Source organism: Scyliorhinus canicula, chromosome 10 (assembly GCF_902713615.1).
Source record: "Scyliorhinus canicula chromosome 10, sScyCan1.1, whole genome shotgun sequence".
Classification (NCBI taxonomy): domain Eukaryota; kingdom Metazoa; phylum Chordata; class Chondrichthyes; order Carcharhiniformes; family Scyliorhinidae; genus Scyliorhinus; species Scyliorhinus canicula.
Window position 1 is genome coordinate 18,225,184 of NC_052155.1, and position 1,153,433 is coordinate 19,378,616.

General features: G+C 47.2%; 4 protein-coding genes across 5 annotated transcripts; 3 read left to right on the plus strand and 1 right to left on the minus strand.

The window, feature by feature from the left end:
• The first annotated feature begins 3,881 nt into the window (after positions 1 to 3,881).
• On the plus strand, positions 3,882 to 49,630 carry LOC119972260 (centrosomal protein of 290 kDa-like). The gene is made up of 7 exons (XM_038808666.1): positions 3,882 to 4,072; positions 10,296 to 10,435; positions 13,131 to 13,214; positions 32,639 to 32,732; positions 42,751 to 42,931; positions 46,803 to 46,897; positions 47,715 to 49,630. Exons 1-7 carry the CDS (start codon positions 4,040 to 4,042, stop codon positions 47,859 to 47,861), a joined length of 774 nt encoding a protein of 257 aa, XP_038664594.1. The 5' UTR covers positions 3,882 to 4,039; the 3' UTR covers positions 47,862 to 49,630.
• A 37,174-nt stretch (positions 49,631 to 86,804) lies between these two features.
• Positions 86,805 to 185,611, plus strand: mppe1 (metallophosphoesterase 1). Its single transcript, XM_038808667.1, has 9 exons — positions 86,805 to 88,195; positions 117,665 to 117,773; positions 122,500 to 122,603; positions 134,457 to 134,537; positions 143,760 to 143,868; positions 147,326 to 147,400; positions 156,692 to 156,814; positions 172,352 to 172,492; positions 182,157 to 185,611. Exons 1-9 carry the CDS (start codon positions 87,906 to 87,908, stop codon positions 182,328 to 182,330), a joined length of 1,206 nt encoding a protein of 401 aa, XP_038664595.1. The 5' UTR covers positions 86,805 to 87,905; the 3' UTR covers positions 182,331 to 185,611.
• A 29,829-nt stretch (positions 185,612 to 215,440) lies between these two features.
• LOC119972262 (guanine nucleotide-binding protein G(s) subunit alpha-like) lies at positions 215,441 to 704,852 on the minus strand. 2 transcript variants are annotated; one of them, XM_038808668.1, is made up of 12 exons: positions 704,071 to 704,852; positions 493,356 to 493,428; positions 492,863 to 492,917; positions 492,584 to 492,703; positions 348,638 to 348,735; positions 247,225 to 247,279; positions 239,109 to 239,182; positions 237,810 to 237,868; positions 225,283 to 225,403; positions 220,000 to 220,130; positions 218,902 to 218,969; positions 215,441 to 217,349 (listed from the first exon to the last, which is right to left on the minus strand). In XM_038808668.1, the coding sequence occupies exons 1-12, from the start codon at positions 704,483 to 704,485 to the stop codon at positions 217,203 to 217,205; spliced, it is 1,416 nt and encodes a 471-aa protein (XP_038664596.1). In that variant the 5' UTR covers positions 704,486 to 704,852; the 3' UTR covers positions 215,441 to 217,202. The 2 variants fall into 2 exon arrangements, with proteins under 2 accessions (XP_038664596.1, XP_038664597.1); XM_038808669.1 differs by lacking the exon at positions 704,071 to 704,852 and adding an exon at positions 493,772 to 494,011.
• Positions 704,853 to 788,824: 83,972 nt separating this feature from the next.
• Positions 788,825 to 790,819, plus strand: LOC119972264 (T-complex protein 1 subunit zeta-like). The gene has a single exon (XM_038808670.1). The coding sequence runs from the start codon at positions 789,054 to 789,056 to the stop codon at positions 790,617 to 790,619; it is 1,566 nt and encodes a 521-aa protein (XP_038664598.1). The 5' UTR covers positions 788,825 to 789,053; the 3' UTR covers positions 790,620 to 790,819.
• The last annotated feature ends 362,614 nt before the right edge of the window (positions 790,820 to 1,153,433 follow it).

A 1,153,433-nucleotide genomic window follows, 5' to 3' on the forward strand; every position in this document is an offset into this window, starting at 1 on the left:
CGGCAAATCCCGACGTGGGAAGAGGACAGGAGTCGACCCCTCCGGTCCTATGGTCCGGACCAGGAGTGGGGTAAGGAGAAAAACGGAGAAAGCACCCCTGAAAAAGCGGGGGAAGGAAGACAAAATGGCGGCTGGCAGAGACCCGGAGGACTGGAGGCATTGGGCTCAGGAGCAGCAGGCGACTCTGCTGCGCTGCTTCCAGGAGCTTAAGTTGGAGCTGCTGGAGTCGTTGAAGGTAACCACCAGGAAGCTGATGGAGACCCAGACAGCCCAGGGGGCTGCGATCCGGGAGCTGCAGCAGCAGGCCTCCGAAAGGGAGGATGAGGCCGTGGCCATCGCGGGGAAGGTGGAGATGCACGAGGTGCTCCATAAAAGATGGCAGGAGCGGTTCGAGGAGCTGTACAACCGGATGAGGAGGAAGAATTTGCGGATCCTGGGCCTCACGGAGGGGCTGGAGGGGTCGGACCTGGCGGCCTATGTGGCGGTTATGTTAAACTCGCTGATGGGGGCTGGATCCTTCCAGGGGCCCCTGGAGTTAGAGGGGGCCCACAGAATTCTGGCTAGGAGGCCCAAGCTGAACGAGCCACCGCGGGCGGTGTTGGTGCGGTTTCATCGGTTCGTGGATCGTGTGTGTGTGCTCCGGTGGGCCAAGAAGGAGCGGAGCAGCAAGTGGGAGAACACGGAGGTGCGGATCTTCCAGGACTGGAGTGCGGATGTGGCGAGGTGGAGGGCCGGATTTAAACGGACGACGGCGGTGCTCCATAGACGGAGTGTGAAGTTCGGTATGTTGCAGCCGGCGCGTCTATAAATTATCTATAAGGATCGGCACCATTATTTTGAGTCCCCGGAGGGTTAAGGTTAAGCTTAGGAGGTGGCACTTGAAGTCCAGTCCAAGTAACAGAGCAGCGCAGAGGTGGGGGAGGACGTTGCTAAACTCTATGCCTTGGATGGTGAGGTTCGCGATGCAGTTCCCCCGGATTTCCACGGAATGGGATCCGGAGGCAAGGGAGATTTTCTGGGTAACGTGGTGTACCGCGAGGGAGCAGCGCCTTACCGTCGTGGGGTGGATTAAGCTCTCCGTGCTCCCGGAGTCAAAAAGGCAGGTCGTCTCGTGCCCATCGATTTTCACCCTTGTTGTTGCGGTCGCGAGGTTGCGGAGCCGGGACTGATCCAGGGTGATAGAGGCGAACTGTGGCAAATACTGGGAGGTCTGGGGCTGGTCGGCGGTGGTGGAGGTAGTGACAGGCGATGAACGGCCCGCGAACAGGGGTCCTGACGCGCCGTCCAAAATGGCGGCGAAGATGGCGGCGGCCACGGGGCGCACATGGTCGGCAGCATCAAGGATGGCGCCACCCACGGGCCGCACATGGCTTGCGAGGAGGAAAATGGCGGCGCCCCTGTGTCGCACATGGGGGGTGTAGGAACGCTGGGCCTGGAAACAGCGGCGACCGACCAGGCCTGGCAAACAGAAATAAAGTGTCCCTTCTTTCCATATCCGTTGCAGGTCGCGCTCTGTGCCGGGCAGCGCTGCCGGGGATGTTTGTTCTGCCAGCAAAAATAGCACTTGGACCCCCCCAGGGTTGGCTGGCTGCCGCGCAGCGCAGGCTTGCAGTGAGCTGGAGGCGGCAGCTGGTTGGGCCCACAATGCCGCGCGGTCAGGGGCATACGACTGGACGTTACGGGAGGCCACTTCTAACGAGTTCACGAGCTGCCTAGTGCCTGCAAGATCAAGCGTACCCCCTTCAAGAAGGCGAAGATGGACGTACGCAGACCTCATGCCCGTAACAAAGGCGTCTCAGATTAAAAGTTCTGTGTGCTGGACTGCAAAACTGCCTGGCAGTCACAGTTCCTCCCCAGGATGTGCAGGGCACACCAGAAATCATCCAGAGACTCATCGGGGAGTTGCTGTCTCGTGGACAGGAGGTGCCTGGCGTATAGTTGGTTGACTGGCCAAACGTAATGTTCCTTCAGGAGCTCCATCGCTTCGGAGTAAGTGGGCGCATCTCGGATGAAAGGAAAAATGTCAGGGCTCACCCGTGAATAAAGGACCTGGAGCTTCTGCGTGTCCGAGGGTTCCTCAGTGGATGTTCGGAGGTAGCTTTCAAAGCAGGCTAGCCAGTGGTCGAAAGTGGACGTAGCGTTGGCTGCTTGAGGGCTCAGCTGCAGGCGATCAGGCTTGATGTGAAGATCTATTGTTTTAAAAATCTTTGCTCAATAAATTGATGAACTATCAATTACCACAAAGACGAGAGTAGTGGAATAATCGAGGCTTTATTAAGCAAAGATGTTGCGCTTTCTGTAGCTGCCACCAGAATGACTGCAGCACCGGCGAGCACACACATTTATATGCCGCCTACTGGGCGGAGCCAGCAGGCAGGGGTTTACCCATGTAGAACATAGAACATTACAGCGCAGTACAGGCCCTTCAGCCCTCAATGTTGCGCCGACCTGTTAAACCACTCTAAAGCCCATCTACACTATTCCCTTACATAGAACAGTACATAGAACAGTACAGCACAGAACAGGCCCTTCGGCCCTCGATGTTGTGCCGAGCAATGATCACCCTACTCAAACCCACGTATCCACCCTATACCCGTAACCCAACAACCCCCCCTTAACCTTACTTTTAGGACACTATGGGCAATTTAGCATGGCCAATCCACCTAACCCGCACATCTTTGGACTGTGGGAGGAAACTGGAGCACCCGGAGAAAACCCATGCACTCACGGGGAGGACGTGCAGACTCCGCACAGATAGTGACCCAGCCGGGAACTGAACCTGGGACCCTGGAGCTGTGAAGCATTTATGCTAACCATCATGCTACCGTGTTGCCCATTATCATCCATATGTTTATCCAATGGCCATTTAAATGCCCTTAATGTTGGTGAGTCCACTACTGTTGCAGGCAGGGCATTCTGTGCCCTTACTACTCTGAGTAAACCTTTATTATACCTCTGTAAACATGTGTTACCACACTACATATAATACTGCTATTGGTGACTATCACACTTTGTGTTGCCCTATTATGTATTTTCTTTTATTCCCTTTTCATGCAATTAGTGATTTGTTGAGCTGCTCACAGAAAAATACTTTTCACTGTAACTCCGTACACGTGACAATACACAAATCCAATCCAGGGGGGCACGCTGTTGGTCCTCCCGGCGGCAGGGTTGTGCTTTTGGTCCTCCCGGCAGCAGCAAGCGATCTGTTGGTCCTCCCGGCCACAGAGGGCGGACTGTTGGCAGCGTCGAGCGTGTTGCTGGTTCTCCTGGCCACAGGGAGCAGACTGTTGGTCCTCCGAGCGGCCGCTGTCGGTCCTCCGGGCAGCAGCGAGCGGGCTGCTGGTCCTCCAGGCCACAGGGGGCGGACTGTTGGTCCTCCCAGCGGCCGTTGTCGGTCCTCCCGGCAGCAGCGAGCGGGCTGCTGGTCCTCCAGGCCACAGGGGGCGGACTGTTGGTCCTCCCAGCGGCCGTTGTCGGTCCTCCCGGCAGCAGCGAGCGTGCTGCTGGTCCCCCTGGCCACAAGGAGCGGACTGTTGGTCCTCCCAGCGGCAGGGGGCGCTCTGTTAGTCCTCCCGGCCACAGGGGGGCACAGGGGGAGAGCTGTTGGTCCTCCCGGCCACAGGGGACGCGCTGTTGGACCTCCCGGCCACAGGGGAGAGCTGTTGGTCCTCCCGGCCACAGGGGGCGCTGTTGGACCTCCGGCCACAGGGGGAGAGCTGTTCGTCCTCCCGGCCGCAGAGGGACACAGGGGGAGAGCTGTTGGTCCTCCCGGCCACAGGGGGAGAGCGGTTGGTCCTCCCAGCCACAGGGGGCGCTGTTGGACCTCCGGCCGCAGGGGTGCACAGGGGGCGAGCTGTTGGTCCTCCAGGCCACAGGGGGGCGCTGTTGGACCCCCGGCCACAGGGGCGTCGTGCTGGAGGACCGTTGGCCGATTGTCAAAGTCACCCACGAGTGGAGTGAGCCGGGCGGCCTGAGGCCCCCAGACCCTTTAGTAAAGCCGCTGACTGCGGTTTAACCCCACTCAGTGCCGGTTATTATGGACATCCCGCCTATTCACAGGTGCCTTCAAGTGAGTAAAGTCGGTGCCGGGGGATTTTCCTAAGCTGACAGCGGGCTTTCGGTGCCTTTCCCCCGGCGCGGTTACTCTGCACCGCCCGAGGCCTGAGAGCAGCGGCCTGGACCAGAGTTACACAGAGTCCCAACGACGCCCATTTCCCTGATAACAACTCCTGTGAATTAAAACCCTTTTACAACAGTCACAGTATATGGACACCCATCAGTATGTTATTGGATCAGAGTGTTGGACAGCTCCTCCACATTTATGCTGCTGTACTGTGTTCATCATCTAAATTAATACTTCAGACATTCAGCAATTCATAGCGTATTTATTCATGGTGATAGAACCAAGGCTAATAGATGGAATTACTCTGCAGATCAGCATCTCATTGAGCGATGGAATGGCCTCAAGAGACTGAATGGCCTTTGTTCCCTGTGGAGGGAGAGATGGGCTGGGAATTATTTTGTTATTTTGGGGAAGAGAGATGATTTTATCGAGCGTTTTGAGGTTTAGGTGAGAGAATTGTCAAGGCAAAAGAAAACAATTTCCAAAGTGTTGGTGGGAGAATGGAGAGGCCAGGGAATGAGCAGCAGACTGGTGCAAGCTAGAAAATCTGACTTGAAAGTTGAGAAACTTTTTGCTCAGAACAGAGAAAGTTGAAGGGAGATTCTTTGAGTTCAACATGATGTAGGGTTTTGACCTACAGGGAGAAACTTTCCACTGGCAGGAAGGTGGGTAAGCAGAGGACAGATAAAATAGATGAAAGAACCAGGTGGAAAGAGGAGAATTATTTTTACGCAATGGGGTTGTGTTTCTCGAAATGGTGGAAGTAGATTCAATAGTAACTTTCAATAAGGCAATTGGATATATATTTGCAAAGGAAAAACATTGCAGGGCTGTGGGAAAATAGTCTGTGAATGGGATGAATTGGATAACTCAAAAGACCTGGCACAACTCAATAGGCTGAAAGACCTGCTGTCTGATTCTATGCATTCCTTAGGAAGATGAGGGGTGAGTTGGAAAGATTTCTGAATCCATAAATTACTTCATGGAATGACAGGTGTAATTTTAAAAATGGATATTGAGCAAAAGAAGGTTGTATTATGTGGGATGACAATCTTGACCAAAACCATTGGTTTTAAAAGAAAGTGAGGCTTGGAGGCAGCAGTGGTTAAAGAGAAAGACAGCACTTGTATTTATATTGTAACTTTCACAACCTTAGGGCACCTTAAAGTTTTAAAGACCATAAGATGTAGGAGCAGAAGTAGGCCATTCGGCCCATCAAGTCGGCTCTGCCATTCAGTGAGTTCATGACTGATCTGTAATGATAATCCTCAACTCCACTTTCCCATCTTATCCCCATAACACTTGATTCCTTACTGTTTTTAAATCTGTCCGTCTCAGCCTTGAACATATTTAATGTTTCAGCCTCTACAGCTCTGCTGTGAAAGTTGCACAGATTCACTACCATCTGAGAGAAGAAATGTCTCCTCTTCTCTGTCTTAAATGGGTGACCCCTTACTCTAAGATAATGCCCACTGGCCCTAGACTCTCCCACAAGAGGAAACATCCTCTCAGCATCTATACTGCCAAGCCCCGAGAATCCAATTTGTCTCAATAAGGTCATTCTTTTAAACTCCAATGAGTACAGACCCAATCTACTCAACCTCTCTTCATGAGAAAATCTCTCAATTTCCGCGATCAACCTCGTAAACCTTCTCTAGACTGTCTTCAATGCCAACAAGGGGACAAAACTGTTCACAGACAATGAAATGCTTTTGAAGTGTCGCTGCTGTTGAAGGCAGTGAATTCCTGAGCTGTGGGTCAGGGCAGCTTGAGTGGGCAAAGGAAGAGAGAGTGTGCAGAAAAGAGCCAGGGAATCTGGTTTGGAAAGGAAGGGGTTGTATAGCTGGAAAATAGGATATAGTTAGGAAAGATTTAAAACACAAGACTGAGAATTTTAAATTCAAGGTGCCGGGGACCAGCTTCCTTTGCAGTTCAGCCTCTTCAGCAAGGATGAGAGTGATAGGTGAGTAAGAAATTGGCGTGGAATCGAAACTGAACTTTAAAGACAGTGAGGGATGAGAGGCTAGCGAGGAGAGCATTGGAATTGTCCAGTCTGGTGTTGAGATAAGACTGAATAACGGTTTCAGCAGCAGACGAGCTGACTGAAAGTAGGCAACGCTTGTGATGGTGAGGATATAGTTTCAGAGGCTCCAGTTTGGGATCAAAATCATTGCGGAGATTGCAAGCAGTTTTTAAATTGAGAGGGTAATCAAGGAGAGGTAGCAGTGGAAGCAAGCATGGGTAGTCCCCAGAACTGGACCTTTGAAGGTTTGGTGTAGCCAGCATGTCAAAAGCTATAGAGAGGTTCAGGAGGGATAGAATATAGAACAGTACAGAACAGACCCTTCGGCCCTCGATGTTGTGCCGAGCATTGTCCAAAACCAAGATCAAGCTATCCCACTCCCTGTGATTCTGGTGCGCTCCATGTTCCTATCCAATAACCGCTTGAAAGTTCCTAAAGTGTCAGACTCCACTATCACAGCAGGCAGTCCATTCCACACCGTAACCACTCTCTTGAGTATAGAACCTACCTCGGATATCCCTCCTATATTTCCCACCCTGAACCTTATAGTTATGCCCCCTTGTAACAGCTGCATCCATCCGAGGAAATAGTCTCTGAACGTCCACTCTATCTATCCCCCTCATCATCTTATAAACCTCTGTTAAGTCGCCTCTCATCCTCCTCCACTCCAAAGACAAAAGCCCTAGCTCCCTCAACCTTTTGGTAAACCACTGTTACACCTTTATTGGGTAGGACCAGTACTACAGGTTCGCCGGTAGTCCCTGCCTGCTGGCTCCGCCCAGTAGGCAGAGTATAAATAACGTGTGTCCTCCATGCAGCAGTCATTTCACCAGCTGCTATGGGAGGCCATACATCTTACAGCAATAAAGCCTCAGTTGTATCCAACTCTAGTCTTTGTGCAATTGATCGTGCATCAATTTATTGCTCTAAGATGTGGCCTCCCACAGCATGTTGGAAGAATGGCCACAGTGTGGGGTAGTATATACAACACATCCATTGGGTTGAAATGAACAACTAGGAAGATAAGCAGATACCTATATAGTCAGGGTGGAACTACTTCACAGTACAATTGTACTCCCAGCTACAATCCACATTTAGAAAGACAAATCTAATTACACTTGGATGTTTCTCAATTTAAATAGATACAGTATAAAAATGTTATACATTGACTATTATGCTTAATCAAAGTACTCGTAACAACACTGATGTAATAGCTAGACGATGGGTTTGCTTTAGCAAAGCAAGTTAGAAAGTTTACTTTCTGTCCTTTTTAATGAAAGCCGAGACTGTCTAATGTGGCAACCAATGACCCATGAGCTGAATCTAAACTGCAAGATCATTAAACCTTTTCCATGATTGCTTTGTTTCCTTTGCTTAATATTGAGATTGGAAGCTTCTGTCGATTGTTCAAACTTTCTCAGGCTGGATTAGAAAAGGTGTTTCCTGACTGGTTTAAGAATACAGCTTCTCCATTGGTCTAATGGATTTCAGCAGAGGCAAATGTGAGGACCTAAAACATGTTGAAAAGCTGGGAACAGTGGCGATCCAAAGAGACTTGGGGAAGTCAGGAAACCTAGATCATGGTGGGATTCTCCATTCCCCCAGCTGAGTGTAGGGGATGCACTCCGTCAGGAAAAGAAAATCCCAACGGCCAGAGAATTCCAGCCCATATAAAGTCTCATGGACAGTTACAGAAAATAACCGCAGACTGATGGAATGCTGGCCTTTACACCTGGAAGACTTGAGTACAAGGATTTTAAAAAAGCTTGTTCCAAATTTTCATCATTAGTGATAAAAATATTGCGGATGGAAAAATTATGTTGAATAACGTAAAGAAATCTTCCAATTGGCTTTCATAGGAACTAGATTTACTCAACTGATCTCTCAACTCCAAATAATGAGGAGGGATTACGCAAACTCTGGCTGTATTGTCTGGAATTTATAAAGTTATGGGGTGATTGCTGCTACAGCAGCATTTATTGTCCATCCCTAATTTCCCTCGAAAAGATGGTGCTGAGCCACCAGCTTGAACCACTGTAGCTACACCCACATTGAAGATAGGAAGGGTTCTGACCAGATGACAGTGAAGAATGGAGACATACCTTGAAGTCAGGATAGTGTGTAGAGGGGAACCTGGGTGGTGTTGCCATGCGACGACTGCCATTGCACTTCTAGATGGTAGAGGCCACGGGTTTGGAAGGTGTTGTCAAAGAATCCTCAGTGAGTTCCTGCAGTGCATCTTGTCGATGGTACACACGGTTGTCACTTTGGCGGTGAAGGGAGTAAATGTTTAAGGGTGGATGGGGTGCCAATCAAGCTGCTTTGTCCTGAATTGTATTGAACTTCTCAAGTGTTCTTGGAGCTGCACTCAATCAGACAAGTGGAGAGTATTCCATTCCACACCTGACTTGTGCCTTGGGAGTCGGGAGGTGAGTTACTTGCTGCAGAATTCCTAGCCTCCAACCTGCTTTTGTAACCACAGCATTTATATGGCTGGTGCAATTCAGTTTCTGGTCAATGGTAACCCCCATTATTAACATATTGGGGGAATTTGATGATGGTGATGTCATTGAATGTCAAGGGGAGATAGCTGCATTCTCTCTTTTTTGCAATGGACATTGCCTGGCACTTGAGTGGCACAAATGTTATCTGCTGTTATCAGCCCAAGCCTGGCTGTTGTCCGGTCTTGCTGCATATGGGTGTGGACTATTTCAGAATATAAGGAGTCAAGAATACTGAACATTCTTCAATCATCACTGAACAACCCCACTTCTGATCTTGTGCTGGAAGAATGTAATTTATGAAGCAGCTGAAGATTATTGAGCCTCGGACACTAACCTGAGGAGCGCCTACATTCATAGAATCCCTCCAGTGCAGAAGGAGGCCATTTGGCCCATTGAGTCTGAGACGGCCCTCTTAAAGAGCACTCCACCCAAGGCAACTTTGCCCTATCTCAATAAACCCTTAACCTACACATCTTTGGATACTATGGGGCAATTTAGTATGGACAATCCATCTAACCTGCACAGCTTTGGATTGTGGGAGGAAACCGGAGCACCTGATGGAAACCCACGCAGACACAGGGAGAAAGTGCAGACTCCACAGTCATTGATGTCTTGGGATTGAATTGATTAACCTCCAACGACCACAACCATTTTTCTTTGTGCTAGGTGAGTTTCCTCTCTGATTCCCATCGGCTCCAGCTTTGCTAGGGCTTCCTGATGTCATATTCAATCAAATGGTGCCTTAAGGCTTTCTCAAGGGCTGGCATTCGCACCTCGCCTCAGGAGTAAAATTTGAAAATACTTACACACAAACAAAGACAGAAGCGAGGGACCCTTCCACAAACAACAACTGATCCTAAATTATGTAGAATAGAATCCTACAGTGCAGAAGGAGGCCATAAAGCCCATCAGGTGTGCACTGACCCTCTGAAAGAGCACCCTACCTCAGCCCACTCCCCAACCCCTTCCCATAACCTCAACTAACCTGAACATTCCATGACACTTAAAGGCAATTTAGCATGGCTAATCCACCTGATCTGCCCATCTTTGAACTGTGGGAGGGAACCAGAGCACCCGGAGGAAATTCACACAGACACGGGGAGAATGTGCAAACTCCATATAGACAATCACCCAAGGCTGAAATTGAACCCGGGTCCCTAGCGCTGTGAGGCAGCAGTGCTAGCCACCATGCCGCCCTCTTTAAAACTGAGGATGTGTTTGCAGGAGTTGGTTGAGTAAAATGGCATTGGTAGAATGTTAGAGCACTGATGTTATGTTACAGTGAGGAAGTCGAAACACAGATCTGATTGGCTGCTAATGCTGGATTACTAACCATAGAAAAGTCAGAAAGCTGAGAGAGAGGTGTCCCATATTTTCAATGGGTTGCCTCAAGGTGCCATCAATGGAGACCTATAGGAATAGATTTGTCTTTCACCTCAGACATAGGCAATATGTAGCTCAAGGAGATGATTAAGCGAGAAGGAAAGAATAGGTAGCTTTATAAAACTAAGCAAGAAATTTACAAATACACTTGCAAAGTGCAGATTCCTTTCCCTGGTAATAGAAAGGTACAAAGGCATCATTAGAAGTAAATTTCAAGAGTGCTGTTTGTGAACCATGCTAATTCCATGTGTTTCTCTAGCTTTGCGCTGAAAATGAGCATGTACAAAAAAAGTTAAAGAAACTTCGGCTGAAGAATGAACAGTTGGAGAGTGAGCTTTCAGAAATCCAGGGAAAACTGCAAATGCAACAGCTGATGAGGGACTTTGTAACTACCAGAGAGTAAGTGCTATCCAAGAAAAACTTTCATTTCCTGAAGCTCCACAAACAGACATTACTTAGGGATCCCTAAGCATTGCAGCTGAATTGAAGGTGCTAAAAGACCATTTAGAACTGTATATCTGGCAACTCATATAATACAGCTCCCCAAAATCCCACCCAGGGAACAGAAAACCAAACTGATGGCTGTTGTATAAGGTGACAGCTATCTTCTAAAACTTCAACCACCCAAACTGGGATATGGTATCATTGTGTTTATATTATTGGACTTGTAATCCAGAGGCTGGACTAATAACCTGGAGACATGAGTTCAAGTCCCACCACAGCAACTGGGAATTTAAATTCACTATTGCTTTAGAAAAGGCATGCTGCCAAAGCTTTTCATTTTGCATTCATCAGGACAGATGCAAGAACGCTAAGTTCGAAAGGAGCAACAATTATATTGCATGAGAAAAGAGATGCTGATTGGTTGGCAAGTCAACTCTGATTGGTTGAGACGTTGCCATGGTGAATGGACCAGAAGACTGTTGCCTCCTCCCGCCCCCACATGCTTTTGTTTGCCTATTCAAAAAGTTGGGCAATGTCTAGACATATTCCTTTTGCCTGCAGAGTAAAGGTCCCCGCATATGAATATATGTAGCTCCTAGCAAGTGTAAAGAGATCGACCAGCAAGCAGCGTAAATTGTTGTTTCCTTTGAAATTTGGCATTCATACATCTTGTCCTGGTGAGTACAAGACCTAAAGCTTCAATGGCATGTGTCTTTTTTTCAGCAGTATTCAAATTTAAACGCAATTAAATAAATCTGGAGAAAAAGCTGGCATCAGTAATGGTGGCTCATTAAGTTTGTGTTTGTTCTGTTATTTCTCATTGCAGGCAATGCTTTCATATTCTGGAGAGGCTGTGGTGTAGTGGTATTGTTGCTGGTCTAGTAATCCAGAGACCCAGGGTAATGCTCTGGCGAACCAGTTTGAATCCCACTACGGCTGATGGTGAAATTTTAATTCAGTAACAATCTGGAATTAAAAGTCTAATAATGACCACGAAACCATTATCGATTGTCGTTACAAACTCATCTGGTTTACTAATGCCATCCTTATATGATCTGATTTACATGTGACTTCAGATCCACAGCAATGTGGTTGATTCTTAAATGCCATCTGAAAAGGCCTAGCAAGCCACTCGGTTCAAGGGTGATTATCGAGAGACTTTAGATTTATCTAATTGCGTTTAAATTTGAATACTGCTGAAAAAAAGACCTGCTATTGAAGCTTTAGGTCTTGTACTCATCAGGACAAGATGCATTAATGCCAAATTTCAAAGGAAACAACAATTTCCCATGAATGAATTTTTAAAAGTTCTTGATTGGTTTAAATAACATTTAATTGACATTATAGTTAATCACTCATCTTGTGCCTGCAATTAACGATGCTGCAGCACTTTACTTTTTAGTCCTTTTGTAAAGTTTAGGTGTAACTAAATATGTAAGCATTTTAAAGTGACAAGGGACAACTTGTCTACTTTGAGTTTTCACACAGTGAGAACTCTACTGTGCCAAATGTAGTAGGAATATATGTCACAGCACCCTGGACTAGTGCGAGGTCAATTCCAGCCCCACTTGATCTGGAGTGGTAACACAGGTGAAATTAGATTTTATTTAAAATACCCTAGGTCCTTGGTTGAGCCCAATAAACTGCAGTCACCAGGTTTGTAACGTTAACACAAGTAACCTTTTATTATGTACAGCATTATCATTAAACAGACAGAAAATATAACTGACATATCTAATACCACTTTCTCAACCCCCCCCTTCCTAACTACCCGCCCTCTCTATACACACAGCCAAACAATACAGAGGGGAAAGGGTGTTAGAAAGGGAATGAAAATATTAATAAAAATCAAAGGATAAGAATCTTTGATGCACTGGAATGACTTTCAGTCAATGTCTTTCTGAAGTTCAGGCTTTCGTTTTGATACTTCTTCCCTCTAGGCTTGAGATGATTTTCTCTGGCAAAGTTGGATACCTTCTCTGCAGACTCTGCATCATTTCACTTTCACAGCAAAGAATGTATTGGGAACTCACTACTTTCAGAACAACAGAGCAGTTATTTCACTTCAGCAAGCAGGAGAGAGAGAGAAGTGAATTTCTTTCACTTCCAACATCTAAACACTTCTGTCGAGTTCTGTCAATAAGCATCTCGCAGTAACCAATCAGTGACCATTGTCAGGCAGAACACTGCCCCTGGCCAACCCACCAGTTGCGAGTTAACCAATTGATTTAACTCCCTCCAAGCCTTGTTCCTAAGATCTACTTTGTGTCAAGGTATCTGACTTCTCTCAAAAAAACAAAACCTGGGAACAGTGTTCTGACATGCAGACTGCTTCAACTTTGAGTCTTCTGCTTAAAGGCACATCTTGATTATGGATCCACAGACGGAAACTATAAAATAATGTAAAAGAAATGGGTGGAAAGGAAATAAACAGGAAGCATTCTTACATAGACCAGGAATATATGTATACAACAGCAATTGGCGGGTGCATCACCTCATGTTGTGAGTGTGCACCAGTTACTATCCATTCACAGAGTGTTTCTGGAAGAAGGTTGGGTACAGGCTTATTGTAATCATTGGAGATAATTGGCGTGATGGTGAAGATAATCCAAACAAATATTAAATGTCACAATTTTGAATGTTTTTCAAGTGCTCAGACACAAACAGAATCTCAACCATGGCACAGAACAGGCGTTAAAGAGGCACATGTTTCAAAAGCAGATGAAAGGAGCAAGTAAGTATTTTAATTATTGTTTTCAAAGATAGTTTTGCATTGAGCAGAAAGAAGTAACATAATAATAATCTTTATTGTCACAAGTAGGCTTACATTAATACTGCAATGAAGTTACTGTTAAAAAGTCCCTAGTCACCACATTCCGTCGCCTGTTCAGATACAGAGAGGGAGAATTCAGAATGTCGAAATTACCTAACAGCACATCGTTTGGGACTTGTGGGAGCAAACTGGAGCGCCAGGAGGAAACCACGCAGACACAGGGAGTACGTGCAGACTCCGCACAGACAGTGACCCAAGCCGGGATTCGAACCTGGTACCCTGGAGCTATGAAACAACGGTGCTAACCACTGTGCTATTGTGCCTCCCATAGACAGAACTTTGTCTCAACTTAAAGCAATTGAATTCGAAGCAGGAAGGCCGGGACTAGCTATCTCTTTAATGGAGATTTGATGCACGGTTTTAATTTGTGTCAGGCCACAATTGCTCCGAATTCATGTTGTAGCACGGCAATTATTTTCCCTAGCCCCATTGCCATCACCTCATCCACAGTAACTTTGTGAATAAATGTTTACCCCAGCCTCAATAAAGCACAGTGACAATTTTTTACTGGTCTCTGAATTTAGAAGAATCCTCTAAGAGAAAGGCCAAACCTTTATGGAATTAATGCAGACAGTCACTAAATAGATGCAGGTCTATCTGGATCTGTGCTCCATGAGATCATGTTTAAGTGACTGTTGGTTCCAGAAAAATTGTAATTGAGGAAAAATGTGATCACGTGTGTTTGCTTTTTATATAAGTATGAGGTATTAAATTTTGGTACGAAGAATAAGGAGGTCACATATTGCTTGGATGGTAAATGTACACCGGTTTATTCAAGATTATTTATGGACATGGGGGTCTGAGGTAAATAGTTTTTAAAAATGAAAGTTATTTTTAAACATACTTCTGCACTGGAAATTCTATGATTCTGTGCAGTGTTCTGCAATATGGGCCAGAATTCTCTGACCGTTGGGATTTACTGTTCTGCCGACAGCATACTCCCACCTGTGGGTTTCTCGGCGGCGTGGGGTGGCTTCAGGAGGAAATCCCATTGACAAGGCGGTGGGAATAGAGAATCCCACTGCCAGCAAACGGTGGGCCACTGAGATACAGGCTGCTGGGGGAACCGGAGAATCCAGCCCGTGGTTTTTATTACATTCTCCCACAGCAATTTCAGTTTTATACCTTAATTGTGCAACTGTGCAATGATAATTGGAGAGGCAATTGGTTAAGTCTCAAAACTTAACCAGGGGGCTGGTTTAGCTCACTGGGCTAAATCGCTGGCTTTTAAAGCAGACCAAGGCAGGCCAGCAGCACGGTTCGATTCCCGTACCAGCCTCCCCGGACCGGTGCCGGAATGTGGCGACTAGGGGCTTTTCACAGTAACTTCATTGAAGCCTACTCGTGACAATAAGCGATTTTCATTTTTCATTTTCATTTCAAAATTGTGTCATGAAATGCTACAGGAATATATTTCTGCCAAGATGTAAACTAACTGTAATTGTATATGGGGGGGCGGCATTGTGGCGCAGTCGTTAGCACTGCTGCCTCATGCCGCAGAAGACCCAGGTTCGATCCCGGTCCCGGGTCACTGTCTGCGTGGAGTTTGCACATTCTCCCTGTGTCTGCGTGGGTCTCGCCCCCACAACTCAAAGATGTGTAGGGTAGGTGGATTGGCCACGCTAAATTGCCCCTTAATTGGAAAAAAAGAATTGGGTACTGTAAATTTATATTTTAAAAAATTGTATATATCGTTCAATTAACATAGCAGCTATTAATCTGATTTTCAAGCCCAGTAAAGCCTTCAGAATACAACCTGGAAACACTTTTTCCACGCGGGAGTATGAGAATCTGCAGCATTGGCGGCATCGAGTGCAATATCGACAGCCATAATTGAATTATTTTTTTAAAATATTTTTTAATTCTCTTTTTTCACATTTGCTCCCAAATTTACATCCAACAATAAACAATAATCAGTAACGAATGTAATGTCAATACCCAAATCAATAACAACGATCCTATCCTCCCACCAAACCCCCAAACATTAGCCCGCATGTTAACATAAACAGATGACAAAGAGGAATCACCCATAGTCACCATCAACACATACAGTTCCCCTCCCCCCAACCCTCCCAACCACCATCCCTCCCTAATGTTTGATGTGATCCAATTCTCAAAAGTACATAATGAATAACGCTCATGAATTGTAGAATTCCTCTACTGGCTGGTCTGACACCCCGAATATGGCCTCCTGAGGGCCCGGGTCCAGTTTCACGTGCACCACTTTAGAGATTACCCTGAACACCTCCTTCCAGTAATCCTCCAGCTTTGGACAGGACCAAAACATATGAACGTGGTTTGCGGAGATCATCCCGCAACGTTCACATACATCTTCTACCCCCTCCAAGAGCCAGCTCATCCTCGCGCTTATAAGGTGCGCTCTAAACACCACCATCAGCTGTATCAGCCCCAACCTCGCACACGAAGTGGAGGCGTTCACCCTGCGGAGCACCCTAACACCAGAACCCCTCATCCATACCCTCTCTCCACTCTTCCTCCCACTTTGCCCTGATCCCTTCTAGCGGCGCCTTCTCCTCTTCTAAAATAGCCTCATAAACCGCAGATACTACCCCCTTCTCCAGTCCCCCTGTCGTCAGCACCTCCTCTAGCAATGTGAAAGCCGGCTCTACTGGGAATCTCTATCTCTTTCTGGCAAAGTCTCGAACCTGCATGTATCTAAATATTTCCCCCAGCTCCAGCCCATACTTCGCTCCCAGCTCCTTCAATCCTGCAAAACGACCCCCAAGAAACAAATATTTTAGTCTCCTAATTCTTTTCTCCTCCCATCTCCGAAAATTTCCATGCCACCTCCGTGGCTCAAATCTATGGTTCCCCCGAATCGGCATTTCCCTTGACCCTGTCCCAACCCAAAGTACTGTCAAAACTGCCTCCAAATTCTCAACTAAGCTATTACTACTGGACTCTCTGAGTATCTCCCCGGGGCCGTCGGGAGTGGTGCTGTTGCTAGCGCCTTCAATCCCAAACCCCTACCCAAACTCTCCTCCATTCTGACCCATTGGGAGTCAACCCCTCTGACCCAGCTCCGTACCTTCTCCACATTCACCGCCCAGTAATAACACATCAGGTTCGGAAGACCCAAACCCCCTGCCTGCCTTCCTCTCTGTAGTAGCGCCTTTTTAATTCTGGCCACCTTCCCTCCCCATATGAACGAGGTAATCATCCCGTTAATCTCTCTAAAAAATGCCTATGGCAGGAGAATCGGCAGGCATTGAAAAATAAACAGGAATCGCGACAGCACATTCGTTTTAACCGCCTGCACCCGACCCGCCAGTGACAGAGGGAGACCGTCCCACCTTGCCAGATCAGCTTTCACCCTCCCCACCAAACTAGAAATGTACCTACGGAGCCCATACCCCAATCTCGAGCAACCTGCACCCCCAGGTACCTAAAGTGAGTCCCTGCCTTACGGAATGGCAGCAGTACACCCCCCCCCCCCTCCCAAAAAGCCCTCCTCCACCCCTGGCCAAGACACCACAAAATATTCACTCTTGTCTAGATTTAATTTGCACCCTGAGAAAGACCCAAACACCCAAAGCAGGTCCAGTATTCCCCCTATTGACGCACTTGGTTCCGACACTTATAACAAATCATCGGCAAATAAGGACACCCTATGCTCTATCCCCACTGCACTATCCCTTTCCATACCCCCAAACTTTTTAATGCGATGGCCAATGGCTCAATTGCGTGTGCAAACAGCATAGGACATAGGACATCCCTGCCTAGTCCCACGGTGGAGAGGAAAGTATTCTGAGCTGATGTTATTTGTGCGAACAACGGCCCTCGGCTCCTTGTATAATAGCTTTACCCAGTCCACAAAACTGGGTCCAATTCCAAACTGCTCTAGGACGCCATCAAGTACCCCCATCCTACCCGGTCAAACGCTTTCTCGGCATCCAATGCCACAATCACCTGTTTCCTTCCCCTCCGCCAGTACCATAACCACATTCAATACCCTCTTAATGTTCGAAAAGAGCTGCCTCCCTCTCACAAACCCTGTCTGATCTTCACCTATCATCTTCGGGAGGCACTCCTCTAGCCTACCTGCCAGTACTTTCGCCTCTTTGTGCCCATGTTTAAAAGTGATATGGGCCTATATGACCCACACTCCGCCGGATCCTCATCTTTCTTAAGTAACAGGGAAATCGATGCCTGCCCCAAAGTTTGTGGCAACACCCCCTTCTCTAGCGCCTCCTCAAACATCCCCACCATCAGTGGTACCAGCTTGTTTTTGAATTATGATATCAAACTGATAGTGGGGGGAGACTGGAACTTGGTGCAGAGCCAAAATTGGACAGGTCACGGCCGCGCTTGCTAGTCCCATTGGGGATTTGGGGGGGGGGGGTTGCGAAGCGTCTGGCTGTGCTAATTGTGGAAATGGGAGGGGTGGACCCTTGGAGGCTTCTGCACCCGAGGGAGCCGGAATCCTCGTTTTTCTCAGCGGTCCATAAGGTGTACACGCAGATTGACTTTTTCATGATGGGGAAGGCACTGCTAGCTGGGGTTAAAGGGTCGGAGTACTCGGCAATTGCAGTATCAGATCATGCTCCGCATTGGGTGGATATGGTACTGGAGAAGGGGATAGTACAGAGACGAGGGTGGAAGTTAGATGTGGGACTGTTGGGGACCGAGGGTTCAGTGACAAAATTGAAAAAGTAATCGAGGATTGTGTAGGTTTTAACTGCACAGGTGAGGTGTCAAAGGCGGTTGTCTGGGAGGCTTTAAAGGCGGTGGTGAGGGGTGAGGTGATCTCGTTCAAGGCTAGGCTAGACAAAGAGGAGATGTTGGAATGTTAGAGGGTAATAGATGAGATGCTGGCGGTAGACAGAAGGTAGGGACCCAGTACAGTTGGAAAAGAGGAAGGAACTCCAGGCTAGCTTTGACCGACTATCTACCAGGAAGGCGGTACGCCAATTGAGGCAAGCAGGGGGGGTGCAGTTTATGGGCATGGAGAGAAGGTGGGCTGTATGTTGGTGGGTCATCTCTGTAGGGAGGCTGCGGTAAGGGAAATTGTCCAAGTGCAGGACAGGGCAGGGAAGTTGGTGGTAGCTCAGATCAGAATAACAAGGTCTTTAAGAAATTGTACGAGAGGTTGTACAGGTCAGAGCCACCTGGGGGAGGCCGGGAGATGTAGGAATTTCTAGATGGGCTGGAGTACCTGAGGTTAGGGAAGGGGACAGGGCTACATTAGAGGGGGCGATAATGGAGCAGGAGATAAAAGATGCAATTGGGAGGATGCAGTCGGGGAAGGTGGCAGGGTCGGATGGGTTTCCGATGGAATATCATAATTGAATTCTTATTAGACATGTGTTATAGTCCTTGACCGGACCCTGAGACGTGTGGAGAGATCTAGTTAAGGACTAGTAATGTTTTGATTAAAGTAGATAAAGGTTGATGTTTTGGAATAAAGCCACAAGATTTTATGGGATTTAAACAAAGAAAAACAAACTTTACTATATGAGTTCAGAAATATAAAACAATTTACAGTGTATCTTATACTCTAATATTCATTGCAACTATGAGCGATATTTGAATTATCAGATGAATTGTGGTCAAAATATACCACACTACAGAGCAAATGACAGATGCGACCAAGACAGAGTCCAAGGATTTCACAAAAATCCATCCAGATGCCAGTAAGCGCCAAGTCAAACAACCTCATTGAAACTGTCTCATACGGGATTCCCAATTTCACCTTCAAAGATCCCTCCTTGGAATTCCCTCCAAAGCCCCTCCCCCTTGGACTATCTCAATGAATGCTCCCTTCCCAGAGTTTTAATCTCATCACCTCTAGATTTCTCAGTGTGCACTTCAGCTTCTGCTTACTGGCACAATTTCAGTTAACTGAGTTGGCACTGCTCTTGAGTTTCTCCAAACTCCTGTCTCCCGGCTGTATCCAGCTACACATTATTCCCAGGCTTCCTCTCAGCTCTCTTTGATTGCCATGGCATCCTCTGAGCCTTCTTTGATTACCAGTGCTACCCAGGGCACTCTTGATTAGCATGGCTTCCCCTGATCCTCTCCTGAGCTCCTTCTTAAAGTTCTTAACTGGTACCTGTTCCTGTCTCCCTCTCTTTGTGCTAGTTGCAGGCTGACTTCCTGAAACTGACTGCCTCAAAAAGAGGCAACTCACTGGAGGAGGGGACACCACAAATATCCCCATCCTCAACGATGGAGGAGTCCAGCACATCAGTGCAAACGATCAGGCTGAGGCATTCACAAAACTCTCCAGCCAAAAGTGCCGAATGGATTATCCATCTTAGTCTCCTCCGGAGATACCCAGCATCACAGATGCCAGTCTTCAGCCATTACGATTCTTTAAAAAAATTTTATTTATGGGATGTGGGCGTCACTGATTAGGTCAGCATTTATTGTCCACCCCTAGTTGCCCTTCAGAAAGTGGTGGTGAGCTGCCTTCTTGAACCGCTGCAATTACTGTCCTACTCTCCATCATCAGCAAAGTGATAGGAGTCATCAGCAGTGCTATCAAGTGGCATGTACTCAGCAATAACCTGTTCATAGACGCTGATTTGTGTTCCACAAGGGACACTCAGCTCCTGACCTCATTACAGCCTTGGTTTGAACATGGACAAAAGGTGGATGCCAGAGGTGAGGGAGAGTAATTGCCCTTGACATCAAGGCAGCATTTCACCGAGAATGGCATCAAGGAGCCCCAAACCCACTGGATCAAAGATTGTGTTCCCCACTCTATCCTTCCACTTTCCGATCTTCCTCGCTGCCTCCTGCTTACTCAATTGATGCGGCAACATCCTAATCGTCTTTTCCCAGTACTCATAAACCGCCCCTTTAGCTCTCTCCAACTGCCCTACCGCCTTACCCATGGATATCACTCCATCTGAAGTTTCTCTCGCTCCTTCAACAATCCCACCTCTGGGGCCTCCGAATACCGCCTATCCACCTGCAAAATCTCCTCCACTAACCTCGCCATCTACACCTGCACCGCCTTATCTCTGTGTGCCCGTATTGAAATAAACTCTCCCCCGCCCCCCCCCTTACTACTGCCGTCTGCCTCCCATAGCATGGCAATCGAAACCTCACCCGTTTCACTCAGCTCCACACATCCCCGAATCGCAGTCTTCACCTGCTCATAAACCTCTTCATCTGCCAATAGCCCCACATCTAACCTCCACTGCGGGCGCTGTGTCTACCCCCCCCCCCCCCCCCCGAGCACCACCACCACCCCGGATTCATCTGCAAGTCAACATAAAGCAGCGCATGATCCAAAACCACAATTGACGAGTACTCCAAACCGACCATCCCGCCAACAACAAAATCCATCCTATCCAACACAAAATAGTCGATTTGGCAGTACACCCTATGCACATGGGAGAAAAACGCTTCATAAACCCCCTCAGTTCCCTTACCACCGCCGACACCCTCCCCGATCTCATGCTCAACCGGTCCACTTTCGGCTCCAGAACCGTGTTAAAATCCACCCATTCCCATTATCAACCGATGTGAGTCCAGGTCCAGGATCTTCCCCAACACCTGCCTCATAAACTCTGCATCATCCCAGTTCTGGGCATAAACATTCACCAACACCACTGGCATTCCCTCCAATTTCCCACTCACCATAAGATATCTCCATTCCGAGTCTGCCACGATGCTGTCCACTTCAAAACCCATTTATTTGTCAAGACCGCTATCCCCCTCATCTTCAGATCCAGTCCTGACTGAGAGACCTACCTTACCCACCCTTTCCAGAGCCTAGTTTTATCCCCAATCTCCAGGTCAGTTTACTGTAAGAATGCCCATCCTCCTTTAAACTCAAATGTGTAACATGCGAGCTATGTCTATGTAGACCGGCCCTTTCAGCCCTCTCACGTTCCATGTGATCAGCCTGGTCGGGAGAACCCCTCCCCCCCGCACCGCCAATCATCCACAGCCCCTCCTGGGTCAGCCTCCGTCCCGCCACCAGGCCCGCCCTCGGATGTCCACAGTCATCGACCCCTCCTCCATCATACCACATTTCAAAAACCCCTCCCCTGTCAGCAGTCCCCCCCTTCCCCCACCCCACAGTACAACAATCCCAACCCCCATTAACACTAACCACCTGCTCGCCCCCCCACTGCACTTCCATGAACTAGCCCGCCCAGCTAGCCCTGTAGACCCCACCCATGGCGCCCAGCATCCTACCCCCACTGACCCCCCCCTTCCCAAACGCTCTCCTGGTGCAAACAACAACATCAACATTCAAAGACCGAAAGAGACAAGAACAACCCCACAACCCCCACAGAAGAACAAAGGACAGTGGCCCCCAGAGGGATAAAAAACACCACCTCCACAGTGCAGTGTCTTTCTTTCCTGCCAGTCCATTGTCTCTCACAAACCCCATCGCCTCCTCTGGCATCCAAAAATAGTATTCTCAGCCATTATAGGTCACACAGAGGTGGGCCGGGTACAGCATTCTGAACTTCAGGCCCTTCTTAAAGAGGGCAGCCTTCACTCTCTCCTCTTGGCCAGCTCCGAACCCTTGTCCTGGTATACTTGAAGTTTGCTGCCCTCCCAGATACACCGCCTCGTCTGCCTGCCCCACCACAGGATCCGTTCCTTATCCAGAAACCGCTGCAATCTCACCACCATCGCCCTCGGTGGCTTGTTGCCCTGTGGCTTCCTTTTTTTAAATTGTCTTTATTGTCACAAGTAGGCCTACATTAACACTGCAATGAAGATACTGTGAAAAGTCCTAGTTGCCACATTCCGGCGTCTGTTCGGGTACACAGAGGGAGAATTTGGCATGTCCAAATTCATCAGCACCCAGTAGGGTCTGTCCAATTTCATCAGTCTACCTCTAGGGTCTGTTTGAAGACCCCCTCTCCCAGCAATATCTTGGCTATATATGAGCCAGCGTCCACTCCCTCAATGCCCTCTGGCAACCCCACAATCCTCAGATTCTGTCTCCGGGAGCGATTCTCCAAAGCCTCCACCTTCTGAAACCGCTTCTGGGTATCTTAAAAAATGAAAATCTCTTATTGTCACAAGTAGGCTTCAAATGAAGTTACTGTGAAAAGCCCCTAGTCGCCACATTCCGGTGCCTGTTCGGGGAGGCTGGTACGGGAATTGAACCGTGCTGCTGGCCTGCGTTGAAAGCCAGTGATTTAGCCCAGTGTGCTAAACCTATCTTGCATCACCCCATTCTCAGCTGCCAATTAAGTAAGCTGTCCCTCATGCACCACCACCGTCTCCTCCACCTTCTGGATGGCCTGGCTCTGAGTCTACAACCTCAGCTCCATGCAGTCAATCCCCACCTTAAGCGGATCCGCCCCACCTCGCCAGGTCTTCCAGAGACTCCTTCTCTGCCGGGTGAACTTGTTTAAAAAGTCGACCAGCTGTTCCATAGACCACTGAGACAGTAGGGCTGGTCCCTTACCCTCCGCCATCTTTCCCTGTGTCCCAGGCACAGTTTCCCGTTCCAACAGCTCCTTTCGCCTAAAACTACGTCTGGTCCACGAATCCATCCACCAGTGGAACAAACTCTTTCTCTACCACTCCTCACCTTTTGTCCACTAAAATGTTTGCCCGCTAATCGGGGAAAAGGTCCAAAAATATCTCCACAAGCGGGAGCTACCAAATGTGCGACCACTCACACCATGGCCGCCACTAGAAGTGGAATTCCCTCCCTAACAGCCCTGTGGGTGTACCTACACCTCGGGGATTGCAGCGGTTCAAAGAGGCAGCTCACTGTCACCTTCTGAAGGGCAACTAGGGATGGGCAATAAATGCTGGCTGAGCCAGCGAAGGCACATCCCATAAATACTGGCTGAGCCAGCGAAGGCACATCCCATAAATGCTGGCTGAGCCAGCGAAGGCACATCCCATAAATACTGGCTGAGCCAGCGAAGGCACATCCCATAAATGCTGGCTGAGCCAGCGAAGGCACATCCCATAAATACTGGCTGAGCCAGCGAAGGCACATCCCATAAATGCTGGCTGAGCCAGCGAAGGCACATCCCATAAATACTGGCTGAGCCAGCGAAGGCACATCCCATAAATGCTGGCTGAGCCAGCGAAGGCACATCCCATAAATACTGGCTGAGCCAGCGAAGGCACATCCCATAAATGCTGGCTGAGCCAGCGAAGGCACATCCCATAAATACTGGCTGAGCCAGCGAAGGCACATCCCATAAATACTGGCTGAGCCAGCGAAGGCACATCCCATAAATGCTGGCTGAGCCAGCGAAGGCACATCCCATAAATGAATACATTTTTAAAAAAGGTCCACTAACTCTTTTTTTTAAAGTAATTTTTATTGAAAAATTTTGATTTTATACAACATTGACGCACCTTAGTAAAATACCGAAAATAACAATAATATTAACAATCATATACATTCGCCCCATCCCCATGAACAACCCAGCATTTTAACAACAACGCAAATTAACACACTATAAAGTTACAGAATAAACACTACAATAATGCACCCCCCCACCCCCCGCCCCCCCCTGGGTTGCTGCTGCTATTGACCAAGTTACCTATCTCTGAGCCAGGAAGTCCAGAAAAGGCTGCCATCGTTTATAGAACCCTTGTATTGATCCTCTCAGGGCAAATTTGACCTTTTCCAATTTTATAAATCCCGCCATGTCACTGATCCAGGTCTCCACGCTTGGGGGCCTTGCATCCTTCCATTGTAACAGAATCCTTCGACGGGCTACTAGGGACGCAAAGGCCAGGACACCGGCCTCTTTCGCCTCCTGCACTCCCGGCTCTACCGCAACTCCAAAAATCGCGAGTCCCCACCCTGGTTTGACCCTGGATCCAACCACCCTCGACACCGTCCCCGCCACCCCCTTCCAGAATTCTTCCACTGCTGGGCATGCCCAGAACATATGGGCGTGGTTCGCAGGACTCCCCGAACATCTGGTGCACCTGTCCTCACCCCCAAAGAACCTACTCATCCTAGTCCCGGACATGTGGGCCCGGTGCAGCACCTTAAATTGGATGAGACTAAGCCTCGCACATGAGGAGGAAGAGTTGACTCTCTCCAAGGCATCCGCCCAAGTCCCGTCCTCTATTTGCTCCCCGAGTTCCACCTCCCATTTAGCCTTCAGCTCCTCCACTGACGACTCCTCCACCTCCTGCATTACCTTATAGATGTCAGACACCTTCCCCTCTCCTACCCACACCCCCGAAAGCACTCTGTCCATCGTCCCCTGCGAGGGCAGCAAAGGGAATCCCTCTACCTGTCGCTTAGCAAACGCCTTTACCTGCAGGTATCTGAACATGTTCCCTTGGGGAAGGCCAAATTTATCTTCCAGTTCCCCCAGGCCCGCAAACCTCCCGCCAATAAACAATTCTCTCAATTTACTGATGCCCACCCTTTGCCATTCCCTAAATCCCCCATCCTTGTTCCCCGGGATGAACCGATGATTGCCACCCAATGGAACCTCCATCGAGCCCCCTGTTTCCCCCATGCCGTGTCCACTGTCCCCAGATTCTTAGGGTCGCCGCCACCACCGGGCTCGTGGTAACCCTCTTAGGGGAGAGCGGCAACGGTGCCGTTACCATGGCACCCAGGCTCGTACCTCTACATGACGCCATCTCCATTCTTTTCTACGCCGCCCCTCCCCCCTCCATCACCCATTTACGCACCATTGACACATTGGCTGCCCAATAGTACCCCAGAAGGTTGGGCAGCGCCAGCCCGCCTCTATCCCTTCCTCGCTCCAGGAACACCCTCCTCACTCTCGGAGTCCCATGTGCCCACACAAAGCTCAGAATACTGCTGGTCACTCCTAAAGAAGGCCCTGGGGATAAATATGGGCAGGCACTGAAAAAGGAACAAGAACCTCGGAAGCACCGTCATTTTGATGGACTGTACCCTCCCCGCCAACGACAATGGCAGCATGTCCCACCTCCTGAACTCCTCCTCCATCTGATCTACCAGTCTGGTGAAGTTATGCTTGTGAAGAGTCCCCCAGTCCCTGGCCACCTGCACCCCCAGGTGCCTAAAGCTCTCCCCTGCCCGCCTAAGCGGGAGCCTACCAATTCCTTCCTCCTGGTCTCCAGGGTGCACCACAAACACCTCGCTCTTGCCTAAGTTTAATTTATAACCTGAAATAGTCCCAAACTCAGCTAGCAGCTCCATCACCCCCGGGTCCGCCACATACAGTAACAGGTCGTCGGCATACAACGACACCCTATGTTCCTCTCCACCTCGCACCAAGCCTCTCCACCTCTCTGAATCTCTCAACGCCATCGCCAGCGGCTCGATTGCCAGTGCAAACAACAAGGGGGACAGGGGGCAACCCTGCCTGGTCCCTCAGTAAAGCCGGAAGTACTCTGACCTCCTCCTATTCGTGGCCACGCACGCCATCGGGGCCTCATATAGCAGCCTTACCCATCTAATGAACCCTTCACCAAATCCAAACCTCCCCAACACCTCCCATAGGTACCCCCACTCCACTCTATCGAAGGCCTTCTCCGCATCCAGCGCCACCACTATCTCTGCCTCCCCCTCAATCGCCGGCATCATGATGACATTCAACAATCTCCGCACATTCGTGTTCAGCTGCCTTCCCTTCACAAAACCTGTCTGGTCCTCGTGTACAACCCCTGGCACACAGTCCTCTATCCTGGTGGCCAGGATTTTTGCCAGCACCTTAGCATCCACGTTGAGGAGAGATATGGGCCTGTATGAACCACACTGCTGGGGGTCCTTGTCCTTCTTTAAAATTAACGAGATCAGCGCCCGCGACATCGTCGGGGGCAAAGTCCCCCCTTCCCACGCTTCGTTGAGTGTCCGCACCAGCAAGGGGCCCACTAGGTCCACAAACTTTTTATAAAATTCCACCGGGAACCCATCCGGCGCCGGTGCCTTCCCTGACTGCATCTGCCCGATCCCCTTAACTAGCTCCTCCAGCTCAATCGGCGCACCCAGCTTCTCCTCCTGCACCTTCGGGAAAGAAATCCTGTCAAGGAACCTCTCCATTCCCCTCCTCTCCCCCGTTGGCTCCGACCGGTACAGTTCCCCGTAAAAGTCCTTGAAGACCTCATTCACCTCTACCCCCTTCCGCACCACATTCCCACTCTTGTCTCTCACTCCAGCAATCTCTTTAGCCGCATCCCGCTTACGGAGCTGATGAGCCAGCATCCTACTCGCCTTTTCACCATGTTCGTACACTGCCCCTTGTGCCTTCCTCCACTGTGCCTCCGCCTTTCTAGTGGTCAGCAAATCAAATTTAGCCTGTAGGCTGCGCCTCTCCCCCAACAGTCCCTCCTCTGGTGCCTCTGCGTACCTCCTGTCCACCTCCAGCATCTTTCCCACCAGTCTATCCCTCTCACTCCTCTCGCTCCTCTCCCTGTGTGCCCGGATGGATATCAGCTCCCCACGAATTACTGCCTTCAGGGCTTCCCAGACCATCCCCACCTGAACCTCCCCCGTATCATTCACCTCAAGGTACCCCTCAATACTTGCCCGGACCCTCCTACACACCTCCTCCTCCGCCAACAACCCCACATCCAACCGCCACAACGGACGTTGGTCCCGCACCTCCCCCATCTCCAACTCTATCCAATGCGGAGCGTGGTCGGAGATTGCAATGGCCGAATACTCGGCCTCCTCCACTCTCGGAATCAGTCCCCTACTCACCACGAAGAAATCTATCCGAGAGTAGACCCTATGTACGTGGGAGAAGAAAGAGTACTCGCGTGCCCTCGGCCTCACAAACCTCCATGGATCCACTCCACCCATCTGATCCATAAACCCTCTCAGTACCTTGGCCGCCGCCGGCCTCCTACCCGTCCTAGAGCTGGACCAATCCAGTGAAGGATCCAACACCGTATTAAAGTGTCCCCCCCTATGATCAGACTTCCCGCCTCCAGATCCGGGATCCGTCCCAACATTCGCCTCATAAAGCCCGCATCATCCCAATTTGGGGCATACACACTAGCCAGTACCACCTTCTCTCCTTGTAGCCTAGCCCTAACCATAACATACCTACCCCCCCTTATCCGCCACCACCTCCGATGCCTCAAACAACACATTTTTCCCCACCAGAATCGCCACTCCCCGGTTCTTCACATCCAACCCAGAGTGGAAAACCTGCCCCCACCATCCCTTCCTTAGGCGGACCTGTTCCGCAGGTCCACTGACTCTTGAGCTGATCTGGAACTTATCAAGACACTTCCAGACAGTCCGGCTCTTGTTACTAGTCAGAAATCAATGTAACAAACATCGGAACATCTTGTACCTTAAATGTTACAGTTGCCACAGACTGATAATTTAGGTCCCAGAGATATAATGATTTGAGTTCATCACAGTTTACGTTTTATTAGATTATTAATGATGGTGCCCCTCTAAGAAGGGAGCACTTATTCCCTCAGAACTGAACACCTGCCAATCATAGCTAAAACGTCAGGGAGAAATCTGCAGTTTGCTTCCCCCCAGAACGGCCAGGGTGCTCAGACAATTCAAATGTTCAAAACTGAGGTTGAAAGATTCCTGAAATAAAAATAGAAAATTCTGGAAAAGCTCAGCAGATCTGGCAGTATTTGTGGAGAGAGAAACAGGGGGAACATTTTGAGGCTGTATGGTCCTTCAGAGCTAAAGGGAGAAATGTGATGGATTTTATACTGTAGAAGAGGGGTTGGAGTAAAGAAGGTCAGTGATAGGTGGGAGCGAGGAGAGATTGCAACAAAGATATGTCGGTCACAAGACAGGAAATGAAGTGTTTATGGTAAAGCACTCTGGAAGGTGCTGACTGAGGCATTAAAGTAAGATAGCAGAACGATTTAATCAGGGAACAAAGGTTAATGCTCACTGAAAATGAAATGAAAATCGCTTATTGTCACAAGTAGGCTTCAAATGAAGTTACTGTGAAAAGCCCCTAGTCGTCACATTCCGGCGCCTGTTTGGGGAGGCTGGCACGGGAATTGAACCGTGCTGCTGGCCTGCCTTGGTCTGCTTTCAAAGCCAGCGATTTAGCCCTGTGCTAAACCAGTGAAAGCAGTGAACTTCACCCCCTTCTTAAAGAGGGCAGCCGTCACTCTGTTGAAGCCCGCTCTCCTCTTGGCCAGCTCCGAACCCAAGTCCTGGTATACTTGAAGTTCGCTGCCTTCCCAGGTACACTGCCTCGTCTGCCTGCCCCACCACAGGATCCGTTCCTTATCCAGAAATGCTGCAATCGCACCACCATCTCCCTCGGCGGTCGTTGCCCTTTCTTTAACCCCAAATTTTTTTGCCCCAATGCAACCACCTGTCATTTGTTCTTACATTTTGCTTTCACTGAGCATTGACCTTTGATCTCTTATTAACATATTCTGCTATCTTCCTGTAATGCCACTATCAGCAATTCCATAGTCCTTTACGCTGCCACTAATACTCCCTCCGTTTTGTGACCTCTGCACTTTTGCAGCAATCTCTCCCAGCTCCCACCTATCGCTGACATTCCACTCTGCTCCACTGTTCCAACCCGTCTTATACAGTGTATAATCCATCACATTTTCTCCCTCTCTTTAGCTCTGAAGAAAGGTCATATGGACTCAAAACATTACCTCTGTTTTCCTCTCCACAATTGGTGCCAGACCTGCAGAGATTCTTCTGCATTTTCTGTTTCTATTTCAGATTTCCAGCATCCGCAGTATTTTTCTTTTATTTGATTAATTTCTTTTGGGTGAAAGTATTGAAATATTTGGGGGAAATGTGGAAAAAGTGTTGAGGTTCAGATCATCTGTGATTTAATAGAATGCTGGACCAGGCACTGAGGGTTGAATGGCCGACTCTTATTCCTATGCTCTTAGGATATTTTCAAGTGACTTTTCATAGATTTTTTTGAAACCTCTTTGTATGCCAGGAAATAAATGTTGTTGCTCGGTCCCTCGGTAGTGTCTCAAACTACTGAAGACATATTTAATTATCTTGAAGAGCAGCAAGTAGGGAAATATGCCAACTATTCATAGTACTGATGACTTCTGCTCTAGCACTTGCCGCACCCCTAGCCAAACTGTTCCAGTGCAGCTACAACACTGGCATCTACCCGGCAATGCGGAAATTGCCCAGGGGTGGATTGTACCCAAGAAACAGAACAAACCCAACCCAGCCAATTACCGTCCTATCAGTCTACTCTCCATCATCAGCAAAATGATGGAAGGAGTCATTCACAATGCTATCAGGCGGCACTTACTCAGCAATATCTTACTCATGGACGCTCAGTTTGGGTTCTGCCAGGAACACTCAGTGCCTGACCTCATTACAGCCTTGGTTCAAACATGGACAAAAGAGCTGAATGCCAGAGGTGAGAGTGACTGTCCTTGACATCAAGGCAGCATTTGACCGAGTATGTCATAAAGGAGCCCTAGCTAATATGGAGCCAATGAGAATCAGGGGGAAAACCCTCTGCTGGTTGGATTTATACCTGGCACAAAGGAAGATGGTTGTGATGGTTGGAGGTCATCTCAGCTCCAGGACATCACTGCAGGAGTTCCTCAGAATAGTGTCCTCGGCCAGATCATAGAATTTACAGTGCAGAAGGAGGCCATTCGGCCCATCGAGTCTGCACCGGCTCCTGGAAAGAGCACCCCACCCAAGGTTAACACCACCACCCTATCCCCATAACCCAGCAACCCCACCCAACACTAAGGGCAATTTTGGACACTAAGGGCAATTTATCATGTCCAATCCACCTAACTTGCACATCTTTGGACTGTGGGAGGAAACCGGAGCACCCGGAGGAAACCTACGCACACACGGGGAGCATCTTCAGCTGCTTCATCAGTGACCTACTTTCCATCATAAGGTCAGAAATGGGGATGTTTGATGATGACTGCACAATGTTCAGCACCATTCATGACTTCTCAGCTAATGAATCAGTCCACGTCCAAATATAGCAAGACCAGGCCAATATCCAGACATGGGCTGACACGTGGCAAGTTACATTCACGCCACACAAGTACCAGACACTGACCATCTCCTGCAAGAGAGGATCTAACCACAGCCCCATGACATTCAATGGCATTACCATCGCTGAATCCCCCACAATCAACATCCTGGGGGTTACCATTGATCAGAAACTGAACTGGACTAGCCGTATTAATACTGTGGCTACCAGGGCAGGTTAAAGGCTAGGAATCCTTCAGCGAGTAACTCATCTCCTGACCCCCAAAGCATGTCCACCATCTGCAAGGCACAAGTTAGGAGTGTAATGGAGTACTCTCCACTTGCCTGGATGAGTGCAGCTCCAACAACATTCAAGAAGCTCAACACCATCCAGGACAAGCAACCGACTTGATTGTACCCCTTCCACAAACATTCAAACCCTCCACCACCGATGAACAGTTACAGCCGTGTGTACCATCTACAAGATGCAGTAACTCACCAAGGTTCCTCAGACAGCACCTTCCAAACCCACGACCACTACCACCTGGAAGGAGAAGAGCAGCAGATACCTGGGAACCCCACCACCTGGAGGTTCCCCTCCAAGTCACTCACCACCTTGACTTGGAAATGTATCGCCGCTCCTTCACTGTCACTGGGGAAACATCATGGAACACCCTCCCTAACAGCTCAGTGGGTGTACCGACACCTCAAGGACAGCAGCGGTCCAAGAAGGTAACTCATCACCACTTTCTGAAAGGCAACTAGGGATGGGCAATAAATGCTGACCTAGCCAGCGACGCCCACATCCTGTAAATAAATTTTTAAAAAATTCCATGCCACCAGCATCTTAAACGCAACAGTGAGATGAATGACCAATGACCTACTCTTGGTGGCAATGGTTGATATGCAAATGTTGGTCAGGGCATCTGGTGAGCTACCTGCTCTTATTTGAATTGGGGCTTTAGGATGAACGCAAGTTACTGGGACGTGGATAGCCTTGTGGTTATGGTACTGTACTAGTAGCCCATGGGTCACACTATGATCAGTTGTCGAATTGTAATCAAAATATCTGGCAATATCCTGCCACTCCTACCCAATGTGCCTACATGTGATACCAGTGCCATATCACATGTTTGAATCTTAATGCCCTGAGGGTAGCAGAATGCATTATTTTGGAAATGGTGATCCTGTTGGGTGTCCTTGTACATCAGTAACTGAAAGCAAGCAGGCAAATGGAGCAAGCAGGTGGGAAGACAATGTTGGCCATCATTGCAAGAGGATTGGAGTACAGGAGCAAGGATGTCTTACTGCAGCTGTAAAGGGACATGGTGGGATCACACCTGGAAGATTGTGTGCAGTTTTGGCCTCCTTACCTAAGAAAGGATATACTTGCCATAGAGTGAGTGAAGCAAAGGTTTACCAGAGAAATTCTTGAGATGGCGGAATTGTAATACGAGCATAGATTGGGTCATCCAGGCCTGTATTCACTTGAGTTTAGAGGAATGCGAATGGGTCTCATTGAAATAAGACCATAAGACATAGAAGCAGAATTAGACCACTCGGCCCATCGTGTCTGCTCCGCCATTCAATTATGGCGGATATTTTCTCATCCCCATTCTCCCGCCTTCTCCCCATAACCTCTGATCCCCTTATTAATCAAGAGCCAATCTATCTCTGTCTTAAAGACTCTCAGTGATTTTGGCCTCCATAGCCTTCTGCGGAAAAGAGTTCCACAGAGATATAATAATAATTAATAATCATAATCTCTTATTGTCACAAGTAGGCTTCAATGAAGTTACTGAGAAGCTCCTAGGCGCCACATTCTGGCGCCTGTTCAGGGTACAGGAATATGATGCAGATATGTATAAAATTTGACCGTACTGGTCAGACTTGTAGTAGGGATGGTGTTTCCTCTGGCTGGGGAGTTCAGAACAAGAGGTCACAGTCTCAGGATGTGGGGCAGACCAATTAGGACTAAGATGAGGAGAAACGTCTTCACTCGGAGGGTAAGAGAGCTGGTGTATGGTGTTGAGATAGAGGATCAGCTAGGATTATATCGAATGGCGGAGCAAGCTCGAAGGGGTGAATAACCTACTTCTCAGTGGCCGGCATGGTGGTGCAGTGGTTAGCTCTGCTGCCTCACAGCTCCAGGGACCCGGATAATTGCCTGTGTGGAGTTTGCACTTTCTCCCAGTGTCTGCGTGGGTTTCCTCCGGGTGCTCCAGTTTCCTCCCACAGTCCAAAGACGTGCAGGTTAGGTGGATTGTCCATGCTAAATTGCCCCTTAGTGTCCAAAAGGTTCGGTGGGGTTACTGGGATATGGGGATAGGGTGGAGGTGTGGGCTTAAGTAGGGTGCTCTTTCCAAGTGCTGGTGCAGACTCGATGGGCCAAATGGCCTCCTTCTGCACTGTAAATTCTACGATTCCTATTTTACATGTTCTGGAACTAAATATATTGTCTTTGTTTATCCAGTCGACTGCTGCAGATGTACAATGCCCTACAGAAACGTTATGATAAAGAAATTAAAACCAACAAGGAACAGAGTGAAACCATCTCTAAACTCACTGTAAGTTCTGTATTTTTGTGCATAACTGTAACACTTTTTCCTTGTCGAGTAGATGTGTTTACATAAAATACTGTTAACCTGGAGTGCTATAGAATTCACAACACTTCCCCTGTAAGAGTAACCTAGGTTCAGGGTCCATACTGGATTTGATCTAAACAAGGCTGCAAGCTTAATTTATGATTGCCTTTTAGTTTGTGGATAAAAAATTGGTCTATTCAAGGGAAGCTTTGGCTGTTAGCTGAAACTGACAGATTTTATAAAAAAATTTCTTACTCTAAGAATTCTTTAAAAAGATTATGGGAGTTGCATATGGAAAATGTGTGAATCGTAATTTCCAACCATTATATTTTTCTTTTAAAAAAATATTTTATTCAAGGCATTTTCATATAAACAAACAAAAGCAGAAGAACAACCAAACAACTTTATAAACAACCAACACCCACTTCTCCCCACTCTCCTGATACCACTCCCTCTCCCATCCTACCTTCCCCTTTCCCCCCCATTCTCTTCCCCCCTCCCGCACTGACCCCTTAAACCTCCTTGGGAAAATTAATAAACAGCTTCCACCTCCAGGTGAACCCATCACCGACCCTGTCAAGATTAACTTGACCTTCTCCAGCCTTAGGAATTTGCGCTGGTCGCTCACCTACACCCCCACTTTTGGCGGCTTTGAGTCCCGCCACCTGACCAAAATCCGTCTCCGGGCTATCAGGGAGACAAAGGCTGAGACATGGGCCTCTCTCACTCCCTGGATTCCCGGATCTTCCAACACCCCGAATATCGCCATCTCTGTACTCGGGACCACCTCCATCCTGGCACCTCGGTCATGTCCTTGAACCCTGCCAGATCCCTTTCACATTTGGGCATGCCTAGAACGTGTAGATGTGATTTGCGTGTCTCCCCACACACCACCCACACCTATCCTCTACCCCCTCAAAGAACCGTCTCATCCTTGTTACCGTCAGATACGCCCTGTGTATCACTTTAAACTGGATGCGGCTTAACCTCGGCACGACGAGGGCGCATTCACCCTTTGCAAGGCCTCTGCCCACGTCTCGCCCTCCACCTCCCCTCCCAGCTCATGCTTTATGACCTCCACTAGGACTCCCTCCCAACCCATCAACTCCTTATAGACATCAGACACCTTCCCCTCCTCTATCTTATCCCTCAGCAGCACCTTGTCTTGCAACCCCAGGGGCAGCAGCCCAGGAAAGGACAGCACTTCTCTCCTCAGAAAGTCTCAGACCTGCAGGTACCTAAAACAGTTCCCCCCTGGGAAACACATGCACTTCCTCCAGGTCCTCCAACTTGGCAAATTTGCCCCCTGTGAATAGATCGCCAAATCACTCAATCCCTGCCTGCCGCCACCCCCAAAATCTTGCATCAAATCCCCCCGGCACAAACCTATGGTTGTTGCAGATCGGTGCCCACACCAAGGCACTCTCCAGTCCCAAATGTTGCCTCTACTGACCCACACCTTGAGGGCCAACACCACCACTGGGCACACGGAGTACCTGGCCGGCGAGAATGGCCGACAAAGTCGTTCCCCTACACGAGGCTGCCTCCACCTGACCCCATGCCGATCCCTCCCCCACGACCCACTTCCTAATTGGCTACCCAAGAGTAATTCATAGAATTATCAATTCAGAAGGAGGCCATTTTTAATGTTCTCCGAGGACCCCAAATGAATTCCCAACCCCCACCCCAGCCCGAATGACACCCCAACACCCATGCAGGGCAACCCTGACCCAATTGTGCAGGTGCAGAAAATGCCAGATTTTGGCATTACCAACCTAGCAATGCCACCTGGGTACCTTGGCAGTGTCAGGCTCACACCTAGGTGGCACCAGCAGTGTCAGGGCACCACCCTTCCCAAAGGGCATGCACCTGGGGGCCTCCGATCCTCTTGGAGATCCCCACGAGTGCCATTCTGTGGGGATCAGTACAAAACGGCGCTCGCCAGAGATCAACGAGGCAAAGGGATTGAATCCCAAAGCCTGTGGTACCTCGGAGATGGGCACTGCCTCGCTCTAATATGCAGATTTACCAAAAGTGACTCCGGCCATCCTGGGTGAGATTCACCTTGCAACGCCTCGCGAGATTGCATTGAATCTTGTGAGGCATTGCAAGCCGGGTAGATCCCGGGAGAGGGGTCACCCGACTTTCAACAGCCTCGCTGTGCCGCATGTGGCAAGCTGCTTTTCTGGAGCAGTGTGTCTGGAGCATCAAGGTCAATGTTTCCTTCACTGTTGTACTTTTACAATGGTACGGGATGAGAAGAAATTTCCTCTTATAGATATTGGGAAGAAAATGACTTTACCTTTGCTATGCTCTTGCTTCTTAGTGTGTTTCCACATTTGTCTTTTTTTTGCTGCCAACTGGGTTAATTGCCGCTTGTTTTATGATTTTCTGAGGTCATTAACATTTTTGAACACGGCTGTTTACTATAATATTCTTACTTAAGCTTGAGACTTTTGGAATAACCTTTGGATTGTAAGTAATCTTTTAACTCAACCCTTGCTCATGCCAGAGTTATCTGTTCGCAGTGGAGCGCTTTATTCAGGTTAAACATCACACACCACTCCTGTGAATCCTCACTAAATAAGAGCTTGCAGTGACATCACGCCTTTAAAATACTGAGGTGTCCCATGGTGTTTTTAAAGTAAATATTACACTGAGACACTAGGACTGTGACCAAAAGCTTGCTCAAAGAGCTAGGTATTAAGGAGCGCCTTAAAGGGAGAGAGAGGTGAAGAAAGAGAAAGGATTAGGAAGGAGATTTCAGAATTAATGGCCGCTCCCGCTCCCGCAGAACGCTGGGACCCATCCGGATCGCAAACTAACCCCCCTAGCAACCCCGCTACCTCGACCAGCGCCCGGGACCCTGCCAGATGCGACCCCGGAAATGTAAACAGCGCCCTGGACCTCGCTAGCGCCCTGGACCCCGCCAGACGCAACCACCTACCTTCCACAAAGGCTGACGTCTCCCATCGGATCCCAGGATCATCCAGCAGCAGCCGCCGACCGAGAAAGCGAGGGAAACGCAGCGGTCTGCAGGTTAGACTGAAGCAACGCCCCTCAAGACCCCTCTCCCCAGCATACTCCTGGCAAACGTCCAAGCGATTGAAAACAAGCTGGATGAACTTAACGCCAGACTTACCTCTCAGAGGGAAGTAAGAGACTGCTGTGTGCTCTGTTTCACAGACATGGCTCACCCCCGCCTCACCGAACTGTGCCATACAACCTGAAGGCTTCTCTATTCACCGGGCGGACCGCACGGCATCTTCAGGCAAAGTGAAGGGTGGAGGGGTTAGCCTCCTCATCAACTCCTCCTGGTGCTTGGATGTGGTGACCCTGGCGACCTACTGCTCCCCAGACCTGGAATACTTGACCGCAAAGTGCCGCCCATACTATCTTCCACGTGAGTTCACTTCAGCCATTATCACAGCGGTCTACATCCCACCCCAGGCAGAAGTGAGGAAGGCGCTGGATGAACTGTACACAGTCATAAACAACTATGAAACAGAACACCCGGAGGCCTTGTTCATTGTGGCCGGAGACTTCAACAAAGCCAACCTCAAGAGTGTACTGCCAAAATTCCACCAGTACATCTGTCCCACCAGGGGCGACAACACTCTTGACCACTGCTACTCAAAAATCAAAGGCGCCTACCGTTCCATCCCCCGACCGCACTTTGGGAAATCAGACCATAAGACGGTGCTCCTTCTCCCGGCTTACAAGCAGAAACTCAAGTGGGAGAATCCAGCTAAGAAGGTTGTGCAGTGCTGGTCCGAGGAGACAGAAGAGCTCTTACGTGACTGCTTAGAGACAGTGGATTGGTCCATATTTAAGAACTCAGCGACTAACTTAAATGAGTATGCCACCACCGTCACAGACTTCATCAGCAAATGTGTGGACGACTGCGTGCCAAAGAAAGCAGTACGTACGTTCCCCAACCTGAAACCATGGCTCAACCGTGAGATTGACTCCCTACTGAAGGACAGATCTGAGGCGTTCAAGGCAGACGACCCTGTCCTATACAAGAAATCCAGGTACGACCTCCGCAAAGCCATCTGAGATGCCAAGAGAGAATATCAAACTAAGCTAGAGTCACAGACAGACTCTCGGCGGTTGTGGCAAGGACTAAACAACATAACGGGCTACGAAGCGAAGCCAAGCAGTATCTCTGGCAGCAGTGCACCCCTCCCTGATGAACTTAATGCATTCTATGCTCGGTTTTAGCAGGTAACCAACAATCCGCTGTCGAGTGCCCCAGCAGCCCATAATTCACCCATACCCACCATCACAGTTTCCGAAGTCAGATCGGCCTTCCTGAAAGTGAACCCACGAAAGGCGATGGGCCCGTACGGGATCCCTGGTCGTGCACTCAGAGCCTGCGCATACCAGCTGGCAGAGGTATTCACAGACATCTTTAACCTATCCCTACTCCACTCCGAGGTCCCCACCTGCTTCAAGAAGACCACCATACAACATGCCTCAATGACTACCGCCCGGTGGCCCTGACGTCAGTTGTAATGAAGTGCTTCGAGAGGCTGATCATGAAGCGCATCACCTCCATACTCCCGGAACGCTTTGACCCACTTCAATTTGCATACCGTCGCAACCGGTCCACATCAGACGCCATTTCCCTGGCCCTACACTCATCCCTAGAGCATCTCGAAAACAAGGACTCCTACATCAGACTCCTATTTATTGACTACAGCTCCGCCTTCAACACCATAATCCCAGCCAAGCTCATATCAAAGCTCCAAAACCTATGACTTGGCTCTCCACTCTGCAACTGGATCCTTGCCTTTCTGACCAACAGACCACAGTCAGTAAGAATGAACACCAACACCTCCTCCACAATATCCTCAATACAGGTGCCCCGCAAGGCTGCGTACTTAGCCCCCTACTCTACTCCCTATACACACACGACTGCATGGCAAAACTTGGTTCCAACTCCATCTACAAGTTTGCTAACGATACGACCACAGTGGGCCGGATCTCGAATAACGACGAGTCCGAATACAAGAGGGAGATAGAGAACCTAGTGGAGTGGTGTAACAACAACAATCTCTCCCTCAATGCCAGCAAAACTAAAGAGCTGGTCATCGACTTCAGGAAGCAAAGGACTGTACACACCCCTGTCAGCATCAACGGAGCCGAGGCGGAGATGGTTAGCAGTTTCAAATTCCTAGGGGTGCACATCACCAAAAATCTATCCTGGTCCACTCACGTCGACGCTATCACCAAGAAAGCACAACAGCGCCTATACTTCCTCAGGAAACTAAGGAAATTCGGCATGTCCACATTAACCCTTACCAACTTTTACAGATGCACTATAGAAAGCATCCTATCGGGCTGCATCACAGCCTGGTATGGCAACTGCTTGGCTCAGGACCGCAAGGAACCTCAGAGAGTCGTGAATACCGCCCAGTCCATCACACGAACCTGCCTCCCATCCATTGATTCCATCTATCTCCTGCTGTCGGGGGAAAGCGGGCAGCATAATCAAGGATCCCTCCCACCCGGCTTACTCACTTTTCCAACTTCTTCCATCGGGCAGGAGATTCAGAAGTCTGAGAACACGCACGAACAGACTCAAAAACAGCTTCTTCCCCACTGTCACCAGACTCCTAAATGACCCTCTTATTGACTGACCTCATTAACACTACACCCTGTATGCTTCAACCGATGCCAATGCTTATGTAGTTACATTGTATACCTTGTGTTGCCCTATTATGTATTCTCATGTATTTTCTTGTATTTTCTTGAATTTTGTTTAATTCCCTTTTCCAATGATCTGTTGAGCTGCTTGCAGAAAAATACTTTTCACTGTACCTCGGTACACGTGACAATCAACAAATCCAATCCAATCCTAGCAGCTGAAGGCAATTTAAATTTGGGATGCACCGAAGCCAAAATTGGGTGGGACAGTGGTTGTGGTGGGGAAGTCGCAATGATCTCAGAGCCGAGAGTACACTTTAATTCAGCTTATATTTGGGCAAATGTAGTGAACCCACAGGTCAAGCAGAAGGCTCCTGTCTCTGTATTTTAATCACTATGTTTTTACCTCTTCAAACCATGGCCTAGAAGAGAAACTATTGGACAGATTAGTTCAATATTAACCAGATAAATGAACTGTTTCAAATATAAATAATAGATTTACAGCAAATATAAAACTGCACAGAATATTAACATTAAAGGCAATCTCTAGAGCTATCTCTCAAACTAAACTACTGGAAACGCAGTCTCTGACTAAACCTTTGTGGCAATTTGTGGTTGCCTGCACAACGGTGTCTCTGTCCTATAAAAAAAAAATGTTTTTATTCTCCATTTTCACATTTTCCTTCAAAATTTACACCCCACCCACAGACAGTAAACGGTAACAAATACAAAATCAATCCCCTTAACAATATATGCATCCAATAAAACAAACCCTGCCACGGTGGAACCAAAAAACAAAGGAGAGAAAGAAAAAGGAGTCCGGGACCGCCCATGGTTAGCATTAACCTATAGAGTCCACCACCACCACCACCACCACCCCCCCACCCCACACTCAATGCCATCCAACCTCTGAAAGAGTACCGTACATGATACCCAAGAGTTGTAAACACCCTTCCCACTCTCCAACTCCTCCCTTCCACTGCCTCTTGTAAAACTCCTCCCTCCAACCTCGATTCCTTCCCCCCCCAACTTTCCACCCTGGTAGACCCCTCGTACCCTGTTCTGCCAGGCTCCGATGGCCGCAGCCCCTCCCCCCCACGGCTTAAACCGGCCAGCGTGGAACCCCCGCCCAGGTCCCTTTCCCCCTTGCCCAGCCCCAGGAAAGCCCAGAAATCCCCTTTTAGCACACAAACCCCGCATATCCACCTACACCCCAAAGAGCCCTCATTTCGAGTGAAAGTCCCATTACTTCCCTTGTCCAAATATATACATTAGCTCCTTTAGCCCATACACCCGCATGCAGTGAAACACAATACAGTCATGAGGTTACATCGGCACATGGCCATTTCTCAATTTCTCAGTTCTGCCACAGTCCTGCCTTTGCAAACTCCTCCGCTGCTTCTGCTGTTCCAAAATAAAAGTCCTTGAGCTTGTAAGTCACCCCCAGCTTCGCTGGATATACAATGCCGCACTGCACCTTGCTAATGTACAGTGCCCTCTTCACTCGGTTGAAGGCAGCATGCCTCCTCGCCAGATCCACCGTAAAGTCCTGGTATACACGTATACCAGCTCCAGCCCACTGCACCACCCGCTTCTGCTTGGCCCAGCACAGGACCTTCTCCTTCACACTGTACCTACGGAAGCACAGAGTCACTACCCTTGGCGGCTCACTCGCCTTTGGTACAGGCCTCCACGACCGATGAGCCCGATCCAGTTCATATCGGGAGGGATCCTCCCCCTCCCCCAATAGTTTTGCCAACATCGTGGCAAAATACTCAGCCGGCCTCGGTCCTTCAACTCCTTCGGGCAGCCTCACAATCCTCAAATTCTGTCGCCTGGATCTGTTTTCCAGGTCTTCCATTCTTCCTCTCAGATCCTTGTTAATCTCTATCACCTTCCGCATCTCCTTCCCCATCGAGGTAAGTTGATCACCGTGCTGCAATAATGTCTCCTCCACTTCCTCAGCGCCTCCCCTTGCTCCCGCACCTCCGCCACTGCGCTCGCCACCACCGTCATCACTGGGGAAATCGCCTCCTCCATCAGCACACTCAAAACCTCCCTCATATCCTTCCTCATTGTCTCCATGCATTTTGTAAACTACCTTTCAAATTCTGCAGCCATTACCTTAGTCATTTCTTCAGCCGTAAGCAATGCGGCCTCCCCTGGTGCTCCTGCCTCCATTTTCCTTGGTGACCCCACGGTGACCTTTCCACTCCACGACGGACCTTCATCTGTTTTTTTTACGGCCGTTTTTTTGCTCACCCTCGACATTTTCCTTCACTGTGCCTCCTCTGTGCCTTCTCCCTGCTTTTGCCGCCTCCGTCGACCCTGGGACTGGGCTTAAAGACCCGAAAATGCCGTTCCCGAACGGGAGCCCTCCAAAGTGCGGCTGCCTCCCACCCGCCGTCACCGGAAGTCCGTCTCTGTCCTACTTTATAGTGGTTTATCGAATACCGGTTTTCTGACCGGACGTCAGTCTCGGATAGATGATTGAAGTTCTTTTGAAGGTTCCGTTAAAGGAAATTTTGGAAAAATATACATCTGTTGATTTCAACTAGGGATGCCAAACAGAAGAAAAGGTACAAAATATGTCAAATGTACATTTAATGGCTTGGCATCTGAATATTTATTAGAAAAATTTTGAAAGCAGTGGATCAGACACACAAGTAAGAAAAAAATCAAATTCCCAATATAAGGTAAGTGTGGGTCTGGAATCTCCAGTTCCCATTTGCCCACAGGGTCTTGCGCATGTGCCAACCATAGAATGGCCTCACACCAACATCATGTTTCTTCACGTTCTTGGGGTTCCTGCGCGTGCACCGGCCAAAGAATGATCGCATATGTGCAGTTGTTGACTTTGTGTCTTCAGATCAGAAACCAGCCATGCTCCTGCGCAGAAGAAGAAAAAGAAGAACAAACGTGAAAAAGTGCGAAAGAAGGTCAGGTGACCTGGAAGATGAGCGCCATTGAAGAGAGTGCGTCCTAAGGAACAGGACACAGGAGGGGACCAGGAATGAAGGTCCGAAAGCAAGGAGTGGGAGAAAAGGAGATTCTAGAAGACAGTCTAGTTAAGTGACAAAGACAGAATACAGGTCCTGTTGAGTGAAGAGTAAAGTAAGGATCAGAGCAAAAAGACAGCCAAAGGCTGGATAGGCTGGGACTCCTTTCCCTGGAGTGTAGGAGGCTTAGGGGTGATCTTATAGAGGTCTACAAAATAATGAGGAGCATAGATAAGGTAGATAGTCAACATCTTTTCCCAAAGGTAGAGGAGTCTAGAACTAGAGGGCATAGGTTTAAGGTGAGAGGAGAGAGATACAAAAGAGACCAGAGGGGAAATTTCTTCACAAAGAGGGTGGTGAGCATCTGGAACGAGCTGCCAGAGGCAGTGGTAGAGGCGGGTAAAATGTTTTCCTTTAAAAAGCAGTTAGACAGTTACGTGGGCAGGGTGGGTATAGAGGGATATAATAATAATCGCTTATTGTCACGAGTAGGCTTCAAATGAAGTTACTGTGAAAAGACCCTAGTCGCCACATTCCGGCGCCTGTTCGGGGCCGGTACGGGAATTGAACCCGCGCTGCTGACATTGTTCTGCATCACAAGCCAGCTGTTTAGATCACTGTGCTAAACCAGCCCCTTTGAGGGCTAAATGGCCGAATACGGGCAATTGGGACTAGCTTAGTGATAGAAACTGGCCAGCATGGACAAGCTGGGCAGAAGGGTCTGTTTCCATGCTGTAAATCTCTTTGACTCTATCGATAACTCGTGCTGCGGGCCATGAGGGCAAGTGGTGTCTGCTTGGCACTGCTGAATACCTGAGAATGGAAGATGAATTGTGGGCGTAAGCGGTGATCCAGGTGAAAGGAACTATGGAAGGTGAGGTTGAAACCCTGGAGGTAGATCCTTGAAGATGTCTGTGTGGAAGTGTTGTTTGGGAAAGCCGGAGTGAGATCAGTTGTTTCCCGGTGTAACAAACATTTGGAAAGCTGATAAGAAATCTTTTCAACCTGCTTTAGTGGCATCTGTCATTTGGTTTGAAGTGTGGTGTGTTCAATCATAGTTCACCTACTAGTTTACATGTACTTACCATGAATATTAGAGTGGATTTGTAGGTATCTGTAAATGTACAGGGTGAAGGAGTAATGTCATTTGACCCCTTTGCTGTTGTTTGTATTGAAATCTTTACAACCTTTTTGTCTAATGTAATATAGTTTATTTTTCTTCATAAACATCTTATTATTTTTATGAAAAGCACAAAAAAACGTAATCGCAATTACCTAAATCCTTCAATTATACTTACAGTTTAGATATTTTTAAAAATGTTTTGATTCTTCACTCTTGCTCCTTCCAGGTGAACATCCATGAGTTGGAATTACAGGTTGTGACATCAAAGCAAAGGATTCAGCAAGTGGAACATGAGCACACTGCCATGCGGAGGAACAGGAGGACTCTGACATCAGAAGCGGGCTCTGCATCTCACAAACACAGGTCTGGTGGCGGGAAAGGCTGCTCACCTGACTGCATTCACATTGGTGAGGCTTTCACTGAATGTTTTTTCTTTTTGGAGATGTTAAATCATATTGAGGTGTGGTTCCTCATGCTGGGCTCAAGTTGGATTGGATTGGATTTGTTTATTGTCACGTGTACCGAGGTACAGTGAAAAGTATATTTCTGCGAACAGCTCAACAGATCATTAAGTACATGGGAAGAAAAGGGAATAAAAGAAAATACATAATAGGGCAACACAAGATCCACAATGTAACTACATAAGCACCGGCATCGGATGAAGCATACAGGGTGTAGTGTTAATGAGGTCAGTCCATAAGAGGGTCATTTAGGAGTTTGGTGACAGTGGGGAAGAAGCTGTTTTAGAGTCTGTTCGTGCGTGTTCTGAGACTTCTGTATCTCCTGCTCGATGGAAGAAGTTGGAAGACTGAGTAAGCCGTGTGGGAGGGATCTTTGATTATACTGCCCGCTTTCCCCAGGCAGCGGGAGGTATAGATGGAGTCAATGGATGGGAGGCAGGTTTGTGTGATGGACTGGGCGGTGTTCACGACTCTCTGAAGTTCCTTGCGGTCCTGGGCCGAGCAGTTGCCATATTAGGCTGTGATGCAGCCTGATAGGATGCTTTCTATGGTGCATCTGTAAAAGTTGGTACAGGTTAATGTGGACATGCTGAATTTCCTTAGTTTCCTGAGGAAGTATAGGCGCTGTTGTGCTTTCTTGGCGGTAGCTTCGGCGTGAGTGGACCAGGATAGATTTTTGGAGATGTGCACCCCTAGGAATTTGAAACTGCTAACCATCTCCACCTCGGCCTCGTTGATGCTGACAGGGATGTGTACAGTACTTTGCTTCCTGAAGTCAATGACCAGCTCTTTAGTTTTGCTGGCATTGAGGGAGAGATTGTTGTCGTTACACCACTCCACTAGGTTCTCTATCTCCCTCCTGTATTCTGACTCGTTGTTATTCGAGATCCAGCCCACTATGGTCGTATCGTCAGCAAACTTGTAGATGGAGTTGGAACCAAATTTTGCCACGCAGTCGTGTCTGTACAGGGAGTAGAGTAGGGGGCTAATTATGCAGCCTTGCGGGACCCCGGTATTGAGGACTATTGTGGAGGAGGTGTTGGTGTTCATTCTTACTGATTGTGGTCTGTTGGTCAGAAAATCGAGGATCCAGTTGCAGAGTGGGGAGCCAAGTCCTAGGTTTTGGAGCTTTGATATGAGCTTGGCTGGGATTATGGTGTTGAAGGTGGAGCTGTAGTCAATAAATAGGAGTCTGATGTAGGAGTCCTTGTTTTCGAGATGCTCTAGGGATGAGTGTAGGGCCAGGGAAATGGCGTCTGATGTGGACCGGTTGCAGCGGTATGCGAATTGCAGTGGATCAAGGCGTTCTGGGAGTATGGAGGTGATGCGCTTCATGATCAATCTATCGAAGCACTTCATTACGACTGAAGTCAGGGCCAACGGACGGTAGTCATTGAGGCACTTTGCCTGGTTCTTCTTTGGCACCGTGATGGTGATCTTCTTGAAGCAGGTGGGGACCTTGGAGTGGAGTAGGGACAGGTTAAAGATGTCTACGAACACCTCTGCCAGCTGGTCCGAGCAGGCTCTGGAGTGCATGACCAGCGATCCTGTCCGGGCCCGTCGCTTTCCGAGGGTTCACTTTCAGGAAGGCTGATCTGACTTCGGAAGCTGTGATGGTGGGTATGGGTGAATTATGGGCTGCTGGGGCACTCAACAGCGGATTGTTGGTTACCTTCTCGAACCGAGCGTAGAATGCATTGAGTTCGTCGGGGAGGTGTGCGCTGTTGCCAGAGATACTGCTCGGCTTTGCTTTGTCGCCCGTTATGTTGTTTAGTCCTTAACACAACCGCCGTGAAGTGGCCATTCTTCATCTGGCAAACCTCTCAACTGTGAAGGGGGAAGGAAGTATCACAGACCAGGCCCCCTTCCTGACCGTGCCTGATGACATCTGCACTTTCTTTTGACTGGTAATCAGGAATGGGAATATTAGCTGAGAATTCAGCCCCTCTACCAGCACCCCCTTCCCAACCTTGAGCTTTAGAGGCACGGAGACTATTTGTACCACTATTATCACTGAAACTGAAATCAACTAACTTAGCACGGCCCATGGACTGCACCTTGGACCTCTTCTGATCTATATGGCTCTGAGGTACGGTAATCCCCTGAACCAGCTGTATTGAACTTTTATAAAGGCATACGGACAATATGTGCAGACTTGCAGTTTTATTTACATTCCATGAAAACATAAGAAATGGTGGAATGAAATCAGATTGTTTAGCCCATCGAGCCAAGTCCTGTAGAATGTGTGCCTGATACAACCCCCCCCCCCCCCCAAACACACACACACACACACACACACACACAGGGCGAAATTCTCCGCCCCCCACGACGGGTGGGAGAATAGCGGGAGGGCCTTCCCGACATTTTTCCCGCCCTCCCGCTATTCTCCCACCCCCCCGCCGAAGTCCCGACCCGAATCGCTGCCGCCGTTTTTTTACGGCCGGCAGCGATTCACAGCTGTTAGATGGGCCGAAGTCCCAGCCCTTTCCGCCGTTTTCACGAACGGCAAACACACCTGGTCTTGCCGTTCGTAAAAACGGCGTCACCAACTCGCTTTTTATAACCATGGCACCGATTGGCACGGCAGTACCACGGCCGTGCCAAGGGTGCCATGGGCCCGCGATCGGTGGGCACCGATTGCGGGCAGCGGGCCCGATGCCCGCGCACTACTTGTCCTTCCGCCGCCCCGCATTATCCATTCGCGGGGCGGCTGAGGGGCAACCCGGCCCGCGCATGCGCGGGTTTCGCGCAAAAACGCGATGACGTCACCCGCGCATGCGCGGGTTGGAGTCTTCCAAACTGCGCATGCGCGGCTGACGTCATATGACGCGTCAGCCGGCGCTAACTCCGGTAAGCGGGCTTAACGATTTTCGTTAAGCCCGTCTTGCCGGAGCCTACGGCGTCGGGCTGCTAGCCCCGACCGGGGACCAGAATCGGTCCCCCGTCGGGAAGGGGCGCGCTGCCGTAAAACCCGCCCGGGTTTTACGGCAGCTTTACGATTTCTCCCGTTTTGGGAGAATCTCGCCCACAATATTTAGCCTGAGGAAAAGTTTGATATAATTTCTCCTTTATCAACAGTAATAATTCAACAAAACTACAGAAAATGTATCCCTTAGTATGTGCCCATTTTTCCACTTATGAGAGATGCATTCAATTGTCTATGTCTCTGAGATGTGGATGAATCTACACACAATGGTGGGGGGAAGAGATGAAAGCCCCTTCTTTTCTGCCTGAAAGAAACAACATTGGGACATTTTGAAACAGTTCGTAATGGGTGTGCTGCATGAACACAGATCTACTATAAAGGGCTCTAGTATTCAAACTATTTCAATAAAATTGTAAGCATATCTGGCTTGGGAATTGGGAATGTGGGAGTTGAAGGCACATTGTTGGGGAAAGGTTTCATCTGAAACAAACTTGTGAGTGGACGATGTTTTATCATTCAACTCTGACATCCTTCACCTTTTACAAAGGTTAGAAACTAAAGAGTGCCACAAAATTACATTTTCCCATTTCTGAATTCCTGATCTCAACCAACTTTGTCAGAGCATAGCTCCGAGAGGTGGTCAAACACTGATATTCAGAGAAGTGATCTGAGGGAAACTTGTTTCTGGGATGCTGTTGTGGATTGATAGATACCAACAAAAGAGTTGAGCAAAACAATTACAAAAGGGACTCCACCAAAAATACAATCAAGTGTCCTTGAAAGCATCAATAGAGATTTTTACAAGAGAAAAAGCATTTCAAGCTCTTCCAACCGGTTACTCCTTTCATGTTTGCAATCCTGTCATTTCTTTTTCACTGTGCTTTCTTGCAGAGTTGTTGTTTGAGATAGAAAGACTACAAAAGGAAAAGGACAAACTCACAAAGGAGAGAAGAGACCTCAAAAATGAGCTGTTTGGATTGGACAAGGTACTGTTGTCTTACTAGTGATTTGTTGTAAGCATTATTTAGTTGAGCAGTCTTCCACGTCTGGCTAATTTATGTTTTTAAAACCCTCTCTTATTTGGCCATCATCACGGTCCTTTAGCTCAGTAATTGGGTAGATCAATGGCGCATGTACAGTGCTTTGTGCCAATCTATGCACATGAAATGACTATCTTTCCCGCTGTTAGTGAGCCGGTGCTCCTGCAGTCTATACATGTAACCATTTTACTTCCCTGCTTCCTTTAATCTTTTGTTTTAAAACACAAGCTTGGCATCATTACTTCTTATCTTAAACCTTTCTCCCACTTTCCCTGTATTCCTCAGCTTCTCAACTTTAATAAAAACAACTTTTGGCCTACTGCTTTCCTGGAGGTACAAATGATGAAATAACTATGCTGTTGAGTATTTAATACTGCATCTGATCCAATAATGAGTCACTTTGAAGCCTGGCTGTTGCTATAAATTGTATGGGTTCCATTACATTCAATGGGGCACGAAGATTTAGTGGGGTTAGAATTTGCTGCCTATTTCGGGCTCCTGATCAAATTTCAGTTCACATTGACCCCTATAGAATATCCTTTACATTTCATCCTGTGTTGGAGCAACACATCAGGATTTATAACATGGCATCAGGATATAGTTCTATTGAATATTCAAATCTCTATTATGCTGGCATTTCGGTCTTGGAGAATTCTTTGTTACTTTAAGTTAAGTGCAATAAATGTGTTAAGACATGCATTTTCATGTGATTCCTGGTTGCTACACTCCTTGGACTAATTTGCTGTTTGTATGTTAATTACAGGGTTTCTTTGAAGAGATTGAAGATTTAAAGTATGCTCTGCAAGAATCTGTTAAGCTGAATAAAGAGTATGAAAAGTGCCTACGAAAAATATGTGAGAAATATGGACTTGTGTTTCCACAAGTCTTACATCCTTTGGCTGCAAAATGAAAAAAAAAAATGAATTCATAATGAATGTTTTATGTATATGAATGATCATATTTTCAGAATTTTTGCATTTTAAAATCAAGGGCTTGGTGTTCCTCTTTTACACTGTTGTTTTCAGTGTGATTCGCCGAATATCAAGATGCAAATAATTGTGAAATTTTAAACACAAATTGAAGTCCGAAGCTGTACCTGTCCAGAAATCTGCCCATGCTCCTGGATGAATCAATCATCATTGAGAGTTTCCTCTAATCATACTCGTTTACAGGCCTTTGCGGAGGCTCCAAAATCTAAGTTGGATCTTTTGGGCGCAGTCATACTAATAAGCATATTTAGAACGGTTCAGAATGTTTTGTTTGAATTTTACCAAGGAGCTGACTGCCCCAATCCAACTAGACAACAGTTTTGTTTATTTTTGTACGAGGTACTTTCCTCAAGACTGGGCACTGTCCACTCACTTGACACTGATTTAAATTATTTTTTTTTTGAGATCAGCCAATTTTCAGCAGAACTAATCAAACTTTAGCAAGTTACCACTCTTAAATGCATCAAGGGTTTTATTTTTAAAGCAGTGCAAAAAATATAACATTTTAAAACCCTGCCCAAATTAATTCATTCATGGTAGATTTTGCACTGGGATGTGCATATTAATTTGAGAAGAAACTGGCCATAATTTTGCCATTTGCTCCTAAAGTAGATACTTCATGATAGTTGAGGAAGTGGCCAGTGTTGTTGTGGGGGAACGTTTGTAACATGGTGACAGTAAGACCATTAACACCAGTAATGGGCAACCTCGGTTAGTGAGTGAACCACATGAGTGTCCCTCCTTCATCTCAGTGGGCCACAATATTGAAACCAGGCTTATTCACTAACCATGACCCCCATGAATAAGATTAAATACATTTAATACACGCCGAATATTTCATAACGAGTTAGAGAGAATGCTTAATCATTTATATATTAATAGAACTATCGCTAACTTTGAATAGATAAAAACAAAATAAATATATACACTTTGGATCCAGAAGGAGCAGACGGCTCTCACGGTTAATGTTATGTGCAATCAGCATTCACTTCACTTGTCCTTGCTTTAAAACTGGAAACCAGCGGAATGTGGCAGCCGTACATCTGGGCAACAGTCAACAAAATATATCATGGGCTGCACTCAGAACCCAGATGGGCCGCACGTTGTCCCCGGGCCACAGATTGTCCACCACTGATTTACACTGGAGTGCAAGTGGGCACCAAGCAAAAACTAAATCTTATTCCATATTGGAGGGAGGAAACACTGACAAACAATTCATTCACTTTGCAGTTGGGTATTTGGAACATTGGTAAAGGCCCGTGATTAATTCCTTTTCCACCATCTTGCAGGAAAGTATGTGGAGGAACCAAACAAAACAGAGTCAGCCAATGAGCTGGAGGCAGGCAAGGCTCGAGCAGTCTATTTTATAGCAAATAGAATTTATTTATTTAGCAGAGTTTATTACGAACTACAGTAAACAGAACTCAAGAACGATTCTGCAGCAGAATCACCCAAAGAAAAGATTATTTCTCCAACAAAATGCAATGAGTGGAAGATAGTTACATAGAACAAATGACATCCATAAAATCAGTCCCAGTCACTTATACAGTGAGGTCTCCAGGAGAGATTGACGAGAGAATTTCCCTATCATCTCAGCTCTGGGTGTGACTTGTGATGTCACTACATACAGTCTAAAGCAAATGTTGGGAGAATTTTGTGTTTTTCTAATAAAATATTTAATTATTTGTGACGTTTTATGTGGTAAACATGTTACTTCATATGTTTTCATGAAAATAGTCAAGTTCATTATTGCAGTAGTCTCAACATCACTGACACTCTAAAATGTAAAAGGTATCAAACATGACAATGACCAGCGTTACCACCTTCTAGCAACACCAGGTTAAAGTCCAACAGGTTTGTTTCGAATCACTAGCTTTCGGAGCGCAGCTCCTTCATCAGGTGAGCTGCGCTCCTCAAAAGCTAGTGATTCGAAACAAACCTGTTGGACTTAAACCTGGTGTTGTAAGACTTCTTACTATGCTCACACCAGTCCAATGCTGGCATCTCCACATTATGACCTTCTGGCAAGATTTTCCTCTTTTCTATGAAAGAGACAAAATTTGCATTTTAATAGTGCCTGTCACAAACTCAGGATGTCCCTTCTAAAGTGTAGTCACTGTTGTAAAATGGAGGCCGATGGAAGAAAAGGCATTAAGGTAACTAACTTGATGATCTGTTTTAATGGTGTTTATAGAAAAATGTGAGCCAGGAGAACTGCCCTACTCAACTGCCATCACCCAAGAGGATGGACGATGTTGTGTCCAAATGGTGCCAGCTCCAACAATGCAGCACTTAACCCAGGACTGCAATTGGTGTCAGCCTAGATTATGTACATATGTATGGTGTGGGATTCGACCCACGACCTTCTGACTCAAAGTTAAGGGCACTGCCACCAATACCTTTTTGCACTATTATCAACTGCACTAGGCTTCCATTTCACAGTCCCACAATCGTCTGCCTGAGATTGATAGCTTAACAGAGTATAGATCAAATTGGATTGCTGCCAACTTTTGTGGTTGCACTTTAGATGCACAGCAAGATTTAAATTTGATTTTTGAAATTCTTGGTACTATTGAAGAAATAGTGAAATGGACTGAGAAGCAGAAGTTTAAAAATGATTAACAGTAAAGTGAATCCCGTTAACAAGTGTCGTTCTCTAGGGCTCTTTATTTAATGCTTTGTTTCTTATTTTTACTAATGATCTGGAGAAGGTTATAAAAGAAAGCTGTTCAAATTTGAGACAATATGCAAACATGTGTACAAGGGCTTACAATAAGGTTGAAAGCTGATTTGTCTAAATTAGATTTGTGTGTCGGGACGCGGCAAATGTTCCAGCCTTGGCTCAGTGCTAGCAATCTTACCTCTAAAAGTTCCACTCCAGAGATTTGAGCACGGGATGTTGGCTGGAACCTGAGTGGGAGTGCTGCACTGTCTGAAATGCTCTTTCTGCTGCGATGAAAAACCAAGACATTGTCAGCTCTCTCAGATGGATGTAGAAGATCCTATGACACTATGGGTAGCACAGTGGTTAGCACTGTGGCTTCACAGCGCCAGGGTCCCAGGTTGGATTCCCGGCTTGGGCCACTGTGTGGAGTCTGCACGTTCTCCCCGTGTCTGCGTGGGATTCCTCCGGGTGCTCCGGTTTCCTCCCATTTTCCAAAGATGTGCAGGTTAGGTGGATTGGCCATGCTAAATTGACCTTTGGGTCCAAAAAGGTTAGGAGGGGTTATTGGTTATGAGGATAGAGTGGAAGTGAGGGCTTAAGTGGGTTGGTGCAGACTCGATGGGCCGAATGGCCTCCTTCTGTACTGTATGTTCTATGAAGAAGAGCTGAAGATTTCTAAGGGTATTCTGACCAGCATTTATCCCCAAATTAATACCTATTTATTTGAAATCTGGAGATCTTGTTATGCACAATCTGGCTGCTATATTTTATTAATTGCAGTAGTATCTATGCTTCAGAAAATACTTAATGAGGTGCAAAGCATCTCGGGACATTGTGATAGGTAAATTAATTAAATTTAGCAGAGAAGTGGTAGACTAGTGTTTTCATATTGTTGCTCGTTCTGGGTGAGTGTGCTTAACACTCAATTTGGCTCTGTTTCGTTACTTAGCTCTGGAGTCGCCAGGTATCGTTAAGATACCGCCACAAGTTTCAAGGTCAAGTTCAAAGCAATAAAACCATACACCAATTAGTAAGTTCAAACAAATGAGTTTATTATAATACAATTATAATACTACCCATGCACACGCTAAGATGACTAAACTATTCCTACCACTAAATAAACCAATAATCTTAAAGGGAACTGCCGGATCAGGGGACAAGGCCTCTTGCTCTGCACTGGTCCGCAGGCTTCAGGTTGGTACGGTTTAAAAAGGGGTCAGGAGTGTCTATCTCTGGTAGCGATCGTTCTGAGACACTTACTTGCTGGCGGCTGCTGTCCCAAACCTTTCCTCTCTCTCGGTCAAGGTCTTCGGTAAAAGGCTGGTCCAGAGGGCTGGTCCAGAGAGGAGGGCTGGTCAAGAAGAACAAACTAAGTTTGGGACCTGTCTTTTATAGGTCCCAGGGCTTCGCGCCCTTTTGGGCGGACCCGTTACCTGCTGGGAATCGATTGGGTCTCTTCCCAATCGATTTGTTGAATCCCCCCAATACTGAGGCTGTCTCTTGGCTACTGGGCGGGCCTTCGGGTGCTTTGTTTTCGAACCCCGCTGCTGCTGGGGTGTCTGGTTTCCCATACACTGTTGCAATCACTTCTCTATTTGTGTCCATTGTCCCTGGGATCGTTCCATTGCTATGTTAACTATCCCGGAGATTGCCTCATTAGTATGCGGAATGTTCGTTTCGGTGCTGTCTGCTCTCTTAGCAGACAGAATACACATTGGCTTGGTGCAGCCTGCTTGTGCTGCAAACATTGTCCATTTTAACCTGCAAGCTTTGCGTTCCTCCATTTTGTATTGAGGGAATGGCCAACTTCGGTGGATCCAATATGTGTTGTTTCTCATAGTTGTTATGAAAGGGAAATTGTGTTTGATAAATGTATTTGAGTTCTTTGAGGATGTAACAAGCAGGATGAATAAATAAATCAGTAGATGTAGTGTATTTGGACTTCCAAAAATCATCGGATAAAGTGCTTCATAAAAGGTTATTACAAAAATGAGAACTCATGATGTGGGTGACATATTAGCATGGACAGAGGACTGACTAACAGGAAAGAGAGAGTTATCTTCAGGTTGGTAAACTAACTAATGAATTCCACAGGAATCAGTGCTCAAATATTTACTACCTATATCAGTGACTTAGATGAAGAGACCATGTATTGCAGCCAAATTTGCAACTACACCCACAATGCTGTGAGGAAGGGAGTTCCAGGATTTTTACCAAACGACAGTGAAAGAAAGGCAATAAAGTTCCAAGCGAAGATGATGTGTGAATTAGACAGGAACTTGCAGCTAGTGCTGTTCCTGTGCATCTGCCGTCTTTGTTCTTCCAAATGGTAGAGATTATGGCTTTGAAAGGTGCTGTCTAAGGAGCCTTGGTGAGTTGTTGCAATGCATCTTGTCAATGGTATGTACTGTTGCCACTGTGTCGGTGGGGGAGGAAGTGAATGTTTATTGTGATGGATGGGGTGCCAGTCAAGGCGACTACTTTGTTCTGTATGGTATTATGAACAAAGAACAAAGAAAAGTACAGCACAGGAACAGGCCCTTCTGCCCTCCAAGCCTGTGCCGACCATGCTGCCCGTCTAAAACTAAAATCGTCTGCACTTCCTGGGTCCGTGCTTCTTGAACGTTGTTAAAGTTGCACTCCTTCAGGCAAGTGGAATATATTCCACATTTCTGACTATTACCTTGTAGATGGTGAACAGGATTTGGGGAGTCAGGAGGTAAGTTACTCTGCAGAAATCTTGGCCTCTGGCCTGCTCTTGAAGCCACAGTATTTATACAGCTGGTCCGGTTCAGTTCCTGGCTTAAATAGTAAAAGTTAACAATGAGAATTATTGTAAAATGTGATTGAGAGCAACAGTCGAGTTTGAAGTGCGGACCCAATTCAATTCAGGAAAGCATGATGGAGGAGTTCTAAAGGATATGTGAAGTCAGTGGTTGTGGGAAGCAGTAAGTTATCCAGGAACAATGGAGCAGAATCCAAAGAGAATGAGAACTTGTATCAGTTTCATGAGATGTAACGCACAATGTATTAACAGGTATTGATCGATGATGACTGAATAAGTTCAATTGCATTTCTCTAACATGTTATTCTGGGATTTTTACTAGTGAGTTGGAGTTCAATAGCAGAAATCTGTCCATTTGTCAGGGAAAACTACACTCATGGCCCCTAGTATAGATTATTTTACTTCAATGTTTAAATGTTACCTTCTTCAGAGCCCTTGATGGATAGCAAGATGGTAAGCCACATTTCAATACCTGATCTTCAGCAATAGTGCAAAAGAGAGGTGCTTAGCAGCATTGTATTGTGTCAGATTAGGGGGAATAGAAATGGGCTCAACAAGATTTTCTGGGGTAAGGATGTCATCACCAGGGATATGTCAAGATTCTGTCAACAGAAAGGTAGGAGGTCTCTTACAGGCTGTCTCCGCTTCCTCTTGCCGTCGGGTGTCCTCTTCAATCAGGAGGTTCCTCTAAGTAGGTCTCTTCTGAGCAAGGGTCTCTCAGGCATTGACGTCTATGTTGCATTTCTTGAGGTCAACCTTCAGGGTGTCTTTGAAGCTCTTCCTTTGTCCTCCGCTTCAAAGGCTTTTCTTGAGTTGAGCAAAGAAGATATGCTTTGGCAGTTGAGACTCTGACATCCTATGCACATGGCCAACCCAGCAAAGTTGGTTTTGGATGATCATGGCCTCACTGATGGTTCTTGGCTCCAGTACGCCTGTCCTCTCGGCTGATGTGGAGAATCCGTCTCAGACAGTGTTGGTGGTACCTCTCCAGGTCTTTGATGTGGTGTCTGTATGTAGTCCCAAGTTTCTGAGCCATATAGGAAAGTTGGGAGGACGACCGCCTTGGTCATGAGGATCTTGGTGTCAGCACGGATGCCGTGGTCATCAAAGACTCTCGTCCTTAGGCTTCCAAAGGAGGCGCCTGTAGATTGGATATGATTTTGGATCTTCACATCAATGTCAGCCTCAGAGCAGAGGTGGCTCCCCAGGTATGGGGAATTTCTCTGGACATCTGACCTTTGACAGGATCTTTCATAGCACTTCCTGATTGACTGAATCTAAAGCCTTGGCCAGATTGATGAAGGCCATGTCAAGTGTTTGATGTTGTTCCTGGCATTTCTCTTGAAGTTGCTGAGCAGTGAAAATGATGTCTCCTGTTCCACAGTTTGGTCGGAAGCCACACTGGTTTTCTGGAAGGATTTGTTCAGAGACTGGGAGAAGGAGGCTGGCAAGGATTTGGGCGATGATCTTCCTGGTGATGGAAAGTTGGGAGGTTCATCAGTTCCCACAGTCCGCTTTGACTCCATTCTTGAATGTGGCAATGATGGCATCCCTGAGGTTGGCAGGAATTTCTTCTCTCTGTCCCAGATTTTCAGCAACAGTGATGGAGGTGACAGGAGATCCCTTCTCCTCCCAGTTTTCAAATCTCAGCTGGAATTCCGTCCGCTCTTGTGGCTTTTCCATTCTTTTGTTCTTTAAATGACGGCTTTGACTTTGTCCACACTTGGTGGGACTCCAAGATCACCTTGGAAGTTGGGGGATCTCCTCACACACGCCCCCATCTATGATTCTATCACGATTTAGGAGTTCTTTGGAGTGTTCTCTCCATCAAAGGCCAATGTTTTCTCTGTCTCTCAAGAGAAAAGTTTAGAAGTCTGATAACACAAGGGTGTTAGCTGGGTCTCTGCCTGTGGTTGGAGTCTTGGCCTCTTCAGGAATTGCAAGGGTTCACGTTTTTGGCTCTGCATGAATTGCCACACAAAGATTTAAAATATGATAATTCCTGGTGTGCTAAGCTTGCATTTTTTACAGATTTATTCAGCCACCTGAATAAGCTGAATGTTAAAATGCAGGGGGGGGGGGGAAACAAGAACATTCTGACGCCACAGATGAACTTCAAGACTTCAGATCAAAACTGGCCCTTTGGCAGGAAAAAATGGGAAGTGGGTTGATTGAGATGTTCAAGTTGTCATCAGCAAATCCTACTGGCAAAACCATACCCACCTTCATTTCCATACATCTTACAACAGAATCAGAGAAGTTTGAATGTGATGTCCTCTCCAAGGGACTGGAAGATTTTGAGTGTTTGATCCATTTAGTTCACTTTCTTTTGTATCATGAAAGACACTGGATGGGATTCTCCGTCGGCCGACTCTGAAAGGCGATTTGGCAGAGAATCGGTTTTGATGCCAAAATCGTGGCCAGCGTTGTGTTCACCCCAAAGCTCAATTCTCCAGTGCCTCAATAGCAGCATCAATGCGTTCTACTCTGCATGTACAGTAAATGCTGTTATGAGCGGGCCTGACCCGGTCTTCTCTGGTGCCTCCGCGATGCTCCGCCTCAACCGGGGGGAATTCCCAAAGGCAAGGTTCACTTGTGCTTTTAAAAATCATGAAACAGGCATCGTGGCTGAGAAGGAGAGAAGATAGGACAACCAGAGGCGCGACTGAGCTGTCGGTCCTGACACTGGCCAGGCTAGCTGGAGGGGGGGGGGGGGGGGGGTGGGTGACCTGAGATGGGCTGTGGGGCTGGGATGTCCAGGCACGGACCGTCATTGCTGTAGTCTGCAAGGCAGCCATCTTGCTGCACACCCCACTGACCACCCACCTTGGCCCATGGTCTGCAGAGTATGGGTGCCAACACCCCAGCCCCTACCCCACCACCCCTGCATTGGAGGTTGGTTTAGCACAGTGGGCTAAACAGCTGGCTTCTGATGCAGAACAAGGCCAGCAGCGCGGTTTCAATTCCTGTACCGGCCTCCACGAACAGGCGCCGGAATGTGGCAACTAGGGTCTTTTCACAGTAACTTCATTGAAGCCTACTTGTGACAATAAGCCATTATTATTAGGGGCTGGCTTAGCACAGTGGGCTGAATCGCTGACTTGTAATGCAGAACACAGCTAGCAGCGTGGGTTCAATTCCTGTACCAGCCTCCCCGAACAGGCTTCGGAATGTGGCGACTAAGGGCTTTTCACAGTAACTTCATTGAAGCCTACTTGTGACAATAAATGATTATTATCATTACCCTCCGTCATACCACGTCACCCCACCCAAATGGCTGCCACCTTCCAGCGGGCATTACATGGACCATCCAAGGGCAACGGCAACAGTAGCCCCTACAGAGGGTGCCGGACAAGGGCATTGGAGTGTACTGCTCGCAAGGGCAGTGCCAGCCAACAGTACCCCTGGCAGCAGGGACAGGCATCAGGATACCGACAGGCCAGGGATGCGGAGATGAGGGAGGGGAGGAGTGGGACATGCGGGGCAGAGCAAACTGGGGTCACCATGTAGGCTATTGGACCTGGTTGGACACGGGGCGTATGTACCATGCTAACATGTCAGCCTTTCATCCCCTGAAAACAATAGATGTTGGAATTCAACCAGGAATGGTGGCCTTCCTCCCAATCACCGCAGCCCCGGAGGATGCACTGAGGCTGTGTCAGCTGAAACTGCTTGAGGAGGAGGACCCTGCAACAGCGGAGCCTGCCCCAGAGGAACAGCAGGTGAGGAGATGGTGGAAGTTGGGGATAGCTGTGACGGAGAGTCGGTGTCTTCCTGGACTCGGGTTCTGGGGTGTCACAGGATGCAGGTCAAGGACTCCCATCACTATCCATGTCCTCATCCTTGCTGCTATCCGCTTGTAGTTCTGGTCTGGTGGGTGATGGACACCAGGAGGGCTCGCGGATATCAGCAGGAGGTCCCGCAAGCACAAGACAGGACGCATGATTGCACAGCGGGCCGAGTGGGGAGTGGGAGTGCTGGGTGTGTTTGTGGGAGATGGGGTGGTGGAGTGGGAGGTGTGGGGGGTCGTGGTGGATGTGAGGATAATGTGACCAATGGCGACCTCCGCCTCAGCGACTGCCCTGTCTCTGGGCCCATCGACAACGTCCATTGCCCTCTGTTCCGCTGTGGTGAGGGGTCGCAGGTCGAGCAGTCCCCCTCCAGTCTCCTTCCTCTCATGACGATTATGAGTGGCCTCCTCCTGGGGGGGGGGGGGGGGGGGGGGTGGAACAGAAAATGCACAGTGTTAGACAGTCTGACGCATGCAGCCCAGGGGTGGGTAGCTGGTGGGTAGGTGTGCACCCAGCCATGGCAGCCGGTATGGGTGCTGGCATGTGGTGCAGGGTGGAGGTTCGGCTGGGTGAGGGGGGGCGGTGTTACTGGCTGTGTGAGACGGGGTTGCTGCCAAGGGCACCATGCTGCCTACTCTCCCTGGCCACCCTGAGGACAACTTTGTACGGTACTGCTGGCCAATCCTAACGGTGTTGCCCACCACGCTCACGGCCTCTGCCACCTGTGTCCAGGCACAGTGAATGGCGGCAGCTGGTAGTCTCCTTCCCACCCCAGGGTACAGGGTTGTCCGCCTCGCCTCACCTTCATGGCATGTAGCAGGATCTCCAGTTCGGCATCCATGAAATGAGATGCTGCCACCTTCTTGGTTGGGATGGTGTGTGTCGTAGCGAAGTGTGTATATGCGGCTGCAGCTTGTCAGCCTCCTGAGTGTCAATCCTGAACCCGGCGAATCCCACACCATTTCCCGTTGGATTCGATCGTGTCTCATGTGGAGTCGGTGCTCGCCCCTTAACGGCCGGTGAATTGGTCCAGGTGCAGCGCCAGTTTAGCTGTTGTAGAACTCCACTAATCCTGCCCGGCGTCAACACTTAGGACGCGATTCTCTGGCTGTGCTCGAGCAACAGCGTGACGATCTCCCATGATTCAGCGGCCTCCTCAGCAAGTATCACACTGTACCGATTAGTACTCCTTTTGAAAAATGAGAACCTGGCAGAAGGGCTTCTGTTGGGAGCCGAGGAGGTGAGCAGCCATCTTTGCTCACAGGCAAAGAGCCTAAGGGCTTGCCGCACCAGTGCTCGGTGGGGGTTGGATGGGCAACCAGGGAGGTGAGCACCATCGGTTGTGGTGGTCTGACATGGTGGGGGGGGGGGGGGGGAAGGGCTGGGCCGCTGGGGGGACAACAGCGTGCGCCAATACCATGCCAACCTCTGGATCGTGTGTACCCGTTCCAGGGGCAACCCTTGTTTCTGCCCATATGCCCCACCAACCACCCATAACCCCCCACCGACTGCCAAGGGCTCTGGCTGTGCTTCTCAAGGCTATTGCTGAATTAGCTATCATGGTTAAGTGAGCACTTCACACATCCCAAGTGGATTTTTGTGGGTGGACGGGCCATGTAGCATGTGGGAGTGATTGCCTAGCATCCTGGACACTGTGCCTGAACTCCGGCACATGCACAGACGTGCCACCTTGTTCCTTGTGCTGACTGCAAGATGTGGCTTCGTCAGAGGGGTGGAACTCAGGGGAGCTGGTAGCTACTGGCCCCTCTCCATGGGAGGTCCTGGTAGCCACCTAGCACCTCCTCCTCCCAGTCGGTGTCCATAGGGCCATGGGGCGGAGGGGCAGTTGGTTCGAGCCCCGGCTGCCCCTGCATCATCGTGCTCTGTCAGCCCTGGCAGCTCCCCATTGTCTGTACCATGGAGACAATGCCCTCGGCGATGTTCCTCAGTTACAATGTTCTGCAGCATCTCGGTAGCACACGTGGATTCACAGCGCCAGGGTCCCAGGTTCAATTCCCTGCTGGGTCACTGTCTGTGCGGAGTCTGCACGTTCTCCCCGTGTGTGCATGGGTTTCCTCCGGGTGCTCCGGTTTCCTCCCACAGTCCAAAGATGTGCAGGTTAGGTGGATTGGCCATGCTAAATTGCCCTTCGTGTCAAAGATGTTGGGAGGGATTATTGGGTTATGAGGATAGGGTGGAAGTGAGGGTTTAAGTGGGTTGGAGCAGACTCAATGGGCCGAATGGCCTCCTTCTGCACTGTATGCTCTATGTACCTTGGTAATGCCCACATGTGACTGGGACAAGCTCCGCAGAGCCTCAGCCATTCCCATCTGAGAGCGGGACATGTCCCGCAGAACCTCATCATGGTCAGCCTGGTACTGGGTCACATCCCCCGGTGAGTCGGACATTCTGCCGAAACCGTTCACCATGGCCGTCGCTGACTGCGCAATGCCTTGGACACCGTCACTCATGGTGCCGTTGTCATGCACCAGGCTCTCCACCAGAGTCGCCACCCTAGCAGTGTTGGTCTTGGTGCCACGCACTGCCGGTAACATCTGTGCCCGTACCCTCTGGGACTCTTCCAAGCGACTATGGATCTGCAGGAGTGTCACTGACATCTCCCTCTGAATGTCCCGGCTGCTCCCTTACGTCTCCATTAGCTCTGGGCTAGCATGTTCCCAAGGCTCAGCATCAGGCTGGGGCCCAGCTGGGTCCTGGGATCCAGCAGACCTCCGACTGCTGTCTTGTCCGGGGGTTCCAGATGTGCATCAGCCACTATGCGGTGCTCACCAGATTGTGATCCAGAAGCCTGACCACTAATGTTGTCCACCAATGTGTCTCTGTGCTGGTGAAGGGTGGGGATAACAGCTGTGACGCGTCGATTGTGGTATCCTCGGAGCTCTCCTCCAATTGGTCCCATGGGAAGTAGGGGATTGGGCCCCCCCCCCCCCCCCCCCCCCCCCCCCCCCCCCCCGATTGGGCCGTCCCCATCGGCTGGGGGATTTGATTTGATTTGATTTATTATTGTCACATGTATTAGTATACAGTAGAAAGTATTGTTTCTTGCATGCTGTACAAACAATGCATACCGTATATTGGAAAGGAAGGAGAGACTGCAGAATATAATGTTACAGTTATAGCAAGGTGTAGAGAAAAGATCAACTTAATACAAGGTAGGTCCATTCAAAAGTCTGATGGCAGTCGGGAAGAAGCTGTTCTTGAGTCGGTTGGTACGTGACCTCAAACTTTGGTATCATTTTCCTGACGGAAGAAGGTGGAAGAGAGTATGTCCGGGGTGCATGGGGTCCTTAATTATGCTGGCTGCTTTTCCGAGGCAGCGGGAATTATAGATAGAGTCAATGGATGGGAGACTGGTTTCCGTGATGAACTGGGCTACATTCACGATCTTTTGTAGTTTCCTGCGGTCTTGGATAGAGCAGGCTCCATACCAAGCTGTGATACAACCAGAAAGAATGCTTTCTATGGTGCATCTGTAGAAGTTGGTGAGGGTCGTAGCTGACATGCCAAATTTCCTCAGTCTTCTGAAAAAGTAGAGTCGTTGGTGGGCTTTCTTAACTATAGTGTCGGCATGGGGGGACCAGGACAGGCTGTTGATGATCTGTACACCTAAAAACTTGAAGCTCTCGACCTTTTCTACTTTGTTCCCATTGATGTAGATGGGCATGTTCTCCACTACGCTTCCTGAAGTCGATGATAGTCTCCTTTGTTTTGTTGACATTGAGGGAGAGATTATTGTTGTCGCACCAGTTCACCAGATTCTCTATCTCATTCCTGTACTCTGTCTCGTCATTGTTTGAAATCCGACCCACTACGGTGGTGTCATCAGCAAATTTGAAAATCGAGTTGGAGGGGAATTTGGCCACACAGTCATAGGTGTATAAGGAGTATAGTAGGGGGCTGAGTACACAGCCTGGTGGGGCACCGGTGTTGAGGATGATCGTGGAGGAGGTGTTGCCTATCTTGTCTGTGGGTTAGAAAGTTCAGGATCCAATCACAGAGGGAGGAGCTGAGGCCAAGGCCACGGAGTTTGGAGATGAGTTTCGTAGGAATGATGGTGTTGAAGGCTGAGCTGTAGTCGATAAATAAGAGTCTGACATAGGTGTCTTTGTTATCTAGGCGTTCCAAGGTAGAGTGCAGGGCCATGGAGATGGCGTCTGCTGTGGACCTGTTGCACCGGTATGCAAACTGTAGTGGATCAAGGCAATCTGGGAGGCTGGAGTTGATTCGTGCCATGACTAACCTTTCGAAGCACTTCATGATGATGGATGTCAGAGCCACTGGACGATAGTCATTAAGGCAGGCTGCTTGACTTTTTTTTGGTACAGGGATGATGGTTGTCTTCTTGAAGCAAATAGAGATCTCAGATTGTTGTAAAGAGAGGTTGAAGATGTCTGCGAATACCCCCGCCAACTGATCCGCGCAAGACCTGAGTGCAGGGCCGGCTCAAGGCACCGGCAACTCGGGCAGTCGCCCGGGGCGCCATGTGCTGGGGGGCGCCAGAGACTCGGGTCCCGCGCATGCGCAGTTGGGCCGGTGCCAACCAGCGCATGCGCGGTGGCCGCCCTCCCCCAAGGCGCCCCCCCCTGGTCCGCCCCGCTCGGTCCGCCCACCGGCTCGGTCCGCTCCCCCCGCCCCCCCCCCCCCCCTCGGTCCCCCCCTCGGTCCTCCCCGTCCGCCCCCCCTCGGGTCCGCCCCCCCCGCCCCGCCCCTCGCCCCCCCCCTCGGGCCCCCCCCCCCCCGCCCCCCCCCCCCCCCCCCCCCCCCCCCCCCAAGGGCGCCGAAGTTCAGCTTGCCCGGGGCGCCAGCAACCCTAGGGCCGGCGCTGCCTGAGTGCTCCTCCGGGCCAGTGGCTTTCCGTGTGTTGACCTTCGACAAGGTTGCTCTGACATCTGCAATGGTGATCTCAGATACAAGTTCATCCGCAGCTTCTGGGGTGGAGGGTTTGCTCTTGCTGACCTCTTGCTCACAGTGGGCATAGAATGCGTTGAGCTCATCAAGGAGGGGTGCGTTGGAGCCGACGATTTTACATGCCTTCATCTTGTAACCTGTTATGTCTTGCAGACCTTGCCATAGTCAGCGGGGCTCCGTGTGGGACTCGAGCTTGGTCCGGTGCTGTCTTTTGGCATCTTTGATGGATTTCTTTGGATCATATCTGGCTTTCTTGTAGAGGTCAGGGTCGCCTGACTTGAACACCTCAGACCTAGACTTCAGCAAGCAGTGGATATCCCTGTTCATCCAGGGTTTACGGTTGGGAAAGACGCAGATTTGTTTCTTTGGCACACAGTCTTCTACACACTTACTCATGAAGTCAGTTACTGTAGTTCAGGCTGGTCGCAGAGTTTTTAAATACTGACCAGTCCACTGACTCTAAGCAGGAGATCATACGATTCCTCAGACCAACAATGCACAACTTTCTTTGACGGATTCTCCCGCTTCAGTTTTTGCTGATAAGCCAGGAGCAGGAGTACAATCTTGTGGTCAGATTTGCCAAAGTGTGGGTGGGCGATACGTCGGTAGGCATGTTTGATATTTGTGTAGCAGTGGTCCAGGATGTTTGTGCCTCTTGTGGAACAGGTGATGTGCTGGTGGTGGAACAGGTGATGTGCTGGTGGTAACTTGGTAGTACGCTCTTGAGCTTGGCCTGATTGAAATCCCCAGCTACAATGAACAAGGCCTCGGGATGTTTCGTTTCAAGGCTATTTGTGGTGGTGAATATTTGGTCCAGTGCGATTTTCACATTCCCATGGGGTGGGATGTAAACTGCCGTCAGGCTAACGGAGCCGAACTCCCGCGGAAGGTAGTAGGGGCGGCATTTTAGCGTCAGGTATTCCATGTCCGGGGAGCAGAAACTCGCCAGTGTTGCTACATCTAGGCACCAGGAGGTGTTGATTAGGAGGCAGACCTGCAGGAGAATGAACACAACAGTGGGAGGGATGGGTCAATCAGTTTGCCAATAACAACTCACATGTGCCAGGTCGACCAGGTGGGGCACAGAGAATCCTCCCCTCTGCAGCATGCGCTGACCTCCACATTACTGATCGCTTTGTCCTCGGTCACCCCTGTCACCTCCAGGGCCCGTTCCTCGATGGTCATGAGGATTCCTATATCTGGCACCCCTTCACCCGTCTGGGCCCTCTCCCGGCGATTGTGGAGAGGTTCTCCCGTGGAGACACAGAGAGGGCATCGTTAGCCACATGCATGGGTCACAGTGATTGGGCGGGGGGGGGGGGTCGGTGAAGGAAGGGGGCTGAAGGGAGGATTGGGGGCACATGGGGGGTTGGGGGGGTTGTTCGCCTGGGGGTGGGAAGTTCTTGGGGTGGGGGGGGGGGGTTATTATCTCACCCGTGACTTTCTTGTGACACTGAAGGGCAGTCCATTTGCTCACGCTTACCGAGCTGACGGCCGCTGCCACTTCACTCCAGGCAGCACCGGCTGCCCTGTGGCTCACCCTCTGGGACCCTCGGGGGAACAGGACATTCCTCCTGGCCTCGACCGCATCTGGGAGCCTCCCCAGGTCCGTGTCTTCAAACCTTGGGGCCGGGTATCAGGGCACCATGGCTGCGAGCTGAGTGGGGTTGGCTGTGCAAGTGCTGTTTAAGTGCGGGCTCGACCTTGTTCGGGGGGGGTTGGCGAGCGCAGTCCCGGTGAATCGGCTGGTGAGCCTTCATTTGCGGCGTGAAGCCTGTGGGGCCCTGACAAGTGGACCGATTAACGTTGAATAGCATTGCCAGCCTTGCCGGGAAGCTCACAGCAGCTCCTGCTACCACACTGAGACATTTTCCCAGAGAATTATGCCCTTCGTCTCAGGATTGGAGAATCCGGCCCCCTGGTATTAAAAGAATGCGCAGAGCTCAGGATGGATTTCACATTGAAACTGACTTTTGCAGAGATGCCTCTGGTCCCATTTTGGTTGTTTGTGAGGCAGGAATATCCACTTATTTCTGATCGCAAATGTGATGAATGGTATCAGTAGCTGCTGTAACGGTACCTTACCTTTAATACATTGGCCCTTTAAGACCGGGCTTGGAACCCTAGGGGACTCCGCCTCTGGCTCCGCCCCCAGGAAACGGTATATAAGATGAGGCTCACTCGGCAGCATGTGGTGAGCACACTTCTCGGCAGCTGTTCAGTTCTCAGATGATTAAAGCCTTTGAATTACCAATCTTCTCTCCTGTGTCGTAATTGAGGGTATCTCAGCACTACAGTAGTAACTTTATGGGGCAGAACGGTGGCACAGCGGTTAGCACTGCTGTCTACTGCGCCGAGGTCCCAGGTTCAATCCTGGCTCTGGGTTACATCCGTGTGGAGTTTGCACAGTCTCCCAGTGCCTGCGTGGGTTTCACCCCCACAACCCAAGGATGTGCAGGGTAGGTGGATTGGCCAAGCTAAATTGCCCCCTAATTGGAAAAAATAATTGGGTACTTAAATTTATTTTTACAAAATAGTTGTAACCTTACCATTTCCCACAACCCACCTATTCAAGTTGGCATTCTCAACGCTGGCTTCGATAAAATAACACAAGGAGGGAGTGCCAGTCAGTGGAACTGGACCTGCGAGTGACCTGGTCTGAGTTCTTCCCTGAAGCAGGAGATCCTGCTCACAGAGCTGGCCCAGGCGTCACATTAATGTCGTCGGTAAGATGTTGCTCACAGTATTTCCTACATTTATGAATTTTCATATTGAGAAATGCAGACTTAAAAAAGCAGAACACAATTGAAATCCTTAATGGGAAACATTTTTAACTTGTGTATATTTTCAATTTAAAATATGGCATTTCAGATGCAACTGGTGATAAGGTTTTCATTGTAATCACCTTAAAGTAATGAAAATTGGATTAGATGCTGGCCTGATGTGTTTTTAGGAGTTTTTAGAGAAAAGGGATTTGCAAAAAGGCAGTTCAGTTGGAGAAAGTAAGAGGTGTTCCTCAAAGTCTTTTTGATATAAAGTGTGCTGTGACATATAGAAGGTGAGGAACCAATGAAGTACTAAAGTTGTGAATCATTTTAACCGTCCTATTGTGAAATCCACCGGGTTCAGTGCTTGGGGTCACACCTGCGGACTGAACAGTGATCTTCCACAAAGACAACCACAAACTCTGTTTAGTCTCCAAAGAGTCGAGATTGCATTGTGAGCTGTAAATGCAACGTACTAAATGAAAAGCAGTATGAGTGAATCACAGTGTCAGCTGGATGGCACATTTGGGCCCCTGCACTTTGGGAAGGTAAAAGGGCAGATGCCATTTCTTCTGCACTTGAATGGGAAATTGCCATGGGAAGGAGAGTGCCTTTGGGGTGACTGAGGAGTGGACCAGGGTATTGTGGAGGAATGGTCCACTTGGAAGGCTGAAAGAGGAGGGAAGGGGCAGATTGGCTTGCTCATGCCCAAAATGAACATGGAGGCTGATGGAATAGAAGGTGAAGACAAAGCAAGCCCTATTGTGGTTCTGGGTGGAGAGCGTACGTGTGGAAAATGGAACAGCCATGATTGAGGGTCTTGTCAATCACAGTGAGGGGGCTCTTCAGATGAAGACAAAGGGATATTGGTATTGAATCTAGCATTGACAGAACAGATGCAATAGAAGAAACTGTCAGCATGGAATAGAGTCCTTACAAGAAGCGAGGTAGAAGGACGTTTAGTCCAGGTAACATAGAAACCGAGAAAATAGTAGCAGGAGCATGTGATTTGTCCCTTTGAGCCTGCTCTGCAATTCATTATGATCATCCAACTCAGTAACCTGTTCCCGCCTTCCCACCATACCCTTTGTTCCCTTTAGCCCCAAGTGTTATATCTAACTGCCTCTTGATAAACAATGTTTGGCCTCAACTACTTTCTGTGGTAACAAATTCCACAGGCCGACCGCTCTCTGGGTTAAGAAATTTCTCCTCATCTCAGTCCTAAATGGTCTACCCACATCCTCAGACTGTGACCGCTCATTCTGGATTCCCTCCCCCGCAGCCCCATTGTTCCTGCATCTACTGTTATGGGCCAGGGTTTAGAGAACCCCAAAGTGTACCATGGAGTTCACCTGACCCACAACTTTTAATAGATTGTTGTATGGGGAGCACACGGCCCACTCAACAGGTGTGGTACAGCAGAAATGGGAAAGTATTTTTTAAAGTAAAACAATGTTTATTCTATGAACTCAAGTTAATCCTTTTTAAAACACACAGTGAATATCTTAGCAACCATCAATTCAAATACAACCCCCAAAGAATACAACACTAAGTAATTTTTACTTTCCTTTTAACATCCGTAAGACTTAAAAACACCTTTCAACACAAAGACATCAGGCTTAACTTCACTACTGAGAACAGTTACCACGTTGAAATCAGCAAATGGACATTCATAAGCTTGCAGAGATTCACACACATCCTGCTGTGATTGCAGCTTCTCCAAAACTAAAATTAAACCAAACCCACCCTGCAGCAAAAAACCTAAAGCGAAAGTAAAAAGCTGATAGAAAGCCCAGCTCCACCCACATTCTGACATAATTGCAGTAATACTCACCCATTTCTTAAAGGTACTCTCACTCCAGATACTTATATACACACCCATTTATAAACACCCATTTCTTAAAGGTACTCTCACATGACACCTCCCCCCAAGAAAAATTAAACCATCAACTTCAAGATGGTTTCATTTTTCACCTTTTCACTATCCTTTAAGAAATGCACACAGTAAATATACTTTGTCGTTTAAAAAGAACACACGCAAACAGGTATAATAATATAGTCCTTTTTTTTTGTTCTTCTTCCTCCACCTGGAATCCCTCTTAATTGACAATCTCTTTGAACAAAAAGGTCTCTGCACAATCCATCCATTTCTCTACGCCTCAACAGGTCTCTTTAAAGTCAGATACTTTCGTTCAATCTGATCACAGAGTCCCTTGTAATTCTCCAATACAGGATCATTGGTTATCACAGCTTTCAGGCAGTCAAATGCCTATTGAAAGTCTGCTGCCCACTGAAAGTTTTGACGTTTCTTCAGCAAGCCTGTCAGTGGAGCAACCATGCCAGAAAGGTTTTTCACAAATGTTCGATCAAATCCACTCATGCCAAGAAATTGCATTATTTCCCTTCGTCTTGAGGGTATCGGAAACTCCTCAATAACTGTTGGTTTCACATCACATGGGACCATTCAACCCTGTCAGATTGTATGGTCAAGGAAAGTGACTTGGGCTTTTCCAAATTCATTTTTGGCTAGGTTTATCACCAAACCCGCCTCTTGAAGGCGATCAAATAACTCCATGTTTAAATGTTCTTTCCATGTCTGGCTGAAAATTACCAGATTGCTGATGTACACTGCACAATTGGGTAATCCTGAAATGATTTTGTTAGTTAACCATTGAAATGTGGCTGGGGCATTTTTCATGCCAAATGGCATAACTTTGAATTGGTATGTACCATCTGGAGTCACAAAAGTTTAAATCACCTTCGTCCTTTTGGATAAAGTTACCTGCCAGTAACCTTTAAGTAAATCCTGTTTGGAAATAAAAGCTGATTGTCCCACTTTCTCAATGCAATCCTCCAAACGTGGGATAGGATAAGAGTCCGTTCTTGTAACTACATTAACCTTCCTATAGTCCACACACAACCATTGGGTATCGTCTGGTTTAGGTACCATCACTATGGGTGAGCTCCATTGGCTGCAACCCACTTCAATTATGCAATTTTTAAGCATACTCTCAATCTCTTTGTTAACCTGTGCCAGTTTTAAAGGGTTAAGTCTATATGGATGGTGTTGTGTTAGAATCGTTAAAACCTCCTTTTTCTCTCCTTTCCTTTCAAAGTTCCTTTTAAGCATATTCACATGACACACTCGGTGAGTCTTCCTTCTATCTGGTGTTTTTACCACATAATTCACCTCACTTAATTTCCTTTCAATCTGATAAGGTCTACAAGACCTAGCTATTAAAGGTTCAACTACCACTGGTAACAACACTAAAACTTTATCGCCACAGGCAAAACTACGAACTTTGGATTTCTTATCCGTGACCCGTTTCATCACATTTTGTGCAACTTTTAAATGCTGTCTAGCCAATTCGTTCCCTAAAATTTGATAGGTAATCCAATAATGTAATTTCCGATTTCTCACTCACCAATTTTTCATTAATCAATTTAAGTGGTCCTCTTACCCCATGACCAAAAATTAGTTCAAAAGGACAGAATTTGGTTCACTCGTTAGGTGCATCCCTAATTGCAAACAGTACGAATGGAATTCCTTTATCCCAATCCTCTGGATAATCTTGACAATAAGCCCTCAACATTGTCTTTAATGTCTGATGCCACCTTTCTGATGCTCCCTGCAATTCTGGATGGTACACAGTTGATTTAAATTGTTTTATTCCAAAGCTATCCATAACTTCTTTGAATAACCGTGAGGTAAAATTTGATCCTTGTTCCGATTGTATTTCTGTGGGTAGTCCATATCTAGTAAAGAATTTAAATAACTCCTCCACAATCCTCGACAAAATTGAACTACATCTTTATGTAGTCCAAGCCAATAAAAATGTTTTTGTATTTTAGCTTGAGTTTTCCTTATTCCCAAATGACCTCCCACTGGTACCTCATGTGCAACTCGCAATATCTCCTGTCTATACCCTACCGGCAATACTACTTGATGAACGTCTGCCCACTTTTCATCCGCCTGCATATGTAAAGGTCTCCATTTTCTCATCAAGACATTACTTTTACGGTAATAACAATCTGGTATACACTCAGATTCCTCTTCCGTATATGCTTTCTGATACATCTGTTTTATTTCCATATCTTTTTGTTTTAACGACGCCAATTTTCCTGAACTAAAAATATCCGCCTCATCCTCCACCTGTTCTTGTTCATTTTCAACCATCTGATCAAACGTTTCTGATAATTGCACTTCAACTTCATCTTCACTCTTTGATTTCTCCTCTTGTCTTAACCTGTGACTTTGTGACCTTGGTCCGCCACAATCTGGAAAAATCCCAGGATATTCGTCCTTCAAAACTTCAGTTGTCTGATTTTCCACTGGCTTATCAACCACAGTAGGCATCACTCCCACCTGCGATCCAGCTATACCATGACCCAAGATAAATTGTATTCCTGGACAAGATTGTTTCTCTATTACTCCTATTACCACTTCACCACTCTTCGCGGGGCTTTCCAACCTTACCTTATATAATGGAACACTACTCCTCTCACCCTGAATTCCACATATTACCACCCTTTCTGGCAATATTCTTCCCAAACTACATAACTCCTCATCTCTTACCATTAAAGATTGACTAGCTCCTGTATCTCTTAAATTTGTGACTTTACCTGCTCCTCATGATAGGGGCTGTTTAGCTCAGGGCTAAATCGCTGGCTTTGAAAGCAGACCAAGCAGGCCAGCAGCACGGTTCGATTCCCGTAACAGCCTCCCCGAACAAGCGCCAGAATGTGGTGACTAGGGGCTTTTCACAGTAACTTCATTTGAAGCCTACTCGCGACAATAAGCGATTTTCATTTCATACACATGAGTAAACATTACCCACACAAGTAAATTATTTAAAGAGATCTGGCATCTTCTTATTAATCACCCCTTGATCAGGCTGTGCAATCTTTTGCACCTCCTTCGCTTCACTTGGGCTTTCCTTTTCCACTTTAACAAACCCCACTGTCTTATCCTGTTTTACCACATCAGCCTTCCCAGTACTTTTCTTCAACCACCAACACTGTGACTTTACATGGCCTAGTTTATTACAGTGAAAACATTTGAAACTTTTAATTTCTTTTCCATCATCCTGGATTTCTTTTTTAATCTGAGGTACACTCTCCTTATTATCTACCATCAGATCACCTTTACCTTTACCACTTGAGTATTTCTCATGTTCCCAGTTTCTAGCCCTCACAGGCTGAAACTGATGTCGGAAACCAATCTTTGATTTATGAACTAATTCATAATCATCTGCCATTTCTAATGCTAATCTCGCAGTTTTAACCCTCTGCTCCTCCAAATGAGTTCTCACTACATCAGGAATTGAATTTTCAAACTCCTCCAAAAGTATAATTTCTCTGAGAGCTTCATACTTTTGATCTATTTTCAAAGCCCTTATCCACCGATCAAAATTACTCTTTTTGAGCCTTTCAAACTCCATGTATGTTTGCCCAAATTATTTCCTTAAATTTCTAAACCTTTGTCTGTAGCTTCAGGCACTAGTTCATATGCACCAAAGATGGATTTTTTCACCTCCTCATATGTCCCAGTTACCTCCTCCGATAGTGATGCAAACACTTCACTAGCTGTACCTATCAGCTTTGTTTGAATCAGTAATACCCACATGTCCTGTGGCCATTTCATTTGTTTAGCTACCTTCTCAAATGAAATGAAAAAGGCGTCTACCTCCTTCTCATCAAACCTTGGTAATGCTTGGACATATTCAAATAGATCCCCACCAAACCTTTGACTTTGACACTCTTTCTCACTATCCTCACCACTATCATCCAACTGTACATTGCCCTTTACGTCTGCCAATTTTGACTGACTGGCATGCTTCATGGTTATTGTCTGAAGTTCAAACTCTCTCTATTTATCTTTTTCCCTGATCTGTATCTCCCTTTCTCTTTCTTTTTGTTCTGCTAGGGCTATTATTTCTTTTCTCTTTTCTTTTCTCTCCTTTTCTTTTTCCTCTCTATCTCATTCTCCTTTTCCCCCGCTCTCTCTCTTTCTTTTTCCTTTCTTTCATATTCAAGCTGCTTTAATTCTTTCTCATGTTCCATTTGTTTAATTTTTAACTGAATTTTTGCCATTTCCAATGAGTCAAACTGTATCTCAGGCAACTTTAAATGCTTAGCCACCGCCATAATTCCCTAATCTTTTCGCATTTTGTCAGGTAATGTTAACTGCAATGTTTTTGCCAAATCTAACAGTCTGCTTTTAGTCTCTGTCCGTAAGGTACTGCGTGTGACTGTCTCCACCCCCAAAAACTTCAGCGCCTCTGAAAGAGCCATTATCCACGACACACTCCCCACTTAAACTAGAATACCACACCTGAAAAGCAACCACAATATGCTCACCCCTCACTGTCTTTAAGTTCACTAAATCAATCCAATAGACAGACTTTTACCCCGGACGATCCCCCAATTTGTTATGGTCCAGAGTTTAGAGAACCCAAAAGTGTATCATGAAGTTCACGTGACCCACAACTTTTAATAGATTGTGGTATGGGGAACACACGGCCCATTCTTTAGGTGTGGTACAGCAGAAATGGAAAAGGATTTTTTAAAGCAAAACAATGTTTATTCTATGAACTCAAGTTAACCTTTTTAAAACACACAGTGAACATCTTAGCAACCATCAATTCAAATACAACCCCCAAAGAATACAACACTAAGTAATCCTTACTTTCCTTTTAACATCCATAAGACTTAAAAACACTTTTCAATACAAAGACATCATGCATAACTTCACTACTGAGAACAGTTACACGTTGAAATCAGCAAATGGACATTCATAAGTTTGCAGAGATTCACACACATCCTGCTGTGATTGCAGCTTCTCCAAAACTAAAATGAACCCAAACCCACCCTGCAGCAAAAAGCCTAAAGCAAAAGTAAAAAGCTGACAGACAGCCCAGCTCCACCCACTCTCTGACATCACTGCAGTAATAAACACCCATTTCTTAAAGGTACTCTCACATGACACTACCCTGTCCTGATCTATTAGAATTTTATACGTTTCTATGAGATTCCTCTTCATTCTTCTAAACGCCAGCAAATATAATCCTAACCCACTCAATCTCTCCTCATAAACCAGTCCCGTCATTCCAGGATTCAGTCTGTCGGAGTCAGTGGGATAAAAGCAAATATTGGTCGATTATCTATTCCCATAAATGGAAGTCGGAATCGAGGAAGGGTTAATTTGAGAAAGTGAGTGGAGCTGAAAGGGACGTTGTTCACTGTGGGAGCAGGTAGGGGCAGGCAGAGCAGGGTAGATGGGACTGTTGTGGATGGGGACAGCATGGGCGCCGATACAAGGCGGAGGATTCTCACGCCATCCTAATGGATAATTAGTTCAGAGGAATTGGATTATGATTGTAGACAGACTGTTTTGCTATTAAATTAGGATATGTGGTGCTGCTGATGCGACAGAAACCTTGATGAAAGTAAATGGTGTAAAACACTCTGCTGGTCATTTCTGAATCTGGCTCATAGAGTACTTGCCTCACAGTGTACCTGGCTCACAGTGTACCTGGCTCACAGTGTACCTGGCTCACAGTGTACCTGGCTCACAGTGTACCTGGCTCACAGGGTACCTGGCTCACAGTGTACCTGGCTCACAGTGTACCTGGCTCACAGGGTACCTGCCTCACAGTGTACCTGGCTCACAGTGTACCTGGCTCACAGGGTACCTGGCTCACAGTGTACCTGGCTCACAGGGTACCTGGCTCACAGTGTACCTGGCTCACAGGGTACCTGCCTCACAGTGTACCTGGCTCACAGGGTACCTGGCTCACAGTGTACCTGGCTCACAGGGTACCTGCCTCACAGTGTACCTGGCTCACAGGGTACCTGGCTCACAGTGTACCTGGCTCACAGGGTACCTGGCTCACAGTGTACCTGGCTCACAGTGTACCTGGCTCACAGTGTACCTGGCTCACAGTGTACCTGGCTCACAGTGTATCTGGCTCACAGTGTACCTGGCTCACAGGGTACCTGGCTCACAGTGTATCTGGCTCACAGTGTACTTGCCTCACAGTGTACCTGGCTCACAGGGTACCTGGCTCACAGTGTACTTGCCTCACAGTGTACCTGGCTCACAGTGTATCTGGCTCACAATGTACCTGGCTCACAGGGTACCTGGCTCACAGTGTATCTGGCTCACAGTGTACCTGGCTCACAGTGTACCTGGCTCACAGGGTACCTGGCTCACAGTGTATCTGGCTCACAGTGTACCTGGCTCACAGTGTACCTAGCTCACAGTGTACCTGGCTCACAGGGTACCTGGCTCACAATGTACCCGGCTCACAGTGTATCTGGCTCACAGTGTACCTGGCTCACAGTGTACCTGGCTCACAGTGTATCTGGCTCACAGTGTACCTGGCTCACAGGGTACCTGGCTCACAGTGTATCTTGCTCACAGTGTACCTGGCTCACAGTGTACCTGGCTCACAGGGTACCTGGCTCACAGTGTACCTGGCTCACAGGGTACCTGCCTCACAGTGTACCAGGCTCACAGGGTACCTGGCTCACAGTGTATCTGGCTCACAGGGTACCTGCCTCACAGTGTACCTGGCTCACAGGGTACCTGGCTCACAGTGTACCTGGCTCACAGGGTACCTGGCTCACAGTGTATCTGGCTCACAGTGTACCTGGCTCACAGTGTACCTGGCTCACAGGGTACCTGGCTCACAGTGTATCTGGCTCACAGTGTACTTGCCTCACAGTGTACCTGGCTCACAGGGTACCTGGCTCACAGTGTACTTGCCTCACAGTGTACCTGGCTCACAGTGTATCTGGCTCACAGTGTACCTGGCTCACAGTGTACCTGGCTCACAGTGTACCTGGCTCACAGTGTACCTGGCTCACAGTGTATCTGGCTCACAGTGTACCTGGCTCACAGGGTACCTGGCTCACAGTGTATCTGGCTCACAGTGTACTTGCCTCACAGTGTACCTGGCTCACAGGGTACCTGGCTCACAGTGTACTTGCCTCACAGTGTACCTGGCTCACAGTGTATCTGGCTCACAGTGTACCTGGCTCACAGTGTACCTAGCTCACAGTGTACCTGGCTCACAGGGTACCTGGCTCACAATGTACCTGGCTCACAGGGTACCTGGCTCACAGTGTATCTGGCTCACAGTGTACCTGGCTCACAGTGTACCTGGCTCACAGGGTACCTGGCTCACAGTGTATCTGGCTCACAGTGTATCTGGCTCACAGTGTACCTGGCTCACAGGGTACCTGGCTCACAGTGTATCTTGCTCACAGTGTACCTGGCTCACAGTGTACCTGCCTCACAGGGTACCTGGCTCACAGTGTACCTGGCTCACAGGGTACCTGGCTCACAGTGTACCTGGCTCACAGGGTACCTGCCTCACAGTGTACCTGGCTCACAGGGTACCTGGCTCACAGTGTATCTGGCTCACAGTGTACCTGGCTCACAGTGTACCTGGCTCACAGGGTACCTGGCTCACAGTGTATCTGGCTCACAGTGTACTTGCCTCACAGTGTACCTGGCTCACAGGGTACCTGGCTCACAGTGTACTTGCCTCACAGTGTACCTGGCTCACAGTGTATCTGGCTCACAGTGTACCTGGCTCACAGGGTACCTGGCTCACAGTGTATCTGGCTCACAGTGTACCTGGCTCACAGTGTACCTGGCTCACAGGGTACCTGGCTCACAGTGTATCTGGCTCACAGTGTACTTGCCTCACAGTGTACCTGGCTCACAGGGTACCTGGCTCACAGTGTACTTGCCTCACAGTGTACCTGGCTCACAGTGTATCTGGCTCACAGTGTACCTGGCTCCCAGTGTACCTGGCTCACAGTGTACCTGGCTCACAGTGTATCTGGCTCACAGTGTACCTGGCTCACAGGGTACCTGGCTCACACTGTACCTGGCTCACAGGGTACCTGGCTCACAGTGTATCTGGCTCACAGTGTACCTGGCTCACAGTGTACCTGGCTCACAGGGTACCTGGCTCACAGTGTATCTGGCTCACAGTGTACCTGGCTCACAGTGTACTTGCCTCACAGTGTACCTGGCTCACAGTGTATCTGGCTCACAGTGTACCTGGCTCACAGGGTACCTGGCTCACAGTGTACCTGGCTCAGTGTACCTGGCTCACAGTGTACCTGGCTCAGTGTACCTGGCTCACAGTGTATCTGGCTCACAGTGTACCTGGCTCACAGAGTACCTGGCTCACAGAGTACCTGGCTCACAATGTACCTGGCTCACAGTGTACCTGGCTCACAGTGTACCTGGCTCACAGTGTACCTGGCTCACAGTGTACCTAGCTCACAGTGTACCTGACTCACAGTGTACCTGGCTCACAATGTACCTGGCTCATAGAGTACTTGCCTCACAGTGTACTTGGCTCACAATGTACCCGGCTCACAGTGTAACTGGCTCACAGTGTACCTGGCTCACAGTGTACCTAGCTCCCAGTGTATCTGGCTCACAGTGTACCTGGCTCACAGTGTACCTGGCTCACAATATACCTGGCTCACAGTGTACCTGGCTCACAGTGTACCTGGCTCACAGCGTACCTAGCTCACAGCGTACTTGGCTCACAGTGTACCTGGCTCACAGTGTACCTGGCTCACAGTGTACCTGGCTCACAATGTACCTGGCTCACAGTGTACCTAGCTCACAGTGTACTTGGCTCACAGCGTACCTTGTTCACAGTGTACCTGGCTCACAGTGTACTTGGCTCACAATGTATCTGGCTCACAGTGTACCTGGCTCACAATGTACCTGGCTCACAGTGTATCTGGCTCACAGTGTTCTAGGCTCACAGTGTACCTGGCTCACAATGTACCTGGCTCACAGTGTACCTAGCTCACAGTGTACCTGGCTCACAATGTACCTGGCTCACAGTGTACTTTGCTCACAATGTACCTGGCTCACAGTGTAGCTGTCTCGAAGTGTACCGGGTACACAATGTACCTGACTCATCCTGTACCTGGCTAACAATGTACCTGGCTCACAGTGTATCCGGCTCACAGTGTACCTGGCTCACAGTGTACCTGGCTCACAGTGTACCTGGCTCACAGTGTACCTGGCTCTGAATGTATCTGGCTCACAATTCACCTGGCTCACAGTGTACCTGGCTCACAGTGTATCTGGCTCACAATTCACCTGGCTCACAGGGTACCTGGCTCACAGGGTACCTGGCTCACAGTGTACCTGGCTCACAGTGTACCTAGCTCACAGTGTACCTGGCTCACAGTGTATCTGGCTCACAGTGTACTTGGCTCACAGTGTACCTGGCTCACAGTGTACTTGGCTCACAATGTACCTGGCTCACAGTGTACCTGACTCACAATGTACCTGGCTCACAGTGTACCTAGCTCACAGTGTACCTGACTCACAATGTACCTGGCTCACAGTGTAACTTGCTCACAATGTACCTGGCTCACAGTGTACTTGGCTCACAGTGTACCTGGCTCACAGTGTAGCTGTCCCGAAGTGTACCGGGTACACAATGTACCTGACTCATCCTGTACCTGGCTCACAATGTACCCGGCTCACAGTGTATCCGGCTCACAGTGTACCTGGCTCACAGTGTACCTAACTCACAGTGTACCTGGCTCACAGTGTACCTGGCTCACAATGTATCTGGCTCACAATGTACCCGGCTCACAGTGTATCCGGCTCACAGTGTACCTGGCTCACAGTGTACCTGGCTCACAGTGTTCCTGGCTCTCAATGTATCTGGCGCACAGTGTACCTAGCTCACAGTGTACCTGGCTCACAGTGTATCTGGCTCACAGTGTACCTGGCTCACAGTGTACCTGGCTCACAGTGTACCTGGCTCACAGTGTATCTGGCTCACAGTATACCTGGCTCACAGGGTACCTGGCTCACAGTGTATCTGGCTCACAATTCACCTGGCTCACAGTGTCCCTAGCTCAGTGTATCTGGCTCACAGTGTACCTAGCTCACAGTGTACCTAGCTCACAGTGTACCTTGTTCACAGTGTACCTGGCTCACAGTGTATCTGGCTCACAGTGTACCTGGCTCACAGTGTACCTAGCTCACAGTGTACCTATCTCAGTGTACCTGGCTCACAGTGTACCTGGCTCACAGTGTGCCTGGCTCACAGTGTACCTGGCTCACAGTGTACCTGGCTCACAGTGTATCTGGCTCACAGTGTATCTGGCTCACAATTCACCTGGCTCACAGTGTACCTAGCTCACAGTGTACCTGGCTCACAGTGTACCTGGCTCACGGTGTACCTAGCTCACAGTGTACCTAGCCCACAGGGTACTTGGCTCATGGTGTACCTGGCTCACGGTGCACCTGGCTCACAGTGTACCTGGCTCACAGTGTACCTGGCTCACAGTGTACCTGGCTCACAGTGTACCTGGCTCACAGTGTACCTGGCTCACAGTGTATCTGGCTCACAGTGTACCTGGCTCACAGGGTACCTGGCTCACAGTGTACCTGGCTCACAGTGTATCTGGCTCACAGTGTATCTGGCTCACAATTCATCTGGCTCACAGTGTACCTAGCTCAGTGTACCTATCTCAGTGTACCTGGCTCACAGTGTATCTGGCTCACAGTGTATCTGGCTCACAGTGTACCTGGCTCACAGGGTACCTGGCTCACAGTGTATCTGGCTCACAATTCACCTGGCTCACAGTGTACCTAGCTCAGTGTACCTAGCTCACAGTGTACCTGGCTCACAGTGTATCTGGCTCACAGTGTACCTGGCTCACAGTGTATCTGGCTCACAGTGTACCTAGCTCACAGTGTACCTGGCTCACAGTGTACCTGGCTCACAGTGTACCTGGCTCACAGTGTACCTGGCTCACAGTGTATCTGGCTCACAGTGTACCTGGCTCACAGTGTACCTGGCTCACAGTGTATCTGGCTCACAGTGTACCTGGCTCACAGTGTACCTGGCTCACAGTGTACCTGGCTCACAGTGTACCTGGCTCACAGTGTACCTGGCTCACAGTGTATCTGGCTCACAGTGTACCTATCTCAGTGTACCTGGCTCACAGTGTACCTGGCTCACAGTGTGCCTGGCTCACAGTGTACCTGGCTCACAGTGTACCTGGCTCACAGTGTATCTGGCTCACAGTGTATCTGGCTCACAGTGTACCTAGCTCAGTGTACCTATCTCAGTGTACCTGGCTCACAGGGTACCTGGCTCACAGTGTATCTGGCTCACAATTCACCTGGCTCACAGTGTACCTAGCTCAGTGTACCTAGCTCACAGTGTACCTGGCTCACAGTGTACCTGGCTCACAGTGTACCTGGCTCACAGTGTATCTGGCTCACAGTGTACCTGGCTCACAGTGTATCTGGCTCACAGGGTACCTGGCTCACAGTGTACCTGGCTCACAGTGTATCTGGCTCACAGTGTACCTGGCTCACAGTGTACCTGGCTCACAGTGTACCTATCTCAGTGTACCTGGCTCACAGTGTATCTGGCTCACAGTGTACCTGGCTCACAGTGTACCTGGCTCACAGTGTACCTGGCTCACAGTGTATCTGGCTCACAGTGTACCTGGCTCACAGGGTACCTGGCTCACAGTGTATCTGGCTCACAATTCACCTGGCTCACAGTGTCCCTAGCTCAGTGTATCTGGCTCACAGTGTACCTAGCTCACAGTGTACCTAGCTCACAGTGTACCTTGTTCACAGTGTACCTGGCTCACAGTGTATCTGGCTCACAGTGTACCTGGCTCACAGTGTACCTAGCTCACAGTGTACCTATCTCAGTGTACCTGGCTCACAGTGTACCTGGCTCACAGTGTGCCTGGCTCACAGTGTACCTGGCTCACAGTGTATCTGGCTCACAGTGTACCTGGCTCACAGTGTACCTGGCTCACAGTGTACCTGGCTCACAGTGTACCTGGCTCACAGTGTATCTGGCTCACAGTGTACCTGGCTCACAGTGTATCTGGCTCACAGTGTACCTAGCTCACAGTGTACCTGGCTCACAGTGTACCTGGCTCACAGTGTGCCTGGCTCACAGTGTACCTGGCTCACAGTGTATCTGGCTCACAGTGTACCTGGCTCACAGGGTACCTATCTCAGTGTGCCTGGCTCACAGTGTGCCTGGCTCACAGTGTACCTGGCTCACAGTGTACCTGGCTCACAGTGTGCCTGGCTCACAGTGTACCTGGCTCACAGTGTACCTGGCTCACAGTGTGCCTGGCTCACAGTGTACCTGGCTCACAGTGTATCTGGCTCACAGTGTACCTGGCTCACAGTGTGCCTGGCTCACAGTGTATCTGGCTCACAGTGTACCTGGCTCACAGTGTGCCTGGCTCACAGTGTACCTGGCTCACAGTGTACCTGGCTCACAGTGTATCTGGCTCACAGTGTATCTGGCTCACAATTCACCTGGCTCACAGTGTACCTAGCTCACAGTGTACCTGGCTCACAGTGTACCTAGCTCACAGTGTACCTGGCTCACGGTGTACCTAGCTCACAGTGTACCTAGCCCACAGGGTACTTGGCTCATGGTGCACCTGGCTCACAGTGTACCTGGCTCACAGTGTACCTGGCTCACAGTGTACCTGGCTCACAGTGTATCTGGCTCACAGTGTACCTGGCTCACAGGGTACCTGGCTCACAGTGTACCTAGCTCAGTGTACCTTGTTCACAGTGTACCTAGCTCACAGTGTACCTGGCTCACAGTGTACCTGGCTCACAGTGTACCTGGCTCACAGTGTACCTGGCTCACAGTGTACCTGGCTCACAGTGTATCTGGCTCACAGTGTACCTGGCTCACAGTGTACCTGGCTCACAGTGTACCTGGCTCACAGTGTATCTGGCTCACAGTGTACCTGGCTCACAGTGTACCTGGCTCACAGTGTATCTGGCTCACAGTGTATCTGGCTCACAGTGTACCTAGCTCAGTGTACCTATCTCAGTGTACCTGGCTCACAGTGTATCTGGCTCACAGTGTATCTGGCTCACAGTGTACCTGGCTCACAAGGTACCTGGCTCACAGTGTATCTGGCTCACAATTCACCTGGCTCACAGTGTACCTAGCTCAGTGTACCTTGTTCACAGTGTACCTAGCTCACAGTGTACCTGGCTCACAGGGTACCTGGCTCACAGTGTACCTGGCTCACAGTGTATCTGGCTCACAGTGTGCCTGGCTCACAGTGTACCTGGCTCACAGTGTACCTGGCTCACAGTGTACCTGGCTCACAGTGTACCTGCCTCACAGTGTACCTGGCTCACAGTGTACCTGGCTCACAGTGTACCTGGCTCACAGTGTATCTGGCTCACAGTGTACCTGGCTCACAGGGTACCTGGCTCACAGTGTATCTGGCTCACAGTGTACCTGGCTCACAGTGTACCTGGCTCACAGGGTACCTGGCTCACAGTGTATCTGGCTCACAATTCACCTGGCTCACAGTGTACCTGGCTCAGTGTACCTGGCTCACAGTGTACCTGGCTCAGTGTACCTGGCTCACAGTGTATCTGGCTCACAGTGTACCTGGCTCACAGAGTACCTGGCTCACAGAGTACCTGGCTCACAATGTACCTGGCTCACAGTGTACCTGGCTCACAGTGTACCTGGCTCACAGTGTACCTGGCTCACAGTGTACCTAGCTCACAGTGTACCTGACTCACAGTGTACCTGGCTCACAATGTACCTGGCTCATAGAGTACTTGCCTCACAGTGTACTTGGCTCACAATGTACCCGGCTCACAGTGTAACTGGCTCACAGTGTACCTGGCTCACAGTGTACCTAGCTCCCAGTGTATCTGGCTCACAGTGTACCTGGCTCACAGTGTACCTGGCTCACAATATACCTGGCTCACAGTGTACCTGGCTCACAGTGTACCTGGCTCACAGCGTACCTAGCTCACAGCGTACTTGGCTCACAGTGTACCTGGCTCACAGTGTACCTGGCTCACAGTGTACCTGGCTCACAGCGTACCTAGCTCACAGCGTACTTGGCTCACAGTGTATCTGGCTCACAGTGTACCTGGCTCACAATGTACCTGGCTCACAGTGTACCTAGCTCACAGTGTACTTGGCTCACAGCGTACCTTGTTCACAGTGTACCTGGCTCACAGTGTACTTGGCTCACAATGTATCTGGCTCACAGTGTACCTGGCTCACAATGTACCTGGCTCACAGTGTATCTGGCTCACAGTGTTCTAGGCTCACAGTGTACCTGGCTCACAATGTACCTGGCTCACAGTGTACCTAGCTCACAGTGTACCTGGCTCACAATGTACCTGGCTCACAGTGTACTTTGCTCACAATGTACCTGGCTCACAGTGTAGCTGTCTCGAAGTGTACCGGGTACACAATGTACCTGACTCATCCTGTACCTGGCTAACAATGTACCTGGCTCACAGTGTATCCGGCTCACAGTGTACCTGGCTCACAGTGTACCTGGCTCACAGTGTACCTGGCTCACAGTGTACCTGGCTCTGAATGTATCTGGCTCACAATTCACCTGGCTCACAGTGTACCTGGCTCACAGTGTATCTGGCTCACAATTCACCTGGCTCACAGGGTACCTGGCTCACAGGGTACCTGGCTCACAGTGTACCTAGCTCACAGTGTACCTGGCTCACAGTGTATCTGGCTCACAGTGTACTTGGCTCACAGTGTACCTGGCTCACAGTGTACTTGGCTCACAATGTACCTGGCTCACAGTGTACCTGACTCACAATGTACCTGGCTCACAGTGTACCTAGCTCACAGTGTACCTGACTCACAATGTACCTGGCTCACAGTGTAACTTGCTCACAATGTACCTGGCTCACAGTGTACTTGGCTCACAGTGTACCTGGCTCACAGTGTAGCTGTCCCGAAGTGTACCGGGTACACAATGTACCTGACTCATCCTGTACCTGGCTCACAATGTACCCGGCTCACAGTGTATCCGGCTCACAGTGTACCTGGCTCACAGTGTACCTAACTCACAGTGTACCTGGCTCACAGTGTACCTGGCTCACAATGTATCTGGCTCACAATGTACCCGGCTCACAGTGTATCCGGCTCACAGTGTACCTGGCTCACAGTGTACCTGGCTCACAGTGTTCCTGGCTCTCAATGTATCTGGCGCACAGTGTACCTAGCTCACAGTGTACCTGGCTCACAGTGTATCTGGCTCACAGTGTACCTGGCTCACAGTGTACCTGGCTCACAGTGTACCTGGCTCACAGTGTATCTGGCTCACAGTATACCTGGCTCACAGGGTACCTGGCTCACAGTGTATCTGGCTCACAATTCACCTGGCTCACAGTGTCCCTAGCTCAGTGTATCTGGCTCACAGTGTACCTAGCTCACAGTGTACCTAGCTCACAGTGTACCTTGTTCACAGTGTACCTGGCTCACAGTGTATCTGGCTCACAGTGTACCTGGCTCACAGTGTACCTAGCTCACAGTGTACCTATCTCAGTGTACCTGGCTCACAGTGTACCTGGCTCACAGTGTGCCTGGCTCACAGTGTACCTGGCTCACAGTGTACCTGGCTCACAGTGTATCTGGCTCACAGTGTATCTGGCTCACAATTCACCTGGCTCACAGTGTACCTAGCTCACAGTGTACCTGGCTCACAGTGTACCGTCACGGTGTACCTAGCTCACAGTGTACCTAGCCCACAGGGTACTTGGCTCATGGTGTACCTAGGCTCACAGGTGTACCTAGCTCACAGGGTACTTGGCTCACATGGTCACCTGGCTCACAGTGTACCTGGCTCACAGTGTACCTGGCTCACAGTGTACCTGGCTCACAGTGTATCTGGCTCACAGTGTACCTGGCTCACAGGGTACCTGGCTCACAGTGTACCTGGCTCACAGTGTATCTGGCTCACAGTGTATCTGCTCACAATTCATCTGGCTCACAGTGTACCTAGCTCAGTGTACCTATCTCAGTGTACCTGGCTCACAGTGTATCTGGCTCACAGTGTATCTGGCTCACAGTGTACCTGGCTCACAGGGTACCTGGCTCACAGTGTATCTGGCTCACAATTCACCTGGCTCACAGTGTACTAGCTCAGTGTACCTAGCTCACAGTGTACCTGGCTCACAGTGTATCTGGCTCACAGTGTACCTGGCTCACAGTGTACTCTGGCTCACAGTGTACCTAGCTCACAGTGTATCTGGCTCACAGTGTACCTGGCTCACAGTGTACCTGGCTCACAGTGTATCTGGCTCACAGTGTACCTGGCTCACAGTGTACCTGGCTCACAGTGTATCTGGCTCACAGTGTACCTGGCTCACAGTGTATCTGGCTCACAGTGTATCTGGCTCACAGTGTACCTAGCTCAGTGTACCTATCTCAGTGTACCTGGCTCACAGTGTATCTGGCTCACAGTGTATCTGGCTCACAGTGTACCTGGCTCACAGGGTACCTGGCTCACAGTGTATCTGGCTCACAATTCACCTGGCTCACAGTGTACCTAGCTCAGTGTACCTTGTTCACAGTGTACCTAGCTCACAGTGTACCTGGCTCACAGTGTACCTGGCTCACAGTGTACCTGGCTCACAGTGTATCTGGCTCACAGTGTACCTGGCTCACAGTGTATCTGGCTCACAGGGTACCTGGCTCACAGTGTACCTGGCTCACAGTGTATCTGGCTCACAGTGTACCTGGCTCACAGTGTACCTAGCTCACAGTGTACCTATCTCAGTGTACCTGGCTCACAGTGTATCTGGCTCACAGTGTACCTGGCTCACAGTGTACCTGGCTCACAGTGTACCTGCCTCACAGTGTATCTGGCTCACAGTGTACCTGGCTCACAGTGTATCTGGCTCACAGTGTACCTGGCTCACAGGGTACCTGGCTCACAGTGTATCTGGCTCACAATTCACCTGGCTCACAGTGTACCTAGCTCAGTGTACCTTGTTCACAGTGTACCTGGCTCACAGTGTATCTGGCTCACAGTGTACCTGGCTCACAGTGTACCTAGCTCACAGTGTACCTATCTCAGTGTACCTGGCTCACAGTGTATCTGGCTCACAGTGTACCTGGCTCACAGTGTGCCTGGCTCACAGTGTACCTGGCTCACAGTGTACCTGGCTCACAGTGTATCTGGCTCACAGTGTACCTGGCTCACAGTGTGCCTGGCTCACAGTGTACCTGGCTCACAGTGTACCTGGCTCACAGTGTACCTGGCTCACAGTGTATCTGGCTCACAATTCACCTGGCTCACAGTGTACCTACCTCACAGTGTACCTGGCTCACAGTGTACCTAGCTCACAGTGTACCTGGCTCACGGTGTACCTAGCTCACAGTGTACCTAGCCCACAGGGTACTTGGCTCATGGTGTACCTGGCTCACGGTGTACCTGGCTCACAGTGTACCTGGCTCACAGTGTACCTGGCTCAGTGTACCTGGCTCACACTGTACCTGGCTCACAGTGTACCTGGCTCACAGTGTATCAGGCTCACAGTGTACCTGGCTCACAGTGTATCTGGCTCACAGTGTACCTGGCTCACAGTGTACCTGGCTCACAGTGTACCTGGCTCACAGTGTATCTGGCTCACAGTGTATCTGGCTCACAGTGTATCTGGCTCACAGTGTACCTAGCTCACAGTGTACCTGGCTCACAGTGTACCTGGCTCACAGAGTACCTGGCTCACAGTGTATCTGGCTCACAATTCACCTGGCTCACAGTGTACCTAGCTCAGTGTATCTGGCTCACAGTGTATCTGGCTCACAGTGTACCTAGCTCACAGTGTACCTTGTTCACAGTGTACCTAGCTCACAGTGTACCTATCTCAGTGTACCTGGCTCACAGTGTATCTGGCTCGCAGTGTACCTGGCTCACAGTGTGCCTGGCTCACAGTGTACCTGGCTCACAGTGTACCTGGCTCACAGTGTATCTGGCTCACAGTGTATCTGGCTCACAGTTCACCTGGCTCACAGTGTACCTAGCTCACAGTGTACCTGGCTCACAGTGTACCTAGCTCACAGTGTACCTGGCTCACGGTGTACCTAGCTCACAGTGTACCTAGCCCACAGGGTACTTGGCTCATGGTGTACCTGGCTCACGGTGTACCTGGCTCACAGTGTACCTGGCTCAGTGTACCTGGCTCACAGTGTACCTGGCTCAGTGTACCTGGCTCACAGTGTACCTGGCTCAGTGTACCTGGCTCACGGTGTACCTGGCGCACAGTGTACCTGGCTCAGTGTACCTAGCTCACAGTGTACCTAGCCCACAGGGTACTTGGCTCATGGTGTACCTGGCTCACAGTGTACCTGGCTCAGTGTACCTAGCTCACAGTGTACCTGGCTCACAGTGTACCTGGCTCACAGTGTACCTGGCTCACAGTGTATCTGGCTCACAGTGTACCTGGCTCACAGTGTACCTAGCTCAGTGTACCTAGCTCACAGTGTACCTAGCCCACAGGGTACTTGGCTCATGGTGTACCTGGCTCACAGTGTACCTGGCTCACAGTGTACCTGGCTCACAGTGTATCTGGCTCACAGTGTACCTGGCTCACAGTGTACCTGGCTCACAGTGTATCTGGCTCACAGTGTACCTGGCTCACAGTGTACCTGGCTCACAGTGTACCTGGCTCACAGTGTATCTGGCTCACAGTGTACCTGGCTCACAGTGTACCTAGCTCAGTGTATCTGGCTCACAGTGTACCTAGCTCACAGGGTACCTGGCTCACAGTGTACCTGGCTCACAGTGTACCTGGCTCACAGGGTACCTGGCTCACAGTGTATCTGGCTCACAATTCACCTGGCTCAGTGTATCTGGCTCACAGTGTACCTAGCTCACAGGGTACCTGGCTCACAGTGTACCTTGTTCACAGTGTACCTGGCTCACAGTGTATCTGGCTCACAGTGTACCTGGCTCACAGTGTACCTAGCTCACAGTGTACCTATCTCAGTGTACCTGGCTCACAGTGTACCTGGCTCACAGTGTGCCTGGCTCACAGTGTACCTGGCTCACAGTGTACCTGGCTCACAGTGTACCTAGCCCACAGGGTACTTGGCTCATGGTGTACCTGGCTCACGGTGTACCTGGCTCACAGTGTACCTGGCTCAGTGTACCTAGCTCACAGTGTACCTAGCCCACAGGGTACTTGGCTCATGGTGTACCTGGCTCACGGTGTACCTGGCTCACGGTGTACCTGGGTCACAGTGTACGTGGGTCAGTGTACCCAGTTTTCAATTTATTTGCTGAGCCAAGTACCCTGTCGGCTAGGTACACTGTGAGCTTGGTAAAATTTTCTTTTTTTGCCAATTGCGGCACTGGCGATGATGGAGCCATGGTGGTGGGGGGGGGGGGGGGGGGGGGGGCATTGCACCGGGCAGCAGCTTCCTCCAAGGTGGTCCCTTTAAGAGGGACAGGGTGCCTTTAAGAGCTGCAGGCTGTCCCCCTGTTCGGTTATTGCTGGGCTGCTGGCTGGTGCTGGGCTGGGCTGGCTCCAGGGACATCAATGAGGGAGTCAGCCCCAGGTTTGCGCGCTGTGTCCGCCGGCGGGAATGGCGAATCGTGACCTGCTCGCCGGAAAATGCGGCGGGCGTGCGGGGGACCAATTTTTGGTGCAAACTCTGTGAAGATGTAAGCGTTTTATTCCGATAAAACGAGGCAAAAATGGCCGTTTAATTGAAAGATCGGCGATCGCAAAAGATGTCAGCAGTGAAACGTGTCAAAGGAAGGAGCATAGCAACCCCAGTGTGACTGCGACCCCTAACGACGCGATCCTTATAACGGGATCTGCAAATTCACCAATATATCCAGGGCACGGTTATTCTCTTTGCATTTAAAATAAAAACCTGTGCAAATCCCTCTAAATCTCCTAAATTCATTTGGTTTCGTTTGCTTTTCAGTCAATTGGGCTGCTTGGATTGCTGAGCCTTGGCCAGGGATTGTTGCATTGTATTTGGTTGGATTGAATGGACATTGCAGAGAGCTGCCGCGGTGGGATTGCAGCCCCTGTTCCCCCCCCCTCCCGGGGGTGATTTAGGGGCAGAGTCGGCAGGCAGTGAGAGTGGTGAGCTGTGCAGACAGAGCAGGAGCCCAGCGAGGGCAGTGTGCATGGTGCCTGGGAGCTGAGGGCAGCCAGGGCAGTGTGCATGGTGCCTGGGAGCTGAGGGCAGCCAGGGCAGTGTGCCTGGGAGCTGAGGGCAGGAGCCCAGCCAGGGCAGTGTGCATGGTGCCTGGGAGCTGAGGGCAGCCAGGGCAGTGTGCATGGTGCCTGGGAGCTGAGGGCAGCCAGGGCAGTGTGCATGGTGCCTGGGAGCTGAGGGCAGCCAGGGCAGTGTGCATGGTGCCTGGGAGCTGAGGGCAGCCAGGGCAGTGTGCATGGTGCCTGGGAGCAGGAGCCCAGCCAGGGCAGTGTGCTTGGTGCCTGGGAGCTGAGAGCAGGAGCCCAGCCAGGGCAGTGTGCATGGTGCCTGGGAGCTGAGGGCAGCCAGGGCAGTGTGCATGGTGCCTGGGAGCTGAGAGCAGGAGCCCAGCCAGGGCAGTGTGCATGGTGCCTGGGAGCTGAGAGCAGGAGCCCAGCCAGGGCAGTGTGCATGGTGCCTGGGAGCAGGAGCCCAGCCAGGGCAGTGTGCATGGTGCCTGGGAGCTGAGAGCAGCCAGGGCAGTGTGCATGGTGCCTGGGAGCTGAGAGCAGGAGCCCAGCCAGGGCAGTGTGCTTGGTGCCTGGGAGCTGAGGGCAGCCAGGGCAGTGTGCATGGTGCCTGGGAGCTGAGAGCAGCCAGGGCAGTGTGCATGGTGCCTGGGAGCTGAGAGCAGCCAGGGCAGTGTGCATGGTGCCTGGGAGCTGAGAGCAGCCAGGGCAGTGTGCATGGTGCCTGGGAGCTGAGAGCAGGAGCCCAGCCAGGGCAGTGTGCATGGTGCCTGGGAGCTGAGAGCAGGAGCCCAGCCAGGGCAGTGTGCATGGTGCCTGGGAGCTGAGGGCAGGAGCCCAGCGAGGGCAGTGTGCATGGTGCCAGGGAGCTGAGAGCAGGAGCCCAGCCAGGGCAGTGTGCACGGTGCCTGGGAGCTGAGAGCAGCCAGGGCAGTGTGCATGGTGCCTGGGAGCTGAGTGAGTGAGTGGCTGGCTGGGTGAATGCAGCATGTTGGGGCTGTGTGTCCGCCCCACCTGGACTCGAACCCCCCTCAGGAGGTGGCTGCTCCCCCAGCTGCTGCTCTGGCTCTGGCTCAGGCTGCTGGCTGTGCTGTGCGCGGTGGCCTTGTTCTGCGAGCTGGCTATCTATTACGCGGTGATGCTGGGATGCCAGTGGCCTCCGCTGGGAGCTCCTCCCGGACAGGGTAGCTCCCCTCCGCCGCTCCTCAGAGCTTTGTTCCTGGCTGATCCACATCTGCTGGGAGCCCTGAAAGGACACTGGCTGGACAAGCTGAGAAGGTGAGATCTCACACACACACACACACACTCAGATTTAAAACAACAATCTGCCCAAATTTCATTTCTGTTTAAAAAAATGAGCTGGGAAGAGCAAAAGTTAAGATGCCTTTGCTGAAGTGAATGCCAATGGTCAGCAACGTGTGGACTTTTAAATTCTCCAGTCCAAAGCTAGTTTTGAAATGCTCGTGTTTAAACCTAATGCAAGCAGGAATAGCTGCCACAGGATCATGGGCACTGCACTGTTGGAAACCAGACGATAGGGGTTAAATGTAAGGTTCAGATGTTTTAACTGCTGTTAACTCAGGAAATGCCATCCTGGTGAATTAAGCAGATGAGGGGGTTAACCCAGGGGAAATTGATCCAATTGGAATTTGTTTTTTTTTTCTTTTTTTTAAAATTTAGAGTGCCCAATTATTTTTTCCAATTAAGGGGCAATTTAGCGTGGCCAATCCACCTACTCTGCACATTTTTGGGTTGTGGGGGCGAAACCCATGCAGACACGGGGAGAATGTGCAAACTCCACACGGACAGTGACCCAGAGCCGGGATCGAACCTGGGACCTCAGCGCCGTGAGGCGGTTGTGCTAACCACTAGGCCACCGTGCTGCCCCCAATTGGAATTTGTTAATAAGAAAATGGAATTTGCCACAGTTCCCCCGGACCATAGGCTGCTCTCCCCGTTGAGAGAGAGCTGACTGGCGGTAATTTAAACTGAGGGTCACCACATCTCCGCTGAGGGGCAAGGTTGAGAAGGCGGGACCTTCATGGATAACCTCAGCCGGTACGGGGATTGAACCCGCGCTGTTAGTGTCATTTTGCATCACGAAGCAGCTAACTGACCCCATTTGCTAACGAATGGACCTGCAAACTGATGTAAACCCAGAGAATATTGGTCAGAATATATATTCCCTCATAGCAAATGAGGATTACATTTCCATACTGGGCTGGGGGACATGCGGGGAGGGGGGGGGGGGATTAGAGGAACACATATATAGGAGGCTTTGTGGGATTGGAGGAGATTGTAGAGATAGGGAGAGGTGAGGCCATTTGGGGGGGGGGGGGGGGGTTTAAAAATAAGGATGAGAATATTCAAAATTAAGATGTTTCTTGACCGGGATTCAGTGTAAATCAACGAGTACGGGATTAGTGGGGGGGAAACAAGGCATTTTTAATATAATAATAATCTTTATTGTCAGAAGCAGGCTTACATTAACAATGCAATGAGGGCAGCACGGTGGCACAGTGGTTAGCACAGCTGCCTCACGGCGGCGAGGTCCCAGGTTCGATCCCGGCTCTGGGTCACTGTCCGTGTGGAGTTTGCACATTCCCTCCGTGTTTGTGTGGGTTTCGCCCCCAAAAACCAAAAGATGTGCAGGGTAGGTGGATTGGCCATGGTAAATTGCCCCTTAATTCAAAAAAATGAATTGAGTACTCTAAATTTATTTAAAAAAAACAAAAAAAAACACTGCCATGAAGTTACTCTGAAAAGCCCCTAGTCGCCACATTCCGGTGCCTGTTCGGGTACACAGAGGGAGAATTCACAATGTCTAATTCACCTAACAGCGCGTCTTTCGGGACTTGTGGGAGGAAACCGGAGCACACGGAGGAAACCCACGCAGACACAGGGAGAACGTGCAGACTCCGCACAGACAGTGACACAAGGGCAGCACGGTAGCATAGTGGTTAGCACAATTGCTTCACAGCTCCAGGGTCCCAGGTTCAATTCCCGGCTGGGTCATTGTCTGTTCGGAATCTGCACGTTCTCCCCGTCCTACAATCCAAAGATGTGCAAGTTAGGTGGATTGGCCATGCTAAATTGCCCTTGGTGTCCAAAATTGCCCTTAGTGTTGGTTGAGTGGGGTTACTGGGCTATGGGGATAGGGTGGTGTAGGCTTGGGTAGGGTGCTCTTTCCAAGAGCCGGAGCAGACTTGATGGGCCGAATGGCCTCCTTCTGCACTGTAAATTCTATGTAAATCTATGTAAAGCTGGGAATCAAACCTGGGACCCTGGCGCTGTGAAGAAACAGTGCTAACCACTGTGCTACCTTGCCGCCCACTTAACTGCAAGTCAGGATATGGACAGCTGAGGTTTGGGTAAACTCACGTTTCTTGGGGGATAGAATGTGGGTGACCAGCCAGGAATGGGTTGGAATAACGGAGTCAAGTGTAATGATGAAAAGTATGTCTACTAATGCTTGTCACCGCAAAATGAGAATTTCGAGATGTCCTAAGCCAGGGTAAAATCAGTGAAAACTCATAATGTTTTGTGAACAGGCCTAATTCAGCAAACCTAAACCATTGTAAAATACCTCGGTAAACAGGGCCGCCAGGGGTTTTAGATGTAAGTCTCTGACATTTCAGATTCCCAGTTGTTGAGCTGGTTCCACCCGGAATGCGTTAAGTACTCTTTCATTAGACATGTGGGTTGCTGGAAAGGTTAGCATTTGTCACCCATTCCTTTTTACTGAGTCAGCCTCATTGCTGTGGGCCTGGAAGCACATGTAGGCCAGACCAGATAAGGATGGCAGATTTCCTTCCTGGTAGCGACACGGTAGCACAGTGGTTAGCACTGTTGCTTCACAGCTCCAGGGTCCCAGGTTCAATTCCCGGCGGAGTTTGCACGTTCTCCCTGTGTCTGCGTGGATTTCCTCCCACAAGTCCCGACGTGCGTGCTAGGTGAATTGGACATTCTGAATTCTCCCTCCGTGTACCCGAACAGGTGCCAGAATGTGGTGACTAGGGGCTTTTCACAGTAACATCATTGCAGTGTTCATGTAAGCCTTGTGACAATAATAAAAGATTATTATTAGAAAGCACATTGGCTAGCCAGGTGGGTTTCACAACAATCGTTGCCATGGTCACTGTTACTGAAACTAGCTACATCCAGATAAATTAGGAGCAGGGGTAAGACATTTGTCACCTCAGGCCTGCTCTCATTCAGTAAGATCATGGTTAAGCTGAATGTGGCGTCAACTCCACATTCTGCCTACTCTTGATAAGCTTTCCCTCCCTTGTTATTCAAGAATCTATCTAAATATTCATTGAATAATTTGAGTTCGGAAAACTCAATACCCTCTATGAGAAAAATTCCTTCTCACCCCATCTTAAATAGTAGACCCGTTATTTGTAAACTGCTTCTTCGTTCTCGTCTCTCCCCAAGGGTCAACATCCTTTCATCATCCACCCTATCAAGTCCCCTCAGGATTTTATGTTTCATTCTTCTAAACTCCAATAGATGCAGGTCCAGCCTGAGAAACCTTTCCTCTTGCGATAACCCATTCCCCCCGCCATTCCATGTATCAGTCGAGTGAAACTCCTCTGAACTGCTTCTAATAGCTTCATGTTCTTTGCTGTCCACAATCTTCCCGATCTGGTCTCCCCGATGTCCTGTGCAATTGAAACAAAGCAGCCCTACTTTTATTTGAATTTGAATTTGATTTATTGTCACCTCGGTACACCCATGAATTAATTAAAAAATATTTAACTCCACCAGCTGCTGTGGGAGGATTTGCATTCCTGTGCACGGAGCATTAGCTGGGCCTCTGGATTGGAGATGTAGTGGTAATGTCATTACATCCCTATCTCTCCCAATCCATTTTCAGCTATGTCAAAAGTGGACCAGATCATCACTCTTATATCACTCTTGAGAGAGGGAAAAAAAGCATAGCTTTCTTTAAACTACCCAATGGCATTATTTTTACTAAACTGTAACTTAACCAGCACAATTTCTAATAGAACGTGGGAACAATTACCTAACTGCACACCAAGCAGAAACTCAACTCAGTTCTAAAATGAAAGGGTAGTTAGTGATTTTCCTTCTTTAGTTGTGATTCTTGCAAAGTCTGTATCTGCTGGAGGTGAATGACAATGGAATTGTGATGGATCAGTTATTTTAATGGACTTTGTGTGTACCAAGAAGTTTTGAGCAAGTAACCTTCAGCCTCCGCGGCAAACGGTGCAGGGTTTGTACCTCGAAACAGACAGTGCCAGTGAATAGAGATCAGAGCTCCCTGCTGATTTCCAGTGGCTCCTGTATATGGGTTCCTGGAGCCCAGAAGGTGCTCTTGCTATATTGCACTAAGCACCTGAGCAGCTGCTCATGTGGCAGCCTGTCAAAATGTTAAGTCAGCTTGTGAATTCTCCCACTACTTCGCTCTGTTCTCCAAGGGAAGAGAGTATGAAGATAAAACAGCCGGATGAAATGTATGTCTCGACACTGGTGTGAGGTGCTTGTGGTAAATGCTAAGCCGGAATAAAGGAGTGATTGGTCCTCCTATTGTGTTCCACTCCTTGTTGGCGACTATGTATGTAGCTCAGCTTTCATTTCCTGAAAAAGAAAACAATCAAAAGTTAAACAACAAGGGCTTTTCGTTGCTGAGGCGTGACTCATATTCCCTTGTATAAAGGGCAGCATTCCTTTTGATAATTTTCTGTATGGTCTATGTTAACAATTCAACAACCCCTCAACACAAAACCAAGGAGAATGGAGGACAAATCAAACACCATCATTGTGGTGGTATGCATGTACACATAAATGTATGTAGTTGTATATCAGTGCACATAGCATGGGCACGACCTTCTACCAGCAGGTGGCATCAGATATCCAACAAGTGACGAGACACCCGTCAGTTGGTAGTAAGATGTATGAGAAGACAGTCGCACTTAGAATAGTTCTAGGAGAATTCGCTGAATTCATTTAGTAGCCTTTGTCTATTAGTTTCTGTGTTATCTTTCCATGTGTTTGTTAATAATCATCTTTCTAGTTAAACAACTAGATGTTCTGTGTACATCATTACAACAGCCATATCACAGAACATAACATGGTACCAGGAGCGCAGAACATTTAAAGATAACAACAGAAAAGACGAGGCGGAATAGGCTGAAGAATGAATAGAGAAGATTCTTCTGACTACCTGGTGAACTACAGCTATCTGCAACTCAGCACAACAAACAACTGTAAAGTTAGTGATGGAAGGTTTAAAGACACCCCACCAATTTCAAGTGTCGTCGGGTAACGTAGATGGAAATTGCCGTGTTTTCAAGCAACAATTTAGACTCTTATGTTTCAGCCCTTGGACTGCAGGCACAGCCTCACGGTAGCAGGTTCTCAAGCAGGAGAAATATACAATATCTTCGCTTTTGATGGCAAGGAGGAAAGCAAGCTACGATGAGGTGATAAAGTACACCGATCGGCATTGCTCTCCGAAGAAAAATGAAATATTTGAACGTCGTATATTTCGTACGTGAACCAAAAACAGCAGGCAAATCTTTTGATAGCTGTGTAACTGACTTGACGTTGAAGGCCCAGTCGTGCAATTTCGATAATCTAAAGTCATTGATGATCAGCGACCAGATAGTGTTTGGAATATCAAATGATAAACGCAGAGAGAGATTGTTGCGGGAAGATGACCTGAAATTAGAAATGCGATCAAGATTTGCCAGGCAAGTGAGCTGCCTGCATTGCAGATCAGTATGCTCAGCTTGAAATATTGTGGGGCCAATCTCGAAGAAGACACCAGTGCCATAAGAACTGTGAAAAAGAAACGTGGCCTCCGTGAGGACGGCCATTTTGAGCGGCCGACCGGATCCGCCATTTTGTGTCAATAATGTGGCAATAGACATTTGCCACAACAATATCTTGCTCTTGGAAAAGTTACAAGTGTGGCAGAACGAGTCATTTTGCTAGGCAATGTACCTCACGTCCAACAGTTGACCAAACAGAATCAATTAGTGTGGGTAATGAGATATGCATCGAAGACCTGGCTGCTGTGAACATGATCTCGACTGGGGACACGAATAGTCTGACCAGCCAGGGCGGCAAATCTTTCCTCACGATTTGCAGCCACAGTGATGCGAAAAGTAAAGACCATAGAGGATAGATGGACAATTCTGCTGATGGGCAATGACGCGCTAATCCAATGTAATCTCGACACGGGAGCGAGGGCGAATCTAATCACCATCAGCGTTGAAACGGCTGAAAATCAAACCGGAAATGGTCCCAAGAGCAGTACCCCTGTAGGACTATAACGGTCAGCAAAACAAGACATTAGGAGCATGTGAGCTCGCAGTAACTGTCAAGGACAGAATGTGTATGACAACATGCTCCATAGTGGAGACAGAGTACGAATCACTCATTGGAGTGGAAGCGTGTGAAGAGCTTGGGCTGGTCAAGCGGGTGTACATTGCAGAAAGCATGGCATCCTGCCGACAGGTATCCATTGAATCTATTATGGAGGAATATCCGGAGGTGTTTCAAAGCTTTGGCACTCTGCCTTTTATATACTGCATCCAGCTGAAGGAGAATGCGAAGCCGGTCATGCACATGCCAAGACGAGTGCCTGCTCCATTGAAGGACAAACTAAAGGCTGAGTTACACAGGATGACGGCTCTAGGAGTCATCAGGCTCATAGAGGAACCCATCGACTGGGTTAACTCGATGGTGTGCATTAAAAAGAGGAATGGTAACCTGAGGATATGCATGGACCCCAAGGACCTCAACCTGAACATTAAAAGGGAGCTTTACCCTATCCCAAAGAGGGAGAAAACAGTGTGGGAGGTGGCTGGAGCGACATGTTCCAGTTGTATGCATCACAAGGCTTCTGGCAGCTCAAGCTGGACAAAGCGAGCACAAGGTTGGACATGTTTAACACACCCTTCGGGTGCTACTGCTTCCTGAGAATGCAGTTTGGCATAATTTCAGTGTCTGAAATTTTCCATCGTGCTATGAAGCACGTAGTGGAAGGATTACCAGGCGTTATAATGGAGGTCCACGTGAGAGAAGCATGATGAAAAGCTGCTCAGAGTCCTACAATGGGTCACAAAAAATGGCTTCAAGCTCAATAAAACAAAATGTCAAATCGGGGTTGATACATTACCTTTTTCGGGGACAGGCTCTTGGCACAAGGTGTGCAGCTGGATAACGAAAAGCTAAAGGCCATTCTGACGATGCCACGGCCCACAGGCAAAAACACATTCAAGGGATGATCAACTTTGTTGGCAAGTTTATTCCCAACCTGGCCTCCAAAACTTCCCAACTGCAAGACTGGATAAAAAGGACGGTGTATTTCAATGGTCTTCCGAATACGAGGAGTGGCAAGCTTTGCGTATCTCGCTGATGACAACGCCAATCCTCACGTTCTTTGATCCGGCGAAAAGGACAAATATTTTGACCGATGTGTCCGTGGATGGCCTTGGAGCGGGGTGCAGCAGGGTGCAGTCGACAGCTGGCTGCCAGTGGCAAACACATCTAGAGCGATGTCCGAAATGGAGCGCAGGTATGCGCAGATTGAAAATGAATGCCTTGGGTTAGTCACGGTTTGGAACATGATTATGTGTCCGGGCTGCCGATGTTTCTGGTGGAAACTGACCACAGGCCACTTGTATCCAGTTGTGCAGAAACATTGGTGCCATATATCCCCGTAAATCCAGCACATGATGAAGCTCCAGCGCTACGTCTTTGCCCTCCTCTATACACCAGGCAAGTACCTTGCTGTCGCTGACATGCTTTCTCGAGCCACGAGCATCAAGGAGGTACACCTGGTTGCTGAGGATGTGCAACTACATGTCAATTTCGTCGCTGCGTTGCTTCCAGTCTCCGATGAGAAGTTGTGCCTAATAAAGGCAGAAGCAGCCAAGGACATAGTCCTACAAAAGTAATCGAATGTCTCCAAGAGGGATGACCTAAGGGTTCCTGCTCGGGTTCCTACAATGTGGGGGTCAGAATTCAGTGAGGCAAATGGCTTTCTCCTGCGACAGCGCAGGATTGTGATTCCGCATTCCTTGGGGCCGCTCATGCTCAAGAAACTCCACGAAGGGCACCTTGGCATTGAGAAGTGCAAGCGCAGGGTCAGGGATACAATCTATTGGCCAGGCACCATCCAAGACATTTCAGGCATGGTTGACCACTTTGACACATGTCAGAAATTCCTCGGTAAGCAAAGTAAAGAACCGATGCATGTGGGTGAAATTATCGCACGTCTGTGGCAAAAAGTGGGCATGGACCTGTTCCACTTCAATGGGAGAGATAACCTTGTAGCTATTGCCTCCTTCTCAAACAATGCAGAGGTAGCACATTTGCCGAACTCAACTGCTTGGTGTGTCATACAACATGCCAAAGCGATTTTTGCCCAACAATGCATACCAAGTATTATTATGTCGGACAATGGGTCTTGTTTCAAAAATCATGAGTGGAATGAATTTGCCCATTGCTATGATTTTAGGCACATCACCTCTAGTCCTCTATATCCCCAATTGGACGGGAAGGCAGAAAAGGGTGTGCAAATCGTAAAACAGCTGTTATAAAAAGGCCATTGATCGTTAGGAAGACATCTATTTGGCGCTTCTGAGCTATCGTTCGGCGGCACTTGTCAATGGACTGTCGCCAGCAGAGATGCTCATGAACAGACAGCTATGGCTGACCCTGCCTTCCGTGGCAGCTCCTGCTATAGATCAACGACTGGAGCGGAAATTGCTTTTTCAAAAGAGGAGGTAGAAAGAGATCTATGTTTGATCCACAAGGAAGCTCCAGCCACTGCATCCAGGTGATACCGTCGAGGATATCAATGGCAACGGATGGTCAAGAGTGGCAAAGGTTTTGCAATAGGCAGCTCCACATTCGTTTCTGGTTTAGACTGAGGATGGTTCAGTCTTGCGAAGGAACCAAAGAGTGCTATTGAAAGTGCAGCGGCCTTTCATGCTGAGTCCAGCAGAAGAGCTGGTGTGTGATCCCAAACCTGAAGAGGACACAGACCACCCAATAGAGCCAGTGATCAGTGAAGCATCTGCAGCAGTGAATACAGAACGAGCAGCAACACCAACGAATGAGGTGGTACACAATCGCCGATTCAGCCATCACTCAGGAGATCAACCAGATTACGCCATAAACCTTACAGACTAAACTTGTAATAAACTGTATACAGTGTATGTTTGAAGTTACCATGCATATCAGGTTGTTTAAAGAACAGTCATATTTGTAAATATTAATGCATCCAAAGGAAGGGGGATGTGATGATAGGCATGTTACATAAATGTATATAGTTGTATATCAGTGCACATAGCATGGGTATGACCTCTGACCAGCAGGTGCCATTAGGCATCCATCACATGACTGGAGACACCTGCCAGTTGGTAGAAGGACGTACGAGGGGATAGTCTCAATTAGAGTAGTTCCCGGCGAATTCACTGAATTCATTTAGTAGCCTTTGCCTGTATTATAGTTCCTGTGTTATCTTTCCATGTGTTTGTTAATAAATCATCTTTATAGTTAAACAACTAGATATTCTGTGTACATCATTACAAAGGTGGGATCACAGAACACAACAATCATTGCTTCACTATTTTGGTGGTTGCAGACCCTGAGGAAAAATTTGGTGACAGGCGAGGCAAGCTTTCCATATCACATTCGACCAGTTTAATGGGTTCAACACTTTCTTCCATTGCCTGTTTAACCAGCTGAGATTGGAGCTGTGGGTTTGTCTCCTGAGTATCCAATCTGGACAGCACCATTCAAGGAATACACTTATAATGGGCCAGCTACAGCACGGAGCTGTAAAGACACTCTGTGGGTCTCGGTACCAATGCCTTCAACACAATGTTTATCACAGCAAAGATCAATCATTTAAATGTATTACGCATTGTAATCCAATAATATTCCCTGACCATGTGTAGGTATCTAATGACTCCATCCTGATTAATAGTTTGCAGGAGATCTATAGGTTAACTTGCTTCCACCCTGGACTTTCCTTACTTTCATCAGCTACTGCCTGAAATTTGAAGCTCAGTTAATAGGCCTCACAGGCAAAGACTCACATTATATACCACTGCCGCCATACATAGAAACCAGCTTGCATAATAAGTGACTGTATTCTACCAGTGTATGGCATTTTATATTTAATGTTGAAGAGATTTTTATAGAGCCTGTCACAACCTCAAGATGCTTCAAAACACTTTGGAATGTAGTCACTGTTATGATGGAGGAGACATGACAGCCAATTGGACATGGCAGGCTCCCACAAACAGCAATATGATAATGACCAGGTAGTTTTAATGATCTTGATTTGAGGGATAAATATTGGCCAGGACACCGAGGATAACTTCCTCGCTCGTCTTCAAAATAGTGTCATGGGACCATCTACCTGAGAGGGCAGACTGGGCCTCAAGTAATGTGTCATCTGAAAGATAGTGGGTGGGATTCTCCCTTCTGGGGACTATGTCCCCATGCCTGCCGGAAAACGGGTGAAAATCACTCCAGACTTTTTCCTCGAAATTCCGGGGTGATTCTCCGTTTTCCAGGCGAGCAGAGACCTGGCATGCGTCCAGCAGCTCTGGCTTCCGGCGGGGTCCTGCTAAACAGACTGCGTAGCTGCACATGATGGTCCGCGCATGTGCATGGCGGCCGCAAGCAGGTCCGCGCATGTGCATGGCGGCCGCAAGCGGGTCCGATGCTGCAGTCCCTCAGTACTGCACCGCACGATGCTGCAGTCCCTCAGTACTGCACCGCACAATGCTGCAGTCCCTCAGTACTGCACCGCACGATGCTGCAGTCCCTCAGTACTGCACCGCACAATGCTGCAGTCCCTCAGTACTGCACCGCACGATGCTGCAGTCCCTCAGTACTGCACCGCACAATGCTGCAGTCCCTCAGTACTGCACGCACAATGTTGCAGTCCCTCAGTACTGCACCGCACAATGCTGCAGTCCCTCAGTACTGCACTGCACAATGCTGCAGTCCCTCAGTACTGCACCGCACAATGCTGCAGTCCCTCAGTACTGCACCGCACAATGTTGCAGTCCCTCAGTACTGCACCGCACAATGCTGCAGTCCCTCAGTACTGCACCGCACAATGTTGCAGTCCCTCAGTACTGCACCGCACAATGCTGCAGTCCCTCAGTACTGCACCGCACAATGCTGCAGTCCCTCAGTACTGCACCGCACGATGCTGCAGTCCCTCAGTACTGCACCGCACAATGTTGCAGTCCCTCAGTACTGCACCGCATGATGCTGCAGTCCCTCAGTACTGCACCGCACGATGCTGCAGTCCCTCAGTACTGCACCGCACAATGCTGCAGTCCCTCAGTACTGCACCGCACAATGTTGCAGTCCCTCAGTACTGCACCGCATGATGCTGCAGTCCCTCAGTACTGCACCGCACAATGCTGCAGTCCCTCAGTACTGCACCGCACAATGCTGCAGTCCCTCAGTACTGCACCGCATGATGCTGCAGTCCCTCAGTACTGCACCGCACAATGCTGCAGTCCCTCAGTACTGCACCGCACAATGCTGCAGTCCCTCAGTACTGCACCGCACAATGCTGCAGTCCCTCAGTACTGCACCGCACAATGCTGCAGTCCCTCAGTACTGCACCGCACAATGCTGCAGTCCCTCAGTACTGCACCGCACGATGCTGCAGTCCGTCAGTACTGCACCACACGATGCTGCAGTCCGTCAGTACTGCACCGCACAATGCTGCAGTCCCTCAGTACTGCACCGCACAATGCTGCAGTCCCTCAGTACTGCACCGCACAATGCTGCAGTCCCTCAGTACTGCACCGCACAATGCTGCAGTCCCTCAGTACTGCACCGCACAATGCTGCAGTCCGTCAGTACTGCACCGCATGATGCTGCAGTCCCTCAGTACTGCACCGCACGATGCTGCAGTCCCTCAGTACTGCACCGCACAATGCTGCAGTCCCTCAGTACTGCACCGCACAATGCTGCAGTCCCTCAGTACTGCACCGCACGATGCTGCAGTCCCTCAGTACTGCACCACACAAGGCTGCAGTCCCTCAGTACTGCACCGCACGATGCTGCAGTCCCTCAGTACTGCACCGCACAAGGCTGCAGTCCCTCAGTACTGCACCGCACGATGCTGCAGTCTCTCAGTACTGCACCGCACAATGCTGCAGTCCCTCAGTACTGCACCGCACGATGCTGCAGTCCCTCAGTACTGCACCGCACAATGCTGCAGTCCCTCAGTACTGCACCGCACGATGCTGCAGTCCCTCAGTACTGCACCGCACGATGCTGCAGTCCCTCAGTACTGCACCGCACAATGCTGCAGTCCCTCAGTACTGCACCGCACGATGCTGCAGTCCCTCAGTACTGCACCGCACAATGCTGCAGTCCCTCAGTACTGCACCGCATGATGCTGCAGTCCCTCAGTACTGCACCGCACAATGCTGCAGTCCCTCAGTACTGCACCGCACAATGCTGCAGTCCCTCAGTACTGCACCGCACGATGCTGCAGTCCCTCAGTACTGCACCGCACAATGCTGCAGTCCCTCAGTACTGCACCGCACGATGCTGCAGTCCCTCAGTACTGCACCGCACGATGTTGCAGTCCCTCAGTACTGCACCGCACAATGCTGCAGTCCCTCAGTACTGCACCGCACAATGCTGCAGTCCCTCAGTACTGCACCGCACAATGCTGCAGTCCCTCAGTACTGCACCGCACAATGCTGCAGTCCCTCAGTACTGCACCGCACAATGCTGCAGTCCCTCAGTACTGCACCGCACAATGCTGCAGTCCCTCAGTACTGCACCGCACAATGCTGCAGTCCCTCAGTACTGCACCGCACAATGCTGCAGTCCCTCAGTACTGCACCGCACAATGCTGCAGTCCCTCAGTACTGCACCGCACAATGCTGCAGTCCCTCAGTACTGCACCGCACAATGCTGCAGTCCCTCAGTACTGCACCGCACAATGCTGCAGTCCCTCAGTACTGCACCGCACGATGCTGCAGTCCCTCAGTACTGCACCGCACAATGCTGCAGTCCCTCAGTACTGCACCGCATGATGCTGCAGTCCCTCAGTACTGCACCGCATGATGCTGCAGTCCCTCAGTACTGCACCGCACGATGCTGCAGTCCCTCAGTACTGCACCGCACAATGCTGCAGTCCCTCAGTACTGCACCGCACAATGCTGCAGTCCCTCAGTACTGCACCGCACAATGCTGTTCTGTCGAAACTTGGATTTTCAAATCTTCAATTTACTGTGACCCTGTGCATGTGTATAAAGCAAAATACGAGACTGCTTTGAATAACAGTGAAGAGTTTACTGTAAATGTTGATTTGTTAACTTACAGCTGGGAAAGTCATGTAAAGTATCATACGTTTTGAAATTCCGTAGAATCCCTACAGTGCAGAAGGAGGCCATTCAGCCCATTGAGTCTGCACTGACCCTCTGAAATAGCACCCTACCTGGGCCCACTCCCCGCCCTATTTTGGTAACCCAACGCATTGATCATGACCTGATCTGGACATCTTTGGACACTCAGAGGCAATTTTGTTTCATGGCCAATCCACCTAACCTGCACATCTTTGGGTGGGAGGAAATCGGAGCACATGGGGTGAACATGCAAACTCCACACAGTCACCCAAGTTGCTAATCGAACCCGGCTCCCTAGCACTGTGAGGCAGCAGTGTTAACCACTGTGCTGTCTGATGAACCGGAGAATAAGGCTTACAGGAAATACAGGAGTGACAGTGGACCATTTAGCACCTCAGGATTGTACCACCATTAACGAACGGGCTAAGATCTTACAGCCTTTGTATCGGCAGTGACTGGGTGTATTATTGAGAAGTGTGTCAGCCCCCAGTGTATGTTCTGACGAGCTGATTTATATGTGCATTTCCTGGGAGGGGCCTGTGATGGAATATTTTCTTGCTCCCTGGGACCCTTTGCAAATATCTCCTTCACTGAGTTAAGAGTTGGGAACTTTGGACAGTTCCGTTGTATGTACCTGAATAATTACCCAGGATATGTTGGACAGATTAAAACCTAATCTAATATCTGAGTAACTACACAACCGATCCCCCAATTATTTACACAGGATGTACGTCTCCCCCCCTCCGACTAGCCGACTACCATTATACCACCCACACCTGATTCCCACCACATCCATTTACCCACCTCTCCTGCCTTGCCCATCTTGCCTTGCCCATTTACCCCACCCACGCTATCCAACCACTCACTTAGCCCACCTTACCCATTCTCTAACATTCACCCACTCACTCATTCACTAACATTGAAATTGGACATTTAAACTTACCTCATAGTCATAGAGTCATACAGGACAGAAGAGGCCCTTTGGCCCATCAGGTCTGCTCCGACAAAACTACACTAAATCTGCACTAATCCCACTTTCCAGCACTTGGCCCATAGTCTTGAATGTTATGACATTTCAAGTGTTCATCCATGTACTTTTGAAAGGTTGTGAAGTTTCCAACTTCTTCTCCTCCCAGAGGCAGTGCATTCCACACTCCCACCACCCTCTGTGTGAAAATTTGTTTTCCTCAAATCTCTTCTAAACCTCTTGCCCCTCACCTTAAATTTAAGCCCCCCCGTTATTGACCTTTCAACTAAGGGGAACAGCTACTTCTTATCTACCCTGTCCTTGCCCCTCATAATCATAGACACCTCAATCAGGACCCCTCTCTGCCTTCTTTGCTCCAACAAAAACAACCCAAGCCTATCCAGCCTCTGTTCATAGCTCAAACGTCCCAGCCCAGGCAACATCCTGGTGAACCTCCTCTGCACCCTCACCAACGCAATCACATCCTTCTTATAGTGAGTGACCATAACAGAACATATTACTCCAGCTGTGGCCTAACCAAAGTCCTATACAGCTCCAACATAACGTCCCTCTGCTTATAACCTATACCACAACTGATACAGGCAAGTGTCCTGTATGCCTGCTTAACTACTCTATTACCTGCCCTTCAGGGATCTGTGGACAAGCACCCCAAGATCTCTATGTTCCTCTGAGCATCCTAGTGCCCTGCCATCCATTGAGTACTCCCTTGTCTTGTTACTCCTTCCAAAGTGCATCACCTCACTCTTTTCAGGGTTACGTTCCATCTGCTACTGATCTGCCCATTTGACCAACCCGTCTATATCTCCTGCAACCTAAGACCTTCTTCCTGACTATTAACCACCCTGTCAATCTTTGTGTCAGCAGCAAACTTACTTATCATTCCCGCCACATTTTCATCTATATGTCAAACAGTTCAAGAACCTCATCGTCCCTCTCCCTAAATTCTGCACCAACATCCTCCTCCTGAGTGAAGAGAGAGATGAAATCTTTGTTAACATTGCCCTTCGTCTCCATGCACTGATTGCCCTCATAGGCCTACTCTTTCCCTGGTTATTCTCTTTCCCTTGGTATACTGAGAGAATATATTGGGATTCCCCCAAACCCTACCCAACAGTGCTTCTTTTATTGCTGGGGCTTCTTTTATTACCCTTACTCTGTCTTCTAATGGATGTAAGCCTGACTCGTCTACTTTATATCCCAGGTACGTCACTTGTGGGGCCAGAAAAACACATTTTTCCCTTTTTAGCCGTACGCCTGCCTTTGCGAAACGCCTGAGCACTTCCTCCAGGTTCCTTAAGTGTTCCCTGTTTGTCCTACCCGTGATTAAGACATCGTCCAAATAAATCGCCACCTGCGGTAGTCCCTGCAGAATATTTTCCATCGTATGCTGGAATATAGCGCAGGCTGATGACACTCCAAAAGGTAGCCTAGTATAACGAAAAAGGCCCTTCAGGGTGTTGATCGTAGCAAACTTCTTGGAGCCCTTGTCCAGTTTTAACTGCAGGTAGGCGTGGCTCATGTCTAGTTTCGTGAACAAAAGCCCACCTGCCAATTTGAAATATAGGTCGTCTATTTTCGGGATTGGGTATTTGTCCAGCAGTGCGTATTTGTTTACTGTCTGTTTGAAATCTCCACAGAGACGTATCGAGCCGTCTGGCTTCAAAATTGGTAACTCCTGGACCGTGGTGGGAGCTGGGACTTCTTTTATTGCCCTTACTCTGTCTTATAGAATAATTCATAGAACAGTACAGCACAGAACAGGCCCTTCGGCACTCGTTGCTGTGCCAAGCCATGATCACCCTACTCAAACCCACGTATCCACCCTATACCCGTAACCCAACAACCCCCCCCTTAACCTTACTTTTTAGCATGGCCAATCCACCTAACCCGCACATCTTTGGACTGTGGGAGGAAACCGGAGCACCCGGAGGAAACCCACGCACACACGGGGAGGACGTGCAGACTCCGCACAGACAGTGACCCAGCCGAGAATCGAACCTGGGACCCTGGAGATGTGAAGCATTTATGCTAACCACCATGCTACCGGGTAATCGTCGCAGCTCAGGGCCGTCAGGCAATCTTAACTGAGTTACATCACGGACACCCAGGGGTGGTGTCTAAAATGAAGATGCTAGCTCGAAGCTACGTTTGGTGGCCAGGTTTGGACACAGACATAGCAACCTTGGTACGTCGGTGCCAGGAGTGCCAACAGGGGCAAAGAGTGCCACCAGCAGCGCCATTGCACCTGTGGGAATGGCCAGGCAGACCGTGGACCCGCCTGCATATTGACCACGCCGGCCCTTTCATGGGCTCAATGTTTTTGGTGATAGTGGACGCCCACTCCAAATGGTTGGACGTCCACCGGGTAAACATGGCAAGCACAGCATCGACAATTGAAAAGCTCAGGGCCTCGTTTGCAACACATGGACTTCCGGAGGTATTGGTGTCGGACAACGGAACGGCATTAACAAGTGGGGAATTTGGAAAATTCCTGAAGGAAAACGGAGTCCGTCACATAAAAACAGCCCCTTACCATCCAGCGACCAACGGCCTGGCAGAGAGAGCGGTCTAGACACTTAAAGCGGGACTCAAGAAGCAGCCGGCAGCGTCAATAGACACAAAGCTCTCCCGCTGGCTGTTTGATTACAGGACCACACCGCATTCCACAACGGGCATACCGCCAGCTGAACTCTTAATGGGAAGGTGGCTGCGAAAGAGGCTGAGTCTCCTTTTCCCAAATTTTACGGGGGCATGATAATAGTCGGCAGCAGAGATATTTCCAGGTGGGGGCACCGGTTTGGGTCAAGAATTATGGGAATGGACCAACGTGGGTCAAAGGCACGGTAGAGTCCCAAACGGGGCCCATATCCTATGAGGTTTCAATAGGAGGTAAGGTGCTGAAGAAACACCTAGACCAAATAAGGACAGCGGAACCACACCTGGAGGCAGGCGAAGTAGGACCGCCTCAAGCTGGGATAGTCCAGACGGAAAGGATACCCACACCCCAGCCCCGAGCAATTTCTCCAGACCCCGTCATCCAGTCGTCAGAGTTGGAGATGGACACACTCAACGAGGCCGCCGCGACACCTCTCCCCGAGGAGGAGGAAGAACAACTTACAAGGAGGTCGTCAAGGAAAAGACGGGCACATATAAGGTACACCCCGCCCACTTCGGAGAACGACCCGGCGGACGACACAGAGGTGACAGACCCAGACATGAGGAGCAGGAAGAAGCTGAGAAGAATGCCAGCTGGCAGGAATTCCTCGGACCTTGGGGGGGGGGAGTGGTGTAATGAACTCCAATTGGCTTTATTGGTTGGCCAATTGGAGTATGAGCTCCCTCAATGATAGCTCATTGAGGGGGCCCATATAATCACCTGTGTAGGCTTTGTGAGTCAGTCTTAAGTTGACTGGACTGCTAGCAGCACTGTTTGTAGCTGCTCCTGTAATATCGTTATTGTAAATAAACATTGGTGTGGTGACGGAACTCCTGCCTCCCGTTGATTACTACAATGTGGAAGCATTGGAAAGGGTGCAAAGGAGATTTACCAGGATGCTGCCTGGTTTGCAGGATAGGTCTTATGAGGAAAGGTTGAGGGAGCTAGGGCTTTTCTCTTTGGAGCGGAGGAGGATGAGAGGCGACTTAATAGAGGTTTATAAGATGATAGAACATAGAACATAGAACACTACAGCGCAGTACGGGCCCTTCGGCCCTCGATGTTGCGCCGACCTGTGAAACCATCTGAAGCCTATCTGACCTACACTATTCCATTTTCATCCATATGTCTATCCAGTGACCACTTAAATGCCCTTAAAGTTGGCGAGTCTACTACTGTTGCAGGCAGGGCGTTCCACACCCCTACTACTCTCTGAGTAAAGAAACTGCCTCTGACATCACCATCCGAGGAAAAAGACTCTCACTGTCCACCCTATCTAACCCTCTGACTATCTTATATGTCTCTATTAAGTCACCTCTCAGCCTTCTCTCTAACGAAAACAACCTCAAATCCCTAAGCCTTTCCTCGTAAGACCTTCCCTCCATACCAGGCAACATCCTAGTAAATCTCCTCTGAACCCTTTCCAAAGCTTCCACATCCTTCCTATAATGTGGGGACCAGAACTGCACGCAGTACTCCAGGTGCGGCCGCACCAGAGTTATGTACAGCTGCAGCATGACCTTGTGGCTCCGAAACTCAATCCCCCTGCTGATAAAGGCTAGCACACCATATGCCTTCTTAACAGCCCTATTAACCTGGGTGGCAACATTCAGGGATTTATGTACCTGGATGCCAAGATCTCTCTGTTCATCTACACTACCAAGAATCTTGCCATTAGCCCAGTACTCTGCATTCCTGTTACTCCTTCCAAAGTGAACCACCTCACACTTTTCCGCATTAAACTCCGTCTGCCACCTCTCAGCCCAGCTCTGCAGCTTATCTATGTCCCTCTGCATCCTATAACATCCTTCAGCACTATCCACAACTCCACCGACCTTTGTGTCATCTGCAAATTTACTAACCCATCCTTCTACACCCTCTTCCAGGTCATTTATAAAAATGACAAACAGCAGTGGCCCCAAAACAGATCCTTGTGGTACACCACTAGTAACTGAACTCCAGGATGAACATTTGCCATCAACCACCACCCTCTGTCTTCTTTCAGCTAGCCAATTACTGATCCAAACCGCTAAATCACCTTCAATCCCATACTTCCTTATTTTCTGCAATAGCCTACCGTGGGGAACCTTATCAAACGCCTTACTGAAATCCATATACACCACATCAACCGCTTTACCCTGATCCACCTGTTTGTCTCCTTCTCAAAAAACTCAATAAGGTTTGTGAGGCATGACCTACCCTTCGCAAAACCGTGTTGACTATCGCTAATCAACTTGTTCTTTTCAAGATGATTATAAACCCTATCTCTTATAACCTTTTCCAACATTTTACCCACAACCGAAGTAAGGCTCACAGGTCTATAATTACCAGGGTTGTCTCTACTCCCCTTCTTGAACAAGGGGACAACATTTGCTATCCTCCAGTCTTCTGGCACTATTCCTGTCGACAAAGACGACATAAAGATCAAGGACAAAGGCTCTGCAATCTCCTCCCTGGCTTCCCAGAGAATCCTAGGATAAATCCCATCTGGCCCAGGGGACTTATCTATTTTGACATTTTCCAAAATTGATAACACCTCCTCCTTTTGAACCTCAATTCCATCTAGCCTGGTCGACTGAACCTGAGTGTTCTCCTCGACAACATTGTCTTTCTCCAGTGTAAACACTGACGAAAAATATCCATTTAACGCTTCCCCTATCTCCTCTGATTCCACACACAACATTCCACTACTATCCTTGATTGGCCCTAATCTTACTCTAGTCATTCTTTTGTTCCTGATATACCTATAGAAAGCCTTAGGGTTTTACTTGATCCTATCCGCCAACGACTTTTCGTGTCCTCTCCTTGCTCTTCTTAACTCTCCCTTTAGGTCCTTCCTGGCTAATTTGTAACTCTCAAGTGCCCTAACTGAGCCTTCATGTCTCATCCTAACATAAGCCTTCTTCTTCCTCTTGACAAGTGCTTCAACTTCCTTAGTAAACCATGGTTCCCTTGCTCGACAACTTCCTCCCTGCCTGACAGGTACATACTTATCAAGGACACGCAGTAGCTGTTCCTTGAAAAAGCTCCACATTTCGATTGTACCCATCCCCTGCAGTTTCCTTCCCCATCCTATACATCCTAAATCTTGCCGAATAGCATCATAATTGCCTTTCCCCCAGCTATAATTCTTGCCTTGCGGTATATACCTATCCCTGCCCATTGCTAAAGTAAACATAACCGAGTTGTGATCACTATCACCAAAGTGCTCACCTACATCTAAATCTAACACCTGGCCGGGTTCATTACCCAGTACCAAATCCAATGTGGCCTCGCCCCTTGTTGGCCTGTCTACATACTGTGTCAGAAAACCCTCCTGCACACACTGCACAAAAACTGACCCATCTATAGTACTCGAACTATAGTATTTCCAGTCAATATTTGGAAAGTTAAAGTCCCCCATAACAACTACCCTGTTACTCTCGCTCCTGTCAAGAATCATCTTTGCAATCCTTTCTTCTACATCTCTGGAACTATTCGGAGGTCTATAGACAACTCCCAACAGGGTGACCTCTCGTCTCCTGTTCCTAACCTCGGCCCATACTACCTCAGTAGACGAGTCCTCAAACGTCCTTTCTACCGCCGTAATACTTTCCTTGATTAACAATGCCAAACCCCCCCCCCCCCCCCTCTTTTACCATCTTCTCTGTTCTTACAGAAGCATCTAAATCCTGGAACCTGCAACAACCATTCCTGTCCCTGCTCTACCCATGTCTCCGAAATCGCCACAACATCGAGATCCCAGGTACCAACCCATGCTGCAAGCTCACCCACCTCATTCCGGATGCTCCTGGCGTTGAAGTAGACACACTTCAAACCAGCATCTTGCTTGCCGGTGCCCTCTTTCGAACTTTTAACCCTATCCCTGACCTCACTACTCTCAACATCCTGTACACTGGGACTACAATTTAGGTTCCCATCCCCCTGCTGATTTAGTTTAAACCCCCCCCCCCCCCCCCGGAAGAGCACTAGCAAATCTCCCCCCCAGGATATTGGTACCCCTCTGGTTCAGGTGAAGACCATGATGTGGGGGATAGATAGAGTGGACGTTCAGAGACTATTTCCTTGGGTGGATGTAACTGTTACAAGGGGGCATAACTTTAAGGTTCAGGGTGGGAAATATAGGAGGGATATCCGAGGTAGGTTCTTTGCTCAGAGAGTGGTTAGGGCATGGAATGGACTGCCTGCTGTGATAGTGGAGTCGGACACTTTAGGAACTTTCAAGCGGTTATTGGATAGGCACATGGAGCATACCGGAATGACAGGGAGTGGGATAGCTTGATCTTTGTTTCGAACAATGCTCGGCACAACATCGAGGGCCGAAGGGCCTGCTCTGTGCTGTACTGTTCTATGTTCAGCATTGTCTTCCAAAATTAGATCCAGCACTGTGCTGTCCCTTGTTGAACGTTCTACATATTGACATAATAAGCTCTCCTGAATACATTTCAAGAAATCCACCCCCCTAAACCCTTGACACTATGAATATCCCAATTAATGGTGGGGAAGTTGAAATCCCCTAATATAGTTACTCTGTTGTTTTTACACACTTCAGTGAATTGTCTGCGTATCTGCTCCTCTGTTGCCCTCTGGGGCCTATAAAACACTCTCAGCAATGTGACTGCCCCCTTTTTATTCCGAATTTCTACCCACAAAGTCTCCTTTGAAGACCCTTCCTAGATATCATCCCTCCTTACTGCAGCAACTAACTCCTTAAGTAATAGTGTGAGACCACCTTATGGCAGATGGTGCAGTGAAAAGGGAGCGTGTTCTTTCTTCCCTCTGACGCTACTCCATTTTGGAGCTCTCCCGAGGGATGCTGCACTCTCAATTTCTGGAAAAGCTGGACTTGGCAGATCCCAGAGGACACGTGGGGCAGCATTGAGTTTTCGAGTGGAGTAGGAATCCGATGTTACCCATTCTCGGGAAATCTGGACCCCTGTGAACCAACTCCACGTACCTGCCTTCTCCTTCCCTTTCATTCTTCTGGTTGTCAAATATCTTTCAGTCTCAGATTGATGATTTAAGAATTGTCCGAATACTAATTGCCAGTTGTTCCAAATTTCTTCTACTTTAACGTATAAAAGTGCTTCCACTCCTGAATGTGGTCTAACTCCAATGTCATTCTCTAATCCTGGACTCTCCAATCAGAAAACAGTGGGTGTGATCTAACGGCCAACTTGAGATCGCGTGAAACGTTGCAATGTGCAGACTTTCCTGTACGCCTGCACCGGGGTTACCCCAGGCACAGGATCTAATGGCCTCGGAGATCCCGAGCGAGCACCGATTAGCACAGGTTTCCACAATATTGGACTAGGTGTACTGGCATTGGGGGGGAGAGGTATCCCAAGTGGTCGGGTTCTGGGCAGGGTGGTACCCTGGCAGTACCAAGGTACCCAGGTGGCATCTTGCCCGTGCTGGTGATCAGGTCTGGGGGTGCCCTTGCCCTGCCCTTATGAGGTGGGTGTGAGGAGCTCAAGGACCCCTTCATTTGTACGTTGGGTTGTTGGAATGACCCAGAAGCCGCCATGTATTTCTCTCAAGATCTTGAATGTTTCAATCAAACCGCCTCTTACAATCTAACTTCCTGGAATATAACCTTAGTCTGAGTAATCAGTCCGTGTAATTTAACCCGTGAAGACCAGGTATCATTTTGGTAAATTTATATTGCATTCCCTCCTGGGCGAATATCTTTCCGAAATTGTGGTACCCAAGTCTTTGAATACAGTACTTGAAGAAACAGTACCGTGGGCAGCACAGTAGCATAGTGGTTATCACAATTGCTTCACAGCTCCAGGGTCCCAGGTTCAATTCCCTGCTGGGTCACTGTCTGTGCGGAATCTGCACGTTCTCCCCGTGTCTGCGTGGGTTTCCTCCGGGTGCTCCGGTTTCCTCCCACAGTCCAAAGATGTACAGGTTAGGTGGATTGGCCACGACTAAATTGCCCTTAGTGTCTAAAAAGGTTATTGTGTTACGGGGTTAGGGTAGAAACGTGGATTTGAGTAGGGTGCTCTTTGTAAGGGCCGGTGCAGACTCGATGGGCTGAATAGCCTCCCTTTGCACTGTAAATTCTATGATTCTATGAAAGACCCCTTACTCCAGCACACGCCCCAATCAGAGTAAATTATGTTGATAGAAGCTATCTTTTCATCATTGCAAAACATTTGCATATGCAAACTGATCTATGCAATCTGTGTTCTTAATTTAATCTTCTAAACCCCAGTATTACACTGGTGAATCCAAGGTCCACTCCCTTCAAGGCCAATATATCCTTCCCTTTTTTTTAAATTTAGAGTGCCCAATTATTTTTTTTTCCAATTAAGGGGCAATTTAGCGTGGCCAATCCACCTACCCTGCACATCTTTGGGTTGTGAGTGTGAAACACGCAAACACGGGGAGAATATGCAAACTCCACATGGACAGCGACCCAGTGCTGGGATTCAAACTCAGGTCCTCAGCATTATATTCCCAGTGCTAACCACTGTGCCACCATGCTGCCCTGATATATCCTTCCTGAGGTGTAGTGCCCAGACCACTGAACACAGTATTCCAGGAGTGGTCCAACCAGGGCTTTGCAATACTGAAGTAACTTTTTATATTCTAGTGCATAGTTCCACTTGCTCATTTTCTGTACCTGTCCATGACATTTTAAAGGTTGATGTATATGGACCCTTAAATCTTTGGGCCTCCTCTATTTTCAGCTTTTCAACAGTTATGCCACTTATTTCTATTATCAGAAAAATTACTGAATCTCCGGGCCAACCAGTGATCTCCACCAAACCCTTGAATTCAGTGTGCAATTTGTAACCTGCCAACCCTCCTTTTTAATTGCTGGCAAGCAGAATACGATTTGGCGAATGAATGCCGTGTGTGTGTGCGTCTTTAAGAAATAAACGGGCAACATTCGCAAAAGTAAATCATACATTGTAACTAACCTAATTTCAAAATTGTAAACGTTACTTCATGTTCAGGAGTAAAATTAGTATTATATATTCTGAAACATTCAACCAAAATGAGAAGATGAATTCCGATGATAATGCAAACATGCGCCCGTGCAGAATGAAATAAATGTTATCTAACACAAGAATTGGAAAGATGATGCCATGCACACAAGAGTGTTTGACAAGAAAATTTGGGTTAATGTTTTGGGTGCAAAATATATATATATTCGGAATATAGTCGACTGCAAATTCAAAACTTTTTTTCTGCTCGCGTGAAGGATGCAGTCCTGCCGATTAAGCAATTTTTAGTGAAAAAGTGCACCAGAACAGCAAAACTGCAACAAAACATCAAAACAGCTATTGCAATCACATGATCAAAACTTGAACCCCTGAGGCACTCTCATGTATGACGCGAAAGCGAGGTCAGTAATCAAAGGCTTTAATAAACAGAGAACAGGGCAGCATCCAAGAGAAGTGTGCTCGCAAAATGGAGTCTCATCTTAAATACTGTTTCCAGGGGGCGTAGCCAGAGGGGCAAGGTATTAAAGGTAAATACCGATCATCACATTCACCCCCTGTTTAAAAAGAAACACATAGTCCGTCGGGGGTGAATGTCTTTGTGGTGGTCTGATAGTCCGTGCTGACTTTCGCTGCTCCGGTGGTGGCGCCGTGGATGCAGTCGGTTCCGATGGTGGTCTATCCGGGAGCACGGTTGACTGAGTTTTTGCCCGCCTTGGAGAGGGGGGGGGGTATCAGGAGTGATTAGGGTGGTTGGTGCCGGTGCCAGCTGGGGGGCAGGGGGCGCTATGGGGGGGGGGGCCGCTGTCGAAGTCGGCGGTCAGTGCGGGGCCGGGAGCGTCGGTAGAGGGGGGGGTGGGGGCGGTCGGTGGGGAAAAAGTCGGGGTCGGTAGGAGGGTCGGTGGAGTCGGTGGGAGAGCCAGCGGGTGCCAGGTCTCGCAGGGATACAGTATCCTGCCTGCCGTCGGGGTGCTCGACGTAGGCATAACGAGGGTTTGCGTGCAGCAGGTGGACCCTCTCGACTATGGAATCCGTTTTATGGCTCCTCACATGCCTCCGGAGTAGGACTGGACCTGGAGTCGTCAGCCAGGGTGGAAGCGAGACCCCAGAGGTGGACTTCCTGGGGAAGACAAACAAACGATTGTGAGGGGTCTCGTTTGTGGCCGTACAGAGGAGCGACCTAATGGAGTGCAGTGCATCGGGTAGGACCTCCTGTCAGCGGGCGATAGGGAGACTCCTTGACCGTAGGGCTAGGAGGACAGCCTTCCAAACTGTCACGTTCTCCCTCTCCACTTGCCCGTTTCCCCGCGGGTTATAGCTCTTCGTCCTGCTCGAGGCGATGCCCTTGCTGAGCAGTTTCCGACGCAGCTCATCGCTCATGAACGATGTACCCCGGTCGCTGTGAATATAAGCGGGGAAACCAAACAGAGCGAAGATGCTGCGCAGTGCCTTGATCACGGAGGCCGAGGTAGTATCGGGGCAGGGGACAGCAAAAGGGAAGCGGGAGAATTCGTCGATGACGGTGAGGAATTAGATGTTGCGGTTGTTGGACGGGAGGGGCCCTTTGAAGTCCACGCTTAGTCGCTCAAAGGGCCCAGAGGCCTTTATCAGGCGGGCCTTGTCTGGTCGATAGAACTGCGGTTTGCATTCCGCACAGATCTGGCATGCCTTAGTCATGGCCTTGACCTCTCCTGTGGAGTAGGGCAGGTTGCGGAACTTGATGAAGTGGGCAAGCCGGGTGACCCCCGGGTGGCAGAGGTCATCGTGGATGGCTCTCAGGCGGTCCAATTGCACGTTGGCGCACGTCCCGCGAGACAGGGCATCTGGGGACTCGTTGAGCTTCCCCGGGTGATATTTAATATCGTACGTATAGGTGGAGAGCTCTATTCTCCACCTCAGAATCTTGTCGTTCTTTATTTTGCCCCGTTGTGCGTTATCGAACATAAAGGCGACCGACCGTTGGTCGGTGATGAGGGTGAACCTCCTACCAGCTAGGTAGTGCCTCCAGTGTCGCACGGCCTCCACTATGGCTTGTGCCTCCTTCTCGACTGCAGAGTGTCGAATTTCCGAGGCGTTGAGGGTTCGGGAGAAGAACGCTACCGGTCTGCCCGCTTGGTTGAGGGTAGCAGCCAGGGCGACGTCTGATGCATCGCTTTCTATTTGGAGGGGAATGGCTTCATCCACCGCGTGCATGGCGGCCTTGATGATGCCGGCCTTGATACGGTTGAAAGCCGACTGGGCCTCATCCGTCAGGGGAAAAACCGTGGTCTTAATGAGTGGCCGGGCTTTGTCCGCATATCTGGGGACCCACTGGGCGTAATAGGAGAAAAGCCCCAAGCACCGTTTGAGTGCCTTGAGGCTACGGGGGAGGCGGAGTTCCTTAAGGGGACGTATGCGGTCGGGGTCCGGGCCTAGGACCCCGTTCTTCACGACGTAGCCGAGGATGGCGAGCCGGGTTGTGTGGAACACGCATTTCTCTTTGTTGTACGTGAGGTTGAGGGCCCGGGCAGTCTGGAGGAACTTCCTCAGGTTTGCGTCGTGGTCCTGCTGGTCATGGCCGCAGATGGTGACATTGTCCAAGTACGGGAAGGTCGCCCCGTAAGCCGTACTGGTCCACCATTTGATCCATCGCCCTCTGGAAAACGGAGACTCTGTTTGTAACACCAAAGGGTACCCTGAGGAAGTGAAACAGCCGACCGGCTGCTTCAAAAGCCGTGTAGGGGCGGTCCTCTGAGCGAATAGGGAGTTGATGGTAGGCCGATTTGAGGTCAACCGTGGAGAATACCCGATACTGGGCGGTTTGAGTCACCATTTCAGCTATGCGGGGAAGTGGGTAAGCATCGAGTTGTGTGAAGCGGTTTATTGTCTGGCTATAATCCACTACCATGCGTTGCTTTTCCCCGGAGCGGACTACCAATACTTGGGCTCTCCAAGGGCTGTTGCTGGCCTCTATGACCCCCCTCTTTTAGTAGTCGCTGAACCTCTGACTTGATAAAAGTCAAGTCTTGGGTACTGTACCGGCGACTCTTGGTGGCGATGGGCTTACAGTTGGGAGTGAGGTTCGCGAAGAGGCGGGGTGGCGCAACTTTGAGTGTCGCCAGACTGCATACTGTGAGTGGGGGCAGGGGTCCGCCGAACTGCAGTGTCAGGCTCCGGTGGCTGCACTGAAAGTCGAGGCCAAGCAGCAGGGGGGCGCAGAGTTGAGGAAAGATGTAAAGTTTAAAACGGGAGTATTTCGCGCCTTGAATTGCGAGGTCTGTGACACAATACCCTGTGATTTGAACCAAATGGGACCCTGAGGCGAGTGTGATAGTTTGGGAGGCGGGATGGATGCGCAGGGAGCAGCGCCTTACCGTGTCTGGGTGGATAAAGCTCTCCGTGCTCCCGGAGTCGAATAGGCAGGGAGTGTCGTGGCCGTTGATTCGCACCCGCATCATAGAGTTTCGCAAGTGTTTCGGCCGCGATTGATCAAGTGTGATTGCTCCTAGATGCGGGCCGTCAGAGTCGAGCTCACAAAATGGCCGCCAGGAGTCACAAGATGGCCACCGCCACCGGTCGCACGTGTCGGGTTTCGAAGATGGCCGCCGCCAAGATGGCCGCTCCCATGACTCGCACGAGGTCGATGACGCGTCAGAAGTAGGCGTGTCCGGCCGCAGCGCGGCCGCGTTGCGGGGTCTGTGAGGCCGGGAGTTTGATTTCTGGGCCTGATGAGGGTTTCGTTTGTGGCCTTTGGGCCCAGCCAGGCAGACTTTTGCGAAGTGCCCTTTCTTCCCGCAGTCGTTGCAGATTGCGGATCGGGCCGGGCATCGCTGGCGTGGATGCTGGCCTTGCCCACAAAAATAGCACGGGGAGCCCCCCGGAGTGAGTGGATCGTCGCGTGGCACAGGCCTGTAGCGTGGCCGAGTCTGGAGGGGATCGAGAGGGGTTCGTAAGGTCCGCGGAGTACGTACGGAGGTTACGGTGGGCCGTGTCGAGAGAAGAGGCGAGCGTTACCGTGCCTTGGAGATCCTTCGCCCCGTCTTCTAGGAGCCGCTGCCGGATGTACGATGACCTGATGCCGGACACAAGGGCGTCGCGGATATGTAAGTTCCTGTGTTCTTCAGCCGTCACTGCTTTGTGGTCACAGTTCCTAGCGAGCGCGGTGAGTCTTTCCACAAACTCGTCCAGCGTTTCCCCGGAACGCTGGCTGCAGGTTGAGAGCAAATGTCTGGCGTGTACCTCGTTAGTAGTTTTTATGAAGCGTTTCTTCAATATTTCGATCGCCGCCTCATAGGTCGTAGCGGTTTCGATCATGGCGGAGAGTCGGTGGCTCACCCGGCCACGTAGTAAGCGCAGCTTGCGAGCGCTGTCGACGTCAGACGGTGAGGAGTCCAGATAGTCCTCGAAGCACCGGAGCCAATGTTTAAAAATTTCTGGGGCTTCCGGCGACCGGCCGGCCAGGCTGAGTTTCTCTGGTTTCAGACCGCTGTCCATCTTGATGTGTTCTGTTTATTAAATTGAGGCACTCTCAATTACGACGCGAAAGCGAGGTCAGTAATCAAAGGCTTTAATAAACAGAGAACAGGGCAGCATCCAAGAGAAGTGTGCTCGCAAAATGGAGTCTCATCTTAAATACTGTTTCCAGGGGGCGTAGCCAGAGGCGGAGTCCCCCAGGGTTCCAAGCCTCTTAAAGGGGCATGGTATTAAAGGTAAATACCGATCATCACAACCCCATAAATCTGCAGAGCCTAACGATCAATGTTATGAAATGTAGGCATGGGTGTAAATAAAATGGGCATGCTACAAACATAATTCCAGCAGTTAGGAGGCAGACCTGCTCTTTGATTTAACAGGAGTGGTTAACTCAGGATTAATCTGGCTGCAATGTGCTCCCCAGCGTAGGCATAAAGAAGCTAAATTCTTGGCTAGTGAGACACGAATAGAGGGTAGGGATCAGATTCTTGGGAGGTCGGGATCAGTTCTGGAGAAGGAATTGTCTTACAACAGACGGGCTTTCCGATTAACATACCTGCACCAGACGAATACAGAAGTTGGGACGTCTTGTTGAAGTTGTACAAGACATTAGTAAGGCCACACTTGGAATATTGTGTACAGTTCTGGTCACCCTATTATAGAAAGGATGTTATTAAACTCGAAAGATTGCAGAAAAGATTTACTAGGATGCTACCAGCATTTGATGGTTTGAGTTATAAGGAGAGGCTGGATCGACTGGGACTTTTTCCTTGGAGCGTTGGAGGCTCAGGGGTGATTTTATAGAGGTCTGTAAAATAATGAGGTGCATGAGGTAGATAGACAACATCTTTTCCCAAAGGTAGGGGAGTCTAAAACTAAAGAGCACGGGTTTGAGAGGGGAGAGATACAAAAGGGTCCAGAGGGGCAATTTTTTCACACGCAGGGTGGTGAGTGTCTGGAATGAGCTGCCAGTCGCAGTAGTAGAAACGGATACAATTTTGTCTTTTAAAAAGCATTTAGACAGTTATATGGAAAAGACGTGTATAGAGGGATATGGGCCAAATGCGGGCAAGTGGGACTCATAAAATCTGGGCGGCATGGACAAGTTGGGCCAAAGGTCCTGTTTTCATGCTGTAAACCTCTATGATTCTCTGACTCTTTCACAAGCCTCAGTGCACTTCACAAAATAAGCTACTTTGAAGTGTTGTTATGTAGGAATGTGGTGGGATAAGATGACAAATTGTGTGACATGCCTTGTGTAATGTCGTCTGCAATAATGCCTGAAATTTGTGCTGTTCTGTTTCTCTCCAGGGAATGGCAAATGGAACGGGCTTTTCAAACTGCCTTGTGGTTTTTCGAACCAGATGTCGTGTTCGTTCTCGGTGACCTGTTTGATGAGGGGAAGTGGAGCTCTCCAGAGGTACAATGCTGTGATTTTTGTCAAGTTCTGGCCTGTCAATCTGCTCGACCCCTCAACTGATCTAGTTTCAGTTTGGGACCAACCGAAGCAATGGAATTGATGTGGAATTTTAGATTAAATGTTGCAAATGTGTAAAAAAAAAATTATTCAACCACATGTACTAAAAGCATTGCTCATTGATATGTATTTCTGAGCGTACATAATCTGTAAGAATAACATCTTCTTCACTGTACATTTTCATTAACCAGCTGTTTCCGGAGCATTTACTCTTAGGATTTAGTAACATCTGCTTTAATGCTCAATTTTTGCAGAATGGTTTGAATAGCTTGGGCTGTATTTTCTCATTCCCGAGTGCGCGCTGTTCGCTGGCGGCGAGATTCTATCTTCCCGCCGCTTGTCAACGGGATTTCCCATTGAAGCCAGCCCACGTCGCCGGGAAAGCCGTGGGCTGGAATGCGCTGCCGGCGGGAACAGAGAATCCCACCGGCCGGAGAAATCCGGCCCTTGTTTAAAAGTGGCTATCGGATCACCTTGCTCCTCAGAGGGAAGTACCTGGCTTTCCTTAGCATCGCCCTGAAGTGAGTTTAGTTGTTTTGGAAATTTGAACCTTCTTTGCTTCCCACAACAAAGGGAACTGGCGTGTGATCCAATTATTTTAACGTCTACTTCCTGCCTGCTTTGGTTTAGTTTGCATTATTTTGAAATATCTGCTCTCCTCATATATTTAGAGCTTGAGGGATGGGCAACAAAATGCTGGCCTAGCCAGTGAAGGCCACATCCTGTCTTAATGAATGGAAAAAAGGCTCAATGATATAATCTTACCTGAGAAGGTAGACCTGCTCTGAGCCTCCATCGATGTTGTCGGCCAGTAGAAGGTAAACAGGAACAGCCTCCGAGTGATACACAGCCAGATGTTTGGAAAATTAACCCCCCCCCCAAACTACCTTTGTCGAAACATACGGAATGTATCTTTGTGTTGTAGCAGAATCGAATTGGAGCAGAATTCTTACACCAGTAACTAGGATTTGTATGGCATCTTGAATGAAGCAAAATATCCTGAGGGGCTTCACAGGATCCATTATCCAAACAATGTTGACACCAAATCACAAAAGGAAATATTGGCATAGGAGGAGAGACAGAGGCGGAGGGGTTGAGGAAGGAGACCCTTGGGCTGTGGGCTTTACCAACTGAAGTCATGGCCACCAGTGATAGACTAGGAAAATCTGAAAAATTTGAGTTGCCAGAATTAGGGGGCCCGGATATCTTGGCGATATGTAGAGGTGGAGCAGATTACACTGATCTCAGGCTGTCAGGCCACAAAGTGATTTGAAAACCCAAATAATAATATTAAAGTTGTGGATTGCTGGAGCTGCAGTCTATGTCTTGATATCAAAGCAGCGTTTGACGAGTTTGGCATCAAGGAGCACCAGCAAAACTGGAGTCAATGAGGATTTTGGGGAAAGCGAGCCACAGATTGGAGTCATACCTGACACAAAGGAGGATCGATCTGGTTGTTGGAGGTCAATCGTCTCTGTCCCAGGACATCACTGCAGGAATTCATCAGGGAACTAGGCCCAAACATCGTCAGCTGCTTCATCATAAAGTCAGAAGAAGTGGGGATTTTCGCAGATGACTGCACCGTTCGGGGCTCCTCAGAAAATGAAGCAGTCCATGTCCAAATGGAGCACGACCTATCTACTCTCGGTCCAAATGGAGCACGACCTAGCCAATATCCAGGCTTGGGCTGATGAATGGCAATTTACATTTGCGCCACACAGGTGCCAGGCAGTGACCATCTCCAATAATAGAGAACCTAATCATCACCTTGTGACATTCAATGGCATTACCTTCTGTGAATCCCCCACTATAAAAATCCTGGGGTTTACCCTTGACCAGAATCTGGACTGGGCTAGCTATATAAATACTGTGGCTACAGGAGTGGTCAGAGGCTAGGAATCCAGGGGCGAGTAACTCACCTCCTGACCCTCCGAAGCCTGTGCCCCAGCGACAATGCACACATCAGGAGTGTAATGAAAGTTCACCCCTTGCCTGGGTAAGTGCAGTTACAACAGTCAAGAAGCTTGACACCATCCAGGACAAAGCAGCCCGCTTGACTGGCACCCCATCCACAACATTCACTCCCTCCACTATTGACACATAGTAGTAGCCATGTGTACCATCTACACGGTGAACTGCAGGAACTCACCAAAGCTCCTTCGACAGCACCAATATCATCTAGAACAGTGCATCTCAAACAATCTGACGTGGCGTACCGGCAGTTTTTTTTTTCAATGTGCCAGGGACCGGTGAGCGAAACAAGCCAATCCAGGATTACTGTCTCTTTCTTTTCTGGAAACACTCCAAGTACCGGCAGACGATGGCTCTTTGGTGAGCGAAACAAGCCAATCCAGGATTACTGTCTCTTTCTTTTCTGGAAACACTCCAAGTACCGGCAGACGATGGCTTGCGTACCGGCACCGGTACGCGTACCACGCTTTGAGAAGCACTAATCTAGAAGATCAAATGCAGCAGCCACAAGGGAATTTTCCCTACCAGCCACTGACTATCCTGAATTGGAAATATATCGCTGTTCCTTCACTGTCAAAATCCTGGAACACCCTCCCTATCGGCACTGTGCTTGCACCTACATCACTAGGACTTGTAGTGGTTTAAAAAGGCAGCTCACCACTACCTTTTCAAGGGCAATTGGGAATGGACAATAAATGTTGGCCTAGTCAGCAATGCCCACATGAAGGGCAGCACGGTGGCCTAGTGGTTAGCACAGCTGCCTCACGGCGCTGAGGTCCCAGGTTCGATCCCGGCTCTGGGTCACTGTTCGTGTGGAGTTCGCACATTCTCCCCGTGTCTGCGTGGGTTTCGCCCCCACAACCCAAAAATGTGCAGAGTAGGTGGATTGGCCACGCTAAATTGCCCCTTAATTGGAAAAAATAATTGGGTAATCTAAATTTAAAAAAAAAAAGAAAAAAAAAAGCAAAGCCCACATGCCTTGAATGAATAAAAAAAGTTTGGATTTGGGCGGCAGTGATTTGGGTGAGAGGACATTTGCAGAACAGAAGGCCAGTCAGGAGGGAATTGGCATACCGACTGAACAGTATCAGCATGTCCTAGGGCAGATGATCAAACAGATGATGGACCAAGAGTAGATGGGTTTGCAGCGACAATTTTTTTGAAGCTGACATTCTTGAGAGCCATGTTTCAATGTATTCTCTCGATACCTCTCTCTGGTTATTGTAGCATCATTAGTCATCAGTTGCAGAACGTCAAGGGCAGAATAAAAATCAAAAATACTGAAATTACTCCGCATCTGCGGAGCAGGAACCAGAGTTCAAAGGCCAATAGCTCCCCCAGATGCTGCCTAACCTCCTGAATATTTTCAGCATTTTCTGCTTCAAGTTCAGATTTCCAGCATCCACAATACTTTGCCTTTTAAGTAAGGCAAAACGCTGTGAAAACGTACCCCAGCACGTAAAAAATCTCGGCACTAATGCAATATGTTGTGACTTGTATTTTTGAAAGAAAGTTTCAGAAATATTTCATTGTTTGAACCCCTTGATAACTGAATACGTGAAAGAATAATAATAATCTTTATTAGTGTCACAAGTAGGCTTATATTAACACTGCAATGACGTTACTGTGAAGTGCCCCTAGTCGCCACATTCTGGCGTCTATTGGGTTACACTGAGGGAGAATTCAGAATATCCAAATTACCTAACAGCACGTCTTTCGGGACTTGTGGGAGGAAACCGGAGCGCCCGGAGGAAACCCACGCAGACACGGGAAGAATGTGCAGACTCCACACAGACAGTGACCCAAGCCAGGAATCGAACCCGGGTCCCTGGCGCTGTGGAGCAGGTCTAAATTTTAATGTTTGAAATTGTTTGGAAATGGTTTTCATTTTGCCTTGTGACTATCTTTCAAGAAGCTGCTGAAATGATCCAAGGACTATGTTATTTGTCTAGAATGTAGACTCTGCAGTATGTATGCAGAAGCTGGCAAACCAGCAGTGCAGAAATTCCAAGGAAATGTGTAACTGCTTTGAAGATATTTTGGACATCCCAATAGCAAGTTAAAGCCAAAAATGTCCTGGCAAATAAACAAGGCTGCAGGAAAAGGAATATTGATTGAATCAAGCAGTGTTCCTTAGGATTGTGGGTGTAAGTCCCACTCCAGGACTTGACCACAAAAGCAAAGACTCGCTGTCTAGTGCAGTGTTGCACAGTTGGAATTGCAGCCTTTAGAGGAGGTATTAAATTGCGGCCTTCAGGGTAGATACAAAAGATCCTGTGGCACTATTTTGAAGAAGAACTGAAGAGTCCCCGGTGTTCTGTCCAATATTTATCCCTCAATCAACAGCACAAAACCAGATTACCTGACCATTATTACATCACTATCTATTATTATTATTTGTGGGAGTTTGCAGTGGGCAAATTGGTCTTTCCTGCATTACAACAGTACTTCAAAAACACAAGATTGGCTGTAAGCACTTTGATATGTCCTGTGATTTTGAAAGGCGCTATATGAATGCAAATCTTCCTTTTGGAGCACGGATGGTCTTGTCAATGACAGGAATGGGCTGGGATATTGTGCTGTAGCGGGCAGATTATAACGGGCTGTTTACTTTTTGGTTTCATCAGATGTGTATTCCAAGACTTAATTATTGATTAAACTATGATGTCCCTGTACTGATGCTATGTATCTTTAATAGGACTTTAAAGATGATGTACAGCGTTTTCAGATGATGTTCAAACACTCGCCCAACACAGAGCTGTTTGTGGTCGTTGGGAATCACGATATTGGCTTCCACTATGAGTAAGTATGCTGCCATACAACAATTTCAGCTGCACCCACATAAGGTGGGGATATTGTAATCCATCTTGAGAAAAGCAAATTACAGCGGATGCTGGAATCGGAAACGAAAGGGAAAATGCTGGAAAATCTCAGCAAGTCTGGCAGCATCTGTAGGGAGAGAAAAGAGCTAACGTCTCGAGTCCGATGACTCTTTGTCAAAGACCATTTCATAAATACTCCCCCAGTTATGCCAAGATTGTTAATTTGGGCACCAGTGGTAAATGTCTGAAACCAATCTCAAATACTTTTGATCTGAATTAAGCCTCATCAGAAGATTCAAACGTTATGAATTTCTCTTATCTTTTCGGACTCCACACCTTTTTAAAGACGACGTATCTCTTTAAAATGGAACTGACCTGCCTTTGAAGTTCATTTTTACATGGCTCTACCTTTTCAGAAAAAATGTTAATGTCGCTGACTCCTTGCTTTTGTGAATGGAAAATTATTTTAAGAGGTTTCAAAAATTATTTGCAACTAATGTAAAACAGCTGGAGGGAAACATCCACTGGATGACTACAAGAGAATGTTAGCGGAGTGAAGGGAATTATCCTGAAAGAGCAGCCGGTGAGAGAGCAGCATGGTGGTTCGAGAAGTGATCAGCCTGCACATCGAGCAGATAATACTCAGGACCTCAACGGCTATAGGTGATAAAATTAAAATCAGTGAGAGTAAACTTTAAAAGTATTTTTATCCAGAACTTTATTTTTTTCCCTTGAATGCCAGCTTGGCCATGTGGAGGCAGAGTCTAATTTGAAGCATAGAAACAGCAGGAGGCAGTTCAGCCCCTTTAGACCAGGGATGTACTTCTGAGGCTGTATAAGGCTCTGCTCAGACCCCATTTGGAGTATTGTGAGCAGTTCTGGGCCCCGTATCTCAGGAAGGATGTGCTGGCCTTGGAAAGGGTCGAAGAGGAGGTTCACAAGAATGATCCCTGGAATGAACAGCTTGTCGTATGAGGAACAGTTGAGGACTCTGGGTCTGTACTCCGATTTAGAAGGATGAGGGGGGATCTTATTGAAACTTACAGGATACTGCCAGGCCTGGATAGAGTGGATGTGGCGAGGATGTTTCCACTTGTCAGAAAAACTAGAACCAGAGGACACAATCTCAGACTAAAGGGACGATCCTGAGTTGTGGAGGAATTTCTTTAGCCAGAGGGTGGTGAATCTGTGGAACTCTTTGCTGCAGAAGGTTGTGGAGGCCAAATCACTGAGTGTCTTTAAGACAGAGATAGATAGGTTATTGATTAATAAGGGGATCAGGGGTGATGGGGAGAAGGCAGGAGAATGGGGTTGAGAAACATATCAGCCATGATTGAATGGCAGAGGAGACTTGATGGGCTGAGTGGCCTAATTCTGCTCTTATGTCTTATGGGCCGGGATTCTCCGCTAACTGGCGGGGTGGGCCGTACCGGCTCCGAGGAGTGGCGTGAACCACTCCAGCGTCGGGCTGCCTGGAAGGTGCGGAATCCTCCGCACCTTCGGGGGCTAGGCCGGCACTGGAGTATTTAGCGCTGCGCCAACCGGCGTTGAAGGACCTCCGGCAGCTGGTGCGAGTTGGCGCATGCGCAGAACCGCTGGCGTATTTCCTGCGTATGCGCAGGGGGTTTCTTCTCTGCGCCGTCCATGGTGGAGCTTTACAGCGGCCGGCACGGAGGGAAAGAGTGCCCCCATGGCACAGGCCCGCCCACAGATGGCTGGGCCCCAATCGTGGGCCAGGTCACCGTAGCCCCCCCCCCCACCCTGGGGCCGGACCCCCCCGCGCCCCCCTGAGGACTCTGCAGGCCGCCCTCAGAGCCAGGTCCCGCCGGTACAGACCTGATGTAATCTACGCCGGCGGGACTGGCTGAAAACGGGTGGCCGCTCGGCCCATTGGTTAGCGGAGAATTGCCAGGGCGGGGTCACTGCCAACAGCCCCCGACTGGTGTGGTGCGATTCCCACTCCCACCAAAAGGCCGGCGCTGGAGAATTCGGCAGCCGGTGTCGGGGCAGGGTTCACGACGGGGGGGGGGGGGGGGGGGGGGGGGGGTCGGAGAATCCCGCCCATGGTCTTTAGCCTGTTCCACGTTTGGTGAGATCTGTATCTTAACTCCATCCACCTGCCTTGGTTCTGTCAATCTTTTAAAACACTTACCTTACAAAATCTAGCAATCTGGGCTTTGAAATTTTCAATTGACCCTCAGACCCAGCAGCTTTTTAGGGGGAGTAGGTTCCAAATTTCCGCAACTCTGTGCGTTAAAATGTTATGCCTCCTTCCTCTGGACTCACCCATCAGTGGAAATAATTTCTCGGTATCTACCATGCCATATTCTTTAGTCACCCTAAACTAATTTGATCACCCTTAACCCTCCATCTACAAACCTAGCCTGTGCGACCTTCCCTCACCATTTAACCTTTTAAAGCACCTGTGTCTTTCTGACGAATCTGATCTCCATGGCCTCCACGCGCAGTATTCCCTTCCTGAGAACTTTTGTCAGGCTGGGTGTGGAACCTGTGGGGAAAATTAAGACCCACATGTGGCGCAGTGGTTAGCACAGCTGCCTCACAGCGCCAAGGACCCGAGCTCGATTCCAGCCTCGGGTGACTGTCTGTGGAGTTTGCACTTTCTCCCCGTGTCTGTGTGGGTTTCCTCCGGGAGCTCCGGTTTCCACCCGCAGCCCAAAGATGTGTCGGTTTGGTGGATTGGCCGTGATATAATTTCCCCTCATTGTCCAGCGATGCACAGGTTAGGTGGGGTTACGGGCATAGGGTGGGGTAGTGGACCTGGATAGGATGCTCCTTCGGCGGATTGGTGCAGACTCGATGGGCTGAATGGCCTCCTTATGCACTGCAGAGATTCTGTGATAGTAAAAAGCACAGAACATGTGGCGAAACCAGGAATTCCAGGCATCCTGACTAAAACTGCTCTTCCACCTGCTTATAGAAACCGCCTCAGTCTAAGCAGGAAGGGCAAGGTATTCAATGTAAATCTGGACAGAAAGATCGGAACATGGGAGCGAGATAAAAGATGAAAGAAAAAGTAAACATAAATATTCAACTTTTTAAACGTTCCTCTTTAAAAACAAAATAATTATAAATGTCAACTTTCAATGCCGAAGACGTTGTTTGTTAGTAATTAATATGCATCACTCAAAAATTCAATCACAGTTGAATGAAAAAGGGCTAACTTTTTCTGGTGTGTTTAATGGGTAATTAGCGTAATTTCAAGCACTTTGAGTGTTGGAATGCTGTGGGCGGCGTGGTAGCACAGTGGTTAGCACAGTTGTTTCACAGCGCCAGGGTCCTGGGTTCGATTCCCGGCTTGGGTCACTGCCTGTGTGGAGTCTGCACGTTTTCCCTGTGTCTGCGTGGGTTTCCTCCGGGTGCTCCGGTTTCCTCCCACAAGTCCCGAAAGACGTGCTTGTTAGGTGAATTGGACATTCTGAATTCTCCCTCAATGTACCCAAAAGTGTGGCGATTAGGGGATTTTCACAGTAGCTTCTTTGTTAATGTAAGCCTACTTGTGACAATAATAAAGATTATTATTACCGGTGTAGTAACGGTTGGAGAGGATAATGTGTGGCAGCAACTTTTTGCAACCCCCCCCAGTGCTGATAATCTCAGCGTTATTGCAACTGCAGAGTCTGGGCCATTGTCCAGAATATACATGCGAAAGATTAACTCCCTTTGCAAAGCGAGGTTTCCTCATTCTCCCAAGCTGAAATGTGAATTAAACCAACACAAATTATGACTAAATCTGAATCACGCTGCCAAGTTATCGAGGCCGACACTCAAACAGCAGGAGGGGACTGTCTTTGCCATGTGGTCACCCTTATTACAGCAGATTTTAAAACCTTATGGTATTTGTGAGCCTTGGGATCTTTGCAAATTTCCACTGGAGTTGAGGGTGGGGATGGGAAAGCAATGTTTTGGGTCCTGTTCCCCACCCGACAGGTTGAGGCATGTTCTTACAGCGGAGAACGAAAGATTAGCCCAGATTCAATGATATCATCCAGCAGCACAATACCATTTTGCGGATCAATTCACAGAACGTTAGAGCACAGTTATTGTCTTGAGATATGCCTGAGAAACGATTTGACCCCGCAGGTCTGCACTGGGATTTCTCTCCACATATGCCACTCAGTCAGGGGTGGCTAATTGTTTTGATTTGTGTGCTGCAGAGTGTACACCATGGAGTCTTGGGAGGCATGAAAGTAGTTAAGCCTCATTAACTTATATTACTGATATTAACAGATCCAATTCAGATTAATCCACTAGTGAGTAATCATACTGAAAGCTCCCAAACCTCAAACTGGACAAACAAAGAAACAAATTGGAGTATTGAACTGCCAGGTCTGTGTAGGCTGGCTTGCCCCTTTATGGAGCTTACATGTTGGAGTTCCCTAACCGGGTCCAAAGATGTGCAGCTTAGGTGGATTGGCCATGCTAAATTGCCCTTAGTGTCCAAAAAAGGTGGGGTGGGGTTACTGGGATGGGGTGGAGGTGTGGATTTGGGTAGGGTGCTCTTTCCAAGGGCCGGTGCAGACTCGATGGGCTGAATGGCCTCCTTCTGCACTGTAAATTCTATGATTCTATGACCCTCTGCCCCTCTGCGCTGCCTGTTCATCCCCTTTCAAATCCTTCTTTTACATAAAAACATACATAGAAAATAGAAGCAGGAGGAGGCTTATCGGCCCTTCGAGCCTGCTCCGCCATTCGTTATGATCATGGCTGATCATCATGTTCAATACCCTGATCCCGAAAACTACGACTTCAAGTTCTGGACTCCCCCACCATCGGGAACATTCTTTCTGAACCTACCATGTCTAATCCTGTTAGAATTTTATAACTTTCTATGAGATCCCCTCTCACTCTTCCTAATTCCAATGAACCTCCCTCTCTCCACTCCCTCCATTGCACGAACATCCTTCCTCAGATAAGGACAGCAAAACTGTCCACAATACTCCAGGTGTGGCCTCACCAATGCCCTATACAATTTCAGCATAACATCTCTATTCCTATACTCAAATCCTCTCGCTATGAAGGCCAACATACCATTTGCTGCCTTTACTGCCTGCTGTACCTGCGCGCTCACTTTCAGCGACAGATGCACGAGGACACCAAGGTCTCGCTGAGTATCCATCTCTCTCAATTTACACCCATTCGAATAATAATCTGCCTTCCTATTTTTGCTACCGAACTGGATAATATCACATTGATCCACATTACACTGCATCTACCATGCATGTGCCCACTCACTCAGCCTCCGCCGCCGGGCTACTAGGGACGCAAAGGCCAGAACACCGGCCTCTTTCGCCTCCTGCACTCCCGGCTCCACTGCAACCCCAAAAATTGCGAGTCCCAGCCTGGCTTGGCCCTGGATCCCACCACCCTCGACACCGTCCTTGCTACCCCCTTCCAAAACTCCCCCAGCGCATGGCATGCCCAGAACATATGGGCGTGGTTTGCTGGGCTCCCCGAGCACCTAGCACACCTGTCTTCGCCCCTGAAAAACCTACTCATCCTCGTCCCAGTCATGTGGGCCCTATGCAGCACCTTGAACTGTATGAGGCTGAGCCTCGCACAAGAAGAGGAGGAATTCACTCTTTCCAGGGCATCCGCCCATGTCCCCTCCTCAATCTCCTCACCCAGCTCCTCTTCCCATTTACCCTTCAGCTCCTCCACCGAGGCCTCACCCACCTCCTGCATGACCCCTCCCCCTCCAACCCACACCCCCCGAGAGCACCCTGTCCCGTACCCCACGTGGGGGCAGCAGAGGGAACCCCTCCACCTGCCGCCTGGCAAATGCCCTAACCTGCATGTACCTAAACATGTTCCCTGGGGGGAGCCCAAACTTCACCTCTAACTCCCCCAAGCTCGCGAACCTCCCCTCCACAAACAGGTCCCTCAACCTCCTAATACTTACCCTGTGCCAGCCCAGAAACCCGCCATCGATGCTCCCTGGAACAAACCGATGGTTCCCCCGTATTGGGGACTCCATCGAGCCCCCCCACTTCCCCCCTATGCCATCTCCATTGCCCCCAAATTTTGAGGGTAGCCGCCAACACGTGGGCCCTGTGCAGCACCTCGAACTGTATGAGGCTCGTGGTATACCTCGTTGGAGGGAGCGGCAACGGCGCCGTTACCAGCGCCTCCAGGCTCGTGTCCACGCAGGACGCCATCTTCATCCTCTTCCATGCTGCCCCTGCCCCGTCCATTACCCACTTAACGCACCATCGCTGCGTTGGCAGCCCAGTAGTACCCACAGAGGTTGGGCAATGCCAACCCCCCCCCCCCCCTATCCCTGCCCCGCTCCAAAAACATCCTTCTCACTCTCGGAGTCCCATGCGCCCATACAAATCCAATAATACTCCTGTTGACCCTCCTAAAAAAGGCCTTCGGGATAAGGATGGGGAGGCATTGGAACAGGAACAAAACCCTTGGGAGCACCGTCATCTTGACGGACTGCACCCTGCCCGCCAGCGACAGCGGCAACATGTCCCATCTTTTATTCTCCTCCTCCATTTGCTCCACCAGCCTAGTGAGGTTAAGCTTGTGAAGGGCCCCCCAGCTCCTAGCCATCTGGACTCCCAGGTACCGAAAGCTCCTCCCCGCCCTTTTCAGCGGGAACCTACCAATCCCCTCCTCTTGATCCCTCAGTTGCACGACGAACAGCTCACTCTTACCCAGGTTGAGCTTGTACCCATAAAAGCCCCCAAATTCCCTAAGGATCTGCATCACCTCCGGCATTCCCCCCACTGGGTCCGCCACATAAAGCAACAAGTCATCTGCGTATAATGACACTCGGTGCTCCTCCCCACCCCGCACCAGACCCCTCCAATTCCTCGACTCCCTCAACGCCATGGCCAGGGGCTCAATTGCCAACGCAAAGAGCAAGGGGGACAGGGGACACCCCTGTCTCGTCCCTCGGTACAACCAAAAGTACTCCGATCTCCTCCTATTCATGGCTACGCTCGCCATCGGGGCCTCATATAACAGCCTCACCCAACTGACAAACCCCTCCCCGAACCCAAACCTTTCCAGCACCTCCCACAAGTACCCCCACTCAACCCTATCAAAGGCCTTCTCCGCGTCTAGTGCTATCACTATCTCCGCCTCCCCTTCTACCGCCGGCATCATGATAACATTCAGAAGCCTACGTATATTGGTGTTCAGCCGCCTTCCCTTCACAAACCCTGTCTGGTCCTCATGAACGACTCCCGGCACACAGTCCTCTATCCTTGTGGCCAAGATCTTCGGCAACAGCTTGGCATCCACATTTAACAACGAGATCGGCCTATATGATCCACACTGCAGGGGGCCCGTGTCCCGTTTAAGGATCAAGGAAATCAGCGCCCGTGACATAGCCGGGGGCAAAGCCCCCCCTCCCTTGCCTCGTTAAAGGTCCTAACCAACAGGGGGCCCAGCAGGTCTGCGTACACTTTGTAAAATTTGTAAAACCTGTCCCTCTACCGTAGGAAATCTCAACCTATCCAAAAAGCGCCCCCCCCCCGAAGACCCCAGTAATGTCCACCCCCCTTAGCACCACATTGCCTCCCCTATCCGTCACTCCACCAAACTCCCTGGCCGCGTCTCGTTTACGTAGCTGATGCGCCAGCATCCTACTCGCCTTCTCCCCATATTTGTACACCGTTCCCTGTGCCTTCCTCCACTGAGCTTCCGTCTTTCCGGTGGTCAGCAAGTCGAACTTGGCCTGAAGGTTACGTCGCTCCCCCAACAGTTCCTCCTCCGGAGCCTCCGCGTATCTCCTGTCCACCCTCACCATCTCCCCCACCAACCTCTCCCCCTCTCTTTGCTCTCCCCTCTCCCTATGGGCTCGGATGGAAATCAACTCCCCTCTAACCACCGCCTTCAATGCTTCCCAAACCGTCCCCACCCGGACCTCCCCATTATCATTGGCCTCTAAGTACCTCTTGATACACCCCCGAACCCGCCTGCCCACCTTCTCATCCGCCAGCAGTTCAACCTCCAGGCGCCAGAGCGGGCGCTGGTCCCTCTCCTCCCCCAGCTCAAGGTCTACCCAGTGCGGGGCATTGTCCGAAATGACTATGGCCGAATACTCGGCATCCTTCACCCTCGAAATCAGCCCCCTGCTCAGGACAAAAAAATCGATCCGGGAATAGGCTTTATGGGATCCAGCACTGTATTAAAGTCTCCCCCCCCCCCCCAATATCAGGCCCCCCGTCTCTAGATCCGGAATGCGGCCCAGCAGGCGCCGCATAAAACCCGCATCGTCCCAATTTGGGGCATAGACATTCAATAGCACCACCCGCTCCCCTTGCAACTTGCTGCTCACCATCAGATACCTCCCTCCACTGTCAGCCACCACCTTTGATGTCTCAAACGACACCCTTTTTACCACCAGAATCGCCACCCCCCGATTTTTTGCATCCAGCCCCGAATGAAACGCCTGGTCTACCCAGCCCTTCCTCAGTCTAACCTGGTCCGCCACCTTCAGGTGCGTCTCCTGGAGCATAGCCACGTCCACCTTCAGCCCCTTCAGGTGCGTAAACACCCGGGCCCGTTTGACCGGCCCATTCAGCCCCCTCACATTCCAAGTTATCAGCCGGATCAGAGGACTCCCTGCCCCCCTCCCCTGCTGACTAGCCATAACCCGTCCCCTGCCCGCCCCAGGCCAGCTCCCCCCGCTCGGCCCGTTCCCCACGGCGCAAACCCCCACCCCGGCCCCCCCTGCATACTCCAGCTCCTTCCTGGCCATTTCAGCAGCAACCCAGTACACACCCCCCCCCCCCCCCCCCCCCCCCCCCCCCCCCCTGCGCCCCCCCGCCCCCCGCCCGCCCGCCCCAGGCTAGGACCCCTCCCAGCTGCGTTACTCCCTCCGTAGCACTCCCGTGAGCCAGCTAACTTCTGCTGACTGAAAGTGTCAGACATGACCTCCCCTTGACGAAGCATGGCTAATCCACTTAACCTGCACATCTTTGGACTGTGGGAGGAAACCGGAGCACCCGGAGGAAACCCATGCAGACACGGGGAGAACGTGCAGACTCTGCACAGACAGTGACCCAAGCCGGGAATCGAACCTGGGATCCTGGAGCTTGTAAAGCGACTATGCTAACCACTATGCTACCGTGCTGCCCACATGATGTCCAATCTGGAGGGACACCGAGAAGGAGTAGGCAGCCGGGGAAGTAGGGAGATTAAGAGCCACTACGTTGGCACGCGTGTAGTTGTACATAGTCAGGAGGAAGAGTACACCCAATGTAAAAACGCACTCTTAAGCACATTAGTAACACCACTCCTCCAGCCCGTCACTCCCGCTGCTGCACCAAGTTGTGGAGCACGCAGCAGGCCACCACGATCCGCAAAACCCTCTGGGGGCTCTCTTGTAAAGCTCCATCAGAGCGGTCCAGACAGCTGAACCATATCTTCAGCAGCCCGATGCACCGCTCGATAACACTCCTGGTTTCTGAGTGGCCTTCATTATAACGGTTCTCCACCTATATCTGGGGCCACACACAGGAGGCAATAGCCATGGCCTCAGTGAGTAAGCCTCGTTACCCACCAGCCAACCCCTCAGCCTGGGGAGCCCCTGGAACGTGACGCGAGCCTCAGAGTGTGGCAGGATGTATATGGCGGGCACGCTGCCTGGATAACGTGTACAGACGTGCATGGTTTGCTCTTTCGCCCACTCTTCCCCCCCCATCTTACCCCCTCTTTCCTTACCTTTTCTCCCAATTGCTTCCCCCTTCCTCCCTTTTTCCTGTTTTACCTCTCTCCCACCCATGTCCCCCCTCCCCCCACATCTACATCTGTCACAGCTTACCCTCTGATTTTAGTTTCTCTGCTGTTTCGTGTTTCACACCATTTATTCTCTCTGGGCACTGCCATTAGCTCTCTCTTCCCTTGGTTTCTGTGGCTATGACTCATCTTTCATTCTCTCACCCTACTGTATAAATATCTCCCACTTTCTATGGCTTTTAGCTTTGACAAAGGGTGATCTGGGCTTTTCAGTGAGCGCGACAGCATTCAACAGTGTAAATAGAAAGGAGCCTGAAAGTTACATGTAAAGAGTGAGTTGCGAGTCATTCACTGCTGAATTAGGAGCTTCAACCACAGCATCCCGATCCCGAGAGAGACTCCCGAGTACAAACTCTTACTGCCATATTGATCCCCATTACCCCCAGGTCACCAAATACCCCATCAGCAAGCTGGAATAAAATTGGAAAGGTCCTTGCCTCCTTACCCCCCCCCCCCCCCCCCACCCCTCGAAGACCATGGCGCCAGGAACCCGTTTTTAAATACTTGCACCAAATCATACCCGTGAGGCTCCCAGCTTGTGTGTATGTGTGTGTGTGTGTTTGGTTGGGGGGAGGTGGGTGGAGGTGGGTGGGGGTGGGGGGGGGGGGGGGGGGGGGGGAGGAGCATCATGAGGAGGGATCGCATAGAGACTTATAAAATTCTAACAGGACTAGACAGGGTAGATGCAGGGAAGATGTTACCAATGATGGGTGTGTCGAGAACCAGGGGTCACAGCCTGAGGATTCAGGGTAACCATTTTGGACAGAGATAAGGAGACATTTCTTCACACAAAGAGTGGTGAGCCTGAGGAATTCATTACCACAGGAAGTAGTTGATGCTAAAACTTTGAATATATTCAAGAGGCGGCTGGATATAGCACTTGGGGAGAATGGGATCGAAGGCTATGGGGAGAAAGCAGGATTAGGCTATTGAGTTGGATGGTCAGCCATGATCGTGATGAATAGCGGAGCAGATTCGAAGGGCTAAAAGGCCTCCTCCAGCTCCTATCTTCTATGTATCTATGTATCTATGTATCATGTGTGGGAGGTGAATCAGGCTTGCAGCATGACAGGAACCCGGTTATGGTTGGTGTCACTGGCCTGGAGATTTGTGATGGGTCCGATGCCCGGTGTGAATCCTAGGTTTGGGCTGATATCCCGATGGCAAATTCTGCTTCCAGTGGGCGTCACTGGAGAATCCATATACACCTGCCCCACATATTTACACACACACACACTCATACACATACACACTTCTATCCTGCTCACAACCTAAGTCATTGCGAGTGGGAGGCCAGCTGATTCCCTGCACCCAGCAGCCTTGCCAACTGAGGAAAGCTGAGGCCAATTATAACGGCCATAGCAATGTGCTGGCTGAGACCAGTGACTGGCAGTGAGCAGGGGCGAGTCTGGGATCCTGCTCTCTCTGACTCACTCGGGTATTCATGTGTACTCCCTGGAATGAAGCAGAGAATGATTGTGCGATCCAGCACAGGTGAAGACCATTGGGCCCACCATGCCTGTGATGCCTCTTTGAAAAAGCTATCCAATTAGTCACAATCCTTTATCTCTGTGATGCAGCACAATTCGGGTCATCTTTGTTTGCTAAGGAGAGTACCGTTTCAAAGTGGGAACCCTTTTGGGAATTAAAAGAAAGCATTTTTGGACACCCAATCTTTTACTCAATGAGAACCAAAATAACTTGATTGCGGTATTTTGAATAAATGTGGAAAGTGCACAGAATCCCTGCCTCCTCCAATGCCAGTATATACAAAGTTGCTGATGAAAAGAGTTGAATAGTAGAGCATTATTGAGTTTACTGACCTGGTATATGAGAAGTATGGATTAATAATAGTGTGTGAGAGGTTCAGGATACTTTTAACAACATCTGCCTTTGTTAATCTTGTATAATTTCATTGTAGTGTTAATGTAAGCCTACTTGTGACACTAATAAAGATTATTATATTATTATTTATCTGTATTTTACTGTGTTAGAAATATTCACAAAATATTTTTTTTTTAGTAAAACTGAACCAAGTATTATTGACTTTTAACAGGATGGATTTGTACAAACTGCAGCGGTTTGAGGAGGTGTTTAACTTCACTTCTGCAAAAGTGGTGACAAAGAAAGGGATAAAGTAAGTGAACACTAATTACTTTTACCAACTCAATACATTTAATGGTTTAACAAACAGTTGGTCGTCCAGAGGAACGCCAGGGCATGGGATGGGGCAAGATGTTCCTAATTTGACTTCCTACGCTTTGAAGCACGGCGGCTTTGAAAAAAGTAATGTTGGAGCAAGGCTGTGGCTTATTGCTAATTCCCGATAGTCCTGACAGAGCCTGGAGATCCACTTATTGAATTGCAGATTGATGTCAGGAATACCTTGCATCATCCGCCCTCCCCTCACCCATTGTTATGAATCCTGGGGAAGCTACTGGTTAAGAAGCGTGTGGATGTCATGATACTACAGCTAGGCGGTACCTCCTGCCCCATATAAAGGGTGACTCTTTATCAAAGCGAGAGATAACTGGAAATATGGTCAGATTGATACTGTTGGGGGAGTGCGTGGGGCTGGACAGAGGGCCAGTGATAGAGGTAGATTGACAAAGAGATCGTGGACGGAAAGACAAAAGGAATGTAAATGGTGACGATCATAGCTAAGAAAGTGCTGATAGTGGCACATGAAGAGATTAGAATGTGTTACTAGCAGAAGAAATCATAGAATTTACAGTGCAGAAGGAGACTATTCGACCCATCGAGTCTGCACCGGCCCTTGGAAAGAGCATCCTACCCAAGCCCACACCTCCACCCTATCCCTACACCTCCACCCTCTCCCCGCAACCCCACCTAACTTTGTTTTGGACACTAACGGCAATTTTGTCCACCTAACCTGCACATCTTTGGATTGTGGGAGGAAACCGGAGCACCCAGAGGAAACCCACGCAGACACGGGGAGAAAGTGCAGACTCCGCACAGACAGTGACCCAATCCGGGAACAAACCTGGGACCCTGGCGCTGTGAAGCAACTGTGCTAACCACTGTGCCGCTGTGCTGCCCTAACAAAGCTGAGCAGTGTGTCAAAGGACACCTAGAAACAGGGATCAGATGGCCCAAGTGGGGTGTCCTCATAAACTGTGGTCCATGTATATCACCTCATTGCTTTCAGGGTGGATTTTCTCTCCTGGTTGGGGCACAGTCAACGACTCAACCCGACCAAGGACACATTCCAGCTGCTAGTTTCGCACTTGGAAGCCGCAAGTTATTAGATCCAGAACGTCCATCCCTGCCGCTAATCACTTTTAATAGTTCATTAATGGTATTAGTGTTCCTGCCTCATGTTTACATATTCTGAAGTATCTCCTGGGTCTGTTTGACATTAATGTTATTCAAGCTCATGTTGTAGTTAGCCTTCTTTATTTTTTTGGTGACTCATTTAAATTGGGATCCAGTCAGCCATGTTAATAGATAGATGATAAATCCTACAGAGTGAAACCTGTCTCTTCTCCTTCACCTGAACATGTTTTCGTACAACCTTATGGCACTTCCATTAAATTTAATTGATACCCTTCCTTTAGCCAGGCATATCATCAAATATGTAATGAAACTTTGCTACACTTGTACCTCTAAAGGCCTCAAGCTGGACAAATGACAGGAATTCATTGATCCTCTCACCTTACACAGAGCTTGAGTTCCCTGTGCCCTGAGAGACCCAGTATCATCGTCTTCCTCTTGGGTTCTCTGCCCAAACGCTGGTTCTTGGTGAACACCTGTATTTGCCGAGCCACATCAAAGTGCCACCATTTTTACTGTGGGTCGAGCAAGGAGATAGGTCCTGAATCTACCTCAGTCTCCCACAGTCCAAAGATGTGCAGGCTAGGTGAGGTGGATTGGCCATGACAACTTACCCCTTCGCGTCCAAAGGTGTTCAGATTAGTGTGCCTAGGTAGGGTGCTCTTTCAGAGTCGGTGCAGACTTGATGGGCCGAATGGCCTCCTTCTGCTCTGAGGAAACTAGAAATTCTATCCCATTCTCCACCTTCCATGTTCTCTTGCTCGACCACCGACGCACAGTGGCAGCTGTGTATTCCAGCCGTAAGATGCACTGCAGCTACTCATCAAAGCTCCTTCGGCAGCATCTTCCAAACCCACAACCTCTACCACCAAGAAGGACATGGACGCAGATGCTTGGGATAACCAGCATCTTCAAGTACCCCTCCAAGCAACACGCCATCTTGACTTGGAACGTTATTACTGTTCCTTCACAGTCACTGTATGAAGCTGGTGCTGGGAGGTATTTGGGGGTTTTCGAAAGGTGTTGGTGCTGGGGAGCTGAAACAAGGCTGTGCCTGTGAAAGTCCAAGACTTTGGGGGGGGGGGGGGGAGCATAGATTCCTCAGAACAGTAGATTTTTAAAATAACAATGTCCCTTTCCAGTCTCCAGATAGAATATTTTAGTACATCCCTAGAAATATAGAACAACAAAAACACAACTGGATTTTTCACCAGACGTGGACAGCTCACTTACTGTAAATTCTCTCTAACCTTCCTCTCCCTGGTTAGGTAAATATTAACTTTGAAAGCAAATAGCTTTGGGCTTTGAAATGTTCACATGAACTATATACAGTTCATGTGGGTTTGTGCAACAAAGACTCCTCCACCCAGGCTTCTGTCACAGTGGCTTCCATCTGACCAGTGGCCATATCCTCATCCCGAAAGATCTCCGAGATAGCTGTGAATCAACGTTACTGCTTCAGGCTGGAACTCATCCATCAATGTGCAATGAGGTGGTTTGTGAACCTCACCACAAATCAATGAAACATAGCCACAAATAACTCTGGATGATTACATTGGTGCAAACAGTCATTGATTAATACAGAATGGAGGCAAGTTCTGTCAATGGTTCACCATGAAACATGACAGCTCTGACCAGTTAATAGAAGAAGATGAGAGGCCTCCTCTCCAGTTACCTACTTTTTCTCTGTGTTCCTTTCAATTAACCTTTTTGGAGGGAGAGTTTTATATTTCCACGACCTGTTGTGTGGGCTAAATATTGTCCTTTGTCTTTTCCATTATGAAGAGCACTCCAGTGTGAAGCTTTCCATTGAGAAATACCTTTCAATCCTGATTTAACTCATCCCATGCCAATTCTAAAAATATACGGTCAACATTTTTTACAATTCATTTATGGGAGGTGGGTGTCACTGGTTAGGCCAGCATTTATTGCCCATCTCTAGTTGTCCTTGAGAAGGTGGTGGTGAGTTGCCTTCTTGAACTAATGAGGTTGTAGGTACACCCACAGTGCTGGTAGGAGAGGAGTTCCAGGATTTTTATCCAGTGACAGTGAAGGAACGGCGATATATTTTCAAGTCAGCGTGATGAGTGACTTGGAGGGGACTATCCAAGTGTGGTGGGGTTCCCATGTATCTGCTGCGCTTGTCCTTCTGTGAATGTGTCTCTAATTCACTTGTCTCTCAGTCCAGAAGAAACGGTCTCGAACACGTCCGTACTTCAGAATATTCTTTATTGCGATCGGGGCAGCCCTCTAGGTATTCCAAAGAAACACCTCTGAGTGTGCCAAAGTTTTGCTCAAAACATCCTGTCTTTATATGTTTTTTAAGGGGCTGTCCCTTACATTCACTTGAGCTTGCCCCCATTACAAAGCATAGCTTGTTTTTGCCATAGTTTTGATACATGATTTTACAGACTTTGAGATTATTTATTGGCACATGAGTATGTAGTAGTTTTAGCAAAAACAGCAGGTGTTTAGCCGCAGTATCAACGGCTCCCACATTTCATATTCCGTCATCCAGCCATCTTGCTTGTTTCTCAAAGCTATTCGGCTTACAGTCATGAGTCGGCTCACGAATTCAATAATAACTCCCTTATTTGTAACTTTTCACTAATGTGTCCCATTAATTCTGGATTGTTCTAGCTATTAACCCTTGCTTCACATTCTCACTTCTAGGTGGTCTTGGGTTAGGAAGGTGCTATCAGAGGAACCTTGGTGAGTTCCTGCAGTGCATCTTGTAGATGGTACAAACGGCTGCCACTGTACGTCGGTGGTGGAGGAAGGGGTAGCAATCAAGCGGGCTGCTTTGTCCTGGGTGGTGTTGTTGGATCTGCACTCATCCAGGGAAGTGGAGAGTATTCCAGCACACTCCTGACTTGTGCCTTCTCGATGAGAGGCTTTTGGGGGTCAGGAGGTGAGTTACTCGACACAGGATTCCTAGCCTCTGACCTGCTGTTGTAGCCACAGTATTATTATGGCTAGTCCAATTCCGTTTCTCTGTTTTGAATTCATTTTCTCCCTGATGTGGGCTTCACTGGCTAGACCAGCATTTATTGCCCATCCCTAATTGCCCTTCAGAACGTGATGGTGAGCTGCCTTCTTGAACTGTTGTAGTCCCATGTGGTGTAGGTACACCCACTGTGCTGTTAGGGAGGGAGTTCCAGGATTTTGACCCAGCGACAGTGAAGGAACAGCGATACATTTCCAAGTCAGAATGATAAGGTGGGGGGGGGGGGGGGCATTATTAATTAGAGATAGTATAACAGCTGCAGAAAGGCAGTTCGAGGGGGATCTGCCTACTGAGGTAATATGGGTTGAAGTCAGAAATAGGAAAGGAGCAATCACCTTGTTGGGAGTTTTCTATAGGCCCCCCAATAGCAGCAGAGATGTGGAGGAACAGTTTGGGAAACAGATTTTGGAAAGGTGCAGAAGTCACAGGGTAGTAGTCATGGGTGACTTCAACTTCCCAAACATTGAGTGGAAACTCTTTAGATCACATAGTTTGGATGGGGTAGTGTTTGTGCAGTGTGTCCAGGAAGCTTTTCTAACAGAGTATGTAGATTGTCCGACCAGAGGGGAGGCCATATTGGATTTAGTACTTGGTCATGAACCAGGGCAGGTGATAGATTTGTTAGTGGGGGAGCATTTTGGAGGTAGTGACCACAATTCTGTGACTTTCACTTTAGTTATGGAGAGGGATAGGTGCGTGCAACAGGGCAAGGTTTATAATTGGGGGAAGGGTAAATACAATGCTGTCAGACAAGAATTGAAGTGTAGAAGTTGGGAACATAGGCTGTCAGGGAAGGACACAAGTGAAATGTGGAACTTGTTCAAGGAACAGGTACTGCGTGTCTTTGATATGTATGTCCCTGTCAGGCAGGGAAGAGATGGTCGAGTGAGGGAACCATGGTTGACAAGAGAGGTTGAATGTCTTGTTAAGAGGAAGAAGGAGACTTATGTAAGGCTGAAGAAACAAGGTTCAGACAGGGCGCTGGAGGGATACAAGATAGCCAGGAGGGAACTGAAGAAAGGGATTAGGAGAGCTAAGAGAGGGCATGAAAAATCTTTGGCAGGTAGGATCAAGGAAAACCCCAAGGCCTTTTACACATATGTGAGAAATGTGAGAATGACTAGAGCGAGGGTAGGTCTGATCAAGGACAGTAGCGGGAGATTGTGTATTGAGTCTGAAGAGATAGGAGAGGTCTTGAACGAGCACTTTTCTTCAGTATTTACAAACGAGAGGGGCCATATTGTTGGAGAGGACAGTGTGAAACAGACTGATAAACTCGAGGAGATACTTGTCAGGAAGGAAGATGTGTTGCGCGTTTTGAAAAACTTGAGGATAGACAAGTCCCCCGGGCCTGACGGTATATATCCAAGGATTCTATGGGAAGCAAGAAATGAAATTGCAGAGTCGTTGGCAATGATCTTTTCGACCTCGCTGTCAACAGGGGTGGTACCAGAGGATTGGAGAGTGGCGAATGTCGTGCCCCTGTTTAAAAAAGGGAATAGGGATAACCCTGGGATTTACAGGCCAGTTAGTCTTACTTCGGTGGTAGGCAAAGTCATGGAAAGGGTACTGAGGGATAGGATTTCTGAGCATCTGGAAAGGAACTGCTTGATTAGGGATAGTCAGCACGGATTTGTGAGGGGTAGGTCTTGCCTTACAAGTCTTATTGACTTCTTTGAGGAGATGACCAAGCATTTGGATGAAGGTAAAGCAGTGGATGTAGTGTACACGGATTTTAGTAAGGCATTTGATAAGGTTCCCCATTGTAGGCTTGTGCAGAAAGTAAGGAGGCATGGGATAGTGGGAAATTTGGCCAGTTGGATATCAAACTGGCTAACCGATAGAAGACAGAGAGTGGTGGTGGATGGCAAATATTCAGCCTGGAACCCAGTTATCAGTGGTGTACCGCAGGGATCAGTTCTGGGTCCTCTGCTGTTTGTGATTTTCATTAATGACTTGGATGAGGGAGTTGAAGGGTGGGTCAGTAAATTTGCAGATGATACGAAGATTGGTGGAGTCGTGGATAGTGAGGAGGGCTGTTGTCGGCTTCAAAGAGACATAGATAGAATGCAGAGCTGGGCTGAGAAGTGGCAGATGGAGTTTAACCCTGACAAGTGTGAGGTTGTCCATTTTGGAAGGACAAATATGAATGCGGAATACAGGGTTAACGGTAGGGTTCTTGGCAATGTGGAGGAGCAAAGAGATCTTGGGGTCTATTTTCATAGATCTTTGAAAGTTGCCACTCAAATGGATAGAGCTGTGAAGAAGGCCTATGGTGTGCTAGCGTTCATTAGCAGAGGGATTGAATTTAAGAGCCGTGAGGTGATGATGCAGCTGTACAAAACCTTGGTCAGGCCACATTTGGAGTACTGTGTGCAGTTCTGGTCGCCTCATTTTAGGAAGGATGTGGAAGCTTTGGAAAAGGTGCAAAGGAGATTTATCAGGATGTTGCCTGGAATGGAGAGTAGGTCATGCGAGGAAAGGTTGAGGTTGCTAGGCCTTTTCTCATTAGAACGGAGAAGGATGAGGGGCTACTTGATAGAGGTTTATAAGATGATTAGGGGAATAGATAGAGTAGACAGTCAGAGACTTTTCCCCCGGGTGGAACACACCATTACAAGAGGATATAAATTTAAGATAAATGGTGGAAGATATAGAGGGGATGTCAGAGGTAGGTTCTTTACCCAGAGAGTAGTGGGGGCATGGAATGCACTGCCTGTGGAAGTAGTTGAGTCGGAAACGTTAGGGACCTTCAAGCGGCTATTGGATAGTTACATGGATTAGGGTAGAATAATGGAGTGTAGGTTAACTTCTTAAGGGCAGCACGGTAGCATTGTGGATAGCATAATTGCTTCACAGCTCCAGGGTCCCAAGTTTGATTTCGACTTGGGTCACTGTCTGTGTGGAGTCTGCACATCCTCCCCGTGACTGCGTGGGTTTCCTCCAGGTACTCCGGTTTCCTCCCACAGTCCAAAGATGTGCAGGTTGGGTGGATTGGCCATGAAAAATTGTCCAAAATTCTTTGATTAACCTAGGACAAAAGTTCGGCGCAACATCGTGGGCCGAAGGGCCTGTTCTGTGCTGTATTTCTCTATAAGTGTCTTGGAAGGGAACCACCAGGTGGTGATGTTCTCGTTAGTGGTAACCCTCAGGATGCTGATGATGCCATTGAATGTCAAGGGGCAATGGTTAGATTCTCTCTTGTGAGAGATGGTCATTACCTGCTGCTTGTGTGGCATGAATTTTAGTTTTCCACTTGTCAGCCCAAGCCTGGATATTGTGCAGATCTTGGTGCATTTGGACACGGACTGCTTCAGTATCTGTGGAGTTGTGAATGGTGCTGAACATTGTGCAGTCATCAACGAACATCCCAACTTCTGACCAACATAGACAAATGATTTTGTAACACTGACCAGTACATTGTTTTGATGGATGTGTGGCCAATCTAATGCCTGATCATTGCAATGCCAACCTGGAGTGAAGAATAGGCACAAATGCTTGGTGAATTTGGCAACCACTAATAGTCCCAGGGGCTGGTTTAGCACAGGGCTAAATAGCTGGCTTTGAAAGCAGACCAAGCAGGCGAGCAGCACGGTTCAATTCCCGTACCAGCCTCCCCGAACAGGCGCCGGAATGTGGCGACTAGGGGCTTTTCACAGTAACTTCATTTGAAGCCTACTTGTGACAATAAGCGATTTTCATTTCATTTTTCATCCTTATGTTCTAATGTTCCTGTGGGTGCCTTTACTGTAGAAGGCGAGTGCTGTCCTGTTGGTCATTGATCAGTTGAGGCGGGTGTCCTGGACGTGTTGAGACCGCAGCCCATGAGTTCTCATACTCCATTGAGTTCTCCCTTTATCAAGGGATTGGGGTACTTTAGAAGCAAATGTGTCCGGTGGAGAGAGAAACAAAGAAATTGATCATTTTCCCCTCAATTATTTTTTTAAAATTTGGAAATATGCAAAAAGTGTAGCAGACGTTGCAAATTAAACATGTTGGTAACTTCCAGCAAATAAAAACTTTTCAGTGGTTTATACTTTTAGCGTCATGAAAAGGTGGGCAGCACGGTAGCATGGTGGTTAGCATAAATGCTTCACAGCTCCAGAGTCCCAGGTTCGATTCCTGGCTGGGTCACTGTCTGTGTGGAGTCTGTACGTCCTCCCCGTGTGTGCGTGGGTTTCCTCCGGGTGCTCCGGTTTCCTCCCACAGTCCAAAGATGTGCGGGTTAGGTGGATTGGCCATGATAAATTGCCTGTAGTGTCCTAATAGTAAGGTTAAGGGGGGCAGTTGTTGGATTGCGGGTATGAGGTGGATGTGTGGTTTTGAGTGGGGTGATCATTGCTCGGCACAACATCGAGGGCCGAAGGGCCTGTTCTGTGCTGTACTATTCTATGGTCTAGAGAAGAAAACAACAAAGATGTCTGAATTTCTGTTTTACAGAGTACGAAAGTAAAATATTTTGAGGTGTTTTCAGTCAATTCAAATGGACATGAACCCACAGCAGGATGTGTTGTAAAGATAGCTGGTATAGCAATGAAAGCAGGGTGGGTACAATGGAAGATGCCATGAGGCTGCGATGAAGGTTCTTTTGGGGGATAGAATAGAGGTGGATTCCAACAAAGTGCTCACCAGTGACACCAGTGATTGAAAGATTTGGAATGGGAATTACTACAGCAAAGGAGGGAGATGTTCTATCAAATAGTGATGGGATCAACAGAAACAAGTACCTGGTGCCCATGGATAATGACAAAATATGATAGTCATCTACACAAACTACAAACAACATTTCCTCCTTGGACAATCCCACAATGGAACAAGCTGACAAAGGAAATAGTCACTTGAAGTCTTCAGATTACTTCCATTTTAAAAGTTTTCATTATCAGGACGACAGGTGGTGCCTGGTTTAGTTTGCGCTGCCCATGGATATTAGTACATGATGCTAAATACAACTAAAGCAGGAGCAGGAGTCTTTGACTCTCCAGCTTACGTTTCAATGTTAAAGGAAGATGATTCATTAAAAGTGCAGACGGACTGAAGAGTTGCTGTTTGTGTTTGCAGTTTTGTCTTGGTGAACAGCATCGCTTTGCAAGGAGACGGTTGTTCTATCTGTGAGAAAGTAGAAAAAGATCTTCACCAACTCTCCTTGGCATTAAACTGCTCTCGACAGGTAAGTGCAACAGCACTTGTGAAAGAATTGGGATGTCCATTGCCGCTAATTGCGAAGAAGACACAAATTTACAATGATTTGTTTATCCAAAAGAAAGAGCTGATTTAATGGTAACTTTCAAAAAGTAATTAGATAAATACTGAAGAGGAAAAATGCCTGGCTATGGGGGGAAAGTGGGGGATGGGATTAATTTGTACCTCTGTCGCAGGCACTAGTATGAAAGCCTGAATGACCTCCTATGCTGTACGATTCTATCATTGTAACATTAAACTTGCCAATCACACGTATTTACTTTCGGGGCAACATGGTAGCACAGTGGTTAGCACAGTTGCTTCAGAGCTCCAGGGTCCCAGGTTCGATTCCTGGCTTGGGTCACTCTGTGCGGAGTCTGCACCTTCTCCCCGTGTCTGCGTGGGTTTCCTCCGGGTACTCCGGTTTCCTCCCACAAGTGCTGATAGGTAATTTGGACGTTCTGAATTCTCCCTCAGTGTACCCGAGCAGGCGCCGGAATGTGGCGACTAGGGGCTTTTCACAGTAACTTCATTGCAGTGTTAATGTAAGCCTACTTGTGACAAAAATTATTATTATTATTATGACAGTAATGTAATTGATTCAGTTCATAGATATGTGGCAACAGATATTCGGCAGGAGGCAGTGGCGTAGTGGTATTGTCACTGCACTGGTAAATCAGAGGCCCAAATAATGCTCTGGGGACCCAGGTTCAAATCCCACCACTGCAGATGGTGAAATTTGAATTCAATAAAAAACTGGAATTAAAAGTCTAATGATGACCATGAAACCATTGTCAATTGTCGTAAAAACCATCTGGTTCACTAATGTCCTTTAGGGAAGGAAATCTGCTGCCCTTACCTGACCTGGCCTACCTGTTACTCCAGATCCATAGCAATGTGGTTGACTCTTAACTGCCTCCTCAAGGGCAATTAGGGATGGACAATAAATGCTGACATAGCCTGCGACGTCCACATGAATGAATAAAAAAAATGGCATTTAAATACGTTTAGTTCAAATAAAACCTCAGCTTATTTTATTATCTTGTATTATACAAGATACAAAATATCTTGTATAATTAGAACAGTGATGCTTTATCACTCTTTAATCTCTCCGTTTGCTTCTCCTAACCTTACCTTTGGAGCCTACTTTCCGCACCTTCCAGTTTGACCTACACATCTTCACTGGCTACATCTTCTGTTTCCCCATGGTCACCTCAGCGGGCCACAATACCCAGTCTCTGCTCACCTGGATTTCCCACCCACACAACCTCTTGGTGAAATTGGGCAGAATCTTAGCAGCATTTGGAAAAGTGTCAAGCTCAGACTGAAAACTGGCGAGTAGCTCTCCAGTTATAAATAAATTAATAATCTTTATTGTCACAAATAGGCTTACATTAACACTGCAATGAAGTTACTGTGAAAAGCCCCTAGTCACCACCTTCCGTCACTTGTTCCGGTATACAGATGGAGAATTCAGAATTCTCAGCTGGTACAGGAATTGAATCGGCGCTGCTGGCCTTGTTGTGCATCACAAACCAGCTGTCTAGCCCGCTGAGCTAAACCAGTCCTGCTATAAAGTTACAAAATTCTCTCCAGATAGTGAGTCTTTTTTAAATAAAAAAAGAGCGGGAGGGGCTTATTCCATCACTCTGGCAGGGCGGGGCCTGATCGAATCAGCGTCCAGCTCCACAGAGAATGAGGCACCACCTTTAAAGGGCGTACCACTCAACACCGAGATCTAACGGCCCCCAGATCACGGAGGTATAGGTGTTGAATATTTAGTGAAGGGGGAACATGTGGTGGGGGGGTGCATTAATAATATTTAAATGCATTAAAATCTATTCAAATGAGGTTTATGCCCTTTGTGGGCATTCTCTCTGGAGAGAATCACGTGTCCTGATTCTCTCCGGATTTTCCAGTGAGGTTGCTAATCCCTCACGGCTAGAGCAGGCTCACAATTACCCCCGACATGTGTACGCATGAGGGCAAGTTTCAAATCTTGGTCAATTACATGTAGCTTTACCACTTTGCCTCCATCCCATACTCTGATTGTCACGGTGCTATCTGGTTTCTAGGTTGTTGTAACATTATGGATAAGCCAACTTCCTCCAAATAAACATAAGTAAGCCAAAACAATCATTATTGTTTCTTGCTAGAAACTCCATATATTCGCCCCAGTTACACCCTCGTGCCTAGGCTGAATCCACGAGTATGTAACAAGTGTTCTGTTTTCAGCTGAGTTAGGCTTCGATTCTCACATCCGGGACTCTCATTGTCCCCAGTGTGTTCATTTCAAATTGCAGCTCACATTTTAAAATATTCGTTCATGGGTTGTGGGCGTCGCTGGCTGGGTCAGCGTTTATTGCCCACCCCTAATAGGGTGGGGAGTGGGTCTAGGTGGGGTGCTCTTTTGGAGAATCGGTGCAGACTCGATGGGCTGAATGGCCTCCTTCTGCATTGTTGGAATTTTCTGATTCTATTCTTTTGAGGTGATTGGAGGCGATTTAGTTTGTTTCAGGTTCCTCCTGTCATGTCTGAATTGTTTCACTGACCGAATGGCACTTTGGAGTAAAATAATCTCTTTCTTTTATTTATTTGTTGTGGGTGTCACTGGCTAGGCCAGCCCATCCCTAATGTCCTTGAGAAGTTGGTGGTGAGTCATCTTCTTGAACTGCTGCACCCACAGTCCTGTTAGGGAGGGAGTTCCAGGATTTTGGCCCAGCAGTAGTGAAAGAACAGTGATACATTTCCAAGTCGGATAGTTTGTGAATTAATAGGGAACTTGCAGGCGGTAGTGTTCCCTTCTGCTGCCCTTGTCTTAGAAGGTGGAGGATTTGGAAGGTGCTGTCAATGGAACCTTGGTGAGTTCCTGCACTGCATCTTATAGATGGTACGCACGGCTGCCGGTGTGCGTGAGTTGTGGAGTGAATGTTGAATGTGGTGGTTGGCGTGCCATCACGTGGGCTGCTGTGTCCTGGACACAGTCAGAAGTCTTACAACACCAGGTTAAAGTCCAACAGGTTTGTTTCAAATCACTAGCTTTCGGAGCACTGCTCCTTCCTCAGGTGATCCTCCTGTATCACCCGTCTCAGATCACCTGAGGAAGGAGCAGTGCTGCGAAAGCTAGTGTTTGAAACAAACAAGTTGGACTTTAACCTGGTGTTGTCAGACTTCTTACTGTGCTCACCCCAGTCCAACGCCGGCATCTCCACATCTTGTCCTGGACAGTCAGTACTGAAGTTCTGGAGCTGCACTCATCCAGGCAAGTGGAGAGTACTCCATCGCTCTTGATCTGTGAATGGTGGGCAGCCTTTGGGGAATCAGGAGGTGTCACTTACCACAGAATTCATATGCTGATTGACATTCTATTATTCACATTAAATGATGTAAAATTAAATTGAAACGGTCAACAATTGATAATGTCTGTGCAACACTTTTGTCAACAGCTGGATCCAAACCATTCCAATGAGAACTGCAAAGAAAAGGACACATTCCCAGCATCTGCTCCTATCTTACTCCAGGTAGGAATTGTTTCTTCCGCGATTAAGCAATTTAAAAGGTGCTGTACAAGTCTAAATTATTTAGTGCATAGATAACATAAGATAGGGTCAATGATTTGTTTGCCAACTGGAATTTGAACCTTGATAACCTTTGGATGATTAGATAAATAAATGAATTGTATTGGCTTCAACAACTTCATTGTTTTTAACTCAGCTGAATCAACCTTTGGGAACAGCTTGAGGTGTACCAGCTTAGTAAGTGACCACCCACACTGTCTGGGAAGGGGCTGATCCTGATCCTGTTTCCTGAGGAAGTGGCATCACTCACTATCTAGGTTTCTAGAAAGACTGCCACACAAACCTCAGGCAGTGGATAAGGCAAACTGAATATATTTTTTATCTACGGGATGCGGGCGTTGCTGACTAGGCCAGCGTTTATTGCCTATTGATTGCCTCCATTTCAAAGCCATGATGTGGAGATGCCGGCGTTGGACTGGGGTGAGCACAGTAAGAAGTCTTACAACACCAGGTTAAAGTCCAACAGGTTTGTTTCAAACACGAGCTTTCGGAGCACGGCTCCTTCTTCAGGTCCTGAAGAAGGAGCCGTGCTCCGAAAGCTCGTGTTTGAAACAAACCTGTTGGACTTTAACCTGGTGTTGTAAGACTTCTTACTCCATTTCAAAGGACATTGAAGAGTCAACTCCGTCTGGATCTGGAATCACATGTAGACCAAGCCAGGTGAAGATGGCAGATTTCCTTCCCCAAAGGGCGTTGGTGAACCAGGTGGATTTTTAAAACAATTAACAATGGTGCCATGGTCATCATTAATTCCAGATTTTGTTTTATTGAATTCAAATTTCACCACCTGCCATTCTGGGATTTGAACCTGGGTCTCTGGTTTACGATGACAATACCACTACGCCACTGACTCCCCATAGGGTGCTGGTGAGGCATACTTGAGTTGAGTGACTCATAGGTCAATGTAGGTCAATGTAAGGACCATTACTGATGACAAATTCATAATTGCTCCGAATCGAGAAATGTAATATAAGCCACATTTAAAGGGAGAGTTAATGGCAGGTCGGTCTACCCACTGGTTAGTTCCTTTCCAGATGAGCGCCACACTGCCATCGTGCTGCTCTCAATGTTCTGTACAGCACTCTGCTGGGGCAGACTGGATCCTGCCCTTCATCTCCATGCTGAGCTGGTCAACACCGTGCTGCTGGACCCAGGGATCCTCCTGCATCACTGTCTCAGATCAGCACCACACCTGGGATTGGGGAGAACAGGGTTCTCCTCCCCCCTGGTGTCACATACCAGTGTCTATCGGGGCAGCACTGCGCTGTGGGACCCTGGTGTCACATACCAGTGTCTATCGGGGCAGCACTGTGCTGTGGGACCCTGGTGTCACATACCGGTGTCTATCGGGGCAGCACTGCGCTGTGGGACCCTGGTGTCACATACCAGGGTCTATCGGGGCAGCACTGTGCTGTGGGACCCTGGTGTCACATACCGGTGTCTATCGGGGCAGCACTGCGCTGTGGGACTCATGCAGCCACCGCAACAGAGGTTCAGACTTCGACTGGGGATGGAGTGCGAGGTGAGGCCCAGGGCCGGGGGTAAGGGACGTGGCCTAACAAAGAAAGGGGGGGGTGGGCAATGTGGGAACCCGTCAGCCGGTGGATGAATCAGCTGCTGGCCTGACAGGGATTCAGAGGGTAATGCGCCTGTGCATAATTAATGAGGTTCTAAGTGCAGAACCGGCGGCACGGTGGCACAGTGGTTAGCACTGCTGCCTCACAGCTCCAGGGACCTGGGTTCGATTCCATCCTCAAGTGACTGTCTATGTGGAGTTTGTGCCTTCTCCCTGTCTCTGCCTGGGTTTCCTCCGGGTGCTCCGGTTTCCTCCCACAATTCAAAGATGTGCAGGTTAGGTGGATTGGCCATGCTAAATTGCCCCTTAGTGTCCAAAAGATTAGGTGAGGTTATTGGGCTACGGGGATAGGGTGGAGGCGTGGGCTTAAGTGGGGTGCGCTTTCCAAGGGCCGGTGCAGACTCGATGGGCCTAATGGCCTCCTTCTGCACTGTAAATTGTATGATTCTGATCTGACATTCATCTTTGCACAATTATGTGTTCTATTACGTTTAGTGCCATCTATCATTTTTTTAGTTAACCACGGGCGGTGGGTCCTCTCCCTGGAATTTGTCTTTCTTGTTGGAATGTATCTAGACTTGTATTCTGAAATATCTCCTTATGTCTGCCACTGAATTTCTATTAACCTATCCCTTGGCATGATTGTCCAGCCCTCTTTTAATGCCCTCATAATTCCCCTTCAAGTTTAAAATACTTAGCTTGGACCCACTCTTCTCTCCTTCAAACTAAATGTGAAATTCAGTCATAGTATGAACACTGCTACCTAGGGTTGCCTTCACTACGAGGTCATTGATGAACCCTATCTCATTGAAGAATACCAGCTCCAGTATAGCCTGCTCTCTGATTGGCTCCAGAATGTGCTGTTCGAAGAATCTATCCTGAAAACATTCTATGAACCTCTCATCTGCTTTTGCCCATCTGATTTTTCCAGTCTCTAAGTAGCTTCACAGCGCCAGGGACCCGGGTTCAATTCTCGCATGGGTTACAGTTTGTGCGGAGTCTGCACGTTCTCCCCGTGTCTGCGTGGGTTTACTCCGGGTGCTCCGGTTTCCTCCCACAAGTCCCGAAAGACGTGCTATTAGGAATTTGGACATTCTGAATTCTTCCTCAGTGTAACCGAACAGGTGCTGAAATGTGGCAACTAGGGGATTTTCACAGTAACTTCATTGTAGTATTAATGTAAGCCTACTTGTGACACTAATAAAGATTCTATTATATTATTATATTGGGTTAAAATTCCCCAAAATTATTGACATACCTTTCTGACAAGCTCCCCTTGTCTCTTCCTTTATACAATGTCCTGCTGTGTAGTTGCTGTTAGGAGGCCTGTACATCACTCGCAACAGTGACTTCTTGACTTCATCATATCTCATTTCAGCCCAAACCTCTTCTATATCCTGGTTTCCTGAATTTAGGGCACCCCTCTCTATTGTGCTAATGCCATCACCAAGTAACAGAGCCAACCCTCCACCTTTTCTTAGCTTCCTTTTCTTTTAAATGTCATTTAATAGGATGTTATAGGCTGGATTAGGATGGTCAATATCCAATTAGAATAAAATGGTTTCAGGACAGATGTGGCGACTGTTGCCCCAGAAGCTACACAGCAAAGGAAACGAGTAACTTCTTTGAAACATCTGTGGAACCTGCATTTTAAAAAGAGGTTGGAAAATGACTTTTGAGAGTTTGCATCAATTGTAAAGGGATGAATTATAATTTGAAATACTGGTCAATAGGACGGCATGGTGGCGCAGTGGTTAGCACTGCTGCCTCATGGTGCTGAGGACCCGGGTTCGATCCTGGCCCGGGTCACTGTCCGTGTGGAGTTTGCACATTCTCCCCGTGTCTGGGTGGGTCTCACCCCCACAGCCCAAAGATGTGCAGGGTAGGTGGATTGGCCACGCTAAATTGCCCCTTAATTGGAAAAAAAGAATTGGGTACTCTAAATAATAAAGAAATACTGGTGAATATGGCCTGATGATACCTGACCTGGTAACAATACCAACAGGAAGGAGGTTACGGTAAAGGAGCTGTCTGTGGCCAGGCGTGCGGGAGAGCGACAAGCGGGAGAGCTGCAGGCTTAAGCCAATCAGCACACAGATACAGACACAAAGAGAAAGCAGATAGAGAGAGAAAGAGGAAAACAGAATTTGTGTGAGGAAAAGCCAGCAAAGCTAAAAAAAGGTTCGTTTTCTGCTTGGCAGCACGAAGAAAAATAAAATTCCAGAAGCTCTTGGGGAAGCGATGTACAAGTGAGCTAAAGGGGACTGAATCCTGAAAGGTGGTGTGAGAAACTCAGGCAGGTGAAAGAGCAGAACGTGTATATGAGAGGATTCGGTTGTGAACCGGGGAGAAGTGTTGATTGGTCGGTTGAAAAGGAACCCCAGAAAGTTACACCATCAAGACTGGTATGACCCGAGTGAGAGAGCATCGATAGATGTGCACTGCGTCCATGTTTCAAACATATCCAGGAACGTTAGGTGGAATAGGCTTGTTGGTGAATGTGACTCGAGGGCCAAATCAATTGAGTTGGAAAGGCCGAGAGATTGTACATGCTGTCATATAGCTGGCTTGTAATGCAGAACAAGGCCAGCAGCGCAGGTTCAATTCCCGTACCAGCCTCCCCGGACAGGCGCCGGAATGTGGCGACGAGGGGCTTTTCACGGTAACTTCATTGAAGCCTACTTGTGACAATAAGCGATCATTATTGTTATTATATTGGTGCAGAGTGATTCAGGTATTTAAAAAATATATATATATTCGTTCAGGGAATGTGGGCGTCGCTGGCTGGGCCAGTATTTATTGCCCATCCCTAATCACCCTTGAAGTGAGTGGTTTGCTCGGCCAAGGGTTAACCACATTGCTGAGAGTCTGGAGTTACATGTAGGCCAGACCAGGTAAGGATGGCAGATTCCCTTCCCTGAAGAACATTAGTTAACCAGATGTGTTTTTACAACAATCGACAATGGTTCCACGGCCATCATTACACTTTTAATTCCAGATTTTTAATTAAATTTTAATTTCACCATCTGCCATGGCGGGATTCGAACCCAGAGCTTATCCTGGGTCTCTGGATTACTAGTCCAGTGACAATATCACTATCCCTACTCTGGGTTACATAACTTGTATCTGTGTTGTGTCGACTATTTAAAGTGAAATCTACCTTTTTAGTTGAAGTATTATTTGCCTGTTAATTCATGTTTAATTTGCGTTGGGTTTGATTCTTGTTAAAGTAGAAGTTACAAAAAGTGACATCTTGTGGGTATTTTGGTAAATCTGGTCATTTTGGTTTACAGTTCCTCCACAGGGTTAGTAATACACAAAACAATGTGGCAAATGATTATTGTTCGCACTGGAGGGTGCTGGACTGGTGTTCCCCAAGAGTCAGTGCTAGGATTACTGTTTAAGTATCTATAAATGCCTTGGATCTTGGAATACCGAAGTTCAACATTTGCTGATGATACAAACAGAGATGTGTGAGGTGATGCATTCTGGACGAGGGGATAGGGAGGGGCAACATAAACTTAATGGCACAGTTCTAAAGAGTGTGTACGAACAGAGGGACCGTGCATAGATCTTTGAGAGGGTGGTTAGCAAAGCATCTCAACGGTGTCTTCATACATTTAGGGGCAGCACAGTGGCACAGTAGTTAGCACTGCTGCCTCACAACTCCAGGGCTCCGGGTTCAATTCTGGCCTCGGGTGACTGTCTGCGTGGGTTTCCTCCGGGTGCTCCGGATTCCTCCCAGAATCCAAAGATGTGCAGGTTAGGTGGATTGGCCGTGCTAAATTGCCCCTTACTGTCCAACGGTTAGATGGAGTTACTGGGTTACGGGGATTGGGTGGAGGGTGCTCTTTTGATGGGCTGAATAGCCTCCTTCTGTACTGTAAATTCTATGATATACGATCTTGAGCTTTATGGATATTAAGAAAACAAATTGGGTATTAATGTTAAACTGTCATGAAATATCTCTTGAACATAAACTCGAGTGCTGTGTCCAGTTACGGTTACCACACTTTAGAATGTGAGAGTCCTTGAGTGGGTGCAGAGGAGATTTATCAGAATGATTCCAAGGATGGTGGATTTGTGTCAGAAGGTTAGGTTGGAAAAGCAGGGATGGTTCCCTTTGGAGCAATTTGCTAGAAATGACTCCATGATATGTTGGATTTAGCACACTCCAGGACCGTGTCCTGCCAAGAGATGCTGAGGATGTCTCTGAGACAAAGGAAGTGGAAACTGTTGAGCCTTTATTCCTGCCCATATATTGGCCAGTTGTCACTGTTAGTGGCATTCACTGAGGATACAGGCTTGGCTGGCAGTTCATATTCTCAGCCAGGTTGTTATTCCACACTCTCTTACTCAACTTGGACATAACAGCTGCGGCTTTTATTATGCATGTGTTGATTTCAGCATCAAGTGACAGATTGCTGATGATTGTGGAGCCCAGATATGTGAAACTATCAACAACATCCAGAATCACATTGTCAGTGCTGATAGATGGTGGTATCGCACCACCCTGGACCATGAAATTTGTCTTCCTGAGGCTGATGGTCAAAACGCAAGTCTTTGCAGGAAAGAGACAATCGGCCCATTTGCTGCTGTAGGTGTTAAGAACAAATAACAAAGAAAAGTACAGCACAGGAACAGGCCCTTCGGCCCCCCAATCCTGCACTGACCATGCTGCCCATCTGAACTAAAAACCCCTACGCTTCCAGGGACCATTTCCCTCTATTCCCATCCTATTCATGTATTTCACAAGACAGTCCTTAAAAGTCACGATTGTATCTGCTTCCACTACCTCCCCGGCGGTAAGTTCCAGGCTCCCACCACCCTCTGTGTAAAAAAACTTGTCTTGTACATTTCCTTTAAACCTTGCCCCTCACATCTTAAACATATGCCGCTGTGTGGAGATGCCGGTGTTGGACTGGGGTGGGCACAGTTTAATGGGCTAGGGTTTAGAAAACTCCAAAGTCTATTATGGAGTTCACCAAACCTATAGCAGTTTATTGATTTTGGCTCGGATGAGCAGAAGAGCTGGCTTTCAGGTGTTATTCAACAGACTTCTTAGACACTTTTAATTAAAAAAAAACCAAGCTTTATTCTCAGAATTTAGTTAGCATTTGTATAAACGCACCCAACAAGAATTTTTATCAACTGCAAACATAAATACCCCACACAGCGACAGTAGTCTATGTAGAACCCTTAACAAATTCCCCCTTAATTGTTCCAATTCAATAACAAGATCTCATAAACTAAAAACCCCTTTTTACCAAAACAGCAGGTAACTATAATCATTGGAATAACCCTTTAAAATTGAAAATAGAGAGACAGGCCAAAATACTTCTCTGTCTGAGTCTACAGCAGCCAAATGTGAAAGCGAAAGTAAAAACTCCACAGAGCCACAGCCCAGCTCCGCCCACACAATGATATCACTGAAGCCATGTGATAAGACAAACACCTTTCTTAAAGGGACACTCCCATGACAACAGTAAGAAGTCTTACTCCACCAGGTTAAAGTCCAACAGGTTTGTTTCGAATCACTTGCTTTCGGAGCTCCTTCCTCAGGTGAGTGAAGAGGTGGGTTGCACAACCATACATATAGACAAAGTCAAAGATGCAAGACGATACTTTGAATGCCAGTCTTTACAGGTAATTAAGTCTTTACAGGTCCAGACAATGCGACTGGAGAGAGGAATAATCACAGGTTGAAGAGGTGTGAATTGTCTCAAGCCAGGACAGTTGGTAGGATTTCGCAAGCTCAGGCCAGATGGCGGTGGATGAATGTAATGCGACATGAATCCAAGGTCCCGGTTGAGGCCGTATTCATGTGTACGGAATTTGGCTATAAGTTTCTGCTCGGTGATTCTGCGTTGTCACATGTCCTGAAGGCCGCCTTGGAGAACGCTTACCCAGAGATCAGAGGCTGAATGCCCTTGACTGCTGAAGTGTTCCCCGACTGGAAGGGAACATTCCTGCCTGGCGATTGTCGCGCGATGTCCGTTCAACCGTTGTCGCAGCGTCTGCATGGTCTCGCCAATGTACCACGCTGCGGGACATCCTTTCCTGCAGCGTGTGAGGTAGACAGCTTTGACCGAATCGCACGAGTATGTACCGCGTACCTGGTGGGTGGTCTTCTTGCGTGTAATGGTGGTACCCATGTCGATGATCTGGTACGTCTTGCAGAGGTTACCATGGCAGGGTTGTGTGGTGTCGTGGTCGCTGTTCTCCTGAAGGGTCGGTAGTTTGCTGCAAACAATGGTCTGTTTGAGGTTGCACGGTTGTTTGAAGGCAAGTAGCCTTCTCCTTGTCTACCCACTTGCTCTTTATATTGTATGAAATGCTAGTGGTGCAATGTTAGCAAAAAACAATTCTGATGAGGACTTGGAGCACTTTTCTCTCGGATTTCATTGAGTAAGTCTGAACAGCTTTCTGTCAATTGTAGTTTGTCAGTAGACACCCTCTGTAGATGACAGCAGCATAACAAAGTAAACATCAAACACCGGTGGCAGAACGCAACCCTATTTGATCCCACTGGGCCTTCAAAGGATTCTGATGTTGGGGGGGTGTGTGTGTATATGGGTATGGCATGTGTGGACTGTGGAAGGAAACCAGAGCACCCAGAGGAAACCCACGCAAAGACCTACCTATGGTGCATACTGCTTAGACACCAGTCTTGTAGAAGTTACCAAGAGGTCTTTGTTAACGACTGAACTATGTACAGGGTCGAACATCCCTTATCAGAAATGCTTGAGGCCAAGTGAGAATCGGATTTCGTAATTTTTCTGATTTCCGAGTAATATGTTGTACTTACCAAAAAACATTTTCAGAGTGATAATCACAGTGAGTAACAGAATTTAATGCACTAACCTAGCGCCACATAGGGCTTGTAACCATCTGGGGCACGTTGGGACCTGCTCATCGCCCGGGAACATTCCCAGAGCCTTGTGGGATTTCCCACTCGTGACACCATGTCTGATGTGTTGGGCAGGCTGGGTCAATGTGGACTACACTTGATGCAGTGTAGCAAGAGACAGACTTCCAACACTTGATAAGATGCAACACGATTTTATTTAACGTCTTAACGACTATACATGTTCAACTGTGGGTTGACACAATACTGACTTGACTGGAGACCTAGTACTAGCCTGACCAGACTTACTAGCTACCACATGGTGTTTGCACTGGCTGCTGCTCATGAACTCTGACTGTCTCAGAGGCTGGATCCCGAGAGAGCGGGAAAACTAGTGCCCTCTGGCTTTATAGTGGTCGTGTCCTGTCTGGTGATTGGCTGCTGTGTTCTGTGTGCTCACTGGTCATCCTGTGCGTCAATCACTGCCTGTCTGAACTCCATTATATACATGGATGTATATTATGACAATGTTGGTGCTCAAAAAAAAGATTTTGGACCTTTTTGAATTTCCGAATTTCGGATAAGGGATCCTCAACCTGTATACATTTACAGTAGAGGGTACAGGTATTGAGAGGACTCCCTGGTATGTCCTTAAATCTTACTACCTCACTCTGCACTGCTGGGCAAAGTCAGTTGCCACCTTGCATCTCTGGCGGCCGGTCGTGTACTCAATCCCAGATTAACTCTTAGCGGATCCTTCTCAAACAGTTGTTGTATTAATAGTTTGCCTGTTTGCACTTGACTCTTCCAGCATTATCCTCTATACCGTGTCAGCGATGCGGAGTGTACAGGTGAAGATTCTGCCTCTGCTGAGGAAAAGAAGCTGCTATTTCGGGAGAAGTACGACACACTGTCTCTTGAAGCATCCAAAAAGGTAAGAAACGTAATGACTGATGTTCGGCACAGGTGTTGTGGGCAAGTCTGTTTGGCAACACCACAGTTTACAAGGGGCAAGCAGGGTGGCAGTGCCCAGTGAATGCTGTTCAACTGGATAAGCTGGAAGTAGAGCAGTTTCTACAGTTAGTGCTATATCCATAAGAAGGCCAAATTTCAGTGGGTCGCACTCTGCCCTCAGAGGTTTTTGGTGGAGGTCCCACTTCTGAGACTTCAGCCACAGTTGAACCTGGTACTCTCTGTACAGCAATGCGGGAATGCTTCACTGCCAGATGTGGTGTCTTCCAGATGAGACATTAAACTCAGGGTGTGTCAGTCTCTCTAGTGGATATTAAACATTCCAGACAAAGAGTGACAGAGACCTGCTGACCAATATTTGTCTCTCAATCAACGGCATCACAAACTTTACTGGCTATTAAATGTGTTTGGGTGTCCTAATGATGTGGAGATGCCGGTGCTGGACTGGGGTGAGCACAGTAAGAAGTCTCTCAATACCAGGTTAAAGTCCAACACGTTTATTTGAAATCACTAGCTTCCGGAGAGCTGCTCCTTCATCAAGTGAAGTGGAGGCAGGTTCACAATCACAGTATATATATATATATAGGCACAATTGCAGCCCCACTTCACCTGAAGTCGCAATACAGGTGAAATTAAATTTTATTTAAAATACTCGAGGTCCTTGGTTGTGCCAAAGTAAACTATAGTCACCAGGGGCGAAATTCTCCGACCCCCAGCAGGGTCGGAGAATCGCCTGGGGCCGCCTAAAATCCCGCCCCCACCGTGGCAGAGATTCTCCGCCACCCGGGAAGTGCCGGTGGCGGGAATCTCGCCACTCCGATCGGATAGGCCCCTGCGGTGATTCTCCGGCCCGGATGGGCCGAAATCCCGCCGCTGGGAGGCCTCTCCCGCCGCCGAGGTTTGAACCACCTCTGGAACGGCAGGATCAGCGGCGCCAGCAGGCCCCGGGGTCCTGGGGGGACCGGGGGGTGCCCCCACGGTGGCCTGGCCCACGATCGGGGCCCCCCGCTCAGACTCCGGGCCAGTTCCCTGGGTGCACTATTTCTCCTTCCGCGGCCGCCATGGCGGAAGCAGAAAAGAACCCCACATCGCGCATGCGCGGACCGGCAAAAGCCTTTCGGCCAGCCTCGCTGTCGGGGGCGCCGGTTTTTTGCGCCAGTCTTCTGGTGCCAACCGCTCCGGCGCGGGGCTGGCCCCCAAAGGTGGGGAGAATTCCCCACCTTTGGGGAGGCCCGACCCCTGAGTGGTTGGCCCACTCCCCTACTCCGGGACCCTCCGTCACGCCGGGTAGGGGAGAATGCCGCCCCAGGTTTGTAACTTTAACACAAGTAATCTTTTATTATGTAACTATCTAACACCCCTTTCCTAATCTCCCCTTCCTAACTACCCCACTGTCTACACACATAAACAAACACAGAGGGGAAAGGGTGATGGAAAATAAAAGAAAATATTAATAAAAATAAAAGGTTAAGAATCTTTGATGCCCTGGGATGATGTCCAGTCAGTGTCTTTCTGAAGCTTAAGGCTTTTGTTTTGGTACTTCTTCCTTCTAAGCTCGAGACGGTTTTCCCTGGCAAGGTTGTCTGCCTTTTCTGCAGACTCAACATCATTTCAGGTTCACAGCCAGGCACTCTGCTGTCAGAACATTAGAGCAGTTATTTCACTTTAGCAAGCAGGATAGAGAGAGAGAGAGACCATTCTTTCACTTCCAAGGTCTAAACAATTCTGCCCAGTTCTCTATGAAAGCATCATGCAGGAACCAATCATTGACTGTTGTCAGGCAGAACACTGTCCCTGGCCAATCCACTGGTTGCCAGTTAACAAATTGAACCGAGTCTCTCCAAAGCTGGTTCTTGAGATCCACTCGGTGCCAAGGAGTCTGGCTTCTCCTTTCCAAAATACAAAACCTGGGAACACAGTGTCCTGGCTAGCAGGCTGTTTTAACGACTTCTCCTGAAAGGCACATTCCGATTCTAGTTCTACACACCAAAACAATAAAAGAAATGAGAACAAAGGAAGTAAACAAGAATGACTCATACACTTTTTTTTGTGAATACAGTTTGGTCTCTGTATCTCTCCTCTCCCATTCCGACCTGGTGTTTTGATAGACACAAATATGCCAGACAAGTCCTTTATTCCATCCTTTAATTCCTCACTGAGTTTTACCCCTTCAGTGTAGGTTTCTAAGTATGAATAATGCCTGATTTGGCTGCCCAAACTCTGCCACATTTACATGAAATTAAAATCGCTTATTGTCACAAGTAGGTTTCAAATGAAGTTACTGTGAAAAGCCCCTAGTCGCCACATTCCAGCGCCTGTTCGGGGAGGCTGGTACGGGAATTGAACCGTGCTGCTGGCCTGCCTTGGTCTGCTTTCAAAGCCAGCGATTTAGCCCTGTGCTAAACAGCCCACATTAGTTTCAATCAGTTAGGCTCCCTTTGGTTTCTTTTTTTAAATATTCATTCATGGGATGTGGGCGTCGCTGGCTGTGCCAGCATTTATTGCCCTTGAGGGGCAGTTAAGAGTCAACTGCATTTCTGTGGGTCTGGAGTCACATGTAGACCAGGTAAGGGTGGCAGATTTCCTTCCCTTAAGAATATTAGTGAACCAGATGGGTTTTTACAACAATGGTTTCATGGTCATCATTAGATTTTTAATTCCAGATTTTTATTGAATTCAAATTTCACCATCTGCAGTGGCGGGATTTGAACCTGGGTCCCCAGAGTACCACTCTGGGTCTCTGGATTACTAGTCCAGTGACAATACCACTCTGCCACCGCCTCCCCATAACTTCTTGTCGATCTTTCAGAAAGAACCCAGGCCACAAGTCACGCAGTGCAGTTAGAGTTATTGAGCAATTGAGTAGCAGATCATTGATAGACAGAATGATTTAACAATAGCAGAAGTAAAGTTTTACAGGCAGTTTAATGTTGTAAATCAGTTCTGATGGATGCTGGTCTTTAATGCTAGCAGTCACCAAAGGTCGAAGGACTCAAGTTGGTGAGATGGCTTTCAAGGTAATTCCTTGGTCAACTGATAAACAGATTTGAAAAGTCAGTCTATTAAATAACTCATTTACGAATGTAAACAACCCCATAATCTCAAGTGGCTGGTTATGTCCATACTCTTCTTTCCCTTGCACCTACCCGTTTGTTTCTGGAGTGTTGAGCAGATATGACCCCTGGTGGCAGGGTTTCCTTCCTTTGCTCCTGCTCTGCTTTGTCAATAGTGTTCGGACTGGAAGTGTGATGCAGCTTGACGGGATGAATTGCCGCCATTTTGAATGATTGGTGCACGCTTCTCCCAGTCATTAATGTCAATGCTACCTTGTTTCAAGGAGAGTTTGAGAATATTTGTAGCATTTTCTTTGTCCTCCCCAGAACATTAGCCACTTCAGAGTTGCAAAAACAGGACCTGGCGAGGGAGATGGTTTTAGACCATCCAGCGCCCAGTCAAACTGATTGATCTTGCTGGAGTTTTTCTTGAATGTTTGTAAAGTTGGCTTCAAGAATGATGCTAGCATTTGCTCAGTGGTCTTTCATAGAAAAACAGAATGACAGAATTGTAACGAAGATGAAGGAGGTCATTCAGACCCTCGTATTGCGCCAGCTCCTGCTTTTCCCCCGAACCCCTGCACATTGTTTCTAATGCCCTCTTCAATGCCTCAATTGAACCTGTCTCCGCAACTCTTCCAGTCAGTGCATTCCAGACCCAAACCTCTGTGTGAAAAGTTTTTTAAAAATCACGTCACATTTGCTTCTTCTGCAAGTCGCTTTAAACCTGTGCTCTCCTGTGCTCAATCCTTTTCCAAGTGGGAACAGTTTCTCCCTATCTCCTCTGTCCAGCTCCTTCATGATTTTAAAAACCTCTCATCACATCCCCTCTTACCCTTCTTCTCTTTGAGGAGAATAATCCCGACTTCTCCTGTGGCAGTGTGGGCCCTTTAAGGGGCAATCGTTCGTGGGCCATGTGATCCGCCAGGAGCCTATGGGGATGGAGCGTGTGAACCTCAACCTTTCGGCTGGCTAGGCTGAGACCTGGCTTTTGGGCTATATAAAGAGTAATCTTGGGAGTTGAGGGAACTAGAGCTGCTAAAGTTGTATTGTTCTGAATATAAAGTTCTTCTTTGTTAAATAAATCACCGTTACGATTGAACGCTGCCTCGTCGCTTTGCCTCGCACTCCAACATTGACAATGAATTGAACGAAAGGCATTGAAAATTGAAAGGAGGGAAGAGAGGTCTCCCAGAGTCCTGAAAAGGTAAAAGATTGTCTGCTGTTGAACAATGATGCCATTAATCAGAAAAAATGATCCATTTGTTCCGGAGGCTGAAAGTTGGGCCCAATATGTTGGAAGGCTGCAATACCTTTTCCCTGCCAATGAAGAAGCAGAAGAGAAACAGAAAGGTATATTACTTATAGTTTACGGCTCAGAAACGTACAACCTCGTGCGAAGTTTAGCATCTCCAGAGGCTCCTGACTCCAAGTCCCTTTGATCAGTTGGTGCAGTTGTTAGTGAGGGTCCATTACAACTCCCGACTCTCCATTAATATGCAGCGCTCTAAACTTCATCCAGCTATTAGAGGTCCTGGAGAAACGGTATCTGCTTTTGCAGCCAGACTTTGGCACATGTCTGAACATTGTGAATTTGGTACTTGTCTCAGCGACCTATTGTGAGACCGGTTGGTTTGTGGGATCAACAACGTAAATATTCAGAAGAGGTTGCTGGCAGAAGCCAAGATATCCTAGGACAAAGCGGCTGAGTTGGCTCAAATGAATGAAAGTGTTGAACAAAGTGCTTTTGAACTGCAGGGCATGCAAAGCGAAGTGAATCAGTTAAGGCGGGAAGCGGTGGCCGCTCAAAGTTCCCGGATTGAGGGTCAACGGAGCCAGAGAAGAAGAAAAGTGACCGGCAGTTACAAGGGTTAGAGGCTTGTTACTGTTGTGGGGAGAACATTCCAAAGACAGATGCATGTGTAAAGAATTCAACTGTTTCAGGTGCAATAAGAAAGACCATCTACTAGCCAGATGCAGAATTAGAGGTTGACTACAAGTTCCCTCAAAAGAATAGTCGGCAACTCCAGTGAACAAGCTTGTGGAAGACCCCGAAGACACGTTCGAAGTATATAAATAATACACCCCCCCATTGAGATTGCCCTTGTTGCCAACGCTGTCCATTTAAGATGGAGGTTGATACAGGGGCGTTTGCCACAGGAGTGGGTGAGGAAACATTTAAGTGTCTGCAGTGGGGACTGCAGCGTGTAAATCTCAGCAATACACTGGCCACCTTAGCCACCCATATTGGGGGGGGGGGGGGGGGGGGGGGGGGATGTCCAAATCAGTATCGTACCAACAGCAATCTGCCCAACTGCCTTTAATCATTATGATGGGAAAAAGGCCAAGCCTCATGGAGCAGGATTGACTGAAGAAAATCCAGCTAAATTAGCTAGACATTTCAGCATCTAGACTGGGGTTTTCCAGGAACTTCTCTGTGAATATAACAACTTTTTTCAGAGAGTTGGGATGAATAAAAGGAGTGAAAGCAAAGATCTATAGAGTTGGAAGCAAGACCAAAATGATTTTGTGCCAGAACAGTGCTCTACACCAGAAAGTAGAGTTGAAGTGGCTGGTAGACCTGGGGGTAATTACTCCAATACAGTTTTCAGAATGGGCAGCATCCATCGTGCCAGTGTTGAAGCCGGACCGCACAGTTTGAATCTGAGGTGTTTACAAGATGACGGTTAACAGGCTAAAGTAGATAAATATCCTATCCCCAGCCCAGGATAGCAGGTTTCTATGGCAGGTTGGCAAGATGCCTCAAAGGCACCAAATTGGAATTAAGTCATGTGTACCAGCAGCCTGAGCTGGAAGATGAGTCAAGAATGTTTGTTCCCCCCCGAGCGAATGAGCCCCCAAGGGCCATGGTGGTACGTTTACACCGATTCCTGGACAAGGAACACGATCTGCGGTGGGCCAAGAAAGAACGGAGCAGCAAGTGGGAGAATTGTGAACTGCGCATTTATCAGGAATCTGGGCGCGGATTTGGCCAAGAGGCGAGCTGGGTTTAATCGGGCAAAAACGGCCCTCTGTAAGGAGGGGGTGAAGTTCGGGATGTTGTACCCAGCCTGTCTGTGGGTCACACATGAGGAACGGGACTTCTACTTTGATGTCCGGACGGTGCATGAATTTTTATTAAAGAGAAAAGACTGGACGTGAACTAAAAGACACCGAAGCCTTGGAGAGTACTGTAGTGGCGATTTGTTGTGCTGGGCTGTATAAGTGGTGTTATGTGCAATAAGGGGCTGTTTTGATGGCTAATGTTAACTTTGTCTGACAGGGAGCTGGTTAGAGGGGGAGTGGTTTCTGGGGCTGTTTTTTCTTCTTCTTCTGTGGTTGTTTTTGCACTTTTTTCTGATGTTTGTTTACTGGGGAATGTGATGCTTTGAAAATGTTTGTCTAAGTGGGGGGAGAGGAGAGAGAACAATGGGGAGACACACTGCTTGGTGCCATGGGCGGGCGTGATCAAGTCAGCTTGGGTCAGCTGACCCACGGAAGCACAGTTAAGCTGGAGCTTATATGGGGGGTTGGGTTTCTAGTGCTGTTGCTGGGGGGGAGGCAGGGGGGGGCTGCTTTGCTGACGGGGGAAGAACTGTTATTAGGGGGCAGATGGGAGGTCGGGGATGGTGAATGCCCTAGGGGGGCTAGAGGAGGCCGGGGGCACGAGCTGGAGGCTGGCCTAAAAAGGGTGATGGCTAGTCGGCAGGGTGGGGGCGGGAAGCCCCCCGACCAGGCTGATTACATGGAATGTGAGAGGTTTGAATGGGCCGGTCAAGAGGGCTCGTGTGTTTGCGCATTTGAAGGGGCTGAAGGCGGAAGTGGCAATGCTACAAGAGACACACCTAAAGGTTGTAGACCAGACGAGATTGAGAAAGGGGTGGGTTGGCCAAGTATCCCATTCAGGGCTGGACTCAAAGACCAGGGGGGTAGCGATCTTGATCAATAAACAAGTGGCATTTGAGGCAGGGGGAATCGTGTCTGACAAGGGGGGTAGGTACATAATGGTGAGTGGGAAGCTGGAGGGGGTGCGAGTGGTACTCGTGAACAAATATGCTCCGAATTGGGACGATGTGGAATTCATGAGGCGGGTGTTAGGTAAGATCCCAGACTTAGAGTCACATAAACCTGATTATGGGAGGAGATTTTATCACAGTCATTGATCCGGAATTGGACCGGTCAAAATCCAAGACAGGGAGGAGGCCGGCTGTGGCAAAGGAATTGAAGGGTTTTATGGAACAGATGGGGGGAGTAGACCCATGGAGGTTTGCACGGCCGAGGACGAAGGAATTTTCTTGTTTCTCCCATGCCCACAAGGTATAGTCTCGCATTGACGTTTTTGTTCTGAGTTAATACCGGGGGTGGTGGATACTGAGTACTCGGCAATCGCAGTGTCGGATCATGCCCCACATTGGGTGGATCTACGGGTTAGTGTGGAGAGAGGGCAACGCCCGCTATGGAGACTGGATGTGGGGTTGCTAGCGGACAAGGCAGTCTGTGGGCGGGTTAACAAGTCCATCCAGAACTACCTGGAAACAAATGATACGGGGGAGGTCTCTGCAGCGACGGTTTGGGAAGCATTGAAGGCAGTGGTCAGAGGGGAATTAATGCGGGCCCACAGAGAAAAGGTGGAATTGGCTGAGAGGGATAGATTAGTGGAGCAGATATTCCAGGTGGACAGGAGATACTCGTAGGCCCCGGTCGTGGGGCTACTGAGGGAGCGGCGGAGGTTACAGGCGGAGTTTGGGCTGTTGACTACAAGGAAAGCGGTGGAACAGTTGAGGAAGGCAAGGGGGGCGATCTATGAGTACGGGGAAAAGGCAAGCAGAATGTTGGCGCACCAGCTCAGAAAAAGGGAGGCGGCCAGGGAGATAGGGAAAGTAAAGAGTAGAGACGGTAATACTGTCCTGGACCCAGTGGGGGTGAGTGAGGTGTTTAAGGACTTTTATAGTAAATTATATAAGTTGGAATCCCCGATGGGGGTGGAGGGGTTGAGGCAGTTTTTGGATCAGTTGACGTTGCCGAGGGTTGATGAAGATCTAGTGGAAGGGCTGGGAGCCCCAATTGAGATTGAGGAAATAATCGAGGGGCTGGAGGTCAAGCAGTCGGGCAAGGCCCCGGGGCCGGACGGCTACTCAGTGAAATTCTATAAGAAGTTTTCAGAGATATTGAGCCCACTACTGGTGAGGACATTTAATGAAGCAAGAGAGAAGGGAGTCCTCCCCCCAACAATGTCGCAGGCCTCGATTTCATTGATCCTGAAATGGGAGAAGGGTCCGGAGCAATGCGGGTCATACAGGCCGATTTCTCTACTGAATGTTGATGCCAAACTGCTGGCTAAGATACTGGCCACAAGGATAGAGGGCTGTGTCCCAAGGGTGATAGGGGAAGACCAGACGGGATTTGTTAAGGGAAGGCAACTCATGGCCAATATTCGAAGGCTTTTGAATGTTATTATGATGCCCTCAGAAGGAGAGGAGTCGGAGGTGGTGGGAGCGATAGATGCGGAGAAGGCTTTTGATCGGGTGGAGTGGAATTACCTGTGGGAGGCGCTGGGAAGGTTTGGGTTTGGCGAGGGCTTCATTAACTGGGTTCGGTTTCTCTATCAGGCATCAGTGGCGAGTGTGCGTACAAACCGGCTGAGGTCGGGGTATTTTAAACTACACCGAGGGACGAGGCAAGGGTGCCCCCTCTCCCCATTACTGTTTGCTCTGGCCATAGAGCCATTGGCCATGGCGTTAACAATCCCTGATAGGAACTGGAAAGGGCTGGTTCGGTGGAGGGGGTTGGAGCACCGGGTCTCGCTTTACGCAGGTGACCTGCTCTTGTTGGAGGGGATGGGGGAAGTAATGCAAATCCTGGGGTAATTTTGCAACTTTTTGGGGTATAAATAGAACATGGGGGAAAGTGAGATGTTTGCGATCCAGGCAAGAGGACAGGAGAAAAGACTGGGAGAGCTGCCGCTTAGACTGGTAGGGAAGAACGTTTGGTATTTGGGAATCCAGGTGACCCGGCAGTGGGAAGCACTGCACAAGTTAAACCTATCCCGGCTTGTAGAACAAATGAAAAGGGACTTTAAGAGATGGGACATGCTCCCGCTATCACTGGCAGGGAGGGTACAGACCGTGAAAATGACGGTCCTCCCCAGATTTCTGTTTGTCTTTCAATGCCTCCCCATCTTCATCCCAAAAGCCTTTTTCAAGCGGATGAATAAGGTTATTTTGGGCTTTGTGTGGTCGGGTAGAACCCCACAAGTGAAGAAAGTGTTGCTGGAGCGCAGTCGGGTGGAGGGTTAGTTGGCGCTGCCGAACTTCTGTAACTACTGCTGGGCGGCTAATGTAGTCATAATTAGGAAGTGGGTAGTGGGGGAGGGGTCGGTGTGGGAGCGGATGAAGGCGGCGTCATGTAAAGACACAATTTTGGGAGCACTGATAACGGCACCTCTGCCGTTCTCGCCGGCCCGATACTCCACAAGCCCGGTGGTGGTGGCGGCTCTGAGAATCTGGGGGCAGTGGAGGAGATATAAGAGAGTGGAGGGAGCATCGGTTTGGACCCCGATTTATAATAACCATCGGTTTGTACCGGGTAGGCTGGACGGTGGATTCCGGAGATGGCAGAGGGCAGGAATTATGAGGATGGGGGATCTATTTATAGACGGGAGCTTCCGCAGCTTGAAAGCTTTGGAGGATAAATTTGAATTGCCAGCAGGGAACGGGTTTAGGTATTTGCAGGTGCGAGACTTCCTGAGAAAACAGGTGCCGGCCTTTCCGTTGCTGCCCCCACAGGGGATACAGGATAGAGTAGGCTCCAGTACCTGGGTGGGAGAGGGGAAGGTATCGGATATTTACCAGGAACTTTCGGAGGCGGAGGAAACTCCAGTGGAGGAGCTTAAGGGCAAGTGGGACGACGACCTAGGAGGAGAGATAGAGGCGGGTCTGTGGGCGGATGCCCTAAGCAGGGTTAACACCTCCTCATCATGTGCCAGGCTTAGTCTGATACAATTTAAGGTAGTCCACCGGGCACATATGACAGTGGCTAGGATGAACAGGTTTCCCGGGTAGAGGATAGGTGTGCGAGTTCCGCAGGAAGCCCAGCAAATCATGTCCACATGTTTTGGGCATGCCCGAAGCTCAGAGGGTTTTGGGAGGGTTTTGCTTAGGCAATGTCCACGGTGCTAAAAACACATGTGGTGCCGAGTCTGGAGGTAACGATCTTTGGAGTGTCGGAAGATCCGGGAGTTCAGGGGGTGAAAGAGGCCGACGTCCTGGCCTGTGCCTCCCTGTTAGCCCGGAGACGGATCTTATTAATGTGGAGGGGCTCGAAGCCCCCGAGTGTAGAGACCTGGGATAGTGACATGGCTGGGTTTCTCAGTCTTGAGAAAATAAAGTTTGCCTTAAGAGGGTCAATGTTAGGGATCTCCCAGAGGTGGCAGCCGTTCGTCAACTTTCTCAGGGAAAATTAAAATGTCAGCTGATGCAGTATTCCAGGGTGGGGGGGGGGGATTGTTGTTGTATGGTTGGGGTGTGTGAAGATTGGGATGGGGGGTGGGGGGGAATGTTTATTATACCATGTTTATGTCATTGTTATTATTATAAAAACTTGCAAATGCGCTAAAAAAAATTGAAAAGAAAAAGAAAAAAGTAAGTTTGTTCCCAGAAATACCCATGAAGCTTGTTCCAATATGTGAGATTGCCTTTGGTATTTCATCGGTCTGCACTACATTCCAGCACATAATGGAGAGCCTTTTGCAGGGAATTCCGAAGATTGTCGTGTATCTGGACCCCGCTCGAGTCCTGGAATGACCTGGTGGCAGAAAGGTTCAGGACTGCAGTGACCTTCATGGACACCAGGAGTGGGTGTCCCCCTCCTCCACAAGGTGCCAAGTCCGCAAGGATGTGGCACAGGTTCCGCACTGTCTCTCTGCTAAGATACAGTCTTCTACGGCACATGGTGTCCGTCGTCTCATTGAATTACCAACAAAGACTGTGCACCTTGGGCCGTCACTGGCCTCCCCTTCTTGGTTCCTCCTTAGCCTGATGGGTGGCCCCTGTGCATGGTGTGCTATCTCTAGCCTGTGTTGGCCTTGCTGCCGTCACCAGCGTCTGCCCGCCTTGGCTGCCACAAGTGACGCGATGACAGCCTCTGTATGATCGATTCCAGCAAACATCGTTATATCTGTAAGGAATTGGAGAAGGCGAGAGAGCCACAATCAATTAGGGCTTCCACCCCAGAACCCTCAACTCCCTCAAGACTTTCCACCCTTGCGTGTCCCGCAGATTGCCATCCAGCAAGCCACTTGGCAAACCTTGCTCTGCACACTCACCCCGGCCATTAAGAGCCCCTAGACCCCAGACCTCTGATGAGAACATTAGGGTAACCGTGCTGAGCTGTCCTCCACTCATCGATACAATTACCCTTTGGCCGTGAGAGGATCCTCGGTGGTGAAGCCCTGCTCTTTACTGTTTGATTGTTGGCAGCTGCCTCTATGGTGCTGATGCTCCGATGATGCTCCAAGAGTTCAGGCACACTGTTCAGGCTGATCATGCAGTGCACTAATCATCCGCTGAGACGTGGCACCTGTGCCTTCGAGGAGGCACTTAAGAGTTGAGGAGCCTAAAGTGCTATCACAACTAACACGGTTCATTCCTCATTTGAAATAGCCTTCAATTGTGAAGCTCGAGGCTGCTCACAGTCAAAGGGAGTGAAATAGATTTTCAGGATAGAAACTGCAGGTCTCTGTCCTGGACATGTTTGGTAGGACAGCCAGGCTGAAGCTATGGTTGCCCCGGTTATAGGCCTCCACAATATTTAAAGATGATTTAAATGCAAATGAGGGTTAATGATATTCTTGCCATTTGTGAACATGATCCAGAACTTGCCATTAGGAGTGGGTCGGGTGAATCGGAAAATGGTTCCCGCCCAGTGCGGATCTCAATTTTGATCTTTCCCGCTATTCACCTATGCGCCGGTCGCACCGTGGTTATTGAATTGCGCCCTCTCTCTCTCTGCAATCTGTGAGAATTTAGAAACTCATGTGATTCTGTCCTTTTAACCCTTTCACTTCCTGAACCATGGTCAGTTTGCTCATCCACTTTCATTCAGAACCTCATGTTTATGGGACAGTTGGGCAGTTCCAATTCAGACTTCTCGATCCCCAAACCTGCCTTACTCACAGGTAGACACACCCTCTTGTCCCTGACCACTGACCAAATCAGAAGACCCATCCTAAGGAGTGTGACTGCCTCCGAGAACAAGTGTTCAGGTAACTTCCCCCCCCCCCCCCCCCCCCCCCCCCCCCTGATGCTTCGCAGCTCAACCTCCAGATCAGGACTCTGAGCTGAAGTTCCTCCAGCCACAGGCACTTAATGCAGCTCACCAAAGGGCTATTGTTTATTGTGAGGGGAATGGACTCCAAAAGTAGGCAGGTTTTGTTTTGTTTGTACAGGGCACTGGTGAGATCACATCTGGAATATTGTGGCCTCCCTATTTAATGAAAAGATGTAGATGCGTTAGAAGCAGTTCAGAGAGGGTTTGCTGGACTAATAGCAGGGAATGGTTGTCTGATGGGGAAATGGTTGGTGAGGTTGGTTTTGTGTCCCCTGGAGTTTAAAAGAGTGAGAGGCAACTTGATTGACACCCTGAGAGGTGTTGACAGGGTGGATGTGGAGAGGATGTTTCCTCTGGTGGGACAATCTAGACTAAGGGGGGGGGGTCACTGGGGCTGGTTTAGCTCAGTGGGCTAGATAGCTGGTTTGTGATGCAGAACAAGGCCAGCAGCGCGGGTTCAATTCCCGTACCAGCTTACCCCAACAGGTGGCAGAATGTGGCAACTAGGGGCTTTTCACAGTAACTTCATACTTGTGACAATAAAAGGTTATTATTATTACTGTTTAAAAATAAGGGGTCGCCCATTGAAGACGGAGAACATTTTTCTCTCAGAGGGTTGCCAGTCTCTGGAACCCTCTTTCACAGAAGACAGTGGAAGCAGAATGGTGGAATATCTTTAAGGTGGAGCTAGATAGATTCTTGATTAACAAGGGGGTGAAAGGGTATCAGGGTAGGGAGGAATGTGGGGTTGAGGTTACAATCAGATCAGCCATGGTCTTATTGAATGGCAGAGCAGGCTTGTGGCCTACTCCTGCTCCGAATTGGCATGTTTATATATGTTGGACTTGAATCAGACGGATGTCCACTGGCTCCCACATTCTGCAACCACCACCACCTGACCTGCCACTTTTATGCATTTAATTAATTAAATAATTACTTTAAATGTCTTCCGCCCTACTTGTTTATATTTTTATTATTTCACTAAATGTTCTTCTTCCCCCGATTGAAATTCCCCAGTTAAGATAAATAAGAAACACTCACCAGCCAATCAAAGACTTTTACTACTATGAGTAAATCTTCTACTCATGAAAAATATCTCACAATTGTTAAACCTGTGTGATGTTCAAAAGATAAATTAGAAAATACTGACAGACCGATCATTGTTTTCCTGTCACGTCACACTTGTTTTCTCTCACAGCTTGGCTCATTCTCAGCTTCCGGACTGCTGCTCTCGCGCTCTGTAAGTCTCTTCAGACGGTAGCTGAAGTAAACAGTACCCTCACTGCACTGAATTCTCGAACACACCAAATTCCCCAAGCTCTCACCCTGAGTCTAGCTGCCCTCCGTGATGAGCTGCTGTCTTTTTGCCCTTAGCAAGACCACCCTTACTTCGACGACTGGAATTCTGCAAATAAGTAACCAGTTCAAACTAGCTACTGAATTTACTAACCAGCTCCATCGCTAGCAGAGAGCTTGGCTGGATTCTCTGTTTTGGAGACTAAGTCCCCACTCCGGCATGAAAATGGTGATCTTTTACGCCAGGAAAAGTGGAGTAAAATGGCCACCGATTCCTCGTTTTGCCGGGGTCTAGCAGGGAGGCAGCTTAGAGCTCGCAGCTCGAGCTGCCGATACAGCCCTCAGCACTTCCGGTTCCGAGGCTTGCAGCGGCTGCACCGTGCTCCATGGCGGACTCAGCCCGTGAAGCCAGACCGCAAAAGTAGTGCCCCCCCCCTTCGGCCATTTGCGTGCCCTGGACTGCCCGCCCACATTGCCCCCAGCCCCAAATGAAGCCCCCCCTGCCCGCGGATCGGCTCTCCTCTGACTGTGGCGGCCCCGGACTGAGTCCGCAGCTGCCATGCTAATTCCATGAGAGGTCCACGCCATCGGGAACTCGGCCGGTCGGGGACGGAGCATCGTGGGGCAGACTTCTGGCAATGGCCTGAGGCCGTGGATTCTCGGCCCGGGGACGGCGAATACAAAAACTGGCGGCACTCCCAATATTGGCGGCAAAACGGGATTCTCCGCCCTGTCACCGAACGCGATTTCGGCGTCGAGGAGTAGAGAATCCAGCCCCTTGTTTATCCCTGGTTCAGCCTGGAAGAAACTTAAACAGTAAAATTTGGTTAAATGTTAAATCAAACTAAACTAGATTTTAGAAGAGATTAACCTTCACCTTTAAACTTCCCTCACTAAGTTCCTGTGCTCACAATCTGGGCCTAGCTGCACTCAGTGACGCGTTGCCGTGCCCGTACCTGCTGACTTCCAAACCTGTGTCCACTTGGAAGGATGCTAATAGCGAGTGCATGGAAACGCCCATCAGAGAGTGCAGACTCAGCCTTGGTTTCATATCTCTTCTGAAAGCTTCCTCAGGCCAGTGAATTAGACTGGCTTCCGGGCAGGGAATCTAACAGTAAGTCATGATATGCAAACATACAGCTAATGAACACATAGAATAGGACAGGACCAATGAGCAGTCAGGACACTCAGGGGTGGTACCTCACTATAAAAGGGATGAGGGACTCACACCCCACCTCTTTCCACAGACCAACATCTACAGAGTGAGACAGGGCGTATCCTCAGCATCACACCCCAGCACGCGGCTTAGAGCAAAACTGGTTCAGTTAGACTGAGTTACTACATTTAGATTAGCAGAGTCAAACTCATTGAGAACTGTGCTAATAGTTCAATAAAACACATTGAACTCACTTCAAAGTCTGGAGCATCTTTTACTCAAAACTGCATCAAGTGGCAGCTTGTGTTATTCCAAATTACATAACACAATAAGTAAGAGCACAAACACACTGTGGAGCTGATAGTTAATGAACTGCAATGTGTGCGGGGGGGGGGGGAGCCCAGATTTCCAGGTTTCCCACTCTCTACTTCCAGCCCCACCTCAGCAGGCCAAGAAAATTAAAAGTCCCTCCATGGATTCCTGTTTCTCTCCATAGATGTTGTTCCAGACTGGCTGAGCGCTTTCTGTTATTTTTCAGATTTCCATCACTTGTGTTTTGGTTGAGTCTGTTTTTGATGACCCTGGGCTGACTGGTTCCCAGCATTGCACTGTGACTCCAACATGCTGAAGTATTGACAGTGACTGAACTCTTACTGTTTGTTCCCAGCTTCTTTGGTGGTTCCATCCACGACTGGTCCTCAGTGGCCACACCCACAGTGCCTGTATGGTGCTGCACGCTGAACACCTTCCTGAGATCAGCATCCCGTCCTTTAGCTGGAGGAATCGGAACAACCCCAGCTTCCTTCTGGTAAAATGCAAATTCAAGCTTTTTGTTTAAACAATTTGACGTTATCCGATGCATCATTCTGCAGGTTCAGACACAACAGCCGTGGAGATAGAAACGTTAACATTTCAGCTCAGTGAACTGGGGAAGAAATTAGAGATTGCAATAGGCTTTAAGTGCAGTGACTGGAGAAGGAGGGAACGGTAGAAAGAACAATTGGACAGGTCTCTGAGAGAGTAGAGTGAATGAATTCAATGACAAAGGATCTGCGGTGAGGGTGGGATAAACAAACAAAAGCTGGCGGGCGGCACTATGGCGCAGTGGTTAGCACTTCCTGCCTCACAGCACCTGGGACCCGGGTTTAATTGCGAGCTTGGATGACAGTGTGGAGTTTGCACATTCTCCCCGTGTCTGCATGGGTTTCCTCCAGGTGCTCCCAATGATGTGCAGCTTAGGTGGATTGGCCATGGTAAAATGAGGGCAGCAGGGTAGCATAGTGGTTAGCATCAATGCTTCACAGCTCCAGGGTCCCAGGTTCGGTTCCCGGCTGGGTCACTGTCTGTGCGGAGTCTGCACGTCCTCCCCGTGTGTGCGTGGGTTTCCTCCGGGGCATTCAGGGGGGAGATGGGAATGCTGGGGAGTGATCAGGGGGAGTCAGTTGTATAGTTATCCAGAAGTTAGACTCGGTTTTGCCCTAGTATTTCTGGTATTTCTTGAGTAACTATCCAGGTAAGAAATTTAGTACCATTCGAAGTCTTCAACTCTAACTCAGAGTTGGAGAGTTTTTCGGAGAATCCAAGGGAGCAGGGGTATTGCTCATCAGAAGATCAAACTTCCCGACAAGCCTCTTCTTTGGGACTCCCGAGGGGTCTGTGCGGAGTCTGCATGTCCTCCCCGTGTGTGCGTGGGTTTCCTCTGGGTGCTCCGGTTTCCTCCCACAGTCCAAAGATGTGCGGGTTAGGTGGATTGGCCATGCTAAATTGCCCGTAGTGTCCTAAAAAGTAAGGTTAAGAGGGAGTTGTTAGGTTACGAGTATAGGGTGGATACGTGGGTTTGAGTAGGGTGATCATTGCTCGGCACAACATCGAGGGCCGAAGGGCCTGTTCTGTGCTGTACTGTTCTAAATCTAAAATTGTCCCTTAGTGTCCAACGTTGTGCAGGTTAGGTGGGGCTATGGGGATAGGGTGTGGGAAAGCTCTTTTCTAGGGTCGGTGCAGACTTGATGGGCTGAATGGCCTCCTGCTGCACTGGAGGGATTCTCTCGCCCTATTTTTTATTTGTTCATTGAATGTGGGCGTCAAACGTTTCTTGGCCATCCCTGGGGGCATTTAAAAGTCAACCACATTGCTGTGGCTCTGGAGTCACATATAAGCCAGACAAGGTAAGGATGGCAGATTTCATTCCAGACCAGGTAAGGATGGCAGATTTCATTCCAGACAAGGTAAGGATGGCAGATTTCATTCCAGACCAGGTAAGGATGGCAGATTTCATTCCAGACAAGGTAAGGATGGCAGATTTCATTCCAGACCAGGTAAGGATGGCAGATTTCATTCCAGACCAGGTAAGGATGGCAGATTTCATTCCAGACCAGGTAAGGATGGCAGATTTCATTCCAGAAAGGGCATGAGTGAACCAGATGGGTTTTTACAACAATTGACAATGATTTCATAGCCATCATTCAACTTTTAATACTAGAATTTGTATTGAATTCAAATGTCACCATCTGCCCTGGTGGGTATCGAACCCGGGATCCCAGAGCATTCCCCTGGGTCTCTGGATCACTAGTCCAGCAACAACACCATTACTCCACTGCCTCTCCTGTTATCCAAGAAAATGGTGCTTATGATCTAAAGTTGGTGAACTTATTGCTAAGGTCAGAAGGCTGTAAGTCGCCTAATGGAAAGATCAGATGCTGTTCCACGAGCCGTGTTCACTGGAACAGTGTAGGAGGCTGATGCTGGAGAGGTCGGAATCTGTGCTCTGTGACTAAAACACACTCCTCCCACGCATGTGCTTTGAAAATAATACACATTATTAACCAGCTTAAATATTACTTTGAAAAGTTGTAAGAGTCCAACAGATTAAATCATTTTTATTGCATTAAAAAAAGACATGTTGCCAAAGTTTTTTGACTTGTACCATCCAGAAAAAACTCACTAAAACTGACATTACATTCCTACACATGGACCCATTTTGCTGCAAACAAAGGGAATATGTTCAAGCCTAGTACAGGCTTTGTGAGTGGGCAAGAACTCGGATCTTGGGGAGCCTATAGTTTCCTCTTGCTTTCCCCATGGCAACACCTCAGCCAATCAGAGTCAACTTGCCATCCAATCATCACCATCACAGTCTACCCTATTGTGATTGTTTGAATTCTGCATTCGGCCACTTGTCCTGATGGGGCAAGACGAGAATCTTCACTTTTTCTCAGCATTGTTCGAGATCCATTTTTGTGCCTTTTCTTTTAAATTAATTTCAATGCTCAAGTGAAGACCTGCAACAAACTAGGGTTTTATATGTTTGCACCTTACTGTTCTTTTCGGAATATAGAAATAGGAGTAGGCCATTCAGCCCATCGAGCCTGCTCCACCATTCAATCCGATGGCTGTTGGGACACCTCAATGCCTTTTACTCACACTGTCCCCATCACACTTTACATTATTGTTAATCAAAAATCAATTAATCTCCACCGTAAACATACTCAATGACCTGAACTTCCATTGCCTTCTAGGATAAAGAATTCCAAAAATTCACAACCCTCTGCGTTTTATGGGCAGCACGGTAGCACAAGTGGCTAGCACTGTGGTTTCACAGCTCCAGGGTCCCAGGTTCGATTCCCCGCTGGGTCACTCTCTGTGCGAAGTCTGTACGTTGTCCCCGTGTCTGGGTGGGTTTCCTCCGGGTGCTCCGGTTTCCCCCCACAGTCCAAACACGTGCAGGTTAGGTGGATTGGCTATGATAAATTGCCCATAGTGACCCAAAAGGTTAGGAGGGGTTATTGGGTTACGGAGATAGGGTGGAAGTGAGGGCCTAAGTGGATTGGTGCAGACTCAATGGACCGAATGGCCTCCTTCTGCACTGTATGTTCTCTGTTCTAAAGAAATTTCTCCGCATCTCGATCCCAAGTGACTTCCTCCTAATTCTGAAATTGTGTCCCCTGGTTTTAGACTCCCCAACCAAGAGAAACATCTTAGCTACATCTACCCCATCAAAGTCCATTGCTTTAAGTATTTTGTAGGTTTCAATGAGATCACCTATCATTCTTCCCGAGAATACAGGCCCAGTTTGCCCAATCTCTCTTCATGAGACAGTCCCACCATCCCAAATACAGGTCTGGTGAACCTTTGTTGAACTCCCTCTATGGCAATAATATCCCTTCTGAAGTAACGGGACCAAAACTGGACACAATATTCCAGGTATGGTCTAACCAAGCTTCTATACAATTGAAACAAGACCTCACTACTTCTGTACTCAAATGCTGTAAAGGCTAACATTGCATTAGCCTTCCTAGTAGCTTGCCGTGCCTGCATGTTAGCCTTCAGTGACTTCTGGTAAATGGCACCCATGTCCCTTTTTTAAATCTACACTTCCTCATTTCTTTTATATAAATTTAGAGTAATTATTTTTTTCCAATTAAGGGATAATTTAGCGTGGCCATTCCACCTACCCTGCACATCATTGGGTTATGGGTGTGAAACCCACGCAGACATGGAGAGAATGTGCAAACTCCACACAGACAGTGACCCAGGGCCGGGATTTGAACCCGGGTCCTCAGCGCCGTAGGCAGCAGTGCTAACCACCGCACCACCGTGCCGCCTACACTTTCTCATTTCTTACCATATAGGAAATACTCTGCACATCTGTTCCTTCTACCAAAGTGGATTCTCTCATATTTTTCCACATTATATTCCTGTCCAAATCCTCCTGTATTACATTTTCCTCACAAAGCACATCCTGCCTAGCTTTATATCATTTGGGAATTTGGAAAAATTATATTTTCTCTCCACATCCAAATCATTATATATTGTGACCAGCTGGGGCCCAAGTACTGATCATTGCGGCACCTACTGGACACAGCTGGTCATTGCGAGAATGACCCAATTATACCTACTTTGTGCTTTCTGTCTGTTAGCCTCATCAATCCATGGCAGCATGTTGCCTCCTATCCTATGTGATTTTATTTTGCCAATTAATCTAATATATCTTTTATTGTAAAAATGTTTATAAAAATTGGTAAATTTGAGGTGGGTGAATATTTTCACTTTTTCATCCCAGTGAGGCCCTCATTATAGAAATGTCTGGCACAGAAAGAGACCATTCATCCCATTGTGTCAGTTCTGGAGATCCAGAAATCCATCTTAATGCTATTTTTCAGCTCTTGGTCCACATCCTTGCAGGTTATGGCTCCTCAAGTACATATCTAAGTGCTTTTTAGATGCAATTAAGGTTTTGTGCCTCTGCCACCCTTTTTGGAAGTGAGTTTCAAACCCCTTCATCGTATGCAGCGAAAATAAATTCTCCTCAACCCCTCTCTTACCTTCTACCACTTACTTTAAATGTTGTCCCTGGATTATTGAACTGAGGGAAATAGTTCCTTGCTATCCATGAAATCCCTCATACTTTATACACCTTAATAAAATGTTATCTCCGTCTTCTCAATTCCTAAGAAAGTGAACCTAGCTTATCTAATCTTTCCTTATTTCTAATGTTCTCCAGTCCAGGAAACCAGCTCCATCCTCCTCTATATCTTCTCTAATACAATCATATTGTTCCTGTAGAGTGCAGTGACCAGAACTGTGTGCAGCAACCTAGCTGTGGTTTCCCTACTGTTTTACACAGTTCGAGCATAACCTCTCTGCTCTTCTATTCTACCATCAACCAAGAAAGGAAGGCATGCCTCCTTACCCACCTTATCTAACCTGTTCATCTGAATCCTGTGTGCTTTATAACAGATCTGACCTGTTCTGAGGGATTAACAATGTTGCTAGAATAGCAGACAGATTACTTTTATAAATTCATTCATAGGATGTGGGCATTGCTGGTTAGGCCGGAATTTATTGCCCGTCCCTAATTAGACCATAAGACCATAAGACATAGGAGTGGAAGTAAGGCCATTTGGCCCATCGAGTCCACTCCGCCATTCAATCATGGCTGATGGGCATTTCAACTCCACCTACCAGCATTCTCCCCGTAGCCATTAATTCCTCGCGACATCAAGAATTTATCTATCTCTGCCTTGAAGCCAATTGCCCTTGAGAAGGTGGTGGTGAGCTGCCTTCTTGAACCGCTGGAGGCCATGTGGTGTAGGTATACCCACAGTGGTATTAGTCAGGATGGTGAGTGACTTGGAGGGAAACCTCCAGGTGAAGGAGTTTCAATGTGTCTGTTGCCCTTGTCTTTCTAATATAGCAGTCGTGGAAAGTGCTATGAAGCCTTGGTGAGTTCCTGCACTGCACCTTGTAGATGGTACACACGCCTGCCACTGTTCATTGGTGGTGGAGGGTTTGAATGTTTGTGGAAGGGGAGCAATCAAGCAGTTGCTTTGACCTGGGTGGTGTCGAGCTTCTTGAGTTGGTTTTTGCCATCCTGAACAAGGGTCACAAATGACACATCACACAAACTACTTTATTCAGATCAAACATGTCACACAGACTCTTATGCAGTTAATTATTGCCACACAGACTAATACTTAACCCTTGATAAAACCGTCACACAGACTTTAACTCAATAAGTGCTACCTGTTACTCAACTCCCGAATCAAACTCAAATGTCACCCTAATCAGAACAGCTGGCCAAGCTTTTCTCGAAGAATGCTTTACTGATCAGCGAGCCCTTGACTCGGGGTAATCTTCTGCGATGGTTAGTCCCAGAGTTTTCTCTGAAGCTTTGAATCCCTGCTTCTTTATGAGATTTCTTCCAGCTTTTTGAAGGTTTGGTACTGTCTGTTTTATGACCCTTTGGTTGCTGAGGTTGTGTTTCAAAGATCCAGTAAAGAAAATCCATTTGTTCAGACAGATCCCAGCAAATGCTGATGTTTGATCAAACCAGAACAACTATTAATGTTTTAAGGCCTGTTATTCTTCACACTTGTTAATCACTCATCCTGCCTTTGCCTTTGTTCCCAGATCTTCTTCCTCTGGTTCCTTGAGCTGATGACAATCTTCTTTAAGGCCGGGGGCCTCTTGCTATCTTCCATCCTGTTGTAGAAACTGCATTCCCAGGAAGGCTCCAGAAAGCCTCTGTGATTTCTTTAGTATCTTTGTTACTGGGCCATATTTCCCCTCAGGCTACAGTGTCTCTTGTCACTTGGCCATATTTCCCAGCCGGCTTAGGATCAGGGTTACACGTTGAAGCTGCACTTATCCAGGCAAGTTTGGAGTATTCCACCACACTCCTGACTTGTGCCTTGTAGATGGTGGACAGGCTTTGGGGAGTCAGTAGGTGAGTTACTCACTGCAGAAGTCCCAGCTTTTGACCTGCTCTGGTAGCCACAGTATTTATATGGCATGGCCACTTTGATTTCTGGTAAATGGTGACACCCAGGATGTTGATAGTGGGGGATTTAGCGATGGCAATGCCATTGAATGTTAAGGGGTGATGACTAGATTCTCTCTTGTTGGAGATGGTTATTGCCTGGCACTTGCGTTGTGTGAGTATTACAACATCAGATTAAATTTGCTTGAGGTTGAAGTATCAGACCTGCTGCAGCGTTGCCTACGTGTCAGAACATCACCCGCTCAAATTCTACTCCAGGATTTGAGCCTATAATTTAGGATGACATCTGAATGCCGCTTCGAAGGAGTGCTGCAGTCAGACTGTACCTTCCACCCAATGTGACTCGGTGACATGGTGGTTAGCACTGCTGCCTCACAGCGTCAGGGACAGGTTCGATTCCGACCTCAGGTGACTGTGTGGAGTCTGCATGTTCTCCCCGTGTGTGCATGGGTATCTTCTGGGTGCTCCGGTTTCCTCCCAAAGTCCAAAGATTTGCAGGTTAGGTAGGTTGGCCATGATAATATTGTCCAAAAGGTTAGGTGGGGTTACGGGAATGGGAGCGGGGGATTGGGTCTCTATTGGATGCTCTATTGGAGCAAGGCCTGGTGCACACTCGATGGGCCGAATGGCCTCCTTCTGCACTGTAGGGATTCTATGATTCTATGGTTTTATTATATGAACGTGTTAGCAGTTCAGAAAAGGTTCAGTGAATCGCCATTTGGGGGGGGGGGGGGTGCACTTTTCAGTATCCCCAGAAAAGGTTCAGTGTACTGGGATGGGGTGGGGAACCTTTCAATATCCCCAGAAAAGGTTCAGTGTACTGGGATGGGGTGGGGAACCTTTCAATATCCCCAGAAAGGGTTCAGTGTACTGGGATGGGGTGGGGAACCTTTCAATATCCCCCTTGTCAAGTTTCCTCAGAATCTTATATGTTTCAATAAGATCATCTCTAAATCTTTTTAACTCCATTAGTTGTGCGCATCACTTTGCCTCATAAGGACTTCTTATGTCCTCTTCATAACTTACTTTCCTACCTATCTTTGTGTTATCATCAAATATAGCAACCATACATTCTATCCTTTCATCCAAGACATTGGTATAATTTGTAAATAGTTGAAATTCCAGCACTACTTCCTGTGAGGCGTCACTCTACATCTTGCTGCCCAGAAAAGACCCATTTTTCCCCTACTCTCTACCTCCTGTTAGCTAACAAGTCCTCCATCCATGCAAATATCTTGCCCCCTACAACATGAACTTACCAAATGAGGCTTCTCTGTGGGCCCAGACATCTATTTGAATAATGGAACACCTGCACCCCACACATTTGATTGACAGCTCAGAGGGTGAAGGGATATGAGGGAGAGGGCTGGAGGAGCTTTATATTTTCACAGGGATAAAGTTCCACAGCACCAAGATGTTCCCGCCTTTGCACTGGCAGCCATTTCTTCCCAGGTCGGCTGATCTAAGTCAGGCCCCCAGCAATAAAGATCCCATCCTGACGACACTTTCTCTCGAGGTGCTGCTGCCTTAGAGTCACAAATGTTTACACCACAGAAAAGGCCCTTCGGCCCTTCTCGTCTACGCCAGCCGAAAACAACCACCTAGCAATTCTAATCCCATTTTTCAGCACTTGGCCCATAGCCTTGTATGCCTTGGCATCAAAAGTGCACATCTAAATGCTTCTTAAATGTTATGTGGATCTCTGCCTCCACCATAATTTCAGGCGGTGAGTTCCAGACTTCTAAAACCATCGGGGTGAAAAGATTTTCCCTCACATCCCCTCTAAACCTCCTGCCCCTTACATTAAATCTATGCCCCCTGGTCATTGATCCCCTCCACCAAGGGGAAAAGGTTCTTCCTGTCTACTCTATCTATACCCCTCGGAATTTGTTTTAGTGTCAATGGGTTGATCTCAATTCTATCCAGAAACTGGTGACTATTCACTGTCCCGTCTGGTTTGATGGTGTTATCTGCAATCTCTATTTTGCCTCTGATCTGAGCTGGGAAGAAGAGCTTTAACTCCCTCTGCTTTTGGTTCTCACCGTTCAATAAGGCTTTCCCCCATAACCCTAAACTGCTTTGGTTAACAAATATCTATCAATATCTCAGCTTTAAAATAAACAATTGACCAAGCATTGATGAGGAAGAGAGTTCCAAACACCGACAATCCTTTGTGTAGACGTGTTTCCTAATTTACTTCCGAAAGATCTGGCTCTAATTTCTAGACCATGTCCCTTAGTTCTGGACTCCCCAACTAAGCTGCTTGGGTGTGGGGGGGGGGGGGGGGGGGGGGGGGGGGGGGGGAGGTGATTCAAGATATACATTGCCAGAAGAGAGAAAAGAGAGGGAAAAAACTGAGTGGAAACATTTGATGATTAGCTATGGTTAGTAGAGTAGAATTGCAGTTGACTCTTGCACACAGGATTTGAGGTGCATATGTACTGAACTGGAACAAAAACAAAAATAATGGACAATCTCAGCAGGTCTGACAGCCTCTGTGGAGAGAGAAGGGAGCTAACGTTTGGAGTCTGGATGACTCTTTGTCAAAGCTGGTGCTGAACTGGTGCCACCTCACTGCAAAATGTTGGTGTGAGAGTGTCTGTAAACATACGGCAACGCAGAAGGTAAGGACAGTCAGCCGGTTTCCCGCCATTTTGGCCAAGACAGACCAACACAGAGTGTGTGCAGAGACTCACCTTCAGTTCTACCAGTCTCACAAGCGGAGACATAACCTCTGGAATGATGGCATCCATTCCTTAGTTCCCATTGGTGAGAATTGGTGGGTTGTATGCAGAAATATGTTTCTTCTTCATCAAATAAACGGGCCCTTGGATGAGGGGGAAAAAATTCCTGCAGTTCTTTTTAAAATTTAAAGTGCCCAATTCTTTTTTTCTCAATTCAGGGGCAATTTAGCGTGGCCACTGCAAGTACTCTGCACATCTGCGGGTTGTGGGGCAGACACGGATGGGGAGAATATGCAAACTCCACACGGAAAATGACCCGGGGCTGAGATCGATCCCGGGTCCTCGGCGGCGTGAGGCAGCAGTGCTAACCACTGCCCCACCGTGTCACCCGTGTTTTAAGATAGATCTATATTGGTAGATAAACCATCTTTGCTTATTGTGATATTTTGATAAAACACAATGTATTCAGACACCACTAACTTTGAATTGATCTCCATTTTCTTCTCCAGGGCAGCATAACAGTGACAGACTTTGCACTCTCCAAGTGTTTTTTGCCACGTGAAAGTACCATATGGGCCATTTACCTCACTGCAGGTGTCGTGATGGTCAATCTCATATTATTCCACTTCAATTTCTGGCAATGGATGATGCATTACCTGATTAATAAGCACAAATCCATTTGATAAATGTGGATTGGCCTGAATACCAGTTGCTTTATTTTTGTGTGTGGGGGTGGATGGATCTCCAGATTCTATGAGCATGTATGGATTTTGTTAGTATTTTGAGAAAAACGACTATTTTCTGAACATTTTTGAATACAATGGGTGTTAAAACAAATTCTTCTGATTGTGGCAAGTTACAATATACTTGAGAAATGATCAACTGGTTGAATAAATGGCATTTAAGCTGCCAAGGAACAAATGAAAAAGAAACAATATTCCGTGTGAATGTGGCTGATCTGCCTCGAGTAACTCGTTTTGCTAAGTGGATGGTTGTCCCCTTGAGCTGATTAATGTGATCAATTGTAAAGGATAGCAAGAGGCTAAAACATCTTCAAATAACCACATGAGCCACACTTCAAGCATTTACAAAAATAAATGATTTAATATATTCGAAACTCAGCATTAAAATGAAATATATTCAAATGAAGGCAGGGTGGTTTGAAATGTTTTTAACAATAACCTGGTGAGTTACTTTTCTCACCTTGAAATGTGGCCATAAACGTCTAACTTATATTTGAAGTGGGGCTGTAAACTAATGGCTATTTCATTAAACAGTGTGGAGAGAGTGAATGGTTTATAGATGAATTCTCTCTATCAACAGATACATTTACAGAGTGCTCATTAATACTGGGATTTCTCTTTATTGCCAATGTGTAAACCGATTGCATAAAATCACATAATTGAAATCATATTTGACGAAATGCAATGTGGTTAAATAAGCTGTCCGGCCTATATTGAATTGTTGGCAGAAGGTTGCTAACATATAGTTTGCAAATATAACGACCATTGTCCCAGACCTGATCTTGGAACTTCAGGTGTTCATTGCAACAGTTGCCTAATCCAATATTTCATACACTCCCACCCATCCAAATATCAATGTTACATTATCACAGAAACAGGCCATTTGACCCCACTGTTCTATGCCACTGTTTATGCACCCCATAAACCTCCTGCCTCTATACTTCACCCAACCCTATCACCATATCCTTCTATCTCTTTTTTGCTCCTGTTTGTCTACTGATGGCTTTTGCTTCAGCTAGTCCCTGTGGTAACGGGCAAGTTCCACATTCTAACCACTTCCTGGGTAAAGAGGTTTCTCCTGAATTCCCTGTTTGATTTATTAGTGACAGCCTTATATTTATGGCCCCCAGTCCTGGTCTCTCTGTCTTCCCTTTCAAATCTTTTCCTAATCCTTTGATATACAGGTTTTGGGATACGAGTTAGTGCCTGCAGCTACTGCTCAACTTGATGGAGCACAACTATAGGATTTAGGGCGAGTTCATTCAGAATGCAACACTCTGTATTCTTCTTATGTGAGTTAACGGCAGAGATCCGGAGGGCAGTGATTCAAAGGTTGTGAAGTATTGTTATTGTCGCTCTTATATTTAAGAAGTGTAGAGCAAACCCAACAACCCAATACGAGGCAGGAGACTGCTTCTGTCCCCCAGGCAGATCATTGTGACGATGCTCCATGCTGTTAAATGAAAGCTCACAGCACAGTCTGGATCCATTCACCAGACAGGAACCTCTGCACTGTGTTTTGCCTCAGACACCCTCATCTCACAGCTCCTGTTAACTGGCGTGCGTGTGATCTGCCTGTTCACCTTCTGTCCATAAAATATATGCTTTTCAAAAGCTGAAGAGATAGAGGTTGGTTGATGCCATGTATAAGCAGGACAGCTTCCTTAACGTTAGATATGAAATATTTTTATGTAAGTGTGGCATTTGTAACATTCCATTGAACAGAAGCTTGTTTGGTGTTTATGATTGCTCTTCTGTGTTTGAAGTTTGCCTTTTAAAAAATGCACACATCATCTATGAGAATTTGAAATGAAAAATGAAAATCGCTTATTGTCACGAGTAGGCTTCAATGAAGTTACTGTGAAAAGCCCCTAGTCGCCACATTCCGGCGCCTGTCCGGGAAGGCTGGTACGGGAATCGAACCGTGCTGCTGGCCTGCTTGGTCTGCTTTAAAAGCCAGCGATTTAGCCCAGTGAGCTAAGCCAGCCCCTTTGTAAAATGAATTCAAGGTATCTGGGCTTCGCTGGTTATTGCCCATCCCTAATTCTCCTTAAGAAGATGATGATGAGCTGCCTTCTTGAACCGCTTCAGTCCATGTGGTGCAGGTACATCCATAGTGCTGTTAGGGAGGGGGTTCCAGCATTTTGACCCAACGACAGAATAGCTGGAGAAACCTCAGCTTGGTGACGTTGGGGCCGTTTTCCTTGGAGGAAAGAAAACTGGGAGGCGATTTGATCGAGATGTTCAAAATTATGAGGATTCTGGACAGAGTAGATCGGGAGAAACTGTTCCCACTCGTGAAAGGATCGAGAACGTGAGGTCACAGATTTAAAGGAATTGGCAAAAAAAAAGCACAAGAAACACCAGGAAAGCCGTTTTCACGCAGTGAGTGGGTTTAGCTGTGGAATGCGCTGCCTGAGAGTGTGGTGGACGCAGGTTCAATCGAAGCATTCAAAATTGAATGGGACTGTTATTTGATGAGGAAGAATGTGCAGGGTTATGGGGGGAAGATGGGGGACTGGGACGAGGTGGATTTCTCATTGAGAGTGCTAGCGCAGACCAGTTCCAAGCCATAGACCAACAATTTTACATGCTGGGTGGCAGTCCCATATTGTCCTCTGATTTCTCAGGCTATTGTTCATTCTACTGGTCTGTGGAATGCTGCACAAGATGGTCCTAATTCTGTCATTTTCCAACCTGTGTGAGGTTCACTGCAGGGATCAGGAGCAGGAGACTAGCAAATACTTTACCTCCTGCCTATAGAGAGTGGAGCTAATCCTAATATCCTCGATCCCGATCAGACCAGCATGGAGCACAAATCAGGATGCGGACCTGCCTGAACTCAGGGGCTCAGTACTGCCCTACAAGGAAGATTTTCCTACTCACCCATCAGAACAATTATGTTTTTCAATCGAGTTGTGAAACTTTCAAAGAAGCACAAAGGTTCAATGCACAATGTTTTCATTCAGTAGATTTCACCAGCATCTGCTCTGTTTAGACAAGTCAATGGTTAAATATGTGTTTCGTCAAGTCAATAATGTTACTTGACCATTTAATGTTCTACATTTTATCAGGGGGTATATTTTTCAATATTCTGGTGAGTGCCATGTTGTTCAGTTCAATATTCTGCTGAGTGCCATGTTGATTATCAGTGCCAATGTAAAAGTGCCAGAATCTGCAATAAGATATTCATTGAAATAAATAATTACCTGGAAAAATAACTTGTATCTTTTTTCTTAAAAACTCATAGAACATAGGTGACAAATGCCAATGCATTCCCCTATCAGATGGCGTTACGTTACAAAATAGGAGCAGAAGTAGGCTGTTCGCCCCTCGATTATTGTTGCTTTACATCTATTCTTCCTTTGCATTTTTTATACTGTGATAAGCATGAAGGGCTTGTGGCACAGTGGGCAGTGCCTTGCCTCTGAAGCAGAAGCTTTGGGATGCAGTACATACCACCACAAGACTTGTTGGCCAAATAAAGGGGAAAATAGAATTTGAGAATAAGCTTGCAGAAAACATACAAACTGACTGCAAAAACGTCTATAGATTTGTGAAGAGCAAATAATAATAATCTTTATTGTCACAAAGGTTCACATTAACACTGCAATAAAGTTACTGTGAAAAGCCCCTAGTCGCCACACTCCGGCTCCTGTTTGGATACACAGAGGAAGAATTCAGAATGTCCATTTACCTAACAGCACTTCTTTGGGGACTTGTGGGAGGAAACCGGGGCACCCGGAGGAAACCCACGCAGACACAGGGAGAACGTGCAGACTCCGCACAGTCACCCAAGCGGGAATCGAACGTGGGACCCTGGCGCTGTGAAGCAACAGTGCTAACCACTGTGCTAAAGTCCTGGCGAAGACAAATGTAGGTCCCTTACAGTTAGAATCAGATGAATTCATAATGAGGAACAAAGAGATGGCAGACCAGTTGAACAAATACTTTGGATCTGTCTTCACTAAGGAGGACTCAAATAACCTTCCGGAAATGCTAGGGGACAGAGGGTCTAGCATGAAGGAGGAGCTGACGGAAATCCTTATTAGGCAGGAAATTGTACTGGGGAAATTGATGGGATTAAAACCCGACAAGTTCCCAGGGCCTAATGCTCTGCATCCCAGAGTACTTATGGAAGTGGTCCTAGAAATGATGGACACATTGCTGATCATTTTCCAGCATTCTATAGACCCTGGAAGAGTTCCAACGGATTGGAGGGTAGCTAATGTAACTCCATTTTCTAAAAAAAAGAGAGAGAAAACAGGGAATTATAGACTGGGTAAAATGCTGGAGTCAATTATCAATGATGAAATAACTGAGCGTTTGGAAAGTGGGGACAGGATCGGTCCAAGTCAGCATGGATTCACTAAAGGGAAATCATGCTTGACAGATCAGATCTTGTGTATCTGGACTTTCAAAAGGCGTTTGACAAGATCCCACACAAGAGATTAGTGAACAAAATTAAAGCTCGTGGTATTGGGGGTAAACATGGATAGAGAACTGGTTGGCAGATAGGAAGCAGAGAGTGGGAATAAACAGGTCCTTTTCAGAGTGACAGGCAGGGTACCGCAGGGTTCAGTGCTGGGACCCCAGCTGTTCACAATATATATTAATATTTGGACAAAGGAAATGCAATATCTCCAAATTTGCAGATGACACTAAGCTGGGTGGCAGTGTGTGGTGTGAGGAGGTTGCAAAGAGGCTGCAGGGTGACTTGGACAGGCTGGCTGAGTGTGCAAATACTTGGCAAATACAATATAATGTGGGTAAATGCGAGGTTATCCACTTTGGTGGCAGAAACAGGAAGGCAGATCATTATCTGAATGTGGCAGTTTAAAAAGGGGAAGTGCTACGAGACCTGGGTGTGATGGTGAAACAGTGGCTGAAGGTTGGCATGCAGGTACAGCAGGCAGTGAGGAAAGCTAATGGCATGCTGGCCTTCATAGCCAGAGGATTTGAGTATAGGAGTAGGGACATCTTGCTGCAGTTATACAGGGCGTTCCAATTCCAACCAAGGGGATGGCTGCTGGGAACGCTGATCCGAAAGCTGGAGGTGGTGGGAGAAAGATGGGACATCCTCTTCCCTCACAAATCCGTAAAATCCCTATAGTGCAGGTGGTCTTTAAGCCCATGAATCTGCACCGACTTTTGAACACTGAGAGGCAATTTAGCACGGCCAATCCCCCTAACCCACACATCTTTGGACTGTGGGAGGAAACCGGAGCACCCGGAAGAAACCCACACAGACACGGGGAGAACGTGCAAACTCCACACGCAGTCCCCAAGGTCGGAATCGAACCCGGGTCCCTGGCATTGTGAGGCAGCAGTGCTAACCACTGTGCCGCTGGGCTCCCCCAAGAGGTCAGAAACCTAACCAGGCATCATCAGCCACGGCCTGATGGGGTATCCCTTGTCACCGAGAGGCTAACCCTCTAGCTGATAAGCTCTCTCTAATTACACCAGGTATCTGAGAGTGGCCAAGGATGGAGCTGTCAATATGCTCGCTGGTAACCTAGCACTAACCTGCTGGATGCACTTAGCTTGGTCGCGGATAATCTGGACATTCAGGGAGTGAAAGCCATTGTGGTTTATAAACTGCATTCCTTGATGCCTTGGCGAACAGAGAGTCACATGTGTGCAGTAAAAGGCTCCTTGGAGTTGTAGGAAGCGAGATATCTGGGGCAGACTGGCCTGTTGAAGGCAAGCCTTGGAATTCATTGAATAAAGGAGCTCATTGTGCAAAAGGGTTAACCGGTGAGTGACAATCGATGGCACGAGCATACATCAGAACTAGTGGCTCGTTGTCAAAGCTAAAGAATGTTAATAGATTAGTGGATTACTAACGTGGAAGACCAGATTGGCCTTATTGCTGCTATGGTTCCATATTAACGTTAACATGATCAGTTGTTACATCACTGGCAGCCCCCGCTTCCCCCCCCCCACTCCCGCAATGTTGTGGCTCCTACAAGCCTTGGACTCTGGGCAACACCCACCCATCCAGCCCAGCTGCCCAGCCCATTACCAGGGCCCTTCGAGAAGGCAGAGGCCCTTCAGCTGTGATCCAGCCTCAAGGTGGGTGGGCTTTACAAGAGGCTTTGTTGCCCTCCCATTACTGAATCATTTCCCCCTTAGGGGTCTAAACCCCTCCCCCTCTCAGAGCCAGGAGGGCCCCTGATACTGCCTCCCACCCCAGCTTATGAAAATTGACCTTTTCCCCCTATGCTGCCCACCGCGGTGCCTGCTCTCTCTAAGCCACACCCCCATGGTTCAACCAACCTTCCCCACCAGCCCCTCGCCCCCACAATAGTCAGTCTCGAGGCTGGTACAACCTCCCCAATCTCCGCTGCTCCGCCTGGAGTTGGCCTCTTGGGCCTCCCCACTTTTCAGCCCTCAATGAGATATTGCACCCTCATTGTCATTTACGCCCACAGCAAATAGGGGCACAAAGTCCCGGTCAAAGAAACTGATTGTTTTCCTAATACTGACTCATTGATGGGCAACCACATGATCCAAGCTCCCCTGGCCTTTAGAAAATGTGAATGTTACATTGCTGAACTCCCAGGGAAGCCGGCGATTCAACATCCATCCTATAAACATTGAAACTGAACTCCAGGCTGACAACAAAGCCTGCCTCAAGTCTAAACTTCTTCAAAGTCTGGAAGATTCCTGCCATTACCTGAACAGTGGACCAAGCAACTGGATACAAATCTTATCTTGCTGCTCCATCACCGACTTTAAAGGAATTCTGCAATTCCTGATTTCAGCTAGATAAACCCCAATGTAAAGGAACCCTCACTGGACTCTGTTTTTTAAAAAAAAAATTCTAAGTTATTCCTGGTTATCAAACTTTTCTTTCATATCCATTCATACATATCTTGTGTGTGTGCGGGAACGTACGTAGTTGTGACAGCCATTCCCCAGGTTTGAATGTATGAGCAAACAATACTTCTGATTTAATCCTGAAGACAGTTTGTTGCAAGTCACTTTAAAAATTGAATTAACAAACAAGAGGGTTTGGGGAAACACGTCACAGGCTATTTCAAAAATGAAAACTCTTCTACTTACAGACGGACGGCGAGAAAATTAGTTGAGTTTGCCTCTCCCCTATCTGTTAAGTCATGCTCTGTATTTCCCAACTGTAGTGATATTCTTCCTGTAGATCCAGCAAAACCAAGGAATAAGAAAACTATTGTCAAACTGTGGAAAATACACTCTGGACTCAAATCAAATTTCTTTTCAACTTACCATTGTGCATTCTTAGTTGCTGGCTGGACCAGTCACAAACGGTGAAAAAACACTTTGGAAATCAGCCAGGGTTTTGTGGTCTTGTCTTGAATCCTTGTTGAGATTACTGCCTTCTAATCGCACCCAAATATCTCTTTATTTTCTAGCCTGGCACCGTACAAATATAGTGTAATATATATTGATGTATTATTATATTTATGTATAAACTTTTATTTAAATATTAGCTTTTTGGATGTGGTTCATAGGGTTAAAATGGTTTAGACTAGACTGGGACCGCATTATTTTGTTAGCTTTGGTGAATCGAAACATGAATAACTCTATTATCCAATTAATGTCAAAGGCTTTAATCCATCCAGCTGCAGTCATGTCTTGCTGTGCTGTGTGCTCTCTTACTGTTAATCATTTGGCGCATTCCTTCAAAGGCCCCCTCAGCCTAACTTGTCTGCTGCACCATTGTACATTTAACTCACTTTTTAGGTCACACTTTCTCAGGTTGAAGTTCAACTGTTAACCAGAGCATGGAGGTCTGAAGCAATTGGCAGAAGAGGTAACGGCAGCATGAAAGAAAAACGTATTTTTGCAATGAGTGGATAGTGAATTGGACACTGAATTCTCCCTCGGTGTACCCGAACAGGCGCCAGAATGTGGTGACTAGGGGATTTTCACAGTAACTTCATCGCAGTGTTAATGTAAGGCTACTTAGTAGTTAGACCCTATAAACGGTTAATGTAAGCCTACTTGTGACAATAAAGATTACTTTATAGGTCTGGCAGCATCTGTGGTGAGAGAAATAGAGCTCATTTCTCAAGTCCGTATGACTCTTCTTTGGAGTTTGGAATTATTCACAGTGGCCTGACAATATTATCCCTTAACAAACATCACATAAAGAGATTATCTGATCATTATCAAGTTATTGTTTTGTTGTGGCCGCTGAGTGCAAATTGCCTGTTGCTTCTTACATTACAACAGTGACTACACTTTGATAGGAAGTGAAAGTCCAGTCCAAAGACGTGCAGGTTAGGTGGATTAGCCATGCTAAATTGCCCTTAGTGACCAAAAAGGTGAGGAGGGGTTATTGGGTTATGGGGATAGGGTGGAAGTGAGGGCTTAAGTATGTTGGTGCAGACTCAATGGGCCGAATGGCCTCTGTTGCCCGTTTTTGATCCCAACAGCATCGCCAATACTGTCGCTAATATTAATGATAATGTTGGTGAACCACAAGCCTTTCCCTTATATCGATCAAATGACCACACAACCAGTTAGTTAGTTCAAAAGATGGTTTATTTACATACACAACCTGTAAACACAATATCTACTACGGGTTAAACTACACCTATTAGCTACAATAACCTATACTTAACTTCAGGGCGACCGGCACTGTGCAGATGGATGAGGCCTTTTTCTGGATTTCACTAGGCTGGTTCGAAGAAAGTGGCTCTGTCTCTGCTGGGCTCATCCGTCAGGGAGCGATCATTGGTCTTGAACTTAGCTGGCTGTTCCTGCTACAATTGGGTTGGCACAGGCTGGATCCAAAAGAGACAGAACACATGGCTGTGCTCTCTTTTATCCCTCTGGGATTTCGCGCTCTTGGGGGCAGTCCTTAATCTTGGACCCAATAGTTCGACAGGGCTCTGTTCACTGTCTTCGATTTCGGTCAATAAATGGGCGGGTGCCTTGGTAGCTGGGCGGGTCCTTAGCGGTCATTGACCTTGGCAGTTGTGCTTTCTGAGCAAAGGAGTGGCGCTGATCAGTGTGTCGCTGTACCGGTTGCTTGATTGGAGTTCTATTGTCCTGGGAAAATGGGCCATTAAAATGCAAACGAGCGGGCGTTTCGATCAGGTCTGGTTACCTGTGTTTCAGATACACATAGGCTGTGTATCTGTCTGAGTCCTGGGTTGGCCATAATTCCCATAGTCCTTTGCAGGTGGCCATCTTAGATGGCTACACTTCCTTCTGCACTGTATGTTCTATGTTCTAAAACACTTTGAGACGTCCGGTCAGGAAAGTGTGTTAAAAATGCAAGTCTTGTGCTGCGGTGGGCAAAGAGCGCCAGGAGCAGCACGTGGAACAACAGTGTTCTCCGCATTTACCAGGACCTAAGCCAGGAGGTGGCTCGGCGGCGAGCAGCCTTTAAGAATGTCAAGGAGGTGCTGTTCAAGAAGCAAGTGAAGTTTGGTCTGCTGTTCCCGGCTCGCCTATGGGTCACGCATCAGGGTCAACACCACTAGTTCTCCGAGACTGAAGAAGCGATGGATTTTGCGAGGGATCAGGGGCTGGTCCCGAAAAGAGGCCCCACGGACGCGAATTAGGGCCCGAGGATTACCATGGGAAGGCACGCCGAATGGGCCTGGACTGCTGTTCAACGGTTTGCTGGGTCAAAGGTGCTAAGCGGAACATTTGGGACTCTTTCCTTTGTTCATGGACATTGGTTTGGGGGTTTTTTTTTCTCATGTTTTGGTTTTTTCCTCTTTTTTCTGTTTTTTCCTTTTTGGGTGGATTTGTACATTTTGTGCAGCTCGCGGAGGACACTGGAGCCGGCTTGCTCCAGTGGGTTGGAGAGGGGGATGGGGCGCCGGGGAGTGGGGAGGAGGACGGGGAAACAATGGGAATGAGACAGGAAGGCGCCGGAGTGTTGAGTAACCGGGCTAGCAGATTGGCTAGTCAAGGGAGTCATGTGGGGGGGGGGGGGGGGGAGATCACAGCCAGTGGATGGCAGGGGTGGGGGTATCGGGGGATGTGGTTGGGGGGGGTTGTTCTGCTGACGTGGGAGGGACTTGAAATAGGCACTGGAAAGGAGGTCGAGGGTGGAGGCAGCCAACGGGCGGGCCAGGAATGGCACGACGCACGGGCCGGGGGCCGGCCCGGGAAAGGGTATGGCTGACCAGAGTGGTGGGGGGGGTGGGTTGTGCCCCCCGACCAGGCTGATCACCTGGAACGTTAAGGGACTGAATGGGCCGGTTAAGAGGGCGCGGGTGTTCGCGCACTTGCGGGCTCTGAGGGCGGACGTAATTATGTTGCAGGAGACACATCTGAAAGTGTCTGACCAGACCAGGCTAAGGAAGGGCTGGATTAGCCAGGTCTTCCACTCGGACTTGGACTCAAAGTCCAGGGGGGTGGCAATCATGATCAACAAGCGGGTGCAATTTGAGGCGGAGGGCATAGCCGCAGACGGGGGAGACAGATACCTGATGGGACGGGGCAAACTGGAGGGGAGAATAGTGGTGCTGGTGAATATATATGCCCCGAACTGGGATGACGTGGACTTCATTAAAAGAGTGCTGGGGAGAGGCAGAGACTGCAGGCGGAACTGGGGGCACTATCCACGAGTAGGGCCGTGGAACAGCTTAGGAAGGCGAGGGGAGTGGTGTACGAGCATGGGGAAAAGGCTAGCAGACTGTTAGCGCAGCAACTCAGGAGGAGGGAGGCGGCCAGGGAAATATATAGAGTGAGGGATGGGGAGGGGCGCAAAGTGGAGGACCCGGCAGGATTGAATAGGGTATTCCGGGACTTTTATCACAAGCTGTATACTTCGGAGCCGCCGGAAGAACCGGAGGAGATGAAAAGGTTTCTGGACGGGTTAACATTCCCAACAGTAGGTGGGGGGCGAGTGGATGAGCTGGGGGCCCCGATTAGAGTGGAGGAGGTATTGGGGGGCCTAAAGGCGATGCAGTCGGGGAAAGCCCCGGGGTCGGATGGATACCCAGTAGAGTTCTATAGGAAGTTTTCTGAGCTGGTGGGCCCGGTCTTGGCGAGGGTTTTCAATGAGGCAAGGGACAGAGGGACCCTGCCGCCGACAATGTCTCAAGCCACTATATCACTGATATTGAAGCGGGGTAAAGACCCGGAGGCGTGCGGATCCTACATGCCAATCTCCCTGAGTAATGTTGACGCCAAGCTCCTGGCAAAGGTACTGGCAGTTAGAATGGAGGACTGCGTACCGGAGGTGATTGGGGAGGACCAAACTGGGTTCGTGAAAGGTAGGCAGCTGGCGGCCAACCTGAGAAGATTACTTAATGGGATAATGATGCCCCCAGTGAGTAGGGAGGTGGAGGTAGTGGTGGCAATGGACGCCGAGAAGGCCTTTGACCGGGTGGAGTGGGACTATCTATGGGAGGTGCTCGGACGGTTTGGGTCCGGGGAGGGATTGGTGGCCTGGATCAAATTATTATATCAGGCCCCGAGGGCCAGCGTCAGGACCAACAGAGAAGTGTCGGAGTACTTTAGGTTGTACCGAGGGACCAGACAGGGCTGCCCGCTCTCCCCGCTGCTGTTTGCGCTGGCCATAGAGCCGCTGGCGATTGCGCTGAGAGCCGCAGAGGGATGGAAGGGGATGGTGAGGGGCGGGGTAGAACATAGGGTCTCTCAGATGACCTGCTCCTGTACGTGTCGGACCCAGTGGCCGGGATGGGAAGTATACTGGGAATGTTGAGGAAGTTCGGCCAGTTTTCAGGATACAAATTAAATACGGCCAAGAGCGAAATGTTTGTGGTCCAGGCAAGGGACCAGGAGAACAGATTGAGAGGGCTACCGTTTAGGCTGGTTGAGGAAAATTTCCGGTATTTGGGAATCCAGGTGGCACAAGACTGGGGCAGGCTGCACAAGTTAAATTTGGTTGGGTGGTGGAGCAAATGAAGGGAGTGTTTCGGAGATGGGATGCACTCCCGCTGTCGCTGGCAGGGAGGGTGCAGACTGTAAAGATGACAATCCTCCCTAGATTTCTGTTTGTTTTTCAGTGCATCCCGATCTTTGTTCCACAGTCCTTCTTCAAAAGAGTTAACAGGATGATCATGAGCTTTGTCTGGGCGGGAAAATCCCCGTGGGTGAAGAAGGCGATGTTGGAGAGGAACCGCAGCGAGGGAGGGCTGGCTTTGCTGAGTCTGATCAATTATTACTGGGCGGCCAACATTGCTATGATAAGGAAGTGGATGGTGGGTACGGGGTCTATCTTGGAGCGGGTGGAGACGGCTTCGTGCAGGGGCTCCAGCTTGGCAGCCCTGGTCACGGCTCCTCTACCTCTGCCGCCGGCCAAGTACTCCACCAGCCCGGTAGTGGTGGCGACCCTGCGGATATGGGGCCAGTGGAGGATGCATATAGGGGAGACGGGGGCGTCGGTTTGGGCACCAATCTGCGACAACCATCGGTTTGCCCCCGGGAGTATGGATGGGGGGTTCCGAGTATGGTGGCGAGCAGGGGCGGGAAGGGTGGGCGATATGTTCCTGGAAGGGAGCTTTGCGAGTTTGAGGAGCTTGGAGGAGAAATTTGGTTTGGTAAGGGGAAATGATTTTAGGTACCTACAGTTGCGGGACTTTGTTTGTAGACAGGTCCCATCTTTCCCACGCCTCCCGCCAATGGGGATCCTCGACAGAACAGTCTCTAGGGGGGAAGAAAGGGAGGGTAGAGTCTCGGGTATCTATAAGGTGCTCATGAGGGAGGAAGGGTCCCAGACGGAGGAACTGAAACTTAAATGGGAGGAGGAGCTAGGCGGGGAAATGGAGGACGGGCTGTGGGCAGAGGCCCTGAGTAGGGTAAATTCGACCGCGACATGTGCCAGGCTCGGGCTGATTCAATTTAAGGTCGTTCACCGGGCCCATATGACGGTGGCTCGGATGAGCAAATTCTTTGGGATAGAGGACAAATGCGCTAGGTGCGCGGGGAGGACCAGCGAACCACGTTCACATGTTTTGGGCATGCCTTAAGCTGAGGGGGTACTGGGAGGGATTTGCGGACGTCATGTCCAGGGTGCTAAAAACAAGGGTGGCGATGGGTCCAGAGGTGGCAATTTTTGGGGTTTTGGAGGACCCGGGAGTCCAGGGGGAGAAAGAGGCCGATGTGTTGGCCTTTGCTTCCCTGATAGCCCGGCGACGAATACTATTGGCGTGGAGGGACTCAAAGCCCCCGAAGACTGAGTTGTGGCTTGCGGACATGTCGAGTTTCCTGGGTATGGAAAAAATTAAGTTTGCCTTGAGGGGTACAAGCGTGGAGACCTGGATCAATGACATGGCGGGCTTTATTAAGCTTGAGAAGGTTAAATTCGCCCTGAGAGGATCGGTGCAAGGGTTCTTTAAACGGTGGCAACCTTTCCTCGACTTTCTGGCTCAACGATAGGGTACTGGGACAGTAGCAGCAGCAACCCGGGGGGGGGGCGTTGATTATGTTAGCTTATTTTATTTAAATTTGATTTATCTAATTTTAATTTATGGTTAAGTTCTCTTGTTTGGGGGTGGGGGTGGGGAATGTGATACATGTGATGTTACGGTATGGGGGGAATTGTGGGTGTTATGGGGCTGTTAGTTGCATATTACTGCTTTTTGCTATACTTTTTGTTATATTTTCTGCAAAAAATTCCAATAAAAAAATTAAAAAAAAAAAAAAAAAAGTTTGCCTTGAGGGGATCTGTGCAGGGGTTCACCCGGAGGTGGCAACCATTTATTGATTTATTTGCGGGAGAGTGAGCGTCACCAGGGGGTGGGGGGGGGGGGGGGTAGAGTAGAGTAGGAGGGATAAAATGGTGGGTAGTACCGGTGGGAGAGGAGCGGGCTTGTGCAGTATGTTACGATTGAAGTATTGAAAGTACATGGATGTTTGCACATTTCTGCCTTTTTTGCTTTCTTTCTGTTGATGTCTGTAACTGTTTACAAAGCCAAAAACTACCTCAGTAAAATTATTTATTAAAAAAAAAAGCAAGTCTTCTCTTTTTTAAATCTGATTTGGGAGGGCATGTTGCTCATAGCTTCACTGGTGAAGTGTGCTTCATCAGCTCAATAAAAGACAAGTTCTTCCTTCCTCATTTCCAACAGCCTGTCTCTTCTGATGTTTGCCAAAAATTGGTCATTTTTCTATAACACTAGGGGCAATGAGTTATTCTGATTCTAGGAACCACATGAAGAAAAACGACAAAGTCATTGTGTACAATGGAGATCATAGATCATAGAATTTACAGTGCAGAAGGAGACCATTCAGCCCATCGAGTCTGCACCGGCTCCTGGAAAGAGCACCCTACCCAAGGTTAACACCTCCACCCTATCCCTCTAACCCAGTAACTCCACCCAACACTAAGGGCAATTTTGGACACTAAAGGCAATTTATCATGTCCAATCCACCTAACTTACACATCTTTGGACTGTGGGAGGAAACCGGAGCACCCGGAGGAAATCCACACACACACGGGGAGGATGTGCAGACTCCGCACAGACAGTGACCCAAGCCGGAATCGAACCTGGGACCCTGGAGCTGTGAAGCGATTGTGCTCTCCACAATGCTACCGTGCTGCCCTAAAGGCATTCCCTTCATTGTAGCACTGCTGCCTCACAGCGTCAGGGACCCAGGTTCGATTCTGATCTTGAGTAACTGTCTTTGTGGAGTTTGCATATTCCCCCGTTCCTGCGTGCATTTCCTCCGGGTGCTCCAGTTTCCTCCCACAGTCCAAAAATGTGTTGTTTAGGTGGATTGGCTGTGCTAAATTGCCCTTAATACTCAAAAAAGTTAGGTTGGGTTACTGGGTTATGGGGATAGGGTGGAGGTGTGAGCTCAGTGCTCTTTCCAACGGCCAGTGCATGCTCAATTGGCCAAATGGCCTCCTTCTGCACGGTCACTTGTATGATTCTATGAAGTTAAGCTCCTGCCCATAAAAGAATAAGGCGCAAACAAAATGAAATGAAATGAAATGAAAATGAAATGAAATAAAAATCACTTATTGTCACAAGTAGGCTTCAATGAAGTTACTGTGAAAAGCCCCTAGTCACCACATTCCGGCGCCTGTTCGGGGAGGCTGGTACGGGAATTGAACCGTGCTGCTGGCCTGCCTTGGTCTGCTTTAAAAGCCAGCGATTTAGCCCAGTGTGCTAAACCAGCCCCATCATATGGAGGTAAAGGTTGTGTAACAATCATGTTCTGATGATAATTGTAAGGCACTGCAGCAAATTTGGAAAGAGTTTTCCATACTATTTTCTTGCCCAACTATGTTATGAACTTTCAATCCACGCTTTTAAAAATTGGACAAAATAGACCATTAAAATGGCTGCTGCAAATCATGTAACCTTTGGCATTTGAGCGACAGGCATTGTCCCGCTTCAAGTGAATGCAATCCAGGAAGTTCACACACTTCTTTATTTAAGAATGGACCAACACAAAAGGATGATAGAATCTCCAGTTTGCCTGTCTCCAGAGTCCATCCTGAACAAAGGGTAAGATCGAAACCTAATTGGTGGCAGACAGACTGGACCACACAATCTTTCTTTGTATGATGATGGTTTACCCCATCCAAACTACCTGGGTGAATTTCAAAAACGTTTAGCCACAACACAGGATGTTAGAAGCAACATAAACACCAGCCCTTATTTGGAAAGTGCTTTGACCTTGTGTGAGATCACAAGGCTGAAGCTTAAAAATTAGCAAAATCTGTTTGCAGGCCATTCCACCAGAAAGTCATTGAACCAACAGTTCAGTGGTCAGAAAATCAGACCATATAGTAGCTGCAAGTCATCAAACAGCCAAGGTCATTAACAGCAATGTCTTAAAAGTAGTGGATTCCAATGGAAGGGCTCCCCCAACCTATTCCAACTTCACGTTCACCTAACTATCATCCTAGAAATTTTCTACAAGAACCTTAAAACCTGCTGGGAATCCTTCACTTTACACGGCCTCAACTTCAATTTGAAAGCATTGGAACCATCCAAGAAACTACAGGCCTGCCTCATTGGAGACCATGGATCAAAATCAGGGACTGAGAAAATTATAAGCTGTACAAGTATATTACCTTCACTCGTATCTAATTGTTGTTTGTGTGAGAGTGTGTGTGAGGCATCGCGTTTAAACTTGGGGTAATTGAGAATAAATTTCTTACCAGTTTAAAACTCACAAAAGCTTGCTGCTGAAGTTAATTTAATTGACATACACAGTCAAAGGGGTAAGAAAACATACACCACCTTCATACAAAACATACTGATCACACGCAATAATAGAGCACTTATGTTCTTTCCACGATAAAAAATAATCTATGATTCATTCTGAGCTCAAAGCCTCAAAATAACTGTTGCCAACATTTAGCGGACAAACACTTAATCTGTACATATGGCATTCCTTTCTTCAATCATGTAATGGTTTGTATTAACCTATTTAAAATACATCACTTTTATTTGTTCTCAGGATATGGGTATATCTGGTATGACGGTATTTAATTTCAATTGTTCTTGTTATTGAGGGTATTTAGCTGTCGCCTACTGTAAGGGGACTGAAATGAAATAGAATTTTGCAATGGTTTCAACACAGAGGAGGCCATTTGGCTGTCAGATCAATGCCATCTCTCTGCAAGGGACAACTCACTATCCCTACTCACCTCACTTTTTCCCTGTCGCCCTGCAATTCGTTACATAATTATCCAATTCTCATTTGAAAGCCACGACGGAAACTGCCTCCTCTGCACCTTTGGATAGTGTATTCCAGATCCTAATCACTCGTTACATTTAAACAGTTCTTCCTGATGTCACCATTGCTTCTGTTGCCAACACCTTCAATTGGTGACCTCTGGTTCTTAATCTGCTATTGGGAGCAGTTTCCATATGATTTTGGATGTTTCCATCAAATCTCCTCTCTTCTCCCAGGAGAGCCAACCCAGCTTCTCCATTCTACCTGCAGCTGGGGCTCCTCATTTACATCAGTGAATGCGTTTCATTTAAAAAAAAACAAGAATCCAGCATCTGTTCCTGCTCATTTCCAGACATCAGTGGACAAATAAATGATTAAAGCAAATTACTGCGGATGCTGGAATCTGAAACAAAAACAGAAAACACTGGACATTCGCAGTAGGTCTTACAGCATCTGCGGAGAGAGGAGGGAGCTAACCTTTTGAGTCAGGATAACCCTTTGCCAAAGCTTTGACACAAAACATTAGCTTCCTTCTCACTCTTCACAGATGCTATGGGTCCTTCTGAGATCGCCCAGTGCTTCCGTGTGAAATAAATGACCAGATTGAGTTTAAGTTCACAATTTGTCACAATGGGATTTGAAACAATAAAATTAGGGACACTAACTTTCAGATCGATAACCACGAGGCTAATCGTAACCTGGAATTAAATCAGAGAGGAATGTCATCTTAATAGGGGCGAAAGCAAGTTCCAGGTCGGAAATCTATTATGTTTAGGCAAGAAAACAAGTGTCAAAAAGAAGTGAATTATATCAATCATCGGTTATGCAATAGTTTTCCAAAGACATAATTCACCTCACTGCAGTTTACAGTCCAATTTAGTTGGATATTCGACCGTACACAGCAGAAAATCCACAACAAACTGCTTATACCAAATAAAGCATCAAAATGATTTTTTTCCTCTAAAAGCAGACATAGTTTTAAAAAACACTTCAGAGATATCTGCCACATCAGCCATTCTCAAGCATTTTTGGTGAAGGGCCCCATTTCAAATGGATTAGTGAGGTAATGTTCATCAATACCCTGTTCAAGGAACTTTTTTTTTGAAACATGCCTGTTGAATACTTCACCCCAGGAGACCCTTTATTTCCTCAGTGTTGCCTGATTACTCACTGTGTGTTTTTATAAAACCATCTCTCACTTTCTGCTATTTATCGGCTTGTCTGCCCCGAGATGTTGTTGCCAAGGCAACAGGCCCATTCGTCCTGGAAAGCCTCTACGGATTCCAATTTGAGAAGGACTACACCGCATCTATGCTGTACCTGTCAGATAAGGGTGGCAAGTATAGGGAACCCTGGACAACGAGGGATATTATGAATCTTGTCAAAAAGTAAAAGGAAGCATTCATAAGGTGTAAAAGGCTGAGGACAGATGAAGCCCTTGAAGAATATAAAGCAAGTAGGAAGGAATTTAAGGTAGGAAGGCTAAAAAGGGTCATGAAATGTCATTGGCAAACAGGATTAAGGAAAATCCTAAGGCGTTTTATACATATGTAAAGAGCAAAAGGGTAGCCAGAGAAAGGGTTGGCCCATTCAAGGACATTGGAGGGAATCTATTCCAGAGGAAATGGGAGAGATACCAAATGAATACTTTGCCTCAATATTCACTAAAGCGTAGGACTTAGTGGATGAGGAGTATAGAGTAGAGTGTGTAGAGTGTGTTGATATTAATAAAGAGCATCTCAAAAAGCATTAAAGTAGATAAGTCGCCAGGGTCTGATGGGATTTACCCCCGAATACTACGGGAGGCAAGGGAGGAAATAGCTGGGGCTTTGAAAGTAATCTTTGTATCCTCATTAACTACAGGTGAAGTTCCAGAGGATTGGAGAGTAGCCAATGTTGTTCCATTGTTTAAGAAGGGCAGCAGGGATAATCCAGGAAATTATAATTCGGTGAGCCTTACGTCAGTGGTAGGGAAATTATTGGAAAAGATTCTTAGAGATAAGATTTACTAACATTTGGAAACAAATGGACTTATTACTGATGGACAGCATGTTTTTATGAGGGGGAGGCCGTGCTTCACGAATTTGATCACATTTTTTGAGGAAGTGACAAAGATGATAGATGAGGGAAAGGCAGTAGATATTGTATGCATGGACTTCAGTAAAGCCTTTGACAAGGTACCTCATGGTAGACTGATACAAAAGGTGAAGTCACATGGGATCAGAGGACAGCTGGCAAGTTGGATACAGAACTGGCTTGGGCACAGGAGAGGGTAGCAGTAGAAAGGTGCTTTTCTGAATGGAAGGCTGTGACTATTGGTGTTCCACAGGGATCAGTTCATGGTGTATATCGATGATTTGGAAGAAAATGTAGCTGCTCTGATTAGTAAGTTCGCAGATGACCCAAAAATTGGTGGAGTTGCGGATAGTGAAGAGGATTGTCAGAGGATACAGCAAGATATAAACTGATTGGAGTCTTGGGCGGAGAAATGGCAGATGGAGTTTAATCCAGACAAGTGTGAGGTAATGCACTTTGGAAGGCCCAATGCATGTAGAAATTACACAATAAATGGTAGAGCTCTTGCAAGTACTGACAGGCAGAGTGTCTGGGCTTGCATGTTCACCAATCACTGAAAGTGGCAACGCACGTGGATTAGGTGGTCAAGAAGGCTTACGGCATGCTGGCCTTCATTGGTCGGGACATTGAATGTAAAAATTGGCAAGTCATGCTGCAGCTGTACAGGGTCTTAGTTAGGCCTCATTTGGAATATTGTGTACAATTCTGGTCGCCACACTACCAGAAGGATGTGGATGCTTTGGAGAGGGTACAGAAGCAGTTTACCAGGATGTTACCTGCTATGTAGGGTATTAGCTATGAGGAGAGATTGAGAGGCGACCTGATAGAGGTCTACAAGATTATGAGTGGCATGGACAGAGTGGATGGTCAGATGTTCTTTCCAAGGGTAGGAGAGTCAGGTTCTAGGGGACATAGGTTTAAAGTGCGCGGGGAAATGTTTAAAGTTCACAGGGAAATGTTTAGAACTGATGTGCGAGGCAATTTTCTTTACACAGAGGGTGGTAAATATGGTTCCAGGTAAATTTCTCGAAGTCAACTGCTCATAAAATCATTTCTCGAACTATCAATTGATCAAAAGACAGATTGCTCGAAAGCCGACATTCATTCTTTAGACGATCACTAATAATTATTTAAACGTTAATTACCAATTCTTTCAAAGCAATTCACTCTTTAAACGATAACTAATAAATAATTAACCGTCAAACACCACTGCTAAATACCATTAATTCTGAAAACCGCAAACCCTCAAGATGGATATAAGTTTCATAGCGAGCGAAAAAGGAAAGCAGAAATTGTGTTTGGATGGTCACCTATATATTAAGGACAAAGCGGTGAACAATAAGATATATTGGAAATGTGAAATGTCCAAAACAAGAAAATGCTGTGCGTGTGTTATCACAATTGATGATAGTATCACAAAACAAAGTGGGAATCACAACCATGCAGGAGACGCTGCTGGAATTGAAGCTACTAAAGCAATGGAGAAAGTGAAAGAACATGTGATGAATAGTCGAGATACACCGCAATATATTGTACCATGTGCCTCAAGTGGTGCTGCAGCTGTGAAGCTCCCTTCAGTAGAAAATATGAAAAGAACCATACGCAATACACGCGCAAGAAAGAATGTTGGACATGCTTTGCCTACTAGTTACCTCGATCTTGATATCCCTGAAGCGTTTACAAAAACCAGCAAAGGAGATTTATTCCTTATTTATGACTCTGGTCCCACAAATGGTCGTATATTAATTTTTGAAACCCAAAAGAATCTCGATATCTTAGTACGTTCGGAGCACTGGTATGCTGATGGAACATTTAAAACTGTGCCCTCGATTTTTGCTCAATTGTATACAATACATGGTGTGAAATCAGGTAATGTTATACCCCTTGTATATGCACTGCTACCTAACAAGACTGAAGAAACCTATAGGAAGTTCCTGATGGCTTTAAAAGAAAAAATCCCTATATTCCAGCCATTGACAATAATGATTGATTTTGAAATGGCCATGGTTAAGGCCATAGAACAAGAATTTCCAATGTCTAAATGTCGTGGGTGTTTTTTTCATTTTTGTCAAACCCTTTATAGAAAAATTCAAGGAAGTGGCCTAAAGCTTATATACGACACCAATGCCGAATTTGCTTTTAAAGCTCGTCTCTTATCTGCATTGGCATTTATACCGATACCCAATGTTGTGGCAACATTTGAATTTTTAACCGAAAATGAGATTTCTCCAGATGAACTTCAAGGAGTAGTGGATTACTTTGAAGATACATGGATTGGTCGGCCGTATAGACACAACCGTAGACGTACTCCTATATTTAAACATGAAATGTGGAACTGTTTCGATTACGTCAAAGAAGGATTGCCGAAAACGAACAATTCTATTGAGGGATGGCACAACAGTTTCCAACATCAACTAAGTGCTTGTCATCCGTCGATTTGGAAGTTTATAGATGGCTTAAAGCGAGAGCAAAGTTTACACGAGTTGCAAATCGAACAATTTGTGGGAGATGCGAGTACAGCTGTGAGCAGAAAAAAACACCGTGACTGCGCACAACGATTACAGGATATTGTATCAAAATATAACGAAACGGGAAATGTAGAAGAATATTTAAGAAGTGTTGCACACAATATTGCATACTAATGAAGTAGCCAACATATATTGGCAATCCTGAATTTTAACTTTAATTTTTTCTTACTAAAATCTTCAAAACTTTTTATAAATTGTAAAGACTAATAAAATTATGAATTGTAATTGTTGGTATTATTTATTGAACCAATTAATTGTTTTTTTATTAGTTGCTTTTTTATGTAATGAACCTTGTTCATCTTGGGTATACCTTTTTTGAAGTACTGCTTTTCGAGCAATCTATCATTCGATCAATTGATAGTTCGAGAAATAAATTTTCGATCAACTGACTTCGAGCAATTAGCTTTCGAGCAATTGATTTCGAGAAATTTACCGGATACCGGTAAATATATGGAACCCACCACGGGAGCAGGTGGATAGTGACATTTAAGGGGCATCTAGACAAATATATGAATAGGGTGGGAATGGAAGGATATAGACTCCGTAAGTGCATATGGGTTTAGTTTACAGTGTACGGTCAAATATCCAGATACATTGGACTGAAAACTACAGTGAGGTGAATTATGTCTTTGGGAAAGGTTGCATAACCGATGATTGATATAATTCACTTCTTTTGACACTTGTTTTCTTGCCTAAAGATAATAGATTTCCGACCTAGAAATTGTTTTAGTACCATGGTTGGCGCAGACTTGGAAGGCTGAAGGGCCGTGTTCCTGTGCTGTATTGTTCTTTAATATCATCATACCAGCAGCATGCAGTGAATTGCACTAAACTGTTTGAATTGTGGGAGAGCAAAGCAACTAAACACTTCAGAACTTTATGGCCAACATTTTACTTCCAAATAAGAAAATTGCTTTCTTAATAATAATCTTTATTATTGTCACAAGCAGGCTTCTATTAACACTGTAATGAAGTTACTGTGAAAATCTCCTAGTCACCACATTCCGGCGCCTGTTCGGATACACTGATGGAGAATTCAAAGTGTCCAATTCACCTAACAAGCACGTCTTTCGGGACTTGTGGGAGGAAACCCACGCAGACATGGTGAGAATGTGTAAACTCCGCACAGACAGTGACCCAAACTGGGAATCAAACCCGTGTCCCTGCCGCTGTGAAGCAACAGTGCTAACCACTGTGTGACTGTGCCACCGCTCAGGAATTTAAATACGAAATGGAGAAGTAGATAATTCAGTTCGAGTCTTCTCCCATTCAATGTGATCATGACTGATCTGAGAAAATCCTCAACTCAACTGACTCACCTTATCCCCATGACTCTTGATTCTGTTACAAGTTAAAAATGAACAAACTTCACCACTGCGGCAAAGAATTCCACAGATTCACCATCCTCAGTGAAGAAATTCCTAATTTCTGTCTTAAACGAGCGACCGCTTACTCTGAGGTTATGCTCTCTGGTCCTAGACTCTCCCGCAAGAGAAAACACCCTCTCAGTATTTACCCTGTCAGGCCCCCTGAGAATCCGATATGTCTCAAAAAGATCACCTAATTCTCCTAAACTCCAATCAGTACAGGCCCAATCTACTCAATCTCTCCTTATACTAAAATCCCTCCATATCCAAGGTCAACCTCGCAAACGTTCTCTGGACTGTCTCTATCGCCAGTGTATCTTTCCTTTGATAAGGGGACCAAAACTGTTATTATAAAATGTAGTCATTATAATTTTCAGTTTTTGAATTTGTTTCTATCACCTTAAGTTTTCTTTTCTTCCATCTAATTAAATCAGATACTTTCAGAATGAATGTCAATTCATGTAGCAATTGTGATAGGTTGAGATGAGAAAGAACATGACCAACGGTTTCCCGTGGCAACCACTAAATATCTTTATTTTTAAGATACAATGCAAGTTATGTTCCCCTGTACAGAGCCATTTCTGGGGTTCGCAAAGTTTGGGTTTGTACAGTTGTTAGTGGATTTTAACCCCCATATAACACTCTATACCTGTGACATAGCAACAGGCCCTGACAAACCGGGAATTGTTTCTCTGCACCCCGACACCAAAATCGCAGCCAGCGCCGGGAATCCATGTCCCCAATTCTGCAGGCCCCGAAAAGCCGAGTACACCGCGCCGCATAGCACCTACCTAGGGCCATTGCTGGTGGCCCGCTCCGACATTGTCCGCCCCCCCGACTCAGTCTGCAGCCACTCTGGTTGGGGGCGGGCTGATGGGAGGGCCTTATACATGGCCGGGCAATGTTTCGGTGGGTGCTCAGGGTGGGGCATGCGGCCGATCCGGGGGTCTATTTTTAATGTCCATCTCTGTGGTCTGAGTCCGCCATGGAGCATGGCGCGGCTGCTGGAGGCTGCCACCGTGAGCATGCGCAGCCTCTGACCTGGAAGTGCAGGGGCCGTACCTGGAGCAAAAACTGCTAGTTTTACGCCGGGTCCCTACTAGCCCCCTGCAGGGCTGGGAATATGTGGCCCTTTCAGTTTTTCTGGTGTGGAAGTCCAGTTTATACAACGGCGTGGGGACATAATCGCAAAAACAGAGAATCCAGCCACTGATCTCTGTCCATCTGTGTTATTCGGAACTTCAAATTCGAAATCCTCCCAGTGAATTAAAAAAAACACGTTCCCATTTGCTTAAGAAAATATATTTACAATCAGGTTTAAGAACTATTGAAAACATGTTTTTTTTGCTCTCATGTTGTTTAGAAAGCTCCATTTAACTGCAGAACTTTATCCCTCAATAGCGGGTTATACATTATTTACCCAAATTTCACAACATTTAAACATCCAGTGAGAGCGCGAAATGGGCATATTAAATTTAGAATGTTGTGAAATTACGACCAGATTTTAACCTATTTGAAACGAGGGAGTGAAACAGCAATCCGAGATTTGAAACAGACAGGTTGTAATGTCAGCTGTATATTCCATACAGGGCCCAACATTCACTATGGACTGAGGGATGAAGGGACATTACAGGAACCTCTAGCTGCTGGAACTACAATGCTTCCAATGTTCTCGCAGTGGAAAACATTCTGATTATTTACTTTGCTGATCTATGTGGTGTTGGGATTTAGGATATGGGGGTTGGGATTCTGTGATCCTGAAGCTAAGTGTTGACGCTGTCGGAAACACCGTCGATGTTGTCAACATGGCCTCAGGATGTGCAATTCTGGCCCCTACAGGGGGCCAACACGGCACTGGAGCGGTTCACGCCGCTCCAGCTGCTGATCCCGGTGTCAACTGGGCGCGGCATCCGTTCATGCGCAGTGGCCCCCTTCAACGCATCGGCCCCGACGCAACATGGCGCAGGGCTACATCGGCCGCTCGCCCCATCCTGGGCCGAGAATCGGTTGGCCGGCCGCGTAGAGCAGCCCCTGACCGGCGCCAATTCTCTGCTTTGCGGAGATTCTCCGGCCCGGGGCTGAGAGAATACCGCCCAGGTTCACTGTAGAAAGCCAGAATTTGGAGAGGAGGCGTTGAGCTGAGGTGGGTACCAGGGTCACTGATGTGTAGAGAGCAGGAATGGGACCAGACCACAGAGGGGGCCATTATTATTATTAATAAATAAATACCATTTTAAGAACCCCCGATATCCAGGAAAAGCTGTGACAGTTTGCAGATGCCAATTATGGTGGAACAATGTTCAGACTCCAGCAGTGCAAGTGAGATATTCCGTTCATGTTATGAAGCAACTGTGAGGCGTCCTGTGTTCAAATATAGCTGGTGCCTTGGACCACCTTCTGCAGGATGCTTCTGTAAAGCTAGTTTTACAGGTATGAGAATAGGCAGTTGCTTACATGTTAAATCCCAGGCAACATTTGGAGAACGCACTGTAGATCACATTGAAACCAGATTGCTTTGGACAATTGGGCAGCCTCGGAAGGGGTTGCAGCCTGAACAAGGATTAATAAAACTTTTGCAGAGGCGGAACACACAGAAATCCCCCTGTATCTTCAATACTCCCACTGCTTCTCCCCAGAGTTAACTAATATCGCCTTTCTTCCACTTTCCAGAAGTCCAATCTTGAAGAAAGTTTAGATGTTTTGCTAAAAGTAATCAGAATTCAAGATGCACACATTTGTTAACCAGTATTTAAACATTTAAGCGGAACAATATCGCCATTCAGTCCTGACATCTACCGATAGGAAAGCTCTCAGCAATGCCCGTTCACACAATTTCCCTTTATCTATAAAAGTGAATGTGAAATTAGGACAAGTTATTTCTGGGCTGGTTCCTAAGGTTCTCTTCCAACCCCCCCCCCCCCCCCCCCCAACTCTGTTGCCTTCCGCAACATATTTCTGCTGCTAAAGGTAGTTCAATTCAGCACCTTATCTTCATAAAATAAATGTTCTTGGAACGTGAGCGACGCTGGCAAGACAACAATAGCAACACTACATTTATATAGACAGAGCCTTTAATGGAGGGACATGTCCCAAGGTTCTCTCCAGGAGTGTAATCACACACAAACTGGGGCAGAGCCAGGTGAGTAAAAGAGGTTGGTGTGAGGAGCATCTTACAGGACAATGCCCAAGGCATTGCTGGTAACGAAGGTGGGGAATGTATAAGATATCGTGCACCATGTGGTCCAGCTGTAGCTACCCTGAAGACATCCACCCAGCTGGAGGTCAGAACAGGAAGTGGTAGACCTTTCCCCCAGGAGATTGATGAACAAGATGGGGCTTTTTAAACAGTCAGCCAGCCAGCAAATTTCAACATCTGTTTTTCTAGTGCCAATTGAACACATTTACTGAACATAATTCAAAGTTCTACAATGGCAAAGAGTAATTTCCAAAGTCACTGCCTCTAGTCTAATGCCACCACCATAAAACTTCCTGATTCCAACCGGGTACAGCTTAGTCAATGAGACACTAACAGGCTTTAATTTTTATATACTCACAATGTTACCTGCGCCTGAGAAGATTACATTACCATCAAGTCAACAACACTCAGTTCATGGTTGGTAGGATTCACACAGTCAGTTTACTCAGTCCATAGTTGGTAGGATTCACACAGTTAGATTACTTAGTCCATGGTTGGTAGGATTCACAGTCAGTTTACTCAGTTCATGGTTGGTAGGATTCACACAGTCAGTTTACTCAGTCCATGGTTGGTAGGATTCACACAGTCAGTTTACTCAGTCCATGGTTGGTAGGATTCACACAGTCAGTTTACTCAGTCCATGGTTGGTAGGATTCACACAGTCAGTTTACTCAGTCCCTGGTTGGTAGGATTCACACAGTCAGTTTACTCAGTTCATGGTTGGTAGGATTCACACAGTCAGTTTACTCAGTCCATGGTTGGTAGGATTCACACAGTCAGTTTACTCAGTCCATAGTTGGTAGGATTCACACAGTTAGATTACTCAGTCCATGGTTGGTAGGATTCACACAGTCAGTTTACTCAGTCCACGGTTGGTATTCACACAGTCAGTTTACTCAGTCCATGGTTGGTAGGATTCACAGTCAGTTTACTCAGTCCATGGTTGGTAGGATTCACAGTCAGTTTACTCAGTCCATGGTTGGTAGGATTCACACAGTCAGTTTACTCAGTCCATAGTTGGTAGGATTCACACAGTTAGATTACTCAGTCCATGGTTGGTAGGATTCACACAGTCAGTTTACTCAGTCCATGGTTGGTAGGATTCACAGAGTCAGTTTACTCAGTCCATGGTTGGTAGGATTCACACAGTCAGTTTACTCAGTCCATGGTTGGTAGGATTCACAGAGTCAGTTTACTCAGTCCATGGTTGGTAGGATTCACACAGTCAGTTTACTCAGTCCATGGTTGGTAGGATTCACACAGTCAGTTTACTCAGTCCATGGTTGGTAGGATTCACAGTCAGTTTACTCAGTCCATGGTTGGTAGGATTCACACAGTCAGTTTACTCAGTCCATGGTTGGTGGTATTCACACAGTCAGTTTACTCAGTCCATGGTTGGTAGGATTCACACAGTCAGTTTACTCAGTCCATGGTTGGTGGTATTCACACAGTCAGTTTACTCAGTCCATGGTTGGTGAACCAAAGGTCCATAGGGTTGTGAAGAAGGCCTATGGTGTGTTGGCCTTTATTGGTAGAGGGATTGAGTTCTGGAGCCATGAGGTCATGTTGCAGTTGTACAAAACTCTAGTACGGCCGCATTTGGAGTATTACGTACAGTTCTGGTCGCCTCATTATAGGAAGGACGTTGAAGCTTTGGAACGGGTGCAGAGGAGATTTACCAGGATGTTGCCAGGTATGGAGGGAAAATCTTATGAGGAAAGGCTGATGGACTTGAGGTTGTTTTCGTTAGAGAGAAGAAGGTTAAGAGGTGACTAAATAGAGGCATACAAAATGATCAGAGGGTTAGATAGGGTGGACAGCGAGAGCCTTCTCCCGCGGATGGAGGTGGCTAGCACGAGGGGACATAGCCTTAAATTGAGGGGTAATAGATATAGGACAGAGATCAGAGGTGAGTTTTTTACGCAAAGAGTGGTGAGGCCATGGAATGCCCTACCTGCAACAGTAGTGAACTCGCCAACATTGAGGGCATTTAAAAATTTATTGGATAAGCATATGGATGATAAGGGCATAGTGTAGGTTAGATGGCCTTTAGTTTTTTTCCATGTCGGTGCAACATCGAGGGCCGAAGGGCCTGTACTGCGCTGTATCGTTCTATGTTCTATGGTTGGTAGGATTCACAGTCAGTTTACTCAGTCCATGGTTGGTGGTATTCACACAGTCAGTTTACTCAGTCCATGGTTGGTAGGATTCAGTCAGTTTATTCAGTCCATGGTTGGTAGGATTCACACAGTCAGTTTACTCAGTCCATGGTTGGTAGGATTCACACAGTCAGTTTACTCAGTCCATGGTTGGTGGTATTCACACAGTCAGTTTACTCAGTCCATGGTTGGTATGATTCACACAGTCAGTTTACTCAGTCCATGGTTGGTAGGATTCACACAGTCAGTTTACTCAATCCATGGTTGGTAGGATTCACACAGTCAGTTTACTCAGTCCATGGTTGGTAGGATTCACACAGTCAGTTTACTCAGTCCATGGTTGGTAGGATTCACAGAGTCAGTTTACTCAGTCCATGGTTGGTAGGATTCACACAGTCAGTTTACTCAGTCCATGGTTGGTAGGATTCACACAGTCAGTTTACTCAGTCCATTGTTGGTGGTATTCACATAGTCAGTTTACTCAGTCCATGGTTGGTAGGATTCACAGTCAGTTTACTCAGTCCATGGTTGGTAGGATTCAGTCAGTTTACTCAGTCCATGGTTGGTGGTATTCACACAGTCAGTTTACTCAGTCCATGGTTGGTGGTATTCACACAGTCAGTTTACTCAGTCCATGGTTGGTGGTATTCACACAGTCAGTTTACTCAGTCCATGGTTGGTATGATTCACACAGTCAGTTTACTCAGTCCATGGTTGGTAGGATTCACACAGTCAGTTTACTCAATCCATGGTTGGTAGGATTCACACAGTCAGTTTACTCAATCCATGGTTGGTAGGATTCACACAGTCAGTTTACTCAGTCCATGGTTGGTAGGATTCACAGAGTCAGTTTACTCAGTCCATGGTTGGTAGGATTCACACAGTCAGTTTACTCAGTCCATGGTTGGTAGGATTCACACAGTCAGTTTACTCAGTCCATTGTTGGTGGTATTCACACAGTCAGTTTACTCAGTCCATGGTTGGTAGGATTCACAGTCAGTTTACTCAGTCCATGGTTGGTAGGATTCAGTCAGTTTACTCAGTCCATGGTTGGTGGTATTCACACAGTCAGTTTACTCAGTCCATAGTTGGTGGTATTCACACAGTCAGTTTACTCAGTCCATGGTTGGTAGGATTCACACAGTCAGTTTACTCAGTCCATTGTTGGTGGTATTCACACAATCAGTTTACTCAGTCCATGGTTGGTGGTATTCACACAGTCAGTTTACTCAGTCCATGGTTGGTAGGATTCACACAGTCAGTTTACTCAGTCCATAGTTGGTAGGATTCACAGTCAGTTTACTCAGTCCATGGTTGGTAGGATTCACACAGTCAGTTTACTCAGTCCCTGGTTGGTAGGATTCACACAGTCAGTTTACTCAGTCCATGGCTGGTAGGATTCACACAGTCAGTTTACTCAGTTCATGGTTGGTAGGATTCACACAGTCAGTTTACTCAGTCCCTGGTTGGTAGGATTCACACAGTCAGTTTACTCAGTCCATTGTTGGTGGTATTCACAGAGTCAGTTTACTCAGTCCATGGTTGGTGGTATTCACAGAGTCAGTTTACTCAGTCCATGGTTGGTAGGATTCACAGAGCCAGTTTACTCAGTCCATGGTTGGTAGGATTCACACAGTCAGTTTACTCAGTCCATGGTTGGTGGTATTCACACAGTCAGTTTACTCAGTCCATGGTTGGTAGGATTCACACAGTCAGTTTACTCAGTCCATGGTTGGTAGGATTCAGAGTCAGTTTACTCAGTCCATGGTTGGTAGGATTCACAGTCAGTTTACTCAGTCCATGGTTGGTAGGATTCACACAGTCAGTTTACTCAGTCCATGGTTGGTAGGATTCACACAGTCAGTTTACTCAGTCCATGGTTGGTAGGATTCACACAGTCAGTTTACTCAGTCCATGGCTGGTGGTATTCACACAGTCAGTTTACTCAGTCCATTGTTGGTGGTATTCACACAGTCAGTGTACTCAGTCCATGGTTGGTGGTATTCACACAGTCAGTTTACTCAGTCCATGGTTGGTACGATTCACACAGTCAGTTTACTCAGTCCATGGTTGGTAGGATTCAGTCAGTTTACTCAGTCCATGGTTGGTAGGATTCACACAGTCAGTTTACTCAGTCCATGGTTGGTAGGATTCACGCAGTCAGTTTACTCAGTCCATGGTTGGTTGGATTCAGCGTCAGTTTACTCAGTCCATGGTTGGTAGGATTCACACAGTCAGTTTACTCAGTCCATGGCTGGTGGTATTCACACAGTCAGTTTACTCAGTCCATTGTTGGTGGTATTCACACAGTCAGTGTACTCAGTCCATGGTTGGTGGTATTCACACAGTCAGTGTACTCAGTCCATGGTTGGTGGTATTCACACAGTCAGTGTACTCAGTCCATGGTTGGTGGTATTCACACAGTCAGTTTACTCTGTCCATGGTTGATAGTATGCATATGCAGTCAGTTCAACCACAAGGAAAATGAGCTTAATTCAATCCTGACCAATGCATCTTCCAGGAAGCTGTGGAGTGTGATCAGATCAAGGGGGCAGCATGGTGGCAGTGGTTAGCACTGCTGCCTCACAGCACCAGTGACCCAGGTTCGATTCTGACCTCGGATGACTGCCTGCATGTAATTTGCAGTCTACCCGGGTCTGTGTGCATTTCCTCCGGGTGCTCCCGTTTTCTCCCATAGTCGAAAGATTGGCAGGATAGGTGGATTGGCCATGATTAATTGCCCCTTAGTGTCCAAAGGTTGGGTTGGATTACAGGGATAGGTTGGGTGGGATTTCGGGGATAGGGTGCTCTTTCAGAGGGTCATGAAAGCTCGAAGGGCTGAATGGCTCCCTTCTTCACTATAGGGATTCCAAGAATCTCAGCTACAACATTCCTTTTTCTCAATTCACCCTGGAATGACATTTATCTCTACAGTTCTGCTAATGAATAGTAAATTCTTGAGTCACACTGGAGGATTAACTAACATTTTACATAATTACCTATTTTATGTGTGTTCCACATATTCATTTATCAATCTGAAAATACACTTTTCGTGTTCTCCTAAACGTGCCTGCTCTTTTCAAAGGAAGATTTGAAATAATGATACGTCTTGGGACATTAATTGCTCACTTTTGTACTTGAAAAAATTTGAAATTTTCATCACCAAAACTTATCACAATCAAGATCCTTTCAGAAATATCTACATTTAGATCCTTCTATGCGCACTAACCTCGCCCCTAAAGAGTGGCCCTGCTCTTGATGACTTCAACTAATCTTTATAAAGTTATTAATTAATATAACTGACCAGCAAACTTTATGATCCTTTGGAAATGTCATTACAATAAAATGTTATAAACATTTTTATGCAAAGATTAATTTACACTTAAAAAAAAACTCCCAAGGATAAGAGATGTTATTCTGGCTGGACTTCACTGGATCCGAACTCCCATATTATCTGATTTCATCAGAATTAGTGAAGAACTCCCAATACACAATACTTGCTGGGAATGGTCTCTGTTATGTGAGTGAGTGGCATTCCTGCCAAATATCATCTTTTTGGAAGCCAGATGGTTTCCTTAGTTACTGACTTGGAGAGTTAAAGAGCAATAACAGATCATTCAAGAAAGATAAAAATCCTGTAGTTTCAGCTTCATTGTTCCAATCCATCAAAAATCATTTTGAAAAATAGACTGTAATGTATTTATTGACACAACTTGATTTTGTGCTCTTCTTGGGCCCAGATCACCCGATACAAAGCACCCTTCTTTAAATTAATAGTAAAGTGCTTGTCCACCAGAAGATATTTTTATTTCACATATTATGACCTGCATGTTTATTTTTGCTTGGGGACACCAAACTCCTTTTTCCATTACTGTCACGAAGAGGTAGCATTGAGGGCCTGTTCTGTACTGTTCTATGAACACGCCTTGCTCAGGATCAAATTCAAACCACCACTGTTATGTTCTATATAGCAAGTAAACTAAACCCAAACTCAAAAACAGCACCATCTAGGCAATTGGTTGTTCCTGGACTGTGAGCCTGTAATCAAGCCTATTTCACAACAGGGTGGCACGGTGAGCACTGCTGCCTCTCAGTTCCAGGGTCCCAGGTTCAATTCCGGCCTTGGGTTACTCTCTGTGCGGAGTTTGCACATTCTCCCAATGTCTGTGTGGGTTTCCTCTGGATGCTCCGGTTTCCTCCCACAGTCCAAAGAATTGCAGGTTAGGTGCATTGGCCATGCTAAGTTGTCCTTCATGTCCAAATAAAAAGATTGGGTGGCGTTACTGGGTTGTGGGGATAGGGTGGAGGTACGGGCTTGAGTGGGGTGCTCTTTCCAAGGGCCAGCGCAGACTCGATGGACCGAATAGCCTCCTTTACAGCCAACAGTGAAACATGATTTTGATGTCAAAAGTTTGTGCTGAATTCCAAGCTTGGATCGCGGGGGAGGGGACTGAAAGTGCAGCATCCAGTTTCCAAAACATTGCTTCAAATTATTAGCTCCCAATGGCAGGGAAGAATCCCAGATAGTTTATGGCACAGGAGGAGGCCACTTGGCCCCTTGTATTTGCGCCAGGTTTGTGCACTGTGACATTAAATTGTAAAGCCATTTATAAACCATCTGTTCACTGTCATTTACACCTGGAAAAAGAATATCGTGGAATTCAAAAATACAGGTTAAAATTTCTGTATGCGCTAGAGTTTTGCAATGCAGAGCGGAGTATATCTGTTACACTATGGTTCTTGGTCTCATGTCCGTCTTGATCGATCTGATGAGCTCTCAGTTTGAGAATTTCAATTTCACAGCATTGGAGACAGGAGGACAAGATATCTTATCACCTCTATAGCAATAAACACAATCTGATTCATTAATAGAAAATCAACATGTGGTGCAAAGCTTGCCTCGATATTTTATAGGTAAGATGTGTCCCCCTGTCATGAACACCTCTCCTCGTCTTTCCTACTTAGAAACGTAGTTAGGATTTGCAAAGGTAGATGTTAATTAAGCATAGAGGTGGCAAAAATAAAACTCCAAACGATATGCACAGTGGGGCGGGGGAGAAGATAGTTCACGTCAGGTCTCCATTTTAAAGTATAGAACTAACACTTAACTGGGTTTCCGTTATTGCAACTGTAATTTTTTTTTAACATTGTACAAATTGTACAAGTTATCTCAGACACATGAAAAGTATATACTCACAGAGACATAAAACACCTAGGTATAAAATATAAAGCAGTGTAATAGTCACTAAAAAGGACATGCCTTATTGCTACAGTGATTTTTGCTTTTTCTTCCTTACTGTACCACAACTTGTTCTGAGAATGTGATTTGCATAAATTATTCAAGTCTGAGAAATTTTCCACACATCTCAAATTCTACAATATTTAAAATAAACTTTTCTAACATATCTCTTTATTAAAAGAGAAATAAAAATGTCATTATGTAATTCTCTTAGGCCAGACACAAAGGTTTACACCTTAGTTGGTTTTTTTTACCGTTTCTTACTATTTACTTGCACAATAAAAGCTGCTGTTGGTACAAGGATTTAAGACCCTATCTAATGGTGCTCACACATTCACAATGCCTGCGCATTTGTGAAAGTCTATGAATGACCGAAGAATTACCAAACATGTATACCTCTAGCAAAAAAACCTTGGTTCCCATAGAAATAATTCCATGTTGCATTTTGGACACTTGGATGGATTCCGATGTGTTAAAGCTGAGAATCCAAAACAAGGCAATGATGTCGCAACATCTCGTCACCTCTGACCTCTTCTTGTAAAGGTAAGTGGTTAATTTGCATAATTTATACAGGTTTTCTTTTACTAAAGAGCATTTTCCTTCTTTATAAACCAGAAAAAAACTAATCTCTACAGATAAACTCCCCCGTCTCCAGCCACTACTGTAGACAGGGTTTGGACATAAAGCTGTACAGCGCAATCAAACATACTTACATCTTAGCTCATTTTACAGGTACAGCCATAATCAAGGCACAAAGATCTTCTACAAGTATTTTTCTTCAATAAAGTTGTACAAAATAATACATTTTACAGTCTGTACAAGATAATAATCAGCAGTAAAACAAACCAAAAAAAACAAATGTAGGACTATTTGTCCATACATGATCGAAGCTAAGGGATCATAATGGACAGCTTGAACAAACATTAGTGTGTGATAGTTTTCAGCCTAGGTGTATAGACCGAAGCAGTTTCTGTTCAAGATCTAAGATGTGGTGAGACTCGGTAGCCCCAATGACCTCAGAAAATTGCTCCTATTTGTAGGACATCCTGCCTCTTTTTCTTATTTCATTGGCCATCACTGGCTCAAGACGAGGTCCTTTTCTTTCAGCCGTCCTGCATGTCTTAATGCCAAAAACAGTGAATCTATTAAATATCGTGGTGCTGCTACATTGTGTGAACTTCCTCGACAGTTTTTTTTTAATTACCCGATGCAAAAAGTGCATTTTCATCCTAATATATTTTCCCCATCAAGTACTCTCAAGTGTTGTGTTGAAAAGAAACCCAGACAGGGAGAGGTCTGAAGGTAGTGCCATCATGTGCTGCCCAAGGGCAGAGACGACTAGACGGTAGAGCTACGAGCCTGCAGGGAGACAGGCTGAGGTGTACTCGGGCGTCTGTCAGACACAGAGGTAGCCAGAGGGCTCAATGGAACCGCAAAGGGAAAAGCAGAGTTAAAAAAAAAACAATGTGATGCGCATAAAATGGAGAGGGAGAACACAGGAATTAAGGAATGAAGGAAGAGAGAGTTTAGAGAGCAAAGTTGACACACTTCACTCGTATTTCTTCCACCCTGTGCGGGCACATTAAGAAAAAGGAATCAGGGAGTCCAAAAATCAAGATCTCAGGTTGTTTCTCCATCACAACAGTTCGTACTGGCGAAGATGCATTCTTTGAATAATGTCTCGACAGTCATTGAATACTCTGCGGATGTTTTCTGTGTCTACTGCACAGGTAAAGTGAGGGTAACAGTAATGGCGCCCATCTCCACTTGCTGTGCTGATCCTCTGCGGAAAGAAACATCAGCTGTGAGCATGTCCAGACTGCCAAGTTACTCAGATACTGGACGTACCCTTTGCAACACTACAGATTTACCCTCTTATTGTTCAGCCACATAAACCCGCAAACCAGGCTTTACTGTATCACTAGAGCAACAACAGTAATGTGCATTTATAAAACATCTTCAACATATTTAAAAATCCAAGGGGCACTTCATGGCAGCATTATGAAACAAAATTTGACACTGAGCCAGACAAGGAGATACTAAAAGGGATATGTTTTAAGGAGGAGAGATGAATAGAGAGACAGGGAGTTTTAGTGTGGGAATTACAGAGCTTGGGGCCGAAGCAGCTGAAGGAATGGCTGCCATTGACTGAGGGTGGAAACTCAGGGATGTGGAAGTGACCAGAATTGGAGGAACAGAGATCTTACAGAGTCTGGTAGTCACCACTGTTGTATTGTGTATACTGCATACGAGGGTATTACGGTAAGGCCCCTGTACTACAGGTACGGGGGTAGATCCCTGCCTTCTGGCTCCGCCCAGTAGGCGGAGTATAAATGTGTGCGCTCTCCGAGCTGCAGCCATTTCAGCAGCAGCTGCAGGAGGCTCCACATCTCTGCTTAATTAAGCCTCGATTACTCTCTACTCTCGTCTCGTCGTAATTGACAGTGCATCACAGGGTTAGTCAAGTTATATTGGGAAATTCAGACCTGTAATACCTATTGTTCCCTATCATAATAATAAACTTTATTATTGTCACAAGTAAGCTTACATTAACGCTGCAATGAAGTTACTGTGAAAATCCCCTAGTCGCCACACTCCGGCACCTGTTCGGGTACACTGATGGGAGAATTCGGAACGTCCAATTCACTTAATAATCATGTCTTTTGGGACTTGCGGGAGGAAACCGGAACACCCGGAGGAAAACCACACAGACACAGGGCGAACGTGCAGACTCCACACAGACAGTGAACCAAGCCGGAATCAAACCTGGGACAATGGCGCTGTGACGCAACAGTGCTAACCACTCTGCCACTGTGCTGCCCATTCCAGATCAAAATATAATAGTAGATATGAAAACAAATTACATTGATACTCCATAAAAAAGTTTGAAGATGCAATTGCAGGAAAAGAAGGGGTAAGACAAAAAAGAAATCTTGAACTAAAGACAGAGGAGAGAATCACACTGAAGCATAAATGGTGAAAAACCTTGAGTACGGTCCATTATCTTGTATTCTCAAACTATGAGTTTTCGCATTACTCTTCAATTTTTGAAATGAAACATAAAACTCTCCACTGGAAACAGAAATGCTGCAAATATTCAGCTTGTCTGTGCAGGGAGAGGAGTGTTCCTGGGGAAGATGAAAGGTTCTTGACCTGGAACATTAATTCTGTTTCTCTCCACCGATGCTGCTAGACCTGCTGAGAATTTCTAGTGCTTTATGTCTTTAGTTCAGATTTCCAGCATCTGCAGGATTTTGCTTTTGGTATTCTCGAGCAGCAGTTCTGTTGCATGGATTTCTTTCCCAACACTGCATTAATCTCAATTGAATACTCACAAGAAACTCATCCCGTACAAAATATTTTGCTCTGGTAACTCGTGTGTCTTCTCCAGGCTCTGGAGTTGCTGTTCCCAAAACAAAGAAGCAATGAATTAATAAAAAAAATCTCAGTTCAAGAAACAGTTTATTAATTGTTACTGTTTGGCTATCAATCATACCAAGACTTGTTGAAATCAATTGGTCAATAATTGGAAGGCTGACGGGCGGACTTGCCTCTGATAGGACTTTTGAATGGCTCCAAAAATAAAATGAATGAAGGAATTGTTACACAAAAATTGAAATTCAGGCGCACGGTTTCTTTAAAGCACCTCATTTTGGAGAGGGGGGCAGTGAGGGTTCTAAGATTATGCCACTTCAAAAATGCAAGTTTTATACAAGTATTTGATGGCATTCCAAGGGTGAAAATGCCAAGGGGCTATTATCCCAGATCAAAGGGTGGGATTAAACAAAAAGGATGCATTAAAAGGAAAGGATAAGGGTATATGACAGAGGGAGGCCTGAACAATGATAAATGAACTGAGAAAGCACTTACAGGTCATCGATAAATTCACTTAAAATACTTCTCATCTTTACAAATGCAATCAGGGTATGTGAACAATTAGTTTATTGAGGTAAAATGGGTGCATTCCCCATGGCAACAGAGTTGACTTGCCTTTTCTGACTCAAATCAAAAGCTTGGGGGATAACTGTACCCTGGTGCATTCTCCATGGCAATAGCTGATCAGAGTCCACTGGCAAATCAATCAGCACCCTTTTTTCTCATGCAGTATAAATTCTGTTCCCTTTGAAATTTGGTATTCTTGCATTTGTACGGATGAGTGGAGGCAAGACAAAAATCTTTGACAGTATGTCTCTTTTATCAGCAATAACGCTGGGTCATTTGTTAATTTTAGATCAGAGATCGATAAATTTCTTGCTCGGCAAGGGTATTAAGGGAATGGAAGCTAAGGCCAGTGGGTGAAGTTAGGCCACAAATAAGGCATAACCTCACTGAATGGGAGAACAGGCTTGAGGGGTTCAATGGCCTCCCACTGTCCCTTTGCTCCATGTTCCTAAAAAAGCTCAACACAATTTATAAGTCACTGAAAGCATTACCATCATCTGGTGTAGTATAGCGTATATACTCTGGAAAATAGTCTTCAATTTTGGATTTTCCTGCCAACACTTTTTCAGCCAGAAGGTCTTGCTTGTTCAAGAAGAGGATGACAGAAATGGTCCGCAGCCACCTAGCGAAGGGCCAACAACAAGCACATGGTAAAACAGCTCATTCTACTCAGGTGGTGTAGTGTTATCTGGAATTTGAGCAATAGTCACATACTGTAGTACACATCCAACATGGCCCAAGGGTTACTTGCAAATCACCCAGCATTTCTTATTGGTGTCAATGTGAATTTGTGCTTCCATTTGTCTGTGAAATAGTAGTTTCCTAGTGTGGAAGATAGAGCTGTGGAGTGTGCAGTGACAGGGTGTGGAGACTCACAGTTACGTAGTACACTGCAGGGCATTTGTGGGACTTCATCTAGAATACTGTGTACAGTTTTGGTCTTCTTGCTTAAGAAAGGATATCAATGAATGGTTAGAAGCAGTTCAGAGAAGGTTCGCTCATTGGATACCTGGGGTGAGGGGGTTATCATAAGAGAGATGGTTGGACGGGCTGGCCTGTACCTTTCAGGGTTTAGAAGATTGAGAGGTGATTTTATTGCAACATATACGACCTTGAGGGGACCTGACAGGGTGCTGAAAGGACGTTTTCCCCCGGTGGAAGAGACTAGAACTGGGGAACACAGTTTAAAAATTAAAAATTTAAGATGGAGATGAGGAGAAATCTTTTCTCACAAGAAGGTTGTGAATCTTTTGAACTCCCTGCCCCAGATGCAGGGTCAATGAATATTTTTAAGACAGAGGTAGACAGATTCTTGACTACCGAGGAAGTAAAGGGTTATTGGGGGTAGGCAGAATGTGGAGTTGAGGCCACAATCAGATCAGACTAGAAAAATGTGGAGAAAATAGAAGCAGGAGGAGGTCATTCGGCCCTACGAGCCAACTCTGCCATTAATTATGATCATGGCTGATCATCATGTTCAATACCCTGATCCCGGCTTCCCCCCGCCCCCATATCTCTTGATCCCTTTAGCCCCAAGAGCTATATCTAACTCCTTAAAATTACACAACGTTCTGGCCTCAACTACTTTTTATGGTAGTGAATTCCACAGATTCTAGGTGAAGACATTTTTCCTCACCTCAGTCCTAAAAGGTTTATTCCTTATCCTCAAACTCTGACCCCGAGTTCTGGACTCTCTCACCATCAGGAACATTCTTTCTGAATCTACCCTATCTAATCCTGTTAGAATTTTATAAGTTTGTATGAGAACCCCTCTCACTCTTCTAAACTCCAATGAATATAATCCTAACCAACTTAGTCTCTCCTCATATGACAGTCCCGCCATCCCAAGGCTTGTTCCCTTGTTGGTTCCTCCATGTATTGTCCAGAAAACCATCCCGTATACACTCCAGAAATTCCTTCTCTATTGTCCTGTGGCTAATTGGACAAACTCAATCCCTATTCAGATTAAAGTCACCCAGAATCACAGATGTTCCTTTATCACATGCAAGTCTGATTTCCTGTCTAATGCTATTCCCAACATTACCATTGCAGTTTGGTGGTCTGTATACCACCCCATCAAATGTTTTTTTCCCCCCTTGGTGTTTCTTAACTCGACCCAGACAGATTTTACACGGTCTATGGCAAATGCTTTCCTCAATATTGTATTAATATTTTCTTCAATCAACAAAGCAACTGCACCACCTTTACCTTTCTAAAACTGAATAACTCTGAATGTTTAGTTCCCATCCTTGGTCACCTTGGAGCCATGTCTTTGCAATCCAAACTATATCATATCCCTTTACGTCTCTCTGCCCAATTAATTCATCCATTTTATTTTGAATGCTCCAAGCCTCCAGGTACAAAACCTTTTTAAAAATAAATTTAGAGTACCCAATTCATTTTTTCCAATTAAGGGGCGCTTTAGCGTGGCCAATCCACCTACCCTGCACATCTTTGAGTTATGGGGGCAAAACCCACGTAAACACGGGGAGAATGTGCAAACTCCACACGGACAATGGCCCAGGGCTGGGTTTGAACTTGGGATTTTGGCGCTGTGAGGCAGCTGTGCTAACCACTGTGCCGCCGTACTGCCCTCAGGTGCAAAACCTGAAGGCTAATCCATTTAATGTATCTTGTCTCGTCCCTACTATATTTTCTTACCGTGCCCTTATCGGATCTGGCCTATGATTTCTCTGCCTATCACTTTCTTATTTTCCTTGCTGTCTTTTTCTCTTGTTCTTGATTCTCCCCTGCTCAGTATCCTTACATAGGTTGCCACCCCAATGCCATATTAGTTTAAACCCTCCCTAGATGCTCTAGCAAGTACACCTCCCCCCCTCCCTTTTCGAAGGATATCAGTGCCAGTCCTGCCCATGATCAGCCACGATCTTATTCAAAGGCAAAGCTGGCCTACTCGAGCTCCTAATTTGTACCCTTGTTCATATGCATATTGCATGCTGCCACAAACTAAAGCAGCTCTCGAACAAGGCACTGAAATAGAGTTGTGGCCTTCAGAATCTTAAAATGATACAGGAGAGAAGGAAGCCATTGGCCCAGTGTGCCTGTCCGTCAGCAAACATCCTCACCAATAGCTTGCTCCAGAGGCAGCAAATGGATGGGATTTAGACTAATGTCACACTCGTGTAAAATATGCACCCTGCCAAGCTGCCCTGAAATGCTGAGTCACCCACCCCCCGTCAACTTCTTGGTTGTGGATCATTAAGTATATATCTATATATATGTTGCAAGGTTTCAAATGTTATGCTGTACCTGAAATTGGTCACAAGTCCTGCAGCAATGTAAAAGAGTTTTTATAAAGTGTATTACATAAGGTACATTTTTTTGTCCTTTGGAGATTATAGTTAATTACTGTGCCAGTACTGCAATGTTCACAGCCAGCCAGATAGTCACAGCTTCTCAGCAGAACAGACCACCAGATACCAAACAAGGATATGCTGATGAGGTTAGCTGGAGAGAGGTGGGCGGAGGTTATTCTGGAGCATAAAAGCTGGGTCAAATAGCCTGGGTCTATGTAACAAACTGAAGTATCTGAAGTTACATCATGTAATTTGTTTGTTCCTCTCTCACTCTTCCCCTGCTGTGATTATACTTCCTCAGATGTTGATCATTCTCAAACACGTAGTCTAAGTGACCATCCTTTAGCCAAGAGCACATGCTGGGTGTTCAACTATGGAACACATCACTGCCAAACCTAACTCTGACCTCATCTAACATCTGCACTTCACATCAACTCCACAGCAGGAGACACTGGATGCTGAGCAAGAGTGGGAACGATGAGCTGCCATTTTCTCCGTTCCCGGTTCAGGGTAGCTACGGCTAATTCTGGAACTTGTAATATTATCCTTGCTGCCATTACCTAACTCAGCACAGACAGAATATCAAAGCTACAACATCCTGTCTTTGTTGCCGTTACCACAAATATACAGAGAGGCATCAATATTATGCCATTTAAAACCAATACCAAATCATATTGTACTTGCAAATATGATCACATTTGGAGAAACAGGTGATTACTCTACTTATATTTTTTTCATTTATTTTTAAGAGGCCCCAACAGGATTTTCTGCCAAAGCTGAGGTAATAATCACTCCAATCCCTCCTCCCAATCCTCCAGGAGAATTATGTGAAAAGAATCTCACACATGAAATTGGGGAAAAGTCCAGACAGAATCACAAAATATAAGTATTTCTTTCTTTTAATGGAAGCAAACATTTATATTGAATTTATCTATTTTATTTCTCGGTAAATTGTGCAGGAGTCTTTCGGAATTCCTATTCATACCGAAAACATTTGGCCTGGTTGCAGATTAGGTCCCACCCATCCCAAAGTGCCTTCCACTCAACACGGTCTGAATCCATCAGGCCCCTGCACAGATTTTCCAAAATCTGTGTTAAGACATTAAGGGCCTGCTTCTTCTGGGCACTCTTCCAATTGGGTAACCACCAGGCCAATAGCCTGACCACGGCAGTTGTATTCTGCCTATTGTCAAAGTTCTGAGCCCATAATTGTGGGTAGAGTGCTGCAGCAGGAATGATGGCTGCTGGCTGTGGGTTTTTCTGGCTGGTGGGGCATATGCCGGGCCATGGGGTTGCAGATTGTAGTCGATACAATTCTGCTGATGTCCCACAAAGCCTCATGGTTGCCCGGTCTCGGGTTGCTAGACCTGTTTGAAATCTATCCCCTTGATCAAAATATGATTCAGTTGAACGGAACAAACCCCACCCCTGCCACTGCCGAGGGATATGTCACATATTTCTTCTAATACGTGGCCACGAAGAAAAAGCCCAAAGCAAATTAAGTTTGTGAAGTCTTGGTCCAATCCCTAATAACTATAAGTCAGAAGAAACATAAAAAAAAAATGGAAATTGCAGCAAGCGCAGCCATAAACATTTGGGGGAAAAAAGAGCATCGATTATCCTTTAAACAGGGAAATTTCAAAAGTGTTTCATGGGAAGTGGGCACTGCTAGCTCGGCCAGCATTTATTGGCCATCCTCGATTGCCCTTCAGAAGGTGGTGTGCGTCTCCTTTTTGAACCACTACAGTTCATGTAGTATTGGTACACTCAGTGTAGTTAAGGAGGGAATTCCAGGATTTTGATCCAGTGGCAGTGAAGCTGCAGTGATATGTTTCCAAGTCAGGGTGGTGAGTGACCTGGAGGGCAACTTCCAAGTATTGCTGTTTCCAGGTTTCTGCTGCCTTGTACTCAAAGTTGGTAAAAGTCGCAGTTTTAGAAGGCACTGTTGAAGGAGCCTTGGTGAGTTGCTGCATGGTACAGTGGTGCCAATGGGCATTGGTAGAAGGAGTGAATGTTTAAGGTGGTGGATGGGGAGACGGTGAAGTGGGCTGCTAAGTACTGGATGGTCTCAAGCTTCTCGAGTGCTGTTGGGGTTGCACTCGCTCAGGCAAATGGAGAGTATTCCATCATACTCCTGCCTTGTGCCATGTAGATGGTGGGCAAGGTTTAGGGAGTCAGAAGGTGAGTTACTTGCCTCAGACTTCCTAGCCCTGGAGCCGCCCTTGGAGACACAGTATTTATATGGTTAGTTCAGTTCACTTTGTGGTCAATGGTAATCCCCAGGATGTCGATAGTGGGGGGATTCAGCGATGGTAATGCCGCTGAATGTCAGGGGAAGATGGTTACATTTTCCCTTATTGGAGATGGTCATTGCCTGGCACTAGTGTGGCACAAATGTTGACAATCAAATGATGACGAGAGTGTGGGTGGAAAAATAAAGGCAAGATTATTTTTTACCTGTTGTTCCAGATGCTTTTGAAGAGATCAAGAGCTTCTCGGAGTCGATTGGTGTTATTGTCTTCCCTTATAACCATGTTGTAGCTACTACTGGCCACCACAAAAATAATAGCCGTGACGTCTACATGCGATAGGTTGCAGTGGGCCAATCAAAGGGGGGTAGAGGAATGGGAAGGGAAGAAGACAACAGATTACTGGGTGCAGAAAAAAAAATGCCTGAATTTGTGTATTAACATATTTTGGTGACAGGCATGTTTTGTTGCCTCCAATGCTAACTATACAATCAATTGATCTTTAACAGAACTTAATGAGAACTACACTATCAGTGGCTTCACCAGCAAAGATAACATACTGAACAGATTTGATTACATCCAAAATGATCATTCAAAGCTGAAGTCTTCTATAACCTTTGACAAGATGCCACACCAAAGGTTGCTACGTAAAGATAATGATGCATGTTGTTAAGGGTAAAGTAGTAGCATTGATAGAGGATTGGTTAATTAAGAAAAAGCAAAGAGTGGGGATTAATGGGTGTTTCTCTGGTTGGCAATCAATAGCTAGTGGTGTCTCTCAGGGATCAGTGTTGGGCCCACAATTGTTCACAATTTACATGGATGATTTGGAGTTGGGGACCAAGTGCAATGTGTCCAAGTTTGCAGACGACACTAAGATGAGTGGTAAAGCAAAAAGTGGAGAGGATCCCGGAAGTCTGCAGAGGGATTTGGATAGTTTAAGTGATTGGGTTAGGGTCTGGCAGATGGAATACAATGTTGACAAATATGAGGCTATCCATTTTGGTAGGAATAATAGCAAACGGGATTATTATTTAAATGATAAAATATTAAAACATGCTGCTGTGCAGAGAGACCTGGGTGTGCTAGTGCATGAGTCGCAAAAAGTTGGTTTACAGGTGCAACAGGTGATTAAGAAGGCGAATGGAGTTTTGTCCTTCATTGCTAGAGGGATGGAATTTAAGATTAGGGAGGTTATGCTGCAATTGTATAAGGTGTTAGTGAGGCCACATCTGGAGTATTGTGTTCAGTTTTGGTCTCCTTACCTGAGAAAGGATGTACTGGCACTGGAGGGTGTGCAGACGAGATTCACTAGGTTAATCCCACAGTTGAGGGGGTTGGATTATGAGGAAAGGTTGAGTAGACTGGGACTGTACTCGTTGGAATTTAGAAGGATGAGGGGGGATTTTATAGAAACATATAAAATTATGAAGGGAATAGATAGGATAGATGCGGGCAGGTTGTTTCCACTGGCGGGTGAAAGCAGAACTAGGGGGCATAGCCTCAAAATAAGGGGAAGTAGATATAGGACTGAGTTTAGGAGGAACTTCTTCACCCAAGGGGTTGTGAATCTATGGAATTCGTTAAACGTTTTCAAGACAAAGATAGATCGTTTTTTGAAGAATGAAGGGTTATGGTGTTCGGGCGGGAAAGTGGAGCTGAGTCCACAAAAGATCAGCCATGATCTCATTGAATGGTGGAGCAGGCTCGAAGGGCCAGATAGCCTACTCCTGCTCCTAGTTCTTAAGTTCTTATAACTGAGCACGGACTAAATATTGACTTGCTGTGAATGCCACTGTTGTGGTGCTAACGTAAAGACCAATCTTCAGAATTTATGTGGACTGCAGGCGTGAAAATCTGTTATGCGATATCAGGCCAACAGTGCAGAATAGCTAACAGAGTAATTAGGGGTGGGCAACAAATGCTGGCTTGCTGGGGAGGAAAAAAAACCCAATGAGTTCATTAGGTAATTAATGTGTTTTTGGAGGGAAAAGGGAAGGGGATTTCTGGATACAGTTAGAAGGCTGGTCGGCTGCTTTATGATTTATCCAATAGGGACCATTTATGAAAAAGGCCTTGGGGCTATTGTTCTTCTTGAATGGTCAATCCCTGAACCAACCAATCCATTTATCTTTATTCTTTCGAAGAACACGCCGAAAGAGGATATAACTCACTGAAATTGGGTGTTAACAGCACTGTAAAGCCTCAGCAAAAGGGACCAGTAGACTTGCCATCCCGTTAACACAGACGGCACCATTTGTAAAAGGGCCTACCATCAACAGGTAAAACACGCTGCCAGCCCTTCCCGGCCCTCCTGCCATTGGTTTTCCTACCCTTATTCGTCACTTACAAGCCTCCCCCCGCCGCCAAAGTCTAATTTTTCTTGAAGATGTCAGAGTGAACCCCTGTAACGAACCCCTCAAGGCAAATTTAATTTTCTGAAGCCTAAGAAACCCCGCCATGTCGCTAAGGCTCCGAGTCCCTATATCCCAGTAAAATCCACCTCCGGGCCACCAGAGAAGCAAAGGTCAAAACGGACTCCCCCCCCCCCCGGGCACCCAAGTCTTCCGGCACTCCAAAGATCGTCACCTCTGGACTCGGGAGCCACCCTCCCTTGCAGGACCTCTGACATGATGTCCGCAAATCCCTGCCAAAAGCCCCTCAGCCTCGGACACCCCCAGAACATGTGTACATGATTCGCAGGACTTCCTCCACATTGCGCACACCTGTCCTCCACCTCCTCCAAGAACCTGCTCATCCGAGCCACAGTCATATGAGCCCTGTGGACCACCTTGAACTGCATCAGGCTGAGCCTGGCAAATTATGAGGACATGTTAACTCTCCGCAGGGCCTCGTCCCATAACCCAGCCACCAACCCCGCCCCCCCGCCCCAACTCTTCTTTCCACTTTCTCTTCAGCTCCCCTATTGGGGCTCCTCCCCATAGCTCCTCATAGATGTCCGAGACCTTCCCCTCCCAAGTCCCTGTTCTCAACATCACCTTATCCTGTAGCCCCCTTTGCGGGAGGCGTGGAAAGCTCTAGACCTTCCTTCGTACAAAAATCCCTCACGTGTAGGTAACGGAACCCGTTCTCACCACACAACTCAAACTCCTCCTCCAAACTCAGAAAACCCTCATCCCGAAAGAGGTCACCAAATCTCTCAATCCCTGCCCGCTGCCACCTCCAAAAGCCCCCATCCAGCTCCTCCGGAACAAACTGATGGTTATCGCATATCGGTGCCCACACCGAAGCCCCCTCCAACCCATGTGCCGCCGCCACTGTCCCCACACCCTCAGGACTGCCACTACTACCAGGCTTGTGGAGGAGCCGGCGAGAATGGCAGAGGTGCCGTTAACAGTGCCCTCAAACTCGTGCCCTTAAAGGATGCCACCTCCAACGCTCCCACACCGACCCCTCCCCCACTACCCACTTCCTGACCACCGATATATTCGCCACCTAGTAATAGATAACGTTCGGAAGTGCCAGCCTCCCCTCCCCACGCCGCCGCTCCAGTTACACCTTCCTCATCCGTGGGGTTTTAGGCCCAAATAAATCCCAAAATTACTGCATTCATCTTCCTGAAAAACAGGTCATTTTCACAGTCTGTACCCTGCCCGCCAGACACAGCGGGAGAGCGTCTCACCTCCGGACGTCTCCCTTCATCTGCTCTACGAGCCTACCCAGATTCAATTTGTGGAGCTATCCCCATTCCCGTGCCACCTGGATACCCAAGTACCTAAAAGCTCTGTCCCACTACCTTGAATGGCATCTTCCCCAATCTCCTCTCCTGTCCTCTTGCCTGGATCGCAAAAACCTCACTTTGACCTAGATTCAATTTATACCCAGAGACCCGGTTGAATTCCTCTAGAATCCCCATAATCCCTCCAATCCCCCCCAACGGCTCTGATATATGCAAGAGCAACTCTCTTGTATAATGCTCCACCCCCCCTTGTACTATTCCCTGCCAAACCTTCGAAGCTCACAGCGTCAATGCCAAAGGATCTATGGTCAGGGAAAACAGCAGAGGGGAAAGTGGACACCTCTGCCTCGTTCCCCCTGGTACAGCCTAAAATACTCCCACCTCACCCGATTCGTCCGCACGTTTGCCACCGGTGCCTGACAAAGCAACTGGACCCAGTCCATAAATCCTTGCCTAAACCTGAACCATCCCAGGACCTTCCATAAGTACTCCCACCCCACCCGATCGAAGACCCTCTCTGCGTCCATAGCCACCACCACCTCAACCTCGCACCCCTCTGTAGGCATCATGATTATGTTCAAGAGCCTCCTAATATTGGTCGCCAGGTGTCACCCCATAACAAACCCCATCTGATCTTCCCTATTACCCCTGGGCCACAATCCTCAATCCGTGTGGCCAGGATCTTTTCCAACAGTTTGGCATCCACATTCAGTAAGGAGATTGGTCTACAGGATTCAATAAGGAGACTGGACTGTATGAATTAAAAAATTTTTTGTTGAGTCAGGAGCATTGATCCTCCAGGCTGCGCAAGAATAAATCTGCACCACCATTTTGGTATTTATGTGGATTATTGTAATTGTGTGCAATTTCTCTTTAGGAATGGAATCGAGTGACATGCGTGACACCATCGGCTACTTTACAGGCTTTTGGAGACTCTAGTGCCTAACCTTCTACAGTGAAGACCTATTCAATACACCTCTGTTGATCTTGCATTAAACACACGTGCTTCAACAATCTATTTCCTTGGCACCGTTAGCCAAAAGATGCAACAGTTTACAAAAAGAAAACTGACGATGAGGAACGGATGAGAATAAAGAAAATCGATTGATCAACAGAAGGTCAGGAATCGTTGGCATCGGAATCAGTATGGCCAAAAATTCAAAGGAAGGGCCCATACCAATTTTGAACCAGCAATCTGAGGAGTCAGGCTGTGGGGCTCACCATGTGCGATACAGTCAGATACGAAGGTACAGTGGGGCAGAGAACAAAAGATTATCATAACTTGCATGGAAGTTAAAGTAGTTGCACGTCAAAGGTGATGTAAGTTAAAGCTATTTCAAATTGGTAAGCATTCTTGAATGAACTAAACCACCGTATTTCACAGTAACTTCATTTCAGTGCTAATGTTAACCTAATTATGACAATAATAAAGATTATTGTTAATGAAGCAAAGGGGGGAGCATTCCGATAGCATGAGAAATGGCAGGAAATTTTGGTGCGATGGGCTCTTTGATGGAGACTTGGAGAACGAGAAATCATTTTCAGAGAGATTCCATTATTATATTATAGCAATAAAATTTCAGAAGAGATTACGGTCCTTGTATTCCTAAGTACAATTAAAAGCAAAACTTTTACTTTGCTAAGACACTTAGTTCAGCCCAAGAACATGGGGATAAGATTTGATTAAAATATTAGAAGATCATTATTTACCAAAACCCTTGGTTATTGTCGAGAGGCTTCGATTTCATCGAAAAAATCAGTGAGGAAAATATTGCGCAGCTCACTCCAACCCTCAAGTGACTTGCAGAGTTTTGCCAATTTGGCAACTTGTTAGATGATACAATTCGAGATTGTTTAGTGTGTGGTTTGAAAAATGAAGCAATACAAAGAGGGTTATTAACAGAACGTAACCTAAGTCTGAAGATTTTGACATTTGATTTTGCTGTTTTAATGGAGCTCACAGCTCAGGATGCTTCTCAGCTCAGAGCGAGCATGATAATCCATAAACTGGGTGGAACACAGAAGACCCACCCAGCAACAGGCCCGTCATCACGGTGCAAAAACAGCCATTCACAGGCTGATTGCTGGAGCAAGGACAGCCAATTAAGAATTGTGGCAGAACTGGCCACAGAGCAAGAGTTTGCTGGAGTAAAATACCTTCTCCAGAGAAGAACATTCAAAGGAAGAAACAAAACAAATTCAACTACGAAAGTTCACAATGTGGAAGAAAACAACAACCACAATCAAACTAGAGAATTTCATTCTGATGAAGAATTGAAGTTGAACAGTCCAGGGTGAGTCACACCGTTTTTGAATAGTGCCAAAACGAAATGGGCAACCTATTCAAATGGAGTTCTATGTGGAGATGCCATCTCCCGAATTCTTGAGACCATCTATGAACATAAACTTAACACCTGCCTTGAAACCAGATGTGATCTTGAGGACCTATACTGAAGAGATAGGGATAGGTTAGTGGAGTGGGCTTGGGTGGGATGCTCTTTCAGAGGGCTGGTACTGAGTCAATGGGCTGAATGGCCTCCTTGAGCGCTGTAGGGATTCTACGGTTCTACTGCCAAAGGTAGAATCTGAACCACCGAGGCTTGTGGAAACGGGAGTCTTCAAACTCATTACCACTCGTGACTGGGCAACCCCATTGTACCTGTCACGAAGCAGGATGGTACAATTCATATCTGTGGAATTTTAAGATGTTAATCAATCTGGTTTTATGTGCGGATCAATACCCTCTACTATTGATTAAAGATTTGTTTGCAGGCGTAGCAGGAGACAGAAGATCAGCAAGACTGATCTATCGCAAGCTTACTTACAAATGAATGCAGCAGCTGAATTTCCACATCTGCTCACCATCATCACTCATATAGGCCTATTCCGCTACAAGAGATTGATTGCCTTTGGAATAATGTCTGCACCAGCTTTATTTCAAAACTCAAATAACCAGATCCTTAGAGATTTACAGGGGGCACAGTGTTACCTCGATCAGTGCTTTTCAAACTTTTTTTCCTGGGATCTGCTTTTGGAAAACGGCCACCTTTGAAACCCACACCGGCTGACCTTCGCAACCCACGCTGGCTATCCTTCATGATCTACGCCAGCTAATCATTGTGACCCATGCCAACTGGCCTTCGCATCATACTCAGGCCGGCCTTCGCGACATACGCCGACTTGACTTTGCGGTATACGCCGACCAACCTTCGCGAAATACTCCGACCGACCTTCTTGACATACTCCGACCGACCTTCTTGACATACTACGACCGATCTTCGTAACATTCTCTGACTGACCTTCATGATACACGGCGACTGACCATTGCAACATACGCCATGTTTGCTTACCTTTTAATACTTTGTGAAAATGAAAATCGCTTATTGTCATGAGTAGGCTTCAATGAAGTTACTGTGAAAAGCCCCTAGTCGCCACATTCTGGCGCCTGTTCGGGGAGGCTGGTACGGGAATTGAACTGTGCTGCTGGCCTGCCTTGGTCTGCTTTAAAAGCCAGCGATTTAGCCCAGTGTGCATGATCTCACTTGAATCAGGGTCAGTGGAACAGAGGGCAACGTGCATATCATGTGCAGACCTCAGCCAGTTCATTTGTGTCGTTTCATCTTTATGAAAACGAAAAATCCAACCTCACATGTAGGTCGTCGTGATGGCAACAGCCACGGAATGCATGTTTTACTCAGCACTGGACATCCCTGGGAAGTGCTACACCAGAATGCTGATGGCCTCGTGGGCATTTGGCACATGTAGTATTACAAGCAAGCTGCAGCAGCGTAGTCTTTTCATTTTGTGTCAGCTGCAAGTTAATACCGGACTCTGCGGTCAGCCTCAAAAGGAATTTTTCACCCACCACTTCACTTTCAAAATCTGAAACTTACCTCATTTGCCAGTACTCCCCTGCATATAACACACATGGACGTTGCCTCCTTATTTGCATTGTCACAATTGACAAAAATCAGGCCTGAAGAAATCATTTATACTTCTTTGTTCCGAGTTGTTTCTTTTTTCAGAGGGCCTGGAGCTCTAACAGTAACACGAGTGTCAGAGCACTAGCACTGCTCTGCCCTCCCCTACCCTGGATTCTCTCCAGCAGCTTTTGTTGTGAAATCCTCTCCAAGACGTAAACTGCCTATTTGGGACTCTGGCCGTCTCTTACTTTAAAAAAAACATCGATCTGCACAGTTCACCTGCCTTGCTTGCCAACAGCTACAAAGTCGAAGCAACTCTGCTCCCTGCTTTGGCGCCAATAGACGTTTCTGGTCAGCGTTTCATATCAATTCACATGACCCACTCTCTGCTGCCGCTTCTGGCTGGAAGACTCCACAAGCAGCCTAATCTATACCTCCGTTTAAAAGGTGGCAGTGGCCGCAATTCTCCACGCAAAAGCCTGCAATGGCTGTTTGTTGCTTCTCCTGTGATCGGGACCACCAAGGGAACGGCGGGATCGATCGCTCTGCGACCTTCCCAATACCTGCCCGATGACCCACCTGCAGGTCACGACCCTGAGTTTGAAAAACCCTGACCGAGATGATATGTTGGTCACCAGCACAAATAAACAAGATCATTTACAACACTTAGAAGCCACACTGAAATGACTCCAAATGCAGGGGCTTGGTGTCAGGAAAGAGAGATGTGATTTCTTCCAGACATCTACACAATATCTCGGACATTTAATCGATAGCAAGGGTTTGCATAAAGCACCTAAAAAACAATGAAAGTTATTATGGAGGTTCCGCCACCAATGAATGTCATTCAACTTAGGTCATTCCTAGAGTTAATCAACTGTGATGGACAATTTATCCGGAATCTGGCAACCCTATTGAAACCCTTCCATATGTTACCATGTGCAAAACTGTCATGGCAATGGACATAAGAATGTGAAAGATCATATTAATCTGCAAAAGGAGCAATGAGAAAGTCAGAAGTGTTGGTATATTTCAACCTGAAGTAACCATACAACTTGCCTGTGATGCTTCACCATACGGTGTTTTATCAGTGGTGTCACATACATACTAATTTCAGCGGAAGAAAGATCTATATCTTTTGCATCTTGTACATTAACAAGTGCAGAATCTAACTGCGCTCAGTTGGAGAAGGATCTGAGTATTGTATTTTGTGTATGGAAATTTCACCAATACATGTATGGCTGTCACTTCACATTGCTGATGGGACCACAGACACTTAGTGGCTATCTTTGGGCCACACAAAGGTATCCCTTTCGTTGACTGCAAATAAATTCCAACGATGGTCGCTGATACTATCTGCAAATTCCTACGAGATCAAATGACGTCAATTCGAAAATCATGTCAATGTGCATGCATTATTTCAGTTTTTCAAACTCAGGACCACGACCCGCGTGTGGATGACCGGGAGGGTCGGCGAGTGATCAGTTGCGGTGTTCCCGGTCACGGGGAAGCACCAACAGGTCGCGACCGGCTTTCGGATTGAGAATCCCGGCCGCCCTGCGCATGCGTGTCCTCTCAGGCGGATTTGGCAGTGAACAGGCCTGGAGCCCAGTGGGGCAGACTGCCTCCTGCTCACGTCAGTGCGCTTTCCCAGTAACCTCTCCTCCTGGCTTCAGTGCCAAATATATTTTTTATAATAGCAGAGTATATGTGCCAGAAGAGGGGGCAGAGAGCAGGTCACACGCCTGAACATATGCTAATGTCACGCGGTACGTGTTTTGAGCACACAATCACGGAACAATTCCTCCATTTTATAACTGCCAGCATGCCTGTGTGAAGAACTGAAGATTAATCTTTTTGTAACAAGGAAGAAAAGACCAGAGACACAAACAGGCCAGGATCTCACAACTGAATCTGCTGGAGAGAGCTGCCAGGAGAGTCCACGGCAGGGCAAAGCAGTGATAATGTGAGCTCCAGGGACTCTGATGAACAACCCATTAAGACAAAGCTGAAATTGGAAACAAAGCAGTATTAGGATGATTCCTTGAGGAATGGCTTCATTAATTGTGCCACTGAAAATGTGGATGCAAAGCCCATGTGTGTTATGTGCGGGAAGTACTGGCAAATGAAAGTTTAAAACCCTCAAAGGCATTTGAAGAATAAGCATGGTGGGTTCGAGGACGAACCTCTTGATTTTTTTCAAAGGATGCAACGAGAAGACAGAACACAGAAAGGTACAGCACAGGAACATGCCCTTCGGCCCTCCAAGCCTGCACCGACCATGAGAACTTCAATCATCAGCTGAAGTCCTTAGCAGAACCTAACATGAACGACAAGGCAAGTGAGATCATGAGGTCCACGCAGGCTCACCTGTCACATTAAAGATAAGCAAAAATGGTGTGTCGCGAAGTTCGGGTGGTGCCAGTCACGAAGGTCGGTCGGTTGGTAAAAGTGGTTCCCCAGAAAAAAATGTTTGATAAACACTGCATTATCACACTTATCTTTACTAGCTGGTTAAACAACACCTAGTCATGATAATATATTTAACTGTTCACAGATGGAGAATGTTCCAGTGACTGCAGCTCAAGTCCAAAGACATACCAGAAATGATCCTGTGATGGGGAAGGCGCTGGAAATGGTATTAAAGAAGAGGACAGCCGGAAAACATCCTGAATTAAAACCGCACATTTCCAGGAGTCTTGAATTAACAGCACAGGGTGGATGGCTGTTGTGGGGGATGAGAGTAATTATTCCTCAAAATTTGCATCAAAGAGTATTGGTACAATTACACGAAGGACACCCAGTTATAGTTTGAATGAAGGAACTAGCACAAAGCTATTTCTGGTGACCAGAAACTGTTGCCCAGGTGGAAGAAAAAGCAGGACTGTGCTGGTTATGTGCGCGGGTAAGGAATGCACTGCCGTTTTCCCCATTGTACCCATGGGAGTGGCCTAAAATGCCATGGCAACATCTACACATTGTCTTTGGTGGTCGAAGGGCACATGTTCATCGTCGTTGTAGATGCACACTTAAAGTGGCACTATTGACGGTGGTGCAGTGGTTAGCACTACAGCTTCACGGCGCCGAGGTCCCAAGTTCAATCCCGGCCCTGGGTCACTGTCCGTGTGGAGTTTGCACATTCTCTCCATGTTTGCGTGGGTTTCACACCCCCACAACCCAAAAGATGGGCTCAGTAGGTGGATTGGCCAAGCTAAATTGCCCCTTAATTGGACAAAAATTAATTGTGTACACTAAATTTTTAAAAAAGTGGCACTATTCAGAAGCTCCACGAGATCTTTGTGGGATTCGGAAAACCAGAGCAGATCGTGAGCGACAATGGGCAATTGTTTACAGCCCAAGGGTTCGAAGACTACTTAAAATCTGTGGAGTTCAATATATTAAATCAGCACCTTACCACGCATCCATGAATGGTTTTGGCGTTAAGTTATTTCTAATCAATAAAGCAGGCACTGAAAGCTTGGGAGGATCAAGGTTCACTTCATCGCCGTGTGAACAGGTTTTTAGCAACATATCAAAATATGACATGCAACTACACAAAGTTCCCCAACTTTCCTATTGATGAAAAGGAAGTTGAACATTACCTTTGATTTATTCTTGGCAGCGGAGACATCTGACATAGTAGAGTGAAACCAACACGCAGACGTTGAGACGGGAAAGTAACTCAAGGAAGCACTCGCTTCAGCAAGGAGAACAAGGAGCGCTGATACACCACTAGTGAGAAGTGCGTCCCTGCGACAGTATTAGCTCAGACCTGGGCAATATCCTACAGTCCAAGCGTGGAGACACCGTGCGGATCAATTACTGTCAACATGTGTTTGTGTGTCAGTACCAAAACTACCGCAAGAGGCGACAGTCTCAGTTCCATCTGACTGTAACTTCTCATTCATCTATGGAAGAGATTGTATCAGAAGTACCTTCTATTAATAGGCTTTCCTCAGAAAAAGAGACTGGAATTCCTTCCAGGGTAGAGACATCTGCTGGAGGAGCAGAAAATATATCTATGGTCAAGAATGACAAAGTCCCGGAAGTGCACAGACAGGCAGCGAGAAATACCAACGCCCACCTGATTGTTTATCTTATGACTTATTATATTGTAATAATATGATGTCTACACTTGCATATATATATATAAATGACTATGTTAAAATATTAGTTATTAGATGTTTTGGACCTGAGAAGTAAAAGGGGAGGGATATTATATATGTGGGTTATTGTAGTTGTGTGCAATGTCTGTTTAAGAAGGGAATCACGTGACATGTGTGATATCATTGGCTACTTTGCGGGTTTTAGGCGAGTCCAGTGCCAAACCTTGTACAGTGAAGACAGTCAATAAACCTCTGTTGATCTTGTATTAAACCCATGTGCTTCGCCAATCTATTTATTTTTCACTGTTAGACTAAAGATACAACTCCACTGCCTTGGGCTATTCCAATTCCAGGACCACCGCCATCCCCCAGACGTTCCTCAGCTGCTGGACCCGATACTGCTGACCCTCCGGCCTCTTTCCTCAATCTCACCCCCGCCAAAAGCATCAGGAAGCAGATTGTTCCACTCGTCTTTCTTCTGCCGTTTACTGGAACAGCTACCGTTATGTGACAGTAACATGGAGCTAACTAATACTCGAGTCCTGGATCAGGATGGTGTGAATTGAGAAACTGCTCATTTCCAATCCCTAGCTGCACGTCGCACCAATGCAGATTTACCTGCTAAACTGGACTTCCTGCAACTACAACTTGAGTAAGAAACTGAAATCAATATGCTTAACATTAACCTCCGTCTATTCACACCCTGCATATTTTCAGCTGTTAGTTATGCAAAGTGCAGAATGTACAGCGATTAATGAACTAATTTGTGAATAGGAATTAGACATGGCCATCACCCCATGCTTTTTGGAATCTGAACAGATCCTTGGAAACTAATTATTTGATTAAGTGACAACAGGGTAAAATAAACGAAGGGGAGGAAATGGCAGGAAGAATTCAGTAGTGCACAGTAAATTCAGTAGCCATGTAATTGTGGAACATTAATAAGAGGCACCCAGAAGAACAACGGAGGGCTTTTTCTCACATTAAAGGCATCTCCATGATTACTAACCATTGAAGCACTGGATCCATTTTCTACGTTCATCTCTCTGTCCTCCCACATCAAACATACTGGAAAAGAAAGACAAGACAACATAATTAGGAGTCTTGCTTGTGTATATCAGATATTGAAATACACAAAGGTTATTGCTTGGGGGAGCGGGAGAAAGTGTGACTTGCTAAGTAGAGCGGGGGATCAGTTTACAAGGAATACTACACAATGACTTTTTGTCGATGATGCAGAACATTCTCTTGATGTGATTTAACATTGCAATGATTGCCTCATCTTTGTAATGACTTCTTTTGCTGGTGAATGCTACCCAGAATTAAACTAGAGTACAGTTTAAACATTTTCCTCTGATTGAGGAAGCTAATTTGAAACTCCAAAAAATTCCACTGTCCACCAAGATTGTATTGATTCAACTCAGTGTCAGGAATTTTCAGCATTGCTTCCTATCTTCATACCAGCATCTTCAATATCCTTTTTGGATAGTCCTTACTCTTTATCAGGAAATAATTATAACATGCACCTCTCAATTAGCATCTCCCAAGTCTTCACAAAGCCCAGAAAGTCATCACGTGACTACATCTGTCACCCCTAACTGAGAAAACAAATTGGGAACTAGTGCCAGGAGAGGAGTTTGAGAAGGGTACATACAATGTAAAAAAATATATGAAGATGGCTTCATTGAACACTGTAAATTCACAAAAGTAAATGAGTCGAATTTCAGTGCTTCGTCAACAAGAATGACTAAAATAACTTGGATTTGTTCAAGACAGCTCAAAGCATTTTGCAATGACTCGTTTGAAATACTATTACTGCAGTGTAGGCAAAGGTGGCAGCCAGTTTGACACAGAGCAAATGAATGAATAACTGGAGCATTTTGTAGGACGAGGGAGATCTCCTGGTCAGGACACTGAAGAACTCCCTGTTCACTGGATAGCAGCATGGGATCTGTTACCTTTGCCGGTGTAGACAGACGGACGTTAACATTTCATCTGCAGCATTGCCCACTATGGAGCAAACCTCAGTTGTCCATTGAAGTACCAGCCTTGAATATCTCCCCCCCCTCTCCTTTATTCCTGTGATGTGGTTGGCAAGCCCAGCATTTGTTGCCCATTCCTAATGATTATTGTGGAGTTCTTCAATAAAACAATCCCGCCAACAGTGCAAATACTCTTCAAAGGGACAGTCCAAGAGTTCCTTTCAGATTGGATGTTCCCGAACTACTTTACTTATATTTTTGTTGAAGGAATGCAGCATGATCTTGTAACAGCAAAATTATAGCAATGATCTTAAAAACATACTCACTGAAAATTTACTTTGTCAACTTGAAATCTTGTTTCAAAAATCCCCGATGTCAAAACTCTGCATCGGAGCAAATCCTGGTGGAAAGGAGAAGGGTATTCACAAATATTTCTGGCTGAGAAAATTGCTACAACAATATCTGTGCAACAAAGCAAAGATGAAGCCATGGTGACAAACCCCTCTGCACAAAGCTTCACCTGAACAGGATTGATGATACAGTGTAGTGTGTTTTTTGAGATATTTATTGTATATATAACAGACTGAAACACTTGTGTTTATGCTCCTTGTGAGTCTCTGCTCATTCCTCTTCATCTAACCCCATCAACATATTAGCCTTTTCCTTTCTCTCGTGTTTATTCAGCTTCCTCATGAATACAACTATGATCGTCATGCCAACTACTCCACGTTCTTTATTGGGAGTTGAGGGTTACTGGCAAGGCCAGCATTTGTAGACTATACTTAATTGCCCTCGAGAAGGTGGTCATGAATCGCCTTCTTGAATAGCTGCAGTGCAGGTATACCCACAATATGAGGAGAGTTCCAGGATATTGATCCAGCATTGAGTTTTCGCTGCCATTTTTGTACAACTGAAAGGTTTACTAGGCTATTTGAGAGGGCAGTTAAGAGGCAACCATTTTGCTGTTGCGCTGCAGTCACATGTAGGCAGATTTCCCTCCATAAAAGAAATTAGTGAACCAGATGTACTCTTATGACAATTAATGATAGTTTCATGGCACCACAAGCTTTCAATTCCAGCTTTTTTGTTAAATAACTGAATTGATTAATTACATATAAATTCCACCAGGCGCCGTGTCCCCAGGACATTAGAACACTAGGGCCAGTGGCATTACCACTGCGCCATGGTCTCCCCTAGGTGGTAGCATGGGGTGGGGGTGGTGGTAATAACAATCACTAGAGAAAAGGTACCAGGGAAACTAATGGAGCTGAAGACCGATAAGTCCCCTGGACCCGATGGATTGCATCCTAGGATATTAAATAAAGTAACTAGAGATAGTGGATGCACTGGTAGGGAAATTCTAAGAATCCTAATATTCTGGAAAAGTCCCAGGAGATTAGAAAATGGCCAATTTATTTGCCTTATTCAAAAAGGGAGGGAGATGAAAAAACAGGTAACTATAGGCCAGTTAATTCGACATATGTCATAGGTAAAATGTTAGACTCCCATTATAAAAGGTGTAGTAGCAGAACATTTAGGAAGACATAATATAATCAAACAGTCAGGGTTTATGAGGGGAAATCATGCCTGACAAATTTATTAGAATTCGTTGAGGGGTAACTAGCAGGGTAGATAAAGGCAAATTTATGAAATATTCAATGCGTGTTAAATGTATTTAGTTTTATTCATGGGGTCATGGTTGGTGAACAAACCCAATTTCAATCTTGTGGCCCACTGTGATGAAGGAGGGTCACTTATGTGGTCCACACACCAGCCTAGATTGTGCAGCAGTGATCTTGAAGTTGCATTGAGGGGTCAAATGATCTACACCTGTTCCCAAATCCTATGTTCCCATCAATGACACTTCTCTTTGATGAAAAAAGCCTGAACCTGTTCTGTCCTTTCTGATAACTGGAATCGCTCCATTTTGTTCCCAATGTTTGTGAATTGTTTTTTGCACCTTCTTCAGGACATCTGCATCCTGTTTCTTGTACAGAGACCTTGACCGAGATTTACAACCTGAGGGCAATCCGAAGCCTGGATAATTTCTTGGTCCTGACCTATGCCTGCGTCGTTCATGTAACGTCATCTTCATATTTGGATGATCTAATTGGACTGGTGGAAAACTCGGTGTCCAATTAGTGATGCTTAGTGCTGCCCAGAGGCAGGAGGAGACTGCTCAGCATAATCCTCAACGGCAGACTGTGGCAATGACAGGGCCTGCAACTGCCTTGCAGAATAGCGGATGCATGATATTAGAGCTTCAACAGCCTCACCATGCAGCGATGGCCAAACAGTCACCATCAGCCGGCAGAGAACACTGCAACTGTGAGGGACACTCACCTGGGAGCGCAGGATAAAGGGAATGCGAGGCTTGAGGCCCTCACTCACCTTAAGGCAGCAGAGCATGGGACCTGCGAGGGACAATCTATTGGGAGCGGATGTTAAAGGGAGCGCGAGACTCGGAGGGACAGCCACTGTCTCTAGCAACGGCTGGATTTGAAAAAAAATTTAAAAACAAGAAGATTAACATCACAGGAAAGCGGTAAGCTGATTGGTTGGTGAGTAACTGATATTAGGGACTGTGTCTGACTGACTGTGACTGAAACTTATATAACTGAAACGTTTGGCAATTAGGATGAAGCTTGAAATATAAAAGAGTGAAGTAAAAGTAAATCTGAAAGCAGAACCAGGAAATCAAAACAGCTGATTGGCTGAGTACATTTTTATATATTCTATAATAATAAGGGCTGGCGAAGGCCCCTTTTTAATATTAGTTAATACTGGTTAATGCTATTTGATATTAAAAGGATCAATTTAATTTAAAGCAGTAGATCTCCAAGCTGTTGACTGCTCTTCTTGCTCCATGTGGGAGACCAGGAAGGTTTCCAGTTCCCAGGACCCGCAGGTGTGCAGGAAGTGTCTCCAGCTGCAGCTCCTGCAAGACCGGGTGTAAATGATGTAGATAGAAAAAGCGGGTTGAGGTCCTGTAACATGAATTTAGGGTGTCAGACAGAAGGTTAAAAAACAGAAAATCTAATGTTGCGATATTGGGATTATTTTCTGTGCCATGGGCGAGTGAGTATAGAAATAGGAGGATAAGTCAGGTAAATGTGTGGCTAGAGGGATGGTGTAGGCAGGAGGTCTTTAGATATTTGGATCATTGGGATCGCTTCTGGGGCAGATGGGACCTGTATAAGCGGGATGGGTGGCACCTGAATTGGTGAGCGGCAAATTGGTGAGGAAATGGGCTGTGGAGGCGGCATCGCGTAGGGGAATGGGTTTGAGAGTTTAGTCGTTGGCGCCTTTGCCATTCTTGCTGTTCAGGTATTCGTTAGCCAGTGGTAGTGTTGGCTTTAAAGGTGTGGGGGCAGTGTAGGCAGCACTTGGGGTTACAGGGTATGTCGTTGTGGGTGCCTATTTGCAATAACGTGCCGGAGGGACTGGATGCGAGATTCCGGGGGTGGCGGCAGGTGCGGATTGAGTACTTCAGGCTCCTGTTTATATGGGGCAAATTTGCGGGGCTGGAGGAGTTGGGGGAATAGTAAGAGTTGCCAAGGGGAATTATTTTAGGTACCTGCAGGTTTGGGATTTTGTGAGGAGAGAGGTGCCGTCCTACCAAGGTTTGTCACTTCTTATGCTGCGAGATGTAGGGTGCTCGTTCCAAAGGGCCGAATGGTCTCCTTCTGCACTGTAAATTCTATGAAATCTATGAATATCCTGGAAGGGAGGTTTGTTCATGCTGCTGGGCAGGGTTTAAACTAATTTGGAAGGGGCGGGGGGTGTGATCCAAAGTAACATTACAGTGGGCGAGAAGATGGAGTGAAATATAAAGGATAAACCAGGCAAGTGCGGTGTGCGGAGCAGACAGGGTATAAGGCACATGGAGGACTGGCAGATTAAACTGCATTTATTTCAATGCAAGGAGCCTGATGGGTAAGACTGATGAACTCAGAATGTTGATCACCACATAGAATTATGACATTACTGCAATCACAAAAACAGGCAGCTCTATATTTCAGGGTAGCAGGCGTGATGGCACCGGGGGGGGGGGGGGGGGGGGGGGGGGGGGGGGGGGAGAGGAGGAGGAGGAGGAGACGGGGAGAAATTGCATTATTGGTTAGGAAGAACAACACAGCAGCACTCAGGGATGATATCTTAGTAGGTTCCTTAGATGAAGCCATATGGGTAGAACTTTGCAACAAAAAGGGACAATCTCATTGCTGAGTGTACTATAGGCCCCCAAACAATCAGGGAGAGATAGAAGGTCAGATATTTAGGCAAATCTCTGAGAATTGTAAGAAAAATTGGGTAATAATAGTCAGGGATTTCTATATGAACTGGGGTAGTCAAAGCGTGAAAGGCTTAGAGGGGGCAGAGTTCTTCCAATGCATCCAGGAGAGCTTTTTATACCAATACATAGAAAGTCCTACAAGGGAGGGGAGATGCTGGATCTAGTTTTAGGGAATGAAGCCAGGCAAGTGGATGAAGTTTCAGTGGGGGCGCATTTTAGAAACAGTGACCATAACTTGGTACAATTCAAGATAGTTGTGGAAAGGGACAAAGGTCGACTGGAAATTAAGGTTCTGAATTGGGGGAGGGCCAATTGTAATAAAACAAGACTGGATCTGTCTAAAGTTAACTGGGAGCAGCCACTTGTAGGATAATTTACATCAGAGCAGTGGGATTCATTCAAAAAGGAAATAGAGAGAGCACAGGGCCAACATGACCCATCAGAGTAAAGGACGGGAGTAATAAGTCCAGAAAACCCTGGGTGTCAAGGAATATCCAGGTTTGGATAAGGAAAAAAGGGAGGACCATGACAGATACTGAGGGCTGAAAACAGCAGAAGCCCAACAGGAATATAGAAAGTGTAGGGGTTACTTAAGAAAGGAATTAAGAGAGCAAAGAGGGGGCATGAAAAAGCACTGGCAGGTAAAATAAAGGAAAATTCAAAGGTGTTTTATAAGTATATTGAGGGCAGGATGTTGACTAGGGTAAGAGTAGGGCCTATTTTGTTTGTGGAACTCAAAGATATAGGTGAGGTTGTAAATGAGTACTTTGCATCTGTGTTTACTAAGAAGGAGGAGGATGCAGGTATAGAAATCAGGGAGGTGCACTGTTATTTGCTTCAACAACTTAACAAGTGGATAAATCCCGGGGCCAGATGAGATGTATCCTAAATTGCTGTGGGAGGCAAGGGAGGAGATTGCAACAGCTCTGACAAAAATTTCAAATCTTCTCTGGCCACAGGAGAGGTGCCAGAGGACTGGAGGACAGCAATGTGGGGCTGCCATTATTCAAGGGAAGTAGGGACAAACCAGGAAATTACAGGCCAGTGAGTCTAACTTCAGTGGTAGGGAAGCTACTGGAAAAAATTCTGAGGGACAGAATTAATCGCCACTTGGAATGGCAAGGGTTAATCAAGGATGATAGCATGGTTTTGTCAAAGGGGAATCTTGTCTTACAAACTTGACTAAACTCCTCTAGGAGATGACTAGGTGTGTAGGTGAGTGCAGTTGATGTGGTCGACATGGACTTTAGTAAGGCTTTTGGCAAGGTCCCACATGGGAGGGTGATTCCATTAGATCCAGGGAAATTTGGCAGACTGGATCCAAAACTGGCTTAGTGGTAGGAGGTGATGGTTGAAGGTTATTTTTGAGACTGGAAGCTGTGTCCAGTAATGTTCCGCAGGGATCAGTGCTGGGTCGCTTACTGTTTGTAGTATACATTAATGATCTGGCTGTAGATGTAGGAGGTATTATGACTAAGTTCGTAGGTACACAAAAATTGGTGGTGTGGTAAATAGTGAGGAGCAAGGCCTTAGATTACAGGACGATATAGACGGGCTGGTTTGATGAGCAGAAGAGTGCAAATGGAATTTAACCATGAAAAATGTGAACTAATGCATTTTGGGAGGACTAACAAGGCAAGGGAATATATAATGAATGGTCGGACCCGAGGAAGTGCAGAGGATAAAAGGGACTTTGGTGTGCAGGTTCACAGATCTCTGAAGTCAACAGGACAGATAGATCAGGTGCTTAAGAAGGCCTATGGGATTCTTGCCTTGATTAACGGAGGCACTGAATACAAGAGCAGGGAGGTTATATTGGAGCTGTATAAAATGCTGGTCAGGCCCCAGCTGGAGTACTGTATGCAGCTCTGGTCACCACACTATAGGAAGGAAGTGATTGCACTGGAAGGGGTGCAGAGGAGATTCACCGGGATGTTGCCTGGGCTGGATCATTTCAGCTATCAAGAGAGACTGGATAGGCTGGGGCTGATTTCCCCAGAACAGAGAAAGCTGAAGGGGAACCTGATTGCGGTGTATAAAATTACGAGGGACATAGATGGGATAGATAGGAAGAACTTTTCCCCTTAGTGGAGGGGTGAATAACCAGGAGGCATAGATTTACGATAATGGGCAGGAGGTTTACAGATGTGAGGAAAGACTTTTTCACCCTGAGGGTGGTTAGAATCTGGAACTCACTACCTGAAAGCGTGGTAGAGGTGGGAACCTTCACAACAATTGAAAAATATTGAGATCAGCACCATTGTATACAAGGCTGCGGACAAAGTACTGGAAAATGGGATTAGAATAGTTAGGTGATTGATGGTCGACGCGGACGTGCTGGGCTGAAGGGCCTCTTTCCGTGCTGTAAAAATGACTCTAAAAAGGCATCGTATCCCACCTGAAACAATAAACTCTACCACCAAAAATGTTTCCTCAGTTAAAACATTACTTGATATCTCCCAGCTGTCCAGTCAATGGCTGAGTACTAACATGCTTTTTGAGTTTGGCCATCAACAAAATGGCCTCCCTGACCTGTTAACAAGCTCCTTAATGGGAAGTAATGTATACTGTAACCTAAAGCGTTTTCCAAAATAAATTTTTCTAAAACTGACAAAAGAACAAGTCATTCTTAATATAGTGATGAATAATGAAGCACAATTAGTTAATAATCTAATAGCAAGGGTGAACCTTGCGAAGAGTGACCATAATATGCATAAAATTGTTAGTTTGAGAGGGAGAAGGAAAAGTCAAATCGAAGGTTTTAAATTGAAGCAATGCAAACTGTAAAGAAATGAATTAACTGCAATTAAATGGGATGAACTGTTCATAGCCACTGGAAAGAATTCCAGGAAGGATTTTAGTCACAAAAGGTTAGTTACAGTAAAGTTCCTGTGGTAGTACTCATGTTTACTGTGGGGAATGTGCACAGCAACCTCACTGGAAGTACATGCAATCCATGCACGCACACTGTAGCATGCATACTTCAATTCCTAAGAAATTCATTCAAATACTTAGAAATCAAAGAATTATTTTTGATTGCATTGTCCTGTGATCCCAAAATGTAATTAAGGCAGATAGGATTAACTTCTGTGACAAAACCATTTCTATAACCACTCTGTGCAGTTAAACTGAGGAAAATTTATAGTTCAAAATAAAGTAAACGTGAATGTACATTTTACTCTTGCTGCTGAGTTTACTATCCTATATGGTTGTGTAAAACTGATCTCCTGTAAAAGTCGACCTCTTGACTTTTTGGCATTAAAATCCCATAATTTTTCACGCCCCTTGTGTTCAATTTTCAGGGATCAAAGCCCAGATATTTCAGAACCAAAGTATAATCCTGGCGATATTAGTGATTTGTTTTCACTGTAAATATATAAACACTGGGCAGCACGGTGGCCTAGTGGTTAGCACAACCACCTCACGGCGCTGAGGTCCCAGGTTCGATCCCGGCTCTGGGTCACTGTCCATGTGGAGTTTGCACGTTCTCCCCGTGTCTGCGTGGGTTTCGCCCCCACAACCCAAAAATGTGCAGGGTAGGTGGATTGACCACACTAAATTGCCCCTTAATTGGAAAAAATAATTGGCTAATCTAAATTTAAAAAAAAAAACATAAATACTAATGAAAATGAATACTGGTAAATAAACGCTCAAAACACTTGGACGTTAGATAATTGATGTGTGTGAAAATTATATAGTTTGCACTGCAAGAAATTAAATGCTGGACCATGAATATGAATTATTTTGTGTTGCTGGTTTTTTGCTTTATTCCATTTATTTGGACTTCACTTGGGCCCAAACCAATGTCGCATGTCAACCTCTTGAAAACATTAACTTTGTAAAATTCAAGCTGTTACGTTTGGCGTCTTAGAAATTCGACTATCACGAGTGTGTATTCGGGGCTGAATTCACCGCCGTTGGGATGCTCCGTTTTGCCGGCAGCGCGGGGCTGTTCCACAATGGGAAATCCCATTGACCAGCCGGCGAAACAGGGAATCCCGACGGCATGCTGAACCAGAAATCTGGCGTGGCGGGACAGAGAATCCTACCCTTGGTGATTTATATACCATTATGGTACAAGAGAAACTAGAGAGGACTGCATCTATTATACGGTGCATCTTCTTTAGTTAAAGCTTTTCGTCACTCACCTGATCTGATGGGGAGTAATCGTTTTGTCGGACCTGGTCAATTCTGTCTAAAAAGCTGAAAGAAAAGAATTATCCATTTAGTTCTTTGTTTTGTGTCTCAAACCTAGAAAGCAAAATATTTTATAAAACAGCTGAAAAATCAATTGAAAAAACAGTGCAATTTGTATATCTTCACATGTATAAACATACTTGCTGTAATACAAATTAGTTTTACACAGCTAATTGTATGTGTAATCAATCTACTGTTTGTATTTAAAAAATGAACACGATCTGTAAAACAAACAGAGCAGGTTTATTCAAAGGTACCCGAGCCAGTTAATTACATCCAATACTGGTACTGAATGCGTTATTTTAACTTGTTGAGCAGTCAGTGAGTTGGTTAATGCTTGGATTTTTCTTCAAAACTCAAAGGTGCTGAAAACTATTTTGCATTCAGCCTGCAGAGGGCAACAGAGCACTTTTTATCTGAGCTGTGTTTACCGTAAATATCCGACATGTGTAGTTCCCTCTTTCAGGTACAAGACTGAACTATTAGCTATGTCAGTGGTGAGGTTACTTTAGTGCGGTGTACTTCAACTTCCTTAATTGCATAATATATTCAGAACAAGAAAAGTGGACAAGGCAAAGAGAAAAACATTGACGCTGAAATCGAGAAACGTGATTGAGGGGAGAATAGGTTCCGACGCCAAAATCGTGGCTGGCGCCGATTTGAACTCTCCGTCACCTGGACTGCTGTATCAATGCATACTGGAACGTACATACAGTAAACACCATTTACATGCCATTAGCGGCCTGACCCGGTATTCTCCGCGGCCTCCGCAATGCTCCGCCTCTGACAGGGTGAGTTCCCGACGGCGCGGTTCACTTGTGCTTTTAAAAATTGTGAAACCAGCGTCGTGGCTGCTGAAGGAGAGAGAGAGGGGGTACGTAAAGTGTCTGACATCACCACAGTTTGCTAACAGTTGTGTCGCTGGCTGGGCAGCTTCTGCCAACCATCTTGTTGGTTGGGTGGCGTGTGTGGAGAGTGAAGTGTGTATATGCGGTTGCCACATCAGCCTCCTGAATGTCAATCACAGACCCGGCGAATCCCACACTGCTTTTCCTTGGAATCGACTGTGCTCCACGTGGCGCTGGTGCTAGCCCCTCAACAGTTACTGAATCGACCCAGGTTTGGCGTCGGTTTTGCTGTTGTAAAAGTCCACGAATGCTGCGTTGGCGTCAACACTTTATCTCAGAAATGTAGAATCCCATCCATTAACTTTCCACGAAATGCAGGAGGCAGAATTTTGGGGTGCCTGGAGGTGGCAGTCAGGAAAGCAGATGGTGGGGGGTAGATGGGGAAAGAGAGTGGGAGAGGAACGAGTCAAGAGAGACAGGAAGTGTGGATAACACACTTAAGTGGGGGCAGCTTCGTAGCACAGTGGTTAGCACAGTTGATTCAGAGCTCCAGGGTCCCAGGTTCGATTCCTGGCTTGGGTCACTGTCTGTGCGGAGTCTGCACGTTCTCCCAGTGTCTGCGTGGGTTTCCTCCGGGTGCTCCGGTTTCCTCCCACAGCCCCAGGATGTGCAGGTTGTAGTGATATGCATCACTGTATATACACAAAGGGTTAATGTAAAAACACAACAACTAAGTAACCACTAGAGTGAGCACCAGAGATGTATATAATAGACAAACAGGAAGTCAAGGGGCACTCTTCACAGGAACGGCAGCTGGCTAGCAGGGCACAGACAGCTCAGATGTAACATATAGTATAAGCGCTGGAGAGAGAACGAACTCACACAATAAAGCATCCACTTCAACTGTAAGATAACGAGCTTTATTCAGACACAAGGAATAATACATGGTACCAGGTGATTTCAGAATGCTTACTAGAAGATTATACAAGACGCAGACAAAGAAAGATCGAAAACAAACACGGGGTTAATGTAAATACACAACAACTAAGTAACCACTAGAGTGTGCACCAGAGATGTATATAATAGACAAACAGGAAGTCAAGGGACACTCTTCACAGGAACGGCAGCTGGTGAGCAGGACACAGACAGACAGCTCAGATGTAACATATAGTATAAGCGCTGGAGAGAGAACAAACTCACACAATAAAGCATCTACTTCAACTGTAAGACTACGAGCTTTATTCAGACACAAGGAATAATGCACAGGTTAGATGGATTGGCCATGATAAATTGCCCTTAGTGTCGAAAAAGGTTAGGTGGGGTTACTGTGTTACGGAGATAGGCTGGAGGCGTGGGCAGACATAGGGTGCTTTTTCCAAGAGCTGGTGCAGACCCGATAGGCCGAATGGCCTCCTTCTGCACTGTAAATTCTATGATAACGGTGTTTGGGAACAGCAGTGTAAAGTAGGGCAGGCAACATTACAGAGGTGGAAATGAGCAGTCCTGAATGTACATCACAGGCCACAGAATGTGTGTTTGAAGCTGAATGCTTGGTTACAAACACTGCTAAAGTCACACACAGTCCATTTGGGCTGGAGAGTTGTCCAGGGAGGTGATGCTTACACTTTAGACGACACCAAGTGCTTCGGGAAAGATTAATTTCAGCAACACTGATATTCAACCTAACAACAGATACATCTGTGACAACAAGTTAAAGAGAGATAGAAAATAAGTAAACTGTGCACTTTTTTACACAGACAAAATCATTGGTGCACCTCCAAACCTTCGGCCTGTCAGTGGAATTACCGTCTCCCGGAACTGGGCACTTTGCTTTTCAATATAGAAAATATAGGTCCTCTAACTGATGTCAGCAGGTCAGCCTCTAACTTCACTTTCTAGTTTTAAATAGCCAAGAGATAACATTTGACAAATGCTCTTGGTTGGGTAACCAGCCGTGAGGATACGATTAACTGACTCATGTTACAGCAAGGGTTAATTAAGTGCTTTGTGGTTTCCGCTACCAGTTGCCGAGACATATACAACTTCCTGAAACAAAGAAACATCTTGAAGGTCAGATGAAAATACCTGTATTGTGGTTAGTCGCTTCTCAGCACCACACTACAGTGTGGGTTTATAAAATCCAAAAACCCGTGAGGTTGCTGTAATGGGACTGCAGTTTGGCTGTGGGGAAGTTTCAGCTTGCTCGGTCTATTTCATGTCAAGACTATTTGGAGCAGAGGGCAGCAGCCTGGTTGGTTCACTGTTTCAACGCCTGCTAACCTTCCACTCAAGCTGCCATAGGAACAGCAGTGGCCTTTTAGCTCCTCAACCTCTGTTCCACTATTTTGGGAGATCCTGGCTGATCCGCGACTAATCCCCATATACCTATTTTGCCCCATATCCCTTACTATTACTGCCTCAGAAAAAATGATCAATTCCACACTGAACATAGAATTTACAGTGCGGAAGGAGGCCATTCGGCCCATCAATCTGCACCGGCATCGGCTCTTGAAAAGAGCATCTTACTTAAGTCCACCCCTCCCCCTATCCCCATAACCCAGCAACCCCACCTAACCTTTTGGACACAAAGGGCAATTTAGCATGGCCAATCCACCTAACCTACACATCTTTGGACTGTGGGAGGAAACCGGAGCACCCGGAGGAAACCCACGCAGACACAGGAGAATGTGCAGACTCCGCATGGTCAGTGGTCAAAGCGGGGAATCGAACCTGGGATCCTGGCACTGTGAAGCAACTGTGCTAACCGCTGTGCCTCTGTGCTACCGTGCTGAAGACAAATAATGGACCTTGCATGGCTGCCATTTGTGAGAGCTCTATACTCCTACCACCATTAACATGTTGAAGCCATGTTACCCCTGAAAGGTTCGACTCTAACCTTAAGCTTGTCCTCTAATCCCAGACTCCCAGTCAATGGAAATAGCTTCTGTCTACCCTAGTGGTTACAGTGGTTAGCTGCCTCACAGCGCCAGGGACTCAGGTTCGATTCCGACCTTGGGTGACCGTGTAGAGTTTGCACATTCTCCCCGTGTCTGCGTGGGTTTTCTCCGGGTTCCCCAGTTTCCTCCCATAGTCCAAAGATGTGCAGGTTAGGTGGCTGCTAAATTGCCCCTAAATGTGCAAAGGTTAGGTGGGTTTACAGAGATTGGGTGGGGATTGGATCTGTGCAGGGTCGCCTTTCAAATGGTCGGTGCAGACTCGATGGGCCGAATGGCCTCCTTCTACACTGTAGGGATTCTATGATTCTAGTGCTTCACAAACGAGTGAGGTTGAGCACGTTTAGAAGTGTTTATATTCTGTTTCTCTCTGCAGATGCTGTCAGACCCGCATTTACAGCGTTTTCTGTTTTTAGATACTGAAATAAGTCATTCCAAACAACAAATATTTCAGAAACTTTCCGTCACTCTCTCCAAACAATCTCCCAGCGTTTGAAGTTACAGTAAAATTACAACCAGGTCATTTGGCCCCCGTCAGCCAATTTCAGCGTTTATCCTCCACATGAGCTGTAAGCTTTATTTTATATACCCACCTGGTCTCCCCCAACTATTTATCCCCCTTTCCTTCAATAACTAATAACCTAAACTATTCTAGAAGATTGACAAAATTTAATCGCTCATTGGAGATGGTCCGTTTTTATCATAAACATCTCTCCTCGCCCTTTAATCGCCTCCGTTGAAATAAAATCAGGAGAAATGTTTCTATTTTAGATGCACTACTTGACTAGTTTGGAGGTGTTCATCTCGGGGGATAAGGGGAACAATTCCTTTATTCGTGCTGCCACGACTGGCATGGTGGCTCAGTGGTTAGCACTGCTGCCTCATAGCTCCAGGGTCCCATGTTCAATTCTGGCCTCGGATGCCTGTCTGTGTGGAGTTTGCACTTTCTCCCTGTGTCTGCGTGGGTTTCCTCCTGTTTCTTCCCACAGTCCAACGATGTGCAGGTTAGGTGGATTGGCCATGCTGAACTGGCCCTTAAGTGTCCAAAAGTTGGGTCGAGTTGCTGGGTTACCGGTTTGGAATGGAAGTGTGGGCTTGGTTAAGGTGCTCTTTCTAAGGGCTGGTGCAAACTCGATGGGCCGAATGGCCTCCTTCTGCATTGTAAATTCTATGATTCTACGTAGCATCGCAATGTGTCAGTTCCTTCTTGGGTTGTATTGGACATTGATATCACCTTTATCATCTGTCTCATGAAAGCCTCTCCACGAGGGTGATCCTCATTGAACATCGGCCTTCTTTGAGCAGAATGCCACAGAAATCTGAATCAACAGCTTTAGGTATCGGCAGTGGCAGTTCAGGGGTCATAACCTTCTCCTAATCGCTTTGAGGTTGGCTGACTTGGCATGGACGGATGCCTCCATTTCAGACCCTGAACCTCTGCTATTCCTAATCCGCTTGTTAAGTCTGCAGTCTTCTTGCCCTGGGACTAATTATGATGGTGTTTCCATTTCCAGCTCGGTCCCTTTCCTGCAAAGTCTATGACCCTCCCCAACAGACACAGCAAACTCCAACACAAAGGAGTTGACTTCTTCAGAACTGATGTTCCCCACCATCAGGTCCCAGTTACATGAATTAATGCCATAGATGTGGAAGAGGGTTCGGAGAGGAATAAACAGTTGAGATCACTAAAGTTCTTTGCAGAGAATTTAAAGAAACAGAGCATTATCCTGCTATGGTGTGTTTGATCGACATGAGACTGGGACTCACTTAGTGCTAGGGGCTTAGACGGGGCAGAGTTTGTAAGGAGCATCCAGGGGGGCTTCTTAAAACAATATGTAGACAGTCCAACTAGGGAAGGGGCTGTACTGGACCTGGTATTGGGGAATGAGCCCGGCCAGGTGGTAGAAGTTTCAGTAGGGGAGCATTTCGGGAACAGTAACTATAATTCAGTAAGTTTTAAAATGCTGGTGGACAAGGATAAGAGTGGTCCTCGGGTGAATGTGCTAAATTGGGGGAAGGCTAATTATAACAATATTAGGCGGGAACTGAAGAACCTAGATTGGGGGCGGATGTTTGAGGGTAAATCAACATCTGACATGTGGGAGGCTTTCAAATGTCAGTTGAAAGGAATTCAGGACCAGCATGTTCCTGTGCGGAAGAAGGATAAATACGGCAAATTTCGGTACCCTTGGATAATGAGAGATATTGTAGGCCTCGTCAAAAAGAAAAAGGAGGCATTTGTCAGGGTGAGAAGGCTGGGAACAGACGAAGCCTTTGTGGAATATAAGGAAAGTAGGAAGGAACTTAAGCAAGGAGTCAGGAGGGCTAGAAGGGGTCACGAAAAGTCATTGGCATATAGGGTTAAGGAAAATCCCAAGGCTTTTTACACGTACATAAAAAGCAAGAGGGTAGCCAGGGAAAGGGTTGGCTCTCTGAAGGATAGGCAAGGGAATCTATGTGTGGAGCCAGAGGAAATGGGCGAGGTACAAAATGAATATTTTGCATCAGTAATCACCAAAGAGAAGGAATTGGTGGATGTTGAGTCTGGAGAAGGGTGTGTAGATAGCCTGGGTCACATTGAGATCCAAAAAGACGAGGTGTTGGGTGTCTTGAAAAATATTAAGGTAGATAAGTCCCCAGGGCCTGATGGGATCTACCCCAGAATACTGAAGGAGGTTAGAGTGAAATTACTGAGGCCTTGACATAAATCTTTGGATCCTCACTGTCTTCAGGTGATGTCCCGGAGGACTGGAGAATAGCCAATGTTGTTCCTTTGTTTCAGAAGGGGAGCAAGGATAATCCAGGGAGCTACAGGATGGTGAGTCTTACGTCAGTGGTAGGGAAATTACTGGAGGGAATTCTTCGAGACAGGATCTACTCCCATTTGAAAGCAACTGGACGTATTAGTGAGGGGCAGCATGGTTTTGTGAAGAGGAGGTTGTGTCTCACTAACTTGATAGAGTTTTTCGAAGAGTTAACAAAGATGATTGATGCAGGTAGGGCAGTGGATGTTGTCTATATGGACTTCAGTAAGGTCTTTGACAAGGTCCCTCATGGTAGACTGGTACAAAAGGTCAAGTCACACGGGATCAGGGGTGAGCTGGCAAGGTGGATACAGAACTGGCTAGGTCATTGAAGCAGAGAGTAGAATGGATTTTCTAATTGGAGGACTGTGACTAGTGGTGTTCCACAGGGATCAGTGCTGGGACCTTTGCTGTTCGCAGTATATATAAATGATTTGGAGGAAAATGTAACTGGTCTGATTAGTAAGTTTGCAGATGACACAAAGGTTGGTGGAATTGTGGATAGCGATGAGGACTGCAGAGGATACAGCAGGATTTAGATTGTTTGGAGACTTGGGCAGAGATGGAAGATGGAGTTTAATCCAGACAAATGTGAGGTACTGCATTTTGGAAGGTCTAATGCAGGTAGGGAATCTACAGTGAATGGTAGAGCTCTCAAGAATATTGAAAGTCAGAGAGATCCAGGTGTATAGGTCCACAGGTCACTGAAAGGGGCAACGCAGGTGGAGAAGGTAGTCAAGAAGACATACGGCATGCCTGCCTTCATTGGCTGGGCATTGAGTATAAGTATTGGCAAGTCATGTTGCAGCTGTATAGAACCTTAGTTAGGCCACACTTGGAATATAGTGTTCAATTCTGGTCGCCACTCTACCAGAAGGATGTGGAGGCTCTAGAGAGGGTGCAGGACAGATTTACCAGGATGTTGCCTGGTATGGAGGGCATTAGCTATGAGGAGCAGTTGAATAAACTCATTTTGTTCTCACTGGAACGACGGAGGTTGAGGGGCGACCTGATAGAGGTCTACAAAATTATGAGGGGCATAGACAGAGTGGATAGTCAGGCTTTTCCCCAGGGCAGAGGGGTCAATTACTAGGGGGCATAGGTTTAAGGTGCGAGGGACAAGGTTTAGAGGAGATGTACGAGGCACGTTTTTTACACAGTGGGTGCCTGGAACTCGCTGCCGGAGGAGGTGGTGGAAGCAGGGACGATAGTGACGTTTAAGGGGCATCTTGACAAATACATGAATAGGGTGGGAATAGAGGGATACGGACCCAGGAAGTGTAGAAGATTTTAATTTAGATGGGCAGCATGGTCGGCCCGAGCTTGGAGGGCCGAAGGGCCTGTTCCTGTACTGTACTTTTCTTTGATCTTTATGAGTCTCCTTCTAACTTCATCAAACCCTCTCAGCACCCCTTCCATATATTTATCTAGCTTCATCTAACACTATGAGCACCCCTTCTATATGCTTATCTAACTTCCTCTTAAATGTGTCCTGGGATTTAAGGAAGTGGTGCACACTGCCACAATCAGCTCCCTTCCACTTAGTACATACCACATTCTTTTCTTGGTGGATTTCCAGCTCCATACCCCAATCACACCATCTCTCCCAGTTCTGAATTTCTGCTATAAAGGCAAGCAGGCCCCACTCCCATCAGGTTTACTGCTTGTTTCTTCGATCTAGCTGTAACGCTTTTTACCAAGTGGTCTGCGTCCTCCTTAAGCAGCAGGTTTTAGAATCTGTGACTGTATATGTGCCGCTCCTTTAAATGTGCACTGACCTTCCCAAACACACCCCACGAGTGGCTCACATTCCAATTTCTTCAATAATCCATTTCGGGCCTAAACCTTCCCATCTTGTCTGAGTTCCACAAGCGGCCACATTACTCTCTCTGCAAATTTAAACTGCTGTCTGCTAGGCCTCAGTTTTACCAGTGTAACAGCAGATGACATTTTCACCTCCATATTTCTACTCGCCTGAAACTCTCTGTATGGGTCTTCACAGCTGGACTATATTTCAGTGCATGTACATCTCCTCTAGATGGCATTATCGGCTCCCGAGTGTGAGATGTCTTCCAATTGCCTGAGATCTCTCTTTCTATCAACTGCTCGGTGGTGAAAAGGGAGATGAGTTTTGCTAGACGCAAATGTTTCAGTGACAGAACTGGAACAATATTATGAGAATTCTTTTACACCCCAACACCATATTTTTGTTTTTAACATACATCAACAACAACTTGCGTTTATAAAGTGCCTTCAACATACTGAAACGTCTCCAGGCATTTTACAAGCGTGTCATTAACAGGATTTGACACCAAACCATATAATGAAGTATTTGGGCGGGTGATCAAAAGCTTGTTCATAGAGGTAGGTTTTAAGGACCATCCTAAAGGAGGAGAGATTGTGAGCGAGGTTAAGAGATTTAGCACCAAGGCAGCTGAAAGCACCTTCCCCAATCGTGGGTTGCTTAAAATTGGGGTTGCTGAACAAACCAAAACTGGAGGAGTGCAGAGATCTGAGAGGGGAGCAGGAATGGAGGAGATTACAGAGAGAGAGAGAGAGAGAGAGCGATGAATTAGGCCATCGAGGTGAATCTGAAAACATGGAATGGTATTTTACTATTGAGGTGTTGCTGGGTCAGGAGCCACAAGCGAGCACAGGGGTGATGGGTAAATGGGACGTGGTTGTGTGTTCAAATATGGATGCCATTCCATTGGCAGCAGTCCCAATTCTCTCAGCAAATGTTGGTACTCATGCAAAGGGAAACAACATTTTTGTCATTTCCAGAAGCTAATTTAGATTCGGAGTAGATAGTCATACTTGCCTGATATGGGCTTATATGCTGATGATTGCCCAGGCCCAGAAGCCTGGTACAATAAAGCAGTTGAATGGAGTTGAGTTTGACATTGGCTGAGCCCAATGCAATTGTCAGTCAATTTGAATCACTCGATTTATGAAGTTGAGACTAGTGGGAGAAATTCCTAATGAGTTAAATCAACAAGGCAGAATTAGTGGTTCCATGGCTGAGTGAGTGAGTTGGTGATGCTCGCACCGTTTGGTTTTTGTACAACTGTGTGGTGAACTGTTTTAATAATCAGAGCATCCTACCATCCTTCCTGTACGTTGGTACTGAGGGGAGGGTACCCTGTTTCTCCAACACAAAATTACTGTTGGTACCTTTTGGCCGTGTATATATTTTTTTATTGTTTTAATAAAATGCTATGGAAGGGGAATTCCCCTTCAGGATACCTGCGCTTTACACTCACACTGCTGTCTTTAGCACCGGTATCTTAACAAATCAGGACTATATCTGTGTTAAAAGAGAATCTTCAGAAATACTGACTACAAGCAGCCAGCAGTGACCTGTGAACATGGCCAAGAGCCACTGTAGCTAATCAGTGCTGGCACTCCAGCATTTCAACAGAATTGAACTATGTGAATGGGTTTAAAGAAATAAAAACCAGCTGTCTACCAAAAATAGCTCAGTTTTTAAGAGGGTCACACCCCCCAATAAGGGAGTAATTATGGAATACCAGAAAACTGGTTACTATGGTTGGCAACTTCATGTCAAACCAATAGCGATTTTTGTAATTTTAGCAATTATTGAGTTTCAGCAATCTGAAATATACCCAAGCTCCTCTTGCCAGCATTATCAAACTATATTTGGAACAATTTCCATAAATATTTCCAGCCACACATGTTTTTAATTGTCTTTCAAATATCATGGGGTATGCTTTATCGCTTGCAAGTGCGGCACACTATGGAGAGATTTTGGCACAATGTCACACCGTCGGGGAGGAAGTCACAATCATAATGCTGGATTTCGAATGAGACGATCATAGCTTCAATCTGCATTCTAGGCCCCTCTTTAAACCACAAAGGGTCAGGTTGACAGAGTTATTACAACTGCAGCTTGTGTCTATGTAGCTCCTTTAATGTAGGAAATGTCTCAAAATGCTTCACGGGAGAATTATCTAAGAATCTGACACCCAGTGGCAGAAGGTGATATTAGGACAAATGACCAAAACCTTTGGAGGGTTGTAGGGCTGTTACAGAGATAAGAAAGGGCGAGGTCATTGGAAGCACTGGAAAACAAAGATGAGACTTTTAAAATCGAGTCCTTGCCAGACAGGGAGCTTATACAATAAGTCAGTGAGCACAGGCGTCAGTGGAGGGATACCATCTAGCTCATGGATGGATACCTTTCTCCCAGAATCAAAATAAAACAAATGTCAGCATTAAAAACACGGCTTTATATGGCTCTCCTGACACAAATCTGGAGTAGCAGAATCTATCATCACACTGCTGGGTACTTTTCCACAATGCCAATGGGCAGAGGAACATTTAATACACCACTTAAATCCTAAAAAGAACGCGCTGCCTCATGTTAAAGTAAAAATACAAGTAACTAGGTGAAGTTAAAAACAATACATTTCAGTGAGTCGTGTTGTCTGCCATAAATTGTTGTCAGTTAAGCGGCTCGTGAAGACTGGATGAGGACTTGTAGATATTAGTTAAAAAATATAATGGCAGTGCTACCACGAGAATGGTGGTTAAATCTAACTCCGACGAATTGTCATTAGATTCCCATAATCCCAAAACAAGTGGCGAAGTATCCTGGAGCAAGCAAGTGAAACAGTACCTAAAAAGGATAAAACATTGACCCACTTTCCTTCTCGACCCCAAAATTGAGAGCTTGGAACTTTTATCAAAATTGATACGCAGTCAGGTGGCACAGTGGTTAGCACTGCTGCCTCACGGCACCGAGGTCCCAGGTTCGATCCCAGTCACTGGCCGTGTGGAGTTTGCACATTCTCCTAGTGTGGGTTTCGCCCTCACAACCCAAAGATGTGCAGGTTAGATGGATTGGCCACGTCAGATTGACTTTAATTTGAAAAAATGAATTGGGTGCTCTAAATTTATTAAAAAACAATTGAAACGCAGTCCAGAGTATCGTTACACGCTGAAAGAACAAAGTGAAAATAGGTAAAGCTCAACACATATGCAATCTGGGAACTTTACTATTAATTTAAATGTGAGTTACTCAATTCACTGCAAACAGCAACTTCCTTTAAATAAGCTTCCTTGCCCCACCCAATCCCCACTCTCAACGATTTATTTTTGTGAATGTTGCACATATCAAACTCCAGGCAGCTACCGTCAATGTCGATCATTCCCCTTGTCTGGCACACAATTTCCATCTGCTCTGGCCCAAACAATGAGTCTCAGAAGAGCATCTGCTGCACCAACATGATATATTATATTTTCCACTTCCCACAACATTCACTCTGAGTGAGGTTGCTGCCAATTTAATACCGAGGAGCGTCAAATTAAGAGAGCTTTAAACATTTATTATCATGGATCTGTAACCATGAAAGAACTGAACTGAGACTGCCCAGACAGACCTTTTGTGCAGACCAGACACAGGAGACTTTTAACCTCCTCGGCTTGAGAGGGCTTTGGCCCCAGAGGTGAGTGGAGAGTGTCTAACTCCCAGGAGTGGTCGACCAAAACTTCTATTCGTTCCCACATAAAATCTGACTCTGGGAGAGTTACCAGACTGGAGCATGACTACCAAAAATAAACACTTATTAAAACCAGGGCCAACAAACAAATCAGTCCACCTGTCGATTTCTTCTGAAGCCAACTTGTCCCACAAAAGCTGATGTCAAAGGATTGCACCGGTGTGGTTCAATAATTATTGAGTGATCGGAATCAATAAAGAAGAATTAAATTCAATAAAGGACAGGAATAGCATGGATATAAATTCATATTTCTGTAAAAGCCCCAAGTCTAATGCAGGGTAGGAGTAATGTCCCAAATCAGCGGCCAGTTTTAACACACTATTCCTGTCCGCCAGGAATTGCCATTTCATGAGTGCGAGTGCTGCAGCACAAGGATATGATTTGGAACACATGGCCAATTGCCAGCCCATTAAATCAAACAACTCTATATACAAAAATTCCACAATGATTTATTGTGCTCCAGATATGTGCCTGGCCATTTTGTTCTGATTTACTTATAGCAGCACTATAAAATTACAGGGCTCTGTGTTATTTATGATGGATAACTAGGTCACTGTGGAGCAGAGTCTGAATCATTCGTCCTGGGTGGGGGTAAAGCTCAGGACCGCCATCATGTATTAAAATTTTTTTTTTTTTTTTTTTTAAAGTACCTAATTCATTTTTTCCTATTAAGGGGCAATTTAGCATGTCCAATCCACCTAGTTTGCAAATTTTTGGGTTGTGGGGGGCGAAACCCACGCAAATACGGGGAGAATGTGCAAACTCCACACGGACAGTGACCCACAGCCGGGATCGAACCTGGGACCTCAGCGCCGTGAGGCCGCAGTGCTAACCCACTGTGCCACGGTGCTGCCCCACCTCCATCATGTATAATAAGGACCCAGGGAACCCAAAAAACAATAGGAGCATTGTTTTCTCTACAAGAAAATCAGCGTGCATGTCTTTTTAAAATTTGAACCAGAGTGAGAACTGTTATACTTTTTGCACTTGCTAACTTGTGCTGGACTCTTGCAGTTGCTGCAAGGTAGCCTGATGGAAAAGTACAGCATTCTATTCTCTACATACACTATTTGGTCAGCTGTCATCTTTCCCCGCAGCCTGCTCTTTACAACAATAAAACACCTAAATAGTCAATTGCCTATTGCGTCATCCCTTCTAGGTCAAAATCAACTGCAAAATGAAAACATCCGCTTACTGAGGAAACTAGAAACTCAGGTGTGCCAGAATATTGAATGCCAAGTAGCCTTAGACCCCAGTGCATCATCCATCCACCCATCCATGTACCCTCCCAATCCACTCTACATAATAAAATTCACTTTCCTGTGTGCACATTTTGGATAGATCCAGTACAGTTTTTCAAAATGGAACAGTCACATTAAAAAAAAACTATCTCCAAATCAGGTGCACAGCATCAGAGGTAGTGACCTTGTGAGATCAACTGTTTTGCACCTGATACAGTGATTGGGGCAGGACTTACACTGTTAGTGCTCAAGGTCGGTACATGCTTCAAACCTAAAGAACATGACCTTTATGGAAGCTGTGGCGGGGTGCAAAAGTGCTCTTTAAGAATAATGTTTATTCAGCCTTTTGGATGATTTGCCCTTCATAACTGCAAAATCGGCATTAACAATGGTTTGAAAACAAGTTTCAGATTTCACTCCTGTCTGCAGCAGCCAATCAAAACCACCTCCCCTCCAAAAAAATGCGCAGAAATTTTAACCACAGCAGCAACCATCAACATATTCTTGAAATAAAAAGTTCTACGTCTGTAGAAATGTACAGCCACCTCTCACGTCACTACCTCCATCCCAATGGTATCCAACTGCACTCTGGTCAAATCCTGAATCAGAGCCAAAAATTGGGAATGGCCATGATGGTCTACCTTGAGACGGAAATCAGAAACACAAAGGGACTTAGGAATCCTAGTTCAAGATTCTCTTAAGGTTAACGTGCAGGTTCAGTCGGCAGTTAGGAAGGCAAATGCAATGTTAGCATCCATGTCGAGGGGGCTCGAATTCAAGAGCAAGGATAAACTTCTGAGGCTGTATAAGGCTCTGGTCAGACCCCATTTGGAGTATTGTTAGCAGTTTTGGGCCTCGTATCAAAGGAAGGATTGTGCCGGCCTTGGAGAGGGTCCAGAGGAGGTTCACAAGAATGATTCCTGGAATGAAGAGCCTGTCATATGAGGAGCAATTGAGTGGGTCTATACTCGTTGGGGTTTAGAAGGATGAGGGGGGGGGGTCTTATTGAAACTTACAGGATACTGCAAGGCCGGGAGAAGGTGCACGTGGAGAGGATGTTTCCACTTGTAGGAAAAACTAGAACCAGAGGGCACAATCTCAGACTAAAGGGACAACGTTTAAAACAGAGATGAGGAGGAATTTCCTCAGCCAGAGGGTGGTGAATCTGTGGAACTCTTTGCCGCAGAAGGCTGTGAAGGCCAAATCATTGAGTGTCTTTAAGACAGAGATAGATAGGTTATTGATTTATAAGGGGATCAGGGGTTATGGGGAGAAGGCAGGAGAACAGGGATAAGACCATAAGAAACAGGAGCAGAATTAGGCCACTCGGCCCATCGAGTCTGCTCCGCCATTCAATCATGGTTGATATTTTCTCATCCCCATTCTCCTGCCTTCTCCCCATAACCCCTGATCCCCATATTAATCAAGAACCTATATATCTCTGTCTCAAAGACACGCAGTGATTTGGCCTCCACAGCCTTCTGTGGTAAAGAGTTCCACAGATTCACCACCCACTAGTTGAAGAAATTCCTCCTCATCTCTGTTTTAAAGGATCGTCCCTTTAGTCTGAGATGGTGTCCTTTGGTTCTAGTTTCTCCTACAAGTGGAAACATCCTCTCCACGTCCACTCTATCCAGACCTTGCATTAAAGCAGTATAGTTTTGGCCTCACGGTAGCATGGTGGTTAGCATCAATGCTTCACAGCTCCAGGGTCCCAGGTTCGATTCCCGGCTGGGTCACTGTCTGTGTGGAGTCTGCACGTCCTCCCCGTGTGTGCGTGGGTTTCCTCCGGGTGCTCCGGTTTCCTCCCACAGTCCAAAGATGTGCGGGTTAGGTGGATTGGCCATGCTAAATTGCCCGTACTGTAAGGTTAATGGGGGGATTGTTGGGTTATGGGTATACGGGTTACGTGGGTATAAGTAGGGTGATCATTGTTCGGCACAACATCGAGGGCCGAAGGGCCTGTTCTGTGCTGTACTGTTCTATGTTCTAGTTCCCCGTTGAACTTTGGGTTGATGTGCATAAATATAGTCAGTAATATATGGGTACAGGCACTTATTGCAGTAACCGTTGCAAAGTAAATGGATACGGTCACTGGCTGCAAATGTAAATAATCAATTTTCTTCAATTTCCCAGTAATAATTTCCTTGCTTCTCCTCAAACCAAACACTGATACCACAGGTGTACATATATGAAAATATATCAGGCATGATTGAATGGCGAAGCAGACTCAATGGGCCGAATGGCCTAATTCTGCTCCTATGTCTTATGATCTTAATGGTCTAACTGAATATATTTTCTGGAAAAGGCACTTTATGCGAAGGGATTTCTCTGTTGTGGAGTGATATGGAGGCAAAGCAGCGTAATTTTGGCCTGGTGGCAGGGTAGGGTGGGAAAGTGGTGAAAAAGACTCACGGCACCTTGGGTTTTACAAACAGGGGCTGAGTGTGTAAAATCAAGGCAATTATGACGAACCTTTGTGATTCATTCATTCAGTCTCAACTGGAGCCATATGCCAGATTCTGGGCATTTCTGGGAAAAGTGTGAAGACTTTAAGGAGAGGGCAGAAAAGCTTTAGGTGAATGGTTTCAGGGCTGAGGGACTTCAGCTACAAAGATAGATTGGAGAATATAGGGCTGTTCTCGCTTGAGAAGGTTGAGATGAGATTTAGGGGTGTTATAAATCTAAACCGAGTAGATCGGCAGAAATTGTTCATGCTGTGGTTCAGAGCCAGGGAACCAGGTTTAAAACCAGTGGCAGAAGAACCAACGGTGACTCGAGGAAAACCCTTTGCACACAGCAAGTGGTCAGGATCTGGAACAAACTGCCCAAGAGTGTGATGGAGGCTGATTCAGTGTGTCTTTCAAAGGGAACTGGATAAGCACCTGAAAGCAGGACACAAAATCAGGGCTTCAGGGAAAAAGTTGGGGCGTGGGACTATTTGAGAGGGCTAGAATGGACATTTTAGGCTGAATGGCCTCCTTCTGTACTGTAAACATCGAATGATTCTATTCTATGTTTTCCTGAGCGTTTCAGTACCCACATTGTAACTAAGACGACAGCATTTAATTGGCTGTGAAGTATTTTAGAATGTCCTGAGATTGTGAAAGGTGCTACACAAATGCAATTCATTCTAAACTTGTTTAATAAAGCAGTTAAAGGACCTTCTCTTGCTTGAAGAATTGTATTCCCCACATTTTGTTTAAAGATAAATTCAAGGTCTTGATAAGTGTTGAAGAGGCAGTAGGCACAATTGAACAAAAGAAATCCTGGAGCGGTCGGTGGGAACGACCTCTCTATTGAACGACACTTTGGACCTGAGGCTGCAATCAGTTGCATTTCCTGGACTGAGGGGCTCCACTCATGAATGAAGGAAGAGATCGGGGTGTCATCTTGGCCCCCTGTGCAATCGCTGGACCCCCCCCCCCCCCCACCCCAAAGCCCCAACTCACCCATTTGGGGGTCCTCGAGCTTCCCCGTACCCCATCTGATATGGGCGGGGCATCCTTGGGGCTGACCCGCAGCATGGGCAAAATGCCACCTGGCACCACCAGCCTGGCACCCTGCCCAGATTTCTCCGATCGCCTTTTCTGCCTGGTCCCGGTAGGGGTCTCCTCATCAAGGCCGGTAGATTCCGAGGACCTGTTAGATCTCGTGTGTCGGCACAGTTAACTGAGCAGTTAAGCTCACTAATCCATGCAAGTCTGGATCCCACCCATTGTGGGCAGGATCTAGATTGCGATGTCTCGTGAGATCTCATTACAGCTCGCGGGGCATAATGACCTCCGAGAATCTCGGAAGAGGTCTCTCACGGGATTACCGGCCGGTCCCGTCCCGAATAGATTGACAGCTACATAGATAGATAGGTAGATACATAGATAGATAAATCTCACCACAAAATAACTTCATCGTAACTGAATGTAGTTTATGAGAAAGACATATTTGCTAAATAATTTCTTTTGAGAAATAGTTATGGAGTTACTGAGTTTCCTTGCCAATGATAAATGAAATACAGAGCAGATTAGGCAGCTGATAGAACAAAAAAAGCAGAGGACAAGTGCAACATTTAGAGATTCCAAGGTTTTCTCAAGGCTGCAATTCCAAGCTGCTTTCTTTAGTCTCTTTCTTAAATACATTGGGGCCGGGAGGAACATAGAAGCTAAAGGTGATCTCATTCCCAAGACAGTTCTTGCACTTAAGTCCCTGGGAGGTATCATCCCATAAAAGGGTAGGCGGTTCTGTGAAAGAATCTTTAGCAGATGTTCAAAAGGGAAAAGGGGAGGATTCTAAGGCAACTGGACTCATGGGTGTGCTTTTTATTTCCCGTTTTCTCTCAAGTGCTGAAGAAGATGCTAATTGACAAACCGATGGAGGAAAGCTCAAATAGTTAAGAGCCGGAGGGACACGGGAAAGGGAACAGGGTTTGCTTAATATTTTACAGAAAAATCAGGAATGAGAAAATGTTATCTTGTTTTTAAAAAGGCACTGTTTAAAGACCTTAAACTTTGACGCTTCCACTTTTGTGAGCTAAGTCTTCTTTCGGTATATATTTTTCTGCATCGTTACAACATTATTCAACTCGATGGCTAACAGAATGCTGACAGTACAAGGTTTTGGATTATAAAATCCTTAAAAATAAACATGTTATGAAGTACAGAAAAATATGCAATGAAGATTAAACGTGCTGTCTGTGCTTCTTGGCAGGCGCTGACATCCCACCTCCTGACATGAGGAATGAATCATTATGTTGCACTTTATAGCTATTCAGATCATGCAGATCGCCACGTATGAAAGAGCTGGCTTAAAAATGCACTGCAAAATGACACCTGAGAAATGAAAATAGTCAGCACGTGAGGTTCAAGAAAGCTTTCTGACTAAAAGCATAAAATAATGCAAGGAAGCTTCGGCAGCACAAATCATGTAAAAGTAGTTTGAAATGAACTAAAAGTTGCCATAGTCCCAGAGGACCATCGGCTGCTTTCCCCTTTCAGAGAAAAAAACTGGCTGATGGTGATTTAAGCTGAGGGTCACCATGCCTCAAGCGAGGGGCAAGGTTGAGAAGGCGGGGTCTTCATGGATAACCTCAGCCGGTACGGGAATTGAACACCCGCTGTTGGCGGCGCTCCGCATCACAAAACAGCCATGCAGCCAACTGAGCTAACTGACCCCCAAAAAGTAGTTTATACTACAGCCAAGCACCAAGTTCCTGTCGCATCTGAACTCAGGGAGAGTAATGGAAAAGAGGGATGATTACTTTGATGATGTACCACGTTTGAATGCTAAAGGGCATAACAACTGAAAAGATGGACGAAACCATCTCCACTAACAACTACAATCCTCTTGGAGCAATTCACAACAGAAATAAAACCTGGTCAGCTTCTGCATGGCATCTGCTGGTGCTAAAACCCAACACAGGAAGTTTAAACTAGCTAACATTGGAATAACTTCTGATTTTTCATGTGGCCCTCTCCCCGTCCGACTCCTGCCTTAAGCTCTGCTAATGTTCTGCTACTTCTTTGACCAGAAGCTTTTTCACTGCTGTATCCGGTTTACTCTTCACCTGATTTCGTCACCTGTATGATTTCAGCAAGGCTCACTGTTCAGTGATCCAGTAAGATTACCTGGTATAAAATTGTGCCAAATACTTCTTCCTCCACATATAGATACTGAGGAAGTGGGTGGAGCTCTGATTGGGAGAAACTGTTTTGACTGACAGGAGGGCACAGAGTTAAGATAATTAACAAAGGACCCAGAGGGAAAGCGGAGTAGATTGTATTTTACAAACTGAGCTGCTATGTACTGGAATGTTCAACTGCAAGGGTTTTTTTTTAAATTTAGAGTGCCCAATTCATTTTTTTCCAGTTAAGGGGCAATTTAGCTTGGCAAATCCACCTAGCCTGCACATCTTTGGGTGGTGGGGGCGAAACCCACGCAAACATGGGGAGAATGTGCAAACTCCACACGGACAGTGACCCAGAGCCGGGATTGAACCTGGGACCTGGGCGCCGTGAGGCTGCAGGGCTAACCCACTGCGCCACCGTGCTGCCCTCAACTGCAAGGGTGACGGAAACAGATTCAACAGTCATTTGCAAAAAAGGAGCTGGACAAATACGTTAAAACAAAAAATTGGGGGTAGCAGGGAAGAAGGGGGGGGGGGGGGGGGAGAAACAATAGAGGAGAACCAGAAGGGAGAAAAGAGGAGACACAAATTGGGGGGGGGGGGGGAAGCACAGGGGAGTTCAATGGCCACAGCAAACACAGCAAGGCGGAAAGAGGAAAAAAGAACGGAAAGAAGGAATGCCCCACGGCCGAAGTTTACGCAACTGAATAGCAATAAAAAGCTAACAAAAATGTAAATAGCACTAGGGGCTCCACCCAGATGTCCCCCCCACCCTGTTTTGCAGGAAGGGGAAAAAAAACCTTTCTCATTACTTGTTTTTTTCATCCTTCCCTTTTGTGTGTGCATATTTGTATTTAGATCATATACAGCACCCAATAAAAACATTTTTTAAAAAAAGGCTGAGAGGAAAGTGGAGGGAGAAATGGAAATAACTGGCAGCTCTTCCAGAGGGCTGACTTGGGCGCCTGAACAGCCTACTTGCCCACAATATGATTCTAACTGCATTGAACAGCAAGGTCCTCACCATCCTCAATATATAATTACGACGCAGAATTTGGTAAGTGGCATAATATGTGAACAAGGACACACCAGGTTTGCTATTTAATCTGCTTTAATCTTAATACATGAACATATATTGCCACAGTCTGATAGTGTGATTGACCACAATCCTCCTTTGCTCTTCCCCAAGGATCATGTGACCAAATTTGCAGGTAAAATCTGGCTTTTCAAGGCTACCTTTCTGGTCAGTTGGGAGCAACTCTTCTCAAGTCACAACCACTGATGACTTTACTTACGAGTCCTCATCATGTGCCAGGCTCAGTCTGATACAATTTAAGGTGGTCCACCGGGCACACACGACGGTGGTCCAGATGAGTAGGTTTGTCCAAGGAGGAGAGGATAGGTGTGGGCGGTGTGTGGGAGAGCTCTTAAATCGTGTCGACATATTTTGGACATGTCCGAAGCTTAGGGGATTCTGGCAGGGATTTGTGGATGTCATGTCCACGGTATTAAAGACAAGGGTGGCGCTGAGTCCAGAGGTGACGATCTTTGGAGTGTCGGAAGAGCCGGGAGTCCAGGGGCGAAAGAGGCTGACGTCTTGGCCTTTGCCTCCTTGGTAGCCCAGAGACGGACCCAATTAGCGTGGAGGGACCCGGGGGCACGGGTTAGCGACATGGCTGCGTTTCTCAGGCTTGAGAAAATCTATTTGAAAAATGAAAATCGCTTATTGTCACGAGTAGGCTTCAAATGAAGTTACTGTGAAAAGCCCCTAGTCGCCACATTCCAGCGCCTGTTTGGGGATCTGTTCGCCCTAAGAGGATCAATGTTAGGGTTCGTCCGGAGATGGTAGCCGTTATCGACTTCTTTGTGGAAAACTAAACTGATAGCGGATATTATAGGAGGGGGGGTGGTTAGGGGGAGATAGTTTTTAGTATAAGTGGGATCAGCGAGAGGAGGAGGGACCGAGGAATTGTATGTATAATCCATGTTGGCTGGGTATGGTTGTTGGTTGGGGGGCGTTATTTACTGAGTCATGTTTACATTTGTATTTGTTGTTATAAATCATAAATGCCTTAATAAAACGTTTTAAAAAAATAGAAGAGGTGGCAGAAATTAAATGACTCCTGAATCAAATTTTTTAATTTCAGGTAGAAATGGTTCAACATTTTCAGGCAGTTACTTGAAACAAACTTGGAAGGCATGACGACAGGAACCCCTGACAAAATAAACCTACAACCTGACACATCGCCTGACACTTCATGCAAGGCCGAGAAACTGACACAGCATCCAGCATAACACATATCCACTGGCCAGCAGTTTCCCCCCCACCCCCGAGAAGATCGGGGCAAATATTTTTGGCTTCTTTTATTTCCCAGTGATGTTTATGCTTTAGTACAATATACATTCCTGAAGTGACAACTACAATAATATTTAAATAGAAAGAAATGTGAGTTAACGTCGCTTCAGCTAAGTGTGCAAAACAAATTGCAAATTAAAGCTACATATTCAGATATTGTATTTGGAGTATCATTGCCTTACAGGAAAGCTGTTGTACAAGAGCCACCAAGCAGTAAATCTTGCTGACTGCAGAAATCCCAGAATCTAGACAGACATTGCAAATAACGTTCTCAATCTACCGCTGACTAGCAGATTAAAAGCATAAAAGATACACATATGGAAGGGCTGATGGTCCACCCATGAGTATCTGCATATCGCCCATTTGCATTTGGGATTCTGTAATTTACGGTGTTCAAAATTGTTTGAACTAACCAAACATTTGTTTTACTGTTTACTGTCTTTATCCCAACATGTCCCAATCCAGAACTACTCAGTGCATATTTGTAAAATATTCAAGCAGTGCAATGAAGTAATTTGATAATGATTAGAATGATAGAAAATGTACTGATCAGAACATAGTCCATTTGGCTGAACTGATCCATGCCGGTAGTTATGCTCCACATGAGCCTTTCTCAGTGAGCTCGTTGACACATCATTCTAGCCCCTTCTCCCTTTTGTATTTATCAAACTTTCCTGTACGTGCCCTAATTCCCCATTGGCGATCTCAGGAGGACTTCACATTATAGCCCAGTCAGGCTTTGTGTAGCCTGTGATTTCTCCTATAGTGCTACACCCTGGCACCCAGCGTTCCAGACTACGTGATGAAAAAATGGCGAGGGAAGGTATAGCAACACAACTTCCATGTATTTGTCTCAGGTAACAAATGTAAGGTTTTAGATATATATTGGATGATAAACATTTAAGCCTGTGTTAGTGTGTGATTGACTGCAGTAGTCATGTTTTTAGAAGAATCTTGTTTTGCAAGACCAGAAAGCTTTTCAGAGCCAGGACTAATGCTTGACTAGGGGGGGGGGGGGGGGGGGGGGGGGGGGGGTCCCTGGGGAAATTAATGACTTTTCAGCCATGCAAGTTAATTTGTTTTTAGCTTGGGGAGATGGTGTCATTGCTGGGTATAGCGAAGGTATTCAGAACTTTTGAGAGAGCTTTGTGAGTTGAGTTCTGATCTGGCTAACCCTTTAGACCACAAGTAAGGTCTTTTGCTCTCACAGTACGATAGTTTAAAAAAAAAGATTAATAGTATTTAAAGCAGTGCAGACTTGTCGGAGGTTGAGGGGGAAGCTGAAACAAACCTGTTGAAACAGGTTTTTGAAGATATTCAGCCAGAGTCTGCAGGGGTTCGAACAGGATCTAATTCTGTTATGGAAAGCATGTATTTATTACTCTGTGCTATTGGGATGTGGGATAGATTGAGAGCTGTATGTTTTTTTCTTTCTTCTTGTTTAATTGGGAATAGAGATATAATTAAGGGTATGGTATTTACTTTATTGGGTAGTACTGTTTAAGGGGTAATTGTAAGCTGTCTTTGGGTGTGATGTTAAAGAATTTAATAGTATTAATAATAAAGTTTTGTTTTAAAATACCAAATCCCTATTTCTTTGTGCAATCACTCCTGGATGCGAAGTATTCTTTCCGCACAGTCTTACAAAATAAACTAAAATATTGGGGGTTTGGTCCAGTATTCCAGCCAATGCTGGGGTCTGGTCTGGGATCGTAACACTTAAAAATTCCTTGTTGTAACTATTCCCACATTCTAACCAATGTCTGGCTGAGGCGTTGTGAGTTGGGTAAATCCTGAGAGTGACGTCTCCCGGCTTCTATATGCCATGCTGCGCTGCGGCGAGCTGCTTTTTGGCCGCAGTGTGGCTGTTAAATTGTGCCCTGAATCTATTAGCTCCAGTAACAAATGCAGCTTAGAAAAAGCTGGGTGGACAATATGGAGTGAAAACTGTACACAGGATGGATGTGTAGCTGGCAGTGTGAAGTTAGTGTTCATTAACTGATTCAATACTGTTGCAAACCACTAGCCTAGCATCCCTGCCACTTAATCACAGACTGAATGTGTCGACACCACTGGAAATGAATTTGTGTAAAACAAAATTAGAAAAGAGCAATACATTCTTCAGTATCATAACAAGGGTCTGGGTGGGGCTTCACGCTAGGTTGATTCTCTAATTTTGTAAAGCCAAAGCTTAAAGTCCTGACTGGTTAGACCTTGAGTTCCAAAACGTGTACATCAGATGCTTTAATCTGCATTAATTGCCATGATCATCTTTCATTGTCTAACATTTTAAAAACATAGTTGTAGCTTCACTAAGGTCTGAATTTTCAGTCAGACAGAAAGGCTCTCCTCTCTCTGCACAAAATGCTGGCATAAACCTTCCCTGGCCTTCCTGCCAGCGTGCCTCCATATCCAGCATCCTCCTGTAGCCATACTGGCCACGCAAAATGGACACTGAGCCAAAGTAAAATGGAAGACAGAAGGAAAAGCCTGTTTAGTGAGAGCAGACAGTCTGCTCTCAACTAATTAGCATTTTGCAAGCAGCAAACCAGTTTCTGGCCAGGTGCAAGATCTCCAAGCCAAAGGTGTTAATGGCAAAGCGCTTAGCATTCTGATGAGGCAGCCCAGATCCAGGCACGAACAATGGCAACATTTCCATCTCAATGTAACACTTAATTGGTTGCGCAGACAGGATGGCACCAGAGTAACGAATATCGAAACCACCCCCCAACACCGAGGAAGGCCCTCGCATTGGAGGATTTCGAAGGTAACCGTTTGGAAACGCTCCAATCGGTACCGAAAGGTAGAGCCCGCCTAGAAGGGGGCAAGGACATTAGAGAGGGGTATAAAGGCAAATTCCCCACATAGCCCGGTCTGTTAAACCCGTGCTCCGGCTCTGACTGACATCTTGCATCCTGACTCCAGCCGTTGAGCACCAGCCGCCGAAACCGTAAGATCAACGCTCGCTACGCGATCCAAGCCCACTAGACCCCCAGTACCAGAACGCTTGCTGAAGGCTGCAGTACAAGACCAGGACTAAGGCCTCGTTCTCTGACCTTGCCTGTTCCTGTTAGATAAGTATTCTGATCACTTAAGTTTAGTTATAGCTTAGTCTCTTAGTGTGTGCATGAGTATTTATTATAACTGTATAATAAATATTGATCGTTTGAACCTTACTAATCGGTGTATCGTCTTTATTACTTTGAACTTGACCTTGGAATACTTGTGACGGTGTCTATACGGCACCTGGCGACTCCAGAGCTGAATAAATACATAGAACAGAGCCTAGTAGTGTTAAGCACACGTCGAATACGGAGGCGTGTTAATACACTCCAATAAACGCGTTTTACAACCACAGTAAAACGTGCAACACTCCGCACTATCTCCGAGGGCGGCGGGCTCCACTTCTAATCCAGCCTGCCCCCTGGAATGAAACATCCCCACTTATGGGCCTCTTTTCTCCAGGTCGGATTCACGGAGGTAGGAATTACCCGACTCTGCACATCCGAGCGGGCAGCATAAATCTGGGCCAAATTAATTAATTACTTCAAAGTACTTACATTTCAGCTTTATGTACTATTTTAAAAAATATACCGAGAGCACGAGGTTCCATTCTGGACACATTCACTACATAGCGATCTTTTTTGTGCTTTTATGATGCAAAAAATTAAAAACAATGAACATCAATTTACAGACATTCATTCTTTTTAATACCGATCATTTATTTACCCAGATAAGGGAACATCTGTGCAGCATGTGTTACAGTGTGGTTTGAAATTATTGACCAGGAGTTACTTGTGAAATCAGTTCTTGTTATAAATATAAGACCAATGTTAAGTGGCATACAATATGTTGTTTTCCTCACAATCTGTGTAGTGCTGCTGTGGAACCTTAGTTTATGTCTGCAACTCAACTTGCCCATCAAGGGTAAATGGCAGCCAAGGAAACACACAACTCCTTTCCGCAGCATTGGAGGAAATGCTCAACTGAAAGGTGCTATTGTTACCGGAAACAACTCTTTCCAAGGCATGAGGTTTCATATTCTTCCAAATCTATGACCTCTACTACTTAGAAGGACAAGGGCAGCAGCTGCCTGGGAACACCGCCACCTTGAAGTTCCCCTCCAAGCCACACACCATCCTGATGTGGGAATATATCACCGTTCCTTCACTGTTGCTGGTCAAAATCCGGAACTGCCTGCCTAACAGCACCGTGGACGTACCTACACTATATGGACTGCAGCGGTTCAAGAAGTTAGCTCACCACCACCTTCCCAAGGGCAATTAGCAATGGGCAACAAGCGCTGGCCTTGTCCTATCCCGTGAATGGATTTAAAAAATTTACTACGCACCAGTGCTAGTCACCATCCTATATTCCCCAAGTGAAGATTAGAGTCTGATGTCGGGGAGCGGAGGGGCACAATCATATTTTTGCAGATGCAGGATTCAAATTTAATTTTAAAAATGTATATCCCATTTCTAATATAAAACAACCTTACTGGGTGCATGTTTCAAGGAGTTAATTCCTGTACGCTTTATCAAGGCCTTACAATGTTTGGTCTACTAACTATAGTTTTAGCAGGTGAAAGGTTAGGTACAGGTTCCTTGTTTATTGAATTGTTATATGCCAATTGCATTCCCATCTGCTTAAACTGCTCTATATAAGCTAATCAAATAAATGTGAAGTTAAATATGTAATACCAGCATAGCTATTGTGCAATGAGGTTGAAATTACATAACATTTACAGACAGCCCATTCAATCCAATAAGGTACACGCTGGTGTTCATGATTCACCAGAGCGTCCTCCCCACCCTTCCTCATTGAACTTCATCAATATGTTCTCCGAGACCTTCCCCCCCTCCCTCACATATTTATCCAGCTTCCCCTCAAATGCATTAATGCAATTTGCCTCAACAACCCCTTCTGGCTGCAAGCTCTACATTGCTCCCTGGGTAAATAAGTTTCTCCTGAATTCTCTGTTCGATTCATTTGTGATCATTTTATACTCACGGCTTCAGGTTCTGCCCTCTCCACAGGTGGAAACATCTTTTCCACTGTTACCCTATCAAACGCTGATGTCACCTTAAAAGGCTTCTGTAATGACCTCCAATTAGCATTATTGGTTGGCCAATTGGAGTATGAGCTCCCTCAATGATAGCTCATTGAGGGGGCCCATATAAGCACCTGTGTAGGCTTTGTGAGCCAGTCTTAAGTTGACTGGACTGCTAGCAGCACTGTCGGAGCTGCTCTTGTATATAGTTATTGGCAATAAATATTGGTGTGGTGACAGGACTTCTGCCTCCTGTGGAGTATTACAGCTTCCATCAGTCCCCTTTTTTTATTTTAGGTGCTCCGAATTTTGCCCACCCATTTTTATTTTCGAGAAGTATTTCACAACTTGCACAGGGCAGGCATTCAGTGATCAGAATGTACCAATACAGGGAATAATTTTATGTACATAATAGGGTAGGACATGGCAGGTTTTAAACAGAACAATTCTTCACCGCACTTTAAAGAACAAACTGTGCTGATTAATTAACCATAGAGCTGCATATGAAATTTCTTGAGCACCACACGTATTCCTGAATGCAGCCGTATACACCAGTTACCTGGAAACCAGTGCAAAGACAGTCCTAAAGTAAGCCACAAAATATATTCAGATTCCAATGCTGTCCTCAAGTTACTGGCTGAGGATATAGTTAAAAACAGTCTATACCATTGATCCTAGGTATCAAACCAATAATCTTGGAATATACACCTCTTGGAGGCGGCACGGTCGGACAGTGGTTAGCACTGTCGCTTCACAGCTCCAGGGTCCCAGGTTCGATTCCCGACTTGGGTCACTGTCTGTGCGGAGTTTATACGTTCTCCCTGTGTCCCGAAAGACGTGCTGTTAGGTGAATTGGACATTCTGAATTCTCTCTCAATGTACCCGAACAGGCGCCAGAATGTGGCGACTAGGGGCTTTTCGCAGTAACTTCATTGCAGTATTAATGTAAGCCTACTTGTGACAATAAAGATTATGAAAAAACCAGTTATAGGAACATATAATTTAAAAGGGTTATATAGTGAGTATGTAGGTGGATGGGTGTGTATGAGAGAGAGGCTGAGCAAATGGGTGAGCGAGTGATGGGGGCGGGGGGGGGGGGGGGGGAGGTGCAGGAGTCGAGCGAGTGATTGGAGGCAAGGGGGTGAGCGAGAGGGATGGCCTAGCAAGCGAGATCCGGGGAGGGGGGAAAGAAGGTAGTGCCAGGGGGTGAGGAGCTGAGTGAGGTAGTGCCAAGGGGTGAGCAAGCACCAGGGGTAGGGGTGACAGAGCACAAGGGGGCGAGCGCCAGCAGGCAACGGGGCAAGCGAATATCAGAGGGCGAGGGGGCGAACGTGCGCCAGGGGGCAAGCGAGTGCCGGGGGTGAGCGAGCACCAGCGGGAGAGTGAGTGCCATGGGATGAGAGTGCCAGGGAGCGAGGGGGTGAACGAGCACCGAGGGAGAGCGAGTAACAGGGGCAAATGAGTGCCAGGTGGTGAGTGAGCGCCAGGGGGTAAATGAGCGCCGGGGAGCGAGGGGGTGAGCAAGCACCAGGGGGAGAGCCAGGGGGTAAGTGAGCGCCGGGGAGCGAGGGGATGAACGAGCAACAGGAGGAGAGTGACGAGCGGGGGAGTGACGAGCGGGGGGGTGACGAGCGGGGGGGAGGGGGTTGTGACGAGCGGGGGGGGGTGACGAACGGGGGGTGTGACGAGCGAGGGGGTGATGAGCGAAGGGGTGACGAGCAGGGGGGTGACGAGCGAGGGGGTGACGAGCGAAGGGGATGACGAGCGAGTGTGTGGACGAACATGTGAGTGAGGGAATGAGCTAGGGGGCAAGTGAGGAGATAAGCGAATGAAGTGAGTGGGTGTGTGGGCAAGTGAGTGAGGTGGACTGGCCGGATTGGGGGAGGCATTCAGGTATAGGCGAAGATGGAATGGTGAATGGTGGGAAAGGGTTAGGCTGGGTAGGAATAAACGAATGGGGGAGCAGTAAGGAGGGCTATTTTGGTCAGGGAGTGGTAGTGAGAGAGAGAGATTGTTTGAATTGGGGTGTTGGGGGTTGTGGGGGCGCAGCTATGGTGCTGAATTCAGCTACACTGGTTAATTTCCAAGTTGGACCAGATACTAACCAGTGTAACAGTTCCAGAGTAAGCATACAGATAAGTGTCATGTATCCTACCCATGTCTCTGACACTAAGCTCAGTGTTGGAGACATTTGCAGAGGGTGCCAGAGAACAGAAATCAGTGCTTTGGACGTTTAAACTTCCACATGTGCACCGCCAGAACATCCAATAGGTCTCAATTCACATTGCAGACTTAGTTGCTCTGGACCTCAAAAGGTTTGGGCCTTTATAACTATCTAATCATTACCAATTTCGTTGTCCCGAATGTAACTATTTTCCCCATGTTATATTGCTTGCAAAGCATTAAAATTCAAACTTCTACCAGTCCTCAAAGTTACCAACTTGAACCTTTGGACCCGGATATAACGGTGTTTAAATGGATGGGTTTTGAATGGGTTAAAATGGGCCTATTAACTCTGTTTCTGTCTCCACAGATGCTGCCCGTCCTGTTGAATATGTATAAAAACTTTTTAAAAAAAAAAACTTAAAAGGGATAATATCAAGTTCCTGGTTTCCATTCATAAGATCCACTTTTAAAAAGGTTATTCTTATAAAATAATCATTCCTGGACATCATGCTGGTCTTCCTTGATCCGAAGCTCTGGAATTCCCACCTCCGGCAAAGCTCCCTGCCTTTTGATTGCACTTTCCTCATGTGAGATGCTCCTTAAGACCTTTGTCTTTGACCAAGCTGCCATTTGTCCGAATGTCTCTTTATGTGGCATGTTGTCAATTGTTCTGATATATCTCCTGTGAACCACCACGGCCCATTTTATTAGTAAGAATTCTCAGGTTAAATCCAACAGATTTATTTGAAATCACAAGCTTTCGGCGCGCTGCTCCTTCATGACGTCACCTGCCCATTCCCCGCAGGTGTAATGCAAGTTTAAAGGCAAAATCTACATTAGTACAGCACCTTTCATGATGTCCCAAATTGTTTTACTGCCAATTCAATACTTCTTGAGTTGTAGTCATTGGCATAATGTCGGAAATGTTATCAATAGGCAGAGCAGGCTCGAGGAACCTGATGGTTGACTGCTGTTTCCAACACGCACGTCCGTGTGTCATTCTGGGATGGATGAGATGAGCTGGCCAAGATGGCCTTCGTCATCATAATTATCGTGCAAACGGAGGATGGGATCATTGCTGCACTTCTGTTTATCTTTCGAATGAAAGTTTACTGTGAGCAGCTTTGTGGGGTGAGGTTGCCAGGACAAGAGTGTATAATGGGCTCTGGGTGAATCAGTAACCAGGTTTACACAGTACATGGTTCTCAAGAGGTTTTTTCATCGACTTCGATCTTGTCCTTTTGTCTACTCACCTTCTATATTGGTGCTTTTCCTGTGTTTGGAGTTTTTGGAGGGATTGAATTACCGTGATAAAAGTTGTGTTGCACAATCGATACTGAAAATCTATTGCTGTGAGAAACAGCAATCGGCAGAGTTACCAGACTTGCTGATCATGTAACAGATACAATTGGGAGCCATTCAGTCCCTGTTCTCTGGCCTCTTTTATTTATTTATTTTTTAAAATTTAGAGTACCCAATTCATTTTTTCCAATTAAGGATCAATTTAGCGTGGCCAATCCACCAACCCTGCACATCTTTGGGTTGTGGGGACGAACCCACGCAAACACGGGGAGAATGTGCAAACTCCACAAGGACAGGGACCCAGAGCTGGGATTGAACCTGGGACATCGGCGCCATGTGGCAGCGATGCGAACTACTGCGCCACCGTGCTGCCCTGTTCTCTGGCCTCTTAATAGTTCTGTTGCAGAGGCACAGCCAAGGGCCTGGAAACAGGTTCCATGCTTTCTCTCCATGATCATGCCTGGTTGTTCTGAGTAAATGTCAGTCCCTGGCTTGCTGATCGCACATGCTTAATAATCCCGGTCCTTATGTAAGGGGCTTTGGTAATGAGACGTGCCTCATGTCCCCCTCTCCAGTGCACTTAGTGACCTGTGAAATGTGGCCTCATTCTCTCCCTCCATAACTTTCCTTCCCCTTGTCCAAAATGGATTCTTGGCATGTGGTTGTCCCTGGCAAGGCCAGCATTGTCTGCCCATTCCTAATTGACCTGACAAGTTGCTGATCGAAACGTGGAAGCAGTTTGAAACAATCGGAGTGTTTAACTTCAGAGGGCAGTTAAGAGTCAGCCACTTTTCTGTGGAAATAGTCACATGTAGGCCAGGTGGGAATGACATTAATCAATCAGTGGGGTTTTTAAAAACAACAGTCCAACAGCTTTATGGTTGCCCTTAACCACGAGCTTTTAATTCTGCCAATTTAACTAAAATGATCTGAACTTGTTGGGTATTTAAACTGGCAGTTTCTACTCGTGTATATATAATAAATATATATATTTTTATTCTCCTCCCTTTTCACATTTTTATCCAAATTTAAACCCACCAACAAACAATCTACAATAACAAATACAATGCCAAACCCCTGGTCAACAATCCCCTCCTCCCACCAACCCCCCAACAGCCCCCAACATTTTAAATACAAACATCAAAGAAAAGGAATTAGGAATCCACCATCCACCCATATATAGTCATCAACAACATACACAGTCCAAACCACACCTTCCCCATATCTGATGTCATCCAATTCTTGAAAGTGGATAAAAAACAAAGCCCATGAATTGTAGAACCCTTCCATCCTTCTCCTCAACTCAAACTTCATCTTCTCGAGTGTCAAAAGCTCCAACAGACCCCTCCCCCTCCAACCACTCCTGGGCACAGGGTGGAGAGGCTGCTCTCCATCCCAACAGGATCCGCCTTCAGGCAATCAGCGAGGCGAAGGCTACAACATCTGCCACCGCACCCGCTTCCAACCCCGGCCAAACCGATACCCTGAATTTGGCCTCCGGAGGACCCGGCTCAAGTCTCACATGTACCACCTTCAAAAATACCCTGAAAACCGCCCTCCAATAACCTTCCAGCTTTGGAAGGACCAAAAACATAAACGTGGTTTGTGCCCCCCCCCCCCCCCCCCCCCCCATGCTCACAAAGATCCTCTACCCCCTCAAAGAGTCGGCTCATCCTCCCCTTTGTGAGGTGCGCCCTGTACACCACCTTCAGTTGTATCAGCCCCAACCTCGCGCACAAAGTTGAGGTATTCACCCTCCGGAGCACCTCACACCACAACCCCACCTCCATACCCTCTCCCAACTCCTCCTCCCACTTTGTGTTAATCCTCTCCAGCAGTGCCACCTCTTTTCCCAGAATTGCCCCATAAATCGCCGACACCACCCCCCTTCTCCATTCCCCCTGTCGCCAGCACCTCCTCTGACAGTGTGGAGGCTGGCGTCACTGGAAAGCTCTGTACCTCCTTCTTAGCGAAATCCCGGACCTGTATTTACCCAAACATTTCCCCCTGCTCCAACCTATATTTCACTCCCAACTCCTTCAGTCCTGCAAACCGTCCTCCCAGAAACAAATCCTTTAGTGCCCTGACTCCCTTCTCCTCCCATCTCCGAAAACTCCCATCCCACTTCCCTGTGATTCTCCCGAATCGGCATTTTCCTTTACTCTGCCCCCAGCCTAAAGTAGGCTGGTGCCTACTCATGTTCATTAATTGCACCACATCACTGGTTGGATCGATAATGACTGAGGCAAGAACACCTTTTAACACATGGCCGCTGAGATATGTATTACAATTGTAGATGCACAGAAGAGAGGCCATTCAGTACATCATGCCTGTGCCTACTTTTTAAACGAACTATCCACTTCCTGGCTCATTTTGTTCTTAACCATGCAAATTTTTCCCATTCAAGTATTTATCCGATTCCCGTTTGAAAATGATCATTGAATCTGCTTCCACCACCCATCCAGCTCCGGATCATAGCAACTTGCTGCATAAAACAAGTTCCCTCATTTCACCTCTGATTGCTAATCATCTTAAATCTGTGCCCTCTGGTTACTGACCCAATGCCACTGGAAACAGCTTTTTCTTATTTACTTTATCTTCATGAAGCTGAACGCCTATTAAACCCAGTTTTAAGAGATCTCTTCTGAAATGTAGCTAAGATAAAGGAAACAAAGGACCATTTAAACAAAAAAAAAAGACCTAGTCTACTTTACGTTAGTACAAAAGCAAAACTCTCTATTTACGCATTAGGACCCTACACAGGTTCTGTACTGAGCCCTGATAAGACACACCAACTGGGGCTTCTTTGACAAACAGAAAATTGTGTGAACTATCATATTTACATGTACACACAACACACACACAAATCCAGTCGACAGTCTGCTGTTGCATTTTTCATTTTCCCTGTTAAAAGTATTATTTTATTTGAACGGAATGACCCAGAACTCAATTTGTTTTTCCGGGTTTGTTGGGATTAAATGCGGGGCTGCTCAAAGCTGCTAAAAGCTGTGATCTTTGCATTATATCTGGGGGCCACCTCGCGCTAACCTTTCTTTGTTTACTGCACATTGCTGGGATACTCCCTTTGATTCAGTCTAGCACACGTGACCCTGGGCCAGTTCCTGCTCTGCAGTGGTGCTGCTAAAATTAGCTCAAAACTTGGCTTGGCACTGCCGCTGGTTTACATAAGCACTTAGGGGGAAAGCGGGCCCTGACTGGTGGGTGAACGACATACGACAGAATGTGCAACAAAAAAATTTAACAAAAAAAAACAGCAGCCAGTCAGCAACAGACGATTCCAGTGAAGTGATTAAAAACATCTTTGTTCTATTCTAAATATGCGATCTGGTTACAACTCTCGCCAGAGGGTAAAAAAACATTGGAAGAGAAACCAGGTGCTTTCCATCAAGAGGGTATTTATTTGTTTTGGTGTTAATAATTTGGGCATATAACTTTATATAATCAATTTATCATCATAGAAGATATCTTTGTTAAAGTTCTTTCAATCTTACTGGACACACATTGATACACGCATTTCCTGTTGGTTAAATAGTAATCAGTATTACTCTGTACCATTCCATCAAGTTGAGCGGTTAACATTGATGGGTCAATGTGATTGTGTGTGACCAAAAATGGTTAGAATTGATGTGTTGGGCAGGTTGGTTCAATGTGGACTGCTCTCGATGCAGGGAAGTTAGAAACAGACGTCTAACACTGGAGAAGATCCAACACTGTTTTATTCAACAATAGAACTGCTATACATATTTAGCTGTGGGTCGACACCATACTGATCCGACAGGTGACCTTGTAGTAGCCTGACCAGACTTACTAGCTACCGCATGGTGTTTGCACTTGCTAGCTCGTGGACTCTGACTGTCTCAGTAGCTGGGTCCCGAGAGAGCGGGAAACCTAGTGCCCTCTGGCTGGTCCTGTCTGGTGATTGGCTGTACTGTGTTGTGTGCTTACTGGTCATCCTATCTGTCAATCACTGCCTGTCTGCATCTCATTATATATGAGTGGATATTATGACAAGAATCACAAACTAATATATAGGTTACCCACTCTTTAATACCACCCCCACTCCTGTAGCTGGCTGATAAAACTGGCGTTTTAACTATACAGCCCCAACATGAAACGTAAGATTTTGTTGCCAGTTAGTGTATGATGAAATTAACACATCTCACATAACGTGGCCAAAAGCAGCAAAGGCTATTATATCAAAAACTGGAAGATCCGTCTTAGATACAGCTGAAAAAACAACCTAATCTTTGCTGATTCGTTGCCAGCATGTTTAATACAATATTTCTAACGTTAAGAAAGAAAAGTACCATTTTAGGGTAGGTTAGCAAAGCATACTGATCCTTGTTTAATCTACACCACAATAAATAGCACAATGCATATTTACATACTTACAGCAAGTTTTGGCAATTGAAAGAACGGAGGTTGGCTGAGCCGCTACCAAACGAGGCTCCTTTCTTCAAGAGATGGGCAGATAAAGCAGGAAATCATGACTTATAGTTTTTACTTTTTGTAAATGACGTTTACTTATAGTTCAGCTGTCAGTAAACTGAAGGATCTCAAATGTAAATGTCGCCACTGTCCCCGAGGACCATAGGCTGCTCTCCTCTTTGAGAGTTGTAATTCTCAGGTGGTGGTTTGACCTGAGGGTCACCACACTCAGGGCAAGGTTGAGAAGGTGGGGCCTTACCTCAGCCAGAAATGGAAGCTGCCTCCCAGTGACAGGCCAGTGGGCCCGTGCTCCAGTCAGGTTTAGAGGGCCTCCCTTGGCTGCCTACCAGAGCTGCAGCAGACACAGGGCAGCTTGAAGAGGGATTTCACCCCAACCATAACCCCACATTGGCGGCCTGGTTGCAAAGGCCATTTTATAAGTTTTGTTTTTAAAAAGAGTGCACCTCCATTTTGAAGCACACGTACCTTCCATTAGATCTTGAAACTGCTTTCAAGAGGGAAGGCCTGTGTTTGGCTTCAACTTCAAGAGCCCAACTGCAGCCCTTAACTGACCAGCGGGCTTTAGTCTCTGGCACTCCATGGAAAATAGCACGAGTGGCTGCTTCCTACTTGCTGCGGGTTTCAGAGGGTAGGGTTCAGGAGTCTGCAGGAAAAATCCAGCTCCAAGTGTTGAATGAGAATTTAAAAGGGGTTAGTTACCCAGTTGTTTCAACAAAGGGAACATTAAAGTGTATGAGTGCCTCTCATTATTCAATCTGTGGCTGATCCAAAGCTCTGTGCAAGATCAACAAAACCAAGGATTCAGTTTATCTCTTTATAACCTTCGCGACCCTCACTGCCACTCGATTGGCATTAGAATTGGGTGATCATGTGGAGAAAAATCACATGCAAAACTTTGTTCAGCCAAATGCCCTTCAATAATATTTCATGAGCATTGGCGGTCTGGTGGAATGTGTGAATTCTAAGTAGAAAGTTAATTCAAAGCTGTTTATAAATTCATAACTACACAACAACTGGTAATTATATAATATCTTTAACACAGTAAAACATTCTAAGGGAGTTATCAGACCCAATATTACTTAAACCACACAGAGTTAAGTGACCAAAAACTTGGTCAAAAAGATGGGTTTTAAGGAGCAGCTCAAAGGAGAGGAATGGCAGAGGTGGAGATACATGGGGAGGGAATTGCATTGCACAATGCAAATCACACGGTTACAATTTGGGTGTAACTGGCTATTGCAGCCATATATAAACAACTGCATGACTAGATGCAAATTGCCAGAAATAAGGGGCCATCTATCTATATAACAGCAACAGATTTAATTAGATCAGTGGTCACTGGAAACAAGGAAACACTATTCTCTCACCATTTCTATTCCACAGGATGTGGGTGTCACAGGCTTGAACAGAGTATGTTGCCCATTCTTAATTGCCCTGGAGAAGGCGGAAGTAAGCAATCTTCTTGAATGGCTGCAGCCCATGTAGTATAGGAACACTCAGTGCTGATGTGAAGGGTGTTGTAAGATTTTGACCCAGTGAAGGAACAGCGATATAGTTCCAAGTCAGGATGGTGAGTGACTTGGAAGGGAACTTGCAGGTGGTGGTGTTCCCATGCGTTTTCTAGGTGGCAGAGTTGGCAGGTTTGGAAAGTGCTATGGAAGGAGCATTGGTGAGTTGCTGGAGTGCATCATGAATATGGTACATACCGCTGCCATAGTGCATTAGCGGTAGAGGGAGTAAATATAGAAACATAGAAAATAGGAGCGGGAGTCAGCCATTCAGCCCTTCGAGCCTGCTCCGCCATTCACTATGATCATGGCTGATCATCCAACTCAATAACCTGTTCCCACTTTCCTCCCCATATCCTTTGGTCCCTTTAGCCCGAAGAGTTATATCTGACTTCTTCTTGAAAACATGGCGTTGCTTTCTGTGGCAGCGAATTCCACAGGATCCCCACTCTCTGGGTGAAGCGATTTCTCCTCATTTCAATCCTCAATGGTTTACCCCCTATCCTCAGACTGTGATCCCTTAAAGATGGTGAATGGAGTGTCAATCAAGCAGGCGGCTTTTTCCTGGATGGTGTTGAGCTTCTTGTGTTGTTGGAGCTGCACTAATCCAGGCAAATGGAGGGTAATCCATCATACCCCTGACTTGTGCCTTGCAAATGGTGGACAGGTTTGGAGAGTCAGGGGATGAGTTACTCGCCACAGAGTTCCGAGCCTCTGACCTGCTCTTGTAACAGTGTTTATACATGGATGGTTGAACTGGTCAATGGTCATCCCCAAGGATGCTTATAGTTGGGATTTAGCACAGATGATGTCATTGAATGACAAGAGGAGATGATTAGATGTGTTCTTGTTGGGAGATGGTCCTTGCCTGCCACTTGTGTGGCATGAATATTATACATCAGTCCAAGCCTGGATATTGTCCAGGTCTTGTTTCATGTGGACAAGGTCTGCTTCAGAATTTGAGAAGTCAGGAATGGTGCTGAACATTGTAACTTACCAGAAGGATCCACAGCCTCACATTAGTCAGTTCCAGCATGAGAACTGTGCCACATGACTGCATGGAACAGTTGGATGCCAGGGTTGCAGCAATAAGCTGGCGGCCGAGTGATCCAACTACATTTGGAGAAAATAATGCTGCTTGACTGCCAACATACATTTCTAAATACATGACTGACGATTTCTGCACTAATTCGCTTTCACCCTAATTAATGATCACAAGGGCAAGTCATTTGGCATGTCATGACATCTGGCAAGAACTACTGCAAATGTCTATACTCCACTCAGCTAGATTTGATGCACAAGTACTGCAAATTTGCATAAAAAGTTATGAGACTGCTGAAAATTGTGAGCCGAGCAGATTGATAACAAACCCCGCTGTGGGAGCAGGGGGTCCTGCAGCAGTCTCATCGCAACTAGAACTGGCTAGAAAGATGACCCTGCCACTTTGCCTTTTTTATTCATTCCCAAGGTGTGGGTGTCACTGGGAAGACCAGCATTTATTGGCCATCGCTAATTTAAAAAAATAATAATTTCACGTTGTGTGGGCGTCGCTGACTAGACCAGCATTTATTGCCCATCCCTCGTTGCCTTTCAGAAGATGATGGTGAGTTGCCTTCTTGAGCCATTGCAGTCCTTGAGTTGCAGGTATACTCACTGTGCTATCAGGGAGGGAGTTCCAGGATATTGCCTCAGTGTCAGCAAAGGAACGCCGATATATTTTCAAGTCAGGGTGGTGAGTGACCTGGAGGGGAACCTCCAGGTGGTGGGGTTCCCTGGCATTTGCTGCTCTCGTCTTTCTAGATGGTAGCGGTCGTGGGTTTGGAAGGTGCTGCCTAAGGAACCTTGGTGAGTTACTGCCGTACATCTTGTAGATGGTACACATGGCTGCCACTGTTCGCCGATGGTGGAGGGTTTGTGGAAGTGGGAGCAATCAACAGGCTGCTTTGTCCTGGATGGTGTGGAGCTTCTTGACTGTTGCTGGAGCTGCACTTAGCCAGGCAAGTGGAGAGTATTCCATTACACTCCTGACTTGTGCATTGTAGATCTTGGACAGGCCTTGGGAGGTCAAGCGGTGAGTTACTCACTGTAGGATTCCTAGCTTTTAACCTGCCCTGGTAGCCACAGTATTAATACGGCTAGTCCAGTTCAGTTTCTGATCAATGGTAACCCCCTAGGATGTTGATTGTGGGGGGTTCAGTGATGGTAATGCCATTGAATAGTAAGAGGAGGTGGTTTGATCCTCTGTAGTAGAGGATGGTCATTGCCTGGCATGTGGCATGAATGTAACTTCCCACTTGTCAGCCCAAGCCTGGATATTGTCCAGGTCTTGCTGCAATTGGACATGGACTGCTTCATTATCTGAGTCGCCGCAAATGGTGATGAACATTGTGCAGTCATCCACAAACATCCCCACTTCTGACCTTATGATGGAAGGTAGGTCATTGATGAAGCAGCTGAAGATGGATGGGTCTAGGACACTACCCTGAGGAACTCTTGCAGTGATGTCCTGGAGCTGGGATGAATGACCTCCAACCACCACAACCATCTTCCTTTGTGCCAGGTATGACTCCAACCAATGGAAAGTTTTGCCCCTGATTCCCATTGACTCCAGTTTTGCTAGGGCTCCTTGTTGCCATACTCGGTCACATGCTGCCTTGATGTGGACAGTCACTCTCACCTCACCTCTGGCAATCAGCTCTTTTGTCCATGTTTGAACCAAGGCTGTAATGAGGTCAGACGATGAGTGACCCTGGTGGAATGCAAATGGAGCATCAGTAAGCAGGTTATTGCTAAGTAAGTGCTGCTTGATAGCACCGTTGATGACCCATTCCATCATTTACTGATGATCGAGTGTAAAGTGATGTGACAGTAAATGGCAGGGATTGGATTTGTCCTGTTTCTTGTGCATAAGAAATATTTGTGCAATTTTCCACATTGCTGGGTCGATGCCAGTGTTGTAACAGTACTGAACAGTTTGGTTTAGGGCGTGACAAGTTCTGGAGCAGAAAATTAATTAGCTGTTAAACTTGTAATGAGTCACAAATGGATTCATCTTTTCAACCAAGCTTTACAGTGACCTCAACGTTCACGTACTGTCTATTCCTTATTTATTCTTTGGTCTCAGGCACCATGGAGGGTTTTTTTTAAATAAAGACAATAAAGGCATGTCGTTGTTTTAACTACCAGACTAAAGCCTTTATGGCAGTAAACCAGGATGTTATATTTAAAGCAAATAAGAATGTACCAACATACCAACAGTCCCTTGTAAAACTTCATAACCATCCAACAAGACAACCTTGCTAGGGTTCTTTCCAAGCAGGGCATTGGGCATTCCCCTGACCCCAGATATATTAGTGCCAAACCCTCTTGCAACATCCAACCAGCATGGTGCCTGTACCATGTGCACAAGTGTACTGAAAACCTGAAGATGCCAATCCATTTTTCTATTATTACCATGTGGAAACTTTTCAGAAAATTCTTCCATGTATAAACTGTTCTTGGTAAGCACAAATAATAGAAATCAAAATACATGGAAAAAAGTTTTTCCCTCAAGTTGCAGGAAGCTGACAATGGATAGGGAGTATTTTCGCAGGTCGGGCAGTATCGGTGGTGAGATGAACAAAGTTGACATTTCGGAACTGGGAAACATTAGAGATGCACTAGGTTTTCAGCAAGGGCTGTCTGGCATAAGGACAAAAGGATGGTCTGTGATAGGCTGGAAAACAGCAGTGACCTCTCTGTCCTTGGCCAGCCGCACTGCTCCAGCGAAGATCAACGGAAAGCTTGAGGTACAGCAACTTCTCTTATAATTAAGCACTATACAGCTTTCTGGACTCAACATGGAATTCAACGATTTCAGACCATAATCCGGACTCTGGCCCCATTTTTGTTTCCTTTTCTTTGTACATGTCAATTTTCCGACAATTTTTCATTTTGGTTAGCAGCATACCTGCTCCAGACACATCTATTGTTTCTATTCTTACCCAACCCCCGTTCTCTTTGACCCTAGGACTCTTGTCATCCAATCTCTCCCGTCTTTCACCCTATCACAGACATTCCATTGCCTTTGTCCCACTCAACCCTTGCCCAAACCCTATTGCATGACTAAATTTTCCCAGTTTGGATGAAAGGTCACAGACCCTGAAATGTTCATTCTGTTCCTCTCTCTGCAGTCGCTACCCAACGTGCTGAGTATTTCCAACGTTTTGTGTTTCTAATTTCAGATCCCAGCACCTGGCGTATTCCGCTAGTCGATAAGGGAATGTTTTTGTCCTGATATTGAATATTAGAAGAGTGCAACTTGTTCTGCTAAAGTAATATTAAGAACATTGTGCATCGACAGCTATTATTAAAATGACAATGATAGATTTCGACTTCAACAACTGGGCTCAGTGCAATGACTGTTTAGCAGGAGCACATTTGAGAAGGAGCTTGCCTTGAGCAACTTTACAAACTCAGATCCTGTCAGACATTGAAGTCACGTTCTCTTCAATTCACAACAGTCCCATACAGCAGCTTTTCAATGCTCGGAATTTTATTTTCTTGTGTGGGCTGAAATTTACCACGGACTCCGGAACGCTGTCATCCAGTTGAAAAGCAGGTCTCGAGCCTGCACTTGTGGCTGCTGGATCAGTTTGGTTGATTTTACCGAAGGTGGCTTCCTAATTAGCCGCCCGCAAGCTTGCCATCTAATTGAAGTTGGCGGATGGCCTCCCAATGCTGTCAACCCAATAGGAGGGCCGGCAGTTCTTGTGTCTCAGCAGGTACACTGGGATAAGTGGACATTGCCGAGGTAGGCTGGAAATCTTCAGAGTGCCTCAAGATGGAGTGGCCTTTTAAGGGCTGAGTAGAAATAATACATCAAGGACAACTGTGGGCAGGAGGCCCCTGCTATCATAGGGCAAACCCCTCGAGATGAGATCTTGGTGCCGTGGGGGAAATGCCTTTCCCGCCCAAGGTCCCTTCAGCGTGATAGCTTCTGGTTCCGATGGCTTCCCAGATTCCAGCAGAGCGGCCAACTCTGTGATGCTGGTAGCCTCCTTACGTTGTGTGGGGTTGCTTCGCCAGTGGCCTGGTAAAATGGCCCATCATTGGGCACTTAATTATTCAAATCGGCTGCCCACCGCCATACAACTAATGCACATTCTGCTTCAACCAGTCAATAAACAATTGCTGGAACACTGCCAAATGCAAACAAAAAGTCTATAAATTATATCCGCTTCATAGGATTTCTAACGCTATAGGTACTCATTTTCATTGCATTCGTGCAACTAAGCACATTGCTCTAATAACATTGCTCAAATTGTGTTACAAAGTATAAGCTAGACATGGTTTCCTGTTGGCGGCAGCAGCTTCTTTGCAGCACACAGAAGCAGACAAGCCCCCTATGGAGGGCCCTTTCCCTCTATAACCGTACAAAAGCAGAGGTGAGAGCTGCTCTTTGTCCAATCATGTTGTGCCTGAAGCTTTCTGCTGGCTATCACTGCAACCACACACACAGCAACAGACGCAATTACAACCGGCCTCAAAAACTTCCTATCTCCACTCCTGGATCAATGAGAATAATAATAACCGGCCTTACTCCACCATTTGCTTTCTATTTATTGTCTTGCATTTTGAGCAGTTTGCAGATTTGGGAATCACATAATGGAGACATCTCTCGTGATTTCAATTTAGATATTTGAACACTTTCCCCCACCCGCCCTCGACAACTGATTATGGTGACTGACAAATAGATAGTTAAAACATCCCGTACCACCTACGTACTTAACATCAGTAATATATACCACATTCTCATACACATCTTTTTAGAAACACAGGAGTAGGACTCTGATCTTCAATCCCACGACACTGTTACAGCATTCAATTAGATCATGTGCACACATGCATTTAGATATGACACCCACATATATAAACATACGCCTATTTGCAGACAAGTTCTGTTTTCATTTAGTGACTTTGACTGAGGGTTAACGATTGACCAGGATAGTGTGATTCAAGGTGAAGCCACATTTTCACTGCCTGCACAAATCACTGTGAGATGAGAGCAACAGGGTACCAGGCACAGTAACCAATGCAAGCACAATGCTTTGCTTTAACATGCTTCCACTAACAGATAGAACCTCAAGCAGAGGATAGGCTGTGGAGTAGTGTTGACTGGAAGGAAGGATCGAAGAGAGGCTTACTGCCGAAAAACGCAAAATGAAAGGACCAGTTGTCGAGGGCGGGTGGGGTAAAGTGTTCAAATATCTAAATTTAAACCCACAGAGATGTCTCCATTATGTGATTCCCAAATCTACAAACTGCTCAAAATGCAAGACAATAAATAGAAAGCAAATCATGGAGTAAGGCCGGTTATTGTTATTCTCACCCATCCAGGAGATCGAGGAGGAATGAACATCAAATGGTGGACTGGCAGCAAATGGCCTGAAAGGAAAATTGCGAGGAGGGTTGGTACCGTAACAGCAATTGGTTATGGTCCAAAGCATTAATGTTGAGCAAGGCGAGGAAGGATTTTAGAGCAGTGGCAGCTTTGACAAAGGAACCTCTAAGCAGGATCTGGAAGGAAAACGTTAAACCTTTGTTCCTCTAATAACTTTCAGTGACAGCAAAGGCCATGTTGGGAGGAGTGGAAGTGCAAAGTTCAGTTTGAGCTTCAGTAGAACATATGTTGGTTAAACGGTTTAGTTGGAAAAGTGGAGTATTGCCCAGCAAAATAATTGAAACAGAGCAATCCTAAGAGATTCAAAGTCAAGTTCAGCCTTGGCCCCAGCCAATAGAAAACTGGCCCAACAGGTAACAGAACAGCAGAGTAAGCTGTACCCAGTGGAATTCTACCCAGGAACCCCAGAAAGCAAGCAGGGAACACTGGGTGATCCAGTAGTGCAATTGAAGAATCCTGATATTTTGATTAGAGATAGTCAACATGGTTTTGTGAAGGGTAGGTCGTGCCTCACAAACCTCATTGAGTTCTTCGAGAAGGTGACCAAACAGGTGGATGAGGGTAAAGCAGTTGATGTGGTGTATATGGATTTCAGTAAAGTGTTTGATAAGGTTCCCCACGGTAGGCTATTGCAGAAAATACAGAGGCATGGGATTCAGGGTGATTTAGCAGTTTGGATCAGAAATTGGCTAGCTGATAGAAGACAAAGGGTGGTGGTTGATGGGAAATGCTCTGACTGGTGTCCAGTTACTAGTGGTGTGCCACAAGGATCTGTTTTGGGGCCGTTGCTGTTTGTCATTTTTATAAATGACCTGGAGGAGGGCGTAGAAGGATGGATGAGTAAATTTGCGGATGACACTAAAGTCGGTGGAGTTGTGGACAGTGCAGAAGGATGTTACAAGTTACAGAGGGACATAGATAAGCTGCAGAGCTGGGCTGACAGGTGGCAAATGGAGTTTAATGCAGAAAAGTGTGAGGTGATTCATTTTGGAAGGAATAACAGAAAGGCAGAGTACTGGGCTAATGGTAAGATTTGGTAGTGTGGACGAGCAGAGAGATCTCGGTGTCCATGTCCATAGATCCCTGAAAGTTGCCACCCAGGTTGAGAGGGTTGTTAAGAAGGCGTACGGTGTGTTAGCTTTTATTGGTAGAGGAATTGAGTTTCGGAGCCATGAGGTCATGTTGCAGTTGTACAAAACTCTGGTGCGGCCGCATTTGGAGTATTGTGTGCAGTTCTGGTCGCCACATCACAGGAAGGATGTGGAAGCATTGGAAAGGGTACAGAGTTGATTTACAAGAATGTTGCCTGGTATGGAGGGAAGATCATATGAGGAAAGGCTGAGGGACTTGAGGCTGTTTTCGTTAGAGAGAAGAAGGTTAAGAGGTGACTTAATTGAGGTATACAAGATGATCAGGGGATTAGATAGGGTGGACAGTGAGAGCCTTTTTCCTTGGATGGTGATGTCCAGCACGAGGGGACATAGCTTTAAATTGAGGGGAGATAGATATAGGACAGATGTCAGAGGTAGGTTCTTTACTCAGAGAGTAGTAAGGGCATGGAATGCCCTGCCTGCAACAGTAGTGGACTCGCCAACACTAAACGCATTCAAATGGTCATTGGATAAGCATATGGACGAGAAGGGAATAGTGTAGAGGGACTTTAGAGGGGTTTCACAGGACGGCGCAACATCGTGGGCCGAAGGGCCTGTACTGCGCTGTAATGTTCTATGTTCTAGATGGTCCAGGACCAGAACACCACTAGTGACATCAACATTGAGGTGAAGGACATGATAATTAATCTGTGTTAATCAGTAGTGGGAAAGGATAATGGGAAAAGTGGTGTGAAGGTAGCTTTAACTTGTAGATTAAGTAGCAGAGCACAGCCACATCATCAGAGTTGTCCAGGATCCAACAGAACAGCACAGGCACAATGGCAGAGAATGTTAAGAGGATCAAATAGGAAAGGAGCCCCAGTGTGGACACAGCAATGGAGTTAAGTACAGATCAGCTGGGGATGGAAGATGGGTCTGAAGCGGGTAGCTTGAATTTGTAGATTAAGGACCCGGTGCGGGGGAATGATGGAGGTGATGAGGATTCTCCGGGAATTTGGGGACTTTTCGGGGTGCAAGCTCAACTTTGGGAAGAGCGAGCAGTTTGTGGTACACCCGGGGGACCAGGAAGGGGGGGGGGGGGGGGGGATTGGTAGGCTCCCACTGAAAAGGGCGGAGAGGAGCTTTAGGTACTTGGGGGTGCAGGTGGCCAGGAGCTGGGGGGCCCTGCATAAGCTTAACCTTACAAGGCTGGTGGAGCAAATGGAGGAGGAGTTTAAGAGGTGGGACATGTTGCCGCTGTCTCTGACAGGTAGGGTGCAGTCAGTCAAGATGACGGTGCTTCCGAGATTTCTGTTCCTGTTTCAGTGCCTCCCCATCCTTATCCCGAAGGCCTTTTTCAGACGGGTTAACAGGAGCATTACGGGGTTTGTGTGGGCACATGGGACCCCGAGGGTGAGGAGGGTGTTCTTGGAGCGGGGCAGGGATAGGGGGGGGGGCTGGCGCTGCCCAACCTCTGTGGGTACTATTGGGCTGCCAATACAGCGATGGTGGGTAAGTGGGTGATGGAGGGGGAGGGGGCAGCATGGAAGAGGATGGAGATGGCATCCTGTGTGGGCACGAGCCTGGAGGCGCTGGTGACGGCGCCGCTGCCGTTCCCTCCAACGAGGTATACCACGAGCCCGGTAGTGGTGGCTACCCTCAGAATCTGGGGGCAATGGAGGCGGCACAGGGGGGAGGTGGGGGCCTCTATGGGATCCCCAATACGGGGGAACCACCGGTTTGTTCCGGGTAGAATTGATGGCGGGTTCCTGAGTTGGCACAGGGCAAGTATCAGGAGGTTGGGGGACCTGTTTATAGACGGGAAATTTACGAGCCTGGGTGAGCTGGAGGAAGTTTGGGCTCCCCCCGGGGAACGTCTTTCGGAACATGCAGGTGAGGGTGTTTGTCAGGCGGCAGGTGGCGGGGTTCCCTCTGCTGCCGCCGCGTGGGGTCCAGGACAGGGTGCTCTCGGGGGTGTGGGTTGGGGAGGGGAGGATCTCGGCGGCGTACCAAGTGATGCAGGAGATGGACGAGGCCTCGGTTGAGGAGTTGAAGGGTAAATGGGAGGAGGAGCTGGGTGAGGAGATTGAGGAGGGGACGTGGGCGGACGCCCTGGGGAGGGTGAACTCCTCCTCTTCTTGTGTGAGGCTTGGCCTCATACAGTTTAAGGTGCTGCACAGGGCTCACATGACCGGGACAAGGATGAGCCGGTTCTTTGGGAGTGAGGACAGATCTATTAGGTGCTCTGGGAGCCCAGCAAATCATGCCCATATGTTCTGGGCATGTCCAGCATTGGGGGAATTTTGGAAGGGCATGGCAGGAACGTTGTCGAGGGTGGTAGGATCCAGGTTCAATCTGGGATGGGGGCTCGCAGTATTTGGGGTTGCAGAGGAGCCGGGAGTGCAGGAGGCGAAAGAGGCCGGTGTTCTGGCCTTTGCGTCCCTGGTAGCCCGGCGGAGGATTCTTCTTCAGTGGAAGGACGCGAGGCCCCCCAGCGTGGAGGCCTGGATCAACGACATGGCAGGGTTTCTCAAGCTGGAGAAGGTGAAATTTGCCCTAAGGGGATCAGTGCAGGGCTTTTTCAGGAGGTGGCAGCCATTCCTGGACTTCCTGGCAGAACGATAGAAACAGGCCAGCAGCAGCAGCAACCCGGGGGGTGGGGGAGGTGTTTTGTTGTTTTCTACTAAAGGGACGGGCATAGTTGTTCTGTGCCAATGTCGGGCATTAATTCATTTCCTCTTCTGTGTTAACGCGGGGTGGGGGGGGGGGGGGGTTTCTGTCCAGTTTATTGAAGGGACGGGCAGATGTTTTGGGGGAATGATGGGTGTTAGTTTATCTCTTCTGCTGTGTATGCGCGGGGGGATGGGGGGATGGGGGGGACTATGCTTTCTAAAAAAAAATTTTTTTTGTCTTTTTGATGTTGATATTATGCAAAAGTTTGAATAAAAATTATTTAAAAAAAAAAGAATTTGTAGATTAACCAAAGATATGCCCACTATTAAAATCCAGGGGCCTCAACCAGCAGAGGGGGAGAAGACTGCAGGAAGAGTTGAGGATAGAAGCTCAAGATGGTGCTTGTAGTCGAGGAACTCAGTGTGGAAGCTGGGACCATTCAGATTTCTGCTCTGTGTGGCTCATTACCTGTAGCCTGGAATGCAATGGTAATGTTTAGCTGTCAAACTTGGTTAAAGCCACTGTTCAAGAGCTCCCCTGCAAAGATTCCGATAACTGGAAATTCCTGACATGAGATAAGGCATCAGTAGCGTTGCAGGTTTAAGGTCAGATGAACCCAGAATGAATCTTCCAACTTTCTCCACTTTTAATGAAAGTTTGACTTTTGGAGTATGTTAGACACACACTTAACTTCAATAAAAAGATGAATCAAGAAAAAAATAAGAGCCATATACTATGGTTAGCTTATCGATTGAGTGTTCCATTCATTGAAACTGTACAGACAAAATGTTACAAGAGATTAACTTAATTTACTTTCAATACATGCAGATTGAATTGTGTTTCTAGTGCCTATGACCTAGACTTGGTGAAAACATCCCACTCCATCTGAGTCAAAACAAAAAGCAAGAGACAAGGATTCAGGGAAAGATTCGTGGAACATTTTAACATGAATTAAAAGAAATTTAGGGGAGCACGATAGCACTGCATTTTAGGAGTACCCCGATATTGTGCTCGGGAATCCCTCTTGGAAAATCCCGGGCGCGATATTCCGAGCCCCGCATCGGGCCGGAGAATCGCCGCAATGCGCCTCTCCTCCAAAATGCGACGGAGCGAACACTTAGGGCGTGATCCTCTGAGCACCGCGCCGGAGAATCACTGTAACCGCGCCACGCTGCCCCGACGCACGATTCTCCGAGGTGTGGAGAATCAGCGCCATTTGCGCGGGCGCGTTCACCCCTGGTCGCTGCCGGCAGGAACTCTGAGTGAAGGGTCGGGAGGGCGTCCTGTAGGGCGGGAAAAAGCGCTTCTTCACCTGGCGGGGGGGGGGGGGGGCTCCGACGGGGTCTGACCCGGGATCGGGGCCCACCAATCGGCGCACCGGCCTCTCTTCCCCCCCCCCCCCGGGGGCCTACTTGCCTACTTTGTTACGCGGCCGGCCCCTGAACCCCCACGCCATGTTGCGTCAGGGCCGGCGCGCTGACGAAGTCACCCGTGCATGTGCAGGTTGGCGCGGCCCAACTGCGCATGCGTGGGTTGGCGCGGTGCCCATTTGGTGCCGTGACGGGAGGCTGGAGCAGCGTGAACCGCTCCAGTGCCATGCTGGCCCCCTGTGGGGGCTAGAATCGGTCGACCCTGCACCAGTTTCGCGCCGTCGTGAAACGCAACGGCGTTCACAAAAGCGTGAACACTTAGTCTCCGTTTCGGAGAATCGCACCCCGGTTTCTATTTCGTAGAATCGCGCCCCCCATGTCAGGATTTACCCAGCAATTGTCCAGAAAGGCTAACCTCCCCTGGAAAATGGCATTGGGGTAGGATCCCTCCGACAAAGAAATTTAAATCGCTAACGTCGGATGTTTCTACCATTTTTACCCTCATAGTTACTCTGAAAGAGTTAGAAAGAAAAAAAGTACTTCTAACTTCAGAGCAGCTATTTTAAAGATCCAGATTGAGCTTGCCTCACCCAGCCAGTGTTGTAAAACTCTGCTGGTCGTTGCCACTCGCAAGGAAGTTCTGGTTTCATTTCTCATCTTTGGAAGCAGAGTGTGAACAAAGGTTAAAATGATATTCTCCTTCCCAGGCCTGCTCACCCATACACACCAGAAAGTTTTAAAGCACCTTCCTTTTGCTGAACAGGAAATCTGATGAAAAGCCCAGTGCAAAATAATGCAAAAGCAAGCACATGCACACCCATGCACGCACACGTGCACGCACACACCCATATATGCACGTGCACACACACCCATGCACGCACACACCCATATATGCACGCGCACACATACTCATGCATGCACACCTGCGCACACACCCATATATGCACGCACACCTGCGCACACACCCATATAGGCACACGCGCACACACACCCATACATGCACATGCCCTCAAATTGGAAATATTCCAGATGTTGGTGGCCACAGTGCCTATGCAATAATGGAATATGGCTTCAGACAAGATGAGATGCTGATCGTGGTTGCACAAATGTAGTGGATTTGTCTCTTTTGGCTCTGAACATTTAGTCCCGAATGGATGCAAATGCTACAGCAAGTGTGTGGAAGATGTTTTGAAGTGGCCTCCAAGAGTTGGCGAGTCTGATAATGAAAGAGGCCTGTAACCACAATCCGGAATAAAGGGTAGGATTTTTGAGCCATACCTAGCAGAGCTGAACTAATTTACAGTTGATTTGCAACCCTCTGCAATATTCACGCTCCAGAAACCGGCTGCCCTATTAAGTCAGGGTTTTACAGCACAGCAAGAGGCCTTTTGGCCCATCATGTCTGCACTGGCCATCAAACACTCATCCATCCCAATCCCATTTGACCAGCACTTGGTCTGTAGCCTTGCATGCAATGGCGTTTCAAGTGCTCATCTAAATACTTGTTAAATGTTGAGGATTCCTGCCTCTACCCCTTTTCAAGTAGTGAGTTCCAGATTCCCTCCACCCTCTGGGTAAAAATGTTTTTCCTCAAATGCTCAAATGAAAAAAATTTAGCAGCAAAAAAAAGAGAAGTTCAGAATTTTACCACCGGAACCCAATTTATGATTGATAAAGTTTTCTGATGTCAATAGTGTGGCCCTGAGCTATGTTCATGGGAACAGTACCACGTGAATGCGAGGGGCAGGAAGAAAACGTGATTCAGGTATGCATGTCTCTGAAGAGGCATTTGACTCCGAAACCATGTTTCGTTCTACTAACCTTTGCATAGAATTTACAGTGCAGAAGCAGGCCATTCGGCCATCGAGTCTGCATCGGCCCTTGGAAAGAGCACCCCACATAAGCCCCACACCTTCACCCTATCCCCGTAACCCTGTAACGCCAGCTAACCTTTTTGGACACTTAAGGCAACTTAGCATAGCCAATCCACCTAACCTGCACGTCTTTGTACTGTACGAGGAAACCGGAGCACCTGGAGGAAACCCACACAGGCACAGGGAGAATGTGCAGACTCCGCACAGACAGTGACCCAAGCCGGGAATCGAACCTGGGACCCTGGCGCTGTGAAGCCACCGTGCTAACCACCGTGCTGCCCTTATTATTGAGTATTAATCCCCCACTTACTACAGATAAGTTCCTTAAAAAGAATTACTTGGAATTTAACTGCAAACTGGAACCACTTCCTTGACTACACAAATCTGATGCTGTTTTCTGCAACAAAAATGTTGAGAAGTACTATCGGACAAGATTTCAAATAAACTTAATATTTCAAATGAGGTGTGACAGAAACCTTTTTCTATAAATTATAATTACCATTCAAGAATTAAAAAATAAATCATTAACGTTAACCATCAATCCTCAACATTTCACACATGTTCAATCGGACTGCCACTGAAAGAGTGAACATAAAAGAGAGAAAGATAGGATTTATATAGATGTCTCAAAGTGTTTTACAGTAGGAAATACATGGCAAGTCCGGTTACAGTTGTGAAGTAGGAAACACTACAACCAATTTACACACCGCAAACTCCAACAAAGAATGTTGTGATAATCTGTTTCTGAGATGTCGACTCAATCCTAAAGTCAAGTTGCTCCTGTACACCTACAGCAAAGGTATCCACCCGAGGAACAAATGAGCCAATTCGTATCCCACCAGTTTGCTTTTCATAATCAGTGATGGAAGATGCAGCTGGCAATGCAGAGGATAGACTGAAGAGCAGTGTTAACTGAAAGGAAGGATCAAAGAGAGGCTTACTGCTGGAAGACAGCTGTTTCAACACAGCAATAACTTGCTCGCCGCTACTCAATTTGGATTCTGCCAAGGCTAATTCGCTCTCGACCTCTTTAGAACCGTTGTCGAAATATGAACAAAAGGACTAAATTCACAGATAAGGTGAGAGTGACTGCTCTGGGACATCAAACCAGTATTTGACCAAGTGAGGCATTAAGGAGCCTGACAGAAACTGAAATCTATGGGAATCAGGGGAAGCTCTCCACTGATTGGAGTCAGGCCTAGCACAAAGAAAGTTGGCTGTGGTTTTTGGTGGCCCGTCATCTCCGCTCCAGGAGTTCCTCAAGTGTCCTCAACCTAACCACTTCCAGCTGCTTCATCAATGGCCATCCCTCCATAATGTCACAAATGGGGATGTTCGCTGATGATTGCATAATGTTTAGCACCGTTTGTGACTCTGGAGTGACAAATGACCTCAAACTTAAATAGATTAGCTACATAAATAACCGTGGCTACGAGAGCAGGCCAGAGGCTGGGAATTCCGAGATGACTAACTTGCCTTCTGTCTGACTCCCCAAAGTCAGTCCATCATCTACAAGGTACAAGTCAAGTGTGTGTCATGAATTTGTCTAGTAACAGCAGTAACACAAATTCAACAAGATATAATAGGATGAGATATGCCCAATAGGTAGAAATCTGCCTAGCGACAACGGTAGTCGGCATTCAAAAGGCAGGATGAGATGTATTTTTTCTCAGTAATTAGATTAGCAGGCATCTGGAAAGAAATTGTTGTGAATCAACTATTAGTAAAACTGCTTACCTAGACAATTGGGAGATCAGTGAGGCATACACATGCTAATTTCTAGGTCACAGAAAAAATTGTGGGAGGCAGGCAGCCCAATACACAGAATGCAGAATCAAAGGAGAAAAATTGTCTAACTGCCAGGACCCTCAGAAGCAGGCGGAATACCCTTCACTTTCCTGCATTAGCGCAGCTGCAATAGCACTCAAGAAGCTCAACACCATCCAGAACAAAGTAGCCCACTTGATCTGCACCCCATTGATCACATTAAACATTCACTCCCTCTTTCATAGGCACACAGATGAACTTGCCAAGGCTCTTCCAAAGTCCCTTCCATACCCGAGGCCTCCCCCACCGAGAAGGACAAGGGCAAAAGATACATGGGAATATCACTACCTGCAAGCTCTCCTCCCAGTTACATTTCATCTTGACTTGGAACTGTATTGCCGTTCCTCAAAGTCGCTTCGTCAAAATTCTGAAACTCCCTTCGTAACAGCACAGAGGACGTACCTACACCACACAGACAGCAGCAGTCCAAGGCGGCAACTCGCCGTCACCGTCTCGAGGCAATTGGGGATGGATAATAAATGCTGGCCTTTCCATTGACACTAACAGTCCATGGAAGAATACATAAGTATTGGCCAGGACACCATGGAGAACAGCCTTGCTCTTCTTCAAAACAGTGTCTTGGGATCTTTTACATTCTCCCGATGAGGCAAATTGGGCCTCACATTGACATCTGATCTGAAACAAAGTATCGCCAACAGTGCAGCAGCTCGGTATGGCACCAAAGTGTCAGCTTAGATTTTGCTCCTCAAGAGCTGGAGTGGGACGTAATCTCAGAATCTTGTGATTAGTGCCATAAGGTTTAGTTTGGCTATGGAAAAGGACAAGGAACAATCTGGAGTAAAAATATTAAATTGGACGAGGGCTAAATTTAAGTGGGATGAGAACTGATATGTCCCAGTTAACAGGAATCAAAGATTGATAGGCAAAACTGCAAAAGAACAACGGGCTGCTTTTAAAGAAAAGGTGAAGTAGGTTCCCACAAATGGGAAAGGTAGGACAACTCAAGCCACTGCTCTCCAGATATTGAAAAACTGAGAGTAAGTTGAAGCAGTAAAAAAAAGGGTGTGTCACAGAAAAAGCAGGTTGACAATCAAAGGGAGAACCAGAATAGAAAATGGAAGTAAGAAAAGTGAAGAGACATGAAAAAAGACTGGCAGAGAACATAAAAGGGAATTTAAAAGTATTTTGTGGACATAAATAGTAAATTGGTAGGAAAAGAAGGGGTGGGGCAGATTAGGGACTCAAAGGGGGGCCTACCTTTGGAGGCAGGGGGCATGGTTGAGGCATTAAATGAATACTTTTCCTCTCTCTTTACCAAGGAAGAAGATGCTGACAACATCACGGTGGAGGAGGTAGTTAAGATACAGGCTGGGTTAAAAATTGATAAAGAGGGGGGCACGAGAAAGGTTCACTGCGATTAAAGTTGATCAGTCACTACGATCAGACAGGATGAATCGAAGGATTCTGAGGGACAGGATGAATCGAAGGATGCGGAGGGTAGTAATAATAATAATCTTTATTAATGCCACAAGTAGGCTTGCATTAACACTGAAATGAAGCTACTGTGAAAATACCCTGGTCGCCACACTCCAGCGCCTGTTTGGGTACACAGAGGGAGAATTCAGAACACTCAATTCACCTAACAAGCACTTCTTTCGGGACTTGTGGGAGGAAACCGGAGCACCCGGAGGAAACCCACGCAGACACGGGCAGAACGTGCAGACTCCGCACAGACAGTGACCCAAGCCGGGAATCGAACCTGGGATCCTGGCGCTGTGAAGCAACAGTGCTAACTACTGTGCTACCATGCCGCCCATGTAAGAGTGAGGGAGGAAATTGTGGAGCTATACTTCTTAATCTTCCAATCTCCTTAGATATGGGAGTGGTTCCAAAGGGTGGAAAAATTGAAAATGTTACACCCTTGTTCAACAAAGAGTGTAATGATAACTCAGGCCTGTCAATTTAATCTTGATGGGAAAGCTTTTAGAATTGTTAATTTTAACCAAACAAAAATAACAGTTCCTTTGGAAAATGTGGATGAATTACAGAATGCCAGCACAGATAAGAGTCTTTGGATGAAGTAACAGAGAGGGTTAATGAGGGTAATACGGCTGATGTTGTGTATGTGGACTTCCCAAATGTTAAGTGCCCCAATTTATGTTGTTATGCTACATATGTTGTTGAACTTCTGTCCTCCTCTTGAGGGATTTAAACTCTTCACTATGGAAGATTTAGCCTCTGAATTCCCTCAAAAGCCTCTCTGACTTGGGCTGCCTCAACAACTGTTCAGCTGCCGATGATTCATTCTCTTCTCCTGTGTCTGTGTTCCAAGGAACTCACAAAGATGCACTATGGCCTCTAATTACGGGCACACTTGCAACCATTTCACGGGCTGCTAACCTCACTAAGCTGGCAATGCCCCAGTCTTTTTCTGAAAAGACTTCCCCGAGTTATCTTCTGAGCCCAAATTGCCTGGTGTGGTATCAGTGACCTTCTGCCATCTTTTCACCACCCCAGGGTTCATCTTAACCCACACTGCCTGGAGCCTGCCAACAGCAACACCCTTTCGGTAGAACTTCTTGCTCTGCTGCTGAACAGCCAGACAAATTGAAAACAGAGGACCTTCCCAAGCTCCACTCACCTCAGTGAGAATTTAGCCTTTCAGCAATCACCAAATGTTTTAAAACTGATTTAGCTCTAATTCCCAATGCAAAACACATCTTGGGACGGCACTTCTTTACAGACAGTCTAGTCACCGGGGGATTTTCTACTGGCGTTCCCTGCGAGTTAAAATGGCAACGCCAGCGGAAAATCCCATCAGACCGCAGGAACGTGAATTTGGGCGGTGAGATCTCGTTCTCCGATTTTCCCCAACCCTCGCCTGTGACGTAAAGAGCTTTCCGCCCAGAAATGGTAGGAACCTCATTTAAATTGATTTGTAATAAATTTACATATTGTTCAAGGGTTTCTCTGCCATGTGTTCCCCCAGACAAAGAATTCCACCCTCGTTGATGTGAACCTTGCGAGGTTTAAACCGGCATGGAAAAGCGCAACGTAGCCAAGGGGAACCTTCAGGCGTGCAAAGTTAATTACAGCCCCCACAGTGGGGGGTGGAGAGAGAGTGAGAGACATTCCGCTGGCACTGCCCACTGGCGGTCCCTCTGGGCAGCCCCATTAGGGGGTTCTCCTTCTATGTATAGGGGTGGGGTAGCTCTGGTACTTGCGGGGCGGGGGAGGTAGAAGTTTTGTTTTAACGCAGATCGGGGTGCCCTTTAGTCGGCGTTGCCAGCTCTATCAGACACCCCCCCCCCTCTCAGCATGACAGCAAACACCACGTCCCCAGATTTTCTATGCACAAGAGTACCAGAGAATCTGGTGAAAAAACGTGGCTGTGCAGCTATAGAGACGGTTTCCTCATGCTAACCAGGGCTCTGCACGAGTATAAAATTCTGCCCATCAAGTCTCCAGCTAAGTAAGCTCACCTGTTCTTTTATCGCACTTGAGGGGCTGCGTTAACCTTCCAAGTGAACATGACCCCAAATCTTTTTACTGTAATAGACTCCAAGCTGCTTTAGTTGTATTTATCCCATTTTCTACAATTAAACCTTAATCTTCCCAGAATTAAACATTCCCTCAAAAATATAAATAGGAGACATGAACTAGATATTCATCCCAATATATATTACTGATCTAGACTTGGGTGTACGGGGCACAGGTTCAATGTTGCAAACTGATCTTTATTGTGCTTAATTTGAATTAAATACCTGCGTAAATGTATCTTTATATTATTCACTGAACTACTTACTTACTTACTTAGTGAATAACTTAGGTGAACAGCTTTTGAAAGTAAAGTAAAATAATTGCCAAGCACCCCTTCCAATCATAGACTTTCCCGAGTACATGTAGTACGACGGTGGACTTCTGGACATTTTCCATTTGTGTCTGTTGCAATTTCTGGTTATTTGTGGGATACACTGATGAGCCACTGATTGTGAAATGCCGGAAGAAAGCTTGTACATCTAGTTCAAATTTTGTTCAGGCAGTTCAGATGTCATTCGTTCTCTTGGGAAATTAAGAAAGAACAGTTTGCTGGAGAACCAATTTTCAGTAGAACAGGATCTGAATCCGCCAATGAATTGTGTGCACAAAATCTACAATGGCGAATCAGCCATAAAGCAACAAACTGCTGTTGGTTAAATGTGCAGTTAATTAGTCCCAAAGATTACTGCCAGGAGCAGGATTAAAAAAACATGATTTAAATCATGGTTCAAGTCACTATTGGTTCCTCAGTTTTAGTAGTTAGTGAGCTTCTTTGGCGGTCACTCGCTAACAAGTATGATTGTCCGCCTAAAAAAATTCTGCGTTACTGTTTGTGGATTCTGCTGGTCCTTGTGTGGTTGATGAGTCCGATCCTCAAGCTACATCTTTGAATGCACACTTGCCAGGTATTTCTGAGAGGTGGGATCAGTCTTTGGGCTCTAGGTCGCAAGTATTCCTTTCTCAGGCTCCTTTTCCAAACCTCCTCTTGCTGTGGGATATCCTTGAATAACTCTGTCCCTTCAATCAGGAAGTTTCTCCAAGTAGGTCTCTTCTGTAGAAGGAGCTCCCAGGCTTTGACGTCTATGTTGCATTTCTTGAGGTAAGTCTTCAGGGTGTCTTTGAAGCACTTCCTTTATCTTCCATTTGTTCGAGAGCCTTCTCGAACAAACTAGTATGGCAGGCGTGTGGGTACCGGAGCAATAGGACAGAAGGTGAAAAAATTTAGGGAGAACTAGGAAACAGGGCCTCTACGGCTCTCAGAAAGAGCAGACAGGGAGATGTTACTGAAAACAGTGGGACTGGTGTCCTGAAGTACATATGCTTTAGTGCAAGACGTATAACAGGTAAGACAGATGAACTTAGAGCTTGGATTAGTACTTAGAACTATGATGCTGTTGCCATTACAGAACCCAGTTTTAGGGAAGGACAGGATTGGCAGCTAAATGTTCCAGGATTTAGATGTTTCAGGTGGGATAGAGGGGGATGTAAAAGAGGTGGAGGAGTTGCGCTACTGGTTAGGGAGAATATCACAGCTGTACTGCGGGAAGGCACCTCAGAGGGCAGTGAGGCTACATGGGTAGAGATCAGGAAAAAGAAGGGTGCAGTCACAATGTTGGGGGTTTACTACAGGCCTCCCAACAGCCTGCGGGAGATAGAGGAGCAGATAGGTAGACAGATTTTGGAAAGGAGTAAAAGCAACAGGGTTGTTGTGATGAGAGTCTTTAACTTCCCCAATATTGACTGGGACTCACTTAGTGCCGGGGGCTTGGATGGGGCAGAGTTTGTGAGGAGCATCCAGAAGGGCTTTGTAAAACAATATGTAGATAGTTCAACAAGGGAAAGGGCTGTACTGGACCTGGTATTGGGGAATGAGCCCGGCCAGGTGGTAGAAGTTTCAGTAGGGGAGCATTTCGGGAACAGTAACCATAATTCAGTAAGTTTTAAAGTGCTGGTGGACAAGGATAAGAGTGGTCCTAGGGTGAATTTGCTAAATTGGGGGAAGGCTAATTATAACAATATTAGGCGGGAACTGAAGAACCTAGATTGGGGGCGGATGTTTGAGGGTAAATCAACATCTGACATGTGGGAGGCTTTCAAATGTCAGTTGAAAGGAATTCAGGACTGGCATGTTCCTGTGAGGAAGCAGGATAAATATGGCAAATTTCGGGAACCTTGGATAACGAGGGATATTGTAGGCCTTGTCAACAAGAAAAAGGAGGCATTTGTCAGGGCTAGAAGGCTGGGAACAGACGAAGCCTGTGTGGAATATAAGGAAAGTCGAAAGGAACTTAAGCTAGGAGTCAGGAGGGCTAGAAGGGGTCACAAAAAGTCATTGGCAAATAAGGTTAAGGAAAATCCAAAGGCTTTTTACACGTACATAAAAAGCAAGAGGGTAGCCAGGGAAAGGGTTGGCCCACTGAAGGACAGGCGAGGCAATCTATGTGTGGAGCCAGAGAAAATGAGTGAGGTACTGAACGAATACTTTGTACCCGTAGTCACCAAAGAGAAGGAATTGGTGGATGTCAAGTCTGGAGAAGTATGTGTAGATAGCCTGGGTGACATTGATATCCAAAAAGACGAGGTTTTGGGCATCTTGAAAAATATTAAGGTGGATAGGTCCCCAGAGCCTGATGGGATCTACCCCAGAATACTGAAGGAGGCAAGAAAGTAAATTGCTGAGGCCTTGACAGAAATCTTTGGATCCTCACCGTCTTTAGGTGATGTACCGGGGGACTGGAGAATAGCCAATGCTGTTCCTTTGTTTAAGAAGGGTAGCAAGGATAATCCAGGGAATTACAGACAGGTGAGCCTTACGTCAGCGATAGGGAAATTGCTGGAGAAAATTCTTCGAAACAGGATCTACTCCCATTTGGAAGCAAGCGGTCATATTAGCGAAAGGCAGCACAGTTTTGTGAAGGGGAGGTCGTGTCTCACTAACTTGATAAGAGTTTTTCGAGGAGGTCACAAAGATAATGAAGGTAGGGCAGTGGATATTGTCTATATGGACTTTAGTAAGGCCTTTGACAAGGTCCCTCAAGGCAGACTGGTACAATAGATGAAGTCACACGGGATCAGGGATGAGCTGGCAAGGTGGATACAGAACTGGCTAGGTCATAGAAGGCAGAGAGTCGCAATGGAAGGATTCTTTTCTGATTAGAGGGCTGTGACTAGTGGTGTTCCACAGGGATCAGTGCTGGGACCGTTGCTGTTCGTAGTATATATAAATGATTTGGAGGAAAAATGTAACTGGTCTGATTAGTAAGTTTGCAGACGACACAAAGGTTGGTGGAATTGCGGATAGTGATGAGGAATATCAGAGTATACAGCAAGATTTAGATTGTTTGGAGACTTGGGCGGAGAGATGGCAGATGGATTTAATCCGGAAAATGTGAGGTAATACATTTTGGAAGGTCTAATACAGGTAGGGAATATACAGTGAATGGTAGAACTCTCAAGAGTATTGACAGGCAGAGAGGTCTAGGTGTACAGGTCCACGGGTCACTGAAAGGGGCAACACAGGTGGAGAAGGTAGTCAAGAAGGCATACGGCATGTTTGCCTTCATTGGCTGGGGCACTGAGTATAAAAATTGCAAGTCATGTTGCAGCTGTATCGAACCTTAGTTAGGCCACACTTGGAGTATAGTGTTCAATTCTGTTCGCCACACTACCAGAAGGATGTGGAGGCTTAAGAGAGGGTGCAGAAGAGATTTACCAGGATGTTGCCTGGTATGGAGGGCATTATGAGGAGAGGTTGAATAAACTTGGTTTGCTCTCACTGGAACGAAGTAGGTTGAGGGGCGACCTGATAGAGGTCTACAAAATTACGAGGGGCATAGACAGAGTGGATAGTCAGAGGTTTTCCCCAGGGTAGAGGGGTCAATTACTAGGAGGCATAGGTTGAAGGGGCAAGGTTTAGAGGAGATGTACGAGGTAAGTTTTTTTACACAGAGGGTAGCGGGTGCCTGGAACTCGCTGCCGGAGGAGGTGGTGGAAGCAGGGACGATAGCGACGTTTAAGGGGCATCTTGACAAATACATGAATACGATGGGAATAGAAGGATACGGACCCTGGAAGTGCAGAAGATTTTAGTTTAGACGGGCAGCATGTTCGGCGCAGGCTTGGAGGGCTGAAGGGCCTGTTCCTGTGCTGTACTTTTCTTTGTTCTTTGAACTTTGACTGGACGAAGATGATTTGCTTTAGCAGCAGGGACTCTGACACTCTAAGCACATAGCCAGCCCAGCGGAGTTGGTTTTGATGATCATGGCCTCGATGCTCTTGGCTCCTTGCAGGACGTGGATGTCAGTACACTTGTCCTCCCAGCTGATGCGAAGAATCTGCCTCAGCCAGTGTTGATGCTTTCTCTCCAGGGCCTTGAGGTGGCATCTGTACATAGTCTAAATTTCTGAGCTGTACAGAAGAGGTGGGAGGACGACCATCTTGTATTCGAGGATCTTGGTGTCAGCACGGATACCGTGGTCGTCAAAGACACTCGTCCTTCGATGTTCAAAGCAGGCGCTCGCAGATTGGATATGATGTTGTTTCGCCACATCAATGTCAGCTTTAGCTGAGAGGTGGCTCCGCAGATAAGGGAAATATTCCACATTTGGTAGGGTTTCTCCATTGATTTTGTTAGAGGGAAGGACCGGATTTTGCCCTGGGACAGGTTGATAATGGACTTGGTCTTCTTGAGGTTGAGATTGATTCTTCGGTATGCTTCCACAAATACGTTAAGCATTGCTTGGAGATGGTCTTCTGAGAGAGTGGAGATGGCGATGTCCTCCGCATACTGAAGTTCCATGAGTGATGTCAGTATTGTTTTCTTCTTGGAAAAGTTTACGCTTCATCCTGCAAACAATGTCCACTTTGCTGGGAAGCTTGTCCTTGGCAAGGTGAAGGATGGTGGCAATGAAGATAGAGAAAAAGGTGGGGGTGTTGACACATCCCTGCTTGTCCTGACCTCGAAGAATTCTGCCTCATTTCCATTTGCGAAGGCTGTTGCCAACATCGTGTTGTGGAGGTGTTGGAGGATGTTGATGAATTCCTCTGGACAGCCTGCCTTTGAGTGGATCTTCCATGGCACTTCCTTACTGCCCAAGTAAAAAATCTTGGTCTGACCAAGAAGGCCATGTAGAGTGGTTGATGTTGCTCCTGGCATTTGTCCATTGTTCCAAGGTTTGGTCGGAAGCCACATTAGCCTTCTGGAAGAATATCTTTAGAGACTGGGAGAAGGTGGCTGGTGAGGAATCAGGTGATGTTCTTCCCGGCAATGGAACGTAGTGAGATTCCTCGGTAGTTCCCACAGTCCGCTTTGTCTCCTTTCTTGAAGATGTTAGCGATAATGGCATCCCGGAGGTCGGCAGGATTTTCTTCTTTGTCCCAGATTTTCATGAACAGCTGATGGAGATGATGGGTGATCTCTTCTTCTCCAAGTTTGAAAATCTCCACTGGAATCCCCATTCCGATGGCTTTTCCATTCCTCAAATGTTTAATGGCGGCTTCGAGTTTGTCCACACTTGGTGAGAGTCCAAGATCATCTTTGATAGGGAATTGGGGGATTTCCTCAAATACATGTTCTTTTATGATTGAAGGAGTTCTTTGAAGTGTTCTCTCCATCGAAGATCCAGGGTTTCTTTGTCCCTCAAGAGGTTCCACCCTTACCCACATTGGTGTGAGGTCCATATATTGCCTTGGTGGCACTGAAGAAGCCTCAGGTGTCGTGCAGGTCCACGAAGAGTTGCAGCTCCGCAGCTTTCTCAGTTAATCATTGGTTCTTGGTTTCCATAGATCTTCTTTGTACCTCTTGCATTGGCTAATTGACGAGCTCTCCTCTTTGTCTTGCTGGTTATGTCATTTTTCCAGATGTGGAGAGCTTTCCTCTTCTTGTTGATAAAGACTTGAATGTGGTCAGTCTTGGGTGTTTCCTGGTCTTGTAGTCGAGCGTTCCTTCATATCTTGAGATGCTGGCTGTCTTCAGCTCTTTCCAGTTTTCCTCCACTCCATTAGAATGGACACTTTGGAAATTTTGGAGAAGACATTGTTGGAAGTTTACCAGTATGTTTGGCTCTTGAACCCACTCAATGTTTATCTTTTTTGCTGTGTTGTTTCTTCATCTTCCGCTGCTTCTGGTGGAACGTGAAGGACATAGAGGAACATATGAGCCAGTGATGAATAAAACAATCCAATCTGTCCAGATCTGTCCTCATTAATGGTGATGAGGGCAGTCCTTTGGTCTTGGGATCACAGCTTTGATCGTCTTGAACTTGTCTTTGGATCAGTGTGCTAGTGATAAGAAGTTGGTGTTCCGGACATTTCCGAAGCAGGATAACCCCGTTGGATTTGCAATTCCTAACTCCTTCCTTCTGATGGTTTCTTTCCAGAGTTGGGAGTCCTTCCAACCCTGGCTTAAGTCCACAAGAAGGTGTAACCACTGCCTTCTTCCCTCAGCTGCCCTTGGCCTGCTCTTCAGGTCTCTTGCAGGGCAGGGACGTCAATGTTGAAGTGCCTGAGTTGACAGGCAACAAGGGCAGTTCTGGTCTATTGTCCCGCTCATTATCCATGAGGATTTGTATATGCCAGGCCCTGAAATGGAGTTTAAGTTTAATTTTCTGACCACAGGTAAATGAACCTGCTGGATACGGTTTTCCAGACTATTTTTAGGGCACATTTTCTAGCCCATTGCTCACGTGGGGCGAGCAGAATGGATCCCTGTAGAGGGCTGCTAAGTAGTGAAGAAAGATGCCGAAACACTCTCCTGTTCCCAAACCAAAAGCGAGACGACGCCATCTACCTGCTGGTCCGAAGCGAGGGACTTCCTGTCCCCATCATGTCTCACTGATCGCTGCAGGGCTTGTCTGTATGAGGAGTAGTGTTGGTTGCCGCAAGGTAGGTGCCTGGCGTGGGACATCTTTTGATGTAGGAATAGCGTTGCACATTAGCTGACACACAGTCCTTGACAGAGGTAGGTCCAGTTCCAGTGGAAAGGGAACCTCAACAACTGGGGAGCTCCCTATTACAGCAGCCTTCACCCAGCGTTGCAGCCGTTAACACCATACGAGTATCTTCCATCTGAATTGCTGTTGAGGACTTGTTTTGGTTGCGTTTTGTCTGGTCCCTCCCATCCACCCGTACCGTGATGGGTGACTCTGCCAGGAATTTAAGACTCCAGATGATTGCTCTCAGGATCAACAGAATGTTCAAGCCTCTCCACTACAGCAAGGTTGCAATCCAAGGAAAAGTAATGAGTGGTACAGCACAAAAGCAAAATACTGGAAATCTGAAATAAAAACAAAGTTCTGGAAATGCTCAGCAGGACCGGCTACATCTGTGCAGAGAGAAACAGAGTTAACATTTCAGTTAAATAATACCTTGTCATAATAATTTGAGGAAAGTATCATTTTCCTTCCTGGTCATAAATATTAATTTTGGAAAAGTAGTGTCTCTCATTTTCTCCAGAACTTGCGACGTAAATGGATGTTGATAAATATATTTAGACCCTCGGGAATTGACTGGGCAAATACTCGAGGGTAATTTAACTTACCTGCAATAGTTTTGTTTCCAAGTTCATAGGGAGTGACAAGGTATTGGAGATGTTGGCAGGCTTAAAAGTGAACAAGTCTCCAGGTCCAGATGAATGAAGTCTCAGGATGCTGTGAGAAGCGAGGGAGGAGATATCAGGGACTCTGACCCAAATTTTTAATTCTTCTCTGGCCACGGAAAAGGTACCAGAGGATTGGAGAACAGTTAATGTGGTCCCACTATTTAAGACAGGTTGTAGAGATAAGCCACAAAACTACAGACCAGTGAGTCTTACGTCAGTGTCAGGGAAACTATTGGAGAAAATTCTGAAGGAGAGAATCTATCTACACTTGGTGAGGCAAGGTTTTATCATAGAATTTACAGTGCAGAAGGAGGCCATTTGGCCCATCGAGTCTGCACGGCTCCTGGAAAGAGCACCCTACCCATGGTCAACACCTGCACCCTATCCCCATAACCCAGTAACCCCACCCAACACTAAGGGCAATTTTGGACACTAAGGGCAATTGATCAGGCCAATCCACCTAACCTACACATCTTTGAACTGTGGGAGGAAACCGGAGCACCCGGAGGAAACCCATGCGCACACGGGGAGGATGTGCAGACTAATGAAGAGAGGTTGGATAGGCTTGGGCTGTTTTCTCTGGAGCAGAGAAGACTGAGGGGTGACCTGATCGAGGTGTACAAGGTTATGAGAGGCACGGACAGGGTGGATAGGGGGCAGCTGTTCCCATTAGTTGAAAGGTCAGTTACGAGGAGACACAAGTTCAAGGTGAGGGGCAAGAGGTTTAGGGAGGATTTGAGGAAAAACATTTTTACCCAGAGGCTGATGATGGTCTGGAATGCACTGCTTGGGAGGGTGGCAGAGGCGAGTTGTCTCACATCCTCTAAAAAGTCTGACAACATCAGGTTAATGTCCAACAGGTTTGTTTCAAACACTAGTTTTTGGAGCACTGATCCTTCCTCAGGTGAATGTTGGACTTTAACCTGGTGTTGTAAGACTTCTTACTGTGCTCATCCCAGTCCAACGCAACATCTCCACATCATCCTTTAAAAAGTACTTGGATGAGCACTTAGCACATCATAACATTCAAGTCGATGGGCCAAGTGCTGGGAAATGGGATTAGGTCGGCAGGTCAAGTGTTTTTCATGCGTCAGTGCAGACCCAATGGGTCGAAGGGCCTCGTCTGCACTGTATTATTCTGTGATTCTTGGGGCTGAATTTTTATCTCGTCGGTATGACTTGGGAACCCTTTCAAAAGGGTTCTTGGCTGAGTGCCCAGACATCCAATACTCTTGTTGGAACAGCTGCGCCTCAGGGAAAACATTGATTGTTTGACAGTTTTGGTTCTGATCTCTGCGGTCAATTTCAGAATGTTGATATACATAAGGTCAAGTAGTTTCAAGGGCTTGATATTTCTGTTATTGATACTTTAAAGAGTCTGGATGATCGGTGCTTTTATTGTCTTGCAGTGAAATAAACGAACTTTTTTAACACAATGCAAAGTAATAAAGGAATGACTTTTCAATAGCTTTATCTTACACATCCTACTGTCACTATAGGGTTCATTAGTTTTATGTCATGTACAAGGGTCAACGGGCCTGGTTAATGGAAGTGCCATTCCTCGGCCATCGGGGATGGGTGGGAGATATAGCTGGCAATGGGGTGAGGGGGGCTTCAGAACCTTACTTTGGCCTAAGAAGCATGCAGAGCCATCGAGTTGAGTGGGATGGGGGGGGGGGGGGGGGGGGGGGGGGGGAGATGAGGCGACTTGGGTGTTGAATGGGAAGTTGTGGGAGTTGATTGGTGAGGGCCTGAGGGCCTTAGTTTTGCTAGTTTAACTGGGGCGAAGTCCCACAGCACGTGATGCGGACCTTTGCCTCCAGCCTGGGTCAGCTATCCCGACTCCAGCCTGCAGGAACCCCCTGGCAATGAAAAATCTCCCGTGTGGGCACCTTCCCCTCGGCAGGCGGGCTGAGACCGGAATTTTCCCAACTCCTTCTACCCGCCTCTTGTTTCTGAAAGAAAGAGTTACATTTAAAATGATATGTTTTCTGTTAATGTTCTTCAGAAGTAAAAAATAAACAAGGGGGCGAAGAGGAAATCGAAACAAACCCAGGATTCCATAAATGGTTAACGACATATTCCTGGGATAAATATTCCATAATTGGGTAAAATAACATATTTCAGAGATAAAGGCGAATGATTGAATCACACCGGATATCAGGCAGTTCGAATGCAATGAGTTAGCCTCCCTTTGGTGAGTCAGCAAATACAACTGCAGATTTGTTCTCATGTCGATCTAAAGACTTTTATGTATTTGTATACATCACAATTACTTCATCATCCCCTTTCAAAAGCTGGTGGATGCGTCAGCCATGGCTCAGTTGGTTAACATTCTCACCTCCCAGTCAAAAGGTTAGAAGCTTAAATCCCACTACAGGAACTTTGGCCCAGATTTTTGCTCCCAGTTTCGATGCGCAGAGATGGGATAGTGTCCATCTTTCTGTCTGGGGTGGTGCCGACTGCATAAGGAGTCAGGGTGGGCGACCCCGGAAGAATTAAGGAAGCTGCTGGATGCAGAGGCGGGGAGGGCAGAGGGCTTGCCCTCAGGGATGCGGCATGGTGCCCAAAGTTTAAAAATAAAGTATGAAACTTGAAACATTCCTCCAGCCCGCACCTCACCAACCCAACACAACCCTCCTTCCAACCCATGCCACCACATGCCTCCTAACCCACCCTCATGTGCACTTGTGACCCCCTGATGCCAATCTATGCACCCAACAATCCCCAATACTCCCCAACCCCTATGGACCCTGGCACCCTCCATGTCAACCTATGCTCTCCACCCGTTTCCATGGCCCTTTATAGCCCCTGTGCCAACTCATGCACCCTCCACCCATTGCCTTTACACCTATCATGCCAACTCATCTAGCATCCATCATCTGCAGGCCTCAGAGCCCATAGAGAGATGAGATAAAGTTATATTAAGCTTTGAGTGGCTAATGCAGACCTCACTACATTGCAAAAAATACAAATTCTTAACAACCAATCTACTACATGTACATTTGTTCCACAAAATGAAATACTCAGAAGGCACGTGATCTCCATGAACATAGAATATACAGTGCAGAAAGAGGCCATTCGGCTCATCGAGTCTGCACTGACCCACTTAAGCCTTCACTTCCACCCTATCCCCGTAATCCAATAACCCTCACCTCACCTTTTTGGTCACTAAGGGCAATTTATCATGGCCAATCCACCTAATCTTTGGACTGTGGGAGGAAACCGGAGCACCCGGAGGAAACCCACGCAGACATGGGGAGAACGTGCAGACTCCGCACAGAGAGTGACCCAGTGGGGAATCGAACCTGGGACCCTGGCGCTGTGAAGCCAAAGTGCTATACACTTGTGCTACCGTGCTGCCCGCAGAGGGCACTTAACGTCCGCAAAGGGCATTGTACCTCCCTCAAAGGTATCCTGGGATCAGGTCCACAGGGGTGCGTTACCTGTCCCTTGGCTATCCAAATGAATCCAATGTTCAGGTCTGCTCTGACTAAACCTAATTTGCACACTCGAGGTTTCATGTGCCAAAGCTACCAAAACTCCACTTCCGTGGAGGCAGATGAATGAAATGGCCAGCTGCATTTGTAAAATGTGCCTACGCGAAATGCACCTCACTCCCATGAAATTAGAAAGAGGCTCTCTGTCATGGTGAAAATCTGGGACTTAAGCACAAGGTTAACACTCCAGTGCAGTGTTGAGGGAGTGCGGCACCACTGAAGGTGTTGCCTTTCAGTTTAGACGTTAAACTGCCTCTCAGGGGAATATAAATTATTCTATGCCACTATTCAAAAGGAGAGCAGGGGAGATCTCCCTCGCGTTAAGGCCAATTTTTATCCCTCACCAACACTTAATGCAAATAATCTGATAATTTATTTCATTGTTGTTTGTGGGACCTTGCTTTACTGAAATTGGCCATTTCTGCTTCTAATTACCTCTGTAACCAAACTTCAAACTTTACTGGGACATCCCGAGGTTGAGAAAGATGTTACATAAAATGCAAGAGCTTCTTGCGTTAACATTCGAAGTAGCAGTACCTTGGTGTAGTGCCGAACATTCTGAGTTTACAGTTTTTATTAATATCAGGGAAAATGCGCAGGCCACTGGAAGGGTTGGTCTGAACAGGTTCCAGCCAAAATTAAAATCCACTTCAAAACAGAGAGTAAGGAATTTCTTGCAAAGGCACAGTTGGAAAATCAATCAAAAGAATAGTCATGAACCCAAATGCTTCTTGTTAACACGCTTCCTAACATAGTTTCAAACATTGTAAAATGCCATCTTCCACTGAAAGGAAATGGGTTAATGTCTTGATCTAAAGAGCAGGCAGTGGAATGACTACATGATAAACATACACCTGCCATGATCACCAATTATTTTTATTCTTCAGACTGTTGTTAAAGTAGCGGCAAGAGTGAGAAAATTGAAAAGGTAATTCAGGAATATGTAGGGTTCAACTGTACCGGTGAGGTGTCGAAGGCAGTTGTCTGGGAGGCTCCCAAGGCGGTGGTGAGGGGTGAGGTAATTTTGTGGACAAAGAGGAGAGGTTGGAGCGGCAGAGGGTAATAGATGAGATGTGGAGGTAGATAGGAGTTATGCAGAAGATGGGGACCCAGCGAAGCTGGAAAAGAGGAAGGAACTACAGGCAAGCTTCGACCGACTGTCCACCAGGAAGGCACTGCGCCAACTGAGACGAGCAAGGGGTGCAGTTTATGAACATGGAGATAATGCGGGGCCGTATGCTAGCAGGTCAGCTCCGGAGGGAGGCAGCGGCAAGGGAAATTCTTCAGGTGAGGGATAGGGCAGGGATGGTGGCTCCACAGCAGATTAACAAGGTTTTTGAGGAGTTTTATGAGAGGTCGTACAGATCAGAGCCACCCGGGGGAGACCGTGAGATGCAGGAATTTCTAGATGGGTTGGAGTACCCGAGTATAGGGGAGGGGGACAGAGCTACATTAGAAGGAGCAATAGTGGAGCAGGAGATAAAGGATGTGATTGGGAGGATGCAGTTGGGGAAGGTGGCAGGGCCGGATGGGTTGCCAGTGGTGGAATATTATAAAAAATTCAAGGATAAGTTGGCATCCCTGATGGTGGGGATGTTCGAAGAGGCGATAGGGAAGGGGGTGTTGCCACAAACCTTGGGGCAGACATCGATTTCACTGTTGCTAAAAAAAGGTAAGGATCCGACGGAGTGTGGGTCGTATAGGCCCATATCATTTCTGAATGTGGATGCAAAAGTATTAAAGAACAAAGAACAAAGAAAATCACAACACAGGAACAGGCCCTTCGGCCCTCCCAGCCTGCGTCGATCCAGATCCTTTATCTAAACCTGTCGCCTATTTTCCAAGGATCTATTTCCCCCTGTTCCCAGCCCGTTCATATATCTGTCTAGATGCATCTTAAATGATGCTCTCATGCCCGCCTCTACCACCTCCACTGGCAACGCGTTCCAGGCACTGTAGCCACCTGGGTTGGCCACTTCCCGATTCCAAAATGGATGTCCGCTAAGAATGCAGGGAAATTCAGCCAGGCACAGGGAAATAGGCAGGCGCATGGTTTCCTGTGTATTAAGACTTGCAAAAACCCAGACAGAACCGAAACCAGCGACCATCTGCTTATTAATGAGCAATCCCCAGGAACAATTGGATACATTAAAGTAATCGAGACCAAACCAGACTCCTCGGCGCCAGCAGGAGCCAAGACAAAGGAAGGTCAACGGACACATAGGAGCCGTCCAGTGATCAGCTCCAGTATTGGAGAAATCGATCAGAACGATTGGGACTTAGTCCAATCAATTGGAACCAGGTACGGGGCCCGCCCACAAGGGCGTGAAACCCCTAGGGACTAAAAAGTAGAGTCCCCAAGTTCAGTTCGTCCTTCTTGGCAGGGTCTCTCAGCAGCTCGAAAAAACTCTTGACCGTGACCTGCCTAGCAGCTGCACCAACCAGGTAAGTCTCCAATCAACGCACGCTACGAGATAGGCGCTCCTAGCTCCTAGTCCAAACCAGCTTTGAAGCCTGCAGCCTCGGAATCGAACGAAAGGCCATTGTTCCCCTGACCTGGTGGGCCATTTCCAAAGCTAAGTATAGGCCTTTTAGTGTTAGAGATAGTCTAGTAAGTAGAGTTTTATGCATGAGTAGTGATTGACTGTGTGTATAATAAATGTGTTTTTATTTGAAACTTACTAACTGGTGTATTGAGTTATTGATCAGCACTTGGCTTTGAACCTCGTGGTGGTATCATAAAGATACCTGGCGACTCTAGAGCAAAGGTTATAAAATAGAGCAATTAAGTAAAGCACAATTAGCAACAGCACCCACCACCCTCTGCGTAAAAAACTTTCCACGCACATCTCCCTTAAACCTTCCCCCTCTCACCTTGAAATCGTGATCCCTTGTAATTGACACCCCCACTCTTGGAAAAAGCTTGTTGCTATCCACCTGTCCATACCTCTCATAATTTTGTAGACCTCAATCAGGTCCCCCCTCAACCTCCGTCTTTCCAAAGAAAACAATCCTAATCTACTCAATGGCTTTCTTCATAGCTAGCACCCTCCACACCAGGCAACATCCTGGTAAACCTCCTCTGCACCCTCTCTAAAGCATCCACATCCTTCTGATAATGTGGCGACCAGAACTGCATGCAGTATTCCAAATGTGGCCCAACCAAAATCCTATACAACTGTAACATGACCCGCCAACTCTTGTACTCAATACCCCGTCCAATGAAGGCAAGCATGCTGTATGCCTTCTTGACCACTCTATCGACCTGCGTTGCCACCTTCAGGGTATAATGGACCTGAACTCCCAGATCTCTCTGTACATCAATTTCCTCAGGACTCTTCCATTGACCGTATAGTCCACTCTTGAATTAGATCTTCCAAAATGCATCACCTCGCATTTGCCTGGATTGAACTCCATCTGCCATTTTGCTGCCCAACTCTCCAATCTATCTATATTTTGCTGTATTCTCTGACAGTCCTCCTCGCTATCTGCAACTCTACCAACCTTAGTATCAGCTGCAAACTGTTGGCGAACTATTGGCGAAGATACTGGCGGTTAGGCTGGAGGAGTGCCTCCCGAAGGCGATAGGTGAAGATCAGACGGGGTTCGTGAGAGGGAGGCAGCTGTTTTCGAACATTAGGAGGGTTTTGAACGTCGTTATGGCACCGGCGGAAGGGAAGGAAACAGGTGGTTGTGGCATTGGACGGCGAGAAGGCATTTGACCGGGTAGAATGGTAGTACCTGATGGCAGTTCTGGAGCGGTTTGGAATTGGACCAAGATTTGTGAACTGGGTAAAGCTATTACATAAGGAGCTGAAGGTGAGTGTCCGCACAAACAATATCAGCTCGAGATACTTTTCTTTCCACCGTGGGATGAGGCAGGGATGTCCTATGCCCCCCCCCCCCCCCCCCCCCCACTGCTGTTTGCAATTGCGATTGAACCATTGGCCATCGCATTAAGAAGTTCGGGAGCATGGTAAGGAATAGTGCGGGGGGATAGGGCACAGGGTGTCCTTATGTGCTGACGACTTGCTGCTGTATGTGTCGGAACCGACTGCGTCGATAGGAGGAATATTGGAGCTACTGCGAGTATTTGGGTCTTTCTCGGGGTACAAGCTGAACCTGGACAAGAGTGAGTATTTTTTAGTGTCTCGGCTGGGGGTGGGGGCTGCCATTCCGTAGGGAAGGGACTCACTTTAGGTATCTGGGCGTGCAGGTGGCCAGGAGTGGGGGAGGTTCGCAGGTACAACATCACTAGCTTGGTGGGGAGGTGAAAGCTGATCTGGCAAGGTGGGATGATCTTCCTCTGTCACTGGCGGGTCGGGTACAGGCGGTTAAAATGAATGGGTTGCCGCGATTTCTGTTTATTTTTCAATGCCTACCGATTTTCCTGCCAAAGGCTCTTTACAGAAAGATTGCGGGAAGGATTACGTCGTTCATATGGGGACGGAAGGTGGCCAGAGTGAGAAAGGTGCTGCTACAGAGGGGAAGGCAGGCAGGGGGTTTGGGTCTCCCGAACCTGATGTACTACTACTGGGCGGCGAATGTGGAGAAGGTGCGGAGCTGGGTCAGAGGGGTTGACTCCCAATGGGTCAGAATGGAGGAGAGTTTGTGCATGGGGTCGGGGCTGAAAGCACTAGCAGCAGCACCGCTCCCGATGGCCCCGGGGAAATACTCAGGGAGCCCGGTAATAATAGCTTCATTGAGAATTTGGAGGCAGTTTCGCCAACACTTCGGGTTGGGAGCAGGGTGAAGGGAAATGCCGATCCGGGAGAACCACAGATTTGAGCCAGGGAGGTGGGATGGAAATTTCAGAAATGAGAGCACACCTCACGAGGGCGAGGATTAGCCGATTCTTTGAAGGAGTAGAGGATACGTGTGAGCGTTGCGGGGTCCTGTCCAAAGCTAGAGGATTACTGGAGGGAGGTTTTTAGGGTAATTTCCAAGGTGGTGCACGTGGATCTGGACCCGGGTCCCTGGAGGCCATATTTGGGGTGTCGGACCAGCCAGGGTTGGAAACGGGTGCGGAGGCGGATATTGTAGTATTCACCTCGTTGATCGCCCGAAGGCGGATCCTGCTGGGATGGAGAGCAGTTGGAATACTTGACCCTTGAGAAGGTTAAGTTTGAACTGAGGGGAAGGACCGGAGGGGTTTGACAGGTCATGGGCATTATTTAATATGCACTTTCAAGAACTGGATAACATCGAACATTACGGGGGGGGGGGGGGGGGGGGGGGGGGCTGGCTGTGTATATTAAGGATGACTATGGATAATCCGTGCTTCCTTTTTGTCATTTGCTTATGTAAACATGCGGGCTGATGTTCGGGGGTTGGTGGGAGGATGGGATCGTTGTCATTGTTATGGGGATTGACATATCTGTTGCTGATTATTGTTTATTGTTGGTGTGTGTAAATTCGGGAGAAAATGTGAAAAAGGAGGATAAAAATATTTTTTTAAAAAGTAGCGGCAAAATGAATATGGTAGAAAAATTATAAAGCATTTTGCAGTTAACTGATAATTTATCTGCAGCCACTGAAACATTTAATTATCCAATAATTTGAATTAAGCAATAAATAACACAACAATTAGGAATTTAATGTAGAAAAATGCATCCTTTAAATTAGATTATAATAATAATCATTATTAGCGTCACAAGTAAGCATACATTAACAGTGCAATGAAGTTTCTGTGAAAATCCCCTAGTCGCCACACTCTGGCACTTGTTTGGGTACACTGAGGGAGAATTCAGAATGTCCAATTCACGGGCAGCACGGTGGCGCCGTGGGTTAGCCCTGCTGCCTCACAGCGCCGAGGTCCCAGGCTCGATCCCGGCTCTGGGTCACTGTCCGTGTGGAGTTTGCACATTCTCCCCGTGTTTGTGTGGGTTTCGCCCCCACAACCCAAAGATGCAGGCTAGGTGGATTGGCTACGCTAAATTGCCCCTTAATTGGAAAAAATGAATTGGTACTCTAAATTCATTTAAAAAAATGTCCAATTCACCTAATAAGCACATCTTTTGGGAGGAAACCGGAGCACCCGGAGGAAACCCATGCAGTCACAGGGAGAACGTGCAGACTCCGCACAGACAATGACCCAAGCCGGGAATCGAACCCAGGCCCTGCCGCTGTGTAGCAACAGTGCTAACCACTGTGCTACTATGCCGCCCCAAATTTAAATTAAGAGTAGACTATATTGAATTTCCCTCAACTTACCTCACACCAAAAGAATGCTGAATGCTACAAAACAAAATTCGAATAGGCTGTGGCATTACATTGAGAAAGGTGTGGAACCTTAAAGCTTTGTACAATTAGCATGCAATGCCCTTTAGCTTACCGAAGATAAATAATTCTGTAACAGAGGTCTATTCCCTGAATTCTAAAAGTCAAGGGGTGATTTGATTGAAACTTGAGATACTAAAGAAAACAGTTAGAAAGAAATGAATTCCACTGGTTGGAGTGTCTCGGACTGGGGGTGGGGGCGCGGTTGAAGAAAGGCTTTGAGGAGTGAAATTTGCAAACACTTCGAGTGGCAAACGGCCGTAGTTTGGCGTTTTTGCTTAAATGTTAATGCTGATGCTCGATTGTTAAGTTTGAATTTGGGATTGATGTATTTTAAGGGATTTGGGGCACAGGCGAGTCTACAGAGTTATGTCCACATCAGCCATAATCTCACTTAAATGCGGAACAGGTTCAAGGGGCTAATAGTTCTATGGTTCCATAATAAAAATTTGAGTTGAGATTGCAGTTTCCCACAGTGTACAGTCTCTTACTGAAACTGGCACATACGATCATCTGAAACTGAACTCGTCAAGGTCTGCTGACCAGTTATGGAAAGTAGGCAAAATATAACTTCAATCTAAAATAGACAACATTCCTCATTTTCCCTTACAATATAAACCATTATAACTTTTGTGCATGTCATAGTTGGGGCTGAAATGACTTACGATATTAATAAGTCGAATTCATTTCTATGGTTTTCTTCCCCCTGTTACTTTAATAGTCCAAAGGGTAGAAATCATCAGTGGATCATAGCGATGTATGCTTATAATGTAGTCATAAGGCATTCCACTGTCTGCTTTTTAGTCAAGACATTGCCCATTTATTTTCAATGAAAGATGGCATTGTACAAATGGTTTGAAACTATGCGAAGAAGCATGACAAATATTTCATACTTTTATGTAATTTAGAAGTTATAATCAAAGTAGGGCAACTGTTATTTATTAAGCCATGGTACCAGCTGAATATTTTATTAACATGAAGAACACATAAAAGACAGAGTAGCGCATATGGATCATCGATTCAGTGCCATCGTGGCTGATCTTCTGCCTAACTCCACTTTCCCACCCACTCCCCATATCCCTTAATAGGAGGTGAAAACTCTATCACAGCCTGGAATACACTAAGCAATGGAGCACTCACAATGCACTGGGGTACATAATTCTACCTCTGAGTGAAGAAATTTCTCCTCATCTCAGTCCTAAACGATCAATCCCTTATTCTGAAACTGCTCCCGTGTTCTAGGTTCCCCAGCTTGGGGGAAAAAAATCTCCAAATGCATACCCTGTCAATCCCAACAAGGCATTGCCTTGGGCAGAAGGAAGACTCACAATAATGGATGACGCTGTTCCATCCCACCCGAGACCCCCTGAAGTGGCTGCAGGAATACATTCTCTCAAAGCCTACTGCATAAAATGCCAATGAGCTGCTGAGCCACTCCTGATCCAAGCAACCTTTCCCAAGTAAACCAGTCAATGTTCAGTATCTCGTGTTAATGAAGTGCACAGAACTCAGTGTATCTGCAAATAGTAAACGTAAACTCTGAAATACTAAATCATTAAATATACCCAGCAGTGCGAGTGAAGGTTTCTCAAATCAACAATGTTGTTTTGAGGAGAGTTAGAATGATGCTTCAAGATAACCTTGGTCTTACAGCCACTTTCTTTGGTTTATCCAAAGGACCTTTATGCTAAATAGCTCTGAGTAACCCAAGCCTCTCCAACCACTCCCTAATTACTCTGACTGACCAGCTAAGTATGAAACAACTCACGTTTATTTCCAAACACGATCTTACAGAGTTTGTAGCCCCATGCTGCAGTCGGTGTCCGGAATCGATCTGAGGACAAGGCCCGTGCTTGCTTGGGTGAATCCCCAACCCTGGTCCCGGAATTGTTTTTTTCTGGGTTGAGACCATATCGGCCAATCGCCCCTTAAAGGGCCAGGCACCATATCCCTGCCCCTCAAGTCCTTTGATACAATGATAACAGATAAACTTATTGGGGAGCGTATAGTTTAACAGTTAATCCATTCTACCAGTCCATCATAAATTTTAGTGTTACTGGTGGTTTCTATTTTCTGGCAAAGCGGCGTAACTCCACCGAGTGCTTCTGCTGGGGTGCTTTCTGCAGAACCTACTGCACCAGATATCTCCACGGGTACGGGCAACTTGACCTCATCCATTTGCGATGATGGCACAGGTTGACTCAGTCCTTTCACTACTCGGGACAATCAATTTTTCCTGCTGGCAATATGGTTTCAGGCTGCGGGTTTACTGGCTGCGGGGGAGCAACTTTCACCCCACATAAGTGATCCACGTGTTCCTGATAATTCCATCTTGTACTTTCACTTTGTAAGTCCTGTCTTGGCTACAACAACTCTCGAGACCCAGCTTGGTCCGCTTCAGAAATTTCTGACATGCACATCTATTGTAAACAATCTTGCTGTTTTAGAACATAGAAAAATACAGCACAGAACAGGCCCTTCGGTCGCGATGTTGTGCCGAACTTTTGTCCTAGATTAAGAACAAATTAATCTACACCCCATCATTCTACCGTAATCCATATACCTATCCAATAGCCGCTTGAAGGTCCCTAATGTTTCCGACTCAACTACTTCCACAGGCAGTGCATTCCATGCCCCCACTACTCTCTGGGTAAAGAACCTACCTCTGACATCCCCCCTATATTTTCCACCATTCACCTTAAATTTATGTCCCCTTGTAATGCTTTGTTCCACCTGGGGAAAAAGTCTCTGACTGTCTACTCTATCTATTCCCCGATCATCTTATAAACCTCTATCAAGTCGCCCCTCATCCTTCTCCGTTCTAATGAGAAAAGGCCTAGCACCCTCAACCTTTCCTCGTAAGACCTACTCTCCATTCCAGGCAACATCCTGGTAAATCTCCTTTGCACCTTTTCCAAAGCTTCCACATCCTTCCTAAAATGAGGTGACCAGAACTGCACACAGTACTCGAAATGTGGCCTTACCAAGGTTTTCTACAGCTGCATCATCACCTCATGGCTCTTAAATTCAATCCCTCTGCTAATGAACGCTAGCACACCATAGGCCTTCTTCACAGCTCTATCCACTTGAGTGGCATCTTTCAAAGATCTATGAACATAGACCCCAAGATCTCTCTGCTCCTCCACATTGCCAATAACCCTACCATTAGTCCTGTATTCCGCATTCATATTTGTCCTTCCAAAATGGACAACCTCACACTTGTCAGGGTTAAACTTCATCTGCCACTTCTCAGCCCAGCTCTGTATCCCATCTATGTCTCTTTGCAGCCGACAACAGCCCTCCTCACTATCCACAACTCCACCCATCTTCGTATCGTCTGTAAATTTACTGATCTACTCTTCAACTCCCTCATCTAAGTCATTAATGAAAATCACAAACAGCAGAGGACCCAGAACTGATCCCTTCGGTACGCCACTGGTAACTGGGCTCCAGGCTGAATATTTGCCATCCACCACCACTCTCTGACTTCTATCATTTAGCAAGTTAGTTATCCAACTGGCCAAATTTCCCACTATCCCATGCCTCCTTACTTTCTGCATAAGTCTACCATGGGGAACCTTATCAAATGCCTTACTAAAATCCATGTACACTACATCCACTGCTTTACCTTCATCCATGTGCTTGGTCACTTCCTCAAAGAATTCAATAAGGCTTGTGAGGCAAGACCTACCCCTCACAAATCTGTGCTGACTATCCCTAATCAAGCAGTGTCTTTCCAGATGCTCAGGAATCCTATCCCTCAGTACCCTTTCCATTACTTTGCATACCACCGAAGTAAGACTAACTGGCCTGCAATTTCCAGGGTTATCCCTATTCCCTTTTTTGAACAGGGGCACGACATTCGCCACTCTCCAATCCCCTGGTACCACCCCTGTTGACAGTGAGGACAAAAAGATCATTGCCAACGGCTCTGCAATTTCATCTCTTGCTTCCCATAGAATCCTTGGATATATCCCGTCAGGCCCGGGGACTTGGTCTTCCTCAAGTTTTTTAAAATGCCCAACACATCTTCTTTCCTAACAAGTATCTCCTCAAGCTTACCAGCCTGTTTCATACTGTCCTCTCCAACAATATGGCCCCTCTCGTTTGTAAATACTGAAGAAAAGTACTCGTTCAAGACCTCTCCTATCTCAATACACAATCTCCCGCTACTGTCCTTGATCGGACCTACCCTCACTCTAGTCATTCTCATATTTCTCACATATGTGCAAAAGGCCTTGGGGTTTCCCTTGATTCTACTCGCCAAAGATTTTTCATACCCTCTCTTAGCTCTCCTAACCCCTTTCTTCAGTTCCCTCCTGGCTATCTTGTATCCCTCCAGCGCCCTGTCTGAACCTTGTTTCCTCAGCCTTGCATAGGTATCCTTCTTCCTCTTAACAAGACATTCAACCTCTCTTGTCAACCATGGTTCCCTCACTCGACCATCTCTTCCGTGCCTGACAGGGATATACATATCAAAGACACGTAGTATGTTCCTTGAACAAGTTCCACATTTCAATTGTGTCCTTCCCTGACAGCCTATGTTCCCAACTTATGCACTTCAGTTCTTGTCTGACAGCATCGTATTTACCCTTTCCCCAATTATAAACCTGCCCTGTTGCACGCACCTATCCCTCTCCATTACTAAGTGGAAAGTCACAGAATTGTGGTCACTATCTCCAAAATGCTCCCCCACTAACAAATCTATCACCTGCCCTGGTTCATTAGCAAGTACTAAATCCAATATGGCCTCCCCTCTGGTCGGACAATCTACATACTGTGTTAGAAAAGCTTCCTGGACACACTGCACAAACACCATCCCATCCAATCTATTTGATCGAAAGAGTTTCCACTCAATGTTTGGGAAGTTGAAGTCACCCATGACTACTACCCTGTGACTTCTGCACCTTTCCAAATGTGTTTCCCATCTGTTCCTCCACATCTCTGCTGCTATTGGGGGCCTATAGAAAGCTCCCAACAAGGTGACTGCTCCTTTCCTATTTCTGACTTCAACCGATACTACTTCAGTAGGCAGATCCCCCTCGAACTGCCTTTCTGCAGCTGCTATACTATCTCTAATTAACAATGCCACCCCTCACCTCTTTTGCCGCCCTCACCTAATCATATTGCAACATCTACAACCAGAACCTCCAACAACCATTTCTGCCCCTCTTCTATCCAAGTTTCCGTGATGGCCACCATCCATGCCTTAAGTTCACCCACCTTATTCCTGATGCTTCTTGCGTTGAAGTATACACACCTCAACCCATCTCGTGCTTGCAAGTACTCTCCTTTGTCAGTGTTACCTTCCTCACTGCCTCACTACACGCTTTGACGTCCTGACATCGGCTACCTTAGTTGCTGGACTACAAGCCCGGTTCCCATTCTCCTTAAATTCCCCTTTGCATAAATCGTGGTTTTTCTTCCGACAGCTCTGAGGGGTCTCGACCCACCCCGGCAAGTTTGGAAACACCAGACTCAGTCTGGTCCCATAAAGAATTCTGCTGGCTGACACTCCTGTCGTAGAATGCAGTGCTGTCCCTAGAAGAAATTCGAGGCATTCTGTCTTTCAGAGTCGTACCTGACTGCTTTTTAAGATCTGCCTTGAAGGTTTAGACTGCTCATTCAGCCAGTCCATTGGATGCTGGTTGGTATGGCGCAGTCCTGACTGTGAAGGTGAAATTCAGCACTCGTAAAAGCCGTTTATTGTCCAACACGATTACTTCAGGTGTCCCATGGGATGCAAAACACTGACACAATTTCTCAACTGTGGCAGTAACATTGTATATTTTATGTCGAACACTTCCATCCAGTTTGAATGGGCATCTATCAGGAGCAAAAACATTGTGCCCAAAAATGAGCCCACATAATTAATGTGGACATGCACCAATGGCCGACCAAGCCATTCCCAAGGGAGCAAAGGGGCTGTAGCAGGCAACTCCTGTTGCAACTGGCACTGATGTCAGTGCTTCACTAACCTCTCAATGTCCAGCATCTATTGCCAGGCCACCAACCAAACCTCAACTCCTGGCAAGCATCTTCATTTTTGACCACCTTGATTGGCACTATGTATTCACAGCCAAGATGGATTTGTTATTGTCACGTGCACGGAGGTACAGTTAAATGTATTTTCTGCGTGCAGCTCAAACGGATTATTTAGTACACAAACAATACGTAATAGGGCAACAGAAGGTACACAATGTAAATACCAAAGACACCAGCATCATGTGAAGCATTCAGACGTGCTATAATCAGGTCAGTCCATAAGAGGTCGTTTAGGAGTCTGGTAACAGCGGGGAAGAAGCTGTTTTTTTTTTTTTAATTTAGATTACCCAATTATTTTTCTAATTAAGGGGCAATTTAGCGTGGCCAATCTACCTACTCTGCACATTTTTTGGGTTGTGGGGGCGAAACCCCACGCAGACACGGGAGAATGTGGCAAACTCCACACTGGACAGTGACCCAGAGCCGGATCGAACCTGGGCCCTCAGCGCTGTGAGGCGGTTGTGCTAACCACTAGGCCACCGTGCTGCCCTAAGAAGCTGTTTTTGAGTCTGTTCGTGCGTGTTCTCAACTTTGTATCTCCTGCCCAATGGAAGAAGTTGGAAGAGTGAATAAGGCTGGGTGCGAGGGGTCTTTGATTATGCTGCCCACTTTCCCAAAGCAGCAGGTGGGGTAGATAGAGTCAATGGATGGGAGGCAGGTTCATGTGATGGACTGGGCGGTGTTCATGACACTCTGAAGTTTCTTGCGGTGTTGGGCCGGGCAGTTGCCACACCAGGCTGTGATGCAACCAAATAGGATGCTCTCTATGGTGCATCTGTAAAGGTTGGTAAGTAGTTGGTCAGAACATCTCTTTTCCTGTAACAGGGACGACTACTCTCGCTTCCCAAAGTATGATGCTGTCTTCACAACTTCATCCATCTTTCCGAATACAATATGCTTTCATTTCTTCAGACACTGGCTCGTTGTACCATCCTGTTAATATTCTGTGTTCCACTTTTGAACAATAGCAGATCTTTACTTGTCGAATACTTGATTTCTGGTCTGAAACTGGCAATGATTTCAAGAAGTTTAGCTCCATCACATTTCCTGGGGTACTGGGGAGGGTTCTACACTCTTATTCAACGGTAGCAGCTCAGTGGAGGCGGTGGGCATAATGGTATTGTCGCTGGACTAGTAATCCAGAGACCCAGGGTAAAAATCTGGGGACCCGGTTTCGAATGGCATGGCATCGTGATGGAATTAAACTCAATAAAAATATCTGGAATTAAAATCTAATGATGACCAGAGGTTAAGAGGTGACTTAATAGAGACATACAAGATGATCAGGGGTATTAGATAGGGTGGACAGTGAGAGCCTTTTCCTCGGATGGTGATGTCTAGCACGAGGGGGCATAGCTTTAAATTGAGGGGTTATAGATATAGGACAGATGTCAGAGGTAGGTTCTTACTCTGAGAGTAGTAAGGGCGTGGAATGCCCTGTCTGCAACAGTAGTGGACTCGCAACATAAGGGCATTTAAATAGTCATTGGATAAACATATGGATGATAAGGGAATAGTGTAGATGGACTTTAGAGTGGTTTCACAGGTCGGCGAAACATCGAGGGCCAAAGGGCCTGTACTGCGCTGTAATGTTCTATGTTCTATCTGGTTCACTAATGTCCTTTAGGGAAGGAAATCTGCAATCCTTACCTGGCCTGGCCTACATGTGACTCCAGATTCACAACAATGTGGTTAACTCTTAAATGCCCTTGGAAATGGCCGAGCAAGGCACACAGTTGCATTCACCCGCTACAAAATCACAAAAAAAGAAATGAAGCCGGACGGACCACCCAGCATCGAACCAGGCATTGGAAATGACAACTGCAAGTCCAGCACTGCTACCCTGCAAAGTCCTTACTTACATCTGGGAGCATGTGCCAACGTTGGGAGAGCTGTCTCACAGACTAGTTAAGCAACAGCCTGACATAGTCATACTCACAGAATCATACCTTACAGACAATGTCCCAGACACCATTATCACCAGCAGAGGTGGTGGTAGCACAGTGGTATACAGTCGGGAGGCAGTGCTCAACATCAACCCTGGTCCCCGTGAAGTCTCACGACGTCATAGAGTCCCACCACCTAGAGGTTCCCCTCCAAGTCATTCACCATCCTGACTTGGAAATATATCGCTGTTCCTTCACTGTCACTGGGGCAACATCCTGGAACTCCCTCCCCAACAGCAGTGAGTGCACCCCCACCTCTGGGACTGCAACGGTTTAAGAAGCTAACTCACCACCACCGTCTGAAGGGCAACAAGGGATGGGCAATAAATGCTGGCTGAACCAGCACACCCACATCCCGGAAATGGATAAATAAAAAGTGCATTTGCACTTACTATCCGCGTTTTCAGGCCAATGTTACCCATCCTTGTCGCCAATGTAATAACTCTGGCTCACCAGCAAGATATGAAGCAGTTTTGCGGCTGCCAGTCAACGTCCAGAATCAATCTGTAGCAAAGGGCCACGTTTGCCGGGGTGAACCCCCCCACCCTGGTCCCGTTTGGTTTTCCCTTAAAGGGTGCCAGGCAACACACATTCCTGCCATGACCATTACCCACAAAACATTACCTCTTTTTGCACTCACAGGTTAACAGAACCTGCAGCGTTTACAAGACAGGTACAGTGCAAGGGGTTGAGGTGACTTTATAACCCGTGACGGCAGAGCTGAATTACAGGGATATCTCAGTTATCGTTTCAGTAGGAGTTAGGTTAACCTGACCAAATCTGTGATACTATTTCCTGCCCTGCCCCAGACTCTGGAACTAAAAATAGAACATGCCGTTCATGACATTGCCAGTACAGTTCTTTCTAATAGAAGAAAAAAATAGAACATGCCGTTCACTACGTTGCTAGTACGGAAGGAAAAAAACACTGGAAAGGTCACACCACAACTTTTCTGGTTCAGCCTAAACATGGCACACTTACCAGGCATCATCGGCTGCAGACTCTCAGCACTTAGCACCAGCTCTGGAACAGAAAACCGGGTTACCACCCCCCAAATATCTCACAAATGCATTGTTGCCCATTCCAACTGTTCTTGGTTATATTATTAGTGAAACGAGCTGTCAAAGTATTTATTTTGCAAGACGAATTCACAACTGCATTCGTAATTCAGGATTTAGAAACAGCCCCAAACTGATGGGGGTTTTAAATCTTGGGAGAATTGACAACCAACTTAACATTTCAACATATCAAATGAAACTATTCACAATTTGTTGGATATCTTTGTGCATCTTTTGGAAAGTTACCCACTGCTCCTACTTGTTAATAATTGTTGAGATGTGTGTCCTATGGGCCTCTTGCACCTAACCCAAGGCGGGCATCACTGCTCACGACTGATCTAAAGGCCCTTCTACATGCCAGCTGAGAAATGGCAGGTTTCCCTTGTCAACCGTATTCCCAAATATAATGGAATGGGAAGGAGAAGATGGTTTGAGTTTGGATAGTGTCCATGGCACAGATTGCTCTGGGCCCTGCAATCTGCTGTTGGGTTAATTGGCTCCGGTTCTTGTACCGCCCTGGCTGGATCTGTGCATCTGCATCATCATGCTATGTGGGAATTGGCTTCATGCTTCAATTTTGTGGGGTTTTAAAGGGCTTTCGGGTTGTGTGCATGCTCAGATTTCCAAGTCCATGCCAGCTTTTATTTACTTGAGCTGGACTCAAACTTGCTCGAGAAAAAATTTACTTCCATTTTCTTCAATCCTCCCCTGCTTTCTTGATATCCCCTGATAGTTGGTGCACATTTACACCTTCAATCAGCTTGAAGCACAGTCCTAGTCATTTTGAGTCAAACCGTGGCGGCAGTCTTGCTTCTGAATTACTTGGTTCAAGTCCCACTCCATGACTTAAGCACAAAACTCAAGGCTGAAATTCAATGCAGTACTGAGTGAGTGCTGTACTATTTGAAGTGATGCCTTTAAACAGATCAAGACACCAAGTGACTTACTGGTACTATTATGAAGAGCAGGAGAATTATCTTTGATTTCCTGGCCAATATTTATCGCCTCAGTTAGCATCACAATAGTAAGTAAAGTCACCATAGTCCCAGATGACCATAGATGCTTTCCCCTTGTGAGGGGGGAGAGCTGACTGGTGGTGGTTTAACCTGAGGATCACCACACCTCAGGCGAGGGGCAAAGTTGAGAAGGTGGGCCTTCATGAATAACCTCAGCTGGTACAGGAATTGAACCCACACTGTTGGTTTCACTCTGCATCACACACCAAACCTCCAGCCAACTGAGCTAAACTGGCACCAACATCGTAATAGATTATCCGGTCATTAACAGTCAGACCGTTTTTGGGAGCTTGCTTGGAGCAAATTGGTTGCCGCATTTCCGATATTACAACAGTCACTACACTTCATAAGTACTTCATTGGTTGTAAAGCACTTTAAGACATCCGGTGGTTATGAAAAGCAAGATCAATAAATATTTTTTTCCCCTCTCCAAGCTGACAAAAGTTTTCCAAATGTTTGGCTGTACATATTAATTCAATATGGAAACATTTTGAAGACACCTGCTAATGCAATTTTTACAGATCAGACTGGGTTAAAAGAAAAAATATTAAACAGAATACAAAGCTACAATTATCAAAGACCCTTTTGATATATAGATTAATAAAGGACGGCGGTCCTGATAATTTAAGGATCTGCCAATTAGTCCTGCAGTACACAACGTCATGTTATTATGGGACTGTAAGTTGAAAGACCTGGTTTGGCTTCAATTTTATGGATCACCTCAAGGGAGAACCAATACCAGATCAGAGCATATACGTTGGGATGGGGAGAGGCACTTCTGAAAGTCATTTTGGGAGTCAGGATCAGCAAGCTTTCAATCAGACAAGGAAATAATCACCACAAATATAATCCATTCCCGATCTTTCTTACCTCCTAAATCCTTGTGCGATTATTATTTTCAGAGTAACCCACCTGCAAACGGGGGAAGCTAATTCGATGAATAATTTTAGACGGGAGTTGGAATGGGACTTGAGAAAGAGGAACTTGCATGGTTAGGGACACAATGCAGGGTCTTGGGACAAAGCATGACTGCTCTTACAAAACAGCCAGCACAGCCACAATGGAGGAAATGGACTCCTGTACCTTTCTACGATTCCATGAATAGGAGGAGGTAAATATCCTGACAGTTAATATGAAAAGCTACAACCCTCAAGTTTCCGCTAAGTTCAGACTACAAATGTAAGCTTGCAATTCTGCTACAATTGTCAGTAAGTAATAATGTTGAAAATGATTGCAACTAAAACAAATTGCATTTATATAGCACCATTAACAATGTAAAACATCCCACATGTTTCACAGGAGCAATTATTAAGTAAATAGCACCGGGCCACGTTGGGAGATATCAGGACAGGAGACCAAGAGTTTGGTCAAAGAGGTAGGGCTCAAAGAAAGTGTTAAAGGAGCAGAGTGAGAGAGAGAGGTGCAGACATTTAGCTAGGGAATTCTAAAGTATAGGCCAGGGGAGTTGAAGGCCTGGCCGTCTATGGTGCAGCAATTAAAATTGTTGCTCAAGAAGCTTCATACATTCAAAAAATGAAAATGATAAAAAAAATGCACACTTCAATATTGCAGGGTGGACACACTACATCACTTCAGCACGCTCGCTCCAGTACAATAATGAATCACTGCTTTCAAAGGGAGAGCCCATAACTGCAGCTATGTTAATAAAAGATACAATAGTATCGCAGCAACATTCTGATATACAGAACTGATTTACCAGAAAACATACATCCTTTGCTACTTAGAAAAAAAATACAAATGCCAAGTTCAAAAGTAAGGCAAGTGTCTGAGAGAGTGCGTGCACGAGAGAATTTCCATTTCATTCCATGTGTGCTCTGCCCAAGGTCCTTTGTTCATTCCCTGCTGATGTTTCCATGCCTTTTTTCTTGGCAGTTTTTGTCAGTGTTTTGCCATTGCCCTCCACCCTCAGGGCAGGGCGAGGAGGCAGCTACCAACTCTAGCTCAGCTGGAATGAGAATCAAACCTGTGCTGTTGGCTCGATTCTAAACCACACACCAGCTATATAGCAAACCTGCAGGATCTTTCCGCCTTGCCGATAGCGAACCCCCACTGCGGGCTTCCCAGCAGCTGGGGGTGCATTCAATGGGAAACCCTCGCGTCGTCAAGAAACACGCCTGCCGGGGGAGGTGGGGGTGTGGAAAATCCACCCCACCCCCACTCAATTTAACTTACTGCTTACATATATTGTTTTGATAAATGGTCATCAACCTGAAACATTAACTGTTCCTCTCTCCTCAGATCCTGGCTGCCTTGCACAGCACTTGTTTTTATTTTATTGCTTCACTAATTAGCCAGACCTCACAATAATCAGGCACCGTAAATTCAGGCAATCAGCTCTGAAATGACCTGGTTTACCAATTCAATACCACTGGGCTCGCACTTTATAGACAGTGAAACATACCATCCACAGCCATCTGCATTTTTACAAATGCTGCCCAAATATCAGTACTTATGTAAAAACTGAATGTTCAAAACATTCACAGAACCTCAACAAATCCAAAATGTAATTGGCAACAGTAAGTATTCTGCGGAGAGTAACTCACCCCCCGACTCCCCAAAGTCTGTCCACCATGTACAAGGCACAAGTCAGGAATGTGATGGAATAATCACCACCTGCCTGAGTGAGTGTTGCTGTATAAACACAAGAAGCTCAACACCATTCAGGACAAAGAAGCATTTGATTTTTTAAAATTCATTTATGGGACGTGGATGTCGCTGGTTAGACCAGCATTTATTGTCCATCCCTGGTTGCCCTTCAGCAGGTGGTGGTGAGGTGCCTTCTTGAACCTCTAGAGTTGCTGATGCGTATGTTCACCCACAGTGCCGTTAGGGAAGAAGTTCCAGGATTTGGACCCAATGACAGTGAAGTAACAGTGTCATTTCCAAGTCGGTTGGTGAGTGACTTGGAAGGGAACCTCCAGGTGGTGGAGTTCCCATGTATCTGCTGCTCTCGCCTTTCTAGATGATAGTGGTTGCGGGTTTGGAAGGTGCTACGTAAGAAACTTTGGCGAGTTAGAATTCTTACAGTGCAGCAGGAGGCCATTCTGCTCATTGGGTCTGCACCAATCCTCTGAAGAGTACCCTACCTAGGCCCACTCACCCACCCTATCTCTGTAACCCCACCTAACCTACACATCTTTGTACACTAAGGGGCAATTTTGCACGCCAATCCACCTTAGCTGCACATCTTTGGAACGTGGGAGGAAACCGGAGCACCCGGAAGAAACCTACGCAGACACGGGGAGAATGAGCAAACTCCACACAGTCACCCAAGGCTGGAAGTGAACCCATGCCCCTGCCGCTGTGAGGCCACAGTGATAACCACTGTGCTACCGTGCCACCCTCAGTTCCTGCAATGCATCTTGTAGATGGTACACCCGACTGCTACTGTTTGTCGGTGGTGGAGGGTTTGAGTGTATGTGGAAGGAGAGCAATCAAAAAAACTGATTTGGCCTGGATGGTGTCGAGCTTATTGAATGTTGTTTGGAGCTGCGCTCATCCAGGCGAATGGTGAGTATTCCATTACACTCCTGACTTGTGCCTTGTAGGTGGTGGACAGGCTTTGGGGGATCAGGAGGTGAGTTACTCACCGTAGATTTCCCAGCCTTTGATGTACCCTGGAAGCCACAGTATTAATATGGCTCGTCCAGTTCAGTTTCTGATCAATGGTAATCCACAGGATGTCGATTGTGCGGGGATTCAGCAATGGTAATGCCACAGAATATCAAGTGGCGATGGTTAGATCCTCTCTTGTAGGCGATGCTGGCATTTGTGTGGCGCAAATGTAACCCTGGCACCCTGCCCATCACCCTCTCTACTACCTGTGCACAGTGGCAGCAGTGTGCATCACTTACAGGATTCACTGCAGCAACTTACCAAGGCTCCTTCGACAACACCTTCCAAATCCTCCACCTCAACCACATAGAAAAACAAGGGCAGCAGACGCATGAGAACTCCACCACCTGCAAGTTCCCCTCCAAGCCAAACACTGATCGGAATTGGAAAATATATCGGCATTCCTTCACTGTTTCTGGGTCAAAATCCTGGAGGACCCTCCCTTATAGCACAGTGGGTGTATCCATACCTCATGGACTGCAGCGGTTCAGAAAGCAGCTCACCATTTTCTCAATGGAACTAGGGATAGGAAATAAATGCTGTGCCTTGCCAGCAACACCTACATTCATGAATGAATAAAAACAAAAGCATGAGTTTTTTGCCATAAATAGGCAAGAGAAATTAATCAATAATAGAGCTGATTTGTCACACTGTCCAGCTCCTGAAAACCGCTCGTGTAACTTGTTGCTCAAATCATCCAACACCAATAATAACTTGTGCTTCACTGAAAATCTATCAGTAGTTCAATCTAATCTAGAGACAATAAAGGTTTATTCCCCCACTCCGTAATGGAAATGCTCGTGTCTTATTTCACAAGACTTAAAAACTTGACAAATCGACTGCGGTGGAAGTAAATCTGCATTGCTCAACTAAGTATTAGTTTTAATGGGTAAATAAAAGTGATGGCTCACACTGGGTACCAACCTGAGAAAAGAGAAGACTGAATGAGACTATCATTAAGTAGTCAGGTGCTGTCGAATTTGGCTGTCCAAAGCTTTTGCACTGAACTCAAACAACTTGCATGTGTATAGCACCACGGCACCTCACAGCAAAAATGGATGCTGTAGATGGCACCAAACGCTCGGGCAATAGTTGAGTTTAAGGATGGTCTGAAAAGCGGAGGAGTTAGAGACAAATTTTTTAAATTCACTCATGGGATGTGGGCGCCGCTGGCTGGGCCAGCATTTATTGCCCATCCCTGGGGGCATTAAAGAGTCAACCCCATTGCTGTGGGTCTGGAGCCACATGTAGGCCAGACTGGGTAAGGATGGCAGATTTCCTTCCCTAAAGGACATTTGTGAACCAGATGGGTTTTTACAACAATCGACAATGTTTTCATGGGCACTATTAGACATTTTTAATCCCAGATTTTCAATGAATTCAAATTTCACCACCTGCCCTGGTGGGATTCGCACCCGGGTTTCCCAGGCCTGGGTCTCTGGATTATTAGTCTGGTGACAACACCACTACCTTCCCACAAGTAAATGAGTCTAATCCAGAGCACAGAGTAGAGACTGCTGAAGGCATGGTTACAGACGTCGAGGCAAGGGGATGTTGCTGGGTTGGTGTGGAATGAAAAAAACGCATGTAGTTTTTTTTTGGGTGGGGAAAAGAAGATTGTGAGAGTCTGGGAGCGCTTTAAATGCTGAGGAAGTTACAGGACTAAGGAGCAGAAAAGGCAATGGATGTATTTAAACATGGGAATTTTAAAATCGAAGCCCCGGAGACTGTAAACCAGCGTAGTTCAGCAAAGGAGGGGTGCCATGTGAGCCAGGCAATGCAGGATAGGATACAGTCAGCAGAGTTTTGGATGAGGTGAAGATTACAGAGGATGGGATGGCAAAGAGAAGGAGGGGTATAGTTGTGTCTAGGGGAAATAAAGGTATGGATTAGCTTTAGCAGTGGAGGTCGGTGGTGCAATGGCACTGAAATCAGTGGCCTGAATGAAGCTGCCCATGATAAAGTTCCCACCTTATTTTTCAATGCTCAGCTCAGCGTCAAATCGAAAGCCAAAACTGCCCTGCCTGGGACAATCGCTGGCCATTGTAGGGGAATCAGTGGCAGCTTACAAAGCTTCAGAAAGGATCAAAAACATCTGCTTTGTCTGTATATTAATATGTAACCATAGATTAGATGTGTTGGATATTTGTGGCCATTGGTAGCCATGCCTAGAGCTGCCTGGGCTCCAGGCTCTGGAATTTACCTCATGAACCTCCTCGTCTCTCTAGTGCTTTCTTTCTTAAAGATGCTCCTCACCTTTAACTCTTGAACCAAGCTTTTGGCTTCTTATTTGGCTCAATATAAATTTTGTGCAATAACGTCCCTAGCAAACGATTTGGAACGTTTTTACATTAATGAAGCTAAACAAATGCACGTTGTTGTTACTGTTGGGGCCATGTTGGCTGCAAAGCAGTGTTCCCACTCGCTGATGTCCACTCTGGAAGAGTCGCCAACATTACAAAGGCAGCTAGATGCTTGGCTTGGAGACGTGGACAGCTCTTGGCATCAGCTTTGCAGGGTCAGGTGACTTCCCTCTTGCTGTTGAGTACAGATATTCAAATTCAGAGAGGATAACAATTTGAAGAAACAAGAACGCAAGAAGTAGGAGGAGTAGACCATACATGGCCTGTCGAGCCTGCCCCCTCATTCAATACCATCATGGTTGGCCCTGGGCTTCAACGCCACTTTCTCACCTACTTCCAGATCCCTTAATTTCCTGAAAGATCAAAAATCTGTTTACCTCAGGTTTAAGCTAAAGAAATTTGGCATGTCTACATCGACTCTCACAAACCTCTACAGATGTGCGATAGAGAGTATCCTATCCAGCTGCATCACAGCCTGGTATGGCAACTGCTCAGTCCAAGGTCCCAAGAAACTGCAGACTGTGGTGAACTCAGCCCAACGCATCATACAAAATTGCCACCCCCACATTGATTCTGTAAACACCTCTCGCTGCCTCAGGAAGGCAGGCAGCATTAACAGAGACCCCTCCCACCCAGGCTTTGCCCTCTTCCAGACCCTTCCACCAGGCAGAAGGTACAGAAGTCTGAAGACTCGCACATCCAGACATAGGAACAGCTTCTTCCCCACAGCGACAAGACTCAACAACTCCCCCTCGGACTGATCTGTTCCCTGTAAGAACACTATTCACGATGCCCTATGCTGCTCTTGCTCATGCATTTGCTTTGTTTGGCCCCTTGTTCCGCACTGTAACCAATCACGGTTTTGTCGATGTACCATTTGTCAATATTCTCTGTTGATTATTCTTGTGTCCAAATTGTACGTACTGTGTACGTTCCTCAGCCGCAGAAAAATCCTTTTCACTGTACTTCGATACACGTGACAATAAATCAAATCAAACAAGAATACTCAACATGGGGGCCTATTTAGCTCTAATGGCTGGACAGCTGGTTCGTGATGCAGAGCAAGGTCAACAGTGCGGGTTCAATTCCTGTACTGAGTGAGGTTATTCATGAAGACCCTGCCTTCTCAATCTTGCCCCTTGCCTAGGATGTGTAATCTTCAGGTTAAACCAGCACCAGTCACCTCAAAAGGGAGAGCAGCCTATGGTCACCTGGGACTATGGCAACTTTACTGACATACTTAATTTTATATTCAACAGTACAGCATCCGTAACCCTCCGAGGTACAGAATTCCTAAGATTCACAATCCTTTTGTTGTATTTTATATTTTCCCCGCGTCTTGACTGTGCTTCACACAATACCACACTTTGAGTGATGTAATTTCTCCTCATCCCAGTCCTAAATGAGCAGCTCCTAATCCTGAAACTCAGTGACTCAGACTTTCATTGAAACCTGTGCCAGGTTTAAAATTCTGTAGTTACTTAATTTTCATTAGCCCCTCTTTTTAAATTATATTTTACTTAAAATGTGCTGCAGCCATTTACCCAGTGCTACTCTTAAATCAATTGGCACAGAAAGACCAGGAGTCAGATTGCACAAGACATTTTAAAATCTTTTATCTGCCTGTTGATTTGTGAACCCTATACACTCCACTCTGGGTAAAATCATCTGCTCTATTTATGGGCTACAAAGCTTTTTTATGTTATTTAAATTGGTCTAATGTAGCTTCATGGCTTTTGGAGAAGTTGCATAATTTAAGGATGCTGTTACTGTGATGAATATAAGCAATTGGTATATATATTGTATTTCATATCTATTGTAGTAATCTGTTTTAATGCCCAAGTTCAGGTATGTACATCTGTTGCAATAATATTATTAAAGAATCTAAGTTACGGTTTCCAGACACTCTGGCTGCAGGAGGTGCAATTAAGACGTCATAAAATATCATCATTCACTCCAACCATGTATGTTGTTTACCTATACAGATCTAATGAAATTTTATTTTTAGAAAGAAGGAACTTAGATAATTGAAGGGTCGAGATTAGCTTTAGTTAGCTGGTCATAACGCAGTTGGTGGGATAGAGGTGATAAAATTAATGGGAGGAGCCAGGTCTGTAGCAGACTGTTTATTTTTATTTTTTTCTGGGAGCTTTGAGCTGAGCAGCAGCTTTGCAAAAGGCTGTCAGGTTAGGGAATAGTCGACACAGACAAGGAATCCTGACAGGAACTCTCTCTCTCTTCAAATAGTATTTCCAAAAAATCTCTATTCAAGTGTGCAGCAGGTAACGCTGCATTTATAAGTGTCGTTTGATCGGTGATGGGTTTTGCTTGATTCAAGATAGAGAAGGTATCAGTTAGAGGTTAAAGTGTTTTCTTTTGTGAAGAATTGTTTAACTATTTTCTGTGGTGTTAATGTTGTTTAATTCTGTAATAATAACATTTGTTTTAATATACCATATTCCTATTTGTCAGTGGAATCACTTCTGGAGTGAATTATCCTTTCCTCACAGTTTTACAACTTTAAAAAAGTGTTTGGGGTTCTTGTCTAGTATCCTTGTCGGGGTCTGTTCTGTGATTATGTCTTTAGTGGAAGTGCTTCAATCCATTTATTACCATCCCCAATTGCCCTTCTGAGGGAATTTAAGAGTCAACCACATTGCTGTGGATCTGGAGTTATGTGGGCCAGGCCAGGTAAGAACGACAGTTTTTCCTCCCTAAAAGACGTTAGTGAACCAGATGGGTTTTTATGACAATCGACAATAATTTCATGGTTATCATGAGACTTTTAATTCCACATTTTTATTGCATTCAAATGTCACCACCTGCAGTGGTGGGATACGAACACTGGTCCTCAGGACATTACCCTGGATTATTAGTCGAGTGACAATGGGCGGCAAGGTAGCACAGTGGTTACACTGCTGCCTCACATCGCCAGGGACCCGGGTTCAATTCTGGCCTTGGGTCACTGTCTCTGTGGAGTTTGTACGTTCTTCCTCTGTCTGCGTGGGTCCCCCCCACCCCGCCCCCTGAGTGCTCCGGTTTCCTCCCACGGTCCAAAGATGTATGGGGTAGCTGGACAGGCCATGCTAAATTGCCCCTTTCCCTATTTCCCAGGAAGTTTCCCTGCTATTTGACCTTTCACATCTTTTGTCCTCTCTGGGGACTGCCATTAACACTCTTTCCCCTTGGTTTCTGTGGCCATAAGCATCCGGTTTCTCTGGGTTTCTGTGGCTATGAGTCATCTGTCATTCTCACTCCACAGTATAAATATTTCCCAGTTTCTCTGTCTGTTAGCTTTGACAAAGAGTCACTGGACTTGAAACGTCAGCTCTTTTCTCTCCCTACAGATGCTGCCAGACTGGCTGAGATTTTCCAGCATTTTCTCTTTCGTTTCAGATTCCAGCATCCACAGTAATTTGCTTTTATCCAGTGGTTAACTCACTGCCATTTCTCTTCCAGGCATGCCTACCCTGAAGAAGTACTGCTCTTCTCTTTCAGTAAGTCCCTCCCTCACTATCCAACTTCACTGCTTTCCATTTCTCTCTTAGTGTTGGAAGTTTCCCTGATCTTTGACCTTTCACATCTTCTGTTCTCTCTGGGGACTGCCATTAGCACTCTTTCCCCTTGGTTTCTGTGGCCATTAGCACCCGGTTTCCCAGGGTTTCTGTGGCTATGACTCAACTTTCATTCTCACTCTACAGTATAAATATTTCCCACTTTCTCTGTCTGTTAGCTTTGACAAAGAGTCATTGGACTCGAAACGTCAGCTCTTTTCTCTCCCTACAGATGCTTCCAGACTTGCTGAGATTTTCCAGCATTTTCTCTTTCGTTCTAAATTGCCCCTTAGTGTCCAGGGATGCGAAGGTTAAATTCTGGGGTTGCAGGAATAAGGTGGGAAATGGATCGGTGCGGACTCGATGGTCCGAATGGCCTACTTCTGCACTGTAAGGATTCTATGACCACAATGCCACTGCCTCCCCCTCACATTAATCAGTATCAGCTCACTCTATTCGATCTTTAGCTCTCAACATATTTTCACATATAATCAATTTGGGAGGCATCAAAGATGGAAACCCCTAACTTACCAGGGATAATCTGTGGTGCACTGCACGTAAAACTCTGCATCATGGAATATGATTAAATACACAAGATAGAGGAGCAGTAATAGTCCATTTGGTTGAATCTGCTCTGTCCATTCAGTAAGATCTTGCCTGATCTGATTGTGGCCTTCGCTCCACTTTGCCTGCCACCACCTGACCGCACCCCCCATCTGCCCACTCCTCCAATAACCCTAGACTTGCACATGCCTAGATCAGGGCAGCTGGAACACACTGAAGAAGCTTGACACCATCGAAGACAAAGAAGCCCACTTGAATGGCACCCAATTCACTACCTTAAACATCCACTCACTTCACTATAGATGCAGATTGGCAGCAGTGTGTACCATCTACAAGATAATAATAATAATAATAGCTTATTGTCACAAGTTGGCTTCAATTAAGTTACTGTGAAAAGCCCCTAGTCACCACATCCCGGAACCTGTTCGGGGAGACTGGTACGGGAATTGAACCAGCGCTGCTGCCTTGTTCTGCATTACAAGCCAGCTATTTAGTCCAGTGTGCTAAACCAGCCCCTAGATGTGCTGCAGCAACTAGCCAAAGCTTCTTCAACAGCACCTTGTTATCCCACAACCATCACCACCTAGAAGGACAAGGGCAACAGACGCATAGGAACAAAATCCTGAAACTTTCTTCCTGACAACACAGATTGCAGCGGTTTAAGAAGGTGGCTCAGCACCTCAATGGCAATTAGCGATGGGAAACAGATGCTGACCAGCCAGTGATGCTCAAATCTTGTGAAAGAATAAAGAAAAAGGTGCTGGTGTAAGAGCTGACAGATCTAATACTAACCTCGGCTGTATCATATGCAATCAAACTTGTTCTTTGCATGCTGTGCTACGATTTCCACTGTTTCTCAGCTAGGAGATTCCAGGGAATTGATATACCATTTCACATCCTTCGTGATGCCGACAGAGAAGAAATTTCCATCCAAAATCTATCCCATCTTGTTAAACAAGCTTTCTACCAATGGATCAGCTGCTGAAGGAGGTGAGTAAGCTCAGCCATACAGAACAATCTGTAGTTTTATCATGGTCAAGACACTGATAAGAACTGATGAGAGTCTTGAAGCACCACATGACTGGGCTGTGCCATATCATGGTTTGGGTAAAGGAAGTAGAGCAGAATTTATGTTCTGAATGCTCTCCATTACTTCCCACTGGGAGTATAAATGTGTGAATGTTGGGGGAGGATAAGAATGGGCACGGAGATGTAATTTTCAAATGTTGAAACACCTGATGATGCTCACTATCTCAACACACACACACAAAATGAAGACTTCTAGAGCGAGGGGGATCTTGGATCAATGCCTCAGTAAGAAGTTAATTACTTTAGGATGGAGAGAATGGAGGGGGTGATGGAGGTCAGAGGAACAAAAACTTCCCGCTTTGCAGCATTTATCTGGACCACCAAATATTCCCTGGTCACTGCAAATATCAAGCAATTAAGTGCACTTCCATGGGGCAATGACAACGACCAAAATACCTTTCTACCCAAGGTGAGCCAAATAAAAATTAGAGGAAAAGATCGATCAGCCAATAATGATACACTCCTTCCATGAATCACATGGCAGTGCGGTAGCATGGTGGTTAGCACAGTTGCTTCACAGTTCCAGGGTCCCAGGTTCGATTCCCGACTTGGGTCACTGTCTGTGCGGAGTCTGCACGTTCTCCCCATGTCGGCGTTTCCTCCGGGTGCCCTGGTTTCCTCCCACAGTCCAAAAATGTGCAAGTTAGGTGGATTGGCCACGCTAAATTGCCCTTAGTGTTCGAAAAGGTTGGGTGGGGTTACTGGGTTATAGGGAGGGTGGAGATGTGGGTTTGGGTAGGGTTCTCTTTCCAAGGGCTGGTGCAGACTCAATGGGCCAAATTGCCTCCTTCAGCACTGTAAATTCTGTGAATCACATGCAACTCATTTTATCATTGTCTCAGTCCAACTCAACTCTTTCTCCCGAGTGGAACAACCGATCTCAGGCGAGTCTCCACAAAGGTAAGGTAAGTAGGCAAAACACTGGAACATTAACCCACTACTATGACTTAAGACAGTTAAATTGTTCGGGCTCTGGACTCTAGCCCCATTAAAGATTTTAAAAAATGTAGGTTTAGAATTTCAGGAGTGATTCCATAATCCTTTATTTCTTACTTATCAGAAATAGTTAATGCTGGTCCTCAGGTCTAAATATCCCTTCTACTTATGGGAATCCTAAAATGATGCACTCACCATATACTTCCCCATAAAGGGTGATTGCATTGGCTCCCAACCCAATCTTTCACTTCTGCAGCTGCATGGTAGCGCTGAACACCAGTAAGGTTATCAATTAACAGGAAATTGAACATTTTTAAGTTAAAAATCATAGAATCACAGAATCCCTACAGTGCAGTGCAGGATTGGCTCATTTTGCCAATTGAGCCTTCACCGACTTTCTGAAAAAGCACTCTACCTGGGCTCAATCCCCCGCCCCAAAACCCATAACCCCACCGAACCTTTAGACACGAAAGGGCAATTTAGCATGGCCAATCCACCTAACCTACACATCTTTGGACTGTGGGACGAAACTGAAGCATCCGGAGGAAACCCGTGCAGTCACATGGAGAAAGTGCAATCGAACCTGCCGCTGGAAGGCAACAGTGCTAAGCACTGTGCCACCCATTTTATTTGCCCTTTCCTTTCTGTTGGCAATTGGTGCAAGATGCGGCACAACTGTTAATAATTTTTCATGGCTGAACTTCAATTTGTACCTGTCGTCAAAAGGGCTTTTCTCTGCTTCAGCTTTGCTCAAACTGTTTCTATCATTTTAACCTCGCCATATTTTCCCGACAGATTGTTTGTCAATCCAGGATGAATTTCATCTTCAGAGTGAATTATTCAAGTGTCATATATATGTGATTCTGATTAGTGGCATGAACAAACCAACACAAGGATTAGGAGGAGTAGGTCGCTGGGTCCCTTGAATCTGCTCTGCCATTTGATAAGGCCAAGTCTTATCTGAAATGTGGTCTCAACTCCACTTTCCTGTCCGCCACCCGTAACTCTCAACTAACTTGTCCATCAAATGCCTATCCAAATCTGCCTTCAATAAATTCAATGACCCAGCTTTCATTACACTCTACATTAGAGAATTCCAAAGACTAATGACCTCTGGGATAAAGAATTTTTCATTATCTCAGTCTTAAATGGGAGACATCTTATTTTTGACAGAATTAGTGTCCCCTAATTCTGGACTCCCCTACAACAGAACATGCTCTCAGGTGCTTATGTGATTCAATAAATCATCTCTCATTCTTCTAACCTCTATGTGTAACTGGAGTAGGCTTTTTTAAATTCACTCTTGGGATTTGAACATCACCTATAAACTGGCATTTACATCCACCCTTAATTTCCCTGAAAACATAATTACTAGAAAAATCATTGAAAAATGATTTTGAAATTAGAATTCCTAATAACGTGCATTTCTAGAGTAGATGTTACATGCTTAAAATAATGCAAACCACTTCACAGGAGCATTATCCCAACAAAATATGACACAACGCCTCAAAATATTCTCTCTAAATTTTTCCTTAGTGAAGAATGGATGTTCTTCGAGAAGTTAAATAAACCTTCTGCAACACTGGGTGGTTTTAAAGACAACCTCCCTTCAGGACCCGCCATTGTTACAGTTTCTGTACATTGTACGAGTCTCCAGACTGAAATGCAACCATGTGTTTCAACACCCATTTCAGAATTGCCTTCCATTGAGCAATTTATTATACATGATGCTGTGGCTTTTCATTCACTGGGAGTTGAATTAAAATTGCAAACAGACTTCACAAAGGGTTCTCAACAGCCAAGAGACAGCTGCCATTTCTTCCACTCCTCACTGGCTAAATTCAAGCCCAGGTCCTCACGTCCCCAAATAAAGACTGCTTTACAGAGACTGTAGATAGAAAGAGCACTTTACAACAGGAGAGTGACGACCGAAGTCTTGCAGCTTTTGGCACAATGTGTTCTTTTAACTCAACTATAAACAAGAATATATAGATTGTCAAACAAAAACTTGGGCTAGTTGACAGTTGGAATGGTATTTAATAGTAGTTGTTTTCAATCTGACCCGACTTCTTTTTGTTCTCAATAAGTAGCGATAAGTACAGATGACTGATTTCATCTCAAATTAATGTCAGGAAAAATGATTTCTGGACTCCCAAACATTCCAGGAAAAGAGCGAAGCTGGAGTCCTAAATTCACACAAAGGATTATCACCCATTCATTATTGTATCCGAACCCATCGTTTTGTTTTAGGGCGAGTAATTTCTAGCTATCGGAGAGCAATATGTTTTTTTAAAGAAAGACATTCATTCTGTTCATTTACATCTAATTACTTACAGCTTTGATTAAAAAGGCTTTCAATAATTTTCTTTATCAGCAGAAAACAGGTGAATCTTAGTCTTGATGAACCTTCCAAGGCCTATTATTGTATTTGACAAAAGTGGACAATTTTAATTGTGTCATTTCCCATTTACTCATTTTCACCAGAATATTTATCTTTATTTTCTGTTATCTGCAGGAAGCTTTATTGAATATGTAAATTCAACAATTTGTGCTCAAAAGTCCAAGTTACCATTTATGTTTTAAAGGTCACACGATGATTGTATCTCTCTCAATAATTCTGTGGTTGATAGAATTTGGAACTGCTACAGCCCAGTCCTGTAACCAAACTGATCTTGAAGTTGCAAAAACTTTCCCTCACATCTCAGTGAAAATATATTTTTTAAACCATCAGCAAAACTTTGTTGCATAAGGATTTAATACTGTCACAGCGATTAAAAACAGAGTTTCCTAAATGTGATAAATGCAAAATTCAGTGTGAAATTGAAAATACCGGTCGTGTTGAGTGAACTAATTTGGGCTAGAGTAATAGCTGAGAGTGGGTTGGAGTTACACTTGGCCTCTGTAACCATAAACTTGGGGAAGTGAAAAACCCAACCAGCTCAGGTTTTCACTCTTGAACATTATCCCCAATACCGTCGGCAGTCTCCACTGATTTTACTTGAGCATAGGTGAAGAATGAATAGACTTGGCAGTAAAGCCTGCTGTGGTTGAGTAATTTACTGATACTCATTATTTGGGCACATGCACAAATAGCCACTCAGCTGCCCACCATGTATCTACCAGCACCCAATAGCCTACTGAGTAGGGGTCAGCATCTTTAGGGTTAAACAGTTCAGATTTCATACAGCTGAAAAAACAAAGAGCAATGAATGGGAATCTGTGACTTGGGGCAGATTTCTTTCATTTTACAATATAAAATTATATGACAGTATCACTCCAACTTTTCTCCAGTTAATGGTAATAAAGAGCCATTTACAATAATCCATCAGCATCAACCATTGAGGACCAAATCCTCGATGACATCACGTTATCAGCAAGGTCAGTCTCATTCACATGTCTTTTTTAAATTGTTCACTGTAACATACTTTGGGCTTTAAAAAAAAAAATGACTTGCATTTATATAATCATTTGTCGTGATATTAGAGCAACTACTAGTGCTTATTTATTGTTGAAAATTTTCACCGAAAAGTACAAATGGTCATCTATTCTAGATGACAGAATCTAACGACCAACTGGATAACATGTGCAGTGCTGTACACAAATCAATATAAGTGAACTGGACAAAAAAACACGGACAATATCCAGACAAATCAATGAACTGCAGAAGCATCATTCCGCAGTGTTATTCTTTGGTTTTAGTGAAGTGAAGAGCAATAAAAAGGAACAGCAGCAACAGCATGAATTTTTAAAAAACATATTCTCTGATGCAGGCAACATTGGTAAGTGTGCATTTCTTGTCCACCCCTGTCTTCTGAGAAAATGATGGTGAACTTTTCTTGAACCATTGCAGTCCTCATGAAATTTCTCAACATTGACGTTACTGTATTTATTCCTCCATCCCCAATCCTTTACCCCTCACTACCAGCTCTTTCTTTGCTACGTAGTTGGGTTTGGATGGTGCTGTCTAAGGAGCCTTGGTGAGTTCCTATTGCAGAGTACAGTTTGGTGCCCGGTTCGCAGTAAATTTGTTTATCTCACTTGAGACAACAATTTGTAAGTTTAAGTAGATGTGGTCGTTGGAAGCTTGCTGTAGTGGCGTGTGTTCAAATGGCAGGACTGGAAGTGAGCGGGACTTTTACTCGGAGGTGGAAAGGTTGGCCATGCGCAATCCTGCAGCGGCCAGCCAATTAACTATGGACCATCAACGGGCCCAGACATTTGTGCAGCCGAGGCGGGCAGGAAATCGCAAACTCCGCCGTTACTCCCAGTGGTGGTAGATCTGGGTGCCATATTTAAACAGCACTCTGACAGGAAACCACTCCCTGCAAGTCAGCACAATATCCTGCCAGTCTTGAACTGCTGCCACGCCTTCCCTATTTGCCACACTTGGATCCCTGGAATTGGAAGCCATCACCCTGCAACCTCCTTCAATCACCTTGGACCTTCCCTCCTCTACTTTCCCTCTATCATCGAGTGTCCCCGCCCAACCTCATCACTGACCTGCCCTCAATCACCCTTTATCTCCCCTCTAACAAGATTGTGTGGCTTTCATCAGAAATTAACCTTCCTTCTGTCATCCACCTTCTTCCCTCTGTCCCTCACGACTCTCAGGGCTGAAATGGCCTGGCCATCCTTCTTTGGACAGCCATCCCCGACCTCACTGGACATCCACCATCCTCCCTTCTACGAAGAGCCAAGCCCCAACTTCTCTGGATATCCACCACCCTCCCTTCTATCAACAGTCATGCGTCAGCTCCCTGAACAGTTACCACCCCAGTTAATGCAACAATTCAGCTCTTCTTCCCAATTCAACAAAGTTCCCCATACAAAAAAAGCACCTTGCACTTCTCCAAATCCACCAGGTAGACTACCCCATCTGCTGCACACCATTTTTAACCAGTTGTACGTGTTTCTTGTTTGCTGACAACTTAATTGCAAAGGTACAATTTAATCTAGTAACCTTGTGTTTTATGCATTACATGCAATTGCACTGAAAGTTGACTCCCGCTGCTTGCTGTATTTATGAGCTGCATTAGCCTGTCAGCAACTTATTTCCCAACTTTCACCCTATCATCGGGAAGCTGACATTTCACCTCTCACACAGTTAAGCGTCCCCCGCCCACCTCATTTCCCTCTCCTGAGAACTTCACTATAATCCGTCCAGTGTCTCTAGATGGGGGAGGGATATCCTTGATAGAAATTGAGTTGATATTTGATGAGACGATGATCAAATCTACTACAATGTATTCCATAGTGAAACAATATCTTGACACTAGGCCCCCTAAATCATATGTGAATAATAGCTAGTCGGGATGAGGTACAGTCAATGCCTATGGGATTGTCTTCGAGGAAAGGTCTGTGCTTACAGGGAACAGTAAGAAGTCTTCCAAAACCAGGTTAAAGTCCAACAGGTTTGTTTCAAACACGAGCTTTCGGAGCGCAGCTCCTTCCTCACCTGAGCAAGGAGCAGTGCTCCGAAAGCTCGTGTTCGAAACAAACCTGTTGGACTTTAACCTGGTGTTGTAAGACTTCTTACTGTGCTCACCCCAGCCCAACGCCGGCATCTCCACAACACTACAGGGAACAGGAGAAAGAGAGGGATAAAATCTCGCTGCATTAAAATGTCTTAAACGCTTAGAAGTAGTTTGCTGTTCCTGACATTTACAACTTAAAAATAAGATTCAAGCCATGAATGGTTTGCAAGGAAAATCTTTTTTAAAAATGTGCCGTAAAATGTTTTGAAAATTGAACTGGGGAAATAAAAATAAATCTCCCAGGCAAAAATAAATTTAGCATTCTCTCTGTGTGTGGCCCAAATCCCAACCGACTCTGCTGCCAACTTGTTTCAATGGCCAAATCTTGGCTGTTGATAAAGCCATCTCATACTCGGTTGCCACTCCCTAATCTGTGCCACCTTGATGTACGAAGTTGCACAGAATGACTGCTTCTTACTTCTTGGGCATTGCCCCCTCATGTAACCCAGAGAAAAGTACGCCTTCCGTCAACAACATAGCAGAGGTATTTAAAAATGAATTCCAAAAATGAATGAAAAAATATTTCTGAAGATGTAGTTAGCCCCCAAACAAAATTTCTTTTTCACAAAATGTGCATTGTTTTGCATAAACACTATATTCTAGGTATCAGCAGCTCTTGGAGAAGTCATAAGGACTCAAAATGTTAACTCTGTGTCTCTCTCCGCAGAGGTTTACCCAGCATTTTCTTCGAGCAAAGGTCTGTGTGCTGTTATTGGCTTATGGGGATAGGGTGGAAGTGAGGGCTTAAGTGGGACGGTACAGACTCGATGGGCCGAATGACCTCCTTCTGCACTGTATGTTCTATTTTCTGTTTTTAATTCAGATTTCCAGCATCCGCAATACCGTGCTCTCATTCTAGCTATTAAATTGGTTGGTGGTGGGAATAATTAACAAACCTAATTTTACAATTTATGAAGTATCTGGGTGTCTCACTTATACCACAAGTGGTTCAGTCAACATATTTTCATTAATGCTTCGCAATATAATACCATTTATTGTAATGTTGTACGGTTGCTTAGATGTCTGCAGTAAGCGGTAAAAAACACAGAAAAAGTTTTTAAAATTACATGAACATCCTCAAGGAAACAATGCACCAAGTAAGCAATGACCAATTACCAACACTGGGACAACTGTCAGCCAACATTGCTCAAGCTGGTAGGGCAATGTAGAGAGTTAAGGTAGACCAACGAAGGGTACAAATTGCTGGCTGGGCCAAATCTGACCCGCACACCTTTATTCCCTCTTCACTTGAGGGTTGGACAACCAAAGGCTGACTGATCTCACTAAACCACAGCAGAAACCAACGCTTCCAGACTCCAACTCAGGACCAAGCAATTGAGACTTCCAACGCAACAGCAAATTAGCAGCTTCACTTCTCTGTTGTATGACAGAATTATTTTCAAAACTGAACCATGTTATAAATCACATAGAGCGTACACCTTTAAAAGCATTGGTGTTCTTTCATACATAACAAATCTCTTCAAAGATTTAGATGTAATTCATTCTCAACTCCATTCCAATTTCATTGCGTTACAGATTTTTCATTTTGAACGAGTCCGAATATTTTAAAAGGAAGTGCAAGGCTTTATTATTTCATATTTTATTCTTGAATGATGGAAGACACTTACTACTGAGCACAGTCGATGAGCTGGTACTCATTTGACCTTTCAAAACATGCCTTTATACCTTCATCATCCCACAGTGCTTTCGCATGATCGAAGAATTCCTGAAAATAGAAAGAAAACTTTGGTTAAAAACTGGTTTCAGCACTAGATCTCGTGGGAGTATTAACTTGGACTGAGGATTGGTTAATAATATTGGATTCAGACAATAAACAGGCCGGTTTTGGATTGGCAGGTTGTAACTAGTGCAGTACTATAGAATCAGTGTCCAAGTCTCAGCTAGTCACAAACTAAATTAATAATTTGGATGAGGAGACCGAGTGTAATGTGTCCAGGTTTGTTTGTGATATAAAGTTAGATGGGAATGTAAGCTTTGAGGAGAAAGCCAAGAATCCACAAGGATTTATAAACCGGTTAGGTGATTGGGAAAGGTGGCAGATGGAGTGTAATACGAGGAAATGTAAAACATGTAAAACTATCCATTTACTCTTTTCAAATAAGGTATTTTAATATACACCTCACAGCTAAAAGAATTAGATTTTTTCTTGCTAATTTTCTCTTCTGACGGGGTCCTCTGATGCCCACCCAAGTGACCGTTCATGCCCAAGCTGAGACAGCAGGTGGAGGGTTCAATCCTCAGCAGCATCATTAACAAGCCCAATCTACCTCATGTGCAGGATTCACTGACACCAAATACAAGAAGCAGTCTTACAACACCAGGTTAAAGTCCAACATGTTGGACTTTAACCTGGTGTTGTAAGATTTCTTACTGTGCTCACCCCAGTCCAACACCGGCATCTCCACATCATGGTTTACCAAATACAAGCGTCTTGGCCAAATCTCCCCCTCTTTCTAATCCGCAAATGTATTGAAGTTCCTTGTAGCACTTGTACCACCCGCCTCTGCAAACTACATGAATTGCACCAGGGGCATTCCTGGTAGGATGAGCAGGATCTGGTGTCCTTCCATATGCTGAGGCTGATGGCAGGGGGTATTTAATTGGGCAGGAGGCGGTGACCCTGACACTTCCCCACCCTGATTAAGTCTGTGGCGGGGAAGGCCCACGGACGGCTTTCATACCACATCACCAATTGAAGCCTTTAAGTGGGCTTCAGAGCCCACTTCAGAGCCTCATCACCACTGCCCCAGGTATTTACCCAGTGGTAGGCAGGCAGCTCACTGTGCAAGGAGAACATCAACCAAACACTAGCATTTTTGCTTGCAGACTCATGGAGAGGGGCGGGCCCCTCATTCAAGAGGCACTTGATGCCTAATCAAGGGACCCAGCATCAGGAAGGTCCACTGAGAAGAGCTATTCCCTGTTCTAGCTGCCCAATCCCTCACCCGCCACCCCTCCTCTTTCTCTTCCACTATCACTCAGTTCCACCTGGCTCCTCCTTGGTCTGAGATGGATGCAGTACCAGCAGCAGCAACCACCTCTCCAGCAGCACTACTGAATGTAAACCTCTGAATGCTGGCAGCTCTTGGCAGGTGGGATTTCTGTCCTGGGAGTCTTTGCAGCAGGCCTTCTTGCAAAGAGGGGTTCGCGCTGGCTCCCTAGCCAGCATGGCAGAGACCCCGTTGCTTCAACAAGATTCAACCCCACGGCTCAGTTAACAACTTGTTGACCCATTGCGGGTCACAAGAGATAAAAGTCAAGAGTTACAGAGTTTACAGCAAGTCTTATGTGCAGGTTTCCAAATTTACTAAAACAAATCAGATAAATATAATTCAAAGTGATGCAATGAATATTAATAATCTTAACTACATAAGGTGGAAAACAGTGGAGGAGCAAGGGGAAAGGGGTAAAGACGATAAGGAGAGATGAGACAGATAGAGAGAGATCAAGTGGGGTGTTGAGGAAGAAAGAGGGATATAGAGAAAACTACATGCACGTATCAGAGTCATTCATTTTAGGCTACTTAGCAGCTAGTTATAGGGAGTCACTGGCAAAGGCCAGGTGGCAAATCACCATCCCATCCCTGGTTACAACAGTGGCTACACTACAAAAGTACTTAATTGGCTGTAAAGCCTTTGGGTCACTCCTAAGTTATGAAAGGTGTTTTATAAATACAAGTGTTTTTTTTTTATTCCTTTCATACCAAGCAGGCAACAGGCTACTCAGGCAGCGAGTTGGGAAAGGAAAACACAACAAAGGTGTTTTAATACCTTCAATCTAAAGAATTCTGATTTATGAAGACAACTGCTGGCTCATCCTTCAAATTACTAATGTTGTTATGTTCAAGGGTGTCGCATGTCTCAATCCTCTCTCATCAACAGAGAACAACTTTGCCAAGAGATTCACCATCAGTAGCTGGTGCAATCTCACAGGGTGAAGCTATTACACCAAAGAACCAGGTCATCAGTTTATTTTCTAAATGTATTTTCAATCAAAGTGTTGATCAATGCCTAGTTAATGGCAGTGCAGCCATTAAAATTCTTTAAGGACTGTCTCCTTGGCACCCAAAGGACTGGATTAATGACAGCACAAATGACACAAGTTTTCCCATTGCTTGTTTGTGTTGGTTAATAACTTCACTGCACGACAAACCCAGGGGAACGAGCAACCCTAACTGGGCATAATTTTATTCCAGGTTTTGGGGCTGTGTTAATCACCAAGTTAATAACTAGTAACCAGTAATTAGTCAGAATTGTTGTCATGGTGAATCAACATTCAAATTACAAACAGAACCATCATCAGCATCAACAGAATTGAAACTAAAAGTACAATTTTCTACACCTCATTGCTTAATCACCCTATGATTTACTACACCATTGGGGGACTACAAATATCATAATTGTAGTCTGCCAGGCGCACAAGTTTTGCAATCAGGTACTCGCTGGACGTAATAAGAGTCAAGTTATGCTCTTGTTGACTCCCAGAAGATGCTAAAGTAAAAAATAATTAATCAGCTCCCTGAGGGCTCATTGCTATAACTATGCTATTCCAAATTCACATAGAACACGTAATCACAAATCGTGCCAAAACGACATCTTCAATCTCATCCTGGTTTTCAATTTCCTCCATGGCCTTGACCCTCCCTATTCTGCAATCTCCTCCAGCCCCACAACCCTCTTCTATTGACTTATCTGTGCACTGGCTTCTTGAGTATCTCCTATTTTTATTGTTCTATTAAACAAAGGATGAAGGTCTACCTACAAGACAAGGTCAGCACTCTAAGGGGCTTTTCACAGTAACTTCATTGAAGCCTACTTGCGACAATAAGTGATTATTATTATCTTTGGGGCTGGTTTAGCACAGAGCTAAATCGCTGGCTTTGAAAGCAGACCAAGGCAGGCCAGCAGCACGGTTCAATTCCCGTACCAGCCTCGCCAAACAGAAGCCAGAATGTGGTGACTAGGGGCTTTTTACAGTAACTTCATTTGAAGCCTACTTGTGACAATAAGCGATTTTCATTGCATTTTTTCATTTATCAGAACACTCAGCAAAGGCCCTCACAAGGCAGTGTCCTGGCGCTGATACTTTTTAACATCTATGTAAGCAACATGTCCACCACATCACCAAGGAAATGTATTTACACTGATGATACTGCCCTGAAAACTCAGGCAAACTCGTTCCAGGATATAAAAGTAATGCAAAACTCTGACCTCTCAAAAATGGCTGAATATTCCAAAATGGAGACTGCACATCCACTTTTAAAATCGCGAGGGGCACAGCACCCTAAATGTCACCTTCTATGGAGAAAAAGTGAAGCATGAACCGATTGCCACTTATTCTGTAAGTGACTCTCATCCACTCCCTAACTTACCATTACCACCTCTTCAATGTGGCAGTAAAGACCAAGACTTGAGTCAGCATCATTTGCAAGCTCGTCAACACAGGCTGGGGTGCAAAAACCACCATCCTATATATATATCTGCCACATCTATGGTCTTCTCAGCTGAGTGCTGTGCACTCGTAACAGTCTCAAGCTGTCACACCAAACAAACTCGTCAAATGGCTCTATGAAAGCCCCTTTGGACACCAATTGAACATCTCCAACTTCATAACACTGATGAAACCTGGAGAAAAGTTTGGGTAATAAACAGTCTTCCAAATAAACTCAGTCTCTGACCCAGCAACTCAGCAACCAGACTTCAATCCTCCCAGAGTGTGTGACAACCCTCAACAGAATACAGACTGGACATGACCAATGTGGCCAAAAAAGTGGCATCTCAAATTTTCACCTGCCCAAATCAAGGATCACAAGACAACAAGTAAAATTAGGGCAACAGATACATGGGAGTCCCATCACCTGCAGGTTTCCTTCCCAACCTGATTTGGAAATACATCGCCATTCCTTCATGTCGTGGGTCAAAATCCTGGAACTCCCTCTGTAACCGCACTGCCTCCAATTCAGTGTTTCAAGAAGCAGCTGTCCCATGTGGGAAAACTGCCACCTGACATTTCAATAAGTTTTGTTTTGAGTTCCTTCCCCATGGCAACCAGATCATCTGGGTCTGTCCCTGAGTATTTCAGTATTGCCACCATTCCCCTTTTCAAAACATCCTGTTGCACCTTTAGTTAAAGGAGACATTCTGAAATGTCCATGATTCATAACAGTACGAGCGTAGAAATCAAAAGATGTCCCTACACGTGATTCTGATGAAGTAACCTCGCTGATGGCTCGTCAACACTATCAGATTGACAAGCTCTGTAAAGGTGGATGTGCTGGATCACCACTACGAGAGAAAAAGGACCAAGTTCCCCATTTCTTTTAAATTTTCAAACTTGCGTTCAGTGCGTTGGCAGTAAAGATTTTGATGGTGATGAGAGCTCTGTGAGACCAGAAATGAAGAACTCAGTTAATTTACGTTTGCTGGAGTAATCTGTAATGATTATTATTTCAGTGGTAGAAGAGAGTTTGCACATTCACAATATGGCACAGCACAAAAGGAGGACATTCAGCCCATCCTACTTGCTCTTCAGAAGAACAATCCAAACAGTTGCATTCTCCTGCTCATTCCCCACAGCCCTGAATATTCTTCTTTATAAGTACCAACCAATTCCTTTTCTCAATATACTACTGAATCTACTTCTACCACCCTTTTAGGCAGTCCATACATTTCAGGTCATAACTCCAATTCAGACAGTGACTTGACACAATTAAAAGTTAACCTCAGATTATCTGGGTACTTCATTCAGTGAAGATGATCACTAGTGACACTTGGCTAACTGACATTATAGGCATGCTGCCTTTAATATTTAAATGCCCACTTTAAAAGTGTGATGCTGACTTTTACTCTAGAATATAGCACGCAGTCTCAGGCACTTTTATTGCTGCATTTGAATAATCTACTTATGCCAAGTAAAATTAAGCACTCTCATTCAAACATCATTTTTTAAGCAATGCTTGTATTAATTACCTCACAATGCTAGGGACCGGGGTTCGATTCTGGCCTTGGGTGAATGTGGGGAATCTACACGGCAGCACGGTGGCACAGTGGTTAGCACAGTTGCTTCACAACTCCAGGGTCCCTGGTTCGATTCCTGCCTTGGGCCACTGTCTGTGCGGAGTCTGCACGTTCTCCCCGTGTCTGCGTACGTTTCCTCCGGGTGCTCCGGTTTCCTCCCACAGTCCAAAGATGTGCAGGTTAGGTGGATTGGCCTTGCTAAATTGCCCTTAGCATCCAAAAAAAAGGATAGGTGGGGTTACTGGGTTATGGGGATAGGATGGAGGTGTGGGTTTAATTGCGGTTCCCTTTCCAAGGGTGCAGACTCGATGAGCCGAATGGCCTCCTTCTGCACAGTAAACTGTATGACTCTAATTCTATGATATACGTTCTCCTGTGCCTGCGTGGGTTTCCCCCGGGTGCTCCAGTTTCCTCACACAGTCCAAAGTGCCCAGGTCAGGCACAGTGGCCACGATCAATGTGCAGGGTTACAGGGAAAGGGTGGGGAGTGGCCTAGGTAGAGTGCTCTTTCGCAGGTTCGGTGCAGACTCTATGGGCTGAATGGCTTCCTTCTGCACTGTAGGGAATCTATCAATTGCTCAGTTAATACATTTTATGCGATTTGAACTACAAATGCATAATTTGAACAACAATTGTAGTGCATCTGGACACTATGTACTTTGCCAATACTGACCGGAGAACAGTGTGCATGGACATTCTGTACTGTACCAACACTGATTAGAGAATGTCTATGGCCATTACTGTCCTCTGACCAGAGAACAGCGAGTGCGGGGATTCTGTACGCTTATCAACACCGATCAAAGAATGTGTGTGGGTGTTACTGCCCTGTAGCGGTGACCAGCTAACCGTCTGTGGACATTATTGCCCTGTACTAACAGTGGGCAGCTAAACATGCATGGACATTATTGCCCTTATATCTACAAATGTGAACAGTATGTATCAACATTCTGTGTGGTGCCAACAGTAACCATGGAATGTGTTATGAGCATTACTGTCTCTTAGTGTTGGAGAACACAGAGCAAGGCAAGTTGGCCCATTGTGGCAACGCTGACTCTCAAGAACTAGCAATCAGTCCCATTCCTTTTACTCCTGCAAGCCTTTCCTTTTTAAGTACTTATTCAAGTGCCTCTTTGAAAGTTATTTGTGAATCTGCTTCATTTGTGGCAGTGCATTCCACTTCAAAACAATGCCCCGCATAAAAACAATTCTCACCTTAGCTCTAGGTTCATTTGCCAAATAATTTTCACATGCTTGATTTTAAAATTCCCATCCTTGTTTTCAAATATCTCCAAGGCCTCATCTCTTCCATCTCCTCCAGCCCCAAACCCTCTGAGGTATCTGCATTCCTCGCAATCAGCACTCCTGATTTTAATTGATCCACCATTGATACCTCTAGGTGCCTAGGGCCCACACTCTGGAATACAACCCCCCCGCCGCCCCTCCCCAACATCTCTGGGCCTTTATCTCACTTTCCCCCCTAAGACCTTCCTTAAAATGTACCTGTTTGGCCAGGCTTTTGATCATCTGACCAAATATTTCCTTATGTTGCTTGGTATCGTACCTTGTTTTAGAAGTGCCTGAGGACATTGTATGATTTTAAAGGTGCTGTATAAATATGAGCTTCTGTTCCATTGTTCTCGGATCATTGACCGTCCTGCCAATGGAAACAGCTTCTCTGTGTTTACTCGAACAAAATCTTTGAACATCTCGAGTTACTCTCTCTAAAATCCTCTCTACTCCAAGGAAAACAATCCCAGCTCCTCTAATTTCCCCACATTTTTGTAAATCTGTGCCACACTTTTGCCAAGGTCTCGACATCCTTCCCGTAATATGGTTCCCATAACTGGTCTCAATACTCCAGGGTCGATGTTAGAAAAGCCGAGGATTCGAAATGCCTTTGTAACAGCCTTGCTCATTTATCCTGCCACTTGCAGATCATGTGTTTCAGGTAACCTCCAAATCCCTCTGATAGAACACCCTCTTCTAAATGGTACACCGAAAGCTTTTGCTGCCCCTCGACATTTGTAATTCTAGAATGCACCATTTGACAATTTTCTGTATTAAATTATATCTGCCATGGGAATGGCCATTTCCACCATTCCAGCGCGGCAGCACAAGTGGATAGCACTGTGGCTTCACAGCGCCAGGGTCCCAGGTTCGATTCCCTGCTGGGTCACTCTGTGCGGAGTCTGCACTTTCTTCCGTGTCTGCTCTGGTTTCCTCCCACAGTCCAAAGACGTGCGGGTTAGGTGGATTGGCCATGATAAATTGCCCTTAGTGACTAAAAAGGTCAGGAGGGATTGTTGGGTTACGGGGATAGGGTGGAAGTGAGGGCTTCAGTGGGTCAGTGCAGACTTGATGGGCCAAATGGCCTCCTTCTGCACTGTATGTTCTATGTCCTCACATTTTTACGTTTTTTGTGACGTCTGTAAACTTTGAAATTATGCTCTTCACACCAAAGCACATGTCATTAGTACGTATTAAAGCTAGCAATTGTTTGATTATTGATTCCTTTGGGGGCACCAGCCGTTCGGCCTAAAATAACTACTCCTTGCCATTACTCTGTGTCCCTTAGCCAATCTTGTATCCATGCTTTCACTGCTCCATTAATCACTTAGACATCAATTTAGTCAACAGATCTATTCCACAGTGTTTACCCGAAACCTTGACGGAAGTCCACATGCACAATGGTGGATGCAGAGGTGTTGTTTCCTAACCTCAGGAAGAGTCTAGGACCAGAGGGCAAATAATAGATTAAGGGGTCGCCCATTTAAAACAGAGATGAGGAGTAATTTCATCTCTCAGAGGGTAGTGAATCTGTGGAATTCTTTACCGCAGAGAGCTATAAATAAATAAATAACCTTTATTGTCACAAGTAGGCTTACATTAACACTGCAATGAAGTTACTGTGAAAAGCCCCTAGTCGCCACATTCCGGCGCCTTTTCGGGAACACAGAGGGAAAATTCAGAATTCTCAGCTGGTACGGGAATTGAACCCGCGCTGCTGGCCTTGTTCTGAATCACAAACCAGCTGTCTATCCCACTGAGTTAAACCAACCCTGTTCAAGGCCGAGAAAGACAGATGTTTGGTTTAGTACAGTGGGCTAAACAGCTGGCTTGTAATGCAGAACAATGCCAGCAGCGCGGGTTCAATTCCCGTACTGGCCCCGAACAGGCGCCGGACTGTGGCGACTCGGGGCTTTTCACAGTAATTTTATTGAAGCCTACTTGTGACAATAAGCGATTATTATTATTATTTTTAATCAGTCAGGGAATCAAAGATCAAGGGGATAAGGTGGGAAAGTGGAGTTCATAGAATCCCTACAGTGCAGGAGGAGGCATTCAGTCAATCAAGTCTGCGCAAACCCTCTGAAAGAGCACCCCACACTGGCCCAATCCCCCGCCCTAGAGGCAATTTTAGCATAGCCAATTTTAGCATCGCACATCTTTGGACTGTGGGAGGAAACCGAAGCACCCGGTGGAAACCCACGCAGGCACGGGAAGAAAGTGCAAATTCCACAGTGACAGACAGTCACCCGAGACCGGAATTGAACCTGGGTCTCTGGCGCTGCGGGCAACAGTGCTAACCACTGTGCCATTGTGCTGCCCGGTTGAGAATTATTATATCAGGTCAGTCACAATCTCGTTGATTGGGGGAGCAAACCTGATGGGCTGAACAACCATAATGTTCTCCTCAACATCAACCCTTTGTGACTTGATCAGAGATTACAGCTAAGTTTGTCAGCCAACATTTATCGTTAACAAATCGTGCTCACTTGTCATTTTTTAGCCCAGGGTTTTAGAAGTGACGATGTATTCCATCAGCCACTGATGATAGACTAACTGGGTGTGGCTTCCAGATTTCTCCTATGTTTTGTTTTGAACAACCATGTAACATTTACAATCAGTCTTTTGGCTCGATTCCCATGTTTAAGGAGGATAGGCACATTATGTCCTGAACTTGCCCGTTTTCCACTTTCCTTTCTTCAGCAACCTGGTGCATCCCATTCAGAATGGCTGACTTCCTTGATCTATTTTTGGCCTGCCTATAAATCCCTCGCCACTCCTTTTCTGTGACATTGGCAGTATCCCCTTCTTCTGTACAACAAGAGGCCGTAAATCCAAAATTAAATGCAAGAAATTCAGAACAAGAGTGCAAGAGAAGGTCTTCAAAGAAAGAACCAGGAAATCCACTTCCAGGTTTCTTGATTTGAAACATTTAGAACTAAATTAGATGATAGATACAGATAAAGGAATTGAAGGTGTACGTGAACAGGATGCATGTGTGTGCATTCATTACATATATATACCCACCACATACTTCGGAGACGAATGAGCTGGAGCTCAGGTTGTGAGTGAGCACAGATGTAAGTGTCCTCTGTATGGTGAAGCTCAATGACTGAGATTGGAGGAGATTGGAGTGAAGCTGGCTATGTTGAAGTGTCCTGTCTGTTCTGTAATTAAGCCCACACCTGTGGGTAACTTGCTGGAGGTGCGGGGCAGCATCGCAACGAGAGAAATGGAGAAGCGAGCTGATGCAATGTTGAGGAGGGGCTTGTGGTGGTGATGATAAAAGCTGGCATGTCATCATGAAGTAGGTGGTGAGTGGAGACAAATATCTCAGGGCAACCAGGGGCTGGTTTAGCTCACTAGGCTAAATCGCTGGCTTTTAAAGCAGACCAAGCAGGCCAGCAGCACGGTTCAATTCCCGTACCAGCCTCCCCGGACAGGCGCCGGAATGTGGCGACTAGGGGCTTTTCACAGTAACTTCATTGAAGCCTACTCATGACAATAAGCGATTTTCATTTTAATTTCAAATTTGAGGATACTCCCTCCGTAAGCCTTTGAAGTTAGTCAAATGCATGAGAAAATAAGCCTTTCACTAAACACCCAGAAAATTAACAGCCTCTTCCAACCAGCTCCCACAAACAAGATCCTGGAAAAAGTGAACAATTTTCTGTATTTTAGGTGCCTCCTCTCGATGAAGGCAGATATGGACTATGGCATTCCACATTGCCTCTAATGTGCGAGTTCAGCCTTCAGCCGACTAAGGAAAAGGGTAGTTGAGGACCAGCATCTCAAAACCTGAGACTAAGGCCACGTATATGGAGCGGTAGTGATCCTCCACTCCTATGTACTTTGGAAACTTGTAGATAACTTACAACAGGAACCTCAAAGCACTGGAGAAGTATCGTGATCTTGAAAAGACCTTCACAAGATCTTTCAAATCTGATGGCAAGAAAGGCGGTCTACAGCAGCGTTCTCTGCCAAGGCAATTGTCCCAGCATCGAGGCGCCAATCACTCAAAACCAGTTCCACTGGGGCAGGATATGAAATTAAATGAAAATCGCTTGTCGCAAGTAGGCTTCAAATGAAGTTACTGTAAAAAGCCCCTAGTCACCACATTCCAACGCCTGTTCAGGGAGGCTGGTATGGGAATTGAACCATGCTGCTGGCCTGCCTTGGTCTGCTTTAAAAGCCAGCTCCTTAGCCCTGTGCTAAACCAGCCCCTATGTCACCCATGTGCCTGATACCAAACTACCAAAGCTAGTGCTGTATTCAGAACTCTGTTGTGACAGGAGACTCCCAGGTGGACAACTTGACCACGTTAGGGATGCTTTGAGGAGAGGTCACAAAAACAGAAAATACTGGAAAATCTCAGACAGCATCTGTGAAGAGTGAACAGATATCGAGTCTGGATGACTCTTCGTCAGAGCGCAAATTTCGAACAACCCATATTCCTGACCCTTCAAATGTCACCTGTCCCGCACGTGGCAGAATCTGCAGATCGTGCAGTGGATTTATCATCTCAGAATCCACTGAATCAGAGTGGAATAAATCATCCTGCCGGAGAAGAGAATAATATACACACAAACACCCACTCAAGGACATACTCATATACATTTTTAAAATAGGTCAATTTAGGAATACAAGTTGGCTATGAAGTGCATGGTATGTCATAAAGTATTGCCCTTCTTTATAGAATAAGCTATCCTATTATGAGTGGAAATGTGTACCACCATCAGGATACTTAATTCGGAATCATTATACTTAAGGGTCTCACACACACACACCTATTGAAAAGCCCATCATCCAGGAGGTGAATAATCTGCCTGTGCACCATGTACAACACAATCCTTAACCGGTTCTTCGTACAGATTGATTGCAAACACTGCACAGGGGTTTCTTCTCATTCCCTCCATCCCAGATTTATCGACATCTCAAGGTTAGCAACCACATGCTGAGACACCAGGAGTAGGGTGCCTGATGAAGGTTGGGTCAGGAGAAGGTAGGTCAAAGGTTCCAGAATGAGATTATGAATATCCTTGGGTTATAAAGTATTTAAGTTATTGAAAGGCTGCTATTTGACAATGCATTTTCTTGGGACCTGCACTTTTCCCAGAAAACAATATTTTAAGAATTCTGACAGAAACAGGCCATTTGCTCAATCAATTCATGTTGGTACGTACCCTCCCTGTTCCCCTATCCCATCAACCATTTTCCTTCATCCACAGCCGACACATGGGGAGCTCCACCGCCTGGAGGTTCCCCTCCAAGTCCGTCACTATCCTGACTTGGAAATATATCAGCGTTGCTTCACTGTTGTTGCTCCAAAACCTGGAACTCCATCCCTAACAGCACTGTGGGTGTACATACATCACATGGATTGCAGCGGTTCAAGAAGGCAGCTGACCACTACCTTCTCAAGGGCAATTAGGATGGGCAATAAATGCTGGCCTGGCCAACAAAGCCCACATCCTGTAAATTTATAAAAATAAATCCAACTATCTAATCTTATCCTCAATTATGATGCACTATCTCAACAACTAATCCATGAAGTGAATTCTATATCCTCACAAATCTTCTTCACTTTCTTCAGCATTGCAAATTGATACTGTACCGATGTTACCTTAAAAGCGACATCTGGTATCCCATGAACTACTGTAACAATTACATTTATATGGCACCTTTTATGTAATAGAAACATCCCACGATGCTTCACAGGCATGCTAGTAATTTGACTTTGAGTCACATAAGGTTTTTTAAAATAAATTTAGAGTACCCAATTCATTTTTCCAATTAAGGGGCAATTTAGTGTGGCCAATCCACCTACCCTGCACATTTTTGGGTTGTGGGCGCGAAACCCACACAGACACGGGGAGAATGTGCAAACTCCACACGGACAGTGACCCAGTGCCGGGATCGAACCTGGGACCTCGGCGCTGTGAGGCAGCAATGCTAACCACCGCGCCCCGTGCTGCCCGAACACTTAGTTAAAGAAATATATTTTAAGAAGTGCTATAAAGCAGAAAAGATAAAACGGGTAGAGTTATTGGGAGAGATTTCCAGAGTTTAGGGCCTTGCCATCTAAAGGCACAGTGATCATGGCGAAGCACTTACCAGTGATAGTGAAGGGACACACAGATCTCAGAGTTGGATAGCTGAAGGAGGTTACAGAGATCATAGAGCAAACCTAGAATTCCTACAGTGCAGAAAGAGGCCATTCGGCCCATCGAGTCTGCACCAACCCTCTGAAAGAGCATTCAACCTAGGCCTACGCCCCAGCCCTATCCCCGTAATCCCACTAACCCACACTTCTTTGGACACAAAGGGGCAATTCTAGCATGGCCAATCCACCTAACCCATACATCTTTGGACTATTGGAGGAAACTAAAGGGGCAGAATGGTGGCACCGTGGTTAGTACCGCTGCCTCACAGTGCCAGGGACCCGGGTTCAATTCCAGCCTTGGGCACTGGTATAGAGTCATAGAGCTTGTGTGGAGTTTGCACTTTCTCCTCATGTCTGCGTGGGTTTCCTCCGGATGCTCCAATTTCCTCCCACAGGCCAAAGATGTGCAGTTTAGGTGGGTTAGCCATGCTAAAAATTTCCTTTCAATGCCCAGAGATGTGCAGGTTAGGTTATGAGATTGCGGGGATAGGGTGGGTTGTACACTCAGAAATGGCCAGAGTACTCATTCGAAGGGTTGGTGCAGGCTTGATGGGCCAAATGGCCTCCTTCTGCACTGTAGGGATTCTATGATTAGATTCTATTCTATGATTAGAAACCCACACAGACACGGGGAGGAAGTGTAAACTCCACACAGTCACCCACAGCCGGAATCGAACCTCGGTCCCTGGCGTTATGAGGCAGCAATGCTAACCACTGTGCCATTGTGCCGCCCCAATAGATAAGGAAGGGTGAGAGCACAGAGGGATTTAAAATAAGGATAGGAGTTTTAAAATCAAAATGTTGCTTAACTGGGAGGTAATGTAGGTCTCAGGGATGATGGGTGAATGGGGTCTCATGACAACTTGGACAAGGGCGGCAGAGTTTTCAAATGTTTTCAAACAAATAACTGCAGAAAGCTTTAATTTCTTAAAAACTTATACAGAAGCTCATTAATCTTGGCGAGATTGACTGGTGACAGTAACTGAAATGGGTTTTTAAATTTCATTAAATCTCAACGCATGAAACCTGCTTAAAAATCAATGGCCAAAAATGCACTTTTAATTTCGCACAGTTTTTACTCCAAGGACGTTTTTTTTCTGCCTTTTAAGATGTTGTAAATATGAAGCAGTTTTTTTTTAAGTCCTAAAGTCCAGACATCTCTTGTTTGAAATTCTGTGGAATTTAATTGTAAAAACAGGATGTTCCTTCCACAAGGAGAAGTGAAACTAGAACTGAAATATTCCGGAATAAGTGCCAGTTCAGTTGCACTCCAGCTTCGGAGTTAGACGTGTTCAACAATTCATTTAAAGAGACCATTTTCCTGGTCCACACCACATAGTAGAACCTGGACAGCTGGGTTCAGATATTTATTCCGTATGAATATGTGCCACGAGCCTTTAAATGAACTTAAATTTCCTCTTATAATTCAAAACCTCTCACAGTGTTACTTCATTCCAAGTGAAAATGTTTTAAGTCTCCATCGAATCTCTACAGAGCAGGAGGTGGTCATTTGGCCGATCGAGTCTGCATCTTACCTAGGCTCTTCTGACCCGCTATTCCCGTAACCCTGCCCATTGATCATGATCAATCCACCTAACCGGCGCATCGTCTGGGCACTAAGTGGCAATTTAGCACAGTCAATCCGCCTTGCCATGTCTCAATGCGAACACAGAGTCTGAATCAACATTTTATTTTAAGGGTTACAATATCAGTAATCTGTCGACTGCCTTCCAAATCAATCAATCCACATCACGAGAAATGCTGTTTAAGAATAGTCACTCATTAGGTCTGCTTGATGTTTCAGCGGTCACAAAATGGAGTAATCTTGGTGAAAGTGATGGTGGGGGAAGAGAAATGAGGGGAGGGACGCTGGTGGAGGGGAAAAGCTTCACGTCATAAATACACATGGGAACCTCCAGGGCAGCCAGGCTGCATGTTTGCTGACAGTTACTTTTGTTTTCCTTGTGCCCTGCTGTGCAAATACAGCTCAGACAAACAAAACAGAAAAACACACCAAGAAAAACACCCATGGTTATAAAGACCCAAGGGGCCCCCTTCCACAATCCAGTGAGCACCTGAATGTTTTGGCTGCTGAGAATTGCCTGATGAAATAAGGTCAAAGTTGTGATTTAAGGGCTTGGACTGCACATACTTCCAACAGTCGCCAGCCTCAGTATTTCTGAGCTAGGAGCTTTCTACAGTTAAAGCGCCTTGAGATGTTTGACTACTTCAGAGGTGTTTTGTTAATGGGTTTCCTCCGGGTGCTCCGGTTTCCTCCCACAGTCCAAAGATGTGCAGGTTAGGTGGATTGGCCATGCTGAATTGCCCTTAGCTAAAGTGGGATTACTGGTTTACGGGGGACAGGGAGGTGTGGGCTTAAGTGGGGTGCTCTGTCCAAGAGCCAGTGCAGACTCAATGGGCTGAATGGCCTCCTTCTGCACTATAAATTCTATGATTCAATGAATGCAAGAGATTGTTGGATAGCTAGTTAAGAATCAAGGAGAAACATGAGCTATGATTTGACATCTTCCAATTTCATCTGTATTACACCAGGCCAGAAAATAAATACCTGGCACATTGTAGTGAGAGCTCCACCAATTACTCAACACTTTGCATAAACGCAGGCAAATAACAGTTCATCCTTACAGAGAGTTTATCTGTCAAGTCACTTTTTTTGTTACATTACAGTGCACTAGACAACCCTTGGGTAGCTGACTGGGCAGATATCATATATTAACAAGAAAACTTTTAAACACGTCAATGCGCTGGACAATCACAGACTGTTTTGAGTAGTGAACAATAGTTTGCATTGATGTAGCACCCTTTAAGTCCCAAGGTGCTTGACAGGTGCATTATGATATTTGATACAGAACCACATAGAGGTAGGTTTTGGATTGGTTGGATTTGTTTATTGTCACGTGTACAGAGGCACAGTGAAAAGTATTTTTCTGTGTGTAGCTCAAACATATCATTTAGTAGGCGAAAGAGGCCGGTGTCCTGGCCTTTGCGTCCCTAGTAGCCCGGCGGAGGATCTTGCTGCAGTGGAAGGATGCGAGGCCCCCAAGTGTGGAGACCTGGGTCAATGACATGGCAGGATTTATAAAGTTGGAAAGGGTCAAATTTGCCCTGAGAGGATCAGTACAAGTTTTATAAATGGTGGCAGCCTTTTCTGGACTTCCTGGCTTAAAGATAGGTATCATGGTCAATAGCAGCAGCAACCGGGGGGGGGGGGGGGGGGGGGGGGGGGGGTGTTCCTTACTATAGTTTCTATTTTTTTCCCGCTAAGGTTATGTAACTTAACATTGTGTTAATTTAAGTTGTTGTTAATATGTTGGGTTGTTCATTGAGGAGGGGCGAAGGTTCATGATTGTTGTCATTATTGTTATTGTTGTATAAATTCAAAATTTTTCAATAAAAATTACTTTAAAAAAAACATATAATTTAGTACATGAAAAGAAAATACGTAATAGGGAAACACAAGGTACACATTGTAAATACATAGACATAGACATCAGGTGAAACATACAGGAGTGTAGTATTAATCAGGTCAGTCCATAAGAGGGTCGTTTAGGAAACTGGTAACAGCGGGGAAGAAGCTGTTTTTGAATCTGTTTGTGCGTGTTCTCAGACTTTTGTATCTTCTGCCCGATGGAAGAAGTTGGAAGAGTGCGTAAGCCGGGTGGGAGGGATCTTTGATTATGCTGCCCGCTTTCCCCAGGCAGCGGGAGGTGTGGACAATGTCAGTGGATGGGAGGCGGGTTTGTGTTATGGACAGGGCGGTGTTCACGACTCTCAGTAGTTTCGTGCGATCTTGGGCCGAGCAGTTGCCATACCAGCCTGTGATGCAGCCAGATAGGATGCTTTCTATGGTGCACCTGTAAAAATTGGTCAGAGTCCCTGTGGACATGATCTTAAAAGAGAGAGGGTGAAGAGTCTCTGGGGAGAATTTTCAGAGTTTTGGGCTATGCAGCTGAAGGAGCGGTCACCAATTGAATCAATTACAATTAGGGATGCACAAGAGACCAAAACTGGAAGAGTGCAGACATTTTGCTGAATTGTAGGAGATCACAAAGGTAGGGAGGGGTGAGGCCACGAAGGGTTTGAAAACGAGGATGAGAATTTTAAAAGCCTGTTCAATATGATCATGGCTGATCTCTGGTTTGAATTCCATCTTCCTGCCCGCTCCCCATTCCCTTGGATTTCCCAAGACACCAAAAATCTGTCTATTTCAGCCGTAAACGTATTCAGCGATGGCGCATCCCTCCTGGGTGGAGAATTCCAAATATTCCCAACTCTTTGAGTGAAGTAATTTCTCCTCATCTCAGACTTGAATAGTCATCCCCTCATCCATAGATTCATAGAATCCCTAGAGTGCAGAAGGAGGCCATTCGGTCCATCGGGTCTGCACCGACCATCTGAAAGAGCACCCTACCTAGACTCACTCACCGCCCTATAGCCGTGATCCCACCTAACCTGCACATCTTTGGACACGAAGGGTCAATTGATCAGGCCAATCTGCCTAACCTGCACATTTTTGGACTGTGGGAGGAAACCGGAGCACCCGGAGGAAACCCACGCACACACGAGGAGAATGTCTAAACTTTACACAGTCACCCAAGGTTGGAATCGAAACTGGCTACCTGGCACAATGAGGCAGAGTTGCTAACCACTGTGTCACTGTACCGACCCTGAGACTGTGGCCCTGTGTTTTTAGATTCCCCGACCAGTGGAAACAACTGTCAGCACACAGTCGATCAAACCCCTCCAGAATCTTGTAGGTTTCAATGAAATCAATCGTCTAAATCCAGATTTACTCAGCCTCTCATTAACAAAGGGCTAATCGAATGATCCTTTACTGTCCCACTTCCAATGAAAGTATATCCTTTCTTAAAAATGGAGACCAATACTGCACTCTGTATTCCAGATGTGGTCTCACCAAGACTTCTTTATTCCTGTACTCCAATCCCCTTGTAATGAAGGTCAACGTGCCATGTGCCTTCCTATGTGCTTGCTACACCTGCCTGCTAACTTTCTGTGTTCCTTGTGTGAATACACCCAAGGCTTTTTGGACATCAACATTTACTAATTTAACATCTTTTTAGAACATTCTGCTTTTGTATTCTTGCAACCAAAATGAATAACTTCACAATTCCCCACATTATACTCCATCTGCCACCTTATTGCCCACTCACTTAACCTTTGTACATCTCTTTGCAGCCTCTCTGTGGCCTATCCATAGCTCATCTTTCCACATAACTTTGTCGTAGCAGAAAACACCTCTCTCTCTCCCTCTAAATCTAAGTAATTAATATAGATTGTAAATAGTTGAGGCCCAGCAGTAATCATTGTTGTACTCCACTATTCACTGCCTGCCAACATGAAAATGGCCTGTTTGTGCAAACTCTTTGCTTCCTATCTGTGAACCAATCCTCTACCCATGCCAATATAGTACCCCACAATTTCATGAGCCTATTAACTTATCTAATGCCGTTTGGAAATTCAAGTAGACTACATCCACTGGTTCCCCTTTATCTGCCCTACTAGCTACTTCCTCAAAAAACACTAATAAATTTGTCAAATAGGATTTCCCGTTGGTAGATCTATGTCGACTTGTTTGAAGACTTGCTTAATAATAGATTCCAGCATCTTCCCAACAACAGGCTACATAGCCTGTAGTTCACGGTTTTCGCCACCTTCAGGTACCATGCCCGAAGAAAGTGATCATGAATTTCCATTGAATTGGTCGATGATTATGTTTGGAATTCATGATGTGGAGATGCTGGTGTTGGACTGGGGTGGGCACAGTTATGTCTTACAGCACCAGGTTAAAATCCAATAGATTTATTTGGAATCACGAGTTCGGAGCGTAGCTCCTTTATCAGGTGAGTGCTCTCACCACAAACCCCCCCCCCCCCCCCCCCCCCCCCCCCCCCCCCCCCCCCCCCCCCCCCCCACCCTCACCAGTGTCAACTAAAGTAAAAGTAAAGTCCCCATAGTCCCAGATGACCATTGGAGGCTTTCCCCTTTGAGGATTCCCACACCGCTGAATAACCTCAGCTGGTACGGGAATTGAACCCACTCTGCAAGCCTCGCTCTGTATCATAAACCAGCTGTCCAGCCAACTGGGCTAAACCAGCCAACTAGTGTCAACTGGTATCTAGTTCGAACGCCGCACTCCCTCTGACATCACTGCTTTGTGAGCTGAATATTTCCTCTGGGGGAAACTCGCAAACATTGGATTGAATCTAGTAGGTTTGATTCTTGTATTGAATGTTAATTTGCATAGCAATAGGATTACTAAATTAAATGGAAGGGTTTACATCTGCTCATTGTATTTTACTGCAGATTCCTGTTGTTGATTACTGAGGGTGTCCAGTATTGCCTTCACTATTTGTATAAATCATGAACTTGATCATTTCTGCTTCACATTTGTTTTGCAAGTACTTTGTCCACTTTTGACTAGAATGCTTCTCTGAGGTAAGTATGATCATAAACATGCTACACAGTGAATAAATATATTTAATAGATAGCTGGCTGTGAGCTCCAAGGCTGTAATTCAATTGAGCAAGTCTGTTGGCGCAAACTTGAAGACTTTAAAAAAATTTCTGGCAGTGGTTTATTACATAAACCGCTCAGTAATGTAATATATTATGTAGCATATCATGTTTACTATAATATATATCATGAGCTGCCAAAAGGCACAGCTAGTGTGTAAATGTATCAGTCGCTACACCATGCCATATACCTACATCACAGTAATCTCTGTTAACCTTCTCGCTTACTTTGTCATACTTCATGCACTGCACAGATCCTGAAGAGAGTTATAATAAACATCTTCATACTTGATTAATGTGTGTTGTGTGGTAGCACATCAGTGCAATGTGCGGTTGAGGTGATGGGCCACAAGCTTGCTCTTCCACTTTAAAACATGATACAGATTAACATTTGGGACAGGTAGATTGTCTCTCTGCCTCACGTGCTTTCAACTGTCGAATGCTAGTCGGAGAAAAGGCACAAAGATAAGTTCCCATCTTTATTCTCCCTCAGCCCGTCAAAAACGTTTCCTTGCTTAATATGTAAGGAGGCAGGTCAAAGTCCCACTTCAGGGCTTGATGCCCGTGGAAGGTAGGCACATAACGTGGCCAAATGGGTTGATTGATCAGCTGTGAATCCTTCCAAAATGCCTGATTGCAGGCATTAAAGAGTTTCCTGGTCTCTCTTATTGCAGAAAGGGAGGCAGTGGTGTACTGGTCTTGTCACTGGGCTAGTAATCCAGAGAGCCAGGGTAATGCTCTGGGGACCCAAGTTCAAATCCCACCATGGCAGATGAAATTAAAAATGTTGACCATGAAAACTAATCTAAAAAACTTACCATTGTGGTTGACTCTTAACTGCCCTAGCAAGCCACATTCAAGGACAATTAGGGATGGACAATAAATGCTGGCCTTGCCAATGACACCAGCATCCCAAGAAAGAATGGGAAAAAAGACAATGGCAATTCCAAGCATAGTAAGTAGTTTTACAACACCAGGTTCAAGTCCAACAGGTTTATTTGGAATCTTGAGCTTTCAGACCGTAGCTCCTTCACTGGGTGAGTGAACATTTTCAGATTTTTAGCAAAACACAGAAATTCCCTCATCAGCCAATTAGCAAATGCTTCATTAGTAAATTGAATCATTTGGGATATGGTCACAGTACATTATGGATAATAATACGAGAAGATTTGAACTAAATCCTGGTTCAAATTATATAGATATAGAATTTACAGTGCAGAAGGAGGCCATTCGGCCTATCGAGTCTGCACTGGCTCTTGGAAAGAGTAACCTACCCAAGCCCACACCTCCACCCTATCCCCATAACCCAGTAACCCCACCGAACATGAAGGCAATTTTCGACACTAAGGGCAATTTAGCATGGCCAATCCACCTAACGTGCACATCTTTGGACTGTGGGAGGAAACTGGAGGACCCGGAGGAAACCCACGCAGACACGAGGAGAACGTGCAGACTCCGCACAGACAGTGACCCAAGCCGGGAATCGAACCTGGGACCATGGAGCTGTGAAGCAATTGTTCTAACCGCTATGCTACCGTGCTGCATTAAGAATGACAATCAAAAAGACTGGTCAACTGTAAAAGATATCGGCAAAACCAATAAGTTAAGAATGCAGAATAGAGAAACCACAGAAAACAGTCAATTATTTGGCAGGCTGGATATCCAGCCCAGCTAGAACTACAGACTTTTTTCACATTAATTGCCTGCCACCCCCATAAACAGGTTTCTCACTATATCATTTAAAGTAATAACTTGTGCTGAGGCACTGTATCGCACAGGTCATTTTTCCTGTAAGAATCCAGATGGCGAGTTTCAGGGAACTTTACTTTTATATAAATGAGTGTAGTTGATAGCAGCCACGCCTGCCTGCTCCAGGCCATATTTGGACAGTTTGTGGGAGGGGCTGTTTCCGAGAGCGGTCAAGTGTGGCAGTTTGACTCTTTCTTCAGGCCATGGTTCCACAAATGCCCTTTTCAGACACTTCAACGTGTCTAGTCATCATGAATACTATTTAACAACAGGAGGATACGATGTGTAATTTCCTTACACACGTACACCTGCTGGATAGCCATCAGGATCGAGAACCCTGGGGCAACTTTCCCCATCTTTGCTAATTGTTGCCAACCTGCTGCTTGGGCCAACTACAAGCCAAGATTAACAAACTCAATGCTGACCCAGTATTAATGAGAACATTTTATTATTATTGTCACAAGTAGGCTTACATCAGCACTGCAGTGAAGTTACTTTGAAAATCCCCTAGTCACCACACTCCGGCGCCTGTTCGGGTGCACAGAGGGAGAATTCAGAATGTCCCAATTACCTAACAAGCACGTCTTTCGGGACTTGTGGGAGGAAACTGGAGCACCCGTCGGAAACCCACGCAGACACAGGGAGAACATGCAGACTCTGCACAGACAGTGACCCAAGCGGGAATCGAACCTGGGACCCTGGAGCTGTGAAGCGGCAGTCCTAACCACTGTGCTACCTTGCCGCCCTATAAAGATTGTTATTTTCAACGGTAATTAGAAATGGACAATAAAGGCTGGTCTTGCCAGCGATATCTCCATCACAGGAACAAATTTTAAAAACAGTTTTGCTTCGCAAGATTCGGCCGCGCAGAGATTTAGTCAGCCGTGACTCTGGGGGAGCTAAGAGTAGCTATAAAGCTATCTATTCCTCTTATAGCCAACTGAGGTATTTCATGCTGTCTTTGTTGAGAGAGGCAAGCTCAGCAAAGATCAGTGATGGAACCTCGTCTTTGCCTGGTATGTAGAACATAGAACATAGAACAGTACAGCACAGAACAGGCCCTTCGGCCCTCGATGTTGTGTCAAGCAATTATCACCCTACTCAAACCCACGTATCCACCCTATACTCGTAACCCAACAACCCCCTTAACCTTACTTTTTAGGACACTACGGGCATTTAGCGGGCAATCCACCTAACCCGCACATCTTTGGACTGTGGGAGGAAACCGGAGCACCCGGAGGAAACCCACGCACACACGGGGAGGACGTGCAGACTCCACACAGACAGTGACCCAGCCGGGAATCGAACCTGGGACCCTGGAGCTGTGAAGCATTTATGCTAACCACCATGCAATAAACCATGCTGATCATTTATAAAACCACAGGAAAACCAGGAATGTTATCATGCAGACAGAGGCCATTCAGCCCATCGTGTGTCTGCTCCAGCAAAGAGGAAAAAGGAAAAGTCAGCCACTCATTTTGATTCCACTGTCCAGCAACTGGTCCGTGACTTGCAGGTTACAGTACTTCAGATGCAGATCCAGGTACATTTTAAATGAGTTGACCATTTCAGACTCAACCACCAACTGGTGCAACTAATTCCAGGTGCCCACCCATCCTCTGAGGGAAGTAGTTTTTCCTCATACCCCTCTTCTACCAATTGCTTTCAATCAACTCATTGCAGAATCTGGATTAAAGTTATCAACCAAACACTTATGAAAAACATGTTTCCCCACAATACGCCAGTATCTGGGTTTAATAAACCCAAACATATTGTGTTAATACCAGCCCAGTGTCTCCAGTTAGATATGACAGCAGGGTTAACAAGATTCAGGTGCAGCAATCAATCAGTAAGCTGTGTTTCTGCCCAATTTGTCATGTGTCTGCATTATTACTATAGATTCTTCAAAGAAGAAATGGTTCAGGCACAGTCAAAGAGTATTCCCTCAAAGGGGAAGGGTCGGGAAAATTCAGAGCTCCCCGGATGAAAAAAAGAGATAGAAGTTAAAGTAAAGAAGAAAAAGTGCGCTTATGACTAGTGTCAGGTAGAAAATACAATTGAGCGGCAAGCTGAATACAGAAGGTTCAGAGGGAGATGAAACAGCAAATAAGAGACATGAAGAGGGATAATGAGAAAAGACTGGTGACCACAATTAAGGGGACGGCCACTGGGGGGGGGGGGGGGGAGGGGGGGGGGGAGGGGGGGGGAGGGGGGAGGGGGGGGGGAGGGAGGGAGAATTTACACATGGAGGATGGGGGATGGCCAAGGTGTTAAATAAATATTTTACATCTGTCTTTACCAAGGAAGCAGATGCTACCCAGGCCACAGTGACTGGTGGAAGAAACTCTGTCACTAGAATGAAAAATGAAAATTGCTTATTGTCACGAGTAGGCTTCAATGAAGTTACTGTGAAAAAGCCCCTGTCGCCACATTCCGGCGCCTGTTCGGGGAGGCTGGTACGGGAATGAACCGTGCTGCTGTACTGTCTTTGTCTGCTTTAAAAGCCAGCGACTTTAGCCCGTGTGCTAAACCAGCCCCTGGACGGGAGGTATTGCATAAACTATCAGTCACTTAAAGTTGACAAGATATCGGGCATTCAAGATAAAATAGAATCCCTACAGTACGAAGACGGTCATTCAGTCCCATTGAGTCCTATACCAACCCTCTGAAAGAGCACCCTTCCTGGCCAACTCCCCCTGCCCTATCGCTACAACCACACATAATCTACTAGCCCTGGACACTAAGATGGCAATTTAGCACGTGTCAATCTGCTTAACCTGCACTTCTTAGACTGGGGGGAGGAAACCGGAGGACCCGGAGGAAACCAACGCAGACACAGGGAGAAAGTGCAAACCTCCACACAGGCAGTCACCCAAGGCCAGAATTGAACCCTGCGTCCCTGGCCCTGTGAGGCAGCAGTACTAACCACTGTGCCCCCAGTACTGAGGGAAGTGAAAGCACAGCTTTCAGAGCATCGGCCATATTCTTTCAGTGTTCTCTAAACTCGGGGAGGTGGCAAAGGACTGGAGAATTGTAAATATTGTCCTTGTTCAGGGGAAGCACGGTGGCATAGTGGTTAGCACTGCTGCTCCCCGGCACCGAGGACCCTGGTTCGATACCTCGCCCCGGTCACTGTCCGTGTGGAGTTTGCACATTCTTCCCCTGTCTGCCATGGTTTAGTGATCCGGGTTCTACATGGGGGCAAATGGAGACGTGTTCCTGTGAGGGTTCTGGCCTTAGTCATTGGTAACCGGAGGAGGTGGTGGAAGCAGGGACGATAGAGACATCTAAGGGGAATCTTGACAAATACATGAATAGGATGGGAATAGAGGGATACGGACCCAGGAAGTGTAGAAGATTTTAGTTTAGTCGGGCAGCATGGTCGGCACAGGCTTGGAGGGCCGAAAGGCCTGTTCCTGTGCTGTACTTTTCTTTGTTCTTGTTCTAACCCCATTGCTGCCGTCATCTCCGGCAGTAATTTCTGTGAATCCAGTAGTTGTGTCCACCCTGGGAATCCAGAAGCAGTTCAGACAACATTTTAAAACTTAGTTCCACGTCCTTGTTTACCTCTACTCTGCAATAATCACCTCTTTTTGCCAGCGAGGATGTGTAGATCATTGGAGGGAAAGGGTTTGAAGACTTGTTCGTGGAGGGAATGTTTACCAGATTAAGAAGCTGTCGGAGGATTCAATCCATGGTTCCAATACTTTCAGATTTGCAATTTTTTGCACAAGACTTTTCCCTCTTTAATCTTTATTGTCACAAGTAGGCTTACATTAACACTGCAATGAAGTTACTGTGAAAATCCCCATGTCACCACACTCCAGCGCCTGCTCGGGTCACAGAGGGAGAATTCAGAATATCCAATTCACCTAACAAGCTACGTCTTTTCGGGACTGTGGGAGGAAACAGGAGCACTCGGAGGAAACCCACGCAGGCACAGGGAGAACGTGCAGACTCTAGCACGACAAATATCCCAAGCGGGATTTGAACCCAGGACCCTGAAGCAACCGTGCTAACCACTAGGCTACCGTTGCGCTCATAAGACTGACCATCCGTAAGTTGCCTGTGTTCAGGGGTTCTTTGACTAATGAAGTCTGGTATCTGGGGGTATGCCGTTGTTGATTAGAGAGGATGTTTTTGAACTTGGCAATTGGAACCTCTCCGTGAGTTGCCCGTGGGTCGCTACTCTGTCCCTCCATGTACATGCTCCCCCTAACCGTCAGTGTCTCCTCGTCCTGTCTTCATCTTTTGAAGGTGGCGTCCATTATTGCAGGGGTAAACCGGTGTTTGTTGCAGATGGGGGGACTTCATTTTGATCGTCTACACTCTCCCTGCCAGGAACAGGACAGAGACTTGACTGAGTGCACGTCCTAAAGTGGACCCCACCTCTGCAGATCCCTATTGACTTCCTCCACCAGACTCGTCAAGTTCCATTTGTGGATCAGTGTTTTAGTTGTGAGCTATTTGGATCTCCAGGTAGTGGAATTTGGTCTGGGCTTGTTTGGCCGTCCCTCCAGCTCTGTACCCTCCCCTGCGGGATCACCAGAAAGATCTTACTTTTGCTCAGGATAAATTGTAATCTGAGAAGGCTCTGAACTCCTCTTCCGAGTTTCATTATCCCTTTCCATGCTGGCCCGGGGATTCCAGATGTAGAGGAGCAGATCATCATATAGAGTAAAACTCTATGCTCTCCGTCCCCCTTTTGGATACTCCTCCACCTCTTCACTGCTCTGAAGCAGTGGCCAATGCCAGAGCAAACCGTAGTGGGAATAATGGACATCCCTGCCTCGTGTCTCTGTGCAGCTGAAAGTATTCAGAGTTAGTTGTGTTGGTCTGTACGCTTGCCATGGGAGTGCAGTACAGTAGTTTCACCCAAGCGGTGAACCCTGGAACAAGCCAAAACCTTTCCATTAACCTTATGAGGTACTTCACTCAACTCTGTCAAAGGCCATTTCTGCAAACAAGGAGATGATCACTTCTGGCGATCTCTTGCCAAATGGGGTCAGTAATTAACACATTCAGCAGGCGCCTAATGTTCGATGTTAGCTAACTGCCCTTGACAAAGCCCACCTGGTCCTCCGCAACTCCCTCTGACATGAGCTCTCCAGCCGCTTTGCCAGGCCTTCGCCAGGATCTTTGCATCTGTGTTGAACAGTGAGATTGGCCTGTAGGACCTGCACTCAGTCCAGTCTCTGTCCTTTTTGGGTATCAGCAATATTGAGGCTTGTGCCAGTGTCCGGTGGTAGGGTGCCCCTTACTGGCGAGTCTGCAAACATCTCCCACAAGTGTGGGGCCAACACTAGTGCAAATATTTTGTCGCAGTCCATCGGGAATCCATCTGGCCCCTGGCGCCTTTCCCGCCTGCATGGAGTTGATGCTCTCCATGACTTCTTCCAGTTCTAATGGGTGCTTCCAGTCCCCATTCTTTCTCTTTCCCCCAACAACCAACATGTCCAGTCTGTCAAGGAACTGCTTCATCCATGAATCCCTTTGGGGAGCTAGGAGGGTGTACAGCCCTCGGAGGGAAGTCGCAAAGGCCTTGTTGACCCTTTCTGGCATGGGCAACTAGCCTACTGCTGCTGTCCCTAACTTGGGGCTTTCTTCCCCTATGGTTGCCTGCTTTCTCAGCGGGTGAACCAGCAGGCGATTAGCTTTGTGGCACTAGGGTTAGGATGTAACTCTTGGAAGTTTTCATTCAAAGTAGAAATGCCATCCTTGTATCAATGTCAGCCGCCGTGCCTGCCAGATAAAAATCACAGTTTTCCCTCAACTTGATTGAAGGGAACTTTCTGGCAATCCCAAGAGAGTGCAGAAACAAAATGGAACATACTTCAAGACCACCACCTATAATACCAAACTCTCCAAATATGGGAAGCAAGAGTACAAACATGCTGACTGGTTTGAGGCGAACTTCACTGTGACAGACCCATCATTGAAACTAAGCAATCTGTTCTTATTAATTAACAAGACAAAATCTAAATGAGAAGACTCCAATGCACCAACAGCTGTTCGGTAGTAAAATCCAGCAAACCGCTACGTGACATGCCAGCCTACTGGTTTGCCACTTTGCCGCAATAGCCAGCTGCCCTTTCACACAGGGAAACGCTATGGACATTATGAAGAAGTGAAAAATAAAACAGGCCCATCAGCAAAGGTAACAGCTCCGTGAAAACAGGCAGGGGAATCATCATGACTGCAATAAACAAGTTGGACAGATGGGTGAAACACTACCTGGAATTGTACTTTAGGAGAAAACCGTTCAGTGAAGAATCCCCAGACACCCTGGAAAGTCTGCCCATCACTGCAGAACTAGATACCTGACCCCACAGGGAGGAACCAACCAAATGATTAACTTGCCTGCCATAGGTAAGCTCCAGGTGCTGATGCTGCACCATCAAATTTCATGAAGCACAAGAAACCAGCTCTGCAGTAACATCTGCATGAACCTCTGGGTCTCTCTGGACAGAGGGGACAGTGCCCCAGGACATCTGCATCAACCTCTGGGTCTCTCTGGACACAGGGGACAGTGCCCCAGGACATCTGCATCAACCTCTGGGTCTCTCTGGACACAGGGAGACAGTGGCCCCAGGACATATGCGTGAAACCTCTGGGTCTCCTCTGGACAGAGGGGGACAGTGCCGCAGGACATCGCATGAACCTCTGGGTCTCTCTGGACACGGGGGACAGTGCTCCAGGACATCTGCATGAACCTCTGGGTCTCTCTGGACAGAGGGGACAGTGCCCAGGACATATGCGTGAACCTCTGGGTCTCTCTGGACAGAGGGGACAGTGCCCCAGGACATCTGCATCAACCTCTGGGTCCTCTCTGGACAGAGGGGACAGTGCCCCAGAAACATATGAATGATGCAAATTTGAACCAGTACAAGGACATTGTGACTGCAGTGATTGCAACAACTTTCGAGGCATCACCCCACTGAACATTGTAGGAAAGGTATTTTGACCGTGTTGTCCTTGTCAGATTGCAGATCCTGGCTGAACACACCTGGCCTGAATGCCAGAACTGGAAGATCTACATGATCTTCTCAGTCTAGCAGCTGCAAGAGAATGGCGCAAACAAGAAGAGACCACTGTGAATCTCAACAAGACTCCGAGACCTGTCAACTGGTCATAACGCCTACCCTGCACCATCGCTTCTGTCAAATGTGAAACATCCACAGTTGCAATAATAAAAGATGCTTGAAGATAGTATATGTTATACTGCATGGAGGCACTTACGTGCACACACACAGACAGACCACAACACACAGTAAATTTTCACTTTAAGAAAACATGAGAGACTTTAGGGTGCTTACAATAAGGAAGCATAAACAGTTTGAGCTGTTTCTAGGCTGCTGTGAAATGGACAAAGTGGCCCAACTCAACCTTCCTTCTAAGTTCCGCCTCTTTGAACGTAAGCTCTTGGCCTATGCTCAATACCGATCCATGGCAGCATGATTAAGATCACAAACACTATAGGGTGGAGGGCCATAAACACAAACACAAGCTCTATTACACCCCATGTCACAAAACAATATTGCTGCAACATTACATCATTGAACCTCAAAGAGTCGGGGGGGGGGGGGGGGGGGGTGTTCTATTGGGTGAAAAGCCCATTTATAACTGGATTCTTTTATGGCACTTGTGGCCGTGGCAACCTATTTTTGAATTGCATCATTCTATCTAAATGACTGTTTGGGCAGAAAAGTGGGACCTGAAGGTACTAGACAAGTTTAAACTATTGCTTTGGCTACTCAGTTATTAATGTATTAAAAGTTTTAGACTTGGCTGACTAACTGACTGCTTAAATGATCAGACTGTGAGCTGCGCGCTGTTTCATTACAAAAAATAATGGATTCATTTTGTAGTTTTGCAGTTTCGCTTCTTCTGATTTAATCAACACATTCATTCCAGCTTGCGACAGAGTTTGAGCAGGAAGATTGACAGAAAAGCTCAAGATCAAATGAGTACTTTGTTACAAGAGCATACAGTTCCTAATATTAGTCACATAATTTTATATTTTCAAGCTATGCAACGATACTGCCTCAATTTTACAGCCTCCACTCATTGACATGGCATTTTCATCATCACTACCCTCTTCCCAAACATTTAGTTTCCAACAGCCAAACAATGCAGGGGAATTAGTAATTTCGCCAGGAAGTTGAGCCAAGCTCTGGTTTGTGCCAGCGTTCATTTGAATGTTATTTTCGGGAATGCTGACTATTTAGAATCCTCAAAAGGCTGACACTTCATTGCAGTACTAATGGAGTGCTGTACTGTCAGAGAAGCTGCCTCTGAGATGATACGTTAAACAACCAAGGCCCTGCCAGATCTCTCATGTAAACCCACAAGATCCCACGGCACTATCTTGAAGCAGAGCATTATCCCCAGTGTCCTGACCAAAACTTATTACTCAATCAACATCACAAAAATAGTGTTGTTAGAGCGAGATCTTGCCCTGCTGCCATGTTCCTTACATTAGAACTGTTCTGTAGTGATTCTATAAGGATTAGAACAGGGGCTATACTTCAGAAAGGATCTCATTGGCTGTATAGCCCTTTCAGACATTGTGAGGCTGTGAAAGGCACCATATTAATGCAAATCTTTTCTTTTGTATATTTCAGAAGACCACTGACTTTGGCAACTGTTTGTGGAGCCAAAGTAAACAAAGGTGTATGTGCAAAGTGTTGCCTTTAAGATTATCGAGCCTGATGCAGAGCAAATTATTAATACCATGAAATAAACCATTTTTATATGCCCAGCACTTGAAGCCTGGAGTGACATTCAACTATTTCTGACTAGTAAACACTCACTTGCGTCAGTGCCAATATTAATTTTACAAGCACAGTGTATCGGCACTGAGAATTTTAAATATTCCACACAAAACAAGACCCAGATGAGCACATGTGGCACGGGTTTCAGTATAAATTTTTATCTCCTGTTTAATAATGATAATAACCTTTATTAGTGTCACAAGTAGGCTTACATCAACACTGCAATGAAGTTACTGTGAAAATCCGCTCGTCGCCACACTCCAGCACCTGCTCGGGTACACAGAGGGAGAATTCAGAATGTCCAATTCACCTAACAGCACGTCTTTCAGGGCTTGTGGGAGGAAACTGGAACACCTGGAGGATACCCGCTCAGACACGGGGAGAATGTGCAGACTCTTCACAGGCAGTGACCCAAGCCAGGAATCGAACATGGGACCCTGGCGCTGTGAAACGGCAATGCTAAGAACTTGTGCTACTGTGACGCCTCAGTACAGGATGACAGGCTTTTCAGGATGACAGACCATCACTTTAAATTTGCTGCTTCTGATTTATAACAAATGGTTACTTTTGAAGAAAAAATAAATGATTCAGTGCTGGGAAAATCACTTATAATTATCAACCAATGTGGCTGGCTATTAAATACTCCATCCAGTGGTAGAGCAAACCATTCAGTTGCATAAAACAAACACAAAAAAGAATAAGAATAAGACTGGACTGACTGGTAAAAAGTATGGTTATGACATATAAAGTTACAGCATGGAAAGAGGCCACATGGCCCATCTTTCTGTGCCGACCGAAAAACGAGCCACCCAGTCTCATCTGACTTTCCAACATTTGGTCTGTAACCCTGCACGTTGGGGCACTGGAGGTGTCCACCCAGACACCTTTTAAATGGCTTGACAGTTTCTGCCTTTGCTTCACTTTCAGCAAAGTTCCAGGTCCCCACAACCCTGTCAGCTGGAGCAGTTTTATCATTATAGAAAGATGAAAACAATCAGCTAAAATGCTATGATGTGGAGATGCCGGCATTGGACTGGGGTGAGCACAGTAAGAAGTCTTAAAACACCAGGTTAAAGTCCAACAGGTTTGTTTCAAACACGAGCTTTCGGAGCGCAGCTCCTTCCTCAGGTGAATGGCGAGGTATGTTCCAGAAACATTTATATAGACAAAGTCAGAGATGCTGGACAATGCTTGGAATGTGAGCATTTGCAGGTAATCAAATCATTACAGATCTAGGGAGAGGGATAATCACAGGTTAAAGAGGTGTGAATTGTCTCAAGCCAGGACAGTTGGTGGGATTTTGCAAGTCCAGGATAAAATGCTGGCAGTGATGGGAAAGTTGACTGGGAGGAAGTGAAAAACTAGGAAGATTTTCACTACAGACATATGAATTAGGAACCATTCTGCCCTGTAGGCATGCTCTCTGCCATTTAGATTAGATCCTGTCTGAGCGGATTGTGGTTTCAAATCTACTCTCTTGCCTACCCCTTATAACTATTGACTCCCTTGCTGATCAGGAATCTATCAAACTCAATCTTAAAGATTATATTATTATTATTCTATTGTCACAAGTAGGCATATATGAACACTGCAATGAAGTTCCTGTGAAAAGCCCCTAGTCGCCACATTCCGGCGCCTGTTCAGGGGAGAATTCAGAATGTCCAAATTCCCTAATTACCATTAATGTTCAATGACGCAACCTCCACTACTCCCTGGAGAAGAAATTCCTCTTCCATCTCTGTCAAATGCAATTATACCCTTTAAGTAAGGAGACCAAAAGTGTACTCGGTACTCCAGGTGTACATCCTACACAACTGTGGCAAAACATCCCTCTTTTATGTTCCATTCTCGTTGCAATAAACGATAACATTCCATTTGTCACTCGGGCAGTTAAGACCAAGGGGAGGATTTTGAAACCATGAAGGGTTTTATTAGAGGAGGAAAGAGAAGTGAGGAATCAGTGCATTGAGGAGATTCAGAGAAATATAATTACATAAAGTTTTTGCAATATGGAATGCATTGTCACAGGGAGCTACGAAGGTGACAATTGAACGTGATAAATAATTGAAACCGAGGAAGGCATGAGGCTATGGGGAGAGAATGAAGAATTGGGATTAGTTATGGGTTGCTCTAACAAGTTCAGACCCTAAGGCCTAACAGTCTCCTCCTGTACTGTAAACTTGCAAGAGGTCCAGGTTAGTTGTTTAGCTTAAGTCTTGATGTGGAGATGCCGGCGTTGGACTATGGTAGGCACAGTAAGAAGTCTTACAACACCAGGTTTAAAGTCCAATAGCTTTATTTGGAATCACTAGCTTTCAGAGCTTTGCTCCTTCATCCACTCACCTGATGAAGGAGCGACGCTTCAAAAGCTCGTGATTCCAAATAAAGCTGTTGGATTTTAACCTGGTATTGTAAGACTTCTTACTGCAGCTTAAGTCTGACCACCTTCTTGCCACCATTTCTCTTTGGAGAAATCAATTTTCTACACCTTCATCCTGTGGTCCCTCCTGAACAGGCTGACGAAGAGTGCTTGTTTAGCCAAAGCTTTGACAAAGGGTCATGGACTTGAAACGTTAGCTCTTTTTTCTCCATACAGATGGTGCGAAACATGTTGAGATTTTCCAGCATTTTCTCTTTTGGTCCTTGTTTAGTGTTTCTGTTATTCTGCCACTTTTCTACACAAGTTTATTTCCTTCCTCCCCAGTACATTTGGTCCCTCCCATGACTCTCCTCTTTCCAGTAGTGGGATAGTGGCTCCAAAGAAGTTAGGACGTGGGGTGAAGAATTTGGGATGCAGGAAGTTACAAAGATCTTGAGTTCACTACTATCCAACATTCCCATTTTCTCCTGTCCTGGCTCACCATCTATTTTGTTATGACAAAGTGCAATCAGACATCTTTATGTTATTGTTAAGGCTTCAGGTGGCAAAGTTCAAAGCTCTGAATTCGCTCACTAAACCTCTTCCTCTTGTTTGATATCTCCTTGTGTGTCTCATTAAGTTTTGCTTGCTAATGCTGTAAGTGCCTTGGGACCTACATTAGAGATGTTAAATAAAGTTGTTTTTTAAAAACTATTGTAAATCCATTAAGGTTTTCCTTTGGGCTTGCTGCAAAGCACCTAAATAGTGGGCTGGATACATCAGCCCTGTAAAAAGGAGTAAACTAAACTGCTATTCACAACAACTATGGAGAATTGAACAGAAAAACCCAACAAACCCATATTAACAGCTGCTTAAAGCTAGTCAACAAAATCCCATTGGAGAGAGTAAAAAGTCCTTGCTCTATAGTGATAAATAAATGCGAATAATTAAATTGTTCAACAAGAAACAATGGAACAAAACTCTATCTATATATAGGAGACAAAGCAGACATTAATTTCTTTTGAGAGAAAGCTGCTCGAGGATCCCTTCCCAAATTGTAAACCTGTATTTTTTTCACTTCAGCAACTGATGTACTGTGTTCTTAAGAGTATTTACCGTATTTGACATTTTACAATGCATAAACAGTGAATTAGTGGCCGCCTAGTCAATACATCACACCAGAGGACTCTCAAATAATGGGACTAAATTCAACTTGCTCAGCTTTGGCTTATGTACTCTTATCCCAAATTTTTGCCCCCAGGTTATAAATCCCTCAACCAGGAGAATGGAATCTTCCTGTCGACTACTCAATCCGGATGCTTCATAATTTTATACACTTTAATTAAGTCTTTAATAACCACAGTGGTTAGCACAGTTGCATCACAGTTGGAAAGAGCAAGGAACTGATCATCGACTTCAGGAAGCGTAGCACGACACACACTCCCGTCTGCATCAATGGCTCCGAAGTGGAGATGGTCGATAGCTTTAAGTTCCTGGGGGTCACCATCACCAACAGTCTGTCCTCGTCCATTCACATTGATGCAACAGTCAAGAAAGCCCAATAACGTCTCTATTTCCTATGGAAGCTACCGAAATTTGGCATGTCTCCATCGACTCTCACAAATCTCTACAGATGTGTGATAGAGTATCCTATCCAGCTGCATCACAGCCTGGTATGGCAGCTGCTCGGCCCAAGATCGCAAGAAACTGCAGAGTGTGGTGAACTCAGCCCAATGCATCACACAAGATTGCCACCCCCCACATTGAATCAGTATACACCTCCCGCTGCCTCAGGAAGGCAGACAACATTATCAGAGACCCCTCCCACCCAGGCACTGCCTTCTTCCAAACCCTTCCATCAGGCAGAAGGTACAGAAGTCTGAATACTCGCACATCCAGACATAGAAACAATTTCTTCCCCATAGCTACTAGACTCCTCAATGACTCCCCCTCGGACTGATCTGTTCCCTGTAAGAACACTATTCACAATGCCCTATGCTGCTCTTGCTCATGTATTTGCTTTGTTTGGCCCCTTGTTCCGCACTGTAGCCAATCACTGTTTGTCGATGTATCATTTGTCAATGTTCTCTGTTGATTATTCTTTGTCTACAGACTGTGTACTTCCCTCGGCTGCAGAAAATACTTTTCACTGTACTTCGGTACAGTGGTCCCAGGTTTGATTCCGGCTTGGGTCATTGTTTGGTCAGACTCTGCACGTTCTGTGCGGAGTCTGCACGTTCTCCCCGTGTCTGCGTGGGTTTCCTCCAGGTGCTCCAGTTTCCTCACACGTGTCCCAAAAGACGTGCTGTTAGGTGAGTTGGACATTCTGAATTCTTCCTCCGTAAACCCGAACAGGTGCCGGAGTGTAGCGATTGGGGAATTTTCACAATAACTTCATTGCAGTGTTAATGTAAACTTACTTGTGACAATAATAAAGATTATTATTAAGTCTTCGCGCGGCCTCTTGTTCAAAGAAAACATTCCCATTCTACAAAATCTTTCCTTCTCACCAAAATTCTGCAGTCCAGGCAACATCCTCATAAATCTCCTCTATACCTTCACCCAATACATTCACATCTTTTCTATAGTGCGCTGACCAGAACTACATGCAGTATTCCAGTTTTGACCTAATTGATGCTTTATGCAGTATTAGCCTAACCTTCCTGCTCTTATATTCGTGGCCTCAGCTAAAAAAACAAGTACTCTATGCCTTTTGACTACCTCATATACCTGTCCAGCCCCTTCAGAGATCGGTTTACATAGACTCAAAAATCTGTCTGTTTCTCTATTCGTCTCAGTATCCTACCAGTTACTGTGTTACTGTACTTTGTGTGCTTTCCCCAAATTTATTCCCTCACACTTCTCCAGGTCGAACTCCAATTGTCCCCATGGCCAATTCTGTATCGTCTACAACATCTTAATCATATTCGACAATCAAACACAAATCGCTGCTGCCCCCAAATTGCTGCTGTCCATCACAAAATAAAATGACCATTTTCTGAACCCTGCGGACCCCACTGGAAACAGCCTTTCAGTCACAAAACACCCGTTAGCCTGTTCCAATTTTGAGTCCAAACTACGTCCACACAAACTGAAAAAGGTCCAGTGGTGCAGTATGATGATTTTGTGGTTACAAGTATGAATAATGTCAGTATTAAACACGGCAAAACACTCGGGTGAAGTACTCGTGATGACTAGACCAATCACTACTGTTGGGAGCAATTTGTGGCGGTGAGTTCAAAGCGCTACAAAGTAATTGGTGTCACTGTGACTTTTCTTGTCGTTCATTTGTACCATTGCAGTAAATAAACTGAGTTACGTTTTAAAGAATCTTTCTAGTTAAACCAAACAGAGCCACATGCATCTTTATTCAGAGGTGTGTTTAAAAGCTTAAAAACTGACAATAAATAGACACGGAAGTCTACTTTATCTAGAGTTCAAAACTCTTTTCCTTGTTTACAGGAAATATGACTAAAACGGATTGTGGCAATTTTAATAATTTGCTTCATATTCATATTTTTATGTTATACTATTACCATTTCAGGGTGGATGAGTCTATCACAGAGTATCTGGCATACCATTACCCATTTGTTTTTGCTTATTCATAGCGTTGGAGGCAGCAAATAAAATTTGTACTCCCTGCTAACTTAAATGACAGCACTGCAGGGCTGCACATCACTCAGTGTACCGCTGAGTGCTCAGCAGGGGGCCCAAGTCCGTGTCAGACTAACACCACTTAAAGTCAGTCTGTATCTCTTAGATAAGGTGAGATATATTCTGACTGAAACAGTTGTGGGAACTGGTTCCAGAAGAGTTCCTGAGCAGACAGAAGAGCACGCTCCAAAGGTCTCCACTGAAGTATTGGAGGCCCTAGTGCAGGAGGTAGTTAGGAGGAGAGAGGTCTTCTTCCCACAGGGGGCCAGAAGCCTGTACAGCACTCCCGATGGTGGATGTGTGATTAGCCTGCAGTTGTGGTCCATATCAGTACTAGCCACATAAGTAGGAAGAGGGATGAGGTTCTGCAGGCTGAAGGAAACTAGCAAGCAAGGCCTTAATGGTAGTGATCCTGAGATTACTCCTGATGTCACATACAGAAATAAGAGGATAAAGCGGATGATTGCGGGCTGGAGAGATGGTGCAGAGGGAGGGCTTTAGTCTCCTGGACATTGGGACTGCCTCTGGGGTAGACGGAACCTCTACAGCCAGGTTGTCAACACAGAACAGGGTCGATAACTTCCCATGGTAGTTTCCTAGGGCTTTTGGGAGAGTTTTAACGAACCTGTAAGGGGGGGAGCAGGAACATTGGAAAGGAAAATAAAGAACTAGAGTAGGAAACAGTAAGGCATTAGATGGGATCGGAGGAAGAGTGAATACTAACAGGTTTACAGTACAGGACAGGAATACGATATTTTGCTGATAATGGATACCTGGTTTCAAAAAGGGCAGGACTGGGTGCTAAATATTCTTGGAAAGAGGCATTCAGGAAAGCTGGTAATGAAAGTATGGAGGAGCGATGAACATATGATGACGGAAATATTCAAGTGCTGGAGAGAGATGATGTGCCAGACGGTTCAAGGGCAGAACCAATTTGGTTAGCATGAAAAACAATAGAAGTACGATTGGTGTATATAAGCCACTAATGAATGGTAAAGATCAAAGAGCAAAATTGCAAGGACACTGCAGAAGAAATTGCAAAGACTATAGTGTTGTTAAAATGGGGAACTTCAATTACCTGAATATAGACTGATAGAGGTCTCATGGAACTGTCGTTGTACCTCCACCTCTGACCCAGGAGCTCCAGGTTCAGGTGCCACATCAGGATTTGATAGTCATGGAAGGTGCATGCATAACGTGGACAAACAGGTTGATTATCATCCTGCAAATGCTTCCAATACAACTGATGGCAAGCGGTAAGCAGGAGACTTTCCTGGCCAGCCATAATGCAGAGGAAAATGGCCAACCACTGAGGGATATGGATAGGGAGAAGCTTTTCCCCTTCGTAGAGGGGTCAATAATCGGCGGGCATAGATTTAAGGTAAGGAGCAGGAGATTTAGAGGGGATTTGAGGGAAAACGTTTTCACCCAGAGGGTGGTAGGAGCCTAGAACTCATTGACTGAAAGGGTGATAAGAGAGGAACCCTCACAGCATTTAAGAAGCATTTAGACGAGCACTTGAAATGCCATAGAGGGTTGGTGTAGACTCAATGGGCCGAATGGCCTCCTTCTGCACTGTAGGGATTATGATTCGATGAATCTCCCTGAGCTCCCACCTATCCCTAACCGTCTAATTTTCTCCACTGTTTCACCCCCTTTTCAGCCATTTTTCAACCATTATATTTTCAGCTCTGAAGAAGGGACTCAAAAGGTTAACTCCATATTTCGCTCTGCAGATGCTGTCAAACCTGCGGAGTTGTATCAGCATTTTCTGTTTGCATTTCAGCTTTCCAGCATCCACAGTATAAAAGGTAGGAGTGAAGTTGATTAGGTGTTTGTTGGATGCGATAAGCATAGATGGTGGTAGAAATTAAAGAACAAGGTTTATTCCAACACAGTTGCAATATTCCTCCACTCCCCAAAGGGTGTCCGTTGCTGACCTGCAGCTAGGCCGGGCTTTTTTATACAGCTGGGGCTCTCCTTGTAAAGGGGAAACTCCGCCCCCTTAAAGAGGAAGTTTATATTGGGGATATATTGGATATCGTATGGTCCCGATCCCGGGACCTTCATTGGGGTTATAACAGAGTTAGTAGGGGATTTACACCTTGAGAACGTGGCCTGGCAGAGATACTAAATGAATCACTTTGCATTTGTCTATGCTGTGAAAAATGTTTGCTAAAGTCATAGTGCAAGAGCAGGCAGCTAAAACACTGGATGGGTGAAAGATTGATAAAGAGGAGGCATTAGACAACAAGTGACTACAATCAGACCAGAAACAATGGTGTTTAACTAACTGATGTACCATTAATTGGACTCGAGTCGTGAAGAAGTTCCAAATAACAGGCTTTAATTAACTAGTTGTGTGCCCGGCAGTCGACTTACAAAGAAAGGCCGACTGCCGGCTGCTACGGGTTCTTATACCCCGCCTCGTAGGTGGGGCTACCGGCCTCTCGGCCAATTGGCGAGCAGTCACATGACTAGCCTCAGCCAATTGGCAGAGAGACACATGACCTGCCTGAGCCAATGGGCAGCGAGTCCTCTGCACCAATGGCAGCACTACTGAGGTACCGTAAACCTCCTTGTCATACCACCACACTAACTTGATTAAGTTTATTGATGCGGTAACTGAGGGGGTTGTTGAGAATAATGCAGCTGATGGGTTTCCAAATGGTGTTGTTCAGAGCCACAGAACAAGCTTGTCCGCAACGCTAAAGCCCAGAGAACAAAAAGAGACAGTGGCAGAGAGACAGAAAAGAAACTGAAGAGGTGTACAGGTATTTTTCCAGTGGGAGTCTCCAGGAATGGGCACTCTGATCACTGCTGTTCTTTATCTATATTAAATGACCTAGACTTGGATGTACAGGGTCCAATCTCAAAACCTGCAGCTGACACAAAACTTGAAACTATTTTGAACCACGAGGCGAATAGTGATAACTTCAAGGGGACATATAGAGTGGTGGAAAATGGCAAATGAAATTTATTGCAGAAAATGCAAGTGACATTTTGGTAGGAAGAACGAGGAGAGGCGATATAAAGATAACATTCTAAATGGGGCGCACAAGCATGTGAAAATTGTCAAAGGTGACATAGCAGGTTGAGAAAACGATTAATAAGCTGGGTGGAAGTTGCAATGAATGTTTATGAAACACTACGTCTGCCTCAACTGGATAACTGGCAGGGATTGGACCACAAATTCCACCCGAAGTGGAGGACATTTTGCTGGGTCGCCAGAGTTTCTGCCCCTCCTGGAAGATTCAGGCCATTGTGTCCAATCCTGTGGGAATGTTGGATCAGCCACAATCCTGTCGAATGGCGGAGCAGACTCAAGGAGCCGAGCGGCCTACTCCGAGTTAAGGAATGGGTTAAGAAACATTCCAAATAGATTTCTCATTAATCCAATAATTGGCACTGATATGTAAAGCGGCTACAGGTGGCCTTGGAGGCATGCTGATGTGATGAGAGTTTGGTGCTGACTGTGTTCAAAGAAAAATAAAGATGTTTGGAAAAGGAGAACTCTTGAGTCTACTCAACAGCAGCCAGAGGCTAACATCCTGTTCCTATTTCTTATGATCAATGGCTTTTCAAAAGGGAATTGGATAGTTATCTGAAGATTTAAAAACTGCAGAACATTGCGGACCCCCCCCCACCTCCGGTAATCTGGGATGGCCATCGTTTAACTTGCCACTTATCAATTGACGTTTGTCTGAACATCTCAACAATTCTGTAGAGCAGTGTGGTGCCATCTGCCGCTTTGACAAAGGGTCACCTGGACTCGAAACGTTAGCTCTTTTCTCGCCCTACAGATGCTGACAGACCTGCTGAGATTTCCAGCATTTCTCTTTGGTGCCATCTGTGGCTCATCTGGCAGCAATCTTGTTTCCGAGTCAGAACATGTGAGTTCAAGTCCCTCTCCAGGACTGAGCACAACAATCAGTGCTGACAATCCAATGCAGGGCCCAGAGAGTTGTCCATTGCCAGAGGTGCCTTCTTTCAGATGAGGCCATGTGGACATAAAAGGCCTGGTGACATTATTTGAAAGTGCAGGGGAGTTATCCCCCAGTGTCCTTCCTAATATATATCCCCTCAACCTAGCCATTAACACATGTTGTTTACGGGTGGTTGCTGGGTTTCTGACAACATTTTAAATTATTTCATTGGTGGTAAAGCACTTTGAATATCTGGAGGTCTCGCAAGGTGCATCTAGATAAGTCATTCTTTCAAAGAAAAGGCAAATGTTCCTCCTTCCAGACAAAACAGACTCCCAGCAATTATGGCAGAGTGCACAAAAAAAGTTTTCTGGACTATGCATCAGAAGGAAAAAAAAACAATGAATCTTTTACCTGGCTTTACAAGAAACTAATTCCTCTAACGACAGCACCTATTGGCAGTGAAGCACTCTTCTCTATTAGATTATGCACGTAAAGCTCCGAAGTGGAGCTTGACCCTAAGCTTCTTGTACTCAGGACGCAAGAATGCGAACACTAAGCCAACAGAGTTACTGGCACCACATCAGCCACACCAGGAAGCAACTTAACTTTCAGCCAATCAGATTGCAAACAGTCATTTATGTGGCCGTGGCTTTCACCCACCTGCAGTTACATTTTTCAAGTTTTCAGAAATGGGCCATTTAATGACCAGAATCTGTGAATACACGGTAATTACAGAAAGTGGAGATTGTATAAATCAGGTCTGAGTGACGACTGAAGGACAGAGCTCAGCTTTCCAAATGCCACATTAATGGATCCGGGGAGTTGGGAGCATTCACACAATTGTGCATCCCAATACAGTTAACGGGTGTCATATTAATTTGGAGTTTGTAAAATCCTGAACAAATGACATTCATGCTGCCCAAGCGGTCTACTTTCCACTTCCCAAATCAAATCCAAAGTCTAATTGTACCTTTAGTTCCACCCCCAACCCAGATAAATCATCAATTTTCAGTCAATGTTGAAATGCAGCGTGCTGGAAATTCCAACTTTGTCTGCCTTGCGCACCATACAGTTGTATGGCTGATTATAAGCCTTTATCCCCAGCAAGGAGTGCAGGAATAAATTAATTATCCCAACTGTCCCTTTATGTATCTTCTAATGGCCAGCTGGATAGCAGCACTGGCACATTCTGGGAGCTACACCTACCCAGGTGCCTTGGCTAGAGAATGTTACGCGTGGTACAGGGAAACGTGGGAGGAGGAACTAAAATGAAGTTGAGTGGTACAGGTGCACTAATAGGATCTTACCCAGTTACAGTCGCTGCACATGAGGAAAACCTTTTACCCATTACACACAGAACAATAGGCAATGACTGCCTGACAGAAGTGGATGCACTTCCACGTTGATCCGGAGCAGTCGTGGATGAATGGTGGGTTTTTTGTGAAAAAAAATGAATGAAAAATTATTTCTGCTCATCAAGGTGCGGGATGTTAGTACTGGAGAACTGTTCTGTTCTTTATAACCAAGCGTTGATTTTCTAGCACACTATTAACACGTTCATCCAAAATTTCTTTTTCTATTATTTAAGCAGCAACATTTAATTCATTTAGTTTGATGAAATTAAAATAGCAGAGAGGAGAATACCAGAGGACCAAGTTAAGTGCTCATTTACTAGCATCCCATGGTGTAATTTCAGGGTTCAAATGTCAGTATCAACTGGTCAGAGGTCAGATATAAAAGAAAAGGTACGACTTGCATTTATATAGTGACTTTCACAACCACAGGACATCCCAAAATGATGTACAGCCATTTTTCAAGAGTAGTCACTGTAGTGTGGTGTTCTTTGTATTGTTAATTTCACAGGATGGTTGGTGTAGTGTTCAGAAAGACCACAAATAGCTTTAAATTTAACAAAGCTATACATTTATTAACACTACTTAATTGGATTTGACACTTACTCCCATATAATGCACAGTTAATAATAAACATATAATCTACACTCATCTACAACTAATCTCATCACTATTACATTAACTATGATCTGCTCTCACTCATATTCTTTCCTTCAGTCTGTTCTTTAGGTTTCTCCTCAACCTCTCACACCACAAGTCTTAGCATCAACGTCTTATACAATTGTACATCGAGCTCCCTCTAGTGGTTGATTTAGACATTACATTAACCCTTGCAGTTCTCTATGGGGGCTGGTTTAGCTCAGTAGGCTAGACAGCTGGTTTGTGAAGCAGAACAAGGCCAGCAGCGCAGGTTCAATTCCCGTACCAGCTGAGAATTCCGAATTCTCCCTCCGTGTACCCAACAGCACCGGAATGTGGCGGCTAGGGGCTTTTCACAGTAACTTCATTGCAGTGTTAATGTAAACCTACTTGTGGCAATGAAGATAAAGATTTCTTTTACATTTATGATAATGTCACATGTAGCAATACAGCAGCCACTGCACACACATGAAGATGCAGATAACCTGTTTTAATGGTGTTGGTTGAGGGATATTGACGGCCACAGAGGTGAATTCCACTGCTCTGCTTTTAAAAGGAGCCATGGCACCTTTTAGAACCCCTTCACAGGACTGAGGGAGTGTTGCTTCAACGAGTTATCAAAAAGACAGGACATCTGATAGCGTAAAACTCTCTCAGTACTGCATTGGGCCATCAGCCTAGATTTTATGCTCAAGTCTCTGGGACTTGAACTAACAGCCTTGCGATTGAAGAGAGTAGAGTGCTACCCACTGAGCCACAACTGGCATTTCATCTGAGAGGATCTGACATAATAAATACACCCTGCCCAATAACTCTGTCTGATGATAAATATACTCTCCTCAGTAACTGTGTCTGATAATAAAAATAATCTTTATTGTCACAAGTAGGCTGGGGTTGGTTTAGCACAGTGGGCTAAATAGCTGGCTAGTAAGGCAAAACAAGGCCAGCAGCAGGTTCAATTCCCGTACCGGCCTCCCTGAACAGGCGCCGAATGTGGTGACTAGGGACTTTTCACAACAAATTTATTGAAGCCTACTTGTGATAATAAGCAACTATTATTATATTATTATCATCTAAACTAAATGGTTAAAGAATTGCTGGTTCTTTTGAGGTGTCATCCACAATGAGGAACACCATACAATATGCTGGGCACACTTCTGATGAATGAGAGGAAAATAATAATAATAATAATAATTTTAAAAATCGCTTGTTGTCACAAGTAGACTTCAATTAAGTTACTGTAGAAAGCGCCTAGTCGCCACACTCCGGCGCCTGTTCAGGGAGGCTGGTACGGGAATTGAACCTGGGCTGCTGGCCTTGTTCTGCATTACAAGCCAGCTGTTTAGCCCACTGTGCTAAACCAGCCCCATCATGCTAAACCAGGCCCAATATTGTGCTAAGCCAGCCCCTATGAGATGAGAGAACTGGGAATCCCTCTTGCGCTTCATTTTAATCCTCGCACTCTTGTAATCAGAGATTTGACCATCCCTAAACCTCAACCACCCAAGAGTCAGAACTGGAAACTTGTGGGTAGCGTGTTGATGAAGAGGTCGATCGCCACAGTTCTCCAACGCATTTTCGATCTTTTACAATTTAGAGGGGGAGAAGAATATCGGGGCGTAATGTCAGCGATGATTTTAAGTACGTCAATAAAATGTGTGAAAGGCTTTGCCTCCAGGAGGTACAAGGAGCAATTTAGTCAGTGTTGATATCTTTAAGCACATATATTTATATAAATTTGGTTGACAACTAAAGTCTACAATAGTTCATCATTACAATGCCCTGAAGAGTATATTGCCAGAAGCACAGACCAAAGCAAAAACAAACACACCCTTAAGAAGTTTAAGCAAATAGAAAAGAATTTGGGCAGAATATTTATGTACAGAGCTATGCGTATTACTCTAATGTAACAAAGATTGTTGATATTAAATTTTGTTTGCATTTACAATATGACCAGGTACTAAAATAGATGGTCCAGATATAAAATCCAGCTTACTGGCCTCCACATTCTGCTCAATTCACAGCTGCAATGCGTTTTTTTTTTAGATGTCATCCACAATATGGAGCACTATCCAAGTAACTGGAAAGATATGTTGATAAAGTTAGATGCAAGTTAGATGGAGCATAAATACTGGGCATGGACCAGTCACTAACCCGCTGGGCTGAATGGCCTGTTTCTGTGCTGTTCATTCATTTGTTAGCGTCACCTTTGTCCCAAAAGGTTGACTGCAATGGATCTCTACCTCGATCTGACCTTATAAATTCCACACAGATCAACTGCATCCGGTTCAGAAATTCATTTTCTCCTCTGCTTCCCATCCCGACATTTTCTGTCAATGTATTTCCAATAATTGTCTCTGTCCACTATCTGCTCTAGTTAATGCACCTTTCTCTCTTTGACGTTATATACTTGGTTCAAACATGGGCAAAAGAGCTGAATTCCATAGGTGAGGTGAGAGTGACTGCCCTCGACATTGCTGCAACTCTTAACCAAGTAAGGCGCCAAGGAGCCCTAGCTAAACTGGAGTCAATGGGAATTAGACCCAAACATCTTCAGCTGCTTCATCATTTACCTTCCTTCCATCATAAGGTCTGAAGTGGGGATGTTTCCTGATGATTGTCCAATATTCAGCATCATTTGCCCTGTTTCAGTATTTGAGTCATGTCCAAATAGAGAATGACCTGGGCAATATCCATGTTTGGACTGACAAAAGCCAACATTCCCACCACACAAGTGCTAGGCAATGACCACCTCCAACAAAAAAAATCTAAGCATGTCTCCTTGACATTCAATGGCATTACCATCCCAGAATTCCTCACCATCAACATCCTGGGGGTGATCATTGATCAGAAACTGAACTGGACTAGCCACATTAATACTGTGGCTACAAGAGCAAGTAAGAGGTTAGGAATCCTACGGCGAGTAACTCACCTCCTGACTCCCCAAATCCTGTCCACTATCTACAAGGCACAAGTCAGGAGTGTAATGGAATACTCCCCACTTGCCTGATTGAGTGCAGCTCCATGCTCCTAAAACACTCGAGAAGCTCAACACTATCTGGAACAAAGCAGCCCGCTTGATTGGCACCATATTCACTTCCTACACCACCGATGAACAGCGGCAGCAGTATTTACCAACTACAAGATGCACTGCAGCACCTTCCAAACCCACGGCTGCTACCATCTAGAAGTACAAGAGCAGCAGATACATGGGAACACCACCACATGGAAGTTCCCCTCCAAGCCACTCACCATCCTGACTTGGAAACATATTTAATTTACTTAACTGTCGCTGGGTCAAAACCTGGAACGTCCTCCCTATGGGTATAATCTCACAATGGGTATACCTACACAGCACGGACTGCAGCAGTTTAAGAAGACAGCTCACCACCACCTTCTGATGGGCAACTAGCGATGGGAAATAAATGCTGGCCGAGCCAGCGGCGCCTGCAACCTGTAAATGAATTTATGTCCACATCTTTAATGTTTTCAGCTTATCAACAATCACTTTGCTTGTTGCCCAAGTCTCTGAGATATATAACACAAATGACAAAGCGCAGAACCTCAGTATTCTGCTCCTAAAATCCAGCTTAATTTTCACTGTCAGAAAAAGGATGTGTTAACATCAAAGTTGGTTTTAGCAATCTCATTTCTGCTTCAGATCTCACAATCACTTTTTCTGCCAAGCTGTAACTACAACTAAATTCTATATAATTTCAAATACTCAAACTTTACCTTGTTGCAAACTATATTGTCATTTAAAGATAGCAAAGCTCTCAATCTCTACTTGTTGCTGCCTTGGAAAGCACCGTTTGAAGCAATTGGTCATATGTGTGAACCAAAGGCAACCACAGTTATATACTTTTACAATTTAATTTATACAGTGTTTTGTGAAACCGTGTACCACACTGCAGGAAAAACAGATAACCTTGTAATCTCCTCATACATCTCTCGGTGCATCTCACAGTGTTTCCGTTACAACTCCTGCCATACCATAATTATCAGTTCGTAACTCAAACCAGGCATTGTAGAAAAAGAGGAATCTAACTTCAAAACTCTTGTCAACGGTGAAAAGGTGAAACTCACTGTACAAAAATATTTAAAAATCAGGAACAATGCAAATGATAGAAAGTGGCCACGAGCAGCACCTATAGACAATATTGCAGTGAATGTGCTTATTGAAGATGATTTGGCTGTAGATAGTAATCCAAAATGGGAATCCAGCAATTTCCTCCTTTCCCAATCCAGGGCCACTGAGGCCAATTACAGCATCTTATCACTACCCTAACAGAAAGCTAGGAATTCAAAATTAGGAATGGAACCCAGAACCTTCCACATCATGACTTAGTTATGCACAGGACACATTTATCTCTGTGCATCAGTCATTAACTAACTTAGTACAAAATCCAACTGCTGTTTTTTACTCTATGAGAACACAGCAAAAATGAAATTGAACCATATGCAACTAGGAACCATTAAAGTGATTACTTAACTCATCCTCTCCTTGTGATCTATTTTATTTCTTCATTTGCAATAATTTTTAAATCATCCACAACCCAGCCATGCCAAGCGGCATCTCCTGACATGCAAAAGGATTCATCGTGCTGAGTCAGGTCGCCAGAGTTAGTTTATGCTCCAACCATTCAGTGAAGCAGAGCAAGTAACTGGGCGAAACTAGACATGTGAGAATATTCTGGAATACCCTACCAGCACCTCTTCCACTAGGTTAAGTTGCACTATACAAGGCTCACTAATGACTGTACACATTAACTAATTATGGCAGTATTCTTCAAACTTTTTTTCCGGGACCTATTTTCACCAAACGGCCAACTTGCGGCACTCAATCCGGGCCGACCTTTGCGACCCACGCCGGCTGACCTGCGTGACCCACCATTTCTCTGTGCCTTGTTTACTGCTTGACAAAAAAAAATGAAGAATGGTTTGGGTCCCTTTGGCCCTCGTACACACTCCTCCAATGGAACCTGTTGGATGAAGGTGAAGCCTTCCGGTGTCGGAAAGTATGGAGTCTCCATCTGTCCAAAGTTCTGAATTTTTGTCCTGTAAAATTTTATCAATAACCCCCATCCCCCTAACTTGCAGAAAAAAATAAATAAAATGAGTAAAATAATGAAAAAAATGAATAACCCCCCCGAACTTGTAAAAAAATTAAATGAATAAAATAAATGAAAAAAGTGAATAAACCGCCCCCTGAACTGTGTAAAAAAAATAAAATGAATAAAATAAATGAAAATAATAAAAATTAGTGAATAAACTAATGAATAAAAACCACTACAGACTTGTAAAACAAAAAGGCTGCAACCGTTTAAAAAAAATGGCTGCACTGCGTATGTGTGCCATTTCATCGTGCATGCCTGCGCAATGCGGCTGAATTTTTTTTAACATGACTCGCAGAATGCGCATGTGCGCCGATCATCTGCGCGCACACGCATTGCGGCCAATTTGCTTCAGTTTGCTTCACCCCCTAGCTTTTTCCCCATATCCGGGGCAATCCTTTGTCCTTCAAGTATTTGGGGGCGGCAGGGTGGCAACAGTGGTTAGCATTACTGCCTCACAGCACCAGGGGCTAGAGTTGAGTCCTGGTCCTGGGTGACTGCTGTGTGAACTTTACACTTTCTTGCTATGCCTGCGTGGGTTTCCTTCCCCACAGTCCAAAGATGTGCAGGTTAGGGGGTTTGGCCATGGTAAATTACCCCTTTCGGTGTTCAGGGCTGTACAGGCTAGGTCACGGCGATGGGGCGGTGGAGTGGACCTGGGTAAGGTGCTCTTTCAGGGTTGGTGCAGACTCGGTGAGCCTAACGACCTCCTCCTACACTTTATAGATTCCACTTACCTAATTGCAATTGGATGGCTACTTATCAAACTGTTTTCACCACATTAGCGACAGTGCATTACAAACCCTGCAATTCAGTTGGTGGGCACCCTGCTGCCCAGGTGCCACATGCAGCCACCTGCGTTCTGAGTGTGGCCCCAAGACATTTGTGGACCATTGTCACATTCTGCTGATTTCCGGCTCGGTAGATTTTTTCCTACGCAGGTATGACTGAAGTGATATTCATGCAAAGCAAGGGCAAGTGAAGTGAGGTGAATGCTCATTGCAACAGAACACTATGAGACTGTGAGAACTGTGTGCTCCCTCTGCTTCCAAAGTGTAAATTTATTGTTTGTGTTTAACCATTTGAAGTTGCTGATAGAACTATTAAATGGTAAATGATTAAGTATTTTCTATACCTCCGTACAAAATATTCGGCGTGTATTACATTATTTAATCTTAGTCGCGGGGTCCTGGTTAGTAAACAAGCCCGATTCAGTCTTGCAGCCCACACACTAGTCTAAGTTCCCCATCTGAATTAAATAATGCCTTGTGGTACCTTAACGCCACTTGCCTGCCTTGCTCACCCAATGCATAATCCCAGTTTTGAAATTTTCAACTGGTTGGCACCCTCACCATCTTTTTAGAACTATTTAGAAGGGGCTTTTTAGAGGAGGAGGTTCCACTATCCTTTATGTGAAAAAGTGCTTCTTAACTTTGCGTCCTGTATGTGTTTAAGGACATCTGTTTTGGACTCATCCTCAAAGCGAATTTAGACAATATACTTTGTCTTTCCATTAATCATCATAAGGGATCAATTAGGATCAGCGCCTGAAATACAAGTTTTAGCTGATGCAAATCATTAATTCTTTTGGCCTTTGTATCATTCAGATGTACCTCCAGACCCTATACCCAGAACTGAATGCAATGTTCTGAATACAAAGGAGATTTACCAGGATGCTGGCCTGGATTGGAGGGTAGGTCTTATGAGGAAAGGTTGAGGTAGCTCGGGGCTTTTCTCATTGGAGCCAAGGAGGATGAGATGTGACTTAATTGAGTGTATAAGATGATGAGAAGGATAGAGTGGACGTTCAGACCGACTTTTTTCCTCGGGTGGATGTAGCTGTTACAAGAGGCATAACTATAAGGTTCATGGTGGAAGATATAGGAGGGATGTCAGAGGTAGGTTCTTTACTCGAGAGTGTGGGGGCTTGGAATAACACTCCCAGCTATGGTAGTGGAGTCGGACACTTTAGGAACTTTCAAGCGGTTATTGGATAGGCATATGGTCTGCACTAGAATGATTAGGAGTAGATCGATTGATCTTAGTTTCAGACTAGTTCGGCACAACATCATGGGCCGAAGGGCCTGTACTGTGTCTGTTCAGTTCTATGTTTGAAACAAGGTCCACCGAGAACTTTATATAAATTAGGAACATAACTTCCATACCTTTATATTCTGGCCCTCTTGAGGAACTATTTACTGCAAGAGAGACAGACTTGGATTTCTATGGCACCTTTCATGATCACATAAAACCCCAAAGCACTTTACAGTTAATGAAGTATTTTTTTGACACGTAGTCACTGTTGTTACATGGGAGACATGCGTGATGAAGGTGAGCTACATAGAATGTCAATTTATAGTGTCATCGATTGGACACATTACCATACATGTCAGCTGTACATACATATTGAATTTTTATATTTGACTTTTGCTAAACAAAGGACACGGGCCGAGAGCAGCTGATATATGTTGCATTTGTGAAGCACACAAGCTGCTTTATGGGGGCAGAAGAGTCTACAGAGCTCGGAGACAGTGACTAAGATAAGCCCATAAAACTTGCGTGGCCAATTTGGTTTAAACATACTGGTGAACCAACAGTCAGAGATAGACTGGAATAGGGATAGAAGGGACAACCATCCGTACTCCTCTCTCTTTCCCTGAAACCTCGCTCATCAAAGTTGAGTGTTTGTGATTTGACAGCCCACCAGAAGTCATCAGTCAGGATTTTCCAGCCCTGCTGTGTTGGATCCTGCTAAAATGCGACGGAGCCCAGCCAAAAGTCCATCAACTTCGGCAGCAACGCTAAGTCCCGACGAGCCTGCTGTACACCAAGAATTTTTAAAAGAGGATTCCAAATCAACATCACTGTCACCAAGAGGAAAAGAAAATGAAACAGATATAACTCAGAATGACTACTTCGGCCAGAAACCCCAGCAGCAGCCGCTTTTATGAAAATGTGACCCGTAAGCAAGCATCCAGAGTATTTGGGAGTAACTTTTCCCTGATTTTACATTTTACTTGGCCAGGTTTTAAGATCTGAAACTCCATAAAGTTTTATATCCTTTTGTGCATGCGTGAAGGGAAGGATTTTACATGCATGTTTTTTTTGCATTAGCGGGAAGTGGGATACATTATGCATTTTAAGCCCTTTTTGTTGAATTATTTCTGAATCTTTACCCGAGTGATAGTAAGCAATAAAACTCTACTTATTAACTTAAGAAGCCTGCTTGGCTTATTTGTTACACCGAGCTATACACAGTTAAGTATACATATATTGAATTAGCATTTTCACCACCTTACATTCTAAAGTGTAAGCACATGTGATGTGATGCAGATGGGCTGAAAAGAATATCTAAAGCATCAGCAAAGTCGGCCTTTATACAGCAGTTAAGCAAAGTCAGGTGATGAAGAAATGTGTTGATATCATTCATCATGCATTCTAATGAATGGGGACAAGGTGTAGCTGAACCATCAAATACATGACTGCATTTGTCCAAAGGTCATCATTTTGGGGTCGGGATTGTAATAGATTCTATTTTGAAAAAAAGAATCAATTTTTGCCTTAGCCGAACAACAACTACATCTGGAGCCATGGTTCAGGTTTCACTGTTGCTTAACCTAATAAAAGGACATTTATCTTTGACTCGGCACTGCAAGGGAAGAATTCACCCAATGCTTTAAATTAGCAATAGAAAACCCCATTAGATACGTTGGGTTGGATTTACCCATCAAGCCACCCCAGGTTTTTCAGCGTGGAGGAGGTCCGCCAGCGGGATCTACCAGTCCCACTGTTGTCAACGGGAATCTCGTGCACCGGCATGAGACAAGAATATGCCGCCGGAGTAAACATCCAATAAATCCCACGCGGAGAAGTTACTAGAATCCCTTACTGGGGCCAGAGTGGATATCGCTTGGATGAAGATGAATTGGTCAGAGAGCCACAATGGGCAGGTTTGTGCCTAATGAGCCTTGCTGAATAGTTTGAGGTGGTCACTAACATGCAGAAAAGGAAGTGGCTCGGGATATTATTCATGTGGACCTCCTGAAGGCATTAAATAAATAAATAATCTTTATTGTCACAAGTAGGCTTACATTGCAATGAATTTACTGTGAAAAGCCCTACCTAGCACCACATTCTGGCTCCTGTTCAGGTATAAATAAGTATCACATGAAAAGACTATCAACAAAAATCAAAAGTAACCCATTGACATGAGAGAGAAATTGGTGAGGAGGTTGGAGACAGAAAGTAAGAATAATATGTACGTTCTACGAATGGACGAATGTGATTTATGATGTCTCTGTGATCTCAACTAGGGCCTCCGCCTTTCACATTTTGTATAAAGTCTAAGATAAAGGATGATCAATCCAAGTTTATTAACAACACTAAGTTAGGTACCATAATGGAACCTAAAGCTTGCACACCACTATTTCGAACAAGAGCAAGTGAGTTCCCCCAGTGTTCTATCCTGTTGTGGGAGCTTGCTGTACGCAAATATGCTGTCACATTTCCTGCATTCCAACTGTGACTATACGTCAAAGGTAGTTAATTGGCTAGAAGATGCGTTGGGATGCCCTGAGGTCATGAAAGGCGCTATAAGAATGCACAGCTTTCGGTTTCTTTTTCCTTTTGACTGTTTCCTATGCGAAAGAGGAATGGGGAAGGTGGAGGGGAGGGGGGTAGGAAAAAGAAAAGTAATTTGCATTCCAGCTGTTTAAAACTTGTCATTTGGGAAATGATGCAAATTGGAGTGTGAACAATGGATATACCAAGGGGAAATTTCTCGAACCTTTTGAGGATGTAACTAGTCGGGTAGATGGGGGAGGAGGGACCAGTAGATGGATTTACAAAAGACAATCAACAAGGTTCCACGATGAGAGTTCATGGAGTTAGTGGATCGATTAACGTGCAGAAAGCTAAAAGTGGGCATAAACAAAGCTTTTTCAAGTTGGTAGGCAGTGAATAGTGAGTGGAGTTCCACAATGATGAAAGGCTGAGTAAATTGGGCTGAAATTCTCTGGAGTTGAGAAATAATGGGAGGTGATCTCATTGAAACCTACAAATCCGACGGGGCTTGGTGGAGTAGATGCTGACAGATTGTTTCCGCCGTTTGAGGAATCTAAAATACGGGGGAACAGTCTCAGGATAAGGACGCCAATCAGTTAGGATTGGGATGAGGAAAAATTACATCACTCAAAGGGCGGTCAATCTTTGGAATTTTCTAGCCTGGGGAATTGTGGATGATGCATTGTGGATACATTTAAAGTTGGGATAGACAATGTTTTGGCTCTGGGGGAATTAAGGGATATTGGGAGCAGGTGGGAAGATGGAGTTTAAGCCCAAGATCAGCCATGATCGTACTGAATGGCAGAGCAAGCTCAATATATGGTTCACTCCTGTTGCTACCTTTTGTATCCTTGGATCTTTTCCATACAAGCGAAGGGTCAGTGTGATAAGAGCTGGGATTCTGACCCATGTTTTATCATAAACATTAACCACTTAGTACCCTGAGCGCGAAACAATCTGAAAACTGCGTGACCAATAGCAGAGTTCTCTCAATCTAATCTCCAAGAAGGGACTACAGCATTTCGTAAAGTGTACTGAGAATGATCATGGGCACACCTTAGAGGGTGCAACTGTAGTAAAAATATAGGCATGTCTGTAACGTAACTTGTAATCTATGAAGTCGCCACAGTCCCAGATGACCAGAGACCGGGGATGATTTAACCTGAGGGTCACGACACCTCAAACGAGGGGCAAGGTTGAGAAGGCCGGACCTTCATTAATAACCTCAGCCAATACAGGAATTGAACCCATGCTGTTGACCTCACTCTGCATCATAAATGAGCTGTCCAGCCAACTGAACTAAACTGGCCCGAAGTCTGTAATTATGTCCTTCTTAATTATCCTTTGCAGAAACATGTAAAACATATTCATTTTTTAATAGTGTGACTAACTACACACACACACACATATATGTAGGCCCCAAGTTTAACTTCTTGTAAGTAAAGTAGTTTTTCAGTAAGTTTAAATCAGGTTCATACAGTTTAATATAAGGTTTTTAAACAAAGTCTTAAATTTACACAGGAAGCAAGCTGGACGCTCAGCTGGGAATTGGGGCACAGAATTTAGGAAAAAAAACAAACTGTAGGGAGAAGTGCAGCACAGTATTTTCAAGACACATTAAGTGGAAGCTAAATTTAGCTCCAAAAGAGGAGTTACGGGAGTTGCTGCTTTTAAAGCAAGAGCAATTAGCTCCCAGGCTCTCCTCGATTCTGAGCCCAGTGAAAAAAAAGTCACATTTAGCCAACAACAACAGATTCCAGTCCCGGAAGCTCTGAGTCACTGAAAGGTCAACATGTGCACAGTAGATATTCAGTTTTCATCCCACACTGCTGCTTAAGGAAGCATTCTCAGCAGCAGAGTTTAGAAAAAAAAGGAATTGCTAAAAGGAATTTCTGATGTTTCCAATGTTGTTGAAATGCAGAGCGTCGATTGTAATTCCATTCCTCGTTCATCTTAAGCTAACAGTACAGAGGGGCTGGTTTAGCACACTGGGCTAAATCGCTGGCTTTTAAAAAGAAGACCAAGGCAGGCCAGCAGCACGGTTCAATTCCCGTACCAGCCTCCCCGAACAGGCGCTGGAATGTGGCGACTAGGGTTTTTCACAGTGACTTCATTGAAGCCTACTCGTGACAATAAGCGATTTGCATTGCATTTCATTTCAGAGGAGCTGAAATTAAAATGACGGGAGTCTAAATGCCATAAGCACAAAGAATTATTGGAGCAGGAAACTGATAGATCTCCACTGACCAATCTGCCCTATTACCTCAGCCTTTAATTACCACTTCTTCCTTCACTCACAGTTTTAAACTGATGCTTTTTTGGAAAAGATAAATTTGGAATTATTTCTGCAATAATTCAAAATATATAATCCGGAAGCACAATATGCTGATCCTTTCAGCTTTAAAAATTACACTATAGACAAACAAAATCTTCCTCATAGCTCCTTTCACACTGTAGTTCAAAGCAGCCTACCCTAGCCAGAAAAGAATAATGCCGGTCAGTGATTCCGAAGTGAGAGGTCAAGATAGAGTGAACGTGGAAAGATGTTTCCACGAGTAGATGAAACTAGAACCTGAGGGCACAGCCTCAGACTGAAGGGACGATAATTTAAAACTGAGATGAGGAGGAACCTCTTCAGCCAGAGAGGGTGGTGAATCTGTGGAACTTTTTGCTGCAGAAAGCTGTGGAGTCCAAATCACCGAGTGTCTTTAAGACAGAGATATTTGATTTGATTTATTGTCACATGTATTAGTATACAGTGAAAAGTATTGTTTCTTGCATGCTGTACAAACAATAGATAGATAGATAGATAAATAGATAGGTAGGTTCTTGATTAATAAGGGGATCGGGGTTATGGGGAGAAGGCAGAGAATGGAGATGAGAAACATATCAGCCATGATTGAATGGCGGAGCAGACTCAATGGCCTAATTCTGCTCCTATGTCTTACGGTATGAAGTTTCTACGTATGCACTTTATTTATGTCAGCCGCACTCTTACTCCTGCAGGGTACAAAATAGGGTACAAAATCCAAACTCAATACACTGGAAGGTAGTCCTGATAATGAGGATCTTTTACATTGTCAGACATACCGTCCTTTAGGTAACAGTTTAAACCATCTAGCTGTTCTGCTAGCTTACAAATTAAGGAAGTATCGGCTCAAAGCACTGCCCTGCTCAATAATCATTACCTAACTGTTTGCTTCATTGCGGTTTTATTTTGCTCTTGTGATGTGGGCAAGCCACTACAGTATTAATTGGCATCCCAAGACACCCTGAAGCCATTGAGAGTCAACCATACAACGTGGCACTGGAGTTATAAGACAATCAGACTGAATAGGTTTGCAGATTCCCCTCCTTGAAGGAAGATCAGTGAACCAAATGAGATTTTAATAACAATCTGGCAGTTTTCAGAGTCAATGTCTGGTGCCAGCTCATAAATTAACAGATTTATTGAACTCAACTCCACAATTTTCCATGGTGGGATTTGAACTCAACTACCTTTGGGCTTTCAGTGCAAATACCATAAACACTAGGTTACCATACCCACACTAACACTAGGTTACCGTACCAACACTAACACTAGGTCACCGTACCCACACTAACACTAGGTTACCGTACCCACACTAACACTAGGTCACCGTACCCACACTAACACTAGGTTACCGTACCCACGCTAACACTAGGTTACCGTACCCACACTAACACTAGGTTACCATACCCACACTAACACTAGGTTACCGTACCCACACTAACACTAGGTTACCGTATCCACACTAACACTAGGTTACCATACCCACACTAACACTAGGTCACCGTACCCACACTAACACTAGGTTACCGTACCCACACTAACACTAGGTCACCGTACCAACACTAACACTAGGTTACCGTACCCACGCTAACACTAGGTCACCGTACCCACGCTAACACTAGGTTACCGTACCCACGCTAACACTAGGTTACCGTACCCACGCTAACACTAGGTTACCGTACCCACGCTAACACTAGGTTACCGTACCCACACTAACACTAGGTCACCGTACCCACGCTAACACTAGGTCACCGTACCCACACTAACACTAGGTCACCGTACCCACACTAACACTAGGTCACCGTACCCACGCTAACACTAGGTCACCGTACCCACGCTAACACTAGGTTACCGTACCCACGCTAACACTAGGTCACCGTACCCACGCTAACACTAGGTTACCGTACCCACGCTAACACTAGGTCACCGTACCCACGCTAACACTAGGTCACCGTACCCACGCTAACACTAGGTCACCGTACCCACGCTAACACTAGGTCACCGTACCCACGCTAACACTAGGTCACCGTACCCACGCTAACACTAGGTCACCGTACCCACGCTAACACTAGGTCACCGTACCCACGCTAACACTAGGTTACCGTACCCACGCTAACACTAGGTCACCGTACCCACGCTAACACTAGGTTACCGTACCCACGCTAACACTAGGTTACCGTACCCACGCTAACACTAGGTTACCGTACCCACGCTAACACTAGGTTACCGTACCCACGCTAACACTAGGTTACCGTACCCACGCTAACACTAGGTTACCGTACCCACGCTAACACTAGGTTACCGTACCCACGCTAACACTAGGTTACCGTACCCACGCTAACACTAGGTTACCGTACCCACGCTAACACTAGGTTACCGTACCCACGCTAACACTAGGTTACCATACCCACACTAACACTAGGTTACCGTACCCACACTGCAGTAGCTGAAACCCTGCTGTGTGCAAAATGCCTGCGTTCAACAAAAGTATCGGTGGAGCGAGAAACAGAATAAACGTGGAGTCTGCACGACTCTTTTTCACAGTCCCGTGGCCTCGAAACACAACTGCGTTACTCTCTCCACAGATGCTGCCTGACCTACTGAGCATTTCCAGCATTTTCTGCTTCTATTTTAGATTTCTGGCATCCGCAATATTTTGTTTTAAGTACAGATAACTGATTATATACATGACAAGAACCGTTAAAATTCCTGACTTGAACATTATAACAACACACACACACATTTTAAAACATATTTAAACATTACAATTTTAGTGCTTTGCAAATCACGAATGCCGATGCTCCAAAAATCAATATTATCCAGCAAACGGTCTTTAAAAGATCAGGATTTTTTTCCAGCTGGACACCGTGCCCAGCAGTTTGCTTTTTCCATTTTCTTAAAGCTGGCAGAAGGGACCAGCAACTTTTAACAAGTCCACATTTAGTCATGTACTGCTGAACAGAGTAAACAAGAACTTTATGAGGTTCAAGGAGAAACGCAAATTCACACACAAGCTGTCTGGACAGAAGTCAATTCCTGGTAAAATCTTAGCTGTAACTGGGTAATGAGCCCCAATTCCCCACAGCTAACAACAGACGCATCAATAAACAGAAAACAGATCTCAGCATATCTGGCAGCCCCTGTGGAGAGGGAAGAATCAGAATTAACATTTTCGGTTTTATTTTTGATTAATTTTTTCGGGATATGGACTTCGCTGGCTGGGCCAGTATTTGTTGTCCATCCCTAATTGCCCTTGAGAAGGTGACGGTGAGCTGCCTTCTTGAACCGCTGCAGTCCAAGCGATGTAGGTGCACCCACTGCGCTATTAGGGAGGGAGTTCCAGGGTTTTGATCCAGCAACTGTGAAGGAACAGTGATATATTTCCAAGTCAGGTGAGTGAGTGACTTGGAGAGGAACTTCCACAAGGTGCTGTTCCCATATATCTGCTGCCATTCTCCCTCTAAATGGTACTGGTTGTGCGTTTTGAAGATGCTGCCTAAAGTGCCTTGATGATTGGCTGCAGTGCATCTTGTAGATGATACAAATGACTGCCACTTTGCGCACTGTTGCTACTGAATATTTCTGGAAGGGGTGGCAATTACGTGGGCTGCTTTTCCTGGATGGTGTTAAAATTCTTGAGTGTTGTGGGAGCTGCACGGATCCAGGCAAGTGGCGAGTATTCCATTACACTTGGGCCTTGGAGGTGGAGGGCAGGCTTTGGGGAGTTAGGTGGCGAGTTACTTGAAAATGAAATGAAAATTGCTTATTGTCACAAGTAGGCTTCAATGAAGTTACTGTGAAAAGCCCCTAGTCGCCACATTCCGGCGCCTGTTCGGGGAAGCTGTTACGGGAATCGAACCGTGCTGCTGGTCTGCCTTGGTCTGCTATCAAAGCCAGCGATTTAGCCCAGTATGCTAAACAGCCCCTGTTTAGGATGTATATGGCTAGTCCAGTTCGGTTTCAGGTCAATGATAACCCATCAGGATGTTGATTGTGGGAGATTCAGTGATGGTAATTCCATTCAATTTCAAGGGGAGATGGTATGATCCTCTTTCATTGGAGACAGTCACTGCCTGGCACTGTGTGGCATGAATGTTACTTCCCACTTGTCACCCAAGCCTAGATATTGGCCAGGAGAATGTGGACTACTTCAATGTATGTGAAGTAGTGAATGGTGCTGAACATTATACAACAGCGAACATCCCCACGTACACCCATATGTCAAAGGAAGGTCATTGATGAAGCAACTGAAGATGGTTGGGCCTCGGACACTTCTCTGAGGAACTCCTGCAGCAATGTCCCAGGATGAGATGATTGACCTCCAACAACCACAACCATCTTCCTTTGTGCAGGTATGACTCCAACCAGTGAGAGAGTTTCTCCCGATTTCCGTTAACTCCAGTTTTGCTAGTGCCCCTTGATGCCGTACTTTGATCAAATGCTGCCTTGATGTCAAGGGCAGTCACTCTCACCTCTGGAGTTCAGCTGGGTGACTCTGATGGAACCCAAACTGAGCGTCAGTCAGCAGGTATTGCTGAGAAAGTGCCACGTGACAGCATGTTGATAACCCCTTCAATCACTTTACTGATGATTGAGAGTAGACCGATAGGGCGGTAATTGGCTGGGTTGGATTTGTCCTGTTTTTTGTGTATAGGACACACCTGGGCAATTTTCCCCATTGCTGGATAGATGCCAGTGTTGTAGCTGTACTGGAACAGCTTGACTAGGGGAGTGGTAAGTTCTGGGGCACAAGCCTTCAGTACTTTTGCCAAAATATTGTCAAGGCCCAGAGCCTTTACAGTCTCCTGTGCCTTAAACCTTTTCTTGATATCTCAGGTGAATCGAGTTTGGCTGAAGACTGGCATCTGTGATGCTGGGGACTTCTGGAGGAGACCAAGATAGATCATCCACTCGGCACTTCTGGCTGAAGATTAAAATAAATAAAATAATCTTTATTATTGTCTCAAGTAGGCTTACATTAACGCTGCAATGAAGTTACTGTGGAAATCCCTTAGTTGCCACATTCCGGCGCATGTTCGGGTACAAAGAGGGAGAATAGAGAATGTTCAATTCACCTAACAAGCAAGTCTTTCGGAACTTGTGGGAGGAAACCGGAGCACCTGGAGGAAACTCACGCAGACACAGGGAGAACGTGCAGACTCTGTTCAAACAGTGACCCAAGCGGGAATTGAACCCAGCACCCTGGCGCTGTGAAGCAACAAAATTGTGCTAGCATGCATTGCGAATGAGTCAGCCTCGTCTTTTGCACTGATGTGCTGGGCTCCTCCATCATTGAGGATGGGGATATTTGTGGAGCCTCCTCCTACAGTGAGCGGTTTAATTCTCCACCACCATTCACACGGGTCTGTGTGCCCGGACTGCAGAGTTGAGATCTCATCTGTTGGTTGTGGAGTTGCTTACCTCTACTTGCTGCTTATATTGTTTGGCATTCAAGTAGTCTTATGCTGACACCTCATTTTTCAGTTCACGTGACCCATCCTAGGGTCATGACCCACAATTTGAAAAGCCCTGCTTTAGGATTCGGTCAGTAGTGGTGCAACTGAGTCACTCTTGGTGATGGACATTGAAGTCCCCCACCCTGAATACATTTTGTCACCCTCAGTGCTTTCTCCAAGTGGTGTTCAACATGGAGAAATACTGATTTCCAGCTGATGGTAGGCAGTACATGGTAATCAGCAGGCGCTTTCCTTGTTCATGTTTGATCTGAAGCCATGTGACTTCATCGGGTCCAGAGATGATGTTGAGGACTCCCAGGGAAACTCTCTCCAGACTGTCTATCACTGTGCCACAACCTCCACTGGATCTGTCCTGCCGGTGAGAAAGGACATACCAAGGAATGGTGATTGTGGTGTCTGGGAATTAATCCATAAGGTATGAATCTGTGAGTATGACTATGTCAGGCTGTTGCTAAGGGTGCATATTTACAGGGACCTGAAAGTAGCAGGATAGGTAGATAAGATGGTAAAGAAAGAATAGGGAAGGCTTTCCTTTACTATATAGAGTATTGAATGCAACAGCAAAATTGTAATGAAGCAATTTATAAAATGCTGGTTAGGCCACAGCTGGTGTTTTGTGTACAGTTCTGGTCACCACAATACAGGAAGGACATTATTGCTCTGGAGAGAATGCTGTGAAGATTTACAAGAACGTTGCCAGGGCTTTAAAATTGCAGCTATGAGCAAAGATTGGAGAGGCTCAGGTTGTTTTCCTGAGAACATAGGAGGCTGACGGGTAACCTAATCGAGGTGTACAAAATTATGCGGGGTAGACATGAAAGACTTGCTTCCCTTAGCTCAGGGGTAAATTACCAGGGGGGTTTGCATGCAAGGCGTTTGGTAGAAGGGCTACCCAGAGGGTGGTGGGTATCTAGAATTTGCTGCCTGGTTTGGTGGTGAAGGCAGAAATCCTCAATTTACCTGGATCTACACCTGAAGTGCTGGAACTTGTATGGTTACAGACCAGGTGATGGAAGATGGGATCAAAATGAGCAGCGATTTCTCCCCCCACCCTTTTTTTTTGGTCAGCACAGACACAAAGGGATGAATGGCCTCTTTCTGCAGCATTTCTTTGGTTTCACAGCACTCTGGACCGAGGAAGGAGCTGGAAGATGGGGAGAGTGAGGGTGAATACCAGCTAAGTCTTTTTATAAATTTTTAATGAGTCCACAACTGCCTGGCCATGTTCTTGGAGGGGCTACCTTTCCACAGGACGGTCAGTGGCTACATGGTAAGAGTAGGGCCAGTCAAGGACAGTAGTGGGAAGTTGTGCGTGGAGTCCGAGGAGATAGGAGAGGTGCTAAATTAATATTTTTCGTCAGTATTCACGCAGGAAAAAGACAATGTTGTCGAGAAGAATACTGAGATACAGGCTACTAGACTAGAAGGGTTTGAGGTTCATAAGGAGGGGGTATTAGCAATTCTGGAAAGTGTGAAAATAGATAAGTCCCCTGGGCCGGATGGAATTTATCCTAGGATTCTCTGGGAAGCTAGGGAGGAGATTGCTGAGCCTTTGGCTTTGATCTTTAAGTCATCTTTGTCCACAGGAATAGTGCCAGAAGACTGGAGGATAGCAAATGTTGTCCCCTTGTTCAAGAAGGGGAGTAGAGATAACCCTGATAACTATAGACCAGTGAGTCTTACTTCTGTTGTGGGCAAAGTCTTGGAAAGATTTATAAGAGATAGGATGTATAATCATCTGGAAAGGAATAATTTGATTAGAGATAGTCAACACGGTTTTGTGAAGGTAGGTCGTGCCTCACAAACCTTAGTGAGTTCTTTGAGCAGGTGACCAAACAGGTAGTTGAGGGTAAAGCAGTTGATGTGGTGTATATGGATTTCAGTAAAGTGTTTGATAAGGTTCCCCACGGTAGGCTATTGCAGAAAATACGGAGGCATGGGAGTCAGGGTGATTTAGCAGTTTGGATCAGAAATTGGCTAGCTGGAAGAAGACAAAGGGTGGTGGTTGATGGGAAATGTTCAGACTGGAGTCCAGTTACTAGTGGTGTACCACAAGGCTCTGTTTTGGGGCCACTGCTGTTTGTCATTTTTATAGATGACCTGGAGGAGGGCGTAGAAGGATGGGTGAGTAAATTTGCAGATGACACTAAAGTCGGTGGAGTTGTAGACAGTGCGGAAGGATGTTACAAGTTACAGAGGGACATAGATAAGCTGCAGAGCTGGGCTGAGAGGTGGCAAATGGCGTTTAATGCAGAAAAGTGTGAGGTGATTCATTTTGGAAGAAATAACATGAAGACAGAGTACTTGGCTAATGGTAAGATTCTTGATAGTGTGGATGAGCAGAGAGATCTCGATGTCCATGTACATAGATCCCTGAAAGTTACCACCCAGGTTGAGAGGGTTGTTAAGAAGGCGTACGATAGGACTTCCGGTTGCGGTGATGCGGAGCTAAGCCGCACGTTCGGTAGCTCCCGCTATTTTTGGTCTTTTGGGCTCTTTTAAGGGCCCGCAGCGGTGCTGGTTGGACTTTTCCCCAGGTGGAAACACATCCACTGTGCTTATCTGCTGGTGGATGGACTGGACCAGGAGCGGAGCGGTCAAAAAAAAATCAGTTTTGGAGCAGAGAAAGGTGCGAGGCAGGAAAAACAAGATGGCGGCGGGCGAGGAACCAGCAGCGTGGCAGCAGTGGGCGCAGGAGCAGCAGGAGCTGCTCCATCGCTGCTTCAGAGAGCTGAAGGCTGAGATCCTGGAACCGTTTAAGGCCTCGCTGGACAAGCTCATGGCGACTAGACGGCTCAGGGTGCGGAGATCCAAGAGCTACAGCAAAAGGCCTCGGAGAGCAAGGGCAAACTCCTGGGCCTGGCAGTAAAGGTGGAGTCGCACGAGACGCTTCACAAGAAATGGCTGGCACGGATGGAGGAGATGGAGAACCGCTCCCGTCGGAAGAACCTGCGGATTCTGGGAGTCCCGGAGGGGCTGGAAAGTTCGGATTTGGGGGCCTACGTGGTTGTGATGTTGAACTCGTTAGTGGGCGCGGGGTCGTTCCAAGGACCTTTGGAGCTGGAAGGGGCCCATCGAGTGCTGTTGAGGAAGCCCAGGCCGAACGAGCCGCCTAGGGCGGTGCTGGTCCGCTTTCACCGCTTCGTTGACCATGAGTGCGTGCTGAGATGGGCGAAGAGGGAAAGGAGCAGCAGGTGGGAGAGCGCAGAGATCAGAATCTATCAGGACTGGAGCGCGGAGGTGGCGAAGAGAAGGGCTGGTTTCAATCGGGCGAAGGGAGTGCTTCACAGGAAGGGGTTGAAGTTTGGCCTGCTACAGCCGGCTCGCCTCTGGGTCACTTACAAGGACCGCCAGCTCTACTTTGATTCTCCGGAGGAGACCTGGGCCTTTGTCCAGGCAGAGAAGTTGGACTCGAACTGAGGGGCTGGGGAATGATGTACATAGTCTGGAGGCTCTGTCCTCTTTGGTATCCTTTCGTTTTTATTGGCTGTGTTTGATGTTGCCTTTTTGCTGTTCTGCTTTTTTGCTTTTTGGGGCTGTTATTTATTTATTTGGGTGCTTTTTCGTTTTTTCACTGGTGGAGGGTTGGGGAGCAGTTCGTGGTCCCGTTGGGTCATGTGCCCGTCTTTTTCCCGCGTGTTGGGTCGGGGGCGCGGGGTTTGGGATGGAAGCGCGGGCTTTCTTCCCGTGCTGGAGGAGTAGTGGGTGGGGCCGGCACTGGGAGGGGGGAATGGTTGTGTTGCATCGGGGGGGGTCGTCAGGATGGCGGGAACAGCCGGGGTCAGCAGGAGTTGGCTGACTTACGAAAGTACAATGGTAGGGGTTACGCAGCTGGGGGGGGGGGGGGGGGGGGGCCCTAGCTTGAAGAAGGGGGGGGGGGAGTAGGTGGGGGTACCAGGTTGCTGCTGCAGGGGCCGTAGGGGAACGGCTGGTGAAGGGGGAGGTTGGGGGGGGGTCTGCAACCGTGGGGAACGGGCCTGGGGGTTCTCCGGGCATGTGGTGAGCCAAGGGAGAGCTATGGCTGACCGGCGCAGAGGGAGGGGGACGACCCCCCAGATTCGGCTGGTCACATGGAACGCGAGGGGGCTGAATGGACCGGTGAAGCGGTCCCGGGTCTTGGTGCACCTGAAGGGGCTGGGAGCGGACGTGGCTATGCTCCAGGAGACGCACCTTAAGGTGGCGGATCAGGTGAGGCTGAGAAGAGGCTGGGTGGGGCAGGTGTTTCACTCGGGGCTTGATGCGAAGAATCGAGGGGTGGCGATCTTGGTTGGCAAGAGCTTGTCGTTTGTTGCGTCGAGTGTGGTGGCAGACAGCGGAGGTAGATACGTAATGGTGAGTGGTAGGCTTCAGGGAGAGCGGGTGGTTCTGGTCAATGTGTACGCCCCCAACTGGGACAATGCAGGCTTCATGCAGCGAGGGGTTTGATCTTGGGAGGGGACTTTAATACTGTGTTGGATCCGGCTCTGGATCGTTCGAAGTCGAGGACGGGTAAGAGGCCGGTGGCGGCCTCGGTGCTGAGGGGGTTCATGGATCAGATGGGAGGGGTAGACCCTTGGAGGTTTTTGAAGCCTGGGGTTTGGGAGGTCTCCTTTTTTTCCCATGTCCACAAGGCTTATTCCCGGATTCACTTTTTTGTTCTCAGCAGGGCGCTAATCCCGAGAGTGGTGGGGGCGGAGTATTCGGCGATAGCCATATCTGACCATGCTCCGCATTCGGTGGACCTGGAGCTGGGGGAGGGGAAGGATCAGCACTCGCTGTGGAGGTTAGATGTGGGGCTTCTGGCAGAGGAGGAAGTATGTGGGCGGTTCCGTAGGGTATAGAGGGGTATTTGGAAGTCAACGATAACGGGGAGGTGCAAGTTGGGGTGGTTTGGGAAGCGCTGAAGGCAGTGGTTAGAGGGGAGCTGATATCCATTGGGGCGCACAGGGAGAGGGGGGAGAGGGTTGAGAGGGAGAGGCTGGTGGAAGAAATGGTAAAGGTGGACAGGAGGTATGCGGATGACCCGGAGGAGGGGCTTTTGAGGAAGCGTCGCCGTCTCCAAGCGTAGTTTGATATACTGACCACCCGGAAGGCGGAGGCGCAGTGGAGGGGGGCGCAGGGGGCGGTATACAAGTATGGGGAGAAGGCAAGTCGGATGCTGGCCCACCAGCTCCGGAAGCGGGAGGCAGCGAGAGAGATAGGGGGAGTCACAGATGCAGGAGGGAACTTGGTGCGGAGTGGCAGGGACATTAATGGGGTGTTCAGATCCTTTTACGAGGGGCTGTACCGGGCGGTGCCGCCTAGGGAGGTGGGCGGGATGGACCGCTTTTTGGATAAGCTGGAGTTCCCAAGAGTAGAGGATGAGCGGGTGGAGGGTCTGGGGGCCCCAGTCAAGTTGGAGGAGCTGATGGAGGTGCTGGGGAGCATGCAGACAGGGAAAGCACCGGGACCTGACGGGTTCCCGGTGGAGTTTTATAAGAAGTTTTCAGATCTGCTGAGCCCGCTGCTTGTGAGGACCCTGAATGAGGCGAGGGAAGGGGGGGCTCTGCCCCCGATGATGTCTAGAGCAATAATCTCACTGATCCTGAAGCAGGATGCGGGTCTTACAGGCCGATTTCGCTCCTCAACGTGGATGCAAAGTTGTTGGCTGAGGTACTGTCCAGGAGGGTGGAAGATGTGGTCCCGATGGTTATACACCAGGACCAAACGGGGTTTGTGAAGGGGAGGCAGCTGAATGTCAATGTACGGCGGCTTCTTAATGTTATGATGATGGCGTCGGCGGCTGGGGAGGCGGAAATAGTAGCATCGATGGATGCGGAGAAAGCTTTTGACAGGGTGGAGTGGAGCTACCTGTGGGAAGTGCTGAGGAGGTTTGGGTTTGGTGAGGGATTCATCAGCTGGGTGAGGTTGCTGTATAGCTCCCCGGTGACGAATGGGAGGAGGTCAGAGGAGTTTTGGCTTTCCCGGGGGACAAGGCAGGGGTGCCCCTTGTCTCCCCTGCTCTTCGCGTTAGTGTTTGAGCCCTTGGCCATGGCGCTGAGGGATTCGAAGAACTGGAGGGGGAGCACCGGTTGTCGCTGTACATGGATGATTTACTGTTGTACATCGCGGATCTGGCGGGGGGGATGCCAGAGGTGTTGAAGATACTGGGGAGTTTGGGGATTTTTCGGGCTACAAGCTCAACGTGGGGAAGAGTGAGCTGTTTGTACTGCACCTGGGGGACCAGGAGAGGGAGATAGGAGGGCTCCCGTTGAAGAGGGCGGAGAGGAGCTTTAGATATCTTGGGGTCCAGATAGCTAGGAGCTGGGGGGCCCTGCACAGGCTAAACGTTTCGAGGCTGGTGGAACAGATGGAGGAGGAGTTCAGGAGGTGGGACGCGCTGCCACTCTCTTTGGCGGGTAGGGTCCAGTCAGTTAAGATGACGGTGCTCCCGAGGTTTTTCGTTTCTTTTCCAGTGCCTCCCCATATTGATTCCGAAGGCTTTTTTAAAGAGGGTTAATAAGAGTATTCTGGGGTGCGTGTGGGCGCGGAAGACCCCGAGAGTGAGGAGGGTATTCCTGGAGCGAGGAAGGGAGGTAGGCGGCTTGGCATTGCCCAACTTGTGTGGGTATTACTGGGCTGCGAACGTGGCAATGATTCGCAGGTGGGTGTTGGAGGGGGAGGGTGCCCGCATGGAAGAGGTTGGAGGTGGCGTCTCGTGTGGGTACGAGTTTGGAGGTATTGGTGACGGCCCCCCTCCCACTCCCCCTGGCAAGGTATTCTACGAGTCCGGTAGTGGTGGCGTCCCTCAAAATTTGGGGGTAGTGAAGGCGGCACAGGGGGGAAGTGAAGGCCTCAGTGTGGGCCCCGATACGGGGCAATCACCGGTTTGCACCAGGGATAATAGATGGTGGGTTTTTGAGTTGGCATAGGGCAGGCATCAGGCGGATGGGTGACCTTTTCCTCGATGGGAAGTTTGCGACTTTAGAGGAGTTGGAAGGGAAGTGGGGCCTCCCCCTGGGAAAGCTTTCAGGTATATGCAGATTAGGGTGTTTGTTAAGCGGCAGTTAGGGGGGTGCAGGATTGGGTGCTCTCGGGGACGTGGGTCGGTGAGGGGAGGATCTCGGCAGTTTATCAGGTGATGCAGGAGGAGGAGGAGGCCTCGGTGGACGAGCTGAAAGCGAAGTGGGAGGAGGAGCTAAGGGAAGAGATCGACGATGGGACGTGGGTGGATGCCCTGGGGAGAGTGAACTCGTCTTCTCCTTGCGCACGGCTCAGCTTAATTCAGCTGAAGGTGCTGCAGAGAGCGCATATGACAGAGGCCAGGATGAGCCAGTTCTTTGGAGGGGAAGACAGGTGTGGGAGGTGTTCGGGAGGCCCGGCGAACCACACCCACATGTTCTGGGCATGTCCGGCGTTGGAGGGGTTTTGGAAGGGGGTGGTGGGGACTTTGTCCAAGGTGGTCGGGTCCAGGGTGGAGCCGGGCAGGGGGCTCGCAATCTTTGGGGTAGCATCGGAGCCGGGAGTGCAGGAGGCAAGAGAGGCCGGATCACTGGCCTTTGCGTCTCTAGTAACCCGGCGTAGGATTCTCTTAAAGTGGAGGGACGCGAAGCCCCCGAGCCCAGAAGCCTGCGACGGTGTGTTTGCTATTTTCTTCTTTTTTGTATTGTTATTAAGTTATTAATTTATCGCTTTGTACTGGGGGGATTTCTCTTTCTGTTTATTTCTACACCTTGTTTACTTTATTGTTGGAAGAAAATTTGTTGTTGAAAAATTTGAATAAAAATTATTTAAAAAAAAGTGTGTTAGCTTTTATTGGTAGAGAGATTGAGTTTCGGAGCCATAAGGTCATGTTGCAGCTGTATAAAACTCTGGTGCAGCCGCATTTGGAGTATTGCGTGCAATTCTGGTCACCGCATTATAGGAAGGATGTGGAAGCATTGGAAAGGGTGCAGAGGAGATTTACCAGAATGTTGCCTGGCATGCAGGGAAGATCATATGAGGAAAGGCTGAGGGATTTGAGGCTGTTTTCGTTAGAGAGAAGAAGGTTAAGAAGTGACTTAATTGAGGCATACAAAATGATCAGAGGATTAGATAGGGTGGACAGTGAGAGCCTTTTTCCTCGGATGGTGATGTCTGGCACGAGGGGACATAGCTTTAAATTGAGGGGATATAGATATAGGACAGTGGTCAGAGGTAGATTCTTTACTCAGACAGTAGTAAGGGCGTGGAATGCCCTGCCTGCAACAGTAGTGGACTCGCCAATACCAAGGACAATCAAATGGTCATTGGATGGGCATATGGATGATTAGGGAATAGTGTAGATGGGCTTTAGAGTGGTTTCACAGGTCGGGGCAACATTTATGGCCGAAGGGCCTGTACTGCGCTGTAATGTTCTACGTTCTATGTTCTACAGCAGCAACTTTGGAGTTATTGCAGATGCAGGAAAGTGGGGTCTCCCTAACTTTGGGATTCAGGTGCCAATGGCAGGTGAAAGCTGAATACTTTCATCTGAGATTTCTCGGTCAAGGGAAGGCATTAATCCAATTAAATATAACAAGGTAACACCTGCATTAAAATCGCAGGCAGAGGAATCTGTCATGTAAAATTGTTAAGCCTCCATCTGCTATTACTGCCAATAATGATTTCCAGACTAATATCCTTCCTAAGGTCTTGTGAACTTGACATTGGCCATGAGATTATATGATCCTCTTGGCATATTTCCCATCAAAATCAATCTAAACAGTGGCAGAAAGCGAGCCAAATGAGCTGTACTTCACCCCTATGCCCTTGATCTTTCACTAGCCTGATGCAGTGGGGCAGGTTGGAGGACCACCTTCTCTTGGATCTGACTAAGGACCAGGCAGTGCAGAATTGATGCAGGTCATTCAGCTGAACTGTCGGCCCTTCTTCTGTGGCTGTATCCATACCCAGGGGACCCAGGAGAGGTAACCCGCTGTTGTCCATGGTCGATATGCTCGCCACCAGGAGCCATGTTTATGGCATAATTTTTTTGGGCAACATTTACTACATTATTTGCTTAGGTTGACTTTTGTTTTACTTAGAAACTGAAGTTTATTGTTGATTATACTTAAAAAAATTTTTGAAGTGGATCTACTGATAATACTAGAGTCATACTCAGTGAGTGCCATTTTATAAGAGTAAAGTGTGTGTGTGTGTGTGTGTGTGTGTGTGTGTGTTTGGGGGGGGGGGGGTTGATTGGCACTCGGGTCCACATCAAGCATAGCCCCCTGCAGCAGAGAGATCATAATAAGGAAAGGAGATTCCTGGGCCGGACGTTTCCCAGCCTTTGGCTTGTGTTCTGCTGGAATACTGGGAAAAGGAGGGTCAAAAGTCTCCTGCCTGGCAGATGCAGCGGATTTAGGGTAGACGGTGAGAAGTATCTTGAAAACCGCGACCAATTAGTTCCCAAACCTTTTAAATTCCAGGCAGTACAACTCGGGGTTGAGTAACTTTGCCTCCTAACACCCGAGTCCATTATTATTCTAGTAAATGTACATTGCACTCCTTCCAATTATATCCTTTCAAATATTGTATGGTGGCCCGAACTGCCAGATGTGATCTAACCAGAGTTTTGAATCGATGAAACGACTTCTAACTCTTCTAAACATAAGTCTTAGAAAAATTACATTGCACAAAATTCTACCCAATTAGCTTCGCACTGAACACATGCAGTGCTGTTAAACATGGAACTCCTTCAAGCGAAACAATGGCAAACTAAGAGCTCAAGCTGCAAACAATCAGCAGTGAAGCTCGGGAAGACAATACACATCATTTTCTCGATTGCTGCAGAGGTGATTATTAAAGCACATATTTCAACGGTGTGAAAGAGATGTCGCACAGCAAAATGGACACGAGTCTGTACTGCGACAAGGGTTACTGCCATTTTGGGGGAGTGCTATCAATAATAGCAGCCCAAAATGTTATTGTCTGACAACCGATGACTGCCTTCACATGCCTTGGCCTGAAGCTCGGAATCCAATCCCTACACCCGTCTGGCTCCCGACCTCTTCTCCCTCCTTTAAGATACCCCCTAAGAAGTATTTCTTTGACCAAACCTTTGGCCAAGAGTCCCAATGTCATCTTACGTGACTCAAGTGTCAAACTTTGCTCAATAATGCTCCATTGAAATGCTTTGAAAAGTTTAACAGTATTTAAGGTGCTACATAAATGCAAGTTGTTACAGTTTGGACGAGTCAATAATTAATCTATTTGCTTTCAAAGATGTGTGGCAATCAATCTTCAGATCTTAGCTATTCGCTATGCTGGAAAGCTAGTTTTGGAGCCAGGTTTTAGCAAACCAAATAGCAAAATTTTCCGAAATGGTTTCCAGCTTCTCTAAGCAGGGAAACAGCAGTCAGGAAAAAGATGATAAATAAAATAATTAAAACTTAAACAGTTACAACATTTAAAAGATAATCCATAAAAACAGACGATGGACACAGCGCAGCAGAGGCCATTCAGCCCATCCTGCCTGCACCAAAGAGCCAAGTAGTCTCAATCTGTGCTCTTTCCCCATAACCGTGCCATTACTTACCCTCAAGCACTATCAAATTCCCCTTCAAAATGAATATTGAATCTGTTTCCACTACCCATTCAGGCAGTCCGCACCAGAGCATAACACGTTAATAGTTAATAATAATACACAATGAGAAAAGAACCTCATGCCACCTCTGCTTCTTTTGGCAATTACTCCAACTCTGTATTCTCCGGTTACCAATCTGCGGCCACTGGATGCAGTTTCACCTTACTTATCGAACCTTTCATGAATTTCAATATCTCTATTAAATCTAATTGGCTAATTTTAAGAGATTCCTTTTGAAATAGCTCAAACATTATATTGTGTTGTGAGATAGGAAACAAAGAGCATTTCTTAGAAGAACAATCCAATTTAACAACATATCAGCCATGATAGAATAGCCTAATTCTGCTCCTACATCTTATGAACTTATTTAATGTTTGTAACAAAAGGGACATTCACTATTTATGAATTAGCATCTAAACACACCCTACTGCTGAGCATTAACAGACACACCAACTGAGATTCCTTGACTAACAGAAAATAGCATGAACTATGACTTTTTTAATTTTACGTACACAAACGTGCACACACATGCTGCATGCACACACACACTGATGTCCATTTTCCTTTGTAAAATAAAGATTAGTCAAAACAAACTATTTTTTGGATGTACCGAATAATTTCTAGAGATTGTGTAATAGTTTTTAAAAAAGCAAATTAAAATAGTACGACAGAGTTTAGGAGGAAAGATAAGGCATTAAGTGTTAACCCATTTACTGTTTCACATCTAAAATTGTACCTCGGGGGTCATGGGATCAAGCAAACAACCAATCAAGCAAGCACTCCAAACAACTGAGCATTTCATCTAGGCTACTATTCCAATGCAGTACTGAGGGATTGCTGCAATGTCAAAGATGCTGTCTTTCGGATAAGATGCTAAGGCAGTGATGGACAAGCTCGACTAGTGAGTGGGCAGCGTGAGTGGCCCTCCTCCATCTCAGATGGGCGATAAATTTGAAATCAGGCTGATTAGCTGTGATCCCATGAAAAAGATTAAATACCTTTAATACGTGCAGAGTTTCATAAAGAGTTATAGAAAATGCTTAATCATATATATATATTGATAGATCTATCAACAACTTCAAATGGTGAAAACAAAATAAATATTTACCCTTTGGACAGAGGGAGTGTATGGTTCTCACAGGCAGTGTTGTGAGCAATCAGTAAACACCTCACTTCACTTGCCCTTCCCTTATGTGTGAATCACTTCAGTCATACCGGTCGGGGAAAAAAAGCTTTGTGGACAGAAATCAGCGGAATGTGACAACCCTGCGCGAGGGCAACGGTCAACCAAATGTCTCAAGGGTCACACTCAGAACCCAGATAGGCACCATGTAGCCCACCACTGTGCTAAGCCAAAGCCCCATTTGTCTTTACAGATGGATATAAAAACATATCCTGTACAACTATTCGAATAAGCAATGAAATTCTCCCAGTATCCTGGCCAGTTTCTTTCCTCAGCCAATATCACTAAATACAGATTATTGCATCATGTAAGTCAATGCAGATGCTGGGACTTTGCTGAGTGCAAATTACAGCTACAAAATTACTTCAATAGGTATTTAATTTGCTGTGAAGTGCTTTGGGACAGACCAAGATTGCAAATGGCACTATAAAGTGTGTGAGCTGAACTTACAAAACCTGTCAGGTCAGAAAGAGTAGAATCTTCCTGGACATAATAGCAAATAAACAAGACTTATACATAGTCCATCAGAGCTCTTTAGAATTCAAAAGGATCAGTGAATTTCAGAACCAATATGTCTCATCTGATGTTACTGCACTGTATACAGCCCGATCCGACACAAACTGCAGGAATCTTGTGAGACACTTAAACCTACGGATGTTACAGTGCTTCCCTCTGCATTACCTGCAGATACAGATTTAAAAGCAAGCACAAATCATATAAATTTTGATTTGATAAACCATCCACTGCCCAATACTGGAGAAGCAACATATTTTTGTACTGCACATCTCATTCTGCATTTTAATTGGTCAGTTTCTCAGTTAAAAATAATTGAACTTCACCTTTTGTAGTAATAAACAAGATGGCGTTGAGTAAATCTAAATGGTCAACAGATACATTTTTGCAATTGATACATGAAGCTCAGACACTTATGAACTTTGGTTCAACTGAAGTGAAATTTCTTAATTAAACAGAATGTAGAACATATTGGTCCATACTCTTCACGAGCCTCCTCCAACCATCGCTATCTAATTTTATCAGCTTAACCTTCTGGGTATTAAATATTCCTAGATATAACATGTTCAGGGAAGATAGGGAAGGAAATAAAGAAGGAGCGGTTGAAGCATTAATTAAGCAGAATATTACAAGGCTGGAGAGAAGATGGCCTGGAGCGATCAAGGCCAGAATCTGCTTAGAGCTAAGAAAGAATAGTGTTCCCATAACACTACTGGGGCAGTCTATAGGCCACCTGGGAAATACAGAGGAATATACTGGCAAGGAAATTACAGAGACTTGTAAAAACTATAGCGTCGTTATAATGGGAGACTTCAATTATCCTTATATAGACTGGATCCTCACCTGTGGATGGCCCAACCCTTCTGTGGGTATATCCACTAGGATTGGCTGCCCAAGTAAGAAGCCCTTCCCCTCCCAACAATCATGCTGCAAATATACCCGTCAGCATTTAACGGCGGGTTTTCATCCCATTTTTGGACTGTTGGAGGAAAACAGAGCACCCGGAGGAAATCCGCGCAGACATGGGAGGAACATGCAAACTCCACACAATCACCAGAGGCCAGAATCGAACCCAAGTCGCTGGCGCTGTGAGGCAGCATTGCTAACCACTGTGCCACCAACCTCATGCAGACATGGGGAGAAACAGACATGAGGAGAATGTATAAAATCCACACAGTCACTCAAAGCCGGAATCGAACCCAGTTCCTGGTGGTGTGAGACAGCAGTGCTAACCACTGTGACACCATGCCCCTTTTATGAAGGTGTTCGAAGTCCTGAGAAGTCCAGACAGAGTAGATATGGAGAACTGTTTCCATTGGTTGGAAGGGTGGTGATAAAGAGTCTGTTTTATTCATAGTTTTATTCATATAGGGGCTAGTTGAATGCATATAGCTGAAAAAGCTAAATATTAAAAGTGTCTTGACTGTGGGAACTCAGTCAGTGTCTCATATAATGAATTAACCATTGTATTCTAGTGTATTCAGCACTGAGAACATATTGTTCTCTGAAAATCAACTCATCAATTCTTAAGTTCTCCGCCAAGCTGAGATATAGCAAAATGTTGGAAAACATGTAGTTCTTTTCCTAAAACTGCGCACACAGACACTAAGCTAGCTTTGATAGGCACCAGTCAATCTTAAGTAATGTCCAAAGTTTGATTAACAAATCATCCTCTCAGTAACAGACATTCATTTGAACAAACCAGGAGGTCTCAGGTGAGAATTACACGCCAATTAAAAATTACCCATTTTAAGAATTTTAAAGAAATCTCTTAAAAGTAGGACTTCGTGGTCAAGCCCTTTGTTCCTGAATTCTTGAATCATATATCCGTTTGTGTTAAAGGGATTTCCTTTTTTGTTTTATGCTTTTTGCATACTGTGCTTGATGTTTTTATGTATTGTTTGATACTGTGTTTCAGAGTTTTTATTCATTTCTTATTCAAATGTATTGAACTAGGGATGGCGATCGGCAACACTGCCCACAGCTGCAGGCTGGCTGGCAGACCTGTCGAAATTCTCCACCTGGAGAAGATCAAATTCACCATCGAGGGTCAGAGGAGGGTTTCCACAAAACGTGGAGGTCGTTCACCAACTTGTTCCTGGACCTGTTCAAAGCCAACAGCCAATGGAGCGAGTGGAGGGGGGGGGGGGGGGGGGGAGGGCACACAGGAGACAACGGGACTGCAGGGAACAGACCGGGAAGGGGGCAGAGGCCAGGGAGAGAGGAGGGGGAGGCTGAAGAATGTCCGAACGGATGATCGGCCAATTCAAATGTACTCAAGTGAGTAATTCACAATACTAAAGTCGTATTTTTGACACCACCCACCAACCGGACTCCCGATTCTGATTAGAAGATAAAATAAGAGCCCGACAGGTGGAGAACCAGAGGAACATAAATCAAGGTGACTGGCACAGGAACCAACAGTGACACAAGGAAAAGCTTTAGTGATTATGATCTGAAATGAACAGCCTGAGAGTGTGGTGCACTTGGGAACAATGTGACTTTCAAAGGGGAACTGGATAAGAGCTATAGGGATAATTTTATTTTTGAAAATGTTTCCACTGCAGTTTTCATTTTATGCAATGTACAGTGGACAAGGATATGTGCATCGGGTACAATATACAAATTTCCATTGGTATCGACCCCCGCCCTCCCTTTTTTTTGCTTAACATATTTTCTTCGGTCTCATCATTCAGTGGGCAATTTTGATCTATTTACATATATGCAGTTCTTTCCCTTTCCCCCCTTTGACAATTGCACCTCCTTCCCTCTCTCCCACCCCGCTTTCAATGTTTCTTTGGGGGTTCTGTTCTTTGCATTTTGCTGTAGGCCGCCGATCATCCGTTCGGACATTCTTCAGCCTCCCCCTCCTCTCTCCCTGGCCTCTGCCCCCTTCCCGGTCTGCTCCCTGCGGTCTCGTTGTCTCCTGTGTGCCCTCCACCCCTCCACTCACTCTATTGGCTGTTGGCTTTGAACAGGTCCTGGAACAAGTTGGTGAATGACCTCCACGTTTTGTGGAAACCCTCCTCTGACCCTCGATGGTGAATTTGATCTTCTCCAGGTGGAGAATTTCGACAGGTTTGCCAGCCAGTCTGCAGCTGTGGGTGGTGTTGCCGATCACCAGTCGAGCAGGATTCTTCGATGGGCGATTTGGGAAGCAAAAGGCTAGGGCGTCAGCCCCCTTCCTCATGAATAGTTCTGGCAGGTCCAATACCCCGAAGACTGCCACTCTAGGGCACGTCTCCACCCTTGCTCCCACAACCTTGGACATTGCCTCAAAGAAGGCTGTCCAGAACGCGACAAAGTCTGGGACAGGCCCAGAACGCGAGGGTGTGGTTGCCCCGGGCCTCCCTGGCACCGTTCACATTTGTCCTCCACCTCAGGGAAGAACCTGCTCATTCAGGTTCTCATCAGGTATGCTCTGTGCACCACTTTCAGCTGCATGAGGCTTAGCTTTGTGCAAATGGAGTTTGGGTTGACCCTGTTCAGTGCTTCTATCCCGAGACACCACCCTGTTTCCATCCCTAGTTCTTCCTCCAATTTCTCCCCGTGTTTTGTCCAGTGGGGAGCGTGCCCTTTCTAATAGTTGTTCGTACAAGTCCTCGCAGTTCCCCCCTCCCAGATTTCCCACGTCCAGTAGTTCCTCTAACATTGTGTGTCTCAGGGTACGTGGCATGCTGTTGCCTCCTTGCAGAGAAAATTCTTAACCCATAGGTGTCAGAGTTCGTTCTAGTTAGGTAGCTGCAGTCTCTCTGTCAGTTCCTCTAAGGTCGCTAGCCTGTCCTCTGTCTGTGTAAAAGTCCCTAACAGTCAGCCCCCTCCCCAACCCTCCCACAAATGGCATATTGACCGCATTGAAGGAGGCCTTGGGGATGTAGATTGGTATGAATCTGAAGAGGAGAATGAATCTGGGCAATACGTTCATCTTGATCGTCTGCACCCTCCCCACAAGGGAAAGTGGGAATGTGTCCCATCTCTGCCGGTCCTTTCTTACTTCCTCTGCCAGACTGGCCAGGTTCCACCTGTGGATCCATGTGAAGTCGTGGCTAATCTGGATCCCTACTTAGTGGCATTTGTTTTGGGATAGTTTGAATGGTATTCCTCCAGCTCCATCCCTCCCCCTCTTAGGTTCACCGGGAAGATTTTGCTCTTGCTCAGGTTGGGTTTGTAGCCCGAGAAGGTTCCAAACTCCCTCAGGGGCTTCATGATCCCTTCCATGCTGCTTTGCGGGTCCGAGATGTAGAGGAGCAGGTCATCCACATAGAGTGAGACTCTGTGCTCTCGGTCTCCTCTTCCGATTTTCTTCCAGCTTCTCGCCGCTTGAGGGCGATAGCTAATGGTTCAATTGCCAGGGTGAATAATAGCGGAAACAGTGGGCATCCCTGCCTTGTGCAGCTTGAAGTATTCAGAGCTGGTTGCGTTGGTCTGTACGCTCACTTTGGGGGCATTTTACAGGAGTCTCACCCAAGACGTAAACCCTGCCCCCAGCCCAAACTGCTCTTGTGCTTCAATGAGGTCATTCCACTCAACTCTGTCAAAGGCCTTCTCTGCATCCAGGAAAATATTCACCTCTGGTGTTCTCTCCCTGGATTGGGTCATTATCACATTCAGCAGTTGCCTGATTCTTCGTTGTGAGCTGTCTACCCTTAACAAAGCCCACCTGGTCCTCTGCGACCAACTCTGGTACACAGTTCTCCAGCCGCTTAGCCAGGATTTTTGCATCCATATTGAGCAACGAAATTGGGGGCTGGTTTAGCACACTGGGCTAAGTCACTGGCTTTTAAAGCAGACCAAGGCAGGCCAGCAGCACGGTTCAATTCCCGTACCAGCCTCCCCGAACAGGTGCCGGAATGTGGTGACTAGGGGTTTTTCACTAACTTCATTGAAGCCTACTTGTGACAATAAGCGATTTTCATTTCATTTCAAATGGGTTTGTATGATCCGCATTCCATTGGGTTTTTGTCTTTTTTGCATATCAGCGATATGGTGCCCTGTGTTAGCGTTGCTGGCAGGATGCCCCACACTAGTGAGTCTGCCAACATCTCCCCCGTGTGCAGGGCCACTGCCGTTGCAAATAATTTGTAGAAGTTTGCCAGGAACCCGTCTGATCCCGGCACCTTCCCCGCCTGCATGGAGCTGATGGTCTCCATGACCTCTCGCAGTCCGAGGGGTGCTTCCAGCCCCCTCCTCCTTCCAGCCCCCTCCTCCTTCCAGCCCCCTCCTCTGATTGTCTGCAACGACTGGCATGTCCAGTCCATCGAGGAACTGTTTAATCCCCGAGTCACCATCGAGGGGCTCGGAAGTGTACAGCCCGCAGTAGAAGGCCTCAAACACTTTGTTGACCTTTTTTGGTTCGGCTACCAGCCCGCCTCTGCTTTCTTTCACCTGCGATATTTCCCTTGTGAATGTCGGCTTTCTCAGTTGGTGAGCCACCAGGCAACTCGCCTCGTCTCCATGCTTGTAGAAGGTCCCCCATATCTGGCGGAATTGGTGCACAGCCTTCCTGGTGGCTAGCAGGTTGAAGTCCATTTGTAGCTTTTTCCTTTGCACCAGAAGCCCTACGGTCTGGCCTCGGAGTATCTCCTGTTGTCCTCCAGTATGGAGTCGATCAGTTGCTGCCTAGCCGCACTCTTGTCTATGGCCTGTGATATTTTCTGGCAGAAGACCTCGTCGGCCAAGAGGGTTGTGTCCAACCTCCACGTTGGGCATTGGCATGACCTGTCTCCAACCTCACATACATATAGTGTGGAGCATAGTCGGAGATTACAATCGCGGAGTATTCTGCTCTTACTATCTCTGGAAGCACCAATTTCCCCACTATAAAGAAGTCAATACGGGTACAGACCTTGTGTACTTGCGCAAACAAAGAAAACTCCTTCTCGACTGGGTGCATGAACCACCATGGGTCCACAGCCCTATCTGCTCCATAAATGTTCCCAGTTCTCTAGCAATGCCTGCCGTTTTCCCCGTTCTCGAGTTTGACCTGTCCGTCAGTAGATCCTGTACACAGTTAAAGTCTCCCGCCATGATAGGTTGGCATGTATTCATGTCGGGGAATTCAGCCTCGGTCTTCTTTCTAAACTCCGTGTCATCCCAGTTGGGAGCGTACATGTTCGCCAGGCCCACTGGTACCCCATCCCAGACACTGCTGACCATGACGTACCGCCCCCCTTGGTCTGCAACCGTCTTTGTCGCAGTGAACACTGTCCTCTTACTGATCAGTATGGCCACCCACCTGGCTCTCGTCCCGTAACATGAATAGTACGTCTGTCCCACCTATCCCTTCCTTCCCTGCATTCGTCCCTTCTCAGTCATGTGTGTCTCTTGGGGGAAGACTATATCAGCTTTCATATTTTTCAGGTGGGCAAAGACTCTGGATCTTTTCACTGGGTCGTTAAGTCCCCTGATGTTCCAGGTGACTATCCTGATGGGGGCAGTTTTTTACCCCCCCCATCTCCTGTGGGATCAACCATACTTACCTTGTGGACACGCCCTTGGACTCCTGCCCAGGGGTCATCCAACATGGCCACCAACTGTACGCCATGTGATGAGCCCCTGCACTTTATTCAGGGATCTTGAGGTGCCATCTTGTTGCACGTTTCCGAGAGTGACCTGCTGAAGCCAGTCTAGAGACCTTCCTCTCCCGTTGCTTTGTTCCCCCTGCGGTTTTGTTTCTCCCCCCACTCTTGCTGCACCCCCATCCCCCCATCCCCAACCCCCCTCCAGTAGCCCCCCCTTCTGTTAACCCCTCTGTTTTTCCCTCTCTTGGTGTTGTGCAACCCCCCCCCCCCCCCCCCCCTTTGCAGGACTCACTCTCCCTGGTGGGATATGCACTGCAGCCCCCCCCCCCCCCCCCAACTCATTCCTCTTGGCTCTAACTTTCCCGCTAGTGTGGTGGCCCCCCACTTCTGGGGTTGGTCTGACCCCTTCCTACACCCGCACTGTTGGTATCCCCTCTATCTTCTGCTCACTGTCCTGCACTCGCCCCCTCCTTTCTATGAATTGTTCACCCTGTTCATAACGAGGCGATGCAGTCCCGCACAAAATTGGCCATCGTTTCTTCTCGGCCTCCTCTGTGCCTTCTTTCTCACTGTCTCTTTGCTGTTTGTCTTGACCGTTCTTTTAGACTAAGCTGTCACTTTGGCAAGGCAGTGAAGTAATGTTCCTTGCCCTGGTATGTTACCCAGAGCCTGGTTGGGTACAGCATCCCAAATCTTTTGTACAGGGCTGATTTTGCCTTATTAAATTCTGCCCTGTGCTTTGCCAGGTCTGCCCCAATGTCCCGGTAGACTCTGATTTTGTGTCCCTCCCAGCTGCAAGCCTTCGCTTGTCTGGTCTCCTGGTCTCCCTCTCCCGGGACTGGCCGGGGATCCCTTCCTTTGTGGGTCTGCTGGTCCACTTGCTCGCCGCTCCCGTCCCGTCCCTTGCCGCAGTTTTGGTGTCTCGGAAGCCTCCTGAATTGCTGTTAAGGGTGAGGGGATGTTTTAGTCTGATTTTGTGGGCTAGATTCGGCTAAAAGTGCTTATTATTCTGTCTTTCGGAGGAGAACTACCTGACGTGCAACTGCTCAGCACATCCTCGTCATTGGAACTCCAGCTACAGGATATAGGAGGTGGTGGAGGGGTTGGAGGAGTGAGATTGGCGGCGGTGATCTTGCAGAGCTGGCATAAACACGGTGGCTGAATGGCGTCCTTCTGCGTTGTTACCATCCTATGATTCTCTTTGGTTTTCCTTCATATTTATCCAACTTCCCCGCATATGGTATTCGCCTCAGATACACTATGTGGTAGCAATTTTTTTAAATATTCGTTCAGAGGGTGGAAGTGTTGTTGGCAAGGACAGCACTTTTCGTGGACTCTACCTTACCTTTAGAAGGTGGTGTAATTTGTTCCACAATCCACATTCCAACCACTCTATGAATAAAGCATTTTCTCCTGAACTCCCTATACTACTACTACTAATAATAATCTTTATTAGTGTCACAAGTAGACTTACATTAACACTGCAATGAAGTTACTGTGAAAATCCCCTAGTCGCCACATTCCAGCACCTGTTCGGGTACACCAAGGGAGAATTCTGAATATCCAATTCACCCAACAGCACAAGTTTATCCTGTATTTATGGTCACTAGCTCCGGCGTCACTCATAAGTGGACACATCTTCACTGCATCTGTCCCATCAAGACGTTTCATAATAATGAAGACCTCTGTTCACGTCACTTGTCAGTCTTTGCTTCTCTGGAGAAAAGAGCCCCGGCCTGTTCACTCTTTCACAATAGGTAAAAACAAGGAGTTGTGGAATCATTTTTGTAAATGCTGTTTAATTTAAAACAACTCTTATGTTCTACATTCCAGAATGACTCTGTCATTCTAAGATCCCTGTGAAATGTCTGCCAGTCTAAATCTGTGCAGATCCAGGTATTTCTGGGCAGTCACCCAGCAGTAAGCTTGAACTATCCCAAAATTATTTGCATTTTGTTTCGGGGCCTGAATGGTGATGGTGGGGGCTATTTGTGGATGGAAGAATGCGACAGTTAAGCCCTTTCCTAGTAATCAGATGTAGGTCAAAATCTTGTGCCCCGCAGGGCAGTGTTAACCTATATTTATGTTTGTTGAATGTTATGAAACAGACGTTGCCTCAAAAACAGGACAGATTTTCAAACGTGAAGGCAGGACAAGTCACACATTTTGCAACCCAGCTTTCTACCAGAATGAAATAGACAGGATGTGTTGCAAAGGAATTCAATCTTTTTCTGACAAATTGTTGCTTGAAAATTGCTTAAATGGGTATGGAAAGACAAAAAAACCCCAAACAAAATCATTCAAAAAAAATAATTGCTCGTTACGATGAGATGCGCCTTTCAGAATCGACTAACTAGCAAACACACAAATACAGCAGGTTACTGGTCAGCATGCACAAGCTCGGACTCGGGCTCACAAACAGGACAGAGAAGTTACACCCGGCCAATCCGACTCCCACCTGAATCTGGTCAGATGTGAACTGATCCACACTGCATGTTCAGCAGGTGGGGAGGAGGAGGAAGAACTACAGTCAGGTCAGGTGTGTGGTGATTGGGTGGGGGGGCATTGATGGAGAGTCAGGGGCTTCCTTACAAGGTGAAGCCTTGGCTAAAATTTAAAAAATAAACAAACCTCACCTGTGTGGAATCTGCTGGCCCACACCCACCTCCCGCACATGTTGAATCTAATGGAGAAGCTATCACCTCACTGACGAGGTGCCAGGTTAAAATTTTAGGGGCTGGATTCTCCGTTTGGGAGGCTAAGTCCCCATGCTGGCATGAAAACAGTGGTCTTTTACGCCAAGAAAACTGGCGCAAAACGGTCACCAATTCCCCATTTTGCTGGGGGCTAGTAGTGAGGCAGCGGAGAGCTCGTAGCTCTAGCTGCCGATATGGCGCTCAGCACTTCTGGTTCAGAGGCCGCGCATGCGCACGGCGACAGCCTGCATAAGCTGCATCGTGCTCCATGGCGGACTCAGCCCGCGGACCCAGACAGCAAAAGTAATGCCCTCCTTCAGCCGCTCGCTCGGCCTGGACCGCCGCCCACAGTGCCCCCAGCCCTGAATAAAGCCTCTATGCCCAAAGATCGGCCCTCTGCTGACCGTGGCGGTGCTGGACTGAGTCCGCAGCTGGCACGGGAGGTTCCGAACATTGTGAACACACGTAACCCACACCGTTGGGAACTTGGCCGGTCGGGGAAGGAGCATTGCAGGGCGGGCCTCAGGCATTGGCCTGAGGCCGTGGATACCTGGCGCGGCGCACTCAGAGTGCACCGCTTTTCAGGGGCCGGAGAATACGTAAACCGGCGCCGCCCCTGATACTGGTGTCAGAACGGATTCTCCGCCCCGTCACCAAACGTGATTATGGCATCGGGGAAGTGAAGAATCCAGCCCTAGATCTTTTCCCAATCTACTTTATTCCTTCATGGGATGTGGGGCTGCAAAACCAGAATTTGTTGCCCATCTCCAATTGTCCATCCCGAAGGTTGTGGAAGAGCCAGCTTTTGAACTGCTGGTGTTCACCTGGTGCAGGTATTCACAAAGTGCAGTTAGGAAGGAACTTCCATGATTTCCATCCAATGACAGAGAAGGAACGGTGATATGGTTCCAAGTCAGGATAGTGGTGGTATTCCCATCATGCATCTGCTGCCCTTGTCCTTCTTGGTGGCAGAGGTTGCACATTTAGAACGTATTAGCGAAAGAGGCCTATTGAGTTGTTGCACCGGGACCCAATTTGCATATTTAAAACAAGACTCCACTACCATCTTCTGGGTGTCCTACTTGCCTGCTCAATTTGAAGACTGGACATGCTGGGAAAAGAGGGGGGGGGGGGGGGGGGGGGGGACACGTTATTGTCCCCCTCCCACCCCACATGGTTTTCTCTAGGCAGGGAAAATTAAAATGAGGGTGTGTGTTCTAATAGTAGGCTAATGGAAAATTGCAAGGTGGGAGGGGGCTGAAGTAGAATGGCTTTATGTATGGGATGGAGGAAGGTAAAGGGGACCAATGCATGGACTCCACATTCTTGCTTGGAATTCAATATTCAATGCTGCTTTCCATCTTTCTCACATATGGGAATTTATTACTCTTTAACTCCAGCAATTGTAAAATCTGACCTGACTTGGAAAAATAATGAAAAATAACCTTACCTGACCTCAGGAAACCGTGAGGTGCTCAGTAGCTGATAAACTACCAGTTTTTGGAATGTCAGCAAATTTCCACAAACAGTATTGGGATAATGACCGATAATTCTTCGTTAAAAAGGATCTTTGACTGAGTGATAAGTGCTGCCTCTGACACCGGAGACAACCCCTCTCTTTTTCTTAAAAATAGCGCCTGGCTGTACCAAATGGTCAAACGCTGGTCTCCTTTTGTGTTGTGGTCTTTTGCCTACAAGGAGCTGCACCAATGGTTCTCACCAATACTGCCTGGCTCCAGCTGCTGTGCTCTGGCCCAGAAGAAAGCTCAGCACACATGCACAGCCCTTCTCTTCCAACAGTTTATCTTTTAAATATTTAGAGTGCACAGGGAGCAGAATCCTTATTCTCTAAACATTTAATTCCATGTAGGTTTATAAAGAGATCAGATGGCCTTTGAAGTGCTTGTTTTACACTGCACTGGAGTTACGTATTTCTGCACTTTAAAATAAGTAGTGAGGGTTAATCAAAAGTCCCCAAACCTCTGTACTTCAACACATGCTGCAGCATGAACATTGATTAGGACCAGGATTTTGTTTCATCCCGACGCCGGGCATTCTGCTTTTTGAATAATTTGTATCTTTTTCTTCAAAGGGCGAACACTGAAAATGTTTTGGTCAATTTGTCAGAAAAGTTACCGAGCAGTGGAAAGAAGCCAACATCATACATCAAGATTGGTTAAGCACACAGGGAAATATCTAAGTCTCCCAGCCGAGTATCCACCTTTCAAACAACTACACTGTAGGCAATCGCCTTCCAGAGGCTGACACTAGTGATCCTACCCAGTGGAAGCTATTTTTTTACAGCCAGCACTGTGGAGCACTTGGTTCAAACTGTTTCTAGGACTGTCATCTCCCTGAGAGACGTACAATGAATAAAACAATATTCCTCCGAAATATAAGATGGTCACAAATAAATCCAGTAAGGATTTCAGGAGGAATAGGGGGTATGGGACACAGGGAAATTTGGCTGTCTGGATACACAATTGGCTGGCCGAAAGAAGACAGCGAGTGGTAGTGGATGGAAAGTATTCCGCCCGGAGGTCGGTGACCAGGACCTCTGCTCTTTGTGGTTTTTATAAATGACTTGGATGTATTACAGGGTTTGTGTGGGCGCACAGGACCCCGAGGGTGAGATGGGTGCTCCTGGAGCGGGGCAGGGATGGGGGGCTGGCGCTGCCCAACCTCTGTGGGTACTATTGGGCTGCCAACGCACGATGGCGCGTAAGTGGGTGATGGACGGGGAAGGGGCAGCATGGAAGAGGATGGAGATGGCGTCCTGTGTGGGCACGAGCCTGGAGGCGCTGGTAACGGCGCCGTTGCCGCTCCCTCCAATGAGGTATACCACAAGCCCGGTGGTGGCGGCTACCCTCACAATTTGGGGGAAATGGAGACGGCATAGGGGGGAGGTGGGGGGCTCGATGGAGTCCCCGATACGGGGGAACCACCGGTTTGTTCCGGGAAGAATTGATGGCGGGTTCCTGAGTTGGCACAGGGCAGGTGTCAGGAGGTTGGGGGACCTGTTCATAGACGGGAAGTTTGCGAGCCTGGGTGAGCTGGAAGAGAAGTTCGGGCTCCGGGGAACACCTTTAGGTACATGCAGGTAAGGGCGTTTGTCAGGTGGCAGCTGGCGGAGTTCCCTCTGTTGCCGCCGTGTGGGGTCCAGGACAGGGTGCTCTCAGGGGTGTGGGTTGGAGAGGGGAGGATCTCGGCAATGTACCAAGTGATGCAGGAGATAGACGAGGCCTCGGTGGAGGAGCTGAAGGGTAAATGGGAGGAGGAGCTGGGTGAGGAGATTGAGGAGGGGACGTGGGCGGACGCCCTAGGAAGGGTGAACTCCTCTTCTTGTGCGAGGCTTAGCCTAATACAGTTTAAGGTGCTGCATAGGGCTCACATGACCGGGACAAGGATGAGCCGGTTCTTTGGGAGCGAGGACAGGTGTATTAGGTGCTCAGAGAGCCAAGCAAACCATGCCCATATGTTCTGGGCATGCCCAGCGCTGGGGGAATTTTGGAAGGGCGTAGCAAGGACGGTGTCGAGGGTGGTAGGATCCATGGTCAAACCGGGCTGGGGGCTCGCAATATTTGGGGTTGCAGAGGAGCCGGAAGTGCAGGAGGCGAAAGAGGCCGGCATTCTGGCCTTTGCATCCCTACTAGCCCGGCGGACGATTCTTCTCCAGTGGAAGGATGCGAGACCCCCAAGTGTGGAGGCCTGGATCAACGATATGGCGGGGTTTATTAAATTGGAGAGGGTGAAATTTGCCCTAAGGGGGTCAAGTGCAGGGGTTCTTCAGGAGGTGGCAACCATTCCTAGATTTCCTGGCAGAACGGTAGAAAAAGGCCGTTAATTTATTTCTTCTTTTTTGTATACACGGGAGGGGGGGGGGGGGGGGGGGGGGTTGTTCTTTCTTTTCTTAGTATTTTTTGTTATTGATATTTTGTGAAAATTTGAATAAAAATTATTTTAAAAAAATAAATAAATAACTTGGATGAGGAAGTGGAAGGGTGGGTTCGTAAGTTTGCCGATGACACGAAGGTTGGTCAAGTTGTAGATAGTGTTGAGGGTTGTTGCAGGTTACAACAGGACATTGACAAGATGCAGAGCTGGGCTGAGAAGTGACAGATGGAGTTCAACCTTGATAAATGTGAAGTGATTAATTTTGGAAGGTCGAATTTGAATGCTGAATACAGGGTTAAAGATAGGATTCTTGGATGTGTGGAGGAACAGAGGGATCTTGGGGTCCACGTACATAGATCCCTCAAAGTTTACACCCAGGTTGATAGGGTTGTTAAGAAGGCGTATGGTCTGTTGGCTTTCATTAACAGGGGCATTGAGTTTAAGAGCCGTGAGGTTTTGCTGCAGCTTTATAAAACTCTAGTTATACCACACTTGGAATATTGTGTCCAGTTCTGGTCGCCTCATTATAGGAAGGATGTGAATGCTTTGGAGAGGGTGCAAAGGAGATTTACCAGGATGCTGCCTGGACTGGAGGGTATGTCTTATGAAGACAGGTTGAGGGAGCTAGGGATTTTTTCACTGGAGCGTAGAAGGCAGAGAGGTGTCTTGATAAAGGTGTACAAGGTGATGAAAGGCATGGATAGAGTGGATAGCCAGAGACTTTTCCCCAGGGTGGAAATGGCTGTCATGAGGGGACATAATTTTAAGGTGATTGGAGGAAGGTATAGGGGAGATGTCTGAGGTAGGTTCTTAACACAGAGAGTGGTGGGTGTGTGGAATGCACAGCCAGCAGTGGTGGTGGAGTCAGAGTCATTAGGGACATTTAAGCGACTCTTAGGCAAACACATGGACAGCAGTAAATTGAAGGGGTGTAGGTTAGGTTGATCTGACATTAGGATAAATGGTCGGCACAACATCGTGGGCTGAAGGGCCTGTACTGTACTGTTCTATCTGCATCCAGAAAGTGGTTAGAATGTGGAACTTGCAAGGAGAGAAATGGAGCTGGAAGATGGATGAAAATAGAAAGGAAAAAAGATGGCGAAAAGAGTATAATATGGGGCAGTGGGAAATTGTCCACGTTGATAGGAGGAATCGAAATGCAGAATATATTTCAAATGTTGGTATGCAGACAACCACATGAATCAGAGCAAGTTACATTGCATATATAGCAAGCAATTAGGAAGGCAAATGGTATACTCACTTTACTGCAAAGGAATTGGAGTTCAAGGGTAAGAAAGTCTTGCTGGAATTATATAGGGCTTGCTGAGACTGGGTGGGAGAATCGCGGGAGGGCCAGGCGACTCATTTCACGCCCCCCCGCGATTCTCCCACCCCCCGCTCGGAAGAATCGCCGCTTTTCACGGCGACTGCCGATTCTCCGACCCAGATGGGCCGAGCGGCCTGCCGTTCGCGGCCGTTTCACGACGGCGGCAACCACACCTGGTCGCTGCCGTCGTGAACATGGGCGCCAAAGGCCCGTTTGAAGCCTGTGGGGGATGGAGAGGGGAGTGAGCACCACGACCGTGCTCGGGAGGGGACTGGCCCGCGATCGGTGCCCATCTATCGTCAGGCCGGTGTCTCATAGCAACGCACTCTTTCCCCTCCGCCGCCCCGCCAGATCAAGCCGCCACGTCTTGCGGAGCAGCGGAGGGGAAGACGGCCACCGCGCATGTGCGGGTTTGAGCCGTCAGCCGCGCATGCGCGGGTTGGAGCCGGCCAACCTGCTCATGTGTGGCTGACGTCACTTAGGCGTGCCGGCCGCGTCATTCTTGGCGCGCCGCCTAAGCGTCAAGGCCCGGCCGCCGAGAATAACGGAGCGCCGCTCCTAGCCCCCAGGGTGGGGGTGAATACGGCGAGAGGAGCAGCCGTCGTGAAACTCGGCCGAGTTCACGACGGCCTTCCCGATTTTTCCCAGGAGCGGAGAATTCCGCCTGTGCTGTTAGATAATTTGGATATTCTGAATTCTCCCTCTGTGTACCCGAACGGGCGCCGGTGTGTGGCGACTAGGGGCTTTTCACAGTAACTTCATTGCAGTGTTAACGTAAGCCTACTTGTGACAATAAAGATTATTATTATTATTAGGAGACGTGTGTGTGGATTTGGTCTCCTCACTACAGTTGCCTTGGAGAGGGTGGAAAAAAGGTACACTGGATTGATTCATAGGAAGAGGGAGGTTTCCTATGTGACGGGTTGAGTAGAATGGACCTATATTGCCTGGAGTTTAGAACAATGATATGTGATTGCATTGAAATGTATACAATTCTTAAGGGCTCAACAGGACAGATACAGAGAGGCTGTTTCCTCTGCTGGCGAGTCTAAAACTAGGGATTATAGAATCCCTATAGTGCAGGAGGCCATTCGGCCCATCGAGCATGCACCCACCGTCCGAAGGAGCACTCCACCCACTGTCCGAAGGAGCACTCCACCCAGGCCCACACAATTCCCGCAACCCTGCGCATTGATCATGGCCAATCCACCTAACCAGCACATCTTTGGACTGAGAGAGCACCCAGAGGAAACCCATGCAGACACGGTGAGAATGTGCAAACTTTACATAGACAGTCACCCAAGGCCAGACTCAAACCCGGGTCCCTGCCGCTGTGAGGCAGTAGTGTTAACCACTGTGCCATCGTGCCACCCGGAATTAGGATAAGGGTTTGGCCATTTTGTACTAAAATGAGGAGAAATCTCTTCACCCAGCGCCTTGAAGTTTTTGAATTTTCTACTACTGATGGAATAGATATTTAGTCAATCAATATATCGAAGACGGAAACTGGTGTTAAATTATGAACTCTCCTTCAAGAGTTATTTTGCCAAATCAAAGTAGGGGAACATCACATCTCTCTGACCCACCCCCTTGGGACACATCTCTGTTAATTACTTACTCTTGATAACAATTAACCTCTCATTGCATCATCTCGGTTTTCTAACAAATATGGGTTCAATTCTGGCAAAACAGAAATAAAAACACCGTGTTTGTATATACACACACTGAGCAGGATCATGTTAGGCAATTCAAACAGGTCCATTTGCTATTTCTGCTCTCCAATGTTCAAAAGCAAGTATCACCACACCTATTACAACTACTTATTGTACACCTAACAATGACATGACACTAATATGCAATCAAGAGCACCTCATTCAGTTCAGGCTTTGTGACATTGCATTCTATCAGAAATAGTTCTTATTGTTCAGATTTCTGGACCCATTATGAGCACCAAAGTTTCACGTACCCAGTTTGTATTAGTCAGAAGTGACTGCAACGGAAGAGGAGAAACTATTGGAAGAGATGTAATGATTTTATTTGAACAACATTTGGAAGATAGGTTCGGGGTGTCAAAATTTAAACTGCTCCTTTTTTCTTACTGATGGCCAAAGGCTTTCAAAAAAAAATTTAGAGTACCCAATTCATTTTTTCTAATTAAGGGGCAACCCACCTAGCCTGCACATCTTTGGGTTGTGGGGGTGAAACCCATGCAATCACAGGGAGAATATGCAAACTCCACAGGACAGGGACCCAGAGCCGGGATCGAACCTGGGACCTTGGTGCCGTGAGGCAGCAGTGCTAACCATTGCGCCACCGTGCTGCCCTCAAAGGGTTTTCTTTTTCTTTATAAATTTAAGAGTACCTGATTCATTTTTCCAATTAAGGGGCAATTTAGCACGGCTAATCCACCTACCCTACACATCTTTGGGTTGTGGGGGCGAAACCCACGCAAACACAGGGAGAATGTGCAAACTCCACACGGACAGTGACCCAGAGCTGGGATCGAACCTGGGACCTCGGCGCCATGAGGCTGCAGTGCTACCCACTGCGCCACCGTGCTATGCCACCAAAAGGGGCTTTCTTAATGACTGCAGTTGAGGTGCAGGAGTGTCAGACTTTTGTAAAAAATAAAACACCTGTATAAACTGTAAATCAACAGGGTGCCTTTTTGTTTGTTCTCAAATACCCACGCTATAGTGGGATGGGATGTTTTTGCTCGATGCGCATGTTGCGGTTTTGCCACATAGTGAAGAAAGAAAATGAGGTGGTGAAGACGCAGCTGGTGTACAGCACCCTCTTCTGGGCATGGCATTTTATGAAGGATGTTAATGCCTTGGAAAAGATGAGGGGAGACACAGCAGAATGGCTACAGGGATGCAGGATCTCACCCGAGTGGAGAGACCAGAGAAGATGTGGCTATTCTCCTTAGTAGCCTTGATGTGGAGATAACCACGTTGGACTGGGGCGAGCACAGTCAGGACTCTTACTACACCAGGTTAAATCCAACAGGTTTGTTTTGAATCACTAGTATTCGGAGCACTGCTCCTTCCTCAGGTGAATGAAGAGGCAAGTTCCAGATAAGTGTTTCTGGCTATATTTATGTTTCTGGAGCCTACCCCTTCATTCACCTGAGGAAGGAGCAGTGCTCCAAAAGCTAGTGATTCGAAACCAACCTGTTGGACTTTAACCTGGTGTTTTAAGACTTCTTATTGTATTCTCCTTAGGGTAGGTAGAGAAGGCTAAGCAGAGATTTAATAAGTTGATGGGTGACACAGGAAGAAACTGTTTCCAGTGGCAGAAAAGTTAGAAATAGAGGTCACAAATTTGAGATAATTGGCTAAAGAACAAGAAAGGAGGATCAGGAGAATTATGAGTTTTTGTGATCTGGAATTGACTGCCTAAAGATTGGTGGAAGCAGATTTACCGAATCTTCAAAAGAGAATTGGATAAGTATTTGAGGGGAAAGATTTGCAGGCTAGGGGACTAATTGGATAGCTCTTGGGTGGTATTCTACGTTCCCTGTGAAAATTTCCCACTTCACTGTTATGAGTCACACAACTAATACTTGTGAATTTTATTTTTGATTGTGAACTATTATTTCCAGTGAGGCTACTTCAGACACTATTACTAATCAATTCAATGTGTTGTCTGCAGTTCAAGAATTAAATTTAAGGAGATATCGTTTGTTTTTTAAAGTAATAAGTTGGTTCAGAAATGCCTTCAGCTGCCTCCACCCTGCACTCTGGAATTCCCTCAGTAAGCCTCTTTCTCTCTCCCTCATCCTTTAAGTCACTCCCCAAAACCAATCTCCTTGACTAAGCCTTTGATCACTTATAATAGAACCTTGTGTGACTCGGTGTCAGGTTTTGTTTCACAACTTTGACAAAGAGTCACCCAGACTCATAACGTTAGCTCCCTTCTCTCTCCACAGATGCTGTCAGACCTGCTGAGATTGTCCAGCATTTTCTGTTTTAGTTTCTGTTTCATAACTACTGCTTTCTAAATATAGTTTGTTATTGTAGAATGAGAAAGCAGCTTTTCTTTTGTTGGGAGTAATAACATGTGCCTGACCTCAAGCTCGTTCAAAGGTGTTTTGCCGATGCTGTCACTTTTACCAGTGTATGAGACTGTTCTAAGCATCGCTGTACCTCTGTGTTTGGATGTTATTTATTTCATTTCATTAGGTCACTGAAAGGGGCAATACAGGTGGAGAAGGTAGTCAAGAAGGCACACAGCATTCTTGCCTTCATTGGCTGGGGAATTGAGCATAAGAATTGGCAAGTCATGTTGCAGCTGTATAGAACCTTAGTTAGGCCACACTTGGGAGTATTGGGTTCAATTCTGGTCGCCACACTACCAGAAGGATGTGGAGGATTTAGAGAGGGTGCAGAAGAGATTTACCAGGATGTTGCCCGGTATGGAGGGCATCAGCTATGGAGCGGTTGAATAAACTCGGTTTGTTCTCACTGGAACGACGGAGGTTGAGGGCCGACCTGATAGAGGTCTACAAAATTATGAGGGGCACAGACAGAATGGATAGCCAGAGGCTTTTTCCCCCAGGGTAGAGGGGTCAACTACTAGGGGGCATAGGTTTAAGGTGCGAGGGGCAAGGTTTAGAGGAGATGTACGAGGCAAGTTTTTTTACACAGAGTGTAGTGGTTGCCTGGAACTTGCTGCCGGAGGAGGTGGTGGAAGCAGGGACAATAGTGACGTTTAAGGGGCATCTTGCCAAATACATGAATAGGATGGGAATAGAGGGATACGGACCCAGGACGTGTAGAAGATTTTAGTTTAGACGGGCAGCATGGTCGGCACAGGCTTGGAGGGCCCAAGGGCCTGTTCCTGTGCTGCACTTTTATTTGTTCTTGTTCTTTATTTAATCATTAAATGACATAGCACAGAGAGAGGAAGTGTAACTGAGTGTCCCTCTACAGTTCCAAAATAACTGTCCATTTAAAGAAAGGCTAGGGATTGAATCACATTTACAACGCTGAATCTCAGCAAGCATTATTCAGAACATGGTATCTCCTACCAATGAAAGATGGCTGCCAATACCCAAATCTGCATGAGCCGTGGACCGCGCATGCTCATTTGTCAAATGATGTCACCAGCTAAGCTCTGAGCACTGTCACCAGCTGCAATGAGAGAGTCTGTTTCCAAAGCCTGCTGGAGTTTCCTTTGGTAACAATGGAGTGTTTTACCCAGTCACAGGGTGGCACTTAAAAACTAACCCTCAGCTCCAAACATACTCAGAATGTTCCCATTATATCCAGTGCCCTCTGCCAATTAAATCACTGGATGGAGATTTGGGTCTTAAAATTCCCAATTACACTGCGAACACTCCTATATTTGTAAACGCTTCCTTGTGCTTTCTTTAATATGCCAAAAGGGTATTTTTAAAAATGCATTCACATTTTACCAACCAAACTGAGCGTCTTGACAACCACGGCGCCTTAGACACAGCCGTGATGATTTGAACAGTGCCATCTTGGTGTTGGCCGTTGACAACCTTGTCGCCAACAATGACATCATGGAGTAAAATACCAGAACTGCACCAAGTTCTTGACATTAGCACAACCGTCCAAATTCATCCGGCTGAATGAGAATTTATGGAAGTTAATGGCATTTAGTGGAGATTATGGGGCGGGATTCTCCGTCTCTGAGACTAAGTGTTGATGCAGAATCTATGAAGTTCCACGACGGTAAAACTGGTGCCGCTGCTGGACCGATTCAGGTACTCTTCACGGGGCGAGAACCGACGCCACATGGACCACAAATGAGAATCGGTGCCAGATTCGCCGCTTTTGTGACTGACACTCAGAAGGCTGACAAGCTGCAGCCGTATATACACACTTCGCTCCCCACACACACATCATCCTAGCCAACAAGATGGGCAGCATGGTAGCACAGTTGCTTCAGAGCTCCAGGGTCACAGGATCGATTCCCGGCTGGGTCACTGGCAGTGCGGAGTCTGTACGTTCTCCCAGCGTCTGTGTGGGTTTCCTCCCACAGTCCAAAGATGTGTGGGTTAGATGGATTGGCCATGCTAAATTGGCCTCAGTGTCCAAAAAATGTTAAGTGGGAGTTACTGCGTTACGGGAATAGGGTAGATACGTGGGCTTTAGAAGTACCTACATGCCGGCACCCAAACCGGCCACCATGACCATGTGCCCTGGCCACAGAGGCCACCAGCTACCCACTCCCTGCATGCATCAGACTGTCTAACACTGTTGTTTCTGTTTGCCCCAGGAGAAAGCCGCCCACAAACGTCGGCAGTAGGAGAAGACAGGAGGGGGACCACCGAGCCTGTGGCCCCTAACCATGACAGAGCAGAGGGCCCTGGACATCGTCGGCAAACAGAGGAAAGGAAATTCGCAGAGGTCGAGTTTGGCCGCGGCCAAGGAAGTGAGACCCTGCTGAGTTGCGATTCCCCATGACAAATGTGTCAACTCCCCCCCCCCCCCCCCCCCAAACACCATCCCCACCCTCACCCTCCTCTCATCACCACACTCCCCTTCCGCGGTCTAATCATGCATCTTGTCTTGTGGCTTGCAGGAGATAGCGTGGGTCCATCTGGTGTCCCCCGCACCCGTAGCCACGGCCGGAGCTCCCCCGCGCTGAGAAGCAATGAGGAGAGCAGCTTGGGTGCCAGCCCTCGACCAGAGACTCTGGATATCCCGGAGCTCAGGTTGGAGGATGGCAGTGATTTCCCGTTCCAGTTATCACCAAAAGTCTCCACCATCCCAGAGACACTCACCTCGGGTTAGGCACTTTAGTGAAGAGGCTCCTGGGACACTATCTGATGCTCACCACAGCTGATCCACAACAGCAGGTGGAGGTAGGAACACCTGAGGGGGTGGGCAGACGAAGGACACGCCGATCCCAGGGACTAGCTGCCGTCCAGACCGCTTTCGGACGTCTGGAACGGACAGTCTCATCGATTGTGGATATGAAATCGCAGAGCCAGTGACTAAGGGAGCGGATGTTGGCAAGCATCCAGCACCTGTAGGTGCAGTTGGAGAAGCAGCAGCAAGACATGTGTGCCACCCAGGCCAACACCGCATATGTGGCGTCCACAGTGGTGGCCTTGGGACGATGGTGTTGGCAATGGATCAGCATTTCCAAAGCCTGGGGCATTCTGTGCAGACGCTGGCCAAGGCCCAGGGCAGGGTTGCCACCTCACAGGCAACCATGTCCCAGAGCCACCTGCAAATCGCTGCGGTGCTCCTGAACGTGGCCCAGTTGCTGGCCAACATGGTGCCATCACAGAGAGAAGAGGCCCAGTCCCCGAGGGAGACGGTGCAGCCACTGGCTGATGTGAACCCAGAAGGTGGTGGCACAGTCAATGGGTGATGTGGCGCAGTCCCAGGCAGAGATGGTCCACTCCCTGTGCTTCATGGCCACGAGCATGCAGGCCCTGGTCAAGACCAAAGTGGGCCTCCAGGATTGGCAGGGGACGGGAGAGCCTCAGGGGATAGCTCTGCTTGTATCCGTGTTCTATGGAATAGTCCGGAGGCCATTGAGCACGTCGAGGGAGGTGGAGATGATGGGAACCGTGCCGGTGACTCCCGCAGGGGAGGTACTGGAACACCACAGCACCTCTGACTCCCCCGCCACCCACTCCGCTTCCAGTCCCTGGTGCTTCTGATGGGCAATAGACAGGACAGGGCAGCACCACGCCACCTGGGATACCGACCGGGCCCATCTAGGCCTGGTCGACCCAGAAGACAACCGGCAAAGGGGTCTCGGGTCGGGAATCACAGCAGGCCGCCTGCAGTACCATCTGGGGAACCACCAAGACATAGCGTCAGGGACCATAAGGCCAGAATCTTAGACACTAGTTACCTTGGCACGGGTGCAGGGCACAGTTTAGTCATAGGGGCTAGGGCACCAACTGTATACATGTTGACACATTAAACACCTGCTCACACTGTTACGTGTCTCGGTGCTCTGTCGGATGGGTGTGAGGGGTGCACTGGTCCGGGCTGGCCAGAGAGGAGGGGGGGGGGGGGGGGGGGGGGGGGGGGGGGGGGGGGGGGGGGGGGAACAGGACTAGGCGGACATTATGGGTAAGGGGTGACTAGGCGGACATTATTGGTGGCCTGGGCTCCTCTTCCTCCCCCCCACCCCCACCTGCACCATGTGATGTAATGGCCAGCTCGCATGCAGGGATCGCCCAGGCGGACGGTGGAAATTGCAACCGAGGGCAGGGGTCAGATGCTGTCAAATGATATGGAGCACCAGAGCTCATCACAGAGCGGGTGGTCATCATCCTCCATCCCATGGACCAGACCCGCTGTTACTGCCACACCCCGTAGTGCGGCAGGTATGTATCATGCAGGGGTTTGCAGTCGAGGGGGTGGCCGGCAGGTGGATGCAGTGACCATGGCCATGGCCAGTGTTCCCCCCCCCCCCTCCCCCCCAGTTGTTGAACCTGGAGACAATCAGAGCGTCCCGGGCACGGTTGCCCTGACACATTCATCGTGCGGCCTCCCATGTCTGCCCGGTCCCCATATGCTACCCATCCTCACCCTCCCCATCGGACGAGGACCGCCGCTCATCCCCCTCCTCATCACATCGCCCATCTGCTGCGCGATGTTGTGGAGGATGCATCAGGCCGCCACGATGCAGGCGTACCTCTCAGTATTATACAGAAGGACACCTCCAGAGCAGTCCAAGCACCTGAACCACATCTTCAGGACACTGAAGCACCGCTTGATCATGCTCCTGCAATGGTATCGTTGTAGCGGGTCTCCACATCATTCTGTGGCCTCCAGATAGGTGGCATCAGCCACAACAACATTGGATAACCCCCATCATCCTGGGGGCGGGGGGGGGGGGCACCTAACCTGCACATCTTTGGACTGTGGGAGGAAACCGGAGCACCCGGAGGAAACCCACGCACACACGGGGAGAAGGTGCAAACTCCGCACAGACAGTGACCCAAGCCGGGAATCGAACCTGGGACCCTGGAGCTGCTAACACGGTAGCATTGTGGATAGCACAATCGCTTCACAGCTCCAGGGTCCCAGGTTCGATTCCGGCCTGGGTCACTGTCTGTGCGGAGTCTGCACATCCTCCCTGTGTGTGCGTGGGTTTCCTCCGGGTGCTCCGGTTTCCTCCCACAGTCCAAAGATGTGCGGGTTAGGTGGATTGGCCATGATAAATTGCCCTTAGTGTCCAAAATTGCCCTTAGTGTTGGGTGGGGTTACTGAGTTATGGGGATAGGGTGGAGGTGTTGACCTTGGGTAGGGGGTAGGGTGCTCTTTCCAAGAGCCGGTGCAGACTCGATGGGCCGAATGGCCTCCTTCTGCTCTGTAAATTCTATATATGCTACCATGCTGCCCAAAAGGCCTGCCCTTGTAGGGCCTCCGTGATGCACGGATGCACCTGCCTCCGAGATCCTAGAAAGGTCCATACTCGGCGCCTAGAAAGACCCCGTTGTGCACGTTCACGGCGACCGTCACCTTGACAGCCACCGGGAGTGGGGGTGGGGGGCACCCATACGCTGGTGGTGTCACTCTGCAGAATCAGAGGCCAAGGCAGGTGGTCAGTGAGGTGTGTGCAGCAAGATGGCTGCCTTGCAGACTGCGGAAATGATGGTCTGTGCCTGGACACCAGCCCAGTCCCAAGGGGCGGGTCACCTCGGGCACTCAACCTGTTCCCCCGTTACCCCCCTCCCCCGGCTCTGGCAGGGCCACCCCCCCCACCCTTGCCAGCCCAGCTAGTGCCTGGCCCACAGTCGTGCCTCTGTGTGTTCTGCCTCTTCTCTCTCTCTCATCAGCCACAACGCCGGTTTCAAGATTTTTAAAAGCACAAGTGAAACTCGCTGTCAGAAATTCGGCCCATCAGAGGTGGAGAAATCGCTGAGGCTCCGGTGAATAGTGGGTCAGGCCCACTAATGACATGCCAACGGTGTTTACTCGACATGAGTTTCAGACTCCACTGACGCCCTGTCAAGGTGATGGAGAATTGCGATTTTGGCGTTGGAACCTATTCTCTGCCTAATTATGTTTCAAGATTTCGGTGTCAACCAAGAGGTACCAAGTTTTGAAATTGATATGTCTAAATCAAATTAACTGATTCGGTTCCAAGCCAAATCTATCTTTTTTTGAAATATGGATCACAGAGAACAAATAATTCTAGCAGCTTCAAGGATGTTTATCACAGCAGAGTGATAAATGGGAATAAAAAAGTTAACTATTTGTTATTCTTTGTTGGGGTGGCATGGTGGCGCAGTGGTCAGCACTGCTGCCTCACAGCGCCGGGTTCGATCCCGGCCCACGGGCACTGTCCTTTCTCCCTGTGTCTGCGTGGGTCTCACCCCCACAACCCAAAGATATGCAAGGCAGGTGGACTGCCCACGTTAAATTGCCCATTAATTGGAAAGAAATTTAAATTGTTATTCTTTGTTACCTTTCGAGCTAAAGTATTCGTTATTAGTTAAACAGTTATCTTCCATAACATCTGTCGACATTGTTTCTGATTTTAAAACCACCACGCCGGGATGTAATTGCTCCAGATGTGGGACTGATTAAATAAACTGAGTGCATGGATTAGCAATTACAAATACATTTTTTTTGACAAACAATGGGTAATGGCGAGGCAGTCTGGATGGGACTCGAGTATCTAGGAAAAACTTTTATTTTTGTTGATAAATTGAACATTATTTGAATTTGCGATGATTTATACAAAAACAATATTTGGTTTATTTTGGAAGGCTACCCAGAATGAGCGAAGTGTTGTCTAATAGGTGAACATGCATAATCTGTTGTTTTAGTTCAATGTACTTAGTTGCTAATAGTTTAGGAATGAAATCATCTTGTAAAAGGGTAAGACGATGGTTTCTGTTCATGAGTGAGGTGGTCTGCAGGTTGGGAGATGATGTTAAACCTGGGGGTGCCAATGACGTTGCCACAGATAATAGGATTTACTATTACCAGTAGTTGTCAGGAGTTATGGAATGGAAGCCAAAATTATAGGAGAAGAATAAAATGTAAATGTTTTGTGCAGATCATGCTATTCATGAACTCAGGAAAAGAAAGAGTGTTCAGGACAATGATGAGATAATGGAGGAGTTTCCTCTACAATATGCATGTTTTAAGGTGGGGTTGAGCTAATTTTATCTTTGCTGAGCTAATCTAGCCTGAAGGGGACACAGTTTATGTTTTAAACCGACTTAGGTTATGCTAATAGGAGACAAAAGTTTGGGCTCTGACTATTAGGAATTTAGAATTGCAACGACAGCTGTGACATAGGAATTAAACGAATAAACTAACAAAACGAAGGTCTGGAATCATATGGAATGTTTTGATTTTGAAAGGAAAGGAAAGTATTGGACAGTGAAGTTTTTCAATGCTTATGATTAAGGTAGGATGGTGACGAATGTGATGTGTAAATTATACGAAGCATAAGTGATTGAGAGCAAGATACAGAGTCCAGGAACAATTAATAGTAACAACTTGGGATAAATTCTGAGTGCTTTGTTGTAATTTCTATTATTGAAAGTCAGGAATAATAAATTGGTGGGTTTCTCCTAGTTATGCTCGTGTCACAGTCCACGCATTTTGAAAGAGATTTCAATGTAATCGTTTAGCCATCGTCCAAGGAATTGGGACCATGGAATGGGTGGTAAGCAAAATCTCGGCCATGGAAACACCATCACACATGTATATACACTGATCTTTTGATAAGATCACGTGATATCCAGAAAGGATGACCTGTTTTTGAGATACCAACATGGGTGTGCAGTTATGGTTGGACAGGTGTCTTTCACGAATGTGTAGAATGAGCAACATGTGAAAATGCATGCCGAAATGCACTGAAGGATGGGCCTCAAACATGATTAGCTGCTGGACCACAGTGCAACATGGTTAAGATGGCTAGGATTGTAACAAAGAATTTATAGATTATAACGTCATTGACAATGACTTCCTGGAGTAAATGAGTAAACAAGGATTGGTTAGAGGGAATAAAACAAACTCAAAGAAATTTGTGTAAGTTGATTGAAGGGTTAGGTAAATAATAAGAGGGAATATCCACAAGATAATTTCAAGGAAATAACTGGAGAACTAAGAACATAATTTGCGTTTTAGAACAGAGTAGAGGAGGTTGTGAGGAGTTATAGAAATAATACCATTATGGATGAAAGACAGGTGCCTATGGTTTTGTTTACTTATTGATTTGCTATAAATATTTCTATAGACTTCAGCTTGTGACCATGGAGTAATTGGTCACATAAAGGGCTGTTCCTGTTCAAAGTCACAGTAAAGGGCTCTTTTTACCCAGATCCGGGTGGAATTTTGATGAAAAGGCGTAGGTGAATGTTGGAGAAGAAGTTTACCCCTGGAATGGTATGTCTTCTGATCACCGGACCCGGCAGAAAACAGTGAGAGGTTTACCTGGAAAGTTGAAACAGTCTTGTGCTTCACAGACAGTCTCTTCCAGCATGCAGGCGGGGGAGGGGCAAGCTCGAAGGCCCCAGATCAAGGAGGAATTCCATAAACAGAGGAAAGAAATGCACGAGGATAATGCAAAGGCCATTGCAGAAGCTGTGGCACCCCTGAAGAGTACTTTGGCGTGGATGGAGAGGTGTCTGGAGGTGCAGGGGTCATAGATTCGGGAGATTGAAGGAGTGATCTCGGACCACAGTGATCGTGTGGTGGCTCTGGAGGTGGATGTAGGGCTCCTAGGAGACATTTGTAAAACGCTGAGGGCAAAGGTTGAGGAGCAGGAGTATACCTCGAGAAGGCAGAACCTGCGAATAGTGGGCCTGCCTGAAGGAGTGAAGGTGTGAGTGCCGTGAGGTACGTCTCGAGGATGCTGGTGGGACTGGTGGCAGAAGGGGTGCTAGATAAGGCACCTGAAGTGGACCGAGGGAATAGGTCTCCGTGGCAAAAGCCTAAAGCTGGGGAGCCGCCATGGGCGGTGATCATGAGACTCCAGAAATTTGTGGAGAAAGAGAAAATTCTACGGTGGGCCAGAGAGAGGCGTAGCTGCGACTGGGAGGGAAATAACGTCCGGATTTATCAGGACATCGGAGCAGAGTTGGCAAAACGGCGGGCAGGTTTCAACAAAGCCAAGGTGGTGCTGTACCGGCGGCAGATCAGGTTTGGGGTGCTCTACCCGGCAACATTATGGGTGACGTTTGGAGGCCGGGAGTATTATTTCGAGACGCCAGAAGCGGCCGAAGACTTCATTAAGGAGCATGAACTGGGGGAGAACTGAGTGTACAATGCTTGGGAACCAGGGTGCTGGCACTATGTAATGGTCGGGAGCATGTTTGAAGTGGGTGTCGGGATTGGGGGATTTTTGCCTTTTTTTGTGTGGGGGGGGGGGGGGGGGGGGGGGGGGGAGGAGGAGGTCATTAGGATGTGGAATTTTGGACACTAAAGGCAATTTAGCATGGCCAATCCACCTAGCCTGCGCATCTTTGGACTGTGGGAGGAAACCGGAGCAACCGGAGGAAACCCATGCAGACACAGGGAGGACGTGCAGACTCCACACAGACAGTGACCCAAGCCGGGAGTCGAACTTTGGACCCTGGAGCTGTGAAGCAATTGTGCTAACCACTATGCTACCGTGCTGCCCACGGTTTTAGTAGTGTTAAGAATGTGGCACAAATCTGCAGATCCGCTAGTGTGGTCCATAAAGTTCTCTCCATAGAAACAGGGGCAGGGCTGTTTGCCTCTTGAGCCTGTCCCGTCATTCAAACTTATCATGGTGAGTTGTGGACTAACTCTATATACCATTTGTCCATACCCCTCATCAACTTTATTTAACAGAAATCTGTCAAGCTCTGATTTAAAATTAATATTTGACCAGAAACAACTGTCGTTTGTGAAGGAGAATTTCAAATTTCTACCACTCATTCTGTCCGTTAAGTATTTCCTAAGACATGGAAAGTTTAGACGATGTCCCCTGGCTCTAGACTCCCAAACAGCGGAAATAGTTTCCCTTTTTCTATCTTATTAATTCTCTTAATACCTTGAAAACTGCAGTCAAATCACCCCTTAATTGGCAGCATTTCAGTAATACAACCCCAATTTGTGCAATCTCACCTCATAATTTAAGCCCTTGTTGTCCAAATAGTATTCTGGTAAACCGACATTACGTACCTCCCACCCAATAAGGCAAATATATACTTTGTAAGTGGTGTCCAGAACTGCTCACAGTTCTTCAGGTGTTGCCAAACCAAGACTTAGTATAGCTGCAGTATTACATCCATTCCTATAAATAGATATATAGGTCAGTGTTGCATTAGCCTTTTTGATTATTTTCTGTACCAGCTCATGACATTTTCATGACCATATATATGGATCCCCAAGTGTCCTTAATCTCTTCTGCTTCTAATTTTTCATCTTTTAGAAGTATCCTGTTCTATTCCTGGATGCCTAGATTGGAAGCCATTTACCACTTGATGTACTTTAGATGTTGGGTGCGATTCAGTGGACTTGAGTTGAGGTCCGCTGAATGGCGAGTTTAGACTGCAGCACTGAGAAAGTCCCGCTATTCAACTATAGATTGTCTTTTTTTATTCTCGGTGAAAACTCCCCATCAAGGCCGTTCTCCTCTTATGGGCATCTCCAGCACAGGAAATCTGGCACCTGGGCACCTTGGCAGTGACCCTGGCAGTGCCACTTGGGTATCCTGGCAGTGCCAAGGTGTCCAGATGCCGGGGAAGTTTCAGGGTGCTACCCTGCCCTGTCCTCAACCCCTAGCGAGATCCTGCCAGGTGCTATCACGGCTTTGTGAACCAGTACCAAATGGTACCAGGTTGAGACCGAGCTGGAGAGGCCAGTGAAACCTGGGCGAATTGGGCGAGCGGATATTTAAATGAGCCCAGCTGTAGCAAGATCCAGATCACGATGCCTCGCGGGATTCCGCCGAATCTCATGAGGCAATGAGCGTCTGGTTTTCGCACGATTCAACGGCCTTGTCCCGACACCAAGTCATCGAATCGTGCCAGTCAGTGCATAAAGTCGACATTTGAAGGCTGAAAAAATCCCTCCATAAACAGGGATCAATTTCTATGCAGAGTGTTAAAGTGAACCACTGTCATGGGTTTGGGTGGTTGGCATTTTGGAGTGTCATCACCACACGATACAAAGAATGGCTTGATCTTCAACCCATCAATGCATCTTCACAGCACAGCCGGTAATGCCTCCTTGATCCCTTGTATCTAGTTATGAGGTACTGTCAATCCTGATTATTTTGCCGTCAGTCTGGTCTCAATAAAATTTGAGACGGACTTGCAGGTATCAATTATTGTTTATTTTAACCAGCTAGCTGGGTGACTCACTCTATTGGGAGAGCAGGACACAATCACAGTCTCCTGAATCTTCAACAGCCAGAGTGCAGACAAAGGGACAAAACATCTAATTTCATATACATTCAAGTTGCATCAAGTTTCACATACATACGACCAAATAAGGCAATGGTGCAAATGCAAAGCTCCCATAAGCTTTCCCCACATTCCTTAACCTGGCCTGAGGCCCCTGTTCCCAGTATCCCTGGCAACAAAGAAATGGTCCTAGTGGCTGCCCATCCCCCTCTTCCTGCCTTGAATCCCAGTTGATGTTTAAAAGTCCACTAACCTAACTCCTTATTCTACTGCAGTAAAATTTTACTCCTAACTTGGCCTAACTACCCATTATGCCTTTCTGTTCATTTCCTCAGTACCGGTAAGTAAAACACACATTTGTGGGGTGAACAATGGAGGTTAATGACTAATGTGAGTTTTGTGGCTGGTAAAATGGCTTACATGTTGGGTTGACAAATACACTACAAATTATGGTAATCTATCAATATCTCTTTGTAATTTCTTTTATTTCCACCTACACGGTTTACAATGCTGTCGATCTTCACGTTATCATCAAACTTGGACACATAGTTCTTTATCCACTTATCTGAGTCATTAACAAACACAGTGACTTGTTGAGGTTTCTGTGGAATGTCACCAGTCATATCCTTCCAAGTAATGTATCTTCGCATTATTCCTACTCACTGTCTTCTGCCACTCAGCCAATTTCCCAACCAGGTTAATAAACTGCCCTAAATTACACAAGAACAACTTATATTGCACCTTTAACATAATGAAACATCCCAGTGTGCTTCAAAGGTGGTATTAGAGGTCCAAGTTAATGGTCTAGAGACACAGGTTCACATTCCACCAATTGGTTGATAGAATTTAAATTCAATTAATAAAACAAAAATCTGGAATATAAAGCTATTCTCAGTAATGATGACCATGAAACTATCACCGATTGTTCTAATAAACGCATCTAGTTCACCAATGTCCTTTAGGGATGTAAATCTGATGTCCTTACTTGTGACGTGGTGATGAAGAGATCTGAAAACAACAATGAACATTTTAAAATGAAGAATTTGCTGTGTTAGGAAAACAAAGGTAGTTTTAAGGGATTTACATTTGTACTGGTAATCATTAGAAATAAGGTATTGTTTACTTTATAGTGTACCTTAGTTTTAACTGGGTTTAATTTAATGTTCATATGCATGGAAGAGTAAAAACTATAGTTAAATTCATGCTGGACAAAGGTGCTTGTAGTGGGGTTGGTTCCAATTCCATCTGTTATTTATTGTGCTTAGAGAGATCTGTGGCGTGAAGAGTAAATAAAGCAGCAGTAGTTGCTTAGCAAATGGGCTCTTGTAAGGTAGTGAAGCTTTTACGTTTTAGTTTAGCTAACTTGGTTGCAGTTAGAGGTAGAATCATAGAATTTGCAATGCTGAAGGAGGCCATTCAGCCCATCGAGTCTGTACTGGCCCTTGGAAAGTGCACCCTACCTAAGCCCATACCACCTCCCTATCTGAAAGGTTTGACCTTTCACATCCTTTGTTCTCTCTGGGGACTGTCATTAGCACTCTTTCCCCCTGGTTTCTGTGGCCATTAGCACCCGGTTGCCCTGGGTTTCTGTGGCTATGACTCATCTTTCATTCTCACTCCACAGTATAAATATTTCCCACTTTCTCTGTCTGTTAGCTTTGATAAAGAGTCATCGGACTCGAACGTTATCTCTTTTCTCTCCCTACAGATGCTGCCAGATCTGCTGAAATTTTCCAGCATTTTCTCTTTTGTTCCACCTCCCTATCCCCACACCTCTACCCTATCCCTGCAACCACACTTAACCTTTTTTGGACACTAAGGGCAATTTAGCATAGCCAATCCACCTAACCTGCACATCTTTGGCCTGTGGGAGGAAACTGGGGCACCGGGAGGAAACCCAATCAAACACGGGGAGAACGTACAGACTCTGCACAGGCGTACAGACTCCGCACAAATGGAGATGGGTTAGAGAGAAGGCAGTTCTAATAGAAGCAGTTGGCTTTTGAAGGCTCTACAGGGAACATCTCTCTCAGCCTTGCTAGAAGAAAAGCCATACAATGGAATAATGGTTAACAGAACAGATGCCAGAAATCTGAAGTCCAACTTGTTAAGGAAACTAGAGAACTGAAGAAATGTTTCGAAGAGGCCTGGAGTTAACGAAACAGACAAAACTGGGAATTAGAACAGATTACTGTTCAGTAAAGTCCCAGAGAGTTGTAAAGGCATTGGAGACGAGAAGTATATCTGCAGTAGTAATAAGGTTTATAAGAAATTACTACACTTTTAGATACATTATTTGAAATAATTATGGAGATTGGTGGATGGACCTCGGAATTTGTGTAAAAGTCTTTAAGATAAAGCAAACATGAAGAGAGAGGTGCAAAAGCTGAAAGTGAAACCTTGATGGAAGCAGTGGAGGGCGAGCATAAAGTAGATTTGAAAGTGTGACTTTTGAAAGCGGAATTTGAAACCATTTGTGTGGAAGCTTGAGTTCAGAGCAACAAGTTGGCTTGTGGTATACGAATCATCTGGGGGGATTTTGAAGAGGAATCCAGAGACATTCACTTGGGTTCAGAGAAAAGAGCGTCTTACCACAGTCATCTTGTGTGCTTAAAAGGGACTTTGTGTTTTAATGAGGCCATTGTATACATCAATATGTACTTTGTAATCAGTATCAATCTTAAAATTTGTGTGGAATTGTTAATCTAAGGGAGGGGGCCAGCAGTAAATAAGGATTGTATCATATATTACGACACCTTGTGCACGGTCAATTCCAGCTCCACGGGCCCTGGAGTCCCAACATAAGTGAATTAACCATTAATTTGTATGTTTTCCTGAGATCTTTGACCCCCAACTGCTCCAATGACATACAGGTGACAGATTTGTAAGTAAAGCATTTTAAAAAACTGTTTATTTATATCAAGAGAAGAGATAAACATGGAATGGAAACAAAAGAACAATGGTCTACTAATCTAACTATTCCCTAAACCCCGCCCCAACCTCCACCCAGACACACACAAGACAGACACACTGTGCGGGAAAGAAAGGTTCAGGGATTAAAATGTCTGAGATGAATCTTTGCTGTAGAGGTGGTAGTCTTCGTAATCCGTGATCTTGAAATCATTGGTTGGTTTGGATCTTTTAGAATCTACCTTCAATTAGACCTTGTGGGCTGCAGGAATTCCTTTGGGGAGTCACCTTCATTTGTACAAGCCTCCACCAGATTGACTCTCCGTCTCATTGAGACAGTACAAGAATTCGCTGAGAGTTTACAGAATGTTCACCGTCTACTCTGTCTTGCAGCTGTCTGTCTGGTCTTTGTGCAGGGATTCCAGCTGCAGCAGATACACATATATATATATATATATATATATATGTATAGAGCGAGAGAGATAGAGAAAAGGACCTGGACTTCAGGACCCTTTTTGGATTCTCAGAGAGATATCAGCTTGGACTTTCCCCAGCCCTTCTCTCAGAGGTATAAATTGCACAGGCCTGGCTAGAATGAATGCTTGCAGCATTTAAATCAGGGGTTAAACCTTCACAGGTCTGGCTGGATAGAGAATGCTTGCAGCATTTAATCCAGGAGTTAAACATTTGTAGGACTGATAAGAACGTCATGCCCTGCTTACTCCAGCTGAGATATCAGAGAGAAGATCCAGCCTTTCTGGGAGAGGTATTTAACAGGCTTCTGCTCAGCTTTCTCAGAACAAAACTGAAAGCAAAAATTGAACCTGCCTTCTGCTCCAGAATCTTATGAAAGGCTCTACTGATCCCAATCGAAAACAGAAAGTGTTCAGAAGTGATTGGCTGCTGGCCAAGTCCATCAAAATGTATGAGTGATGGAGTTAGTAGCTAGGGACAGAGTTTGCAGCAGTGACTGGATGCAATTGCTTCAGTTTTCACAATATTTCATTGGAGGAAATTTCTGCTCATCCAGTACAGATGTGGGATAAGCAATCTGATAATTTAGCAACAGTGGAGGAGTAGAGGGAGGCGGTGATGATGTAGAGCTCTGTGTTGTCAGTGTTCGTGTGAGTACAAATGCAATGCTTTAGGATGATGTTACCTTGGGCAGCATTGAGTGGAGAGATAGGAGGGGGCCAAGCATAGATCCTTGAGGGACACCAAAGGTTTCAGTCTCTGAAAAAGGGACTTGATTAAATCCATATGAAGGTTCATAAAAGTAACATCCAGAAACAATTTCCTGAACGCTACTTTAGCTATCTTTTTTTTAAAAATGTCGGCAGGCATGAGCTATCTTTATAAATCCACACTGGCTCTCTCGGATCAGCTGGAAAGTTTAACAATATTCAGTCTTTCTATCCTTAACAGAGGTTTGGCTAACTGGTCTATAATTCCCGGTTTCCTTCTAAGTTCTTGGGGGTCACCATCACCAACAGTCTGTCTTGGTCCACTCACGTTGATACAACAGTCAAGAAAGCCCAACAACGTCTCTACTTCTTACGAAAGCTAAAGAAATTCGGCATGTCTGCATCGACTCTCACAAATTTATACAGATATGCCAGAGAGCATCCTATCCGGCTGCATCACAGCTTGGCAAGGCAACTGCTCGGCCCAGGATTGCAAGAAACTTCAGTGATGTGAACTCAGCCAACGCATCACACAAGCTTCTCACCCCCACATTGATTCTGTAAACACCTGCCTCAGGAAGGCAGAAAGCATTATCAGTGACCCCTCCCACCCAGGCTTTGCCCTATTCCAGACCCTTCCATCAGGCAGAAGATACAGAAGTCTGAAGACCCGCACATTCAGACACAGGAACAGCTTCTTCCCCACAGCTACTAGACTCCTCAATGACTCCCCCTCGGACTGATCTGTTCCCTGTAAGGACACGGCGCTCTATGCTGCTCTTGCTCATATATTGCTTGTTTGGCCCCTTGTTCCACATGGTAACCAATCAGTTTGTCGATGTGCCATTTGTCAATGTTCTCTGTTGATTATTCTTTTGTCTACTATGTATGTACTGTGTGTGTTCCTTTGGACGCAGCAAAATACTTTTCACTGCACTTCAGTACATGTGACAATAAATAACAATCAATCATCTTTCTCAAAAGAATGACATGTACAATTTCCCAATCGAAAAAAAAACAGTTGCTGAATCAAGGGAACTTTGGAACATTAGTTATAGCTCTGAAATGCTCTCAACCATTTCCTATTAAACCCGGTGATGAAAACCATCTAGTCTGGGGAGGATAAGATGAGATGCTTGGGACGAATAGTAATCACCGCCTCCTCCTGCCATACCCCCACCCCTTCAATGCTGTCCATTTTCTAAAATTGATTTTGCTAAGACGCCAACCCTGATTCAATATTAGTTTTCTTGGAATAACTAATTCCAGATTAGTAGGAAACACCTGCTTCTCCTATTCCCAGAATCCTGAGTGAAGCAGGTATTTAGCGCTGGATAGTGAGCAGATATGTAACCATGGACATGCAGTTGGCCAAGTATAGGGCCTGGATTGGCTGAACTCAGTTTGTGCAGAAAGCCAGCCATATTATTAATTTGAATCTATCGTTAAAATTATCCATTGTAACCTGATGTATTATTACTGGGCAGCAAGCGTGGAGAAGGTGAGGAGCTGGGTCAGAGGGAAGGATTCCCAGTGGGTCAGAGTGGAGGAGTTTGTGTAAGGGGTCGGGATTGAAGGTGCTAGCAACAGCGCCGCTCCCAATGGCCCCGGGGAAATACTCAGGCAGTCCGGTAATAATAGCATCGCTGAGAATTTGGAGGCAGTTTCGTCAGCACCTCAGGTTGGGGGCGGGGTCAAGGGAAATGCCGATTCGGGGGAATCACAGATTTGAGCCAGGGAAGTGGGATGGAAATTTTCGGAGATGGGAGGAGAAGGGGGAGTTAGGGCACGAAAAGATTTGTTTCTTGGGGGTCAGTTTGCACGATTGACAGAGCTGGGAGCGAACCATGGGCTGGAGCAGACATGCTGGTTTGAGACTGCCAAGAAGGACTTACAGAGCTTCCTGGTAGAGCCAGCCTCCACACTGCTGGAGGAGGTGCGGACGACAGGGGGACTGGAGAAGGGGGTAGTGTCTGCGGTTTACGGGGCTATTTTGGAAAACGAAAAGGCACCGCTGGAAGGGATCAAAGCAAAGTGAGAGGAAGAGTTGGGAGAGGGTATGGAGGAGGGGGTCTGGTCTAAGGTGCTCCGGAGAGTGAACGCCTCCATCTCGTGTGCGAGGTTGGGGCTGAAGGTGTTATACAGACCATACCTCATAAGGGCGAGGATGAGCCGGCTCTTTGAGGGGGTAGAAGATGTGTGTGAACGTTGCGGGGGGTGCGCGCAAACCACGTTCATATGTTTTGACCCTGTCCAAAGCTGGAGGATTACTGGAAGGAGGTTTTTAGGGTAATCTCTGAGGTGGTGCATGTGAAGCTGGACCCGGGCCCCCAGGAGGCCATATTCAGGGTGTTGGATCAGCCAGGGTTGGAAGCGGGAACGGAGGCAGATGTTGTCGTCTTCGCCTCGTTGATCGCTCAAAGGCGGATCCTGTTGGGATGGAGAGCAACCTCTCCACCCTGTGCCCTGGCATAGTGGGGGGACCTGTTGGAATTCTTAACTCTTGGGAAGGTTAAGTTTGAACTGAGGGGAAGGATGGAGGGGTTCTACAATTCATGGGTGTTATTCATTATGCACTTTCGAGAATTGGATTACATCGAACTTTGGGGGGGGGGGGGGGGGGCTGTGTATGCTGATGGTGACTATGTGATTCCGGATTCCTTTTTTTATTTGATGTTTGTGTTGACATGTGGGCTGTTGTTTGGGGGTTGGTGAGAGGTTGGGATTGTTGTTGATATGGGGATTGACATTGTATTCATTACTGCTTATTGTTTGTTGTTGGGTGTAGATTTTGAAGAAAACGTGAAAAAGGAGAATAAAAATATTTTTAAAAAAACAATTATCCATTGTGCCATCCAATAAAGTTTCAGGTGATTCCCTTTATTTATCCAAATTTTAAACACTATTAGTTGTATCCCAAATACACACTAATCTTCGCAGATTTGCACAGTGTTCTTTTGATTTGATACCATTCTTGATTTCCTTACTTAGTCACGGATGAAATATCCTTCTCTGCCAGTCTTTTTTTCTCACTGGGATAAACCTTTGCTTAGAGTTATTAAATATCTATTGAAAAGCCTGCCACTGCTTTCATACCCTGATAGTTATTTTAATTTACATATAAAACATTGGTCTTTGGTTCATACTTTTCCCCTCCAAATTGAATGTGAGATTCTATCATGTTGTGATCGTTGTGATCTAGAGGCTCCTTTACCTTGAGGTTATTGTTAATTTCTACCTGATTGCACATTACCAGGTCTAGGATAACCTGTTCCCTGTCTGGCTCTAGAATATACTTCCCTAAGAAATTGTCCCAGATAAACTCTTACAAACTCATTTTCCAGGCTATTTGATTCACCCAATCCACATGTAGATTAAAGTCACCTATGAATATTGCAGGACCTTTCTTACACACCTGACTTATTTTTTCCTGTAAACCGCTCATACAGACAAAGGGACAGTCATTTTGCAAACAACATTGTCCGTGAAAGGAGTGACCAATAAAACAGCCTTTTGGGAGGTGTTACCCGTTGCGGAAAAAAAGTTTGACCGGATATTGGGAAAATTCCATTAAAGTCCTGACCTGGGGCTCAGGCTCAATCTTCTGACCCAGAGGAGGGACCGGAAGCAACTGATTTGCAAAGATGTTCTGTAACCCTAACCAATGAGTCAAAGGTGTTATGGAACAAACAAAACTGTGTTGTGAAGAGTTTTAAATCTGCTCTGATTTTTATCTTTATAGGGAAAATGTGTAGAATTAAAAATAGTCTCAAGGAAGCAAATGGGAATGTCAGATATAACAGTTCATTATCATATCAAAGTTACTCCTGATAATTCAGTGCCGATAGTGGCCAGCTTCTTACTCAAGAGTAATCGGAGAATAGATTCCACAGAGACAAACAAATACCAAATGACCAGGTTTTCAGTGAAACGCAAATCTGAAGAAAACAAAATGACAGTCATGGAGTTTGGATACGGAATTCGTTATTCGAAAATGTTAAACTTGCATGCCATTTTATGCAAGCGTCCCTAATTCCAGTTGCCAGCTTGGAAATTCCAGTATATTTTGGGAACAGATCATTAATTTGGCAGAAAATAGAGGAATGGAGTTTAAGAGGATCCTGCTTCTGCAAGGTTTCCACCCTTCTCCTGACCTCAGAAATCCCGATAGCAAAGATCGGACTGCGGGATGCAAATCCTACCAATCCCATTTATCTAACACCTTTCTGAGCCTGAAGACAGGTTTTTACAGCCAATTAAGTTGTTTTTCAGGCACAGTAATGTCGGTAAATGCTGCAGCCATTTTGCACACAAGATCCCCCAAAAGAGTGATTATACATATAATCAGATCATCCTGTTTTTAGGTGTAGATTGTGGGTTAAAGTTTGGCCAGGCTACACAAACAGAAGGCCCCATTTCTTGATTTTTACGATAACTTCATTGCCGTGTTAATGTAAGCCTACTTGTGACAATAATAAAGATTATTATTCAAACTGTGTCACAGGCTGGTAGCTGAGGACTTAATTTTGTGTCTCATCTGAAGGACATTACTTCCAAAGTGCAACACCCCCTTAGTACTACACTGAAATAACTGTCTAGAATCTACTGTCTTGTGGGCCACTGTGCATGAATCTCAGAGACCGTCTGACTCGGGGAAGATGGCGACACAACGAGCGAACGTTCGCATAGATCTAAATGACAACAGATTATAGAGAGTGAGCAATTGCTATTTGAATAGCATCACAACAGGAAGACAGCAAGCACCAGTTAAAATGGTAACTTTCCATATTTAGGCCAGACCAGCTCATGACCCCTCTTCCACTCAATGGCATGGAAATTGCCATCTCCAACGTGGGTGAACACCTCCATACGTTCCTCCTGTTTGAATAACCCCATCACCTAAATTTGAGACGGGACTGTGATCATAGTGCTTGGGAGTTTTGCATGTTTTGAGTGCATTCTCACAATGACTAGACTACAAGTTTTGGAAAATAGATTCAAGTTCCAGGATGATTACACTGCTGCAATGACTCAGAAAATCCATGTCTTCCATACATGTAAGGAAAGCACCAGGTCTGTGCTGAGCTGGCTGATTGCAGCAGGGTCACCCAAGGGCATTACAACTGGTCTCAAAATATGTTTTAAAAAACCAAAATATAAGGCTTCTACCCCCGATCAATATCCATTCGCTACTACTTGAACTGTGATATGTGGGGCACCTGGATCAGGTATTGCATAAAGACCTGACAGTACAATAACTGGTCAACATCCAGTGCATTGACCTGACTTAATTAATGGGCAATTGGACAAAGAGCTAGATACTGGACAGTGTCGCAGGACATGGCAATAAGTGCCAAGAGGAAAACAACGCACGTGTATTAAAAATAGAACATTTTTGCTGCTATTATTCTTTATTTTGTGGTGGTGTAGGAAGCTTTCAAGAACACTTCAGAGGTTCCTCCTCTCCCAATCCAACCAATTTCAATAGGCTTTGTTTATTTCCTCTTGGATAAGGTCACTTGTACAGGCTGAGGTTGAAATATATGCACAGAAAACTTGGGCGTTAAAGCCTGGATCGTGGCTTAGAACCTAAAGAATTTTTTTTAAAACAAGAGTTTGTAATTCAGCCCCATATAGATTATAATTAAAGGGGTGTATGTTTGGGGGAGAGGGGGGGTGTCACAATCCATTGAACTGGCCTTTTCAAGGAAGGTGAACAGAGAAACCTCCCTTGTGCCTGATGACTATACAATGCCAACGGCAGAGCTGGCACGAAGGGCCGAATGGCCTGCTCCTAATTTCTATTTTTGACACAATCTGGAACCCTCTTCCCCAAATTCCATTGAGGTGGAGGACCAAGTAAAAATTCCACAACTGAGGTGGGTTGATTTATTTTTGCTGTTCGGTAAGGATACTGAGGGTTATTGGACAAAGGCGGCTAGATGAAATTAAGATACAGATGAGCTAAATGAATGCTCGCACAGGCTCAATGGGCTGAATAATAAAATAATCATCTTTATTTGTGTCACAAGTTAAACTATTCCTGTTCCTTCAACAGCAGAAGAGGTTCCCAACATCACTGATCTATTCTCAGCCTATAACTATTAAACCCTAGAATCTCACCATCAATAAAAGCACTGTGTTCACTGTGTACGAATCCACTGAATTTGGGATTTCTCTGCAAATCGGAGACACTTTGGGACCTGAATCAGGCCTCCAATCCCAAGTACACTTCAAAGTGCCGACAAATTTCTGGATTCTCGGTCTTCTGCCTCCTTCCTAGCTCTGCTGTTGCTAATGACTCATGAAGGGGCCAAGAGACAGATAGACCGATAAATCACTCAATTAACCAAAAGCTAATTCTTTAGCTTAAGTGACATCAATTTTAGGGACTCCCATACAGCTAATTTTCTCCACAATGCTCACAAATCCTACGACCATTCCTACACCCCCCTTTATAACTACTGCTGAATACAAAAATAATCCACCCCCCCCCCCCCCCCCCGCCCCATGTACCAAAATCCGATGTGCTGCATATTGTCCACCGCTTCGGGCTTTGGGTGGACTTAACCACACGAGTAAACAAGCGTAGACAAATTGCATTTACAGTATAGAAACAAGCCTGTCCGTCCCAACAGGTCCACACGAGCATAATAACCAAGGACATGGAGTGTTATCATTTTATGGTCAAATGGAAAGAGTCATGACTTCATCTCCAGCACTTGATCTGTTTAAATTAGTAAAACAGTGCAATAAAATGGAATCTTGACATATAACGCTGGATTTTCATTTGGGGGTGAGGAGTGGAACGGGTACAGGTATGGTTTAAAAATTGCATTTCTGGAGGGTACACTGGACCCCATTACTTCCAGGGCAGTGTACAATTTTCAAAGAATCAGGAGAGGGAAGAGAATAGGAAACCGACATGCTGCCAATTAGTGGCCCTTTAAGATCCTCAAGGGGCTTGTTACAAGTTCCGTTTTTCAATCTCCTGTCCAGACAAAGCCGAACAATCTGCGCACGTTGTGACAGCGTCTGAGCCGCCACCAAGGGCAAAAGAAACTGCATTTCCATTTGTATATAAATTACATTTGAGGCATCAACTACTGCCAGGGTCAAGTGCTGTACCTCGACTTGGCGTCTGTGGTCATTTTGCACCGTCTTTATCCTCCTGGCCCTTTCCGGAGCTCCTAGGCAAGGCAGTGGAAGAGTTCAATATGCCTTTGCTGCTGGAATCAGAGATGCAGGTCCTACATTCAGGAGGCACTCAGCATCTCCAATCGATTCTGGCCTCGGGTGACCGTATGGAGTTTGCACTTTCTCCCCGTTTCCTCCGGGTGCTCCGGTTTCCTCCCACAGTCCAAAGATGTGCAGGTTAGGTAAATTGGCCATGCCAATAAAACGTTAGGTGGGGTTACAGGGATAGCAGCAGGGGATTGGGCTTGTGTAGGGTGCTCTATCGGAGCAAGGGCCGGTGCAGACTCGATGGGACGAATGGCCTTCTTCTGCACTGTAGGGATTCTATAATTCCATGAATGGTCCATTCACATTTAAAAATAGCATTTTAAGAGGGAATTCAACTGGTTGTCAGATTCCCAACCAGACTTTCAAAATTTAACCCAATAAGTCATTAGGGGGCACAACACTCCGTTATTGTACAATGCATTGAGTGAGCATTGCCAGAGGAGATACACCAGTAATATTATAAAAGTGGCTCATCTTAGTGCTTTTCTGTATTATACCTTTAAAGGAATGTAACAATTAACTCTTCAGGAACATAAAATACCGTAGACCACAGCCTAATTGGTCTCTGTACAACCTGGTATTTAACAGTAATGAGATGTTAGCTTTGATAGAACACATGGGTGCTATTTCATTTTTCTAAGTATTCTCCAGCTCTTGTGTACAAAATGTGCCCACGAAATTCAGCCCCTGCCACCCCTCCAGATGTCTACTTCAAAGCGGAATTTAAATACATGAAGGTAAAAGGACTACAGGGGGGGGGGGGGGGGGGGGGGGGAGAGCAAGGCACTGAGATTGCTGGATTGTTCTATGTAAGGCCTGATAGACAAATGGACTTGTGTGGCATGATATTTTCCAAAGCTGTTTTTTTCTTTTGCTTGAATAGGCCTCGATTTATTGCTTCGGTGCTACCAGCATTGCTTCATAGGTCTGGAGTGTGGCCTGAACCCACCTTTAAAAATGCTGGAATCATAAAATTGAATCCTAGAATGATTAGAGGAACAGATGGCCACTTGGTCTGCAGGCTAGGGCCGGTTTAGGAGCAATTTAACTAATCCCATCCTCTGACCTTTACCTTGTAGACCTGTAATGATTTTCCCTATGGGTGCATATCCCTTTTGAAAGTCACAAAACTGCCTCCACTTCCCTTTCAGGCAGCACATTCCAGTTTGTGAGCACCCGCGTAAAATAAGGTTTTTCCTTATGTCGCCTTTGATTCTTTTTCCAATCCCTTCAAATCTGTGCCCTCTGGATCTCAAACTTTTTAATAATAAACTTAGAGTACCCAATTGTTTTTTCCCAACTAAGGAGCAATTTGGCGTCTACCCTGCATATCTTCGGATTGTGGGGGTGAGACCCACGCAGACATGGGGAGAATGTGCAAACTCCACGCGGACAGTGACCCTGGGCCGGGATTGAACCCAGGTCCTCAGTGCGCCACCGTGCCGCCCTGTGGTTCTCAAACCTTTCCTCTCTATCTAGATCCATCATAATTTTGAACATCTCTATCAAATCTCCTCTCAGCCTTCCCTTATATAAAGATCAGTATTAAATAATATAAATTAAACATAGATGTAATATATATGTAATGTGTGGCATTTATTTACAGTGTTCAGAGAACAATGGATACTGAATCCCTAAAGAGCTGAAAAATGACTTAGCCATTGGGAATCATTCTGTTGTGATATATTTTGTGAACCGGCATGTCTTGCGCACTCATTGTGAATAACCTCTAAAGCGATTTATGATAGATCTGCATAGACTTGCACTCTCTTGCAAGTCACACTTTTCTTGCAACAATTTGCTTGCATGCCTGTTTCCATTATGATTATCGTAACCTATTAATTTTACTTATTACTGATATAGTCCTTCAGGTTTGATTGCCAAGTCATGCACATGCTCCACAGTGAAGTATCTTAGAGGTACAAAACTTTGGGTGTGCAATTCTTTTCCTCTTTAACCATGATTTCCCCCATCAGGAGCCCCAACCAAACCTCAAACCATTCCATATTGGTTTCCATGCACTCTGCTAAACGGCTATCCTGTCTCCACAATCGTACGCCACCACCTGATTTCCCTAATCCTTCCCCTGTCAACCTTGGGATGCCAAAGGTACTTTGCAGCTGTTGCCTGGAACAGCATCAAATGCTTTCAGAGTTGGTTTTAAAATCAACAATTTAAATTTCAACACACTGAAGCTAGTGACTGAAGAAGAGATGGATAATGTTGGCGTGGCAGCAAGTCTGGAGTTTTGTTGCAATACTGGAGTCATTGCCATTATAAAACGCTGACTGAACACTGGCTGATTAGCCAATAGTTGGAGGCAGACGTGAGAGCTCCAGTCTCATGACCGAGCTCGGAATCTGCCAAGTACAGCAGGATAATTTCTCCAAGTAAATGCGAGTGAGCGAAAGATCATTATGTAACACAAACAAGGTGCATAAAATTAATATCAGTCACGTATAGCAGTGTGGGAAATCGCCATTCTCGCTGGGTGTTCTGCTGTTTCAACTTTGGTAAACTCTATTAAGAATGTTTCAACCTTTCCAACCAAATCTGGAGCCTGGCTTCGGACATGGTTGTGGGGGACGGGGGGGGGGGGGGGGGGGGGGGGGGGGGGGGGAAGCACAGGTTTTAGACATTTATATATGCACTTCTGCTTATAACTGGAAATATCCTATTTAAGTATTCCCCATTCTGAGCATTGACGCCCAAATTCGAGAATGGCTTGGGTTAAATCACATGGAAAGTCTGTCCTCGACAGAATACACCCACGAGGATTTCTTCAGGAGGAGCTTAAAGTAACTTACATCATCTCAACTATTGAGCTCTATGTTAAATATAGCCATAGACGTTTATTTGCAACTTAATTAGTTGCAATTACTGTTTTACCGCAACCATTTCTACAGTCCTGTTATTCCCACCTATGGTGCCAAATATGTTTCGCTGCAATTTAATTCAATGCAATTCCTGTTTTAAGGGGACATATGCTTGCTGAATTCCCACTTTAACAAAGCTCATCATCATTGAACTCATGGCTCTCAATCAAATTGGTTTCAGCGGCCAATGTGCCTACAAATCGGTTCATAGAATCCAAACAGAATCCGTACAATGCAGGAGAAGGCAGGGCTTTGACCAGGATTCCACTCATTTTTCACATAAAGTTCAGCGGGCTAATCAAAAAATACCTGTGTAACTTACTGGATGAGCAAGTGTTTTGGACAGTGCAGAATAATTGACAATTCACATGGTAGTCCAATGAAAGCACATCATTCCTGAATCTCATGTCTCTAGACAGGAAAAGTAGACATCGAAGGGCTGGTGGCTAAATTGGAACTGGGCTGAGAAAGGAAGCAGACAAGTAAATGGACAATGTGCTGGTGATAAATCAACCGATAATCTCAATGTCAAAACATAAAGTTACTCAGCCTGCCCAATAATGGCATGGAAAGCTTTGAAGCATTGAATAGATTTCAGTGCTGTTGGAAAGCGAAACACAAAAACACGTTTACGAAAAGCCTTGAGCAGTGAAATGGTGACAGTAACAAACTTGCTGCTGGAGCATGGGCAGAATTGCTGCTGACCGGATTTCATTTTTTGCATATGCACCCATCTGCATTTACTACTGCGCGAGATTCAACTTTTCTGTTGTGCCCTGCCTGATCAAATCCAAGCTAAAAAATAAAGGCGAACAGTAGCAAAAAAATGTGAAAAGAACACCTCACATTGCTGTTGTGCAGTAATTAAACGGGTTCAGACACGATGAAACCTCTTGTGATTGGGAAAAGCAAGAAGCCTCAATCAGGGGCCCTGACATGGGGCCCCCAAACCACTGGGTGCCCCAGAATGAATGGATTTCAAAACATTCCCTCCTGTTAATTCTCGGAGTCAACCAGAGTCTCCTCCTCCTGAGTCCCACCGGGCGGACTTTGCAGAGTCGACGGAGCTGGGTTTGCAGTTGTTTCCAATGCCCAGTTTGATGCCAGGTGGTCCATCCGGTTCCTTTCCTTTTGATTGACTTTGTAGCAGTTTGATACAATGGAGTGGCTTGCTAGGCCATTTCTGAGGACATTTAAGAGACAATTACATTTTGCTGTGGATCTGGAGTCACATGTAGGCCAGGCGAGGTAAGGGCGGCAATTTTTCTTCCCTAAAGGGGATTAGTGAACCAGCTGGGTTTTTTTTACGATAATCGACAATGATTTCATGGGTCATCATTAGACTTTTAATTCCAGATATTTCCACAATCTGCCGTGGCAGGATTCAAACAAGAGTCCCCAGAGTATTACCCAGGGTCTCTGGATCACCAGTCCAGTGACAATATCACGAAGACTCTGGCTCCCCTACAGATTGGAGTCCAGCTAACATAAACTCACTATTTAAAACGGGAGGTAGAGTGAAAACAGGGAATTATAGATCAGCAAGCCTGATGTTGGTCGTGAGAAAAATGCTAGAGTCGACTATACAAGCTTTTATAGAGCACTTGGAAAGCAGTGATAGGGTTGGACAGAGTCAGCATGGATTTATCAAAGAGTAATCATGTTTAACAAATCTGATGACATTCTTTGAGGATGTAACTAGTAGAGTTGATGAGTGGGAGTGAGGGTGGAGCTATGCCCAAAAGTGGCAGTCTTTGGGGTATTAGATCAGCCAGAACTCTTCATGGGAAGGGGGGGCTGTTGCCCTAGCCTTTGCCTCACTGATGGCCCGCTGGAGAATCCTGCTCAGCCGGCGAACAGCAGCACCACTCAAGGCTGCAGACTGGCTGTCTGACCTGGTTGAATTTCACGCGGTGGAGAAAATAAAATTCGCCATCCGTGGGTCGGAATAAGGATACCAGATGACGTGGATTCACCAAATTCTTTCAAGACATGGTAGTATAGTGGTTAGCACTGTTGCTTCACAGCACCAGGGACCCGGGTTCGATTCCTTGTCTGTGCAGAATGCGCATGTTCTCCCTGTGTCTGCATATGTTTCCTCTGGGCACTCCGGTTTTTTCCCACAACTCCTGAAAGACGTGCTTGTTAGGTGAATTGGGCATTCTGAACTTTCCCTCAGTGTACCCGAACAGGCGCCGGAGTATGGCGACTAGGGGATTTTCACAGTAACTTCATTAAAGAGTTAATGTCAGCCTACTTGTGACACTAATGAAGATTATTATTATTGTTCGTAGCCAGCAACCAGTAGAGTAACGCAGGAGAGATGAGAGGGGATGGGGGGGAAGAGAGAGACACGGGCAAGCCATGAGAGAGAGAGGAAAAGAAAAGGGTGCGGGGGCGGGGGGGGGGGGGGGGGGGGGGGAGGGGGGGGGGGAGAGGGGGGAGAAGGCACGCAGAAAGAACGCGAAGGACAAAGCCGCAGGGGACCAAACCAAATTGTAAATAAATGCCAGTAAATATGTTTTTGGCCTTATTGGGGAATCCAAAATATGTATGCCGACTAAATGGGGGACAGTTGTGAAGATACTCGCTTGTGAATATAGGAGTGGTTTTTAGCGTAGTTTTGTAACTTATAAATTGTTGGTCATAAAATATGAAAGCTCAATAAAAACATTTCAAAAAGAGTTGATGAGGGGGAGCCAGTGGATGTGGTTTATTTGGACTCTCAGAAGGCTTTTGACAAAATGCCACATAAAAGATCAGCGTGTAAAATTAAAGTGCATGGGATTGGTGGTAGTATATTGAAATAGATAGAAAACTGGTTGACAGACAGGAAATAAAGAGTAGGAATAAATGGGTCTTTTTCCAAAGTGACGAGTGCAGTACTGCAGGGATCAGTGCTCACACCCCAGCTATTACCAATGTATATTCATGATTTAGATGAGGGAACTAAATTTGCATATGTCACAAATCTGGGTGGGGTGGGAGGGAGAGCTATGAGGAGGATGCAGAGATGCTTCAGTGTGATTTGGACAAGCTGAGTGACTGGGAAAATGCATGGCAGATGCAGTATAATGTGGATACATTTGAGGTTATGCACTTTGATAGCAAAAACAAGAAGGTAGATTATCATCTGAATGTCTAAAAAGTGAGAGAGGGGAATATGCAATGAGACCTGCGTGCCCTCATTGAAGGTAAGCATGCAGGTGCAGCAGGCGGTGAAGGTGGAAAATGGTATGTTGGCCTTCATAGTGAGACGTTTCAAGTACAGGGGCAGGGATGTCTTGCTGAGGCTACACCTGGAATATTGTATGCAGCTTTCGTCTGCTTATCCGAGAAAGGATGTTCTAACTATAGAGTATGTGCAGATACAGGGTAGACCATTTAGGACTGAAACATGGAGAATTTCTTCACCCAGTGAGTGGTGAACCTGTGAAATTTGCCACCACAGAAAATAGTTGAGGCCAAAACATTGTATGTTTTCAAGAAGGAGTGAGATATAGCTCTTGGTGTGAAAGGGATCAAAGGATCATAATGAATGGTGGGGCAGGCTCGAAGGGCCAAATGGCCTATCCTGTTCCTATTTTTTTAATGCTTCTCCTGGTCCTATTTTTCATGCTTCTATGAAAATGCATCAAGAAGTTGGCGCTTTTGATGGAGTATGCCACTTGGCATGATTTGGGTCTTAATTTTCTACACCAGGGCCCCTTTTTAACAAACTAATACCACTTCTGCCATTCACCTCTAGACCAATATGTAATCCACAGCATGCATTAACATTAGAAGAAGCAACTGCTGTGCAAGGTAAGAGTTTTGTTTTAGATGTCATTAAAAAGCTGGTGATTCCCAAGTTATTAGAAACTATAGTGTTGGATGCTATACACATAGCCAGCAAAGTAAAGACGAAATTGCTTTTATATGACACCTTTCACAACCTTGGGGTTTCCCCAAGTGTTTTACAGCCAATTTAGTACTTTTGAAGTTAATTATCTTAATGTAGGAAATACAGCAGCTGAAAGTGCAGATAGCAAAGTTCCTCAAACAACCAGGAAATAATGATGAGATAATCTGTTCAGTAATGTTAGTTAAAGTTTAAATATTAGGCAGGGCACTTGGAACAACTCCTTGCTCCTCTTGCAAATAGCACCATGAGAGCTTGGATTGGGGCTTGAACCTTTTGATTCAAGAGGCAAGAGAAATGCCTTCTGAGCAACATCAAAGAACTTGCAATGTAGTGAATCGCAACTGCATCAGTAACTGCATCAGTAACTGCAGTTTGGCACCTAGCAAGGAAAACAAGGATCCTGTTGAAAGAAAGGAGGCTGAGGAAGCGAGTCCCAGCATTTTGGGTGACGTGGATCTGAATCCTTTTGTTTTGCAACACCATGAACTTGCTATCTGTGGGGAAATGACTGATATGGAGAATATTTGTTCTCAAAAAGATTTGGCAGGAGAGGTTTCAGATAATGTAAATCAAGATGTATTGGGAAAATTCCCAAAGTTAGAGGAGTAGACTCTGCACTGCATTTTGCATTGACTCACCAAGTGCGAACGTAATGAAATGCCTGATATTCTCTATGGGCTGGAAGACAAAGTGCAAAAGTTGACGACTTCAGATCCCACCAAAAAAACAATTCTTCACAGCATTAAAAGAAAATTAAGAATTGAGCATGTACTTCTTTGAACCAGTGAGCGAATTTTCTTTTGAGGGGAGCGGGAAACAGGTTTTACATAAATGGTGTTGCTGTAAACTTCATCCGTGAACAATTTCAATGTTTAATCACTTTTCCCTGCCAGTTAATTTATCAAGGACAACGTTTGCTAAATCTAGTTTTATAGAGAGGGAGAGATGCTAATAGAATTATTAACTTGATGCACTGTTCATTGTTTCCAACCACAAGTTGCTCTTGTGTTCTTAGGTTCTGGCAATTTTTGGAGTGTATGTTTTATTAAACAGTAGACAACGGGTGCGTAGCAATACAGTTTTATTTAATTAGAGTCATGTGGTCTACCAGCAGCTTCTTTAATTTGTCGGGTTAGTACTACCAAAATGTCAGAAACAAAAATGTTTTGATGAATCTACATCTTTCTAAGAAATCACTTGGCATGGTTGGTTCAAATTCTGAAGCCTTCCAAATGTCCCCCCAAAAATTTGCATTACGGTATTTTAAGCAGATCAAAAAAGGCTCCATCTTTATCCAATGGGCAACTTTTGGGAAAAGAATATTTAGCCCTTCGAGTCTGTTCCGCCATTCAATGAGATGACGTCGGATCTACGACTTAACTTAATAATCTGACTTCGCTTTATATCCTTTAACACCTTTGGCTAACACAAATCTACCAGTCTCATTTTACTTAACATTTGATTTTGCATCAATTGCAATTTGTGGAAGCGAGTTCGAAACTTCTACCAGCTTTTGCACATATTCATAGAACCATATAGCAGCGTTTCCTAATACCATTCCTGAAAGGCAGAGCTCAAATTTTTACACTACGTTGCCTAGTTCTAGAAGCCTCCAACCAGCAGAAATAATGGGCGCGATTCTCAGGTAAGGTGTCTCAGTGCAGAAGCGAGTGGGAACTGCCGCAAGCTTCCAGGCGCTCAGCCCAGCGAGGTCGGCAACGCTAATCAATGTTAATCGGTCCACTGAACGAAGCCCCTGGGCTTCTTGCTGATTCGCAGGGACCACACTCGTCAGCCCCCCCCCCCCCAACCCGCTAACAGGTTCGAGCAGCACTTAAAAAGCAGCTGTATAGCCAGCCTCACTCAGCACATAGCCATGGCGCTGAGATGATTGGCCCCAAGTTTCGTGGATGGGGAGGCTCCTTGATGCAGTGGAGGCCAGGAGGGATATCCTCCCCACCCCCCCAACCGAGGATCCCAGAGGGCGCGCCAGAGGGCAGCCAGTGCTACCTGAGACAAGGTGGCTGTGAGAGGGCCCAGACTGGCGGAGTGGTGCCGGATATACTAATCCTCATCACCTTTGAGGAACGGACGGACCCTGGGGTGGCCGAGAACAGAGCGGTCACCAGTATAGTGGTTGGCGGACACCGCAGTGGTGAGGATCCACCGGGCCCCACCCGGACGACCTGTAACACGAGAGTTGTTATTGCCATATAGACTGACCCATCCCTCCCACTGACCACATGCCCATTCTCCAGCAGGCCCTCCAACCAATGGCACTGGCCCATCCCGGGTGGTCCCCTCTCCTGCCTCCCAGAAGAACATCTTGGAATGTCCAAGAAAGACACAATCGACGTATCACAGCTGCCATCCCCACCCTCCACCAGAGCAGAGACACACATCTCGGTGGGAAAAGTTAGTGGTCAGGCTTCTGGGGCACAATCTGGTGAGCACCACAAAGCAGCTAATGTACATCAGGTGAAGGCAGGAACGCCCAGGCGAGACAGCACTCGGTCGGCTGGATCCCTGGACCCAGCTGGGTCCCAGCCTGATGCTGAGCCTGAGGATTAACCGGAGCTGATGGAGACGTTAGGGTGTGCCTGGGACATTTAGAGGGAGATGCCAGCGCCATTCCACCATGTTCATAGATGATTAGAAGAATCCCAGAGGCTACGGGTTCAGGGGATTCTGCCGGCAACGTGTGGCACTACAATAGAGAGCCTGGTGCACAACGTCAGCAACATGAATGACGGTGTCCAAGGCATGGCATAGTCGGTGAGGGCCATGGCTGAGGGTCTCGGCAGAATGTTTGACTTGATAGGGGAATGTTACCCAGTACTAGGCTGACCATGATGAGGTTCTGCGGGACATGACCCGCTCTCAGATGGGAATGGTTGAGGCGCTGCGGAGCTTGTCCCAGTCGCAGGTGGGCATTGCCGAGGCGCTGTAAGCATGGCCCAATCACGGAGGAACACCGTCGAGGGCGTTGAACCATGGTGTAGACATCGGGGACCTGCCAGGCCTGGCAGAGCCAGATATGCATGGGCAGCCAGGGCTTGAACCAGCTCCCCTCCTCCCAAGGTGAACCCTAGTGTCCTATGGGCACCAAGCGGGAGAACGCAAGGGGTGTTATCCTGGACCCGTCCTATGAGCGAGAATGGTGGCCACCAGCTCCCCCGAGTTCCACCCCTCTGATGAGGCCACGTCTCGAAGTCAGCAGACGGGAAAGGGTGATACAATTATGTTTGTGCTGCCGACAAGTGCGCCAGGGCTCTTTGGCCCCAGAGGACACAGGCCAGGGACATTGAAGGCCATGGGACCTGGTAAGCAGCTGGCTGCCTCTGGGGCCACACTTAGACTTAACGTAGAGCAAGGAAGGTTAAGCACATTGAGGATCACTGCAGCATTGGGGAGGAGGGGTGGGGAGAGTGGGGCGGCACCATCGGCAGTTGGTGGGGGTTATGAGTGGTCAGTGGGCCAGACGGGCAGAGACAAGGGTTGACTCCGGAATGGGTACACATGATCCAGGGGTTGACATGATGGTGCCGAGCTCCGTTGCCCCCACCAGCGCTTCCCCTCACATAACGGCCCACCCCTGCGGTGGGTGCCCCCCTCCAAGCTAAGGGACCCCACCCTCTCCGAACACTGGGGCGGCAGGCACAGTGCCCCGGGCTCTTTGCCTGTGAGCAAAGATTTCTACTCACCTCCTCGGCTCCCCAAAGAAGCCCTTCTGCCAGCTTCACGTGTTTAAAAAGGAGTACTAATCGGCACCAGCGTAACCACTTTCTGGGTAGACCGATGAATCCTGGGTAGACTGATGAATCCTGGGAGGCCTTTGGATATGGAGTGGCTCCTATTAGTTATATGGAAATAGGGATTAAATGGTGACAATTGTTTTTTTTCGCCACGCTACGATGAAATCCCGATTTTGCCTACGGGAGTGGGCCGGTTACATCGCAAACTGTTTGCCGCCTGGCATGGTTCTCATTTTCAGACTCTCCGCTATTCACTGGCCTAGTTCCACTCGAGCCAGATGACAACGAGGCCTGAGAATTGCACCCAATCTTTCTCTATCGGTTTCCCTCAATATCACGAAATCTTTATCAAATCACCTCTTAACTTTCTAAATGCCACGTGTATTCTCTCCCCCTTTTTTTTCCTCTATTTATTCATCCCTAATTCCCTTTGAGCTGAATTTTCAGAGGGCATTTAAGAGTCAACCACATTGCTATGGGTCTGAAGTCATATGTAGGCCAGACCAGGTAAGGATGGCAGATTTCCTTCACCAAAAAACGTTTGTGAACCAGGTGGGTTTTTAACGACAATCAACACTGGTTTCATGGTCATCATTAAATGTTTCATTCCAGATTTTATTAAATTCAAATTTCACAAGCTGCCATGGTGGGATTCGAATCCAGAGAATTACCCTGGATCTCTGGATTATTAGTCCAGTGACAATACCACCATGCCACCACCTCCCACTTAACCTCGGGGTCCATGTACCTTTGCTGCATTCCCTGCGAGGCCAATATGTCCTTCTTTAAATGTTGGATCGCTGAGACCCGTATGTGATTGGTTTGTACACTATTTCTAATGCTGCTCCATTTACTCAATCAGGACAATAACTTTGAAGTTCAATTGCTCCCATATCGAAAAATTCAGCTGAAACACTAATGTTAATAATGCAGGTCAAAGAGCAGGATTGAAGTTAAAGTCAATAACAGAGCAGTGGCTTCCTGACATCATGAACAGGTTTAAAATGGCTATAGATCTTTCTTTGCTCCTTCTTCTTTTTCTAATGGCAGGCTCTTGTTGGCATATGGATCCAACGACTTCAGCAGTCCTGTAGTGCCTCACTGACAAGGCTACTTAATCATGAAACACTGAGCATCAGCAGGACATTCAAGTACAGATGATCAACATCTCCTGTCCTCGTGCACTGTTCATAGCATTTGAACTTTCAAGCAAGAGACAGATAACAACCACAAAGCAGGAACACTGGCTTATTGTCTGGTCTCCAGCTCAGGCAGTTACGGCCAACTGTAACTTCCCCAGTGCAGTCTGGCTGCGACTGATATGTTACACATCAACGACACTTAGAATAACCAGAGTAGCAACTATTTGCAACCTTTAAATGTATAAATGTGCAGACGGGAAAGTAGAGATGTGAGCACAATAGATCAGCCATGACCTTATTGAACAGTGGAGCAGGCGCAAATGGTCAAAGGGCCTACTCCTGCTTCACATTCCAGCGAGGCTGGACAAGATTGTAGAGGGAAGGAAGATTGTGGCAGGATTTGTAGCTGAGACCAAAGATTTCAATTTTTGGGAGGCCAAAAATAGACCAAAAAGGGTGGGGTTGGGCGTGCGGCGGAATAAGAGGGTTGTAATGAACTAATCCTCAGTGTTGGGATCCGAGATTTGGACAATTTTGACGGGACATATGTCAGGATGTTAACAAGATCGGCCATTAGAGATGTTGAATTGATTTGGGGCTTTTTTGGCAATTGAATAAGGTGGAGGTGGGGGTGCAAAGCCATTGGGGGGGAAGGTGGTAAGAAGATTAGGGCAGATGGGGCGTCATGCATCATGGGAGCCAATACAGAACTGGGGGAGTGGGGATGGGGTGGTGGGAAGTGCTCCTATTCCTCATGGCCCATAAGCGATTCTACCTTTTAAGCTAGCTGCATTACGGAAATCGTCAACTCCAAACAGGACATGTTGTCAAAACCCAACACCAATCAAAGTCCAACCACTTGCTCCCCCAAACCACCATCCTCGAGAGATGAAATAGAAGTGACTTTATACAAAACTTTAACAAAGGGAAGAAAATGCCACTTGCGTGTATCTACTTTCCAAAAAGTATGCTCATGAATTTGAAGGAAGTCTGTTTCTAGTCTTTTTTATAATTATCACACTCTACACCTATATTCCTGTTAACTGTTCCTCTGCTACAACTGACTCAGTGCAACCATCACACTCTAACCGATAAAATGGCTACATTAAGAATGAGTTATCATATTTTATATGGATTCCAGACTCCAACTGATTAAAACAGATGGAAAGCCTGAAATTATGTGGCAAGGCCTCCTGCACTAATGATTATACAATTTACCTTGTTTAATGATGAATGTTTAAACATGCTTACAAGATTTGCCTTCCAAAAGGAGTGCACTGCAGCCTTGAACCATAGCATTTCACATTTGCTCAAAGAATCTCTGTTTGCTGTGCCTCTTGCAGAATTCCTTTAAAAAAAATAAAGGCAGAAAACAATCTCATGTGGAGATACAAAACAGACCGTATTAGATCAGCCAGCAGGATGGTATTCTCCCATTTTGAGACAAAGTGACATGGCGGGTGCAGGAATGTGGTTCTTCACGCTCTGGCAGCCGGCAAGGGAAACCAAATCTTCCAACCCCGACCTCATTAATTATTCACCCGGTGTTTCACGCCACTGAATACGCCGTGCAGGCTTGGATGGCGCGTAGTCCACCGTCATGTCCTGGTGCCATATTGATAAGGCATTCAACATTGCTGCCCCACTATTGAAGAAAGCAGGTGGACATCCTGAAAATTAAGTCAGATGTCCGGGTGCGAAGATGGATCTCCTGAGCATAAAGATGGACCTCCTGGAACACTCTTGAGGCTGGGTACCTAATCTGGAAGGTCCTCCTGTAGATGTACCCCCGACGAGCTGCTGTGGTGTTCCAGAGTCATGGGTTGCCTCCATCCTGAACCCCAGGCTGCTCCAGGCATTGTTCAGACAAGTCCCCACATCTACATGCTCAGCTGTTTTGGGTGTGTTCCTCGTCGTCATGTTTTCCCCTCGGCACCCTGGAGAATCTGGCATGGGTGGGGGGGGGTTGGGCGGAACTTACATGCTTGTTAACGGGATGTTGGCTTCTGGCGGGGTTTCCCACCTGACAGACACCAGTGGAAATCCTATTGTAAATTCACGTGAGCACGAAACTGATTTCTGGCCTCCCGTGTGCCCACCATCGAACACACCGGCATGGGTTTGGCAGGATTCAGCCTGTGGTGTCCGATTGTCAGTTCCATTGTAGTTGATCTAATACCGTCTGCCTGTTTTGCGCCACCATCCGAAAACAAGCTAATATCTCAGAATGAACACAGAAAAGTGTGGGAAAAACTCAGCAGCACTGGCAGGTTCTGCAGCGAGAGAAAAAGAGTTAATGGGCTGAAATGTATATGTCCCATGTGGGCATGTTTCCTGTGTGTGTGTGTGTGTGTGTGTTGGGGGGGGGGGGGGCATGTAAATTGGGTGGGTGCCCATCCCACCACTTTCCCGCCCACTCCAGAGATCATTCACAAATTGTCAACATCGCAGCCCGCCTGCCATATCAAAATGACGAAGAAAGAATCAATTTAAGGTTTGTTATCAAACCTACTGACAATAACATACACTGTCCACGCCATAGTGCATTTGGCATGGGCAGCAGGACAGGAAGCCCAATTTGTAACCTGAAATGGTTAAAGGGTGGGAAGGTAGGAGGCTGTCCTTTTCGGATTATGGGCATCCCTTTCACACAGAATCCCGCCCCTGCCGCCCCCTCCTTCATTCTTACCCACTCCTTTTCTAAAACCCACCTTCTCTCCCTGGCCCTAATGTTTCCAAAACCTCCCAGCCCAAGAGTCTGGACTTAGCTTCCCCAGGGATACAAGGCCTTGGGCTCCATTTCTCGCCTGCAGTCCCTGGAGCTGCCACTGATGCTTTGCTGGTGCTGCCAGGAATGATAGAGCTGCCAGCCAATCGGATTGGCCAGCAGCTGCAGAAGGCAGGACATCTATGAGGGGCGCAAGTCCCACTCTGCCCTGGCTAATAATTACTGCAACACTTTATGGCTGTCGGGCTGCTTGGCATGGTGTATTGTCAATGGCTTTATGCTGCCGTGGTTTTCGGAGTGTCGTTTGCTACCTTGTTTTAGTCAGCTGAATGTTTCAAAACCAAAATGATTCTTCTTTGGAACTGAAGAGGTGTTTACCAGTATTTTTCATTCCACAAATATCCGTTATGCAGATCTGCAGTGACTGAATAGAACATTCCACAGATTCATAAATAACTGCATAAATATGACCTCACCTTTAATGGTGTGCAATTGAAAGGTGCACATCCACCTGCAAAGTCAGTGGGTGCCGACAAGGTATGCGCAAGGGTCACACAAATTCAACTCACTTTCAGGAGGATCTTTGTTACATCACACCTCTAAATAATCATGACGGAGATCATGCCCACAGAAACCATACGTACACCGACAATTCCATACGTAACTCAATAAAACCTAAATAGATAGGTAACACTGGCGTGTATGATGCTTCCAGCTCGATCAAAAAATGGTCTTGGATCCCAAGGTTCTGGAGTAAATAATAAACAGCACAAATAGGCAAGGTTAATGGTACAGAACACAATACCAATCCTTCATTATTCTGCATACGACACAGGTTTGCAAAAGTGCAGCGATTGCTCCTTTCCACCACTATGCCTGGGACAAACATTTTGAAGTGAAATGAAAATCGCTTATTGTCACAAGTAGGCTTCAAATGAAGTTATTGTGAAAAGCCCCTAGTCGCCACATTCCGGTGCCTGTTCGGGGAGGCTGGTACAGGAATTGAACCGTGCTGCTGGCCTGCCTTGGTCTGCATTAAAAGCCAGCTCTTTAGCCCTGTGCTAAACCAGCCCCTTTGGATCTTCTTACCTTCCCCCGTTTTACTTCACTTTGTATCTACAGAGTTAAAAGCCAAGCTCATTACCACCTTATGACTTTCAGGTAAGACAGTAAACCACTTTTGCAACTGCTTTCCGAGATGGACCATCAAGATCCAATAGCACTATTTGGAAGAGAAGGAGAGTTCACCCTGATGTCCAAGCTATCATTTATCCCTCTGCCAACATCACTGGAAAGAGTGATCTGGTTATTAATCTCAATGTTGTTTGTGGGACCTTGCTGCGCGGAAATTGGCTGCTGTGTTTCCAACCATACAACAATGACTAAACATCAAAAGTACTTTCCTGACTGTAAAGCATTCTGGGCCATCCTAATATTGTAAGATTTGATACAGAACCACAGAATACTACAGTGCAGAAGAGGTCCATCGAGTCTGCACCTACTCATGAAAGGCCCTGACCTGCCTACCTAATCCCACTTGCCAGCACTTGGCCCATAGCCTTGAATATAATGGCGTGCCAAGTATTTATCCAGGTACTTTATAAAGGATGCGAGGCATCCCGCCTCTACCTACCCGCCCTTCACTTTGTATCTACAGAGTCAAAAGCCAAGCTCATTACCACCTTGTGACTTTCAGGTGAGACAGTAAACTACTTTTGCAACTGCTCTCCGAGATGGACCATCGAGATCCAATAGCACTATTTGGAAGAGAAGGAGAGTTCACCCTGATGTCCAAGCCACCAGTAGTAGGGTCACCACACTACCAGAAGGATGTGGAGGCTTTAGAGAGGGTGCAGAAGAGATTTAACAGGATGTTGCCTGGTATGGAGGGCATTAGCTATGAGGAGCAGTTGAATAAACTCGGTTTGTTCTCACTGGAACGACGGAGGTTGAGGGGCGACCTGATAGAGGTCTACAAAATTATGAGGGGCGTAGACAGAGTGGATAGTCAGAGGCTTTTCCCCAGGGTAGAGGGGTCAATTACTAGGGGGCATAGGTTTAAGGTGCGAGGGGCAAGGTTGAGAGGAGATGTACGAGGCAAGTTTTTTTACACAGAGGGTAGTGGGTGCCAGGAACGTGCTGCCGGAGGAGGTGGTGGAAGCAGGGTTGATAGTGACATTTAAGGGGCATCTTGACAAAGACATGAATAGGATGGGAATAGAGGAATACGGACCCAGGAAGTGTAGGATATTTTAGTTTAGACGGGCAGCATGGTCGGCACGGGCTTGGAGGGCCGAAGGGCCCGTTCCGTGCTGTACTTTTCTTTGTTCTTTGTCCCAGTGTGTTCCAGACTGTCACCACTCACTGGGTAAAAAGGTTTTTCCTCAAATTTGCCCCGAAACCTCCCACCCCTCACTTTGAACTTCTGTCCCCTCGTAACTGACCCTTCAACTAAGGGGAATAGCTGTTCCCTATCCACCCTGTCCATGCCCCTCATAATCTTGTACACCTCAGTCAGGTCACCCTTCAGGCTTCTCTGCTTCAGAGAAAACAACCCAAGACTACCCCACCTCTCTTCATAACATAAATGTTCCATCCCAGGCATCATCCTGGTGAATTGCCTCTGCACCCCCTCCAGTGCAATCACATCCTTCCTATAATGTGGTGACCAGAATTGCACACGGTACTCCGGGTGTGGCCTCACCAAAGTTCTATACAGCTCCAACATGACCTCCCTGCTTTTGTAGTCTATGTCCCTATTGATAAAAGCGAGTGCCCCATATGCCTTTTTCACCACCCTATTATCCTGCCCTTCTGCCTTCAGAGATATAAAAGCAAGTCTTTTTTTTTCCTTCTCCTGTTCTTGGTTCTCTGATTTTTGCCACCACTGTCCTGCACCTAGGCCGAATAACAAAATGGTGGGCTCATGAACAAAGCTGCTTTATGAACCTACAAACATACAAAATAAGAGTGGAAGTAAATCATTCGGACCCTCGAGCCTGCTCCACCATTCAATAAGATCAGTGCTGATCAAATATCACATTCCCATATATACCTGATAACCTTTTGAATTCCTTGCCAAACACAAATCTATCTGCCTCCACCTTAAAAATATTCAATGACCCCCACCTGCACCACTTTCTGAGGGAGAGAGTTCCAAAGATGCTCAGCCCTCAGAGAAAAACATGGTCGTCATTTCTATCCAAACAGGGCTACCGTTGATGTTAAAACAGTGCCCCCTAGTTCTGGACACACACACACACACACACACAAGAGGAAACATCCTTTCTACGTCCACCTTGTTGAGACCATTCAGGATCTTATATAAGTGTAAGCAAAAAATAAAAAATAAACACTTGCATTTGAAGCTTTGGGCTCAAGCAATGTGAGATGCTGCAGAACATACTTTGAGAGTGGCTCTATGCTACACCAGAAGCTTAGCATCCACAGAGCAAAGCCACTCAGTAGTGACAAGTTTAACTGTTTGACTTATGACCTGCAGTACTTCGGAATGATGGAGTTTTTCCTAAATACTTATGAAAATATTCTGACACCAATAGTGGTTATTACTGTTGACGTATTCTGTCCATCTAATATTCGCATCAAGGCTGGCAATAAGCTGGTGTGGAAACAAAGCAGTTTCACAATTCTTTGCAGCATTCAACCCGCCATGTCCAATCCACCCAACCTGTACAGCTATGGGTTGTGGGGGTGAGACCTGCGCAGACACAGGGGATATGTGCCGGGATCAAAACCGCTTCCTCGGCGCCGTGAGGCAGAAGTGCTCACCACTGCGCCACCATGCCACCTCGCAAAGCTGAATGTTAATTTCACTTCTCATACCTGCACAAATTTGAAATGAAAAGCAAAGCATCGTAGACGCTGGAAATCTGAAACCCAAAATGGAAAAATGCTGGATACCCTCAGCAGGCCAGGCAAAACAAACAAACCAGGTAACATTTCAGGTGTGGGCCTCACCTGAGGCTCTATACCCCGAAAGCTAGAAATAATTGTGTCACAATATTAATCCTTTTCAGAACAGCTGGAGGTTCAAGAACTTGCAAACGGCCATTCTCTGATCCATTTCATTTTTCCCCCAAACAGTTTACACCAACAGAGGAACTGGCTGAGCGCTGTAACAGTGGATTACTTAAAAAAAAAACTTTGGTACAGCATCTGTGCCAGAAATGTTCATGTTTCTTGGTTGAACTGGAGGAGAGCTGAGGGAAGGGAGGATGGTGAAGATCAAAGGGGGAAAAGACACTTCCAGAAGTGAGGCTGCTCTCTCAGAAGCTGACAGCACAGAAAAATGCTGGAAGGAAAGAAATACATTTCAATTCCAATGTAAGGATGTGGTAATACCACTGTATATATATATATATGTATGTGTGTGCCTCTATTAGGGGATGTACAATAGTACCTGCTATTACAGGTTTGTCGGTAAGCCCCTGCATAGTTTGTCGGTAAGCCCCTGCCGGCTAGCTCCGCCCACAGGGAGCAGTATAAATATCCATGAGGTCTCCTGAGCTGCCATTTTACAGCTCCACTTGAGGGAATAACATCTCAAGGTAATAAAGCCTCTTTTGTATTTTCTATGTGCAATTGTTAGCGCATCAAAGGAATTGTTCTTTGCTTTTATGTATCAAGGTGATTGAACATATCTGTGCTCCACAGCAATTCTGGGTCCCAAGCATCCCAACTTTAATCATTCCACCATTGATGACTGTGCCTTCAGCTGCTGAGTCCACAGCCTCTGGATTCCTACACTCTGCATTTCAACTTACTACTGCAGAAATATTCAGTTTGTATTTCTTTTATCACAACATCGATGCAACTTCAGCAGAAAAAGATGAATCAACTTTTCAATTCAGTTGCACTTTACTGTCCACACAAAATTAATTTTGGGTATGCTGCTCATTCGCTGAAAAATTACACTTAAATGAATGATAACAGAGGACAAAAATTTAAAAACAGAAGCGAATAGGGGTCAAAAAGTGTAAAAATGATGAGAAGATAAAATAAATGGCTCTTTACTTAAATGCACTTTGAATTCATGGAAACATAGAAAATAGAAGCAGGAGGAGGCAATTCAGCCCTTCGAGCCTACTCCGCCATTCAGTATGATCGTGGCTGATCATCAAGTTCAATACCCTGATCCCGCCTTTCCCCTCCCAATAGATCGATCCCTTTAGCCCCAAGAGCTAAACCTGATTCCTTCTTGAATTACACAACGTTGTGGCTTCAACTACTTTCTGTGGTAGTGAATTCCACAGATTCACCACTCTCTGGGTAAAGAAATTTCTCCTCACCTCAGTCCTAAAAGTTTTACCCCTAATCCTCAAACTATGACCCCTATTTCTGTACTCCCCAACCATCGCGGACATTCTTTCTTAATCGACCCTGTCTATTCCTGTTGTACGTTTCTATGAGATCCCCTCTCATTCTTCTAAACTCCAATGAATATAATTCTAACTGACTTAGTCTCTCCTCAAATAACAATCCCACTATCCCAAGAATCAGCCTGGAAACCTTCACTGCAATCCCCCCCCCCCATAGCAAGATCATAAGGAAACCAAAACTGCACAGAATACTCCAGGTGTGGCCTCACCAATGCCCTATACAATTGCACTAAAACATCTCTATTCCTATACTCAATCCTCGCTCAATGAAGGTCAACATACCATTTCCCTTCCTTACTGCCTGCTGTACCTGCGCGCTTACTATCAGCAACTGATGCACGAGGAGACCAAGATCTCGCTGAGTATCCATCTCTCTCAATTTACACCCATTCAAATAATAATCTAACTTCCTATTTTTGCTACCCAAGTGGATAACCTCACATTTATTTACATTATACTGCATCTGCCCACTCACTCAGCCTGTCCAAATCCCACTGAAGAATCTCTGCACCCTCCTCACAACTCATCCTCCCACTCAACTTTAGATCATCTGCAAATTTGGAGATAATTCATTTGGTTCCCTCGTCCAAATCATGAATGTATAATCTGAACAGTTGGGGTCCTAGCGCAGATCACTGCAGTACCCCACTAGTCACTGCCTGCCAATCAGAAAAATATCAATTTTTTCCAACGTTTTGCTTCCTGTTTGCTAACCAGCACAAAATAAATGAATTAATAGCACAAATGGAGGTTAATGGGTATGATCTTATAACCATTTTTGAAATGTGGTTACAAGGCGGTCAAAACTGGGAACTAAACATTCAGGGGTGCGTGACGTTTCATAAGGGTGAGCAGGAAGGAACGAGTGGTGGGGTAGCTTTGTTATTAAGAGGTGGAAAGTGGCAAATGGAGTTCAACTTGGATAAGTGTGAGATAATGCATTTAGGGAGGTCAAACAGTAAAAGAAAATATGCAATAAACAAACACATACTGAGACACCTTGGCATGCAAGCGCACAGGTTGCTAAAGGTAGTAGAGGTAGTTACGATGATAATAAAGGCATGTGGAATGCCGTCCTTCATTGGCAGAGGCATAGAACACAAAAATCAGGATATGATGACGGAACTGTGTAAGGCCACAACTGGAGTATTGTGCACAATTCTGGTCACCATATTAGAGGAAGGATGTAATTGCTCTGGAGAGAATGCAGAGAAGATTCACTAGAACATCGCCAGGGTTGGAGAATTGTAGCTACAAGGGAAGATTATTTTCCCTGGAACAGAGAGGGGTGACATAATTAAGATATACAAAAGTGAAGGGCAGACAGGAGGAACTTGTTTCCCTTGGCAGAGAGTTCAATGGGTCATAGATTCAAGCTAAGTGGCACAAGGATTAGAGGGGGCATGAAGAAAAATGTTTTTACGCAGAGGGTGGTGGGTGTCTGGAATCCGCTGCCTGAGTTGGTGGTGGAGGCAGAGACCCTAAACTCTTTTAAAAAGTGCCTGGATCTGCACCATAGTTCTGTAAGCTGCAGGGCTATGGGCTGGGTGCAGGAAGATGGGATTAGAAAACACACCTGGTGTCTTTGGGTTGACATGGACAAGATAGGCTGAATGGCACCTTCTGCGCTGTATCTATGGTTCTATGGAATATATACAATAGCAAGAAATGATCTTGGATCGGAAGATTTAGAATCCATATGGGTGGAGGCAAGAGATAACAAGGGGAAGATGAAATGGTGGGCGTAGTCTACAGGCCCTCCCCTAACAGTAGCTATACTGTAAGATGGAGAATAAATCAGGAGACAATAAGGGCATGTAAAAAAACGCAGTACTTTAATCATTGGAGACTTTAATCTTCATGTATAGTGAATGGGGAAAAATTCATATTGCATTTGGGACCGTTTCCTAGAACAATATGTTGTGGATCCAACCAGTGATCAGGCTATTTTGGATTTGGTAATGTGTAATGAGGTAGGTTTAATAAACAATCTCAGAGTAAAAGATCCCCTAGGAAACAATGAACACAATGTTTTAGAATTTAGTATTCAACTTGAGAGTGAGAAACTTAGGTCAGAAACCACAGTGCTACACTTAAATCAGGGTAATTATAAAGGAATGAGGGCAGACTTGGTTGGAGTGGACTGGGAAAGGAGTTGAGCAGGAAAGACGGCAACGGCAGATGCTTATGAAAATAATTCATGACTCACACAAAGATATATCCCTGTGAGGAAAAGGATTCTTGGAAGGGGTTAAATCAACCATGGTTAACCAATAAAGTTAAGGAGAGTATTAAACTGAAAGAAAAATCATAGAATGTGGCAAAGATCATTGGTAAACCAGGGAATTGGGAAAGTTTCAAAAACCCAACAAGATTATCAAAAAAGAGAAGATAAACTATGAGGGTAATATAATATAATATAAGTAATATAAAAACAGACAGGAAGAGTTTCTCTAAATATATAAAAAGGGGAGAGGCAAAAGTGAACATAGGCCCCATGAGAAAATGAGATTGGGAAATAATAATGGAGAACAAGGAAATGGCAGAGGAGTTAAATAAATACTTTGCATCAGCCTTCATGGTGGAAGACGATAAAACATTCCAGGAAGGAATGTATACAAGAACAAAGGTACTGAAACTAATGGGGTTAAAGGCCAATAGGTTCCCTGGACCTGATGGACTGGATCCCAGGATATTAAAGGAATTAGCTACAGAGATATTGGATGTACTGGTAGTAATCCTGCAAGAGTCCTTAAATTCTGGAAAAGTCCCAGAGGAAATTAAAATGAAAATGAAAATCGCTTATTGTCACGAGTAGGTTTCAATGAGGTTACTGTGAAAAGTCCCTAGTCACCACATTCCGGCGCCTGTCTGGGGAGGCTGGTACGGGAATCAAACCATGCTGCTGGCCTGCTTGGTCTGCTTTAAAAGCCAGCGATTTAGCCGAGTGAGCTAAACCAGCCCCTGGATTGGGAAACTGTCAATGCAACACCCTAATTCAAAAAGGGAGGGATAAACAAAAAGGTAACTTTAGGCCAGTTAGCTTAACTTGTCATTTGGAAAATGGTAAGAGTCCATTATAACTGATGTATTAGCAGAGCATTTAGAAATGCATAATATAATCAAGCAGAGTCAGTCAGCATGGCTTCATAAAGGGGAAATCATGCCTGACAAATTGATTAGAATTTTTTGAGGTAGTAACTCACACAATAGATAAAGGGGAACCAGTAGATGTAATATATTTGGATTTCCAAAAAGCACTTAATAAGGGAACACAGAAAAGGCTACTTATTAAGATAAGAGCCAATGAGGCTCTCGGGAGGGCGCAAGGTAGCATTGTTGCTTCACAGCACCAGGGTCCCTGGTTTGATTCCCAGCTTGGGTGACTTGTCTGCACGGAGTCTGCACGTTCTCCCCGTGTCTGCATGGGTTCCTCCCACACTTCCTGAAAGACGTGCTGTTAGCTAATTTGGACATTCTGAATTCTCCCTCAGTGTACCCGAACAGGCGCTGGAGTGTGGCAATTAGCAGATTTTCACAATAACTTCATTAAGCCTACTTGTGACAATAATAAAGATTATGATGTGTTTGGGGTAGTTTACTAGCACGGATAGAGAATTGGCTAACGGATAGAAGACAGAGTTAAGAGGAGAATTTTCAGGATGGTGACCTGTAACTAGTGGAGTGCCACAGGGATCTGTGCTGGGGCCACAATTATTTACAATATATATTAATGACTTGGACGAGGAAAGTGAATGTATATTGCCAGAGCCTACAGAGCAATATAGTGAGGTTAGCTGAGTGGGCATAAACTTGGCAGGTGGAATATAATGTAGGAAAATGTGAAGTTATGCACTTGGGTAGGAAGAACAAAGGAGCTGAAGATTATTTAAATGGAAAGACTACAGAAAACTGCAGAACAGAGGGATTTGGGGGTCCTCATGCATAAATCACAAAACAAATAGCTTGCCAGTTCAGTAGGCAATTGGGAAGGCAAATGGAATGTTGACTTTTATTTCAAAGGGAATGGAGTATAAAAATAGGAAAATCTTGCTGAAACTATATAAGGCACTATTTAGACCACACTGGAATACTGTGAACAGTTTTGCTCTCCTTATCCAAGGATATATATACTGGCATTGGAGGTAGTGCAGAGAAGGTTCACAAGGTTGATCCGGGTATGGAGGGATTTTCTTACAAGGAGAGGTTGAGTAGGTTTGGCGTGTCCTCATTGGAGTTTAGAAGAATGAGAGGTGACCTTGTTGAGACATGAGGATTTTCAGAGGGCTTGCTCGGGTACATGCTGAGGTGTTGTTTCCCATTGTGGGAGAGTCTAGGGCCAGAGGGTATAATCGAAGAGTAAGGGGTCGCCCGTTTAAGTCACAGATGAGGAGGAATTTCTTCTCTCAGAGGATGGGGAATCTGTGGAATTCTTTACTGCAGAGAGCTGTAGAGGCTGGGTCATTATGTTCAAGGCTGAGATCGACAGATTTTTAATTAGTAAGGGAATATGGGGATAAGGCAGGAAAGAGGAGTTGAGGATTAAATCAGAGCACTCATGATCTCATTGAATGGATAGGCAGACTCGATGGGCTGAATGGCCTACTTCTGCCCCTAGGTCTTATGGCCTAACAAAAAAAAGAAAATGAAACAATCACAGGTACCTAAATTGAATTAAAATCTGTATTGGAAAAAATATTTAGAATAACTAAATTGTCCTTTCAAATTAATCCTTTTCGATGTATCACCCATGAACTGTGAATTCCAGGGCAACACTTTGCTCCATCTACATTTCTTCTTACACGTGCTCATTACACTCCACTTTACCCAGTAATAAATAATTTTAAATTTAGACAACACCTACATTTGAACACTGTGAAGGGTGTAGGTTGCTTTCTCAGCAGCTGAGACCCTGGCACCAGTTGGAATTTAATGCCCTCCCCCATGGCGCCATGGATCTTCTCTCCGCCCTGCCAATTGAGGTCCTAGAGTGGGTAATTAATGCTCGCTTAGGACCTCAATCTGCCCACGCTGGTATTCAACCAGCAGCAGAAAGGGAAATAGGCATGCAGAAAGCTTGAAAAGCGAACCCTGTTGATGTTGCCTGCCTGCATCCGGCAGGTATCCATCATTATCAGGCACTCGGTGTCTGATCGAGGGACCTGGATTCACGATTGGAAGGCTCACTGAGAGCCAACCTGCTGCTGACCCTTCCCTGTCCTCCTCCCCTCTGACACCCACATTAAGAAACCCACCCATCATCACTCAACTGTGCCTGGGTCCATGATGATTCTCAGCCTTGGGTGGCTGCAGTACTGGCAGCAAACACCGCCTGCCTGGTGGCACTGCCAAGCAATGACAAGCTGCTGGCTTGGATTAGTCGACAGCTCTTGATGGACAGGGCTCCCAGCCCAGGGTCCCAGGAAAGGCCCACTGCTGCCCGGTGAAGTGCCCAATTAGTACGGGGTGGCTTTCTCGAAAAAAGGCAACATGAGGTTCTCACTGCCTCTCATCTCTTCATTTAAATGCTGTCCAGCCTTATAGACAAGTCTGTTTACGAAACTCTTTTTTTGGAAAAGCCTTTGAAAAACAAATTCCATCAAAAATCTGTTACTTTATACAGAGTGAAAAGTTAAACATGGGTCAAAACCTTTGTTTCTTATCAAACATACTGTAAAGATACTGCAAAGATTACGGACAACAAGTTCTTTGCTAAAAAGACATAAAAGCCAATCACCACCCTTTTTAGACAGAACCTTTGTATCATTCTGACCCAGCCAAACTCTAGGGACCACTGCCAATTATCCTGGGCCCAAATGGCACCATCCCAAGAGTATCCACAGTCATTACAAAAACCACTGTGTAATAATGTTCTTTCTTCCAAGTACAATGCAACTGTGCAATTACTTCATAAAATAAAGATATTTGTTTTCCCGGGGGAAAAAATACTTGATTTTCTGGACAATGCTTAAGCGCTTCTCAATATTCAAACTGTCTGTCAGCATCCAACCATTTGATACTGTGAGTTCCACCATTGAACAAACACAACTTTTTAAAAAATGACCCTTTTATTGGATGTGGGCGTTGCCAGGTCAAGACGGCAGCTTTCCATTTGAGGATTAGTGAACCAGATGGTTTTTTTTTTGCAACAATCAATGGTCAGCATTACTGAGACTAGTTTTGGATTCCAAATTTTATTAATTGAATTTAAATTCCACTAGGTGCTATGGTGGGATTTGAACCCTTGTCCCCAGATTTTTAACCAGGGCATCTGGATGACCAGTCCATTGACATCACCACGATGCTACCAGCTCGCCTAAATAGTAGCATTTTTAACAAGGTTCAATGCAGCAAACTGGGAAAATGAAGCAAAATTAAGATTCTATATTATTATTAATATGAATACCTTAAAATGGGAGTGTGCAATATACATCAATACTGTTATAGAATCGCTGATAAACTAACAGGGTGGATTAATGAAGACAATGCAGTAGATGTTGTACTTAGGGACTTTCAAAAGGCTTCTGATAAAGCAACTCGTAACGTATTTACTTGGAAAATAGATGCAGATGGTAAGGAAGGAACAGTGATAACTTGGGTACATAATTGGCTAAGGGATTAGAGGCAGAGTTGAAGGGATGTTGTTCTGAATGGGGAAGTACTTAGTGGGTTCTCCCAAAGGGTATCAGGATAATTTTGTTCTTGTATATAAAGCACCTACGAGATGTGCAATTTTGAAGTTTACAGAAGGTACTATTTACTAAACTGCCACATTTTGTATGTATGGCAGCAGTAGACTTCAGGAAGACCACGGACCTCGTGCAGATAGGTTTGAGGTGATGCACTTTGGGAGAAACAACATGGAGAGGCAGCATGGTCTGTACTTTTAGGGAGTGGAGGAACATTCATTGGGACCCGAGCATGCATATTCACAAATCATCACAGAATCATAGAATCCCTACAGTGCAGAAGGAGGCCATTCGGCCTATCAAGTCTGCACCAACCCTCTGAAAGAGCACTCTACCTAGGCCCAAACCCCACATTATCTCCATAACCATACCTAGGGCCAATTTAGCAGAGCCAATCCACCTAACCACACATCTTTGGACTGTGTGAGGAAATCGGAGCACCCAATGTTGGACTGAAGATTGCAGGGCAAATTGATAAAGCAGTTAAAAATAATTGTTTCAAAAAATGCTTTTTCCAAAATATTCGTAGTGAAAACAAAAACAAGGAAATCATGTGAAGCTTCGCAAATAACTGGTAAGGCCTCATCTGCGGTATTGTGTATAATTTTGGCCATCATACTTTAAAGGATGTTCTGGAGGGCACTGAGAAAGTTTACCAGGATGATACCAGAGATGGGGCAGTTTAGTTTTCGGGAAAGAATGGAAAAACTGGTATGGCTGTCCTTAAGTGGCGCAGGTTGAGCGGTAGCGAAGGTTGAGCGGAGACCAAATAGAGTTTTCGATTAAGCATGTGGGAAGAAACTGTTTCCTCTGGCTAGTTCAGTAACCAGCGGCCATAGTTTTGAAATAATTAGCAAAAGAACTAGGAGAGCAAATCAGGAAACATTTCTCTACTTAGAAGGTTAAGACCTGGATTCACTACCTGAAAAGGCGGTAGAATCAGCTTCCCTAAAACTTTAAAAGGCGACTGGACATACTGGTCAAATTGACTGTGGACTATGATTCACAGTATTATGTATCAATTCTACTCACCTCAAGTATCAGTGCAGTTTGTCAGCAAGTACTAAAAGAATTGAAAACTAGTCTTCATATTGAGCATGCGTTTACCTCACGGATGTTGAACAATGGCTTCCACCAGCCGTGAATGCCAGGAATTATTTTTTTTTAAAACTATAATTTACCTTTAATCTTAATCACACATTGAGATTACCCTCCTACAAGGTCATGATTACTTCATCGGAAAAATGCAAGCATATTAGTTCCACGTAATCCAGATAATGCCAATGCTATTCTGATTTATTATCATGAATAAATATCTTGAAACACAATCTGTTCAAAAATCAGCCACACCAATTTTGTGCAATTCAGTGATCCAGAAATGAGTGGCCTGCTGGTCGAAGACCAAACCTAAAATTAAATATCAACGTAACTGGCTGAATGAATGAGGGAATTTGCAAATTCAGATAAAGGCATAAAGTACCAACAACTGTTAAACAACAAGCTTGCTCTGCCCTATTTAGCAACTTGCAAGTTTGTGAATTTGAATTTTGAACAGAACTCTTGGATTTTAATTGTTAAAACCAACCAGAAATACAGATGAACAATATCACAAAATTCAACAGAAATGACCATTCATTATGATAAAGACCCAGGTAAACTCATTCACATTATAATCCTCATCTTGAATTTGACAAGACAGCCCAAACAGCATTTTTCCAGCTCATTTCAAATATACTGAACAATTAAAAATGAATATATATTTTAAAGCAATGCTGTATATCGAAGCACCAATGTTTACTGACGCAAGAGTGGAGGTACAATAAGTTTGCAATCTCTTCAATTCACTTAAGATACAGACCCCAAAGAGTTTGCAACATTAGCCACATTACTGCCTTTCACTTGCTGCCTTTAAAATGGATATACCTGCTCCCCACTGTAAATCATCACTAAATTTCTAACATGTGACACAGGGTTTTTGCAGGCAGTTTTCTGACCTTTGAGCTGCAATTGTACTGTACAGGAGGAAAGGCGCAAACATTATTTTTAGCTCAAAAACTGTCAATTTAGTCTAGTTGCTATTATTAGGTCTTGAACTGTGAACACACTGAATTTATTACAGTTATACTTTTCATTCTACAATTAGAACCAAACCTCTTAAAATTAACAGAGTTAAAAATTATTTGAAGTTACTTATTGACCTCAAAACAAGTCAGGAGTTTACAAAGTATTTAGGCTCCAAGTTTAGACAATGGCTCACATCAACAAATCAAAAATTATATCAAATCCTCAACCACCAGCCAAATGTCTTCATTTGCAGTTCCTTTCACAATACAATCAAATCGCCAGCAAATCAAAATTTGCCGTCAGAAAATACGATCTTTCCATTTTCACATTTTGCAACGCATGTCCTTTTTTAAACAAATAGTTGGTTTACTGAGCAAAATTCATAATAAACAGCTAAATGTAGGTTATAATTGTCTTTAATGACACTTTATGATGGCTTGTTTTCTTAATTGAACACGTTTATTGCATAGTCATGTATACATATATGGATAAAAACGAATATCAGCAAGTAAAACAAAAAAACCTAATCGGAAAATGTAACAAAATGAAGTGACAGATTACTAAGTATGCCACACAGAAAAACATCACTATAACCAAAGTGAGCACTTTTGTATCATCACATTCTACCGATAATACTGTTTCAGAGCAACAACTCACGCTTATACCTTGCCTTTAATGACCCAAAGGGCTTCACATTAGTGCTATCAAACAAAATTTGATGCCAAGCCACATAAGGGGCTATCTGAACACGCAAACAAAACCTTGATCAGAAGGGTAGATTTGAAAGAGTTTCTTAAAGAGGGAGACGTGAAGCTGTAAAAGTTTAAGGAGGGAATTCTAGAGCATAATATCTGATTAATAGGAATTCATGAATCCTGAACCAGAACAATGTTATGCCTTTAACATAATTTGTTTGCTGTTCCCAATCTATACATTAAAGAAGGTGATGGCACAATCTCGTGAAATCTTATCTGAGAAAACCATAATCTGTTAAAGATACACCACGTCATCAATGAGGTTGGGGAAGTCTTCCATGCCACAGAACAAGAACTTTTCTCAAACAACTTTTGCACATGCTCTCCGAAATAGCATATCCAATAATTAGGCTGCCATTTCATGCGCAGTAAATTACTTTGTTCCATAAACCTAACTGTAGTCATATTACATTCAAATAAAATGGCTAATGAGTAAATCTTCAAAAGGGAAAGATAATCTAAACTGAATGAATTGAAGTTTTAAAAAATAATCTTTTCTTCCTCCCTTAAAATTAGTTCTTATACATTTTGGACAAGAAAGATTGTAATAGGCTCTTTATAACTGACAGCACAGCAAAGCAAAACAGAGAAAAGAGAGACATTTCACTATATTTCATGGAGTACTTTTACTAAATATACACTAAACAACACACTTGGGCACATTTATCAGAAACAAGTCGATAAACTCAACTGATAAAGAAACTTCAGCACAGTAGTTTAAAAAGGGCCTTCAATGAAACAGATTTCCTTACATCAGTTTCTTTATGCAAAATGATACAACTGTACAATAACAGAATCAACTGTACACTTTAAGAGAAAATGAAAGCAACAGACTCTGATAAATTATAACAGAACTGCAGGATAATTTTACATATTGCAAATTACAAGCCAATTGATTCTGAACCCCAAAACAAGAACATTATTAGGATTTGAAACGTTGATTAAATTTTTTTAAGCTACATTTGTAGGCTGTTTCTATTCAAATTTGCACCAAATTCTCTACCAATGGCCACCAGTTTCAATGTGACAGCTTGCCATGCTGATATGATGGGGTTTTCTGATTGAAGCATTAATAACTGGGGTGTTATCATGGCAAATTTATCATGAAATATTGCAATTGAATAAATAGTGAGCACCACTAAGTTAGTATCCAAGCAATATGATTACAATCATGTTCTTAGTAAGCCTGTCATATAGGCTACAGCAGTTCGCAAGGTCCTATAATAGACTGATGACATTGCTAACAAAGCTTATTCGCTGCTGATCAGAATGATCTGCTTTTTGAACACAATCCTGCATACTATTGAGCATCAGGATGAAGCATGCATTCAACTGTGTACATTTTTGGGTGCTTCCCTGAGCTTTGCTGCCATGGAAACCAATGTAAATTTCCATATTACACAGCAGCCGTTATGGACCAAGGACAGAACGTTAGATCCGCTTTTAAACTATTTGAAACTCAGGGCAGCACGGTGGAACAGTGGGTTAGCCCTGCTGCCTCACGGCGCCGAGGTCCCAGGTTCAATCCCAGCTCAGGGTCACTGTCCGTGTGGAGTTTGCACATTCTCCCTGTGTTTTTGTGGGTTTCATCCCCACAACCCGAAGATGGGCAGGCTAGGTAGATTATTCACGCTAAATTGCCCCTTAATTAGAAAAAAGGAATTGGGTACTCTAAAAAAAATTTTTTTTTTTTTTTTAAATAAAAAATAACTATTTGAAACTCTTCACGACTTTAACATCTGCCATCTCGAAGTCCTAGTTTTCGGCTAGCATTTAGAATTGTGCTGCAATGGGGGTCAGTTGGGAGAGAAACAAGCCCACGCAAGGAAGATATCGGCAAGTAGGCAAAACATGAATCAATCCCCAAAACAAAGACATGCATTTCCAACAATTAATATTTAAAACGTCAACATTTCTTACCTGTGTGTATTCGAAGTCTGAAAGATGGACTAAAGTTTTGATGTAATCCAACCGAAACTGGTGTTCTGGGTTGGCTAATTGGACTGGGGGTATTAAAGTGCTCATTGCTGAGACTATTGTCTAAAAATGGATAGAAAATAGTTACAGGCATTAATCTGATTGAATATGGGATAATCCATTTGACAAAACTGGATTTGTGTTCATATGCCAAAAATCAAAGGCCTTCCCAGTGATATCAATGCCTTTTTTTAAAAATGGAAATAAACTATTAGCACTTACCACTATAGCATCTTTAATATTTTTCCTAATATCTTGTACTTTCAGTTTCTTCTCTCTGCATGAGAAAGTAACAGGAATTGTTTGATTTGACTCAATGCTAACATGCCTTCATTCAGTTCATGATCAAATTAAATTTAATGCATTATCAAGGAATCTATTACAGATAGGAGAGAAAACGAGGGGAAGAATATTATACAGTAAAGATACCAACATTGCGATGGTTGGGGGTGGGGGGGAAGAGTTGTCGCCATGTTGTTGCTATTTCAGGGCCCTGCAAAAGCTACTGCAATAACATCAATACAAGAGAAAAAATATTTGCCAACCTAGCCTTCTAATGCTGTCAGAGATAGAGAAAACACCTTCGAGTGCCCACATACCACCCCCCCCCCCCCTCCCCCCAATTACTGAGGAAATATATTCACTCCCACCCACTCACACCCTCTTCCTACTTCACTCTCGGCTACAATCAGACAATGTGACGGTCGCCACTTACTCGGCATTAAATCCATTGACGTGCAAGATCCGCATTTGCTTGACAATTGTACTTTTCCCAGATTCACCGGCCCCTAGAGGGGGAAATAAAAATCAGATTTAAGAAAAAAGGCAGAACATCCAGAACACAAATATCAGTGACAACCCCCCTACCCCCCACACACAGACACCCACATATATAACATATATATATATATATATAATGTATACACCCCATACACATATATAATGTTTAGCCCCCCCCCCCCCCCCCCCCCCAAACACATATCTACACAGAGGGAGTGGAGTGGCTCTATCTGTGTATCGCCTGTTGGAATCAGCACCAGCAGCCTCCCTCCCTCCCTCTCTCGGCCGAGCGGAGGCTTCTCACTGACATTATGTTGCCATGAAGAGGATAGAGTGTATCGCGGCTCTTACCCAGCAGCAGCAGCCGGTGGGTCGCTTTATACGCCTGCCTGTCTTTCTGTAACTGTTTCTCGATTTTTTTGTTGGCTTCGCGCTGGGCTTTCTCGTCGTGTCGCTGATCTTCAGTCTTGCTGTTCCCTAAACAACCCATCGCTGGCTCTCCTCTTCTCCTTCTCCCTCTCTCTCTCTCCCTTTCCTTCTCTCCACCCCTTGCTTTTTTTCTCCCCTCCTCTTTTATTTATATAAATATATATGGAGAGAAAACCCCCCCTCCACACACACACACATGCACAAGGAGGGAGATGGCCCTCTCTCTCTCCCTGTGTAAAGGGGGTGATGGGGGATGTCCGTCACTAACGCCCCCCCCCCCCCGAATCTTTTTCAAAAAGAAAACAGGAAAAAAAGCCTCAAATAACCATTTCAATTTTTAAAAAATACCCCCCCCGAAAAAAATCGACACGGCAGCAGCAAAATATTACAAATCGTTCAGCGATAAACTAGATGGTTGCCGCCAACAGACGCTGGCGGATGATATAGGAATATAAATATTTTTAAAAATTCTATAAATATCCACACACACAGACAGAGCGAGAGAGAGATATATAACAGGAGAGTGGAGCCGGAGGCGCGGACACTGCAGCTCCGCCTGTTGAGGCGCGGTCCCGCTCTCTCTCTCACACAGCGGGAATCACAGCTTCCAGCACAAACCCCCACAGTCCCAGCACAAACCCCCACAGTCCCAGCACAAACCCCCACAGTCCCAGCACAAACCCCCACAGTCCCAGCACAAACCCCTTCAGTCCCAGCACAAAACCCACAGTCCCAGCACAAACCCCTTCAGTCCCAGCACAAACCCCTTCAGTCCCAACACAAAACCCCCACAGTCCCAGCACAAACCCCCAGAGTCCCAGCACAAAACCCCCAGAGTCCCAGCACAAAACCCCCAGAGTCCCAGCACAAAACCCCCAGAGTCCCAGCACAAAACCCCCAGAGTCCCAGCACAAAACCCCCAGAGTCCCAGCACAAAACCCCCAGAGTCCCAGCACAAAACCCCCAGAGTCCCAGCACAAAACCCCCAGAGTCCCAGAACAAAACCCCTACAGTCCCAGCACAAAACCCCTACAGTCCCAGCACAAAACCCCTACAGTCCCAGCACAAAAACCACAGTCCCAGCACAAAACCCACAGTCCCAGCACAAACCCCCAGAGTCCCACCACAAACCCATCAGTCCCAGCACAGACCCCCCTCAGTCCCAGCACAAACCCCCACAGTCCCAACATAAACCCCCACAGTCCCAGCACAAACCCCACAGTCCCAGCACAAACCCCCACAGTCCCAGCACAAACCCCCACAGTCCCAGCACAAAACCCACAGTCCCAGCACAAAACCCCCACAGTCCCAGCACAAAACCCCCACAGTCCCAGCACAAACCCCCCAGAGTCCCAGAACAAAACCCCTACAGTCCCAGCACAAAACCCCTACAGTCCCAGCACAAAACCCCTACAGTCCCAGCACAAAAACCACAGTCCCAGCACAAACCCCCAGAGTCCCAGCACAAACCCATCAGTCCCAGCACAAACCCCTTCAGTCCCAGCACAAAACCCCCACAGTCCCAACACAAAACCCCCACAGTCCCAGCACAAACCCCCAGAGTCCCAGCACAAACCCCCAGAGTCCCAGCACAAAACCCCCAGAGTCCCAGCACAAAACCCCCAGAGTCCCAGCACAAAACCCCCAGAGTCCCAGCACAAAACCCCCAGAGTCCCAGCACAAAACCCCCAGAGTCCCAGCACAAAACCCCCAGAGTCCCAGCACAAACCCCCCACAGTCCCAGCACACACCCTCAGTCCCAGCACAAAACCCTCACACAGCTCCCAGAACAAACCCCCACAGTCCCAGCACACCCTCACTGTCCCAGCACACAACCTCACTGTCCCAGCACACAACCTCACTGTCCCAGCACACACCCTCACTGTCCCAGCACACACCCTCACTGTCCCAGCACACACCCTCACTGTCCCAGCACACGCCATCACAGTCCCAGCACACGCCATCACAGTCCCAGCACACGCCATCACACATCACAGTCCCAGCACACGCCATCACACATCACAGTCCCAGCACACGCCATCACAGTCCCAGCACACGCCATCACAGTCCCAGCACACGCCATCACAGTCCCAGCGCACGCCATCACAGTCCCAGCGCACGCCATCACAGTCCCAGCGCACGCCATCACAGTCCCAGCGCACGCCATCACAGTCCCAGCGCACGCCATCACAGTCCCAGCGCACGCCATCACAGTCCCAGCGCACGCCATCACAGTCCCAGCGCACGCCATCACAGTCCCAGCTCACGCCATCACAGTCCCAGCTCACGCCATCACAGTCCCAGCACACGCCATCACAGTCCCAGCACACGCCATCACAGTCCCAGCACACGCCATCACAGTCCCAGCACACACCATCAGTCCCAGCACACACCATCAGTCCCAGCACACACCATCAGTCCCAGCACACACCATCAGTCCCAGCACACACCCTCACTGTCCCAGCACACGCCATCACAGTCCCAGCACACGCCATCACACATCACAGTCCCAGCACACGCCATCACGCCATCACAGTCCCAGCACACGCCATCACAGTCCCAGCACACGCCATCACAGTCCCAGCACACGCCATCACAGTCCCAGCACACGCCATCACAGTCCCAGCACACGCCATCACAGTCCCAGCGCACGCCATCACAGTCCCAGCGCACGCCATCAGAGTCCCAGCGCACGCCATCACAGTCCCAGCGCACGCCATCACAGTCCCAGCGCACGCCATCACAGTCCCAGCACACACCATCACAGTCCCAGCGCACGCCATCACAGTCCCAGCACACACCATCAGTCCCAGCACACGCCATCACAGTCCCAGCACACGCCATCACAGTCCCAGCACACGCCATCACAGTCCCAGCACACGCCATCACAGTCCCAGCGCACGCCATCACAGTCCCAGCACACACCATCAGTCCCAGCACACACCATCAGTCCCAGCACACACCATCAGTCCCAGCACACACCCTCACTGTCCCAGCACACCCCCCTCACACAGCTCCCAGCACACACCCTCACACAGCTCCCAGCACACACCCTCACAGTCCCAGCACACACCCTCACAGTCCCAGCACACGCCATCACACATCACAGTCCCAGCACACGCCATCACAGTCCCAGCACACGCCATCACAGTCCCAGCACACGCCATCACAGTCCCAGCACACGCCATCACAGTCCCAGCACATGCCATCACAGTCCCAGCACACGCCATCACAGTCCCAGCACACGCCATCACAGTCCCAGCACACGCCATCACAGTCCCAGCACACGCCATCACAGTCCCAGCACACATCATCACAGTCCCAGCACACACCATCACAGTCCCAGCACACACCATCAGTCCCAGCACACACCATCAGTAAAGGCACACACCCTCACTGTCCCAGCACACCCCCCTCACACAGTTCCCAGCACACACCCTCACAGTCCCAGCACACACCCTCACAGTCCCAGCACACACCATCACAGTCCCAGCACACACCCTCACAGTCCCAGCACACACCCCTCCCAGCTCCCAGTACAAATCCCTCACAGCTCCCAGTACAAACCCCTCACAGCGCCCAGCACAAACCCCTCACAGCACAAAACGCTTCCTGCACAAAAAACTCACAATCCCACATCCACAAGCGAAAACTTACGCAAGACGTCAAAAGCACAGTTGGAAAATCAAAGCGGTGAATACAAGATAGTTAAAAACAGAAAGAAACTGATGCCGATCTGATGGGTTATTTTCTATCACATCTACTCTTGTCCCGGGTCCAGTCAGAGCGGTGAATCAGGCGAGTACACATTGGAATAGGGCTGAGTGAGGGTGCTGAGGTGGGAGAAGGTTCATCCTCCCCGGTATATTCTTGCTGAAGGCTTATGTGGTAAAAAAAAGCACCGGTTGGAGGTGGGGAATGGAGTTTGAAGACATTTCCCATTGCGAGCAGCACAGTCACCCCGAGCTGGCAGCGGATCAGCCCCCCGTGACCGGCTGGAGGCTACTCAGAAATGAAACCACCACTGCCATCAGCAGCACCCCCCCCCCCCCCCCCCCCTCACCATCATACACCACTCACACCTCCCTTACACCCCTCACCATCAACCCCCCTCACCACTCACACCCCCACCCCCTCACACCACCCTCACCCCCCTCACCATCAACCCCCCTCACCCCCTCACACCACCCCCACCCCCTCACACCACTCACACCCCCACCCCCACACCATCCCCACCCCCCATCAAACCCCTTCATCATCATACACCACTCACACTACCCCCCTCACCTCACACCACCCTCATCTCACCCCCACACAACCCCCATCCCACAATCAAACCCCCTCACCATCATACACCACTCACACTACCGCCCCTCACCTCCCCCTCACCATCATACACCACTCAAACCATTCCACCCCTCACCTCACCCCCATCACACACCCCAACCCCCCTCACCATCGTACACCATTCACATGACCCCACCCACCTCACCCCCACCCCCATCACCCCCCCACCATCATACACCATTTACACTACCCCTCACCTCACACTACCCCCCTCACCTCACACCACCCTCACCCCCTCGCCTCACCCCATCACATCCCCCACCCCCCTCACCATCGTACACCACTCACACTACTCCCCCCCACCCCATCACACCCCCCCAACACCCTCACCATCGTACACCACTCCCACCACCCTCACCTCACACTACCCCTCACCTCAGTCCCAACACACACCCTCAGCTCACCCCATCACTCCCTTCACACCACCCCCACCCCGCCCCCTCACCCCGCCATCGTACACCACTCACACTACCCCAACCCCCTCACCTCAAACCACCCCTTCACCTCACCACTTCACACCACCCCCCCTCACCATCATACACCACTCACACCCCCCTCAAACCACCACCACACCACACATAGAACATAGAACGATACAGCGCAGTACAGGCCCTTCGGCCCTCGATGTTGCACCGACATGGAAAAAATCTAAAGGCCATCTAACCTACACTATGCCCTTATCATCCATATGCTTATCCAATAAATTTTTAAATGCCCTCAATGTTGGCGTGTTCACTACTGTTGCAGGTAGGGCATTCCATGGCCTCACCACTCTTTGCGTAAAAAACCCACCTCTGACCTCTGTCCTATATCTATTACCCCTCAATTTAAGGCTATGTCCCCTCGTGCTAGCCACCTCCATCCGCGGGAGAAGGCTCTCGCTGTCCACCCTATCTAACCCTCTGATCATTTTGTATGCCTCTATTAAGTCACCTCTTAACCTTCTTCTCTCTAACGAAAACAACCTCAAGTCCATCAGCCTTTCCTCATAAGATTTTCCCTCCATACCAGGCAACATCCTGGTAAATCTCCTCTGCACCCGTTCCAAAGCTTCCACGTCCTTCCTATAATGAGGCGACCAGAACTGTACGCAATACTCCAAATGTGGCCGTACTAGAGTTTTGTACAACTGCAACATGACCTCGTGGCTCCGGAATTCAATCCCTCTACCAATAAAGGCCAACACACCATAGGCCTTCTTCACAACCCTATCAACCTGGGTGGCAACTTTCAGGGATCTATGTACATGGACACCGAGATCCCTCTGCTCATCCACACTACCAAGAATTTTACCATTAGCCAAATATTCCGCATTTCTGTTATTCTTTCCAAAGTGAATCACCTCACACTTCTCCACATTAAACTCCATTTGCCACCTCTCAGCCCAGCTCTGCAGCTTATCTATGTCCCTCTGTAACCTGCAACATCCTTCCGCACTGTCTACAACTCCACCGACTTTAGTGTCGTCTGCAAATTTACTCACCCATCCTTCTGCGCCCTCCTCCAGGTCATTTATAAAAATGACAAACAGCAACGGCCCCAGAACAGATCCTTGTGGTACGCCACTCGTAACTGAACTCCATTCTGAACATTTCCCATCAACTACCACTCTCTGTCTTCTTTCAACTAGCCAATTTCTGATCCACATCTCTAAATCACCCTCAATCCCCAGCCTCCGTATTTTCTGCAATAGCCGACCGTGGGGAACCTTATCAAACGCTTTACTGAAATCCATATACACCACATCAACTGCTCTACCCTCGTCTACCTGTTCAGTCACCTTCTCAAAGAACTCGATAAGGTTTGTGAGGCATGACCTACCCTTCACAAAACCATGCTGACTGTCCCTAATCATATTATTCCGATCTAGATGATTATAAATCGTATCTTTTATAATCCTCTCCAAGACTTTACCCACCACAGACGTTAAGCTCACCGGCCTATAGTTACCGGGGTTATCTCTACTCCCCTTCTTGAACAAAGGGACCACATTTGCTATCCTCCAGTCCTCTGGCACTATTCCTGTAGCCAATGATGACCTAAAAATCAAAGCCAAAGGCTCAGCAATCTCTTCCCTGGCTTCCCAGAGAATCCTAGGATAAATCCCACCCGGCCCCGGGGACTTATCTATTTTCACCTTGTCCAGAATTGCCAACACTTCTTCCCTACGCACCTCAATGCCATCTATTCTAATAGCCTGGGTCTCAGCATTCTCCTCCACAATATTATCTTTTTCTTGAGTGAATACTGACGAAAAGTATTCATTTAGTATCTCACTTATCTCCTCAGCCTCCACACACAACTTCCCACCGCTGTCCTTGACTGGCCCTACTCTTACCCTAGTCATTCTTTTATTCCTTACATACCTATAGAAAGCTTTTGGGTTTTCCTTGATCCTACCTGCCAAAGACGTCTGATGTCCCCTCCTTGCTCGTCTCAGCTCTCTCTTTAGATCCTTCCTCGCTTCCTTGTAACTATCAAGCGCCCCAACTGAAACTTCACGCCTCATCTTCACATAGGCCTCCTTCTTCCTCTTAACAAGAGATTCCACTTCTTTGGTAAACCACGGTTCCCTCGCTTGACCCCCTTCCTCCCTGCCTGACTGGTACGTACTTATCAAGAACATGCAATAGCTGTTCCTTGAACAAGCTCCACATATCCAGTGTGCCCAACCCTTGCAGCCTACTTCTCCAACCAACACATCCTAAGTCATGTCTAATGGCATCATAATTGCCCTTCCCCCAGCTATAACTCTTGCCCTGCGGGGTATACTTATCCCTTTCCATCACTAACGTAAAGGTCACCGAATTGTGGTCACTGTTTCCAAAGTGCTCACCTACCTCCAGATCTAACACCTGGCCTGGTTCATTACCCAAAACCAAATCCAATGTGGCCTCGCCTCTTGTTGGCCTGTCAACATATTGTGTCAGGAAACCCTCCTGCACACATTGTACAAAGAATGACCCATCTAATGTACTCGAACTATATCTTTTCCAGTCAATATTTGGAAAGTTAAAGTCTCCCATAACAACTACCCTGTTACTTTCGCTCTTTTCCAGAATCATCTTCGCCATCCTTTCCTCTACATCATCTCCCCCTCACACCACCCCCACTCACCTCACACCACCATCACCCCCTCACCTCACACCACCCCCTCACCTCACACCATCATCCCCCCACATCACCCCCCACCCCTTCACCTCAGACCAGCATCACACCCACCCCGTTACCTCACTCCATCATCACCCCTCCCTCACACCAGCATCACCCCCCTCACACCCCCCCCACCCCACTCCTCACACCACCATCACCCCCTCACCTCACACCATCACCCCCTCACCTCACACCATCATCCCCTCACATCACCCCCCCACCCCTTCACCTCAGACCAGCATCACACCCACCCCGTTACCTCACTCCATCAGCACCCCTCCCTCACACCAGCATCACCCCCCTTACACCCCCTACCCCACCCCTCACACCATCAGCAGCCCCCTCACACCACCCCACCCCCACCCTCACATCACACCATCATCAACCCCCCCACTCACACCACCCCTACACCACCATAAGATCATAAGACATAGGAGCAGAATTAGGCCACTCGGCCCATCAGCTCCTCCATTCAATCATGGCTGATATTTTTCTCATCCCCATTCTCCTGCCTTCTCCCCATATTCACCAAAGAGAAGGAATTGGTGGATGTTGAGTCTGGAGAAGGGTGTGTAGATAGCCTGGGTCACATTGAGATCCAAAAAGACGAGGTGTTGGGTGTCTTGAAAAATATTAAGGTAGATAAGTCCCCAGGGCCTGATGGGATCTACCCCAGAATACTGAAGGAAGCTCGAGAGGAAATTGCTGAGGCCTTGACAGAAATCTTTGGATCCTCACTGTCTTCAGGTGATGTCCCGGAGGACTGGAGAATAGACAATGTTGTTCCTTTGTTTAAGAAGGGTAGCAAGGATAATCCAGGGAACTACAGGCCGGTAAGCCTTATGTCAGTGGTAGGGAAATTACTGTAGAGAATTCTTCGAGGCAGGATCTACTCCCATTTGGAAGCAAATGGATGTATTAGTGAGAGGCAGCATGGTTTTGTGAAAGGGAGGTCGTGTCTCACTAACTTGATAGAGTTTTTCAAGGAGGTCACAGAGATGATTGATGCAGGTAGGGAAGCGGATGTTGTCTATATGGACTTCAGTAAGGCCTTTGACAAGGTCCCTCATGGTAGACTAGTACAAAAGGTGAAGTCACATGGGATCAGGGATGAACTGGCAAGGTGGATACAGAACTGGATAGGTCATAGAAGGCAGAGAGTAACACTGGAAGGGTGCTTTTCTAATTGGAGGGCTGTGACTAGTGGTGTTCCGCAGGGTTCAGTGCTGGGACCTTTGCTGTTCGTAGTCTATATAAACGATTTGGAGGAAAATGTAACTGGTCTGATTAGTAAGTTTGCAGACGACTCAAAGGTTGGTGGAATTGCGGATAGCGATGAGAACTGTCAGAGGATACAGCAGGATTTACATTGTTTGAAGACTTGGGCGGAGAGATGGCAGATGGAGTTTAATCCGGACAAATGTGAGGTAATGCATTTTGGAAGGTCTAATGCAGGTAGGAAATATACAGTGAATGGTAGAACCCTCAAGAGTATTGAAAGTCAGAGAGATCTAGGTGTACAGGTCCACAGGTCACAGAAAGGGGCAACACAGGTGGAGAAGGTAGTCAAGAAGGCATACGGCATGCTTGCCTTCATTGGCCGGGGCATTGAGTATAAGAATTGGCAAGTCATGTTGCAGCTGTATAGAACCTTAGTTGGGCCACACTTGGAGTATAGTGTTCAATTCTGATCGTCACACTACCAGAAGGATGTGGAGGCTTTAGAGAGGGTGCAATAGAGATTTACCAGGATGTTGCCTGGTATGGAGGGCATTAGCTATGAGGAGCGGTTGAATAAACTCGGTTTGTTTGGGGCCTCACGGTAGCATGGTGGTTAGCATCAATGCTTCACAGCTCCAGGGTCCCAGGTTCGATTCCCGGCTGGGTCACTGTCTGTGTGGAGTCTGCACGTCCTCCCCGTGTGTGCGTGGGTTTCCTCCGGGTGCTCCGGTTTCCTCCCACAGTCCAAAGATGTGCGGGTTAGGTGGATTGGCCATGCTAAAATTGCCCGTAGTGTAAGGTTAATGGGGGGATTGTTGGGTTACGGGTATACGGGTTACGTGGGTTTAAGTGGGGTGATCATTGCTCGGCACAACATCGAGGGCCGAAGGGCCTGTTCTGTGCTGTACTGTTCTATGTTCTATGTTCTCACTGGAACAACGGAGGTTGAGAGGTGACCTGATAGAGGTCTACAAAATTATGAGGGGCATAGACACAGTGGATACTCAGAGGCTTTTCCCCAGGGTAGAGGGGTCAATAACTAGGGGTTTAAGGTGCGAAGGTAAAGGTTTAGAGGAGATGTACGATGCAAGTTTTTTTACACAGAGGGTAGTGGGTGCCTGGAACTCACTGCCGATGGAGGTGGTGGAAGCAGGGACAATAGTGACATTTAAGGGGCATGTTGACAAATACATGAATAGGATGGGAATAGAGGGATACGGACCCAGAAAGTGTAGAAGATTTTAGTTTAGACGGGCAGCATGGTCGGCACGGGCTTGGAGGGCCAAAGGACCTGTTCCTGTGCTGTACTTTTCTTTGTTCTTTGCTCTATAACCCCTGATCCCCTTATAAATCAATAACCTATCTATCTCTGTCTAAAAGGCACTCAGTAATTTGGCCTCCACAGCCGTCTGCCGAAAAGATTTCCACAGATTCACCACCCTCAGGCTGAAGAAATTCCTCTACATCTCTGTTTTAAAGGATGGTCACTTTAGTATGAGATGGTGTCCTCTGGTTCTAGGTTTTCCAACAAGTGCAAATATCCTCTCCACGTCCACTCTATTTAGGCCTTGCAGTATCCTGTAAGTTTAAATAAGGCCCCCTCATCCTTCTAAACTCCAATGGGTACAGACCCAGAGTCCTCAACCGTTCCTCATACGACAAGCTCTTCATTCCAGGAATCATTTTTATGAACCTCCTCTGGACCATTTCCAAGGGCAGCACATCCTTAGATACGGGGCCCAAAACTGCTCACAATACTCCAAATTGGGTCTGGCCAGAGCCTTATACAGCTTCAGAAGTACATCCATGGTCTTGTATTCTAGCCCTTTTGACATGAATGCTAACATTGCATTTGCCTTCTTAACTGCCGACTGAACCTGACGTTAACCTTAAGAGAATTGTGAACAAGGACCATCACCCCTCCACACCCCCCACCCAGCTACGCTTACTTCCCCTGTACACCCGATAACCTCACATCATACACAAAATCAACGAGCTTCGTTCTAACTGCTAAACACACAGCAGCTTTCAAACAACCCATTCCACGTTAAGTACAACAATTTCGCCATCCGAATGCAATAAATGCATTCCCAGTAACTCTCCCCTGTGGAAATAGGTCCCCTTCCCAGTAACATTTCTCTCCCACTGTAATAAATCCATTCTCTCCAGTAATTGTCTCCCCCACAGAAAAAAATTCACTCCCCCCCCCGTAACTGTATCTCCAACAGTAACAAATCTCCTCTCCGACAGTAACTATCTCTCCCACTGTCATGAATCCACTCTCCCCAGTAACTGCCTATCCCATTGTAATGAATCCACTCTCCCCAGTAACAGTCTCTCCTAGTAATAAATCCACTCGACCCAGTAACTGTATCTCCAACAATAATAAATCCACTCTCCCCAGTAACTGTCTCTGCCTCAGTAATAAATCCATTCTCCCCATAACTGTCTCCACCACAGTAATCAATCCACTCTCTCCAGAAACTGTACCTCCCACAGTAATAAATCCACGCTCCACAGTAACGGTTTCCCCCACAGTAATAAATCCACTCTCCCCAGGAACCGGCTCCCCCACAGGGGGTCAATAACTAGGGGTTTAAGGTGCGAAGGTAAAGGTTTAGAGGTTTAAAGGTTTAAGGTGCGAAGGTAAAGGTTTAGAGGAGATGTACGATGCAAGTTTTTTTACACAGAGGGTAGTGGGTGCCTGGAACTCACTGCCGATGGAGGTGGTGGAAGCAGGGACAATAGTGACATTTAAGGGGCATGTTGACAAATACATGAATAGGATGGGAATAGAGGGATACGGACCCAGAAAGTGTAGAAGATTTTAGTTTAGACGGGCAGCATGGTCGGCACGGGCTTGGAGGGCCAAAGGACCTGTTCCTGTGCTGTACTTTTCTTTGTTCTTTGCTCTATAACCCCTGATCCCCTTATAAATCAATAACCTATCTATCTCTGTCTAAAAGGCACTCAGTAATTTGGCCTCCACAGCCGTCTGCCGAAAAGATTTCCACAGATTCACCACCCTCAGGCTGAAGAAATTCCTCTACATCTCTGTTTTAAAGGATGGTCACTTTAGTATGAGATGGTGTCCTCTGGTTCTAGGTTTTCCAACAAGTGCAAATATCCTCTCCACGTCCACTCTATTTAGGCCTTGCAGTATCCTGTAAGTTTAAATAAGGCCCCCTCATCCTTCTAAACTCCAATGGGTACAGACCCAGAGTCCTCAACCGTTCCTCATACGACAAGCTCTTCATTCCAGGAATCATTTTTATGAACCTCCTCTGGACCATTTCCAAGGGCAGCACATCCTTAGATACGGGGCCCAAAACTGCTCACAATACTCCAAATTGGGTCTGGCCAGAGCCTTATACAGCTTCAGAAGTACATCCATGGTCTTGTATTCTAGCCCTTTTGACATGAATGCTAACATTGCATTTGCCTTCTTAACTGCCGACTGAACCTGACGTTAACCTTAAGAGAATTGTGAACAAGGACCATCACCCCTCCACACCCCCCACCCAGCTACGCTTACTTCCCCTGTACACCCGATAACCTCACATCATACACAAAATCAACGAGCTTCGTTCTAACTGCTAAACACACAGCAGCTTTCAAACAACCCATTCCACGTTAAGTACAACAATTTCGCCATCCGAATGCAATAAATGCATTCCCAGTAACTCTCCCCTGTGGAAATAGGTCCCCTTCCCAGTAACATTTCTCTCCCACTGTAATAAATCCATTCTCTCCAGTAATTGTCTCCCCCACAGAAAAAAATTCACTCCCCCCCCCGTAACTGTATCTCCAACAGTAACAAATCTCCTCTCCGACAGTAACTATCTCTCCCACTGTCATGAATCCACTCTCCCCAGTAACTGCCTATCCCATTGTAATGAATCCACTCTCCCCAGTAACAGTCTCTCCTAGTAATAAATCCACTCGACCCAGTAACTGTATCTCCAACAATAATAAATCCACTCTCCCCAGTAACTGTCTCTGCCTCAGTAATAAATCCATTCTCCCCATAACTGTCTCCACCACAGTAATCAATCCACTCTCTCCAGAAACTGTACCTCCCACAGTAATAAATCCACGCTCCACAGTAACGGTTTCCCCCACAGTAATAAATCCACTCTCCCCAGGAACCGGCTCCCCCACAGTAATAAATGCACTCTCCCCAATAACTGTCCCTCCCACAGTAATAAATCCACTCGCCCCAGGAACCGGCTCCCCCACAGTAATAAATCCACTCGCCCCAGTAGCCGTCTCTCCCACAGAAATGAATCCACTCTCGCCAGTAACCGTCTCCCCCACAGAAATGAATCCACTCTCGCCAGTAACTGTCTCCCCCACAGTAATAAATCCACTTTCCCCAGTAACTGTCTCCCCACAGTAATAAATCAATTTTCCGCCAGTAACTGTCACCTCCACAGTAAAAAATCCACTCTTCCCAGTAACGGTTTCCCCCACAGTAATAAATCCACTCTCCCCAGTAACCGTCTCCCCCATTGTAACAAATCCACTCTCCCCAGTAACTGTCGCCCCCACAGTAATAAATCCACTCTCCCCAGTAACTGCCTCCCCCACAGTAATAAAACCACTCTCCCCAGTAACTGTCCCTCCCACCGTAATAAATCCACGCTCCCCAGTAACCGTCTCTCCCACTGTAATAATTCCACTTTCCCCAGTAACTGTCTCACCACAGTAATAAAACCAGTCCCCCAGTAACTGTCCCTCCCACAGTAATAAATCCACTCTTCCCAGCAACCGTCCCTCCCACTGTAATAAATCCACTCCCCCCAGTAACTGTCTCTCCAACAGTAATAAATCCACGCACCCCAGCAACTGTCTCCCCCACAGCAATAAATCCACTCTCCCCAGTAACGGTTTCCCCCACAGTAATAAATCCAGTCTCCCCAGTAACCGTCTCCCCCAGAGTAACAAATCCACTCTCCCAGTACCTGTCTCTCCCGCAGTAATAAATCCACTCTCCCCAGTAACGGTTTCCCCCACAGTAATAAATCCACGCTCCCCCACAGTAACAAATCCACTCTCCCCAGTAACTGTCTCTCCCACAGTAATAAACCCACTCTCCCCAGTAACTGTCTCTCCTCAGTAATAAATCCACTGTCCCCAGTAACCGTCTCCCCCACAGTAATAAATCCACTCTCCCCAGTAACGGTTTTCCCCACAGTAATAAATCCACGCTCCCCAGTAACTGTCTCCCCCCACAGTAATAAATCCAGTCTCCCCAGTAACTGTCTCCCCCACAGTAATAAATCCACTTTCTCCAGTAACTGTCTCCCCACAGTAATAAATCCACTCTCCCAGTAACTGTCTCTCCCACAGTAACAAATCCACTCTCCCCAGTAACTGTCTCTCCTCAGTAATAAATCCACTCTCCCCAGTAACTGTCTCTCCCACAGTAATAAATTCACTTTCCACCAGTAACTCTCTCTCCACAGTAATAAACCACTCTCCCCAGTAACGGTTTCCCCCACAGTAATAAATCTACTCCCCCCAGTAACTGTCTCTCCTCAGTAATAAATACACTCTCCCCAGTAACCGTCTCCCCCACAGTAATAAATCCACTCTCCCCAATAACTGTCTCTCCCACAGTAATAAATCCACTCGCCCCAGGAACTGTCTCTCCTCAGTAATAAATACACTCTCCCCAGTAACCGTCTCCCCCACAGTAATAAATCCACTCTCCCCAATAACTGTCTCTCCCACAGTAATAAATCCACTCGCCCCAGGAACTGTCTCTCCTCAGTAATAAATCCACTCTCCCCAGTAGCCGTCTCCCCCACAGTAATAAATCCACTCTCCCCAGTAACCCTCTCCCCCACCGTAATAAATCCACTCTCCCCAGTAACGTTTTCCCCCGCAGTAATAAATCTACTCTCCCCAGTAACGGTTTCCCCCACAGTAATAAATCCACTCTCCCCAGTAACGATTTCCGCCTGAGTAATAAATCCACACTCCCCCACAGTAACAAATCCACTCTCCCCAGTAACCGTCTCCCCCACAGCAATAAATTCTCTCCCCAGTAACTGTCTCTCCCACAGTAATGAATCAACGCTCCCCAGTAACTGTCTCTGCTCAGTAACAAATCCACTCCCCCAGTAACTGTCTCTCCCACAGTATTAAATCAACTCTCCCCAGTAACTGTCTCTCATCAGTAATAAATCCACTCTCCCCAGTAACGGTTTCCCCCACAGTAATAACTCCAGTCTCCCCAGTTATGGTTTACCCCCACAGTAATAAATCCACGCTCCCCAGTAACTGTCTCCACCACAGTAATAAATCCACTCTCCCCAGCAACTGTCCCTCCCACTGTAATAAATCCAGTCTCCCCAGCAACTGTCCCTCCCACTGTCATAAATCCACTTTCCCCAGTAACTGTCTCCCCACAGTAATAAACCCCTTTTCCACCAGTAACTGTCTCCTACACAGTAATAAATCCACTCTCCCCAGTAACGGTTTCCCCCACAGTAATAACTCCAGTCTCCCCAGTAACCGTCTCCCCCACAGTAACAAATCCACTCTCCCCAGTAACTGTCTCTACTCAGTAATAAATACACTCTTCCCAGTAACCGTCTCCCCAACAGTAATAAATCCAGTCTCCCCAGTATCTGCCTCCCCCACAGTAATAAATCCACTCTCCCCAGTAATGGTTTCCCCCACAGTAATAAATCCAGTCTCCCCAGTAACTGTCTCCCCTACAGTAATAAATCCACTCTCCCCAGTAACTGTCTCCCCCACAGTAATAAATCCACTCTCCGCAGTAACTGTCTCCCCACAGTAATAAACCCCTTTTCCGCCAGTCACTGTCTCCTACACAGTAATAAATCCACTCTCCCCAGTAACGGTTTCCCCCACAGTAATAACTCCAGTCTCCCCAGTAACCGTCTCCCCCATAGTAACAAATCCACTCTCCCCAGTAACTGTCTCTACTCAGTAATAAATACAATCTCCCCAGTAACCGTCTCCCGGACAGTAATAAATCCAGTCTCCCCAGTAACTGCCTCCCCCACAGTAATAAATCCACTCTCCCCAGTAACTGTCTCTCCCACAGTAATAAATCCACTCTCCCCAGTAACTGTGTCCACTTAGTAATAAATACACTCTCCCCAGTAACCGTCTCCCCAACAGTAATAAATCCAGTCTCCCCAGTAACTGCCTCCCCCACAGTATTAAATCCACTCTCCCCAGTAATAAATCCACTCTCCCCAGTAACTGTGTCCACTCAGTAATAAATACACTCTCCCCAGTAACCGTCTCCCCAACAGTAATAAATCCAGTCTCCCCAGTAACTGCCTCCCCCACAGTAATAAATCCACTCTCCCCTGTAACTGTCTCCCCCACAGTAATAAATCCACTCTCCCCAGTAACTGTCTCTCCCCAGTAATAAATCCACTCTCCCCAGTAACTGTCTCCCCACAGTAATAAATCCATTTTCCGCCAGCAACTGTCTCCTCCACAGTAATAAATCCACTCTCCCCAGTAACGGTTTCCCCCACAGTAATAACTCCAGTCTCCCCAGTAACCGTCTCCCCCATTGTAACAAATCCACTCTCCCCAGTAACTGTCGCTACTCAGTAATAAATCCACTCTCCCCAGTAACTGCCTCCCCCACAGTAATAAATCTACTCCCCCCAGTAACTGTCTCTCCTCAGTAATAAATACACTCTCCCCAGTAACCGTCTCCCCAACAGTAATAAATCCACTCTCCCCAGTAACTGTCTCTCCCACAGTAATAAATCCACTCGCCCCAGGAACTGTCTCTCCTCAGTAATAAATCCACTCTCCCCAGTAACTGTCTCTCCCACTGTAATAAATCCACTCTCCCCAGTAACTGTCGCCCCCACAGTAATAAATACACTCGCCCCAGTAACTGTCCCTCCCAGTAAAATAAATCCACGCTCCCCAGTAACCGTCTCTCCCAAACTAATAAATCCACTTTCCCCAGTAACTGTCCCTCCCACATTAATAAATCCACTATCCCCAGTAATGGTTTTCCCCACAGTAATACATCCACGCTCCCCAGTAACTGTCTCCCCCACAGTAATAAATCCAGTCTCCCCAGAAACTGTCTTCCCCACAGTAATAAATCCACGCTCCCCAGTAACTGTCGCCCCCACAGTAATAAATCCACTCTGCCCAGTAACTGTCTCTCCCCAGTAATAAATCCACTCTCCCCAGTAACTGTCTCCCCACAGTAATAAATCAATTTTCCGCCAGTAACTGTCTCCTCCACAGTAATAAATCCACTCTCCCCAGTAACGGTTTCCCCCACAGTAATAACTCCAGTCTCCCCAGTAACCGTCTCCCCCATTGTAACAAATCCACTCTCCCCAGTAACTGTCTCTACTCAGTAATAAATACAATCTCCCCAGTAACCATCTCCCCAACAGTAATAAATCCACTCTCCCCAGTAACTGCCTCACCCACAGTAATAACTCCACTCTCCCCAGTAACGGTTTCCCCCACAGTAATAACTCCAGTCTCCCCAGTAACCGTCTCCCCATTGTAACAAATCCACGCTCCCCAGTAACTGTCTCTACTCAGTTATAAATACAATCTCCCCAGTAACCGTCTCCCCGACAGTAATAAATCCACTCTCCCCAGTAACTGTGTCTGATAATAATAAATACTCTACCCAGTAACTGTGTCTGATAATAATAAATACACTCTCCCCAGTAACTGTGTCTGATAATAATAAATACACTCTCCCCAGTAACTGTGTGTCTGATAATAATAAATACACTCTCCCCAGTAACTGGGTCTGATAATAATAAATACACTCTCCCCAGTAACTGTGTCTGATAATAATAAATACACTCTCCCCAGTAACTGTGTCTGATAATAATAAATAATCTCCCCAGTAACTGTGTCTGATAATAATAAATACACTCTCCCCAGTAACTGTGTCTGATAATAATAAATACACTCACCACAGTAACTGTGTCTGATAATAATAAATACAATCTCCCCAGTAACTGTGTCTGATAATAATAAATACACTCACCACAGTAACTGTGTCTGATAATAATAAATACAATCTCCCCAGTAACTGTGTCTGATAATAATAAATACACTCTCCACAGTAACTGTGTCTGATAATAATAAATAATCTCCCCAGTAACTGTGTCTGATAATAATAAATACACTCTCCCCAGTAACTATGTCTGATAATAATAAATACACTCTCCCCAGTAACTATGTCTGATAATAATAAATACTCTCCCCAGTAACTGTGTCGGATAATAATAAATACTCTCCCCAGTAACTGTGTCTGATAATAATAAATACACTGTCCCCAGTAACTGGGTCTGATAATAATAAATACACTCTCCCGAGTAACTGTGTCTGATAATAAATACACTCTCCACAGTAACTGTGTCTGATAATAATAAATACACTCTCCCCAGTAACTATGTCTGATAATAATAAATACTCTCCCCAGTAACCGTGTCTGATAATAATAAATACACTCTCCACAGTAACTGTGTCTGATAATAATAAATACACTCTCCCCAGTAACTATGTCTGATAATAATAAATACTCTCCCCAGTAACCGTGTCTGATAATAATAAATACACTCTCCACAGTAACTGTGTGTCTGATAATAATAAATACACTCTCCCCAGGATCTGTGTCTGATAATAATAAATACACTCTCCCCAGTAACTGTGTCTGATAATAATAAATACACTCTCCCCAGTAACTGTGTCTGATAATAATAAATACACTCTCCCCAGTAACTGTGTCTGGTAATAATAAATACACTCTCCCCAGTAACTCTGACGAATAATAACAAATACACTCTCCCCAGTAACTGTGTCTGATAATATACACTCTCCCCAGTAACTGTGTCTGATAATAATAAATACACTCTCCCCAGTAACTGTGTCTGATAATAATAAATACACTCTCCCCAGGATCTGTGTCTGATAATAATAAATCCACTCTCCCCAGTAACTGTCTCCCCCACAGTAATAAATCCACTCTCCCCAGTAACTGTCTCTCCCCAGTAATAAATCCACTCTCCCCAGTAACTGTCTCCCCACAGTAATAAATCCATTTTCCGCCAGTAACTGTCTCCTCCACAGTAATAAATTCACTCTCCCCAGTAACGGTTTCCCCCACAGTAATAACTCCAGTCTCCCCAGTAACCGTCTCCCCCATTGTAACAAATCCACTCTCCCCAGTAACTGTCGCTACTCAGTAATAAATACAATCTCCCCAGTAACCGTCTCCCCGACAGTAATAAATCCACTCTCCCCAGTAACTGCCTCCCCCACAGTAATAAATCTACTCCCCCCAGTAACTGTCTCTCCTCAGTAATAAATACACTCTCCCCAGTAACCGTCTCCCCAACAGTAATAAATCCACTCTCCCCAGTAACTGTCTCTCCCACAGTAATAAATCCACTCGCCCCAGGAACTGTCTCTCCTCAGTAATAAATCCACTCTCCCCAGTAACTGTCTCTCCCACTGTAATAAATCCACTCTCCCCAGTAACTGTCACCCCCACAGTAATAAATACACTCGCCCCAGTAACTGTCCCTCCCAGTATAATAAATCCACGCTCCCCAGTAACCGTCTCTCCCAAACTAATAAATCCACTTTCCCCAGTAACTGTCCCTCCCACATTAATAAATCCACTATCCCCAGTAATGGTTTTCCCCACAGTAATACATCCACGCTCCCCAGTAACTGTCTCCCCCACAGTAATAAATCCAGTCTCCCCAGAAACTGTCTTCCCCACAGTAATAAATCCACGCTCCCCAGTAACTGTCGCCCCCACAGTAATAAATCCACTCTGCCCAGTAACTGTCTCTCCCCAGTAATAAATCCACTCTCCCCAGTAACTGTCTCCCCACAGTAATAAATCAATTTTCCGCCAGTAACTGTCTCCTCCACAGAAATAAATCCACTCTCCCCAGTAACGGTTTCCCCCACAGTAATAACTCCAGTCTCCCCAGTAACCGTCTCCCCCATTGTAACAAATCCACTCTCCCCAGTAACTGTCTCTACTCAGTAATAAATACAATCTCCCCAGTAACCGTCTCCCCGACAGTAATAAATCCACTCTCCCCAGTAACTGCCTCACCCACAGTAATAACTCCACTCTCCCCAGTAACGGTTTCCCCCACAGTAATAACTCCAGTCTCCCCAGTAACCGTCTCCCCATTGTAACAAATCCACGCTCCCCAGTAACTGTCTCTACTCAGTTATAAATACAATCTCCCCAGTAACCGTCTCCCCAACAGTAATAAATCCACTCTCCCCAGTAACTGTGTCTGATAATAATAAATACACTCTCCCCAGTAACTGTGTCTGATAATAATAAATACTCTACCCAGTAACTGTGTCTGATAATAATAAATACACTCTCCCCAGTAACTGTGTCTGATAATAATAAATACACTCTCCCCAGTAACTGTGTGTCTGATAATAATAAAAACACTCTCCCCAGTAACTGGGTCTGATAATAATAAATACACTCTCCCCAGTAACTGTGTCTGATAATAATAAATACACTCTCCCCAGTAACTGTGTCTGATAATAAGAAATAATCTCCACAGTAACTGTGTCTGATAATAAATACACTCTCCCCAGTAACTATGTCTGATAATAATAAATACTCTCCCCAGTAACTGTGTCTGATAATAATAAATAATCTCCCCAGTAACTGTGTCTGATAATAATAAATACACTCTCCCCAGTAACAGTGTCTGATAATAATAAATACACTCACCACAGTAACTGTGTCTGATAATAATAAATACAATCTCCCCAGTAACTGTGTCTGATAATAATAAATACACTCACCACAGTAACTGTGTCTGATAATAATAAATACAATCTCCCCAGTAACTGTGTCTGATAATAATAAATACACTCTCCACAGTAACTGTGTCTGGTAATAATAAATACACTCTCCCCAGTAACTCTGACGAATAATAACAAATACACTCTCCCCAGTAACTGTGTCTGATAATATACACTCTCCCCAGTAACTGTGTCTGATAATAATAAATACACTCTCCCCAGTAACTGTGTGTCTGATAATAATAAAAACACTCTCCCCAGTAACTGGGTCTGATAATAATAAATACACTCTCCCCAGTAACTGTGTCTGATAATAATAAATACACTCTCCCCAGTAACTGTGTCTGATAATAAGAAATAATCTCCACAGTAACTGTGTCTGATAATAAATACACTCTCCCCAGTAACTATGTCTGATAATAATAAATACTCTCCCCAGTAACTGTGTCTGATAATAATAAATAATCTCCCCAGTAACTGTGTCTGATAATAATAAATACACTCTCCCCAGTAACAGTGTCTGATAATAATAAATACACTCACCACAGTAACTGTGTCTGATAATAATAAATACAATCTCCCCAGTAACTGTGTCTGATAATAATAAATACACTCACCACAGTAACTGTGTCTGATAATAATAAATACAATCTCCCCAGTAACTGTGTCTGATAATAATAAATACACTCTCCACAGTAACTGTGTCTGATAATAATAAATAATCTCCCCAGTAACTGTGTCTGATAATAATAAATACACTCTCCCCAGTAACTATGTCTGATAATAATAAATACACTCTCCCCAGTAACTATGTCTGATAATAATAAATACTCTCCCCAGTAACTGTGTCGGATAATAATAAATACTCTCCCCAGTAACTGTGTCTGATAATAATAAATACACTGTCCCCAGTAACTGGGTCTGATAATAATAAATACACTCTCCCGAGTAACTGTGTCTGATAATAAATACACTCTCCACAGTAACTGTGTCTGATAATAATAAATACACTCTCCCCAGTAACTATGTCTGATAATAATAAATACTCTCCCCAGTAACTGGGTCTGATAATAATAAATGAACTGTCCCCAGTAACCGTGTCTGATAATAATAAATACACTCTCCACAGTAACTGTGTCTGATAATAATAAATACACTCTCCCCAGTAACTATGTCTGATAATAATAAATACTCTCCCCAGTAACCGTGTCTGATAATAATAAATACACTCTCCACAGTAACTGTGTGTCTGATAATAATAAATACACTCTCCCCAGGATCTGTGTCTGATAATAATAAATACACTCTCCCCAGTAACTGTGTCTGATAATAATAAATACACTCTCCCCAGTAACTCTGACGGATAATAACAAATACACTCTCCCCAGTAACTGTGTCTGATAATAATAAATACACTCTCCCCAGTAACTGTGTCTGATAATAATAAATACACTCTCCCCAGTAACTGTGTCTGATAATAATAAATACACTCTCCCCAGGATCTGTGTCTGATAATAATAAATACACTCTCCCCAGTAACTGTGTCTGATAATAATAAATACACTCTCCCCAGTAACTGTGTCTGATAATAATAAATACACTGTCCCCAGTAACTGTGTCTGATAATAATAAATACACTCTCCCCAGTAACTGTGTGTCTGATAATAGTAAATACACTCTCCGCAGTAAATGTCACTGATAATAATAAATACACCCTCCTCAATAACTGTGTCTGATAATAATAAATACACTCTCCACAGTAACTGAGTTGAATAATAATAAATACACTCTCCCCAGTAACTGTGTCTGATTATAATAAATACACTCCCCAGTATCTGTGTCTGATAATAATAAATACTCTCCCCAGTAACTGTGTCTGATAATAATAAATACACTCTCCCCAGTAACTGTGTCTGATAATAATAAATACACCCTCCCCAATAACTGTGTGTCTGATAATAATAACTACACTCTCCCCAGTAACTGTGTCTGATAATAATAAATACTCTCCCCAGTAACTGTGTCTGATAATAATAAATACACTCCCCAATAACTGTGTGTCTGATAATAATAACTACACTCTCCCCAGTAACTGTGTCTGATAATAATAAATACTCTCCCCAGTAACTGTGTCTGATAATAATAAATACACTCTCCCCAGTAACTGTGTCTGATAATAATAAATACACTCTCCCCAGTAACTGTGTCTGATAATAATAAATACACTCTCCCCAGTAACTGTGTCTGTTAATAAATACTCTCTCCAGTAACTGTGTCTGATAACAATAAATACACTCTCCCCAGTGTGTCTGATAATAATAAATACACTCTCCCTAGTAACTGTGTCTGATAATAATAAAGACACTCTCCACAGTAACTGTGTCTGATAATAATAAATACACTCTCCCCAGTGTGTCTGATAATAATAAATACACTCTCCCTAGTAACTGTGTCTGATAATAATAAAGACACTCTCCACAGTAACTGTGTGTCTGATAATAATAAATACACTCTCCACAGTAACTGTGTCTGTTAATAAATACTCTCCCCAGTAACTGTGTCTGATAATAATAAATACACTCTCCCTAGTAACTGTGTCTGATAATAATAAAGACACTCTCCCCAGTAACTGTGTCTGATAATAATAAATACACTCTCCCCAGTAACTGTGTCTGATAATAATAAATACACTCTCCACAGTAACTGTGTGTCTGATAATAATAAAGACACCCTCCCCAATAACTGTGTGTCTGATAATAATAAATACACTCTCCACAGTAACTGTGTCTGATAATAATAAATACACTCTCCCCAGTAACTATGTCTGATAATAATAAATACACTCTCCCCAGTAACTGTGTCTGATAATAATAAATACACTGTCCCCAGTAACTGTGTCTGATAATAATACATACTCTCTCCCAGTAACTCTGTCTGATAATAATAAATACACTCTCCCCAGTAACTGTGTCTGATAATAATAAATACACTCTCCCCAGTATCTGTGTCTGATAATAATAAATACACTGTCCCCAGTAACTGTGTCTGATAATAATAAATACTCTCTCCCCAGTAACTCTTGCTGATAATAAGAAATACACTCTCCCCAGTAACTATGTCTGATAATAATAAATACACTCTCCCCAGTAACTGTGTCTGATAATAATAAATACACTGTCCCCAGTAACTGTGTCTGATAATAATAAATACTCTCTCCCCAGTAACTCTGTCTGATAATAATAAATACACTCTCCCCAATAACTGTGTCTGATAATAATAAATACACTCTCCCCAGTAACTGTGTGTCTGATAATAATAAATACACTATCCACAGTAACTGTGTCTGATAATAATAAATACACTCTCCACAGTAACTGTGTCTGATAATAATAAATACACTCTCCCCAGTAACTGTATCTGATAATAATAAATACACTCTCCCCAGTAACTGTGTCTGATAACAATAAATACACTCTCCGCAGTAACTGTGTCTGATAATAATAAATACACTCTCCCTAGTAACTGTCTGATAATAATAAAGACACTCTCCACAGTAACTGTGTGTCTGATAATAATAAAGACACCCTCCCCAATAACTGTGTGTCTGATAATAATAAATACACTCTCCACAGTAACTGTGTCTGATAATAATAAATACTCTCTCCAGTAACTGTGTCTGATAACAATAAATACACTCTCCCCAGTAACTGTGTCTGATAATAATAAATACACTCTCTCCAGTAACTGTGTCTGATAATAATAAATACTCTCCCCAGTAATTGTGTCTGATAATAATAAATACTCTCCCCAGTAACTGTGTCTGATAATAATAAATGCACTGTCCCTAGGAACTGTGTGTGATAATAATAAATACACCCTCCCCAATAACTCTGGGTCCGATCATAATAAATACTCTCCCCAGTAACTGTGTCTGATAATAAATACACTCTCCCCAGTAACTATGTCTGATAATAATAAATACTCTCCCCAGTAACTTTGTCTGATAATAATAAATACACTCTCTCCAGTAACTGTGTCTGATAATAATAAATACACTCTCCCCAGTAACTGTGTCTGATAATAATAAATACACTCTCCCCAGTAACTGTGTCTGATAATAATAAATACACTCTCCCCAGTAACTGTGTCTGATAATAATAAATACACTCTCCCCAGTAACTGTGTCTGATTATAATAAATACACTCTCCCCAGTAACTGTGTCGGATAATAATATACTCTGTCCCCAGTAACTGTTTGTCTGATAATAATAAATCCACTCTCCCCAGTAACTGTGAGCGATAACAATAAATACACTCTCCCCAGTAACTGTGTCTGATAATAATAAATACACTCTCCACAGTAACTGTGTCTGATAATAATAAATACACTCTCCCCAGTAACTGTGTCTGATTATAATAAATACACTCTCCCCAGTAACTGTGTCGGATAATAATAAATACTCTGTCCCCCGTAACTGTGTGTCTGATAATAATAAATCCACTCTCCCCAGTAACTGTGTCTGATAATAATAAATACACTCTCCCCAGTAACTGTGTCTGATAATAATAAATACTCTCGCCCCAGTAACTGTGTCTGATAATAATAAATACTGTCCCCAGTAACTGTGTCTGATTATAATAAATACTCTCCCCAGTAATTGTGTCTGATCATAATAAATACACTCCCCAGTAACTGTCGGATAATAATAAATACACTCCCCAGTAACTGTGTCTGATAATAATAAATACACTGTCCCCAGTAATTATGTCTGATAATAATAAATACACTCTCCCCAGTAACTGTGTCAGATAATAATAAATACACTCTCCCCAGTACCTGTGTCTGATAATAATAAATACACTCTCCCCAGTAACTGTGCCCGATAATAATAGATACACTCTCCCCAGTAACTGTGTCTGATAATAATAAATACACTCTCCCCAGTAACTGTGTCTGATAATAATAAATACACTCTCCCCAGTAACTGTGTCTGATTATAATAAATACACTCTCCCCAGTAACTGTGTCGGATAATAATAGATACTCTGTCCCCAGTAACTGTTTGTCTGATAATAATAAATCCACTCTCCCCAGTAACTGTGAGCGATAACAATAAATACACTCTCCCCAGTAACTGTGTCTGATAATAATAAATACACTCTCCACAGTAACTGTGTCTGATAATAATAAATACACTCTCCCCAGTAACTGTGTCTGATTATAATAAATACACTCTCCCCAGTAACTGTGTCGGATAATAATAAATACTCTGTCCCCCGTAACTGTGTGTCTGATAATAATAAATCCACTCTCCCCAGTAACTGTGTCTGATAATAATAAATACACTCTCCCCAGTAACTGTGTCTGATAATAATAAATACTCTCGCCCCAGTAACTGTGTCTGATAATAATAAATACTGTCCCCAGTAACTGTGTCTGATTATAATAAATACTCTCCCCAGTAATTGTGTCTGATCATAATAAATACACTCCCCAGTAACTGTCGGATAATAATAAATACACTCCCCAGTAACTGTGTCTGATAATAATAAATACACTGTCCCCAGTAACTATGTCTGATAATAATAAATACTCTCCCCAGTAACCGTGTCTGATAATAATAAATACTCTCCCCAGTAACTGTGTCTGATAATAATAACTACACTCTCCCCAGTATCTGTGTCTGATAATAATAAATACTCTCCCCAGTAACCGTGTCTGATAATAATAAATACTCTCCCCAGTAACTGTGTTGGATAATAATAAATACTCTCCTCAGTAACTGTGTCTGATAATAATAAATACTCTCCTCAGTAACTGTGTCTGATAATAATAAATACTCTCCTCAGTAACTGTGTCTGATAATAATAAATACTCTCCCCAGTAACTGTGTCTGATAATAATAAATACACTGTCCCCAGTAACTATGTCTGATAATAATAAATACACTCTCCCCAGTAACTGTGTCGGATAATAATAAATACTCTCCACAGTAACTGTGTCGGATAATAATAAATACACTCTCCTGAGTAACTGTGTCTGATAATAATAAATACACTCTCCCCAGTAACTGTGTCTGATAATAATAAATACTCTCCCCAGTAACTGGGTCTGATAATAATAAATACTCTCCACAGTAACTGTGTCGGATAATAATAAATACACTCTCCTGAGTAACTGTGTCTGATAATAATAAATACACTCTCCCCAGTAACTGTGTCTGATAATAATAAATCCACTCTCCCCAGGATCTGTGTCTGATAATAATAAATACTCTCCCCAGTAACTGTGTCTGATCATAATCAATACTCTCCCCAGTAACTGTGTCGGATAATAATAAATACTCTCCCCAGTAACTGTGTCGGATAATAATAAATACACTCTCCCCAGTTACTGTGTCGGATAATAATAAATACACTCTCCCCAGTAACTGTGTCGGATAATAATAAATACACTCTCCCCTGTAACTTTTGCCCGATAATAATAAATACTCTCCCCAGTAACTGTGTCTGATAATAATAAATACACTCTCCCCAGTAACTGTGTCTGAGAATAATAAATACACTCTCCCCAGTAACTGTGTCTGATAATAATAAATGCACTCTCCCCAGTAACTGGGTCTGATAATAATAAATACACCCTCCCCAATAACTCTGGGTCTGATCATAATAAATACTCTCCCCAGTAACTGTGTCTGATAATAAATACACTCTCCCCAGTAACTATGTCTGATAATAATAAATACTCTCCCCAGTAACTTTGTCTGATAATAATAAATACACTCTCTCCAGTAACTGTGTCTGATAATAATAAATACACTCTCCCCAGTAACTGTGTCTGATAATAATAAATACACTCTCCCCAGTAACTGTGTCTGATAATAATAAATACTCTCCCCAGTAACTGTGTCTGATAATAATAAATACACTCTCCCCAGTAACTGTGTCTGATTATAATAAATACACTCTCCCCAGTAACTGTGTCGGATAATAATATACTCTGTCCCCAGTAACTGTTTGTCTGATAATAATAAATCCACTCTCCCCAGTAACTGTGAGCGATAACAATAAATACACTCTCCCCAGTAACTGTGTCTGATAATAATAAATACACTCTCCACAGTAACTGTGTCTGATAATAATAAATACACTCTCCCCAGTAACTGTGTCTGATTATAATAAATACACTCTCCCCAGTAACTGTGTCGGATAATAATAAATACTCTGTCCCCCGTAACTGTGTGTCTGATAATAATAAATCCACTCTCCCCAGTAACTGTGTCTGATAATAATAAATACACTCTCCCCAGTAACTGTGTCTGATAATAATAAATACTCTCGCCCCAGTAACTGTGTCTGATAATAATAAATACTGTCCCCAGTAACTGTGTCTGATTATAATAAATACTCTCCCCAGTAATTGTGTCTGATCATAATAAATACACTCCCCAGTAACTGTCGGATAATAATAAATACACTCCCCAGTAACTGTGTCTGATAATAATAAATACACTGTCCCCAGTAATTATGTCTGATAATAATAAATACACTCTCCCCAGTAACTGTGTCAGATAATAATAAATACACTCTCCCCAGTAACTGTGTCTGATAATAATAAATACACTCTCCCCAGTAACTGTGCCCGATAATAATAGATACACTCTCCCCAGTAACTGTGTCTGATAATAATAAATACACTCTCCCCAGTAACTGTGTCTGATAATAATAAATACACTCTCCCCAGTAACTGTGTCTGATTATAATAAATACACTCTCCCCAGTAACTGTGTCGGATAATAATAGATACTCTGTCCCCAGTAACTGTTTGTCTGATAATAATAAATCCACTCTCCCCAGTAACTGTGAGCGATAACAATAAATACACTCTCCCCAGTAACTGTGTCTGATAATAATAAATACACTCTCCACAGTAACTGTGTCTGATAATAATAAATACACTCTCCCCAGTAACTGTGTCTGATTATAATAAATACACTCTCCCCAGTAACTGTGTCGGATAATAATAAATACTCTGTCCCCCGTAACTGTGTGTCTGATAATAATAAATCCACTCTCCCCAGTAACTGTGTCTGATAATAATAAATACACTCTCCCCAGTAACTGTGTCTGATAATAATAAATACTCTCGCCCCAGTAACTGTGTCTGATAATAATAATACTGTCCCCAGTAACTGTGTCTGATTATAATAAATACTCTCCCCAGTAATTGTGTCTGATCATAATAAATACACTCCCCAGTAACTGTCGGATAATAATAAATACACTCCCCAGTAACTGTGTCTGATAATAATAAATACACTGTCCCCAGTAACTATGTCTGATAATAATAAATACTCTCCCCAGTAACCGTGTCTGATAATAATAAATACTCTCCCCAGTAACTGTGTCTGATAATAATAACTACACTCTCCCCAGTATCTGTGTCTGATAATAATAAATACTCTCCCCAGTAACCGTGTCTGATAATAATAAATACTCTCCCCAGTAACTGTGTTGGATAATAATAAATACTCTCCTCAGTAACTGTGTCTGATAATAATAAATACTCTCCTCAGTAACTGTGTCTGATAATAATAAATACTCTCCTCAGTAACTGTGTCTGATAATAATAAATACTCTCCCCAGTAACTGTGTCTGATAATAATAAATACACTGTCCCCAGTAACTATGTCTGATAATAATAAATACACTCTCCCCAGTAACTGTGTCGGATAATAATAAATACTCTCCACAGTAACTGTGTCGGATAATAATAAATACACTCTCCTGAGTAACTGTGTCTGATAATAATAAATACACTCTCCCCAGTAACTGTGTCTGATAATAATAAATACTCTCCCCAGTAACTGTGTCTGATAATAATAAATACTCTCCCCAGTAACTGTGTCGGATAATAATAAATACACTCTCCTGAGTAACTGTGTCTGATAATAATAAATACACTCTCCCCAGTAACTGTGTCTGATAATAATAAATCCACTCTCCCCAGGATCTGTGTCTGATAATAATAAATACTCTCCCCAGTAACTGTGTCTGATCATAATAAATACTCTCCCCAGTAACTGTGTCGGATAATAATAAATACTCTCCCCAGTAACTGTGTCTGATAATAATAAATACACTCTCCCCAGTAACTGTGTCGGATAATAATAATACACTCTCCCCCAGTAACTGTGTCGGATAATAATAAATACACTCTCCCCTGTAACTTTTGCCCGATAATAATAAATACTCTCCCCAGTAACTGTGTCTGATAATAATAAATACACTCTCCCCAGTAACTGTGTCTGATAATAATAAATACACTCTCCCCAGTAACTGTGTCTGATAATAATAAATGCACTCTCCCCAGTAACTGTGTGTCTGATAATAATAAATACACCCTCCCAATAACTCTGGGTCTGATCATAATAAATACTCTCCCCAGTAACTGTGTCTGATAATAAATACACTCTCCCCAGTAACTATGTCTGATAATAATAAATACTCTCCCCAGTAACTGTGTCTGATAATAATAAATACACTCTCCCCAGTAACTGTGTCTGATAATAATAAATACACTCTCCCCAGTAACTGTGTCTGATAATAATAAATACACTCTCCCCAGTAACTGTGTCTGATAATAATAAATACACTCTCCCCAGTAACTGTGTCTGATAATAATAAATACACTCTCCCCAGTAACTGTGTCTGATAATAATAAATACACTCTCCCCAGTAACTGTGTCGGATAATAATATACTCTGTCCCCAGTAACTGTTTGTCTGATAATAATAAATCCACTCTCCCCAGTAACTGTGAGCGATAACAATAAATACACTCTCCCCAGTAACTGTGTCTGATAATAATAAATACACTCTCCACAGTAACTGTGTCTGATAATAATAAATACACTCTCCCCAGTAACTGTGTCTGATTATAATAAATACACTCTCCCAGTAACTGTGTCGGATAATAATAAATACTCTGTCCCCCGTAACTGTGTGTCTGATAATAATAAATCCACTCTCCCCAGTAACTGTGTCTGATAATAATAAATACACTCTCCCCAGTAACTGTGTCTGATAATAATAAATACTCTCGCCCCAGTAACTGTGTCTGATAATAATAAATACTGTCCCCAGTAACTGTGTCTGATTATAATAAATACTCTCCCCAGTAATTGTGTCTGATCATAATAAATACACTCCCCAGTAACTGTCGGATAATAATAAATACACTCCCCAGTAACTGTGTCTGATAATAATAAATACACTGTCCCCAGTAATTATGTCTGATAATAATAAATACACTCTCCCCAGTAACTGTGTCAGATAATAATAAATACACTCTCCCCAGTAACTGTGTCTGATAATAATAAATACACTCTCCCCAGTAACTGTGCCCGATAATAATAGATACACTCTCCCCAGTAACTGTGTCTGATAATAATAAATACACTCTCCCCAGTAACTGTGTCTGATAATAATAAATACACTCTCCCCAGTAACTGTGTCTGATTATAATAAATACACTCTCCCCAGTAACTGTGTCGGATAATAATAGATACTCTGTCCCCAGTAACTGTTTGTCTGATAATAATAAATCCACTCTCCCCAGTAACTGTGAGCGATAACAATAAATACACTCTCCCCAGTAACTGTGTCTGATAATAATAAATACACTCTCCACAGTAACTGTGTCTGATAATAATAAATACACTCTCCCCAGTAACTGTGTCTGATTATAATAAATACACTCTCCCCAGTAACTGTGTCTGATAATAATAAATACTCTGTCCCCCGTAACTGTGTGTCTGATAATAATAAATCCACTCTCCCCAGTAACTGTGTCTGATAATAATAAATACACTCTCCCCAGTAACTGTGTCTGATAATAATAAATACTCTCGCCCCAGTAACTGTGTCTGATAATAATAAATACTGTCCCCAGTAACTGTGTCTGATTATAATAAATACTCTCCCCAGTAATTGTGTCTGATCATAATAAATACACTCCCCAGTAACTGTCGGATAATAATAAATACACTCCCCAGTAACTGTGTCTGATAATAATAAATACACTGTCCCCAGTAACTATGTCTGATAATAATAAATACTCTCCCCAGTAACCGTGTCTGATAATAATAAATACTCTCCCCAGTAACTGTGTCTGATAATAATAACTACACTCTCCCCAGTATCTGTGTCTGATAATAATAAATACTCTCCCCAGTAACCGTGTCTGATAATAATAAATACTCTCCCCAGTAACTGTGTCGGATAATAATAAATACTCTCCTCAGTAACTGTGTCTGATAATAATAAATACTCTCCTCAGTAACTGTGTCTGATAATAATAAATACTCTCCTCAGTAACTGTGTCTGATAATAATAAATACTCTCCCCAGTAACTGTGTCTGATAATAATAAATACACTGTCCCCAGTAACTATGTCTGATAATAATAAATACACTCTCCCCAGTAACTGTGTCGGATAATAATAAATACTCTCCACAGTAACTGTGTCGGATAATAATAAATACACTCTCCTGAGTAACTGTGTCTGATAATAATAAATACACTCTCCCCAGTAACTGTGTCTGATAATAATAAATACTCTCCCCAGTAACTGGGTCTGATAATAATAAATACTCTCCACAGTAACTGTGTCGGATAATAATAAATACACTCTCCCCAGTAACTGTGTCTGATAATAATAAATACTCTCCACAGTAACTGTGTCGGATAATAATAAATACACTCTCCTGAGTAACTGTGTCTGATAATAATAAATACACTCTCCCCAGTAACTGTGTCTGATAATAATAAATCCACTCTCCCCAGGATCTGTGTCTGATAATAATCAATACTCTCCCCAGTAACTGTGTCGGATAATAATAAATACTCTCCCCAGTAACTGTGTCGGATAATAATAAATACACTCTCCCCAGTTACTGTGTCGGATAATAATAAATACACTCTCCCCAGTAACTGTGTCGGATAATAATAAATACACTCTCCCCTGTAACTTTTGCCCGATAATAATAAATACTCTCCCCAGTAACTGTGTCTGATAATAATAAATACACTCTCCCCAGTAACTGTGTCTGAGAATAATAAATACACTCTCCCCAGTAACTGTGTCTGATAATAATAAATACACTCTCCCCAGTAACTGTGTCGGATAATAATAAATACACTGTCCCCAGTAACTGTTTGTCTGATAATAATAAATCCACTCTCCCCAGTAACTGTAAGCGATAACAATAAATCCACTCTCCCCAGTAACTGTGTCTGATAATAATAAATACTCTCCCCAGTAACTGTGTCTGATAATAAGAAACACTCTCCTCAGTAACTGTGTCTGATAATAATAAATACACTCTCCTCAGTAACTGTGTCGGATAATAATAAATACACTCTCCCCAGTAACTGTGTCGGATAATAATAAATACGCTCTCCGCAGTAACTGTGCCTGAGAGTAATAATAATAGTGATTCTGGATGTGTGTGGTGGAGCTGTGCTTCTGGGCGGTAAATGGTGGATGGACGGCTCGGGAAGGTTGATGGATGAATACATTTTTGTAATCGCTGAACTGTGTGGATCAGAGAAATCAACAAATGCTGAGTTTAGGCTGACCTACCAGTTTAACCTGCTGCATATACATTGGGCGCGATTCTCCCAAAACGGGAGAAATCGTAAGGCTGGCGTCAAACCCGGGTGGGTTTGACGCCAGCGCGCCCCTTCCCGACCGGGAACCGATTCTGGTCCCCGGTCGGGGCTAGCAGCCCGACGCCGTAGGCTCCGGCATCACGGGCTTAACGAATTTCATCAAGCCCGCTTGCCGGAGTTAGCGCCGGCTGACCCGTCATATGACGTCAGCCGCGCATGCGCAGATTGGAAGACTCCAACCCGCGCATGCGCGGATGACGTCATCGCGTATTTGCGTGAAACCCGCGCATGCGCGGGCCGGGATGCCCCTCAGCCGCCCCGCGAATGGATACTGCGGGGCGGCGGAAGGAGAAATAGTGCGCGGGCATCGGGCCCGCTGCCGTGGTACTGCCCGTGCCAATCGGTGCCATGGTTATAAAAAGCGAGTTGTTCCCGCCGTTTTTACGAACGGCCAGACCAGGTGTGTTTGCCGTTCGTAAAAACAGCGTAAAGGGCTGGGACTTCGGCCCATCTATCAGCTGTGAATCGCTGCCGGCCGTAAAAAAACGGCGGCAGCAATTCATGTCGGGTGTTGGGCGGGGGGAGAATAGCGGGAGGGCGGGAAAAATGTCGGGAAGGCCCTCCCGCTATTCTCCGACCCGTCGTGGGGGGCGGAGAATCGGGCCCATTGTTTTTCCCTCACAGGGGACCTACCAGGGAGCTCTCTTTGGTTCATGTTGTCTCTTTATCATTGGTGCAGGTGGATTTTAGTTTGCAAAGACAAAGTTGTTGATTGATTTGTGGGATTGTTAAACTAAATTATACTTGTAATGAACTCCAATTGGCTTTATTGGTTGGCCAATTGGAGTATGAGCTCCCTCAATGATAGCTCATTGAGGGGGCCCATATAATCACCTGTGTAGCCTTTGTGAGTCAGTCTTAAGTTGACTGGATTGCTAGCAGCACTGTTTGGAGCTGCTCCTGTAATATCGTTATTGTAAATAAATATTGGTGTGGTGACGGAACTCCTGCCTCCCGTGGATTACTACAGTGGCGACGAGGTAAACTACGAATTTTGCGGAGACCAGCTGCCGCACTCGGAGGGTAAGCCTTGCCATTTTAAAAATGCCGTTTTTTGGGAGGTTAGAGGCATTCGACCCGGCTATTGAGGACTGGTCCCAGTATGTGGAGAGAATGTGTTACTTCTTCCGGGCCAATGATATACTGATGGACGAAAGGAGACGGCTTATCCTGCTGTCGGCGTGCGGACCCTCCACTTTCGCCATTATACGTAGTCTGACTTATCCCGATGCGCTGGACATGAAAACTTTCCAAGAAGTAACGGAATTGGTGAAAGAGCACTACGACCCAAAACCACCCCTCATTTTCCTAGGTACAGATTCTACACAGCGAAGCGGGAACAAAGGGAGTCAGTCACAAATTTCTTGACCTGCCTGAGAAGGCTGGCGGAAAATGTGAGTTCGGCTCGACGCTAAATGAAATGCTTCGGGACCGGTTAGTGTGTGGTATAAACGACCTCACAATACAGAAACGCCCGTTGGCGGAAACGGAGCTAGACTGCAGGCAGGCGTTACAGCTCGCACTGTCCCTAGAAAAGGCAGCAAGTGGGGTGAAGGAACTACAGGGCACGCCAATGGAGGTAGATACCTGTGAGAGGGACTACCACAACGGGTCCTGCTACCAGATAGCCGCTCTCAGGAAAAACCTGAGGAACAGAGGGAAAAAGGAAATCCCCAAGTCTGCCAGGACTAACTGGAGACAGAGGGAAGTACCGGCTGAGGCTCTCCCAACAGAGAAGGACCGTTTCTGGCACCAGACAGAGTGGGGTAACAACGACAGAAGCCCTTCTGAAATTTTGTAAGGCCAGGCCGGTACCTTTTGCATTAAGGAAGAAAGTAGATGACGAAATAGAAAGGTTACGGCGCGACGGCATTATCAAACCAGTACAGTTTTTCGAATGGGCAGCGCCGGTGGTACCAATTTTGAAAGCCAGATGGCTCGATACATCTCTGTGGCGATTTCAAACAGACAGTAAACAAATACGCACTGCTGGACAAATACCCAATCCCAAAAATAGACGACCTATATGCCAAATTGGCAGGTGGGCTTTTGTTCACAAAACTAGACATGAGCCTCGCCTACCTGCAGTTAAAACTGGACAAGGGCTCCCAGAAGTTCGCTACGATCAACACCCTGAAGGGCCTTTTTCGTTGTACTAGGCTACCTTTTGGAGTGTCATCAGCCTCGCTATATTCCAGCGTACGATGGAAAATATTCTGCAGGGACTACCGCAGGTGGCGATTTATTTGGACGATGTCTTAATCACGGGTAGGACAAACAGGGAACACTTGAGGAACCTGGAGGAAGTGCTCAGGCGTTTTGAAAAGGCAGGCGTACGGCTAAAAAGGGAAAAATGTGTTTTTCTGGCCCCACAAGTGACGTACCTGGGATATAAAGTAGACGAGTCAGGCTTACATCCATTAGAAGACAGAGTAAGGGCAATAAAAGAAGCCCCAGCTCCCACCACGATCCAGGTGTTACGATCATTTCTAGGGTTGGTAACCTATTATGGAAAATTTATTGAAAATAGGGCGTCCATCCTAGAACCCCTCCACCAGCTACTAAAAAAGGGGCAAGAATGGAAATGGTACACCCGCCAAAACCGAGCATTTAGGGACATTAAGGAACAGCTGTCATCCGAAAATGTCCTAGAGCATTATGACCCAAGGAAGGAGTTGGTGGTCACTTGTGATGCATCCCCCTATGGGGTAGGAGCCGTCTTAGCCCATAGAGGAAGGAATGGGGAAGAACGGCCAATAGCCTATGCTTCGAGGACCTTGGCGATGGCTGAGAGGAAGTACGCCCAAATCGAGAAGGAAGGACTGGCGGTGATATTCGCAGTAAAAAATTTCACCAGTATCTGTACGGGCGGAAATTCACCATAGTGACAGACCATAAGCTGTTATTAGGGTTATTAAAAGAAGACAAGTCAATACCCCCGATTGCATCAGCTAGAATCCAACGCTGGGCGTTGCTACTGGCGGCATATAGATACGTTCTGGAGCACAGACCGGGAACGCGAGTAGCACATGCAGATGCTTTGAACAGACTTCCCCTCCTGGGCACTCCGCTGCAAATACCAAAAGTAGAGGAGACGATAATGACTCTAAATTTTTTGGACACCCTACCAGTAGACGCACAACATATTCGGTTGTGGACGCAAAAAGACCCAGTTTTAGCCAAGATGAAGCATTTACTGCTAACAGGGGAACTGGAAAGACCAGTGGAGCCCCAGATGCACCCATACTGGAGCAGAAGGGGCCAAATAACCGTAGAAGATGGTATTCTATTATGGGGAGCCCGGGTAATCGTCCCAGCTCAGGGCCGTCAGGCAATCTTAACTGAGTTACATCACGGACACCCAGGGATGTCTAAAATGAAGATGCTAGCTCGAAGCTACGTTTGGTGGCCAGCTTTGGACACAGACATAGCAGCCTTGGTACGTCGGTGCCAGGAGTGCCACCAGCGGCGCCACTGCACCCGTGGGAATGGCCAGGCAGTCCGTGGACCCGCCTGCATATTGACGGCCCTTTCATAGGCTCAATGTTTTTGGTGATAGTGGACACCCACTCCAAATGGTTGGACGTCCACCGGGTAAACACGGCAAGCACAGCATCGACAATTGAAAAGCTCAGGGCCTCGTTTGCAACACATGGACTTCCGGAGGTATTGGTGTCGGACGACGGAACGGCATTCACAAGTGGGGAATTTGGAAAATTCCTGAAGGAAAACGGAGTCCATCACATCAAAACGGCCCCTTACCATCCAGCGACCAACGGCCTGGCAGAGAGAGCGGTCCAGACACTTAAAGCGGGACTCAAGAAGCAGCCGGCAGCGTCAATAGACACAAAGCTCTCCCGCTCGCTGTTTGATTACAGGACCACACCGCATTCCACAACGGGCATACCGCTAGCTGAACTCTTAATGGGAAGGCGGCTGCGAAAGAGGCTGAGTCTCCTTTTCCCAAATTTAACGGGGAAAGTGGAGAAACAACAGAAGGCCCAACACAGGGGGCATGATAATAGTCGGCAGCAGAGACATTTCCAGGTGGGGGCACCGGTTTGGGTCAAGAATTATGGGAATGGACCAACGTGGGTCAAAGGCACGGTAGAGTCCCAAACAGGGCCCATATCCTATGAGGTTTCAATAGGAGGTAAGGTGCTGAAGAAACACCTAGACCAAATAAGGACAGCGGAACCACACCTGGAGGCAGGCGAAGCAGGACCGCCTCAAGCTGGGATAGCCCAGACGGAAAGGATACCCACACCCCAGCCCCGAGCAATTTCTCCAGACCCCGTCATTCAGTCATCAGATTCGAAGATGGACAAACTCGACGAGGCCGCCGCAACACCTCTCCCCGAGGAGGAGGAAGAACAACTTACAAGGAGGTCATCAAGGAAAGGACTGGCACCTATAAGGTACACCCCGCCCACTTCGGAGAACGACCCGGCGGACGACACAGAGGTGACAGACCCAGAAATGAGGAGCAGGAAGAAGCTGAGAGGAATGCCAGCTGGCAGGAATTCCTCGGACCTTGGAGGGGAGGTGTGTAGTGAACTCCAATTGGCTTTATTGGTTGGCCAATTGGAGTATGAGCTCCCTCAATGATAGCTCATTGAGGGGGTCCATATAATCACCTGTGTAGGCTTTGTGAGCCAGTCTTAAGTTGACTGGACTGCTAGCAGCACTGTTTGTAGCTGCTCCTGTAATATCGTTATTGTAAATAAATATTGGTGTGGTGACGGAACTCCTGCCTCCCGTGGATTACTACAATACTAAAACATTCCAGAATCTCTATAAATATACAGAATTTGGCCCCTTATGGTCCCCTAATCGGTTTCATTTGATTGGTTAATTTGTTAATTTGTCACCTTTGCCGTGATTAGTTATACCCAAAGAGTTTATAGAATGTAGACTTGGAGTAAGAATAGGGAGAGGGGTTGGGTAAGTCACTTTAAAAAACATTCTGGGAATCCCATAGTTTGATTCTTAATGCTGTGCAGGAAGGTGATGTGATCATTGGATTATCTGTGAGTGTAATACTGCGTTGTGTTCTTTAACACTGATTGCTGCTTCCGTTTGTCTCGATGTTTATATTACTTCAGGGAGAGAGAGAGAGAGGTGACAATATCTAGCTTACAGCCAGGTAACAGATTGCAGATGCCTCGAGGTCAAATGTGGCCGAGTATACAAAAAGAATCAGCTCCTCCTTTCTGGTCTCTGCACCTTAGATTTGTTTTTTGGTGCAACTTAATTTTATTTTGTGATTGCATTATCTAATTGTCTTTAGTTTCTGTGCATGGAATGAAACCTTTATGACAGTGAAAAAAGCGAGACAAGGTGAATGACAGCAACATTCCTATCTGCTGCATAAATGGAGGTATTAACTCTACCGTAAGTGGGCTATCATATACCCTCAATCTTGCTAATATTCCCTCAGCTGCTTGAGTGTTGCTATGGCATCCAGAGCAGCAATGACTATTATTTTTGATACTTTAAAGATGTACAACCTCTCCAGGAGAAATTATTTTTAATCTTGAAAGGTAGCATTACAGAAAGATCTAGAATTCCAAAAATCAAAATCCTCTGGGGCTCTGAGCAAACTGCCTCCAAATCTGATGGTTTCAGTGTGAAAACTGCTTCTGGCCTTTTTCGAATTCACTGCTGTCATTAACTCTGCTATTCTCAACCTTGGACTGAAAGTGATGGAACTTTAGGTGTACCTGCAGCTTAAACAGTGACAGGACATTGGCCCATGGCATTTTCTGTCTTAACTTCTCCTTTCGATGTGTTCGAAGGTCTGTGTCAGGGACTGTTTTGGGGCAGTCAGCTTTTTGAGGGCTTCCTCAAATTTCCTGAACAAAGCGGTTGGCCAACGTTTGCTAATTTTGTGATTGCTCCGTATACATAGACAGTTGAATACATTGAGAATATAGATGGGATGCCGTGACTTGTCAAAAACAAAGATACAAATAAAATAGAGCCCGTTGTGTCAATCACGGAGGGGGTTTAATGCTGCACTCACTCATTACCAGTTTCTTTCAGCTGGACATTTTCTTTCCTAATGTGCTTTTCACTCTTTTTCCATTATTTCCTTTTTGACTCCGTCGTAAGAATGTAAGAAATAGGCCCTGGATCAGGACAGGCATTTCTCCAGTTGTTCAGTACAATAAAATGCTCAGCATTTCATTGAAATCGCTCCTTGGCCTGGACGACCCCCCCCCCCCCCCCCCCCCCCCAAACTCTGTGACCTCCTCCAGCTCTAAAATCCTCTGGGATCTCTGAGCCCTTCAAGCCCTGATTTCCATCACTTCGTCATTGGCAGCTGTACCTTCAGCTGCATAGGCCCCGAAGTTCTGGATTTCCTCCCGACACCATCTCGCTATCTCTCCTACGTAGCTCTATAAAATATCTCTTGACAAAACTTTGATCGCCTGTCCTACCATCCATACGGGGCTTATGCGTTTAGGGTCCTGTGAAGCGTTTGTAATGTTTTACTACATTGAAAGATGTGATATGAATGAATGCAAGATGTTGTTGAATATTGCAGCTTGTGGTGCAGGGTAGGCGAATTGGCCACGCTAAATTGCCCCTTAATTGGAAAAAATGAATTGGGCACTATAAAAAGAGAAAAATAAAAAGTAGCACCACTACAATAATGGCCGTCTGAGCCAGGCCATTCCAATATTGAGGGGGATACCCCAAGTCACCCCAAGTCGCACCAAGACACTACCATCCTGGGCAGCCAGCCTCCAGCAAGCGACAGTTTTCAATGGTCTTTCAGTGTTTTTTTTTTAGCCTCCTGCTCCCCCTCTGCAGCAGTGGTGCCAAGACCACGTTTTGTGAATACTTGGAAGCAATTCACACCCGCAAGACGTATACCTGGGAGGAGCATCATGGAAGGGTGGAGCATATTGTGCCGAGCCTGCTAATCACATTTAAATGCATGTAAATGCTGGTTTTTGTATGCTGCCGCTGGCGCAGGGCAGCACCAGCAAGGGACCGGCGGCATGGCACCCAAATCGGCGGCAGGCGCCGGCCTCAATTTTGGTCGGACGCCTAATTCTCTGCCCGATCGTGGTTTGTATTTGAGAGATCACGAGGCGGAGAACTTTGTGCATTATGTTCTTGTAAAAGATGTTTCCCTATTTTTGTACAGGAGGGTGCTCCTGGTATTCCTTGCAATATTTTGAAAAGCTACTTTTACATTTGAGGAAAACATTTCCGGATTATGGGGAACAAGTAGGCGAGTGGCATTAGGTGAACTTTTCTTGGAGAGTGCCAGCTCTGAGACAATGGTCTGAACAACCTCTGAGCTTTCACAATTCCAGGTCTCAGTGCCTTCAGCTATTTCTCGACATCACTTATAGTGAATTGAATTGGCTGAAGACTGGCTTCTGTAATACAGGGGACCTCTGGGGGAGGCAGAGATGGATCATCCACTTCTGGCTGAAGATTGTAGCAAATGCTTCAGCCTTGTCTTTTGCACTGATGTGCTCAAGTCTTCCATCACTGAAGCTGGGGATATTTGTGGAGCTTCTTCCTCCAGTGTTTAATTGACTACAACCATTCACGGCTGGAAGTTTCAAGACTATAGTGCTTCTATTTGATTGGTTGGTTGTGGGACTGCGAGCTCAGTCTAGGAGATGCTGCTTTGGTGGTTTAGCACGCAAGTAGTCCTATACTATAGCTTCACCAGGTTGACACCTCATTTTTAGGTATGCCTGATGCTGCTCCATATACCCTCCTGCACTCTTTATTGTACCAGGCCTGATCATCTGACTTGAGGGCAATGGTAGAGTGGGGGCATGGCCGGGCCATGAGGTTACAAATTCTGGTGGAGTAGAATTCTGCTGCTGCTGATGGTCCACAGCACCTCATGGATGGCCAGCCTCGAGTTTCTAGACCTGTTCAAATTCTATCCATTTAAAACGGTGGTAGTGCCACACAATACGATAAAAGGTATCCTTAATATGAAGAAAATACTTTGTCTCCAGAAGGACTGTGTGGTGGTCATTCCTACTGATACAGTCATGGAAAAATGAAATGAAATGAAAATCACTTATTGTCACGAGTAGGCTTCAATGACGTTACTGTGAAAAGCCCCTAGTCGCCACATTCCGGCGCCTGTTCGGGGAGGCTGGTACGGGAATTGAACCATGCTGCTGGCCTACCTTGGACTGCTTCAAAAGCCAGCGATTTAGCCCAGTGTGCTAAACCAGCCAGATGCATCTGCAGCAGGCAGGTTGGCGAGGATGAAGTCAAGTATTTTTTTCCCCCTTGTTGGTTCCCTCACCACCTGCCACAGACCCAATCTAGCAGCCACGCCCTTTAGAACTCAGCCAGTTCGGTCCATGCAGGTGCTAACGAGCCACTCTTAGTGATGGACATTTAAGTACCCCACCCACGGTATGTTGGATCCGTCCTCCGGTGGGACATTATCTGTAAGGTATGATTGGGTGAGTAACTGTATCATGCTTTTTCTTGACTAGCCTATGAAACAGCTCTCCCAATTTTGGCACAAGTCCCCAGATGTCCATGGGGAAGACTTGCAGGGCTTTAGTGAAGTAAGTGAACAAGTTGGGTGTTTACAATGGAAGAGTCGTTCCTGTGTATTTCCTTTGTTCCCATTTCTTTTCTTTTATTTTGGTCCATGGACCCATAATCGGGATGTGCCTTTAAGCAGTAGACTCAACGTTAAAACAGCCTGCTTGCCAGGACAGTGTTCCCAGGTTTGTACTTTGGAGAGGAGAAACCAGACTCCTCGGCACCGAGTGAATCTTAGGAACCGGTTTTGGAGGGACTCGGTTCAATTGGTTAACTGGCAACGGTGGATTGGCCAGAAACAGTGTTCTGCCTGACAATGGTCAGTGATTGGTTCCTGCGTGATGCTTTCTGAGAGAACTGGGCAGAAGTGAAGACCTTGGAAGTGAAAGAATGGTCTCTCTCTCTCCTGCTTTCTGAAGTGAAGGAACAGCTCTAATGTTCTGAAAGCAGTGAGTGCCTGGCACATCCTTTGCTATGAACTTGAAATGATGCTGAGTCTGCAGAGAAGGTAGACAACCTTGCCAGAGAATACCATCTCAAGCTTAGAAGGCATAAGTCAGGAGTGTAATGGGGAATACTCTCCACTTGCCTGGTTGAATGCAGCTCTAACAACACTCAAGAAGCTCAACACCATCCAGATCAAAGTATCCTGCTTGATTGCTACCCAATCAACAAACAGTCAACCCCTCCACTACTGATGAACAGTCGCAGCTGCGTGTGCCATCTACAAGATGCACTGCAGGGACTTACCAAGGTTCGTTAGGCAGCATCTTCCAAAGCCACAGCCACCACCATCTAGAAGGACAAGGGCAGCAGATATCCTGGAATGCCACAGCCTCGAAGTTCCCCTCCAAGTCACTCACTATCCGGACTTGAAAATGTATCGCCCGTCCTTCACTGTCGCTGGATCAAAATGCTGGAACATCCTCCCTAACAGCACCGCGATTGTACCTACACCTCAGAGACAGCAGTGGTTCAAGCAGCAGATCATCACCACATTCTGAAGGGCAACTAGGGATGGGCAATAAATACTGGCCTAGCCAGCGAAACCCACATCATGTAAATTATTATTTTCTTTTAAATAGTGGTGGATTTCTTGGAGATAAAATGGAGGTGGATTTACTGGGCTAAAATGGAGGTGGATTTCCTGGGGTAAAGTGGAGGTTGATGTCAAAAATTCAAAGTTATGAAATTTCATTTTTTTTAAAAAGAATTCAAAATTGTTACTCCTCATCTCCAGATTTTATTTGTGCGAGGTGAATGGGATTACATTTTCATTTGACACTCTGGAAAAGTTTCCACAAACAATGCTGGAACACTGAGCGAAATACAATGTGGATCTTATATTTCCAGCCACCTTATTGGCTAGAACAGGAAATACCACAAATGTTCTGAATGAGTGTTACAAATATTCTTCTGTAAGGATACCGGATCAGACCCCAAACTATCTTCAATTTGTAAAACTGTGAGGAAAAGATACTTCACCCCAGGAGAGATGACCCTGGTCAATAGGTACCTTTTATATTAAACCAAACTTTAATTTAAACACATAATTAACCACATTATCAAAGAAATAACTTTACAACTAACCATTAAAGAGTTCTTAAATAAAGAAGGGGGAAAAGCATTAATCCACTATCTACAACTGCCATTATACTCCAATTAAGGAACCCAATACAGCTCAAATGCCACATATAAAGTTAACAATCCGGGTTACTTGCTCATCTGCGCACACCTTTGGAGAGACCCACCCTTTCGGGGACAACCTGAAAATCCTTCTGCTTTGTCAGACTCAAATCCTATGGCAAACTGCTGTCCAAGTTGAAATTCTCCAGCAGACAGCAAAACTGCAGACAGACCTGGCTCCTCCCATTAGTTACATTATCTGTATCCCACTAACCTGCCTCATGACCTGCTTATCTTGGACTGAACATCACTTCCTCAGACATGATTTACACCCCAGGGAACCTTCTTCCTATAAACAATATCTCATTAGCCATCTATATTTAGACAAGTAAATGGTTACCTCACTTTTTTTTAAAAAAAGATAGTTTATTGAAGGTGTATCCAAAATGTAGAAACCAAAGAAAGCAATAACAAACAAGCCGTGATACAGTAACATATCGTATAACACTATAATAATATAACATGGTAAAAACCAACCAGATATATACAATCCCACTTACCACTCCCCAGAGACTTGTTTCACCAAAATAACCCTCAACCCTCCCTGCCCCCAAATAAAAGATAACTACTATATCGCACAACGCCTCCTCCCTTCCCATCCCCTATTGACGTTTTAGTACTTCTAAAAGTACGATAAAAAGTCAATGAACAGGTTACACCTCATGGAGAAGCCCTCATCCATCCCTCTAATTGTGAACTTAATTTCTTCCAAGTGAAGGAATTCAGCTACGTCCTGCACCCAGGTTCCGAGGCCCACCAATTCAACAAAGTTCTCCTCCACGCTAGCAGGGAGGCGAATGCTACCACACCGGCATCTTTCCCCACCAGAGCACCCGGATCATCAGACACTCCGAAGATGGCTACCCGCAGGGGAGATGTGCCTTCCGTTCCCAATACCCTTGATAAGAACAAAGAACAAAGAAAAGTACAGCACAGGAACAGGCCCTTCGGCCCTCCAAGCCTGTGCCGACCATGCTGCCAATCTAAACTAAAATCTTCTACACTTCCGGGGTCCGTATCCCTCTATTCCCACCCTACAAACATTGGTAACTTCCCTCCAGATCCCATCAACTTCGGACAAACTGGGTATGGTTTGCGGTGACCCAGCACACAATGGTCGTCTGCTCTCGGGAAGAATTGGCTCATCCTGGCCGAAATCATACGCATTCTTTGTACAACTTTGAATTGAAGACGACGAATGACAAGGAAGCATTAATTCTGTGCAGCATTCTTTCCAAATCCCCCTCGCACCATCAGCACTACCACCCCATCCCCAACCAATTCCTCTTCCCATTTTAGCCAAATAGCTTCTTCCTTCATGGCCAGTTCTGCATTCACGTCGGTCGGGGATCTTGCCATTCCGAATTTCATCTTCCAATAAGAGCCTATCCTTTGGTCCCGGTGGCAGCAATATTGGAAACGGACCCACCTCCTTTCTCAGAAAGGCCCTGATTTGGAGGTATCTGAACTCAACACTGTTGGGTAATTGGTAAACCTCCACCAGCTCGGACAAGTCCTCAAATTTCCTTCCCACGAACAGGTCCTCAAAGCATCTAATCCCCAGCCGGTCCCACTCCCTAACCCTAGCATCTAGTCTTGCTGGGAGAAATCTTTGGGGCGGGATTCTCCCATTCGGCGGCAGAGTGTCCACGCCGTCGGAAACGCCATCGCATTTCACGACGGCGTGAAAGGGCCGCTGGGAGTACCGATTCTGGCCCCTATAGGGGGCCATCACGGCACTGGAGCGGTTCACGCTGCTCCAGCCTCCCACTCCGGTGTGAACAGTGCGCCGCACCAACCCGCGCATGCGCGGTGGTCTCCCTCAACGAGCCGACCCCGACGCAACATGGCGTGGGAGTTCAGGGGCTGGCGCATAAGAAAACAGGCCCGGGGAGCAAGAGGCCGGCCCACCGATCGGTGAGCCCTGATCGCGGGCCAGGCCCCATCGGAGCCCCCCCCCCCCCCCCCCCCCCCCCCCCAACCACAGGCTGCCCCCGGACCCTGCGTGCAGAGTTCCTGCTGGCTACGACCAGGTGTGGATGGCGGATGGCGCCGGCGGAACTCTGCCTTTTTAGAGCGGCCGCTCGACCCATCCGCGTAGAGCGGCCCGGTACCAGCGCCATGCCAAACGCGCCCACGCCAATGGTGCCGATTATCCGCTCTGAGGAGAATCGTGTGCTGGCGTCGGGGCTGTGAGGCGCGGCTGCGGGGATTCTCCGGCCCGGGGCTGGGAGAATTCCACCCATGGTTATCACAAATCGGAGCCTTCATATATATGATCTCCAGACCAAAACGTTGCCGGCATGGATGTCACACCCTCAGTGTGGAAAATAGCACTGCATTTGGGTGGCACCTTGGCACAGTGGTTAGCACGGAGGCTCACAGCTCCTGGGACCCAGATTTAATTCCAGCCTTGTGCAACTGTGCGGAGTTTGCACTTTCTCCCCTTGTCTGTGAGGGTTTCCTCCGTGTGCTCCGGTTTCCTCCCAAAATAAACAAAATATTCTCAAGTGGCTTCTCGTGGGTACACGCGCCATGTCTCAGACGATGGTTATTACATCGCATTTCAATCAAACTTTGAAGCCTAAACAGGTTGGCTGAATGTTAGAAGCGTCAGCACCATAGAGACAATAGCCAACAATCAAACATTCATAGAAACATAGAAATTAGGAGCTGGAGGAGGCCATTCGGCCCTTCGAGCCTGCTCTGTCACTCATTATAATCATGGCTGATCATCCAACTCAATAGCCTAATCCTGCCTTTCCCCCACATCCTTTGATCCGTTAGCACCCAGTGCTATATCTAACTGCTTCTTGGAAACATACAATGTTTTGGCCTCAACTACTTCCTGTGGTAACGAATTCCACAGGCTCACCCCTCTCTGGGTGTAGACATTTTTCCTCATCCCTATCCTAAATGGTCCATCCCATATCCTCAGACAGTGACCCCTGGTTCTAGACACCCCCATACATCGAGAACATCCTTCTTGCATCCACTTTGTCTAGTCCTGTTAGAATAGTGAACATTGGACATTTCCATTTCCCCCAGCAACAAAGTGTCCCCACCCCTGCTCTCCCTCCCCCCCCCCCCCCCCCCCTCCCCAATGATCCTCCCTCTGCCTGATCTTTCATGCTCTAGTCCAAGTCTAGGTGTGTCTCCAGGATGCACATCAGAGATGGTGGCAGCCTGCTGCTTTCTGCACCCTGTGGTCTTTGATGCCCTTGGAGGACGTCCTCTGGAGGGCCTGGAACCAGAGGACCCCAGACGACTTACCGGTGTCACTGGCATTGCCATGCCACCGTGGTCTGCCCGCTGCCCTTGAGATGGCCTCTGGAGAGGGGGAGGGGGGGATCGGAAGAACTGGAGACCACTGTTGTCTCCTTGGTGGCAGGCCTTGGGTTGGCCTCCAGCTCTTCCTCCTCCCTGAAGGTGCTCATAGGTCCCTGGGGGTCTCCATGGAATGGACGGGCGTTTGAAGTGAACTCCAGAGGCCTCTACATCATCTGGATCTGCCAGTCCTGGCAGTTCCCCATTGTCTGCACCATGCTGTCGACACCATCAGCGACGCTCATGTGTGACTGGACCACCCTCTGGAGTGCCTTGGCAATGTCCACCTGCATCTGAGACATGTCCTTCATTGACTGTGATATGATGTCGAGGCCGGCAGCCATGGTCATCACAGGCTGAGTCATGCCTTGGGCACCACCACGCAAAATGCTGACATCGTGCTCCGGGTTTGCACTGCGATCGCCACCCTAGCAGTGTTGGCCTTGGTGCCAGGCATTTTTGGCACCATCTCCTGTGCCTGTAGCCTTTGGGATCCTCCAATCGGCTATACACTCACTGGAATATTGCTGACATCACCTCCTGAATGTCACAGCTGTGTCCTGCCATCTGCATCAGCTCTGGGATAACCTTGTCCAGAGGCTTGGCATCTGACTGGGACTCGGCACAGTCCTGGGATCCAGCAAACCTCTGAATGCCGACTCCTTGGATGTTCCTGCCTCCACCTGATGGTGTATCAGCAACTGTGTGGTGAGACCATAGATGATAGAATCCCGACGGTGCAGAAGGAGACTATTCGTCCCATCAAACCCACCCTAAGGGGCAATTAACATTGCCAATTCAACTAACCTGCACATCCTTTAGACTATGGGGAGATACGGGGCGAATGTGCAAACTCCACACAGTCGGCTGAGGTCGGATTCGAACCGGGTCCCTGTGAGACATCTGTGCTAACCACTGTGCCGCCGTGCCGTCCTCACTAGATTGTGCACCAGACGCCTGTTCACCAAAGTCCCCCATCAAGGTGTGCGTCTCTGCGCTGGTAGAATTTGGGCACATGGCTGTCCTCAGAGATAGTCTCTTTTTGGGAGGGGGGGGGGAGGAATGACTCCAGATGGCCGGGCCCCATCAGATAGAGATCCTGTGAGATGTGAAGTCAGTGAGAGGGAAGGATAAATTTGTCTGACATGAACAACTCACTTCAGAGAGGTCAACTGGGTGAAGGGGCAATGGATCCACACCTCTACGACGCAGGCCAACATGACTGTCGCTGACTGCTCTCTCCTTGGTCAACCCTGTGATTTCCAGGGTCTGTTCCTCAAGGTGGGTGAGGAATCGAAGCTCTGGTAATCGCCCCCACCCCTTCTTCCAACCCGCCTGTCTTGGCCCTTTCCCGCTTATTATGGGCTATCTTCTCGCGCGAGGACAAAGAGGATGCAGTGAGCTGCACACTTGATGGATCGGGGTCTATAGCAGGTGGCATGTGTGGGCACCGCACCTGGACATCAACAGGTTCTGCTGGTGGGTACCAGTGGGTTCTGAAGAGCAAGCATAAAGATCGGATGTAGGTGCGGTGCAAGGTGTCAGCCAGTGATTTGGGGAGGTTTGGGGTGGGGGAAAGAAATAGTTTGAGGGGTGGCTGGAGGAACGGATACCAGGAGAGAGGTGGTAACTTACCCCTGCAGCTTGTTGGTCTTCATCCTACATTGGCCGACGATCCTCCTGGTCATGTTGACTGACCTTCACTGACAGCCGCAGTCAGTGCCTCCCAGGCAGTATGGGTGGGTGACCCTGCTGCTGGCCCGCCAATCCCCTCGGAGGAACAGGATGCCCTGTATCGCTTCGATGGCATCCAGAAGCCTGGCCAGGTCGGCAGCCCCAAAGCAAGGAGCTGGTCGGCACGCTGCCATGCTTGTGTGTTGACTCGGAGTGAGTGGTGAGGGAGTGTCTAAAAGCAGCTCCTCCTTGTTAGCAGTGATACACCGAGGCGCGAGCCTGGCAAATCAGACAGCGAGACGGCCAGTAATGGTGAGAAGCTAATTTCTGGCATTAAGTGCTATTAAATACGGCCCATGATCTCGCCAACGCAGCTATCGAGAAACACTCCATCAATCGCACGCAAAATTACACTTCGAAATGTTTCCATTAAATTGCTCCCTCTGCCTTTGAGTAGTCATTCAATTAAATTTATTGAAATCTCAAATAATATTTAGAATTATGCGTCCTATGCTGCCCAGTTAAATTCCTGTGGTTGTCCGAATGATGACCCCTGACTGAAAAATAGAATTTGTAAATCTGCACAATCTTACAATTATCTTTTTTTTTTAAAGTTGCCGAAGGATCAATGTCACTTATTACATTTTTGTAAAATTAGAACATTTTCTGGTCTTTTAAAATCATAAAGATCTGTTTGTAAACATTGGGCTGGATTCTCCGGTTCCCAAGCCGTGTGTATCTTGGCAGTGCGTCATTCACTGGCAGCGGGCTTGTCTCGTTCCCTATGTTTCTCAATGGGATTTCCCATTGAAGCCACCCTATCACCAAGACACAACGTATGCAAACAATGGTACAACCTCAAGTTAAAACCTTGAATTTAAAAGCCAAATAGAATCTAGCAGTAAGAATATTGAATTATATTCAACTCAGTCCACCACCTCCCCCTGCCCTCAACAGGGGATGAAAGAATTCATGTCAATTTCCCTTTTCACAAAACTAATTACAATCAGAACTGCATGTTGTCTTCACTCTCATGCACTGTAATAAAAGTAACACCTAATGAACATTGCAGTTATATTTCATTGCCAATTGGTCTTGGCGTAACTTTCAAAATGGCCACTGATTGCTCTGTTGCACTGGAGAACAAATGTTTTCATTACGGAAATAGCCCTTCCTCAAATCATTTATAGTTTACAGAAGGAATGTGTTCATCCATTTTAATCTATCACTTTGATCTCTAATCTGTTATTTATACGTGTATCTTTTAGTCTTCTTGTTTCTCCAGTGTAAGTCATTTTTTAGTTTGCGGAAATAGTCACTGCAAAAAAAATTGGGAACTTAAAGATTGATATGCAATTTTCAACATGGGTTGCAGTTTTACACAGCAAGTGTAAGTGAATTGGTGAATACTAAATATCCATAATAAGAAGGATGGTATGGTGGCATAGTGTTTAGCACTGCAACCACACAGTGCCAGGGACCCGGGTTGAATTCTGGTCCTTGTGGAGTTTGCACATTCTCCCCGTGTGTGCGTGGGTTTCCTCCGGGTGCTCTGGTTTCCTCCCACAGTCCAAAGTTGTGCAGGTTAGGTGGATTGGCCATGCTAAATTGCCCCCTAGTATCCAGGGATGTGCAGATTAGGTTATGAGGTTATGGGGATAGGGCGGGACGGACAGGGTGAAAGAGTGCTCTTTCAAAGGGTCAGTGCAGATTCAATGGGCAAAATGACCTCCTACTGCACTGTAGATGCTATTCTAATTTCAAAGTCAGTAGATATTAGCACAAAAACATCAATCATTTTGGTTGTCAAATGAATACAGAATCCCTACAGTGCAGGAGGCCAACTGTCCCATCGAGTCGGCACTGAACCTCTGAAAGGTTCACTGCTGTGCCCTATATCCGTAATCCTACCTAGCCTGAACATCAGGAGGAAACCGGAGAATCCGAAGGAAACACACACAGACACGGGGAGAACATGCAAAGTCTACACAGTCACCCAAGGTCAGCACTGAACACACGTCCCTGCCGCTGTGAGGCAGCAGTGCTTACCACTGTGCCACTGTGAGTGGAAGAGAAATGTGAAAAGGGTTTACAGTGAATAATACAGCAGTGTAAATAAAGTTAAAATAGTGTCTGGATCCAGAGCTGCGTGATGGCAAATCAAAAGGAACAATGCTTCCTTTCTCCCTCCACAAAATAGGTGCCTGTTTGGCTCCATGGTCACACTTGCACCTTTTTCAAGCCCCAATGCAAGATGGCCTTGTAAGAACTGAATTATTACTTTAGGCGAGTTGCATTTTTTAAAAAAGGTGCTGTGTTTCAGATGGGCCCATACACTGAGACTCCTTGTTAATGCTCAATATGACCATTGAAAGATGCTACATCTCTATTGGGAGAACAGTTAGGAGATCTTGTGCATCTCTCCCCCAATTATAAAAATGACGAACTGTTCATTCATCTCATCTGCTGGTTGGTGGAGTTAAGGCATAAATTGGCCCATTATGTTAGAACATAGAACATAGAACAGTACAGCACAGAACAGGCCCTTCGGCCCTCGATGTTGTGCCGAGCAATGATCACCCTACTTAAACCCACATACCCGTAACCCAACAATCCCCCCCATTAACCTTACACTACGGGCAATTTAGCATGGCCAATCCACCTAACCCGCACATCTTTGGACTGTGGGAGGAAACCGGAGCACCCGGAGGAAACCCACGCACACACGGGGAGGACGTGCAGACTCCACACAGACAGTGACCCAGCCGGGAATCGAACCTGGGACCCTGGAGCTGTGAAGCATTGATGCTAACCACCATGCTACCGTGGAATGTTCTTCCACATTAAACTAACCCATTGGATGTGAAGCGTTGAGTGTCTTGAAAATTATGGATCGTATTCTGTGCAGTGTCCCCTCCCTGGCTGGGGCCAAAAGTAGGGAGGAGCCCTGCTCTGGTGGGTGGTGGGATCCAAGAAAGAAATTTAAGAATTAATTCAGGAAGAATGTCTTTATTTTAAAGAGCTGGGCGAATGTGAAATACGGTACTACATCGAGCCTGGAGGCAAATAACATAGATGAAATTAAACGGAAAATTAGATAAGAACATGAGGAGGAAGGGATTGAAGGATATGTCAATAAGATGTGTGAAGTAAATAGAATGGAAGGAGGCTTCATATGGAGCAGAAACACCAGTACAGACCTGCTGGGAACAATGGCTGTTTCCAGGCTGCAAATTCATCTACCCAGCAAACTGTCCTATAATCAAAATTTACTTGACTGCAGAAACATGTGTTACAATCTGCAGAAGGAGTAGCTGGTATGATACTTTCCAAACAATATTCAACATGAACTGCTGTCAAAGAGCACTCGTCTATTTGATTTATAAGAACACACATACACACACAAAACAAAATAAGTGTAATTATCTGAGTTACCTGGCCTTTACAAACTACAAGAAATTTAATATTTTTTGACTTGCTACAGGGTAATAGGAGGTCTACAGCACAGAACAACCCTTCAGCCCATTGCATCTGCGCCAGTCAAAACAACCACCTGACTATTCTAATTCCATTTTCCAGCACTTGGCCTTTATCCTTGGCATTGTGAGTGCACATCTAAAGACTTCTTCAATGTTATGAGGGTCTCTGCCTCCAGCACGCTTTCAGACAGTGAGTTCCAAACTCCCACCACCTTCTGGGTGAAAACATTTTTCCTCACATCTATGATTCTATGATCCCCTCTAAACCTCCTGCTCTTTACCTTAAATTTATGTCCCCTCCATCAAGGGGAAAAGTTTCTCCCTGCCTATTCTATCTATGCTCCTCATAATTGTATACATATCAATCATGTCCCCACTCAGTCTCCTCTGCTCCAAGGAAAACAATCCAAGTCTGTCCAATCTCTCTTCATAACTAAAACTCTCCAGTCCAAGCAACATCCTGGTAAATCTCCTCTGCACCCTTTCCAGTGCTTTCACATCCCTCCTATAATGTGGATTCCAAACTGCACATAATGCTCTCACTGTGGCCCAACCAATCTTTGATACAGTTCCAACATAACCTCCCTGCTCTTAAACTCTAGGCCTTGGCTAATCAAGCCAAGTATACGATATGCCTTCTTAATCACTTTATCCACCGGCTCTGCTACCGTAAGGGACCGGTGCATATGCACACCTTGATCCTTGGTGCTTCCCAGCGTCCTGACGTTTATTACGTATTCCCTTGCCTTGTTTGTCCTGTCCAAGTGCATCATCTCACACCTATTCAGATTGAATTCCATTTGCCACTGATTTGCCATTTGACCTGCCCATCTATATCCTCCTCACTATTTACCACCCCACCAATTTTTGTATCAACCATGAAGTTACTGATCAGCCCACCTACATTCCCGTGTAAATCATTTATATAAATCACAAGCAGCAAGGGCCCCAACACTGATCCTGACAAAGTACAGAGCCTTTAAAATTATGCATGCCAATTTAGTTTTACTCGCTTTATTTTTTAAAAAATGCTGCATTCATGAACCAAAATATCTCCTGGAATCTATCAGGGAAACATTAATCCCTCCTATTGTCCATTAATTGTGGACAGGGATTACACTTTTCTATTATAATACTTAAAAATATCTAGACTGTCATAACATCAGCTTCTATTTTAAGTTGGAGACAACCCAAGCATGTGGCTTTTATCCAGACCTTAAATTCCAACATTTTTGGCTTCAACCCATAGTGTTTATCATGTCCATCAGAGTACAGTTTATTTTGGAAGAACAAGTGTACATAAGATAGCCGACAAAGACACAATAGTAGCTTACGTTCTGTTCGAGGGATAAAGAATGGGAAGGCAGCAGTACACTAAGCACAGGGACTGCCCGTTTCCATTCTGTGACCAAGAACAGTTGCCTGAATACCTTAAAGCCCATAAACATTTTAAAGAGAGCTGACCGAGACTTAATGGTATATTTTATTGGACATACTTTTAACCTGCAAGTCTTTTCCTTCTTCAACCACCGTTTAACCTGCAAGTCATTTCCTTCTTCAACCATTGCTAACTGTCATATTAGCTCTCAGGTAGTGTGGGGCACAAGCAGAGAACTATCTGTAATTCAGTAACAAAGTGCACTCATCAGTAAGAAACACCCATGATTCTATATAGGGTGGTCTCTGAGATTAGGATTGCGTCCATTACCTTGTTTTGCCTGACCTGGTGCAGTCATAGCTGCCAAAGGTAGCAGCATCAAGACTGCCTACCAATGAGGAATAAAAGCCCACAATTTCCCATTCCAATTTTCTCTCTCCGAGATGATTGCTGTTAACCATTGGGGCACTACAGTCAAAACCAAAATTATCCTCTCTCGAAATCGACTTCCAGGAAGAAAAACCGAGAGATGCTAATGGGAATCATGACTGACATGACCGCACCGTCCTGTCCGTGTCCCCTCCCCCCCAATTATCAGCCCTGCCCATCGTGGGAGCAAAGCCAAATGTACAGTCAATTTGCATCCATGACCAGCAAACACCAAAAATTGTCAGTGGGTTGGGGGTTCTCAGCCTGGGACCTTGATGGACTGCATGGCCAAGCTACCCACTGCATTTACTGTGTCCCTGGGCAGCGAGACCATGCAATCAGTCTCTGAATTCTTCAGTAAAAATGGTGAAGAGTGGAACTTGGTTAAGAGGTGTTGCATTATTAATTAAGGAGTCGGTTACTGAAGTAAGGAGGGGCAATATCTTGTAAGGGACTTCAAGGGAGATTTTGTGTGTAGACCTTAGGAATAACGAAGAGGCAGTGACTGGTCATGTGGAGTTTGCACTTTTCCCCCCCAAGTGACTGCGTGGGTTTCTTCCGGGTGCTTCAGTTTCCTCCCACAGTCCAAAGATGTGCAGGTTAGGTGGCTTGGCCATGATAAATTGCCCCTTAGTGTCCAAAAGGTTAGGTGGGGTTACTGAGTTATGGGGATAGGGTGGAGGCGGCCTTAAGTGGCGTCCTCTTTCCGAGGGCCGGTGCAGACTCGATGGGCTGAATGGCCTCCTTCTCCACTGTAAATTCTATGATTCTAACTTCTTTGAGTCTTCATTGGAATTGTGCCTTTGTAACACGCTAGTAGCACATTGTAACTGAATATCTGTGATAGAGGCAGGGCTCTATCTCATTTCAACCTACAGTAGAACGTTTCTATTATTATATCTTTGCATATTTAAAGTCTAGCATTGAACAGTTAAGCTAAAACTGATGGTTATTTTTTGAAACCGAACTTTTGCTTTCTTTTTGCAGTGGAGTCCTATGTTTTAAAACTAAACACCAGATTCAGGGCCACTGCTGTCTCAGAAAGGCAGCCTTAATCAGTTGCAGCCTATAGACAAGGTGTAAACCGGTCTACATTGTTTGTATAATACCTCAGATGTTCGAAATGATGTGTTAAAAGATCTGTCCTAGGGCTAACTGATTTCATAGTCTATATGATGTGACCATCATTTAGGAGCATTCAAATCGGAGGGGGGCCATTCATCGCGAGGCTGTTCCGCTATCCCTTTGGAGAACTGCTGATCTATGTCCCTAACCTCAACATCCTTGCCTAACAAAGATCTTAGTATTGTGAGAATGTTCCAGATTACCACAGTCAAAGTGTTCTCTGACATCACCCTTGAATGGCCTAGCTCTGTTTTTTCCTCCTTGTTCTGGACTCACCTGTTAAGAGGAAATACAAAGAATAAAGAACATTACAGCACAGGAACAGTCCCTTCGGCCCACCAAGCCAGTGTCGATCCAGAGTCCTCATTTCGACCTACTACTTAATGTCCAAATGATCTGCATCCCTCCATTCCCTGCCCATTCATGTGTCAATCAAGATACATTTCTATAGTGTCTGCCTCCACCATCTCCACTGGCAACACGTTCTAGGCACCCACCACCCTCTGCGCGAAAAACTTTTCCCACACATCTCCCACTCTCACTTTGAACCTGTGCCCCCTTGTAATTGAGTCTTCTACCCTGAGAAAAAGCTTCTGACTATTCACCCTGTCGACACCTCTCATAATTGTGCTGGCCTCAATCAACTCTCTTCTCAGCCGCTGTCTTTCCAATGAAAACAAGAGTTTATTCAATCTCTCCTCATAGCTAACACCCTCCAGACCAGGCAACATCCTGGTAAACACTCTTTACACTCTCTCCAAAGCATCCACGTCCTTCTGTAGTGTGGCAACCAGACCTGCACGCAATATTCCAAATGTGGCCTAACTAAAGTTTTATACAACCTTAACATGACCTGCCAACTCTTGTACTCAATGCTCCGGCCGATGAAGGCAAGCATGCCATATGCCTTAATTTATTTCTATTCATCATATCAATTCCACTAAACATTTCAATTAGCTTCAATTGTCAATGTTAAGAGAACACAAGTCTAGTCTATGAAACCAGGCCTCCTAATTTCACCCTTTTTGCCTCAGTATCATTGTGGTGAATCTGAATCTCCCAACATTCCCCCCACCTTAACCCCTCTCCAAATCCAGTAGGCTCAATTTTGCGATGAAACAATAACGAGAATATCAGTGCTCACTGTCTATAAAGAGCAAATCAGACAGAAACTTAGCCCTTGGCTTCTCTGCTCACGAGAGTTCCTAGTTTCTTGCCATTTCAAAAATACTCTGAACTCCCTCCCTTAGGTCCACATTTCCCCACATTGGGCAAAACTGGGGTAAATATCAATGCCCCTTTGCAGCTCTTTGCTCCCATCTATACCAGTTACTGTGTCACTATTGTCGGTAAACTTGGAGATTTGCCTCTCTATTCCATCATCCGACTAATTTATAAATATAGAGAAAAGCCGAGGCCACAGAACAGATCTCTGGAGAATCTTGTTGAAATGTAAGGGGTCTTGCTATTTGGAGACCCAGCAAGAGATCCATACAAGCTCATTTCAAGAGGTGGAGGTCTTGTCGACTGAGAGCTGCCAACCAATCAGAAGGTCATGTACTCAGCAGCACCACTGGGGATGATGCGGCTGCTGCTGGAAGGCCGGGTATTGTGGAGCAACTCAGGTCACAGGTAAGTAGTGCGGGGCGGGAGGGGACGCACTGGGTGGGGGTAATGGGGAAAGGGTACAGGGGGAGCAGCAGATCAGCATGGCTTTCAGCAAGCTCCCTCCTTCCCACTGTCGAGTCCCTTTGATCAAGGGACTCTCCCTCCCCCTTCCCAAGGAGGCGACAAGCTGGCTTCATGGTTTTAGCTGCTGCTAAAGTGGTCATTAATGAGTTCTTTAAAACATGGAAATAAAGAGCTAATATTATTTTTTTAAATTACAAAACTGCCTGCGATTGTTGCCAAACTCTAACTGATGACTCATGCCCTTTTAAGGAAGGAAACCAAGCCTAGTTTATATGTAACTCCAGTCCCACACCCATATGACCAGATTGGAAGGTCATTTCAGGGTCACTCAGTTAAACAGGGTAACAAGGGAAGGCAACATTGCTAACCTTGCCAATGTCCCAAGAATTAATCAAACAAAATAAAAATATTCAAAAAAGCTTTAGGAATGGGAGGATCAATATCCATCCCTGATCCAGATAATTATAATGGTCAGTCTGTTGGGAGAGAACCAGGGACTTCTTCAAGGAACAGGTAAGTGTAGCCTGATTACTATCCATTTGTTTAGAGGTCTCTTAGTCCAGAATATATTCAGTTTAACTTCAGTTGTGACAAAGGACTATTCAATACGGAATGCGCGAGATCACAAGCCACTTCCATAAATAAACAGCATTGCTGTTTCTCAGATTGCAGAAGAAACTCCCTCTTCAAAAGAGGATTTGAAATTGTTGTGGATTCCATCATATATTTGAATTTATAGATATTCTTGTACTTCAGGTCTTTTAATCATTTTGTTTGCTTGTGTAAACCTAATTTTAACATTACAGGTGCAACTCTATGAAAATGGAATGAAATGAAAATCGCTTATTGTCACGAGTAGGCTTCAATGAAGTTACTCTGAAAAGCCCCTAGTCGCCACATTCCGGCGCCTGTTTGGGGAGGCTGGTACGGGAATTGAACCGTGCTGCTGGCCTGCCTTGGTCTGCTTTAAAAGCCAGCGATTTAACCCAGTGTGCTAAACCAGCCCTTGTGCTAAATAATAAAATCAATACCGGGTGAAGAAAGACAATTTGACCGATCAAGCCTGAGCTAATCAGACATCCATCATGGACTTGAAAAAAAAACAGAAAAGGCTGGTCAGGCAACATCTGTGGAAACATCCGATCATTGGCCTTTCGTCAGAACTAGAAAAAGTTAGAGAGGTATTTTCAGTGCAGAAGCAGAGTTAGGTGGGAGTCGTGAGGGTGGATCAGAAGAACAAAAGGGAAGGTGTGTTATCAGGAGGAAGGCAGGAGAAATTAAATCAAAATTATGGTGCAAGGCTAAATGAGATGGTGTTACAATCTCCTTAGAGACTGATCATTTCTAAGAAGATATTTAAAATCCATGGACCAACAGAAAAGATCACACAATAACAAGTTGTTGGCACTGAGTGCTGAATTTGGGTGCATTTGAGTACTACTTGTGAGTTTGGTGACTGAGGGATATTAAGGGTTCATTTTTATCTAAAGTCTAGTCTTTCTTTTATTTAGTTAATTAACTTAAAAGTTGCTGTTTTGTTTAGACCTTTTATATGGTCTCACTACTCTAATTTAACAAATGAAAAATATTTATGTTTATGTGTTTAAACTTTTAAATTATTTTTGTGTGGTTTTCTTTGTGAATTTATGATTTATGACCTGTAAGTTTATCTACACGTATAGGAGTTAAAGCCAGAATCCACCACTGACATTGGCGTGATGCTGAGTGTGACGACCAAGCAAAAGAACATAAAGTAACTGATGGATAAAACAAAAGAGGGGAGTGCCCCAAAACAACAAGTGGAGCACAGCCCAAAAAGAACGAGAAAAGAAACAAAAACTTAACAAAAACCAGTTAAATTAAAAGTATGAAAATCGGGATCGATAAGGCAATCAAACCCCTGCGGTGCCCACCAAGCACAGAAGGCCTTGAGTGTGCCTGTGGACACCGCATGCTCCTGCTCCAGGGACACACGGCCATGAACGAGGCTGCGGAAGGTGGGCAGACAGTCAGACTGGCCAACCCCTCGGTCGCCCGCTGCCTGGACCTATCAATGGGAAGCATGGCCAGGCCCAGGAGCAGGTTCATGAGGTGGTCCTCCGCCTTCCCCGCCCCCCGTCCGCACCGGATGTCCGTAGATCAGGAGCGTGGGGCTGAAGTGCAAAGAAAACCTCAACAACAAGAAACCAAAAAGGGAGTGCAGGCTAGGACAGACAACATACACATGCTCCACGGTCTCCACCAGGCCGCAAAAATGGCAGGTCTCTGGCAAAGCCATGAAGTGGTTCAAACGATGATTGCCCGCCAGTGCCATGTGCAGCACCCTCCACCCCAGGTCTAGTTTTATGGGGAGGACACCTCCGTAGAAGGACCACCAATGGGGACCTCCGCCACCGGACAGCAAGAGGCACGCCAAGGTGTGTCCGGGCAGCGGACGAGGACAAAGAGGTGGAAGATGTGCAACAGCAGGCCATACAGGAATCCCCTCTGCGCAGTGCAAAAAGGCACGAAGGGTATTTCCGCGAGGCAGCTGGGGCTGTGGGGCATCAGCACCCGGGGGGGGGTTCCAGGGTTTGGGACCAATGTGGAATTCCGTCCGAGCAGGGGTCCGCTCAGACAGGATGCCACCGCACAACCGCGCCGTCTCTAGTCCAAATGTGCCCACGGGGCCGAGCACCACTGTTTTGAGACCTTGGATAGCATTGGCCGCGCACCGGACAGACACCGCTCCGCGCCTGGCAAGCTCGTCGGGTGTCATCCAGCCTGCCCCTCTGCCACCCAGCACGTCCCCAATCCTGGTCACCCCGGCATCCACAGCCCTCCGCTCCGCCAGCCACCTGAATGGATATTGGCGGAGGTGCTGATTCCTGAGCAGCGGTTCTCTTACGACAGTCACTACTCCTGACGGAGGAGAGCTGCGGCGTGTGGCGACCATGTTCCAGACTTAGGAGGTCCTGGTACAAGATGGGCAGCACCAACAAAGTTCCGAAGACCATTGCAGTCAACGAACAGGAGCTGCACGTCGTAGTTCAGGCCGTGCACCTGGTGGAAGAAATACGTCGCCAGGGCACACCATCGTGGAGGAGGCTCAACGTACAGGTATCACTGCAGAGTCTGAAGGCAGAAAGTCGCGACCTGGGTGCGAAGGCACACCACGCCAAACCACCCTTCACCATCGGGTGCAATCCTCCAGTGCAATCCTTTGTCCCAGAAGAACCGAAGCAGTGTTCTCTGGATGTGTGTGACAATATCAGGGAGAGGGGTCAAAGCGACCAGCCGGTACCACAGCATGGAGGCGGTCAGCTGGTTTATGATGAGAACGCGACCCCTGTGGAACAGCACTCGGAGCAGTCCTGTCCAGCGTCCCCGCGAGTGGTGACCTTGGTCTCCAGCTTGTGCCAGTTCGCCAGCCAGGCTTCCTCTGCCGGGCAAAGATGGACTCCCAAGTAGAGGATGTTGGTCCGGCTCCAGCTAAAGGGCCTGAGCTCCTCTGGGAGGGATCCATCTGCCACGGACCAACCAGGAGTCCGGAACATTTAGCCCAGTTGATCCTAGCAGAAGACGTGGAGGAGTACACAGCCTGCCACTCTTGCATCCTCCACTGGTCACCGGGGTCACTGAACATGAGGAGCACGTCATCAGCGTAAGCCGAGAGGACCACCTCCATGTCCGGCTTGCGCAGAACCAGCCCCAACAACCTCCTCCGCAGGAAAGGCTTCACGCATAGAGAATAAAGTTGGCCGGACAGGGGGCAGCCCTGACGCACTCCTCTCCCAAAGCGAAGGGCGCCGTCAGGGACCCGTTAACCTTAATCAGACACTCTGAGGCGGCGGCAAATACTCGTGCCCCACCCTGTCGAACGCCTTCTCCTGGTCAAGAGACAGGAAGGCGCTCGACATACCAGTCCTCTGGTAATATGAATTATGCCCTGGACCAGATGGATGCTATCGTAAATGGTGCGGTTCGGGATTGTGTAGGACTGGTCAGGGTGAATCATGTGGTCCAGCACGGGGCCAAGGCGTAAAGACATTGCCTTGGCAAAGGTTTTGTAGTCTTTGCTGAGGAGGGAGACCGGTCGTCAGTTTTTAAGTAGGCGGAGATCCCCCTTCTTATGCAGCAAGGAAATGACGGCCCTGCGCCACGAAAGGAGCATCTCCCCGGTCGCGATACAATCCCCCATGACCCCCGCATAGTCGCTCACCAGGACGTCCCAGAACGCCCTGAAGAACTCAACAGTCAGCCCATCCAGCCCTGGGGTTTTGCCCCTTGACAAGCTGTCCAGGGCGCCGGTCAGCTCTTGGAGGTTGATGATTCAATCAAGCTTCCCGGCACCCTCCGGGCCGACCTGCGGCAGGTCCTCCCACAGAACTCTGCAAGCGTCCACACTGGACGGATCCGAAGAGAAGAGGTCAGAATAAAAGTCCCTAATCAGGGTCCTGACGCCCTCCGGATCCGAGACGAGGGACCGTCGTCGGCCAGCAATGTAGAAATCTGCCGATGGGCCCCGCGTCCTCTTTCCAGTGAGTAGAAGAAGGGGGAGCCGCAGTCCTTGTCAGTCAGGAGACGGATCCACGACCTCACGTACGTACCGCGCGATCCGTCAAGTTGCAGGTCCCGCAGCGCGCCCTTCTTCTCTCTGTACACCTGCCCCTGGGCCGGGTCCTTATCGGGCTGAGCATGATGTGACTCCAGATCGAAGAGTTCCTCAACCAATTTGGCGATCGTGGAGTTCCGCCCTGCCGTAGACCCCTTTGTGTATCCCTGACAGACGGCGCGGATGTGAGTCTTGCCCACGTCCCACCATAGCCTCAAGGAGGGGAAACCACCCCGCTTCCTTCTTCAGCCGGCCCAGAAACGGCGAAACGAGTCCAGGAACCGCTCGCCCTCCAGCAGCAGGTTGTTAAAATGCCAGTACGAGGACCACGTCTGAGTGCGGGACGGGCACCAGGTGGTGATCCGAGCACGGCACCTGCTCCACAGAGGCCGTCGGAACGCTGCGCAAATACGTCTTGGGAATGTAAAGACAGTCGATTCTGGACGCTCTAAACCAGGGGTGGGCAAACTACGGCCCGCGGGCCGCATGCGGCCCGCCAAAGGTATTTCTGCGGCCCACCAAGTCATTAAAAAAAAAAAAAAAAGTTTTTTTTAAAAAAAAATTTTCTTTTTTTTTTTTTAAATTTTTTTTTTAAAGGTTAATGGGTGGGGGGGCTGTTGGGTTACTTACTGGTATAGGGTGGATACGTTGACTTGAGTAGGGTGATCATTACTTGGCACAACGTCGAGGGCCGAAGGGCCTGTTCTGTGCTGTACTGTTCTATGTTCTATATGAGGCGCCCAGAATCATAACCGGGTGACGTAATTATTTTACTTAATATACTATGCGGCCCTTTGTGAATTGTGAATTTCTGAAAGCGGCCCTTGCACGGAAAAGTTTGCCCACCCCTGCTCTAAACGGACGGCGCACAAAGGTCTGCACCCGCAATTCAGGATGGAGAGTCCGCCAGACGTCCACCAAGTCGAAGGACCTAACCAGGTCCCTCAACTTCACCACCGCCGCCGAGCTGCACTGGACTCCATGACGGTCCTTGTCCTGGAGGGTGCAATTAAAATTCCCTCCCAGGATGATGCACTCGACCACCGGGATGGTGCCGAGAAGATGGACACCTTTTCATAGAAAGTCGCCTGCTGCGGCCCGACCAGGGAAGCGTAGACATTCACAAAGTGAAGCACCACATCCCCGTCGCGGACCGTTAAGTGCAACAGACGGCCCGATACTGGCTCATTGACACCAAAGATCTCCGGCTGAAAATATGGAGCCAACAAGATAGCCACCCCGCCCGAATGTGGGGCCAACGACTCTTGAAGACTCCCCCTTGCCACTCCAGGGTCCACTGAGCTTCGTCACCCGGAAAGGCGCGGGTTTCCTGCTGGAAGCACACCCCATACTTTCCATCCTGAAGGACAGAGAAGCACAGGAAACGGCGATGTGCATCCTTGCTGCCGTTGATGTTGAGGCTGGCTATGGTTACCTCCATGTCAGTTGTAGCATGTGTCCTTCACCAATCGCCTCTGTACTTGTAGGAAGTAGAGGGTTTTTGCCCTCTCCACTCCCTCAGGAGCCCCATGAGGAACAGAACAGCTTGGCACTGCTCCCCCTGCTTCTGATCGAATTCCCGCGCCTCTTTGGCAAAGGCGCGGGCGGACTCAAGGAGCAGCCCCAGATTTCCCCAGCTGTCCAGGGCCAGCCACACACAGTCCTGGTGACCATGATGCATTTCAAAAATGCTCGGAGTTCTCCTGAGGAAATTAGGGGAGACTCGGTGCCGGGTGTGTGGGCGCCCTCTGCCTCGCTGCAGAGAGCATCTAAATCCTCCTCCTCACCCATCACCGAGCAACCTTCCTCCTCCGAGCGGTCACCACCCGAGCCCGAGTCCCTGCCACATGGAGTGCGAGGGGCCCGCCGGCTAGCCTTAGGCCCGAGTCAATCCCACCCCCAGGATCGTCCTCAGACGGGTCCTTCGCAGGCTCCTCCCACGGTTCTGGGTCCGTAGACGGCGACGGCTCCGACCCCGCCTCCACCGTCGATGCCGGGCCCTCGGAGAGACCCGGGAAAACCCCCAGGAACAGCTCCGGGATGGAATCTGGGCTCCCTGCATCGTCTGCTTGGGTGGCGTGAGCGGGGAGCCCGCCTCACGGTCGCCCGCCCACTACCCGAATATATAAGGACACTGGCGGCTACCACCGGCCCCCGGTGATGAACAAAAAGGAGGTGACTGGGGGTGTAAAACTCCACCGGGCAGAATGAACCCTCGGGGATCACGTCTCCGCCCGGCCCCAGGCCTCCCTGCTCGAGGGACAACGGCAGTTCGAACGCCTCGATGGCCTTGGAGGCCTCCCTGGCTTTCTTTTTAACGAGGCTGGGTTTCAGGGCGATGGGGACAAACACACGAGACACCCAACCCCACTCGCCCGGGGAGGGGGTAGCGAGATCCACCACCTCTTCCAGCCCGGGCAGGCGGTGCTTGTGGGGGGCCTGCGGGGGGCCTACACCGCTGGAGGGCCCTCAGCAGCATTCCCCCCCCCCCTCCCCCCGGCCTCCGCATCGCCCAGCTCCTGGGACTGGGGAGAGGCCGGAACAGCCTCCAGCTCGGGACCGTACACAGGCTCCCCACCGCCCTTCGGAGCCCATTTGGTGGTCTCTCCGGGGGAGTAGCACTGTTAATTAGGGAGTGCACCACAGCTACAGAAAAGGAGGTAGTTGAGGAGAGTTTTCCACTGAGTCACCATGTATAGAGGAGACCTTGGTCACCCTGTATAAAGGAGACCTTGCCCCCCCCCCCCCCCCCCCACCCGTATAAAGGAGACCTTGGTCCCCCTGTATAAAGGGGACCTTGGTCCCCCTGTATAAAGGAGACCTTGCCCCCCCCCCTGTATAAAGGAGACCTTGCCCCCCCCTGTAGAAAGGAGACCTTGCCCCCCCCCCCGTATAAAGGAGACCTTGGCCCCCCTGTATAAAAGAGACCTTGGCCCCCCCTGTATAAAGGAGACATTGGCCCTCCTGTATAAAGGAGACCTTGGTCCAACCTGTATAAAGGAGACTTTGCCCCCCTCCCCCTGTATAAAGGAGACCTTGGTCCCCCTGTATAAAGGAGACCTTGGTCCCCCCCTGTATAAAGGAGACCTTGCCCCCCCCCCCTGTATAAAGGAGACCTTGGTCTCCCTGTATAAAGGAGACCTTTGCCCCCCTGTATAAAGGAGACCTTGCCCCCCCCCCCCTGTATAAAGGAGACCTTGGTCCCCCTGTATAAAGGGGACCTTGGTCCCCCCCTGTATAAAGGAGACCTTGGTCCCCCTGTATAAAGGAGACCTTGCCCCCCCCCCCCCTGTATAAAGGTGATCTTGGTCCCCCTGTATAAAGGAGACCTTGGCCCCCCTGTATAAAGGAGACCTTGGTCTCCCCTGTATAAAGGAGACCTTGGTCCCCCCCCCCTGTATAAAGGAGACCTTGGTCCCCCTGTATAAAGGAGATCTTGCCCCCCCCTGTATAAAGGAGATCTTGCCCCCCCCTGTATAAAGGAGACCTTGGTCTCCCCCTGTATAAAGGAGACCTTGGTCTCCCCGGTATAAAGGAGACCTTGGCCCCCCCCTGTATAAAGGAGACCTTGGCCCCCCTGTATAAAGGGGACCTTGCCCCCCCCCCTGTATAAAGGAGACCTTGGCCCCCCTGTATAAATGAGACCTTGCCCCCCCCCCTGTATAAATGAGACCTTGGCCCCCCTGTATAAATGAGACCTTGCCCCCCCCCCCCTGTATAAAGGTGATCTTGGTCCCCCTGTATAAAGGTGATCTTGGCCCCCCTGTATAAAGGAGACTTTGCCCCCCCCCCCCTGTATAAAGGAGACCTTGGTCCCCCTGTATAAAGGAGACTTTGCCCCCCCCCCCCTGTATAAAGGAGATCTTGGTCCCCCTGTATAAAGGAGACCTTGGTCCAACCTGTATAAAGGGGACCTTGGTCACCCTGTATAAATGAGACCTTGCCCCCCCCCTGTATAAATGAGACCTTGCCCCCCCCCCCTGTATAAAGGAGACCTTGGCCCCCCTGTATAAATGAGACCTTAGTCCCCCTGTATAAAGGGACCTTGCCCCCCCCCCCCTGTATAAAGGAGATCTTGGTCCCCCTGTATAAAGGTGATCTTGGTCCCCCTGTATAAAGGTGATCTTGGTCCCCCTGTATAAAGGAGACTTTGCCCCCCCCCCCCTGTATAAAGGAGACCTTGGTCCCCCTGTATAAAGGAGACTTTGCCCCCCCCCCCCCTGTATAAAGGAGATCTTGGTCCCCCTGTATAAAGGAGACCTTGGTCCAACCTGTATAAAGGAGATATTGGTCACCCTGTATAAAGGGGACCTTGCCCCCCCCCCCTGTATAAAGGAGACCTTGCCCCCCCCCCTGTATAAAGGAGACCTTGGTCCCCCTGTATAAAGGTGATCTTGGTCCCCCTGTATAAAGGAGACCTTGGTCACCCTGTATAAAGGAGACCTTGCCCCCCCCCCCCCTGTATAAAGGAGACCTTGGTCACCCTGTATAAAGGTGATCTTGGTCCCCCCCCGGTATAAAGGAGACCTTGCCCCCCCCCCTGTATAAAGGAGACCTTGGTCCCCCCGGTATAAAGGAGATCTTGGTCTCCCCCTGTATAAAGGAGATCTTGGTCCCCCCCTGTATAAAGGAGATCTTGGTCTCCCCGGTATAAAGGAGACCTTGGTCCCCCCCTGTATAAAGGAGATCTTGGTCTCCCCGGTATAAAGGAGACCTCTCCCCAGCTCTCTTTTTATGACCCCTAAGGTGCAGATCTCAGATGTAGATCTCAGGTGTAGATCACCTGGTTCTGAGGATATGTTGAGTTTCTCCAATACCTTTTTTCTGCTGTTATTAATTTCCTTAACAACCTCCTCACTTCCTTTCGCCAGTCGGTTGTCAATATCTGGTATGAAACGTGCACTTCCATTGTGAAGACAGACTAAATGTTTGTTTGATGCCTCCACCATTTCCTCATTCCCCATGTTCTGCTTCCAAAGGACTAACATTACTTTAGCTTCTCTTTTCCCTTTTACATTACATATTAAAGCTCTTACATCTGTTTATTTATTTCTAGCTAGTTTACCTCCATATTCAAAGAAAGCACAACAGCGCCTATACTTCCTCAGGAAACTAAGGAAATTTGGCATGTTCACACTGACTCTTACCAACTTTTACAGATGAACCATAGAAAGCATCCTATCTGGCTGCATCTCAGCCTGGTATGGCAACTGCTCGGCCCAGGACCGCAAGAAACTTCAGAGAGTCGTGAACACCGCCCAGTCCATCACACAAACCTGCCTCCCATCCATTGACTGTCTACACCTCCCGCTGCCTTAGGAAAGCAGGGAGCATAATCAAAGACCCCTCACACCCGGCTGACTAACTCTTCCAACTTCTTCCATTGGGCAGGAGATACAAAAGTCTGAGAACACGCACAAACAGATTCAAAAACAGCTTTATCCCTGCTGTTACCAGACTCCTAAACGACCCTCTTATCGACTGACCTGATTAATACTGCACTCCTGTATGCTTCACCCGATGCCAGTGTCTATGTATTTATGTTGTGTACCTTGTGTTGCCCTATTATGTATTTTCTTTTTATTGTCTTTTCTTTTCATATACTTAATGATCTGTTTGAGCTACTCACAGAAAAATACTTTTCACTGTACCTTGGTACATGCGACAATAAACAAATCCATCCATACATTTGATTGTCCTAGTCAAATAAAGATGCAACTTCCCCACAGTTATTACACTACCTTTATACAAGCTTCATTGGAAGGGACAGAAGCAAAAGGAAGTAAGGGGAAAAGTGCAAGGCAGAGAAGACATAGTCAAAAATCTAAAAGGGCGACAGTACAAGGTACAGTGACTGAGGGGAGCTCAGTGAATAGGCCCAGTAATAACAAGAGGAATAAAACTGGATATGTTAAGATTCAAAACAGAGGTAAAAAAAGCAACATAAGTGTACTTTACCTGAATGCACAAATCATCGGAAATGACTATGATTTAGTGGCCATTACTGAAACATGGTTAAAGGATGGTCACGACTGGGAGTTAAATATCCGAGGGTATCAAACTATTCGGAAGGACAGAGTGGATGGTAAGGGAGGTGGTGTTGCTCTGTTATTTAAGGATGACATCCGGGCAATAGTAAGGGATGACATCGGTGCTATGGAGGATAAGTTTGAATCCATTTGGGTGGAAATCAGGAATAGTAAGGCGAAAAAGTCACTGATAGGAGTAGTCTATCGGCCACCAAATAGTAACGTTATGGTGGGGCAGGCAATAAACAAAGAAATAACTGATGCATGTAGAAATGATACAGCAGTTATCATGGGGGATTTTAATCTACATGTCGATTGGTTTAACCAGGTCGGTCAAGGCAACCTTGAGGAGGAGTTTATAGAATGTATCCACGATAGTTTCCTAGAACAGTATGTAATGGAACCTACGAGGGAACAAGCGGTCCTAGATCTTGTCCTGTGTAATGAGACAGGATTGATTCATGATCTCATAGTTAGGGATCCTCTCGGAAGGAGCGATCACAATATGGTGGAATTTAAAATACAGATGGAGGGTGAGAAAGTAAAATCAAATACTAGTGTTTTGTGTTTAAACAAAAGAGATTACAAGGGGATGAGAGAAGAACTAGCTAAGGTAGACTGGGAGCAAAGACTTTATGGTGGAACAGTTGAGGAACAGTGGAGAACCTTCCAAGCGATTTTTCACAGCGCTCAGCAAAGGTTTATACCAACAAAAAGGAAGGACGGTAGAAAGAGGGAAAATCGACCGTGGATATCTAAGGAAATAAGGGAGAGTATCAAATTGAAGGAAAAAGCATATAAAGTGGCAAAGATTGCTGGGAGATTAGAGGACTGGGAAATCTTTAGGGGGCAACAGAAAGCTACTAAAAAAGCTATAAAGAGTAAGATAGAGTATGAGAGTAAACTTGCTCAGAATATAAAAACAGACAGTAAAAGTTTTTACAAATATATAAAACAAAAAAGAGTGGCTAAGGTAAATATTGGTCCTTTAGAGGATGAGAAGGGAGTTTTAATAATGGGAAATGAGGAAATGGCTGAGGAACTGAACAGGTTTTTTGGGTCGGTCTTCACAGTGGAAAACACAAATAACATGCCAGCGACTGATAGAAATGAGGCTATGACAGGTGAGGACCTTGAGAGGATTGTTATCACTAAGGAGGGAGTGATGGGCAAGCTAATGGGGCTAAAGGTAGACAAGTCTCCTGGCCCTGATGGAATGCATCCCAGAGTGCTAAAAGAGATGGCTAGGGAAATTGCAGATGCACTAGTGATAATTTACCGAAATTCACTAGCCTCTGGGGTGGTCCCGGTGGATTGGAAATTAGCAAACGTGACACCACTGTTTAAAAAAGGAGGTAGGCAGAAAGCAGGAAATTATAGGCCAGTGAGCTTAACTTCGGTAGTAGGGAAGATGCTGGAATCTATCATCAAGGAAGAAATAGCGAGGCATCTGGATAGAAATTGTCCCATTGGACAGACGCAGCATGGGTTCATAAAGGGCAGGTCATGCCTAACTAATTTGGTGGAATTTTTTGAGGACATTACCAGTGCAGTAGATAACGGGGAGCCGATGGATGTGGTATATCTGGATTTCCAGAAAACCTTTGACAAGGTGCCACACAAAAGGTTGCTGCATAAGATAAAGATGCATGGTATTAAGGGTAAAGTAGTAGCATGGATAGAGGATTGGTTAATTAATAGAAAGCAAAGAGTGGGGATTAATGGGTGTTTCTCTGGTTGGCAATCAGTAGCTAGTGGTGTCCCTCAGGGATCCGTGTTGGGCCCACAATTGTTCACAATTTACATAGATGATTTGGAGTTGGGGACCAAGGGCAATGTGTCCAAGTTTGCAGATGACACTAAGATGAGTGGTAAAGTGAAAAGTGCAGAGGATACTGGAAGTCTGCAGAGGGATTTGGATAGGTTAAGTGAATGTGCTAGGGTCTGGCAGATGGAATACAATGTTGACAAATGTGAGGTTATCCATTTTGGTAGGAATAACAGCAAACGGGATTATTATTTAAACGATAAAATATTAAAGCATGCCGCTGTGCAGAGAGACTTGGGTGTGCTAGTGCATGAGTCACAGAAGGTTAGTTTACAGGTGCAACAGGTGATTAAGAAGGCGAATGGAATTTTGTCCTTCATGAAATGAAATGAAGGATGCTAGAGGGATGGAGTTTAAGACTAGGGAGGTTATGTTGCAATTGTATAAGGTGTTAGTGAGGCCACACCTGGAGTATTGTGTTCAGTTTTGGGCTCCATACTTGAGAAAGGACGTACTGGCACTGGAGGGTGTGCAGAGGAGATTCACTAGGTTAATCGCAGAGCTGAAGGAGTTGGATTATGAGGAGAGGTTGAGTAGACTGGGACTGTACTCATTGGAATTTAGAAGGATGAGGGGGGATCTTATAGAAACATTTAAAATTATGAAGGGAATAGATAGGATAGATGCGGGCAGGTTGTTTCCACTGGCGGGTGAAAGCAGAACTAGGGGACATAGCCTCAAAATAAGGGGAAGTAGATTTAGGACTGAGTTTAGGAGGAACTTCTTCACCCAAAGGGTTGTGAATCTATGGAATTCCTTGCCCAGTGAAGCAGTTGAGGCTCCTTCATTACATGTTTTTAAGGTAAAGATAGATAGTTTTTTGAAGAATAAAGGGATTAAGGGTTATGGTGTTCGGGCCGGAAAGTGGAGCTGAGTCCACAAAAGATCAGCCATGATCTCATTGAATGGCGGAGCAGGCTCGAGGGGCCAGATGGCCTACTCCTGCTCCTAGTTCTTATGTTCATCAACATATTGCTTCCAGAAACTATCACAAAAATATTCTACAAACCCATAGACCAGTCTTGTCAATTTGATAGTCACAGATATGTAATCCATTTTTATTACATTTTTGGTGGTCATTTGCTGGTTTCTAACACACTCCCAATCCTCAGACTTACTGCTGTTTTTGCAACATTGGGACCTTTTCTTGATTAACAAGGGGATAAGGGGTTATGGGGAGAAGGTAGGAGAATGGGGATGAGAAAAATATCAGCCATGATTGAATGGTGGAGCATACACAAAGGGCCGAATGGCCTAATTCTGCTCCTATGTCTTATACTATCCCTGTCTCCCCGAGTGAGCCATGGATGTATCTTCCTTGCTGAGTTTTTGTTTTTCACTGGAATGTATTTTTTTGAACATTTAAAATTGTTTCTTGAAATCCCCCCACCCCCCCCCCCCACTGTTGACTTCGTCATATATTTACCTAATTACATTTAGAAGTCTTACACCAGGTTCAAGTCCAACAGGTTTCTTTCAAACACTGGCTTTCAGAGCATTGCTCCTTCCCCAGGTGAAGGAGCAGTGCTCCGAAAGCTAGTGTTTGAAACAAACCTGTCGGACTTTAACCTGGTGTAAGACTTCTTACTGTGCTCATCACAGTCCAATGCCGGCATCTCCACATCATAATTACATTTAGCCAGCTCTCCCCTCATAACGATCTAATTACCCTTTTTATAAGTTTAAGATTCCTGGTGATTGAAGAATAACACTTTCAAACTTAACATGGAATTCAATGGTATTGCCAGTAGATTTTTTACAACAACATTACTGATTAACCCTGCTGCATTATACAATACCCACATTCTCCACTTTGATTTGGGCAGCACGGTAGCATAGTGGTTAGCACAGTTGCTTCACAGCTCCAGGGTCTCAGGATCGATTCCCGGCTTGGGTCACTGTCTGTGCGGAGTCAGCACGTTCTCCCTGTGTGTGCGTGGGTTTCCTCCGGGTGCTCCAGTTTCCTCCCACAGTCTAAAGATGTGCAGGTTAGGTGGATTGGTCATGATAAATTGCCCTTAGTGCTCAAAAATGTTGGGTGTGTTACTGGGATAGGATGGAGGTGTGGGCTTGGGTAGGGTGTTCTTTCCAGGGGCCGGTGCAGACTCGATGGGGTGAATGGCCTCCTTCTGCACTCTAAATTCTATGAATACTAGGTCTAAGATAGCTTTATCCCTAGTTGGTTGCAAATTGTATTGGTCCATGACACTGTCACAAAAAATATTCTATAACCCCACCTCCAGGACTACTACCTGCCTCCCATCCATTGACTCCATCTACACCTCCCGCTGCCTGGGGAAAGCGGGCAGCATGATCAAAGACCCCTCCCACCCAGTACTCACTCTTCCAACTTCTCCCATCAGGCAAGAGATACAGAAGTCTGAGAACACGCATGAACAGACTCAAACACAGCTTCTTCCCCACTGTTACCAGACTCCTAAACAACCCTCTATGGACTGACATCATTAACACTACACCCCTGTATGCTTCACCCGTTGCCGATGTTATCGAGTTACAGTGTGTATCTTGTGTTCCCCTATTATGTATTTTCTTTTATTTCCTTTTCTTTTCATGTACTTAATGATCTGTTGAGATCCTTGCAGAAAAATACTTTTCACTGTACATTGATACACGTGACAATAAACAAATCCATCCAGACATTTGATTGTCCTAGTCAAATAAAGATGCAACTTCCCCACAGTTATACAAGCTTCATCAACATATTGCTTCCAGAAACTATCACAAAAACATTCTGCAAACCCATAGACCACTCTTGTCAATTTGATAGTCACAGATATGTAAAGATTAAAGTCCCCACAACTGTTACATTGTCCATGTTACAAGCTCCAATAATTTGTTTAATGCTCTGTCCAACTGTGCAGCCACTGTCACTCTGCTCTTTCCAAGGGCTGGTGCAGCCTCGCCTCCTTCTGCACTTCAGCGATTCTATGGCCGGGGCCTATAAACTACTCCCACCTGTGTTTTCTATCTCTTGCTATTCCTAATTTCCACCCACACTGATTCTACGTCATGATCCTCAGAGATTGGTTTCTTTCTCACGTCAGCCTTCACTATCAGGACTGCCCCTCCTCCTTTGCTATTCTGCCTGACTTTCCAAAATATTGTATATCCTGGAATATTTCCAAACCTTGATCACCTTGGAAACGAGTCTCTGTAATAGCGATTAGATCTACATCATTTACCTCGATTTGTGCCACTAGTTCATCCACCTTATTGCAGTTGCTTCATGTATCCATTGTTTAATTCCCTGCAATGACCTTGTTCACTGATGTGTAATTTTTATCAAACTCCCTGCCGTTCCTGCCCCATTCTGCTGGCCATTATCCACATCACTATACTGTTCTGATGCCTCAATGTTTCTCTTTCAATTTCTAAATCTCACTTCACTCAAATCCCCACCCCGCCACCCCTCCTCAACACCCCCCTCCTCCTCCAGTTGTCCACAACTCTAGTTACACAATTGGGCCAGGACACTGGTCCTAGCCTGGTTTAAGTGAAGCCCATCCCAATGGAATTTTTTCAAATTTAATTTGATGGGATGTGGACGTCGCTGGTTAGGCTAACATTTATTGCCGACCCCTAGTTACCCTTCAGAAGGTAGTGGTGAGTTGCCTTCTTCAACCACTGCAGTACTTGAGATGTAGGTACATCCACAGTGCTAGGGAGGGAATTCCCGGATGTTGCCCCAGCGACACTGTAGGAGCGGCGATATATTTCCAAGTCAGGGTGGTGAGTGACTTGGAATAGCGCATGCTTCCCCAAGTACTGATGCCAGTGCCCTATGAATTAAAATCCCTTCTTCCCAAACTACTCTTTAGTTGTCTAATCTGTTTGACCGTACGCCAATTTGCGGGTGGCTCAGGTAACAATTCAACAATGATTACTTTTGATGATCTGCATTTTAATTTGCACCCCAGCTCCTCAAATTCTCTTAGCAGAACACTAATCCTGGCTTTACCTATGTCACTGGGCCTCACAAGGACCACAACAACTCAATCTTATCCTTCCTCTCAAAGTTCCTGTGGTGCTGGTTGCAACTGCAGAAATCAGTATCTATATCCCTGACAAGGTCTCCTATCATTGCCACATTCCTCTTTGTATCCTTCATCATGGTGCCATGGTGTTACATCCAAGTTGATGGTATAACTGATCGGACAGATTCCAGAGTGGAATGCTGGCTCAAAAGATCGTAACTTTTACCTTTTTTTCATATAAAGCATGAAGGAACAGAGTCAGAGGACTGCTAATTAGTTTCAACAACAAGATAAATATTTATTAAACATGGAAACATTGGATTATAATAAAATACTCCTTCACTCCCCCTTAGCTGAACTAATCCACACAGATTTAGAGATTAGCATGAAATACGAAGTACATTTTAAACTACAATGTTCTCATTAACAAAGTCCCTTTTAAGCACACAAGATGACTGTGGTCAAATACACATTCCGCTCTGAAACCAAGTTAGTGTTTGTGGATTTCTCCTCACAATCCCTGCCCCCCCCCCCCCCCCCCCCCCAAGAATGATTTCCACAAAAAAGTTTCCAAACTCCACTTCCAAGAACACCCTTTAACATCTTATCTCATAAATGTGCTTCTCCTTGGTGGTTTGAATTCCCAAATCGAGACCAGGTTTTCCAAATTACACTTTTAAACAAATTTTATATGACAGCGAATCCAGTCCAGGATTTTACACTAACCCCTTTAGAATGTATTTGCCTTGACTGCTGTGAAAACTTCTCAGAATTGCGTTAACTCTCGGTTCCCAGACTATTAAAATTACATCAAATGTTTTGCCTAACTCTGAAGTCTGCTGTCCCATTTAAATCTAGTCACTACACTCACTCAAAACAGTTTGTTTACTCTTTTTTGAATTCTTCAGAACTATACTTGATCGCTGTTCTCTTAACCTCAGGTGTCACAAACATTATTTCTGTCCCAATTCCCTGGTTATCGGGATTGTATCTTGCTCCTTAGGAAGTTTGCATCTTTGCAACTCCCTTGTCCTGTCTATCTCTCCTGGCAGAGTTAAGGACTCAGTCCCCAAGGTCCTGATTCCAACTACCCACAAATGAGTTAAACTAAAATTTAAAAGTTTATCTTACAAGGCCCCAGTTTCTAAGCAACCACTGCTGGTGTATTTCTTCTTCACACTGTCGCCCTCTAAGAATAATAGAAGCACAGCTAGAACTTAACCAACCTGCACACATACAAACACGTTTGTCCAGCATAAATCTAACTATAGGGTTTACACTTCCAGGCACAGAAACATTAAATTAAAAACACTTAAAACTATACGTTCCTCCTAATGTTTACCAATACAAATATAAATCCCTTAAAATTACCTTTGTTTTCCTAACAATGGCCAATCTGCCCATCCCTGTCCTCCTTCTCACCCATACAGGTTTCAAGCACCTTATTCCTTTCGGACACAATCAAGGGCGACAATTTGGTTCCTCATACCTGCCTGAATGGCAGTGAACAACCTCCTGTCCATGACCATTGACCAACTCGATGAGTGCCCAAAGGGGTGTGACCGTCTCCTGGAGCAAAGTGTCCAGGAAACTCTACCCTTCTTCGATGTGTCAAAATATTTACAGATCAGCCTCCAGTTCAATCACTCTGAGCCAAAGTTCATCAAGACGATATCATCAAGATGATAGTAAAAGTTTCTTTAAATACATTAAAAACAAACGGGAGGCAAAAGTAGACATTGGGCCGCTACAAAATGACGCTGGTAATCTAGTGAGAGACAAGGAAATAGCTGAGGAACTTAATAAGTACTTTGCGTCAGTCTTCACAGTAGAAGACATGAGTAATATCCCAACAATTCAGGAAAGTCAGGGGGCAGAGTTGAATATGGTTGCCATCACAAAGGAGAAGGTGCTAGAGAAACTAAAAGGTCTGAAAATTGATAAATCTCCGGGCCCAGATGGGCTACATCCTAGAGTTCTAAAGGAGATAGCTGAAGAAATAGTGGAGGCGTTAGTTATGATCTTTCAAAAGTCACTGGAATCAGGGAAAGTCCCAGAGGATTGGAAAATCGCTGTTGTAACCCCCCTGTTCAAGAAGGGAACAAGAAAAAAGATGGAAAATTATAGGCCAAATAGCCTAACCTCGGTTGTTGGCAAAATTCTAGAATCCATCGTTAAGGATGAGATTTCTAAATTCTTGGAAGTGCAGGGTCGGATTAGGACAAGTCAGCATGGATTTAGTAAGGGGAGGTCGTGCCTGACAAACCTGTTAGAGTTCTTTGAAGAGATAACAAATAGGTTAGACCAAGGAGAGCCAATGGATGTTATCTATCTTGACTTCCAAAAGGCCTTTGACAAGGTGCCTCACGGGAGACTGCTGAGTAAAATAAGGGCCCATGGTATTCGAGGCAAGGTACTAACATGGATTGACGATTGGCTGTCAGACAGAAGGCAGAGAGTTGGGATAAAAGGTTCTTTTTCGGAATGGCAACCGGTGACAAGTGGTGTCCCGCAGGGTTCAGTGTTGGGGCCACAGCTGTTCTCTTTATATATTAACGATCTAGATGACGGGACTGGGGGCATTCTGGCCAAGTTTGCCGATGATACAAAGATAGGTGGAGGGGCAGGTAGTATTGAGGAGGTGGGGAGGCTGCAGAAAGATTTAGACAGTTTAGGAGAATGGTCCAAGAAGTGGCTGATGAAATTCAACGTGGGCAAGTGCGAGGTCTTGCACTTTGGAAAAAAGAATAGAGGCATGGACTATTTTCTAAACGGTGACAAAATTCATAATGCTAAAGTGCAAAGGGACTTGGGAGTCCTAGTCCAGGATTCTCTAAAGGTAAACTTGCAGGTTGAGTCTGTAATTAAGAAAGCAAATGTAATGTTGTCATTTATCTCAAGAGGCTTGGAATATAAAAGCAGGGATGTACTTCTGAGGCTTTATAAAGCACTAGTTAGGCCCCATTTAGAATACTGTGAGCAATTTTGGGCCCCATACCTCAGGAAGGACATACTGGCACTGGAGCGGGTCCAGCGGAGATTCACACTGATGATCCCAGGAATGGTAGGCCTAACATACGATGAACGTCTGAGGATCGTGGGATTATATTCATTGGAGTTTAGGAGGTTGAGGGGAGATCTAATAGAAACGTACAAGATAATGAATGGCTTGGATAGGATGGACGTAGGGAAGTTGTTTCCATTAGCAGGGGAGACTAGGACGTGGGGGCACAGCCTTAGAATAAAAGGGAGTCACTTTAGAACAGAGATGAGGAGAAATTTCTTCAGCCAGAGAGTGGTAGGTCTGTGGAATTCATTGCCACAGAGGGTGGTGGAGGCCGGGACATTGAGTGTCTTTAAGACAGAAATTGATAAATTCTTGATTTCTCGAGGAATTAAGGGCTATGGGGAGAGAGCGGGTAAATGGAGTTGAAATCAACCATGATTGAATGGTGGAGTGGACTCGATGGGCCGAATGGCCTTACTTCCACTCCTATGTCTTATGGTCTTAAGACGAGGGCCCTCGTCATCCATGGGGGGGGGAGCTCCTTGTTTATGAAAAAATGAAGACATATTTAAAGTAGTGGTATGGAAAATGGCTTAGTCAGGTGTCATGCGAGAGTACCTTTAAGAAATGGGTGTTTTTTTATAGAACAACTGTAGTGGGTGTACCTTTAAGAAATGGATGTTTATTACTGCAGTGATGTCAGAGTGTGGGTGGAGCTGGGCTGTCTGTCAGCTTTTAGTTTCAATTTGAGGAAAGCTTGGGTGTGTCTGTGTTTTTTTGATTTGTTTCAGTGTTGGAGCTGCAGTCAGCCACAGAATGTGTAATGTTGTTCTCTCTGCCATGTAAAGACCATCTCTTAATCATTTGCTGAATTCAGAGTTATAACTGTTCTCAGTAGTGAATTTAAACCTGATGTGCTTCAGTTAAAAGGTTTTTATTAAGTCTTATGGATGTTAAAAGGAAAGTAAGGATTGCTTAGTGTTGTATTCTTTGGGGGTTGTATTTAAATTAATGGTTGCTAAGATGTTTACTGTATGTTTTAAAAAGGTTAACTTGAGTTCATAGAATAAACATTGTTTTGCTTTAAAAAATACTTTTCCATTTCTGCTGAACCATACCTGTAGAGTGGGCCATGTGCTCCCTATACCACCATCTATTAAAAGTTGTGGGTGAACTCGATGTTACACTTTGGGGTTCTCCAAACCCGGGCCCATAACACAGGTCAGGTGTGATGGAGATGGACAGAGTGGGAGAACGGAATATTGTCCTGACGGGGGGGAAATGTGAGGAAGTGCTGTCAAAGTAGCTGTGGTAATCTGCAAGTTAATACTTAAATTGGTTGATAGCCTAACCCCAGAGAAGTCAAGAAAGTGAAGGGATGGATCAGGTGAAGGTGAGAGAATGATGAAACATTGGAAGCAAACTTGATGACATTTTCCAGATTGCGCCGAGAGCAGGAAATGCCACTAATATAACCTTTAACATACTAGAAAAAGAATGAGGGAGGGCCAGATTAAAAATGGAACAAAGAATTTTTCACATGCCCTACAAAAACAGGAACAAAGATTCCCATAGCAATACTTCCATTAGGAGGAAATGAGTGACATTAAAGGAGAATTTGGTCAATGTTCAGCCAGGGAGGGAAGAGGAGCACTGGTTGGTTACTAGTTCGGCCTCTGTTCAAGGAAGAACTGAGGAGCCCTTGGGCTGAACTGATGGAGAGTGGAGGTTTAGAAGGATTGGATATCCATGATAAAAAGGAGATACTTCAGGTCAGAAAAGTGGAGCTTTAGTGCTGGTACATATCGGAAGAGTTTCAGATGGAGGTAAGAAGCATCTGGAGAAAGGGAGGAAAATATCATCGACTCATGTCCTATCGTCACGTTCCCTGATGAGTTCCATCCCCTCTCTTTGGTCAGGAGGAAACAGATCAATTTGTGTATTGTGCAAGGTTGGTGGTAGCTAGTTTCCAAAGATGTACTCTGTACTTAGTCTTGTTGATATCAGCCTTAGAACAAATGGAAACTTTCAGTCAACGGTCAATAATCACACCCAGATATGTCTAACTTCCGTTTTTTGCCAAATGACACCCATCCATTGTCTGAGCTTCACGTTTCCTCTTCCAACGTGCATTACCTCACCTGAAAGTCCACCTGCTACTTCGTAGCCCATCCGCTCCATTTACTCTGATCTCTTTGTATGCTAGCAACCTTCAAAAGCAGCAGTCAGGAGGGTGAAAGCATTACTATTTTGTTAACCTGACTGAAGCTATTTCCCCTCACTTTGGTGGAGCACAGTAATTGTGTGATCTATTGTATAGCTTGTCGAGGGTATAACCCTCTCAGCCTCCTGACCTCAAATCAGCAAGTTACAGTGAATCCTTGAGAAAGAAAATTCCGAAGCCATAATTTTTACAGGGCCATTCTCAAAATATTTTTGTTAGATAAAATCACCAGGGCAGGAAAAGGAAAATACTTGTTGAGAACTTGATTGTACAGTTGGCTGCATGAACCTCAACTATATTGCATTGTCAGAGTATTCCTAGTTTAATATAAGCACAAAATACATGTAGCTATCCACATCTTGCAATAAATGTAAGTGGAGGCTGACATTTATAGGAATAAAAAATATTGAAACTTCACTGAAGCAGACTGATGTCCTACCATCCCTTGCGCGGAGCAGAACATGCTTAAAACAATGGCTTAAATCATTGAAGAATTATCATTTAAATTTAACACAGAAGAACTGTGAGGTCATGCATTTAGGGAGGTCAAACAGTTATAGGGGGTACCCAATAAATTGGAAGAGACCAGGAGGGGTGGATGAAGTGAGAGATCTTGTTGTAGCAGTACACAGGTCCCTAAAGGCAGCAGTTCAAGTAAACATGGTTGTAAAGAAAGTATATGGATTGCTCTCCTTCATTGGCAGAGGTATAGAATATAAAAGTAAGGATGTAACATTGGAATTGTATAAAACACTGGTGAGGCCACAACTAGAGTATTGTGTGCAATTCTGGGGCGGGATTCTCCCCTACCCGGCGTGACAGGGGGTCCCGGCGTAGGGGAGTGGCGCCAACTACTCCGGGCTAGCCCCGCGCCGGAGCGGTTGGCACCAGAAGACTGGCGCAAAAAACCGGCACCCCCCGGCAGCGGGGCTGGCCGAAAGGCTTCGCCGGTCGGCGCATGCGCCGGCGGTGGCCGCTGACGTCACCACCGGCGCATGCGCGATGTGGGTTTCTCTTCTGCCAAGGCGGAGGCCGTGGCGGCCGCGGAAGAGAAAGAGTGCACCCAAGGGCACTGGCCCGGAGTCTGAGCGGGGGGCCCCGATCGCGGGCCTGGCCACCGTGGGGGCACCCCCCGGGGTCCGATTGCCCCCCCCCCAGGACCCCGAGGGCCCGCTCGCGCCGCTGATCCCGCCGCCACCAGAGGTGGTTCAAACCTCGGCGCCAGGACTTCGGCCCATCGCGGGCCAGAGAATCGCTGCAGGGGCCTCGCCGATCGGAGTGGCGTGATTCCCACTGCCGCCACTTCCCGGGTGGCGGAGAATCTCTGCCACGGCGGGGGCCGGATTTTCGGCGGCCCCTGCTGGGGGTCGGAGAATTTCGCCCCTGGTCACCACATTACAGGTTATTACTCTGGAGAGAGTGCAGATGAGGTTTACAAGAATGTTGCCAGGGATAGAAAAGTGCAGCTACGAGGAGAGATTGGATTTGTTGGGGTTATTTTCCTTGGAACAAAGGCAGTTATCTGGTGGTGACTTAATTGAGGTGCACAAAATTATGAGGGGAAGTGAGAGAGTGGATAGGATAAAATTGTTTCCCTTGATGAAGAATTCTAGAACCAGGGGACAGAGATTGGTGATCTGGGACCCATAATCTACACGCCTGCCCCTCACTGACTCAGATTGTGATACTGAACACAGTTAGCACTCTGAATGAGATCACCTTTTTGCGAGGATTTACTTGGTAAATGGAGATTTTCATCCTTGGCCTTTTTTGGTAAAAGTTATGTCAATTCTGACAAATCCTGAAAAAGCTATTAGAATCTTTAATTGTTCTAATCTCCTGTACGATTTCTTTCAGTCCAGTGTTTTACCGACAGTTTATTTATATAACTCTGCCCTAATATAGTTTAATTTTTTTTTTGCGTGCTATGAGTAGACAGGTGCCAGCATAGTTCTGGCATGGCCAATACACTTCCTCTGGAGTAGATACACATTATCGTGTTTTTTAAAAAATTCATTTATGGGATGTGGGCATCCCTGGTTAGGCCAGCATTTATTGCCCATCCCTAGTAGTCTTGGGAAGCTGGTGGTGAGTTGCCTTCTTGAACCGCTGCAGTTCATGTGATGTAAGTACCATCTACTATGCTGTTAGGGAGGGTGTTCCAGCATAGTGACCCGGTGACAGTGAAGGAACGGCGATATATTTCCAAGTCAGTTTGGTGAGAGACTTGGAGGAGAACCTCCAGGTGGTGGGATTCCCAGGTATCTGCTGCTCTTGTCCATCAAGATAGTGGTGGTCATGGGTTTAGAAGGTGCTGCGTAAGGAAACTTGGTGAGTTACTGCAGTGCATCTTGTAGATGGTACACACGGCTGCCACTGTTCGTCGGTGGTGGAAGGTTTGCATGATTATGGAAGGAGGAGCAATCAAGCGGGCTGCTTTGTCCTGGATGGTGTCGAGCTTCTTGAGTGCTGTTGGAGCTGCACTCGCCCAGGTAAGTGGAGAGTGTTCCATTACACTCCTACCGTGTGCCTGGTAGATAGTGGACAGGCTTTGGGGGGGGGGGGGGGGGGGGGGCAGGACGTGCGTTACTCACCATAGGATTCCTAACCTTTGACCTGCTCCTGTAGCCACTGTATTAATATGGCTATTCCAGTTCAGTTTCTGATCAATAGTAACCTCCAGGATGTTGAATGTGGAGGATTCAGCGATGGTACTGCCATTGAATGTCAAGGGGTGAAAGTTAGATCCTCTCTTGTAGGAGGTGGTCATTGCCTAGCACTTGTGTTTCACGAATATATCTTGACACTTGTCAGCCCAAGCTTGAATATTGTCCACGTCTTGCTGTATTTGGACATGGACTGCTTCATTATCTGAGGAGTCGCAAATGGTGCTGAACATTGTGAACTCATCTGTGAACATCTCCACTGCTGACCTTATAATAGAAGGGAGCTTATTGATGAAGCAGCTGAAGATAGTTGGGCCTCGGACACTACCCTGAGGAACATTCTACAGTGATGTCCTGGAGATGAGATGATTGACCTACAACCACCACAACCATCTTCCTTTGTGCCAGGTATGACTCCAACCAGCGGAGAGTTCTCCCCCTGATTCCCATTGACTCCAATTTAGCTAGGGCTCCTTGATGCCAGACTCGGTCAACTGCTGCCTTGATGCCAAGGGCAGTCACTCTCCCCTCACCTCTGGCATTCAGCTCTATTGTCCATGTTTGAACCAAGTCTGTAATAATGTCAGAAGCTGAGTGACCCTGGCGGAACCCAAACTGAGCGTCCATGAGCAGATTATTGCTGATCTAGCAATTCTGTTTAACTATCTGCTGTACCTACACTGAATAGATTAGTGTAATTGTTTCCTGTACCTACAGTATAAAAACTGAGTGCAACTGTCTCCTGTACTACATTATGTAGACTGCTGTTTGTAACTGTTTCCTGAACCCTACAGTAATTACTTTGCTTATGATGGAGAGTTGACTGATAGGGCGGTAACTGGCTGGCTTGGATTTATCCTGTTTCTTGTGTATAGGGCACACCTAGACCATTTTCCACATTGCTGAGTAGATGCCAGTGTTGTAGCTGTACTGGAACAGCTTGGTATGAGGTGCAGCAAGTTTTGAAGCACGAGTCTTCAGTACCATTGCCCGAATATTTTCAGAGCCCATAGCCTTTGCGGTACCCAGTGCCTTTAGCCGTTTCTTGATATCAAGTGGAGTTAATTCTGTTGGCTGAAGACTGGCATCTGTGATGCTGGGCACCTCCAGAGGAGGCTGAGATGGATCATCCACTCAACACTTCTGACTGGCCTAGTGGTTAGCACAACCGCTTCACGGCGCTGAGGTCCCAGGTTCGATCCCGGCTCTGGGTCACTGTCCGTGTGGAGTTTGCACGTTCTCCCCGTGTCTGCGTGGGTTTCGCCCCCACAACCCAAAAATGTGCAGAGTAGGTGGATTGGCCACGCTAAATTGCCCCTTAATTGGAAAAAAAAAAAATTGGCTAATCTAAATTTATAAAAAAAAAAAAAAACACTTCTGACTGAAGATTGTTGCGAATGCCTCAGCCTTTTCTTTTGCATGTATCCGCTGGGCTCTTCCAGCATTGAGGATGGGGGTATCTGTGGTGCCTTCTCTCCAGTGAGTTGCTCAATTGTCCAACGCAATTCATGACTGGATATGGCAGGACTACAGAGCTTAGATCTGATGCGTTTGTTGTGGGATCGCTTAGCTCTGTCTATTACTTGCTGTTTATGCTGTTTAGCACATAGGAAGTCCTGTGTTGTAGCATCACCAGGGGTTGACACCTCATTTTTAAGTATGCCTGGTGTTGCTCCTGGCATGGTCTCCTACACTCTTCCTTGAACCAGGGTTGATCCCCTGGCTCGGTGGTAATGATAGAGTAGGGAGGAGGGGCTGTCCGGCCATGAGGTTGCAGATTGTGGTTGAGTACAATTCTGCTGCTGATGGCCCACAGCACCTCATGGATGCCCAGTCTTGAAATGCTAGATGTTTGAAGTCTAGACTTTAACATGGTGGTAGTGCCACACAACATGATGGAGGATATCCTCAATGTGAAGACGAAACTTTGTCTACACAGCAACTGTGCAAAGGTCACTTCTACCCATACTGTCATGGACGGATGCATCTGCAGGAAGCAGGTTGGTGAGGATGAGGTAAAGTATGTTTTTCCTTCCTGTTGTTTCCCTCACCACCTCTTGCAGTCCCAGTCTAGCAGCTCTGTCTTTTTGGACCTGGCCAGCTCGGTCTGTAGTGGTACTACCAAGCCACTCTTGGCGATGGGCATTGAAGTCCCCCACTCTGAACATATTCTATGCCTTTGCCACCCTCAGTGCTTCTTCCAAGTGGTGTTCAAGATGGAGGAGTACTGATTCATCAGCTGATGGTGGCCGGTACGTGGTAATCAGCAGGAGGTTTACTTGCCCATGTCTAACCTGTAGCCGTGAGGCTTCATGGGGTCTAGAGTCACTGTTGAGGACTCCCAGGGCAATTCCCTCTTGACTGTTTACCACTGTGTCGCCACCACTGCTGGGCGGTGAGACAGGAGATATCCAGGAATGGTGAAATGGTATCCGAGACATTGTCTATAAGACATGATTCTGTAAGTATGACTGTCAGGCTGTTGCTTGACTAGTATGCGAGACAGCTCTCCAGTGGAATATTTAAATCCATTTCGGGCTTTATGGGATGTTGGGTGGTGCTGCTGTAGAAAGGAGAAGCTGATGCTAATCAGCTCTTGACTTAATGAATAACATGTTCTGCTTCAGTAGAAATCAAAAATAGGCATTGGCTGTGTGGACTTTTCGCCCCAGGGGCTATTTTTGGGTATTTTCACAAATGTTTAATGTCTGAGAAGCTGCGGAATTTTCATTTCTGGTCCTTTAACTTTGAACAATACAAAGGGCACTGCTGCTTTTTCAAGCTGTGAAGATATTTTTGTAATTCGACGACTCAGCGTTGGACTCTGGAGAGATATTTTGGCAAGAAAAAACATACAAGTAATACTGTCAGAATCTAATGGCACTTGCAGTGTGCTAATGGACAAATGTCTGTTTTGAGCTGAGCTAGAAGTGGGTTACAGGCAGATCGAAGGGTTCTTTGATCTTTACCCTAATTCCCCTCTCTTTTTTCGATTAGTTCAAGAGATGTGGGTATCTTGGCAAGGCCGGCATTTGCGCACCAACTCTAACCTCCCTTGAGTGGGCTACGGTGAGTTGCCTCCTTGAACTGTTGCAGTCCTTGTGATGTAGGTCCACCCACTGTGCTGTTTGGAAGAGCTTTCCAGGATTTTGACCTAGCGACATTAAAGGAGTGGTTAAGAGACTGGGTGTTCATCACATTGTCAGTGTCACATCTCGGCCTTTTGGCTAAGATCAAGCGTGGAATCAAGCCTGAGATCAGGTGTAACGCTTGCTCTTGTCAGCTTGGATATACTTTGCCTCGCCTGTGGAGAACATGAAATGGATTCAATTTGAATTGGTTTTTTGGAGCAAGCAAGGAGATGGATTAAGGGCTTGTCCTGTCCACTCTGTCAATTGGCTTTGTAACTCTGAGAATGGAGTATTTTTTTTAAGTAACGCTAACAGCGTGGGTTCAATCACCATGCCAGCTGAAGTAGATCTCGCGAGCTGCCTCTTCTCATTGCCCCAATGTGATATCCTGACATCATGGAAGGGCTGTAGAAATATGCATGCTGAGATGATCCAGAACATTATTTAAATGGTGGAGAGACTGCAGAGTACTCTGATACAGAGGGATCTGGGTGTCAGCATTCATGAACCACAAAAATGAGAGCATACAGGTACAACAAGTGATTAGGAAGGTAAGTAAAAGGATGTAAAGGATCAGCATCTCAAGACCTTGTCTACTCCCCTTCAAGCATCAGTTAATTCACTGAAACATATGTAGTTTCTCTGGAATCTAGTTATTTGGATTGCTGTGGAACTGGGACTACAGGGAACAACCTGGGTTCGAGGGTGACCCAATAATATTTACACGAGCATCTTCTCAAGGTGACTGTCTACCAATGCAAAGTTTATTTTAACTAAGTCATTAAGGCAAGGAAGCTGCCTTGCTGTGTCAATATGAAATGTAATTATATCCGACTGTCTCAGTAGGTCAGAAAGAGTAGAGAATTCACGGAGGAATTTTCACCGGAATCCCTTTTCCTTGACCGATTGCCAAAGATCCATTCAACAATTAATTCAAAAGCTCCAACTTTGGATAAACTTATCGTTTCCTGGCTTTTGACTGTGTTTCTCATCTGTTACCTAGCAACATAGCCAAAGTGTGGTGTTGATGTGTCATTTGCTACATCTATCTACAACTTTCCATTTGACTGAAATCTGTTTCTGAAGAGATTTCCTTTCACTGTGAGACACTCTGTATCCATAATCTAACCGCAACCTCAATCATGCCAATTTGTTAGGTAATATTTACCAGTGGTTTATAGATTCTCAACTGGTAGACAATCTTCACGGAATGTTTCCATTTTCATTTGTATTTGATTTTAACTATCATGGCGAGTCCGATGTTACAATAGTTTGATCTACACAGAGACTGAACGCAACCCTCGAGCGATATCGAAAATCTGACACGGTTTTTTAGTGAACTGCCTATTGTGATGAGTGCAAGAAAGTGGTACAAATATAGTACTTCATATTTGTTGCAGTAATGTTTTTAATGCCCGAGTTCAGGTATATATTTCAGTTGCAGTAATATTATTAAAGAATTTAGGATACGGTATCCAGACTCTATGGCTTTAAAAGGTGCAATTAAGATGTTGTAAAAGTGTGCAAATCATCCAATCCAAGCATGTATATTGTTTACCCATGTAGGGCTAATGCAATTTTGTTTATATGAAAGAAGATTCCCTGGGGTTTCGATAATTATGGGGTTGTGGTTAGCCTTAGTAAGATGGTCATAACTCAGTTACTGGGACAGAGATGATGTAATTAATTGGAGGATCCAGGTCTGAAGCAGGTAGTTCAGCTTTGTTTTGCTAGGAGCTTTGAGCTGAGCAGCAGCTTTTGCAATAGGTTAAGCAGTAGTTCAACATAGTCAAGGATCTGCAAGCTGTTTCCTGACAGGATCCCTCTCTCCAAGCAGTATTTCCAATAAATCTCTATTCAACTGTACAGCAAGTAGCCCTGTGTTTGCTAAGTGGCTTTTGACCTGTGGTGGGTTTTGCTTGATTGGAGATAAAGAAGGCATCAGTTTGAGGTTAAAGTGTTTCCTTTTATTGTTAAGAATTGCTTAACTATTAATTGTAAGCTTTTTTCTGCGATGTTAATGTAGTTTAAGCCTGTGTTAATAAAATTTGTTTTAATATAACAAATCCCTGTTTGTCAGTAGAATCACTCCTGGAGTGAGGTATCCTTTCATCATAATATTACAAATAAAAAAAAGTGTTGTGGTTCTTGTCAGGTATCCTACCAACTATAGGGGTCTGATCAATGCAGTTAGTAGGAACCTTATAATACTAATAATCTTTATTGTCACAAGTAGGCTTATATTAACACTACAATGAAATTACTGTGAAAAGCCACTAGTCGACTGTTACAGTCAGGGGAAAGAAAACTAACAGGCAGACAGTGCAGGGATCCCTCGTGGCCATTCCCCTTCAAAACAAGTATACCGTTTTGGATGCTGTTGGGGGGGATGACCTACCGGGGGAAGGCCCCAGCGGCCAGGTCTCTGGCACTGAGTCTGGCTCTGGGGCTCAGAAGGGAAGGGGGGAGCATAGAAAAGCAATAGTAATAGGAGATTCAATGGTTAGGGGAATAGATAGGAGATTCTGTGGTCGCGAGCGAGACTCCCGAAAGGTATGTTGCCTCCCGGGTGCCAGGGCCAGGGATGTCTCTGATCGTGTCTTCAGGATCCTGAAGGGGGAGGGTGAGCAGCCAGAAGTCGTGGTGCACATTGGTACCAACGATGTAGGTAGGAAAAAGGGTGTGGAGGTAATAAACAAGTTTAGGGAGTTAGGCTGGAAGTTAAGGGCCAGGACAGACAGAGTTGTCATCTCTGGTTTGTTGCCGGTGCCACGTGATAGCGAGGCTAGGAATAGGGAGAGAGTGCAGTTGAACACGTGGCTGCAGGAATGGTGTAGGAGGGAGGGCTTCAGGTATTTGGATAATTGGAGCGCATTCTGGGGAAGGTGGGACCTGTACAAGCAGGACGGGTTGCATCTGAACCAGAGGGGCACCAATATCCTGGGGGGGAAGTTTTCTAGTACTCTTCGGGAGGGTTTAAACTAATTTGGCAGGGGAATGGGAACCGGATCTGTAGTCCAGCAACTAAGGTAGACGATAGTCAGGACGCCAAAGCACGTAGTGATGCAGTGGGGAAGGTAACAATGACAAAGGAGAGTACTTGCAGGCAAGGAGATGGGTTGAAGTGTGTATACTTTAATGCAAGAAGCATCAGGAATAAGGTGGGTGAACTTAATGCATGGATCGGTACTTGGGACTACGATGTGGTGGCCATCACGGAAACTTGGATAGAAGAGGGGCAGAAATGGTTGTTGGAGGTCCCTGGTTATAGATGTTTCAACAAGATTAGGGAGGATGGTAAAAGAGGTGGGGGGGTGGCATTGTTAATTAGAGATAGTATAACAGCTGCAGAAAGGCAGTTCGAGGGGGATCTGCCTACTGAGGTAATATGGGTTGAAGTTAGAAATAGGAAAGGAGCAGTCACCTTGTTGGGAGTGTTCTATAGGCCCCCCAATAGCAGCAGAGATGTGGAGGAACAGATTGGGAAACAGATTCTGGAAAGGTGCAGAAGTCACAGGGTAGTAGTCATGGGCGACTTCAACTTCCCAAACATTGAGTGGAAACTCTTTAGATCAAATAGTTTGGATGGGGTAGTGTTTGTGCAGTGTGTCCAGGAAGCTTTTCTAACACAGTATGTAGATTGTCCGACCAGAGGGGAGGCCATATTGGATTTAGTACTTGGTAATGAACCAGGGCAGGTGATAGATTTGTTAGTGGGGGAGCATTTTGGAGGTAGTGACCACAATTCTCTGACTTTCACTTTAGTAATGGAGAGGGATAGGTGCGAGCAACAGGGCAAGGTTTATAATTGGGGGAAGGGTAAATACAATGCTGTCAGACAAGAATTGAAGTGCAGAAGTTGGGAACATAGGCTGTCAGGGAAGGACACAAGTGAAATGTGGAACTTGTTCAAGGATCAGGTACTGCTTGTCTTTGATATGTATGTCCCTGTCAGGCAGGGAAGAGATGGTCGAGTGAGGGAACCATGGTTGACAAGAGAGGTTGAATGTCTTGTTAAGAGGAAGAAGGAGACTTATGTAAGGCTGAAGAAACAAGGTTCAGACAGTGCGCTGGAGGGATACAAGATAGCCAGGAGGGAACTGAAGAAAGGGATTAGGAGAGCTAAGAGAGGGCATGAAAAATCTTTGGCGGGTAGGATCAAGGAAAACCCCAAGGCCTTTTACACATACGTGAGAAATATGAGAATGACTAGAGTGAGAGTAGGTCCGATTAAGGACAGTAGCGGGAGATTGTGTATTGAGTCTGAAGAGATAGGAGAGGTCTTGAACAAGTATTTTTCTTCAGTATTTACAAATGAGAGGGGCCATATTGTTGGAGAGGACAGCGTGAAGCAGACTGATAAGCTTGAGGAGATACTTGTCAGGAAGGAAGATGTGTTGCGCGTTTTGAAAAACTTGAGGATAGACAAGTCCCCCGGGCCTGACGGGATATATCCAAGGATTCTCTGGGAAGCAAGAAATGAAATTGCAGAGCCGTTGGCAATGATCTTTTCGTCCTCGCTGTCAACAGGGGTGGTACCAGAGGATTGGAGAGTGGCAAATGTCGTGCCCCTGTTCAAAAAAGGGAATAGGGATAACCCTGGGAATTACAGGCCAGTTAGTCTTACTTCGGTGGTAGGCAAAGTAATGGAAAGGGTACTGAGGGATAGGATTTCTGAGCATCTGGAAAGGCATTGCTTGATTAGGGATAGTCAGCACGGATTTGTGAGGGGTAGGTCTTGTCTTACAAGTCTTATTGAATTCTTTGAGGAGGTGACCAAGCATGTGGATGAAGGTAAAGCAGTGGATGTAGTGTACATGGATTTTAGTAAGGCATTTGATAAGGTTCCCCATGGTAGGCTTATGCAGAAAGTAAGGAGGCATGGGATAGTGGGAAATTTGGCCAGTTGGATAACAAACTGGCTAACCGATAGAAGACAGAGAGTTGTGGTGGATGGCAAATATTCAGCCTGGAGCCCAGTTATCAGTGGCGTACCGCAGGGATCAGTTCTGGGTCCTCTGCTGTTTGTGATTTTCATTAACGACTTGGATGAGGGAGTTGAAGGGTGGGTCAGTAAATTTGCAGATGATACGAAGATTGGTGGAGTTGTGGATAGTGAGGAGGGCTGTTGTCGGCTTCAAAGAGACATAGATAGAATGCAGAGCTGGGCTGAGAAGTGGCAGATGGAGTTTAACCCTGACAAGTGTGAGGTTGTCCATTTTGGAAGGACAAATCTGAATGCGGAATACAGGGTTAATGGTAGGGTTCTTGGCAATGTGGAGGAGCAGAGAGATCTTGGGGTCTATGTTCATTGTTCTTTGAAAGTTGCCACTCAAGTGGATAGAGCTGTGAAGAAGGCCTATGGTGTGCTAGCGTTCATTAGCAGAGGGATTGAATTTAAGAGCCGTGAGGTGATGATGCAGCTGTACAAAACCTTGGTCAGGCCACATTTGGAGTACTGTGTGCAGTTCTGGTCACCTCATTTTAGGAAGGATGTGGAAGCTTTGGAAAAGGTGCAAAGGAGATTTACCAGGATGTTGCCTGGAATGGAGAGTAGGTCATACGAGGAAAGATTGAGGGTGTTAGGCCTTTTCTCATTAGAACGGAGAAGGATGAGGGGCGACTTGATAGAGGTTTATAAGATGATCAGGGGAATAGATAGAGTAGACAGTCAGAGACTTTTTCCCCGGGTGGAACACACCATTACAAGGGGACATAAATTTAAGATAAATGGTGGAAGATATAGAGGGGATGTCAGAGGTAGGTTCTTTACCCAGAGAGTAGTGGGGGCATGGAATGCACTGCCTGTGGTAGTAGTTGAGTCGGAAAATTTATGGACCTTCAAGCGGCTATTGGATAGGTACTTGGATTAGGGTAGAATAAGGGAGTGTAGGTTAACTTCTTAAGGGCAGCACGGTAGCATTGTGGATAGCACAATTGCTTCACAGCTCCAGGGTCCCAAGTTCGATTTCGACTTGGGTCACTGTCTGTGTGGAGTCTGCACATCCTCCCCGTGACTGCGTGGGTTTCCTCCGGGTACTCCGGTTTCCTCCCACAGTCCAAAGATGTGCAGGTTGGGTGGATTGGCCATGACAAATTGTCCAAAATTCTATGATTAACCTAGGACAAAAGTTCGGCGCAACATCGTGGGCCGAAGGGCCTGTTCTGTGCTGTATTTCTCTATCTATCTATCTATTCCGGCGCCTGTTTGGGTACACAGAGAGAGAATTCAGAATGTCCAAATTACCTAACAGCACGTCTTTCAGGACTTGTGGGAGGAAAGCGCAGCACCCTGAGGAAACCCACGCAGACACGGGGAGAACGTGCAGACTCCGCACAGACAGTGCCCCAAGCCAGGAATCAAACCTGGGACCCTGGCGCTGTGAAGCAACAGTGCTAACCACTGTGCTACCGTAACGCCCCCTTGCCATGTCATTTTTTCCACTGGCACATGTATCTATTATTCAACTGATATTATGTTGTCCCATTTAACCATAAAGTTAGCCATTTATGTTTCCTCTCAATAACCTCCCTGGCTATTAGCAGCTCTTCCTTAAACAAAATATCTGAAGAATTGGATTGCAACCGAGGCAGATGAAGATTGCAATGTTGGGTATACCACAGCCAAAACAATTCAGCTTCTAGTTTCTTGCCAAAGATACTGACGGACACTCCTCAGAATGTTCCCATACCAATAGCACAAATACAGGATGTGGTTATAAAACTAGGACGGTCACAAAATGTGCAGGCTCTGGCACATGTTGGTATTTAATAGTTAGCCATTTAGTTGGACATGTTGAGCATCAAATCCACTTGCAACCTCATCTTGAACTGGGACTATGTGCCCCATACATCATACTTACAAGAAAAAGGGGCATCATACTTACAAGAAAAAGGGGCAGGAGTGGGCCATTCAGCTTCTCAAACCTGCTCAGCCATCCAGTAAGATCATGGCTTCAACTCCACTTTCCTGTCTGTCCCCCGTAACTCTTGGCTCCCTTTAAAGATCAACAATCTGTTTAACTCAGTCTCACACATATTAAATAACCCAGTCACCACTGCTACTGAGGGGGAGAATTCCGGAAATTAACCACTCTCCAGGAGAAGACAATCCCCCTCATCTCCGACTTTTCCATTAATGTGGAGATGCCGGCATTGGACTGGGATGAGCACAGTAAGAAATCGTACAACAGCAGGTTAAAGTCCAACAGGTTTGTTTCAAATCACTATCTTTCGGAGCACTGCTCCTTCCTCAGGTGAATCCTGAGGTGATTCACCTGAGGAAGGAGCTGTGCTCTGAAAGCTAGTGATTAAAAACAAACCTGTTGGACTTTAACCTGGTGTTGTACGATTTCTTACTCTTTTCCTTTCGGGAGACCCCTTGTACTTTACATTTCTCCAGGTCAAATATCATCAGCCAATGTTTTACTCACTTAATATTTTATCCAACTTTTTCAGTAACCATTCACAATTTACATCAACAATTTTGACTGTGGAATCCAACGCACAAATTCTAAATCTGCATTCAACAGCCATTTGTGAAAGATTGTTAAATTGCAAGGTAATGTTAAGACATTTGCAGAATGGGCATCTAATTGGCAAATAAATTTCAACATGAATAAATGCTGGTTTTAAATCATATCGTGTATTGCAGATTTATGCGATTGATATGGGAACATTTTGAGGAGTGTATCACTGGCAAAAGACCAGCACCTGAATTGTTTTGGCTTCGGTATATCAAATTTCACAATCTCTATCTGCCCAAGTTGCAATCAAACACAGATAAGCATTACATTTCAGTAAGAAAAATAAAGGTCACGTTTAAGCAAATAAGAGTCTAATTGAGGGAGAGGATCTGGCATTGCAAATGACTAAAAATTGTGACACAGGTCAGCGATGGAATAACAAATGCAAACTAAGCACTGGGGTTTATTTCGAGAGAGTTGGAGAACTGGAAAGCAGAAAAGCTACTGAACCTTGGTTAGACCTAGCATGGAGTACTGACTATAGTGCTGCTCATCATAGGGTAGAAAGGAAATTAGAGGTTGTGGAGATGATGCAGAAAATGTTCACATAGATAATATCAAAGCTGTGATATTATTCCCTTTGGGAAAGGATGAAAATGCTTGGTCTTTGCTCTTGAAAAGCGAAGGCTGAGATGTAGATCTAATAAAGCTGTTTACAATTCTGAATGATTTTGATCCAGCAGACAGAGAGGGACAGCATTATGACATATGGGCCGCAACAAAACTGGAGGCCATCACAGTTACCAAGAAGTCAAATTGGGAAAAGCTCTTTCTTCACCCAGAGAGTGGTGAGAATGTGGAACATGCTACCATAAGGACCATTTGAGATGAACATTGAAGATGTGTTTAAGGAGAAGGTAGATAAACATGATAGAGAAGGGAATTGAAGGTTTTCCAATAATAATAATAATAATCGTTTATTGTCACAAGTAGGCTTCAATGAAGTTACTGTGAAAAGCCCCTAGTCGCCACATTCCGGCGCCTGTTTGGGGAGGCTGGTACAGGAATTGAACCCGCGCTGATCTTGTTCTGCATTACAAGCCAGCTGTCTTAGCCCACTGTGCTAGTTAGATGAGGAATGATGGGAGGAGGTTCAAGTGGAGTAAATGCCAACATGGATGGGTTGAGGTGAATGACCTGTCTATAAACTGCATATTCTATGTCATCTCTGCTTCCTTCCTATTAGCAGGACTTCCCATCAGGTAATAATCTTTACTAGTGTCACAAGTAGGCTTACATTAACACTGCAATTAAGTTACTGTGAAAAACTCCTAGTCGCCACATTCCGGAGCCTGTTCGGGTACACACAGGGAGAATTCAGAATGTCCAATTCACCTAACAGCACGTCTTTTGGGACTTGTGGGAGGAAAGCGGAGTACCCGGAGGAAGCACATGCAGACACGGGGGTGGGGGGGGGGGGGGGTGTTGGTGGAGGTTGCGGGATAGAGTCAGGGCCCACGAACCCTGGAAGCAGACTGACGACGGCGAAGTGCAGAGATGGACTGGTTTAAATGCCAATCCCTTGTTCTCCGTTGTATTAAAGGTTGTTAGGCCGTTGATCCTTCAAATGGGCTCACTTCCCCACCGACGTCCCAGGGCCCCTGATACCCTCCATGCCAATTTGTGGCCCTTTCAAGCTCATTCTCCCAGCATGTATTAAACAACAGACTAGTCAACAATATAATAACAATGGGATATGTTGAACTGCTCAGGAAAAAAAACATCCATTCACAAATCATTTTTTGAACAAAATCGTGTTCTTTTTTTTAAAAATCGTTTTTATTCAAGCTTTTTACAACCAGAATTTTTACATAACAGAAAAATAAACAAAAAATATTTAACAAAACTAGGTGGCTGTTATCATTATATAAAACTCAAATATACATTAAATAGACAATTTCCCCCACCTGAACCCCCCTCCTCCAACCACCCAGTTGCTGCTGCTGACATTTTACCGCTCCCCTAGAAAGTCAAGGAAAGGTTGCCACGGCCTGTAGAACCTCAGCAAGGACCCTCTCAAGGCGAACTTTATTCACTCCAGGCTGAGGAACCCAGCCATATCACTAACCCAGGTCTCCACGCTCAGGGTTTTCGAGTCCCTCCACATTAGCAAGATCCGTCTCCGGGCTACCAGGGAGGCAAAGGCCAACACCGGCTTCTTTCGCTTCCTGCACTCCCGGATCCTCCGACACCCCAAAGATTGTTGGACTCGGCTTCACCCGCGTGTCCAAAATCCTGGATATGGCCCTCGCAAAGCCCTGCCAGAATTTTTTAAGCGGTGGGCATGCGCAAAACATATGGACATGGTCCACCAGACTCCCTGCACATCTCGCGCACCTGTCCTCCACCCCAAAGAACTTGCTCATTCTCGCCCACGCCATGTGAGCCCGGTGCACCACCTTAAACTGAATTAAACTGAGCCTGGCACATGATGTGGACGAATTCATCCTTCTCAGGGCATCAGCCCACAGACTCTGATCTAGCACCTCGCCTAGCTCCTCGTCCCAATTGCCCTTCAACTCCTCCACTGAGGCTTCCTCCGCCTCCTGCAGCTTCTGGTTTGTCAGGCACCTTCCCCTCTCCTACCCAGATGCCAGACACTACCCTATCCTCCTACCCAGATGCCAGACATTACCCTATCCTCCTACCCAGATGCCAGACACTACCCTATCCTCCTACCCAGATGCCAGACACTACCCTATCCTCCTACCCAGATGCCAGACATTACCCTATCCTCCTACCCGGATGCCAGACATCACCCTATCCTCCTACCCGGATGCCAGACACTACCCTATCCTCCTACCCAGATGCCAGACATTACCCTATCCTCCTACCCGGATGCCAGACATCACCCTATCCTCCTACCCGGATGCCAGACATTACCCTATCCTCCTACCCAGATGCCAGACATTACCCTATCCTCCTACCCAGATGCCAGACATTACCCTATCCTCCTACCCAGATGCCAGACACTACCCTATCCTCCTACCCGGATGCCAGACATTACCCTATCCTCCTACCCAGATGCCAGACACTACCCTATCCTCCTACCCAGATGCTAGACACTACCCTATCCTCCTACCCAGATGCCAGACATTACCCTATCCTCCTACCCGGATGCCAGACACTACCCTATCCTCCTACCCAGATGCCAGACACTACCCTATCCTCCTACCCGGATGCCAGACACTACCCTATCCTCCTACCCAGATGCCAGACACTACCCTATCCTCCTACCCAGATGCCAGACATTACCCTATCCTCCTATCCTGATGCCAGACACTACCCTATCCTCCTACCCAGATGCCAGACACTACCCTATCCTCCTACCCAGATGCCAGACATTACCCTATCCTCCTACCCAGATGCCAGACACTACCCTATCCTCCTACCCAGATGCCAGACATTACCCTATCCTCCTACCCAGATGCCAGACATTACCCTATCCTCCTACCTGGATGCCAGACATTACCCTATCCTCCTACCCGGATGCCAGACATTACCCTATCCTCCTACCCGGATGCCAGACACTACCCTATCCTCCTACCCAGATGCCAGACATTACCCTATCCTCCTACCCAGATGCCAGACACTACCCTATCCTCCTAACCGGATGCCAGACATTACCCTATCCTCCTACCCTGATGCCAGACATTACCCTATCCTCCTACCCTGATGCCAGACATTACCCTATCCTCCTACCCTGATGCCAGACATTACCCTATCCTCCTACCCGGATGCCAGACACTACCCTATCCTCCTACCCGGATGCCAGACATTACCCTATCCTCCTACCCTGATGCCAGACATTACCCTATCCTCCTACCCTGATGCCAGACATTACCCTATCCTCCTACCCGGATGCCAGACACTACCCTATCCTCCTACCCAGATGCCAGACACTACCCTATCCTCCTACCCAGATGCCAGACATTACCCTATCCTCCTACCCGGATGCCAGACATTACCCTATCCTCCTACCCGGATGCCAGACACTACCCTATCCTCCTACCCAGATGCCAGACACTACCCTATCCTCCTACCCAGATGCCAGACACTACCCTATCCTCCTACCCAGATGCCAGACATTACCCTATCCTCCTACCCGGATGCCAGACATTACCCTATCCTCCTACCCTGATGCCAGACATTACCCTATCCTCCTACCCTGATGCCAGACATTACCCTATCCTCCTACCCGGATGCCAGACATTACCCTATCCTCCTACCCCGATGCCAGACATTACCCTATCCTCCTACCCGGATGCCAGACATTACCCTATCCTCCTACCCAGATGCCAGACACTACCCTATCCTCCTACCCGGATGCCAGACACTACCCTATCCTCCTACCCAGATGCCAGACATTACCCTATCCTCCTACCCGGATGCCAGACATTACCCTATCCTCCTACCCGGATGCCAGACACTACCCTATCCTCCTACCCTGATGCCAGACATTACCCTATCCTCCTACCCGGATGCCAGACATTACCCTATCCTCCTACCCGGATGCTAGACGCTACCCTATCCTCCTACCCGGATGCCAGACATTACCCTATCCTCCTACCCGGATGCTAGACGCTACCCTATCCTCCTACCCGGATGCCAGACATTACCCTATCCTCCTACCCGGATGCTAGACGCTACCCTATCCTCCTACCCGGATGCCAGACATTACCCTATCCTCCTACCCGGATGCCAGACACTACCCTATCCTCCTACCCTGATGCCAGACATTACCCTATCCTCCTACCCTGATGCCAGACATTACCCTATCCTTCTACCCGGATGCCAGACATTACCCTATCCTCCTACCCGGATGCTAGACGCTACCCTATCCTTCTACCCGGATGCCAGACACTACCCTATCCTCCTACCCGGATGCTAGACACTACCCTATCCTCCTACCCCGATGCCAGACATTACCCTGTCCTCCTACCCAGATGCTAGACGCTACCCTATCCTCCTACCCGGATGCCAGACACTACCCTATCCTCCTACCCGGATGCTAGACGCTACCCTATCCTCCTACCCGGATGCTAGACGCTACCCTATCCTCCTACCCGGATGCTAGACGCTACCCTATCCTCCTACCCGGATGCCAGACACTACCCTATCCTCCTACCCAGATGCTAGACGCTACCCTATCCTCCTACCCGGATGCTAGACGCTACCCTATCCTCCTACCCGGATGCTAGACGCTACCCTATCCTCCTACCCGGATGCCAGACATTACCCTATCCTCCTACCCGGATGCTAGACGCTACCCTATCCTCCTACCCGGATGCTAGACGCTACCCTATCCTCCTACCCGGATGCCAGACACTACCCTATCCTCCTACCCGGATGCCAGACACTACCCTATCCTCCTACCCGGATGCCAGACACTACCCTATCCTCCTACCCAGATGCCAGACACTACCCTATCCTCCTACCCGGATGCCAGACATTACCCTGTCCTCCTACCCGGATGCTAGACGCTACCCTATCCTCCTACCCGGATGCTAGACATTACCCTATCCTCCTACCCGGATGCTAGACGCTACCCTATCCTCCTACCCGGATGCCAGACATTACCCTATCCTCCTACCCGGATGCTAGACGCTACCCTATCCTCCTACCCGGATGCCAGACACTACCCTATCCTCCTACCCAGATGCTAGACGCTACCCTATCCTCCTACCCGGATGCTAGACGCTACCCTATCCTCCTACCCGGATGCTAGACGCTACCCTATCCTCCTACCCGGATGCCAGACATTACCCTATCCTCCTACCCGGATGCCAGACGCTACCCTATCCTCCTACCCGGATGCTAGACGCTACCCTATCCTCCTACCCGGATGCCAGACACTACCCTATCCTCCTACCCCGATGCCAGACATTACCCTGTCCTCCTACCCAGATGCTAGACGCTACCCTATCCTCCTACCCGGATGCCAGACACTACCCTATCCTCCTACCCGGATGCTAGACGCTACCCTATCCTCCTACCCGGATGCTAGACGCTACCCTATCCTCCTACCAGGATGCCAGACACTACCCTATCCTCCTACCCCGATGCCAGACATTACCCTGTCCTCCTACCCAGATGCTAGACGCTACCCTATCCTCCTACCCGGATGCCAGACACTACCCTATCCTCCTACCCAGATGCTAGACGCTACCCTATCCTCCTACCCGGATGCTAGACGCTACCCTATCCTCCTACCCGGATGCTAGACGCTACCCTATCCTCCTACCCAGATGCCAGACATTACCCTATCCTCCTACCCTGATGCCAGACATTACCCTATCCTCCTACCCGGATGCCAGACATTACCCTATCCTCCTACCCGGATGCCAGACATTACCCTATCCTCCTACCCGGATGCTAGACGCTACCCTATCCTCCTACCCGGATGCCAGACACTACCCTATCCTCCTACCCAGATGCTAGACGCTACCCTATCCTCCTACCCGGATGCTAGACGCTACCCTATCCTCCTACCCGGATGCTAGACGCTACCCTATCCTCCTACCCGGATGCCAGACATTACCCTATCCTCCTACCCGGATGCTAGACGCTACCCTATCCTCCTACCCGGATGCTAGACGCTACCCTATCCTCCTACCCGGATGCCAGACACTACCCTATCCTCCTACCCGGATGCCAGACACTACCCTATCCTCCTACCCCGATGCCAGACATTACCCTGTCCTCCTACCCAGATGCTAGACGCTACCCTATCCTCCTACCCGGATGCCAGACACTACCCTATCCTCCTACCCAGATGCTAGACGCTACCCTATCCTCCTACCCGGATGCTAGACGCTACCCTATCCTCCTACCCGGATGCTAGACGCTACCCTATCCTCCTACCCGGATGCCAGACATTACCCTATCCTCCTACCCGGATGCCAGACACTACCCTATCCTCCTACCCGGATGCCAGACACTACCCTATCCTCCTACCCAGATGCCAGACACTACCCTATCCTTCTACCCGGATGCCAGACATTACCCTGTCCTCCTACCCGGATGCTAGACGCTACCCTATCCTCCTACCCGGATACTAGACATTACCCTATCCTCCTACCCGGATGCTAGACGCTACCCTATCCTCCTACCCGGATGCCAGACATTACCCTATCCTCCTACCCGGATGCTAGACGCTACCCTATCCTCCTACCCGGATGCCAGACACTACCCTATCCTCCTACCCGGATGCCAGACATTACCCTATCCTCCTACCCGGATGCCAGACATTACCCTATCCTCCTACCCGGATGCCAGACATTACCCTATCCTCCTACCCGGATGCCAGACATTACCCTATCCTCCTACCCGGATGCCAGACATTACCCTATCCTCCTACCCGGATGCCAGACATTACCCTATCCTCCTACCCGGATGCTAGACGCTACCCTATCCTCCTACCCGGATGCTAGACGCTACCCTATCCTCCTACCCAGATGCTAGACGCTACCCGATCCTCCTACCCAGATGCCAGACATTACCCTATCCTCCTACCCGGATGCCAGACATTACCCTATCCTCCTACCCAGATGCCAGACGCTACCCTATCCTCCTACCCGGATGCCAGACATTACCCTATCCTCCTACCCGGATGCTAGACGCTACCCTATCCTCCTACCCAGATGCCAGACATTACCCTATCCTTCTACCCGGATGCCAGACATTACCCTATCCTCCTACCCGGATGCTAGACGCTACCCTATCCTCCTACCCGGATGCTAGACGCTACCCTATCCTCCTACCCAGATGCCAGACATTACCCTATCCTCCTACCCGGATGCTAGACGCTACCCTGTCCTGTATCCTTCGAGGCGGTAGCCGCGGAAATGTCCCCACCTGTTTTTTGAGAAAGTCTGGACCTGGAGGTATCTGAAAGCATTTCCCGGGGGCAGGCCGAACTTCTCCTGCAGCGCCTTCAAGCTAAGGAAAGTCCCATCTATAAACAGGTCTCCCATCCTTCTAATGCTGCCCTATACCAGCCTTGGGACCACCCCCAACCCTGTCTATCTTGCCTGGAGCAAATCTGTGGTTGTTCCGTTTCAGGGTCCAAATTGAAGCCCACTCCTACTTCCTGTTGCCTCCTCCACTGACCCCAGACCCTCAGTGCCGCCGTCACCACCGGGCTTGTGGCGTATCGTGCCGGTGAGAATGGCAGCGGTGCTGTTACTAGTGCCCCTAGGCTGATGCCTTTGCATGATGCTGCCTCTAGCCACCCCCACGCAGACCCCTCCTCCATTACCCATTTCCTAATCATGGCCACCTTAGCCACCCAATACTAGCTACAGATGTCGCCCCCCCTCCCCGGCTATGCTCCAAAAACAGTCTTTTGACCTGCAGGGTCTTGTTTTCCCACACAAATCCCGTGCTAATCCTGTTCACCCACTTGAAGAAGGATTTAGGGATGAAAATGGGGAGCCACTGAAAAACGAACAGAAATCTGGGAAGAACCATCTTCTTCACAGCCTGCACCCTTCCCGTCAGGGAAAGCGGGGGCATGTCCCACCTTTTAAAGTCTCCCTCCATCTGCTCTACAAGCCGAGATAAGTTGAGCCTGTGTAAGGTATCCCAGTTCCTAGCCACCTGTATAACGAAAGTTCCTCTCCACCATCTTGAGCGGGAGCTCTCCCAGTCTCTCCTCCTGACCCCTAGCGTGGATTACAAACAGCTCACTTTTCCCCACGTTCAACGTGTACCCTGAAAAGCTCCCAATGGATCCTCATGGCCTCCCCCATCCCCTCTAGTGGGTCCGAAATATACAATAGCAGGTTATCCGCATAGAGGGAAACCCGGTGCTCCCCCCCCCCGCCCGGACCAGCCCCCTCCAGTTCCTCGAAGTCCTCAGCGCTATGGCCAACGGCTCAATTGCCTGGGCAAATAGTAACGGGGATAGGGGGCACTCCTGCCTCGTCCCTCGGTGCAACCTGAAATACTCTGATCTCAGCCGATTCGTGGACACACTTGCTATGGGGGCCTGATATGGTAGCTTGATCCACCCTATGAATCCCTCCCCGAATCCAAACCTACCTAACATTTCCCACAGGTACTCCCACTCCACCCTGTCAAAGGCCTTCTCCGCATCCATTGCAGCCACTACTTCTGCGTCCCCTCCCTCCGAGGGCATCATAGTAATATTCAGGAGCCTCCTCACATTTGTGTTCAGTTGCCTGCTCTTAACGAAACCCGTCTGGTCCTCCTCAATCACTCCCGGGACACAGTCCTCTATTCTGGTAGCCAGAATTTTTGCCAACAATTTGGCATCTACATTCAGGAGTGATATTGGCCTGTAAGACCCACAATTAAGCGGATCCTTTTCCCTCTTCAAAATGAGCGATATCAATGCCTGCGACATCGTCAGGGGGAGGGTTCCTCTCTCCTTTGCCTGGTTAACGGTTCTTAGCAGGAGCGGGTTCAGTAGCTCCGAGAACTTCTTATAAAATTCTATAGGAACGCTGTCCGGACCCGGGGCCTTGCCCGACTGCATGCTTGCTAGTCCCTTAACTTCAGTCCCTCCACCCGATCCTCATCCACCCTTGGGAACCTCAATCGATCCATAAATTACTTCATCCCTTCATCTCCCCTCGGGGTTCTGACTCGTACAGCTTCCCATAAAACTCCTTGAAGACTTCATTGATCCTCTCTAGGCTCAACACCGTATTACCCTCCTTATCCTTCACTCCTCCAATCTCCCTGACCGCCTCTCGTGCGAAGTTGGTGCGCCAGCATCCTACTTGCTTTCTTCCCATACTCGTAGACTGCCCCTTTCACTTTCCTCAACTGCGCCTCTGCCTTCCCCGTGGTCAGCAAATCGAACTCTGCCTGTAATCTCCGGCTCTCCTTTAGCAGCCCCCCTCGGGGTCCTCCGCGTATCTCCTGTCCACCCTAACCATCTCTCCCACCAGCCTCTCTCTCTCCGCCCTCTCCCTCTTCTCTCTGTGGGACCTAATAGAGATTAACTCCCCTCTGATGACCGCCTTTATAGCCCCCCAAACCGCTGCTACCTCCCCCATGTCATTCGTCATCACATAGTTCTGAATGCTCCTCCTTATCCGCCCACACACCTCTTCATCCGCCAGCAGCCCCACATCCAGTCTCCAGAGAGGGCGCTGCCCCCGCTCCGCCCCCAGTCACAGGTCCACCCAGTGGGGGGCATGGCCCGAGACTGCATAGGCTGAATACTCAACCCCCTCCAACCTCGGGATTAACGCCCTGCTCAACAGAAAAAAGGCAATCCGCGAGTAGACTTTGTGGACGTGAGAGAAAAAGGAGAACTCCTTCGCCCTGGCCGCGCGAATCTCCACGGGTCCAAGCCCCCCATCTGATCCATGAACTCACACAGGGCCCCCGGCCGCCGCCTGTTTCTTTCCCGACCTGGACTTAGACCGGTCTAGCGCCGGATCAAAGACCATATTGAAGTCTCCCTCCCCCCGTGATCAAGTTACGTGACTCCAAGTCCGGGATTTTATCCAACATGCGCCTCATGAATTCCACATCATCCCAGTTCGGGGCATACACGTTCACCAACACCACCCGGGCCCCCTGCAGCTTGCCACTCACCATTATGTACCTGCCCCACTTGTCCGCCACGATGCTCCCTTCCTCAAACGCCACCCGTTTACTAACCAGAATTGGCACCCCTCTGGTCTTTGAGTTTAGCCCCGAGTGGAACCTGGCCCACCCATCCCCCTCCTTAACCTCGTTTGGTCAGCGGGTTTTTAGTGCGTCTCCTGTAGCATGCCACGTTCGCCTTTAATCCCTTTAAGTGCGAGAACACATGGGACCTCTTGACCGGCTCGTTCAGGCCCCTCACAATCCATGTGATCAGCCTGGTCGAGGGGGGATGACCCCCCCCCCCCCCCCCCCCCCCCCCCCCCCCCCCCCCGCCGACTAGCCATCTCCCTTTTTCGGCCAGCCATGTGCCCGCAGCCCCCACTCGCTCCAGCCCGAGGCCCCCCAACCTGACTCTCCATCTGTCCCCAACAGTTGGCTCCCCTTCGGTCAGCAAAGCAGCACCCCCCCCTCCAATCCCAACCCCCCCCGTGCCAAGCACCTGCTTAGCACTGATTTCCCCCCCATTGCGCTTCCGTAAGTCAGCTGACCCATGCTGACCCCGGTCGCTCCCGCCTCTATCTTCAACCTTAATATTGTCTCCTTCTTTGGGCCCCCAACCCCCCTCCCCCACAGGGTAAGAGGGCAAGTGCCATCCGGATCCTTCCCATCCACCGGACAACACAACCCGGGTGTTACCCCGCCCCCTGAAACAAAAAGCAGGAAAAGAAAAGCAAACAAACTTAAATTCTACTAACAAACTTACACCAGGCCAACACCCGGTTACACATCTCCGCCAGCGCGTTTCACCCACGTGCAGCTGCCCCTTAGTTCAAGTCCAGCTTTTCCTGTTTGATGAATGTCCACGCCTCATCCAGCGTATCAAAGTAATGGTGCCTGTCCTGGTACGTTACCCAAAGTCTCGCCGGATACAGGAGCCCGAATTTCATCCCTTTGCTGTGGAGGACCGCCTTAGCCCGGTTGAAACCCGCACGCCTCCTAGCCAGTTCAGCTCCCAAGTCCTGGTATATGCGAATCTTGCTGTTCTCCCACTTGCTGCTCCGCTCCTTCTTTGCCCAACGCAGTACACGCTCCCTGTCTGTGAAGCGGTGGAACCTTATCACCATCGCCTTCAGTGGTTCGATCGCCCTCAGTTTCCTCACGAGGACTCGATGCACCCTGTCCAGTTCCAAGGGCTACGGGATGGCCCCCGCGCCCATCAGCGTGCCCAGCATTGTAGTCACATATGTGCTCCCGTCCGCCCCCTCCACACCTTCAGGGAGGCCCAGGATCCTCAGGTTGTGACTTCGAGACCTATACTCGAGATCATCCAGTCTCTCCTGCCATCTCTTGTGTAGGGCCTTGTGCGCCTCCACCCTGACCGCCAGGCCCAGGATCTCATCCTCATTCTCAGATACCTCCCTCTCCACCTCTTCGATCGCCTTCTCCTGTACCTTCTGAACCTCTACCATCTTTTCCATGGAGGCCTTCATAGGGGCTAGCATCTCCGTCTTCAGCTCTGCAAACCAGCTCCTCAGAAACTCGTGCTGCTCTCTCGACCACTGGGCCCATGCTTCATGGTCTGCGCCGGCCGCCAATTTGTCCTCCCAGACAAGCTCCGCTCTCTTCCCCGCAATCGCTCGTTTCCCGGCCCCGCTCCTGGCTCCCTCCATACAGCAGGGAGGGGAACCTCTCCAGCGTCCTTTCCCACGCCGGTATTCGCCTTCTAAGTGCCGATGCTGCCCCATTTAAAGGCCCAAAATCCCGATCTTGGCGGGAGCTGCCGTGTATGCGACCTAGTCGGACATGGCCGCTACCGGAACAAAATTGTGTTCTTAAAACACTATAAATTGTGTTCTTAAAACACTATAAATTGTGTTCTTCAAACACTAAAAAAGTATCAATCAGACCATTGGGCTGGTTTAGCAGTGGGCTAAATAGCTCGCTTGTAATGCAGAACAAGGCCAGCAGCGCGGGTTCAATTCCTATACCAGCCTCCCCGAACAGGTGCTGGAATGTGGCAACTGGGGGCTTTTCACAGTAACCTCATTGAAGCCTACTTGTGACAATAAGCGATTATTATTAAGTATCAAACACTTCACACCTCTTTGTGTCAATAAACATTAAGACATTGGCAAAAGAGATCACAGAAATATTTTATTGTAACCACTTAAAAATGTGAATCAAGCAAAGTCAACAGTTTTCTCCAGTTGCCAATCAGAGCCCATGCTGAGAAAATCCTTTTATAACTCTGGATTCTCAGCAACAGGGGCTTTGAAAGCAGACCAAGGCAGACCAGCAGCACGGTTTGATTCCCGTAACAGCCTCCCCGAACAGGCGCCAGAATGTGGCGACTAGGGGCTTTTCACAGAACTTCATTGAAGCCTACTCGTGACAATAAGCCATTTTTATTTCATTTCATTTTCAATGCAGGCATAATGAAGTCACCCAGGTCAACTGAATAGGTTTTTACACCTGTCCTCAGGTGTTTCATGTACAATGACAGCCAGATCCCCCTGTACCACAGCATTCTCCATTTAAATAATTTTCTCTACACCAAAGTAGACAACTGGGTGGCACAGTGGTCAGCACTGTTGCCTCAGCGCCATGGACCTGGGTTCAATTCCGGCCTCAGGTGACTTCTTGTGTGGAGTTTGCACGTTCTTCCTGTGTCTGCGTGGGATGTGCAGGTTAGGTGGATTGACCGTGCTAAATTGTCGCGTGTCTAAAGATGTACAGGTTAGGTTAAGGGGTTATTGGGGTAGGGGCGAGGGAGTGGGCTTGGGTGGCATGTTCTTTCAGACGGTTGGTGCAGACTCCATGGACCAAATGGCTTCCTTCTGCACTATAGGGATTCTATGACAATTTCACAGTTCTCCCCCCCCCCTCCAATTATACCCTATCTTTTGAGATTTTGTCCACTCACCTGAGCTATATATATTCCTTTGCCAAAGCTTTGCATCCTTGTCTCAACTGTTTTCCTCCCTGTCTGTGTATCATCAATACGCTCAGTCCCTTCATTGCAAGTCGCTATTAGTTACGAATTAGAAGTGTGAAGTAATTATTTTGGTGAGAAGAATGCGGAGAGAAAATATAAAATAAAAGTAGTAGTTTTAAAGGGGAGCAGCAGATTCAGGAGCAGAGGGACCTGAGTGTATATGTGCATGAGTTAGTGAAGGTGACAACACAGGCTGCGAGCATGGTTAATAAAAGATTCATCATCTTAGCAGAAAACAAAAGCAAGGAGGAAATGTTGAACTTGTATAGAGCACTAGTCCAGCCTTAACTGGAATATTGTGTCAATCTCTGGTGGTCCGGCATTAGTAAAAATGTGAAAGCATTCGAGAAAGTGCTGGAGAAATTTGTGAGAATGATTCCAGACTGGAGGGGCTTTTGCTACATAGATATATTGGAGAAGTTGGGACTGTTATTGGAGAAGTTGGGACTGTTAGTTGTGGGGAGATTTGATAAAGGTATAGGGTATCAAGAACGTTTTAAGGACTTCGCTGATGTTAAATGCGAGAGTATCCCAAAACTCAGAAAGGTAACTCTCCCATTTGGTGAGAAAAAAATGCGAGGAAACATCCAGTCATTGTGAACAATTAAAGAGAATACTTATTACTTTATAAGGAGAAAAACACAGGAAATGATGGGCCAAAATACACTAAAACACTTCATTACACTGATGACAATGCACAGTATGACATGAAATTACCCCTTGGCTCCCAACTACCTACATTCCCTGAACTCCGAGACATCCCTTTGTTCACAAACAACATCCAGTATTATATAACTCTAGGAGCTGAATCTAACAAATAATTACCACACGCAGGTATGTGGCCAGATTTGGGGAAAACCGTCTTCAGTTTTGGTGAAGGCGAAATCTGCTACTTTTCAGGAGACTTGTTTCTGAAGCTGGGTGTGACTATAATGGTAATTGTGTTTGTCATCTCTTCAGTAGATATTGTGCAATGGAAATATAATTCTTTCCCTTTGATTTTATCCATTCTGTGGAATCAGTTTTTAGCATTTTTGTGATAATTTCCTTATCCCTCCACTTTGAAGTTACCTCTTCGATGCCCCATTGTTTTTCTGCCATCACATGGATGAACAATTGGTCTTCTCACTGATATTGTAATTCACATCTCTTAAGAAAGCTAACCTTACCAACTTCCTATTTTATTTTATCCCAATTTCATTTTTTAATCTTAATTTTACACAGTCCTTAGAGGGTTTGGAAAGAGTAGGTAGGGAAAAGCTGTTCTCATTGGTGGAAGGATCAGGAATAAGAACGCAAAGGTTTAAGGCGATTGGCAAAAGAAGCAATCGAGGCATAAGAGAAAACGTTTTCACATAACGAGTGGTTAGGTTCTGGAATGCACGGCCTGGGAATGTGGTGGAGGCAGGTTCAATCAAAACATTTAATAGGGAATTAGACTGTATCTGCAAAGGAAGAATGTGCTGGGCTATGGGGAGGAGGCTGGGGAGTGGCACTGGGTAAATTACTCCTTCAGAGAGTCAATACAGACAGGACAGGTTAAATGGCCTCCTGTGCGATAACCATTCTGTGATATTGATCTTACATAGTGAGGCCCCAACACGGATCCCTGTTACCACCGTTTGCCAAACCGAAAATGACCCATTTATTCTGCCTCTGTTTTCTGTTGGCTAATTTTCTATCCTTGCTAATATATTAGCCCTAACACTATGAGGTCTTGGGTGGTAGCCTTTTATGTGGCATGTTATTGAATACCTTTTGGAAAACCAAATACATCTGCTGTTTCCTGTTATTCATCCTGCCAGTTACACTGCAAAGAGCTCGAATAAATTTGTCAAACATAATTTCACATTCTTAATAGTTCAAATCATAGCAGCCTTGTATGGTGTTTCTTTCCATTTAATACTATTCTTTCTTAGTTAGCAACAGATGGTGCATCTTTTTTGCGTCTTTCTTTCTCAATGGAATATATCTATGCTGAGAACTGTGAAATGTCCCCTTTAAAGGGGTAGCCATAGTGTGAAAGGTTTAAAGGGAGCAGAAATCTTGAAATGCATCAAGGAGAACCTTTTAAGCCAGTACGTAGCATGACCTACAAGAGAAAGTGCGGTTCTGGACTTCAGTTTTGGTGACAAAACTGGGCAAGTGGGGAAGCATTTTGCAGACAGTGAACGTAACTCTGTTAAATTCCAGATTGTTATGGAAAAGGACAAGGATGGGCCTGAGATCCAAGTTCTAAACTGGGGAAAGTCCAATTTTAATAAGGTCAGATATAAATTGGGCAGAGTGGGTTGGGAGGAGACACCTTAACATAAATCGGTGACAGAACAGTGGGACGCATTCAAGAAGGATTTAGGGAAAGCACAGGGACAACCTGTTCCTATCAAGATAAAGGGTGGGACCAACAAATCCAGTGAACCCTGGATATCAAACAATATACAGCATCGGGTAAGGAGAAAAAGGGAGGCTTATGGCAGATATCGAGGGCTCAAAACAGCAGAAGCCCTCGAGGCATATAGAATGTTCAAGACAGAACTTGAAATTAGGAGAGCAAAAAGGGGACATGAAAGGGTACTGGCAGGTAAAATAAATGAAAAGCCGAAGTTGTTTTACAAATACGTTAAGGGTGAAAGGATAAATAGGGAATTAAGGGCTACGGGGAGAATGCTGGTAGGTGGAGTTGAAATGCCCATCAGCCATGATTGAATGGCGGAGTGGACTCGATAGGCCGAATGGCCTTACTTCCACTCCTATGTCTTATGGTCTTATGGTCTTAATAGGGCCCATTAAGGACCACAGTGGTAATTTGAGTCTGGAGCTGGGCGATATAAGTAGGGTTCTAAATTAATATTTTGTGATGTGGAGATGCCGGCGTTGGACTGGGGTGAGCACAGTAAGAAGTCTTACAACACCAGGTTAAAGTCCAACAGGTTTGTCTCAAACACAAGCTTTCGAAGCACTGCTCCTTCCTCAGGTGAATGACCTCACTCGTGAGAGATGGTGCGAAATAGAAATAGAAATCAGGGCGAAGGACTGTGATAAAATTAGAGATGAACAAAAAGAGAGTCTGAGTGGTCGGTCATGCTTATAAGCAGATAAATCTCCATGGCCAGATGAAATGTATTCCAGGCTGTTAAATGAGGCAAGGGAGGGAATAGGGGTGCTGGCAATGATTTTCAATTCCTCTCTGGCCACAGGAGAGGTGGCGGAGAACTGGAGGACAGTTAATGTCGTACTATTATTCAAGAAGGGAGGAAGGGATAAACCAGGAAACTACAGGCCAGTCAGTCTAACCTCAGTGGTGGGGAAACTATTGGAAGATGGGCTGATCAGTGGCAAATGGAATTCAATCAGGATAGGTGTGAGGTGATGCACTTGGCCAGGACAAACAAGGCAAGGGAATACATAACAAATGGCAGGACCCTGGGAAGCACCAAGGATCATGTACATCGGTCCCTTAAGGTAGCAGAGCAGGCGGATACAGTGATTAAGAAGGCATATGGTATACTTGATTAGCCAAGGCATAAAGTTGAAGAGAAGGGAGAACAAAGAACAAATAAAAGTACATCACAGGAAAAGGCCATTCGGCCCTCCAAGCCTGTGCTGATCATGATGCCCTAACATATCCCTCTATTTCCTCCCTATTCTTGTACCCATCCAGATGCCTCCTCAATGTTGCTAATGTGCCTGCTTCCACTACATCCTCTGGCAGCGCATTCCAGGTGCCCACCACTCTCTGTATGAAAACCTTACCCTGCACATCTCCCTTAAACATTCCCCCTCTCACCTTGAATCTGTGCACCATCGTAATTGACATTTCCTACCTTGGGAAAAGCCTCTTGACTATCCACCCTGTCTATGCCTCTCATAATTTTGTAGACGTCTATCAGGTCTCCCCTCAGCCTCCATCTTTCCAGTGAAAATGATCTTAGTTTATTCAACCTCTCCTCATAGCCAACACCCTTGAGAGCAGGCAACATCCTGGCGAACCTTCTTTGCACTCGTGTCAAAGCTTCCACATCCTTCTGATGATGTGGTGACCAGAACTGCACGCAATACTCCAAATGCGGCCTGAGCTATGTTTTATATAGCTGCAACATGATTTCCCAACTCCTGTACTCAATGCCCCAGCTGATGAATGCAAGTATGCCATCTGCCTTCTTAATCATCTTGGCCACCTGTGTTGCCACTTTCAGGGAACTGTGGACCTGCACGCCCAGATCCCTGGTTATGCTGGAACTGTATAAAACATTGGTTAGCCACAGCTAGAGTATTGTGTGCAGCTCTGGAATCCACATTATAGGAGGGATATAATAGCACTGGGAAGGGTGCAAAGGAGATTTACCAGAACTTTGCCTGCACTGGAGAGTTTTAGTTATGAAGGAAGATTGGATAGACTGGGGTTGTTTTCTTGTTTTCCTTGGAGCGGAGGAGACTGATAGAAGTCATGATTGAGATGTATAAAATTGAGGGATACAGATAGAAGAGACAAGAAATGTTCCCCCTTGGAGGGGTCAATAACCAGGGGGTTATAGATTTATGGTAAGTGGCAGGAGCTTTAGAGGGGATGGGAGGGAAAATCTTTTTACCCAGAGGGTGGTGGGAGTTTGGAACTCACTGCCTAAAAGGGTGGTGGAGGCAGAGACCCTCATAACATTTAAGAAGTATTTAGATGTGAACTTGCGATCCCAAGGCATACAATAGATGAATATATGGCAGATATTTATTGATGCAGAGTTATACAGCATAGAAAAGTCTCTTCGGCCCATGGTGTCTGCACCAGTCAAAAACAACCTAACTATTCTAATCCCATTTTCCAGCACTGAGATTGGAATGGTTAAGTGGTTGTTTTTGACCGGCGCAGACACGATGGGCCTTTTCTGTGCTGTCTGACTCTGCTTCAATAAATGTCTGCCATGTGTTTATCTATTGTGTTGCCGTTGAAGCAATTTTCAGTCCACTATAACCAGCTGTATCTTGATATTTCTGTACCTCTATTTAAATTTAAGACACTAGGTTTCAGAGCCAGCTTTCTCACCTCCAAAAGATGATAGTATCTCTTTTGTAAATAACAATAATGCTGGAACAGGTGGTAATTTTAGGTAGGTGTTTGTTAACCAGTGGCATTGAAGGATATGGGTACAAGATGGATATATGGAGTTAGGTCACGGATCATCAAGGATCTCACTGAATAGCGGAACTGACTTAAGGGACTAATCTTATTACTCTTGTTCATATGTTGCATAAGATCATAAGACGCAGGATCAGAAGTAGGCCACTCGGCCCATTGAGTCTGCTCGCCATTCAATGACATCATGGCTGATCTGATATAATCCTCATCTCCACTTTCCTTTCTTATCCCCTTGATTCCCTTACTGATTCAAAATCTGTCTATCTCAGTCTTGAACATAGTTAATGACCCAGCCTCTACAGCTCTCTGCAGTAAAGAATTCCACAGATTCACTACCTTCTAAGAGAAGACATTCCTCATCATCTTTGTCTTAAATGGGAAATCCCATATGGTTAGATAATGCTCTCTGGTCCTAGATTATCCCACAAGAGGAAACATCCTCCCAGCATCTACCCTGTCAAACCCCCTGAGGATACTCAAAGTCTCATTCCCCCAAATTCCAATGTGTACAAGTCCAATCTTCCCGATCTCTCCCCGTACCTGGAATCAACTTCCTGAATCTTCTCTGGACTGCCTCCAATGCCAATATATCTATCATTAGATAAGGGGGCCAAAACTTCACAGTATTCCAGGTGTGGTAACTAGTATCTTGTATAGTTTTATCAGGACTTCCCTATTTTTATATTCTATTCCCTTTGAAATGAAGGTCAACATTCCATTTGCCTTCCCAAATATCTGCTGAACTTGCATGCTAGCCTTTTGTGACTTATGCACCAGGACCCCCAAATCCATCTGTGCTGCAGTTTTCTGAAGTATTTCTCCATTTAAATAATATTCAGTGCCTTTATTATTTGTACCGAAGTGCATAACTTCACATTTTCCTACATTATATTCCATCTACCAAATGTTTGGCCACTCACCTAACCAGTCTATATCCCTCTGTAGACTCTGTTATCCTCACCACTTGTCTTCCCATGTATTTTTGTGTTTTCCGCAAACTTGGCAATAGTGCATTTACTTCCCTCGTCGAAGTCATTACCAACGATAGTGAATAGTTGTGGCCCAGCACGGACCCATGTGGCACTCCACTAGTTACAGGTTGCCATCCTGAAAATGCCTCTCTTATCCCAACTCTGTCTTCTATCAATTATGATGTGGAGATGCCGGCGTTGGATTGGGTTGAGTACAGTAAGAAGTCTTACAACACCAGGTTAAAGTCCAACAGGTTTGTTTCAAACGAGCTTTCGGAGCACTGCTCCTTCCTCAGGTGAACGTTCACCTGAGGAAGGAGCAGTACTCCGAAAGCTAGTGATTCGAAACAAACCTGTTGGACTTTAATCTGGTGTTAATAGAACATAGAACATAGAACAGTACAGCACAGAACAGGCCCTTCGGCCCTCGATGTTGTGCCGAGCAATGATCACCCTATGTTGTAAGACTTCTTACTGTTCTATCAGTTAGCCAATCCTCTCTCCATGCTAATAAACTATCCCCAACCCCATGAGCTCTTTCTTATCAAGTAGCCTTTTGTGTGGTACCTTATCAAGCGATTTTGGAAATCCAAGTATATTATAGCAACTGGTTCCCCTTCATCTACCCTGCTCATTACCACCTCAAAAGAATTCCAATAAAATTGTCAGGCATGATTTCCCCTTCATGAAGCCATGCTGATTGCTTGATCACATCCTGAAGTTAAGCTAACTGGCCTAGTTAGCTGGTTTTTGTTTCCCTCCTTTTTTGAATAAAGATGTCACATAGGCAGTTTTCCAATCCTCTGGGATTTTGCCAGAATTTAAGAATTCTTGGAAGCTTACGACAAGTGCATCCAAAATCTCTGTAGCTACTTCCTCATGGCTACCTCTGCCAATTTGATTTTCCCAATCTACATGAAGATTAAAGTCACCCATGATTAAAGTGCTGGATTTTTTACATGCCTTTTTTATCTCCTGATTTATTCTCTGTCCTACAGTATAGTTAATGTCCAGGGCCTAAAGGCTTGTCCAGCAAGTGTCTTTTTTGCCTTATTATTTCTTGCCTCCACCCATTTGGGTTCTATGTCTTCCGATCCAAGATCATTCCTTGCTATTGTACTTATTCCAACTCGTACTAACAAAGCTACCCCACCACCCTTTCCTTCCTGCCTGTCCTTATGAAAGGTCACATATCCCTGAATATTTAGTTCCCAGTTTTGATCTCGTTGTAACCACATCTCTAACCCTAATGGCTACTAGATCATACCCATTAATCCCAATTTATGCCATTAATTCATTTATTTTGTGCCGAATGCTTCATGCATTTGAGTAAAGAGCCATTCATTTTGCCTTGTTACCATTTTTTCCCTTTTTGGCCCTATTTGCTTTTTTAACATTTGTATACTCTATCCCTTCCTATCACACTCTGGGAATCATTACCTAAATAGCTGCCTTGTAATGCTGTCATATACTTTTGCTTTGTAAGCCGACATGTCCCCTCTACAGAACTGTGCTCCCGCTCCCCCCCAACCACCACCACCACCATCCACAAACCCTTATTTAGTTTAAAGCCCTCTCTACTCCCCTAGTTATGAGATTTGCAAGTACACCAGCATGGTTCAGATTTAGGCCCATCCCAGCGGTGGGCCCTCACTTTCCCCAGAACTGGTGCCCATGAACTGTAGCCTCCTTCTCCCATACCAGTCTTGAGCCACATATTCAGCTCTCTGATTTTATGTACCCTATGCCAATTTGCATGTTTCGTGGGTAATAATCCAGAGATTAGAACCTGTGTGTTTCTGTTGTTTAATTTAGTGCCGAGTTCTTTGCGTTACTAGTTGCTGGTAGTAGTGATATAGTCATAGAAATTTAATGTACTATATTGTGTATTTTTTTTCCAATTTTCCCTCTATTATATTTAAGCTAAGCCAAACGGCAACTTAGTTAGTCTATCAAACGGAGTACAAGAAAGCAATTGACTCCTTTGCCTTAGACCACAGCTGGGTTACAACCTTTCACCTGTTATGTTAGTTTAGTTGAAAGCAGCGGTTATTAAATCTGCTCTATCTACCCTTTCAAATAGTGCATCCCATATTAGACTAAAGAAATTCTGATTATTTCACATCTGCCATTGTGGTGTTCTTCTAATGTTAGGGATAAATACAGAGTACATGATGATTCCTGTTCTCGAGTTGGAGATGTTAGTTAGTCATTCAGCTATTGGTTTTCTACCTGTCATGGTGGAGCTGGGCATAGCTTACATTTGGTATGAAGACTGGGATGTGGATGCCACTAGCAAGGCCATCATTTATTGCCTATCCCTAACTGCCCTGGAGAAGGTAATTGTGAACCACCTTCTTCGCTGTAGTCCACGTGACGCAGGTACACCGCCCACAGTGCTATTAGCGAGGGATTCCCAGGATTTTGACCTAGCGACAGAGAAGGAATGACTATTTGTTTCCAAGTCAGGGTTGTGTGTGTGACTCTGAGAGGAACTTGCACGTGTGTGTCTGGTACACAGGAGGCTTTACATACTGCATGTTCTAGTCAGACAAAAAAAGATTGTGATGGTTTCATTGTTCCATTTTGCATTCCATTGCCCAGTGCATTTCTGTGATGACAAGTGTTTATTTAGCAGCATTTCCAAGAAGCAGTCAAACAGATTCTACCTCCCATCCCCAAAGTAGGCTTGTGAGACATTTTGTGCCCGTTACTTGATCAGTTAGTCTTGACACACCATCTCACCTATAGCACTCCTGTTGCATTATTAGAAACTTTGCTGTTTTTCTATCCAGCAAACAGGCTTTCGGAAATGTTTGGGCTGGGTTTCACTATAGTGGGGCATCTAACACGGTTAGCTGTTAGACATCTTCCTGCACCCTTCTGCACAAAAGACTTTCTGACTCCCAAGTTTACAAAGGTGTGGGCTGATAATGGTGCAGTGTGATGAGATGGGGAGACATTTAGGCTGGGGGCACCCTCCATCAGGGACTCAGGAACCCAGGCCCTCCCTCGGCTTCTCTTCCACCCCCTTTCGTGCCTTTCCCCCAACAATGAAATCACCAACCTTGCCTTGATCTCAGGGCATCTCTCCTACCCTCCTCGCAATAGAACCCACAGTACTTCCCACAGCCTGGTGCCGGGATTTGGCCTTTTCTGGCCAATGCATGCTGTGCCTTGAGGGCCTGGAGTGCTGTTGGCCAATCAGATTGACCAACAGCTCTCAAAAGGCAGAATTTCCGTCCAATTGCAAGCGGAGGTCTCACCTGCTGCCAGACAATGCTCAGTTGAGCGTAAAATGGCCGAAGGCCTGTCAGTGGGAAAGGGTTCCCCTGCCAACTCTCAGTTCAAAAAGTATACATCAGTGTGCTGGACACCTTTATAAATGGACCGCGTTTGTAAAACATCTGTGTTTAGGTCAAGACCAAATATCATGCATCTATCACTTACACACAGACGCACATTATTCAGTCATACTTTCCAAAATGTAGAGCTATTTATCACTGAAGGAATCAGTGGCCTTAAAACTGGGGCTGTTCAAGGGGGAGTTGCACAATCCGTTTTGCCAAAAACAATGATAGATATGAAGGAGAGTGCAATATAGTGTTACGGTGTTTGCATAATGGCTTATGAATGGTAATTCCATTCTTCTAAAACCCTTTCTCACCAGGTTCACTTTGAACAGGTCTGGCAGCACAGAGAGAAACTGGTAAAATATTGAGTATAAAATGACTCTTTTTTCTGAAGTAGAGTGATATTGGACTTGAAATGTTAACTCGGTTTCTCTCTCCATAGATGCTGCCAGACCAGCTGAGTTTTTCCAGCCTTTCCTGTTCTTATTTCAGATTTCCAGGATCTGCAGTATTGTGCTTTTAATTTGAACAGGGTATTACGGGGTATTAACTTAAGGGGAAATAGCTTAAGTTAGGTTAAGAAAGTGTGGTGCAACAAGTGGCAAGATCGGTCAATAGTGCATTTATTGTCCGGTTGCGGCTATGACCAGCTAAGTCGCACGTTTGGCTGCTCCTGCTACAAAGGTGTTTTCGGGCCGATTGGAGGGCCCCAACGGCGCTGTAAGGACAAATCCCGGTGGGGGAAGGCTCCCTGAAGAGAACCAGACCAACTTTATGGTCGGTACCCGGAGTGGGGTGGTAAAGAAAGCAACAGCAGCTCCCAAAAAAAAGCGGGGGAAGAAGACCAAAATGGCGGCCGGTGGCGCACCCGAGGAATGGAGGAAATGGGCGGAGGAGCAGCAGGCCGCTCTCCTGCGCTTCTTTACGGAGCTGAAAATGGAGCTCTTGGAGTCAATGAATGCGACGACCACCAGGCTGATGGGAGCCCAGGCGACCCAAGAGGCGTCGATCCGGGAGCTGCAACAGGAGATGACTGTGAGGGAGGAGGAGGCCACGGTCCTCGTGGGAAAGGTAGAGGTGCACGAGGCACTCCACCTGAAATGGCAGAGCCGGTTTGAGGAGCTGGATACCCGAATGAGGCGGAAGAACCTGAGGATCCTGGGCCTGGCAGAAGGCCTGGAGGGGTCAGACCTCCCGGGATATGTAGCAGAAATGCTGAGCTCCCTGATGGGGGCAGGGGCCGTCCCCTCGCCCCTGGAGCTGGAAGAGGCCTACAGGGTCACGGCTAGGAGGCCAAGAGCAAATGAGCCCCCGAGGGCGGTGCTGGTGCGGTTCCAGCGACTCAGCGACCGTGAGAGAGTGCTGGAGTGGGCCAAGAGGGAAAGGAGCAGCAAGTGGGAGAATTCGACGGTGAGGGTCTACCAGGACTGGAGTGCGGAGGTGGCAAAGCGGCGGGCCCGGTACAACCGGACGAAGGCGGTGCTACATGCAAAACGGATCAGGTTCGGAATGCTGCAGCCAGCGCGCTTGTGGGTCACCTACAGGAACCAACACCACTATTTTGAGTCCCCAGAGGAGGCGTGGGCCTTTGTACAGGAAGAGAAACTGGACTCGAATTAGACCCAGGGGATACTTGGCGGCCGTAGCCGCTCGGGTACTTTCAGCTGAATTCTCTGTTTGGATTTTGAACTCTTGCTGTGGTTTTTCTTCTGATGTTTTTTCCCCCTTTGCCAACTTCCCTTAGTTATTGTTATTGTGGTTATTCATGGTTATTTATGGTTATTTATGCTGTTTGGTAGAGGGCGACTGTTAAGTACATTGTTATTTGTTATTTATCTGTTATTTATAAGGTTAAGTTGGGGAGGTGGGACGGGGGGGAGAGCAGATCGGGGATATGGGCCCCTAGGGGGGGTTCCTTTACAGGCATGGACGGGGACGGGGGTGGAGCTGAAGATGGCGGGGTGGGGTGTGGCAGGGCGAAAGCGCGGGCTTTCCTCTGTTTTCCCGCGCGCGGGGCAGAGGAGGGGGGAGGGGAGGAGTGCGGGGCGTGGCTAGCAATGGCGACCTTTCCCGCGCTGGAGCGGGGCCAGGGAGGAGTGGCAAGGGGGGGGAGGCCCCCCCCCCGAGCCGGGGGGAGTCGGAGTGTGGCAGGAGCAGCCGGGTCAGCGTGAACCAGCTGACTTACGGGAGTACGATGGAGGGTACATCGCGGCTAGGAGGGGTCCTAGCCTGGGGGGGGGGGGAGGGGGGTTAGGGAGGGACACCGGGTTGCTGCTGAAAAGACCAGAAACGGGAAGTGGAGGACTGGAGAGGTGGGGGGAGGGGGACATCGCCATGGGGAGCGGGTCAGTAGGGGAGGGTCGACCCGGGGCGAGCAGGGAACAGGACATGGCTAATCGGCAGGGGAAGGGGGCGGGTCGTCCCGCGACCCGGCTGATCACTTGGAACGTGAGGGGGTTGAATGGGCCGGTCAAGAGATCAAGGGTATTCTCACACCTGAAGGGACTGAAGGCTGATGTAGCTATGTTACAGGAGACCCATTTGAAGGTAGTGGACCAGGTTCGCCTGAGAAGGGGGTGGGTGGGACAGGTGTTCCACTCTGGATTGGACGCAAAGAACCGGGGGGTGGCGATTCTGGTGGGAAAGAGGGTGTCGTTCGTGGCGGAGGAGGTGGTGGCGGATAAGGAGGGTAGGTATGTGATGGTGAAGGGTAAGCTGCAGGGGGAGAAAGTGGTGATGGTCAACGTATATGCCCCGAACCGGGATGACGCGGGTTTTATGAGGCGCCTATTGGGCCTCATTCCGGGACTGGAGGCAGGGGGCTTGATCATGGGGGGGGACTTTAACACAGTGCTGGACCCCGGGCTAGACAGATCGAGCTCAAGGACCAATAGGAGGCCGGCAGCGGCAGAAGTGCTGAGGGGGTACATGGAGCAGATGGGAGGAGTAGACCCATGGAGGTTTGGTAGGCCGAGGGCGAGGGAGTATTCCTCTTTCTCCCACGTCCATAGAGTGTACTCCAGAATCGATTTCTTCGTGTTGAGCAGGGGGCTGATCCCGAGGGTACGGGAAGCTGAGTACTCGGCCATTGCGATCTCTGATCATGCACCGCATTGGGTGGATGTGGAAATGGGGGAGGCGCGGGACCAGCGCCCGCTGTGGCGGCTGGATGTGGGGCTGTTAGCGGACGACGAGGTGTGTAAAAGGGTCCGGAAGAGCATTGAGAGCTATCTGGACTTGAACGACACGGGTGAGGTGCAGGTGGGGATGGTCTGGGAGGCCCTGAAGGCAGTGATCAGGGGAGAGCTGATCTCCATAAGGGCGCACAGAGAAAGAAAGGAGAGGCAGGAGAGGGAGAGGCTGGTGGGGGAGCTATTGGAAGTGGATAGGAGATATGCGGAGGCACCAGAGGAGGGGCTGCTGGAAGAACGGCGCAGCCTGCAGGTCAAGTTCGACCTGCTGACCACCAGGAAGGCAGAGACGCAGTGGAGAAGGGCACAGGGCGCGGTCTATGAGTATGGGGAAAAGGCGAGCAGGATGCTGGCACACCAGCTTCGCAAACGAGATGCGGCTAGGGAGATTGGGGGAGTGAAGGAGAGGGGCGGGAAGGTAGTGCAGAAGGGGCAAGAAGTGAACGGGGTCTTCAGGGATTTTTACAAGGAGTTGTATCGGTCTGAGCCGCCGACGAGGAGAGGGGGAATGGAGGACTTCCTAAATAAATTGAGGTTCCCAAGGGTCCAGGAGGGGCTGGTAGAAGGGCTGGGGGCGCCAATAGGGCTAGAGGAGCTAGTCAAGGGAATAGGTCAGATGCAAGCGGGGAAGGCGCCGGGGCCAGATGGGTTCCCGGTGGAATTCTATAAGAAAAATGTGGACTTGGTGGGACCGGTACTGGTACGAGCCTTTAATGAGGCGCGAGAGGGGGGGGTTCTGCCCCCGACAATGTCGCAGGCTCTGATCTCCCTGATATTGAAGCGGGATAAAGACCCCGTGCAGTGCGGGTCCTACAGGCCTATCTCGCTTCTGAACGTGGATGCCAAGTTGCTGGCAAAGATCCTGGCAGCTAGAATAGAGGATTGTGTGCCAGGGGTAATCCATGAGGACCAGACGGGGTTCGTGAAGGGGCGGCAGCTCAACACGAACGTGCGGAGATTGCTGAATGTAATTATGATGCCGGCAGTGGAGGGGGAGGCTGAGATAGTGGTAGCGCTGGACGCGGAGAAGGCATTCGATAGGGTGGAGTGGGAGTACCTGTGGGAGACGTTGGAACGGTTTGGGTTTGGGGAAGGGTTTATTAAGTGGGTGAAGTTGCTCTACTCGGCCCCGACGGCGAGTGTAGTGACAAACGGGAGGAGGTCGGAGTATTTCGGGCTCCACCGAGGGACCAGGCAGGGATGTCCCCTATCCCCCCTACTTTTCGCACTGGCGATTGAACCGTTGGCGATGGCACTGAGGGGTTCAGGGGGGTGGAGAGGACTGACTAGGGTAGGGGAGGAACATCGAGTATCGCTGTATGCGGATGATCTACTGCTGTACGTGGCAGACCCAGAAGGGGGAATGCCGGAGATAATGGAACTATTAGCAGAGTTTGGGGACTTTTCGGGGTACAAACTAAATTTGGGCAAAAGCGAGGTTTTTGTGATACACCCGGGGGACCAGGGAGAGGGTATTGGGAGACTCCCCTTCAAGCGAGCAGGAAAGAGCTTTAGGTACTTAGGGGTGCAGGTGGCAAGGAACTGGGGGACCCTCCACAAGTTGAACTTTTCCAGGCTGGTGGAACAGATGGAGGAGGAATTTAAGAGGTGGGACATGGTACCGTTGTCGCTGGCGGGGAGGGTGCAGTCAATCAAAATGACGGTCCTCCCAAGGTTCTTGTTTTTATTTCAGTGCTTGCCCATCTTCCTCCCTAGGGCCTTCTTCAAAAAGGTGACGAGTAGCATCATGAGCTACGTGTGGGCGCATGGCACCCCAAGGGTGAGGAGGGTCTTTTTGGAGCGGAGTAGGGACAGTGGAGGGCTGGCACTGCCCAATCTTCGGGGTACTACTGGGCGGCAAATGTGTCAATGGTGCGCAAGTGGATGATGGAAGGGGAGGGGGCAGCTTGGAAACGAATGGAGAGGGCGTCCTGTGGCAACACAAGCCTGGGGGCCCTAGTAACGGCACCATGGCCGCTCCCCCCCACGAGGTACACCACGAGCCCGGTGGTGGCGGCCACCCTCAAGATATGGGGGCAGTGGAGGCGACATAGGGGGGAAATGGGAGGTCTGTTGGCGGCGCCAATAAGAGGGAACCATAGATTCATCCCGGGGAACATCGACGGGGGATTTCAGAGCTGGTACAGGGTGGGCATACGGCAGCTGAAGGACCTGTTTATAGAGGGGAGGTTTGCGAGCCTGGGAGGGCTGGAGGAGAAGTTTGAGCTCCCCCCGGGAAACATGTTCAGATATTTACAAGTGAAGGCATTTGCTAGGCGGCAGGTGGAGGGGTTTCCCCTGCTCCCCAGTAAGGGGGCGAGTGATAGGGTGCTCTCGGGGGTCTGGGTCGGAGGGGGGAAGATATCAGACATCTACAAGATAATGCAGGAGGCGGAAGCAGCATCAGGGGAGGAGCTGAAAGCCAAGTGGGAAGGGGAGCTGGGAGAGCAGATAGAAGACGGGACGTGGGCGGATGCACTGGAGAAGGTCAACTCTTCCTCCTCGTGTGCGAGACTGAGCCTCATTCAATTTAAGGTGCTGCATAGAGCTCACATGACGGGGACAAGGATGAGCCGGTTCTTTGGGGGTGAGGACAGGTGTGTCAGATGTCTGGGAAGCCCAGCGAACCATGTGCATATGTTCTGGGCATGTCCGGTGCTGGAAGGGTTCTGGAAGGGGGTGGCAAGGACGGTGTCGAAGGTGGTGGGGTCCAGGGTTAAACCAGGATGGGGGCTTGCGATCTTTGGGGTCGGGGTAGAACCGGGGGTACAGGAGGCTAGGGAGGCTGGAATACTGGCCTTTGCGTCCCTAGTGGCTCGACGAAGGATATTAATTCAATGGAAGGACGCGAGGCCTCCAAGCGTTGAAACTTGGATTAACGATATGGCTAGCTATATTCAGCTAGAAAGGATCAAATTTGCCCTGAGAGGGTCGGTACAGGGATTCGCCAGGCGGTGGCAACCTTTCCTTGACTTTTTAGATCAGAGATAGACGTTTGGGGTCGTGGCAGCAGCAACCCGGGGGGGGGGGGGGGGGGGGGGGGGGGGGGGGCAGCAAGGGTCGTGGGGGGACATGCACGACTGTAACGCGGGCAATTCTGCTCGCTGCTCATGTCTGAAACTGTAGGCTGCCTTGTTTGTTAAGGTTGCCTGGGGGGGGGGGGGGGGGGGAGGACTGGTGCGCGCGAGTGGGCGGGCGAGGGAGGGACATTTGCCTAGAGGGATTGTGTTGTAAATAATTTAAAAATTAGTAGGGGTAAATGTCTGTATGGAAAAACTCTTTCAATAAAAATTATTTTTAAAAAAAAAAATAGTGCATTTATTGTTCAGATTTAGTTGAATCCCAGTGACAGGGCATAAATGCCCACAAATACATTTTGTCATTTTTATTTTACACCCTGAATATTTTGACGATTTGTGCCACCCCATCGTCCACCCCATCCACGTAACCCAGTAGCTCCACCTAACCTTTTTGGACACTAAGGTCAATTTATCATGGCCAATCCACCTAATCTGCAGATCTTTGGACTGTGGGAGGAAATCGGAGCACCCGGAGGAAACCCATGTTGATACGGGGAGAACGTGCAGACTCTGCACAGTGACCCAGCGGGGAATCGAACCGGGGGCCCTGGAGCTGTGAAGCAACTGTGCTAACTACCGTGCTGCCCACATCATAGTGACGTGGACAGTAATCATAGTGCACCCCAAGATTATTGTGACCCAAAAACAGGATCATTTAAAGGGACATGTACTTTAGCACTCGACTGATTCTGGTCAGGAAATGTTGGCAACAGATCTACATACATAGAACATTACAGCACAGTACAGGCCCTTCGGCCCTCGATGTTGCGCCGACCTGTGAAACCACTCAAAGCCCATCTACACTATTCCCTTATCATTCATATGTTTATCCAATGACCATTTGAATGCGTTTAGTGTTGGTGAGTCCACTACTGTTGCAGGCAGGGCATTCCACGCCCCTACTACTCTCTGAGTAAAGAACCCACCTCTGACATCTTTCCTATATCTATCTCCCCTCAATTTAAAGCTATGTCCCCTCGTGCTAGCCATCACCATCCAAGGAAAAAGGCTCTCAATGTCCACCCTATCTCATCCTCTGATCATCTTGTATGCCTCAATTACGTCACCTCTTAACCTTCTTCTCTCTAACGAAAACAGCCTTAAGTCCCTCAGCCTTACCTCGTAAGATCTTCCCTCCATACCAGGTAACATCCTGATAAATCTCCTCTGCACCCTTTCCAATGCTTCCACATCCTTCCGATAATGCGGCAACCAGAACTGCACGCAATACTCCAAATGTGGCCGCACCAGAGTTTTGTACAGGTGCAACATGACCTCATGGCGCTGAAACTCAATCCCTCTACCAATAAAAGCTAACACACCGTACGCCTTCTTAACAACCATATCAACCTGGGTGGCAACTCTTGCCCTGCGGTATATACCTATCCCTTTCCATCGCTAAAGCAAATGTAACCGAATTGTGGTCACTATCACCAAATTGCTCACCTACCTCCAAATCTAACACCTGTCCTGGTTCATTACCCAGTACCAAATCCAATGTGGCCTCGCCTCTCGTTGACCTATCTACTTACTATGTCAGGAAACCCTCCTGCACACATTGGACAAAAACGGATCCATCTAAAGTACTCGAACTATAGAGTTTCCAGTCAATATTTGGAAAGTTAAAGTCCCCCATAACAACTACCCTGTTACTTTCGCTCCTATCCAGAATCATCTTTGCAATCCTTTCCTCTACATCTCTGGAACTTTTCGGAGGCCTATAGAAAACTCCCAACAGGGAACCTCTCCTTTCTGTTTCTAACCTCAGCCCATACTACCTCAGTAGACGAGTCCTTATCAAACGTCCTTTCTGCCACCGTAATACTGTCCTTGACTAACAATGCCACCCCTCCCCCTCTTTTACCACCTTCCCTGAGCTTACTGAAATATCTAAACCCCGGCACCTGCAACAATATACGGACATCTTACAGCTCTCCTCAACTTTCCATCTACTCTGGGAGGTGAAATACAACAGGTATACCATGCTACATTTATCCAGTACTAAACGCAGTTCAAAGTCAAGTTACAGGTATTGAAACAGGCACCTCTTGATCTTGGGTGACCTTAATGCACTAGACAGATTCCACTGGAGAAAATAATTAACTTATTTTTGACCGATTTACAACTCCAGTTGGTGTTATAACTGAACGGGAGGATCCTAGAATGGAACCCTGTAAGACCATAATTTTTACTTATCTTTTCCAAAACATGAAGGAACAGAGTCACAGGATTGCTGATTAATTTTAACAAAGAAAAACATTTATTAAACATGAAAAAATTGGACTGTTATACAATACACCTTTATTTCCCCCTATCTTAACAGTTATACACAAGGTTTTAAGATCAACATGGATTACAAAGTAAGATACAATGATCTCAAACACACAAAGTCCTTTTTAAGCATACTAAATGACTGTGGTCAAATACACACTCCACTTTGAACCCTAGTTAGTGTCTGTGGATTTCTCCTCCAAATCCCTCCAAATGATTGCCACATGAGTGCTTACAAACTCCACTCCAAAACATGCTTTAAAATCTTCTCTTATAATAATGCCTTCCCTTGGCGGTTTGAATTCTGAAATTCGGCCCATGTATTCAATGCAGAGTCTCCGCTCCACTTCTACCAGCAATTCCAGTCCAGGATTTTACATCAAACCCTTCAGGATGTCTTTGTCTTGACTGCTGGACAAACTGTTACAATTGCAGTAACTCTCTATTCCCAGACTCTTATTAAAAATACATCAAATGTTTCATCTACCTTTGAAGTCTGCTGTCCCATATTAAATCTAGTTACTACAAATGCCTCTTAAACTCAGAATATTTGTTGAATTCTGAACAACACCTTGGTCTCGGTTTACTTAACTTCTGTCGTCTGAAACATTCTGTCCCAAACCCCTGGTTATTTGAACTGTATCTTGCTCCTTAGGAAGCTTGCATCTTTGCAACTTCCTTGTCCTGACCAGCTTCTCCTGGCAGAGCTGCATTCCCCAGTAACTGCTCTCCACCTATTCTGGCTTCCAGATAAGACTTCCCTCTGGGAAGTGGCCCCTGTTTCTAAGCCATGCCCCGCTACTACTATTTATTCTTCACACTGTCTCCCTCTCCAAGCACAACAACCCCTACATCGACAAACACCTTTGTCCAGCAAGAATCCAACTCTCAGCTTTACCTTCCAGGCATAGCAACATTAAGTTAAACCCATGTTAAACTATACCTTGGACGGGATCCTCCGTTGGCCAATACCAGAATCGGGAAACAGCAATTCGACGGAGAATCGGTTTTGACTCCGTAATCGCGGAGGGTGGCGGTTTCATGTAAAAATCACAATTCACGGGTGCCTCGCGGCGTCACTGTGTTCCACTCCACATGTACAGTAAATGCCGTTGGGATATCATTAGCAGGCCTGACCCTGTATTTCTCAGGGCCGCTGTGATGCTCCACCTCCACTGGAGCAAATTCCCGACAGCGAGGTTCACTTGTGCTTTTAAAAATTGTGAAACAGGCACCTTGGCTGCTGAGGGGGGAAGAGAGTGGATACGGAAAGTGTCCAATATCGCCATAGTTTTTTTAAAATTTAGATTACCCAATTATTTTTTCCAATTAAGGGGCAATTTAGCGTGGCCAATCCACCTACTCTGCACATTTTTTGGGTTGTGGGGGCGAAACCCACGCAGACACGGGGAGAATGTGCAAACTCCACACGGACAGTGACCCAGAGCCGGGATCGAACCTGAGACCTCAGCGCCATGAGGCGGTTGTGCTAACCACTAGGCCACCGTGCTGCCCTAACATCGCCATAGTTTGCTGACAGTTGTGTCGCTGGCTGGGGGGGCGTCTGCCAGGACCTGGAGGATGCCAGGAGGTGGGCTGTGGGGTCAGGGTAGATGGGCACGGAACACTATTGCCACAGCCGGCAAGGCAGCCATGCAGCTGCACACGCCGCTAACAGCCCACTGTGAATTTAGGGCCGCAGGTCGAGTAGGTAACCCCCTCAAACACCCCCCTCCAGTCCCAGGGATGGGCACGCTCCAGCTCAACCAGTGTCATCTTCTTGGCTGGGTTGAGTGTGTGTGTGGGGAGTGAAGCGTGTATATGCGGCTGCAGCTTGTCAGCCTCCCTAGTGTCAATCACGGATCCCGCACAGTTTTTCATTGGAATTGATTGTGTTCCATATGGCACCGGTGCTAATCCCTCCGCAGTCGCTGAATCAATCCAGGTGCGACACCAGTTTTGCTGTTGTAATTCCGTGAATCCTGCCCCGGTGTCAACGCTTTGTCTCAGAAACAGAGAATTCTGCCACTTATTTCACCCCCACAACCCAAAGATGTGCAGGGTAGGTGGATTGGCCACACTAAATTGCCCTTTAACTGGAAATAAATTATTGGGTACTCCAAATTTATTTTTTTAAATACTATTTTTGTTTACCTAACGATGGTTACAGTCTCTGTACATGCTGCTTACAAAGCTTGAATTAATTTTGGTTAAAGAGTAACTGAACGTTTGATTTACTTTCTCCTCCCCCCCCTCCCCCAACCAAAAAAAAAAGACTGAGGGTGTTTTATTAAACCTGGAACTGCTATCAAACGCAACAGGTTCATGACTGTCAATTTGTGACTGGGCAGTCTAATCTTTCAGCAATATGCTACTTCTACAACGTGCAGGAAGTGGATCCAGCTGGTTTAAACTGGAACAGTGGCTTCACAGCGCCAGGGTCCCAGGTTCGATTCCCTGCTGGGTCACTGTCTGTGCGGAGTCTGCACGTTCTCCCAGTGTCTGCGTGGTTTTCGTCTGGTTGCCTCCCACAGTCCAAATACGTGCGGGTTAGGTAGATTGGCCATGATAAATTGCCCTTAATAACCAAAAAAGGTTAGGAGGGGTTAGGATGGGTTACTGGGTTACGGGGAAGTGGTTAAGTGGGTTGGTGCAAACTCGATGGGCCGAATGGCCTCCTTCAGCACTGTATGTTCTATGTAAACATTGGAATCTTACTGGAGCCAGTGGTTTGTTTACTAGCTCATCTGCATTAAACCAGGATTACTGACGCTTACAGTGGGGAAACCAGTTGCATTTGCCCAGTTGACTTCCAACTGTAGCCACTTGAATCTTACTGGACCAGTTGACTTCTGTTGGAACAAGTTGGAGTTGTAGCCACCTGGGGTGGCCACGTCCCGATTTCAAAATGGACACTTGCAAAGAGTAAAGGGAAAATTGGACAGTGCTAGGAAAACAAGCAGGTGCAAGGTTTGCCTGTGGATTGGAACTTGCAGCTCCCAGACAGAACTGATACTACAAGCCATTAGCATAGTAATGAGCTATCTCTGGGGACAAAAGAGAAACATTTAAGCAATCGGTACCAGGGCAGACTCCCCGGCGTCAGTGGAAACTAAAACAAAGGCAGGCCAACGGTCACCTAGGACCCGCCCAGTGATCAAGCAATGACCCCTTTATTGGAGAGAATCAATACAAATGATTGGGACATGGTCCAATTAATTGGGGCCAAGTTCAGGAACCGCCCAGAAGGGCGCAAAACCCTTTGGGGTATAAAAAGGAGTCCCCAAAGACAGATTGCTCTCTTCTTCTTCACCTTCATCTTGGCTCTCAGCGACGAGAGACCCGCCAAGCACCAGCCAAGTAAGTCTAAGGTCAACGCACGCGACGAGATAGGCACTCCTAGCTACTATTCTATACCAGTTCAAAGCCAGCAGTCTCAGAACCGGACAATGGCCATTGTTCCTCTGACTGAGTGGGCGCCCAAAGCTAAGTATAGGCTTTTAGTAGTAGTTGTAGTTTAGTGAGTACAGTTTGTGCACAAGTATAATTGACTGTGTGTGTAAATAAATGTGCATTGATTTCAAACTTACTAACTGGTGTATCGAGTCATTGATCAGTATTCGGTTTTGAACCTTGTGGCGGTATCAGAAAGATACCTGGCGACTCTTCAGCAAAGGTAATTAAAACAGAGCAAATTAAGGAAAGCATAACGAGCAACAGAGTTAAGTGGAGCCAGTTGTCATGCAGTTGCTTCAAAGAATTTTAGAACTGGAAACTGCACCAATTGAAACCAACTGTATCTTTATTTTTTAAAATATTTTTATTCAGGACATTTTCTTTTCATATACAAAACACAATATTCAATCCAACATCATACAATTCTCATTATAAACACCCCACCTACCATACCACCCCACAAGCCCAGTTTTGTAACTATGACACAAAACAACCCCCCCGTCCCGTCCCACTGATGATTACCAACTCTTAAAAGGAGGAAATCAACATCCTCCAAATTGAGTAGAACCCCTCCTCCTCCCAACTCCTAATGGAAAACTTTTATTGTGTCCAAATGTAAAAATTCCGACAGGTCATTGACCCACCCGCTGCTCTTGGCGGCTCCGAAACCAGCCACTCTAGCAAGATCCTCCTCCAAGCTTACAGGGAGGCAAAGGTCAATACATCATCCTCTCTCCCCACTTGCAGTGTCAGATCTTCCGACACCCCAAATATCGCCACCCACGAGCTCGGGGCCACCTTCACTGCTAAAGTTTTCCACATTGTCCCAAAAAAGACTCCAAAATCCCTCCGATTTGGGACACCAAAACATGTGTGTGTGGGGTTCCCCGGCCCCCTTAACACCGCTCGTATCTGTGGCTTTTAAATCACTGGCTTTTAAAGCAGACCAAGGCAGGCCAGCAGCACGGTTCGATTCCTGTACCAGCCTCCCCGAACAGGCGCCGGAATGTGGTTCCGGCGCTTTTCACAGTAACTTCATTGAAGCATACTCGTGACAATAAGCGATTTTCATTTTTCATTTCATTTCATTTTTCATTTTCAAAGGTTAGGTGGGGGTTACAGGGATAGAGGGGGGATTGGGTCTGTTTGGGTGGCTTTTCCAATGGTCAGTGCAGAATCGATGGGCCTCCTTCTACACTGCAAGGATTCTATGATGATTTATGTTCCAAATGGCTGACGAGACCTCAAATTAAAGCTAGGCGATTTCAAAAATATTTTCTCTCTTGGAGAATTAAGGAGAGGTCTGCCTTTAACAATGGCCTGGCACTAACAATGGAAGAGACAGAACGGCTCAAAGGGGTCCTGGAAAAAGCAGCTGGAAGCGACGTATCACAAGCTACAGGAGGAAATTGTTGAACTATCAAAAATGGGTGAGATTCAATTCTGATTTTAATGGTACATAGCGCACCCCTTTCTGTGACTAACATAGCTTTGTTTAGTCTGAAACAGATGATAGAGTGAATTAGATTTAGGCAATGGTCTCCCAACTCTGATATATAAATGATGCAAATTATTTTGCATTCTGTTCCTAGGCGAGGTGATGCAACCACAGTACCACACAAGGAAAGAGCGTTGGAGACGCACCACCCAGGCAGAATCAGCAAGCTCCCTGTATCGAGCACAAAGAGGTCAGTGCGCAGTATTATGGAAAACAAATGATTTCCAAGCATTTGATGATGAATGTTGATTTCAGCAAAAGGTTGCAGATCATTATGACGGTAGTTGGAGCGTTAAACCTGCGTCCATCGTTAATGACTTTCATTTAATAAGACTGAACTGGTGACAACCTCATGTAGGGTGTGTAGTTAATCCGAGTCTGGATTATCTTCCAATTTTACGTGTGGGAACCTGAGTAAATCCCTGATTTTACTGGCAGGTAAAACTGCCAGGCAGTATCGAGATAATGTGGAATAAGGCACATAGCGAAAAGGAGGAATTCATCATTTGTCAAGTCTTTGACTGTTGGTTACTGTGGCCCCGATGAACTAACAAGCTGTTTTATTGCAGGTACCATAGAGGATACAATTTCTCGCAACAGGAGATTGGCTTGGTGACCTCTTGTCAAACTGTTTTGGAATTAATTAAAAACTTCACTTTGTTCTCTTACTTTCCAGCGTGTTTCACTGGCCATCTCCAGGCCCAGGGAAGAAGGCTTCCAAGAAAGAGTTTGAAGAATTAAATTAAACTGAGAAGATTCAGAAACTCAATAAAAAAAAAGAGACTAAAATCCATTGAACCATTCACCATTTAAATGTAAATAATGGTTCATTTTATTAACTGCTTTAATTTAACATTTCTTCACTTGTTTCATGTTATTCTTGCACTGTTTTGTTTTTTGTATTATTACAATACAGTGCAGTCCGTTAAATTGTCAGACCGTTTAAATTTATTAGTAGTATTTATGTGAATGGATTAAGTGAATTAATACTTAGTTGCAGGGTGGCTAGCTGTCCCATACTTTAAGGAAAGGTTCACTGACTGTTTCTCCCATTAGGGAAGCTGGTTAGGGAAGCTGGTTCTCCCTGGCTGTCTACAAAATTATGAGGGGCATAGACAGAGTGGATAGTCAGAGGCTTTTTTCCAGGATAGAGGGGTCAATTACTAGGGGGCATAGATTTAAGGTGCGAGAGGCAGGGTTTAGAGGAGATGTACGAGGCAAGTTGTTTTTACACAGAGGGTGGTGGATGCCTGGAACTCGCTGCTGGAGGAGGTGGTGGAAGCAGGGACGATAGTGACGTTTAAGGGGCATCGACAGATACATGAATAGGATGGGAACAGAGGGATACGGACCCCGGAAGTGTAGAAGATTTTAGTTTAGAGGGGCAGCATGGTCGGCACAGGCTTGGAGGGCCGAAGGGCCTGTTCCTATGCTGTGCTGTACTTTTCTTTGTATTTCCCAGGACAGCCTGTGGAAACTGATCCTGGGTCGCCAGGATGAGCTTCAGCGATTTAAGTGGCACTGCAATTGAGTGGGTCGGCCAGCAGAGGGACCCAACAACCTCTGCCTCTGGTCTCAATTAACCCCGACCCTCTCTACATGTCCCCTCACACTGAGCAAACCCCCTCACCTCCTGGACAACCCTCTACCCGGCTCCATGGTCAAGTGTTCCTTTATTTCTGAGAAATTAATCGTCCAGGATCAGGCTTAAAGTGGCCAAGTGATCACAATTGAAACCAGCTTGAAGACTCAACTGAAAATAATTCAACTGCCCCAACTGGCAGCGACCCACAGGACTAACTGGGCACTGACCAGCTGGGAAGGCTCAACTGTCTGGCTGCAAGTAATTCAACTGAACTAGTTTCAATTTTCATTGAAGATGATGGAGTTCATTGATAACTGATTTTTATTCCTGGCTAATCAGAATTAATCAAAGTACGAACCTGCATGAATTTTTTTAATTTAATTCATTCAATGGGTGTGGCTAAGCCAGCAATAAGATCCCTAAATGCCCTCGAGGTGGTGGTGGTTGTGGTGTTCTTTACGTTGCTAAATTCAGGATGGTTGGCGTAGCGTTCACAAAGACCACAAAAATAACTTGAACAAAGCTATAAATCTATTAACACTGCTAATTTGGATTCACTACGTAGTCCTAAAGAATACACAGTTGGCTATTAATCTTTATACTGTTATAAACTATGATGTGCTCTTACTCACACTATCTAGACTTCTGTCTGTCTCTAACTAACTCCTGCACTACTCTCGCCCACAAGTCTTGGCATCAATGCCTTGTATACTTGCAGCTGTAGCTCCCTCTAGTGGCTACTCTAGACATTTCATTAACCCTTGCCATTCTTACAGTTATGCTAATACCACAGTGGTGAGCTGCCTTCCTGAACCGCTGGAGTCCCTGTGGTGTAGATACACTCAGTGTTGTTATGATTTGGGGGGGGGGGGGGGGGGGGTGGATTATGTTGTTCAAGCAAATTTAATGGATTATTTGATGTGCAGGTTTTCCAAGCGAGTGTAATATTGAATATAATATTATATTATATGTTGAAAAGAGTAGTTAATCAGGAAATACACAGCCTCATGGCATCTCACATGCCACCAAAAAATAAACTCGTAACAAAACTTCACTCGCCAAACAGTAAAATACAACATAAAACAAATTAGTGAAAGATTGCTTTGAGATTCAGCGGAATGGGACACTGCAGTTTTCAAACATGGAGGATATACAATCAGCAAAGGAAGCCCATATACAGAATAGCAGAATTAATCAGAGGAAAGTAATTCTTTTTAAAACTTGCTCTACTCCATAACTAGATTCATTTAGAAGCTAACAAAGCACCAGCGTGAGAACATTTTTTCCATTACCTAATATTTAAAGAATGATGTGAGTTTAAAGTCAGTGCTAATCATAGATACTGGGGCTGCAGTATGAAGTGGAAACGGAGGCTTTTCATATCATTACACACCTTCCAAACCAATTTTTCAAAACTACAATTAAATCCCTTTATTACTTTTTAGGTTGAAAAATAATTTTTCCGACCTGCAAAACATTGTTACACGGGGTTTTGCTTAAACATGGGTTTACTCCAGGCCTTTCACATCCTCGGGATATCCCAATATGAATTATAGAGATTCTGCCAATGAACATGGGCGTCACGGTAGCACAGCGGTTAGCACTTTTGCTTCATAGCGGCAGGGTCCCAGGTTCAATTCCCGGCTTGGGTCACTGTCTGTGTGGGGTCTGCACGTTCTCCCTGTGTCTGCATGGGTTTCCTCCGGGTGCTCCGGTTTGCTCCCACAAGTCCCGAAAGACGTGCTGTTAGGTGAATTGGACATTCTGAATTCTCCCACAGTGTACCCGAACAGGCGCTGGAGTGGGATTTCCACAAAGCACCCTACCTAGGCCCTATTCCTGTAACCTCACCTAATCTTTGGACACTAAGGGGCAATTTGGGCAGCACGGTGAAGCAGTGGTTAGCACTGCTGTCACACGGCACCGAGTACCCGTGTTCGATCCTGGCCCCGGGTCATTGTCCATGTGGAGTCTCACCCCCACAACCCAAAGATGTGCAGAGTAGGTGGATTAGCCACGCTAAATTTCCCCTTAATTGGAAAAAAATAATTGGGTACTCTAAATCTATAAAAATCTAAAGGGCAATTTAGCATGGCCAATCCACCTAACTTGCACATCTTTGGACTGTGGGAGGAAACCAGAGCGCCCGGAGGAAACCCACGCAGACACGGGGAGAAAGTGCAAACTCCGCCCAGTCACCCAAGGTGGGAATTGAACCCGGGCCCCTGGCGCTGTGAAACAGCAGTGCTAACCACCGTGCTACGGTGCCACTACAAAAAATTATTTAAAAAAACTCTACCCACTCAAAGAGACACTCCTCCCACTTCAAGGATGGCAAGTCAGAAGTGACTGCATTTTTGAGGAGACTCAAAACGCTCCATTACCTTCCACCCTCTTCCTGTCACCCACCAATTCCCCCGCCAACCCTTGACCCACCCAATATAACCATTCCTCCATATTCTGTCACTCCTTGAACCTCCCCACTGTTACTCTTGGAACCTATTACATTTCTTTCCGTGCCTACTCTCCCGAGCCGACACACCTTACCACTTGATGTTCACCGTGACCCTCATCACCAAACCCCAACCAACCATTTTCTGAGCAATTAGTTTTCTTTCCCTGACCCTTCCCCCCCCCCCCACTCCCCCCCTCCCCACCCACTCCCCCCCTCCTCCCCCACCCCCCCAATGGGACCACCACACATTTGACCATCCGCTTGGACCTGCTCCCTACCACATCACACTCTTCCTCCCCCAATCACTGTCACTATTCTGTCCAATACTCTCAGTCCAACCCCAGGGCTCTACGACTGACAACAGTTGGGAGGCAGTGGAGTAGTGGTATTGTCACTGGACCAGTGATCCAGAGACCCAGAATCATGTCCTGGGAACCTGGGTTCGAATCCGGCCAGTAGAGAAGGTGAAATTTGAATTCAATAACAATCTGGAATCAGAAGTCCAATGATGACCATGAAACCATTGTCGACTGTCGTAAAAACCCATCTGGTTCACTAATGTCCTTTAGGGAAGGAGATCTGTCATCCTTACCTGGTTTGGCCTAGATGTGACACCAGACCAACAGCAATGTGGTTGACTCTAAATACGGTCAGGGATGGGCAAAAATGCTGGCCCAGCCGGCAATGCCCACATCGCATGAACAAATTTTTAAAAACTAACCCCACCCTTTTATGACCATCTCGCTCCCACCATATCTGCCCTGAAACCCGCACCCCCAACCAACCACATGACCCCAACATCCAACTAGCAAGGCCCTTCCCAAATCCCTGGACCCCACATTCACTTGCTGTCTCCATCCCTGCCCCGGAGAGCCAGGATACCCTCCCATACTGCCCTGCAGATCCTTGCACCTTTGTTTGGGTCCAGTTCCATCCTTTCCCACTGACCCTACCTCCCTTGCCCAGCTTCCTTCATCCTTGCCCAGTATAATCACTCCTTCCTTCCTCCCTTGGTCACCCCTGTTCACCTTAGAAAACCAATACCCAGTTCAATCATAGCCTGCCACAGAAGACAGGATAGCAGCTACTCAATCCAAAGTGCAGGAAGACGTCTACCTCGCATAAAAGCGAAATAACGCGAATGCTGTAAATCTGAAACAAAAACATTAAAAGCTGGAGGTCAGGCAGCATCAGGCAGGTCATACTGACTTGAAACGTTAACTCTTTCTCAACAGATGCTGCCAGACCTGTGGAGTTTATCCAGCATTTGCTTTATCCAAGAAGTCTACCTCATCTGGTGCATGACTCTTACAGACATTCTTCTCATTCATTACGAACGGCCGTCAGTTGAAAGGAATTCAGGACCGGAATGCTCCTGTGCGGAAGAAGGATAAATATAGCAAATTTCGGGAACCGTGGATAATGAGAGATAATGTAGGCCTCGTCAAAAAGAAAAAGGAGGCATTTGTCAGAGCTAGAAGGCTGGGAACAGACAAAGCCTGTGTGGAATATAAGGAAAGTCGAAAGGAACTTAAGCTAGGAGTCAGGAGGGCTAGAAGGGGTCACAAACAGTCATTGGCAAATAAGGTTAAGGAAAATCCCAAGGCTTTTTACACGTACATAAAAAGCAAGAGGGTGGCCAGGGAAAGGGTGGGCCCACTGAAGGACAGGCGAAGGAATCTATGTCTGGAGCCTTAGGAAATGGGTGATGTACTAAATGAATACTTTGCATCAGTAATCACCAGAGAAGGAATTGGTGGATGTTGAGTCTGGAGAAGGGTGTGTAGATATCCTGGGTCACATTGAGATCCAAAAAGACGAGGTGTTGGGCATCTTGAAAAATATTACGGTAGATAAGTCCCCAGGGCCTGATGGGATCTACCCCAGAATACTGAAGGTGGCTAAAGAGGAAATTGCTGAGGCCTTGATGAAATCTTTGGATCCTCACTGTCTTCAGGTGATGTCCCGGATGACTGGAGAATGGCCAATGTTGTTCCTTTGTTTGAGAATTACTGGAGAGAATTCTTCGAGACAAGATCTACTCCCATTTGGAAGCAAATGGATGTATTAGTGAGAGGCAGCATGGTTTTGTGAAGAGCAGGTCGTGTCTCACGAAATTGATAAAGTTTTTTGAGGAGGTCACAAAGATGATTGTTGCAGGTAGGGCAGTGGATGTTGCTATATGGACTTCAGTAAGGCCTTTGACAAAGTCCCTCATGGCAGACTGGTACAAAAGGTGAAGTCACACGGGATCAGGGGTGAGCTGGCAAGATGGATACAGAACTAGCTTACATAGATTATATAGAATTTACAGTGCAGAAGGAGGCCATTCGGCTCATCGAGTCTGCACCGGCTCTTGGAAAGAGCACCTTACCGAAGATCAACACCCTATCCTCATACTGAGTAACCCCACCCAACACTAAGGGCAATTTTGGACACTAAGGGCAATTTATCATGGCCAATCCACCTAACCCGCACATCTTTGGACTTTGGACTGTGGGAGGAAACCGGAGCACCCGGAGGAAACCCACGCACAGCTAGGTCATAGAAGGCAGAGAGTAGCAATGGAAGGGTGCTTTTCTAATTAGAGGGCTGTGACTAGTGGTGTTCCGCAGGGATCAGTGCTGGGACCTTTGCTGTTCATAGTATATATAAATGATTTGGAGGAAAATGTAACTGGTCTGATTAGTAAGTTTGGGGACGACACAAAGGTTGGTGGAATTGCGGATACCGATGTGGACTGTCAGAGGATTCAGCAGGATTCAGATCGTTTGGAGACTTGGGCGGAGAGATGGCAGATGGAGTTTAATCCGGACAAATGTGAGGTAATACATTTTGCATGGTCGGCACAGGCTTGGAGGGCCGAAGGGCCTGTTCCTGTGCTGTACTTTTCTTTGTTCTTTGTTCTTATTACGAACAATATTGCGACCATGAGCATAATACTGGCAAGCTGGAGTTTTAACGAGAACGCATTGGGTACTAATGAATACAAAAGAGCTTCCTGAACATTAGCGTGGCAACGGTCAACCCACCTGAAACTACTTCCAGCTTAAAACCAGAAGTTCAACCTGTTGTCACAAATCTTGAATTGTGACCCCTGGGGCAATTAAATTCTCTTCTCTCTCTCTCTCTCTGTCTCTCTCTCTCTCTCTCTCTCTCTCCCCTCCCCCCCCCCACCGCCTCCAATCTTTCAATCTTTCTTCTCACTCCAGGTGAGCACAGAAGTTCCATGCAGTGTGTGCACTTTATACTAAGAGAAGATTTGGCAGCACGGTAGCATTGTGGATAGCACAGTTGCTTCACAGCTCCAGGGTCCCAGGTTCGATTCCGGCTTGGGTCACTGTCTGTGCGGAGTCTGCACATCCTCCCAGTGTGTGCGCGGGTTTCCTCCGGGTGCTCCGGTTTCCTCCCACAGTCCAAAGATGTGCAGGTTAGGTGGATTGACCATGATAAATTGCCCTTAGTGTCCAAAATTGCCCTTAGTGTTGGGTGGGGTTCTGGGTTATGGGGATAGGGTGGAGGTGTTGACCTTGGGTATGGTGCTCTTTCCAAGAGCCGGTGCAGACTCGATGGGCCGAATGGCCTCCTTCTGCACTGTAAATTCTATGAAAGATTGACTATATATTTTATGAAATTGTAGCAAAAAGCATCCACTGTGGTACAGAACGATATTGGATGAAGTGAATGGGAAAGGTTAGTAGTTGAACATATAACAACATCATGCAAACAACAGTGTAATGGACAATCAGGGAGGCGTCGAACGCTGGTAACGCCATTCATTTGAAGCAGAATCTGGCTGGGAAAGTCAAATCAAATGAGGGACATTAACAGCAAACATTGTGGTCTGTTTCTGAAGTTTGGGATCTGTTAGATGGACCAAGTCATTGATTGTGGCTATCTTAGCACATAAGAAAAGTTATGGAAAAAATAAGGGCCTATGGATGCGTTGGTTGATTTGAGCAGATAAAATGTGTTAACGGCCTGGTCAATCAATCTGCTACCTGATGTTTTTCTTGTTCGGTGAGAAAAAGAACAATACAACACAGGAACACTTGGCCCTCCAAGCCGATCACCTGTCCCATCTAGACCAAACTCCTGTACCCTTATATAGCCTGTCTGTTCATGTGTCTATGCAGATAAGTCTTCAAGGTCGCTAACATATTTGCCTCAACCTATGAGCACAGTAAAAGTCTTACAACGCCAGGTTAAAGTCCAACATGTTTGTTTCAAACACTAGCTTTCGGAGCATTGCTCCTTCCTCAGGCAGTGCTCCGAAAGCTAGTGTTTCAAACAAACATGTTGGACTTTAACCTGGTGTTGTAAGACTTCTTACTGTGCTCACCCCAGTCCAACACCGGCATCTCCACATCATGTGAAGCTATGAGGTGAGATATGATCAGTGAAACTATAATTACACACAATCAGATTTTAACAAACCTAATTCTAGAAAACAATTTTCAGGAATAGTTTTATCTAGACTTTTCTATTAAAAAAAACGTGTTTTTTTCTAAAACTCAAACAGCAACCAATATGAACCTAGTTCAAGTTCAAAGATAAAACTGACTAGAGCGAATGACGCAACAAATCTGGAGTCTTTGTTCATCTGCTAGGTTTCTTAAAATGTAAGAATGTAAATGCTTGCAGAGGGATGAGGCGGTGTGGCAGTCAATCTGTGCCAGGCACCTTGAGTCAATTGTATTTGTTGCCTCTTGGTTTGAAAGGTGGGTTGAGTGATGAGGTGGAAAGGAAGGTGGTGGGGGGGGGGGGGGGGGGGGGGGGGGGGGGGATATGAACCTAATTTCCGTAAAGTCAGGAATTTATAACCTTTTATCATGTCAGATACTCAGATCCGTTTTTGTTTCTGTTTCAATTTTACTGATGTCCTTACAACCAATCCATGTACAGAATTATATCCAATTCAAGAATTAAAGCTAATTTTAAAACTGCAAGACTAAATATTTGTTTTTCAATGTTTAGATAGTGGAGTAAGGCGCCAAAATTGCCACAAGTTTAATGCACTGAGTGTTCAAATCGTCCAACAAGGAAGTGATACTCTGGTGACTTGTAAATCCCCACAAACCATTGGACAATTTGTGTCGCTCCATCATTAGCCTCACAGAGATAGAAGAAAGCAAAGACTTGTATTTATATAGTGTCTTTCACAAAATCTGGATGGTTCAAGTTACTTACGACCAATTAAGCTATTTTGAAATGTAGTCGTTTTTGTAATGAGAATGACATCACATAATCCACTGAACTTGCTGCAGAGCGGTAGTACTGATACTCGATCGTGTAAGGATCATTTTACTGATTAAATTTATGTTCTTGCAATGTTACTTAATCACTTTGGCCCAGAAAGGGAATAATTTAAAATACGATGTGCCAAACATTGGGTGGCACGGTAGCACAGTGGTTAGCACTGTTGCTTCACCGCTCCAAGGTCCCAGGTTCGATTCCCGGCTTGGGTCACTGTCTGTGCGGAGTTTGCACGTTCTCCCCGTGTCTGCGTGGGTTTCCTGCGGCTGCTCCGGTTTCCTCCCACAGTCCAAAGATGTGCAGGTTAGGTCGATTGACCATGCTGAATTGCACTTAGTGTCCAAAAAAGGTTAGATGGGGTTACTGGGTTATGGGGATAGGATGGAGGTGTGGGCTTGGGTAGGGTGCTCTTTCCAAAAGCCGGTGCAAACCCGATGGGCCGAATGGCCTCCTGCACTATAAATTCTATGATTCAAACTTGCAGCGGATTTAACATTTTTCTTTGTCTCTTTTCTGTCTCTCCCTGTACCTGATTTACCCGATTCCTTCTTTATCTTCCTTAATCTCATTACTTATGGAGATAGACGCTTGATCCCAGCACTCACACTTCAATGGGGAACACCACAAGAAGCCCCATTCCAGTCAAATGGTGTGGCAACTGTGGGATTTATTCATACAAACAGTTTATACACGATTAGAAAACTATATAAATACTAACATTCTTTCTTAAACACTGTGTCAATGTTGTGTGATCAAGCTTATTAAATTGCTGCCTGATTAAATACAAGATAAATATGCAAAAACATCTGGCCTCATCACCTTTAGGTGACTGCACACTCATCTTAAAAGTGCAGACTTGTAACATGGACCACTTAAAACGAATTTGGCAAGATGTATAAATTAGCAAAGCATTTCATCATTTTAAAATGGCACAGCTCGTGAGAACTGGTGCTGGCCAATGCTGCTGGCACACCTTTTGTGGTTTACAATTGTTTCAACTACTTAATTACAGGGAGTTCTTTACAACCAAAACATGAATCATGAAACATCATCGCATCCATGTGCCAGTTAGCCTTTGGCTGGCTGCGATAAAGAGTATGAGGACCAGGATGTAAAACCTAAGACTAAGGATGTGAGATACCAGGCAGCTGTGCTTCCCACACTCCAATATACTTCATAGACTTGGGCAACTTATAGCAGGAAAGTGCAAGAGAAGTACCACTCGTGGTGCCTTCACCAGATCCTCCAAATCCGGTGGGAAGAAAGCTAGCCCAAGGACAGCATTTCCTCCAAAGCCAACATGCCCAGCAATGATCACTAAAAACCAGCGAGGGGTATAAGCTCAATATCACACTCCTGAAACAACTGCTTTACTCAGAACTCAATCATGGCAGAGAGACTCCCAGGATGACAGCAGAAACAGTTTATGGGATGTCTTCAAAAGGATCCCTAAAGAGGTCACACATAGGAGTTCCTTGGGGTTGGGGATGGGGGAAAGGATGGATGCAGAGTGGGTTTGAGATCGAAGGAAAGCACCACAAGGTTAGGATGCGGAGCGAAACGATCAAGCAGGTTAAGCCTGGGCATGTATAACATGCTTGGAAGCTGTGCCCAGGAGGTGGAGGTGGGAAAAAAGAAAGTAGAGTGGGGTAGGAACTGGCTGGGGGAACCTTGGGGCGGGGGAGGGGGGAGAGAAGAGAGTTAATTAAAAATAGCATTCACTGTTGAAGAACAACAAGATTGGAATGAATTGTATTTTTTACATGATATAACTACGCTCAACCTCCGTATATCGCAAAATATTTTACAGCCAATGAAGTTGGCATTGTTCAAATGCAGGAGACTTGGCACCAGCACTGTGGGTATACAGAAAACCCCATGGACTGCAGCAGCTAAAGGCGGCGGCACATCACCATCTTCTCAAGGGTATTACGGGCCAGGGTTTAGAGAACACCAAAGTATAACATGGAGTTCACCTGACCCACAACTTTAAATAGATTTTGGTTATGAGGAGCACAAGGGCCCACTTTACAGGTGTGATGCAACAGAGATCTAAAGTATTTAAAAAAGAAAACAATGTTTATTCTATGAATCCAGTTAACATTTTATAAACACACAGTACACATCTTATTAACTACAAGCACTGATACTTTCCCAAATACAATATTCTATAGATAACCCTTAACAACTTCCCAAACAACCTCCATAAGTTAAATTCTTTTTACAATAAAGACAGAAGGTTTAAATGCTCTACAGAAACAGGTATTACTTTGAAATCATCAATGACTTGGAGACATTCTTTAGCTTGTAGAGAGAGAGAGATCATTATACAGCTGCTTGCTTTGAATACAGCTATCGACCTCTGAAAACGAAACAAAAAACACACTGAAACTGCCAGCTCAAAAATGAAAGTGAAAGACAGGCAGCCCAGCTCCACCCACACACTGACATCACTGCAGCTATTTGATAAACACCCAGTTCTTAAAAGGTACATCCACCTAACAAGGACAATGAATGCTAGTGACACCAACACGGGCGTCATGGTAGCATGGTGGTTAGCACTGTTGCTTCATAGCACCAGAGTCCCAGGTTCGATTCCAGCTTGGGTCTGTGCGGAGTCTGCACGTTCTCCCTGTGACAGTGTGGGTTTCTTCCGGATGCTCTGATTTCCTCCAACGAGTCCCAAAAGATGCTGTTGGGTGAATTGGTCATTCTGAATTCTCCCTCTGTGTACCCAAACAGGTGCCGGAATGTGGCGACGAGGGGCGTTTCACAGTAACTTCATTGCAGTGTTAATGCAAGCTTACTTGTGATAATAAAGATTATTATTACATCCCGTGAAAGAATAAAAAACAAATTTGCCAACAAAAAGCTACCACTAAAGGCAGTGTGATTTATAAAAAAAATTATCTGGTGACGTCAGTTGAAGGGTCAATAATGGCCAAGCAACTGGGTAGAACTATCCTGCCTTTCTTCAAAATCAAGCCTGGGGATCTTTTACATAAATCACTGAGTGGCTTTAAGACAGAGATAGATAGGTTCTTGATTAATAAGGGGATCAGGGGTTATGGGGAGAAGGCAGGAGAATGGGGATGATAAAGTATCAGCCATGATTGAATGGCAGAGCAGACTCGATGGGCCGAGTGGCCTAATTCTGGTCCTATGTCTTATGGTCTTATCCACCCGAGAGGGCTTACAGGACCGCAGTTTAAACTCTGACAAAGAGTCATCCAGACGCAAAACATTAGCTCCCTTCTCCCTCCAAAGACGTGGCCAGACCTGCTGCGCCTGTCCAGTATTTTCTGTTTGTGTTCTTCATTAGATCTTCGGGCTCTTAACCAAGCCTCATAATGTATACTTGGCAGAGAGCCCAGACATCAATTAAAGTAGGAGAACACCTGTTCCCCGGAGAAAAATGTATTTGGTTGTCAACTCAGGCTCTGATCTCTGCTGTCAATTTCACAATGTTTGTTGATAGAAGTTAGGTGGTGTCAAGGTTTGTAGTCTTTGAAACTTCAAAGGGCCTGGATGCTTGACACTTATTTGCTGGGTCTAGACTTCCTTTTTCATTGGATAAATTATAAATGGATTACATTTTTTCCAAAGCTTTCCTTTAATAAACAGATCCCATATACACTATGGTGTTCATTCACAGAAAGTGTGCAGTGGATCAAGGGACATGCAAGTTCCAGAGCTTGGTATGGGGCACAAGGGACTGGCGGTAGGGTAGAGCTTGGCAAAAGTGACAGGAAGGGGACCTTTTCAAATGACCGTTTAAAAAGGTTTCCTCATGCACACTAGGGTTCATGACTCCTCTAAGTTATGAATCATAACTTGTAGATGGATTTGGAACCAAATTTTGCCACGCAGTCATGTGTGTTTGGGAGAATAATAGGGGGCTAAGTACGCAGCCTTGCGTGGCCCGGTATTGAGGACTATCGTGGAGGAGGTGTTGTTGTTTATTCATTTTGATTTAGACAGGAAATTCCAGCTCCTTAGCTAATGATGCAACCAATAACAGAGTAACTAAAAATCAGGGATGCCTAGGAGGCCTGAGTTGGAAATTGCAGATATCTCAGCAGGTTGTAGGAGAAGGGCCATGGAGGGATTTGAAAACAAGATAAATTTATATATACTTTTTTTAAAGTGTTGCTTAATTAGGAACACAAGTGATGGCACCAATATTTCCCTACACAGTTTGAGCAGAGCACTGAGTCGATGAGAATAATGGCAGGAACTGGGAGAGGTGTGGGAGCTCAGTAGCATTAAGACTTCAAACACCTTCTCCTTGGCACCAAAAATAGCTCAGCAAGTTAGTCAAGCCTAATAGCCAACTACACACAAAAGGAGAGATGCTTCAGGAGGAAATCAAGTCAAAGTGTAAATTAACTTTAGTCAATCCTTTTCCCCGTGAGCCAGGTGGATCAACATTTCACTGAAGGGCAAAAATTCCAGAAATTCTTCCCACTTAAAGAAAAGATCAAGGTTAAGTTTTATTTTCATTTCCAAGGAGATTTTCTTTCCTCAACCACATACTGTGCTTCTCTGCTCCTAAAAAGCGATTTGAGATGCACCTCTGAAAGTCAGGTCATGGATTCATAGCCATATACTAGAGCACTGGGGGAACTGCCCCAAGCAGCGGAAACATTTTCTTTATTCATATTTTCTTTATTTTATATTTTCGTTATCCAAGATGGCGCCAGAGCATGGTGATTCTCTGCGAACTCTCTCCCCACATCCTTTTTCTTTCATTTCCTATTGGCGTTCTGACCTACTAAAACTATTTTCCTCTTCTTACATAATTACTAACATAGAACAGTACAGCACAGAACAGGCCCTTCGGCCCTCAATGTTGTGCCGAGCCATGATCACCCTACTCAAACCCACGTATCCACCCTATACCCGCAACCCTACAACCCCCCCCTTAACCTTACTTTTATTAGGACACTACGGGCAATTTAGCATGGCCAATCCACCTAACCCGCACATCTTTGGACTGTGGGAGGAAACCGGAGCACCCGGAGGAAACCCACGCACACAGGGGGAGGACGTGCAGACTCCTGTTTCAATGTAACAATGTTCTTCTGTGTTTTCTTACAGATTTGGGCATCCTTCGATCCTCAAAGATTGACGACCTGACACGACCCCTCAGGATTTGCTTTGTTTGGCCGCTTGTTCTCACTGGTTACTCCTCACTGTAACCAATCACTGTTTGTCGATGTACCATTTGTCAATGTTCTCTGTTGATTATTCTTTTTGTCTACTAATTACGTACTGTGTATGTTCCCTTGGCCGCAGAAAAATACTTTACACTGTACTTCGGTACATGTGACAATAAATCAAATAAAAATCAAATATTCAATTAAAATAGTTCATGGATCCCATTTTTAAATAATTGTTACAGACACCGGGGCAGCAAAGTCAATGAAAAGCACTCGCACAACTGTGAGCACTGTGGCTTCGACCTGAAGTGGTTTCTAGGGGTGAGTGGTGTGAGCATTTATGAAATAGTGTGACCAGTCTGGCTTTGTTTGCGGAGATACTTTGGGTATTTTTCTTCCCCTCCCAAAGTATCTCAGCTGCACTGATGCAATGCACATGGATCCCATTTTTAAGTATGCACCCAATCTTTTTCCCAGGGCTGGGGAATCGAGATCACAGATTTAAGTTAAGGACTTCCAAGATGGCGCCGGAGCGTGGTGACTCTCTATGAGCTCTCCCAAACAGATCCTCTTTTTGCATCTCTGATAATCGTACTAATCTTTTCTATTTATTTACATTGTGTACCTTGTGTTGCTCTATCATGTACTTTCCTTTTATTTTCATGTGCTTAATGATCTGTTTGAGTTGCTCGCAGAAAAATACTTTTCATTGTACCTCGGTACATGTGACAATAAACAAATCCAATCCGAGTTAGAGAGAGGGGAAAGAATTAATGGGAACCTGAGGAGCAACTTTTATTTTACACAGAGGACGATACGTATGTGGAATGAGCTGCCGGAGGAAGTCGTTGAGAAAGTGATATCAGCAACATTTAAACTGCATTTGTACAGGTACATGGATAGGAAAGGTTTAGAGGGATATGGGTCAAATTAGGTTAGCTTAGATGGGCTTTTTGGTTGGCATGGACCAGTTTGTTAAAAGCACTGTTGTGCCAGTTGGGAGTTGGTATCTCAACAGGTAAGAGGAGAACCGACACCATTTTGTGTGCAGAATTTCGAAGTGCCTTACAAGCTGGCAAAGGAGGAGGATGCGGAGTTTATGTTGCTTGGCTGTGCAGGTCGGAAGGGTTTCCACGAGGAAAGGGTACATATCACTGGTCTCCGATTATTGAGGCAACAGCATTTCCTGCTGTACTTCGCAGATGCAGAACCCCCTTCCCCTTTTTAACTTTCCTAGTACTCGGTGATCTATCGTGCTCAAAGTAGCAACAGTTAATATGCCAAGAATTAAGCCAGTAGCCTTCACTGGTCCTAGGTGCTTAAACAGGAGAAGGGGAAATTAGCCAAGGTCCATGGCTTAATTGCTCCATCTCGTAACTCTCTTCCGTAAAAATGCTGTGCCAGTGAGTGAATGTGAGAGAGAGACAAGACTTGGCTGTAATGCACATTAAAAAAAAGCCTTTTCACTTGAAGAGCAGAGTAAAATGAAGTTGCCAGCATTCGGAAAATTGTGCGTGCCAGATTATCAGTTAGGAGTCATCAGCATACATATAGAATCATTTTATTTCCAAATATAGTTAAAACATCAAGCTCAAAGCATAGGCAGAGCCTCAAGAGTCCCATTTTGCTTTACCACATTCAAATGGGGAAGGCCTCAGACATATTTTTAGAAACAGTGATGGAATCCACAATACAATCTGCACATTCTCCAGGGTTTAATTTCACAACCTGATTAATACAATGGGCGATCGTTATCCTTCCTGTTCTCGTTATGTATCAGCTGGTCACGCTCTTTTATGTTTATAAGGCCTGCAACTTTCACCTTGCAGATTTATTTTTCTCCAGGCAAAGAAAATGATCAATTTCCAATAATGGATCTGTGCATATTACCTTCCCCCCTGCACAACTGACAGTGTCTCAGGTAAGATCCTGATACGGTTTTAAATACAAAAAATACTACTGAAAATTACAGTCAGAAACAAAAGTTGTAAAATGATTTCATTTGGTCATATTTGCAATTGATTTGAAGAAAGTCAAGTTTGAAAAACAGGATAAAGGCAATATTGGACGTATCTGTGAAAAGAATGACTCCTGAGCGAGGGTCTGTATGACAAGGGTGAAGGATGTCACCCATCACAGCCGACATCATTGGTACACCTGTTCTGACAATTAATGTTGGAAGAGATTGCCTTCACACCATGCTAAGCTCCTCCCATTCGCTGTCGGGTAAACAACTTACAAAGAAATAAGAACCTTTGTGCTCCTTTGTTTTGAATCTCCCTGTGCAAAAAGCTATGTGACCAGTCAGAGAAGTGTTGTCACATGCTTTACCTGGTTCAATTACTGCCAACCAATTAACCTGTATTAGGTGCCTTTGACTCCACTAAGCATTTGGTACTCAACACGTTGAACAGGAATCAATGCTCAACATGGACCTAATGAGATTCCATCCATTATTTTCCCACATCTTCACTTCTGTCATGCACTTGAACTGCTTTACTATTCAAAACTGTTATGAATACCACATTTACCTGCTCAATGGGAACAGAGGTTGGAAACGCCAAGTCCCCTCAGTCTTTAGGCTTCCGGCACATGCACAGGCCAGGGAATGGGCTGCACATGCTCAGTTCAGCACAGGCCAAGGACCGCCCAGTGAGCTGGTGCAAAGTGACTGCCACAAAAGCCCAGTTGTGAAGGCCGAATGCAGAGAGCCTTAGCGAGCAACTATCCCAGAGAGAGGGACAAGAAGGAGGGCTCAGGAAAGGTCACAAGAAGGGATGGGTGAGGTCTCAAAAGGTAAGGAACAAAGGCAGTGGACAGAAGCAGGTGGATTCAGTTAAAAAGGAGCAGAGAAACAGGCTCCAATTATAGACAAGGGCTGAGAGAGCAGACTTTAATTGTACAGGGCTCAGGTGAAGCCTTGGAGATACAAAAGACAGCCAAGGTTTGGCGACTCCGTGCGGTGGACCATTTGGACAAATGTACCCCTTTGGAGCAATGGTATTCCATTTAGCATGGCCGAAGAGTTGAAATTGTTCTTGTAAGCTGAAGCTGGAATGTGGTCAGTGATCCAGGAGACGGAACGTTACACGGCGAGACTGAAAACCTGTGAGGTGGGCCACTGTTGAAGTCAGAGTTTGAGCGACTTTTGAAGACAATTCCAAGGCCAGATCTTTGAAATTGAAGATTAGAAACCCTCATGACAGAGATGAAGTTCGTGAGTTTGGTTGTGTAAAGTCGCCATAGTCCCAGATGACCATCGGCTGCTTTGCCCTTTGAGGGGGAGAGCTGACTGGTGATTATTTGACTTGAGGGTCACCACACCTCAGACGAGGGGCAAGGTTGAGACAATGGGCCTTCATGAATAACCTCAGCCAGTACGGGCGTGACTAGCATCTGGTGGACTGTTGAGAAAACCACAGAATGTTTGGACCACATCTGTAATTCATTGTGTATTGTGGTGTATCTGACCACAGTTCCTGTTAATTCACACGTACCTCATACTTACCCTAAATGTCAGAGTACAAGTTAGATATTGTCAATTTTTTCATCTTTATGACTTTAGAAAGTTTATTTTTGTTTGTTCAAAACCTGTGGAACAGTGTAGCTTTCTTCACTGAGCAAGCATCTTAAATCTTAATCTTTGTCTCCTTTAAACAATATGTTATTGGTCCTGAACTGGATATCGACAACAACTTGGGGGTCTGGTCAAAGATCATAAAACTAAATCCAACATAGCATTCTCCTTTGATCGATATACAATATGCCATTTCAAAATATATTTCTTGAAGCATTCCACAAACCTATCCTATTAAAATCCTAGAACGGTTAGAAGTCTCCAGTTTTCTCAAGTTTCCTATTATTGCCAACTTGTTTCAATTGCTTTCAACCTTCATCCATTCCTTCCTGGTATTCGGTGGTCGACAGTGTATTCCCAATGACCATTGAGGCCAGATGTCCCTGGGCTCTCAAGGAAGGAGAATTAACCAAGGTCCCCATATGCAACTGCTATCTGGTAACATTTTCCTGGAAAAGGGCATGTGCGTACCTGAGCACATGCTGGGTAAGCATGCCACAAGGTGCGGCCGAGGTGCCTTTCATCGCTAACAGGATCCCAATAAACCGTTTGATCAGCCATCGAGGGTTAGCCGGCCCTATAGAACCTTACGACAGAGTAACAGTAATGGAAAAGTTGCATTACGATTGTCCCCCCCCAAAAAATTACTATTATGGAAGAAAACACCATTTCTTGCCTGCATAAGGTCAAACATCCCATACCTTGGCGTGATAGTATATTTCCAACAGTAGATTGCAATGTGTCTGTTGTATTGCAACACCACCAAGTGGACGCTGAATTTAAGTACATCTGACAGTGGAACAGCAAAGATGTTGATCCAGTTTAAGGTAATGAACAATTCTTTTTTAAAAACCAGCATTCTGGCTTGTCAAGTGCAAACCCTGGAAGATATTTAAAGGGGCCATTACTTTGGAGGTGGGTAGGAAACAGTATTTGCTTGCTACCTTTCCCGGCCTATTAACTGTGAGGGTTTTTGACAGAATCGCGAACAGGATTGTTATTGTAAAGCAACAGGCCTTTCAACCCAACCAGTTCCTCGCAGTGTTTACGCTCCGCACTAACCTGCTCTTCATTTAATGGCAGCATTCCATTCCTATCCCCACTAAACGTATCAGGGATGGATAAGGAATAACTCGGCCCACTGGCAGGAGGGTACGTGAGAAGACAACACTGATTTTAAGATAATTGACACCCAGGAGATGAATTGCTACAATTATTTTTGTTTGTGTCAGTTTGGAAAGTGTTGCTTGGAAAGTTGGTGGAAGCAGATTCAACACTTATCAAAAGGTAATTAGACGTTTATCTGAAACGAGAAAAGCTGCAGGGTTAAAGAGTGCGCCACTAATTGGGAACACTTTTAACGAGCAGCAAACAATGGGCCGAATGGCTGTTTGATTCTATATCATTAACCCCCTCCACTCAAGGAGAAATGTCCATGATTTGCTGTTGTCACTTGCTAAGGTGTTCCTTATCCCATCTGACATTGGCAATAATGGTTTCCTCATTTCCCCCCTTGCCACTGTATCCAAGAGCCATGAAGCCAGATCAAAGATTTGGAATGGGAATCACAGCCGCCAACGAAGGAGGGGAACAGATTGACTGAGTTGTATAAAATATGGAATGGACACAAATACCTGGTGACCCTTCGGCAGTGACACAACACAAGGTAGCCATCCACACAATCGACAGAGGCCCCTTGGTTCCGAGATAAACTTCCATCCCACTTCCCACAATGGAAGAAGCTGCCAAAGGAAATAGTCACAGCCCCATCACTCTTCAGGACCCTTCTTTAGATTTCTTCCGTTTTAAATGTATTCATTGTCAGGCTGTCCATCCAAACTGATGGTGCCTGGTTTAGCTGGTACCGTCCATTCCATGTGTTGGCGGAATATTGATATTAGTCGGTCACGCTGACACAACTAAAGCTGCATCACCAGAAAGAAACACTGAAACAAAAGATAAGGAGAAAAAAAACAAAGAATTTGGGAGCGGGAAAGAAACACTAAAGCAGGAAGAGAAGCCAATGCTAATACTACGGAAAGTTACATCATTACAAACTGTACTTCCTCGGATTCATCTTGAGTGAACACATCACAAGAGATCTACCAGCATATATTACAAGGGAAGAATTCCAACAATACTTATACCCACTGTAAACAAGAGATATTTGATAAGTAAAGCTTAATGTTACATAGGATTATGTTACACAGGACACACAACACAAAAACAGACCATTCAGCCCATCCAGTCCATACCAGTGTTTATGCTCCACTTCTCCTCCCATTTTTCCTCATAAAATGAAAATGAATGAAAATCGCTTATTGTCACGAGTAGGCTTCAATGAAGTTACTGTGAAAAGCCGCTAGTCGCCACATTCCGGCGCCTGTCCGGGGAGGCTGGTACAGGAATCGAACCGTGCTGCTGGCCTGCTTGGTCTGCTTTAAAAGCCAGCTATTTAGCCCAGTGAGCAAAACCAGCCCCTTGCTCTACCTTACTCTATTCGCGTAACCCTCTATTCCACTGCCCCCTACTTCATATGCAGCTGTGGTAGAGTGTTCCACATACTGATCGCTCTTACTCAAAGAGGGTGGCTCAGTGGTTAGCACTGCTGCCCCACAGCGCCAGGGGCCTGGGTTCGATTCCGGCCTTGAGTGACTGTGTGGAATTTACACATTCTCCCCGTGTCTGCTGGGTTTCCTCCGGGTGCTCTGGTTTCATCCCACAGTGCAAACATGTGCAATTGGTTGGATTGGTCATGCAAAATTGCTCCTTAGTGCCCAACGGTTAATTGGGTTGCAGGGTTATACCAAAAGAACATGTTTGCTTCGACACACAGCTCTGCTTAACTACACTGACCCCTAGGTGCAGGTTACGCCCTCTCTTAAATCACTGTGGGCAGTACTTTACTCAATCCCACACCCAATCCCTTATGTGCCAGATCCTTATATCCGCCCTCCCCCCCAAATCGTTACCAATTTACTTCCAAATTATTCCAGTTTACCCCATTTATTTACCTCATTACTGTTACCCCATATCCCCCTTCAAGTCTCTGACTGTATAGGTTCAGGTGACCTGGAGAGGCCTTACAGTCCTTCCATATCTTCTTCTCACTACTGTCAGAGGTAGACCGTCTCCCTGCAGGTAAACTTTGTTGAATCGGAGGTTTTGCTGGTGCACTTTTTTTGTCCTTTTGGTATAAATTTGCCCTTTGTCCATTCCTCAATTGTAGCACTAGGTGGCAGTTGATTTTTCCTGCTCTTTATGGGGTAAACACACGCTGGGCTCCTCTCTCTAGTGCTTTTTTCTCTTCTTTTTTTCACGTAGCTCCCTGTGATGCATGCTGGGATGGAAAGTGGCTCTTCCTGTTGTGAGGGCGCGACTTTGTAGAAAGCTCATTTGCAAATGGCCGAGTGTGTGCTGTTGTCAATGGATGACTGCTACTCAGCGTTTGTGGCAGTACCATGCTGGCCGAGGATTGTAGCATCTGCTCTGTGGGCTCAGGGTTTGTCTCTCCAAGTGGCTTTGGAACGAGAGGTTGAGGCTTCTCGTGTCGCTGGCTCCTCTCAACTGCCATCTACTCGAGGTGCCGTGGTAACCATTCGAGTGGTTGGCTGATCTGATCAATGAGGGACTTCTGGCACCTGTAACAAAAGTGGACAAACCTACTCTGCAAAGAGAGAAGACAATTCAGAGCTTAAGTGCCAGTCAGGAGAATTCTCTTGTTGGGACCTCCCAGGAACTTGCAGTTCTGTCTAATTTATGACACAGATTGCCTTGACCTCTTCTGTCATTTTGAGGAGAGTCAGGGATACATAGGAATCTCTCCCCAACAGAGATAACGATTGTTATGGATAACATACATCAACTCGAAGATTTGTTTCCCACCAAACCTTAGTGTTTCCAGAATCATGCCTAATACCGGAATCAAGATTCCTCTGGGCCCAAAGGTGTATGACTGCTGTTTGGATCGAATTTGTTTATTGTCACGTGTACCGAGGTACAGTGAAAAGTATTCTTCTGCGAGCAGCTTAACAGATCATTAAGTACATGAAAATAAAATACATAATAAGGTAACACAAAGTACACAATGTAACAATATAAACACGGCCTCGAGTGAAGCAAACAGGAGTGTAGTGTTAATGACGTCAGTCCATAAGAGGGTCGTTTAGGAGTCTGGTAACAGCGGGGAAGAAGCTGTTTTTGAATCTGTTAGTGCGGGTTCTCAGACTTTTGTATCTCCTGCCCGATGGAAGAAGTTGGAAGAGTGAGTAAGCCGGGTGGGAGGGGTCTCTGATTATGCTGCCTGCTTTCCCCAGGCAGCGGGAGGTGTAGATGGAATCAATGAATGGGAGGCAGGTTTGCGTGATGGACTGGGCTGTGTTCATGACTCTCTGAAGTTTCTTGCGGTCTTGGGCCAAGCAATTGCCATACCAGGCTGTGATGCAGCCAGAGAGGATGCTTTCTATGGTGCACCTGTAAAAGTTGGTTAAGAGTCAGTGTGGACATGCCGCATTTCCTGTTTCCTGAGGAAATATAGATGCTATTGTGCTTTCTTGGTGGTAGCGTCTACGTGGGTAGCCAGAGGTGTCTCAGCTACAGTTTTCTGTCCAATCAGATCGGACCGCAACACTGGCTCCCATGTCCAATTTAAAGTTTGTGAGATGGTCATTAACCAAGATGTCCATACTCCAGAATTAAAATCCAGGGTCATTAAACTCACCCAAGAAGGACGGCTGTGTGTCCTCTTGATGTTTTGTCTCGACCTTGTGAATTCTCTTGGGATCTTCTGTGCATTTTGATTTTGCACCGTTTCCTGAAATGTTCTATTCGGTTACATTGATAGTACTGGTCTGAAGTTGAAGGGCACTGATGATGCCTCTGTGGGGGGGGGGGGGGGGGGGGGGGGCTTTGCTCCACAGCGCTGGCATGGTCATTCTGCTAGTTGGCTAAGGTATTGCTTCCCTTGACCTGAAGTGGCCCTGTTACTGCGCTATTTCACTAACTCGACAATGAGGTTCACATTGTACCAGGGTTCATTTTGTAACTTCTTCCCTAATACGGATCTATGCTGCTAATGGATTTCAGATTGCTTGACCACCTGAATAGCTCTCTTGCAGCTTGGAGATATTCCACTTACAGCACGTCGGAGAGGTCTTCCACTCAAACTATTCCACCCCTGATCAGCTCTTCCACTCAAACTATTCCACCCCTGATCAGCTCTTCCACTCAAACTATTCCACCCCTGATCAGCTCTTCCACTCAAACTATTCCACCCCTGATCAGCTCTTCCACTCAAACTATTCCACCCCTGATCAGCTCTTCCACTCAAACTATTCCACCCCTGATCAGCTCAGTTTTAAGATCACCGTAATCACAGCCTTCAGCCATTTTGTGCAACTCATTAATGAAGTCGACCGGTTCCCCTGGCTGCTGGACACAATTATTAAATTTAGCCCTTTCAAGAATACTGTTACTTCGGAGGTTAAAGTAAGCGTTGAATAATTTTAAACCTTCAGATCTTTAAACTATACACATAGTGAAAGTCCAAGTGAGGAGCTCTCTCTGTGCTTGCTTCTCTGTCCAACTCTGCACTGACCCCTCTGTGGGAGTCATGTGCTCTCTTACACGAGGGTAGGGCAGTATATTGCAATACCCAGCCTGTCGATCCTTTCCTTATACAGTATGGATGCCCACATATTTCACATATCATCCTCGTAAATGTTGTCTGCACCTTCCCCTCTGCCTGGGAGGTGGTGCCATAGGAGTATGTCACTGGACTAGTAATCTAGACGTCCAGGCTAAGTGCAGAGAACATGGTTCAAATCACAGCTGGTGAAATTAAATTCAATTAACATCTAGAATCAAAAGCTAATCTCAGTAATGGTGGCCAAGAAATCTCTGCCAATTGTTGAAGAAAAACCATTTGGTTCATGAATGTCCTTCAGGAAAGTTAATATGCTGACCATACCTTGTTCCGCGCTGTAACCAATTACGGTTTGTCGATGTACCATTTGTCAATGTTCTCTGTTGATTATTCTCTTTGTCTACTATGTACATACTATGCACGTTCCCTCGGCCGCAGACAAATCCGTCCGTCCATCCATCCATCCAATCAATCACCTGCTCTGGCTTACATGTGACTCCTGTCATAGGCACTGGACAAGACCAAGGCACACCTGTTGACCTGCAAAGTCTCCTTATTAACATCTGGGGGCTTATCCCAAAATTTGGAGAGCTGTCCCATGGACTAGTCAAGCAACAGCTGACACAATCATGCCTTCCAGACAGTGTCCCAGACACTCCATCATTGTCCCTGGGACAGGCCAGACCCACTGGACGCGGTGGCACAGTGCTATACAGTCGGGACAGGGTTTCCCTGGGGGTCCTCAACATTGACTCCCAACCCTATGAAGTCTCATAGCATCAGGCCAAACATGGACAACTTCTGCTGATTACCACCTACCCCACCCTCCCCTCAGCTGGCGAATCTGCACTCCTCCATGTTGAGCATAACTTGGAAGACACATGGAGGCTGGAAAGAGCACTGAACATACTCTGGGTGGGTCTTCAAATGTCCATCACCAAGATTGGCTCAGTAGCACCTCCACCGACTCAGATCCACAAATCCTAAAGAACATAGCTGCCAGGTTGTGTCTGCAACAGAAAGTGAGGGGAAGCTATTTGGCCTCATCCTCACCACCTTGTCCACCAATTGCACATGTATCTGTCATTGACCACCGCACAGTCCTGTGGGCACAGCAAGGACATGTTGGTGTAGTGGCAATGTCACTGGGCAATCCAGAGGCCCAGCTTAATGCCCTGGGGACATGGGTTCAAATCCCACCATGTTAGCTGGTGCAATTTGAATTCACTTCATAAATATGGAATTATAAAAATCTGGAATTGAAAGCTAGTTTCAGTAATGGTGACCATGAAACTATCATGAAGTTGTCATTAAAAAACCCACCTGATTCATGAATGTCTTTTAGGGAAGGAACTCTGCCATCCTTGCCTAAATGTGACTTCAGATCCACAGCAATGCGGTTGACTCTCAAATGCCTGCCGCAATGGCCTAGTAAGCCACTTAGTTCAAGGCAAATTAAGCGTTATCAAAACTCTGCATCATGTGTGGCACTACTACGCATAACTTCCCTACTTTCCATTCTCTCTCTATGGAAATAAAACCAAAATAGTTTATCAAAAATTGACAGTGCAGGGAGGAGGCCATTTGGCCCATCGAGTCTGCACGGACCCTTGGAAAGAGCACCCCGACACCTCCACCCTATCTCCATAACCCAGTAACCCCTCCTAACCTTTTTGGACACCAAGGACAATTTGGGAGGAAACCGGAGCACCCGGAGGAAACCCATGCAGACACTGAGGAAACCCATGCAGACGCTGGACAGACAGTGATCCAAGCCAGGAATCAAACCTGGGGCCCTGGTGCTGTGAAGCAACAGTGATAACCACTGTGCTACCGTGCGCCATTTGATTGCACAAAAGGCCTTGTTGACCTGCGGCAACACCTTTATTGACCTGTGGCAACTCTCCCGACAGATGCTGCCAGACCCGCTGAGATTTTCCAGCATTTTCTGTTTTGCCTCAGATTCCAGCATCTGCAGTATTTGCTTTGATCCAGTGTTTAACTCACTGCCACCTCTCTTCCAGGAATGCCTACCCTGAAGAAGTACTGCTCTTCTCTCCGACGGGATTTCCGTATGTCCCTCCACTGCTTTCTGTGACCATGAGCATCCGGTTTCCCTGGGTTTCTGTGGCTATGACTCATCTTTCATTCTCACTCCACAGTATAAATATTTCCCACTTTCTCTGTCTGTTAGCTTTGACAAGACGTCATTGGACTTGAAACGTCAGCTCTTTTCTCTCCCTACAGATGCTGCCAGACCTGCTGAGATTTTCCAGCATTTTCTCTTTCGCAACACCTTTAGTGTTTGCACTCAGAGACCCCTTTGTTCTTAATCCCCACACAGACGTGCACCATCTAAGTAATAAATTACCTTTCTATAAAATGTGTTGCCTTATATTTATCGGTGTTGAACTTTTGCGAAGTACAGATAAATATACGAGTGGAGGAGGGATAGGCCACTCAAGCCTGCTCCTCCATCTGGTAAAATCAGGGCTGATTTGATTGTGCCTTTTTCTGTCTCCCCGCAATATCCTTCCACTCCCCGTCAGTCAAGGATCTATTGATTCTCTGCTAGGTCACTGTCTGTGCGGAGTCTGCACGTTCTCCCCGTGTCTGCGTGAGTTTCCTCCGGGTGCTCCGGTTTCCTCCCACAGTCCAAAGACATGCAGGTTAGGTGGATTGGCCACGGCTAAATTGCCCTCAGTGACCAAAAAAGGTTAGGAGGGTTAATTGGGTTACGCCGATAGGGTGGAAGTGAGGGCTTAAGTGGGTCGGTGCAGACTTGATGGGCCTCCTTCTGTACTGTATGTTCTAAATAAAAATGAGGATCAATCAGCAGATTGAGGTGCTAAACAAAACATAAGAGGGAAAAAAATAGCCTTCCATCCATCTTGTGTACAAACTTATAAATAATCAAATAACATCACAAAAGGACAAATTTCAAACTTCCCATTCCCAATTGTATTTGTCTTATAATTTGCCGTAAAGCATCAGGCTGCGATGTCTGGGCAAACTGTAGGCGATAGCAGCAGAATCACACTGGAAACAGAGAGTCAATGTAAATGGCACAGCAGTGCTTACAACAGTAAATTAACAAACTTGCATTTAAATAGTGCCTTTCACATCCTCAGCACAACTCAAAGCAGTGTATGAAGAAAAAAAATCAAAGTGTAGGTATGATTCTTCCATTGGCAAAAGTAGCAGCCTATTTGCAAACAACAATTAAATAAATGACAAGTTAATCGTGTTTTATTTTGGAGGGGTAAAAGTTGGTTGGGAAATCTGACCAACACTCCTTCTTCAAACAGCGCCATGGGAGATTTGGTGACCCACATCAGAAACAAATGCTTCACCCGAAAGATGACACCTCTTGACAATGCAGTGTTCCCTTAGTACTGAACTGAAATGTCAGCGTACAGTATGCACTCTAGTCTCTGGAGTGTGGCTTTAATTCAATGGGTGCCTACATTAAACCAGTGATTACACTTCAAAGGTAATTAATTGGCTGCAAAGTGCTTCAGGACAACTAGCAATTGTGAAAGGGGCGATATCATAGGATTCCTAGTGTGCAGAAGGAGTCTATGCTGCCCATTGAATCTGTACCAACCCTCCAAAAGAATACCCAACCGAGGCCCACTCCCCCACCTTTCCCCGTAACCCGTCTAATCTTGAGACACTAAGGGCCAATTTAGCATGGCCAATCCATCTAACCTGCACATCTTTGCCAAACTGGAGCACCCGGAGGAAATCCACGCAGACACAGGGAGAACATGAAAACTCCACACAGAGTCACCCAAGGTAGGAATTGAACCCAGGTCCCTGGCGCTGTGAGGCAGCAGTACTAACCACTGTGCCACTCCATATAAATGAAAGTCTTTCTTTCCCTGACTTTGAAGCAGCAATGCCATCACTGAGCAAAGATGGCTTTTAATTCTTGCACCATTACTGTGAATACGGTCAGTTTTAGGACAACAAGAGACACAGCAATCAAACTGTGGGACAAGGAGGTTTCTATGGAGTTTGAGATAGAAGGGTTGGGGGATGGGTGGGATGACAATGGGTAAAATGCGAGAGTTCTTGGGCACATCTATGCACGTCTCTTCCTCTACTGAGGGCTGTGATTTTGAGAGAACCATCAGCACTGGGCACCTCATCCCATAGGACGGCCATGTGAGTGGAGACAGGTTATTGGCTGTACAGGGAAACCACAGCAGAGCACGAGTTTAACCTCATCAAATATCAACACACAGACACTTTAAACGGGAGTCACTGGATTAGAACAAAGAACAAAGAAAAGTACAGCACAAGAACAGGCCCTTCGGCCCTCCAAGCCTGCGCCGACCATGCTGCCCGTCTAAAATAAAATCTTCTACACTTCCGGTGTCCGTATACCTCTATTCCCATCCTATTCATGTATTTGTCAAGATGCCCCTTAAACGTCACTATCGTCCCTGCTTCCACCACCTCCTCTGGCAGCGAGTTCCAGGCAACCACTACACTCTGTGTAAAAAACCTGCCTGTACATCTCCTCTAAACTTTTCCCCTCACACCTTAAACCTATGCTCCCTATTAATTGACCCCTCTACCCTGGCAAAAAGTCTCTGACTATCCACCTGTCTATGCCCCATATAATTTTGTAGACCTTATTAGGCCGCCCCTCAACCTCCTTCGTTCCAGTGAGAACAAACCAAGTTTATTCAACCTCTCATCATAGTTAATGCCCTCCATACCAGGCAACATCCTGGTAAATCTCTTCTGCACCCTCTCTAAAGCCTCCACATCCTTCTGGTAGTGTGGCGACCAGAATTGAACACTATACTCCAAGTGTGGCCTAACTAAGGTTCTATACAGCTGCAACATGACGTGCCAATTTTTATACTCTATGCCCCAGCCAATGAAGGCAAACATGCCGTAATGCCTTCTTGACTACCTTCTCCACCTGTGTTGCCCCTTTCAGTGACCTGTGGACCTGTACACCTAGACCTCTCTGACTGTCAATACCCTTGAGGGTTCTGCCATTCACTGTATATTCCATACCTGTATTAGACCTTCCAAAATGCATTACCTCACATTTGTCCTGATTAAACTCCATCTGCCATCTCTCCGCCCAAGTCTCCAAATGATCTAAATCCTGCTATCCGCAATTCCACCAAACTTTGTGTTGCCCCAAACTTACTAATCAGACCAGTTAAATTTTCTTCCAAATCATTTATATATACTACGAACAGCAATGGTCCCAGCACTGATCCCTGCGGACCACCACTAGTCACAGCCCTCTAATTAGAAAAGCACCTTTCCATCGCTACTCTCTGTCTTCTATGACCTAGCCAGTTCTGTATCCATCTTGCCAGCTCACCTCTGATCCCGTGTGACTTCACCTTTTGTACCAGTCTGCCATGAGGGACCTTGTCAAAGGCCTTACTGATGTCAATTGCAGTCAGGAATGGAGAACCAAGCAGATGGTTTTCGACCTCTCCTCCTTAGGGCAGTGAACAATCTCCACCTCTACACCCTGTGGATGTTCCAAAATGCTGCAAGGTAATTAATTACTTCTTAAGAAATAAATTTAGAGAACCAATTCTTTTTGTTCCCAATTAAGGGGCAATTTAGTGTTGCCAATCCACCTAATCTGCACATTTTTGGGTTGTGGGGGCGAAACCCACGCAGACAAAGGGAGAATGTGCAAACTCCACACGGACAGCGACCCAGAGCTGCGATCGAACCCAGGTCCTGAGCGCCATAGGCAGCAGTGCTAACCGGCCGCCCCAAGGATAATTAATTACTTTTCAATCACATTATTATATAGGGAAGCACAGCAGCCAATCTGCACACAAACAATCCTCACAAATAGCAATGAGATAAATGACTGTGAATGCTCTAACAAAGCAACATAGGTGCTCAAACACAAGAGCAAAATTCTGTAAATGCTGAAAATCTGAAATAACAAAACAGAAAATGCTGGAAATACTCAGAAGTTCTGGCAGTTTGTGGAAACACTTCAGTGAACACTTCAGGTCAGTAATCTTCTGTCAGTAGGTGTTTGTAGATCCAGATGTGAAAATGCCAGCAGGTTATGGTCCTTCCATTAACCTGACAATGTTTTCAAAACGCAGCAAAAATTCGAGAGTTACAAATTTTGAAAGCTCTGTTAATCCAAGTATTAATTACCATGATAAATTGCAAAGTTGGTGAACTGGGATTTGGTTTTAGGATTTCTTGAGTAAATAGTCTGTGGCTGGTTTAGCACACTAGGCTAAATCGCTGGCTTTTAAAGCAGACCAAGGCAGGCCAGCAGCACGGTTCAATTCCCGTACCAGCCTCCCCGAACAGGCCTGGAGGCTTTTCGTGGCGACTAGGGGCTTTTCATAGTAACTTCATTTGAAGCCTACACGTGACAATAAGCGATTTTCATTTCATTTCATGACTGACTACAATAGCCAACTGGGTCTTTGTCTTTATGCAGTAATGTTCCACGTGAATCTATGATAGCAAACACAATTCAGAGTCCAGAGGCTGTTCGTTCAAACTCCACTCCAGAAACTTGAGCCCAAAGTTTAGGCTGGCGCTCCAATGCAGCACTGAGGCAGTGCCATGTTGTTGGCAATGGCGTCTTTCAGACGCACTAGAGGGTTGTAAAAGATCCCACTGTACCATTCCCACAGAAGAGCAGGGAAACGCTTCACAGAATCCTGGACAACTTTCCTATCTCAACCGACTTCAATTAAAAAAAGGCTTAGTCATCATCTGATAATTGTTGATGGGAGCTTGCTGTGCGCAAACTGGTTGGCACGTTTCCTATATTACAGCAATGACCACACTTCAAAGTATTTCATGGACATCCCGAGGTTGTGAAAAATGCTGTAGAAATATTTGTCCCTTTATATCTAACAATCCTTACTGCTTGGGTAGGCGGTGGCATTGTGTCAATGTTACCGGGCTAATGCTCTGGGTATATGGGTTCGAATCACACCCCAACATCTGGTGGTCTTTAAATGTGGAATTTAAAAAGCTAGTCTTGGTAATAGTGCCTATGAAATCATTATCATAAAAACACATCTGGTTCACTAATGTCCCACGGTGAAGGAAATTGCCCATCCTTATCTAGTCTGCCCAACATATAACCCCAGATCCACTACAATGTGGTTGACTCTTAACTGCTCTCTGAAATCGCCACTCAGTTGTATCAAAACCGCTATAAAATTTTACAAAAAAGGAATCAAATTGGATGGATCACCCGGCATCAACCTAGGCACCAGAAACAACAACCAGAAACCTAGCTGTGGCAACCTTGCAAAGTCCGCCTCACTAACATTGGGGACTTGAGCAAAAATTGGAAGAACTGTCCCACAGACTACTCCGGCAACTGCCTGACAGTCATACTCACAGAATCATACCCCCACCCCTCAGCTGAGGAATCTGTACTCCATGATTGAACTCCACTTGGAGGAAGCATGGAGGGTGACTAGGGCACAGAATGCACTCTGGGTGGGGGAATCTCAATGTCCATCGGCAAACATAGCTCGGTAGCAACCCTACTGACTAAGTCCTAAAGGAAACAGCTGCTGGTGAAGGATGGAAAAGGGAAAAGGATACTTGACATCATCCTCACCAATCTGCCTGTCGCAGATGCATCTGTCCATGACAGTATTCGTAGGAGTGACCATGGACAGTCCTTGTGGAGACGAAGGCCTGTCTTCACATTGAGGATACCCTCCATCGTGTTGTGTGGTCCTTACCTGTAGGAAATGCAATCGATTTTGAACAGGTCTATCAACTGAAAACTGTGCATCCCACAGGTACTGTGGACCATCAGCAGCAGAATCTTATAGAAATGGAACCTGAAACCTCATGGCCATGCATATCCCTCAACTCTACCACTCTATGAACCAGGATTGACCCACCTGGCTTGAAAGAAGACAGTGCAAGAGGGCATGGCAGAAGCAGCACCAGGCAGATCTAAAAATGAACCTGGTGAAGCTACAACACACGACGACTTTGTTTGGCAAACAGCAAGTGAGAGGCAGAACTAAGCAACCTCACAACTAACAGATCAAACCTAAGCTCTGCAGTCCTGCCACATACAGACGTGAATGGTGGTGGACAATTAAACAACTCACTGGAGGAGGAGGCTCCACAAGTATCCCCATCCTCAATGATGGAGGAGCCCAGCACATCAGCGCAAAAACAAGGCTGAAGCATTTGAAACAATTTTCAGCTAGAAGTGCCGAGTGGATGATCCATTTTGGTCTCCTCCAGATGCCAGTCTTCAGACAATTTGATTCGCTCCACAGGATATCAAGAAACTGGATACTGCAAAAATTGTTGGCCCTGACAATATCCTGGCAATAGTATTGAAGACTTATGCACCAGGACTGGTTATTGGAGTACAGATACAACACTGACATCTACCCAGCAGTACGGAAAACTACCCAGGTATGTACGGTCCACAGAATGCGGGACAAATCCAACCCAGCCGTGGACCACCCATCAGTCTTCTCCAAATCAGGGTCACCAGCAATACTATTCAGCAACATTTACTCAGCAACATAAAAAAAAATATAGAGTAAATCTTTCATTATAACAAAATAAACAAACTAAACCACAAATACATAAACATACAACGCATGAATAGCACAATCAATAATTAACAACCCTACTAAACTCAACCCGTCAACATACACCGAGAAACTACATCACCTCCAAGCTGACAGTGACTAACTCTCTGGAAAAGGAATTTGATGGCTGCCATATCGAGTAGAACCATTCTACTAACCCTCCAATGTTGTACTTGACCTTTGCTGGAAACAAGAACTCCATTAGGTCACCCAGCCAGACCGAGGCACTGGATGATGTAGGAGATCGGGAGGAGGCAATGAGAGGGAGATTCGGGAGTAGGTGGCAAGAGGGAGATTCGGCAGGAGATGCTGCAGAACGCGCCTCCGGGCTATCAATGAGGCGAAGGCAAGGCCACCCTCCTTCACATCCCCCGTCTGCAGCACCGGCGAGTCCGAAACCTTGAAATGGCCACCAATGGACAAGGCTCCAACTTAACGTCAAGAATACCTGACAGAAGTTCACCAGTTTAGGACATGACTAGAAAATATACAGATGATTTGCCGGCCCACAAAAACGTTCGCAACTCTCCTCCACCCCAGAGAAAAAAAACACCCATCCTCGCCTTGATCAGATCACCCTGTGCACCACCTTGAACTGAATCAAGCCGAGCCTCAAACAGGAGGAGGGGGTGTTGATCCTGTGAACAACCTCACTCCACACCCTCCCCCAACCAAACCCAGACTCAGCTCACCCTCCTGCTTCCTCTTCACATCATCCAATGCAGTCTGCTCCGCCAACAAGATCTGGCCATAAATGTCCGAAATCCCAACTCGGCCAGAGGTAAGATCCTATTCAAGAGGGAGGGTAAATGTGCCACGGGAAATCGCAAACCTGGAAATACCGGAATAAATTAGTCCTCAGAGTTGGAATTTGTCCAACATCTCCTCAAAGCTGACAAACCACACCCTCCACAAACAGGTCCCAAAAACCTTTCCAGCCCATGACCTGAACTCACCGGCACAAAGAGAGATGATTCCTACAAATCGGGGCTGATAACGACATGGAGTCGAGCTTAAGATGTTGTCTAATCTGCCTCCCAATCCTCAGAGTGGACATCATTACCAGACTCGAGGGGAACACAGAAGCAAGCTGGAACAAGAGCTCGCCTCCATCTGCCCCCATATGGAATCAGATCCTTGAGCAACCTCAGTACTTTTTCAATATTAGTTGCCCAGTAATAAAACAACCAATCAGGTAAAGCTAAGCCACCTGACTGTCTCTCTCTGTAAAGAAATACCCCACGATCCTTGGGGTCTTGACCGCCCAAATGAAGGAAGCCATCACTTTGTTGACTCTAGAAAAGAAAGATTTGGGGAGAAAAATGGGGAGACATTGAAACAGAAATAAAAACCTCAGGAGGACATTCATTTTAACCATCTGAACACTCTCTGCCAAGGACAGGGAGGAGGTTATTACACTTCTGCAAGTCAGATTTAACCCCATTCATCAGACTAGCATAATTTAATTTCTGAAGCAAGGCCCAATCATGTGCCAGCCGGATTACCAGATAAGAAAGCTAGCTCTGGCAAGGCGAAATGGCAACATCCTCAGATAGGCACCCCTCCCTGGGGGTTAACCAGAAAGTATTCGCTCTTATCCAAATTCAACTGATACCCAGAGAAGGGGCAGACAGCCTGCTGGTGCGCCTACAGGTGACTGGCTTTCTCCCAGTGTTCATAGAACGTCTCCTTCGAGCGTCGCAGCTGGCTCACCACCTTACCCGTTGAGAGTAACTCCTACTCACCAGCAACTCTGGTGTAGGGGCAAACGAGTACTGGCAGCCCACATCAAGGATGGAATCCACTAACCTATGTCATTCCATCCTCCCAATCCTGTCCCTGTGAGATTTGTAGGAAATTATTTCCCCCATAATGACTGCCTTAAGGGCCTCCCACAGCGTAAATGGTGAGATCGACTCACTCTTTTTAACATACTCCCCAATGGCGGAGGATATGGGCTTGCAAAACCCTTTGTCTGCCAACGTCATGCCCAATCTCCATGGCGGGCACCGAGGTGGACCAGGCTCTAACACCAAATCTACAAAAATGTGGGGCATGAGCTCCCGACATCATAAAGTCAGAAGTGGAGATGTTTTCGGATAACTGCATAATGTTCAGCACCATCCGTGACTCCTCAGATGATAAAGCAGTCCATGTCCAAATGCAGCAAGACCTGGATAATAGCCAGGCTTGGGCTGACAAGTGGCAAGTTACATTCGCGCCAAATAAATGTCAGGCAATGACCATCTCCTACAAGAGAGGAACTAACCACCGCCCCTTTATATTCAATGGCATTACCATCGCTGAATCCCCCACAATCAACATCCTGGCGGTTATCATTGATCAGAAACTGAACTGGACTAGCCGTATTAATACTGCGGCTACCAGGACTGGTCAAAGGCTAGGAATCCTACGGCAAGTAACTTAATCTCCTGACGCTCCCCAAAGTCTGTCCACCATCTACAAGGTACAAGTCAGGAGTGTAATGGAATACTCTCCACTTTTCTGGATGAGTGCAGCTCCATGAACATGCAAGAAGCTTGACACCATCCAGGACAAAGCAGCCCACTTGATTGGCATCCCTTCCCCAAATATTCACTCCCTCCACCACCGATGAACAGTGGTAGCCATGTGTACCATCTGCAAAATGCACTGCAGTAACTCACCACAGTTACTTAGATAACACCTTCCAAACCCATGACCACTACCAAGAGCAACAGATACCTGGGAACTCCACCACCTGGTGGTTCCCTCCAAGTCACTCACCAGCCATTGCCTCATTGTCGCTGGGTCAAAATCCTGGAACTTCCTCCCTAACAGCATAGTGGGTGTAACTGCGCCTGAAGGACTGCAGCGGTTCAAGAAGGCAACTCACCACCACCTTCTGAAGGGCAACTAGAGATGGGCAATAAATGCTGGCCGAACCAGTGACACCCACATCCCGTGAATGAGTTAAAAAAAGATAGCAATTGTCGAATAACCTACCATCTTCACCCCAGGAAGGAGAGACCGGCCCACCCACGACAAAAAAAAATCAGAGAATAAACCCGATGGACATGGGAGGAAAAGAAGTCTGTGAAAACTGGCATGGATCTGGCCCCCCATCTGCTCCATAAAAGCCAATAATGCTTTTGTATTATTGGAATCATAGACTTAGGTCTAGATCGCTCCAATCGAGAGCCGAAAACACAACTTAAACCCCACCCCCACCCCAGCTAAATTAGCTGTTGTGAGCTCCAATCAGGATTAGAAGTGAGTACCTGGTTAATAAAAGCCATATAATCCCAATTTGGAATGTACACATTAACTAGAACCACGCATATGCCCCCTAAAGACCCACTGACAATAACATGCCTATCATTCGGGTACGCCAAGATCTTAGCAGCCAAAAATAGGAGCCCTTTAATTAATCAAAACTGCAGCCGCCCAGGCCCTACATCGAAACCCAAGTAGATGCCTGTCCCACCCATCCCATCCGTAACCTTGCCAGCTCCCTGACCCGCAAATGGGTCTCCTGCAGAAACACCACATCAGTACTCAAACTTTTCAGGTGAGCAAATATCTTTGACCTTTAACACTGTGCCGTTCAACCCCCTTACATTCCAAGTGGCTAGCCGAATTGGGGGCCTGTTTCCCCTCTCCTCTCCCCGCCACACACACCTGAATCAGCCATTCCCACCAAGAGCGGTAATCCAGCGACTACTTCGAGCGTACAGGCATTGAGCTGCCCAAGATGGCCGCCAAACCCTCCATCAAGACAAAACAAAGAACAAACTGTAATCACTGTCAGAAAACAAGCACTGCCCCTACTGACTCGCCTCCCAACACCACACCCAAAAGGCAAACAAAAACCCATAGCCCCTACTTCAACTACAAACACAACAGAAACATTAAGATCAATATCTAAAACAACAATAAAATAATAATAATCTAATATTATTAATCTTTATTAGTGTCACAAGCAGGCTTACATTAACACTGAAGTTACTGTGACAATCCCCTAGTCGCCACACTCAGTGCCTTTTCGGGTACACAATAGGGAAAATTCAGAATGTCCAATTCACATAACAAACACCTCTTTCGGGACTTGTAGGAGGAAACCGGAGCACCCGGAGGAAACCCACGCAGACACGGGGGAGAACATGCAGACAAACAGTGACCCAAGCCGGGAATTGAACATGGGACCCTGGAGCTGTGAAGCAATTGTGCTAACCACTGTACTACTGTGCCGCCCCCTGTGAAACTGTTACCACCCTTAGCTTTAGTGGAATTTGGAATTTGGCAATTAATAAAATAATAAAGTAAATTCAGCTGTGAAGCTAAAACAGTGCTAAATAAATCGATAGCTGTGAGCCCTACCACTTTTCTCCCGTTAGCGAACACTTCAGCAAGCAGGATGGCCCCAGCCGGATTAAATACAAATAAATAGCATAAAAGTCAATTTAAGTCGGGCAGCATGGTGGCACAGTGGTTAGCACAGTTACTTCAGAGCTCCAGGGTCCCAGGTTCGATTCACAGCTGGAGCCACAGTCTGTGTGGATTCTGCACGTTCTCCCCGTGTCTGCGTGGGTTTCGTCCGGGTGCTCCGGTTTCCTCCCACAGTCCAAAGATGTGCAGGTTAGGTTGATTGTCCATGAAAAATTGCCCTTAGTGTTCAAAAAGGTTGGGTGGGGTTACGGGGCGAGTGGGGGTGTGGGCTTGGGTAGGGTGCTCTTCGAAGGGCCGGTGCAGAATCGATGGGCCGAATGGCCTCCTTCTGCACTGTAAATTCTATGAAATTAATTATAAAAAGGAGGAGAAAACACCCATCCAACACAAGAACAAGAAAATACAAACTGTAGAAGAAACTCCAATAAGTCCCCATAATTGCCTGTGGTGACGCGCCTGAACGGGTCTTCGGCCTGAGTGACCGGTGGGTTTGATCCAGCTCGTGAGGAGATATACATCCATCCTCCCCCATGTTGATTCACTCTGACCTGTGGAGGTCCTCGGAGTCAGCCTGCCACCGTTTCAGAGATTCCGCTGCCAAGATGCTTACAAGCATCTCGGCCATCAGTGAGTGGTCAATTCGCAGACGCAGCCTCCGACATTTTCTCAGCAGAAGAGCCTCGAGAAGTTTCCAAATTCATCGACTGGGCTTCCTGGGCTTTTTTCTTGTGTGGGAAACTTAACCCATCGAATTAGTGAGTTTTAACCTAAACACCCTCCAAAAACTGGGCCAAAAGGGCTAAAAATAAAGTACCGTGCCAAAAGCCACTTCGAGTGCGACTACTCCCTACATGCTACCACTGGAAGTCTCCCATTTACTCAGCAATATCCTGATCACTGACGCTGGGTTCTGGCTCCCCCAGGGTCACTCAGCTCTTGGACTCACTGCAGCCCTCGTACAAACATGGACAAATGAGCTCCAGAGGGGAGGTGAGAGTGACTGCCCTTGACATCAAGGCAACATTTGACCAAGTATGGCATCAAGGAGCCCATGGGAATCAATGGGGAAACTGTTCGTTGGTTGGTGTCATACCTGGCACAAAGGAAGATGGTTGAGAGTGTTGAGAGGTCAACAATCTCAGGCCCAGGACATCACTGCATCCACACTTGGAAATATATCACCATTTCCTCAGTGCCACTGGTCAAATCCCAGAACTCCTTCCCTAACAGCACGGTGGATGTATCTACACCACAAGGATTTCAGCAGTACATGAAGGCAGCGGCCCAACACGTTCTCGAGGGCAATTAGGGATGGACAATAAATGCTGGGTGAGCCAGGGAGGCCCCATCTCCAATTTTTTTTAAAAAATGTTCCTCAGGGTAGTATCATGGCCCAAGCATCTTCAGCTGCTTCATTAATGTCCTCCCTTCCATCAGAGGTCAGAAGTAGGATATTCATTGATGACTGCACAATTGTCAGCATCATTCAAGACTCCTCAGGTACAGAAGCAGTCTATGTCTACATACAGCAAGACCTGGACAACATTCAGGCTTGGACTTAAAGTGACAATTAACATTTTGCGCCACACGGGTACCAGGCAACGACAGGCTCCAACAAGAGAGAATCCAACCATCTTCCCATGACATTCAACGGCATTGCCATCACTAATTCTCATCGCTGAATCTCCCACTATCAACGTCCTGGAGATTGCCATTGACCAGAAACTGAACCGAATTCGCCATATAAATGCTGCGGCTACCCGAGCAGGTCAAAGGTTAGGAATCCCACGGCGAGTAACTCGCCTCCTGACTCCCAAAGCCTGTCCACCATCTAAAAGGCACAAATCAGAAGTGTGATGGGTTACTCCCCACTTGCCTGGTTGAGTGCAGCTCCAACAACACTCCACACCATCCAGGACAAAGCAGCCCACTTGATTGGCACCCCTATCCACTAACATTCAGTCTCACTGTCTTGTTATGCTCTATGCGTAGCGTAAGCGGCTTCCTTGTGGTGCACTTGACAAAGGAAGGTTCAAATGTGGAGATAACTTCAACACGTTTATTAAACTATTTACACCTTCTCCTACTTGGGTTCGCCACTACTGTTAATCCTTCTATAGCTACTCAGACTGACTAACCAGTCTGTTACAATCCAAATGGTGGGAGTGATACTGAATCAACCCTGTGTCTCTACTCACTGACTGTCTCCACTGGAAAGAGGAAGATCATGTGTGTTGTGTCCTTTATATATGGGTTGGTGTAATGCCCTCCTGTGGTCGTGTCACCTCTGTATCGTGAATGCCCATTGGTCGTGCCCTATCTAACTGTTCTATTGGTTTGGTGTCTGTGTGTCATGTCTCTGGTGCTCCCTCTAGTGTCTATCTAGTCTACGTGTATTTACATTAACCCCTTGCGTATTTACAGTGATGCATATCACCACACTCACCATCACCAATGCATAGTGTTCACCAATTTCAAGATGGACTGTATCAACTCCTCATGGCATCTTCAAAAGCATATTCAAAACCCCCTCTACCACCTAGAAAGGACAGGAGCATAGATGCACGGGAACAGCACCAGCTACAAGTTCCCCTTTGTGACACCATCCAGACTTGGAACAACATCTTTACGAGGTACAGGAGCAGAGGGACCTGGGTGTATAAGTGATGAGACCATCAATTCACTAGACACGTGCTTTGAGATATGAACAGTGGTTTTAATCTACTTACTACAGAGCCAGCCTGTTACACGTTGAACTCTCGATTAACTGGTCGGCTGGCTCTGGGCATTGATATTTATACAGCAGTCCAGGGGGAGGAGCCATGGGCGGAGCCAAGGGTGGAGTCCTGTACAAACTCCTAAGCATTCCCAGAGCTACTCCCCCTAGTGGTCGGGCAACGCAACTGCGCTTACAATCGTACGGTCTCATATATATATCACAGTGTGAATTACAGAGTTACATTCACCACAATAAGTGCATTGATCATTGAAGGTAGCAAGACATGTGGAGAGAGCAGCAAATAAAGCATACACTATTCTGGGCTTTATTAATAGGGGTATGGAGTTCAAGGACAAGGAGGTTATGCTGAACTAATACAAGACACTAATTAGACCTCAGCTGGAACATTAGGTACAGTTCTGGCCGCCACAGTATAGGAAGGATGCGAACACATTGGAGAAAGTGAAGACATTTACAAGATTGTTTCCAGGAATGGTTCGGGTCCCGAATGCACTGGTTGGGAGTGTGGTAGAGGCAGGTTTAATCGAAGCATTCAAGCGGGCATTAGATGATTATTTGATGAGAAACAATGTGCAGGGGTTCGGGGAAAAGACAGGGGAACTAAGTCATGATGCCCGTTTAGAGAGCTGGTGCAGACACGATGGGCCAAATGGCCTCCTTCTACACTATAACAAATCTTTGATTCTATGATATTGCTGTTCTTTCACTGTCGCTGGATCAAAGTCCTAGAACTCCCGTCCTCAAAGCACCGGTCATGGTTCTAAGCAGGTAGCTCACCGCCACCTTCTCAAGGGTACTTAGGGATGGGCAACAGAAATGCCGGCCTAGCCAGCGACGCCCACAATCCACGTACACATAAAAAAAGCAAAGAATAGCTGAACTTGGTGATTAGATTTCCATCTCTTTTTGAATCTCGCCTTTTCACACGGTCCGCTGTTTTATTCAGAATTCCATTGTCAGGCTGGTTTTGCTGTTTTCAGAGTATTTGTTTCAGGTGAGAGGACAGGTCCTCTTCCAAGATCAAAGTCAGACACTCCAACAGCTCTCAGATAGTCAGCAGGATCTCACACTAGTTCTCAGTAATCCACCTCAGGATTATAATTCTCAAAGGGTATTTGCTGATCGTGTGAACCCTGCTGCAGAGTGAGAAACAAACTATTGGGGGTCAAGCATTTGTTCCAGTAACGCTATCCCTATAAAAACTGTAGGCTGTCTAATTGAGGGCTCTCCTAGCTCTGTTTGCGGTAATGTCCTCTGCCTCCCGAGCAGGAAATTAAATCAGACATTCCAGAATAAAGCTAGCTGTGAAAACTAAAATAGGGTAAAGAGATTGCGTTACAGATGGGATGTACAAGAATGACCTGCTTAGCCTGCAGTTAATGAGCTGTGCAAATAGACAAATAAAGGTCTGCATTCATTGGACAACTGAGAAGGGATGTGGTTTAGATATTTGAGATTATTGAAAGGTTTATATGTTGGTAAAGCACTTCAGGTGGTGGGGTCCAGGGAACCGGAGCACCTCACACAATCCAAGCAAGAGAGAGGGTAAGGTTAGGCATCTGGAGATGTTACTTTTCCTATTGTGTGACCAATTCACGCAACACAAATCTGGTGGAGGAAGTGATGGAGGCCAAGTTCCGACTACCTTTTGGCAGTTCCTCGGTGGATATTTGGAAACCGCAGTATGCAGAAAGGACAGGGATGAGAAAAAAGAAACGTACAGCACAGGAACAGGCCCTTCGGCCCTCCAAGCCTGCACCGATCATGATGCCTGTCTAAAGGGCAGCATGGTAGCATAGTGGTTAGCACAGTTGCTTCACAGCACCAGAGTCCCAAGTTCGATTCCCGGCTTGGGTCACTGTCTTTGAAGAGTCTGCACGTTCTCCCGCGAGGGCTTGAGTTTCCTCCGGGTGCTCCAGTTGCCTCCCACAGTCCAAAGATGTGCAGGTTAGGTGGATTGGCCTTGCTAAATTGCCCTTCGTGTCCAAAAAGGTTGGGTGGGTTTATTGGGTTATGGGGATAGGGTGGATGTGTGGGCTTGGATAGTGTATCCTTTCCAAGGGCCGGTGCAAACTCGATGGGCCGAGTGGCCTCCTTCTTCACTGTATATTCTCTGATTCTATGAAACTAAAACCGTCCACACTTCCAGGGTCCATATCCCTCCATTCCCATTCTATTCGTGTCATAGAGTCATATTTGTCAAGATGCCTTTTAAACATCACTATTGCACCTGCTTCCACCAACTCCCCCGGCAGAGAGTTCCAGGCAATCACCAACCTCAGTGAAAAAAACTGGCCTCGCACATAGAATCAAACCTGGGACACTGGCGCTGTGAAGCAACTGTGCTAACCACTGTGCTACCACGCCACCCTATGCATCTATGGAATTCTTTACCACATAGAGCTGTAGAGGCTAGATCATTTATGTTAGATAGATTTTTGATCAGTAAGGGAATCAAGGATCATGGGGATACAGTGGGAAAGTGACGTTGAGGTTTATCGTATCAGATTTTGGATTGGATTGTGTTTATTGTCACGTGTTTAAACCTGTGTCCCCTAGTAATTGACTTATCCACCCTGGGAAAAGCGTCTGCCTATCCACTGTGCCCATGCCACTCATAATTTTGTGAACCTCTCTCAGGTCGCTCCTCAATCTCAAGTCATTCCAGTGAAAGCATTCCAAGTTTATTCAACCTCTCCTCATAGCTGGTATCCTCCAGCCAGGCAACATCCTGGTAAACCTCACCAAAGGTTCCACATCCTCTGGTAATGTGGCAACCAGAATTGTACACAATAGGCCTAACTACGGTTCTGTACGACTGCAGCATGACTTGCAGATTTTTATACTCAATGCCCTTCCCAATGAACAGTAAGAAGTCTTACAACACCAGGTTAAAGTCCAACAGGTTTGTTTCAAACACGAGCTTTCGGAGCACGGCTCCTTCTTCAGGTGAATGGAAAGGCTTGTTCCAGAAATGTTTATATAGACACAGTCAGAGATGCCCCGGAATGCGAGCACCTGCAGGCAATCAAATCATCAAAGATGCAGAGAGAGAGGTAACTCCAGGTTAAAGAGGTGTGAATTGTCCCAAGCCAGTTCAGTCGGTAGGCCTCTGCAAGTCCAGGCTTGTTGGTGGGGGCCGAATGTAATGCGACATGAATCCCAGATCCCGGTTGAGTCCGCATTCATGCGTGCGGAACTTAGCTATAAGTTTTTGCTCAGCAATTTTGCGTTGTCGCGTCTCCTGAAGGCCTCCTTGTAGAATGCTGACCCGGAGATCAGAGGCTGAATGTCCTTGACTGCTGAAGTGTTCCCCAACTGGAAGGGAACAGTCCTGCCTGTTGATAGTCGCATGATGCCCGTTTATTCGTTGTCGCAGTGTCTGCATGGTCTCGCCAATGTACCACGCTTCGGGACATCCTTGGCGAGACCATGCAGACACTGCGACAACGAATAAACGGGCATCGTGCGACTATCAACAGGCAGGACTGTTCCCTTCCAGTTGGGGAACACTTCAGCAGTCAAGGACATTCAGCCTCTGATCTCCGGGTCAGCATTCTACAAGGAGGCCTTCAGGAGACGCGACAACGCAAAATTGCTGAGCAAAAACTTATAGCTAAGTTCCGCACGCATGAATGCGGACTCAACCGGGATCTGGGATTCATGTCGCATTACATTCGGCCCCCACCAACAAGCCTGGACTTGCAGAGGCCTACCGACTGAACTGGCTTGGGACAATTCACACCTCTTTAACCTGGAGTTACCTCTCTCTCTCTGCATCTTTGATGATTTGATTGCCTGCAGGTGCTCGCATTCCGGGGCATCTCTGACTGTGTCTATATAAACATTTCTGGAACAAGCCTTTCCATTCACCTGAAGAAGGAGCCGTGCTCCGAAAGCTCGTGTTTGAAACAAACCTGTTGGACTTTAACCTGGTGTTGTAAGACTTCTTACTGTGCTCACCCCAGTCCAACGCCGGCATCTCCACATCATGGCTTCCCAATGAAGGCAATCATGCCGTATGCTTTCTTGGTTTGTCCAATTCTTCATGTGGGCCAGAGAAGACTTTTTAACCAGACGACTCTTGAATTGTACAAGCCTATTTTAACGTATCTCCACAGGGGTTGGTAGAAGAGGGATGAATAGTGCATTGGTACAAAGTAATCCAAAGACAGGGATGACCTTTTACATGCTGTGGATGCAAAAGCATAACAAAGTCAATCCCTTAGATATATGGCTTGCTCTAAATGCCATGAAATCTGTGGCGGCCATTTTATCTCAGTTTGTTATTTTACCTTTCCTGCTCCTCTCTTCCATGCATCCATTTATTTTCTCCCTTAAAAACAGTTTACTCTTGTAGAAATGGCTGTACATTTTGTAGCACAGCATTTACAATTGTTCTGGATTTGCATATCCAAATACCATCATGTTGCCCAGCAACCAAAGCAGATCGCATGTGGAATCCTACCATCCACACACTCGGCAGTAAACCTAGAGATATTTTTGTACAAGTCAGTAATTTTCTACTAATCTGTCACTGACATTTCAGTACCACTTCTTCTGAACTCTGATCCTCCTTGCGAGAAAAAGTCTCTGCCAACACTGGATGATAATAATAGCAATAAGTATCATAATTACAAAGGTATAGCAATGGATAAGACTGTAGTAACTTTCTCGGAGACCGTCAAACATGAAAATGCATACCATCAATATCTTAATGTTGAAAACGAGAACCAAAGGTCCATTGAAATATTTGGTCATTTTAACAATACTGTACTATCAATGGTGACTACATTTTTAAAAAAGGTAATTCACTATCTGTAATACTTCCTTCATAAAGAACAGCTTAATATACATACACTGTGCCAATCAATGCCAGTTGCCAACGATATCAATGTTCTAGTTCATTCCAAGCTGATGGGACAAACGTTTCTTATTCTGCAGTTATAAATATCTGAACAAAAAAGAGATTTATGTGACTTTGCAAATAGGGACATTGAATACAAAAACAAAGCAGTTAGGCTAAACCTACACAAATCACTAGTTAGGTCTCAGCAGGGGTAATGCGTATAATTCTGGGCAACAGACGGGAGGAAAGTCAAGGCCTTGGAGAGGGTTCAGAGCTTTACCAGAATAAAACTTCACTCCTGGCTGTTCCACCACATTCTGCCCTTGGTAAGCTTGAGATCACCCAAAATTCTGTGGCTAGTGTCTTAACGCTTAGAAAGTTCTCTTCCCCCCCACCCCATCACCCCTGCACTCATTGACCTAAAGTGGCTCCCAATTGAGCAACATCTTGATTTTAAAGTTCTCAACCGTGTTTGCAAATCCCTCTATCCCTAACTCGGTAATCTATTCACCAGCGTTTCTTAAAAATATTAAAACTGATGTAATTTAAAAGCAGTTAGCTCACCTCAAAAACTTCAATCGCTAAATGAAAATATTAACCAGTGCAAGAAATCATTGTAAAATACGTATTTGTGGAATGCGAAATATCTGTCAGCTGGAGGCACCTTTAGGAGTTGCCTTTACTGTATAATTATTTGATATTGGGCATGAATTTTGCTTCAGGCATCACATTTACTTTATATTGTAATACAATACCAATGCCGAATTAAGTCGATAAAGCTTCCTCACATCAAAACAGACTATATTTCAGAAACAATTATTGATTATTTAGCATTCTTGGCTTCGAGGTCAGGAGAGGTTCTATATAAGAGCAGAGTTTGTTCTTGCTTATGAATTTGCATGTCCAGCATTAATAGTTAGTTCTTCCTCAGATCGCCGTAAAAAAGTTATGATTTTTTTTTAATGGACCCTCTGAAACCCTGTGCTTGGATTTCCTATGAACGAAAAGAAATTGCTTCATAAAGACAGCTTCACACAACGTACAGTATGTTGTGAAGGTTGATAGTTGAACCAAGTGGGCAGCTTTATCTGATGAAAAGAAAAAATAAATCATAACTGTTATCCTGATATTCTGCAATATTTAATATCCAGTTTCTCAGACTCGACACAGCAGTGGATTTCAGAAAATGGAAATACAAGTTTCCTTGAAAATCTGAAAAGCAGCCATTTCATTAAATTTAATAATCTTAATTGTCACAAGTGGGCTTACATTAACACTGCAATGAAGTTACTGTGAAAATTCCCCAATCGTCACATTCCGGCGCCCGTTCGGGTCCACAGAGGGAGAATTCAGAATGTCCAAATTATCTAACAGCATGTCTTTCTGGACTTGAGAGAGGAAACCGGAGCACCCGGAGGAAACCCACGCAGACATGGGGAGAACGTGCAGACTCTGCACAGATAGTGACCCAAGCGGTGAATCGAACCTGAAGTTGTGAAGCAACAGTGCTAACCACTGTGCTACCATGGTTTGTTAATTGCTAAAAGGAGAAAACATTTTTTAAAACAAATTTAGAGTACCCAATTCTATTTTTTCCAATTAAGGGGCAATTTAGCGTGGCCAATCCACCTTCCTTGCACATCTTTGGGTTGTGGGGGTGAAACCCAAGCAGACAGGGAGAGAATGTACAAACTCCACACAGGCAGTGACCCGGGGCCAGGATCGAACCCGGGTCCTCAGCATCGTGAGGCAGCAGTGCTAACCACTGCGCCACCATGCCGCCCCTGAGAAAACATATTGCGACAAAAAATAATTATTCTGAGGAAACCAAGAAAGCAACTTTCACTGAAAGGCCAGTACACAAACAACCATCAAGCCCACTAAATCTGTGCTGCCAAGGAACTATACAGTCTATACACCCACTTCTCCTTCAATAGTTCTTTCCTCAAATAACAACCTGCACCTTTAATGCAAGCCATTCCTAGCTGTTTTGCATGAAGTGCCAACAGACAAAATTTGATTTTGTGCCACATCAGGAGCTATTGGGACAGACGACCAAAAGCCGAGACAAAAATGTAGATTTTGAGGACAGCGAGATAGAGAGATGGAGAGGTTTAGGGAAGGACTTTTTTTATTCTCTTCTTAAATGGGATGTGGGCATCAGCGGAAAGGCCAGCATTTGTGGTCCACTCCTGATTGCCCTTGAACTGAGTGGACAGTCAAGAGTCAACCCACATTGCTATGGATCTGGTGTCATGTGTGGGCTACATGATGGATTTTTATGACAATTTATGATTGTTTCATTACTGAGACTAGTTTTCAATTCCAGAATTATTAATGAATTGAATTTTAAATTTCACCAACTATATTGGTCTGATTTGAACCTGCCTGGGTCTCTGGATTAATAGACCACTGACATCACCACTATGCTAGCCTCTCCTGAGCTCCACAGTTTAGGGCCCAGATGGCTAATAACATGGCCAGGAAATCTAGGTATGTGCAAGAGGCCATAACTGGAGCAGCATTAAAATTATGGATGGTTTTAGGGCTGGAAGAGGCTATAGGGTCAGAAGGGCTGAAGGAAATAATTTATGACCATAAAATTCCACATTCCTGTTTTTAAAATAGATTTAGACTACCCAATTCTTTTTTTTCCAATTAGGGGACAATTTAGCATAGCCAATCCACTTATCTGCACGTAGTTTTGGATTGTGGGGGTGAGACCCATGCAGACAAAGGGAGAATGTGCAAACTCCACACGGACAATGAGTCCGGGCTGGGATCAAACACAGGTACTTAGCGCTGCAAATTTCGCATTCGAGCTTAGCCATTGCATGAGGTTTTGTAAACTAATCTCTTCTCCTTTCGGCGTCTTCTATTTTACTTGGGATGGCCACAATGCTGGTTGAACACCCTTCTCCGTCGCCTGACAGTCACCCATTCCTCTTCCAATCCTGCTGCATTTAAATCTCTCACTACCACACCTTTCCGTCTGGTCTTGTGCCTTTCTCTTCTCTGCCTGGCAGTCCCATCCCTATTACTCTCCCCATCAACTTTCCTCGCTCTCAGCAACAGCAGACTATTCGTTTCAATCTCTTCTTTGATGCTCCCACAATCGTCTCTGACACTCAGATGTGATGGCTCATGGTTTTTTCCTTCCAAACCATCATTTGGAGTTGGTGGGTGGTTTTACAGCTGGATGCCTTTTCTGCCGCAAACCCTCGCCATTTAGCCGCAATTGGGACCCACGCCGATACTTGTTAATTCACCTGCAACAGTGGGTTGATTTTGTTTTACACTAGTCTCTCTTTTATTAAATTGTGTTTTGTTAAATATTTATAATTTTTTTAAAACATTTTTTAAAATTTAGAGTTACCCAATTCATTTTTTCCAATTAAGGGGCAATTTAGCGTGGCCAATCCACCTACCCAGCACATATTTTGGGTTGTGGGAGTGAAACCCACGCAAACACAGGGTAAACACAGGGTAAACACAGGGTAAACACAGGGTAAACACAGGGTAAACACAGGGTAAACACAGGGGGCCTCACGGTAGCATGGTGGTTAGCATCAATGCTTCACAGCTCCAGGGTCCCAGGTTCGATTCCCGGCTGGGTCACTGTCTGTGTGGAGTCTGCACGTCCTCCCCGTGTGTGCGTGGGTTTCCTCTGGGTGCTCCGGTTTCCTCCCACAGTCAAAGATGTGCGGGTTAGGTGGATTGGCCATGCTAAATTGCCCGTAGTGTAAGGTTAATGGGGGGATTGTTGGGTTATGGGTAACGTGGGTTTAAGTAGGGTGATCATTGCTCGGCACAACATCGAGGGCCGACGGGCCTGTTCTGTGCTGTACTGTTCTATGTTCTAAAATGCAAGTTTCACACGGTAGTGACCCAGGGCCGCGATCGAAACCTGTAACCTCAGCGAGGCAGCAGTGCTAACCACTGCGCCACCATGCTGGCCCTTGTTAAACTTTATACTTGTTAATGAAATTGTAAGTATTGACATTATAACCCCTTATAGCTTGGAAAGCTTCAATCACCCCAAAACTGACAATAGCCAAAGTTCCTGAGTTACTCTTCATAAGTGTGACCTTTTGTTCCTGGTAACAGCCCAGCGAACCTTTACCTATGTCACTGACGTCATGTCCTTTCTTGAATGAGGTTCCCAAAACTGCGCACAATATCTTGGTCGTTTTACTCGATTTGAAATCTTGAGGTGCGTTCCCTTTCTCTACGTTCACCTTCCAAAAAAGGCATTTCTTCATATCTTGAACAGGGTATGCCCATATACCTGGCCATCCTGCTAGCCCTCTTGCATTTTCTTTCTCTATCCTCTCTTATTTTGTCAATCTATTCAATATAGTTGGCCAAATCTTTTCCCTTCATTTAACCCCCTTTATTCTTCATTCTTCCCTTTAATTCCCAGCATGGGCCACTATTAAATTCCTTCTGAAACAATGGTCTCTGCCATTGGTCTATCAAGTCACTTTCCAAAATACTTTGCTCTATCTTTTTAGGTCCATTTTGGAGGACTTAAAACTTCCAAATATTAAACGTTATCCATCTAAGTTTCTTCCTCCCCATCAATGTCCCTTTGCAACTTTTTGCTCCCATCTACAGTGCTCAACTGTGCTACGTAACTCAGTGTCCTAAGCAACTTTGGATATCTGGCTCGCTACAGGCTTCAAAGCAAAACCATGCAGAATGTCTGGGGTTAGGGCATCCCTCCCCGACGAACTGAATAAGGTCTATGCCTGCTTTGAACAGTCAGCCAATATATCAATGCCACCCGATCCCAACAGCCTTGGATACACCCATACCCACTATTACCCACCCTCAGAGGTAAGAGCTGCCTTCTTGAAGTGAATCCGCGGAAAGCGACGGGCCCTGACGGAGTCCCTAGGCGAGCACTCAGAGCCTGCGCAGACCAGCTGGCGAGTGTATTCGCAGACATCTTCAACACCTCACTTCTCCACTCTGAGGTCCCCACCTTCTTCAAGAAGACCACCATAACACCAGTACCATAGAAGAACAAGGTAGCCTGCCTCAATGACTACTGAACAGTGGCACTAACGTCTGTTGTCATGAAATGCTTCGAGCGGCTACTCATGAGGCGGATCAATGCTAGCCTCCCGAATGGTCTCGATCCACTCCAGCTCGCCTATCGTCGCAGGCGTTCCACAGCAGATGTCATCTTCCTGGCCCTACAATCGACACTCGATCACCTCGATCACCTCGATAACAAGGACACCTATGTCAGACTGCTGTTCATAGACTACAGCTCCGCCTTCAACACCATTATCCCAACAAGACTAATAAACAAACTCTGCAATATAGGGCTTGACCCCTCCCTGTGCAGCTGGATCCTTGACTTCCTCACCAACAGACCGCAATCTGTCAGGATAGGCAACAGAACCTCCTCCACAATAGTCCTCAACACTGGGGCCCCGCAAGGATGTGTGCTCAGTCCTCTACTGTACTCCCTATACACACACAACTGTGTGGCAAGATTTCACTCCAATTCAATCTATACGTTTGCGGGTGTTGCGGCTGTGGTGGGCCGTATCTCGAACAATAACAAATCAGACTACAGAAGTGTAGTCTACTAGATCACTTGGTTGCATGGTGTCGCAGAAACAACCTCTCTCTAAATGTCGGAAAAACCAAGGAATTGACCATCGACTACAGGAAGCGTAGCACGACACTCCTGTCTACATCAATGGCTCTGAAGTGGAGATGATCGATAGCTTTAGGTTCCTGGGGGTCGCCATCACCAACAGTCTGTCCTGGTCCACACACGCTGATGTGTCAAGCAGTCAAGAAAGCCCAACAACGTCTCTACTTCCCACGGAAGCTAAAGAAATTCGGCATGTCTGCACCGACTCTCAAACTTCTACAGATGTGCCACAGGGAGCATCCTATCCGGCTGCATCACAGCTTGGTATGGCAACTGCTCGGCCCAAGATCGCAAGAAACTGTAGAGTGTGGTGAACTCAGCCCAATGCATCACACAAGCTTGCCACCCCCACATTGATTCTGTCTACACCTCCAGCATTGTCAGAGACCCCTCCCACCCAGGCAGAAGATACAGAAGTCTGAAGACCCGCACATCCAGACATAGAAACACAGCTTCTTCCCCACAGCTACTAGGCTCCTCAACGACTCTCCCTCAGACCGATCTGTTCCCTGTAAGAACACTATTCACGGTGCTCTATGCTGCTCTTGTTCATGTGTTTGCTTTGTTTGGCCCTTGTTCCGCACTGTAGCCAATCAGCTTGTCGATGTGCCATTTGTCAATGTTCTCTGTCGATTATTCCTTTTGTCTACTTTGTACGTACTGTGTACGTTCTCTTGGCTGCAAAAAAATACTTTTCACTGTACTTCGGTACATGTGACAATAAATCAATCCATCAAAAGCTATTCCTTTTCTGATGAACGTAGTGAAAAGTTGACGTCGAGTACAGATTCCTGGGGAACACCACTAACATGCCTATTCATCCTAATCTCCACTCCTCCCAATTAATTCCCTAATCCATGTCTATAGGTCACCTTCAATTCCACATACCTTCATGTTTGCCCCACCTCTTGCTTGGCACTTTATCTAAAGTTCATATAAATAATCACGAGACATTCCCTTATCTATCAGGTTGATGACCACCTCAAAAAATGTAATGGCCTACACTTTTTTCTTGCCCTTTCTGGTTCCTGTTCTTCTCACCTGTCCATGACATCGTTCATCATTCTTTTCTACAGTATCCAAGCCTCCCTTGATCCCTACTCTAAACTACCATTACTTCTCAGCCAACTTCTCCCCTGCCATCCTCCTCGGCACCAATCGATTGTAACAAGCTTGTGGTTTTCCACTGCATCTCCCTCAACATTATCCGCTGGGCCCTCATGGCACTAGTTACTGCTGATCATACAGCAACCATCCCAGTGACATCATCCTGCATGCTCTGGCAATCACTTCCTGTGGGGTTAACCTCTCCAACCATTTCCCCATCCTGTTCAAAAATGGAATCTGACTAATGTCCCTGTAAATGAGTGGCCCTGACAGGAATGTCCTTTGTGGCATCCTTCCATGAACCAAAATAAAAAGACACAAGTTGACATAGATTGATATGGACCGAATATAGTGGTGCGATTGTTAGTTAAAAGCAGGTACTGCAGTTCTGAGCATGTGAAGGGTCAGCGTCTCTGAACAAAATCAGTGGCATTTAGCCAGGCCAAACTTCCTAATGTTTCTCTTTTTCTTCCAGCAACATTTATTTGCTTGTTTTCATTTTTTTTTAAAACAATTTCCTTATTGGCCTAGTTCCAGCTGTTTCCCTCATTTATGTTTTGTGCTAATCCACACTGCCTCTGCTCTGATGTGACTCAAATAATGCAACGGCAAACATCAGAAGTAACTGTGGCAAACAGAAGCAACTCTCACAACTGAAAACCTGAACAAGTTACAGATTTTTAATATGGACGGCTTCGTTTCAGAACCTATTTTAAAATCTTTTTTTTGTAAAATAAAAAAGTCCACAGACTTTTTTTGTTTTTAATTCATTTCAAGATGTGGCCAGGCCAGTATTTATTACCCATCCAGAGTTGCCATTCTGAAGGTGGTGGTGAGCTGCAGTGCCTGAGATGTAGGTACATCCACTGTGCTATTAGAGATGACATTTCAAGATTTTGGCCCAACTGTAATATATTTCCAAGTCAAGATGGTGAGTGACTTGGAGGGGAACCTCCACATGGTGAGATTCTCAGGTATCTGTTGCCCTCGTCTGTCTGTATGGTAGTGAACATGGGTTTGGAAGGTGCTGCCGAAGGAACATTGGTTAGTTCCTGCAGTGAATCTTCTAGATGGTATGCATGGCTGCCACTGTGCGCCAGTGGTGGAGGGAGTGAAAGTTTATGGAAACCATGCCAATTAAGCGGGCTTTGTTCCAGAGAGTATCAAGCTACGAGGGTCGTTGGAGCTGCAGTGATCCAGGCAATTGGAGAGGATTCCATCACATTCCTGACTTGTGCCTTTTAGATGGTGGACAAAAAGTGAGTTCCTTGCCACAGGATTCCTAGCTTTGACCTGCTCTTGTAACCACAGTATTTATATGACTAGTCCAGTTCAGTTTCCCATCAATGGTAACCCCCCCAGGATGTTGATAATTCAGAGATGGTAATGCCATTGAATGTCAAGGGGTGATGGTTAGATCCTCTTCCTGTTGGAGATGGCCATTGTCTGGCACTTGTGATTACTTCCCAATCATCAGCCCAAGCCTGGATATTATCCAGGTCTTGCTGCATTTGGACATGGACTGCTTCAGTATCTGAGGAGTTGTGAATGGAGCTGAACATTGTGCAGTCATCCACAAGCATCCCCACTTCTGACCTTATGATGGAAGGGAGGTCATCAATGAAGCAGCTGAAGATGGTGGAGTCTCAGACACTACCCTGAGGAACTCCTGCAGTGATGTCCTGGAGCTGAGATGATTGACCTCCAACTGCCACAACCATCTTCCTTTGTGCCAGGTATGACTCCAACCATCTTCCTTTGTGCCAGGTATGATTCCAACCAGCGGAGAGCTTTCCCCCTGATTCCCATTGGCTCCAGTTTAGCTAGGGCTCCTTGATGTCCATTCAGTCAAATGATGTGTTGATGTCAAGGGCAGTCACTCTCACCTCACCTCTGACATTCAGCTCTTTTGCCCATGTTTGAACCAAGACTGTAATGAGATCAGGAGCTGGGTGATCCTGGCGGAAACCAAACTGAACGTTGGTGAGCAGGTTATTGCTGAGTAAGTCCACTTGATAGCACTGTTAATGAGTCTTTCCATTAGTTTGCTGATAATGGAGAGTGGACTGATAGGGCCACTGATTGGCTGGGTTGGATTTGTCCTGCTTCTTGTCTACAGGACATACCTGGGCAACATTGCCGGGTAGATGCCAGTGTTGCAGCTGTGCTGGAATAGCTTGGCTAGCAGTGCAGTAAATTCTGGAGCACAAGTCTTCAGTACTATTGCCAGTATATTGTCAGGGCCCATAGCCTTCGCAGTATCCACCACCATTCATAGTGTATGTGGCAGGACAACAGAGCTTCAATCTGATCCACTGATTGTGAAATCTGCCTATTACTTGCTGTCGTAGCTTCACCAGGTTGACACCCCATTTTTCTGTATGTCTGGTGTTGCTCCTGGTATGCTCGCCTACCCTTTTCATTCTGATCCCGAGTGGCTGGAATTGAGGACACATATTAAAACCAAATAAGTCAGCGAGTTCAGTGTTGCCGCTCGCGGTCTCTTTCTAATAACGGTCAATTGTCTCATTGCAGATCCATTAAGCTAGAATGGCCAATCTTCATTTTTAGAATAGCAGATGGTGTTTCTTTGAACCCACCGTCAAAGAGGAAAGGTGGGGGCTATTGCTTTTCTCTCCAATGGTGCTGTCTGACTGGTTGAGCATTTCCAGCATTTTCTGCTTAGATTTCAGATTTCCAGCATCCACAGAATTTGGCCTTTTGCAGCCAGTTTCACTGCTGGGTCGACAGGCAAATCAGAAAAAAGGCAGAAGCACAGCCCTACCCACCAGCTATGTAAAGAAAAGGAAGAAAAGGAAGGATTAAACAAAGTATACAGAAAGTCAAATAGCTGAAGTCTGGCCTACAGGAGGACAATCACACAGCTCAACTCCAGAGCTGGTCAGCTGGTCAATAGTTAAGCAGGAGTTGGGAGGTTTTTTTTGTATTATTTTTCTTGCTCTGTAGTTAACTGAATTAAAATAAGGCTTGATTACATCTGTTCCCAGCTGCAGTCAGCATATAAAATCAAGCTGTTTAATGCTTCAAACCCGAACTTGAGGCTTTAGTTTTCCTTTGGAATTGTTGCACTAAGAAATGAGTGGCTATGGGCGGAAGAGATGATAGTTACGCCCTCGAATTATGCCATCATGTAATTAGATATTGGGCATAAAAGCTGTTTTGAAACCATGCCCAGTACACAGCTCAGTAGGAATGACCTGCTCAAGATAAGAAAGCTTGGCAAGAAACTACCCATACGGGCATCTCTGGCTGCAAGGACTATCACATTGTGTGCTGATGCTGAATATAGATCCCAGCTGTGGAAGTCTTGCATGAAAAAAATACCCAACCTGGTGTATCTGTGATTCTCAGTCCAAATTGTGGATGCACATTCCAAACACAAACAGGTCTCAAAGGTTGCCAAAGAACTTGCTGCAAAAAGATGACATTCTCGCTCTGTTTCTTGATATTGAAGAGTGAGTGACCCTTACACATTAGATTCTTGGACTCTTTAGGAGGATTGATCTGCCATCTGCAAGTCAATAACTTGTAATATCAATCTATTTTGCTATCTTTCCCTTGTTGTTTCAAAGTGCAACAGACTAGGATTTGGGGTTAACTTATTTTCCTTGTGGCTTGTTGCATGGGGCAGTGATACAACAGTAGTCTCAGGCTTCAGCTGGGCGCTAATACAACCTGCCATACATAACTTATTCACAGAGGATGTTAGCATTTTTTTTTTTACAGAGACAAGTAAAGCAGTAACACGCTTCTGATTTCAGGATAAATAATAAAAATAGAGTAAGACTTTGCATTCATCTTCTCATGAACAAGTAGCCAGTTGGTGCAACAATAGATAAAAATTTTAAAGTTGGAAATTGGAAGACTGAGACCTGCGGGTTCATACATATAAATCTTTGAAGGTGGCAGTGCAAGTTGATAAAGCTGTTAAAAATAGCATATGGGTGATCCTGAGCTTTATAAAGAGCAGGATAGTGGACAAGAGCAATGAAGTAATGGCACTGGTTAAGCCTGAACTGGAGCTCGCTTCAATTCCGGGTATCAGAAAGTATATCAAGGCCTTAGAAAGGTACAGAGAGGATTTATTAGAATGGCTCCAGGGATGAGAAAAGATTTCAGTTATTTAGAGAGGCTGGGGAAATCTGGATGGCTCTCCTGAGAGAGAAGAAGGTTAAGGGGCGATTAATAGTGTTCCAAATCAAGAAAGCTTTGAGTAAATAAAGGGAAGTTGTTTCTGTTGGCAGAAGGCTGGGTAACCAGGATGTTGCATATTGAAGTTAATTGGCTAAAGAACCACAGGCGAGGTGGGATTTTTCTTTGAGCAGTGAGTTACCTTGATCTGGATTGTCTTAAAGAATGGTTGAAGCAGATTCAAAGGGAACCTGAAAAATATTTCCTTTAAAAAGTTATCAGGAAAGAGCAGAGGTCTGGGACAAATCAGATCGCTATCAACATCCTGGGGATTACCATTGACCATAAACAGAACTAGACCAGCTGTATAAAATACCATGACTGCAAGAGCAAGTCAGAGATTGGGAATTCTGTGGAGAGTAACTCACTTCCTGAATCCGCACCAAGTCAGGAGTGTGATGGAGTACTCTCCAGTTGCCTGGATGAGTGCAGCCCCAGCAACATTCAAGAAGTTCAACACCATCCAGGACAAAACAGCCTGCTTGATTAGCACCCCTTCCACCGCCTTTAACATTCACTCTCCCTTCCACCGGTGCACAGTGGCAGCAGTCTGTATCACCAGGATACACTACAGCAACTCACCAAGGCCCCTTTGACAGTACGTCAAACCCATGACCTCTCCCACCTAGATGGACAAAGGCAGCATCACCACCTGCAAGATCTCCTCCAAGTCACACACCATCGTGATTTAGAAATAAATCAATGTTCCTTCATTGTCGCTGGGGCAAAACCCTGGAAATGCCTTCCTAACAGCACTGTACATGTACCGATACCACATGCGCTAATAATATGTTCATCCTATTCTTTACATTGTTAGGCTATACAGGGTGGAGAGTATTGTTTAATTAAGTGCTTTGATCATAAATAGGAGAAGGCCGAGGTACTGGGGCGAGGTACGGGACTGAACAAAATCAATAAACTCTCTCTGTGAAGAGGAGCTCGGAGTCTTGGTTTTGACTTCACCAACCAGCTTGGATTCTATCATTAACAACATGGACTGCAGTGAATAAAGCACAATACAGCACAGGAACAGGCCCTTAGGCCCTGCAGGCCTGCGCCAATCACGTATCCTATCTAGACCAACCGCCTGTATCCTTCTATACCTCATCTGGATAGACACATGAACAGACAAGTCTTAAAGGTCACTAACGTATCTGCCTCAACCACCTCACTTGGCAGTGCATTCCAGGCCACCACCACCCTCTGTGTAAAAAACCTCCTCCGCACATCTCCACTGAACCTTTCCCCATTCACCTTGAACTTGTGCCCCCTTGTAATTGTCATTTCAGCCCTGGGAAAAAGCCTCCAACTGTTCACCTCATCTATACCCCTAAAAATAATTTTATAAACTTCATCAGGTCGCCCCTCAGCCTCCGTCTCTCTCGGGAGAACAATACCAGTTTATTCAATCTCTCCTCATAGCGAATACCTTCCATATCAGGCAACATCCTGGTAAACCTTTTCTGTACTCTCTCCAAAGCCTCCATGTCCTTCTCATAGTGCGGTGACTAGAATTGGACACAAGATTCCAAATGTGGCCCAACAAACATTCTATATAATTGTAACATAATTTTTGAGTTTTTATACTTGGTACCCCGTCCTCTGAAGGCAAGCATGCCATGTGCTTTCTTTACCACCATTTCCACCTGTGCTGCCACTTTTAAGGATCTGTGAACCTGCACACCCATATAGAACATACAGTGCAGAAGGAGGCCATTCGGCCCATCGAGTCTGCACTGACCCACTTAAGCCCTCACTTTCACCCTATCCCCGGAACCCAATAACCCCTTTGGACACTAAGGGCAATTTATCATGGCCAATCCACCTAAGCTGCACATCTTTGGACTGTGGGAGGAAACCAGAGCACCCGGAGGAAACCCACGCACACACGGGGAGAACGTGCAGATTCCGCACAGACAGTGACCCAGCGGGGAATCGAACCTTGGACCCTGGCGCTGTGAAGCCACAGTGCTATAAGCTTGTGCTACCGTGCTGCCCTAAATCTCTCTGAGTGTATATGCTCCTGATGGTTCTGCTATTTATTTTATAGCTGGATATACCAAAGTGCACCACCTCGCATTTATCCGGATTAAATTAAATTCCATCTGCCATTTCTCTGTCCAATTTTGCAGCCTATCTATATACATAGATACATAGATACATAGAAGATAGGAGCTGGAGGAGGCCTTTTATCCCTTCGAGCCTGCTCCGCTATTAATCATGATCATGGCTGACCATCCAACTCAATAGCCTAATCCTGCTTTCTCCCCATAGCCTTTGATCCCATTCGCCCCAAGTACTATATCCAGCCGCTTCTTTAATATATTCAAAATTTTAGCATCAATTACTTCCTGTGGCAATGAATTCCTCAGGCTCACCACTCTTTTGTGTGAAGAAATGTCTCCTTATCTCTGTCCGAAATGGTTTACCCTGAATCCTCAGGCTGTGACCCCTGGTTCTCGACACACCCATCATTGGTAACATCTTCCCTGCATCTATCCTGTCTAGTCCTGTTAGAATTTTATTAGTCTCTATGAGATCCCCCCTCATGCTTCTGAACTCCAGTGAGAACAAGCCCAACCTGGCCAGTCTCTCCTCATATGACAGTCCCGCCATCCCTGGAATCAGTCTGATAAACCTTCGCTGCACTCCCTTAAGAGCAAGAACATCCTTCCTCAGAGATGGAGACCAAAACTGCACACAATACTCCAAATGTGGCCTCACCAAGGCCCTGTATAATTGCAGCAACACTTCCCTGCTTCTGTACTCGGAACCTCTCGCAATGAAGGCCAACATACCATTAGCCTTCTTTACCGCCTACTGCACCTGCATGCTTACCTTCAGCGAATGGTGCACAAGGACACCCAGGTCCCGCTGCACACTCCCCTCTCCCAATTTACAGCCATTCAGGTAGTAATCTGCCTTCCTGTTTTTGCTTCCAAAATGAATAACCTCAAACTTATCCAAATTATACTGCATCTGCCATTGGTTTGCCCACTCGCCCAACCTGTCCAGATCTTGCTGTAGGATCCCTGTATCCTCGTCACAATTCACCCTCCCACCTAATTTGGTTTCATCTGCAAACTTTGAAATGTTACATTTTGTTCCCTCATCTAAATCATTAATATATATTGTGAATAGCTGGGGTCCCAGCACAGATCCCTGTGGTACCCCACTGGTTACTGCCTGCCAATTTGAAAAGGACCCATTAATCCCTACTCTTTGTTTCCTCTCTGCCAATCAGTTTTCTATCCACCTCAATACATTTTCCCCAATCCCATGCGCTTTAATTTTGCACAATAATCTCTTAACCGGGACTTTGTCAAATGCCTTCTGACAGTCCAAATATACCACATCGACTGTCTCCCCCTTGCCACTGTACTGGTTACCTCTTCAAAGAATTCCAACAGATTTGTCAAGCATGACTTTCCCTTCATAAATCCATGCTGACTCTGACTGATCCTCCCACTAAATGAACATTTCTAAATGTTCCGCTATAAAGTCCTTGATAATGGATTGAAGCATTTTCCCCCACTACCGATGTTAGGCTTACTGGTCTATAATTCCCTGCTTTCTCTCTACCTCCCTTTTTGAATATCGGAGTGACGTGATCTACCCTCCAATCAGCAGGGACAGTTCCAGAGTCTATAGAATCCCGGAAGATGACTGCCAATGCATCCACTATTTCCAGAGCCACCTCCTTAAGCACTCTGGGATGCAGGTTCTCAGGCCCTGGAGATTCATCAGCCTTCAATCCCATCAGTTTTCCTAGCATCATTTCTCTACTAATGTTAATCTCCCTCAATTCTTCCCTCTCACTAAACCTTTCATTCTCCAACATTTCTGGGGTCTGATTTGTGTCCTCATTTGTGAAGACAGGAACAAAAAGTGTATATTTAATTGCTCAGCCATTTCTTTGTCCCTTATTATTTCAGTCTGCAGTGGGCCTGCATTTCTCTTCACCAATCTCTTTCTCTTCACATATCTGTAGAAACTCTTAGTGTCAGTCTTTATGTTCCCTGCAAGCTTCCTTTCGTACTGTACTTTCCCCTTCTTAATCAATCTGGTTTAGCACACTGGGCTAAATCACTGGCTTAGAAAGCAGACCAAGGCAGGCCAGCAGCACGGTTCAATTCCCGTACCAGCCTCCCCGAACAGGCGCCGGAATGTGGCGACTAGGGGCTTTTCACAGTAACTTCATTTGAAGCCTACTTGTGACAATAAGCGATTTCTATTTTCCATTTCCAATCCCTTCGTCCTTCTTTGCTGAATTCTAAACTGCCCCCAATCCTCAGACCTATTATTTTTCTTGGCCAATCCAAATGCTTCTTCCTTGGATCGGAGACTATTTCTAATTTCCTTTGTAAGCCATGGATTGGCCCTCTTAGCCCCTTTGCTTTTGTGCCAGACAGGAATGAGCAGTTGCTGTAGTTACTCCATGCGTTCCTTGAATGTTTGCCATTGTCTATCCACTGTCATCCCTTTAAGTAACTCCCCCCAATCTATCAAGGCCAACTCATGCCTCATAGCCTCATAGTTCCCTTTATTAAGATTCAGCATCTTTGTTTCCGAATCAACTACTTCACTCTCCATCTTGATAAAAAATTCTATCATGTTATGGTCGCTCATCCCCAAGGGATTTCGTACAGCCAGATTGGCAATAGTTCCCTTTTCATTACACAGTACCCAGTCTAAGATGGCCTGCTCTCTCGTTGGTTCCTTCACATATTGGTCAAGAAAACCATCCCGTATACATTCCAGGAATTTCTCCTCTACGACATCGTGGCTAATTTGATTAACCCAATCTAGGCGCAGATTAAAATCAATCATGATCACCGATATTCCCTTATCACATGCATCACTAATTTCTTGTTTAATGCCATTCCCAACCTCACCAGTGCAGTTTGGGGGTCTATATATGACACCCACTAATGTTTTTTGTCCCTTGGTACTTCTCAACTCTACCCATACAGATTCCACATTGTCAGAGCTAATATCTTTTCTCACTATTGTGTTAATGTCCTCTTTAACCAGCAGTGCCATGCCACCACCTTTTCTTTTATACCTGCCCTTCCTAAATACTGAGAACACTGGGACATTCAGTTCCCATCCCCATTCACCCTACAAGCCATGTATCCGTAATCCCAATTATATCATACCCAATTATATCTATCTGCGCCATTAGTTCATCCACTTTATTGCAAATGCTCCGTGCATTAAGGCACAGAGCCTTTAAGTTTGTCTTTTTCACAATGCTCGTCTTGCTCCCAATATCTTTCTCTACTGCCCGGTTTGAATTTTGTCCTTGGTTTCTCCAACTATCACTTTTCTTATTCACTTTTCCACCGTTTGCTTTTGTCCTTGCTCCCTCTTGCGTAGGTTCCCATCCCCCTGGGATTTTAGTTTAAATCCTCCCCAACCCCTAGGACATCAGTTCCAGTCCTGGCCAGGTGTAACCCGTCCAGTTTGTACAGGTCCCACCTCCCCCAGAACCGGTCCCAATGCCCCAGGAATCTGAAACCCTCTCCCTGACACCATCTCTTCAGCCACATATATTCATCCTATATATCCTGTCATTTCGACTCTGACTAGCACGTGGCACTGGTAGTAACCCTGAGATCACTACCTTTGAGGTCCAATTTCTTAACTTTCTTCCTAGCTCCCTGTATTCTGCCTTTAGGACCTCATCCCCTTTTTTATCTATGTTGTTTGTACCGATGTACACGGGCTGATCACCCTCCCCCTCCAGAATGTCCTGTACCCACTCCGAGACATCATTAACCCTAGCACCAGAGGGGCAACATACCATCCTGGAGTCTTGTTTGCGGCCACAGAAACGCCTGTCTATTCCCCTTATAATTGAATTCTGTTGTATTCACTGACAATCTTCATCACTGTCCACAACTCCTGCAACCTTAGTATCATCCGCAAACTTGATAATCGGACCCGCTACATTTTCTTCCAAGTCATTTATATCTATTACAAAGAGCAAAGTTCCCAGAATTGATCCCTGCGGAACACCACTAGTTACAGACCTCCATTCGGAAAAACATCCTTCCATTGCTACCTCTGTCTTCTATGGCTAAGCTAGTTCTGGATCCATCCAGCTAATTCACCCCTGACCCCACGTGATCTAATTTTTTGCACCAGCCTGCCATGAGGGACCTTATCAAATGCTTTACTAAAGTCCATGTAGACAACATCCACAGCCCTTCCCTCAATCATTTTTGTCACCTCTTCAAAAAATTCAATCAAATTAGTGAGACATGACCTCCCTCGTACAAAACCATGCGGTCTGTCACTAATAAGACCATTCACTTCCAAATGTACATAGATCCTATCTCTGAGAATTTTTTCCAACAATTTCACCATCACTGACATCAAGCTGACTGGTCTATAATTACCCCGATTATCCTTGCTACCCTTCTTAAATAACGGTACAACATTGGCTATCCTCCAATCCTCTGGGATCTCACCTGTGGCCAACGAGGAAACAAAGATTTCTGTCATAGCCCCAGCGATTTCATTTCTTGTCTCCCTCAGTAATCTGGGATAGATACATCTGGCCCTGGAGAGTTGCCTACCTTAATGCTTTTTAAAACACCTAACACTTCCTCCCTTATAATAACAACATGTTCTAAAGTGTTTACACATCCCTCTGAACACCACCAATCAGCATGTCCCTCTCCTTTGTGAATACCGACCTTTGTCTGCTCCCGCCCCCACCATCTTTTCAAGTGCAATTAGGAATAGGGAATAAACACTGGCCAAGACAGCAGCGTCCACATCCTGTGAAATGAACAAGAATAGCTTAAATAGCTCAGAGTGCCAGCTGCAGAGAGGAAACTTTGGAGTTGAGACAAGTGTGGGAGCTTCGGGACGTGGGGGAGGGAGGTATGCTGTTTCTCGTGTCCCTTACTAGGTCTACAGGCCAGCGGGGGCAGAAGCAGATGAAGGCTGGAGAGCAGGGAGATAGGTTGCAGCAATCCTACAGCATTGAGTGAACACACCCGTGTAATATCACACCACAAAGTTTAGTCGGTGAGTATTTCTCTCTTCTACCGTTGCGGACTTTTAAAAATGAATTTTGGGATGTGGGTGTCGCTGGTTAGACGAGTATTTATTGCCCATCACTAGTCGCCCTTCAGGAGGTGGTGGTGAGTGGCCTTCTTGAACTGCTGCAGTCCTCGAGGTGTAGGTACACCTCCACTGCTGTTAGGGAGGGCGTTCCAGGATTTTGACCCAGCGACAGCGAAGAAACAGCGATATATTTCCAAGTCAGTGTGGTGACTTGGAGGGGAACTTCCAGGTGGTGGGGTTCCCAGGTATCTGCTGCTCTTGTCCTTCTAGGTGGTAGTGGGTTTGGAAGGTGCTGTCGAAGGAACCTTGGTGAGTTCTTGCAGTGCATCTTGTAGATGGTACACACAGTTGCCACTGTTCAGCGGTGATGGAGGGTGTGAATATTTGTGGAAGGAGGAGCAATCAAGCGGGCTGCTTTGTTCTGGATGGTGTTGAGCTTCTAGAATGTTGTTGGAGCTGCACTCATCCAGGCAAGTAGAGAGTATTCCATTACACTCCTGACTTGTGCCTTGTAGATGGTGGACAGACTTTGGAGGGGTCAGGATGTGAGTTACTAGCTGTAGGATTCCTGGCTTTTGACCTGCTCTGATAGCCACAGTATTAATGTGGCTAGTGCAGTTCAGTTTCTGATCAATTGTAACCTTCAGGATGTTCATTGTGGGGGATTCAGCAATGGTAATACCATTGAATGTCATGGGGCGATGGTTAGATTTTCTCTTGTAGGAGATGGTCATTTCCTGGCACTTGTGTGGTGCAAATGTAACTGGTCACTTGTCAGCTCAAGCTGCTTTGAGATTGAAGGCTAGGTATAATATAGTTCATGAGAAAAGTAAAGATCAGGAGCAAGGGGATGGAACTGGGAATGAAAAAAAATGAAATGAAATGAAAATCGCTTATTGTCACAAGTAGGCTTCAATGAAGTTACTGTGAAAAGCCTCTAGTCGCCACATTCCGGCGCCTGTTCGGGGAGGCTGGTACGGGAATTGAACCGTGCTGCTGGCCTGCCTAGGTCTGCTTTAAAAGCCAGCGATTTAGCCCAGTGTGCTAAACCAGCCCCTTGCCGGGCCAGGCCATGTGTTGTAGCTGCAGCATGTGAGCCGGTGAATCTTGTTGTGGCTCACAGCGACCACATCTGTAGCTAATGTTGCCCCATTCAACTCAAGAGTTCATGAGCTGGAGTCCGAGCTTCAGACATTGTGACAGGGAGGGGGAAGAGTTACCTGGATGCCGTGTTTCAGGAGGCAGTCACACCCTTTAGATTAACTACCTTGAATTTGATCAGTGGTCAAGGACAGGAGCGTGCGACTACAAGTGAGGCAGATCAAGGGATCCAAGTACCACCACTGCAGGAGCCTCAGCTCCTGCCCCTGTCAGAGAAATGTAGTTGTAGTCGGGGATTGTGGAGTTAGAGGAATAGACATTGTTCTCTGTAGCCAGGATCGAGAGTCCCGACTGCTGTGTTGCCTGTGTGGTGAAAGAGTTCGGGACATTTGCTCCAGGCTGGAGAGGAACTTGCAGTAGGAGGGGTAGGATCCCATCGTTGTGGTCTATTTATATACCAATGATATTATAGAATCATACAATTTACAGTGTAGAAGGAGGCCATTCGGCCCATCGAGTCTACACCCACCCTTGGAAAGAGCACCCCACTTAAGCCCACATCCATAACCCAGTAACCCCACCTAACCTTTTTGAACACTAAGGGCAATTTAGCATGGCCAATCCACCTAACCTGCACATCTTTGGACTGTGGGAGGAAACCGGAGCACCCGGAGGAAACCCATGCAGAGACGGGGAGAACATGCACACAGGCAGTGACCCACACCAGGAATTGAACCTAGGACCCTGGAGCTGTGAAGCAACTGTGCTAACCAGTGTGCTACCCTGCTGCCCTCTAGGTAGAATGAGGAAAGAGGTTCTGCACAGAGAATTTGAGAAGCTAGCACTAAATTAAACAACAGAACCTCCAAGGTTATAATCTCTAGATTATTACCTGAGCCATGTGCAAATAGGCGTAGGGTACATTAATTAGAGATGAATACGTGGCTCAAAGATTGGTGTGGGAGAGGTGGATTTCATTTCGGGTGCACTGGCATCAGTACTGGGGAAAGTGGGGGCGGTACCGTTGGGACGGCTTACATCTGAACTTCACAGTGTTCCTGCAAACTGTGTAACTAAGGAAGTACAAAAGGCTTTATTCTAAATAAAGGGAGGGGCAGTTCTGTAGAGGGGATATGTAGGTTTACAAAGCAAAAGGATATGACATCATGCAAAGCAGCTATTTAGGTAACGATACTCAGACAGGAAGAGACAGTGTACAAACATTAAAAAATGCCACAAATAGTCAAAACGGGGAAAAAAGTAATATTCAGAGGTATGTGACTTTTCATAAGGAAGGAAGGGTGGTGGGGTAGCTTTGTTAGTACAAGGTGGAATAAGTACAATAGCAAGAAATATCTTGGATCAGAAGATGTAAAATCCATATAGGTGGAGGTAAGAGATAACAAGGGGAAGACGACATTGGTGAGAGGGGTCTATAGGCCCCCCTAACAGTGGCTATGCTGTCAGACATAGAATAAATTAGGGGATAATAAATGCACGTAAAAAAAAGGGCAGTACATTAATCATGGGTGACTTTAATCTTCATTTAGATTGGGAAATCCAGATTAGCAGAGGTCGCCATGAGGAAGCATTCATAGAGTGTATTCGGGACAGTTTCCAAGAACAATATGTTGCGGGTCCAACCAGTGATCAGGCTATTTTGGATCTGCCAATGTGTAATGAGGTAGGTTTAATAAACAATCTCAGAGTAAAAGATCACCTAGGAAAGAGTGACAATAACATGGTCGAATTTAGCATTCAGTTTGAGAATGAGAAACTTAGGTCAGAAACAACTGTGCTACACTTAAATCTAGGTACGCGGTAGCACCGTGGTTAGCACTGTTACTTCACGGTGCCGGGGTCCCGGGTTCGATTCCCACTTGGGTCACTGTCTGTGTGGAGTCTGTACATCTCCCTGTGTCTGCGTGGGTCTTCTCCGATCGCTCCGGTTTCCTCCCACAAGTCCCGAAAGATGTGCTGGTTAGGTGAATTGGACATTCTGAATTCTCCCTTAGTGTACCAGAACAGGCGCCAGAATGTGGCGGCTAGGAACTTTTCGCAGTAACTTAATTGCAGTGTTAATGGAAGCCTACTTATGACAATAATGAAGATTATTATAATTCTAAAGGAATGAGGGCAGGCTTGGCTGGAGTGGACTGGGAAAAGAATATAGCAGGATAGATGGTTGATCAGCAGTGGCAGACGTTTTTGAAAATAGTTCATGAGACCATAAGATATAGGAGTAGAATTAGGCCATTCTCCGTGAGGAATGGGATGAGATTGATGGTGATGGTAAAGGAAGAATGACAACATGATAGGGATTTGAGGAATAGCAAGGTGGTGTCATGGACTGGATAGAATGACATGGACTGGGAATAGCATAGGAGAGAGGAAATGGTATGGAAGGGAGTGAATGAGAGAATGGATTAGATGATGGAATTGATTAAGTGTGGCAAAATGCTGGGGACTATTTTAGATGAAACATATTATTCATAATTTAAGGAATACATCAGCATTGATTCTATAGATGATAGTGTCCACAGCCTAACACCAATGGATATGCCATTCCGCAAGCTTGGATTCAAGAAAGGGGCAGTTAAAAAGTTGCCATAAAACCTGAATCCTAAACAAAGACTTTATTATGGAACAGTTTTGGTAGTTCGGAAGCTTTTTCTTCGATGATCGATGCTGAAATTATGACAGGCAGATTTACAGAAATAAAGTGCTAATTCCTCAAGTAATGTTAAGATCATCAGACATAAACCTACCTTTTCAGCTCAGGAGAAAACAGTTCCCAATTAGACTTTCATATTATATGTCTATAAAGTAGTCACAAGCCAGACTGTTGAGAAAACTTGAATTTACTTTCCTACACCTGCTTGTACACATGCTCAGCTTTCCACAGCTTTTTCCAGAATGAGATGTTTTGATTCTATTAATAGTCTTTGGTGAAATAATAACTGGAAATAATATATCTAATGAAGTACTGTTAGAATAAAGATATTTATTTGACAAAAAAAGAAGAATTAGGCCATTCGACCCATCAAGTCTGCTCTGTAATTCGATCATGGCTGATATGTTCTCATCCCCATTCTCCTGCCTTCTGGACATTCTGAATTCGCCCTCAGTGTACCCGAGCATGCGTCAGAATGTGGCGACTCAGAACTTTTCACAGTAACTTCATTGCAGTTTTAATGGAAGCCTACTTGTGACAATAACCGCTGATCCCCTGAATCAATCAAGAAATCCCCTTATTGATCAAGGACACCGGATTTGTGCTTGAGGTGCTGTTACCTACAGGGATGGAAGGTAGAATTAAACAGAATAGTTATTGCTTAGAACACAGGAACAAATTGGATTAAGCCAGTTTTCAGAGGCTAGATTTAGACAGTATAAAAGTGGACAATCTTTCAGTGCTGACTTTGTTTGCACTGTAGTGCTGACTTTGGGCTGCATTAGAGTGCTAAAGTGGGAATTCAGTGACTGAAGGAGTTTGGTGAGGAGGGAGCAAGGTGCTCCTTTCATTTCCTCAAAGAGCACGAGGGGAGCCGGGGGTTTACAGAGTGCAGTTGATTGGGAGCAGAGTCAGAGGGCAGAGTTCCAGCTGGTTAACCGGGCAGAATCTCAGCTACATTCTGTAAGGTAAGAGTTGTTTTTTTAGGGGGCAGCAAGCTATATTTTAATCATTCAGCAGAATCCCCAATTTTAGAGAGTTCACTTGAGAGAGTAGCAGCAGTATATATTTTTTTAAGGGCCTAACGGGTATTTAATCATTAATTTTTTTTTCCCTTTTAAATGTCTGGGAATTCAGATCAGAGGGAATGGAAGCGAGGGCAGTTGCATGCTCCTCTCGTAGGATGTGGGTGGTAAGGGACACCTAGAATCATCAGCCCATCGAGTCTGCACCCTAACTAAGGTCCACACCTCCACCCTATCCCCATAACCCTCTAGTCTCCCCACTGACTACACCTGCGGGAAGTGCACCCAAATCCAGCTCGTCGGAGACCATGTTAGGGAACTGGATGAACTTTGGATCATCCGGGAGACAGAGAGGGTAATAGAGAGGAGATAAAGGGAGCTAGCCACAGGACAGGAGTAGCTGGGTTACAGTCAGGGGAAGGAAAGGCAACAGGCAGACAGTGCAGGGATCCCCTGTGGCATTTCCCCTTCAAAACAAGTATACTGTTTGGGGGGGGGGGCTACCAGGGGAAGGCCATAGCGGTCAGGTCTCTGTCACTGAGCCTGGCTCTGTGGCTCAGAAGGGAAGGGGGGGAGAATAGAAAAGCGATAGTGATAGGAGACTCAATGGTTAGGAGATTGGATAGGATATTCTGTGGTCGTGAACGAGACACCCGGAGGGTATGTTGCCTCCCGGGTGCCAGGGTCAGGGATGTCTCGAATTGAGTCTATAGGATTCTTAAGAGGGAGAATGGGGAACTGGAAGTCGTGGTGCACATAAGCACCAACGACATAGCTAAGAAAAGGGATGAGGATCTAAAAAGTGATCTTAGGGAGTTAGGTTGGAAGCTAAATAGCAGGACGGGCAGAGCAGTAACTGGAACTGGCACGACTCTAGAAGGTTATAAGGTAGCCAGGAAGGAACTCAAAAATAGACTTAGGAGCGCTAAAAGGGGGCATGAAAAAGCCCTGGTGGGAACGATTAGGGAATACCCCAAGGCATTCTACACTTAGAACATAGAACATAGAACAGTACAGCACAGAACAGGCCCTTCGGCCCTCGATGTTGTGCCGAACAATGATCACCCTACTTAAACCTACATAACCCGCATACCCATAACCCAACAATCCCTCCATTAACCTTACACTACGGGCAATTTAGCATGGCCAATCCACCTAACCCGCACATCTTTGGACTGTGGGAGGAAACCGGAGCACCCGGAGGAAACCCACGCACACACGGGGAGGACGTGCAGACTCCACACAGACAGTGACCCAGCCGAGAATCGAACCTGGGACCCTGGAGCTGTGAAGCATTGATGCTAACCACCATGCTACCGTGAGGCCCTAAAACTTATGTGAGAAATAAAAGGATGATCAGAGTGAGAGTAGGGCCGATCAGGGATAGTGGAGGGAATTTGTGCCTAGAGTCTGAGGAAATGGGGGAGGCCCGAAATGAATACTTTGCTTCAGTATTCACTAGAGAGAGGGACCTTGTTGCCCATGAGAACAGTGTGAACTAGGTTAATAGACTTGAACAGGTTAATATTAAGGAGGTTGTGCTGGAAATTTTGAAAAGCATCAGGATAGATAAGTCCCCTGGGCCTGATGGGAAATACACAAGGTTGGTACGGGAAGCAAGGGAGGAGATTTCTGCGTCATTGGCGATGATCTTTGCATCCTCACTCTCCACTGGAGTAGAACCGGATGATTGGAGTCAGGTGAATGTTGTTCCCCTGTTCAAGAAAGGGAGTAGGGAAATCCCTGGGAATTACAGACCCATCAGCCTTACGTCTGTGGTGAGCAAAATATTGGAGAGGATTCTGAGAGATAGGATTTATGATTTTTTAGAAAAACATAATTTGATTAAAGATAGTCAGCATGGCTTTGTGAGGGTGGGTCATGTCTCACAAGCCTCACTGAATTCTTTGAGGATGTGACGAGACACATTAATGAAGGCCGGTCAGTGGATGTGGTGTATATGGATTTCAGTAAGGCATTTGATAAGGTTCCCCATGGTCGGCTCATTCAGAAAGTCAGGGGGCATGGGTTACAGAGAAATCTGCTGTCTGGATACAGAATTGGCTGGCCGAAAGAAGACAGCGAGTGGTAGTGGATGGAAAGTATTCCGCCTGGAGGTTGGTGACCAGTGGTGTTCCGCAGGGATCTGTTCTGGGACCTCTGCTCTTTGTGTTTTTTTATAAAATGACTTGGATGAGGAAGTGTAAGGGTGGGTTGGTAAGTTTGCCGATGACGTGAAGGTTGGTGGAGTTATAGATAGTGTCGAGGGCTGTTGCAGGTTACAACAGGACATTGACAGGATGCAGAGCTGGGCTGAGAAGTGGCAGATGGAGTTCAACCTTGATAAATGTGAAGTGATTAATTTTGGAAGGTTGAATTTGAATGCTGAATACAGGGTTAAAGGCAGGATTCTTGGAAATGTGGACGAACAGAGGGATCTTGGGGTCCACGTATATGGATCTCTTAAGGTTGCCACCCAGGTTGATAGGATTGTTAAGAAGGCGTATGGTGTGTTGGCTTTCATTAACAGGGGGTTTGAGTTTAAGAGCCGCGAGGTTTTATTACAGCTTTATAAAACCCTGGTTAGACCACACTTGGAATATTGTGTCCCGTTCTGGTCACCTCATTATAGGAAGGATGTGGCTGCTTTGGAGAGGGTACAGAGAAGCTTTACCAGGATGCTGCCTGGACTGGAGGGCATGTCTTATGAAGAAAGGTTGAGGGAGCTAGGGCTTTTCTCACTGGAGCGAAGAAGGAAGAGAGTTGACTTGATAGAGATGTACAAGGTGATGAGAGACATGGATAGAATGGATAGCCAGAGACTTTTCCCCAGGGCGGAAATGGCTGACACAAGGGGACAATTTTAAGGTGATTGGAGGAAGGTTTAGGGGAGATGTCAGAGGTAGGTTCTTTACACAGAGTGGTGGGTGCGTGGAACACACTGCCAGCAGAGGTGGTGGAGTCAGAGTCATTAGGGACATTTAAACAACTCTTGGACAGGCACACGGACAGCAGTAAATTGAAGGGATGTAGGTTAGGTTGATCTTAGATTAGGATAAATGGTTGGCATAACATCATGCGCTGAAGGGCCTGTACTGTTCTATGCTCTATGTTCTATAACTTGGAGCACGAGTAGGCCTCATGAGCCTGCTCCACCGTTCAACTGGCTGATCTCATTGTGGCCTTAACTCCCGCGACTTGCCCGTTGTCCATAACCCTTCAACCCATTAATAACTAACAATTTGTCTAACTCCTTAAATTTATTCACTGTAGCAACATCCACCGAACTCTGAGGTAGCAAATTCCACAGATTCACAACCCTTTGGGAGAAGTAGTTTCTCCTCATCTCCGTTTTAAATTTGCTCCCCCTTATCCTGAGACTATGACCTCTCGTTCTCGAATCCTCCACAAGAGGAAGCATCCGCTCTACGTCTAATTTATCCATACCTTTTACCATCTTATATACCTCAATTTGATATTCCCTCATTCTTCTAAACTCTAAAGAGTATAGGCCAAAACTGCGCAATCTCTTCACATGACAAACCCCTCGTCTTTGGAATCACCAATCTAGTGAACCTCCTCTGAACTGTCTCCAATGCCAACACCTTTCCTCAACTAAGGGGATCCAAACTGTGCACAATAATCCAGGTGCGGTCTTCTCCTGCTGTACCTGCATGCCAGCTTTCAGCAATTCATGCTTGAGGACACCCAGATTCCTCTGCACCAGAGCATCCCTAGGTCTCTCTCCATTTAGATAATAAGCTGTGTTTCCATTTTTACAACCAAAACCGATGACCTCATCATGTTAAACTCCATTGGCCACATTTTGGCCCACTCTCCTAACATATCTATCCATTTGTAAGGTTCTTATTTCCTCATTGCAACTTACTGTCCCACCTACTTAGAGTCATCTGCAAATTTGGATGTGAACCTTCTATCCCTGTATCCAAGTCATTAATATAGATTGTAAATAGTTGGGACCCTAGAACCGAACCCTGTGACACCCCACGAGTTACATCTTGCCTTCCAGGAAAAGACCTATTTATCCCGACTCCCTGTCTTGTCCATCAGCCAGTCTTCTATCGAAACTCATAAGTTACCCTTAACCCCATGTGACCCAGCCTAATCAAATGTCTTCTGGAAGTCCAGATATACTACATCTACAGTATCCCCATAATCCACTTTGCTTTCTACATCTTTGAAAACTATGGCAAATTATTTGCCCTTCATAAAACCATGCTGACACTGATGGAAATGAAAATCGCTTGTCACGAGTAGGCTTCAATGAAGTTACTGTGAAAAGCCCCTAGTCGCCACATTCCGGCGCCTGTCCGGGGAGGCTGGTACGGGAATCGAACCGTGCTGCTGGCCTGCTTGGTCTGCTTTATAAGCCAGCGATTTAGCCTTGTGAGCTAAACCAGCCATAGTGATGATGTGAGGGGCAGCACGGTAGCATATTGGTGAGCACTATGGCTTCACAGCGCCACGGTCTCAGGTTTGATTCCCGGCTTGGGTCACTGTCTGTGTAGAGTCTGCACATTTTCCCTGTGTCTGTGTGGGTTTCCTCCGGGGGGCTCCGGTTTCCTCCCACAAGTCCCAAAAGACGCGCTATTAGGTAATTTGGGCATTTTGAATTTTCCCTCTGTGTACCCAAATAGGTGCCGGAATGTGGCAACTAGGGGCTTTTCACAGTAACTTCACTGCAATGTTAATGTAAGCCTACTTGTGACAATAAAGATATTATATTGTATTATATTATTTTCGCGTTTTAACTTTCCAAATGTCCTAATATTACTTCCTTAATAATGGATTCTAACAATTTCCCAACCATAGATGTTAAACTAACTGGTCTGTAATTTTCCACATTTTGCTTCCCTCCCTTTTTGAATAAGGGTGTGACATTAGCATTTTTCCAATCCACTGGAATCTTTCCAGTGTCCAGGGAACTTTGGAATATTATAAGCAATGGATCCACAATCTCTGCTGCTGCATCCTTTAACATCCTAGCATGTAGGCCATCAGGCCTGGGAGACCGGTCTACCTACAATCCCAATAGCTGGCTGAGTACCGTTTCCCGATTGATGTTGATTGTTCTAAGTTCCTCCCTGAATTGCCCGTTCCTATATGAATGGTACTAGCATCTTCCACCATGAAAATTTGAGGCAAAGTATTGATTTAGCATCTTTGCCATTTCTGTGCTCTCCACTATTAACTCTCCGGTTTCATCCTCCAAGGAACCAACATTCACTTTCGTGACTCTCTTCCCTTTTATGTACTTAGAGAAGCTTTTGCTATCCTTTTTGATATTTGTGCTGGCTTTTTTCTGCAATTTACCTCAGCACTTTTTAATCATTAATGTTAACTCTTTAATTTTGTTCCAAATGTTTCATGCAGTTAGATACAACAAAGATATATCCCAAAGAGAAAATAAATATAACAACAATCACTGGTGAAACTAATGGGGCTAAAGACCGATATGTCCCCTGGACCTAATGGTTTGCATCCCAGGATATTAAAGGACGTAGATGCAGAGATATTGGATGCACTGGCAGTAATCTTCCAAGAATCATTAAATTTTGGAAAAGTCGCAGTGGACTGGGAAATTACCATTGTAACGTCTTTATTGAAAATAAAGGAGGGAGACAAAAAACAAGTAACAATAGGCCTTTTAGTTTAACTTCTGTCATAGGGAAAATGTTAAGAGTCCATTATAAAGGATACAATAGCAGAGCATTTAGGAAGGTATAATATAATCCAGAAGAGTCAGCATGGCTTCATGAAGGGGAAATCTGCCTGACAAATTTATTACAGTTCTTGAGATGGTAATGAGCAGGATAGATGAAGAGGCACCAGTAGATGCAATACATTTGGATTTCTAAAATGAGTTTGATAAGGTACCACACAAAAGGCTACTTATTAAGATAAGAACACATGGTGTTGAGGTAGAATATTAGCACGGATAGGCGATTAGTTAACTGATAGAAGATGGAGTTGTGATAAGAGAGGCATTTTCAGGATGGCAACCTGTAATTAGTGCAGTGCCACAGGGGAAGTGAATGTGTTATTGCCAAGTTTGCGAGTGACACAAAAGATAGATGAGAAGGGAAGTGGGTGAGGATGACACAAAGAGTCTGCAGAGGGCCCGGGGAAATTATCAGGGAGTCCGGTGGTAGTGGTGACGTTGAAGATCTGGAGGCAGTTACGCCAGCACTTAGGTTGTGGGCAGGGTCAAGGGAAATGCCGATTCGAGGGAATCATAGATTCGAGCCAAGAAGGTGCGATGGAAGTATTCAGAGATGGGAGGAGAAGGGAGTTAGGGTATTAAAGAATTTATTTCTGGGAAGCCGGTTTGCGAAATTGGAGAAATATGGATTGGGGAATCGAACCTGGAACCCTGGAGCTGTGAAGCAACAGTGCTAACCACTGTGCTACCATGCCGCCCTATGAATCTATGGTATTCTTTACCACATTGAGCTATAGAGGCTAGATCATTAATGTTAGATAGATTTTTGATCAGTAAGGGAATCAAGGATCATGGGGATATGGTGGGAAAGTGGTGTTGAGTTTTATCGTATCAGATTAGTCATAATCTAATTGAATGGCGGAGCAGCAGACTCAATGGGCTGAATGGCCTATTCCTGCACCTATGTCTCATGGTCTCTCAAAGAATTAACATAGACATGGGGGGGGGGGGGGGGGTGTCTGCAGCGGAAACCCAGTCAAAGTATGGCTTTTGATCTCTCAAAAAGTCTCCTAGGTTGGCTTTCTGTAAAAGGACCATTAGAAAATGAGTTTGGGCAGTTTCAATGCAATGTATAATAGGTGTGGGGCCACAGTGCAAAACCAGGTACCCCGGATCCACATGATGATTGGAGAAATGAACAATATCTCAACTGTTGCTGGGGGGTTGCTCAGGAAGCGTCAAGGGGACTTTACGTCTAATGAACTAGTAATGGGATATTGGGACTAGCTTCTTGAATAGAAAATGTTCCCATTTCCAAGCAGTGCTCATCATGCTTCAGTATCTAGCTATCAAACTGCAGAGCTAAATGATCTGTTCATTGTTAATATGCTGCACAAGGAACAACTAGGGGTGAGAAAGGACAATAGAACAAAGAACAAAGAACATTACAGCACAGGAACAGACCCTCCGACTCTCCGAGCCTGTACTGGTCATGATACCAACCTTTGCCAAAAACCCTCAGCACTTCCTTGTGCCATATCCCTCTATATCCATCCTATCCATGTGTTTGTCAAGATGCCTTTTGAACACCATTAATGTATTTGCTTCCACAACCCCCCCTGACAACACATTCCAGGCACTCACCACCCTCTGCGTAAAAGATATGCCTCGCACATCTCCTCTAAACTTTACCCCACGGACCTTAAACCTATGCCCCCTGGTGACTGACCCGTCCACACTGGGAAAGAGTGCTTGCCCATCCACACTATCTATGCCCCTCATAATCTCGTAGACCTCTATCAGAATGAACGGGCATTGTGCGACAATCACCAGGCAGGAATGCTCCCTTCCAGTCGGGGAACACTTCAGCAGTCAAGGGCATTCAGCCTCTGATCTCCGGGTAAGCGTTCTCCAAGGCGGTCTTCAGGACACGCGACAACGCAGAATTGCCGAGCAAAAACTTATAGCTAAGTTCCGCACGCATGAGTGCGGCCTCAACAGGGATCTTGGATTCATGTCGCATTACATCCACCCCCCACCACCTGGCCTGGACTTGCAAAATCCTACCAACTGTTCTGGCTTGAGACAATTCACACCTCTTTAACCTGTGATTATCCCTCTCCCTGGATCTGTAATGATTTGATTACCTGCAAATGCTCGCATTCCAAGCATTGTCCAGCATCTCTGACTTTGTCTATATAAATGTTTCTGGAACATACCTCTCCATTCACCTGAGGAAGGAGCTGCGCTCCGAAAGCTCGTATTTGAAACAAACCTGTTGGACTTTAACCTGGTGTTGTAAGACTTCTTACTGTGCTCACCCCAGTCCAACGCCGGCATCTCCACATCATCTATCAGAACTGTTCTCGGATAACGTGTGTGCCCCTGGAATGACTGGATGCACAACAGTCTCCGACTGTTCATTCTTCATCTCATCTGATATGTCACTGAAAGCGAAGAGAACGTTAGGCCATCTGGTTCCTCTCCATTTTGAAAATGCTATGGCTTCAGTGTTTATGGTTTAGATACTTGACTGATCTTCAGTTATAATGCAAACATTCCTGCCAGTCACCCGTACAAATTAGTGACGTGGGAAGAGAAGACCAACACTCTCAGTACCTGACACGTGTGTACTCAAATCTTATCTCCTCTCAGATACTGCACCGCACAAGGGCACACTGGTTTCTTCACCTCTAGTGTTCAGCATGTGTACTCAACTACCTATAAATTAGGAAAGGTAACCAACAAGCTAACATTGAGGCTTCCAGAATGATTATCACAGAATTGTTATGGTGCAGAAGGAGACCATTTGGCCCATTGTGTCTGCACCGACTTGCCAAATGAGCATTATGACTTGTACCATTCTCCTGCCTTTTCCCCTGTACATTTTCTATTTAAATAATCATCCAATGCCCTCTTGAATGTTTCAACTAAACCTGCCTCCACCACACTTCCAGCCAGTGCATTCCAGACCCGATCCACTCATTGTGTGAAAACGTTTTTTGCGTTTGCCACTTTTGCAGATTACTTTCAATCTGTGCCTCTTGTTCTCGATCCTTTTACGAGCGGCAAAAGTTTCTCTCTATCTAATCAATGCTCAATGACAGCAGTGATTGTGTCCAGCATGTACTACCTCGGGTCAACTTTTGTGCTGAAATGTGGCAGCCTTATTTATATTGCAGAATCACTTCCTGATGTAGTCCTGTAATACATTACCTGACCGGAATGTCAGTGCTGTTGAAATTGCCCTATTTATAGAGCACTAGCTCTTACATACAAGTGTGTACACAAGATTTTACACTGCCGATTGTTTTAAAGTCATAGTTTTCACCACTGTATTCCAATGGCTGAGGAAGGCAAGTGCAAAAGTAAAACAATACGTGTATGAGTAGAGAAAGGCCAGCAATATTGACAGTGTGCAAATCCAATGCAACTGTTTGTGTTGCTATTGGGAGTGCTACTGTGCTCCAGAGATACCAGTGAAACTCACCTGTATGGGTCTATTTTAGGACCTTCAGTAGCAATCATATTCCCACCACAACTGCTCTTTTGCTAATTCAAGTTCTCATTCTATAGCAATGCAGTAGAGTAGTTGAGGTATTGGAGCACCAACTGGATTTGTCACATATCAGTAATCACCCTCTAATTCCATTTGCTTTCACCTTCATTCAAATCCCAGATCAGAGTTTTATGGGCAGTTTATTTTCCCCTTTTTCTAATCTACGCATGGGGCGTGCTTCCAGTCTACGCATGGGGCGTGCTTCCAGTCTACGCATGGGGCGTGCTTCCAGTCTACGCATGGGGCGTGCTTCCAGTCTACGCATGGGGCGTGCTTCCAGTCTACGCATGGGGCGTGCTTCCAGTCTACGCATGGGGCGTGCTTCCAGTCTACGCATGGGGCGTGCTTCCAGTCTACGCATGTGGCGTGGTTAAAGAGCAAATAAATTATCACTGCTGCCTCCCGACGCTGAGGGCCCGGGTTCGACTCCTGCCTGGGTCACTGTTGATGTAGAGTTTGCACAATTCTCCTCGTGTCTGCGTGGGTCTCACCCCACAAACAAAAAATTTGCAGTGCAGGTGGATTGTCCACGCTAAACTGCCTCTTAATTTAAAGAAATTTTTATTTTTTTATTTTTTTTTTTATAAATTTAGATTATCCAATTATTTTTTCCAATTAAGGGGGCAATTTAGCTTGGCCAATCCACCTACTCTGCACATTTTTGGGTTGTGGGGGCGAAACCCACGCAGACACGGGGAGAATGTGCAAACTCCACACGGACAGTGACCCAGAGCCGGGATCGAACCTGGGACCTCAGCGCCGTGAGGCGGTTGTGCTAACCACTAGGCCACCGTGCTGCCCTATTAATTTAAAGAAATGAGCTAATTAGTCCCACCATGCCCTCCTCCCCCTTTTTTGATTCCACCACCGATTCAACATCACATTCCAGATCATAACTCTACACATCTTTACACCTGACCAACTAAACTGCTATGTGGCCTGATCAATTGATTAGGAGCCTCTCCAATATCCAAACGTCATCTGTGACCTAGTTTGTTGCAATACTGTGTTCACCCATCGTGCATGGGAATGAAAAGCAGAAAAACATAAACTCCCGCATCACCAAACAGAATTAGTCAATATAGAACCAGTTTGAGTAGGCCATCCCATGGTTTCCCTTGCATCGTGGACACTTCATCAGAGACATCAATATGATTTAGTCAGAGATAACGGCAATTGCTTCCGAAATCCATCATACTCACTCACACAGGGTGTGTATAGGACAGAGAAATTCAGTACAGCATTTCCATTTGACACTTGCAAATTTTCAAATCAGTCTACAGCCCTATTATTTTTAAACTGAGGCAGCATCCTTTGTAAGGACAGCTTGTGATCAGCAGCAGAACATTAATATTGAAACAGTCATATTGATTAGGCAGATTCTTTCCATCGCCTGCTCATTGTACACAGCACAAACCTTTTCCGTAACTACGCCTCAATTGTTCAATGTTCTTGACTGCCCATTAGGAGCTCATAGCTCCGCATTTAAAATAAAACACCTATGTTTATAGGTATGCAAGCATACACAGTGCCATAAGATCTTAGCTGGAGTTGAATATCACAGGTGAGTTTTCGGTCAGCCAAAAATCTGTTCAATATGAAAAGGATTTAATTCCTTCCCTCCCCTAATCATTCAAACAACCTTCAAATTAAGTAAGAGATACACCTAACTTCTGGCACAAATTCATTACAGGACAACATTGATAGTGGTTTTGTGCTTCAATTATAATTTGCAACCAGAGTTGACCTGGCAAATACCACAGAGGAGGCAGAAATCTCAATCTCAGACAATACAGTTTTAGTGACCATTGCCTTTTCAGTCCATTTGACCTCATACAACCATCTTTTGATTACAACATCTACATATTTCTTGAACAAATTGAGTGCTCAAACCTCAGCACACCATTCATGGAAAACCATCCTAACTGCTGATCATCTCGCATGTAAAGATATATTTCCTGGCATATACCTTAAACTTGCTCCTCAAAATGTAACCTTGAAATCTCCTAACCTTTAACATGCTCTGAGACGGTTTGCTCTTTCCTCAGAAGGATCATTCAAGGAGCTATTTGACGTTCAGAAGCCCTTTATTTAGTCACTCCTCATGGCTAACACCTGGCCTCAGTTGCACTGATGATACAAAGAGATAGAGGCTGATTAAACAAGTGGGCATGCTCATGTTAGGGAAGTGAAGTCATTCACTACGGATCTGAATACAATACAATCAGAATATTTGCTCAATCACAAGGACTCAAGAGTTGCAAACAAGCAAAGGGATTTAGATATCTATGCACACAAATTACTAAAAGATATTGCGCGGGTTAAAAAACTAAGCAGAATGACTAACAGAATTTTGGTCTTTATCTCAATTCAAAAGTGAGGCTTCAATTGTGGAGCCTTTGTGAAACTCTTGGGGGTTCATTTTTAGGCATCGAACTTCAGAAAGATATATTGGCCTTGGAGAGTCAAGTGCAGAACAATAACCAGGGCTCAATGGATTATATCATCAGGGCAAGTACATAGACTTGGTTTCTTTTTCCTCGAGTTGAAAAGATTGAGGGGTGATCTATTTGAGGTATTAAAACATTATGGAGGGATTTCATGGGGTAAGTATGGAGAAACCATTTATTTTGATGAGGCAATCCAGAACAAGAGGACAAAATCTTAAAATGGGAAGAAAATACTTTAAATTTGAAAGATTTTTATTTAAATACACAGGTTAGTGAAGATTCTGGGGCAATTTGAGACTGAAATAGATACATTAGGTGATAGTATCGAGTGATATGCAACAAAGGCGAGAAAATGGAGCCGAGATACAGAAAATCCATAATTAAATGAATTGGCAGAGTAGGCACAATTAGTGAAGCTGAATAGCTTATTCGATGATCGTCCATTGCACAGCAGTTAATGGGGAGAGTGAAGACTTCAATTCAACTAATCCAACATCCTGCTGCCCGATTCATGGTCATCTCACAAGTTAACTAAAACTACCAAGTCTTAAACCTCTCTCGTTATCACATTATATTGCACCTATCAATACAAGCATTTTCTTGAACTCTATTATAATATTTCCTACATTACAACAGTGACTCCAGCCAGCTAAGTGCTTTGGGACATCCTGTGGAACAACTCTTTACAAATGTAAACCTGTCTTTTATTAATCCATACTTAATGCCATTTGTCACTGATAACAGATGAAAACTTGCCAAGCTCTCTTTCCAAGTTCTTGGCTGCCTTCTCTAAAACCTAGTCTCTCGCTTGCTTGGTGTCATCTGAAAATCTAGTCACCTTGCAGGATTGCAAATTCAAATAATTTACGTACATTAGAACACAAAGTTAGACAACATCTACTCAAACAGAACCCTACTCACTTCCTCTAGTCACTTTGACACATCTGACAAATTGCTTCTGCACCTTTCCTTTAACTAGTTACTAATTCACACACATACATTTCAACCTTCCGACACAGGGACATAAGTCTGTAAGTTTCTTGTGTGGGATCTACTTCATTTTATTTTCAAACAAGTATTCTTTCACTTTGTCTCATTATTAATTTGTCTGGATTTCCAAATACAAAGGTCAGATTAGTAAGTCTCTTGCTACAGGTATGGCTTTTTGCCTCAAAATATGGAACTATATTTGTATATTTGCTAACCCATTGAAAACATTTCCATTTTTACTATCTTCGGCAAAATGGCCACAGTTATTTCTTATTTCACAATTTTCCTCCCTTAATTGCCTTGTGATATAGTTCATCCATCCCAGGAGAATGGCAAATCAAGGGCTGACATCAGGAAGTATCGACTTACACAAAATCAACAAGTGGAATGTGTTGCTGAAAATAGCAGGCAAGATCAGGACACTAGAATCACTAAAATGGCTAAATGCTGCAATCGAAAGATTGTAGAGTTGGTATTCTGAAAAGAGAAATTGAGCCTTTTTTGTTTATATCTTGCATTACATTTGAACAATCTGAGCTTATTTGTTTCGCTTGAAATTCCAAAACACATATACAAACTTCATTTAAATACCTGGTGTACTTAATTACTTAGAAATAACATGAATATGATTGACACTTATTTTATGGTCGAATGGAAACCTGGGTTAGTCTTTAAGAAAACAAGTATACTCGATAGAATCACAATAATTTCAAATGTAGCTATTTTAACTTTCCAGGAGAAACAGCCTTTGAATAAGTAATATGTACTGGAAATACACAGGTCAGTCAGTAAAGGTGGATTCATGTTGGAGGCATTACCCATGCCAATTACAAAATTGCCAAAAGATTAACTTGTCTATTCCATATACAACATTTACAGATGCACCATAGAAAGCATCCTATCTGGCTGCATCACAGCCTGGTATGGCAACTGCTCGGCCGAGGACCGCAAGAAACAACAGAGTCATGAACACAGCCCAATCCATCACACAAACCTGCCTCCCATCCATTGACTCCATCTACACCTCCCGCTGCCTGGGGAAAGTGGGCAGATAATCACAGACCTCTCCCATCCGGCTTACTCACTCTTCCAACTTCTTCCATAGGGCAGGATATACAAAAGTCTGAGAACACGCACGAACAGACTCAAACACAGCTTCTTCCCCGCTGTTACCAGACTCCTAAACGACCCTCTTATGGACTGACCTGATTAACACTAAACCCCTGTATGCTTCACCCGATGCCGGCATTATGTAGTTACATTGTGCACCTTGTATTGCCCTATTATGTATTTTCTTTTCATGTACTTAATGATCTGCTCGCAGAAAAATACTTTTCACTGTACCTCGGAACACGTGACAATAAACAAATCCAAAAAAGTCCAACATAGGAAACACAGTAACAGAATGAATTAGGGGCAGGGTGGACTACACAATCCTTGAGCCTTCTGCACCACCCAAGATTGTGATCATCTTCAGCCTCAACTCAAACTTTATCCACCCAATCCCTTTATATAATTTGATCCCTTTAAGAGTCCAGTTATATTGATCTCAGCCTTGACTATACTCAACAACATAACATCCAGCCCTCTGAGAACAAAAAATTCCAAAGATTCACAACCCTCTAGAGTGACAAAATCCACAACTTTGATACTGATCTTTGCACCATCCCATTAGCAAAAAGAAATAAGCCTGTTAACTTGAAAATGACCCGTTTGTTCTTGGTCGGTTTTCCTATCTTTTGACCAATCCTCTACCCACGCTAATGGTGCCCTCAACCTCATGAATCTGGAACTTGTGCAAGACCATTTTTCACGTGGCAACTTATGACGTCTTTTTGAAAACCCAAACATTCACTGGTCCCCCTCTAACCACCCCACAGCTTACATTGACACTCCAGTATCAATTCAGACCTCCAACATGAGCAGTTCCCCATATGCCCTGTGATCACTCAATACCATTCTCGTCGTTTGACACCTGCTACACATTTTTGGAAGTAGAAGTTTGAATGTTTTGGTCTCAAACCTCAATAACATGATGAATGCAACCTGTGGTATAAGATCACAGCCGAACTTGCAGACATAGAGGAAGAAAAGCACACTGAAAATAAATTGGGTCGTGCACACTAATTATGGAATGCATCCCTATAATAAATCACCCAAACAAATACGGGGGGGGGGGGGGGGTAAACATGCATTGAGCCTACCCAGCAGAAGCAGTCGGTGTGTTTGCTTGTATTCACGTTTCTGCTCCTTCAGGATTTTGTCGATGTATTTGCTGACTTTCTTCGCCTCTCTCTCCGCTTCTTTCTCCTCCGCCCGCAGCTTGTCCCAGTTCTTGTTCTGCTTCTCGGGGGGTTTCTTGCTGCTGTGAGGCGGCGGCAGCTGCAGCCGCTCTCGGTCTCCCCCGTTCTGCTGCTGCTGCCAGCCGGAGCTCCGCAGTGTGCCCGCGGTGTCCTCCCGGCGGAGCTCCGTGTCCACACGGTGCGGGGCGGCTGCTGCTGCTGCTGCTGGGGGTGGCGGTGGCGGTGGCGGTGGCTCCGAGTCCGGGCTCGGGTTGGACACGGACGCCGCGATGGGATCGCTGAACAGCCGCGGCCGCAGACTGTAGCACATCCCCATGTTTCAAATCCCCCCACAGGGCCTCGAACACACCGCTTGAATCAGCGCTTCATCCTCCCACTGCCAGTGCCTGCCACCTCCAGGATGCTGCTGCTGGAGAGATCCCTGCTTTCTGCTGTCAGATGTATATTGGATATTAGATCCTTCCCTCCCCTTCCCCAAAACAAAATCAGGAAGAGACGGAATGGTTTAAAATTCCCAATTTTCCATTGTGCACAACCAGATACGGCGTTCGAGACTCGTAAATCACCTGATCCCAGTGACCAGTGGTCCACCTTACCGTAAATCCTCCAAACTCACAGCCCAATAACCACTCAATCCTCACATCCCTCCTGAGGCTTCACTGACCATCGCTTCAGTCCTTCAATCCCCTCCGCCTCCTGTGGGCTTCACTGACCCCTCTCCATCCTTCATTCCCCTCCCCCTCTCCCTCCTGTGGGCTTTACTGACCCCCCCTCTCCCCACCCCATCCTTCAATCCCCTCCGCCTCCTGTGGGCTTCACTGACCCCTCTCCATCCTTCATTCCCCTCCCCCTCCTGTGGGTTTTACTGACCCACTCTCTCCCCCACCCCCCCATCCTTCAATCCCCTCCGCCTCCTGTGGGCTTCACTGACCCCCCTCCATCCTTCATTCCCCTCCCCCTCTCCCTCCTGTGGGCTTTACTGACCCCCTCTCCCCCCGCCCCCATCCTTCAATCCCCTCCCTCCTGTGGGCTTCACTGACCCCCCCATCCTTCATCCCCCCCCCCCCATCCTTCATCCCCCCCCCCATCCTTCATCCCCCCATCCTTCATCCCCCCCATCCTTCATCCCCCCCCAATCCTTCATCCCCCCATCCTTCATCCCCCCCATCCTTCATTCCCCATCCTCCATCCCCCCATCCTTCATTCCCCCCCACCCTTCATTCCCCCCACCCTTCATTCCCCCCATCCTTCATCCCCCCCATCCTTCATCCCCACCCCCATCCTTCATTCCCCGATCCTTCATTCCCCCATCCTTCATTCCCCCCATCCTTCATCCCCCCCAATCCTTCATCCCCCCATCCTTCAACCCCACCCCCATCCTTCATCCCCCCATCCTTCATCCCCCCCATCCTTCATTCCCCCATCCTTCATTCCCCCCATCCTTCATTCCCCCCCACCCTTCATTCCCCCCATCCTTCATCCCCCCCATCCTTCATCCCCCCCATCCTTCATTCCCCCATCCTTCATTCCCCCCATCCTTCATCCCCCCCATCCTTCATCCCCCATCCTTCATTCCCCCCCCCTTCATTCCCCCATCCTTCATCCCCCCATCCTTCATTCCCCCATCCTTCATTCCCCCATCCTTCATTCCCCCCATCCTTCATCCCCCCATCCTTCATTCCCCCCATCCTTCATTCCCCCCATCCTTCATTCCCCCCACCCTTCATTCCCCCCCATCCTTCATTCCCCCCATCCTTCATTCCCCCCCATCCTTCATTCCCCCCCATCCTTCATTCCCCCCATCCTTCATTCCCCCCATCCTTCATTCCCCCCACCCTTCATTCCCCCCATCCTTCATTCCCCCCCATCCTTCATTCCCCCCATCCTTCATCCCCCCCATCCTTCATTCCCCCATCCTTCATTCCCCCCCCCACCCTTCATTCCCCCCATCCTTCATCCCCCCATCCTTCATTCCCCCATCCTTCATTCCCCCACCCTTCATTCCCCCCATCCTTCATTCCCCCCATCCTTCATTCCCCCCCATCCTTCATTCCCCCCATCCTTCATTCCCCGATCCTTCATTCCCCCATCCTTCATTCCCCCCATCCTTCATTCCCCCCATCCTTCATTCCCCCATCCTTCATTCCCCATCCTTCATTCCCCCCATCCTTCATTTCCCCCCATCCTTCATCCCCCCATCCTTCATTCCCACATCCTTCATTCCCCCCATCCTTCATCCCCCCACCCTTCATTCCCCCCACCCTTCATTCCCCCCACCCTTCATTCCCCCCATCCTTCATTCCCCCATCCTTCATTCCCCCCATCCTTCATTCCCCCCATCCTTCATTCCCCCCATCCTTCATTCCCCCCATCCTTCATCCCCCATCCTTCATCCCCCCCCATCCTTCATCCCCCCATCCTTCATTCCCCCCCATCCTTCATTCCCCCCATCCTTCATCCCTCCATCCTTCATCCCCCCATTCCTTCATCCCCCCCATCCTTCATTCCCCCCCCATCCTTCATTCCCCCCATCCTTCATGCCCCCCCCCATCCTTCATTCCCCTCCTCCTCTCCCTCCTGTGGCCTTCACTGACCCCCCCCCCCCCCTCCATCCTTCAATCCCCTCCTGTGGACTCCACTGACCCCCCTCTCTATCCTTCAATCCCCTCCCCCTCCTGTGGGCTTCACTGACCCCCCTCTCTATCCTTCAATCCCCTCCCTCCTGTGGACTCCACTGACCCCCCTCTCTATCCTTCAACCCCCTCCCCCTCCTGTGGGCTTCACTGACCCCCTCCATCCTTCATTGTCCTCCCACCTCTCCCTCCTGTAGGCTTCACTGACCCCCCCCCCCTCTCCATCCTGATGTGACGTTCACCACACACCCTTCAATCACCTCCCTCCTCTACCCCTCCTGTGGGCTTTACTGACCCCCCCCCCCCCTCATCCTTCAATCCCCTCCGCCTCCTGTCGGCTTCACTGACCCCCCCTCCATCCTTCATTCCCCTCCCCCTCTCCCTCCTGTGGCCTGCACTGATCCCCCCCCTCCATCCTTCAATCCCCCATCCTGTGGACTCCACTGACCCCCCCCCCCTCTCTATCCTTCATTCCCCTCTCCCTCCTGTGGCCTTCACTGACCCCCCCCCCCCCTCCATCCTTCAAACCCCTCCCTCCTGTGGACTCCACTGACCCCCCTCTCTATCCTTCAATCCCCTCCCCCTCCTGTGGGCTTCACTGACCCCCTCCATCCTTCATTGTCCTCCCCCCTCTCCCTCCTGTTGGCTTCATTGACCCCCCCCCCCTCTCCATCCTGATGCGATGTTCACCACACACCCTTCAATCAGCTCCCTCCTCTACCCCTCCTGTGGGCTTTACTGACCCCCCCCCCCCTCTCCATCCTTCAATCCCCTCCGCCTCCTGTGGGCTTTACTGACCCCCCCTCCATCCTTCATTTCCCCTCCCCCTCTCCCTCCTGTGGCCTTCACTGACCCCCCCCCCTCCATCCTTCAATCCCCTCTCCCTCCTGTAGGCTTCACTGACCCCCCCCCCCCCCCCCCCCCATCCTGATGCGATGTTCACCACACACCCTTCAACCACCTCCCTCTACCCCTCCTGTGGGCTTCACTGACACCCCCTCCATCCTTGGATCCCCTCCCTCCTGTGGACTTCACTGACCCCCTCTCTATCCTTCAATCCCCTCCCCCTCCTGTGAGCTTCACTGGCCCCGCTCTCCAGCCCTTCAATCCCCTCTCTCCTCTCCCCTCCCTCCCTCTCTCCTCTCCCCTCCCTCCCTCTCTCCTCTCCCCTCCCTCCCTCTCTCCTCTCCCCTCCCTCCCTCTCCCCTCCCTCCCTCTCTCCTCCCTTCCTCTCTCCTCTCCCCTCCCCCTCCTGTGAGTTTCACTGACCCTCTCCCCAGCCCTTCAATCCCCTCCCTCATACTCCTCTTCCTGTGGGCTTCACTGACCTTCTCTCCAGCACACAAACCCCCCTCCTTCCCTCCTTCTTGAGGGGCTCAATGGCCTTCAGTTGTCCCCGAGCTGCCTCAAGACCAATATATTTAAAATAGGTCACCAAGACGTCCACTGGAAGACCATGCAAGCTGACGGGGTATCACTTCGTAGCCACATAAATAAATTTTATAAATATTGCACTGTAGAACAAAATGATATTTGAAAAATCCCCGAAAATAGCTCTGAAATCTTTAATTATCTCACTGAACGCTAAAAGGGCAAGTTAGGGTTTGGGAGGGTGGGGGAATCCCCTTAATGAGTTGTGTTTTGAGTAAACGTGAATGAAATTCTTGGTGGTGAAATTTATTTCATTCCACTTGCAGCTAAAAGCAGATCTCCATGGCACAAACTCAAACTGAAAAGGCCGCAAGCTGCGGAATTTTACCCCCCCCCCCCCCCCCCCCCCCCCCCTCACAAAGCGGTTAATAAAAACATGTGCTCACAGAAAAATGCTGCATTGATGAACATATCAGAAAAAAAAGATATAAAACATCTTATGGCCTTATCTGATCAGCAATGGGACTGAATTTTCTCCAGCTAAATTTAGGTCGAGGGACTATTTTGTAGAATGGCTCCTGAGCAAGTGAAACAATGTAAAAGTATCACCAAGTCAGCCAAAGGTAACTGCTGATGGTTATGAAGAAAGATCTTTCCAGTGCTTCAAAAAGGGGAGGGGGAACAGGATAGAGGGAGCTATTTTGGAGTTTCACCTCGCATTTTCTGTTTTTGTTTCAGATTCCAGCATCCACAGTAATTTGCTTTTAAATAAATGGAAATCTGGGCGTTGACGCAATTGCACGTGGTTTATGAGAAACTGCAAAGAAGATTCAAAATGTTTAACTATCATGTTTCAGACACACCTTGTAAGGAGTGAACTCTGCTTAATTGGTTGAGGTTACACCAGTTTAAAAAAAGGCATGGCATCTTTAAATCCATCGTTCAACGAATGGCCTGACACTGGGAAGTTGCGAGGAACAAAGGGACCTTGGTGTGTCTGTCCATGGATCTCTGAAGGCAGAAGGGCAGATTAATAGGGTGGAAAAAGGCATATGTGACACTTGCCTTTATCAATCGAGGCATAGATTACAAAAGCAGGAAGGCCATGTTGGAGTTTTATAGAACTTTGATGAGGCAATAGCTGGAGTACTGTGCAATTCTGATCGCCACATTATAAGAACAATGTGATACACTGGAGTGGGTACAGAGGCGTTTCACCAGGATGTTGCCTGGGATGGAACATTTAAATTATGAAGAGAGGTTGGGTGGGCTTGGGTTGTTTTCTCTGGAGCAGAGAAGATTGGGGGTGATCAAGGTGTACAGGTTTATGAGGGGCATGGACAGGGTAGATAGGGAGCAGCTGTTCCCCTTAGTTGAAAGGTCAGTTATGAGAGGACAAATGTTCAAGGTGAGGGGCAGGAGATTTAGGGGGGATTTGAGGAAAACCTTTTTATCCAAAGGGTGGTGACAGTCTGGAATTCACTCCCTGGGAGGGTGGTAGAGGCAGGTTGCCTCGCATCCTTTAAAAAGTACCTGGATGAACACTTGGCACATCTTAACATTCAAGTCTATGGGCCAAGTGCTGGCAAATGGGGTTAGGTAGTCAGGTCAGGTGCCTTTCATGCATTGGTGCAGACTCAATGGGCCGAAGGGCCTCGTCTGCACTATTATTCTGTGATTATGTGATCATGTGACTTGTTTGGTGTTTGCTATGGCACTGAACTATAGAGCAAACAGGAGTAAAGTACTGGGCCAGATTTTGCCATCAACATCTTCAGTGAGGCTAATGGTGCTGGCAGTTACTTATGTATACGTGGTTCAACAACTCTAGGCAAGAGGCAGATGCACGATTAAATGCGGCCATCCAAACGTTGCTGCCCCAGTTGCACTGCTCCATGATTAAACTTGTTAACAATGTTTTTCAGTTTGTCTGGCTATTGGCATGTGTTCAATGCCGTAAGATCTCTATTTATGCATTGTAGATACCAACATTTAAAGACCAGCGGGTATTCAGTGTTAGTAAGCAGATACTGACTTGGGTAACAGTGACAACTTTAGCAAAGAAACAGCAAGAACGTACACTGAAATGTCGATCAAGTGGCGTTGAAAACACCATGATTAAAAGATGGGGAAGATAGCTGACAAGTGGAATTTAATGCACAGAGGTGTGAAGTGATATATTTTGGTGGGAAGAAAGAGGATCGGCAATATGAACTAAATGATACAATATTAAAGGGGGTACTGGAACAGGGAAAGTGCGAGAGTATTATAAAGGATGTGAGAACAGGGCAGTTACAAAATATCAACAGGATTAAACAAAGTCAATATGGATTTATGAAAGGCAAATCATGTTTGACAAACCAACTGGGGTTTTTTTGAGTGATAACTAGCAGAATAGATAAGGGAGAACTCGTAGATGTAGTGTATTTGGATAGTCAGAAAGTTTTTGATAAAGTTTCACTGTAGCCACCTGGGGTGGCCACGTCCCGATTACAAAATGAACACTTTGCAAAGAATGTAGGGAAAATGGACAATGCTGAGAAAGCAAACAGGTGCAAGGTTTGTCTGTTGATTGGAGCTGCAGTTCCCAGACAAGACCGATACTGCAAAGCCATTACCATACTAATGAGCCATCTCCGGGAACAAAAGAGTAACATTTAGATAAATGATACTAAAGCAGACTCCCCGGCGCCAGAAGAGACTAAAACAAAGCAGGCCAACGGCCACCTACTACCCACCCAGCAATCAGAGCACCCACCCCTTTATTGGAGGAAATCGATACCGATGATCAAGATACGGTCCAATTAATTGGGACCAAGCTCCGGGACCTGGGCATGCACCCTAGGGTTCATAGAGATCATAGAATTTACAGTGCAGAAGGAGGCCATTCGGCCCATCGAGTCTGCATTGGCTCTTGGAAAGAGCACCCTACCCAAGGTCCACACCTCCAGCCTACCCCAGTAACCCCACCCAACACTAAGGGCAATTTTGGACACTTAGCATGGCAATTTAGCATGGCCAATCCACCTAACCTGCACATCTTTGGATGGTGTGCAATCGCCAACCACCAGCTGGCGGTGCAGACACACTATGTAGTCTCAAGACCATGGTCATGTGACCAGGGACTCCCATGTAAGTGGAGAACACATCCGGCCACAAGCAGATGGTTGCAGGATGGTTAAAGGAGGTGGCAGCATAGATAGTGGATACATTAGTTACTTCGAGATTACCTGGATTCTGGGAAGGTCCCGGTGGATTGGAAACACGCTAATGTAACTCCCTGATTCAAAAAGGGAGAAAGGTCAAAAGTAGGAAACTATTGACTGGTTGGTTTGACCTCTGTGATGGGGAAGTTGCTGGAATCAATCATTAAAAAGGAGATGACTGAACAGTTGGAAAGACAAAGCTCAATCCACCATTGTCAGCATGGTTTTATGAAGGGTAATTCATGCTTGACAAACATACTTGTATTCTTTGAGGATGTAACCACCAAGGTGGATAATGGATGTGGTAGATCCAGACTGCCAGAAGGCGTTTGACAAGGTGCCAAAAGATTGATCCAGAAAATGAGATGACAGGGGCTTGGGGGTAGAGTACTTGATTGGATTGAGGATTGACTGACTGACAGAAAGCAGAGAGTTGGGTTAAATGGGTCTTTCTCTGGCCGGTGAACTGTAACTAGCGGGGTGCCGCAGGGGTCAATCCTCGGATCTCAACTGTTTACAATTTATATAAATGATCTGCAAGCAGGGAGAAAATGTAACATAACAAAATATGCGAATGATACTAAAATAGGTGGGAAAGCAGGGAATGAAGAGGAGATACAGATTTAAAGACGAATATAGGTAGACTAGGAGATTGGGCCAAGATTTGGCAGATGGGGTTTAATGCGGATAAGTGTGAAGTTATCCATTTTGACCAAAAGAATAGTCAGGCAAATTATTATCTAAATGGAAAGCAGATTCAAAATGCGCCTGGATAGAGGGAGCTGGGTGTCTTTGTTCATGAATTGTAGAAAGTCTGTATGCAGGTACAAAATGTAATAAGAAAAGCAAATGGAATTTTAGCATTCATTGCAAAAGGACTGGAGTATAAAAGTAGAGAAGAATTGTTGCAAGTGTATAGGGTGCTGGTGAGACCACATCTGGAGTGTTGTGCCCAGTTTTGGTCTCCTTATTTAAGGAAGGATGCGGTGACATTGGAGGCAGTTCAGAGGAGGTTCACCAGATTGATTCTGGGGATGAAAGGGTTGGCATATGAGGAGAGATTAAACAGTTTGGGCTTATACTCGCTGGAGTTTAGAAGGATGAGAGGGGATCTGATCGAAGTATATAAAATACTGAAAGGGATTGATAAAGTAAATGTAGGCCAAATGGTCCCCATTGTGGGGCAATCTAGAATGAGAGGTCACAGATCTCGGTTGAGAGGCGGTAGATTTCAAACTAAGAAGGGGAGGCACTACTTGTAGCTGAGGGTGGTGAATTTGAGGAACTTGCTGCCCCATAGTGCGTTGGAGTCTGAATCATTAAATGGTTTCAAGAGGGAGATATATATATTTCTGATTTTAAAAAAGAGGTTAAAGGGATATGAGGAACAGTTAGGGAGGTGGCTTTGAGATCAGGATGAGATTGAATGGTGGAGAAGGCGCGAAAGGCTGAGTTGCCTACTTCTGCTCCTAATTCCTATGTTCCTATGTCCTTATATGCTACTCCCTGGAAGAACCTACTCATCCTTGATCGAGTTATGTGTACCCCTAAGCACCACTTTGAACTGAATCAAGCTCATTCTCATGCAGGAGGCGGTTGAGTTCACTTGCCGCATCTCCTCACACCAGAGACCCCATCCTATCTCCCTCCCCAACTCCTCCTCCCACTTACACTTTATAATCACCACCAATGCCTTGTCCTGCTCCCCGCACCACCCGTGTATGTCTCAATCCTGCCCTCCCCCAAGTCATATAAAGCTATATATGATTTATTAACATTAAGTGTGGTTAAACAATATACAAAATAACAGATTAATAACAAAAAGATCAAATACAAGCAACCTCTCTCCAGCTTTCTCCAGCCAGTCTGAGGTTTACTGACTCTAACATTCACTTATATGAAGTTTCCTCCGGGTGCTCCGGTTTCTTCCCCAGTCCAAAGATGTGCAGGTTAGGTAGATTAGCGTGCTGAATTGCCCTTAGTGTCCACAAAGTTTGGGTCGAGTTACTGGGTTACGGGGATAGGGTGATGGTGTGGGCTTGGGTAGGGTGCCTTTTCCAAGGGCTGGTGCAGACTCGATGGGCCCAATGGCCTCCTTCTGCATTGTAAATTCTATGAAATTCTAGATACTAATGAGACTCCTAATGGTCAGTCGGTGAATTACAAAACAACCATGATATCACTGCACCCCCTTTCCTTTGAAGGATGGAATCAATAAATTATCATCAGTATATTTGCATGTGATATCATGAGCCTATGAGTCCATCAGTATTTTTTACTTTATTTTGAAAACTGGTTAAACAAATATGTATATGTATACAAGAACAGCAAGCATTGTATGTACAAATACTCCATGACATTTTCATGCCCAGGAACTGCTGACCTATCAGACACTGCAGCTGATGTTGATTCTGATGTAGACTTGTCACCCATGACTTTATTGTGTCATGGAAGTGTCCCTTTAAGAAATGTTTTTGGCTTATCACATGGCTTCAGTGATGCAATTGTGTGGGTGGAGCTGGGCTGTGGCTCTGAGTTTTACTTTCGCTTTGAGTTTTCGACTTGGTTTTGTATTGCACAGGGTGGAAAGAAGTGTCTCTATCTGCAATTTAAAAGCTGTTTCCAGATTACTTGATAACTTAAAAGTGATAACTGTTTTTTGGAAGGAATTCAAACCTGCTGTTTTGGAAAGGAAACAGCTGTATCCATAATAAATCTTAAAGGCAGAAAGAGTGCCGTGTGATGGGCCACACCTTTGAAAAGGGGTTTCTGGTTTATGAGATGTTGTTGTTAAATTGGAACAGTTAAAGGGGGAATTTATTAAGGGTGTTACATAGATTACTGTAGCTGAGTGGGGTATTTATGTTTGTAGTTGATAAAAATGCTTACTGTGTGTGTTTATAAAAATATTAACTAAATTCGTAGAATAAAGTTGTTTTTTATTAAAAGTGCCTCTGTTGAATAACACCTGAAAGGCAGGCCTTTGTGCTCATTGGAACCAAAATTGATAAACAGTTGTGGGTCAGGTGAACACCATGATATACTTTGGGGTTTTCTAAACCCTGGCCCATAACAATTGTGAAAGTCTTCTCTGGTTTTCAACAGCACCCGACAATTTCTTCTTAAAATCAACCCATCCTCTGTCTGTACATTGTAGTCAAGGTGCTACTTCTTCAAGTACAGTGGCTTTTCTCGACCAATTGTCTGAATCTTCGACTCTCATGATGTCATCACTACTCAGAGGTGGTGAAGTTCGAGACACTCTATCATAGAACTACATTTGTTTTGCTTTAATGATTTGCATTACCTGCAGTACCACTGCATTCTCCTCCTTCTTTACCAAGTATGGAAGTGTGGTACGCAACCTTCTATCCCTGAGTAACTCTGCTGGCGATCTACCATGTGACAATGGTGACTCTCTGTAACTCAGTAAATCAAGGCAAACTTGATTTTTTCCAGTCTAAGAAAATCTGCGAGATCGCTCACCCACACTCCCAGGTTCGGCAGCCCTGTGTCCCTCCATCCCAACAATTCTGTATCCGGGCTACCAGAGAGGCAAAGGACTAGACGTCGGCCTCTCTCACCCCCTGGACTCCTGGGTCTTCTGACACTCCAAAAATTCCCACTTCTGGACTCGAGACCATCTTCACCCTCAACACCTGAGACATCACGTCAGTGAACCCCCGCCAAAATCCCTCCAGCTTCGGACAGGTCCAAAACATGTGGACATGGTTCGCGGGGCCCCTGCACACCACCCACACTTATCCCCCACCCCCTCAAACAATCTGCCTGTACTGGTCACTGTCGTATGTTCCCTGTGGTCTACATTAAATTGGATGAGGCTAAGCTTAGCGCACAAAGAAGATGCATTGACCCTTCTCAGAGCTTTCTTCCCATAACCCAGCCTCCAGCACTCTCCCAGCTATTCTTCCACTTCCGCTTAACTTCTCCTACCGAGGCACACTCCCAGTCCATTAATTCTTTGTAAATGTCCGACACCCTGCCCTCAGCAACCCCTGTTCTCAACACCACTTTGTTCTGCAACACCGAGGGCGGCAGGTCAGGAAAGGACGGCAGCTGTTTCTTCACATAGTTTTGCACCGATAAGTACCAGATCCATTCCTGCTGGGAAGCTCATGCTCCTCTACCAGTCCCTCCAAGTGTGCTTGCATTTTCCATACTGCAAAATGACCCCGTACTGGAAACTTGTGCATACCTGTAAAATCTCCTTTCTATGACCCACCTGTAATACTACTTGATGAACTTCTCCCTATTACTCATCTGCCTGATTATGTAAAGGTCTCCTTTTTTTCATTAAAACATTATTTCTAATGTAATCAGACTCCAGTATACACTCAGATTCTATTTCTGTATATGCTTTCTGATAAAACTGCTTTATTCCTGAACTGTTCTGCCGAATTTCAGCCAACTTTCATAATCTAAAGACATCCGCTTCATCCATCACCTTGTTCCCCATCAAGCAACTAATCAAAGATGGTTTCTGATAACCGAATTTCTGCCTCCCTAGCAGTATGCCTTGAATTTTCTTCCTCCCATCTCAACCTGATTTTATGATCTTGTCACCACACAATCAGGAAACACCCCAGGATATGCTTCTTGCAACACCTCAGTTGTTTGACTTTCCACCAGCTTTTTAACCACAGTAAGCATCACTTCCACCTGTGATTCAGCTATATCATTACCCAGGATAAATTGTCCCCCTAAAAAGATAATGGGCTGGATTCTCCAGTCCCCCAGCCATGTGTTTCTCAGCGGCGTCCGGTTCACTGGTTATGGGATTCTCTCCTTCCTTTGCTTGTCAATGGAATTTTCCACTGAAGCCACTCCATGCCGCCGGCAAACCTGTTGGTGGGGGTGCGCTGCCAATGGAACAGAGAATCTCAACGGGCAGAGAATTCCAGCCAATGTCTCTCTTACTCCTACCACAACTTCTCCACTTTTCACTGGACTCTCTAACTTTACCTTGCATAATGGCACACTACTCCTTTCACCATTAATTCCACATATTACCATCTTTTATGGCACTCCTTCCGAACTACATATCTCCTTATCTATCACCATTAAAGGTTGACTTGCTCATGTATCCCTTAAAATTTTAATTTCCTAACCTACTCCACCCTGTACACACGATTAAACATTACCCTCACAAATAAAATCTTTAAAAAGATCTGGCACCTGCTTATCCACCAACCTCTGAGCAGGCTGTGGATTCTGTTGTTCCACTTCCTTTAGAACAATGATTTGTTTCCCCCACTTCAATAAACCCCACAAGCTTATCTTGTTTTAACAAGTCTGTCTTCCTGGTACTTCTCTAAAGCCAACAACACTGCAACTTAATGTGTCCAACTTTACTGCAATGAAAACATTTATGTTTTCTTATCTCTCATTTATTTCTCATCCCTAATTGCCCCTGAACTGATTTCAAGATGAACTAGTGCCTATTGCAGAGGGTGGTGAATTTGTGGAACTTGCTACTCCATAGAGCGGTGGAAAATGAGGTATGAAATGGTTTCAAGAAGGAGATAGATGTATTTCTGATTTTAAAAATGGGTTAAAGGGATTTGGGGAACAGGTAGGGAGCTGGTTTTGAGACCAGGAAAATATCAGCCATGTTCTGATTGAATGGCAGAGCAGGCACAAAGGACTGAATTGCCTACTTCTGCTCCTAATTCCTATGTTCCTACGTCCTCTTCCACTATCATAGGTTTCCTTTTTAATTGGAGGCAAACTATCCTTAACATCTCCAACTAAACGTCCTTTGCCTTGCCCAACTGTGGATTTATCATTTTCCCAGTTTCTATCCTTCAAATATTAAAATTAATATCAAAAACCAGACCTTAGTTTATGAACTAATTCAAAATCATCTGCCATTTCTGCTGCCAGTCTAGCAGTTTTAACCCTTTGCTCTTCCACATGAGTTCTCACTACTGCGGGAAGTGAATCTTTAAATTCTTCCAAAATAATTGTTTCCTCAAGAGTGACATGCATTTGATCTTTCAAATTCTAGATATGATTGACCAGGTTCTTTCCTTAGATTTTTATACTTCTGTCTGTAGGCCTCTGACACTAGTTCATATGCAGTTAATATGGCTTTTTGAACCTCATCATAATCCCTAGATACCTCCTCACATAGTGATACAAACACTTCACTAGTTCTACCTGCTAACTTTGTTTGAACAAACAATACCCACATGGTCTTTGGCCAGTTCAATTGTTTAGCCACTTTCTCAAATGAGATAAAAAAAGGCTTCCACGTCTTTTTTGTCAAACGTCAGCAGTGGTTGAATATATTTAAACTTATTCCCTCTAGGCTTTTGACCAGGAAGTATTTCTCCTTCTACTCCCCAGAGAACCCTCTTAATATAAACAAAAGTCCAATAGCCCAAACTTTCACGATGCTTTAATTACACCTCTGTCTCCAAAAGGTCCAGTTGCCTTTCAAACCAGGATTTTTAAAAACTATGACCGCAGTAGTTACACACTAAGCCAGGCGTTTAACCCCGACTGCACCAATACAATATTTCTGAAATTCTTGCATTCATCACAACTCTTCCCGGGGCTCCCTTGGCTCTGACTCTATTCTGCCCCCCCCACCCCCTGGCCCCAGCTCTTCTCGGGAACCCCCAGCATTAGCCCTTCTTGAGCCACCCCCAGAATCTGGCTCCTCTCAGGCCCCGGCTGGACTGACCGCGGCATCCTTCAAGGAGTCATGCGGAGAGCCAGGGTTCCGTTTGGGAATCCCTGACATATGCTATTTAGGAATGAGATAAGGAGAAATATCTTCACTCAGAGGGTGGTGAACCTTGTTTACCACAGGAGGCTTTGGAGGCTAAGTCACTGAATATATTTAAGAAGGAAATAGATAGATGTTGAAACACTAAAGGCATCAAGGGGCATGGAGAAAGAGCGGGAATATGACTTTGAAATAGAAGATCAGCTGCCATTATGTTGAATGGTGGTGCAGACCCGAGGGGCCGAATGGTCTACTCTTGCTCCTATTTTCCATGTTTTTAACAGAAACATCTGGAGATTTATACGCGTACACAAATCTTTGGCGGTGGCAGGACTAGTCAACTAGGCTATTAAAAGGACAGATGGGATCCTTGGCTTAATTTATTGAGGCATTAAGTACAAAGGCAAGGAATTTGTGCAAAACCTATGTCTGGATATAAGTGAGAACATTACAGATGTCCTAGCTATGGGGGGGGGGGGGTGCAGAGCAGCAAGTCGGTTGGGGTGGGGGGGGTAAGTGGGGGGAGGGGGAAGGGTGGAATGCTGGTTACAGCAGGTTGCATGTGGAGATAGCTGGAAAGAGAAAGGCGGAGGTGGCCATTTTGGTTGGCCAATGAACAAACGGAAACCCGGGAATGCTGGGGCATGTCAACAAGGTAAGTATGGCTTACCCCACAAGAGGGGGGAGGGCACAGAAACTCCCCCTGAAAGGTGAGGGAATATAACAAACCAGAATGGTTGCCCATCTAAAAAACCTGAGGGTCGATCTAGTCTTTCTTCAGGAGATACATCTTTTTTTGAATATAAATTTAGAGTACCCAATTATTTTTTATCAGGAGGCACATCTAAGAGAGAGGGACCGACTGAGGTTCAATCATCCAAGGGAGTAGAGATTTTCCTTCTCCCATGTCCACAAGCATAGACCTCTTTGTAGTGGATAATTCAGTGCTTCCAGGGGTGGCTGGGGGTGGAATACTCAGCAATACTAATCTTGGACCACGCACCACACTACATGAATGTGAGGTTGGAGAAGGGTTGGGCCCAATACCACCCCCCTCCCCACCCCAACCCGCACAGAGGCTGGACACAGTCCTGCTCGCCAAAAAGGCGTGCTGCGAAAAAATGTCAAAAGCCATCAACGGGTATGTAACCTGCAACCAAACTGGGGAGGTAACACCCTCCACATGGGAGGCAGTGAAGGCAGTGATCAGGGGTAAATAATAGTGTACAGGGGTCTCAAGGACAGGAGGGAAAGGGGAGCAAGGCAGCAGCTGATCGATTCCAAATTGGAAGTGGATCAACGTTACTCTATGGCCCTGAGCTTCTGGTGGAGAAGAAAAAACTCGAATTGGAATTTGACTTGCTCCCCACCGGGCAAACAGTGAACCAGCTCTGCCAGACATGGGTGGCCGTTTATGAGCACGGGGACAAGGCTAGACCTACTGGCCCAACAGCTGAGGAAACAGGTGGCCACAAGAAAGATAGCACAGATAAGAGACGGGAACAGTAGGGTGGTCACGGCTCCAGATGAGATCCACAGGGCCTTCGCAACTTTCCCTTGGAGGGGGATTCAAAGGTGAAATAGTTTCTGGATGGACTGGACATATTGGCTGTGGGGGAGGAAAACAAACAGGGACTGGAAGCACCATTAGGACTGGAGGAGGTCATGGAATGCATTAACTCCACGCTGTCAGGGAAGGCACCGGTCCGGGACCGGGACCTGGAGTGGATGGGTTCCCGGTAGACATCTGCAAGATGATCGCAGCAGCACTGGCCCCACATCTGTGGGAGATGTTCAATGACTCAGTGTCAAGGGGGTCCTGCCTCCCACAGGCCTCAAGCTCATTGACCCCAAGAAGGACAAGGACCTGATGGACTGTGGGTCATATAGACCCAACTTATTCCTGAACATTAAAGCCAAAGTCCTGGTGAAGGCTCTGGTGAGATGACTGGAAAGTTGCTTGCCAGAGGTAATCGCGGAGGATCAGACCAGGTTTGTGGAGGTGCTGAATAGTTTGTGTTTGGGCCTCATGGACGAAACTGGTGTACAGCGCTCCCGGACAAATACCACCACCCGTGGCTATTTCCAGCTGCACAGAGGCACGAGAAAGGGATGCCCGTTATCCCTGTTGCTGTTCGCTCTGGCAATCGAGCCACTGAAGACTTGTGCTTCAGAACTTGCCAAACCCCTAGTCAAGGTGTTCCAGTACAACACTGGCATCTACCCGGCAATATAGAAAATAGTCTATGTGCGTCCTGTACACAAGAAGCAGGACAAATCCAACCCAGCCAATTACTGCCCTATCAGTGACTGCTCTCCATACTGTCCATCATCAGCAAAGTGATGGAAGGAGTCATCAACAATGTTATCAAGCAGCACTTACTCAGCAATAACCTGCTCATGGACACTCAGTTTGGGTTCCGCCAGGGTCACTCAGCCCCTGACCTCATTACAGCCTTATTCAAACATGGTTAAAAGAGCTGAATGCCAGAGGTGAGGTGAAAGTGACTGCCCTTAACATCAAGGCAGTATTTGACCGAGTCTGGCATCAAGGGGCCCCAGCTAAACTGGAGTCAATGGTAATGAGAGGGAAAACTCTCTGCTGGTTGGATTCATACCTGACACAAAGGAAGATGGTTGTGGTGGTTGGAGGTCAATCATCTCATTTCCAGGACTTCACTGCAGGGGTTCCTCAGGGTCGTGTCCTAGACCCATCCATCTTCAGCTGCTTCATCAATTACCTACTTTCCATCATAAGGTCAGAACTGGGGATGATGCCAGGGCAGATCAAAGTCTCAGAATCCTACAGCGAGTAACTCACCTCCTAACCCCCCAAAAAATCTGTCCACCATTTACAAGGCACAAGTCAGGAGTGTAATGGAATACTTTCCACTTGCCTGGATGAGTGCAGCTCCAACAATATTCAAGAAGCTCGACACCATCCAGGTCAAATCAGCCTGTTTGATTGCTCCTCCTTCCACAAACATTCAAACCCTCCACCAACGAACAGTGGCAACCGTGTGTACCATCTACAAGATGCACTGCAGTAACTCACCAAAGTTCCTCAGGTAACACCTTCCAAACCCATGACCACTACTATCTGGAAGGACAAGAGCAGCAGATACTTGGGAACCCCACCACCTCGAATTTCCCGTCCAAGTCACTCACCATCCTGACTTGGAAATATATCGCTGTTCCTTCACTATCGCTGGGGCAATATCCTGGAACTCCCTCCCCAACAGCACTGTAGGTGTACCTACACCTCAAGGACTGCAGCGGTTCAAGAAGACAACTCAGCACCACCTTCTGATGGGTAACTAGGCAATAAATGCTGGCTTAACCAGCAATGGACACATCCCATAAAAATTAATTTTGAAGAAAGTACTCAGTGGTGGTGGCCACACTAAGAACCTGGAACCACTTCCAACTTGGTGACTTTCCAGTTAATCCTACAGGGAGGGGTGCCAATCTGGGGTTTTAGCCTTCCGCCAGGCCAAAGCTAGCTTCCGGTATCTTGGCATCTAAGTGACATATGATTGACATAGGCTTCATAAGTTAAACGTTATAGGTTTGTTAGATAAGGTGCTACTTGATTTGCAGAGATGGAGTAGCCTTCTGTTACCCCTGGCAGGCAGAGTTCAAACCATTAAGATGAACATTCTGCCGAGGTTTTTTATTTTTGTTCCAATGGCTTCCTATCTTTCTTGCTAAATCGTTCTTTGCCAGGGTAGACAAGTTTGTGAATTCCTTTATATGGGTGGGTCGGACACTGACAATTTGCAGCTTGTACTTCCAGAGGGGCCGGCGGTCAAGGGTCTTGGCAAACCCAATTTTATTCACGTGTTACGGGGCGGCCAACGTGGAGAAGGTGTTGGGGTGGTAGAGAGAATCAGACACTATATGGAGGAGGATGGAGGCAAGTTTGTGTAAAGGGTCAAGACTTTGGAGCCCCAGTAACGGCACCACTCCCACTCTTTCCAACAAGATATACCTCAAACCCAGTGGTGATCTCAACATTACAAGCTGAGTGCCGTGTCACTATTGGCTCCTACAAATGGTAACCATTTGTTTGTACCATCGGGTTTGGATTCAACTTTTAAGGTATAGGAAGAGAAGGGGCGAGAGTGCTTTACAGACCTTTTTGTAGATGGATGGCTCACCAGTTGGGAGGAGTTTTCGGTGTAATTCCAACTATCAGGGTCACACCTATTCCGATATTTTCAACTGCACGGCTTACTTCACGGGGTTTGTCCTGCATTCCCCTTGGATCACAGCCTTCACTGTTGGAGAAAATCTTATGGTTAATAAGAATTGGAGTGGGGAAGATCTCGAATATCTATGAGTGGATCAATCTATGTCGCTTGATCAGGTGAAGGTGAAAAGGGAAGAGGAGTTGGGATCCATCTCAGATGAGGATGTGTAAACTGAGACCCTGTGTAGGGTAAATTCCACCTCATCCTGAGTGCAGCTCAGCCTCATCCAACTCAAGGGGGTACATAGAGCTCATCTAACCGGACGTAGGATGAGCAGGTCTTTAATGGAGTGGAGGACAGGTGTTCTCGATGGCCTGCCAACCATACCCACATGTTCTGGTCTTGTCCAAAGATGGTGAGCTTTTGGGTCTCCTTCTTCAGCACCATGTCAGTCGTTCTTAACACTGATGTGGGGCTTTGACAAAGGGTCATCTGAACTCGAAACGTTAGCTCTTTTCTCTCCCTACAAATGCTGCTGGACCTGCTAAGATTTTCCAGCATTTTCTCTTTGGAGAGGATTCCATTACTATCCTGACTTGTGCCTTGTAGTAGATGGTGGACAGGCTTTGGGGAGTCAGGAGGTGAGTTACTCTCCGCAGGATTCTTTGCCTCTGACCTGCTCTGGTAGCCACAGTATTTATATGGCTAGCCCAGTTCAATTTCTGGTCACTGGTAATACTCAGGATTCTGATAGTGGGGGATTAAGTGGTGGTAATGCCATTTAATGTCAATGGGCGATGGCTCAATTGCCTTTTGCATAGAAAATAGGAGCAGGCGGAGGCCATTTGGTCCTTCGAGCCTGCTCCACCATTCATTATGATCATAGCTGATCCAACTCAACAGCGTAATCCCGCTTCCCCTCCCGCCTTCCCTATCCTTTGATTCCCTTCACCCTCACAGGTAACATCAGTATGCTTCATGACACAGGTGATACTTTAAGAAAAAAGCTTTCAAGGTTTTTATTCCAGTATTGTATCACGTTACAATGCACTGCGGTGAAATTGTTGTTTGGTAGAAGGTCGAAGTCTCAGCTGGATTTGCTTCATCTCAGAGTGAAAGTGATCAGGAACCGCAACAGGAGGGACACGACTTCCATTCCAAAGAGATGATGTGGAGATGCCGGCGTTGGACTGGGGTGAGCACAGTAAGAAGTCTTACAACACCAGGTTAAAATCCAACAGGTTTGTTTCAAACAGTAGCTGACGGTAGCAGGGGCCTCACGGTAGCATGGTGGTTAGCATCAATGCTTCACAGCTCCAGGGTCCCAGGTTCGATTCCCGGCTGGGTCACTGTCTGTGTGGAGTCTGCACGTCCTCCCCCTGTGTGCGTGGGTTTCCTCCGGGTGCTCCGGTTTCCTCCCACAGTCCAAAGATGTGCAGGTTAGGTGGATTGGCCATGCTAAATTGCCCGTAGTGTAAGGTTAATGGGGGGATTAGGGTTACGTGGGTTTAAGTAGGGTGATCATTGCTCGGCACAACATCGAGGGCCGAAGGGCCTGTTCTGTGCTGTACTGTTCTATGTTCTACTAGCTTTCAAAGCACTGCTCCTTCCTCCTTCCTGGGAGGAAGGAGCAGTGCTCCGAAAGCTCGTGTTTGAAACAGACCTGTTCGACTTTAACTGGTGTTGTAAGATTCCAAAGAGAGGCAGTTCAATCCGGATAATCAAGTTTACATAACGAACTTTAGTAGTAGTCAGAGGTGGTGACCAGGAATAATTTTAAACCAAAGTTGTCCATTATCTTAATTTGCTCACAGACACGAAGACCTTTGATCCCGAGTCAGAGAAAAGGTCCAGGGTCAGCAACCGTTACAGATAACATGGTAAACAGTAATGCTGCTGTGTGCATCCACCTGTGTTCCTGTCGTTCCTGTGTTTCCAGGTTTTCCTGGTGACTCTGCTGGGCGAGTGGAAGAGGGACATTCATGTTCAGATTCTCAATCTACTCCATTACATACAATTCCCGATCCACCAATACAGGATCCACCAGTGCTATTGCAAAGGTCACAACACAACCGCAAAGCTCCTGACAGACTTACGTATGGTTAAGGCATTACTTCCATCGTATTTCAGTCCTGATGAGGATTAAAATTTAAGGTTGGGGGGGGGGGGGGGGGGGGGGAAGTATTACAGAGTGTCCTTATAAACCTTTCTCCCTTCGGAGCATGTGTGGGGTTTTGGGTGGGGCTTCAGTCTGCAAGGCAGTGTTCTGACAGCAAGACCTGTACGCTAATTGCACCTGCTTTTGTAGTTCTTGTTGTTGCTTCGTTATTGCTTTTTGTAACTTTTGTTAATTTATTATATAAATAAGATTTTTTTTTTGATAATTTGTTTTCTACCTTTATTATGGGTTCAGGTACCGTACTGGTTTATTCACCTAATGTTTCTGCACTGAACAATGGTCACTGTGGATCTTAGAGGTTTTACAGCTGAGTTCTGGACGTCACTAACACTTGGTCATTCCTGAAATGCCTGCAAAAGGGTCCGGCCATGTGAGACAATGTCCTGTTGTCTATGATGACCTAGGTCAAGGCCCCAGATACTGGACTATTACTTGTTTAAAAATCTATTTTTGTTAACCTTTTTCATTTTTAGTAGAAACTGAAACCTTGGCAAAATGTTCATCTTAATTAGCTGAACCCTACCCGCCAGAGACAAAGGAGGATTGTCCCATCTCTGTAGGTCAGGATTGACCTTATTCACCAGGGTGGTTTAATTCAGCTGACGGAGTCAGGTCCAATCTTGAGCTACCTGGACACTCAGATACTGGAAGCTGGACCTGGCCAAGCGAGAAGGAAACAAAGTACCCCCAGACTGGCTCCATTCCCTGGGGTGCTGATTGCAACATACTCACTCTTCTCCAGATTTTATTTGCATCCAGGAAAGGACCCAAAGCTCTTAAGTACCCTCATTATGTCTCCCATGGTGGTCGCCGCGTCCTTCACATATAACAAAAGATTATCCGCACACAGGGACACCCTATGTTCCACTTGACTCCTAACTATCCCTCTCCACATGTCAAAAGCCCTCAGGGCAATGGCCAATGGCTCAAACACTAATGCAAACAGAAGGCCTGGCTGCTGGAGTAAGAACCACATTCAGCAGTCGCTGCATATTGGATTACAGTCTTCGGCCCTTTACAATCCCCATCTGGTCTTCCCCAACTACCTCTGGAAGACAATGCTAGAACTTTAGCTGACAGCTTAGCACCTACTTTAAGCAGTGAAATAAGACGGTATGACCCACAATTTGTCAGAATCCCAGTCCTTTTTCAGGAGAAAGGTGATGAATGCCAGCCGAAGCATCACAGGAAGGGAACCCCGGGCTAAAGTCATTAAGCGTCCCCATCAGTAGCAGAACCAGCTGGTCTGTGAACTTCTTGTAAAATACCACCGGGAACCCATCAGGCCCTGGCTTTTTCCCTGTTCTACGGCTGTTCGAACCTCCTCCAGATCCAATGGCACCTCCAGCCCTTCCGCATTTCCTCCCCCACCTTGGGGAATTCCAAGTCCTCTAAAAGCACTGTAATCTCCGACCCTTCCTCTGGTGGCTCCGACCTGTAAAGCCTCTCATAAAAGGTCCGAAATGCCCCATTCACTTTATCCGGTGTGGAAACCAGCCTGCCTCCCAAGTCCATGATCTGGATAATTTCTCCAGAGGCTGCCTACCGCCTTAACTGCTGAGCCAACAGATGGCTGGCTTTCTCCCCATATTCATACATAACCCCCCTCAGACACCGCCACTGGCACACTGCCCCATCAGTAGGCAGCAGGTCAAACTGCATTTGCAGCTTTTTCCTGCTGCCAAGAGTTCCAGGGTTGGGTCAGTGAAGTAGCTACGGTCCACTTCCAAAGTTTCATCTGGCACTCCTATAATTGCACAAGGAACACATGGACAGGTAAGCCAGGAAAGGGAACTGTGGCCAAATCATGGTTTACAAGGGAAAATAGATTCAAAGAAGAGGCATACAAATTAGTCAGAAAAAGCAATAGACCTGAGGATTGGGAACAGTTTAAAATTCAGCAAAGGCAGACCAAGGGATTGATTAACAATGGCAAAATACAATTTGAAAGTAAACTAGCGGTGTACATAAAACACTCTGTAAAAGTTTCTACAGGTATGTAAAGAGAAAAAGATTAATTACTGTCAGAAACGGGGTAATTCATAACAGGGAACAAAGAAATGGCTGAAGAACTAAATTCGTACTTTGCTCCTACCTTCACAAAGGAAGACATGAATAATGTACCGGAAGTTCTGAGAAGGACAAATTTTAGTGAGGAGCTGAAGGAAATTAGTATTAGTAAAGAAATTATTTTGGGGAAACTAATGGGACTGAAGGCGGATAAATCTCCGGGGCCTGATAATCTTCATCCCAGAATACTTAAGGAAATGGCCCTAAAAATAGTAGATCCATCGTGGTCATTTCCCAAAATTCTTTGGACTCTGGAATGGTTCCTACAGATTTTGGGGGGGGGGGGGGGGGGGGGGGGGGAGGGGAGAGAAGAAGAAGCAGTGATGTAATCAGACAAAGTCAGCATGGATTTACGAAAGGAAAATCATGCTTGTCAAATCTCCTGGAATTCTTTGAAGATGTAACTGGGAGAGATGGCAAGGGAGAACCGGCGGAAGTGGTTCTTAAGATTTTCAGAAGACTTTTGATAAGGTCTCACATAGAAGATTACTATGTAAAATTGAAGTGCATGGGATTACTTTTAGTATCTCGAGATGGATAAAAATCTAGTTAGCAGACAGGAAAGCAAAAAGTTGGAATAATGAAATGAAAATCGCTTATTGTCACGAGTAGGCTTCAATGAAGTTACTGTGAAAAGCCCCTAGTCGCCACATTCCGGCGCCTTTTCGCGGAGGCTGGTACGGGAATCGAATCGTGCTGCTGGCCTGCCTTGGTCTGCTTTCAAAGCCAACAATTTAGCCCAGTGAGCTAAACCCCTCGGGCTGGTTTATAAATGGGAATAAATGGGTCTTTTACTGATTGGCAGGCAGTGACTAGTGAGGTACCGCAGGGATCTGTGCTGGGGCCCCAACTAATGATTTGGGCAAAGGAACTAAATGTATTATATTGCAGGTGATACATAGTTGGGTGGGAGGATGAGCTGTAAGGAAGATGCAGAGATGCTTCAGTGGGATTTGGACAGGCTGAGTGAGTGGGCACATGCATGGCAGATGCAGTAAAATGTGGATAAATGTCAGGTTATCCACTTCAGTAACAAAAATAGGAAAGCAGATTATTATATGAATGGGTGTAAATTGAGAGAGGTGGATACTCAGTGAGACCTTGGTGTCCTCGTGCATCAGTCACTGAAAGTAAGCGTGCAGGTACAGCAGGCAGTAAGGAAGGCAAATGGTATGTTGGCCTTCATGGCGAGAGGATGTTAAGTTAGGAATAGAAATATTTTACTGAAATTGTATAGGGCGTTGGTGAGATCACACCTGGATTATGGGCAGCACGGTAGCATTGTGGATAGCACAATTGCTTCACAGCTCCAGGGTCCCAAGTTCGATTCCGGCTTGGGTCACTGTCTGTGCGGAGTCTTCACATCCTCCCCGTGTGTGCGTGGGTTTCCTCCGGGTGCTCCGGTTTCCTCCCACAGTCCAAAGGTGTGCAAGTTAGGTGAATTGGACATGATAAATTGCCCTTAGTGTCCAAAATTGACCTTAGTGTTGGGTGGGGTTACTGGGTTATGTGGATAGGGTGGAGGTGTTAACCTTGGGTAGAGTGCTCTTTCCAGGAGCCGGTGCAGACTCGATGGGCCGAATGGCCTCCTTCTGCACTGTAAATTCTATGATCTATGAGTACTGTGTGCAGTTTTGGTGTCCTTATCTGAGGAAGGATGTTCTTGCTATGGAGGGAGTGCAACAAAGGTTTACTAGGCCGATTCCTGGGATGGCAGGACTGTCACATGAGGAGAGATTAAATTGGTTAGGATTCTATTCATTAGAGTTCAAAAGAGTGAGAGGGGACCTCATTGAAACTTACAAACTTCTAACAGGGTGAGACAAGGTAGATTCAGAAAGAATGTTCTCCCTGGTGGGGGAGTCCAGAACTAGGGGTCAGAGTTTGAGGACAAGGGGTGAGGAGAAATTTCTTCATAAAGAGTGGTGAATCTGTGGATTTCGCTACCACGGAAAGTAGTTGAGGCGAAAATGTTGTGTAATTTTAAGAAGGAATTAGATATAGCTCTTGGGGCTGAAGGGATCAGGGGGGAGGGGGTGGGGGGGGAGAGGGAGTGGTGTGTTGGATATGATGGGTCTGCGAGGACTGCGTTTACGATAGCAGTATGAGAGACAGGCTTCCAACACTTGGAGAAATGCAACTCTATTTTATTGAACTACCAACTGTTAAACATACTTGAACTGTGGGTTGACACTATGCTAAGTTGACTGGAGAACTGAGGCTAACCTGACCAGACTATCTTGCTACCACATGGTGGATGGTCGTGTTGTTGCTATCTCAGAGGCTGCATCCCGAGAGAGCGGGAAAACTAGTGCCCCCTGGCTTTATAGCGGCTGTGTCCTGTCTGCTGATTGGCTGCTGTGTTATGTGTGTTAATTGGTCATCCTGTGTGTCAATCAATGTCTGTCTGTGCACAACCATATACTTGTGTGTATATTATGACATCTCCCCCTTTTAAAATATGTGTACATGGCAATAAATAGTGAGTATGTGAATGTGCCTGACTATGTACAAAGTATGTGAGCGTATTTACATGACTAGGAACCTGACTATATACAAAAAATATGAACGTATTTACACGGGAAGGTGTCTAGTGCAGATAGAGTGCATATAACAAATGATAAAAAACAATATGTACAGGCAGGTAAACGAAGAACAAGGCAGCAAAACATTCAGTCTATAAATTCAGTCTCTGTGCGGGCGACGGATTCTGCTTGACCGAACGAGCATTTGGCTCTGTTGAGTCGGAGGCCATGCTCGTGGATCCTCTGGAACACTCGTTTGAGGCGATCGATTTGTTCCTACGGAGTCGTAGACCAGACAATGATGTCATCACGTACACCTGCACCCCCTCGATGCCCTCCATCATTTCCTCCATCATTCGGTGGAACACCTCCGAGGCGGAGATGATACCAAAGGGCATCCGGTTGTAACAATACTGGCCAAACGGGGTGTTAAAAGTGCTGAGCTTACGACTGGATGCGTTAAGTTGAATCTGCCAAAACACCTTGGAGGCATCCAACTTTATGAAAAATTTGGCGCGAGCCATTTCGCAGGTGAGCTCTTCACGCTTTGGGATAGGGTAGTGTTCCCTCATGATGTTACGGTTCAAATCTTTGTGGTCGATACAAATGCGCAGTTCTCCTGATGGTTTTTTAACACAAACCATGGAGCTGACCCAGTCCGTAGGTTCCGTAACCTTAGAAATGACGCCCTGGCCCTGGAGGTCCTGCAGCTGCTACTTGAGGCGGTCCTTAAGGGGTGCTGGGACCTGACGGGGTGCAAGAACCACAGGCGTGGCACTCAGTTTCAAAAGAATTTTGTACGTGTATGGGAGTGTGCCCATACCTTTGAAGAGGCCGTGGTATCATGCAATGATGTTCTTTAATTGTGTCTGGAAGTTGGCATCTGGCGAGGCTGATGCCTCAGCGGGCGACATGGAGTGAACCCGCTGTACGAGATTCAGGATTTTGCAGGCCTGAGCACCGAGCAAGGAAGCTTTGTTGGACCCTACAATTTCGAAGCGCAGGGTGGCTCTTAAGGAACGGTTCGATACCATAAGCTGGCATGAGCCACTGGCAGCAATGGCATTGCCATTGTAGTCGAGAAACTGGCAGGTCGATGGAAGGATGGTCGGCTTGACGTGGATGCTGTCCAGGTCAGACTGCGAAATGAGGTTGGCTGAAGCGCCAGTGTCCGGCCTGAATCGGATGCGAGATTTGTTGACCGTAAGGGTGGCACACCACTCATCGTCCGGATCAATGCTCATCACTGGGAGAGGCTTGGCCTTTTTTGTGGAAAGCATCGTATGCTTGGTGATGATGCTCACCCGGAATGGGGATGTGAGATCCTCGGTGTCAGGGTCTGGAACCATGTCGGAGTCGGAATCCGCAACGGGTTGCTGCACGGACCGGTCGTTCCTGTGCTGCTGCTGGGACCGATGTGAGGTGGGCAGTTGAGCAGATCTGCACAGGGCTGCGTAGTGTCCCAGCTTGCCACACTGGAGACAGTGTCGAGATTTTGCGGGACATTGCTGCTTTAAGTGGGAGGAGCCACAGTTGTTGCACATCGTGGCGCTGACATCAGGATTCTCCGTGCGCCACCGCACATGCACAGTGCGGTCGAACAATGTGCGCACCTGCGCAGTCTGGTCCTCGGCCTTGCCGTCCCCTCGGTCATTGCGCACATGCGCAGGAGCCTGGGAAAAGCACGCAAAATGGCTGCCCTCATCCAGATTCAGGCCCTGGAGCTATTTTACGGCCTGCACCCGCTCCGCATCGTGGGGGCCTTGCCGCACCGCCTCTGCCGCCTTAATGTGGGAGTAGCGGTTAGTAGCGTGCTCATGTAGGACGCAGGTCTCGATGGCTATGGCGAGGGTGAGCTGCTTCACTTTAAGTAGCTGCTGGCGAAGGGGGTCAGAGTCGACCCCGAAAACGATCTGGTCGCGGATCATGGAGTCAGAGGTGGAGCCATAGTTACAGGATTGCGCGAGGATACGGAGATGGGTTTAGAAGGATTGAAAATGTTCATCCTTTTCTGCAACCTCTGTTGAAACACGTAGCGTTCAAAACTCTCGTTGACTTCGATGTCACAGTGGCTGTCGAACTTGAGCAGCACTGTTTTGAACTTGGACTTGTCCTCACCTTCAGCAAATGAGAGGGAGTTAAAAATGTGGATGGCGTGGTCCCCGGCCGTAGAGAGGAAGAGAGCAATCTTTCTGGCATCCGATGAGACCTCGAGGTCGGTGGCTTCGAGATACAGCTGAAACTTCTGCTTAAAAATCTTCCAGTTGGCACCGAGGTTGCCGGCGACGCGGAGCGGTGGGGGAGGGTGGATGCAGACCATATTACTGGATGGCTGATCGCTGGTCAAAGGCAGATTATCTCAAGGTAGGTCCGTCAAACTCTAACATCACGCACTGGTACCATGATGTGTTGGGTAAGCTGGGTCTGCGAGGACTGCGTTTACCATAGCAGTGAGAGAGACAGGCTTCCAACATTTGGAGAAATGTAACTCTATTTTATTGAACGCCCAACTGTTAAACATACTTGAACTGTGGGTTGACACTATGCTGAGTTGACTAGAGGCTAACCTGACCAGACTATCTTACTACCACATGGTGGATGTTCGTGTTGTTGCTACACGGGCTCTGGCTGTCTCAGAGGCTGCATCCCAAGAGAGCGGGAAAACTAGTGGCCGTGTCCTGTCTGGTGATTGGCTGCTGTGTTCTGTGTGTTAATTGGTCATCCTGTGTGTCAATCAATGTCTGTCTGTGCACCACCATATACTTGTGTGTGTATATTATGACAGGGAGGATCGGGGTATTGAACATGATGATTAGCCATGATCATAATGAATGGCGGAGCAGACTCGAAGGGCTGAATGGCCTCTGCCTGCTTCTATTTTCTATGTTTCTATGTGTCTACCTCCCCTCTCATGACCACCTTCAACACCTCCCACCTCCCATGGAATAGAGGGAAAAAGAATCCCATTCCCGTTGAATTACACAAATTCATGTATAGCTCTCGAAACCACCCCCCCCCCCCCCCCCCCCCCCCCCCCCGCAAAACCCCACAACCTCCAAGAGCCCCACATCCACCCTCCATTCTGTGTGCTGTGCGGACCTGCCTCCGGCACTAAATCTACGAAATGCGGAGCATGGTCTGAGATGACTATAGCCGTGTATTCCGCCTTCCTCACCCTGGAGAGCAGAGACCTACCCATCACAAAGTAATCTATCCTAGAGTTAACCTTATACACTGAGGAGAAAAATGAGAACTCCTTACCCACAGGGTGCATAACCTACCTTGGGTCCACTCCCCCGCCTCCTCCATAAACGCCAACAACACCTTTGCCAGCACTAAACGGGTCAACAACTTCAGCTTAGATTGATTGAGTCGCAGACCAAAGACACAATTTAAATCTCACCCCTGAATTAATCAATAAGTATCTGGATCCGTTATTGCGGCCAACAATTGCCTTAGAAATGTCACATCATCCCAATTTGGGGCGCATACATTTATTAAGGCCACCACTTATCCTCCAGTACACCTGTGACCATCACATACCTCGCCCGCTACGCCAGGATGCGGACCCTCTTATTGATTAAAATCACCATCCCCGGGCCCAACTGTCAACGCCTGAGTGGAATACCTGGCACACCCAACCCTTCCGAAGATGGGTCTGGTCCCACACCCACAAATAGGTCTCCTGTAAAAACACCACATCGGCCACTAGATTCTTTAAGTGAGACAAAACTCTCGCCCTTTTCACAGACCCCGTTATTCCAGGTAACTAGTCTTGTCGGGTCTCTTACCCCCCCCCCCCTTTACCCTTAAATAAGCCATTTCCACTGGGATGAGTCTTCTTGGCCTCATTACAAATTGCTAGCTCCCACTCCGATGTAAGAATGGCACCAGCCCCTCCAAAAATGGGACATGGTAAATCTCTGGGTCACTATTAGCTCTCTGTCGCCCCTCCTTCCCCCTTCCCTCACCCAGTAACTCCCCCCCCCCTCCCTTGGGCTTGCATACTGCCTGGTGCCCCGGCTAACATCCTCCCCCCACCAAACAAACAAGCTACACTCATTGAAGCTCGTCTAACCAGGTCTAACAAATCAGCCCCTCTCCCACTCCACTCCCATGTATTAACTTGCACCTGCTTGCCCGTGAGATAACCCTCGCACAGTGTCCACACCCAAAAAGCCAACACAAAACAAAAGCATATTCCCCTGACCTGCCCCCCCTGCATCAGCACCTGAGGCCCAGCAACCTTTCTGTGCTCCATGCCCCACCAGGGGCCATACAATTTTAGTTACTACCCCCAACTGCCTTAGCCCTCACCCTCCCAATGCCATCCTTATCGAAGAAACCAAACAATGAACACTCATTACCATAACGTCCACAACAAATCCTTCCCGCCCCCCTCTTTAAAAGAAATGTCGGACTTTTACATGGGAGGCTCCTGCTCTGGACATGAAGATCTGGCTGCTTTGTCTTGGCCAAACCCTGAGGCTACTCTCTGATGGGCAATCAATACGGTTATCTGATTGGGAGAATATCATCAGTGTGTCTGTGTGCCGTGTGGACATCTGAGACTTCTGGAATGACAATGTGGAGGCCTCAAATGGGATCAGAGCTAAGCTCCACTGCTTGATGAGTGTTCTTTATTATCAAAGATGAACTATTTAATGTCCGAATGCAGTGTCTGCCTTCTCGGCCCATAGATGTCAAGACTGAACAGGAAATTGGGATACTCCAGATGAAGGCAGCACCATGAGATGTTGTCAGTGGACAGACAATGCTGTTGTTGATACTCCCACAGTACACACAGAGGTGATCTTCCTCCATGACTCAGAATGACACATCACTGTATCCTAAAGAACAATCCCACGTTGTGAACTCAGTATGTTGACGATGCTTGGGCACTAATATTTCATGAGGCATGGCCTGTGGAGGAATGCCACAGTCTGGATTCAGGTTCTAACTCAGAATTCAAAGTGAGAACCAGTGAGTGATCATTGTCCTCCTTCAGGCACCGAGCAACACTCCAGCCAGACTGCGGTGAGAGATCGGAGGGCTGCTTCTGTTTTTTGAAGGTTGCTATAGGCAGTGGAATGCTGGTGAGAAACTTGAAGAGACTGCACCATGTCTATTCTGTTCACAGTGCATGCTGATAAAGTCCCATAACAGAATGGCCACATGCTCTCAGGGCTGCCTGGAATTCCAAAGATCAGGTCATCGTCAGACAAGATTGTAACTACTCATTCTGAGATTGATGTCCTTCATTGGGATGTTAAGAATCGCAATGAAGATGTTAATGTTGAGGCAGCATGGGGAGGTACAGGTGAAAGACTAGCCATTATCATTATCCTGGAACTTTGTGGCTATAACATCACATGGATATCTCGGGACCTATTTGCCATGTCTGGTCCCTCCCCTAGTGCCCCAACTTCCTCGCCTTCATCAAGCTCAGCCCTCTCAATGCCCTCCTCATTGGAGGTGGATAGCTTCTTCATCTCTCGATCGGCAAGTCAACTCCCCTTTGGAGTTCCTGGTTTGTGTAGAGCACAGAATACCACACATGATGTGGGACACCCTCTGGTGAGAGTATTGGGGAGTACAGCCTGACCGGCCCAGACATTTGAATGTATCTTGAACATCCTAGTGCTCTGCTCAATCAAGGAGACTTTGCAGAATGAGCCGCATTGTACCTCTCCCCTGAAATGCTTTATGGCTATCTTGTGTGTGTCAAGGGCCACTTATCTGCAATAGCCTTTGTCTCCAAGGAGCCAACCCTGGATGCGCTGAGAGCCCTCAGAGATCTGTGGCACCTGTGAGTGATCATAATGGCAGCTCCCTGGGCATCTCACAGAGAGACAATAAGGACATGTACATACAGTCCACCTGATTCACCTAAACAAAATAAGTGACAGCCATTTGCTGGCTCATTCCTCAGGACAGTGCCTTGACTAATCAGAGTTAAGCAGCCTACTTTAAATTGTAAACAATGCTTGGCAGTTAATTATCAGTCACCAACAATTGGTGTACTTGGCATGGAAACACTTCTATCAACCAGAGTTCACTTGTTAACCAATCAACACTCTCTTCTCTTGGATTTGTATTCTTGGGAAATGTCCCGATGAGTGCAAGATGAAAAGCTTCAACAAATAGTCTCTTTTTTCAGAAATCTAGAATTTATTAAGTTAATTGCAATAAGGACAAAAATGTAATACTTAGCAAAGGTGGTGGGAGCAGTCAGTTTACTTTGGAGCATTGGCACATGACTTCTCGCTGACGGTGCACTGTCTCTCGAGGTGTTCTGTTGACCAAAGTCTATCTTCTTTCTTCTCTTCTTCTTGCTGTGCATCTGACTGATAAATATTGCTGCTTATTAACTCTTTTTGGGCGCTACCTCTGTACATATCCAGCAGCATCCCTGTGCTCTGACCAGGCAATCCATAATCAGTCCCTAATTGATTAGGTGGTTCATGATTAACGTGTGATTGGTCTCTTAAGGGTAATGGTCACATTGTGATTTCTCTTCCTGTTACCTGTTAACCTCTGACAGGTTCTGAAAGATGTCAGTCACTTGTGGAGTGTCCTTCTCATGACAGTTTTTTCCTGTTGTTTAATTCAGCTTATAGCTTTCCATTAAGATAACAATGCTCCACGAGATCATTTTTGTGTCTGTTTACTTGAGATAAGAAAAATGTGGTGTCATCTCCTAATGATTAAATCTTTGGGCTCATTATCCTAAAGTGCCTAATTGATAGATCTTAGGTATCCTGGAGAGTTCAAATGCGTATATGTGTCTTTCTAGTGACTGCTGATGCCTGAAGTAAGTTATTTAAAAGTAACAAAAGTGTACAAGAGGAACACCACCTTAAACTAATACCAAAATGATGAAGTTACTCCAACATTAGTGCATGAAGACTAAGGAAGCAAGATACACAATAAGGTACAGCCTTATTCGTTCAAGTATGCACGTTCATAGGAAATAAAAGTCGCAGGAACTACGTAACTGATCATAGAACTTCATTCTCAAGGTTACAGAACAAAATTAATGCAGAGGTCTGCCGTATACTTTGAAGGAAAGTGACTACTTCTCTTTTAAGACACTACAGGTTAAAAGGCTAAATTAATTTAAGGCATAAGGCTGAAGGTTTGACAACTCACAGTTGATCTCTTCAGACAATAAGAAGAGAATGCTCACTTACACATGCTGGAAGCTACAATGTTCACACACAGGGCCCTGCCCTCTACAAACAGAAAGAACATGCCCACACATAGCCCTGTTTTCAACTAAACAAAAGATTGGGGGGACAGCCATTCCCTGGTTCATTCTTCTTGGCAATGCCGTGAGCATCAGAGTCGACTTGCCTGGTTTCAATTTAAACAAATGTTTGGCAGCTGAACTATTTCTTGTTGCGTTCTCCATGGTAATGCCTCTACCAATCAGAGTCTATTTGCCAAGTTCTGATGCAAAATAAATTGTTCCCTTTGAAATTTGCTATTCTTGCAATTCTGTCCTGATGAGTGCAAGACGAAAAGCTTGATGGCATTTCATTTTTCCACCAATATTTGTGAAAAAACTACACTAATGAAGATTTGGCATTTTTGTGTGTTAGTTGGAAGATTTGTATTTTACTAGAAAATCTCTCATGACATTTCACTTAGTAAGTCAAAACTGTTCTGCAATGTATAATGCTTTATTAATAGGAATATGTACTCATAAATCTTTGAAGGTTCAAGGGGAAGTTGATAAGATAGTTACAAAAGCGCATGGTTCATCTGACTTTGTAAGTAGCTCCTAATGTAGGAAACTTTTATATATGTTATAGTGTATATATCTGTTGCAACAATGTTATTAAAAGCCTGGGTTGACATATATATGTATAAATTATGTATATATATATATCTATCTATCTATATTAAACTGTTGCAACAATGTTATTAAAAGCCTGTGTTGACATATATATGTATAAATTATATATATATGTATACATATCTGTTGCGGTAATATTTTTGAAAATCCTTGTTTAACAGACAGTCTCTGTGTCTGCAAAAGTTGCAATTAAGATGTTGTAAAAGTGAGATTATAATTCATTCCAACAATATTATTTTTCACCTATATGAGGCCTAATGGAATTTTGTTATGGTTTCTGGAGATTCCCTGGAGTGTCGATAATTTGAGACATTGGCAGAATTCTCTGGTAGTTACGATTCATTTTTCCCGCCCACAGCACAGCACGGCCCGTAGGCTTCCCGTCGGCATGTGGGTGGTTACAATGGGAAGATGCAGGAAGGTAGAATCCCACTAATGGCATGCCACTGAGAAACATGTGGCTGGGGGACTGAAGAATCGCACCCAATGTGTTTCGACTTTGTGTTTCGGTAAGCAGATCAGGGGATCTGAGTGGGATAAAGATGATGTAATTAATGAGAGCAGCCAGCTGTGTAGCAGGCAGTTTAGCTTTTAGTTTTGCTAAGAGTTTAAACTAAGCAGTAGCTTTTTCCAAGGCTGTCAAGTTAAACAGTAGTCTGACACAGACGGGAGGATCTGCAGGCTGTTTCTTGAAAGGATCTCTGTCTTCAAGCAGTATTTCCAAGAAATCCCTATTCAAGTGTATATAACCTTGAAGTTTGCTAACTTTATTTCTAAGTGGCTCTTAACCTGAAATGGACTTTGCTTAATTGGAGTTAGAAAAGGTATAAGTTAGAAGTTAAAGTGTTTCCTTTTGTTGTGAAGAATTGTTTAACTGTTAATTGGAAAGCTGTTTTTTGTGATGCTAATGTAGTTTAATCCTGTGTTAAGAATAAAGTTGTTTTTGGAGTTCTGTAGGCGTCCAGTGGGGAGAAGTGACACATGCGGTAGCACCCGACAAGTTATTTGATTTTTGGCCTTTATTGGCCAGTTTCTGGGGTTGTTTTTATTAAAAATCCCATCTACTTGATAAAATAAGGTGCCCACATTAAAAGAATGCTAAGAAAGGGCAGGAGAAGGAAACCTGCAGGTAGAACTTTGTTGACAGATTTGGCGACTTCTAGAGGCGCCTCTTTCCAGTGGAGAAAGTGGAGGAGCCTGCCTTCTGTGAGACCAGCCACTCCAATAACAGCTGATATGTTTGCTGGTGTTGCAGCAATGGAATTCGAGAAACAGTTTGAGAAGCAGTGGAGAGTTATGTCTGGAGTCCTTCGAGAGAGAGGAGACGCTGGGTGTCATACAGTCGAAGCTGGAGAAAACCTCTGAGAAGATAAATAAACACTGTGTAGTGATTAAGGATGTGGAGATGGCTTTGTTGAAGCTCAGTGAGCAAATTGCCTCGCTGGAGGCTGAGACTGCTCTGGTGGCCGGCAAGAACAAGAGGCAAGATCTTGAAAACCGCTAGAGGAGGCGGAACCTCAGAATCGTGGAGTTGCCAAGGGTGTGGCAGGCGCCACTCCCACTGCGTACGTTTGGCAGATGTTTGGGAAGATGATGGGGGAGGGTGTATTCACATGCCCTCCGGAGCTGGACAGGTCCCACCGGACACTCAGTCAGAGGCCCCAGCCGAACGAACCACCATGGGCAGTCACAGTTTCACAGCTTCCAAGAGAAAGAACAGGCCTTGAAATGGACCAAGGCGCATCGGCACTGCAAATGGGAACATCACACCATCAGGATGTTGGAGCTGAACTGGCAAGAAGTGGATGGCTTTCAACAAGGCCAAAGCCACCCTGTAAAATAGTGGAGTTTGGTTTGGGGTGGTCTACCCGGCAAGATGTTGAATATCTGATGAGTCAAAGGATTATTATTTTGATGCAGCGGAGGAGGCTGACACGTGTTGAGTTTGAGTTAATGATGTGTTCTTGTGATATTTCTGATAGTTGAGGTGGAAAGGGGCATTGGGGTTCCTTGTATGTATATGTTGGTATTTCTTTGCTTTTGGTTGGGATGATTGTTTCACATGTTGGATGTTGGCAGGTGGTTTAATGTTGTGAGGGGTGTTGGTATATGTATTATGGTTGTTACGGGAAATATATAGCTGGTGAATATATATATTCCTGGTGGGAATATGGTTTTCGAAGGGGTTGTATTTTACTCTGTGTCTTTGGGATAGACAGCAGTATTTTTTTCAGTTTTACCTGAGGCGGGGGCTGCTAGCAGAAAGTCAGCTAGCGAACAGGAGGGAAGGTAAGATCACCACAGTCCCAGCTTTCCCGTTTGAGGTGGAGAGCTGACTGGTGGTGACTTAACCTGAGGATCACCACACTTAAGGCGAGGGGTAGTGTTCAGAAGCTGGAGGCCTCATGAATAACCTCAGCTGGTATGGGAATTGAACCTGCGCTGCTGGCCTTGCTCTGCATCATGAACAAGCTGTCTAGTCGAGTGAGCTAAACCTGCCCCCTATATCATCTCAGCTTAGTTTGAGATAATGAGCTGAGTGTTTTTATTTCGTTTGGGGTTGGTGGTAGGTGGGGGGGGGGACTTGTTCGTTTTCATGTTATCGATATAAACATTTGGGAAGGGTGTTGTTTTGGAGTGGGGAGGTGGGGGTGGGGGGGGGGGGGGGAGAGGGTTTGCTGATGGTGACTACAGGCTTTTCTTTGTTTTGTCTTGGTGGTGGGTTTGGTGGCCATCTTGGATGGGCCTTGTGCCTGTACTATCTAAGTAGTTGCTTGACAATCCCTTTTGGTAGAAATGACTGACTCTGAGATAGGGGTGGGGGTGGGGGATGGGAGGCCCCCAATTCGGTTGGTCACCTGGAATATAAAGGGGTTGGGTGGCCCACTGAAAAGATTGAGGATATTTGCCCAGCTGAAAAGTTTGAGTGCTGATGTGGTGTTTTTGCAGGAGACTCATTTGCAGATAAAGGACCAGAACAGATTGTGGAAGGAGTGGGGCGAACCAGGTAGGGTCCTTTTTCGCTACAAAGACCATGGAGGACCACAATGGCAGATATGAGATGGTCAGAGAGTCTTCGGTGGGCACAGTCACAGTTCTGGTAAATGTCTATGTCCAAAATTGGGATGATACGGGGTCTGTTAGGAGGTTGCTGACCTCCATTCCTGGCTTGGACTTACATCAACTAAATTTGGAGGGGATTTAAAGTGTTTACTGGATCTGAAGGTGGATCAATCTAGGCCCAAGTGGGTGGCTCCATCCAGGGTAGAGAAGGCATTGTTAGCTTTTATGGAGCAGATGGGGGTGCGGGGGGTGGGGGTGGGGGGGAAGGATGAATCCATGGCATTTTCTACAGCCAAATGATAAGGAATTTTCTTTTTTTCCCATGTCTATCAGGCTTACTCTCAGATTGACTTTTGACTGGTGGGTAGGTCCCTTCTTCCCTGGCTGAGGAAGAGTATTGTAATGTTGGACCATGAGCTACAGTTTGTGGATTTGGTTCTGGAGTTGGGCCCCTCTCAGTGACCACCATGGAGGTTGGTGCAGTGCCATTAGCAGATAAAGGATTTTGTGGGCATATGTCTTCTGCCATTAAGTAATAGGTCAGGTTTAATAAGAATGAGTCTGTCTCCTCTCTCCAAGCTTTGGGAAATCCGTAAGGTGGTTGTCCGAGGGGAAATAATCTCCTATAAGGCACATATGGAAAGGACTATGAGGGCAGCATAGCAGAGGCTGGTGGATTCTATCCTTGAGGAGGACCATCAGTTTTTGCTTGACCCTACCCCGGAGTTGCTGGTGAGCAGGAGGAAACTGCAGACGCAGTTTGAACTTCTGTCAACAGATAAGGCAGTAGGTCAGCTGTGGCTCTCGAAGAGGGTATTCTATGAATATGGGGAGAAGGCCAGTCGCCTTTTAGCCCATTAGTTGAAGGATCAGGCGGCTACCCATAAGATCATAAGACCATAAGAAATAAGAGAAGAATTAGGCCACTCGGTCCATCGAGTCTGCTCCACCATTCAATCATGGCTGATATTTTCTCATCCCTATTCTTCTGCCTTCTCCCCATAACCCCTGATCCACTTATTATAATCAAGAACCTATCTATCTCTGTCTTAAAGATAATCAGTGATTTGGCCTCCACTACCTTCTGCGGCAAAGAGTTCCACAGATTCACCACCCTCTGGCTGAAGAAATTCCTCCTCATCTCTGTTTTAAAGGATCGTCCCTTTAGTCTGAGATGGTATCCTCTGGTTCTATTTTTTCCTACAAGTGGAAATATCCTCTCCACGTCCACTCTATCCAGGCCTTGCAGTATCCTGTAAGTTTCAATAAGATCCCCCCTCATCCTTCTAAACCCCAACGAGTACAGACCCAGAGTCCTCAACCGTTCCTCATACGGCAAGTTCTTTATTCCAGGGATCATTCCTGTGAACCTCCTCTGGACCCTTTCCAAGGCCAGCACATCCTTCCTTAGATATGGGGCCCAAAACTGCTCACAAAGCTCCAAATGGGGTCTGACCAGAGCCTTATACAGCCTGAGAATTACATTTTTGGTCTTGTATTCTAGCCTTCTTGACATGAATGCTAACATTGCATTTGCCTTCTTACCTGCCGACTGAACCTGACGTTAACCTTACGAGAATTGTGAAAAGGACTCCCAAGTCCCTCTGTGCTTCTGATTTCATAAGAACATAAGAACTAGGAGCAGGAGTAGGCCATCTGGCCCCTTGAGCCTGCTCCGCCATTCAATGAGATCATGGCTGATCTTTTGTGGACTTAGCTCCACTTTCCGGCCCGAACACCATAACCCTTAATCCCTTTATTCTTCAAAAAACTATCTATCTCTATCTTAAAAACATCTAATGAAGGAGCCTCAACTGCTTCACTGGGCAAGGAATTCCATAGATTCATAACCCTTTGGGTGAAGAAGTTCCTACTAAACTCAGTCCTAAATCTACTTCCCCTTATTTTGAGGCTATGCCCCCTAGTTCTGCTTTCACCCGCCAGTGGAAACAACCTGCCCGCATCTATCCTATCTATTCCCTTCATAATTTTAACTGTTTCTATAAGATCCCCCTCATCCTTCTAAATTCCAACGAGTACAGTCCCAGTCTACTCAACCTCTCCTCATAATCCAACCCCTTCAGCTCTGGGATTAACCTAGTGAATCTCCTCTGCACACCCTCCAGTGCCAGTATGTCCTTTCTCAAGTAAGGAGACCAAAACTGAACACAATACTCCAGGTGTGGCCTCACTAACACCTTATGCAATTGCAACATAACCTCCCTAGTCTTAAACTCCATCCCTCTAGCAATGAAGGACAAAATTCCATTTGCCTTCTTAATCACCTGTTGCACCTGTAAACCAACTTTCTGTGACACATGCACTAGCACACCCAGGTCTCTCTGCACAGCGGCATGCTTTAATATTTTATCGTTTAAATAATAACCCTGTTTGCTGTTATTCCTACCAAAATGGATAACCTCACATTTGTCAACATTGTATTCCATCTGCCAGACCCTAGCCCATTCACTTAACCTATCCAAATCCCTCTGCAGACTTCCAGTATCCTCTGCACTTTTCGCTTTACCACTCATCTTAGTGTCATCTGCAAACTTGGACACATTGCCCTTGGTCCCCAACTCCAAATCATCTATGTAAATTGTGAACAATTGTGGGCCCAACACGGATCCCTGAGGGACACCACCAGCTACTGATTGCCAACCAGAGAAACACCCATTAATCCCCACTCTTTGCTTTCTACTAATTAACCAATCCTCTATCCATGCTACTACTTTACCCTTAATGCCATGCATCTTTATCTTATGCAGCAACCTTTTGTGTGGCACCTTGTCAAAGGCTTTCTGGAAATCCAGATATACCACATCCATTGGCTCCCCGTTATCTACTGCACTGGTAATGTCCTCAAAAAATTCCACTAAATTAGTTAGGCACGACCTGCCTTTATGAACCCATGCTGCGTCTGCCCAATGGGATAATTTCTATCCAGATGCCTCGCTATTTCTTCCTTGATGATAGATTCCAGTCTAGTGAATTTTGGCAAATCATCATTAGTGCATCTGCAATTTCCCTAGCCATCTCTTTTAGCACTCTGGGATGCATTCCATCGGGGCCAGGAGACTTGTCTACCTATAGCCCCCTAAGCACTTCCCCATTTAGAAAATAGTCTATGCCTAAATTCCTCCTTCCAAAGTGCATAACCTCACACTTTTCCACATTATATTTCATTTGTCACTTCACTGCCCACTCTTCTAGCCTGTCCAAATCCTTCTGCAGCCCGCTTGCTTCCTCAATACTGCCTCTCCCTCTGCAGATCTTTGTATCATTTGCAAACAGTGCCTTCAGTTCCTTCTTCCAGATCATTAATGTATATTGTGAAAAGTTGTGGTCCCAGCACCCCTGAGGCACACCACTAGTCACCGGCTGCCATCCAGAAAAAGACCCTTTTACCCCACTCTCTGCCTTCTGCCAGTCAGCCAATTCTCTATCCGTGCCAGAATCTTACCCTTGGCACCATGGGTTCTTAACTTATTTAACAATCTCCTATGCGGCACCTTGTCAAAGGCCTTCTGGAAATGTAAATAAATCACGTCCACTGGTTCTTGTTTGTCTAACTTGCTTGTTACCTCCTCAAAGAACTCTAACAGATTTGCTAGACATGACCTACCTTTGACAAAGCCGTGCTGACTCAGTCATATTTTGTCATGCACTTCCAAGTGCTTCGCGATTTTATCTTTAATAACAGACTCTAAAATCTTACCAATAACCGAAGTCAGGCTAACCGGCTTATAATTTCCTGTCTTCTGCCTCCATCCCTTCTTTTTTTTTAAAAAATAATTTTTATTGGAATTTTTTACAGAAAATATAAAAATATAACAACAAGTATAGCAAAAAGCAGTAATATGCAACTGACAGCCCCATAACACCCACAATTCCCCCCATACCGTAACATCACGTGTCACACTCCCCCCACCCCCCCCCCAACAAGAGAACTTAACCATAAATTAAAATTAAATAAATCAAATTTAAATAAAATAAGCCAACATAATCAACGTCCCCCCCCCCCCCCCCCCCCCCCCCCGGGTTGCTGCTGCTACTGTCCCAGTACCCTATCGTTGAGCCAGAAAGTCGAGAAAAGGTTGCCACCGCCTAAAGAACCCTTGCACCGATCCTCTCAGGGCGAATTTAACCTTCTCAAGCTTAATGAAGCCCGCCATGTCATTGATCCAGGTCTCCACGCTTGGGGGCCTCGCGTCCTTCCATTGTAGCAAAATCCTTCGCCGGGCTACTAGGGACGCAAAGGCCAGCACACCGGCCTCTTTCGCCTTCTGCACTCCCGGCTCTACACCAACCCCAAAGATCGCGAGTCCCCATCCTGGCTTGTCCCTGGATCCCACCACCCTTGACATCGTCCTCGCCACCCCCTTCCAGAACTCCTCCAATGCCGGGCATGCCCAGAACATATGGGCATGGTTCGCTGGACTCCCCGAGCACCTGACACACCTATCTTCACCCCCAAAGAACCTACTCATCCTCGTCCCAGTCATGTGGGCCCTATGCAGCACCTTGAATTGGATGAGGCTAAGCCGCGCACCCGAGGAAGAAGAATTTACCCTCTCCAGGGCATCAGCCCATGTCCCGTCTTCGATCTGTTCCCCCAGTTCCCCTCCCACTTCGTTTTCAGCTCCTCTACTGACGCCTCTTCCTTCTCCTGCATAAGCTTGTAGATATCGGATATCTTCCCCCCCCCCGACCCAGACTCCCGAGAGCACCCTGTTACTCACCCCCCTCGCGGGGAGCGCAGGGAATCCCTCCACCTGCCGTCTAGCAAATGCCTTTACCTGCAGATATCTAAACATGTTTCCCGGCGGGAGCCCAAATTTCTCCTCCAACTCCCCCAGGCTCGCAAACCTTCCGTCGATAAACAGGTCCCTCAGCTGTCTAATGCCCGCTCTATACCATCCCCGAAATCCCCCATCCATGTTCCCCGGGACGAACCTATGGTTCCCCCATAACGGAGCCTCCATCGAGCCCCCCCACTTCTCCCCTATGTCGCCTCCACTGCCCCCAAATCTTGAGGGTAGCCGCCACCACCGGACTCGTGGTATACTTCGTGGGAGGGAGCGGCCATGGCGCCGTTACCAGGGCCCCCAGGCTTGTATCCCCACAGGACGTTCTCTCCATCCGTTTCCATGCTGCCCCCTCCCCCTCCATCACCCACTTACGCACCATCGACACGTTGGCCGCCCAGTAGTACCCCGAGAGGTTGGGCAACGCCAGCCCCCCCCATCTCTACTCCGCTCCAAGAAGACCCTCTTCACCCTCGGGGTGCCATGCGCCAAACAAATCCCATGATGCTGCTGGTCACCCTTTTAAAAAAGGCCCTAGGGATAAAGATGGGCAAGCACTGGAAGAGGAACAAGAACCTCGGGAGAACCGTCATTTTGACGGATTGCACTCTGCCCGCCAGCGATAGCGGCACCATGTCCCACCTTTTAAATTCCTCCTCCATCTGTTCCACTAGTCTGGTGAAGTTAAGCTTATGAAGAGCCCCCCAACTCCTGGCCACCTGCACCCCCAGGTACCTGAAACTCTTTACTGTCCTCCTGAAGGGGAGCCTCCCAATTCCCTCCTCCTGATCTCCCGGGTGCACTACAAATACCTCGCTCTTTCCTAAATTCAGCTTATAGCCCGAGAAGCCCCCAAATTCCGCTAACAGCTCCATCACCCCCGGCATTCCCCCCTCTGGGTCCGCCACATATAACAGCAGGTCGTCCGCATACAGCGATACCCGGTGCTCCTCCCCACCCCGCACCAGACCCCTCCTGCCTCCCTCCCTTCTTAGACAGCGGTGTTACATTTGCCACTTTCCAGTCCTCTGGAACCCTTCCTGCCTCCAGTGATTCCTGAAAGATCATCACCAATGCCTCCACAATTTCCTCAGCGATCTCTTTTAGGACCCTGGGGTGTAGTCCATCTGGTCTAGGTGACTTATCCAACTTCAGACCTTTCAGTTTCCCCAGAACCTTCTCCTTAGTAATGGTCACTGCACTCACCTCTGCCCCCTGATTCTCCTGGAACTCTGGCATCCCACTGGTGTCTTCCACCGTGAAGATCATCCAGGAGCAGGCAGCTTCCCGGGAGATCATACAAAAGCAGGCTGCTTCCTGGGAGATCATACGGAAGCAGGCGGCTTCCTGGGAGATCATACGGAAGCAGGTGGCTTCCTGGGAGATCATATGGAAGCAGGCTGCTTCTCGGGAGATCATACAAAAGCAGGCGGCTTCCTGGGAGATCATACGGAAGCAGGCTGCTTCTCGGGAGATCATACAGATTAGGGATTCGAGTGCCAGTTTGGCTTCTGCCCCGGCCAGAGTCAACATGGCTTTCGAGATATTTTCCATTTTACAAGAATCTTGGTAGATCGGCGCCCCCTGGAGGAGAGTTCAGACATGGCTGAAATTTTAGATGGGTTGTCCTTCCCATTAGTGGAGAGAGAGAGGAGGGAAGAGTTGGAGGACCTGTTAAGTCCTGGGGAAATATTGAAAGGTGTTGGATCAATGCAAACAGGTAAAGCCCTTGGCCTTGATGGGTTCCCTATTGAGTTGTACAAGATGTTTGCGGGTAAGTTGACTCCATTAATAATAGACATGTCCCATGACTCTTTGTCCTGGGGTTCATTGCCCGATACACGTACAAATGCTTTTTTTTTCTGATCCTGAAGAAGGACCAGGATCCCACGGAATGTGAGTCATAGTGACCCATGTCGCGTTTGAACACAGACGCAACGCTGCTAGTGAAGGTGTTGCTGATGTGATTAGAATCCTGTCTCCCAGAGGTGATTGCGGAAGACCAGACAGGCTTTGCCAAGGATCGGCAATTGTCGGCCAATATACAACCGTTGTTGAATATTGTTCTTTCCCCCTTTCTTGTGCCCAAGCCATGGATGCTGAGAAAGCATTTGATAGGGTAGAGTGGGGATGTCATTTCGAGATCCTTGGGTGGTTTGGTTTGGGGCAGAAGTTTATTTTGTGGGTTTGGTTATTGTATTGGGCCCCATGGCCAGTCTGCACAAATGCCTTGAGCTTGGGGTATTTTGTTGAATAGGGGTTCAAGACGGGGGTTTCATTGTCTGCTTTTGTTTGCCTTAGCGATGAACATTCATCATAGTATTGAGATCTTCCGATAAGTGGGAGAGGATAAGGGGGAAGGGAGGAAACATCGGTTGTCTCTGTATGCAGCCGACCTGTTCCTTTATATTACTGACCTTCCTGTTGCTTGCCATTTTAACACAAGACCCTGCTCCCATGCCCACATGTCTGTTCTTGGCCTGCTGCAATGTTCCAGTGAAGCGCAACGCAAACTGGAGGAACAACATCTCATCTTCCGGTTAGGCACGCTACAGCCTTCCGGCCTGAACATCGAATTCAACAACTTCAGATGATCAGCCCCACCTCAACCCATTTGTTTTCATTTCATTTTAACTGTCTTTTACCATTTCTTTCTTTCTTAATATACATTTAATTTTCCCCCCGCCCAATCTTATCCACCTTTACTGCACCTTTCTCCTCTTTGCTTCCCCCTTCCCCTCCCCCCACACCTACAGTTCATCCTCTGATGTTAGTTTCCCTGCTGTTTGACCTTTCACATCTTTTGTCCTCTCTGGGGACTGCCATTAACACTCTTTCCCCTTGGTATCTGTGGCCATTAGCACCCGGTTTCCCTGGGTTTCTGTGGCTATGACTCATCTTTCATTCTCACTTCACAGTATAAATATTTCCCGCTTTCTCTGTCTGTTAGCTTTGACAAAGAGTCATCGGACTCTTTTCTCTCCCGACAGATGCTGCCAGACTTGCTGAGATTTTCCAGCATTTTCCCTTTCCTTTATATTATAGTTCCAGTTTCCATTATGGATAAGATAATGAGGCTACTTACATAGAAATAGAAGCAGGAGGAGTCATTTGGCCCTTTGAGCCTGCTCCGCCATGCGTTATAATTGTGGCTGATCATCGAGTTCAATGCACTGATCCCACCTTCCCCCATATCCCTTGATCCATTTATCCCCAAGAGCTATATCTAATCCCTTCTTGAAATTACACAGCATTTGGGCCTCAACTACTTTCTGTGGTAGTGAATTCCGCAGATTCATCACTCTCTGGGTGAAGAAATTCCTCCTCACCTCAGTCCTCAAAGGTTTACCCTTTATCCTCAAACTATGACCCCTAGTTCTAGACTCCCCCACCATCGGGAGCATTCTTTCTGAATCTACCCTGTCTAATCCTGTTAGAATTTGTAAGTTTCTATGAGATCCCCTCTCACTCTTCTAAACTCCAATGAATATAATCCTAACCAATTTAGTCTCTCCTCATATGACAGTCCCGCCATCCCAGGAATCAGCCTGGTAAACCTTTGCCGCACTCCCTCCATCGCAAGAATATCCTTCCTCAGATAAGGACAGCAAAACTGCCCACAATACTCCAGGTGTGGCCTCACCAACACCCTATACAATTTCAGTAAAACATCTCTATTCCTATACTCAAATCCTCTCGCTATGAAGGCTAACATACATTTACCTTAGTGTCCACCTCTCTCAATTTACACCCATTCAAATAATAATCTGCCTTCCTATTTTTTTTACCGAATGTGACTAAAATCTTTCACAGTGGCGACGAGCCAACCAGCCTCCTACTGTGATCAAAGCAAAATACTGCGGATGCTGGAAAGTTAAAATAAAAATAGAAAATGTTGGCTGAACCCAGCAGATCTGGCAGCATCTGCAAACCGAGTTAACGTTTTGAGTCCCTATGACGCTTCTTCAGTGCATCGACCTGTTAGATTGTATGATCCTGTGACAGGAGCGTTATCCTATGTGATGTGATGCGACCATCAATTCATGCGAAACAAGGAGTAGAAGTAAACTGTGGCTTTAATGGACTAGAATAGTGCCTGCCTGCGACTGCTCTGCTACTGAGAGCCGCCTACAGGGCTACTGCTCTTTATACCTCCCCTCAAGGGGAGGAGCCAGGGGCAGAGCCCACAAAGGCACCAACATGATACATTCCAGGAAATACCTTACAATATGGTGGAGCCCTCATGGGCAACAGCGTGATACATGGTGAATGGTTAATGCAATACATTCACCCCCTGTTAAAAAAATGAAGTCCGGCGGGGGTGAAGGGTTCACAAGGTCAGCCTGTCCGGAGCCCGGATCGTGCACTGTGATCGCCAAATCTCTGGTATCGCAGCTGGCCCGGGTGTCGAACTCATCTGTGCGGGCATTGGTAGTGAAGTCGCCGTTGCAGGCACAGAAGCGGACTCCGGAGCGTGTCTTCTGGAGCTTCGTTCCTGTGGGTCGGTGAAGGGGGAATAGAGGGTGGGCGGGGGTGCGGGTGCCATGTAGAGGCGAGGGTGCTGGTCAGCATAGGTTGGGCAGGGTAAGTTCGTGTGGCGGTGGTAGTGGAACCTGCGGGTGGCAGGTCCTGGAGGGAAACCGTATCCTGTCGGCTGTCGGGTGTTCTATGTATGCGTACTGGGGGTTGGTGTGTAGGCGCTGGACCCTCTCGACCAGGGGGTCGGACTTGTCATAACATCCACTCATGTATATAAAGAGGTGCAGACAGGCAGTGATTGACACACAGGATGACCAGTAAGCACACAACACAGTGCACCCAATCACCAGACAGGACACGAGCACTATAAAGCCAGAGGGCACTAGATCTCCCGCCCTCTCTGGACCCAGCTACTGAGACAGTCAGAGTCCACGAGCGAGCAAATGCAAACATCATGCGGTAGCTAGTAAGTCTAGTCAGGCTAGTATTAGGTCTCCAGTCAGTATAGTGTCGACCCACAGCTGAATATGTTTATCAGTTCTATCGTTGAATAAAACAGTGTTGGATCTTCTCCAGTGTTTAGACGTCTGTTTCTACCTTCCCTGCATCGAGTGAAGTCCACATCGAACCAACCTGCCTAACATATCATGGTACCAGAGTTATACCGATCTTGACGATCTACCTCGAGTGAATCAGCATTGACCAGCAAGCAGCCATCCAGTGAAATAGAAAACATCCAGCCTCCTCTGAAGCTCCGCATCTCCGGCAACCTCGGCGCCAATTGGAAGATCGTCAAGCAAAAGTTCCTCTTGTACATCGAAGGCCTCCGACCTCGAGGCAGCATCAGATTCCAGGAAGATCGCACTATTTCTCTCCACCATGGGGGACCACGCCATCCATATCTACAATTCCATTGCGGTCGCTGAAGGCGAAGACAAAACAAAATTCAAAACAGTCCTGCTGAAGTTCGATAGCCACTGCGACATTGAGGTGAATGAGAGCTTTCAACGGTACATCTTCCAGCAGAGGCTTCAGGGTAAGGATGAACCTTTTCAGTCCTTCTTGACCCATCTCCTCCTCCTAGCGCAGTCATGTAACTACGACTCGACGGCTGATTCCATGATCCGGGATCAGATCGTTTTCGGGGTCCACTCCGACTCCCTTCGGCAGCAGCTCCTGAAAGTCAAACAGTTGACCCTCCCTAGTGAGACGTGCATTGTCCATAAGCATGCCAAGAATCGTTACTCCCACATCAGGGCAGCAGAAACTGCAAAGCTGGCCTCCCCGAAGCGGAAAAGGTGCAGGCCATCGCACAGATGCAGGGCCTGAGCATCGAGGAGAGTGGCCATTTCGCGTGCTATACCCGGGTCCCTGCCCATGCACGCCACGACCGAGTGGACGATGAGACCGACAACCCGACTGCGCAGGTGCGTACGTGACCGACCACACTGTGCATGCGCGATGGCGCACAGAACGCGCTGAGGTCGGCCTCATGACGTATCAGAATTGTGGCTTCACCCACTTAAAGCGGCAATGTCCGGCAAAAGGACGCCGGTGTCTACAGTGCGGCAAGTTTGGCCACTACGCAGCCCTTTGCAGATCTGCTCCACCGCTCAGCAGCCAGCGATCCCAGCTGCTGTGCAGAAGTGTCCGCTCAATACAACAAGACATGCCAGGTTTCCCGTTCTCTCTGGACCCAGCCACTGAGACAGTCAGAGTCCACGAGCTAGCAAGTGCAAACACCATGCGGTAGCTAGTAAATCTGGTCAGGCTACTACTAGGTCTCCAGTCAGTTCAGTATAGTGTCGACCCACAGCTGAATATGTTTATCAGTTCTATCGTTGAATAAAAGTGTTGGATCTTCTCCAGTGTTAGACGTCTGTTTCTAGCTTCCCTGCATCGAGTGCAGTCCACATCGAACCAACCTGCCTAACACATCAGGACTTATGGCTCCTGACGTGTTTGCGGAGTAGGACGGAGCCAGGACGGTGGCGAGGCCCCGGAGGGGATTTCCTGGGGAAAACAAACAGGCGGTCATGAGGGGTCTCATTTGTGACCATGCAAAGGAGGGGCCTAATAGAGTGGAGTGCGTCGGGGAGGACCTCCTGCCAGTGGGAAACTGGGAGATTCCCAGACCGTAGGGCCAGGAGGACGGCCTTCCAGACTGTCGCGTTCTCCTTCTTCACCTGTCCGTTTCCCCGGGGGTTATAACTGGTAGTCTTGCTCGAGGCGATGCCCTTACCGAGCAGGTACTGACGCAGTTTGCCGCTCATGAAGGACGAGCCCCGGTCACTGAGAACGTACGTGGGGAAACCGAACAGGGTGAATACACTATGTAGGGCTTTAATGACGGTGAACGTGGTCATATCAGGGCAAGGGATTGCAAAGGGGAAGCGGGAGAATTCATCAATGACGTTGAGGAAATATGTGTTGCGGTTGGTGGAGGGATGGGCCCTTTTAAATCGATACTGAGACGCTCAAAGGGCCGGGATGCCTTTACCAGGTGGGCCTTATCCGGTCGATAGAAGTGCGGCTTACACGCCGCACAGATTTGCAGTCCCTGGTCATGGCTCTGACCTCCTTAGTGGAGTAGGGCAGGTTGCGGGCCTTAATGTAGTGGATAAGCTGGGTGACCCCCGAGTGGCAGGGGTCATCGTGGATAGCCCGGAGTCGGTCACCTTCTGCGCTGGTGCATGTGCGCAGGGGCTCGTTGAGCTTCCCAGGACGATATACTATATCGTAATTATAGGTGGAGAGTTCGATCCTCCACCTCAAGATCTTATCATTCTTGATCTTGCCCTGCTGCGTATTATCGAACATGAAGGTTCGTTGGTCGGTGACGAGGGTAAACCTCTGACCAGCGAGGTAGTGCCTCCAGTGCTGCACAGCTTCCACAATGGCTTGGGCTTCTTTTTCGACCGAGGAGTTCCGAATTTCGGAGGCGGTGAGGGTACGTGAAAAAAATGCTACTGGCCTGCCTGCCTGATTGAGGGTAGCGGCAAGGGCGACCTCTGACACGTCGCTCTCCACTTGGAAGGGGACGGACTCGTCCACCGCGCGCATTGCGGCTTTGACGATGTCCGCCTTGATGCAGCTGAAAGCCTGGCGGGCCTCGGCCGCCAGTGGGAAGATGGTGGCCTTGATTAGTGGGAGGGCTTTGTCCGCATAGTTGGGGAACCACTGGGCATAATATGAAAAGAACCCGAGGCACCTTTTCAGGGCCTTGGGCAGTGGGGAAGGGGGAGTTGCAGTCGGGGTCGGGTCCTAGAACTTCGTTTCCCACGACATAGCTGAGGATGGCTAGTCTGGTTGTGCGGAAAATGTATTTCTCCTTGTTGTAAGTGAGATTAAAGGTTTGGCCAGTTCGGAGAAATCTCTGGAGGTTGGTGTTGTGGTCCTGCTGATCATGGCCGCAGATGGTGACATTGTCCAAGTACAGAAATGTGGCCTGAAGCCCGTACTGGCCGACCATTCTGGTTCTTTGGAAGACCGAAACCCCATTGGTGACACCGAAGGTGACCCCGAGGAAGTGGAAGAGGCGGCCGTCTGCCTCAAAGGCCGTGTAGTTGCGATCCCCCGGACGGATTGGCAGACTTCAGATCCACCGTGGAGAACACCCGGTAGTGTGCGATTTGGTTAACCATGTCTGCGATCCGGGGAAGGGGGTACGCATCAAGGTGCGTATACCGGTTTATGGTTTGGCTGTAGTCTACAACCATCCGGTTCTTTACCCCGTTCCTGACGACCACCACCTGAGCTCTCCAGGGGCTATCGCTGGCCTCGATGATTCCCTCCCGTAAGAGTCGCTGGACCTCGGACCTGATAAAAGTCCAGTCCTGGATGCTGTACCGCCTGCTTCTGGTGGCGACTGGCTTACAGTCGGCGGTGAGATTTGCGAAGAGCGGGGGAGGGTTGACTTTTAGGGTCGCGAGGCTACATACGGTGTGTGGGGGTTGGAGCCTGCCGAATTTCAGAGTTAGGCTCCTGAAGTTACACTTGAAGTCCAGTCCCAAAAAGAGAGGGGCGCAGAGGTTGGGGAGTATATATAAATTAAAATCGGCGTACTCGGCGCCCTGTATTGCTGGAGTTGCAGTCGTGCACCCCCGGATCTGCACCGAGTGCGACCCAGAAGCGAGGGAGATGGTTTGAAGTGCCGGGAAGATTGGGAGCGAGCAGCGTCTTACCATGTCTGGATGAATAAAGCTCTCCGTGGCTCCTGGAGTCGAACAGGCAAGGTGTTTTGTGTCCATTTACCCGGACGATCATCATGGAGCTCCGGAGGTGTTTGGGTTGCGACTGGTCAAGGGTGATCGCGCTGAGCTGCGGGTAGCTGGCATGGGGGGAGGTGCTAGGGTGGTCCCAAGATGGCTTCCCCCGTCGGTCGCATGTGTCGGGTGGCATTGCAGATGGCGTTGCAGATGGCGGCCCTGTCGGTCGCACGTGTCGGGCGGCGAGGAAGATGGCATCCAAGATGGCGGCCCCATGAATCCAGCCATGTAGGCGTCCCGGACAGTGAGGTCCATATGTTGAGTGGCCGTAACGACCCGGTAGTTGCAACTTCGCGCAAGGACTTTGAGGTCACGTAGGTACTCCTCCAGCGATTCCCCGGGGTGTTGGCAGCGAGTAGTGAGGAGATGCCGCGCGTACATCTCGTTCACTGGCCTTACGTATAGATGCTTCAGCATCACGAGGGCGTCTGCGTAGGTGGAGGCTTCCTCGAGTTGTACAGAGATTCGATGCCTCACCCGGGCGTGGAGGAGGCTCAGCTTCTGATCGTCGGAGACGGAAGGTGAAGAGGAGGCGGCGAGATAGGCCTCGAAACAGCGGAGCCAGTGCGAAAAAATCCCTTTGGCCTCCGCGGCTTGTGGGTCGAGTTCCAGTCGGTCAGGTTTGAGGGCCGATTCCATAATGGTGTTGTAGTCGATTAAATTGATGCGACCATCAATTCACACGAAACCAGGAGTAGAAGTAAACTGTGGTTTTAATGGACTAGAACAGTGCCTGCCTGCGACTGCTCTGCTACTGAGGGCCGCCTACAGGGCTACTGCTCTTTATACCTCCCCTCAAGGGGCGGAGCCCACAAAGACACCAACATGATACATTCCAGGTAATACCTTACAATGGTCCATAGGTGGAGCCCTCATGGGCAACAGCGTGATACAGTTACATACATGGTGAATGATTAATGCAATATGTTCACCACATGATGCACAAGATATGATCCTGTGGCTAATGTGAGGTGATTTGTAATATGGGCGGGCTCAAAGTTTAACTGTTGAAAAATTCTAGTCTCAGCCAATGAGAAGATGCAAATATCACATTTTGTCTAACAGGTAAAAAGGAATGTGATGTATTACAGTGTCTGTAACCCAGGATGTTATTATTAAGGCTATATTAAAAGAAAACCTGCTTTTCGAGTTTTGTCCTGAAGTTTCAGAGTTGTTTTTACATGTCCGTTTCTCCAGTGTTCAGCAGCTAAGACACTCCCTGCTGGCAGCTGTATGACATTACACTTAGCTGCTTGGAACTACAGTCATGAGCCAAATGCAGGGAATAACAGAAGGAATTATCATCGTCTCAGTTTAGCATGTGGATCAACGAATAATATCTTACTCATATTATTATCAATTATTGTTCACATGTGTTTTTATCTTCATTCGGACATGAAATTTTGTTTATATTCAAGTGGTATATAAATGTAAATTATTGAATGAATGGAACGTGGCGTGATCCACGCCACCAGGTTGCTGCCCAGGCAGTGAAGATGAATGTTGACCTTGCTTTTATAAGTTAAGGATACTTTAAACAAAAAGACAACTTGCATTTATATAGCGCCTTGAATCTAGCAAAATGCCTCAACGCAGATTTGCAAAAGAGGCCAGAATTGGAGAAGCAGAGAAACCGAGGAGCTGAGCTAGGTGTTGTTGGGCTGAAGGAGACCACAGAGATAGAAAAGTGTGAGCTATGGAGGGATTTGACAGCAAGTATGACAATTTTAAATTTCTAATGTTACTGGTGCAGGAGCCAAGTCAATGAGCACGGGGATGATAGGTATACGGGTCTTAGTATGAGTAAAGACACAGGCAAGAACACAATCATTTATATTTAGATGCTCTTTAATGTGAAAATAATACCATTACATGGTACTTTATGGATAAATGTACTGAGTGAGGAACAGAGATATATTACGGGCCAGGGTTTAGAGAACCCCAAAGTGTATCATGGAGTTCACCTGACCCACAACTTTTAATACATTTTGGTTATGGGGAGCATAAGGGCCCACTCTACAGGTGTGATGCAACAGAGATCTAAAGTGCTTTAAAAACAAAACAATGTTTATTATATGAATCCAGTTAACATTTTATAAACACACAGTAAACATCTTAGCAACTCAAATACTTCCCCCAAAGAATACAGTACTCTATACGTAACCCTTAATCTTTCCTTGCAACATCCATAAGACAAATACCCTCTTTAACAAAGACAGCAGGTTTAAATTCTCTACTGAGAGCTGTTATCACTTTTAAATTAGCAAGTGATCTGAATATCATAACATACACATCAGTATATGATGGTGCACGGACACACACTGACTGACACACTGCAAGCCCAATCAACACACACGACACAGCAGCCAATCACCAGTTAGGGCACGCTCACTATAAAGCCAGAGGGCACTAGTTTTCCCGCTCATTCGGGATGCAACCTCTGAGAAGGACAGAGCCCGCAGTCAGTAGCACAAACATCTACCATGTGCTAGCAGTATAGGCTGGTCAGGTTAGGCATAGGTCTTCAGTCAATCTAACATAGTGTCAACCCACAGTGCAAGTATGTTCAACAGCTCTTAGTTAAATAAAATAGAGTTGTACTATTACAAGTGTTGGTAGTCTGTCTATGTTACTGCTGAGGTAAACGCAGTCTCCACAGATCCAGAGTACCCAACACATCATGGTACCAGTACGTGATGTTAGAGTTTAATAGACCTACCTTCAAGTGATCTGCCTTCAACCAGCATACAACCATCCGGTAGTAAGGACAGCGTCCGCCCACCACCGCCGCTCCGCATCACCGGCAACCTCGATGCGAACTGGAAAATCTTTAAACAACGATTCCAGCTTTACCTTGAAGCTACAGATCTGGAAGCTGCTTCAGAAGCCAGGAAGATTGCTCTCTTCCTTTCTACGGCTGGGGACCACGCCATCCATATCTTCAACTCTCTCACATTCGCTGACGATGAAGACAAGTCCAAGTTCAAGACAGTCCTCCTCAAATTCGACAGTCACTGTGACATCGAGGTAAATGAAAGTTTTGAGCGCTATGTCTTCCAACAGCGTCTGCAGGGTAAGGATGAACCTTTTCAATCTTTCCTCACCCAACTTCGCACTCTTGCGCAGTCCTGCAATTACGGCTCCACCTCCGATTCAATGATCCGTGACCAGATCGTTTTCGGTGTGCAATCGGACCCCCTTCGCCAGCAGCTCCTCAAGGTTAAACAGCTCACCCTTGTGATAGCCAGAGAGACCAGCGTTCTGCATGAACATGCCACTAACCAATACTCGCACATTCAAGCGGCTGAAATGGCGCGGCAAGGATCCCACGAGGCAGAGCGGGTGCAAGCCATTAAACAACTCCAGGGCCTAATCCTGGATGAGGGCGGCCATTTCCGCTTTTTGCGGGCTCCCGCGCATGCGCGCACTGACCAAGGGGACGGCAAGGCCGAAGACCGCACTGCACAGCCGCGCACCACGTATGACCGCACCTCACATGCGCGGTGTTGTGCACCGAACGTTCTGACGTCACGACATGCGGCAACTGTGGCTCTGCCCACTTAAAGCAGCCATGACCTGCAAAATCCCGACGCTGTCTCCAATGTGGCAAGCTTGGCCACTATGCAGCCCTATGCTGTTCTGCTCAACCTACTACCTCTCATCGCTGCAACCAGCTACGCAGGGATGTCCGAACTATCCAGCCACCGGTCACCGATTCCGACTCTAACTTGATTCCAGACCTTAACACCGAGGACCCCAAAGCACCATTTTGGGTGGGCATCATCACAAGGTGCTCCAGAAGACAAAAGCCAAGGGCGAAATTCTCCCCCCCCCACGACGGGTGGGAGAATAGCGGGAGGGCCTTCCCGACTTTTTTGACGCCCTCCCGCTATTCTCCCCCCCCCCCGCCGAAATCCCGACACGAATCGCTGCCGCCGTTTTTTTACGGCCGGCAGCGATTCACAGCTGTTAGAAGGGCCGAAGTCCCAGCCCTTTACGACCTTTTTACGAACGGCAAACACACCTGGTCCTGCCGTTCGTAAAAACGTCGTGACCACCTGGAAAAAAATAACCATGGCACCGATTGGCACGGCAGTACCACGGCCGTGCCAAGGGTGCCATGGGCCCGCGATCGGTGCCCACCGATCGCGGGCAGCGGGCCCGATGCCCGCGCACTATTTGTCCTTCCGCCGCCCCGCAGTATCAATACGCGGGGCGGCTGAGGGGCAACCCGGACCGCGCATGCGCGGGTTTCGCGCAAAAACGCGATGCCGTCATCCGCGCATGCGCGGGTGGAGTCTTCCCACCTGCGCATGCGCGGCTGACGTCATATGACGCGTCAGCCGGCGCTAAATCCGACAAGCGGGCTTAACGATTTTCGTTAAGCCCGACTTGTCGGAGCCTCCGACGTCGGGCTGCTAGCCCCGACGGGGGACCAGAATCGGTCCCCCGTCGGGAAGGGGCGCGATGCCGTAAAACCCGCCCGGGTTTTACGGCAGTTTGACGATTTCTCCCGTTTTGGGAGAATTTCGCCCCAAGTCTCTCCCAATATTCAGCATTGATCCGGACGATGAGTGGTGTGCCGCCCTCTCGGTCAACCGATCTCGCATCCGATTCCGCCTGGACACCGACGCTTCAGCCAACCTCATCGAAAGCCTCCATATCAAGCCTACCATCCTGTCATCCGCCTGCCAGCTTCTGGACTATAATGGTAATGCCATTGTTGCCAGTGGCTCTTGCCGGCTTGAAGTGTCGCACCGATCATTAAAGGCTAACCTGCCATTCGATATAGTGGGATCCACTAAAGCCTCCCTGCTTGGTGCTCAGGTGTGCAAACTCCTAAACCTTGTCCCTGTCACCCGCTGACGCTTCTGCATCTCAGGATACTGACTTTCGGACACAGCTGAAAGCCATCATCACACGATACCACGGTGTATTTGAGGGCTTGGGCACACTCACATACACTTATAAAATCTTGTTAAAACCTAATGTCACTCCTGTGGTGCACGCACCTCGCAGGGTACCAGCACCCCTCAAGGACCGCCTCAAGCAGCAGCTGCAGGGCCTCCAGGACCAGGCGTAATATCGAAAGGTACAGAACCGACTGACTGGGTCAGCTCTATGGTGTGCGTACAAAAGACATCCGGCAAATTACGCATATGCATTGATCCCAAGGACTTCAACTGCAATATTATGAGAGAGCACTATCCCATTCCAAAGGGCGAAGAACTCACCTGCAAGATGGCTCGTGCCAAATTTTTCACCAAGCTAGACACATCCAAGGGATTCTGGCAGATCCAACTCGACGCATCCAGTCGGGAGTTCTGCACCTTTAACACCCCATTTGGCCGGTACTGTTACAACCGGATGCCGTTTGGCATCATCTCTGCATCGGAAGTGTTCCACAGAATTATGGCGCAGATGATGGAAGGTATCGAAGGGATTCGCATATATGTGGGCGACATCATCGTCTGATCTACCACCCCGCAGGAGCACACTGATCGCCTCCAACACGTCTTCCGACGAATCCATGAGCATGGCCTCCGCCTCAACAGGGCCAAATGCTCCTTTGGTCAAACAGAAATTAAATTTCTCGGAGACCACATTTCAAAGTTTGGCGTGCAGCCGGATGCGGACAAAGTATCTGCCATTAAGGCCATGAAGACACCGGAGGACAAGAAGGCGGTCCTCTGCTTCCTGGGCATGGTCAACTTTCTAGGGAAATTCATTCCTAACCTCGCCTCCCACACCACGGCTCTCAGGAACCTAGTTAAGAAGACGACCGAGTTCCAATGGCTCCCGGCCCACGAACATGAATGGCGCGAACTCAGGGCGAAGCTGACCAAGGCCCCAGTGTTGGCATTTTTTGATCCGGCCAAAGAAACAAAGATCTCCACAGATGCCTGACAGTCCGGCATTGGAGCAGTGCTCCTTCAACGTGACGACGCCTCCTCATGGGCTCCTGTCGCGTACGCGTCACGTGCAATGACGTCCACCGAACAGCACTATGCGCAAATTGAAAAAGAGTGCCTGGGATTTCTTACCGGAGTCGTCAAATTCCATGACTATGTCTATGACTCCCAAAGTTCACAGTCGAGACAGACCACAGGCCACTGGTCAATATCATTAAAAAAGACCTTAACGACATGACGCCGCGCCTGCAGCGCATTCTCCTTAAACTCAGGCGGTATGACTTTGAACTCGTCTACACCCCGGGTAAGGAGCTCATCGTCGCCAATGCACTCTCCCGATCTGTCACCACACCCTGCGACCCTGCGACCCAGCGAGCTTCGTGTGCCAAATTGATGCTCAGGTGGCATTCGCCGCATCCAATCTGCCCGCCACGGACGAACGACTCATCCAGATTCGTCGTGAGACGGCCAACGATCCCCTGCTCCAACGTGTCATGTGCCACCTGACAGACGGGTGGCTCAAGGGCCAATGCCCTCAATTCTTCAACATTAAAGATGACCTGGCGGTGGTAGATGGAATTCTACTAAAGTTGTCAGGATCGTCATTACGCACAGCATGCGGAACCTCGTCCTTGAGCAGCTCCATGAGGGCCACCTGGGAGTGGAGAAATGCCGCCGATGGGCCCGTGAGGCAGTGTACTGGCCTGGAATCAACAAGCACATTGCCAACACCGTTCTCAACTGCCCAACATGCCAGCGTTTCCAGCCTGCTCAGCCAAGGGAGACCTTGCAGCCCCATGAGTTGGTTACGTCCCCCTGCATCAAAGTGGGCTTCGACCTGTTCCATGCACTTGGCCGGGACTACGTCCTCATAGTGGACTATTTCTCAAACTACCTGGAGGTAGTTAGGCTACACAACCTCACCTCAACAGCGGTCATCCGTGCGTGCAAGGAAACCTTCGCTCGCCATGGCACCCCGTTCACGGTCATGTCCGACAATGGCCCGTGTTTTGCCAGTCAGGATTGGTCCAATTTTGCCCAACGATACAACTTCACACATGTCACGTCCAGTCCCCATTACCCCCAATCCACTGGCAAAGCTGAAAAGGGGGTTCACATTGTCAAACGACTCCTGTGCAAGGCGGCCGATGCAGGATCCGATTTTTACCTTGCCTTGTTTGCTTACAGATCAGCTCCATTGTCCACTGGCCTGTCACCGGCTCAATTGCTGATGAATCGCACGCAGCAGACGACGGTGCCGGCCATTCATGTCCCGGACTTGTACAACCTTCTGGTCCTTCGTCGAATGCAGTTGTCTCGGGCCTAACACAAATCGGCGTACAACGCCCGTGCCACGGATCTCCCTGCTCTGGCTCCTGATGACGAGGTCCGTATCCAACTTCCCGATGGTGGTTGGTCCGCCACCGCTGTAGTACTCAGACAAGTGGCCCTCAGGTCATTTTTGGTTCGTCTACAAGACTGCTCTCGTCTTTGCCGAAATAGGCGGGCACTGCGACTTCTTCCTCGCTCGCTACCAGATCATCATGTCCTGCCTCGCCATCACGACGAACCCATCACGAACTTTGCAGATCTCCCTTTCGCTCTACCACCCTCTGAGTCTGACAGAGTCCCTCCCATTCCAGAACAGACGGCCCCTGACCCACCCTTGAGGCGGTCAACCAGAATTCATCGCCCACCTCAGAAACTGAATTTATGAACAGCCTAAATTCATTGACTCTTTGAACTCATGAACTGATTATTTCGTTACCCTATTTGATTAACTCACTGGTTTGTACATACTGTTGTTCTAGTTATATTCTGTGTTACATACTGTCCATCTGCACTAGACACCTTCCAATGCAAATATCTTAGAGTTTCTGTATATAGTCCTGTAAATATGCTCACATATGCCACACATAGTTAGAAACATTCACATACTACATTATTTATTGCCACAAACACACATTTTGTTTTATAAAAGTAGGGATGTCATAATATACACATCAGTATATGATGGTGCAGAGACACACACTGACTGACACACTGCAACACCAATCAATACACACAACACAGCAGCCAATCACCAGTTAGGGCACGCTCACTATAAAGCCAGAGGGCACTAGTTTTCCCGCTCATTCGGGATGCAACCTCTGAGAAGGACAGAGCCCGCAGTCAGTAGCACAAACATCTACCATGTGCTAGCAGTATAGGCTGGTCAGGTTAGGCATAGGTCTTCAGTCAATCTAACATAGTGTCGACCCACAGTGCAAGTATGTTCAACAGCTCTTAGTTAAATAAAATAGAGTTGTACTATTACAAGTGTTGGTAGCCTGTCTATGTTACTGCTAAAGTAAACGCAGTCTCCACAGATCCAGAGTTCCCAACACATCACTGAAGACATTCTTTTCATGCAGAAAGAGATCAAAATTACACCTTGTTTGGCTGGCTCCAACTCTGAAAACAAAGCTAAACACACACTGTAGCTGCCAGCTCAGAAACAAAAGTAAAAACAGACAGACAGCCCAGCTCCACCTACACATTGACATCACTGCAGCTATTTGATAAACACCCATTTCTTAAAGCTACTCTCAAATGACAGATAATAGGAATGGTAATAAAGAGTGAGCTAAAAACAAACACCAAAATACTGCGGATGCTGATAAGGTGAAAGGTTATCAGCCTGATATATTAACTCTAGGCAGGATTCTCTGTTTGGGAGACTACGGTCTCCCGCCGGACTTGAATTGCTACAAATTATAAAGCAATTCAATATCCCGAGGAATATGAGGTATTCTCGAGGGAATTCCGCTATCGAACTACCAATTTTAGCGGTGGCCCGTTAGCGAGGTCCTATTGCTGGCCACATCCTTTTGTTTAGAAATGTTTCTCCTCTATATCATGTACTAACAGAGCTCCGTAGATTCATGTTTAGCTATTGTGTGTGGTGTGCTGGTTTGGATTGACTGATATCAAGGGACCTTGTGCTCATGCAGACTCTTCTGAACAGCCTCAGTTGGTGCCTGAGCAATGACACATGCACAAGTGGCCCCTGTTGATGTGTGGAAGATACCAAGAAATGATGAGTAATGCAAAGATGTTAATGTATTGTGAATTCCACATTCCTCATTAAATTGTCACTATAAGCAGCTCCCGCATCTCTCTGCCATCCAAACTGGCACACTAGCTTCTGGTTCCCTCTCCTCATTTTCAGACTCATCCTCAAACTCATTGTCAGATCAGTTCTATTCGATCATCCTCTGGCCGGGCCTCTCTGAAGCAGCAGGTTATGTCAGGTGCTGAGACATGGCGATGAGTGAGACATGAGCTGGAGAATATTGCAGAGAGCCCCTGAACAGTTCAAACGTTAAAGTCTCATTTTAAGCAGATGAATGGTCAGTTCGATGATGGCCCTTAAAGTCAGGGGAGATCATCTCTAACGAATTTTGTTGAAATTTTCGAGGAGGCAACTAGGTGTGTAGATGAGGAGAATGCAGTTGATGTAGTCTACATGGCCAAAGGTTTGAGACAAGGTCCCGCTTGGGAGACTGATCAAGAAGCTCAGAGCCCACGGGATACAAGGCAATTCAGAATATTGGGTCCACAATGGGCCTTGTAGCAGGACGCAGAGGGTGATGGTCGAAGGTTCTTTTTGTGACTTGACACCTGTGTCCAGTGGTGTACCGCAAGGATCAGTTCTAGGTCCCTTGTTGTTTGTAATGCACATTAACTTTCTAGATGTGAATGTGAAGTATGATTCGTAAGTTCGCAGATGACACAAAAATTGGTGGTGTGGTGAATAGCGCGGATGAAAGATTTAGATGACAGGACGGTATAGACGGGCTGTTCAGATCGTCAGAACAGTGGCAAATGGAATTTAACCCTGAAAAGTCTGGCTGGATGCATTTTGGGAGCATTAACAAGGTAAGGGAATATACAATGCACGGTAGGATGTTAGGAAGTACAGAGAACCTGAGGGACCTTGGAATGCATGTCCAAAGATCTCTGAAGCCAGCAGGACAGGTCGATAAGTTGGTTAAGAAGACATATGGGATACTTGCCTTTATCAGCCGAGGCATAGAATATTAGAGCAGTGAGGTTATGATGGAACTGTATAAAACACTCGTCAGGCCCCAGCTAGAGTACTGTGTGCAGTTCTGGTCGCTACACTATAGGAAGGATGTGAATGCACCGGAGAGGGTGCAGAGGAGATTCACTAGGATGTTGGCTGGGCTGGGCAACTATGAAGAGAGGCTAGATAGACTGGGGCTGTTTCTCCTGGAGCTGAGAGGTCTGAGGGGAGATCTCATTGAAGTGTACAAAATTATGAGGGATATGACTGTTGGAAGAGGTACGGGCCCCATGGACAAGATGCAATATAAATGTGAGGAGGAGCTGGGAAGGACTCTGGATCGAAGCTCTGCACAGGCTCAACACCACCTCCTCATGTGCAGGGCTGAGCCTATTGCAACTAAAGATGGGTCATAGGACGCACCTAACAAGGAGACATATGAGCGGGTTCTCTCTAGAGATGGAGGATAACTGCGATTGATGTCATGGAGGCCCGGACAATCACAACCACATGTTCTGGTCCTACCCCAGAATCAACGGATTCAGGACCGCCTTCTTCGTAGCCATGTCCAGAGTGGTTGGGGTAAGCTTTGAGCCATGTGTGTTAGTGGTGATCTTCAGGGTATCGGAGCATCCAGAACTGTTTATGGGCAGAGGGGCCAATGCCCCAGCCTTCGCCTCCCTGATTACCCGGCGGAGACACCTGCTTGGATGGAGGTCGGTAACACCACCCGGAACCTCAGACTGACTTTCCGACCTAGCGGAGTTCCTAAAATTAAAACAAAGAACATTCGCTATAAGGGAATCAGATGAAAGATTCCACCCATATGTGGAAACAATTCACCAGCTCTCCTCAAGGACGGGTTCATGCCCAGCAGGGGGAAGGAGAAGGGTGGGGGGGGGGGGGCAACAAGAGAATGGGAGGCAGGTGAGCAAAGATGGGGAAGCAGGGAGGAAGACGAAATACCCACGCTACAGAAAGGAAAAGGGGAAATCTGGCCAATGTACCGAGGGGAGCAGGTGCCCGCACATAGAACACTCAAATAAAATGTCAATTGTAGGTAGGCACAAGAAGTGCAAAGAAGCAAAAGAGGGCTCAGAAAATGAAGCCATCTGTCGACATTTGTACTGAAGCCAGCTAATGCATTGTTTTTAGACAACCTGGTTTTTGCTACACTATTTTTGTTTTATCTCGCTAGTTCATTTCATGTGTTTCCTCTTTTCTTATATTTATCGTTCTTTCTTTTTTAATGACTATGTTTTTTCCATTGTTTTCCGTATATGTTCAGTAACACTAATGTCAATTTTAATCACTTGTATAGCAAGAGATGTAAATTATTTATAATCTTAGTTAGAATTGACGCAACTGTAAGATGGAATAGGGCAGCACGGTAGCCTGGTGGTTAGCATAAATGCTTCACAGCTCCAGGGTCCCAGGTTCGATTCCCGGCTGGGTCACTGTCTGTGTGGAGTCTGCACGTCCTCCCCGTGTGTGCGTGGGTTTCCTCCGGGTGCTCCGGTTTCCTCCCACAGTCCAAAGATGTGCGGGTTAGGTGGATTGGCCATGCTAAATTGCCCGTAGTGTCCTAAATAGTAAGGTTAAGGGGGGGGTTGTTGGGTTACGGGTATAGGGTGGATGCGTGGGTTTGAGTAGGGTGATCATTGCTCGGCACAACATCGAGGGCCGAAGGGCCTGTTCTGTGCTGTACTGTTCTATGTTCTATGTTCTATGAATGAAACGCTAATAAAAACATTGACAAAATCCGGAGGGATATTGCTAGGATAGAGAGGAAGAAATGTTTCTTCTTAATTGAGGGGTCAATATCCAAGGGACATAGATTTAAAGTAAGGGACTGGAGGTTAAGAGGGAATTTGAGGAAAAGCTTTTTGACCCAGACAGTGGAGGGAATCTGGAACTCGCTGACTGAAAGGGTGGGAACCCTCTCACAACATTTAAGAAATATTTAGATGAGCACTTCAAACGCCATTGCGTATATGATTACGGGCCAAGTGTTGGAAAATAGAATTGGAATAAATATGTGCTTGATGGCCGGCACAAACAGGATGGACCAAAGGTCCTCTTTCTGTGCTATAGAATTCTATATGACTGTATATCCCTGATAGGTAGCAGGGCTATCATTATCTTGCATCACAGCCCCTGTACGCAGAGTTCCCACTGGGGGGTCAAGAGGCATCTGCGGGTATCCCTTGTCTCCAGGAAGCCAGCCAACCAAAGGCTCTGGTTGGCAGAATACCCCTGGCACCTGAGAATGCCAAAGGACATACAGGTCATGACCACTCCCAGGATAGACAGCATGCACCTGTATAATTCTCTGGCAGTGGTGACACACAAGCTAAACACTGATGGAATGAAAAGTTTTTCTGTTCACAAATGCCCCTAAGTGTACCCTTGGAGGTTGATGGCCACATGCATGTATTTAATGCCCCCTTGCACTTTGGGGAACCTCTTATGGAGCCTCGGGCTCTCTCTATCTGACTGGAGTTATCTGTGCTGCATGAAGTGAATTCATTTGTTCGCCTGAACGTTGCATCTGTCACTACAATGCAGTGGTGTGCTGATGCTTACGAAAAGGTCTTCAGCTGATGCCTGCAATGAACTCAATGCAAAAAAAAAAAAATCACCATTATGTTTAGAGCAGGCATAGGATGACCACCAATACAATTGGAACTAATATCCCCAGCCAGCATTTCACAGAGGGATATCACTATCTCCCTGGATAAATGCAGTCTACAAAAGCACTGACACTCTGGTATCTGAAGGTGGGTCTTTCTTTGCCTGTAAACTCTGTGAGCAGAATCGTGTCATCTCCTCCCTCTGCCTGCTCTTGTTGTCTTGCTCTGCAGGCCCTTCCTCACTTGCCTTGACCACAGAGTGCACCTGTTCCTGGACAGCTGGCCACCTCTTTCTCCTTCTCCCCTACTTTCTTCTTCACTGGAGAACCCTCCAGAGTGAACTATCCCCATGTGGGACAGACAGCTATGGTTCCTATGCTAAAATAAAAGCAAATTACTGTGGATGCTGGAATCTGAAACGAAAGGGACAATGCTGGAAAATCTCAGCAAGTCTGGCAGCATCTGTAGGGAGAGCAAAACACTCATTCCAGGTTAAGCAGCGTTTCACTTGCACCTCTTTCAATCTGGTCTATTGCATTCGCTGCTTCCAATGTGGTCTCCTCTATATCGGAGAGACCAAACGCAGACTGGGTGATCGCTTTGCTGAGCATTTTCGGTTTGTGCGCATTCAGGATCCTGACCTTCCCGTTGCTTGCCATTTTAACAAAAGACCCTGCTCCCATGCCCACATGTCTGTTCTTGGCCTGCTGCAATGTTCCAGTGAAGCGCAACGCAAACTGGAGGAACAACATCTCATCTTCCGGTTAGGCACGCTACAGTCTTCCGGCCTGAACATCGAATTCAACAACTTCAGATGAGCAGCCCCACCTCGACCCATTTGTTTTCATTTCATTTTAACTGTCTTTTACCATTTCTTTTTTTCCTGCCCCTTTCCTGCACCTTTCTCCTCTTTGCTTCCCCTTCCCCTCCCCCCACACCTACAGTTCATCCTCTGATGTTAGTTTCCCTGCTGTTTGACCTTCACATCTTTTGTCCTCTCTGGGGACTGCCATTAGCACTCTTTCCCCTTGGTTTTTGTGGCCATTAGCACCAAGGTTTCTGTGGCTATGACTCATCTTTCATTCCCACTCCACAGTATAAATATTTCCCACTCTCTCTGTCTGTTAGCTTTGACAAAGAGTCATCGGACTCGTAACGCCAGCTCTTTTCTCTCCCTACAGATGCTGCCAGACTTGCTGAGATTTTCCAACATTGTCCCTTTCGTTTCATTGTTCCTATGCTGGAGTCTTCACTATACCCACTCTAAAGGTGTCTAAAGTCTTCTTTCAACGTTTAAATAAACATTTGTATCCTTTACGCTCCCACGTGGGCGCTTCCTTCGATCTAACACCCACAAATAGTTGTGATTGCCGAAAACTCACCTTGGTGATTAATTCAATTAGGATGTGGCCAGTTTTGTAGGTGGGGTCACAATTTTAGCACAATGTTTTTTAAGCTAACACAGTGAACTCCGGATACTGGGTTTAGGCTGGGTATAAAGAGCACTGGAAATTCTCAAAATCATGAGGGGTCAGGATAGAGTAGTTAGAAAGAAACTGTTCCGATTGGTGGAAGAACCAGAATTAAAGTGAGAGGCAAAAGTGGCGAAGGCGACATAAGAGAAATATTTTCAATAAGCGAGTGGTTCTGATCTAGAATATATTGCCGAAAAGGGTGGTGGAAGTAGATTCAATCTGGAAGGGCATAAATTAGCATTTGGGGAAATGATGGGAGAGTAATTTGCTCACTGGCACTCAGTCTGGGTTCCACCAGGATCACTCAGTTCCTGACCTCATTACAGCCTTAGTTCAAACTTGGACAAAAGCGCTGGATGCTGCAGGTTATATCAAGGCAGCATTTGACCGAGTATGGCATCAAGGAGCCCGAGCTAAACTGGAGTCAATGGGAATCAGGGGGGGAAATTCTCCACTGGTTGGAGTCATACCCGACACAAAGGAAGATGGTTGAGGTGGTTGGAGGTCAATCATCTCAGCTCCAGGACATCACTGCAGGAGTTCCTCAGGGTAATATCCTAGGCCAATCATCGTCAGCTGCTTCATCAAAGAATTTTCTTTCATCATAAGGTCAGAAGTGAGGATGTTTGCAAATGACTGCTCAATGTTCAGCACCATTAACAACTCCTTAGATATTGAAGCATTCCATGTCCAAATGCAGCAAGACCTGGACAATATCAAGGCTTGATCTGACAAGTGGCAAGTAATATTTGTGCCACACAAATGCCAGGCAATAACCATCTCCTCCAAGATGATCCAACCACCTCCTTGATACTCAATGGCATTACCATCGCTGATTAACCCCAATTATCAATATCCTAGGGGTTACCATTGACCAGAAACTGAACTGGACTCGTCATATTAATATTGTGGCTACCAGAGCAGGTTAAAGGTAGGAATCCTCCTGACTCCCCAAAGCCTCTCCACCATCTACAAGGCACAAGAGAGGGGTGTAATGGAATACTCTCCACTTATCTGGATGAGTGCAGCTCCAACAACACTTAAACAGCTCAACACCATCAGGACAAAGCAGCCCGCTTGATTGCTCCCCCTTCCATAACTATTCAGTCCCTCCACCACTGCAGTAACTCACCAAGGTTCCTTAGATAGCACCTTCCAAACCCATAACCACTATCACCTGGAAGGACAAGAGCAGCAGATACCTGGGAACCCCACCACCTGGAGGTTCTCCTCCATGTCACTCACCACCCCGATTTGCAAATATATCGCCGTTCCTTCACTGTCGCTGGGTCAACATCTTGGAACTCCCTCCCTGCCAGCACTTTGGGTGTACCTACATCACATGGACTGTAGCAGTTCAAGAGGGCAGCGCCCCACCACCTTATGAAGGACAGTTAGGGATGGGCAATAAATGCTAGCCTAACCAGTGATGTCTATATCCTGTAAAAGAGAATTTCATGGACGTGGCAGGCTGAGAGGTATTTTTGTTGCTATAACCATTTCATGATTGTGTAAATTGGCCCAGGTCTCTTCCGGGTCTATTTCTGCTTCAATAAAACTCACCTTTGTTATTAAAGAACATTTGTCAACTTCCACAGTAAATATCATAATTGGCCAAATCTTGCTGAACAAGGCATCTCAAGGTGAGCCATTCTTTAGGGGTTTCCTGCACCTTTCAGCTCAAAATATTTTTATACTGTAGCTTGCTGGAAATATGGGCCAATATGCAGCATCTGGGAGCTGAGTGAATAATGAGACCAACTCTATCTCCTAAACCAATGAGATTTAGGGATTGAGAAACCAACAGCGGGACAATGAGTAGGACGGGTGGATTTGAGTCAAATCAGGTACAGAAAGAGAAATAAATAGAGGGAAAGAAAGATCGGATTGAGAGGCGAAAGGAAACAGAAAGGAAATGCTTTTTAAAAAAATAATTAAGATTTAACATTTTTAAATCCTCTCACAATTTACTACATTCAGAACACTGATTCCACAGTTTAAATTGTTCCCTGTTTGAGCCAGGGAGATTGAGGAATAGATTGCATTCAAATCATCATATCATTAGAAGAGTAAATATGCTATGAATTATGAACCCTAAAGTTTTGTGGTGAGTTTAATGGGCAAATTCGGGAAGCTCTTAAAAATAATAGGCAAAATACTTAAATGTGAACAGTGGAGCGACATAAATCAGGCAGCAAGTTTTGTGAGATTTGCATCTCTTGGCTTAGCCCTACATTCCCCGAACACTTGGGCCAATTTGAGCATTAATCCCCATGTGTATCCCAAGCCTGTCTAGTTTTTTTTTCAACAGGTTTGGCACAGCAAACATGTTTTATTTTTCACATCGTATATTTTTTTTCTCATGTAGGTATTTCCTTTTGCTGCTTTTAAGGTTTTAAACACTAAACATTGTTTCTGAAATTCCTGGACGCAAGATTCGAGCAGGGCCCTCCTATGCTGAACCAGCTGGGTCATGTGGGGACTTGAGAAGGTACCCCATTAGCATGAGTGAAATAATTCAAATGCCATTTTGAACATAACCCAAGTGCTCTTTGGCTGATGCCCACTGGAAATTCTAGCATCTGCCTATGTTGTTGGAATAGGGCTACGTGAGGTGGGGGAGGGTTGTAGGATCTGCCCCACCCCATCCTGGAAATGGTCTTAGGGCCCTCCAGCAAGGTGGCCAATTGGTAGATGTTTTAAAGAACAATTTGAAATCTTTTTGTGACTGCAGACCAGGCCAATGTGGGACCCACAGAGGGTCTATGGTTGGTTCTGCCTCTACTTATAGAATATTAGAATTTACAGTGCAGAAGCAGGCCATTCGGTCCATTAAATCTGCACCAGCTCTTGGAAAGAGCACCATACTTAAGCCCATGCCTCCACCCTATCCCTGCCACCCAGTAACCCCACCTAACCTTTTGGACTCTAAGGGGCAATTTAGAATGAAATGAAAAATGAAAATCACTTATTGTCACAAGTAGGCTTCAAATGAAGTTACTGTGAAAAGCCCCTAGTCGCCACATTCTGGAGCCTGTTCGGGGAGTCTTGTAAGGGAATTGAACCGTGCTGCTGGCCTGCCTTGGTCTGCTTTCAAAGCCAACGATTTAGCCCTGTGCTAAACCAGCCCCTTTGTTACTGCAGAGCAGGCCAATGTGGGACCCGCAGAGGGTCTATGGTTGGTTCTGCCTCTACTAATCCACCAACCACCTAATCTGCACATCTTTGGACTGTGGGAGGGAACCGGAGCACCCGGAGGAAACCCACGCAGACATGGGGAGAACGCGCAAACTCCACACAGACAGTCACCTGAGGCTGGGATTGAAGCCGGAACCCTGGAACTATCTCCACTTTCACAGCAGGATCCACTGGAAGTCCCGGTTTCTAGAGATCCTCCACCTCCTATCTCCGTTTCCTTGTCTGTAATTTACCTTGTTAAGAGGCAGAACAAAGTTCCACCCCAATGTATACGCTGACCCACAACCAATAATAATATGAAACAGATCTCTCTACAGGCTGCTGTGTGATTTCTTATCTGTGTTGGTCTAACATCGACTGCAACTGGGTGCAATAAAACGAGAAAGAGGCTTCCTACACAGGAGATGGTCCAACACTGTTTTATTGAACCTGTTGATTGCTGTACATAATCTGCTATGGGTTGACACTCTATGAACCTAACTGATAGCCTCCTACTGGCTTGACCAGACTAGCTCTTTATCACCTGGTGATGATGTTCATCGGCCTGTGCACTGCGACTATCTTCCTGGCCGTATCCTGTGAGAGAGAGAGAGCCTTAATGCCCTGTGGGCTTTATAGTGGTGGTGTCCTGTCTGGTGATTGGTTGTTCTGTGTCGTGTGTGTTCATTGGTTATCCTGTGTGTCAATCACTGTCTGCATCTCATGATATACATGAGTGGATCTCCCCCTTTTAAAATAAAATTTGGAACGTGGCTGTATATGCATGCATAACTATGCACAAGTGGGGAATGAATGAACACATGTACATGGGAAGGTGTCTATCGTGCAGATACAGAGCAAACTGAACAAAATTTACAAGATTTTTAAAAAAATGTTTATTAAGATTTCAAAAACATATCAGAAACATAAAATAACAACAAGAAAACCGTATTAACAACAACAAAAAGAAAAAATACAATAACCCCCAAAACCAACCCCCCCCCCCCCCCCCCCCCCCCAAGTAACTACAAAAAGAAGAAACAGATAAGCACCCGGCCTATTCAATAAACACATATACACATTTCTCCCTCCCCCGCAACAAACCACCCCCCCCCCCCCCCCCCCCCCCTTCCCTTCCCCTCCTCTCCCTCCCGGGTTGCTGCTGCTGCCGGCCTATTTACCTACCGTTCTGCCAGGAACCCCAGGAAAGGCTGCCACTGCCTAAAAAACCCCTGTACTGATCCCCTCAGGGCAAATTTCACCCTCTCCAATTTGATGAACCCTGCCATATCATTGATCCAGGCCTCCACGCTTGGGGACCTCACATCCTTCCATTGAAGCAAAATCCTCCGCCGGGCTACTAGGGACGCAAAAGCCAGAACACTGGCCTCTTTCGCCTCCTGCACTCCCGGCTCCACTGCAGCCCCAAACATTGCGAGTCCCCAGCCCGGCTTGACCCTGGATCCTACCACCCTTGACACCGTCCTTGCTACTCCCTTCCAAAACTCCCCCAGCGCATGGCATGCCCAGAACATATGGGCGTGATTCGCTGGACTCCCCGAGCACCTAGCACACCTGTCTTCGCCCACGAAAAACCTCCTCATCCTCGTCCCGGTCATGTGGGCCCTGTGCAGCACCTTGAACTGTATGAGGCTAAGCCTCGCACAGGAAGAGGAGGAATTCACTCTTTCCAGGGCATCCGCCCACGTCCCCTCCTTAATCTCCTCACCCAGCTCCTCTTCCCATTTACCCTTCAGCTCCTCCACCGAGGCCTCATCCACCTCCTGCATGACGTGGTACACGTCCAAAATCCTACCCCTCCAACCCACACCCCCGAGAGCACCCTGTCCCGTACCCCACGTGGGGGCAGCAGAGGTAACTCCTCCACCTGCCGCCTGGCAAACGCCCTAACCTACATGTACCTAAACATGTTCCCCGGGGGAGCCCAAATTTCCCCTCTAACTCACCCAGGCTCGCAAACCTCCCATCCACAAACAGGTCCCTCAACCTCCTAATACCTACCCTGTGCTAGCCAAGAAACCCGCCATCGATGCTCCCTGGAACAAACCGGTGGTTCCCCCGTATTGGGGACTCCATCGAGCCCCCCACCTCCCCCCTATGCCGTCTCCATTGCCCCCAAATTTTGAGGGTAGCCGCCACCACCGGGCTCGTGGTATACCTCGTTGGAGGGAGCGGCAATGGCGCCGTTACCAGCGCCTCCAGGCTCGTGTCCACACAGGACGCCATCTCCATCCTCTTCCATGCTGCCCCTTCCCCGTCCATTACCCACTTCCGCACCATCGCTGTGTTGGCAGCCCAATAGTACCCACAGAGGTTGGGCAACGCCAGCCCCCCACTATCCCTGCCCCGCTCCAAAAACACCCCTCACCCTCGGAGTCCCATGCGCTCACACAAATCCCATAATACTCCTGTAGACCCTCCTAAAAAGGCCTTCGGGAAAAGGATGGGGAGGCACTGGAACAGGAACAAAAACCTCGGGAGCACCGTCATCTTGACGGACTGTACCCTGCCCGCCAGTGACAGCGGCAACATGTCCCATCTTTTAAACTCCTCCTCCATTTGCTCCACCAGCCTAGTGAGGTTAAGTTTGTGGCCCCCCAGCTCCTAGCCACCTGGACTCCCAGATTCCAAAAACTCCTCCCTGCCCTTTTCAGTGGGAGCCTACCAATCCCCTCCTCTTGATCCCCCGGGTGCACGACGAACAGCTCACTCTTACCCAGGTTGAGCTTGTACCCAGAAAAGCCCCCAAATTCCCTAAGGATCTTCATCACCTCCGGCAATCCCCGCACTGGGTCCGCCACATAAAGCAACAAGTCATCTGCGTATAATGACACTCGGTGCTCCTCCCCACCCCGCACCAGACCCCTCCAATTCCTCGACTCCCTCAACGCCATGGCCAGGGGCTCAATTGGCAACGCAAAGAGCAAGGGGGACAGGGGACACCCCTGTCTCGTACCTCGGTACAACCGAAAGTACTCCGATCTCCTCCTATTCACGGCTACGCTCGCCATCGGGGCCTCATATAACAGCCTCACCCAACTGACAAACCCCTCCCCAAACCCAAATTTTTCCAGCACTTCCCACAAGCGCCCCCACTCAACCCTATCAAAGGCCTTCTCCGCGTCTAGTGCTACCACTATCTCCGCCTCCCCTTCTGCCGCCGGCATCATGATAACATTCAGAAGCCTACGTATATTGATGTTTAGCCGCCTTCCCTTCACAAACCCTGTCTGATCCTCATGAATGACCCCCGGCACACAGTCCTCTATCCTTGTGGCCAAGATCTTCGCCAACAGCTTGGCATCCACATTTAACAACGAGATCGGCCTATATGATCCACACTGCAGGGGGCCCGTGACATAGCCGGGGGTAAAGCCCCCCCTCCCTTGCCTCGTTAAAGGTCCTAACCAACAGGGGGCCCAGCAGGTCTGCATACATTTTGTAAAATTCGACCGGAAACCCATCCGGCCCCGGCGCCTTCCCCGACTGCATGCTACCTATCCCTTTGACCAGCTCCTCCAGCTCAATCGGCGCCCCCAGCCCCTCCACCTGTCCCTCCTCCACCTTTGGAAATCTCAGCCTGTCCAAAAAGCGCCCCATTCCCCCCCCCCCCCCCCTCCACCGGGGGCTCGGACCGGTACAATTCCCCATAAAAGTCCCTGAAGACCCCATTAATGTCCACCCCTCTTCGCACCACATTGCCTCCCCTATCCATCACTCCACCAATCTCCCTGGCCGCGTCGCGCTTACGAAGCTGATGCGCTAGCATCCTACACGCCTTCTCCCCATATTCGTACACCGCTCCCTGTGCCTTCCTCCACTAAGCTTCCGCTTTTCCGGTGGTCAGCAAATCGAACTTGGCCTGAAGGTTACGTTGCTCCCTCAACAGTCCCTCCTCCGGAGCCTCCGCGTATCTCCTGTCCACACTCACCATCTCCCCCACCAACCTCTCCCTCTCTCTTTGCTCTCCCCTCTCTCTGTGGGCTCGGATGGAAATCAACTCCCCTCTAACCACCGCCTTCAATGCTTCCCAAACCGTCCCCACCAGGACCTCCCCATTATCATTGGCCTCTAAGTACCTCTTGATACACCCCGAACCTGCCCACCCACCTTCACATCCGCCAACAGTCCCACCTCCAGGCGCCAGAGCGGGCGCTGGTCCCTCTCCTCCCCAGCCCAAGGTCTACCCAGTGCGGGGCATGGTCCGAAATGACTATGGCCGAATACTCGGCATCCTCCACCCTCGAAATCAGCCCCCTGCTCAGGACAAAAAAATCGATCCGGGAATAGGCTTTATGCACGTGGGAAAAAAATGAATACTCCCTGGCCCTTGGCCTCGCGAACCTCCACAGATCCATCCCTCCCATCTGATCCATAAACCCCCTCAACACCTTAGCCGCCGCGGGCCTCCTGCCCGTCCTGGACATGGATCGATCCAATGGGAGATCCAGCACCGTGTTAAAGTCCCCCCCAGTATCGAGCCTCCCGTCTCTAGATCCGGAATCCGGCCCAGCATGCACCACATAAAACCCGCATCGTCCCAATTTGGGGCACAGACATTCACCAGCACCATCTGCTCCCCTTGCAACTTGCCGCTCACCATCACATACCTCCCTCCACTATCAGCCACCACCTTTGATGTCTCAAACGACACCCTTTTTCCCACCAGAATCGCCATCCAGCCCCGAATGAAATTCGAAATTACCGTGCGGAACTTCAGAGAGTCGTGAATACCGCCCAGTCTATCACACGAACCTGCCTCCCATCCATTGATTCCATCTACACCTCCCGCTGCCGGGGGAAAGCAGGCAGCATAATCAAGGGTCCCTCCCACCCGGCTTACTCACTTTTCCAACTTCTTCCATCGGGCAGGAGATTCAGAAGTCTGAGAACACGGACGAACAGACTCAAAAACAGCTTCTTCCCCACTGTCACCAGACTCCTAAATGACCCTTTTATTGACTGACCTCATTAACACTACACCCTGTCTGCTTCATCCGATGCCAATGCTTATGTAGTTACATTGTATATCTTGTGTTGCCCTATTATGTATTCTCATGTATTTTCTTGAATTCTGTTCAATTCCCTTTTCTTCCCATGTACTGAATAATCTGTTGAGCTGCTTGCAGAGAAATACTTTTCACTGTACCTCGGTACACGTGACAATAAACAAATCCAATCCAATCCAAATACCTGGCCTACCAAGCCCTTCCTCAGTCTACCCTGGTCCGCCACCTTCAGGTGCGTCTCCTGGAGCATAGCCATGTCCGCCTTCAGCCCCTTCAGGTGCCTAAACACCCGGGCCTGTTTGACCGGCCCATTCAGCCCCCTCACGTTCCAAGTTATCAGCCGGATCAGAGGACTCCCTGCCCCCTCCCCTGCCGACTAGCCATAACCCGTCCCCTGCCCGCCCCAGGCCAGCACCCCTCGCTCGGCCCGTTCCCCATGTCGGCAAACCCCCACCCCGGCCCCCCCTGCAGACTACAGCTCCTTCCTGGTCATTTCAGCAGCAATCCGGTACCCCCCACCGCCATTCCCCCCCCCCAGGCTAGGACCCCTCCCAGCCACGTTACTCCCTCCGTAGCACTCCCGTGAGCCAGCTAACTTTTGCTGACTCCGGCAGCTCCCGCCACACCTCCGACCCCTCCCAACGTGGGCTACTCCTCCTCCCCCAGACCCATCAGCAGACCCTCCTCCTCCCCCTCCCGCTCTTGTGCGGGAAAAAAGCCCGCGCTTCTCAGCTCTGACCCCGCCCCCATCCACCCTCAGCGCGGGAAACAGAAGAAACGCCCGCGCTTTCCCTCTGCCCGACCCTGCCCCCCGCAAAAAAGACAGCACCCCACCCACCCTAGAAACAACACACAACCAGCTTAAAACAACATAAAACAGAGACCCTTCCCACCAAAAGTTAACACAGTTATTTACAAACCCCCGAGCCTCAGTCAGAGTCCAATTTCTCAGCCCGCACAAAGGCCCACACCTCCTCCGGGGGCTCAAAATAAAAGTGCCGGTCCTTGTAGGTGACCCACAGACGTGCCGGCTGTAACATGCCAAACTTCACACTCTTTCTGTGGAGCACCGCCTTCGTAAGGTTGTACCCGGCCCTCCGCTTGGCCACCTCCGCACTCCAGTCCTGGTAGATCCGCACTACCGTGTTCTCCCACTTGCTGCTCCGCTCCTTCTTGGCCCACCTAAGCACGTACTCTCGGTCAACGAACCGGTGGAACTGCACCAGCACCGCCCGTGGCGGCTCATTTGGCTTGGGCCTCCTGGCCAGTATTCTGTAGGCCCCCTCCAGCTCCAGGGACCCCTGGAAGGACCCAGCTCACATCAGCGAGTTCAACAAAACGACCACATAGGCCCCCAGGTCTGACCCTTCCAGCCCCTCCGTGAGGCCCAGGATCCGCAAATGTTTCTGCTTCGACCGGTTCTCCATCTCCTCGAACCTCTCCTGCCACTTGCGCCTCGTGCATCTCCACCTTTACCGTGAGGGCCGCGGCCTCACCCTTTCTTTCGGAGGCTTGTTGTCGGAGCTCCCGGATCTCCACCCCCTGGGCTGTCTGCGTCGCCAACAGCTTGTCCGTATTAGCCTTCAGCGAGTCCAGCAGCTCCACTTTGAGCTCCCGAAAACAGCGCTGGAGAGTCTCCTGCTGCACCTGCGCCCACTGCCTCCATTCCTCGAGGCCTCCGCCGGCCGCCATCTTGATTCTCTTCCCCTGCTTTTTCTTAGGCGCTGCCACCGCTATTCTGCTGGCCCCGCTCCTGATCAAGATCATAGACCACTGGGGATCCGCTGCAGACATCTTCCCACGTCGGGAACCGTCGAGCAAGTACCGCTGGGGGCCCTTAAAAGAGCCCAAAAGTCCGTTCCTGACGGGAGCTGCTGAACGTGCGGCTTAGCTCCGCATAGCCGCAACCGGAAGTCCAACATTTACAAGATTTAAGACTATAGATTCAGTCTTTGTGGTGGGCGATGAATTCTCGTCGATCGCCGCAGAGGTGGAGGGGTTCAAACGCTGCCTGGGGTTCTTTTCGTACTACGCTCAGTGGGTCCCAAACTATGCGGACAAGGCCCGCCCACTCATACAGTTCACCCACTTTCCCCTGACGGCTGAGGCACAACAGGCCTTCGCCCGTATCAGAGCTGATATCGCCAAGGCCGGGATGCACGCAGTAGATGAGACACTGCCCTTTCAAGTGGAGAGCGACGCATCAGACGTCGTCCTAGCCGCCACGTGCAATCAGGCAGGCAAACCCATGGCATTCCTTTCCCACACCCTTCATGCCTCAGAAATTCGGCACTCATCAGTCAAAAAAGAGGCCCAAACTATCATTGAAGCTGTGCGGCATTGGAGGCATTACCTGGCCTGCAGGAGATTCACTCTCCTCACTGACCAACGGTCGGTAGCCTTCATGTTCAATAACACACAGCGGAGCAAGATCAAGAATGATAAAATCTTGAGGTGGTGGATCGAGCTCTCCGCCTACAATTTCGAGATTTTGTATCACCCCGTTAAGCTCAATGAGCCCCCAGGCGCCCTATCCCGAGGTATATATGCCAGCGCACAAGTAGACTGCTCCGGACCCTGCACAACAACCTTTGTCACGCCGGAGTCACACGGTTGTACCATTTCATAAAGGCCCGCAATCTGCCCTACTCCGTCGAGGAAGTACGGACAATCACCACGGACAGCCAGCTCTATGCGGAATGCAAGCCGCACTTCTACCGGCCGGACCGTGCGCGCCTGGTGAAGGCCTCCCGCCCCTTTGAGCGCCTCAGCGTGGATTTCAAAGGGCCGCTCCCCTCCACCGACCGTAACACGTACCTTCTCAGTGTGGTCGATGAGTACTGCAGATTCCCCTTCGCCGTCCCATGCCCCGATATGACGTCTGCCACCTTCATCAAAGCCCTCAACACGATCTTCGCTCTGTTCGGTTTCCCCGCCGACCTCCACAGTGACAGAGGATCCTCCTTCATGAGTGATGAGCTGCGTCAGTTCCTGCTCAGCAGGGGTATCACCTCCAGCTGAACAACCAACTACAACCCCCGGGGAAACGGACAGGTAGAGAGGGAGAACGGGACGATATGGAGGGCCGTCCAACTGGCCCTAGGGTCCAGGAACCTCCCGCTGGCAGGAGGTCTTCCCTGATGCACCACACTCCATCCGGTCACTACTGTGCACCACCACCAACAATACACCCCATGAATGTCTTTTTACCTTCCCTAGGAAGTCCACATTCAGGGTGTCGCTCCCGACTTGGTTCGCAGCTCCAAGACCCGTCCTGCTCCGTAGGCATGTCCAACTCCACAAGGTGAACCCGTTGGTGGAGAAGGCACAATTGCTCCACGCAAACCCCCAGTATGCCTACGTGGCGTACCCCGACGACCGCCAAGATACTGTCTCCCTCAGGGACCTGGCACCAGCAGGTTCCACACACACGCATGCCTCCGGCCCGGCGCCACCTTCCCCTTCCCCGGCGCTCTCACCAGCATACCCCCCCCCCTCTCCCCCCCACCACCCCCAGGACCATCCGTCTTTCCCTGCCCACACCCGAGGATGAAGAGGATTTTGGAACGCTCCTGGAGACACCGAAGACCAGACCAGCATTGGCATCGCCGCCACCACTACGTCACTCTCACCGGCACATCGAGGACCAGGACCGGTGAAACCTCTAACTGGTCCACTGGACTTCAAAAGACACTTTTTTTCTCTCTATTGAATGTTGTAAATGTAAAAACCTTTGTTGTATATAGTTCTCCACCCCCCCCCCCCCCCCCCCCCCCCCCACCGGACTCAATTTTAACAGGGGGTGAATGTGGTAAACTACTGTTGCACCTCTATTAGAGGGTGTATGGTAGGACCTGTACTACAGGTACATTGGGAGTCCCTGCCTGCTAGCTCCGCCCAGTAGGTGGAGTGTAAATATGTGTGTCCTCCATGCGGCAGCCATTTCGACAGCTGCTGTGGGAGACCACACATCTTAGAGCAATAAAGCCTCAGTTGTACCCAACTCAAGTCTTTGTAAAATTGATTGTGCATCACCGCGCACTGCGACTATCTCCCTGGCTGTGTCCTGTGAGAGAGAGAGCCTTAATGCCCTGTGGGCTTTACAGTGGTGGTGTCTTGTCTGGTGATTGGTTGTTCTGTGTCGACTGTGTTCATTGGTTATCCTGTGTGTCAATCACTGCCTGTCTGCATCTCATGATATACATGAGTGGATATTATGACACTGTGTAAATTGGATAATATTCTACATTAAAAAATGGAGAAGTGATTCAACAATTCTAATCTCAGGATGTGTTCCTCAGCTTGCAAAGGAAGCTGTTGTAACAGTTTCAGTGAGATAAAAATAATGGAGCACTGAAACAGATCTTGCACATTGATCAAAACCCAAATAAGGAAGAAACCTGGTTCTAAACAAAATGGGTTTAAGAATAGGGGGCAGCAGGGTAGCATGGTGATTAGCATAAATGCTTCACAGCTCCAGCGTCCCAGGTTCGATTTCCGGCTGGGTCACTGTCTGTGTGGAGTCTGCACGTCCTCCCCCTGTGTGCGTGAGTTTCCTCCGGGTGCTCCGGTTTCCTCCCACAGTCCAAAGATGTGCGGGTTAGGTGGATTGGCCATGCTAAATTGCCCGTAGTGTCCTAATAAAAGTAAGGTTAAGGGGGGGGGTTGTTGGGTTACGGGTATAGGGTGGATATGTGGGTTTGAGTAGGGCGATCATGGCTCGGCACAACATTGAGGGCCGAAGGGCCTGTTCTGTGCTGTGCTGTTCTATGTTCTATGTCTATGTAATAGAGACAAAGCAAAAGAAAGTAAAAAGCAAATTCCTGCGGATGCTGGGATCTGAAACAAAAACAGGAAATGCTGGACAATCTCAACAGGTTTGACAGCATCTGTACTTTGACAAAGCTTTGACAAAGAGTCATCCAGACTCGAAACGATAGCCACATTCTCTCTCCGCAAAAGAAAGTATGTTGTTTGGATGTCTCAAAAGCAAACAAGTTATTTCTGAGTATGAATAAAAAAGGTGCAAGGATGAGCACCTCCCCTTAAGCAAGGATGAGCCTGATACAGTTTAAGGTGGTGCACAGGGTGCATATGACTCAGGTGAGAATGAGTGGGTTCTTTCAGGGGGTAGCAGATGAGTGTGAGAGGTGTGGGCGGGGATCAGCGAATCACGCGCACATGTTTTGGGGTTGCGAAAAATTGGTAAGATTCTGGGCGAGAGTGTTCGCGGCCTTAGCCAGGATAGTGGACGAGGAGGTGGACCCGGACCCTTTGGTGGCGATAATTGGGGTTTCAGAGAAGCCGGAGCTCATGGAGTGGAGGAAAGACGATGTCGTGTCCTTCGCCTCTCTGATTGTGGCGGCGAATTTTACTGGAGTGGCGGTCAGCATCACCACCGGGGGTAGCGGCTTGGTTTGGTGACCTGGACGACTTCCTGCGGTTGTAGAGGCTCTGCAGAGGGGTTTGAGAAAAGGTGGGGGATGTTTGTGACTGTGTTTGAGGAGCTGTTCATTGTAGTGGGGGAGGGGGAGGGAGGAGGTTGAAAAATCTATACAGACTGTCTAGTTGATTGCTGGGAATTATGGTTCCCAGGGTGTTTATCTGTTTTAACTTGTTTTGATACATGTTTGTAATAAAATACATTTTTTAAAAAATGAATTAAAAAGCTGGATGCACAAACCTAGCTGATAGGATGCATTATGTGAAGGAGAAAACTGTGATAAAAAATATTAATTAGTTACATGGTGCCAAAGACACCAATAAAAGATAAAAGGGAAAGGGTGTTCGTGTATGATGGTTTGTCAGATCAGATAAGTGTGTAAGGCAGGGGTGGGCAAACTACGGCCCGCCAAAGGTCTTTATGCGGCCCACCAAGATCAAGTCATTAAAAAAAATTTTTTTATTTAAAAAAAAATAATTTTTTTAAAAATAAGGTTAATTGGGGGGGGGGGGGGGCTGTTGGGTTACTGGTATAGGGTTGATACGTTGACTTGAGTAGGGTGATCATTGCTCGGCACAACATCGAGGGCCGAAGGGCCTGTTCTGTGCTGTACTGTTCTATGTTCTATATGAGGCGCCCAGAATCATAACCGGGTGAAGCGCCATTTTTGAAAAGTAGAGAAAAAGAGGGCTAAAGGCAGGATGCCGCTGGGGGAACTGCTGAGGTATATGCCGCACGCTAATTGGTTACAACCGGGACTATTAATTAATATACTATGCGGCCCTTTAAAATTGTGAATTTCTGAATGTGGCCCTTGAACGGAAAAGTTTGCCCACCCCTGGTGTAAGGGGTTGAGTAATGTTAAATCACGCTGAGACATCAATAAATCACATCAGTTGTCAATTGGCATTCCCGCTTACACACTGACTGTGTTAGGAATTTGGGAGCGTGTTTCCTTCCCACTCATGGCCCATCTTTGCATGCTGGGGATTACTCCTCCCACAATTTGTGAGAACTGAAGGAGCCTTGGACAGAGATAGTTTTGCTGGTTAACACCATGAAGGAACGTTACTGGAGGTTTGGGTGCCAGAGTAAGTGACTGTTGGCCCCTTTTAGGGTAATGAGATTCGAGGTGGGAGGCAACGGGCCTCAATGGTGTCAGGTGATGCTGCGAAGAGTTCTGAGAAAAAGTCCTTGGCTTGAAACTTGAAACGTTAACTTCATTTTTCTCTCCACAGATGTTGCCTGACTGGCTGAAAGAACATTTCCTGTTTTTATTTCAGTGTTCCAACTCATATCAGTTTGTCAGCTCTTCACACTGCATTGAAAATGAGTCAGGACCCATTGATACGATCATTTAGAAGGTGCAATGGAGCCTGGCAGGGAAAGGTGGGATGTAGGTAGGGAGTGGATCCAATCTCCCATTATTACTTACTGCGGATAAATGCCAGGCAGCAAAAAGCTTATTAGCTTGTTGGTTTCTGGGAACTTGCAGTCATGGCCCCTGGTCTCCAAATACATAATTGATCCAAATCAAGATGGGAACTTCTATTTCTGACCCAGATCAGACAACAAAATACACTCTTGGCTTATTCCGATATTTCAAGGCAGTCTTCTGATGCAGACTGTTCCTTCAGAACTAAACCGGTGCTGGAAACTTTGGCGGGAGGAGCAGAGAGAATCTGTGCAGACATCATGGCCCCTTTTCACAGCATTAACAGCCATATTCCAGGAGGCAAACAATTAAATGTCCCCAAACCCCTTTGAAAAACTGCGGAGAGAAGGTAAGTGGGTAAGGGGTAATAGTGGGTATGGGAGGTGAGGTAAGTGGGTAAGGGGTAATAGTGGGTATGGGAGGTGAGGTAAGTGGGTACGGGGTAATAGTGGGTTGGGAGGTGACGTAAGTGGATAAGGGGGTAGGGTAGAGCTGGATAGGGTGGTAGGTGTCTAGGGTGTATGGAGTGTCAGATGGGTGAGCGGAGTTGGTGGCAGATGGTAAGGTGCGTAGGCTGGCAGATGGGTGATGTGGGCAAAGTGGGTGAGCTCAGTAGGGTGGTAGTTGGTTGATGTGGGTGAGGTGCCAGGTAGGTGAGCTGGGTAGGGTGACAGCTGGGTGAGGTGGTTAATGTGGCAGTTGGCTGAAGTAGGTCGGCAGCTGAGGTGGGTAGAGTGGCAGGTGCGTGAGTGGGTAAGTGAGTTGGGAAGGAGGGAATTGGGGAGTCAAGAGGGTTGGAGGGGGGAGTCAGATAAGGATGAGTTGGTGTGATGGGGATTAGGACGAATTTGGGGAGGCCGGGGTAGTCAGGTGGTGGGGACTAGTTGGGACCGGGGACATTGGAGGGTCAGGGAGGAGTTGGAAGTTCAGGGGGTTTTGCGAGAGTCAGATGGTGGGGGCTTGATGGATCAACTGGGGGCTGTCTCCCTGATGGAACCATCAATTCACCAGACATGTGTTTCCGATATGAATATAGGCTTTAATCTACTTACTACAGAGCCAGCCTGTTACCCGTTGATGAACTCTCAGTGAACTGCAGGCTGACTCTGGGCAAGGGTATTTATGCAGCACTAGGGGGAGGAGTCATAGGTGGAGCCAAGGGTGGAGCCCTGTACAAGTTCCTGAGCATTCCCAGAGCTACTCCCCCTAGTGGTCGGATAACGCTACTGCGCTTACAAAGATATAGTGTGAATTATCATGTTACATTCACCACATTCACCCCCTGCAAAAAAAATCAAGTCTGGCGGGGGTGGTGGTCTACAAAGTCAGTCTGTCCGTTGGTTGAATTGTCCGCTGTGATCTGCGGAGCACTGGGTTTGCAGCCTCTTGCGGTGGCTGGATGGGTGTTGTGTGCTGGGGTACGATGGCGGACTCCAGGGAGGGTTGTATCCGAGCTTCATACTCTCCTGGTTCGACCGGGGACTGGGGGCGCTGGGAGCTGGCCGGCGCGGGTGCGCGGAACTGGTGGAGCGAGCTCGCGGGCTCGGGAGCGCGAGGGGGCGGCAGCATGGGGTGAAGGGTGAGAGATCCTTCTGTGGGGGTAGAGGGGGCGCTGGATCCGGCGGGTGCCAGATCCCAGAGGGATACAGTGTCCTGACGGCCGTCAGGGATCTCGACGACTGCGTACTGGGGGTTGGAGTGGAGCAGGCGCACCTTCTCAACAAGGGGGTCGGTTTTGTGTGCCCTGACGTGTTTCCTCAGGAGTACTGGGCCCGATGTCCTCAGCCATGCCGGAAGTGAGACACCCATGGTAGTGCCCCTGGAAAAAATGAAGAGCCTCTCGTGAGGGGTCTGATTGGTCGCTGTGCACAAAAGGGACCTAATAGCGTGAAGCGCGTCTGTGAGGACTTCCTGCCACTGGGAGACTTGGAGCTTTCTGGACCGGAGGGTCAGAAGAACGGTCTTCCAGACCGTCGCGTTCTCCCTCTCCACCTGCCCGGTTCCCCTGGGGTTGTAGCTGGTAGTCCTGCTCGAGGCAATGCCCTTGTCGAGCAGGTACTGATGCAGCTCGTCGCTCATGAAGACCGAACCCCGGTTGCTGTGTACATAGCTGGGGAAACCAAACAGGGTGAATATATTATGCAGGGCCCTAATGACTGTGTGGGTGGTCATGTCGGGGCACGGGATAGCGAATGGGAAACGGGAGAACTCGTCTACGATGTTTAAAAAGTAAACGTTCTTGTTAGTTGAGGGGAGTGGCCCTTTGAAATCAATCGCGAGGCATTCAAAGGGCCTAGAAGCCTTGACCAGGTGGGCCCTGTCTGGTCTATAGAAGTGCGGTTTGCACTCCGCACAGATCGGGCAGTCCCTGGTGACCGCTTTTACCTCCTCGTTGGAGAAAGGCAGGTTTCGGGCCCTGATGTAGTGGGCGAGCCGGGTGACCCCTGGGTGGCAGAGGTCATTGTGGATGACTTTCAATCGGTCGATCTGCGCGCTGGCGCATGTCCCGCGGGATAGGGAATCCAGAGGCTCGTTGAGCTTCCCGGGTCGATACTTAATGTCATAATTGTAGGTGGAGAGTTCGATCCTCAACCTCAGAATTTTGTCGTTTTTAATTTTGCCCCTTTGCGAGTTGTCGAACATGAAGGCAACTGATCTTTGGTCGGTGATGAGGGTGAACCTCCTACCTGCGAGGTAGTGCCTCCAGTAACGGATAGCCTCCACAATGGCTTGTGCTTCTTTCTCGACTGAGGAGTGTCGGAGTTCTGAAGCGGAGAGGGTACGGGAGAAAAATGCGACTGGTCTCCCGACCTGATTTAAAGTGGCTGCAAGAGATACCTCTGAGGCGTCGCTCTCTACCTGAAATGGAGTGGATTCATCCACAGCCCACAGTGCCGCTTTGGCGATGTCCTCCTTGATGCCGTCGAAGGCCTGGCGAGCCTCAGCAGACAGCGGAAATCGTGTGGCCTTAAAGAGTGGGCGGGATTTGTCCGCATATTGAGGGACCCACTGGGCGAGGTAGGAAAAGAAACCCAAGCACCGTTTGAGGGCCTTGGGACAATGAGGAGGAGGGAGTTCTAAGAGGGGGCGCATACGGTCCGGGTCTGGGCCCAGGACTCCGTTTTCCACGACATAGCCGAGGATGGCTAGTCTGGTTGTGCGGAAAACGCATTTCTCCTTGTTATACGTGAGATTCAGTTTCTGTGCCGTCTGGAGAAAACGGTGGAGGTTGGCGTCGTGGTCCTGCTGGTCATAGCCGCAGATGGTGACATTGTCCAAGTACGGAAACGTGGCACGAAGCCCGTACTGGTCCACCATTCGGTCCATTGCTCGTTGGAACACCGAGACCCCATTAGTGATGCCGAAAGGGGCCCGGAGGAATTGGAAGAGGCGGCCATCGGCCTCGAATGCCGTGTAGTGGCGGTCCTCCGGGCGGATTGGGAGCTGGTGGTATGCAGACTTCAGATCCACCGTGGAAAAGAGCCGGTACTGGGCGATCTGGTTTACCATGTCTGCAATCCTGGGGAATTTCCCCCGGTCTTAACGACCACCACCTGAGCTCTCCAGGGACTATTGCTGGCCTCTATAATCCCCTCACTGAGAAGCCTTCGGACTTCTGCTCTGATAAATACCCTATCCTGCAGGCTATACCGCCTGCTACGAGTGGCTACGGGTTTACAGTCCTTTGTGAGGTTGGCGAAGAGAGGGGGGGGGGAATTCGCAGCGTAGCGAGGCTGCAGATAGTGAGTGGGGGCAGGGGCCCGCCGAAGCTGAGGGTGAGGCTCTTGAGGTTACATTGAAAGTCTAGGCCTAATAAGAGTGGCGCGCAGAGGTCGGGCAAAACGAAGAGTTTGAATTTTGAGTAGCCAGCGCCTCGGATTGTGAGTGTCGCGGCAGTGCGCCCCTGGATCTGGATCGAATGGGAGCCTGAAGCGAGCGAGATAGTTTGCTGCACGGGGAAAACAGGGAGCGAACAGCGTCTTACCAGGTCTGGATGTATGAAGCTCTCTGTGCTCCCGGAGTCGAAGAGGCATGGCGTTTTGTACCCGTTGATATGGACCTCTGCCATCGAGGTTCGCAGATGCTTCGGGCGTAATTGGTCCACGGTGACCGCGCTGAGTTGTGGGTAGTCGGCGGCTCGATCAGCTGTGCTGGAGTGGCCTCGTGATGACTGCCCTCTGAGTTCATAGTCGTATTCTTCCGATCAGTTGTCCGAGCGTGGAGATGCAGGTTGGGCCCGTGGATCTCACGTGGCGGGCGGCGAGGAAGATGGTGTCCAAGATGGCGGCCCCCATGAGTCGCATGTGGCCGGCCGCGTGGTGGAGGTTTGCCAAGATGGCAGCCCCCATGGATCGCACGTGGCGGGAGGGGGTGGAGTCGGAGCATAGGCCGCAGCGTTTCGGGCCCCGCGGGCCTGCGGGTATGAGGAGCGATTACTTTGTGCCGCTGGGGAGTTTGAAGCTGGGGCCCTTTTTGCGAGGCACACTCTTGCGTAATGGCCTTTCCGCCCGCAGCTGCTGCAGGTCGCATTGCGATACCGCGGGTGCTGATTCTCGCCGCAGAAATGGCAGGCTGGAGCAGCATAGTAGCTGGCTGGGCAGCATGGTGGCTGGGCGGCCGCGTAGCACAGGCCTGGGGGAGTCGCTGGTCGGGGGCCCATGATTGGGTCGCGGGGTCCGCGGGAAAAGAGTTAAGGCTGCAGAAGGAGACCTCCATCGTGGTAACAGCTTCCACAGTCGTTTCTAAGTCTTGGGCCCCCTTTTCCAGCAGTCGTTGGCGCACATAATTAGACCTGAGGCCCGCTACAAAAACATCGCGTACAGCAAGTTCCCTGTGTTCAGCCGCGGTAACCGCTTGGTAATTACAGTCATTGGACAAATTATTGAGTTCCCTTAGAGATTCGGCGAGTGATTCTGTAGGCTGCTGGCGGCGAGTCGTGAACACATGGCATGCGTAAACTTCGTTAATGGGCCTTACATATATCTCATTGAGTACTGCTAGCGCTGCAGTATATGAACCGGCCGAGTTTAGTTGCGTAGAGATTCTGTGGCTCACCCTCGCGTGCAGTAGACTTAACTTCTGTTCCTCTGTCGTTTCGGCTGTGCTCGCTTCTGCCAGGTAGGCCTTGAAGCACCGCAGCCAGTGGGAGAAGATTTATTTAGCCTCTGCATCCTGCGGGTCGAGTTCCAGGCGTCCAGGCTTGAGGGCTGATTCCATGATCGATCTTGACTGTTCTTAAGTAGATTAAATTGATGGAACCATCAATTCACCAGACACGTGTTTCCGATATGAATATAGGCTTTAATCTACTTACTACAGAGCCAGCCTGTTACCCGTTGATGAACTCTCAGTGAACCTCAGGCTGACTCTGGGCAAGAGTATTTATACAGCAGCACTAGGGGGAGGAGTCATAGGCGGAGCCAAGGGTGGAGCCCTGTACAAGTTCCTGAGCATTCCCAGAGCTACTCCCTTAGTGGTCGGATAACGCTACTGCACTTACAAAGATATAGTGTGAATTATCATGTTACATTCACCACACTCCCGCCACTGAGAAATGGGCCGTGGGGGAGAGAATCTCGCCCCGGGATGGAAACCTGGCTGTGTTTCTGCGGTTTTCAGTCAGGGCCTGACACTTTGCCATCTTTCAGGAGAATTCCACCCTGAGGCTCTTTCGGACTGGGCTATGACCCAATGGAAGTTCCAACAGAATCTCCACAGAGCTTGTGTTGGGACTTCCCATACGGCCCATCTCCCGATCTCCATCTATCCGGAGCCGGAAGATCTGGCTAGCACCGTAAAAGTTTCTAGAGAGACAGACAGCCAGAGTTCCCACTCAAACAGTCCATCTTACTGATTCACACAACTACATGTTTCCACATGACACACTCATGAATTAAAAACATTGCATTTTAAAACACAAAACGCAATTTAATACTGGTGGGCAGAGATTGCCAACAAGAAAATAAACGATAATCTTTGGAATGGCACATTTGTTGGCTGGAGTGCATTCTTCCTCAATGGCTTCGTCATGGTTCAAAGTTTATGCGTGGCTGGAGAGTTGCCAGATTTCGCGCGCAATTGTAATACGTGTCACTGAAGTGACAACGATAGTTTCAATGCAAACAGGAAAGTAACAGAAGAAGGAATAAGGTCAGTGCTGAGGCCCCTCCCTGTGACCATAACCCTAGTGAAGGAAGAGGAATTGTGTCGGCAAACTGGATTTGGAATCAGCCTGGAGTCCGTGGCCGCGCCCATCCGAGAAGCTGAGAGAGTGGGGCGCCTTGCTGCTCGGTCTGGACCATGGCCCTGAGCGGGAAAGCAGAGACGGCTCTCAGTATTAACGTCAGTGCGGCCAGGGCGCTGCAGGAGCTGCTCAAAACAAACCTGGGACCCAAAGGTACGATGAAAATGTTAGTTTCCGGCGCTGGAGACATCAAACTAACCAAAGACGGCGGGGTGCTCCTCAGGGAGATGCATCTCCAACACCCCACAGCCGCCTTTATTGCCCAGGCTGTGGCTGCTATGGATGACACTGTGGGAGATGGAACCACCTCTGCTGTTCTAATCATCGGGGAACTCCTGAAACAGGCCCACCGCTACATCTCAGAGGGAATCCACCCCCGAGTTATCGTACAAGGATTGGAATTGGCCAAAGAAGAAGCAATATCGTGCCTTGAGGAACTGTGGGAAGATGAAGACAATTCAATCAGGGAGAAAGTAGTTCGCACCTCGCTCAGAACGAAGGTTGACCCAGAGTTGGCCGATCGCTTGACAGAGCTGGTGGTGGACGCAGTGACATCTATTTATCACTACAGACAGCCCATTGACCTAAACCTGGTGGAAATAATGGAGATGCAACAGCAGACAGACTGTGACACTATCCTGGTCAAAGGGCTGGTTCTAGATCATGGTGCTCGCCATCCCGAAATGAAGAAGCGATTGGAGGATGCTTACATCCTCACCCTGAATGTGTCTCTGGAACATGAGAAAACAGAAGTTAACTCGGGCTTCTTTTACAAGAATGTCGAGGAAAGGGAAAAGTTTGTGAAAGCTGAGCGACAGTTCATTGAGGAAAGAGTGAAGGCGATCATAGCACTAAAGAGAAAGGTGTGCGGTGACTCCGACAAAGGATTTGCTGTGATCAACCAGAAAGGCATTGACCCTATGTCGCTTGAGATGTTTGTGAAGGAGGGTATTGTAGCCCTGCGAAGGGCCAAGAGGAGGAATATGGAGAGGCTGCCACTGGCATGCGGAGGTCTGGCAGTGAACTCTGTGGAGGATCTGACTGAAGAGTGCTTGGGCCATGCAGGATTAGTGTATGAGGAGACACTGGGAGACAGCAAGTACACATTTATCGAAAAGTGTGACAATCCCCAATCCGTCACACTGCTTATTAAAGGACCCAATAAGCACACAATTACCCTGATCAAGCAAAGCATTCGCGATGGGATGTGGGCCATGAAGAATACCCTTGAGGACGGCGCTGCCATGCCTGGCGCAGGAGCTGTTGAAATACGCATTGGAAGCGAGCTACTAAACAACCGTATAGCTAAGGTCAAAGGGTGTGCACGATTTGGATTTCAAGCTTTTGCTGATGCCATTCTTATCATCCCTAGGACACTGGCCCAGAATGCAGGGTATGACCCTCAAGAGATTGTGTCAAAGGCCCTGAGCAGAGAACAACAAACTACCCTACCAGTGGGCATTGATTTATCCAGTGGTGAGTTAATAGTAGACTGGGAGACTCCTGTATGGGACAATGCTTGTGTCAAACATCAGTTGATACATACCTGCACAGCCGTAGCAAGCAACCTCCTCTTAGTAGATGAGATTGTAGGAACTGGGATGACTTCAGGTAAAAAGTGAATGGATCTGACTGGATGATCAAAATGTCATCAATTTCAAAACTGAATTGAATTTGACAGAATGCAAATCAAAAGTTACAGAAAGAAATGAAATGGGGAAAAATTGAAATGTACTGTATGTGGTGAAGGATGAACACATCTGAAATGGATAAGGAAAGTTGTTTTGATTAAAATTAAATAAATATGATCAATTTGCCTTTGGACTGTATTATTTCAGTATTATTTTAGTCCAGTGTCTTGTGAAGGAATCACCAATACGCAAAGGCCTGTTGGATTCAAGGTGACATCCAATTATTTAAAAGGTGAAATATATCTTGATAACCACAGATTTGTTTAACTCGCATCAATAATTAGCAAAATAATGGAATCAATTGTTAAAATTAAGAAAAGTAACCTAATATATACCAGGTAATTTAAATCTGCCTGAAAAATCATCTTGATATGTCAGAAGACAGCTCAAGTGGATATTGATAAGTATGAAGTAGACTTTCAGAAAATTATTGCCATGATTAAATGTTGCTACTTTTGAAAGTTAAGCGTAATAAATCCTGTTTTTCAATTAATCATTCAGATAAAAAAACAAAAGTGCTGGAAATACTGAGGAGACCAGAACTGATTTAAGATCATGGACCTGAAATTTTAACTCTGTTTCTCTCCACAGAGACCTGCTGAGTGTTTCCAGAATTTTCTGTTTTCATTTCAGATTTCCAGCATCTGGAGTATTGGATTTGTTTTTTGTTTCAAAGGTTTGGATGAATATGAGGCTTCATATTCTCTGTAATCATCACAGCCTCCTCCCCCTCCCCCCCACCCCCCCGAGGTGGGTGGATTTTCCTGTGGAAGTTGGCTATCAGAGTGACCTTCTGGCCCTGAAGAAGTCTACGACCTTTTGCATGTGATTTTCCCAGTGAAGAAGGCTGGAAAATCCCACCCCAAGTCTTTATTGTGGTGTGCAATCTACCCATTTGAATGCAAAGTACTTTGATCTTTTTTAAAAACATAACTGCACATCTTAAAAGGGACAAAATTGTTTGTGTGCTGTATCTTCTGCATCTTGATGTTTGCAAGGGCCCAGCTTTACAAAAAATATTGCTGCTGGCCTCAGCCATTTTACATTCAAGTAAAATTACAACATCGATGGTCAGCATTCTTTCCTGTTAATGCCGATCACAGGATACAGGCAAGTTGAGAAATGTTGCAATTCTGTCAAACTGTTGATATCTTGTGTTATAGCTGGAGCATCAAACACGTGCAACAGGTGTGCACCAAAAGCAAACTGATTTCAAATACAAGGCAATGTTCAGTCTGCTGATCTACAATGTGGTGCAGGGAAGGCCCAAGTTCCATCTCTGGCTTGAGGTGATGTAACCCATTGCACGGTACGGTACAGCACGGTAGCATTGTGGATAGCACAATGGCTTCACAGCTCCAGGGTCCCAGGTTCGATTCCGGCTTGGGTCACTGTCTGTGCAGAGTCTGCACATCCTCCCCGTGTGTGCGTGGGTTTCCTCCGGGTGCTCCAGTTTCCTCCCACAGTCCAAAGATGTGCAGGTTAGGTGGATTGGCCATGATAAATTGCCCTTAGTGTCCAAAAGTGGCCTTAGTGTTGGGTGGGGTTACTGGGCTATTGGTATAGGGGGAGGTGTTGACCTTGGGTAGGGTGCTCTTTCCAAGAGCTGGTGCAGACACGATGGGCCGATTGGCCTCCTTCTGCACTGTAAATTCTATGATGATCTATTGTTCCTGGGCTTTTCTGCAGTATTTCTGCTCTGTGCTCACTTTATCAGTTTATTCTGAAACAATTAATCATAATAATATGGGGGGGCATGGTAGCACAGTGGTTAGCGCTGTTTGTAATAATAATATTTATTAGTGTCACAAGTAGGCTTACATTAACACTGCAAAGAAGTTACTGTAAAAATCCCCTAGTCGCCACATTCCGGTGCCTGTTCGGGTACACCGAGGGTGAATTCAGAATGTCCAATTCACCTAAAAAGCACAACTTTTGGGACTTGTGGGAGGAAACGAGCATCTGGAGGAAACCCACACAGACATAGGGAGAACGTGCAGAAGACGCCCAGATAGTGACCCAAGCCGGGAATCAACCGGGTCCCTGGGGCTGCGAAGCAACAGTGCTAACCACGGTGCTCCTGTGATAACAATCACACAGTCACTGAGGTAACAAATTCAAACAGGTGTGTTCAAAGTTGGCCATCTCCAGAGACAGGCAGCAACCATCATTTGCTGAAGTCCTAGAATTATGGGCACGCCCCCCCCCTCCCCCCCCCCCCCCCCCCCCCCCCCCGCGCTCCATAAACATCTCCCTTTTGACAGTGGCACGGGCCCAGCACATCAGTACAGAAAAACAACACTGAAGCATTTGCAAACACCTTCAAATAGATTTAGCATGTGAATGATGCATGTTAGCCTACCCTGAGGTCTCCAGCATCTAATGATGACCATGAAACCATTGTTGATTGTCATAAAACCCATCTGGTTCACTAATGTCCTTCAGGGAAGGAAATCTGCTGCCCTTAACTGGCCTGGCCTACATATGACTCCAGACCCCATAACAATGTGGTTGACTCTTAACTGCCCCCTCAAGGGTAATTAGGGATGGACAATAAATGCTGGCATAGCCTGCGATGCCCATGTCCTATGAATGAATTTTTTAAAAATCACAGTCTTCAGCCAATTTGATATCAAAAAACTGTTTAAGGCACTGGATACTGCAAATGCTCTGGGCCCTGACAACATCCTGGCAATAGTACTGAAGTCTGCTCCAGAATTAACAGCTCCCATAAGCAAGCCCTTCTAGTAGAGCTACAACATATCTTTTATTTATTCATGGGATGTGGATGTTGCTGGCGAGGCCAGCATTTATTGTCCATCCGTAATTGCCCTGAGAAGGTGGTGGTGAGCTGTCTTCTAGAACCACTGCCGTCCATGTGGTGTAAGTACACCCATGGTGCTGTTAGGGAGTTAGGAATTTGTGAAGGTTTTGACTCCGGAACAGTGAATGAACAATGATATATTTGTAAGTTTGGATTGTGAGCGACTTGGAGCTGATGGCATTCCCATGCTTCTACCCTTGTCCTTCTAGATGATAGTGGTGTTTGGTTTGAGAGGTGCTGCCTAAGGAACCCTGGTGTGCATCTTGTGGATGATACAAACTGCTCCCTCCGTGGTGGAAGGAGTGAATGTTTGTGGAAAGATTGCCAGTCAAGTGGGCTGCTTTGTCCTGGATGGTGTTCAGCTTCTTGCATGTTGTTTGAGCTGAACTCATCCAGGCAACAAGAGAGTGTCCCATCACACCGCTGACTTTTGCCTTATAGATAGTAGACAGGCTTCGGGGAGTCAGGAGGTGAGTTACTGACAGCAGAATTCCCAGCCTCTGAATGGTGCTGAACATTGTGCAATCATCAGCGAATTGTGCAATCACCAGTGAACATCTGACCTTATGATGGGAGGTAACTGATGAAGCAGCTGAAGATGGTTGGGCCTAGGGCAAAACCCTGAGGAACTCCTGCAGTGATGTTCTGGAACTGAGATTAATGACTTCCGACCATCACAACTATCTTCCTTTGTGCCAGGTATGACTCTAACCAGCGGAGGATTTTTCTCCTGATTCCCATTGATTCCAGTTTTTCTTTTTTTTTAAATATAAATTTAGATTGGATTGGATTTGTTTATTGTCACGTGTACCGAGGTACAGTGAAAAGTATTTTTAGAGTACCCAATTCATTTTTTCCAATTAAGGGGTAATTTAGTGTGTTCAATCCACCTTCCCTGCACATCTTTGGGTTGTGGGGGGAAACCCACGCAAACACGGGGAGAATGTGCAAACTCCACACAGGCAGTGACCCAGAGCTGGGTTCAAACCTGGAACCTCGGCGTCGTAAGGCTGCAGGGCTAACCCACTGCACCACTGTGCTGCCCTGGTTCCAGTTTTTCTAGGGGTCCTTGATACCACATTTAGTCAAAAGCTGCTTTGATGTTAGGGGACCAAGGGTCTAATGAGTATGGGAAATTGAAGGAAATTAGTATTACTAAAAAAATAGTGCTGGAGAAATTAATGGGACTGAACGCTGATCCACCTGCAGGCACTGATAAAGGATGTGGCCATCAAAATAGTGGGTGTACTGGATACAATCTTTCAAAGTTCTGTAGATTCTCAAACAGCCCCAGAGGAGTACAGGGTAGCGAATATAATCCTGCTATTTTAAAAAGATGGGAGGGAGAAAGCAGAACACAGAATTAAAATAACTTTAGCATCATACAGAAAATAGCTTACAATTACCCTTTAAACAATGCTGAACAATGCAATGAAACAATAAATCCTAAATGCTATCCTTTATCCACACTCAAGCAAAACCTGTCTCAGGTGAAAACCCATTTTAAAATACAGTTAGCAGACCCAAGAATACTTGCTTAATAGAGATATCTTGGATACACGGTTTCTTTTCACAGTAACTTAATTGCGGTGTTAATGTAAGCCTACTTGTGACAATGACGATTATTATTATTGAGAAAGAGTTATCCTTCGGGACCCCGCTTGCAGAATCTTGCCTGTCTGAAATTATTGTTTAACCTGCTAGCCTTTGAGTCACTGCTCCTGTCCTGTTCACAAGAAAATCTTTAACTCACTGTTTTGAGCGAAACTGTTCCCATTCACCGACAGATTTAAAAAATCAGTGTTTTGAGAGCACCTGCTAATGTGTCCACAGTCAAATCTTAAACTGAAAACTCAACACCTGTCTGCTTCAGCCCCCTGGTTTCTCCCATTAACTGCATAATCTGAATAAAATAAATGCAATATCTCCAATTATCTACTCCTAAGGGACCTCATTTATATAAATAAAATTCCATTGGCCCAACTTTTACGATACTTCAATTGTACCTCAGTCCCAAAAAGCCTGCTTCCTTTCAAACCAGGATTTTAAAAAAAATGTCCACAGCAGTCACACACTAACCCAGGCTTTAAATCCTTACTGCACCAAATACATATACAATTGGTGGAATTCTCTGTTCCTGAAATTCCGTGTTGACGCTGGGGCGGGATTCGCGGAATTCTAGGACAGCAAAACTGGTGCTGTGCCTGGACCGATTCAGTGACTGTTAAGGGGCTTGCACCAGCGCCACGCGGAACATGATTGCTTCCAATGAGAAACAATACAGGATTCGCCAAATTCGCGACTGACACTCAGGAGGCTGACAAGCGGCAGCCGCATATACACACTTCATTCCCCACACACACCATCTGTGAGTCACGGATGCTGAGCTTGAGACGCTGCTGGACCATAAGACCAGAAGACATAGAAGCAGAATTAGGCCACTCTGCCATCAAGTCTGCTCCACCATTCAATCATGGCTGATATTTTCTCATCCCCATTCTCCTGCCTTCTCCCCATAACCCCTGATACCCTTATTGATCAAAAACCTATCTATCTCTGTCTTAAAGACACTCAGTGATTTGGCCTCCACAGCCCTCTGTGGCATAGAGTTCCACAGATTCACCAACCTCTGGCTGAAGAAATTCCTCCTCCTCTCAGTTTTAAAGAATCGTCCCATTATCTGAGATTGTGCCCTCTGGGTCTGGTTTTTCCTACAAGTGGAAACATCCTCTCCACATCCACACTATCCAGGCCTCGCAGTATCCTGTAAGTTTCAATAAAATCCCCTCTCATCCTTCTAAACTTCAACGAGTACAGACCCAGAGTCCTCAACTGTTCCTCATACGACAAGCTCTTCATTGCAGGAATAACTCTTGTGAACCTCCTCTGGATCCTTTCCAAGGTCAGCAAATCCTTCTGTAGATATGGGGCCCAAAAGTGCTCACAATACTCAAATGGGATCTGACCAGAGTCTTATACACCCTCAGAGGTATATCCCTGCTCTTGTATTCTAACTCTCTCAACATAAATGCTAACATTGCATTTGCCTTCCCAACTGCCGACTCAACCTGCACGTTAACCTTAAGAGAATTTTCAACAAGGACTTTCAAGTCCCTTTGTGCTTCTGATTTCTTAAGCATTTCCCCATTTAGAAAGTAGTTTATGCCTCCCTTCCTCCTTCAAAAGTGCATAACCTCACACTTTTCCACATTGTATTTCATCTGCCATTTCTTTGCCCACTCTCCTAGCCTGTCCAAATCCTTCTGCAGACCCCACTGCTTCCTCAATACTATCTGTGCCTCCACAATTGGACACCATGGAGGAGAGGGGGCTGTACCCAGCAGAGGGCAGCAGAGCGGAGCTACTGATTGGTTGTTCCGGGGAGATTTGCATACGTGCAGTGTGGTCAGCCTAATTTGAAGGTGGTTTATGAAGGGGCTGTTGTCAAGTGACAATTGACTACCCCCTCCTCTAACCAAAAAAAAACAACCGTGGTTGTCGGGAAGGTAAGTTTATCTCTTTAAAAACTTACCTTGAAGGGTGACATCACAGCAAAGCAGTGACCTGATTGGCTGGCAAGGAAAGTGCTCCAATTAGCAGTTGCTGGGAGAAATTTAACTCTTCGTGTGTTGGTGAGTATTGTGATCAGTAAGTAAAATCTTTATTCCTTTCACTTATTAATTATTTGATACTATATTTGTAATCAGTTAAGGTAAAGGGTAAAAATGGCAGGAGATCCCAGACCTGTGTTATGCTCCTCGTGCACAATGTGGGAGTTCAGGGACGCGGTCGATGCCCCTGATTTCTTCATGTGCGGGAAGTGTGTCCAGCTGCAGCTCCTGTTAGACTGCATGACGGCTCTGGAGCTGCGGATGGACTCACTTTGGAGCATCCGCGATGCTGAGGAGGTCGTGGATAGCACGTTTAGTGAGTTGGTCACACCGCAGATTAGGATTGGTGACGGAGACAGGGAATGGGTGACCAAAAGGCAGAGAAAGAGCAGGAAGGCAGTGCAGGTGCCCCTGCGGTCATCTCCCTCCAAAACAGGTATACCGTTTTGGATACTGTTGGGGGAGATGGCTCACCAGGGGAAGGCAGTAGTAGCCAGGCTCATGGCACCGTGGCTAGCTCTGCTGCACAGAAGGGCGGGAAAAAGACTGGCAGGGCTATAGTCATAGGGGATTCAATTGTAAGGGGAGTAGACGCGCGTTTCTGTGGTCGAAAACGAGACTCCCGAATGGTATGTTGCCTCCCGGGTGCTTGGGTCAGGGATGTCTCCGATCGGCTGCAGGACGTACTGAAGGGGGAGGGTGAACAGCCAGTTGTCGTGGTGCATATAGGCACCAACGATATAGGTAAAAAAAGGGATGAGGTCCTACAATCAGAATTTAGGGAGTTAGGAGATAAGTTAAAAAGTAGGACCTCAAAGGTAGTAATCTCAGGATTGCTACCAGTGCCACGGGACAGTCAGAGTAGAAATTCAAGCATAGTCAGAATGAATACGTAGCTTGAGAGATGGTGCAGGAGGGAGGGGTTCAGATTTGTGGGACATTGGAACCGGTTCTGGGGGCGGTGGGACCATTACAAACCGGATGGTCTACACCTGGGCAGGATTGGGACCAATGTCCTAGGGGATGCTTTTGCTAACACTGTTGGGGAGGTTTTAAACTAATGTGGCAGGGGGATGGGAACCAGATTAGGAAGTTAGAGGTCAGTAAAGAAGCAGCAACTAAAGCCAGTAAGGTACGAGACAATAAACTCAATGTGACTAAGGGGAACAGTAGACAGGGAAGAGATGATGAACGCAAAGGTGGTCTGAGGTGCATTTGTTTTAATGCGAGAAGTGTAGCAGGTAAGGCAGATGAACTTAGGGCTTGGATCAGTACCTGGGAATATGATGCTATTGGTATTACTGAGACTTGGTTGAGGGAATGGCAGGACTGGCAACTGAATATCCCAGGGTATAGATGCTTCAGGAGGGATAGAGAGGGAGGTAGAAGGGGTGGAGGAGTTGCATTACTCGTCAGAGATGATATCACAGCTGTGATTAAGGAGGGCATGATGGAGGATTCGAGCACTGAGGCAATATGGGTGGAGCTGAGAAATAGGAAGGGTGCAGTAACATTGTTGGGACTTTACTACAGGCGTCCCAAAAGCGAGCATGAAGTAGAGGTACAAATATGCAGACAGATTATAGAAAAATGTAGGAGCAATAGGGTGGTTGTGATGGGAGATTTTAACTTCCCCAACATTGAATGGGATTCGTGTAGTGTTGGAGGCGTAGATGGAGCAGAGTTTGTAAGGAGCATCCAGGAGAGTTTTTTAGAGCAGTATGTAAATAGTCCAACTCGGGAAGGGGCCATACTGGACCTGGTATTGGGGAATGAGCCCGGCCAGGTGGTTGATGTTTCAGTCGGTGATTACTTTGGGAATAGCGATCACAATTCCGTAAGTTTTAGAATACTCATGGACAAGGACAAGAGGGGTCCAAAAGGAAGAGTACTAAATTGGGGAAAGGCAGAGTATAACAAAATTCGGCAGGAGCTAGGGAATGTGGATTGGGAGCAGCTGTTTAAGGGTAAATCCACATTTGAAATGTGGAAGTCTTTTAAGGAAAGGTTGATTAGAGTGCAGGACAGACATGTTCCTGTGAAAATGAAAGATAGAAATGGCAAGATTAGGGAACCATGGATGACGGGTCAAATTGTGAGACTAGCTAAGATGAAAAAGGAAGCATACATAGGATCGGGCAACTCAAAACTGATGAAGCTTTGGAGGAATATCGGGAAAGTAGGACGAATCTCAAACGCGCAATAAAGAGGGCTAAAAGGGGTCATGAAATATCTTTGGCTAACAGGGTTAAGGAAAATACCAAAGCATTTTATTCGTATGTAAGGAGCAAGAGGGTAACTAGAGAAAGGATTGGCCCACTTAAAGGCAAAAGAGGAACTTTATGCGTGGACTCAGAGGAAATGGGTGAGATTCTTAATGAGTACTTTGCATCGGTATTCACAAAGGAGAGGGACAAGACGGATGTTGAGGCTAGGGATGGATGTTTAAATACTCTCGGTCAAGTTGTTATACGGAAGGGGGAAGTTTTGGGTATTCTAAAAGACATTAAGGTGGACAAGTCCCCAGGACCGGATGGGATCTATCCCAGGTTCTGAGGGAAGCGAGGGTCGAAATAGCTTGGGCCTTAACAGATATCTTTGCAGCATCCTTGAGCACGGGTGAGGTCCCGGAGGACTGGAGAATTGCTAATGTTGTCCCTTTGTTTAAGAAGGGTAGCAGGGATAATCCAGGGAATTATAGACCTGTGAGCTTGACGTCAGTGGTAGGCAAACTGTTGGAGAAAAGACTGAGGGATAGGATCTATTCACATCTAGAAGAAAATAGACTTATCAGTGATAGGCAGCATGGTTTTGTGCAGGGAAGGTCATGTCTTACAAACCTAATAGAATTCTTTGAGGAAGTGAGAAAGTTAATTGATGAGGGAAGGGCTGTAGATGTCGTATACATGGACTTCAGTAAGGCGTTTGATAAGGTTTCCCATGGCAGGTTGATAGAAAAAGTGAAGTCGTATGGGGTTCAGGGTGTGCTAGCTAGATGGATAAAGAACTGGCTGGACAACAGGAGACAGAGAGTAGTGGTGGAAGGGAGTGTCTCAAAATGGAGAAGTGTGACTAGTGGTGGTCCACAGGGATCCGTGCTCGGACCACTGCTGTTTGTGATCTACATAAATGACCTGGAGGAAGGTATAGGTGGTCTGATTAGCAAGTTTGCAGATGATACTAAGATTGGTGGAGTTGCAGATAGCGAGGAGGACTGTCAGAGAATACAACAAAATATAGATAGATTGGAGAGTTGGGCAGAGAAATGGCAGATGGAGTTCAATCCAGGCAAATGCGAGGTGATGCATTTTGGAAGATCAAATTCAAGAGTGGACTATATGGTCAATGGAAGGGTCTTGGGGAAAATTGATGTGCAGAGAGATCTGGGAGTTCAGGTCCATTGTACGCTGAAGGTGGCAACGCAGGTTGATAGAGTGGTCAAGTAGGCATACAACATGCTTGCCTTCATCGGACGGGGTATTGAGTACAAGAGTTGGCAGGTCATGTTACAGTTGTATAGGATTTTGGTTCGGCCACATTTGGAATACTGCGTGCAGTTCTGGTCGCCACATTACCAGAAGGATGTGGATGCCTTGGAGAGGGTGCAGAGGAGGTTCACCAGGATGTTGCCTGGTATGGAGGGTGCTAGCTATGAAGAAAGGTTCAGTAGATTAGGATTGTTTTCGTTGGAAAGACGGAGGTTGAGGGGGGACCTGATTGAGGTCTACAAAATTATGAGAGATATGGACAGGGTGGACAGCAACAAGCTTTTCCCAAGAGTGGGGGTGTCAGTTACAAGGGGTCATGATTTCAAGGTGAGAGGGGGAAAGTTTAAGGGAGATGTGCATGGAAAGTTTTTTACGCAGAGGGTGGTGGGTGCCTGGAACGCTTTACCAGCGGAGGTGGTAGAGGAGGGCACGATAGCATCATTTAAGAAGCATCTAGACAGGTATATGAATGGGCGGGAACAGAGGGAAAGTAGACCTTGGAAAATAGGCAACAGGTTTAGATAAAGGATCTGGATCGGCGCAGGCTGGGAGGGCCGAAGGGCCTGTTCCTGTGCTGTAATTTTCTTAGTTCTTTGTTCTTTGTACCCTGGCTCGTGAAGCAGGCTGCCAGCCACCGCCGTTCACTGTGCCTGGGCGCAAGGGGCAGAGGCAGTCAGTGCCACCAGAAACACCATCCAGACTGGCCAGCAATACAGGAAAGCTACATGGCCTCCTCAGGGCGGCCAGGGTGAGGAGGCAGCATTGTGCCCCTGGCACCAATCCCCATTCCACACACCCGTAACCCAACTCCCCGCAACCCCCCCACCCAGAGGCGGTGGCCGACACCCACCCTGCAGCACATGCTGCCACATATACTGCTGCCATGGCCGGGTGCCCCGGCCACTGAAGCCACCAGCTACCCACCCCCAAGGCTGTTTAAGTAGGACTGTCTAGCACTCGTTTTCTGTTATTCACCAACCCCGCCTCCCACAAAGAGAGGGCCGCCCATAACCGGTGGGGATGGGAGAAGACTGGAGGGGGACCGCCAGATCTGCGGCCCCTCACTGCACCAGGGCAGCAGACCCAGGAAGTCGTTGGTGGGCCCGAGGAAAGGGCAGTTGCCGGGGTGGAGATCGGCATTAGGCGAGGAAGTGAGACCCTGCTGAATAGTGTCACCTGCCCCAACACCACCCGCACACCACGCTCAACCCTCCGGGTCTATCTTTTTTTTAAAGATGTTTTTATTCAAAATTTTTACATTATAAATAACTGAAAAGGAAAATAGAAACCCCCCCCCCTTTACAGAAAAAAATTAAACAACTAAAATAAATAAACAAATGAACGTTAAGCAATAAACAATAAACAGTCGTAAATCTCCAACCAAACATGGACATACCCCTCCCCCCCCTCCTGGGTTGCTGCTGCTACTGACCCTCTCCTAATGCTCCGCCAGGAAATCTAGGAACGGCTGTCACCGCCTGAAGAACCCCATGCACAGATCCCCTTCAGGCAAATTTCACCTTCTCCAATTTAATAAACCCCGCCATGTCGTTAATCCAGGATTCCACGCTTGGGGGCCTCCCATCCTTCCACTGAATCAGAATCCTTCGTCGGGTTACCAGGGACGCAAAGGTCAGGATACCGGCCTCTTTCACCTCCTGCACTCCCGGCTCATCCGACACCACAAATATTGTGAGCCCCCAGCCTGGCTTAACCCTGGAATTCACCACCCTTGACACCGCCCTCGCTACGCCCCTCCAGAAGTCCTCCAACGCTGGCCATGCCAGAACATGTGGGTGTGGTTTACTGGACCCCAGAACACCTCACACATCTGTCCTCACTCCCAAAAAACCGGCTCAGCCTTGCCCCGGTCATATGCACCCTGTGCAGCACCTTAAATTGTATCAGGCTGAACCTCGCGCAAGAGGAGGAAGAATTTACTCTTCCCAAGGCAGCCGCCCACGTACCCTCATCAATCACCTCCCCCAGTTCCTCCTCCCACTCGCCTTTTAACTCCTCCACCGAGGCCTTCTCCTCCTGCATCACCTGATAAATTGCCGAAATCCTACCCTCTCCAACGCACACCCCCGGCAGCACCCTATCCTGAACCCTGCACGCCGGCAGCAGCGGGAACTCCACCACCTGACGCCTAACGAACACCCTTACTTGCATATATCTGAAGATATTTCCAGGGGGGCCCCCGAATTTCTCCTCCAGTTCCCTAAGGCTCACAAACTTCCTGTTGATGAACAGGTCCCCCATCCTCCTAATACCCGCCCTGTACTAGCTCCGGAACCCCCCATCCATTTTCCCCGGGACAAACCGATGGTTCTCCCGTATCGGGGACCGCACCGAGGCCCCCACCTCCCCCCTGTGACGTCTCCACTGCCCCCAGATTTTGAGGGTCGCTGCCACCACCGGGCTCGTGGCATACCTCATCGGAGGGAGCGACAGCGGTGCCGTCACCAGCGCCCCCAGGCTCGTGCCCACACAGGACGCCATCTCCAACCTCTTCCATGCCGCCCCCTCCTCCTCCATTACCCACTTGCGTACTATTGCCACATTGGAAGCCTAGTAATACCCACCGTGGTTAGGGAACGCCAGCTCCCCCCATCTGTGCTCCGCCCCAGAAACAACCTTCTCACCCTCAGGGTCTTCTTAGTCCACACGCACCCCATAATACTCCTGTTAACCCGCTTAAAAAAGGCCTTAGGGATCAGGATGGGGAGGCACTGAAACAAAAACAGAAACCTCGGGAGCACCGTCATTTTAATGGACTGCACCCTACCCGCCAGGGAGAGCGGCAGCATATCCCACCTTTTGAACTCCTCCTCCATTTGCTCCATCAGCCTCGTTAAGTTGAGCTTATGCAGGGCCCCCCAGCTTCTAGCCACCTGCACCCCCAGGTATCTAAAACTCCTCTCTGCCCTTTTTAGCGGAAGCTCACCAATCCCCCTCTCCTGGTCTCCCGGGTGCACCACGAACAGTTCACTCTTCCCCATGTTAAGCTTATACCCGGAGAAATCCCCAAACTCCCTGAGGATCCTCAACACCACCAGCATTCCCTCCACCGGGTCCGCCACATACAATAACAGATCGTCTGCATACAACGATACCCGGTGTTCCTCCCCCCTGCACACCAAATCCCTCCAATTCCTAGACTCCCTCAAAGCCATGGCCAGGGGCTCTATCGCCAGTGCAAAGAGCAGGGGGTATAAGGGGCACCCCTGCCTCGTTCCTTGGTATAGCCGGAAATATTCTGACCTCCTCCTGTTCGTGGCCACACACGCCACCGGGGACTGGTACAGCAGTCTCACCCAGCTGACACACCTCTCCCCAAACCCAAACCTCCTCAACACCTCCCACAGGTACCCCCACTCCACCCTATCGAAGGCCTTCTCCGCGCCCATAGCTACCACTACCTCCGCCTCCCCCTCCACCGCTGGCATCATAATTACATTCAGGAGCCTATGTACGTTGGTATTCATCTGCCTCCCTTTCACAAAACCCATCTGATCCTCGTGTCTAACCCTCGGGACACAGTCCTCAATCCTCATTCCCAGTATCTTTGCCAGCAGTTTTGCATCCACAATGAGAAGTGAAATTGGCCTATACGACCCGCACTGTAAAGGGTCTTTGTCCCACTTCAAAGTCAGAGAGATCAGCGCCCTAGACATCGACGGGGGGAGGATTCCCCTCCCTTGCCTCGTTGAAAGTCCTAACCAACAGCGGGCCCAACAGGTCCACGTATTTCCTGTAGAATTCCACTGGGAACCCTTCTGGCTCTGGTGCCTTCCCCGCCTGCATACTCCCTAGTCCCTTAACCCGGTCCTACAACCCAACCGGCGCCCCCAGCCCCATCACCTGCTCCTTCTCTACCCTCGGGAACCTTAGCTGGTCCAAGAAGTGACCCATCCCCCCCTCCTCCGATGGGGGCTCAGACCGATACAGTCCGTCCTAGACGTCCCTGAAGATCTGGTTGATACCCACCGCACTTCGCACTGTGCTCTCCCATCTTCCCTCACTCCCCCAATCTCCCTCGCTGCCTCCCGCTTCCTAAGCTGGTGTGCCAACATCCGGCTGGCCTTCTCGCCATACTCATACACCACCCCTTGCGCCTTCCTCCACTGCACCTCCGCCTTCCTGTAGGTCAACAAATCAAAGTCGGCCTGGAGGCTACACCGCTCCTTAAGTAATCCCTCCTCAGGGGCCTCTGAGTACCTCCTATCCACCCTTACCATCTCCCCCCACTAGCCTCTCCCTCTCTCTCCTCTCCTTCCCTTCTTTATGGGCCCTGATGGAGATCAGCTCTCCCCTGACTACCACCTTCAACGCCTCAAAAAACCACCCCTAAAACTACCCTCGGGAACCTTAGCTGGTCCAAGAAGTGACCCATTCCCCTCTCAAATGGGGGCTCAGACCGATACAGTCCCTCATAGAAGTCCCTGAAGATCTGGTTGATCTTCAACGCCACCGGCATTCCCTCCACCGGGTCCGCCACATACAATAACAGATCGTCTGCATACAACGATACCCGGTGTTCCTCCCCCACCACCCCTCCCCGCACCAAATCCCTCCAATTCCTAGACTCCCTCAAAGCTATGGCCAGGGGCTCTATCGCCAGCGCAAATAGCAGGGGGGATAAGGGGCACTCGGTATAGCCGGAAAAATTCTGACCTCCTCCTGTTCGTGGCCACACACGCCGCCGGGGCCTGGTACAGCAGTCTCACCCAGCTGACAAACCCTCCCCAAACACAAACCTCCTCAACACCTCCCACAGGTACCCCCACTCCACCCTATCGAAGGCCTTCTCCGCGTCCATAGCTACCACTACCTCCGCCTCCCCCTCCACCGCTGGCATCATAATTACATTCAGGAGCCTACGTACGTTGGTATTTATCTGCCTCCCTTTAACAAAACCCGTCTGATCCTCGTGTCTAACCCTCGGGACACAGTCCTCAATCCTCATTGCCAGTACCTTTGCCAGCAGTTTCGCATCCACATTGAGAAGTGAAATTGGCCTATACGACCCGCACTGTAAAGGGTCTTTGTCCCACTTCAAAATCAGAGAGATCAGCGCCCTAGACATCGACGGGGGGAGGATTCCCCCCCCTTGCCTCGTTGAAAGTCCTAACCAACAGCGGGCCCAACAGGTCCACGTATTTCCTGTAGAATTCCACTGGGAACCCATCTGGCTCTGGTGCCTTCCCCGCCTGCATACTCCCTAGTCCCTTAACCCGTTCCTACAACCCAACCGGCGCCCCCAGCCCCATCACCTGCTCCTTCTCTACCCTCGGGAACCTTAGCTGGTCCAAGAAGTGACCCATCCCCCCTCCTCCGATGGGGGCTCAGACCGATACAGTCCCTCATAGACGTCCCTGAAGATCTGGTTGATACCCACCGCACTTCGCACTGTGCTCTCCCATCTTCCCTCACTCCCCCAATCTCCCTCGCTGCCTCCCGCTTCCTAAGCTGGTGTGCCAACATCCGGCTGGCCTTCTCGCCATACTCATACACCACCCCTTGCGCCTTCCTCCACTGCACCTCCGCCTTCCTGGAGGTCAACAAATCAAACTCGGCCTGGAGGCTACACCGCTCCTGAAGTAATCCCTCCTCAGGGGCCTCTGAGTACCTCCTATCCACCCTCACCATCTCCCCCCACTAGCCTCTCCCTCTCTCTCCTCTCCTTCCCTTCTTTATGGGCCCTGATGGAGATCAGCTCTCCCCTGACCACCGCCTTCAACGCCTCCCAAACCACCCTTACTTGCACCTCCCCGTTATCATTGGCCTCCAGGTACCTCTCTACACACCCCCGGACCCGCCCGCTAACCTCTTCGTCCGCCAACAGCCCCCGTTCAAGCGCCATAGTGGGCGTTGGTCTCTCTCCTCCTCCAGCTCGAGGTCCACCCAACATGGGGCATGGTCAGAGATGGCTATCGCCGAATACTCCGCGTCCTCCACCCTCGGAATCAGCGCCCTGCTCATTACAAAAAAGTCAATCCGAGAGTAGGCCTTATGAACATGGGAAAAGAATGAGAATTCCCTGGCCCCTGGCCTAGCAAACCTCCACGGATCCATAAACTCCCTCAGCACTTTGGCCGCTGCCGGCCTCCTGCCCGTCTTAGACCTGGAGCGATCTACTGCCGGATCCAGCACCGTGTTGAAGTCCCCCCCCCCCATTATCAAGCCCCCTGTCTCTAAGTCCGGGATCCGGCCCAACATGCGCCGCATAAACCCCGCATCGTCCCAATTTGGGGCATATACATTTACCAAAACCACCCGCACCCCCTGCAGCTCACCACTCACCATCACATACCTACCTCCGTTGTCTGCGACGATGCTCAACGCCTCAAACGACACCCGCTGCCCAACAAGATCGCCACCACCCGATTTTTTGCATCCAGTCCCGAATGGAACACCTGTCCTACCCACCCTTTTCTTAGCCTTACCTGATCTGCAACAGGTAAATGCATTTCCTGAAACATGACCACATCTGCCTTTAGCCCCTTCAGGTGCGCGAACACACAGGCCCGTTTGACCGGCCCGTTCAGGCCTCTTACATTCCAAGTTATCAGCCGGATCAGGGGGCTGCCCGCCCCCCACCCCGGTGGACTAGCCATAAGCCTTCCTAGGCCAGCCACGTGCCCGTGCCCCCCGCATTTCCCGTTCCTCCCAGCGGCAGACCCCAGCCATGACCTCTTCCCACACTGGGAATCGTCGAAAAAGTGCTGCTGGGGGCCCTAAAAAGAGCCCAAAAGTCAGTTTCTAGCGGGAGCTGCCGAATGTGCGACTTAGCTCCGCATAGCCGCAACTGGAAGTCCCCCCCCCGGGTCTATCTCTAATCATGCATCCTGTCATGTGTCTTGGAGGACCTGCTGGTGATGGGGCAGGTCCTACTGGTGTCCACCACCCCTAGCCAGAGCCCTGAGTGCCGAACAGAGACAAGGATGATGCCGACATGGACACGAGCCATCAACCCGAGACCAAAGCCACCCTGAGTTGAAGTCGGAGGATGACACTGATTTGCTATCACAGCTGTCTCCAACACCCTTCACCATTTTAATATATTTTTTATTCTCATCCTTTTTCACATTTCCTCCCACATTTACACACACCAACAACAAACAATAATCAGTAACAAATATGTCAATCCCCATATCAATAACAACGATCCCATCCTCCCACCAAACCCCAAACATTAGCTCGCATGTTCACACAAACAAATGACAAAAAGGAATTTGGGGTCACCGATAGTCGCCATTAACACACACAGCCCCCTTCCCCCCAACCCTCCCACCCAAACTAATGTTCGATGTTAGCCAGTTCTTGAAAGTGCATAATGAATAATTCCCATGAATTGTAGAACCCCTCCATCCTTCCCCTCAGTTCAAACTTAACCTTCTCAAGAGTCAAGAATTCCAACAGGTCCCCCCGCCAGGCCAGGGCACAGGGTGGAGAGGTTGCTCTCCAGCCCATCAGGATCTGCCTTCGGGCGATCAACGAGGTGAAGGCTACAACATCTGCGTCCGCACCGTTTCCAACCCTGGCTGGTCTGACACCCCAAATATGGCCTCCCGGGGACCCGGGTCCAGTTTCACGTGCACCACTTTAGAAATTATCCTAAAAACCTCCTTCCAGTACTCCTCTAGCTTTGGACAGGACCGAAACATATGAATGTGATTAGCAACGTTCACACACATCTTCCACTCCTCCAAAGATTCGGCTCATCCTCGCCCTCGGGAGGCGTGCTCTGTATACCACCTTCAGCTGTATCAGCCCCAACCTCGCGCACGAGGTGGGGGCATTCACTCTCCGGAGAACCTCACACCGGACCCCTTCTCCATATCCTCTCCCAACTCTTCCTCCCACTTTGCTTTGAACCCTTCCAGTGGTGCCTTCTCCTCTTCCAAAATTAGCTCTGTAAACCGCTGACACTACCCCCTTCTCCAGTCCCCCTGTCGTCAGCACCTCCTCCAGCAATGTGGAGGCCGGCTCCTCCGGGAAGTTCTGTATCTCCTTTCTGGCAAAATCTCAAACCTGCATGTATCTAAACATTTCCCCCTGCTCCAGCCCATACTTCGCTTCCAGCTCCTTCAATCCTGCAAACCAACCTCGAAGAAACAAATCTTTTCGTGTCTTAATCCCCTTCTCCTATTTCCGAAAATTTCTATCCCACTTCCCTGGCTCAAATCTATGGTTCCCCCGAATCGGCATTTCCCTTGACCCTGCCCCCAACCCGAAGTGATGGCGAAACTGCCTCCAAATTCTCAATGAAGATATTATTACCGGGCTCCCTGAGTATTTCCCCGGGGCCATCGGGAGCGGTGCTGTTGCTAGTGCTTTCAATCCTGACCCCATGCACAAACTCTCCTCCATTCTGACCCACTGGGAGTCAACCCCTCTGACCCAGTTCCGCACCTTCTCCACATTCGCCGCCCAGTAGTAGTACATCAGGTTTGGTTGAGCACTTTAATGAAGAGGCTCCTGGGACACTATCTGGTGCGCACCACACAGCTACTCTGGTACAGCAGGTGGAGGGAGAAAGGGGGTGGACAATGGGAGGGCAGGCCGACATCAGGGACTAGCTGCCGACCAGATGGACTTTGGGCTTCTGGAACGGACATTCCCATCTACAGTGGAAATGCAGTCACAGAGCCAGGGACTACATGAGGGCATGTTGGTGAGCATCCAGCACCAGAGGAGCAAGGGATGATGCCAACCATGCGTGCCTGGGAAATTCTGTGCAGGTGGTGGCCAAAGTCCAGGACAGGGTTGCCCTCCCACAGGCAGCCATGTGCCAGCGCCACCTAGATATTGCAGTGGCACTCCAGAGCATGGCTCAGTCACAGCAGGCCTGGCTGGGAACGTCAACGGCATTGCCCAGGCACTGGCCGACGTGGCACAGATGCAGAAGGAGGTAGCCCAGTCACAGAGGGAGATGGCGCAGTCACTGGCTGATGAGGCACAGACCCAGAATGTGGTGGCACAGTCGCATCGTAATTTGGCACAGTCCCAGTCGGAGATGGTCCACTCCCTGTGCTCCATGGCCAAGACAAGAGTGGGGCTCCAGGACCGGCAACGCCAGGTGGCAGGTGCGCCTCTGGGTACAGCTCCGCTTGCTCCCTCATCCCATGGAGGAGCCCGTGGGGCCATCGGGCACCCTGAGGGAGGAGGTGCAGTGTTCCTACCCCGGCCAGTGCCGTCGGTCAACCTGGAGGCCGCTGCAGCGTCATGTTCGCATTAGTCCTGGTGCACATGTTGGCTTTTCACTAGGGGCTTTTCACAGTAACTTCATTGAAGCCTACTCGTGACAATAAGCGATTTTCATTTTCATTTCATTTCATGTTGTGCGCCCTCACTTGCCTGGTCGAGCCCCATGTCCTGCCCATCCTTGCCCTGTTCTGCATCCTCCTCTGAGGAGATCTAGCATTCATTCTCCTCCTCCGGCATATCGCCCCTCTGCTGCACGATGTTGTGGAGGATGCAGCAGGCCGCCACGATGTGGGCGACCTTCTCAGCGTCATACTGGAGGGCCCCTCCAGAACGGTCCAGGCACCTGAACCACATCTTCAGGAGGCCAAAGCACCACTTGATCACATTCCTGGTCGCTGCATGGGCATCGTTGTAGCAGGTCTTCGCACTGGTCTATGGCTTCCAGATTGGTGTCATCAGCCACAACTGCAGAGGAAATGAATGAAATGAAAATGAAAATCGCTTATTGTCAGAGTAGGCTTCAATGAAGTTACTGTGAAAAGCCCCTAGTCGCCACATTACGGCGCCTGTCCGGGGAGGCTGGTACGGGAATGACCCGCTGTCGCCCAGGAGCCGACATCCAGCTGCGGCAGGGAGGGGGGGGTTCTCGAAGAGGCGAAGAATCATCGAGTGTGCCAGGATGAAAGCATTGTGTACACTGCCCGGGTATCGGTCACAGACGTGCATAATGTGTGTCTGATAGTCACACACCAGCTGCATGTTTAGTGAATGGAACCCCTTTCGGTTGGTGTAGGGTGTCCTGTCATCTGCAGCTGCTCATAGTGCAACGCGCATCCTGTCGATCACCCCCTGGACCTGGGGCATCTCGGCGATGGCGGTGAACCCCGCTGCCCGGGCACCCTGGTGGGCTCGGTCCACATTGAAATGGATGTATTGTACCGACTGCCATTTAGTTTCTCCATAACGGCGCAGATGTACCTCTGCACCGAGGTCTGTGAGATCCCATACAGGTTCCCACTCCGTGCCTGAAGGACCCCGTTGCATAGATGTTCAGGGCCACCGGGATCGGGTGTCCTCCCCCATTCCTCTGCGGTGCCAGGTGAGCCATGATCTGGCAGATATGTCCCCCTGCTCATCCGGAGTCTGACGGTATGCCCGATCCAGCAGGTCCTCGAATAACAGATGCTGCTGGTACACACGGGGCCTCATGAGGTGCCTCCTTTGCACCTCCTCCGTCTCCTCCTCCTCAACCTGTTCTGCGGCTCACTCCACTGCTGCAGCTTCCTCGTCCTCGAGCAGCTCCGGCACCTGGAGACCTGTTTATGACATTCCAACAGCATTTACTGTAGGTGCAGAGTGGAATGCATTGAGTGCTGTCGAGGCACTGGAGTGCTGTGATTTGGCGTGAAATTGGCACCTACTACGATTTTGCCATCCAAACAAATTTCCTGATGGAGATTCCCGCCCAGTTACTAATAAGGGGGAACGCAGAAGAAATTCCTTTACTCAGAGAATAGTTAGAATGTGAATCTGACTGTTACCGTAAGTCATTGTGTTAAATAACTTGGATGTTTTCAAAAGGAAACTAGAAGAGTATGGGGAATAGATAGATATATTGATAGCCTGAGGTGCGGTAAATGAAATCAGAGATTTGTGTGGAGCATAAATGCCCCCAGAGATTAGTTTGATCAAGTGGCTTGATTCTGTGTCATATAATCTATGTTAGAATCTCCCACATTCAATGTGACGTTGGCAAAAATGTTCCAATCAGGTTTGGAAACCTTGGTGGGATTTACCCCAAAAAATGGCAAATGGCAGAATCTTACCAAAAAATGGCAAAGTGTCAGTTCAGGTGAGAAAAACGTTGCAAATCCCGCCACAGGTGGGAAATCTCAAGCAATATTGAGCCTCTTAAACACAGTTCTTTTCTTCAGATGTATCATGCTTGTCCCGGGGCAATCAGTGGGGAGCTCCGTTTGAACGCCTACCCCACCCAATTGTTCCACATGCAATCGAGGGGATGGCAGCCAGGAAGCCAGTTCCACGATTCTCAGAGGCAACCTCACCAGTTTCAATAAGATCCCCCCTCGTCCTTCTGAACTCCATCAAGTACAGACCCAGAGTCCTCAACCCCTCCTAATATTCCTTAATTCCGGGGTTCATTCTTGTGAACCTTCTCTGGACCCCCTCCAAGGTCAGCATATCCTTTGATGGAGTTGTTGCATTGGGACTTTGAGGGTTTGTGTAGCACATCTTCCTGGTTACATCTGGCCTCTGACCGTCCAGCCCCGCCCCTGTTAACTCAGGCCCCACCCCAGTTAACTCAAGTCCCGCCCCTGTTCAGTCAGGCCCCACCCCTGTTCACTCAGGCCCTGCCCCAGTTCACACAGGCCCCACTCCATTGGCCAGGCGACCCCCCGCCCTCTCACCGGGCGGGACTCACGGCCTGATGACGTCACAAAGTGAGAGTCCCGCACAGACGGTGGCGGGGTTTAGGCAGGCTGCACGTGTTCCTGTAAGTGTGTCAATGTTTACAGAGTGTGTTCAGGGAGTGTGTCAATGTTTACAGTGTGTGTTCAGGGAGTGTGTCAATGTTTACAGAGTGTGTTCAGAGAGTGTGTCAATGTTTACAGTGTGTGTAGAGGGAGTGTGTCAATGTTTACAGTGTGTTCCTGGAAGTGAGTCAATGTTTACAGAGTGGACTTCCGGTGGCGGCGATGACGTAGGAAGCAGCACATTTGGGAGCTCCCGTTTCAAACGGACTTTTCGGCTCTTTTTAGAGCCCAAAACGGAAATTTTTCGACGTCTCCCGGTGGGAGAAGGTGTGCTGATCGACTTTCCCCGCAGTTCAAGACTCGAACTCGGAGTGGAAAGGGGGAAAAATAGGCAGCAGCTCCCCAGAAAAAACGGGGGAAGTAATCCAAGGTGGCGGCCGGCGGAGCTCCAGAGGAGTGGAAGCAGTGGGCCCTGGAGCAACAAGCTGCTCTCCTACGCTGTTTGGCAGACTTCAAGGCTGAGGTACTGAGTTCTCTGCAGGAAACAAACAAAAGGCTCTCGGAGATTCAGACGACTCAGGGTGCTGCCATCAAGGAGTTGCAGACGCAGGCCACTGAACGAGAGGAAGAGGCCGGGATCCTCGCGAGTAAGGTGGAGGGACACGAGGCACTCCAAAAGAAATGGCAGGACCGCTTCGAGGAGCTTGATCACCGCATGAGGTGGAAAAATCTGTGGATCTTGGGCCTTGCGGAGGGGCTGGAGGGGTCGGACCTGACAACCTACGTGGCGACAATGCTGAACTCGCTAGTGGGGGCCGGGTCTTTCCATCTGCCCTTGGAGCTGGAGGGAGCACACAGAGTACTGGCCAGGAGGCCTAAGGAGAATGAACCCCCGCGTGCGGTGCTGGTGAGGTTCCACCGGTTCAGTGATCGGGAGCGTGTGCTGCGCTGGGCCAAGAGGGTGAAGAGCAGCAACTGGGAGAATGGGGTAGTACGGATCTACCAGGATGGGAGTGCGGAGGTGGCTAAGTGGTGGTCCGGGTTTAATCGGACGAAAGAGGTGCTTTACAAGAAGATAAAGTTCGGAATGTTGCAGCCTGCGCGCCTGGGGCTAACTTATTCGGACCGGCATTATTATTTTGATTCCCCGGAGGAGGCGTGGGCCTTGGTGCGGACGGAGAAACTGGACTTGAACTAGGGGTTGCGGGTTGCGGGGTCGGTTCTATGTCGGGTTGGGGGTATGGAGTGTGGCTGGTATTTGGGAGCTGCGTCAGAAGGGTGTGGTGGGGCAGTGCGAAAGCGCGGGCTTTCCTCTGGTTTCCCGCGCTGCGGGGCTGGGGGGTGGAGATGATGACGGGGGGAGGCGGAGCCTTAACTGGTTCTTCCCCGCGGTGGAGCGGTACCTGGAGGAGGGATAGGATGGGGGATGATCCCACTTTGGGAGGGGTCGGGTTATTGGCGGGAGTTTCCGGGGTCAGCAGAAGTTAGCTGACCCATGGAAGTACAATGGAGGACGGTTCGCGGCTAGGAGGGTTCCTAGCCTGGGGGGGGGGGGGGGGGGGGGAATACCGGGTTGCTTCTAGCAGGGTCAGGAAGGAGCTGGTGGAGGCTGGGGGGACAGAGGTGAGGTGTTGTCGCTGTGGGGACTGGGTCGGGCAGGGGGTGCTGGCCTAGGGCGGGCAGTCAACGGGTATGGCTAGTCGACGGGGGAGGGGGGCGGGACGCCCTCTGATCCGGTTGGTCACCTGGAATTCAAGAGGATTGAATGGGCCGGTGAAGCGGTCGAGGATACTTGCTCATCTGAGGGGGCTAAAGGCAGATCTGGCAATGCTTCAGGAGACCCACCTGAAGGTGGCGGACCAGGTCCGTCTGAGGAAGGGATGGGTGGGGCAGGGTTTCCACTCTGGGTTGGATGTGAAGAACCGGGGAGTGGCGATTCTGGTGGGGAAAAATGTGTCGTTTGAGGCATCGGAGGTGGTGGCGGATAAGGGGGGTAGGTGTGTTATGGTTAGGGGCAGGCTACAGGGAGAGAAGGTGGTACTTGCTAGTGTGTATGCCCCAAATTGGGACGATGCGGGCTTTATGAGGCGTATGTTGGGACGGGTCCCGGATCTAGAGGCCGGAGGTCTGATCATGGGGGAGGACGTCAATACGGTGTTGGATCCTTCACTGGATCGGTCCAGCTCTAGGACGGGTAGGAGGCCGGCGGCGGCCAAGGTACTGAGAGGGTTTATGGACCAAATTGGGGGGGGGGGGATCCATGGAGGTTGGTGAGGCCGAGGGCACGGGAGTACTCTTTCTTCTCCCACGTACATAGGGTCTACTCTCGGATAGACTTCTTCGTGGTGAGTAGGGGACTGATTCCAAGAGTGGAGGAGGCCGAGTATTCGGCCATTGCAATCTCCGACCACGCTCCGCATTGGATAGAGTTGGAGATGGGGGAGGTGCGGGACCAGCGCCCGTTGTGACGGTTGGATGTGGGGTTGTTGGCGGAGGAGGAGGTGTGTAGGAGGGTCCGGGCAAGTATTGAGGGGTACCTCGAGGTGAATGATACGGGAGAGGTTCAGGTGGGGGTGGTCTGGGAAGCCCTGAAAGCAGTGATTCGTGGGGAGCTGGTATCCATCCGAGCACACAGGGAGAGGAGCGAGAGGAGTGAGAGGGATAGACTGGTGGGAAGGATGCTGGAGGTAGACAGGAGGTACGCAGAGGCACCAGAGGAGGGACTGTTGGGGGGGGAGGCGCAGTCAATGTTTACAGTGTGTGTTCAGGGAGTGTGTCAATGTTTACAGTGTGTTCAGGGAGTGTGTCAATGTTTACAGTGTGTTCCTGGAAGTGTGTCAATGTTTACAGACTGTGTTCCTGGAAGTGTGTCAATGTTTACAGTGTGTTCACGGAGTGTATCAATGTTTACAGAGTGTGTTCAGGGAGTGTATCAATGTTTACAAGGTGTGATCAGAGAGTGTGTCAATGTTTACAGTGTGTTCAGGGACTGTGTCAATGTCCACAGTGTGTTCAGGGAGTGTGTCAATGTTTACAGTGTGTTCAGGGAGTGTGTCAATGTTTACAGTGTGTTCAGGGAGGGTGACCATGCAAACACTCACACACCATGCAAACTCACCCCATGCAAACACTCACACACAATGCAAACACTCCATGCAAACACTCACACACTATGCACCACCCACACCCCATGCAAACACTCACACACAATGCAAACACTCCATGCAAACACTCACACACCATGCAAACACAACATACAAACACACACACCATGCAAACACTCACACCCCATGCAAACACTGACAACATGCCTTGAACCCCCTGTCAATGTTCAGGCGTGTGTTCAGGGATGCATCCAGTGTTTACAGTGTGGGTTAAGGGAGTACATCAGTATTTACAGGGAGGGTGTCAGTGGTTACTGGGAATTCAGGGAGGGTGTCAGTGGTTACTGGGAGGGTTGCTGGTTTACCTGTGGGCCGATTGGCATGGTGACCTCCATGCGCTGCTTTAGCTTCAACTTGGAAGTGGGATTCCGTCAAGTCAGGGCTGAAAGAACTTGGACCAATTCCTCCCCAGTCCCGGCGTAGTCCCCATAGCGATCAGCTGGGTCTAGGTTATCCCAGGGTCGCTCATCTGGGTCTAGGTTATCCCAGGGTCGCTCATCTGGGTCTAGGTTATCCCAGGCATCTGGGTCTAGGTTATCCCAGGGTCGATCATCTGGGTCTAGGTTATCCTAGGGTCGCTCATCTGGGTCTAGGTTATCCCAGGGTCGATCATCTGGGTCTAGGTTATTCCAGGCATCTGGGTCTAGGTTATCCCAGGGTCGATCATCTGGGTCTAGGTTTTTTTTTAATAAACAATTTTATTGAGGTAGTTTTTGGCTTTATAAACAGTTACAGACATCATCAGAAAGGAAGCAAAAAAGGCAAAAATGTGCAAACATCCACGTACTTTCAATACTTCCATCGTAACATATTGCACAAGCCCGCTCCCCTCCCACCGGTACTACCCGCCATATTTTCCCTCCTACTCTACTCTACCAATAATACTCCACGCCAATAATATTCGTCGCAGGGCTATCAGGGAAGCAAAGGCCAAAACATCGGCCTCTTTCTCCCCCTGGGCGCCCGGGTTTTCCGAAACCCCAAAAATTGCCACCCCTGGACTCATCACCACCCTTGTTTTTAGCACCTGGGACATGACCCCCGCAAATCCCTCCCAGTACCCCCTCAGCTCAGAGCATGCCCAAAACATGTGAACATGGTTCGCTGGTCCTCCCGCACACCTAGCGCATTTGTCCTCTATCCCGAAAAATTTGCTCATCCGAGCCACCGTCATATGGGCCCGGTGAACGACCTTAAATTGGATCAGCCCGAGCCTAGCACATGTCGCGGTCGAGTTTACCCTACTCAGGGCCTCTGCCCACAGCCCATCCTCCATTTCCCCGCCTATCTCCTCCTCCCCATCTGGGTCTAGGTTAACCTAGGCATCTGGGTCTAGGTTATCCCAGGCAATCTGGGTCTAGGCCCCACCCCCTGATGTCGTCAATCTGAATCTCTGATGACGGCTAAGACCACACCCATTGGTGACAATTTTACCCCGCCTCCTCATGACCGCAGTCTCTTGATGACGACACCAACCTGAGTGATGACGCACCCCACTCCATATATGGCTTGGCCCCGCCTTCTGATGATGCCACGTGACCCAAAGCTGGTTAAGGGGCGGGGCTATCACCCCTGATGATGCGTGTGAAAGCCGCCATTCTGGTTCCCACGCTGCAAGTGCACCGGCTTTGATTCCACATCAAATTTACAAGTTTTAAGGAGTGCAGTATGATGACTCCCACAAGTCCAGAAAGACATGCTTGTTAGGTGAATTGGACATTCTGAATTCTCCCTCAGTTTACCTCAACAGGCGTTGGAGTGTGGCAACTAGAGGATATTCACAGGAGCTTTATTACAGTGTTAGTGTAAGCCTTCTTGTGACACTAACAAAGATCATTATTTCTACTTGGGACATGATAACAGACATTATGTTGATGTTGGTACACATTCCAAAATTAATTCTCCAGGAAGATGGCAAAAATTGGAGGAATCAATATTTGTATGGACTGGAGAAAGTTATAGTGATAGGGAGCTTTTTAAAAGCTGGAGGCGGTTACAGTTATCGTGGGGCGATTGTGGCTGGAGAAGGTAACAGAAATGGGGAGAGTAGCAGGGGCTGCAGGAAGTTAGAGAGATAGAGGGCTGTTGTGGCTGGAGAAGGTTAAAAATATGGGAAGGGTGTATGGGCTGGAGGAGATTACAGAGGTAAGTCGGGTTGCAGGGACCGGGGACAGTTGCTGGGATCGGGAAGGTGGTAGTAGCTGATCTGTGTTGTGGGGATACAGAGGGACAATGATACAGAACCATTTGATAATGAATTTAAAATTTGAGATATAGACTGAGATCTAATGTTCGTCAGTGAACACATGGGAGATGAGGCAATGGGACCAGCTGCAAGGTAGGATATGAGGCAGCAGAGTTTTGGATGAGCTGGAGTTTTTGAAGTGTTGAAAATAAGAGGGCAATCAGGCGATTGGGAGAATAATCAAGTTTCAAGATAATAAAGGCAGGGACAAGAGTGTGAGCAGCAGATGTGCCAGATATTGTTCACCCAGCCGCCAACATTAACATGCTTAGAGACTACATTCACAGTACATAACGCAGGATAATCTCCTCAATCCCCAGAGTGCATCCCTGATAACTGTTCACGATATAGTTTGTCAGGACTTCCGGTTGCGGCTATGACCAGCTAAGTCGCACATTTGGCAGCTCCTGCGACAAAGGTGTTTAAGGGCCGATTGGAGGGCCCCGACGGTACTGTAAAGACGAATCCCGGTGGGGGAAGGCTCCCTGAGGAGAGTGAGACCAACTTTATGGTCGGTACTCGGAGTGGGGCGACAAAAAAAGCGGCAGCAGCTCCCCGAAAAAAGCGGGGGAAGAGGACCAAAATGGCGGCCGGTGGCGCACTAGAAGATTGGAGAAAATGGGCGGAGGAGCAGCAGGCCGCTCTCCTCCGGTGTTTTACGGAGCTGAAAGTGGAACTCTTAGAGTCTATGAACGCGACGACCACAAGGCTGATGGGGGCCCAGGCGACCCAAGAGGCGTCGATAAGAGAGCTGCAGCAGGAGATGACTGCAAGGGAGGAGGAGGCCACGGTCCTCGTGGGAAAGGTGGAGGTGCACGAGGCACTCCACCTGAAATGGCAGAGCCGCTTTGAGGAGCTGGACACTCGAATGAGGCGGAAGAACTTGAGGATCCTGGGCCTAGCAGAAGGCCTGGAGGGGCCTGATCTCCCGAAATATGTAGCGGAGATGCTGAGCTCCCTGATGGGAGAGGGGGCCGGTCCATCGCCTCTGGAGCTGGAAGAAGCATATCGGGTCATGGCTAGGCGGCCTAGGGCGAACGAGCCCCCGAGGGCGGTGCTGGTGCGATTCCAGCGTTTCTGTGATCGGGAGAAAGTGCTGAGGTGGGCCAAGAGGGAGAAAAGCAGCAAATGGGAGAATTCGACGGTGCGGATATATCAGGACTGGAGTGCGGAGGTGGCAAAGCGGCGGGCCCGGTTTAACCGGACGAAGGCGGTGCTGCACGCAAAGAGGATCAAGTTCGGAATGCTGCAGCCAGCGCGCTTGTGGGTCACCTACAAGGACCAGCACCATTACTTTGAGACCCCAGAGGAGGCATGGACTTTTGTTCGGGAGGAAAAGCTGGACCTGAACTAGAACTTGGGAACGCCGGCGGTCGAGGCCGCCCGAGTACCCTTGACTGATCAAGTGGCCCATGTCTTTCTTAGGCCAGGTCGGAACTTGGTTAAAGTTGATGGATCGTTTGGTTTCTTTGAAACTTGTGTTATGGGGGGTTTCTTTGTTCCTTTTTGTGTGTCTCTTCCCGTTGCCAACTTCCCTTAATTATTGTTGTTGTAGGGGGGGCTTTTTTACTGTTTTTTGATCTGTTCTTTAAGGGTTATGGTTACTGTTCTGTTCGATGGAGGGTGATGGTTAAATACGTTATTATTGGGTAGTTATTTAGTTATGCAGGCATAGTTATGTATTTATGTATTTATTTGAGATTTGTTATTTATATTGTTATATTGTTAAGTTGGGGAGGCGGGACGGGGGGGGTGCAAGTTGGTTATGCGGGTTTTCTTTTTCTCTTTTTTCTTCCTCTCGTTTTAAGGGGGCTTTTTTATGGGCTTGGATGGGGACGGGGTGGAATTGAAGATGGCGGGGTAGGGTGTGGCCGGGCGAAAGCGCGGGCTTTCCCCTGTTTCCCGCGCGCGGGACGGAGGAAGGGGGAGGAGAGAAGAGTGGGGTGTGGCCAGCAATGGCGGCTTTTCCCGCGCTGAAGCGGGGTCAGAGAGGGATGGCAAGGGGGGGGGAGGCCCCTCCCCCCCCACATCGGGAGGAGTCGGAGTGTGGCAGGGGCAGCCGGGTCAGCGAAAATCAGCTGACTCTCGGGAGTACGATGGTGGATACACCGCGGCTAGGAGGGGTCCTAGCCGGGGGGGGGGGGGGGGGGGGGGGGGGGGGGGGGGGGGGGGGGGGGGGGGGGGGGGATACCGGGTTGCTGCTGGAAAGGCCGAGGACGGGAAGGGAAGAACGGGAGGAGAGAGGGGGGGGGGCCATCGCCATGGGGAACGGGTCAGAAGGGGAGGGTCGACCCGGGGCGAACAGGGGACAGGACATGGCTAATAGACAGGGGAAAGGGACAGGTCGCTCCGCGACCCGGTTGATTACTTGGAACGTGAGGGGGCTGAATGGGCCGGTCAAGAGAGCAAGGGTTTTTTCACACCTAAAGGGACTGCAGGCGGATGTGGCAATGTTGCAGGAGACTCACTTGAGAGTAGTAGACCAGGTACGCCTGAGAAGGGGGTGGGTGGGACAGGTGTTCCACTCAGGCTTGGACGCAAAGAACCGGGGGGTGGCGATTTTGGTGGGAAAGAGGGTGTCGTTCGTGGCGGCGCAGGTGGTAGCAGATAAGGAGGGTAGGTACGTGATGGTGAAGGGTAGGCTGCAGGGAGAGAATGTGGTGCTGGTGAATGTGTATGCCCCGAATTGGGATGACGCGGGTTTTATGAGGCGCCTGTTGGGCCTCATTCCGGGTCTGGAGGCAGGGGGCCTGATCATGGGGGGGGACTTCAATACAGTGCTCGACCCTGGGCTGGACAGATCGAGTTCCAGGACGAATAGGAGGCCGGCAGCGGCAGAGGTGCTAAGGGGGTTCATGGAGCAGATGGGGGGGGTAGACCCTTGGAGATTTGGCAGGCCAAGGGCGAGGGAGTATTCTTTTTTCTCCCACGTCCACAGGGTGTACTCCAGAATAGACTTTTTTGTACTGAGCAGGGGGCTGATTTCGAGAGTGCAGGACACGGAGTACTCGGCCATTGCGATTTCGGACCATGCACCACACTGGGTAGAGGTAGAACTGGGGGAAGCACGGGACCAGCGCCCGTTGTGGCGCCTGGATGTGGGGCTGCTGGCGGACGATGAGGTGTGCGGAAGGGTCCGGAAGGGCATTGAGAGATATCTGGGCACGAACGACACGGGCGAGGTGAAGGTGGGGGTAGTCTGGGAGGCCCTGAAAGCAGTGATCAGAGGAGAGCTGATCTCCATAAGGGCACACAGAGAAAGGAAGGAGAGGCAGGAGAGGGAGAGACTGGTGGGGGAACTTATAGAAGTGGACAGGAGATATGCGGAGACACCAGAGGAGGGGCTGTTGAGGGAGCGGCGCAGTTTACAGGCCCAGTTTGACCTACTGACCACTAGGAAGGCGGAGACGCAATGGAGAAGGGCACAGGGCGCGGTCTATGAGTACGGGGAAAAGGCGAGCAGGATGCTAGCACACCAGCTGCGCAAGCGAGATGCAGCCAGAGAGATTGGGGGAGTGAGAGAGAAGGGAGGGAACGTAGTGCAGAAGGGGCAAGAGGTGAACGGGGTCTTCAGGGATTTCTACAGGGAATTGTACCGGTCTGAGCCGCCCAGGAGGAGGGGGGGAATGGAGAACTTCCTCGATAGATTGAGGTTCCCAAAGGTCCAGGAGGAACGGGTGGAGGGGCTGGGGGCGCCGATAGAGCTGCAGGAGCTAGTTAAAGGGATAGGCCAGATGCAGGCGGGGAAGGCGCCGGGGCCGGATGGGTTCCCGGTGGAATTTTATAAGAAGTATGTGGACTTGGTGGGTCCAGTGCTGGTGCGAGCCTTCAATGAGGCGCGAGAGGGGGGGGTTCTGCCCCCGACAATGTCACAGGCCCTGATCTCCTTGATCCTGAAGCGGGACAAAGACCCTGTACAGTGCGGGTCCTACAGGCCTATCTCCCTCTTGAATGTAGATGCCAAACTGTTGGCAAAGGTCCTGGCCACCAGAATAGAGGATTGTGTGCCAGGGGTAATCCATGAGGACCAGACGGGGTTCGTAAAGGGACGACAACTTAACACAAATGTCCGGAGACTGTTGAATGTGATTATGATGCCAGCAGTGGAGGGGGAGGCTGAGATAGTGGTAGCACTGGATGCGGAGAAGGCATTCGATACGGTGGAGTGGGAATACCTGTGGGAGACGCTGGAACGGTTTGGGTTTGGGGAGGGATTTATCAAGTGGGTGAAGCTGCTGTATTCGGCCCCGATGGCGAGTGTGGTTACAAACGGGAGGAGGTCAGAGTATTTTGGGCTCCATCGGGGTACCAGGCAGGGATGCCCCCTATCCCCCTTACTATTTGCATTAGCGATCGAACCGTTGGCGATGGCACTGAGGGGTTCAGGGGGGTGGAGAGGACTGACAAGGGGAGGGGAGGAACATCGGGTATCACTCTATGCGGATGATTTGTTGTTATATGTGGCGGACCCGGAAGGGGGAATGCCGGAGGTAATGGAAATACTAGCGGAGTTTGGGGACTTTTCGGGATATAAATTAAATGTGGGTAAAAGTGAGGTCTTTGTGATACACCCGGGAGATCAGGGGGAGGGAATTGGGCGGCTCCCCTTTAAGAGAGCAGTAAAGAGCTTCAGGTACTTGGGGGTGCAGGTGGCAAGGAACTGGGGGACCCTCCACAAGCTGAACTTTTCAAGGCTGGTGGAGCAGATGGAGGAGGAGTTCAAGAGGTGGGACATGGTACCGCTGTCGCTAGCAGGGAGGGTGCAGTCAGTCAAAATGACGGTCCTCCCGAGGTTCTTGTTTCTGTTTCAGTGCTTGCCCATCTTTCTCCCCAGGGCCTTCTTCAAGAAGGTAACTAGCAGCATTATGGGCTATGTGTGGGCACATGGCACCCCTAGAGTGAGAAGGATTTTCTTGGAACGGAGTAGGGACAGGGGAGGATTAGCGCTACCCAATCTTTCCGGATACTACTGGGCGGCGAACGCATCGATGGTGCGCAAGTGGGTGATGGAGGGGGAGGGGGCAGCTTGGAAACGTATGGAGAGGGCGTCCTGCGGCAATACAAGCCTGGGGGCGCTAGTAACGGCACCATGGCCGCTCCCCCCCACAAGGTATACCACGAGTCCGGTAGTGGCGGCCACCCTGAAGATCTGGGGGCAGTGGAGGCGACACAGGGGGGAAGTGGGGGGTCTGATGGCGGCGCCACTGAGAGGGAACCACAGATTTGTCCCGGGGAACACTGGCGGGGGATTCCAGAGCTGGCACAGGGCGGGCATCAGGCAACTGAGGGACATGTTCATAGAGGGGAGGTTTGCGAGCCTGGGAGAGCTGGAGGAGAAATTTGAGCTCCCCCCGGGGAACACGTTTAGATACCTGCAGGTGAAGGCATTTGCCAGACGACAGGTGGAAGGATTTCCCTTGCTTCCCGATAGAGGGGTGAGTGATAGGGTGCTGTCAGGGGTCTGGGTCGGAGAAGGGAAGGTCTCGGACATCTACAAAATAATGCAGGAGGTGGAGGAGGTATCGATAGAGGAGCTGAAAGACAAGTGGGAAGCGGAGCTGGGAGAGCAGATAGAAGATGGGACATGGGCGGATGCCTTAGAGAGGGTCAATTCGTCGTCGTCGTGCGCAAGGTTGGGCCTCATCCAATTTAAGGTGCTGCACAGAGCCCATATGACGGGGACTAGGATGAGTCGGTTCTTCGGGGGTGAGGACAGGTGTGTTAGGTGTTCGGGAAGCCCTGCGAACCATGTACATATGTTCTGGATGTGCCCGGCACTGGAAGAGTTCTGGGAGGGGGTGGCGGGGACGGTATCGAGAGTGGTGGGAACCAGGGTCAAACCAGGGTGGGGGCTAGCGATTTTTGGGGTTGGGGTGGAGCCAGGAGTACAGGAGGCAGGGGAGGCCGGAATATTGGCCTTTGCGTCCTTGGTAGCTCGGAGAAGGATCTTGATTCAGTGGAGGGACACAAGGCCACCAAGTGTTAACACCTGGTTAAACGACATGGCAAGCTTCATCCAATTGGAAAGAATCAAATTCGCCCTGAGAGGGTCGGTACAGGGGTTCTTCCGGCGGTGGCAGCCCTTCCTTGACTTTCTGGATCAGAGATAGGAACTGGAGGCCGAAACAGCAGCAACCCGGGGAGAAAGGGGGGGGGGGGAAGGGAGGGGGGGGGATAGCAACGAAGGGAGCACGTCAGCGGGGGGTCGCGGGCAATGACTGCCCGAGGCCATCGGCAGAAAGGGAAAAATGGTTTGGTTGCTAGACTGGTAGCGCGGGGGGGGGGGGGGGGGGAGGGGGGGGGGGGGGGGGGAGGGTGGGGGGGGTGCGCGCGGGGGAGGGGGGGGGGAGGATTTTCCAGGGGGGACTTGTTGTGTTATAATTTAAAATGTAGTAGGGGTAGATGTTTGTATCGAAAAATTTCAATAAAAATTATTTAAAAAAAAAAAAGATATAGTTTGTCATGGGAATGTCACTTTAAGAAATGTTTGGCTTCAATGATGTCAGAGTGTGGATGGAGCTGAGCTCTGGCTCTGCTTTTTTGTTTCGCTTTGAGGTAAAGCTTGGGTGTGTCTGTGTTTCTTGGTTTCGTTTTAGTGTTGGAGCTGAAGCCAGTTAAAGAAGACGTCATTTCGATCTCTCTACCATCTAAAGCAGGGGTGGGAAAACTACGGCCCACGTCCGCATGCGGCCCGCCAAAGGTCTTTATGCGGCCCACCAAGATCAAGTCATTAAAAATTTTTTTTTTTTTTTTTAAATTTTTTTTTTAAAAATAAGGATAATGGGGGGTGGGGGTGGGGTGGGGAGTTGGGTTACTGGTATAGGGTGGATACGTTGACTTGAGTAGGGTGATCATTGCTCGGCACAACATCGAGGGCCGAAGGGCCTGTTCTGTGCTGTACTGTTCTATGTTCTATATGAGGCGCCCAGAATCATAACCGGGTGAAGCGCCATTTTTGAAAAGTAGAGAAAAAGAGGGCTAAAGGCAGGATGCCGCCGGGGGAAGCGCTGAGGTATATGCCGCACGCTAATTGGTTACAACCGGGACTATTAATTAATATACTATGCGGCCCTTTAAAATTGTGAATTTCTGAATGTGGCCCTTGCACGGAAAAGTTTGCCCACCCCTGATCTAAAGACTATCAAAAAGAAAGAGAAAGGGAGATACAGATCAGGGAAAAAGTTAAAGAGAGAAAGTTTGAACTTCAGAAAATGGCCATGAAACATGACAGTCAGTTAAAATTGGCGGACGTAAATTGAAAGGTACAGTTGAAGGATAGAGATGAGGATAGTGAGAAGGAGCATCTTGGTCGAAGGCTTCGTGGTGATCTATTTAAATATGTCCATGCAGTGCCAAGGTTTGATGTGAAGGAGGTAGAAGCCTTTTTCATTTCATTTGAGTAGGTAGCTAAAGAAATGAAATGGCCACAGGACATGTGGGACTGTTGATTGAAACATAGATGGTAGGGAGGGCTAGTGAAGTGTTTGAATCACTATCGGAGGAGTTTTCTGGGACATATGAGGAGGTGAAAAAATCCATCTTCGGTGCATATGAACTAGTGCCTGAAGCCTACAGCCAAAGGTTTAGAAATTTCAGGAAAGAATTTGGTCAAACATACATGGAGCGGGATTCTCTAATCCCGAGGTAGAGTGGCCATGCCATCGTTAACGCCGTCGCGTTTTACGACGGCGTGAACAGGTCGACCCGACGACTAATTCTGGCCCCTACCGAGGGCCAGCACGGCACTGGAGGGGTTCACGCAGCTCCAGCTGCTGATACCGGTGCGAAATGTGTGCCACGGGCTCCGTGCATGCAGTTTCAATGCGCACATGCACAGTGGCGCTGGCACTCAATGCGTGGCCCTGACGCAACATGGCGCAGCGCTACAGGGGCTGGTGCAGAAGAAACAAGGCCCCCAGGCAGAGAGGCCGGCCCGCCGATTGGTGGGACCCGATTGCGGACCAGGATACATTGGAGGCCCCTCCCCAGGGTTGGACCCCCCCCCCCCCTCCACAGGCCACCCCCATCCCTTCCATGCCTAGGTCCCGCCGGCTGAGAGCTGGTGTGGATGGCGCCGGTGGGACTCGGTGTTTTTACAACGGCCGCTCGGCCCATCCCGGGCCGGCAATCGGCTGGCCGGTCGCGTAGAGCAGCCCCCGAGCAGCGCTGCGCCACCATGGCCCAGCCCTGGGCTGATAGAATCCCGCCCATGGAGTTTGAAAGGATCAAACAGAGTAATTTTGGTGGATAAGGGCTTTGAAAATAGACCAAACGTATGAAGCTCTCAGAGAAAATATACTTTTGGAGGAGTTCAAAAATTCAATTCCTGATATAGTGAGAACTCATGTGGAAGAGCAGAGGGTTAAAACTGCGAGGTTAGCAGCAGAAATGGCAGATGATTATGAATTAGTTCATAATACAAAGCTTGGTTTCCGACATCAGTTTCAGCCTGTGAGGGATAGAAACTGGGGACATGAGAAATACTCAAGAGGTAGAGGTAAAGGTGATCTGATGGGAGATAATATGGAGAGTGTACCTCAGATTAAAGAAGGAATCTATGAGGGTGGAAGAGACTTGAAACGTTTAAAATGTATTCACTGTAATAAACTAGGCCATGTAAAGTCACAGTGTTGGTGGTGGTAGAAAAGCACTGGGAAGGCTGATACGGTAAAGCAGGATAAGATAGTCGGGTTTGTTAAAGTGGTAAATGAAAGCCCAAGTGAAGCAAAGGAGGAGCAAAAGGTTGTACAGCCTGATCAAGAGTTGATAAGAAGGTGCCAGATCTCTTTAAATAATTTATTTGTGTGGGTAAAGTTTACTCTTGTGTATCAGGAGGAGCAGGTAAAGCAGTCACAGTTTTAAGAGATACAGGAGCTAGTCAATCTTTAATGGCATGAGATGAGGTGTTATGTAGTTTGGGAAGAATATTGCCAGAAAAGGTGGTAATATGTGGAATTCAGGATGAGAGGAGCAGTGTTCCATTATATAAGGTAAGGTTGGCAACTCCAGTGAAGAGTGGTGAAGTGGTAGTAGGAGTAATAGAGAAACTATCTTGTCCAGGAATACAGTTTATCTTGGATACTGGTATAGCTGGATTGCAGTTGGGAGTGATGCCTACTGTGGTTGATAAGCCAGTGCAAAATCAGACAACTGAAGTGTTGAAGGACGCGTATCCTGGGATTTTTCCGGATTGTGTAGTAACAAGGTCGCAAAGTCACAGGTTAAGACAAGAGGAGAAATCAACGAGTGAAGATGAAGTTGAAGTGCAATTATCAGAACCGATTTTTGATCAGATATTTGAAAAAGAACAAGAACAGGTGGTGGATGAGGTGGATAGTTTTAGTTCAGGAAAATTGGCGGAGTTACAACAGAAAGATGTCGAAATAAACTGGATGTATCAGAAAGCATACACGGACGAGGAATCTGAGTGTACACCAGAGTGTTATTACCTTAAAATGATGAGAAAATGGAGACCTTTACATATGCAGACGGATGAAAAGTGGGCAGAAGTTCATCAAGTAGTATTGCCAGTCGGGTATAGAAAGGAGGTGTCGCGAGTTGCACATGAGGTACCAGTGGGAGGTCATTTGGGAGTAAGGAAAACTCAAGCTAAAATACAAAAACATTTTTATTGGCCTGGACTACACAAAGATGTGGTTAAATTCTGTTGATCATGTCCCACATGTCAAGTGATAGGGAACCTCAAGCAGTGATAAAACCAGCACCCTTAATACCCAGTCCAGCATTTGAGGAACCTTTTACAAAGGTCTTAAATGATTGTGTAGGACCGCTCCTTAAACAAAAAGTGGGAATCAATATCTTTTGACTATAATGGATATGTCTACAAGGTTTCCAGAGGCCATTCCAGTACGCAATATTACAGCTAAAAAGATTGTGGTGGAGTTACTTAAATTATTTACTAGATATGGACTACCCACAGAAATATAATCGGATCAAAGATCAAATTTTACCTCAAGGTTAGTCAAAGAAGTTATGGATATCTTCGGAAGAAATCAATTTAAATCAACTGCGTACCATCCAGAATCGCCAGGAGCATTAGAAAGGTGGCATCAGACATTCAATACAATGTTGAGGGCGTATTGTCAAGATTATCCAGAGGATTGGGATAAAGGAGTTCCATTCGTACTGTTTGCAATTAGGGATGCACCTAATGTGTCAACCACATTCAGTCCTTTTGAACTAATTTTTGGTCATGAGATAAGAGGATCACTTAAATTGATAAAGAAAAATTGGTGAGTGAGGAATCAGAACTTACATTATTGGATTATGTGTAAATTTTAGGGAATGATTAAAGAGAGCAGGGGAATTGGCTAGACAACATTTAAAAGTTGCACAACATGTGATGAAACAGGTAGCGGACAAGAAATCCAAACTTCACAGTTTTGCCTGTGGAGATAAAGTTTTAGTATTGTTACCAGTGGTCGATGAACCTTTAAAAGCAAGGTTTAGTGGACCCTATCAGATTGAAAGGAAATTAAGTGAGGTGAATTATGTGGCAAGAACGCCAGATAGAAGGAAAACTCACTGAGTGTGTCATGTGAATATGTTTAAAAGCTACTTTGAAAGGGAAGGAGAGAAAAAGGAGGAGGTTTTAATGATTCTAACTCAAAGTGATGAAGCAAATTCAGATGACTGTGAATTTGACATACCTCAAATTAAATTGGAAACGAGGATGTCCTTAAAAATTGGGATAAATTAGGGCAGCACGGTGGCCTAGTGGTTAGCACAGCTGCCTCACGGCGCTGAGGTCCCATGTTCGATCCCGGTTCTGGGTCACTGTCCGTGTGGAGTTTTCACATTCTCCCCGTGGCTGCGTGGGTTTCACCCCCACAACCCAAAAACGTGCAGAGTAGGTGGATTGTCCACGCTAAATTGCTCCTTAATTGGAAAAAATAATTGGCGAATCTAAATTTATAAAAATAAATTTTAAAAAAATATTTGGATAAATTGTTGAGTTATCTTCCAGAGGAAAAACGGACTGACCTGAAAGAGTTATTGATATCACATGGGCAGGTTTGTGGAAATAAGTTGGGAAGCACTAAAATGGCTATACATGATGTAGATGTGGGAAATGCTGTTCCAATCAAACAACATCCACATAGACTTAACCCTTTCAAATGATGTGCAGGTGCCGGCGTTGGACTGGGGTGAGCACAGTAAGAAGGGCTGGTTTAGCACAGTGGGCTAAATAGCTGTCTTGCAATGCAGAACAAGGCCAGTAGCGCGGTTCAATTCCCCTACCAGCCTCCCCGAATAGGTGACGGAGTGTGGCGACTGGTGTCTTTTCACAGTAACTTCATTGAAGTCTACTTGTGACAATAAGCGATTATTATTATTCTTATGAAGGGACTTCCGGTGGCGGGTATGAAGGAGTAAGTCGCACATTTGGTGGCTCCCGTTCTGGTCGGACGTGTTACGCCAATTTTTTAACGGACTTGAATTGTAGAACGGATGTTAATGGCAATTCTCTACTGAATTCCCACATTGGTGCATGGAGAAAATGACTAGAAGTGTTCGTGAGGGCAGAAACAAGAAGACGGAGAAGACTTGGGCTGTAGTTGCAACAGCGGACATGATGGCGGAGGGGAAAACCTCTGGCTTGTCGACGCAGCAGTCTATGGAGCAGCTAATGCAAGTCATCCAGGAGGGCTTTGCTTCGCAGAAATGGGACTGCTCGGCCCCGATAAAAGTGTCGATTGAGCGGTTGGATCTCAGGTTGGCGCCCAGGATCGGATGATACAGTAGGTGGGGAAAGCGCTGGCTGAGCAGGAGGAGCATCAAACTGCGGTGGAGCTGGAGGTGGGGATGCTGAAGGATCAGCAAAAGAAGCTTCTGGAGAAGGTGGAAGACCTGGAGAGTAGGTCCCGCCGGCAGAACCTAAGAATTGTCGGGCTCCCGGAGGGGTCCGAAGGAACGGATGCTGGGGCATACGTCGCAGGCATGTTTGACAAGCTGCTGGGGGATGGGGCATTCTCCCAGCCCTTGGAGGTAGATAAGGCTCACAGAGCACCTGCGAAGAAGCCGCGAATGGGAGACCCTGGAGAGCTATGGTAGTGAGATTCCACAGGTTCTCGGATAAGGAACGTATTCGGCAGTGGGCCAAGTAGACATGGAGCTGTAAGTGGGACAAGAGCATCCTGCGGGTTTACCAAGACCTGGGTGTGGAGGTGGCCAGGAGGTGAGAAGGCTTCAATCAGATCAGGGCGATCCTTTTCAAGAAAAATGTGTAGTTTGGACTGTTATACCCAGCCCGTCTCTGGGTTACCCATGGGGATCAGCACTTTTGCTTTGAGTCGCCTGAGGATGCATTGGACTTTGCAAGAAAGAAAGGTCTGTCGAAGGACTGAGAACTTTTGAATTTGGCTGCAACATTCGTGTTTCTGTTTTCTGTGGGCAGCACGGTAGCATGGTGGTTAGCATAAATGCTTCACAGCTCCAGGATCCCAGGTTCGATTCCCGGCTGGGTCACTGTCTGTGTGGAGTCTGCACGTCCTCCCCGTGTGTGCGTGGGTTTCCTCCGGGTGCTCCGGTTTCCTCCCACAGTCCAAAGATGTGCGGGTTAGGTGGATTGGCCATGCTAAATTGCCCGTAGTGTCCTAATAGTAAGGTTAAGGGGGGGAGTTGTTGGGTTACGGGTATAGGGTGGATACGTGAGTTTGAGTAGGGTGATCATTGCTCGGCACAACATCGAGGGCCGAAGGGCCTGTTCTGTGCTGTACTGTTCTATGTTCTTTGTTTTGTTTCTCTGTTTTTGTAAAGTGTTTCTTGTTTTGCTTGGAACCAGCAGTACAGCTGAGTGAGTTTAGGTTTTCATTTGCACTGTTGGGGGATGGAGGTGTGTTAGTTTTGATCTTGGTGTTTTTCAGTTGGGCAATTGTGTGGGGATTGTTTGATGTTGGAGTTTGTTTGCATGAGCGGGGGGTGGGTGGGGGGAACAATAGGTGGGAGACTATCTGGCACCGGGGATGGGGCCACCAAGCTAGCTGGGTGAGCTAGCACTCGGAAGCGCAGTGGGGGTGTGCATATGTTTGATTTAGGAAAGGGATTGGGTTACAGGGTGTTGTTGCTGGGGGTGGAGTGAATGTTCTGCTGGTGAGCGAGGGATTTGGGCTGGGAGACAAAGAGGAGATCGGGGGCAGGGGCTGCCTGGCGATTGACCGGTGGAGGCGCGGATCACGGGCTGGTGGCAGGCCTATAAAAAGGGGATGACTGATCGGCAGGGGTGGGGGGGGGGGGGGGGGGGGGGGGCAATGTGCCCCACAACTAGGCTGATCACCTGGAATGTTCGAGGGTTAAATGGGCCGGTCAAAAGGGTACGTGTGTTTGCGCATTTTAGGGGATTGAAGGCGGATGTGGTAATGTTGCAGGAGACGCACTTTAAGGTAATGGACCAGGTTAGACTGAGGAAAGGCTGGGTCAGTCAGGTGTTTCATTCGGGACCAGATTCAAAGACTAGAGGTGTCGCGATCCCCATCAATAAGCGGCTGGTGTGAGAGGCGAGTAGAATAGTCTCAGACGTCGGTCAGTATATATTGGTCAGTGGGAAACTGTAGGGCGTGCAGGTGGTATTAATGAATGTATTTGCGCCACATTGGGATGATGTGGAGTTTATAAAGAGGATGCTGGGGAACATACTGGACCTGGATTTGCATAAGTTGGTCATGGGAGGGGACTTCAACACAGTTATGGACCCTGGCTTAGACCGGTCAAGCTCGAAAACGGGCAGGGTGCCAGCAATGGCAAAGGAACTAAGAGGGTTCATGGAGCTGATGGGGGTGGTGGATCCATGGAGGTTCAGGCAGCCGGATCGAAGGAGTTCTCCTACTCACACGTGCATAAAGTGTACTCCCGGATTGATTTCTTTATTTTGAGCAGGGCCTTTCTGGCTGGGGCAGTGGACATGGGGTATTCGGCGATTACAATCTCAGATCATGCTCCGCACTGGGTTGATCTGCAGGTGAGGAAAGACAGGAATCAGCGCCTGCACTGGAGGTTGGATGTGGGACTTTTGGCCGAAGGAATGTGCGAGCGGCTGAGAAATGCATTCAGAGCTACCTGCAGGTCAATGACACAGGGAAAACTTCAGTAGCGGAGGTTTCGGAAGCACTGAAGGCAGTGGTAAGGGGGGAGCTGATCTCGATCCGGGCTCATAGGGAGAAGGTTGACAGGGCAGAGATGGACAGACTGGTAAAGGAGATATTACAGATCGATAGGAGGTATGCGGAGACCCCAGAGGCAGGCCTATTAAGGGAACGGCGGAGGGTGCAGGCGGAGTTTAGCATGCTGACCACAGGGAGGGCGGTGGAGCAGCTGAGAAAGGCAATGGGGGCGATTTATGAACATAAGGAGAAGGCCAGCAGAATGTTTGTACAGCAGCTTAGGAAGTGGGAGGCAGCTGGGGAGATAGGAAAAGTAAAGGTGAGGGGAACCTGGTTGGTGATTCGGTCGGGTGAATAAGGCATTTTGAGATTTTTACAACAGGCTGTACAGGTCGCAACCCCTTACAGGGCCGGAGGGGATAAGGCGCTTCTTGGAGGGACTGAGTTTCCCAACGGTGGACGGAGAGCAGGGCTGGGGGCCCCAATTGGGCTAGAAGAGATAGTGGAGGGCTTGAAGGCCATGTAGGTGGGTAAGGCCCCGGGTCCGGACGGCTACCTAGTGGAGTTTTATAAAAAGTTCTCGGGGATACTGGGGCCAGTGTTGTTGAGGATGTTCAATGAGGCAGGGGAAAGAGGGGTGCTACCCCCAACGATGTCACAGGCAATGATTTCGCTGATTCTTAAGCGGGACAAGAACCCGGGGCTGTGTGGGTCCCACAGGCTGATCTCCCTGCTGAATGTGGATGCCAAGTTGCTGGCCAAAGACAGGGATGCCCCCTCTCCCCACTGTTGTTTGTGCTGGCTATAGAGCCATTGGCAATTGCTCTGAGAGATTCAAAGGGCAGAAGGGGACAGGTCCGGTGGGGGACGGGGAGGTGGGGGGGGGGGGGGGGGGGGGGGGGGGGCAGCACAGGGTTTCACTCTATGTGGATGATCTGTTTCTGTACGTTTCGGACCCAGCAGAGGGGATGGAGGAAATCAGGAAGATTTTAGGGGAATTCGGCCGGTTTTCGGGATATAAGCTAAACATGGATAAGAGTGGTTCAGGCGAGAGGACAGGAGGGGCGACTGGGGGAGCTGCCATTTAGGTCAGTAGGGGTAGTTTTAGGGACCTGGGCATCCAGGTGGGGCGGGAATGGGACCGGCTGCATAAATTGAATCTGGGCCGGCTAGTGGACCAAATGAAGGACGATTTCCGGAGACAGGACGCACTCGCGTTGTCGCTGGCTGGGAGGGTGCAAACGGTGAAAAAGATGGTCCTCCTGAGGTTCCGATTTGTACTTGAATGTCTCCCCATTTTATTCCGCGGTACTTTTTTAAGTGGGTCAACAAGGTGATCACGGGATTCGTCTGGGTGGGCAAGACCCCGCGGGTAAGGAAGGTAATGCTCGAGCGGAACCGGGGAGGGCGGGCTGGTGCTGCCAAATTTTAGTAACCATTACTGGGCGGCTAACATAGCCATGATCAGTAAGTGGGTGGTGGAGGAGGGATCGGCGTGGGTGCGTATGGAGGCTTTCCGAGTATGGGGGCGCTGGACGAAAAATGTGGGCTGGCAAGGGGAAACAAATTCAGATATCTGCAGGTGCGGGACTTCCTTCGTAAACAGGTGGCAATTTCCCGCTCCTACCACTGAAGGGGATTCAGGATAGGGTAACTTCCAGAGGGTGGGTAGGGGAGTTGTGCATCTCGGACATCTATAAGGAGCTTATGGGGTCGGACTGAGGAGCTGAAACGTAAGTGGAAGGAGGAACTGGGAGGTGAGTAGAATCAATGTGTCCGCAACATGTGCCAGGCTCAGCCTGATACAATTTAAGGTTGTTCACCAGGCCCACATGACAGTGGCCCGGATGAGCAGATTCTTCGGGGTGGAAGACAAAATGCGCGGGAGGACTAGCGAACCATTTCCACATGTTTTGGACATGTCCAAAGTTTCGGGGATTTTGGCAGTGGTTTGTGGACGTCATGTCCAAGGTTTTAAAAACAAGGATGGCGCTGGGTCCAGAAGCGATTTTTGGGGTGTCGGAAGATCTAGGAATCGAGGAGGAGAAAGAGGCAGATGTTCTGGTCTTTGCTTCCCTGCTAGCCCGGAGACGGATACTGTTAGCATGGAGGGACCCAAAGCCCCCGAAGTCGGAGACCTGGCTATCGGACATGGCTTGCTTTCTTTGCATGGAGAAAATTAAGTTTGCCTTGAGAGGTTCACTGCTAGGGTTCACCCGGAGGTGGCAACTGTTCGTCGACTTCCTTGGGGAAAATTAATCGTCAGCAGAAGTGTGGGGGGGGGGGGGGGTAATTTAGGTTAGAGTAAGGGGAGTAATAAGGGTGGGACCTGTACGAAAGGTAAACGATTTTTGTGTGGTTTATGGTTTCATGTATATTGTCTATTTTGTTGTTGTTTCTATACCAAAAATACCTCAATAAAATGTTTATTTAAAAAAAATATGATTATTAAGAAGCCTTACGACATCAGGTTAAAGTCCAACAGGTTTGTTTCAAACACTAGCTTTTGGAGTACTGCTCCTTCCTGAGCACTGCTCCATTTCACCTGAGGAAGGAGCAGTGCTCTGAAAGCTAGTGTTTGAAACAAACCTGTTGGACTTTAACCTGGTGTTGCAAGGCTATTACCCTTTAAGATTGGCATAGGTTGACAAAGTGATTGAAAGTGTGCTCAAAAATGGCATAATTGAAGTGGGTTACAGCCAATGGAGCTCACCCATCATGATGATACCAAAACCGGACGGTACCCAATGGTTGTGTGTGGACTATAGAAATGTTAATGCAGTAAGAAGAACGGTCTCTTATCCTATCCCACATTTGGAGGATTGCATTGAGAAAGTGGGACAATCAGCTTGTATTTCTACATTGGATTTACTCAAAGGTTACTGGCAGGTACCTTTATCCGACAGGGCGAAGGAAATTTCAGCTCTTGTGATGGTATATACCAGGGGTGGGCAAACTTTTCCGTGCAAGGGCCACATTCAGAAATTCACAATTCACAAAGGGCCGCATAGTATATTAAGTAAAATAATTACTTCACCCGGTTATGATTCTGGGCGCCTCATATAGAACATAGAACAGTACAGCACAGAACAGGCCCTTCGGCCCTCAACGTTGTGCCGAGCAATGATCATCCTACTCAAGTCAACATATCCACCCTATACCAGTAAGTAACCCAACAGCCCCCCCCCCCCCCCATTAACCTTAAAAAAAATTTTTTTTTTTAAATTTAAAATTTTTTAAATTTATTTTTTAATGACTTGGAGGGCCGCAGAAATAGCTTTGGCGGGCCGCATGCGGCCCGCGGGCCGTAGTTTGCCCACCCCTGGTATATACCAATTCAAAGTTATGCCATTTGGCATGAAAAATGCCCCAGCCACAATTCAACAGTTAAATAACAAAGTTGTTTCAGGATTACCCAATTGGACGGTATACATCGACGATCTGGCCATTTTTAGCCAGACATGGAAAGAACATTTAAAACATCTGATGGAGTTATTCCATCAACTTCAGGGTGTGGGTTTGGTGATAAACCAAGCCAAAAGTCAGTTTTGAAAAGCCCAAGTCACTTCCCTTGGCCATACAACCGGACAGGGTCGAATGGTCCCACGGGATGTGAAAACAAAGTTATTGGGCAGTTTCCGTTACCCTCGACACGACGGGAAATAATGCGATTTCTGGGAATGAGTGGATTTTACCGGAACTTTGTACCAAATTTTAGCAGTGTGGTCGCTCCACTGACGGACTTGCTGAAGAAGCGTAACTAATTCCAGTGGACATCGGAGTGTCAACAGGCATTTGATGGCCTGAAGGCTGTGTTAACACCTGCTCCTGTGTTCGCCATCCCAAATTACGCAAAACCATTCAAAGTGGCTGTTGATGCGAGTGATGTGGGTGTAGGTGCGGTGCTTCTACAAGATGATGAGGAAGGGCGAGAACGGCCTATTGGTTATTTTTCAAAAAAATTGATTTCGCACCAGAAGGAGTATTGCACGATTGAGAAGGAGACTTTGAGCTTGTTGTTCGCTTTGCAACATTTTCAAATTTATGTGACCAGCAATTCGTCTGACACAATTATCTGTAGTGATCATAATCCACTGACGTTTTTGCCGCAATTCCTGAATAACAATGCCAGTGTTTTGATGGAGTTTATTGTTAAAGCCATTTCATTTAAAAATAATACATGTGGCTGGATGAGAAAACGTGATAGCCGATGCTTTGTCAAGAATGTGATGATGAGTTACAGGAAGAAGAACTGAACTTGACTATGTTATTATGCTTGTGTTGTATTCTTTGGGGGGCGGGGGAGTATTTGAATTGATGGTTATGAAGATGTTCACTGTATGTTTTAAAAAGGTTAACTGAGTTCATGGAATAAACATTGTTTTGCTTTAAAAATTACTTTTAAATTTCTGCTGCACCACACCTGAAGAGTGGGCCATGTGCTTCCCATACCACAATCTCGTAAAAGTCTTGGGTCAGGTGAACTCCATGATCCACTTTCAGGTTCCGTAACTGTGGCCCATAACAAGTTAATGTTGCAGGATGGGGTTGTCTGGTTAGAATGCTCTTTCAGAGGGTCGATGCAGACTCCATGTTGTTGTAAGACTTATTACTATACTCACCCCAGTCCAACGCTGACACCTCCACATCCGTGTAGGAGGTGACAGCTCCTATGATCCTTGTCAATAATGGCGGCCACCTTGCCCGCAGCAAGGTCGCCATCTTTGTGAGGGGCAAAATCAAAAGGAAATTTCAAAGCAGAGACAACAATCAATCACCGTCCGTTCAGAAAGAAAGAAATATAATCTGTAGCAGTGGGACATGAATCATGTTTTACGCGGTTGTATGGTTTCCCGGGCTTGACATTTTTCCGTCGACAATTGCCAGCCCAATGATGATAAATATGGTTGCGCGCTCTGCGCATGCGGACCCGCTACCGAACTGACCCCCGCGCATCGCTCTCCCCGAATTCATGATGTGGAGATGCCGGCGTTGGACTGGGGTGAGCACAGTAAGAAGTCTTACAACACCAGGTTAAAGTCCAACAGGTTTGTTTCAAACACGAGCTTTCGGAGCACGGCTCCTTCTTCAGGTGAATGGAAAGGCTTGTTCCAGAAATGTTTATATAGACACAGTCAGAGATGCCCCGGAATGCGAGCACCTGCAGGCAATCAAATCATCAAAGATGCAGAGAGAGAGGTAACTCCAGGTTAAAGAGGTGTGAATTGTCCCAAGCCAGTTCAGTCGGTAGGCCTCTGCAAGTCCAGGCTTGTTGGTGGGGGCCGAATGTAATGCAACATGAATCCCAGATCCCGGTTGAGTCCGCATTCATGCGTGCGGAACTTAGCTATAAGTTTTTGCTCAGCAATTTTGCGTTGTCGCGTCTCCTGAAGGCCTCCTTGTAGAATGCTGACCCGGAGATCAGAGGCTGAATGTCCTTGACTGCTGAAGTGTTCCCCAACTGGAAGGGAACAGTCCTGCCTGTTGATAGTCGCACGATGCCCGTTTATTCGTTGTCGCAGTGTCTGCATGGTCTCGCCAATGTACCACGCTTCGGGACATCCTTTCCTGCAGCGTATGAGGTAGACTACATTGGTCGAGTCGCACGAGTATGCGCCGCGTACCTGGTGGGTGGTGTTTCCACGTGTAATGGTGGTGTCCATGTCGATGATCTGGCATGTCTTGCAGAGATTACCCTGGCAGGGTTTTGTGGTGTTGTGGTTGCTGTTCTGAAGGCTGGGTAATTTGCTGCAAACAATGGTTTGTTTGAGGTTGCGCGGTTGTTTGAAGGCCAGTAGTGGGGGTGTGGGGATGACCTTGGCAAGATGTCCATCCTCGCTGATGATGTGTTGGAGGCTGCGAAGAAGATGTCGTAGTTTCTCCGCCCCGAATTCACACACTGATCTTCCCCTCCCCCATCCCGGCAACAGGGATTCCCGCTCTGCGCATGCGGACCCGCTCCAAACTCTGCGCATGCAGACCCGCTCCCACAGCCACGCCTGCGCATCGCTCTCCCTGACCGCAGGGACTCCCGCTGTGCGCATGCTGACCCGCTCGAGCTGTGCGCATGCGGCACTTTCTGCCCAACGCGGCGGTTCAGAACGTGAGGAGCGAGGAATGTGGTTAATGGTGAAGGAGGAAAGTGGAAGGAGCATTGGGAGAGGGAATGGGGAGGGGAATGGGGAGGGATCATTGGAAGGGGACAGTTGGGATTAGGTAAAATGGAAGTTTGAATGGGGAGGGGTAATAGGGAGGGGTATTGGAAAGAGGTAATGAGGTATAATTGGGGAGGGGTAATGAGGAGGGATAGTTGGGAAGAGGAGTGGGGTGAGATAATTGGGAAGGGGAATGGGAGGATGAATTGGGAGAGCGAATGGGGGCGGGAATTGAGCAGAGGAATTGGGAATGGTAATTGAGGAATGCAGAGGGGAGATTGGGAAAGGGAATGGGGAAGGTGTAATGGTGGAAAGCAATTGGAAAGAAGAATGACGAGAGGGAATTCGGCGAAGGAATGGGGAAAGGGCGAGCAGAAGGGTAACTGGGAGGGGTTATGGGTTATCCCTCATTTTCACAGGGACATGTCTGTCCTGCACTCTAATCAACCTATCTTTAAAAGCATTCCACATATCAAATATGGATTTATCTTCAAACAGCTGCTCCCAATCCACATTCCCCTAGCTCCTGCCGAATTTTGGGATAGTTGGCCTTCCCCCAATTTAGCACTCTTCCTTTAGGACCACTCTCGTCTTTGTCCATAAGTATTCTAAAACTTACGGAATTGTGATCACTATTCCCCAAGTAATCCCCGACTGAAACTTCAACCACCTGGCTGGCCTCATTCCCCAACACCAGGTCCAGTACGGCCCCTTCCCGAGTTGGACTGTTTACATACTGCTCCAGAAAACCTTCCTGGATGCGCCTTACAAATTCTCCATCTCGACCTCTGACACTATGTGTATCCCAGTCAATGTTGGGAAAATTAAAATCTATCACCACCACCCTGTTACTCCGACATCTTTCCATAATCTGTTTACATATTTGGACCTCTCACACTCGCTGTTGGGAGGTCTGTAGTACAGCCCCAACATTGTTACCGCACCCTTCCTATTTCTGAGCTCTGCCCATAACGCCTCACTGCCCGAGTCTTTCATAGTGCCCTTCTTCAGCACAGCTGTGACATCCTCTCTGACCAGTAATACAACTCCTCCACCCCTTTTACCTCCCTCTCTATCCCGCCTGAAGCATCGATATTTAGTTGCCAATCATGCCCTTCCCTCAACCAAGTCTCAGTAATAGCAATAAAATCATACTCCTACGTACTACTGCAAGCCCTAAGTTCATCTGCCTTACCTACTACACTTCTTGCATTAAAACAAATGTACCTCAGACCACCAGTCCCTTTGCGTTCATCATCTGCTCCCTGCCTACTCTTCCCCTTAGTCACGCTGACTTCATGATCTAGTTCCATCCAGGCTTTAGTTACTACCTCCTTACTGTCCACTAACGTACTCATTTGGTTTCCATTCCCCTACCACATTAGTTTAAACCCTCCCCAACAGCGTAAGCAAAAGCACCCCCAAGGACATTGGTTCCAGTCCAGCCCAGGTGCAGACCATCCAATTTGTAGTAGTCCCACCTCCCCAGTGTTGATGAACATGGGAATGAGGGCCAACCTCTTCTGTCTGCCCAATTTGCACGGGCTACACATTAAACTGGAAGTTGTCGAACAGCTGAGACTGCCGATACACTACAGTGGGAAAGAGATTGAGTCACTGGGTGGATGTGAACTCGAACTATGGGTGCGCGACACAACTCACATGATACCATTTTCTATTATGGACATGAAAAGCGAGTCCATCAGAGGAGTGAATGCATGTGAGGCCCTGGACTTATTTGAGCCGCTGTATGTTCCAGACAGCGAGTGGCCAGACGATTACTACGTCTCTCAACAAGATATGCTGCCACAGTTATTCGATGAAAGTTCACTGAGAAATGTCACACTGAATACCATCAACACGAAGCCTAAGCATAAGGGTCTGAGTACTCGTAAAATAGTCATGAAAACTGTAGCAAATGCAAATGACTCATTCTTCAGTCTTCCTGAAGTTGCACAGCACAGAGTGTTAAATAAATGTTCTGCAGCAAGACTCACTGCTGACTTTGAAATTGGTCGTCTCCTGCGTGAACACATAATTCCATGTGCAATGTCATACTTTACAGGTCATCTTTGCAGATAATACTGACTCTGATGATGAGTATTGTGATGATAATTATGAAGACCATGAATACGGTGAAGAAAATAAAGGCTCGGAGGGTGAGCCAGATGAGGAGGACTATGAAACGCTAGTCAGGTTGTTTCGTGGGAGTGATGGTGATGGTGAACTAGATGAGGAAGCCTGTGAAGCACTACTCCGGCGGATTGGCAGGAATGACGTGATCACAAGGGACGCCCAGTCTGCGTAGGACACGTGAAAGCTCGAAGATGGCGAATGCAGAGGCTGAAAGTGAGTTAGCAATACCAGACACTTCAGATGAAAACGACTCAGCTGTGAACAAATTAATAACGGAAGATATAATATCCATTCTGATTGAGTGAGCGAGTGTGTGACTGAGAGTGCATGTGAGTTCGCGAGTGACTGACTACATGTTTATGAGTGACTTGAGGACATGCATTGATGTGTGGGGGTGCATGTTTGTGGGTGGGTGCATGTTTATTTGTGGGGGAGTGCATGTATTTGTGGGTGATGTGTGGGTGAGTGCCTGTCACAGAGTACATGTGTGTGTGTGATATGTGAGAGTTTCTGTGTGACTGTGTGTGTCAGAGTGCATGCATGCTTGTGTGAGTGAATCCCCGTCTGCGTGATTCCCCTCGTAGCCGATGAGCTGTGCGTGTTGCCACCATGGCGATTAGAGTTTCCTGTGTCTGTCTCGGCAAAGTCCATGGCATGATGCCCCCCATAGCTGATGAGTTGGGACTGAGTGATGCCCCCCACAGCCGCCTTTCCCTGTCTCCATTCCGCTCTGGGGTGGGTGGGGGGGGTCGCTTCCACTGAGCTTGTGACAGGCCCCGCCCACCCCTGACCCGGGATTGACAGGAAGATCTGCAGGGCTAATGCAAGGCACTGTGTTGAAGGTGTGGCCAGGAGCCGTATTGTAACATTCCCATTGTCACTCTGCTGAATTCAGAAATCTCAGCATAAAACAAACACCCAACCTGGGGTCTTCCTGATCCTGAGCCCAATATCCACAACTTTAACCAGTTGGCCAGAAATCTAGACCACAAACTGTAATAGCGTTTTGAGTTTGAGCTAAATTCTGCAGAAACCAATAGATGGTGCTGTTCATCAAGGAATGTGAACAAACACTGCTGCAAAGTTCGGAGATAAAACATGGGGCGTGATTCTCTGGAAAGATTTCGAAGTGTGGTAGTGAGCGGCAATTGCCGTGAGCTTCCCGGTGCTCGACCCAGCAAGGCCGCCAACGTTATTCAGCGTTAGTTGGTCCATTTAATGAGACCCCACAGGCTTCTCGCCGGAAATGAAGGCTCGTCATCCGGTTTGCCAGGACCGCGCTTTCCAGCCGCCCGCTAACAAGGTCGAGCAGCACTTAAGCTGCACTTGCTCAGCCAACCCCAGCCAGCTCGCAACAATGGCGTCCAGGAGACTGGCCCCAAGATTCAGTGATGCGGACCTGAGGAGGCTCCTGGACGCGGTGGAGGTGAGGAGAGATGTCCCGTTCCCCCGAGGGTCTCGGAGGGTGAGCCACAGGGCAGCCAGTGCTGCCTGGGACGAGGTGGTGGCAGCTGTGAGCACCGGGAGTGTGACCAGGAGCACTGGCCTCCAGTACCGTATAAAGGTCAACAAAAAACACCGGGCAGCAGGAGACACCAATGCCCGGGGTATGATAAATTGATGTTTTTGGTACCATTATGCTTTCAACTGTCCAACACATTATAATAGAGTGTTTGAAGCGACACATGACACGGAAGAGTTGGAAGAGGAAAAAGATAGTGACCAGAAAGAAGGAATTGTCCTATTAACAAGCAGCGTTACTCTAGTAATGAGGGTGTTTGTTGCAGAATCTTTCAATTGTGCTGTATTGGACAGTGGCTGCACATCTACTGTGTGTGGAATTGACTGGTTAAAATGTTACCTGGACTCTTTGAATGCTGAAAATCGTAACAAGGTTAAGGAATTTGAAAATTTATTAACGGATGCAGGGGTAAGGGATAAAGACTATACTAAACTGATAGAACAGGTTAGTGATCGCTAATAAGTTTGTAGGAAGTATAGGACACCACCATGACCGATAGTAACCCTGCCTTTGGCCAGAGATTTTAATTACATTGTGGCCATGGACCTTAAGATCTGGGATAAAGCTAACAATATATTTATTTTTCATTTTGTAGATTTAGAAACCAGATTTAGTCAATCAATGATTGTACAAAGTAAAGAAAAGAGTAATTGTGGATCAAATCGTGGAAAAATGGATAGGGACAGGAATGGGTCCACCGGCAAAATTCCTTACGGACAATGGGTGAGAATTTGCTAATGATGAGTTTAAGGATATGTGTGCAAACATGAACATCACAGTTATGAATACGGCTGCAGAAAGCCCATTTAGTAATGGTGTATGTGAAAGAAACCATGACGTAACAGATGACACGCTCCTGAAAATTTTGGCAGATAGACCAAACTGCAAGCTAAATTCAGCTTTAGCATGGGCAGTACATGCAAAGAATTCATTGCAGATGGTTGGGGGCTACAGTCCCTATCAATTAGTGTTTGGCCGAAATCCTAAAATTCCGTCCATTTTGGAAGACCAGCCTCTAGCTTGGGAAGGGACTACGATTAGTTCTGCCTTTTCTGAGCATTTAAATGCTTTACATAGCAGTAGGAAAGCTTTTTTTGGAAGCAGAAGTCTTGGAAAAAATTCGCAGAGCTTTAAGGCATAATGTACGGCCATCAAATACAATTTTTCAGCAAGGAGACATAGTATACTATAAGAGAGACAATTTTAATAAATGGAAAACCTAGGGAAGATCATAGGCATAGATGGCAAAACAATTATTTTGCAACATGGCAATCAAACTGTTAGGGTACATTCATCAAGGATAATGGGTACAGATTACAAATTTTCAAATTTAGACAGAGCAGACAGACATGTCGAGGAACCAGGGTCATCTGGTAGACATGTGTTACAGAACCAAGATGACCAGTTAACTGATATAGACAGGGTTTCTGTAGAGGAACACAATACTTCTGATGAATTAGAACAGGCCATTTTTCCGAAAGACAACTGCCAAAAGTTGGTACAAAAGTAACATACTTGCCTGAAGGGTCTAGTCAATGGAAGGATGCAACTGTTATTAGTAGAACAGGGAAGGCCACTGGAAAGTATAAACATTGGTTGAATGTACAGCATACAGAGGAGGGTGTCAAGACAATGGATTGGGAACATGACGTTCAAAACCGGAGTGCCAGTTCAGATAGTACATCGGATAGTGAACAGGTTTGCAGGAGAAGGTCGAGAACTATTGAAAGGACATCCCATAGCAGAAGAGAAAGATCAAGCAGCAGCAGTACAGAACAAGATACCAGACGGGATAGGGAACGTAGTTTATCAAGGTCTCGGAACATAGGTAAGACTATAAATACTATTAGGTGTAGAAGTCCACATGCACGTGAGAATTTGGTGGCTTCTAATAAATTAGATGAAAAAGTTATAAAAGATGCCAAACAGCAAGAACTGCTTGGAGTGAATTCGGGGTATAAACGGAAGTACCGGATAGGGGACAAAGAGCTCTAATCCACAGATGGATTTGCACGGAAAAGGTTTTTCCGGATGGAACTTATAAGGCAAAGGCCAGGCTTGTGGGAAGGGGATTTGAAGAAAACTTAGAAGATCAGGATTTAAGGGTAGATTCACCTACGGCAGGAAAGGTTATTTTAAAGATCTACTTGGCTCTATTAGCCACAAAGGCATAGGAATGCAAATCTATAGATATAAAAGTTGCCTTTTTGCAGGAGCATCAGCTTGAGAGAGACATTTTTCTCCGTCCTCCTAAAGAGGCAGCTAACACAGAAGGGGTAATCTGGAAGTAGAACAAATGTGTAAATGGATTAAATGATGCGTCTAGAGTCTAGTATTTTTTGGTAAGGTCAGTTTTGTTAAAGTTAGGCTGTTGCCAGTTTAAAGCAGATCCGGCATTGTTTAACTAGCACTATAAAGGAAATCTTTCTGGCATTTTTATGATGCATGTTGATGATTTTTTGTGGGGTTGGACTGGTGATTTCGAAGCTATTGTAATCTCTGATTTGAGGAAAGAATTCAGGGTTGGAAGTCAGGCTTCCGGTGCATTTAAATATATTGGACTGGAAATCGGACAGACTGAGTGAGGGGCAACTTTACGCCAGTAATCTTATTTGGAAAGCATCAGCCTAATAGCAATTAGTCGTGGTCGGGTTTCACAAAAAGAAGCAGTGGTTTCAAAAATGAAAAAAGAGCAACTGCAAAGTTTAATTGGGCAACTGAATTGGTTAGGTAGACAGACTAGACAGACGGATGCTAGTTTTGATGTCTTAGAGTTGAGTACAAAAATGAATGATCCCAAAGTGGAAGACATAATAAGAGCAAATAAAGCTCAAACTAAAGGTCAAAATAAAGGTCAAACTAAAAATGCAGGAGTGTGTTTTAAGGTTCCCGGTTTTACTGTGCAAATTTATGTGATGGGGTTTCAAGCGCAGGAGGTTTTATAATTTTCCTTTTGGGGAACAATGGTAAATGTTGCCCTCTTGTGTGGGAAACAAAGAAAATAAGGAGAGTGGTCAAAAGCACTTTGGCTGTTCTGTTACTTCTCGCTGGAAAATGATGTTAATATTAAAGAATATTTCAGATATTTTAAAAACTCAACATGATCTTAGATTGGACTGTTCCAACCTCATTTTATGAGCTACTTAAATTTGACATCACACATTCCTCAGAAGATCTTGCCACCCATTCCAGTATTAACTGGAAGTCCACTTTACATTAAACAGTATTGTCATAATTAAGGCATTTTGTTTTTATCATTTCAATTTGAGAATGTGGGGGGTCTTTACGCGCATTAGTATCTTATACTTGCAGTCGGTAATTTCATGAAATCAGTGTAGGTAGAGTGATAATTTTCCATTGAATGCTCAGATGTATTGAATTTACATTTTTTGGCACTGGTCACAGACTGTATTTTTGTTGGACTATTGAACGGTTTCATTGTTATTTTGCAATAGTATCAATGGTAATTAGCGTGAGAGATTCTCAAATGCTGATTTTGGAGAGTTTAAAGTGCATGTTTCCAGTTTTGCAACAAAATATCTTAAAATGTGGAGTTAGAATTTGGTCAAACTATTATACATTCAGCTTCCAAGGAAGCTTTATAAAGAAGCAAACGAAAGAATGTTTTACCACTGGATTAATTTCTCTGGAGAAATCCCTTCTGTTTAAAAGTGTTTGGCAGGGGTAAGGCGAAAAAGCTTTTAAGTTGCAATAGTTTTCCTGTATATTGGCAGCACGGTAGCACAGTGGTTAGCATTGTTGCTTCACAGCTCCAAGGTCCCAGGTTCAATTCCCGGCTTGGGTCACTGTCTGTGCGGAGTGTGCACATTCTCCCTGTGTCTGCGTGGGTTTCCTCCGGGTGCTCCGGTTTCATCCCACAGTCCAAAGATGTGCAGGTTAGGTGGATTGGCCATGCTAAATTGCCCTAAGTTGTCCACAAAGGTTAGGTGAGGTTATGGGGATAGGGTGGAGGTGTGGACTTAAGTAGGGTGCTCTTTCCAAGAGCCGGTGCATACTCGATGGGCCGAATGGCCTCCTTCTGCACATAAATTCTATGATTCTATGAGACATTAAGCCTTGTCAAGGCAGTGCACATGGCATTTTATATATCTCAGATATTAACAGAAATTTGGGGATTAGGGCATTTGGGTAACATACCCATTGAGTGTCACATTGACAATAAATCCCTGTGGGAAAATGTGCACTCTACAAAAAGTGTCAATGAGAAAAGGTTAAGGATAGGCATCGCAAGTTTGAAGCAGATGTTGGACAGAGGGGTGATAGCAAAAATTAAATGAGTCAACAGGAGCTATCAGTTGTCAGACAGTTTTACGAAAGAGGGGCTAGTTCACAGAAACTTTTGGATATTGTTAATGAATTTATGTTAAGTATTCAGTAATTGACACTGATATGTAAAGAAGCTTCAGGGGCCTTTGGGGCATGTGATGTGATGATAGAGTTTTTGAGGAGAGTTGTTTTGAAGGAAAATAAAGGTGTTTGTGAGAAGGAGTAGAACTTTTGACTCTTTATATGATGTACCATCGATTGCACGCGAGGCGAGTGATTTACCAAAGTCTGGCTTTAATTAACTAGAACACAGCTCTGCGATCGTCTACAGTGGAAAGGGACGATCGTCAGGCATTTGAGCATTTATACCTCGTTAATAGAGGCGTGGTTAACTCAGCCTCTCGGCCAATCGGTCGAGAGGCACATGACCGACCAGGGCCAATGGTAAGCCGACGTTCTGGCCCAATGGTAGACGAGTATGCAGATCATATCATCACATTCACCCCTTACGGAGAAGGAAGGCGGGGGGGGGGTGTGTGTGAACGAGACCCAGGGTGGGGGGGGGGGGGGGAGAACTGATGATATGAGTAGCCGTCGGGAGAATAATTTTCTCTCCATACCCTTATCGAATTTGGGGGCTTGCCACTGGCCCAGACATAACAATATTTACAAAAGAAAGTCCATGGGGCTGTAGAATTCTAGAAGGATTCGATCAGTCTTTTGGTGGTCCTTGACGTCCTGGCCGAGCGCCGTAGTGGAGGAGTTGTCGTCGGATCGGTTGATGGTCCTGCTGATGTCCTGGAGTCCGGGAGCGATAGACTTCGAGTAGTCTCCGTCACCTGAGCTGGCCTATTCGATGCTGGAGGGACCTTGCGTGGCAGATCTGGAAGTCGGTGGCCAGGATCCACATGTGAAGTCTGTTCCCCAAGATGGCGGCGCCCAGTATCCGCACGTGGGGTCGGGGCCCCAAGATGGCGGCGCCCAGGACCCGCACATGGGTTCGGCACCCCAAGATGGCGGCGCCCAGGAAGCCCTCGTGGCCGCTGGTGGCGGAGCTAGCGTTGCCGGCGCTGTGAGCGGTGAGGCGCGCAGGCCGGCTCCAGGAGGCGAGCCGGGTGTAGGAGCTGTGGGGACGCGCAGGCCGGCTCCAGGAGGTGAATAACATGCATCAGCTGTGGGGATGCGCAGGCCGGCTCCAGGACGCCGGTTAGGTGCATCAGCTGTGGGGATGCGGAAGCCGGCTCCAGGACGCCGGTTAGGTGCATCAGCTGTGGGGATGCGGAAGCCGGCTCCAGGACGGCGGTTAGGTGCATCAGCTGCGGGAGGAGGTAAGGCGCACAGGCCGGGTGCGGGGGGCCGGGGGTGGGGGGGGCAGAGTCGCGCTGCGGGCAGGCAGGGACCGGGAGGGCCCGGAGAGGCGGGCCGGTCGGGCGCCGGGGCCCGGGGGCGGGGGGGAGAAATGTGGGCGGCGGGCAGGCAGAGGACTGGAGGGGCCGGGGAGGTGCGCTTGTTGGCCGGCGGGGCGCGAGTCGGGAGCGGCTGGAGGGGCCCTGGGGGAGAGAGAGAGGCACACAGGCCGTTTGCAGAGGCCTGGGGGAGGGGGGGGGGGGGGGGGAGAGTGCTGTGCAGCTTCCAGAAGTGCTGCAGCCAGCGTTTTGGCCTGGCAGACCGTGGAGTAGTGGCCCTTCTTCCCGCAGCTCTTACAGAGGGCGGAGCGGGCTGGGCAGCGCGAGCGAGGGTGTTTTGCGTACCCACAAAAGTAGCAGCGGGGCCCCGCGGATTTATCGGGGCGCCCCGTGGCACAAGCCTGAGGGAGGCCGGGAGCGGCGGGTGGCTGGTGGGAAGCGTGCCAGGAGGCGGCCTGGCCAGGGTCATAGGTGCGAGCGCTTAGATCTGTGACCTCCAGGGAGGCGGAGAGAGTCAGCGTCTCCGTTAAACTGAGTTCGTCTCTTTCCAGCATCCGCTGGCGGATCATGGGAGACAGCATCCCAGCCACGTAAGCGTCTCTGATGAGTAGCTCCATGTGCTCTGTAGCGGACACCGCTACACAGGCACAACCTCTCCCCAATGGCTAACATACCAGGCTGACCTTGATGAGGTTCTGTGGGACATTTCCCACTCTCAGATGGGTTTGGCTGCAGAGCTTGTCCCAGTCGCAGGTCGGTATTGCTGTGGTGCAGCAGAGCATGTCCTAGTCACTGAGGGGCATCACCGAGGGCGTCGACACAATGGAGCAGACATCGGTAGGCCGTCAGGACTGGCAGAGCCAGATGTTGCAGGGGAAGCCCACCAGCTGCCCCTCTGTTCCAAGGTATACCCCAGGGCCCTATGGGCACTTTGTGGGCGAGGGGGCGCTAGGTGCCAACCCGGACTCGTCCCATGGTGGTAACGGTGGCTACCACCATTCCCGGGTTCCACCCCTCTCATGAGGGTGCAACTTTCAGCCAGCACACAGGACAGGGTGGTGAAGCCGTGCATGCATTGCCAACAAGTGAGCTGGGGCCCTTGGGTCCCAGAGTGCCCAGAGGATGCCTGCCACGGTTAATAAAGGCTGCGGGAGCAGGTAAACAGCTGGCTGCCTCCACCTCAGATGTGCATCCTGGAGACACACCAAGACATAGAGATAGAGTTAGGAGGGTAAAGCACATTGAGGATCACTGAGGGTGCCATGGGGCGTGGGGGGGGGGGGGGGGGGGGGTGGGGGGTGCAGTAGTTAGGATGTGGGGGGGTGTTGGAGAGTTGGGGGGTGTTGGGGAGGTCATCAGCATTGTATTACCCATTAAACACCCTTGAACACAACCAGTATGACACCTCTGTCGCTTTCTTCCACAAGGCAGACCTCCGAACCTTTGGCCCATCTCTCCAGGAGATGGAGGTGTGTGTGTGTGGGGGGGGGAAATAGGTACGTTATCGACAATGGACCAGGCCATGTCCTTAGTGAATCGGGCCAGTATAAGGGCATTCGTGGCCCTCCGGGTTTGCCAGACCATTGCCGCTGCCGTCTCTCCTGCAGCCTCCGGCTGGTCCTCTGGATCCTCCCTGGGCTCGTCCTCCAGCCCCTGCTGGTCCATCGCCGCCTCATCATCCTCGTCCTCCTGCTCCTCGGAGGTGGCCACACATCGCTCATCATCGACCTCCATCTTGTCGCTGCACTGCTGTGCGAAGTTGTGGAGGTCACAGCAGACCACCACAAAGCGGGCGAGGCATCAGAACTGTATTTTGAACAGAATGATGCACCGCTCAATCACAGCCCGGGTGGCTGCATGCCTCGCTGTACCGGGTCTCCGCCTCACTCTCCAGCCTCCCATAATTGATCATTGATTTCTCGCCAGGCTATGACAAGATCCCAATTTCGTCCATGGGAGCGGGCTGGTTGCATCACAAACTGTTTGGTGCCTGGCGCAGCTCTCGTTTTTGGCCTCTCTCGCTATTAACCAGCCTCTTTTCACTCGAGTGAGAGCATAATGAGGCCGGAAAAACATGTCCATTTGATGTTTTATTTCAAATGACAAACAGACAGGTCGACAACCATTGGTAATATATTTTCTGTGGTCTCACAGACTTTTAAATAATTAATTTTAGGGGATGTGGGCATCGCTGGCGAGGCCAATATTTATTGCCCATCCCAAGTTGCCCTCCAGAAGGTAGTGGTGAACTGTCTTCTTGAACCATTGAAGTCACTGAGATGTATGTACACCCACAGTGCAGTTAGGGAGGGAATTTCAGGATTTTGACCCATTGATGGTGAAGGAAAGGTGATATATTTCCAAGTCAGGGTGGTGAGTGACTTGTAGGTGGTGGATTCCCAGGTATCTGCTGCTCTTGTCCTTCTAGATGGTAGTGGTTGTGGGTTTCGAAGGTGTTGTTTAAGGAACCTTGGTGAATTCCTGCAGTTCATCTTGTAGATAGCACACACTGCTGCCATTGTGCATTAGTGATGGAGGGAGTGAATGTTTGTGCAAGGCTTAACAATGAAGTTTTGTCCTGGATTGTGTCTTAAGTATTGCTGGAGCTGCACTCATCCAGGTAAGTCAAGAGCATTCCATCACACTCCTTACTTGTGACTTGTAGATGGAGAACAGGTTTTGGTGGGGAGGTCTGGAGGTGAATTGCTTGCCATAGGGATCTAGCCTTTGACCTGCTCTGGTAGCCACAGTATTATACGGATAGTCTAGTTCAGTTTTTGGCAATTGTAACACCCAGTCCGTTGATAGTGGGGGAATTCAGCGATATTAATGCCATTGAATGTCAAGGAGCGACAGTACATCCTCTCTTGTTGGAGATGGCCATTGCCTGGCACTTGTTTGGAGTGAATGTAACTTGCCACTTATCAGCCCAAGCCTGGATATTGTCCACATCTTGCTGCATTTGGACATGGACTGCTTCATTATCTGAGGAACCGCGAATGGTGCTGAACATTGTGCAGTCATCCGCAAACATCCCCACTTCTGACTTTCTAGAATCATAGAATCCCTACATTGCAGAAGGAGGCCATTCGGCCCAGCAAGTCTGCACCGACCCTCTGAAAGGGCACCCTAACTAGGCCCACTCCCCCACCCCATCCCCGTAACACATCTTTGGACTGTGGGAGTCGGAGGAAGGAAGGTCATTGATGAAGATGGTTCGGCCTAGGACACTACCCTGAGGAACTCCTGCAGTAATGCCCTGGAGCTGAGATGATTTACTTCCAACCATCACAACCATCTTCTTTTGTGTCAGGTATGAATCCAACCAGCAGAGTTTTCCCTCTGAATCCCATTGACTCCAGTTTAGCGAAGTCTCCTTGATGCCACACTCGGTCAAATGCTGCCTTCATTTTAAGGGCAGTCACTCTCATCTCACCCCTGAAGTTTAGCTCTTTTTTCCATGTTTGAACCAAGGCTGTAATGAGATCAGGAGCTGAGTGACCCTGGTGGAATGCAAATGGAGCATCAGTAAGCAGCTTAATGCTGTGTAAGTGTCGCTTGATAGCTCTGCTGATGACCCCTTCCATCACTTTCCTGATGATTGAGAGTAAACTGATAAGGCGATAATTGGCCGGGTTGGATGTGTTCTGGTTTTGTGTACAGGACATACCTGGGAAATGTTCCTCTTTGCCAGTAGATGTCAGTGTTGTAGCTGTACTGGAACAGCTTGGATGGAGGCGTGGCAAGTTCTGATAAGTCTTCAGTATTATTGCTGGAATATTGTCAGGGCCCAGAGCCTTTGCAGTATCCAGTGCCTTCATCTTGATATCATGTGGAGTGAATCAAATTGGCTGAAGGCTGGCATGTGTGATGCTGGGGACCTCTGGGGGAGACCTTGCAAGATGGATTATCCACTCAGCACTTCTGGCTGAAGATTGTTGCGAATGCCTCAGCCTTGTCTTTTGCACAGATGTGCTGGGCCCTTCCATCATTGGGGATAGGGATTTCTGTGGAGCCTCTTCCTCCAGTGAATTGTTTAATTGTCCAACACCATTCAGGGGTGGATGTGGCAGGACTACAGAGCTCAGATCTGATCCATTGGTTGTTGAATTGCTTAGCTGCTTATGTTGGTTGGCATGCATTGTGGCTTCACCAGATTGACACCTCATTTTTCAGTACGCCTGGTGCCTGGCATGCCCCCCTGCACTCTTCATTGAACCAGGGTTTATCACCTGGCTTGGTGGTAATGGTAGAGTGGGGGATATGCCAGGCCATGAGTCTGCAGATCGTAGTTGAGTACTGCTGCTGCTGATGGCTCACAGAGCCTCATGGATGCCCAGTCTTGAGTTGCTAGATCTGTTCCAAGTCCATTCCATTTAGCACGATAGTAGTGCCACACAGCATGATGGAGGGTATCCTCAATGTGAAGCTGGGACCTCATCTCCCCAAGGACTGTGTGGTGCTAACACCGACCCAATCTGCCATTGACAAATGCAATTGTGGAAGGCAGGTTAATGAGGATGAGGTCAAGTATGTTTTTTCCTCTTGTTGGTTCCCTCACCACCTGCTGCAGTCCCAGCCTAGCAGCTTTGTCCTTTAGGACTCGGCCAGCTCGGTCTGTGGTGGTACTACTGAGTCACTCTTGGTGATGGACATTAAAGTCACCCACCCAGATATATTCTGTGTCTTTGTCACCCTCAGTGCTTCCTCCAAGTGGTGGTCAACATGGTGAAACACTGACTCATCAGCTGACGGTGGATGGGGCGTGATAATCAGCAGGAGGTTTCCTTGCCATTTTGACCTGGTGCCATGAAACGTCAATAGAACAAAGAACAAAGAAAATAGGTCCAGAGTCGATGTTGAGGATTTGCAGGTCAACTCTCTCCCAACTGTATACCACTGTGCTGCCGCCACGTCTGCTGGGTTTGCCCTGCTGGTGAGACAGGACATACCCAGGAATCATTATGTTGATGTCTGGGACATTATGTGTAAGGTTTGATTCTGTCAGATTGTTCCTTGACTGGTCTGTGAGACAGCTCTGCCAATTTTGGCTCAAGCACCCAGATGTCAATAAGGAACATGTTAGTCTGGAGTCTCATGTAGACACGACCAGATGTGGTCAGAAGATTTTAATAAAGGGCAAAAGTGGACCAGTTGGATTTTTATGACAATGGTTTCATGGTCACCATTAGAATTTAATTCCAGATGTTTTATTGAGTTTAAATTCTACCATATGCCGTGATGGGATTTGAACTCTGGTCCCCACTCTGGTTTAGCACAGTGGGCTAAACAGCTGGCTTGTAATGCAGAACAAGACCAGCAGCGCGGGTTCAATTCCCGTACCAGCCTCCCCAAACAGGCGCTGGAATGTGGCGACTGGGGGCCTTTCACAGAAACTTAATTGCAGCCTACTTGTGACAATAAGCGATTATTATTATTATCATCAGAGAGGGTTTCTATGGATCACTACTCCAGTGACAATACCGCCACCTTCTCTTAGTGTAGCTCCCCTCAGCATAGTTCATGCCCCTACCCATAAGGCACAGCTCAGATTAAATGGCAAGTGCACTAAATTAGCAATTTTTACTGCTTCACAGCTTGGCAATAATGAGCTGGATTCTCTGATCCTCTGTGCTGGAATCGCGGCCGGCGTGTCGGTGGAGAATAGCTGCTCACACCGGAAATCCGGCGTGACGGCGCTTCCGTGATTTTCCGCGGACCCGCTAGTTGTGCGCGCGCGGTCGACGCGGTGCCGGTTGGGGGCCGTTGGAAGAGGCCCCCAGGGCGATTCTCCGCGGTACCACCCTGCGGGAGCTCGGACCTGCGGCTGCGGTGGCGGTCCTGGTGGGAGGGGCGGTGGGAATCTGACTCCGGGGTTGGGTGGGGGGGGGGGGGGGGGCTCAGCAGTGGCCAAGCCCGCGATCAGGGACCGCCGATCGGCAGGCCATTGTGATCTAGGAGGGACCTACATTCCTCTGCGCGGCCCGCTGTGTGGGTCCGCCATGTTGGCGGCGCCTGCGCCAAAGTGGGCCGCTGCACGCATGCGGCCGCCGTGCACATGCATGGCCATGCGTTTTGGACAGCAGGGCCCCACCGGCAGCCAGAGCTGCGGGACGCACACCGGGACCCTGCTAGCCCCCTGGAAAACGGAGAAGCACCCCGGACATTCGAGGAAAAAGTCCGGAGTGATCCTCCCCCAACAGTGAACCGGAGTGATTCTCCGCCCCGCCAAGCCACTTTTCTGCCCCGACCCGCTGGCGGGATTCTCCGTTATGCAGGCCGGTCAATGGAGTTTCCCATTGTGGTCCAGCCCCACACCATCGGGAAACTTCCAGGTGCCGACAAAACGGAGTGTCACGTCGGCGGAGAAACCCGCCCAATATGTCAGCTTGGCGAGTGGTAACATTTCCTTCTCCACAGCAGAAGGCTATGGGTTCAGAGCTTCAGCATACAATCTGTTGTATAAGGAGTGATGTGTTGTCAGTGATATTGGTATTTGTTATTTACTGCATTGTTGTCTGTGACAATGCTGTTGGTTTCAGCCAAAACCTTTTGGAAGTAACCTGTCAGCTTTGAAGCATTTTGAGACAATTTGAGGGTGCAAATGGCAATAGACTCATGTAAGTTCATTTTTAATTAATGATAATTCTGAGGCTTGTTTGCAAGTTGCGAACAAAACAGTTCAGATAAAATGGCAAATGCAGTACGATTAAAGAAGGGTGATGGATACTCAGTTGAGTATATTCAAGGCTGAGATAGCGAAACTTCTGGACTCTAAAGGGAATGGAGTGGAGAATTAGAGCTGTGGCCGAGGGTTAGCCATGATCTTACTAAATGGTAAAGTAGTCTTGAGGGGCCTTGCAGTCTACGTTTGTTCCTATTTCTTATGTTCTCATGTTCTCTAATCCAATTGCTGGCAGTTCAAAATTTCCTTTACGATTGAATATTATGCTTTGGCTCAAAATTCCTTCTCATTGAGAGCTAATCTTAGAAGACCTGACGTAACTCCTGAGAAAGTTTGTTGCCTGGGCATCCTGGATTTTAGCCAGGGACTCAACGAAGCTGCCAGGCGATGGTAGCTGAGTTGCAGCACGGACACAGCACAGCCAATGGCTGCAAAGGTCACCTCAACCCTTCACTTTCAAGCCTCCAGATTATCGCAGGCATTGCGCCCACTGGAGCCATTGTCTAGTTTAACAGACGGGGGACGCAGGCAGTCATGAATGATACCCTGGGCGGTGCCCTTTGGACCATTACTCAGCAGGTAGTCAATATTGCAAGATAGGAGCAACGGGCCAAAAGCAAAATGCTGACCCTCCAGCATGATGATGTTCTGATGAAAGGTCACAAACCTGAAATGTAAATTTGTTCTTCTCTCTACGGATGCTGTCCGACCAGCTGGGTATTTCCAGTATTTTCATCTTCTTTTAATTATAGGAGAGAATAGAGACTGACAGAAAAGAGCAGAAGGAATAATAGAACCTTTCTGCCAATATCTGAGATTCACTATAACACCGAGAATCAAAGGATTTGCAGCAATTCCCCAGAGTTGTCAATATTCTTGGGTTAAAAACACAATAATGTGTCACTGCTTTACCTCTACAAGGCCAATGGACAATTTAAAAGCTTACACACTTTTAATTACAGCTGTGTTGGTATTAATTCTTGGTCAATTGCAGGGTATAATGCTGCCAAGAAGGATCAGTATATTGCACTTTAATGTTGTTTGTTTATTTGGATGAAGGGAACAATAATCCTGCTATTAACGTATTCCAGTTAAAAGGCTTCTGTTATCTGTCTTTTTTGCATTTAATTCCTACCCTTCCAGTGGAAATAAAAACAGCAGTGCTGTTTGCTATTCCTTTATGGGTCATTAAAGCAATGCTTCTGCTGTGTGCTTTCACCCTGCCAATTTCTCAACACCAATCACATGTTTTGCTGTTGCCTTACGAAACATGACCCCAGATTTTGCTGGGAACTTGATGAACAATGGGTCCAACAGTGAACCTCTTTCAGCAATGTTATTAAAGGATTGAGAAATGAAAAGACGAATGACTGGGAACGAGCATGATTCCCATGTCACAACAGGTACAGAAAGAAAAAAAATGAAGTGAGGGAAAGAAAGACTGGATTGAGAAAGAAAGAAGAGAGAGAAATGAAAAATAAGAAAACAAATGACATTCTTAAAATCTCCAACACCAATTCACAACTTGAAGACATGGGGCGCAATTCTCCGCAAGGCACGACGCTGTTGTGAAACCTGGAGAGGTTCACGACGGCATCGGAGGCCTCTCCTTGACCCTATTCTCCCCCCCCCCCCTCCACCATGGGGCTAGGAGGGCTGTGCCGTAAATCTCGGCCGTGGGGCCTTGTCGCTGGCGCCAAGGCCCGGCGCGCCGAGAATGACGCGGCCGGTGCGCCTAATGACGTCACCTGCGCATGCGCAGGTTGGCCGGCTCCAACCCACACATGCGCGGCTGACGTCACGACGGATGACGGCTCAAACCCGCGCATGCACGGTTTCCGTCTTCCCCTCCGCTGCCCCACAAGACGTGGCGGCTTGATCTTGCGGGGTGGCGGAGGGGAAAGAGTGTGTCCATTTGAGACGCCGGCCCGACAATCGGTGGGCACCGATCGCGGGCCAGTCCCCTCCCGAGCACGGCTGTGGTGTTCACTCCCCTTTCCGCCCCCCACAGCTGCTGGCGCCATGTTCACACCGGCAGCGACCAGGTGTAGTTGCCGTCGGCGTGAACCGCTCGGGAACGGCAGGCCGCTCGGCCCATCCGGTTCGGAGAATTGCGACGGCGGCCCACGATTCTCCGAGCAGCGTGTTGCAAAATGCGACACGCCATTTTGGGGGGTGGTGGGAGAATCGCGGGGGGTGGCAGAGCGGCTCGCCGCTCAGAGGTTCGCCGGGGGGTGGGGGGGGGTGGGAAGGGCAGGGGTGTGAATCCCGCCCCGCCGCCGGCTGCTGGATTCTCCGGTTTTTCGACGGGCAATCGTGTTGCGCGGTCAGGGGCCGTTGGCAGTGGCCCCCCTCCCCCCGGCGATCCTCCGCTCCGCGATGGGCCGAATGGCTGCCCGTTTTCGGCCAGTCCATCTTGCGTGAATCAAACTAGGTCCTTACCAGTGGGACCTGGCTCTGCGGGTGGCCTGCGGAGTCCTGGGGGGGCGCGGGGAGATCTGGCCCCGGGGTTGCCCCCATGGTGGCCTGGAACATGATCAGGGCCACCGATCTGCGGGCAGGCCTGAGCCATGGGGGCACTCCTTCCCTCCGCGTCAGCCGCTGTAAACGTCTGCGATGACCCGCATGGAGAAGAACCCCCTGCGCATATGCAGGGATCCGCTGGCATGCATGCGCCAACTTGCGCCGGCCGGCGGAGGCCCTTCGGCGCCGGTTGGCACGGCGCCAAGCCCACCGATGCCTGCCTAGCCCCTGAAGGTGCAGAGGCTTCCACACCTTCCAGGCGGCCCGACGCCGGAGTGATTCACACCACTCCTCGGCGCCCGTACGGCCTGCCTCGCCGGTTAGGGGAGAATCTCGCCCATGGTTCTGCACACTGATAATTGTTCACTGTCTTTGGAAGTGTTGGATTTGTTTATTGTCACATGTACTGAGGTACAGTGAAAAGTATTTTTCTGCGAGCCCCTCAACAAATCATTTCGTACATGAAAAGAAAATAAAATAAAAGGAAAATACATAAAAGGGTAACATGCAGTTCAAAATGTGAATACACAGACACTGGCATCGGGTGAAGCATACAAGAGTGCAGTATTAATCAGGTCAGTCCATTAGAGGGTCATTTAGGAGCCTTGTAACAGCGGGGAAGAAGCTGTTTTTGAATCTGTTTGTGCGTGTTCTCAGACTTTTGTATCTCCTGCCCAATGGAAGAAGTTGGAAGAGTGAGTAAGCCGGGTGGGAGGGATCTTTGATTGTGCTGCCCACTTTCCCCAGGCAGCGGGAGGTGTAGATGGAGCCTTTCTGGGCCGGAGAGGTTGATTGGGAATCATTTTCAATTATCTCCTCATTAAAAGATCACCTATACTGTTAATTACTTCTTTCTTTATTTCCCACTTTCCCCACTCAGTCCAAACTACGCAACACCGTGTTTTTTAGACACACCACCTCTCGTGGTACCTGCAGGCCACAGAGACATATCTAGCGTGAAGGAAGATGGTTCTGGTTGTTGATGATAATTCACCCCAACCCCAAGATATCTCCACACGAGTTCCTAAAACCACTTTTGACTGAGTCATCAATGATGTTCCCTCTTACATAAGGTCAGAAATGGGGATGTTCATTGATCATTGCACTATGTTCAGCACTATTCAGAATTTCTCAGATAACAAAGTAGTCCCTGGCCATGTGCAATGAGATTTGGGCAACTCCCAGGCTTGGGAATGATAAGGGGCAAGCAAGCCATGTCTCACAAGTGCTAAACAATGACCATCTCCAGCAAGAGAGAACAGAACCAATTCCCCTTGACATTCAGTCCCATTATCATCATTGAGTCCCCACCATTGGTATCTATTTCTCTTGTGGTCATTATAGGTCCAGCAGTCACTTCACTGGTGCTGGTACAACTAGTTTCCTTTTCTTACAGAAGACCAGTCATTGAAATACCACCTTGCATATTAAATTAGGGCCCATCTTAACAAATATGGTCTGGTGCTGGCAGCAACACAAAGGCATGAGCAGCCTTACCCTGTTATTTGCCAAACATCTCAGGAAAGCTGACCCTTAACCTTCTGTAACATGGTCTTCTTGGTTACATAAAAAAATGTTTTAAGAGGCCCAGCATCACATCCAAGTAAGCTCATGGAATCATACAATGGTACAAAGATAGAAAGAAGACATTCAGCCCATCGGATCTGTGCTAGCTTTTTTAAAGAGCAGTCCAATTAGCCCCAATCCCGTTCTTTCGTCATACCCTTCCAAATGTATCCTTTATACATTCATCCAAGTTCATTTCAAAGGTTACTTTCGCATCAATATCCGACATCCTTTCAAGCAACATATTCCAAGTCCTCACCACTTGTTCCACAGAAAAGGTTTTCCTCATGTTGCCTCTGGTTCTTTTGCCAATCAACTTAAACCTATGGCCTTTGGTTACCAAATCATTTCAGCATTGGAAAGTCTATGTAAACCCTTCATAAATTAAACATCTATATAGGCTGTCCTCTTAACTTTCTCTTTCAATTCAGGTGGCATGGGGATGGGAGCAGTTACATAAATTAAATCTGGACCGGTTAGTTGAGCAAATGAAGGAGGACATTCGGAGGTGGTATATGCTCCCGTTGCCACAGGTGGGGAGGGATTCGGAGCCCCCAAATTAAGGGGTATGGGTTAGCAACATGGCTGTTTTTCTCAGGCTTGAGAAAATTAAGTACGCACTATGAGGATCAATGTTAGGATTTGTCCGGAGGTGGCAACCGTTTATCGACTTCTTCGGGGAAAACTAAAATGGGAGCAGATACAATAGGAGAGATGGGGGTTGGGGGGGGGGGGGGGGAGGGAATGTGGGAGGGGGATGAGGGAGTTAGTTTAGTTTAGTTTAGGCGGGATCAGCGTGAGGAGATGGAGGGACTGAGGAATTGTGTGTATAAGCCAGGACGGGTCGAGGTCGGATCCGAGAACCCTGTTTTCCATGATGTAGCCGAGGATGGCTACATGGACCCGGAAGAAGTGGAAGAGGCGGCCGTCTGCCTCAAAGGCCGTGTACTGGCAGTTCTCCCGGTGGATTGGGAGCTGGTGGTACGCAGACTTCAGATCCACCTGTAGTGTGCAATTTGGTTAACCATGTCTGTGATCCGGGGAAGTGGGTACGCATCAAGGTGCGTATACAGGTTTATGGTTTGGCTGTAATCTACAACCATCCGGTTCTTTTCCCCGTTCCTGACGACCACCACCTGAGCTCTCCAGGGGCTATCGCTGGCCTCGATGATTCCCTCCCGTAAGAGTCGCTGGACCTCGGACCTGATAAAAGTCCTATCCTAGATGCTATACTGCCTGCTTCTGGTGGCGACTGGCTTACAGTCGGCGGTGAGGTTTGCAAAGAGCGGGGGGAGGGTCGACTTTTAGTGTCACGAGGCTACATATGGTGAGTGGAGGTAGGGGCCCCCCAAACTTCAGAGTTAGGCTCTTGATGTTACACTGGAAATCCAGTCCCAACAGGAGAGGAGCGCAGAGATCGGGGAGTACATATCGCTTAAAATCGGCATACTCGCTGCCTTGTATTGCAAGGGTTGCGGTAGTGCGACCCAGAAGCGAGGGAGATGGTTTGGTGCGTCGGGAAGATTGGGAGCGAGCAGCATCTTACCATGTCTGGATGAATGAAGCTCTCCGTGCTTCCGGAGTTGAACAGGCAAGGTGTTTCGTGTCCATTTACCCGGACGGTCATCATGGAGCTCCGGAGGTGTTTGGGTCGTGATTGGTCCAGCTTGATCGCACTGAGTTGCGGGTAGCCGGCGTGGTCGGAGGTGCTGGGGTGGTCCTAAGATGGTTGCTCCCGTCGGTCGCACGTGTCGGGCGGCGTTGCAGCTGGCGGCCAAGATGGTGGCCCCCACGAGTCGCACATGGCAGGCCGCGTGGGGGAGGATGGCTAAGATGGCGGCCCCCGTGAGTTGCACCTGTTGTGCGGGCTTGGAGATGGCTGCCCCCACAGACAATACGAGGCCGATGAGGCCGGGGGCGGAGCCGGCAGGCAAGCTGCTACACTGTGGGATTTGCGGGCCTGCGATTTTGAGGGTTTAGACCTGACAAGGCAAACCTTAGCAAAATGTTCTTTTTTCCCGCAGTAGCTGCAGTTTGCATTCCGGGCCGGGCAGCACTGCCCGGGGTGCTGATGCTGGCCGCAGAAATAGCAGGGTAGCCCCCCCCCCGTGATGGGTGGGCAGCCACGTGACACAGGCCTGGGGTACTCTTTGGTCGGGGGTCCACATGGGGGGTCGCGTGATCAGACAGGAACGCTTAGAGGCTTTGGAACGCTACTTCTTTACCGTCTCTTCCAAGGCCAGGGCACCCTTCTCGAGTAGGCGCTGTCTCACGTAGTTGGACCTGACTCCAGCCACGTAGGCGTCCTGGACTGCGAGGTCCATATGTTGAGTGGCCGTAACGATTTCCCGGAGCGTTGGTGGTGAGTAGTGAGGAGATGCCGCGCGTACACCTCATTCACTGGCCTTACGTATAGGCACTTCATCATTGTGAGGGCCTCTGCGTAGGTGGAGGCTTCCTCGAGTTGTACAGAGATTTGATGGCTCACCCGGGCGTGGAGGAGGCTCAGCTTCTGATTGTTGGAGACGGAAGGTGAGGAGGAGGCGGTGAGGTAGGCCTCGAAACAGCGGAGCCAGTGCGAAAAAATCCCTTTGGCCTCCGCGGCCTGTGGGTTGAGTTCCAGTCGGTCAGGTTTGAGGGCAGATTCAATAGTGGTGTTGTAGTTGATTAAATTGATGCGACCATCAATTCACGTGTAGATGTAAACTGTGGCTTTAATCGACTAGAACAGTGCCTGCCTGCGACTGCTCTGCTACTGAGAGCCGCCTACAGGGTTACTGCTGTTTATACCTCCCCTCAAGGGGAGGAGCCAGGGGCGGAGTCCACAAAGGCACCAATATGATACATCACAGGTAATACCTTACAATGGTCCATAGGTGGAGCCCTCATGGACAACAGTGTGACACAGTTACATACATGGTGAATAGTTAATGCAATACGTTCACCACATAGATGTTAGCCAATAGTTAACCAGTTGTATTTGCTGCATATTTCATTTGAGTTCTTGCGATAAATAATCAGTAATAATGTTTACCTTTACAAACCGAATGATTGTGACCATTGGGCAGCCAAGGGCCAAAGACTTTGGGTATTTTTAATAAGAATTATTGGTTAATTCACTAGTGTCGTTACTGTGGGGCACATGGGGCTGAAAGTGACCGCACACTAGCCCAGGGCGTCATAAAACCTGGAACTATTCCAGTAAGTCTCTTCTGCACCCTCTCCAAAGCCTTTGCATGGTTCCTAAAGTATGGTGCCAAGCATGTGTTTTACATGGGTTCTGGATTTTCCCCTGTAGGCCCGGGATTTTCTGGCCCCGTCATGGCGGAACCCGCCTCCGAGATGTGTGGCCATTGACATTTGCCAGTTGGTGGTGGACAGGGCAGGAAAACCCCATCCTCAGTCTCTATTTGTAAAGTCCAAGATTCCATTTGTTTTATTGACTGTTTTGGTAACCCATCCTGCCAACTTCAGAGCTTTGTGCACAAACACCCCTTGGTCTCACTCTTCTTGCTCCCTCTTTAAATTTTTACCCTTTAGATTGATTGTCTCTCCTCACTCTTTGTACCAAAAGGTGTCCTCCCACACTTCTCTGCGTTGAATTACACCAGTCTGTCTATTTCCGCTTGCAGTCGAGGACCATCTTCCTCATTGTTTACTACACTTCCAAGTTTGCTGCCGTCTGCAAATTTCAAATTTGCACCCTGTACCTCCGGTCCAAATCTTACAAATAACAAAGAATAGTACAGCAGAGGGACAGGCCCTTCGGCCCTCCAAGCATGTGCCGATCACGATACCTGTCTGAACCTTCCACACTTCCGGAGTCTGAATCCCTCTATTCCCATCCTATCATGCCTCTTAAACACGACTATCATATCTGCTTCCACCAACTCCTCCAGCAACGAGTTCCACTCACCACCCTCTGTGTAAAAAAAACTTGCCTCGTACATCTCCTCTAAACTTTCCCCCTCGCACTTTAAACCTCTGTCCCGTAGTAATTGACTTTTCCACCCTGGGAAAAAGTATCTGACTATCCACTCTGTCCATGCCGCTCATAATTTTGTAAACCTCTATCCGGTCGCCCCTCAACCTCCATCATTCCAGTGAAAACAATCCAAGTTTTCCAACATCTGGTCACCGCATTATAGGAAGGATGTCGAAGCATTGGAAAGGGTGCAGAGGAGATTTACCAGAATGTTGCCTGGTATGGAGGGAAGATCTTATGAGGAAAGGCTGAGGGACTTGAGGCTGTTATCGTTAGAGAGGAGAAGGTTAAGAGGTGACTTAATTGAGGCATACAAGGTGATCAGAGGATTAGATAGGGTGGACATTGAGTGCCTTTTTCCTCGGATGGTGATGTCCAGCACGAGGGGACATAGCTTTAAATTGAGGGGAGATAGATATAGGACAGATGTCAGAGGTAGGTTCTTTACTCAGAGAGTAGTAAAGGCGTGGAATGCCCTGCCTGCAACAGTAGTGGACTCGCCAACACTAAACGCATTCAAATGGTCATTGGATAGGCATATGGATGATAAGGGAATAGTGTAGATGGGCTTTAGAGTGGTTTCACAGGTCGGCGCAACATTGAGGGCCGAAGGGCCTGTACTGCGCTGTAATGTTCTATGTTCTATGTTCTAAGGTGTCCTCCCTCAGAACAGCCGTAACATTCTCCTTAACCAGTAGTGCAGCTCCTCCACCCCTTTTACATCCACCTCTATCGCGCCTGAAGCATCTAAATCCTGGAATGTTTAGCTGCCAATCCTGTCCTCCTCTCAAACAAGTTTCTGTAACAGCAACAACATCTTGGTTCCAAGTACCAATCCAAGTTCTAAGTTAATCTGCCTTACCTGTTACACTTCTTGCACAGAAACAAATCACCAGTCCTGCTGTATTCAGCAACATCTCCTTGCCTGCTCTACCTCTCATTCTGAGTGGTCTATTCATTCATTCCCCATCAGGTATTTCACCTGCTGACCTACTGCTCTGGTCCCCACTTGTTGGCTTTGTCAGTGCCGATGGTCTTGGAAGTAAAAAAAGGAAACTTGCTGATTTCTTTACACAAAAGGCCTCTCATTTTAGTGGAAGTGGAATATTAGAAACCTGGCCTGCGTGAGCCATTGGGTAACTAATTGTATTGCAGGTATCAGAATGAGGAGGTTCCTTGGAGCTGGTCCGTTCCAACATCGTATCTGTGTCCTAAATTGTGATAGACACCCTGGGCTGTATTCTCCAGCTGGAGAATCCGAGTTCCCGACCAAATTGGGGACGGCGCCGCTATTGCGATGCACGGCCCCCTCCAAAGCGGTGTGCTCTAAGAGTGCCCAGCAGCACGTATCGACGGCCAATGCTCCGCCTTCGACTGGCTGAGTTCCTGACGGTTTTGGTCGCTTGTGGTCTCGCCTGTTGGGAACTCGGCGTGCTGGCTGTGGACTCAATCCAGCACTGCCACAGCGGGAGAGGGCCGATCCGCGGGCGGGTGGGGGGGGGACATTATTTGGGGCTGGGGGCACCGTGGGAGGAGTGGTCAGGGGTACAGGAGCCAGCCGAGCATGCGCGGCCATGGACGGGCAATTCTCCGGGGTGTATCGGCAGCTTGAGCCGGGTGTCGTCCTGCTAGCCCCCAGCAAAACACGGAATCGGTGGCCGTTTTGCACCATCCTTTCTGGCGTGGGAACATCGCCCCAGAATCGGAGATTCCAGCGCCCTGGGAACACAGTTCTGTGTAGTTTCTACCAGGCTTCCAATGAAGGAACAGTGGCGAAGATCTGAACAAAAACCTGGCCCAGGTTGAAGTTTGTAATTACCCATTGTCACGGTTGCACAATGGATACACATTGCTCTCTGACCTATACAAATGGAGCTTTTTACAAATACCTCCGGCCAGAGTACACAGGCAATCAAATCACAGTTAAATTTTAATAGTAGCAGAGACCTGGCTGCCTCCTAGGCTTTCTGCTAACATTAAATGATTAAAAATGCAGGTCACACCACTTGCCTGAATGTGATTTGGATGACTTCATGCTTAAATTATGTGATACAGTTTGTGTCGATGTGATGCCAAAACCACTGTGTGGCACACTTAGCTCACTAATCGTACAAAGCAGCGAGACTGTGTATAGAATAGATACTTGAAGAATAACAGGATTGCATTATGTTCAATATTTCTTTGCATCGCATATTTATTTTCAGTTTCATTGCAATGTGGGTAGTCTTTTCCAAAAAATGTTGAGTACCCTCATACAGAGTGCACCATGTGCTACTGCTTTGAGCCATCAGTATATTGCAAAGTACAATCACCCAGTCACCTTCCAAACCCGGGTCTTTTGCCACCTCGTAGGACAAGGGGGTGGATGCAGGGGAACATCCTCCAAGCAACACATCATCCTCACTTGGCACAATGTCGCCGTTCCTTCACTGTCGCTGGGTCATAATCCTGGAACTCCCTCCCTAACAGCACTGTGGGTTTACCTACACATGGACTGCAGCGGTTCAAGAAGGCAGCTCATCAGCACCTTCTCACGGAAATGAGGGATGGGAAATAACTGCTGGCCTAGTCAGTGATGTCCACGCCCTGTGGAAAAACAAAATAAAATAAAAAAGTCAATTTATGGTATATAGCTGTTGCATGGAGTTACAGGGGAAAATAACATTAAGAAACAAAATCCTCCTTTGTTTGCATCCCCTAAGGGCACTACATGAAAACAATTTCAGCTTTCTCAAATTAGTTCCTCGGGGAATTATCCTAAAGTATGAAATTGTCCTGATTTGAAAATAATTGCCAATTTCATTCGGAGAAGCAAGCGGATAGGTGGAGTGGAGAATAAACATTTTTTTTTACAAAGGGCACTCAGCTAATATTGGGGCTGAGGCACATTGTTGGGGCAGAATATTTTCTGAGCACTAAGAGATTGAAACATCCAAACATATGAATTAGGAGCAGGAATAAGCCAGTCAGCCCCTCGAATCTGCTCTACCATCCCCCAAGATCATGGCTGATCTGATTATCATGGAGTCTCTACAGTGCAGAAGGAGGCCATTTGGCCCATCGAGTCTGCACCAACCATTTGAAAGACCACCCTACACAGACCCAATCCTTGCCCTATCCTTGTAACACCACCTAACCTTTGGACACTTAGCAGGTAATTTAGCATAGCCACTCCACCTAACCGACAAATCTTTGGGCAGTGGGAGGAAACTGGAGCTTCCGGAGGAAACCCACGCAGACACAGGGAGAAAGTGCAAACTCCACACAGTCACCCGAGGTCGGAATCAAACATGGGTCCTGCCAACCCTTACCCTTAGACTCCCTTGTTTGTCAATAATTTATCGACATCAGAATTTAAAATATTCAATGATCCTGCCTCCAGTACAGTCTGGGGAAGAGAGGTCCACAGACTCACAACCTTTGGAGGAAAAACATTTTTTCTCATCATCTGAAATGGGAGAGCCCTTATTTTTAAACTGAGCCCTCTAGTTTCTCCCACAGGGGGAAACATCCACTTGGGACGTCAAGGAATATGTGGGAAAGTGGAGCTGACATAATCTCATTGAATAGTGGAGCGGGCTCCAGGGGCTTTATGGCCAACCCCTGCTCCTACTTTTTTATTTCTTCCACATAGAAGCTGTCCTGGGAGCACTTTATGTTGAAAGGAAGGTATTCCATTTCCCAGCACAAATAAAGCTCACATAACAAAAACAGAATTTATGGGCAATAAATGAAAACTAATACTAAAATAAATATTTGACCATTGACATCTACATAGGGGCAAACTGCAGGTAAGGCTCAATTACAAAAAACTGCACTGAGTTTCCAAGAAGCAGAATGAATTATGTTTTGAGAGGAAGATTTTAATAGTGTGGTGGTGTGGTGATTTATCCAATGCACAATTTTCCTGGGAAACAGGCAATCAATTCAACTGCCTAGTAATAGTTCTGGAGTATGAAGATTTATTTGTCCATTATTGTCTGACAACTCACATGACCTGAGGGGCGGCACGGTGGCACAGTGGTTAGCACTGCTGCCTCACAGCGCCAGGGACCCGGGTTCAATTCTGACCTTGTGTGACTGTCTGCATGGAGTTTGTACATTCTTCCTTGTCTGCGTGGGTTTCCTCCGGGTGCTCTGGTTTCCTCCTACACTCCAAAGATGTGGAGATTAGGTGGATTGGCCAAGCTAAATTTCCCCTTAGTATTTGTGTGACGGTTGCCAGGGGGTGCCAAACCACGTTCATATGTTTTGGTCCTGTCCAAAGCTGGAGGATGACTGGAAGGAGGTTTTTAGGGTAATCTCTAAAGTGGTGTATGTGAAACTGGACCCAGGCCCTCGGGAGGCCATATTCGGGGTGTTGGACCAGCCGGGGTTGGAAGCGGGTGCGGAGACAGATGTTGTAGCCTTCGCTTCGTTGATCACCCAAAGGCGGATCCTGATGGGATGGAGAGCAACCTCTTCACCCTGGCGTGGCTGGGAGACCTGCTGGAGTTTTTGACGCTTGAAAAGGTCAAATTTGAACTGAGGGGAAGGATGGAGGGGTTCTACAATTCATGGGTATTATTCATTATGCACTTTCGAGAATTGGATCACATCGAACATTCGGGGGGGTGGGGGGGGGGCTGCTGGGAGGGTTGCGGGGAGAGGGACTGTATGTGTTAAAGGTGACTATGGGTGATTCCTGATACATTTTTGTCATTTGTTTATGTTAACATGTTGGGCTAATGTCTGGGGTTTGGTGGGAGGATGGGATCGTTGTTATTGATATGGGGATTGACATTACATTCGTTACTGATTATTGTTTATTGTTGGGTGTAAATCTGGGAGAAAATGTGAAAAAGGAGGAGAATTTAAACTAATTAAAAAAAATTCCCCTTAGTGTCCAAAGGTTAAGTGAGGTTATAGGGATGGGGGGGGGGGGGGGGGGGGGGGGGGTGCTCTTTCGGAGGATTGGTGGAGACTCCATGGGTCAAAAAGCCACCTTCGGCACTGTAAGGGTTCTATATAACAGTCATAGATCACAAGTTCTTTGTCACTGAGTGTATCCATGTTAAACATAATTAGTGACATCAGTTGTTTATAATGTAAACAAATGACAGTATGACTCAAATTATAAATGTAAAGTAGAAGTAAACAATTAGTCACTTGATAGTACAGAATTTGTGTATTGCTGAGAAAAGAGACATGCTGTCAAAGCTTTATTCTTGCACTTTTCAGGCCAGATTTACAAGAATTTCAAATCACAGACGGAACAACAATTTATACTACATGAGGAAAGTGTGCTGATTGATTGGTAAGTCAATACTGATTGGGAGAGGCGTTGCCATGGAGAACAGTTACATTAGTAAATGAAGCTACTTATACCCTTATCAGCAATGATAGATGTATATTTTAATGACATTGGGCTGCTATTCCTGATTTCACCTTTGTCTTCTCCATGATGCACATTTTGTATCACTTTAAGAATGTAAGAGCATAAGAAATAAGAGGAGTAGTAGGTCATATGGCCTCTTGTGCCTGCTGCAGCATTAAATGTGATCAGGACTTATGTCCACCTCAGCTCCATGGGCTGGATTTCAAGCTCCTCGTTGGTGAGTTTCAAGTTGGGGGGGGGGCATATAAAATCCAGCTTTTCTCTCACCTACCCATCCAATGAATGGCCATTTAAAGGCCTTTTCCTGCCATTGCTGGTATTTTACCTGATGGTGGGGTAGACCGAGGGGCTGGTTTAGCACAGGGCTAAATCGCTGGCTTTGAACGTAGACCAAGGCAGGCCAGCAGCACGGTTCAATTCCCGTACCAGCCTCCCTGAACAGGCGCCGAAATGTGGCGACTAGGGGCTTTTCACAGTAACTTTGTTTGAAGCCTACTCGTGACAATAAGCTATTTTCATTTCATTTAATTTACAGGAAACTTGGCAGCTTTAGCTGTAATGGATTTCTGTAGGGTGAAGGGGGGGGGGGGGGGGGGGCTCCTTTGCGGGCCCTCTGTATCATTGGAGGCACCTCTACCTGCAAGATCATCACCCTTTAACTATCTCCTATGGCTACCCACCCCCTCAACCACCCCCACCAGGACAAGTTGGCAGGCATCAGTGATGTTCTCAATCATGCACTTAACTAGTCTCCTTAGTGCAGACTGTCAGTCGTCCCAATAGTTCCCAGTGCTGCCTGCTGGGACTTCAGATTTTGCATCTATTGGCCTGTAGCTTTCTAAGGCTAGACTTCCTATTGAGATTCAGTGCTCCCAGTGTTGTTACTGAAGGCAGCCGTTAGGATCATGTCCCCTGAATTTTATAGGGAAGGGTGTGGGGGGCATGATGCCTGGTGAAATCCAGCTCCAGATTCCCATGCTATTCCTATTGGATTCTCTGAGTGTCAGGGAATCCATTGATCTCAGTTTTGAATATACTCAACAACTGAACAACCAAAGTCTTCAGGGGTATGGAATTGAAATGATTCGCAAACCACTGAGTGAGGGAGATGTCTCCTCATTTTGGTCCAAAATAGCTGACCCTGGTCTTAGACCATAACCCTGAATTCTAAACTCTCCAGCCGGGGGAAACAGCCTCACAATATATACCATATTAAGCTCTCGAAGAATACATTCCAATGAGATCCCCTTGTATTCTTCTAAACTCCAGAGAATATAGGCCCATTCTACCCAATCTCTCCTCATACAACATTCCTCTCATCCCTCTCCCCTGTATTTTTTATGTCAATCTTTGCTATGTATATCACTCTTGATGCATTTCTTATTATTGCCAGTGCAATTCAGCAGTCTCTGCAGCGTTTTATCATCAAACACTGACATGTTGGCACAACTCTGCAAACTCTGTCAGTGCAAAGCACAGTTTCTTAGTCTGCCTATTATAGAGATTAACAAAGTTAGCAGAATTTACAGCATAGAAACAGTCACAGCTGCTTTGTATCAGTGTTTATGCACCACATGAACCTCCTCCCACTCTACTGTAACTAACCCAATCCTTTCATTTATTTATCCCTCATATATTGAACTAGTTTTCCTTATATCCTTGCATGCTCACCCATTCCACGTGGATGGGAATAATATCTTGTGCATTAATCCTCTGGGTAATGTTAGAAATTCAGACAATTTTCATTGAAAGACTGCGTGAGGAGAATGTACAGAGAGATTGAATTCTCAGTGCCTCACGTAAATAATGCCTTCTTCCTGAAATATCATTGTGAATGATTGTTTACTGCTCTTTGCAGCACTTTTCAAATTTTATCTTGGAATATTGGGGAAAGAAAGCTGACTTGGGTTTAATCATGGACTCTCGTAATTCCTCATTGCCTCCTGGTTAACATAATATGACACTTTTTTACTTGTCCGATCCTGAGCCAGAGTGGGATCAATATGACTTTCTTCAGAATGTCGGACTCGTGTAAGAATGCGCAGTCAGTGCTGGGAGTGCTGATATTTTTTTAAATCAGCAAAGGTTGCTGATCAGTGTGGAATGCTGTGATTTAGTGTGTATAGGTCACTGCACGATGGGCAGGCAATGGGGACGACAGGAGTGGGGTCAGTCTTGGTGTGAGAATAGAAAATTCTGGACATACTGAGGAGGTCAGGCAACACTTGTGCAGTGTGAAACAGAGATAATGGGTGCGATCCGCGGCCTCTTCACGCTCAACTTGATATCTGCACGAGGCCGTTGAATCTCATGGGAGGCTTTGCAAGATTTGTGACATTCAAAGGGCCTTGTGGGATTTAACAAAATCTTGCGAGGTGTCGACATCTGGATCTCACCGTCACAGGGTGTGATCTAAGTCTGCGTATTTAAATGATCCATTCCGCTCATTTGAATATGCATTTGCAGCATTCTCCTGGCGGCCAAGATTAATGCCCACACCTGGGAGATTTCACCAGACGCCGTTTAGTACTGGTTCACAAAAACTTGGACCAGTCATAATGGCACTAGTGAGGGATCTTCCAGGTCGTTAGAGGCTCCTTGGTGGCCAGGGCAGGGCAAAGTGGTACCCTGGTACTCCTTCTGGAACCCAGGCAGTGCCACCCAGACACATTGGCAATGACACCCTGGCAATGCGAGGCTGGCAGTGCTAGTGTGGCCCGGTGCCAGGTTAGCACTACCAGGGTTCAGGCCGTGGGTGTCTTACCCGGTAGAGAGGGTAGTAAGGGGGTGTTCCTAAGGGTCTCCCCAAGGTTGGGAGGGGGAGGTTAAAAACGGACAGGAATCTGAAAGGGGGGGGGGGGGAGAGATCAGGACAGTCTTCCAAAATGGCGCCCTGATCTGTAAGTAGCCTACTGGGCTCACCAGCAGGAAAGGACCCAAAGTGTGGCCTTGGTGGAGATAAACTCTCCAAGGCCAAAGAAAATGACAAAGTGTCATTGAATAAAGGGGTAATTCTTGGCACTGCAGCTGCCTAGAAACATCCCTACCAAACCCGGCCAAAACCGGACATTTCTTTTGTCGAATTGCACCCATCCTTTCAGGTTGATGACTTTTCTTCAGGCCGATTTTGGTATCTCTTTCCAGCACTGGATGGGCTATCAACTGGACTAGAGATCAAATCTGGGAACTCTGGCCTCAGTCGCTCAACTGCAAAGCGAAGAGTGCAGTACCTACTGAGTTAAATTTAGTAAGTAGCATGTTCATTAGTAATCACATTCAAAAGCATTAGAGTAGGTTTGTGGACCGATGCTTATAGTACACAGCTTCAATCAACAAGGGTCCTTGTGGAAAAGCAGTAATGGAATCAGAAAGCCCGATTAGCAATATTTCTGATTTTCACGCTGATCAAGGATTGGCTGAGGATGTTGCAAATCTGTTGATATTCAAGAGATGTTCATATATCGGAGAACTGAACCTGTTGGACAAAAGTCTCTGGGCTGGATTCTCCGCCGGAGGGGTGCTCCGTTTTGCCGGCAGCTCAGAGGTTTCCCCATGGCGTTGGGCTCCCCAACAATGGGAAGTCCCATTGACCAGGCAGAACGGATCATCCTGCCCGCGTCCTGAAACAGAAATGTGGCGTGGCGGGACGGAGAATCCAGCCTCCTATTTCCCACCTTCTTAACATTCTGGTGATTAAAAATGGGACAGCATAATGTCAGGAGTGTCTGAAATTCGGTTTGCTAACTTGCTCACCTAATTTATTGATCATTCTTTCTGACAAGGCTCTCTCTGATGAAGCTCTGAAGAAGAGTCATGTGGATGTGAAACATTAACTCTACTTTCTCCCTCCCCGGATGCTGCCAGACTTACTGAGTTTTTACAGAATTTCCTGTTTTTGTTTCTGATTTCCAGCATCTGCAGTAGTTTGCTTTTCTTTGAATTAAACTTTGGCTTTGGAGCATCACCTTGCAAAGCCGGCCTGACTGAAGGGAAAGGCCCAGACACAACATGAGGACAAACATTTTTATGCACACGTGGTTAGGATTTGAAATGCACTGCCAGATCTGGATGATGAAACCAGATTCAATAGAAACTGGATAAATACTTGAAGAAGAAAAATTATCTGGGATGTGGGAAAGGATGCAGGGATTTATTTTGGAAAGAGTTAGTAAAGTTTTGATGGGTTGAAGGGCTTACTTCTGTGCTGTTCTATGATTAAATTTTCTGCTGTTCCATCCTGACGAGCAAAATATACATACCGAGCACAAAAGGAACTTTCAAGCCCTTCTGGGGGCTGCTAGCTATAGACTGAAAGGCATTCTGCCTAATCTGCTAATTTAATGGGCGGCACGGTAGCACAGTAGTTAGCATTGTTGCTTCACAGCACCAGGGTCCTGGATTCGATTCCCGCTTGGGTCACTGTCTCTGCGGAGTCTGTACGTTCTCCCCATGGCTGCGTGGGTTTCCTCCGGGCGATCCGGTTTCCTCCCACAAGTCCTGAAAGATGTGCTGTTAGGTAATTTGGACATTCTGAATTCTCCCTCTGTGTACCAGAACAAGCGCCGGAATGTGGCAACAAGGGGATTTTCACAGCAACTTCATTGCGGTGTTAATATAAGCCTACTTGTGACAATAATCAAGATCATTATTTGTAATTATTGATTATTGTAAAGAATCGATTTTCTCTTTAATCCCAATGTACACCTACTATTTGGTATTTGTTCTCAAGCTACCATTTTAATTATAAAAGTGCACAATATCATGACAGCCAATATGGTTTTTAGCAGAATGGAAGTGACATTAATTCGTTCATTAAATGAACAATGTCAGCGATATGCACCTATAACTTGCATTTTCTGCCAATTCGTTTTCTACTGAAAACTGGGTACATTGTCCGGTCCATCCGACAAGTAGCAAGCTTGTAAGGCTAAGTATAAGAGTTACTGTGCCCCCACAATTTTATTGATTCTAACTGGAATAGTCACATATTCCAGCTATGGCCAGTTTCCTAATTGCCTGCCTGCTTTGTGCTCTGTGCATATTTACAGGCTCCTGCAATTGCTGTCTCCATCTCAGTGACTTCTAGTTAATTATATTGTCCACTGATTCATGGTTCTTCAAGACTGCAGATCATTTAACATTGATTTTTGTTTTGAAGAACAACTTTAATAACGGCAACTCCACAATTAGCAGTAATAATGGAGGCTGAGCTCTCAAAGGGTTGCTCACTCAAGGTTCTTTGCTGTAGTACTTGTTCAAATATTTAGGGCTGAATTTTTGCAGTGAAGGTGGGAAACATGAGCCAGGTTTGTTTTCAGGTCATGAAACCTCTTCTGGAGGGTATCTGATTAAATTTAAGATGTAATCCCCTTGTTGCCATACTCCGGCGCCTGTTCGGGTACTCAGACGGAGAATTCAGAATGTCCAATTAAGGGTGGTGGGTGGGCTCGAGAAGCTGCAGAGTCAATCTGCCGTCTTCCAGCCCACCCAATAGGCTCAGCTTCCCTGAATCATGAAGAGCCAATGAACACCTCAGGTGGTCCCAGACACTTGCAGCCTCCGAGAAAGAGAAGTGCGCCCTGCTGGACAGATGACTACAAATTATCCTGTGCTCGTCACCGTGCTCCCAATTTCTTTGTCTCCATTTCCTTCCAGGGCACCATCAGAGGGTCTCTCAGTCGCTTTCCCATAAATGTAAATGGCAGATGATGGAGGGTTGCCAGGGTATCAACTTTTACAAACAGTCGCTGCCATTCTAGTGGCCAGATTCGTATCACTGATGGGCAGCTCACAGACACAGGAAGCCACCGAGTGTACACATGTAGCAATCCAAGAGCCATTAGATCAGCCGCACAGGATTTCATTCCATCAAAATGTAACTGGTGTTGAAACACAAGGTCCATGCAGATTCTTGGGGAGTTGACACGATGCTTTTGGCCTGCGACAGTGAAAACTCCAGGACCGACAAGAGATTTGCTGTTAAGGGGCAATGGTTGCTAGGTGACAAAGACTGTGGGTCAGAAATATTTAATTCTGTCACCAGGTGTGGTAATATGATATAATGGTGATATAAGGGTAAGGAGAGAAAATTTATTCTCCCGACGGCTACTCATATCACCAGTTCTCCCCCCCCACCCCACCCTGGGTCTCGTTCCCCCCCCCCCCCCCCCCGCCTTCCTTCTCCGCAAGGGGTGAATGTGGTGATATGATCTGCATACTTGTCTGCCATTGGGCCAGAACGTCGGCTTACCATTGGCCCTGGTCGGTCATGTGCCTCTCGACCGATTGGCCGAGAGGCTGAGTTAACCACGCCTCTATTAACGAGGTATAAATGGTCAGACGCCTGACAATCGTCCCTTTCCATTGTAGACGATCGCAGAGCTGTGTTCTAGTCAATTAAAGCCAGACTTTGGTAAATCATTCGCCTCGCGTACAATTGATGGTACATCACCAGGCAACGGTGAAATCCCTCCACTGGCTAGAGTCACTGAGGTGCCATTCCTTTCCCTCATCTACCAAAGCTGCCAGCGGCACACTGTGTGCCCTCAGCTTCCTGAAAATGGCAGACGACACCAAAACAACCACTGTAGTCATCTACACAAATGTGGAGACTCCTGAAGATCCACCACTCTGTTCCTCCACGTTTTACTAAAAAGAAGTTACGGGAGGAGGGGCGTGCTTTTACTGTGCCCCCCCCCCCCCCCCATCCCCCTGCTGCGTGTTTCCCGGCAGCGGGAGGCGGTCTGTCACTGGCCTGTGATGGGAGGTTCTGGTCGCGCTGCTGTCAATGGGATTTCCCATTGAATCTACCCCTGCCACCGGAAAGCCGTCGGCAGAACTATAAGATCCCGCTGGCGAGAACGACCGGATTATCCCCCCCTCCCCCAACGGCCTTTTGAGCCAGGGTTCCATTCCGGAATCTTCCCGTCCACTTACAACATCAACTGGGATCGTAACACTACAATTTTGCACAAGGCAGTGTTTCCACATTAGGCGGATGTACAATTGTCGAATGGGTGTGGCCTAATTTACTCTCGATTAAAATATAAACATAAGGAGACTAAGTTTTAAAATGTCCACCCATTCTCTTTATGTTAGCAGAGATGTTAACTGTTCTGTTAATTCTTTGTTAAAATTCTAACATACATTGAATTACATTCAACTATAGCACAGAAACAAGCCTTTCGTATAATCCCAACAGTGCAGAAGGAGGCCATTCAGCCCATCAAGTCCGCACCGACCCTCCGAAAGAGCACCCTACCTATGCCCACTCCCTGTCACCCATCCTAATTTTTGGACACTAAAGGGGCAATTTATCACAGCCAATCCACCTAACCTGCACATCTTTGGACTGTGGGAGAAAACCGGAGCACCTGGGGGAAACCCACGCTGACAGCGGGAGAACATACAAACTCCACACAGACAGTGACCCAAGGCTGGAATTGAACCCATGTCCGTGGCACTGTGAGGCAGCGGTGCTAAACACTGTGCCATCTTGCCACCCATTCAGACCAACTGCATCATGTTCCCCATGAACCTGGCATTTGGATACCAAATTATCATTTGCATTCAGAATAGCCCTAACAATGATTATTTTGGATATTAGTAACATGTCATTAATGCTATGGAAAATTGTTTATCTAGACTGGGGTGAACAGTAATGCAGCTGGTATTTAGATACTCATGAGCAAAGCTCAGTCGCTGGATCAGAAAACAACACAGAGCTTGCAGTATAACTTGAATCTGCTTACCATTTCTCTGAACAGGCCTTACAGTAAAGAAGCGTTCTTAGAACCAGACTGATAATAGAATAGTACAACCTTGATGATTTGTTTATTGTACAGGGTAATAATAACTGGGCAAGCAGAAACCAAGATAATTAACTGCAAAGTGCATATAAAAGTGGAAGGACAACGATGCAATTAAAAAAAGGAGCAAAGGATCAATTTATGTGTTCAGTGTATTTTCCAGAGAAATCATAGAGAGATGCATATGCATAAATAATAAATAGCAATACCTTCATCTACCCAGTCTCTCTATTTGATCAATACTTTAAAGAACATTAGATAATCAAATAACTGTATTAAATTTAGTCTGCTCCAGAACAGCATTCCTTCTATTTTCCTTTATATCCAGACTGGTCACAGTAAAGATCCTCACACAGGTTTTTAACTCATCGAATACTGACTGACCTTTGCAGTTCATAGAAGACATTTACCTATTGATTGTATGGAGGGTTCTGATTTTGGCTGTGTGGTCAGGGTGATGATGATATGGCTGTGGGAGACAGGGGGTGAAGGAGACCCATGCAAGTCCATGGCTGGGATTTTCTGGCCCTTCAACGGGAACGGAAGATCCCACGGGCGGGAGCAGCCAGAAAATCATGTAATAGTCATCATTCTTCCATCTATTTCAGATCATGCATAGAGTCGAGTCCTGGAAGTTTACAGCATGAAAACAGGCCCTTCGGCCCAACTTGTCCATGCCGCCCAGTTTTTACCACAAAGCTAGTCCTCATTGCCTGCATTTGGTCCATATCCCTCTATACCCATCTTACCCATATAACTGTCTAAATGCTTTTTTAAAAGACAAAATTGAACCCACCTCTACTACTGCCTCTGGCAGCTCGTTCCAGGTGCTCACCACCCTCTGCGTGAAAAAACTGCCCCTCTGGACGTTTTTTTAATCTCTCCCCTCTCTCCTTAAACCTATGCCCTCTAGTTTTAGACACCCCTACCTTTGGGAAAATATGTTGACTATCTACCTTATCTATGCCCCTCATTATTTTACAGACCTCTATAAGATCACCCCAATCCTCCTATACTCCAGGAAAAAAAGTCCCAATCTATCCAGTCTCATAGAATTTACAGTGCAGAAGGAAGCCATTCGGCCCATTGAGTCTGCACTGCCCTTGGGCAGAGAACCCTACCTAAGCCCATACCTCCACCCTAACCCCACATCTCCACCCTATCCTCGTAATCCCACCTCTCCTTAAAACCCAAACCTTCAAGTACCGATAGCTTCCCAGTAAATCTTTTCTGCACTCTTTCTAGTTTAATATTGTTTCTACAATAGGGTGACCAGAACTGTACACAGTATTCCAAGTGTGGCCTTACTAATGTCTTGTAGAACTTCAACAATACGTCCCAATCCCTGTATTCAATGTTCTAACCAACTAAACCAAGCATGCTGAATGCCTTCTTCACCACCCTGTCCACCTGCGACTCCACTTTCAAGGAGCTATGAATCTGCACCCCTAGATCTCTTTGTTCTGTAACTCTCCCCAACTCCCGACCATTAACTGATTAGAGTCCTGCCCTGATTCGATCTACCAAAATGCATCACCTCACATTTATCTAAATTAAACTCCATCTGCCATTCATCAGCTCACTGGCCCAATTGGTCAAGAGCCCGTTGCAATCCTAGATAACCTTCTTCACTGTCCGTTTGCAAACTTACTAACCATGTCTCCTAAATTCTCATCCAAATTATCAATATGAAGAACAAATAACAGTGGGCCCAGCACTGATCCCTGAGGCACACCGCTGGTCACAGGCCTCCAGTTTGAAAAACAACCCTCTACAATCACCCTTTGTCTTCTGTCATCAAGCCAATTTTGTATCCAATTGGATACCTCACCCTGGATCCCACAAACACTCCATTTCAAATGGGGTGTCTTCATACGGCACATCTTTGGTTATTGCTGAAGAAGCCAGTCCTTGAGAGGCATAACATTTCCAAGTGCTACTGATTGTTCCTCCGCACTCCCCTCTCCCCTGGAGAAAACCAAATTCGCCATCTGGGGGTCTGAAGTAGGTTTGCACGCGATGTGGAAGCCATTCCCCAACTTGTTCCAGGACCTGTTTGCAGCCAATAGCCAATAGCTCCTCAGTGGGGCCACGAAAATGTCAAAGACTAAGGAGAGAGAAGATGGGGAGGAGGGGGAAAGGGAGTGTGGGAAGGAAACCGCTAAAGCAGATAATGAGGGGGGGGGGGGGGGGTGCGGGTGGGGGGGTGGGGGGGTGTGGGGGAGGCGAGAGCAAGGTATTAAAGAGAGGACCCGACAGCAGGGTCAAAAGGTCCCAGGTCAGAATGGGGGCAAGCACATGCCGAACTATGCTCCCCCTTCCCCCGCAGATGTTAACATGTAAATAAAACCGACGGCCGAGCCAAGCCAATGTACATCCGAAAGGTGGACATGGATAGAGGTGAGGATATCTGGGTTCCCTGTATTTAACACCTCCCTCTCCAGTTTTCTGAGGATGCGGTCACATACAAATAACTGAAACCCTAAAGATATGCATTATAAAATGTGAAACCAGTAAAATACTTAAATAGTTGGGGGTGGGGTGAGAGGGGTGGGAGGGGTTAGCTATGAGCTGATATTCATGTGGGGGTGGGGGAGGGTCAAGGGGTTATTCCTGTTATATGTTATTAAATGTTTTTTTCTTTTTGTAAACTTTGAAAACAAATCGTTAAAATCTCAATAAAAATATGAAAAAAAGTTGCTGCGGCCACTAGTCATTGTGGTGGCACAGGCCAACCCACAGGAGGTGTTGCTATCTCCCTCTATCATCAACCAGTGACTCCAAGTATGATAAACAATATTTTGGGTCTTCACGCTTGAAAGCATCTAAAGTGGGAGGATCGAAAAATCCTGGGATAAGAGTGACTTTAACCAATGGAAGATTGTCAAAGCCAGAGTGGATCTCACTTGACTTTAGAGTAAGGGTAAGCATGACTAGCAATCTGAAGTGGTAGAAGAAAATATATTTTAAAATCAGATAAAATAAAACACATGGGACAGATTCAGCGGACTCACATTAAATTACGCTGAAGGACGCGTTTAGTGGGCCGTTTCTCAGCGGCTGCAGCACAAAGAAAGACCCCGGGCTGGATTCTCCGTCGGCCGGCACCGGAATCGGGAAAGGTGATTGGGCAGAGATTCTGTTTTGACACCAAATTCGTGGCAGCCGGCAAATCGCAATTCTCCGGTGTGCCGACAGTGTCATCAATGCGTTCCACGCCATACGTATAGTAAACGCCGCTTGCATATGATTAGCGGGCCTGACCTGGTATTCTCCATGGCCTTTGCGATGCTCTGCATCCACCGGGGGGAATAACCGATGGTGAGGTTCATTTATGCTTTCAAAAAATCGTGAAACAGGCACCGTGGCTGCTGAAGGGGAGAGAGAGGGAGTACGGAACGTGCCCTGTGCTGACAGTTGTGCCGCTGGCCGGGGGGCTTTTGCCAGGGCCAGGGAGGAGTACTGGGCTGGTGACCAGGAGGTGGGTTGTGGGCAGGGTGGACGAGCACAGAACACCATTGCTACATCTGGCAAGGCAGCCATGTAACTGCACATGCCGCTGACTGCTGACTGTAAACTTAGTGCCACAGGTCATATGGGTGTCTCCCAGGCCACCCCCCCAGGCGCCCTCTGGCCCCAGCCGACCAATCAATGGAATGAGCATGCTCTAGCGCAACCTGTGCCACTGGGACGAGTGTGTGTGGGACGTGAAGTGTGTATGTGCAACTGCAGCTTGTCAGCCTCCCGAGTGTCAATCACGGACCTGACGATTCAGACACCGTTTCTCATTAGAATTGATTGTGTTCCACGTGGCGCCGGTGCTAGCCCCTTGACGGTCGCTGTATCGGTCCAGGTGCGGCTCCCGTTTTCCTGTCGTAGAATTCCAAGAACCCTGCACCGGCGTCAACACTTAGTCTCAGAAATGCAGAACCTGGCCCCTGCTTTTCAGCATCACTTTGCTGTTTGTTTGGTCTTGGGGAGATTCTCTCTGGTAGTCACCACTGTTGTATATAGTGCACGTATGAGATACAATACGGTAAGGCTCCTGTACTACAGGTAAACGGGTATAACCCTGCCTGCTGGCTCAGCCCAGTAGGCGGAGTATAAATGTGTGTGCTCACCGAGCTGCAACCATTTCGGCAGCAGCTGTAGGAGGCCACACATCTCTGTGTAATAAAGCCTCGATTACTGTCTACTCTCATCTCGTTGTAATTGATAGTGCATCAATTTATTACGCAGAATTTTTACAGAGATGGACCTTTGCATCAAGCCAGATCACCTGCAGCTGCACCCTCAATCAGACAACGCCATGTCGGCCTTCGACCACTGGCTAGCTTGCTTCGAAGCCTACATCGGATCAGCCACAGAACCACCCTCAGAGGCACAGAAACTACAGATCCTGTACACATGGTTGAGCTCTGATATCTTTCCTCTTATCCGGGATGCGCCCAACTACACTGAGGCCATGGCGCTTCTGAAAGAGAACTACACATGGCCGATCAACAAACCTGACACCAGGCACCTCGCGGCAACAACTCCCCCGTGAGCCATTGGAAGATTTCTGCCCTGGCGAGGAACTGCGATTGCCAGGCAGTTTCAGTCGTTCAACATTCCGGACTCCTAATCAGGGATGCTTTCGTTACGGGCTTAGGCTCGGCACACATCCGCCAGCGCCTCTTAGAAGGGGGTACACGCGACCTTGTGGCGATCACGAAAACCGCGACCTCGCTAATGGTAGCCTCCCATAATGCACAAGCGTACGCCCCCGACAGCACGGCGACCCCCTCCTGGACATCGTGGACCCCACCAGCAGCCGCCCCCAGCCAACCCCAAGCCTGCACCGCGCGGCAGCCAGCCAACCCCGGGGGGCCCAAGTGGTACTTTAGCGGGCAGACAAAACACCCCCGGCAGCGCTCTCTGGCGCGGAGCGCGCTCTGCAAGGCCTGCGGGAAGAAAGGACATTTCGCTGCGGTGTGCCAGGCCCGGTCAATCGCCGCTGTAACCAGCCCCATTGTTTCTGCACCCCCCCCCCCATGTGCGACCTGTGGGCGCCGCCATTTCCGTCCCCGCATACCACGTGCTGCCCGTGGGGGCCACCATCTTCCCCCCATCTGACCTCGTGTGGCCCATAGGCGGCGCCATCTTTAACGCCACCACCTTCGGCACCCCTTTGGACGGCACCTCAGGACCCCTGCTCGTCGGGCACCTCATCGGGCCACTCATCGCCCGCAACTGTCGCCGACCAGCCAGGGGCCTACCAACACCAGCCGCAGCTCGCCTCCATCACGCTCGACCAGTCCCGGCCACACAACCTCGCAACCGCGTCAACGACGGTAAAGGTCGATGGGCACAAGACATCCTGCCTTCTCGACTCCGGGAGCACGGAGAGCTTCATCCACCCTGATACGGTAAGGCGCTGTTCCCTCGCGGTACACTCCATTACCCAACGAATCTCCCTGGCCTTCAGATCCCACTCCATGGAGATCCGGGGGTACTGCACCGCCACCCTCACAATCCAAGGCGTAGAGTTCAGCGACTTCTGGCTCTACGTCATCTCCAACCTCTGCGCTGCCCTGTTACTCGGCCTGGACTTCCAGTGCAATCTCCAAAGCCTAACCCTGAAATTTAGCAGGCCCTTACAACCCCATACTGTATGTGGTCTCACGACCCTTAAGGTCGACCCACCTTCCCTGTTTGCGAACCTCACCCCGGATTGCAATCCCATCGCCACCAGGAGCAGACGGTACGGTGCCCAGGACAGGACCTTCATCAGGTCTGAGGTCTAGCGGCTGCTGCAGGAAAGCATCATCGAGGCCAGCAACAGCCCCTGGAGAGCCCAAGTGGTAGTTGTAAAGACTAGGGAGAAACGCAGGATGGCCATTGACTACAGTCAGACCATCAATCGGTACACGCAGCTCGACTTGTACCCCCTCCCATGCATATCTGATATGGTCAATCAGATTGCACAGTACCGGGTCTTCTCGACAGTGGATCTGAAATCTGCCTACCACCAGCTCCCCATCCGCAAGGCGGACCGCCAATATACGGCGTTCGAAGCAGATGGCCGCCTTTACCACTTCCTTAGGGTCCCCTTCGGCGTCACTAACGGGGTCTCGGTCTTCCCACGGGAGATGGACCGAATGGCTGACCGGTACAGATTGCGGGCCACCTTCCTGTACCTGGATAACGTCATCATCTCTGGCCACGACCAGCAGGACCACGACGCTAACCTTTCCAAATTTCTCCACACCGCCAAACTCCTGAACCTGACGTATAACAAGGAGAAGTGCGTGTTCAGCACCAACCACTTAGCCAGCCTTGGCTATGTGGTTCAAAATGGAGTTCTAGCACCCGATCCGGATCGCATGCACCCCCTCATGGAACTTCCCCTCCCCCACTACCCCAAAGCCCTCAAACGATGCCTGGGGTTCTTCTCATACTATGCCCAGTGGGTCCCTAACTATGAGGACAAGGCCCGCCCACTCATTCACTCCACCGCTTTCCCTCTGACGGCCGAGGCTCACCAGGCCTTCAACCGCATCAAGGCTAACGTCGCCAAGGCCGCGATGCATGCGGTCGACGAGACCCTCCCCTTTCAAGTTGAGAGCGAGGCATCAGACGTCGCTCTAGCCACCACTCTCAACCAGGCAGGCAGACACGTGGCATTCTTATCCCACACCTTCCAAGCCTCCGAAATTCGGCACTCCTCCATCAAAAAGGAGGCCCAAGCTATCATTGAAGCTGTGCAGCATTGGAGGCATTACCTGGCCTGCAGGAGATTCACTTTCTTCACTGACCAATGGTTGGTTGTCTTCATGTTCAATAACACACAGCGGGGCAAGATCAACAATGATAAAATCTTGAGGTGGAGGATCGATCTCTCCACCTTCAATGACAAGATTTTGTATCGCCCGGTACACTCAATGAGCCCCCCGATGCCCTATCCTGAGGTACATGTGCCAGCGCACAAGTGGACCCACTCCAGGCCCTCCACGATGGTCTCTGTCACCCAGGGGTCATCCGGTTCTTTCACTTCGTAAAGGTCCAGCAGCTCCATTGCGGAAGTCAGGGCGGTCACCAAAGACTGCCAGATCTGCGCGGAGTGCAAACCGTACTTCTACCGGCCAGACCATGTGCACTTGGTGAAAGCCCCCCGTCCCTTTGAACGCCTCAGCATGGACTTCAAAGGGCTCCTCCCCTCGTCCGACCGATACACGTACTTCCTTAACGTGGTCGACGAATACTCCAGATTTGCCTTCGCCATTCCATGCCCCGATATGACGTCTGCCACAGTCATCAAGGCCCTCAATAGTATCTTCATCCTGTTTGGTTTCCCCGCTTACGTCCACAGCGACCGGGGATCCTCCTTTATGAGTGATGAGCTGCGTCAGTTCCTGCTCAGCAAGGGCATTGCCACGAGCAGGACGACCAGCTACAACCCCTGGGGAAACAGGCAGGTGGAGTGGGTGAACTGGACGGTCTGGAAGTCCATCCTGCTGGCCCTACGGTCCAAATATCTCCCAGTCTCCCGCTGGCAGGAGGTCCTCCACTCCATCCAATCGCAACTTTGCACTGCGACTAATGCAACCCCTTATCAACGTCTCCTTGCCTTCCCCAGGAAGTCCACCTACGGGGTTTCCCTCCCAACGTGGCTGGCAGCTCCAGGACCCGTTCTCCTCCGCAAGCACGTGCGGCTCCACAAGGCGGACCCGTTGATCGAGAGGGTACAGCTACTCCATGCAAACCCGCAGTATGCCTATGTGGCATAGCCCGATGGCCGCCAAGACACAGTCACCGTCAGGGACCTGGCACCAGCTGGGTCCCCCTCCCCCCATCTGACCCGTCGCCACCTATCCCCCCCAGCGCATCTCACCACAGCTCCCGCTCCAGGACGATCCGTCTTTCTATTGGTTCCACCCAGGGATGAAGATGAGGACTACACAATCCCGGAGTCACCGGCGACTACGCCAGTGCCTGCATCGCCACCGGGGCTGCGGCGCTCACAATGGTGGATCAAGGCTCCCGTCTGGCTGAATTTGTGAACTTTTCCAGAACTGTACACTTTACAAAATGCTTAATTACATGTAAATAGTTTTCCACCACCCCGTTGGACTCTTTTTTAACAGGGGGTGAATGTGGTAGACACCGCTGTTGTATAAAGTGCACGTATGAGATGTAATACGGTAAGGTTCCTGTACTACAGGTACGGGGGTAGATGCCTGCCTGCTGGGTCCGCCCAGTAGGTGGAGTATAAATGTGTGTGCTCTCCGAGCTGCAGCCATTTCGGCAGCAGCTGCAGGAGGCCACACATCTCTGTGTAATAAAGCCTCGATTACTCTCTACTCTCGTCTCGTTGTAATTGATAGTGCATCACTCTCTGTCGAGGCCGCACTTCGGAAAGGCTCCTCGCAGATCGGGACGCCATTTTGAAAGGCTGCGTCTATCTTCCCTTCCTCTTACGCCCCCCCCCCCCCCCTCTTTTGACCTATGCTCAATCTTCCAGCTTTTGGGAGGCTCCTGGGAAACCCCTCTCACACCTCTACTTGGCAAAGCCCCCCCCGGGCTCGAGCCCTGGCAGTGCCAAACTGGCACATGGGCACACTGTCACTGCCAGGCTGGCACCCTGGAAGTGCTCTGGCATCACCACCACATGGACATTACCAGGGTGCCAAGCTGGCAGTGCCAAGGTGCCCAGGTGCCAGGGGGTGCCAGAGTGCCACCCTGCACAGTTCCTGACCACCCAAGGGTCTTCACTGGCCTGGGAGTCGCCCACCCAATCATTAGCTGAATGGGAGAATAATGTAAAGAGGACAAAAAGACTTTATTAGTACTGCAGTGAAATATCAGCTTCAGTTTTGTGCCCAGCCTCTGGGGTGCAACTTGAATTTACAACCTTCATGCACACAGCTGAGAGTAGGGTGGCACGGTAGCACAGTGGTTAGTAGGTTTCCTCCGCGTGCTCCGGTTTCCTCCCACAAGTCCCGAAAGACGTGCTGTTAGGTGAATTGGACATTCTGAATTCTCCCTCGGTGTACCTGAACAGGCGCCAGAGTGTGGCGACTAGGGGCTTTTCACAGTAACTTAATTGCAGTGTTAATGTAAACCTACTTGTGACACTAACGAAGATTATTGAATCACAACTGACAACATACTTTTATTGAGAAAATTTGCAACCGGGATTTTTTCTTTGAATAACCAGGAGTGACTTTTGGAAATGCCTTTCAAAATGTTTGGAAGAACAAGGCCTCAATTAAAAGGGCGTTTTACCTTAAAATAAATAGCAAGTTCTATTGTGCCAGAAATTTCACCAAGTACAAGCAGATATCTTTGTAAAGTCGCCGGAGTCCAGATGGCCATCTATCTGCTTTCCCCTTTGAGGGGGAGAGCTGATTGGTGGTGGTTTAATCTGAGGATTACCACACCTCAGACGAAGGGCAAGGTTGAGGAGGCGGGGCTTCCATGAAAGACTTCATGGATGTCTTTAGATTATCAGTGCACTGTATTACCTCAGCTAGACTGTTATTCATGGCAGGTAACACAAAAGATTAACAGTTTAGTTTTTCCTACTAGCTGAAGTGATGGATCCCAGGAGACAATGGGGCAGGTGGAAAGGCTTTCCTGTTAAGAGTAATGCTTTATAATCTCAGTTACTTTAGTGAATGTGACCTTGAAATGCTTTTACATTGAAACTTCCTCCCATTCCATTGAAGCAATGTGATATTCAGATATAACAACCGTTACAAGTTGGCACTTATAGAAAGTACTACAATTGCTCCCCCTCATCTTGCGTCATAATGATATTTATTTTCTACATGTATTCACAAAATGCTGGACTTGATTTTTTCCGATCGGTGTAAGTCAGTTGTTGCTAATTGTGTAATGTCACGTGGTATTGCACAACATGCTTCCTGCACTGGACAGACTAAATGCTGAGGGACTGTTTGCCCTGGTTAGAGAGGTGGCACGCAGGGCCAAAGGGTGGGATTTTCCAGCCCTTCCTGCCAGGAGGAGCATCTTGTCGTGGAAAAGATGAAACCCCCCCCTCGGTGGGTTTCCCAGCAGCATGGCTGCTGAACAATGTGAAGCCCCCCCCCCGGTGGGTTTCCCAGTAGCATGGCTGCTGAACAATGTGAAGACCTCCCCCCCCCCCGGTGGGTTTCCCAGTAGCATGGCTGCTGAACAATGTGAAGCCCCCCCCCCCCCCGGTGGGTTTCCCAGTAGCATGGCTGCTGAACAATGTGAAGCCCCCCCCCCCCCCCCGGTGGGTTTCCCAGTAGCATGGCTGCTGAACAATGTGAAGCCCCCCCCCCCCGGTGGGTTTCCCAGTAGCTTGGCTGCTGAACAATGTGAATCCCCCCCCCCCCCGGTAGGTTTCCCAGTAGCTTGGCTGCTGAACAATGTGAAGCCCCCCCCCAGTGGGTTTCCCAGTAGCTTGGGTGCTGAACAATGTGAAGCCCCCCCCCCCCCCGGTGGGTTTCCCAGTAGCATGGCTGCTGAACAATGTGAAGCCCCCCCCCGGTGGGTTTCCCAGTAGCATGGCTGCTGAACAATGTGAAGCCCCCCCCCCCCCCCGGTGGGTTTCCCAGTAGCATGGCTGCTGAACAATGTGAAGCCCCCCCGGTGGGTTTCCCAGTAGCATGGCTGCTGAACAATGTTAAGGCCCCCCCCCCCCTGCCGGTGGGTTTCCCAGTAGCATGGCTGCTGAACAATGTGAACCCCCCCCCCCCCCGGTGGGTTTCCCAGCAGCATGGCCGCTGAACAATGTGAAACCCCCCCCCCCCGTGGGTTTCCCAGTAGCATGGCTGCTGAACAATGTGAAGACCCCCCCCCCCCCCGCCGGTGGGTTTCCCAGTAGCATGTCTGCTGAACAATGTGAAGCCCCCCCCCCCCAGTGGGTTTCCCAGTAGCATGGCTGTTGAACAATGTGAAGCCCCCCCCCCCCCCCCGGTGGGTTTCCCAGTAGCATGGCTGCTGAACAATGTGAAGCCCCCCCCCCCCGGTGGGTTTCCCAGTAGCATGGCTGCTGAACAATGTGAAGCCCCCCCCCACCGGTGGGTTTCCCAGTAGCATGGCTGCTGAACAATGTGAAGCCCCCCCCCCCCGGTGGGTTTCCCCGTAGCATGGCTGCTGAACAATGTGAAGCCCCCCCCCCCCCCCCCCCCCCCCCCCCCCCCCCCCCGGTGGGTTTCCCAGTAGCATGGCTGCTGAACAATGTGAAGCCCCCCCGGTGGGTTTCCCAGTAGCATGGCTGCTGAACAATGTGAAGCCCCCACCCCGGTGGGTTTCCCAGTAGCATGGCTGCTGAACAATGTGAAGCCCCCCCCCCCCCCCCGGTGGGTTTCCCAGTAGCATGGCTGCTGAACAATGTGAAGCCCCCCCCCCCCCCCCCGGTGGGTTTCCCAGTAGCATGGCTGCTGAACAATGTGAAGCCCCCCCCCCCCGGTGGGTTTCCCAGTAGCTTGGCTGCTGAACAATGTGAATCCCCCCCCCCCCCCGGTAGGTTTCCCAGTAGCTTGGCTGCTGAACAATGTGAAGCCCCCCCCCAGTGGGTTTCCCAGTAGCTTGGGTGCTGAACAATGTGAAGCCCCCCCCCCCCCCCCCCAGTGGGTTTCCCAGTAGCATGGCTGCTGAACAATGTGAAGCCCCCCCCCCCCGGTGGGTTTCCCAGTAGCATGGCTGCTGAACAATGTGAAGCCCCCCACCGGTGGATTTCCCAGTAGCTTGGCTGCTGAACAATGTGAAGCCCCCCACCGGTGGGTTTCCCAGTAGCATGGCTGCTGAACAATGTGAAGCCCCCCCCCCCCCGCCCGGTGGGTTTCCCAGTAACATGGCTGCTGAACAATGTGAAGCCCCCCACCGGTGGGTTTCCCAGTAGCATGGCTGCTGAACAATGTGAAGCCCCCCACCGGTGGGTTTCCCAGTAGCATGATTGCTGAACAATGGCATTGACTTCGGCGGGAGTGGAAAATCCCGCTGCTAGCCAATGGCGAGCTGCCTCTGTCCTCGGGAAACATTCCTGGGGGGCCCGGGAAATGCCGGCTGGAAGGTGTGTCTGCGGAGGCCGTCCTGGAGGGAGTGGTGGGGGGGGATCCGACCCCGGGGGGGCCTCCATGGTGGCGTGGCCCGCAATCAGGACCTCTGATCGGCAGGCGGGCTGGTTCTGTGGGGGCCTATGTTCCTCTGCACCAGGCCCCTGTAGAGCTCCGCCATATTGCCCGGGAGCCGGCGCGGAGATGGGAACACATGCGCGTGCGTGGAATCACGACGGCCTTACTGCACATAAGCGAAATCACGCCGGCATTAGCGCGCATGCACGAACTCGCACCAGCTATTCTGCGCTGGCTGGAGCTGCGGGGACCACTCCGACGCCGACCTAGCCTCCTCGGAAGGGGAGCATCCCTGATTATCGGGGACTGTTGACGCCGGAGTGGTTGGCGCCGCTTTTCACACCGTCGTCAGAACTTGGCCGCGGGATTGGAGAATCCCTGCCCGTGTACAATGATGGAATCAAAGTTCCTGTGATTGATGAAGACTTTGGGTGATTGAGGGGTGGGTGGAGTTTGTGAATTATCATAAGTCTTCAGTCGACATCATCCTTTACCTTTGAGAAAGCAGCTCTTTCCCCAAACCAAAGTCTCCATACGTCCTAATTGGTATTAATCATCTGTATTGTACATTCTTGTGCTGCTCAATGTAAGAGCATGGCCCTGCTGAGAAAGTAGCTTATCCTCTGCCTGTAGACCCTATGCTCGTCATGGGCTTCCTGTGTGTTGCAACTCTCTGCTCATCCACTCTCTCCAGAATTTCTGCCCATAATTTTTCAGTCTTCCTTGGAATCTCGGGTGGTGTCAGAGGACTGGAGAATTGAAAACATTACACCCTTGGTCAAAAAAAGGGTGTGAAGATAAGGCCAGCATTTACATCACAGTCAGTTTGACTTTGCTGGAAGGAAACCTTTAGAAACATCAATCCTGGACAAATGCATTTCTCTGCATTGGCAAATGCTTGTTAAGGAATCTTTAAACACTATTCTTAAAAGACAATGGACAATTGGACAAAAAATGGAATTGGCACCCATTCTGATGCTTCAGTCCCTCGCTGGCGATGGCATCGAGGTTCATGCCCCATTCCTGCAGGAGGTCAAGTTGACCCATTTGCATCCAATTAACAGCTGGGCATCAGATTCTCCAAGCCCACATGATTCTCTGATTCTGTGGGCCAGGATTCATGTGGGCGAGAATTGGTGCAGGTATTTCCCAGCGTGACCCTGGAGTGGTGGACCTTGCAGTGGGCCAAGGGGGTAACTCTTTAAGGGTGTTTCCCCAAAGTCCATTGGAGGGCCACCCCCCCCCCCCCCCCCCACAATGCAAATCCTGCCTACCCTACTCCAAGTACAGAGACCCCCACCAGAGACCCCTATAAGAGAGACCCCTACCAGGAACCTTGTACTACAGAAACCCCACGAGAGATTCCCCCATAAGAGAGACCCCCATGAGAGACCGCTCCATAAAAGTGAATTTCAAGTAGTTAGCTGTGACACTAACTGAATTGTTTATAAACATCGAGCTATGATTGACAGCTCTTGGACCACATCAAAGACAGTTAAGTGCTTTCTGCAGAGAAAAAGAAGTAACTATCTCTAATGTGGTCCAAGAGTTGTCAGTCATTACTAGATGTTTATGAATATTGCAGTTAGTTTCACAGCTGACTACCTGAAATCCACTCAAGTGCGAAGGGAAATGAGATTAAACAATCCGGACAGCTGGCTGTGTGTGGAAGCTGTCAATCACAGCTTACTAAAATCAATTTCACTTTGATATGAATGAAAGCCTTGCAGATCAAAGGTCTGAGAGGGCTCAAATGTGTTTTTCTCTTTCGAGGAATTTATAGGTGCTGCTTCCTCTGTCTGGACCAGCAGGTGTATTACACAGGTGAGTTTTAAAGCTGTGTTTTTTTTCGCTGTCTCTGTCTGGACAGTTCCAAGCTTCCAGGCAGGATTCTCTCTTATGGGGACTTCCAAGCAGGAGTTTCTGTAATGGGGGGGCGGGGCTCTCAAACGGGGGTCTCTGTAATGGGGGTGTCTGGTGGAGGGTTTAGAAGGTACTGTGGTGAGTTGCTGCAGTGAATCTTGTGGATGGTGCACCCTGCTGCCACTGTTCGTCAGTGGTGGAGGGAGCAAATATTTATAATAATAATAATCTTTAATAGTGTCACAGATTGGCTGACATTAACACTGCAATGTAGTCACTGTGAAAAGCCCCGAGTCACCACATTCTGGCACCTGTTCAGGTACACAGAGGAAGAATTCAGAACGTCCAATTCACCTAACGGATTTTTTCCATTTTTCACGATTCTCTGCCCGACCACGATTCTCGCTTCCAAAGTCGCGAAGCAGAGAATTCGGCCCGCGATATCTAAGACTTCCATCTGTACTGACTCCAACAGTGGTCCCTTTGGAGAATCCCAATGGGAAATCACAGACAGGAAATTCTGAATTTTGTGAGTGACTCTGTATGTACAGACACCAGGGGCTGGATCGTCAACTACCTGTGGACGAGTTGCAGTGCAGGTGGAATTGAAAATTATGGTCCCTGATTTCACCTCAGGATTCCGATACCTCTGGGAAAGTTTGTAATTTTTCAAAGGCCATCAGTGGGTGGAGAATGGAAGACCCACTTGCCACTGATTAATGGCCCATTAAGCTCCTTAGTGAGTTTGTTGAGGGCTGGAGTGTACAGGAAAGCAATTTTGAAATCAGATTTTGCAGATTCCAACCAGTCTGATGTACATTAGCGAACAACTATCTGGGTTGACATGGGGTCAAATAAGTTATTTCCATTTGAGTTCAAGATTGAGCGCTGTACCTCAGCTTGGTGTCCATGGATACTTTCTGGCGTCTCTAGCCTCCTGGTACTTTCAAGAGCCTCTTTCTCTCCTCAGCAAGGCAATGGAAGACTCCAACATGGCCACCATCTGCTTTTCCCACTGGCACCAGGCAGGCAGCTCCTGCCTCCTGGAGGCACTTGGGAATTATAATTGGATGCTGAGCTCACTCACTGCCCAATTAGAATGCTGGCATCTGAACATATTGTCTCAAGAGGGATGCAGCTCGTACACAGGGTGGGAACGCAGATTCCTCTGGGTGTCACCTTGCATTCTAAATCTGGCCCCAGAAGTGCTCTCGGGTTCACTGAACAATGGAAATGGCCATTTTGCCGTCATTACTACCACCTCTCCTGAGGTGGTTCCTCACATGGAGCTTCATGTACTGCAGATAAATGGATAAGTTAGTTGGTTTGAGCTGGCTTCATGATATGTTACTCTTTGCTCTTTTCCCCACCTGCCCTCAAATCTACATGGTCCTGCACGTTAAAATTTAGCCCAATAAACCTCTGCCTCATCTAAGAACTTGACTGGTGTTTTGACAATGAGGAACTTTGAGAGGGTGTGTATGAAGAACAGGCAGTTGTGAAGTGACTTTATTTAGACAAAGGGGGCTGGATTTTCCGCCCCGCTGCGCCACATTTCTGCCTCGACCCACCGGCGGGCGGGATTCTCCGTTACGTCGGCCGGTCAATGGGGGTTTCCCATTGTGGGGCAGCCCGATGCCATCAGGGAACCCCCGGGCTGCCGGCAAAATGGAGCATCCCGCCGGCAGAAAATCCAGCCCAAGGTCTTTACAACCTCCTTTCATTGACAGCCAGCGTGCTCATTTGATCTTCCCAATCTTTTCCTTCTTGGTCATCATGGTTTTGTGGCAAGAGATTTGCCGACCCTTGTTTTCTTCATCACTGTCCTTAGTTGTGGAGTCATGAATTTTTTTTAACCTGTGATATTATATAGGCTGCAGCAATCTAAATAATTGTTGGGACTGTAATGAAGCTGCATTGCAGGTCTGTACCTTATATCTTGGGGAATAATAGTTCCTATAGTCTGCTCTATGACACTTCCTGCAGTGACATGGGCCTCATCTGTTGCCCATCCACTCACCCACCCACCCACTCCCTAACTTTATCCCCCAAGACAGCAAACTGAACTGAATTTCCCAAGTACTAACAAGCCTGACATAACAATGAAGTTACCGTGAAAATGCCCCAGTCAGCGCCTGTTCGGGTAGAGAGGGAGAATTCAGAATGTTCAATTCACCTAACAGTACGACTTTCTAAACCGGAGTGCCCGGAGGAAACCCAGGCAGACACTGGGGAAGGTGCTGACTCTGGACAACAGTGATCCAAGCCGGAATCGAACCTAGGTCCCTGGCACTGTGAAGCAACAGTGCTAATCACTTTCTACCATGCCGCCCATGCGGAATGAAACCTTCAGCAGCAATGCAGAAAGTGGCCTCAGCAATGTGATAATTCGCTCAGAATACTTTAGTGCTGTTCTCACCACCATTTATACAGTGATAGTAATTACTTGTGGTGGATTTAATGTGGAACCTTGGGGAAATGAGTTGCAGGGATTAACCATGCCCCCATTTACATAAGGTGAATTAGTCTCCTGGGAGGCCTTCAAGGATAGGCGATTCTTTTTGGAGGATAATTTATGTGCTGGTTCTTCACAGAAGATTGGAGTTAGTAACCTCTGCTACATCAATTTTTTCTGTTTACCACTCCAAATTCACCCCAAGATATGCAACCCAGTCTGAAGTGTCTCTCCTCATCACCTCCTCAACAAACATACAGAGAAACTAGAGGCATGATTCAGACATCAGGCCCCTCCCGCCCACTCCACCATTCAGTAAGATCACAGCTGATGATTGTTACCACAAGTCCACATTCCCCCGACACCTGATGACCTTTGACTCCTGCAGTGACGTGACCACGAGAAAGGAGTGGAATGCATTGTGAAAGTTCAATCTTCTTCACTTGTACAAATATCAAAATAACAGTGTAGCGTGGATTCAGAAACTAGCGGCAGCGAGACTAAATTATACACAGATCCCTCGTGGCAATTCTAAAAATCTGCTCTACCAATGGCGTCACTCGCGCATGCTCACACTTGCTAAAGATATCCCTATATATATTCAAATAGGAAGATGCTCACGATAACACTTTATAACACTTTATAACAACTCCCTTGTTCGTCAAGAATATATCTGCTTTAAAAATATTCAACAACCCTGCTTCCGCCACTCTCTGGGGAAAGAGAGTTTCAAACTCTCAAAACCATCTGAGAGATTTTTCTCATTTCTGTCTTAAATGGAGACCCCTGAAGGTGAATTCTCCGTTTGAGATGCCGTTTCATGCCGATCCTCATCCCGGCCAAGATGATGGCACTGGTTACGTTGGAGCATGCCCGTCCCATTGATGGGTTAGCTGAGGCCAGAGGGTACCTCAGGGGGTGGACTGGGGGGGGGGGGGGGGGGTGCCAAATGACTTGTAGTGCTCAGTTCCCTGGGGCAGTCAGTAGCATGTGCAGCGACATGGCTTCCTTGCAGGCTGCAGCATGGCGGTCTGTGCCCGTCCACCCTGACCCCACAGCCTGCCGCCTAGCCATCCCCTGCTACTTCCCCCAGACCTGGCAGATGCCCCCCCCCAGCTAGCGGCACAAAGGTCAGCATGCTACAGTGATGTTGAACACTGTTTGTGCCCCCTCCTGCACCCTCAGCAGCTATGGTGGCTGTTTCCCAATTTGAAATACCATGGGCAGAATGGACGGCGAAATCGGGGCAGGAGGCGGTTTGACGGCGGTCTGCGATGTTCCGCCCCCTCCAAATCGGCATCATTGGGATGTGCACCGCACACAGTCGCAATGCCGGCGGCGAATCATTAGCCCGCCCACCCGTGATGCTCCTCACCTGATGGGACGAGTTCCCGACAGCTCGGGCCATGTGGGTCCCAGCTGTCAGGAACCTGGCGTGTCGGCTGCGGACAGTGTCCAGCACTGCCACACGTATCCAGGATCAGTGCTTCTGGCTGGGAGGCTTCTGCTGGAGCTGGGGAGAGTGGTGGGAGGTGGGCGTGCGTGGGTCAGCGTGGATGGGTACATGATCCAGAACGGCCGGTGCCATGTTTTCCGGCGCGACAGGTGCAGCTTGTCAGCCCTATGCACGTCAGCCCGGGACCCGGTGATTCTCCGGCCATCTACCGCAGGATCCACGGTGTTTCGTGAGACGCCGGTGCTAGCCCCTCACCGGTACCGGAGAGGGGTTCACGCTGATTTTCTCATTTTCCCATCATGCTGGCACTTAGCCTCAGGAACAGAGAATTCTGCCTGATGCACCGTCAATTACACACAAGGCCAGTTGTAGAAAACAAAGTAATGGTTTTCATACTCTAAGATATAGGGCGAAATTCCCCGACCCCCACGACGGGTCGGAGAATAGCGGGAGGGCCTTCCCGACATTTTTCCCGCCCTCCCGCTATTCTCCCCCACCCCCTGCCCAACTCCCGACCCGAATTGCTGCCGCCTTTTTTTTACGGCCGGCAGCGATTCACAGCTGTTCGATGGGCCGAAGTCCCAGCCCTTTACGCCATTTTTACGAACGGCAAACACACCTGGTCTGGCCGTTCGTAAAAACGGCGTCACAAACTCGCTTTTCATAACCATGGCACCGATTGGCACGGCCGTACCACGGCCGTGCCAAGGGTGCCATGGGCCCGCGATCGGTACCCACCCATCGGGCAGCGGGCCCGATGCCCGCGCACTCTTTCTCCTTCCGCCGCCCCGCAGTATCCATTCGCGGGGCGGCTGAGGGGCAACCCGGCCCACGCATGTGCGGGTTTCGCGCAAATACGCGATGACGTCATCCGCGCATGCGCGGGTTGGAGTCTTCCAATCCGCGCATGCGCGGCTGACGTCATATGACGCGTCAGCCGGCGCTAACTCCGGCAAGCGGGCTTAACGATATTCGTTAAGCCCGTCATGCCGGAGCCTACGGCGTCGGGCTGCTAGCCCCGACCGGGGACCAGAATCGGTTCCCGGTCGGGAAGGGGCGCGCTGGCGTCAAACCCGCCCGGGTTTGAAGCCAGTTTTACGATTTCTCCCGTTTTGGGAGAATCGCGCCCTCAGTCTGTCTGTTGCTGAACCCAGACTGGAGACAGGGCTACAGATCAATCAACTATATACAACACCCAGTAGGGAGGAGCCACAGAAAAACAACAATATATAACACAGTGAGTAACAATGGAACAAACAGCAACAGAGAATATATACAGCACTGTAAGTAGCAGTGGAACAACAATGGAACTACAATAACAGTGGTTCACCACATTCACCCCCTGTTAAAAAACATCCAGCGGGGGTGAAGCAAACTTATAGATTAAGTCTCTCAGGGGCTTTAACCGTCTGCTGTGATCTCCTCAGTCCCGGCTGTGTTGTGGGCACTGGTGTCAAGACCTGCGACTCCGGGAGCATGTCATCCTCTTCTTCTTTTTCTGGAAGCATCGACAGAGAGGGAGATGGTGTAGGCCCGGGGGCGATGGTAATGGAGGTAGACGGTGGAGGGTCGAGTGGGGAACCAGCGGGTGCCAGGTCCTGGAGGGAGACTGTGTCCTGCTGCCCGTCTTGATGTGCCACGTGGTCATTTTGTGGCTTAGCGTGGAGAAGCATAACCTGCTCGACCAGGGGATCGGTTTTGTGGTTCCTCACATGCTTCCGGAGGAGGACAGGCCCTGAGGCTGTCAGCCAGGACGGGAACGAGACCCCTGAGGTGGATTTCCTCGGGAAGACAACATACGTTCGTGCGGAGTCTCATTGGTGGCAGTGCACAGGAGCGACCAGATAGAGTGGAGTGCATCGGGAAGGCCCTCCTGCCAGCGGGAGACTGAGAGACTTCTAGACCGTAGGGACAGGAGGACGGCCTTCCAGACCGTCCCGTTCTCTCTCTCCACCTGCCCGTTTCCCCGGGGGTTGTAGCTGGTAGTCCTACTTGAGGCGATGCCCTTGCTGAGCAGGAACTGACGCAGCTCATCACTCATGAACGAGGAGCCCCGATCACTGTGGATGTAGGTGGTGAGACCGAACAAGGTGAAGAGGCTGTGCAGGGCCTTGATGACAGTGGCCAAGGTCATTTCAGGGCATGGGCTGGCAAAGGGAAAACTTGAGTACTGATCAACGATGTTGAGGAAGTACACGTTACGGTCGGTGGAGGGGAGGGGCCCTTTGAAATCGATGCTGAGGCGCTCAAAGGGGCGAGAAGCCTTCACCAGGTGCGCTCTGTCCTGCCGGTAGAAGTGCGGTTTGCATTCCGCACAGACCTGGTAGTCCCTGGTCATGGTCCTGACCTCCTCGATGGAGTAAGGCAGCTTGCGGGCCTTGACAAAATGAAAAAAACGGGTGACCCCCGGGTGACAGATGTCATTCTGGAGGGCCCAAAGTCTACTTGTGCGCTGGCACATGTACCGCGGGACAGGGCATCTGGGGGCTCGTTGAGCTTTCCAGGACGATACAAGATGTCGTAATTGTAGGTGGAGAGTTCGATCCTCCACCTCAGAATCTTGTCGTTCTTGATCTTGTCCCGCTGTATATTATTGAACATGAAGGCAACTGACCGTTGGTCAGTGAGGAGAGTGAATCGCCTGCTGGCCAGGAAATGCCTCCAATGTCGCACAGCTTCCAAAATGGCTTGGGCTTCTTTCTCGACGGAGGACTGTCGAATTTCGGAGCCCTGGAGGGTACGGGAAAAGAAGGCCATGGGTCTGCCTGCCTGATTAAGGGTAGCAGCCAGGGCAAATCAGACGCATCGCTCTCCACCTGGAACGGGATGGACTCATCCACAGCGGCATCGTGGCCTTGGCAATGTCTGCCTTGATGCGGTTGAAGGCTAGGCGGGCCTCAGCCGACAGTGGAAAAAGGTGGATTTGATGAGTGGGCGGCCCTTGACCGCATAGTTGGAGACCCACTGGGCATAGTACAAGAAGCACCCCAGGCATCTCTTCAGGGCCTTGGGGCAGTGGGGAAGGGGAAGTTGCAGGAGGGGACCCATGCGGTCGGGGTCTGGCCCAAGGACTCGTGCGGAAAAAGCACGTCTCCTTATTATACATAAGATTAAGGAGCTTGACGATGTGAAGGAAACGCTGGAGGTTAGCGTCATGGTCCTGCTGGTCATGGCCGCAGATGGTGACATTATCCAGATATGGAAACGTAGCCTGCAGCCCGTACTGGTCAACCATTCGGTTCATCTCCCATTGGAAGACCGAGACCCCATTGGTGACACCGAAGAGGACCCTGAGGAAGTGATAGAGGCGCCCATCTGCCTCGAAGGCAGTGTATCGGCGGTCCTCCGGGCGGATAGGGAACTGGTGGTACGCGGACTTCAAGTCTACCTTGGAGAAGACTCGATACTGCGCAATCTGGTTGACCATGTCAGATATGCGGGGAAGGGGGTACGCATCGAGTTGCGTGTACCGGTTGATGGTCTGACTGCAGTCTACGACCATCCGGAGCTTCTCCCCAGTCTTGACGACCATCACTTGGGCTCTCCAGGGGCTGGTACTAGCCTCAATGATCCCCTCTCGCAGGAGTCGCTGGACCTCCGACCTGACAAAGGCCTTGTCCCGAGCACTGTATCGTCTGCTCCTGGTGGCGACGGGCTTACAGTCCGGAATGAGATTAGCGAAGAGCGCAGTTGAGGCGACCTTAAGGGTCACGAGGCTACAGACGGTGAGAGGGGGCAGGGGTCCACCGAACGTCAAGGTCAGCCTTCGGAGATGGCTTTGGAAGTCTCGGCCTAATAAAAGGGGAGCGCAGAGATAGGGCAGGACATAGAGTTTAAAGTTAACGTTCTCTACGCCACGTATCACAAGAGCCATCTAGCTAGTACACCCTGAACCCCATACGACTTCACTTTTTCCATCAACCTGCCTTGGGAGACTTTATCAAACGCCTTACTGAAGTCCATGTATATGACATCTACAGCCCTTCCCTCATCAATTAACTTTGTCACTTCCTCAAAGAATGTTATTAAGTTTGTAAGACATGATCTTCCCTGCACAAAATCATGCTGCCTATCACTGATAAGTCTATTTTCTTCCAAATGTGAATCGATCCTATCCCTCAGTATCTTCTCCAACAGTTTGCCTACCACTGACATCAAGCTCACAGGTCTATAATTCCCTGGATTATCCCTGCTACCCTTCTTAAACAAAGGGACAACATGAGCAATTATCCAGTCCTCCGGGATCTCACCCGTGCTCAAGGATGCTGCAAAGATATCTGCTAAGGCCCCAGCTATTTTGTCCCTCGCTTCCCTCAGTAACCTGGGATAGATCCCATCTGGATCTGGGGACTTATCCACCTTAATGCCTTTTAAAATACCCAAAACTTCCCCCTTCCTATGCCGACTTGACCTAGAGTATTTAAACATCCATTCCTTATCTCAACATCCGTCCTGTCCCTCTCCTTGGTGAATACCGATGCAAAATACTCATTAAGAATCTCACCCATTTCCTCTGACTCCATGCATAAATTTCCTCTTTTGTCTTTGAGTGGGCCTTTCTCTGGTTACTCTCTTGCTCCTTATATACAAATAAAAGGCTTTGAGATTTTCCTTAACCCTGTTCGCCAAAGATATTTCATGACCCCTTTTAGCCCTCTTTATTGCGCGTTTGAGATTTGTCCTACTTTCCTGATATTCCTCCAAAGCTTCATCAGTTTTAAGTCGCCTAGATCTTATGTATGCTTCCTTTTTCATCTTAGCTCGTCTCACAATTCCACCCGTCATCCATGGTTCTCTAATCTTGCCATTTCTATCCCTCATTTTCACAGGAACATGTCTGTCTTGCACCCTCATCAATCTTTCCTTAAAAGACTCCCACATTTCAAATGTGGATTTACCCTTAAACAGCTGCTCCCAATCCACATTCCCTAGCTTCTGCTGAATTTTGTTACACTTGACCTTTCCCCAATTTAGCACTCTTCCTTTCGGACCACTCTCGTCTTTGTCCATGAGTATTCTAAAACTTACGGAATTGTGATCACTACTCCCAAAGTAATCACCGACTGATACTTCAACCACCTGGCCGGGATCATTCCCGAATACCAGGTCCAGTATGGCCCCTTCCCAAGTTGGACTATTTACATACTGCTCTAAAAAACTCTCCTGGATGCTCCTTACAAATTCCGCTCCATCTACGCCTCCAACACTACATGAGTCTCATTCAATGTTGGGGAAGTTAAAATCTCCCATCACAAGCACCCTATTAGAACATAGAACATAGAACAGTACAGCACAGAACAGGCCCTTCGGCCCTCAATGTTGTGCCGAGCCATGATCACCCTACTCAAACTCACGTATCCACCCTATACCCGTAACCCAACAACCCCCCCCTTAACCTTACTTTTATTAGGACACTACGGGCAATTTAGCATGGCCAATCCACCTAACCCGCACATCTTTGGACTGTGGGAGGAAACCGGAGCACCCGGAGGAAACCCACGCACACAGGGGGAGGACGTGCAGACTCCACACAGACAGTGACCCAGCCGGGAATCGAACCTGGGACCCTGGAGCTGTGAAGCATTTATGCTAACCACCATGCTACCCTGCTGCCCATTGCTTCTACATTTTTCTATAATCTGTCGACATATTTGTACCTCTACTTCACGCTCGCTTTTGGGAGGCCTCTAGTAAAGTCCCACCAATGTTACTGCACCTTTCCTATTTCTTAGCTCTACCCATATTGCCTCAGTGCTCGAATCCTCCATCGTGCCCTCCTTAATCACAGCTGTGATATCATCTCTGACCAGTAATGCAACTCCTCCACCCCTTTTACCTCCCTCTCTATCCCTCCTGAAGCATCTATACCCTGGGATATTTAGTTGCCAGTCTTGCCCTTCCCTCAACCAAGTCTCAGTAGTACCAATAACATCATATTCCCAGGTACTGATCCAAGCCCTAAGTTCATCTGCCTTACCTGCTACACTTCTTGCATTAAAATAAATGCACCTCAGACCACCTGTCCCTTTGCATTCATCATCTCTTCCCTGTCTACTCTTCCCCTTAGTCACATTGAGTTTATTATCTAGTGCCTTACTGGCTTTAGTTGCTGCCTCTTTACTGACCTCTAACTTCCTAATCTGGTTCCCATCCCCCTGCCACATTAGTTTAAAACCTCCCCAACAGTGTTAGCAAAAGCACCCCCGAGGACATTGGTTCCAATCCTGCCCAGGTGTAGGCCATCATGTTTGTAATGGTCCCACCGCCCCCAGAACAGATTCCAATGTCCCAAAAATCTGAACCCCTCATTCCTGCACCATCTCTCAAGCCACGTATTCATTCTTGCTATTCTTGAATTTCTACCCTGACTGTCTCGTGGCACTGGTAGCAATCCTGAGATTACTACCTTTGATGTCCTACTTTTTAACATATCTCCTAACTCCGTAAATTCTGATTGTAGGACCTCATCCCTTTTTTTACCTATATCGTTGGTGCCTATATGCACCACTGCAACTGGCTGTTCACCCTCCCCCTTCAGTATGTCCTACAGCCGATCTGAGACATCCCTAACCCGTGCATCCGGGAGGCAACATACCATTCGGGCGTCTCGTTTTCGACCACAGAAACGCCTGTCTACTCCCCTTACAATTGAATCCCCTATGACTATAGCCCTGCCAGTCTTTTTCCCGCCCTTCTGTGCAGCAGAGCCAGCCACAGTGCCATGAGCCTGGCTACTACTGCCTTCACCTGATGAGTCATCTCCCCCAACAGTATCCAAAACGGAATGCCTATCTTGGAGGGAGATGACCGCAGGGGACACCTGCACTGCCTTCCTGCTCTTTCTCTGCCTTTTGGTCACCCATTCATTGCCTCCCTCACCAATCCCAATCTGCGGTGTGACCAACTCACTGAACGTGCTATCTATGACCTCCTTAGCATCGCGGATGCTCCAAAGTGAGTCCATCCGCAGCTCCAGAGCCGTCATGCGGTCTAACAGGAGCTGCAACTGAACACACTTCCCGCACATGAAGGAGTCAGGGGCATCGGCCACGTCCTGGAACTCTCACATTGAGCACGAGGAGCATAACTGGTTGTTAAGGGAGTGGAACCCCTTCCTGTTGATGTAAGGCACTCCCAGATGGTCCGGTGAGCCCAAGGCAAAACGTGTGTCATCTATTACCCCCTGTATCTGGGGCATCCCAGCGATGGTGGAGAATCCTCCTGCCTGGGAATCCTGTTGGTCCTGGTCCATGTCAAAGTTTATATAGTTTGCAGCCTGGACGAACAGGGCATCCATGACCTCACAATTGCACTTGTGTGGTATAGCTTGTGAGATGTCACACAGGTTCCCACTCCAGCGCTAGAATGATCCTGAGTTTCAGGGCTGCGGTGACCTTGCCGGTCACTGGGAGCGGGTATCCTCCTCACCATGTGGTGCCAGATCTGCAAGGACATGGTACAGACACCGTACCGTCACCTTGTTGAGGCGAGCCTCCCACGGCATACGCTAAACATCATCTGTTCGAAAGAGCAGCAATGCCTGTACTCCCTGGGCCATGGCCAGCCATCCCCTCTGGGTCCCTCCCTGGCCTGCTGTGCAGCCGGGTCCACCGGGTGTGGAGCTGGGCATTGAACACAGGCTGCTGCCTCGAGCCTCTGTTGATGATGCTGTTGCTGCCTTCCCCCGCGCCTGGCCTGCCAGCAGTACCGTGAGGGCAGCTTCCGCGGGGTCCAAGATATCTTCAATGCCGCGTAATATCGGTAAGGAATTGGAGAGGGTGTGAGACTGGAAACCATTGGTTCCTTTCACCCTGGGTCGATCCGTTCCCCTATTGCTCCACCCCCACCTGCCATCTGACACACCCTGCGCACGCACGCCTGGCCACCCCGACCTGCCATCTGACACACACTGCGCACGCACGCCTGGCCACCTCCACCTGCCATCTGACAGACCCTGTGCACGCACGCCTGGCCTTCCCCACCTGCCATCTGACACACCCTGTGCACGCACGCCTGGCCACCCCGACCTGCCATCTGACACACCCTGCGCACGCACGCCTGGCCACCCCCACCTGCTATCTGACACACCCTGCGCATGCACGCCTGGTACCCCCACCTGCTATCTGACACACCCTGCGCACGCGCGCCTGGCCACCCCCCACCTGCCATCTGACACACCCTGCGCATGCACGCCTGGTACCCCCACCTGCCATCTGACACACCCTGTGCACGCACGCCTGGCCTTCCCCACCTGCCATCTGACACACCCTGCGCACGCACGCCTGGCCACCTCCACCTGCCATCTGACACACCCTGTGCACGCACGCCTGGCCTTCCCCACCTCCCATCTGACACACCCTGCGCATGCACGCCTGGCCACCCCCCACCTGCCATCTGACACACCCTGCGCACGCACGCCTGGCCACCTCCACCTGCCATCTGACACACCCTGCGCACGCACGCCTGGCCACCCCCACCTGCCATCTGACACACCCTGCGCACGCACGCCTGGCCACCCCGACCTGCCATCTGACACACCCTGCGCACGCACGCCTGGCCACCCCGACCTGCCATCTGACACACCCTGCGCACGCACGCCTGGCCTTCCCCACCTGCCATCTGACACACCCTGTGCACGCACGCCTGGCCACCCCCACCTGCCATCTGACACACCCTGCGCACGCACGCCTGGCCACCCCGACCTGCCATCTGACACACCCTGCGCACGCACGCCTGGCCACCCCCACCTGCCATCTGACACACGCTGTGCACGCACGCCTGGCCACCCCCACCTGCCATCTGACACACCCTGCGCACGCACGCCTGGCCACCCCCCACCTGCTATCTGACACACCCTGCGCATGCACGCCTGGCCACCCCGACCTGCCATCTGACACACCCTGCGCACGCACGCCTGGCCACCCCGACCTGCCATCTGACACACCCTGCGCACGCACGCCTGGCCTTCCCCACCTCCCATCTGACAGACCCTGTGCACGCACGCCTGGCCTTCCCCACCTGCCATCTGACACACCCTGTGCACGCACGCCTGGCCACCCCGACCTGCCATCTGACACACCCTGCGCACGCACGCCTGGCCACCCCCACCTGCTATCTGACACACCCTGCGCATGCACGCCTGGTACCCCCACCTGCTATCTGACACACCCTGCGCACGCGCGCCTGGCCACCCCCCACCTGCCATCTGACACACCCTGCGCATGCACGCCTGGTACCCCCACCTGCCATCTGACACACCCTGTGCACGCACGCCTGGCCTTCCCCACCTGCCATCTGACACACCCTGCGCACGCACGCCTGGCCACCTCCACCTGCCATCTGACACACCCTGTGCACGCACGCCTGGCCTTCCCCACCTCCCATCTGACACACCCTGTGCACGCACGCCTGGCCTTCCCCACCTCCCATCTGACACACCCTGCGCACGCACGCCTGGCCACCTCCACCTGCCATCTGACACACCCTGCGCACGCACGCCTGGCCTTCCCCACCTGCCATCTGACACACCCTGTGCACGCACGCCTGGCCACCCCCACCTGCCATCTGACACACCCTGTGCACGCATGCCTGGCCTTCCCCACCTGCCATCTGACACACCCTGCAGACGCACGCCTGGCCACAGCGGGGGACCCAAGCCACTGGACTCCAGATCCTCAGACACACACACATAACGTTACCTGGAACAGGCGCTGGTTCCCTCTCCGGTGCACACACCCACCTCTGGTCAACAGAATATCCCTGGTGCTGGGGCCCAGCCCCTAGGTGTTTGGATGTGGTCCACTGTGTGTGTGGTGTTGCTTCCTGCAGTGTTCGAGCACAGTGTCCAGGCATCACGATCTGATTGAGATGCGCGGCTACAACTGCCACATGCTACATGGCCAGCCCGGCCACAGGAATCCACTTGGGAGCTCACTTCACTACAATTGCCAATTGCCAATCAGCAATAGCCTTCAGCTGCACAGCCAGCAGTCTCTGCGGTCAGTGGAAGTTATGGGCGGTCTGTGGGGCAGACAGGCAGGGTTGCTCTCGGAATGGGAACACATGGTCAGGGGGTGGCATGGCGGACACACAGCCGCTGGGATACTCATCTCTCCCCCCCACACTACGGGCAGGCACCCCCCATCCCCCCCCCCCCCCCCCCCCCCCCCCCCCCCCCCGGCCCCCAGCTCAGCACCCACCACCACTGATGGCGGCCACCTTGGCCGAGACCGGGCTGGGACTCCCCCACATCTCCTCCAGCCTGAGCGGCGGCCAGCAACCCCAGTGCCCCAGCTCATTACTTGGGAACCAAGGTGACTACTTGCCTCCTTGGTTCCCCACAGCAGCCCTTTCGCCAGCTTCACACTTTAAAAAGTATATATTAATCAGCGCCCGTGTGACCACTTGCTGAGGAGGTGGTCAGATTACGGGAGGCCTTTAGATAGGACGTCACTCCCATTAATTGCATGGAGATTGGCCTTAAGTGGTGATTATTGTTTCTCACCACACTATGGAGAGTTCCTGAATTTGCCAACGGAAGCAGGCTGGTTAAATCACAAATCGATCTGCGCCCAGCGCAGTTCTTGTTTTTGGCTTCTCCTGCGATCTAACAGCCTGATTGCACACTTGCTTAAGTGCAACGTGGCCATTAAATCACACCTGAAGTGTGGGCTAAACTGATGAGGAACTCCCCAGATCTCACAAAAAGTGACTAAGTGTCATTAGGTAGTGGTGGCTAACTCGCTTGCAGAACCAGCGCGAAACTCCCTGAAAACCTGCCACAAATGACACTTAGAAACTTTTCTGGTAGTTGGGTGGATGGATGGATTTGTTTATTGTCATGTGTACCGAGGTACAGTGAAAAGTATTTTTCTGCGAGCAGCTCAACAGATCATTAAGTACATGAAAAGAAAAGGAAATAAAAGAAAATACATAATAGGGCAACACAAGGTATACAATAACCAGCAGAGGGCAGCAGAGCAGAGCTACTGATCAGCTGTTCTGGGGAAATTTGCATACGTGCAGTGCGGTCAGCCTAAGTTGAAGGTGAACCTGCGAAGAAGACCCAAGGAGTTTGAGTAAAGGCAAGGAACCAGCAGAGGGCAGCAGAGCAGAGCTACTGATCAGCTGTTCTGGGGAAATTTGCATACGTGCAGTGCGGTCAGCCTAAGTTGAAGGTGAACCTGCGAAGAAGACCCAAGGAGTTTGAGTAAAGGCAAGGAACCAGCAGAGGGCAGCAGAGCAGAGCTACTGATCAGCTGTTCTGGGGAAATTTGCATACGTGCAGTGCGGTCAGCCTAAGTTGAAGGTGGTTTGTGGAGGGGCTGTTGGCAAGTGACAGTTAAACCCGAAACACTTTGTGAGTGTTTCCCACCCTACCTCCTCCTCGAACCAACCCCCCCACCCCACGGTGGTTGGGAAGCGGGAGCAGGGGCCTGTCGTGAAGGTGAGTGAGTGCCTTTAAATTTGCTTACCTTTCAGCGGGATCAGGGTTTGAGGTAATATCAGGTAAGCTCTTCCTTTCTTTTTCTTTTTCTTGTTTTTTTTTAATCTAGAGGGGATGTCAGGGAAGGCAGTACAATGCTCCTCCTGCAGAATGTTTGAGGTGAGGGAAGCCGTCAGTGTCCCTGCTGATTTCATCTGTGGGAAGTGCACCCAACTCCAGCTCCTCAAAAACCGTGTTAGGGACCTGGAGCTTGAGCTGGATGAACTTCGGATCATTCGGGAGGCAGAGGGGGTCATAGATAGGAGCTTCAGGGAAGTAGTTACACCAAAGACTGGAGATAGATGGGTAACTGTAAGAGGGACTGGGAAGAAGCAGTCAGTGCAGGGACCCCCTGCGGTCGTTCCCCTGAGTAACAAGTATACCGTTTTGGATACTTGTGGGGGGGACGACTTACCAGGGGTAAGCCATGGGGTACGGGCCTCTGGCACGGAGTCTGTCCCTGTTGCTCAGAAGGGAAGGGGGGAAAGGAGTAGAACATTAGTAATTGGGGACTCAATAGTCAGGGGCACAGATAGGAGATTTTGTGGGAGCGAGAGAGACTCACGTTTGGTATGTTGCCTCCCAGGTGCAAGGGTGCGTGATGTCTCGGATCGTGTTTTCCGGGTCCTTAAGGGGGAGGGGGAGCAGCCCCAAGTCGTAGTCCACATTGGCACTAACGACATAGGTAGGAAAGGGGACAATGATGTCAGGCAGGCCTTTAGGGAGCTAGGATGGAAGCTCAGAGCGAGAACAAACAGAGTTGTTATCTCTGGGTTGTTGCCCGTGCCACGTGATAGTGAGATGAGGAATAGGGAGAGAGAGCAATTAAACACGTGGCTACAGGGATGTTGTTGCAGGTTCCGGGGGCAAAAGAGGGGGAGGTGTGGCGCTGCTAGTCAAGGACAGTATTACGGTGGTAGAAAGGATGCAAGATGGGGACTCTTCTTCCGAGGTAGTATGGGCTGAGGTTAGAAACAGGAAAGGAGAGGTCACCCTGTTGGGAGTTTTCTATAGGCCACCTAATAGTTCTAGAGATGTAGAGGAAAGGATGGCGAAGATGATTCTGGAAAAGAGCGAAAGTAACAGGGTAGTTGTTATGGGAGACTTTAACTTTCCTAATATTGACTGGAAAAGATATAGTTCGAGTACATTGGATGGGTCGTTCTTTGTACAATGTGTGCAGGAGGGTTTTCTGACACAATATGTTGACAGGCCAACAAGAGGTGAGGCCACTTTGGATTTGGTTTTGGGTAATGAACCAGGCCAGGTGTTAGATCTGGAGGTAGGTGAGCACTTTGGAAACAGTGACCACAATTCGGTGACCTTTACGTTAGTGATGGAAAGGGATAAGTATACCCCGCAGGGCAAGAGTTATAGCTGGGGGAAGGGCAATTATGATGCCATTAGACATGACTTAGGATGTGTTGGTTGGAGAAGTAGGCTGCAAGGGTTGGGCACACTGGATATGTGGAGCTTGTTCAAGGAACAGCTATTGCATGTTCTTGATAAGTACGTACCAGTCAGGCAGGGAGGAAGGGGTCGAGCGAGGGAACCGTGGTTTACCAAAGAAGTGGAATCTCTTGTTAAGAGGAAGAAGGAGGCCTATGTGAAGATGAGGCGTGAAGTTTCAGTTGGGGCGCTTGATAGTTACAAGGAAGCGAGGAAGGATCTAAAGAGAGAGCTGAGACGAGCAAGGAGGGGACATGAGAAGTCTTTGGCAGGTAGGATCAAGGAAAACCCAAAAGCTTTCTATAGGTATGTCAGGAATAAAAGAATGACTAGGGTAAGAGTAGGGCCAGTCAAGGACAGTGGTGGGAAGTTGTGTGTGGAGGCTGAGGAGATAAGCGAGATACTAAATGAATACTTTTCGTCAGTATTCACTCAAGAAAAAGATAATATTGTGGAGGAGAATGCTGAGACCCAGGCTATTAGAATAGATGGCATTGAGGTGCGTAGGGAAGAAGTGTTGGCAATTCTGGACAAGGTGAAAATAGATAAGTCCCCGGGGCCGGATGGGATTTATCCTAGGATTCTCTGGGAAGCCAGGGAAGAGATTGCTGAGCCTTTGGCTTTGATTTTTAGGTCATCATTGGCTACAGGAATAGTGCCAGAGGACTGGAGGATAGCAAATGTGGTCCCTTTGTTCAAGAAGGGGAGTAGAGATAACCCCGGTAACTATAGGCCGGTGAGCCTAACGTCTGTGGTGGGTAAAGTCTTGGAGAGGATTATAAAAGATACGATTTATAATCATCTAGATAGGAATAATATGATTAGGGATAGTCAGCATGGTTTTGTGAAGGGTAGGTCATGCCTCACAAACCTTATCGAGTTCTTTGAGAAGGTGACTGAACAGGTAGACGAGGGTAGAGCAGTTGATGTGGTGTATATGGATTTCAGTAAAGCGTTTGATAAGGTTCCCCACGGTCGGCTATTGCAGAAAATACGGAGGCTGGGGATTGAGGGTGATTTAGAGATGTGGATCAGAAATTGGCTAGTTGAAAGAAGACAGAGAGTGGTAGTTGATGGGAAATGTTCAGAATGGAGTTCAGTTACGAGTGGCGTACCACAAGGATCTGTTCTGGGGCCGTTGCTGTTTGTCATTTTTATAAATGACCTAGAGGAGGGCGCAGAAGGATGGGTGAGTAAATTTGCAGACGACACTAAAGTCGGTCGAGTTGTAGACAGTGCGGAAGGATGTTGCAGGTTACAGAGGGACATAGATAAGCTGCAGAGCTGGGCTGAGAGGTGGCAAATGGAGTTTAATGTGGAGAAGTGTGAGGTGATTCACTTTGGAAAGAATAACAGGAATGCGGAATATTTGGCTAATGGTAAAATTCTTGGTAGTGTGGATGAGCAGAGGGATCTCGGTGTCCATGTACATAGATCCCTGAAAGTTGCCACCCAGGTTGATAGGGTTGTGAAGAAGGCCTATGGTGTGTTGGCCTTTATTGGTAGAGGGATTGAGTTCCGGAGCCATGAGGTCATGATGCAGCTGTACCAAACTCTGGTACGGCCGCATTTGGAGTATTGCGTACAGTTCTGGTCGCCTCATTATAGGAAGGACGTGGAAGCTTTGGAACGGGTGCAGAGGAGATTTACCAGAATGTTGCCTGGTATGGAGGGAAAATCTTATGAGGAAAGGCTGATGGACTTGAGGTTGTTTTCGTTAGAGAGAAGAAGGTTAAGAGGTGACTTAATAGAGGCATACAAAATGATCAGAGGGTTAGATAGGGTGGACAGCGAGAGCCTTCTCCCGCGGATGGAGGTGGCTAGCACGAGGGGACATAGCCTTAAATTGAGGGGTAATAGATATAGGACAGAGGTCAGAGGTGGGTTTTTTACGCAAAGAGTGGTGAGGCCGTGGAATGCCCTACCTGCAACAGTAGTGAACTCGCCAACATTGAGGGCATTTAAAAATTTATTGGATAAGCATATGGATGATAAGGGCATAGTGTAGTTAGATGGCCTTTAGTTTTTTTTTTTTTCCATGTCGGTGCAACATCGAGGGCCGAAGGGCCTGTACTGCGCTGTATCGTTCTATGTTCTATGTTCTATGTTCTAATGTAACTACATAACATCAGCATTGGATGAAGCATACAGGGGTGTAGTGTTAATGAGGTCAGTCCATAAGAGGGTCGTTTAGGAGTCTGGTAACAGCGGGGAAGAAGCTGTTTTTGAATCTGTTTGTGCGTGTTCTCAGACTTCTGTATCTCCTGCCCGATGGAAGAAGTTGGAAGAGTGAGTAAGCCGGGTGGGAGGGGTCTTTGATTATGCTGCCTGCTTTCCCCAGGCAGCAGGAGGTGTAGATGGAGTCAATGGATGGGAGGCAGGTTTGTGTGATGGACTGGGCTGTGTTCACGACTCTCTGAAGTTTCTTGCGGTCCTGGGCCGAGCAGTTGCCATACCAGGCTGTGATGCAGCCAGATAGAATGCTTTCTATGGTGCATCTGTAAAAGTTATATTTCATAGAAATTACAGTGCAGAAGGAGGCCATTCGGCCCATCGAGTCTGCACTGGCTCTAGGAAAGAGCACCCTACCCAAGCCCCTAAGAGTTAATGTGGACATGCTGAATTTCCTTAGTTTACTGAGGAAGTATAGGTGCTGTTGTGCTTTCTTGGTGATAGCGTCGACGTGGGCTTGACCAGGACAGATATTTGGTGATGTGCACCCCTAGGAATTTGAAACTGCTAACCATCTCCACCTTGGCCCCGTTGATGCTGACAGGGGTGTGCACAGTACTTTGCTTCCTGAAGTCAATGACCAGCTCTTTAGTTTTGCTGGCATTGAGGGAGAGATCACTGCACCAGTCCACTAGGTTCTATATCTCCCTCCTATATTCTGACTCGTCGTTATTCGAGATCTGGCCCACTATGGTCGTATCGTCAACAAACTTGTGGATGGAGTTGGAACCAAATTTTGCCACGCAGTCGTGTGTGTACAGTGAGTAGAGTAGCGGGCTAAGTACGTAGCCTTGCGGGGCACCGGTATTGAGGACTATTGTGGAGGAGGTGTTGTTTATTCTCGCTGATTTTGGTCTGTGGGTCAGAAAGTCGAGGATCCAGTTGCAGAGTGGGGAGCCAAGTCCTAGGTTTTGGAGCTTTGATATGAGCTTGGCTGGGATTATAGTGTTGGAGGTGCAGCTGTAGTAATAAATAGGAGTCTGATGTAGGAGTCCTTATTGTCGAGATGCTTGGGGATGAGTGTAGGGCCAGGGAAATGGCGTCTCTTGTGGACCGGTTGCAGTAGTATGCGAATTGCAGTGGATCAAGGCGTTTAGGGAGTATGGAGGTGATGCGCTTCATGATCAACCTCTCGAAGCACTTCATTACGACTGAAGTCAGGGCCAACGGACTTCAGAGATTGCGCCCTTTATGTTTGAACAACATCATCTCTCATTCTTCTAAGCTCCAATGGATATAGGTTCAGCCTGTCTAACCTTTTCTCATTAGATAACCCCTCCAGCCCAGGTGTCAATCGAATGAACCTTCATTGAACTGCTTCTAATGCATTTATATCCTTTCTTAAATAAGGACACCAAAACTGTATGCAGTGCTCCCGATGTGGTCTCACTAATACCCTCCACAACTGCAGTAAAACACCCCTATATTTATATTCTGTTCCCCATGCTATAAACTACAACATTCTATTTGCCTTCTTAATGATTCGCAGTACCTGCTTACTAACGTTTTGTGATCCATGCACCAGGACACCCAGATCCCTCTGTACCTCAGGATTCTTCAATCTCTCTCCAATTAAAGAAGAAGTTGATTTTTTAATCTTCACATTTTCACATTTTCCCACATTATAGTCCATCTGCTAAATTTTTGCCCACTCACTTAACCTATTTATATCCCTTTCAAGACTTCTTACGACCTCTTTACAACTTACTTTCTCGCCTATCTTTGCTCTCATTGGCAAATACAATAATCAAAACATCCTGATATACTTTACAATGGTTTCTTTTGAATTAAATTATCTTATTGATTGGGTGGGTCAGGGCTGCAGGGGACAAGTGTGGAGGAAGTGGGGGGCAGTGGTGGGGGTGGGAGTAGGGGGAAAGATTTGAACTTCCCTTGAGGAAGAGGGAGTATGATTGGGTTGCGTTGGACTTGTTTATTGTCACGTGTACCGAGGTACAGTAAAAAGTATTTTTCTGCGAGCAGCTCAAACAGATCATTAAGTACATGAAAGTAAAATGAAAAGAAAATACAATGCAAGATACACAATGTAAATGGGAATGGGGGAGTGGATGATGAGTTTGGGATAAAATGAGAGAATGCATCAGTAAACAGGAAAGAGTGCAGTAGTTCAACAGGTAGTACAAAAAGGAAGAGTCAAGTGTAGCTTTAGTAGTGAGTATCAGAATGAATAAGGATTGTGATTGGAATGAAGTGAAAATGGGAAGGATGGGGTTAGTTGGGATGTGAAGTGGCCAGGTGCAAGTAAAAGGAAATAATTGGGAGGGGTTGAGTTTTGGGAAAGGGGAATTACAATCAAATTCCTCCACAAAATGTAGCCTGCAGCTATTAGTGTCTTTTCTCTCTGCTAAGCCGCCAACCCACTACCACCCAAAGGACCGATGAAAAGGAGAAACCGACAAAAGTATTAACAGAAGCGAGTGAGGCAAAAAGCTGTCAGGTGAGAGAAGTAGAAGAATGGGAGTGAGGATGGAAGGAGAAGAAGAAAGACAGAGAAAAAGGGAACACAAAAGAGAGACAGTTAAAAGAGGGACCATATCCTTTGGGTTACCATGTACAAAGCCATGCAATGGTGGCCTGTAGATATCTGAATGGTCAGAGTTTCTTGTGAGGAGGATTGTCACTCTACAAGATAGCACACATTTTCAGTAAGTAGTACTTCTTAAAAAGTTGACATCCAATACATTAAATAGTCTGTGGACAGAGTTCATCGAGCAATAATCATCTCGGGGGAAATGTTTCCAAAGGGAGCTTGATGGATGAAACCAGAAGTTTATGACATTGTGACCAGTATTTTACATGAATATTCAGTGTAATTGACAGATGTAAAGTAAGCATTTGAGGCCTCTCCTTTGGGTACCATTGCTGCGAAAGGCTTTAGTAATGACTAACAACAGCTAATGCAATACATAATATCCATCCTGTAATACCAGTGGGAGGTTGGTAAGTACTGTACATTATATTTATCACCTGCCCTACTACCGGCAGAAAGGTTTCAAAAGGCCAAAACTGTGTGGCTGCTTGTGAACATGATGGATAACGAGTTGCTTCCTCTCTCCCTGACCTCCCAGTTTTAAAACGTTTCTGCTTTGAAGATACTAATTGAGGCTTTCCCCTCCCCTGTGATAAGTTCTCTGTTGTAGCCACAAAGAGAAAGAACCAGAGTTGGCACACATCGAGTGCAAGGGGTTTAGTTACAAGATGCCGCTCAGGCAGGGCACAATGGTGAACTACAAAAGCCCACAAAACGCTCGGGTGATGTAATTGCGTAACACGTAACATTACACCAGCCAATGGTGTTACTCTGATACATATCATCCCTCCCTCTTTACTCCTTTAGTGTCCCCGGTATTTTTACACATTATGCCATAACTAATATTGTTATGTTACAGATATATATGTACATTAGTAAGACAGACTCTTAGGAGAATGTCAGTCTTGTTTTGGCAGAACACAATATTCGGGAAATTGGCTCTTAGGGGCATTAGGAGTGCCTTCCTGTACAATGGTCGGTGTTACATCTGGTGAAACGAGCTCAGGAACTGTCTTTGGTTGTGTGGATGATTCTGTTGTAACAGATTCCGTACTTTTGGCATTTGTAGTCCTCAGGTTGGGCATATCACTGACAATACTCTCTGTGGTGAAAACATCTGGTATAGATTCTGTATCTCACTATGTACAGACAATAGGTTGGGCATATCACTGACAATACTCTCTGTGGTGAAAACATCTGGTATAGATTCTGTATCTCACTATGTACAGACAATAGGTTGGGCATATCACTGACAATACTCTCTGTGGTGAAAACATCTGGTATAGATTCTGTATCTCACTATGTACAGACAATAGGTTGGGCATATCACTGACAATACTCTCTGTGGTGAAAACATCTGGTATAGATTCTGTATCTCACTATGTACAGACAATAGGTTGGGCATATCACTGACAATACTCTCTGTGGTGAAAACATCTGGTATAGATTCTGTATCTCACTATGTACAGACAATAGGTTGGGCATATCACTGACAATACTCTCTGTGGTGAAAACATCTGGTATAGATTCTGTATCTCACTATGTACAGACAATAGGTTGGGCATATCACTGACAATACTCTCTGTGGTGAAAACATCTGGTATAGATTCTGTATCTCACTATGTACAGACAATAGGTTGGGCATATCACTGACAATACTCTCTGTGGTGAAAACATCTGGTATAGATTCTGTATCTCACTATGTACAGACAATAATTGGTCAACGTGCCGACGCCAAAGTCAGTCATTGTCAGATTGTACAATATATGAAATTGGATCCGTTTTGGCTAGTACAATTGCTGGAGTCCCTTTGCTCCCTGAGGTGTAATTTCTCCCAATAATAGTAATAATAATCTTTATTAGTGTCACAATTAGGCTCACATTAACACTGCAATGAAGTTAAGGTGAAAATCCCCTAGTTGCCACATTCCGGCACCTGTTTGGTTACACACAGGGAGAATTCAGAATGTCCAATTCACCTAACAGCATGTCTTTCGGGACTTGCGAGAGGAAACCGGAGCACCCGGAGGAAATCCACGCAGACACAGGTAGTACATGCAGACTCCGCATAGACAGTGACCCAAGCCGGGAATCGAACCCTGGGACCCTGGTGCTATGAAGCAACAGTGTCAACCACTGTGTACCGTGCACCCATACACATCTTTTGCATTATTACTTTTCCCATTATCGCCCTCTTTCCCCACCTTCCCTTTGTCATTGAATTACTCCTGTTCTCCACTCCATTGCAGATTATGCCTTCTCTTCTTTTCTCCTCACACATTGTACTGCGTAAACCTGTTGGGGGAAATTTTCTCCAGTGACGTTGGGTTCCTACGAGCCTCTGCCTTGCTGGACCTTGTCAATTTATCCCCAGCTAGTTCTTGGACTTATGTGAAAATTTTTGTCTTTTGCCTAGTTGCAGTACTGGCAGTGGCCACTACGCCTGTTTGGCACGTACCAGTGTGCAGAACTGCAGGCCTCTGATTGGCTGACAGATCTAAGAGGCAGGATGTCCTCCTGGAGATGAACAGATGTTCCACTTCTGACTAATTAAACGGACGTCGCCCGAAAACCTGAAGTGTGGTGAGCTGGTTATGCAGAAGTGGGCTCACCCTAAATTTACACTGGGGTGTGGAGACCCACCATCAGTGTAAAATCGAGCTGAACACACTGGAAACCATAACAGCAATGGACCTTGACAACATTCTGGCAGTAGCTCTGAAGACGTGCACCCCAGAACCTGCTGCGCCTTTAGCCACGCTACACCAGGGCAGCCACAACACTAGGACAGTGGCACAATGGGTGCATGGTGTCACAGTGGTTAGCATCACAGCGCCGGGGACCAGGGCTTAATTCTGACCTCAGGTGACTCACTGGCTCACAGTGCCATGGCCACTCAGTTCCTTACCTCATTACAGTCTGTCCTCTCTCACATTGTGAGCAAGCTTTCCTTGTCCTGAAATCCAAAGTTCTCCTGATGATTCCTGGCTGTTCAAGCTGCTGAAGGCATTCATATCCTGCAGTACTACATCATTACCCAGTGTCCCAGTGACCAGTTCCTGACTGGATATGAAATAAAATCGCAGGGAGAATGTCGATGATATTTCAGTGAACCTAACCGTGGAGAGATTGCTGGGGAGGGTAGTGCTACAGCCATGGGATGGTGCAGCACAGCAAGAGACGCTTCGTTCCCCCGTGCCTATGCCAACTCTTTGAGAGAACTATCCATTGGTCAGTCCACATTCCTGTGTCTCTTTACTCATAGCCTGCAAAATCCTCACATGTAACTGAGAAAAGACTTTGCTTTAAACAGTAAAACACTCTCATGGGAACAAGCGGAATAGTTCACTGATGTACCATTTTAGTTTATGGTGGGAAAATATCAGTGGGGACTATATATTACAAAGGAGATTGACAGTTGATCCTTTAAATGACATGTGAAACTCAAACTCATGTAACCTCCATGTTGAGAACAATATAACTTTCTTTCTCATGTTCATTGAATCATGGGTTATGATTGTCATGGAGACCAGCAACATTTAAAAACAAATTCCAGTTTATAGCCGTAAGGATGATTTGACAATGGGTGGAACTTTCCGGAAAAAAAATGACCACGTGTAATTTTTGACGGGAAAACTGGTGCGAAAACCGGCCAGTCCCGGCAGAGCAACCTGGATTGCAATGGCAGATGGAAAAATATTATTTTCAACACGTGTTTCAATCAGGAGGACGATGTTTATAGACAGCTTCACAGAACTCACTCTCATTCAAGCTGGGAGGAGGGAGACTCGAAGGTCAGTTGCCAGATTTTCGGAGGAGGTCCTCACTTGATTGCTGGATGCCATGGAGCAAAGCTGGGCCACAATTTAGCCATGGGTTGGTAGGAGACCCTCCAGCAAGGTCACCAACCACACCTGGGAGAGGGTGGCAGACTTGGTCAGTGCCAGCAGTCTGACCGAGCGGATGGGTACTCAGTGTAGAACAAAAATTAATGACCTACAAGTGATCTGCAAGGGTAAGGGCCGCCTGCCTCCCCTTGGACTACATCCTTCCAACAACCATTGGAGTGTTACCTTGAACCCACATGCTGCCACTTCACAGGTTCCCAGCACCCAACCTCCCAGCGTCATCCTCAAACCCCCTGGCACTCCTCATCAGAACCCCTCCCTGTTTGAGCATAGTTCCCACACATGCCATGTGTCATTGACCTCTGACCCGCCAGGCACCTGGCTCACATTACCCCACAATTGCAGAGAGAGAGAGAGGAGATGGGCGGTGGAATGCCTGAACTAAGGACCTTGACTCCCTTTCAGGAGAGGGTCATGGAGCTTGCAGGAGAGGACCAGGAGCAGGTCTGCACAAAGAGTGAAAAGTGAGGAGCCACTCCACCTTCAGCCAGATGACCAGACTCAAGTGAATTTTTTGTTGTCCAAACCCTTGACCAGGCCATGTATTATAACCTTGTCCTTGCTTTGCAGGAACTTGTGAGCCTCGCTGTCACCCAGCAGTGCCCCCTGGCCACTTAAAACATCACCTCAGAGGATATCTCAGAGGAGGACTCAAATGACACATTGCAGCTATCACCTGCACCACCGCAGAGACAGGCACCTTGGTGGGCGGGCTTAGAACCCAGGCTTCTGGGTCACTATCTGGTGAGCACCACTCTGTTTCTGGACATTAGTTGCGTACAGGAATGTCCCAGGAATTGGACAGTCGGTCTTCTGGATCCGAGGAGTCAGCTATACCCCAGCCAGATTCCGGGCCTCTGTATACGTTTGTCATTCAGCTGCTGGAGATGCAAAGGCAGAGCCGATAATACCAGGAGGGATTGTCAGTGCCATTCCTGTGATTGCATGGCCAAATGGAGGAGACTCAAAGCCTCCTATCGCAGGAGATGGTGCTGGCATTGCATGACATCCAGGCCAAAACTGCAAGGGTGGAGACTGCAGTGGAAAGCAAGACATGAGAGGCATGACTGGAGAACTCCTAAGCATGGCTCAGCCCTGAGGGACATGCCTGAGTGGTTTAACATCATGGTGCAGACAATGCCGGCCTCCAGGACTGGCAGCGCCCGAACATGTTGACGCTTCTGGAGCTCACTCCAGCTGCCCCTCCATCCCATGGAGTAACCCAAGGGCCCAGGAGCACTCGGAGGGAGGAGGAAGTGCTGGAGCACCTCACAGGGCCTTCCACCCAGGAGAGCTTGAGAGTTACCAGCAGTTCCTGATACCGGCACTTCTCAGGGACAATGACAGAACAAGGTGACATGGTAAAATCAGTGCCACCCGAAAGTAGGCCTGGATCCTCCAGGTCGCAGCCCTCCAGAGGATGCCCACCAAGGTATCTCAGGCAACAAGGTGTGAAAGGCAGCAGGCCTCATCCACTTCTAATGTGTGTCCTGGGAATACACTGAGGTGTAATGGGAGGGTTTGCAAGAGTAAGGACTTGTACGGGTGCAGAGTGGGCACGGGTGAAGTTAGGCACAGACCGTTGGGCATCACAATGAACTGTCACAATTGCACTTGCCACCTTATTAAAACCTCATGTTGTTCACAATCTTAAGGTCTCGTGCTCTTTGACCCTTCTCCCACTGGGATAGGTCTTCATCTAACCTGGCCACAGCTTTTCTCACAGGTCCTCAATGTAAGCGAAACGGTTAGGCCCACTCCAACCAAGGGTAGCATTCACGCTGGAAGGACTCTGGAATTAATCAGTGAACCCTGGACATTCACCCATATCCCCACCTAGTGTTTTGTTATGCTCTTGACGTAGCATAAGCTGCTTCCTTGATGTGCACTCTGACAAAGGAAGGTTCAGACTTGGAGATAGCTTTAATACATTTATTAAACTGTTAACGATTCTCCTACTTGGATTCGACTCTCCTGTTAATCTTGCTATAGCTACTCAGACTGACGAACCAGTCTGCTACAATCCAGGTGGTGGGTGTGATGTGTTTCAAATCAGCCCTGTGTACTCACTGAGTGTCTTCACTGGAAAGAGGAAGATCATGTGTGCTGTGTCCTTTTATATGGGTTGGTGTAATGCCCCCCTGTGGTAGTGTCACCTCTGTGTGTATCATGAATGCCCCTTGGTCATGTCCTATCTTACTGGCCTATTGGTTGAATGTCTGTGTGTCATGTCTTTGATGCTCCCTCTAGTGTCTAGCTAGTCTACGTGTATTTACATTAAGAGGTGCCAAAACGCACCACGAGGCGAACGTAGGCTTTCCAGTGAAGAAAACGGCAGTTTTGAATTGCAGCCATATATTGGAAAAGGTGTTGCACATGCGCAGTTGCGCGAAGAGCACACAGAACAGACAGGCAATCGCTTCCTATACACTATGTCACATGCTTTGTGACGTCAGAGGCCCCGGACCACGCCCACTTAAAAGGGAAATGTCCCAAAACGCAAAAATAAAGTTTTAAAGCCGTAAAACCCGATTCTTTCACCTGGAACGACAGCACAATGCCTGAAATTCGACCAGTAGTTGAAAGTAACATCCGCAGAACCCTGAAACAAGCAGTTAGCACCGCCCAAAGAGATGATACAGTCCTTGAAGACTGTGACTCAGACCATGAATTCTTCTTTGGATATCGCAAGCCCAATGCCAGCTCCGACACAAAACGTGATGATATGGTCTAAAAAGACAACGACTCAGGCGAAGATTTCACCTTGGGAGGTGGCTACCCCAGTACCAAATCTGAACCGCAACTATACGTGTTGTACATTGAAGACCCCGACGATGAATTCTTCGGATTGGGGAATCTTCAGCCCAGCATATATGACATCCCGACTCGCAAGTGCAGGATTATGCTGCGGCCTGACACCAAGAGACAGAGAGCGGTACAAGCCCACAGCCAGCGGCCTGCTGCCACAGAGAGAGCGGTCCACGCACCACGAAGAGTCCCCGACTCCACACAGAGAGTGGTCCATGCACCACGAAGGGTCCCAGCCTCCACACAGAAAGCAATGAAAGACTCCATAGCGAGACAACTGCACGTCTCCACACAGAAAGTGACTCCAGTGACACAAGCCTCTCCGCTGGTTGGAGTCATACCTGGCACAAAGGAAGATGGTTGTGGTGGTTGGAGGCCAATCATCTCAGCTCCAGGACATCACTGCAGGAGTTCCTCAGGGTAGGGTCTGAGGACCAACCATCTTCAGCTGCTTCATAGTACTTCATTGCAGTGTTAATTTAGCCTACTTGACTGCACACTGTTCGTGACTCCACAGATACTGAAGGCAGTTCATGTCCAAATGCAGCAAGACCTGGACAATATCCAGGCTTGGGAAAGTTACATTGACACCACACAAGTGCCAGGCAATGACCATCTCCGACAAGAGAGAATCTAACCACCATCCCTTGACATTCAATGGCATTCCCATCGCTGAATCCCCCACAATCTTCATCCTTGGCATTATCATTGATCAGAAACAACACTGGACTGGTCATATTAATACTATGGCTACCAGGGCAGGTCAGAGGCTTGGAATCCTACAGCGAGTAACTGACCTACTGACTCCCCAAAGCCTCTCTACCATTTACAAGGCATAAGAGAGGCATGTAATGGAATAATCTCCACTTGCCTGAAAATTTAACTTTAAACTTGCCATGCCCCTAGCCAAGCTGTTCCAGTACAGCTACACACTGGCATCTACCTGGCAATGTGGTAAATTGCCCAGGTGTGTCCTATACACAAAAAGCAGGACAAATCAACCCAGCCAATTACCACCCTATCAGTCTATTCTCAATCATCAGTAAAGTGATGGAAGGGGTCATCAACGGTGCTATCAAGCAGAACTTACTGAACAATACCTGGTTACTGATGTTCAGTTTGGGTTCTGCCAGGGTCACTCAGCTCCTGACCTCATTACAACCTTGGTTCAAACATGGAAAAAAGAGCTGAGCTCCAGGGCTGAGATGAGAGTGACTGCCCTTAACATCAAGGCAGTATTTTATCGAGTATGGCATCAAGGAGCCGTAGCAAGACCAGAATCAGAGGGGAAACTCGCCACTGGTTGGAGTCATACCTGGCACAAAGGAAGATGTTTGTGGTGGTTGGTCAGTCTTCTCAATCCCAGGACATCACTGCAGGAGTTTGTGAGGGTGGTGTCCTCGGCTGAACCATCTTCAGTGGCTTCATCAATGACCTTTCTTCCAACATAAGGTCAGATGTGGGGATCTCCGCTGATGATTGCACAATGTTCAGCACCATTTGCAACTCCTCAGATAATGAAGCAGTCCACGTGCAAATGCAGAAAGACCTGGACAATATCCATGCTTGGCCTGACATGTGGCAAGTAGGATTCATGCCAAAAATGTACCAGGCAATGACTATCTCCAATAAGAGAGAATGAAACCATCGCTTCTTAACATTCAATGGCATTATCATCACTGAGTCCTCCACTATCAACATCCAATTGACCAGAAACTGAACTGGACTAGCCATATTAATACAGTGGTTACAATGGAAGGTCAGAGAATAGGAATCCTACAGTGAGTAACTCACCTCCTGACCCCCCAAAGCCTGTCCACCATCTACAAGGCACAAGTCAGGAGTGTGAGGAAATACTCCCCGCTTGCCTGGATGAGTGCAGCTCTAACAACACTCAAGAAGCTCAACACCATTCAGGGCAAAGCAATCCACTTGATTGCTCCCCTTCCACAAACATTTACTCCCTCCACCACCAACGAACAGTGGCGGTCGTGTGTACCATCTACAAGATGCACAGCAGTAACTCGCCAAGGTTCCTTCGACAGCACCTTCCAAACCCATAGTCACTAACATCTAGAAGGACAAGGGCAGCAGATACCTTGGAACCCCACCACCTGGATGTTCCTCTCCAAGTCACTCACCATCCTGACTTGGAAACATATCACCATCCTTCACTGTCGCTGGGTCAAAATCCCGGAATTCCCTCCCTAACAGCATGGTGGATGTACTTACACCACATGGATATAGCGGTTCACAAACGCAGCTCACCACCTTTTCAAGGCCAATTTTGGATGGGCAACATATGCTGGCCAAGCCAGTGAAGCCCAGTTCCCATACAAATGGATTTTACAGGGCGGCACGTGGCGCAGTGGTTAGCACTGGGACTACGGCACTGAGGACCCGGGTTCAAATCCCGGTCCTGGGTCACTGTCCATGTGGAGTTTGCACATTCTCACCCAAAGATGCGCAGGATAGGTGCTTTGGCCATGCTAAATTGCCCCTTTATTGGAGAAAAAATAATTGGGTACTCTAAATTTATAAAAAAGAAAAAAGAACATTTTTTACAAAACCTCACTGGTTATATTTAAATTAATTCAAATCAGATTCTTGCCCTTCCTGGGCATGAACCTAATCCTGACATCGCGGAGGGCCCAGAAAGATTGCATTCCGAAATCTCGCTGACACAAATCCCGTTTTTGACCTCTCGTAATATTTTGTGGCCATTACGATATTTTCACCCACAGCTAACCGACCCGCAAAAGTTGGGGCCACTGTTAGATCAGCCATGGTCTTAATGAATGGTGGAGCAGGCTCAAGGAGCCAAATGGCATAATTCATGTATCGCTATATTTAGCCTCCGACTCTATTCTATATTGGACAGTTTAAAGAATAACCATTTGCAACTCAACATTCCTGGGACATTAGAGCTAGCAGTCTAGCCACTGTGAACACAAATGCTGCTGCCATTGTTTCCAAGTGTGAACACCCTGTACCTTTCTTTCCAGCGAAACAACCTTTAATAAGGACATGGGGAGTCCACATTGAGTAAGATATGAACAGTTTTATTTATACAAACGATATATACACTACCCGGTAGATCCCTACCTGATTCCTCCCTAGTCCGTGCCTGACTGACCGACCTGATATACATTGGGTAATTGAGATACCCCACCCCTAGCTGGGGAGCTTATACTCCGCAAGGAGCACGGGAAAGACAAGCATTTCCACTCTGTCTGTCCTGTGCGGATATTACACAATCTGGGCTCTCTTTAATCTTTGACAGCCACGTCACCCAGACTTGTTGTTTGGCAGGCTTTCAGAACAGGTCACATGGTCCTATTCATTTTACCCTGAAAGACACAGTCTCAAAATATAACAATCTTATAAACCTCATTTTTGTAACACATGGAACGGTACAGCACAGGAGGAAACCATGTGGCAAATCTCTGCTGTCTGTTTTAAATTAGCACTCCTCTGCTTTATCCCCACAGCCAGGGATGTCTCCTTTTCAAATATAGAATCAATTCTTATTTGAACAGATTTGCTTCACTACCTTTTCAATTAGTGCATTCCAGGTCAGAAAAACTTGTGTAAATAATTATCTGCTTATGAAGGGAATGGCACCATAATGGTACCTTCAATCTATATCCCCTGCTAATTGACTCCTCAGCTAGGGAGAAAAAGGCTTTCCTTTCAACCTTATCTTAGCCCCTCATAATTATGTACACCTCTATTAGGTCACCCCTTAGCCTCCTCTGTTCTAAGGAAAGAAACTCTAGCCTATGCAATCTCTCCTCATAGCTGCACATTATCTTAAATTTAGATGCTCTGGTTACCAACTCTCATGTCTGCCGAAACAGTTTCTCCTCACCTACTCTACCACATAATTCTGAACACCAGTGTTAAATCTCCCCTTTGTCTTTATATGTTCTGAAGAGCAAACTCCAAGCTCCCCACTTAACTGAGGCCTTTCATCTATGGTTCCATTCTGATGTGGCTCCTCTGCATCCTCTCTGTGGTGAATGTATATTGCTTAATTCACACTGTGTAGCATTGTGTCCTTGTGGGCTCTGTCTGTGCGCCGTTGCGTGGCTCTGCCCACAGGGGGAGATGAGGAGCTTGTACAGGGCTCCACCCTTGGCTCCGCCCATGGCACCTCCCACTACCGGAAGTATAAAGTGCGGCAGTCTTGTAAGTCTGCCCTCAGTTCTTCTGGTCGCAGGCAGGCTCAGTTGTAAGTCTATTAAAGCCACAGTTTACTTCCTCTCATGTCTTGAGTGAATTGATGGTCACATCACTCTCCAACACGATATCGGCTGAGGAGGCACTGGAAAATCCCAGCAGAACATGGGACCAGAGGTTTCTGCTGATCCTTTCTGAAATGTGCTGTCCAGAATTGAACACAATAGGCGTGATTCTCCAGAAAGACTTCTAAGCATGATAATGAGCGGGAAATGCCGCAATCTTCCCGGAGCTCGCCCAGAGAGGCTGGCCATGCTCTTCAATGTTAAATGGTCCACTTAACAAGGCCACATGGGCTTCTTGCCACAAATGAAGGCTTGCCAGCCAATTCGCCGGGCCTGCACTTGCCAGCTCCCCACTAAAAAGGTTGAGTAGCACTTAAACAGCTCTTGCACAGCCAACCGCAGCCAGCTCACAACAATGGTGCTCAGGAGACTGGCCCCAAGATTTGCCGATGCAGACCTAGGGAAGCTGCTAGATGCTATGAAGATGTTCCCCGGCGGACATGGCAATGCCACAAGAGACACACCTAAAGGTTACAGACCAGACGAGATTGAGGAAGGGGTGGGTTAGCCAAGTATTCCACTCACGACTGGACTCAAAGACCAGGGAGGTGGCGATCTTGATCAGCAAACGAGTGGCATTCGAGGCAGTGAGAATCATGTCAAACAAGGGGGGTAGGTACATAATGGTGAGTGGGTAGCTGGAGGGGGTGCGAGTGGTACTTGTGAACATATATGCTCCGAATTGGGATGATGTGGAATTTATGAGGCGGGTGTTAGGTAAGATCCTAGACTTAGAGTCACATAACCTGATCATGGGAGGGGACTTCAACACAGTCATTGATCCGGAATTGGACCGGTCAAAACCCAGGACAGGGAGGAGGCCGGCTGCGGCAAAGGAATTGAAGGGTTTTATGGAACAGACGGGCGGAGTAGACCCATGGAGGCTTGCACGGCCGAGGACGAAGGAGTTTTCCTTTTTTTCATGTCCACAAGGTATACTCTCGCATCGGCTTTTTTTTCTGAGCAGGGCGCTAATACGGAAGGTGGTGGATACTGAGTATTCGGCAAGTGCAGTGTCGGATCATGCCCCATATTGGGTGGATCTACGGGTTAGTGTGGAGAGAGGGCAACGCCTGCTGTGGAGACTGGATGTGGGGTTGCTAGCGGACGAGGCAGTCTGTGGGCGGGTTAACAAGTCCATCCAGAACAACCTGGAAACAAATGATACTGGGGAGGTCCCTGCAGCGACGGTTTGGGAAGCATTGAAGGCAGTGGTCAGAGGGGAATTAATCTCGATACGGGCCCACAGAGAAAAGGTGGAATGGGCTGAGAGGGATAGATTAGTAGAGGAGATACTCCAGGTGGACAGGAGATACACGGAGGCTCTGGATGCAGGGCTACTGAGGGAGCGGCGGAGGTTACAGGTGGAGTTTGGGCTGTTGACCACAGGGAAAGCAGTGGAACAGTTGAGGAAGGCAAGGGGGGCGATCTATGAGTACGGGGAAAAGGCAAGTAGAATGTTGGCGCACAAGCTCAGGAAAAGACAGGCGGCCAGGGAGATAGGTAAAGTAAAGAGTAGAGACGGTAATACTGTCCTGGACCCCAGCGGGGGTGAACGTGGTGTTTAAGGACTTTATAGTAAATTATATGAGCCGGAGCCCCCGGCTGGGGTGGAGGGGATGAGCCCCAATTGAGATTGAGGAAATAATCAAGGGGCTGGAGGGCATCCACCCTAATTGCTGAGAGGCAGTTATCTGTCAGTCACCTGAGGCCTGTTTAGGGGCACAAAGGTGCACATTGTATTCTTCTCTTTGAAGTTTAGGTAGTTTTGAGTCATCGCTTAGCTAAGGTCTGCATAAAAGACAGACAGAAAGCACACTCAGTAAGCTTGCGCTTGTCAAGGATACACAGCCGGAGTGAAGCACTTCCAGAGTGGGAATTGCAACTTGGTAATTTGGTGCAGTGAGGTCATCAGGAAAGGTAAGTGGTAAATCTAATTCTGCTGTTTTTCAGTTAAAAGTGCAGTGTGTAGCTTAGTATCTGATTGGCTGAAGCTGCCCCCACCCTAATTGCTGAGAGGCCGTTATCTGCCAGTCACCTGAGGCCTGTTTAGGGGCACAAAGGTGCGCATTGTATTCTTCTCTTTGAAGTTTAGGTGGTTTTGAGTCATCGCTTAGTTGAGGTCTGCATAAATGACAGACAGAAAGCGCACTCAGTAAGCTTTGCGCAAATCGAGAAGACACAGCTGGAGTGAGGCACATCCAGAGTGCGAGTTGCAACTTGATCATTTGGTGCAGTGAAGTAATTCGGTTCAGAGTGAGAGAAGATGCTTTTTCGGAGGTGCTTTTTAACCCGGGTAAGTGACTGGTAAGTAGTTTTTCTTTTCATTGTGTAATTTATTTATTTTTATTTTGAAATTGTAGTTGTATAAGTTTACCTAAGGTTTAAGACATGGCAGGAGATCCCAGACACATGTCATGCTCCTCGTGTGCGATGTGGGAGCTCAGGAACACGTCCACTGTCCCTGGCTCTTTCACGTGCAGGAAGTGTGTTCAGTTGCAGCTCCTGTTAGACCGCTTGACGGCTCTGAAGCTGCGGATGGACTCACTTTGGAGCATCCGTGATGCTGAGGAGGTCGTGGCTAGCACGTTTAGCGAGTTGGTCACACCGCAGGTGAAAGTTACTGAGGTAGATAGCAAATGGGTGACGAAAAGACAGAGCAAGAGTAGGAAGGCAGTGCAGGTGTCCCCTGCGGTCATCTCCCTGCAAAACAGATATACCGCTTTGGATACTGTTGGGGGAGATGGCTCACCAGGGGAAGGCAGCAGCAAGGTTCATGGCACTGTGGCTGGCTCTGCTGCACAGCAGGGCAGGAAGAAAAATGGCAGATTTATAGTGATAGGGGACTTGATCGTAAGGGGAATAGACAGGCGGTTCTGTGGACGCAATCGAGACACCAGGATGGTATGTTGCCTCCCTGGTGCAAGGGTCAAGGATGTCTCGGAGCGGCTGCAGGACATTCTGGGGGGGAGGGTGAACAGCCAGCTGTCGTGGTGCACATGGGCACCAACGATATAGGTAAAAAACGGGATGAGGTCCTACAAGCTGAATTCAGGGAGTTAGGAGTTAAACTAAAAAGTAGGACCTCAAAGATAGTAATCTCAGGATTGCTACCAGTGCCACGAGCTAGTCAGAGTAGGAATGTCAGGATAGATAGGATGAACGCGTGGCTCGAGAGATGGTGCAAGAGGGAGGGATTCAAATTCCTGGGGCATTTGGACCGGTTCTGGGGGAGGTGGGACCAGTACAAACCGGACGGTCTGCACCTGGGCAGGACTGGAACCAATATCCTAGGGGGGGGTGTTTGCTAGAGCTGTTGGGGAGGGTTTAAATTAATGTGGCAGGGGGATGGGAAACAATGCAGGAAGTTGGAAGGTAGTAAAACAGGGACAGAAGCAAAAGGAAGTAAGGGGAAAAGTGCAAGGCAGAGAAGACATAGTCAAAAATCAAAAAGGGCGACAGTACAAGGTACAGTGAGTGAGGGGAGCTCAGTGAATAGGCCCAGTAGTACTAAAAGGAATAAAACTGGAGATATTAAGATTCAAAACAGAGGTAAAAAAACCAACATAAGTGTACTTTACCTGAATGCTCGTAGTATTCGGAATAAAGTAAATGAGTTGATGGCACAAATCATTGTGAATGACTATGATTTAGTGGCCATTACTGAAAAATGGTTAAAGGATGGTCACGATTGGGTGTTAAATATCCGAGGGTATGAAACTATTCGGAAGGACAGAGTGGATGGTAAGGGAGGTGGTGTTGCTCTGTTATTTAAGGATGACATCCGGGCAATAGTAAGGGATGACATCGGTGCTATGGAGGATAAGGTTGAATCCATTTGGGTGGAAATCAGGAATAGTAAGGCGAAAAAGTCACTGATAGGAGTAGCCTATCGGCCACCAAATAGTAACGCTATGGTGAGGCAGGCAAAGAAATAACTGATGCATGTAGAAATGGTACAGCAGTTATCATGGGGGATTTTAATCTACATGTTGATTGGTTTAACCAGGTCAGTCAAGGCAATCTTGAAGAGGAGTTTATAGAATGTATCCGCGATAGTTTCCGAGAACAATATGTAATGGAACCTACGAGGGAACAAGCGGACCTAGATCTTGTCCTGTGCAATGAGACAGGATTGATTCATGATCTCATAGTTAGGGATCCTCTCGGAAGGAGCGATCACAATATGGTTGAATTTAAAATACAGATGGAGGGTGAGAAAGTAAAATCAAATAATAGTGTTTTGTGTTTAAACAAAGGAGATTACAATGGGATGAGAGAAGAACTAGCTAAGGTAGACTGGGAGCAAAGACTTTATGGTGGAACAGTTGAGGAACAGTGGAGAACCTTCCAAGCGATTTTTCAACAGTGCTCAGCAAAGGTTTATACGAACAAAAGGAAGGACGGTAGAAAGAGGGAAAATCGACCGTGGATATCTAAGGAAATAAGGGAGAGTATCAAATTGAAGGAAAAAGCATATAAAGTGGCAAAGATTGCTGGGAGATTAGAGGACTGGGAAATCTTTAGGGGGCAACAGAAAGCTACTAAAAAAGCTATAAAGAAGAGTAAGATAGAGTATGAGAGTAAACTTGCTCAGAATATAAAAACAGACAGTAAAAGTTTTTACAAATATATAAAACAAAAAAGAGTGGCTAAGGTAAATATTGGTCCTTTAGAGCAGGGCATCTCAAACTATCTGACGTGGCGTACCAGCAGTTTTTTTTTTCAATGTGCCAGGGACCGGTGAGCAAAACAAGCCAATCCAGGATTACTGTCTCTTTCTTTTCTGGAAACACTCCAAGTACCGGCAGACGATGGCTCGCGTACACCACACTTTGAGAAGCACTGCTTTAGAGGATGAGAAGGGAGTTTTAATAATGGGAGTTGAGGAAATGACTGAGGAACTAAACAGGTTTTTTGGGTTGGTCTTCACAGTGGAAGACACAAATAACATGCCAGTGACTGATAGAAATGAGGCTATGACAGGTGAGAACCTTGAGAGGATTGTTATCAGTAAGGAGGTAGATATGGGCAAGCTAATGGGCCTAAAGGTAGACAAGTCTCCTGGCCCTGATGGAATGAATCCCAGAGTGCTAAAAGAGATGGCTAGGGAAATTGCAGATGCACCAGTGATGATTTACCAAAATTCACTAGACTCTGGGGTGGTCCCGGTGGATTGGAAATTAGCAAACGTGACACCACTGTTTAAAACAGGAGGTAGGCAGAGAGCGGGAAATTATAGGCCAGTGAACTTAACTTCAGTAGTAGGGAAGATGCTGAAATCTATCATCAAGGAAGAAATAGCAAGGCATCTGGATGGAAATTGTCCCATTGGGCAGACGCAGCATGGGTTCATAAAGGGCAGGTCGTGCCTAACTAATTTAGTGGAATTTTTTGAGGACATTACCAGTGCAGTAGATAACGGGGAGCCAATGGATGTGGTATATCTGGATTTCCAGAAAGCCTTTGACAAGGTGCCACACAAAGGGTTGCTGCATAAGATAAAGATGCATGGCATTAAGGGTAAAGTAGTAGCATGGATAGAGGATTGGTTAATTAATAGAAAGCAAAGGGTGGGGATTAATGGGTGTTTCTCTGGTTGGCAATCAGTAGCTAGTGGTGTCCCTCAGGGATCCATGTTGGGCCCACAGTTGTCCACAATTTACATAGATGATTTGGAGTTGGGGACCAAGGGCAATGTGTCCAAGTTTGCAGACGATACTAAGATGAGTGGTAAAGCGAAAAGTGCAGAGGATACTGGAAGTCTGCAGAGGGATTTGGATAGGTTAAGTGAATGGGCTAGGGTCTGGCAGATGGAATACAATGTTGACAAGTGTGAGGTTATCCATTTTGGTAGGAATAACAGCAAATGGTGTTATTATTTGGTAGGAATAACAGCAAATGGGATCAAATATTAAAGCATGCCGCTGTGCAGAGAGACCTGGGTGTGCTAGTGCATGAGTCACAGAAAGTTGGTTTACAGGTGCAAAAGGTGATTAAGAAGGCAAATGGAATTTTGTCCTTCATTGCTAGAGGGATGGAGTTTAAGACTAGGGAGGTTATGTTGCAATTGTATAAGGTGTTAGTGAGGCCACACCTGGAGTATTGTGTTCAGTTTTGGTCTCCTTATTTAAGAAAGGACGTACTGGCACTGGAGGGTGTGCTGATGAGATTCACTAGGTTAATCCCAGAGTTGAAGGGGTTGGATTATGACGATAGGTTGAGTAGACTGGGACTGTACTCATTGGAATTCAGAAGGATGAGGGGGTATTTTATAGAAACATATAAAATTATGAAGGGAATAGATAGGATAGATGCGGGCAGTTGTTTCCACTGGCGGGTGAAAGCAGAACTAGGGGACATAGCCTCAAAATAAGGGGAAGTAGATTTAGGACTGAGTTTAGGAGAACTTCTTCACCCAAAGGGTTGTGAATCTATGGAATTCCTTGCCCAGTGAAGCAGTTGAGGCTCCTTCATTAAATGTTTTTAAGGTAAAGATAGATAGTTTTTTGAAGAATAAAGGGATTAAGTGTTATGGTGTTCGGGCCGGAAAGTGGAGCTGAGTCCACAAAAGATCAGCCATGATCTCATTGAATGGCGGAGCAGGCTCGAGGGGCCAGATGGCCTACTCCTGCTCCTAGGTCTTATGTTATTATGTTCTTATGTTCAGTCGGGCAAGGCCCCGTGGCCTGACGGCTACCCAGTGGAATTCTATAAGAGGTTTTCAGAGATATTGAGCCCACTGCTGGTGAGGACATTTAACGAAGCAAGAGAGAAGGGAGTCCTCCCCCAACAATGTCGCAGGCCTCGATTTCATTAATCCTGAAACGGGAGAAGTATCCAGTGCAATGCGAATCATACAGGCCGATTTCTCGACTGAATATGGATGTCAAACTGCTGGCTAAGATACTGGCCACAATAATAGAGGACTGTGTCCTGGGGGTGATAGGGGAAGGCCAGACGGGATTTGTTAAGGGCAGGCAATTCAAGGCCAATGTTTGAAGGCTTCTAAATGTTATTATGATGCCCTCAGAAGGAGAGGAGACGGAGGTGGTGATAGCGATCTAATCAACATTTCCTTAAAAAACTCCCACATTTCAAATGTGGATTTACCCTTAAACAGCTGCTCCCAATCCACATTCCCTAGCTCCTGCCGAATTTTGTTATACTCTGCCTTTCCCCAATTTAGTACTCTTCCTTTCGGACCACTCTTGTCCTTGTCCATGAGTTTTCTAAAACTTACGGAATTGTGATCACTATTCCCAAAGTAATCACTGACTGAAACATCAACCATCTGGCCGGGATCATTCCCCAATACCAGGTCCAGTATGGCCCCTTCCCGAGTTGGACTATTTACATATTGCTCTAAAAAACTCTCATGGATGCTCCTTATAAACTCTGCTCCATCTACGCCTCCAACACTACACGAATCCCATTCAATGTTGGGGAAGTTAAAATCTCCCATCACAACCACCCTGTTGCTCCTACAGTTTTCTATAATCTGTCTGCATATTTGTACCTCTACTTCATGCTCGCTTTTGGGAGGTCTGTAGTAAAGTCCCAACAATGCTACTGCACCCTTCCTATTTCTCAGCCCCACCCATATTGCCTCAGTGCTCGAATCCTCCATCGTGCCCTCCTTAATCACAGCTGTGATATCATCTCTGATGAGTAATGCAACTCCTCCACCGCTTCTACCTCCCTCTCTATCCCTCCTGAAGCATCTATACCCTGGGATATTCAGTTGCCAGTCCTGCCCTTCCCTCATCCAAGTCTCAGTAATACCAATAACATCATATTCCCAGGTACTGATCCAAGCCCTAAGTTTATCTGCCTTACCTGCTACACTTCTCGCATTAAAACAAATGCACCTCAGACCACCTGTCCCTTTGCGTTCATCATCTCTTCCCTGTCTACTCTTCCCCTTAGTCACATTGAGTTTATTGTCTTGTACCTTACTGGCTTTAGTTGCTGCTTCTTTACTGACCTCTAACTTCCTAATCTGGTTCCCATCCCCCTGCCACATTAGTTTAAAACCTCCCCAACAGTGTTTTTTAAATTTTTTTAATTTTAAAAAAAAATTTAGAGTACCCAATTATTTTTTCCAATTAAGCGTCAATTTAGTGTGGCCAATCCACCTACATTTTTTTGGGTTGTGGGGGTGAAACCCACGCAGACACGGGGAGAATGTGCAAACTCCACACAGTGACCCAGAGCCGGGATCGAACCTGGGACCTCAGCGCCGTGAGGCTGCTGTGCTAACCATTAGGCCACCGTGCTGCCCCTCCCCAACAGTGTTAGCAAAAGCACCCCCTAGGACATTGGTTCCAGTCCTGCCCAGGTGTAGACCATCCGGTTTGTAATGGTCCCACCGCCCCCAGAACCAGTTCCAATGTCCCAAAAATCTGAACCCCCTCCCTCCTGCACCATCTCTTAAGCCATGTATTCATTCTGACTATTCTTGAATTTCTATTCTGACTGTCCCGTGGCACTGGTAGCAATCCTGAGATTACTACCTGTGAGGTCCTACTTTTTAACTTATCTCCTAACTCCCTAAATTCTGATTGTAGCACCTCATCCCTTTTTTTAACCTATATCGTTGGTGCCTATATGCACCACGACAACTGGCTGTTCACCCTCCCCCTTTAGTATGTCCTGCAGCCGATCGGAGACATCCCTGACCCGAGCACGTGGAGGCAACATACCATTCGGGAGTCTCGTTTTCAACCACAGAAACGCCTGTCTACTCCCCTTACAATTGAATCCTCTATGACTATAGCCCTGCCAGTCTTTTTCCCGCCCTTCTGTGCAGCAGAGCCAGCCACGGTGCCATGAGCCTGGCTACTACTGCCTTCCCCTGATGAGTCACCTCCCCCAACAGTATCCAAAACGGTATACCTGTTTTGGAGGGAGATGACTACACGGGCCACCTGCACTGCCTTCCTGCTCTTTCTCGGCCTTTTGGTCACCCATCCCCTGTCTCCGTCACCAATTCTAATCTGCGGTGTGACCAACTCATTAAACGTGCTATCCACGACCTCCTCAGCATCGCGGATGCTCCAAAGTGAGTCCATCCGCAGCTCCAGAGCCGCCATGCGGTCTAACAAGAGCTGCAGCTGGACACACTTCCCGCACATAACATAAGAACATAAGAACTAGGAGCAGGAGTAGGCCATCTGGCCCCTCGAGCCTGCTCCGCCATTCAATTAGATCATGGCTGGTCTTTTGTGGACTCAGCTCCACTTTCTGGCCCGAACACCATAACCCTTAATCCCTTTATTCTTCAAAAAACTATCTATCTTTACCTTAAAAACATGTAATGAAGGAGCCTCAACTGCTTCACTGGGCAAGGAATTCCATAGATTCACAACCCTTTGGGTGAAGAAGTTCCTCCTAAACTCAGTCCTAAATCTACTTCCCCTTATTTTGAGGCTATGTCCCCTAGTTCTGCTGTCACCCGCCAGTGGAAACAACCTGCCCGCATCTATCCTATCTATTCCCTTCATAATTTTAAATGTTTCTATAAGATCCCCCCTCATCCTTCTATATTCCAACGAGTACAGTCCCAGTCTACTCAACCTCTCCTCATAATCCAACCCCTTCAGCTCTGGAATTAACCTAGTGAATCTCCTCTGCACACCCTCCAGCGCCAGTACGTCGTTTCTCAAGTAAGGAGACCAAAACTGAACACAATACTCCAGGTGTGGCCGCACCAACACCTTATACAAATGCAACATAACCTCCCTAGTCTTAAACTCCATCCCTCTAGCAATGAAGGACAAAATTCCATTTGCCTTCTTAATCACCTGTTGCACTTGTAAACCAACCTTCTGTGACTCATGCACTAGCACACCCAAGTCTCTCTGAACAGCGGCATGCTTTAATATTTTATCGTTTAAATAATAATCCCGTTTGCTGTTATTCCTACCAAAATGGATAACCTCACATTTGTCAACATTGTATTCCATCTGCCAGACCCGGGCCCATTCACTTAACCTATCCAAATCCCTCTGCAGACTTCCAGTATCCTCTGCACTTTTCGCTTTACCACTCATCTTAGTGTCATCTGCAAACTTGGACACATTGCCCTTGGTCCCCAACTCCAAATCATCAATGTAAATTGTGAACAATTGTGGGCCCAACACGGATCCCTGAGGGACACCACTAGCTACTGATTGCCAACCAGAGAAACATCCATTTATCCCAACTCTTTGCTTTCTATTAATTAACCAATCCTCTATCCATGCTACTACTTTACCCTTAATGCCATGCATCTTTATCTTATGCAGCAACCTTTTGTGTGGCACCTTGTCAAAGGCTTTCTGGAAATCCAGATATACCACATCCATCGGCTCCCCGTTATCTACTGCACTGGTAATGTCCTCAAAAAATTCCACTAAATTAGTTAGGCATGACCTGCCTTTTACGAACCCATGCTGCGTCTGCCCAATGGGACAATTTCTATCCAGATGCCTCGCAATTTCTTCCTTGATGATAGATTCCAGCATCTTCCCTATTACCGAAGTTAAACTCACTGGCCTATAATTTCCTGCTTTCTGCCTACCTCCTTTTTTTTTTGAAGGAGTCAGGGGCATCGGCCGCGTCCCTGAACTCCCACATTGCGCACGAGGAGCATAACACGGGTAAAGGCCAACCTTTATTGGTGCAATGAAAAGTCAATACAGTAGTTTCTACTGAAATAATAAATTATCATGAAAACATGTTTTATGTTAACATACTGAGTGTCCAGTGGGGTTACAAGGATAGGGCGGGGATTTGGGCCTAGGTGGGGTTCTCTTTCAGAGGGTTGGTACAGACTTGATGGGGCCACTGGCCTCTTTCTGCACAGCTGGGATTCTATGATTTTATGCTTTACTTTGGGGATGTGGTCGCATAGTAATAGTGCCACTCGACTGATAATCCAGAGGACCAGGTTAATATGCTGGGGACATGTGTTTGAATCACACAAATCAACTGGTGAAATTTGAATTCCAGTAATAAATCTGGAATATAAAAACCACCTCAGTAATGGCAACCACAAAACTATCATTGAATGCTATAAAAACTCATTTATTTCACGACTGTCCTTTGGGGAAGGAAATCTGCCTTTCTTACCTGACCTGGCCTACATGTGACTCCAGACCCACAGCAATGTGGCTCACTCTTTACTGCCCTCTGCAATGGCCGAGCAAGCCACTCAGATCAAGGGCAATTAGCGGTTCACAACAAATGCTGGTCTTGCCAGTGACACCCACAATATGTGAAAGAATAAAGGTCAAAAATGATTTTTAATCCACCGACTGGAAACCTGGGTTTAATTTTTAAAAAACACACTTCTTAAGATGGCTATATAATTTGCTTCACTGTAATCTCCACATTCCAATGCACTGAGGTGGAACACCATGGCTACAAAGACCAAATCACAGTGAATGACCTCAGGAGACTATGAGTGAGCTGCATATCCTGTCCCCATCAACATGGCGTTGAGGCAATCACTTGGGATATTCAACAGGAGGCTCCCAGACATGAACTCATCAAGCTGCAATGGGAATATAATTTAAACCCAATTACTTGAATAATGCAACCCTGGCTGAGGGGAAGGTGAGGCGGGGGGGCGGGGGGGGGGGGGTTGCATTCCCAGATACGACCTGATTAAGTTACAAAGGGTAATATTATCACTAGTGTAACCATGTTTTAATCAGTGGGTGATAGCCATGTGACAGACCCTCCCTTGTGTGTTTTCTCTGAGATGCTGACCAGCAAAGATCCAAGTGGGGTTCCTCGGTCCTCCCTCTCTCTCCAACTCAATTTATAAGCTTCAAACTCTGTTTGCTGACAGTGATCATTCAGAGATGGCTCTGCCTCAGACAGAAACTCCTTGAAGGAAATCAACCACACACTTACTGTCTCCAGGGGAACTGTCAAATCAGCAGTCTACATCTTTAAATCACCGGAAACTCTGGGACTACTGATTGAAAGATGCAGGACCGTCGAATTCAGCCTGAAGCTGACCAAGTCACCAATTGCACTGTATACCTCTTTTAATTCACTTGAAGCTAACATCCTTCTTTGTTAAAACTCGAGAAAGGATTATGGATTTTATGATCACGGCAAGTAAACAGTTAAACACTCACTGAATTGGCAAGTATATTTTTTTCACAAAAACCCTGTTGCAGTTAAGTGAGGAAGGGGAAAAGAAGGAAGCCATTTGACCCCCTCCTAATCTGATCGTAACACCACCTTCTTTCAATTACGATGGACGATAGATAATGAATCATTACAAAAACTTGACATGGTTACAGCTGGAACAAATACTTTGAATGTCAGTTTGTGAGATTACGGCACATCTCGAAGAAGCCTGATCTTTATGAAAATGTGCTTCTGAACTCTCTGTTGTTTGTGCAGGGAGAAGAACATGCCCATGAAATTGCTCAATAAAAAAAATCAATTTCAAGGTTTAAACTATTAAAGCCAAGCTCATAAAGAAAACTATGTGTGGGAAACAGAACCAATAATTTCACTCCAACTATATACTATTGCTCAGTTGAACTGGAATTAATAATCCATTGTCGGCAGTATTTCCAGTTAATTAAAGCTAACTTGAGAAATAAAGTACAACTCCATCTGATGTAATCCGTTATGTTCATTCAAGGTATTGCTATAAAATACAGGAAAAAAAAATAATGGAACATAATACTCAAGTAAAAGAAAATATTAAGAGTTCAGCCAAATCTTTTTCTTCAAAACACAGTGCAATGGCAGTAGCACAGTGGTTAGCACTGTTGCTTCGCAGTTCCAGGGTCCCAGCTTGGGTCACTGTCTGTGCGGAATCTGCACGTTCTCCCCGTGCCTGCGTGGGTTTGCTCAGGGTGCTCCTGTTTCCTCCCACAAGTCTAGAAAGACGTGTTTGTTAGGTGAATTGGACATTCTGAATTCTCCCTCTGCCCGAACAGGCACCGGAATGTGGCGACTGGGGGATTTTCACAGTAACTTCATTGCAGTGTTAATGTAAACCTACTTGTGACAATAAAGATAAAGATTATTATTAATAACACCCTTGGCCAGAATTCTCCTGCCATTCGCTGGTGGAGGGATTCGCTGGTGCATGCCCCTGCCTGTGGGGTGGTTTCAATGCAGCCGAAAGTTATATTGAAGGGCATTTTGAAAATGTTACATTATCACTCACTCATGATGAAGATGACATGTGGCTGTTCCATCTCTAGTCTGGTGATGAAAATTGAAAATGTGTTACCTGCTCCTGTCCTGACAGCCGTGATTTCCATTGCCGTGCCAGATTTATGTTCGGTTTTCATCTACAGTTACCCTCAAAGACTGATCTTTCTTGACCGATTGTAAAAACAAACAAATCCCTTTCCTGACAGCCATCCGCCAGCCACCAGCCACCAGCCCCTATCAACCACCTCAGACCCTAATAACTCGCTTCCCTGAGTAAGGGGTCAGTGATGAGTTTTATTTAAAATTTACTCACCTGTTGTAATAAAATACATTTAAATGCAAAAATTTACTCATCTCCAGTGGTTCCACCAAATTCCTTCTGAAGTTAGAGTGTGCCAGAATTGCTGAGGAAATTTGGATTCTGTGGAAAATTTAAGAGTTTGGTTTAATGATTAGCATGTGATTGTTCCATATTACATAAAAGAATTGAGCTTTAAATTACAAGTCTTGACAATCCTTTGGCTATGTGTCAGTTTTTGTCTGAATATCCTTCTTTGAAATGACAGGCAGACTCTACCATGTTACAGCCTCATCATCGATGCAAAATGTTGTGGATGTGAAGTAAACCAGGGGCTGGTTTAGCACAGTGGGCTAAACAGCTAGCTTGTAATGCAGAAAAAGGCAGCAGCGCGGGTTCAATTCCTGTACCAGCCTCCCTGAACAGGCGCTGGAATGTGACGACTAGGGGCTTTTCACAGTAACTTCATTGAAGCCTACTTGTGACAATAAGCGATTATTATTATAAATACCATTGGCTGGATTCTCTGATTCTGGGGCTATATCCCCACGCCGGCGTGGGAACGATGGCGTTTGGAAAACTGGCGCAAAACGGCCACCATTTCCCTGTTTTGCTGGGGGCTAGCAAGACGGCGGCACAGAGCACCCAGCTCCAGCTGCCGATATGCCCTGGAAAATTGCCGGGACCGTAGCTGCGCATGCGCACGGCGGCTGTCTGCACCGGCCGCATCGTGCTTCATGGGAGAGGGCACTCGTGGACCCGGCCCGTGAAATGGCCCACCCCCCTTCGGCCAGCTCGCGCACCCCGGACCACAACCCCACAGTACCCCCAGCCCCGAATAATGCCCTCCCCACCCACGGATCGGCCCTCCCATGACTGTGGCGGCGCTGGACTGAGACCACAATTGCCACGTCGAGTTCCCGATGGGTGGGACCAGGAGAGACCCACGCTGTCGGGAGCTCAGCCGGTCGAGGCAGAGCATCAGTGTGTGAGCCTCAGGCAACATCCTGAGGCCGTCAATACGTGGCACGGCATACTCTCCGAGTACGCTGCTTTGGAGCGGCTGGAGCATTGCGAAAGTGGCATCGCTCCCGGTTTGGTCGTAAACTTGGATTCTCCGGTCATTCGCCGAACACGATTTTAGCATTGGCAACTGGAGAATTCAAACCCATAATTTCTCCCAAGTGTCGTGCCTCAGCTTTGCCTCACAAGAGCACCAGTGTGGCATTTCATTTCACTATACCAAACACACACTGGTCTAATTTCAATAGGATTATGAAGTTAGTGTCAAGTAGTTAATTTAAATTAATTATAGTCTTCTGCTTGGGCCCATACCTGCAAGGAACAAGGGCAGCACGGTGGCACAGTGGGTTAGCCCTGCAGCCTCACGGCGCCGATGTCCCAGGTTCGATCCCAGCTCTGGGCCACTGTCCGTGTGGAGTTTGCGCATTCTCCCCGTGTTTGCGTGGGTTTTGCCCCCACAACCCAAAGATGTGCAGGCTAAGTGGATTGGCCACGCTAAATTGCCCTTTCATTGGGGCAAAAATGAATTGGGTACTCTAAATTGACCTGCAAGGAACTGGCTTGCTACTGTGCACCCATTAGAGAGGGGTCCTTTCATTTGTTTGGGTTACATTTGAATTAAAGTTCTGTCAGTGAGCAGTCTATTCCTATCTATTACACCCATAAAATCCTTGGAATGTTTGATTTTGATTGAGAAATTTTGATGATAAGTCAATGTCCACAATGCAGGAAAGAAGATGAGGTCCATTTTGGTGATTTGCCACAAAGCCAGATTTCAGCAGTTTTGGTTGAGCTAACGAGTTGTCAACTCTGGGTGGACGTATTCCTGGAGATTTTACCACTCACTTTCCACTAGACTGAGTTTATAGCAGGTATGTCATGGCTTTATAAGTAGAAATTGACAATTTCCACATGCAAAGGACATTGTAGTATATTAGTCATTTCTTTTTTTTTTAATATTTTAATTCAAGGCATTTTCAATTTTTATACAAAGTAAATGAAACAATCATCCTTATACACCTGCCATCAATAAAAACCTCTCCATTTCCTTGAACACCTCGCATATCCCACTTTATAGTTATAATGTAAAATAAAGGTACCCCTTCACAAAACAAACCCCCCTCCCATTGCTGCCATCTCCCATTCCTTAAAGAAGGCGATGAACACCTCGAGAAGATCCCCTCCTCTGACCCCGAATGGCAGACTTTATCATTTCCAGATGTACGAATTCTACCAGGTCACTCTGCCGCCTTGGGCAGCTCTGTGTCCCGCCAACCTAACTCGATCTACCTCAGCTATCAGGGAGGTGAAGGCAAACATGTCAGCCTCTCTCCCCACCGGATCCTGCGACACCCCGAATATCGCTACCCACGGGCTCCGAGCCACCTTTACCCCAAAATCTCCAACATAATCCCTGAAAAAACTTCCCAAAACTCCACCAATTTTAGGCAGGACTAAAACATGTGAGTGTGGTTTGCCGGCACCCTTGAACACCGCCCACATTTATCCTCCACCTCGGAAAAGCGACTCATCCGTGACACTGTCTTGTGCGGACTAGGCACCACTTTGAATTGAATTAGGGTCAATCTCGCACGCAAAGAGGTTGAATTTATTTATCCTCCACAGCGCCCTGCTCCATACTACTACTCTGAATACCACCCCCCCCCCCCGATCCTCCTCCCACTTCTGTTTTATCTCCTCTACCGAGATCCTCTCCATTAACTCCCCATAAAAATCGGAGACCTTACCCTCCCCTATCTCACCCTCAGATACAATCTTTTCAAGCAACGACAGAAGTGACAATCTTGAAGACGCGGCCAGCTCCTTCCTTATGAAGTCCCTGATTTGCAAATATCGAAACTCATTACCCCCTGGCAACTGAAACTTCATTTACAACTCTCCTAACTTGGCCAATCTGCCTTCCACAAACAAATCCCTGAACCTCCCTATTCCCTCCCGCTCCCACACTCTGCACGTTGAATCCAATCCTGCTGGAATAAATCTATGACTATCACAACTCAGTGCCAACAACGCTGTGCCCTGAATCTTAAAATGCTGCCTACATGGATTCCAGGCTCTGAGTGATGCAACCACCACCAGGCCCGTGGAGCATCTGCCAATGAGAACGCAAGAGGCACCTGTGCTCTCAAACACATCCTCCTACACGAAGCCTCCTCCATTCACCCCACACTGAACCTTCTTCCATCACCCACTTCCCAACCTTCTCCACGTTCTCTGTCCAGTAATAATTCAACAAATTCGGCAAAGTCAACCCTCCCCTCCACCTGTCCCTCTCCAGAAACACCCTCCTGTTCCGAGGTACCTTCCCTGTCCATAGAAAATCCAAAATCACCCTATTCAACCTCCCCGAAACGACCTGGCACAAAAATCAGGGGATTCTGAAAGACGAACAGAAACTTCAGTAGAGCCGTCATCTTCACTACCTGGACCTTCCCTACCAACGAAAACGGAAGAACATCCCATCTCTTGAAGTCCTCCTTCACCCCTTCTACCAAATTAGCCAAATTCAATTTACGTAACTGAGCCCAACCATGCACCACCCTTATTCCCAGATATCGACTTGACCAGCTGAAATGGCAACTTCTCCAAACCTTTCCCTGCATGCAAGCATTCACCAAGAACACCTCGTTCTTTCCCACATTACGCTTGTACCCTGAAAACAACCCAAACTCTGTCAATATCCCCAGAATCCTATCCATATTATCCACTGGGTCCGTGACATAGATCAGCACGTCATCTGCAGTTAGGGACACTCGATGCTCCATCCCCTCTCTCTCTATACCTCTCCACCCTGTTGAAGCCCTAAGTGCCATCGCCAAAGGCTCAATCGTTAATGCAAAAAGCAACGGGGACAGTGGACACCCCACCCTCATTTTCTGCTGCAAACAGAAATACCCCAAACCTGTATTATTCCTCTGTACACAGGCTGTGGGAGCCTTGTACAACATCTTAATCCAACCCAGCAACCCGGCCCAAAACCAAACTACCCCAACATTTCAAACCGGTATTCCCACTCAACTTGGTCAAACACTTTCTCCGTGTCCATGTATACTATCACCTCCGTTTCCTGACCCCTCGGGGGTGTCGTCACCACATTTAATAACCGTCTAATGTTTGACGATAACTATCACCCCTTCATGTATTCCCATTGGTCCTCCTCATCACCCCGGACACACAATCCTCCATGCATGTTGGCTAACAGCTTTGCACCTACATTCAGAAGCGATATCAGGCGATATGACCCACACTCCTCTGGGTCTTTATCCTTCTTTAAAATAAGCACAATTCATGCTTGTGCCAATGTGGGCGGAGGCTCCGCTTTATTAACCAAATCATTAAACATTTCCACGAGTAGAGGCCCCAACTTTGTTGTGAACTTCTTAGAAAATTCCGCTGGGAATCCATCCAGACCCGGGACATTCCCAGACTACACCGCATCACTTCCTCGAGACCAGTTGGAACGCCCAGCCCCTCCACCTTCTCCTCCTCCACCACTGAGAAATCTAAGCCATCCCAAAACTACCAGATGCCCACCGCGCCCCACCCCCCTGGGGGCTCCAACCTCGACAGTCCTCGGTAGAAGGCCTTAAACATTACATTTGATTCACCGTACCTGACTCATGTTAATCCCTTATCTTCCCAATCTTCCTCGCTGCCCTTGCCACCTCAGCTGATGGACGAGCAGCCTACTGGCCTCCTCGTGATTGTAAAATGCCCCCTTATCCGGTGTAACTGCTCTACCACCTTCTCCGTAGACAAAAGCTCAAACTCCAATCGGAGATTCTTCCTCTCCTTCAGCGATCCCTCCTCAGGGACTGCCGGGGACTTCCGATCACTGCTAAAATGCCCTCCACCCACCTCTGCCTTTCCCACCGCTCCACCTTATCTCTATGCACCTTGATCAAAATGAGCTTGCCCCCTCATGACTATCTCCCACAACAGAAACCTCCTCACTTATTAAGCTCCGCAAAGGTGCATATTCTCATGCACCCCCTTATCAGCCAACAACCCCATCTCCAGCCTCCACTGCGCACACTGGGAACCCCCGTCTCTATGCAGAAATCCATGAAATGCAGCGCATGGTCCAACACAATCGCTGAGTACTCCGTCCCACCCAACCCTGCCAACAACGCCTTATCCAAAACAAAAAAGACAATTCGATTATATACCCTGGGCGGGATTCTCCGACCCCCCGCCGGGTCGAGGAATCGCTGGGGGGGGCGGCTTGAATCCCGCCCCCGCCAGCTGCCGAATTCTCAGGCGCCTGGGATTTGGCGGGGGTGGGAATCGCACCGCGCCCGTCATCAGCCACCGGCAGATGCCACCGGGCCTGTGCCGTGCGGGCACTCTATTCCTCCACGTTGGCCGCTATAACAGCACACGCTGACGCTCCCACACATGCGCCGGTTGACCGTGGCGCCAAGCCCCTTCTACGCCAGCCGGCGGGGCGCAAACCACTCCGGCGCCGACCTAGCCCCTGAAGGTGCGGAGGATTCCGCACCTTTGGGGCGGCCCGACGCCAGAGTGGTTTATGCCACTCCTTCAGTTCGCGGAGAATCCCGCCCCCTATGTTCATGTGAGAAGAATGAAAATTCCTCCCCCCTCGGTCGCCCAAACAGTCATGGGTCCATGCCCCCCATTCTCTCCATAAACCCCAACAATTCCCTTGCCATCGCCGAAAACATCAAGGACTTGGATCATAACCAATCCAGCCTGGAATCAAGAACAGTATAAAAATCCCTTCCCATAATCAGCCATAGTGTGTCTTCGTCAGAACCTTCACCAACATCCTCTTAATGAAACCCACATTGTCCCAGTTGGGGGCAGAGACATTCACAGGTGCTCCCTCCAATCTCCCACTGACCATGACATATTTACCTTGTGTCACCCACTATGCAATTCGCTGAGAATGCCACCCTCTGACTACTTAGCACCGCAGTCCCCCTCGCCTTCATATCTAACCCTGAATGAAACCAACTCAACCTTTCCTCAACCTCATATGACCTTTAACCCTCAGGTGTATCTCCTGCATAAAAACCACAGGCGGGATTCTCAGTCCCGCTGCACCTTCCATGCCGGCAGAAGGATTCTCCATTCGCATGAGGGCGGCAAGGTAGCAAAGTGATTAGTACTGGTGCTTCACAGCTCCAGGGTCCCAGGTTCGATTCCCGGCTTCGGTCACTGTCTGCGTGAAGTCTCCCTGTGTCTCCGTGGGTTTCCTCCGGGTGCTCCGGTTTCCTCCCACAAGTCCCAAAATGCGTGCTGTTATGTAATTTGGACATTCTGAGTTCTCCCATTGTAATAAATTAATAAATAATCTTTATAATCACAAGTAGGCTTACGTTATTTATTTATTTATTTAAATTTAGAGTGCCCAATTCTTTTTTTCTAATTAAGAGGCAATCTAGCATGGCCAATCCACCTACCCTGCACATCTTTGGGTTGTGGGGGCGAAACCCACGCAAACACGGGGAGAATATGCAAACTCCACACGGACAGTGACCCAGAGCCGGGATCGAGTCTGGGACCTCGACGCTGTGAGGCAACAGGGCTAACCCACTGCGCCACCGTGCTGCCCTAAGTAGGCTTACATTAACACTGCAATGAAGATACTGTGAAAAACGTACCTGAACCGGCGCCGGTGTGTGGCGAGTAGGCGGTTTTCACAGTAACTTCATTGCAGTGTTAATGTATGCCTACTTGTGGCAATAATAAAAATGATTATTATGAATATTTACTTTTCATCTCTAGTTTGTAATAATAGAGATTGGAGGTTGGGTTGATGTGTTTAGACCATCTGGTGCCTGGGGTGAGCATCAATGTGCTTTTCTTGCCTTTTCATCCTTATCGTCACATGAGTTGGAGCCTTAGTTGGTCACAAAAATGGCTTAAGTTTCATTTTTATAAGCATATGCCTTTTTGAAATCAGAATGTAATAACCTATTCAAACAGTGGAATAAGGAACCAATTAGACAGTTTTTTCTTGAGCTGAAGAAAGAGCAAATTTATTAACCACTGAGGAGAAAAATAATAATAACAAAATAATTAAAGCGTGTGCCACCTTGAAGAGGTTGAGACAGGATGGGGGGGGACGCTGATAGTGTGGGACTTTTACACAGGGGACAGACTAGCGACCCTGGAAGAGCTGATGGAGAGACTGAAACTACCGAATGGATAGGAACTCCGACATTTGCAAATCAATAACTTTCTCTGCAAATAGACGACAAGGTACCCTTGGGCCTCGAGAAACACAATGTTGGAGGAATTACTGGACGCAGACAGTCTGGGAAAGGAGAACTGCGGGGACATATACGGACAACTTTTAGAAAGGACCCACTCCCTGCTGGACAGAACAAGTGAGAAAAGTAGGGTGGAGACCCTGGAGTGAAGCACTGAACAGGGCCAACTCCATCTTCTCCTGTGCAAGGCGAAGCCTCATGCAACTGAAAGTGGTGCACAGGGCACACCTGACAAGAACCCGAGGTGGAGGACAAATGTGAACAATGCCAGGGAGTCCGGCCCCAATCACACCCACATGTTCTAGGCATGCCCTGTCTGGTTCTGGACAGCCTTAACATAGAACATACAGTGCAGAAGGAGGCCATTTGGCCCATCGAGTCTGCACCGACCCACTTAAGCTATCACTTCCACCCTATCCCTGTAACCCAATAACCCCACCTAACTTTTTTGGTCACTAAGGGCAATTTATCTTGGCCAATCCACCTAAGCTGCACATCTGGACTGTGGGAGGAAACCGGAGCACCCGGAGGGAACGCACGCAAACACAGGGAGAACGTGCAGACTCCGCACAGACAGTGACCCAGCGGGGAATCGAACCTGGGACCCTGGAGCTGTGAAGCCACAGTGCTACCCACTTGTGCTACCATGCTGTCCTTCTTCGAGGACCAGCCAGAACTTTGTATGGGGAAGAGGGCTGACCCCCTTGCCTTTGCTTCCCTAATCCTGCTCGGCTGGCGATCTGCAGCACCACCCACAGCTGCAGACTGGCTGGCAGACCTGTCATAGTTTCTCCATCTGGAGAAGATCAAGTATCCCATCTGAGGGTCGGATGATGTCTTCCGCAAAGCGTGGGGACCATTCATCAGCCTGTTCCGAGAACTGTTTGAAGCCAACAACTGATAGAATGGGGGGGCTGCGTACAGGAGCCACCAGGACCACAGAAAGCAGATAGGAATGGTGGGGGGATGGTAATAGGGGTGCAGAAACCAGAGGCAAAGGGGGAGCCCAGAGAGATACCAACACAGGGATAAGAGGGCCCAACACTAAGCCTCAAGGAAAAGTCAAACACCAAACAAAGCACCCACAGTGAAAGAAAGAGCCTGGGATAAGACCCAGAAATATCAGAAGATGGGAAGTAGGTGAAGGGAGGGGCAAAGTGAGGGTGGAGGGAGTGTACCGAAAAGGAACAACATGTAATCTGTTACCGTCTCATCCATTTTCTTTCTTTGTGCATATTGTAAAAATGCAAACTTTAATAAAAATATTTTAAAAATAAATCAAAATGTAACGTCACGTACTAACAGGTATTCCGAAATAAGGAAAGTTAGAGACAAATAAAAAAAAGGTGAAGAGAATATACCGTCAGGTGCTTTTGATTTTCCCTAGGTATAGATTTTTAAATGTTGCGGCTGTTTTAGGTTAGTTGGTTTCTTGGACAGGTCAGATATAGAAGATGTTGCAATTATTATGAGATCTTGGTTCGTTGGTAGGTTTCTGGTAGTTGACTTCTCGAGCAGGATTTGTAAAAGAGAGGGAGAGAGAGCTTTCAACCTGTCTCTTCTGCTGAAGTTTTTCTTGCAACCTCCCTGCAGAGGCTGCAGCCTGGCCTATTATACTTCACCCATTGTGTATCTCCAAGTGGTGTTGGGTGGGCCTGTCTGTGGTAGCCTGATTTTAATGTCCAGCACTTTGCAGTTTAATGTCTCTTCCTTAGACAGTAAGAAGTCTTACAACAGCATATTAAAGTCCAACAGGTTTGTTTCAAATCACTAGCTTTTGAAGTACTGCTCCTTCCTCAGGTGAATGAAGAGGTAGGTTCCAGAAAGTCAAAGGTGCAATACGATACTTTGAATGCGAGTCTTTGCGGGTAATTAAGTCAACAGGGCCAGATGGAGCAACTGGAGAGAGTGATATTCATAGGTTGAAGAGGTGTGAATTTTCTCAAGCTGCGATAGTTGGTAGGATTTTGCGCAGCAATCGCTGGGCAGGAATGCTCCCTTCCAGTCGGGGAACACTTCAGCAGTCAAGGGCATTCAGCCTCTGATCTTCGGGTCGGCGTTCTCCAAGGTGGCCTTCAGGACGCGTGACAACGCAAAATCACCGAGCAGAAACTTATAGCCAAGTTCCGCACACATGAGTGCGGCCTCAACCAGGACCTGGGATTCATGTCGCATTACATTCATCCCCCACCATCTGGCCTGGGCTTGCAAAATCCCACCAACTGTCCTGGCTTGAGACAATTCACACCTCTTTAACCTGGAGTTATCCCTCTCTCCAGTTGCTCCGTCTGGACCTGTAAAGACTCAATTACCTGCAAAGACTCGCAGTCAAAGTATCGCATTGCATCTTTGACTTTGTCTGTATATATGTTTCTGGAACCCACCTCTTCATTCACCTGAGGAAGGAGCAGTGCTGCGAAAGCTAGTGATTTGAAACAAACGTGTTGGACTTTAACCTGGTGTTGTAAGACTTCTGACTGTGGTCACCCCAGTCCAACGCCGGCATCTCCACATCATGGCTTCCTTAAACAGTATGGGTCTTTGAAAATCACAACCCCTGATGTTAGCTTGTTACCTTGATGTTATCTTCCACCTCTCATTAACTTGAACTCAACCAAATTTCTGTGCAGAGATCTTTGCAGAGATTGCTACAATATGTGCACTATTTGCACTGATGTCAAAATATACAAATTCCTGATTGCAAGTGTGCAGTCCAGGAATAGTTGCTGGCAGCCATCACTTCTCAGCAAAGACTAAATGCCTGTTAATTCCTGATGGCCTTCACAAATGGCTCATGAAGGAAGAAAGATTGCATTTATATTGCACCTTTCATGCATACATCGGGCAAAATTCTCCCCCCCCCCCGCCCAACTCCCGACACGAATCGCTGCCGCCGTTTTTTTACGGCCGGCAGCGATTCACAGCTGTTCGATGGGCCGAAGTCCCAGCCCTTTACGCTGTTTTTACGAACGGCAAACAGACCTGGTCTGGCCGTTCGTAAAAACGGCGGGAACAACTCGCTTTTTATAACCATGGCACCGATTGGCACGGCAGTACCACGGCCGTGCCAAGGGTGCCATTGGCCCGCGATCGGTGCCCACCGATCGCGGGCAGCGGGCCCGATGCCCGCGCACTATTTGTCCTTCCGCCGCCCCGCAGTATCCATTCGCGGGGCGGCTGAGGGGCATCCCGGCCCGCGCATGCGAGGGTTTCGCGCAAATACGTGATGACGTCATCCGCGCATGTGCTGGTTAGAGTCTTCCAATCCGCGCATGCGCGGCTGACGTCATATGACGCGTCAGCCAGCGGTAACTCCGGCAAGCGGGCTTAACAAAATTCGTTAAGCCCGTGATGCCGGAGCTTGCGGTGTCGGGCTGCTAGCCCCGACCGGGGACCAGAATTGGTTCCCGGTCGGGAAGGGGCGCGCTGGCGTCAAACCCGCCCGGGTTTGACGCCAGCCTTACGATTTCACCCGTTTTGGGAGAATCGCGCCCATCATTTTACAGCCAAGTACGTACCTCTTTGACATGCTGTCACTGTTGTAATGCAGGCAGTGAGGCCAAAGGTTTACAAAGCTGGTAGGGACAAAGGAGTGAGTGAACACAGATTGGACAACTGGGTCAAAAAAGAGATTCAGGAAATTGCTGGAAAGGGACACAAGTAGTGTTAACTTCACTTCCTTAAGACTTACATGGATTTTGGATTTTCTGCTGGAGCTATCATGGATGATTCAGAGAATTAATTTGAAAATCCAGAGTGAGATTCTCCAACCTCCCGCCGGGTCAGAGAATCGCTGGGGGGGGGGGGGGGCGGCGTGAATTGTGCCGCGCCGGTCGGCGGCCCCTGGCAGCGGCCCCCCCCCCCCCCGGCGATTCTCCGGCCCACGATGGACCGAGTGACTGCCCGTTTTAGGCCGGTCCAGCCGGCATAAATTACAACAGGTACTTACCGGCGGGACATGGCTGCGCGGGTGGCCTATGGGGTCCTCGGGGGGTGCGGGGGGATCTGGCCCCGGGAGTTGTCCCCACCGTGACCTGGCCTGCGATCGGGGCCCACAGATCCGCGCGCGGGCTTGTGCCGTGGGGTACTCTATTCCTCTGTGTCAGCTGCTGTGGACCTCTGCAATGGCTGACGCAGAGATGAACCCCTCCTGCGCATGTGCTGGGATGACGCCAGCACACGCTGGTGCTCCCGCGCATGCGCCAACTCGCGCCGGAGGCCCTTCAGTGCCGGTTGGCGTGGCACCAAACCCCTTTGGCGCAGGCTGGTCCAGCGCAAACCGCTCCGGCGCCGGCCTAGCCCCTGAAGGTGCGGAGAGTTCCGCACGTTCGGGCTGCCCGATGCCAGAGTGGTTCACGCCACTCCTTCGCCCCGGACTTGCCCGCCCTGCCGATTCCCGCAGTATCCTGCCCCCAATCTCTATCAGCCAAAATAATCCATCCAACATTAGAGGCAGAGAATAAGTGAATACCCAAAGTAAACCAGACTGAGGTGAACAGGAGAGAGTTAAACTTTCAAATGACTGCTTCTGGAAATGTTGACTCTGAAACATATTATAAATATACCATCCAAAATCAGGCATGTACTTGGGGCTTCAACAATTGTGGAGCAGAGGTTTTCAATTTGCTGAAGGGGTTTAGAGCAATAAATCACCAGGGAAGTATGAATTACAACCAGGATATTTAAAGAAACAAGGGAGAAAAATTGTCAAACATTTGAAGGGGGCCAATGAGGATTAGAGTGAGGTTAATGGATTGTAAACAGGGAAATGCAGTCCTCAGGTTCTATCATTCAAGGAGAACAATACAGAAACGAGGAACTATAGATCCATTTGACTAAATACTGATTAGAAACATGAAAGAATCAGAAACAAATAACAACATAAATCATGAGCGATCTTGCCTGATTTCCCAAATAGCATCTTTGAGATTCTGATATCCCGGATTGCTGGGGGTCAGGAATGTGGCATACTGCCAAAGCAATGCATGAAAATAACCCTTTACATACTAGATCGATAGGGTTTACGGTTAAGTCATAAATTTTAATAATTGGCTGCAGGGAAGAAAACAGAGTATCATTCTAGGTGAACTGGTTACAGTGGGATGGGAGGTGTCAACTGAAATATCACAAAGGTTTTTGCTGAGACCTTTTCCATTCCTGGAATAAAAAGAACAAAGAACCAAGAACAATGCAGCACAGGAACAAGGCCTTCAGCCCTCCAAGTCTGCGCCGACCATGGCACCTGCCTGAACTAAAACCATCTGCACTTATGGAGTCCATATCATTCCATTCCCACCCTCTTCATATATTTGTCTAGATGTCCCTTAAATGCCTCTATCGTACCTGCTCCCACCACCTCCCCAGGCAGCGCGTTCCATATATTTATCACCCTCTGTGTAAAGAAACTTGCCTTGCACATCAGTAGGGGCTGGTTTAGCACACTGGGCTAAATCGCTGGCTTTTAAGGCAGACCAAGGCAGGCGAGCAGCACGGTTCCATTCCCATACCAGCCTCCCCAAACAGGTGCCGGAAAGTGGCGACTAGGGGCTTTTCACAGTAACTTCATTTGAAGCCTACTTGTGACAATAAGCGATTTTCATTCCAAACTTTTTCCCATGCACTTTCATCCTATGTTCCCTATTACGTGATTCTCCTACCTTAGGAAGAGCATCTGACTATCCACTCTATCCATGCCACTCATAATCTTGTAGACCTCTATCAGATTGTCGCTCAACCTCCGTCGTTCCACTGAGAACAAACTGAGTTTAACTAACCTCTCCTCATAGCTAATGCCCTCCATACAAGGCAACATTCTAGTAAATAGTTTTCACAGAATTTACAGTGCAGAAGGAGGCCATTCAGCCCATCGAGTCTGCACCGGTTCTTGGAAAGAGCACCACTTAAGCCCATACCTCCACCCTATTCCCGTAACCTCACCTAACCCTTTGGACACTGAGGGGCAATTTAGCATGGCCAATCCACCTAACCTGCACTTCTTTGGATTGTGGGAGGAAACCGGAGCACCCGGAGGAAACCCATGCAGACACGGGGAGAAAGTGCAAACTCCACACAGATAGTGACCCGAGGCCGGAATCAAACTCAGGTCCCAGGAGCTGTAGGGCAGCAGTGCTAACCACTGTGCCACCATGCCACCACATGTATTCATGTATTCTCCCTGCCTCTTTGCCAAAGTGCATCATCTCACACTTATCCAGATTGAATTCCATTTGCCACTGATCAGCCTATCTGACCAGCCGGTCTATATCTCATGCAATCGAAGGCTATCCTCCTCACTATTTACCACTCCACCAATTTCCGTATCATCCGCAAACTTACTGATCAACCTCCTACATTCACATCTACATCATTTCGAAGAATGAGAGGTGATCCCACTGAAACTTTTCTGACACCCTGGGCCAGTGCGTCGCCAACTCCAGCCGCACCCGACCCAGAAGCTCCGCACGGTTGAAATTAACTTTTTGGCTCATAGATTATTATGGTTATTATGGTTAGCATAAATGCTTCACAGCTCCACGGTCCCAGGTTCGGTTCCCGGCTGGGTCACTGTCTATGCGGAGTCTGCACGTCCTCCCCGTGTGTGCGTGGGTTTCCTCCGGGTGCTCCGGTTTCCTCCCACAGTCCAAAGATGTGCGGGTTAGGTGGATTGGCCCGGCTAAATTGCCCGTAGTGTCCTAAAAAGTGAGGTTGGGGGGGGTTGTTGGGTTACGGGTATAGGGTGGATACGTGGGTTTGAGTAGGGTGATCATTGCTCGGCACAACATCGAGGGCCGAAGGGCCTGTTCTGTGCTGTACTGTTCTATATACCTTTAAATCAAGCAGAGGAAGTAAAGAACTCAAAGTGTCAAAATAGTACACTGTGTTATAAAGTTTTGTATTTTGGACAAAAGAACCCAGACTTTATGGCACCAAGAGATTGGAGGGGATCGTTTTAATTAGTTGGCTGGTGGCCAATGGATTGCCCAGGGACAATATTCTGCCCGGCAACCAACAGCGATTGGTTCCTGTCGGATGGGTTTTTCAGAGAGAACCCGGGAGAAACCGTTGGATCCTCAAGGTGGAATCAGCTCCCTCTCTCTGCTCTGCTGCCTACTGTCTGAAGGCAGAAGCTTCTAGACACTGAAAGCAGCCTCTGTCTCTGTCTCTCTCTCTCTCTCAAGTGCTGCCTGCCTGATATTTCTGCGAGTGTTTAGTGAAAACCGTTAGAAGCCGAAAGAAAATATAAAATCCAGCTGAAAGTTTAGATTGAAGAAACAACTAACTGGAAAACATCCATGTGAAACAAAAACTCATTCTTTTACTTTTGTCATTATTTTACACTGTAGCTTCACAGCGTCAGGGTCCCAGGTTCGATTCCCGGCTTGGGTCACTGTTGGTGCGGATACTGCATGTTCTCCCTGTGTCTGCGCGTGTCTCCTCCAGGTGCTCCGGTTTCCTCCCACAAGTCCCGAAAGACGTGCTGTTAGGTAATTTGGACATTCTGAATTCTCCCTCTGTGGACCCGAACAGGCACCAGAATGTGGCGACTCAGATTTTTTCACAGTAACTTCATTGCAGTGTTAATGTAAGCCTACTTGTGACAATAATAAACATTATTATTAAGAAAACAGGCTGTTTTGTCCTGGATGGTGTGGAGCTTCTTGACTGTTGTTGGAGCTGCACTCATCCAGGCAAGTGGAGAGTATTCCATTACACTCCTGACTTGTGCCTTGTAGATGGTGGACAGGCTTTGGGAAGGTCAGGAGGTGAGTTACCCACCCTAGGATTCCTAGCTTTTCACCTGCCCTGGCAGCCACAGTATCAATATGGCTAGTCCAGTTCAGTTTCTGGTCAGGATGTTGATAGGGGAATTCAGCAACAGCAGTGCTATTGATTGGTTAGCACTATTGCTTCACAGCGCCGGGGACCCAAGTATGATTCCCGGTTTGGGTCACTGTCTGTGCAGAGTCTGCATGTTCTCCCCGTTTCTGTGTGGGTTCCCTCCGGGTGCTCCGGTTTCCTACCACAAGTCCCAAAAGACGTGCTGTTAGGTGGATTGGACATTCTGAATTCTCCCTCAGTGTACCTGAACAGGTGCCGGAGTGTGGTGACTGAGGGATTTTCACAGTAAATTCATTGTTAATGTAAACCAACGTGTGATAGTAATAAAGATTATTATTATTGAATGTCAAGGGGCGATGGTTAGATCCTCTCTTGTAGAAGGTGGTCATTGTCTGGCAATTATGTGGCACAAATCTTCTAAGTTGCCACTTGTCAGCCCAAGCCTGGATATTGTCCAGGTCTTGCTGCATTTGGACATACACTACTTCATTATCTAAGTAGTCGCTAATGGTGCTGAACATTGTGCAATCATCAACGAACATACCCACTTCTGACCTTATGATGGAAAGAATGTCATTGATGAAGCAGCTGAAAATGGTTGGGCCTAGACACTACCCTGAGGAACTCCTGCAGTGATGCCCTGGAGCTGAGATGTTTAACCTCCAAGCACCAGAGCCATTTTCCTTTGTGCCAGGTATGACTCCAACCAGCGGAGAGTTTTCCCTCTGATTCCCAGTGATTCCAGTTTAGCTCGGGCTCCTTAATGCCATATTCGATCAAATGCTGCATTGATATCAAGGACAGTTACTCTTAACTCACCTCTGGTATTCAGCTTATTTTTCCATGTTTGAACCAAGGCAGTAATGAGATCAGGAGATGAGTGATCCTGGCGGAATCCAAACTGAGCGTCCGTGAGCAGGTTATTATAATAATAATAATAATCTTTATTAGTGTGGTAGTCACCACTGTTGTATCATATTGTATATACTGCACTGCATACGAGGGTATTACGGTAAGGCACCTGTGCTACAGGTACGGGGGTAGATCCCTGCCTGCTTGCTCCACCCAGTAGGCGGAGTATAAATGTGTGTGCTCATCGAGCTGCAGCCATTTCGGCAGCAGCTGTAGGAGGCCACACATCTCTGCATAATAAAGCCTCGATTACGTTCTACTCTCGTCTCGTCGTAATTGATAGTGCATCAATTAGTGTCACACGTAGGCTTAGATTAACACTGCAATGAAGTTACTGTTAAAATCCCCCAGTCGCCACACTCTGCCATTTGTTCGGGTACTCAGAGGGAGAATTCAGAATGTCCAAATTACCACGCAGCACGTCTTTCGTTGAGTAGGTGCCGTTTGATCGCACTTTTGATGACTCTTTCCATCACTTTACTGATAGGGTGGAAATTGGCTGTATTGGATTTGTCCTGTTTCTTGGGTACAGGGTACACCTGGGCAATTGTTCAGATTGCTGGGTAGATCACATATATCACATAAATGTCTTCAGAATGAAAGTTACATGTGAACGTTCTGTTAGGCCAAAAATATAGGGCGGATTTCTCTGAAAATGGGGCTATGTCCCCATGCCCGCGGGAAAACGGGCATGAATCACTCTGGACTTAAGTCCTGGGTGATTCTTCGTTTTGCAGGGCCGTGGAGTGCTCCTCGCAGCTCCGGCTGCCGATACAGGGCCCTGCACTTCCGGCCGCAGGCCCCGGCAATATCGTCGCCCCCCCTCCACCCAGATTGCGTATCCCCGCTGATCGGTGGCCTGGCCATCCTGGAGGTCCCCCCCCCCACCCCCCCCCCCCCGATGACAGATCCCCTCACCCCCCACCAGTGCGGCCGTGGACTGGGTCCGCAGCCGCCACTCCGAGCTCCCTCTGGATAGAACCATGAGTGAACCACGCCAGCGGGAACTTGGCCTATTGTCGGTGGAGAATTGCCGCGGGGGCCTCTTTCAACGGCCCCCGACCGGCAACGCGTCGGCCGCGCACGCACGACTGGCGGCGATTCTCCGGTCCTCGGAGTATCGCGGGAATGCGTCGGATCCAATTGCGGGTCTGACGCTCCATTCTTCACCCCCGCGCCGAGCGCGATTTCGGCATGGAGTCTCGGAGAATCCCGGCCATGCTTTTTATTTAACCCCACTTTTCTCCCTTCTCCTGAAGTTCTGACGATTCCTTGTAAGAAAGTAACACAGGCACTTGTTCCCTTACCCTCCTACTGGCCAATTTGCTACATGTGAATCTTGGTGATTTGTTTGCGTGTGGGTGAGGTCATTGAGGGCAAGCCGAAACACAAACTTCATGCACATATTTAGAACAGACTTGTTGAGGAGCTGGATTTGCTGGAGCAGGAATCTGTTCAATTTAAATCCCCTAATCTAAGAGCTCTGAGGTCAATTCCAATGCCTCAACGTCAGCATGGCCGATATTAACGTCTGCAATGGCTCAGCCAAGCACAGAATAAACTCACTGAACTATTAGAGAACAACCAGTGCTCCTTTAATCTAAGAAGCATTGGGTTTAATTTTAACAACAATAGAATTTAGAATAAATTTGGTTAATCAATCAACACATATCCTATATTTTTACATTATTTGTAAACATGCTCTCTGTAAGATTTTATTTTTAATTTGGGGATTTTTTAAGTAAATCAAAGTATCAACTGTGAACAATTGAAATGGAAGTCGGATGACCTGCTTCTACAATGTACATTCTGTGTATATCAACGTAATAGGATCCTGCCTATTTCCTGAGTTGCTCCTATTAAAATCTCAGCAATGAGGTGTTATCCCATGCATTGGTGAATTGGGTGGTGAATGCTGTGCCATTGTCTTCAACATCCTATCGCCCTATTCCTGAATGGATGCTGAGGGGAAGGGTTGCAATTCAGCCTCACTCAAATTTAAGGTCAGGTTTTACATAACCACGACATAAAACTTTCAGCACTAAGAAACTGATTGGCTTTATCATAGAAAGGTGTACAGGGAATAATTTAAGACCACTACTGAACATTATTCATGTTACTAACCATCTCAATACTTTGCTGCTCTCTGTGGATGCTATCAAGGACTTTGGCAGAGTGAGCCTGTCTTTTTTTTATTTGCTGTCCTTAATGGACTCAGGTTCCCGGAATCCTTCACATGTTTTATATGTATTTGTTTCATCCAATAAAGTGACTCAATGCATTAATGTTCCAGCAGTAAGGTAATGTGCTTTAAATTTTGGCAATGTATCTCCAGGTAGTGATGATATTGAAAGATAGCGGCTAACTTCCACTAACTTAGCTGCTATGTGGCCCATCAGCTTCTTGAGACCTTGAGAACGAAAGCTGCTCAAATATTAATCAGAGCAGCACTCTGTGCATTAACACCACTCAACAGATGCTGACAATGGCAGCTTCGCATTAATGAGTCACTTAATAACGTTTCCCAGGGAAGTGAATGTTCAGGGAACAAATCCAATAAGATGTTCCATCTTTTCTATATATGTTGCCAAAATGTTGCACTGCACACAGTTTGCAAAATTAAAATCATAAGATTAGTAGCACTATTGAAAACAGACTGTTCTTACCCAATCCAGCATTGATATTGGCAAAACAGTTCAAACAAGTGCTGCTATGCTATCAAATTGAAAAAAAAAGCAACTTTGTACGAATACAATGATATTTTAATATGTTATACCTTTATATGTGTACATGTAATTGAAGTCATTAGCTGCGACACATAGTCCAATAAAAAAAAACCCAAAGAAAATCATTTTTCTTTTGGTCGCTCTCCAAAGTTCCCCATGCCGCCCGCGACTGCCCAAAACCGCATGACACACTTTTCTGCCAGTGCTGTCGGCTGATATCCTTAAAGGCAGATTAAAATATCCTCCTTTCTTCTTAAAGATTTTTTCCCTCCTTCCAAAGAAGCATAAATATTTACAATTCATGTTAATGTTTACTTACCATTACCTAAATGTATATAGCTGATGAATCTATAAGTCTCTGAAGTGTAAAGTTAATCTGCTGATACACCCAGATCTTGTCATGGTGACCTTGTTTTTAGGTTTCTTCAACTGCTCACAGAGATTTGTGGGATTGTCATTCCTGGATGTTGTTCCAGATTGCATTTGGGACCTTGTCCTAGAGTCAATAGAGCAGCACTGAGGTGGAGGATCTGGAATGGATCTGACTTGTCCTCGATTACACCTCACTGTGTGTGTGTAATGACTTCATAGGTCCTTGATTCTGAACAAACCCTTGTCACCTCAGCTAGTTACCATGTGCCTTCTGTGGGATCTTTGTTGCAAAACTGTCGTCCCAACTGTAAACTTGGTCATTCTTAACCTGTATTTTTATGGTGCACGTTGGTCATCTTCTCTTGTAGTCTTAAAAGCTGCTCTGTAGCTTCTGAGAGAGTCGAATGGGTAATACTGTAGTAGGTAGATTGGTTTGCACTGGTCTGCCAAACATGAGCTCAGCCAGTGGTCGAATTGTTGCATCCAAAAAGTCTCTTTCTCTGAAGTAATGTTACAATGTGCAGATCATGCTTGGTCTGTCTACATTTTAGAATTAGGGATTACACCTTGCAAATCGTTTATTTAACTAGGCTGTTAGATCTAGGGTAATGAAGGGGAGAGGCAGTGTGATTAAAATTCCACTTCTCACACATAGCCCGAAATGGCTGACCAATAAATTTCAAACCATAGTCTGTAATTATCTCTCCAAGCACATTGAATAAACTGAAAATAGCACTTCAGAGTGTGTGTGACAGTTGTGTTATTGTCAAATAATGGGATACTTGGTAAAGTAGTTTATGATGACGGAAGTCAGTGACATGGACATGAAACAGGTCAGATTCTGGATCAAGGATAGGGAGGAACGTCATGTGGAATCAATGCTGCTTTGTGCTAATTGGTATGTGCTCTTGACAATGGCATCAATGTCATTGTTTGTACCCAGCCAATAGCCTGCCTCTCTTACAAATCTTCTCAGCTGATGTATGTTCATGTCTGAGTGATGAAATTGTTGGCTACAAAGATTGCACTTTGATGGCCTACCCGCCTATAAAAGTGAAGCCCCGGGAAATACCTAAATTCTGATAGGGCCAAAATGGTGTCACGTGTTCATGGACATGCCGAATTGAATCAGGCGTGTCAATGATGGTTTTCCACAGTTTCTGTCGTGTAGAATATTTCACTGTTTCTGCCCGTAGCTGCTGACATTTACATTGCACAAAACTAGATCAATTTGGAGAACATCATCAAGTTCAATTTGAATTAAGTCAACTTGTAAGGATATATCTTCTGTTTTCATGGGGTTTGGATTCAGTGTCTCTAATGTAATCAGGTTTGGTTATCGTGTTATCTGGTTTATACCTAATCTCACAGACAAAGCGAGGAATCTTTATCAAGAAACATTACCTTTGGCTGTGCACTCGCCAATGGTTTTTGCCAAATGATATCCAGTGGCTTCTGGTTGCTCTCCAGGTGCACAGCACTCTGTGCACAGAAAATCTGGGGGCATGGTTTCTGCTGTCACACTGGCAGGGTGGGGCCTGACGGAGCCAGCAATGCCCTGTGAAATCAAAGTCCACCCCACCCCCCATGGACATGGAGATCCCCCCGTAAATAACGGGCAACCTCCTCACCTCCACAAGCACTGGACCAATCCCCCCACAACAAGCAACATGCAGCACCCCTCCCTCCCCCCATACACAAGCACTGGGATAACACCCCCTCCCATAGTCAAGGGGAAACCCCCAATGGGGTGCCCCAGAGGGTCCAACCCTGGCACTGCCTCTGGCACTGCCAGATTGTTACTGTTAGGAGGTAGTGCCAGGGTGAAGTGACCAGGCATCACACCCTCCCCCCAGGGGGACTTACACTTTACTGCTTCACCTTTTTCAATACCTGTTGTAAACCTACCGACGTAACACCACATTGGTAAGGGAGGGATTCCTTACCTGGGTGGAGCATTTGATGGGGAAGACCTTCAACTACATTTAAATTCATTTAAATGAGGTTCCTGCCCTTCCGGGGTGGGTATCCCATTATTTTACTGGCAAGGAGCAGGGAAATATGGAAAATGCCTCACCCGTGAGAATCTCGTTTTCCGACTCACGCGGGATTTTGGGCCCGTGTCGCAATTTACCCTTAGGGCTAACATGGGCTCAAAATTACCCCCAGTGCTTCAAACCTGCATTTAAACCTTGAAGTATGAGGCACATTCTCAATGATCCATCCTTCTTTATGATGCATGATTGAGCTGCACTGACCTGTGTGCTCATGTGCTCTCCCAATGATGCCACCTTGCTCTGTTTTGTCCAGTCGGATTTTCTTACACGTGGGCTTGCAAGTATATCCTGCTGTAATGTTGCAGCTCCCTAGAAACTGCCAATTGTGATGAAAAGTTCTGGATGTTTCCATGTTAGGTCTTGAACAGAGGGGACAGGGGCAGTTTCTGAGGTTCTTCTGCCTCCTGATGTTTGACTGTTGTCGTGGTTTATTGCGAGTGTGAGGTCACGGAATGCTGGTAGACTTGCAATCACTGGACCTTTAGTTTCCATGATGTAAAACCTCTTTGACACCCGGAAGACTGGTTGCACTTGTACTGCAGGACTATGGATCCTGCACATGGTAATAGTGAACCATTGTATGCTGAAAATTTCACAGCAGTGGACACAGGCCTTTTAGAATCTACGGAGATAGTGGGCAAGATTCTCAGTGACGCTGGAATCGCGGGTCGCAATTGGGCAGAGAATAGTGCATCAGCCGAAAATCGAGGCCGGTGCAAGGCGGCCAATGGAATGCTATGCTCCGGTGCCTCGACAGCGGCCTGAATGTGTTCCACACTGCACACCGGCATGGGCGTGGAAATTGTACAGTAAAGGTCATTTACACATGAACGGGCCTGACCTGTTATTCTCCGGACCTCCCATGATGCTCCGCCTTCGCCAGGTGGAGTTACCAATGGCGAGGTTCACGTGTGGTATTTAAAATCAGCAAATGGGCGATGTGGCGGAAGTAAAGAAGGTCAGACAAAGGTGCAACCTTGGGCTTCCAGTCCTGCTGCTGGCTGGGGGGGGGGAGGGGCTGTGAAGTCGGGGTGTACAAGCACAGACGACTCCCGCAGGTAGGTGGCAGCTTCCTTCTCACCTTGGCAACATGATGTACCGCCCCTCCCCTTCCCCGCATCCAACGGTGTCTCCAACTCTGTATCAGCGAACCTCGGTTTGGTTCTGCTTGGTCGGAATGGGAGTGTGTGTGGGGAGTGGAGTGCTTATCTGTGGTTGAAGCTTGTCAGGTTTTGAGTGCCAATCCCGACCCCAGGGAACCACATGCCACTGTTCATTGGAATGGACTAGCTCCTGGTGGTACCGGTGATAGCCCATTAGGTGTCCTGAATCGCTCTGGAACCAGTGCTGCTTTCGGGGGCATAGAACTTTTGCAATTCAGTCCCGGTATCAGAATCTCTGAAACGGAGAATTCCGCCCAGTATCTTTGCAATTCCCCGGTGTCAATTTTGACCAATAATGAATAGTTACCAATTTTCTTAGGGTAGATGATTTGAATCTTCAGATGAGGTACAGCATTTACATTTCCCATGAAATTGTTCACCCACTCTTTCTCTTGTCGTTCATATTATCGCCATTTTGTGGTTTGTCAATCACCATGTATCATTTTCGGAGGTAATACCGGGTGGTCATTCTTATTGCTGGAAGGTGCCGATTGTTTACAGTCTGTATGGATCATTGCAAGGCTCTTTGTAGCTGCAGTGACATGTTTTATCTCATGCCTTGCAGAATTGTTGAAAAGCTGGGCATTTCCTTGGTGCGTGCAGAATTCCACACATTCTTGCGAGATTGGAGGGTTCTAGTGAATGCATCGATACATTGGGGTTACGCTTAGGACCTGTGAGTTTTATTTACCTGTGAGGATCACGTTGTACCCATGGCCATCCTTAAGTACCTCTTCAATGCTGTACATTTTGGGCTTGTCAGGCAGATTTTCCTGGATGGTTTCCATGGGAGTAGATAAATCACCAACTCCACAATTCTGTCCGCCAGTTCTGGGTTTGAAAGAGTGTTTACTTTTTTTCTCTGCAGCTGCTGATAAAGTGGTCTACGGATTTTGTAGGCTGTTTCCGAAATGACATGAACTCTAGTTGATCTGTATGGAAGTTCAACCTGATTCCGAATTGGTTTTCCAATCTAGTCCATTCAGCGACCCCATTGTGCCTGGCGTAGAGTTGGGCGCAACAGATAACTCCTGCACGAGCCCCAAATCAGGCTCCACGCCTGGCACCAGGCCAATCGCTAGACTCCCGACTCAATCATCCCAGAATGTCCGGGATCTCCCTCACTGGGTGAGATCCAGATCCGAATAGTTAAATGAGCTGTTACCCGGATGCTGGATTCACCGGCTCCCGGAATTCAGCGGCCACGCCTGGGGGACCTCAGCAAGGCTCCATTTAATCCTGCTCCACACAACTGTAGACCAGGCGAAACAGCACCTGGGGCTGCCTCCCTGGCCATCGGAGACCCCCGGGTGGTTGGGGAAAAGGTAAGGTGGCACCCTGGCACTCCTGCTTTCACCTGGGTACTGCCAGGGCGCCCTTGCCAAGTTGAGGGGAGAGGAGGGCTTCTGGGGGCCTTCCCAAGCTTGGCAGTGTGGGATCATAAAAGCAGGGGCTTGGTCTGAAAGTCGGGGGAAAGATCAGGGCTGCCAGACAAAATGGTGCCCCGGTCTGCAAGGAACCTTTCCTGCTGGCGAGATCAGCTTTGACTTTAACTTAACTCCACTGAATCGTATCCCATATTTTTTGGGGATCCTTCAGCTGTTAATCCTGACATGGTCAGTCTGTGCAGACTTTCATTTCTGGCTGCTGGACAATTTCAATGGCTTGATTATCTGGTTCAGATACACCTGACTCAAGAAACCTGTATGCTGTTTAAACATTTTGAATTTACATAGTATGTCGACTGTATCCCAATTCAAACTGGGGAGTTTTATGGACATTCTGAAAATATCACTTTGGCCTTCCTTCTCTTGTAGTACCTGGGATGAAAGTCATTGTAGCTGCTTTCCCTTTTCTGAAGCTCCACTCACCAAAACGAGTTTTGGTGGGAACATGCCTCTGAGTATCGACCTCTTTGCCTTTTAGTCAATTTGTTTTTCAGCAATTGCTAAAGCCAATAGTAATAACTGTTTTTGAAAACTCACCACTATTCTTAGAATTCCCCCTATACCAAAAAGGGCCGACATTTTAAATGGTGAACAGGGATTCTCACTCCCTGACTCCGATGCAGGCTTCGGTGGGTGCTATTCAGGTCAAACTATATTTTCACGTTATCCCCTGGTATAACCCATACCTTCACCGAAGATTTTATCTACTTACCACTTAGTAGCATCGGTGTCCTGGGTCCTGCATTGCTAAGTAAGTAACGTAGACTTTAGGAAAAACCACTTTTTCAGGTTAAGTAAGTTATTTTATTATTATATCTTTTCTTTTAAAAGCTGCAAACACTTTCTTTACAGAAAGGTAAAAGGATCTTGCTTCTGGATCCTACTGGTTGGTTGAAGGGACCTTCAGGCCCACCTTGACAATCAATCTTCTTTAAAGTCTGGTTTTCTTGGGATGTATTCGCTGATTAGCTCTGTTGCTGTGTTTTGTCGATCCATGTACTGAGCTATAAGAGCTGGCTCTGCTGGCTATCTCTCAGCTGACTCTGACTCCTGTTTAAATTCTAGTCTTCCTTAGATGTATAGCTGTTTAAACTCGGCTGTTTGTCTTGTCTTTCCCATGACCGAGCTGTATATGCTTCTCTTCTCTCTCTGAGTTCTCCTCCCCTCCTGTTGCCTGTTGCTACTTCTGCTTCTGCTCCCTGGGTTTATATTCTCTTTCTACCAATTATTAAGTTTTTAGAGCCTTATTGTAAATTAACTTATTTCACTTTATGATTGTTAAAAAGTATCTTTGATGTAAACATTCTAATACAACTAAGTATTCATTTTGGACATGGCCTCACCTCTCAGATCTGATTACATTGTTGGATTGGATTGGATTGGATTTGTTTATTGTCACGTGTACCGAGGTACAGTGAAAAGTATTTTTCTGCAAGCAGCTCAACAGATCATTCAGTACATGGGAAGAAAAGGGAATTAAACAGAATTCAAGAAAATACATGAGAATACATAATAGGGCAACACAATATATACAATGTACTACATAAGCATTGGCATCGGATGAAACAGACATGGGTGTAGTGTTAATGAGGTCAGTCCATAAGAGGGCCATTTAGGAGTCTGGTGACAGTGGGGAAGAAGCTGTTTTTGAGTCTGTTCGTCCGTGTTCTCAGACTTCTGAATCTCCTGCCCGATGGAAGAAGTTGGAAAAGTGAGTAAGCCGGGTGGGAGGGATCCATGATTATGCTGCCTGCTTTCCCCCTGCAGCGGGAGGTGTAGATGGAATCAATGGATGGGAGGCAGGTTTGTGTGATGGACTGGGCGGTATTCACGACTCTCTGAAGTTCCTTGCGGACCTGGGCCGAGCAGTTGCCATACCAGGCTGTGATGCAGCCCGATAGGATGCTCTCTATAGTGCATCTGTAAAAGTTGGTAAGGGTTAATGTGGACATGCCAAATTTCCTTAGTTTCCTGAGGAAGTATAGGCGCTGTTGTGCTTTGTGATGTTCAAAGTTCCTTTGTTTTCAATAGAGGTGTTACTTTGAATTCTGTGATTTTGAATTGTTTAATTTAATGTCCCCAGCTCATAACTTTGCCTTTGATTTTGACTTTAAATTATGTTCCTCATAGACAGGTTGTCTCCAATTTTCTTTTAATTGACTTGATGTTAGTAAAATTTTACACTTAGAATTGACACCATATTTGACTGAGCATCATCCATCCTTTCCAGCTGTTTACTAAGAGAGTTAATTTCAGTGAAGGTGTGAAACCTTTGCTTTTAGCTGTATGCTAAAATTTCATTTGGTTATGACTTGAAAGACCTGCCTGTTTTAAACATTTGTCACTTAATTCAATTGAAACTCTCATCCATGATTTTCCAGATGCTTCCTGAGATAGTTACTTTCAATGAAGGTATAAGCCATTGTTTTTAGCTCAGTACATGAAACCTGTGTGTTTGCTAAGCCTGCTTGTGAGAAAGAATCTGCATTTTATAATCCTGCTCTTTGCAGCTGCTATTAACCTTTTGTGGGATCTTTCCCTGTATCCTCTCATGTTTCTCTCAGACCAGATATTGCCAGACTTCCATGTTTCAAATGACACATTTTTCTGTATTTTCAAGAACATAACGGTAACCATCTCTGGCCCAATTTTTATGGCTTTTATTTTGCTATCTTTTTGTTTGGCTCTGCCTCACGCACTATTGATCCAGCCCACAGCCCGATTACTCGCCTTTCCCGACTGAGCTAACCCGCTCCTGGCCCTCTTGACACACTGAATGACTTTGCACTGAAACCTCACCACCAGGTTCTGTCTGCTTGTCTGCTCTTTATTTGAGCATTAGGTCACCTCTGTATCTTCAAGGGCGATACTTCCAGGAGCTCCTCTCTGCTCCCGGAAGGGAAGTGAAGGCCTCGAGCCTGGCACTACCTTTATCCTCACCCCTGCAGCAATGTCCCGCGCAGGTCCACTCCTCTCTGCTCCCGGAAGGGAAGTGAAGGCCTCGAGCCTGGCACTACCTTTATCCTCTCCCCTGCAGCAGTGTCCAGCACAGGTCCGCTCCTCTCTGCTCCCGGAAGGTAAGTGAAGGCCTCGAGCCTGGCGCTGCCTTTATGCTCTTCCCCTGCAGCTGTGTCTCATGCAGGTCCACTCCTCTCTGCTCCCAGAAGGGATTATTATTTAAATGATAAAATATTAAAACATGCCGCTGTGCAGAGAGACCTGGGTGTGCTAGTGCATGAGTCGCAAAAAGTTGGTTTACAGGTGCAACAGATGAATAAGAAGGCAAATTGAGTTTTGTCCTTCATTGCCAGAGGGATGGAGTTTAAGACTAGGGAGGTTATGCTGCAATTGTATAAGGTGTTAGTGAGGCCACACCTGGAGTATTGTGTTCAGTTTTGGTCTCCTTACCTGAGAAAGGACGTACTGGCGCTGGAGGGTGTGCAGAGGAGATTCACTAGGTTAATCCCAGAGCTGAAGGGGTTGGATTACGAGGAGAAGATGAGTAGACTGGGACTGTACTCATTGGAATTTAGAAGGATGCCGGGGCGGGGGGGGGGGGGGGGGGGGTTGATCTTATAGAAACATATAAAATTATGAAAGGAATAGATAGATAGATGTGGGCAGGTTGTTTCCACTGGCGGGTGAAAGCAGAACTAGGGGGCATAGCCTCAAAATAAGGGGAATTAGATTTAGGACTGAGTTTAGGAGGAACTTCTTCACCCAAAGGGTTGTGAATCTATGGAATTCCTTGCCCAGTGGAGCAGTTGAAACTCCTTCATTAAATGTTTTTAAGATAAAGATAGATAGTTTTTTGAAGAATCAAGGTATTAAGGGTTATGGTGTTCGGGCAAAAGATCAGCCATGATCTAATTGAATGGTGGAGCAGGCTTGAGGGGCCAGATGACCTACTCCTGCTCCTCATTCTTATGTTCTTCTGTCACCACGTTGCATTTTGAACACTCTCTGGTGCTGTGACTTTGATGTGATCTGACCAAAACGTCAAGGGTTGTCTCAAGCCATGACACATAATCAAAGGCTGTCCACCCACCATGTTGTACCTGTACTTCCACCTTGCTACCAGGATGTTTGACCACCGCTATTCACCATTTTCTGTAATCCTATCAATATAATACGTCTTAATCAGTATTTCAATCAGAACTGGACAAAGTTCTGCTAACTGTTTTCTGAAAATCTGGTTCAGGGTTTATCTTCCAGTGGGCTATGGCACATTAATCTCTTATTTATTCAAATCTAAGTGCGATTGAAACATTACATACACATTTATATACTATATATGTATATACATAAAATATTGTTCAACCATTGAAAATTAATTTGTGTCAAAGAAGTTTCCACATTGTATTGATTACTCAGGACTAATTTAATGTTTAAAAGCTTCATGTATCAAGCGCCCATAAATACAGCGTTTCCAGAGATAAATCAACAGGCATAAATTTTACATGCACTTATTTGACCACGACCCACAGGAAGTGAAATATGGTGAGAAACATTTCAGTTATCACTTAATGAAAATTACTATTGTGACCACGGTTTCATCTCTCACCACACACAGTGAACGAACGGACATAATTCAGCCAAGTCTGATCACTCTGTTTTTGGCAACTTCACTAAAAGGTCGGATTTGTTTTCAAAGATCGGAAGCAGAAGCATAACTTGCAAATTCTCTTCTGCCGAACGCTAGCATCATCCATATTTTTGATCACTAAATACTTATCCCTCAGTCAACATGACTAAAAGACAGATCTTCTGTTCTTATCTCATTGCTGTTTTTGGGAGCTTTCTGTGATTTTGGTGACTGAACTACTTCCAGTATGACAGTGACTATGCTCCAAAAATAGTTCATCGGCTGCAAAGTGCTTAAGGGTGTACCGAGTTCAAAAAATATGCTATACGAGTGCGATTAATTAATTATTGCCTTTTCCCCCCTGGATTCAAAAACAAGAGGGTTCACAAATGAAGGAGGATTTATGGATGGTGAAGCAGTTGGGAATGGGCAGTGGCTGTTTACAGTTCACTGCTCGAACTCAAATGAAACTCAGAGTCCAATTTTTAATCAGGCCTCGGGTCTACCTGTTGTGGTGCAGGCTGGCTCTTTGCAATTATCCATGGATATGCAATTAAAACTACCCTTGCTCTCAACTCTATCCAGGTCCTTGCTTGTTCATTAATTGAGTCAGGCAGGTAAGCTCATTGCTCATTTCAATACAAGCTCCGTGGAAAACCCAAATTCTCTCCCACACTGAGGTTTGTCAGGCTGAGGCTGGAAGCATTTTCAAAATCCATTTACAGGTTGTCGGCATCGTGGTCTGGGCCGGCATTTATTGCCCTTTCCTAGTTGCAATTCGGAAGGTGGTGGTGAGCTGCATTCCTGAATTGCTGCAGTCCTGGAGGTGCAGGTACACCCACAGTGCTGTTAGGGAGTGAGTTCCAGTATTCAGTATCCAGTTCCTCCCACAGTCCAAAGATGTGCACGTTTGGTGGGTTGGCCATGCTAAATTGCCCCATCATGTCCAAACGTTTAGGTAGGGTTACAGGATAGGGTGGGGCCATGGGCCTTCGCAGGGTGCTCTTGCGGAGAGTCAGTGCAGACTTGATGGGCTGACTTGGCTTCTGCATTATAGGCATTCTATGATTCTATGAACTCCAGTGCTGGATTTTCCGCCAGCGTGATTCTCTGTTTCCCGTCGGCGTGGGGCTGGCCCACAATGGGAAATGCCATTGACCAGCAGGTGGAACGGAGAATCCCGCCGGCGGGTCAGAGCAGAAATGTGGCGTGGTGGGGCAGAGAATCCAGCCCCAGGTGTCTTAAACATTCTTTCTGTCCCAATTCCCTGGTTATCGGGATGTGGAACTTGTACTTTTGGAAAGCTGCCTCGTTCCAGCTCCCGTCCTGTCTACTCTTTCTTCTGACAGAGTTTGTTTTGTGCAACGCCCAGAGCGAGAATCATGGGCCGGATTCTCCCAAAATGAGACTATGTCCCCATACCGGAGTAAAAATGGTGGAGATTTACTCCAGAAGTTCCTCCCAAAACGTTGAACGAATTCAATGCCCTGCAGGGGGCTAGCAGGTACCCTGAGTGAATCTCACAGCTTTTGCTATGGATATGGGCCCCCGTACCACTGGTTCGGAGCTCGCGCATGCGCAAGGCGGCGTCCTCCAGCGGCCGCGCCGTGCTCCATGGCGGACTCAGACCGCGGGGCCAGACAAAAAATAAACTCCCCGATCAGCCGCGCGCCGGAGCATCTGACCCCGCACATTGAATTGCCTGCCGCCCACAAGGACCCCCTGGTTTCCGTTTCGTTTGCAGCCGCCACTCCAGCAGCCGGACCGGCAATAGGTAGTTAGTTCCACTCCGTCGGGAACTCGGCCGGTCGGGAGCGGAGGTTTGCTGGGCGGGCCTCTGGCAATGGGCCCCTGGCCGCGCAGCGTACTCTGCGGCTACACCGATTTTCAGTGCCCAGAGAATCGCCGGACTGGGGCCGGGCCTGATTACAACATCAAAATGGATTCTCTGCCCCAGCGGCGGCTGCAATCATGGCGTTGGGCTGCAGAGAATCTAGCCCAATACCTTGAGACTAACAGCCACCTTCTTCTGACAGAGTTGAGAGATGTTCACTCCCTGAGATCCTGTATCCAACTGCAAGCAAATAATCTCACTGTAAAGACCCAGGCAAGCGATTGCTGGGGAGCAATGGTTCAGAGAAACATACTATTTATTTAACTATACGAATACACTCCCACTCCTGGCCCACACTCGGGCCAGGGTATTTATGTCCCAAGGTCCCCTAGGTTAAGGGTGTAGCTCTGCCCCTTCATCTGGGGGAATCATGCTCAGCTGAGGCTATTGGGCACCTGATGGTGCAGACCCCATGATCTTGGGTCAGGTTGTAACACTCACCGAAAAGAAACCACTGCTGTTTCTTTATTCGACATGTTATAGTCCTCTCTAAGCTCAACAGAATCACATTTGGAACTTAACCACCACCCACATATACAAACACCTTTGTCCAGTTTTAACCTAACTATAGGTTTTACTTTTCCAGGTACGGAAATATTAAATTAAACACAGTTGAAACTATGGGCGGAATTATCCGCAGGGGGCCGAATTCGTGAAGGCCGTCGTGAACTCGGCCGAGGTTCACAACGTCCTCGGAGCCCGCTCCCCGTACCTAATTCACCCCCACCCGGGGGGCGAGGAGCGGGCCTCCATCTTTCTCGGCAGCGACCTCGTCGTGACCAGAAATTAGTTCAAAAGGACGAAATTTGGTTGACTCATTAGGCGGATCCCAAATTGCAAACAGTACGAATGGAATTCCTTTATCCCAATCCTCTGGATAATATTGACAATAAGGCCTCAACATTGTCTTCAATGTCTGATGCCACCTTTCTAACGCACCCTGAGATTCTGGATGGTACGCAGTTGAGTTAAACTGTTTTATTCCTAAGCTATCCATAACTTCTTTGAATAACCTTGAGGTAAAATTTGATCCTTGATTCGATTGTATTTCTGTGGGTAGTTCATATCCAGTGAAGAATTTTGAGAAACTCCTCCACAATATTTTTAGCTGTAATATTACGTACTGGAATGGCCTCTGGAAACCTAGTAGACACATCCATTATAGTCAAAATACATTGATTCCCACTTTTGGTTTTAGGAAGCGGTCCTATGCAATCAATTAGGACCCTTGTAAAAGGTTCCTCAAATGCTGGACTTGGTGTTAAGGGTGCTGGTTTTATCACTGTTTGAGGTTTACCTATCACTTGACATGTGTGACATCATTGACAAATCTAACTACATCTTTATGTAGTCCAGGCCAATAAAAATGTTTCTGGATTTTAGCTTGAGTTTTCCTTACTCCCAAATGACTTCCCACTGGTACCTCATGTGCAACTCGTGACACCTCCTTTCTATATCCGACTGGCAATACTACTTGATGAACTTCTGCCCACTTTTCATCCACCTGCATATGTAAAGGTCTCCATTTTCTCATTAAGACATCAGATTCCTCTTCTGTGTATGCTTTCTGATACATCCATTTTATTTCTAAATCTCTTTGTTGTAACTCCGCCAATTTTCCTGAACTAAAAATATCCGCCTCATCCTCCACCTGTTCTTGTTCTTTTTCAACCATCTGATCAAAAATTGTTTCTGATAATTGCACTTCCACTTCATCTTCACTCTTTGAATTATCCTCTTGTCTTCACCTGTGACTTTGCGACTTTGTTACTACACAATCCGGAAAAATCCCAGGATATTCGTCCTTCAACACCTCAGTTGTCTGATTTTCCACTGGCTTATCAACCAATGTCAGCATCACTCTCACCTGCAATCCAGCTATATCATTATCCACGATAAACTGTATTCCTGGACAAGAGTTTCTCTATTACTCCTACTACCACTTCACCACTCTTCACTGGACTTTCCAACCTTACCTTATATAATTGAACACTACACCTTTCACCCTGAATTCCACGTATTACCACCTTTTCTGGCAGAATTCTTCCCAAACTACATAACTCCTCATCTCTTACCATTAAAGATTGACTAGCTCCCGTATCTCTTAAAATTGTGACTTCTTTACCTGTTCTTCCTGATACACATGAGTGAACTTTACCCACACAAGTAAATTCTTTAAAGAGATCTGGCACCTTCTTATCAATCATCTCTTGATCAGGCTGTGCAATCATTTGCACCTCCTTTGCTTCACTTATGCTTTCCTTTTCCACTTTAACAAACCCCACTGTCTTATCCTGTTTTATCACATCAGCCTTCCCAGTGCTTTTCTTCAACCACCAACACTGTGACTTGACATGGCCGTGTTTATTACAGTGAAAACATTTGAAACTTTTCATGTCTCTTCCACCCTCCTGGATTTCTTTTTTAATCTGAGGTATACTCTCCTTATTATCTCCCATCAGATCACCTTTACTTTTACCACTAGAGTATTTCTCATGTCCCCAGTTTCTATCCCTCACCGGCTGAAACTGATGTCGGAAACCAAGCTTTGATTCATGAACTAATTCATAATTATCTGCCATTTCTGATGCTAATCTCACAGTTTTAACCCTCTGTTCTACCACATGAGTTCTCACTACATCAGGAATTAAATTTTTAAACTCCTCCAAAAGTATCATTTCTCTGAGAGCTTCATACGTTGGGTCTATTTTCAAAGCCCTTATCCACCTAGCAAAATTACTGTTTGCGCCCTTCAAACTCCATGTATGTTTGACCAAATTCATTCCTTAAATTTCTAAACCTTTGTCTGTAGGCTTCAGGCACTAATTCATATGCACCTAAGATGGATTTTTTCATCTCCTCATACGTTCCAGATACCTCCTGAGGTAGTGATGCAAACAATCCACTAGCCCTATCTACCAGCTTTGTTTGAATCAGTGTCCTGTGGCCGTTTTATTTGTTTAGCTACCTTCTCAAATGAAATGAAAATGTCTTCCTCCTCCTTCTCATCACACTTTGGCAATGCTTGGACATATTAAAATAGATCCCCACCAAGCCTTCGACTATGACGCTTTTTCTCATTATCCTCATCACTGTCCTCCAACTGTACGTTTCCCTTTACGCCTTCCAATTTTAACTGACTGTCATGTTTCATGGCCATTTTCTGAATCAAATAGTTTGGATGAGGTGGTGTTTGTGCAGTGTGTCCAGGAAGCTTTTCTAACACAGTATGTAGATTGTCTGACCAGAGGGGAGGCCATATTGGATTTGGTACTTGGTAATGAACCAGGGAAGGTGATAGCTTTGTTAATGGGGGAGCATTTTGGAGGTAGTGAGCAGAAATCTGTGACTTTCACTTTAGTAGTGGAGAGGGATAGGTGCGTGCAACAGGGCAAGGTTTACAATTGGGGGAAGGGTAAATACAATGCTGTCAGACAGGAATTGAAGTGCATAAGTTGGGAACATAGGCTGTCAGGGAAGAACACAAGTGAAATGTGGAACTTGTCCAAGGAACAGGTACTACGTGTCTTTGATATGTATGTCCCTGTCAGGCACGGAAGAGATGGTCGAGTGAGGGAACCATGGTTGACAAGAGAGGTTGAATGTCTTGTTAAGAGGAAGAAGGAGACTTATGTAAGGCTGAGGAAACAAGGTTCAGACAGGGCGCTGGAGAGATACAAGATAGCCAGGAGGGAACTGAAGAAAGGGATTAGGAGAGCTAAGAGAGGGCATTAAAAGTCTTTGGCGGGTAGGATCAAGGAAAACTCCAAGGCCTTTTACACGTATGTGAGAAATATGAGAATGACTAGAGCGAGTGTAGGTCCAATCAAGGACAGTAGCGGGAGATTGTGTATTGAGTCTGAAGAGATAGGAGAGGTCTTGAACGAGTACTTTTCTTCAGTGTTTACAAACGAGAGGGGCCATATTGTTGGAGAGGACAGTGTGAAACAGGCTGGTAAGCTTGAGGAGATACTTGTTAGGAAGGAAGATGTGTTGGACGTTTTGAAAAACTTGAGGATAGACAAGTCCCCCGGGCCTGACGGATATATCCAAGGATTCTATGGGAAGCAAGAAATGAAATTGCAGAGCCGTTGGCAATTATCTTTTCATCCTCACTGTCAACAGGGGTGGTACCAGGGGGTTGGAGAGTGGTGAATGTTGTGCCCCTGTTCAAAAAAGGGAATAGGGATAACCCTGGGAATTACAGGCCAGTTAGTCTTACTTCGGTGGTAGGCAAAGTAATGGAAAGGGTACTGAGGGATAGGATTTCTGAGCATCTGGAAAGACACTGCTTGATTAGGGATAGTCAGCACGGATTTGTGAGGGGTAGGTCTTGCCTTACAAGTCTTCTTGACTTCTTTGAGGAGGTGACCAAGCATGTGGATGAAGGTAAATCAGTGGATGTAGTGTACATGGATTTTAGTAAGGCATTTGATAAGGTTCCCCATGACAGGCTTATGCAGAAAGTAAGGAGGCATGGGATAGTGGGAAATTTGGCCAGTTGGATAATGAACTGGCTAACCGATAGAAGTCAGAGAGTGGTGGTGGATGGCAAATATTCAGCCTGGAGCCCAGTTACCAGTGGTGTACCGCAGGGATCAGTTCTGGGTCCTCTGCTGTTTGTGATTTTCATTAATGACTTGGATGAGGGAGTTGAAGGGTGGGTCAGTAAATTTGCAGATGATACGAAGATTGGTGGAGTTGCAGATAGTGAGGAGGGCTGTTGTCAGCTGCAAAGAGACATAGATAGGATGCAGAGCTGGGCTGAGAAGTGGCAGATGAAGTTTAACCCTGACAAGTGTGAGGTTGTCCATTTTGGAAGGACAAATATGACTGCGGAATACAGGGTTATCTTTAGGGTTCTTGGCAATGTAGAGGTGCAGAGAGATCTTGGGGTCTATGTTCATAGATCTTTGAAGGTTGCCACTCAAGTGGATAGAGCTGTGAAGAAAGCCTATGGTGTGCTAGCGTTCATTAGCAGAGGGATTGAATTTAAGAGCCGTGAGGTGATGATGCAGCTGTACAAAACCTTGGTAACGCCACATTTGGAGTACTGTGTGCAGTTCTGGTCACCTCATTTTAGGAAGGATGTGAAAGCTTTGGAAAAGGTGCAAAGGAGATTTATCAGGATGTTGCCTGGAATGGAGAGTAGGTCTTACGAGGAAAGGTTGCGGGTGCTAGGCCTTTTCTCATTAGAACGGAGAAGGATGAGGGGCGACTTGATAGAGGTTTATAAGATGATCAGGGGAATAGATAGAGTAGACAGTCATATACTTTTTCCCTGGGTGGAACAAACCATTATAAGGGGACATAAATTTAAGGTAAATGGTGGAAGATATAGGGGGGATGTCAGAGGTAGGTTCTTTACCCAGAGAGTAGTGGGGGCATGGAATGCACTGCCTGTGGAAGTAGTTGAGTCAGAAACGTTAGGGACCTTCAAGCGGCTATTGGATAGGTACATGGATTATGGTAGAATAATGGAGTGTAGATTAATTTGTTCTTAAGGGCAGCACGGTAGCATTGTGGATAGCACAATTGCTTCACAGCTCCAGGGTCCCAGGTTCGATTCCGGCTTGGGTCAGTGTCTGTGTGGAATCTGCACATCCTCCCCGTGTATGCGTGGGTTTCCTCCGGGTGCTCCGGTTTCCTCCCACAGTCCAAAGATGTGCAGGTTGGGTGGATTGGCAATGATAAATTGCCCTTAGTGTCCAAAATTCTATGATCTATGATCTATGACCTAGGACAAAAGTTCGGCACAACATCGTGGGCTGAAGGGCCTGTTCTGTGCTGTATTTCTCTATGTTCTATGTTCTATCTCTTTCCTTTTGTTCTTCTAGGGCTATTCTTTCTTTGTTTCTTTCTTCTCTCTCCTTTTCTTTTTCCCCGATCTGTATCACCCTTTCTCTTTCTTTTTCTCTCATTGCATATTCAAGCTGCTTTAATTCTTTTCCATGTTCATGTTGCTTCATCTGCAACTGGATCTTTGCCATTTCTAATAAGTCAGACTGTACCTCAGGCATTTTTACATGCTCAGCTACCGCGGTAAGTACCTCATCTTTTCGCATTTTGTCAGGTAATGTTAACTGCAATGTTTTTGCCAAATCTAAAAGTCTGTTTTTAGTTTCTGTCCGTAAGAACATAAGAACATAAGAACTAGGAGCAGGAGTAGGCCATCTGGCCCCTCGAGCCTGCTCCGCCATTCAATTAGATCATGGCTGATCTTTTGTGGACTCAGCTCCACTTTCCGGCCCGAACACCATAACCCTTAATCCCTTTATTCTTCAAAAAACTATCTATCTTTACCTTAAAAACATGTAATGAAGGAGCCTCAACTGCTTCACTGGGCAAGGAATTCCATAGATTCACAACCCTTTGGGTGAAGAAGTTCCTCCTAAACTCAGTCCTAAATCTACTTCCCCTTATTTTGAGGCTATGCCCCCTAGTTCTGCTGTCACCCGCCAGTGGAAACAACCTGCCCGCATCTATCCTATCTATTCCCTTCATAATTTTAAATGTTTCTATAAGATTCCCCCTCATCCTTCTAAATTCCAACGAGTACAGTCCCAGTCTACTCAACCTCTCCTCATAATCCAACCCCTTCAGCTCTGGGATTAACCTAGTGAATCTCCTCTGCACACCCTCCAGCGCCAGTACGTCCTTTCTCAAGTAAGGAGACCAAAACTGAACACAATACTCCAGGTGTGGCCGCACTAACACCTTATACAATTGCAACATAACCTCCCTAGTCTTAAACTCCATCCCTCTAGCAATGAAGGACAAAATTCCATTTGCCTTCTTAATCACCTGTTGCACTTGTAAACCAACCTTCTGTGACTCATGCACTAGCACACCCAAGTCTCTCTGAACAGCGGCATGCTTTAATATTTTATCGTTTAAATAATAATCCCGTTTGCTGTTATTCCTACCAAAATGGATAACCTCACATTTGTCAACATTGTATTCCATCTGCCAGACCCGAGCCCATTCACTTAACTTATCCAAATCCCTCTGCAGACTTCCAGTATCCTCTGCACTTTTCGCTTTACCACTCATCTTAGTGTCATCTGCAAACTTGGACACATTGCCCTTGGTCCCCAACTCCAAATCATCAATGTAAATTGTGAACAATTGTGGGCCCAACCCGGTCCCTGAGGGACACCACTAGCTACTGATTGCCAACCAGAGAAACACCCATTTATCCCAACTCTTTGCTTTCTATTAATTAACCAATCCTCTATCCATGCTACTACTTTACCCTTAATGCCATGCATCTTTATCTTATGCAGCAACCTTTTGTGTGGCACCTTGTCAAAGGCTTTCTGGAAATCCAGATATACCACATCCATCGGCTCCCCGTTATCTACTGCACTGGTAATGTCCTCAAAAAATTCCACTAAATTAGTTAGGCATGACCTGCCTTTTACGAACCCATGCTGCGTCTGCCCAATGGGACAATTTCTATCCAGATGCCTCGCAATTTCTTCCTTGATGATAGATTCCAGCATCTTCCCTATTACCGAAGTTAAACTCACTGGCCTATAATTTCCTGCTTTCTGCCTACCTCCTTTTTTAAACAGTGGCGTCACGTTTGCTAATTTCCAATCCACCGGGACCACCCCAGAGTCTCGTGAATTTCAGTAAATTATCACTAGTGCATCTGCAATTTCCCTAGCCATCTCTTTTAGCACTCTGGGATGCATTCCATCAGGGCCAGGAGACTTGTCTACCTTTAGCCCCATTAGCTTGCCCATCACTCCCTCCTTAGTGATAACAATCCTCTCAAGGTCCTCACCTGTCATAGCCTCATTTCTATCAGTCGCTGGCATGTTATTTGTGTCTTCCACTGTGAAGACCGACCCAAAAAACCTGTTCAGTTCCTCAGCCATTTCCTCATTTCCCATTATTAAAACTCCCTTCTCATCCTCTAAAGTAAGAAGTCTTACAACACCAGGTTAAAGTCCAACAGGTTTGTTTCAAACACGAGCTTTCGGAGCACGGCTCCTTCTTCACCTGAAGAAGGAGCCGTGCTCCGAAAGCTCGTGTTTGAAACAAACCTGTTGGACTTTAACCTGGTGTTGTAAGACTTCTTACTGTGCTCACCCCAGTCCAACGCCGGCATCTCCACATCATGGCTACCATCCTCTAAAGGACCAATATTTACCTTAGCCACTCTTTTTTGTCTTATATATTTGTAAAAACTTTTACTGTCTGTTTTTATATTCTGAGCAAGTTTACCCTCATACTCTATCTTACTCTTCTTTATAGCTTTTTTAGTAGCTTTCTGTTGCCCCCTAAAGATTTCCCAGTCCTCTAATCTCCCAGCAATCTTTGCCACTTTATATGCTTTTTCCTTCAATTTGATACTCTCCCTTATTTCCTTAGATATCCACGGTCGATTTTCCCTCTTTCTTCCGTCCTTCCTTTTTGTTGGTATAAACCTTTGCTGAGCACTGTGAAAAATCGCTTGGAAGGTTCTCCACTGTTCCTCAACTGTTCCACCATAAAGTCTTAGCTCCCAGTCTACCTTAGCTAGTTCTTCTCTCATCCCTTGTAATCTCCTTTGTTTAAACACAAAACACTAGTATTTGATTTTACTTTCTCACCCTCCATCTGTATTTAAATTCCACCATATTTTGATCGCTCCTTCCGAAAGGATCCCTAACTATGAGATCATGAATCAATCCTGTCTCATTACACAGGACAAGATCTAGGACCGCTTGTTCCCTCGTAGGTTCCATTACATACTGTTCTAGGAAACTATCGCGGATACATTCTATAAACTCCTCCTCACGGTTGCCTTGACCGACCTGGTTAAACCAATCGACATGTAGATTAAAATCCCCCATGATAACTGCTGTACCATTTCTACATGCATCAGTTATTTCTTTGTTTATTGCCTGCCCCACCATCTCGTTACTATTTGGTGGCCGATAGACTACTCCTATCAGTGACTTTTTCGCCTTACTATTCCTGATTTCCACCCAAATGGATTCAACCTTCTCCTCCATAGCACCGATGTCATCCCTTACTATTGCCCGGATGTCATCCTTAAATAACAGAGCAACACCACCTCAGTAAGGTACTGCTTGTGACTGTCTCCACCTCCAAAAAACATCTGAGCCTCAGAAAGAATCATTGTCCACATCACACTCCCTACTTAAACTGGAACACCATACCTGAAAAGCACCCACAATTTGCTCACCCTTCACTGTCTTTAAGTTCACTAAGCCAATCCAATAGATAGACTTTTATCCCAGACGAGTCCCCAATTTGTTATGGGCCAGGGTTTGGAGAACCCCAAACTGTATCATGGAGTTCACCTGACCCACAACTTTTAATAGATTGTGGTATGGGGAGCACACGGCCCACTCTACAGGTGTTGTACAGCAGAAATGGAAAAGTATTTCTTCAAGCAAACCAATGTTTGTTCTATGAACTCAAGTTAACCTTTTTAAAACATACAGTGAACATCCTAGCAACAATTAATTCAAATACAACCCCCAAAGAATACAACACTAAGTAATCCTTAATTTCCTTTTAACATCCATAAGACTTAAAAGTACCTTTTTACAGAAAGATCAGGTCTAAATTCACTATTGAGAGCAGTTATTAGTTTTAAATGACCAAAGGATCGATTTACAGTTTTTAGATTACAGAGAGAGAGAGAGACTAATACCCCTTCCAGCTGTGACTGCAGCTATCCAGCTCAGAAAGGAAACTAAAACACACACTGCAGCAAACAGCCTAAAACAAAAGTAAAAAGCTGTTAGACAGCCCAGCTCCACCCACACTCTGACATCACTGCAGTAATAAACACCCATTTCTTAAAGGTACTCTCACCACAGATATTTATATACACACTCTTTTATAAACACCCATTCCTTAAAGGTACTCTCACATGACATTGGGAACTTCGGCGACATTGCCTCGGCACTGGTCGTGGTGGTGCAGTCACAGAGGAAGGTGGCCCAGCCCCAGAGAGAGATGGCGTAGTCACTGGCTGATGTGACACAGACCAAGAAAGTGGTGGCACAGTCAATGGGTGATGTGGCGCAGTCCCAGATGGAGACGATCCACTCCCTGTACTCCATGGCCACGACTGTGGGGATCCTGGTTAAGATGTGAGCAGAGCCAGGTGGCAGGGGAGCCTCCGGGGATAGCTCCGTTTGTACTCCCAGCCCATGGAGTAACCCGAGGGCCATCAGGCACCCCGAGGGAGGAGGAGGTGACTGGACCCGCAGGGGAGGTACCGGAAAACAGCAGCGCCTCGGAGTCCCCCCTCCTGTCCTTGGTGCATCTGGTGGGCAGCAAGCAGAACAGGGCGGCACCATGTCATCTGGGACACACGAGCAGCAGCCGGGCCCGTCCAGGCACGGTTGCCCCAGAACTGGGCCTATCAACGCCCGCCAACGGGGACCCAAGTCACAGGGCGGAAATCGCAGCAGGCCACCTCCACGCCTGATATACCATTTTGGGAATCACATAGACATAGCATTAGGGCCCATGAGGCCAGACAGTTAGATACCAGTTATGTTGGCACGGGTGCAGGGCACAGGTGCTAGGGCATAAATCTAAATATATTTGTTCACACTAAACACATGTTACCACTGTTGCAACCTGTCTCGGTACTCTGTTAGATGGGTGTGAGGGATGGGCTGGTCACCCAGAGAGGGGGTGTGGGGTGGGAATGGGCAGATGTTGTGGACGGTGGAAGTGCTACTGTGGGCAAGGGTCAAACATTGTCAAACAATGCGGCGCATCGGAGCTCATCGTAGAGCGGGTTGTCATCACCCTCCATCCCATGGACCAGACCCACTGTTACTTCCAACCCAGGGCCCGGACGCCTTAGTGCGGCAGGCATGTATTGCGGGGGGGGTTGTGCAGGCGGGGGATTGGCTGGAGGACGGGAGTGAGGGTGTGTGGGGGTGCGATGCGGTGTCAGTCCTCCTAGCCAGTCATCTGCAGGTGTTAGTAGGGGGACATGCAACCCCGTCAATCACCCCTGGACTCGGGGCATCCCACCGATGGCGGCGAACTCCGCTGCTCAGTCATCCTGGTGGGCTCGGTCCACATTGACGTGGCTGTATTGTGCCGACTGGCCATAAAGGGCCTCCATGACAGTGCGGATGCACCTGTGCACCGAGGTCTGTGAGATCCCAGATGGTAATGGCAGTCCGTGCCTGGACACCGCCCCAGACCTGTGGGGGGTCACCCCGGCCACCTCGGCCCGTTCCCCCATCACCCCTTCTCCCCCGACCCTGGTCGGGCCCCCTGGCAGCCCACAGTCATTCTTCTCGAAATCCTACCTTCTCGTCTCTCCCTCATCAGCCACGACGCTGGTTTCACGATTTTGAAAAGCACAAGTGATCTGCGCTATCGGAAATTCGGCCCACCGGAGACGGGGAATCGCGGAGTACCGGAGAATACCCGGTGGGGCCCTCTAATGACATGATGTCACCGTGGCTCAGTCAGGTGACAGTCCACGGTTAATGTATTTTAGAATACAAAATTTAATTTTAGGAATTAAAGTTTAACTGTGGAACATTGAATAAATGCAGTTTATTACGCTTAAAAACATTGGCGCCATGTGTCTTCAAGAAGTTAACGGCTATAAAAGTGAGATGACTTAGCCTGAGAATAGGAAAAGTGGGGCTGGGTTTTCCATCCTGGGACACCTGAAGCGTGTTTCCCGACGGGACGGAGAATCGGGCTTTGGGGGAAAATTGAGATAGGCGCCAACGCGATCTCCGATTCCCCGCCCCGCAATCGAGGTTCACACCAGTGGGAGGATGTAAATGATTGTAAATAGGTCTCAAGTATTGTTCTGCATACAGTCCATACATGAAAAATATAGGACCTATGGGCCGGGATTCTCTCAGCCCAGGCTGGGCCGAAGAATCGCAAGGACAGGTGCGAATCGCACGACGCCGCCCCGACTCCGGTCTGCCGATCCGCCGATCCTCTGGAGAGCGAAAAATCAATGCCATTGGCACCCCCATGGATGGGCCGAGCGGCCGTACAAAAAAACCCGAGTTCTGCCACCGCTGCAATCGGGGCCTACCGATCGGCGGGCCGGCCTTTCGGGCAGGGTGCCTCTTTTGCTCCGCGCTGGCCCCTGTAGCCCTACACCATGTTGCGTCAGGGCTGGCACAGAGAAGGGAGTAACCGCGCATGCGTGGCAATCACGTCGGTCCCACTGCGCATGCACAGACCCGCGGCGCCCATCTGATGCCGGGATCAGCAGCTGGAGTGGTGTGGGTCACTCCAGTGCCATGCTGGCCCCCTGTAGGGGTCAGAATCGCTGCTCCTGAGGCCATGTTGGCGCCGTCGAGGAATGCGACCGCGTTTACGATGGCGTCAACACTTAGCCTCAGGATCAGAGAATCCCGCCCCATGATAGATACACAATGTAAAGGCATAGACATCAGTTGAAGCATAAAGGAGTGTAGTGCTACACAGTAGAGATGATGCGTAGAGAGATCAGTTCAGTCCACAGAAGGGTCGATTATAAGTGTGGAAACTGTGGGGAAGAAGCTGTTTTTGAATCTGTTAATGCGTGTTCTCAGACCTCTGTATCTCCTGCCCGAAGGAAGAGTGGGAGGGGTCTTTGATTATGCTGCCCGCTTTCCCAAGGCAGTGGGAGGTGCAGACAGAGCCAATGGATGGGAGGTAGGTTCGCGTGATGGAATGGGCTGCGTTCACGACTCTCTGTAGTTTCTTGTGGTTTTGGGCCGAGCAGTTGCCATACCAGGCTGTGATGTTTGACCTTTGGTTGACATTTCAAGAAACACCACAACCTTTCTGCAACATGGTGGAAACACTTGTGAGGGAACTGAGGCTCGAGGTACTTACTGCATTTTTATTGATAACAACATTTGGTTGTGTTATTTGAACAAATATTTGATTGTCAGCATTTTGGAGATAATAATATTCCGCAGACATAGGTTGTTCTGATAGCCCATTACCCCATAGTTGCATCAATAGTTGTAATTTGCAATTTCCTTTTTCCTACTAATCAATGATTTAATCTTGTTTCTATTGATATTCTAATCAATAGAATGTTTTGTCATTTTTCCTCATTTGCTGATTTGCAATAACAAAGGAAATGAGCTGAATGCAATATGTCTGACATTAGGTACCCAATGTTAGTAAAGGCAACACTTTAACCTGTTGCCCACTACAGGTTCCACCAATCCCTTGTTACATCCACCTCAAAACACTTCCCAAACTTTGAACACAATAGCCTGGCACAGGTTCTATTCACTGTTCTAAGTGTTGGCCATGAGCAATATTTTAGTGAGATTGAAGGGATGAGAAGATTGAAGGGTCCGATGATAGTCGATAAGGTAAACACTGTTTTTCTGAATGGAACGTAAGAAGATAAGAAATAGGAGTAGGTGTAGGCCATTCAGCCCTCCATGCCTGCTCTCCCATTCAATGAGATCGTGGTTGATCTCCTACTTAATTTTCCTGCACTATCCATGTATCCAATGATATTTTTTAATATGTGGAAATAAATCGATCTCAGTCTTCAACATACTCAATACCTGAGCCCCCATAGAGAATTCCAAAGATTCACCACTCTCTGAATGAAGAAATTCCTCCTCATCTCAGTCCTAAATGATCTGCCCCTTACTCTGAGACTGACCCCTGGTTTGAGACTCCCAACCAAGGGAAATATCCTTTCTGCATCTACCTTGTTGAACTGTGTAAGAATATTGTGGCCGGGATTCTCCGATCCTGCACTGAGTCGGAGAATCGTCTGGGGGGGGGGGAGGGGAGGGATGAGAATCACCGCTTCGACGCTGGCCGGCCGATTCTCCGGCGCCCATTCTCGGATGCCCGCGGGATTTCGGCCGCGCCGATCAGGGGCCGTTGAAAGCCCCCTCCCGGCGATTCCCCGCATGTCAACGGGCTGAGTGCCGGCCGAGTCCCGCCGGCGTGGGTTACGTATAGTCCCACCCGACGGGACCTCAGAGGCTGCGGGGGCTGTCCTGGTTTTGGGGGGGGATGGGGCAGGGTGATCTGACTCTGGGGGAAGAGCCTCCAAGGTGGCCTGGCCCGCGATCGGAGCCTACCAATTAGTGGGCTAGTCCCGTGGGGGCCTATGTTCCTCCGCGCCGGCCCCCTGTAGGGCTACGCCATATTGCCAGTGGATCCGGGAACCCACGTGCATGTGTGGACCCGCGCGGTCGAGGCATGCCGGCTTTCGAGCCCAGAGCAGCGAAAACCACTTCAGCACCATACGAGGCCCCGAGGAAGGGGTTCATATCTGGGCCTGGAGGCCTGTTGACGCCCGAGTGGCTCGCGCCGCTTTTGACGCCAGCATCAGTACTTAGCCGCAGGATTGGAGAATCCTGGCGTGTATGTTTGAATGAATTCACCTCTCATTTTTATACAGGGCCTTGGTGAGACAACACCTGGAATATTTGATGCAGTTTTGGTCTCCTTATCTGAGGAAGGATGTTCTTGCTCTAGAGGGAGTGCAGCGAAGGTTTACCAGACTGATACCTGGGAAGGCAGGATTGGCGTATGAATAGCGATTGAGTCGGTTAGGATTGTATTCGCTGGAGTTTAGAAGAATGAGGGGAGAATCTCATAGAAGTCTAGAAAATTGTAACAGGGCGAGACAAGGTAAATGCAGGAAGGGTGTTCCCGATGGTCGGGAGCGGGGGTGGTGGTTGGGGGTCCAGACCCGGGGTCTGACCATCCCATCCTGCTCCTATTTTCTATGTTTCTTCTCAACTCCAGAGAATAAAGGTCCATCTTTCCTCGTTAAGCCACAGCTGGAGTATGGTGTGCTGTTTTGGCCGCTACACTAGGAGGGATGTGTGTTGCACTAAAGAGGGTGCATAAGAGATTCACCAGAATGTTGCCTTGGCTGCAGTATTTCAGCTATGAAGAGAGGCTGGCTATGCTGGGGTTGTTTTCCTTCGAGTAGTGAGCATTGTTGGGGGACTGATTAAGGTGCACAAAATTATGAGGATATAGATAGGGTCAATAGAAGGAATGTTTCCCCTTAGTAGAGCAGTTGAAACACCCTTGGGCTCAGTGACTCATGAACAAGGACACCTCAAGCACAGTTGGCTGAACAGCTGGCTTGTAAAGCAGAACAAGGCCAGTAGCGCAGGTTCAATTCCCGTACCAGCCTTCCCAAACAGGTACCGGAATGTGACGACTAGGGGCTTTTCACAGTAACTTAATTTGAAGCTGACTTGTGACAATAGGCGATTATTATTATAAACACCATGGGCTGGATTCTACAATTCTGGGGCTATGTCCTCACGCCGGGGTGGGGGACGATGGTGTTTGGAAAACAGGCGCAAAACGGCCAGCGTTTCCCTGTTTTGCTGGGGGCTTAGTGTCGAAAAAGATGTGTAGGTTAGATTATGGGGTTAATGGGATAGGGCGGGGGAGTGAGCTTGGGTGAAGTACTCTTTCAGAGAGTCGGTGCAGATTTAATGGGCCAAATGGCATCCTTCTGCACAGTAGAGATTCTATGAGTCTATGATTCCAAATAAAATAGCTCCTATCTCCCCTGGTATCTTGATGGTCAACTATGGCACTGCCGCACAGTGGGTAGCACTGTTGCTTCACAGCGCCAGGGTCCCAGGTTCGATTCCCGGCTTTGGTCACTGTCTGTGCGGAGTCTGCGTGTTCTCCGTGTCTGCTTGGGTTTCCTCCGGGTGCTCCGGTTTTCTCCCACAAGTCCCAAACGACGTGCTGTTAGGTAATTTGGACATTCTGAATTCTCCCTCTGTGTACCCGAACAGGTGCCGGAATGTGGCAACTCGGGGCTTTTCACAGTAACTTCATTGAGGAATTTGTTATCAATTATATTTTGTTGCAGCAATGTTATTAAAATCCCTGGTTTAAAGTACAAACAGACAGTGGCCAGGATTCTCGGATACCCGGGGTGGGTTGGAGAATTGCTGGGGGGGCGACTGGAGAATCGGTGCCAATCGTGCCCGTGGGGTTGCCACCGGGCCGGTCGGGGGCCATGAAAGCGGCTCCCCCTGGTGATTCTCCGTGCTCGTCGGGCCGAGTGCCCATCTGAGTTCAGCCAAGTCCTGCCAGCGTGGGTTACGGACGGTCATACCCGGCGGGACCTCGGTGTTCTGGCTGCGGGGGCCGTCCTGGTTGGAGGGCGGGGGGATCCGACGCCGGGGGGGGGGGTGCCAGGCCCGCACTCGGGGCCTACCTTATGGCGGGCAGGCTAATTCCGGGGGGGGGGGGGGGCGGTCCTATGTTCCTCCACGCCGGGCCCCTGTAGGGCTCCGCCATATTGCTCGGGGGCCGGCGTGGAGATGGCAACCCATGCGCATGCATGGATCCTCGCCGGCCGTGGCACGCCGGATTTCGAGCACACAGCACGCCGGTGCCGTACTAACCCCCTAGGAAGGGGTGAATGCCAGGGCCTGGAAGCCTAATGATGCCGGCGTCGCTAACATCGGTTTTGACGCCAGTGTCAACACTTGACTGGGATTTAGGGAATCCCGGCCAGTACATCTGCTAAATATGTAATTAAGGAGTCATAAAGGTGAGATAATCATTAATGTCAACCATTTACGTGTTTCTGGAGAGATGCTACTGGAATACTGTTTATGTCTTTGCAGGTTCCCTGATGTGTAGATAATTAAGGTTGGATGTTGTTTAGTCCTCGCTAAGCAGGTCAAGGGACATCCTTGTAGATACAGTTGATGCAATTAATGGGAGGAGCCAGGTCTATCTGTGGCTTTGGAAGTTTGGCAATAGGATTTGAGTCTGACAAGACAGAGAATTTTCAGGTTGTTCCTGAAAAGAGTTTCTCTCCACAGGTCTGCACAGTGATTAGCAAGTGAGCCTGATTGCTAACTTTATTTATGGGTGGATTATGAACTGTTTTGGGTTGCTTTGTTAGAATATATTTAGTGGCAGGTGTACATAATGAGTTACAATTTTTTCTTTTATTTAAAAACTGTTTAACTGCTACTTGTAACGCAATTTATTTGATGTTAAAGTGGTTAATTATGTGCTTAGATTGAAGTTAGGTTTAATATGAAAGGTAAAATATTAGGGGCAGCAGGGTAGCATGGTGGTTAGCATAAATGCTTCATAGCTCCAGGGTCCCAGGTTCGATTCCCGGCTGGGTCACTGTCTGTGTGGAGTCTGCACGTCCTCCCCCTGTGTGCGTGGGTTTCCTCCGGGTGCTCCGGTTTCCTCCCACAGTCCAAAGATGTGCGGGTTAGGTGGATTGGCCATGCTAAATTGCCCGTAGTGTCCTAATAAAAATAAGGTTAAGGGGGGGTTGTTGGGTTACAGGTATAGGGTGGATACGTGGGTTTGAGTAGGGTGATCATGGCTCGGCACAACATTGAGGGCCGAAGGGCCTGTTCTGTGCTGTACTGTTCTATGTTCTATGTACCTATTGGTCATAGACATCGTCCCTGGGATGAAGTATTCTTTCCTCAGTTTTACAAATTGCTTGGGGTTTCTCATCCAGTATCCTCACAAAAAATGGGGTCTGGTCCACAAACCAGCCTGTCTCAAAGAGTATCATCAAGTATTGTACAAAATATCTAGCTAATCTTCTTAAAAATGCTGCAAACTATAAAATACTTTCTTCTTCCTGACTACATGTGATGGAATGAAAACCTTTCTGAAATCAGTAATGGTTTGGGTGAGAAATGGCCCTGTAAGATTTTCATTCATTCGCTGAAGGACTTGTCTCCTGGTTTTGCTGTGAAGCAGCAGAAACGTATTACGGCCAACTGAGCTGAGAAATGTTGTGATCTTTAGGTCCTCCGGTGTCTGAGTAACCATTAAAAACAATTAGAATCTTTCTTCAACTAAATTCCATGGGCGGAATTCTCCGCTCCCCCGAAAAATCGGGAAGGCTGTCGTGAACTCAGCCGAGTTTCACGACGGCCTCGGAGGCCGCTCCTCTCACCTTATTCACCCCCACCCGGGGGGCTAGGTGTGGCGCTCCGTAACTCTCTGCCGCCGTGCCTTGATGCTTGTGTCAAGGCGGCGCGCCAAGAATGACGCGACGACAGCGCCTAAGTGATGTCAGCCGCGCATACGCAGGTTGGCCGGCTCCAACCCGCGCATGCGTGGCTGACGTCACGACGGCTGAAACCCGTGCATACGCGGTTGCCGTCTTCCCCTCCGCTGCCCCGCAAGACGTGGCGCCTTGATATTGCGGGGCGGCAGAGGGGAAAGAGTGCGTCGCTTTGAGACGCCGGCCCGACGATTGGTGGGCACCGATCGGGGGCCAGTCCCCTCCAGAGCACGGCCGTGGTGCTCACTCCCCTCTCCGCCCCCACAAGCTTCAAATGGCACTTTGGCGCCCATGTTCACGACGGCAGCGACCAGGTGTGGTTGCTGCCGTCGTGAACCGGTCAGGAACGGCATCCAGGCCGGAGAATCGCCGGTCGCCGTGGAAAACGGCGAGCGGCGATTCTTCCGAGCGGGGGGTGGGAGAATCGCGGGGGGCGCCAGGGGGCGTATCGTGAGTCGCCCGGCCCTCCCGTGATTCTCTCACCCGGCGTGGGGAGCGGAGAATCGCGCACCATGTGTCATAATCCTCATCAAACACATCCATGGTACCCATTTTCCCCATCACTTTGGATCTTAGCTCCTAGTGCCTACACTTCCTCCCTTCCGACTGTGTTGGAAAGTATGGCACAAACAAACTCTTGCCAAGCAACGAGGAAACCTTTCCCTTTTATGCCTGAGTATGCTTCGCCATGTGCGCGGTTATTGCAGCTCAGACCCCCCTTACTTCAATGCAAGCAAATCTTCCCCAACTGTCAGTCTTCTCACTCACAGTTCCTGTTGAAAAATCTTTGAATTAAACCTTCATATTGGCTGCAGTGTGTCAGCCAACATTTGTGTGTGCGCGCGTCTGCCCCGAAAATCTGCAGTTGCTCCTGATGCTTTTCCACAGTTAGTCAAAGAAAATCTTTTTTCCAGCGATTCGTTCCCCATCGCCAATTTTTCTCTCCTGTTATATTTCTTTGTTGATGTGGGAGGTGCCCACACTCTATCTTGTAAACTTGATGAGAGGTTTATTAAGGGTGTTGCTCACACAAACAAGATGGTCATCTGCTCAAAGCCGCTCAAACACTCTTCTGATGTCACTACACATCACGTGGTGCACAACCAGCAGGAATGTATTACTCAATACATATCAGAGTTTAGAAATACAAGGCGAGTGTTGTACTGTGGAGTTAGTGGAGGTGTTCTGATACATTTAAAATTCTTTAACTTCAGTTTGTGTGGTGTGCATCATAACTTGACATTCTCACAGAACCTCACTGAAAAATAATAACGATAAAGTAATTATTGCAAGTTGAATGAACAACGATCAGCAGTCAGTATCTATTATAAAGCTAAATGTTCTGTGTCTAGGGCACAACCACAGCATTTTTCTTTAGAAGGGTAAAACATTGTGTTTGTGAAGAATGAGGTGACCTTATTGAGACGTGTTGGACTCTCAGGGAGCTTGACAGGGTAAATACTGAGAGGAGTTTCCCCTTGTTGGCGAGTCCAGGATCTGAGGGCATAATCTCACAGTAAGAAGCCACTCATTTAAGACAAAGATGAGGAGGAATTTTATCTCTCAGAGGGTAGTGAATCTGTAGAATTCTTTACCGCAGAGAGCTGTAGAGGCTGGATCATTAACTATGTTCAGGAATTAAAACAATATATATTTTATTCAAGCCATTTTTAGATAAACAAACAAAAGCAGAAGAACAACCAAACAACTTTATAAACAGCCAACACCCACCCCTGCCCTGCCCCCTAGATTATGTGGGTAGGATACAAGGGTGGCTGCAAGGCATAGAATCATGGAATCCCTCCAATACAGAAGGAGGCCATTTGACCTGAGTCTGCACCGACCCTCGAAAAGAGCTTTACAGAGGCCCACTCCCCTGTACCACCCAGTATCCCCACCTAACCCACACATCTTTTGGTCACGAAGGGACAATTTATCATGGCCAATCCACCGAACCTGCATATCTTTGGACTGTGGGAGGAAACCGGAGCACCCGGAGGAAACCCATGGAGACACAGGGATAATCTGCATACTCCACAGAGACAGTGACCCAAGATCGGAATTGAACCTGGGACGCTGGCACTGCGAGACAGCAGTGCACCACTGTGCCACCGTGCTGCATGGGTGCAAGTTGGCAAGTATGAGTGTCGGCTCTCCAGTTGGGATGTGAGGTGTGTGCAGGGAGGGAATGGCCGGAATTGTATTCTCTTGAGTGAAGAATGTTCTGTAGGGGAAAGCTCGTAGTGTGGGGCTTGGGACCTAAAAGTGTTACACTGCTCATCTCTCACACCCTCCTGTGGTCCTGGATCCTCTATAGAATCCTCTATTCCAGATTGGAGGGAACGCACTTGTGTTGCTGACTTCCTTAGTGATGAGACCATCAATTCACTAGACACGTGCTTTGAGATATGAACAGTGGTTTTAATCTACTTACTACAGAGCCAGCCTGTTATACGTTGAACTCTCGATGAACTGGTCGGCTGGCTCTGGGCATCGATATTTATACAGCAGTCCAGGGGGAGGAGCCATGGGCGGAGCCAAGGGTGGAGCCCTGTACAAACTCCTAGGCATTCCCAGAGCTACTCCCCCCAACTAGTGGGTTCAGGAGCGCGAGGGGGCGGCTGGGTGGGGTGTAGAGTGAGGGGTACCTCTGCAGTGATAGTGGGGATGCTGGATCCAGCGGGTGCTAGGTCCTGGAGGGATACGGTGTCCTGACGGCCGTCAGGGAACTCTACGAAGGCATACTGGGGTACTGGGGGTTTGAGTGAAGCAGGCGCACCTTCTCTACAAGGGGGTCAGTTTTCTGCATCCTGATGTGCTTCCTCAGGAATACAGGGCCCGGTGTCTTCAGCCATGCCGGGAGAGAGACCTCCGTGGTAGTGCCCCTGGAAAAGATAAAGAGCCTCTCGTGAGGGGTCTGGTTGGTCGCGGTGCATAAGAGTGACCTAATAACGTGGAGCGCGTCTGGGAGGACATCCTGCAAATGGGAGACTGGGAGATTCCTGGACCGGAGGGTCAGTAGGACGGTCTTCCAGACCGTCGCATTCTCCCTCTCCACCTGCCCGTTCCCCCTGGGGTTGTAGCTGATAGTGCTGCTCGAGGCGATGCCCTTGTCGAGCAGGTACTGATGCAGCTTGTCGCTCATGAAGACCGAACCCCGGTTGCTGTGTATGTAGCTGGGGAAACCAAACAGGGTGAAGATATTATGAAGGGCCCTAATGACTGTGTGGGAGGTCATATCGGGGCACGGGATAGCAAAGGGGAAGAGGGAGAACTCATCTATGACGTTTAGGAAGTAAATGTTCCTGTTAGTTGAGGGGAGCGGCCCTTTGAAATCGATCGCGAGGCATTCAAAGGTGACCAGGTGGGCCCTGTATGGTCTATAGAAGTGCGGTTTGCACTCCGCGCAGATCGGGCAATTTCTGGTGATGGCTTTTACCTCCTCAGTGGAGAAAGGCAGATTTCGGGCTTTGATGTAGTGGGCGAGCCGGGTGACCCCCGGGTGACAGAGGTCGTTGTGGATGACTTTCAGGCGGTCGTTCTGCGCGCTGGCGCACGTCCCGCGGGATAGGGCAACTGGGGGCCCGTTAAGCTTCCCCGGTCGATACTTAATATTGTAGCTATAGGTGGAGAGTTCGATCCTCCACCGCAGAATTTTATCGTTTTTAATTTTGCCCCTTTGCGAGTTGTCAAACATGAAGGCAACCGATCTTTGGTCAGTGATGAGGGTGAACCTCCTACCTGTGAGGTAGTGCCTCCAATGACTAATAGCCTCCACAATGGCTTGTGCTTCTTTTTCGACTGCCGAGTGTCGGAGTTCCGAAGCGGAGACGGTACGGGAGAAGAATGCGACTGGTCTCCCGGACTAATTTAAAGTGGCTGCAAGAGCTACCTCTGAGGCATCGCTCTCAACCTGAAAGGGGGTGGATTCATCCACTGCCCACATGGCCGCTTTGGCGATGTCCTCCTTGATGCAGTTGAAGGCCTGGCGCGCCTCAGCTGACAGGGGAAATAGTGTGGCCTTAAAGAGTAGGCGGGCTTTGTCCGCATATTGAGGGACCCACTGGGCGTAATACGAAAAGAATCCCAAGCACCGTTTGAGGGCCTTGGGACAATGAGGGAGAGGGAGTTTTAAGAGGGGGCGCATACGGGCAGGGTCGGGACCCAGGACTCCGTTCTCCACGACGTAGCCGAGGATGGCTAGTCTGGTCGTGCGGAAAACGCATTTCTCCTTGTTATAGGTGAGGTTTAGTTCCTGAGCCGTCTGGAGAAAACAGTAGAGGTTGGCATCATAGAACATAGAACAGAGAACAGTACAGCACAGAACAGGCCCTTCGGCCCTCAATGTTGTGCCGAGCCATGATCACCCTACTCAAACCCACGTATCCACCCTATACCCGTAACCCAACCCTTAACCTTACTTTTTTATTAGCACACTACGGGCAATTTAGCATGGCCAATCCACCTAACCCGCACATCTTTGGACTGTGGGAGGAAACCGGAGCACCCGGAGGAAACCCACGCACACAGGGGGAGGACGTGCAGACTCCACACAGACAGTGACCCAGCCGGGAATCGAACCTGGGACCCTGGAGCTGTGAAGCATTTATGCTAACCACCATGCTACCCTGCTGCCCAAATGGTCCTGCTGGTCATAGCCGCAGATGGTAACGTTATCCAAGTACGGGAACGTGGCCCGCAGCCCGTACTGGTCTACCATTCGGTCCATTGCTCGTTGGAACACCGAAACCCCATTAGTGACGCTGAAGGGAACCCGGAGGAAATGGAAGAGGTGGCCATCGGCCTCGAATGCCGTGTAGTGGCGGTCCTCCGGGCGGATTGGGAGCTGGTGGTATGCAGACTTCAGATCCACCGTGGAAAAGAGCCGATACTGGGCGATCTGATTTACCAGGTCTGCAATACTGGGGAGGGGGTAAGCGTCGAGGAGCGTAAACCTATTAATGGTCTGACTATAGTCTACGACCATGCAGAATTTTTCCCCGGTCTTGACAACCACCACCTGAGCTCTCCAGGGGCTGTTGCTGGCCTCTATGATCCCTTCACTGAGAAGCCTTCGGATCTCTGATCTGATTCACACCCTATCTTGCAGGCTGTACCGCCTGCTGCGAGTGGCTATGGGTTTACAGTCCTGGGTGAGATTGGCAAAGAGAGGAGGGGAGGGTGGGGGGGGGGGGGGGGGTGGATTCGCAGCGTGGCTAGGCTGCAGATAGTGAGTGGCGGTAGGGGCCCGCCGAAACTGAGGGTGAGACTCTTGAGGTTACACTGAAAATCTAGTCCCAATAAGAGTGGGGCGCAGAGTTCGGGCAGGACGTAGAGCTGGAATTTGGCATAGCTAGCGCCTTGGATTGTGAGCATCGCGGCGGTGCGCCCTTGGATCTGGACAGAGTGGGAGCCCGAAGCAAGGGAGATAGTTTGCTGTGCGGGGAAAACGGGGAGCGAACAGCATCTTACCAGATCTTGGTGTTCGAAGCTCTCAGTGCTCCCGGAGTCGAAAAGGCACGGCGTGCTGTACCCATTAATTTGGACCATCGCCATCGAGTTTCGCAGATGCTTCGGGCGCGATTGGTCCAGAGTGACTGCGCTGAGTTGCGGGTAGTCGGCGGCTCGATCAGCTGTGCTGGAGTGGCCCCGTGATGACTGCCCTCTGAGTTCGTAGTCGTCGAGGTGAGTTTCAGAGTTTGAAGGGGTGGATCCCAAGATGGCCGCTCCCATGAGTCGCACATGGCCGGCCGCATGGAGGAGGATTGCCAAGATGGCTGCCCCCATGAGTCGCACATGGCCGGCCACATGGAGGAGGATTGCCAAGATGGCCGCCCCCATGAGTCGCACATGTCGGGTGGTGGCACAGTCGGCATACAGGCTGCAGCATTTCGGGGCCTGCGGGTGTATGAATTCAGGGAACGAGTGCTTTGAGCCTTGGGAGGGTTAGAAGCTGGGGCTTTCTTCGCCAGACACACTCTGGCATAGTGTCCTTTTTGCCCGCAGCTGCTGCAGGTCGCGTTGCGGGCCGGGCAGTGCTGCCGCGAGTGCTTATTCTGGCCGCAAAAGTGGCAGGCTAGGGCAGCAATGTGGCTGGGCGGCCGCGCGGTGCAGGCCTGGGGGAGTCGCTGGTCAGGGGCTCATGACGGGGTCGCGGGGTCCGCGGGGAATGAGGTGAGGCTGCGGAAGGAGACCTCCATAGTGGTAGAAAGTTCAACAGTCACTTCAAGATTTAGGGCCCCCTTTTCCAGCAGTCGCTGGCGCACGTAATTTGACCTAATGCCCGCCACAAAGGCATCGCGTACAGCAAGTTCTCTATGTTCTGCCGCGGTAACCGCCTGGAAATTACAGTCACTAGATAAAGTTTTAAGCTCTCTCAGGAATTTTGCGAGTGATTCCATAGGCCGCTGGCGGCGAGTAATGAACACATGTCGTGCATAGACTTCATTAACAGGCCTCACATACATTTTGTCGAGTAGCGCTAGGGCTTCAGTATACGAACCGGCACAGTTTAGTTGAGTAGAGATTTTGTGGCTCACCCTCGCGTGCAGTAGGTTCAGTTTCTGCTCCTCCGTTGTTTCGGCTGTGCTTGCTTCCGCCAGGTAGGCTTTAAAACACCGGAGCCAATGAGAAAAAATTTATTTTGCCTCTGCATCCTGTGGGTCGAGTTCCAGTCGCTCAGGCTTGAGGGCTGAATCCATGATTGATCCTGACTGTTTCTTAAGTAGATTAAATTGATGAGACCATCAATTCACTAGACATGTGCTTTGAGATATGAACAGTGGTTTTAATCTACTTACTACAGAGCCAGCCTGTTACATGTTGAACTCTCGATGAACTGGTCGGCTGGCTCTGGGCATCGATATTTATACAGCAGTCCAGGGGGAGGAGCCATGGGCGGAGCCAAGGGTGGAGCCCTGTACAAACTCCTAAGCATTCCCAGAGCTACTCCACCTAGTGGTTGGGCAACGCAACTGCGCTCACAATCGTACATATACATATCACAGTGTGAATTACAGAGTTACATTCACCACACTTAGTTACTTCCATCTGCTCGGGATTGGTTGAAGAGGCTATTCTCTTCCTTCTGTCCTTGAGACAGGACAGCTCACTGCAGCCCCTGAGATCTGACAGCAGACCTCAGCTAAAGCATTCACAGCTCTCCGCCGCATTCCGGTGGTTGTTACAGCCTAAAAACCAAGTTTTGGTGAGTTTTAGAATAGAGAACATATTCTAAAGTGACTTTAATTAAAATTGAGTAAGAACCTTTTCTGTTCCGCAGGCCGTGACATTATGCAGAGGGCTCAAATCCTTTATGATTTCCTATGCATTGGAAAAATCTGTCATTGCAGCGAGCACGGCCCTGTCACACTATTTTTGACCTGAAGTAGAGGAGAGATGGACACTTGTACTGCTGAGGCAATCCCATGGTTTGCAATGAAATGGAAGAGAAATTACACTAAAGGACCCTCTTTCCCATAGGTGCTAACCTTGGCAGATATTTCACACATCAGCAATCTTAGTCCTTTGTGGCAGCGTGAGAAAGCAGGAAATTCACAGACAGATTTCATTATCTCCTCAGCCATGTGGAAACTGCTGTTATATTGAGAGTCCTTTTGCACACCGTCTGAGGGTTAAGAAAATAATAGAGTATGCAGAGTGCACAGGAAGCCAGATAGTTTTGGAATTCATAATTTTTTGGCACTTGTTTCCCTAGCTCCAGCTCGCCAGCAAAAGCAATTTTGCCATCAGGAATTTCTGAACTAACGTAATAAAGCCAGACATAATACTCCATTTACAACCAGGACAACCAATTATTTGAAGATAAATTTGGACTATTCTGCTCGGCTTCAGAAAGTTCTGTACTCGTTATAAATAATTCAGAATATATCACACATGTGATTGACTGTTCCTTCAGAAATTCATTACGTACTTTGTTTAATGCTCAATCGATATATTCTCTGTGTTAACCTGCTCCCTTCCAGAGTTTTAAATTGGCATTTATCTGTATTTTGCTTCAGGTTCAAATGTTCAGATCCATTGCAGAAACTGCAACCAATTCCTCTACCTCTTTATTTAATATAAGCTTTGGCAGAAGTAATGAGAGACATCCTCTCTGTATATCCTTTGGAGCCTGCAGCTACTGTTAGCCCTGCATAGTGAGGAAGTACTGTACTTATCCAACTTTGTAAGAATACAAGTCAAACTCTAACTCATAACAGTACAAAGCTTGAGTGGTTACAATGGAGTAGAAATTCACCCAGAGTGCTGGTATAAATCTAGCGACAGCGGGGCAGCAGCCTTGTTTTATATACATCCCATTTTCTTTTCCAATTGGGCAGAGTGCAGAGCTGGCTGCCAATTCACTATTCTCGGTATAGAGCTATTGGCCAATAAAAATTTCTACTCCATAGCTTTTCGAGCCAAATCTGATAAAAGAACACATGTTGAATTTTTGAACAAAATGTGGCAGCTGAATTAAAATTCATACCATCATTAACACTGTTGTATATTTACCAGTTCAGCTTTCAAAGTTTCAGCTTTTAAAGATAAAAATAGCAGAAGGTTCCTCTGATAGTTTAAGGAAATATCCAAGGCACTTGACGTAGGAAAGAGGGTGAGAACAGAGTTGGGAGTTGTTTTAGAATTGGGTTTTAAGAAGGCAATTAAAGATGTGGGAATAACTTAGAAGGCAGAGAATTCCAGGTGCAGAGAACATTTTTGTGAAAATTGGGGAGAAGAATATGCTGCATAATTATACACACCAGTTGAACATAAGAACATAAGAACTAGGAGCAGGAGTAGGCCATCTGGCCCCTCGAGCCTGCTCCGCCATTCAATGAGATGAGATCATGGCTGATCTTTTGTGGACTCAGCTCCACTTTCCGGCCCGAACAACATAACCCTTAATCCCTTTATTCTTCAAAAAACTATCTATCTTTACCTTAAAAACATTTAATGAAGGAGCCTCAACTGCTTCACTGGGCAAGGAATTCCATAGATTCACAACCCTTTGGGTGAAGAAGTTCCTCCTAAACTCAGTCCTAAATCTACTTCCCCTTATTTTGAGGCTATGTCCCCTAGTTCTGCTGTCACCCGCCAGTGGAAACAACCTGCCCGCATCTATCCTACCTATTCCCTTCATAATTTTAAATGTTTCTATAAGATCCCCCTCATCCTTCTAAATTCCAACGAGTACAGTCTCAGTCTACTCAACCTCCCCATATAATCCAACCCCTTCAGCTCTGGGATTAACCTAGTGAATCTCCTCTGCACACCCTCCAGTGCCAGTACGTCCTTTCTCAAGTAAGGAGACCAAAACTGAACACAATACCCCAGGTGTGGCCTCACTAACACCTTATACAATTGCAACATAACCTCCCTAGTCTTAAACTCCATCCCTCTAGCAATGAAGGACAAAATTCCATTTGCCTTCTTAATCACCTGTTGCACCTGTAAACCAACTTTCTGTGACTCATGCACTAGCACACCCAGGTCTCTCTGCACAGCAGAATGCTTTAATATGTTATTGTTTAAATAATAATCCCGTTTGCTGTTATTCCTACCAAAATAGATAACCTCACATTTGTCAACATTGTATTCCATCTGCCAGACCCTAGCCCATTCACTTAACCTATCCAAATCCCTCTGCAGACTTCCGGTATCCTCTGCACTTTTCGCTTTACCACATATCTTAATGTCATCTGCAAACTTGGACACATTGCCCTTGGTCCCCAACTCCAAATCATCTATGTAAATTGTGAACAATTGTGGGCCCAACACGGATCCCTGAGGGACACCACTAGCTACTGATTGCCAACCAGAGAAACACCCATTAATCCCCACTCGTTGCTTTCTATTAATTAACCAATCCTCTATCCATGCTACTACTTACCCTTAATGCCATGCATCTTTATCTTATGCAGAAACCTTTTGTGTGGCACCTTGTCAAAGGTTTTCTGGAAATCCAGATATACCACATCCATTGGCTCCCTGTTATCTACTGCACTGGTAATGTCCTCAAAAAATTCTACTAAATTAGTTAGGCACGACCTGCCCTTTATGAACCCATGCTGCGTCTGCCCAATGGGACAATTTCTATCCAGATGCCTCGCTATTTCTTCCTTGATGATAGATTCCAGCATCTTCACTACTACCGAAGTTAAGCTCACTGGCCTATAATTTCCTGCTTTCTGCCTACCTCCTTTTTTAAACAGTGGTGTCATGTTTGCTAATTTCCAATCCACCGGGACCACCCCAGAGTCTAGTGAATTTTTGTAAATCATCATTAGTGCATCTGCAATTTCCCTAGCCATCTCTTTTAGCACTCTGGGATGCATTCCATCAGGGCCAGGAGACTTGTCTACCTTTAGCCCCATTAGCTTGCCCATCACTACCTCCTTAGTGATAACAATCCTCTCAAGGTCATCACCTGTCATAGCCTCATTTCTATCAGTCGCTGGCATGTTATTTGTGTCTTCCACTGTGAAGACCGACCCAAAAAACCTGTTCAGTTCCTCAGCCATTTCCTCATCTCCCATTATTAAAACTCCCTTCTCATCCTCTAAAGGACCAATATTTACCTTAGGCACTCTTTTTTGTTTTATATATTTGTAAAAACTTTTACTGTCTGTTTTTATATTCTGAGCAAGTTTACTCTCATACTCTATCTTACTCTTCTTTATAGCTTTTTTAGTAGCTTTCTGTTGCCCCCTAAAGATTTCCCAGTCCTCTAGTCTCCCACCAATCTTTGCCACTTTATATGCTTTTCCCTTCAATTTGATACTCTCCCTTATTTCCTTAGATATCCACGGCTGATTTTCCCTCTTTCTACCGTCCTTCCTTTTTGTTGGTATAAACCTTTGCTGAGCACTGTGAAAAATCGCTTGGAAGGTTCTCCACTGTTCCTCAACTGTTCCACCATAAAGTCTTTGCTACCAGTCTACTTTAGCTAGTTTTTCTCTCATCCCATTATAATCTCCTTTGTTTAAACACAAAACTCTAGTATTTGATTTTACTTTCTCACCCTTCATCTGTATTTTAAATTCAACCATATTGTGATCGCTCCTTCCGAGAGGATCCCTAACTATGAGATCATAAATCAATCCTGTCTCATTACACAGGACAAGATCTAGGACCGCTTGTTCCCTCGTAGGTTCCATTACATACTGTTCTAGGAAACTATCGCGGATACATTCTATAAACTCCTCCACAAGGTTGCCTTGACCAACCTGGTTAAACCAATCGACATGTAGATTAAAATCCCCCATGATAACTGCTGTACCATTTCCCAGAACCGTTTCCAGTGCCCCAGGAATTTGAATCCCTCCCTCTTGCACCATCTCTCGAGCCACGCATTCATCCTATCTATCCTGACATTCCTACTCTGACTAGCTCGTGGCACTGGTAGCAATCCTGAGATTACTACCTTTGCGGTCCTACTTTTTAGTTTAACTCCTAACTCCCTGAGTTCCGCTTGTAGGACCTCATCCCATTTTTTACCTATATCGTTGGTGCCTATGTGCACCTCGACAGCTGGCTGTTCACCCTCCCCCCCAGAATGTCCTGCAGCCGCTCCCCGGGTGGGAGAATCGCGGGAGTGCCGGGTGAATCACGCCACGCCGCCCGGGCATCAGCACGCGATTCTCCCAATCCCCCCAAAACGCCGTGTCGCGTTTTTTGACAGGCCGCTCGGAGAATCGCCGCTCCGGTCGAGCGGCGATTCTCCGGCCTGAATGGGCCGAGTGGCCTGCGTGCGACCGCTGCGTGTGGGGCCTATGGGTGGCGGAGAGAGAATCGAGCACCAGGGGGTGCTCAGGAGGGGTCTGGCCCGCGATCGGTTCCCACCGATCGTCGGGCCAGCGTCTCTGAAAGACGCACTCTTTTCCCTCCGCTGCCCCGCATGATCACGCCGACATGTCTTGCGGGGCAGCGGAGGGGAAGATGGCAACCACGCATGCGGAGGGGAAGACGGCAACCACGCATGCACGGGTTGGAGCCGACCAAGCGTCAAGGCCCGGCGCCCGAGATTGACGCGCTGCCACTCCTAGCCCCCTGGGGGTGGGAGAATAGGGGGCAAGGAGTAGCCTCCGATGCCGGAGGAAAACACTCCGCTTTTCATTCCGGCGTCGGCACTTTGTCTCCCTTTGGGAGAATCGCGGCCAGTGTGTCGGTGGGTGCTCTCATTAAAGATAAGAAAAGGAAGAGATTTGGAAGTATTTGTTGAATAATAGAAGTTGTTTTATTATAAATATGTACATATAATATGTAGAAACATTGTTAACCTTTATTTTCATATGTTTGCATCTATCGTGCAATAATAATAATATTTTGTGGTTATTTCTTGAATAAAGAATATTTCTCTTTTAAAAATATAAAGAAGGATTCCTTCAGCATTCTTGGGAGATCGAAAGGGTTCGGTGGCTGGAAAAGCACTATCGTAAGCATGGTTCTTCTTCTATGCCCTCATGATTGGCCTTATTTAAGTTTTAAATACCAGTCTTGGCAGCACTCTCCCTCAAACTGAATGTAAAATTAAATCATATTATGATCGCTGCTACCTAAGGGTGCTTTTGCGATGAGGTTATGAATCAATCCTAACACATTTCACAATATCAGGACTAGTATAGCCTGCCCTTTGTTTGGCTCCAGAATGTGCTGTTCTCAGAAACTATCCTGAGAAACATTCTATGAACTCATTATCTATGCTACTTTACCCAGCTGATTTCCCCAGCCTAAATGTAAATAAAATCCTGAATGTACATCTCTGACAAGCTCCCATTATCTCTTCTTTCATACTCTGTCCTACCGTGTAGTTACAATTAAGATGCCTGTACACCTCTCCCGCAAGTGAATTCTTGTTTTTAAAGTTTATCATCCAACACACACTGCTTCTACATCCTGGTTTCCTGAACTTAGGTCATCTCTCTCTAATGTGCTAAGAGCTAATGGTTAGCACAGTTGCTTCAAGGCTCCAGGTTCAATTCTCACTTGGGTCACTGTCTGTATGGGTTTCAACCAGGTGCTCCAGCTTCCTCCCACAAATCCTGAAAGACATACTGTTAGGTGAATTCTGAATTCTTCCTCTGTGTACCCGAACAGGTGGCGGAATGTGGCAACTATGGGCTTTTCACAGTAACTTCATTGCAATGTTAATATAAGTTACTTGTGACAATAATAAAGATTATTATTAATACCATCATTAATTAACCAGCCACAGACTCTTGAATATTCAGGTCCCAATCGATAGAATCAGAGAATCATAGAATTCCTACAGTGCAGAAGGAGGCCTTTCGGCCCATCAATTCTACACCTACCCTACGAAAGAGGACCCTACCTAGGCCCAACCACCCACTCCATTCCCATAACCCCATCGAACCTTTTGACACTAATGGGCAATTTAGCATGGTCAATCCACCTAACCTGCACATCTTTGGACTGTGGGAGGAAACCGGAGCTCCTGTAAGAAACCCACACAGACACGGGGAGAATCTGCAAACTCCACACAGACAGTCACCCGAGGCCAGAATTGAACCTGGGTCACTGGTGCTATGAGGCAGCAGTGCGGACCACAGTGTCACCATGTCATCCTGTTGCCATGTCTCCGTAATGGCTATCGGATTGTTTTTATTTATTTCTGTTTTCTAACAGTTCATCTGTTTTGTTTTGAATGCCACTTGTGTTTAGATACCGAGCATTTAGTTTTGTCCTTTTAAAATGTTCTGTAGCACCTAGCCTTATCTGCTGATTTACTCTTAGATTTGTACTCTCTATCCCTTCCTGTCACAGTCTGTTCATTATTTCCCATATTAGTACCTTCCTCTCTTGCCTTGTCACTACTCTTTAGTATAATACATCTTCCCAAATCTGGGGCAGGATTCTCCCACAATTGGCGGGATGGCCCGACACCAAGAATGGCGCGAACCACTCCAGCCACACGGAACGTCAGAAAACCTCCGACCCGGAAGGAGCTAGCAGCGGCGTGACGGCAATCGCGACAACGTCACCCGTCACAGACACGCGCGCCGTCGCAGCACAAAGACGCCACCGCCGGAGACCCGGCAAAGTAGCCGCCCGCCACGCAGTGCTGAAGTTGCAGGAGCGGGACATCGAGGTGATCCTGGACGCAATGGAGCAGAGGAGGGAGGCCCTGTACCCCGGACACGGCCGCAGGGTCGCACCACACCTCAGCCGGCACCTGTAGAGGGAAGTGGCAGAGGCCGTCAGCGCAATGGCCGTAACAGCCAGGACAGGCAGCCAGTGCCACAAGAAGGTCAATGATCTAGTCAGGGCAGCCAGGGTGAGTACCCCCCCCCCCCTCAATGGCCGGCACAGCCCCAGCTGAAACCGCTGCACCCACCCATGCAGGCTGCATTGGCAGGATGGGGTGTGAACCTCTGCCACCTGTTATGGGCCAGGGTTTAGAGAACCCCAAAGTGTATCATGGAGTTCACCTGACCCACAACTTTTAATAGATTGTGGTATGGGGAGCAGACGGCCCACTCTACGGGTGTGGTACAGCAGAAATGGAAAAGTATTTTTTAAAGCAAGACACTGTTTATTCTATGAACTGAAGTCAACCTTTTTAAAACATACAGTGAACATCTTAGCAACCATCAATTCAAATACAACCCCCAAAGAATACAACACTAAGCAATCCTTTAAGCTTTCCTTTTAAACATCCATACGACTGAAAAACAAAAACTTTATCAGAAGCACATCAGGTTATTATCATAGAATTTACAGTGCAGGAGGAGGCCATTCAGCCCATCGAGTCTGCACCGGCCTTTTGGAAAGAGCACCCTACCCAAGGTCAACACCTCCACCCTATCCCCATAACCCAGTAACCTCTCCCAACACTAAGGGCAATTTTGGCACTAAGTGCAATTTATCATGGCCAATCCACCTAACCTGCACATCTTTGGACTGTGGGAGGAAACCGGAGCACCCGAAGGAAACCCACGCACACACGGGGAGGATGTGCAGACTCCGCATAGACAGTGACCCAAGCCGGGAATCGAACCTGGGACCCTGGAGCTGTGAAGCAATTGTGCTATCCACAATGCTACCGTGCTGCCCTTAAAGTCACTACTGAAAACATTTATAATTCTGAATGCACCAAATGATCAAGAGATCAAGAGCAGTACACCTGCTTGTTCTGGCTTTAGCTCAAACACTGAAAAATAACTAAAACACACTCTGCAGCAACCAGCCTAAAACAAAAATAAAAAGCTGACAGACAGCCCAGCTCCACCCACTCTCTGACATCACTGCAGTAGTAAACTACCATTTATTAAAGGTACTCTCACTACAGATATTTATATACACACCCATTTATGAACACTCATTTCTTAATGGTACTCTCACATGACACCTCCCCCAAGAAAGAAAAATAAACCATCAACTTCAAGATGGTTTCATTTTTCACCTTTTGACTATCCTTTAAGAAATATACACAGTAAATATACTTTTTTGTTTAAAAAAAATCAACACACGCAAACAGGTACAATAATATAGTCCATTTTTGATCTTCCTCCAACTGAAATCCTTCCTGATTGACAGTCTCTTTGAACAAGAAGGTCTCTCTGCACAATCCATCCATTTCTCTACACCTCGGCATTTCTCTTTATGTCAAATACTTTAGTTCAATCTGATCACAGAGTCCCTTGTAATTCTCCAACACATGAGCATTGGTTATCATAGCTTTCAGGCAGTCAAATGCCTGTAGAAACTCTGCTGTCCATTGAAATTTTCGACGTTTCTTCAGCAAGTCTATCAGTGGAGCAATCATGCTACAAAACCTTTGCACAAATGTTCGATCGAACCCACTCATGCCAAGAAATCACATTATTTCCTTCGTCTTGAGGGTATCCGAAACTCCTCAAGGAAAGTGACGTGGGCTTTTCCAAATTCACTTTTGGCCACGTTTATCACCAAACCCGCCTCCTGAAGTTGATCGAATAAATCCATCAGATGTTTCAAATGTTCTCTCCTGGTCTAGCTGAAAATTACCAGATCGTCGATGTAGACCGCACAATTGCTAATCCTGAAACAACTTTGTTAGTTAACCATTCAAATGTGGCTGGTGCGTATTTCATGCCAAATGGCATAACTTTGAATTGGTATGTACCATCTGGAGTCACAAAAGCTGAAATCTCCTTCGTCCTTTCGGATAAAGGTACCTGCCAGTAACCTTTAAGTAAATCCAGTTTAGAAATAAAAGCTGATTGACCCATTTTCTCAATGCAATCTTCCAAACGTGGGATAGGATAAGAGTCTGTTCTTGTAACTGCATTAACCTTTCTATAGTCCACACATAACCATTGTGTACCATCTGGTTTTGGTACCATCACTATGGGTGAGCTCTATTGGCTGCAACCCACTTCAATTATGCCATTTTTAAGCATACTCTCAATATCTTTGTTAACCTGTTCCAATTTTAAAGGGTTAAGTCTGTATGGATGTTGTTTGATTGGAACAGCATTTCCCACATCTACATCCATGTATAGCCATTTTAGTAGTTCCCAATTTATCTCTACAAACTTGCCCATGTGATATCAATAACTCTTTCAGGTCAGTCAAATTCACAGTCATCTGGATTTTGTTCGTCACTTTGAGTGAGAATCATTAAAACCACCATTTTCTCTCCTTCCCTTTCAAAGTACCTTTTAAGCATATTCACATGACACACTGAGTTTTCCTTCTATCCAGTGTTTTTACCACATAATTCACTTCACTTAATTTCCTTTCAATCTGATAAGGTCCACAAAACCTTGCTTTTAAAGGTTCACCTACCACTGGTAAAAATACTAAAATTTTAACTCCACTGGCAAAACTACAAACTTTGGACTTCTTGTCCACTACCCATTTCATCACATGTTGTGCAACTTTCAAATGTTGTCTAGCCAATTCACCTCTTCTATTTAATCATTCCCTAAAATTTGACATGTAATCTAATAATGTAATTTCTGATTTCTCACTCAACAATTTTTCCTTAATCAATTTAAGTGGTCCTCTTACCTCATGACCAAAAATTAGTTCAAAAGGACTGAATTTGGTTGACTCCTGATGGAGTCCTTTTTACACCCTACTTTTTACACCCTACAGGCAATACTACCTGATGAAATTCTGCGCACTTTTCATCCGCCTGCATATGTAAAGGTCTCCATTTTCAAATCAAGACATCACTTTTACAGTCATAACACTCTGGTATCCTCGCAGATTCCTCTTCCGTATATGCTTTCTGATACATCCGTTTTATTTCTACATCTTTTTGTTGTAACTCCGCCAATTTTACTGAACTAAAAATATCCGCCTCATCCTCCATCTGTTCTTGTTCTTTTTCAACAATCTGATTAAAAATTGTTTCTGATAATTGCACTTCAACTTCATCTTCACTCTCTGATTTCTCCTCTTGTCTTAACCTGTGACTTTGCGACCTTGTTACTACACAATCCAGAAAAATCCTTGGATATTCGTCACAGGCAGTACCTAAGAGACAGACTTTTATCCACCTCAAGCCCCCAACTTGTTATGGGTCAGGGTTTAGAGAACCCCAAAGTGTATCATGGAGTTCACCTGACCCACAACTTTTAATAGATTGTGGTATAGAACAAAGAACAAAGAAAATTACAGCACAAGAGCAGGCCCTTTGGCCCTCCCAGCCTGCGCCGATCCATATCCTTTATCTGAACCTGTTGCCTATTTACCAAGGTCTACTTCTCCCTGTTCCCCACCCGTTCATATATCTGTCGAGATGCATCTTAAATGATGCTATTGTGCCTGCCTCTACCACCTCCGCTGGCAAAGGATTCCAGGCACCCACCACCCTCTGCGTAAAAAACTTTCCACACACATCTCCCTTAAACGTTCCCCCTCTCACCTTGAAATCGTGACCCCTTGTAATTGACACCCCCACTCTTGGAAAACACTTGTTGCTATCCACCCTGTCCATACCTCTCATAATTTTGTAGACCTCAATCAGGTCTCCCCTCAACCTCCGTCTTTCCAACGAAAACAATCCTAATCTACTCAACCTTTCTTCGTAGCTAGCACCCTCCATACCAGGTAACATCCTGGTGAACCTCCTCTGCACCCTCTCTAAAGCATCCACATCCTTCTGGTAATGTGGCGACCAGAACTGCACGCAGTATTTCAAATGTGGCCTAACCAAAGTCCTATACAACTGTAACATGACCTGCCGACTCTTGTACTCAATACCCCGTCTGATAAAGGCAAGCATGCTGTATGCCTTCTTGACCACCCTATCGACCTGCATTGCCACCTTCAGGGTACAATGGACCTGAACTCCCAGATCTCTCTGCACATCAATTTTCCCCAGGACTCTTCCATTGACCGTATAGTCCGCTCTTGAGTTAGATCTTCCAAAATGCATCACCTCGCATTTGCCTGGATTGAACTCCATCTGCCATTTCTCTGCCCAACTCTCCAATCTATCTATATTTCGCTCTATTCTCTGACAGTCCGCCTCACTATCTGCAACTCCACCAATCTTAGTATCATCTGCAAACTTGCTCATCAGACCACTTATACCTTCATCCAGATCATTTATGTATATCACTAACAACAGTGGTCCGAGCACGGATCCCTGTGGAACACCACGAGTCACTTTTCTCCATTTTGAGACACTCCTTTCCACCACTACTCTCTGTTTCCTGTTGCCCAGCCAGTTCTTTAACCATTTAGCTAGTACACCCTGAACCCATACGACTTCACTTTTTCCATCAACCTGCCATGCGAAACTTTATCAAATCCTTTACTGAAGTCCATGTATATGACATCTACAGCCCTTCCCTCATCAATTCACTTTGTCACTTCCTCAAAGAATTCTATTAGGTTTGTAAGACATGACCTTCCCTGCACAAAATCATGCTGCCTATCACTGATAAGTCTATTTTCTTCCAAATGTGAATAGATCCTATCCCTCAGTATCTTCTCCAACAGTTTGCCTACTACTGACGTCAAGCTCACAGGTCTATAATTCCCTGGATTATCCCTGCTACCCTTCTTAAACAAAGGGACAACATTAGCAATTCTCCAGCCCTCCGGGACCTCACCTGTGCTCAAGGATGTTGCAAAGATATCTGTTAAGGCCCCAGCTATTTCATCCCTCGCTTCCCTCAGTAACCTGGGATAGATCCCATCCGGTCCTGGGGACTTGTCCACCTTAATGCCTTTTAGAATACCCAAAACCTCCCCCTTCCTTATGCCGACATGACCTAGAGCATTTAAACATCCATCCCTAGCCTCAACATCCACCATGTCCCTCTCCTTGGTGAATACCGATGCAAAGTACTCATTAAGAAGCTCACTCATTTCCTCTGACTCCACGCATAAATTCCCTCTTTTGTCTTTGAGTGGGCCAATCCTTTCTCTAGTTACCCTCTTGCTCCTTATAGACGAATAAAAGGCTTTGGGATTTTCCTTAACCCTGTTAGCCAAAGATATTTCATGACCCCTTTTAGCCCTCTTTATTGCACGTTTGAGATTTGTCCTACTTTCCCGATATTCCTCCAAAGCTTCATCAGTTTTGAGTCGCCTCGATCTTACATATGCTTCCTTTTTCATCTTAGCTAGTCTCACAATTTCACCCATCATCCATGGTTCCCTAACCTTGCCATTTCTATCTCTCATTTTCCCAGGAACATGTCTGTCCTGCACTCTAATCAACCTTTCCTTAAAAGACTCCCTCATTTCAAATGTGGATTTACCTTTAAACAGCTGCTCCCAGTCCACATTCCCGAGCTCCTGACGAATTTTGTTATAGTTGGCCTTTCCCAATTTAGCACTCTTCCTTTAGGACCACTCTCGTCTTTGCCCATGAGTATTCTAAAACTTACAGAATTGTGATCGCTATTCCCAAAGTAATCGCCGACTGAAACGTCAACCACCTGGCCGGGATCATTCCCCAATACCAGGTCCAGTATGGCCCCTTCCCGAGTTGTAATATTTACATACTGCTCTAAAAAACTCTCCTGGATGCTCCTTACAAATTCTGCTCCATCTACGCCTCCAACACTACATGAGTCCCATTCAATGTTGGGGAAGTTAAAATCTCCCATCACAACCAACCTATTGCTCCTACATTGTTCTATAATCTGTCTACATATTTGTACCTCTACTTCACGCTCGCTTTTGGGAGGTCTGTAGTAAAGTCCTAACAATGTTACTGCACCCTTCCTATTTCTTAGCTCTGTCCATATTGCCTCAGTGCTCGAATCCTCCATCGTGCCCTCCTTAATCACAGCTGTGATACTATCTCTGACCAGTAATGCAACTCCTCCACCCCTTTTACCTCCCTCGCTATTCCTCCTGGAGCATCTATACCCTGGCATATTTATTTGCCAGTCTTGCCCATCCTTCAACCAAGTCGCAGTAATACCAATATCATATTCCCAGGTACTAATCCAAGCCCTAAATTCATCTGCCTTACCTGCTACACTTCTCACATGAAACAAATGCACCTCAGACCACCTGTCCCTTTGCGATCATCATCTCTTCCCTGTCTCCTCTTCCCCTTAGTCACATTGAGTTTTTTGTCTCGTACCTTACTGGCTTTAGTTGCTGCTTCTTTACTGACCTCTAACTTCCTAATCTGGTTCCCATCCCCCCGGCCCATTCTACAGAAATGGAAAAGTATTTTTTAAAAACAAAACAATGTTTATTTTATGAACAAAAGTTCACCTTTTTAAAGCATACAGTGAACATCTTAGCAACCATCAATTCAAGTACAACCCCCAAAGAATACAACACAAAGTAATCCTTTAAGCTTTCCTTTTAAACATCCGCACGACTGAAAAACAAAACCTTTGTCAGAAGCACATCAGGTTAAAGCCACTACTGAAAACATTTATAATTCTGAATTCACCAAATGATCAAGAGATAGTCTTTTGATGGCAGAGAGAACAACAGTCGCGGTTGCAGAGGTCGGGGGCGTGCCACCAATTGAGACCCCACTGCCTGCCCCCCTTTCCCCTCCCCCCCTTTCCCCTCCCCCCCATTCCCCCTTCCCCCTGGCTTCAGCTCCAACACTGAAAACGAAACTAAAACACACGTTGCAGCAAACAGCCTAAAAAAAAGTAACAAGCTGACAGACAGCCCAGCTCCACCCACTCTCTGACATCACAGCAGTAGTAAACACCCATTTCTTAAAGGTACTCTCACTACAGATATTTTTATACACACCCATGTATAAACACCCATTTCTGAAAGGTACTCTCACATGACACAACATACACACAACTGCTGGTCCACATGTATATGTCCCCCTCACACTGTTGCCCTTCATCTCTGTCACCCTCCGCCCCACACAAGCTCGCTTATAACAACCGGGAACGTGAGAGGACCGGAGGGGTCCACCTGAATTGCGCCCCCTCACCATTCATGAAGAGGACCTTGCAGGTGGACCCGAGGACCGGGAGGTTGCGGTTGCAGAGGTCAGGGGCGTGCCACCAATTGAGACCCCACACTGCCTGCCCCCCTTTCCCCTTCCCCCATCCTCCCGTCCCCCTTCCCCCCATCCCCCCTTACCCCATCCCAGCCTGTGTGTCTAACCATGCATGCTGTATCGTGTATTGCAGGACCAAACGTTGACCCAACCATCCTGCGGATGCTGACCACCCCCAAGACGTGCCAGGGCGCCCACTAGGCAGGGATAGACGCGGCCATCAGGCATACGATGCCCCCAGCCAGTGCCAGGATGCCCATGAGCAAGGGATAGACCCGGAGCGCCAGGCATAAGCTGCCCCCATCTGGTGCCAGTGTGGCGACGCCAGAGGGCCACACCCAGCGATGGGGAGGGCAGCCACTCCCAGCGATGGGGAGGGCAGCCATAGCAACAGGTCCCAGTCCCAGTCGACCCAGGACACTGACACACAGGACACAAGCACCCAGGAGACCCACCCAGGACACACCCGCCCAGGACACACCCGCCCAGGACACAATCCCCCAAGATACCCACACACAGGGGACGGACGGACAGGACACACCACTTCAGAGGACCTCGGACTTCAGGTCGGATGAAGAGCACGGCATTACGCCACTGCTATCTCCTACACCCTCCACCATCGCAGAGTCGGAGGGCAGCCCAGCAACCATCAACTGTCCAGACGGGTCCCGGGTTCCTGGAGTTACCACACTGACCCATAGACCAGGTGCAGTCACGGACCAAGGAACGATCGATGGGGGTGACATCTCAGAACATAGAATATACAGTGCAGAAGGACTGTATGTATTTAGTTACTCACCTTTACTAAAGTAACTTATCACTATGTTTTTAATCAATCTTATTCAAGACTAAAGCTTTGTTGCTGGTTATTTTTAAATTGAACCACTCAAGTTAAAAAGGGGGTTACATAAAAAAAAAAACAATTCTTAGCTCGCGCACCACTTTGGGGAGATGCCTAATTCACAATCCTGCCATAATCACAACGTTTTCCCTCTTATCTCATTAACGTTTATAAAAACTGTGAAACCAGAGGAGAAAATGGAACTTATGAGTAAATATTGTTATTACATTTATTCTCCCATAGGTAAGTTAAATTTTAGGAAACCCTGATATTCTAACATTTCAAATAAATGTAATTATGAGATCTTGATTCCGGATATGTTGGGAATTGCAGTTAGAGCACCTTTACAGTGTGAACCGTTCTGACATTGTATCAATGAAAATTACATTTCATTTATTTGTGGAAACATAAGGATCATGTTTTATCATTAGGCAGCATTCTCCTGCTTGGTAACTGGTTGTTGAATCAATAAGGTTATATTGTTGTCAATAATAAGATTTAGAAGCAGGTGGCCCTGAATTACAAGGCTGTAGGTTTATCAAAGGATTGTAAATGCACCATAAGCGTTACACTAAGGCGGTTTGTGACAGTCAGTAGAATCTACTCTAATATAGTCTGACTGTTTATAGTGTCATAATATACATCCAGGTATATGATGGTGCACAGACAGGCAGTGATTGGCACACAGGATGACCAGTGAACACACAGAACACTGCAGCCAATCACCAGACAGGACACGACCACTATAAAGCCAGAGGGCACTAGTTTTCCCGCTCTCTCGGGATCCAGCCTCTGAGGCAGTCAGAGCTCATGAGCAGCAACTAGAACATACACCATGTGGTAGTAAGATAGTCTGGTCAGGTTAGCCTCAGGTCTCCAGTCAAGTCAGCATAGTGTCAACCCACAGTTAAAGCATGTATGATAGTTAAGTGTTCATTAAAATCGAGTTGCATTTCTTCAAGTGTTGGAACCCTGTCTCTCTCACCACTGCAGTAAACACAGTCCTCGCAGACCCAGCTTACCAAACACATCATATAGAACAGGCCTCAGCAGGGTTAATGATACACTCCTGCTCCTAAGGACGTATGCTCATATCCTTTAGCAATGGTTTTGTTTAGAATTGAAGCATGTGAGAGGCCAGGTTATGGGTGGAAATATACCATTACCATGTGACCAGTGCTATTGTATTTCAAACCCTTCTTGTAGTTAACAACAAATTCAATGAATATGTCCTGTAAAATTATTTTTAAGAATGGGTTAGCTGGCATATTGATATTTTATCAGTAGAGGAATTGATCCCAAGATGCGGGTATGTGCGTGTATCTCCACCTTGGTCAGACTACTGTGTGATGTGGTAGTCTCGGCCATGCATGTCTTCTTGTACTCTATCCAATTGGTTGTGTATGTGCTGAATATTCTTTCCTGTCTTTATTTATAATGGTTGTTAATTGAATATTTTATACTTATATATAAATGTATATTTATGTTTAATTAGATGCAGGAAGTGAGCATTAACTGATAAATCACTTGAAGCCCCATAATAGACACAGACTGTCTATTGTTGCGTTAGGAGATGTCAGGAAACTGTTATAACCCACACAGGACTTATAGGGTAGGGATGATTAACTACCCAGTGGAGCTTGCAAAATACGAGCTCCCCCGATAAGGGGGCAGGAGACCCTTAACAATACTTGGCTTTGTGTAAATAGAGTCGGCCAGTAAGGCACCAAATCCAGAAGGCCCAGTGGGGAACTACTGGAGCTGCAATTAATAGTTATAGCAAATAAAGTTTTTATTTTGACTAAACTCGGTGCGGACTTTTCGTTGCCCTTTCCAAAAGAAAGCAAAGGTAATTTTAAGGGATTTATATTTAGAATAGAATAGAATTCCTATAGTGCAACAGGAAGCCATTCGGCCCATTGAGTCTGCGCCGACCATCCGAACGAACACTCTGCCTCGGCCCATTCCTCCGCCCTAATCCTGTAACTCTCCTGCAGTGATCATGGTCAATCCACCTAACCTGCACATCTTTGGACTATGGGAGGAAACTGGGTAAATATTGGAATTAAGACATGGGGTGAATTCTCCATTTGGAAAACCCTGCCGGAGAAGAATTATAACCGATTTACGATTCCCCCGGGAACGCCAGATTCAGGTCCCCTGATTCTATGTCTGAAAACCTGGACGTGTGCATTCTTGTGTGTCCCTGAGCCAGCCCAGCACCTTTATTGTCCTCTTTGGCCAGGAGCCTTGCACACACATTCCACCAGCTGCAGACTCCCCATAGAACTCACATTATGTCCTTTCTGTCACCCCTAGGATAAGGCGGCCCGTAACAGGCAGGAGAGGCAGAACACTAGAGGGGGCATTCCTGACATGCGGCTCAACACCCCAGCTGATGAGAGAGCCATGTAATTTTTTTTTCCCAATTAAGGGGTAATTCAGCATTGTCAATCCACCTACACTGCACATCTTCGGGTTTTGGGGATGAGATCCACACAGACACGGGGAGAATGTGTAAACTCCACACGGACAGTGACCCAGGGCAGGATTGAACCAGGGGCCTCGGCGCCATGAGGCAGCAGGGCTAACCACTGTGCCACCGTGCTGCCGGAGGGCTGTCCAATTAGCAGGTGAAGCTGAGTAAAGGGCAGTGACTGACACAGAGGTCAGTCTATGCAAACATGTGAGAGACCAATGCCATGCTGATGTCCCAATAGCAAGTGTGTCATCCCTCTCCCACAGATTAGTTCTTGCCAAGATCTCACCATGTCTTTGTCTTGCAGGATCACCATCAGATGGGGCCCTGCCGTCCGAGATCTCCGCCTCCCAGCCAAATCCCCAGCACACCCCTCCCGAGTACCAGTCCGGGGAAGGCACTGACTTCTCATCACTGCTGTCACCTGCACCCTCCACCATCATAGAAACTATCACCTCGGTGGGGCATTTTAGTGAAGAGAGTGACCCACTGGTGCACACTATACACATGGTGCAATACATCAGGTGAAGGCTGGGATTCCCCAAGGAATGGATTGTCGGAGGGCTGCCTGATTCCAGGAAACAGCTGGCGTTCTGACACGTGTTGCGCTTCTAGAAAGAATGATCCCGTCACTGGTAGAGCTGCAGACACAGTGCCAGATTTACAGGAGGGTATGTCAGCAACTTTCCAGTGCCTGCAGGTACAGCTGGAGGGGTTCAACCACCTTCAGGTGCAGGAGATGTTGCTGACAATTTGTGGTGCCCAGATCAACACTAATGGGGTAGCATCTGCAGTGGAAGGCATGGGGCAAGTCAGAGTCATGGGTCAGGGTGCCCAAGGCTGGTGTGGTCGATGACTGAGGTGAGGGAGAGGGAAGCCCAGTCACAGGTAGACATGTCCTGGGCCCACAGGGACATTGCTCCAGAATGTGGCCCAATCCCAATGGGTCATGGCTCAAGGCACTGAGAGCATTGGCTGGATGCTGATTGACCTCAGCCAGTCACAGAGGGTCAAATCACAGGAACAGAGAGACATGCTCAAAACAGTGAAGGACATAACTGAGGCAGTGAGGGACATGCCTCACTCACTGAAAAACATGTCCCAGTCTCAGTGCTCCATGGATGACGGTATTGAGCTCTGTTATAGCTCAGACGAGGTCAGACCTCCAGGACTGGTAGCAACAGGTGATGATGTAGACTCTGGAGCACACTCCGGCCTCATTTCTATACTGGGGTAGCCCGAGTGCCTGCGAGCACCCCGGGGGCCAGCGAGCAGCCTGAAGGCCAACGAGCAGCCCAGGGCCAGCCAGTACCCCAAGGGGCAGCGAGCAGCCTGAAGGCCAGCGAGCAGCCCAGGGCCAGCGAGTACCCCAAGGGGCAGCGAGCAGCCCAGGGCCAACGAGCACCCCAAGGGCCAGTGAGCAGCCTGAAGGCTAGCGAGCAGCCCAGGGCCAGCAAGTACCCCAAGGGCCAGCGAGCACCCCGGGGGCCAGCAAGCAGCCAACGGCCAGCGAGCCGCCTGAAGGCAAGCGAGCAGCCCAGGGCCAGCGAGCAGCCAACGGCCAGCGAGCAGCCCAGGGGTCAGCGAGCAGCCTGAAAGCCAGCGAGCAGCCCAGGGCCAGCGAGTACCACAAGGACCAGCGAGCAAACCAGGGCAAGCGAGCAGCCCGGGGGCCAGCGAGCACTCCGAGGACCAGCGAGTTCCCCGGGGGCCGGCGAGCACCCAGAGGGCCGGCGAGCAGCCAGAGGGCCGGCGAGCACCCCGGGGGCCGGCGAGCACCCAGAGGGCCGGCGAGCAGCCAGAGGGACAGCGAGCATCCAGAGGGCCAGCGAGCATCCAGAGGGCCAGCGAGCAACCAGAGGGCCGGAGAGCACCCAGAGGGCCGGAGAGCACCCAGAGGGCCGGCGAGCACCCAGAGGGCCTGCGAGCACCCCGGGGGCCGGCGAGCACCCAGAGGGCCGGCGAGCAGCCAGAGGGCCGGCGAGCAACCCGGGGGCCGGCGAGCACCCAGAGGGCCAGCGAGCAGCCAGAGGGCCAGCGAGCATCCAGAGGGCCAGCGAGCATCCAGAGGGCCAGCGAGCAACCAGAGGGCCGGCGAGCAGCCAGAGGGCCGGAGAGCACCCAGAGGGCCGGAGAGCACCCAGAGGGCCGGAGAGCACCCAGAGGGCCGGCGAGCACCCAGAGGGCCGGCGAGGACCCAGAGGGCCGGCGGGCAACCAGAGGGCCGGCGAGCAACCAGAGGACCAGCGAGCAGCCAGAGGGCCAGCGAGCATCCAGAGGGCCAGCGAGCATCCTGAGGGCCAGCGAGCAACCAGAGGGCCGGCGAGCAGCCAGAGGGCCGGAGAGCACCCAGGGGCCGGAGAGCACCCAGAGGGCCGGCGAGCACCCAGAGGGCCGGCGAGCACCCAGAGGGCCGGCGGGCAACCAGAGGGCCGGCGAGCAACCAGAGGACCAGCGAGCACCCAGAGGACCAGCGAGCACCCAGAGGGCCAGCGAGCACACAGAGGGCCAGCGAGCACCCAGAGGGCCGGCGAGAACCCAGAGGGCCAGCGAGCACCCAGAGGACCGGCGAGAACCCAGAGGACCAGCGAGCCCCCAGAGGACCAGCGAGAACCCAGAGGACCAGCGAGCACCCAGAGGACCAGCGAGCACCCAGAGGGCCGGCGAGCACCCAGAGAGCCAGCGAGTACCCAGAGGTCCAGCGAGTACCCAGAGGGCCGGCGAGCACCCAGAGGACCAGCGAGAACCCAGAGGACCTGCGAGCACCCAGAGGGCCGGCGAGCACCCAGAGGGCCGGCGAGCACCCAGAGGGCCGGCGAGTACCCAGAGGGCCGGCGAGCACCCAGAGAGCCAGCGAGTACCCAGAGGTCCAGTGAGCACCCAGAGGGCCGGCAAGCAACCCGAGGGCCGGCGAGCAGCCAGAGGGCCAGCGAGCACCCCGAGGGCCGGCGAGCAGCCAGAGGGCCAGCGAGCAGCCAGAGGGCCCGCGAGCACCCCGGGGGCCGGCGAGCACACAGAGGGCCAGTGAGCACCCAGAGGGCCGGCGAGTACCCCTGGGACTGGCGAGCACCCCTGGGGCCAGCGAGCAGCCAGAGGGCCCGCCAGCACCCCGGGGGCCGGCGTGCACACAGAGGGCCAGTGAGCACACAGAGGGCCGGCGAGTACCCCTGGGACCGGCAAGCACCCCTGGGGCCAGCGAGCACCCCAGGGGCCAGCGAGCATCCAGAGGGACAGCGAGCACCCAGAGAGCCAGCGAGCACCCCGGGGGCCAGCGAGCATCCAGGGGGCCAGCGAGCACCCAGAGGGCCAGCGAGCACCCAGAGGGCCAGCGAGCACCCAGAGGGCCAGCGATCACCCCGGGGGCCAGCGAGCACCCAGAGGGGCAGCGAGCACCCCGAGGGCCGGCGAGCAGCCAGAGGGCCGGCGAGGACCCAGAGGGCCTGCGAGCACCCCGGGGGCCGGCGAGCACCCAGAGGGCCGGCGAGCAGCCAGAGGGCCGGCGAGCACCCCGGGGGCCGGCGAGCACCCAGAGGGCCGGCGAGCAGCCAGAGGGCCAGCGAGCATCCAGAGGGCCAGCGAGCATCCAGAGGGCCAGCGAGCAACCAGAGGGCCGGCGAGCAGCCAGAGGGCCGGAGAGCACCCAGAGGGCCGGAGAGCACCCAGAGGGCCGGCGAGCATCCAGAGGGCCTGCGAGCACCCTGGGGGCCGGCGAGCACCCAGAGGGCCGGCGAGCAGCCAGAGGGCCGGCGAGCAACCCGGGGGCCGGCGAGCACCCAGAGGGCCGGCGAGCAGCCAGAGGGCCAGCGAGCATCCAGAGGGCCAGCGAGCAACCAGAGGGCCGGCGAGCAGCCAGAGGGCCGGAGAGCACCCAGAGGGCCGGAGAGCACCCAGAGGGCCGGCGAGCACCCAGAGGGCCGGCGAGGACCCAGAGGGCCGGCGGGCAACCAGAGGGCCGGCGAGCAACCAGAGGACCAGCGAGCAGCCAGAGGGCCAGCGAGCATCCAGAGGGCCAGCGAGCATCCTGAGGGCCAGCGAGCAACCAGAGGGCCGGCGAGCAGCCAGAGGGCCGGAGAGCACCCAGGGGCCGGAGAGCACCCAGAGGGCCGGCGAGCACCCAGAGGGCCGGCGAGCACCCAGAGGGCCGGCGAGCACCCAGAGGGCCGGCGGGCAACCAGAGGGCCGGTGAGCAACCAGAGGACCAGCGAGCACCCAGAGGACCAGCGAGCACCCAGAGGGCCAGCGAGCACACAGAGGGCCAGCGAGCACCCAGAGGGCCGGCGAGAACCCAGAGGGCCAGCGAGCACCCAGAGGACCGGCGAGAACCCAGAGGACCAGCGAGCACCCAGAGGACCAGCGAGAACCCAGAGGACCAGCGAGCACCCAGAGGACCAGCGAGCACCCAGAGGGCCAGCGAGCACCCAGAGAGCCAGCGAGTACCCAGAGGTCCAGCGAGTACCCAGAGGGCCGGCGAGCACCCAGAGGACCAGCGAGAACCCAGAGGACCTGCGAGCACCCAGAGGGCCGGCGCGTACCCAGAGGGCCGGCGAGCACCCAGAGAGCCAGCGAGTACCCAGAGGTCCAGTGAGCACCCAGAGGGCCGGCGAGCAACCCGAGGGCCGGCGAGCAGCCAGAGGGCCAGCGAGCACCCCGAGGGCCGGCGAGCAGCCAGAGGGCCAGCGAGCAGCCAGAGGGCCCGCGAGCACCCCGGGGGCCGGCGAGCACACAGAGGGCCAGTGAGCACCCAGAGGGCCGGCGAGTACCCCTGGGACTGGCGAGCACCCCTGGGGCCAGCGAGCAGCCAGAGGGCCCGCCAGCACCCCGGGGGCCGGCGTGCACACAGAGGGCCAGTGAGCACACAGAGGGCCGGCGAGTACCCCTGGGACCGGCGAGCACACCTGGGGCCAGCGAGCACCCCGGGGGCCAGCGAGCATCCAGAGGGCCAGCGAGCACCCAGAGAGCCAGCGAGCAACCCGGGGGCCAGCGAGCATCCAGGGGGCCAGCGAGCACCCAGAGGGCCAGCGAGCACCCAGAGGGCCAGCGAGCACCCAGAGGGCCAGCGATCACCCCGGGGGCCAGCGAGCACCCAGAGGGGCAGCGAGCACCCCGAGGGCCGGCGATCACCCCGAGGGCCAGTGAGTACCCCGGGGGCCGGCGAGCACCCCGAGGGCCAGCGAGCACCCAGGGGCCAACGAGCACCCAGAGGGCCAGCAAGCACCATGGGGTCAGCGAGCACCCCGGGGTCAGTGAGCACCCAGAGGGACAGCGAGCACCCAGAGGGACAGCAAGCACCCTGCGGGCCAGCGAGCACCCCGAGGGCCAGTGAGTACCCAGAGAGCCAGTGAGTACCCAGAGGGCCAGCGAACACCTAGGGGGCCAGAGAGCACCCAGAGGGCCAGTGAGCACCCAGAGGGCCAGCGAGAACCATGGGGTCAGCGAGCACCCCGGGGGCCAGCGAGCACCCAGAGGGCCGGCGAGCACCCAGAGGGCCAGCAAGCACCCAGGGGCCAGCAAGCACCATGGGGTCAGCGAGCACCCAGGGGTCAGCGAGCACCCAGAGGGCCAGTGAGCACCCCGAGGGCCAGTGAGCACCCCGAGGGCCAGGGAGCACCCAGAGGGCCGGCGAGCACCCCAGGGGCCAGCAAGCACCCAGAGAGCCAGCGAGTACCCCGAGGGCCGGCGAGCAACCAGAGGGCCGGCGAGCAGCCAGAGAGCCAGCGAGTACCCCGAGGGCCGGCGAGCACCCAGATGGCCAGCGAGCACCCAGAGAGCCAGCGAGCAACCCGGGGGCCAGCGAGCATCCAGGGGGCCAGCGAGCACCCAGAGGGCCAGCGAGCACCCAGAGGGCCAGCGAGCACCCAGAGGGCCAGCGATCACCCCGGGGGCCAGCGAGCACCCAGAGGGGCAGCGAGCACCCCGAGGGCCGGCGATCACCCCGAGGGCCAGTGAGTACCCCGGGGGCCGGCGAGCACCCCGAGGGCCAGCGAGCACCCAGGGGCCAGCGAGCACCCAGAGGGCCAGCAAGCACCATGGGGTCAGCGAGCACCCCGGGGTCAGTGAGCACCCAGAGGGACAGCGAGCACCCAGAGGGACAGCAAGCACCCTGCGGGCCAGCGAGCACCCCGAGGGCCAGTGAGTACCCAGAGAGCCAGTGAGTACCCAGAGGGCCAGCGAACACCTAGGGGGCCAGAGAGCACCCAGAGGGCCAGTGAGCACCCAGAGGGCCAGCGAGAACCATGGGGTCAGCGAGCACCCCGGGGGCCAGCGAGCACCCAGAGGGCCGGCGAGCACCCAGAGGGCCAGCAAGCACCCAGGGGCCAGCAAGCACCATGGGGTCAGCGAGCACCCAGGGGTCAGCGAGCACCCAGAGGGCCAGTGAGCACCCCGAGGGCCAGTGAGCACCCCGAGGGCCAGGGAGCACCCAGAGGGCCGGCGAGCACCCCAGGGGCCAGCAAGCACCCAGAGAGCCAGCGAGTACCCCGAGGGCCGGCGAGCAACCAGAGGGCCGGCGAGCAGCCAGAGAGCCAGCGAGTACCCCGAGGGCCGGCGAGCACCCAGATGGCCAGCGAGCACCCAGAGAGCCAGCGAGCACACAGAGGGCCAGCGAGCACACAGAGGGCCAGCGAGCACCCCGAGGGCCAGCGAGCAGACAGAGGGCTGGCGAGCAGCCAGAGGGCCGGCGAGCACCCAGAGAGCCAGCGAGCACACAGAGGGCCAGCGAGCACACAGAGGGCCAGCGAGCACCCCGAGGGCCAGCGAGCAGCCAGAGGGCCGGCGAGCAGCCAGAGGGCCGGCGAGCACCCAGAGGGCCGGCGAGCAGCCAGAGGGCCGGCGAGCACCCAGATGGCCGGCGAGCACCCAGAGGGCCGGTGAGCACCCAGAGAACCAGCGAGTACCCCGATGGGCCGGCGAGCACCCAGAGAGCCAGCGAGCACCCCGAGGGCCAGTGAGCACACGGAGGGCCAGTGAGCACCCAGAGGGCTGCCAAGAATCCAGAGAGCCAACGAGTACCCCGAGGGCTGGCGAGCACCCTGGGTGCCAGCGAGCAGCCAGAGGGCCGGCGAGCACCCAGAGGGCTGGCGAGCACCCAGAGGGCCTGCGAGCATCCAGAGGGCCGGCGACCACCCAGAGGGCCGGCGACCAGCCAGAGGGCCGGCGACCAGCCAGAGAGCCCGCGAGCACCCCAGGGGCCGGTGAGCACCCCGAGGGCCGGCGAGCACCCCGAGGGCCGGCGAACACCCAGAGGGCCAAGGGAGCAGCCAGAGAGCCAGCGAGTACCCAGAGGGCCGGCGAGCACCCAGAGGGCCGGCGAGCACCCCGGGGGCCAGCGAGCACCCAGAGGGCCGGGGAGCACCCAGAGGGCCGGCGAGCACCCAGAGGGCCGGTGAGCACCCAGAGGGCCGGCGACCACCCAGAGGGCCAGTGAGCACCCCGAGGGCCAGTGAGCACCCCGAGGGCCAGGGAGCACCCCGAGGGCCGGCGAGCAGCCAGAGAGCCAGCGAGTACCCCGAGGGCCGGCGAGCACCCAGAGAGCCAGCGAGTACCCCGAGGGCCGGCGAGCACCCAGAGAGCCAGCGAGCACACAGAGGGCCAGCGAGCACACAGAGGGCCAGCGAGCACCCCGAGGGCCAGCGAGCACCCAGAGGGCCAGCGAGCACCCAGAGGGCCAGCGAGCACCCCGAGGGCCAGTGAGTACCCGGGGGGCCAGCGAGCACCCAGGGGCCAGCGAGCACCCAGAGGGACAGCGAGCACCCAGAGGGACAGCGAGCACCCCGAGGGCCAGTGAGTACCCAGAGGGCCAGTGAGTACCCAGAGGGCCAGCGAGCACCCAGAGGCCAGCGAGCACCCAGAGGGCCAGCAAGCACCATGGGGTCAGTGAGCACCCCGGGGTCAGTGAGCACCCAGAGGGACAGCGAGCACCCAGAGGGACAGCGAGCACCCTGCGGGCCAGTGAGCACCCCGAGGGCCAGTGAGTACCCAGAGGGCCAGTGAGTACCCAGAGGGCCAGCGAACACCTAGGGGGCCAGAGAGCACCCAGAGGGCCAGTGAGCACCCAGAGGGCCAGCGAGCACCATGGGGTCAGCGAGCACCCCGGGGGCCAGTGAGCACCCAGAGGGCCGGCGAGCACCCAGAGGGCCGGCGAGCACCCCGTTGAGCACCCAGAGGGCCAGCAAGCACCCAGAGGGCCGGCGAGCACCCCGGGGTCAGTGAGCACCCAGAGGGCCAGCAAGCACCCAGGGGCCAGCAAGCACCATGGGGTCAGCGAACACCCAGGGGTCAGCGAGCACCCAGAGGGCCAGTGAGCACCCCGAGGGCCAGTGAGCACCCCGAGGGCCAGGGAGCACCCAGAGGGCCGGTGAGCACCCCGGGGGCCGGCGAGTACCCGAGGGCCGGCGAGCACCCAGACGGCCAGCGAGCACCCAGAGAGCCAGCGAGCACACAGAGGGCCAGCGAGCAGCCAGAGGGCCGGCAAGCACCCAGAGGGCCAGCGAGCAGCCAGAGGGCCAGCAAGCACACAGAGGGCCAGCGAGCACACAGAGGGCCAGCGAGCACCCCGAGGGCCAGCGAGCAGCCAGAGGGCCGGCGAGCAGCCAGAAGGCCGGCGAGCACCCAGAGGGCCGGCGAGCAGCCAGAGGGCCGGCGAGCACCCAGAGGGCCGGCGAGCACTCAGAGAGCCAGCGAGCACCCCGAGGGCCAGTGAGCACACGGAGGGCCAGTGAGCACCCAGAGGGCCGCCAAGAATCCAGAGATCCAACGAGTACCCCGAGGGCTGGCGAGCACCCTGGGTGCCAGCGAGCTCCCAGAGGGCCAGTGAGCACCCAGAGGGCCGCCAAGAATCCAGAGAGCCAACGAGTACCCCGAGGGCTGGCGAGCACCCTGGGTGCCAGCGAGCTCCCAGAGGGCCAGCGAGCTCCCAGAGGGCCAGCGAGCACCCAGAGGGCCGGCGAGCACCCAGAGGGCCAGCGAGCATCCAGAGGGCCGGCGACCACCCAGAGGGCCGGCGACCAGCCAGAGGGCCGGCGACCAGCTAGAGGGCCGGCGAGCAGCCAGAGGGCCGGCGAGCAGCCAGAGGGCCGGCGAGCACCCAGAGGGCCGGCGAGCACTCAGAGAGCCAGCGAGCACCCCGAGGGCCAGTGAGCACACGGAGGGCCAGTGAGCACCCAGAGGGCCGCCAAGAATCCAGAGATCCAACGAGTACCCCGAGGGCTGGCGAGCACCCTGGGTGCCAGCGAGCTCCCAGAGGGCCAGTGAGCACCCAGAGGGCCGCCAAGAATCCAGAGAGCCAACGAGTACCCCGAGGGCTGGCGAGCACCCTGGGTGCCAGCGAGCTCCCAGAGGGCCAGCGAGCTCCCAGAGGGCCAGCGAGCACCCAGAGGGCCGGCGAGCACCCAGAGGGCCAGCGAGCATCCAGAGGGCCGGCGACCACCCAGAGGGCCGGCGACCGGCCAGAGGGCCGGCGACCAGCTAGAGGGCCGGCGAGCAGCCAGAGGGCCGGCGAGCAGCCAGAGGGCCGGCGAGCAGCCAGAGGGCCAGTGAGCACCCTGAGGGAGAAGGAAATTATGGATCTTGCCAGTGCCTCGCACAGGGAGGTTCTGGAAAATCCCCGGCCCTTCCAAATTCCACCCCCTCCTGACACTGATGCGGTTCATGGGCAGTGAGCAGAACAGGGTGACATGTCATCACCTGTGACACCTGAAAGTCAGCTGGGCCCATCCAGGCCCAGGACCTCCAGAGACGGCTGCCAAAGGCATCACAGGTCAAAGGGCAAGACGCGCAGCACGTTTCCTCCACTTCTGATTTATCTGGGGTTACACCGAGAAAGAGCAGTACAGCACGTACGACAAGAAAGTTAAAGAACACTTCAGTTGGCAGGGGTGTAGTAACTAGATGATAGGGGTTATGGCACAACAATGTATACTCACCATTAAACACTTTTGCACCAACAGTCCAACTTGTCTCTAACCTCTGTCTGATGGGTATTAGGGCTGGGCTGGGCCTGGGTTTAGAGCAGGGGTGGGCAAACTACGGCCCGCGGGCCGCATGCGGCCCGCCAAAGGAATTTCTGCGGCCCTCCAAGTCATTAAAAAAAAAAAAAAAAATTTAAAAATTTTTTTTTTTTTTTTTTTTTTAATTTTTTTTAAGGTTAATGGGGGGGCTGTTGGGTTACTTACTAGTATAGGGTGGATACGTTGACTTGAGTAGGATGATCATTGCTCGGCACAACGTCGAGGGCCGAAGGGCCTGTTCTGTGCTGTACTGTTCTATGTTCTATATGAGGCGCCCAGAATCATAACCGGGTGAAGTAATTATTTTACTTAATATACTATGCGGCCCTTTGTGAATTGTGAATTTCTGAATGTGGCCCTTGCACGGAAAAGTTTGCCCACCCCTGGTTTAGAGGATGTGGCGGGTGGGGGTGAGGAAGGGTGAGGTTGGAGGATGGGGCAGGGCAGTGTCCTTAGCACACATGAATGCCCCACATGATGTCAGCCTCAGTGAGAAGTGGAAGGGCACCAGGACCAGACGTGTGAGCCCGACATGTATGTCAGCTGAAGTAGTGAGTGAGCCCTAACCATTCACCATTTCCTGCAACCATCTCTTCCCTCCCCAAGGTGAGAAAGGGATTGGCTGGCACACATTCAGGGTCACCCGGTCAGACAGCGGAATGTGACATTAAAGACAGGAGTCAGACTTTGTGAAATGAGGAGGAGCAGAGCTCATCTCACAGCGAGTCGTCATCATCCTCCGTCACATGGACAAGACCCCCTGATACTGCCAACCCATGGTCAGCACCCTGTGATGATGCTGCGAGAACCCTCGCAGGCTGAAGGGAAAGATCTGGTTGTGGGAAGGAGTGGAGGGCTGAGGGAGAGGGCAGGTGGAGGGCTGAGGGAGAGGGAAGGCGGAGGGCTGAGGGAGAGGGCAGGTGGAGGGCTGAGGGAGAGGGAAGGTGGAGTGGAGGACTGAGGGAGAGGGCAGGTGGAGGGCTGAGGGAGAGGGAAGGTGGAGTGGAGGGCTGAGGGAGAGGGAAGGTGGAGGGCTGAGGGATAGGGAAGGTGGAGTGGAGGGCTGAGGGAGAGGGAAGGTGGAGGGCTGAGAGAGAGGGAAGGTGGAGTGGAGGGCTGAGGGAGAAGGTGGAGGGCTGAGGGAGAGGGAAGGTGGAGTGGAGGGCTGAGGGAGAGGGAAGATTGAGTGGAGGTCTGAGGGAGGGAAGGTGAAGTAGAGGGCTGAGGGAGAGGGAAGGTGGAGATGAGGGCTGAGGGAGAGGGAAGGTGAAGTAGAGGGCTGAGGGACAGAGGGGGTGGTGGAGGGCTGAGGGACAGAGAGGGTGGTGGAGGTCTGAGGGAGAGGGCAGGTGGAGTGGAGGGCTGAGGGTGAGGGAAGGTGGAGTGGAGGGCTGAGGGTCAGAGAGGGTGGTGGAGGGCCGAGAGAGAGGGAAGGTGGAGTGGAGGGCTGAGGGAGAGGGAAGGTGGAGTGGAGGACCGAAGAACAGAGAGGGTGGTGGAGGTCTGAGGGAGAGGGAAGGTGAAGTAGAGGGCTGAGGGACAGAGGGGGTGGTGCAGGGCTGAGGGACAGAGAGGGTGGTGGAGGTCTGAGGGAGAGGGCAGGTGAAGTAGAGGGCTGAGGGACAGAGGGGGTGGTGGAGGGCTGAGGGACAGAGAGGGTGGTGGAGGTCTGAGGGAGAGGGCAGGTGGAGTGGAGGGCTGAGGGAGAGGGAAGATTGAGTGGAGGTCTGAGGGAGGGAAGGTGAAGTAGAGGGCTGAGGGACAGAGGGGGTGGTGCAGGGCTGAGGGACAGAGAGGGTGGTGGAGGTCTGAGGGAGAGGGCAGGTGGAGTGGAGGGCTGAGGGTGAGGGAAGGTGGAGTGGAGGGCTGAGGGTCAGAGAGGGTGGTGGAGGGCCGAGGGAGAGGGAAGGTGGAGTGGAGGGCTGAGGGAGAGGGAAGGTGGAGTGGAGGACCGAAGAACAGAGAGGGTGGTGGAGGGCCGAGGGAGAGGGAAGGTGGAGTGGAAGGCTGAGGGAGAGGGAAGGTGGAGTGGAGGGCTGAGGGTCAGAGAGGGTGGTGGAGAGCTGAGGGAGAGGGAAGGTGGAGTGGAGGGCTGAGGGAGAGGGAAGATTGAGTGGAGGTCTGAGGGAGGGAAGGTGAAGTAGAGGGCTGAGGGACAGAGGGGGTAGTGCAGGGCTGAGGGACAGAGAGGGTGGTGGTCTGAGGGAGAGGGCAGGTGAAGTAGAGGGCTGAGGGACAGAGGGGGTGGTGGAGGGCTGAGGGACAGAGAGGGTGGTGGAGGTCTGAGGGAGAGGGCAGGTGGAGTGGAGGGCTGAGGGAGAGGGAAGATTGAGTGGAGGTCTGAGGGAGGGAAGGTGAAGTACAGGTCTGAGGGACAGAGGGGGTAGTGCAGGGCTGAGGGATAGAGAGGGTGGTGGAGGTCTGAGGGAGAGGGCAGGTGGAGTGGAGGGTCGAAGGAGAGGGAAGGTGGAGTGGAGGGCTGAGGGAGAGGGAAGGTGGAGTGGAGGGCCGAGGGACAGAGAGGGTGGTGGAGGGCCGAGGGAGTGGGAAGGAGTGGATCTGTGGGGAAGGGGGTTTCATTTTGAAATGGGGGAAAGCGGGTGCTGGAGAGAGGGCCATGGCGGTCACCCCCTGACCTGGGGAATGCCAATGATGACAGCGAATCCTTCTGCCCAGGCATCCTGGTCCAGGTTAAAGGTTTTATAGTCAGATGCCCGGGTGCATAGGGCATCCGATCCAGCACTTGTGTACGGACATTTGCAATATCCCACACAGGCCCCCGCTTGAGCCCTGGAAAGATCAAGAGGCATAAAGGTTCATGCTGACCATCACCTTGAAGGCCACTGGTGATCTCCTCCAATCGCCCACGGGTGCCAGGTGCGCCACCATCTGGCTCAGAGGGAGGAGGAGGAGAAGGAGAAAGAGACAGAAATGATGAGAATTCCCAGGTTACATAGTGACACTGCGTTGTTCTGCAGCGACACCCTCAAACCTTCCCCCAACCCCACCACCACCCTTCACCCAACCCCTTCAATATATTGTCATCCGCACTGCACCCCTGTCCCCATCAGTGAGTAGCACTGGCCTGTGATGTGGAGATCCTCTACACTCATCACTTGTCCATGTCAACAGGGGTACAGGTGAACAACCCAGAACCACCAGAGGGGTGGGTTTAAATCACATGCTGTAGCAATGCCGGTCTGAGCCAGGCTACCCGGATTCCAAGGAGGACACCGCGAGTGTATGGACTTGGCACCAATTCATTCCCTGCTACTCCCCCCAAGGCCAAGCAGCCACCCTCCAGCACGCCTGACAATTTTTGAGAGTTTCTGAAACTTCTGTCGCCCAGGCCCCATTTGTAAATACTTGCACCAATTCACATCCGTGTGACTTGCGTCTGAGAGGACTGGAGCATCGAGGAGGGGTGGAGCATGAAGTGTCCAACCCGTTAATGAGATTTAAATCCATGCGGTGTTGATGGACCTATCGGCACAGACGCCACACTTCGCCAGCACTGCCAGCGGGCATGCAGAACATGGCATTGTTGCCGGCAGTGGGTAGCGTATCTGAAGCAGCATTTCCCCCAACACACCCACCCCTGCAGACAGGTTTGCTGACAAAGCTGGGTTCAATTCTCTACCGTCTGGATTCTCAATTTTGCCAGCAGGGAGGGGAGGGGAGGGGAGGGAGGGGAGGGGGGGGTCACCAACGGTGTGGGGCTGCCCCACAATGGGAAACCCCATTGACCAGCTGGCAAAAAGGAGAATCCCCACTGCTGCTCATCACCCCATGAACCTGTAGCAAGATATTCATTGACTCGACAAATTTCACTATCAAGTTGAGCTTGATAGCTGACATTCTTACCCTTGAGTCAGATTTGAGTTACAGTCCCAATCCTGTGTATGATCTAAATTGTTAGCATTGCCATATTTGAGGTAAACTGTTAAACAGTCAAGTCTGTTCCTATGGGTCGACTGCATGTTAAAGATCCCTTGACACTATTTAAAGAACAGAACGTTCTTCTGGTGCTCTGGCGCACACTTCTCCAACAGCCACTCACCAAATCCAAACAAACTGGTTATTCATCCAATTGCTCTTTGTGTGAACTTGATGTGCAGAATGTGATTGCTGTGCTTACACCTACCGAGCAGCAGTCAGTTTAATTGAAAGCAATTCCTTACAGACCGTGCACTTTGGAACATTTCTGAACGATGTCAGAAGCCACTTTCCAAATACAATTACATTTCACTCTTTTCTTTCTGTCATGAGCAGACTCAGGATACACAACACAAATTCGTGGCCAAATAGATCTCAAAGACCTTACTGTTTGCCTGATACTGTGAAACGACTTGTTCACTCTTAAGTCCCATTGGTGTACTTCCCTCACCTAAACATGTCTAGCATACTAATATCCAGTTACATTGAGGCCCTTTATTGACCATTTACAACTTCCTGAATGCTACAAAATTTCTTCTTCATTACTTGCTGCATGACATTAATGACGAATATATTCTGTTTCAAACGACCCTTCATTAAAATGTCACTGGACAAATAGTTCAGAGGTTTGGACTAACAATCTGGAGGCAAGTGGTTCGATCTCCCTCGCCCTGTGGTGGGTTTGGAGGTGGTGGGTTTGGAGGTGGTGGGAGAGTGGGGGCCAGGAAACCTGGGGAGGTTGCTTTGGGGTGGCTCACCGACTCATTCCTGCCACCAGGGAACGTTCCTAGGGCTGTGCTGGGAAGGGAATAGGCTGCCTGTTCCATGGAGGGAAGCAGCCAATTACGCTCGTTATGGCCCAATTGGACAGGATTGTGTGGCCTTCTCAGCATTTTGCTGCTGCAGAAACCCCCCCACTGCATCCCCCCACATCTTCTCTACTGTGCGGTAGCTGCCAACTCGATGCAAGCAGCCTCCCTGTGGAAGACCGGATGGCCGTTGAATGCTGCATTCATGAAAAGCTACAACTGTGACCGAGATCAATCCAGCAGAATGGTTTCCCCTCCACCCGAATCGACCTACAAGCCTAGATTCAATGATTTGATCACTGATGTGCAGCAGTATGAGGTGGAGCTGCTGAAACCTCAGACCTGCTCACCCTCTGATTGATCCTGAGGCACCGCCAGCAACCACACCTTTAATTGGACTGCGAGCTTTGGAGGCCACTTTCCAGATGATTCTGAGCCAGTCTCGTGACTCTCTTTTTCTCTGGCTTTGGGGTCCTGAAAGCCATGGGTAAGTTCAGCCCATTGTTTTAAATCACTCCAAAGCAACTGAGGAATTTAAACTCAGTTAATTTCATACAGTCTGGAATAAAAAGCTAGTATAGACCATGGAACTACTGGATCATTGCAAAAATGTTTCTAAATTCCTCAGAGAAGGAAATCTGCCATCCTTACCCAGTTTAGCCTGTTTGCGGCTCCAGGCCCACAGCATTATGATTGGTTCTTAACCTCCCACTGAAATGGTCCAACAAGTCGGTGTTATATCCAGGAAAGGCAGTTAATGAGGAGCAATCGATGTTGGCCTGATCAGTGACGCTCACATCCTATATTTTAAAAAAGTTGTCCTTATACACATTCTTACACTGGCTGGATTTTAAACTAGAACCTTATGCAGACAACTGTGCTTACTTTTCAAGAAACAGTCCAGACAGACTGAGCCGCTACAACATACAAATTCACATTCCACAAACTTGGAATGAAAACAGACAATCAGCTCCCTGAGGAGCGTGAAATACCCAATCTCCTGACTATTCACACCACACTGAGACTTGGCGGATGTTTCGGAGATGAGGCATAAAATTTCAGTTATCTGTTCTGAAATAATAACTGCAGAAGGCACAAACTAGACAAGCCCATTTGGAATATGCAAACAACAAGATATTTCAAAGGAGCCCCCTGTCAAGCAGGGGAGGCGAAGAAATGAAGAGGACAATGCTGTAGTGAGACAGGCGTTGGAGCCGTGTGATTTTTGGGGGGGCGATTTTCCTGCCCTGTTTGCTGCGGAAGCAAATCCCGTTATGGCCGCTACCTCCCACGAGAGGCCATAACAGGAGATTTACAGCGGGGAGATCGCAGAGATTATCCATCAACGATGTAATCAGGACCCAGTGAGAGCGTGAACCTGATTACCTTCAATTGAAATAGATTTCAATGTGCCTAAACAGCCTAACACCTTACCTTCTGGGTTCGCCGTATGTTCCCCGGGAATCGCTACTCTGCAGCAGTCAAGATGACCGTCCTAGGGGCGTGGAGGCCAGTGCAGCTCCCGAGTGGTCAGCAACATGGCGGCACCGCCCCCCCTGCAACCTGGCACTGCCAAGATGTTGGGCCAAGGGGGCAAGGGGGTCCTCAATGGGGGAGGGCATGATGGGGCAGGGGCAATTGCTGGCAATGAGTAATGGGGAAGTGGGGGGGTAATTGCTGCTGATGGTGGATGTGTGGGAATTGGGCCCCCATGTTCATTGAAAATGAATGAAATGAAAATGAAAATCGCTTATTGTCACGAGTAGGCTTCAATGAAGTTACTGTGAAAAGCCCCTAGTCGCCACATTCCGGCGCCTGTTCGGGGAGGCTGGTACGGGAATTGAACCGCGCTGCTGGCCTGCCTTAGTCTGCTTTAAAAGCCAGCGATTTAGCCCAGTGTGCTAATTGCGGGGGAAGGGGGACCTGTCTCTTAACTTTGAGATCGGGGCACTCTATGGAGCCAGGCTTGCTCGTAGCTTGAGGCCTCGCTTCTCAATAATGGTGTTGCAAAACACACCCCATGCTTTGTTTTGACAGTCAGAAGACCTGGAGGGAAAACCTGGTTGATTCTTTGGCGAAGAACACATCAGTTTTCAGTCAGAACCTGACACTGTGCCATTTTGGGGGGAATATTCCGCCCTCTGTCTCTATCTGGAAATACTGCGCCCATTTTGTAAAGTAACCTGATGAGAAAACAACTGTGAACCGAGAACTTTTGAAACATGGAAATCTGTTCTGTATGACTACATCCAGGAGAACAGCTAAGCCAAAGGGCCAAAGATTGAATCACCGCGTCGAGAATAATTAAAAAGTCTTACAACACCAGGTTAAAGTCCAACAGGTTTGTTTCAAACACGAGCTTTCGGAGCGCAGCTCCTTCTTCAGGTGACTGCGCTGCGCTCCGAAAGCTCGTGTTTGAAACAAACCTGTTGGACTTTAACCTGGTGTTGTAAAACTTCTTACTGTGCTCACCCCAGTCCAACGCCGGCATCTCCACAGCAAGAACAATTAAAGAACTGCTCCATTTTGTTTTGTTTCATGGACAGTAAAATCCTCTTATTCTGTTTGTGTGTGTGTTGTGTGTTCAGAAGAGCTGTGACCATATGAATTGTGCGCCATTTGTCTTACCATTTAGCTCGGAGGTAGTTCCCGGGAACCCACATGCAAACTCACCAAGGTTTGTTGGCTGTGCCGCTCTCATGGAGAGTACGACCGCTCACCTCTGGGTTAAATCCCATTATGGATGTCATCAGGTTTGTGGCTGGAATGTGGCGGGGTCTCACTCTCCACCCTCCTGTCTGATTAAATGCCCCCCCATCATCAAACCCGCCATGAGGAGGGAACAAGATTCTACCCATGTTTTCCTGAGGTTCCCCCAGCTCATGCCAGCCTTTCTACACTAATTTTATCCATAGGATCAGCCTTTGCTCCTTCAATCTCAATTCCTACAAAACAGATCAGCCAACTTCCCTTCCGGACTCCCATTTCGGTTGATATTACAAATAATTCTCTCTCCATCGCTGCAGACATTCTTCCCACACCTTTCAAAGCTAACACAGTCACAGGCTGCCACCTTCAAACAACACTCAGTGTTATAACCTCTGTCCTCATGGACTATCAGCCAACTCCAACCTCCTTTCTATCCCCAAATTCCATGAATGTGTTTTCCTCAGATCTGTGGACCAGCTCCACCACAACACCATTTTGAATTCTTCCAATCAGGTTTTTGCCTCTTCCATTGCACCAACAAAAGCCCTCACCAACAAAGCTACTGTGATCATGATACAGCACTCCTTCATAAACTGCAGATTTGATATCATTAATCACACAAGCCTTCAATGTGCAACTTCATGGCGCCATCATTATTTGCTTTTATCTATTCATGTCAGAATCAGATTAAATGCCGCAATTACTTCTCTTCCTTTCCTAGGACTGTAAGAAGTCTTACAACACCAGGTTAAAGTCCAACAGACTTTAACCTGGTGTTGTAAGACTTCTTACTGTGCTCACCCCAGTCCAACGCCGGCATCTCCACATCATTTCCTAGGACTGTCATCTTCAGAGGCCCAGGTGTTCATTCTCCTCCCCTTCCTCATTGAGGTTGCCCCTTGGTGACATACAATATTATCTTTAGCCGCACCACATTCCTTGTGTTCTCGCTAGTTCCATTCTTTTTAAAAATAAGTTTAGAGTAGCCAATTATTTTTCTTTTCCAATTAAGGGGCAATTTAACGTGGCGAATCCACCTAACCAGCACATCTTTGGGTTGTGGGGGTGAAACCCACGCAGACATGGGGAGAATGTGCAAACTCCACACGGACAATGACCCGGGATTCGAACCCGGGTCCTCAGCGCTGCAGACCCAGTGCTAATCACTGCTCCACATGTCGCCCCCTCACTAGATCTGTTCTCACCCTAGCCCAGGGGTGGGCAAACTACGGCCCGCGGGCCGCATGCGGCCCGCCAAAGGTCTTTATGCGGCCCACCAAGATCAAGTCATAATTTTTTTAAAAAATGTTTATATAATTTTTTTTTTAAGGTTAATGGAGGGGGCTGTTGGGTTACTTACTGGTATAGGGTGGATACTTTGACTTGAGTAGGGCGATCATTGCTCGGCACAACATCGAGGGCCGAAGGGCCTGTTCTGTGCTGTACTGTTCTGTTCTATGTTCTATATGAGGCGCCCAGAATCATAACCGGGTGAAGTAATTATTTTACTTAATATACTATGCGGCCCTTTAAAATTGTGAATTTCTGAATGTGGCCCTTGCACGGAAAAGTTTGCCCACCCCTGCCCTAGCCACTGTATCCGTCTGAAGCAAATTGTTTAGTTCCTGAATTGAGTGCGAGCGGCTTATTTCCAACATTGCATAGTTCCCCTAATTCTACTTACATTGGCCATTTGCACTTTAACTTAACCTATCTAAAACTGAAACCCTCATTCATGTGTTTTTAAAAAATCTCCAGATTTGTTGATTCTAACGTTTTCCTGCTGAACATCTTATCCACCAACATTCACAAATCCAGCTCTATAAACTCTGGTCTCCATACCTATTCAATACCAAGTCACCAACCACATCACACCCACCATCACTGATCCAGTACCTCTAATTTTACATTCTCCCCTTGTGGTCCTCTGCATTTGAAACGTTCTATATCGCTATAATCTGCATCCCTGCTCCATATCCTCTGTTGGTCAGATTCCAGATGCTTGTGGATTCCGGCTCCTTGTGTCCCCATTTGTAGCTGTACCTTCATCCACCTAGATTTCAATCCCTGGAACCTCCGCCAGAAATACCTCCCGCTCTCCTCCTTTAAACACTCATTCCTTTTCTTCATCTTTAGTTTAGGGTCCTTTTTTTCCCCCTGCCTTTATGATGCACTTGTTTTTCCATGATTTTCCATATAAATGTAAATTGTTGTTGTTAATTGAATAGAAGAAATAGGGATTAGGAGAAAGGAGAGAGTAAAGAACCATCCAAGAGAGACAGAGAGAGAGAAGTGTTGCCAATAATAATGTTGGTGAACCACAAGCCTTCCCTTATATCAATCAAATGAGCACACAACCAGTTAGTTAGTTCAAAAGATGGTTTATTTACATACGCAAGAGTTGTCTCGACATGTAAACACAATATCTACTACGAGTTAAACTACACCTATCAGCTAAAATAACCTATACTTAACTTCAGGGCGACCGGCACTATGCAAATGGATAAGGATTTGGATGTGGATTTCACTTGGCTGGTTCGAAGAAAGTGGCTCTGTCTCTGCTGGGCTCATCCGTCAGGTGACGATCGTTGGTCTTGAACTTGGCTGGCTGGCTGTTGCTGCTACAATTGGGTTGGCACAGGCCGGATGCAAAGGAGACAGAACACATGGCTGTGTCCTCTTTTATCCCTCTGGGATTTCGCGCTCTTTGGGGTGGTCCTTAACCTTGGACCCAATAGTTCGACAGGGCTCCGATCACTCTCTTCGATTTCGGCCAGTAAAGGGGTGGGTGCCTTGGTAGCTGGGCGGGTCCTTAGCGGTCATTGACCTTGGCAGTTGTGCTTTCTGAGCAAAGGAGTGGCGCTGATCAGTGTGTGGCTGTACCAGTTACTTGATTGGAGTTCTATTGTCCTGGGAAAATGGGCCATTAAAACGCAAACAAACAGGGGTTTCAATCAGGTCTGGTTATCTGTGTTTGAGATACACATAGGCGCTGTATCTGTCTGAGTCCTGGGTTGGCCATAATTCCCATAGTCCTTTGCAGGTGGCCATCTTAGATGGCTACAGAAGCAAAAGGGTGATTAATGCTACCTTTACTGGGCATGTAAAGTTGGAGGGAGATTTGCCAAACCTCTGAGAATGACATTAGAAACAAAAAAAAACACACATCCAATAACCTCCTTGGCTCCAGGCATTATTAAAGAGTTACTGCCGACAAAGACATCAAATGACATATTGCCACCAAATGTGGGTGGATGTATTTAATGTCTACCTTCGCTTCTGTTGGACAATGATAGATGGGACAGCAGATATTGGGGAGCCAGTCCATTTGCAGGAAAATATTGAGTTATGTACATCTGTGAATTAAGTGCAAACAGCAAAGTGGTTTAAAATATGGATTGGGATAGATTGCAAGTTAGATTCAAATTAGTCTACGCTGCAATTTCAGGCGGCGACAGTGTATCGGAGTCACGGTGATTGGAGCTCTTGTCCAGACTCACTTTTGGGAGCACAACCTACTGCTCGAATCTACAGGAGTTATGGGTTTAGCAGATGAACTAATATAATATATAGAGATGTGAACATTGACTACAGACTCTGGAATGTACATTCTGTGAAAAACCATTCATAAAAGAGGCCACTTTGTCCATGATTTTGTTGTGAGATTTAACCCCAAATAGTTTGTTTGGAGGTTGTGTGGAATGTTAAATGTAATTCTAATGATTGAACAAAGCAATTCTCCTCCTGAGACAGGCTCTCCCAGAGAGTCATGTCTCCTTGAACTCTATCCCTGCGTATAGACAATTTCAATTCAAAATTACAGGCAAAAACTTTCAAGTATTTTTGTTTAAAAAAAAATCTTATAGATATCACACATCTTCACATATGCACATTGTGTTATCTTGTCAATACTAATGAGTAACAAGTAACATAGTTCATGAAATTCTTTAAAAGTGCTGCAATTGAATTATTATCTGGGTGGAGCTCAGGAAAATTGGATGGGAGGAATTGCACCTCTGTAACAGAGTCTGGCTAATTTATTGTTATGTGCTCTATTCAAGACAATTGTTTGATAAGCAAATTGCAAAAAGGGGAAATCTGCTCCAGATTATTTCATGGCATTTTTCCCTGTGCGCTAATTTCCCCAAATGTGCGAAAGTGTTTACCAATGAATCATTAAAACTAACACATGGAGGAGAAGATTGTGGTTTGTGATAATTATTTCTCCAGCAACTAGAGGTTACTTTGTATGAAAAATAGCTGTTGTTGAAGGGAGGAAATTTTTTTAATTAATCTGCGGAAGCATTCAGCGAGTGAGTGGCCAATCAATGGAGCAGGTTCCCTCAGGAGCTGATGGAAGAAAATAGACCTGACTAATTGAAATGCAAATTATTTAGGTTTCGTTAGAATCATAGAATTGCCACATTCGGCCCATCGAGTCTGCACCGACCTTCCAAAAGAGCAATCCCCCAACCCCACCTAGGGATAATTTAGCATTTCCAATCCACCTAACCTGCACATTTTTGGACTGTGGGAGGAACCCGGAGCACCCGGAGGAAACTCACACACACACGGGGAGAAAGGGCAAACTCCACACAGACAGTCGCCCTCGGTCGATTCCTGGGACCCTGGAACTGTGAGTAGCAATGCTAACCACTGTGCCACCGTGCTACCCATGTAAGAATACAATATTAAGGCCTCCAATATATTAATAATTGAGACATGACTTATGGTAAATGTAATAGACTTGGGAGGAGCAGGTGATCTTCGATCAACGGTTCCAAAAGCTTTCAGTGCCTTGGGATTTTGTCTGGTTCCGTTGTAGACTAACTGATACAGATTTATTGTCACGATTAGCCAAAGATTCCAGTTGTATCATGTGATTACAAAGATGGTAAAAGGCAAACCAGATGGGCGTGAGTTTTTTTGTTTTGTCCACGGTTTCTACCTTGCTATGTTGTTGAACCATGTTCTGGGGGAATAGGTTAGGGAATATGGTAAATCTGTTCATTGCCCCATTGCTTTGCCACGGAATATGAGACCTCAAAAATATTGAGATAGTCGGCTCAATCTTTAACTGGAGGCTGATATCCCATCGCCATGAGGGCCGAAAACAGTAGCAGACTTGGCTGTGGTGGGAAATGGGACCTAGGGCAACATTTTGTGAGCACAGTAAGAAGTCTTACAACACCAGGTTAAGTCCAACTGGTTTGTTTCAAACACGAGCTTTTGGAGCGCTGCTCCTTCCTCAGGTGAATCAGTGAATACTGTGCTCACCCCAGTCCAATGCCGGCATCTCCACATCATAACATTTTGTGAGTGGCAGTAAATTGAGGATGGTGAGAATGGAAGCTAGAGGTGGTCACCACTGAGGATGAGGCACCCTTGAAAACTATTAAATGTGCTTGGGGAAGTTGGGGTCAGACAAACAAACCCCAGAAATTGGGGAATTCATAGATTTCATAGAATTTACAGTGCAGAAGGAGGCCATTCGGCCCATCGAGTCTGCACCGGCTCTTGGAAAGAGCACCCTATCCAAACCAACACCTCCACCCTATCCCCATAACCCAGTAACCCCACACAACACTAAGGGCAATTTTGGACACTAAAGGCAATTTATCATGGCCAATCCACATCTTTGGACTGTGGGAGGAAACCGGAGCACCCGGAGAAAATGCACGCACACACGGGGAGAACATGCAGACTCCGCACAGACAGTGACCCAAGCCGGGAATCGAACCTGGAACCCTGGAGCTGTGAAGCAATTGTGCTAACCACTATGCTACCGTGCTGCCGTGGGAAGGGGGTTATGGAGTGGGGTGGTGCAGTTCATGTGCATCTGCGACTGGAGAGTAGTTAGTTGCTGAGCTGTCCATTTCCACGAGGGATTGCCCCATAGGCCATCAAGGCCTTGGGCCCTGGGGAGCCTGGTAGGAGACCATACGTGGTTCCCGTGGTTTATTACTCAATTGGCTGGTCAGGGGGTGGCCCTGACACTGACAATATACCATGGCAGCAGTAAAGAATCAGGCTTCCCTCCCAAAGTGCTCCCACTTCCATTTTTCCAAAGCCCTCACCTCCCCCCCTCACCTCTCAGTCTGCCTCTAATGGACTGGGAAAACTTAGTCCATTTTCTCAAAAGCAACAGGGGCTTGTTTTAGTGACCCTGTTTCATTTAATATACTGAGCACTATCAACTGAAGCCATCTGTTCACCTACTCTGAATGCAATCATCTATTGTCGAATGAAAGGTTTCCATTCAGCAAAAGTATAAGTGGGATTTCATTCCAGCAACATCAGCAGGAAGGTGTTTAGTAATTACTCTGGCTCCAACCTGAAGCCGTTTATTCTTGTAAATCCTAGTTCAGACACCCTAAATGCCAGATATGTAGTGAGCTTCGAACTTTCTGTGTTCTTTGTGTCCTGTTGACTTTGTGCTTTCTTTTTACCAGGTGACAGTGGCTATAATCTGAAACATGAACAAGAAAATTAAGATGTTCAGGAAATATCACTGGCACGTTAATAAAGGGCACAACCAAGATCTTGATATGAGATTTGCTTCTTCAGATGTTTCAGTAGATTGATTGCAACAGTGTTAATGAGATTTCAGAATTCTTTATTGCCTCTGTCGGTTTCTATGCTCTACTATATCGTTGTGATAAGAAAGAAAGACTTGCATTTATATGGTGCCCTTCATGAACACAAGAATTTCCAAAGTGTTCAGCAATAAAGTACTTTTGAAAACTATTAGATTTGGAATAAAAGGGTGGGGGAATGTTCATTTGGAGGTGAGAAAAATAATGATGATACCATTATACATATCCCTCCTCTTAAATGTTACCTCTCTGCAGGACCAGAGAATGTTAGGGTAAATGATTAAACATGGCTAATGCACCATATGGAACACCTTCCATGATGAGGGAATGGGCTGAGCCAGGAAAGGGTCCATGGAATATAAGAGAACACGGAACATGGAAATAGGAACAGGACTAGATATTTCCGTTCTTTGAGCCTGCTCTTGTATTCAATACAATCAGGGTTGATCTTCAATCTCGATCCCACCTTCATACTATTCGTATAATATCTATTAATTGCTAAAATATACAAAAATCTCTTGATCTCTGTCTTGAATATACTAAGTTCGCAGCTCCCCGGGATAGGGAATTCACAACTCTCTGAGTGAAGAAATTCCTCCCTATCTTAGATACGGACAATATTCAGGCTTGGAATGAAAAGTGGCAAAGAGGCTGTTTAGCACAGGGCTAAGCCGCTGGCTTTCAAGGCAGGCCAGCAGCACAGTTCAATTCCCGTAACAGTCTCCCCGAACAGGCGCCGGAATGTGGCGGCTAGGGGCTTTTCACAGTAACTTCATTTGAAGCCTACTTGTGACAATAAGCGATTTTCATTTCGTTTTTATTTTCAAATAACATTCCTGCCACATATGTGCCAGACAATGGCCACCTCCAACAAGAGATAATCTAACCATCGTCCCTTGATATTCAATGACATTGTCATCTCTGAATCCCCACTATCAACATCCTGGGCTTACCACGAATCAGAAACTGAACTGGCTCCCAAAGCAGGTCAATGCCTAGGAATCCCTGTAATGAGTAACTCACCTCCTGGGGGATGGGGAGAGACTCCCTATGAGGATAGTTACATGGAACATGAGAGGGTTCGGTGGCCCAGTGAAGAGGTCGAGGGTGTACACACACCTGAAATGTTTGAAGGCTGATGTAGTGATACTGCAGGAGACACACTGGAGGGTGAAGGATCAGGTGAGGCACAGGAAGGGCTGGGTTACTCAGGTGTTTCACTCGGGTTTTGATGGCAGGGCGCGGGGGGGGTTGCAATCCTGGTTAGTAAAAGAGTACGGTTCTAGATGGAGAAAGTGGTGATGGATCAGGGAGGTAGGTATGCTGTAGTGACAGGGGCATTGGCGGGGGGGGGGGGGGGGGGGGTGATTTTTAATTTGATTTATTATTGTCACATGTATTAGTATACAGTGAAAAGTATTGTTTCTTGCATGCTGTACAAACAATGCATACCGTACATTGGGAAGGAAGGAGAGACTGCAGAATATAATGTTATAGTTATAGCAAGGTGAAGAGAAAAGATCAACTTAATACGAGGTAGGTCCATTCAAAAGTCTGATGGCCGTAGGGAAGAAGCTGTTCTTGAGTCGGTTGGTACGTGACCTCAAACTTTGGTATCATTTTCCTGACGGAAGAAGGTGGAAGAGTATATGTCCGGGGTGCGTGGGGTCCTTAATTATGCTGGCTGCTTTACCGAGGCAGCGGGAATTATAGACAGAGTCAATGGATGGGAGGCTGGTTTGCGTGATGGATTGGGCTACATTCACGACCTTTTGTAATTTCCTGCGGTCTTGGATAGAGCAGGCTCCATACCAAACTGTGAAACAACCAGAAAGAATGTTTTCAATGGCGCATCTGTAGAAGTTGGTGAGAGTCGTAGCTGACATGCCAAATTTCCTCAGTCTTCTGAGGAAGTAGAGTCGTTGATGGGCTTTCTTAAATATAGTGTCGGCATGGGGGGACCAAGACAGGCTGTTGGTGATCTGTACACCTAAAAACTTGAAGCTCTCGGCCCTTTCTACTTTGTTCCCATTTATGTAAACAGGGGCATGTTCTCCACTACGCTTCCTGAAGTCGATGACAATCTCCTTTGTTTTGTTGACACTGAGGGAAGATTTTTGTTGTCGCACCAGTTCACCAGATTCTCTATCACATTCCTGTACTCTGTCTCGTCATTGTTTGAGATCCGGCCCACTACGGTGGTGTTATTAGACTTTGGTTCCCCACTATTCTGGAAAGTTTTTTATGTCTTCCGTCATTTCATGCATCCTGCAGAGGTGGAAAACATGGTGGCTGGGCCTAGGTTATCTTGGGAGAGGCTGCGCATCAGTTTCCCAGTGACGGCAAAACACCTTTTCGTTAAGAAGGACAGAAATGGATCATGCATGATTCCTGGCCATCAGGAGCAGGATTTTAAGTGAACTCATTGATAAGTCAATTGACATATTACCCCTAATATTACCCCTAAACCCATTATCTTTGCCAGGTGCCTCCCACGGATAGGCTGGGTGGGAGCACCGTATCTATTTTACGATAGGCTAAAAGTGATTTGAGATGGTATAGTTTTGCTAAAATGATTTATTGATGCTATTTAAAAGGGATCATGATGAGTACATGGTTTTCAGAAAACAGACTGTTCTGTGTCTAGCTATCTTGGAACCTCTCGGTCATCTGACCCCTGGTGTCATCATTAACATCATTGTGATATCATTAACACAACCATTAACCATTACTCTCCAGTGTCCCTCGTACTCAGGCATTCTCTACCTGACTGAAGATCATGAAGGACAGGTCTGCCCCCTACCCTTGCCTCAAACGCCCCTGCCCCCACCCCCATTGCATGATCCATGATCCCCATTCTGCTTTGACTCACTTTCCTCTGGGGACTCAGGTTGGATCTGGACCCCTGGTGGGTAAATAGCCACCAGTTGTCACCACTCCCACTGTGTTGAAATCAATAAAGAGCCACCAGGTAGCATAATCATAAGGAAGGTGCTATTTCCTATTCCATAAGACCCTAAGACCATAAGACATAGGAGCAGAATTAGGCCATTCAGCCCATCGAGTCTGCTCCGCCGTTCAATCATGGCTGATATTTTTCTCATCCCCATTCTCCTGCCTTCTCCACATAACCCCTGATCCTCTTATTGATCAAAAACCTATCTATCTCTGTCTTAAAGACACTCAGTGATTTGGCCTCCACAGTCCTTTGTAGCATAGAGTTCCATAGATTCACCATCCTCTGGCTGAAGAAATTCCTCCCCATCTCTGTTTTAAAGGATCATCCCTTTAGTCTGAGATGGTGTCCTCTGCTTCTAGTTTTCCCTAAAAGTGGAAACATCCTCTCCACGTCCACTCTATCCAAGTCTTGCATAAGTTTCAATAAGATCCCCCCGCAACCTTCTAAACTCCAATGGGTACAGACCCAGAGTCCTCAACCGCTCCTCATATGACAAGCTCTTCATTCCAGGGATCATTCTTGTGAACCTCCTCTGGACCCTTTCCAAGGCCAGCACATTCTTCTTAGATACGGGGCCCAAAACTGCTCATAGTACTCCAAATGGGTCTGACCACAGCCTTTCTAGCCTCAGAAGTACATCCCTGGTCTTGTATTCTAGCCCTCTCGACATGAATGCTAACACTGCATTTGCCTTCCTAACTGCCGACTGAACCAGCACGTTAATCTTCAGAGAATCGTGAACAAGGACTCCCAAGTCCCTTTGTGCTTCTGATTTCCTAAGCATCTCCCCATTTAGAAAATAGTCTATGCCTCCAGTTCTCCTTCCAAAGTGCATAACATCACACTTTTCCACATTGTATTCCATCTGCCATTTCTTTGCCCACCCTCCTATCCTGTCCAGGTCCTTCTGCAGCCCACCTGCTTCCTCAATACTACCTGCCCTTCCACAGATCTTTGTACCATCTGCAAACTTAGCAACAGTGCCTTCAGTTCCTTCTTTCAGATCATTAATGTACATTGTGAAAAGTTGTGGTCCCAGCACCGCCCCCGATGCACACCACTCGTCACCGGCTCCCATCCTGAAAAAGACCCCTTTATCCCCACTCTCTACTTTCCCTATCATAATTTCTCCTCTCTCCACATCTAAGGGATCCTCATTCAGTTTCTCTAAACTTTTCCTTCCTGTACAGGCTTTGACCATCTGTTCATCTGTTCCTTGTGAGCTTATCCTTATATTGTCTTATCTCTTTCTTTATCAATGTCTTGGTTCTACCTTCCACTTTTGGACAACTTCATGAGCCGCTTCCTTTAATACTATCTATAACTGCTCTTGTTAGCCATGGTTGGACTGCTTTTCTTTGAGAGATAGCGCATCTTTTGTAAATTATGAATTAATTAGTGAAGTAATTGCCACTGCTTATCCACAGGCATGTCATCAAATATAGTTCCCAATCTCTTTTAGCCAACTCATCTCATACCAAAGATTTTGTTTTGTTCAGATTTAAGACCCAACATTGGACTTATGTAACTCATTCTCAAACTTAGTGTACGATCTTGTTATTGTGAGGAACTTGTCAAATCCTTGCCTGTTCCTTGTTTCTCTTTTTTAATTCTTGTCCTGCAACATTACGTGGGTAGCGTGGTAGCACAGTGGTTATCACACTTACTCCACAGCTCCAGGGTCCCAGGTTCAATTCCCGGCTTGGGTCATTGTCTGTGCAGGTTCTGCATGTTCTCCCTGTGGCTGCGTAGATTTCCTCCGGGTGCTCCGGTTTTCTCCCACAGTCCAAAGATGTGCAGGTTAGGTGTATTAGCTATGCTAAATTGCCCTTGGTGTCCAAAAAGATTAGTTGGGGTTGCAGGGATAGGGTGATGGTGTGGGCTTGGGTAGGGTGCTCTTTCCAAGGGCTGTTGCAGACTCGGTGGGCCGAATGGCTTCTTCTGCGCTGTAAATTCTATGATTCTACGACAGACTTTTGGTTTTGAGATTGTGTTTTCTCCTCAGCTGAGCTGGTAGGCACTCTCTGTGAGACTATTTTTCCAAATTAGTTTTGATAGGAACTGTAGAGCTGAGCAGAATTCCTTCGGATCCCACTCCCAGAAGGGGTTGAATTCTCTCTCAAATCTTAGCTGGAACTCCCTTCTGGTAAACAGAGCAGTTAGTGAGCATTCAAACCCTGAAGATAGAGCTGGGGAGGGGGAACCTTCCGGTTTCCGGAACCCTCTCGCATGAAAGTTACCAGACCATTCGAAGGCCTTGGGAAAACTGCAGCGCTGATATTCTGTTTAACTGAGAAAAGATGTTGGTGAGTCTGCTGAAGCTGACCCCACATCAGAAACTGAGCAGACCTGAAGTGCATCTTCTGTGGGTAAGGCTCATCTCAACACAAGTTTGTCCCTAGAAGGGATCCCACAGGCTGAGAATCCGGCCCGAGTGGCCCAGCTTGAGGATCCCAAACCAACTGATGGTTTCGAACACCTTGCATTCTGAAAAGATCACTGCCTACAAAGATCACAACCTCAGCAGTGAAGATCCTCAAATCTCACATATCTTTTAATCTCTGGTATTTTTGTTTATTTTCCACCCCTCCACCACGTGTCTGTCTTGTGTGCATCGGGTGGAGGGTGGGATGGGGTTTGGGGAACAATTAGATTAGTAGACCACTTTTCCATTCTTACCATTACATGTTCGTCAAAGATCTCAGGAAAATACACTAATTATTGATTAATTCACTTATCTTGGGACTCTGGGGTCTGTGAAACTGGAATTGACAACACACTTGCCCAGGGTATTGTAACATTATGATTACTATTCCCTTGAGGTTCCTTTACTTCAAAGCTATTAATTAATCCTTTCGCATTGCACAGTATTATGTCAAAAATAAACAGTACCCTTGTTAGTTCCTCAACACACTGATTTAAAAAGCTATTTTATATATGTACCATGAATTTATCCTCTACAAAACAGTTGATTTTCCCAGTCTATATGAAAGTTAAATCCCTCAATGATTACCATGTTAAACTTGTTACCTCGAATTTACACCCTGTCTGATAACTAGCATCAATTTCTCCCACCAGTATTTTCTGTCCTTGTTGTTTCTTAGTTTGACAACCTATTCTATATAGGGCAGCACTGTAGCACAAGGGCAGCACAGAAGCACAAGGGCAGCACAGTAGCACAAGGGCAGCACAGTAGCACAAGTGGTTAGTACTGTGGCTTCACAGTTCCAGGGTCCTAAGTTCGATTCCCGGCTTGGGTCACTGTCTGTACGGAGTCTGCACGTTCTCCCCGTGTCTGCGTGGGTTTCCTCCGGGTGCTCCGGTTTCCTCCCACAGTCCAAAGACGTGCAGGTTAGGTGGATTGGCCATGATAAATTGCCCTTAGTGACCAAAAGGGTTATGAGGGTTATTGGGTTACAGGGATAGGGTGGAACTGAGGGCTTAAGTGGGTCTGTGCAGACTCGATGGGCTGAATGGCCTCCTTCTGCACTGTATGTTCTATGTTCTATATTTTGATTTTCCGAGCGAATATCCTTTCTCTTACCTGTCTTTATGCTTTATTTTCAGGACTACTCTCCCCCATTCTTACCCCAACTTCCTTTTCCCTGTTGCCTACCTCTTCTAAACATTCAGTATCCTGACATATTTAACTTCCTACTCTGCTACCACATCTCTTTAGTAGCTGTAAGGTGAAACTCATTAGTTTCTATATGTGTTATTATTTCATCTATTTGGTTGTAAATGCTTCATGTATTCAGATGTAGCACTGTCAGCTTGGGTCTTTGTCAATTTTTCCCTGATGTCACTTTGTAGCCCTTTGAAGATAATGGACCAACGTAATTGTGGAAAGAATGGATTTCAAAACAGGATATGTATATCCAGAATCATCCCAGCTGGCATGAAACCTTGTAACTTGTGGATTTAATGCCAAAATGTTTCACTGAGGCTCAGAGAAATCTGGTTTCACTGAAGGATTTTCACACAGCTCTAGATTGTTATATTCATTATTTATATAATACACAATGTTGATAAATTGTTGACCTTGGTAAGTGCAGGTTAATAAAAGTTATTGCCTCTGCATCTTGGATAAGGAAAGGATTTGTTGCATCAGCCTAAAAAATTACATGCATCTTCTAACAAGAGCAGGCCCCACAAGAATGTGACCCAGGATTTGGCCATATTCTTCACTTGGTTGAATGCTTATAAATAATTTTGTATTCCAATTCCTTGGACAGATCTTCAATGCAATCAAAAGTGACCGTGAACGAAAGGGGCTTGAGAGATAATGTTGAATTGTCTAGCAAAGGCCGGAATTTTCATCTGTACCTTCACCGTAGCTGCTGTGTGATTATTTCTTTTAAACACACCCTCAGGCCCACATGTACTGATTAAAAACAGAGGCTGATGCCATGGACTGGTTTGGCAGAGTGTGATGGGCCTCAAGTCTTGGTTTTCCCACTTTGCTCCCTTTCGATGAGGTGGAAGCTGAACTTAGAATAGTCAGACTATATACGGGAACTGGCTGAGGAAGCAACAGTAACTTGCATTTACACTTTTTACATGCAACGTCCCAAGTGATTCCCAGAAGAGGAAGAAGAAAGGAAATTGATTAAAGGAATAAAAGAGCTGATAAGGATGAACTGAGGGCCAGCATGTGTATGAGTGCTTGGTAACTGCAGGGTAGGAGATGGGCAATTGAGATTTGAACAAAGTGAAGATTGTAGGATGGGAGCTAACAAATAGACATATGAAAAATTGTTTCTGGAGGTGGCCAAGGCAAAGAAAAGGGTTTAAGTGGTGTGATCGGCAGGGTAGAGGTGAATTGCATTAAAAATGTGGATGTTTACACAATCATGATTATGGCAAGTGTGTTGATTTGTTGTTTAATTGTGCTCAGGTCGAAAGCAATAATTGAAATGAAATTAATTGGGGACTCACCTATGCTCACACAACCAGGCAATGTTTTTGTTGTGTTGGAGGTGCATAATATATAAAAAGGCTCCATAAGCAATAACTTGCAGAGATTTGGCACCAGCTTTCAAGCCTTCATCTCCTGGTGATCTGATTTCTATCAGCTGGGATGAGGGGTATCAAGGTCAGGTAATTTCTCCTTATTTTGAGAAATGTTCACGTTTATACCATGAATGGCTTTCAGTATATTTGACAGAAAATTAATAAATATATATATTGATATGACAAACTAAAATGTAAGACATCATCACAGTCTTTGCTGCCATCAAAGAATCAATACTGCAGAAAAGAGGTACCATTGATTTTACATTGTTTGTAGTTTTATGCTAGAGACACTGAAATTACCAGCCCTTCGACTAACAGCTTAAACTACCATTTGTCTCATTTATTATTGATCTACCAGCGCTATAGCAATGAAAATGGACCACACGCAGCCTTGAGACCTTGTACATTCCTCAGATTAACCAATTCGCACCGGATTTTGAATCATAGAATGATACACAAAACAAAGAGGCCATTCGGGTTTCCTCCGGGTGCTCCGGTTTCCTCCCACAGTCCAAAGATGTGCAGGTTGGGTGGATTGGTCATGATAAATTGCCCTTAGTGTCCAAAATTCTATGATAATCTATGATTAACCTAGGACAAAAGTTCGGCACAACATCGTGGGCCGAAGGGCGTGTTCTGTGCTGAATTTCTCTCTGATTCTATGATTCAGCCGATCATATATATGTCTATTTAACTTGGGATTGGATTGGTGCACAATGTGGGGGTGTGAGGTAGTAAAGTAAGTGACAATGTGACGCTCTGAGGTCTGGGGAGGTTTTAGCTCCCAAGTTTCATTTATATGGACAGGTTGGACTCCCAACCTGTTTTGTTCTGTTGGCTGGACAGCTGGTTCATAATAAAGAGCGAGGCCAACAGCGCGGGTTCAATTCCTGTTCCGGCTGAGGTTATTTATGAAGGCCCTGCTTTCTCAACCTTGTCCCTCGCCTGAGATGTGGTGATCCTCAGGTTAAATCACCACCAGTCAGCTATCTCCCTCAACGGGAGCCTATGGTCATCTGGGACTTTACTTTCCTTACATTTTTATATTTTTGTGATTATGCCTTCTGTGTAGTTAAAGAAAACTGTATGTATGTGTGACTGGGGTTCATTAAACCGGGAGAAAGTTACTAGACTCTTTGAGGTTTAAGCGATGAAAGCTTCAAGCTGTTAGGTGTGCATTTGTAATGAGAGGTTATAATGGGTTTGAGTTTCAACTAAATAGGTTGGATCTGAAAGTTGCATTGTGAGATAAGTGGTTGAATTTCAAAGGGGGAACATTTTAATCTTACAAAGATTCCATGAGTAAACAGGAATAGGTATATTAAATCGTACTGATCTGAAAGTGGAGGCAACATAGAAAATATGGAGGGTTTTTATATTTGAGTTGAGTTCAAAATGGTGCTTAAGGACAGTGGAACCTGAGATGAAAGGGGAAAAAAAGTTTTAGGAAAAGGTTGTTTAAATGAGTTGCTGTGGGGGAAAGGCCTGAAAACCAACTCTTTTGTTTGGGATGTTGAGAAGCTGAGGAAGTTTTGAATTGGAGGCAGCCACCAGTGTAAAGCCGGGGGAGCCTCCGATTAAGGAAGCAGCTTGTTCTGAACATGCTTTTGGATTTCCACATCAGAGTGGTAGTATCTGAGAAGTCGTGAAGTGTCCTATTATTAAAGTGACAAAATTCTTTGACTTGGGTAATATTTACTGGATTTTATGGTTAAGAATCTATAAGGTCATTACCACATTGTTGTTTGTGCCAGTTTATTGTGCACAAACTGATTGCTGGTTTTCCCGCATTATAACAGTGACTACACTTCAAAAAGAATTTAATTGATGTCAAACACTTTGGAGTTTCCTGAGGTAATCAATGGACAATTTTAAATTTATTTTCCAAACATAGTCCCTTTTGCGATTCCCCTCTGTTTTGTGAAAAAAAATCTTTGCTGCAGAAGTCTGTATTGGGCAGGCGGGCGAAATAAAAAATAGTGGATTGGCAGCTAGTTTTCGCTATTTCAAAATAAACTATGTAATATCTCAGAAGTGTCTTCCTTTTATTTATTTTTTATAAATATTTTTATTCTCATCCTTTTTCACATTTTCTCCCAAATTTACACCCACCAACAATAAACAATAAGCAGTAACGAATAGAATGTCAATCCCTATATCAACAACAATCCCATCCTGCCACCAAAACCCAAACAACAGCCCGCATGTTAACATAAACAAATACCAGAAAGGAATCAGGAATCACCCATAGTCACCATTAACACATACAGTCCCTCTGCCCCCAACCCTCTCAACCCCCCTCTAATGTTCGATGTAATCCAATTCTCGAAAGTGCATAATGAATAAAGCCCATTGAATTGTAGAACCCCTGGATCCTTTCCCTCAGTTCAAACTTAACCTTCTCAAGAGTCAAGAATTCCAGCAGGTCCCCCCACCACGCCAGGGCACAGGGTGGAGAGGTTGCTCTCCATCCCAACAGGATCCGCCTTCGGGCGATCAACAAGGCGAAGGCTACAACAACTGCTTCCAACCCTGTCTGGTCCGACACCCTGAATATGGCCTCTTGGGTGCCCAGGCCCAGTTTTATCTGCATCACTTTAGAGATTATCCTAAAAACCTCCTTCCAGTAATCCTCCAGCTTTGGACAGGACCAAAACCTATCAATGTGGTTTGCGGGGGGCCCCCGGCAGCGTTCACACACATCTTCCACCTCCTCAAAGTGCTGGATTATCCTCGGTGTCCTCCTTTTATAAGGGACCAAATTAAGTTAAGCATTTCTTGTGGGACTTAGACCGAGTTCACCATTTTTACTTCGAGTAATACCACCCAGAAATGTGAAGGTAAGGGTCGAGCCAATGCTTTGAGCGGAAGTAAGTTCTGACAAAGAACATCTTAAATGATTAAAATAACTTCTTTTTCCAGAGGTTGTTGCTATTTAAATTGTGCTGGAAGAATAGATAATTTACAGTCATGAAAAATGCCGATGTACTTGGAAGAAAATTCAATTTGTTAGTTGGTACTTTTAAAAATGCTTTACAAACACTTTCCATTAGGCTGCATCAATAGCAATGCAATTACAAATCATAATGATGTAACAATTACTATGTTCAGTCATAGTCAGGTCTCTATTACAGCAGTATAATGTTGCACTTCTGGAGTTAACAATGCATTACAAATGAAAACCTTATTGGCTGCAATGTAAGCAGAGATGCCTTTATGACGCGAGTTTATTGACAGCAGTTTATTAATGAGGTATGAAAATATGATCCAGTTGAAGACAAGTTAATCAAATTTGATTTGGGAGGTTGTCAATAGAAAGGTGATTGGATGGGTGGGAGTCCAAGGCTGATTTTCCTCTGTCTTTCTGTGTTGGCCCCCAATGAGATTTGGTAAGAGCAATATGAGCAGAAGCTTGTGCCATTGTTACCCCTTGCATCTGATGGCCATATTCTCTGCACCTCCTGTGCTCATGGTAAAACTTGACCTGAAACACATTCTTGTTTCACAGTGGCCAGGATTGAAGATTTATTTTAGGTAATAGAGAGTACAATATCGACAAATTCTTCTTGTGGCTTTACATTTCAGAATTTTATTTGATTTCTTTAATTGCCTTGTCACATTGTCTGAAAGTTACATGTTTTGAGTCTACTCTCAATCTCAGTTCCCTTTCTAAGTCTCCTTTGTCAATTCACTTCCTTCTGTTACATACTTTTGAAACACAATTTTCAACCAAATTACAAGTGTTATATTTCATTTGCTGTCAGCAAAAATGACAAATATTCAGATGGTTTGTAACAGAAACATAAGGGCAGGAGTAGACCATTCATCCCATCAAGCTGGATCCGCCCTTCAATATGATCAAGGCATCCACCTCAAAGCCTTTTTCCCCAAGCTATCCCCACACCCCATTATCTCATTGATATTTAGAAATATGTCAATCTCTACTTTAAACAGGCACAATGACTGACCTTCCACAGACTTCTTGTGTAGAGAATTTCAAAGAGTCACAATCCTCGAAGTAAAAAGATTTCTCCTCATTTGGGTCCTAAGTAGCCTCCCCCTTATTTTGAAATTGTGTCACCTGGTTCTAGACTCCCAAACTAGGGAAAACATCTCACCTGCTTCTACCCTGTCTATCCCTTTAAGCATTTTATGGGTTTCAATTTGATCATCTCTCATTCTTCGAAACTGCAGAAAAACCAGGCCTAGATTCCCCGGTCTCTCTTTATAGGACAGTCTTGCCATCCTCAGAAGGGGTGTGGTGAACCTTTGTTGCATTCCCTCAATGACAATAATACCCTTCCTCAGGTAAGGACAAAGAACAATACAGCACAGGAACAGGCCCTTCGGCCCTCCAAGCCTGTACCGATCATGATACCAACCTTTGCCAAAACCCTCAGCACTTCCTCAATCCCTCTATATCCCTCTATACCCATCCTATCCATGTATTTGTCGAGATGCCTTTTTAACGCCGTTAATGTATCTGCTTCCACAACGTCCCTAGGCAATGCGTTTCAGTCACTCACCACCATCTGCGTAAAAAACCTGCCTCCCACATCTCCTGGGTTTCCTCCGGGTGCTCCGGTTTCCTCCCACAGTCCAAAGATGTGCGGGTTAGGTGGATTGGCCATGCTAAATTGCCCGTAGTGTCCTAAAAAGTAAGGTTAAGGGGGGGGGGTTGTTGGGTTACGGGTATAGGGTGGATACGTGGGTTTGAGTAGGGTGATCATTGCTCGGCACAACGTCGAGGGCCGAAGGGCCTGTTCTTTGCTGTACTGTTCTATGTTCTATGTTCCTCTAAACTTTGCTCCACGGACCTTAAACCTATGCCCCATGGTGACTGACCCCTCCGCCCTGGGAAAGAGTGCTTGCCTATCCACTCAATCCATGCCCCTCATAATCTTGTAGGCCTCTATCAGGTCTCCCCTCAACCTCCGTTGTTATAATGAAAACAGTCCGAGTCTATCCAGCCTCTCCACATAGCTAACACCCTCCAGACCAGGTAACATCCTGGTAAACCTCCTCTGCACTCTCTCCAAAGCCTCCACATCCTTCTGGTAGTGTGGCGACCAGAATTGTGCTCAATAATCCAATTGCGGCCTTACCAACGTTCTATACAACTGTAGAATGACTTGCCAGTTTTTATACTCAATGCCCCATCCAATGAAGCAAGCAGTCCATATGCTTTCTTGACTACCTTGTCCACTTGTGTTCCACCATCACAGATCTGTGGACCTGAACACCCAGATCTCTCTGACTTTCTATATTCATCAGTGTTTTACCATTCCGGTATATTTCCACTCTGTGTTAGGCCTACCAAAATGCATTACCTCACATTTGTAAATGTGTAAGGGAACCAAAACTGCACACAATGTCCCAGTGCAGTTGAACCAAGGTTCTATATAATTGAAGCAAGACTTTGTTTCCTTTGTACTCAAATCTTCTCGCTATAAAGACTAAAATACCATTCACCTTTCTAATTGCCTGCTCCACCTGCTGGTTAGCCTTTAGTGCTTATTGACTAGGACACCCAGGTTCTCTTTGTACTTCTACGCTTTCTCATTTCTTACCATTAATACTCTGCACCCTCCACCAAAGTGGATTATCTCACATTTGTCCATATTATATTCCATCTACCATGTTCTTGCCCACTCACTAAGTCTGTCCAAATTCTCTTGAAACCGCTTTGCACCTCCTCTAACCTAAGGGGTTGAGTGAATATCAGGTAAGCTCTTTCTTTCTTTCTTTTTCTTGTTTTATCTGCAAGCTATCTAGAGGGGATGGCAGGGAAGGCAGTGCAGTGTTCCTCTTGCAGAATGTTTGAGGTGAGGGACACTGTCAGTGGCCCTGCTGATTTCACCTGTGGGAAGTGCACCCATCTCTAGCTCCTCAAAAATCGCGTTAGGGAACTGGAGCTGGAGCTAGATGAACATCGGGTCATTCGGGAGGCAGAGGTGGTCGTAGATAGAAGCTTCAGGGATGTAGTTACTCCGAAGAATCAAGATAGATGGGTGACAGTGAGAGGGGCTGGGAGGAAGCAGTCAGTACAGGGATCCCCTGTAGTTGTTCCCCTGAGTAACAAGTATACCGCTTTGGATACTGGTGGGGGGGGGGGCTTACCTGGAGTAAGCCATGGGGTAAGCCATGGAACGAGAGAGACTCGCGGTTGGTGTGTTGCCTCCCAGGTGCCAGGGTCCGTGATGTCTCGGATCGTGTTTTCGGGATCCTTAAAGGGGAGGGTGAGCATCCCCAAGTCATGGTCCACATAAGCACCAATGACATAGGTAGGAAAAGGGATGGGGATGTAAGGCAGGAATTCAGGGAGCAAGGGTGGAAACTTAGAGCTAGAACAAACAGAGTTATTATCTCTGGGTTGTTACCCGGGCCACTTGCTAGCGAGCCGAGGAATAGGGAGAGAGAACAGTTGAACACGTGGCTACAGGGCTGGTGCAGGAGGGAGGGATTCAGATACCTGGATAATTGGGGCTCATTCTGGGGTAGGTGGGACCGCGACAAATGGGATGGTCTACACCTGAACCAGAGGGGTACCAATATCCTGGGGGGGAAATTTACTAATGCTCTTCGGGAGGGTTTAAACTAATTCAGCAGGGGGATAGGAACCTGAATTGTAGCTCCAGTATACAGGAGGTTGAGAGTAGTGAGGTCATGAGTAACGTTTCAAGGTCGCAGGAGTGTACCGGCAGGCAGGAAGGTGGTTTGAAGTATGTCTACTTCAACGCCAGGAGCATCCTGAATAAGGTGGGTGAACTTGCGGCATGGGTTGGTACCTGGGACTTCGACGTTGTGGCCATTTCGGAGACATGGATAGAGCAGGGACAGGAATGGTTGTTGCAGGTTCCGGTGTTTAGATGTTTCAGTAAGCTCAGGGAAGCTGGTAAAAGAGGGGGAGGTGTGGCATTGTTAGTCAGGGACAGTATTACGGTGGCAGAAAGGACGTTTTATGAGGACTCATCTACTGAGGTAGTATGGGCTGAGGTTAGAAACAGGAAAGGAGAGGTCACCCTGTTGGGAGTTTTCTATAGGCCTCCGAAAAGTTCCAGAGATGTAGAGGAAAGGATTGCAAAGATGATTCTGGATAGGAGCGAAACTAACAGGGTAGTTGTTATGGGGAACTTCAACGCCAGGAACATCCGGAATAAGGTGGGTGAACTTGCAGCATGGGTTGGTTCTAAAGTCGGTGAAGTTGTGGACATTGTGGAAGGATGTTGCAGGTTACAGAGGGACATAGATAAGCTGCAGAGCTGGGCTGAGAAGTGGCAAATGGAGTTTAATGCAGAAAAGTGTGAGGTGATTCATTTTGGAAGGAGTAACAGGAATACAGAGTACTGGGCTAATGGTCAGATTCTTGGTAGTGTGGATGAGCAGAGAGATCTCGGTGTCCATGTACATAGATCCCTGAAAGTTGCCACCCAGGTTGATAGGGCTGTTGAGAAGGCAGACGGTGTGTTAGCTTTTATTGGTAGAGGGATTGAGTTTCGGAGCCATGAGGTCATGTTGCAACTGTACAAATCTCTGGTGCGGCCACATTTGGAGTATTGCATGCAGTTCTGGTCGCCGCATTATAGGAAGGATGTGGAAGCATTGGAAAGGGTGCAGAGGAGATTTACCAGGATGTTGCCTGGTATGGAGGGAAGATCTTATGAGGAAAGGCTGAAGGACTTGAGGCTGTTTTCGTTGGAGAGAAGGTCAAGAGGTGACTTAGAACATAAAACATAGAATTTACAGTGCAGACGGAGACCATTCGGCCCATCGAGCCTGCACCGGCCCTTGGAAGGAGCACTCCACTCAAGCCCACAACTCCATCCCATACCCATAACCCAGTAACCCCGCGCAACCCCTTTGGACGCTAAGGGCAATTTATCATGGCCAATCCACTGTGTTGTTACTCGTGTCTTAATAAAGCTCGTAGTCTCAAGTGTGGAGAAGATGCTTTATTGTGAGTTCGTTCAGTTTCCAGAGCTCGACCTAGAACGACCTTCCAGTGCTAACTACCAGCTTTGCTTGCTGTGTGTGTGTCCTGCTTACCAGCCCGCCTGCTGTGAAGTGTGTCTTCTGTATATGTGTTGCTCCAAGTTCTGCCCTCAGTGAAGTGTGTCCTCACTTCCTGTCCTGATCTATTTATATGGCTCTCCCGTGCTCCCTCTAGTGGTTGCTCAGTTGTGTTGCATCTGGTTAACTTGTGATCACCACATCCCCCTTTTTCTCTTAACATATTTTCTGTACATCGTTAAAGAAAATTGTACATCCTGTCCCGGTGTATTTGTAGCTCTCCCTCTGCTGTTTGCTCAGTTGTTTTGTATCTAGTAAATCTACGATCACCCCATCCCCCTTTTTCTCTTTACATATTTGCTGTACATCGTTAAAGAAAATTATAGAAAACAGTTACTTATGATATGCGTATCTATACAGGTGATGGTGCTATTGCATACTGTACAAAGCCAATGTAGTTATATGTCCAATCTCAATAAAACATTTATGAGTCCAAACTTGATGAATTTGTTCAGAGCTTTTTTTTCTTGTTTTTTTTGTTGTTGTTGATGACGTGGTGATATTGATATTGCAAGTCCGCTGTGAATGTTGTTGGTGTTCCTTGTTATTTTAAGTACCCAATGCATCATCCCGAGGTGTTTGCATGGTCACCTCACTGATGTTGACTGGCATGGACTTTTTTCTGTGCTTGTGGTGTTGATTTATTGTCTCATCCGCCTTGGATGCTGGTGTGCTTGCTCGTTCTGGAGCAGACGTGTGTTTATGCGATTCGTCGTCATCCCATGACATGTTGGTAGTCTTGTCATCGTTTTGCCATGCGCTGTGGCATTGTCCGTCATGTGCCAAGTAGTACCATTGTGTACAAGTCGTTGTTGCATTGCTGTTGTCTCTGTCGTTCCTGTTTTTGTTGTTTTCGTTGCCGTACTTGTTGCTGTTTTTGTCGTTTCTGTCTTTGGTGTTGTCGCTGTCGTTGTTCCTGACTTTATTGTTTTCGTTGCCGTTCGTGTTGCTGTTTTTGTCGTTTCTGTCTTTGGTGTTGTCGCTATCTTTGTTCCTGACTTTGTTGTTTGTCTTGTCGCGCTTCATGTTGCTTTTGTTCTTTCTGTTGTCGTTCTCGTTTCTGCTGTGCTTCTTGCTATTGTTGTTGGTCTTGTCACGCTTCATGTTGCTTTTGTTCTTGCTGTGTTTCTTTTGACTTTTGTTTTTTTTTGTTATACTCTATGAGTGTCCCGAGTGGATAATTTGAGTCATTGAGCATTTCGTCTCGAGAGTGGTGCGAATGATCTGATGTTGCATCGGTGCAGGTGACCTCAATCATTTGTGGAGAATTGGATTCCTCATCTTTGCTTTTGTTGTGCTCCTCTTCCGGAGTCAAATTCTTCTCGATTTCGTTTGACGTGGTGTCTCTGGATTCTTGGCGCTCCTCTTCTGGAGTCAAAACCTCCATGATTACAATTGACGTGATGTCTGTGGACTTCTGGCGCTCCTCTTCTGGAGTCCAAATCTGCATGATTTCAGTTGACGTGGTGTCTCCGGACTCTTGGTGCTCCGCTTCTGGAGTTGAAATCTTCATGATTTCCGTTGATGTTATCTCACTGGACTCCAGGTGCTCCTCTTCTGGAGTCAAAATCTGCATGGTTTCTTCTGGCTTGGTCTCTCTGGACTCCAGGTGCTCCTCGTCTGGAGTCAGAATCTGCATGGTTTCTTTCGGCATCGTCTCTCTGGACTGTTGGGTGGCCCGACTCTGTGCTTCTGTACAGACAAGCTGAGAACTGTCAGTCTCGCTGTGATCCTGTACGTCGAGTGCGATCACCTTGTTACTGTTCTCGCATGCAGTGGGTAGAGGTGCATTGTCTTCTTCTTGTTCATGTGAGCTTGTTAGACTTTCATAGTCTGCTTGCGGTTGTCATAGTCTGCTTGCGGTTGCTCAGATACTGCGGGTTTACCTGCATGGTCTTGTTCATGCATGGTGTTCGCCAGGGAGTGTTTGCTTGCATCCCTTTTGGAGTCTTTCATTACTCGCACTGTGGAGCCTGTCATCGCTCGCTCTGTGGAGTCTTCCTGTGCTCTCTGTGTGGCGTCGTCTTCGTCTTGGGTATTGCTGTCATCCAATGTATCGACGAGCTGCCATGGCCTCATGGTGTTGGATTCATCTACCATGAGTAGAGTCGTGTTGAGCTTTGCAACGGTGTCGCTGATGCTGTGATCAGCATGTCCAAATAACTCCTCCATGTCTGAGTAGTATTCTTTGATACCCATTTCATCTTCGTTGGCTTCTTCTACCACGAGTTGATTCGTGTTGAAGTTTGCGACCGTGTCGCTGATGCTGTGAGAAGCATATCCGACTGACTCAGCTGTGTCTGAGTAGTATTCTTCGAAAAACAAATCATCTTTTGTTGTTTCGGAATTCTTTTTGTTCTCTTCACTTTGGGTGGTGCAGACTGCTTTTTTCAGGGTGTTGTGCAAGTTGTTTTTTACTGTTGGTGTAAGTTCAGGCGTTTTTCTGTGTTCTGAGGCAAGAAAATTTGTGTTTACCACTTTAAGTGTCTTATTTTCAATTTTCGGGCATTTCCCTTTTAAGTGGGCGTGGTCGGGATGCTCAGACGTCATGACGTCACGCGTTGGCATGACTTGCGCATGCGCAAATCGGCTTTCGTCCTTCACTGTGCGGTTTCGTTCCCATTGCGCATGCGCGGCTTGCGCATGCGCATGACGATCCGCGACGACGACTTTTTTTGACTGCGCATGCGCGGCTTGCGCATGCGCATAACAATCGGCACTGCGATCTTTTTCAAACTGCGCATGCGCGGCTTCCGGTTCCGGCGCATGCGCAGACGCGATTTGTAGTTCTTTGCTTACCGGAGACTGCAAAATGTGCTCCAACTTTTTTTTTGCCGTTTTTCGCGGATTTCAGCGATTTTACTGTCCCACCAGGACTGCAAAATTCGTAAGTGATCTTCTCTTCCCGATTTGGACAGTGTTTCAGCGTTTTGGCTTTGTGAGAAATTCTTTTTATTTCTTCTTTTTGATCTGTACTTTTCATTCGCGATTTCTTGCTCTTTTGGTGATTTTTTAAGTTTTGCATCACTCAGTCTCTGTGCAGTTTGGACTCTGAGTATGTCTTGCTGTTCAAATTTCTCACAGTACTCTTCAAATTTGTTTAGTACCGTTTGTAAGCTGTTTCTGTCTTCACCTTTTGAGTATTTAAATCCATTATAAACTTTCCAAGCTTCATTTCCTTCGATGAGAATTGCTATTTTAATTTTGTCTGAGGCTGCTGCTGCATCATATGCTATGATAGCGAAATCGAACATTTGTTTAAACCTTTCCCAGACACTTCTTACTTTTCCAGTCGTGTCCAGGTGAAGTGGGAATCCAAGGCACATCCTCTCATCAGCAATGTCTTCCCAAGTCGAATGTCCAGCAGGAGATCTCCATGCCATTCTTGGTTGAGATTTCCATGCCATTTTTTTTTTGTTTTCTGTATCTGCAGCTGAGTTTTGCTGTGCTCACCTTCTCATTGAGTTCCACTCCCTTACAACCTCTCACACTGGCCAGGACCCCACACAGGCCTCTCCCTACTCAGCGTGGCAGATGGTGTCAACACAGATACCCTCTTTAGTCCTCAGCTCTGCCGAAAGGTGAAATCATGAAGCCCATGGGTTAACTGAACGACTCTGTACACAGACCTTTTCTGGGGTTGGGGGGGGGGGGGGGCATGGATGGGTAGGAGGTGGGAGTGGGGGCTGTGGTCAAAACAGCCTGTGAGGACACTGCTGCAACAACATAGCACACTGGGCTAAATCGCTGGCTTTGAAAGCAGACCAAGGCAGGCCAGCAGCACGGTTCGATTCCCGTAACAGCTTCCCCGAACAGGCGCCGGAATGTGGCGACTAGGGGCTTTTCACAGTAACTTCATTGAAGCCTACTCGTGACAATAAGCAATTTTCATTCATTTTTCATTTCATATTGGAGCTGGGCAACCTGGTGATCTCTGAAACCTCTGGCCCTTGTCTCAGATGCAGTACATCTGCGAGGCCCCTCAGTGACTGCGAAAAGCAAGTCTTGGAGTTCACAGAATGGGAAACTTAGGGTTAACTCATGAATACCAAATAGTGTCGCAAGCAGACATCACAACTAAGTAACTAGGCATAATTGGCTCAGCCATCAAAGCTAAGGAATGTTAATAGGCAAGTGGGATGACTGAGCTCATTGCTGTCAAGCCTCCATATTAAATTTAACAGGATCAAATAACACCACTGGCAGCAGGGAAATTGGCACAATTCTAATCTTAGACACTTCGGCTCTTGAGACAGTTCAGACAGAGGTTGGGGCATTTGATGGTGGGTTAGAGGGGTAGAGCAGTAGAATAGAAATATTGTACTTTGAGAAAATTCAACAATCATGTGGATAATGGTTATCCACTGCAGTCACGATTGAGAGTCCAAGAGAGTGTGTTTCCTAACCAATGCAAGGATATCACAAAGTTACTGGAAAAGAACTTGGAAATGGAAAGAGAAGAACCAGTAGTTGTGATCCAACCATATGGGAAAAAACAGGGAGGAGGTCCTGCTGATGAGCAGAACCTAGTAATCTCTGGATTACAACCCAAACCATGTGCAAATTGGCATTGGGATAAACAGATCAGGAAAGTGAATGCATGACTGAATCATTACTGTGGAAAGAAATGGTTCCATTTCATGGGAAACTGGCTGGAGTACTGGAACAGGAAGAGAATATACAGCCAGGAAGGGTTGACACTGACTTAGGTTGAAATGAAGGTCTTTACAAAAGCGGTGAAAAAGACTTCAACCAATATTGGGGGGGGAGAAAGGTCCAGATTAAAATACTAATTGACTAAAAATAATAAATGAGGGGATATGATTAAAGATTAGAGTATAAAAAGAGATAAAGGTAATATTTTAACAATTGGAACAGAAATGTTATAGATAGAATTAATAAAATATTTTCAAACTAAATAATATCTTCAAACTGCGACGTGGCATGGCAGCACAGTGGTTAGCACAGTTGCTTCACAGCTCCAGGGTTCCAGGTTCGAATCCCGGCTTGGGAGGAAGTCTGTGTGGAGTCTGCAAGTTCTTCCCATGTCTACGTGGGTTTCCTCCGGGTGCTCCGGTTTCCTCCCACAGTCCAAAGATGTGCAGGTTAGGTGGATTGGCCACGCTAAATTGCCCTTAGTGTCCAAAAAGGTTAGGTGGGGTTACTGGGTTACAGGGATAAGGCGGAGACGTGGGCGTAGGTAGGGTGCTCGTTCCAAGGGCTGGTGCAGACTTGATGGGCCGAATGGCCACCTTCTGCACTGTAAATTCTTTCCATGTCTAAAGCAGGGTAATTGGAAAATAAAAGCTTACTGTCATCGGCTGTCCCTCGAGGATGTCATCTCAGAGTTGCACGTTACCACATGGGTCTTCACGTGACTGAACAAGCCGATTTTCCACCCACAGATCTTTGGGCACATGGGGCAGGATGTCCCCTGAGGTAATGGGGACCTGAGTGTAGAGCTTGCTTCCTCTCCTTTTCTGCCACCACTCTGCCCCATGATTTAAAGCACGATACAACTTGATGGACAAATTGACACCTTTTTATATGCATTCGCTGGATGTGGGAAGCATTGGCTTAGCAGCATTTGTTGCCCATCCCTAAATTCCATTGATAAGGTGGTAATGGGCTGCCTTCTTGAACCATGTGGTGTAGGTACACCCACTGTATGGTTTGGAAAGGAATTCCAGGATGTTGACCCAGTGTAAGTAAAGGAACGACGATATAGCTCCATTCAGGAAGGTGAGTGCTTTGGTGGGGAACTTGGTGTTCACGTGTATCTGTTGCCTTTGTCCTTCTAGATGGTAGCGGTGCTGGGTTTAGAAGGTGCTGCAGAAGGAGCCTTGGTGAGTTTTTATAGTTCATCTTTTAAACAGTAAACAGAGAGTGTGCCAGTATGCATCAGTGGTGGAGGGGTGAATGTTTGTGGATGGGGTGCCAATCGTGCGGGCTACTTTGTCCTGGATGGTGTCAAACTTCTTGATGTTGTTGACCTGCACTCATCCAGGCAAGTGGGGAGTATTTCCATTACACTCCTGACTTGTGCCTTGTAGATGGTGGACAGGTTTTGGGGAGTTGGGAGGTGAGTTACTCACTGCAGAATTCCCAGCCTCTGGTCTACTCTTATAGCCACAGTATTTATACGGCGAGGCCATTTCAGTTTCTGGCCAATGGTAATCCCCAAGATGTTGATAGTGATTCTGTCCTCTTGGGCATGCCCAATTCTTTTTTTAAATATATTTATTGGAATTTTTCACTTCATTAACAGATGCAATAAAGTTATGAAATAATACCATACATGAGGATAGCAGAACAAACATGGGACAAAATGGAACAGGAGAACGACATCACACCTGGCTCGGTACAATCACTGGGCAAAACAAATATTCCCACAATGCACCAGAGACCAAGGGAAGAACAGGTTAAAATCATAAAAACATAACATGGCAGGATGGTGCGCACCCTCCCATGATGCGCTATTCGCAGCCAGATTGGGTGCACACCAGAACACAACCTCCTCGGCTCCGGCAGCACCATTGGCATCTGTTGCACGTTTTACTGTGGTTGTAAAACGCGTTTATTGGAGTGTATTAACACGCCTCCGAGTTCGACGTGTGCTTAACACTACTAGGCTCTGTTGTATGTAATTATTTAGCTCTGGAGTCGCCAGTTGCCGTATAGACAACGTCACAAGTATTCCAAGGTCAAGTTCAAAGTAATAAAGACGATACACCGATTAGTAAAGTTCAAACGATCAATATTTATTATACAGTTATAATAAATACTCATGCACACACTAAGAGACTAAGCTATAACTAAACTTAAGTGAACAGAATACTTATCTAACAGGAACAGGCAAGGTCAGAGAACGAGGCCTTCGTCCTGGTCTTGTACTGCAGCCTTCAGCAAGCGTTCTGGTACTTGGGAGTCTAGTGGGCTTGGATCGCGTAGCGAGCGTTGAACTTACGGTTTCGGCGGCTGGTGCTCAACGGCTGGAGTCAGGATGCAAGATGTCAGTCAGAGCCGGAGCACGAGTTTAACAGACCGGGCTCTGTGGGGAATTTGCTTTTATACCCCTCTCTAATGTCCTTGCCCCCTTCTAGGCGGGCTCTACCTTTCGGTACCGATTGGAGCGTTTCCAAACGGCTACCTTCGAAATCCTCCAATGCGGGGGCTTCCCTCGATGTTGGGGGGTGGTTTCGATATTCTTTACTCTGGTGCCATCTTGTTTGCACAACCAATTAAGTGTTACATTGAGATGGAAATGTTGCCATTGTGTGTGCCTGGATCTGGGCTGCCTCATCAGAATGTTAAGCGCTTTGCCATTAACACCTTTGGCTTGGAGATCTTGCACCTGGCCAGAAAACTGGTTTGCTGCTTGCAAAATGCTAATTAGTTGAGAGCAGGCTGTCTGTTCTCACTAAACAGGCTTTTCCTTCTGTCTTCCATTTTAGTTTGGCTCAGTGTCCATTTTGCGTGGCCAGCATGGCTACATTCCCTCCTTGTGATCCTCACAATCATACTATTGTGAAGGATCACCTATGTACGTTGCCTTCCTTGTGTTCTGACCTCTTGCCAGTTCCTGTTCTACTCTATTCTTAAACTATGGGAAGAAGAAAAATTTTTTTTAACTAACATCTCTACCTGGCCCTATGTCAAAGGGACATGCATTACTACAACTGGGAACCTCTACCTATCACTATTAACCTTAACCTTAACTTAACATTTCATCACTCTAAAATCTTAACCATTCACACCACAACATCACACTTCCCAACTCGGCAGTCGAGTATGGAACAATATAATACATGGCTGAATTTTTATTTACAGAGTGTTGTAATCAGTGAGGGGTTGAGGGGTTTGGTGGAATCCGAAGATGGGGGATTGAACTCTATAGATGGGTGAGGTGTTGGAACGAGAGGCTCTCCTCTTCCATTTCCTCAACCTGAGGGTCTGCACTAGTATGATGAGGATCGCGATCACCAACAGTGATTCGATTATATAGGACATGGAGTACCACGTCATGAATTTAGTACACCAGGTCTGAACCTCGCTGATCAGAGCTGAGCACTGGGGGTTTGCTGTAATTGAAACATTTACGGTGGGGGTTGTGGGGGAAACGTGTCTTGTTTCCACACATATACATATAACATTAAACAGTAATAAGTGGGCTTCCATCATTTTGCTGTTCTTCTTCTTTCTCTTCCTTCTTCCTCCGGTATTGACAATCCTGGCTTCGACCTCTGTCTCGTCCTTTGAAACCTTTGGGATCAAGCACAGTATCTGTCAATACACAGTTTAAGACCTTTACTTGTTAGTGCATCTGTCTTTCAAAACCCAATTGACCCTTTAAAATGACTGGCTAAGTCACACCCTGTGACTCCCCTCATTTTTTTTTCAAAATGCGAATTTAAAGACCAGCATACACCTAACAATCCTTCCTTCTGCGAGCCGTCTCGCAGGCTTTGCTGATTTACCATCCGAATGTTCCCGGATGTAAATAGCATGTGGGATGGCGGCCGAAGGGCTACCTAACGTAAAATGAAAACAAACTTTGAAACAAACATCCGAATGAGTTGCGTATGGGCCGCGACGGGTACGAGTTGGATGGGATCCCCGGGTAGGGCGTGCTGTGCCATACCCGAGCTTGGCTGACCAAGGGTTGGTTCTCAGACAGGGCGGGTCCTCAGTGCCGTTTGTCCACTGCCTGAGTAACCTGGAAAGAAAAACGGGTATGAATGTATTTACCATGACTTGCAGCCTCTATTTCGCCGAATAGAGGGGCACCTAAAAAAAACCAAGGGAGCCAAGATGCTCCAACTGAGGACATCACTGAAGTTCTCAGAGATATCTGCGGACAAGCTATTTGGCGTGTGGCCTTAGATCTCCAATCAAACCGAAGTTCTCAAAAGTTTCGGCAGACAAACTAACGTGTATGTGAGGTGGTCACAATCTTTTCAGCTGAAAAGAAGATGTCCATCCTCCAGCTGAACAATGTACAATCCTGAGACAAACAAACATAAAACGAAGACAAACATACGTGCAGGTTCCATCAGAAAGGACATCGTTTCCCTCAAACGATTCCTATCTTACATCATCTGGACACCTCACTTTGATTCTGCCTCTGTGAACAGGGTCACAAAGGGGTTGCCGTGTCGGGATTCAGACATTGCGTCGTCCTGCTCTCCCGGATCCCACACCCTTGTGTGGATCAGGCATGAAACTTTGGAATTGTGTGACCGGGGGTCACTCTCGTCATTGCGGACAAGTCTGTAGGAATTGTCCCTGTGCCATTGTGTAGTGTCGAGTGTGTTGTCGGGGTAGTCGGGGTCGGGTGGTGGTTCTGGGTTTTTAAGGTAAGTGACTTCCATGGGGTCACTGGAGTCGGGGTCGTAGTTGGTGCAGTGTGGGCTGTATGGCTGTGTGCTGTCGCTGTCTTCAGAGTCAGTGTCAGTCCTGCTGTCTCTGCTGTGGCAGCTTGTGGGCGTGTCGGGGCGTGGTCTGTTGTGGTCTGGGGGCGGAGTCGTGGGCGAGTCCGTGGATGAACTGGTCTGTGAGGGGGATGGTGGAAAAGTGTCTCTGGTGGGCGGGGTGAAGTGTTCTGCTGCATCCAGCAGGACATGGTGAGCATGGTTGGCCTGTGTTCCATATGCCTTTAACTGGTTTATATGGAACCACGCGGTCTTCCCATTAGGATATTTGATCCTGTAAACGGAGGGGCTAATTTTGTCCGAAATTGAGTAGGGACCGGAATATTTTGGAGCCAAAAAACTGCTGGGGTTATAAACAGATAACATTACCTGTTGCCCAACCTGGAATTCTGTGGTGTGTACGGTCTTATTGAAACAGGCAGTACGTTGCTGTCGGCGTTTCCCTAGCTGGACTGCGGCTGCGATCTGTGCAGACCTCACAGTCTCAACTAGATCTTTAACTGCCTTTTCATGTGTGAGGGCCGTCACTTCGGGGCTTGTCATGTCCAGTCCTAAAAGGAATTCTGTACCTTTCATAGGGCGTCCGGTCATGAGTGTGTGTGGTGTGTATCCTGTCGATGTGGAGACAGTGTTCCTTATGAACATAAGTGCAAATGGGAGCACTGAATCCCATGTGGAATTGTTCTGTTGAACCATTTTCCTAAGGGTAGTTTTTAGGGTCCGATTCATGCGCTCCACAATCCCGCTGGACTGTGGATGATACGCAATATGGAAGTTCTGTTTGATTCCGAATATTGTCAGGACGTTCCTCATGACCCGTCCTGTAAAGTGAGATCCCTGGTCCGAATCGATACTTCGGGGTAAACCCCATCTCGTGAAGATGTGGTGGGTCAGGATCTTTGCAGCTGTCTTTGCTGTGTTTGTTCGTGAGGGAAATGCCTCTACCCATTTGGTAAAGGTGTCGATGACCACCAGAACGTATTTATAGCCATTCCTACAAGGGGGCAATGGACCTATAAAATCGATCTGGAGGTTTGTCCAAGGGCCGTTAACTGGGCGAGTATGCCGAAGTTGTGCTTTCTTAGAATACCTCTCCGGGTTATTCTGTGCACAAATAAGGCAATTCTCTATGTAATGTGTGACATCAGTCCTGAGATTAGGCCACCAACAGAGTTGCCTGAGGTGCCTCGTTGTTGCATCAATTCCCTGATGCCCGTGTCCGTCATGGAACAAGGCAATCATCTGATTCCTGTCCTGCTGTGGGACCACATAAAGTTGATCCTTAATGATCACACCCTCATGTGTGGTCAGTGTGTGTTTAAAGTGCTCGTACGCAGGCACAAAGTTTCCCTTGAAAACCTCCCTGAGGTCTCTGTCCTGTTTCTGTGCTGCTACGAGATCTTTAACCTCTGTTTGTGAGACTTGTACTGCACTCACAGGGGCGCTAGCTGGTGCGCTAGCTGGGGGGGTCCATAAGTGTCCTCTCCTGGAACCTGCCTTAGCCAATGCGTCGGCTTTTACATTCCCAGGGGGTGATGACCTATGGTGGCTGCGAACTTTTATAATGCCGAAGGTCCTGTCCTTCGCTTTGGCTAGGATGTGCTGGAGTAAGGGGGCTGATGGAAGGGGTTTTCCGTCTGCGGAGACAAAACCTCGTGTCCTCCACAGGGGCAGAAAATCTGTTAGGCTATTGCAGACATATAAGCTGTCTGAATATATGTCTGCTGGGCTGGGGAAAGAATCGGGGTGGTCCACTATATACGCTATGGCTGCTAGCTCTGCTGCCTGCGCGCCTAAGTGACCTGGTAACTTAAGAGCTATCTCTTCGAGAGCGCGCCCCTGCGCGTCCTCTACATAGATGCCGCATCCTGTGATACGTTCACCATTTAAAAATGTGGAGGAACCGTCTACATAAATCCTCAAGGGTCCACACGTGTCTGTGGGCTGGGGGCTTTGTTTTGGGTTCCCTATCTTCCTGGGGGGTGTTTTTGCTAAAAAGGGTCCTGTGTTATGCAGGGGAGCTACAATTTCACAGTCATGGGGCTGTCCGGGGTATTGGAGGTTGTCTGCTAAGTATGTGTGTGTGCGTGTCCGTTTTACTGGAATGTCCCGTCCTTGTAAAAGTAGGGTCCACCTAGCTGCCATAATCTGGCTAACTGAACCGTCCTTCAGTCGACCGTCTAGTAGTAGCTGTGTGGGTGTATGTTCGGTTAGAATGGTGATGGGGTTTAGTCCGGTTATGTATGAAAAGTACTGTACTGCCCAGAAGACAGCAAGGAGGTGCCTCTCACAGGCTGAAAATCCTTGTTCAACCGGGTCTAACAGTCGGGAGGCATAAGCCACTGGTCTTAGCTGCTCGTGCCGTTCCTGAAGCAACACGGCCGAGAGGGTCAGATCGGTGCTCGCTACCTCAATTGCGAAAGGGGAAAGTGGGTCTGGGACTAGCAGCGCGGGTGCTGCACTAAGGGCTCGTTTTAACTCTTCCACAGCGCCTGTATGCTGCGGAAGCCATTCCCAGGGGGCTCCTTTCTTAAGGAGGTCTGAAAGTGGGGCGGCTTTTGTCGCGAATCCGTCTATGTGGTTCCGACAATAACCAACCAGTCCTAAAAACGACCGGAGGGCTGAAACATTCTGGGGAAGGGTCAATTTGACGATCGAATCAATTCTTTTGAATTCGATCTCGCGTTTGCCGTGCGTGATGACTGTTCCCAAATACATCACTTTATCTGCCAAAATCTGGGCCTTTTTCGGGTTAACTTTACAGCCAATTTCAGTCAAGAGTTCCAGGAGTTCGGCCAGAAGCGAAATGTGCTCTGCCTTTGTGTCTGTCTGCAGTAGTAGGTCGTCTACATACTGTACCAGACATTCGGGTCGGGAAAATTTCTCTAATCCACTTGCCAGCTGTCGGTGGAAAATGGAGGGTGAATCGTGGAATCCTTGTGGGAGGCATGTCCACGTGTACTGCTGAGTTTTAAAAGTGAATGCGAATTTGTATTGGCACGCTTTTGCCAATGGTATGGACCAGAATCCGTTACTGATATCCAATACCGTGAAGTACTTGGCGTTGAGACCCTGCTTGAGCATGGTCTCGGGACTAGTAGCTACCGTTGGGGCTACTGCGGGGATTACTTTGTTGAGTTCCCGATAATCGATGGTCAGACGCCATGATCCATCGGGCTTCCTCACTGGCCAAATAGGGGCATTGTTGGTGGAGGCTACCGTTCTCAGTACACCTTGGTCCAACAAGCTAACTATAACTTTTTCTATTTCCACCTCTGCTTCAAGGGGAAATCTATATTGCTTTTGCGGTCGGGGGTCCTGTCCGGTAACATGAACTTGTCCAGTCATTCTGCCACAGTCATGACGGTGACTTGCAAATGCTGTCCTGTGTTTGTTTAGTAGGGCCTTAATTTGTCGGTCGGTGTGGAGTGTAGTCAGGTCGAATGAGTACTCTCCCACTGCGCTAATCCGATTAGCGTAGTCTCCTACTGTGAGGGTGGCTGGTGCTCTGTCTGCTCTAGCCATTCGCCAGACACACTGGTTCACTGGGTCGAACGACAAGCTGTGAGCGTTCATAAAATCTATCCCCAGGATGTGTTCTGCCGTCCGGGGAAGATTTACTAGAACTACGGGGTGCCTTGTGCTAATGTTCCCTAGCTGGATCGCTACGGGTGCTGCGATATGTCCCTGCTGCGAGTGTCCGGTGAACCCGCTAAGTGTGATGGTGGAGGTGGTCGGCCACGTGTCTGCGTGTGCCGTGGTTGTGGAGTTAATGGTGGTGCGGGATCCTCCTGTGTCCCACAGTAACTCTATGGGCTTCCCTTTGACTTTTGCTGTGACTACGGGCCTCCCTGATGAGTCCCATAGTGTGTCACAGACCCAAGTGGGGGAGCCCGAACACTGTCAGTTCGTCTCGTCCACATTGGTGGGTCCTGACTGTACTGTAACATTATGGATCGGTTTTGACTTATTGCGGTTCAGAGTGCCTGTCTGCTGGCCTCTCTGAGATCGCTGGGGTGCATTGCACTCTTTAGCCCAATGCCCTAACTGTCCACAGTTATAGCATTCCTGTCCTTTCTGTTGTGGGCTGCTCTTGCCTTCATTTACCCATGCGGGCTTCTGGTGCTCTCTGACTGCTTGGATATCTGCAGCAGCCTGAGCCTCTTCTGGGGATCTAACTTTGCCTTTTGCCTGAAGCGATTGCTCCCAAGCGCGGGACAATCTTTTCAGGACCCATTTTTCGTTATGGGCCTCTTCTGAGGGGTCATAGCTATTGCAAGCGCTCTGTCCTGCTTCTGTTGCGTGTGAGATAATTGTGCGCGTCCACTTAACCATGTTTTCGCGGGTTAAATGCGCTCTATCTAACTGTCCGAAAACTGCGCTGAAATGAATCCACAGCCTTCCTGCGAATGCTGTGGGGTGTTCGGATCTTTTCTGCCTGCACTTATTCAATCCTTCTACGGGGTCACCTCTATTGTACCCGATGGCATCTAAAATGGCGGTGTGCATCTCCTCTAGGCTGCCTCCTGCCACGTTCTGTGGGTCGGGGAGGGCTGCTACTACACTCTGGTCTAAACTCAGCACTGTGAGCTTAACCTGCTCTCTCTCATCCAGGCCGTACATGGTAGCCTGCTGCTTTACTTTAGCGAAAAACTGGTGGGGGTCTGCGGTGGGGAGGAACGGAGTGATCTTTTCACACGCGTCCCTTAGCTGGGTTACTGTTAAAGGGGTGGTGTAGGTTATGTCTGGGGCGCCTTCTGATTCGGCTTTTCTCTGCGTGGTTACGGGATTCATGGGTGCGGTTATGGTCTGAGCTGTGGGGGGTTGGGGTGCCTGTCGTTTCTGCTGAGCTGCTGGCGCACATGTTCCCTGAACATAACGCTGCGCTGTCTCACTTAATTCCTGCCAATCTGGGGCATTTTCCCCATCTAACTGTGCTCCAAAGGTGCTTTGGAAGCCATTCTGCACCGAAAGCAGAGATTGCAGTTCCGCAATCTGTTTCCTGCATTTCGCGTGGTCAACTGTGCTTTGTCTTTGTTCGGTCGTTGCAGCATGGAGTGCTCTCAAAGCTGCTTTGAGATCAGAACATTGCCTCTGCAATGCCTCCACCTGCTTTTCCGATTCCTGTCTTATCAGAACGGCACGTTGCACGTCCTGATAGGCTTTCTCATACTGGGTCTGGGAACTGTTCAGATGAGCTAGACAAGACTGATGAGCCCTTTTGGCATCATCCACCTCTCTATCCTTCTCTGCCAACTTCCCTTTGAGATCCAGATTCTCCTTCTCGATGTCCCTGACATCGACCTTACTCATCCTATTCCTCTCTTCTAAATCTGTCCGGAGCGTCCTGATGACCTCCTCTGCGCCTCGCAACTGTGCCAAACAGGACACAATCGCCATCGGCTTGCGTGCTTTACCTAGATTCTTTTTGTGTATTTGAGAGAGGTTCTCCCACCAAGTATGACCTATACTCCCGGGACCTGTCTCCTCATTTGCACAAAACTCTTTCCAAAGGGGCCATCCCTTTCCCTGCAAATATTTGCGGAGTTCCAGCTCCCACGTGGGACACTGGCCTACTCTGCTACTGCTGCTGGTCGCTGCGACCACAAACTTTGCTGGATCCATCAGACGTTCCATTGCCTGCATGGCCATTTCCTCTGACTCACTTTGTATAATTTGGAACAGGGGGTTGTTGGGGTTGTGTTTCGAGAAACGGGTACGGCTTACGCTATTTTCCATTAACAAAACTACCGAAAGTTTGTCGCAACAAAAAGCTTTCAGTTTTACCTTACAGCCCTGTTAGTACGCATGCACTAAACACACTTCCGAATTTCGCTTATTATTTTGAACACCTTGAATACTTGTGATCTCTTTCTTTCTCTGCAATTTGGAGTTCTAATTCAAATTTCAGGGTCCTGGACGGTGTGGGGTTTCCACTTACAACCGTGTCCCGGCGGAGTCGCCACTAAATGTTGCACGTTTTACTGTGGTTGTAAAACGCGTTTATTGGAGTGTATTAACACGCCTCCGAGTTCGACGTGTGCTTAACACTACTAGGCTCTGTTGTATGTAATTATTTAGCTCTGGAGTCGCCAGTTGCCGTATAGACAACGTCACAAGTATTCCAAGGTCAAGTTCAAAGTAATAAAGACGATACACCGATTAGTAAAGTTCAAACGATCAATATTTATTATACAGTTATAATAAATACTCATGCACACACTAAGAGACTAAGCTATAACTAAACTTAAGTGAACAGAATACTTATCTAACAGGAACAGGCAAGGTCAGAGAACGAGGCCTTCGTCCTGGTCTTGTACTGCAGCCTTCAGCAAGCGTTCTGGTACTTGGGAGTCTAGTGGGCTTGGATCGCGTAGCGAGCGTTGAACTTACGGTTTCGGCGGCTGGTGCTCAACGGCTGGAGTCAGGATGCAAGATGTCAGTCAGAGCCGGAGCACGAGTTTAACAGACCGGGCTCTGTGGGGAATTTGCTTTTATACCCCTCTCTAATGTCCTTGCCCCCTTCTAGGCGGGCTCTACCTTTCGGTACCGATTGGAGCGTTTCCAAACGGCTACCTTCGAAATCCTCCAATGCGGGGGCTTCCCTCGATGTTGGGGGGTGGTTTCGATATTCTTTACTCTGGTGCCATCTTGTTTGCACAACCAATTAAGTGTTACATTGAGATGGAAATGTTGCCATTGTGTGTGCCTGGATCTGGGCTGCCTCATCAGAATGTTAAGCGCTTTGCCATTAACACCTTTGGCTTGGAGATCTTGCACCTGGCCAGAAAACTGGTTTGCTGCTTGCAAAATGCTAATTAGTTGAGAGCAGGCTGTCTGTTCTCACTAAACAGGCTTTTCCTTCTGTCTTCCATTTTAGTTTGGCTCAGTGTCCATTTTGCGTGGCCAGCATGGCTACAATCAGCAGCCTACCCCAGCCACCTCTCTCAGATATGAATGCAACTGTGCCCATGCAAAAGCCAAGAACACCCAGCACTGCGCAAAAAAACAAAGAAAATCCACCAAAATCCCAGCTCTAAGCTGAAGTTACAAGTGCATCCAAAATGCAATCAAACCCCCCCATCCAGGCCCAGAACAGAATCAATGTCAATCATTTCATCAAAAAATAAGGAAGAGAGGAGTAGCAACAACAAAAAGTCCAGGTAATACCCTGACCCAGGATCTCCCATCGAAGAAGAAGAGAGAAAACACCAGAGCTACCAGCCCTGCCTCTTCCCCAAAGGGGTATGACAGCATACCCATGAAGCCCGTAACGTGAGAAAGGGGAGAAGGGGGGGGGGGTCGACAAGAGGGTGGTGTTCCTCTCTCGGTCTTCCTCCCCCTCTGCCATGCAGCAGGGACTTGACAGAATGGAGATGGGTCCCCTTCAGGGAAAGTGCTCTCTCAAAGACCTCTTTGTACACCTCCAACACCTCCATACTCTGCAATTCTTAGAAGTGAGCCTTGATGACCTGAAACTCAGAGCCGAGACTTTCAGCCAGGACAACATCTCCGTTGGTAGCCATGGGCAACACGGTAGTGTGGTGGTATGATTAACACAGCTGCCTGCCATTGGTGCAGAACACTGGCTTACCATTGGCCCTGGTTGGTCATGTGCCTCTCGACCGATTGGTTGAGACCAGTCATGTGACGGCTCCCCGATTTATCGAGAGGCTGAGCTAACCCCGCCTCCAGGGCGAGGTATAAATACCCAGTACGCCCGGCGGTCGCCCATTTACTGTAGTCGACCGCAGAGCTAACATCTAGCTTATTAAAGCCTAACTTTTGTACAGCAACTCGTCTCGCATTCAATTGATGATTCATCAGGTAGTACAGTGGTTAGCACTGGTGCTTCACAGCTCCAGTGTCCCAGGATCGATTCCAAGGTTGGTTCACTGTGCGGAGTCTGCACGTTCTCCCTGTATCTGTGTCTGTTTCCTCTGGGTGCTCGGGTTACCTCCCACAATTCCTGAAAGATGTGCTGTTAGGTAATGTGACCACTTGGGGCTTTTCACAGTAACTTTATTGCCGTGTTAATGTAAGCCTACTTGTAACAATGAAGATTATTATTATTATTTCCATTTGATGCACACGGCAGAGCCAGGCAGCAGCCTGGCTGAATAGCAGCTGTGCCACTGAAAGCAGAGCCACACCCCAGCCCACTCCAGCCGCCATGGACAAACAAAGTTTTAGCATTTTGACTCGGCACTTTCTTGCAAGAACATCGACTTAACACTTTTCGAGACATAGCACAAGCCATGCACCCCAAGAAAAGATAAATATGAAATGGGCAACAGGATGAAAAGACAGACTAAGAGATGAACAGAGTTGGAGCCTGCGTAAACGCACCGCTCCCCCACTCATATCATTTGACCCCCCCGGCATCCTCAATTCTAATCAGTCCACCATTAACGGCTGTTCCTTCAACTGTCTAGATGCTGAGCCATAGAATTCCTTCCCTAAACCTCTCCATTTCTCATCCCCTCTTTCCTCCTTTAAGCTCTTTCTGCCCTGATCGCTCCTCATTGTGACTCAGTGCCAAATTTAATTGACAATGCTTCTGTGAAATACTTTACAGTGTCTTACAATGTTATGGGTGGTGTCTATAAGTGCAAATTGTTGTTGTTGGTGCTGAACCCCATTTAATATAAATGTTTTAGCCCCACAGTGACCACATGACCACATTGTCATTTTAGGTACGAATTGGACATAGCCATTGCAGTTCCAGAAGTAATGGAAGATAAAAAACCCTCTGAGGAAATCTTGAAATATCTTTTAAGTCTCGTAAAAAAATTACCTGTGCAACTGCTGGTCCACCACTCCAGGCTCCACCACACCTGGGACTTTACCTTGCTTGTGGCAGCTCAAGACCAATTTTCAGGCTTTAATATGGCTCCTGTTTGACGCTCGGTAGTTCGTCTCCCAGTTTAAATGAGGCATGAGCCTCAAAGTAATGGAAACCCTTTAGCCTCCTGAATATGCCACGGACTCCACTCATCAGTCAAAAAGAACAAACAAAATAACTTACATTTATAAACCACCTTTCATGATCTCGCAATGCCCGAAAGTGTTTTAGGGCAGCACGGTAGCATTGTGGATAGCACAATCGCTTCACAGTTCCAGGGTCCCAGGTTCGATTCCGGCTTGGGTCACTGTCTGTTCGGAGTCTGCACATCCTCCCCGTGTGTGCGTGGGTTTCCTCCGGGTGCTCCGGTTTCCTCCCACAGTCCAAAGATGTGCGGGTTAGGTGGATTGGCCATGATAAATTGCCCTTAGTGTCCAAAATTGCCCTTAGTGTTGGGTGGGGTTACCGAGTTATGGGGATAGGGTGGAGGTGTTGACCTTGGGTAGGGGGTAGGGTGCTCTTTCCAAGAGCTGGTGCAGACTCGATGGGCCGAATGGCCTCCTTCTGCGCTGTAAATTCTATGTAAAGCCAATGGCGTTCTTTTGATGTGCTGTTGCTGTTGCAAAGTAGAAAACTTGAAAGACACGTTTGTGTACAATAAGTTCCCACAAGCAACATTGTGACAGGGAAGTTGATTGACGAGTAAATATTGTTCAGATACTAGGGGGATAACTGAGGATAACTACCTGCTCTTTGGGATAGTGCAATGCTACCTTTGATCTGGGGCCTGAGAGGACAGTCAACCTTGGTTTAACCCCTCATTCAAAAGACTTCCACCTCCCAGGGTGCACCACTGCACCGGAGTAATAGCCTAAACATTTGTGTTCAAGCCTCTGGAGTGAAACTTGAAACTAGAATTTTCTGAATGAGATGCAAGAGAGCTACCCACTGGGCCACATCTGAATTCCAGGTGTTGAAGACAAGTGACTCTAAAACGAAGCAGCCTGAACATAGATTGTAACATTCTACCATGTGCAAGAAAGCAAACAAATGGATAAAAATAAGTAAAAATCAATAAAAATATTACAAAATTTGATTTGTTTTAGTGATTTTTGCCTTTTTTAATATTTCCGCCTCTTTATGTCCTTTTCGCGAGCAAATAATCATCATTCCCTTGCAGCCAGGTGACCTGCTTACAGTCTGTTACAAATTGTGTCAGGAGGTTTATTAGAATAACTCCGGGGTGAGCTGCATTAAGAATATTGCCTGAATGTGGTCCCTCTCTCTAACATGATGGGAATTGCAACATCCACCATGACAGTAAAAAGCAATGAGTGTATTTCTAATGGGACATCAGCATTTTAAACCTTAAAGTTAAGAATTGGGGAAAATCAAGATTAAAAAATTAAATTGGAATAAAATAAAAAGGGAGAATGATGAGGGCAGCTGGCTGAAGGGGTGTTTTAACCTGCAAATTAGCAAATCAGTGAGAAAAACAAGTTTTACCGATGTGACTAGAGGATATCAATACGTTGTAGAAAAGGTGACTTCAAAGTGGAGAGAAAGGGAATCAATTATGTGCTAAAAGCCAGGTCCACGGGCTGGATAACATCAAAGGGAAAGAATGATATATCATAGCACAATAACTGGAGAAAGCAACACAGTAAAGGCAGCTACCATCATAACCACAAATTCCTAAAAGGGCAACTGATTAAAATCCAAAACTCAAAGCGAGAAGATTACATCTTTGCTGAAACTGAAGACTGTTTTCCCAAATGACCTGTGTGTGGTAATTATTGGTTTGATTTCACTCATAGAGTTTATATAAGATTGGATGTTATTTGGGAACAACGGGCGTCTCAGAGTTCAGGAAACGTAGGTAGTTGGGAAGAAAGAGGTAACTTAATGAGATACTATGTGTACAGCCAACAGTGTAGTTAAGCGTACTGTTGTAGTGTATTATAGTCCTTATTATCATGTGTTTTTCTTTTTAAGTTAATAAATATTCACAAAACGACTGGACTATTCTTCCCTGATTTGCACATCTTTTTCACGGTGTACCTTATTGAAAATAATCATCACTAAGGACCGGTGTTCTAAATTACCCTTCTTGGTTTTGGGACACTATTGTGTCCATAGAGGACTCCACACGAGAGGCTAAAAGGAACTGTTTGCTTATTGAATAAGAAGCTATTTACACATTGTGCACAGGTTCCAGTCGTGGCTTCTCTGCTCAGCACCCACTCAGGCTGAGTCTTTATACAGGGTGTCTGTGGCTCTGCCCCTCAGCGGGGAAGCTTGTACTCATCGAGACTCACAGGGAGACTAATTGGTCCGACCCCAGAGACCTTATACAGGACATAACAGATAGCCTTGTATTTAATTTTTATCTTTTATTAGTGTCACAAGTCGGCTTACATTAACACTGCAATTAAGTTACTGTAAAAATCCCTTAATCAACACATTCTGGCGCCTGTTCGGGTACACGGAGGGAGAATTCAGAATGTCCAATTCACCTAACGTGCACATCTTTCGAGACTTGTGGGAGGAAACCGGAGCACCCGGAGGAAATCCACACATACACTGGGAGAACGTGCAGACTCCGCACAGATAGTGACCCAAGCCGGGAATCGGACCCAGGACCCTGGTTCTGTGAAGTAACAGTGCTAACCACTGTGCTATCGTGTAACATCAGCCGAGTTCTTAATAAAAGGGACGTATCAATTTATTGCAAATTGCATATTCTGTTACAAATTACAATCAAACAAAAGCAATATGTATGCAGTACGTTTCAGTCATAACTTCTCACCAACCAAGTTTGTGGGTTTTCTGAATTTTCTTTTGGAAATCAGATAATACTGGAAATTAAGGCTATCTGGAAACTTTTCAATATGGTTAGGCTTAGTCCCAATTATGCACCCCTCTCATTTTCCTGGCTAATCCAGGCAGTTTCCACAAACAGATTGAATCTCATAATACTTGAAACATACGCTTTCATTCTCTGTTTTAAAAATAGGACCGTGCCCATAATTGTTGCAGCTTCTCTCCTCACACACTGAGACACATGAGAGAGGATTGCATCTGAAATTGGCTTTCTTCTTTTCGTCAGATCCTTTAACTGGACAATGTCAAATTTGCCACAAATGTGACTTCCAGTAAGCATTGGAATTTCCCGTCTAATAAAGGACAGGCGTAATCATAGAAATTAAAAAGTAATTTCAGACACACGAGGGCAGGATTCTCCGTCCTGCTGCGCCCATTTTCTGGTGCAGCGCTCCCCTGCTTGCCTCTGTCCCAGCAGCCGGCCAATGGGGTTTCTTCCCTGTAGCTCCATTTTGAACCTGTCCAATCAGGTTTCAGACACCTGCTGCCACCATGTTACGTTGTGTGGTTCCCAGGTCTCTCAGATCTCAGCATATATCCTCCACCATAATACATTATAGCTCGGTACACAGACTGTGGCACTTGAGTGAATGATTTGGCATCCTGGGTACTTACATTTTCATGGGCCTAACAATATAGTTACTAATTGTTTTTGATAACATAAGAACATAATAATGGCCTCCCCAACTCCACCCTCACCATTGTCCTCCAGACTTTGAACCTCTGGGCTATCTGCGTCTTCCTAAGATTGTTCCTGAGAATCAATATGTTGTAATAGACATAAACAAACATTGCTCCCAAAAATGAACAACAGAACATTTTAGACATGCAGGCAGAAGTGAAGGAGTGCACCAAGTTTGAGAGCTAAAGGGCCAAATCTTAAGAGGAAGAGTAGGGACAAGATAACAGGATAAAGTAACAAATTGCAGAGGAATGTTGTTCAGATTGCAACAGTTTCTGCAACTGTACTGTCAATATTGGCCCTCACACGTAATCTCAGACTTGACGATGATGCTGAAGGAACTTTTTCATGCTTCACTGTGCTTTGTGGATGTCAGATATACGTAAATTAGTGAAAGCTACTCAATACTGCATTTTAAATTGTGTATGCGTTGCCATGGATAGTTTCTAATCATAAGAAGCTGAAAGCTGCCATCTCATGTTGTGGAAAGTAGATTCTGGCTGTAGCAAATAAGTTCAGAGTAAATAATTCAGAACAGTTAATGAGTCATTTTGATTCATCAAATGGCCTTACATTATACTGACTTGTAAATGGAAATGTTCTCATATAACATACATCAGTCTCTGTAAACTGTTGTTTAAGGTTAAAGGTACTTTCACCACAATCTGTGTTTTCGTGCAATGCCTCAACTTAGTTTTATCTGTAAATATACTGAAAGATAAAACAAGTTCAAATTATTACAGAAGATCCCGCCTCCTTTCCCTTCAACTTTCCCTTTTTTCCTTATCCCCCTTATTTTCTTCTTTCTCAGAAGCCTAAAAACTTGGAAGCTTCAGATCTGTAAAACAATTGACCGAAAAGATTGAGAAAGGCTGTTCCCGGATAGGTTGATAAATGCAGAATACAATGGGCGCTGGAAAAACGACGGGTCGGAGAATAGCGGGAGGGCCTTCCCGACAATTTTCCCGCCCTCCCGCTATTCTCCACCCCCCCCCCCCCCCCCCCCCCATGGCCGCCCCACGACACGAATTGCTGCTCGCCGTTTTTTTACGGCGAACAGCGATTCTCCCCAGGCCGATGGGCCGAGTTCCCAGGCCTTTACGGCCGTTTTCACAAACGCTATCACACCTGCTCTCACCGTTCGTGAAAACGGCCGCAAAGTGCCGTCCCGGACAACCATGGCACCGCAAGGGTGGCATGGGCCTGCGATCAGTGGGCACCGATCGCAGGCAGCGGGTCCGATACCCGCACACTATTTGTTCTTCCGCCGCCCCACAGGATCAGTTCGCGGGGCGGCTGAGGGGCATGACGGCCCGCGCATGCGCTGGTTTGACGCGTCTGCGTGATGACATCATCCGCGCATGCGCGGGTTGGAGCCGTCCAACCCGCGCATGCGCGGCTGATGTCATCGTGCGCCAGCTGCCGTGACCCTTGGCGCGCGGACTTAGCGACGGTCGCTAAGCCCGCGATGCCGTGCTTGACGGGGCCGCGCTGCTAGCCCCGCCCGGGGGGGAGAATCGGGTCCTGGGAGGGGGCGCGGAGGCTGCCGTGAAACACGGCCAGTTTCACGGCAGCCTTTACGACTCGCCGCATTTGCGGAGAATCGCGCCCTTTTAAAGTGCTGGATCTCGGAGAAACAGTGTTAACATTTTGAATCCAATATAATTTTTCCCTGGAACTTGACCCAGCTGAGGTCAATATTGATTAAACATGGAACAGCCTTTGTGTAATAATTCACTTTCCATTCCCATCTGCTTCTCTACCAAAGGCCCCTCACCCTAGCCTCCATGTCAATGCTGACTCTTCCTCCATTCCTCTCCTTTCTGGACTTGTCTTACAGCTGCTGGGCTTTTCAATAGTGTTTATTACAAACACATTGACGTCCACGACTAATTGGATCAAATTCATCCCAATCCTTCATTTATTTTTACCATTCAATGTTCTTTCTGTTTTTAAATAGATTTAAGGTTCATATTTTTTACATTTTATCTACACATTGGGTTGGAGTGGAACTACGGAAGAGAGGTGATTAGAGAATTGGTATATTGTCTGACAAGTGACCCATACGTTTGCTGTGAATGGTGGTTGTCATGGGGATTGTGGCTTTATAATCAGAGGATATGCTGATAATACACACACTTAGTGTAAATCCTCAGGCTAACAAGTTGGCTTTTTAAATGTAGACAACTGATAATCATGGAATCCTCGATGTTCAAGATAAACAAAATCTTATTTCATTTTAGATCGATGTACTGTTTTATATTGCTGCAAGGGATGAAACATGTCAATTGAACAGATAATCTGAGAAGTATGTAGTCTCAGACTATGTTATTATATCAACAAGATCAAGAGAAAATGTAATGGACTATGCAGGGTGATTAGAGGGGAAAGGACCTCCAATATTTCAACGTTATCTCTTATCTGCGGAAGAGTAAAATCAGAAACAGCCAGGGGAGATAAGAGAATAAGCAGAGAATAAGAATCCTGGAATTGTTACTGACACATCCATTGAGAGATAACATCTAGCCTGATGAGGCCAAAGAATTACATTAAAAACTCTCTTCCTGAAGTTTTGAACAAAGAGTTTTCTTTACCTCTTGACCTCTTGTATTAAAGTATTAATAGTCTCTTGACCCTTTCCTGGTATCTAGATGTTGTGATCTTTGCAATTATATTTCGGCTGGTAAGATTATCCACTGCAGCAACAACACGTCAGATAATAATAATTGTCACAAGTAAGCTTCAATGAAGTTATTGTGAAAAACCCCCAGTCGCCACATTCCGGCACCTGTTCAGGGAGGCCGGTATGGGAATTGAACCTGCGCTGCTGGCATTGTTCTGCATTACAAGCCAGCTGTTTAACCCTCTGTGCTATGCTGCTTTAAACTTTTATTTAAAGGCCTGCTATTTCAGACAATCTCCAGTTCTCCATGTTGCTGAATGGTTACACATTATTTTCGCATTTGATCTTAAAGGACAGTTAACTGATCTTTCAACTGTTTATTTTCTTGTTTAACTTTTGCAAATTCGCTTTGGGCCTCAGTGCATCGCTCTGTTGTTGCTGAAACTTTTTCTGATGCAATATCTAACATCCTTTTTAACTCCTCAAGTTTTTCCTTGGCTACATATTGATTCTTCAAAGAAGCTTTTCAGGGTGGCAGCTGCTTTGTGTGGCTTTTCTGCTGCTGCCTTCCCTGACTGCAGATCTACTTGAGTTTTCCCAATTCCTGCTTTGATTTGTCTGCTGTGGAATTGATATTCATTATTGATGAGCCATCAATTGCACGAGAGACGAGTTGCTATACAAAAGTTAGGGTTTAATAAGCTAGAACTTAGCCCTGCGGTCGACTACAATAAAATGGACGACCGCCGGGTGTTCTGACCATTTATATATCGGTATGGAGGCGTGGTTAACTCAGCCTCGCGACCAATCGGAGAGCCGTCACATGACTGGTCTCAACCAATCGGTCAAGAGGCACATGACCGACCAGGGCCAATGGTAAGCCGGTGTTCTGCACCAATGGCAGACAGCTATGCAAATCATACCACCACAATTATTCCTTCCTGGTACCTTTGTGGCATCTCTGAAATTTGTTTGTTCAGATCTCAAACAGCTTAGTTCAGGGGTTCCCAAACTGTGTTCTCCGGGTGCCTTGCAGGGGTTACACGGCAGGCTATACTGATCGATACAGTTTGAGTTTTGTGCTGTTCCAGCTTGTCCAATCAGAGGCTGGCTTCTCCAAAAATTCTATCGATCACGGTGAGTGTGAACAGTGGAGCAAACTTGAAAGCAAGGCCTCCGAGAGGTGGGGGATAGGGTTGGCGGAGCAGAGCCTGCAAGGAGGAGTTAGAGCATTGCTTGTCAGGGAGAGCAAGAGAACGAATGTGTGTGTAACAGAGAATGTGTGTGAGAGTGAGTGAATGTGTGAGTGAGTGTGTGTACATGTGTGAGAGAGAGCGTGTGTGAGAGTGAGCGTGTGTGAGAGAGAGCGTGTGTGAGAGTGAGCGTGTGTGAGAGTGACTGTGTGTGAGAGTGAGTGTGTGTACGAGAATGAATGTGCGTGTGAGAGTGAGTGTGTGTGAGTGAATGTGTGTGAGAGTGAATGTGTGAGAGAGAGTTAATATGTGTGAGAGAGTGAGTGTGTGAGAGAGTGAGTGTGTGTGAGAGAGTGAGTGTGTGTACGAGAATGAATGTGTGTGTGTGAGAGAGAGCATGTGTGAGAGTGAGTGTGTGTGAGAGTGGATGTGTGTGAGAATGAGTGTGTGTACGGGAATGAATGTGTGTGTGTGAGAGTGAGTGTATGTGTGAGAGTGAATGTGTGTAAGTGAGTGAGTGTGTGAGAGTGAGTACATGTTAGAGTGAATGTGTGTAAGTGAGTGAGTGTGTGTGTGAGAGTGAGTGTATGTGTGAGTGAATGTGTGAGTGAGAGTGAGTGTGTGTGAGTGAATGTGTGTGTGAGAGTGAATGTGTGTGTGTGTGAGTGAGTGTGTGAGAGAGAGTGAGTGTGAGTATGTGTGTGTGTTAGAGTGAATGTGTGTGAGAGTGAGTGTGAGTGAGAGTGAGTGTGAGTATGTGTGTGAGTGTATGTGTGTGTGTTAGAGTGAATGTGTGTGAGAGTGTGTGTGTGTGAGAGTGAGTGTGTGTGTGAGCGTATGTGTGTGTTAGAGTGAATGTGTGCGTGAGTGAGTGTGTGTGAGAGAGCGACTGTTTGTGTGAGTGAATGTGTGAGTGAATGTGTATATGAGAGAATGAATGTGTGTGTGACAGTGTGTGTAAGTGTGATTGTGAAAGTGAGTGAGTGTGCGAGAATGAGTGAGTGTGTGAAAATGAATGTGTGTGTGAGAGTGAGTGTGTGTTTGTAAGATGAGAGTGAGTGTGTGTGAGCAGGATAGATGAGAGCATATGTGTGTGGGAGATATGAGAGTAAATGAGTGTGTGTGTGAATGAGAATGTGTGTATGTGTGTGTGGAGTGAGACTGTGTCTATGTGAGATGAGAATGTTTCTGTGTGTGTATATATGTATGTGTGTGAGATGAGGGTGTGTCTGTGTGTGTGATGAGAATGAGTGTGAGATAAGAGTGAGTATGAGATAAAAGTGAGTGTATGTGCGTGTGAGATGAGTGTGAGATGTGAGTGAGTGTGAGATGAGAGTGAGTGTGTGTATGTGTGTGAGATGAGAGTGTGTGTGTGTATGTGTGTGAGATGAGAGTGTGTGTGTGTATGTGTGTGAGATGAGAGTGTGTGTGTGTATGTGTGTGAAATGAGAGTGCGTGTCTGCGTGTGACATGAGAGTATGTGAGATGGGAGTGTGTGTGTTGATGTGTGTGAGATGAGAGTGTGTGTATGCGTGTGAGATGAAAGTGTGTATGTGTGTGCGTAGGGGCTGGTTTAGCTCACTGGGCTAAATCGCTGGCTTTTAAAGCAGGCCAGCAGCACGGTTCGATTCCCGTACCAGCCTCCCCGGACAGGCGCCGGAATGTGGCGACTAGGGGCTTTTCACAGTAACTTCATTGAAGCCTACTCGTGACAATAAACGATTTTCACTTCATTTTTTTCTCATGTGTGTGTGTGTATGTGTGTGTGAGAGATGAGAGTGTGTGTGCGTGTGTGTGTGTGAGATGGGAGTGCGTGTCTGTGTGTGTGAGATCAGAGTATGTGAGATAGGAGTGAGTGTGTATTGATGTGTGTGAGATGAGAGTGTGTGTGTATGCATGTGAGATGAGAGTGTGTCTATGCGTGCGAGATGAGAGTGTGTGTGTATGCGTGTGAGATGAAAGTGTGTGTCTGTGTGTGTGAGATGAGAGTGTGTGAGATGGGAGTGACTGTGTAAGATGGACAGCATGGTAGCATAGTGGTTAGCACTGTTGCTTCACAGCTCCAGGGTTCCAGGTTCGATTCCTGGCTTGGGTCACTGTCTGTGGGGAGTCTGCATGTTCTCACTGTGTCTGCTCCGGTTTCCTCCGGGTGCTCCGGTTTCCTCCCACAAGTCCAGAAAGACGTGTTATCAGGTCATTTGGGCAGTCTGAATTCTCCCTCAGTGTACCCGAACAGGCGCCGGAATGTGGCGACAAGGAGATTTTCACAGTAACATCATTGCAGTGTTAATGTATGCGTACTTGTGACAATAAAGATTATTATTATTAGATGAGTACGTGTGAGTCCAGCATGAGAATCCAACATTCCAGCAACACTCTTCCCGTTTGAACCAAAGGAACAGCAACATTTCACCCATTAAAAATGAAACAAAAGTGAGACTTAAAACATTTTTAATAAGAGAACTTTTTAATTATAGTAAATGTATACATATAAGAAATGGAAAGACTTCTATAAAATAGGTCTTTGTATGTTTGTAACCATTGCATGGGAACATAATTGTTTTGTGGTTTGGCTGTTCAACACAATAAGATCATTTCTCAGGATTTCCGGCAGTATTCTCAAGAGGTCAAAAAGGTCCTGTGGCTGGAAATGTTTGGGAACTCCTGGCTTAGTTCATTAAGTATACATTTCATTTAATTCATTTACTATACGTTTTCAAGGATATATACTCAGCTTGAATCTTGCACTTCAAATCTTTCAGTTCAATTCTGATGCTAATAGAACAACTTCCACTTTTTGCATGTATTGCTTCTTTTGAGTCAGATCGTTTTCCTTCATTCACAGCCATCTTCTCACACCATGCTGCTATCTGCTGTTGCAGTTTGGGTACTGTGTCAGTATTTTCAAAGAACTCTATTTTTAAGACTTTTGGCTGCTTTTCAGCCACCTCTTTCTTTAGCACTAAACTCTTTGGCTCGTGTAATTCATTGCAGTTACACGGTCGACAACCATCTTGTGGTTTACTTGCATATTGGCATCCTTGCTCGTGGATCTTCTGTTTCCCTTTCCCTGGGGTCTTCTGTTGCTATCTCGCGAGAGTTTTTTGTTGCTCTTGCTCTGAGGTTTTCCTCCCTCTCTTGAGTCTTTTGTTACCTTCTCTCTGGGATCACTAGTTGTCCTCAGTGCTTTATTGGGCATACTAGACTTTCTTCTAGGATCTGCAGTCTCTACAACTTGGTGTATAAAGCCTTTTAATATCTCACCAAATGTTGAGTATTGCACTACATGTTGCCTGTGGAATATTTCACCGGACAGTGAACCAAAGATGAATAAGAAATTATGAACTTGTACTTCTGATTCCTTATTTAGTCCTGTAAGTTCTCCTAAAACCAAAAATTGTCTTCTCCAAGACTCCCACTCTGGTTGAGCCATTGCCTTATCCAAAATGCATCTGGTTCTTCCAATTTTCTGTTCATGGCAGCTTTGTTTTCTTACAGTTACAGCTTCAAATGGTGTTGCCTCTTTCAAGCTATCAGTGCAGTGTCAGTTTTTTAAACTCAGGCTGTCTTCAACTTTCGGCTTCTTCTCTGTGATTTTCCCTCAATTATTTGGAGATTCCAGTGATCATGGACCATTTTTTCTAATCGTTTTAAACGACCATTGCAGAAATTTCCTCTCTGCACTTTTCTCATTGTAGTGAGCTCTCTGATGATCGCCTTCTTACATAAGAACATAAGAACTAGGAGCAGGAGTAGGCCATCTGGCCCCTCGCTCCTGCTCCGCCATTTAATGAGATCATGGCTGATCTTTTTTGGACTCAGCTCCACTTTCCCGCCCGAACACCATAACCCTTAATCCCTTTATTCTTCAAAAAACTATCTATCTTTATCTTAAAAACATTTCATGAAGGAGCCTCAACTGCTTCACTGGGCAAGGAATTCCATAGATCCCATTGGGTGAAGAAGTTCCTCCGAAACTCAGTCCTAAATCTACTTCCCCTTATTTTGAGGCCAAGCTCCCTAGTTCTGCTGTCACCCGCCAGTGGAAACAACCTTCCCGCATCTATCCTATCTATTCCCTTCATAATTTTATATGTTTCTATAAGAACCCCCCCCCCCCCCCCACCCTGCATCCTTCTAAATTCCAACGAGTACAGTCCCAGTCTACTCAACCTCGCCTCGTAATTCAACCCCTTCAGCTCTGGGATTAACCTAGTGAATCTCCTCTGCACACCCTCCAGTGCCAGTACGTCCTTTCTCAAGTAAGGAGACCAAAACTGAACATAATACTCCAGGTGTGGCCTCACTAACACCTTATACAATTGCAGCATAACCTCCCTAGTCTTAAACTCCATCCCTCTAGCAATGAAGGACAAAATTCCATTTGCCTTAATCATCTGTTGCACTTGTAAACCAACTTTTTGCGACTCATGCACGAGCACACCCAGGTCTCTCTGCACAGCAGCATGTTTTAATATTTTATCATTTAAATAATAATCCCTTTTGCTGTTACTCCTACCAAAATGGATAACCTCACATTTGTCAACATTGTATTTCATCTGCCAGACCCTAGCCCATTCACTTAACCTATCCAAATCCCTCTGCAGACTTCCAGTATCCTCTGCACATTTTGCTTTACCACTCATCTTAGTGTCATCTACAAACCTGGACACATTGCACTTGGCCCCCAGTTTAAACTTCAAAATAGCAGCAGCTCTTTTCTGGGCAATTCTTTCTTGTTTTTCTTCTACCTCCACAGGTCATCTTATTGAACATCCCACAGTTTCAGCAGCTATGCGCTGTTTTTAAAAGTTTTGAGCTTTAAGGCTGCGGTCCTTTTCACTTCTGTACAAGAAGACAGGGCTCTGGCTGAAACATCTTTCCCTTTCTCTTTATCTCTGCAGGCTTGTTTCTATCTTCTTACTGATCTCTACAGTTTCTCTCTTTACTGCACAAGCTGATTTTTAAATTTAATTTCTCTTTCTTTAAACAAATAGGTGGGGCTGTCACCTATTGTACAATTTAACTACAGCATTTTTGTAACTTTGCCTTTTTATAAGCTGACCAGGTCCTTTGACTCTGCGGCACTTAGGGTCTTACAGTTATTTTATCGGTTTGCTCACCCATATTTGTAATCTGACCAGACTTTTGTAATCCGCTTCACTCCGGGGTTTTGCAATGGACATCCACTCTGCCGGAGTCCTCAACTTCTAAGTTTGTAACGAAGCTTCTTCAATTGCTTTTTAAATTTTATTCTCTCTATTTTCAGGGATATGGCGCTCGACTCATCAATCGACAGTTCCAACGCGCCACAGCAAAAAAACCGCACCAACCTCCTCAGAAGACAAACACGGGACACTACTGACAGAGTACCCTTTGTCGTCCAGTATTTCCCCGGAGCGGAGAAACTACAACATCGTCTTCGCAGCCTTCAACACGTCATCGATGAAGACGAACATCTTGCCAAGGTCATCCCCACACCCCCACTTCTTGCTTTCAAACAACCATGCAACCTCAAACAAACCATTGTTTGCAGCAAACTACCCAGCGTTCAGAACAGCGACCACGATACTACACAACCCTGCCATGGCAATCTCTGCAAGGCGTGCCAGATCATCGAAAGGGGTACCACCATTACACGTGGAAACACCACCCACCAGGTTCGCAGTACATACTCGTGCGACTCGGCCAATGTTGTCTACCTCATATGCTGCAGGAAAGGATGTCGCAAAGCGGGGTACATTGGCGAGACCATGCAGATCGCGCGACAATCGGCAGGCAGGATTGCCCCCTTCCAGTCGGGGAACACTTCAGCAGTCAAGGGCATTCAACCTCTGATCTCCAGATAAGCGTTCTCCAACGCGACCTTCAGGACGCGCGACAACACAGAATCGCCGAACAGAAACTTATAGCCAAGTTCCGCACACATGAGTACAGCCTCAACCAGGACCTTGTCGCATTACATTCACCCCCCCCCCCACCATCTGGCCTGGGCTTGCGTAGTCCTACCAACTGTCATGGCTTGATACAATTCACACCTCTTTAACCTGGGGTTACCCCTATCTTTTGTTGCTCGTTCTGGGTGAGTGTGCTTAACACTCAATTTGGCTCTGATTCGTTACTTAGCTTTGGAGTCACCAGGTATCGTTAAGATACCGCCACAAGTTTCAAGGTCAAGTTCAAAGCAATAAAACCATACACCAATGAGTAAGTTCAAACAAATGAGTTTATTATAATACAATTATAAACTACTCATGCACACGCTAAGATGACTAAACTATTAGAACATAGAACATAGAACGATACAGCGCAGTACAGGCCCTTCGGCCCTCGATGTTGCACCGACATGGAAAAAATCTAAAGGCCATCTAACCTACACTATGCCCTTATCATCCATATGCCTATCCAATAAATTTTTAAATGCCCTCAATGTTGGCGAGTTCACTACTGTTGCAGGTAGGGCATTCCACGGCCTCACCACTCTTTGCGTAAAAAACCCACCTCTGACCTCTGTCCTATATCTATTACCCCTCAATTTAAGGCTATGTCCCCTCGTGCTAGCCACCTCCATCCGCGGGAGAAGGCTCTCGCTGTCCACCCTATCTAACCCTCTGATCATTTTGTATGCCTCTATTAAGTCACCTCTTAACCTTCTTCTCTCTAACGAAAACAACCTCAAGTCCATCAGCCTTTCCTCATAAGATTTTCCCTCCATACCAGGCAACATCCTGGTAAATCTCCTCTGCACCCGTTCCAAAGCTTCCACGTCCTTCCTATAATGAGGCGACCAGAACTGTACGCAATACTCCAAATGCGGCCGTACTAGAGTTTTGTACAACTGCAACATGACCTCATGGCTCCGGAACTCAATCCCTCTACCAATAAAGGCCAACACACCATAGGCCTTCTTCACAACCCTATCAACCTGGGTGGCAACTTTCAGGGATCTATGTACATGGACACCGAGATCCCTCTGCTCATCCACACTACCAAGAATTTTACCATTAGCCAAATATTCCGCATTCCTGTTATTCTTTCCAAAGTGAATCACCTCACACTTCTCCACATTAAACTCAATTTGCCACCTCTCAGCCCAGCTCTGCAGCTTATCTATGTCCCTCTGTAACCTGCAACATCCTTCCGCACTGTCTACAACTCCACCGACTTTAGTGTCGTCTGCAAATTTACTCACCCATCCTTCTGCGCCCTCCTCTAGGTCATTTATAAAAATGACAAACAGCAACGGCCCCAGAACAGATTCTTGTGGTACGCCACTCGTAACTGAACTCCATTCTGAACATTTCCCATCAACTACCACTCTCTGTCTTCTTTCAACTAGCCAATTTCTGATCCACATCTCTAAATCACCCTCAATCCCCAGCCTCCGTATTTTCTGCAATAGACGACCGTGGGGAACCTTATCAAACGCTTTACTGAAATCCATATACACCACATCAACTGCTCTACCCTCGTCTACCTGTTCAGTCACCTTCTCAAAGAACTCGATAAGGTTTGTGAGGCATGACCTACCCTTCACAAAACCATGCTGACTGTCCCTAATCATATTATTCCTATCTAGATGATTATAAATTGTATCTTTTATAATCCTCTCCAAGACTTTACCCACCACAGACGTTAGGCTCACCGGCCTATAGTTACCGCGGTTATCTCTACTCCCCTTCTTGAACAAAGGGACCACATTTGCTATCCTCCAGTCCTCTGGCACTATTCCTGTAGCCAATGATGACCTAAAAATCAAAGCCAAAGGCTCCGCAATCTCTTCCCTGGCTTCCCAGAGAATCCTAGGATAAATCCCATCTGGCCCCGGGGACTTATCTATTTTCACCTTGTCCAGAATTGCCAACACTTCTTCCCTACGCACCTCAATGCCATCTATTCTAATAGCCTGGGTCTCAGCATTCTCCTCCACAATATTATCTTTTTCTTGAGTGAATACTGACGAAAAGTATTCATTTAGTATCTCGCTTATCTCCTCAGCCTCCACACACAACTTCCCACCACTGTCCTTGACTGGCCCTACTCTTACCCTAGTCATTCTTTTATTCCTGACATACCTATAGAAAGCTTTTGGGTTTTCCTTGATCCTACCTGCCAAAGACTTCTCATGTCCCCTCCTTGCTCGTCTCAGCTCTCTCTTTAGATCCTTCCTCGCTTCCTTGTAACTATCAAGCGCCCCAACTGAAACTTCACGCCTCATCTTCACATAGGCCTCCTTCTTCCTCTTAACAAGAGATTCCACTTCTTTGGTAAACCACGGTTCCCTCGCTCGACCCCTTCCTCCCTGCCTGACTGGTACGTACTTATCAAGAACATGCAATAGCTGTTCCTTGAACAAGCTCCACATATCCAGTGTGCCCAACCCTTGCAGCCTACTTCTCCAACCTACACATCCTAAGTCATGTCTAATGGCATCATAATTGCCCTTCCCCCAGCTATAACTCTTGCCCTGCGGGGTATACTTATCCCTTTCCATCACTAATGTAAAGGTCACCGAATTGTGGTCACTGTTCCTACCACTAAATAGACCAATACTTATCTGAATAAGGAACTGCCGGATCAGGGGACAATAGCTTCTTGCTCTGCACTGGGTCTGCAGACTTCAGGTTGGTACAGGTTAAAAGGGGTCAGGAGTGTCTATCTCTGGTAGTGATCATTGTGAGACACTTACTTGCTGGTGGCTGCTGTCTGAACCTCTCCTCTCTCTCGGTCAAGGTCTTCTTCGGTAAAGGCTGGTCGAGAGGGCTGGTCAAGAGAGGAGGGCTAGTCAAGAAGAACAAACTAAGTTTGGGACCTGTCTTTTATAGGTCCTAGGGCTTCGTGCCCTTTTGGGCGGACCCTCTATCTGCTGAGGATCGATTGGGTCTCTTCCCAATCGATTTGTTTGAATCCCCCCAATACTGAGGCTGACCCTCGGCTACTGGGCGGGCCTTCAGGTGTTTTGTCTTTGAACCCCGCTGGTGCCGGGGTGTCTGGTATCCCATACACTGTTGCAATCACTTCCCTATTTGTGTCCATTGTCCCTGGGATCGTTCCATTACTATGTTAACTGTCCCGGAGATTGCCTCATTAGTATGCGGAATGTTCGTTTCGGTGCTGTCTGCTCTCTTAGCAGACAGAATACACAGTGGCTTGTTGCAGCCTGCTTGTGCTGCAAACATTGTCCATTTTAACCTGCAAGCTTTGCGTTCCTCCATTTTGTATTGAGGGAATGGCCAACTTCAGTGGCTACACTTTGGATCTGTAAAGATTTAATTACCTGCAAATGCTCTCATTCTAAGCATTGTCTTGCATCTTTGACTTTGTCTATATATATGTTTCTGGAACATACCTCTTCATTCACCTGAGGAAGGAGCAGTGATCCGAAAGCTAGTGATTTGATACAAACCTGTTGGACTTTAACCTGGTGTTGTAAGATTTCTTACTGTGCTCACCCAGTCCAACGCCGGGATCTCCACATCATTTAATAAAATTAATTTAGAACCTAATCCCAAAATAAGAAAAACTAAGGGCGGAATTCTCCGCTCCCACGCGGCATCGGGAAGGCCGTCATGAACTCGGCCGAGTTTCACGACGGCCTCGGAGGCCGCTCCTCGCACCCTATTCACCCCCCCCCCCCAGGGGGCTAGGAATGGCGCTCCGTAAATCTCGGCCGGTGGGACTTGACGCTTGCGTCAAGGTGGCGCGCCGAGAATGACGCGACGGCGGCGCCTAAGTGACGTCAGCCGTGCATGCGCAGGTTGGCCGGCTCCAACCCGCACATGCGCGGCTGACGTCACGATGGCTGCAGGCTCCAACCCCCGCATGCGTGGTCGCCATCTTCCCCTCCACTGCCCTGCAAGACGTGGCGGCTTGATCTTGCGGGGTGGCAGAGGGGAAAGAGTGCGTCTCTTGGAGACGCTGGCCCGACAATCGGTGGGCACCGATCGCGGGCCAGTCCCTTCCCGAGCACGGCCGTGGTGCTCACTCCCCTCTCCGCCCCCACAAGCCACAAATAAAACTTTGATGCCGTGTTCACGACGGCAGCGACCAGGTGTGGTTGCCACCGTCGTGAACCGGTCGGGAACGTCAGGCTGCTCGGCCCATCCGGGCCGGAGAATCGCTGGTCGCCGTGAAAAACGGCGAGCGGCGATTCATTCGAGCAGGGGGTGGGAAAATCGCAGGGGGTGCCAGGGCGGCGTGTCATGAGTCGCCCGGCCCTCCCGTGATTCTCCCACCCAGCGTGGGGAGCGGAGAATTGCGTCCTAAGGGCAAGATTCTCCATCTGGGAAACTATGTGCTGGATTCTCCGTTTAGCGGCTAAGTGCCGGTGCCAGCGGAGCATGTGTGGTCTTTTATGACCAGATATTTGGCATGAAACCCTCACCGATTCTGAACCGGTGAGGGGCTAGCACCGGTGCAGGGTTAAAGTCCCACCTCCGACAGCAAAGAAGGCCGGAGAATGGCCGGGTCCCAGGCTACACATGTGCATTGACTGATGACCTGCAGTGGTCATGCCTTACAACATGGTGCCGGCTGTGCATGGACCCAACGCCCCCATCCGCAAGAGAGAAGTCCAGACAGAGGCAGTGAAAACAATCACTGCTTTAACGCTCATCTGGACATATACCTGCTGGCTCAGACACTGGGAAGAGAAAGCAGTCACTTGTGTTTAAACCCCTCAAATTCTTGACCTGCAAGCCATTCATTCATTTCTATTAGTGGGCTGTGATTGACAGTTTCCACACACCCACACAAACACAGTGTAAGACTTGCTTCATTCACCTTCCTTCATTGTTCAGTAATTCTGAAGTGTTCTGTCCACAATGTTTACAAACATCAACCACTTCATAGAGAGTTAAGTGCATTCCAATCAACCCTTCATGCTTAAGTGATTTTGAAGTGCTCAGCTGGAAATTTTGAATTCTCTTTGAAGTGGTTGGTATTTGTAAACATTAGTGTCAGAGCACTCAGAGTGATTTCCTTTTACTACTTCTATCTGTTGCACTCTCTAGCTTCCACACAGGGGTCTCTTTTTTGGGAGGTCTCTGGAGGGGGTCCATTTATTTAGAGGGTATCTGGGGGGGTTCCCTTTTTGTACGGGGACTTCTTTATGGCATCTGTGGGAGGGTCCCCCTATTTAGGGGGTCTCTTTATTTAAGGGGTCTCTGAGTGGGCTGTGAAGAGTAGTCTTGAGTGGCTTGACTTAACATTCATCCTTAAACCAATACAGTCAGAAGTAGGCTAACCAGTTATTCACCTCATTGATATTTGTAGGAGCATTTTATTTGTGAAATGGTTGCTGCATTTCTCTATATAAAATAGTGACAGTAAGTAATTGGTCTGTGAAGTGCCCCGGGATGTTTCTGAGAGATGCTTGCAGGTGCCTTACATCCTTTTGTTTCTGATTTGGAGTTTGCTTACTTCATCTTCTGAGCCAAATACTAACTGCAGTGTCTTCTAGAATTGGGAATACTTTTCACAAATTAGGCCCAAACTGATCGAAACAAATAACTGAACATGCAATAGTGCGGAATTGTCAGGGCAATGTAATTTAATCCTTGAAACACTTGAATAAAGTGATAATGGAGGCAGAACATTGTTGTAATGACACCTATTATTGGAATGTTAAAACCATCACTTTACAATATCCAGGCTATCAGGTGCCTTGCTGATGCATAAGATCAGAATTCTGTTGCGAAACATAATTAACTGTACTTTTTAAAACAACGAGTGGCAAATTTCATCCCTGTGGTGCCGCAGGAGGGGAGGGTTCCACACTATACTGACAGCCGCTTCTGTCCTGGCCCACATGTTAACCATCCCAAGAAGAGTTGCAGAACATCTGTACCTGACATCACAAAGCCCAACTGGCTAATATGATGCCCTTTGCCCATGTTTGGACATGCGCGCCCATTGTACAAACATGCATATCAGGCAACAAGGGTTATGCATTTAGCCGCAAGATGGGCCCCTCACCAGCTTTAAGAGCCAGGCTTGCAGGTTACATAGATTACATACATGAATGTTCAGAGTGTTCATACAAGTGCAGAAACCTCAAAGATGGATAACCCAATGTTAATATCAATGCTTATTGCCTTGAAGATTCTTTCTTTGTGGGTATTGTTGAGAAGTACCAGACAAGTGTAAAGGACACTACCTATCCACAGATATTGCATCCCATACAATTGATTAACATGGAAGGCTCCATTACAAGTCAATGGTTCTGAGATTGTGTTGAAACTGGACACGGGAACATCTGCTAATTTAATCAGTACTCTTGATTTATCCCAACTATGTCATAGTCCTAATGTTCAGAAAACTGGCTTCCAGTTACATGACTACAATGGTAACACGGTTTCTTCTTTAGGGTCATGCTATCTCTTAGTGACAAACAACGACATTGCGATATATAGATTTTACATAGAATTTACAGTGCAGAAGGAAGCCATTCGGCCCATCGAGTCTGCACCGGCTCTTGTAAAGAGCATCCTACCCAAGGTCAACACCTCCACCCTATCCCCATAACCCAGTAACCCTACCCGACACTAAGGGCAATTTTGGACACTAAGGGCAATTTAGCATGGCCAATCCACCTAACCTGCACATCTTTGGACTGTGGGAGGAAACCGGAGTACCCAGAGGAAACCCACGCACACACGGGGAGGATGTGCAGACTCCGCATAGACAGTGACCCAAGCCGGAATCGAACCTGGGACCCTGGAGCTGTGAAGCGATTGTGCTATCCACAAAGCTACCGTGCTGCCCATTAAGCTGATTGTCTTGAAGAACGACTATTGCAATGTGTTTGGAAGTATCGTGGAATGTTGTGGTGGCTTTGGATATGGTAGTGAGGTTTGCTGCATCCTCACTAGGAAGCAGAGGATTTGGTGAACTCCACATAAAGCACAGAATCTAAAGCTGCTTCGAGGAGTGGGAAACAAGGCAGATAGGGGAACTGGTTTGTGCGGAAGTCAAAAGAGAGCTTCCGGGTGTCAGGATTAAAGGTGAGAATTAAGTCGAGGGCCTGATCCTTCACCTGCCTAAAACTGTCATTAAGAAACTATTATAATTCCTCACTTTAGATGATCATCAATGGTTCACACTCTGAATTACATAGATTCAGAAACAGGCTCCGTCCCAACTATCCAATGCCATTGTCTTTGCTTCACATGAGCTTCCTCCGACATTACTCCATCTAAACCAATCAACATGTCCTTCTATCTCTTTCCCCCTTAGTTAGCTCCCCTTTAAATAGATCTATGCTATTGTTGGGAAATAGCTATCGGCTAAGTAAGGCATATTTGTATTTATGTGTGTTAACCATAAGCCATAGCTTTTAAGCTTAAGTTTGATTATATTTCTTTAGTTTTAGTTTCATTTTTAAAAGTAGTCTGTAAGTCTGTGAGTCTGTTTAGAAGCCTGTATTGTAATGATGATGTATGACCTTAAAGCAAGCATGTATAAAAAAACTGGTCTATTGCCTCGCAAGCAGGGGCCCACACAGAAACGGAAGAGCAGTTGAGTGCAGTTGAAAGAAAGTAAAACAGGAGTGAGCAGCTCTCACAGTAACTGTTGGAACAGGCAAGCTATGAAAAGAGACTGCAGAGAGCAGGTCCCAAGCTAAAGAAACAACTTCCAGAAAACAGAGAATGATATGGAAGAGAGTTCCAGGAAGACTGTGAAGCCAAAAGAACAAAGAACAGGAATCTGGAAAAAAGGTTATGATCAGTGAAGTTGAGAGTGAGGAGAAGAGAAAGGATTCAAGTTAAAAAGCAAAGCTGCAGGAAGCAAAGGTGAAGCAATAAGTTGATGAGACATTTTAATATGGCTTGTGAAGCAATGGTGTTCTGTCGGCATGTTTGGGTATCTGAGAGATTGCATTAAAAGGCGAAGCTTGAATGCACACGGCGCTCCAGGACAGGGGAGTACCAGCAGCAGAGGCTGAAACCTTGGAGGTGGATCCTTGGTGAAGACACCCAAGAGAAAGCTTCATTTGGGAGAAGATTCCAAGGCGGGTTATTCGAGGGCGGAGACTCGAAACCCACCGGTCTCACTGGAGCTCTGTCTTCCACATGGCGGAGAGACAGATATGATGCCCACTTGACCACAAGCAGCAGGTTGCCTATTAGGCCAACTGAAAGATTTATTAAAGGCAGTCCGATCATGCTGACTGGAATTTTGTTGTCGGTATGGAAGCCACTCCTACTGAGACTGAATCACAGCCAGGGGATGGAGGCAGCCTCTCAACAGTAAACCAGGAAAGGGAGCAGAGGAGGTATCATTCCACCTCCCTACAACCACTGTAGCTATAGAGCCACAGCTACACCCATTAGTTGTCCAGTGTGAGGACCGGACCGGTAGGGGGGTGGTGGGGGGGGGGGGGGGGGGGGGGGGGGGGGGGGGGGGGGGGGGGGGGGGGGGGGGGGGGGGGGGGGGGGGGGGGGGGGGGGGTGGGGTGGTTTGCTCATTGTGACCTTTTCAATAGTAAGTACTTTTTAAAAACCTCGAGGCTTCCTCTATCCTGAGATGTCCTCTCTCTCTCTCATTGACATATCCCACCTCTGATGGTGGGCCACAGATGTGTCAATGTTGGAGATCCTTCTATTGGCCCTCCAGCCTTCGTAGACTGCATGCCCACTGTTTTTTATCTGGATGGAACACTTCCCTGGTCACTAACAGATCTTCTAATCAAACATCATGGGCTGGATTCTCCATTTCAGGTGCTATGTCCCCACGCCATCATGCAAACTGTGGTCTTTTATGCCAGAAAAACTGGCATCAAAAGGCCACAGATTCACTGCCATGCAGGGGGCTAGCAGGCAGCTGTCGTGGAGCTCGCAGCTCCAGCTGCCAATGTGCCCCACCCCCCCACACTTCCGGATCAGGGGCCTCACATACGCATGGTGACAGCCTCCAGTGGCTGCGCCGTGCTCCATGGCGGACTCAGACCACCGACCTGGACCAGGGAAATAATGCCCCCGAAAGGCACCTGACAACAGGGCCCTGAACAAAAATTCAGCCCATTCTAACAATCAGGAAAGTCTGAAGAAGTTGAGACTCCATTCCCTAGAAAAAAGAAGACTGATTTCCTGATCTTTAAGATTATGAAGGGATTGCATGAGGTAGACGTAGAGAAAATCTTGGAGTCCAAAACAAGGGACCATAAATATAAGAAAGTCACTAATAAATCAAACAAGGAATTCAGGAGCAATTTCTTTACCCAGAAGGTTGTTGGACTGTGGAAATTGCCACCACATTGAGTATTGATGTGAATAGTGTTCTGATCCCAGTTGATGTTACTACTGGACAAGCCAAATCCCAGGGTGGAACCCGGCTTGATAGGTCTCAACTTTTATTTTTTGTTTAGATATGTGGATGTTGTCACAGGACTGCCAAGGAATTTTTAATAAAAGAAGAAAACATTAATAGAACATAGAACAGTACGGCACAGAACAGGCCCTTCAGCCCTCGATGTTGTGCCGAGCCTTGTCCGAAACCAAGATCCAGCTATCCCACTCCCTGTGATTCTGGTGTGCTCCATGTGCCTATCCAATAACTGCTTAAAGTTCCTAAAGTGTCCAACTCCACTATCACAGCAGGCAGTCCATTCCACACCCTAACCACTCTCTGAGTAAAGAACCTACTTCGGACATCCCTCCTATATCTCCCACCCTGAACCTTATAGTTATGCCCCCTTGTAACAGCTACATCCATCCTAGGAAATAGTCTCTGAACGTCCACTCTATCTATCCCCTCATTATCTTATAAACCTCTATTAAGTCGCCTCTCATCCTCCTCCACTCCAAAGAGAAAAGCCCTAGCTCCCTCAACCTTTTCTCATAAGACCTATCCTGCAAACTAGGCAGCATCCTGGTAAATCTCCCTTTCACCCTTTCCAATGCTTCCACGTCCTTCCTATAGTGAGGTGACCAGAACTGCACACAATACTCCAAATGTGGTCTCACCAGGGTCATGTATAGTTGCACCATAACCCCGCGGCTCTTAAACTCAAGCCCCCTGTTAATAAACGCTAACACACTATAGGCCTTCTTCACGGCTCTGTCCACTTGAGTGGCAACCTTCAGAGATCTGTGGACATGAACCCCAAGATCTCTCTGTTCCTCTACATTCCTCAGAACCCTGCCATTGACCCTGTAATCCGCATTCAAATTTGTTCTACCAAAATGAATCACCTTGCACTTATCAGGGATAAACTCCATCTGCCATTTTTCGGCCCAGCTCTGCATCCTATCAATGCTTGTTTATAGCCTACAACAGCCCTCCACCTCATCCACTACTCCACCAATCTTGATGTCATCAGCAAATTTACTGACCCACCCTTCAGCTCCCTCCTCCAAGTCATTGATAAAAATCACAAATAGCAGAGGACCCAGCACTGATCCCTGTGGTACACCGCTGGTAACTGGTCTCCGGTCTGAATTTTCCATCCACCATCACCCTCTGTCTTCTATGTGATAGCCAGTTACTTATCCAATTGGCCAAATTTCCCTCCATCCCATACCTCCTTACTTTCTTCATGAGCCGACCATGGGGAACCTTATCGAACGCCTCACTAAAATCCATGTATACAACATCAATTGCTCTACCTTCATCTACACACTTAGTTACCTCCTCGAAGAATTCAATCAAATTTGTGAGGCAAGACTTACCCTTCACGAATCCGTGTTGACTATCCCAGATTAAGTTGCATCTTTCCAAATGGTCATAAATCCTATCCTTCAGGACCTTTTCCATTAACTTACCGACCACCAAAGTAAGATTAACTGGCCTATAATCACCAGTGTCATTCCTATTCCCTTTCTTGAATAGAGGAACAACATTCGCCACTCTCCAGTCTTCTGGCACTATCCCTGTGGACAGTGAGGACCCAAAGATCAAAACGAAAGGCTTTGCAATCTCATCCCTTGCCTCCCAAAGAATCCTAGGATACATCCCAACTGGCCCAGGGGACTTGTCGGCCCTCAGGTTTTTCAAAATTGCTAATACATCCTTACTCAGAACATCTACCTCCTCCAGCCACCTGTATCACACTCTCATCCTCAAAAACATGGCCACTCTTCTTGGTGAACACTGAAGAAAAGTATTCATTCAACGCCTCTCCTATCTCTTCTGACTCCATGCACAAGTTCCCACTACTGTCCTTGACCGGCCCTAACCTCACCCTGGTCATTCTTTTATTTCTCACATAAGAGTAATAAGCCTTGGGGTTTTCCTTCATCCCACCTGCCAAGGACTTCTCATGCCCCCCTCCTAGCTCTCCTAAGCCCTTTTTTTTTAGCTAATTTCTTGCTACCTTGTAACCCTCAAGCGACCCAACTGAACCTTGTTTTTTCATCCTTACATACGCTTCCTTTTTCCTCTTGACAAGACATTCAACTTCTTTTGTGAACCATGGTTCCCTCACACGGCCATTTCCTCCCTGCCTGACAGGGACATATCTATCAAGGACACGCAATATTTGTTCCTTGAACAAGCTCCACTTTTCATTTGTGCCTTTCTGTTCCCATCTTATGCTCCCTAATTCTTGCCTAATCGCATCATAATTACCCCTCCCCCAATTATAAATCCTTGCCCTGCCGTATGGCCCTATCCCTCTCCATTGCAATAGTGAAAGACACTGAATTGTGGTCACTATCTCCAAAGTGCTCTCCCACAAACAAATCTAACACTTGGCCCGGTTCATTACCCAGTACCAAATCAAATGTGGCCCCCCCCTCTTGTCGGCCTATCCACATATTGTGTCGGGGAACCCTCCTGCAATCACTGTACAAAAACTGCCCCAGCCGAACTGTTCGAGGTTCCAATCAATATTTGGAAAGTTAAAGTCACTCATGACAACTACCCTGAGACCTCCACACCTATCCATAATCTGTTTTGCAATTTCTTCCTCCACATCTCTATTACTATTTGGGGGCCTATAGAAAACTGCTAACAACGTGACCGCTCCTTTCCTATTTCTAACTTGAGCCCATATTACCTCAGTAGGCAGATCCCCCTCGAACTGCCTTTCTGCAGCCGTTAAACTATCCTTGATTAAGAATGCTACTCCTCCACCTCTTTTACCACCTTCCCTACTCTTACTGAAACATCTACACCCCCGGAACTTCCAACAACAATTCCTGTCCCTGTTCTAACCATGTCTCTGTAATGCCCACAACATCATAGTCCCAGGTACCAATCCATGCTCCAAGTTCACCTACCTTATTCTGGATGCTCTTTGCATTGAAGTAGACACATTTCAACCCACCTTCCTGGCTGCCGGTACACTCCTGCGACCTTGATAATAAAACAATAATAAAACAAGAAAAGATTAACTATAATACACTACTCCTTCAGCCGCAACGATACCTTTCCAGATATTACAGATTTGTCAGGATAACACAAGTTACAAAATCCATCTTATACTCTGATGTTCACAGTAAGTACGCAGTCCAAGTAAACTAACAAGCGAAATGTGGTCAGACAAACTCTGAAACCAAGTGGAGGGTGCCGCTTGAACAACTTCTACGTATTGTCTCATCAATGTCCCTCAAAAACCTTTCACACTGGCAATCCACTGCTTGTGAGCAAATGGCCATCATGCCCCTCTCTCCCCTGATCCTCCCGGAAGGAACATGACCTGGAGGTGTGACCATGACAAGATACTGGCATGCGGACCAGCGGCAGGAAATTGCAAAGCCTTTGCCTCCATTTGCCTCAGCCATTTGAAAATTCAAGAAGGTTAGGTGGGGTTGCTGGGTTGCGGGGATAGGCTGGAGGTGTTGGCTTGGGTGGGGTGCTCTTTCCAAGGGCTGGTGCAGACTCGATGGGCCGAATGGCCTCCTTCTGCACTGTATATTCTATGATCTCCCAGTTGTCGTATTATCCATTTTTTGCATCTCCTCTCTTGCAAAATATATCATTTTTGTAATATGGAGACCATAACTGTGCATTGTGCTCTGATGATATATCTGCACTAAACCTTATTGTAGTTTGTCTTCCAGAAAGTTTTTTTTTGTGAGCCAAGCTAACCTATTTTCAAGTGCTTATTAGGTACATTCTTTTTTGCCCATTTCAGACTTTTTCACTCCATCGCTACTTTCTCATTCCATTGCAATCCAATCAATAACAAAACAAATTAAAGATTAATTTGTGCTCTTAATAAACAAGAATTGCAGGACAGTTCATGATGCAAATATAACAGATGGAAGTTTATGCAAAATGAGCAATACATACTTCATATAATAGAGGAGAAACTGCTTCACCCAGGAGCACAAAACAAAGTTTATTGAAAATCCACAGCTCGCTTAACACTGCAAAACAAGGTGTAAATCCAGGTTCTATCTCACTGTGATCCCCATTGTCGCTTCTGCCAAAGACCAGTTTCACCCTCACCCTATGTATGTATAGTATATTTAAACGTATACTTGATTTCTGGCACCAAACCCAGAGGGCTGCTTTCCTAAAGAAAAATTGTAATTGAAATTATTATCAGCCATTGCCTTCTATTTTACAGCTTATTTGAAAATAATAGTGTAGTGAATTTATAACTCTATTTGCTGCAGGAGATAATCTGTTCCAGATAATGCTCCACAACCTTGACAATGCAATCAACGTCTTTGTACTTTAAAAAATTCATGATGCCTGATAACATCCTCAGCTACAGCGATTTCACAGTAAACATTTTCCACTATATACTCCAATGATGTGCCGGTGTAATATTCTATCCATGTTTACTATATGACTAATGAAAAATACTTAAGTCTTTCATTTAAAATTGAATTTAAAAAAAATAATGTTTTAACAATATTTTTTTGGTCTGGTAAAATAAAACACACGCAGCATTCCGTCAACGCACTTAACATTCTCCAAAGCAAACAATGATTAAATCTACACAGCTGGGGTTGCTGCTTCACTGATTATCTTCCTGCAGGATCATTCCTTTCCCCTTACCCCAAACCCCCCCCCATGTAACTCGGACCCAAGTCTTAAACACATCCAGGTGTGCACAGTGAGTTCTCAGAGTTAAATTCTCAGCATGGAGTTTGAATTAAAATTCAGTCACAACCATCCTATGATTGGGTTACTAATTTCTGTTCATATGTGCCACTATATTAACTACTTTCTTTCTGTTCTGGTAAATATGTGGTTAGAAATCATAAAATGGTCTTGGCCCGCAAAGATGGAGAATGGTCCTGAAAATCTATGCAAGGCATCAAAATTGCTGACCCTGACTGAGTAATATATATTTATGGCAGCTTACTTTGAGTTTTGGGTAGATTTAATCAGCAGGAGAGGCTCCTCGTAGATCGAGGCGCCATATTGTCTATCTGTCCCAATCTTTCCTCGACCCCCCACTTAAGCCCTCCCTCATTTTCAATACCCCCTCCCCTCCCAACCATGGTGAAGCCCCTGGGAAAATTCCCTCACTCCCCTCGGCCTGGTAAGGAACCCCAGGCTTGATCCCCAGCCAACCTGGTATTGCTACCCTGGAAGTGTCCTTGTCAGCCTGGCTGTGCCACCTGGGCATCATGGAAGTGCCAGGGTTGCACTGCCAGGGTGCTCACATTGACAAGCTGGCAGTGCCAAGGTGCCTGGGTGCTAGAGGGAGTGCCAGGGTGCCATCCTGCCCTGTCCCCGACCACCCAGGGGTCTCTAATAATCCAGGAAACCCCCCGCCCCAGATGCCTTATGACTGGTCCACGTTTGTGGAAACCAGAACTAAATGACACCTGGTGAGGTCTCTCAGGTAAAACCCTGAGATCCCAGGTGCGGGAGAATCCTGTGAACGCAGGGTCATTTAAATATGCTGATATGGATCACGCCCAGAGAGGGCAAGATGCAGATCACGATGCCTCACGAGACTCCGTTAAAATCTCACGAGGCGTTTCGAGCAGCGCACATTTTGTGAGAGGCCTCTTGCGAGACTCAACACTCTCGTCTTCAGATTCAACGGCCTTGATAAGGCAAATAAATTGCACCCAAGAGTTTCTGGCAGCATGGAGAAGGTGGGCATATCACTGCACAGTTGCTTGTTGGGGGCTTCCCATATAAACACTACAACCCTATAATGAGCAGGAATATGTAGTATTAATGTTTTGCTCCTTTATAAGTCTGTCTTATTCAAATTTAGAGTCCTCTGAAACCATCAGAGAGTGAGATAGGTAAGAAATATATCTGTGGACATACAGGAGCAAAGATCCACTTAAGGATAAATATTCAGGGCGCGGGGCGCATGCTGGTGATTGGCCCGAGAGAGGGGATGGCTGATCGGTGAAGGGGGACTGGCGATGAGCTCCCCAACTAGACTGATCACCTGGAATGTAAGGGGGCTCAATGGGCTGGTCAAGAGGGCACACGTGTTCGCGCATCTGAGGGGACTGAAGGCGGAGAATGCTGCAGGAGACGCACCTTAGAGTAGCTGATCAGATTAGCTTAAGGAAAGGTTGGGTCGGACAGGTTTTCCACTGAGGACTGGACTCGGAGACCAGAGGGCTCGCGATCCTGATCAACAAGTGAGTGGTGTTTGAGACGGGTAGAATACTAGCAGCACGGTAGCATTGTGGTTAGCAAAATTGCTTCACAGCTCCAGGGTCCCAGGTTCGATTCCCGGCTTGGGTCACTGTCTGTGCATGTTCTCCCCGTGTGTGCGTGTGTTTCCTCCAGGTGCTCCGGTTTCCTCCCACAGTCCAAAGATGTGCAGTTAGGTGGATTGGCCCTTAGTGTCCAAATTGCCTTGGTGTTGGGTGGGGTTGCTGGGTTATGGGGATGGGATGGAGGTGTTGGCTTGGGTTGGGTGCTCTTACCAGGAGCCGGTGCAGACTCGATGGTCTCCTTCTGCACTGTAAATTCTGTGAATCTATGAATAGTTTCAGATGAGGGAGGCCGGTACATTTTGGTCAGTGGGAAATTGGAGGGGGTGCAGGTGGCATTAGTAAATGTATACGTGCCAAACTGGGATGATGTGAAGTTTATAAGGAGGGTGCTGGGGAAGATACCGGACCTGGATTCGCATACGCTGGTCATGGGAGGGGACTTCAACACAGTTATTGACCCTGGTTTAGACCGGTCAAGCTCACAAACTGGTAGGGTGCCAGCAATGGCTAAGGAGCTAAAAGGGTTCATGGAGCAGATGGGTGGGGGGGGGGGGGGGGGGGGGCGGTGTGGACCATGGAGATTTGGGCAGCTGAGGGTGAAGGAGTTCTCCTTCTACTCACACGTGCATAAAGTGTACTCCCAGATTGATTCCTTCATTCTGAGCAGGGCTTTACTAACGGGGTGGTGGACATGGGTGGACATCGCCAATTACAATCTCAGATCATGCCCCACACTGGGTTGATCTACAGGTTAGTAAAGACAGTAATCAGGGCCCGCACTGGAGGTTGGATGTGGGGCTCTTAGCGGATGAGGAGGTGTGCAGGTGGCTGAGGAAATGTATTCAGAATTACCTGGAGGTCAATGACACAGGGGAAATTCCAGCAGCATTGAAGGCGGTGGTTAGAGGGAAGCTGATCTCGATACGGGCCCACAGGGAGAAGATAGACAGGACGGAGACGGGCCGACTGGTAAAGGAGATACTACAGGTTGACAGGAGGTATGCGGAGACCCCAGAGGCAGGGCTTCTAAGTGAATGGCGGAGGCTACAGGCGGAGTTCGGCTTGTTAACCACAGGGAGGGCAGTGGAGCAGCTGAGAAAGACAAGGGGGGGCGATCTATGAGCACGGAGAGAAGGCCAGCAGAATGCTTGCACAGCAGCTGAGAAAGAGGGAGGCAGCCAGGGAGATAGAGGAAGTAAAAGATGGAGACGGGAACCTGGTTGGAGACTCAGCAGGGGGTGAATAAGGTGTTTAAGGATTTTTATAGTCGGCTGTATGGGCCGGAACCCCCAACAGGGCCGGAGGGGATGAGGCTCTTCCTAGGGGGGTTGAATTTCCCGAAGGTGGACGGGGAGCTGGTAGAAGGCTTGGGGGCCCCGAATAGGATTGAAGAGATAGCAGAGGGTCTGAAGGCCATGCAGTCGGGCAAAGCCCTGGGGCCAGACGGATACCCAGCGGAGTTCTACAAAAAGTTCTCTGGGATATTGGGGCCGTTGTTGATGAGGACATTCAATGAGGCAAGGGAGAGAGGGGTACTTCCCCCAACGATGTCACAGGCCACAATCTCGCTGATTCTGAAGCGGGATAAGCATCTGGAGCTGTGTGGGTCCTACAGGCCGATATCCCTATTGAATGTGGATGCCAAACTGCTGGAAAATATTTTGTCCTCTAGGATTGAAGATTGTGTTCCGGACGTGATTGAGGAGGACCAGACGGGGTTCGTTAAGGGAAGGCAGTTGGTGTCCAATGTAAGAAGGTTGCTAACTGCGATCATGATGCCTCCAAAAGGTAGGGAGGTGGAGATAGTGGTTGCAGTGGATGCAGAGAAGGCTTTTGATTGAGCAGAATGGGAATATTTGTGTGATGTGCTGGGACGATTTGGATTTGGACGGGGCTTTATTGACTGGGTCAGGTTGCAAGGCAGGGGTGCCCTCTCTCCCTACTGTTGTTTGCGCTAGCTATAGAACCGCTGGCAATTGCGCTGAGAGCTTAAAGGGGCTGGAAAGGGTTGGTCCGGGTGTGGGGTGGTGGGGGGGGGCAGTGAAACACAGAGTCTCACTTCACGCAGATGACCGGCACATACAGGAGCAGGTCACCTGCGTGAAGTGAGACTCTGTGTTTCACTGCCCCCCCCCCCCCCCCCCCCCCACCACCACGGGTTAACAAAGTTATCACGGGCTTTGTATGGGCGGGCAAGTAAAAAAGGGGATGATTGAGCGGAGCCTGAGAGAGGACGGGCTGGCGCTGCCAAACTTCAGTAACTATTATTGGGCGGCGAATATAACCATGATCAGGAAGTGGGTGGTGGGGGGGAAGGTCGGCATGTTAGCGTATGGAGGCAGCTTCATGTAAGGGCACCAATTTGGGGGCGCTGATAACAGCGCCTCTGCCGTTCCCGCCGGCACGGTACTCCACCAGCCCCGTGGTGGTGGCAGCCCTGAGAGTCTGGGGGCAATGGAGGAAGCATGTGGGAGCGGAGGGAGCATCGGTCTGGTCCCCAATCTGCAATAATCACCGGTTTGCCCCGGGAAAGATGGACGGGGGATTTTAGAGATGGCAGAGGGCAGGAATTGAGAGGATGGGGAATATGTTTATAGAAGGGAGCTTTCCTAACTTGAGGGAGCTGGAGGAGAAATTCGGATTGGCGAGGAGAAACAAATTTAGGTACCTGCAGGTGCGGGACTTCCTATGTAGACAGGTCTCAACCTTCCCGCTCCTACTGCCAAAGGGGATTCAGGATAAGGTAGATTCCAGAGTGAGGGTGGGAGAAGGGAAGGTCTCTGACATCTATAAGGAGCTCATGGGGTCAGAGGACACGCAGACAGAGGAGCTGAAGCACAAATGGGAGGAGGAGTTAGGAGGAGAGATAGAGGAAGGTATCTGGGCGGATGCGTTGAGTAGAATCAACGCATCCACAACATGTGCCAGGCTCAGCCTGATACAGTTCAAAGTTGTTCACTGGGCTCACATGACAGTGGCCCAGATGAGCAGGTTCTTTGGTGTAGAAGACAGGTGTGCAAGGTGTGCGGGGGGAGGAGGGTGGGGGGGGGGGGGGGTGGTCAGCGAACCATGTCCATATGTTCTGGACATGCCCAAAGCTCGGGGTATTCTGGCAGGGGTTTGCAGACATCATGTCCACGGTGTTAAAAACAAGGGTGGCACCGAGTCCGGATGTGGCAATGTTCGGGGTGTCAGACAATCCGGGAATCCAGGAGGAGAAAGGGGCAGACATTCTGTGTCCGGAGATGGACACTGTTAGCTTGGAGGGACCCAAAGCTCCCGATGATGGACGCCTGGCTAACTGACATGGCTAGCTTTCTCTGTCAGGAGAAAATCAAGTTCTCCTTGAGAGGGTCACTGTTAGGGTTCGCCCAGAGGTGGCAACCGTTCATCGACTTCTTTGCAGAAAATTAATCGTCAGCAGAAGGGGAGGGGGGGGGGGGTTAGTTTAGTTTAGAGTATGGGGTTAATAAAGGTGGGACCTGCAAGGGAGGTAGCAGGCTTTTTTTTGCACTTTGTTCATCGACTTATGTATATTGTTTATTGTTGTAAAACCAAAAAATACCTCAATAAAATGTTTATTAAAAAAAAGGATAAATATTCAGAGACAGTGTGTAAGATTTAGCATAGCAGATGTAACTGCTTGTTCTTTTTTACTTTCCAAGGAGAGATAGTTAACCTTTTTTTAATATAAAGTTAGAGTACCCAATTTTTTTTTCCAATTAGGGGGCATGGCTTTAGCATGGCCAATCCACCTAACCTGCAGATTTTTGGGTTGTGGGGGAGAAGTCCATGCAGACACGGGGAGAATGTGCAAGATTGTTAATCCGTTAACGACTAAAAATCTATTACTGATTCTGTTCATTTATCTGTTTCCTATCCAACAAATGTGTTTGGCAGTTTATGGCCTCAGCTATGTTCCAGTAAAATGTTAACTTCTCTCTGAAGTCAAGAAAGAATTCCATTTCTGTGCCATTCCTGAACTCATGACAAATTAGTAGATATTGGATAGATTAAACTTCCCTCAGATATTAGGGAATGAGAGCTTACCTTTTTGAATGATTGAGAAAAAAAATCCAGCAGAAAAAGCTGACACTGTAACATGGTTAACTAAATAGATGTCATTCTATCTGGGGCTCAATGGGCAGAGCCCTCCCTTTCAGTGACAGATATATCCATCGTGTTCTTCATATTGAGCCAGATTTGGTGGTCAATGATCAATGGTATCCTGAGTACCGTGGATATCATAGGGAATTGATTAAATTCCATTCTTTGACCACCATCTGGAGCCAATCAGCCCCCAAATACTTTCCAGATACCTCAACCCCATCAAGAATCATTTATAAAAGTTGCTTTTGTTAATCTCAAAATATTTGATACAGAGCTGAAACAAATCCAATTTTCATCCCATGGAATTAATCCATTTTATAGATAATGTGTTACTACATAAAATCAAAATGTCCAATATAGATTTTCTATTACAATTACAGTATTTTGTTGATATAGTGGATTAGTATGCTATACTTTCACCTCTGGGAACTGAGTTTGAATGTAGCCCAGGCTAATGTGATGAATGTTTATCTCCCGGATGGAAACAGGAAGGCTACACAAAATCAATTTTAACATCCATCTTAAATCCAGTTCGGTGTGGACGAGAGTTCACAGCACAAAGCTGCCAAGAACATAATTGTAAATTATGTCTGCCAGCTGTGACTCAGTTTTAACACACTTGCCTCTGAATCAAAGGCTCTGGCTGAAGTCTCACTCCAGGGGACCAGAAATTCCCGCTCGTGTCAATGGGCCTTTAAATGGTCTGTCCCACCTGTGATAATTCCAGCAGCAGAGGGGATGGGAAAACATACCCCTCGGGTTTGAGCACAAAAAAAAAATCAAGATTAATGGTGGAATCTTGGGACCACGTTAGCCGTCAGCGAGAATGGTGACGCGGGTGAAAAATCCTGCGAGAATCAGCAAACACGATTCTTGCTGGTCGGATCACGTTTTCCGATTTTCCGCAACCCTCACCAGTGGCAGAACAAGGTGCCTGCCCAGGAAGGCTGGAAAACTCATTTCCATGATTTAACATCCGATTAGTGAGCCTTCTCCTTGGGACTTCCTCCTTCACTGAATATTAATTGTACGCCGGCATGACATCAAGCCAGCCTGATTTACGACAGCTGTATAAAAACTAGAGCTTGGTGACATTACCTCCAATGGGGATATCAGAGGTGAGCGCTCAGGTCGCCATCGCCCTTCAGGGCGTCAATTGAAGAAGGGGCACTGGAGAGGATGCGGGGGACTAGATAAGTGCTGGGGGGGTTTGGGGATGGGGTTCAGTCTCGGTATGACAGGAGGTGGAGTCGCTCGAAGGCCTTTGCGGCCATTCATGGCTATGGGCCTCTAGGTTTCAAGGGGTTTGGCAGCTGGTGTGCAGATAATCCCATGTCCCCCTTTCTGGGCTTGTGGCAGTATCACAGCTGCGGGATTATCCTTCTAGTGAGGCAGCTGGAAATGGGTGTGAGGAGGTTAATTCACAGTCAGCACAGGAGGCAACTGTGAAATCCATGGGGTGGTCCCGTGAAATGCCAGGCTGCATGGACAGAGTGGGGGGGGGGGGGATAAGGAGTGGTTACTAGGATCATGAGGGCAGAAGACCCTCACACAGGAGGGGGTATGAATACAGTCAGAAAGAACCCCCAGCATCAAGCTGCACTTTATAACCTGAGGGATGAGTTGCCTGGAAGTGCAAGGCCACTGGTTATGGAGGCCAGGCTGTCAGGGATTAGTGTCTGGATGGGAACTGCCTAAACTGGGAGGCTCATTCAATCCGCAATCCATGAGAGCTGGGAGAATTAGGATGCCCTCGAAAGATGAAATTGACTGCAAGTTGCAGTCTTCATTTGTATCACCTACCACAGGGGGGCGCCTGTTGCCTAATCAGCTCCTTGACCCTTCCTTGATGAGTTGATTTGGCAATTGAGTCAGCATTGCAATGCATGAGTGTGCCTCTGATTGGCATTCAATATTTACCCCTTCGGGAGCTTAGCCGCCAAACATTGAACTTCAAGGCTAACACTCACCTTTCCATAACAGAGATGTCCCCCAATGCAAAGCATTAGGATTAATGTGCTCGTCAGTCACATCTTTCCCAACATGATGGGTGGCAGTTTCTTGTTCCCCTGTGAGGTGAGAAGCAGGTCAATTTAATACATTCAACTTTCCTCACTTCTTACCCTTGGGATGGGGGTCACACAGCCCATTGAGGCTCTCAAGGTTCAAAGCGCTCTGTCAGGTGGAGTGGAGAGGGGCAGCCGTTGGGAATTAGCTATTGTGTGAGTGCATTGGCAAAGCACTCACCGAAGGGATGTGCACAGGTTCATGTGGGATTTGGGTCAGGACATTGTCAAGACTCCTTACCACTCACTTTTCTGTTCTCATTTCAGTTGTTGCTCAAAAGAACCATGGATCCCATGGACCTGGCATTTTTCTGATAGCAGTGGAACAGCAGCAGTAACATCAATGTGCGGCTTCACGTGGCCAGGACCAACGCCTACAGAGGAGGAGGAGGCAGGTCCCACTGATCCACTGAGTGCAGGGCTACAGATGGAGAAAGCTTTGAGGAGACATTCCCAGTCACTGGTCTATCGTTGGAGAGCATCCTACCTCCAAATGTCGGAGAAGATTGCGTCTGTCCTGGGGCATAGTGGGCCACCTCTGCCAGGTGATCTATGACATAGACTGGGAGGTCACCCATTGCCTGTGGCCCTGAAAGTCACTGCTGCTCTGAACCTTTTATGCCTGTGGCTCATTTCAGGGCTGCATGGGTGGCTTGTACAGAATCTCCCAAGCAGCCATGGGCAGTACGGTAGCACGGTGTTTAGCACTGTGGCTTCACAGCACCAGGATCCCAGGTTTGATTCTCGGCTTGGGTCACTGTGCGGAGCCTGCACGTTCTCCCCGTGTCTTCATGGTTTCCTCCGGGTGCTTCAGTTTCCGCCCTCAGTCCAAAGGCGTGCTGTTAGGTAATTTGGACATTCTGAATTCTCTCTCAGTGTACCTGAACAGGGGCCCGAATGTGGTGACGAGGGGATTTTCACAGTACCTTCATTGTAGTGTTAATGTAAGCCTACTTGTGACAATAAAGATTATTATTATTATTATAAGTGCATGAGGGAGATGATGGATGTGCTATTTGCGAGGGCTCAGCAGTAGATAATCTTTAACTGAGACCAGAAGATTCAGGACGCCAGGACTTCACCTGCTGGACAGACCCAGATGCAGGTGTCATATGTTATGCCCACATAGCTCTGCAATCCCTATGGCAGCTGGGGTCCCCTTTATAAACCACAATGGATATCACTCCCTCAGATCCTGTGTAGTAATGCAATGTGCATTGTGCAGCTGTGTGCCCATATCCCTGGTTACATTCAGACCCCAGCTGTGTGAGGGAGACCACCGACTGGAGGAATGGCTCCTCAGGGATAAAGGGTACCCACTCAGGAGGTGGCTGATGAAGCCAGCGTGGAGACCCCGAACATCAATTGGGACTTGTTACAACGAGGCTCATTCACCTGCAAATCTGCCGGTTGAGTGTGTGCCCTCCAATACAGACCCCAGCGGGTGTCTCATCTCATGGTGGTCTGCTGTGCTCTGCACAACCTGGCACTGCAACAGGGTGATCTGCTGGGCGAAGAGGGCATGTGGGAGTGCAACATCTCCTTGGATGAGGTGGAGGTTGAGGAGGACAGGAAGGGGCCAACTTCAGAGAAGGCAGAGGAAGGGCCTTAGGCGATGGCCAGGGGCCACATGGGGTGCAGGCTAGGGACGTCCTTATAGCCTCTTGCTTTGTAGATGCCCGGGAACTAGGGTGTGAAGACCTCTCCTGCCTTTGGATCTTACATCTTCTCATTAGTATCCTGTCAGCAGAAGGTCATCGTGATGGAAAAGCGATTGGCAGGACACTGCAGGAGAATGATGATGACTTAAAGTGAGGTCAGAGCAATGCTCCTCTATCTTCTGCATGTTTGACACCTGCCTGATAGCGACCTGCCACTGAACTAGGGGAGCAGAGAGGCTGAATGATTACATTTCAGCTGCTGCTGCCCCTTCCGAGGTCGTGGGTCTCAATGTGTTCCTCCACCTAAAGACAAGGTGGACAAACTCTCACAACCTTGCAAATCATGGCAGATATGAGGGACCTGAGCATTGCTCTGGGAGGTGGGGGGAGGTGAGGGGGGCATCCTTTCCTGGGTGGTGGGGTTGGCGGGGGCTGTAGCAGGAGCAGCATGGCATTGGTGCAGTGTCAGTGTCAGAGGTGGGAGAACCACACTGCTGCCATCCTCTCAGTGCTGAAGGAGCAAGCACACAGTTTGTTCGGGGGTTGGCAGAGCATGGTGCTATGACATGAGAGCAGGGGGCACTTTATGGGTGATCAGCGTGGATTTTAATAAGCTTTTAATAATAATTAAGCTTCCTATTACACTGGTGATTTATCTCCACTGGTATCTAGCATCACGCCTATCCATTACGTTCCCATCTTTTCTTAGCCTTCCTCACCCTCCTGCTATGTCCTGGTGTCACCCCAGTATCTATAGCTGAAGATGAGATAGCCTGCTGGCTGACACACCCTGTTGAGACTCTGGGCAGACCTTAAGGGTCTCGGCCCGGCCTGCTTTCGGGCAGCCTAGGTGTTGCAGTGCTTCCCCCCTTGGCGTGCGGGATTGGAGGTGTATTGCTCGCAGGGAGGGGGGGGGGGGGTTCTGATGGGCTGGACCCCCCAGGGTCTCCCAGGTGGAGGGTCCCGGGCTACCTTTCAGCCAATCCTCTTCCCTTCAGGTGCCAAGAGGTCCCTGGTTTCCTTTATGCAATAGAGCGGCAGCTGGAGTGAGTTCCAGAAGTCCCGCCGTCCTCTGGCACTGACATTCGTGGATTCCCATTAATGCCCTTAATCTGGAGGTTATGAGCTGAACCATGCAGCAGACATCCCCGCCATGGAGTTCTGCACCAAGGTCTCAATTGCGGTTGCCGCCCTCATTGCATAGGCCTTGCAGCGTGAGGAATGGGGCTGACATCCCTTTCTGATGCTCAAAACTCTGCCGTTGAAGGTAGAGCAGTTGATGTCATATACATGGATTTTAGTAAGGAGTTTGATAATGTTCCCCATGGTCAGCTCATGAAGAAAGTAAGGAGGTGTGGGATGGAGGGAAATTTGCCCAATTGGATAAGTAATTGGCTATCACATAGAAGACAGAGGGTGGAGGTGGATGGAAAATTATCAGACTGGAGGCCAGTTACGAGCGGTGTACCACAGGGATCAGTGCTGGGTCCTCTGCTCTTTGTGATTCTTATCAATGACTTGGAGGAGGGGGCTGAAGGGTGGGTCAGTAAATTTGCTGATGACACCAAGATTGGTGGAGCAGTGGATGAGGTGGAGGGCTGTTGTAGGCTATAAACAAGCATTGATAGGATACAGAGCTGGGCCGAAAAATGGCAGATGGAGTTTATCCCTGATAAGTGTGAGGTGATTCATGTTGGTAGGACAAATTTGAATGCGGATTACAGGGTCAATGGCAGGGTTCTGAGGAATGTGGAGGAACAGAGAGATCTTAGGGTTCATGTCCACAGATCTCTGAAGGTTGCCACTCAAGTGGACAGAGCCGTGAAGAAGGCCTATAGTGTGTTAGCGTTTATTAACAGGGGGCTTGAGTTTGAGAGCTGTGGGGTTATGCTGCAACTGTACAGGGCCCTGGTGAGACCACATTTGGAGTAGTGTGTGCAATTCTGGCCACCTCATTATAGGAAGGATGTGGAAGCATTGGAAAGGGTGAAAAGGAGATTTACCAGGATGCTGCCTGGATTGGAGGGTAGGTCTTATGAGGAAAGGTTGAGGGAGCTAGGTCTTTTCTCTTTGAAGCGGAGGAGGATGAGAGGCGACTTAATAGAGGTTTATAAGATGATAAGGGGGATAGATAGAGTGGACGTTCAGAGACTATTTCCTAGGGTGGATGTAGCTGTTACAAGGGGGCATGACTATAAGGTTCAGGGTGTGAGATATAGGAGGGATGTCCGAGGTAGGTTCTTTACTCAGAGTGGTTAGAGTGTGGATGGACTGCCTGCTGTGATAGTGGAGTCAGACACTTTAGGAATTTTCAAGCGGTTATTGGATAGGCACATGGAGCACACCAGAATGACAGGGAGTGGTATAGCTTGATCTTTGTTTCGGACAAAGCTCGGCACAACATCGAGTGCTGAAGGGCCTGTTCTGTGCTGTACTGTTCTATGTTCTATGTTTTGTAGCTCCAGCAGCACTGGAATGACATTGCATTGGGGCTCAGCAGAATCCTGGGCACCGGGACCCCTACCAGTGCCAGATCCCTGGGACGTCCCTTACTCCATCTGCTGTGGATAATCAGCTGTGAGATGGTCAACAGTGAGTGGCCCAGTATCCTGCCTACTACCTATTCCCAATGAGGAGCAAGTATCTGCATTGGTGGAGGATGTGGGTGACAACTATGACAACTCTTCAACGCTGGTCTCCAAAGGCTGGTTTAGTACAGTGGGCCAAACAGTTGGCTTGTAATGCAGAACAAGACCAGCAGCGCGGGTTCAATTCCCGTACCAGCCTCCCCGAACAGGCACCGGAATATGGCGACTAGGGGCTTTTCAGAGTAACTTCATTGAAGCCTACTTGTGACAATAAGCGATTATTATTATTATTATTATTGGATCTGCTTGGGTCTGGGTGTCTGGGGGCCATGAGGATGGTCTGGGCCATTCTGTTAATTGATCTGCAAGGGAAGTGAGATGGCATTGGTGTGGGACTGGGGAACACTGATAGGCGAAAGGTAATTCCCGTGAAGCTTACGTCATAGCTGAGTGCTGGGAGTTCTCATTTGGGTCTTTACCCCTGACTTTGGTCTCTGCTCAGGTTCGATCCTACCCCTCGCTGGCAGGTTCTAGGGCCCGTTCCTCAAAGGGGGTAAGAGTCTTGAGCTTCAGAATCAGTCCGGCTGGTTCTGCTCGAGTTTGTCCTGTAATGAGGTAGATGGGGTGAGTATAGGCAGGAGTCGTGCTAGATCAGATGGCAATGAATTCTGGCTTGAGTGAGAGGTGAGTGGGAGTGGAGATGTGAGGAGCAGAGGAGATACTGGGGGGGTATTAGGGGTAGGGGGTGCGGTGGTATGATAAGTGCTGGGACCCTGCAAGGTGGCTGGGAGTGAGACCACTGTGGAGGTGTGAGGGGTGTGTTAGGGGTACTGCAGGAATGATGTGGGGTAAACTTAGCCTGGCCGAACGAAGGCCATTCATCTTCTGAAACAGTGCAGCCTAGTCCTCTTTTGGAGTGAGCTGGTGATCACAGCCATGGTCACAGCCTCCCAGACAGGGTTGCTCATCTTGCCGGCAGGGTGTCTGCCCAATCGAGGGTAAAAGGTCTCCTGCCTCTGCTGGACCCCATCCAAAAGCTCGCTGAGGGCTTCCTCCGTGAAGTGTGGCGCAGTCTTTCTGGCTGCTGTCTCCCTGATTGGATTTGGAACAAGTACTGGGGAGGCATTTAAATGGCGCACCCACTGATTGCTAAGTTGTAGCGGGGCGAGTGAATCAGAGGCAGGCTGGCGTGAAACTCGTGGAAAATATTTTGGAGTTAAAGAGGCTGAATATACGGCGACTTTTCTCGCCAACAGTATTCTCTCCGATTTTCTCACCAAGAACGACACTTTGAAAAAATATCGGAAAATTCCTCCTTAATCCTCCAGCACTGAGTGAGCACTGCACTGCTGACTGGATGAGATGTTAAGCTGAGGCCCCATCTGCCTTCTAGGGTGGATGTGCGAAGATTTCCAGGCACTCTAGCGACGATATGGTGGATGCTATCCCAGGCGATAAGAGCAGGAAGTGCTGGAAATATTCAAAACAAAGAACAAAAAACAAAGAAAATTACAGCACAGAAACAGGCCCTTCAGCCCTCCAAGCCTGCGCGGATCATGCTGCCATCCAAACTAAAATCTTCTACACTTCCGGGGTCCATATCCCTCTACTCCCATCCTATTCATGTACTTGTCAAGATGCCCCTGAAACGTCATTATCGTCCCTGCTTCCACCACCTCCTCCGGCAGCGAGTTCCAGGCACCCACTACCCTCTGTGTAATAAAACTTGCCTCGTACATCTCCTCCAAACTTTGCCCCTCATACCTTAAACCTATGCCCCCTAGTAATTGACCCCTGTACCCTGGGAAAAAGTCTCTGACTATCCACTCTGTCTATGCCCCTCATAATTTTGTGGACCTCTATCAGATCACCCCTCAACCTCCGTTGTTCCAGTGAGAACAAACCAAGTTTATTCAACCTCTCATCATAGCTAATGCCCTCCATACCAGGCAACATCCTGGTAAATCTCTTCTGCACCCTCTCTAAAGCCTCCACATCCTTCTGGTAGTGTGGCGACCAGAATTGAACACTATACTCCAAGTGTGGCCTAACTAAGGTTCTATATATGAATTGCCAACTTTTAAACTCAGTGCCCTGGCCAATGAAGGCAAGCATGTTGCATGCCCTCTTGACTACCTTCTCCACCTGTGTTGCCCCTTTCAGTGACCTGTGGACCTGTACACGTAGATCTCTCTGACTGTCAATACTCTGGAGGGTTCTACCATTCACTGTATATTCCCTACCTGCATTAGACCTTCCAAAATGCATTACCTCACATTTGTCCAGATTAAACTACATCTGCCAAATCTCCAAACCATCTAAATCCTGTTGTGTGGCGCTAATAATTGCACACAAAGACTCGAATTGGTACAAGAGAGGCTTTATTACAGTGAGATGCTATTCCTTCGGCTGCAGCTGTAGAATGGCATATCAGGGAAACTTATGAATATTTATACTGCTCCCTGTGGGCGGAGCTAGCCGGCAGAGGCTTACCGGAAAACCTGTAATACAGGTACTGTCATACATCCCCTAATGAAAGTACACACACATATATACAGTGGTAGATCACCACATTCACCCCCTGTAAAAAATGAGTCCAGCGGGGGTGACGTGAAACTATAATACATAAACGTGATCTATTTACAGAGGAGGGGGGAAAGGAACCAAGTGTCCATCACAGGTTGAGTCGGACCGGCGGTCGGACATTCCGTTGTGAGCGACGCAGCAGTGGTGGCGACGTCTGCACAGGCGGTGTCGGCGTTGATGGCTTAGGTGCTGGCGGTGTTGGTGCTGGCCAGTGGCGGGATGACTCCGGGAGCGAGACAAAATCTTCCATGTCCTCTAGTGTGGGCAGGGGAATGAGGGATGGACCTGGTGGGGCTGAAGTCGGGGGCGCCGCTGAAAAGGAGGGTGGCGCGTGGGTAGGGAGGAGTGTGGGCGTGGGATCGGCACCCGAGGGAGCCAGGTCCCTGAGCAAGACTGTATCCTGGCGATCGTCGGGGAACTCCACGTAGGCATATTGGGGGTTCACATGGAGCAGGCGTACCTTGTCCACCAGAGGGTCTGCCTTGTGGAGCCTGACATGCCTATGAAGAAGAACCGGCCCTGGAGCTGCGAGCCAAGTCAGGAGCGACACCCCGGATGTAGACTACCAAGGGAACGTTCATGGGGTGTGTTGTTAGTTGCGGTGCACAGCAGTGACCGAATGCAATGGAGCGCGTCAGGGAGGACCTGCTGCCAGCGAGCGGCTGGGAGGTTCCTGGACCGTAGGGCCAGCTGGACGGCTTTCCATACTGTCCCGTTCTCCCTCTCTACCTGCCCGTTTCCCCTGGGGTTGTAACTGGTTGTCCTGCTGGAGGCGATACCCCTGCTGAGCAGGAACTGACGCAGCTCATCGCTCATGAATGAGGATCCCCTGTCACTGTGGATATAGTCGGGGAAACCGAACAGAGCGAATATGGAATCAAGCGCCTTGATGACGGTGGCAGACGTCATATCCGGGCATGGGATGGCGAAGGGGAACCGAGAGAACTCATCGACTACACTAAGGATGGAGGTGTTGCGGACGGTGGAGGGGAGGGGCCCTTTGAAATCCACGCTGAGGCGTTCAAAGGGGTGGGACGTTTCACCAGGCGCGCGTGGTCTGGCCCGTAGAAGTGCGGCTTGCACTCCGCACAGACCTGGCAGTCTCTGGTGACTGTCCGTACTTCCTCGACGGAGTAGGGCAGATTGCGGGCTTTGACTAGATGGTACAACCGAGTGACCCCTGGATGGCAAAAGCTCTCGTGCAAGGCACGGAGCTGGGTCACTTGTGCGCTGGCACATGTACCTTGGGAGAAGGCGTCTGGGGGTTCGTTGAGCTTGCCGGGGCGACACAAGATCTCGTAATTACAGGTGGAGAGCTCGATTCTCCACCACAAGATTTTGTCGTTTTTGATCTTGCCCTGCTGCGTGTTGTTAAACATGAAGGCTACCGACCATTGGTCAGTGAGGAGAGTGAATCTCCTGCCGGCCAGGTAATGCCTCCAGTGCCGCACCGCTTCAACAATTGCCTGGGCCTCCTTTTCAACAGAGGAATGTCGGATTTCGGAGGCATGGAGGGTGCAGGAAAAGAATGCCACGGGTCTGCCTGCCTGGTTTAGAGTGGCGGCAAGGGCGACAATTTAAGCATCGCTCTCTACTTGGAAGGGCAGTGTCTCGTCTACTGCGTGCATCCCGGCCTTGGCTATGTCTGAGCGAATACGAGCGAAGGCCTGTTGTGCCTCGGCCGTGAGGGGAAATTGTGTGGACTGGATCAGTGGGCGGGCCTTGTCCGCGTATTGTGGGACCCACTGGGTGTAGTAAGAAAAGAACCCCAGGCATCGTTTGAGAGCCTTGGGGCTCATGAGGGGCGCATGCGGTCGGGATCGGGCCCCAGTAGTCCGTTTTGGACTACGTAGCCGAGGATGGCTAAGCGGTCTGTGCTGAACACGTACTTCTCCTTGTTATAAGTGAGGTTGAGGAGAGATGCGGTGTGGAGAAATTTAGCAAGGTTGGTGCCATGGTCCTGCTGGTTACATTACGGCACATTACGGGAAGTGGCCGTCATTGAGAGTGCTTGTTGCCGCAAGATCGAGGGCGGCTCCTTCCAGCAATCGTTGCCGGATGGGGTCCGATGCAATATCCGTTACAAATGCATCCCACATGAGGAGATTTGAATGTTCCGCGGCCGAGACGGCCTGGCAGACGCAGTCCCGTACTAGAGGGATAAGGGCCCGCCAAAAGTCCTCAATCGACTCACCCGGTTGCTGAACGCGAGTGGAGAGTGCATGTCTCGTAAACAGAGTGTTCGTCGACTGAGCGTAATTCTCTTTGCGCAGTTCCATGTCCCGGGCGTAGGTAGGCGCGTCCTGAATCAGCGGGAACACGCTGGAGCTCAACCTTGAGTATCGGAGTTGTACCTTCTGAGCCTCTGATAGTTCAGAGTCCGCTGAGGTGATGTAGGCCTCGAAAACAGCCAGCCAATGGTTAAAGTCTTTCCTGGCGTGTGGCGACTGCGGATCCAGCTGCAGGCGATCAGGCTTAATTCTGGTGTGCATGATGTGCAGGAAAATTTCACTGTAATAAATTGTGGCGCTAACATTTACACACAAAGACTCGAATCAGTACAAGAGAGGCTTATTACAATGAGATGCTATTCCTTCGGCTGTAGAATGGCATCTCAGGGAAACTTATGAATATTTATACTGCTCCCTGTGGGCGGGGCTAGCAGGCAGGGGCTTACCGGAAAACCTGTAATACAGGTACTGTCATACATCACCTAATGCAAGCACTCACATATATACAGTGGTAGATCACCACACGCTGTATCCTCTGACAGTCCTAATCGCCTATCCGCAATTCCACCAACCTTTGTGTTGTCCGCAAACTTACTAATCAGACCAGTTACATTTTCCTCCAAATCATTTATAGCATGGTGTGTTAGCTTTTATTGGTAGAGGGATTGAGTTTCGGAGCCATGAGGTCATGTTGCAGCTGTACAAATCTCTGGTGCGGCCGCATTTGGAGTATTGCATGCAGTTCTGGTCACCGCATTAAAGGAAGGATGTGAAAGCATTGGAAAGGATGCAGAGGTGATTTACCAGGATGTTGCCTGGTATGGAGAGAAGGTCTTATGAGGTAACGCTGAGGGACTTAAGGCTGTTTTCATTAGCGAGAAGAAGGTTAAGAGGTGACTTAATTGAGGCATACAAGATGATCAGAGGATTAGATAGGGTGAAAGCCTTTTTCCTCGGATGGTGATGGCTAGCACAAGGGGACATAGCTTTAAATTGAGGGGAGACAGATATAGGACAGATGTCAGAGGTAGGTTCTTTACTCAGAGAGTAGTAAGGGCGTGGAATGCCCTGTCTGCAACAGTAGTGGACTCGCCAACACTAAGGGCATTTAAATAGTCATTGGATAAACATATGGATGATAAGGGAATAGTGTAGATGGGCTTTAGAGTGGTTTCACAGGTCGACGCAACATCAAGGGCCGAAGGGCCTGTACTGCGCTGTAATGTTCTATGTATATACTAGGAGCTACAAAGGTCCTAGTACTGATCCCTGCGGAACACCACTAGTCACAGCCCTCCAATCAGAAATGCACCCTTCCATTGCTACTCTCTTCCATCTATGACCTAGCCAGTTCTGTATCCATCTTGCCAGCTCACCTCTCATCCCGTCTGGCAGTATCTGTAGAAAGATAAATAGAGGCCTAGGTCTTTGCTCCCAGGTTGAGTGTACAGAGACAGGAGGATTGTTAACCTTTAAAAATAGTGGCCTGCAATTTCACTTTTCATTCTGGGGACTGGGTGGTGGTGGGGGGATGGGCTGGGTTAGAAGTTCAGCCCGCCAACCCCCATAATGATGTTGGAGGCTACCAGGTGCAGAGGCAGGCTGGGAAGAAAGCTCACATCAGTGCCCTGTCACTTTGTTGAACTCAATATAATGTCTGATTAAAGCAAAACCCTCGCACTCCAGGCCTCACCCCTCATTCCCTTCAATGCCCCAGAACTCCCCATGCCCTATCGAGCAAACCTGTGCCAACAAATGACCTCCACCTAGCCTCTATGGCCACTCATACTCTTATACCCCCTTCACAGCCCCATGGACCTCATAACCCCTTTGTTAACTTAGTGCCATCTCATGCCAAACCATGCTTCTCACCCACCACCCTTTGCCATTAACCCCTCCATGACAACTCACCACAATGCCAAACTTCAGGAGCCACATAAAATAATGAACCTATTGATGAAGTTACTATTTTAAGCAAATAATACTCTCATTCATAATAAAAACATTCAGTGTTTTGAAATTTCTTCAACTAAACTTGTGTGAAAACAAAAACTTGGAGCTGTCAATGAAACTGTTCACTTAACAGGCACCCACTGTGATAATGTTACTTTGCAAAATTAGGTCATTGCAGTAAAAATAATGTAATAAAGGCCCTCAGACTTATGTGAACATATAGAATGAAATATCAAACACTGGATTTTCTCCAGTCTGTTTAAAAAAAAATTAAAGACCAGCAAAGTTAAATGTATTGACAGTTTTTATCGTTCTGATGTGTTTTGACAGTTTCAATAAGATTTGACAGCTTTACAATTCTTTGACAGTTTAACAATTCTTTGACAGCTTTGACTGCCCTTTGACAATTCATTGACAGCTTGACAGTTCTTTGGTAACTTTGAAACTTATTTGATAGCTTGAAAGTTTTTGACACCTTTTAGAATTCTTTGACAGATATGACAGTTCTTTGACATGTTTGACAGTTCTTTCACAGTCTGTTCTTTGGCAGTTGTTTGACAGCTTGGCAGTTTTTAATAACAGCTTTAACATTTTAAAAATAACATTACAGTTCATTGAAAGAGAGCAGTAAAGGAGACCACAACAGTTCACAGGACGCTCGACCTATGAAACATAGACAATTTCCTGGACAAGTATGAGCAGACATTCAGGGAGGCTCAAGTCATCATGCATTTTTGGAAGGTATTTCAGCCCTATTAGAAGATCACACTGGACCTGTTGTCCTTGCTATCCCAGCAGCTGTCAAAGTCTCACCAGTTCCCTTCACCTTTTTGTCACTGGACTCTTAGAGTTGTTCCAGAGATACATTCAGGACTTTTCAGGAGTGGGTGGCTCAAAGTGAAAACATGACTGATGGCTCACTTTCCAGGTCCAGCAATTATATCAGCAGAGCTTGCAATCAGGCCAGTCTGAATGGTTTGCTGCTTGGTTTTGCAGCTCTGGATACCCTCAAATTAGTGTTGGGTGTCATTGAATAGTGTCATTGAATGCAAAGATCACCCAGATTATAGATCGTAAGGACTTCCACTTCATCCATACTCAGTTGGTACATAGAACCTGCTGTGATGCTTTTGAGCTGCAATGATCAAAATATTTCTGATATCTTTAATATCAATAACACCAAGGGGATGGCTTATCATATGCAATGTATGCACATTTCTATCTTGGCTGCTGAAGCCCATCAGATACCTGACCAATAGAGTACAACAGAACTATAATGAATGCCATATGATATGCCCTATGATCACCAAATGTGACAGTGGGAATGTTTCCTAATAAACGACAAAGCACTTAGAAGCAAACTCATGCATTAGTCTGAAATCCCATTGTCCCGACTGGTACACACACCATACTCTACAAACTAACAATAGCCTCATCTCTCAATGGCACACCTCCTCGTTCACTGCAAACATCACAAATCATAACCTGGTAACTGGCCCATGTGATGAAGTCCCTTCTGCACAACCATCAGTCTCTGAGGACGGGTCAGATACTTACACCAGGTGGAACATGAGGAGTAGTTCAAATTGTTACTGTGGTCATCAAAGTCAGACCATTGCTGAACCTTTGCCCTGAGAGATCCATTCCTGGTGGCATCCCAACCATTCACACTGCATCAGTGGAAGCCTTTCAATTAAGGTCTGTTAACGTCTGCATCAAACCATGGCAGTTAAATCAGCCATATAAATAATTTAAAATGGGTATGTGATTGAATAAACCATCAGCATGCTGAGGATGCACTTCAAAAACCCATACAGATTCAGAGGTGACCTTTGATACACATCAACCAGAGTCTTCAGAATGGTCACAATGTTGTGCAATGCTCTGCACAATGTTTCACAGGAGAGAGGTTTGGATCTGCAAGAAGGACAGTGCAAAGGGTTCAGTTCCTCCTCGTATGTTTCACAGGGTGGGGAAGATGAGAAAAAAGAAGAGAAGGAGGAGGAAGATAATGAGGACAAGCAGCTCACATTGCTACATGGAATGCTACAGTCCTTATTCATGCAAGGTTCACTTCGGTTGCACAACTGGACCTTGGTCACAAATATGTAAAATTACCATTCACTCCCCCATCACCCCAATGCCCATAACACAAAACCCGCCCTTGCAAAAACCCAGCTACCCTTGAACATTCCATCACCGAGCCCCATTAATGCATGTCTTTTGATTCATTATCAAATGTTAAAAGTAACTTGCCACTCATCACCCAGTATTAGGCAAGTCAGGGAACTGGTGCAAAAGAATAGTTTTATTTGGAATAACTAAAGAATAGATATTTAACAACAAAACATTTTCTCATAACTCTGTGTGGTAATGGGATTATCCTGTTACTCTGGATGGTGATGGATTGTCCTGTTGCTTCAATAGATAAGTGTTCTACAAGGAGACCAATTGTTGCTCATCTAGGTTGATGTAATCGCATATGTGTTGTTTAACCAAATTTTGATTTGCAGATATTACATATGAAGTCATTGTTGGAGGGATGGATGAAGACACTGGCTTTGGGGCGTGTGCATCTGTCCTTTAGGGATCCGACTCTGTTCTCCTCAAATGTACAGACAGCTTTGTAACAGAGACTTTTCCATTTTGATTTGTCCAGAGTTGAATTTTCCCATGTTTTGGGGTCCAATTTACAGGCTCCGAGATTGGTTTTCAGAATATGTTTGAATCTAAGGTCGGGACATCCTTGGTGTAAGTGCCTGTGCTCAGCTGACTGTAGGATGCTGCTGTTGGTGTACTGGATTCCTCAATGTGAATTTCATGGTTGACCAGCACAGCTAAATTCTGATGAACACAGTCTTGATAACAGACATGTGGTACCTGTTTTATCCTAACACTTCTTCATGTCATACATAGATCTTAAGCAGCAAAGGTGGAATACACCGATGTAACCTTTACATGCTGAATAAATTGTCCATGCCTTATAGCTGTAGAGAAGTGAAGTAAGGACAACTGCCTGGCAGACTTGACCTTTGTTTAGAGGCAAATTCTTCATGCACTCCATGTCTGATTTACCTCATGTATTCTCTAAAGCCGAAGGGTGAGCCTTTCAGATGCTGAATTTTCTTTTGCCAGGCAATGGGAAATTCCATCATCAAAACTTGTGCAGTTGCAGAGGATACTCACAAAGTAGCAGAACCTCGAAACTGAGTTTGATATTTTAGGGTTTTGAGATGTAAAACCCTTCTAATTAAAATTTAGATTTCTTAATTTCTAACATTAAGATCCTCAGTCATGCTTGACCTAACAAGGTATGAATAAGTAGTATTTATGAATTAAGTAAAATTAAACAAGATTTTACATTGGATTGGATTGGATTTGTTTATTGTCACGTGTACCGAGGTACAGTGAAAAGTATTTTTCTGCAAGCAGCTCAACAGATCATTCAGTACATGGGAAGAAAAGGGAATTGAACAGAATTCAAGAAAATACATGAGAATACATAATAGGGCAACACAATATATACAATGTACTACATAAGCATTGGCATCGGATGAAGCAGACAAGGGTGTAGTGTTAATGAGGACAGTCCATAAAAGGGTCATTTAGGAGTCTGGTGACAGTGGGGAAGAAGCTGTTTTTGAGTCTGTTCGTCCGTGTTCTCAGACTTCTGAATCTCCTGCCCGATGGAAGAAGTTGGAAAAGTGAGTAAGCCGGGTGGGAGGGATCCTTGATTATGCTGCCTGCTTTCCCCCGGCAGCGGGAGGTGTAGATGGAATCAATAGATGGGAGGCAGGTTCGTGTGATGGACTGGGCGGTATTCACGACTCTCTGAAGTTCCTTGCGGTCCTGGGCCGAGCAGTTGCCATACCAGGCTGTGATGCAGCCCGAGAGGATGCTCTCTATAGTGCATCTGTAAAAGTTGGTAAGGGTTAATGTGGACATGCCAAATTTCCTTAGTTTCCTGAGGAAGTAAAGGCGCTGTTGTGCTTTCTTGGTGATAGCGTCGACGTGGGTGGACCAGGATAGATTTTTGGTGATGTGCACTCCTAGGAATTTGAAACTGCTCACCATCTCTACCTCGGCTCCGTTGATGCTGACAGGGGTGTGTACAGTACTATGCTTCCTGAAGTCGATGACCAGCTCTTTAGTTTTGCTGGCATTAAGGGAGAGATTGTTGTCGTTGCACCACTCCACTAGGTTCTCTATCTCCCTCCTGTATTCAGACTCGTCGTTATTCGAGATTCGGCCCACTATGGTCGTATCGTCAGCAAACTTGTAGATGGAGTTGGAACCAAGTTTTGCCATGCAGTCGTGTGTGTACAGGGAGTAAAGTAGGGGGCTAAGTACGCAGCCTTGCGGGGCACCGGTGTTGAGGACTATTGTGGAGGAGGTGTTGGTGTTCATTCTTACTGACTGTGGTCTGTTGGTCAGAAAGTCAAGGATCCAGTTGCAGAGTGGAGAGCCAAGTCCTAGGTTTTGGAGCTTTGATATGAGCTTGGCTGGGATTATGGTGTTGAAGGCGGAGCTGTAGTCAATAAATAGGAGTCTGATGTAGGAGTCCTTGTCTTCGAGATGCTCTAGGGATGAGTGTAGGGCCAGGGAAATGGCGTCCGATGTAGACCGGTTGCGACGGTATGCGAATTGAAGTGGGTCAAGGCGTTCCGGGAGTATGGAGGTGATGCGCTTCATGATCAGCCTCTCGAAGCACTTCATTACAACTGACGTCAGGGCCACCGGGCGGTAGTCATTGAGGCACGTTGCCTGGTTCTTCTTTGGTACCGGTATGATGGTGGTCTTATTGAAGCAGGTGGGGACCTCGGAGTGGAGTAGGGATAGGTTAAAGATGTCTGTAAATACCTCTGCCAGCTGGTCCGCGCAGGTTCTGAGTGCACGACCAAGGATCCCGTCCGGGCCCATCGCCTTCCGTGGGTTCACTTTCAGGAAGGCCGATCTGACTTTGGAAACTGTGATGGTGGGTACGGGTGAATTATGGGCTGCTGGGGCACTCGACAGCGGATTGTTGGTTACCTGCTCAAACCGAGCATAGAATGCATTAAGTTCATCGGGGAGGGGTGCACTGCTGCCAGAGATACTGCTCGGCTTCGCTTTGTAGCCCGTTATGTTGCTTAGTCCTTGCCACAACCGCCGAGAGTCTGTCTGTGACTCTAGCTTGGTTTGATATTCTCTCTTGGCATCTCGGATGGCTTTGCGGAGGTCGTACCTGGATTTCTTGTATAGGACAGGGTCATCTGCCTTGAACGCCTCAGATCTGTCCTTCAGTAGGGAGTCAATCTCGCGGTTGAGCCATGGTTTCCGGTTGGGGAACGTACGTACTGCTTTCTTTGGCACGCAGTCGTCCACACATTTGCTGATGAAGTCTGTGACGGTGGTGACATACTCATTTAAGTTAGTCGCTGAGTTCTTAAATATGGACCAGTCCACTGTCTCCAAGCAGTCACGTAAGAGCTCTTCTGTCTCCTCAGACCAGCACTGCACAACCTTCTTAGCTGGATTCTCCCGCTTGAGTTTCTGCTTGTAAGCCGGGAGAAGGAGCACAGTCTTATGGTCTGATTTCCCAAAGTGCGGTCGGGGGATGGAACGGTAGGCGCCCTTGATTTTTGAGTAGCAGTGGTCAAGAGTGTTGTCGCCCCGGGTGGTACAGGAGATGTGCTGGTGGAATTTTGGCAGTACACTCTTGAGGTTGGCTTTGTTGAAGTCTCCGGCCACAATGAACAGGGCCTCCGGGTGTTCTGTTTCATAGTTGTTTATGACTGTGTACAGTTCATCCAGCGCCTTCCTCACTTCTGCCTGGGGTGGGATGTAGACCGCTGTGATAATGGCTGAAGTGAACTCACGTGGAAGATAGTATGGGCGGCACTTTACGGTCAAGTATTCCAAGTCTGGGGAGCAGTAGGTCGCCAGGGTCACCACATCCAAGCACCAGGAGGAGTTGATGAGGAGGCAAACCCCTCCATACATATACCATATGTAAAATTAACACAAAACAGTGAAGATAATTTGGAAGTTCCTCATCCCTCAGGTTCCTGGGGTCCTTGAGTGATGCCAGCACAGGCAATACCTTTCTCTTCTCTGTCTTTGAAGTGATGTTGAACTATGTCCAGAAGAGACAGACCACATAAGCAATGGCGACACTGTGCCAATAAAGATTATGATTTTCCTACATCTATCCCCACTTCTCATTATTCTCCTCCCTTATTCGTACTAATAGTCCAAATTCACCTTTTCCTTTGGCTAAGGCTGCAAATCATCTCACAAGACCATAAGACATAGGAGCAGAATTAGGCCACTCGGCCCATTGAGTCTCCTCCGCCATTCAATCATGGCTGATATTTTCTCATCCGCATTCTCTTGCCTTCTCCCCATAACCCCTGATCCTCTTATTAATCAAGAACCTATCTAACTCTGTCTTAACAACACTCAATGATTTGGCCTCCACAGCCTTTTGCGGTAAAGAGATCCACAGATTCACCAGCCTCTGGCTGAAGAAATTCCTCCTCATCTCAGTTTTAAAGGTTCGTCCCTTTAGTCTGAGATGGTGTCCTCTGGTTCTAGTTTTTCCTACAAGTGGAAACATCCTCTCCATGTCCACTCTACCCAGGCCTGTAAGTTTCAAAAAGATCACTCCTCATACTTCTAAACTCCAACGAGTACAGACCCAGAGCCCTCAACCGTTCCTCATATGACAAGTTCTTTATTCCAGGGATCATTCTTCTCCTCTGGACCATTTCCAAGGCCAGCACATCCTTCCTTAGATACGGGGCCCAAAACTGCTCACAATACTCCAATGGGGTTTGACCAGAGCCTTATACAGCCTCAGAAGTACATCCCTGGTCCTGTATTCTAGCCCTCTGAACATGAATGCTAACATTGCATTTGCCTTCTTAACTTCCGACTGAACTTGCACATCAGCCTTAAGAGAATCATGAACAAGGGCTCCCAAGTCCATTTGTGCTTCTGATTTCCTCAGCATTTCCCTATTTAGAAAATAGTCTATACCTAAATTCCTCCTCCCAATGTGCATAACCTCACACTTTTCCACATTGTATTTCATTTGCCACTTCATTGCCCACTCTCCTAGCTTGTCCAAATCCTTCAGCGGCCCCCTTGCTTCCTCAGTACTATCTGTCCCTCTACACATCTTTGTATCATCTGCAAACTTAGCAACAGTGCCTTCAGTTCCTTCTTCCAGATCATTTATGTATATTGTGAAAAGTTGTGGTCCCAGCACAGACCCCTGAGGCACATCAGCTCTGTTGATATAATTGCTGGACCTGGAAAGTGAGTGATCAGTCATGTTTGCACTTTGAGCCACCCACTGCAAAGTCCTGAATGTATCTCTGGAACGACTCTAAGAGTCCAGTGATAAAAAGGTGCAGGGAAGTGGTGAGACTTTGACAGCTGGCACCAGCTGCCATCCTGAAAAAGACCCCTTTATCCCCACTCTCTGCTTTCTGACAGTCAGCCAATCCCCTATCAATGCCAGGATCTTACCCTTAACACCATGGGTTTTTAACTTATTCAACAGCCTCCGAAGTGTTATCGGCAGGACCTGAACCCCAGATACAACGGCTTCCGCTATTATGGATATTTGTGTCTAATTCCGAGCTGGAGTCGTCGTCCTCCTGCTGGTCTGGGCGCTGGGATATAGATGGTTGGCTCCCTTGGCTGAGAGGTAGTTTCTGGCATGGAGGGGACATCAGAGTTGTCAGTTGAGCGTCATGTAGCGCGGGCTCCTGTTTCTTGAGGTGGTCCAAATGCTTCTGCTGAACTCTCCTGTGGATCCTAACTTTGTAGGAGACCAAGCCTGTTCTCTCCAGTATGACACCTGGGAGCCAATGTGCCTTGTCTCCAAAATTGTGGGCATGGACCGCGTCCCCTGAGTAAAAGTGCCGCCCTGACATCCTCAGGCCACAGTGCCATTTCGGCACTCCTGCTGCATCTTCATTTTCCTGCTGAAGTTCAGAAATGTGATGATCAATCAGGTTCCAAGCCTTTGGCCCATCAGCAGATGTGGAGGGGCGATTCCGGTCGTCGTGTGTGGTGTGTGGTAGCTCAAAGGGAACCTCCCAAAAGATACAGTTTATATCCATGTAGTTCAGTTCCATGTTCAAAAACCTTCCACATCCACCGTTTTTGTTACTTTCATTTTATTTTCCTGATGGAATTTTGGGTATAGCCTCAGCTTATGTCATGAAAAGTCCACATCCTGCTGCACTCTTGTTGCATTTGTTGTTGTATTTTATATGTGAGGATGTTGGATTTTAGTTTTGGTAGAATTATGGAATTATTGAATTGGGGAAAGGGGTCCCAAAACGATTCACTTTAGTGGTTGACATCATTATGTCTCCCTTCATTCAGTATCACAGGAAGTATGACATATCTCGGATTGGGATAGTTCTGAAGAACCATCGAGCAGAATAACTAGTTAACCCTTCACGTGTACATTTTCTGCAATTGGATCTGTTGAACGGCCTACTTTAAATATTCAAACCACTTCTCCTTTCTCTGAGCATTGTGTCCAATCTGTGGTGTGCACAGGATAGTAAAAATAGGAAATCAGCCCTTCTGTTTATAATTTTTGATATATATGACAATGTAAATGCTGCACAGAATATAGAGATGACCGTGCACATGGATGCAGTAATGGTTGGAGAGCAGAAGCAGAAAACAAAGTGTTACTACTAAAAGGAAGTTTCTTAGTGTGTACAGATGTGGTGAATAATGTTCCACAGCAGTTTGTGTTTGGCCCATTGTTCACTCTTACACGTTGTGCCAGGGGGCAGTAAACCATTGGTATTGTCAAGGGGCATGCCTGAATAGGGAGGCTGGGCGTATGCCGGGGGGTTTTGGGTGGACGGGGGTCGGGTGACCCATTATTCCTGTGGTGGGGGTCGGGGGGAGGATTCCTCTCCTTGATGAAGGGTTGGGGTTCTCCCCTTGTCAGTGGGGAGGTCAACACTTGTGTTGTGGAGGGAGGGGGGCCTGTTATGAGAGAACTTAAAACCCTCCATGAAGTTCTAACCATTCCTATTTGCTGGTATTGAGGTGGCCATTTGGAAGGAGCTTTCATGCTCATATGCGTACATGACTTTCCATTACGTCACACTGTTCTCCAAGGGTAGAATGCAAAGCCATGGAAACAACAATTGCAAGGAGCTTGATAATATTTTAGAGTGATTTTTAGATAGAGAAGAAGCAATCTCCGAGTGCAAATTTGGAGCCCATTTAATGTCGTCACTTGGTCTCTGCTGTGAACAAGCATCAAAGCACGAACAATATTATCCACTACTTTGTATTGATTAGTTCAAATGTTAGATTAAAGAGCAGCTGATTATATAACATAAAGCAATTTAATAGCTCTCTAGTGCTGTTAATATCAGGAGGTGATTGAGAAAGAGACTCCATTTTTTTCAGCAAAAAACTAATGAACTTCATTAGGAAACACCGATTGACAAAGATTGCTGCCATGCACAGAATAAATAAGTTTGAGATTATTATTCAACAAAGAAATACTGGACCCTGTTAATTAATAGGATTCTGATTGAGTCCATCTTACAGGAAATGTCAAGGCAGAAAAAGATATGGGCCAATTATTCCCTCCAGTTACAGGCAGCAGCACAATGGAAATGGGGGCTCAGAATGCCTCCTTCCCACAAACATCCATTTTATTGGTGCTAAAATGGTCAACAATCCCACCTGATACAGGTGGCAGCCTCATTTAAAGTCTGGGAATCGAAGACGTATGACACCAATAGGACTGCTGAACATTCCCATTGTTTATTGTGGAAAATGCTCAGTATCTGTACAATCCATACATATGTGTGGCCACTTTCTAACAGTAAAATTCATGCAGATGTGTGCCTGCTTCCTGTGACACTTCATGCAGGTGTGTGTCCGCTGTTTAATAGTCCAGTCCCCCAAGTGTACATCAGATACTGGAATCCACATGTCAGCAGGATACCTGGATATTTCTTGTTCAAAAATCTGTATGGACTGTATTATAGGCAGATACCGGCATGCCTGTGCTACTGGAAAGTGGGCACACATATGATCTACCAAGAAATTCAGACATCATGGGCCCTGCGTTAGAAAGGTGTACATGTAGTGATTTGAGAGTGTACCAGTAAGTGCTGCCTGGCTAAGGGGATTCCTCTGGAGTAGGCTACGCCTAAACTGCATAATTGTCTGGTCCAGTCTGTTGTGATAAGGAACGTTTCTCTATAACAGAACCCCTCTTAGCCAAGGTTCTTAGCTTAACCAATTACATCTTACAATGAGAAAATACCTAGCAGCAGGGGAATAGTTGGTAAACAAATTAAGTTGTTGTCTCTCAGGACAAACTCATTTCCATTTCATCCAGCTGAATTATCTACCATTAGGTTACCCAGTACACAGGCCCAGGTATCCGATCTATCAACGCTTCTGCCATTTTGCTTTGCAGCGAGATGTGTAAATTGCAGTAGGTAACAAAAGGTTTGAACACCTTGTACAACATGCCTGCTCTGACTCTGCCTCAGGACCAACAGCCAGAGAGGGATTTTTTCCCCTTTTCAGATTCACCAATCAATCCACCAACCAATCACAGAATGGTTACGAGTAAAATTCCGACTGTCGACATCTGGTTACAAATATTGTCCAATTATGTTGTGTTCTACGACTCCCCGATCATGAAAACATGCATGGCACATTAGTGTTTGGGGAGGCAACCAACAAACCTATATCTAAGTTACTGTAGAGCTAAGGTGAGATGCAAAGTCTTGTCCATCCTGTTGCCAACTGCCCACGTCTCGTCCATCATCCGATATATATATATATATATATAAGTGGCTCCACATGTGTCTGGTTCCAGGCAGGAGGTCATAACTGTCATTACATGTATTGATCATCAGCTGCATGCATTTGCACTTTATATACAGTTATATATATTGGTGTAACTATACACAGTTTATACAGATATGCATATGTGCATATGACCACAATATGTATGGGTCATTAATATTAAGAGGCAGTAACGATTTAATGCAGTGTTAGTTTGTGGGCACCCTATAGGTGATCCCACCGTGACTATTAAACAAATGTAGAATACACATTTTACTTTTACAACATTGTGCCATATTGTTAATTTGATAGGAATATATCCATTGGTTATTTCTAACATTGTGCAGATGACTGCACTGATTACATTCTGAGCCCTCAGTAATATGTTCTGCAAATGGTGCATGAACAAAGGCACAGTAAATTCATATTTTGGGAAAGATTTGGGGAGAACGTGCAGACTCTACACAGACAGTGACCCAAGCTGGAAGCAACAGTGCAAACCACTGTGCTACTGTGCTACCCATATCATGTAGGGTAGAAAGATTAAATGACTCCTTATCAACTAAGTGGAATAATTGAATAATATAGATCTTCACTGCCAGAGAGATGTATTGGAGCCCTCAGATGTCTCTGTGCGACATAACTTTTAAGAGGCCAGAGAACAAAGATAGACTGGTTCACAATTATGTGTGCTTTTGTAATCAGCAAATCTGAACACTCTACTGATTGTTGCTTCTTACTTCAATATGTTTTCAAAATCTAAGCTGCAACACAACTTTATCACAATATTTCAATGCCTCAAAAAACTCATTAAAAGTATCAAGTAGAGTGGGATACAATAAGTAAGTAGACAAAAGGACAAGATTAAAGTCAATGGAAAGGACTCTTGAGAATCATGTGCAGTGTAAAACAGCTTACTGATTCCCATTGTACACTCCTGACCTGGCATTTTGTGTGTGGGGAGTGAAGGGTGTATGTACAACTGCAGCTTGTCAGCCTCCTGAGTGTCAATCACGAACCCAGCAAATCCGGCACCGATTCTCACTGGAATAGATTGTGTTCCACGTGGCCCGGTGCTAGCCCCTCAACGGTCGCTGAATCAGTCCAGGTGTGGCGCCAGGTTTGCTGTCGTCGAAATCCACGAATCCTGCCCGAGCATCAACATTTATTCTCAGGAACGGAGAATTCCGCCTTTGATGAATGTTTTATCATCCTATCCAATGCTTCTACCCTGTGGCCATGGGGCGGGATTCTCTCATCCCGCGGCAGTGTCCACGCCGTCGTAAATGCCATTGTGACTAATTCTGGCCCCTACAAGGCTCCCGGGACTAATTCTGGCCCCTGCACGGCGCTGGAGTGGTTCATGCCGCTCCAGCTGTCGATCCCGGCGTGAACTGGGCACCGCGGGATCCGCACATGCGCAGTGGCGTCCTTCAACCCGCCGGCCCTGACGCAACATGGCGCAGGGCTACAGGGGCCGGCCCGTAGGAAATGAGTCCCCCAGCCAGAGTGGCGGGCCCGCCGGTCGGTGGGCCCTGATCGTGGGCCAGGCTACATCTGAGGCCCCCCCCAGGTCGACGCTCCCCTCCCCCCCACCACAGGCCACCATCTGACCCTTCCATGCTGAGTTCCCGCCGGCTGAGAGCAGGTGTGGATGGCGCCAGTGGGGCTCAGCGTTTCCACGATGGCGGCTCGGCCCATCCCGGCCTGAGAATCAGCGGGCCGGCCACGTAGAGCGGCCCGCGACTGGCGCCATGCCAACCACACCGAGAACTGTGTGCCAGCGCCAGGGCAGCGTGGCCCTGTCGCGGGGATTCTCCGGCCTAGCCCAGGGCTGGGAGAATCCTGCCCATGATGTCCACTGGTTTCTATTTTAGCTATAATGTGTCATTAAATGGAGCCAGAAATTAGCAAGAGATGGCTAAATATACTCTAGCAGAGTATAAGTAAAAGCCCAGGTCATTTAATTCAACAGCAATGATATTGTTCATCCAAGCAAAATGGGAAGAGGGAAAATAGACACAAAAAAACAATCATTCTAAGTTAGTCAGCTGCCAAAGGTTTTAGCTGAAATGCACTCAAGGATGTGAATAAAAGCCAATATTGAATCTTCTGACATTCTATAGATGATAGCAAGTTGGATTTTGTTGAACCTCAGTGGCCTTTCTGCCAGAATCCATTTTCCCTTCTTGGTACAATTCAGATAGAAGCTCAGCTAATGAACATAAGAATTAACTGCAGGAGTAGGACATTCCATCCTTTGAGCCTGTTCCACCGTCAATGCGATCATGGCTGATTTATTCTCAGCCTCAATTCCACTCTCCTGCCCATGCTCCATAACCCTTCAACTCATCACTAATTAAAAATCTGTCTATCTCTCTTTAAGTTTACTCAAAGTCCGGGTATCCTCTGCACTCTGGGGTAATGAATTCTACAGATTCATGATCCTTTGAGACAAGTAATTTATTCTCATCTCTGTTTTAAATCTGCTAGCCTAAAACGATGACCTCGAGCTTCATAGTGCCAGAGACCCAGGTTTGATTCCCGGCTTGGGTTACAGTCTGTGCGGAGCCTGCACGTTCTCCCGTGGATTTCCTCCGGGTCCTCCGATTTCCTCCCACAAGTCCCGAAAGATGTGCTTGTTAGGTGAATTGGACAATCTGAATTCTCCCTCTGTGTACCCGAACAAGCTCTGGAGTGTGGTGACAAGGGGATTTTCACAGTAACTTCATTTCAGTGTCAATGTAAACCTACTTGTCACACTAATAAAGATTATTATTGTGAAGAGGGAGCATACACTCTACTTCTACTTTATCAATAACTTTCATCATCTTATATACCTTAATTAGATATCTTATTCTTAAACTCGAGAGTATGGGCCTAAATTGTTCAACGAATCTTCATACGACAAATCCCTGATCTCTGAAATCAATCCAGTGAACCTCCTCTGAACTGCCTCTAATGTAACTACATCGCTCCTCAAATATTGGGACCAAAACGGTACACAATACTCTAGGTGCGGGCTCACCAATGCCTTGTACCATTGCAGCAACACTTCCTACCTTTATACTCTATTCCTTTTGCCAGAAAGGCCACATTCAATTTGCTTTCGTAATTACCTGCTGTACCTGCAAACTAGATTTCTGTGAGACATGCATAAGGACACCCAGATCCCCTTGCACCACAGCACTATGAAGTTTCTCTCCAATTAGGTAATAAGTTGCCTTTCCGTTTTTCCAACCAAAATGGATCGCCTCACACTTATCCGCGTTAAACTCCATCTGCCAAATGTTGGCCCATCCACCATTCATCAACATTAATTTGTAAATTGCTATTTTCCTCATTGTAACTTATTATTTTTTGTGAGAGCCATGAAGAATCCAGCACGAGTTGTAGAATAGAAAGTCATAACCTGTATTTACAATTACATATATATATATATATACAACAGCAGCAGCAGTACTCCCTTGCTGCTCACTCCTCTCTAGCTGGTTCCATACTGGCCAGCTCTACTAATGATTTCTCCGCCCCCCTCATTGGGGAATCTCATACTCCCTAAGGATTGTGGGATTGCCATTAGTTCCAGCCAGTGGTAAGCAGGCAGGTTATAACATTCCTCCCGCCAAAAGTCCAAGGAATCCACCGAAGACCCTGGCAAAGGAAGGCGTTGGACTCGGTTTGCCGCAGGCCGGACCCCATTTGCACGAGGCGCTGGATCGGGCAGTGTGCAACGAGACGGAGAACGGCGCTTCCGTGATGAACGCATAACGGTTGTATATCCACGGCCCGTGGGGCCGAGGACGCCCCCCCAAGGCGTCCTGTGTCTCCATCTCGGCGTAGGCGTTCACTGCCTCCGTCATCTCGGCATCCCTATCTCCACGCGGTTCTGCAACGACCTGCGTATGCTTTGACTGCGGCACCAGAGGAAGCTTGTGAGGAATACTCTCCACTGTGTCAGGCTGTAGAAGTGAGCTCCGCGGGCGGCGAATCTTTGGAAGAAATGGTCTTCTGGACCGAACGTGGTCTACAACATGCTTGCGCTGGAGATGACCCTGGGCTTGCACCTGGTAAGAGATAGGGCCCATTCGGCGATAGATAACGCCAGGGACCTGTGGTGATATGCATCACTGTAAATACACAAGGGGTTAATGTAAATACACGTAGACTAGATAGACACTAGAGGGAGCACCAGAGACATGACACACAGACAGTCAACAAATAGGTCAGTAAGATAGGACGCGACCAATGGGTATTCAAGACACACACAGAGGTGACACTACCACAGGAGGGCATTACACCAACCCATAAGGACACAGCACACATGATCTTCCTCTTTCCAGTGGAGACACTTAGTGATTGAACACATCACACCCACCACATGGATTGTAGCAGACTGGTTAGATAGTCTGAGTAGCTATAGCAGGATTAAGAGGAGAGTCGAATCCAAGTAGGAGAATTGTTAACTGTTTAATAAATGTGTTAAAGCTATAGATAGCTTGGAGATCTCCAAGTCTGAACCTTCCTTTGTCAGAGTGCACATCAAGGAAGCAGCTTATGCTACCTCAAGAGCATAACAAAACATGGTACCAAGGAGTGAACTGTTTAAATCCATATAGTTACAACTCAGCAAACAGTGACAACCAGCGACGGCACCCATGCAAAGTGATGTTCGAGATTCAGGTTCCACAGCAGCTCAGGTACCAAGGCAATCTCAGTGAAAATTGGCGTGCGTTCAGGCAGAGATTCAAGATCTACCTGGTAGATTCCGACCTAGTTGGCGTGGCGGATGCAGAGAAAATAAAGCTTCTACTTACCATCGCGGGTCCAGAAGCAGCTGAAATCTTCCAGACCTTCAAATACTCAAAGGGGAAAACCAGAATGGACTTCCAGGCAGTCCTGGACAAATTCCAAGAATTCTGTGAGGAAGATCAAGAAAAAACGGCAAAAGAGGTGCCAACACTCACCACTAGGTAGGCTTGCAGCAACAAACGGCAGTTTTAATTTGCAGCCATCTTGGAAAAGGTGCCACACATGCGCAGTTGTGCGACAAGTGCACAGAATGGGACGATCCGTTTGCACATGCACAAGAAGCCGCGCATGCGCAATTGCAAAAAAGGCCCCCAAGTAAAGGAACAGCGATCTGCGCATGCGCAATCGCTTCCTACGACCTACGTCACACGCTTCATGACGTCAGAGGCCACGGACCATGCCCACTTAACGGGGAAATGTCTCAAAACACAAAAAAAGTTTTAAAGCCGTAAAACCCGGTTCTTCCCCTGGAACGACAGCACAATGCCTGAAATTCGACCAGTAGCTGAAAGTAACCTCCGCAGAGCCCTGCAACATGCAGTAAGCACCGCCCTAGAAGATGATATGGTCTTGGAAGACAACGACTCAGATGAAGATTTCATCTTGGAAGTTGGCTACCCCAGTACCAAATCCGAACCGCAACTAGAAGTGTTGTACCGTGGAGACCCCGACGACGAGTTCTTCGGATTGGGGAATCTTCAGCCCAGCATATATGACATCCCGACTTGTGAGTGCAGGATTATGCCGCGGCCTGACACCAAGAGACAGAGAGCGGTACAAGCCCACAGAGAGCGGCCTGCTGCCACAGAGAGAGTGATCCACGCAGCCCGGCGAAGGATTTTGCTACAGTGGAAGGACGCGAGGCCCCCAAGCGTGGAGACCTGGATCAATGACATGGCGGGCTTCATTAAGCTTGAGAAGGTTAAATTCGCCCTGAGAGGATCGGTGCAAGGGTTCTTTAAACGGTGGCAACCTTTCCTCGACTTTCTGGCTCAACGATAGGGTACTGGGACAGTAGCAGCAGCAACCCGGGGGGGACGGGGGGGGGACGTTGATTATGTTGGCTTATTTTATTTAAATTTGATTTATTTAATTTTCATTTATGGTTAAGTTCTCTTGTTGGGGGGGGGGGGGGGCTGTGGGGGGAGTGTGATACATGTGATGTTACGGTATGGGGGGAATTATGGGGCTGTTAGTTGCATATTACTGCTTGTTGCTATACTTGTTGTTATATTTTTATATTTTCTGTAAAAAATTCCAATAAAAATTATTTTTAAAAAATGAGAGTGATCCACGCACCCGAAGGGACCCAGCCTTCACACAAGAAGTGATGACAGTTTCCACAGCAAGACCAATGCACAATTCCACACAGGGAACGCTGCAAGGCTCCACAGAGGGAGTGACACAAGCCTCCACAGTGAGCTCGTGGACAGACTCCATGATGGAAGGAACGCAAGACTCCGGAGCGCAGTACTTGCATGAACAAGACCATGAGGGTCTAGCAACCTCCTCTGAGCAATCAGCAGCAGACGATGCAAATCTGCCATGCTCAAGTGAACAGCAGAAAGACTATGACAGTCTGCCATGCTCAAGTGCACAGCAAGAAGACTATGACAGTCTGCCATGCTCCAGTGAACAAGAGGAAGACTCTGACAGTCTACCCAGCTCAAGTGAACGACAAGAAGACGCTAAGGCTCTACCCACTGTATTTGAGACAAGTGACGACGGCATCCCACTTCCCATACAAGATGTGCAACGTGACAGACCTCAGCTAGAATGTATAGAGGCACTCGACAATCTCAATGAGACTACTGGTGACTCCGGTGACACCACGTTCCTTCAAACCTCATTCACTCGAGCCTCTCCACAAGCAAATGCATTCCTGAACGTTTTGACTCCTGACGTGGAGCAACAAGAAACCTCAGCTGACTCAAGTAAACCTGTAATGACTCCAGACGGGGAGCATCGACAAGCCAAAGCTGATTCAAGTAAGACGGACATGACTTCAGACAGGGAGCGCCGCGGACTCAGTGACGGCACGCTCAAGGAAACAGCAGATGCCCCAAAGGACGCTGACACGGGTAACATGTGTGAAGGACTCGTATTATCCACAGAGTGTGGGCCTTGAGCACAGCAAACACGGCAACAAAACCAACCAGCACAACAACATCAAAGACAACATCCAGAAGCGTACCAGAGGCAACAATGTCGACAACAAGCACGCCACAAACAACAACAATGGAACTATGACTGGTACAACATGGTACAACTCTGCAAATGAGGGACACTGTTACTGCTCAGCTCAGTACAATGACATACCATGGCAGGACGATGCATCTTATCAATTCACGCTTGCTAAACTACCAACAGGCAACCCAGCATTCCGGACAGATGCCATCAAGAATTGCTACCATAAACATCGAAAAAAAGACTCCACATCAGTCAATGAAGTGATTTGAACACTTGAACAGCTCCTGATGACCAAACATCAGGACACTGACGGCGTTCACTGTGGAATGACAACGTCACCATTGACACTTCCATACCAGACCATATCAATTCATGAACTATTGGACTCATAACTTTTATTTTGTATTGTTTTATCCTCAAAGTCATTGCAACTATTATTTGGTCTTGTATACAATTGTATAGTCATTACAGTCACCCTAACGTGTACATAGCATCACTTATCTGCCTGTTTTTGTTCAATTTTCTTTAACACAGTACAGAAAATATGTAACACAAAAAAGGGGGGATGTGGTGATATGCATCACTGTAAATACACAAGGGGTTAATGTAAATGCACGTAGACTAGATAGACACTAGAAGGAGCATCAGAGTCATGACACACAGTCAACAAATAGGTCAGTAAGATAAGACACGACCAATGGGTCTTCAAGACACACACAAAGGTGACACTACCACAGGAGGGCATTACACCAACCCATAAGGACACAGCACACATGATCTTCCTCTTTCCAGTGGAGACACTTAGTGAGTACACGGGGTTGATTGAACACATCACACCCACCTCGTGGATTGTAGCAGACTGGTTAGATAGTCTGAGTAGCTATAGCAGGATTAACAGGAGAGTCGAATCCAAGTAGGAGAATTGTTGACAGTTCAATAAATGTGTTAAAGCTATCTCCAAGTCTGAACCTTCCTTTGTCAGAGTGCACATCAGGGAAGCAGCTTATGCTACCTCAAGAGCATAACAAAACAGGACCCACTGGGCACCACCAGCAAAATTTCAAACGAACACTGGGTCACCGGGCACAAACTGCCGAATTGGCCGATGCCGAGAAAGGCCATGTCCCTGCCGTTCTTGAGTCCGGCATACATTTGCGCCAATGTCCAGAAAAACCATGCGAAGGTGGGTGCAAAGTCTCCGGCCCGTTAGGAGTTCCGTGGGAGCTACTCCAGTCACCGCATGTGGAGTTGTCCTGTATGAAAATAAAAAATGAGCCAGTCTCGTGTCCATCAACCCGGAAGACTGCTTCTTTAGGCCCCGTTGAATGTCTGCACTGCGTGCTCCACCAACCCATTTGTAGCCGGGTGGTGTGGAGCGGAGCGGATATGGCATATGCCGTTCATCTTCATGAACCTTGCAAACTCCTCACTTGTGAACAGAGTGCCATTGTCCGTGACCAGCACCTCGGGGAGGCCATGCGTACTGAAAGAAAAACTCATCTTCTCGATTGTTACACAAGTGTGCCTATCATCTTCCGTGGCTGGCGGAAGCTTCTGATGCTCCTGGCAAATGGAGCAGTTTTGGGCCACCTTCTCAATGTCGGTGTAGAGGCCTGGCCACCAGGTATTTTTTTTATTTAAAAATTAAAAAAAAAATAAATTTAGCATACCCAATTATTTTTTCCAATTAAGGGGCAATTTAGCATGGCCAATCCAACTATTCTGCACATCTTTTGGGCTGTGGGGGCGAAACCCACGCAGACACGGGGAGAATGTGCAAACTCCACACGGACAGTGACCCAGGGCCGGGATTTGAACCCGGGTCCTGAGCGCCGTAGGCAACAATGCTAACCACTGTGCCACCGTGCTGCCCGCCACCAGACATAACTCCTGGCCAACATTTTCATTTTGGTCACACCCGGATGCCCATTGTGCAAGTCCCTTAGTATCAGCTCCTGTCCTTTTTCCGGGACAATCACACGTGTCCCCCACAAGAGGATACCGTATTCCACGCTAAATTCTAACAGCTTGGAGGAAAATGCCCGCAACTCGCCTGGGGGTTGTCTATGTTGCCCACCATACAGGACTATGTGCCGAACCTTTGACAGGACTGGCTCTGTCTAGGTCCACTCACGGATCTGTGATGACATGACAGGCAAGGTGTCCATAAAATTTAGGGTTGCAACCACCTCACCTGGTCGTGGGGGTCGACATGGGGCCGGTCAACAAAGGCAATCGGTTCAGTGCGTTGGCATTCGCTATCTGGGTCCCCGGTTTATGCTCCAGAGAATAGAACAAATAACAAAGAACAAAGAAAATTACAGCACAGGAACAGGCCCTTCGGCCCTGCCAGCCTGCGCCGATCCAGATCCTTTATCTAAACCTGTCCCCTATTTCCCACGGTCTACTTCCCTCTGTTCCCCACCCGTTCATATATCTGTCTAGATGCATCCTAAATGATGCTATCGTGCCCGCCTCTGGCAAAGCATTCCAGGCACCCACCACCCTCTGCGTAAAAACCTTTCCACGCACATCTCCCTTAAACTTTCCCCCTCTCACCTTGAAATCGTGACCCCTTGTAATTGACACCCCCACTCTTGGAAAACGCGTGTTGCTATCCACCCTGTCCATACCTCTCATAATTATGTAGACCTCAATTAGGTCCCCCCTCAACCTCCGTCTTTCCAACAAAACAATCCTAATCTACTCAACCTGTCTTCAGAGCTAGCACCCTCCATACCAGGCAACATCCTGGTGAACCTCCTCTGCACCCTCTCCAAAGCATCCACATCCTTCTGATAATGTGGCGACCAGAACTGCATGCAGTATTCCAAATGTGGCCTAACCAAAGTCCTATACAACTGTAACATGACCTGCCGACTCTTGTACTCAATACCCCGTCCGATGAAGGCAAGCACGCTGTATGCCTTCTTGACCACTCTATCAACCTGCATTGCCACCTTCAGGGTACAATGGACCTGAACTCCCAGATCTCTCTGTACATCAATTTTCCCCAGGACTCTTCCATTGACCATATAGTCGGCTCTTGTAGGCAGTGAGCAACAAAGCCCAGCGCTGGATCCGTGCGGAAGCTTATCCTCTCGGAAAAATCCCAGCAGAGGCTTATGATCAGTCACGATAGTGAAGTGGCGGCCATATACGTACTGGTGGAAGCTTTTCACTGCAAAGACCACCGCCAGGCCCTTCTTCTCGATCTGCGTGTACTTCTTTTCCGCTGCAGTCAATATGCGGGAGGCGAAGGCTATCGGCCGCTCGGTCCCGTTCTCCATCTTGTGGGACAGGATGGCCCCAATACCATACCATGATGAGCAAAGGCTTTCCAGGATCATAGTGGGTTAGTAACCCTAATGATGACAATTGCTGTTTTACCCGCCGAAAAGCGGTTTCTTGTGGCTGACCCCAAATCCAGGTGTGATTCTTCTTTAGCAGAAGGTGCAGCGGTGCCAGCATAGTTGCCGAGAAAAGAACAAAGATGTGAAGTGTCAGTCAGGGCGGGGGCCTGTTCAATTGCGCGCACCTTCTCTGCGACGGGGTGCAAACCTTCGCGGTCCACCCAATAACCCAGGTAGACTACTTCCTTCGCCTGAAAGACGCATTTTGTACGACATAAATGGACTCCAGCCTCTGAAAAGCGTCTAAGGACAGCCTCCAAATTTTTCAAATGTTCCTGCTCCGACGTCCCTGTAATCAAAACATCGTCTAAGTAGACAGCGACACGCGGTAAGCCTCTCAAGATGCCCTCCATGACGCGTTGAAAGATAGCGCAGGCAGAGGATACCCCAAAGGGCAACTGTGTATATTCATACAGGCCCCGGTGTGTATTAATAGTTACATATGGCTGGGAGGCAGGGTCCAGCTCCAACTGTAGGTAGGCGTGACTCATATCTAATTTCGTGAATGAGAACCCACCTGCAAGCTTCGCGTAGGGATCTTCTATGCGGGGCATTGGATATCGGTCGAGCCAGGAAGCCGTATTCCCTGTCAGTTTATAGTGGCTGCACAAGCAAACTGTAGCATTTGGCTTAATTACAGGTACAATTGGTGCTGCCCAGTCAGCGAAACGGATGGGCCTGATAATACCCAAAGTCTCCAAATGAGTGAGCTCCCCTTCGACCATCTCAAGCAAGGCATAAGGCCCGGGCGTGCTCGGGAATAGTGCTGCGTGGCTCCTGGTTTGACTTGGATACGGGCTACGGCCCCTTTTACTTTCCCCAAACCGGGCTGGAATACATCTGGGTACCGTCCTGGTACCTCCGTCAACCCTCCAGTACCTGTTTGAAGGATGTGCTGCCAGTGCAGACGCAAATGGTGCAACCAGTCCCGACCCAACAGGCTGGGTCCGTGGCCGTGCACTACGATAAGTGGGAAACGCCCCTCCTGGCGTCCATGAACAACAGGGGTCATCGTAGTTTCTGCAATGTCCAATGGTTCCCTGTGTAGGTGGCCAACCTGGTTAATGTAAGGGTCTGTATACCCTGCTTGATGTGGTCGAATGCCCTCTGGGTGATCAAGGAGACAGCTGCGCCAGTGTCCAACTCCATCTCAAGTGGGTGACCATTGCCCCATACTGTCACCTTAATGGGGGGGCCACACGGGCAGCTGCCACACAATGCAGCTGCAGGCAGTCATCCTCCGTCTCCACGTCCTCGGGAGTAGTTGCCGCAGGTTCATCCAAATGGAAGGTACGGTCCCTGGTCTGGCCCCAGTTTCTGTCGGAACGACGGCGCCCCCAGGACCGGCGTCCGCGATGGGTTGGCACCCATAATCCCGACACCGACATGGCTCCTCATCCATCAGTTCTGGAGAAGGCTCCCTTCGGGGAGGAACGTCCGGCGGTCACTGGCGTAGCTCCTGCACTCCCCGTTCTGCGCTCTCTCGGGACAATACTATTTGAACGACCTGGTGAAAAGTAAATGTTGGCTCGGCCAACGACTTTCTCTGGGTGGGAGGACTTCCGGTGGCGGCCACGGAGAGGTGGTCGCACATTTGATAGCTCCCGTCTGTAACTAACTTTTGACCTTTGTCCCCCGTCTTTTTTCGGATTTTATGGGATAAAGCAGTGAAGAGAGTGACAGTGAGGAGAAATCTCCTTCCAGTGTATGGAGAATTGGACTAGAAGTGGCCGTGTGAGAAGACAAAGTCCTATAAGGGAGACGCAAACAGAACTGGTAACACGGGACAGCATGGCGGAGGGCAAGGGCTGCGGGAAGACTGCATAGTGGTCAACGGAGCAGGTGGTGAAGTTTTTTGAGGATTGCTTCGCCAAACTGAAGAAGGACTGTGGCCATCTGGGATGGTCACGTCCCGATTACAAAATGGACACTTTGCAAAGAATGCAGGGAAAATGGACAATGCTGAGAAAGCAAGCAGGTGCAAGGTTTGTCTGTTGATTGGAGCTGCAGCTCCCAGACAAGACCGATACTGAAAAGCCATTACCATACTAATGAGCCATCTCCGGGGACAAAAGAGTAACATTTAGGTAAATGATACCAAAGCAGACACCCCGGCGCCAGAGGAGACTAGAACAAAGCAGGCCAACGGCCACCTAGGGCCCGCCCAGCAATCAGGGCAACCACCCCTTTATTGGAGGAAATCGATAGGAATGATCAAAAAACAGTCCAATTAATTGGGACCAAGTTCAAGGCCCTCCCAAAAGCGCGCGAAGCCCCTTTTGGGTGTAAGAAGGATCCCCCAAGAGAGAATCGCTTTCTTGGCCTTGGCTCTCAGTGAGGAGAGACCTGCCTAGCAGCTGCACCAGAACAAGTAAGTCCAAAGTCAATGCACGCTACGAGACAGACGCTCCTAGCTACTATTCCGTACCAGCTCGACCCCAGCAGCCTCAGAACCGGACAATGGCCATTGTTCCTCTGACTGAGTGGGCACCCAAAGCTAAGTATAGGCTTTAGTAGCAGTGATAGTTTAGTTGGTAGAGTTTTGTGCATGAGTATATTTGACTGCGTGTGTAAATAAATGAGCATTGATTTCGAACTTACTATCTGGTGTATCGAGTCTTTGATCAGTATTCGGGTTTGAACCTTGTGGCGGTATCGAAAAGATACCTGGCGCATCTTGAGCAAACGTAATTAGAATTAAGGAAGGCGATCATATTAACCGCCATAAACAGAGCCAATTAAAAAGAGAACACAACGAGCACCAGGACACGCTGGACCTGATTAAGGCTTCGATTGATCAAATGGTTCAGAATCAGGAAACCCATGGGAGAGCGATCCAGGAGGTCAAACAAAAGTTGTCCGAGCACCAGGAGTATATAACCATGCTGGAAAGCAAGGTGGGGATGATGAACGACTGCCAGAAAAGAATGCAAGAGAAGCTGGAGGACCTGGAGAATAGGTGCAGGAGGCAGAATCTCAGAATTGTTGGCCTCCCTGAAGGCAGTGAGGCATCGGATGCGAGGGCCTATGTGACGGACATGTTGGAGAAGTTGATGGGGGCTGGGGCATTCTCTCGGCCCCTGGAATTAGACAGAGTGCGCAGAGCCCTCGCGAGGAAGCCCAGAGCGAATGAACCGCTGAGGGGCATGGTGGTACGTTTTCACCGTTTCATGGACAAGGAACATGTTTTGCGGTGGGCCAAGAAAGAACGGAGCAGCAAGTGGAGAACTGTGAGTTGCGCATTTACCAGGACCTGGGAGCAGATTTGGCCAAGAGGCGAGCTGGGTTCAATCGGGCAAAAGCGACCCTCTTTAAGAAAGGTGTGAAGTTCGGGATGCTGTACCCAGCCCGCCTGTGGGTCACACATGAGGAACGTGACTTCTACTTTGAAACGCCAGACTAAGTATGGTCCTTTATTAAAAAAATGAAGCTGGAGGCGAATTAAAAGACACTTAAGCCTTGGAGAAGTACTGTGGCAGCGATTTGTGGTGCTGGATTGTAAAAATTTAAGTAGCTCTATGTGAAATAATGGGCTGTGTGGATGGTTAAAGGTGGATCTGTCTTGCAGGGACCTTTTTATAGGGGGGATGGACTTTGAATTTAGTTCTGCTTTTCGGGTGACTATTTTTTGAAAGTGATTGTTTCTTCACTGTTTTTTTTTCTGTTGTTAGTTTACTGTGGAATGTGATGCTTTTATAATGCTTATTCATGTGGGGGGGGGGGGGGAGAGAGGAGTGTACAATAGGGAGACAGACTGCTTGGTGCCAGGGGCGGGAGCTATCGAGTCAGCATGGGTCAGCTGACTCTCGGAATCGCAGTGGAGGGTGGACAGGTGTTAAGCTGGAGTTTGACTTGGGGGATTGTTACTAGGGGGGGAGCTGCTTTGCTGACAGGGGAGGAACTGTTGCGAGGGGACAAATGGGAGGTTGGGAACAGCGACAGCCCGATTGGGGACTCGAGGAAGCGGAGGGCGCAAGCTCAAGGCTGGCCTAAAACTGACGGGTGAGTCGGCAGGGGGGGTGGTTGGAAGCTCCCGTCCAGGCTGATCACGTGGAACCTGAGAGGACTGAATGGGCCGGTCAAGAGGGCTCGCATGTTCGCGCATTTGAGGGAACTGAAGGCGGACATGGCAATGCTACAAGAGACACACCTAAAGGTTACAGACCAGACGAGATTGAGGAAGGGGTGGGTTAGCCAAGTGTTCCACAGGACCGGACTCAAAGACCAGGTGGGTAGCGACCTTGATCAGCAAACAAGTGGCATTCGAGGCAGGGAGAATCGTGTCAGACAAGGAGGGTAGGTACATAATGGTGAGTGGGAAGCTGGAGGGGGTGCGAGTGGTACTCGTGAACAAATATGCTCCGAATTGGGACAACGTGGAATTTATGAGGTGGGTGTTAGATAAGATCCCAGGTCACATAACCTGATCATAGGAGGGGACTTCAACACAGTCATTTATCTGGAATTGGACCGATAAAATCCAGGACAGGGAGGAGGCTGGCTGCGGCAAAGGAATTGAAGGGGTTTATGGAACAGATGGGCGGAGTAGACCCATGGAGGTTTGCAAGGCCGAGGACGAGGTGGGTCTATGGGCGGATGCCCTAAGCAGGGTTAACACCTCCTCATCATGTGCCAGGCTTAGTCTGATACAATTTAAGGTAGTCCACCGGGCACATATGACAGTGGCTAGGATGAACAGGTTTCTCGGGTAGAGGATAAGTGTGCGAGTTCCGCAGGAAGCCCAGCAAATCATGTCCACATGTTTTGGGCATGCCCGAAGCTCAGAGGGTTTTGGGAGGGTTTTGCTCAGGCAATGTCCACGGTGCTAAAAACACATGTGGTGCCGAGTCCCGAGGCAGCCAGAGGGGCTGGTTTAGCTCACTGGGCTAAATCGCTGGCTTTTAAAGCAGACCAAGCAGGCCAGCAATGGTTCGATTCCTGTACCAGCTTCCCCGGACAGGCGCCGGAATGTGGCGACTAGGGGCTTTTCACAGTAACTTCATTGAAGCCTACTCATGACAATAAGCGATTTTCATTTCATTTCTTTGGAGCGTCAGAAGATCCGGGAGTTCAGGGGGTGAAAGAGGCCGACGTCCTGGCCTGTGCCTCCCTGTTAGCCTGGAGACGGATCTTATTAATGTGGAGGGACTCGAAGCCCCCGAGTGTAGAGACCTGTGTTAGTGACATGGCTGGGTTTCTCAGTCTTGAGAAAATAAAGTTTGCCTTAAGAGGGTCAATGTTAGGGATCTCCCAGAGGTGGCAGCCGTTCGTCAACTTTCTCGGGAAAAATTAAAAATGTCAACCAATGCAGTATTCCAGGGTGGGGGGGGGGGGGGGGGGGGATTGTTGTTGTATGGTTGAAGATTGGGTTGGGGGGGAAATGTTTATTTTACCATGTTGATGTAATTGTTTTTGTTACTGTTATAAAAATGTTCAAATACCTTAATAAAATATTATTAAAAGAAAACTTTCTCTGGGTGGCCGGGTTGTGGGGGGGGGGGGGGACGCTAACCACGTTCATATGTTCATATGTTTTGGTCCTGTCCCAAGCTAGAGGATTACTGGAAGGAGGCTTTTAGGATAATTTCTAAAGTGGTGTACGTGAAACTGGACCCGGGTCCCCGGGAGGCCATATTCGGAGTGTCGGACTAGCCAGGGTGGGAAACGGGTGCGGAGGCAGATGTTGTAGCCTTTGCCTCGTTGATTGCAAAGAGGCGGATCCTGTTGGGATGGAGAGCAGCCTCTCCACCCTGTGCCCCTGGCGCGGCGGGGGGACCTGTTGAAATTCCTGACTCTTGAGAAGGTTAAGTTTGAACTGAGGGGAAGGACAGAGGGGTTCTACAATTCATGGGCATTATTCATTATGCACTTTCAAGAATTGGATAACATTGAACATTAGTTGGGGGGGGGGGGGCTGGGGGGAGGGGGCGATGGGTGCTATGGGGGATTCCTGATTCCTTTTTGTCAGTTGTTTACGTGAACATCTGGGTGAATGTTTTGGGAATGTGAAAATGTGAAAAAGGAGGAGAATGAAAAACAATTTTTTTTAATTCATTTACAGGATCTGGGCGTTTGCTGACTGGGCCAGCATTTATAGCACATCCTCAACTGCCCTCCATTTCAGAGGGCATTTAAGAGTCAACCACATTGCTATGGGTCTGGAGCATGCCAGGTAAGGATGGCAGATTTCCTTCTCTAAAGGACATTAATGAACATTAATGGGATTTTACAACAATCAACAATGGTTTCATGATCATCACCAATCCGGCTCCAACTCCATCTACAGGTGGTGGACCGTAGTGGGTTGGATCTCAAACAACAATGAGTCAGAGTACAGGAGGGAGATAGAGAACCTAGTGGCATGGTGCAACGACAACAATCTCTCCCTCAATGCAAGCAAAACTAGGGAACTGGTCATCAACCTCCGGAAGCGAAGTACTGTACACACCCCTGTCTGCATCAATGGTGTTGAGGTGGAGATGGTTGACAGCTTCAAATTTCTAGATGTGCACATCACCAACAATATGTCCTGGTCCACCCACGTTTACGCTAGGACCAAGAAAGAAGAACAGAGCCTAGACTTCCTGAGGGAACTGAGGACATTCGACATGTCCACACTGACTCTTACCAACTTTTACAGATGCACCATAGAAAGCATCCTATCTGGCTGCATCATAGCCTGGTATGGCAACTGCTTGTCGCAAGGCCGTAAGAAACTACAGAGAGTTGTGAACACAGCCCAGTCCATCACATGAACATGTCTCCCATCCATTGACTCTGTCTACACCTCCCACTGCCTTGGGAAAGCGGGCAGCATAATCAAAGTCTCTGCCCACCCGGGTTATTCTCTCTTCCAATTTATACAAATGTCTGAGAACACACAATAACAGATTAAAAAACAGCTTCTTCCCCACTGTTACCAGATTCCTGAATGACCCTTTTATGGACTGATCTGATCTCTCCACATATCTTCTTTATTGTTGTTAGCATTACACTTTGTATGCTTCACCCTATGTCTATGTATTTACATTGTGTATCTATTGTACACTCACATGAACAGGTGTAACGACAAGTGATGGGCACAAACCCAATGCCACAGTGCTTAATTCTGTTCCTCTCACTCGCCAACCCATTCATGAGATCAGCTAAAGTTCTGCTCAATGACTCTGAGTAATGAGGTTTGAGGTGGAGATACTTCCTGTTTCTCATTAGTCTCATCCATTAACTCCCATGTTCTGAAGGGCAGACACACAGCCTGCTCTGCCATATCTCAGACAAGACTTATTTTATTTATTTACTTAAGTAAAGTCTTTATTTAATAATTATTTGTAGTTATATCAAATTGTTTAGCTAGTCCTTAAACTCACCAACCAATCATTTTCTTGCTAACCTTATTTTTGCCTCTGGATCTCAGCTATTCCTTTTTCTGTAAAAGACCAGCTCTCTTTCCTCATTGGCTCGAATTCCTTGACTCACCGAAATCCTGGAGATAAATAAGGATTCTATTCAGCAGTACTCCGACTAACTGGACATTGTATTTCTGCATGTCACTTTCAAAACCTACAGAACAACTATTTCACCCCGAGCTGGAATATTACGATGAAAGCTCATGGTCCTGAAACATTAACCCCGCTTCTCTCTGCACAGAAACTGCATGGCCTACTGAGTGCTTCCAGCATTTTCTGTTTTCATTCCAGTTTTGTTCAGTCAGTTTGACATCACCCCATAATATACACAACATATTCGACTCAGAGTTCACACCATTAACCTTATTTTCAAACAGAGCAATAGGATTATTTGCATTGGAGATCAAACTACTGCAGAAAGGGAGATGGAGGTTTTGAATTCTGTTGAATGCTGCCTTGTTATTTAGATCAATGACTAGATTTTCAGTGATGACTGGTTTTGCTTACATCTGTATTTTTTAGTTGGGAACAGGTGGGTACAGTTAGATTTTAAATGTTTTCTGTTATGAGGATTGACAGACTAGGTATAGTGAATAACAAGTACTTAGTGTGTGAAGAACACATCAAATGTAGTGTGGACGGAGGAACTGTAAGAATATTGTTCATGTTGTTTATTTTCTATTGCTACACTTGAGATTCCAGCAGCATTATGTCAATCAACAGTTACCAGAAAATAGTTCACTTTATCCACTGCCAAAAGGCGGGTTTCTCCGTCCCACCACGCCAGATTTCTGGTTCAGCACGCTGTCGGGATAATCCGTTTTGCCGGCTGGTTCCATTGTGGGGCAGCCCCATGCCATCGAGAAACCCCTGGGCACCGGCAAATAGGAGAATCCCGAAGGCGGAGAATTCAGCCCAGGATGTTCTATGTGCAGACTTTGTGGGTTCATGGGACCATTGTAGTTTAAGATATACTTTGTGATCTGTGTTAATATTAAAATCTGTGTGTAATTGTTAAGATAACGGGGAAGTAAAGGCATATTGTATAATAACCCAATTTTTTCACGTTTAATAAATGCTTTTTTCATGTTGTTAAAACTAATTAGCAGTCCTGTGACTCTGTTCCTACACATTTTGTAAGAAAATGTATAAGTTATGGATCTTTTGAGCCAGGTATTCATTCTGGGATCTTCCCGCCAGTTATAACACCAGCTGGGGTTATTACAAAGAAGAATGGCAGATTGCATAAAACATTAAAGGTGAATTAATTTTCATTAAGTTTCCCATTATTCTTGGCATCTTCGCTTAATACATTTAGCTGCTGCATTTGATCCCTTGTCTATTGAACGACATGCAGTTTTCTCTTTAGGTTGTAGATGTGCCTTACTAAATGCTCCTATAGTTCAGAGATTGCACTAATACGTGAAACTCTGCACTGGAAAGGACACAGGAAGCTCTTTAACCACATCTGTAATTAACTAGGATGGGCAGACACAAATGCCAGGAATCTGCTGCTTTATTAGTCTTGGGATTGCTATTTCAGAGACAATAGCTATTATCATTTGTGAAGGATTAGTGCACAATTACAGTTGGTAAGAGTGCCAACCAATTACTCATCTGTCACTCATACTTGCCACTGTTTCTTGTAAACATAGTGTGTATTTATGAAGGGTTATCTAAACATAATGTGCATTTATGAAAGGTATTCGAAAACCAGTCTCATTGGTTGATTTCAGCTATGGCTACTATGGAGCCATAGTAGCAATAGCAGTATACATGAGGGGTGGTCTTATTGTGTTACCATCTGTGTAAACTGTTGGTACCACTGTTGTTGCTGTGTACTCACTTTTACCTCATGCACCATTCACACCCCTATTCTACCTCTACCACTGCAGTGTGACTGCCTTGTGTTCCAACGATACTACTCTTGCAGAAGACAGCAATGCACTCACACTACTTTCAAATGCATGGTCCAACAAGGTACTGTGGTGGTCCCATTTTAACAATTGTTTAAAAGCAAGACCAAAAAAATCAATATACTCAGGGGCTCTACAGGAACTTTCAAGTGCGGAACTTTGGAGTTTCTCCTTGCTGGGTTTGCAAACGGTGCCTTGTAACATTGCCCCGATGGCCCACCAGCCACCTTACCACTTTGCCATGCTTTGTCTACAATTTTACAAGGAGTGGATGAGTCCTAAGACAGGCTTTCAACCCTCAACCTAATTGTGGCCATTCAATGGCCAAGTATTGGCCACTTATGGGCCGCTTCTCATCGGCCTCAATTTTGAGGCTGGCAGGAGATGTTCAGGAATGAGGGAGGCGCCTGGTGAATCACCCTTTTCAGGCCTTGGGCAGGAAGTAGTGCCTCATTCAAGTGCTCCCTTTCTACTTTGGATGACCCTCCTCGCCCGTGTCTGCCCCCTGCAGGTGCTCTCTCCCCTCCTGGTCTCTCCATCAAGGCTCCCAGTCTTCTCTCACCATCAACTCCACCCCCCAACCACATCCAAGGGTCACCTACACTCCTGTAAGACCTCCACATTTACATGATCTTGAACTCTGGGATTTAAAATTTACTTGCAGACCTAGACCTAGCCCCCACTGTTGGCGGCACTGTTCAGGCTGTAGAGCCACTGGACATTCAGATTTGGCACCAATTTTCTGAGACAGGACACGTGCCTGAGTGAGGGGTGGAAGTCCCATCTCTGGACAATTCTTGCTGGCTGCGAGGCTGCCATGATCAGCAGTGGCACGTTCCCTGCCGAATCTTCGGGTGGCGGGTGGAAAAACCTGAAATCCAAGAAATCCTGCCCAAAGAGTTAGTCCTGGTGCCAACTCATTAATTGCCATACAAGTTCTGTACCTTTCTCATCACCGTTGAGTGCCTCACTCTCTACTTTTTTATTTCAGATGTATCCAGTGATACCACTTGGTTGTTCTTGTTATTTGATGAAAGCAGATGGCACAAATTTCAGGGCATACGCATTTGTGTAACTGGGGTATCATATTGTCTTTTCTGGTACTACTAGTATATTTTATTGCACTTGGACATCATGTGTCAATCATGGAACATCTGATTACAGTGATATGTACTATAATCCCCCCCCCCCCTCCCCCCTCCCTTGCTGCAATTCTGTGACCTATTTTATCTCACTTTTTATCATTTTGAATGTCCTTCCCAACCAAAAATGTATTTTCATTACTTCATCACAGTGCTTCACTGGGAGTCATTGCTAAGTTCACTTTTACTTTGCTGAAGTCCAGCTATTTTCTCTTGCAAATGTACAATTTTCAAACCTTTTGAGTTTTCCACTGGCCAAGTGGCTCATTAACTGTGGAAGAAAATGTCTTCCGAATTGCATGTGTGTTCTGCTTCTACTGATTGCCATTGGAAACATTTCATTTTTATTAATCGCATATTTGAAAACCACATGTTGCTGAAAAGTCATTAGCATTTCATCTAATTGTAATCAAACATAGGGAAGGCAGATCTAAAGCCTTCTGAGCTGCCATAGGTCAAATATTGGTTGAGAAAAAAGTCTAAAATGTACAGAAGTAAATGCTGCGGATGCTGAAAATCTGAAATAAGAACACAAAATACAGGACAAACTCAGTAGGTCAGGTAACATCTGTGGAGCGAAACATAGGTACAGGGCTCAATTCAACGAAATGGTAACAAATTCCCATAGCAAAGTCCCAGCGCTCGCAGCACCGAGAAACACACGGCTACTCAATGCGACTTGCATTGTATAAAGAGCCTTAGCGAGTAACGCATGGCCGCAGCCACACAATGACCCGTTTTGTACACAAGGGAGCTTCACTCGTAGAGGAGTCTAGGACTAGAGGGCATAGGTTTAAGGTGAGAGAGGAGAAATACAAAAGAGAGGGGAAATCTTTTCACACAGAGGTCAGTGAACATCTGGAACGAGCCGCCAGAGGCAGTGGTAGAGGCGGGTACAATTTTTACCCTTAAAAAACAGTTAGACACGGGCAGGATGGGTATAGAGGGATATAGATATAGATATAGAGAAATACAGCACAGAACAGGCCCTTCGGCCCACGATGTTGCGCCAAACTTTTGTCCTAGGTTAATCATAGAATTTTGGACAATTTTTCATGGCCAATCCACCCAACCTGCACATCTTTGGACTGTGGGAGGAAACCGGAGTACCCGGAGGAAACCCACGCAGTCACGGGGAGGATGTGCAGACTCCACACAGACAGTGACCCAAGTCGAAATCGAACTTGGGACCCTGGAGCTGTGAAGCAATTGTGCTATCCACAATGCTACCGTGCTGCCCTTAAGAAGTTAACCTACACTCCCTTATTCTACCCTAATCCAAGTACCTATCCAATAGCCGCTTGAAGGTCCATAAATTTTCCGACTCAACTACTACCACAGGCAGTGCATTCCATGCCCCCACTACTCTCTGGGTAAAGAACCTACCTCTGACATCCCCTCTATATCTTCCACCATTTATCTTAAATTTATGTCCCCTTGTAATGGTGTGTTCCACCTGGGGAAAAAGTCTCTGACTGTCTACTCTATCTATTCCCCTGATCATCTTATAAACCTCTATCAAGTCGCCCCTCATCCTTCTCCGTTCTAATGAGAAAAGGCCTAGCACCCTCAACCTTTCCTCGTATGACCTACTCTCCATTCCAGGCAACATCCTGGTAAATCTCCTTTGCACCTTTTCCAAAGCTTCCACATCCTTCCTAAAATGGGGCAGATGTGGGCAAGTGGGACTAGCTTAGTGATAGAAACTGGGTAGCATGGACAAGCTGGGCCAAAGGGCCTGTTTCCATGCTGTAAACATCTGTGACTCTATGACTATGAACTCCCCCAGTGTAGCCTCCTGATCTCTGAGGGTCCCGCAGCAATCCCCAACCCCCCCAGCCCAAATGCACTGTGGTAGGGTGCCCAGTCCCCACCCTGCACAGGGCACCCCCAACTCATTCATGCATGCACAAAATTGCCAACCTGGCATCACCCATGCCAGCTAACAATGCCATCTGGGCACCTTGGCAGTGCCAGGCTGACTTCCAGATGGCACTTCCAGGGTGCCCAGATGGCATCAGCAGTGCCAGGGCACCACCCTGCCCAAAGGGAATGCAGCTGGGGGCCTCCAATCCCCCTGGAAGACCCGCATGAGTGCCATTCCATCTGGTCCCCATTTGTGGGACCAGTGCTAAAAAGTGCTCGCCCAAGGTCTCTAAGGCAAAGGGGATGAATCCCAAAGCCTCAGGTATCTTGGGAATCTGTGCATTAGAGTGAGGCTAGCTGTCTCCTTCTAATATTTGCCAAAAAGTGATCCTGCCCACAGTGGGCGGGATTTCCATTGCAATGTCTGGCGAGATTGCATTGGATCTCGTGAGGCGTTGCGAACCGGGTAGATCCTGGGAACAGGGTCTCCCGAATTTTATTGGCCATGCTGTGCCGCGGATGCGCTGCTATTCAGGGGCAGCATGGCCATTGGATCGCGTCCATGGTTTCAAGTCAATTAGCTTTCACCGGAATCGGTTTAAAATGTTAACTTACCGAGGATTTGTGCAATCATAGACCCTCTCCCTGTAGGTCAATGCTGCCAGCTGTATGCCCTCAGTTCTATCAAAGCCTTTACTTCAACAATATGTCTTTGCAGATAATAGTGTGTGGTTGCAAGAAAGTTGCCAAAACTGTTCCATTTATTACAGTCCGTCTACTCCATTGATATAAATTAAGAGCAGATCTCAGTGTTACTTACAATGCCAGTCGAGTACACCACGTAACAATTTGGAATTTGTGGTCCATCTGAAGCAAGTTGAATCTGTTTTGCAATATTTGGCCTGACTGATGATTTGGCTCGCTATCATAAAACAGTTCCCTTTCTTTTAAACCTTTGTTGGAATTTATAAGCTGCAGTAAATACTAGCCAGAGCCTCATGAAATGAGTCAGTGTAAAAGCTGCTACCGCAATATTACTCCCCTGCGTCCACGCTTGAAAAGTGATAAATATTACAACTTGACTCTAATGATGAAAAAGTCTTATTTCACACTAATTTGACTGAAGACTTTTTGGACGGAAGAAAAGTCCTTTTCAAATAAACATTTGCTTGATTGGCAGAATTTCCAAAACTCTGCAACATGCAGGAACTGAAACCACAGCACAAGTTTAAGTTATAGACTGAACAGTGCATGGTTTAAAGAAAATATAATTATTTTGTAATTTGTTACATTGATTTGTTGAAAAGTAGCTGGCTGCTAATGGTTGCTGTTTTTCAGATAAGAAAATCACGGTTATTAATCATTGAAATGCAATTTCCTTGACACAATGAGATACAATGGATGTCGATAAAATTTCAGGCAAACCATGGTTAAGTGATTTTTGTGCTTACCTCTGATAATGTTTCTTACAGTCTGTCCAAATGCCTGTTAACTCGTTTTCTGTTCCACCCCATTGTGAGACCATTTGCTAGCCTTTGCCCACTTTTCAGCTGCACAAAAATATGCCACCTGGTATTGCCCTGCAAAGAAGCATTCAGATAGAGAAAATGAACTCGAAGGACATATTTTGGATAAGCAGTATCTTTCCCATGCAGAATTTGGATGACAGCACCAAATCTCTACTGATTCCATTGGAGTCATAAAGATTTATTGCATCCCATAAGCTTTATCAGGTTAATCAACAAACCAGCAGCAGTGGGCGTCACTGATTCCTAATTTTTCAATTTTAGAACTGCATTAATGATGAAGGCAACTCAAACCCACCATAATCACTGCTCCAGCCTGTATATCTGACAAGCAACTGGAATTTTGATAAGTGTAGGATATAGGCTTCCAAATATGTCAGACTGCAGCACATTATCCAAGGAATGTTGTGGAGACAGTGGAGAAGGGAGTTGGGTGAATTTAGAAATTAAAAACATTCATTTGGACCACGTTTGAATCATTGAATTGTACAGCGCAATAGAAGGCCATTTGGCCCATCATACATATGACAACTCTGAAAGAGCGAATCATTAGTCCCACTCTCCTGTTATTCCCACATAGCCCTCCAAACTTTTCTTTCCCGAGTATATATTCAATTCCTTTTCAGAAGTTGCTTTTGAATTTACTCTCCTCTCAAGCAATGCCATCCAAATCAAAACAACTCCGCCGCCCCCCCACTGTTTTCTTTGCCAATTATTTTAAATCCGTCTCCCCAGGCGACTGACCCACTTTATTTATTCAACCAAACCCCAGTACTGGCATCTCACACTGAATCCCGTGACTGCACATGCACATGACCACTACATTTCTGGCAGCATCAGTGCAGAATATCACTTCCAAACAAATGTAATGTGTTCAATGCCAAGATCAGAAACTAAAAGTTAGCAAGCACTGGGACATTGTTTCGGATGTGTTTAGTTCTGGTGGGAGAGGGTTGGGTCGGAGATTTTAAATTTTAGCCAGCTGACTGATGAAACCCACCCACCCTCTCAAATGAGAGAAAAGGTGGAGACATTTCAAGACCTGAGCCACAATTAAATCAGACTGACCAGCATCAGATGCCACATAGATGGCCTGTTATGTCCCATCAAGGCTTTGGGAACACCTTAGCATGGATTTGTTTGAGAATAAGGGGAAAATCTTTCATCCAGTGGTTGACTACTACTCCTGCTGGATATAGCTGCAAAAGCTACATGGCCTGACCACTGACGCTGTTATTACCTTGTTAAAGAAAACGTTCGCTAAATATGGCATTCCAGGCATCTCCAATAATGGATCACAATTCACCAATGAGTGCCTTTGCTCTGTCACTAAATCCTATGGATTTATGCATGCCGCAAACCCCCCAAAGTACCGCCAGGCTAGTGGAGAAGTTGAACGAGGAGTACGCACCAACAAACCTCTTGAAGAAGAATGTCGACTTTGAACTCACTCTGTAAAGATACATTCAACAAACATTACACAATGGATTTGCCCCATGCAAACACCCATTGGGTCTCAGGCTTGAGACTCAACTTCCCTTCATACCCAACATTGTGTTATTGAATGACACGGGGGAAGACCATGATCAAGCTCGGAAGACGGAAGAAACCTCATCGACAAGTCAGCCTTTCATGGTCAACCAGGGGTCTAAAGCCCCAAGACTTTCCTATTCTGGGAAGAGGAGAGAGGCTATGGATAAGAGACCAGAATTGTGCATGTATGGCAATTGAAAAACTACTGCAACCAAGATGGTACCTAGTCAGAATGCAGCCAGGCATCATTCAGCGTGTTATTGCAATGCACTTCCCACTCTTTGATGCGGTTAATGTTTGTAAACATTGGGATTTAGAGTCACTCATCCATGAAAGGAGATGAATGAACTGCTGCAGCTGTTTTATGTAAGCTGTCAGTCAGAGCCCAATGCTAGAATGAATGAATTGTTTGCAGTTAATAGGTCTGGGGGGTTGAAACCCAGGTCACAGCTGTTCCCCTTCCAGGAATAGACATGTGGAACTTGCAGGTAGGTGTTACAACTGTACTTTTTTTCACTGCTCCTGTCTGGACTGCTCTCCAGCTTAAGCCCAGCATGTCTGCACCAGCTCATCAAATGAGCATCATGACTTAATGCCATTCTCCTGCCTTTTCCCTGAACCCCTGCATGTTGTTTCTATTCAAATAATCATCTAATTCCCTCTTGAATGCCTCGATTGACCCTGCCTCCAGTGTATTCCAGACCCAAACCATTCACTGTGTTAAAATGCTTTTCCTCACGTCACATTTCCTTCATTTGCAAATCACTTCAAATCTGTGCCCTCTTGTTCTTGATCCTTTTACGAGCAGGAACATTTTCCCCCTGTCTACTCTGTGTAGTCGCCTCATAATTTTGAACATCTGTATTAAATCTCCTCTTAGTCTTCATCTCTCCAAAGAGAACAGCCCCAACCTCTCCAATCTATCCTGATAACTGATGTTTCTCATCCCTGGGACCTGTGATGATATGCATAATGTAAGCGTGTACATAATGTGATGTACGACCTCCGACCACTAGGTAGCATTGTAAACCCATCACGTCACCATGTGATCGGGGAGTTGGGAGTTGGTCGTTCTGGGAGATAGATGTATTTGCAGTAGTTTCACAAGAATTGTTGAGTGTTAGTTGTTTGTTAGTTTATTTATCCTAGTTATCTGACCACACAGTTTGTTCCATAATAAATTATTTTAAACTACATGTTCTGTAGTTCATCATTCACTTCGGCCAGTCTACAGAACATGACAGGACCATTTTGTAAACCACTTCTCCACTCTCTCCAACCATGTTCCTATCCTTCCTATAGTGTGGCGCTCAGAACTGTGCACAATATCCCAGCTGAGATCTAACTAGTGTCTTGTATAAGTTCAGCATAACCTCCTTGCTCTTGTACTTTATGCCCCGATCAATAAAGCCCAGAATAGAACATAGAACATAGAACATAGAACATTACAGCGCAGTACAGGCCCTTCGGCCCTCGATGTTGCGCCGACCTGTGAAACCCCTCTAAAGTCCCTCTACACTATTCCCTTATCGTCCATATGCCTATCCAATGACCATTTGAATGCGTTTAGTGTTGGCGAGTCCACTACTGTTGCAGGCAGGGCATTCCACGCCCTTACTACTCTACATAGAACATAGAACAGTACAGCACAGAACAGGCCCTTCGGCCCTCAATGTTGTGCCGAGCCATGATCACCCTACTCAACCCACGTATCCACCCTATACCCGTAACCCAACAACCCCTCCCTTAACCTTACTTTATTAGGACACTACGGGCAATTTAGCATGGCCAATCCACCTAACCCGCACATCTTTGGACTGTGGGAGGAAACCGGAGCACCCGGAGGAAACCCACGCACACAAGGGGAGGATGTGCAGACTCCACACAGACAGTGATCCAGCCGGGAATTGAACCTGGGACCCTGGAGCTGTGAAGCATTTATGCTAACCACCATGCTACCCTGCTGCCCCCTCTCTGAGTAAAGAACCTACCTCTGACATCTGTCCTATATCTATCTCCCCTCAATTTAAAGCTATGTCCCCTCATGCTGGACATCACCATCCGAGGAAAAAGGCTCTCAATGCCCACCCTATCTAATCCTCTGATCATCTTATATGCCTCAATTAAGTCACCTCTTAACCTTCTTCTCTCTAACGAAAACAGCCTCAAGTCCTTCAGCCTTTCCTCATATGATCTGTCCTCCATACCAGGCAACACCCTTGTAAATCTCCTCTGTACCCTTTCCAATGCTTCCACATCCTTCCTATAATGTGGCGACCAGAACTGCATGCAATACTCCAAAAGCGGCCGCACCAGAGTTTTGTACAGCTGCAACATGACCTCATGGCTCCGAAACTCAATCCCTCTGCCAATAAAAGCTAACACACCATACGCCTTCTTAACAACCCTCTCAACCTGGGTGGCAACTTTCAGGGATCTATGGACATGGACATCGAGATCTCTCTGCTCATCCACACTACCAAGAATCTTGCCATTAGCCCAGTACTCTGTCTTCCTGTTACTCCTTCCAAAATGAATCACCTCACATTTTTCTGCATTAAACTCAATTTGCCACCTGGCAGCCCAGCTCTGCAGCTTATCTATGTCCCTCTGTAACTTGTAACATCCTTCTGCACTGTCCACAACTCCACCGACTTTAGTGTCATCTGCAAATTTACTCACCCATCCTTCTAAGCCCTCCTCCAGGTCATTTATAAAAATGACAAACAGCAGCGGCCCCAAAACAGATCCTTGTGGTACACCACTAGTAACTGGACACCAGTCAGAACATTTCCCATCAACCGCCACCCTTTGTCTTCTATCAGCTAGCCAATTTCTGATCCAAACTGCTAAATCACCCTGAATCCCATGCCTCTGTATTTTCTGCAATAGCCTACCGTGGGGAACCTTATCAAACGCTTTACTGAAATCCATAGACACCACATCAACTGCTTTACCCTCATCCACCTGTTTGGTCACCTTCTTGAAGAACTCAATGAGGTTTGTGAGGCACGACCTACCCTTCACAAAACCATGTTGACTATCTCTAATCAAATTATTCCTTTCCAGATGATTATACATCCTATCTCTTATAAACCTTTCCAAGACTCTTCCCACAACAGAAGTAAGGCTCACTGGTCTATAGTTACCGGGGTTATCTCTACTCCCCTTCTTGAACAAAGGGAGAACATTTGCTATCCTCCAGTCTTCTGGCACTATTCCTGTAGACAAAGATGACTTAAAGATCAAAGCCAAAGGCTCAGCAATCTACATACTGCATCAGGAAACCCTCCTGCACACATTGGACAAAAATGGACCCATCTAAAGTACTCGAACTATAGTGTTTCCAGGCAATATTTGGAAAGTTTAAGTCCCCCATAACAACTACCCTGTTAGTTTCGCTCCTATCCAGAATCATCTTTGCAATCCTTTCCTCTGCATCTCTGGAGCTTTTCTGAGGCCTATAGAAAAGCCCTAACAGGGTGACTTCTCCTTTCCTGTTTCTTAACTCAGCCCATACTACCTTAGTATTCGAGTCCTCATCAAATGTCCTCTCAGCCACCGTAATACTGTTCTTGACTAACAATGCCACCCCTCCCCCTCTCTTACCACCTTCCCAGAGCTTACTGAAATATCTAAACCCCGGCACCTGCAGCAACCGTTCCTCGCCCTGCTCTATCCATGTCTCCGAAATGGCCACAACATCAAAGTCCCAAGTACCAACCCATGCCGCAAGCTCACCTAC

Coding starts and splice junctions, on each gene's coding strand:
- LOC119972260 (XM_038808666.1), top strand. CDS start 4,040: ATGGACATCCCGCCTATTCACAGGTGCCTTCAA. Junction 13,215..32,638: donor AAAGCAGATGAAAGGAGCAA/GTAAGTATTTTA, acceptor TTGTTTATCCAG/TCGACTGCTGCAGATGTACA. Junction 32,733..42,750: donor AAACCATCTCTAAACTCACT/GTAAGTTCTGTA, acceptor TGCTCCTTCCAG/GTGAACATCCATGAGTTGGA.
- mppe1 (XM_038808667.1), top strand. CDS start 87,906: ATGTTGGGGCTGTGTGTCCGCCCCACCTGGACTCGAACCCCCCTCAGG. Junction 122,604..134,456: donor GATATTGGCTTCCACTATGA/GTAAGTATGCTG, acceptor GACTTTTAACAG/GATGGATTTGTACAAACTGC. Junction 143,869..147,325: donor CATTAAACTGCTCTCGACAG/GTAAGTGCAACA, acceptor TTTTGTCAACAG/CTGGATCCAAACCATTCCAA.
- LOC119972264 (XM_038808670.1), top strand. CDS start 789,054: ATGGCCCTGAGCGGGAAAGCAGAGACGGCTCTCAGTATTAACGTCAGT.
- LOC119972262 (XM_038808668.1), bottom strand. CDS start 704,485: ATGGGGATGTGCTACAGTCTGCGGCCGCGGCTGTTCAGCGATCCCATC. Junction 492,918..493,355: donor GTCAATGGATTTAATGCCGA/GTAAGTGGCGAC, acceptor TTTCTCATGCAG/AGAGAAGAAACTGAAAGTAC. Junction 348,736..492,583: donor CAGACTTCGAATACACACAG/GTAAGAAATGTT, acceptor TTCTATTTTCAG/GAATTCTTCGATCATGCGAA.